The following is a 1,153,433-nucleotide window of genomic DNA, read 5'->3' on the forward strand; positions in this document are numbered from 1 at the left end:
TTCTAGCATCTCTGAAGTTCAACTTTCATTTTCCGTAAAGTGGCAATAGTAGATGATGACATCTTTTTAGAAATTCTTTCTTTTAAAAAAAAGTTAACCTCAAACATTTTAGGAAATTTTACTCACTGTGGTACCCAATATCCTGAAAGCCACTTTCAGGAGAAAACACCTTTCACAGTGTTTCAGTTCACAACAATCCCTTTGCGTCCCTTTGTCTCACTTCTCACTTGCACTGTGTAAAATGTGGCCATGGATTCTGTCCCAGTTGAATGGATGGGATTTGGCACCTGTCTCAGGTTAGGTTCCCAGGAAGTAGACTCTGAGACGGAGATTAGCACGTGGGAAGGGAGGAAGAAATGGCTGGACAAAGGATGACCCTTATCCATGATGCCGTCCCAGCAGAGGACTTGGCGTGGAGACTGGCATGGCCTCAGAGTTTTTCTGAGCTGGAGATAAGAGGGCCAGGGTTTAATATCCCCTCACTGATCAGGCATTGGTTGTGGACTGCCCTGAAAGGCAGCACAACTCTGGGCAAGGTAGTGTCCTTCAGGATCTCCAAAAAAAAGTTGAAGCTAAGGCTATCCTTTGCAACCCTCTCAACAACCAGGAAGAAAACTGAGAGGGCATCTGTGTGGTGCATCACAATTACATAAGAATTGTTGGAGGGGGGAGCGGGAAGAATCCCAGGTAAATCTGAAGTCGTTCTCTAGGAATTAAGTATTAAAGACCAGTTCTGTCAATCTAGGTAACTGTATCAAATATTCCTCCCTAATATTTATTATGGGCTTCCCTGGTGGCTCAGAAGGTAAAAAATCCACCTGCAATGTGGGAGACCTGGGTTTGATCCCTGGGTTGGGAAGATCCCCTGGAGGAGGGCATGGCAACCCACTTCAGTATTCTGGCTTGGAGAAACCCCATGGATAGAGGAGCCTGGTGGGCTACAGTCCATAGCGTCACAAAGAGTCAGACATAACTGAGTGACTATATGAAAGTGAAAGTTGCTCAGTCATGTCCAGCTCTTTGTGATCCCATGGACTATACAGTCCATGGAATTCTCCAGGACAGAATACTGGAGTGAGTAGCCTTTCCCTTCTTCAGGGGATCTTCCCAACCCAGGGATCAAACCCAGGTCTCCTGCATTGCAGGTGGATTCTTTTCCAGCTAAGGCACCAGGGAAGCCCAAGAATACTGGAGTGGGCAGCCTATCCCTTCTCCAGCGGATCTTCCCAACCCAGGAATTGAACGAGGGTCTCCTATACTGCAGGTGGATTCTTTACCAGCTGAGCTACCAGGGAAGCTCAAAAAGGGTGTGCTGCCTCCCTATCCAGGAATCAAAGCCCAGTCTCCCGGGTGACAGGTGGGGATACTCACCACTATACTAATGAGGATGGTAAGCACACACATTATTTATTATATTCAGTCAGTATGAATTTGGAAAGTTCTGGCCAGAAGTATAAATATAGCCATGTGAAGTACATTGAAAAGTTGAATGAGCTCAAATACAAAGGGTCTATATTTTTAAACAAGGAACTAAAAACATTGACCAATACATGCTACATACTCAAACACATACTTGTAGAATGAGTATGTAAATAATTAAAAGGATTAAATCTAAATCAAACTTGTGCCCTGTTTAGGAATATTTCAGGTGAGCCAAATTAAATAATAATTTACATTATTAGTTGTTGTTCATTCATTAAGTCGTGTCCGACTCTTTATGACCCTAGGGACTGTAGCATGCCAGGCTTCCCTGTCCTTCACTGTCTCCCGGAGTTTGCTCAGATTCATGTCCATTGAGTCAATGATGCTACCTAACCATCTTATCCTCTGACGCCCCACGGCCCCTTCTTTTGCCTTTGATCTTTCCCAGCATTACAGCATTTTCCAATGAGTTGGCTATTACATTATAGCCAATATATATAAAATTTGGGTATGATATAATAACTAGGTTTATTTTTATTAACTACAAATGGCCAAAACATCTGAGTAACTACTAATGTGTGATAATGTACATTAAATCAAATGACTTTTTCTTTGCCCTTCAAAATGGTTAAAGCAGAGATTCCAAGGCCTAACTAAATAGGCTTCCAAAGTAGCTTCTAATTTTCTATTTTCAAGGAATTCTTCCTTTTGACATTTATGGTTTATACGTCTTTACACTGATAGACTCCTTCATAAGGTCTATCAGCTGTTATTTGTCACGCTTTTATCCAGAGACTTCATGGATAATTCTTTGCAGATTTTTTTATACCCTTAATGAGCCCACAAGCAGGTTCTGTAAAAAAATTAAAATGTACACATCAGATTTGGTGTCTCTATAAAAGGCAACATTGCAGGGTGAGGAATCAAGCATTCAGGTATTAAATAAGTAGAAATAGCTGTACATAAAGTTGTTAACTGCAAGAAGTTTTGCATTTCTAAAGGCCTTAAGAAAAGAACGTCTTATTTATTACAATAAACTGTCAGTTGATTCTTTCAAAAGCAGCATATACAAATTACCCATTCTAAATACTGTGAAAATCTTTGCTGAATAATCTTATAAATCATGTATACTTGTGTTTGCAGAGGAAATGTTTTTTTAAAAAAGCTCCTGGTGTTTGGTGTTCAACAAAAGATTTATTTCAAAGAATACAAATCAAAATGTTTATTTCTACTGCTGTTATATAAAAACACACATCATGCTGTTTCAGGGAAAACATGATTTTTCCATATTTCTAATAACAATATTTTTATTTAAAGGTGTGACAGATTTTGCAGTCTGTCATTTTTATAGAAAATGTACATAGTACTTTTTATAAAAAAGTACTATTAACAATATGATTTCTAGATTTCATGTTTAATATGTTTTTAAATGGCAGAGAAAAAACTAATTATTCTAATGTAGTGAAAAAAATTAACAGTATTTCAGAGAAGTATGACTTCTAGAATGGCAATGTAAGAAGCTCTTTTGGCATCCAGCAAATGAAAAAAAAAAAATCATTCAAGAAAATTTACTAAATCTTGGTAAGGATAAGAACAGTGAGAGTCTATGGCATGTAAATCATGAGCCACTTCCTCCCCAAAGCAGCTTAGCTTTATACAAACCCGTGGCAAATATGGTCAAGAAATGGGGTCTCCTCTTCCCCAGCTTTCACTCAAGGATTAGGAAACATAACCATCTTTTCCCATATCCTTCCAGCAATGGGTTCTTGAGTCTAAACTCTGAGCATGTACAGCTTAAAGGAGGCTTGCCAGTGGTAAAGAACCTGTCTGCCAATGCAGGAGAAGCAGGTTCAACCCCTAGATCAGAAAGATCCTCTGGTGACCACTCCAGTATTCTTGCTTGGAGAATTCCAGGGACAGAAGAGCCCAGTGGGCTGCAGTCCATAGGGTTAGAGAGTGGGACAACATGGAGCAAGCATGCAGAGCTTAAAGGACAAGGGCTCCTTGCATATCCCAGTCCCTACACAGAAGGCAGAAGTTCTAACCCCAGTCACGACACACCTAGAATATCCGATACCCTTTTCCCACATCTTTTCAGACAAGTTGAAAAGATGGTAAGACAGCAGTCCTACCCAGCTCCCTGCTTACAAAGCTAGAGTGATACTCCCCGAGAAGTGGGCCATTGTGGCTACCCCAGCTCTGGAACAAGGGGAAAGGCCAGCCCTATCACCAGAGAACTCTGGAGCTCTCCCCAGGAAACAGACTTTATGTAAAACAGAATGTGGGAAAATTTGAGCCTAAGGGGTGCTTTTAAAAACAATGTCAGTTTTGGCGGTAAGAATTTAAGTTGAGAGAGGCTGATAGCTCCATCAGATCAACAAGCTCACAGAGGCCACCTAGTTTACGAGAGAAAATCAGGGACAGAGGCATCTAAGAAGAGTCATCTCAGGATCAGAACAAACCTCAAAGGCTAGTCTCATAGTCTGCCCATCCAAAGTGGTCTGAATTTAATAGATCAGACCATGGAACAGCTTATCCCCAGCTTACTGTCAAAAACAAGAGAGCAGTCAGCAGGTAATTAGTAAAAACTAAGAGCTTTATCTAATACCAATAGATTTCAAGAGTTTAACAGAGATAAGAGAAAGACTCAATGGCAGCCCTGCTAAAATCACTTCATCTCAGAGTGACTGAGTGAATGTTCAAGACTAAAGTTTCCTGAATGCATCCTTGTGAATTCGATGAGGACGCTCCTCTGACTGGATGGAACTGCATACTGTACAAGCTCAGAGAAACGGGCAGTTAACTGCCAGTTTGTTTAACCTTGTGACAGTTCATCCTAATAAAGGTACTTAGTAATCTGCAACAGATACTGGAGGTTCCCATCAACTTCCGGATCTGTTCACCTAATAGCCAGCTCTTCTCCACTTGAGCTCCCATGATCTTTTATCTCACTCTCCTCAATTCAGTAAGACTATTCTGCTTTGCACGAGTTTACTGTTCTTAAGCTACAGTACAAAACTTCTTCCAGGAAGAAATTTAAAATGATCAAAAGATTTCCTTTTAACTGTTTCCCTTATCTCAGGGACCACAGTCCCATTCTGTTTATTGTACACTGGGGAAACACAGTTGCTTTATACATTTTTCTAATTGTTTAGGATAGCAAGGACTGTCTCCTGAGAAACCTATATGCCAAAGAATCAACAGTTAGGACTGGACATAGAACAACTCACTGGTCCAAAACCAGGAAAGGAATATGACAAGGCTATACTGTCACCCTGTTTATTTAACATATATGCAGAGTACATCATGTGAGATGCCCGGCTGGATGAAACACAAGCCAGAATCAAGATTGCCAGGAGAAATAACAACCTCAGGTATGCAGATAATGCCACTCTAGTAGCAGAAATTGAAAAGGAACTAAAAGGCCTCTTGATAAGAATGAAAGAGAAGAACAAAAATGCTGGTTTGAAACTCAACATTAAAAAAAAAAAAAAACTAAGATTATGGCATCCAGTACCATCACTTCATGGCAAATAGAAGGGGGAAAAGTGAAACAGTACAGATTTTATTTTCTTATGCTCCAAAATCACTGTGGACAGTGACTGTAGCCATGAAATTAAGATGCTTGCTCCTTGGAAGGAAAGCTATGACAAACCTAGACAGTGTATTAGTAAAGCAGAGATATCACTTTGCCAACAAAGATCTGTCTAGTCAAAGCTATGGTTTTTCAATAGTCATGTACTGATGTGAGAGTTGGACCATAAAGAAGGTTGAGTGCCAAAGAACTGATACTTTCAAACTATGGTATTGGAGAAGACTCTTGACCCCTGGACTGTGAGATCAAACCAGTCAATCCTACAGAAAAGCAACTGCAAATATTCATTGGAAGGACTGATGCTGAAGCTGAAACTCCAATACTTTGGCCACCTGATGTGAAGAGCCAACTCACTGGAAAAGACCCTGATGCTGGGGAAGATTGAAGGCAAAAGGAGAAGTGGGTAACAGAGGATGAGATGGTTAGACAGCATCATGATTCAATGGACATGAATTTCAGCAAACTCCGGGAGATAGTGGATGACAGGGAAGCCTGGCGTGCTACAGTCCATGAGGATGCAAAGAGTCGGGACATGACTTAGCAACTGAACAACAGCAGGGACTAGTAAGATCCCACTTACTCCATGTTTGAATGTCTATTTTCAGAAATAAGCTTCTCAAAGAGCGACGTGGGTATGATATATTCTAAGAACAGGGTATTGCCCTTCAAGGTGCATTATATACTGCTTGAAACTAATGCCATTAAATAGGTCTGTGTTTCCCAAACAGGTAGAATAGATTTGTCTTGAAACTAAAAAGCAGAATTAGAATGGACCTTTCAATTCCATTGCTAGTGATTCTCTTGGGAAATCTGTTCTCCCTGTCCCTGAAATGTGAGACTCTGCTGGAACAGATATCGGGCTCTCACGGATGTGTTGCACTTTTACTAGAACAACACAGAGTCCCACTGAACTTCTGTTTCTCTGATTCAGGTTAGACTTTTGTTCACATGATCTAGAACTTTTCTTCCATTGCAGATCAAGAATTAAATAGACTTGCTATGGAGTTCACTTCTAGTAAAACCAAATCAACCAGTCAACACCACTGTATGAATCAGACTATTCTAACTGCTGTGTTGACTCTGCTATACTTTATGATAACTGCACAACCTGATGTATGGCGTGGTAGTGTAGGATGGAAAATAAGAATTTTCAGTTATCTGTGCTGGGAAATTTTAACATTTGGGAAAAAACACAGAGAGATCTAGTTCTGTAAAAAACAGTTACAGACAGACAAGTAATTTAACTGTCAACAGAAAATTTTTAAATTTTTTAAAAGAGACTATAAAACATATGCTTTTGCAGGCACAGAGTTGATGTTACTTCATAGACAAGATACAAATCTTTTTAAAAATCAAGAGTAAAAGAAACACTGGGAGGAGACATTTGCAAAACAGAATTAGTTATCAGAATATCTTAATAATCCAATGACTCAGGAATTAGAGAAGAAGAGAATAAATTAGGAAGAAGAGAATAAATCCAAAAGGAAAACAGATTTTATAAAACAGTGCTATCCTGGAAGCTAAGTAAAAAGCACAAATAACATATCTAACCTAAATCCTTTAACAGTTAAATATACAATATTTTAAATTCATTGCTTTAATGTTTTCATTTGCTTTCTTAGGCATTAGGTAAAAACTTTAGAAATATATGAGGTTCTGAAGTATATGGAGAAATTATACAGTAGAAATTGTATTTATACTTTTAAAGTAAAATGTATCCCAAAGTTTTAAATAAAAGTATTTTGAAATTTTTGAATAGATACAGTCACTTCCAAGTGAAAAAGTTCTCAAAAATGCAACACATTCTGACAGAAAATAAAATGGTACTAAATAAAATGGGATGATAATATCTGTTACCCTACTGGTGAGTGAAACAGAGTATTCAGATGTTCTTTTTACAGACGTCAACAATCCTTCAGCCTTGGCATAATGTCCCTAGACATATATTTTCATCTTTCATTGTCTTGTGTAGTATTTCATATCTTGGCTTTCCTCTGATTGCTAACAAACTACTTTGAGTTGACAGTACACGTTCTGATCTTCCAAATAAAGATTATCTCTTTCTAGCTCAGATAAACTCTATACAGTAATTCAGTATATAAAGGCAATACCACTCTAAAGTTTAAGGAAATTTAATAGCTTTTTAATTCCTGTAAATAAATCCATAAACGCATTTTTGTAAGCACAGTTAATGTTTACAATATGCACTGTAAGATCGTAATTCCCCTCCATCATTTTTGGCAGAAATAGTTCAATGCATTTTTGATATTTTATTTATCTTTGTGTGGGCAGCAGAATGGTATCAGTCCCCAGCCTCATCAGCAGAACAATGTAACTAGAATAAAAGTAGGGCCAGCATCAGAGAGCAAGCATGCACAGAAGCTAAAATGTGCCCTCTAAACCTACAGCATTTGGCCACAGGTTCCTGTCAAGTAGGTTTTCTTGTTTTGCTTTGAGGTGTTTTTAATCCTAAACTTTGAGAATCCTCGTCTTGGGGTTTTACACTTTACCCCAGTATCTCTAAACAAAATCATATGGTTTCATACTGTAGGCAAGAAATAATTCAATGCCAGATCAAATTGTTCTGTATGGCTGTTAATTCCAGATTCATGATGTTCCTCAGTTAGATCACATAAATCTCCAAGTGACTTCTGAACACGAAAGCCTAGATTTAAGAGGTACCGCCTGTCCAGATAGTCTGTGCTGTACTGCTGGGGCCCCAAGACATTCTGGAGTTTGAAGGCAATTATTTTGTTAACCAAGAACCCAACCATAAGCTGTGCTTTTGTATTTCAAAAGTCTCAGAGGCAGATAGCTTAATATATTTGTTTTGTATTTATTACTTGTGATGTATTTAGTAAAATTATACATTAATATCCATATTCACCTTCACATAAAAAATAGAAAATCAATAATTTGACATCTGTAACCTGGATATCAAATAATATATACATGATATATAAAGTTTTTGAGAGATTTTAACTTCTTGAAATTTCTAAAATGTGGTTATTCAAATAAAAAAGAATGTGCTTTCAAGACTACTTTAGATAAGTATATTTTTTAGACTGAAAACTTGAACTTCTTGGGATGATAAGCATCCCATATTATTTTGAGTTGTGATAACTACAAAACAGCAGATTCAGTCAATCCATATGTATGAGCATTTTTAAAAGATGTTATCCTTTGAGAGAATAGACATTATCAAAATTGAGCAAATAAATGTTCATCAGAAGGCACGGAGTGTTACAGCAGGAAAGGAACTGAGAAACTGAAGCCCTTGGCGAGACAGACCACTTTCCCACCTCCACACCACTCTCCTTCCTAACATATATTTTCTTTCAAGCTCTGTCCACCTAAGACACATCACATTTTTCAAACATGCAAACCAAAAATATTTACTGAAAATTATCTGGTCTTGTCCAAGATACTTAAAATACAGAGCAAGTAAAATAAACGGAGCCACTCTCCCTAAGAGTTTCATAAGGAAAATGGCGATAATTTTTAAGTATTTGCAATTACAGACTGTGTTAGGTGATACAATGGAAAAGAATACACTGTGAGATCTCAGTTGAGATCAGAAAGATGAACTTCTCATCAGAAAGATGAGAAGTCAAACAGGTAAAGAGGTGAAACTAAGTTCTGTGAAGAGCCTGATGCACAGGCAAGCACAGTGCAGTGAAGGGACTAAAAAGGAGCAATCACAGCTGGAAAACACTGATTAATGGGAAGACCAGTATGAGATGATGAACAGCCATGGTCTTAGCAAAAAGCAGAAAGAAGCCAACAAAGAATTTAAAGTGTTGACGTTATATCATCAGATTTGCATTTTATCAAATATAGGGACCAGACTTCAGACAGGGAGGAGTGGCTCTCAAGTAGATGAGTTAGAGGACTTAGGCCATGTTCTGGGCAAAAGATTTTAGTTGGGTGCAGACCTAATGGCAGGAATGGAGGAGAGAGAAGAAATTAAAAAAATACTCTATTTGGAAGAAAATTCATCAGGTCTTAGTGATGACTAACTGGGAATGAGTTAGAGGGAGATGTCAAAGAAGGGCCCTATGACTTTTTATTCTGCAACCAGATGGATAATGGCTCCATCTACTGAAAATCAGAATCCAGAAATTTATGGGATAAATTACAAAATCCTGTTAAAAAAGGTTCAATTTGAGGTACATCTGTAGCATCCCAGTAGAAACAGCAAATATGCAGTTAAGCATACATGTCTATATAACAAAAGAGAAATTTACACAGAAAATAAAAATCAGGGACGCATCACTACAAAAATGGGAGATATGAAATGAAGCCACGAAGATAAATGAAATTACTTGAGTAAGAAACTGAGTAAGAAGAGAATGAAAATTCCCACACTGAATGGCAAGGAAAACAAATATGAACAGGCAGTGAGACTCAACGAAGAGTGGCCAGGCAAACAGAAAGAAATAGAAGCCTGTGGTAAAAAATAAGTGAACGTCTGATGTTTTAAAAAGGAATAGGAAGTGACTGTGTCAAATTTTGCTGAGAAGGAATAACTGAATTTGAAATTTATCCACAGAACTTAAAGTCACAGAAGTCTACAAAAACTTTTTTTTAGTTTTTCTAAAACTGATGGAATTAAATTTATTTATTTATTTATTTATTATTATTGTATTGGTTTTGCCATACATCAACATGAATCCGCCACGGGTGTACACATGTTCCCAATCCTGAACCCCCCTCCCACCTCCCTCCCCATACCATCCCTCTGGGTCATCCCAGTGTATTAAATTAAAAAAAAAAACAAATTGTACTAATTAAAGGATCTAGTATGGAAATGGAGAAATGGACATACAGCATATTCAGTGGCTTTACATTTTCAGAGAAGGTTAGAATGATAGGTGGTGAAACAAATTGACTGAACAAATATCTGTTTTGTTCTTAATTCATAACCTGTACAAGACTGAGAATGTATACATGTCAATTCACACAACTAAGGTTCCAAAAATGAAGACACAGAAAAATGAAGAGATAATTAACAGCATCAGGTACCTGACAGATGGGAGAGCTTATCAAAGTATCTCCTGATACAGAGTCCCAAATTTTCTCCTCCACATAGCTTTTCCTGTCTTTTATGATCTCAAGAAACATATTTGTCTTAAAAGTTATTTTTAGGGCATTTATTTTCTACACTAAGAGTTCTCTTTTTTTCAGGATCCCTTTAAACTCTTAAAAAAAAAAAAAAAATCACTGAGTGTCCCAAAGAGCATCTGTTTATAGGCATAGTATCTATCAATACTAACCATATAGATTAAAAGATTAAGAAATATTAAAGTATGTTATGTATTTATTTCTAAATAATAATAAACACATTACATGTTAAGATTAATATATTTTCAGTAAAAATGATTATACTTTCAAAAAGTCATTTAGTAAGAAGAGTGGCATTGATGTTTATTTTTGCAAAAGTCTGGTTTAATAGAACACAGCTATTTTTCTCATATCTGCTCCTGAATTCAATTTATCAATATGTGGTTTAGGTTGATGTATATGAAGAAAATCAGAGGCATTTCCAAATTATTGTGTATATGCTTCTTCGATGCAACAGCATATCTCAACAACAGCTATTTTCTTAAAGGTAAATTTCTATGTAGGATCTGAATGCATTTCAATAAATGTTTTATTCCCTGAACCTTAAAATCCATTGATCTACCTTGCATTTTGTATGGACTTTTTACCCATGCATGATTTCATAACATCATGCATTAGTTGAGAATTACTAGTAATTAAGTTACAAAATAATTGAAAAAGTCTATGTGTTAATAGTACCACCAATTTCATTACAAAAATCTTTGCATATTGGGAAGCTGTCAAGCTCAAGGTGATACACACAAGCCTTCCTAAATTCTAATTTTTACCTGAAAGCTTGAATTTTATTATTGACAATAAATACTGACAGCAGTTTTCCTTGAAGTGACACACTCACTTTGTTCATTCTGAGAAAACATCTCCCAAATGCCCAAATCTGAATAATCAAAGTATGTCAGACATTCTTTAAAGTTAAATGATTCTTCCATTTTAAAGAGTAGCTATTTTAGTTCTGAAAGAACTGTGTAAGTGGTTTTTCCTACTGTACTTTGGTATGCAAAGGGAGCAGTTTATATGTACCTCTTATTTTGTTACACAGAATATTAAAAAGAATCAAGGCTTAATAACACATCATTTGTTCTGCTTCATCAAGGACATTAAGTAAAAACTGCATTGCTTTTTTTTCTTATAAGAGCATGACAGTGAAGAATGTAATGACCAGCAGGTCAGACTGGGGCCATTGCCAGGTTTCTGCCATGGACTCAGCATTTTCACCCACCACTGCTTTAGTCCCAACAACATTCACGTTAACACAATAAAAAAGGCAAATATCTTATTTCATTAGAAAAACAGTTCTGACCTTTTAAATTCCTCTAAAACTGTCCCAAGTTCCCAGGAATCTGTGGATCACAGAAAGAACTACTGGCACGCAACAGTCACTTTGCAATTAACCACAAAATGCCTTAAAAATTTATTCTAATGCATTTTAACCACATCTATATTTTTATTTACTTTTTTACATATATCTGTTCTTCATAAGACTAACCCATTTTTCTTTTCTTTAAAATATTTGGGGTTTTTTTTCTATTATCTTTTCTAGCATACTCTTCTCAAAATATTCAAGAAACCACTGACTAGACATACTTGAATTATTTTAGCAAATTTTTACATTCCAAAGTCAGTCTCCATGACAGCAAATTACTCAAAGCCTGATGTTCTGAATAGATACCATTTATATAAGAAATATTTGCCTCATTTAACTCCTTTCTGTCAATTTGCTTCTTTTTACATAGTCAGTTCATTTCCATTTATCTCTGTGAGAGCTCAATTGTCTTTGATGACTCAACATTAAAAAATTCAAAAAAGAGAAAATACGTGTCATTCATTTGGCAAATTATAAGAAGAAGTATGTGATGAAAATGAAGACTATTTCCTAGTGAGATGTTTTTCAAATGCCAAGTGTCAAATATAAATATGTTGCTGTTGTACTGGGAAAGCAGGGACCCCAGTTTTCTACCTTGGGGGAAAGTGGAAGTGGCTTTGTCCCCAAAGATGAAAGCAGTAAGGACATGATTCTTAGAGGGATCGAGAGTAGGCCATCAACAGATCTCTTCTCATGCCCACAATTTATATCTGTCACTTTCCTTCAAGTAATGGAAGCTCCATTACTAAATTACTAAGAACCAATTCATAATAAAGTCCATAAGGAGCAGTATAAACACAACGCTGCAGAGATGGAGTAGAAGGGAGGATAAGGGAGGGCAAGTGTGAAGGCAATATTTCTAACTAGGTTTTCAACAGTCTGTAGGATTTCAACTGATTGCAGAAATTGTGAAGGTATCTCAAATATAAAGGGCACAAAGGAAAAATAACATACGAGGTGTAAACAACACAGATCTGTGGCATAGCACAGGAAATTATGATCACTATCTTGCTTCTTTTAACCTATAACAAAATATAAACTGCAAAAACACTGAACCACTATGTTGTACAACCAAAACTAATATTGTAAATCATCTATACATCAATAAAATTAATTAAAATAGGTAAGGGTTAAGGTGTGCTTGAGAATTGGCAGCAATCTAGGTAAGGTAGAGCCAATCTAAAAAGCTTTCAGATGTTCAAGCTGCATTTAGAAAAGGAAGAGGAATTAGAAATCAAATTGTCAACATCCACTGGATCATAGAAAATGCGAGAGAATTCAAGAAAAATATCTACTTCTGTCTCACTAACTATGCTAAAGCCTTTGACTGCCTGGATCATAATAAACCACAGAAAATTCAGAGAGAGAATACCAGACCACCTTACTGCCTACTGAGAAACCTGTATGCAGGTCAAGAAGCAACAGTTAGAACTGGACATGAAACAACAGACTGCTTCAAAATTGGGAAAATAATACGTTAAGACTGTATATTGTCACCTTGCTTATTTAGCTTACATACATTATACATCATGCGAAATGCTGGCTGGATAAAGCACAAGCTGGAAGCATCAATCAATAACTTTGGATATGCAGATGACACCACCCTTATGGCAGAAAGTGAAAAGGAATTAAAAAGCCTCTTGATGAAGATCAAAAAGGAGAGTGAAAAAGTTGGGTTAAAACTCAACATTCAAAAAACTTAAGATCAAGGCATCTGGTCCCTTCACTTCATGGTAAATGGACGGGGAAACAGTGGAAACAGTGACAAATTATTTTCTTGGGCTCCAAAATCACTGCGGACAGTGACTGCAGCCATGAAATTAAAAGATGCTTGCTCCTTGGAAGGAAAGCTATGACAAACATAAACAGCATATTAAAAAGTAGAGACATTCTTTGCTGACAAAGGTCCATATAGTCAAGGCTATGGTTTTTCCAGTAGTCATGTACAGATGTGAGAGCTGGACCATAAAGAAGGCTTTGCACTGAAGAATTCATGCTTGTGAACTGTGGTGTTGGAGAAGACTCTTGAGAGTCCCTTGGACTTCAAGGAGATCCAACCAGTCCATTCTAAAGGACATTCTAAAGGAGATCAGTCCTGGGTGTTCACTGGAAGGAATGATGCTGAAGCTGAAACTCCAATACTTTACTTTGGCCACCTGACGTGAAGAACTGACTCACTGGAAAAGACCCTGATGCTGGCAAAGACTGAAGGCAGGAGGAGAAGGTGGCAACAGAGGATGAGATGCTTGGATGGCATCACTGATTCAATGGACATGAGTTTGAGCAAATGGGGAAACTTCGTATGCTGCGGTTCTTGGGGCGCAAAGAGTTGGACATGACTGAGTCACTAAACAACAACAACATCTACAGAGTAAATAAAACCTCCTTCACCTCAGAGATGTGTGTTTCAATTTAGGTTATCTTCACTCTATTTTTCCATGTATCTGTTTTACATCTATAGAAACAAGATTAGAATCCCCAACTCTCCTACTGTAAAGTTAACTGTCGGAATCAATTTATATATTCACAAGTATTTTAGAGCTATGAACTAACGGAATCTGTATATTTTAATTTATATGTGTTTACGTACATATACGGGAGAAGGCAATGGCACCCCACTCCAGTACTCTTGCCTGGAAAATCCCATGGACAGAGGAGCCTGGGAGGCTACAGTCCATGGGGTCGCTAATAGTCGGACACGACTGAGCGACTTCACTTTCATTTTTCAGTTTCATGCATTGGAGAAGGAAATGGAAACCTATTCCAGTGTTCTTGCCTGGAGAATCCCAGGGACAGAGGAGCCTGGTGGGCTGCCGTCTATGGGGTCGCACAGAGTCGGACACGACTGAAGCGACTTCGCAGCAGCAGCAGCAGCAGCAGCATGTATATATACATATATATGCACATATTTATACATGTATCAGTTCAGTTCAGTTGCTCAGTCGTGTCCGACTCTTTGTGACCCCATGAATTGCAGCACACCAGGCCTCCCTGTCCATCACCAACTCCCAGAGTTCACTCAAACTCATGTCCGTCGAGTCAGTGATGCCATCCAGCCATCTCATCCTCTGTTGTCCCCTTCTCCTCCTGCCCCCAATCCCTCCCAGCATCAGAGTCTTTTCCAATGAGTCAACTCTTCGCATGAGGTGGCCAAAGTACTGGAGTTTCAGCTTTAGTATCATTCCTTCCAAAGAACACCCAGGACTGATCTCCTTTAGGATGGACTGGTTGGATCTCCTTGCAGTCCAAGGGACTCTCAAGAGTCTTCTCCAACACCACAGCTTGAAAGCATCAATTTTTCGGCGCTCAGCTTTCTTCACAGTCCAACTCGCACATCCATACGTGACCACAGGAAAAACCATAGCCTTGACTAGACGGACCTTTGTTGGCAAAGTAATGTCTCTGCTTTTCAATATGCTATCTAGGTTGGTCGTAACTTTCCTTCCAAGGAGTGTCTTTTAATTTCATGGCTGTAATCACCATCTGCAGTGATTTTGGAGCCCCAAAAAATAAGTGTAACTTATTACTATATCTGGTTAGAGAGAAGACAAGAAAAATATAGATGCTGTAGAAACTTACTTCATTAAATAAATAAAAAGATGATAGAAACCTTATCCAAGGTGGTACCAGAAGTAAACTAAACACAGGAATGCATTATGATAAAATTCTTTTCATAAATACAGTAGTACTTCATTGAAATATGTAGCTTTAAAATTCAGCAAATTATACAGAAATGTAAAACAGAACCTTATATTTAATAATCAAGATTGATACAAGCTTGTGGAAAATAGGGCAAGTTATCTGTAATACTATACAATGAATCTTACATATCAGGTAGTAGATAATATAAAATTTTTGTAGTAATTTTACTTACTAATTGTACTCAATATTTCTATTGGAGTTACATGTTTTATTAAGTACTTATTAGTTCATTTTACATAAAGATTTAATTTTAGATTCATAACATAATACAAATAAGAAAAACCACTCACCAAATAGCTAGTAAAAGGCAACCAAAAAGTGTTTGTATAACTTCAATTAGTTCACTTTGATTTAACATTTCATTTTAACTCTTAATTTGACATAAATACATAAAAGTGACCAGAACTTTTAAATAAAAAAAATTAGAAACAAAAGTAGAGTATGTAGTCTATATCTCATGGAAAAAACTATTTAAGTTGAAAGGCTTAAGCTTTCACATATTACTGCACCAAGATGCATGTTTTGATTTTAGTTTACAGTATTTTATCAAATCTAAATTAAGCTACTTTGGTGATTTTCAGGCTTAAGGGTTTATAAAATGAATTTTGGATTTGCATGTAACAACATGATTAGAAGTGCTTTTGTAGCTAATTTTAAAATATTAACATAAAAACAATAACAAATTAAGTTGTACTTCTAAAGAGTAATTTCCAGGAAATAATTACCAACAATTTTTCTTCTTCTGGCACCAGTCATGTAACTCCTTAGAAGATAAAATCCTTTCTCACTCTTTAAGGGGTCACAATGACCCACCATTCATCAAGTTGTAGGTACAGATAACTTTGGTGAACTTTATGTACAATTCCAATATATCATTTCTCTTAAACATAGCAACTGGTGCAGAACAGAATGGGTCAGATGACCTGGGAAGATACTGGGCCACACCTAGTGGAAGTTCTTGGATTTTTTCATCCTTTAGTAGCCAAGTCGTGTTCAACTCTTCACAACCCCGTGGACTGCAGCACGCCAGTCTTTCCTGTCCCTCACCTCCCAGTGTTTGCCCAAGTTCATGTCCATTCAATCGCTGATGCCATCCAACCATCTCATCCCCTGTTGCTCTCTTCCCCTTTTGCCTTCAATCTTCCCAGCATCAAAGTGTTATCCAATGAGTCAGCTTAGCTTAGATACTTTCCTTAATATAGTAATCTTACTAGCTAGATGACTTGTATTCTGTCTTACCAAATGTGTGACTGAGCTTCTGATTAAAAAACTGATGATTAGGCTACTTGAAAGGACTGACCAAATATGTAGTTCTACCAGATCAATGAGCGTAACTGTGTAACTCTAGATATGGGAAGAAGTAACAAGAGAGAGCCATTTCCTGGACCATAACAGACCAGTAAAACATGGTGTCCAGATGCTTTGGGCTACTGTTAACAGTAACAGCACACTCAGTGGCCTATTAGTGAAGATGCCAAAACTGAAAAAGAGCATTCCTAGTGCACCGTTGGACATACTGGTCTTGTAAAGACTCCCAAACCTTGGTTAAAATTAGGACCAAAAGAGAAGGAATTGAAAAATAAAAATGGTGCCCAACATCCAGTCCCATAAGAATCAAGTCATTACCCACTGCAGCCACTGACCTACAATACACCCGACAAGGAATTCGTAGTGAGATATGGATGAACTGCTCTGTGCTCTAAGAAAACTGGCAAGAGTAGCCCACAGGAGGTATTTCCAGGAGAAACATTTTATGAACCTGGATTCTTGCATCTTCCCGTATTCATAAAAGTACTAAAATCATTAACTAAGGTACCTCAGAACAGAGGTAACCTTCTACCAAATGCATGCTTGAATGACACATATGCCATCATCTAAATCACATATATACTGGCCTTCCCCTTCAGCTCTTCAAAACCATTCTCAAAGTTCTGAGACTGTCTCCTGGGTTATAATCCTTGAGTTGGCTCAAATATAATTTTCCATTTCTTTCTTAGACTGATTCATTTTTTTCTGTTGACAATATTTATATGTAAATTATTACATACTATGTACATACCTGTGTGTATAAAGGCATGAACAACTACTGACACAAGAAATAGTGTCAATAAATTTCAGATGCATGAAATGAAAAAAAAAAAAATCCAGATTCAAAAAGGTATGTATATTATGATTTTATTTTTATGGCATTTTGAAAAGGGTAAAACTATAGGGATAGAAAACAAATCAGTGTTAGCCAAGGCCTACAGATTCAGGGAGTGGGTATTTACTACAAAGAGGCCCAGGGGGACATTTTGTGGTGATTTAAGTATCCTATAACTTGATTATGGAGGCTGCTATATGATTATGTACCTGTTAAAAGTCATAGACCTGTATACCAAAAAGCGTTAATATATGCATATTTGAGTATAACATACTAATGTATATTATATATCACATATGATATACATTATAATTATACTTGAAAATTATATTTTTATAAATCTGACTTAGAAAAAGCAAAAGAGTTCCAGAAAAACATCTACTTCTGCTTTATTGACTATGCCAAAGCCTTTGACTGTATGGATCACAATAACTGTGGAAAATTCTGAAAGAGATGGGAATACCAGACCACCTGACCTGCCTCTTGAGAAATCTGTATGCAGGTCAAGAAGCAACAGTTAGAACCGGAAATGGAACAACAGACCGCTTCAAAATTGGAAAGGAGTACATCAAGGCTGTATACTGTCACCCTGATTATTAAACTTATATGCAGAGTACATCATGCAAAATGCCAGGCTTGATGAAGAACAAGCTGGAATCAAGATTGCCGGGAGAAATATCAATAACCTCAGATATGCAGATGACAACACCCCTATGTCAGAAAGCAAAGAGGAACTAAAAAGCCTCTTGATGGAGGTGAAATAGGAGAGTAAAAAAGCTGGCTAAAAACTCAACATTTAAAAAACTAAGATCATGGCATCCAGTTCCATCACTTCATGGCAAATAGATGGGGAAACAATGGAAAGACAGACAGACTTTATTTTGGGGGGCTCCAAAATCACTGCAGATGGTGACTGCAGCCAGGAAATTTAAAGATGCTTGCTCCTTGGAAGAAAAGCTATGACCAACCTAGACAGCATATTAAAAAGCAGAGACATTACTTTGCCAACAAAGGTTCATCTAGTCAAAGCTATGGTTTTTCCAGTAGTCATGTATGGATGTGAGAGTTAGACCATAAAGAAAGCTGAGCGCTAAAGAATTGATGCTTTTGAACTGTGGTGTTGGAGAAGACTCTTGAGAGTCCCTTGGACTGAAAGGAGATCAAACCCATCAATCCTAAAGGAAATCAACCCTGAATATTCATCAGGACTGATGCTGAAAGTTCCAATACTTTGGCCACCTGGTGCGAAGAATCGACTCATTGGAAAAGACCCTGATGCTGGGAAAGATTGACGGCAGATGGAAAAGGAGATGACAGAGGATGAGAATGGTTGGAAAGTTTCACTGATGCAATGGACTTGAGTCTGAGCAAACTCTGGGAGTTGGTGATGGACAGCAAAGCCTGGCATGCTACAGTTCATGGGGTTGCAAAGAGTCGGACATGACTGAGCCACTGATCTGAAAATCTAGCCTCTGACTAGAAATTGTTCTATGATTCAATACATAAAATTATCACTAAATATCTTCAGAGAGAAGAAATTTAAAGGTGAGTAATTTCCATATTTTAATCAAAGTAAAGCCTTAACATCAATGGGACTACATATCTTATAAATGAAAAACATCTCTTATGGAAAGGCAATCAGAACATTCACCCACCTATCTGGGTCTTTTAAATAAAATAGATCCTTCCCATGAAAGAGTTAAAAGAATTTCTATAAGAGTTCATCCCATCAAGAAGAAGGAACAGAAAAGGTATAGAAAATGTGCCAATATTGTTTAAGAATTCCAAAGAAAATGATACTATTTAATAATTACCAGTAAGTTGTTTCACGCTGACCATTTCAAGCACTCTCAAAGAAATAAAAATATCCACAGATAGATGTATGACTGTCTGATAAATGATGTGACATTTCATCATTGCTTCTGCTGAAAGTCTCGAGATACTATTTTTCTAGTTTTATTTGTTAGCCCTGTTGAGTATGTGAATGTTGTTTGTGTTATTGAGAGACTATATTTTATAACTTAAGAAAAATGGAAGTAACCTCAGACTTTGGTATATCGTATGGTAGTTGCATTTCACTCTATTCCTGTATACTAAATTAATCATACTCTGAACTAGCCCTCCTAGGATTGGTTTATATAACATTGCTGATCTTCTCTTGCTCCTGCTCATCAATAATTTGCGTTTGTGGGCACAAAGCTGTTTCAAGATTTTGGCTCCCACAGCTCTACATTTAGCTTCCTTACACAAATTGCTAGGTAAACAAAACATTTTTATTCAAACATCAGGGATGAGCCAAATAAATACTACATTCACCCCAATTCTTCAGACATTCCATTCAATAAATTTCAAACAGTTTTCGCTTGGATCCTTTAACTAAATTTCATCAGAGTGTACTTAAGTGTTTTCAAACATATCAGTTCAACTTGTGACACATTTTACTTCTGCCACACTATTGGCATTGTTCAATAAAAACACATGCACTCGAAAATTAGGACATATTTTCCTCTGGGAAGCATATTCTATTTTCATTTTTAACCACTTATGAGACTGTGCTAGTGTCTGTAATTGAGAATTCTCACTTGTATGAAGCAGACATGAGAGCTAGAAACCATCGCAAGTTATGGGAAGCCAGCAACTGCAATCAAAGTCTGACGATGTAGTTTAGGTTTTTACTACAATAACAGAAGAACTTTAAGGATTTTCCAACAACAGTTTTAAATTTCTACATCACTAAAACCTATGCCAGATAGGCCCTTGAAAAAATAGGTAATAAAATTATTAGGAGTATGTACATTCAGGTTATGGTTATCCACTGAAGTGGAGAATGCACCTATCTTAAACCTGCCTCCAGTCAAAAGTAACTAGAGAAAATCCAGGTATCTAAAATTATCTAGAATTCTCCTCACTCCTCATATCACTGTGGTGCAACCTTCTACACTTGAATTCTCACCAGAAGTTAAAATTGCATTCTTTACTCAGGAAAATTATAATATAGGTCTTTCTAGTGGTGGAAGGAAGGAAGGAAGGAAAGAAGGGAAGGAGACAGGGGGCTGACCTAGAGCTCACACAATTCTAAGACAGCATCACATTTATTCACTACAACTTAAATTTAATATTCATATCCAGAAAATAGGACTCTTTAAAGAATTGAGGTGAAAATCAGGTTTTCACTTACTGCAGTTGGATAAATGTTTATTTAAAATTTAAAACATATATATACATATACAAAAAAAAATTAAGCAAGTATCCCTTAAATCTAAGAAACTTACTTAGAACCATTGAGACTGTTAGGCAAATAGCTTTTTCAGAGAAGGCTATGTGGATCACAGTGCATTCCTTTGCAAATTAAATAAAATGTGGTTATGTTTTGGAAAAACACCCTATCTTTCATTCCATGCCTTTTCCATTTCTGTAAGCTATCCCTATCCTTCCCGTTGTGGATCAGGGGAAAATAGTTTTATATTTCTCATATGGAGTCATGGCATTCGGTTAGATTTTAATTTGTGTTTAACCAAATGTGTGGCTAGAGATCTCTTCAAGAAAATTAAGATACCAAGGGAACTTTCTATGCAAAGATGGGCACAATAAAGGACAGAAATGGTATAGACCTAACAGAAGCAGAAGATATTAACAAGAGGTGGCAAGAATACACAGACGAACTATACAAAAAAAAAATCTTCATGACTCAGATAACCATGATGGTGTGATCACTCACCTAGAGCCAGACATCATGGAATGTAAAGTCAAGTGGGCCATAGGAAGCATCACTATGAACAAAGCTAATGGAGGTGATGGAATTCCAGTTGAGCAATTTCAAATCCTAAAAGATGATGCTGTGGAAGTGCTGCACTCAATATGCCAGCAAATCCAGAAAACCCAGCAGTGGCTACAGGACTGGAAAAGGTCAGTTTTCATTTCAATCCCAAAGAAAGGCAATGCCAAAGAATGTTCAAACTACTGCACAATTGCATTCATCTCACATGCTAGCACAGTAATGCTCAAAATTCTCCAAGTCAGACTTCAACAGTACGTGAACCATGAACTTCCAGATGTTCAAGCTGGTTTTAGAAAAGGCAGAGGAACCAGAAACCAAATTGCCAACATCTGTTGGATCACTGAAAAAGCAAGAGTGTTCCAGAAAGAACATCTATGTATGCGTTATTGACTACACCAAAGTCTTTAACTGTGTGGATCACAACAAACTGCAGAAAATTCTACAAGAGATAGGAATACCAGACCACCTGACCTGCCTCTTGAGAAATCTGTATGCAGGTCAAAAAGAAACAGTTAGAACTGAGAGGTGTAACAACAGACTTGTTCCAAATAGGAAAAGGAGTATGTCAAGGCTGTATATTGTCACCCTGCTTATTTAACTTATATGCAGAGTATATCATGTGAAATGCCAGACTGGATGAAGCACAAGCTAGAATCAAGATTGCCAGGAGAAATATCAATAACCTCAGATACCAGATGACAACACCCTTATGGCAGAAAGTGAAGAAGAACTAAAGAGCCTCTTGATGAAAGTGAAAGAGGAGAGTGAAAAAGTTGGCTTAAAATTCAACATTCAAAAAACTAAGATCACGGCATCTGGTCCCATCACTTCATGGCAAATAGATGGGGAAACAATGAAAACAGTGTCAGACTTTATTTTGGGGGGCTCCAAAATCACTGCAAATGGTGATTGCAGCCAGGAAATTAAAAGATGCTTGCTCCTTGGAAGTAAATCTATGACCAACCTAGACAGCATATTAAAAAGCAGAGACATTATTTTGCCAAGAATGGTCCGTCTAGTCAAAGCTATGGTTTTTCCAGTAGTCATGTATGGATGTGAGAGTGGGGCTAAAAAGAAAGCTGAGTGCCAAAGAATTGATGCTTTTGAACTGTAGTGTTGAAGAACACCCTTGAGAGTCCCATGGACTGCAAAGAGATCAAACCAGTCCATCCTAAAGGAAATCAGTCCCGAATATTGATTGGAAGGACTGATGCTGAAGGCGAAACTCCAGTACTTTAGCTACCTGGTGTGAATAACTGACTCACTGGAAAAGACTGATTCTGGGAAAGACTGAAGGCAGAGGAAAGGGGACAACAGAGGATGAGATGGTTGGATGGCATCACCGACTCGACGGACATAAGCTTGAGTAAGCTCTGGGAGTTGGTGATGGACAGGGAGGCCTGGCGTGCTGCAGTCCATGGGGTCATAAAGAGTTCGACACGAATGAGTGACTGAACTAAACTGAAATGCGTGGCTCACTGTCCCCTCCCTTCCAAAGCTCACCACAGTTGTTTCTGCTACATCAGCCTATGACAGATGGCCAGGAAACCATAAAAGTCCTTCTGTCCTTCTCCTGTTCTCTCCCTTCTACGTTGATCCTCACTGTTGCCAGAGCATCACTTAAGAAATAATAGGGGAAGTGTTATACATGCAAGTAATACAGAGAAAAAAGGAAGACATTGCCTACCAGGTATGCAGAGGGGGTGTCCTGGATAGGACTCTTGGTCACTGAAACAAAATACACAAGGTCATAAGCTAGTGCGACAGCCTTGCAGGATTTCCAAGCCAGATCCTTCTCATGTCTCATACCGGAGACTCCCCATCTCCCTCCTACCCATGCAGCCAAGTTTCTGTCCTGAAACCCAAGGGCTCTGGGAAACCTAATTTAATCCTGGTCATCTAAGGATCAAGGAAGTGTTTTCTGTCAAGAAATGAAGATAGGACATATTTTACTTAGCAGCTTATTATTAAGTCCGTATATAACTTAGAAGATTTAGATGTAGGCACATAGACGTGTGGGTCTCCATTTGTATTCAGTTCCCAATTCACAAATATTAAAGTTAGCTCTTAGTTCAAATATGCATATGTATGCATTCGTGGACACACACACAGTCACCACAGTATGGTCTAGATCAGAGTTTTCCACAGCACATTAATATATTTTAAATGGGGATACTGGCATGCCTACATATTAATCTCATAGGTCCCAGGGAAACCAGGCAGTGCCCAGTCTGGAAAAAACTCTGACCAGTTCCCTGAAGCAGCAAGTAGCCTCATTCCTTTCTGGCATCATCACCACAACAATGCCCTTTCGTAAATGTGCTGGAACGTAAACTTCATAAAGAAAAGAATTTGTGTCTGTTTTATACACAGATGCACCCCCAAGGTCTTAGAACAAGGACCACCACAGATTAGATGCTCGGGGATTATTCGTTAACATAATGAATCTTATGAAAAAGTTGGTAGGCACTGGTCTGTAGGAAGATACACAGGAGGCGAGAAGAGAAATAATACAAGAAAGCTCTTAAGTAAATCTAACCAGTCTGGCAGATTCTTCCAGCATGCCCCAAAGATGAAAGAAAATGATAACAACGTCAGGAAACAGCCACTTGCAGTTTTGGCCAAAGCACTGATGTTACTGCCTAAGCTTCAAAGAGAAATCCTCCCACGTGGCTGATTTCATAATGGGAATTAGGCTACTCCAAATAAGAAACGTGTCCTAAGGATTTGGTAGTGATGTCGTATATCTTTTCTGGCGGCAAACTTAACCATCGCTTAGCAGCCAAAAAGTTCCTTCCTTTAGAATCAAAAGGTACACAAAGATCCAGAAGCATATTTTTTAATAATAGTATTCTTTTTCTTCTTCTATAAGAAGAAAAGGAATACTATTATAACAATACTACAGGTCTTAACAAGTTCTGTCTGAAAACCAGCAGGTCCTATGCTGATAGAGCTCATTTGTGTCTACTCAATAGCAAGGTTTCTTTTCCCCCCTTAACAAATGGTTCAGAAGAGAGAAACTGAACTGCTACTGCAACATTTAAAACTCTCATGGTTGTTCAATTATATTAAACTACAACATTTACAAGCTTATTTTTGTTTTGCCTCTATGATGACAGCAAATATGTGACTAGAATAATTTAATACTTCAAGGATTCACATTTCCACCAGTCAGAAGATACTGGATATTGGTGAAAAACAGTGCTGCAGTTGGTAACTTAGATATTTATCATCACTGATGAAATTCAGTCCTCATCCTTTAAAAGCAACTTTCTATTTATTAATACATTCTGCTACATTCCAGTAACAGGAATGTTATAGGACTACTAAAGAATTTTATTATTACTAGTAGAAAATCCTCTGTATTTCTTATTCCAATTTATTTCCACTTTTACTTACACAAGGGTGTGGGGATGAGTCACAGCACTATTTCCCCTGCCTTTTCTTCTGACCTCTGGAACTGTCCGTAGGATGCTAACTGAACTATCAGCAAGATGCCAGCAGACAGGTGAACTGAGCACTTGTGTGTCCTTTCTTCCTTCCAGCAGTCAAGTGCAGTCCTTTCCGAAATTGCAGGAGTCTCTCAGGCATGTAATTTGTGGCTTCCAATGAGTTTGAACTTCATGCTTGAAGTGAAGCACAAGTAAGTGATTTAATTCATGCACCTGTATCTGGATTTTTTCCAGACATAATAAAATGGGTAACTACTTCAGGATTTACCTGATACACACAGCATCCAGGCATCAGAAAGGCACTGACTGGCATATTTGAGCAGGAAAGAAACAACCAGCTTTCAGTAGAGATGTGATAGGCATCTGGGTTTAGCCCTTGAGACAAAAACTGAGCATTTTTCAGCTCCCAAGGCCAAGCCCTTTGACTTCAATGATGTACAATTTTCTCATTACAAACACGATTGTACCCAAAGGAATTCCTGTCAGTTTTCTAATTATTTTCTCAGTTTGAAATAAGACCTTGTCTTTAATTTTAAAAAAAAAAAAAAAAGGTTTTTTTCGTGTGATTGTTTTCAGCATCAACATACAGCACCGAAAAGGAGAACACAGGGAAGCTACAGCAAGGCCTCAGAAGAGAAGAAAGGCGTTTTGAAAACAAATGCAAATTGTCTCCCCTTAGTAATTATAAAAATACAAGTGTGCTGCAGTCAAGTACTAGAGTCTCTGGCTAGAGAGACTTCGAAAGTAAAAGAAAATATTGCTTTGGCCCTCTGTCTTCGGTGCTAAGATTTCCATAGTTACTAGTGATGGGGTCACAGAAACCCTAATCAAGATGAATCCTTAGCATACTCACAGAACCTAGTTTCCAGAGTCTACAGTTTCCACATATCCTAGTCCACATGGAAATTCAACAAAGGCACAGCAGATAACTTCTCCATCTTCACAAAGATTACAAGTGTTTCACATTCAGTATTTTGTTATGATCAGCATTTTAATAATGACCCAGGGTTGTTTTGAAAACTATTTGCTATTCGTGCACTATGTTATACTGAAGATTAAATTTGGAATGTTTCCTCTCCTTTCAAACAAATACTCCCAATATTTGTTAGGTGTAGTAACCCTTGAAATGGACCCAAACTGAACATATATATGCCAACAAACAAAAGTGAGGCGGGCATGGTAACATGACAAAACTGTTTAATTTAATATAAGGATTCATGAGTAAGTGAATCCAAAGGACAGCGCACTAGAAATTCTGGCTGTGGAATAGTAAGTCCTACTAGCAGCTTTATGTTTCTTTCATCATGTCCATTCAGAAAACACAGGACTCCAAGACTTCAGCTCCCTCCTCAGGAGCAGAGGGAAAGGCATGGCTCTGTCATGTAATAGCATATGACCACAGGGAAATCAGTTGACTAATCTGTGAAATAAAAGTAAGGTCCATTTCATTTATGTTTTCATTCACCAAAATACACTTGATATTTACCACCATAGACAAATGTTGAGCAAACTGTAAGTTATAAGAAAGACGAATAGAAGATGTAGGAGAGCATTGAACAGGAAGATCTCAACTAACCAGGGATATGGTTAGAAAAGATCTCTTTAAGAAAGTATCATGTAAGTCGAGACCAGAAAGATGAGTGGAAAAATAAATGGATGGGAGAGAGCTGATAATATTTCAGGTACGGTTACAGGATGTCTGAAGATCCTGAGTTGGGAAAGTGTATGGTACTTGAGAGGAGCCAAAGAAGATGAGATGAGTTTAAGTGTGGACTTCCCTCCAACCACTGCTGAGGTTTTTGTTTTTTCTTTAAGAGAAATGACAATCCATTGAAATCTTTCCAGTGAAACAAATAATACTATCAGTTTGATTTTTTTTGAAAAATAGCTTTGGATCAGTGTGAAGAAAGATTGGAAGAGATCAAATATAGAAGCTGAAAATTAATTATGGGTTACTGCAATAATTTTAAGATTGACTTGAGCATAATGACAGGGTAAACACCAATTTTTTGTAGTAAAATCGAATGGAGGATGGTGGTGACTGACTGACTTATGGGAGACTAGGTAAGACCGTATGTTTAGGGAGTGGAAAGTAAAAGTATCCATGTTCAGCTTTAGAAATGTTTGTTTGAACCATGAAAATCTAGTCAAAAAATGGACTTAAGACATTTCAGCATGTAAGTGGAAATTTAATCCAAAGGAATAGACTCCAAGGGAGTACTAAGTGAGTACAGAGAAGGAAAAATACCAAAGGAGACTAAGAAGTTACTAAGAGATTTTTTAAATTTTTACCCAAGACTGGAGGCAAGAAAGCTAAGGAAAGGATGTGTTTTTAAAAGCCATGAATGGTCAATATGTTGAACTCTGTTAACAGATCAAGTTGGATAAATGGAAAATTGGTTACCAGCATGAAGTAATTATGATGACTATAACCAGAATACTTTCTATGAAGCAATACTGCCCAATACAATGTTTTGAGATTAAATGTTTTTGTATCTGCACCATCCAATAGCCACATGGGTCTACTGAGCACTTAAATGTGGGCAGTGAAGCTGAGGAACTATATAGTCAATTTTTTGAAATTTAATTAGTATAAATAGTGACAAGTGGCTACACACTGGACAGCACAAATGGACTGCAGGAGAAATGTCAGATTTTAGTAGACTGAAGAATGGAACTGGCCGGTAAATGCAATTTATTCAAGAAGTTTGCCTCCAAAGTAGAAGAGTGAAAAAGAGCAGAATGGAAGGGAGTATGACATTAGAAAAGGGTTGCTTTTAAGCTGAACTGCCTTTAGAATATTCAAAGGAGAAGCAGAGCATGCAGGGGAATAAGCTGAAAGTACAGCAGGGAGAAGAGGACTTGAGCTTAGAAAAACATCATAACCAAAGAAGAAAACCAAATATGTATGTATGAACAGTGGTCAACTTGCATATTTGGTGGTAAAAATAATTAGGGTAATTGGTCTTTGGAGTCTTCTATATACTCTTCACAGTAGCAGTTCTCTGGCTGACGGTGTAGAGGAAGAGTGATAGGGCTGGGGGACTCTGTTACTCACTTCTGGATGGTTTTTTACCTCTTCCTAACTAGTCCACATCTGAGTTTCACCAGCCTGGCTTACACAACTGTTGTGGACATATTAGATTCCAAGGTATGATGTGACAAGCAGAGGAAGAGCTGCCTGCCTAAAAATATCTCACGAAAGGAGCTGAAACTCACCCTGTATTTCCTACCAATTGAATCTATTCCGTTATATTTGGGGGGAAAGATGTATCTTTCAATGAGAATAAAACATCAAGTAAACTACACTCACTGACCTCACATTGAGATCAATTAATTAATCTGATTAAATCTTTAACAGATATTACTTACCAAAAATGCAAATCTGGAAAGAAGTATAAAAGTTTCTGGTCATAGAGGCTCCTGGAAACTACTATGTCCTAGGCTTCTGGGTGGCTGGAGTCAGTTCTGACCTTGAGAGACTGAGGCTGAGATGGTGCCAACAAAGGACAAAACACTGAAGCTAAAACTTGGCTTACAGTTATTATTTTGGTTTATAATTATCTTTAAAGACCATCTTCCAAATTGCATGGCACAATCTATATATCCAGTATCTAATCCCCATAAAGCACCCTCCAAGGTGAACAGCTAGTTTGGAACTATATTCACAGAGAATAGATGTGGCAGGCTGAGGAGGAAATGCATAGATCTTCTTGCAATGGCTTCTAACAGCTGCTATGGAAAAATATCAAAGTGATGCAGTAACTTTTACTAAGGTTAAATGCAAGGGTAAAGACCAATGGCCATAATAGGATGACCATAAAATGTGAGTCCAATAAACAAGTCAGAGTGGGAAAAGAGAGGGTAAAACAGTGACTTAGATGACAGGGTCCGAAAGTCATGTAAATAGGAGTAGGAATTAAAGTTGAAATGTAACAAACAGGGCAAAGGAGGGGTAAACCCAGAGCCCCAGTATGATACTACCTCATAACTCAGTTCTGTCCAGGTGTCATTTATCAGCACTCAGTCTCACTGAACCTTAATTCTTCTCCACTTCTTAAGGGAACCGCAGAAGCTACTGACACCAAAAGGAAAACCAGAAGCCAATACCCACACTGTTCAAGTGTAGTAACATGTGAAAAACCAGTGTTAGTCTTTCAGTCATGTCTGACTCTATGCAACCCCATGGACTGCAGCCCACCAGGCTCCTCTGTCCATGGAATTCTCCAGGCCAGAATACTGGAGTGTGTTGCCATTCCCTTCTCCAGGGCATCTTCCCGACCCAGAGATCGCACCCAGGTCTCCTGCATTGCAGGCAGATTCTTTACCATCTGAGCCATGTCCTATTTTCTTAAAATAATATTGGGTAGCACATGGCCATGTTCAACAGTTAAGGAAAAAAAGTGACCTTTGGCACTGGAATAATTTTAACAATCAAAAGCCTGAGTGTGAACACACAGCACCACAAACTAATCCCATAAACATAGTGCTCTTAAAACAGTTTACATTCTATTCATTTAACATATAATGAAATACAGTTAGGGTTCTTCTCTTTAAATTATTGCAGTTCAAAAATATAGTCTAAAATTATTCAACAGAAGTTACCATAATTTAACGTATGCTTCTTCTCCACTTACAACTGCTCTGACCCTAATTTAATCCTTCTCTTACTTTTTTAATAAGCTAATTCTTTTTATCTCAGAAATGTAATACAACTGCACCTAAAACTTTGTTTTAAAAATATAATTAGACATTAACTAGCCCATGTGCTAAATATTCTCCAAGTTGATAAGGAAGAATATAATAAACTTTTCTCGCTTATTCACTGAGTACCAAAATATTCATGTGCAAAACCAATAGCCATGATGAAGGCTTTCAAGCATACACTTGAGTTAATAAGTCATAAAATTCTTTATTGGTCTCTGTATTTTTAACTTCTTCCATATTTTCAACCTGATTAATGATGATGAGTAAGCTAATAAAACCATTAGCTTATAGAAATCTACTAATAATTTTCTAATATTCACCATCAATATATATGTATTACTAATTCAACAGTCTCAGCATAGTTCTGTAGGTCACAAACCCAGTGACCCATGACAGAAGGTTTTCTTCTCTATAAATATTTTGCAGAATATCCTATTTTGAGCTCAGACCAAAATGTAAGTGCTCATATCATCTTAATCTATGTCTTACTTAGACAAACTTTATTCATTGGGAAGAAATGCATTTATTAATTATTAACAATTATGTAACCACATCCACAAATAATATTTCTAGTCGGTTATAAACTGGTTATTACTATTTGTGAATTTCTTTATAACTACCACATCCACAATGTCCTTGTTCCATATTTCTCAGTTGACTATTTTGGCCAATTGTATCAAAGGAGTCCCATGAAAATGTTCACTTTATAGGGTCAGTAGTTTTTAATTTGCAAATCTTTCTTTCAGGGAAATTCAGCCTGTTCATAATGGTTTGCCTCTGGATTATAATGGTCTAAAAATGTATTACTTACTTGTAGGAGTTCCAAATTTAGCAAATAAAAATACTGCATGGGACTCAATTATATGAAAAAATGTGTTCATTGTTTACCTGAAATTTGAGTTTAAATGAGCATTCTATAACTTATCTGTCAACTCGAGGAAATGGCAACCCACTCCAGTATTCTTGCCTGGAAAATGTCATGGACAGAGGAGCCTGGTGGGCCAAGGCGTCACAAAGAGTCAGACACAGCTGAAGTGACTTAGTACTATGAGTCTGATCATTTTTATGAACAAGGGGTACAGACTTCTGTTTCCAAGTTCCTAGCAGTTTCATCCAAGGAACTGCTGAATTATAAATCCCTATATTTTCAAGTTCCTGAGATTGTCTCTGGAAGACTTATGTCAAAGAGATCTTACATACAAAAGCCTGACTAGGAAAACTCTTCCATTCTTCAAAATGGGACAAGTTACATTGCTCCCTGTAGCTTTTCTCTTGATCAGATCTCTGTTTCTCATAGATTTGGTTACTTTTTCTCAGATGCTAAATAAAAGTAAAATACATTTGGAAGAAAAATACATTTTCTCCTTGGAAGAAAAGCTATGACAAACCTAGACGCTGTAATTAAAAAGCAGAGATATCACTTTGCTGACAAAGGTTCAGTTCAGTCCAGTCACCCAGTCGTGTTTGACTCTTAGCAACCCCATGGACTGCAGCACACCAGGCTTCCCTGTCCATCACCAACTCCTGGAGCTTGCTCAAACTCATGTCCATGGAGTTGGTGATGCCATCTAACCATCTCATCCTCTGTCACCCGCTTCTCCTCCTGTCCTGAATCTTTCCCAGCATCAGGGTCTTTTCCAGTGAGTCAGTTCTTCGCACCAGGTGGCCAAAGTATTGTCGCTTCAGCTTCAGTCCTTGCATTGAATATTCAGGACTGATTTCCTTTAGGATTGACTGGTTGGATCTCCTTGCAGTCCAAGGGATTCTCAAGAGTCTTCTTTAACACCACAGTTCAAAAGCACCAAGTATTTGGTGCTCAGCCTTTTTTATGGCCCCAACTCTCAAATCCATACATGACTACTGGAAAAACACAAAGGTCCATCTAGTTAAAGCTAAGGTTTTTCCAGTAGTCATTCTATGGATTTGAGAGTTGGGACCACAAAAATGGCTGACCACCAAATAGCTGATGCTTTTGAACTGTGGTACTAGAGAAGAATCTTGAGAATCCCTTGGACTGCAAGGAGATCCAACCAGTCAAACCTAAAGGAAATCAGTCCTGAATATTCATTGCAAGGACTGATACTGAAGTGCCCATACTTTGGCCATCTGATGCGAAGAACTGACTCACTGGAAAAGACGCTGATACTGGGAAAGATTGAGGACAGAAGGAGAAGCGGGTGACAGAGGATGAGATGGGTGGATGGCATCACTGTCTTAGTGGACATGAGTCTGAGCAAACTTGGGGAGATAGTAAAGGACAGGGAAGCCTGGCATGCTGCAGTCTATGGGGTCACAGAGTCGGACATGAGTGAGCGACTGAACAACAACCACCCCAGGTGTTAGGGACTAAATGCTGATGATGCTTCTTGAAAATGCACATGTTAACATCTGTACTTCCATTGCAATGGTATTTGGAGCCTGGTTTTTTGAGAGATAATTAGGGTTAGATAAGGTCATGAAGGACCCTTAGGATGAGATTAGTGTCCTTAAGAGGGATGAGAAGACAGGGGATCTCTCTCTGCTCTCTACCATGTAAGGATACAAGGAATAGGTAGATGGCTGAACATAAACCAGAAAGAAGCCCTTTCAAGAACCCAGCCAAGCTGGTACTGTGATCTCACAATTCTAGTCTTTGGAACTGTGAGAAAACAATGCTGTTCAAGCCACTCAGCCTACAGTATTCTGTTACTGCAGCTCAAACTAAGACACCAGACGTAAAAGGAAATTCACTTCTTTACCCAAATACGTCATAAGGGTTCTTTATCAAATTCTCACTGAAATATCCTAAGGACATCATATTTAAACAATTCTACCACATGCTTACTTTTTACAGACCTCTCTTCAGCACACTCAAGCATTTATCATTCTCCTGGGGGAGGGAGGTAGGACAGAATAAACTATTAATGTCACTGACAAGTCAAGACAAAAATTAAAGAAATGAGAAATGTAAAATAAATTCCAATAACCTCATTTTCCAGAAGCATATTTGAAAATGTACCTTTTTAGAGTAAAAGAAGAAGCAGGGAATAAATGTGGCTAACAAAGTACTATTTTATTTAACTACAAACATATATCCATTGCTATGTAATATATGTGCCCATTTATATCAAATAGATCTAAAGCTGTGTATATGCATGTATGTCCAGCCAGCAAGGGGTTGGACACCAAAAGAGACTAGGCAAGGGAGGAAAATCAACTCCAGAGGCAGGTGTAGAGCTGGGCGTGTGACAGCCAGATACAAGAATATCAGAAAGGCAGATGCCAAACGCAAATTCCGCAAGTAGGAGACTGAAAGTTCATGGACAAATTGGACATCAACACCAGCCAGAACTACAAAATGTTAATGCAGGACCTAGTGTAGGCCTGTAAGTGACGGACACTATTACTACTACTACTAAGTCACTTCAGTCGTGTCCGACTCTGTGCGACCCCATAGATGGCAGCCCAACAGGCTCCCCTGTCCCTGGGATTCTCCAGGCAAGAACACTGGAGTGGGTTGCCATTTCCTTCTCCAATGCATGAAAGTGAAAAGTGAAAAGTGAAACTGAAGTCACTCAGTCGTGTCCGACTCAGCGACCCCATGGACTGCAGCCTACCAGGCTCCTCCATCCATGGGATTTTCCAGGCAAAAGTACTGGAGTGGGGTGCCATCGCCTTCTCCGGACGGACACTAACCCAGGTGAATGGTCCCCAGTCATCATGGAGAACACTGGAAGGCTTAATGTTCACATTTCCATCAGTTTTAAACACACACTCTTCAGCAGTCATTTATGCTTCTTTAGATTCCACTGAACTCTGCACAATGCTTGTGCATTAAATAAACATTGATTATCAATGTACTAATGTTAATATCTGACTTCTCACTATATGCCATTTTTACACATTATTTTCAATAATGTCTGTGATTTATAATGCAATAACAATTCACATAAAAACTTTAATGCATTATCTCTGTGCTTTGTCTCAAATGCAAAGGCTAGTTGAAAGTAAAAAATCATATGGATTAAACACATAGCCATAACATTACATTTTAAAGAATGTATCTGCTTATCTAGTTTGGCTCATCTGTATGTATTACACTGATGACTGTTGACAGAGAATGAAAGAAAAATGACAATCTTTTACAATATACCAAGGAACCTGATGCAAACATCTGACTTCTCTAGGCAAAATATAACAGGAACTGGCTATCTCAGCTCTTTCACAGGGATTGGGAAATGTGCATAAATGTTCAAAAATAAAACTGAAATCAACAGTGATCTGATGCTGTCTAGCCCGGAATATATTTCAGACCAACAATGTTATTACTGTTCTCAATTTGATGCAGGTTTTTAATTATTGGTTGAATTTCAAAACAGAAGAAATCTGAAATTAGAAGAACTTTGAGGTACTAAGAACTGATTATCTGACATCCACAAGAAACCTGGCTTAATGTGGCACCAGAATGTCATCAACCACACGTTAAATGGTGATGGCCCTCACAAGCCCCATATAGCACTTCCTGATATAAGAGGAAGCATCTGCTCACTTTAGGAGGAAGGGAAGTTTTGGAGCTTTTCCACAGACCTATCTACATCTATTTTGATATGTTTCTAAATATATTTATACTCCTCAATGGGGACAGTTTGGTTTCACAGTCATCTGAGACACAAAGAAAGCCTAAGATAATGGCCAAGGTTTCCTTCCAGATAAGATATACATCACTCTTATCAGTCACAGATTGAGTGAGTCTAGATTTTAGCCATGATGATCAAGTCACAGTATGACCTGCCATTTAACAACAGTGTAGTTTCATAAAATTTTGTCCAAAATCAAAGCTGAAGGTCAGGATACAGATGGATATAATATCGTAGTACAGGGAAAAAATATTGAAATGGCTCATACAAATAATGGTAGTGAACATCATTTAGGGATCATCAAGTGTCAGGTACTAAGTTCAGAACTTTGTAGAAGAGTTTATTTAAACCTAAATTGGTACTGATAGATCCACTATGTGTGGGGGAAAACATGGCTAAAAGATATTAACTAACTTACTTGTCACGTACCAGTAAGTGGTGAAGCTAGATGAAACCTAGATGAGAGTCTCCATAAGCCTGTATCCTTGAGCATTAAATGGTTGTATTATTATCACACTGGCTACTGATCATGTATGTGAATTTTATCCTGCTTCAAGTCATTTCTTCTTCCCACCTGTATACTATAGTCCTCCAGTGTGTCCATTTTCCTAAGCAATTTAAAAGATGTTTAAAGACTGAGTAATTTCACCCTATTCTGGATGAGATGAGAAAAGTAGCAAGGCCCATCTGTCATTCATACCATTTTTCTCTAAAACCACTTGTGATTCACGGTAATAATTCCCAGATGGAAGTCATTAAAGTTTAATTTGTATGCATATGTGACATCTTGCTTTTCAAAATCTTTTTGACTTTACTCTTTCCATTACTGAAACTAATTGATATATATATATATGAGAAATAACTAATTAAAATGAGTCTAAAACAGTTCTCTCAAATATAAAACATGCTATAAAATGCTAATAAAACCCTAAGAATATATGAAAAAAAAATCTGTCAATTAGAAAATTAACTTCAGATGGGAAAGTAAATATCATTTATCCTTTACAATGTCCAAATAAATGACTTGTTTGGCAGCTCAATGCCTTATTTCTTAATATTAATAAAATTTCGAGAAAAATAGTCTTTCTTTCATAAGGCCCACAGAATAAAACTTTGAAGATGATAATTATAAATTAAATTGGAAAGAAAACCTCTAAGTAGCTATTTGCTGGGGCCATATTGTGATTATGATTAACTAAACATAAATCACTAGTTGGCAAATTGTATCAGAATAGAAGAGCTTCCTTCTCATCTATGAGCGACTCCTGGCTAAGTGATAGGAAAGGGAGAGGATGCAATTTAGAGGCACGACCTGTTCATCAGGGGAGGCAGACACAGTGAGTAAATGAGCAGAACCAAGGTGGCCAGACAATTCTGGTTGTTAAACATCAGAAGAGACACAGGGAAGCCATGCCTCTTAACTGGAAAGACTCACTGTTAACATTTACCTGGAGACCCAAATGAATAAAGAAACTGCCTGGGTTGGATTTTGTACATCCCTTACAAGGAAAGATTAGAAAACAAAGCCCTTGAACAATATCAGCATTTTTAAACAGAATTAAGTCAAACTATTTTTTGTGTTTCTGAACTTTTTATACTTTTTTTAAGTCAGGGTTTTTCTGGGATGGATGACCATTTGTGTACATTCCTTCATTCATTTCTTTACTTGGTCATTTAATTCCTTTTTCTAACAAATGTCTCCGAAAGGTACATTATATGCCACATAATCTTTATTACCCTCTGAAGATAAACCTGCTCTCATGGAGCTCATCATCAAATGTAGAACTCAAATAATGATTTGAGTACAATTTTCATAAATTCAAGAACAGGGTGCTACACAACTATAAACTGGAAACTCTGGGCCAGCCTGAAAATCACCTTTCAGTAAATACAAGACACAGACATCAGGAAGTCATTTGTGCCCCATGGGGTACAGACGGACATAGGGGAGTTTCTTTCTGGGTCATGAAGAATGCAACTCAGGAGAATCTCCAAGGGATTCTAAGCACATGTCCTTAATCCCAAGGACTTGAGTGTGACCACAATTTCTTCTGGCTTCCTTGTTCTCTAGATAAGATTCCTAACTAGAAGAAAGTAATATTTTATTTTGAAAAGTGAACACCATTCATCCCACAGTTAGGAAAACTGGATAAAACTAACACTGCTGAGAGAAGGATAACATTCTTGTATTATTCTTGAGATTGTGGGTCCCTAGTCGTCGTCGTCGTCACTGTTGTTTGACAAAGGGCTACACATTTTCCTATTGCTTATCACCACTCTAATGTGGAGTTTGCTGGTAATAACACCACAGGGACAATGATACAGACTAGGGCACAAGAGAAAAGTAAAACTTTGGAGTAGAACTGGCCAAGAACCTAAGAGTCACTTAGGTTGTCCTTCTCACTGGAAGGCCAGGACACCAGAAGAAGGATGTGGCTGAAACAGAGGAATGTTGCAGTAAATGTCACAGAATTTTAAACACCGTCTTAGGAGAATCCTAACAGTACTGAGAATGATGGCAAAGTTTTTAATAAGATAAACAGTATTTTATAATGTTTTGCAAATCCACTATACTCACGTGTTTTTCAGGTCCAGACCAAATCTGGGCTTATGGCATAATACTTTCATTATCTTATCTCATCTCTCTGGCTGACAAACTCTGGATCTGAGGAAATGGACTTTCATAAACAAACTTTTTCTCTGTGGTTATACGTTGCCATCATTGAAGTAACAGTCATATGCAATAATTCCTCCCTCCAAATCCAAATTCCTCGTCACAAAAATATTTATTATTTACTTCCTATACATGAGGTTTTGTACAAGCAAAAAAAAATTTTACATTAAATAATGATAACAGCAATATTTCCTGAGTGTATATAATGTGCCAAGACCCATGTCAAGCAATAGTTCACCTATTTAATCCTCAGAACATTACAGAGCATGTACTTTTATTTTCTTAATTCTGGAAAAGCAGCTAGAGAGGTAAGGAGGGGTATCCTAATTGAAATGTTAATTTACATCAATAAATAAAACGTCAGTAAACCATGAAATATCATCTATTTATTTCCTGCATCCAAATTAATAATGTGGTAAAATGTGGGAAATGTTTATCTTATCATCAGTGAAATAAAGTAGCTTGCTCAAGGTTAAATATCAAGGGTGACTATGACTGCAGAAGTCACGAAGGGAAGGTGATGTAGGGCCATACAATACAAAGGACCACAGCTGGAGAGGTGGGCTGCCTTCCAAAACAGGTGCCCAGATGAGGCATTCATCTTTCAGATCTACCACAATTCTGCCCCAGCATCTGCCATAATAATTCAAAACTTTTATTTTATTGATGTTCCTGAGTTGATTGACAAGTCAATGCCGATTTATGTAACTAAAACTCACAAGAGACTTTCCAGAAGGTCAATTTATTAATTTGTCATGAGAAATCTTTCTGCCAAGACAGTCTAATTGAGTGAGCCTGACCAATTTATTGATAAATAAGTCATACAGGAAGAAAGGTTTTCAAGAAGTGGCTTTTAAGCAAGTTATGGGCTAAACTGTGTCACCTTTTTCCAATTCATGCACTGAAATCCTAACTTCCAGCACCTATGAACTTGGCTGCATTGGGCCTTTAAAGATGTAATCCAGATAATATGACACTTTCTGGTGGGTCCTAATCCAGTGTTACTGGGTCCTTATATGAAGAGGGATGGACACACTGAGCCACACCAGGAATATGAGGACACAGAGAAAAGAATACATGTAAACACACAGCAAGAAGCTACGATCTGCAGATCAAGAGGAGGAGTTCAGAAGACACCAAACCTGCTACCACCCTGGTCTTGGACTTCTAGCCTCAAGAACTGTAAGAAAATAAATCTCTGTTGTTTAAGTCACCCATCTGTGGTATTTTCTTTTAGCAGCCCTAGCAAACTAACACACAAAGGGGAAAAAAAAAAAACAGAAAAATGTAATTAGATATATATAAATCAAAATTTTAGTGAACTCAAGTTATAAGAGTTCGAGACATTTTTCTAGTGACAATATACCTGGCCCTCAAACCGAATGTGGGACCCATCTCATTGCAAAGGCAGAGAACTTACCTTGTCAGAAAGTGTCTGAATCGGCATTCAAGTAGAATTCTTAAAAAGAAAAAAATGTTGGTGCTTGCTGAAGTAAAGCACATACTCTGTAGCTACATTCATTCCACTTTGTTAAAAAAATTTTTAAGAAATTCTAGTTAAAGGGGTTTTGTATATTTTTGTGTATTTCTGATGATCCACTATTATCTTGATTTCCAGTATTTAATCTCAGAGCACTGAAGAATTGATGCTTTTGAACTGCAGTGCTGGAGTAGACTCTTGAGAGTCCCTTGGACTGCAAGGAGATCCAACCAGTCCATTCTAAAGGAGATCAGCCCTGGGTGTTCTTTGGAAGGAATGATACTAAAGCTGAAACTCCAGTACTTTGGCCACCTCATGCAAAGAGTTGATTCATTGGAGAAGACTCTGATGCTGGGAGGGATTGGGGGCAGGAAGAGAAGGGGACAACAGAGGATGAGATGGCTGGATGGCATCACTGACTCGACAGACTTGAGTTTGAGTGAACTCCAGGAGTTGGTGATGGACAGGGAGGCCTGGCGTGCTGCAATTCATGGGGTCGCAAAGAGTCAGACATGATTGAGCGACTGAACTGAACTGAACCACTCTAACATTTATGATTCATCTCTTACTTCTATATACAATCTCTAAGATAAGCATGGCTATAAATCAACATAAGATTAGTCTCATAAAATCAAAGTACTATCTAAAGTTTTCACAGAGGCAAACTCTATTCAGAAGTTTCAAAAGAAGATTTTCCTAGAAAATGGTCTTAAAGAATGGGTAAGAATTTAATAGAAAGGAGATTTAAGGACAAGTTATTTTAAACTGAAAGAAACTATAAAACAAAAAGTTTTGACTTTAATGATGTAACTGAGCACAACCTCCCTCAATGAAATTGTACAAGGAAAAAACAAGGGAACCAGGCTTGAAATGGAAGACATACCATAAGGGTCCCTGAACAGCAGAGTAAGAAAATTTGACATGTTTTGGAAAATAATAAACCAAATGGTGGTACAACCATTCCATGAAACACTATTCAGCATGAAAAATAAATTACTGATGTCTTCAACGGTACATTAACCGAGAACTTCCAGATGTACAAGCTAGATTTAGAAAAGGAAGAGGAACCAGGGATCAAATTGCCAATGTCCCTTGGATCATAGGAAATGCAAGGGAATTCCAGAAAAAAAAACATCTACTTCCACTTCACTGACTACGCTAAAGCCTTTGACTGTGTGGATCACAGCAAACTGTGGAAAATTCTCAAAGAGACAGGAATACCAGACCACCTTATCTGTCTCATGAGAAACCTGTATGAAGGTAAAGAAGCAACAGTTAGTGCCAGACATGGAACAGACTGGTTCAAAACTGGGAAGGGAGTAGGACAAGGCTGTATGTTGTCACTCGGCTTATTTAACTTATATTCAGAGTACATCATGAGAAACGACAGGCCAGATCAATTACAAGCTGGAATCAAGATTTCCAGAAGAAATATCAACAACCTCAGATATGCAGTTGATACCACTCTCATGGCAGAAAGTGAATAGGAATGGAAGAGCCTTTTGATAAAGGTGAAAAAGAAGAGTGAAAAGCCTGGCTTGAAACCCAACATTCAAAAAACTAAAATCATAGCATCCTATCCCATCACTTCATGGCAAATAGATGGGGGAAAAATGGGAACAATGACAGATTTTCTCTTCTTTGGTCTAAAAACACTGTTGACGGTAACTGCAGCTATGAAATTAAAAGACACTTGCTCCTTGGAAGGAAAGCTATGACAAACCTAGACATTGTATTCGAAAGCATAGACATCACTTTGCCAACAGAGGTCCGTAGAGTCAAAGCTATAGTTTTTACAGTAGTCATGTGTGGATGTGAAAGATGGACCATAAAGAAGGCTGAGCGCCAAAGAATTGATACTTTTGAATTGTGGTGCTGGAGAAGACTCTTGAGAGTCCCTTGGACTGCAAGCAGATCAAACCAGTCAATCCTAAAGAAAATCAGTCCTGAAAATTCACTGGAAGGGCTGATGCTGAAGCCAATACTTGGGCCACCTAATGCAAAGAGCTGACTCCTTGGGAAAGACCCTGATGCTGGGAAAAGATTGAGGACAGGAGGAGAACGGAGTGACAGAGGATGAGATGGTTGGATGGCATTGTTGACTCAATGGACATGAGTTTGAGCAAATTCTGGGAGATAGTGAAGGACTGGGAAGCCTGGCGTGCTGCACTCTATGGGGTCACAAAGAGTCGGACACTACTGAGTAACTGAACAACAATAACCACAACTTGGATGAATGTTAGACATGATGATGAGTGGAAGAAGCCAATCTACACCATTGCATACTGTAGGATTCCAGGACATTCTAAAGACAACACAACTTTAGACAGACTATCAGCAGTTCAGGTAGAAATTGGAGAAGCGTATGACTACAAAGGGATCACATACAGGATTTGGCGGGGGTGGGTGATGGGACTGTTCTGAATTCTCATTATGATGGTTTTTACATAAATTAATACATTTGTCAAGTTTTGTAGAACCATACATTAAAGAGGGGAAAAAAGCCTACAGGATGCTTTTTAAAATAAAATTACTAAAAATTGTGAATTAAGACATCAACTTCCATAAAGGAAAGAAAAATGGATGTGAATACAATATTTAAAAATAATTTACTGAATTAAGCTAATAGTTTCACCTAAAGGAAAAGGGAGAAAGAAAGAAACCAAGATTATTCAGTTTTAAACCTAAGCAGAAGGATAAGTATTTCTGGTAATGTTAAAAAAAAAAAAAATAGTGAACTGAGAGACATGGTTTCACTGAATATGAGGAAAACAATAATTCTGGACTTAACATACCTGCCTACCAGAAAATGCTCTGGAGATTATCACCAATCAGTTGAAAATAGGGATCTGGAATGTAAAAGAGAGTTTTCAAAGAAAAGTCAAGTTGGAAGACAAATTTTTAAAGTCCACCTGCTTAGAAGTGCTAATTGCAACGACAGTCATAGCAAAGTTCACATTCAGCAGGAAACACAAATCACCATGATGAAGAAATCTTGGGGGTGTCAATTCTATGAAGGAGAAGAAGTTCTAATGAATCCCTCTCTGAAAGCACCAGCCTCGCAAGTGCTCTTCTCATGTTATCTTAGTATATTCATTTGGCATTAGTTGAATTTTTTTTTTAACTAGTATGTGGTCACTCTAACCAACTGTACATGAATTTGAGCATTTACCACAATATGTGTACTGAGCACACCTACAATGGACAAGATAGTGCTAGAAGGTATCATGCTACTATTTATTCTTTGGAGACAGGTCTAGCTTTTTATTAAATTCTAAGTGTCTAAACAGAATAAATGAGCCAGGTCTTGGAGCTGCTAGCTCATTCTTGTCATGAACCAAGGTGATAAATACAGGCACTGAGCGTGGAGTGGAGACGCAGGGTCCAGCATCTCACTGAGTGGATTTCAGGCAGAGGGAACTGGTAGATTTCTTACTACAGTACTACATTTCTCTCAGAAAATGTGCCCTGAACTTCACTAACATTTCATTACTTTTGTTATAAATAATCTCTAAAAGCTCTCTCCTTTCACGATATGAATCTTGACCAGAAGCCTGCATCTTATTTCCTCATTTCTCCCCTGCTGCTGTGCACTGTAAGGATTCATGCTCATTGAGTCAACAGAGCAACCCTCTAGAGTTAGGCTGAATTACCTAGTCAGAACCATGGAATTTTCAAGAAATTTACTTTTCACACTGATGTCCTTTTGTGTAGGAATCCTTAGAAACAACTGAGGAAAGCCCTTATCCTGAAGTGTGATGAAATCTTCAGAAAATCTATGTTGGAGACAGCTTTAAGACACAATAAGTAACAGAAAACTATTTCAGAGATATACCATCATGCTTACAAAAGATGATAAATTTTATAAAACAGTATTGGTTAACTACAAGTGCTCCAAAGTAGAAGACAGCATATATGAAAATGTGTGTAGGATGACAGAAGTGCAATGGATAGATCCCCAGAGCAACCTCCCCTTTTTTTTAAAAGAACTACTGGATACTATGGGGTTCCCTGGTGGCTCAGAGGGTAAAGCATCTGCCTACAATGCAGGAGACCCGGGTTCAATCCCTGGGTCGGGAAGATGCCTTGGAGAAGGGAATGGCAACCCACTCCAGTATCGTTGCCTGGAAAATCCCATGGACTGAGAAGCCTGGTAGGCTACAGCCCATGGGGTCGCAAAGAGTCGGACACGACTGAGTGACTTCACTTTCACTGGACACTACAGACTAGTTTATCTGAATTATGCCTTCCTTCTAACTGAGGAGTTAAGAACTCAAAGCAAAACAGAACATAAGTTCCCAATTCCTTTGAATCAAGGGTTCAGGAAGGCAAATTAGATTCTCCAATCACATGCATGAAATTTGGAAGGCAACACTAAGGCAGAAGCTATCTTCCCATCACGTTTTGTCTGTTTCAGATCGAAAACACATGAGGGAAACAAAGATTTCTCGGCAGCAGTGAAGAAGCACCCTCTCCTGTCCCTGTACCACCTGACATACAGTCTCCAGCCCTGTGTGGTCACTGAGCACCTGAAACGTATCTCGTGCAAGTGGAGATGTTTAGTAAGTATAAAATAGTATGTTTGAAGTCTCTGTACCAAAAAAAAAAAAGTATTCCGTCAATTTTTATATGGATTATTATTCTTTGAAGTGGTTCTATTTTCTATTTTGGCTAAATAAATAAATATTTTCCTGTTTCATTTTACTTCTTAAAAATGAGGCTACTGGGAAATTGGAAATTACAAATGAACCTCTCATGTATGTCTGTGACACAGCACTGCTCCAGCTAGGAAGCAGTGCACGGAAAGAAAGTTATGGGGTGAATCAGTTATGGGGCTTCTCCACCCATCCACCCAGTCCCTGGTTGGCAGCTCTGGCTATTGGTTCTCTAGCTGTGGGGATGTTCAGAGACCATGGGAGTGGGTTCCTGATTCTGGCGTGGTTCCGGTAACACCCTCAGAAGTGGGGCTCTCCTCATGAGTCACTCCTGTACTATTCTAGGAGTCACTGCCACAGGTGCTGCTTAGAATCCTTCCTTCAGTCCCTTCTGCTATTTTGCAAACACCCAATTCTCTTTATTATATTCCTTCTCCCTTATTTAAAATTCTTAGCATGTTTTCTTTTCCTTGCACTGAACCTTGACTTATTAAAAAAACAGAATAGTTTAAATAGTAGGAATAATTTCAGGAATGAAACTCCAATTTTTTTTTTAAGTTTCTGAGGAAAAAAAATCAATTCTGATGACAAACCTTGTAAAGTTATGAGAATATCCCTAGTCTGTGATGTTGAGGGCAGTGTGTCCATTCTTCTTGTCTGAATAGAGCACTTATAACACCTGTGTTTGCATATTCCAAACCAAACATCAACCCTGAAAATCCTCCGAACAATTTTAAAAAGATGTTTTCGTACAACCATAACACATTTTAAAAAATAAATAAATCACAGGGTTTAAAAAAAAAAAAAAAGATTCCAATAAAGGACGAAGAAATGAGGTGAGCTCCATCTGGGACATGAACCATTCCTTGGCCAAATCTGATTTCCATGATAAGGGTCTACAAAATTGCTTGTCATTTTTCTCATTTTCAGCATATCTTGAGGGTATCAAAGTGGTGACCTCCCTTCCTGTGTTTCTGCTGTAAAAGGGATTTGTTAATCTGTCTGGTTATCACTGGTATCATTCTATTTTGTATAGACGTGGTTGCCTATTTCACATGCAGGCTGCTCCATGCAGTGCAAGTGGGCATTTGGTGATGATATCACAGCCTCAGAAAACTGCCGCCCTCACTGGTGTATCTCACCAGGTCTGCTTTTGCAGTTGGAGCAAATGCATATGTTATCCCCAGCCATGCAAAGCTTGAGAAGGAAATTAACAAAGCACCAGTCTCTATTTGCCACAGTGAGGAACTACAGGTGTTGTGTGAACCCAGAGGCAGTACAATAATCACTGGGACACACACACAGTACATCCTTTAAGATATGTTCATTTTTCACTTATCCTATTACACATTTGCAAGTATGCTGAGAGATTTTTTTTTAAATAGTATTTTGGAGAAAAAGACTGGGAATTGCTTATTAAGATTTCTAGGTTTTCTGGTGCTGCTTTTCAATCTCACATTTTAGACTGAATTAACCTAGTCTTTAGGTAGTTACATTTCTTGGCATGGCTTCAAGTACAGAAATCTTAGGATAACAGCTCACAGATTACATAAGCACAGGCAAGAGTAGGAAGCAGGGATCCAGTGGAAGGGAAAGGACTACAGGTTCTTCTGCGACTTTCAGGACTGGGCTCAGCCTACTTTTAGGCTGAGAAGCTCTCACGTTATCTGACAGATCTAGAAATAAACTGATTTTTGTATTTGCTATTTTACAGAAAGACAATTTCAGACCTCAAAGAAAGACATGGATTTGCTTATGATAAAGAAGAAAAGGGAAAGGAGGAAAGATATAGGAAAAGAGGGAGAAAAGATGAAATGCAAAAAATGATGGGAAGCTAAGGAGAAAGAAAAGAAAGACACAAGAGAGGAAATAAATTTAAAGAGCAGGGAAGGAAGACGGGGAAATACAGAATGGAGGCTGAAGAGACAGCATTGGCAGGAAATTTGGGAAGAATTAATTTTTGTTAAATAATTCAAGTGTTGTGTTGTCCTCCTCTGTGACTACCTATATGAACGAGGACTCTTGTCATTCCATAGATACAGAGTATGTACAAGGAAGAATGACACAATGGATTCCATTCTCCATCTGTCCCTCATACTGCAACCAGGACTAATAGAAGATCTTGGGTGGAGGAGAGGAAACAAACAAAAAAAAAAAAAAAAAAATCAAGAAGTAAGAGGCTGAAAACTAAAATATTGCCTGCCATATCTGTAAAGGGTGTTGCGGCCGTCAAGCCAGCACATTACAGCCACAGCAGGAGCCCTGTAGAAACTCAGGATGGAGACAAAGGAGCTTCCCACTGCCAAGCCCCTCCAGCAGTCAGCTGCTGCAGCCACGCTGACAGAGTACCTTGGAACCTCACGATGGGAAAACACGTGGTATTAGCCCCAGAGAGCTGAGGTACACGTGGAAGGAATGATTTCCGTGAGCCCAGACTCTTGCATTTTCCCTTACATATAAACAGAAAGGCGCTAAATTCCTTAATTTGTGATGATGTCTGGTTTTCTTTAAACAAGAGTACTTCTTTAAGGCTCCAAGCACCTGGTTTTGTTGCAGAAACTCCCACATATCCTGGCTCCCCTCCTTTCTCTTGGAAGCAGCCCCTCAGTGTTATCTGACATGCTCTCTCCCAGGCTAGAAGTTCTAAGAATGTCCAGCGAATAAAATGTTTAACTCTCAACTTTCAGGTTGTGCATGTTTTTTTTCAGTCAATAAAACTGTACTACAATGCCCATTACAATCTAAACTTGGCAGAGGAGGGAATTTACAGATTTAACAGTTGGTTCAATTTCATTCCATGTCCTAGAGCAAAGTTCTTAGAAAGCTGCAGCTCAGCTAAAACTGGGGAGGGAGAGTGACTAAAATAAGGCAAAACAATTTTTTTAAAAAAGCAATTTTGTGCACGAAGACCCCAAAGAACCTCAAATCTTCTTTTCCACACAGATGCTTATCACAGCAAACCCGTAGCCTAGAAGACATCTGTGAGTTAGGAGAGCCCCAAGGCGTAAATTAACAGAATTAGAGAGGGAGAGTATGTACCTTGCAGACTGATTGAACAGATGCAACAAGGAGAAATCTGCATCAGAGGGAACTTTTGAATGATTCACAGAAGATGAGGCTGCCTCATAGTTCTTTACCAAACTCAAGAAGGAAGGAAGGAAAAATGCAGTGTGCTTTTTGAATATGTATTATGTACCTTCACATGTAATTCTGACAACAGTCTTGTAATTTTGAGTACCATCACCCCAAATTTCTGTTGAACAAACAAATTTATTCAAGATAACTCAGTTGGTATATATTAGTCCTGGAATTTAAGTGGAGGTTTACTGTATTTTATGTTGCATGTATGATACTCCACGCTGACCTGGGTTTCGTTACTATTTGCTAAATGTTCATTCAGAAGTATTTACTGAGTTCCTCTTATGTGTCAATGTTGTGGTAGATACATGCCATACATTACTTTAAAACCACAGAGCCTATGATCTAACAAGGAAGACACAGAATTAATACTGCATGTCATGAGAAAGTATAAGAAGTGAAATCTAAATTAGTCTGAGAAAATCAGAGAGGCAGCAACATTTAAGATGAAATCTGAAAGGTAAGGAATCAGGGAAACTAAGGAATGGGGTGGCCAGGTAAAACAAGCCACCCAAATACTGCAAGGGACATACTTGGACTAAAATGTTATTTGCTGTTTATTTGAAATGCAAATTCAACTGGACATCCTATATATTTTTCCTAAATCTAGCAATATCACTGAAAAAAACAAGGAAATATCTTCCAAGAACAGGAAAGAACATATCTGAATATACTGAGTGCAACACACTGAATATACTGAGTGCAACACACTGCAATTCTGAGAAAGTACGAGGCCAGAGAAGCTGGAACAGAGATTGAGAAGGGAAGAGGAGGTTTAGACAGTGATTTTGTAGAATAATCTCAAGAACTGCTTTCTAAGCCACCTTAAGAGTTTGGATTTTATCCTGAGAGCACTGGGAATGGGAAGCTATTGTGTGGTTTTAATCAGGAGAACAAAATGGTCAAATTTTAATTTTTAAAATGTCACAATGGCTAAAATGTCAGTCATAAAAGATTTGTACAGAGCAAAAGCTTAATTGAGTTTGATATGGTAAGAGAATACGGTAGCTTGAATTAGGCTGCTAGCAACTACAGAATTAAATGGATATTAAAAATATTTTGGAAGTGGAATGGGCAGGACTTGATGAATGTGTATATGTACATATGTATGTATACGTAAGTCTACTTTATCACCCTCTCAGAGATGGCTTATCCTGTTTCCCAAAACTCTTTCCCTCCAGCCCCACTGGTAATCCCGCCTTCTTTGGGCATCTACAGCCCCCTGGACTCTCCATGCCACATGCTGCCTCTAATTCTGTGCCCAATACTTCTTGTATCCAGAAACATCTTGATTAGCAAACTTTACTCCAACCTCAGTCTTTTCTCAGAAGTGAATGATATTTAAACATTCCTTGAGGCAATCTCAAGTGGATTTTTCTCCTTAAATTCTGCACTTTTTTTTTTCAGCCATTCCTCCTCCTCTCTTACTAAACTACACTGGCCCTTGGAAATGAACTCCTTTCAGACTTAACATCACTTCTAGTGACTTTAAACTCCTTACTGGATAAAACTTCCCAGAGGGATTTTAAACTGGTAACTTCAACCACAAATAAAAACTCTACACCTTTACTTTTACCTCCTCACTTAAGTTATCAATGTCACAATTATACACATATCTTTTTATGTTTGTACCCAACTAGTATAGTTTTAGGTTAAGAGAGTTTTTTTTTGTTGTTGTTGTTGTTGTTGTTTTTAATCTTATTTCAGTGCAGTTGCTCTTAGCTTTGGATTTGCCTGTCAAATTAATTCTTGGCATTCTGGGGAAGGTTTTCTACACTGTATAGTACTGTTGAATTAGTGTCTTTGTAGTGGAATGAGGTCCAGGGCTTCCTATTCCACCATCTCTCTGAAGTCATTCCTACAAATCTACTTCCACACACACACCTTATTTCTTTTTGAAAAGTAGAGGATAAACATTTTGTATATTTTTCAATATAAAATACATGGCACTGTTGTATCAATTTAACCACACTACTACACAGCTATTATAATAGAGAAAATCCATAACACTGACAATGCCTTAAGCTGGAAGGAATGTGGAGCAAGAGGAACTCTCATTCATTGCTGGCGGGAATGCAGTACATACAGTCCAGCCCCTCTGGAAGACTGCTTCTTACACAACTAAACATACTCTTACCTCAGGATCCAGCAACTGCACTCCTTGATATTTATCCAAGGGAACTGAACGCTTATGTCACACAAACATATTTTACAGCAGCTCTACTCAGTTTTCATTCCAATCCCAAAGAAGGGCAATGCCAAAGAATGCTCAAACTACCACACAATTGCTCTCATTTCACACTTATACATTGCTGTGAAAGAAGTCAATCTGAAAAGGTACCTGCTATATATGAACCAACTATATGACATTCTGGAAAAAGCAAAATTGTTGGGACACTAAAAGATCAGTGGCTGTCAGGACTTGGGGGTGGAGGGACATAAGATGGAATGACAGAGCAGAGACAAAATTTTTAGGGCAGTAAAACTACTGTAATGGTGGATACATGGCATCATAGGTTTGTCCAAGTCCTTAGAAAATACACCAGAAGTGAATGGTAATATAAGCTTCAGACTTGGGTGACAACGATGCATCAACATTAACAAATACTCCACTCTGTGGGGGATACTGGTTAGGAGGGAAACCATGCAGGTGTGAAGGCAGCAATCTATGGGAAATCTCTCTGCCTTGCTCTCAGCTTTGCTGTGGATCAAAAACTGCTCTCAAAAACAGACTATTTTTAAGAGTCCATATGATTAAATATTAGGGAGTAATTAAAATGATTTACTCCCTAATTTGGAAAACTCAGCAGTGGCCACAGGACTGGAAAAGGTCAGTTTTCATTCCAATCCCAAAGAAAGGCAATGCCAAAGAATGCTCAAACTACCGCACAACTGCACTCATCTCGCACGCTAGTGGAGTAATGCTCAAAATTCTCCAAGCCAGGCTTCAGCAATATGTAAACCGTGAACTTCCTGATGTTCAAGCTGGTTTTAGAAAAGGCAGAGGAACCAGAGATCAAATTGCCAACATCCACTGGATCATGGAAAAAGCAAGAGAGTTCCAGAAAAACATCTATTTCTGCTTTATTGACTATGCCAAAGCCTTTGACTGTGTGGATCACAATAAACTGCGGAAAATTCTGAAAGAGATGGGAATACCAGACCACCTGATCTGCCTCTTGAGAAATCTGTATGCAGGTCAGGAAGCAACAGTTCAGACTGGACATGGGACAACAGACTGGTTCCAAATAGGAAAAGGAGTTCATCAAGGCTGTATATTGTCACCCTGCTTATTTAACTTAGATGCAGAGTACATCATGAGAAACGCTGGACTGGAAGAAACACAAGCTGGAATCAAGATTGCCGGGAGAAATATCAATAACCTCAGATATGCAGATGACACCACCCTTATGGCAGAAAGTGAAGAGGAACTCAAAAGCCTCTTGATGAAAGTGAAAGTGGAGAGTGAAAAAGTTGGCTTAAAGCTCAACCAACATTCAGAAAACGAAGATCATGGCATCCGGTCCCATCACTTCATGGGAAATACATGAGGAAACAGTGGAAACAGTGTCACACTTTATTAAAAAAAATAAAGTCTCCAAAATCACTGCAGATAGTGACTGCAGCCATGAAATTAAAAGACGCTTACTCCTTGGAAGGAAAGTTATGACCAACCTAGATAGCATATTCAAAAGCAGAGACATTACTTTGCCAACAAAGGTCCATCTAGTCAAGGCTATGGTTTTTCCTGTGGTCATGTATGGATGTGAGAGTTGGACTGTGAAGAAGGCTGAGCGCCGAAGAATTGATGCTTTTGAACTGTTGGTGTTGGAGAAGACTCCTGAGAGTCCCTTGGACTGCAAGGAGATCCAACCAGTCCATTCTGAAGGAGATCAGCCCTGGGATTTCTTTGGAAGGAATGATGCTAAAGCTGAAACTCCAGTACTTTGGCCACCTCATGCGAAGAGTTGACTCATTGGAAAAGACTCTGATGCTGGGAGGGTTTGGGGGCAGGAGGAGAAGGGGACGACAGAGGATGAGATGGCTGGATGGCATCACTGACTCAATGGACATGAGTCTGAGTGAACACTGGGAGTTGGTGATGGACAGGGAGGCCTGGCATGCTGCGATTCATGGGGTCGAAAAGAGTTGGACACGACTGAGCGACTGATCTGATCTGAAAATGATTTAATTATAGCCACTCTGTCCATCAGATCTAATCCCTTGAATCTATTTGTCACTTCCACTGTATAATCATAAGGGATTTGAAATGCAAAAAGGCAAAATGGTTTTCTGAGGAGGCCTTATAAATAGCTGTGAAAAGAAGAGACCTGAAAGGCAAAGGAGAAAAGGAAAGATATACCCATTTGAATGCGGAGTTCCAAAGAATAGCAAGGAGAGATAAGAAAGTCTTCCTCAGTGATCAACGTAAAGAAATAGAGGAAAACAATAGATTGGGAAAAACTAGAGATTTCTTCAAGAAAATCAGAGATACCAAGGGAACATTTCATGCAAAGATGGGCACAATAAAGGACAGAAATGCTATGGACCTAACAGAAGCAGAAGATATAAGAAGAGGTGGCAAGAATACACAGAAGAAGCTGTGGTACATATACACAATGGAGTATTACTCAGCCATTAAAAAGAATACATTTGAATCAGTTCTAATGAGGTGGATGAAACTGGAGCCTATTATACAGAGTGAAGTAAGCCAGAAGGAAAAACATAAATACAGTATTCTAACGCATATATATGGAATTTAGAAAGATGGTAACAATAACCCTGTGTACGAGACAGCAAAAGAGACACTGATGTATAGAACAGTCTTATGGACTCTGTGGGAGAGGGAGAGGGTGGGAAGATTTGGGAGAATGACATTGTAACATGTAAAATATCATGTAAGAAACGAGTTGCCAGTCCAGGTTCGATCCACGATACTGGATGCTTGGGGCTGGTGCACTGGGACGACCCAGAGGGATGGTATGGGGAGGGAGGAGGGAGGAGGGTTCAGGATGGGGAACACATGTATACCTGTGGTGGATTCATTTTGATATTTGTCAAAACTAATACAATTATGTAAAGTTTAAAAATAAAATAAAATTAAAAAAAATAAAAATAAAAAGATGCACATTGAGAAAAGAAAAAAAAAAAAAACAAAAAGATCTTCACAACCCAGATAATCATGATGGTGTGATCACTCACCTAGAGCCAGACATTTTGTAATGCAAAGCCAAGTGGGCCTTAAAAAGCGTCACTACAAAGTTAGTAGGTAATGGAATTCCAGCTGAGCTATTTCAAATCCTAACAGATGATGCTGTGAAAGTGCTACACTTTCAATATGCCAGCAACTGTGGAAAACTCAGCAGTGGCCACAGGACTGGAAAAGGTCAGTTTTCATTCCAATCCCAAAGAAAGGCAATGCCAAAGAATGCTCAAACTACCGCACAATTCCACTCATTTCACACACTAGCAGAGTAATGCTCAAAATTCTCCAAACCAGGCCTCAGCAATATGTGAACCGTGAACTTCCAGATGTTCAAGTTGGATTTTAAAAAGGCAGATGAACCAGAGATCAAATTGCCAACATCTGTTGGATCATCGAAAAAGTGAGAAGGTTCCAGAAAAACATCTACTTCTGCTTTATTGGCTATGCCAAAGCCTTTGACTTTGTGGATCAAAACCAATTGTGGAAAATTCTTCAAGAGATGGGAATACAAGACCACCTGACCTGACTCCTGAGAAATCTGTATGCAGGTCAAGAAGCAACAGTTAGAAATGGCCATAGAACAAGAGACTGGTTTCAAACTGGGAAAGGAGTATGTCAAGGCTATATATTGTCACCCTGCTTATTTAACTTATATGCAGAGTACAATGAGAAATGCTGGACTGGATGAAGCACAAGTTGGAATCAAGATTTCTGGGAGAAGTATCAATAACTTCAGATATGCAGATGACAACACCCTTATGGCAGAAAGCGAAGAAGAACTAATGAGCCTCTAGATGAAAGTGAAAGATGAGAACGAAAAATCTGGCTTAAGGGAGGGAGGTGGGAGGAGGGGAGTTCAGGATGGGGAACACATGTACACCCGTGGCAGATTCATGTTGATGTATGGCAAAACCAATACAATATTGTAAAGTAATTAGCCTCCAATTAAAATAAATAAATTTAAATTTAAAAAAAAAAAAAAAAAAAACTTAACAAAAAAAAAAAGCTAAGATTGTGGCATCACGCCCTACCACTTCATGGAAAATAAAGGAGGAAAAGTAGAAACAGAAACAGATCTTCTTTTCTTGGGCTCCAAAATCACTGCAGATGGTGACTGCAGTCATGAAATTAAATGATGCTTGTTCCTTGGAAGAAAAGTTATGACCAATCTAGACAGCATATTGAAAAGCAGAGACATTACTTTGCCAACAATGGTCCATCTAGTCAAAGCTATGATTTTTCCAGTAGTCATGTATGGATGTGAGAGTTGGACTATAAAAAGAGCTGAGCAATGAAGCATTGATGCTTTTGAACTGTGGTGTTGGAGAAGACTCTTGAGAGTCCCTTGGGCTGCAAGGAGATCCAACCAGTCCATCCTAAAGGAAATCAGTCCTGAATACTGATTGGAATGACTGATGCTAAAGCTGAAACTCCAATACTTTGGCCACCTGATGGGAAGAACTGACTCACTGGAAAAGACCCTGATGCTGGGAAAGATTACAGGCGGGAGGAGAAGGGGACAACAGAGGATGAGATGGTTGGATGGCACCACCAACTCAATGGACATGAGTTTGAGTAAACGCCAGGAGTTCATGATGGACAGGGAAACCCAGCGTGCTGAAGTCCACGGAATCGCAGAGTCAGACTTGACTGAGTGACTGAACTGAAATGAATTATTGCCCCACAGGGAAACACTGTTGGGTCTTAGAGCATAATGTCAGATGATGAATGAAAAACAACTGCAGAAGAATAGAGTATAACACCTTTTCTATAAAGCAAACTCAATAAAATACATGATGTTTTATTTAAGGATATATCCATTTGAGGAAAACCATAATGTAAAGCAAAATGATGAAGAACACAAAATTTACCTTAGGCATTCCCTCTCAGGAGGAGGAGCTTAGCTCTCTCAGGGGCTACAAAGAACATCAATTGTACAGATAAGGCTCATGGCAGTTTCTCAGTCCATTGTTTTGCTTCGTATGTAGATACTGATTTGTATAAATGAACATGTTACATCCATTAAACATGTAAAATTGCTCAATTTTTATTATGCAAGTATACTTTAGAAAGCCAAAGGCGGGGTGGGTGGTAAACAGATTAAACTGTAGACACTGGGACAGCCTTCCTAAATCAAATACATCTTCCATTTCTTTTCTCATGACAATCTCAAATTGTGTAATAAAGTATTACTAAGATTATAAATTTAATCTTAGTTGGGAACTTATTTCAAATTGATTAAGCAAACTCCTTTAACTATAGATTTCTTAATAGATCTTAGTGACACCTTTCAGAGTGTACCAATTGTAAAGTAGTTAGGTTCTTAGAAATTTTCTTTTTTTTTTTTTTAATGCAAGGCTTTTGTCTACTCTTTGTGTTAATCACAGTTGAGATTTTAGGGGAAATGCGGTATTTAATTTTTATTTTACTCTTGTCCTAAGAAAAGGAAGGCAAACTCTTATTCCACAACCCTCCTTGGATGATTTTTAAATATCACCCTTCTTCAGAATTAAATCTGTGGGAGGTAAATAATTTCTTTCTACTTTGACCCTCTTTTCAACTCTTTATAAGTTATGTGGTACTTGTCCAGACTCTTAGTGAGATAAGCCTCTTTGCACTTTATTATTAATGACAATGTAGCTTAAGCAACATCTTACCATCTTTGCAGCAATTTGTATGCTAGTGTATCCCTGCTCGAACTAAAGGTCCAACATGATCATATGCATGCTAGGATTCTTATTTCTAATGACTAATCAGACCACAGGCTTTGCAGGTGGCACAGTGGTAAAGAATCTGCCTACTAATGCAAGAGACGCAGGAGATGGGGATTCAAATACTGGGTCGGGAATCCTCTAGAGAAGGAAATGGCAACCCACTCCAGCATTCTTGCCAGGAAAATCCCATGGAGAGAGGAGCCTGGTAGGCTGTAATATATGGTGTCACAAAGAGTTCGACACAATTGAATGTTAAACACAATCAATCATCAGTTCAGTTCAGTCGCTCAGTCATATCCGACTTTTTGTGACCCCATGAATCGCAGCATGCCAGGCCTCCCTGTCCATCACCAATTCCTGGAGTCTACCCAAACTAATGTCCATTGAGTCGGCGATGCCATCCAACCATTTCATTCTCTGTTATCCCCTTCTCCTCCTGCCCTCAATCTTTCCCAGCATCAGGGTCTTTTCAAATGAGTCAGCTCTTCACATCAGGTGGCCAAAGTACTGGAGTTTCAGCTTCAACATCAGTCCTTCCAATGAACACTCAGGACTGATCTCCTTGCTGTTCAAGGGACTCTCAAGAGTCTTCTCCAACACCACAGTTCAAAAGCATCAATTCTTTGGTGATCAGCTTTCTTTATAGTCCAACTCTCACATCCATACATGACCACAGGAAAAACCATAGCCTTGACTAGATGGACCTTTGTTGGCAAAGTAATCTCTCTGCTTTTTTAATATGCTGTCTAGGTTGGTCATAACTTTCCTTCTAAGGAGTAAGGAAATCAATCATAGCCAAATTTAAAATTATCTGGAATATACGGTAGTACTTTTTTTCCAGTGCACATGAACCATTTACTTCCAATGAGACCCCACATCTGTTTTTTCCTGATCAGAGTAAAATCAAGAGTCCATTAGTTGTGTGAAACTATTGTTCTGTTGGGCAAAATCTACCTTGCAATTTCTAATAAAGTACAGATTGTGCTAATCTTAACTGGCTCCAAAACGTTAGCCAAATATCTGATTTTATAAATTACTAATTGGGTCACTTTACATACTGGGAAAGTTATAGACACAAACTGACCAAACACAGTGTTCCATGCTGGTTGGGTTCCATTTTGCCATGAACAACTAAGGGAAAATTCTGGTATCCAAGAGATATCAAATTTATAACTATGAAATATATGAGTACAAGCACCACTTGCAAACATTTAGGTGTCTAAACTCTCTCTGGAGGAAACAGAGATTTCCTACAGCAACTTCACTGAAGAGTGCCTCAAGAATAACTATAAGGAAGTAAGGAAAACAGACTGAAGAGAGGGTCAAGTCAAGCTCTTTGTGACCCAGCAAGAGATACACTGAAGTGGCAGGCACCCAAATTTTCATAGGGCTTATTTTCCAAACTGTGGAATGCGTATACCATCACAAGGCCTCCAACACACTTTCCACTTCTCGCTGACCCAGGATTAACAGCACACCACTGATAAACTGCACTGATAAATGGTTTTACAGAATATCTCACTGCACCAGATCATTCCAGACTGTTATTATGAAAGAGAGTAGGAAAATCAGCACAGTTCTGAGCAATGCCCTAACTGCATAATGTTATCGTAGAACAAAAACTCTAAATCCTCCCTTCTGATGGGAACGGAATAAACTCTGTCAGAGTCTTGACTGCAGACCATATATTCAAGGCCTTGTTATCCAATCAAGCAGATATCACGTCTGTCACCACAGCTACAAATGGGGCTCCTAACCTGGTTGAGTTTGCACCCATCTACAGTCATCACGCAGTATCCAGGGGTCAGACTGGTGAATTAAATGGACATATAATGAACACCGTCATCCCTGTATAATTTAGGTCCTTAACAAGAATAGCATTGCCTTTCTGCCCAGGATGCAAGACTGATTTACCAGTGTACTAGGTCAGACTTAATCAGTTCAGTTTAGTCACTTACTCATGTCCGACTGTTTGTGATCCCATGAATCGCAGCATGCCAGGCCTCCCTGTCCATCACCAATTCCTGGAGTTCACTCAAACTCACATCCACCAAGTCGGTGATGCCCACAGCCATCTCATCCTCTGTCGTCCCCTTCTCCTCCTGCCCCCAATCCCTCCCAGCATCAGAGTCTTTTCCAATGAGTCAACTCATGAAACTATAATAGCTCTTATTCCACAGGACAAAGAAAATCATGTGATCCATGTGTAACTTGTGATGCTCCACCAAGTATATATCTGTTCTAATCATTCATCTGGACCAAAGAAATGCCCAATTCATGGGTGTATGGACTGAACGGACACCCTGTGAACCAGACTTTATCAGGTTTTTATTTACTGTCTGGTCCCCATAATTTCCCTCATAAACAAGGAGGCTATGTTAATGCTGTGATTTCCGCAGATAACATCTCAGACCCTGTGTCCAGAAGTCTTTATACTGTTTAGCAATTCCCCTTTCCCAACATAAAGTTACCCCAGTTGGTGCTGTAATTCCTCTGTGGATGTACTGGGAGAATCACTGCAGCATGCATTCACTGTGGGGTCACCAGGTCTCTCCTCAGCAATGGTTCTGGGTCTGACAACTGGTTTAGGTCCAGAAACTAAGCAATGGCTGCTGACTTCCTAGTGGAGCAGTGGCTTTAAGATTCCTGACGATTTATTTTGCATCCTACATTTAGCTTTGATTGTGTAGTTTCAGCAACTCTCACATCTCCACCCATCTCTCTTCCTCCTAGGAACACCATGATCTGAAACGTATCTGCAGATTAAGCTTCCTGGGCTGTGACTTTGACAGTCATTTGACATTTGTGTCTGTCTCAGTATAACAGTGAAGTATCACTGCTGAGACTTTATGATTTTGAGACTGCATCATCCACAGTTCTGTAATAACATCTCCTCTCATCAACTCTAGTCTAAAAAAGAAAGTCACCACTGAGCTGCTTTAACAATCTTGGTACCACTCTCACCAGTGTGTATCTTAAAACTTTGGTTTTAAGGCCCAAAGGACATACTTTAGTAGGTTTTTCAGGGCCTTCTTTTACATGGAACTTAACTGACTGATTTACTAGTCTGCCTATTTCTCAGAGATATCAATGTCATAGTCTACCATCTACCATGGTAAGCTTCACGTTTCTACTTCATTACTTACACGCCACTGTTTTTTTTTTTTTTTTTTTTTTCATGCTTCAAAGAGCCTCCTGTGTGTGCTAAGTCGCTTCAGTCACGTCCGACTCTTTCTGACCCCATGGACTATAGCCTGACAGGCTTCTCTGTCCACGGGATTCTCCAGGCAAGAATACTGCCCTCACCCAGGGGTCTTCCCAACCCAGGAAACAAAACCACATCTCTTACATCTCCTGCATTGGCAGGAGGGTTCTTTACCACTAGCACCAAGAGCCTCCATACCTGTCATTGTTGTTCATTCACTAAGTCATGCCCAACTCTTTGTGACCGCATAAAATGCAGTTCGCCAGGTTTCCATGTCCTTCACTATCTCCTGGAGTTTGCTCAAATTCGTGTCCATTGAGTCAGCAATGCCATCCAACCATCTTATCCTCTGTCACTCGGTTCTCCTCTTGCCCTCAATCTTTCCCAACATCAGGGTCTTTTCCAACAAGTTGGCTCTTCACATCAGATGGCCAAAGTACCAGTCCTTCCAATGAATATTCCTTTAGGATTGACTGGTTTGATCTCCTTGTTGTCCAAGGGACTCTCAAGAGTCTTCTCCAGCACCACATTTCAAAAGCATCAGTTATTTGGTGCATAGCCTTCTTTATGGCCCAACTATCACATCCATAATTGACTACTGGAAAAACCATAGCTTTGACTATAGGAACTCTTATCAGCAAAGTGATGTCTCTGCTTTTTGATATACTGTCTAGGTTTGCCAACATGTTATCTATCACTTTGTCTAAAGGCCCTTCCCAAAGTATTACATGTCATGTTCTAGTTTATTAAAAGAAAAAAAAAAAAAAAACCCTCTTTCTTAAAAAAAAAAAAAAATGGAGTATGACAGAAAACATATGGATACCAAGGAGGAAAGCCAGAGGGGGTGGGATGAACTGGGAAACTGGGGTCGACATATATGCACTGTTATGTATAAAGTAGACAGCTAGCGAGAACCTACTGCAGAGCACAGGGAACTCTAGTCAATACTCCATAATGGCCTCTATAGGAAGAGAATCTTAAGGAGACAGGATATATGTATATGTGTAACTGATTCACTTTGCTATACAGCAGACACTGACACAGCAGTGTAAAACAATTCCACTTCTGGTCATATACCCAAATAAAACCATAATTCAAAAAGACACATACACCCCAATGTTCACTGAAGCACTAATTACAATGGCCAGGACATGGAAGCAACCTAGATGTCCATCAGCAGAAAAGAATCATCTTATTTTCAATAAACTCTTTCTTACCCAACTGTATATTGAATTCCACTTGACTGGAAATCCCCCATTCCATTATCGTACACAGCCTCCCATTCCTGCTGATACACACTGGCGAGCTCCTACAACTCCTTCCAGCCAACAGTATTTCCTCAGCCAGGTTAAGCTGTGACTTGACTCTAATTATCATTCTAATAACCAGGAGGAGAGTTAGGGGTGGGATCCTGGTGCGAGCACATGATGGTTTAAGGCAGAGGCTTCTACACTGCTTTCAAGCAATATGGTGGTAATTTTCCATATGAAGAAGGTGCCACTTCTGCAGGCCCAGTGTTTTGTTTCAAGTGCACTGACCTAGATATCCCAACCAAAGCTTAGTTTCCTACTCCATCCAAATTAAGGCGATGACCGTGGTATAACAGCCTTGGTGGGGCTGGGAATTAATTCTTTTCTAGAGATCAGTTAGCTTTAAAATCAAGCCCTGAGCCTTATCCTCAGTTGTTTTCTGCTGTTTGACTGAAAAAGGTCAGATTTTTCTTCATATACAGCCAAAAGGCCCTCACTTTCACACTCTGCCTTAAATTGGTGATTACCCATTCTTTTCCTTGACTTTGTCCAATGCTTTGATTTTATCCAGCAGAAACCATCTGGTTCCTTAGTCCTTAGAATTGTTTCTTCCCTCAGACTTCTCAAATAAGAGTAAGTACAGTCCATCCAGTTAGTTAACACCAAAGAAAATTTTACCAACTGCACACTAAAGCAAGCCAGACAAAGACCATAGTTCAGACCTTTATTACCATTTAACCAGTGATGGATCCATTTTCCCAAGTCTTACTTTATCCCTGCTTCTTAGGATAACTTCTAATACCAACTATCTTATATCAAAGTTGTTGGTTTCTTTTTTCTGAAAAGATTCTATTATGGAATCTGTCTATAAGAAGTTAATCAGGAAGTGCATTTAGGAGCCACATATATATGAAAGCAATGACAGCAGGATTGGTCAGGGGAGAATGTGAACTACATTCACATTCTCTTGTTGCACAAGATGTAAAAACTACACTGTTCCAAGATGCATCCCCAGGATGCCATGGGGAAATGTGGCTCTGGGGTGGCCCTTGTAAGATTATGGCAAGTTTTTTTGTACCTGCTGCATCAACCAGTCACTGGATATGGACTGTCCTGGGGAAAAGGACATGAACTTGGGTAAAGGCAGTGTTCTTTGGCTAGGGGAGATTCCTAATGGCAGAAGGAATCTTCCAGCCTTTAGACTCCACTAGGGTAATGAATCACAAGCTGGAATCAAGACTGCTGGGAGAAATATCAACAACCTTAGATATGCAGATGATACCACTCTTAATGGTAGAAAGTGAAGAGGAATTAAAGAGCCTCTTGATGAGGGTGAAAGAGAGTGAAAAGCTGGCTTGAAACTCAGCATTCAAAAAACTAAGACCACGGCATCTGATCCCATCATTTCATGGCAAATAGAAGGGGGGAAAGTAGAAGCAGTGACAGGTTTTCTTTTCCTGGGCTCTAAAATCACTGTGGACAGTGACTGCAACCATGAAATCAAAAGCCATTTTCTCCTTGGAAGGAAAGTTATGACAAACCTAGACAGCGGATTAAAAAGCAGAGATGAAACGACAAGATGGCAGAGGAGTATGTGGACGTAGAGTACTTCTCCCTCCACAGATGCATCAGGAATACATATTCAGATGCAGAGGATCTCACAGAGCACCAGCTGAGAGATTGCAGGAGTCCATGACCACTGGAAAGGAATATACAGGTTCATGCAAACCTCGCTAGGATGGAGGAAAGAAGAGGAAAAGGAGAGTGAGTGGGACTGGACCTGCAGCTCCGAGGGCAGAGGACTGAAGCAGGGGTGAGATCCCCACATCAGACCAATAGTCTGGGACAGAGGGGAGGCATTTCAGGTTGTTGGAGCATGAAGCAGTTGATCTATGATGGTCTGAATGGAATGCCAATCACACAGACAGTTTGTACCACAGCCCTACATACCCCGGACAGGAACATGGGTCTTGGAGAGGAATACCAAGGTGAGGGCTGCTGTTGATTGCAGGGAGACAGCCTGAAGGGGAGTGAAGGAGGAGATAACTGCAGGGAATGCCCTGGGAGGAAAAGCAGGCAGCCATGGATACAGGGTGATACCGCAGTCACACACAAGAAATAGAGCCATCACTGCAGCCTCTCTCTTCCCCACATGCCAGCACCAGCAGCTGATCAATAAAGACTTCAGAGAGGGTGGCCCTGGCATGCCTGATGTGCAGAGCAATAGAGAAGGACTTCAGCCAGGGGGACCCTTTGAGCACCTGCTGCACCATACAACAAAGAAGGACCAGCCAAGGAAGCCCTATGAATGCCAGCTGCAGAGGCTAGAAAAAGATTCTAATAATAGCACCTTATCTTCCACACCCACTGCCACCATCTTCCCTGCATACCTAGCACTGCTGGTTCCTTGCGATCCAAGCAGTCTCACCACTTCCTAGGGCAGAGCTGCCAGAGGCTAGGAAAAAACCCAAATAGCACCAAATCTCCTATGCCTGTGGGTTCCCACTCCCCTGTGCACTTGGTGCTGCCAGGGTCCCCGTGGATGAAACAGCTGTGCCAACACCACACCCGGTCCTCACTGCAGCAGACCCAACTCCTCCAGGGCAGCCTCAGGAGCAAACTCCTGTGAACAATCCACATGCACAATTGTGGATAAAACCAAAATTGAACTCCAGGGGCAGAGCGGCTAAGGAAAAGGATCAAAACCTTTCTACCAGATGTACAGCTTCAGATGAAATCCACACAGTCAACTAGTTATACTCTGTGTTCACGGAATATATAAAAGGACAATGAGTGTTGACATGAAAAAAAGAGTACTAGCTCTGGCAACCAAGGACACACACCTGGAGTACTCCTAGAGCATACACAGGAGGAGCGTCAGATCAGAGTCTGAGCTGTCTTCACAGCAGGTCCAGAAATCAAACATGTAACCAGAAATCATCCAACAAACAAAAGCCCAGGGCAAGATGGCTTCACAGGGAAATTATACCAAAAGTTTAGAGAAGAGTTAACACCCATCCTGCTCAAACTCTTCCAGAAAATTGCAAAGGAAGGAAAACCCCTAAACTCATTCTATGAGGCCACCATGACCCTGATGCCAAAACCAGACAAAGATGCCACACAAAAAGGAAAATTACAGGACAATTTTACTGATGAAAATAAATGAAAAATTCCTCAACAAAATTCTAGCAAACAGAATCCAACAATGTATTAGAAGGATCATACATCATGATCAACTGGGCTTTATTCCAGCAATGCAAGGATTCTTCAATATACACAAATTAATGTGATACACAATATTAACAAACTGAAAGATAAAAGCCATATGACCTCTCAACAGATTCAGAGAAAGGTTTTGACAAAATTCAACACCTATTTATTATAAAAATCTCTTCAGAAAGTAGGCTCAGAAAGAATATAGCTCAACATAATAAAGGCCATATATGACAAGTTCACAGCAATCATTATTCTCAACAGTTAAAAACTCCAAGCATTTCCTCTAGATCAGGAACAAGACAAGGGCACCCACTCTCACCACTATTACTCAATGTAGTTTTGTAAGTCCTAGCTAGAGCAATCAGAGAACATTAAAAAAAAAAAAAAAAGGAATACAGATTGGAAAGGAAGAAGTAAAACTCTCACTGTTTGCAGATGACATGATTCTCTACACAAAAAACCCCAAGGATACCAATTACTAGAAAATTACTAGAGCCAATCAATGAATATAGCAAAGTCCTAGGATATAAAATTTGTACACAGAAATCCCTCGCATTCTAATATACTAACAATGAAAAACCAGAAAGAGAAATTAAGGAAACAATTCCACTGACCACTGTAACAAAAAGAATAAAATACCTAGGAATAAACCTACCTAAAGAGACATAAGACTTGTATGCAGAAAACTATAAGACACTAATGAAGGAAATGAAAGCCAAAATAAACAGATGAAGGGATATGCCATGTTCCTAAACTGGAGAAATAAATATTGCGAAATGACTATACTACCCAGAGCAATCTACAGATGCAATGCAATCCCCATCAAAATACAATGGTATTTTTCACAGAACTAGAACAAATAATTTCACAATTTGTATGGAACCACAAATGACTCCAAATAGCCAAAGTAACCTTGAGAAAGAATGGAGTTGGAGAAATCACCTTTTTGATTTCAGACTATACCACAAAGCTACAGTCACCAAGACAGTATGGTACTGGAACAAAAACAGAAATATAGACCAATGCAACAAGACAGAAAGCCCAGAGATAAAGCCACACCCCTATGGTAACCTTATCTTTTACAAAGAAGGCAAGAATATACAATGGAGAAAAAACAGTCTCTTCAATAAATGGTGCTGAGAAAAATGGACAGTTACATGTAAAAGAATGAAATTAGAATGATTCCTAACACCATACATAAAGATAAACTAAAAATAGGTTATAGACCTAAATGCAAGACCAAAAACTATAAAACTCTTAGCAGAAAACATAGGCAGAACACTCTTTTAGATAAATCACAGAAAGATCTTCTAGAACCCACATCCTAGAGTAATGGAAATAAAAGCAAAAATAAACAAATAGGATCTAATTCAACTGAAAAGCTTTTGTATAGTGAAGGAAACAATAAACAAAGTGAAAAAACTCTTAGAATGGGAGAAAATAACAGCAAACAAAGCAAGTGACAAATGATTAATCTTCAAAATATATAAGCAGTTCATTCAGCTCATCTTTGCATGAAATGTTCCCCTGGTATCTCCAATTTTCTTGAAGAGATATCCAGTCTTTTCCATTCTGTTGTTTGCCTTTTTTTTTTTTTTTTTCATTATTCACTTAAGAGGATAATTGGCCAAGGAGCAGTTGCTGCACGAGTGCAGAAGGGCCTAGAGGAGCTACTCCACATTCAAGGTCAGAAGGGGTGGCGGTGAGGAGATACCCCTCATCCAAGGTAAGGAGCAGAGGCTGCGCTTTGCTAGAGCAGCCGTGAAGAGATACCCCACGTACAAGGTAAGAGAAACACAACTAAGACAGTGGGTATTGCAAAGGGCATCAGAGGGCAAACACACTGAGACCATAATCACAGAAAACTAGTCAATCTAATCACACTGGGACTGCAGCCTTGTCTAACTCAGTGAAACTAAGCCATGCCCTGTGGGGCCACCCAAGACGGAAGGGTCATGGTGGAGAGCTCCGACAGAATGTGGTCCACTGGAGAAGGGAATGGCAAACCACTTCAGTATTCTCTCGTTGAGAACCCCATGAACAGTATGAAAAGGCAAAATGATAGCATGCTGAAAGAGGAACTCCCCAGGTCAGTAGGTGCCCAATATGCTACTGGAGATCAGTGGAGAAATAACTCCCGAAAGAATGAAGGGATGGAGCCAAAGCAAAAACAACACCCAGTTGATAGAAGCAAGGTCCGACACTGTAAAGAGCAATATTGCATAGGACCCTGGAATGTTAGGTCCATGAATCAAGGCAAATTGGAAGTGGTCAAACAAGAGATGGCAAGAGTGAATGTTGATATTCTAGGAATCAGCGAACTAAAGTAGACTGGAATGGGTGAATTTAACTCAGATGACCATTATATCTACTACAATGGGCAGGAACCCCTTAGAAGAAATGGAGTAGCCATCATGGTCAACAAAAGAGTCTGAAATGCAGTACTTGGATGCAATCTCAAAGACGACAGAATAATCTCTGTTCATTTCAAAGGCAAACCATTCAATATCACAGTAATCCAAGTCTATGCCCCAATCAGTAATGCTGAAGAAGCTTAAGTTGAACAGTTCTATGAAGACCTACAAGACCTTTTAGAACTAACACCCAAAAAAGATGTCCTTTTCATTACAGGGGACTGGAATGCAAAAGTAGGAAATCAAGAAACACCTGGAGTAACAGGCAAATTTGGCCTTGGAGTACGGAATGAAGCAGGGCAAAGGATAATAGCGTTTTGCCAAGAGAATGCACTGGTCATAGCAAACACCCTCTTCCAACAACACAAGAGAAGGCTCTATACATGGACATCACCAGATGGTCAACACCGAAATCAGATTGATTATATTCTTTGCAGCCAAAGATGGAGAAGCTCTATACAGTCAGCAAAAACAAGAGCAGGAGCTGACTGTGGCTCAGATCATGAACTCCTTATTGACGAATTCAGACTTAAATTGAAGAAAGTAGGGAAAACCACTAGACCATTCAAGTATGAGCTAAATCAAATCCCTTATGATTATACAGTGGAAGTGAGAAATAGATTTAAGGGCCTAGATCTGATAGATAGAGTGCCTGATGAACTATGGACTGAGGTTCGTGACACTGTACAGGAGACAGGGATCAAGACCATCCCCATGGACAAGAAATGCAAGAAAGCAAAATGGCTGTCTGGGGAGGCCTTACAAATAGCTGTGAAAAGAAGAGAAGCGAAAAGCAAAGGAGCAAAGGAAAGATATAAGCATCTGAATGCAGAGTTTCAAAGAATAGCAAGAAGAGATAAGAAACCCTTCCTCAGCGATCAATGCAAAGAAATAGAGGGAAACAACAGAATGGGAAAGATGAGAGATCTCTTCAAGAAAATTAGAGATACCAAGGGAACATTTCATGCAAAGATGGGCTCAATAAAGGACAGAAATGATATGGACCTAACAGAAGCAGAAGATATTAAGAAGAGGTGGCAAGAATACACAGAAGAACTATGTAAAAAAGATCCTCATAACCAAATAATTATGATGGTATGATCACTCACCTAGAGCCAGACATCCTGGAATGTGAAGTCAAGTGGGCCTTAGAAAGCATCACTATGAACAAAGCTAGTGGAGGTGATAGAATTCCAGTTGAGCTATTTCAAATCCTGAAAGATGATACTGTGAAAGTGCTACACACAATACGCCAGCGAATTTGGAAAACTCAGCAGTGGCCACAGGCCTGCAAAAGGTCAGTTTTCATTCCAATCCCAAAGAAAGGCAATGCCAAAGAATGCTCAAACTACTGCACAATTGCACTCATCTCACACACTAGTAAAGTAATGCTCAAAATTCTCCAAGCCAGGCTTCAGCAATACATGAACCGTGAACTTCCAGATGTTCATGCTGTTTATAGAAAAGGCAGAGGAACTAGAGATCAAATTGCCAACATCCGCTGGATCATCGAAAGCAAGAGAGTTCCAGAAAAACATCTATTTCTGTTTTATTGACTATGCCAAAGCCTTTGACTGTATGGATCACAATAAACTGTGGACAATTCTGAAAGTGATGGGAATACCAAACCACCTGACCTGCATCTTGAGAAACCTATATGCAGGTCAGGAAGCAACAGTTAGAACTGGACATGGAACAACAGACTGGTTCCAAATAGGAAAAGGAGTATATCAAGGCTGTATATTGTCACCCTGCTGATTTAACTTCTATGCAAAGTACATCATGAGAAACGCTGGGCTGGAAGAAGCACAAGCTGGAATTAAGACTGTTGGGAGAAATACCAATAAGCTCAGGTATGTAGATGACACCACCCCTATGGCAGAAAGTGAAGAGGAACTAAAGAGCCTCTTGATGAAAATGAAAGAGGAGAGTGAAAAAGTTGGCTTAAAGAGCAACATTCAGAAAACTAAGATCATGGCATCTGGGCTCCAAAATCACTGCAGATGGTGACTGCAGCCATGAAATTAAAAGATGTTTACTCCTTGGAAGGAAAGTTATGACCAACCTAGATAGCATATTCAAAAGCAGAGACATTACTTTGCCAACAAAGGTCTGTCTAGTCAAGGCTATGGTTTTTCCAGTGGTCATATATGGATGTTGAGATTTGGACTGTGAAGAAATCTGAGCGCCAAAGAATTGATGCTTTTGAACTGTGTTGTTGGCGAAGACTCCTGAGAGTCCCTTGGACTGCAAGGAGATCCAACCAGTCCATTCTGAAGGAGATCAGTCCTGGGTGTTCTTTGGAAGGAATGATGATGCTGAAGCTGAAACTCCAGTACTTTGGCCATCTCATGCGAAGAGTTGACTCATTGGAAAAGACTCTGATGCTGGGAGGGATTGGGGGCAGGAGGAAAAGGGGACGACAGAGGATGAGACGGCTGGATAGCATCACCGACTCGATGAACGTGAGTTTGAGTGAACTCCGGGAGTTGGTGATGGACAGGGAGGCCTGGTGTGCTGCGATTCATGGGGTCGCAAAGAGTCGGACACGACTGAGCGACTGAACTGAACTTATCTGATTCACTTAAGAAGGTTTTCTTATCTTTCCTTCCCATTCACGGGAACTCTACAGTCAGCTGGGTATATATTTCCCTATCTCTTTTACCTTTTGCTCCTCTTCCTTTTTCAGCTATTGCAAGGCCTCCTCAGAGGCCCATATCTCAAGAAGGCAACCACTTTGCCTTCTTGAATTTCTTTTTCTTGGGGATGGTTGTGGTCACCACCTCCTGTACTACGTTACAAACCTCCATCCATAATTTTTCAGGCATTCTGTCTACCAGATCTAATCTTTTGAATCTATTCATCTCACCTAATTTATATTCATATGGGATTTGATTTAGGTCATACCTGACTGATCTAGTGGGACAGATTAGAGACCTCTTCAAGAAACTTGGAGATACCAAGGGAACACTTCATGCAAAGATGGGCACAATAAAGGACAGCACCTGTTAAGGACCTAACAGAAACAGAAGAGATTAAGAGGTGGGAAGAATACATAGAAGAACTGTACAAAAAAAGACTTAATGATATGGATAACCATGATAGAGAGCAACTCAGCTAGAGCCAGACATCCTGCAGTGTGAAATCAAGGGGGCCGTAGGGAGCATCACTACAAACAAAGCTAGTGGATGTGATGCAATTCCAGATGAGCTATTTCAAATCCTGAAAGATGATGCTGTTAAAATGTTTCACAGTCTTTGGGACTCTGTGGGAGAGGGAGACGGTGGGATGATTTGGGAGAATGGCACTGAAACATGTATAATATCATATATGAAACGAGTCACCAGTCCAGGTTTGATGCACGATACTGGATGCTTGGGGCTGGTGCACTGGGACGACCCAGAGGGAAGGTACAGGGAGGGAGGAGGGAGGAGGGTTCAGGATGGGGAACACGTGTATACCTGTGGTGGATTCATGTTGATATATGGCAAAACCAATACAATATTGTAAAGTTAAATAATAAAATAAAATTTTAAAAAAATGTTTCACTCTAATATACCTTAGTAAAATCAGCAGTGGCCACAGGACTGGAAAAGGTCAGTTTTCATTCCAGTCCCAAAGAAGGGCAATGCCAAAAAATGCTCAAACTACTACACAATTGCACTAATTTCTCATGCTAGCAAGGTAATGCTCAAAATTCTTCAAGCTAGGCTTCAACAGTCATCAACCAAGAACTTTTCAAATGTACAAGCTGAATTCAGAAAGGACTGAGGAGAGCAAATTGCCAACGTTAATTGGATCACAGAAAATGCAATGGAATTCAGAAAAAAATCTACTTCTGTTTCTTGTTTTTTCAGATTTTATTTTATTTATTTATTTTAATCTATTTATTTTAATTAGAGGCTAATTACTTTACAATATTGTATTGGTTTTGCCATACATCAACATGAATCCACCTCGGGTGTGCACATGTTCCCAATCCTGAACCCTCCTTCCACCTTCCTCCCCATACCATCCCTTTGGGTCATCCCAGTGCACCAGCCCCAAGCATCCTGTATCCTTTTCATTGACTATACTAAAGCCTTTGACTGTGCAGATCACAACACACTGTGGAAAATTCTTACAAAGAGACAGGAATACTAGATCACCTTACCATGAAATTAAAAGATGCTTGCTCCTTGGAAGAAAAGCTATGACACACCTAGACAGTGTATTAAAAACCAGAGACATCTCTTTGCCAACAAAGGTCTGTAGAGTCAAAGCTATGTTTTTTCCAGTAGTCACACACAGATGTGAGAGTTGGACCATAAAGAAGACTGAGCACCAAATAATTGATGCTTTTGAACTGTGGTGCTGTACAAGACTCTTTAGAGTCCCCTGGACTGCAAGGAGATCAAACTGGTCAATCTTCAAGGAAATCAACTCTCATATTCACTGAAAGGACTGATGCGGAAGCTGAAGCTCCAATACTTTGGCCAGCTGATGCAAAGGGCCAATTCACCAGAAAAGACCCTGATGCTGGGAAAGATTGAGGGCAGGAGGAGAAAGGGACAGCAGAGGATGAGATGGTTAGATAGCATCACTGACTTAACGGACACGAATCTGAACAAATTCTGCAAGACAGTGAAGGTCAAAGCATCCTGCACACTGCAGTCCATAGGGGTAGCAGAGTCACAGATGACTTAGCGACTGAACAGCAATGACAGGAACAAGGGCAATAAACGTCTCACATCTACCTGACATGCCAGTATGAAATGAGAGAAACATTTTTTCAAACAAAATATACTAATAGAAACTGGATATTAGGACTCATTCCCTAGGATCGACCTTAATCAGTTTATGTTGACAAATGATTGCTTTCTTGTGGTAGCCACTGGATGGCACACAAAAGCAAAGGGGACATGATAGGTACATGATTAACATGCTTCTGCACTCTGTAAAACCAAGTGCTTATGCCAGGGAGTTCAGCCACTAATGCTGGTCATTTTTTTCCATAGACTGAAGACATCAGTTTTATTATTTGATAGATTGTTTTTTTGACACAGCTGATTCCCAACATGATCATCCTATCTTTATGCTAGAAGGTTATTAATATGATGGGAAATGGTCAATAAATCATTTTCTGATATAGTGATTACTAGTACAACCACAGCATTTTCAAGACCAGTGTATCTAGAACAGAGGAAAAACAAGGGGAAAGTAGTGAGAAGTGAATCAGGAGTAACAGAGATATGTGAATCATGAAAACCAAAGTCTGAACTTGCCTGAATCAGCAAATGCCCTTTGGGAAAAGTAGCTTCTTTGTTTACCATATCTCATATAATTCAGTTCAACCTTGCTGGGTCTTGCTTCTTCCAAAAGGGCATTTAAATTTTGTTTTAACCAAAGAGTTCAGTTATTTTCAGGAGGATGTTAGGTCTGAATAACCTATGTAGCTGTTCTTGAAAATGCAAGTCACAATGGTCTATTGTTCAAAATCGTAACTTCTTGTCCCACTGTTAAAGCTAATTCTGAGTGATGCATGTAGGCAACATATCATGTGCTAAGGAGTCATGCACTTCTTTTGGAAACTGACCTTTAAACTGAGTGAATTTAACTGGGGAGTTAAACATTTTTAACAATGACCATGTTAGCTTTTGCTCCTGGATAAACACTGTTCCTTTTGAAAATATTCATGTAGCTATGAAAACAGATACATAAGAACAGCCTTTCCTCCTCTGGATGAAATCAAGTTATAGAATTACAATGAGCAACTACAGTAGAAGTTGATTTGCTTTTCTTTTCTTTACAAAACCACCTGCATTACGGGCTTGGTAAATTGGGCTGAAATAAATTATACTGAGCCAGGTTGGAAAATTGGAGGCATCCAATTACATTTCTCTATTTCCACCACCTCTTCTTTGCTCTTGTATGCCATCTGATGGCTTTCAGAACTAAGGAAAAGCAGTATATCCTTAGGTGACCTCACACAGTCTTCAGGGGATCATATAAGAGTGATCTGGTAGAAAAAGGTTCTTTTCAGTCTCTAGAAACTCTGAGCATGAGGCCTGATCTTTCAAGGAAACAAAAAAAAGATAGTTTCTTCATTTTTTTTTTTTTTTTAGGAACACGATATTTGCTCTGGAGTGCAGTCTTAATTCAGGTAAAAGAAGCTTAACAAATGATGCGTGTCTCAAGATCTGTCAATGACAATAGCTACCCATGCCTCAAATGGTGTGCATTTTTGAACTGCCAAGTTGGCTTGTAACGTTACTTTGGAAGACAAAAGTAGTTTTTTGCCATAAGAAGCAAACTCATGATTTTTTTTTTAAAGTGAAGCTTTACTTTAGAATCTTTATGATCATTTTGGGATAGAGAAAAAAGGTGAAATAAAGGCTTGTTGATAAGCCTCTTTTGAAAGAAGGCTAATGGAAAAATAATATACAGAACAGAACAGCTAGGAAACGCGGTATCATCCACATCTCTGTGAGGATTTGACAGAATAAAGGACCTTCCATCTGGCTTTGTAATGCAAGTATCTTGGAAGCTTTTGATATGAAAAAATAAAACAAAAATTTGCCAGCAGGATGAGATGGGACAGAATAAAAGGTAGAGCATAAACCTACAATCGTGAAATAGCAGCATGTGGAATACATAAAAAATATAATAGCCAGATCAGGGACAAATGGAAATGAAGACAATGCTATTGCATTTGGTGTCCAGAGGTGCTGTACAAATAGAAACGTGCTTTCTAATTGCTGATAGGAGTATTGCAATGGCTGTTTACCAGAACTATGTCTTTTTTACAAGAAAAACCGGATTTCCTAGTTCAGTGTTTTCTTGTTCATCTCACCACAAAGGACACTGATGTAACTTTCTAAATAAATGAGCCTGTCCCTTTTAGTCTGATGGTCACTGAATGATCAGCCTCATAGTCTAACCATATAAGCACAATGAAACAAATAGGAGATACAAGAATAAGAGTCACTGGGGCAACAAACTGTTGGTAATTACTCAGTTAAGGCAGCAAACATTGAGAGCTTTTGTTCAATACTTCTGTTTCCATCTCACAACTACCAAATGGCACTCAAAGTTTTAAAAATGAACACTTTTGTAATGGACAGAGAGTAATAAGGGAAGGGATTATTTAGTAATGGCCTGTTGATCTAAACAAGACCCCAAAACACTTGGAAACTGAAGAACAAAGTGTTTTTGGCATTACATTAGCTTGTAACATTATTTAAGTTTCATGTCTACAACAGTACATTTCTATTTCTTAAATTTCTACTGCTACCAACTGTATGATGACAGGTGGAAACTTAATTTTGAGTGGTGAGCACTCTGTAGGGTATTCAGAAGTAGAAATATAATGTTGTACACAGAAAACTTATATAATATTATAACCAGCGTTACCTCAATGAAAAATAAATTTAAGCTTTAAAAAACACCCTAGGAAACAAGGAAAGGCTAGGGAATCTTAATTTCTGAGAGTGCAAACTAGACTGCTGTAACAACACTGTTAGAGTAGAGATGAAACTGCAATTCTCCAGGATGTGCTAATCAAGAATTGAAAGGAGGAGTCCACAGGGGCATTCAGAGTCTGAGCTGGAGGGTAATTCTGAATACAAGGTCAGTACGAGCACTGTTTCTGGTGACCTTCCTCAGTATTAGGGTCTCAGCATTAAGCTTTTAGTGAAATCTCCATCTAGTCTTACTGCACCTTGGCTTCTTTCCCTCCTCCTGGGTCTGTCCTCACAACCTTTCTGTGGCCTCAAGTATTTGGCTAATAAAGCTACAAATTTAGTTATTATTTTATTTTTCTTATCATGGAAATCCATGCAATTTAGGGTCAGTTACGGTATTAACTTCAGTTAGTGGGGTTTTTCTGCCAGAGGGATAACTATTCTTGAGTCTTAAATTGTAAACATATTCCAAAGATGCTACTGCTTCAAAAATACTTTCAAAAGCATCACCAAAACCAAATTATTTTGATCATAATCATGCTTTATCCTTGCTTTGTGGTAAACTGTCTTTCAGTCTTATTTTGCTTATTATTAATAATTTTAGTTGAATCAGCCCTTTCAGGGCACTTTCATTTCACATAGCATCTCATAAGCAGCTTTAGCCTAACTGGTTCTGTGATCAGGTCACTGGAGAGCGGGACCTCTCTCTCCGGATCTCCTTTGTGAAGATTATTGTTGTTGTTATTGTTCAGTCAGTCATATCCAAGTCTTCGTAACCCTATGGACTGCAGCACACCAGGCTTCCCTGTCCTTCACAAACTCCCAGAACTTGCTCAAACTCACATCCATCAAGTCGGTGATGCCATGCAACCATCTCATCCTCTGTTGTCCCCTTCTCCTCCTGCTCTCAATCTTTCCAAGCATCAGGATCCTTTCTAAAGAGTCGGCCCTTTGCATCAGGTGGCCAAATAAGAGCTTCAGCTTCAGCATCAGTCCTTTCAATGAATAGTCAGGACTGATTTCCTTTAGAACTGACTGACTCAATCTCCTTGCAGTCCAAGGGACTCTCAAGAGTCTTCTCCAACACCACAGTTCAAAAGCATCAATTCTTCAGTACTCAGCCTTCTTTATGATCCAACTCTCACATTCATACATGAGGACTGGAAAAACCATAGATTTGACTATGTGGACCTTTGTTGACAAAGTAATGTTTCTGGTTTTTAATATGCTGCCTGTCTAGGTGTGTCATAGCTTTTCTTTCAAGAAGCAAACATCTTTTAATTTCATGGCCGCAGTCACCATCTGCAGTGATTTTGGAGTCCAAGAAAATATAGTAAGCTAAAATGGTCTCTAGTTTGTCACAGACTATCTTATAACATTTCAAGGTGTTAGGAAATACGTTTATAAATATCTTCTTTCCTCAGATGAGCACAGAGCGTGAAAGAAGCACATTCTGACCCAGACCAAGGAGACCTCTTAAAGAGGAAAGCACACAGGTTATATCTACAGTGATAGTGAATGCTTTAAACTGCACTTGACCCTTGAAATCACAATTACCCAGGATGGATGACGAGACTAAGAAAGTGGAGTCACATGGTTTCTCCATCTAGGGATTCGAGAGCCAAGACAAGGGTGGCAATGCCTAGAGCAGAAGGCAACAAAGCACAGCACACACAGCACGCAGCTGCATCATTACTGCAAGGCAGATGATTCTGAAATGATAAAATTGAAAAATAGCCACTTCACCCTTCTGTCTCCTGTTCCGATTAATGAAATGTAGTCACTTTGAGATACACATCAGTTGGGGTAGCTATCGTTGAGGGAAAAAAATGTTCTGTCTTGATATTGTTATTTAAGGATCCTGACTTTATAATTTTTTCCTGTGAGTCTTTGAGATGGCTCAATTTCTACTTGTATATATATTACAAAGCTTCTCCTCTGCAAGCTGAAGCAAATCATTGAGCCAGAAACACTTTATTGCCAATGGAATCTATTATGCTTCAGAGATTCTTGATTTTATCTGATACTACCTACTGTTTAGCCACATATTGAGTTATCAACTTATTTTTCAAGAAATTTTAAAATACAGTATCAATAATGTATTTGTGTAAAATAAGCAGGGATCCACACAGATGACCCATGTACTTGCTAGGAGATAGTCTCCATTTCTCAATTCAAACTAACTGACACAAAGAGAACAGCACCCATCAATATATCCTTTTTCTATCAAAGTTAAACTTAGAAACAATTATCTTCACCTAACTGATGCCTGGCATTTCAAGCACATTAAATTCATACCACATTTCTTATTCTTTAACAGTTATTTTTTAACAAATTTAAATAGGAAAAGGAGTACATCAAGGCTGTATACTGTCACTCTGCTTATTTAACTTATATGCAAAGTACATCATGAGAAACGCTGAGCTGGAAGAAGCACAAGCTGGAATTAAGACTGCCGGGAGAACTATCAATAACTTCAGATATGCAGATGACACCACCCTTATGGCAGAAAGTGAAGAGGAACTAAAGAGCCTCTTGATGAAGGTGAAAGAGGAGAGTGAAAAAGTTGGCTTAAAGCTCAACATTCAGAAAACTAAGATCATCACTTAGTGATGGTCCCATCACTTCATGGGAAATTGATGGGGAAACAGTAGAAACAGTGTCAGACTTTATTTTTGGGGGCTCCAAAATCACTGCAGATGGTGATTGCAGCTATGAAATTAAAATATGCTTACTCCTTGGAAGGAAAGTTATGACCAACCTAGATAGCATATTGAAAAGCAGAGATATTACTTTGCCAACAAAGGTCCATCTAGTCAAGACTATGGTTTTTCCAGTGGTCATGTACGGATGTGAGAGTTGGACTGTGATGAAAGCTGAGCGCTGAAGAATTGATGCTTTTGAACTGTGGTGTTGGAGAAGATTCTTGAGAGTCCCTTGGACTGCAAGGAGATCCAACCAGTCCATCCTTAAGGAGATCAGTCCTGGGTGTTCATTGGAAGGACTGATGTTGAAGCTGAAACTCCAATACTTTGGCCACCTGATGCAAAGAACTGACTCATTTGAAAAGACCCTGATACTGGGAAAGATTTAGGGCAGGAGGAGAAGGGGATGACAGAGGATGAGATGATTGGATGGCATCACCGATGCAATGGACATGATTTGGGTAGACTCCAGGAATTGGTGATGGACAGGAGGCCTGGCGTGCTGCGGTTCATGGGGTCGCAAAGAGTCAGACGTGACTGAGTGACTGAACTGAACTGAAATAATAAGAAAATAACCACACATATTATTATGGGTTGAATTGTGTCCCTGAAATGGTATGTTGAATTCTTAAACTCTAGAATATGACCTTATTTAGAAATACAGTCACTGCAGATGTAATTTGCTAGGATGAGGTCATACTGGAAGACTGAGACCCTAATCCGGTATGACTAGTGTTCTTATTAGAGATGAGAAAACATAAACAGATACCGAGATGTAGGGACTCAGACACGTTAGGGAAAAGACCACGCAAAAACAACAAGAGTGGAGTGATCCATCCCTAAACCAAGGAAGGCCAAGGACTGCCAGGAATCACCAAAGGTAGGAAGAGACAAGGAAGTACTTTCTCTGCGGGTTTCAGAGACAGTGCAATGTTGATTCACCTCAATTTTGAACATTTAGCCTCCAGAACCATGAGACAATAAATCTGTGTTATTTTAAGCCATCAGTTTGTGGTACTTGACTGTGGCAGACCTAGCAAAACAACACGCACATTTACTCATTAACTGCCATTTCCCGTGACCATCCTTCTTTAATGTAGATTTACATTTCAATGTGGTATCATTTTCCTTCTGCCAGAAGGATTTCCTTTAACATTTATCACAGTGTGGGTCTCCTGATGATGAATCATTTCAGCTTTTGGATATTTGAAAAACATCTTTATTTTGCTTTCATTCTGTAAGGTATTTAGCTAAAGAAAGAATTCTATGATGATAAGGTTTTGTTTTTAACTTTAGTATCCTATGATATTACTCAGCTTTGTTCTCACTTGCATCGCTCCTGATAAAAACAGAGCCACATTCGCAGTTCTGTCCTTCTGCACCTAATGTGTTATTTTCCACTGTTTGCTTCTAAGACTTCTCTTGATCACAGGTTTTGAGCAATCTGATTATTGCATGGACTGGTGTCATCTTCCTTGTGGTTCTTGTGCTTTGGACTTCAAGGAGCCTCATGTATCATGGGTGTATACTTTCCAACAAATTCAGAAACATTTTGGTCATTACTTCTTTAAATGTATTTTCTGTACACCTCTCCACTTCTCTGGTGGACTCAAATTATAAGTGTATTATGCTGCTCTGGTCATTTATCTAATTATTCGTTTCACTTGGGATAGCTTCCATAGCTGTGTCTTCATCCAGCTGAATATTCATCTCACTATTACTGGAGTCACTTTTAACTGATTTTTTCCCTTCTCTTTATGGTTTGCATTTTCCTGTCTGTGAGTGTACCTGGTCATTTTTTTTTTATTCAATACCAAAAAATATTTTTAACTTTAACTTGTTGGATGGTAGCTATTTTGTACCTTTGTAAATATTCTTGAATTTTATTCCTTGCAATTAGTTACTTGGAATTTTTTCAAAAATTCAGGAATTTGTTTTTTAGATCCCAAAAAAGGGGGAACATTAATGATGCAGAAATGAAAGTAAAAGGAGGGGCAGTTCTAGGAGCTAAATTCTAAAGTATGGAGCCAATGTGAAGGAGAATGAGGCTTTCACAATTTTTTTTAACTTAGTGTATATAAAACCTTTAAATTAGAACAGAACTTTAAGTTGAAAATGCAAAAACACATGTTCAGGTAAGCAACCACTGTTCTGGTTGAATAGAAAGATTCATTGAAAATAAAGAGAGATGATACTAAAAATATTAGATGGTTTATGGAAATAAATTATAACTAGATATAGGCATTTGGATTTCACAAAAATAGTATTAAGGAGACACTGTAGATTACTGTCACTCTAAGAGCACTGCTCTTAAATATTCTCCTAGGTTATATTCTCCCAATTAAAAATTATGCAGACAGATTTATGAAAATACCTGAGGCAAAGCTTTCACATACACAACCAATTTAAGACTAAATTTTGCTTCCTTTTCTGCACTGATCTAAATTTATATGATTTAAAATGCAGAAAAATCAAAATTACTAGCTAATAGTTTTGGCTTTATGAAATATGTGTCATTAAATTAGGATAATCAGTCTACTAGTACATTTAGACCTGCAACCATCAATATGTGATTAACAAAGTTTCACCCTCAACTAGCTCTTGGCTGCAACATGATGCAGAAGCAGAAACATTGCATAAGTGACTAATAAAACTCAGATACACTTCTGGTCCTCTAGTAGTCTTATACAAAGAAATCTGGGCACATAGACAAGAACTATAGATGTATTTACCCAAAGATGATAAAATGAAAGTCATTTTAGATATTTAACAAGTCAATGATCCACCCATATTAGTGTTTTCTTTACATAAGGCCTATTTTACATTGTCTATAGAATGTTTAACATAGTAAATCTCTAAGGTTTGGAAGAGGCAGATTAATTGCTAAATATTACAGCCCATTTTTAATTTGTTTCAAAACATATTAAACTATATATTTACATGTCAAATTATAATGTTGCTGAAGAAACAAAATGCTACAGAATTGGACTAGCATCACTCTCTCAAGGATTTCCATAATTATTTGCGAGAAGGAAATGGCTTTCTGATCTGTAATACAAGAACCCCTTCGGACCATGCAAGGGACCCATGAATCCATGTGAGTACCAAGCGTTGTCCTCAACCTGATCTGTTTGTACCTTACACAATTTTTTCAATTATTTATGGTAACATAAAATTAATAACATATTAGACATTTTAAATAATGAGTAGGTTTTAATAAATTGACTATCTGAAAAAAAGTATTTTGAAGACTTGAATTATAAATGCAAAATAGGGTTTGACAGAAGTGGCATATATTTTTTCAGCACCTAAAACATGCCATGCTACGTGCCATGCACTTTGCACATACTTCAGATTCTGAATAGCTCTATTGCTGAATATGATACCGAGGAATCGAGAAGCTGAGTGATGCGCCCAAGATCACACAGTGAGGAGACTGTAGCACAAGGGCTCTGAGCTAATGCTCTTGGACCACTACTGGCCTCCGCTTCACAGGCATTGCTGTCATCTGTATATTAGTCAACCTATCTCCGAGGAAAGGCTAGTTTTCATTCTTTCCAATGCTTTCCACCTTTGCTATACGTATGTGTTAGTACTACTGTTCTCCTGCACAATGAATTTTCAGAATTTGCTTTCAGTCTTAAAGTACAATTACCATCAAGTGGAGAATTAACAAAACTTTTTAAAAAATTGTACAAGGAGTTGCATCCACTCTAAACCAACCATTCTGAATCACACAATCTCAAATAAGGGTGCCTCTAGTAAGACTCCTAGGATTGTCTTCTTCCATAGCGGCGCGACCATGTTAATGAACTTACTCTTTTCCACGATCATTTAGGACCAGTTCCAATTGTCTCTCAAATCCATGTCCCATGTTCCATTCCTACTGGCTCTCCTCTAACACAGACCCTCTGTGTACTTCACATAGGAATTCTATTTGTCTCATATAACAATTCTACTTGTCTCACATAACAAACTCATAACATCAATTTGACCTGGCAGCCTCAAATATCCCTAAATGAATCCAACATAGTAAACCTCTATAGTCATGTAAAACATCAAACACAAGGGTATTTAATATTTCGTATGATAATCTTCTGTCCCATGGGTTAGTATGAATCATATTTTATTCTGGATATGGAGGATGTTTTGCAGAAAGTTTTACCAGCTTTCAATTCAGTTCAGTTCAGTCACTCAGTCATGTCCGACTCTTTGCAATCCCATGAATCGCAGCATGCCAGGCCTCCCTGTCCATCACCAACTCCCGGAGTTCACTCAGACTCACGTCCATCGAGTTGGTGATGCCATCCAGCCATCTCATCCTCTGTCGTCCCCTTCTCCTCCTGCCCCCAATCCCTCCCAGCATCAGAGTCTTTTCCAATGAGTCAACTCTTCACATGAGGTGGCCAAAGTACTGGAGTTTCAGCTTTAGCATCATTCCTTCCAAAGAAATCCCTTAACAGCTTTACAAATATCTAATCGAGTTCTCAGAAACAGCATGTCTCCTGGTGGGTGAATGAATGGTCTGTGCTAGTTAAAGGCCTGTATTTATTCATGCATCAAATACACATCTATTTCTTGAATGATTAACGTATTCCAAGACAGCTCTGGGTACTACAGTAAGGGTACTTAAGTCGTTATTCTCTTGGACAATGAAACGCACAGTTTTAATATAGAATAACAACTTACAGATGGGAAAAAATACTCAGAAAACAGAGTATTTAAAGCATAAAGATGAGACAGGTTATCGTATAAGTAAATCTTAGCTAGTAACAGAGAAGTAGGGGAAAAACATTCCAGTCAAATATGCAAAAGCAAAGAGACTGAAGAGCAAATTACAAGGCTCTTGGTATAGCTGGGATGGGGCTGGGACAGTTTCACTGAGGCAGTCAGTAAAGTTGGAAAAAGTGGCAAATATCAGATACAGAAACCCTTGCACGCCGTGGTTAAAACTGGATGGCAGTTTTGCTGGCAAGACAGGACCATTGAATAATTTTAAGTTAATGATTGGTATCATCAGATTTATTTTGTTTAGCTTCCTAAGAATATTACTGGGGAATTTTATTTGGAAATGTGGACTTGAGAAAGAAAAACTGAAGGCAGAGAGGGATGTAAGAAAGCGACCACAGTAAATATGTGAGTAATAATAAACAGTTACGAAGAGGTAGAGGCAGAAAGGATGGTGTTCACAAAACTGGGCTCTCAAATGTAGAGAGGAGCAGTTACTAATGTAGGAAATATAAATTGGGGGGCAGGGTGTAGATTTCACAGTATCAGATCAGTAAAGGAAACATGTGGTTTTGTGGTAGACATGCTAATTTGAAGTGCCAGTGATAACCTATAAGAAAAGGCATGACAACTGAATATGCAGGTCTATAATCCAAACAGGGAATATTCATCAATTCAACTGTACACTGGCCCACGTTTAATGTAATGCCACTAGGCTGGCTGTGGGAACTGCTATAATAAGGATGTCGTTTCTGGCCACATCTCCATTTCAAGGAGGCGGCTTACTGCTGCCGCCAGAAGGGTCAGCATTCCACTGACTTCTCAAATGTTTCCACTTCTTTAGCACTGCCAAATTTATCTCTTCTTAAATCATCAAACAAAGCAATCTCTAAGGCTTCTTCCGCCATTGCAGCATTATTCTTTCAGTTTTGGCAACACTCAGAGCTTTATTTTTCTGATAAGGCCAACTAAAGGGCAAGTATTTTAATAATGTTAACATGCCTGTTTTTCAAATGAAGAAGTATGTTCACAGTTGAAGATTTGTTTAGACAGGATAAAAAAAAAAATCAGAATGAAGGCAGTGGAATTTCAAAGTCTGAAATGTGTGATAGCCTCAATAAAAGATTGAGCTGGAATCTCTTTGGTGATGATTCAGAAATCTGATAACCATCTGATGGAGCCAGAGGATGAGTTAATGCATCGCTAATGCATTTGGCCCTGGTGAAACCTATCCTACCTCTTTAATACAACTCTTCCATCCCCCAGTACCCATTAGAAAACCTTTAGCAAAGGCGGAACATTTTTCTCTGAAGAGCTTTGATGGTATAATAAATTTGATGAGTACTTTGTCAATAATCTTAGCATATGAAGACCACTTACCATCTCACATATCTTTAACTTACTCTGAATTTCTAAGCTATCTAGTCATAATAGTGACCTTTGCATACATGAGATGCAGACTGCGTTAAGCCCAGCTTGCTATGCCATTTTCAAATCTTTCCTTGATCTGGTCCCACTGAGAGACAGATTTACTATGAAGCTTAATAGTCAAGACTCCTCAACTTGCATGGGTCTCTTCCAAGGCCCTGGGAAGGCTCCATCAGCACTCTGTTCACAGCATCATATGTGAAATTAATAAAATTAAACTTAAAAAAAAATCAGAACTGTCGCCTGATGCTTCCCATTGTCAGACTTGTCCTCATGTCAAATGATACTGGAATGACTGCAGAGATGTGGAGGATGCAGCTGAAGAAGCAGACAGAACATTTAGTCTGTGCTTGGTGGGGCACATTTTTGATGTTCACAGTCACTAACATGCATGCTTATTTCCATCCATCTTGGATAGGAATGATTTTCAGGAGTACTTCTGCCACCCGCTGTACCAACTCACTCAGTGTCCTGACAAGAACTACAAGACTAGGTGATCTGTAGATGTTCCAAAATATGAGTGTAGTGCAGGATAAACAAGGTCTGAAACACACAGAACAACACTGTATGAAGGATTTTCCATCCTGAATCCTTGAAACTCTAAGCAGGTGATTTATTTCTCCTGGGCCCCTAGTCTAACGCATCAATAATGAAAAACTAAGTATCATGTTAGATGAAAGACAGAACGATCTTTCTACTCCTCCTACACAAAATGATACTTCAAGATGATTATCATAGGAAGAAGGGATTATAAAGGATGCAGCCAAATCATGTAGAGGACGAAAGAGTCTTGCAGAGGTGTCTGGTACTAAGTAATGAAAAATATCATCTTTCTGGACATTCATTCATTTTTCAGATTTGTGATTTGTTGTGACTACTTTTATTCACCCAAGTAAATATTTCCTTCCATAATTGAGATAACGTCCAATCCTTGTGTCAAACCAGACTCCTACAGCTGGGTATCTTTTTTCACCAATAATTTCATAGATAGAAGGCAGTGATGAGGCAGAGACAAAGTGGGAAAGAGCCAGGGCCTCAAATGCAGCTCCCGTAGGACTTTCGTTCTCACATTTGAGCCCAAGTTAATCCAAGATATCTCTATGCAAAGTGTGCAGTCACCCCACAGTGGGAGCCACATGGATTCTGATACATCTCCATTTTATACAAAGATATACAGCACATGTGATGTCTTCCAATAAATTAGTAGGTTCCAGGTTTATTTATTAAAGTTCCATAAGGTCAATCCCCTGTGTATGTGGTGAAACCCCCCTGAATCCCGCCCTGAGGACACTTTTGAACAGGGGACTACCACTCTATGACTAAATTTGGCTGGTTTCTCCATCCCTTTTCAAAATGCTTTCGTATCATCCAAGATGGGATTGGTTTTTCTCACCCAAGATGTCTCTGCTCTGGGTCATTTTCACCACTCCCTAGTAACAAACTGAAAAATGCTCTATAATGGTCTATATTGAGGCAGCTGCTTCAGATAGTTTACTAATCCAAGATGTCTTCACCTCATTTCATTTCTGCCAAACGTTTGGTCCCTGTACAGTCAAATATTGTTCATGGTGACCAAGGGGGGCTGCCTGTACCACCAGCTTCTCTAATTCTGTTCATCATTATTTCTCTGCTCATGAACTAACATTCCAATTTATCTAGTGACTTTGTGAACAGGGGCCATGAGAGGTTCTAGAAGAGGAATGCAGTTTCTCCAACACACGAACAATCCTGAAGGCTTCCAGTGTCTTTCCACTTGGCAGGGTTTCTGAGAACGTATTTCTCAGGGGAATGCCCTATATTGTTCCAATCCACATAATCCCCAGGAATTTCACAGACTGAGCCAGGCCTTGAGTTTTAGCTGGACATGTCAGCCAGCCTCATTTTGTCCTCCAGGGCTGCTTCCTCTGAGGACTCAGTGACAGTCATGTCATCAGTGCAGTATACTAATCATTATCACATTCAAGCCCTCCCTCATTACATTGTGGCCATGTGTCTGAGAATTCAAACTCCTCTGTATCAAAACAACGAATGCATACTGACTTCCGTTTCTCAAGACTGCAAACTGTACCTGACTGGCTCGCAAATTTGCTACTGAGAAGAAAGTGGTACATCATACCAGTCCCCACTGGCCTTCTGCACTTCCTGTGTGACTCCACTGTGTCAAACACAGTTGGAGCAACCAAAAAGGGACCCTGGCCACAGTATGATATTAACTGTCAACACTGTCTTCCATAAGTACTGTCCAGACAGAACTATTAATAAGAGAGACAGAAGAGTCAAAAATGCCCACTCCAACCATTTCTTAATGAGAGTAGTAATTTCATTTCCCTCTTTGAACTCTCTATAGCTTAATGTTTATTACTAAGAAAGACATGGTTCCAAAGGTTCCCATTTATCACAGCCAGTTAAAAAAATTGCACGGGTGGTAGATTTAGCAGATATCTAAAGGGTAATATGCCCTATTTTCATATAATACCCATCCCAAGCATTTCATTAAGAAAAAAGGAGGGGACTATCCTTTGTAGTCCCACTTTCCAAATCCTAATTCCACTCCTACCCTGGTCAACTTAGAAGTACCTCTACCCCTCCTGGGTTTACCTCCATGCCATTCTGAGCACACTCCCTACACACAGGATTTATTTCACACTGAGTGCCTATAGCTAACATTCCTAAGAACATCCTGCTTACCTAGGCCATTAATCACTTCTGCTGCTGCTGCTGCTGCTGCATCGCTTCAGTCGTGTCCGACTCTGTGTGACCCCAGAGACGGCAGCCCACCAGGCTCCTCTCTCCCTGGGATTCTCCAGGCAAGAACACTGGAGTGGGTTGCCATTTCCTTCTCCAGTGCATGAAAGTGAAAAGTGAAAGTGAAGTCGCTCAGTCGTGTCCGACTCTTAGTGACCCCATGGACTGCAGCCTACCAGGCTCCTCCGTCCATGGGATTTTCCAGACAAGAGTACTGGAGTGGGGTGCCACTGCCTACTTCGACTAATCACTGAGTACAGTCTAAACCACCCGGCAGAGATGAAGCAAGCAGATCTTGGTCTTTTGGTTATCTTTTTTGGATGTTATGGCTTAGCCTTTTGCTGAGGAGATCAATTTTCTCAAAACAGACAGTTAAGAGGGAATTTAGCATGGCCCTTTAAGAGGTAAGCACGAGGCTGACACTCTCTCTCAGCCTTGTCAACTGCAGCTTGTTCATTGCAGACCATCCAGATGCCTTTGCTCAGCAAAGTTCTCAGCAACCTGGGGATCAGCCATCAACCCAAATAATCACTTCCATTCAGCAATAATCAACTGTACACCTCTTCAATAGCTATTTCTAAGAGATTATACCAATAATATTTCTCCGTGCTTTCTGATGTTTTAAGAATCCTAATACTTGAACACACAGAATCTCTTAGGATTCCATAGTTACCTGAACTGGGTCTCCAGCTGCGAGTATGAACTTCTGAGTAACCAATAGTTACAGCTGAGTTACTTTGCTAATGAAAGTAACATCTCTCCCCATTATCAAAGAGACATGAGTGGCTTTCCAGAACTGGAATAACCTTACCTTACTGACTTTATCTTTCCTCACTTCCATCTACTCTTCCTTTAAAAGTCTAGCTTTTATCAAGGATGACAATAACCAGTGAATAGAATTTTTAATTAATCTGCCCCCCTTTCAACCACTCTATCCATTTAGCCATTTCCCTTATATGTAGGGGGATTTTTCTACAACTTCCATTGATTAAGACTTATTCCAGTAATACGCAATGGGTTTTTTACCATTTCAAAGACTGACAGGGCACTAACTTGGCATCAAGTCTTCATTGTATTTCCCCATCTTATTTTTTTCCAAAATAATAAAAACAACAATAAACACCTTAGCTATTGAGATTTTTAGGTATGAAATACAACCCTGCACATAAACCATGAAAAATCATAGTGTTAAATTAGACTCACACGGATCAGTGATCTTAGCCAGTTGCAAACACTACTAGCATTTAAAGAATTCAAGTAATCATGAGGCTCAGGGAAACAAGGGAAAGATCCAGTGCCTCCAATGAAGGCCCCCAGATGAGTCTGGGACTATGAAATTAATGTATAAAATCTCTAAATAATATGTATAGCCACACCCTTTACACAGAAGGAGGCATTCCTGTCATTAAAACATCTTCATTTTATTCTTCGTCGCTGTGCTAAGTCGCTTCAGTTGTGTTTGACTCTTTGCAACCCTATGGACCACAGCCCACCAGGCTTCTCTGTTCATAGGATTCTCCAGGCAAGATACTGGAGTGGACTGCCATGCCCTTCTCCAGAGGATGTTCCTGACCCAGGGATCGAACACGCGTCACTTACGTCTCCTGCACTGACAGGAGGCTTCCTTCCCAGGGTGCCACCTGGGAAGCCCACTTAAATAGCTACACATAGTTAACATTACATTCTCCCCAGAGCCATCCCACAAAAGTCTACCTTCCACAAGTGATCCTAGAGAACTAAAATATTTCAAAGATAGTAAATTTTACGATAGCAAATACCACTGGTTCACTTGCTAAGAGATCTGTTATTAAGAAGTTTACACTGAAATTTGAGGAAGTCACCTTCATCTCCTAGGAGCAACCCCTTTTCCTAGAAAGGGAGGAGGATGGATCCACAGACCTGCTGCAGTACCCAAATTTGTATTTGTAATCTTAGATTCTTTTTCCCAACAAAGAGGGTCCCAAAATGATATCTTTCATGTCTTCCCAAATGAATCTATCCTTGACTCTGCTATATGCTAGCAGTGAGAGAATTAACTTCTCAATCCTCTCTTCTCTAATATATCTTTTCTGCTGTACTTTATCCCATCTCCTCCATGCCCCATTTATCCTACGTACATTTCACCCTGGCCTCCGATACACCTGTTTAAATTCTGCCTCAACTCACCCACCTCCTCTCCTAGGGCAAATCTTTTATAGCTTTCACATTTTAGTTTCCTTCCCATTATGCACACAAAACATTCTCTACTTTTGTTGCCCCTTGAAAATGTATCCTTTGAAATTTCACTGCTTGTGCAAACTACTTTGAATTAATACCAACAATAAAACATCAATTGAATGTCCCACTATTTGTCATAAACTTCTCTAGATAACTTACAGAATGATAATATTAATAATAATAATCACCATCATTGTACATTTTATAACCACTCACCCAACATCATACAATTAGCAGGTAATGGAGTCTAAACTCAGTCTCACTTTGTGCCTGGCTACCTTCAAAGTGCAGGATCCTCTCACCATAACATGATGCATCAACCCTATTCTGCTTCACACTTTCCTCTAAATTCTTAATTTTCATATTTCTTAACTTTACTATTAAATAATAAGCAAGTTCCCAGGAAGTACCAGAGAAGGCAATGGCACCCCACTCCACTACTCTTGCCTGGAAAATCCCTTGGACGGAGGAGCCTGGAAGGCTGCAGTCCATGGGATCGCTAAGAGTCGGACACAACTGAGTGACTTCACTTTCACTTTTCACTTTCATGCACTGGAGAAGGAAATGGCAACCCACTCCAGTGTTCTTGCCTAGAGAATCCCAGGGACGGGGGAGCCTGGCGGGCTTCTGTCTATGGGGTCGCACAGAGTTGGACACGACTGAAGTGACTTAGCAGCAGCAGGAAGTACCATGCATGGTAATATTAACATCCCTCTCCTCCACCTTGAATATTATTCTACCCAATTGATATACTTGTTAGGGTGAAGAACAGACTACTTCAGTAAACACCTTAAAGGCAAGGATTTAAAGAATATAGAAGCTGGGACTTCCTTGGTGGTCCAGTGACTAAGACGCCACGCCCCCAATGCAGGGGACCTCGGTTCAATCCCTGGTCAGGAAACTAGACCCCACATGCTGCAACTAGGAGTTCGCATGCCGCAACTACAGACACCACATGTCGCGACTAAAAGCTCCCATGTGGCCATGACTGGGAAATGCAGCCCCTAGCCCTCTGAGTGACAATATGCCAGGCCAAAACTAGATTAACGTATGTACAGTAAGACAGACTCAACTCAGCAGTCAATTCTCAACTCTCAGTGGCATCAACAACAAAGTTTTATTTCTTACCCATTTTCTATGTCCTTCAGGGCTCAGCTGATAGCTCTGCTCAGACCTCCTCTTTGTCCTTAATCTGAGATCCTCCCTGGATCTATGCCAGATGCTGTGATATGAGGGAAAAATCTTAAGAGTCTTTCACTGGCATTTATAAGATCTGGCTCAGCACTGGCATTTATATGGCCTGGCCCAACAGTGATACATGTCACCTCCATTAAAAATTCACTGGAAAAAAAACATATAGATAGACAGATATAGATATATAGGCCAGACCTAGTCAAGGGGTCTAATCCAACTACAGGGGCCACAAAGATCAAGCCTACTTTGAACCCAGAAGATTGAGAGCAGTCACTATTCAGTGAGCAGCAATAATTGTTACTACAGTCCAGAAACAGGGAACATTGGATTTGGTTTATAATTGACAATATTCAACACTGACTGTCCCTGCATCTGCAAGATGGCAAACAATACCTTGACTTAAAAAAAAATGAACCATGTCAAAGTTGCAAGTTAAGTTTTATTTGGGGCAAAAATGAGGGCTGCAGCCCAAAAAACAGCACCTCAGAAAGCCCTGGGTGACTGCTCCAAAGAGGCAGAGGGCAAGGTCAGTATACATGTGATTTTTGTGAAGGGAAATACATGCCATCAAGCGCATATTTTTCCAGAAGGTTTCTACTAGTATCACGAAGCTTTACTAGTCATGAGAAACAGCTGTCACCATGAAGGATTTTAGTGCTTTTCTAGATACGGGGAGATACAAGATTTGGGCTCACAAAATTGGCTCTTGAAAATAGCTAACTATCTGAAGACCTGTCCTGCCAGTCTTCCCACCAAGCACAGGGTGCCTTATTTCTGTTCTCCACCCTGACTCCTTTCAGAGGGTGTTCAAGGTCAGCAGCCACAGCAGCTCATGACTTAATCCTTTCAGAGGTGGATGGCAAGCACCCATGGCAAGTGCCCATTTGTAGTTCACATATATATATACACACATGTATTTAAGTTACACTCAAACAATAGGCTTTCTCATTTTAGGATTCACACAGTTTGAGGAAAGAAGCTTTTCATATGGGATAGTTGATAATTATTGGTCTCTTACCCAACACCCTCTCAATCCTAAGATTTTTGTTGGGAAATAAGCCCCAACCCATACTGAACCATATGGACAAACTGAGTTCTTAGATCCACTGGTGGACATTTATTGGTCTAAACTGATCAACATTATCTGATCCACTTAATCATAGTGATTTGAATCAAAATTTTAAGCATATAACATAAATCATCTAGTCAGCATTGAATCCAGAATTTTAGTTTTAAAGTTGAGAGAGAAACAATACTCTGAGTGTAGCCAATAAAGATATTGGCAAATATTAGCACCCACCATTTTGAGAGGGGCCACCCACACATGGAAATTATCAGTTTTGACTTTGTTCAACTGCTAGGTTAAATCAACCTTGAAGCTTTGTCATTTAATATAGTTTATGCTGGATATTACATCACTGACAAAATAAAACCTAAAATGAATGATCTGACTATAAGGCTTCATACTTGCATTAGTATGATCATAAGAAAATAAGGGCTTATAAATCAAAATAGAGGAATATTACTTACAAAGTGGCACCAGAATTTCTCTTAGTCATTGCATTAAAAAATAATGATAAAATTAACTAATCCCCACATTCTTTATTTCACATTTTTACTTACTGAAATACAGCTTATGTACAATAGTATATTAGTTTCAGGTATAAAACATAGATAGAATCTAGATATTTTTATACATTGCACAAAGTACAAATTATTATAAAATATTGTATATATTCCCTGTGCTGCATATTACGTCCCTGTGACTTATTTATAGACTGGTAGTTCATACCTCTCAGCCCCCTACTCTTAACCTGTGTCTTTGTGTTGGCTCTTGCAAAGCTTTCTCACAGGAGAACTAAAAGACTTTGTCAACTACAAAGGAAGGCATTTAAAATTCTTGAGATAATCTGAGATAGAGATAACAAAAAGAAATAGAACCTTAAAAAAAAAAAAAAAAAACAGATGCTGGCAAAATAGAAGAAAGCTGTGAGCTATGCAATTGACCCCTTATGTAAACAGTCTCCCCCAAAATATACACAGTCAAGTCACCTAACTGGATGACTACTTGGTGTCAGAGGTTTATTTTTATAAATGAGTTCTACTCCAGGGCTGAGATGGTACAGAAACTAAGCTCTACATGGAGAAGCCAAAGCACAGGAAGCAGAGAGGGCAGAATAAAATCATACCTCAACCCAAAGAATCAGCAAGCAATTGGGTGAGAGCTCTGGACTGAAGAAGGTATAATGAAATCTGGAAGGAGAGATGATTAAAACTAAATTAAAACTACACTTCAAGAAAACCTCCAGATTACCTTGAAAGGTACATGCATAGAATAATATTACTTTCTCCACATTTTTCATTCCCCAAATCAACATATAGGGGAAAAAACATTTCTTTTCTCCCACTGAAGAGTATTCAAACTGGCAGCAATGGTTTATAAAGTCAAACACATCCACTGCATGTACATTCCAATACGAAGCAGTGTCCAAAACGGTGCTATATATGAGTCAGGACGGGAGTCAGGATTTTTAAATCCTATGGCAGATTTGCCATTAATAAGCAGAGGGACACTTGCTAGGACATGTAAGAGGACAATGTAAGATTGTCTTTGATTCTATGAATCTATGAAAAGCCGTAATAACTTGGATATGTGACTCCTTTAATATTTATCTCAAGTCTATACTCTGTGCCAGTTACTCTGCTAACCTATGACACTGTACTATAAACCTATTTATATGTGTGTATTCTAATTTTAAAATTACTTTTCCTGTTTACCTGCTATTTTTCTTTTATAAAGATTGTGCAGGGGGATGACCAATTAAAAGTATGCCCATTTCCCTGAGAAAAAAAAATGAGGCAGATAAGAGCAAGGGATCTGTCCAATGTTGGATAACCAATGGGTGAACTACAACTAGAACTCAAGACTTTTTATTCTAATTTAGGATAATGATGCAAGGTTATGCTCAAAATCCTTCAATCTAGGCTTCACCAGAATGTGGACTGAGAAGTTCCAGATGTACAAGCTAACACTTGATGCAAAGTTATGCTCAAAATCCTTCAATATAGGCTTTAGCAGAATGTAAGCTTAGAACTTCTGGATGTACAAGCTAGGTTTAGAAAAGGCAGAGGAACCAGAGGTCAAATTGCCAACATTCTTTGGATCATAGAGAAAGCATGGGAATTTCAGGGGGAAAAAAAATCTACTTCTGCTTCACTGACTATGCTAAAGCCTTTGACAGTGTGGATCACAATAAACTGGAAAACTCTCAAAGAGATGGGAATACCAGATCACCTTACCTGTCTCCTGAGAAACCTGTATGCAGGTCAAGAAGCAAAAGTTAGTACCAGACATGGAACAATAGACTGCTTCAAAGTTGGTAAGGGAGTACAACAAGGCTGTATATTGTCACACTGCTTATTTAACTTATATTCAGAGTACATCATGAGAAATGACAGGCTGGATAAATCATAAGCTGGAATCAAGACTGCCAGGAGAAATATCAACCTCAGATATGCAAATGATATCACTTTAATGCCAGAAAGTAAAGAAGAACTGAAGAGCCTCTTGATGATCATGAAAGAGGAGAGGGAAAAGACCGGCTTGAAATCCAACATTCAAAAAACTAAGATCATGGCATCCAGACCCATCACTTCATGGCAAATAGAAGGGGGGAAAGTGAAAGCACTGATACATTATTTTCTTGGTTCCCAGACTTCATTTTCTTTCACTATGGACAGTGACTGCCGCCATGAAATTAAAAGATGTGTGCTCCTTGGAAGGAAAGCTATGACAAACCTAAGTTCAGTTCAGTTCAGTCGCTCAGTCGTGTCCGACTCTTTGTGACCCCATGAATTGCAGCATGCCAGGCCTCCCTGTCCATCACCAATTCCCAGAGTTCACTCAGACTCACATCCATTGAGTCAATGATGCCATCCAGCCATCTCATCCTCTGTCATCACCTTCTCTTCCTGCCCCCAATCCCTCCCAGCATCAGAGTCTTTTCCAATGAGTCAACTCTTTGCATGAGGTGGACAAAGTACTGGAGTTTCAGCTTCAGTATCATTCCTTCCAAAGAAATCCCAGGGCTGATCTCCTTTAGAATGGACTGGTTGGATCTCCTTGCAGTCCAAGGGACTCTCAAGAGTCTTCTCCAACACCACACTTCAAAAGCATCAATTCTTCAGCGCTCAGCCTTCTTCACAGTCCAACTCTCACATCCATACATGACCACAGGAAAAACCATAGCCTTGACTAGACGAACCTTTGTTGGCAAAGTAACGTCTCTGCTTTTGAATATGCTATCTAGGTTGGTCATAACTTTCCTTCCAAGGAGTGTGTCTTTTAATTTCATGGCTGCAGTCACCATCTGCAGTAATTCTGGAGCCCAGAAAAATAAAGTCTGACACTGTTTCCACTGTTTCCCCATCTATTTCTCATGAAGTGATGGGACCAGATGCCATGATCTTCGTTTTCTGAATGTTGAGCTTTAAGCCAACTTTTTCACTCTCCTCTTTCACTTTCATCAGAGGCTTTTGAGTTCCTCTTTACTTTCTGCCATAAGGGTGGTGTCATCTGCATATCTGAGGTTATTGATATTTCTCCCGGCAATCTTGATTCCAGCTTGTGCTTCTTCCAATCCTGCATTTCTCATGATGTACTCTGCATATAAGTTAAATAAGCAGGGTGACAACATACAGCCTTGACGTACTCCTTTTCCTATTTGGAACCAGTCTGTTGTTCCATGTCCAGTCTGAACTGTTGCTTCCTGACCTGCATACAGATTTCTCAAGAGGCAGATCAGGTGTTCTGGTATTCCCATCTCTTGAAAAATTTTCCACAGTTTCTTGTGATCCACACAGTCAAAGGCTTTGGCATAGTCAATAAAGCAGAAATAGATGCTTTTCTGGAATGCTCTTGCTTTTTCCATGATCCAGCAGATGTTGGCAATTTGATCTCTGGTTCCTCTGCCTTTTCTAAAACCAGCTTGAACATCTGGAAGTTCACGGTTCACGTATTGCTGAAGCCTGGCTTGGAGAATTTTGAGCATTACTTTACTAGCGTGTGAGATGAGTGCAACTGTGCAGTAGTTTGAGCATTCTTTGGGATTGCCTTTCTTTGGGATTGGAATGAAAACTGACCTTTTCCAGGCCTATGGCCACTGCTGAGTTTTCCAAATTTGCTGGCATATTGAGTGCAGCACCTTCACAGCATCATCTTTCAGGATTTGAAATAGCTCAACTGGAATTCCATCACCTCCACTAGCTTTGTTCATAGTGATGTTTTCTAAGGCCCACTTGACTTCACATTCCAGGATGTCTGGCTCTAGGTGAGTGATCACACCATTGTGATTATCTGGGTGTGAAGATCTTTTTTGTACAGTTTTCTGTGTATTCTTGCCGCCTCTTCTTAATATCTTTTGCTTCTGTTAGGTCCATATCATTTCTGTCCTTTATCGAGCCCATCTTTGCATGAAATGTTCCCTTGGTATCTCTAATTTTCTTGAAGAGATCTCTAGTCTTTCCCATTCTGTCGTTTTCCTCTATTTCTTTGCATTGATCGTTGAGGAAGGCTTTCTTATCTCTCCTTGCTATTCTTTGGAACTCTGCATTCAGATGCTTATATCTTTCCTTTTCTTCTTTGCTTTTTGTTTCTCTTCTTTTCACAGCTATTTGTAAGGCCTCCCCAGACAGCCATTTTGCTTTTTTGCATTTCTTTCCATGGGGATGGTCTTGATCCCTGTCTCCTGTACAATGTCACGAACCTCAGTCCATAGTTCATCAGGCACTCTATCAGATCTAGGCCCTTAAATCTATTTCTCACTTCCACTGTATAATCATAAGGGATGTGATTTAGGTCATACCTGAATGGTCTAGTGGTTTTCCCTACTTTCTTCAATTTAAGTCTGAATTTGGTAATCAGGAGTTCATGATCTGAGCCACAGTCAGCTCCTGGTCTTGTCTTTGCTGACTGTATAGAGCTTCTCCATCTTTGGCTGCAAAGAATATAATCAATCTGATTTCGGTGTTGACCATCTGGTGATGTCCATGTGTAGAGTCTTCTCTGTGTTGTTGGAAGAGGGTGTTTGCTATGACCAGTGCATTTCCTTGGCAAAACTCTATTAGTCTTTGCCCTGCTTCATTCCATATTCCAAGGCCAAATTTGCCTGTTACTCCAGGAGAAGGCAATGGCAACCCACTCCAGTGTTCTTGCCTGGAGAATCCCAGGGACAGAGGAGCCTGGTGGGCTGCCGTCTATGGGGTTGCACAGAGTCGGACACGACTGAAGGGACTTAGCAGTAGCAGCCAGGTGTTTCTTGACTTCCTACTTTTGCATTCCAGTCCCCTATAATGAAAAGGACATCTTTTTTGGGTATTAGTTCTAAAAGGTCTTGCAGGTCTTCATAGAATCGTTCAACTTCAGCTTCTCCAGCGTTACTGGTTGGGGCATAGACTTGGATTACCGTGATATTGAATGGTTTGCTTTGGAAATGAACAGAGATCATTCTGTTGTTTTTGCAACTGCATCCAAGTACTGCATTTCAGACTCTTTTGTTGACCATGATGGCTACTCCATTTCTTCTGAGGGATTCCTGCCCGCAGTAGTAGATATAATGGTCATCTGAGTTAAATTCACCCATTCCAGTCCATTTTAGTTCACTGATTCCTAGAATGTTGACATTCACTCTTGCCATCTCTTGTTTGACCACTTCCAATTTGCCTTGATTCATGGACCTGACATTCCAGGATCCTATGCAATATTGCTCTTTACAGCATCGGACCTTGCTTCTATCACCAGTCACATCCACAGGTGGGTATTCTTTTTGCTTTGGCTCCATCCCTTCATTCTTTTGGGAGTTATTTCTCCACTGATCTCCAGTAGCATATTGGGCACCTACTGACCTGGGGAGTTCCTCTTTCAGTATCCTATCATTTTGCCTTTTCATACTGTACAGACTGTTCATTCTGACAGACTGTGGTCCACTGGAGAAGGGAATGGCAAACCACTTCAGTATTCTTGCCTTGAGAACCCCATGAACAGTATGACAAACCTAAACCGTGTATTAAAAAGCAAAGATATCACTTTGCCAACAAAGGTCCATATAGTCAAAGCCACGGTTTTTCCAGTAGTCATGTACCAGTGTGAAGCTGGACCACAAGGACAGCTGAGCGCAAAAGAACTGATGCTTTCAAATTGTGGTGCTGGATAAGACTTTTGAGAGTCTCTTGAATCGTTAGGAGATCAAACCAGTCAATCCTCAAAGAAATCAACCCTGATTATTCATTGAAAGGATTGATGCTGAAGCTAAAGCTCCAATACTTTTGTCCAACTGAAGTGAAGAGCCGACTCATTTCCCCCAATGCTGGGAAAGAAAAGAAGGGGGAGGGGGCGGCAGAGGATGAGATGTTTAGATAGCATCACCAACTCAATGGACATGAACTTGAGATATTAATTTGAGCCAACTCTGGGAAATAGTGGTAAAGAGAGGAGCCTAGTGTGTTGCAGTCCTCGGGGTCACAAAGAGTCAGACACAACTTTGCGAATGAACAACAAGGATGTTGGGACCAAAAAAAAAAAAGTAGTATAGCAAAATGCTTCTTGCTGCTAAGTTGCTTCAGTCATGTCCGACGCAGAAATAATAATGAGTGATGGGGTGGCAGAGAAAGCCCTTGATGCTGTGAACCAAATGAAGTTATCCTAGAGAAGCAAAAGATACTTAAGAAGAAAATAATTCTGTTTAAACAGACAAGTTTGCAACATATAAATGCCAGCATTTTTATAAAGGAATAATACCTCAGATCTGACTGAAGTAAACCACAGCCATAAATTACAGTACCTGAATTTCAGTGAGGTTTTAAAAATATATCACCAACCAAACATTAATCCCCAAGGTTAACAAGCACTGTCTGTGATATAGAATAGCTAGTTCAGAGACAACTGACTCAGAGAAAGGAAGGGTTTCAACCCTGAGCACAGTGACAAGCGAGGTACCATGAGAATCAATATGGAAACCACGGTGGCTCATTTTTTATTTCTAAGGCTGAAGAGGAAGCAAGGAGTAAGAGTGCTGAAGCTTGCAAATGCTGGGAAAGAAAATCCTGAAGACAGGATAAGTTAGGAGAATATAACTGAATTCATATAACGTTGTCAGAATCAGAGTCCAGGGAAATAATTTACTGACTAATGTAACTCAGCATGAGTAAATAAATATGAAATAATAAGTGACAAATACAGCAAAACGAGCAAAACACAGCAATAATGAGCAGAATTTGTATCCTCCTGAGGTTTTCGACTACCCAAAAATGGAGCATTATACTAAATAATTCGGGCAATGGATCACTGCCCAAGAGGAGCAGCTTTGATACACCGATCTTGAATCTTTGGGATGCAGCATAAACAGGTCATGGTTCTGTAACTCTGTTGCATATTCCACAAGTGCCTTATTGTATTTTTGCCAGATGTTACACTTTTCACATGTAAATTATTTTTTATTTTCTAAAAACCACAGGTATTTACAACCTAAGGCAATTAGAAATTATGAAGTCCACTAGCTTTGTTTTATAAGTGGAAAAGATTGAGACTCTACATCAATTTTCTTTAAATTTAGAATATGGTTTGTATAGTCACTTTCATCCTACCAGCCTCTGAAACTTTCAAGAGTACATGAATCTCACTTACATGTCTGTAAAGGACAGTAACTCGTCCTGTAAAGCAGTAACAAGGGGTATCTTCTACAATACGGATGTAGTGTATCCCTGTAAGTACCGGGATACTTAAATTCATCCCAAATTCTATAATGTAAATGCTATATCTGCACTCTTAACTATAATGAACATTATTTTTGCACTTGCATTTGGTGACTGAAATTAACATTCCAACAGGATTAGAAATGACAGATTTAATGGCTTCCCCCAAGATTTCACTAGTTGCTGTAATTCCAAAATTCCTTACAATTTATTATGGCACTCTACAGCTATGGTAGAACTAATCCCGTCTTGGTCCCAAAGCTGCTACTGCTAAATAAAAAGAAAATCTCATTTTCTGCCTGTCATTAAGGAAGAAGACAGCAATCCGTGGAAGTGATTTGAGAAGGAGAAGACCCCAAAGGCACCGAGAGAAGAGAAACTGTACTGTAGCCCCTGTGGCAGCAGCATCTCCTAAGAGACACTGGGGTGAAAGGGTAATGGGAAGTGCAAGCTCCTGGAAGAGCTTCAGAGAAGACTCAGCTGGAAGACAAGATGAGGCATTTCTGAAAACATAGTAAAGAATAGTCTTCGCTGCTAATGAAGCCTTCCCTCCACTTCTTTCCTTCCAATTCTACTGAAATTCCATCAAATTGTCTTATATCTAACCAGAAACAAAACAAATGGGACCCAATTAAAATTAAAAGCTTTTGCACAGCAAAGGAAATGATAAACACCAAAAAGGCAACTCACAGAATGGGAGAAATAGCTGAAAACGATGCACTGACAAGGGATTAACTGCCAAAATTTACAAACTGTTCATGCAGCTCAATATGAAAAAATCAAAAAATGGACAGAATCTCCAAATAGACATTTCTCCAAAGAGGACATACTGATGGCCAAGAGGTATGTGAAAAGATGCTCAACACTGCTAATCATTTTTTTTTCTAAGTCGCTTCAGTCGTGTCCGACTCTGTGCGACCCCATAGATGGCAGCCCACCAGGCTTCCCTGTCCCTGGGATTCTCCAGGCAAGAATACTGGAGTGGGTTGCCATTTCCTTCTGCTAATCATTAGACAAATGCAAATCAAAACTAAAATGAGATACTACCACACTAGTCAGAATGGTCATCATCAAGAAGTCTACGAACAATAAATATGCTGCAGAGGGTGCAGAGAAAAGGGATCCTTCTACACTGTTTGTGAGAATGTAAACTAGTACAGCCACTATGAAGAACAGTATGGAGGTTCCTTAGGAAAAAAAAACTAAAAACAGAGCTACCTCTTGATCCAGCAATCCCACTCTTGGGCATATATCTGGGAAAAACCATGACTGGAAAGGATTCAGGAATCCCAAAATTCATTGCAGCACTGTTTGCAATGGCCAATGCATAGAAGAAACGTAAATGTCCGTCAACAGAAGAACGAGTAAAGGAGATGTGGTACATATATGTACAATGGGACATTACTCAGCTGTTAAGAAGAATGAAATGATGCCATGCGCAGCAACTAGACAGACCTGGAGACTATCACACTGAGAAATCCAGACAAAGACAAATATCATATGATATCACTTATATGTGGAACCTAAAAAATAATATGAATGAACTTATTTACAAAACAGACACACAGATTTAGAAAACAAATTTATGGTTACCAAAGGGGAAAGGTCAGGGGAAGGGATAGATTGAAGTTTGGGACAGACCTATACACACTACTGAATTTAAGATAGATAACCAACGACCTACTATATAGCACAGGGAACTCTGCTCAATATTCTGTAAATACCAAAATGGGAAAAGAATTTGAAAAGGAATAGATACATATATATGTATAACTAAACCATTTTGCTGTATACTTTATAGTAATACAAAATTGTTAATCTCCAATATAAAATAAAAATTAAATTTTAAAAAACAAAATAAATAAAGGACTATTAGTGAACTAAACTGGACAAAGCTCACGCCTACCGAGAGGACAGCCGCTGCTTAGCTCATATGGCAACCGGGACTCCTCATGGCCAAAACTTAGCATTTTTAAAAAGAAAAGCTGAAAATAAGAATTGTTATGTAAAAAATTAATTTTAAAGATGCAAACAATGAGTTCAGTTTTATTTTTAAAATACTATGTTGACCAAACAAAATATATCTACAAGCCAATTGTTGCAAACAGACCATGAATAGGGAAGTTGTATTTTGGTACAAATTCTAGCTTCTAATATAAAAATACATTTATTCCAGGCCAGAATATGTTAATAAAATCTGTTTCTTTTTTAATAAATCTTATGATGAGCAGCCTTATACCCTGTAGGGTTTTGTAGGATACACAGTTTCCCAGAACTATTATAAAATGAAACCAAGATGAATTTTTGTGTGATTCATCATCGATTCATCATCAGAATTTGTTCAAAGAGTGGCCTGACACCTATAATCATCCCATCACCTGACACCTAATTTGAATTATTTCCACAAAAAATTTTGGAAAATTAAATTTAGATTTTTAAGTAAAGTTAGCAGTTTACTAAAAGCAACCATATCTTAAGGACATCCAATCTCAAAACAAAATATTGGCCATTACAAATTGTCAAATAGAATGAAATCATAATGTGAGAAACCTATGATGCAGTTATTTTATTTTTGATATTAGATCTCATAAGCTAATGGGCAAGGAGAGGACAAGATTTAAGTTAATGATATTACCAGTCAAAAAGCATGAACCTCAAGTGAAAAAAATTTCTGTGGCTAGAATATAAAGCACATATAGATTGGATTTTATTTTGGATTTTAGCTGGAATGACATTTCTGGATCTGAAACTTGTTTTATTAATCAATGAATGAATTAGAATCAACTCTGTGAGAACTACTTTTTAGTCTGTTTAAAAAAAATTTTTTAAAACAGGGACTGAATTGTTTTTACCCTTTTTATCTACTTCTTACATGCCCAGTAAGTGAAAGAGAAGTATGTAGGTATAGAATTGCTATTCTTTTTTGTTCTTGGAACTATTCTTTAAAAAGAACATAAAAGTCAAGTTTAAAGAGTGAGAGAAATAAAGAATGACAATAAGTTGTATCTATTACCCCTGAAATTTGTATCATTATATTATGTATTGAGCTTCCCTGGTGGCTCAGTGGTAAAGAATATGCCTTCAATGCAGGAGACCCAGGTTCGATCCCTGAGTCAAGAAGATCCCTGGAGAAGGAACTGGCAACCTACTCCAGTAATGTTGCCTGGGAAATCACATAGAGGACTCTGGCGGGCTGCAGTCCATGGGGTTGCAGAGTCGGACACGACTGAGTGACTTGATACTACAGGCTTAGAGACCAAATAAAGTTAATTTGGAAAAAGGAAAATCAGTTTTAGAGATAAATAGTACAATGAAAATATAATTTTACTTGTAATATAATCAATTTTAAGCTACTGATAATTCTTACTATAATTTCTCATACTAACAGGTAGGAAATAAGGAAGAGACTGCTAGATTGCCTCCAACATTTATTTTCTCCTTTTCATAAAAAATAAAAAGTCCTAGTTTAATCTGAGCGTATCATTGCTTAGAATAAAGACTTATTTCTCAAACTAACCTTGAATCCAGGTGTGGCCATATGGCAAATTTCTGGTCTTTGGAATGTGAGCTTAAGTGATTTGTGAAACTTTTGAGCCTCAACATTGAAATTAAGTACACTCTCCTCTTTACCTTTTCACCATCTCACTAGCTAGAGTGCAGACAAGGAGATGGGCCACCCTGGACTATGTAATAAAAGGCAATTCCCTAGTGATGCTGAAAAAAATGATGTACAATGATCTGGGTCCCTGGCACAATGCCCTCCCCACATCACCCACCCCAGCCTAGTTATGGCCAGACCACACATGAAAGTAGTCAGAGTAAATTTAGGTCTGTGTTACAGTACTTGAATACCCGAACAAATGTAACATTTGTTATAAGAAGATTCAGAAAGTGAAAGTTGCTCAGTCGTGTCCAACTTTTTGTGACCCCATGGACTATACAGAATTCTGCAGGCCAGAATACTGGAGTGGGTAGCCTTTCCCTTCTCCAGGGGGTCTTCCCAACCCAGGGATTGAACACAGGTCTCCGGCATTGCAGACGGATTCTTTACCAGCTGAGCCACCAGGGAAGCCCTGAGAAGATTCAGAATTACGAGCAATTAAATCATTTAGAAGACAGTTGCACCAACACAGAAACAGCAAATAAGGAAAACCAGTGTCCATACTACGTCTGAGGAAATTATCTGTCTCCTTGGAGGCAGGCCATGTGGCCCTGAGTTTGTAGAAACTATGGGAAGAAAGCCACAAAATTGGTGTGTGTTGGTTGTTTCTTGTCACTTTCAGCAAAGATGAATAAGAGCTACTAAAGGCAATGCTAGCAAGTTTCTATGCTGAAATTGAAAGGAATTTGGCTCCTTTTTTGGATAGATTTTCATCACCCAATGTCTGAAATTTAAGGTGACTAAGAATCTGCTAAACTGGGGCTTTGTGGAATTGATCAAATCAATTGAAATAATTTTAAGATGTGAATCTCAAAAGGTAATTTTGGTGAGATAGAATTTTATAGTCCAAAAGCTTTCTCCCTAAAGACCAGACAATGTGAGCCACTTGAGCAGCTAAAAAGCAGATTAAAATTACAGCCTTATCCCCTTGGCTTATTTTCAAGTGGCAGATTCTCTCCAAGGATACACTTTTAAACTCACTATAGATGTGACTTCTGCAGATTAATGGACAATGAGGAACCCTCCAGATGGCAATATCTGGTATCACAGAGAACAAAGGACAAAAAGATTCTTCCAGAGAGCAAACCAGGAGATGACCTAACCAAGGAATTTACTCATCTACCAGTCTAGAACTCTTTTCTCTTCCTGTCCAGTAAGTTGCACATGATATTTTATACTGACCATTGACTTCGAAAATTCCCATTAAGGTCTTATTCAAATAGTAGTTTGCAATATGGCCATTCCATCATTATTGTCCACTACATGTGCTGGGGGACAGGTAACTTATTTAAATCAGAGGTGATACATAGGGAGGAGGATATCTCAAATACCTAAGACTCTGAGTTGAAGATAGTCCCGGTACAGAAATTTAGATTGTCTTTCTTGGGAAGGAGTGCCTGTATTCTATACAGGGCAAGGAGAGAAAGTGTTGGTATTTGTGTGACCAGAATGATGCACATGGTAAAGACTATTTGTTTCCTAGTACCCACTCTTCCCTTATATAAGAGTAAATAGATACTGAGATTAATAGATTTTTAGCTGGCCTGCAGTTGCCAGAATATAGACTATATTCTTCAAATTTCTCAATATTCCCAAAATCCATATAACATAAAGCCTTGGCCAATGATATATGAGAAAAAAGTAATATGAACTCCTCAAAAAGTTAAACATTAAATTACCAAATGGCCCAGCAATTCCACTCCAATGTATGTATCTCAGAGAACTGTAAACATATCCAAAGACTTGTATATGTTTGCTCATAACAACATTATTTGTAACAGCCAAAGGTGAAATAAATCCAAATGTCCATCAACTGTTCAATGGATAAATGAAGACATCCATATGATGGAATATCATTCTTTAAAAGTATAAGATACAAATTTAAAAGTATAAGATACATACATATGATACAGCATGCTGCTGCTAAGTCGCTTCAGTCGTGTCCGACTCCGTGCAACCCCATAGACGGCAGCCCACCAGGCTCCCCCGTCCCTGGGATTCTCCAGGCAAGAACACTGGAGTGGGTTGCCATTTCCTTCTCCATGATACAGCATAGATTCACATTAAAAACATTGTTCTAAGAAGGAAATTACAAAAGGCCACACATTGTGTGACTCCATTTATAGGAAATGTCCAGAACAGACAAATCCACAGAAAAGAAAGCAAGTAGATGGTTGCCAGAAAATGGAGAAGTGGGAATTGGGAGGTAGGGGTTTCTTTTTGGAGTAACAGATAATTTTTAGAATTAGATATTGGTGATTATTGTACAAGTCTTAAAAAAAAAACACTGAGTTATACACTCTAAATTTTTTAGGTGTGAATTTTGCATTTTGCAAATTTTATCTCAAAAAAAAAAAAAAAAAAAAAAGTAATACAAGCAACTTGCAGGTCTTATAAAGGAGACATACACTCCCTCTCTCTCTCTTTCCTTCAGCTCCCTGGCTGGAAGGCAGATGTGCTGGTAGGAACTGTCTTGGATACACAGAGGAAGACAACTCACGAGGCGGAGAGAGACAGACGCTTTATGTCTGATACTGCAGCATTAACTAAGCAACCTTGGACAGCATTGTCCCAGTCAGTCAGGTGGAAGGTAATTAAAATTCAACTTAGTTTAAACCTTTGTTATTTAGGGTCTCGGCTACAGCAGCCAAACCTTTATTGTAAATCAGGTATTAAAAGGAAAATTATATAACTCAGAATTGCTGGTAAATTATTGTTATTGCCTTTTAACTTCTGTCCTGTCATCCATTTAGACTGAGATTCTAAGCATAGAGCATGTTGAGAGATACAGGGTGGTGTGTCTGGGTGCATAAATGTTGTCCCTAGATAATCCTAAAATTAATTCTTCCTCTGACAGATGCTCCCCTTTTGCCTACTTAATCCCCTCAGCCAAATGTTCACAGGTAAACAGAAAAAAATAAAATCAGCTTTATGCCTAACATATCACAAGGGCTTAATAAACTGTAGATTTTTAGACACAACACTCACAGTTGGGGTATTGTTGGAGATTTTGACTTTTTTTCTTTTTATATGCAAGTTTTTCTCCAGGAAAACCATCATTTTTATTTGCCTTCTCCTTTTTAAAATGCACTCTTAGGTCTAAAATTGATTGCTGACTATACAAAGAAAAAATTTCTTTTTGAGTAATGTTCATTGCTGCTGCTGCTAAGTCGCTTCAGTTGTGTCCAACTCTGTGCGACCCCATAGACGGCAGTCTACCAGGCTTCCCCGTCCCCAGGATTCTCCAGGCAAGAACACTGGAGTGGGTTGCCATTTCCTTCTCCAATGCATGAAAGTGAAAAGTGAAAGCGAAGTCGCTCAGTCGTGTCCGACTCTTAGCGACCCTACCAGGCCCCTCTGCCCATGGGATTCTCCAGGCAAGAGTACTGGAGTGGGTTGCCAATTACTACCAATTAAAAAACAAATGAGAGCAGTCAGCAGCTATGATTGGCTCTGCCTAACTATAACTAAATGAACAAGCAGAAAAAATGAGAAATACTTGTGATAAGCTATTTTTTAAAAGCAACTCAGACTATTCATTTTTATACATTCTCTGGGGATAACAGTGCTCTTGAAAAGTTGCTGTTCACGTCCATGAGATGCAGAAACCAAATTCTAATCTCCAAAAACCTGTGTCATTCAGCCTGATGCATGGTGCCAAGTCACAGTTGGCAGCTGGGAAGAAAGACTGCTAAATTACTGTACTGTCTGACACCTTTAAATGAACCTTAAATGAACAATTCATCTCTTGAGCTCAATATGCTATAGGCATATTACCTAAAGAAATACTCTTTTATCGAGAATTTCCCTAATCCATAAGATCCCAGATAATTTAAAAAAACCTCAAATACACATTAAAATAATGTATAAGCTCAACATTATATGAGGCACCATTATTCATACTGAATATCATCTACTTTAGTTTACTGCAATTTTGTTAAATCAATTTATATATCTGAAACTTCTGACTTCTATTATTTTGCATAAATATCATAAATTGCAATAGCTGTCATATTGAGTAAAAGAGACTAGTGGAGTATAACCAGAAAACAAACTCAGGTGGCTTCCCCATTTCCTCATACCACAAAATGAAAACTGGGGCAATAAAAGCTCTTCCCGTCACTATGGTCACAAAACACAGAATCGGTTCAGTAACTGGAACGTTCGATTTCATCTAATAGCTAGTAAGTTGTAATTTCACTTAAGCATGTAGCTCATTCCTGAAGCAGAAAAGCGGGGCACATTCAGTCAATTTCTCCTTCCCACTCTTTTCTCAGTTTTTATTCATGACGGTTCCGATGCTTCGGGAGGAAGGAGTGAGAAGGAACAGTGAAGCAGGAACAATGGTGGACATCTCTCACTTGGCTTTTCTGGATCTCACAGTGATCTACGCTGATGCCGTCTAGCCCTGGGGCCTTCAAAGTGGTTGCTCGCCTCAGGGGAGGTCACTCATCTAAAGGTTTCTTGATCCATGCATCTCTACTCCAAGTGGCCACACACACATGCTTTCTCAGATCCTGGATACCTGATGGTCCTCCTAACATTTTTCTCCTTCATTCTGTTGCTTCTCAAGGCTGCTCTCTTACACAGGATATAAGAAGGCTCTGTTCCACGTGTTTAACGTATATGGCCCTGGTGCCAGGTACATAACAAAGAGCAAAAGCATCCTTGACTTGCTCTGACGAGCTCTATGTTAACAGAAAACTCTTCCCCCTGCCATCAGAATCACCACCCAATCACATTTCCTCACCTTTTAGATTGCTGAAGCATGAGTCAAACATCAATTTATTGTGTCCTCCGAGCTCAGGGGACGGGCATCAGACTTCCTGAGTGTCCCCATTAAGTCCCATGCCCTGAGCTTGAGCTGAAAGGATCTGATACGGCACACTGCCCTGCTAAGTCACTTCAGTCTGACTCTTTGCAACCCCATGGACCGTAGCCCACCCGGCTCCTCGGTCCATGGGATTCTCCCAGCAAGAATACTGGAGTGGGTTCCCATTTCCTTCTTCAGGGATCCTCCCGACCCAGGGACTGAACCCGCATCTCTTCTGTCTCCTGCCTTGGCAGGCGGGTTCTTTACCACTAGCACCACCTGGGAAGTCCCAGTACACTGTCAGAGCTCTCTAAAGCCTTCTTCAAACTCCTATTCCTTCCTCCAAATCAATTTAAAAAATCCATGAGTCAGTGATCAGCTGTGATAGCAAAGCCAGTTAGGAAACCTCCTTTCAAAGTTCTGCAGGGGATCCTGCCCCTGACTTTACAATGCAGTACTGTGTCCAGAGACCTCAGCAGAAACAGCAGCTGAAAAAGCTCCGGTTCAACATTCTTTCACATAAACAGTTGTCCCTCTCTTTTTCACTGCTGTTATTTTTTACCCCGTCAATCCAAATTGTTTTATTGGTTTGACTTTGGATCCTGAAAACAGGGACCTATATGGACAGTCAAAAAGCAGGACAGTATTGAGAAGTGAACATGCATCACTGGGTGAGCCTTCACCCCACTGCTGTTCTTTATGGAAAATATACCGTATTAGTCTTCTTGGCCGGAGAAGGCAATGGCACCCCACTCCAGTACACTTGCCTGGAAAATCCCATGGATGGAGGAGCCTGGTGGGCTGCAGTCCATGGGGTCGCTAGGAGTTGGACACGACTGAGCAACTTCACTTTCTCTTTTCACTTTCATGCATTGGAGAAGGAAATGGCAACCCACTCCAGTGTTCTTGCCTGGAGAATCCCAGGGACAGGGGAGCCTGGTGTGCTGCCATCTCTGGGGTCACACAGAGTCAGACACGACTGAAGTGACTTAGCATAGCATACTCTTCTTGGCTGGCATGACAAAGTACCACCCACTCAGGTGGCTTAAGTAACAGATATGTGTCTTCTCCCAATCCTGGAGTCTAGTGGTCTGAGATCAACATGTTGGTAGGGCTGGCTTCTCCTAATGCCTCTCTCCTTGGCTTGCAGCAGGCTGTCTTCTCCCTGTGTCTTCAGGGGTCATTCCTCTGTCCCTGTCTGTGTCCAAATTTCCTCTTCCTATGGTCATGTTGGAGAAGGCAATGGCACCCCACTCCAGTACTCCTGCCTGGAAAATCCCACGGACGGAGGAGCCTGGTAAGCTGCAGTCCATGGGGTCGCTAAGAGTCGGACACGACTGAGAAACTTCACTTTCACTTTTCACTTTCATGCATTGGAGAAGGAAATGGCAACCCACTCCAGTGTTCTTGCCTGGAGAATTCCAGGGATGGGGCAGCCTGGTGGGCTGCCATCAATGGGGTCGCACAGAGTCGGACATGACTGAAGTGACTTAGCAGCAGCAGCAGCATGGTCAGGTTGGATGAAAGTCCACCATAATGACCTCATTTCATTGAGGTCATGATTGATTAATCACCTCCTTAAAGTCCTTATTTCTAAATACAGCTCTACTTTAAGGTACTAAGGGTTCAGACTGCAACATATGGGTTTTTAGGGGATACAACTCAGCCCATAATAAACAGCTAAATAGCAGTCATTTTAGTGAGATTTATTAGACCACTGAGATAACTTTTTAAACTTATCACCAATAATAATCTTGAACCAAATGAACTACTACTCTGTATTTTTTTCCCCTTTGCATAAACTGTTGTATTACATCCTTTGTTTTCTTTACAAACTAAAGAGTTCACTTTTCTAAGTTTTACTTTCTGTACCAACTCAGAATCACCCATCTTGATTTTCTCATAATCTTATTAACTTATTAAGCATACAGCTTCTAAGCATATAAGCGCATCTCCCACCTCCTCCTCAAAAAAAAAAAAAAAAAAAAACAAAGAGAAACAGTTAAAATGTTGGCTTAAACGTGTCCTGTGCTTGGCTCAGTCATGTCCCACTCTTGTGACCCCATGGTCTGACCCATGTAGCCAGGCTCCTCTGCCCATGGGAGTCTCCAGGCAAGAATACTGGAGTGGGCTGCCATGCCCTCCTCCAGGGGATCTTCCCCACCCAGGGATCAAATTTACATCTCCTACACCTCCACATATTTGGCTTTGATTAATAACAATAAGCCTTGGTTTCTTCCACAATGAAATGAGTATAAACAATGGTTCATCTTATAAATTTGTTGTGAGATTTAAAAGAAGGTGCTATATATTGAAAATATTTAGCATCACAGCCAACAGGTAAAAGAGACTGTTCTATAAACACTACTTATGTTTATTATTAATATCACATATAATTTTGACCATAAACATTGATAATATCTGTACTTTAAATTGCTGTATAGTATAAAATGTTTCAAATTAATCTAAAATACAAGCCATGCAAAAACTACACAATAAAAAATACTTGAGACTTGACACCTTAGTTGATTACTTCCTATCATAGGCATATTTACTGCCCTCTGGTGGCCACTGCCCTAACACGCTGCTGCTGCTGCTGCTGCTGCTGCTAAGTCGCTTCAGTCGTGTCCAACTCTGTGCAACCCCATAGATGGCAGCCCACCAGGCTCCCCCGTCCCTAACATAGCCATTACTAAAGGAAGTGTGCACAAAAAATTCTAAATCATGGTCTTTTAGAAATTATCAATCTCTATTAATAATTAAGGAAATCATTAGATATAAGTGATTATACCCTTCCATTTGATTCTAAGAAACTAAATATCTCTGCCTTATAAAAAACCAGTCTTTACAATTTTGTATGCTTAAAGAGATTCATTTGGAGAACTTGAGTTAGGAGACTTTCACAAGACTATAGTTTTGCTATCATTTAAAACACTTCACCAACTGAATTCTGAAAAAGCACTGAATTTGATCAGTGATTTCATAAGGATTATTTTCTTAAATATCTGTCCAAAGTTACATGGTTGCTCTTAAGGATTCATATGACAACCTTGCTTTATATAATCTCTTCTCAAGTGTGTATCTAGCTTAGATACAGCCCCATAGTCATTTTTAATGTTTCCATAATATTTTCATATGAGTTTAAATACCCTAAATTTGAAGAGGTTAAAAATGTTAACACATGCCTGTTGTCTAGTCAGTGGAAATCCAGTCTTGATAATTTTAGCAAGAAAAATTAGAGTAATATGCAGAACATTGGATTTAAGAATGAATGCTTTTTAAACCAATTACCGAAAGCATCGATGACTGAAGCTGAATAAATGTGATACATCCCAGGGAAATTTAGTTAGTCCAAAGAAATCTCTATCTCAACCTCTTTTTACTGTAACGACCAATTTAAAAGATAAATGTAAACCTGATAAGTTTACGTTTTTACACATAAAACCTAAAATAATGTTTAAATAATCACAAAATTAATTCAAATTAAGAAAATTAATTTCACAGTAGTCACTAAATTGCCAATTGTAACTTAAATATGATACTGTTTGGGGACAGGCGCTTTGAAAGGTCTACTCCACTGTGAGCCAGATAAGGACTCAACTCTCCCACATCATCTACCCTATTAAAACTCCCAAGAAATTTTGCTTCCTGTTGAAAATCTCTATTCCCCTTAAAACTTTGTTGCTGCCGCTGCTGCTAAGTCACTTCAGTCGTGTCCGACTCTGTGCGACCCCATAGATGGCAGCCCACCAGGCTCCCCTGTCCCTGGGATTCTCCAGGCAAGAACACTGGAGTGGGTTCTATAATTTAACCATATTCAGAGTTTCCTTTCCTCTTCTCTGAACTATTTTCTGACCTCTAGTTTTCTGCATCAGTAAGAATGTGATCAGAACTGAATTCACTGAAAGGCTACCCCTGCATGTACCCGTCTGTATGTCTATGCTGCAACGCCATGTCTGGCTTCTTATATCAAATTACAAAATTGACAAGGCAAGTTCATTTATTATGCCTATGACCACATGCTGACATATATTCTGCTTGCAGCAGTTTTAAAACACATCAACAATTTTTTGGCAACTTATTCCATTAACAGGTAATATCTATAACCCCTCCCTTTGAATCTCGGTTGGCTTTACTGACCCATTATAATAGCATCAATAGAACACAGCAAAAGTGACACCATGTGCCTTCCAAAGCTGGGTCACAAAAGATGCTGTTGCTTCGTCTTGCTCACTGGAGCACTTACGCTTGCAGCCGTGAGTTACCATATAAGAAGGTCCAAGCTGACGCCAACGTGCTGTCAGAAAGCCCAATCCACCAGAGAAACCACGGGGAAGTGCTCTGACTGAAAGATCTAGTTGCTACATTTACTCACATTAACTTCTGTGCATTAAATTTTACTTTGGCACCACAGAGCTTTGCCCTGTGTTCTTATGTTCTTCCCCTATTGATCAATGCATTTCCTGAGATTTTATCAAGAAAAATACTTGAAAACAAAAGGCAGTATTTCTAAACTTGGCTGATCATTCATAGAAAAGTTCAGAGATGTAAACAAAACATAACTCGGTATAAAAATTGGCCAGGGGCCTTCAATACCCTCCAGATGGAAACTTGAAGAATCCAATCATAAATCTTTGTTGTTGTTGTTAAAAAAAAGCTGATAGCTGATACTCTACTGTGTAGTCTGTTTAATGATAAATTTATCTAGAAAGGATTAGAGACTGAAGGGACATTTCTGGTTTGATATTTTCTGACATGTATTAATACAGTCATTTGCGCTTCTGTGTGTTTAGCAACTCACTGAGGAAAGCTTATGGAAATTATTACACCTGAACAGCTGTTGACTGGATTTTTAAAAAGAGAAAAAAGAGGAAGCCACATCTTCCCATGCCACTTAAGTAGTTAAGAAAACACTATACGGACTTCATTTTTAATAATTAATGAGCACTGAACGCTGGAATAAGCAAGTTGTTGCTACCCTCAAATTATGAGAAAAAATATGTGAAACTTGGCCCAGGCTTTTTAAACTTCCAAAATTATGCTTATATGCACTCTTTCTTTAGGAGGTCAAAATTCCAAAAAGGATAAAGTTATTCTGCTTGAAGATAAGTAGATGTTAGTCAGTTATAACTAAAAACACATTTCCTCTGTTTGTCTAATCAACTCTTATTTTTTTCATTATCCAACATCCTACCAAATCTTTAAGGTACATTGATTGATTGTTGCATTCATAATTTTTCTGTGTCTGGGAACAATATATAGGAATCTGCAACAAATCTGGATCCTAAAAACGTTGCTTCTTTGGGACTGGTGCAAACAGTTTTCCAGTGATCCCAAGCACAGAACTGAGATGCAGGGCTTGCCAGTCAGTTATGTGGGGGTGGAGGTAGTCAACACCTTAAGTCATACATCAGTTCAGAGCAGGCAAGCGTGTAGGCTGGGAATTCCAGGCTCCTGTATGTGCGTGCATGTGTGTGTGGGTGAATTCAGTGCAGTCCCATGAATTCTTCTTTCAATGTGTTATCTGCTCAGTATGAACATGAAAAACAAAAATTTCTAATACTTTGTTTTCCTTTATGAGCAGAAATTAAGTATACAAACCAGAAAAATATGCAGGCATGTCAACTGTTATTTACTTATAAGGTATCGCCTATGTGCTATTCTGATACTGGGCTAAGTACTTTATTTCCTCTCTGATCTGTATTAATCTCTGTCCTTTTACTGACTTTAGGTTTTGTTCGTTCTTTTTCTGCTAGTAAGTACTCTGGAAAAAGCGCAATCAATGCTGAAAAACACAGATTTTGCAGATGAGGAAAATGAAGCTCACTGAGATTAAGGGACGTGTCCTTGATTTTGTAACAGTGATTTATATAACCGAAAGGAGGATTTGAACCTGGTTCCTTATTTCAGTGTCAGATTAGACTACAAAATAATTTTAATATTCAATAATCAACATAGTAAAATTCTTTCATTCCCAATCAACAAAAACGTTGCGGAAAATTTCTGAATAAAGAATTTTTTATCATTTCTTCAATCAATCAAAAAATCAAAATTTTTTTATCAATACTGCATTTCAGTATGAAACAGTTTACTTATATAAGTCTTCCTAGATCCATGAACTCCAACTTAATTCTTTATAAAAATGCAGCATTCTTGTAGTTTCTCTGTCAGAAGTGAAAATGACAGGTGAAAATGTTTAACCAGGTTAAACAGCCTGGTTTGTTTTAGATGTCAAGGCTCTCATACTTAAAAACAAATGTATTATTTATACATATTATTTGCCCATCTGTTGTCTTGTGACTAATTCAAAGCTAAAATTATAAAAATTGTTTTTTAATCAGTTATAAGTTAGATCAATAAATCTCATACAATAAGTATTGACTATAAATATACAGAGAAATGCATTTTTATGAAGTCAGTGACAAAAGCTAAGGCCTGAAAACAGAAACTGTAATGTTATTATCCATTATGACAAATTAATATATAGGTGTAAGTTTTCAATTTCTAAAGAAGAATATCAACATATTATAAAGGTATCAATCTATCACTTTTTAAAAAATCTGTAATACAGATTTAATTTTAATTGAATTAAAATTTTTCTGACATTATAGGGTATTGAAAAGTGAGTAAAAGATTTTTAGTCTGCTTTTTTATTTCATTTTATAATTATGTTTGAAAATAGTAATATCAGGTTTTAGAGAAAATGTTAAGTACATTAGGAATGTTGTTTGTGAGGTCTATAACATGCTTTTAGTAAAATTCTTTTTCTATTTAAAATAGTTAGAATGGATTCTGTTATCTGCAACTAAGAACTCCAACCTATAGGAAAGGAGGATGAAAGGGATTGTTTTAAAAGAGATTTCAAAGCCCAGAAGCCACATTGCACAACTGCCCTAAAATAAATACACAGAAGAATAACAAGAGCCTTGGGATTATTATGTCACATCTCTAAGACTCAAATAATATTACAACTTCACTTCGTATTTATTTTTAAATGATAGGAAATATTTCAGTGTCTACACCTTTCAATTTCCTTTTATCTGCAGGGCCTCCATTCAACCACATACTGATAATAATACTAAATATACTGAGTTTCATTTATGTATCATATGTTAAAACATACAGAAATGGAAATAAAGCCTACATTTTTGCCTTCAATGAATTTACTGTGCCATTTGATCAGGAAGACACATTAAAAAGGAAAGTTGCACAGCTCGAAGGTCAATAACACAAAAGGTGATAGGACAGTTCTAAGCAAATTAAAACACTGAAAGTTTTACAAGTATGTATTATTAACTTTCCTATTGTTTAACATTCAGTATGCCATTAGGTACAAAGTTGTATGAATGCTTGTTTTGAGTTATAAGTAATAATAACAAAAAGAAGAGCTGACATTAGCTGTTTCTTTTGTGCTAGATACTTCTTGATACTGCATTTGCTTGAAATTATGAACTGAGATTATTTTGAAACTTGAGCTAGCTTTAAACCTTAAAAAATCAAAAATCAAAGTCATGAAATAAATACAAATCAAACTTATGGGATTACAATTTATCAGGGGTAAATAAAGTTATATTCTTGTGCTTTTTAACTTTTTTTAATTGTTTACAAATATAATGCATTTTAAACACATTTCCCCTTTCTTGTGTTCTTGTTTCCTGTTCTCTATGTACAGTCAAAGGCTTCTTCCCTTCCACAGACATGTCATTCTAGATATGTATCACTGCACATGCGACCCTACAAAACCATGCACACGGCATGCTCCCCTGTGTCTCTGGGCTGTCTCCGTCATTAGTGAAAGTATATGCATTACCACACAGTGCAGACGCTATAAACCACCTTATGTAGGAACGATCTACACTGCCGTCTGCATCCTAAACATCATTTTTACCAGGTGAAAGCACTTCTTTAGGTAATTGATTTTACCTAATTGTTCATTTGTTCTCCACTATGGTGTATTAAATAAAGCAGCTCATAAAGTGTAAATAAAATGCGTAAGTGCATTAACAGTCTTCTCAAATGCTTTTTAAAGGTAAAACTTTTTGTAATCAGTATTAACTAATTTCTGTAAGAGCCTGATGCAGTATGAATTCATTTGATGTTAATATAGGTGCCATTTTCTTCTGGAGGGCAGTGATAATAAGAAACTGAGAAGGTATATGTCTGAAGAGATAAACAGATTATAGTTTTAATAAAAACTATGAATCTCTTTAGTAGCCCACTAAAGTGGAAAGATTGAAGGCAGGAGAAGAACGGGACAACACAGGATGAGATGGCTGGATGGCATCACCAACTCGATGGACCTGAGTTTGAGTGAACTCCGGGAGTTGGTGATGGACAGGGAGGCCTGGCATGCTGCAGTCCATGGGGTCACAAAGAGTCGGACATGACTGAGCAACTGAACTGAAAGTGGAGATACTAAATGCTACCAGATACCAGAGGCTAAAATTTAGAAATAACTTAAGAAATAACTAAGAAATAGAGAATAGCCAGTCTTTGAACACCTCCGCTCATTCTCTCACACCTAAAGCTTACATAGGTCCTCAGTTCAGTTCAGTCTCTCAGTCGTGTCTGACTCTGCGACCCCATGAACCACAGCATGCCAGGCCTCCCTGTCCATCACCAACTCCCGGAGTTCACCCAAACCCATGTCCATTGAGTCGGTGATGCCATCCAACCATCTCATCCTCTGTCGTCCCCTTCTCCTCCTGCCTTCAATCTTTCCCAGCATCAGGATCTTTTCAAATGAGTCAGTTCTTCATATCAGTTGGCCTAAGTACTGGAGTTTCAGCTTCAACATCAGTTCCTCCAATGAACACCCAGGACTGATCTCCTTTAGGATGGACTGGTTGGATCTCCTTGCAGTCCAAGGGACTCTCAAGAGTCTTCTCCAACACCACAGTTTAAAAGCATCAATTTTTCGGCGCTCAGCTTTCTAGATAGTCCAACTCTCACATCCATACAGGACCACTGGAAAAACCATAGCCTTGACTAGATGAACAAAGTAATGTCTCTGCTTGCTGTCTAGGTTGGTCATAACTTTCCTTCCAAGGAGTAAGCGTTTTTTAATTTCATGGCTGCAATCACCATCTGCAGTGATTTTGGAGCCCAGAAAAATAAAGTCAGCCACTGTTTCCACTGTTTTCCCATCTATTTGCCATGAAGTGATGGGACTGGATGCCATGATCTTAGTTTTCTAAATGTTGAGCTTTAAGCCAACTTTTTCACTTTCCTCTTTCACTTTCATCAAGAGGCTCTTTAGTTCTTCTTTACTTTCTGCCATAAGGGTGGTGTCATCTGCATATCTGAAATTATTGATATTTCTCCTGGCAATCTTGATTCCAGCTTATGCTTCCTCCAGCCCAGCGTTTCTCAAGATGTAAGTAAATCCTATCACACCGAAATGTGTGTTCAGCAACTCAGATGCCTCCTCCTTTAGCATTCCACCACCTCCCACCAGTCCTTCTCCACCAGGGGGTCTAGTGCCTTTGAAATCCTACTTCTGCTTGTCCCCAATACCACCCCAAAGTCTTTCATCACAAAAGCAGCAGATTAAGGTATTAATTCAAAGGATTAAAAAGAATGAGGTATGGATTTCACCCTCAAATAGACTGTGCATTTTTTAATGTTAAAAAGATAAATCCATTAAGATTGTTCCAAACCCAAAATTACAGTCTTCAGACAAGGAGAAAAAGTCCAAAAAATTATAAAAACCTTTCATTTGAATTTCAGAACACAGCAATTACAGTCTTACTTCAACTGACCATTACCTTTGCTTTACAGATTTAACCAGAATCTGATTCCCATGTGCATGCCCATTCTCAAAAATTTCAACTGCCTTGAAGCTTCTGCATTACCTGTACACAACAGGAACACCAACGCCTTTCATCAGCCAGTTACACCTAGAGTTATTCCACCCCCAAGCTGCTACTTCAGACCCGTATTACTCACACAGTGCCCTTTATCCTCCTTAGCAATATCATTCTTTTGCTGAAAACTAATGGGCTTTCTCTTTACCTAATTTCCAGCATCATCATCAGTGACTTCAATATCCAAATTTATTACCGATCCATAAGCCTGACCTTATAGTCCTGTGATTTCATCTCCTCTAACCTTCAACTGTACTCCATTCAGCCGCCTACTCATATGGTCACCCTCTCATTACATTTTTCTCCTTATCATAAAATTTGTGCCTCTGTTAATTTATAGTCACTGACCTCAACAAAGGAACACTTTACAGCAACTCTTGTTTCCAACTTGCCATCTCTTCAAAGTTCCAATCCTCATCACATTTCCCATCAGCCTCAATTTTTTTTAAATAACTATTTTTCTCAAATAAAACCTTATATAAACACTAGCAAAGAAAACAGATGATGTACATTTACAGATTTAATGGTATACATTTATTTTTATAAGTTTATATTTACCATTTCATCAACCTCAAATTTTATCCGACTTATTTTGACGCAAGATATGCAACCTATCAGAAGATAACTTCTACAGTTCTTGCAATAAACATGCAAACCCATCTGCATCTATCCCTTCCTGCCTCTCTGCTTGAGAGAGAAGAGCTTACCCTCTTTGCATCCAAAACCTTCATCTTCTGCTTATAATCCCATTTTCTCCAACTCCACATAAACGTATCCAGTTCTAGAAACTTCACTTTTCAACCATGCATCCCCTCTTCTCCCTGCTGGCTTCTTCTCATTAGCATTTAAATCTCCTAAATTCTTCCTCCAACCCAAAACAAAGTATATCCTCCCCATCTCTCTCCTCCTTTCATGATCAAAGCCTTGAAAGAACTTTTTTTTTTTTTTACATGCAGTGATTGAAATTCCTCACAGCTCATGATTCCCCCATTTGCTTCTCCTTCCAGGTTTCTCAGGGATATAAAGAAACAAGCAGGCATCAACTCAAGGGAGCCAACTGTGTGCACCTTTCCCCAGCTTCACAAGGATGTAACACTGGTAGCTCAAAAATAGCAGCAGGGATGTTTACCCCATGCAAACTGGCAAATGCTACAATGCTATGAATCAGTTTGTTTATTTGCCAGCACACTGCTGTTTGTCTTCTATGCCGGCTGCAGCTCAGTCTCTTCAGTCATGTCCAACTCCTTGCGACCCTACGGACTGTAGCTTGCCAGGCTCCTCAGTCCATGGGATTCTGCAGGCAAGAATACTGGAGTGGGTTGCCATGCCCTCCTCTGTATCTTCTCCTACAATTCTCCAAATGGCATGTTTTTAGCACTTCTTAGATGCTACTATAGAAACACTAACATCCCATTCTTTTCATTCTCAGCAATTCAAATATTACCAATGTACTGAGAATTCTCACATTATGCCACCACCCCAAAACTCACTCCATAAATCTACCCAAATCCTCTATGTTTCTCTTCATTTAAATTGATTCATGCTCATGTCAACCTTACATAAAGTTTCTTTGAAAAGCTGAGTGCCCTCTGCAATTTTTCAATAAGTGACTCACTTGGTTGCTCAAGCAAGAAAACTGGGTATTATCCTTGACTCTTCAACCTTCCTTCTTTACCAGTGTATTCTGTCTCCTAAACATTTCTCAAAATCACAAACTTCTTTTCTTTTGTTGTTCTATAGCCACGAGCCATAATTTAAGTTACGTGAACACCCTTCTAACTCATTTCTTTGCATCCAGAATTGTTCCAGCTCAATCCATTAGCTTCACTACAACAATAATAGTGTTTTTTAAAAAACAAATATAAAGGCCATGTTATTCTCCTACTTAAAACCCTAAATGCTTCTAACAGTCTAAAATCTTTCCATAGTTCACTAAATATTTTCTAACCTGGCTCCTGTTGCCCTCCAGGTTCACCCCTCTCTTTTCTAGTTTTCTGTATGCTACAGCCCTTTCAAATGACTTCAGTTTCCAATTTTTGGCATGCTTTCCCCTTCTGCACCACTTTCTACCTCCCAAAGTTCTCTACTTCTTCTTGTGCTATTCGTTGTTGCCTCTAACTTTTAATTCAGTAATGATTTCTCCTTCTACACCTTTGCTTTTGAATTCTGTAGTCGTCTCTCCGTGTCCTTCGAGGACCGGTTCCAGGATACCCCTCGGATACCACAATCTCCTGATGTTCAAAACTCTTGCATTAAATGGGATAGTATTTCCACATTTTATAACTGTTTTCAAAGAATTACATTACCATATAGTATGCCTCTCTCTCTTGTAAACAAAGATACTGCTTATCAGCCTATCAGCACCACTGTTTTGTCTTTAATGTAACAAAAATTTAATACATTTAGAGACATGACTATTAAACTAGGTGCCGTAAAAACTGTATAAAGCTTCATTCAGTGTATAGTTCAGACTACTGTGAAGCAATCTTATCCACTGAACTAGGCTACCATTAAGCAATCACACTGCTTCTTAACTATCAATGTACACATCTTTATACATGTAAGTAAACATGAATCTCTCTTTCACGTTATCTTTTCACCTTTGATGCCAAGTCTTAGTAATATGTATAACATCCACATTGTTTTCTATCACATGAGATAATACTGATGAAGGTACTTAGACACAAATGATTCGCTTTCATCTTTAAACAGATGAAATAAAGTTAGGCTATTAGATAAATATAGTTCATACTATAAATGTATTTTCTCTTTATGATTTTCTTAATAACATTTTCTTTTCCCTAGCTTTATGTAAAGATACAGAATTGAATGTTGTTACTGTTGTTTAGTCATGGCTGACTCTTTACAACCCCATGGACTCAAGTCTGCCAGGTTCCTCTGTCCATGGAATTTCCCAGGTAAGAATACTGAAGTGGATTGCCACTTCCTTCTCCAGGGGATCTTTCTGACCCAGTGATTGAACCTGTGTCTCCTGCTCTGGCAGGCAAATTCTTTACTACGGAGCCACCAGTGAAGGCCAAATTATTGATTATATAATGCATGTGTGCTAAGTCGCTTTAGTCACGTCTGACTCTGTGTGACCCCATGGACTGTAGCCCAGCAGGCTCCTCTGCCCATGGGTTTCTCCAGGCAAGAATACTGGCAAGGGTTGTCATGCCTTCCCTCCAGGGGATCTTACCAACCCAGGGATCAAACCCACGTCTCTCATGTCTCCTGCATTGGCAGGCCGGTTCTTTACCACTGGCACCACCCGGGAAGCCCATATAACACATGAAAGTGAAAGTCACTGTCGTGTCCGACTCTATATAGTCCATGGAATTCTCCAGGCCAGAATACTAGAGTGGGTAGCCATTCCCTTCTCCAGGGGATCTTCCCAAACCAGAGATTGAACCCAGGTCTTCCACATTGCAGGCAGATTCTTTACCAGCTGAGCCACAAAGGAAGCTCATATAACACATATTACATACAAAATATGTGTTAATCAAATGTTTATCAGTAAGGTTTCTGATCAACAGTAGATTACTGACAGTTACATTTTTGTGAACTAGTCAAAAGCTATATACTGATTTTCCACTGTGCATGGGGAGCAGTGGTTAGTGCCACTAACCCCAACACTGTTCAAGGGTCAACTGTAATGTGAAAACTAAGAATATCATAAGAACAAAATTCTCTTTTGCAAAGTGCAATAATCTGAGCCAATAGTCCCTAGTATAAGGTAAAGACTTCAAATATATCTTATTTTATCTTATTTATGCATAATATAAAAATATCAAAGCACAAAGAAAGGTACATCACAGGTCTCTATCAAAGTTTGCTTACCCTGAATACATGCTAAATATATACAGTTACAGATTTGTAGAAATCTGTGAGCATCATCTAAAAAATAAGTGAATGATTCCCCCCTTCACTCAAAAAACAAAACAAAACAAAAAAAAAACTTTGCAAGTACCTGCATGTGTGAGGCTGTGTGCATCCCACACCGACCTGAGCAGACATGTGGTAAAATGAGACAACTGTTTGAGAAAGTTCTGCCCCCAGATGCTGTGTCCTGTGGTTTGCTGGGCAAATGTTAGTAACCTTCCACTTACTTATTTAGACTTCAAGTGCCACAATTAAAAGTGCTTTAACTTTCAAAATGGATAGTCACAAGAAACCATCGATTAACCACTGCTGCCTTTATTGGTCTCAGTTAAAACACTAAGCTACCTAGGAAGGCATGCAAGACTAAGGACAATGAGAAGCTTCAGAATGAAAAGTTTGGGAAAGAAATAGAGTGGAGTGAGAGCTGGGCAACGGGGCCAAACGAGGCCACAGAGACTGGAAGGGCAAGGAGCGCTTCCAAAAGAGAAGCAGAGGGAGCTCGTCTATGTCACAGTTTGGTCAAGGGCTGTTCCAGCCAGGGATCATTATACTTGCTTTTCTCCTTTAACAGAGTCTAAAAAACATAAAGGATCTGGTCTGGCCCAGGCCTCTTTCAGGCAGCATTTTTTTTTTTCTAACAGAACACAATGTAGCCACCCCCATGAAGTGAAGTAAGTCGCTCAGTCATGCCCTACTCTTTGCGACCCCATGGACTGCAGCCTCCCAGGCTCCTCCTTCCATGGGGTTTTCCAGGCAAGAGTACTGGAGTGGGTTGCCATTTCTTTCTCAAAGCCACCCCCATAGAGAGTCTGAAAAGTCTCCAAAGGGGACAGTATACTCAGGGCTGCTCCATCTCTGCTTCTCCAGATTGGCCAGAGAAGTAAAGAAACGTCCTCTGAAAAATCTTTCACAGTGGATAGTACTGAGGGTTTTTACCCAACTTTATTAACTATAATTAACACATGCTGTGCTTACTTCCCATTTCAGACTTCTTCTTTTTTAAAAGAAACAGTCAGGACAAGACATACAGTGAACATTTAAACCTAACATCTCTTTCCTTTAAAAAAAAATTAACCAAATATATTATATTTTAAAAAACAGATACATTTTAATCTGCTTACTATGGCTCAATGAAGAATCATTGCCCTATAATTCAAATATTTAAATCGTACATTTTTTTCCCTAAGCAGTCCCAGAACAACTTAGTATGAGTGGATTCAACTGATTTTCAAATATCAGAATCCAAATGTTCACACACAGCTTTCTGGACCTTTTTTGGTAATGTTTTTAATATTTATTGTTGTTGCTTAGTTGCTAAATCGTATCCAACTCTTTTGTGATCCCATGGACTGCAGCCTGCCAGCTCCTATGTCCATGAGATTTTCCAGGCAAGAATACTGGAATGGGTCGCCATTTCCTTCTCCAGGGGAAACTCGTAAATTTAATAGCTTCATAAAGCCATATTTTATGTAACTAAAAATTTGTATTCGAATGCTATAGTTAACTTTCAGTTCAGTTGCTCAGTCGTCCAACTCTTGGCAACCCCATGGATTGCAACACACCAAGCCTCTCTGTCCATCACCAACTCCCGGAGCTTACTCAAACTCATGTCCATTGAGTCGATGATGCCATCCAACCATCTCATCCTCTGTCGTCCCCTTCTCCTCCTGCCTTCAATCTTTCCCAGCATCAGGGTCTTTTCAAATGAGTCAGCTCTTCGAATCAAGTGGCCAAAATATTAGAGCTTCAGCTTCATCATCAGTCCTTCCAATGAATATTCAGGACTGATTTCCTTTAGGATGGACTGGTTGAATCTCCTTGCAGTCCAAGGGACTCTCAACAGTCTTCTCCAACACCACAGTTCAAAAGCATGAATTCTTCGGTGCTCAGCTTTCTTCATAGTCCAACTCTCACATCCACATATGACTACTGGAAAAACCATAACTTTGACTAGATGGATCTTTGTTGGCAAAGTAACTTTAATGAGTATGAAATTCTCAATGCGCTTTTATTTATTCTCCTAGAACTTCCATAGTTACTCTGGAATGCCATGAAACTATGGTTTTAAAATTCAGTCTCAAAAACTTTCAAAACACCCTGAAATATTTATGTATATTTATATGTACAGACTATATAAGCACATATAATATGTATATGTGTGTGAGCTCAATAGCTCAGTCCTGTCTGATTCTTTGTGACCCCATGGACTCTAGCCTGCCATGCTCTTCTGTCCATGGAATTTTCCAGGCAAGAATACTGGAGCAGGTCACCATTTCCTCCTCCAGAGGATTTCCCCAACCCAGAGATCAAACCCGCATCTCCAGAATCTCCTGCACTGGCAGGTGGATTCTTTACCACTGAGCCAGCTGAGTAGCCTAATATGTATGTATATATGTATAATATACGCACATATACCTATAATATGTCTATACAAAATATATTATGTGTATATATATTTCAAGCTGTTTTGAAAGTCTTTTTTTGAGATTGAGAATTTTAAAAACATATATACACATACATATATATATTTATATACACACATACTGTGGAAACAGTTGTTTGATATTGAAATAAAGGACAGTCATTGAACTATTTACACACTTGATGTATGCTCCTTTTCAAATTACCTAAGACATGGTATTTCAAACACTGAGTCTAAAGGTAATCTGAGTGAAGAGATCAAGTCATTGTGCTTAAGAAAAGCGAACAGACTGTACATCACTGTAAAATATTCAGATTCATTCAAATGACTTTCACATTCCCTTATCAATGATAAATGTCTCTAAAGGAATGTTGTCTATATATTTTTTTCTGATGACAGAATTTTCCAAGTTAGAACAAAAGTTTGAATCTAGTTATAAGAGTCTATCATTTTTAGGACAATAATGTTAGTGTTGATATCCCTTTGGCAAGTCTTGAGTATATTTCTTTTTGCTTTTTGTAATGAATGGTACAAACTTTAGGATAAATCATCTAAATAACAGCATCTATTTTTCACTTATTGACTAAGGTTTGTTGAAATAGTCACAAGGCTGAAAATTCTGTAAGAGTTATCAAATCAATATATTATAAGATTCAAGAAATGGTAAAATAATAATGTAAATCAAAAGCCAGGAAAAAAACATTATGAATTTTTTTAAGTATAATGTTAACATTATAAACTCATTAGACAACCTATAAATGGAAATACTAAATTTTGGTATTGTTTGTAGAATGCTTCTTATAGAAGTGAGATCTCTTTACAATCTTTAACTCTAGTAAAGGAGAATAGCTTGAGGTCTTTTTTTTTTTTTTTTTTTACTGAATCTTGAAGTTTCTACTTGGTGATTTCTCAAGTTATAAAACATTAATGAGCATTACAAGCACTATTTCACAAACTACAAATTAAAGTTCTAAAGCATTTAAAAAGGCTACATTTAAAGGCTTAAGAGCCTACACTTCTGATTACACAGAAGTTATCCCATGAGAGATTTCTAAGTAAGGGTTGGCCAAAAAGGTCACTCAGGTTTGTCCACAAGATCTTATGGACAACCTTGAATGAATTTTTTCAGTCAACCCAATAAAATAATAATGAAAACAAGGTAAAAAGTAACTGCATGATTCTAGCGTGGCCTGATGATAGCTGCTACTATGTCCTGACAGCCATGGAAAACAGTCTCCACATCTCCAAGGAAAACCAGACTTTAAGGTCTCCCAGCATTGAATTCAATGGCACCCCACTCCAGTACTCTTGCCTGGAAAATCCCATGGATGGAGGGGCCTGGTGGGCTGCAGTCCATGGGGTCACAAAGAGTCAGACACAACTGAGTGACTTCACTTTTCACTTTCATGCATTGGAGAAGGAAACGGCAACCCACTCCAGTGTTCTTGCCTGGAGAATCCCAGGGACAGGGGAGCCTGGTGGGCTGCCATCTATGGAGTCACACAGAGTCAGACACAACTGAAGCGACTTAGTAGCAGCAGCAGTATTGAATTAGATCCACTTTTTCTAAATAATTTTATAAATAATTTCTAAATAAGTTTCTAAAATAATCTTTCAGAATCAGTGAGCTATTAAAACTGGGCACATATCCCCCCAGAAATTGGTAAGATTGTTTTTGGTAAAATTATATCAAATAATAAAAACAAAACTTTATTTTGCATTCCGTGTCCCTTCATGGAATTTGCAATCCAACAGGAAACATACAAAGAATATCTGAAAAACCAAGCTATAGCAGGATATAACAGAGTTATGAAACCGGGTTGTTTTCTCTCCTCACATGTTCCTCGTTTCTGACCATGCAAATGGTAAACTGAGGACTTCTTAAAGTGAGGTCTACAGCAAGGTAGAAAAACAAAGGTGGCTTTGAAATACTTTCATTTCTAGCTGTTTTCTCCAAAATCCTAAGACTTTGGGGAACTCAAATGAATTTTGATTTCCACCAAAGGCAACAGACTCAAGGAAAGGGTTTCCACAGTATAAAATAACTGTCCTAGCCTTTTGTTGATAGGGGAAGGGATGGTGAAGTAGGGGCTAAAACAAAAGGAAATAAAAAGGAAAATCAAAATGACATACAAATCAAAGCAAGAATGTCCAGAGTAAATGGTGAACAGGTTCACATCAAGAAAAGAACCATGAGAGACGGCTGTTCTTGATCAAGGACAAAGCTGTCCCACAGGACTACAGAGAGCAGAGCACACAAACTAACAACACAAACATCACACAATCAAGTTTGGCTCAGGGAACAACAACCATTATCGTCTGATATCATCTACAGAAGATTTCAATTTATTATCAGCTAACACACTGCCCAACAGCCAAGCAGGAAGGAGATGCCTGAGTCACAAATTGTATACATAGCACCTGAATCTCTTCCTGATACCATCTCTACGCACAAAGCTTTAGAATTCTTCACCTGAAGCCAATACAACTTTGTAACTCGACTGCACTTCAATTAAAAAATCTTTTTAAACCTTAAGGATTATTTCGAGCCCAAGAAGAAACAGGTGATACACTGAAGATCTGGTAGGCAGATAGGGTTGGCAAAACTGATATAAGCCACCTTGAATCTGTGTTTAGACTCTTCCCCAAGAATACAGTCACTATGTATCTTAAGAGGGAATTTACACTTCCGGAGGAGTTTAGCCGAGTACTAGGATGTAGAAAGTCACATTTAAAAATCACTGCTCAAAAAAAAAAAAACACACTACAAATCACTACAAATATTTTCCTAGGGTTTAAATATTACGTCAGGAATTTTAAGGAAAATATTAAGCGATTTAATGGTAATTCAAAGCATAATTTTTACACATTAAAACAGAATAGACTTATTATGGAACAGAACATGAAACTAAAGTACTAAGTATTATAGCCTTTACCTTCGGATTTAAAAATATTCCCTTCGACTCTGCCCTAGAGTTTTAGCTCCCTCTCCTCTGGGAATAAAATTCTTCAGTAGGAAATGTAATAAACGCTGTTACACGATAACATGTGAAATTCACTGTGAATCTTTGGGGTACTCTTTATCTTTGGGGGTATAAAAACTTTAAAAACGAGATTCCATTGACAAAGTATGTTACAAACTACATACTGAAAGAAGCAAATATTTATATAAACATAGGTGATTTAAACAGATATGAAGAAGCATTTCATACTTTGATGTGGAAAGTTACTCCCTTCATCCTCATTTAGGTAAAAAGGATTTGGGTTGTTTTTTTTCCGACTCACCAGCTCTACGCAGCCGCATCCTTCACCCCTTGCGGCCTCTCAGGGTTTCTTGGTTTTTTCAGAGAAGAGGAGCTGGAGATGATTCCCATCGCTTCCTCGTGGACGCAATGGGTGCGATGATGGTAGACGATGGTGCCCTTGCTAGGAGCAGGCCCCAGGCCAGGTTCAGGCTCCGCCAGGGCCAGCACCGACGCTGGGGTGGCAGCCTCGCAGCACCCAGCCGGGGCCAGCGTCCGGGGCTCGTCCCCACGGGCGGCGCCATCCTGCTCTAGCTGGTCCACCTGCACCAGCTCGGGCCGCGCCTCGCCGAGCCTGCGCACCAACCCCTCCTCCGGGCTCAGCTCCACATCCAGCACTGGTTCCAGGCCTCGATCGTCTGTTCCATAGACCCTAGCAGCTCCATCTGCTAAGGTAGTCATGCCTGTAGTCTCAGAACAACCGGCTTCTTGGCCCCTTTTTTGTGAGGTGACTGCGTCAGGAGGACGTTGCTAGGCAGCCCGGCCAGCAGCCGTCAGAAGCTCCCGCGCTCCCCACTACGCTGCTTCTGCCGGGACTAGATCTGGAGCAGCTTATATAGTGGGTACTCTTCCGCCGTCGCGTGCTTACTGGCAACTTACAGCAATGCTTCAGTTGTTCCTTCCACCGTCGCCAGTGCCAAGCATCGAACACTGGTACCCCGAGGTCTGTGCGTTGTCCAGATCTCGGCCTGGACGTTGGCCAGCTCTGCTCAGACGCGGTAATACCGCTCCTTCAAGTCCTCCACAGGTGGCTCCGTCAACTGCTGGCGATCATCCCAGGCATGGCGAATGACAAAAGGGAGACCAAAGCAGCGGCTGAGGTCAAAGAGGTGGCCAGTTTCTGCCTCTGTTTGAGTGTCTTGGTGAAGCCAGAGCTGGTACTCCTGCTCTGAATGCACGGGCACCAACAGTCTTATCGAACGTGGGCAAGGGGACAGCCTTGCCCTCCTCAGCTGCCTGTCGCCAGTGGAAGAACAGGCTCCATCCTTGCATGCTGGGTTGGTGGATGGCATCCACTTCCAGGGCCACGTCTTCTTGGTGCCCAACTTGGCCCTCACGGTGCGGTGGCCTTGCCCGTGTCACTGGATAGCAGTGAGTCTACATCCTTCTTGTCAGACTAGAGCAGCGGTAGACTTCCGGGTGCACATCCGCAGACTTCTGGAAGGCCAGGACTTCTTGGACTTCTTGGACTTTTTCTTGTCTGGCTTGATAATCTGCTTCTTGCTGATGGTCCCGGAAGCCCTGTGCCTCTCTCATCCCCCAGTTCTAGAATCTCCTACACATTTGTGCCCACAGCCATGGCGCCGGGAGATGAATGCCTGGATTTCCAAGCTGCAGCCAGGTGGCTCCTCTATAGCCGCGAAACCATGGACCGTTTTTTTTTGGGGGGGGGGGGGGGGGGCGGGGGGAGGAGGAGAAAGGGATGCAACAACTTTATTGAAATAAAATCTAATGAGAACTTAAAAGGAAGCGCTTAGACACCTCCTTTCACGCTCAGGACCAAGTGGCTAAGAATGGATTCTTTCAGGATCTTGTGGTCACAGAGGGCATGCCTATCTTCCAGCTTTTTCCGGGTTCTTGTATGGTGTCTGTATCAGCCAATGTCGGCTCGCAGGCAGTAACCAAACCAGTCGTTTGAATTGGAAAATTTGAATATGAATAATTATCCATTCATCAGAGGGAATTTACTAATAAAAAGGATAGAGAGAATCTAAAAAACACAGAAAAAGCAGGTGTAAGTGGCAGCCACTCCTGCTAGGACTAAAACAGAGTTTTCAAGGAAGAGCATCCTGGGAGAAAGTCCCCCAGACTGAAGCTCGGAACCAGCTGGAGAAGGTGCAGCTGCCTCCCACTGCAGGGAGAGAATTTCCCTGAGGTGTTGAGTACCAGGCCTGGCCAGCCAGAAACTAGCTGCTCTAAGGGAATTCCAGCAGCACCATTAGGAAGCCTCCAGCTGAAGACAATGAAGAGCAGGTCGCTGAAACTTGCTGGGAAGCCCCCTCTAAGACCCCTCACTAGAAAGCTGCATCCAGAGTGCTGATAAAACTTTCTAAGAAGCCACCCACAGGGGGCACACTTTTGAGTGACCCCTCAAGAGAAGGGCACTTCAGCTGCATATCCCTGGAGCAAAAGGGGAAAACCACTGGGTTCAGGTAGAAGAGTGTCCTTTCTCCTGTGGGACCATTGTAGAGCCTTCTACCATAATGCTAAACACTATCCCAAGTGTTAAGTGATGACAAGGTCCAGCTCTGATAGTACAAAACAGGACAAAGGATGGTTTAGGGGCTGAGGCTCTACTTTGAAAACAGACTCATTGTCCTTCCAGACAACTCCAACTATAATCCTTTAGCCATTAAGGAAGACCAGCATCCACTTCAAAATTCTGCATATCCATCTCTCACCTATACATAAACATTTTGGGGTCTGTGTCGGGGGTTGGATTAATATCAAGAAACATTTGCTTCTGGCCGTTTCATTTCTTAGATGAAGCTGCAAATCAATAAGTAACAGTAGGTAATATAAGAGCATTAAGAAAAACATTAAAAAGGTAAAAGAATGACTGCAAGCTCTTTTTCTAAGATACTAGGACACTGTTTGATGGGGAAATCAGTCCTGAATATTCATTGGAAGGACTGATGCTGAAGATGAAACTCCAATCCTTTGGCCACCTGATGCAAAGAACTAACTCACTAGAAAAGACCCTGATGCTGGGAAATATTGAAGGCGGAAGGAGAAGGGGACAACAGCAGATGAGATGGTTGGATAGCATCACTGATTCGATGGACATGAGTTTGAGTAAGCTCCCGGAGTTAGTGATGGACAGGGAAGCCTGGTGTACTGCAGTCCCATGCGGTTGCAAAGGGTCAGACACGACTGAGAGACTGAACTGAACTGATTATCCTGTGCATGCATGCTAAGTTCCTTCAGTTGTCCAACTCTTTGTGACCCTATGGACTGTAGCCCACCATGCTCCTCTGTCCTTGGGATTCTCCAGACAAGAATAATGGAGTGGGTTGCCATGCCCTTCTCCAGGGGATCTCCCCAACCCAGGGATCAAACCCATGTCTCTTAGTCACCTGCATTGGCAGGCGGGTTCTTTACCACTAGCACCACCAGGGAAGCCCCTTATTAACCTGTATAGGTCATTGTATTGGTTTGGTACAATTAGATATCTATCTAAATACATATGTAGATGGATAGATAGATATAGATATATAAAATTATTGGATTGTTTCCTTTATCTACATTTAATTTTTTATTGATAGAGTTAGACTATATCTGGCACAAAGCTTTTGTTTTCTGCCTAATATATTTTTATTCCTCTGTTCCTCCTTTACATTAAGTATTTTTGCACTAAGTAAATTTTTAAATGTAACATAATTTATTTAATATATTTTCACTTTTTTTAAGAAACAATTTTCTTAGTTACTCTGGGGATTTTTGTATATATTTTATTAGAATATACTCTAGATTTATATTGGAATGATTCCATTGAGATATAAAAACATTAATTCTGAAGAGCTTGGGTTTTTGTGGTATTATTCTTATTTGCACTGCATCTATATATCATGCCAATCCAACAATAAATTGTTCTAATTATTACTTAATTGTATTTTTTTTAAGGAGCTGAGAAAAGAAATGAGAGCAGGTATAGATTTATAACACTTATCGTATACATATTTATATCTTCTCATGTACCTTTTCTGGTTCTCTACACTTGTCCCTGTAGCTTTGAATGACCACCTGGTATCATTTCCTTAGCCCAATACAGCTTTGTTCCCACCCACCTCCTTTGTTATGTTGGCAAATAACATTTCTATATGTTCTTGACCAAACAGTACAATTATATACAATTATACTGCTTTATACAAGTTATTTTGTAGTCCTTTAAGAGAAGAGAAAATAATCACTTTACCACTTTCATATTTCTCCAAAATTCAGGGATGAAATCATTTTTTGTATAAATCTTGAACTTTGAGTGACTTAGGAGTTGGGAATTCATAACTAGAATTAAGCAGGACTAACTTGAGAGATGAAGATTCAAAAGAAAATGTGCAACTGTCTCCTTTGATTGCCCTCAAAGCATTAAGGAAATTACAATTTGAATGTGTTAAGGAGTTCTGCTCAATTACTATTTTCTAGTCTTTTTTTAAAAGTCCTATATGTGGAAAGTATATTCCAGAAGAGCTATTTAAAATTATAAAAGATGATACTGTTAAAGTGCCGCACTCAATATGTCAGCAAATTTGGAAAACTCAGCAGTGGACATAGGACTGGAAAAGGTCCGTTTTCATTCCCATCTCAAAGAAGGGCAATGCCAAAGAATGTTCAAACTACCAAGCAATTGCACTCATTTCACATGCTAACGAGGCTTCCCAGGTGGCCCAAGTAGTGAAGAACCCTACTGCAATGCAAGAGACATAAGAAACTCAGGTTCGATCCCTGACTTGGGAGAATCCCCTGGAAAAGGACATGGCAATCCAATTCAGTATTCTTGCCTGGAAAATCTTATAGACAGAGGTGCCTAGCAGGCTACAGCCCATTGTGTCGCAAAGAGTCAAACACGACTGAAGCAGCTTCACACACACACACATACACACACAGGCTAGCAAGGTTATACTCAAAATCCTTCAAGCTAGACTTCAGCAGTACGTGAACTAAGAACTTCCAGATGTACAAGCTGGATCTAGAAAAGGCAGAGGAACCAGAGATCAAATTGCCAGCAATCACTGGATCATGGAGAAAGCAAGGCAATTCCAGAAAAATATCTACTTCTGCTTCATTGACTATGCTAAAGCCTTTGACTGTGTGGATCACAACAAACTGGAAAATTCTTAAAGAGACAGGAATACCAGACCACCTTCCTGTTTCCTGAGAAAACTATATGCAGGTCAAGAGGTACCAGTTAGAATGAGACATGGAACAACAGACTGGTTCCAAATTGGGAAAGGAGTACGTCAAAGCTGTATATCGTCATCTTGCTTATTTAACTTCTATGCAGAGAACATCATATGAACTCCCAGGCTGGATGAATCACAGCTAGAATCAAGATTGCAAAGAGAAATATCATCAACCTCAGATATGCAGATTATACCAATGTAATGGCAGAAAGCAGAGAGCAACTAAAGAGCCTCTTGATGAAGGTAAAAGAGGAAGTGAAAAAGCTGGCTTAAAAACTCAGCTTTCAAATAACTAAGATCATGGTATCCAGTTCTATCACTTCATGGCAAATAGAAGGGGAAACAATGGAAACAGTGACAGATTTTCTTTTCTTGGGCTCCAAAATCACTGCAGATGGTAGACATGAATGTGAGCAAACTCCAGTACATAGTGGAGGACAAAGAAGCCTGGCTTGCTGCAGTTGGGTCACAACAAGTCAGACATGACTTAGCAACTGAACAACAATATGTGGGAGGTCCAATGACTGAGACATAATTAAAAGCCTAAATTGATGACTTAACGATGTTGAAAAAGAAGCATTAGGCCTTGATGCTACAGTGCAGCATAAAAAGATTTTAGACCCATTTATCTGGGTAATTTAACAGCAGATTTCTCCGACAATGAAGGGAGTGAAATAAATGACCTGTTGCTGTATTATCCAGCCACGCATTTATGATTTCAGTAGTTACAAACATTATTACTCCATCTTCTCAATTTTATTCTTTTTTTTTTTTTTTACTGATCTGTAAAATTCAGGTATTATGCATGAATAACACTTTCATGGATGGTAAAAGAGGTCTTATCTGAAATAAGCACCCCTTCTCATTTTACAACCATGATATCAAAAGAGACTTACACTCTGACCTTACATTTGAAAGACTGTTGTATGTAATGTGATAAAAAGTCACGGAAGGATTTAGCAGACTTGTAGGTTCAAGCACCTGAGTTCAGGGGTAAAGATGCAAAAGTAAAAATAGTAAGAAAAATAAAACCTGCTAAAGTAGAATGACTCTTTCCCTCTGGCAAAATCACTGCCTCCCAGAAATAAAATGTAACATCCCAATTCTTTCAAGGGAGACCCTCTGATTTTTCTCTCACCATCGCCCTGGGGCCATATCCAAAGCCATCTTCCTCTTAACTAGATAGCAAGGTTACAGTGAACCTAGAGGAGAAGCTGATACATAAATGGGAATGCGTCTACGTTAGAAAACACTGGTGAGGAAGACCACAAAAGAAAACCTAAAAAGACAAAGAAGTAAATGTGGTATAATCTAGAAAGACAAGAAAGAACAACCTAAATTTAGTATATCAGAAAAAATAAAATGAGTTTCCTTCTCTTTTGACGCTTTCTAACCTAAAGCTGGAAGAAATCTGAGGGCTTATCTAATCTGGCTTCCTGGTTTTTCAGATAAACAAATTGTAGCCTAGAAAGGTCCAGCTCCAGATACACTCTTTGAGATTCTTATGAACATATAGTTTTAGAAAAAGTAATAACTGTTAAAAAAAAAAAAAAACTTTAAAGGGAGAACACAAATGTTTAAAAGTATACTTAAAATGAAGCTAAATTTAAATATGTATTACTTTGTAGATCTATCCCAATATACTAAAAGAGAAAAGTGAAGTGCCACCTTTACAATTTTTATGGTGATTTATAGTTTAGAAAAGATATTACTCTAGGTCTTCCCTGATAGCTCAATTGGTAAAGAACCTGCCTGCAATGCAGGAGACCCAGGTTTGATCCATGGGTCAGGAAGATCTCCTGAAGAAGGGAATGCTACCCATTCCAGTACACTTGCCTGGAAAATTCCATGAACACAGGAGCCTGGAGGCCTATAATCCATGGGATTACGGAGTGTTAGACTGAGTGATTAACACTTTCACTTTCACTTACTTTGGGAAAGGACTAATTGATAAATGTAAAAATATCGCATTTTATATTTGATATGGCTTGCATTGTTATTACAAGAAAATATCCACTAAAAAAGCTGGATTCATTTTTAATAAGTTTTTTAAACAGGTAAATGATAAATATTTATGGCTGACAGCTAATATTGAAGAGGCCAGTGAAGAACTGGAAGATTTAACAATTTAAACATCTTAAAGGAATACCTACTAACATGGATAAATCTATGAAGATTATTCAACTTAAATAAAGGAAAGTGAAGTGAAGTGAAGTCGCTCAGTCATGTCCAACTCTGTGACCCCATGGACTGTAGCCTACCAGGCTCCTCTATCCATGGGATTTTCCAGGCAAGAATACTGGAGTGGGTTGCCATTTTCTTCTCCAGGAAATCTTCCTGACCAGGGATTGGACCCAGGTCTCCTGCATTGTAGGCAGACGCTTAACCATCTGAGCCACCAGGGAAGTCCAAAGCTGCCTTCAATTTTATAAAGCATTTGTGAAAAATTAACAAACATAAATCTCGAAAAACACCAGAAGGGGGAGCTCACACATGCTGTGACAACCGCAGAGCCCAATGAGGAAAAGAAAGGTTCCTTTCCTTTCCATTCTTGACGAGGATTCAACCAATGAAAAGCCATGCACTCTATTCATGGTAGCTCCCCCAACCCCGCAACTTCCTTTTCTTCTCTATAAAAGCAATTTGATCTCTGATTCCTCTGCCTTTTCGAAAACCGTCTTGAACATCTGGAATTTCACGGTTCACGAAACCTGTTGCTGCTGCTGCTGCTAAGTCGCTTCAGTCGTGTCTGACTCTGTGGGACCCCATAGACGGCAGCCCACCAGGCTCCCCCATCCCTGGGATTCTCCAGGCAAGAACACTGATGATCATCAAAAAGCAAGAGAGTTCCAGAAAAATATCTATTTCTGCTTTATTGACTACACCAAAGCTTTTGATTGTGTGGATCACAATAAACTGTGGAAAATTCTTCAGGAGTTGGAAATACCAGACCACCTGACCTGCCTCTTGAGAAATCTGTATGCAGGTCATGAAGCAACAGTTAGAACTGGACATGGGACAACAGACTGGTTCCAAATTGGGAAAGGAGTACGTCAAGGCTGTATATTGTCACCCTGCTTATTTAACTTATATGCAGAGTACATCACGAGAAAAGCTGGGCTGAATGAAGCACAAGATTGCCAGAAGAAATATCATTAACTTCAGATATGCAGATAACACCACCCTTTTGGCAAAAAGCGAAGAAAAACTAAACAGACTCTTGATGAAAGTGAAAGAGGAGAGTGAGAAAGTTGGCTTAAAACTCAACATTCAGAAAACTAAAATCATAGCATCTGGCCCCATCACTTCATGGCAAATAGATAGAGAAACAATGGAAACAGAGACTTTATTTTCCTGGGTTCCAAAATCACTGCCAACGGTGACTGCAGCCAGGAAATTTAAAGATACTTGCCTTGGAAGAAAAGTTATGATCAACCTAGACTGCATATTAAAAAGCAGAGCTATAACTTTGCCAACAAAGGTCTGTCTAGTTAAAGCCATGGTTTTCCCAGTAGTCATGTATGAATGTGAGAGTTGGACTATAGAAAAAGCTGAGCACTGAAAAACTGATGCCTTTGAACTGTGGTGTTGGAGAAGACTCTTGAGAGTCCCTTGGACTATAAGGAGATACATCCAGTCCATCCTAAAGGAAATCAGTCCTGAATATTCATTGGAAGGACTGATACTGAAGCTGAAATTCCAATACTATGGTCACCTAATGCGAAGAGCTGACTCATTTGGAAAAAAACCCTGATGCTGGCAAGATTGAAGGCAGGAGGAGAGGGGGATGACAGAGGATGAGATGGTAGATGCCATCACCGACTCAATGGATGTGAGTTTGAGTAGGCTCCAGGAGTTGGTGACGGACAGGGAAGCCTGGCGTGCTGCAGTCCATGGGGTTGCAAAGAGTCGGACACGACTGAGGGACTTTATTGAACTGGACTGGACTATAGTCCACCAGGCTCCTCTGTCCTCTGGAAATAGGATTTCCCAGGTAATAACGGGAGAAGGCAATGGCACCCCACTCCAGTACTGTTGCCCGGAAAAGCCCATGGATGGAGGAGCCTGGTAGGCTGCAGTCCATGGGGTCGCTAAGAGTTAGACACGACTGAGTGACTTCCCTTTCACTTTTCACTTTCATGCATTGGAGAAGGAAATGGCAACTCACTCCAGTGTTCTTGCCTGGAGAATTCCAGGGACGGGGGAGCCTGGTGGGCTGCCGCCTATGAGGTCGCACAGAGTCGGACACGACTGAAGCGACTTGGCAGCAGGTAATACCACTGGAGTGAGTTGCCATTTACTTCTCGAGCAGAATTCCTGACCCAGGGTTCAAACCTGGGTCTTCTACATTGCAGGTGGATTATTTACTGCTGAACCAATAATTCAAACATATTGCAAAATGGTGGTAAATAGAATATTATAAATTGTGTTGGCTTTTTAAAAAGTGCTTTCCAAGGATAGCAATCAGCTGTAACAAGAAGAAAATTTAAATTCATCTTTAGAGTTTGACTGCCACCTACAGGGTTATTTTTAGCCTTGTTTTCTTTTATTTCCTATGATCAATGTGACTAAAACTTTAAAAATTTGATAAAATTTTTAGGAAAAAATAAACTTGTGAATAAAGTTGTTTATTCCACTGACAAACTGCTTCAAAGAAAATTTAAATGATCCCCCTTAAAGCTCTCTATATAACTTATTGTACATGAATTTCATTTCTTGTTGAGATTTAGACTAATCATTCTCTTTTTCATGATAAAATACTTAAAAGTGTATTTTCAGGCCATGATATAAAACCACACATAAAGTGACCCTAATTTAGTACAATATATTCTTCTAAACAGTGGAAATCTTAATCTTAAGGACATTGCTAAACGTTTTAACCAAAGTGGATTGAGAGGCAGTGGATGAAACAGATATAGCCCGCCAGGCTCCTCTGTCCATGGAAATTCTCCAGGCAAGAATACTAAAGTGAGTTGCCATGCCCTCCTCTGAGGGTTCGTCCCAAGCCAGGAATCAAACCCAGACCTCCCACGTTGCAGGCAGATTCTTTACCATCTGAGCCACCACGGAAGCCCCATAACTGTGCAAGATAAACAGCAAATAATTTGAAGGGGAATGAGAAGAAACTATTTCCTTGGAAATGTAGCAATGTTACTATGACCTGAAGCCTAATATAAACTTCTAACAAATCAAGTCTACTAAGGGTACTATAATATATTTGTCAAGGTGCAAACTGAGGTTCTGTGCAAACCACCAAAACATCAAACATCCTTCCATCCTGCCTAACATGAGTCACTGCCATGTCTTTACCAGCTACAACTCTATACTCTGGCTTACTGGAGTCATCCTTTCTTCCAGATAAGGTTTATTAAGACACCCGGTTCCCTGACACATCCAGTTCAGAGCTAGGCTTCCCTTTGTTAGACTGTCACCCAAATCACCTAACACAAACCCAAATTCTATTATATATTTTTCTAACATCCTCTATTGGAATGACCCCCACTATTCTTCATGGTGTGTGTTTCCCTTTCTGCCACTGCATAATAAAGCCAAAGCTGATTCCCGATCATGGAGGCATTTTTTCAATAAATCACATAACCTGATTTTTAAAAATTAATTTTTTTAAAAATTTCAGATTTCCCTCTCTTTTTCTCCAGTATTTTTACTCATGCACATTTTTAATGATTACACTATAACTGTTCATTGGATTGGGCTTCCCAGGAGGTGCTAGGGGTAAGGAACCCAATGCAGGAGACATGAGACACACAGGTTTGATCCCTGGGTTGGGAAGATCCCCTGGAGGAGGGCATGGCAACCTAGATTAATTTTTCACTTGGTAAATGTTGCAAAAATAACCAAAATGATTCACCTGTCTGAATACAGGCTCCTGTGCAATGTGATTTTTTAGGTCCTCACACCAAGGGTTAGGGTTTATTAAATGTCTGCTGGCCTTGTGACTTGCTTCAATCACTAGAATATTTCGAAATGCTGCTGCCAGTCATGAGCTTAGCCCCCAGGGACATGCACTTTTGTCTTCTTGCTCTTGAGCCCTCCACTGTTATGTGACCAGTGTTGGCCCAGTGATTAATCAAAACCGGGAGGAAGAAAAACAAGCTAGGTAGCCAGCACCCAGTCAGACTGGCAGCTGACTGCAGACATGTGAATGAGCCCAACAGAGATCAGAAGCACCCAGACTCAGTGACCTCAACCCCAAATTCCAACTCTCAGACCTATGAAATAAAGGGTTGTTTTTAACCCGCTAAATTTTTTGGTGACATATTATCTAAGAGAGGTGATTTTATATAGTTGGCAGCAGTTGGTTTCTATTTGCTAAATTTATCATTTCACTTTTATGATATTCACAATTTATCTGCTTAGTAGCGTATTGTTCATTAGTTCAAATAGAGGCAACAACAAATACTGAAGAAATAGTGCAATTCACGTTGCATGTTTATTAGCCTGTGTGGTATTAAATAGTCAAAGTGGAAAGTTAAAATTAGGATTAACTATGGAACTGTGGTGTTGGAGAAGACTCTTGAGAGTCCCTTGGACTGCAAGGAGATCCAACCAGTCCATTCTGAAGGAGATCAGCCCTGGGATTTCTTTGGAAGGAATGATGCTAAAGCTGAAACTCCAGTACTTTGGCCACCTCATGCAAAGAGCTGACTCATTGGAAAAGACTCTGATGCTGGGAGGGATTGGGGGCAAGAGGAGAAGGGGACGACAGAGGATGAGATGGCTGGATGGCATCAATGACTCGATGGACATGAGTCTGAGTGAACTCCGGGAGTTGGTGATGGACAGGGAGGCCTGGCGTGCTGTGATTCACGGGGTCGCAAAGAGTTGGACACGACTGAGAGACTGATCTGATCTGATGGAAATTATTTGGTTTGTAGAGAAAATAGATATTTCACATAAGTAGCCACTTGCAGTGGTAAAGAATCCACCTGCAAATGCAGGAGAAATGGGTTTGATCTCTTGTCCAGGAAGATCCCCTGGAGGATAGCATGGCAACCCACTCCAGTATTCTTGCCTGGAGAATCCCATGGACAGAGGAGCCTGGTGTGCTACACTCCATGGGACCACAAAGAGACATGATATAGCAAGTGAATAACAAGAGCAAGCCACTTGCAGTGTTTACTCATTTGATTGCTTAGAATAATCTATTACAGATGTTTCCTTTAGATGAATGTATTGTTCACCTATATTGTTTTTTTGTTATTTGACTTTGACTTGCAAATGAAAATGGATGGGTTATAAATAGTAATGAGCAAAATGGTGCATTAGTAACATAGTGGCACTACTTTTAACCTCAAAGTCATAGTTAACCTGGAATTATCAAGCTTCATTTAAAAAAATGTCTGTACCTATGAAACATAACATTATGACACTGAGAACAACTCCTACTGGTTTTTGCAACCCGCTGTGAAACCCAGAAACAGTGCAAAGCATGATCCAGAAACAGTGCAAAGCATGATGCAGAAACAGTAATTATTCCCTGCTCTAATGCTGAGTGGGTGGCAATGATGCAAAATGGGATATTACAAAGCCTAGTGAATCTAACAGAGAAGGCAATGACACCCCACTCCAGTACTCTTGCCTGGAAAATACCATGGACAGAGGAGCATGGTAGGCTGCAGTCCATGGGGTCGCTGAGGGTCGGACACGACTAAGCGACTTCACTTTCACTTTTCACTTTCATGCATTGGAGAAGGAAATGGCAACCCACTCCAGTGTTCTTGCCTGGAGAATCCCAGGGACCGGGGAGCCTGGTGGGCTGCCGTCTATGGGGTCGCACAGAGTCGGCCACGACTGAAGTGACTTAACAGCAGCAGCAGTAGCAGTGAATCTAAACGCTTAAATTTATCTAAAAAATATAATTACTGAGTTCAAAGCCAATGATTCATTGAAATCTGTTCTTTCTGTATCAGATGAACAAAAATGATGTAGTTGTTTTAGGAACACAAGTTTTTCTATTTGAGGGAATCAAATATTCCACTCTACCTTGACTTCCTCTCTCTTCCTCAAACATAAAACATCTCATCTGCTATCCTCATTCTCAAATGATGGCCTTACTACCTATTGAGGCTCGAAGACACCTTCCACTTCCAGGAGGTCTCACTATGACATCTTATCTCCACCGAGCCTGTGCCCAGTGCTTTGCCTTTTTCTGTTACTATGAATGAATTCCTAGTCAAAGCCAACTCCTCTAATTTCCCCTATATTTCTGTGTTCCTTCTGCAAACTTCCTCAATCTCTTCCTCAATATCCAGAGCTAATTCTAAGTCTTTTATAAAGATAGACAATCAGCTCCCACCTTATTTGTAGCAATTACCGTCTCTCTGCTAGATCGTACCTGTTATCTTGCTTTATTCTCTCCCATTTTTGCATTAAATAGTATTTCCCTTGACTCCACGGACTGCTCCTGCTATACCCCTGTCATTTTTTCTTGTTTTATAGAAAAAAAATCTCTTCAAAATTATGACCTGGAATTAATTTTTCTCCATTCATATTTACAGAATTCACTCCAATAAAACTTCTGTTGATCCCATCCCACTGAAACAACATTGAGCAAGATCTCCAGTGACCATTATGTAACCAAAGCAGCTGTATTAATCTCAGTCTTCATTTTATTTAGCTACAGCAAGATCTAACCCAGCTGAATACACCCAGCTGAAAAACGAAACAAAACACTTTTTCCCACTTGGTTTACATGGCATTGCTCCTACTTCTTTCCATATCTCAGTAGTCACCTTCTCTGTCTCCTTTGCTGTTTCCACATCAACTCATCAACCTCTGAATAGTTAAATGTCCCAGGTCTTAGTTCTAGGATAATTTTTCAATGTAAATCACTTTTTATGTGATCTTACTTATTTTCGTGGCTTTAAATTCTAGCAGTATGCTAACATCTCCCATATTTTTTTCCAATCCATATTTCTCACCTTTGAATGATAATCGAATATTTGATTAATCTATTATACAACACACATGCACATTCTACTTAGTTTTTAAAAGTATGAAATATTTTGTGACTTAAAATATCATCAGTGAGCTCTGATCTGTGACATGATGGAGTAAGCGGTCAACAAATCCTTTCCCCAAGAAAGCAAATATAAAGTTGACTGAAAGTGTCCAAAACAAACATTTCAGCATTCAAGAAACAAACTTTCCCCCAGCAGAAGCACTTATTCTTAAAGACTATGGAGGTTCCCACAAGAATGACCGGCCTGTGGAGTTCTTACCTATGGTTCCCAAACCCCTCACCCCACAAACTCTGTCAGGGCCGAGGATTTAACCAGAACAGGGCAGGTTATGGAAACTAACAGCTTCGCTACCTTTGCAGAGAGACCTTACTTAACTTAGAATGTTACCTGTTAAAGTGGCAGTCTCAGAAACAAGAGGACAGGAAGGCCCAATGGCTGGGCTAGCCCAAGGCAGCATCAAGTTTGGGACAAGCCTGTTAACAGAGATTTCCTTGAGGTGAGACAGCCATGTGGGGTTTTCTCTGAAAACAGCTGGTAGAGCAGAGAGAATTTTAGTCATTCTTCAATTCTTTTTTCATCCCTATCTCCCGTCTGAAGCAAAAGTTTTGATGTCTGACCAGTTAAATCATAGAAAGTGAAAGTGTTAATCGTTCAGTCATGTTTGACTCTTCGAAGCTCCATGGACTGCTCATCTGTCCGTGGAATTTTCTAGGCAAGAATACTGGAGAGGGTTGCCATTCCTTTCTCCAGAGGATCAAACCCAGGTCTTCTGTATTGCAGGCAGATGCTTTACCATCTGAGTCACCAGGGAAGCCCTCAGTTAAATCATAAATGCTAACTAAATGCTAACTCAGAAGATACGAGCGATACATCTTAATACAGGGGAAATAATGTAAAGATGGATGTGTTGTGTCAATGTCTGAGAACGTTGAGTGGACACCCTGAAAGTTCTGTAATCAGTATATCCATATGGAAAGTGAGAAACCGTATATATCCAATCATGTAAAAAGTAATTCCAGATGAACTGTAGCTCTCAGTGAAAGTGAGAGTCACTCAATCGTGTTCGACTCTTTGTGACCCCATAGACGGTAGCCTGCCAGGCTTCTCTGTCTATGGAATTATGCAAGCAAGAATACTGGAGTGGGTAGCCCTTCCCTTCTCCAAGAGATCTTCCCAACCCAGGGATCGAACCCAGGTCTCCTGCATTGCAAGCGCATTCTTTACCATCGGAGCCACCAGGGAAGCCCGTAGCTCTCAGTAAGAATAGCAAAAAATTAAGTTTCCAGAAGATAATAAAGCAGCGTATCTTTATATCTATAGGGGAAGATTTTTTTAAACCATATACAAAAAAAACACATCAACCTTAAAGGAAAACATTAAGAACACAAACCAGTTTAAAATTCAAATGTCTGTTCATCAAAATATATCATGCAAAGTACCATATGTAACACTTCTAAGTCAAGAAAAACCTCATATCCAGAATGTTATAACTCATGAATCAATAAGAAAATGTACAGCCAACACACTGGAAAAATGGGGCAAGAATTACGAAGAAAAGACTAACAATTGAATATGTGTTCAAACTTCACTAGTCATCAGTGAAATTTCAATTAAAACTTCAATGAGATATTACTACTTATGCGGCAGAGGGGCTAAAACTTGAGAGAATGGCACCACCAATTGCTACTAACATGGGGCAAAAGGAACTCAGTACTATTCATAGGAGAGTACATGGTGCAACTATTTGGGAACAATTTTTATTCACTACTGATTTGAAGAAACATGTAACAAAAGACCCCACAGTCTACTCTTAGGTATCTCAGCAACAGAAGTATACACATCTGCATTTACATCTTTATCTCTGTATCTGTCTATCCATTTATTGATCATATATTACAGACAGATAGTATATACATTGTTGTTAAGTCGCTCCGTCATGTACAACTCTTTGCATACACATTAATGTATATAAATAATGATTCTAGTTAATTATATTTCCAAAATCGGGAAAAAACTAAACTACTATATTAAAGCTAAGATTGGCCACATTTGGGTTTCATATTTGGGAGGGACAATCAGAGCTGCTTCTGGAGTGCTGTCTGCACATTTGATTTTGACCTGGGCAGTGGTTATACGAATGATCATTTTACAAGAATTTATTGAGCTGTACATTTATGTTTCATGTATATACTGATATTCTTCACATTTTGTTTAAAATTTTACAACTCTGTTTTTTTAAAATACATATGGATCTTCCTATTCCAGAATAAAGAGGAACTTTTGTAACCTGAACAAGCAGATTTCAGGCTCACAAAATATAGACATTCCTTCAGTGCCTGATGTGGAATATAGGATCCCATGCCACCTCACAAAACAGAACCCTATCAACTGAATTTCATTTATCCAAAACTAAGAATAAGTGGGACTCATTAACAAAACAGAGAAAAAGAATCCCATGCTGATTGAAGGTTGTCTAAGCCCTTCCTTACCCCTCTATCTTCTCCATAGAAATTTGTTGAATTCTATGAAGCCTGTTAAATAAAAAAAAAAAAAATGAAGGATATAAAAAGAGTTCAAACTCACTGTGGCATTGTTTTGGGGAATTTTTATTTGGAAAATTATTTTTTACTTGTATTGTTTGATAGAAATCCTGCTCGTAAAAAAAAAAAAAATTAGATCTTAGACAAAGTGAAACTTCCTTGAGAAAATGTAAATTAATATTTTATTTTTATTTGAGAAAAATACAAATTAACATTAGCGGCTAAATTATTTTCATGTCAGAACATGATGCTGATAAGCAGCATACAAGACATGAGAGAGTGTATTTTTTTTTCAAACTTTAAACTTTGTATTTTGTATTGGGGTATAGTCAATCAACAATGTTGTGGTAGTTTCAGGCGAGAAGAGAATAGACTCAGCCATATGTATACATGAATCCATTCTCCCTCAAACCCGCCTTCCATCCAGGCAGCCACATAACATTGATCAGAGTCCCATGCACTACACAGTCGGTCCTTTTTGGTTATCCATTTTAAATATAGCAGTGGGTACATGACCTTCCCAAACTCCCTAACTATCCCTTCCCCCCAGCAACCATAAATTCATTTCCTAAGTCTTTGAGTCTCTGTTTTGTAAGCAAGTTCATTTGTATCATTACTTTTTCTATTTCACATATAAGGGATGTCATGCAGTATTTCTCCTTTTCTGTCTGACTTAATTCACTCACCGGACAGATTGTATTTAGCAGATGAAGCCAAGTCCTCCAAAGTACCATGCCTCTCAAGCTACTTGTAAGGTGAATTGAGAGCTACCAGGCTTCCAGAAAAGCAATTGGATGCATTGGGACCTATACTCATCTCTGAAATAAGACCAAAGATGGAATTCTGTTCTGAGCAAAATAAATCAGTCTCTTTATTTTTCATACCCTGTGAGTAATGGTAAAATGTACAGTGAAACAAATGATGAAAACCTTCCTAGGTTATTAAACTGCTTATACTGCCCTTGAAACATGGCACCCAAGGTCAGGTATTGCTGTTGACTGAAAGTTAAAGTCTGGGCTTTGAATTCAGAACCTAATAGAGCATTAAGAATTAACCAGGTACGTGGAGAGCCTGCCCGTCTGTGAGTGTGTGCCAAGGCTCTTATTGGAAGAAATTAAGACCCTGTCTGTAGGAAGCAGTCAAACCAAAATGAATCCAAATGGGCTGCCTGGACTCGCCCAGCATTGCAAAGAAGCAGAATTCATTGTACTTTCCTTGCAGGCCCCACCTAAAGCAGTAAATCAAAGAAGAGATTCCATGACCTTTCTTTTTTGTCCATAAAATGCAGTTTGCTCGAGTATAAGAACTGCATAAAACATGAAGAGAAATCTATTTCAATTAAAGAAAACCCTGAGGCAGAGGAAAGGGATCCTTGTTCTGGCTGGTAGTCCCTGCTCTGAGTTATTATCATGTCAGCCACTCAGCATGCGAACCCCGTCTCTAATTTAGAAGTAGAATTCTCTACCAGCTGCCTCTCTGGAAAGAAAGGATGTGTGGTTGGGAATAGAAACCCCTCTTGAGACTCCTTCCAAATAATCAGGCAAAGGAATCCCCTCAGTATCTCAACCCATCACCGTCTTGTACCTTCCTGTCTGAAAGCAAAATATAGTTTCACTTTTGCTGTAGGGATGCTAAGAAGAGGAAACTGCAAAATGTCAAGTACTTCTCTGGATACTGCGAACTGTATTAGATGTTTTTCCCCTGAATTACTCCCAGATAATTGCCTTAAATCTCTGCTACTGAAATACAAGCCTAGCCTGTGTGTGTTGTGTGTGTGTGTGTGTGTGTGTGTGTGTGTGTTAGTCGCTCAGTCGTGTCCGATTCTTTGCGACCCCATGGACTGTAGCCTGCCAGGCTGCTCTGTCCATGGAATTCTCCAGGCAAGAATACTGGACTGGGTAGCCATTACTTTCTTCAGGGGATCTTCCCAAACCAGGGATCGAATCCAGGTCTCCTACATTGCAGGCAGATTCTTTACCGACTGAGCCACCAGGGAAGCCGAGCCTCTATGTATGACCCCCTAAACATTGACTGTCATGCTTATAATAAGGGGAGCTTTATTTAATATACTGAAATATACACCTCTCAAATTTTATGCCATTGCTATTCAAGATTTTAAATCTATATTTTTAAATTCCAGAAATTAGATGTATCATTACCAATTGACATAGTTGATACTTTTTAAACGTACCCACATGTATTTCATTTTCTGAGCTGACTTTCTTCTTGCTTCTCAGATTTTCCTAAGGGATCATTTTCCTTCTTTCTATATCACATTCATTAAAAATTTCTATACAGTCCATGGAATTTCCTAGGCCAGAATACTGGAGTGGGTAGTCTTTCCCTTCACCAGGGGATCTTTCCAAACCAGGGATCAAACCCAGGTCTCCCGCGTTGCAGGCGGATTCTTTACCAGCTCAGCCCCAAGGGAAGCCTAAAATGTCTTTAGTCTGCTAGAAATAAACTCTCTCGGTTTTTATGTTGTCTGAAACTATAATATGTTTATTTCACCCTCATCCTTGAAACATTTTCCCAAGTCTATAATTCTAGGTTGATAGTTATTTTCTCTCACTCTTTTAAATCTATTATTCCAGGGTCTTCTGGCTCCCTTCATTGCAAACGAGAAGAAAGACATCAACTTAACTACTACTCATTTATGTGTAATCCATTTTTCATTCTGACAGATTTTAAGGTCTTTTATTTTTCTTGGATTCTTTTTCTTCAGTATCTGTTATACATAAATTTAATATATCAATTTATTATTATTTTATATGCACTTTGCTTGTCCTATATCAAGATTATTTATCTTTAATCCATCCTGGATATTTATTCTTTTTGTTTTTGCTTTGTATTTTTATATATTACATATTTTTTATTGTGTTTATCCTCTTATTTACTCATAGAATTCAGATTATACCCATATTATACTGTCCCACTGTGTCTTCCAGTTCTCTTTACACCAATAGACAACAAGAAATAAGCAACATACTCAAATTAGAAAAAAACTCACAGAGAAAGTGTTGGTGCATAAAATACCTAAAATATGACATGAATGATTATATCTACAAAACAGAAAGAGACTCATACATAGAGAACATACTTGTGGTTGACAATGTGGGCACGGGAAAGGGAAGGATTGGGAGTCTGGGATTAGCAGATGCAGACCACTGTATATAGGATGGATAAACAACAAGGTCCTACTGTGTAGCACAGGAAACCATACCCAATACCCCATGAAAACCCAGAACGGAAAGGAATATGAATAAAGGATATATACATATATTTTACATATATATATAATACATATAGCTGAGCCACTTTGCTGTACAGCAGAAATCAACACAACATTGTAAATCAACTATGTTTCAATAAAATGAATAAACAAATAAGAGTCAAAGAGATGAAGGGGAGCCATGACATATGCAGCACCCAAATCCAGCAGTAGTGACTCTGTTAACATCCCAGGTTCTAAGAAACGAGGAGGTGGAGTGGTTGCCGGAACTCAGAAAGACAGACCTCTGACTGGCAGGCCACCTTGCGATAAGCAATGATGCTCTGTGCAAAGACAAGCCTGGACTAAGGCAATTTGCAGGGGGATCAAGGACTGACCATCCCCACTCCATCCATCTTCCTCCCTCCAATCCTCTGCCGGGGCTGCTCACTGACTGGCTCCAACCAAAAGCAGAGGGTGTGGCATGTAGTCCAGACAAGTCAGCCTGCTGGACAGTCATAATGTTGGACTCTCCTGACAAAAATTCACAGGCGGTCAGAGTTGTTGCTTATTAACGCAAACTACAAGAACGCTGCAGCTCTGTCGATTTCATCCGGGGTCTGCGGCTCAGCTGTTTTAGCAGCTCTGCCTTCTCTGTGGAGGTGACCTTCAAAGCATGATCAGGTGGACTCTCTCTTTCAGAATCACCTGAGATCTTTATAAAAATGCACATTTAGGACCCTAAAATCATATAAGAATCAATTATGCTTAGGAATGGGTCCAGAAATCGTATTTAATCTCTCTATAATCACAAAAAAATCACTGAGTTATAAAATAAGACTTTTGTGCAAGCCCTTTCATTATCTTTCTTACTAGGTCCCTTAGAAAAGAGTTGAGATATTGCCAGGCAGAAATAATCATGACTTTTTATATGAAGTAGGAAGTATACAGATTTCTGAGACTTTTTTGTTTAAAATTATTAAATGTAAGAAAAATTTGGGCTTCTCTAATGGCTCAGACAGTAAAGAATCTGCCTGCAATGCAGGAGGCCTGGGTTCAATCCCTGAGTTGGGAAGATCCCCTGGAGAATGCAACCCACTCCAGTATTCTTGCTTGAAGAATTCCATGGACAGAGGAGCCTGGCAGGCTACAAAAGAGTCGGATACGACTGAGCAAATGACACTTTCACTTCACTTCAAGAGAAGTTCCCATACAATCCTTTTATTTTTTTCTATAAATCATATGGATACCTTTCAACTGTAAAATGAAAAAAATACAAAATTATCACTTATGTTAAATGTTACCTACAAGTACTTTTTGAAAACATGAAGATTGATATAATGTAGACCTGTGGAGATTTCATGAAGAAAGTAGGATTTAAAGAAAGAATATCAGGGACTTACCTGGCAGTCCAGTGGTTAGGACTCCACACTGCCAATGCAGGGGGCACAGTTTCAATCCCTGGTCAGGGGACTAAGATCCCACATGCCTTGCAGCATGGCCAAAAGTTAAAAAACAACAAAAATAATATATATAAATATATATTAGGTATATAAAAATATGTATACTAATATGCATATATATATATACATACATATATAGGCTTCCCCAGTGGCTCAGCTGGTAAAGAATCAGCCTGCAATGCTGGAGACCTGGGTTTGATCCCTGGGTTGGGAAGATCCCCTGGAGAAGGGAGTGGCTACCCATTCCAGTATTCTGGCCTGGAGAATTCCATATACTGTATAGACCATGGGGTAGCAAAGAGTTGGACACGACTGAGTGACTTTCACTTTCACTTGTCATAGATAGATTGGGAAGAAATATTTGTAATATATATAAGCAAAAATTTTAAGGAAAGGGATCAGACCTGTGTAGTAGAAGCAAGGATACTAATGCAGCATATGAAGAACCATGAAGGTCTCCTGTGAAGGAATAAAGAGTCCCTGTTAGTTTAAACAGAAGATAAGTCATATCAATCAGGGCTAGATTTGGAGGGCCTTCTGTGAGAGCCAGATCACTTTGGAATTTCAGTGCATGGCAAATCCTGTGGATTTGCTGAACCATGCCCAATACTGGTGCCCTATTCCTTATTTACTGCCACTCTAGGCTATGCAAAAACACCTGCTTCCCAGCATCACAGTCACATGCAGTCAGGAGAAACAGTTCTCCACAGCAAGAAATCACTGGCAGGGTTCAAGTACATATTTTGCTTTCCCATGAAAAGGACAAGTGGAATTGGCACAGTCCCATTCCCTCTTCTTGCCCTGAATGTGGACATAAGTGTGTATCTATCATAACCCAGCCTGCGACCCTAAGATTTAAAACATTAGCAGGAGAATAGAGCTAACATGCTAATTGGGGTAGGTGGACACTAGTGATCAGCTGAAGTGGTACCCTCAGCTGACCTCTGAGCTCGCTGTTTCTTGAGAAAAATATACCCTTATGTTTAAGTCACCTTTGGATGACTTTTCTGCTATTTGTAGCCAGCTGCATTCCTAACTTTGACTTTCTGGAAGTCGAGAGTATGACTTAATTTTGCAACACTGTGCTGTACTTAGTCACACGGTCATGTCTGACTCTGCAACCCCATGGACTGTAGGCCGCCAGGCTCTTCTGTCCATGGGATTCTCCAAGAAATAATACTGGAGTGGGTTTCCATGCCCTCCTCCAGGGGATCCTCCCAACCCAGGGATCGAACCCAGGTCTCCTGCATTCCAGGTGGATTCTTTACCAGCTGAGGCACCAGGGAAGCCCAAGAATACTGGAGTGGGTAACCTATCCCTTCTCCAGGGCATCTTCCTGACCCAAGAGTCTAACGGGGTCTCCTATATTGCAGGAGGATTCTTTACCAGCTGAGCTAGCTATCCTAGTGGCAAAGAAATGTCACTTTCTCTTTGTTTTTCCAAATGGAATGTAACCTGCTTTAGTTTTCCAGTTGCCTGACTAGTGGAAAACCCTATATCAATCATGCTTGCAGAATTGCAACTTCCACATTTCGGTGTGTTAAATGGTCATAGGAACTTCCCTGGTGGTCCAGTGGTGAAGACTTCACCTTCCGATGCAGGACCTGTGGTTTCGATCCCTGGGCCAGAAGCTAAGATCCCACATGCCCCATGGCCAAAAAAAAACAAACATAAAATGGAAGCAATATTGTAACAAATTCAATAAAAGACTTTAAAAATGGTCCTCATAAAAAAATTCTAAAAGAAAAAACGGTCATAAACATTCAGTTCAGTTCAGCTCAGTCAATCAGTCGTATCTGACTTTTTACGACCCCATGGACTGAAGCACGCCAGGCTTTCCTGTCCATCACCAACTCCTGGAGCTTGCACAAACCCACGTCCATTGAGTCAGTGATGCCATTCAACCATCTCATCCTCTATTGTTCCCTTCTCCTCCTGCACTCAATCTTTCCCAGCATTAGGGTTTTTTCCAGTGAGTCAGTTCTTCCCATGAGATGGCCAAAGGATTGGAGCTTCAGCTTCAGCATCCAATGACCATTCAGGGCTGATTTCCCTTAGGATTGATTGGTTGGATCTCCTTGCAGTTCAAGGGACTCTCAAGAGACTTCCCCAATACCACAGTTCAAAAGCATCAATTCTTTGGCACTCAGCTTTTTTTATTTTCCAACTCTCACATCTATACATGACTACTGGAAAAACCATAGCTTTGACTAGATGAACCTTTGTTGGTAAAGTAATGTCTCTGCTTTTTAATATGCTGTCTATGTTTGTCATAGATTTTCTTCCAAGGAGCAAGTGTCTTTTAATTTCATGGCTGCAGTCACCATCTGGGGTGATTTTGGAGCTCAAGAAAATAAAGTCTGTCACTGTTCCCATTGTTTCCCCATCTATTTGCCATGAAGTGATGGGACCAGATGCCATAATCTTCGTTTTTTGAATGTTGAGTTTTAAGCCAGCTTTCCGCTCTCCTCTTTCCCTTTCATTAAGAGGCTGTTTAGTTCCTCTTCACTTTCTGTCATAAGGGTAGCGTCATCTGCATATCTGAGGTTATTGATACTTCCCCCGGCAATCTTGATTCCAGCTTATGCTTCATCCAACCCAGCATTTTGCATGATGTACTCTGCGTATAAGTTAAGTAATCAGAGTGACAATATACATCCTTGACGTACACTTTTCCCAATTTGGAACGAGTCCGTTGTTCCAGGTACCAGTTCTAACTGTTGCTTCTTGACCTGCATACAGATTTCTTAGGAGGTAGATCAGGTGATCTGGTATTCTGAACTCATTAAGAATTTTCCACAAGTTTGTTGTGATCCACACAGAGGCTTTAGTGTAGTCAATGAAGCAGAAGTTGATGTTTTCCTAGAATCCCTTGCTTTTTCTATGTTGGTTTTACAGATGTTAGCCATTTGATCTCTGGTTCCTCTGCCTTTTCTAAATGCAACTTGAACATATGGGAGTTCTCAGTTCACGTAACGTTGAAGCCTAGCCATACAGTCTTTCTTCAGTAGTCATCCATAATATGCCTCTTATCTATGCTTCATTAGCAACCCTGGCCTTGAAGACTTCTGTCATAGATCCCAAGGCTACAGGTTTCTTCATCAGTCCTCTAACATCTTTCAACACCAGAAGCATTTTCATGATAGACTCTGCAGGAAATCAGGTGTATGCGTGCATTCTAAGTCACTTCAGTCATGTCTGATTCTTTGCAATCCTACTGTTCTCAGATATTCACAAGACCCATAGATATGTTTCCAGATATCTCCAGCTCCAACTATCTCAGATCTCCAACAAAATAATCCTCACCTCCAATCCATTCCCTCTGGAATGAATGACTATCCATAAAATCCCCTCAATATGCAGAAGCTTGAAAAACTGGAATATTGCTAGTATTTAATTTGCCTAGAATCTTCTCCTTATGGCTCCACAACATAAAAATCTCCTAAAGCAGAGGAAAAAGTAAACTTTGGTTACATTCTTGCCATAAGAAAATTGGTAACAGGGAGAAAAATCACCCAGAGCAAAGAGGAAAAAACATACTTTACTACCTTATGAAGTCATCAAGTTTCATGCAGGTGGTATAACATGATAACTCAGATATGCAGATGAAATCATCCTTTTGGCAGAAAGCTAAGAGGAACTGAAGAGCCTCTTGATGAAAGTGAAAAGAGGGGAGTGAAAAAGCTGGCTTAAAACTTAACATTCAAAAAACGAAGATTATGGCATCCAGTCCCATCACTTCATGGCAAATAGATAGGGAAACAATGGAAACGGAGACAGACTTCATTTTCTTGAGCTCCAAAATCACTGCAGATGGTGACTGCAGCCATGAAATTAAAAGATGCTTGCCTCGGAAGAAAAGCTATGAGAAACCTAGACAGCATATTAGAAAGCAGAGACATTATTTTGCCAACAAAGGTCCATCTAGTCAAAGCTATGGTTTTTCCAGTGGTCATATATGGATGTGAGAGTTGGACCATAAAGAAAGCTGAGCGCCAAAGAACTGATGCTTTGGAACTGTGGTGTTGGAGAAGAGTCTTGAGAGTCCCTTGGACTGCAAGGAGATTAAACCAGTCCATCCTAAAGGAAATCAGTCCTGAATATTCACTGGAAGGACTGATGCTGAAGCTGAAGCTCCAATCCTTTGGCCACATGATGTGAAGAATTGACTCACTGGAAAAGACCCTGATGCTGGGAAAGATTGAAGGTGGGAGAAGAAGGGGATGACAGAGGATGAGATGGTTGGATGGCATCACTGACTCAATGGACATGAGTTTGAGCAAGCACTAGGAGTTGGTGATGGACAGGGAGGCCTGGCATGCTGCAGTCCATGGGGTTGCAAAGAGTCAGACATGACTCAGCAACTGAACTGAACTGAACACAGTCAGTGTTCAGTGGTGGTGAGCCATCCCAGCTTTTTAAGCAAGTAAAAGCATTTTATGGATGATTAAACTTTTGGAGATGACAATATGCTCACCATCTTGAATTTAATGATTATTTCATGGGTGTATATGTAGGTAAAAATATATCACATTGTATACCTTAAAAGTGTGCAACATATTATACATTAACTATCTCAAAAATACTGTTTAAGGTGTTTTGTGTTTATTTCATAAGTACACTCTTAACATTACTTCCCAGAGCCACTGTATCATAATAATTCCTAAATATATTTCTTTTATTTATTTACTTATTTATTTCCATGCTACACTGCACAGCACTCTTTCTGCCCCCTTATGTCTGTGTCAGAAGCTTTCTCTATCTCTTTTATACTTATTTCAAATTCTGAAAGATGATGCTGTTAAAGTGCTGCACTCAATATGCCAGCAAATTTGGAAAACACAGCAGTGGCCACAGGACTGGAAAAGGTCAGTTTTCATTCCAATCCCAAAGAAAGGCAATGCCAAAGAATGCTCACACTACCGCACAATTTTCCTCATCTCACACGCTAGTAAAGTAATGCTCAAAATTCTCCAAGCCAGGCTTCAGCAATATGTGAACCATGAACTTCTGATGTTCAAGCTGGTTTTAGAAAAGGCAGAGGAACCACAGATCAAATTGCCAACATCCACTGGATCATGGAAAAAGCAAGAGAGTTCCAGAAAAACATCTATTTCTGCTTTATTGACTATGCCAAAGCCTTTGACTGTGTGGATCACAATAAACTGTGGGAAATTCTTCAAGAGATGGGAATACCAGACCACCTGACCTGCCTCTTGAGAAATCTGTATGCAGGTCAGGAAGCAACAGTTAGAACTGGACATGGAAAACAGACTGGTTCCAAATAGGAAAAGGAGTATGTCAAGGCTGTATATTGTCACCCTGCTTATTTAACTTCTACGCAGAGTACATCATGAGAAACGCTGGGCTGGAAGAAACGCAAGCTGGAATCAAGATTGCCGGGAAAATATCAATAACCTCAGATGTGCAGATGACACCACCCTTATGGCAGAAAGTGAAGAGGAACTCAAAAGCCTCTTGATGAAAGTGAAAGAGGAGAGTGAAAAAGTTGGCTTAAAGCTCAACATTCAGAAAACAAAGATCATGGCATCCAGTCCCATCATTTCATGTGAAATAGATGGGGAAACAGTGGAAACAGTGTCAGACTTTATTTTTCTGGACTCCAAAATCACTGCAGATGGTGACTGCAGCCATGAAATTAAAAGACGCTTACTCCTTGGAAGGAAAGTTATGACCAACCTAGATAGCATATTCAAAAGCAGAGACATTACTTTGCCAACAAATGTTCGTCTAGTCAAGGCTATGGTTTTTCCAGTGGTCCTGTATGGATGTGAGAGTTGGACTGTGAAGAAGGCTGAGCACCGAAGAATTGATGCTTTTGAACTGTGGTGTTGGAGAAGACTCCTGAGAGTCCCTTGGACTGCAAGGAGATCCAACCAGTCCATTCTGAAGGAGATCAGCCCTGGGATTTCTTTGGAAGGACTGATGCTAAAGCTGAAACTCCAGTACTCTGGCCACCTCATGCGAAGTGTTGACTTATTGGAAAAGACTCTGATGCTGGGAGGGATTGGGGGCGGAAGGAGAAGGGGACGACAGAGGATGAGATGGCTGGATGGCACCACTGACTACTCGATGGACGTGAGTCTGGGTGAACTCCGGGAGTTGGTGATGGACAGGGAAGCCTGGCGTGCTGCAATTCATGGGGTTTCAAAGAGCTGGACATGACTGAGCAACTGAAATGAACTGAACTGAAAACTTTATTACACAAAAGCTCTGAGCAATCAAGCCCCCTCACTGGCCCGGATCGAATTCTTCTCCTCTGGAGGCCATGAATCCTGGTCATTTGTGGTTCAGCAGCAACCTTTCCTCTTGGGGGCTCTTCCGGGATTCTTCAGGACAAGGTAAGGATGTTTGGAGCTCTAGTTCTTTGTTCTCCTAGTGAACACGTCTTCGGCTGTTTTTTACTGACTCTACGGTGTGCTTGTGTGAATGAATGACATGCCCTGCACGAAGCAAGTGAGGAGCCCTGCTCTGTGGTCCCACGGTGACCTCATGTGGCTTATGGCAGAAACCCTGTCAAGGGTTTATGCCAAGCGTTTTCCTACAGTGCAGGAGACATGGGTTCAATCCCTGGGTCGGGAAGATCCCCTGGAGAAGGAAATGGCAACCCACTCCAGTATTCTTGCCTGGAAAATCCCATGGACAGAGGAACCTGGTAGGCTACAATCCGTGGGGTCACAAAGAGTCTGACACGACTGAGCGACTTCACTTTCTTTCTTTACACAGCATCTGGAATCTCAATTCCCTGACCAGGGATCGAACCCATTCCCCTTGCAATGGAAGCACAGAATCCTTATGACTAGGCCGCCCAGAAATTCCAGTTCCTAAATATATTTCAAGTTACAGCTCACATATGTATTTTTAATGGTTTTGATATGAAGATTTTTCCGTTTACTTTTCGCATTTTTTCTTGATTCATAGGCTATAATTGACCCCATTCTTGCTTTATTTTACCATGACCTCTTTTTTGCCCCTTCATTCCAAGTTAATTTGATTTCTCCATGTATCTATAAAAGGGAAAAAGGGAGTTTTATAAAACTTACTGAAGTTACAATTTGTTGTACTTAGGAATTACATACAAATGGAGTGCTTCTATTCTGATCAGTATATTAGACTCTGGAGATGTAAAGATAAGTAAGACAGGCCCTGCCCTGGTAGACAATACCTAGTCACATTGCAACATCAATAAGTGGTGGGAATTTTTGCATTCAGGTAAAAAGTTAGTGCATGCAAAGCCCTGCTGTTTACAGGTGGGGTAGGTAATAATATACACATAATAAAACCTTCCAATAAATCCCATTGGAAGGATTTAATAATTATTTAGCAAAAATCATTAAATAAATAAAACTTTTAGGTTAAAAGATGACATAAGTAGTAAAATACCCAGAGTCAAAAATTCAGATTTTTCTCTTCCACCCAAAGTAGACACTGTTAAGATTAAAAATGTCAACATGTATAATACTTTCTATTAAAATTACTCAAATATATATATATATTTAAAACACAATCTATATTTGAATTAAAGCAATAACAACACACACTGTTCTGCACTTTTAGATTTTCTAATAAATCTTGAAACTACTCTCATTTTAGAGTTATTGTTTAAATACCACATAGTATTTTGTTACATGCGAAAGAAATACGAAGGAAATGAATCATTATTTGAAAGTTCGAACTGTCTTTAGTGTCAACCTCTTCAATCTCCAGCAGATGGCGCCATAACAACACGCCAAGAAACGTGGACGGCCTAACAGGATGCCAAGCTTGTTTAAGGTCAGGAGTAAAAGGCTGTTTGCTTACTAAATGAAAAATCAATTGAGAAATGCCATTCTGTCACAATATAAGGATGATTTTGGCCAAAATGTCACGAAATATTATGTGTGTCAATGGTTGAAGTCTTCATTTTAAAACTTTGCCAAATAGTTACGGTAGGAAATGGGTCAGATGAAGTGTCTAATCACCTACAGTGCAAGCAGTAGTATTTTTTACTGGCTCGTCACTAGTGACATGTCACTTCCATTTCCAATATCCAAACTGGTCCTTACAATGACCCTATGAGTTTAAAAGGTCAAAATTTGTCTTCATCAGACAGGTAGGAAAGCTGAGTTTCTCGTGTTCTGCAAAAGTTCAGTCTAGACTCTGGTTTCCAAGCTGGTCTTTTGACTCCAAAACACTGAGCTAGTCCCAATCCACCAATTCATTTGCCGGATCTATTCTTGTTTTTGTTGTTGCTTTTACTAACTTGTTTGTGCGTGATGACTATAGATTATAATATTTTAAAGATGAAATAGTGCATTTGGAAGCAATGAGTACCAACAATATGCTCACCCAGTTGAGAGAATAAGAAGGAGAAGAAAGAAGGATAAAGGCAAATTAGAAGGGGATACAGGGAAGAGGCAGTGAAGATGTAGGAGGCAAGAAATACTGAAGGACTGAGGAATGAGAAAAGGAGATGCAAATACCACTAAACAGACTCTCACTTGGTGTCAGACTCAGTCCTAAACACTGATTACACACTCTGCTGCTCACGTGTGAACCTGTTATCCACAGCCCATGGAAATATTTCAACTGCTTTGATTCTTGAATGTATTTATTTGGTGTGTGTGTGTGTGTAAAATGTTTGGCAAATAAATATTTTACTATTTCATGTTAAAGTCACCTGAAGAGAAGCACATGGGACTGGGTTCTTCACCACGCTTTGCCACACATTTTCTGGTGAAGTTGAGCATTTAATCCTCTTAAGTAGGATTTAATCCTGTTAAATCCTACTTCTCCTCTATACAACTGAGCATTTGAAAGTAGAGAGTTGTTGTGAGTCTTTAATGAAACTGTCACACAGCAGGTGTGCAAATGTTCATTTTGTTTGGCTGATACACAATGCCTGTATATTTTGGCCTTAGAGTGCTAAGCCTGCGTGATCTGATCCATGTTTATTTCTCCAGCCTTATCTTGTTCCAGGTTTGTCTTCAGTCGCAGCAAGGACAATGGCCTTCCTTCCAGGGTTTTGTTTATTTGTGTGTGTGTGTGTGTGTGTGTGTGTTTTACTTCACTTTGCTCTTTTCCTCTCTAAGCCCCCTTTTATCTTTTTTTGTCTGTCTTGTGTGTACATTAGACTGTAAATAGCAAAGCAGAGATCATGCTTGGTTCACCTCCATTGTGAGGAACGCAGCTCAGAGCACAGAGCAGATTGTGGCAGAAATTCAATTAAATTATGTGAAGCCCATTACTTCAGACAAATTAGGGTGGCAGCATCTCTAATTGCTAATGAGGAGATCGATTTTTCTTCCAGCCCAGGACCAACCAGACCTGGGTCCCACATCTCTGTGGTAGACTGAGTCTTAATGTGTTTATACCACAATACCTTGGAAATATCAGGACACCAAGAAAGTGATCACTCCATCTCTGTTGATACAGTGTCAGTAGGGGTGCTGGTGTTGCCCACAGAGCCTCCAGGACTCTGCCTAGGGCAGGCCTCTTCTCTCTCCAGGACTCCCATGTTCCCAAGGCTCACTTGGTCATGTGAGGAACAGCTGGCACAGACAGTAGCTAACTTTTGTGTAGGGAAATAAGGTAACCGCTTCAAAGAGAAATGTTTTCCGATTCCTTTTGTTACCTTCTTTAAAGCTGAAATCCGATGTACAAGGTGTTATCTGTTACTCTCACCTTAAGGCAGGCTAAACAGTGACATCCAATCACACTCATTTCAAGGCACTCAATGGGCAGGCTTTTCTTTAGACACAGGAAACAAGACAGAATAATTAGCAGACGACAAGCTTAGAACAGGAACTTCCTTAGCTATACAGATTTCCCCTTCCCAACATGATTCACATTCCTGGAAATGATCTTCACAGAGCTTGATGGACCTCATTTAAGAACAATAGGCAACAGTCATAATCAGATAATTCCACATTCTCCACAACAAAAGAAAAAGCATCACAGAGTAAGTGCTAGAGTGTTTATTTCTGCAAGAGGCGACCAGACTGAGCATCTTGTAACTTATTTCAAACCTGAATACCAATCTTTGGTTGAATTTGAGAAAAATCCCCAAGCTTGCTTTTAATAAATGAGAATGTCATTTTGTGATTAGATTCTTATTTTATTCAATATGAAGCTTATGTCATGGTCTTTGACCTGGGAAAGAAAAAGAATCAGCAATAGTGATGAATCCTCTATCTCGATTGTCATTTTCTTTTTCATCCCAAAACTCTCCCTAAAGTTTCCACCTGGTTTCCAACAGTAGATAAGACATAGACCTAAAACTTATTTGCTTTACTTTTCTGTAAGTTAAATCAGAAAAATAATGAGTACCTACCAAGGTAGAAGACAGGTTTTTATTGCCCTGAAAGACAAGGAGATCCTAATTATGACTAGTATTCCAACACTGTAGATTACTTTATCTTCATAGAATGTTATTTTATTTTGGGGTGCCTATAAATTTCAAAGATACATAATGGATAAAGTGCAAACTTATCAGCACACTTTCATAAAACTTTTCTGAGAAGGCAGTGGTGCCCCCGATATAAAAACTAACACAAATGGCACTCTTTCTTAAGTTAACCTCTTTAAAAAACTAAATTATGTGGAAAAGTGTTAGATTTCTAACCGAGGACTGGAAGATTTACTGTAGGTTCCATATCTCCAATAATTCCATTAGTTTCGTATTTTGGTAAATTAATTGATTCATTCTCAAGTGACCCAGATGATTTCTCTAGCCACAAATTTTAATAAATGTATTTCGTGGAAGTGATGCTATCGTTAAGAGGTGTTTCTGAATATGGAGGCTGCTGACTAAGGAAGTGTCTCGGTGGAAAGAGTAGGGGTTCTGGAACCAGAAGATTTGGGTTTGAATTACAGCTCAACCGATTTATTCTCTGAATAAACTGAAAACCTGCTAAACTTAATGAGTCTGAATTTCCTCCTCTAGAAAATGAGCATCATTGTTTATTCCCCCAGGTGGCTGCTTTGATTTTTAAATGAGATAATGTACATAAGCACTGAACATAATAGTCTTTCAGAAAGGTGTCCCCTCCTGCACATACACCTGTGCTTAACTTGTCTAGATTTCATAATGATTTCCTATTTTATAAATAAAACTAATATTTATTAATTTATTAAGGAAAATTCTTTATCATATTTAAGATATTAGGGAACTTTATTTCATATTTAGTCTGGTATTTATCGAGTGCCCACTATATGCCAGCTACCTATCCTATATGCTCAAGACATAGCAGTGAACAGAAAACGTCTTCCCTAAAGGAGTCAGACAGCAAATATGTAAACAGAGAAGACAGGGTAGCAAAGGAACCTACGAGATAGCATAGGGCAGCCAAGTAGCCTTCTTGAATAAGTGATATTTGAGTTAAACCGTAATGGTGAGAAAAAGCCAGCCTTGCTCAAATCTGGGAGGAGGAAAGAACAAGAACAGGGAGCAGCAAAGGTCCTGACATTGTAATTCTCTTGGACTGAAGGTAGAAAAGAAAGCTAGCAAGACACATGTGCGATGAATCAATGAGACACTAGGGAGAAGAGTTGGAAACGTAGGTAAGGACAAGGTCATGCAGTGTTAGTCCCTGAAAGCGGCTTAGATGTTTTGCTGAGATGAAATATCCTTGGGGTTTTAAGCTACAGAGTGACTTATTATTATCGCATGCATTTTTCAGATTCACAACAATGATGTAAACAATAAATGATGGTGACATAGCTTAGTTATATTGTTTAATAATTCCCAAATGGATGCTTGTTTACAACCAAGAACACTGTACTTTCCGAATATTTGAGAAGAATAAACACTTGATCCTTGGTTGCAACATCATTTAAGAATTGCTTATAAGAGAATGATTTTCTGACCACCATGAAAACACTGAAGTTATTTCTTAATGGCATTAACAACCATGTAATCATATATACTTCCTCCTGCCTCAAAGACTCTAAAAAATGTGTGCTTTCCCTTCCAGAGGGCTTGGCGCAGCCCACCTTGAAACCAGGAGTAGCCAAGTGGCAAGTACTCATCATAGATTCTGAGCAAACGTGGTATTTGTCACTTTCAGGCAAAGGCTGTCAGGAAGCTGGTGAGTTTCCTCCATTCTGCTTTTCCCTTTTCTTCCACCAGAAAACAAGGGTCTACTAGAGCTGAGGCACTGGGGGAGCCATAAACAGAACAAATCAGCTCTCTGAATTACTGGGTGGAAGAAAGCAGCCCACTGAACTGAAACACCCTATCTTTCCCTCTCTCCTATCTAGATAGTTTTCTTTCGTGAAACTCTATTCATTTCCTGCAAAATAAGCAACACTCTGAACAAGACCATCTACTCTGTCTAATCTCAGATTGCTTGTATGTTCTGCACTTCTCCCCAAAGAACCTCCTGCCTCTCTTTGCCTGCCCTGGAGAATTTGGGGTGTTAGGGATCTAAGAGTTTACTGATCGTTTTCCCTGAGGGATTTGTTTCCTACTCAGTTCTTATATTCATTAAATGACATTCATGTAGCTTAGGGATGTATTGTTTTCTGCTAGTGATAAAGACATATCATATTTGTCATGGAGAAAAGCGTTAAATCTGACTGTAAGCTGTAGAGAATTGTGGAGCTGATAAAAATCCCATCACTTTTTCTGGTATTTATCTCCTAAAATTGTTAAGGCAGGAGGTCAGGTAGAGAGAGTCACAGAGTTATCAAAACCAAGGTGGCTATTCTCTTACGTCTTGGAAGAGCTATTCATATCAGGAAAGCCAGTCTTGAGTCAGATATTTAACAAAGACACCAGACAAGCAGCTGAGAATTTAAGAATAAAATGACATCGTTTCCTGAAGAATCCAAGCATTTGACCACAAACTGAAGTGATTAAAGGAAATTGTCCAGATCTCATAAAGATGCTGGCAGCATAGACTGGGATACAGCTGCTGTTGAAAAAAGATGCTCCATGTTTCCCACATATCCTCACTGTATGAAGTCGCTCAGTTGTGTCCAACTCTTTGTGACCCCATGGACTGTAGCCTACCAGGTTCCTCCATCCATGGGATTTTCCAGGCAAGAATACTGGAGTGGGTTGCCATTTCCTTCTCCAGGAGATCTTCCCGACCCAGGGATTGAACCCAGGTCTCCCGTATTGTAGGCAGACGCTTTACCATCTGAGCCACCATATCCTCACTAGAAGCTGTCTATCCAAACTTACGGGCCTAGACTGAATCTTCTGATGAAGATCTCTACTCATGAGCTCACATGTTCAAGGGAAAAGAGACCAAGAGAAAGAACAAGGAAGACATCCGAGGGACACTGCGGGGATGGGAGTACTTCACCAGCAACTAGTAATTCTAAATGGTAAGGTCTGAGAGGGTAAGAATCCCTGACGTCAAGTTTAGTGCTCCACTCAAATCATGTCTGGCATGTAACAGATGCTGAATGCACGAGTGCTGTGTGAGTAAATGCATGAATGGATAAACAGAATGAATGAGTGATGACTGAATGAATCTTAGCTTTCTGGTTATCATATCAACTTGGTATATGGAGATGGAACTATTCACATCAACTGATGATCCTCACTCAAGGATTTGGATATGTGCCCTGTCCTCCTACACGAACCTCCTCCCTGTAAGAATCTTTCCAAGAATCACCTTGAGATGTTAGGGAGTGAGCATGAAGCAATGACAAGCTCATGATCACTAAAGTGAAAGAGAACAACCAAGGTGTGGAGTAGGGTGTCAAGTCATCTGGAGCAAAGGTTCTAGATAAGCAATAAGGACCAGATTCAAAGCAAGAAAAGCAATCCAATATTAGCCTCAAAGTTGTGAAAGAAATAAGAATGACATTTTGGAGTAAAAAAGGTCAAATGCAAGATTTGGTGTTAAAAGCCTATTTCTCATTCAGTACCTACCCTACTCCCTTTTGTAGACTACTGATACATCAAGATTGTATTCTTTTTTTCCCCATGGGAAATATTAAATATTTCAACACAACTGTATAGTAAATAAATTGGCTTGTGACTTCCCATTTAGAATAGCTGTCTTTCCAAAAAAAGTATGTGCCTACAACCACTTAATTTCTGGAATACAGTCAATAACTGGAAAATTGAAAAATGGTCTGGAAATGTTTGCCTTTGCTTAACAAATGCAAAAAACACAATTTGTTTTGGAGAATGAAGATTTTTATAAAGAAAGAAAACAAGTTAATAACTTAAATATTATAAAAATACTTAATCCTTTTGTTAACAGTGAATCTAAAGAATGATTAACAGTATCTACAGGCAAGTTGTCTGCTGTATGTTAAGTACAGAAATGTCCTTAAAGTATATATTTTTTAACTCACTTTATTTAACATCTGACTTTCAAATGTCTACCCCACACCAAATCTTGCTATGGCAATGTCAGATCAGCTCTCTAGGTTACCTCTAGATGGCAACGTCTCTTTAAAATTATAACTGAAGACACTGTCGGTTATATTTACAGTAGACCATGTCAAGTAAGTCCTACTGAATTCAAGTGCCAGGTACACATGACCTTGGGGTTTCCCCGGTGGCTCAGATGGTAAAGAATCTGCCTGAATGTGGGACACACAGGTTTGATCCCTGGGTCAGGAAAATCCCCTGGAGAAGAGAATGGCAACCCACTCCAGTATTCTAGCCTGGAGAATCCCATGGACAGAGGAGCCTGGCAGTCCATGGAATCACAAAGAGTCGGACATGACTGAGCGAGGAACACTTTCACACTTCATATATAGCCTCTGTCTATATAACTTCTTACTTAGCATACTAAAAAACAAACAAAAAATGTAGAGTCACCCTAACCAGTAAGTTCAAAATGGAAGGCTCACTCGGGGCCCACATTGACAAGCTGTGGATAGTTTACATGAAAGGGATTCTCCAAGTCATTGATTTGACCACATTTGGACTCACCTAGCTCTAAGTTCTTTTTATTGTGTGTGTTCTCTTCAATAAAATCTGTATGTCCATTCTGAAGGTCATTTTTCAGTTTGGCTCTCCAAGGCAGATTTTAGGTTTTCTGATAAGTCTAAAGACTATTTATTTATTTATTTATTTTGCTAGCTTGCTCGATCATGTCCAGCTCTTTGCAACTCCATGGACTGTGGCCCACCAGGCTCCTTTGTCCATGGAATTTTACAGGCAAGAATACTGGAGTGGGTTGCCAGTTCCTATTCCAGGGGGTTTTCCTGACCCAGGGACCAAGCTGACATCTCCTGCATTGGCAGGTGGATTCTTTACCATTACACCACCTGGGAAGCCCAAAAAAATTGTATGATTGAGCTTGGTGGTCACAGACCACCAAGACAAATGTGTATTTGAATCCTTTTTGACCTTAAGGTAGTTACTTAACCTTTCTGCGTTTGGTTTCCTTATTCGTAAGATGGGGACGATAACATCTAACTTGAAACAGTTGTGGTGAAAATAATGAGTTAATACATGTAAAGCAGTGTGCACATGGAGTCTGATAAGAGAGAAACTAAATGGCAGCTGTCATGATGTTTCTTTCTCATTTTCATTGTGAGCCCCGCAAAGTTGCCACCCTGGATCTAATCTACTTGAATAACTTCTTCCATCATTTTACCTGTCATTTTGCAATCTCCATTCACTCTTCAGGAGCCAAGGTACCAGTTTTTCTGTTTAATTTCCCAAATTTCATAATAAAACTGAGTTGTCCATTTCCCTGGCTCGCACCAAACTTGGTGTTACAACCTTGCCATGTGATTTTATTACTTATCTCTTTGCACACATCAGCATCTTTTAGATAACTGTGAACTTTGTGTGGCCACCTCTGTTCTATTCACCTGTGCCTTCCCTGTGCATAATACAGAGCACACCATGTAGTGGGTTCTCAGTAAAATTTGCATCCGTGAATGAATGAATGACCCTTCACAGATTCACCTTGACCGCATTTCAAATCTAATTCCCACAGTCTTTTCTGAGTGGATTGCAAAATTGGTCTGCTCTACACTTTTCCCAGGATGGTGGGAGGAATTGCTTATCTAGTCCCTTTGATTTGGGGCCAGAAGGAATTATTTTTGGGAAGATTGCCCTGCTGCAAACAGCAAACCTTTCAGTCTTTTTTTCCTCTTGATTTCCCTTTTCAAACTCCCTTTGTCGTTATCAGGCTATAAAGGATTTAAGCCATGTTTCTGTGCCCATTAAAAGCCCCTGCCAAAGTTAAGAAAGAAATCGGCAAAATTGGAATAGTCTTGTTCAATATCTGGCATTATAGAAAATTGAGCTTTTTATGGTATAAAAACTTATAATTAAAAAAACAGAAAAAGAATTGCTGTGGTTGAGAAAAGTCCTATTGCTCTGTTAAAACATATTTTCTACTCTACCAAAAATAATCAGACCAATAATGTATTTTAAAAGTTATGGCAGATTCAAGGCATTTTGGAAACTAAAGAACAGATTAGCTGAGTATTTCATTTGGGGTTTTTCTTTCGCCCACTTTTTAACTGGAAGTTGTGTGTTTGCCTGATAAAGTTCAATCATCTGGCTAAGTAAAGAAATGTAATCTATCTTCCTGTGTTCAAATAAGACTTTTAGTCACACCTTTTTAACTGACTGAGATGGTAATTACTTCCTGTACCTCATACCTGTTCTAAATGAAATCCAAATCCATTACTTTAAGTGGAAAGGGTCATACTATAGCCCAGCTTTGCCAAAACTTAACAGTGCCTAGCTTCACGGGAATTTCCTACGTCGAAAAGCCTTGAAAAAATAATTTATTCAAAGAATTTTCAAAAATTGGAATTAACTACCAACTGGAAAAAAAGTTTAATAATAATGTAGTCAGAGACTTCCCTGGCAGTCCAGTGTTTAAGACTCCAAGCTCCCAAAGCCGGAGGCATGGTTTCGATCCCTGGTTCCTTGGTTGGGGAATTAAGATCCCACATGCTGCAAGGCTTGGCCAAAAAAGAAAAAGAATAACATAGTAAGCCATAATAAAATCTCCCGAGTTCATAAAGGGTTACAGGTCTACAGGTGTGGGCAGCCAGCTTGATTTCCAAGGGCGAGGTACCTGACTGCAGATCTTCATAACCGAGGCAAAGCCTGGGAGCACACCCTCGTGTAAGGCCTGGGGAGAAACAGCAATTGTCTCAGGCGGCCTCATAAGGATGCCCATGGGGCAGTGATTTAACCTTTTAAAGACTAGCTTCTAAATGTTTTAAAAATTGAGTCCAAGTGCTTTAGGGATACCACTCCATGAACCCACATACCTGCAGCACTTTCCAAGTTACCCTCACGCAAGTCATGCATGGGAAAAAATCCTGTGAAGGAACAGCTGACCTTCAAGTACAATGTTAACTTCTAAGGATAACCTTTAAGGATTTCAGGAATTAATGCACTCTCAGATGGCTGTTTGGGTCATATTTGATAATTTAAGCAGATTATCGTCATTCTCATTTATCTCCCCCCCTCCTTCCTTCTTTCTCAATTCTCAGTAGTTTTTTCTTCTGTATATCTTATGATTTGGAGATTGTTAGTATGTAGTTCGGAGAAGGCAATGGCACCCCACTCCAGTACTCTTGCCTGGAAAATCCCATGGACGGAGGGGCCTGGTGGGCTGCAGTTCATGGGGTCGCTAGGAGTCGGACACGACTGAGTGACTTCACTTTCACTTTTCACTTTCATGCATTGGAGAAGGAAATGGCAACGCACTCCGGTGTTCTTGCCTGGAGAATCCCAGGGATGGGGGAGCCTGGTGGGCTGCCATCTATGGGGTCGCACAGAGTCGGACATGACTGAAGCGACTTAGCAGCAGCAGCAGTATGTAGTTATGTGGGAAAGGAAACTTATGCCACAGTAATTGGCTCTAATAGATATTATTCTAAATTGTGCTTCTCCCCAACACATGTAAATTGAGAATTCGAAACAATTTAAAGAGACACTGAAGGCAGTTAATAAGTGTTGGTCTAAGCCAACTCCCTGGAGTACTTCATTCCTTTCTTTTTGCCCCAACCATCACCATAAGTTATGAGACATTCGCAAATTTGGGGGGGGGGGTCATATACAAGTATCTCTTGTGTAATAAAAGTGGGTTATATCAAACATGGGACAGCAAACCAAAGGGCTTCCCAGGTGGCTCAGTAGGTAAAGAATCCACCTGCCAATGCAGGAGACATAAGAGACGCAACTCCAATCCCTGGGTCAGGAAGATCCCTTGGAGATTGGCGTGGCAACCCACTCCAGTATTCTTGCCTGGAGAATCCCATGGACAGAGGAACCTGGAAGGCTACAGTCCATGGAGTGACAAAGAGTCGGACATGCCTGAGCACAGCGCAACACGGCACAATAAAACCAAAAAGGTAGCTTAATCAAAATGTACCTTTGAGTAAGTACAAGGTGGTATGTGTTTTGTAGCTGGCCATTAAGAAAATTATTCAAGACTTACATATTTGTGGTAGATCAAAAATAGAAACTGTGTGACAAGTCAGAGAAAAAAAAACAGGGAGTCAACATGGTAGTCAACCTGAAGATTCTGGATTTCATAGCACCTACCCAAGGCACAGTGACCGTAATAAATATCAAAGTGAAGCATCCTGATTCCAAGGCATGTTTTAAATGTCTAGTAACTGGGTCAAAGTAAACATTTAATAAAGTATATACTTTAAAAAGAAGTAAATAGCTCTGGTCAGAGTCTGCGTATTCCTTTCTGAGGTCCCTCGGAGATATGAAAGTTCTTGGATTGCTTTCAAGCTCATGCCTTCACGGTCACATGCCATGGAAGTTATAATTAGCCAAGAAATAAGAACATGCCAATCTAGTCTGTGCAATATTAGTGCTCCAGAATATAAAGACTGCTAACCATATGAACATATTGCTACAAATGACCTCGAATAATAAAGATCATATCCTTCTAACATATATACAAGTTATTTCAATGAAAAATCATTCAGAGGTTAATGGATAATCTGACATCAAGAAATGGCAACACATCAAACATAATTGATTAGTACACTTGATTTATGCTGCTATGTGATTTATCACTAACAACTATTGAGTATCCCTAATATATAGTGAATTGAAACCTCATGCTACTGAATAATTATTTGATGCTAACAAAGAACAGATTATATTCAGATCTTGTGCAACTTATAGTGCATCTGATTTTTATTAGTGCTTGGCTGGTTGCTTCCTTAATTCTTCCAATATTTTTTAAACTAAAATTGTTCTCAATTGAGTTTAGTGGGCAAGATGAGCTCTCATTTTATTATCCAAGTTTCCAGCACATAATAATAAAAAGCTGTGATGTAATTGTATAAATATCTCAATTGCCTAGCAATGAAAAAAGAACACACAAATAAGATAAATAATTATCAACTGAGGCATACTTTAGAGAATTATCAGTGTTTTTCTTTTATCAATTATAAATCTATTGCTTTTTTCATCAAAGTTAATAGCACTATTTCCACCTATTTGGATACAAATAGACTTTTTTTTATCACATTCAAAATTTTTTAATATTATGGATTGGTTTATTGATGGACATATTAAGCAGATATTTTAAGAAAAGCAGTATTGTAACAATTTAAAAATTTCCAACATATCTAAAGTTTCAGAAATTCTATTACTATTTAGCAATAACAGACCATCTTATCATGTTTATACAAGAAATACATGAAACATACACATGGCTCAAAAACTTAAATATTTCTGGAAAATGTTGGATTAAAAACAATATTTCTCCTAATAACTATATTTCATCCTAATAACTATAATTCTTGGTTTCAATTTCAGAGACAAAAGTCATTTGTTGTTCTCAATTCTTCTGGTGGTTATATCTTCACATATGAAGCATGTATTTATATTGACTTTTTTAAATTTATTGACTATAGATATTGTTTATTGAATTTCTGATAGGAGAGAGAAGAATTCAGCTCACTTAAGCTTTATTTTTCCTGCTCTTTCCATCTAATGGTGATTTAATTGCTTGTAGATGTTTACCTGGTTAAAGTACTTACTCTTGATTTGTTAGAGATAGTGTCAATTCTTGCTTTGTGAAATGAAGAATTTCTCACGCCTCCTTTCCTTCCATTCTCCTGTCCTATCCACATACAGTCAACTATGTATGTAACTTTTATTAACAGCCGGGTTGATAATAGACCGAAAAGTTAAAGTGTTAGTCACTTACTCGTGTCCAATCCTTTGTGACTCCATGGACTGTAGCCCTCCAGGCTCCTCTGTCCATGGGATTCTCTAAGCAAGAATATTGGAGTGGGTAGACATTCCCTTCTCCAGGGGATCTTCCCAACCGAGGGATCGAACCTGGGTCTCCACATTGCAGACAGACTATTTACTGTCTGAGCCATAGTTATGAATAATTCTGTGATGTCTATTTAACATCTGGAATGAGTCAATCATTGAAGTTTAACAACAACAAAAAATATTTTAAATTTCTACTTAATTATATTCTCAAGTTTTTCTAAAATTTCATACTTTAGACCACTCTTTTTTCCCTGAGAGAGTTGAGTCTCAGGTAATTCCATTAACTCTTCTCATTCTGACTTTCTGGGCCTACAACCTAACTGACCATCTAGGAAGTCCTTTTATTATTACTTTGGGTTGAATCTACTATTTCCTGAATCCCAAAGATCTTAAAAATCATTCTCAAAAAGAAATGGTATGTAGAAAGGAAATTTTAGGAGATGATGCATATATTAAAGTGACTTTATTTTACTCTTGTATTTGATTAGTAGTTTGGCTGGGTATTGATTTTTTTCTAAAATTTTTCTCTTCAGAATTTTAGAAAAATTTAGAAAAAATTCTGTCCCTCTATACCCTGGAACTTTAACCTCAATATATTTTCCAAGACTTCATTTTTTATTTTAAAAAATTGTATTTTTATTATCCAAGAGACTTCAATATTTCCTGTTCAGTCTCTAAATTGTGTCTGACTCTTGACAAGCCCAGGGACTGTAGCCCACCAGGCTCCTCTCTCCATAGAATTCTCCAAGCAAGAATACTGGAGTGGGTTCCCATTTCCTTCTCCAGGGGATCTTGCTGACCCAGAGATGGTATCTGCATCTTCTGCATTGGCAGGTAGATTCTTTACCCCTGAGCTACCTGGAAGCCCCAGTACTTCCTGATGCTCCCTCAAAAATGTAGCTAGAGTACATATAAGTGTCAAATCTCAGCAAACGTCGCAATTGTGTATTTTATTTTATGTAGATTATACTTCAGTAAAGTTGACTTTATAAGCTGGAAATGATCCATTTATCTCATTTCCACTGTTAGCCACCATTACTTTCTCATTCTTCTGCAATATTTTTCATAATGATTTCTTTGCTTCTACTCTTGTCAATACTGAAGATATCCTCCCCAGCTAATATTAAACAACTTTAAGCATGTGATCCACATCATGTAAGACTTTCCACTGGATGAACTGTATCTAGACACCTGGGAATATCAGAAGGTCTATCTGGCGTCTGACCTTCTATCTGATGCCATGTCATGAACTATCTCTGGTATTCACCAAGTTTTTATAATAGAGGCTTTTTGTTTGTTTGTTTGTTGTGTTTTTTATAGCTTATGTTTACCTCATGGCTTTCTGTTACTTCAGCCTGGAACTCTTTCCCTGTGGATGCTTGCAATCTGACTCCTTCTCATTACTTAGGCCTCAGATATATCTCACCTCTTCAAAAAGGTCTTACCTGATCACCTCATGTAAAGATCTTTGTAGTGCTTTGCTGTTGCTGTTGTTTAGTTGATAAGTCCTGTCCAACTCTTTTGTGACTCAGTGGGCTCTAGCCTGCTAGGCTCTCTGCCCATGGGATTCTCCAGGCAAGAATACTGGAGTGGGTTGCCATTTCCTTCTCCAGGGGATCTTTCCAACCCAAGAATCAAGGATTCTTTACCACTGAGCCACCTGGGAAGCCCCCTTTATAGTGCTTGACCATATGTAAAATAATCTTGTTTTGTTTTCTGTCTCCCCCCAGCAGAAATAAGCCTCCTGATGGGTTTGACTGACAGGTTTGTCTATTTACAGGTAACTAATATTTTGTAACATGCTCATATATCTGCATTTCAACAGTCTGCACCCCAATATTATCTATATTTACCAACAGATTATACAATCTTGATTCTTAAAAAAAAAACAAACCCAACCTAGACAGACCATGCATAGATTGGAGCCAAAAAGGTCTTTAGAGGAATTCTGGGTCTCTACTTGTTTTGTGATCTTTGTTAAGCTGGCTTCTGGGCTTCAGCTGTGTAATTAGTAAACTGAAGACAATATTTGCAGTAGAAGCAATTATTGAATAAATTATATGACTATTTTCAGACAGGAACAAAGTAGGTGCTCAATACATTTAAGCTATCTTCACATATTCAGTCCAAAATATTGATAGAACATCTGCTATCTGACTTTTCAGTTTCAGGACTGCATGAGCATCCCTAGGGCTGGAAACTTACAACCCTCCAAGAAAAGATCCATTTTGAATTGAATCGATGCTCACGTTAGGATGTTATCGTTTGTGTTAATGAGAAACTTGCCCTCTATCATTTTCACAAATTCTTCCATGTGACAGGCTTGCAATAGTGCTTTGTCTCTTCTAAGTTTTCTTTGCTCCAACTTAAATAGTTCCATTTGTAATAAGCATTCCCCATATGACACAGCTATTATTTTCTGGGTGAATCCCTATTTGTCATTGTCCACATAGTGTTTATTGCCTAGAACTTCACAAAACTCCCCATGTGTTTTCATGCTAGGGCATACTGGAAGAAGACTGTCATCTCCTGAATTTATCTTCCTGGTCATCACATTAACTTCTATTATTTCAAAACGCATCCCATGAAGTTCTATGTTGAGGCTCCCAAATCTTTCCACATATGTTTCTGTTAAGTAAAGTCATCTTACTGTTGCACTTATATAGATGAGTTTTTGTACCTTAATTCAGTATTTACAATTATCTCTAATATATTTCAGGCAAAAAAATTTTACCTATATTCCATCCTATCTCGTTTTCCATTTCATATGGACAGAGAATATTATAGCAGAGAACATTCTCAACTTTTCCCACAGAATTTGAATACTATTGAATGCTAACCAGTACATAATGCATGTTTGTGTTCATCCAACAGTCATTAAAAATGAAGTTTTGAAAATATTGACATCTGGGCTTTATGTGTGTGTACTTATACCATCTGCTGGATATTTCTGCCTTGTTAAATAAAAGAATTACATAGAATTCTAGGAAGGCAAATTGGGCACACATAGCCATAAATCTAGAATGAATTGTGAACAGCAAATTTGTCAGTTAATTCCAAATCTGTATTTATTAACCAGCAAGCGATAAATGTAAACATTTGGAATGTACAACCACTGAAACAAACTTAAATCTAATTCTTAGATATATCCTTATTTTCATTAAAATGGATATTTAAGGGGTATGGGTTGTTGTATCTTATGTCCATGTTACAAATTCAGAGTATTCATTTATCAGGATATTTTATATTCCAAAAAGGTTATTTTCATTAGTGTCTTTTAAAAAGAGAATTTTCTCTAAGTGCTTGATAAGCATCCTTTGAGGACCAGAATATTGTTAGAAACTTGTTATTGTAACAGAATATTGTTACAAAATCAGATTTTGTATTGATAGTAAGTATCCTTAGGGTTTGAGGGCTTCCCAGGTGGTGCTAGTGGTAAAGAATTCACCTTCTAATGCAGGAGACATAAGAGACATGGGTTTGATTCCTGGGTTGGGAAGATTCCCTGGAATAGAAAACGGCAACCTGCTCCAGTATTCTTGCCTTAAAAGTTCCTTGGACAGAGGAACCTGTTGGGCTACATCCCTGGGGCCACAGAGAGTTTGACACAACTGAGCATACTTCTGTGCATTGGCTTGACTTGATCTTTAGGGCTTGAACTCAACTTCATAATATTTTTTGTGGTTTTCCTTATTCTCTCCCCCAGAGCAATCATACATGAGGCTTTTTTTTTTTTTCTAATTTTATTTTATTTTTAAACTTTACATAATTGTATTAGTTTTGCCAAATATCAAAATGAATCCGCCACAGGTATACATGTGTTCCCCATCCTGAACCCTCCTCCCTCCCCATACCATCCCTCTGGGCCGTCCCAGTGCACCAGCCCCAAGCATCCAGCATCGTGCATCAAACCTGGACTGGCAACTCGTTTCCTACATTATATTTTACATGTTTCATTGCCATTCTCCCAAATCTTCCCACCCTCTCCCTCTCCCACAGAGTCCATAAGACTGTTCTATACATCAGTGTCTCTTTTGCTGTCTCATACACCGGGTTATTGTTACCATCTTTCTAAATCCCATATATATGCGTTAGTATACTGTATTTATGTTTTTCCTTCTGGCTTACTTCACTCTGTATAATAGGCTCCAGTTTCATCCACCTCATTAGAACTGATTCAAATGTATTCTTTTTAATGGCTGAGTAATACTCCATTGTGTATATGTACCACAGCTTTCTTATCCATTCATCTGCTGATGGGCATCTAGGTTGCTTCCATGTCTTGGCTATTATAAACAGTGCTGCGATGAACATTGGGGTACACGTGTCTCTTTCCCTTCTGGTTTCCTCAGTGTGTATGCCCAGCAGTGGGGTTGCTGGATCATAAGGCAGTTCTATTTCCAGTTTTTTAAGGAATCTCCACACTGTTCTCCATAGTGGCTGTATTAGTTTGCATTCCCACCATACATGAGGCTTTAAATATATATATATACCCTTAAAGTTTATTGAGAAAGCCATGAATAATAAATATATTAAATTATGGATGATAACCTGTTGGTTTTGATCTCCTTTTATGTGTTCCCCTAGTTTCTGATGTAACAGTTTGAGTTTCTTTTAGTTAACCTCATCCACGCTGGATTATCGAAAAAGCAAGAGAGTGCCAGAAAAACATCTATTTCTGTTTTATTGACTATGCCAAAGTCTTTGACTGTGTGGATCAAAATAAACTGGAAAATTCTGAAAGAGGTGGGCATACCAGACCACCTGACCTGCCTCTTGAGAAACCTATATGCAGGTCAGGAAGCAACAGTTAGAACTGGACATGGAACAACAGACTGGTTCCAAATAGGAAAAGGAGTACACCAAGGCTGTATATTGTCACCCTGCTTATTTAACTTCTATGCAGAGTACATCATGAGAAATGCTGGGCTGGAAGAAGCACAAGCTGGAATCAAGATTGCCAGGAGAAATATCAAGAACCTCAGATGTGCAAATGACACCACCCTTATGGCAGAAAGTGGAGAGGAACTCAAAAGCCTCTTGATGAAAGTGAAAGAGGAGAGTGAAAAAGTTGGCTTAACGCTCAACATTCAGAAAACGAAGATCATGGCATCCGGTCCCATCACTTCATGGGAAATAGATGGGGAAACAGTGGAAACAATGTCAGACTTTATTTTGGGGGCTCCGAAATTACTGCAGATGGTGATTGCAGCCATGAAATTAAAATACACTTACTCCTTGGAAGGAAAGTTATGACCAACCTAGACAGCATATTCAAAAGCAGAGACATTTCTTTCCCAACAAAGGTCCGTCTAGTCAGGGCTATGGTTTTCCCAGTAGTCATGTATGGATGTGAAAGTTGGACTGTGAAGAAAGCTGAGTGCCGAAGAATTGAAGCTTTTGAACTGTGGTGTTGGAGAAGACTCTTGAGAGTCCCTAGGACTGAAAGGAGATCCAACCAGTCCATTCTAAAGGAGATCAGTCCTGGGTGTTCTTTGGAAGGAATGATACTAAAGCTGAAACTCCAGTACTTTGGCCACCTCATGTGAAGAGTTGAGTCATTGGAAAAGACTCTGATGCTGGGAGGGATTGGGGGCAAGAGGAGAAGGGGACAACAGAGGATGAGATGGCTGGATGGCATCACCGACTCAATGGACATGAGTCTGAGTGAACTCCGGGAGTTGGTGATGGACAGGGAGGCCTGGCGTGCTGCAATTCATGGGGTCGCAAAGAGTTGGACATGACTGAGCAACTGAACTGAACTGAACCTCATTTTTAATTCATACGATTTTGTTGGGATCCAAAGATTATCACCAAAGATTGGGAGTGGGGTTCATGCTTAAAATTTATCCTATCCTTTTAATCATCAGGTATAAGGAATGAGCCCTTGATTTAAATTAGAACAAGAAGCCTTATCTGTAAAACATTTGCTGAATTAGGAAAAGAGGACCCATGTATTTACTGAGTGTTAATCCCTCAGTCACGTCTGACTCTTTGCAACCCCATGGACTATACTGTCTATGGAATTCTCCAGGCAAGAATACGGGAGTGGGTATTTACTGAGATTACTAAGCAAGTATGATACAAGCCCAGAGATGTTAGAGACTATTTTTGGAATTACTTGGAAATAACGAACCTAAAAGTGAAAGACCACAGAGAGAAATAAATACAGCTACAAGATAGAGATATATTTTTTAAATATATTGCTTAATCATTTGGATTTTGCTGTATACCTGAAGATCTGTTTCTTGACTCTTTAGTTACATGATCCAAATGGTTTTAATGAATCCCAAAGAAAAAGGAAAAAAACAAACAAGTAAATTGATCGAAGACTATCTTGAGTTTATATGTTAGATTATAAAAGCTAGAACTTACCATACGCTTTTAAGCAGGAAAAAAAGAGACTGAAAATAACTTTCTTATAAAGGTATCAAGAAACTTAGATCACTGCAAATTTTGACCCAGGAGTCAATTCACTCAATTCACTCAAATCACACTAAAGTCAGCTTTAAGTATTTTTGCCAGTAAAGTCTATGGTTGGAAAAAGACATTATGATTGTTACTGGGTCATATGTCTATTTTCAGATACCTCTTCCCAAGGATTCTGATTCAGTGAGATGTAAGCTAAGCATCTACACTACATCTTCCAAAATGCACACTAAAATGATTCTGACAGGAGGTGGAAGGGCTCTATTTTAAAAAACACTTCATAAACTTTTCTGTTTCCAATGGAATGAATTTTCCTATCAGTTAACAGCAAAAAGCAAAATATCAGTAGCGTATAACAAGGAGCAGTTAATGTTCAAATGGCTGAAATCAGCTGGGTGTTCCTAAGCAGCTCCGTGTCTGAAGGTTGGGCTTCTTATATGGCTGGAGATGAGCCAGCAGATCTGCTTATCTGGATTGGCCCCCACTGACCTGCTCCGGGCACTTCTCAGCCTCCAGCAAACCAGCCCAGATGTCCCTAAAGTGATGGCGGACAGGTAGAAGAGCAAGGAGATGCACTCTGGGACTCTAGAGTCTTGGGCTCAGCACAGAACCGCTGCTACTTCCACCGGCCTCTAGTGAACAAAGCAAGTCACATAGTCAAACTCATAGTTTCAGGCAGAAAAAATCACTTCTAACGCTTTAGTCATATCCAACTCTTTGCGAACCCATGGACTATACAGTCCATGGAATTCTCCAGAGCTGTGGTGTTGGAGAAGACTCTTGAGAGTCCCTTGGACAGCAAGGAGATCCAACCAGTCCATCCTAAAGGAAAGCAGTCCTGAATATTCTTTGGAAGGACTGATGCAGAAGCTGAAACTCTAATCCTTTGGCCACCTGATGCAAAGAACTGACTCATTGGAAAAGACCCTGATGATGGGAAAGATTGAAGGCAGGAAAAGAAGGGGACAACAGAGGAGGAGATGGTTGGATGGCATCGACTCGATGGACATGAGTTTGAAAAAACTCCAGGAGCTGGTGATGGACAGGGAAGCCTGCCTTGCTGCAGTCCATGGGGTCACAAAGAATCGGACACAACTGAGTGACTGAACTGAATGGTTTAGTGGGAGGAACTACAAAGGAACCTGACAAAGGGCATGGAAACAGCGGGTTATTGCAGTCCACACTTGAGTAGTGAGAAGGTAAGTACTCAGGATGGAAGGTGAGTTGTGAGCTACAGATTTTATTTGGGGGAACAGAGATTTGTAGATATGCTGATTCAAGGGAATTTCTAGGATTTACATCCAATGGGAAAGGAGCTGAGTGCCAAAGAATTGATGCTTTTGAACTGTGATATTGGAGAAGACTCTTGAGAGTCCCTTGAACTGCAAGGAGATCAAACCAGTCCATCCTAAAGGAAATCAGTCCTAAATATTCATTGGAAGATTGATATTTAAGCTGAAGCTCCAATATTTTGGCCACCTTATGCAAAGAACTGTATCACTGGAAAAGACCCTGATGCTGGGAAATATTGAAGCCAGGAGAAGGGGACAACAGAGGATGAGATGGTTGGATGGCATCACCAACTTGATGGACATGAGTTTGAGCAAGTTCCAAGAGTTGCTGATGGATAGGGAAGCCTGGCGTGCTGCAGTCCATGGGGTCGCAAAGAGTCGGACGTGACTGAGCAACTGAACTGAACTGAGAAAGGAGAAGAACACCCTCTTCCTATCAAGATACTTATCTAAAGCCTATACTATCTTTTCTTCTGCCACAAGGAATGTATGTATAAAGAGTTGTGAAAGTTCATGTTTAGCATAAATACAACTTGAGATGTGCTAATGTAATGTACTACCAGGTATCACAAACATTTCAGTTTGTGAAGCTGTCCAAGGAATCGATGCAAATAAACAAAATGGTTTTGGATGAAGTTTTAAGAGTTCCAAACAATAGTTGTAAACATTAAAAAGTGTCATCCAGCTGAAAATCAAGACTGATAAAAAACTGAAAATCCCATGTTTTACAATGCACGATTTTCTGGGATGTGATGTTCTCAAGCTTAAAGTTCCCATAGCTTTGATAAAATTCATTTTTGATCATGAGAGAACATACATTTACACAGCAGGACTTGAACTGCTGACAACACCTTATTTTACAATTTTTTTCTTAAATTATTTTAATATTCAGGGTGGATATTAACTCTAGTTCATTCCTACCTGTTTATTAAACTAAATAATCTCAAGACTTTGACCAGTAACAACTGTATCCCTATAAGGCATATGTGTGTAGAGGTAATAAGACTGGCTTCCTTTAAACATTTTCTAAAACTGAAACATCTTCATTCAGCCTGGTTTTTGTTTTCATTTAATGTGGATTTGTGGGATTTCACATTGTAAAAAAATATCAATATATCTTTATGTTAATAGATTACTGGTACTCTGAAAATTGAAGTTTCTGTATATACAACATGTAAATATTTACCGGAAATCACATTTGACACATACATAAATCAATGCTGGAAGAGTTACTGCTTTCAAATTAAAAGCGGAGAGTGAACAGATAAATTATTAGCCTTGTGCCTCTTCTTGTCATGGGAGAGCATGAAGAATCTCACTCTAACAAATAGAGAGCTCTGTCTTATAAACTCACATGATCTCACATTTATAAAAATAGAAATTACTGTTGATAAATACTATTGATTTGTAATGCCAAAGAGATGTCCTGCTTAGAATGATTTTTGTCCAAAATCTTTACTAAATCCTAATATTCAACTAAGTTTCTAAGGACAAACTTGAGAAGGAAGAGAAGAGTTGGTGCGACTTGAGTGTCAAAAATCAAACTCCTCAGTTTTAAGAACCCCTTCGTTGTTAATTAGAATGAAGAGTTATTAGCTTATTTGTTACCTGGCTAGAGTTTCTACTAGCCTTTGAAAAATGGCAACGGCACTTTTAATGGCATTCAAATATGGCAGGAGTACAAAAGATTTACTGATTTGATGTTACAGACTCCATAACATCAAAACAAAGTGAACACTGGGAGAAGGTTCCTGCTAATTCTGAGCTATTTGATGATACGTTAACTACTGCTGCTAAGTCGCTTCAGTCGTGTCCAACTCTGTGCGACCCCATAGATGGCAGTCCACCAGGCTCCCCCATCCCTGGGATTCTCAAGGCAAGAACACTGGAGTGGGTTGCCATTTCCTTCTCCAATGCATGAAAGTGAAAAGTGAAAGTGAAGTCACTCAGTTGTGTCTAACCCTCAGTGACCCCATGGACTGCAGCCTTCCAGGCTCCTCCATCCATGGGATTTTCTTCTACCACACACTGCCCATCAAAAGATCACCTTACTTTATTTCTTGTCATTTTGAAATGTTAAAAGAAAAAATTTGTCTTCATCTTGAAAAGTTACTTTAAAAATGCAATAGGTCCAGGATTTCCCTTGTGGCCCAATGGCTAACACCCTTCCAATACATGGGGCACAAGTTCAATTTCTACTTGGAGAACTAAGATCCCACGTGCCTCATAATGCAGCCAGAAAGTGTGTGTGTGTGTGTGTGTGTGTGTGTGTGTGTATGTTGGCTGCTCTGTTGTGGCTGACTCTTTGTGACTCCATGGACTGTAGCCCAGCAGGCTCCTCTGTCTATGGAATTCTCTAGGCAAGAATACTGGAGTGGATAGCCATGTCCTTCTCCAGGGGATTTTCCTGAACTGGGGGTCGAACCCGGTTTTCCTACATTGCAGGCAGATTCTTTACCGTCTGAACCACCAGAGTAAAAGTAAAATATATATATATTTTTAATACAACAGCTCCATAAGAATCTGTCCCCAAAGCTTTTTATGGAATTACAGTTGATACTTAAATTAACATCCTTAAGTTCAGGATAGACTCTAGATTGGAAGGAAAAGACTTCCAAAGTGGGATGTAAGAATAACAAAGAAACACTTTTCCTACATCCAATGCCAATTAGAAACAAGTGGGGACTTCTCAACAGAAGGCACTTCTGCACTATTGTTCAGGCAGTTAAGAACTCATCTATTTATGTGCCAATTGTGTTGGGAATCCTTGAGGTAAAAATTTCCTGAGGAAAACTGAGAAGGTAACACTAGTCTACCAATTAGTGTATTACTAAGCAGCCAGTTGGTAAGCTCCATGAGCCCAGGGAATTTGGTTGCTTGCTTCTATGTAATAAGACCCCAAATCCTCTTGGCAAATAGTCTGTGCATTCAGTTGACTGAATGAACTACAAACTTTAGGTATTTTCTTAAGTTCCCTGTAAGACTGGTGACTCACTAACAAATGCAAAGTTCTCATGCAGATGTGTGTTACAATTACATACTTGTTGGTCTGAGCCAAGACCTAAAGCATCCATGGTAGGCTGTTTTGGAAAAAGAGTTTTCACTTAATCCAGACAACAGTGAACATCCATTCCTATTCCATCCACCACCAAGAAAAATATGCTCAAATTCTTTTTTACATCATTGTTGATTAGAAGTAAAACAAATCAAAGCCATCTTCCCTGTTTAATAACAGTGTTGCCAATATTCTCTACTGAGTCTGTACATGGATGTAAGTGATGAAGCTCAAGAAACATGAACATATTCTGTAATTCTTCATTAAAGCAAGGATGAGTATACATTGAGGGCTAAGACTGCCCAGAGAAAATTCTCATAATCATGTAGATTATGACAGAAGTCAATGCTTCTAGAAATCCCTTCACACTCCTAGACCATATCCCTCAAAAGCAAATAAGAACCTCAAGACAGCCATTCCCAGGTGAAGCAGCTTCACTGGTCACTTCAGAAGAAAAACCCCTTGAAGGTCACCTCAGCATTTTATTGATTGATCAGTCTGTGGTCCAGACCCCACATCTCTTAATCTGTACTTTTGGAAGGGCTCTATATAACAGTGAGCCACCGGCTGATAAAGACCCAGTGGGCTTCCCCAGGCTTCCTCTCCACACTCCTGTTCTTCACCCCTCCTTGCCCCATACAACCTAGGCTTTCCTACCTACTTTTTCTTCACTGGGCAAACAAAGCCTGGTAGAGGGAAAACAGTAAAACTCCTTTGAAAGAGTTTACTTACTTCTTCCTCTAAACCTTACTTTATTACTAAATGGCCCCAAGCAAAATACCTCCATTACCAAAGCAACAACAGCAAATCAGTGACTTTAATTAAGATCTTATAACTCAAACTGAACATTTTTAAGGCCACTTGTTTGAAATACAGTTGCCAAATAAAAAATTGTACATATTTAATGTAGACAACTCGATCAGTTTGGAGATAAGTATGCACCCATGAAACCATCACCACAACTGTGCCATAAACATATCCATCACCTTCAAAGGTTTTCTCCTGCCCTCTTAATTTATTAGCATTACTATGTTATTAAAGCAGAGACTAGCATGGTAGTTTCCAGGGACTAAGAGTAGAGGAATACGGGGAGGGATTAGTCAAAAGGTACAAAGTTTCAGTTATGTAAGATGAAGAAGTCCCAGAGATCTGCTGAACAACTTGGTACCTCTTGGTTAACAATACCGTATCATACACTTAAACGTCTGATAAAGGGGCAGATCTTATATTGTGTGCTTACCATGCAAAAAAACAAAAACAGACAACCCTGTGATTTTTATCCTTTCGTACAGCTCTGTCGTGATTTTTAAATGAACAAACTTAAATGAGTAATACTAGAACATTTTGTCTTAAATAATGCTAAGAAATGCTGGTCCATTATCATTCCTTTTTATTTGGTTGTTTCTTCAAGAGAATTGTGTACTTATTTAGACAGGGAATTTGACCCAAAGAGGAAATGCATCAGGACGCTGAGGGAGAAGGGAACCAGGCACTCGGATTAACTTAGCAAAATCTGAAAAATCTGTAGTGTGGGAAAACTAACAAGCAAAGAAAAACACATGCTCCAAATATTTCGCAAGTTTAAGAGCCAATTGTTGACTGTGAAAGACTCTGTGCTGGTAAAACTCCAAGCTTCTCTGCTTTCCATTTTTTCAGAACAACAACAAAAAGGGGTGGTTTTAAAAACTCTGACATCATGTTATTTTTTCTTTAATTGAGTATCATCATTATAGCCTACACATTGTTAATAATGTACAGTTTTTATGGCACATTTTACTATGGATCATAGCATGTTCACTTCCTTGAGCTTTTCCAGTATTATAAATGGAAATGTGTTTATATTTTTCATTGTCATGGGAATATGTCTAGTCTTACAGATCAAATTCTTCATTCCTCTTGTCTGAAGAGCTGACTGATTCCATTCGTTTTCCTTGAATGGAGACTCTTCTCTTTACATGAGAGTGAGAAAAAGAGCACAAGTCCACCTGGGGCACGAAACTGTCCCTCCATTTGTTGGCGGTTCTATTTGTCCACTCAGATCCACCCTCCCTTCTTCTCCCTCGGCCAATATGGACACCATCAAAAGATTGCTTACCCTCTGACTTCTTATGAATGGGGAACGTTAGCAAGAGAAGAAAAGGAGGGAGGAGAATGGGAACACGGCCTCCTCGGAGGAGCACTGTCTCCCTGGAGGATCACCTCCTCCCTGGAGGATCATCTTGGATACTGGCAGCATCCCTCAGCCATAAAGGTTATAGGTAATATCAGGTCACCCTCTTCACACAGTCCTCTCTCTGTTTCTATGCCATTATATTTATCGTCCTTGGACCCTCGCATCCTCTCTCCCAGCTTCTCTTGGTTTCCTTACACTCAATGGATACCTTTATTAAACTTTATTTAACAAACCTCTTCTGCAGGTTTATTAAACTTACCTCTATTATTACACTTATCCCTATTATTAAACTGAACTTTTTTTGTGGTTCTCCAACCACTATCCCTCTCCTTGCCTTAACGATCAGTGAGAGCACTTCACTTATTAAAACAGGAACCTCCCTTTTCTACCTACAGGTCCTCACTGCCCATCACTCCACCGAACCTGCTACCACTGAAGTCACTGGTTGGCATCTGCCAGCCAAATCCAGTACCAATAGATTGATATTATTTGTCCCGTTTAAAGTCCTGGAGAGTATTATTCATGTGTCTTTAAACTGTATTTTGGCTCAACTTTAGCTATATCACTTTCTTTTCTATCTCCTTAAAAGTTTCTATTTGATAATCCCAACTTAAATGATGTTTTCTTCAAGTTTCTGTATTCATAGTTCTAATTTTACATGATTTCTGCAATAACTATAGTTTCAGTGACCATTCACATGCTGAAGCTTCCTAAATCCATAATTCTGGATCTTTTTTGCTAATCCAAGGCCCATATAGTAGTCAACAGCTTCAATATTGGTTCTAAGTTGAGGTGCCTTTCCTATAGGATACATAGGACTCTAGACATATCCTAGACAGTGGCCACTGGAGGGGGACCTGCAAGAGAAGCAAGGAATTTTCTGACTACTTTCTTCTTTGTATTTATACCACCCATTACATGTAAGTTTCCAAAGTTCTCCTTCAGTTATAGGTTGTCCTTGGGCAGAGACCAATTCATCTTTTTAGCACAGATGATGTCATAACTACTGCTGGCATGATTCTTCTATACCATTACTCTTCGCTTTCTCTACTGGACCAAGCCTAGGAGCTTTGCTCTACAGACTAGTAAGAACCTCAGGGCCAATGGATATTTTTCTAGCTATAGTGGGGTATAATTGCCAAATAAAATTGTATAAATTTAAAGTGTACAGTGTGATGATTTGATATACACATATATTGTGAAATCAGCACTACATAACAGCTGGTTACACATCCATCACCTCACATCATTACCTTTTTGTGTTTGTGTGGTGAGAATATTTAAGATCTATTCTCTTAGCAAATTTAAACTATGCAATACTGTATTCTTAACTATAGTCACCATGCTGTACACATATGTACATATTCTATCCTCAGAACTTATTTATCTCATAACTGGAAATCTGTATGCTTTGAGCCCCCAGCCCGGGCAACCACTGTTCTGCTTTTTTTTCTGTGAGTTGAACTTTTTTAGATTGTACATGAAAGTAAGAGACCATAAGCATTTGTCTTTATGCATTCTGACTTTTTTCCACTTCGCATGATGCTCTTAAGTTCCATATATGGTGTCACAAACAGAAGAGTTGCCTCCTTTTTATCATATATATAATATATATATGTTTTATATATATATAACATTTCCTTTATCTTTTCATCTGTTGAAGTACAGATGTTTCCATTTCTTAGCTATTTATGAATCAAGCTGCAATGAACATTGGGGTGAGAGATATTCCTTCAAAATAGTGATTTTGTTACACACTCAGAAGTGACATTTTTCCAAAGAAGACATGCAAATGACCAACAGATACATAAAAGGGTGCTCAACATAACTAATCACCAGGGAAATGCAAATCAAAACCACAATGAGATATTACCTCACATCTGTTAAAAGGACTGTGATGAAAAATGCAAGAAATAGCAACTGTTGCTGAGGATGTGGCAAAAAGGGAACACTTGTGCAATGTTCCTGGGAATGCAAATTGGTGCCGCAACTATGGAAAACAGTATGGAGGTCCTTCAAAAAAGTAAAATAACAGCCATCAAATTGATTATTTGCCTTCCATGTTTGTTCTATTCATTCTAGAGATCATGCTAGGGTTACTGACTTGGAGGGATTTTAAATCTTTAAAAAATTTAACTAAGCCCTATGTAATTTCTTCTCTCTCTGTAATTTTGCCTGACAGCTTCAAAGAACCCCAAATCATGTGTGGTTATTGCCTGTCCATCTTAATCCCTGTTTATCAAAACAAAACAAGGGAGGTAGCTCTCCTGATACAGTTGAAGGAAGAAAATCTCTCAGACATCCAGACAAATCTGACTAGCTTTCCTGGATTCGTAAGAAGATTCAAAATTATCTGCGACGTCTGAAAACTTAACAAAGTAAAAGGGAACTTGGTGAAGCTGCTCAATTCCTAAAAGCTGTATTCTGTCACCAGGTCATTGTTTGATGCATGAAATAACAGAAAAGTATCAGGACAACTTTAAGTATGAATCCACACAATGGGAGACCCATTCTCTCATCTACCTGCGGGGCCGTACTGTAATCTCTGGCCCTCTGGACTTCCTCCTTGAACAGGTAGATTTTACTTAACATTATACATTTGCCACCCTCTGTCCTTTTAAATTACATATTTATAGCTAATGCCTTTCTCTGCCATCAACGTAGAAAATCTATATTCAGACAAGCACACACACACACACACACACACTTTATACATACGTAAAAACAAAAATATTTGTTCAGTTTTTCTGAACTGAAGGTGAAATTATTCTTCAATTACATGGGTAGAAATAGTCCCCTTAAGCTTTCCTCCACTAGAGGGAAATAATATATCAGAACCTCCTAGTGGGCATTTTCAGATAATATACATTTTATCTTGAAATCCTGATACATCATGCTTAACCATTACCTGATTTAAAAATCATGGCCACTTAAGTTACCTTTTTTGCTAAATGTACTTATTGACTATATTAGGGTAGAGAAACCACTGTACTATTTTCTAATTCTGTAACCCTAAAACAGTCCATTAACTGTCTCTCATAATCAATTCTCCTAATTGCAGAAAGGGGCTAAGCATTTTATTCTCTATTGTTGCTTAGCAACAGGAATTATTAAGGCACTGGAGTTTGAGTCAGATATATGGTTTCTAGTCTTAATTATATCATTAAGTAGCTAGATATCATTGATTAAGTTATTTCCTCACTCTGGACCCTACTTACCACTCAGTCAATTAATGAATCAATCAATGAAACACACAGGAGTTCCTCTCTATCCACATCTTTGGGGGTTGGTTCCAGGGCACCCTCCCTTGGATTCTAAAATCTGCAGATGACCAAATCCCATATATGAAATGGCATAGTATTTGCATATAATCTATGACATGCATCTCTATACTTTAAATCATCTCTGCTACTGCTGCTAAGTCGCTTCAGTTGTGTCCGACTCTGTGGGACCCCATAGACGGCAGCCCACCAGGCTCCCCTGTCCCTGGGATTCTCCAGGCAAGAACATTGGAGTGGGTTGCCATTTCTTTCTCCAAAATCATCTCTTGATTACTCATAATACCAAATAGAATGTAAATATTATATACATAGTTTCTGAAGCAGGGAAAATTCAGGTTTTGCTTTTTAGTACTTTATGGAATTTTTTTCCACATATTTTCAATCTGCAGCTGGTTGAATCTTGGGATGAGGAACCCACAAATACAGAGAGCCAACTGTACATCCATAAAAGCATCAATCTAGACTAGATTTATTTAACAATCTGTATCCTTTGGAGAAAAATTTAAGAAATCATTCTGACTCACAAAAAGGCATAAACAATAATATCAACAAATGGGTACTCAACATCCATGTTACAAATACAATTAAGGCTTTCTTAACTCCCAAAAGACATTCCCCAGCTTCCATCATGGGCTTCCCTGGTGGCTGAGAAGGTAAAGAATCTGCCTGCAATGTGGAAGACTTGGGTTCAATCCCTGGGTTGGGAAGATTCCCTGGAGGAGGGCATGGCAACCCACTCCAGTATTTTTGCCTGGAGAATCCCCATGGACAGAGGAGCCTGGCAAGCTTTGGTCCATAGGGTTGCAAAGAGTTGGACACGACTGAATGACTACAGCACAATCTCCTTCACAGAGTTATCCCAATGTTGGATTTGGTTTTTATCCTTATTAAGAATTTCTTTGTACTTTACTACATATGTATGTATCCTAAACCATGTATTGCACACTCTTTAGGGCTTACAAACTCTCTATGACTCATAGCAGACTGGTAAATTCCTTGACATCTTTCTGTTTCTCTCTCAACATAATATATGTGAGAATCATCCAAGAGTGTATATTAACTCTTGTTGACTCATTCTTCACTGACGTTTATATTACTTTTGGTAGACATACCACAGTTTATCCACTATTCTCTCATTGATAACATTTCATTTTCCCTGTTTTTGCTGTAATGCACAACACTGCCATGATGTTTATTGTACAAATCTTTTTAATATGTAGGATATAAGGTTGAGAAATGCAATTGCCGTGACAAACTATATACAACCTTGTATCTACAGATAATAGCAAACTACTCTCCAGCATTATTCTTCATCTGTGAAAAGAAATTCTGTCACTCCCTATCTTCACTAGTGTTTGTTATTCTTGGACTACGCAGATTTTTCCCAGTCTGAAGACAGAGAAATCGTATCTCTTTGTGACTCTAATTTGCATTTTCCCGAATTCTCGTGAGACTGAGCATTTTTTCATGTGTTCATTGGCCATTTGTGTTTCCTCTTCTGTGAACTGCCTTTTCATATCTTTTTTCTATTTTTCTACTTGGTTGTTTTCCTTTACTTTTTGATTTGTAGCTTCAAAAGTCTGTTTTGAATACTAATCTTGGTTAATTTTTTGCATTCCGAATATCTTCCAGACTGCCGTAGTCTTTTCATTTTTATTGTGTCTTTTGCTACCAGACATTTTTAGTTTTAACAGTCAAGTATATTAATCATTTCCTTTGGCATTTTTGTTCTCACTCCAAAATTTTATAAATATTCTTACTTTCTTTCATTCCAAATGATTTTAAAGCTTTCTTTTTGCTTTTCTCTCTCTCTCTCTCTGGCTTATCTATAATGCCAAACTTGTCATCTATAAAATTTCTAAATATGCCAGAGTCAGTCATGGTCTTCATTAATTTTAAGTTCTTCTTATATGCTTACTTTCTTTCATATTTATTGACAAAATTTATATACTTTTCTCCACATAGTTTCTCTGACCTTATGATTGATTTATTCCTAGGCACTTTTTATTTTTTTTTTCCTCAGTTAAATACAGACTTTATTTATTTATTTATTTTATTTTTAAACTTTACACTATTGTATTGGTTTTGCCAAATATCAAAATGAATCCGCCACAGTATCGTGCATCGAACCTGGTTTATTTTTTATTTTTATTATGAGTTGAATACTTTGAAATTTGTATTTTCTAATTTTCTTTCCGTAATGTAGTAAATTAAACTGTTTCTGTAGATTGTGTATCTAGCAAATTTGATACATATATAAACATGTGCGAAATGAAAGTGTGAGTCAGTCAGTCGTGTCTGACTCTTTGGGACTCTGTGGACTGTGGTCCACCAGGCTTCTCTGTCCATGGAATTCTCCAGGGAAGAACACTGGAGTCATTTCCTTCTCCAGGGAATCTTCCCAACCCAGGGACTGAACTCAGGTCTGCTGCATTGCAGGCAGATTCTTTACCATCTGACACACTAATTATATTCCATTTTAAAATACCTAATAGTATTTATTTGTGAATTCCTTTTATCTCTTTTTTTTTTAAGATCTTTCAGATCTGACTAGTTTATTAGTCTCTTCAAAGAATCAGGTTTGAGTTTGTTGGTCTTCTCTATTGTAACTTTTTTCAATTTTACTAATTTCACACTCTTTTTATTATTATCTCTATCATCTTCAGGTCTATTTTGTTTCTTCTATAATTTCTTGGCTTGAATTTTTATGTCACTTATGTCTAAGTTTTTTCTCATTCCTAATATCTACATTTATGGAAATATATTTTGTTTCTCCTATAATTTCTTGGCTTGAATTTTTATGTCACTTATGTCTTTAAGTTTTTCCTCATTCATAATATCTACACTTATGGAAATATATTTTTCTAAGTATTACTACATTGAATATGTAACAATTTATCATTATTTAATCATAAGTATGTTAGATAAATATATTTATAATGATATGTTATTGGCAAGTAGTTTGAGAATATGCCTTTCTATTTCCTAGATATAACTGTTATATAAACTTGTTGTGTTGTTCAAATCATCTTTATGAAATTTTATCTTCAGAGTCAATCAATTACTAAGAGATTTACATTAAAATATTCCCTCACAAAAATAACTTTTCAATTGTTTCTTATAGTTCTAGCAATTTTTGCTCACAAATATTTGTTATATGATAGCAGCATTCTAGTTAAGAATTGTTACATTTCTTAGTGAAATTGGACCTTTTTCATTATGCAATAACCCCTTTAAAACCTGTTTTTCTTTTTTTGAACTAAAACCAATTTATTTACACTAGTAGTCACTTCAGTTTTCATTTGAGTGTTTTCCTAGTTTATTATTCTTTTTATGTTAACTTTTTTCATCTTTACTTTTAGATATACCTTGAGGTGGAGTGTTTGTATTCAATGTAATAATCTCTCTCTCATAACTGACAAACTAAATTCATTTATATTTATGGAAATTATTGATATTTTTGTATTTATTTCTATCATTAGAACTAACTTAGTTGTTTTCTCTATTCTCCTTTATCTTTTCTTGACATTTTTATGATTGGGTTTTTTAATTTCATTTTCTTTATTATTGGGAAATCTTATGTTCCATCTTGTTCCTAGCCCACTGCTTTTTGAGCCTTACAAGCTTCACCTACTTCATTTATAGCTCCTACATACCCATCTTACTCTGTGTGTGTGAACTCAGCTAGCATTGACTTTGTCAATTATTATTTTATCCACCTTAGTTAGCTTGTCTTTTCTCGTTGGGAAGGATTTTCCATTTTACCAATTCATGACATTAACTAAAATGAAAATCTCTACCATGAACTCTGTTTCCTGTTAAAGTCTCCTTCTAACTGATCATTTTAATAATGAGGAAGGTAGATTCCACCCAAGGATAATGGAAATTTTTAATGATTATTAAGAGACAGAACATGCCTGATCTCATCTGATCTCAGAAGCTAAACAGGGTCAGGCCTGGTTAGTATTTGGATGGGATACCAACTGGGAATACCAGGTGCTGTAGGATTTTTTTGGAGAAGAAAATGGCAACCCACTCCAGTATTCCTGCCTGGAGAATCCCATGGACAGAAGAGCCTGGCAGGCTACAGTCCATGAGGTCGTAAGAGTCAGACATGACTTAGCGACCACCACCAATAAACAAAAGGGAGAAACTCACTTTTCTTTTTTTCTGACTGTCCATGCTTATGTCAATAATCAAATCTATGTGGAGGAGTAGTTCTCTAAAACACGTTCTACTAAATTTTCGCCAATAACGATCACAAGACCCTCTTGTAGACATGATTCTCTATTGTCAATAAAGGCATGTTCTGTATAACTTTAAAAGTCTCCCATCTCGCAGTTAAGGGGTGGGGTGGGGGGGGGCGGGAATGGAATCATTATATGTATATCTTTGGAAAAAGTCATCTTTAGGAACTGTCATTAGATGCCAGGGCAGAGATGGCATTTTCTTCAACCCATAGCCACTTACCATATGTCAGACTCCCTACTGTCTTTCTAAGAGTTTGAAATCTATAATAGGAGAGTTGAGGATGATGGCAGAGCCAGCTGACTCCCAAGGTCTCATGTTCCCTTTCTGTGGTATAGAGTAAGTTCTTGAAAGTGACTAAGTGATACAGCACTACATTCCTAGGTTCTCTTCTTTACATGTAGGTCAGATCATATATCTATTTCTTGCCAACTGAATATGAGTGAAAGTGATATATATCTTCTGGACTAATGTAGTTAAGTATCCAGTGTGTGAGACTCCTCACTCTTTTACCCTCGTGGAAACTTGATGCTGCCAGGAATATCTTGAAATTAAAAGACAGTAGGCTCACAAGAGGGAATTCTGAGCTACTGCCTGCTCTTTCTAGACTCTGATATGAACAAATAATGACATTTCTATATTAATCCATTGAGATTAGGGAGCTATTTATAATATCTTTTGCCTAACCTAGCTTATTCAGCAACACCCTCTTTCAATAAGCACCTTGAACCTTAAATTTCCCCAATACATTGTCTTTGCTGGTCTGCTTCATAGTAAATGTCTCCACACTGTAGGTATAATGGGCTTCCCCAGTGGCTCACTGGTAAAGAATCTGCCTGCAATGCAGGAGACTCAGGGGATTCAGGTTCGATCCCTAGGTCAGGAAGAGCCCCTGGCAGAGGAAATGGCAGCCCACTCCAGTATTCTTGCCTGGAGAATCCCCATGGATGGAAGAGCCTGGAAGGCTACATTCCATGAGGTCACAAAAAGTCAGACATCACTGAGCATGCATGCATGCATGTAGGTATAATAGTGAGATGTGCTTTCAAGGAAATGTGTTATTTATCTTTTTAAAATTTCACTTTTGATGAAATCTCGTTATACTAAAATTTTACTGTGAACATGCACTTATTTTGGAGAAAGCTATGTTTAGAGTTAGAAGTATTTTGTAATGTATCTGAATAGCGAGGAAAGTAAATGTGTTATTTGCATTAAATTTGCTGAGTTATCAATAGAGTAAATTAAGTTATTGTTCAAAATGGTGGTAAGGACAGCCAATTTCATTAGTTTAAGTGGTACTTAAAATTCTTCTAAGCCTCTACTCATTTTTTATCTTAAGGCATTAGATGAAAATGTGTTAGCTCTTCTCTAAATTTTTGGTAGAATTCAGCTGTGAAGCCGTCTGGACCTGGGCTTTTGTTTGCTGGAAGATTTCTGATTACAGTTTCAATTTCCATGCTTGTGATGGGTCTGTTAAGATTTTCTATTTCTTCCTGGTTCAGTTTTGGAAAGTTGTATTTTTCTAAGACTTTGTCCATTTCTTCCACGTTGTCCATTTTATTGGCATATAATTGCTGATAGTAGTCTCTTATGATCCTTTGTATTTCTGTGTTGTCTGTTGTGATCTCTCCATTTTCATTTCTAATTTTATTAATTTGATTTTTGTCCCTTTGTTTCTTGATGAGTCTGGCTAATGGTTTGTCAATTTTATTTATCCTTTCAAAGAACCAGCTTTTGGCTTTGTTGATTTTTGCTGTGATCTCTTTTGTTTCTTTTGCATTTATTTCTGCCCTAATTTTTAAGATTTCTTTCCTTCTACTAACTCTGGGGTTCTTCATTTCTTCCTTTTCTAGTTGCTTTAGGTGTAGAGTTAGGACATATCTGACTTTTTTCTTGTTTATTGAGGTATGCCTGTATTGCTATGAACTTTCCTCTTAGCACTGATTTTACAGTGTCCCACAGGTTTTGGGTTGTTGTGTTTTCATTTTCATTCGTTTCTATGCATATTTTTATTTTTTTTTATTTCTTCTGTGATTTGTTGGTTATTCAGCAGTGTCTTATTCAGCCTCCATATATTGGAATTTCTAATAGTTTTTCTCCTGTAATTGAGATCTAATCTTACTGCATTGTGATCAGAAAAGATGCTTGGAATTATTTCAATTTTTTTGAATTTACCAAGGCTAGATTTATGGCCCAGGATGTGATCTATCCTGGAGAAGGTTCCATGTGCACTGGAGAAAAATATGAAATTCATTGTTTTGGGGTGAAATGTCCTATAGATATCAATTAGGTCTAACTGGTCTATTGTATCATTTAAAGTTTGTGTTTCTTTGTTAATTTTCTGTTTAGTTGATCTATCCATAGGTGTGAGTGGGGTATTAAAGTCTCCCACTCTTATTGTGTTATTGCTAATTTCCCCTTTCATACTTATTAGCATTTGTCTTACATATTGCGGTGCTCCTATGTTGGGTGCATATATATTTATAATTGCTATATCTTCTTCTTGGATTGATCCTTTGATCATTATGTAGTGTCCTTCTTAAAAAAGAAAACTACAGGCCAATATCACTGATGAACATAGATGCAAAAATTCTTAACAAAATTCTAGCAATCAGAATCCAACAACACATTAAAAAGATCATACACCATGACCAAGTGGACTTTATCCCAGGGATCCAAGGATTCTTCAATATCCATGAATCAATCAATGTAATACACCACATCAACAAATTGAAAAATAAAAGCCATATGATTATCTCAATAGATGCAGAGAAAGCCTTTGACAAAATTTAACATCCATTTATGATAAAAACTCTCCAGAAAGCAGGAATAGAAGGAACATACCTCAACATAATAAAAGCTATATATAACAAACCCACAGCAAACATTATCCTCAATGGTGAAAAATTGAAAGCATTTCCCCTAAAGTCAGGAACAAGACAAGGGTGCCCACTTTCATCACTACTATTCAACATAGTTTTGGAAGTTTTGGCCACAGCAATCAGAGCAGAAAAAGAAATAAAAGGAATCCAAATTGGAAAAGAAGAAGTAAAACTCTCACTGTTTGCAGATGACATGATCCTCTACATAGAAAACCCTAAAGACTCCACCAGAAAATTACTAGAAATAATCAATGATTATAGTAAAGTTGCAGGATATAAAATCAACACAGAGAAATCCCTTGCATTCCTATACACTAATAATGAGAAAATAGAAATTAAGGAAACAATCCCATTCACCATTGCAATGAAAAGAATAAAATACTTAGGAATATATCTACCTAAAGAAACTAACTCGATGGACGTGAGTCTCAGTGAACTCCGGGAGTTGGTGATGGACAGGGAGGCCTGGCGTGCTGCGATTCATGGGGTCGCAAAGAGTCAGACACGACTGAGCGACTGATCTGATCTGATCTAAAAGAAACTAAAGACCTATATATAGAAAACTATAAAACACTGGTGAAAAAAATCAAAGAGGACACTAATAGATGGAGAAATATACCATGTTCATGGATCAGAAGAATCAATATAGTGAAAATGAGTGTACTACCCAAAGCAATCTATAGATTCAATGCAATCCCTATCAAGCTACCTTTTCATACTGTTAGGCAATCAAGATTGCTGGGAGAAATATCAATAACCTCAGATATGCAGATGACACCACCCTTATGGCAGAAAGTGAAGAGGAACTCAAAAGCCTCTTGATGAAAGTGAAAGTGGAGAGTGAAAAAGTTGGCTTAAAGCTCAACATTCAGAAAACGAAGATCATGGCATCCGGTCCCACCACTTCATGGCAAATAGATGGGGAAACAGTGGAAGCAGTGTCAGACTTTATTTTTCTGGGCTCCAAAATCACTGCAGATGGTGACCACAGCCATGAAATTAAAAGACGCTTACTCCTTGGAAAGAAAGTTATAACCAACCTAGACAGCATATTCAAAAGCAGAGACATTACTTTGCCAACAAAGGTTCGTCTAGTCAAGGCTATGGTTTTTCAGTGGTCATGTATGGATGTGAGAGTTGCACTGTGAAAAAGGCTGAGCGCCAAAGAATTGATGCTTTGGAACTGTGGTGTTGGAGAAGACTCTTGAGAGTTCCTTGGACTGCAAGGAGATCCAACCAGTCCATTCTGAAGGAGATCAGCCCTGGGATTTCTTTGGAAAGAATGATGCTAAAGCTGAAACTCCAGTACTTTGGCCACCTCATGGGAAGAGTTAACTCATTGGAAAAGACTCTGATGCTGGGAGGGATTGGGGGCAGGAGGAGAAGGGGATGACAGAGGATGAGATGGCTGGATGGCATCACTGACTCGACGGACGTGAATCTGAGTGAACTCCAGGAGTTGGTGATGGAGAGGGAGGCCTGGCGTGCTGCGATTCATGGGGTCGCAAAGAGTCGGACATGACTGAGGACTGATCTGATCAAGCTACCAACAGTATTCTTCACAGAGCTAGAACAAATAATTTCACGATTTGTATGGAAATACAAAAAACCTCGAATAGCCAAAGCATCTTGAGAAAGAAGAATGGAACTTGAGGAATCAATCTGCCTGACTTCAGGCTCTACTACAAATCCACAGTCATCAAGACAGTATCGTACTGGCACAAAGACAGAAATATAGATCAATGGAACAAAATAGAAAGCCCAGAGATAAACCCACGCACCTGTAGACACCTTGTCTTTGACAAAGGAGGCAAGAATATACAATGGAGAAAAGACAATCTCTTTAACAAGTGATGCTGGGAAAACTGGTCAACCACTTGTAAAAGAATGAAACTGGAACACTTTCTAACACCATACACAAAAATAAACTCAAAATGGATTAAATATCTAAACATAAGACCAGAAACTATAAAACTCTTAGAGGAGAAGATAGGAAAAACACTCTCCAACATAAATCACAGCAGGATCCTCTATGACCCACCTCCCAGAATATTGGAAATAAAAGCAAAAATAAACAAATGGGATCTAATTAAAATTAAAAGCTTCTGCACAACAAAAGAAACCATAAGTAAGGTGAAAAGACAGTCTTCAGAATGAGAGGAAATAATAGCAAGTGAAGCAACTGACAAACAACTAATCTCAAAAATATACAAGCAACTGCTGCTGCTGCTAAGTCGCTTCAGTCATGCCTGACACCAGGCTCCCCCATCCCTGGGATTCTCCAGGCAAGAACACTGGAGTGGGTTGCCATTTCCTTTTCCAATGCATGAAAGGGAAAATGAAAGTGAAGTCGCTCAGTCATGTCCAACTCTTAGCGACCCCATGGACTGCAGCCTACCAGGCTCCTCCATCCATGGGATTCTCCAGGCAAGAACACTGGAGTGGGTTGCCATTTCCTTCTCCAATGCAGGAAAGTGAAAAGCGAAAGCGAAGTCGCTTAGTCGTGTCCAACTCCTCCATCTACGGGATTTTCCAGGCAAGAGTACTGGAGTGGGGTGCCATGGCCTTCTCTGAGATAAAACTTAACTTCACCTTTAAATAAACACATGAAAATTTACTCAGTTGTCTAATTATACTAGAATTATTCTATAATTAGAATTTTACATAAAAGCAAAAAAAAAAAAACCATAAAGACTTTTTTGAAAAGAATAATGATTTATTCCATTAAGCTACTGATGAAAGCCTTCAGCAGCTAAGAATGAATAACTTTTCTGCAGTCCTAGACTAAGTAAGAGTGCAATTTACACCGCATATCACTCAAAATGAAACTGTTTACCTCTGTACCAAAGTCATGATTAGAAGCTGTATTTTCCTACCAAATTTGAGCTCTTTTTTTCAATACTGGGGCACAATATCCAAAGCGTTTAATTCCATGATACTTTGTAAGTGAACCTGTGAGAATGCTAAGTGTGCCAGTTGCTTTAGAAATCCTTATTTTAATAATAGTAAACAAAGATATGGTTCAGTTAGTCTGTTAATACGTCATATTGTTATCCCCATTTAAGTGGTCATTTGACTGTATTCCCAAGAGTATTACAATGGAAACATATACATTTTACAGATGGAGTGTATATATGTATACACACATCCTTAAAACATGTTGAGATCATAAGTTTTTGCTATGATCAAATTAATATGTTAGGGCATAGCCCCCATAAACTATAATAGTCACTACTATTTATCAGGAAGTGGTATGTGCCAAGAATTGTGATAAGTGTTTTCCATACCTAATCTCATCTGATGTTCACAGCATCCTGAAAGTTGAATTCCTATTTTGTATGAATAAACTGAGTCTCTAAAAGGATAAATAAATTGAATATTGCTTCCAAAGCTGGTGCAGCTTCCACAAGAACATACTGCCTGGTTTCCCAACTATTTGATAAAATTCTATTATAAATTGCACATTTTCTATTCTATTTGCACAGAATTTAAGTACTTTTTGTCAATGTACTGATTCTATCCCAAATCGATGGAAAGGAGAAATGTCATTATTGTTATCATTTCAGAGATTATATATTAAACTACTGCAAGAAAAAAAATACAAATCTGCTTCCTAGCAAGAAGAATCTTAAGCAAGGAATGCCATCTGGTGTGACAGCCTCTGACACTGGCTACTGCAATCCAATGTCAATTTCCTTCCCTTTCCCAGATCACAGTAGCAATGGTGGAGATCCCTTGGCTTTAGGGATAGAAGGGGTTACTATTCAAATCCCTAGGGATAAAACATGAGTACTGTATGCCAATTACAGTAACTTCTTTCCCCTTAAGAAGTGACTGGTCTTCTGAATGTGGCTTCTACAAAACCTTTGCTTTCGTAATTCAGACATAGTTTCTTGAGATGCTGCAGTCATACTATGGATGCAGAAGGTGGAACGAACAGCTTAAAACTGCTTGATAAGACTGTTTAATCTTTTTCAGATCCAGTGCTAAGATAAATAAATCAAAATGGAAGCACCATTTTATCCTACATGTATGGTAAAGAATCCTCCTGGCAATGTGGGCAATGCAGGAATCGTGGGTTCAAGCCCTGGGTTGGGAAGATCCCCTGGAAAGGGCAAGACAAGCCCACTCCAGTATTCTTACCTGGAGAATCCCAGAGACAGAGGAGCCTGGTCAACTACAGACCATGGAGTCGCAAAGAGTCGAAAACAAATGAGTGACTTAACACATACACAGATGTCACACACCCATGGAGCTAACTGTTCAGAAGATAAAATTTGAAAATAATATAAAAATAATCATTAAAGAATTTCAAATTGCACACTTGATGTTTCAAACAAACAAAATCAGTAAAATTAAATGAAAATTTCCTGTGCCCGTGTTAGAATACTAGGATTAAAAGCAAAATTTTGTATTCACTTTTCTAGCTTAGACTTATCTAAATATGTCCCTGAGGGGCCTCAATAAAGTAGAATTTAGTCTATTTTCACACATAATGGTCCTTTCTTCTTGAGTGAATGAGTGAAGTTGCTCAGTCATGTCCAATGCTTTGCAATCCCATGGCCATAGCCCGCCAGGCTCCTCTGTCTGTGGAATTTTCCAGGCAAGAATACTGGAGTGTGGAGAAGGAAATGGCAACCCACTCCAGTATGCTTGCCTGGAAAATCCCATGGACAGAGGAGCCTGGTAAGCTACAGTCCATGGGGTCGCAAAGGGTCGGACACAACTGAGTGATGGGTTCCATACCAGCAGAAAAAGTCTTACCATGGAAAAAATATATATATACAAAAACCTCAGCACTACCAAAGAATGTATCAGGGTCAATCAACATTAGTATGCAGCAGTGTACAGTAGTAACACATTTAAATCTAAAATGGTTGAGTAATAACCCATACTTTCCTTTTGACAAGTTGAATGGCCTGCGGTTTGTTATTTACATGTTAAGGGAAATTACCATTATGATGTGAAACTCTATCTTTGCTGTTGTATTTTATGTTTCCTTATTTTACTACTAAAGGTGATATCATTCATTATTTGATTTCTAAAGCCTGTGGGAGAATTTCTGGATTGCCTTTGGATGGGGAAAATGTATCCTGTATACCCACAAATAGAGTTTTGGTGAAAGAGCCAGGATGTGAGATGATTCCCTGACTTCCATTCAAGTTTTCTTCCTGCTTGTTCAATATGGCCCGTAAGCCCCATCGGTGCCATTCAGATTTGTTGGTGGCTCATAGACCTGAAGTAGTTTCTTTCCTCTGTTGGCAAGCCCCACAAAAACATCTGCTTGTAAAGACCTGAAATACAGCGATGCATTTTCCTGTATGAGTCAGGTTTACCCGCAACTTTCAATTATTGGTTCTAGTCTGAAGATACACGGTAGGATTTCCAGCAAAGATCACTAAGACTCTAGAACATTCTAGAATGATGCATTATGAGACCACGAATCCTTAGAATTTGGTGTGGTTTTCTGCTTTGAAATTCCTTTGCTGTATTCTGAAAAATGTTAGATGAGTTTGGTGGAGAATTTAGAAAAACTGATCTTCCAATCCCCACTGCCTAAAAGTGCTAATTATTTTCTATAGTTAGCATGTTATCCGTGTGCCAGTATTTTCTCTGCTTTTGATAATTTCCATAAAACTACTACATTAACGCCTTTGAAATATGATAACCACAGATTTTAATACAGCGGACTCCTGAAACTTGTGGTCTGAAGTCTGCCAAAAGGTGACACTGCCCCATCTGGCACATTGCTCATCTGTGGGATGACCTTGAGATTGGGTTTTTTTTACCCTCCTATCTTGTCCTGTCCTTTCCTGGTTTCCTTTAAAATTCTGTTTAATGCATGACTACAGAATACCATTGGAGAATGCAAGAACACTTTCTAATAGCAAAATGTAATATTTTTGTGTGCATGGATATTGAGACTTTCAATAGCAAATCACAAGAAAGTCCAATCATTAAAAAAAAAAATACCGGAGTGGGTTGCCCTTTTCTTCCCCAGGGGATCTTTCCGACCCAGAGATCGAACCCAGGTTTCTGGCATAGTGGGCAGTTTCTTTACCATCTGAGCCACCAGGGAAACATGCACCTCTCTGCTTGCTAACATTCAAGCCCATACATATGTTGTTTGTTCCCTCCCTCTCATAGCCCAACCTTGCCCCTGTGTACTTGGGGAAACCAGACTGTCTTAGGACTTAGGGAGGATGACTGGATAAAAAGAGGTAAAGGAAAGGAGGTTTCTTAAGACCTTGGGTGTAGAAATTAGGGTAATGGAAACATACTTTCAACATGCAGATAACTCCATAAATCCAATTTTTGTAAAAAATGTATTGTTAATCCTCTGGCTTGGTCCAAAAGAGACAAAGATCACTAAGATAATAGGCTTTGATCCAGCCTTTTGGCACAGAGGGCTTCTAACAGCCCCAGCAACATGTGGAGAGTGCTCTTCCTCATGGAGAAAAACTAAAGACACAATAGCACGCTTATAATTCTAGAGCTGTGAAATGCAAATTGCCCTCTCTCATTTCTCAGCACTCAAAGAGAAGGGTTTGATTTTCAGTCATCAAAAAATGTTTATTTTCAAATATAAAATGAGCTTCTCCCAGATGTATATACATGACTGCAATCTCTTCTGAGACACTGTCTTGATTATGAAGTACTTCATCTTTTCCATCACACTATGTACAGCATCAAAAGGTAGAACGGCAGCTGCTAACCATGCAAAAAGGTTTTTCATTTCCAAGGGAAAAGAATTCTTCTACGAATTTAATTTTCTCTAAAGAGAACACAATCTACCTACAAAATGGAGTAAGATAACTTAGTTAACATCTAACTGTACCTTGGTCGCTAATGGATACAGTGTTTCTTGGCCAGTGTTAAATTCAGAAAATGCTGCTGCCGGATTAAACCTCCCTAAAGGAGCACTAAGAAAATATATGTATCTAATCCATTTATATCAGGAGAAATGACCTGGGGCAGTAATGTTATTTTCTATTAAGGTAATCCGGAAAGTGGATGGAAACCAGTTAGACAGTAATCTAATTGAAGCACAACACAGAACTCAGAAAATGAACAAATTTATCCCTTTGCTGAAGAACAGTTAAATGGATTTTTAAGCTTGTATTTGATCTAAAAAAGTGGTTTGCAAAGCCAGGAATATACTAATTTTATGAACTTCAAATGTTGTGGAGAAATATTTTAAAAACAAATATGAAGGACATAGTTCCTCTTTAGTGATTATAAAAGTTGTTAGAAAACTATCATTCCAACTTCTATATTTACAGTAAAAATTTTTTTCACACTAAGAAATTTTTACTAAGAAGCACGTATCTGTCCAGCATCATGGTAACACCATAGATCCCAGGATAGAGTCTCCAAATAGGCTTTTATAACATATTTACATTTTGTTATTACATATTTACATTTAATCCTTGCTTATCAGAAAATAAATATCATCCTCATAAATCTGATATCTAAAAAACACCTTATATACCCATTTATAAAATGTTTGTGCGTGTGTGTGTTTAATGTTCAAAGCTACTTCTACATCTATCGTCTATGTAAGAACTGACGTAAGCTGAAGTGGCATTTCTCTGTGATTCTGTCCTAATTTTCTATTCAGCTCTCGGCCTGGAGAAGTACTGGCAGAGACAGCAGAATGAACTGGGAAGTAAAATTGACAGGAAAACTGGTCAAGTTTCTTATTGGAGAAGGATTACCACACTGCTCTATTCAGATCTGCCCCCTCAGATCAGATCAAATCACATCAGTCGCTCAGTCGTGTCCGACTCTTTGCGACCCCATGAATCGCAGCACGCCAGGCCTCCCTGTCCATCACCAACTCCCGGAGTTCACTCAGACTCATGTCCATCGAGTCAGTGATGCCATCCAGCCATCTCATCCTCTGTTGTCCCCTTCTCCTCTTGCCCCCAATCCCTCCCAGCATTAGAGTCTTTTCCAATGAGTCCACTCTTCGCATGAGGTGGCCAAAGTACTGGAGTTTCAGCTTTAGCATCATTCCTTCCAAAGAAATCCCAGGGCTGATCTCCTTTAGAATGGACTGGTTGGATCTCCTTGCAGTCCAAGGGACTCAATGTTGAAACCTTATTATGAGGCCAGTGGGATGTTCTTCATTCAAATACAAACTGTCTGCATTTGAAGACAACTTATTGTAAAATACCTTTCTGTAAAAAAAAAAAAAAAATGGTTTTTTTTCCCCAAAGAAAAATGTTAAATATCCACTTTTAAGCAACCAAAAACCAAAATAGGTTTGCATTAGTAACTACATTTTATCTGTCTTAGTAACTGAATGTCTTCTTCAGTATCAGATTGGAAGTCTGAGTATAAACTGTCTTCCAACCCAGGGAGTACAGATTCTGCTGCATTTCTTGCTTTCTTCAGCACTTGAGTGTGTGTGTGTGTGTGTGTGTGTGTGAGAGAGAGAGAGAGAGAGAGAGAGAGGGAGATGTCTGAGGTGACTTCACAGGATATAGCCCGCCAGGCTCCTCTGTCCATGGAGTTTTCCAGGCAACACAACTGGGGTGGGTTGTCATTTCCTATGCCAGGGATCTTCCCAACACAGGGATCAAAGCGGCATCTCTTCTGTCTCCTGCCCTGGTAGGCAGATTCTTTACCAACTGTGCCACCCATACCTGGTGGCAAAGTCACATCTTACTCTTGACAGATTTTGCCCATGATCTTGACCTCTTTAGCATATAAATGACACAAAGCTTTTTCTCAAATTTCCTATGGCTAAATTCATGGTTTCACTTTTCCTTGATTAATATATCTCTGAAAGTGAAACAACCTCCACTGAAGTCAGCTGTAAACATTCACTGGAGAAATATTCAGTATTTGCTTGACAGTTCACATGGATGCATAAATTTGCAGCACCAACCTTTTTTGTTTTTCCTAAAATATCATTATGATGGATTCTAAAGAGCATTTGGCAATACCTAAAAAAACAAATAAATAAATAAATATTGGGCTTCCCTGATAGCTCAGTTGGTAAAGAATCTGCCTGCAATGCAGGAGACTCCGGTTCATTCCTGGGTTGGGAAGGTTCCCTGGAGAAGGGAAAGGCTACCCACTCCAGTATTCTGGCCTGGAAAATTCCATGGACTATCCATGGAGTCCCAAAGAGTTGGAGACGACACAGTGACTTTCACTTTCACTTTTTTTCCACCTTAAAATTATCAAATTATTCAACTGCATAAGCATACATGTGTTTTCATCATACATGGTTCAAATAATGTGAATATAACTCAGATTCCATCCCCTGGTCCTCACCTAATAGCTAGTTGCACATATATTTTGGGATTCCCAGGTGTCTCTAGGAGGAAAGAACTTGCTGCCACTATAGGAGACACAAGAGATGTGGGTTTGATCCCTGAGTTGGGAGGAGGGCATGGCAACCCACTCCAATATTTTTGCCTCAAGAATCCCATGGACAGAGGAGCCTGGTGGGCTATAGTCCATAGGGCTGCAAAAAGTCAGAAAAGACTAAGTGACTGAGCACACACACACATATTTTACCATAATTCATTATCTGTAGCAGTCAGACCACAACTGTTGCAATGATACTATGCCTGGATAGTAATTTCAGGTCTACATTATAAAAACTCCTGCACTGATAGTTAACAAAATAATTTATGGAAAGACTTGCATAGACTGCCAAACACTTAACAACTATGTTATGTCACCCATCTATCACTTAAACTGATTTGTTGATTTATTTATCATTTGACAGTTTATTCTAGTTTCTCAACAAGATGGGAAATCTTTAGAAGGCAAGTTTATATTTATATCTGTACTTATGTCCAGTATCTCCCACCATACCTGGTGACACAGATTAGGAAATATAAACTGTGCTAAAAAAATGGTCATTAAGGATGCATAGAGCTCAAGATTTATGAAGATTGGGAAAATATAGCAATGGATAAAATGACTCTTTATCCTGAGGAGCTCTTTATATGGTTTAGAGTTCTCACATTTAAATGAAAACCTCCTGTCCTCGACTCCAGAAAACAGTCTAGTAGTCAAATCTGGTAAGTATCACAAGAAACAATCACAGGTGAAGTAATAAAGGCTTCAATAGTGGCACAAATTTTAGTGAGGGTAGAAAAAGCAATCTAATTTTTTCCCAATGAGAAACATTATTTTTTCTTCTCAATTCTCAATACTGATCTTAGTGGTCAATTACCATCTATATATTGGATTTAATAATAATAATAATAAGAAGAATACAAATGAAAACAGCAATAAAAAGTTTGAAGAGCTGAGAGGTTTCCCTCTATTGTGTGTTGTTCATCAGCAAATATACAAAGTAAAATCTGACAAGGCCAGCAAAACCTTTTGAAGCTTATTTGTAATATCAATTTCCACCCACTAACAGATAATCGCAAAGGTGTGATCACTCATACTCACCTAGAGCCAGACATCCTGGAATGTGAAGTTGGCCGGGCCTTAGGAAGCATCACTATGAACAAAGCTAGTGGGGGCGATGGAATTCCAGTTGAGCTATTTCAAATCCTAAAAGATGATGCTGTGAAAATGCTGCATTCAAAATGTCAGCAAATTTGGAAAACTCAACAGTGGCCACAGGACTGGAAAAGAACAATTTTTATTCCATTCCCAAAGAAAGGCAATGCCAAAGAATGTTCAAACTACCACACAATGGTATTCATCTCACATGCTAGTAAACTAATGCTCAAAATTCTCCAAGCCAGGCTTCAGCAATACGTGAACCTGAACTTCCAGATGTTCAAGCTGGTTTTAGATACGGCAGAGGAACCAGAGATCAAATTGCCAACATCTGCTGGATCATCAAAAAAGCAAGAGAATTCCAGAAAAACATCTATTTCTACTTTATTGACTATGCCAAAGCCTTTGACTGTGTGGGTCACAATAAACTGTGGAAAATTCTGAAAGAGATGGGAATACCAGACTACCTGACCTGCCTCTTGAGAAACTTGTAGGCAGGTCAGGAAGCTACAGTTAGAACTGGACATGGAACAACAGACTGGTTCCAAATAGGAAAAGGAGTACGTTAAGGCTGTATATTGTCACTCTGCTTATTTAACTTATATGCAGAATACATCATGAGAAACGCTGGGCTGGAAGAAACACAAGCTGGAATCAAGATTGCCAGGAGAAATATCAATAACCTCAGATATACAGATGACACCATCCTTATGGCAGAAAGTGAAGAACTAAAGAGCCTCTTGATGAAAGTGAAAGTGGAGAGTGAAAAAGTTGGCTTAAAGCTCAACATTCAGAAACCTAAGATCATGGCATCCAGTCCCACCACTTCATGGGAAATAGATGGGGAAACAGGGGAAACAGTGGCTGACTTTATTTTTCTGCACTCCAAAATCACTGCAGATGGTGATTGCAGTCATGAAATTAAAAGACGCTTACTCCTTGGAAGGAAAGTTATGACCAACCTAGATAGCATATTAAAAAGCAGAGACATTACTTTGTCAACAAAGGTCCATCTAGTCAAGGCTATGGATTTTTCAGTGGTCATGTATGGATGTGAAAGTTGGACTACAAAGAAAGCTGAGTGCTTAAAAATTGATGCTTTTGAACTGTGGTGTTGGAGAAGACTCTTGATAGTCCATTGGACTGCAAGGAGATCCAAGCAGTCCATCCTAAAAGAGATCAGTCCTGGGTGTTCATTGGAAGGACTGATGTTGAAGCTGAAACTTCAATACTTGGCCACCTGATGCGAAGAGCTGACTCATTTGAAAAGACCCTGATGCTGGGGAAGACTGAGGGCAGGAGGAGAAGGGGACAACAGAGGATGAGATGGCTGGATGGCATCACCGACACAATGGGCATGGGTTTGGGTGGACTCCAGGAGTTGGTGATGGACAGGGAGGCCTGGCGTGTTGCCCTTCATGGGGTCGCAAAGAGTCGGAAACGACTGAGCGACTGAACTGAACTCTACTGAACATTAACAAGCAACCTTGCTCTCAGAATTTATTGTGGTTAGTAATTAACTAGTAACTGTGCACAGATACCACAATTTTTATTTTTACTCCATCCTTTAAATTTATTTTCTGTGTGCATGTATAATTTTAAAAGGCAGAGATTACATAATTAAAGAAATCTCACCACTTGTTAAGTAGCAAAACATTTCCCAACCAATTGGTCATTAGCTAGCTGGTCATTAGTTGGTCACTGTATCAAGTGTCCTGAACACCCTTATGGAACTCAGCACCTACACTGGGACCCTGTCTCTGTAACCCAACAAATCAGAGTGATGCTTAGCAAAGTAAGGAGCCACTGAGACTCCACTCCAAGGATTATGGCCAAATTTCATTCCATTTAGTTATTGCCTCAGGTAAGGCTGTTGTTAAATATTCTGAGTATCTTCCCTTCTGCTACTGCTGCTGCTAAGTTGCTTCAGTCGTGTCCGACTCTGTGAGACTCCATAGACGGCAGCCCACCAGGCTCCCCCGTCCCTGGGATTCTCCAGGCAAGAACACTGGAGTGGGTTGCCATTTCCTTCTCCAATGCATGAAAGTAAAAAGTGAAAGGGAAGTCGCTCAGTCGTGTTCGACCCTCAGCAACCCCATGGAGTGCAGCCTACCAGGCTCCTCCATCCATGGGATTTTCCAGGCAAGAGTACTGGAGTGGGGTGCCATTGCCTTCTCCCATCTTCCCTTATGCGTGGCTAAAGATAGCTAAATAGGTTAAGTAGATAAACAGAGAATAGAGACACAGACAGACACGGTCCCTGGTAAAATCCTAAAAGAACTATCCAGTGAAAAATATTTGGGTGACTTCCTTCGCAGTCCAGTGGTTAAGAAACTGCCTTGCAATGCAAGGGGCGTGGGTTCAATCACTGGTCACAGCACTAAGATCCCACACACCCGCAGAACAGCTGAGACCAAGCCCTGCAACTACTGAGCCCAAGTACTGTAACTACTGAGCCCAAGCACCACAACTGGGAGTCTGTGTGACACAAGGAAGGATCCCCCATGACACGATGATGACACCACGTGCTGCAGCCAAGACCTGATGCAGCCAAATAAATAAATAAACATTTTTTTAAATATGTGGGAACATTTTATTTTAAAGCCATCAGACCAGGACTGCTCTGCTGTTGTCCTGTCTCCTACTGCTTTACCAAGTTTTTAGCTACAGCAAATACACTGCTATATATATATTAACCAAACTAATGAAACACCTTAACATTCCAACCATTCTGAAACCACCCAGTCCTATGCATTCTACATCCTCTGAGTTCTAACACATTTGCTCTCTCACATTACTACCTATATCTTAATCGATGACCTGGCATAAACTTTAAAACAGTTACAAATTGATAGAGGCCTTTCACAAATTGAAATTCATATGTTGGTTGCACCATTTTCCCTCACATTGTCTGGAAATAACCACTGGGGCAAACCAGAGATAAAATGTGAAAGTTAATTCTCGCTTAAGGGAGGGTAAAGCTACCCTTACTTGTATGCTGTTTCACAAAACTGACACTTCATGTTTTAATCTCCAGTAAATAGATGTTTTAATACAGATGTACAGATTTTGCTAAAATGAATATGGAAATAAATTTTCACTGTGAAAGAATAAATTAAGACCTATAGTAAATTAATGCCTCAAAGAAGCTTCACATATTTTAAGGTAGAAAAAAGTCTATTAAGAGCATTCAGAATCTTCTGAGAGATTATTTGTGGAAAGAAACCAGTTTTTATGCAGAAAAGATTTTCTTATAATAAAGGTAATTAAGCCAATTGAGCAGATATAAAAGAACATCAGGAAAAAAACTGTCCGTAGGTTCAATTTCAGACTAAAATGCAGTCCAGCCTGGTATCAGAAGATGAATCACAATGAACATTAAGGGGTTCTCAGGTTTTGAGATTTTAAGATACATTAGATAGTTACGCTGTCATAACTATCATAGTAACATAAGCTATCATTAGAATAGACTGATATTTCATTTATTCTATTACATTGTATTGGATAGAATACTCTATAAAATGGGGAAGAAAAAGCAAAGCTTAATCACTCATTCATTTAAAAGCATTTATTCAGTACCTATTCTGCAAAGCTTTATTCAATGCTAAGATAAATCAAAGTCCCCTTTCTCTGGGAGTTTATATTCTTTTGGATGAGATAACTCATAAACAAAAACATATAAATAACTAAATGCTATGACGAAAGAAAGAAAACAAGGTCAGGAGAGTGTGATGAAGGTGTACTTGCTATTTTCACAGGCAGTTAAGGAGGATCCCTTAGTTAAACTGACATTTGAACTGAAAATTAAAAGCAGAGAAAACCATGTGGAGCAGAGTATCCCAGGAGAGTGATCAGCACATCCAAGTTCCTGAGGCAGGAGTGCCCTTGACACTTTTGCGGAAGGGCGGGAAGGCGTGGGTGCCTAGAGTTCAGGGAGCAAGCGAGGCAGTGCAAGAGAAGGTGTGAGAGTGTGAAGGGAGGTCACAGGGCTGGGGTGAGGGGCCAGGCTACAGCAGACTATCACTAAGAATTTTTATTTTATTCTGAATCAGGTTGGAAGATACCAAAGAATTTCAAGATCACTTATTATGAGTAGGACCTTATAGGAGAAGCAGGAAAATGACATGATCTGACAGGTTTTTACAAGATCAGCCAGGCTGTTGTATGGAGAATAGACTGTGGGACTGAGGTGTAGCAAAAGACGAGCTAGTTAGAAAGAGAGCTCCCGGTCAGCTCTGCCAGGGCAGGAGAGGTCAAAGTGGTGGGAGTTGTTGGAGTCTAGATATATACTTAAAGGAACTGACAGAAGTGTCAAAACAAACTAGAAAGACTACACAATACTTCCAGAAAATGCATCTCTCAGACTGATAGTCAAATAAAGCTATCTGCAATGCAGAAATTAAATGTACGACTGTATACAATTATGGTGACAATATTATCCATAAATAACCATCAGATGTAGAGATGTCTAACAGGTTAATACCATCCTGAACTGGGTAAATGTATTAATCGTTCAGTCGTGTCTGACTCTTTACGACCCCACAGACTAGCTCACCAGACTCCTCTGTCCATTGGATTTCCTAGGCAAGAATACTGGAGTGGGTTGCCATTTCCTGCTCCAGAATTGAATAAGGAGGCTCCAAAAATAGGGAGATTCCACTCCCCACCCATCATTCAAATTTTCATGGGCAGAGACGGTGTGTATCCTGCCACCAGCTTTGTTTCAGAGGGCTTCCCAGTATCATTAAGTGAGAGATTATACTGCTTGGAGTTAAGCCTTTTTATGCTTTATGTCTCAACAGGGGGGAAATTAGAAGAAATTAATACACAGTGGAAAAACTTCCAAGAAATGACAGATCGGTCTCATTTTCATGTAATCCTTATTTCAAAATATCCTGCATGCTATAAACTTCAGTGAAATATATGTCAGTCCCTCCACTGATGCTTGAATACACCCACAGCAGATCGTACTTACAAAACTAGGGTCAACAAATGGAGAATGGTTTCATTGTCTGCGACAGCATTCCCTGATTGGAAGCAGTCCCTTGGGAATTCATTGCTGAAGACAAGTCCCACCCCTTCAAACTGCGGCCACCCTCAGTCAGGATCATCCGACAAGACATCGCCTGGGAATCCATCTGTTCTAGCCAGCTTCAGAGAGACCAACACAGGTGATTAACCAGGTAAAATTCTTACTCTTCCTTTTATATTTAATATCATATATAACAATATATGTGCATCATTATGTAAGCCGTTCGCATGTTGAAGTGTTTCTGAAAACACAATCATAATACGTTGCTCATGAAATGAAGTTTTATAAGAAGAGAAAAATGCCTAAGGTTATATATACTTAAACAAAAAAACATAAGATGCTCGCTTGGTGTCACTTTCTGGCATTGATGGAAATTATATTCATCTAAAAATGTAAAATATTTTCTCGTGAAGTATGAATTTTTAACAGTAAGTGATAATTGCAGTGGTATGTCATGTAATTGTTTGGAAAAATGATTTCCTCTACAAAGTTCAAAGTGAAAACGTTTGTTTTGTTTAAAGCAGATGATACTATTCAGGATTTACACTTTCATCTGTTACTTTATTGAATAACTTCAATACAGATTGAACATTGTGCTTTGAAATAATGTTCATCTATGTTTAAAGTTATTTTGACTAGAAAAATAAATTTTACAGTGTTCTTTTTATCATAAACTTTTTCATAAAATTGATCAAGGTCTGTTAGATAAAACACTTGCCTCTTCTGACAATTGACTGATGTACCAAATAGATCAAAGCAATTCTAGAGAAACATAGTGCAAAGGTGTTATTGTCTAAAGACATAGCTTTTTTTTTTAATTCAGAGCTGCTTAATCAACAATGTTACTAATGAAATGATTGGTTGCCTTGAGGTTGAGAGTTAATAGAATGGACAGACAGCCTGTTTTTCCCTTACAGCAACCTATAATGCTAATGGATAAGCTAATTTTCTCTTCCCTAAAGTAATTGCACAGTCTCCTTAATTTAAAATCACTTGCATTTACTCACTTGGTTTTTTTCTAACAGGGCAAAGGTCCTGAACATTTAGACTGGGAAGATTTAAATAGTCAATATAATGTAGAGTGTAGGACCTTTCAGCATAAGTAATTAAAACTTACTATGCATTTTTTTTAAACTTATGTTGAGTACATTGTCCATTTTAATTTGCAGGAAGATAATATTACTACAAATTAATCTTATAAATTCCTGATATGATTCTGTTACCTCTCTGTTGATTCAATAATCTCTCTTCTGTTTAAAGAAGAAAACTTCTGATTCTCATCAATAAAACTTTGTCTAGATCAGTGAACTGTATATATTAATTTCTGTTTTAATATTGCCAGGACTGTTATAAACCAATGAATGATGTTAGAAACATTACATTGAAATAGAGATGGGTGACAGTTAAAGTCAGCATCCTAATGAGAAAAATCAAGTTCATATTTCCAATAGCATCTTTAATGCGCAAGAAAAAATCACTGCAAGTATTAGCCTGCATGTTTTTCATATTTCTTATTACAGAGTTTTCAGAATAAGAAATCTGTTTTTAATTTTGTTAAAATTGCTCATTCTTTGAATGCTTTAATTTACTCATTATCTTTAATTATCTTAAAATTTAGCATGTTCACTTTATATTAACAGCTGTATTATCTAATGTACTGCCACCTAAAAACCTTAAGAAATCTTAATTTCTGATACCTTAAAATAAGTCCTCAACCTAGCAAACCTCTTAAAATTCAGTTACATTATTAGTACATGTGGAAGTGGTCTGATGGCAGATAAAACATTATATTAGCTACAGATGCTTTTATCTAAACAAATTTTAAAAATAAGAGGGAAAATACAGTTCTTCCCTAGAACCTTCACAATTGGAAATTTTATAGCTTAATTTTGGAAATACAGGAATTTGAATAGTTTAGTTTGTTCAATAGCCTGGAAATGCCCTTATTTTGCCCTAACTTTAAAAAGAAATCTATGAAGAATTTTAGACATATGTAAAAACAGAGCAGGGTAATGAATTTCTAGGTCCCTAGGACAAAGCATTAACAATCAACACATATGGCCATTCTTGTTTCATATATAGTCCTTCTATTTGTCTTAGTTCCCTTGTTATGTAGAAGTAATTTTTAGACAACATGTAATTTCACGTTTATATCAGAAAGCTTGTTTTAAAAATAAGCTATCTTCTTTAAAACATTACTGTACCATGATCACACAAATAAAGGCCCTTGATCTGTTGATGCTTGTAGCTATTTATGTGCACAATATGGAAATAAAATTAATGAGAACAAACTTAATTTCAGATGCTGTTTATCACAATGTCAATATTTTATGTTAAAATAAGTTTAAATAAAAAAAGAAACATTTAAATAACCTGTAATTAGGAAAGGCATAAAAATTAAAAATCTCTATTAGGAATAAAAGTAATCATGTCCAAGAATACTATGGTATATATTTATACTGCTGCTTTGCCTTCATGTTAACTATGTCTATTCCACTTTCTTATTTGAGTGAAGATGATTGCTTGAGGGTTATGCTAGTATTTGACAGAAAATGCAAAATTTCTTTGATGTTGAGTTTTATTTTAAAACTCCCTTGGACACTCCAGTTGTAGTTAATTTTCTGGAGTTGAGATAATAGGAAGAACAATGTATGTATCTGAGAGGGAATGTTGACTACTGAGCCTCATTGGAATATTTTAATTACTTTAGGTCTTCATTTCCCCAAGGAATTCTTTTATTCATTTCTTCTTACTAGGTTTCAATCACGGAATTTTTTACAACCCATGACCTAAGAGACTTTATAAATTAGATGAAAGATTATCAGAGACACAGGTATTTCTCCTAACAGCACACTTAATTCAATACAAATCCATTAAAAAATAATTGAGAATTATATAAAGTGGGATCCCAAATAGTCTGAACAGCTAGCACAACTTCTAGAAGAAAAGCATACTTTCTATTGATTTTTCAGACTTAAAGTTCTGGTACTGCCATCTGTGTCAGCTTCTCCAAATAATAACATCAGGTAGTGCTTCTGATTTGGGCAAGGCTCGGTGGAGAATGGGCTTCCCTGGTAGCTCAGCTGGTACAGAATCTGCCTGCAATGCAGGAAACCCTGGTTCAATTCCCAGGTCAGGAAGATCCACTGGAGAAGGGATAGACTACCCACTCCAGTGTTCCTGGACTTGCCTGGTGGCTCAGCTGGTAAAGAATCCACTTGCAATGTGGGAGATCTGGGTTCGATACCTGAGTTGGGAAGATCCCCTGGATAAGGGAATGGCTACTTACTCCAGTATTCTGTCCCGGAGAATTCCATGGACTGTATAGTCCATGGGGTCACAAAAAGTTGAACATGACTGAGTGACTTTCAGTGGAGAATAGAGAACCAATTGAGGATGTTAAACTTGAATCAGATTGTCCAATATGCTCATAGGTCATGCAAACTGATACATACATAGTTAGAGATTCACTTTCCTTTCTCAACTGTACATTTTACTTATTAGATAAGATTTTTCTAATGTTTTTTCTTTCTTCAGAATTATCTTGGGTATTTAAGAAACTTTGCATCTCCCAATTTAAAATTACTTTGTCAATTTCTACCAAAAGAGAGAGATTTTAATTTGTATTAAATTTATGTATTAAACATGGCTAGAATTGATATTTAAGTTTTGAGTCTTCTAATCTCTGTATTTGGTATCTGTGTCCACTTATTTAGATATTTGTTAGTCTTTTAATAATGTTTCATAATTCTCTGAGAGAATGATTCCACAGGTTTTGTAGTTTATTCCTAGATGTTTATGTTCTTGGTTAATCTTTTATTTCTGCCTTCTTCATCAGTATTTGGTAATAAAATCATTATAAAAGTAAGACTTTTAATTCTTCTGTCATAAGACTATTTTGACTAATTAAAAAAGCAGAAAAAAAAATCCACCTTCCCCTAGTTCTATTTTAACAATAAACAAAAATTTTCCCACTCATAGATTTTGATTTTGTACAAGTTTTCTTCTTCTATTCAAGTCACTTTGAGTTATTTATTATTGTTCTATAACACTACTCATTTTATTGAATGTGCAAAATCAGCAACATGAAGTTAACATAATGATCTTTATAATTCTTTAATTGCTCCCACTATTGTGAGTATATCTACTTTATAATTTCTAATGGCATATATATATATTTTTACTTTTGTCTAAATCACACATGAGAAGGGTATTTTTATTATTGCTCTTGCCATAGAAGCAGACTTTTTCAATCAGTATACTTGTTTTCTTTCTAATTCACAATTTTCAGGTTTCATCTGTTTCATTTAATTTTCTTCTGCTACTTCTGTTTGCCCTATTTTTTTGTATTCAAGTTAAATGTTCAATTTATTTTCAGTTCTTGTTCAGTTATAGAAGCAATGAAGGCTATAATTTTTTAGAGTATAACTACAGACGTAGATAACTTTTACATTTATGTTTTATACAGAATCTCATATTTTCTTATTTGAAAAATGAAATAATAGTTTTGCAATGATAACATTCCAAATGGCAAAATATTTCCTAATTGTTTTTCAAACTTTTAGCTCATTCATGGAATGAGGCAATGTTAACATAACAGCATACACTAGGGAACTGACTTCGGGCTGATTTGTTATATACTAAGGCCATTGTGTAAATTGACTTATCTAATACTGATTAATTAAAGCAAAGTAATAAAAGTAATACAATGGTAATAAATTTAGCATTGAGTCATTTAAAGAAAAATCCAGTGCATGCAAATGCAAATATGTTCATATCAGCTTGTAAACTGAAACAAAATAAAGATAACTAGGGAAATTTTATCATACTTTTAGGCTTATAAAAGAATGTGAAAATAGCAGATTATTTCTAAAAGGGATCTTAGGAAGCATTTGGCAGTCACTCTTATATTTTATTCAGTCAAGAAACTCTTCAAAGAAAATATTTGTTGGGTATGTAAATAATGAAACTGACCAAAGCAGATCCACTCTGGGCTCAGCAGTCCCATTTCCCCGCAGCCTGCTCAGTGTAGAGCAAGCCCTGAAAGGGCTTGAATCAGCAGCAGGCACTAAACACTGTGTGTTTGTGCTAAGTTGCTTCAATCCTGACTCTTTGCAACCCTATGGACTGTAGCCCACCAGCCTCCTCTGTCCATGAGATTCTCCAGGCCAGAATACTGGAGTGGGTCACCATGGCGTCCTCCAAGGGATCTTCCTGACCCAGGGATTGAACTGGAGTCTCCTGCACTGGCAGGAGGATTCTTTACCACTGAGCCACCAGGGAAGCCCAACAGTTAAGATTTTTAAGTAAAATTCGAATTATTAAAATGTCAAAAAAATTCAGAAAGGTATTACAAAGAAAATAAAATCAGACTACAATTTCACCATGGTTTCCCTGGTGATTTAGTGGTTAAGAATCCACCTGCCAAGGTGGTAGACACGGGTTCAATCCCTGGTCCAGGAAGATCCCACATGCCTCGGAGAAACTAAGCCCATGCTCCACAACTATTGAATCTGAGCCCTAGAGCTCATGGTCCACAACAATAATAGAAGCCATTGCAATGAGAAGTCCATGGGCCACAACTAGAGAGTAGCCCTTACTCTCTACAACGAGAGAAAAGCCTCTGCAGCAACAAAGACCAGCACAGTCAAAATTAACAGGAGATTTAAAAAATGTTTTTAAATTAATAAATTTATTTATTTAAAAACATTTTTAAAATCACCTGTTAATACAAATACTCTAGAAAATAAGCTTCTCAATTGGATGAGAAAATCGACACCTAGAGGGATTTTTTTTTAAGACAAAAAAGAAAACTACTAGTGCCAGAGAAAAACTAGTAATTAGACTCTTGATAACACTTTTCTTTTTTTTTAATATAAATTTTCTTAGCTCACAATAATTTATTCAAGTCTACATTCCTCACAAAAGGGGCTAAATTTAGTTGTCTGGTGGCTCTCTTATTCTATATATGATGTAATTCCAAATCTTGGATAGAGTAATTCAAATTAAAAATAGATGAGAATATGTCTACAAGTTTTTTTTTAACTTAGTCATTCTATGCAGTTATGAAACATATTTTCAGTGGTGATCTGCAAGAGAGCATGATGTTGACTTTGAATAAGCATATCTTCACTAAATATATATCTGTATACATACACACATTTCATATATCATAATATCATTTGCTATAGTCTTGTCAATGCCTCTTATGTTTGTGTACACTGTAATTCTATTAATGATTTTATCCTCCATCACACACACACACTCATGTGCACACACACATACACACTACGACCTTTATCCTAGTGTAGATACATTAAATAAAATTTGCTTATTTTAACTAAAAAGAGCAAAATATCTAAATTTATCAATAGGCTGAGAAGGATAGCCTGATAAATGCGGATGGTGTTCAAATTTTTTTACTAGTTTTAACATGGTATTAAAACTCATTCAAGTGGCTAAAATTAGCAGTCTCAACAAAGATTGGATGATTAATTGGCATGAGACATGGGAGAAGCAAAGCAGATGGCCCAGTCACTTTTTATGTCATTTCTCTAGTTTGAAAATGGTCCAATGTCAGCTATAATAAAAGCTTGAGATATAAGCTGGAAATGCATCCATCTTTCAGCTGAATTTTTTTTCCAAATTAAATGTGGATAATCTGATTCAGAATGTTAAAATAATATCAATAAATGTGATAAGAACTTTTGGCTCCAGTAGTGTAAAAGTAATACTATTGATATCCGGCCAATGAAAGTTCAAGTGGGCATAGTCAGATGAAAAAATCTAAATTTTTCTTGCTCTTGTTGGACTTTTTATGAAGAACAAGATGGCACCACTGTTTTAATCTCTCCTTCAAATAACTGAACACTGAAGAATAAGCGAGTGTGTATATATCATTTACAGTTTGGAGTGCTGGTCTACACCCCACTACCCCTGCACTGGGTGCACAGGCATTTAGCAGGATAGAACAATTACCATTCTAAAATAATTGCCTTTTTCAGGATTTGCCTATGACAAGTGTTTGATAAGAAAGCTTTCCTGAGGTCTAACTTCTTAGCAAAACTGTGGTTTATGTGAAGTGTTACATGTGATTATTGTCAGTTCTGTGAAGCCAAGGTTTTGGAAGGAAAACCTTGAGGATCCTTGGAAAATTTACAAAGAAAGTAAAAACTTCATTGGAAAATATGTATCCATATGTAACCCAGTGAGCTTCCCTGTTCTCTCTCTGCCTCCTTCCTCAGATCATAGGCTCTCATTCAAAATGCAAGTACCCCTGAACACCCAGATTCTGCTCTTCGGTGAACTTCCTAAGCAGTCCAAGCACTAGCTTTTCCATAAAGATATCAAGTACATTTAGAGAAAGTGCTCTAGAAATCTGATTATCAGAATGTGTGAAGAGGGTTAGGAAATTTCCACAGATCCTCTGTGGCAGAACCTGAAATAAGACACACTTGAGGCTGAAGGCTGTTGCTTCCAGGTTTTGTGAGCCATAAAGAGCTGGAGGGCTTTGCCAAGAAGGCCACCCTTCGATCCTCCAACTGTCTCCAATCTCACCATCCAGCTACTTCCAGAAGATAAAGCAATCATGAAATCAGAAGCCACGTTTGAGAGATTCCTTATGTTTTTTGTGCTGAGGCAGCCACAGGTAAATGACTATAAGATGAAGATGTGACACTATTGGAATCCATTTATTCATCCTTTTCACTTTCTCCATGATTAAACAGAATTAAATCATTTTCATCTCAAAAGAACATACCCAAAGTAAACCATTTGGTATAGGTACACTAAAAACTATCTAATTCAGGGACTTGTTAAGCTCATCACATATAGTTCTAAAATAGTGGTCTCCAACATTTTTGGCACCAGGAACCGGTTTTGTGGAAGACAAGTTTTCCACAGACCAGGGGGATAGAAGGATGGTTTCAGGATGATTCAAGAACATTACATTTACATTAATTAGATCCTGGAGGTCAGGGATCCCTGTTTTAGAAGACATATGCATATATAATGGTTGCTTTATAAAAAGAGGATTTCTTACTATCTCATTTTTCTAGATCATTTTTGAGTGATATATTTAGAAACAAAAACTCCGACACCATAAGGTGCAATGATCACAGATTTCCCACAAAATTTATTGAAACCATTTTACTAAGGTTGATTTAACATTTGTGGGTCTACAGGGGAAAAAATGTGCCTTTCTATTTAAAGATCTTTTTAAAGATATTAGTGTAATAAACCAGAGGCAACTTTTGGCTCTGTATTAATGATACATATTTTCACAATTAGTAATCTTTCTCTACTTGAGAGTATGTTTATGTTTAAATATGTATCTCTAGTAGTTACCAGCATATCTTTCACCCGGGTTTTTTTCCTTTAACTCAGAGTCATAGCTCTTCAACAAATTTGGTGCATGCTTACTTCTTTTTCCTAAATTGCTTCTTTGATGATTGTAAAATGTCTTTGAAGACTTCAAGATTAAAAATAAGTTTTAATATTTACTCAGAACTCATCTTATTTTGATGAATTTCTCTTTGGCAAAATTCCAAAAACACAGATGACTTTTGAATACTGAAAGATATGTTGTTTCTGCTTACCTAATTGTTTTTTTTTTATTATTCCAAGATGTTGTACTCATAATGTTGGTTTGATAGTGTACGTTCATGAAAATAAACACACTTATCATAGAACAGTCAGGAGAATTGTCACCTGACATCTAGAACACTACCCTCATTCAAAAGGAGCATGCTTGTGATTTTTTATTAGCCAAAAAATTTGAAAGTAACTAAATGTGCCTTTGATTTGGGAGGGTAGGAAGCATCTCCATCCTTTCTTTCTCATTGATCTTAATGCTTGTGACTGTGTAAAACAGTCATGATTACACTTCATAAATGACCTTTAGCCATTCCGGTCAGATTCTCTAGATGTCTGAAGAGAAAAATGGTGTCTGTGATTCAGACTATCCCTTTTTTTTTTTCTCAGCGAATAAAGACAACTGTACAATAATCTATAGAAACTCACAGTAAAATAGAAATCAAAGAGTGAGAGTCAATTAGTTGCCAAATCTTAGAGGAGCTTCCACAGTCTATAAGATTGGTTGAGAGGGAAGGTGAAATAAATTGGCTTAAACATGCATTGTATGAAGCTTTAAAATAAAAACAACCCAAAATGAGGTTATCACTCAACTTGCTTGAAAACTTTCGGCAACAATCCGTACATTGCAAGTATTTATCTTGAAGGTGGTCAGCTGATTGTTTTGAGGGCTTCCCTGGTAGCTCAGCTGGTAAGAATCCGCATGCAATGCAGGAGACCCTGGTTCGATCTCTGGGTCGAGAAGATCTGCTGGAGAAGGGATAGACTACCCACTCCAGTATTCTTGGGCTTCCTGGTGGGAATCTGCCTGCAATGCGGGAGACCTGGGTTAGATCCCCTGGAGAAGGGAAAGGCTCCCCACTCCAGTATTCTGGCCTGGAGAATTCCATGGCCTGTACAGTCCATGGGGTAGCATGACACGCTTTTAATTTGCTTGAAAACTTTCTACAACAATCCCTACATTGCAAGTATATGTCTTAAAAGTGGTCAGCAGATTGTTTTGAAAAGACAACAACATGAGAAGTAAAGAAATTGGCTTTAAGAGAAAAGGAATGATATCTGCACAATTAAAACAAGGGCTGCAGATACCAAAGAGAAAAGTGAAGAACTGATGTAAAAATGATAAATTTGTGAAATATCTCAGAATGCAGGCAAATAATGGAAGTAATTTGGGAGAATCTGGCATAAATGTTAGGATAGATAGTGAAAGAATAAGTAAATAGCTTGTTGCTAAAAAATAAAAATAACTTCTATAGAATCAACAACTGTAGAAAACTGCTCTAAACTAAACACAGACCCAAGTAGGTCACATGGGTGGCCTTCCCTGGTGGTTCAGATGGTAAAGAATCTGCCTGGAATGCAGGAGACCCAGGCTTGATCCCTGGGCCAGAAAGATTACCCTGGAGAAGGAAATGACAAGCCACTCCAGTATTTCTTGCCTGGAAAATTCCATGGACAGAGGAGCCTGGCGGGCTACAGTCCAAGGGGTCACAAAGAGTCAGACACAAGTGAGCAATTAACACACACACACATACAACTAGGCCACGCAGAAAGCTCTTACACTGTCCCAGGCAAGGTCAATAAGGGGCCTATAAGTAGAAGATCAGGAAGTTTTTTGTTTAAACAAGGAGGCCTTATATTTAGGCTTTATGTTTATTTTAGCATTTTCATTTTCATATGGTGAGAAGATCTTTACATGAACATTTTCTCTCAATTGCTTGGCCTGCGCTTTGCCACAATATGATGGTTTCACCCTGGTGTACAGTAGGGTACCTGTTATAAGCTCAACCACAAGGATGAAGGTCTGCCCACACCAAAGCCTTCCCTCAGGGTGTGCACAACTGATTTCCTAATCAATTTTTACTATATCACTTCTGGATGTGACTAGTATCAATGTCTTCTTTCACAGAATGTTGTCCAGTCAGGCCAGTCCCAGTGAAAGTGAAAGTTGCTCAGTCCTATCCAACTCTTTGCTGCCCCATGGACCATACTGTTCATAGAATTCTCCAGGCCAGAATACTGGAGTGGGTAGGCTTTCTCTTCTCCAGGGGATCTTCTCAACCCAGGGATTGAACCCAGGTCTCCTGCATTGTAGGCAGATTCTTTATCAGCTGAGCCAGCAGGGAAGCCCAGTCCTAGCAACCTACTTTAAATTACCAATTCTGTATCTGTCAGGAGGCACTCTGTTAGATTGTAACAATAAATGACCTGGTAAGGAAAGAGATTTAAAACAATTCGGGTTTGTTTCTCAGTCAAAACTTGTGGCTGCTGCTGTCTCATGCTGGGCGGCGTCCAGCACCCAGGCTGCCAGGACAGCTACTCTGTAGAACTGGCAGGTTGGTGAACAGTGAATTGACCCTTAGGGCTTCCGTCAGAGTGACACGCATCACCTCCACTCAACATCTCACTGATCAGACCAGCTCAGGTGAAACACTTAGTTTTAGGGGAGCAAAGAATTCCACATGGACCCAGAAGAAGACCTGGCAATATCTGATGAATAGAACTCATGGCTGCCACATGTTCCCAGTTGAATTGAGGCAGTTAAATTCTCTGATATTCCTAAAGTAGGTGTGATGATAAAAAAAAAAAAAAAAGTAACCCCGAGGGATGGAGGCAATGGAAATAGAGATGCCAGACTCCCTCTCCAAAACACCTCCTCTTGGCCTGTTGCTAACAAGACTGATGATAGTGCTTATTAAAAATTCCTTGCAGCTGGGACACTAATTGGGTGAGGTGCAGTGGGAAATACTGCAGTACAGAGTCAGAAGAAATGTGAACAGCCGTGCTACCTTAGATCGTAATATCTTATTCCTACACTGAAGCTAAATCCCTTAAAAAGAAATAAAAAGGAAATAGCACTCAAACTTGGAATATTTGGAGGAAAAAAAGGGAGGAGGACATAAGGGTGGGACCCTGTTTAAAGAGCATGACTCAATAAGATTTCTGGGATTAATTACAAGGCAACAGATTCAAATAGAATAGTTGGAAAGCTAACATGACCAAACTTGTTTAACAGAGATTAATCATTGCTTAGTCACTAAAAAGTAGTAAGGCTCACAGATATGTACCAAAATGAACTTGTTGGCTCAGGGAGTAAGGTCTTCTGCTGAGCTCTGCTCTTAGTGCCCTACTTAGGGTTAGAACTACTCCAGTACTCTTGCCTGGAAAATCCTATGGACGGAGGAGCCTGGTAGGCTGCAATCCATGGGGTCGCGAAGAGTCGGACACAGCTTAGCGACTTCACTTTCACTTTTCACTTTCACGCATTGGAGAAGGAAATGGCAACCCACTCCAGTGTTCTTGCCTGGAGAATCCCAGGGACGGGGGAGCCTGGTGGGCTGCCGTCTATGGGGTCGCACAGAGTCGGACACGACTGAAGCGACTTAGCAGCAGCAGCAGCAGAGTTAGGACTCAGGATACTGAGGGAAACCCTCTCAGTGGGAAGAACCTTGGCAGCAAGATTGACTACCCAAGGTTCACTCCAAAGTTTCAAGAAATGTCTGCTCAGTTATCAAAATACATTCCAGATGAATTAGAGAGTGAGATTTTTTTTTTTTAAGAGTTCATAAAAACTGAAAGAAATATATTGGTCCATGTTTAGTAAATTTGGGTTGGACGAGAAAAAAAAAAGCAATGCATTATCTTGTACACTAAAAAATCAATTGATTTGGCTACAAAAAGCAGAGATATCAAAAGATAAATGAAATTAAAGACAAATGGGGTGCATGGAATTTAAGCATTTTGTTATATATAACAAAGAGTCCATGTCTTTGGTGCATGAAAAAAGTTCAACAATAATTCACAAATATCCTAATAGAAAAAATAGGGGTCATGGGCAGAACAGTTGAATTTAAAACTTCTAAAGTCATTTCAAAAAGTCAATAAATATAAGATCTTTTGCCCCAATGTAGCTACTGTTTTTCATTCGACTTGCTTGATCCTCTTTCCCTGGTTTCTGACTGCTGGGTTGCCCAGGGACATCATCCTTCTTGGCATGTTTCTTTATAAGCAGGTGCTCCCTAGGTGACCTCACCCAATTCTAAGCCTCTAAAGCCCATATACCAATGAAGAAATATCTGATCTCTAGGGGCTTCCCAGGTGGCGCAGTGGTAAAGAATCCACCTGCCAATGCAGGAGATGCAGAAGACGCAGGTTCGATTGCTGGGTCGGGAAGATCCCCTGGAGTAGGAAATGGTAAATCACTCCAGTATTCTTGCCTGGAAAATCCTGTGGACAGAGGAGCCTGGCGGGCTCCAGTCCTTGGCGTCACGAAAGAGTCAGACACGACTGAGCGACTGAGCAGGAGCACTCTACCCACCAACTCCAGGTATTTATTTCCAACTGCTGATTTTAAATTCCCACAATATGGAAAAGGTTCACTCACTACACTTCACAAGGTCAAAGGGAATCTTGGCTTTCTCTCCCTGCTTCATAAATCTAATCTTCCCTCAGTTGTCTTCACGTTAGTGTATTTCACCACCATCCATCTCACTTGTCCAAGTCAAAATTTATTTATCACCAATAATCCACTCTCTCCTTTTATCTGTGAGGAAAAAAAAAAAAAAAAAGAACATTTCATATAGAACTGGGTAGGAAAGAGACAAAGAATAAGCCATAAGATAAGAAACACGGAAGTAGCTGATCAACATGAAAAAAGATTCTCAAGGTCACTAAAATAAGATAAATGCAAATTTAAAATGCTTCTCAGTGAACCAATAGCTGAGCTTCTGAACAGCAGAAAATCAACTCAACAGAAGTCACAAACACCTGAATGTGATTGCACCTGTCATCTACCCAACAGGGGAAGATCTGCTAAAATTTTCCCAGCAGAAATGGAAAGTCATTGCCCTTGACTATTGCAACAGCAAATGTTGTTCCTTTAGACCTTCCCAAATAGTCTTACAAAGATTTGATTTTGCTTTTTTGTTTTTCCATTAGCTTTTTCTGTAATTACATGAACTCCAAAAACCTCCATTTGTTGTAAATTTAAAGAAGCTTGTCTGGGCTAAGAATGGTTAAGTTTCGTAAACTAACAACAGCCTTTTGTTTAGACAGATGAAGGATAGTGTAATCAAGAATATGGATCATGTGGTTAAAATACAAAGAAAAACTTGGCAAGGACTGGCTTTGGTATTTGACTTCTCACTGTGCACTAGCAACTCATAATTGTTATCAGATTCTGTTTTATGTTGAGTGGATATGGTCCAGAACTGTGAAAAATATCTTCTCGTATAGGAATGTGAGGGCAATCTGACTCCATCTGTCACCTGGTCAACTGCCCTGGGGTGATCTAGCTTGTTAGCCAGGTGATCCTCTCCTTTCTCTGTTATCTTGAAACTGTATGCTTGGTCACGGAATAAAGGAATTTCCCTAAATGTGGAACAAAAGGGTAGCCATGACCTCTCCCAGCCCCCATACTTCTCCTAGTCTAATAAATATCACTTAACCATGAATTCCAAGTCTGTATCTTTAGTCTTTGTGAAAACAGCTGCTGAGATAGTAAAGTAGCCATAATTTCTGAATCATCTTATATTGAGCCAAAAGTTCAAGGTAAATGGTACCAAGATTTTTATTTGAACTTTCGTTTAATACTCTGTCATTTTTATGGAATACACTTTAATTTTATTGCATTATTATCCAGTAAAATTGGGGGTTTTAAATACACAATACACTTAGGCTGTATTTTTTCTGTAGTGGAGTGAATTTATATTTAATGGTCTTGTGTTGGATGAACAGGGTGATTGTAATTTTCTGCTGCCTCCAAAATTTTTATCTTTGCCTCTCTTTCTCTGGCTCTTAGCTGCTGTGGAGTAAATATATTCACTTAGTTGTCATACACCAAATTCAAAATAATGATTTCCTCCTCATTCTGCCAAACCTGTCTTTCCTGGACTCTCTCTTAGGTAATACAAACTATAGCTTAAGGAAAACATCATGCTTGATACCATTTTCCCTTTTTCAATCAATTTGTCACCAAGGCTGATTCATTTTATTATCTGCAATCTTTTTCTGTTTTTCAATTTTCCATCTGTTGGATCTGCCATTATTTCACACCCTCAAAACGCATCAGTTCGGTTAGGACAATGGACTCTTTGCAAAACGTGCTTGTAGTTGGAAGAACTAGAATTTGAACCAAAGACTTTTTAAAACCTAGGCCTCAATACCTGCTGAAAAGTGAAGTAGGACATACAAAATAAAAGCCAAGGATTTGTGATTTTAGTCTATACCCAGTGGAAGTGATGTTACCCAAAGTGTTTTTAAGAGATTAATTTTGAGTTATTATTTAGGGTGTATTAGTATAAAAGCATACTGCCTTCAGTGAAAGAGAGAAAATTATTATAGTAATTGGAGCATGACATGACAAAGGCCTAGCAATAGTAATTCTGGAGGGGAGATTAAAGGGAAAAGATAAAGTACTGACAGAAACTTGAAAGACTGGTTAGCACACTGTTTCAGTTTTCTAAATATCAACATATAATAAAAGACTTCATTTTTACTTCCCAGATAAATACTGGTTAGAGACCCAGCATTCAAGTTGACAACACCACCCAATTTCAAATGTAAATTAATGTCATATCACCCACTGAAAACTGTATTTGCGATGTTTAAAGTTTTAGTTTTATGTTTGAAAAGCACACCAGTACTTTTTATTCTATAAAGCTCTTCAAAGAAAAAGGGAATCATACATGTCCCTTCCACATTTATCATTTTGCTCAGCAGAGTTTTGTTTGGAAAATGTCTGTGATATCCAAAAACAAAGTTCCAGCAGATGGAGGAGGTGAAAATAGACACATGTTCCAGCTGTTTTTAATCTTTTTTTTTTTTTTTTTTGCTGCAGTTAAAATGAAAGTACACCCTTTAAAAGGCAGAATCGTCACTCTCTTCGAATATGAGTTTGTCTAAGTGGTCACTCACAAAATTGTGTGTCTTCTAATAGAAGTTGCACCTGTGTGTAAACATGCTTGTGGAGTATGTGTGCACACATCTCTGGATGTGCATGCATGGCTGTGTTTAAAGAATTTCCCCAAGTAGATCTTGTTCTATAGGTGAAGTGGTTGCCTATGTGTACTCCCAAGTCACTGCTAGATATTCATTATGTAAATCCAAAGTTTTAAAAAAAATCCTTATTCTATATTATTACTTTGAGGTACTGAAGTAGGTTGATCTTAGTTTTGGCAGATTTCTGGTACTTTTAGAGTGATCAGTACCAGATAAGAGCACTTCTTATACCATGCCACCTTAACAAATCTCATGTAATCACTATCCATAGGCACCTCAAGCTCATTATATCCCAGTTTGATGGAATTGTTCTGTATCTCGACTGCATCAGTGTCAACATCTTGCTGTGATGTTGGACTATAGCTTTGCAAGCTGTTACCCTAGAAAGAAACTGTGTGAATGGTATATGGGATTTTTTTTTGTATTATTTCTTAGAACTTCATGTCAATCTACAGTGATCTCAAAAAGAGCAAGTTAACTGCTAAAAAAGACCTCAATTCAATTATCATGCTTTCTCCAAAGAAAACAAACTTTAATTTATAACATCTTCTGACAACACCAGCATACACCTGACGGGAACTAACCTGTCACCTTTTGCTCTTCCCTACTGCACCTGTCCCCTCCAGTTCAGTTCAGTTCAATTCAGTCACTCAGTCGTGTCCGACTCTTTTGAGACCCCATGGACTACAGCATGTCAGGCTTCCCTGTCCATCACCAACTCCTGGAGCTTGCTCAAACTCATGTCCATCGAGTGGGTGATGCCATCCAACCATCTCATCCTCTGTCTCCCCCTTCTCCTGCCTTCAATCTTTCTCAGCATCAGGGTCTTTTCTAATGAGTCAGCTCTTGGCATCAAGTGGCCAAAGTATTGGAGTTTCAGCTTCTGCATCAGTCCTTCCAATGAATATTCAAGACTGACTTCCTTTCGGATGGACTGGTTTGATCCCTCCAATTCAATGAGTCATCAAGTCCTGCTGATTTACTTTCTGTTTCTACAAAACATCTATTTCTTCCTCTTTTCCAGTGCTGATGCCATGTTTCAGAGCCTTGTTATCTCTTTCCTTGATGAACAAAACAGCCTTCAAATTGGTCTTCCTGCTTCAAGCTTTATCATCCCAAAACAGTTGCTCTAAACGCAGCTGTATATTATACTCTTAGGAAATTTTATGAAAATACTGCCAGATCTCCACTCAGCAACATTTAAATAAGAATATACAGAAGGAGGGCCCAGGCATGGGTATATTTTGAAAGCTTCTCAGATAATTCTAACGTGCAGCCATGGTTGAAAATTGTTACCTTGAGCATCTCTCTTTAATTAAGATTCTAGAATAGGTTCACTGAGATGAAATTCTGGGCGTTTCATTCTTTTGCTTTAGTGTTCTGTCTGTTATAGCTAGAGTATGTTTCTCTCCAAATGCACATGTTGAAGTTCTAACTCATATTCTCTCAGAAAGTGACTTTACTTGGAGAATCTTTAAAGAGGTGATCAGGTGAGGTCATTGGAGTGAGCCCAAATACTAACGACCGGTGTCCTTCGTAGAAGGAGATTTTGGACACAGATATACATACATGGTGAACGTAGTGTGAGCATGAAGGCAAAGACTGGGGTGATGTGTCTACAGGCTAAAGAGCATCAAAAATGGTCAGCAAACCACCAGAAACTAAGCGAGGGCATAGCACAGATTCTTGCTCACAGCCTTACTTCCTTTTCCCCTAAAGAATCAACATATGGCTAAATATGTAATTACTTTATCGGTGTGGCCAATACTGTGAAATGAAAATATTAAATATCACATTTATGATGTTGTCTTGAAGAGTGGTTGCAGAATTTTTTTTTCCTCAACACTTACTTCATTGTGAGAGAAAATCTCTCTGGGGTGTGCATTGCCACATCCTGACTTTTGGAAAATCTGTTGACCTAGAGCTCTGTGTGATTACTCCCACGGGTTATAGAAATAGTCTCTTGTATGATAGATGAAGTTATTCTCCAGAGAGAGTGGATAGGGTGTTATTTTCCGAAACTTTCTCTCCCAGGGACCCTGTGAGACTAGAATTTTTTTTCCATCTGCTCTACCTCCTTCATACACAGACATACACACAAGTTTTTATTTTATTTTTTAATGCATTAAAAATGTTTTCTAGGTGACTTTGATGTGGATACTTTAAGTTGCATGAAATACAATAAAACTCTTTTTAGGTAGGAAGATAAAACTGAAAAAAAAAAAAAGAGAGAGAGAAGATGAGGAAGAATAAAGTGAGAGTGTTAATCACTCAGTCATGTCCAACTCTTTGCAACCCCATGGACTGTAACCTGCCAGGCTCCTCTGTCCTTGGAATTCTCCAGGCAAGGATACTGGAGTGGGTTGCCATTCCCTTCTCCAAGGGATCTTCCTAACCCAGGCAGACTCTTTACCATCTGAGCCACATGGGAGAGGAGGGGAGCTCAGAAATGGGGGTGGTTGGGGTGGGAGGGTATTCCTGCATTTAGTACAAAGCCCTACAACCCTGGTGAAATTTCTGAAAGTATTTGGTAACCTGAGGACCCTGGCATCTCTGTCAAGAAGCAGCAGTTGACCTTCTCTGCACTCACAATGTTAAACAAGCCCAGTATCTTTTAGGCCTTTGGGGGATCTGGAGGCAACATATTCTTCATTTACAAGTTTTATTAAGCTTTTTTACGCTGTTGTTCACAATTTGTCCCATCTTGAATTGGCGCTCCCCTCCAACAAAGGACTCTGGAATTTCTGAGAGGCAGTCCAGCAGGCTCTCCCCTTAGTTCCCATTCCCTGCCCCCAGAGAACCATTCACTGCAGAAGCTGGAGCAAAGGCCTCTCATAGCTCCTGAAACCTCTGCACCACCCGTGATGACTGTAAGTTGCTTGTGGATTTCTGGTTTGAGAAACTGCCCTCCTGAGCCTCATACTATATACCACTAGAGTGGCTACTGGAGACTGCCTATTGGTCCCCTAGAAATACATATCCACTCTCGCAGTCCCCGAGCCTCTGCAGCTCCATTACTTTCTGTGGGGCAGCCTTCTATGAACTCAGCCTAGCCATTGAGACCTCCTTGCTAAGCAGAAGTGTTAGCTGCAGCCTGGACCTAAGTTGGGGTCCTCTGGAGTACCCCACCTGTAGGAAAAAGGGTGGCCTCCTCTGACCTCAGACCCTTGCCAGTTGAGAGTTAACTTCTCTCTGTGCCCTTGGCATTTGACTCCTTGGAGTCAAATGAGTGAAAGGAGTAGGAGTTTGTACACTTTATGGACAAAACTGCATGTTATAGAGCTTTCCGGAGAGCTGCTACTTTGAATTCCCTAATCCAGACATCCTTGACAAAGGATGGGCTTCAAGGATCAGCAAAATTAGCTGGATTTCATGTAGTCAACAGCTTTACTCTGCCCAACAACTGCCTGCATCCGTGTTTGCTTATAGACTCTCAGGCCATTGCAGTGTTCTAGCCACCTAGTTCCACCAGTGTTAACCACAGCAATTATTTATCCAAGTTTTCCCTCCTTGGGGAAAATAACTATGGGAGTCTCCTGCCTCACAGATACCCAAAATATAAATCAAGGTGACATATTAAAGCCACAATACAGGCCTCACTTTATCCACATTGAGATGCCAGATGTTAAGGGTGACCATTTCAGTTCTAAAAATACACAATGCTGAGCTCTTGAACAAGGTATTCAATGGAACTTTCCCCACCCCTGTCTGTCTCAGGCTACAAGCCTCATAGAGTTCTCTTACTCAAGCATACTCAAGAAAGATAAATTTTAATTAAATGAAATAGGACATCTTTTATCAACAGTCAAACATTAAGGATGACTGGTAATAAAGAGTCTGATTCCATTTTTGATGTTTGACAGTCAAAAACGTGCACGCCCACCTTTCATTCCCACTCCACCTTCGCACTAGCTGATAAAATCCCAGGGGCTCCCTTTGGTACTGGCAGGAAGTTCAGACCATGTAAGCCCAGTCCACAGGTGTGAATCCTCACCTGAGCCCCACTCCCTGATCACAGTAAAATCCAAATCAGTATCTTTCCTCTCTCTCCAGTCATTTTTAGATCAGCTTGGGAGTTTGCCCTGTGTCCCTCAGAAGCAACTTTCAATATGTGAGCGATAGACCTTTTCAGACCTTCTCAGACTTCACGTGGGGTCATCAGTCTTGACATTCAAAGCAAATTTAGGATGGAATGACCATAACATACTTTCTCCTAAACCCCAATTAATACCTCAACAGTGGGCTCATCAAGACTAGGCTCTGGGATTATTGGAGCCACTCTGATAGAATTTTGTAATATCCATTGTAATTTGAGTTTACAGAAAATTGGAGAATTTGAAATTCTCTATTGCAGAGGGCATTGTCAACTGAGAATTCAGTTGTCTTTTCCTTTTCTGTCTCAGATTAACTATTTGTGTATGTACTTTTCATCTGTCAATTCCAAAAAAAAATTGAAGGAGAACCCACACCCATGTAGAACCACAATTCTTATTTTCTTTGCAGCCTGTTTAACTATGTTGCTGCAGAAACAACTATGTTACTATATTAGGCTTCATCATGAAATAAACTAACATGTTTAAAACTGGAGGTATTCTGAGCTGGGTGTCCCAAACATTCCTAAACAGTTCTGAGACTGGAATTTGAATGACTCAGAGGTTCAGGACTGAACTTTCTTTTCTCTCAATCTGGCACATCACTTACTTCTGTTCTAAGGATTTTGTTTTTCTAATACTCGTTAAATGCATAGATTTGTTTCTCAGTGCAGAATTTGTTTTCATTAAAAATCTAGATAAAAAACATAAACTACATGGATGCATATTTATAGATTGTCTATATTACAGTTACATATGCTGCATTTATTTAATCCTGTACCAAGTTGCCAGATACATTTTTAGTGCATTGGGGAAATATGTGGTTTCTTAGCATCTGATCTGATAGATTTTCCTTTCCAGACTTACTGGAATCTCTTGGGTGCCGCTATAAAGGGTTTGGAGAAAGGATATTCATTCCTTTTGAATTTGTTCAGAAGAATTAAAAACTATTTTTCGAGTTTGAGCATCAAGAATTTCTACCTCATTTCAAAACTGCAAAAAGTCATGAATTATCTTTGAAGTTAACAAGTCACATAAATGTTTTTCTATCTGAAAACATGAATTCCAGAGAGATATTTTTATATTCTTCTAAATGAATACTGTATTAATTGGCTGCATATGGAAAGATATCAAAAAGTGTTCCACTAATTTGCCACTGAGAGAAAGTATGAATGTACATGATAAAAAGGAATCCAAGCCATGGAGAGAAAGAGAACAATTATAGAAAATAGCCACACAAAGGCAAAACACTAGCAGATTATTTTCTTGTTCTGATGCAAAAGACATATTAAATCTCATTATTTGGATGCACTTATTTTTCCATCATTGAAACTTTTCTTGAGCACCATCCTGTGTCAGGCATTGTGCTAAGTCCCATGGAAAGTGTATAAGATGGAACCTCCACCCTCCAGTTGTTCAAATCAAGGAAGAAAGAAAAGATTATGAAGACACAAGTGTTATAAATTTATATTAGTGCTTTAGCATACAGACTACAACATCTAATTCTGATTAGTCAGTGTTTCAAGGTTATGGGCTGAGTGCAAAGAAGGTGAGGCATGACAATGGGTTAAGGAGTACATCAAACTACATGATCATCTCAACTGATGAAATACCCCTTTATGATACAAAAACATTCAACAAACTAAGAATAGAAAGGAACTTACTCCAAATGAAAAAGGCCATTTATGAAAAACCCACAAACATACTCAATGGTTAAAAACTGAAAGCTCTTCCCCTAAGATCGGAAATAAGACAAGAGTATTCACTTCACTACTTCTATTCATTACAGTACTGGAAATTAGAGCCAGGGCAATTAGGCAAGAAAAAAAAAGTGTCCAAATCAAAAGAAAGAAGTAAAATTATCTCTGTTTACAAATGACAAAATCTTCTAGCTCTAAAATCCTAAAGAATCCATTTTCTTAAAAACTGTCAGTGCAAATCAATAAATTCAGCAGTTTCAAGATATGAAATCAACAGGCAAAAATCTGTTGTATTTCTACACACTAGCAATGAACATCCAAAAAGAAAATGAATTGAAAAAAAAATCCATTTACTATAGCAAACAATGGAGTAAAATACTTAGGAATAAAGGAAGCACACAACTCGTATGCACAAAACATGAAACACTTGTTTCAAAATTAAAGACCTAAACAAAATTTAAAATCTCTTGTGCATGGATTGGAAGGCCTAATTGACTGAAGGGATGAATTATGACCCTTAATGGGAAAATAATTCAGAATTTTTTATACTAATATGGCAAAGATAAAGCATGACATAGTGTGGATTTCAAATAAAAAGTTACTATGATTTCTTTTCCCATTTTATCTAGGAATGACTAATAGAAATACAATAAATTTTATAGAAAAAAAGGAGCATGTTTATACATAAATGAAGGTCTAAAGGCAAAGACTGCTGCTGCTGCTGCTAAGTCACTTCAGTCGTATCCGACTCTGTGCGACCCCACAGACGGCAGCCCACCAGGCTCCCCCGTCCCTGGGATTCTCCAGGCAAGAACACTGGAGTGGGTTGCCATTTCCTTCTCCAATGCATGAGAGTGAAAAGTGAAAGTGAAGTTGCTCAGTGGTGTCGGACTCCTAGCGACCCCATGGCCTGCAGCCCACCAGGCCCCTCCGTCCATGGGATTTTCCAGGCAAGAGTACTGGAGTGGGGTGCCATTGCCTTCTCCAAGGCAAAGACTAGTACTAAAGAGTTGAAATATGATACAAAAGCTATTTTTTGCTGATTTTTACAAGTTTTTGATTATTATAGGTTTTTGATTATTATAGGTTAGGTGTAAAGACATGTACAAAAATTATCTCCTCCGTTCTCCTTCCACAGCTAAACTTCATGGAGTCTACATACCACTTCCTTTGAAAATAAGATTAGTAACAATTTGTAAGTCATCTAGAAAACTGGTGACATTTACTCAGAATGTAAGAAATTACTCAGAATTTCAGAAATAAGCAGCATTCATAATTGGACTGTTGTTAATCATGATTTGGACAACAAAATGCAAGGGGGCACTAGATCAGCCCTTTATGCTTTCTGATATTTTTAACTGTACTAAAAATAAAGGAGCTTTTCAAGTTAAAAAAAAAAAAAGTCTATACCCATATTCCTCATGTCCTTAGCTTACATTTATTCCTCAATCTGCTTTGTCAGTCTGCCCAGATTCTAAGAGTGAAGTGACTGCTGTTAAGGCCAAGAGGCCAATATGTGACTAAACCATCTCCTGTGAACTCTGTTGGGTTGGCATGTTTTGACAGCCCATCCTTCTTGAAATCTTCTCTTTCTCTGCTCTCTGATACTACACTTTACTGTTTTCCTTTATTCTTCTAGGATGACTCCTCCTCAGTCTCCTTTGCTGGCTTATTCTCCTCTGTTGTTGCTGTTGTTCAGTTGCTAAGTTGTGTCCAACTCTTTTGGAACCCCACGGACTATTCCCTGCCAGGTTCCTGCGTCCATGGGATTTCCCAGGCACGAACACTGGAGTGGACTGGCATTTCCTTCTCCAGGGGATCTTCTCGACCTAAGAATCAAACCTGCATCTCCTGCATTGGCAAATGGGTTCTTTACCACTGAGCCATCAGGGAAACCTTATTCTCCTCTGCTGCTGCAGCTGCTGCTAAGTCGCTTCAGTCATGTCCAACTCTGTGCGACCCCAAGACAGCAGCCCACCAGGCCCCGCCGTCCCTGGGATTCTCCAGGCAAGAACACTGGAGTGGGTTGCCATTTCCTCCTCCAATGCATGAAAGTGAAAAGTGAAAGTGAAGTCGCTCAGTCATGTCCGAGTCTTAGCGACCCCATGGACTACAGCCTACCAGGCTCCTCCATCCATGGGATTTTCCAGACAAGAGTACTGGAGTGGGGTGCCATTGCCTTCTCCTATTCTCCTCTACCCAGCCACTAATTGGTGAATTTCTCAAGAACTGGTCATAGCCTTTCTTCTCTTCTCATTCTATTTTCTTCAAGAAGAGCTCACCACATCTATAACTTCAATTTCTAACTACAGTATCTTCCAGTGATCCCCTCCCCCTCAACCCTTTACTTTAAATCTCTAGGTTAGACCTTGTCTTCAGATCACAAGCACACATAACCAAATGTTTGTCAACCTCTCAATGTGAATGTCCCAAATATTTCTCAAACTAATCATGTCCACATAATTGCCTTCTTAATCAAATACCATCCTCTTTCATTGTTCCTATCTCAATGAAATTATCATATCATACAAATGTACAAGTCAGAAACTTAGTCAATTCTTAACATTTACCTTTTATTAAACCCCTATATTCATTTCTTCACCAAAGAATGACTTCTAAATCCTTGTTAGATTTCTGTTTTTCTTTCTACCTGTACAGTCAAAATCCTAATCCAAAATGCCAGTATCTCTCTCTTGGATTGTTATAAAAACTTTGTAACTCTTTCAACTAAAATGTTGCCTTCTATAATATGAAAAATCACCGGGTGGAAAGTTTTAGTCCTTAAATCTGTGAGAGAAGAATAGTAAACTCTTGTTTCCAAAGTGACTGTAGAAATGTTATAGAATGCAGGTCCATGTGCCCACACACAGTAAGGCCAAAGGATATTAAAACATTAAGAGTTTGGAACATAGAACGGTTTACTGTAAGGCCATGCTTTAAGAACCCCATAATGCCCCAAAAGCTTTCAACAAATCCCCTTAATAGGAAAGGTGAGGGCGGGTGTGTTAGTTGTTACAAATTTGTTAGTGGCAGATCCTTTGTTCCTGAGGTCTGGTCCATGGCCCAAGGTGTTCCTCATAAACCTTCACCAAAATAAATGTTATTCTCAGTTCAGACAAGAAAAGGCAAGATCCCAAAGCTCAACTTTCACCCTCTAAGGTCCAAGCTTGGCTAATAGGAGGGTGATCCTTGCACAGGCCAATAATTGCCTGAAGCGCTTGTCATGCACCCAGTTCGGGTCCTCCCGCCAGGGCCCAGGCCTAGCTGAGGAGGCAGATCTTAGCTGACAGGCACCCTCATGGCTAAGTCCCCAGTCCCTGCCCAGATGGGAACCCAGAACCCAACTGACTCTCAGTCTTATTTAAATCGGAGAGAATCATTTGTTTAGGATTGATAGGAGTATGTGCTGTAGCAAATACCAATCATGTGAATTCCTAGCTCAAACAATTGCCCTTCTTTGAAAAGAGACCCAACCACAGTGGTGGACCTGAAGTAGATGCTCCATGTCTGTGCAAATTATCCCTGACCTCTGGCCACTTCCTCAGGATAGACAACCGATCTAAGCTGGACCAGTTTCTGAAACTTGAACAGAGAGACTGAAGCTGGTTGAAGCTGTTACCTGAGTGGCAGATTCCCCATTTACTCCAGTTGCTGAGGCCTCCTTGAACTGCCAGGCATGGAGACCACAGGTCCTGGAGGTGAGGATGGGAGAGGTTCGCTGCTCCTTTAAGGCCTGGGCCTGGCCAGTTAGGAGGCCATGCCAGGTTTCTGGGGCTCTTCAGGACAGCCCTCAGCCTGTCCCCAGGCATGGCCCCATGACTGCTTCGCACCCCACGTTCTGCCACGATGGCCACTGGGGGGTGACCACAGGAAGAGTGGGACCTTATAACTGCTGTCCTCAAGGTCTCCCAATAACCGTGGCCACGCTAAGGATTGGGTGCTATAGGCTGCGTGCCCACTCCACCCCTATTACAGAGATGATAATTATTCAAATACACAACAGAAACATTAACCCACATGACACATTATCATTAATAAACACCACCCCCTGTTTGGTTAAGAATAAGAGGTTTGCAAATAAGCGGACAAAAAGGTGAATGACAAGCACTATTTCCATTCTGCTACATTTTCTGCTTTATATCTGACCTTTCAAAAACCAGAGTCTCCAATTTTACTTTTCTCTCATTCAGTCTTTCCCAGATTCTTCTGGGGTCATCTGAAAGCCTGGGAAGGCTCTGGTGTGCTTCTCTGACAAGGGTAAGGAAGTCTTGCGTATGAAGATGTTCATCTATTTTCTCTTGGAGTAGAAGTGACTCCAGTAAAGTCTTCTTCTGTTTCAGGAAGGCAGATTGGGCCAGTTCTGCCCTTTTTCTGATACAGTCGGGACACCGAGAAGAAATGTGTTGCTTAGCTGTTCCCACCTGTTTGGGTGTTGTCCTCATGTTTTTAAAATAGATTCTATTCAAAAGCTCGTCAGGGACAGTACACTTTAAGGCATCTACCTCTGGAGCTTCTGCCTCGGGTCCAAGCTGCAGCTTTTTATGTCTGCTGCTCTTTTTCCCCTTGGAGTTTGCTCTACGGTGGATCAGGTTTACCTTAACGGTGCAGAAAGACTGCAGGGCATTCAGTTCTTCAGGGGATGCCTGAGTGATTTCTGTTTGATGGTTAGTGTCCGGTCGGTACTGTTCAGAGTTCGTTTCCTTGCCCTTGAGGTTGTGGATCCATTTTCTGCTCAATTTCTTTACATTAGCTTTGAAGTCCGAAAGCTCAGATTGGTTGTCTCCATATTCCGAGCGAGAAGGCAGCAATCCACTCTCAGACTTGCTCCCAGAGGCATAAGCCCAGGGCTGCAGTCCTCCAGAGGAACTGAATGAACCGGAACTCTTTACCTCATCAGTCAAGGACTCCAAGGTCTCCTTAGAAAGGTCTGCCATAGTCCCGGTGTCCACTGGGGCCAATTCTCCCTGTTTCTCTGAATCCTCCAGCTTCTAGGCAGATGGCCATCACACTGCATCAGGCTCTGAGCCTCATCTGCTTTGCCGTGGTCAAGACTGCCTCAGGAACTGGTCAGTCCCGAGCCCCTCGGGGATGAGTTTTAGGTGCCGGCAGTTCCTCAAGGGAAGCCCTTCCGGGCGACTCGGTCCCGCTGCCTTGGCAACCAGAGGCGGTCATGCGCAGAGGGTCGCTGGGGCGCCGCGCTCCTTCCCTTGCGCCGCGCTCCTTCCCTTCCCCCACGCTCCTCGGAGCCGACTCCGCCGGCACAGTTCGTGTAGTTTTTCGGAGCCTCCCTCTCTTCTGGCTCTCCAGAGTCTCCGCCTCCTCGGTGCTATTTTAGTGCAAAATCCAATAACGATGGAGAAAAGGTTGCAAACTCTTCTTCCCCAGGGGTCAAAAAAGTAAACACGCCTCTTTCCCAACAGGAATAGATGGCCTCTGACTAATCCGATAATGCACACGCGGGCTAAATGCATCCAAAGAAAAAAAAAAAAGAAAAGCCCCAAACAAACAAAAACATACCTCCTCCTGCTGGCCAGAAAAACACAAGCAAAAACGTATCTGCCTATCAGATAGCTAAGAGCTCATCTAATCGCAGAGCACATCTTTGAAAATCTAAATACTGAAACCACCCTGTGAGATTCCTGCGTGGCAGGGCACCGACTCTACCGCTTGCTCCGGCCTCGTCTTGCACAGCTTTTTGTGCTCCGGCATTTTTGGACGACTTTGCAGTTTTCCCAGATCTCAGTTTCTCAGGCCTTTGTTCCGGCAGTGCTCCTCTGAATGGCACTTCAACTGCTGCTCTTCCCTCTTCGTTAAATACTGCTCCTCTTTCAAGTCCACCCCCCCCCCCCCCACCACACCTTTTTTTTTTTTTTTTTCTGGAAGAGCTTCATATCCACCACTGACCCCAACAGTTTACTGCACAGCCTTTCTTTCCGGGTTTGCAACTCTGTATTTTATACACATTTGATAATACCTCCCACACCGCCGCCTCCAGATTAAAAACCCCATGAAAGCAGAAATCCTGTGTCTTGTGCTGCAGTCTCCACGGGTACCTGATACATAGAAAGTGCTCAATAAATCGTTACTGAGTAAATGTGTTGAATGACTATGCAAACAGAAATAAATGTTACCTCACACAGGTACGCACCTCAATCTTGATGCATAAGTACTACAAGGTCGAGGAACTACAGTCTTTTTCAAATGAGATAATTCCAAATGAGATAATTTCCCTCTCCCAGTTCTCTCCGGGGCGGGGTGGAGGGAGGGCGGAGGAGTAGGGGGATGGGGGCGGTTATTCAAGTCTGGCCAGATATATTTAAGGTTATTACAAAAGTGCTCACTTTGGCAGTGAGGCAAAACTCTGCAATGTTCGACAAGCATCTCTCAAATATGAGCCAGTTCATATTGAAGATGAAGAGATCTCAGCTTCATTCATTCCACCCAAATCATATTTTATCATATAATATTAATCTTTAAAAAGAGGTAATATATAATTTGTGGTTAAAGCCAAGTAATCTCCAGTTCAAGGACTCAAGATTTTCATTTTTAATTTTTGTTTCAAAAGTCTCCATCATTCCCTGAAATATTTACACATTCATGTGAAAAGTGGGAAAGTGTTAGTCGCTCAGTCTGTCTGACTCTTTGCCCCCCCATGAACTGTAGCCCACTAGGCTCCTCTGTCCATGGGTTTCTCCAGGCAACAATACTGGAGTGGGTTGCCATGCAGTCCTCCAGGGGATCTTCCCCACCCAGGGATTGAACCCAGGACTCTCTCTTTCTTTGCATATGAGCATGGTCAGTGATACACATGTGAAAACAAAATCTCAGAACAGTCCATGAGCAGTACTGGCAAGAAATATATATAATCTGACTTCTTAACAGAATTGTGAACAAGTGTGTTGCCTTTAATCTTTTTCCTTAGATATCTCAAGTGAGAGCAAAAAATAAAAAGTAAAAAAAATTTTTTTTTAAGAACAGGAATATATAAAGAAAAGGGAAGGAGAGACAGTTGCAACTTCCCATCTTATCTAAAATCTTTTTACTATCCCAATGGATACAAGTCACTCCTACTCACTCTACTGAAAGCAGATTTTATCAAGCTTTTCAGGGGGGAAAAAAAAACAAAGAATGTCCTTAAAATTTTTTGTTGTTGTTTTTATCAGGAAAAGAAACATCGAGGAATTAACAGGAAACATTTGTAGCTGTCCCAGAAAATTCATAGAAACATTTCAGTGTTTCAGTAACCGTTATATAATTGCTTCTTTATTTATCAACTATCTGTGAAGTTCAGAATCGTTTTTGCAAAAACTGAAATTAACTAAAACTAAAAACAACAAAAAAATTGGCTATCAGTATTCAAATATGCCAAGAACATGCTACATTTTAACTTTGTTTTAATGTCATCTTCTTTACACGTTCTCACTCACTTTGATAGCTATGAAAAACTATTAGCCTGATAATTAAAGATGTCCTGATAGTCTCAGTCTCATTTTGGCAAATCTTCAGTCAATGTTAATACCACTTCTAACAGAGCTGTTTCTTCTTTCACACTCCTTCCTTCTTTCACTCTCTTCCTTCACTCTCTTCCTTCCCAAGACAGTGCTTGCAGAGGGAAAATCCTTATTATCTTTGGGACATCTGGTGTAGGGGCCCTAACTTTGTGCCAGTCTCTTTCTTGGTCTCCACCACAAACTGCAGGTGATACTTGGATGTGCGCTGTTTCCCACCAAGGCACAGTTATTCTGGTCCCTTCCAGTACCCTGACAAAATCCTAGGCTACTGGACCTTGCCAAACCCTCTCTGGGCTCTCTTGCCTGCATCTTGACACCCACAGGTAACTTCATTTCTTTCAAAAGCTTCTGACAAGTGGTGGAGAAAAGGGAGAATGTTTTCCGGGAGACACAGCATAGCCTAAAGCTTTGCAACCTCCTCATCACTCAGACAACTTCCGGTGGCAAGTCCTCCTCCAGAAATCTCAGGCATGGTACCATCTCTTAGGGGCTAATCGTAACACTGGGTCCTTTAGAAACAGCAGTGTGACTGAAAGTTGCCTGAGGTGGAGGTGGAAAGTCCTAAGAGAGAAAGAGACCAATCAGGCGCTCCGGGCCGACTTATGTGGCAGCACTATTTTTATTGGCCCGCTGTCACCGTCTCTTCCCTCGAAGTCCTTAAGGAGAACAAAAGCTCTCCTTCCAGCTTTTCCTGAACAATCAAATATGCTTTGCAGCTACGGGACTTAACCCCAGAGACAGGAGGTCAAAACATATTAGTCTTCCTGTCAGATTCTTTCTCTCTCTCATTTCTCTTTCCTCGGAGGCAGAAGGGCAAGCTTTCAGCCTCTTCCTGTCAGGCAAGCACTTCTCCTCCAAGGAATCACAGTGGCCTCCTCTCCAGGATGGCATTCTGTACCCTTTCCAGGAGCCACTGGGGTGGACCCAGGGTACCAAGAGGGAATCTAGTTTATGAATAAGAGAAATTAAGTGGACAGATTCTTTACAAACAGTCTACCCTCTACATAAACTTCATAACACTGTGCCTGGTTCTGTGATCAAGCAAAATGAAAAATTACTTCCTCTCCTAAGGGGTTAGGTTGAAGGTATCAGAAATCTCATTGTGAGAAACCATTTTTGAGGAGACAGGAATCTTACATCATTCGTGATAAAAAATGATTTCAATTTACAGTGCAGTGGCTGTTCTTCATATTTGAAAAATGTTTTACCAGACAAATATCTCAATCTTTACATTATTTTTTCTATGTCTTCAGTGTTACTATTTTTCTGAAATTGATGAATTGCTTGATGAAGAACTCTCTTTTACTTTAATAGCTATTCTATTTTGCAAAGATAACATATGTTGATTGTCAGTAGTTTAAAAGATAAAGATAAACTACTAATATCCCCAGTGGCTCAGTGGTAAAGAATTTGCCTGCCAATGAAGGAGACACAGGAGATGCGGGTTCGAGCCCTGGGTTGGGAAGATCCCCAGGGGGAGGAAATGGCAACCCACTCCAGTACTGCTGCCTGAGAAATCCCATGGACAAAGGAGCCTGGCAGACTACAGTCCTTAGGGTTGCAGAGTTGGACACAACTTTGTGACTAAACAATGAATTTAAGTAAATGTTGCCTGAATTCTGATTTCCCTAAAATAGTCACTAAAAACACTTGCATAATACCTTAATATTTTTCCTTGAAGAATTTTTTTAAATAAAATCTAAATTATATTGGATTATGGTTTTATGAATTCTTCCTTAGCAATAATATGAACACTTTTCCATTCAATTTATATAAATTCTTTTTCAACATAATTTTAAAGGTGATATTGCATTATTTGATTTATTTAACTAATACAATTATTTAAACACAAGGCATTTCCAGGTTTTTGCCACTAAAAACTTCTGGAATAAGTATTTCTCTAGCTAAATCTTTATACACATTCATAACTATATATTTAGGATAAATTCTAGAAATTGTAATTGAGAGGTCAAAATGTATGTATAATGTTAAGGCTTTTGAGATATCTAACTCCCTCCCTTCTGCAGTATTTAAAAATCCAAAATATAATATTATTTTGTCTGTAATACCTGAGTTTATATCTCTAGTAGGTAAGACCTTTTTAAAAACATAACCACATTATTCTGATTGTCACATCTAAAACACAACATTATAATAATTCCTTAATATCACCTAATAATTATTCTGTATTTACATTTTTCTGGTTGTTTCAAAAATCTGTTTTGGGAATTGCAGTTTGGAATCAAAATCCAAACAAGGTCCATTCACTGCATTTGGCTAATCTGGTTCTCATGTCTCATACTCCACATCACTTACCATGTAAAACAGTTTAAAAAACTGAAAAGAAAAAATAGAGCAGGCAGAACTTTTTTCTATTTACTGTAATGTTTCCTATATCGTTATTTTAACGTTTTTGATGTATCCTTCCAAGTTTATTTTTTAAAATCAATATATACTTGAATCCCCATTCTTATGAAAAAAATATATTCAGCATATTCTACACATTGGTTCACATCTTTTTTGGGTTTTTTTTTTTTCCTCTTAAAAATATATTCTGGATATTACTTTACATCAAACTATAGATACCTTCGTCATTTCTCTCTATGGCTGCATGGTATTCCATTGTGGGAATATTTTTCCCATAGTTATTCCACATGTTGATGAACTTTCTGTGATCATAAAAAATTCAATTTTTCTGTGCATTTTTGGAGATGTAACTCAAGCAAGACTTCTAGCAGTCAGATTATTGGATCCAAGAATCAATGTACATATAGTTTTTTCTAGTATTTCCAAATTTCCCACTATATGGAGTGTGCATTTTGCATTCTTGCCAGAAAACGTGTGAGAGTGGCTATTCTCAAGAGCCTAGCCAACAGGAGTTGCACTTAAATTTAAATTTGTGATTCTAAGGGAAGAGAAATGGTATTGCAGTGTAATTTTACATTGAATTCCTCTAATTTTAAGTGAGATTAAACACCTTCCATGTATACAAGAGACATCTACATTTCTTCTTATGTGTACTGTTTATTCATTTATTTGACCCATTTTCCATAACATTTTTGTTTTATTCTTCTCAATTCTTGAAACCCACTTAAAAATCAAAATATTATTATTCATTTTTCTGTGACATAAGCTGTAAATGATTTCCCCAGTTTGTCTTTTTACTTACTTATGCTGTTTTCCATGCAAAACATTTTTATTTCACAGAACAAATTTATCAATCATTTTCCTTATTGTTCTTGGATTCTTAGCCACATTTAGAAAAATCTCCTATGCCCATGTTATAAAGACATTTACTCATATTTCCTTGTAGTACTTGTGATTCTTTTTATTCCCTTGCTTTAAAACTCTGATCTTTTTATGGTTACTTCTCTAGTACAGTATGAAGAATGAGTTTAATTTTATTTTCTTCCATATGGCTAGCCAGTGAGCCCAACAATATTTTATATCCTTTAGGTGCTATCTTTTGTCATAAATTCCCATATGCACTTAGTCTTTTTTTTTTTCCTTGACTTTCAAGTCTAGTACATTAGTCTGTTTTTCTATTTACATATCAATATCATAGAGTTTTAAAGGGCTTTATAATGTTTTAGGGCTTCCCAGGTGGCTCAGTGGTAACGAATCCACCTGCCAATGCAGGAACCACAGGAGACATGGGTTCGATCCCTGGGTCAGGGAGATTCCCTGGAGAAGAAAATGACCGTCCACTCCAGTATTCTTTCCTGGAGAATCCCATAGACAGAGGATCCTGATGGGCTGTAGTCCATAAGGTCACAAAAGAGTTGGACATGACTGAGCATACATGCATAATGTTTTAATCTCTCATTGGGCCAGACTCCTGTCATCCATTTCAACAACTTCTTGGATGTTCTTGTTTATTATTCCAGATGAACTTTGTAACCAACTTGTCTTGATCTAGGATAAAAGTAAAAAACATATGGTATTTTATTGAAATGCACTGAACTTATAAACACTGAGGATTTTTTTAAATTGGTCTTCCTAACCAGAAATACAGGATTCCCAGGTGGCTCAGTGGATAAAGAATCCACTTGAAATGCAGGAGATGCGAGAGACATGGGTTTGATCCATGGTGGGAAAGATCCCCTGGAGTAGGAAGTGGCAACTCACTCTAGTATTCTTGCCTGGAGTATCTCATGAACAGAGGAGCCTAGTGGACTATAGTCCATAGGGTGGCAAAGAGTCGGACATGACTGAGCAACTGAGCACACATCGGACCCTAATGTCCTCATTTTAACTTATCTCTGTAAAGACCCTATCTCCAAATAAAGACACCCTGAATCACTGTCGGTTAGAACTTCAACATAAGAATTGGGGGGTGGGGAAGATAATTCAATCTATAAAATATGTGTTTTATATGAAAACCAGATTAAGGTCTGACTGTGATTTGCTAAGTGAGAAAAATAAAATAGAATTAAGTACAAGGACTTAAGACAAACTGCTTTATAGGTGAGCCTAAAGCTACATTACAGTGTGCTTAATCATTAAGTCGTGTCCAACTCTTTCATGACCCCATGGACTGTAGCCTGCCAGGCTCCCCTGTCCATGGAATTCTCCAGGCAAGCATACTGAAGTGGGTTGCCATTTTCTTCTTCAGGAGATCTTCTCTACCCAGGAACCAAACCCAAGTCTCCTGCATTGGCAGGCAGATTCTTTACCACTGGGCCTCCTGGGAAGCCCAAGAAAAATTCATACAGGGAGACAACAGAGGGGGAAAGACTTTTGGGTTCCCCAGTAGGTGGAACATTAACAGAACAGGATGAGATTTTAACAACTCCCCTCCCCTCCCGCTTTGTATTATTCTTTATGCAGGTCATCATGGCAGTGTTCTCTGTTAATTCCAAGATGCTGCTTCTTAATTGCAAGCTGCACAGCCCTAAGTCCTGTAATTCTTGTCATTGTAATGGGACAAGCCCTGTAACAGTCAGCAGGGTTAAAAAAAAAAAAAAAGAGATTACAGAAAGAAAAACCTCCTACCAAATTTATTGGGTGGAAGGGATTACAGAAGGGAGAAACTCCCACCCACTTTACTGGGAAAAGTGGGAAAAATATCAATTGCAGTGAGTATCACTTATTTCTCTGTGAATTAAGAAGCATATTTGTTTTAGATGGCAACCCATGGGCGTCTTTATGAGTGCAAGTCATACTTTCTGACACTATCTCGAACTTGACTGGCTAGACTGTAGATTGCTTATATCTAGTATTTTAGGTTAGAAATTATTGTTCTTATTGAAAAACAAGTAATTTTAAATTTTAATATTATGTAGTTTTTTAAAGATATTTTGATTGGTGTATTTCAGTATTTTTAATGTTTGCAGGCATTAAACAATGACTTCCCACAGCTTCACTATCCTCCTCCTCCTCCTAAGTCGCTTCAGTCGTGTCAGAGAAGTATAGAACGTAAATTACTCAATTATTTTAGAAACAAATATCTTCAATATTTTAAGGGCAGCGTGATGATATTATTCACAAGGAACAGAGTTAAGTGTGAACTTGAATTGTATGGTATATTTCACCATTTTATTTTGAAAATTCTGTAATAACAACATAATATATAGGTTTTCTACCCTTATTTAGTTCCCCTTCATTGTAGTTTAAATTTGGAGCTGTTCTCAGCATCTTTATGCAATTTCATGCAGCTAGGTCCCTGAGCCTTCCGGCAACATGATTTAAGATTGACCTTGGCATTGAGCAAATTATTATAAATTTAAACCCAAATATAATGTATTTCTCTTCAAAGATATATGAAATGAATTCAGTGATGTTGCCATTGATTTGAATTTGAGTTAAATAGTTTTGTTTTCCTTGAGGGAGAGAGGTCTGTGTCTCTAAATGACTGGGTAAAAGATCAAAATTCACAGTGGTTTCCTGAAAAACTACTGCACAGAATTATTTTTCTTCTGCTCAATATCACTGTAATTTTCCTACTTACAAAGTCAGCTTTCACTGTACAATGAATATTCATATGATTGCATAGGGTTGAATGACACAGGAATTGCAAATAATTTCATCTGAGACCAATCGTTCTGTAGAAGTATTCTACTGAAGTCTTCACAGTCATCATAAAAATATCACTGGGCTCTGGAAAGACATCTAATGCAATAAATTGAACTCACAGTCTTAACTTGTTTTATCTCTTTATTTTAGATAGGCATTTTCCAAAAACAAACTCTATCACTGAAGAATGTAGGACTGTTTCTTTAGAGCCTTCCATGCTTAACTTGAAAGCTGTCAACCCAGGAGGCTGAAACAGAGCGAGATTATGAAACCTGAGTGAATAGCTCATTCTTTGCAGCCTTGCCCTTGCTGCTTGCTGCCCCATGGTACGGGCCTGGGAGGTATGCACTATGATAGCTAATGAAGCACTTCCTTTATGTCCCGCTGACCAGAACTCTTATTTGAAGCCCACATATTATGCCACTGCAATCGCACAATGTCAGCCTTTGTTCTGGCTAGTAGAAGCTGTTTCTTGTCTTTTCTGTGGCTAAATTTTATGCATCAAACTTGTGAGACCCTTTACTCTCTGTCATTAAGCTGCTCTGCTGTTTGTGAAGTCGGTTTTGTTTGTTTGGTTTTCCCCTCTTTTATTATAGCGTCTCCTCAAAGTCACAAATTTATAATTTGGAAATCACTTGGAGATAAAGGCTTAGGGGTGAAAACTCTTCTGCAAGGCCTTCCTCTATGTTAAATATAGTGATAACAACTAACACTATAAAAATGAGAACAAGAATTTAATTCATCTAGAATGAAGAGAAAGGCATCAAAGAGATCAAAATTATTTGGACTGCCTAATCCTAAATGTAGTTGGAAAGTATTGAAAGTGGTCCACTTGTTATATTTTAACATGCTATTCTCCTACTGTGTGATCTGATTAGTCATCTTCCTTCCTCAGCTGTTATTATATAGATATGTCCCAATGCAAGCTTTGGTAAAGTGACCTATAAAACAATAGTGATTGCCATGAAAGTGAAAGTTGGCCACTCAATTGTGTCCGACTCTTTTGTGACCCCATGGACTGTAGCCCACCAGGCTTCTTTGTCCATGGAATTCTCCAGGCAAGAATACTGAAGTTTGGGTATCCATTCTCTTCGCCAGGCGATCTTCCCCACCCAGGGATCGAACCTGGGTCTCCCACATTGCAGGCAGATTTTTTATCATCTGAGTCACCAGGGAAGCCCCAGTCATTTCCACAGGGTTCTATAAAATATGAACTTCAGTTAACCTAGATATACACAATAAACATTGAAAGGTTTGTCAGAGCACATGAATTTTTAAAAGAAAAAAGTTATGAAGGAGTTGCATCAATTCCTTCATCTTTGTCTCTTATAATATGACAGGGACAGCAGCCATCTTTTGGGGGTGGTATTAAGTATTAAATGAGATAATATGGAGAACTCGTTACTCAATACATGACACTGTGGTCACCACCATCATTACAGTTTTGGAGTAGATTTCATAATGAAGCTGAAGACGGAGATCTTCCTAATACTAGCTCTTCATGGTGAATTATCTAATTTTTAAGAAGTGTTTTACTTTTCTGATTATTTCCCATTTTTATCCTACCTACCCAATAAAATGATCCAAAGCACTCTCCTGATCTTAAAAGCAAATTTGAACAGCAAATAACTACAAGTTGCTTGCTGGAATTAAAAAAAAAAAAAAAACGATTAAAACATGTGAGCTCCTTGGGCTCTGCTAGTTCAACATTGCTACCACCTTCATATTTTTTCTGATTCTCTAATCTCCCAACTTTAGCGAGATGATCAAAATGTTCAGGTAAATAGAATACAAGTGCCAGAAAAATAAACTTCACAAAGCCAGCTCCTGTTCTAACCAGCAGAGGTTAAGTTCTGTCCTCTTCCCTGCTAAAATGCATGCACCGAACGTGTTAAATTCTTTGCATATAGATTCATATCCCTACACAGAATTTGTTTTCCTGGTTTCACTTCATATTTTTATATTAAAAAATGTTTTCTATCAAATATCCTGATTTTTGATTAATGAACATGCTGTAAGTAACCTAAAGCTATAATCGTAATTAGCTTTAGATTTGTATTTAATGTTGGAACATATCTAATAACAGAATAATTCATGTAGTATAATACTAATAATAGCATTAATGCATTTGTGTCAGACTTTTACTATTCCTAATAATTGCTGAATCACCTCTCTATATCACATATTAAGGTATTTTTTAAAGTATACTTTAAAAAGCTATTGGATTCTCATAATTTTTCAAAAACGATTATTTTTTTTAGATAATTCTCCATTCTTCACCTAATACTTGTATTGCTTAGAAGTATGTTAGAGATCAAAACCAACTCTGAAGTGGGAATCGTTTGGGATAGGAGTTTAAAACTACAAATACAGTTTCTGCCAACCTTTAAAATATTTATATGCAGATTTCTTTTTCTAAGTATTTCACTTTCTTTTTGTGGCTTAGCTCGTAAAGAATCCACCTGTAATGCAGGCGACCTGGGTTCAATTCCTGGGTTGGGTAGATCCTCTGGAGAAGGGAAAGGCTACCCACTCCAGTATTCTGGCCTGGAGAATTCCATGGACTATATAGTCGTTCATGGGGTTGCAAAGAGTCGGACACGACTGAGCGACTTTCACTTTCAGAAAAAAATATCTCAGTTAAGTATCGATTTTGTATTTGATGAGTGTATCTGAAGTGAAGTGTGAAGTGAAAGTCGCTCAGTTGTGTCCGACTCTTTGCTATCCCATGGACTATAGTGTATCAGGACAACATGATTAACTAACGCAGACAAATTCCATGTGAGATTATCATGCTATTTTGTCAATATTCTTGGCAATTTCTGTTTGAGTTCCAAATTGTCATCTTGATTGAATGTTCTCAGGGTAGGTAATATTTTTTCCAAGTCTTTGGCACTCCCACCCTCCACCCCTCAGCATAAAACTGTATCTCACCATCAGATCTGTCTTAGCCCAGTGACTCCGAAACATCATATTCTAAGAATCACAGGACAAAAGGAATTCAAACGGAATGGTCAGCAACATGCTTCCACTTATATAGTATTCCATTCCTCACTAAAGAAATGGCAATTTTTAAAAAATTTCTATGTAATTTGATTTCCTACTGTTTTTCATACTAAGTATTTGAAGATACTTATGTCATTGAAAGTCTAGAATTATTAGATATTAAAAGTAATCAGATAATAAAAGAGACTGGATACTTGGAATATAGTCAAGAGATTATGGTTATGAGGTTAAAAACTCATGAAACACAAAGCTGAAACCCACTAATGAGCACAGCAGTCTAAATTCTAAGAGCCATCTGTAGGTCCGTCCTCTCCCCCATCACCCCTCCAGTCAGTCCCACAACCCTGTAGTAACAACACCTTTACAAACTGGCTGCTTCCCTTTAGTGACTTCTTAAATGTCCTAGTCAAGGACACCACCATTTTTCACTGGACTTAATGCACCTGTCTTCAAGTTGCCTTCTCAGGCTCTAGACTCCTCACATTCTTCACTTCATCTCTTCCTCCCTTCCACTGCAACTCCTTTTTAAACAATTATCTTCCCTCAGCTCAAACTCTATCCCTCCTTTCCATGTTCCTAATAGCTTCTCCTCATTTTGTCTTGTCTGAAACCACTGGTTTCAAACTTCTTCCTCGGATATGAACTGGCTTTTCCAAATTGCAAAAGAAACCAAAAACAAAGTGAAGCATTTGGGGTAATGCTGTTATTAAAGGCTTTCTGTAAAAACACATTAGGGAAAAAGAGAAAGAAAATTGTTCAAGCATCTGAGAACTATCCCAAGAAATAGACTAATACTTTGTATTCAATAGCAGTTCCCCCCTGCTTCCGACCCAGGTCTCCTGATGACCACTCACCCTTCAGACCTCAGTTTATCTGTCATTTCTTCAGGCAAGCTTTGCCCTCCACTCCCTACTACTCATGATTTCAGTACCCAGAATGTGCATAGAACAATTACCACATTATCAATAATTCACAATTGGATAACAATTTTCTGTCCCTCATAACTAAAAGCTTGAAAGCCCTACCATGCCTGGGAAAACTCTGTCTTCTCCACCATTAAATTATATGCCTTACACGTTTCTGATCATCAATACATTTGGAAAAGAATACATGAATGAAATGATTAAGTGATTGATTTGATAGCCTGGCAACAGCTCTGACAAGTCAGCAGTATCGCTTACAGCTTTCTTCTCTGAAGTCGGCATATGTTTTCCCTACTGTTGCATTGCTCGTAAAGGCAATTCAGGTTCCTGAAATAGTGGACCAGCCAGGCCTCCTTCAGAAGAAGCACACCTGTCAGGTAAACAGCCTAGGTGTGCATTTGCGTCCTTATCCCTGATCCATCAGTTGGAACAGTTCAGTGACCTCTGCCACAAAACCCCCAGCAGACGGCAGGAAGTTGACACCTCGAGGGTCTTGTAGGCTATTGTGAACTCTTCGGGATTTTCTCTAAGAAAAATAGCCATGGAATATTCAAGCAGATATTTTAACAGGACATCTCTGGCTGCTGTGACAGTTTGGATAAAGACGGGAAAGCAAGATGGGGGTTGTGCAGAAAGATAAAAGTCTGAGCAAGACATGATAGTTTCTGGAACCAGAAGGACAGCAGTGGAGTTGATAAGAAATGATCTTATTTTAGAAACATTTTGAATTTTGAGCTTAAAAGATTTCTCGATGGCATTGGGCATATGAGATATGAGGAAAGAGAAGCATCAAGGATAAGAAACTGGAAAGACTGAGCTATCATTAGTGGAAACAGATTAAATGCAAGAAAAACAATTGGAAAGGAAGAACGGAAATGGGGTGTTTGGAAATGCTGAGATGTCTTTTAGCCACCTAAGTACAGATATCAAGTAGGTATCGCAGTATACACATCTGGAGACCAAGAAAAAAAACACGGAGATGGCAGTGTAGAAGGCTGAAAGTCATAAGCATGGAGATTGCATTTAAAGCCAAGAAGCTAAAGGAAGTCATATGAGAAGTGACTACAGATAAGAAGAGAAACAAGTAAGCCCTATGTCCAAAGATTGGGACTGTCAAGGGCCCAGAAAAGGACCCTGAGGAGTGGCAAGGGGCATACAAAAAAAAAAAAAAACAGGAAAATGTGGTGTACTGGAAGCTCAGTGAAGAAAGTATTTCAAAGAGAAGGAAGTGATCAACCATATCCAATGCCCTGAAGTAAGACAAGGGCTGAGAATTAACCATTAGATAATTTATTAATGGAGGAGACTGGGATGACCTTGACAAAAGTGGCTTTGAAGCGATAGGGATCAAAGACACAAGGCAATTAGTTTTGTAGAGGATTGGAAGGGAGAAAACAGAGACAATGAGTATAGATAACTATGGAAATTTATTACTATAAAGGGCAATAGAAAAAGGAGAAAGAGCTGGAGGAACCAGTGGAATCAAAAGGGCATTGTGGGTTTTTTTTTAATTTTTTAAATTATAAAAGTTGGAGGGGATTGTCTTTACTATGAAAGAGAATAGTACAACACAGAGATTCAAGAGATAGAGAAAGAAAGGCTTAGGTGATACCTCTAGCAGGTGGGAGAGGAGGGACTTTAGTACACGGATGAAGGACTAGTCTCAGACAGGCACAGACTCATCGAAGATAATAGGAATAAAGGTAGTAGATATATACATGAAATCCAATGGGTATTGAGTTTGCAATATAATGACTTATACAGGTCGCTTCCTTGATCATTAATAATCCATGGCACATTAGTGGCGAATGCCATCAAAATGTAAGTATGTTTATGTTCTGTGGGTGTTAATAACTATTACATTGATGAGACCAATATTATGTAAGCTGAAATAACAAGCTTTTTCATTTAATAGTACTCTTTATAATTCTGTGGATAGCCAATGACAGCCAGGTAAATTTCTTAAAAGCATATGGCTTTTCTATAAAAGTAAATCATTTTTCCCAGTGTATCAAATAAAAAAGAAAGGATATCTTGGAAGACGTTATAGGAAAGATGAAAGCAATCTGCCCGGATGATCAACTCAACTCACAGGCTTGTTCTTAATACAAATCAATTTTAAGAAACAGATATGACACTATATTCCCTTAAAACTATCTATGCCAACATATGTCAGGAAAATCCCTAAGTTCTCTGAGAGTTATGTGTATGCAAATTGAAGACCATAGTTTAAAAGAATGAGCGCTAATTGAAAATCTAAAAGCAAGATTCTTAATCTTGGCTCACTATAACTGATTTTTGACTGTGTAAATCATTTCACCCACTGAATCGTAATTCTGTCTCTGCAAAATAAGGGAGTTGGGCAAAAGCAATATCTTCCAAAGAGTTTTCCAGTGCATATTCCCATGAAGTGTTCATACTCTTACATGTTCGCATTAAGTGTGTGCATAGTCAGAGTACTTTGGTAAATACTATAAGCCGTGCTCTCTCTTTTTTTGAATCCAGAATGTATTTTGAAAACTTATACACTGATACCAAAGCCAGGCAAAGACACCACAAGAACATCACAAATATCCTTTACAAATATTAACATGAAAATCCTGAACAAAATCTGAGCAACCCAAAGCAGTACATTAAAAGGGTTATACACCATGACCAAGTGGAATCCACTCTTGGAATTTTAGAATGGGTCAACAAACAAAAATCAGTGTGATATATCACCTTAACAGAATGGAGGAAAAAAGACCCAAATCATCTCAACTGATGCAACAAAAAATTTGACAAAATTCCACACCTTTTCACAACAAAAACACTTAGTGAACCAGAAATAGAAGAAACCTACCATGACAAAGGCGATATATGAAAAACCCATGGCCAGGAACACACCCAGTGGTGAAAAACTAAAATCCTTTCCCCCAGAACAAGGAACACTGCCAACTTTTGCCACTTCCAGTTAACATTATGTTAGACTTTCTATGTGCTGTCTATTTGTGGGGAAAAAAAAATACACATTGGGAGAGTAAATTCAGTGAAATTTCCTTAAGAAGAAAACCCAGTTTCACTTCATTTAGCCCATTAATTTCTAAACTATTTGACCATAAAAACTTTTATTTTGTATTATAAAACACACTTCAAGAATCTTGGAACTATAGTCTATGATTCTTTCTGGCTTATGATTCTATGATTAAACATAAATCATGCAGCTAGATTCAAGTGGTAACTGCTGTCACCAATCTAATTAAATTACTTATCTGTTCCACAAGAGTTAAGCTTATTTTAAAAAAGTTGAAGTTGCTTTACAAATAACTAAAAAATGTACAAAATGACATTTTGCTTTAGGATTCTGGTTATATCATTTCTTTTCTATTTCTACAAAGTGCTTCTGCAGAACACCATATGCCTTCCTGTATATTTCATCATCATTAGATGGGAATGAGGACTATCCTCAGCTTTAATTTTAAAATTCAAATTTCCCTTAAACATCTCAAGCAGATCATGTAAAATCTGCCTGGATTAGTGTTTGTCTCTATTGTGTTGTCAAAATAGTTGCCTGGCTTCCAGACCAGACATCTTAGATGAAGATATATCACTCTAATATCAATCATAGCCCAGCATGTAGTAGGCACAATGAATGTAAATGTTCTTGCCCATCCCTATGTATCTCTAAAACAAGCCAGAGCTTCATCTTTGAAAACAATGGGAAGGATAAAAGGATAACTCATTGCTAGACTGACCCTTTAAGCTCCAGCATTTTCATATGATCCTTGAAAATCCAAATGTATTACATCCTTGAACTGCCTTTGTCTATGTTGGCAGTAATACTCTCAGAGTTCTTTTGGAGATTAGTTTAATATGATCTTCCATTTCTGAAACCATGCAGGCCTATTTCAATCAACCTGTTCTTTTCCAGATGTTTTTTTTCCACCACATCCTTTAACATGACTTAAAAATTAATTCCTCTGCTGTTTAATGTATCAACCTTTTTTAGACCAGTTGTGTCACTTACATGAGTTATGTGATGAGTATTAGCTACACAGCGATGTTTCTGTGTAATTTCACTGGGATGTCTTAGGGAAATGTGGATGCACAGAGAGTGGAAATGTAATTGTAGGGTTGAAACCATTAAATTTGCTTACCTCATCTAGTGCTCCATAGAGAGTTTTTGAAGCAATTTTCAACTCAGATAGAAGTGTTTTCTAATACAGTTTATAATTTTCTTCAGGATAATGAGTTGCTAAAGAAAAGGCTTTTTAAAAAGCTATTGAGTCTCTTGTAATCATTTTTACCTGTCCTTCAGTGTTTTGTCCTATTACTCACAGACCCGTCACCTCATGTAGATACAACTTTAGAAGACTTGACTTCAAGTAATCTCTACTTAACGTGCTTATTTTTCTCCTGTATTTTTACTGCTAATTTTTGCCAGCCCTAGAGTGAGAAAATGTCTTTTTAATGGGTGGATTACTCATTTCTTGATTTTTAACATAATTGGTCGATTATAACTATTAAGTTTAATGGAAGGGGGAAAGTCCAGAAATTGGATAAACTTCTTATATTTTATAAATTGAGTGGATAAAGTATAAAAAGAGACAAGACAGATTTCACTGAAATTCAGTCATTATAATTGTCTTCTCACGTGACGTATTTCAACATTTTTCTGGAGGCCCTAAAAAGTATTTTCTAAAAAGAGAAATTCTGTTGTCAAAAACAATATGAGAGGCTTCCTATGACTCAGCTAAGAATATAATCAGTAATAATATCAATCCATAGAAACTAGATTGTATTGATGACCGGCTATCTTGTTTATTTACTTGTGTGTGCTCAGGCGCGTCCGACTCTCTTTGACCCCATGGACTGCAGTCCACCAGGTTCCTCTCCATGGAAATTTCCAAGCAAGAATACTGGAGAAAGTTGCCATTTCCTACTCCAGGAGATCTTCTCAACAAGGACTGAACCTGTGTCTCCTGAGTCTCCTGTATTGGCAGGCAGATTTTTTACCACTGAGTCACCTGGGAAGCCTTGTTTATCTGTATGCTGTCATAGAAATACTTCATATTTCTATGCTATCAAGAGGTGGTGTGCTCTTAAGATATGAGGTAAACTGAAGCTGCTGCATTACTAATTCCATATGAGAGCTGGCCAGGGTTAAGAATAGTATCCTGAACCTCCGTTAAAGTTTTTATGGCAAAGTTCTTTTTCCAGAAGTGATCATATGTATGCATATTTTTACAGTTATATTATTGTTCAGAAGGGCAATACTTTACACTATTTGTTAAACACCTATTATATGCCAGTTATAGACAATAAAAGGAATTGTCTCATGCTTAAGTGAGAGTTATTTTTTTTTCCTTGAAGAAGATATAAACAAGGCACATTGACTTTGAAGAAGATGTTTTGGCAGTTGATGTAAGGCAGCTGAGTATCTCTAATGGAACTGGAGTAAAAGGATAAGGGAGTAAACTTACTCATTTAACAATTCCCTACCATTTCCAGATAAACAGATACTTTATTGGAGTATCAAAGAAAATGCTTCAAATGCCCCTTCTTTTATTTTTATAAATATTTATTGTGCATTCCTCATAGCTTTTTAATTTTATTTTAAAATCCTGTAATGTTATCCATTGTTTCCATTTCTACTTCTGTATTTCCAGACCCTCACATATCTACAAATACCATCTCCTATTCTCCCTCTGGAAACTAATTTGTTAATTCAGCTTAATACTGGATTCTTGGTTTAAAAGAATGAATGAGACATACACAGAAAGACAAATACTAGTTGAGTATATGAGTGTTAAAAATCCAATATGGGAGTACAGAATGCTTTGGAAACATAGTGTTAACTAATCTAGTATGGTGGGGAGAGGGTGAGATGAGGGTAAGGAGAGGATAATTAAACTTAACAATAAGAACTAATTTTAAAAAAAGAAACATGTTGAGTTCTTGCTCTGTGCCAGGCCCCATGCCTATGTATGCATATGTCTCCAATGCAAGAGACTTAAGAGATGCAGGTTCGATCCCTGGGTTGGGAAGATCCCCTAGAAGAGGGCATGGCAACACACTCTAGTATTCTTTCCTGGAGAATCCTATGGACAGAGGGGCCTGGAGGGCTGCAGTTCATGGGATGACAAAGAGTTGGACATGACTGAAAGAACTAAGCACTGAGCACATATATATGCCTATATATAATAGCCTAATATATTAATATATATAAGCACTTAATATTTTAGGACTTAGTATTAGCATTAATGTTAGCATTTCATATTTTAACTATTATTTTAGATCAATCCATGTTGAAGCAAGGGTTCTTGAGAAAATTTCAAAGAAGTGTTAACTCAAATAGATTCTTGAAGATGAAAAATTTTCACCCACAAGACAAGAGTGATTTCAAGGAAGGAACAACCAGTGAAAACTGAATGAGAGATAAAGGTGTTGTAGATAAAGCGTTTAGAGAGAGAGGCAGGTCTGAGAGAAGAAACTGGCAAGAGAGGAAGAGTCAGATATATGAAGGTGGGAACTGAGGCAAAGTACAAATAGAGGCTAAACATTTAACTTACAAGTCAAGCAATCAAACACCTACATAAAGTCTGCTGTATTTTCCAGCCTTGACAAATATGCCTTCTAAATGCATGAACTGTGTCTGTCTCTGCTGCCAGCAGAGGCAAAACCCATAAACCTTTACAACATTCATAGCAATAGGATGTACTCACCTTTCTTTTTCATACAAAGAACAAGAAATGGAGAGAAATATTTCCCTGGGGCCTGAACAGTATTAAGTCAAGAGAATGATATCTATGGTTCCACTTCTGCTTTGTCAGACAGATGTACCCATTTTCTTCTTCAATAAATTTAATAAATTTGACTTACTAGGGAATGATCGGAGCTTTCCACAGTGGCTCAGCAGTAAAGAATCTGCCTGCAATGCAGGAGACGCAGGAGATGTGGGTTTGATCCCCAGGTTGGGAAGATCCCCTGGAGGAGGGCATGGCAACCCATTCCAGTATTCTGGCCTGGAGAATCCCATGGACAGAGGAGCCTGGTGGGGTCCATGGGGTCGCAAAGAATCAGACACAACAAAAGGAACTGAGCACACACTCACCAGGAAAGACCAATAATTAATCAATAATAACTATCAAGAATTTCCCAAAGGCTATACAAATAGCTCTGTCTTAATCATAAGTTCTGAATTGAAAATATTATTAATTTTCCAAATAAACTGCTTTGATATAAGGTAATGCTGTATTTTCATTATATCATCAACTTTCTGTCAGTGTGAAATTGTCCTTATTATTTTACAAAACAGTCCACATGCAATGAAAGTAGTTGATGCAAAACATTTTAAGGAATTATTGGTCATAGATATTTAGCATATGATTATTATTAAGAGTACTTTTTATATGCAACTCAATTCAAGAAGAAAGAACTTCTCCAAAGATTTCTTCACCCTTGAACACGTAGAATGTCTATTTCAGGAAAAGTAGGATTGTTTTAACAATATACAGCATTCTAGAGACTCTTGCCAAGTTATGACAGAAAACCATGATTGATGAATACAATACAGACGATGGAAAGAAGCCTAAACCTGGGATATAATATTCCAGAGTAATTAGGGCCAATTACTAAGATTTTGACCCCATTGGAAGCATGGCCTATCTTCTAATGCTGGCTTTCATTATCAAGAGGCAGTACAGACTGTGTGGATCCTGTAATAAAAGACCCAAGAGAACAGAGGACTCTGGTATTTCCTTAGTTTGCAGGAAACTTCAATGCGAAAGAAGAATGACATGTTGGTGATTCATGGATGAACTAGTCATAATCTATTAATGAGACATCTGGAAGGTGATTTCAAGTTGCACCTTAAACATAATCTTGCAAAACTTTGCAGCTAAATATGGCTTTTTAAAAAGTTCCTCTGTCGATTCCACTATAAAGGATGTAATTCAATCCTGTCAAGGCTTTTTAAAGTGTTCCAAAGTATTTCATCATATTAAAATAGTTTTTCAAGATTGAGATTCATAAACATTTTACATTGCAACTGATTAAAAGAAAACAAATTCTCAAATTCTTGGTCTATTTTTAATGCTTGGGCATTAAATTGCAGAATAATATCAGACCAAGAAACTCCATGGGTATTTAGAATTTATGGTGGTCTGTGATTATTGCTGAAATAAAGATTAATGACCAATCTGAGAAAACCATTACATCTGACAAGCTGACCATCGGCCCTACAAATAGCATATCCTTGATAAGATTTTTGAAACTGTTTTTGACTTTATAATAGATAAGAGTTCCAAGATGCTGCAAAAATGTTTTCTTAATCTGCTCTCTTATTCTCGTCAACATACCTTTGAAGCCAATGCACATATCTAATGACTATGTATGAATTCTTGTGCTTGGCTGGTATCCCAATGTGCCTTTAAAGAAATCAATAAACTTAAAAATTGCAAAAATGGTTAATTTTTAATATGTCTTATAGAGTAGGTGGCATTTTATTCATCATGAAGTATGAAAACACTGGATTCTAAATTGCTTAATTGCTACCCTTAACAGTATAATAATGCTGAAGTTTTACTAACCTTGTAGATAAACAAAAGATAGAAGGCAAATACAAAGTTTTTTTCCAAATATAATATCATTTATGTTAGCATAGATGGTTTAGCCAGATGTAGAATTTTAATCCCCAGATTTCAGATTCAACGTGTTGTCATCATTAGTATCATCATCTGGCTAAATGCTCTCTATATATGGTAGCAAACTAGAACTGACAAAGTAAATTAAACACAGTTCAACATCACCACAGAATCAGTTTACAATAGACAGATTTTAGGAGCAGAGAATGAGAAGGGTAAGCCTTGTCCCTATGATGCTCCATGATCCAGTCCTGGAATGCAGAGAGCCACATTGTGCTCCACTTTTGGCCAGTAAAGACAGGGCCAATCCTAGCAGGCGAAGGTGAACTTAGAGGAAACCATAAGCTTTCCTCCAAGACACTCATGAAGGTGAAGTTTTCCCAGTTCTTTCCTTTTCTTTATAGACACTTCCCTATTACCTTTATTTTTTTTTTTTACTTGTTTATTTTTGGCTGTGCTGGGTCTTCGTTGCTGCATGGATTTTTTTCTCTCTTGCGGCAAACAGGGGCTGCTCTCTACTTGCAGTGCACTGGTTTGTCATTGCAGAGGCTTCTCTTGTTATGGAGCATGGGCTCTAGGGATTGTGGGCTTCAGTAGTTGCAGCTTCTGGGCTCTGGAGCACAGACTCAATATTGTGGCGCACAGGCTTACTTGCTCCATGACATGTGGAATCCTTCCCTATCAGGGATCAAACCCATGTCTCCTGCATTGGCAGGTGGACTCTTTACCACTGAGCCATCAGGGAAGCCCCCTATTACCTTTCAATCACATGTTCTGCTCTCACTTACATAGGATATCCTGAATGTTTTGGTCATTTAATAAATGAGTATTTAATGAAGTATTTATTCTGATAACTATTTCTTCAAACATTATGTTTCTAAATGTTACTGTTTAAATTCAGTTACCATTGTATTCATCCATAATTAATTCTTCTAAGTGCTACTAAGTATCTACTGTGAACCATGCATTGTGTCCTAGCACTGAGGATATTGAAAGGGAACAAAACAGAAATATTCAATTCTGGCCCCTGTAAACAGGGCTGCAATACTGCACAATTCTGGAGGGGGGAGTACTATTAAACTGGAAGTTTATATGAAGAGCGTCCCCTTAGGTTGGCAGTGTATGGACTGTGTGACCCTTATCCTGAGTGGCGGTGACTGCTCCGGAATACATCAAACTCCTCATTTAAGCAGCATAACTGAACAAAGAGATGTTGAAGTGTATTTCCCAAGTGAATTTCCCAAGAGAAAGAAAGCTTACTCCAAGAAGTGCCAAAATATTTTAAACTATTTTAACGGACAGCTTTTTAAAATGGATTATACACTGCCATGCCTTGTTGAGCAGAATATACTGATCAGACTTAACTTATTCTTAATGACTCCATTTCATCATCTTGAACATAGGCTATTAGGCTGTGCTAAAATTCTGTGATTATACTCAGGAGCATGAATCATGCGCAATAGTATGCAGTCACTGAGCAGCCCCAGCTGCTACACTTTGCAGTTCTTTTGTCTGCTTTTTGTAATCTTTCCCTTCATGCTGTCTCACTCAGATCCTCCCATCTCTGCACCTATGGCTGAGTTTCACTTCCTCATGCTAAATTACTTTGTTTAACCCATGATGCAAAGATTAGTTACATGGCAAAACTTGCTCTAAGCAATTATATCACATTCTCTCCCTTATACATAAAGGTTATATATGTTATATAAGAGCATGGGGAAAAACATGAAAAGGATAATCACTGACAAAACTTAACTCAGTTTGGTGGCTCTGAGAGCTTTGCTTGGCCTCTACTTTGCAAGTTGTTGGGTTTGTCATTTAAGTGACCAATATATTAGAGCTTCCCTGTGGCTCAGACTGTAAAGAATCCACCTGTAGTGCAGGAGTCTAGGTTTGATCCCTGGGTCAGGAAGATCCCCTGGAGAAGGAAATGACAACCCTCTCCAGTATTCTTGTCTGGGAAATTCCATTGACAGAGAAGCTGACCGATATATTAAGGTACTTTTTATTTGCCTACATGTGTATGCTTGTGAGTATGTGTTAGTGAACATGTTGTGGCAGGCAATGTGCTTGTGTATGTGACAGAAAGACAGACAGACAGAGAGAATGACAGAGAGGAGAGATAAATTGACTTATTTGTGTGAATATATACAATTTATGTACATATCTGTTATATATGGAATGCAAATGATAAAAAATAATGAATAGTAAAATTGTCATCTTTGTCTTTCCGTATTTGTTTGATGGGTGCATAGGCTATTTGGTCTAAATTATCTATTTCTGAATTTAAGGAAATTTACAACACACAAAAAACCGCACAATTCTGCAAAAAGGCACTACTTCAGGAAAGCCTTAAAAGTTATACTTTCTCTAAGTCTAACCCTTCAAAAATTTCTTTGCTAGTTTGCATTCACTTCTTTTAACTGACTATATTTAAAAGTAAATATTTACTAAGTGAAAATCACATACAGGGCACAGAATCATTAAAACAAGCAATAGCTTCTTCCTCTTCAATTTATCACATCATTGCCAAGCAGAGTTTGTCCACACGCAAAGCTAGTTTATGATTAGAAAATCAATGTAACTTATAACATGAAAAAGAAAAAAATCATATAATTAAAGTATAATAAATGACAAGTATATATTTGTTAAATAAACATTTGACAAATTTATTTTGACATTAATTGCAATATATAAGAAGAACATATTTGTTAAATAGACATTTGACAAGTATATAATTGACTTTTTCAGAGAAGGCAATGGCACCCCACTCTGGTACTCTTGCCTAGAAAATCCCATGGACGGAGGAGCCTGGTAGGCTGCAGTCCATGAAGTTGTGTCCATGAGTCGGACACGACTGAGTGACTTCACTTTCACTTTTCACTTTCATGCACTGGAGAAGGAAATGGCAACCCACTCCAGTGTTCTTGCCTGGAGAATCCCAGGGACGGGGAAGCCTGGTGGGAGGCCATCTATGGGGTCGCACAGAGTCGGACATGACTGAAGCAATTTAGCAGCAGCAGCAGCAGCATAACTGACTTTTTACAAATATGTATTAAATAAAACTGTATTTATTAATAGACAACATAATTATCTAAGTAGAAAACTTTAAGAAATCCACAGAAAAGCTATTAGATATAATAAGTTATATAATCATATAACAAATCACAGTTCAATATACAAATATCAATTATGTTATTATACATTCAGTTCAGTCGCTCAGTCGTGTCCAACTCTTTGCAACCCCAGCAGCTCACCAGGCTTCCCTGTCCATCAACAACTCCTGGAGCTTGCTCAAACTCATGTTCATTGAGCCACTGATGCCATCCAACCATCTCATCCTCTGTCACCCCTTCTCCTCCTGCCTTCAATCTTTCCCAGCCTCAGGGTCTTTTCCAGTGAGTCAGTTTTTCGCATCAGGTGGCCAAAATATTGGAGTTCAGTGGGGCTAGTGCACTGGGACGACCCAGAGGGATGGTATGGGGAGGGAGGAGGGAGGAGGGTTCAGGATGGGGAACACATGTATACCTGTGGTGGATTCATTTTGATATTTGGCAAAACTAATACAATTATGTAAAGTTTAAAAATAAAATAAAATTAAAAAAAAAAAAAAAAAAAAAAAACCAACATTCAGAAAACGAAAAAAAAAAAAAAAAAGAATAACATCAAAAGTAGAAAATATTTCTGAGTAAATTTAACCAAAAAATGCAAAACTTATTAACTGAAAACTATAAAACATCATTGAATGTTTAAAAGACCTAAATAAATCCAGAGATATCTCCTGTTTATTGATCTGGAAACCAGTAATGTTAAAAGGTGTCTTTTCCTCAAATTGAGCTACAGATTCAACTCAATCTCAATCAAGATTTCAGAAGACTTTCTTTTGAAGAAATTCATAAACTGTTTCTTAAAATTATATGAAAATTCAAAGCACCTAAAATAACCAAAATAAGTTTAAAAAATAAAAACTTCATATAAGTTTACAGTAGTCAAGATAATACCACATTCTCAAAAGATAGACTTATGACCACTAGAACAGAGGAAAGACTTCAGAAAGAAGTCCACACATACATAGGTAATTTAATAGGTACTTTAATATCAATTACAGTACAAAGTCAATTCAGTAGTTAAACGATTGTCTTTTCAACAAAGGTTAAAAAAAACTTGTATATCCATATGCAGTGTACATGGGGCTTCTCAGGTGGCACTAGTGGTAAAGAATCCACCTGTCAGTGCAAGAAGCATAAGAGACGTGGGTTCAACCCCTGGGTCAGGAAGATCCCCTGGAGGAGGGCGTGGCAACCTACTCAAATATTCTTGCCTGGAAAATCCCATGGACAAAGGAGCCTGGCGAGCTAAAGTCCATCGGGTTAAGAAGAGTCAAACACACCTGAAGTGACTTAGCACACACACACACAAGATATATATAGATATATAGATATATTTATATATATAGATATATAGATATATTTTTTAATTCAAATACAACTGACTACCGTAACTGTTCTCTAGCACAAGAAAAACTGACTACTGAATATGAACATCATTTGGCTTGAGACCAAAGATTAAGTGCACGAGGAAGGGTAAACAGTGTTCAATGGTGGTTGAAGAAAACTGGGAAAGAAAGAATAAAGATTTGCCAAGACATTCTTCAAAACCAACCCCAATGACTTCGCAGAAACAGTTTTCTGGAGTTTTCTGTCAAAGTCCAGTTCAAAATGACCGATGTTTTAGGTGCTTAGGAAGTCTTCAGCTGGAGAGGGAGGTGGGGCTGGGGGTACTTTGGGGCTAGCTGCACTCGGAAGGGCTTGTCTGGATTCCACATCTGAGGGTATTTCCCCATCACTTTGCTTGGTAAATCTTTCTTCTCTCCTGGTCATGGTGATCCTGCGCCTCATCACCTTGGAGGCCAGGTCTCTGTAGGGGAGGTTAATGCTGTAGCCCGTGGAGCCTTTCCCAGCCATGGCTTTGCACTCAGAGGGTTGAGATTCACCGACACCTGTGAATCTTTGATGTCAGATCAGCTTACGATATGACCCTAATATGACCTGTATATATATATATATAGATCTGTATATCTATATATATCTTGGTTCTCACTTCATACCATGTACAACAATTATCTCTACATAGATCACTTACTTAAATATAAAAGCTAGAAAAAATAAATATAAAAACTGAAAAAAAAATATAAAAGCTAAAGCTATAAACCATCTTAAACAAAACATGGAGGAAAATGTTTGTGATCTTAAGCTATGTAAATGTTTATTAAATAAGACAGAAAAATCTCAGACCACAAAACAATGAAAAAATGAACTTGATCATGATTAAAAACATTTGTCCCACCAAAAGACACTCTTAATAAAATGAAAGTCATAGACTGGGAGAAAATGTTAGTGAAATGTGTAGTGAGAAAGGACTTATATTCAGAATTTATTAGAGATCTTACAACTCACTAATTGGAAAACAAAACCCAAGTGAAAAATTAGCCAAAGATTTAAATGACACCACACCAAAGGCAATGCATAAATGTCAAATAAATACATGAAAAAATATTCAATATTATTAGGAAAATGAAAATAATATCACGATTAGATACCATCACACACCCACTAGAATGGCTAAAATTTAAAAATTTGACCATACCAAGTATATTCAAGATGTAAAGCAACTGGACCTCCCAGAAATTGCTGGATATCAAAAAAGTTCATCTAGGGAAACATGCTCAATATTTTTTAATAACTTATAGATAAAGGAATCAGAAAAATATATATGTATAAAAGAATATGCATATAAAATGGAATCATTTTGCTATATGCTTGAAACTAACACAACATTGTAGATCTATTTTTTAAAAACTTCAGCTACACTAAAGAACAGTTTAGCAGCTTTTTCTATAACTAGATATACATTTAACACATGACCCAAGAATTACATTCTTAGGTACTTACCGAAGAGAAAGAAAAACATGTCTCAACCCAAAGACTTGCCCTTGACTATTTGTATCAACTTTATCTGCTATAACCCCAAACAGGAAATAATCCACATGTCCATCAACTTGTGAATAAATACAAAATGGTACATCCATGCGGCTTCCCTGGTGGCTGAGTCAGTAAAGAGTCCACCCGCAATGTGGGAGACCTGGGTTTGGTCCCTGGGTCGGGAAGATCCCCTGGTACATCCATACAGTGGAATCCCACCCAGAAAAAAGGGTTGAATTACTGCCACACACAATGATCTGGATGAATATCAAAACCATTATCCTGAATGAAAAAAGTCAGATCCAAAAGAAAATATAATGTATGATTTCACTTGTATGAAATTCTAGAAAAAGAAAAAACTCTAGTGTTAGAAAGATCAATGGTTGCCAGCGCCAAGGGTTAAGAGAAAGGAATTGTTGTAAAGGATACAGGGAAATTTCTGGTGTGAGTGTGATGTTCCATAGCATAGTTTTGGTGGTGATTACAAGACTCTGTATATTTATCAAAACTCATCAAACTGTAAACTTGAAATTTATAACTTTTCTTTGCGTAAATTATAATTCAATGAAGACAATAATAATAATAAAGAATTACTCTGTTAAATTGTTTATTTGATAGCATAGAAATTTGAAGTATGTTCCATGTCCCTCAAAGAGAATTCTAAACAGTTAAGATCCTGCATTTATTGTATAAAAACAAATAACATAGATTTGCTAACTCCTGAGAGGGTAGTTTCAACCCTTTCTTGCCCTGGTTTTCTTCTGCAGTCAGAGTCTGTTCTGACATTCAGAACCGTGTTTATAGATGGCTATTTGAACAAATCTCCAGATAAGTGATGTCCTGAGGCTTCATTAACAAACTGGGGTTTCTTATCTTGTTTTAACAACCTCATTACCAAATTCAGGAATAATTAATTTTAAGCCTAGCAAACATTTTCATGATAACAAAAGTTAATTGAGTCAAACGTATACTTTTTGAACAATACTTAAGGAGAAAATGTGTGACATAACCAAAGCCAGAATTTGTCCAGACACGATTTTGTAGGGAGGGGAAAGTAACTTATTTGGTGTATCCAGTTCAAGAATTGGAATATTGAGTGGGATTTTCTGTCAAGTACCAGCCTTCAATCACCTCACTTTAATCATATCTGGAAAGGCTCATTAAACCTGGAATTTCATAAAGGCCACAAAAACCATTCACTAAGTATGGATATTTTACTGTGGGGTGGAGTATATGAATGGTTGATTTAAGTTTAGACCTATTTTTAATCATAGCAGCACTTTAAGGGAGTAGTGAAATGCTTATCTGGAGTGACAGAACTGACCATAGTGAATTTTGACTGGGTCTTCTCCAGCTCTTGCTGTTTCTGAACTGCCTATCTGTTCACTTATTTTTGAGGTCTGTGTTTCTCAATATCCCATATCTACTGTTATATTTCCATTATACTTTCCTTTTATTAGGACTGATATACTGTGGTCAGCATGCCCTCAGAATCTATGTGATTATCAAAAATTCAAAGTCCCCTGTGACTAAGTTTATAAAACTCTTATTCACACATTTCTGTGAACCCGGTTTCCTCTCAAGCTTTTCAAAAAAATATATACCTGTGACTAATGTTAATCTTCCCTCTCTTCATTGCTGCATTGGAAAAGATTTTCAAGTTTATCCCGGGTTTGGTCAAGAAAATTAAAGCAGTCATTTAAATCACTGCTACCCAAAATCTTTTTATTTTTCTTTCTCATCACCCCATCCTACCCCATTACTTAGAAACAGTTCACTCTACAGATTCTTTCAATGTTTAGTATAGAACACCTCCCCTCTTCCCACCTTCCCTCCTCTCCCTGCAACTCTCCAATGCCTCATCTCCAGGAGCAGAAGCAAAGAATAAAAGCTATTAACTTGCTGACCTGTAGAAGATTTTATATTTAACCTGAAAGACATTTCCTGGGCACCCACTCTGCTAAGGGCAGGAGGCATCCAGCCACAAGGGGTAAATTGGAGGGAGGTCAGTAAACATGTAGGAAGTAGCTCTCAGCTTACTGATCTCCTCTGAGCTTTCACTGAGATATAATTAGTAGATCTAGCAAAAAAAAAAGCATATTTAAATGTCACCAATACTTTACATAAATAATGATTATGATCGAATGTGACAGTAGGATGTGAAATTATTCAAAAGAATAATATTTTAAAAGATTTAAGAGTAAAGACTTATCTATGAAGAACAGAAGAATATAAAGGACTAAATAGAAAAGAAATGACAGGTGTTTAAATGGCCACGTGTTTTCAGAGTGAGAGGAAAATGTGAAAATAGGAAAACTTTATGAAATGAAATTATTGCTTGTGGGCAAGGGAAAAAAATGTCAATAATATTGTTATCCACTTAGCTGGGGGACAGGGGAGGGACTATTTTTTCAACCAGTACTTTATGTACGCAGAATGAGGGGATAATAAGCGAAGAGTTGAGGTTGAAACCTGCCTCCACCACTTATCACTTGAATGACTGTGGACAAGACACACCAAGCCTCTGATTCTCTATCTGTAAAATGGGGACATTCATCTCACCCTGGTTCAGTGTGCCAGAGAAGAACCGATAGAAGCAATGCCAACATGTCACACCCATGGAAACACCACGCATGGAAGCATGAGAGTCAGTTCCTCGTTTGAACAGCCAAGTGAAAGTCACTCAGTCGTGTCTGACTCTTTGTTACCCCATGGTCTATACAGTATATGGAGTTCTCCAGGCCAGAATACAGGAGTGGGTAGCCTTTCCTTTCTCCAGGGGATCTTCCCAACCCAGGGATTGAACCCAGGTCTCCTTCATTGCAGGCTGATTCTTTACCAGCTGAGCCGCAAGGGAAGCCCAAGTACACATTCAAAACATCTCTGAAGCAAGACGGCCACACAGCATGAGAGTAAGTGCAACCTGGGATTATGTCCTGTTGAATTTTTCATCCACACAGCTGCCCTTGACACCATCTGCCACCTGCAGAGTAGGGTGTCACCAGATCAGGAAACTCTAATTCTGGATGTTCTGCTATACTTTCATAATTAGTATCTACATCATCATTCCGGAAGGGCCTGTCCAACATAAATATATTACCATTTTCAAGAATGTTTACAGACTAGTTTCTCTGGGTTCTGGATCCACATTCAAGCTTGCAAGTCCCCTTCCTCAGCTGGAGGGAAAAGGTGGTATCCATGCTCAGGGGACCCTAGTAATGATCTCTGTTCCCACTTGCCAGCATTTGAGACTGTAGTTAATAACGCTGTATTGCATATTTGAAAGTTGTTGACTAAGTAAATCTTGAAAGTTCTTATCACACAAAAGTTTGTTTTAATTATGTGTGGTGACAGATGTTAACTAATTATGGTGATCATTTCACAATTTATACAAATATGAAATCATTCTGTTGTGCAACGGAAACTAATATAAGGTTATATGTCAATTATATCAAACCTTGATTAAAAAAAAAAAAAGCCTATTTCCCTGCAGAACTTTGAAGGGTTTTGTGAAATTAAATGATATAATCCTATAAAGTCTTAGGTACATAGTGAGTGCTCAATTATTTAATAATTATTTAAATTATTTCAAAAATAATTTTAATCATTTTTATTACACTTCATGGAATCTTTAAATGTGGTCACTGATGTCAAATGCCTAGTTCAGAGCATAGGACATACTAAGCTTTCAAGAGTTGGCTGTTACTGCTATTACTGTTAGTAGTAGTGTTAGTCGCTCAGTCATGTCTGGCTCTTTGCAACCCCATGTACTGTAGCCTGCCAGGCTCCTCTGTCCATGGGATTCTTCAGGCAAGAACACTGGGGTGGGTTGCCATTGCCTTCTCCAGGGCATCGTCCTGAGCCTGGGTCTCCTGCATTGCAGGCAGATTTTTTACCATCTGAGATACAGGGAAGCCCTGTACCCTTAGAAGCAATTAATTCTTGCTGTTGTCATTATTATCCATAGTTGCTGTCACTCTGCACTAGTCTGTGCCTCAGTTCAGTTCAGTAGTTCAGTCGTGTCCGACTCTGAGACCCCATGAATCACAGCACGCCAGGCTTCCCTGTCCATCACTAACTCCCAGAGTTCACTCAGACTCATTTCTATCAAGTTGGTGATGCCATCCAGCCATCTCATCCTCTGTCGTCCCCTTCTCCTCCTGCCCCCAATCCCTCCCAACATCAGGGTCTTTTCCAAGGAGACAACTCTTTGCATGAGGTGGCCAAAGTATTGGAGTTTCAGCTTTAGCATCAGTCCTTCCAAAAAACACCCAGGACTGATCTCCTTTAGGATGGACTGGTTGGATCTCCTTGCAGTCCGAGGGACTCTCAAGAGTCTTTTCCAACACCACAGTTCAAAAGCATCAGTTCTTCAGTGCTCAGCTTTCTTTATAGTCCAACTCTCACATCCACACATGACCACTAGAAAAACCATAGCCTTGACTAGATGGACCTTTGTTGGCAAGGTACTATCTCTGCTTTTGAATATGCTATCTAGGTTGGTCATAACTTTCCTTCCAAGGAGTAAGCGTCTTTCAATTTCATGGCTGAAGTCACCATCTGCAGTGATTTTGGAGCCCAGAAAAATAAAGCCTGACACTGTTCCCACTGTTTCCCCATCTATTTGCCATGAAGTGATGGGACCAGATGCCATGATCTTAGTTTTCTGAATGTTGAGCCTTAAGCCAACTTTTTCACTCTCCTCTTTCACTTTCATCAAGAGGCTTTTTTTTAGTTCCTCTTCACTTTCTGCCATAAAGGAGGTTTAATCTGCATACCTGAAGTTATTGATATTTCTCCTGGCAATCTTGATTCCAGCTTTTGCTTCTTCCAGTCCAGCATTTCTCATGATGTACTCTGCATAGAAGTTAAATAAGCAGGGTGACAATATACAGCCTGACATACTCCTTTTCCTATTTAGAACCAGTCTGTTTTTCCATGTCCAGTTCTGTTTCTTCCTGACCTGCATACAGGTTTCTCAAGAGGCTGATGTATAGAACAGTCTTATGGACTCTGTGGGAGAGAGAGAGGGTGGGAAGATTTGGGAGAATGGCATTGAAACATGTAAAATATCATGTATGAAACGAGATGCCAGTCCAGGTTCGATGCACGATACTGGATGCTTGGGGCTAGTGCACTGGGACGACCCAGAGGGATGGCATGGGGAGGGAGGAGGGAGGAGGGTTCAGGATGGGGAACACATGTATACCTATGGTGGATTCATTTTGATATTTGGCAAAACTAATACAATTATGTAAAGTTTAAAAATAAAAAAAAAAAAAAAAAGAGGCAGGTCCGGTGGTCTGGTTAGTCCCTTCTTTTTCAGAATTTCCCACAGTTTATTGTGATCTACACAGTCAAAGGCTTTGGCATAGTCAATAAAGCAGAAATAGATGTTTTTCTGGAACTCTCTTGCTTTTTCAATGATCCAGCAGATGTTGGCAATTTGATCTCTGGTTCCTCTGCCTTTTCTAAAACCAGCTTGAACATCAGGAAGTTCATGGTTCACATATTGCTGAAGCCTGGCTTTGAGAATTTTGAGCATTACTTTACTAGCGTGTGAGATGAGTGCAATTGTGCGGTAGTTTGAGCATTCTTTGGCATTGCCTTTCTTTGGGATTGGAATGAAAACTGACCTTTTCCAGTCCTGTGGCCACTGCTGTGTTTTCCAAATTGGCTGGCATATTGAGTGCAGCACTTTCACAGCATCATCTTTCAAGATTTGAAATAGCTCAACTCGAATTCTATCACTTCCACTAGCTTTGTTTGTAGTTATGCTTTCTAAGTCCCACTTGACTTCACATTCCAGGATGTCTGGCTTTAGGTGAGTGATCACACCATTGTGATTATCTTGGTCACAAAGATCATTTTTGTACAGTTCTTCTGTGTATTCTTGCCACCTCCTCCTAATATCTTCTGCTTCTGTTAGGTCCCTACAATTTCTGTCCTTTATCGAGCCCATCTTTGCATGAAATATTCTCTTGGTATCTCGAATTTTCTTGAAGAGATCTCTAGTCTTTCCCATTCTGTTGTTTTCCTCTATTTCTATGCATTGATCGCTGAGGAAGGCTTTCTTATCTCTCCTTGCTATTCTTTGGAACTCTGCATTCAGATGCTTATATCTTTCCTTTTCTCCTTTGCTTTTCACTTCTCTTCTTTTCACAGATATTTGTAAGGCCTACTCAGACAGCCATTTTGCTTTGTTGCATTTCTTTTCCACTGGTGATGGTCTTGATCCCTGTCTCCTGTACAATGTCATGAACCTCCATCCATAGTTCATCAGACACTCTATCAGATCTAGTCCCTTAAATCTATTTCTCACTTCCACTGTATAATCATAAGGGATTTTATTTGGGTCAATGGTCTAGTGGTTTTCCCCACTTTCTTCAATTTAAGTCTGAATTTGGCAATAAAGAGTTCATGTCTGAGCCACATTCAGGTCCCGGTCTTGTCTTTGCTGACTGTATAGAGCTTCTCCATCTTTGGCTGCAAAGAATATAATCAATCTGATTTCGGTGTTGACCATCTGGTTATGTCCATGTGTAGAGTCTTCTCTTGTGTTGTTGGAAGAGGAGGTTTGCTATGACCAGTGCATTCTCTTGGCAAAACTCTATTAGCCCTGCCTTGCTTCATTCGGTACTCCAAGGCCAAATTTGCCTGTTACTCCAGGAGTTTCTTGACTTCCTACTTTTGCATTCCAGTCCCCTATAATGAAAAGGACATCTTTTTTGGGTGTTAGTTCTATAAGGTCTTGTAGGTCTTCATAGAACCGTTCAATTTCAGCTTCTTCAGTGTTACTGGTTGGGGCATAGGCTTGGATTACTGTGATATTGAATGGTTTGCCTTGGAAACGAACAGAGATCATTCTGTTGTTTTTGAGATTGCATCCAAGTACTGCATTTCGGACTCTTTTGTTGACCACGATGGCTACTCCATTTCTTCTGAGGGATTCCTGCCCACAGTAGTAGATATAATGGTCATGTGAGTTAAATTCACCCATTCCAGTCCATTTTAGTTCGCTGATTCCTAGAATGTCAACATTCACTCTTGCCATCTCCTGTTTGACCACTTCCAATTTGCCTTGATTTAGGACCTGACATTCCAGGTTCCTATGCAATATTGCTCTTTATAGCATCGGACCTTGCTTCTATCACCAATCGCGTCCACAACTGGGTATTGTTTTTGCTTTGGCTCCATCCCTTCATTCTTTCTGGAGTTATTTCTCCACTGATCTCCAGTAGCATATTGGGCATCTACCAACCCGGGGAGTTCCCCTTTCAGTACCCTATCATTTTGCCTTTTCATACTGTTCATGGAGTTCTCAAGGCAAGAATACTGAAGTGGTTTGCCATTCCCTTCTCCAGTGGACCACATTCTGTCAGACCTCTCCACCATGACCCGCCCGTCTTGGTGGCCCCTAATGGCATAGTTTCATTGAGTTAGACAAGGCTGTGGTCTGTGTGATCACATTGGCTAGTTTTCTGTGACTATGGTTTCAGTGTGTCTGCCCTCTGATGCCCTCTTGCAACACCTACCGTCTTACTTGGGTTTCTCTTACCTTGGGCATGGAGTATCTCTTCATGGCTGCTCCAGCAAAGCGCAGACACTGCTCCTTACCTTGGACGAGGGGTATCTCCTCAGAGCCGCCCCTCCTGACCTTGAACGTGGAATAGCTCCTCTTGGCCCTCGTGCGCCCATGCAGCCACAGATCCTTGGACTTGGGGTTGCTCCTCTCAGCTGCCACCCCTGACCTCAGACGTGGGGTAGCTCCTCTTGGCCGCTCCTGTGCCAAGGCAGCCTGGCACTCTCGGTCACCACCCCTGACCTTGAGTGAGGGGTAGCTCCTCTCAGCTGTGCTTCTGCCTAAACAGGTCAAAATCTCATAGCTTGTGTGTACTTTTTTAACTGAAACCTGGCTTCCCTGGTGGCTCAGATGGTAAAGCATCTGTCTGCAATGTGGGAGACCTGGGTTCAATCCCTGGGTCAGGAAGATCCCCTGGAGAAGGAAATGGAAACCTACTCAAGTACTCTTTCCTGGAAAATCCCATGGACAGAGGAGTCTGGTAGGCTACTCTATCTACCATTGGGTTGCAAAGAGTCGGACTTTGCAGACATTATCCGTGGTGTGTTATGCTCCAAATGACAAAAGAACAATCAGTGAGATTCAGTGTTGCCATTCACACTGTTTGACAACAATATGTGTTAGAATGATTAAGCCCAGCTAACATTAAACAGACCAAATGGTCATGATTTTTTGTGGTGGGTATAAAAAACTGAACCAGAACACAACTACAAAAGGTGATTCTTGCTGTGTTAATGGAAAAACAGAACCTTTATCATCCTTGTTTTTGTTTTCTTGATCCAAAAACAAGCAAGATCTTTCTAGCCTGTGTTTGTGCTCATATATAGCAGACTAGTGTGTTTTTACTTACTGTTTAGATTTGTTACTAAATGTATGATGTGCTTAAAGGAGAAACATCAAGATTCAGAAACATACCACCTTATCAATTGCATAACTCTTTTATAAATCTTTTCTAAATCTTATAGAAGTATAATGGCTATTCCACAGAAGATATTAATAATTTTGGAATTTTAACATAAAATTCCCTTACATCTTATAACACATAATAATAATGTGATTTCCAAAAATATGGTAATTTTGGAACAGATTCCTGGAGGCACTGAGACTTTTTTAAAGTGCAGATGGTCTAATACTTCATAGTTACAAAGAAGCAAAGAGAACATGATAGAAAATTCTATAAATATATGGCTATGTCATCATGTCATATGGATATATAATATCTCTTCTCTAAAAGTCACTACTGGCTTACAGCTAGAGGTCCCTGAGCAAGGCCGGCCCATGATGTTGAAATCAAGAGGTACCTGGGACAGTGGATGGAGACTGTGACTATGGATAATGTAACTTGGGTTTGTCCTGCCCTGAAATTCACTAACCACCTGCCAAGGAGCAAGGCACTTAATCCATCTGAGCATTTGTAAAACAGAATATAGGTGTAATTTCCTTGCTGCTTCATATAGTTAAAGTTTCAATTAAGTTTTGAATATAGAGAAACTTGTTCTTAGGACTTTCATTCCTCCTTCATTGGACCACTCTTACAAATACGCACATCTCTTACCTATCACTCTAAATAATATTAAATCAAAGCTTTGAACTCTGTAATTCCCTGTGATTATAACCTGTAATCTTTAGAATTCCTCTCTCTGTCCAACTTCACCTCCCAGGATGGAAACTCTTAACTTCCTTTGCCTCTCTATTGAATCAGGTCAGCCTCTTCTCTGTGTTTTGTATGAAGTGGCTATCATTACAAGTTATATATGCTCACTTGCTTAATATCTGGTTTCCCCTTTAGCATATAAACTTCAAAAGGAGGAAGGGACTTTGTGTCATTCTTGATCTGTGACCAAAACCTTGGTCAGTGCCTAGCACATAATGAACGTTCAATAAATATATGTTGAGTAATTGATTGAATGATTATGAAGAGATAAGGCATCTCCTATAACTTATCAAAAGGTGAATGAGAGTCCAAAAGGGCTAGGTCAGTTATGGGAATGTGGGCCAGGCTTGCACGGGGCAGATGTGATGTTCAGTGTAAGGTCATTTAGATTTTCCTCCATTACAATTACCAAAGACACAGGAAGGGATGCAACAGCAAACCTATTATAATGAAAACTAAACTCTCTAAGGAAGACCAAGACAACAAAATAATGGGAGCACTGGTCTCAGAGTTTTCAAAGCCAAGAGAGGAAAGGCAATGGCATGAGGGTTGCCAATGCCTGGCTCTGGTTGAGACAGTGATGGATAAACATCCACATGAGCATATTCTTTGCCTGGTTAGTAGGGTTCAGTTCAGTTCAGTTGCTCAGTCATGTCCGACTCTTTGCGGCCCCATGGACAGCAGCACGCCAGGCTTCATTGTCCGTCACCAACTCCCAGAGCTTACTCAAACTCATGTCCATCAAGTCTATGATGCCATCCAACCATCTCATCCTCTGTCGTCCCCTTCTGCTCCTGCCTTCAATCTTTCTCAGTATCAGGGTCTTTTCCAATGAGTCAGTTCTTTGCATCAGTGGCCAAAGTATTAGAGTTTCAGCTTCAGCATCAGTCCTTCCAATGAATATTCAGGATTCATTGATTTCCTTTAGGATAGATTGGTTGGATTTCCTTGCAGTCCAAGGGGACTCTCAAGAGTCTTCTCCAACACCACAGTTCAAAAGCATCAATTCTTCGGCACTTAACTTTATTTATGGTCCAACTCTCACATCTATACACAACTACTGGAAAAACCATAGCTCTGACTAGACAGACCTTTATTGGCAAAGTAATGGCTCTGCTTTTTAATATCCTATCTAGGTTGGTCATAGCTTTTCTTCCAAGGAGCAAGCATCTTTCATTTCCTGGCTACAGTCACCATCTGCAGTGATTTTGGAGCCCAAGAAAATAAAGTCTGTCACTGTTTCCATTGTTTCCCAATCTATTTGCCATGAAGTGATGGGACCAAATGCCATGATCTTAGTTTTCTGAATGTTAAGTTTTAAGCCACCTTCTTCACTCTCCTTCACTTTCATCAAGAGGCTCTTTAGTTCTTCTTCACTTTCTGCCATAAGGGTGATGTCATCTGCATATCTGAGGTTATTGATATTTCTCCCGGCAATCTTGATTGCAGCTTGTGTTTCATTCAGCCTGGCATTTTGCATGGCGTAGTCTGCATATAAGTTAAATAAGCAGGGTGACAACATACAGCCTTGATGTACTCCTTTCCTGATTTGGAACCAGTCTGTTGTTCCATGTCCAGTTCTGACTGTTGCTTCTTGACCTGCATACAGATTTCTCAAGAGGCAGGTCAGGTGGTCTTCTGGTATTCACATCTTTTTAAGAATTTTCCACAGTTTGTAGTGATCCACACAGTCAAAGGCTTTGGCATAGTCAATAAAGCAGAAATAGATATCTTTCTGGAACTCTCTTGCTTTTTTGATGATCCAATGGATGTTGGCAACTTGATCTCTGGATAATAGGGTTCAGTTCAGTTCAGTTCAGTTGCTCAGTCATGTCCGACTCTTTGTGACCCCATGAATTGCAGCACGCCAGGCCTCCCTGTCCATCACCAACTCCCGGAGTTCACTCAGACCCACGTCCATTGAGTCAGTGATGCCATCCAGCCATCTCATCCTCTGTTGTCCTCTTCTCCTCCTGCCCTCAATCCCTCCCAGCATCAGAGTCTTTTCCAATGAGTCAACTCTTCTCATGAGGTGGCCAAAGTACTGGAGTTTCAGCTTTAGCATCATTCCTTCCAAAGAAATCCCAGGGCTCATCTCCTTCAGAATGGACTGGTTGGATCTCCTTGCAGTTCAAGGGACTCTCAAGAGTCTTCTCCAACACCACAGTTCCAAAGCATCAATTCTTCGGCACTCAGCCTTCTTCACAGTCCAGTTCTCACATCCGTACATGACCACAGGAAAAACCATAGCCTTGACTAGACAAAACTTTGTTGTCAAAGTAATGTCTCTGCTTTTGAATATGCTATCCAGGTTGGTCCTAACTTTCCTTCCAAGGAGTAAGCATCTTTTAATTTCATGGCTGCAGTCACCATCTGCAGTGATTTTGGAGTCCCAAAAAATAAAGTCTGACACTGTTTCCACTGTTTCCCCATCTATTTCCCATGAAGTGATGGGACGGACGCCATGATCTTCGTTTTCTGAATGTTGAGCTTTAAGCCAACTTTTTCACTCTCCACTTTCACTTTCATCAAGAGGCTTTTGAGTTCCTCTTCACTTTCTGCCATAAGGGTGGTGTCATCTGCATATCTGAGCTTATTGATATTTCTCCCGGCAATCTTGATTCCAGCTTGTGTTTCTTCCAGTCCAAGGTTTCTCATGATGTACTCTGCATAGAAGTTAAATAAGCAGGGTGACAATATACAGCCTTGACGTACTGCTTTTCCTATTTGGAACCAGTTTGTTGTTCCATGTCCAGTTCGAACTGTTGCTTCCTGACCTGCATACAGATTTCTCAAGAGGCAGATCAGGTGGTCTGGTATTCCCATCTCTTTCAGAATTTCCCACAGTTTATTGTGATCCACACAGTCAAAGGTTTTGGCATAGTCAATAAAGCAGAAATAGATGTTTTTCTGGAACTCTCTTGCTTTTTCTATGATCCAGCGGATGTTGGCAATTTGATCTCTGGTTCCTCTGCCTTTTCTAAAACCAGCTTGAACATCAGGAAGTTCACAGTTCACATATTGCTGAAGCCTGGCTTGGAGAATTTTGAGCATTACTTGATGGTGTCTTTTCTGGAGTTCAGGACTTCCCTGGTGGGTCAGAAGGTAAATAATTCACCTTCATGCAGGAGACCCAGGTTCAATCCCTGGGTTGGGAAGATGCCCTGGGGAAGGAAATGGCAACCCACTCCAGTTTTCTTGCCTAGAGAATTCCATGGACAGAGGAGCCTGGAAACCTGTGCATAGGGTTGCAAAGAGTCAGACATGACTGAGCAACTAAAACACACTTTTCTGGAGGTCAGTACCTTAAGTTCCATGTAGGACCTCCGGGGCAATTGGAGAATAAGAGGAGGAAAATGGTGCCTACCATACAGGCACTGAAAGTTTACAGAACATATATGCTACTTTATGGGGACTTCAAAACAATGAGCAAGATAATCCTCCAAATTATTATAATCTGCAAAACCTAAGTTAAAATGTGCTGACCTATCTAGTGATTTGCAATTGATAAAGTGTATGTGTAAGAGTTAAATACAATATCAACGAAAGATATAGTCCTTATCGTTAACGAAGTTAGAGCAGATACAAACATGTAAGGTCTTCACATCCTTATTGTGTATGTGCCAAAAGTGGTGAAAAGATACAGTCAGCTGGGCTGATTGAACAAAGTTTTTTGGAGAAATAGGAGAGATAGTCAGGAATTGCTAGCATAAATGGGAAAGAATCAATTGAATGAGACCCAAAAACTTGGAAGGAATTTGAAGGTAATAGTCAAAAGAATGATATGAAGAAAGGAGGTCCTAAGTAATAAGAACTATATGAACATAGCATATAAAATATTTGTGATGGAGGAGATTTTAGGTATCCTCTTTGGAAATACATGGTTTTTATTTTTGGTCCTTACCACACAATGTTTGTTTCTTAAGTGCTCAGAAATTCAACTTTTTCATCCATAAAAAGTTAGCTGATATTGTCTACTTTTCATGGCTACACGGAAGATTTTAAGAGTTACTGTAAATGAAAGCTACAGCATGATATATGGGAGTTGTAATTAATATTTAGTCCCTTGTGCTCTTTTTACAAATGAGGAAACTGAGATCCAAAGAAATTATTTACCTGAGACCACAGGTATTTGCTGACTAAGGATCATGATATCTCAGCTCTTGTACATATACTATTTCTACAAGATTTCATAAGTGTTTTGTCCTTCCACTATTGAAGTATTAGGGCTTCCCTGGTGGCTCAGTGGGAAAGAATCCACCTGCCAATGCAGGAGACACAGGTTTGATCCCAGGGTTGGAGAAGGGAATGGCTACACTCCAGTATTCCTGCCTGGGAAATCCCACAGACAAAGGAGTCTGGCAGGCTGCGGTCCACGGGATCCAAAATGAGTTGGGCACAACTTAGCTACTAAACAAGAATGGAAAACTTAGATACTACCAAAAATTAAGAGAACACAGAAATATCTCACCAAGATCTATTACTCAAAGATAATCACTATTATATTTTGCTGTTTTTTTTTTTTTTTTTTAACATTCCTCTCTATGGGATGGATTTTTGTGAGTTTTTGTTTTTACTTCATGGTGGTTTTATTGCTTCCAGCTTAATTAATTAGTATTCTAATTTAAGCATTATTAATGGCACACAGCATTTCAACTAATGCATACTCCAAGTTTATCAGCATTTATTCACATTTATTCAACAGGTCACTTCCAAATTTTCACATGGAATTATGCCTTTGGCTTCCCTAATGGCTCAGTGGGTAAGGAATCTGCCTGCGATACAGGTGACACAGGAGATGTGGGTTTGATCTGTGGATTGCGAAGATCCTGTGGAGAAGGAAATGGCAACCCACTCCAGTATTCTTGCCTGGAAAATCCCATGGACAGAGGAGCCTGGTGGGCTGCAGTGCATGGGTCCCAAAGAGTCGAAAACAACTGAGCGACTAAGTAACAAAAACAACTTGGAATCTAATTTTAAAATAATTGGCATTTAAAATATTTATCCTTTCTATTCATCTTATACCTTTCGATGTATGCAACTGAATGATTTCAGGCCAATATTGAGAGGGACTTGGTAAAGGGACAAACACAGTAGTTTAGAAATGGAAGGATAAGTGTCAACAGGGTGAGAAAGGGTAGTAAGCAGTATAACACACACACATAGAAAGGCAGGAGTCAAGAGCGTGTGCTTTGAAGTTCAACACTTTCCAATGTGAGAAGTTTGACAAGTTAGTTAAACACCTCGGCCTCAGTTACCTTATCTATACAAGGAGCATATTAATAGATCCTGGCTCCTAGGATTGTTGTCAGGTTTAAGTAGCAGACCAGTATAGCCCTGAAAATATGGTCTGACAATTAGTGAACACTCAGTGCATATCTGTTATGATTCCCAAAGCTTTAGTAACGAAAAACAGAGTCAGGAATTAAGAGTTCCAAGTGGAGACAGGATTGAATGATGGCTTCCTCCTTTTAGGAAAAGTTGAAGTGTATGTAAGAGAAAGAAAGAAACAGATGGACAGGGCTGCTGAGAGATAAGTCATCCTTAAAATATCCCTTAGATTGTGGTGGGAATCAAGTTTAGAAGAGCCTCTTCCCATTCATTTTCTTAGTCCCATTCCACCCCAATAGGCAGTTCAGTGCCTATTGCCTCCTGGGAAGAGATGTGTTAGCAGAAAGGACGGAAAGAAAGTCTCTTCAGGCTTTTGAAAGAAGCCCCAAATCTCTTTACTTTGTCTTGCCTCTTTTAGCTCTAATTAGGCCTTAATGCGGAAAAGGCAATGGCACCCCACTCCAGTACTTTTGCCTGGAAAATCTCATGGACGGAGGAGCCTGGTGGGCTGCAGTCCATGGGGTTGCTAAGAGTCAGATACGACTGAACGACTTCACTTTCACTTTTCACTTTCATGCATTGGAGAAGGAGGTGGCAACCCACTCCAGTGTTCTTGCTTGGAGAATCCCAGGGACGGGGGAGCCTGGTGGGCTCTATGGGGTTTATGGGGTTGCGCAGAGTCGGACACGACTGAAGTGACTTAGTAGTAGTAGTAGGTCTTAATGAATTCTGAGCACAGACAAACTATTTCTATTTCAAACTATTTATGAGAAAAACATCATAGGATATAGTTAGGCTTTTATGCTGAGACTGAAAGAACTTTCCCTGGGCTGGGAGGAGGGAGCCTTGTCACTAACTGACTAAGTGACTAGAACAGTCACCTACCTAATTGAAATTCTATAACTGGATCTATTTTTAAAAGGAGCAGAAATATATGGTGTTTTCCCCTTTGTAATATATGTTAAGTCTTTTTTTAAAATAGGGGTGCAAAAAGTTTTAATTCCTCTTACAGACAGCAGAGCTGACAATGGTGCATGTGCTCAATGTCTATTATAGCACCAACATTTACTTAGAAGGAATAATAAAATTTCACCCTCATCTTAATTTACTTTGCCCCAGGCATTTTAGCAAGACAGAAAGGATAAGTCATAAAATTCCATTATCCCATCATCATCATTATTACTACTACTATTACTTATATAGACATTCAGTTTCTAGTATTGAGTTTAACTTTAAATGAAGCTTCCAAACTTGACCATGCTCTATTATTTCAGGCTGCTGTAACAAAATATGATAGACTGGATGGTTTAACAATGGACATTTATTTCTTATAGTTCCCGAGGCTGAGAAATCCAAGATTAAGGTGCTGGACAGTTTGGTTTCTGATCAGGTCCCTCTTCCTTATTGGGTGTGCAAATGACCTCCTGTGTGTCCTGGGTCCTCACATGGCAGAGAGTGACCTCTGCTGTCTCTCTCTCTCTCTCTCTCTCTCTCTCTCTCCTTATAAGGTTTCTAGTCCCATCATTATCCCACAAAGGGTTCCACCTTCATGGCTTCATCTAAATCTAATTATATCCAAATATGACCACATTACAGAGTTAGGGCTCCCAAATATGTATTTGGAGTGTGTGTGTTGGGGGGTGGGGTGCACAGTGCAATCCATAGCAAATGCTAAAATACTGACATACATAAAACAAAAAAGCAAATTGACTCCAATATTCAATTCCATAATAGCTTGGATCTGAAACCAGATTTTGTTGGTATTTGAAAATCTTGATAGAACACACTCTTCCTTTCCTTATTAAAATATGAGTACTAACGTAAAATTGGAACAATATGTCATCTGATTTACTATATTTTGGGTCAAGTGGTGAAAGAACTATTCAGACAACCTGCCAGATTCTGTTAGGTTACACCCAGAGCTTCACGGTTTAAGACAAACCCAGGCTGAAGTTTTGACTCATAGGCATGTGGTCTGGCTCAAGAATATGCTACATGTCTCTGGAAATACACACACGGATGCACACACACACACACACGCACACATACACACATATACAGACATGGAGCCAAGAAACACAGAAATGTCTTCGGAGAATGAAAGCAAAAACCAGAACTGAGTATCTTGTCCTACCAATTTCCGCCATCCCTTAGAGAAGCAGCTAAGAATTTCCTTTGTGGTTTCCATTTCAAGGAATTTTTAAAACTCAGCAGTAACTAAGTTTCTTTTTGTATTATCTCATAATTCTATTTCTCTCAAGAAATGGGTGTATTAACCTTGTGACAGCAGTAAGTTTATAGATAAGCACAGACAACATAGAAAAAGCATTTAAACATGATATGAAAAAAGAAAAGTCACACACTGCTCAACTACACATAAGGTCGCAAAATAGCCCTTTTTGTTTCGTTTTCTTTTGACTTTTAACTTCAATCCCTTAGGTGCCATCATGTTTCACTCTGGTTTCCCATAAGCCCCAAAGTGTCATTATAGACCAGCTGCTCAATCCCACTCTGCCCACACATGCCCCTTGTTCTAAATTACCCTCCTTGGTTCTAACCCTCCTCCCTACAGTCCACACTAATCAAAATTCCTGTTCCTGTGGATAGGAGGAAAAAATCTAATTAAACTAATGCTCAAATGTGATTCCCTGATAACTTTCCATGCTACCCCCCAACCCCAGCTCTTAATTGTGTAGTGTTAGGAATAAAATTCTAAGTAGGACATGGAACTTGAACAGGAGAATCAGATATGATTCATCTTAGCAGGCAGGACAGTAACATATATTTACAACACAGGAAAAACTAGGCTTTTGGCAGTGACATCCCATTAATTTCTAGAATTTTGTTGTTGCATCTTTCTTGCACGACAGATGTTCCCTTTTTTCTTATCTATCTTCTTTCTTCCATCCTGAAATTTTTATTTCAGTTACAAGAAATTATCTCTCTAAATGGCAAAGATCAGTCTTTAATTTAAGGTATTTCTTTAGCAAATCTCCCTTACAATAGTCCCCAGACAAGAGGCATGTTTGAAAAGAGGTGTAAATACAGTATTGTGTGTTAGTTACTCGGTTGTGTCCTACTCATTGCAATTGCATGGACTGTAGCCCACCAGGCTCCTCTGTCCATGGGATTCTCCAGACAAGAATATTGGAGTGGGTTGCCATTCCCTTCTCCAGGGGATCTTCCCCACCCAGTTATAGAACCTGGGTCTCCTGTATTGCAGGCAAATTCTTTACTGTCTGAGTCAGCAGGGAAGCAAGTACAATATTAAAAGAAAATAAAGAAAAGAGTAGTTACATATAATTTTGGGGTCATCTGGAAAGGCATTTACAGAGAAGCAGATATTATTAGAATTAGGCCTTAGGATAACAAACATTTGGAGAGAAATGTTAAAATGACTTTCACTTAAAATGGAAAATAAAACAGTACCAAATGCTTGCAAAGTGTATGCATGTCTAAGTTTTTTATTTATTATATTATAAAGTAATTATTTCAATTTTATTTAAATTGTCACAATTATCTTTAAAATCGTTAACAACAGTGGGCCTTGCTGTGAATGTGTGTTAGTTGCTCAGTTGTGGACTGTAGCCCACCAAGCTCCTCTGTCCATTGGATTCTCCAGGCAAGAATACTGGAGTGGGTAGCATTTCGTCCTCCAGGGGATCTTTCTGACTCAGGGATCAAACCCAGGTATTCTGCATTGTAAAGAATCAAGTGGATTCTTTACTGCCTGAGCTGCCAGGGAAGCCATGGGTCTTGCTGTAGGTAACAAAAACATTTGTTGTGTTTAAAACTTTTTTCCTAATCACCTCTTGGCAAAAAAGAGGCTAACACAATTATTTGATCCATTTCTTTAAATATTTCTAATTCACTTATTCTATTTGTTTATATATCTGTACATGCTGTGGTTTCTATCCAATTTAGTTTTTAACAGTAATTATCATTATTATTATTTTCCCATCTAAAAAAGAAGCAAATAGTCATCCTGGCATGGGCTATATGGTGATTTAGTCACTAAGTTATGTCTGATTCTTGCAACCCCATGGACTGTAAGTAGCCTGCCAGGTTCTTCTGTCCATGGGATTTCTCAGGCAAGAATACTGGAGTGGGTTTCCAGCTCTTTCTCCAGGGGATCTTTCGATCCAGGGATCAAACCCGTGTTTCCTGCACTGCGGGGAAACCCATGGGCTATACAGACATACGGTAAAACAATTTTTCTTACATGTAAAGTTTTGAGATACACGCCAGTGATAGAAAACTCCTCTCTCATGAGCTTCAGTATCATCAGACTGGCTTCGCTGATGCAGAGCCCAAAGAAAACAGGCCTGGGGCCCATCACTCAGGGAATTCTGTTTCCAAGTTCAGTGTGTCTGTTGCTCAAGATGACTTAGCATGTGGAGTTGTTTTTGCCCTAAACTTTAAAGTCAAATGTCTGTGTTTTTGATAGTTCACACTTTCTTCTCAAAACCCCAAATATTATTTTAACTCATTAAAAATCTTGCAGCTCAGCAAGGCCCCAAATGAAATAGCTACTGTGTTTCTCTGATTCATTTGTCTACATAGGAACTTGGCAACTGTAATTGACACTCCATTTTGACCCACGAATACCTAATATAAGGAGAGGAAACTCTCCTATATTTTATTCCACAATAAGATTATTTTCATAGTGAAATTCAACTTTCCAACATAAAGATAGAGGAAACCCATTATGACACATGTTTTACAAACTCTTTTGAACTATTTTTCTAACATTTGAATTTTGGCAATGGTTTTGCTCCATTCTGCCCAACATACGTTCCTTCAACTTAAAATGAGATATATAATTTCATGAAAACATTAATTTTAAAGTTTAAAAATTTTTTTCTCTTCTTATACAAAACGGAAACTGGTCACTGCAATTTATGAAAGAAAACACTGTTGTATATTGTTTTACCCAAGAAAATAAATTAAGATCAGGCTGTAGAAGTGATACTATACAAATGGGAACTTGTCCTATTGGATAACCGAACAGATTATCAACATTTTGCAAGAGTTTGAGAAACAACCTTTCACTTCTAATTGTGTTCGTTAATACTAATGGCTTATATATCACTTCTATCAAGGCTGATAACCCATTGAAACTAATGGTTCTTTGATTATATACCTCCAGTTTATATATAATAGATGCTATTTCATTCCTGCTTGACAAAATAGTGGTGAAAGTTTTTCAGTTCTCTAGATTTTGATCATGTATTTTATCTATAAAAACATTACTAAAAAAGAAAAACCCACATTCTTTTCAAATGAACTATATGTTTAGCCATAAAACAACTCAATAAAAATTCAAATCATCCATAGTGATTCTCCAGTCATAATGAAATTAAATTAGAAATCAACAACAAAGATAACAAGAAAATAACATACTGTTAACCCTTTTGAACATAGCTGCAAAAATTCTTAACAATATTTTAGTAAATTATTCAATAGTGTATGAGAAAATATACATCATGACAAAGTTTTTGGGCTCCAAAATCACTGCAGATGGTTACTGCAGCCATGAAATTAAAGATGCTCGCTCCTTGGAAGAAAAGCCACAACAAACCTAGACAGTGTATTAAAAAGCAGAGACATTACTTTGCTGACAAAGGTCCATATAGTCAAAGCTATGGTTTTTCAGTAGTCATGTATGGATGTGAAAGCTGGACCATAAAGAAGGCTGAGCACCAAAGAATTGGTGTGTTTGAATTGTGGTGCTGGAGAAGACTCTTGAGAGTCCCTTGGACTGCAAGGAGATCCAACCAGTCAATCCTAAAGGAAATCAACCCTAAATATTCAGGGACTAATGCTGAAGCTGAAGCTCCAAAAATGTGGCCACCTAATTCGAAGAGCTGACTCATTGGGAAAGACCCTGATGTTGGAAAAGATTGAAGGCAGGAGGACAAGGGGACAAGAGAGGATGAGACGGTTGGATGGCATCACTGACTTGATGGACGTGAATTTGAGCAAGCTCCGGGAGATGGAGAGGAAAACCTGTCATGCTGCAGTCTATGAGGTCACAAAGAATCAGACATGACAGCGAGTGAAGAACAACAACAATGGTTTATGCCAGGAACGGAAGATTTGTTTAAAGTTTGAAAATCAATTGATGACATGCAGCATTATTAACAGACTTATAAAAACTTTATACAGACTAAAAAATAAAAATCTTATTCAGAAAAATCTTTTTTGGATTGAAGTATCATTTCCTGAGTAAAAAGAACTCTCAACAGACTAGAAGTAGCGAAGGGTTTCTCAACCTCAACATGGTCGACATTTTGGTCAGATAATTATTTGCTGTGGGAACCTGACATTTTGGATCAGATAATCATTTGTTGTGGCAAACTGTAATTGTGCATTACAGTATATTTTGGAGCCAGAAGCACCACTCTGTTCAGTTGCATGACCAAAAAATATCTCCAAACATCTGTAAACATCCTTATTAAATAAAATCCTACTCCTGGTTGAGAACCACTGAAATGGAAGGAAATTCCCTCATCTGATAAAGAACATCTACAAAAAAAAAAAAATCCTTGCAGCTAATATCATAATTAATGGTAAGAGTCCAAATGCTTTCTTCTTTAGACCCAAGACAAGACGAAACTGTTCACTTTCACCTATGTTATTCAACATTGTAGTGCAGATTCTAGCCTGTGGAGTAAAACAACAACAACAAATAAAAAAAGTAACAGGACTTCCCTGGTGGTGCAGTGGAAAAGAATCTGCCTGCCAATGCAGGCAATTCTGGGTTCGGGAAGATTCCACATTTTGTGGCGCAACTAAGCCCCTGAACCACAGCTACTGAAGCCTGTGTGCCTGGAGACCGTGCTCAGCAACAGGAGAACCACAGCAGTGAGAAGCCCATATACTGCAACCAAGAACAGTCCCTGCTCATTGCACCTAGAGAAAGCCTGTGCAAAGCAACAAAGACCCAAAACAGCCAAAATTAATTAATTAAAAAATTAAAATGTTCACGTTGAAAAAGAAGAAGCAAAACTATCTAATCACATGCAACATAATCTATGTTGGAAATCTTAGGGACCATCAAAAAGCTACTGAAATTAGTTTTGCAAGTTTGAAGGATACAAATTCACATACAAAAATAAAGTGTGTTCTATGTAACAGCAATAAACAATTGGAAATGGAATTTTTGGAATATACCATTTACAATATTCTCAAAACTATGAAATACTTAGAGATAAATCTGACAAAAATGTGCAAAACTACATTACAGTGAAAAGAAGGAAACACTTGTAAGAGAAACTAAAAACCTAAATAAAAGAAGAGACAGATTGTGTTCATGAAACAGAAGACAATGTTATTAAGACGTTACTTCTGCCCTAAATTGATCAAAATTCCAGCAAGCACTTACATGGAAATGGACAAGCTGCTTCTAAGATTCATATACATGTGTAATCGTCCTAGATTATCCAAACAACTTTGAAAAAGAAGAACAAAGTTAGAATATTTATACTACTTTATTTCAAATCCCACTATAAAGCTACAGTAATGAATATTATGTGGTATTGCATAAGAGATAGACAAATAAGTCAATGGAACAGAATAGAGTCAAGAAATAGAACATCACATATTTGGTCAATTGATTCTTTTGTTTTTGTTTTTTTTTGTTTGTTTGTTTAAATTTTATTTTATTTTTAAACTTTACATAATTGTATTAGTTTTGCCAAATATCAAAATGAATCTGCCACAGGTATACATGTGTTCCCCATCCTGAAGGGATAAAGACAATTCTGTGGAGGAAAGCTATTACAAATGGCACTGGAGCAACTGGGTATCCTCATTACAAAAAAAAAGTTTAATCCACCCTCTTACTATGGCATATAAAAAAATTAACTTTAAATGTATCAAAGAGCCTAAATGTAAAATCTAAATCCATAAAACTTCCAGCGTAACATATAGGAGAAAATCTTTGTGATCTTAGATCGGGCGATGAAACCTAATTTCTTTGCCTTGAGATGGGAAACACAATCCACAAAAGAAAAAATTTGTTAATATTTTTCTTTTCTCAAAAGTAAGAACTTCCACTTTATAAAAGGCACTGTTAAAAAATGAAACGACAAACTAAACTGGGAAGAAATATTTGCAAATCATCTGATAAAGACCTTGTATGCAGAATACACCAAGATATCTCCACTTTTACTTCCTATGTAGCACATCTAATTCTTCAGGAAAGATCTCTTGGCATCACACACTGAAAAAAGTTCACCTTTCTCATCGCCTCCATCAAAGCCCTTCATGTCTCTCACTGGATTTCCATAGTAACCTCCTACCTGGTCCTTTTTTGGCCCTTAGTTACTTTCAGCCTATTAATACAGCAGCCAGAGTAACCCCATTCCAATGTAAAGCAGATCTTGCCACTCAGCCTTGCCAGGGCACCACTTTTCAGAATCAAAGCCAAAGTCCTTACAAGATACCACCTAACTAACTCACTCTTCCTTACCTTCCTGAGTGCATCTTGTCCTTCTCTACCCTTTCCTCCTTCCATCCCAGCCTCATTGATTTCCTTGCTATTTGGGGAAACTACCAGGCACACTCTTTTTTAAGATCTTGTTTACACTGCCTAGACTCTATGACCCTCAGATATCTATATGGCCATCTCCCTCTCCTTTTAAAACTTTTACTAAAACGTTCCTGAGAGAGATTTCCCCTGATATCCCTTAGTTAATTCTCTAACATGATTGTCCCTCACTCCTCATATTCTTTATCATGCTCTGCATTTTCTGCTTCCCTTAGTAATTATTCACATACTAGATAATTTATGTATTTATGCTTGTTGTGCTTTACTAACCCTCTACCCTCCATTTTAATGTCCGTGAGGGCAAAGTCCTTTTTCTCCTTTTGGTTGGGGGGTGTTTAATGATATTTCCTACATGCACTGAACAGTACCATGAATATAGCAAATACAAAGTAAATATTGCTTGAGTGTGGGGACAGATATTAAGTATGTCACTCGATAAGTATTCTGAGGCTTTCCAGTGGTTCAGTTTTAAAGAGACAAATATGAGAAGTATACTTGTATTTTAACAGAAATTGAACAGATATCCCTTCAAGGCTACAAGCCTTGGTAACGAGTTCATGACTCCCATCCCTGCCGCTCCCCCTCCAGCGGTACACTGAGGACGATGCCCTGGATGCTGGAGTATAGGATAAGGAGTCAGGTGGAATGACTCTCAAAGGGCAGAGATTTAACTGGAGCAGAAGTTTTATGAGATGAAGAAATCTGGACACAGATAGTTTCACCTTTTCCAGGCGAACAGAGGGCGCAAGAGACAATGTCTAAGAACAATAAAAGCATTTGAAAGGACAACAAGAGAAGCTAGAGAGAGCATGAGCTTTCAGCCTAAAGAGAAGAGGAAACATTTTTTGAATAGACTGAAGACACAGGGAAATGAGAATTTCAGAGAAAGTTATATTAACCTCAACAAGGATGCTAAAGAGTACCAAATGGTCATGTTAGCCTAAGTTTTCATACAGAACAAATCTTTGTGGGACATAGAACTAACCTTCACCTCCACTAGCTGGGCACACCTAGACCTCTCTCAAGTATCTTTCATGGCTTGGGATCTTCATGCTTCTAAGAATATTCTGGCCCTTTTGAATAGGCAGGGAGATTCAATGTTTTCAGAGACCATATATATTGTGCCAGTGTAGTTTTTCTTTCTTCTATTTTTTTTTTTACTGTTTTCTAAGTTTATGTTTTAATTTCTATTGGGAATTTATCAGTATACTTTTTTTCATAGCTATTCCAGAGTTGTAATTGGAAGGGAAGCAATGTATATAATAATCCAAAAAGCAGATATAATGGGTTTTGGTGAATTTATATGGTTTTGCTACTTTTGTCAGCTTAACATCAAACTTGTGTTCCTTTAATAAATTCTTCTGGATGAATACTAAATGTTTGGCAAAATGTGGTATCAAAAGTGTGACAACATTGATCCAAAAACTAACCAATCAGAATTACATTGATCAAAAATCAGTGATAAAAAATAAAAAATCAACATTTATCAAGAGCTAACCAAATTTGGATCATTGACAACACTGATCCAAAACTAATATGCATATGCAGATTATTAAAACTACAAAATTGTATTTTTTTCCTACATGGGTATGTCTATCAAAATGAGCCTATTGGAAGAAAGTACATGTAAATATTGCTGAAAAAATAACTAGAAATCTATCAAATACTACATCTTTATTGCTCTGACACATATGTGGTTACTCCAATAAATTGCAAGCAAAGTTTTCACGTAGATTTTTGAAAGATCAGTTTTCAGAGACAGTTTCTTCATGGCTTCCTAGGTGGCGCTAGAGGTAAAGAATCTGCCTGCCAGTGCAGGAAATGCAAGAGGCAAGAGTTCAATCCCTTGGTCAAGAAGATCCCCTGGAGGAAGGCGTGACAGCCCATTCCAGTATCCTTGCTTGGAGAATCCCCATGAACAAAGGAGCTGGAGGGCTACAGTCCGTGGGGTTGCAAAGAGTTGAAAATGACTGAGTGACTAAGCACGGCATGTACTTGTGTGGACAATTCTAAAGTGCTTTAAAGAAGCGATAGGGAATAAGATTGGCCTATATCCTCTTAAATCAAGCTTGTTCAATAAAATAGTTACATGTTAAAAAAAAAAAGACACTCTATATTAATTTTAAGTTCATTACTATTAGGACTCTATTCTTTCACTAAAACAGAAAAATAAAAGCCTGCTTATACCCACAATATCACAAATGTTAAATGTGAGTGCTGAATTAATGATGATTGTACTCAATTCATAAAGGGCTAAACACTATTTTCAAAGGATAGGTTCCACTTCACACAATCAAAAGGTTGTTGGACTTTAGAGTCCTTGAATTCTATAAAAGTGCAGATTTAAATTTCCCAATGATAGTTGAGGATTAGCTATCCAGTCATAGCCAGTGTTTATTTTTTAGATCCTAGTACATGGGAAGAAGGACAGGGAAGCCTGGCATGATGCAGTTTATGGGGTTACAAAGAGTCAGATACAACTTTGTGACTGAACAACAATAACAGCATGGAAAAAAAGCTCATCTTCACAATAACTTATAATCCTCGTTCTGCAATTCCTTTTTCTTAAAAAAAAAAAAAAAGTACCTAATTGCTCCACCAATAAAGTTGTTCCAAATGTGTACATTTAACTGAGCTCAGTAGATACAAGTCTTCAGGAAAACAATCATAGAATAGAGATGCAAACATGAAAAAGGCAATTATTTAAATGGTAAAAATAATTCTAGATAACAATGACTGTCACACCAGCCATGAAGTCTAATGACTTGACGTGGACTATCATCTCTAATTTTGAAAAACCCTTAGATCCAGAGACTAAAACCAAGGTTTATGCAGGATAAGTAATTTGAATAGGGTCATCACGGTTGTTAGTTTTGGAGCCAGAGTTCTTTCCTGATACTTTGCTTTCAACTTTTTAACTGCCCCTCTACCATATTTTATTAGCTGAATAATATGCAAACATTTAAAGGAGTTTTGTATTGAGATTTACAAGTGGATAGGAGAAGAGGACAAATATCTTGAAACCCTTCTATGTGCCTGACACTATGTTAAATATTTAGGAAACGATCTCATTAGTTATCTTTATCCTCATATCTGGTAAAGCATTTATGAGAATATAAGTTCTGGGATTTGTTTGGAGTCGGGCAACTGAAGGATGAAAAATAAATAAGAGTGATTAAAGATTTGGGAAGAAATCCTTCTAAATAATAGAGTAAATCGTGAAGTCTTATTTGTTTAGGGAAGAGAACGTTAAGGAGAAAATTACTAATAAGAGTATCTGGATATCTAAAAAACCATTTATAAATCTATGTGAACAGGGTTTTGTTGTTTCCTCAGGCCAATATAAACAGAAACAAGGCTAAATTATACAAGAGGGGGATTATAGTACTCAGGAGGAGAATCTAGTCAAGAAGAATTTGCGGAGTGAGAATGTTTATTGAGTGCCCTCTGTTACCAGAGGCAGAGCTACAAGCAGATAGGTATAGAGATATACAAGTTATTTTAGGAAAGAACTTACATCAATTCTCATTCCATTCTGCTCCAGTGTTTTCTGAAGGGAAAGAGATAAATTTATAAATATATCTGTATATAAATTTAATCCTATTTTCCAATCTGGGAGTTATGTGGAATTGTCCCTATTTATAACGAGGAATCTGAAACTCAGAGAGTTTAAGAAGTCTTCCTAGTTTCACACAGCAATTAAGAGAGCGTCAAGAGAGACAGTTGAACTCAGGGTGTTACAGTTAGAAAATGTGGGTTCCAAAGTAGACTTGGCTACTGTCCATCATTTGATTGTGAGAAAATTACTCTCATAAATTTCTAATACTTCATCTGTAAGATAAAAATAAGAATACACACAATGATAGTTGGGAAGATTAAATAGTTTCAGTGGAAGTATTTTGAATATGAACATAAATGACCCTTTAAAGAATTTATGAAGTTGTGGACTTCCTTCTTGTGGCTGAAGGTTAACTTCAAGGAATCTAAATGCTCATTTTTTAAATCAGTAATATTTTGAGATAAACTCCTAAAAATTGCTTCTCCCTCCAGGTTATTTGAATGCTCTTCATCTGAAAATTATATATAAAATGTTATCCCTGCCACTTACCGTTTTAACCAAATTTAACATACAAACCAAATGTTAAGCATTGGGTTTGATATTTCTGATAGTCCATGCTTTGCACTATCTTTGAGAGATTTTAGCTACCGAATAAGAAAAGAAATAATGGCTATAACATAATACTCTGACTTGTCATCTACTCAGTAGTATCAGCAAGTACTCAAAACATGATCATTATGCTATCTAGGTGTCTGTCAGTCTTGATAAAAATTAGAGAATAAACGTGAATAATGAAAACTGCTTACAATTTCAGAGATGTATCACATACATCTAGGGCTAATAGGTTTAATATTTCTTATATCCCTTTTTAAGTTCCTCTTTTCTCATATATAAATTGGGATTGTTCCTCTCATTATTGGAAATCTCTGGGTAGTTGCAAGCCCCATGTAGACCCAATGATCAGGTTAATCTGATCACTAACCACTGAAAGAAATACCTATGTCATAAACCGCAAGAGAATCCATTGATTGTAAATAAAGTAGAAGGGAGGCATTACTGAACAGTTTCAACCAAGCAAGATAATTAAACTCAGAGATGCTGTTTCCTGTTTCTCTGGTATAAACAACCAGCCTGCTGCACCCGCCTCTACACAACCTGGATGTCTCAAGGCCACAGCACCCTTCTTTCCTTCCACGTTCCCCAAAGAGAATCCTGGGTCATAAAGGAAGAACTGGTGCAACTTCTTTCCTGAAACGACTTGCGCTTCCTCTGCCTTGATATCTGTGTCATCTTATTATAAGAGGAGCGAACATCTATTATTAATTGACGCACTAATTAAAGCCATACTTGCTGTTTCCATTAGCTTATTCCCTACATTCTCCAGAGTTGGCTGTCTGGTTTTAATCAAAACCAAATGGTAGTCCAAGTTCCCAGCCTAGAGCAGCTAGGAGGAAGTCATCCAGTGGAGGCACAAGAAAGCAGAAAAGATAAACAGACGATAGTTCACAACATTTGTGTCGGAGGAAGGATACAGATACTGTGAGCTGCTTGAGAGATGTGAGTCCCAGACTCTGTTCTGCGGGATGGAAGCAGTTGCAAGTGGTTAATGTCAGCAAGACTGTAATAGGATCAAGATGGAGTCTGTCTTCTGCTTTTCCAGCACTAGATGTGTGTGACTGGAGGATTCTGGCCAGAAGCAAGGCTGCCTGGGCCCTGACACAAACTACTTTATTTCCGGGAAGGATTCTTGGGATCAGAGATTTTGAAGAAAACGTTCTGTTTGCTGGATTCCTAGGATCTCACTTAACAGATCTCAGGTACGGTGTGTAATCTGGCTGCAGCAATTTAAATGAAGGAACGGTCAAAAGGTTTTCAAATTTAGAAGAATTACGGTATTAAAAAACTCTAACTGCATCTTGCTCCCTTAAAAGATCTTTTGAAAGGAGTCCTGCAAAGGTATTTTGATTACATTGTGTGTATACACTGAATACAGTGGAAAAGTTGTAGAGGAAGGAAAGAACTATGTTTTCTATCTTTTTTTTTTTCCATAAGCAGTGTGGGATAGAAAAAGGCTTTACGGCTTTATGACTCTCCAGCTAATCACCTCAAGGGTTTTGACAAACTCACTTCAGTTCTGTGTAAAATCAGAACTCCTAAATCGCCGGCCTCAGGGCTCCCCCCTCCCCTCCTCCCGGCTCAGTCTTTCTCACACGCACACCACTCAGAGGCAGGAAATGCTTCGCAGGCAATCTGGGCCTGGTTGTGGAGGCCCCTTTTGCAAAACATCAGTCTGAATTTACTAGACAGAAGTCACTAGGAACGCCTTGACAGACTCCGGCTTCGGCTAAGGCTCCCTCCAGCTGCGGAGGGTGTTTTTGTTAGAATCACACACTGCGCAGAACCGCTTAGAATAGAGCCATGATCTCAACCACGAAATGTGAACTTATATTTTGGAGAAAGTAACGGAGACGGACTCCTCTCCTAGGCTGAGTGTTGAAGCATGTCATGCCTCGGCGTTTCAGCTCCTCCTCGTCGAGGTAAGACGCTGTGGACTATCTATCTCTCCGCTTTGAGGCAATCTACAGAGAGGCAGAAAGATTGAGAGACATGTTAGCATCTTGCACGGAGTGGGTGATTTCTTGGGTGTTAGAGCTGAGCCACGAAATCAGAAGTGGAAAAGGTTTAATAAGAAGAAAACTGTGGGTCAAACTGTTTTAGCAGAATGTCAATTCGGAAATAGGCTCCAGGGAGACTTCACTCTTTTTCTCCGCAAAGTAAGATCTTATTTTCAAGTCCTTTTCATCCTTATTTATGACTAAAGCCAGAAGACCAGTTTCCCTATTTTATGACTTTTGTGAAACAAATACATTATTGTCACACATTAAGTGTGAAGTGTAAATGATTTTTTTTTCTTTCCCCGTCTTTTGCCAAGAGAAGAGTAGTTCCTACTAGAATGACTTTATTTCTTAATAATGCATCTTTCAAAGAAAAGTTTGTGTCTCATTTAAAATATGAAGATTGGAGTCTTCAGTATGTCCCCACCCAGTTTCAACTACAGGTCAAACTGCTAATGTACAGCTTGCTAATAAATGGTTTATTTATTTATTTTTCAAAAAAGTAAACACATGAAAGTTTACAACTTATTTCTATCCTAAATAGAATTTACTCTGATTTTTAAAAATTTAAATATCAGAATTAGATTTAAGATATATATTAACTTTCCTGAATTTTAACTATTCACTGCTCAAATTCTGTGTGAATATTTTTGAATAATTAAAGTAAATCTCAATGACAATGACATTCCTTATTACCATTTTAAGGTTGCTGGAGATCACTAAAATCATATGAAAAGCTGATCTGTGTCCATAATTCATGTAATCATAAAATTACATTTCCACAGGACTGTAGTGTTTTTAACTTATGTTTACACGTGCAGTGTATAAGGAAAGAAATATAGTAATGTCTGAAATAGCAGAGTTTTAATAGATAACATAGTGTTATATTTATACTTCTGAATACTTAGAATGAAAACCATTATTTTATAGAAATAATATGGAAAGATATGTGAAAGAAACAAATAGCCATGCATATTTCCAAATTTATTAGATGAACACAAAATATCCTAAATGAAATATGAAAGCTATTTGACAGTTGGATCATATGAAGTCAAAGTTTTCGTCATAAACTTTGACATGGTATAAGGTGACCATTTGCTGTATTAGCTAATCATGCTTAAATTTTATGCTAGAATAACTTGTGTTGACAAATTCTAACTATTCACTAACAACTTAAGTCATGTTAAGACTTAAAAGTGATAAAAAGAATCTGTTTAATATGTTAAAATATTGACTTTTCTAAATTATAATTTAATAAAATTCCTCAATAGAATTTTAAGGAAGGAAAAAAATATGAGAGGTCACCTCTTCTAACACTGTTTTAAAGGTGCCAATAAAGAAGCTGAAGTATGACATTCAAAAATGACCTGTCCAAGGTCAAACCGCTAGTTGAAAAGATGACATTGGAACCACCATACCCTGTGTCATAATTCAGATAACTTTATATCACATCATCTTGCTCCCAAATAATAATTATGCATAATAGGGTATGAACATATCCATATCCGGTAGAAGGCTACCTTTAAACAGAAAATTGAAATGCTTCTTAAAAAAATAAAAGGCTTACAGCTGCCACTAGTATTACAGCATGGGGGGAAAAGAAAATTCCTGGTTTTAAAAAAGAATCAAGTTTACTAAGTAATGAAATTTCCTCAAATGCAAAAGTTTTCTTCTACCTTCAACAAACACTTTAAAGGAGTAACTTGTTTGTGACCGTTTTGTTACATTTCATGTTTATGCCCAGGAAATCAATCCATATGCTAATAATTATATTAATTTTAAACTGATGTTTCTTAAAAACATAGAGTTAAAAAGGAGGTTGTCTGATTCATATTTTTGTATCTAAATGGTATCATTATAACCCAACCCAACCAGTGACGTTCAGGAAAGATTTTACTGCCCCCCATTGGAATCAGTTTAAGAATCTTACACACCCAGACATGTTTTTATTTAAATAACCTAAATCTCCATTGCTATAGCCTGTTTCCAGTTCTATGCATTTTTACCTGAGTGGAAATGTGAAAAGGCTAAATGGACATGTGAAAATATGTGTACATTTTGAGGCCAAATAAACCCACTTCTTTTCATCATGCCTTCAACAGCTTATTTTTAGTCCTTTAATTGGTTCATATATCTACTCTGAGCCTTCTACAAAGTCCTTTAGTTGTAGAATGCAGAATTTGTTATGGTATATAAATAAATGGCTGACCAGTGCAGTGTTAAATGGAGGAGTTGGCTGTTTCATCTGTACCATTCCTCATATATGACAGTATATGTTGCTGATCATGCTGAAACACTGCACTTTTCATGGCAAGGGCCTTTCTAATAAAACTAATATGTTTCATTTTTAGTACATCCCATGTTGTTAGAGAAAATGTGAGTCGTGACCCTTTTCCCCCCATTTTTATGAACCAGATTGGATTTCCTGATGTTATTACCACTTAAAAGATAAGCTATTCAACACTTCCAATGTCTCTACCCTCTACATGATTGGAATGAGGAATAAACACGTAAAGCAATAGCCCATATAACTGATTGCATGATTAACTAAAGGGCTTAGTGAAAGAGAGTAGTATATCATTTTATTTATTTTTTCTTGAGTACGTTATAATAAAAAAGAGAATTTTTCTGGCCCTATCCAAGTCTGCTCATACCATATGTGCGTGCCAAGTCCCTTCAGTCATGTGCGACTCTTTGCAGCCTTATGGACTGTAGCCCGCCAGGCTCCTCTGTCCATGGGATTCTCCAGACAAGAATCCTGAAGCTGGGGGCTGTGCCCTCCTCTGGTGGATCTTCCTGACCCAGGGATCGAGCGCGCATCTCTCATGTCTCCTGCACTGGGAGGTGGGTTCTTTATGGCTAGCGCCACCTGGGAAGCCCCTACCCATACCTACCCCTGTTTTTGTTTAGTCAGCAAGTCGGGTCTGAGTCTTGGGGACCATGGGGTAGACTTACTGAGTCTACCTGAAGCCTTTCAGGTTTCTCTGTCCATGGGATTCTCCAGGCAAGAATGCTGGAGTGTGTTGCCATTCTCTTCTCCAGGGGATCTTCCTGACTCAGGGATTGAACCTGCATCTCCTGCATTGGCAGCTGAGTTCTTTACCGCTGAGCCACCAGGAAGGCCCACAAATGCTTTAGGCATGTTTTAATCTTACTTATAGAGAAAGAGTCTTATAGGATTGTCTTTTCGGTTTTGTTTTGTTTTTACTGTGCTGATTCTTGGTTGTGCATGTACTATCTTTAGTTGCAGCATGCGAGCTCTTGGTTGAGGCTTGTAGGATCTAGTTCTGTGACCGGGTATTGAACCCAGGCCCCCATGCATTGGGAGTGCAGAGTCTTAGCCACTGGACCATCCTTTCATTCATTTTCTTTTTAGAGAATGAATGAATTGGCATCAGTATCATCTTACAATGAGAATTCTCTCTGTAGATATCATTACAGTACAGCAAAGTTCCAAATGAGTGATGATTTAGGTTTAGATCAGTTATTATTTGAATAAATGTTAAGAATTTTACATCAGAATTTAAAGAGAAAGAGGGAAAATTCCTCCAGATTTTAAGAAAATAGTATATTGAGCCTTCTTCTTCCAAGTGAATGATAAGGCCCTTGTTTGTACAATTTAAGTCAAACAGGTTTATAGAGAAGCCCAAATTCAGATTGTCTTTGGTGTGGATACAGAAATACAGCATGTATTTCTGCCATTCTCATTTGGCACTAAACTGCTGGTCTGCTCATAGAGTTTTGAGAAATAGATGGGCTTAGTTTTTGAGGAAGTTATTCAGAATAAAGATGAAGGTGGACCTTGAGACCTAGTTTAAAAGAGATTATTTATTTTGATTCAGTGTATTATAAAGTATAATAAGTGAACTTGAAAATATTGAATAGGAATTTTTGTGTTTAAAAAAAAAGGCAGTGTAAACAGCATGTATGTGAACTTGTTCATGAAAGAAGATAGAGGATTGAAAAAAGCAGTTGTAACTGCTTGTATGTATGAAAGTGAAGTGAAAGTCATTCAGTCATGCCTGACTCTTTGCAACCCCATGGACTATATAGTCCGTGGAATTCTCCAGGCCAGAATACCGGAGTGGGTAGCCTTTTTCTTCTCCAGGGGATCTTCCCAACCCAGGGATGGAACCCAGGTCTCCCACATCGCAGGTGGATTCTTTACCAGCTGAGCCACAAGGGAAGACCTCTATGTATGAAAAGGTTGTCTTAGACTGAAATAACAGAATGGCTTTAGCGATACAGTTCAGATAATCCAGAGGGAATCAGTCCATTAGTAGAAATGAGATAGAAAGAAAGTAGGAAGAGCAGAAAGCAAGATCAGAAATTCAGTAAGTGTTGCTTTTTATTCCCAGCAATTAGCAAAATATCTAGTGTGTCAGGTACTGTCAATACCTGTTTTTTAGTAAATGTTTGTGGAGTAAATAGGAGGGAAAGAAGAAAGGAAAGGAAAACCAATGTTGAAGAGTGGGTGTTGTGAGACTTTTTTTTTTTACGTTTTCCAGACATCCTGTAATGACTGAATAATAATTTTTAAAGAGGAAAGAAAATAAGAGGTTGGCAAGAGTCATCAGAGCCTGAGGCCAGAGGTTAACAACACTCTCATAAGATGACATTACAAGTTCATTAAGAACCAGAGGGAAGCGTGAGCATCCAAAAATAGTTCAAAGTTAAAAGTTACATGAGGCCAGTGAGAGCAGAGCACTGGTGAATTTTCCACAATTTAAATGGGGTGGTGTACTGGAAAGCTCATGGGAAGAGATGGAAATTGGGCTCAGTCTTGCATCTTTGCCATTTGAATCTGCTCTGTGGTTTCAAGCACGCCCCATATCTACTCTGAGCTTCTGCTTTTTATTGGTAAAATCTGGAAGATACTGTAAATATTTATATCACCGGGTCATTTTGAGCATCAGATGAGACTTTGAATGTGCCAGTTGGGTCACATACAGTATAACAAACAAATTTCTGTTTTTTTTTTTTTTTTTTAAAAAGCAGAGGTCAAATGAATCGAGAAAGAAAGAATCATGGCATTTCACTCTGTTGTCAAATCACTCATCTGTATTGAAATAACATGGGCATACAAAGGATAGTTCCAGCTCCTCCTCAGTTAAGGATTCTGCAGCTAAGATCTGTCAAAATAAAGGAATTACTACTGTCACCATCTTCATCATCGTCATCGTCTTCTAGTATCTAGTTTTATTGCACTATGCCATGGATTAAGTGCTTTACATGTATTATCAGCTCATCATTATTATTGTAGCCCAATATTACTATTTCTGTCAATGATTTTCACTATTCCTATTCTTGAAGAATAGGAATACAGAACCTAAGTAATGAATGCAAATCACCTGAAAAAGAAAAAGATTGTTTAACAGACATCTTGCCCTCACAAAAAAATAGAGATAATAAACACCAGCCACCAATAGGTGTTGGACATTGATGTATTCCTTAGTCCTGCCAAAACGTCTCTGTATAAAATAGGATAATAACAGTACCCACTACATAGAGTACTTATTGCTCATGAATATTGTTACTAAGGAGACAGTGAAAGGACAACACCAAATGCAGGGCCTGATCCACTGCTGCTGCTAAGTCACTTCAGTCGTGTCCGACTCTGTGCGACCCCATAGACGGCAGCCCACTAGGCTCCTCTGTCCCTGGCATTTTCCAGGCAAGAATACTGGAGTGGGTTGCCATTTCCTTCTCCAGTGCATGAAAGTGAAAAGTGAAAGTGAAGTCTCTCAGTCGTGCCTGACTCTTAGTGACCCCATGGACTGCAGCCTACCAGGCTCCTCTGTCCATGGGATTTTCCAGACAAGAGTATAGGAGTGGGGTGCCATTGCCTTCTCCAAGGGCCTGATCCACAGTAAACACTTAATACATGGAAGCTTTTTTACTATCACTATTACCATGATCATCAAAAGTTTCTAATGCACCAACTATTTCTTGGGTATTGGGGACAGTTGGTAGTAAAAACAATCTAAAATATACATAAGGAGATGAAAAAAATAAGCTGAGAATGATAGATATTAAATATAGAAGGATACCCCTGGTGGCTCAGCATCTGCAATGCAGGATACATGGGTTCAATCCCTCAGCTGGAAAGATCATCTGGAGATGATCTATATTCTTGCCTGGAAAATCCCATAGACAAAGGAGCCTGGCAGGCTACAGTCCATGGGGTCGCAAAGAGCTGGACACGACTAAACCACCACTACCGCAGAGGACAAAAGTTGATATCAGAGGCATCAATCCCTGATGGGAGACCAACCTAACAGAAGTAACTGAGTTCTCAAATGATTTCATGTTCCTGATTTCAGTGAAAGTTGTACTTATCAAATGGCTGAAATCTCAGGATCATGTTGTCACCGAGCTGTTTGAGCACCTGTGTTGCTGTAGCCCTATCTCTTATTTATATTTAGTGATTACTATGTCTACCGTTGGAGTGTTCTTAGAAATGATAGCAAAGCTAAAAATAGAAAGTGACCACTTAAAGCAAAGCCACATCTCACTATGCTGATGATAAAGCATTATAATTCATGTCTGTTGTGGAATAGAAGTATCTTTTTACAAAAAGGCAGAAATCACATTTCAGTCATATTGCTTTGCCATAAAAAAAGACAATGAAACATTTGATATAAAATTTAATTTTAAGTTGCTTCCTGTTGCATCAAAAATTTCAAGTGCAACAAGTTCAGAGCGAAAGCAATACTTTTCTTTGGTTTTAAGGGAGTTTGCAGAAAAGATATGAAGTCAAAATGTGAAATAATTAATCATTCGTTAATGAATTTATTTGCAGAAATACCTAAGCTACAGTGTAGTTCTAGATGCTCAAAGGGATCTGCATGAAATGGGACACTTATTGAGAAGACTATGTACATAAAAAAAGAAAATAAAACATGGAATCCCTAAGGAAATATAGATATCTAGAAATAACTGCATCCATAATACAATATTATCCCCCAAGACTGCGTTAATTCTGGGATCTCTTGGAAACCAATTATCTCCAGAAAACTTTTAGTGATATCAGGCAAATATCATGACATTTTAAAAGATTTAGTCACATTACACGTGGTTATTTAAGAAAATGTTCTGGGAATATGCAAACCTGGCTGACTTGAGCTATAAAGTGGTGATAAGTCAGACACTGCCAGTATCTGAGCTCCTCCCTGCAAGGGAATTGGAAACTACCAGGGATAGAAGAGCCTGGCGGGCTACAGTCCATGGGGTCACAGAGAATCGGACTGAGTGACTACACACACACACGCACACACACACACACACGCACACGCACACACACACACACACGGCTACATTATATAGGAGGAAGCTGGAGGTAAAAATAGGATAACTCAGAAATAATAATTTGCAATTTTTTAACAGCTTTCTTTTTTCCGATGAGCTGACTTCTAGTGGATTGACTGTGTTAATTTTCAAATATACTTGCTTCCTGGAACATATTTGACTCTGAGAGCTAAGAAGGAGAAAAGATTACCAAGCTCAGTAAAACTAATATATACATGAAAATAGGTAAACATTTTAAAAAGTATTTTAATTGGGTACCTATTTCTTCATTCTTTTTCTTAAGATCAAAAATGATGGAAGCTTAGATGTGTCTGCCGGAAAAAGTGATGTACTACTTACTCCATTGACTTAGTTTATTCTAGGTGGTTTACCCTATAATTTAAAAGGCTGTTGATAATTTCCAGACAGCCTAAAGACACAGAAGCTTTTTCAGATATAATATTTTAAGCTCTATTAAGTAATTTATCAATAAAGGATTTTAATAGGAGTTTGTTTTTTCCACAGACAGCTGATGAGGGATAATGAATAACTACCAACTTTTGACACAGTATGTAAAAGTAGATGAATAATGACTTTGTGAAGGAATAGACCCAGATTGCCACTAAAAAAAGGAAATCTGCATACGATCATATAGTGAGAAATTTTTGCATCATGTTATGCAAAAACATTAGGCTTAAGGAGAGGAGGAGGTTTCTCTCTCCTTAAGCCTAATTCTAACCCTGTCTAATTTGGATTAGAGAGCATGAATATTTTAAAGAATAAGTGCTAATTGTGTTTTATTAAAAGTTGGCTACCCTGACTAGACTCATAGAAATGCTTTTTTAAAATATGTGATTTTCTTTTTTTTTGGCTATTTGTTCATCATGCATTTACATACAGGGATTGAGATTAACCATGTCTGTCCCAGGCTTTCTCGCTGATCCTAAGCCTCCTGAATACGTGACACCAGTTTTGCATGTTAAAGCACTCCTCTCATGTTATCATTGAGTTGGGGGCAGTGGAAGGTGCCCAGATGTGCTACAGTTTAGTTTGCTAGATGATTTGTTCTTTGACAGCTCCATCAAGAAAATGAATTCCATTTCGACCTCCACCCATGCTCACTGTCAGGAAGATTTACTTTGCCATTCTGAGCACACATTTGAAGACCTGTGTCTGTTTGACTGTTGTTGATCCTGTTCTGATTGTCTAATTCAACTCAATAAGTGTTTGGGTGGCATGATATGCAAAGTTGACTCCCCGAGGGCAGGCCAAGATCCATTAAGATGTCAAATCATTATAGGATGCTCAGATTCCCCATCTCTCCATATCACCAACTTGACCCTTACATTAGTAACAGCATGGGCCATTGTATTAATAGAAATGTTCTTTTCTTGGTTCAGGAGCATTCTCTATTCTTGCAAGAGTTCATGTTAGGGAATTTAATCCGTGTGTGTGTGCATAGTTGCTCAGTCATGTCCAACACTTTGCCACCCCAATGGACTGTAGTCTGCCAGGCTTCTCTGACCATGGGGTTTCCCAGGCAAGAATACTGGAGTGGGTTGCCATTTCCTACCCTGGGGAATCTTCCCGACCAAGGGATCGAACCCGTGTCTCCTATGTGTTCTGCATTATAGGTGGATTCTTTACCTACTGAGCCATCAGGGAAGGAGCTTAACTTACTTTTAATTAAAAGGAGATTATTCCCCTTATAATATTCATTCCTTCTCCCAGTGACTGAATACATACTATGTGGTAACTATTTCCCACACACACATGCACACACACATATGCACATATGCGTTACAACAGTAGTAGGAGAAAAACATGACCTAGAAATTTAATACAGGATGGGTAATTAAGAAGAAAGACGTAAAGGAAAACCAGAAGTAATTCTAGCCAAGCTGTCTAGAAGAAAGTGGGAAAATACAGAGAAACCAGCAGTACTGTTATGCCTTTATTTTCTCTTCTGTTAATATGCAGCATCTGTGTGAAGGTGTCTAAAAACAACCCAGGAGTCAATCATGTGCGTGTGCGTGTGTGTATTTATTTATATATGTGCACGTATATCTATATATGTCATCTGTGCTCTGAAAGGACAAAACAACTTAATATATATTTAGGTTTATATTCCCAGTGTTTAGCAGACTGTCTACAGCCCAGGCGTGCATGCTCAGTCACTCAGTCGTGTCTGACTCTTTGCGACCCCATGGACTATAGCCCACCAGGCTCCTTTGTCCATGGTATTTCCCAGGCAAAAATACTGGAGTGGGTTGCCATTTCCTACTCCAGGAGATCATCTCAGTCCAGGGATCAAACCCGTGTCTCTTGCATCTCCTGCATTCGCAGGTGGGTTCTTTTATCACTGAGCTACCTGGGAAGCCTTCTGTAGCCTGTTCAGTCCTAAATAAATACTTGTTGAATAAATGACTATGATCAGGCAGTGTTGCTGTCAGTTCTAAGGTACTGCCCACTTGATTTCAGCCACAAGTACTTCATTTGCCCCGAGTTCTCCCAGGCTATCGTGTCAGCAGTAGTGATTCCCATCGGGTTCTTCTTCCCTGAGGACCACTGCCAGGTCAAAATACAAAATGTGTGTTCATTTCAGAAGCAGTTGCAAAAGAGAGCATGATAGCTTGATGTCAGAAATAAGTCAGGGATTCTCAAACTAGAATATCTTCCATTGTTTTTAGTACTATATTCAACTTTGATTCATTTTAAAATACAGACTGTATGCCACAAAATGCTTATGTTAAAGGGTGGTAAGTGTTACAAAATGAGCCCACATAATACATTTTAAATCACTCTGTGTCCAAACATCCTATGCCCTAACATCACAAAAAGCAAATGTGGACATTTCACAAATATTTTCCAGAATCATTACATAATTAGAGGTACATAGGGTTTCTTGTTATATTAATACAGTGGTGTTTGAACACATACATTTAAAAAAGTGAAAAATCCCCATGGAAATTCACTTCATAAAATCAACACCCTAGAATGACTTACACTTTTCCAGATCCCTCATCCAAACCCTGAGCAGCTGAGCTCATTCTGAATGAAACTGCATAATAACGATTATTTTAAAAAATGGTAATAGAAGTTTGCAAAGTAAGTCATCAGTAGTTAGAAATGTAATTTTGAATAAGACAGCCTGGTGAGAAGGCTCAAAGGGAAACTTAGGTTTTTTACAAAGACTTCTGAATCTTACAGGACAGATTCGAGTCAATTCAGATGACTTAGAAAATGAGTCCCGGGTGCTCATATGTGATGGACAATAATGTTCTCAGTCACTCAGTTGTGTCCGACTCTGTGACCCCATGGACTCTAGCCCGCCAGGCTCCTCTGTCCATGGAATTGGAATTTTTCAGGCAAGAATATTGGAGTGGGTTGCCATTTTCCTATTCCAGTGGATCTTCCCGACCCAGCAATAGAACCCGCATCCCTTGCATCTCCTGCATTGGCAGTCAGATTCTTTACCCCTAGCACCCTCCGGGCAGCCCAGACAATAATAATCATATTTTAATTAATACTGTTTTCGGCCTTTAGATCCTGCAGACAGATTTTTAACTATAAATCTTACAAATCAGAATTTAATTAAGAACTGTGAATAAGAAAGCTCGTTGAGATAATTAAAAAAAAAAATCTATCAGACCACAGGATTTGGAGTGAATGTCCACGCTATAGTGGTGATGGTCATAATGAAAATTAGAAAATTTTATGTCTTTGAGATGAAGACACTATAAATTCACAGGAATGATATTGGAAGTGTCCAAAGGACCTAGATAAGAAATTAGGACAGAAGGAGTTAATGGTGTATGAACCTGTCTAATTTACAGTCTCTCTTTACATCTAGATTGTCTCAGAACTGTTTAACTGTCTTCCTTTGATGTTATAAAAATACTTGCCAGAGTTGAGTGCAATAAGTTAACTAATATTATGGTAAGGACTTAAAGGCAAAACTTTTATATAATCTGTTCCCCAGGGGGTTAATAAAACTCTTTCACCTTCTTCATCAAAGAAATAAAACCAGAAGTCAGCCTCAACTTAAATGTAAATGTGGCTTAGAAATGACACAGTAATACCACTTGGCATTTCTTAAGTTAGCCTGCTCTTTCTACGCTGGATAAAAATAAAGAAAAGAAAGCATCTAAAACAGAACCGCCCTATTACAACCCAAATTTGCCCATGAAAGCAGAAATTTTCTGGCCTGCATCTATGCGTTTTTTCCACTTTCCGTAGCCTCCCACACGATAATGACTTATGCATGGAATTCAGGGACTTTATATTTTTCTTTTGAATGCAAAATGAATGCCAACATGGAAAATGTGAATGCTGGCCATTTTCAAAAAGATACACACTGACCTCTAAGGAAATCAAATAGCATCCAGAATGCTATTTGGTCAGTCTGGGGTACCAGAATTCTAATACATTCCTGGTCTTTACAGGATGAGAATATTTACCTTTCTGGCATGTGCTTAGTCAGAATAGCTTGAAATTTTTGGTGGACAGTCAGACTCCTTTTCAATAGACTGAAGTGACCCAAAACCAGCACCGCGGTTAATCTTGTTTATGACTGAAATCAATAAGCCAGTCCATGTTATGTGCTGACCGTTCTTGTGTGGCGTAGAAACTAGAAGTGTCTGCTCTTGAATGAGATTTTTTATTTTACAATTCAGTCATTAGGTTTCATTATGGGACACAATTTGGATTAGTCATTTTTATAAGGTTGCGTTTACATTGGTGTAATTTGTTGCCTTTAACTAAGGCTTTGAATAATTCAAGGCAGAGAGGATGGATGGATATCTGGAATGTGTTTATATCCTGACCTTATCTTATGCTTGGTTTTCATGTTTACTTAAAATTTTTATGGCCAAATTCTAACAGAAATATACAAACTAAACTCCTTGGAAGCCAAACAGAATGAGACTGAAATTCCTAAAGAACTGTTTCAATTGTCTTTCTGTGCTCACATCTTCTTTTTGATTCACCTGAATCCTTACCTGAAGAGTTTAGATTTTATACCTATTAAAGGTGTCTGGAAGGAAAGGAGGCTGTAGAATCTCATTCCATGGAGACAATGAAGTTTGTTGCCTCTCTGGGTCTTAGAACTGGTGCCTACTTTGAATCCAGGCTTACCCTGAGATATGTAGCCTTAAGCAAGTCATTTAACTTCTCTAAGCTTTAACAGTACTAGCTTGCAAACTGGTCATAGTAGCAAAGGGATGTATGTAAATATATTTAACCCGAAAGTGGGCTAAGGTGTGTCCTATTCTTTGTGACCCCATGGACTAGAGCCTACCAGGCTCCTCCGTCCATGGAATTTTCCAGGCAAGAATACTGGAGTGGGTTGCCATTTCCTTCTCCAGGGGATCTTCCCGACCCAGGGATCGAACCCAGATCTCCCTCATTGCAGGCACTTTACCATCTGAGCCACCTGGGAAGCCCATTTAACCAAAGGCATTGCAAATGGTGTGTGGTATGCCTTCTTATGCATGAATTATGTGTTAATATGAGCTAAACTGATTACCCCGGGAGTTTCTTAGTCACTGCCTGGGGTAAATGTGTCCTGGTGATTTGGGGTCTGTATTAGCTCTTTCACATGCTAATATATTACACTGTTGTCTCTGTAGCTCAGGTTTTGCATGAGTAGTTCCCTGGTGACCTTTGGTGCAATTCAAACCAAGCAGCCAATAGATTTCTGTAGCAATTTGTTTCCACAAAAGTTAACCAGGGAAGCGTGTAAGCTAGAGCAACTTGTTTCTTCCGGTGAATTATTAAGTATAGCAGTCCAGTTATTTTCCTAGTGGGATTTTTAATTATACACACACACACACACACACACGCTTGTGCTCCTGCTGTCGCTCAGTCGTGTCTAATTCTCTGTGACCCCATGCACTGTAGCCCGCCAGGCTCCCCTGTCCTTGGGATTCTCCAGGCAAGAATACTGGAGTGTGTTGCCATCTCTTCCTCCAGGGATCTTCCCAACCCAGGGATCAAACCCACATCTCTTCTGTCTCCTGCATTGACAGGCAGGTTCTTTACCACTAGCACTACTGGGTTATTCATTAATAGGTCAGTCAATCCAGCCACATTTAAAAGTATTGTCAATGATTTTTGACCAGAGATACTAAATGTAAAATTTTCTTCTATTAGCCTGCTTCTTGAAGAAATAACCCTATTAAGGTTGTTAATTGGAAGTTTTATTGAAACCTCTTATTTAATCTTTCATAGCATTGCTTAAGCACTCTCTTTTCCACGATAGATTTTGACTTTAGAATTATATCCTGAACTCTATGTATATATTTTATTTTTTTAATAGGTGGTGAAATGACAAAACTTCCTCTCTTCTTCAATCAGTGAATTTGAAGTAATCTTTCATCAAGTTTCATCTCCTTTAGTCTCATACGGAATGTATCTCTCTGTCTGTTGTTAAACTACGATGACATGTCTGTAGCTATCAGAAAGAGAAGCTGGGAAGAACATGTGACCCAATGGATGGGACAGCCTTTTAGTTCTGATGATTGTAACACAGCATGTCATCATGGACTAGTAGCTGACAGCTTGCAGGCAAGTATGGAAAAAGATGCAACTCTAAATGTGGACCGCAAAGAGAGGTGTGTTTCACTCCCAGACTGCTGTCATGGCTCAGACCTGAGAGAGATTCCTGAGGGGCCAATGGGTCACATTTCAAAGGAGGTGGATGAAGATGACAGCCATGAAGGTGAAGATCAGTTCCTTTCTCTGGAGGCCAGCACAGAAACACTTGTGCATGTTTCTGATGAGGACACCGATTCTGATCTGTACCTCACAGATGATAAACAGATTCTAACTACTCAAGGGCCTGAAACATCAGACCAACATAGCGTCAAAGGAGCAGGCTCCTTAGTAAAGACGCTGCCCATTGTGGAAAGTAACCAAGATTCTTATGACTCCTGGGGAATGGCTGGTGGAGTTGATTTAGGGCTGGTTGAGGAAAAGGGGGACAAGAAAGTTGTTGACATGGTGAGTAAAAGCCTGGAGCTTTGTAAGGAGATAAGCTTAAGTGAAATAAAAGATCGGTCCAAAATGAATGCTTGCAGTTCTTTGAATGTGAAAGATATTGTGCCAGAAAAGCAGTTGGTTAATTCTGCTGTAATTGCTCAACATCGAAGGAAACCCGACTTCCCTAAAGATGAACATGAAAGCAACACCTGCAGTGCAGTACAAGATAAGTTATTGGCTATTCCTCGTATGGACAGAGGACTGCCATTATTAAAAACAGATCCTGGAAGCTGCCTTCTGCAGCCTCCTTCCTGCCCTAGTGGAATGTCAGCTGAAAATGGCCTGGAGACGAGTGGTTTCTCAGAACATCAAAACAAAAGTCTTCCAAAGTTCAACTCAGGAGATGGCATGCAGTGTTTACACTTCAAGGAGACTCTGGCCACCCAGGAACCCACAGATAACCAAGTCAGACTTCGTAAAAGAAAGGTAAGACGCATGCACCAATTATCTGGCTTTTGGAATTTTGTAAATATCCTTGTTTCCATCATTTATTATTCTTGCTAGGGTTAAAAAGATATGTTGCTGTTTCTTTTGCCCCATAGTGTAGCTGTATGACTTAAAGAGAATCTTGGGAAAATCATCACAATATGTAAAAATTAAAACAGGATAACCTATTTCACTAGTGATATTTATAATGGTTCCTGAGCATTTTGTTTTGGAATTGTGTTGAAGACAGAACTGATTTCACTTTCTTTGGAATTAAATAGCTACCAGATAGCTCATAGATCTGAAGGGCAATCTCTAATTTTCTGAAAGAATATCATGATATCTTTAAATTAAAATTATATATTTCAGTTTGTTTCTCTTTCCCCTTTAGAAAATATATTTTATTATAATAAAAGTGGTATAAGTCACATATTTTAAATGAGCCCTTTGCATATACCAAGGCAAAAGTACCCCCTTCCCCCAAAATATGCTAATGCTATTTTAAATGATACCCTGGCACATTTGCTATCCATAGCTATATGAACTTTCTGTTAACTTTTGACCAAAAGGATCAATAACTGAAATAAAATTTTATGCTGAGGCACCTTTGACTAATCCTGTAGATACCATGATCCCTTGAGAAGTGTGCAAGTGAGAGACACAAGGATTGGAGACAAACTGCATGAATCATGGTTTGGTTAGAGAACTCTTGACTAAAGTTTGTCATACCTTCAGGATTTCCCCAGCATTCTTCCCACAATGTAGTACTCTAAAGTCCTGATGTAAATACGAGTACCATTTCTTCTGTAAATCTAACATGCCATTGACATTTAAAAAAACCCTGCAGATTGGACATTTCAGGGCAGCAACCTTGCCCTTCTTGATACAATATGAGTCCATAATTCCAACTCTCCTAAGACAAAACTAAACTTCTCAGTTCTGCACAACTGGAGCTATCAAGAATGAGAAGCAAAAACTCCAGCTCCCTTTTGGTGAAGAAATCTGGTTTCCATAAACCATAAACGTCGTTTTGCTAACAAACTAGATCAGTAACGTGTCGTAAGTTTAAGTGAAGTAAAAACTTTACAGCAAAGATCAATGTGCACAAACTGTTAATACATGCCCACAGAGCATTCTGTGCTTCTGGCGAACTCTTCCTTTCTTGCATAAATTGTATTAGAATGTTAATGCTGCATAAAGTTGTTATGATTGGAATGCTCAGGTTGCTTTTTCAGAAATGTCCATATAGTCAATCAAATCTGTTGGAGGGAATGCAATAATGACATAAGAAAGTATTAACTGACCTATGACATAGTTCCCCTAAAATATGACAGACCCTGCCCAACTGCCGACAGGAACATTAAACATTCCAGAAACATATGCTCACCACTTGGACACTTATATCAATTCTAAGAATGCAGGAAGGAATTCGCTCTTGGATGTGTCACTATAGCATGGTTGCATTACGAGAGCCATAATTGTATCTCATTTACAAGTTCTAACTTAAATGTGCTATTTTAAGCATTTCATCATTCTAAAGTATTATGACATTGTCTGGAGGAGTGTTTGTTTTGACTCTACAACTCATTTGGGGTGCTCTGTAATAAACAGATTAAATTAAAAATTTGAGGTTTGGAAATTACTCTGGAAAAGTATGGTTACAAGAGAAGATACCTCTAGAATCAGTGTGTAGGAAGTTTTGTTCGATTTGATTTTGAATGCATGTTATAATAGCTTCAAGTTGCCCACTAGCCATTTTAGAACTTTACCAAGAGAAATAATAAAACAAATGCATAAATATATATGTACAGATATGTCCATCATTGTATTGTATGTTACTGACAAAAAGGACATAACATAAATTTCCATCAATCAAGGATGTATAATCAAATTCAAAAGCAGAGACATTACTTTGCCAACAAAGGTTCATCTAGTCAAGGCTATGGTTTTTCCTGTGGTCATGTATGGATGTGAGAGTTGGACTGTGAAAAAGGCTGAGTGCTGAAGAATTAATGCTTTTGAACTGTGGTGTTGGAGAAGACTCTTGAGAGTCCCTTGGACTGCAAGGAGATCCAACCAGTCCATTCTGAAGGAGATCAGCCCTGGGATTTCTTTGGAAGGAATGATGCCAAGGCTGAAATTCCAGTACTTTGGCCACCTCATGCGAAGAGTTGACTCATTGGAAAAGATTCTGATGCTGGGAGGGATTGGGGGCAGAAGGAGAAGGGGACGACAAAGGATGAGATGGCTGGATGGCATCACTGATTCTATGAATGTGAGTCTGAGTGAACTCCGGGAGTTGGTGATGGACAGGGAGGCCTGGCGTGCTGTGATTCATGGGGTCGCAAAGAATTGGACATGACTGAACGACTGATCTGATCTGAATCATTGTTTAGTGTATAATGATTGTTTAATCTGTAGTTTGGAATGGTATGCAGCCATGAAAAAGATGGATTGAGATCATGTTCTCTAACTGAACGGTACTCATGATATAGAGTGTGTAGAAAAAGACAGTGGCAGGCCAATATTTGTAGCGTGTCTCAGTCTGATAAGATGAAATATGTGGATACAGACATAGATAGAAATATAGATGGGTTATGACCCTCTCTAAATGCCTACCTAAATAAGAATATGCAAAATTCTAGATAAATAGGCACAAAATTGTTGACAACATTTACTTTGAGATAACAGAAGTAAAAGGTTAGAGGCAGGGCATTTCCATTTTTGGCCTATATATTTTTTATAAAAGGTGTTGTGTCTGACTCTTTGAGACTCCATGGACTATACGGTCCATGGAATTCTCCAGACCAGAATACTGGAGTGGGTAGCTGTTCCCTTCTTCAGGGGATCTTCCCAATCCAGGGATCAAACCCAGGTCTCTTGCGTGGCAGGTGGATTCTTTATCAGCTGAGCCTCCAGGGGAACTCAAAGGTAGTACTATTCTGAGCAAAATGCATACAATGAGCAGATACAAAAACAAAATAATATTAGATCCTAATATTAGACTGTCTTCCTAGGTGGCTCAGTAGTAAACAATCCACCTGCCAATACAAGAGACTCAGGAGATGTGGGTTCAGCTAACTATTAGAAGCATTTTCTACATGGCATAAGATGACCCTTTATTTATACAGTTATTATGATTATTATTACTTTTATGACATGGAAGCAAATACAGACTTTTTTCAGAATATCAACAAAAGTTTCAATCAACTACACAATTATAGTGTAGCTAGTTTAAAACTTATCTCCAGATAAGCCTCCGGAGAGACACATGGACCAGATTTTCATGTCTAAGGTCTTAGGGGCCTGATTGTGAAAGCAGTTTGCTAAGTTGTCTGTATATTTTAAACTATTTCTCAAGCATGGTGACAGCTTTGAGATTAGAGCTTAGAAAGGTAAAGCAGAATAAGCTAATAAAACTTTGGTTAGAGAACTTTAATCAGCTCATTATCTGATGGGCATATGAGTGAACCAAATCTGTCATTGAGTTTATGAACATGAATTTTTTGCAGGAGGGAGATCAGGTTTTAAGACTTGGAAAGAAAACAAAAACAAAAACAGAGTTTCTAAGAGTCGTTCTCAGAATGCACTGAAATACTACTCTAGAGTTATCATTGTAATTTAGACATAAATTCCTTCAAACCTATAAATATTGGCAGGCATTTGTTGTTCAGCATGATGTATTTTTTCTTGTTTTCCAGTGATATTTCTGGCCATCAAAGATAGCCAGACATACTTATTAGAAGTCTCAGTTGGAGTGACTACATTTGTAATAAATATAGATAAATATTGACCTTTTAAGCTAATGATTCCCTTCAATATGGTGAAATATATCATTAAATCAAAGCCACTGAAATCAAAGGAAAACCAAATAGATCATGAGCAGACATCAGTGCATGAGCCAAGAAGGTCATGTGGCATGTGACCAGCGCTTATAGGCTGTGGGTGGGTCTTTGGGGTAAGGCAGCTGGTTAAGAGCAATTCTCAGAGACAAGTTCCAAAGAAATGTGGGGGAGGAAGACAGTCTAAGAAGTGGTCTCTTCAAACCAGATGGGATGTGAAGATGGAAAACATGTAGGGAAAGACTTGAGGTTAGACTTTTTTTTTTAAGAGCCAGTATATTTGTTCTTGATGGTGGTTTACTAATTAAAGAGAGTCCGAAATTAGTCTTCTCTAGAGACTATTTAAATAGTTCCCCAATTTTTGAATAGCCATAATAGTTGTATAAATATATAAAATATTTTTATTGGCTTGCATAAGACATAGTCCATGTTACCAAGCAGAGTAAACTACAAAAGATAATATAAAAATGATTTGAGCTTTGACATCCAATTTTTCCATTTGAACAAAAACCTCACATTCCAACAGGCAACAAAAGTATCCTTTATGTTATCGATCTGACTACTTTCACAGAAAATCAGTATAAACATGGCTTGACCAACATCTTTCTCTCACACATACATAATAATTACGGTAAGGTAAGGTAAGTCACTTCAGTCGTGTCCGACTCTGTGTGACCCCATAGACGGCAGCCCAACAGGCTCCCCCGTCCCTGGGACTCTCCAGGCAAGAACACTGGAGTGGGTTGCCATTTCCTTCTCCAGTGCATGAAAGTGAAAAGTGAAAGTGAAGTCGCTCAGTCGTGTCCAACTCTTAACAACCTCATGGACTGCAGCCTACCAGGCTCCTCCATCCATGAGATTTTCTAGGCAAGAGTACTGGAGTGGAGTGACATCACCTTCTCCGACATAATAATTGGGTATAGGTAATTCTGGAATGGTATGTTTTCTAAACCTTAGACCCTCTTATCCATCTGGTCTACCACCTTGAGCATTTATCTATATCCCGATTAGTAAGAAGAGGGAAGTGTACTGGGATGACCACACTCCTGGGTAAAGGCAGGACCCAGAAAGAGCACATTTCTTTGTTTCAAATATTTCATATTCTAGAACTTAGCTGTATGGCCACATCTAGCAATAAGCACTGAGAAATAGAGTTTGTATCCTGGGCAATCTGGTGTCTGCTAAAAATTCTGTTACCAAAGAAGAAGAAAAAATGTATATTGAAGGATACCTGATAACATGAATATGTTGAGGAATTGCCCAAATTGCCCAAAGCCAAAACAGTATACTGTACATAGTAGTGTAGTGTTAGTTGCTCAGTCATGTCTCACTCTTTGAGTCCCTGTGGACTGTAGCCCGCCAGGCTCCTCTGTCCATGGGATTCTCCTGGCAAGAATACTGGGGTGGATTGCCATGCCCTCCTCCAAGATATCTTCCTGACCCAGGGATTGAACCTGGGTTTCCTGCATTGCAGGCAGACTCTTTACCGTCTGAGCCACCAGGGAAGCAGTGGTAGCTCAGATGGTAAATCCTATACTATACTATACTATACTATACTATACTTTAAGTATAGTACATACTATACTATACTATACTTTAGTATAGTACATACTATACTTTATCTTTGGAGAAATATAATACATTCATTGTTGTTGTTAGTCACTAAGTCTTGTCTGACTCTTTTGCAAACCCATGGATCATAGCCTGCCAGGCTCCTCTGTTCATGGGATTGCCCAGGCAAGAATACTGGATTGGGTCGCCAGTTTCTTCTACAGGGGATCTTTCTGACTCAGTGATTGAACTTGTATCTCCTACTCTGCAGGAGTGTTCTTACTCACTAAGCCACCGGGGAAACCCAATACATTCTGAAATGACTGAAAAAAATTAGCAATGACTGAAAAAAATAAAATATTTTCTCCTTCAGTTCAGTTCAGTCGTTCAGTCATGTCCAACTCTTTCTGACCCCATGAACCACAGCACGCCAAGCCTTCCTGTCCATCACCAACTCCTGGAGTTCACCCAAACTCATGTGCATCAAGTCGGTGATGCCATCCAGCCATCTCATCCTCTGTCATCACCTTCTCCTCCTGCCCCCAATCCCTCCCAGCATCAAGGTCTTTTCCAATGAGTCAGTTCTTCGCATGAGGTGGCCAAAGTATTGGAGTTTCAACTTCAGCATCAGTCCTTCCAATGAACACCCAGGACTGATCTCCTTTAAGATGGACTGGTTGGATCTCCTTGCAGTCCAAGGGACTCTCAAGAGTCTTCTCCAACACCACAGTTCAAAAGCATCAATTCTTCGGCGCTCAGCTTTCTTCACAGTCCAACTCTCACATCCATACGTGACCACTGGAAAAACCATAGCCTTGCCTAGATGGACCTTTGTTGGCAAAGTAATGTCTCTGCTTTTGAATATGCTATCTAGGTTGGTCATAATTTTTCTTTTTTTTAAATTTTATTTTATTTTTAAACTTTAGAATATTGTATTGGTTTTGCCAAATATCGAAATGAATCAGCCACAGGTATACATGTGTTCCCCATCCTGAACCCTCCTCCTTCCTCCTTCCCCATACCATCCCTCTGGGTCGTCCCAGTGCACCAGCCCCAAGCATCCAGTACTGTGCATCAAACCTGGAATGGCGACTTGTTTCATATATGATATTATACGTATTTCAATGCCATTCTCCCAAATCATCCCACCCTCTCCCTCTCCCACAGAGTCCAAAATTCTGTTCTATACATCAGTGTCTCTTTTGCTGTCTTGTATACAGGGTTATTGTTACCATCTTTCTAAATTCCATATATATGCATTAGTATACTATATTGGCGGAGAAGGCAATGGCACCCCACTCCAGTACTCTTGCCTGGAAAATCCCACAGATGGAAGAGCCTAGTAGGCTGCAGTCCATGGGGTCGCTAAGAGTCGGACACGACTGAGCGACTTCACTTTCACTTTTCACTTTCATGCATTGGAGAAGGAAATGGCAACCCACTCCAGTGTACTTGCCTGGAGAATCTCAGGGACAGGGGAGCCTGGTGGCTACCGTCTATGGGATCACACAGAGTCGGACACCACTGAAGTGACTTAGCATAGCATAGCATAGCATACTGTATTGGTGTTTTTCTTTCTGTCTTACTTCACTTTGTATAATAGGCTCCAGTTTCATCCACCTCATTAGAACTGATTCAAATGTATTCTTTTTAATGGCTGAGTAATACTCCATTGTGTATATGTACCACTGCTTTCTTATCCATTCATCTGCTGATGGACATCTAGGTTGCTTCCATGTCCTGGCTATTATAAACAGTGCTGCGATGAACAGTGGGGTACACGTGTCTCTTTCCCTTCTGGTTTCCTCAGTGTGTATGCCTAGCAGTGGGATTGCTGTGTTGGATGGCAGTTCTATTTCCAGTTTTTTAAGGAATCTCCACACTGTTCTCCATAGTGGCTGTACTAGTTTGCATTCCCACCAACAGTGTAAGAGGGTTCCCTTTTCTCCACACCCTCTCCAGCATTTATTGCTTGTAGACTCTTGAATCGAAGCCATTCTGACTGGCGTGAAATGGTACCTCATTGTGGTTTTGATTTGCATTTCTCTGATAATGAGTGATGTTGAGCATCTTTTCATGTGTTTGTTAGCCATCTGTATGTCTTCTTTGGAGAAATGTCTATTTAGTTCTTTGGCCCATTTTTTGATTGGGTCATTTATTTTTCTGGAGTTGAGCTGTAGGAGTTGCTTGTATATTTTTGACATTAGTTGTTTGTCAGTTGCTTCATTTGCTATTATTTTCTCCCATTCTGAAGGCTGTCTTTTCACCTTGCTTATAGTTTCCTTTGTTGTGCAGAAGCTTTTAAGATTAATTAGGCCCCATTTGTTTATTTTTGCTTTTATTTCCAATATTCTTTTAGGTGGGTCATAGAGGATCCTGCTGTGATGTATGTCGGAGAGTGTTTTGCCTATGTTCTCCTCTAGGAGTTTTATAGTTTCTGGTCTTATGTTTAGATCTTTAATCCATTTTCAGTTTATTTTTGTGTATGGTGTTAGAAAGTGTTCTAGTTTCATTCTTTTACAAGTGGTTGACCTGTTTTCCCAGCACCACTTGTTAAAGAGATTGTTTTAAATCCATTGTATATTCTTGCCTCCTTTGTCAAAGATAAGGTGTCCATATGTGTGTGGATTTATCTCTGGGCTTTCTATTTTGTTCCATTGGTCTATATTTCTGTCTTTGTGCCAGTACCATACTGTCTTGATGACTGTGGCTTTGTAGTAGAGCCTGAAGTCAGGTAGGTTGATTCCTCCAGTTCCATTCTTCTTTCTCAAGATAGCTTTGGCTATTTGAGGTTTTTTGTATTTCCATACAAATTGTGAAATTATTTGTTCTAGCTCTGTGAAGAATACCATTGGTAGCTTGATAGGGATTGCATTGAATCTATAAATTGCTTTGGGTAGTATACTCATTTTCACTATATTGATTCTTCCAATCCATGAACATGGTATATTTCTCCATCTATTAGTGTCCTCTTTGATTTCTTTCACCAGTGTTTTATAGTTTTCTATATATAGGTCTTTATTTTCTTTAGGTATATTATATTCCTAAGTATTTTATTCTTTCTGTTGCAATGGTGAATGGAATTGTTTCCTTAATTTCTCTTTCTGTTTTCTCATTATTAGTGAATAGGAATGCAAGGGATTTCTGTGTGTTGATTTTATATCCTGCAACTTTACTATAATCATTGATTAGTTCTAGTAATTTTCTGGTGGAGTCTTTAGGGTTTTCTATGTAGAGGATCATGTCATCTGCAAACAGTGAGAGTTTTACTTCTTCTTTTCCAATTTGGATTCCTTTTATTTCTTTTTCTGCTCTGATTGCTGTGGCCAAAACTTCCAAAACTATGTTGAATAGTAATGGTGAAAGTGGGCACCCTTGTCTTGTTCCTGACTTTAGAGGAAATGCTTTCAATTTTTCACCATTGAGGATAATGTTTGCTGTGGGTTTGTCATATATAGCTTTTATTATGTTGAGGTATGTTCCTTCTATTCCTGCTTTCTGGAGAGTTTTTTTATCATAAATGGATGTTGAGTTTTGTCAAAGGCTTTCTCTGCATCTATTGAGATAATCATATGGTTTTTGTTTTTCAATTTGTTAATGTGGTGTATTACATTGATTGATTTGCGGATATTGAAGAATCCTTGCATCCCTGGGATAAAGCCCACTTAGTCATGGTGTATGATCTTTTTAATGTGTTGTTGGATTCTGATTGCTAGAATTTTGTTAAGGATTTTTGCATCTATGTTCATCAGTGATATTGGCCTGTAGTTTTCTTTTTTTGTGGCATCTTTGTCAGGTTTTGGTATTAGGGTGATGGTAGCCTCATAAAATGAGTTTGGAAGTTTACCTTCCTCTGCAATTTTCTGGAAGAATTTGAGTAGGATAGGTGTTAGTTCTTTACTAAATTTTTGGTAGAATTCAGCTGTGAAGCTGTCTGGACCTGGGCTTTTGTTTGCTGGAAGATTTTTGATTACAGTTTCAATTTCCGTGCTTGTGATGTGTCTGTTAAGCTTTTCTATTTCTTCCTGGTCCAGTTTTGCGAAGTTGTACTTTTCTAAGAATTTGTCCATTTCTTCCATGTTGTCCATTTTATTGGCATATAATTGCTGATAGTAGTCTCTTATGATCCTTTGTATTTGTGTGTTGTCTGTTGTGATCTCTCCATTTTCATTTCTAATTTTATTGATTTGACTTTTCTCCCTTTGTTTCTTGATGAGTCTGGCTAATGGTTTGTCAATTTTATTTATCCTTTCAAAGAACCAGCTTTTGGCTTTGTTGATTTTTGCTATGGTTTCTTTTGTTCCTTTTGCATTTATTTCTGCCCTAATTTTTAAGATTTCTTTCCTTCTACTAACCCTGGGGTTCTTCATTTCTTCCTTTTCTAGTTGCTTTAGGTGTAGAGTTAGGTTATTTATTTGACTTTTTTCTTGTTTCTTGAGGTATGCCTGTATTGCTATGAACTTTCCCCTTAGGACTGCTTTTAAAGTGTCCCACAGGTTTTGGGTCGTTGTGTTTTCATTTTCATTCATTTCTATGCAAATTTTGATTTCTTTTTTGATTTCTTCTGTGATTTGTTGGTTATTCAGCAGCGTGTTGTTCAGCCTCCATATGTTGGAATTTTTAATAGTTTTTCTCCTGTAATTGAGATCTAATCTTACTGTGTTGTGGTCAGAAAAGATGCTTGGAATGGTTTCAATTTTTTTGAATTTACCAAGGCTAGATTTATGGCCCAGGATGTGATCTATCCTGGAGAAGGTTCCATGTGCGCTTGAGAAAAAGGTGAAATTCATTGTTTTGGGATGAAATGTCCTATAGATATCAATTAGGTTTAACTGGTCTATTGTATCATTTAAAGTTTGTGTTTCCTTGTTAATTTTCTGTTTAGTTGATCTATCCATAGGTGTGAGTGGGGTATTAAAGTCTCCCACTATTATTGTGTTATTGTTAATTTCTCCTTTCATACTTGTTAGCATTTTTCTTACATATTGCGGCGCTCCCGTGTTGTGTGCATATATATTTATAATTGTTATATCTTCTTCTTGGATTGATCCTTTGATCATTATGTAGTGACCATCTTTGTCTCTTTTCACAGCCTTTATTTTAAAGTCTATTTTATCTGATATGAGTATTGCTACTCCTGCTTTATTTTGGTCCCTATTTGCATGGAAAATCTTTTTCCAGCCCTTCACTTTCAGTCTGTATGTGTCCCCTGTTTTGAGGTGGGTCTCTTGTAGACAGCATATGTGGGGGTCTTGTTTTTGTATCCATTTAGCCAGTCTTTGTCTTTTGGTTGGGGCATTCAACCCATTTACGTTTAAGGTAATTACTGATAAGTATGATCCCGTTGCCATTTACTTTATTGTTTGGGGTTCGAATTTATACACCATTTTTGTGTTTCCTGTCTAGAGAATATCCTTTAGTATTTGTTGGAGAGCTGGTTTGGTGGTGCTGAATTCTCTCAGCTTTTGCTTGTCTGTAAAGCTTTTGATTTCTCCTTCATATTTGAATGAGATCCTTGCTGGGTACAATAATCTGGGCTGTAGGTTATTTTCTTTCATCACTTTAAGTATGTCTTGCCTTTCCCTCCTGGCTTGAAGAGTTTCTATTGAAAGATCAGCTGTTATCCTTATGGGAATTCCCTTGTGTGTTATTTGTTGTTTTTCCCTTGCTGCTTTTAATATCTGTTCTTTGTGTTTGATCTTTGTTAATTTGATTAATATGTGTCTTGGAGTGTTTCGCCTTGGGTTTATCCTGTTTGGGACTATCTGGGTTTCTTGGACTTGAGTGATTATTTCCTTCCCCATTTTAGGGAAGTTTTCAACTATTATCTCCTCAAGTATTTTCTCATGGTCTTTCTTTTTGTCTTCTTCTTCTGGGACCCCTATGATTCGAATGTTGTAGCGTTCGAGTTGTCCTGGAGGTCTCTGAGATTGTCCTCATTTCTTTTAATTCGTTTTTCTTTTTTCCTCTCTGATTAATTTATTTCTACCATTTTATCTTCTAATTCACTAATCCTATCTTCTGCCTCTGTTATTCTACTGTTTGTTGCCTCCAGAGTGTTTTTGATTTCATTTATTGCATTATTCATTATATATTGACTCTTTTTTATTTCTTCTAGGTCCTTGTTAAACCTTTCTTGCATCTTCTCAATCCTTGTCTCCAGGCTATTTATCTGTGATTCCATTTTGATTTCAAGATTTTGGATCAATTTCACTATCATTATTCGGAATTCTTTATCAGTGAGATTCCCTATCTCTTCCTCTTTTGTTTGGTTTGGTGGGAATTTATCCTGTTCCTTTATCTGCTGGGTATTCTTCTGTCTCTTCATCTTGTTTAAATTGCTGATTTCGGGGTGTCCTTTCTGTATTCTGGCAGTTTGTGGAGTTCTCTTTATTGTGGCATTTCCTCGCTGTGTGTGGGTTTGTACAGGTGGCTTGTCAAGGTTTCTTGGTTAGGGAAGCTTGTGTCGGTGTTCTGGTGGGTGGAGCTGTATTTCTTCTCTCTGGAGTGCAATGAAGTGTCCAGTAATGAGTTATGATTTGTCTATGGTTTTGGGGTGACTTTGGGCAGCCTGTATCTTGGAGCTCAGGGCTGTGTTCCTGTGTTGCTGGAGAATTTGCTTGGTATGTCTTGCCCTGGAACTTGTTGGCCCTTGTTGGTGCTTGGTTTCAGTGTAGGTATGGAGGCGTTTGATGAGCTCCTGTCAATTAATGTTCCCTGGAGTCAGGAGTTCCCTGGAGTCAGGGTTTGGACTTAAGCCTCCTGCTTCCAGTTATCGGTCTTATTTTTACAGTAGTTTCAAAACTTCTCCGTATATATAGCATGACTGATAAAACATCTACATTAAAGATGAAAAGTTTCTCCACCATGAGGGTCACCCAGAGAGGTTCACAGCGTTACATGGAGAAGAGAAGAGGGAGGAGGGAGTTAGAGGTGACCCGAATGAGATGAGGTGGAATCAATAGAGAAGAGAGTGGGCTAGCCAGTAATCACTTCCTTATGTATACTCCACAACTGGACCGCTCAGAGATGTTCATGGAGTTATACATAGAAGAGAAGATGGAGGAAGGAGACAGAGGTGTCCAGGAGGATAAAAGGGGGGAATGAAAAGGAGGGAGACAGATCCAGCCAGTAATCAGTTCCCTAAGTGTTCTCCACCGTCTGGAACACACAGAAATTCACAGAGTTGGGTAGAGTAGAGAGGGGTTAGGGAGGAGACACAGGCGACCTGGTGGAGAAAAAGGAGAGTCCAAAGGGTGAAAGAGCAGTCAAGCCAGTAATCTCGCTCCCTGGTGAAAAATGGGTACTGAAGATTGGGTTCTTAAAGGTCCAAAATTGGTAACAAATACATAAAAGCAAAAATTAAAAATCTAGAGTAGAGTTTTGAATTTCAAAAATACAATGTTAAAAAAAGAAGAAGAAAAAGAAAGAGAGATTAAAAAAAACAAACAAAAACAAAGTCGCAAAAATTATAAAGAAAATATAGGTACAAAATTGATAACAAATACCAAAAGGCATAAATTAAAAATCTAGAGTAGAGTTTGGAATTTCAGATATACAATGTTATATAAAAGAAGAAGAGAAAGAGAGAAAAAAAAGTCACAAAAATTATTAAAAAAAAGGTACAAAATTGATAACAAATACCAAAAAGCTGAAATTAAAAATCTAGAGTAGAGATTGGAATTTCAGATATACAATGTTATATAAAAGAAGAAGAGAAAGAGAGAAAAAAAAGTCACAAAAATTATAAAAAAAAAAAAGGTACAAAATTGATAACAAATACCAAAAAGCTGAAATTAAAAATCTAGAGTAGAGATTGGAATTTCAAAAATACAATGTTAAAGAAAAGAAGAAAAAAAAAAACAAAACAAGGTCACAAAAATTATAAAATATATATATATATGAAGTTTGCTTTAAAAAAAATAGGGTCTTTTTTTTTTCAAAGTAATAGTAGGTTATAAAAGTGAAAATTAAAGGAATAATAGAGGACTTAATATTTTTTAAAAAAATTTTAAAAAAAAGAAAGAATGATTGTAAAAATAGTAAAAATATATCTAAGACTTTCTCTGGTTTTGTTGTGGGTATTGTGGGGTCAGTTCATTTTTGGCTAGTTCCTTGGTCCGACTTATATTTCTCAAGATCTATAGGCCCCTTCCTCTGTATTCAGTACTAACCACAGGGTTTTAATCTATTGCCTGTAGTTTCCAAGGCAGTTCCCTCTGTTATAGCTTCTTCTGTTTGCTGGTCTCTTCAGTGTCTTGTTTCTGCCCTGACACAAAGGGGACAGTGGTGGACACTTTTTTTTTTTTTTTTTTTTTAGGCTCACTTGTTCAGTCGAGCTGTGGGGAGGGAGGGACGCTGCAAACAAATAGCACTGGCGTGTGCTCGCAGTGCCTCAGCTGCACTGGGTCTGCCCCCACTCACGGAGCGTGTAGCCCCCCTGCCCACACTGCTCAGGCTCTAGGTTGCTCTGTCGGGAACCTTCTGTGGCTGGCCCTGGGCTGCTTGCGTCTCCCAGGTCCAAGCCGCTCAGGTTCAGGCACTCAGGTAGTCCTCAGAGGCGCAGACTCGGTTGGGCCTGCGTTTTGTGCCCTTCCCAGGTCCGAGCAGCTCAGACTGCTCAGTTTGGCGAGGTGTTTGGCGAGTGCGATTGCTGCGACTTATCGCCTCCCCGCCACTCGGTTATCTAGGTGTACAACCGGCACACCTTCTCCGGCTGATGTTGACTGTCCAGACCCCCAAGAAGTTTTAGTTAGCAAAGAAGCCTTCTTACAGTTTTATAGATAATGTCTCTCTGGGGCTGCGATTTTCCCCTTCCGGCTCTGGCTGCCTGTCACTGGAGGGGGATGGTCTGCAGCCGGCTATCTCTGTTCAGTCCTTTGTTCCGTGCAGGGGCCTGGCGGTGTCTTAGGTTAGGGCTGGCTTTTTGTGTGGTAGATATCCCACAGTCTGGTTTGCTAGCCCAAATTATTTCGCTCAGATAGCACTCAAGGTATTCAGGCCAGATCCTTACTCTAAGCGATGCAGCCCGCGCCATGCCTCCCTGCCCAGCCCCCGCTTGCTGGTGGCGTGTGCAGGCGTCTGCACTGCTTCTTAGCTGGGGGAGTTACCGTAGGGCTCGCAATCTGCAGGTTTTAATTGTTTATTTATTTTTCCTCCCTGTTATGTTGCCCTCTGTACTTCCAAGGCTCGGCACAGACTCGGCAGTGAGAAGGTTTCCTGGTGTTTGGAAACTTCTCTCTTTTTAAGACTCCCTTCCCGGGACGGAACTCCGTCCCTCCCTCTTTTGTCTCTTTTTTTGTCTTTTATATTTTTTCCTACCTCCTTTCGAAGACTTGGGTTGCTTTTCTGGGTGCCTCATGTCCTCTGCCGGCATTCAGAAGTTGTTTTGTGGAATTTACTCAGCGTTTAAATGTTCTTTTGATGAATTTGTGGGGGAGAAAGTGTTCTCCCCGTCCTAGTCCTCTGCCATCTTAGCTCCTCCTCTGGTCATAACTTTTCTTCCAAGGAGTAAGTGTCTTTTAATTTCATGGCTGCAGTCACCATCTGCAGTGATTTTGGAGCCCAAAAAATTAAAGTCTGACACTGTTTCCACTGTTTCCCCATCTATTTCCCATGAAGTGATGGGACCAGATTCCATGATCTTAGTTTTCTGAATGTTGAGCTTTAAGCCAACTTTTTTACTCTCCTCTTTCACTTTCATCAAGAGGCTTTTTAGTTCCTCTTCACATTCTGCCATAAAGGTGGTGTCATCTGCGTATCTGAGGTTATTGATATTTCTCCTGGCAGTCTTGATTCCAGCTTGTGCTTCTTCCAGCCCAGCATTTCTCATGATGTACTCTGCATAGAAGTTAAATAAGCAGGGTGACAATATACAGCCTTGATGTACTCCTTTTCCTATTTGGAACCAGTCTGTTGTTCCATGTCTAGTTCTAACTGTTGCTTTCTGACCTGCATATAGGTTTCTCAAGAGGCAGGCCAGGTGGTCTGGTATTCCCATCTCTTTGAGAATTTTCCACAGTTTGTTGTGATCCACACAGTCAAAGGCTTTGGCATAGTCAATAAAGCAGAAATAGATGTTTTTCTGGAACTCTCTTGCTTTTTCGATGATCCAGCAGATGTTGGCAATTTGGTCCCTGGTTCCTCTGCCTTTCCTAAAACCAGCTTGAACATCTGGAAGTTCATGGTTCACATATTGCTGAAGCCTGGCTTGGAGAATTTTGAGCATTACTTTACTAGCGTGTGAGATGAGTGCAATTGTGCGGTAGTTCGAGCATTCTTTGGCATTGCCTTTCTTTGGGATTGGAATGAAAACTGACCTTTTCCAGTCCTGTGGCCACTGCTGAGTCTTTCAAATTTGCTGGCATATTGAGTGCAGCACTTTCACAGCATCATCTTTCAGGATTTGAAATAGCTCACTTGAATTCCATCACCTCCACTAACTTTGTTCATAGTGATGCTTTCTAAGGCCCACTTGACTTCACATTCCAGGATGTCTGGCTCTAGGTGAGTGATCACACCATCGTGATTATCTTGGTCACGAAGCTCTTTTTTGTACAGTTCTTCTGTGTATTCTTGCCATCTCTTCTTAATATCTTCTGTTTATATTAGGTCCCTACCATTTCTGTCCTTTATTGAGCCCATCTTTGCATGAAATGTTCCCTTGGTATATATATTTGGTAAAAGCACACCTATATCTGAAATGACTTTCTTATTTCTTTCTATGACCTTCATGATCTTTTCTGTCTCCTGAATGCCTATGTGAGGGCTTAGTAGCATGAGAAGGCTAACATTGGCCAATGGGTGACATAGAGAACATAATAAATTATGCAGAATATAGGATGGACTGAGATAAGAGGCCAGCTGGAAGAATATAAAAAGGAAGAAAAAATTGTCTATGAAATGAAAACCTAAAGATGGCTAATCTGTGGCCCCAACATTGAATGAAATCAAGGACTAGTGGAAGAATTAGAGTTTGTTTTCATTTGACCATGAGGGAAGGACTGGGAAACAGGGTTAAGTCTACATAGCTCTGCTGATAGATTTTTAATGACAATATGATTTTACATGAAGATCACACTGGTTTTAAAGAGCAGACTGTATTGTTTTTAAACCTTTTTCCCTAGCTCTAACACTAGGGCTGGCAGAGAAAAGTTGTTACCAGGTAGAAAATCTATGTGTAGATGGATAACACAGGTCTTCTCAGCCATATTTTTAGCAGGATTTGTGTCCCAGGTAAAACTGGTAGCTTTGTAAGTAGCTCATTTTGTGTGTTATGCCAGCAAAAACCATCAAGTTATTACACGCCATTTAAACTGGGGTTTTGCCTCAAAAACACCTGGAAAGCCAAAAAAATATTTACAGATAGTTGGGGCTCAAATATTTTGCCTCACAGCAAACATAATTCCCCGAAATCAACCAGAATGCAAAAAACATTTAATTATGTGATAAACGATGACACTAGATGTATTGTCTGGTAAAATTAATAAGTAATTAACATTGATCATCTTCAGTATCCCAGGTCCCGTTCTGTGGACCATGGTGACAGGGAAAGTGAAAGTGAAGTCACTCAGTCGTGTCTGACTCTTTGCGACCCCATGGACTGTACCTACCGGGCTCCTCCGCCCATGGGATTTTCCAGGCAAGAGTACTGGAGTGGGTTGCCATTGCCTTCTCCAGGGACCATGGTATACCACCACAAGCTGAATGGCAGAGTTCATTACACTGTGAAGCATATAGTCCCTGAAATGCTACTGGTATCCCCAGATACAGCTTTTGTTCAACTAACACACAATGGCAGCACTGAGGGAGGGAACAGTAGTGAGAAAGGAAGAGAGGGTGGCATGGAACGAATAGGATCAGGGAGAAGAAGGCAAACAGGAAGAGAGAGAGGCAGAGAGGGATACAGAGAGAGGATGGGCTAAACTGGGTACCAAGGGAAGCACCAGTCAGTTGGAAAAGAAAGCAACTATAGTTCCTTGACATTTTTAGCAGGCAGAAATCAGAACTCTTTCAACATGATGGAGTTATGGTCACCACCAGTACAAGTTTAATAAAGAGACAAGAAACACGACTTTCACTCCAGTGATGACAGAGCAGGTGGAGACAAATAATACTTCCTGCCATTTCACAGGAGGAACTCTGCCAACTAGAGGCAGTGTTCATGCCCTGCGTCTCCAACAGGCTGAAAGCAAACACCTGATAAGCTCATATTTTAAAATCCTCAAGTGTCTTCACCTTGAAGGGACTTTCCCCAGTTTCCTCAGCCGGATCTGTTGCTTGATTGTCTTAACCCATAGAGGACTTACTCCGATTAGAATGTTTATTGCAAATACACCTGGTCCCACCATTACTAACGAAAACGTCGGCTCATTTGGGGGAAGTTTTATGTCTGTAGCGATTCAGTTTCGTGTCTGTAGCATCCATCTCAGTGCTTAGAATCCTGTTCATAAGTGCTTAAATGAATGAATAGCCATGTCAGGGTAAAGGATTTATTTTCAGAAGACCATATCAGATGTCAAGAACCCACGTCATAAGGATACAGAAGAAATGAGGCTTATATAGCCAAAAATCACTGACCAATTATCTCATACTTTATAATCTCCTCTATATTCTCCCTGCTATTAATAGTTCCTTGTTAAAAGAGGGATGAGGGGATGAGAGGGAAGAGATAATTATGTAAATTCTGGTCTCTGACGCATCCTTCAAATTTAAGATGGTTATTATCTTTTGCCACCAAACAGTTAATTGTCACTAAATAGTTATATAGCAATCGGAGTGGTGAATGTTATTTAGAAACTATTCAGTTGTCTTCAGAAAAGAATGGGCAAGGGTGATTGTAAAGAGGAAAATATTAGAATATCTGTTCACATTTGTTTGTTTGTTTGTTTTTTGGCCATTCCTCTCGGCATGTGGGAACTTAGTTTCCTGGACCAGGGATCAAACCCACACGCCCTGCAGTGGAAGCACAGATTCTTAACCACTGGACTGCCAAGGAAGTCCCCACTCACATTTATTTTCATTTATCCTTTAATTTTGTATATATTTTATAAGATATATGATATGTTGCTACAAAAGTGTAAGTAAATAGTATACACATGCTCACTGAAAATTACATAATTAAAAATGTTGGGAGGCCACTGGTTTAGAATATCTCTAGCTTTTCTAGTTTTTTGTCATTTTTTGTCATTTTGGGGACATTGGAAGTAGAAACGAGATGATGGGAATAATAGAGTAAGAAATTAAAGAACAAATGAATAAGGGAGATGAAGAGACTTTTGTTTAGAGAGTGTCAGACAATAGTAAATTTATTTTCAATTTCTGTGTGGAAACCACATAGAGTAGAGAGATTTGATGTCAGGTGCCATTATGGCAGAAAAATATACTCTGAATGAGAGTGATTAGATTTAAATGTTTCTTATTCCAGATATTTTTGAAAAAAGTAGTTATGATGTGTGATAGACCTCTGATCCAAGCAGTGACTTTGACCAAAACAGCAAATTTACATTATTAGTAACAAGATCATTATTAAGTTCACATTAACCCAACATCAGCTTTTATTGGAACAAGAAATAATATACTTTTATGTGTTATTTTAAATAATTAATGGGTATTTCAGAGCCAGTTGCACATTAGAGGCTATCTTAATAGTGAAACTGATTTAGTTTCTTCCTGGTGGGTTTCTGTTACTATAAACCAGAACCAATTATTAATCTTTTAATACCAACAAAACTACCAAAGGTTTTGGCTGCCTCCCTCAAAGAAACGCCAGTATCCACAAAAGTTGGGATAGCTAGCAAAACCTTCAAAACAGGGCCCTGCCTCTGTTATCTGGGCACTAAGCACAGTGGTGCCAAGGAATCTGTTCATTTTCTGGCTCATGTTCTCAGAAATAAAGTACTTATCCCTGCTGCCAACAAGATCTCTATTCTACAAATAATTTTATGTTGAGAAAATTATAGTGCTACTTTAGAGATAACCTCAAAATGTTCAAAGGAAATACAAGCAAATAGGAAAGTCCACTTTTATTCTTTTTTCAGTTCTATTTCTACATTGGCATAGGAATAAAACTAGAGATTAATGAACCTCTTCCGTTTTGGGTTCTATTTTTTGAGCCAGTAAAACTTCAAAAGGATATACTGCTTTTTATATACATTGAAAGTTAACCCAGAGTTTTTTTGTTGTTTTTGTTGAAATAGCATCATTATTTGGTCTAGAAAATGAAAAGCTTGGTCTGAGCTTGATTTTCTAACCAAGAAATTAAGCTATAATGAGGAGGAGCATTGTCTAAATTGAGGGGTGTTTTTAATCTGTGTGAGCTTTATGTATTCTTGAAAAATGCAGACAACAGTCCCTACATCACAGGTTGTTAGGTTATTAAATGAGATGGAAAATGTGGTTCAATGCTACATATCACAACCACTAGAAAAGTCCATTATTTAGCCAAAATTTGAGTTGAAGATTTGACAGATAAATAAGTGAAGAATTGCAGAATTAGATCTGGGAATTGGTCAAATTCTTGTGGAACCTAGAGTCACGGTATATATAGCCAATAAGGGTATAGTAGCTACTTTAGTTGGAAATCTCTAGAACACTTCATAGCTCATGGTAAATCTCCACAGCTCCTACACCATGGTTCTGTAAAAAGTAATTAAGCCAATGAACTCTAAAAGCAAACTGCTTCCCTCACACACAGCTTTGTAATCATTTAGGTTATTTACTGTCTCTGTACCTCAGTTTTCTCACCTATATAATGGGATGCTTCATTTTTTTCTCAAGAAGATAAAGTTCATATGTATGCAGTAATTAGAACAGGGCCTGACACCTAGCAAACTCGGTGTAACTTCATCTCTTAACAGTAGGCGTTGTTATTTTCTGTTTGTCTTATTAAAATGCCCTAGTCACAGATCCAAGAATAAGCTGAACTGTCTGGGAATAATTATGGAAAAAGACTGACGACATGTGAGAGAGGATTTAGAAAGTAAGTCAACCCACACATACATACATACATTGCTATCTAATTATTGTTATAGAGTACAGTCTTGAATATGCATTCCCCCATGCACTTTGCCATGTATGGTGTAGAATCTGAATAAGCATCATATATGCATCCTTACCTCAAGGAGCTTACACAGTGGTAGGGGCAATATAATTCAAATAACAAATAACAAAATATTCAGTTAAACAAACTTTTAACCTTAATACCTCTTTACTGTTAGAACCTAATGTAATACTAGGTTTTGAACCACATGTATAGTAATACCCTGGCTCAACCTAATGCACTGGTACACAGTATTAAGATCTATGGAACGGGATATTCCTGGTGATCTAATGGTTGGGGCTTCACCTTCCAATGCAGGGGATGTGGGTTCGATCCCTGATCAGGGAGCTAAGATCCCACATGCCTCTGGCCAGGATGGGGAACCCCTGCAGATGAGCGGGTCAGGGAAGGCTTCACCCAGGGTGTGCCTGAGCTGAGCTTGGAAGGCACTAGAGACTTTCCGTTTGTGAGAATAAGGGAGAGGGATCTCTTTGTGCTTCCTTTAAACTGTTCTTGGAAAATACCATTTTATTTTTAAATACACAGACTTAAGGAAGTAAGTGAAATAAGCAAATACTTCAAAAAGGCCATTTTGTAAACAGACACTTTTAAATATTAAGGTTTTTTCTTTTTTGAAGAATATTTCATAGTGATATGAAAATCGAAATAGGATGGATGGTACTTCATGTACCAGGCTTTAGCTTCAGCAAAACAGTTTTCTGTTCTTAAACTTAGATTTTTAGCTAAGTAGTTTCTGGGCTCACTTTATCTTAAATAAATACATAAACAAATAATCTCAGTTTCAACATACTAATGGGTTCTGAAAAAAACGCTAGCCATGTTAATTTGCTCCCCAGCTAGTATTTGATTAGTTAGCAGAAAAGCGAAATGAATCATGGAAATTTGCTTGATAACTAAAGCATCAACAGAATGGTTCAGTTATATAATAATGATGAAATGAGTTGAGACAGTGATTCCTACTTTTATATGTTCATAGATATGTTAAAATCATTTATGGCTCTGTGTGAGCGTGCTCAGTTGTGTCTGACTCTGTGCAACCTCATGGACTGCAGCCCACCAGCCTCCTCTGTCCATGGAATTTTCCAGGCAAGAATACTGGAGTGGGTTGCTGTTTCCTTCTCCAGGGATCTTCCCAACCCAGAGATCAAACCCGCATCTGTTGAGTCTCCTACATTGGTGGGCAGATTCTTTACCACTGCATACAAAGTTCATTTATGAATTTCTCAATAAATTAAACTTTTTCTTAAGAGAATTACAGAATGTTTAAATCCCAAATCTATAGCAAGAAATCTAAGAGTAAAATAAGTTCATTTAATAATATACTATATATGTATAATATGTAGTATATAATGACTACATTATATACACATGTACCTAATTTTCAATATATGCAGTAATCAAGCATAATTTGAGATGTGATATTTGCCTGCCTGCAGTAAGTACAGTCTTGACTGAGACATGGAATAGAGGATAGATAACATAAGAACTAAGTGGTTGCTCTTGCCAAGAAGTTAGTAAGTCAGCTGATGGTGCTGTTTCCTCAGTGCAAAAGAAACTAGAAGCAGGCTCTGCCTGTATGGTGAATATCATCTTTGAGACCTGTGGACCTTTTCCTCACACTCTCACTCCTCAAAGGCACAGGGAAGTAGCGTTTGAGTCAACACAGCTGACCAGAGCCTGCATTAAGGAATAGCTGAATTCTTCGTGCAGAATATCTGTCTCAGAATGCATTTGCCATTGTGTAGCTGAGACTTTGGATTTTCAATCCATCCCTAAAATCCCTTGAATTTTGTCTTCATTTTGCTGTAAGATGGTCACATGATGTTGAATGTCCTGTCACATGTTGATTTACTCTACAAGCAACATGTTGCTCAATTGCCTAGACTGTTGTAGGTAGCATCATATAAACAGATAGGATATGGAGAATTTGCTTTTCATAGGTTCATGGACTGTTCCAACAGGAAGAGACTTTAAACATCCATGCATTTCACTTTAACTGGAATAATGTGTGTATCTTGACAAGGCCAAAGAGCTGTAATTTAGCATGTTAACAGAGGTATGTCCCGTTACCAAGGCAAAGTTGCTGCCCCACGGGAAAGATGCTGACTTGCATATTATCCTGCAAAAGCTGTAATTTAAAAGTAATCAGAAAGAATTGGCCAACACTGAAATGTAACACAAACCTAATATTAAGGTTTTTTTGAACGATGAAAGGAAATGTTTTATCCTTCTATTTCAGACATTTGTCCACTCTGTGTGCAGGAAAAAAAAAAATGTCTTTGCGAACTGAACTACTATTTCAGGTATATGTTGACAAAAATATAAATTTTTAGAAGCTGAAAATGGAGTCAAAAATGAAGATTTTCTCAGCTTCTCTTGCTTTCTAGTTTAATAGTAAAAAGTCACTCTTTCCTGAGACATGAATTTTCATTTAATTCAGTTATTCTGTACACTTTCCCTATGATCAACCTAGACCTTTATCATAAATATTATCTCTGTCCACTTAGAAGTTACAAAGTGCTTTCTCTCAGATGTCCACAGTGTTTGGGTTGAGGCATGATAAATTTTAAACAAGCTGAAAAGTATTTCAAACAACTTCCATACTGTGAACAATCCTTAAGGAGGCCAGAAGAGAAAAGAAGCTAGCCAGTCATTTCAGTATCATCTTCATGAAAATTTTTCTTTTAAACATATCGGCAATCATGTAAAGCACTAAATTTTTATGCCTATAATTCTATCTAGATTAGAAACAAAGAGCATGCAACATTGTCCATCAGCCTGTTCTGGACAACTTACAATGAAAACAAATCTTATTTTACCCCATGCAGTACCTTATAATTATTGTAATCCTAAATTTCCAACCCTGACCACTATGAAAAATGTATGTTTTTGATATAGAATGAATGGGCAATAGTTGTATTGCTTGCATGAAGGCAGATGATGAAGAAATTTAAATTCTAACTTTAATATAAATCTTTTCATTTTTAAGAGAACTGCATTTACTCAGGAGATGTAAGATAAGTCACAGCGTTAATAAAGTGAGTGATGCATTTGAGTTGCTACTCAGTTTGTATATGTGCCATGCTGATCTGGAGTGCTGGTTATTGTGCAGATTGTTATCGCAAAAATTGGCACACACATAGTTATTTAAGATAGGGAAGAATGGGCTTCCCAGGTGGCACAGTGGTAAAAAAATTGCCTGCGAACTCAGGAGATACAGGTTCGATCCCTGGGTCAGGAAGATCCCCTGAAGGAGGAAATGGCAACCCACTCTCAGTATTCTTGCCTGGGAAATCCCACGGACAGGGGATCCTGGCAGGCTGCAGTCCATGGGGTTGCAAAGAGTCAGACACAACTGAGCATCCACACAGGGAAGAATAGGTGGGGATGGTATTTGAGAACAAGGAGTGTGCAGGCTTAGTGAGGGAAGAAACATTTTTAGGCTACTATTTATCAATCTACATTCAAGTTGTTTTAAATCTGGGTTTATGCTGAAAGACCAAAGCAGAATGTTGGGAATAACCAAAAAGATCACTCTGTGGTTTCCTATACAATACTGGGGCTTGTAGCAGAAAGAGTATGTCAGTCTCTCCTAGGGAGGAAATAGTAGATGTGTGTTAATTGGAAGGGAGTATCATGCAGCCACAAAGTCATGCTTAAAATACCATAGGGATGTAGTCAACACTCTTAAGGTGGATCAGAACCTTGTCTAGGGATGTTTAATGATGCTGTTCTATATTTCAAATCCATGGGAGTTATACGTGACACAGTATATTGAAGTCATTGTTACCGCTTCGTCAATAAAACAATACTGGAAGAATTATTAGCAAATTAGCAAATATTTCTGCCTGATGTTGTTGGTCAGGCCATTTTCAGGTGCCTGGGAATCTCTCTTCTGCAGGCCAGTTATTATGCAACCCTCTGTCGGGGCCAGTGGACACCCAGGTGAGAAGGAGTGAACTGGATTGCCTATGTTCTCAGTGACATATTATCTCCCAGTGGTACAGAATTCCTTTGCCACTCTGAGAACACCCTTCTGCATTCCTTTTCTCATGCAACATTTTGAAGCCAAAACAATTGAACAGATGTATACAGTTAAGGCGGAGAAGGCAGTGGCACCCCATTCCAGTACTCTTGCCTGGAAAATCCCATGGATGGAGGAGCCTGGTGGGCTGCAGTCCTTGGGGTCGCTAAGAGTTGGACACGACTGAGCGACTTCACTTTGACTTTTCATGCATTGGAGAAGGAAATGGCAACCCACTCCAGTGTTCTTGCTTGGAGAATCCCAGGGACGGGGGAGCCTGGTGTGCTGGTGTCTCTGGGGTCGCACAGAGTCGGACACGACTGAAGCGACTTAGCAGCAGCAGCAGCATACAGTTAGGGGGCTCCCCTGGTGACTCAGATAGTAAAGAATCTGCCTGCAATGCAGGAGACCCAGGTTCCTTCCCTGGGTGGGGAAGATCCCCTGAAGAAGGGAATGGCTACCCACTCCAGTATTCTTGCCTGGTGAATCCCATAGACAGAGGAGCCTAGTGGACCCCTCCTTCACAAGTCCATGGGATTGCAAAGAGTTGGACATGACTGACTGACTAACATTTTCACTTTCATACAATTAAGAGTGAGTCATAAGCAATATCTACCACCCAAACATACACTCCCATCCCTTCAATTTGGAATGAATTTATATTTACCAGCAAAGAGACAGCAGAAAGCATACTTCATACTTCTTCACCTTCCCTCTTGTTACAGGTATGAACTCTCAGTTTCAATCTAAGCCTAGTCCCCCCACTGGGCCCTGGACCTCCTCCTCTCTCATCAGTTCAAGGGCATCACTCCTAGAACAGCCTTCTCTCTTGGATCAGTGATGTTTCCTTTACTGGGTCATTTCTGTCAACTTCCAAATATGATGTCCAAAAATATCCCATTAAAATTTAAAAAGAAATCTCTCTTGACACCACATCCTCCTCTTTCTTTGTGTTCCTTTATAGCAGTTATTAAATCATTATTTAATAGTTGGCCTTACTCACTTTCTTCAATTCCTGTCCTCCCTTTTGTTCTCAACCTCAGTGAAAGCAAGCATCTGCTCCTATCCAAACTGCTATGAACAAGCTGGCCAATGAACTTGATGTTGCTCAGTGCCAAATTTCTCCTTGATCAACTCATGGCATTTGTAAAGTTTGATTTCCCTCTTCTTTTAGAATCTGCTTCTTAACACAACCTCTAGGATCCTAGTCTTGATTCTTTTCCTGCATTTGTTTGGCCCATTCCTTAGTTGGTCTGTTTTATGCTTCCTTAAACTAGAAAGTAAGTTCTTTTGAGAGAAGATGTTGTTTTGTATCCCTCACATCCAGAAGAGTGCTTGGTACATTGTAAGTGCTCAATAACTCTGTATTGACTAGGTGATTGAATGAAAACAGGAAAAGAGCTGTGTAAGTTAAACATATGACCTAAACAAGTGTTTTAATTGATGGCGAATAATAAACTGGATACATCCAAAGACCAAACTGTTGATCTGGTACAGGGAGTCAATGAACTCTCATAGTTAATAAAGCAAAAATAAGAGAAATATCAAATAATAGATGGAAATTAAGAGACTTAGATGCAGGTTATTCAAAAACATCTAATAGGAATTCCAGGCAGAAACAATGGGAGATAGCAATACTCATAAAATATTGAAAGGAGTATTTCCTAAGCTGTTAAAGGGCATGGCGCTTCAGATTTAAAGATCTTAGTAAACATTAGATTACGCTCAAAAGAAGCAAAGCTGCTCTTAGTTACATCCTGATAAGTTTTATATATCCAAGGATTAAGAAAATGCCTTTAACATATTCAGAGACTTGAAAACAAAGCAACAACAACAAAAAACAAGTTATCACTGTGACATCGATATTCATGGTTTAAATACAGGGTCACAGGAAAGTTAAGGAATACCATCAAATAAACCTAGAATTCTAAACCTGTTTAATCACTGAAGTGTGGGAAAGATGATTCTTATGGATGTTAAAGAACTTAAAAATATGTACCCTCATAGCTTGAGGTCCTTAACTTAATCACATCTGCAAAGACCATTTTTCCAAATAAGATCACACTCATAGATTCTAGGCTGTAGGACACACACATTCCTTCTGGGGGCCACAATTCAACTACTGCAGTACGAAGAAGTTAATTGATGATACCAACACTGAGAGATAAGTGTAATGCAGGCCTACACAGGGGCAGAGGACACTGGAACGAGGTTCAAGTTCAGTCTGAGGGGTTCTGGGAGGCCTTTAGAGCGAACTTTTAAGGGAAAACCTGAAGAATGGCAAGGGCAGGAAGGTGGACTGGGAAGAGCCTTCTGAGAGAAAGGAGAGAGAGAGAAGAATACAGAGAGCCTCAGCAACTAGAAGTTGAATGTGGCTATAAAATATGAAATGAACAGAAGCACAGAATGAGACTGGGGAGGCACACAGGGCCCAGAGTGTGACTGTCCTTGAAAACCTTGACTAGCACCTTGGAATTTCAAAGCTATGAATGGGAGCATGACAGAACCACATCGTATAGGTGTATTTGGATGCAGTATGGATCATGGACTGGCAGCAATTAGAACTGGAGTCAAAGAAACCAGTTAGGATGACGTAGCAGTAAATTGAGCAAGAGATGGTGGGAAGATTTAAGGGGCTTGGCATGAAAAATATTGAGGATGTAGAATTATTATTTCCATAATAACAGCTCATTACAGCTAAACTCACAAGTACTTTTCTACATGTTTCTAAAGTAAAGATGGATTCCAAATCTCTAAATTTCTGCCTGAACTTTCTAGAATTATGACCAGCCCAACAGATATATACAGACATGGAGCATGATGTGTCTAATAATGGTTTATAATAGACATTTTGAATTTCTGAAACACATCTTTGATACACGGATTAATTTCCTGTAGTTTTAAGAGCTTTACTCACATTGGTTCAAAGGAAATTTAAATTGCACATGAGGTTTTGAGGTTTTCAATGTGTTTTGGTATTACCTGAATTATTTCTTTTTGTACCATGGTCTGTCTCCCTGCTATTGATTTTTCTTAAAGATACAGTGATTTTGGTTAGCCTTTCCTAGTATGGCTAAGGAAAATTGGTTTGAATAGGTGACTGCTGTTCGATCTCTCTGTGATTCTTGTAGGAATATATCATTTATATATCTCCATTTCCCATATGTCCACCTTATCTAGATGCTCATGTTAGAATAAAAAGGTACTATAATAAATCCCTTGCTATCTCCCTGAATCCAGTATTTTCTCTTATTCTAGCACCTTCTACATAGTATAATCAGCTTAACCTTCCTAAGAAGACATCATTGGCAGGTGATTTCCCTTCATTAAACAGATCTAATCTCTTAGTTTTTATCAGATAAAGTTCATATTCCCCCAGCTTGCATGATAAAGTCCTTTGTATCTGGTCCTTCTTGAATTTTAAGGCTGTTCTCCCCACTCTAATGAGATTCCTATAGAAACATTACAGATCCATGCTCTTTGGCCATTGTGGATTCATAGCAGTTACTCTGTACACCTACTTGCCTCACTTCAGCCTCACTTTGGAACTTACCTGTTCCAAACTCATCCCACTTTCTTTAAGTTTGCAAAGCTATTTCTTCCTCTTCTCTCCCTGAAAATGTCTTCATTAAGGAAAGACATAAAATGAATGAAGGTTAATATTTTTTTCATCTTGCTTGATGATGAACCTAATAAATGCCCTCATTTGGTGGTACTCATATGCTCATTGAGGGCAAATGATATGGGTTTCCCCTGTGTAGCTTCAGTGACCAATATGGATACTGAAAAATAGAAGTCATCTAGTGGATGGATGGATGGATGAATGGATGGATGAATTGAATGGATAGGCTCGTGGACAAATTAATGAGTGAGTCTATACTCTAACCACAATTGACTACAGAACTGTCTCCAATTTCATTAAGGTTGATATAAGAGAAAAATACAGCTTCCTTTACTAGGGAAGAAGGGAAAAAGAAATACTAACTATGCTAGCTTCTCATGTCCTTTATTCTGAATGTTTTAATCTTTGATTTCACATACATGAAGAAGTGTACCCCACAATAAAATTACACTTGTTTGTAATTTTGTTAATTCACTCAATCATTATTCATTTAGCATTTCTTACCATCTAAACTTTAAGTATTATATTAGTTTCCAGATAATCACGGAGAAGGCAATGGCACCCCACTCTAGTACTCTTGCCTGGAAAATCCCATGGATGGAGGAGCCTGGTAGGCTGCAGTCCATGGGGTTGCTAAGAGTCGGACATGACTGAGCGACTTCACTTTGACTTTTCACTTTCATGCATTGGAGAAGGAAATGGCAACCCACTCCAGTGTTCTTGCCTGGAGAATCCCAGGTACGGGGGAGCCTGGTGGGCTGCCGTCTATGGGGTTGCACAGAGTCGGACACGACTGAAGTGACTTAGCAGCAATCAAAGATGAATAAGTTACTGTCATTTTTCCCAAGAAACTCAAAAACCTTGAAGGCAAAACATCCATAACTCTCTCATGGTACATGCTCCATTAGCATGGTGACTATTCATCTTGGTTGGTCCAGCCACTTTGGTTACGCCATTTTCCCCACATCCTGCCTTCTTAGCTCCCACTTTCACTCTGAAGTGTCCCATTTGGATGACAAATTACATAGTTGACTTATGAACTAGCCCTACTAAAAAGAACTGTGCCATTGATGTGTATGTAAAAATGAAAATGTCCTTTGTCTCCTCTCTCTAAATTTAAACTTCCTGGAGGCATTAGAAAATTCTGTTGAAATTATTAGACTATATTTGCATATGTTTTTAATTTTCCTAATATTTGGAAACCTCAATCCAACTTTTTGGACAGAGATTCAGCTTTGGATAATTGGTATAATGTTTTAAAACCATCATAAAAATAAAGCTCTTACAGCTGGATGTTCACAGAAAGTCATGGAGGAGTCAATATTCACAAAGCAGTAAATGATTTGCAAAGCAATTAGGCTGTTGAAGTAGTACTAAAATAATTTCTCATTTATTCTAAAGTTCAAAAAGTATAAATGCTTATTGCTTTTAAATGGATATCTTTTCATCATCACAGTTCACTCCTACAACTTTGTTGTTGTTGTTGTTCCAAGAGGCAACATACTCACTTCTCTGATTCCCTGGGAGATAGTAAATGTACTGAGAACTGATTCTTGTAGAAGTTTCTCCATCACCCATTCGTAATTCAGTGAAGACCTGATTATGAAATAATGACCCAAGCATGCAGGAACTACAGAAAATACTGGGTTGAAGGAAATGATGAGCGTATAAATGAGTCTGTAACATTTCACTCTTGCTAATTAGTCTTCCAAAATGACATCCTGGTCTCTTTCACATCACAAACTCAATTAATACCACATATGCATCACGTGTCAATCACTGACCTCAGTCCTTAGTATGTTCTTTTAAGGACCTGAGTAGCAGCCTCAGGGTTTGCATATCTTCCAGTTTACCTCAGGGCTGAAATTCACCCAGGAGTCTCCCCATCTCTGGAAGAGATTTTGTGGTTACAGTTATGTCTTTCTTTGCATCATGAAACTACTACTGTTTATAAGCTTTATTTTCTATGGTTGCTATTCATAATAGAGTCTTTTATTCAATTTCTTTCTTTAATTCACTAAGTATGTCCAAAAATCTCCATGGCTTCTGGGCACATGCTAAGAATAACAGGAAATTCATTATTTGAACCACTATTTTCTAACCAAAGACCTGATAGGAAAGATGGCCTTTTGCTGGGCCCTTCAGAGTCAGAAGATTTGAGTCTTTTTGAACGAAAATGGAAAATCAATTTTTTTTTTCAAAGTAAAGATTTTCAGAAAAAACTTTAATTATTAAGATATCTCTACTGTACTTCAAACCACTTTTTGAAGACTGTTGAGCAATTCAACCCTGATACAACATATTTTTTAAGTCAAAAAAAATTACAAATATTAAGTAATTTGCTTCTTTTTAAAACTGAGATTACAGTGTGGTCTTCTTTGTCTATGAAAAATGCCATTATATCACTCTCAAAATATGTTCTCATTCAATTGCCCTTTGATTTAGTGTAAAATCACAGGAAACTTAGTGACCAAGTGAAAGAAAACAGAGAAAAAAATGAGGGAGTGAATCTCAGATGTATTTTATTCTCAGGAAGCCAGCCAGATTCACATGTTTTCACATAAATACTACAGAACAGAAACACTGAAATCTGTTATTGCTTCTTACATTATGATCTAGGGGACACAGAGTTAGGTCATGGAAAAATGTTGACAACATCTCTGAAAACACCTTTGAGCAAATCTGTCCCCTCCTCAGGCTTGTGTCGGGGTGATGAATTAGAAACCTTCACATTCCTCCCAGCTCCTCACTTCTCTAATCCCCACATACTTGTTTGTTAGTAAATTGTATTCGTGCCTCAATGTAGTGATTTGTCAGTGTTTACTCTCAAGCATCAGAATTTCTCTCTCACACCCACACTAAGTAGTCACTGCAACTAAGTTCTAAGAGCGTTATAAAAATAAAAGAACTTAAAAATTCTCTTTCAGAAAAATGTCTTCTTGTTTCATGTGGGTTGAATGCTTTACTCAGAGATTCCGCCTGAGTCGCTATAGTTGTGTCTGACTCTTTGCAACCCCACGGATGATAGCCCGCCAGGCTCCTCTGTCCATGGGATTCTCCAGGCAAGAATACGGGAGCAGGTTGCCATTTCCTTCTCCACGGGGTCTTCCCGACCCAGGGACCAAACCCGCTTCACTAACGTCTCCTGCATTGGCAGGCAGCATACCACTAGCGCTACTGGAATACACTGTTTACAATATAGTGTAGTCTATTAAGGACACAACTGAAGCGACTTAGCAGCAGCAGCAGCCACTGTCTAAAAAAAAAAAAGTATTTACCTTCATTAAAAAATACTTGTCGCGGAAAAAAAACCACCAAAGCAATTACATCAGCAACATAAAGGATCACAGATCACCATATAAAGGTATAACTGCTAAGTCGCTTCAGTCGTGTCCGACTCTGTGCAACCCCATAGACGGCAGCCCACCAGGCTCCGGTGTCCCTGGGATTCTCCAGGCAAGAACACGTTTCCTTCTCCAATGCATGAAAGTGAAAAGTAAAAGTGAAATCACTCAGTCGTGTCCGACTCTTAGCGACCCAATGGACTGCAGCCTACCAGGCTCCTCCGTCCATGGGATTTGCCAGGCAAGAGTACTGGAGTGGGCTGCCATTGCCTTCTGCGATAAAGGTATAAAGGTAACGAAAAAGTGAACTCTCGCGAGAATTACCGCAAAAAACGTACATGATGTGAGCAAGTGCGGTGGGAAACCTGCCGCAATTCTCTCCCTCCGTGCCGCCGTCACCACAGACCTTCAATTTCTTAAAAAACAAAGAGTAGTAACCGCGAAGCACGGTAAGGCGAACAGTGAAATGATATACAGCGGTGTTTCTTTCTTCAATTATAACTTCTTTAAAGTAAAGATAGGTTTGTTTTTTTTTTCCTTACTCCCACAGTGACTTCCTATTCAGGCCCTCAGTAAACATTTATCAATAGATTGATAGACCGTTTGTAGTGCTGAGTGAAAGATTTTAAGAAAAAGAAATGATAAAGTTAATAAGTTTGAATTTGTGAAGACTACAAATTTAGCATTCTGCTGTAATGGCTTAGACGGTAATGAATCTGCCTGCAGTGCAGGAGACCCAGGTTTGATTCCTGGGTCAGGAAAATCCCCTGGAGAAAGGAATGGCAACCCAATCCAATATTCTTGCCTGGAGAATTCCATGGACAGAGAAAGCTGGCAGCATACAGTCCATGAGATCGCAGACTCAGACACGACTGAGCGACTAACACATTCTTTCACCCTCTGTTGTTACGCCCATTCTGCTGTAATCAGTGTGTTACAAACAATTTAAATTTTAATAGTCATTGTGTTTCTTCTGAACAGAGAATCTCTGCTACTACAAGAAATGTTTGAATCACTCTTTAGCAAGTGGCATGGTTTTGCTTAAGACCCATGCATTCCCTGCCAATTGGAGCCCTTTCCAGGATGTCTCCCCTGGGATGCCTAACCCAGCAAACCATTAGCGGGGTGCAACTGTGACCTAGGAGACAGATGCTGAAGATTTCTTGAGACAGGCCAAGTCTAACAGTGGGAGAAGAATCCCTGAGGATTAATGGCCATTTGTTCAAGATAGTTAAGGAATTCCTACACAAGAAAATGAGTTAATTACATGCTGTTTGGAGGAAGTTATAGCAAACTAAACATTGAACGAAGATATAAATATTTGTGCAAAATTGCCATCTTCTCATCTCCTCTCTCATTCTCCTCCCCCGAGACTGTGAACAACCACTCCCTTCACTCAGTGTATGTCTGTCTGTCTGCATACAAGTAAATCTGTAGGGAGAAAAGCCTTAGCTTCTTCTGGAAGGAGCCTTGGATTCCTAAGGTGAAGGACACTGCTCTCAGCCTCTCAACCATTCCCTGGGAAAGTTAAAAATAAGTCCTGCTGAAAAAAAAAAAAAAATAAGTTGGCACTTGTTATTTGAGAAAATTGCTTTATTCCAGGAACTGCCTCATGTAGCAGAAATTTATTTACCATCTGTGTGGACTTTAAAAATTTTCCATCTTAACTGATACACAACTGAAATAGAAACAGACTTTCCGTGCGTAGGTTTTCCACAGGCCTCAATTTTTTAAAGAGTGTTAGCTAAGAAGCTTTTGGGATTTTTGTGGTCCCAAAGTGGGAGAGCTTCATGACTGCCCCCCAGCCCTGAAATGTCCTTCTGGGGTAAGGGCCCAAGCTGATGTCACTCAGTGGAGTGGGTGGGAGCGGAAGAGCTGAGGGAATCCGCCAGGAGCATTCCAGGGACTTTACTGAAAGGCATTCTTTATACTAAATGGCCATTAGAATAGTCACCTAGCACATTATGCTCAAATAATAAATAAAATAAAAGTCCCTTGGGCAGTAAATTACTTTTTTTCTGAATCACTTTTAAGTGATATAGTCAGATAAAACAAATGTGCTTTCCTCTTTTCCAGCTTTATCAAAGGATTATTTTATTCAAATGTCATATTAAATTCTTACACAAGAGGAAGTAACTTTGTTCACCAAGGGAAAAAAAAAAAAAAACGTGAGGTTGGAAGGGTGGCTGAACACAAGTGGATTTATTATTAGGAAGAGCTTTATATAAGCGACATAAAAATTAACAGAAATCCAATTGCCACTTTTTATACAAAAATAAACTGCCCCATGTGGATGTTCTCCTACAATGTTGAGCTATTATGCCGCTATTCTGGTGGATGGAAACTAGAATTGCTTTTATATATATATATATATGCTGCTAAGTCACTTCAGTTGTGTCCGACTCTGTGAGACCCCATAGACGGCAGCCCACCAGGCTCCGCCACCCCTGGGATTCTCCAGGCAAGAACACTGGAGTGGGTTGCCATTTCCTCCTGCAATGCATGAAAGTGAAAAGTGAGTGAAGTTGCTCAGTCGTGTCAGACTCTTAGCGACCCCATGGACTGCAGCCTACCAGGCTCCTCCATCCATGGGATTTTCCAGGCAAGAGTACTGGAGTGGGGTGCCATTGCCTTCTCCATATATATATATATATATATATATATATATATATATATGTGTGTGTGTGTGTGTGTGTGTGTAATTTTCTTCACAATTTATCCTCTCCCTGCAGGAAAACTCAAGAGCTTTAGACTGTTTAGATAGTTGAAGTGGATTTAGTCTGTATAGATTTTAGCAAAGCAATATCACACTTCTCTAGACATGCAAACTTTAACAACTAAAGTTGTTTAGAAGGTCAAAATCATGTCAAATTAGGTTACATATTTCAGGAAATCTATCAATCATTTCTTATTGAAGTTATTTCATAATGAAACTATCAGGATTTGGAAAATTGTGTGACTTGTATATACTTTAACTTTGCAAATACCTGTAATTCCTTTTATGTGAGCATTAAGTATGCATTGGCATCAGAACCAGACTCTTTATGTGCATGATCTCATTTATTTACTTATTTTTTAATTTATCAGGATATAGTTGCTTTACAATGTTGTGTTTATGCTGTACAACGAAGTGAATCAGCTATATATATACCTGTATCCCCTCTGTCTGGAACCTCTCTCACATCCCCCCACCCCACCCATCTAGGCCATCATACAACATCAAGCAGAGCTTTCTGTGCCGGTTCCCACTATCCCTCTGTCTTACAATGGTAGTACATATATGTCAATCCCATCCTCCCAGTTCACCCCACCCCCCCCAACCCCATGTCCACATGTCTGTTCTTTGTGTCTGAGTTATGCCCTGCAAATAGGTTCATCTGTACCATTTTTCTAGATTCCACATATAAGCATTAATATATGTTTGTTTTTCTCTTTCTGATTTATTAATTGTCACAACAACTTACACATTAGGTACACAATGGTAGATGAGAAAACTGAGGTCTTGACAAATAAGGAAGATACTTCTGGATCACAGAGCAGTTAAGTGTCAGAGCTTTTATTCAGAGCTTAGTGAATTAGGGCTCCGAAGCCCATTATTCTGGCCATGGTATGGACTAGCCTGTATCTAATGGAATAGAAAGGATTTTTTAGAAAAGCAATATTAATCTCACTTTCTAAGGCTTTATTTAAGCTATAGATGAAGTCTAGAACTTCCAAAGCTATAAAAAAGAAAGGGACTTTTATTCTTTGACCTGTGCATTGGAACATGGGCCTATGGAAATCTAAATGGCAGTGCTGCTATTTAGACTGTAATCACTGTGCCATTCATTGTCAATCCTCGAAAGCAGTGCTGCTACGTAAAATTCATAAAAGCTAGAAAATGTAAGAGAATGCATTCTGGAAAGAATTCTATTTGATTCTGGAACTTCACCATATATGAGATTGTGACAATGAGGAAGTTATTTAATCTGTTAGTTGTATCTCTGTGGTTGGAGTAACAGTGAGATGCAAGTATGGAAAATTATCACAAAATCTGTCACAAAGGAGACAAAGAAATGAATTCTTGCACAAGAATTTGTGTTATTTTTATACTGTTTAGAGTAAGTTGATGGCAATGATCTGAGTCATGGGAACTGATGGTGGTAGGGATTGGTGGTACTAGGAAAATGTGAGGAGATGGATTGGGCTTCCTTGGTAGCTCAGAGGAAAAAAAAAATCCACCTGCAGTGCAGGAGACACAGATTCGACCCCTGGGTCAGAAAGATTCTCTGAAGAAGGAAATGGCAACCCACTCCAGTATTCTTGCTTGGAGGACTCCATGGACAGAGGAGCCTGGCGGTCTCTAGTCCATGGAGTTGCAAAAGAGTCAGACATGACTTAGCAACTGAACCACCACCAGTAGTACACTTATTAACTGAATTCCACATATTCTCTAAAAACAACAGTTGCTTCTATGAAAACAAAAACTCAGATCACATTCTTATTCTACATTCTTTTAGTATTAATGTGTTAAAGTTATTTTTCATCTTTTAATAGTTTTACTATAAAAAAGAATATGGGAGTCTAATTTCTTAAATTGCTCCTGTGTCTTGTGCAGGTTAGCCTCTCTATGTCAAAATTTCTTCAAGATAAATATGTGATAATAATTTTTACTTTATTGCATTATTAAAATGATTGAAAGAGACTTCCCTTTAAACCATGTGGTACAAAGGAGCTTCCTTTTTCACTTCATCTAAATGCTTCCCTAGTAGCTCAGATGGTAAAGAATCTGCCTGCAATGTGGGAGACCTCGGTTCGATCCCTGGGTTGGGAAGATCTCCTGGAGAAGGGAACCCCTACCCACTCCAGTATTCTTGCCTGCAGAATTCCATGGACAGAGGAGCCTGGCAGGCTACAGTCCATGGGGCCGCAAAGAGTCGGACACTACTTGGGCGACTTTCAGGTCACATTAAACCTTGGAAGGTGGTACGTTGGTAAAGAATCCACCTGCCAATGCAGGAGACACCAGAGACATGCGTTCGATCTTTTGAAGATCCCCTGGAGCAGGGAACAGCTACCCACTCCTGTATTCCTGCCTGAAAAATTCCATGGACAGAGGAGCCTAGTGGCTACAGTCCATCGTGTCTTAAAGAGCTGAACACAGCTGAGCATAACACCAAAGAAGGAAAAAACACAACAAAACCTTGGAAAGGACTCTCTCAGCTGCCGTTGGTTTCACAAGGGGTAAGGAAGGTCACCAGTGAGCATCTCTTCGTGTGCTAGGAACAAAAGGAAGACCTGGAACCTTGATAGGAGCCTGAGCAGTGGACAGACACAGCAGGGTTGCCTGAGGACACATGCTAAGAGCAGCATAACAACTGGGAAAGTGAATCTCAAGCCAGCTTCAGTCTGGGAAGGAGAGGCCATGCTGAGCTAAGTCCCTCAAGTTTGGTAGCATCTCCTAGCTACGGGCAGAAGCAAAACCTCTGTGGCCAAAAAAAAAAAAAAGTGGCCCCAACCCCATTTATGGCCACAGACATCTTACCTATTAAAATCAATAAAGAGATTCAATCACAGATTATAAAACACAGAAGGCAGCTACTATAAGGAAACCTCAGAAGAGGGATGATCAAAGTTAAAAAGCTCAAAGTTTATTCTACCTTTCAAGAAAGTAAAGGTTAAGTTTTTTGTTTTTTTTAACTTTAGATTTTTTTTTGGTTTGTTTTATTTTATTATTATTATTATTTTTTTTACTTTACAATATTGTATTGGTTTTGCCATACATCAACATTTAGATTTTATAAGTGTGCCATGTTAAAAATAAATGGTAAATTTTTAAGAATAATTGCTAAAGGAATGGAATTGGGTAAACAAATTCCAGAAAACAGGACTGGACGCAAACAAATAAAGAAGCCAATCAGTACCCAAATAAAAGTAAAACACATTAAAAATGTAATAAATAAAATAAAAAAGTATTAATATGGTATGACAAAATCTGACTGTATCACTAATCACAATAAATGTCAGTGAATTTCAATAGTCAATTAAAAGTTTATTATATGGAAAAAAATTTCAACCTAATGCTGTAAAATATAAGGACTTGGAAAAGAAAAAGAAAAAAGAAAAGATAAATGCAAAAAAAATAAAGATATTTCAGACAAAGAAATTATTAAAATCACCACACAAAATTATGTCACCAACACTGATAAAAGTTTCAATTCACCATAAAAATATGGTTAAACAGCATACAGCAAATAGAAAAGACTAAAATATATAAAGAAAGCGTTAACAATAACTAGGTAGAAATTTTGAGAAATCTACAGTTTTGGTATGAGACTGTCAGATGTCTTGATTATTAAGAGTGCAAGTAAAAAATTAATAAAGGACCAGCTGATTTAAGCAGCACAGTAATCAAGCTTGATCTGATGCACATACAAAACTCTGAACATAATAATTAGAAAATACCTATTATTCTCAGTCACACATGGAGCATTTTGAAAACTGACATTGTAGACCATGAAATATGTCTCAATGAAGTTAGAAAAAAAATGCTATCGGAGACCACATACTCAGGAGCCATGGGTGTTAAATTAGACAATTAGGTTGTAATTTAATAATTGAAATTCCCATACATTTGGAAACTAAAACATATTCACCTTTATCATTCAAGAAATACTCATAATTTAAATTTCAAAAATAACAATTCAGTGGTAATAAAATCAATAATGCACATCTAAACCTGTGGAATTCAATAAAAGAGGTGCTTGTAGGGCAATGTAAAGTCTTAAGCACTTGTGTTATAAAAGAAGAAAAGCTGAAGAATAATGAGGCAAGTGTATTAAGCAGTAAAAAAGTAGAATAATATAAACCCAATTAAAGGAAATAAGATAAAAACAAAAATCAAGGGAAAAAGCAAGCATAAAATCGAAAGAATCAGTGATAACAAAAACATTGATTATTTGGAAAACCTAAAAATAAATGTAACAACTTCTATCAAATGAAGAAAGAAAAAGAAAGTAGAATATAATGACTAATAAAGATGAGTTAGAGAATACAATGCAAAACTTTAGGTCAATAAACTTGAAAAATTAGATAAAATAGACAAATTACTAGAAAAATATAACAACTAAACCAAGAAAAAAATATAATTTTATAAAAATAAAATGTCTTTAAAATTCTCCTACAAAGGAAACAGCAGACCCAGATGGTTTTACAAACAAATTCTACTCAGCTCTGAAAAAACAAATCATTTCAACCCCTTGTAAACTCTTCCAAAGAATGGGAAAGGATGAATCTCACTCATGAACACAGACGCAAAACCAGAACAGAATATTAGCAAACAGAATTCAGAAGTATAAAGCAAGATTAACATCTGAACCAAGTTTGAGTCATACCATAATTAAAGGGTTGTTTAACACTAGAAAATCTGTATGTGTTATTTTAAGCATTTCTTTATTGGTTAAAGGAGAAAAAAATGTATTATCATCTTAAGAGATGCAGAGAAAGTCTTTAGCAAAATCCAAGCCCATTTATGGCTTGTTTGCTTTTTCAATTAAAAACATAGAAACACACTAGAACTATCTTAAACCGACAAAGTATTATCTATTTTGTTTTTTTTAAGCCTCCAGCAAATGGTATTTCTAATGGGGACACACTTCCATGGTCTCTCTGGAGAGGCTTATCATGGGGGAAGAGCAGCAGCAATAAGTCTAAGAATCAAATACTTTGAAGATGATATCATTGCCTGTCAGAAATCCCCACAAAAATTACTGAAAATAATAAAAGAGCTTAGTACACCCACAAAAATTTAGAAAATGTATGTTTTAAAATTTGCCATTTATGAAAGCAATAAGAAGTATAAGTCACAGAGAAGTAAATCTTTAAGTGTTGTACCTTTTTATGTTATACTTTATACAGGAAATTATAAAACTTGAGTGAAAGATTTTAAAGATGATCTAAATAAGTAGAGGGATACATCATACTCACAAGTAGAAAGACTCAATATTGTAACAAATCAGTGTTTCCATAATTGGTCTATCATTTCTATTAAAATCAAATTCAATTAAAATCAAAGTCTCAACAGAGTTTTTCAAGAACCTTGACAAACTGATTCTAAAATGTATACGAAAAGTAACAGACAGAGTACAGCAAAGAGATTATGGAAGAAGGAGCCTAAGGTGAGCGGCTGACCCACCAAATGTCAAAATATTAAGTATTGAATTAGCATAATGTAATATTTATGAAGGACAGACAAATTAACTAATGGAACAGAAGGACCCATGTAGATAGAGACTTTAATATAGAGTGTATGCATGTGTGCTCAGTCGTGTCCAACTCTTTGGCAGCCAGGCTCCTCTTTCCGTGGAATTTTCCAGGCAAGAATACTGAGTGGGTTGTGATTCCCCACTCCAGGGGATCTTCCCTAGCCAGGGATCAAACCCACGTCTCCTGCAATGGCAGGTGGATTCTTCACCACTGAGCCACCTTGGAAGCCCTAGATAGAGGGGGATGAAGGAAAGGGGGATGATATCTGGAAAATTGATTATATAGAAAAGGGTAAAATTAAATCCATCACCTCTCTCTCTCTCTCTCTCATACACACACACACACACATAATTGAGATGGATTAATGATTTAAAGGGCTTCCCTGGTGGCTCAGATGGTAAAGAACTCGCCTGCAATATGGGAGACTGGGGTTCGATCCCTGGGTTGGGAAGATTCCCTGAAGGGAGGGCATGGCAACCCACTCCAGTATTCTTGCCTTGGAGAATCCCTGTGGACAGGGGAGCCTGGCAGGCTACAGTCCATAAGGGTCACAGAGTCGGACACGACTGAGGGACTAAGCACAGCACAGTGATTTAAATATGAAAAGAAAACTTGAAATATTTAAAAAGCATAAACAGATAAATTTATGACCTTGAGTTTCTATAGTAAGGAGTTAATAAATAATACAGAGTGAACACTGAGTGAATACAGAGTGTACATAAGAAAAGATGGCTATATTTAATATGTTAAAATTCAGAAACCCTATTTACCAAAACACAATATAAAGGAAGCATTTTAAGGTGCTTTCAAATCAGATAAATGATAATTAAAATCACAGTGATATACCGTTTTACCCCCTTAAGATTATCATTAATTACAGAGTCTAACATATGAAGTGTCAAGAGTTGATTGGCTTAATGAAAACGCCTATACATTCTGGGTATCAAAATAATTGATAGAGAGCAATTTGGCATTATTTCTTCATGTTGCATGCTAAGTCACTTCAGTTATATCTGACTCTTTGCAATCCTGTGAACTGTAGCCCGCCAGGCTGCCCTGTCCATGGGATTCTCCAGGCAAGAATACTGGAGTGGATTGCTGTGTTCTCCTCTAGGAGATCTTCCTGACTCAGGGATCAAACCTACATCTCTTATGTCTCTTTCATTGGCAGGTGGGTGAGTTCTTTACCACTAGTGCCACGTGGGAAGCCCATAACTTAATGTTAAATATTAATATACTCTAGAAATAGCCAGTATTACTCCTAGATACATCCTTAGAAACAATCTTGAATTTGTCCTCCAAGAAATTTATACAAGAATGTGTGTTAAATTATTGTTCATAATGACAAAAAACTAGAAAAATTCAAATATTCACTGATAAGAAAAATATATTGTAGTCTGTTAATATAGTGGCATATTATACAGATGTAAAGTAAATTAGGGGCTTTTCTGATAGCTCAATGATAAAGAATCTGCCTGCAATGCAGGAGACCTGTATTGGGTCCCTGGGTCGGAAAGATCCCCTGGAGAAGGGAATGGCAACCTCCTCCAGTATTCTTGTCTGGAGAATCCCATGGACAGAGGAACCAGGTGGGCTATAATCCATGGGGTCACAAAGAGTCAGATAATATTGACTAACACTTTCACTTTTTTCAAAGTGAATTAAACACCTCGACCCAACAGTGGGTATTTGTAAAATAATGTAGAGAGTGAAGAAAGCAAGTTTCAGGAAACTACATAAAAATTCAGTGCATTTATAGAGCTGAAAATAAAGCTAAGTAACATCTTATTTAGGCATATATATATATATATGCAATTTCGGAGACGGCAATGGCACCCCACTCCAGTACTCTTGCCTGGAAAATCCCATGGATGGAGGAGCCTGGTAGGCTGCAGTCCATGGGGTCGCTAGGAGTCGGACATGACTGAGCGACTTTACTTTCACTTTTCACTTTCATGCATTGGAGAAGGAAATGGCAACCCACTCCAGTGTTCTTGCCTGGAGAATCCCAGGGACGGGGGAGCCTAGTGGGCTGCCGTCTCTGGGGTCGCATAGAGTCGGACACGACTGAAGCGACTTAGCAGCAGCAGCAGCATATGCAATTTAAAAATTATATTTTTAAGAAAGCAAAGGAATGAAACACAAAAGCAAAAAGCGTAAAGTAAAGGGAGGTGAGGATAAGAAAGAAAAGGAACATGTAAGTGGATTTAAATCATTGGTCATGTTCCAGTGCTGCAGTGAGATGGTGGATTCAGAGGGAATCAGTGTAATCACTGTAATCATGCTTTCAAATTTGCATATATGGAATACATTTCATATATAAATTGATGTATTAAAGAGAAATGCTTAAATGTGGTAACAAATGTGAATATGCTTTCCTGTAAAAATTTAAAAAGTTTTATTTCCACATTTTAAAATTCTTGTGTTTGAAATCTATTTTACCTAGTTCAGTGATTAACTGCCCAAAGGCAAAGATTATGACTTTAATTCTAACGTTGTTGAAGATGAAAGAGTGTCTGCTGTTGCCTTTGGTTTGTCTGTGTTGCTGTTTTGCTTGGGTGAGTCCAGATGAGTTTGGACCCAGTGTGCTTGGTTACAACACATCTAGATCTCCAGACTAATAGGATAATGGTCTCTCTTCCTGAGGTGCTCTGGGCTTTGGGAAGCTTTATTCTCTGTGTCCTGCAACACCAACACTATAAATTGCCCCAGGACCTCTGCCCACATCAATGAAGCTTCAGTTTTTATTCACTTTCAGCCTTAAGCTTGAGTCTTTCTTGACTCGGGGTGGGGATGGGATTGGGGGGACACTTTTCACTGTATTTAAATTTTGTCTTTTTTCTCCTTTATTGTAGTTTATCTCTTAGATTTATTTCATCCCTTGGACTGCAGAGAAGGAAGTATTTTAGCTGTCATTTTCTCCTTCGAGCTCTTCTGAGCTCTTTCATGTCCCCACAAATAGAACTGCCACTCTAGTCCCAGATGGCCCTCTTTCCCTAACAGACATCTCTCTAGGGAAGGGTGATAATCCCAGTCTTTAAAGACATAGGTCCTGGGAATCCAGCAAAATGTCAGGTTTCTGTTTCCTCCTCAGAGACTAATAAGCCAAAAATAATAGCCCTAAACAACTATTAGAACAATGTTTCTTCCCCATGGCCGGAAATGACCAGTCTCAGTTTGGAGACAATTAGGCACAAAATCAAGATTAAAAAAAATTATCTAATCTACATGAAATCTTTACCAGATTCACTAGCTCCAATCGACCTATTGCAAAAGTAAATACAGTTAAGGTTTTTTCGTAAACAAATATCTGTAAGTAACCAATAGAAAAAGCAAGATAGTGAATAGCCAGGTATTCTGAAAATGTATAAAATTAGTCTTTTATTCCTTGAGTAGATACGAAGAAACTAATCTATGTGGTATCAAGTCTTATTTTTAAATATTTCCTTTCCATGATTCCTCCATCTTATCTCCAAAAAGTCAGATTCACCCCTAAGCAGTTATTCTTCTTTGCACCTAATAGAATCTGAAACTTGTGGTCCTAGTCAAGGCTCAAATTCCAGTGATCATTTTCCCACGGAATTGCAAACCTAATATGTATTCAGTCACACCAAGTTATCATTCTAGATAATAGTCTTTTGTGAAGTTCCCTGAATGCTGGCAACCAGATAAAAAGCATCTCCCAAACTCCTCTGCTTGCTTTTCTAAGAATGTAGAAGAGGCTATCTTGCATAGTTGAGATATTTCAATTCAGAACTGCCAGATGTATGGTGTCTGTAATGACAAAGAAAAAAGCTAGTAAGTTTTGATTTATTTACATGAATGATACCTGTGTATCATAATGATCAACAATCAAACCATAGAGCTACGAGAGCTCCAGAAGCAGTTGCAGCAACTAATAAAACATGTTCAGTGATCGTTCTAAAGGCTCTGGGTAGAGCATGACTTCAGCACCTTGTAAAGTTCTTTGATTACGTCCCTGTCCGTTTCTTCCCCTTTCAGGGGGTATTATATTGAGATGTAAAAACAGACGTGTGCAATAAGAACAAGGATGGCAAAGGTATTTCATTCCTCTTCTTCAGGATGGATTACCAACCGAATTATAGAAGAAAAGTTCCCAGGTGGACTCAGGATTTCTGTTATTCTTGGCACATATGGTTTATGTTACTGTAGGCTACAGGATGAAATGACAGCTGAAGAGTTAGAAGATTTTGAATAAAAATTATCTTGAATATATTTGAATAGAATTCGTGTGGACTAAGTTGAAAATGTTTGCTGAATGATAAGATCTGTGTAGCCCTTGACTTTGCAGCCATAGATCTGTGCCTTCCTAGGAAGGGACAGGGGTGGAAGGACATTAAGAGGCTCATCAGACCCCATCCATCCCTGTTAGGTGACTCTCCCCCTTGCAGTGCAAGTATAGAGCAGGGTGATAAAAGCAGATGCTAGAACCAAGCTTTCTCTCCGGTATTGCTAATGTAGAAAGCGCTAAATATTAGCTGAGATAAATGCCCCACTATAGTTGTTGCTGCCAGACGTGCAGAAACATCATGTATTAATAGCATAGCTTAGGCAGCGTTCTTACACACCTTGCATGCTGCCTTGTCCACAAGTCAGAAAGATACCGTGTGTTGATGAGTGCTTGTGTCAGAGAGAAAGATGAGGCTCGGCCCCACTCTACCCCTAACTATCTCTGTGATCTGGAGTAAGTCAATGAACCTGTTTCTAAGCCTGAAGAAAAAGGGGGACTGAATGTAACACTTTGCAAGGGGGTTAAGCAGGGACTTGGGAAAATGCCCCTTTTAAAATACCATGTGTAGTTTGAAATCATCCCAAGACACGTTGGTATAGGAATCTAATTCACTGGCATGGCGGTTTCTACACATTTAGAATTTATTCATTTACTTTTGGCTTCATTAGGTCTTCGTTGCTGTGCAGGCTTTTCTCTAGTTGCGGCGAGGGTGAGTGGGTGCTTCTCTCTAGTTGCGGTGTGCTGATTTCACCTTGCGGTGGCTTCTCTTGTTGCAGAGCACAGGCTCTAGGTGACTGGGCTTCTGCAGTAGTTGTGGCATAAGGGCTTAGTTGCCCCATGGCATGTGGAATGTTCCAGACCAGAGATCAAACCCGTGTCCCTTGCATTGGCAGGTGGGTTCTTAACCACTGGACCAATATTTTTATATCTGTGGGAATGTGAAGCATGAACATAGTTCCATACAAGAAAGGAATCTGTCTTCGGTGTTAGCCGTCACAGCAATAGCGTTTGCTGTGTCATTGGGATTCCTAGGTATGCCTGGCCTTTAACATTGCCTGGCCTTTAATATTAGACATCTACTCCTCACTAGTGGTGATCTTTGTTACCCTTTAAATAGCAGGGGTGTGGCAGCAGGAAACACAGGAGGTAAGTGTCTCCTTGTGCCCCTAAATTTGATCCACATCATCACCTTCCCAAGTGTGCCCTTGCTTTCTTGTGTCCCATCTCAGAACGCTGTACATGCTCCTGCAGGTGTACTGTCTTACTAGTAGATGGACACTCATGACCTTGAACTGTCAGTGTCTATTAACTTTGTCCCTACCCTACGAAATTAGATGCTTTGAGGTAAAGACCATTTTTTATTTGCCTTTGCAACTTCAGCCCATAACGAGGTCTATATAACTGTCATGATGACTAAATGAATAGATGCATAGAACATTTACAATAAGCATGGGGAAAATCATTATGGAAATTCTTTAATTGGACAACCAACATTTGCTGGGTGTTTATCCTGAACTGGAAAGGCACTTCACAAGGAGCTGGGAGAGAGAAGCATTTGCTAAGAAGAAAAGAAACAGCTCTTTAAATGCTAAATCAATTAGATGAACCTATTCACGTGTAAATGTACAAGACTATTTTAAAAACTTGCAAGGGATACAGACAATACATATCTCAGAGTCAGGTATCCTCACTGACTGCTGGGGTTCATTTGTTCATGTGCTCAGCAATCTTTATTAAGTGCTCAATAGTTTCCAAGCACTGCCCCAGATGCTAATCCTTCAGCAGTGAGCAGAATCATCTGGAGAAGTTTCAGAAGGAAGTCATTTCAGTTTCATGGAAGGAGGGGGGTGGTTTGGGAAACAGGCAGAGTGGAATCAGGATGGCATTTCAGGCACATGTTGGGTGAGCTGGAGGGGGTGTTCCCCAGGCAATCCTCTTACTCATAAACTTATAAAAAGAGTTGTGGGCAAAAATATTTTTATAGAGTATGTTATGTGACATTTGTATCTTTCTACTTTTATTATGCTTATTCACAGGAAGTAGTTTTTACATAACATTTCCCTTTTCTCAGAATCAAAGAGGCCACTCTTTAGACCAGATGGGAAAGGGAAATCATAGCAGCAAACTTTCAGAGATGTTTCTGTGTCGCAGAAATAGGCTGAGCAGTATTAGAATAGAACACACTGATGCCAGGGAGCCCAGGGCCTGTGGACCAGAGGGCTCGACACTGTGCACCCCCAGCTCCCACCCGCACCCCCCACCCCCGTCAGGAAAACAGTGCAGTTTCAATGAGCCAAGAGATAATACTTGTTTCTCTAAAAGCCTAGTAATTAGCCTCAAAGGAGTCTACCTGATGATTTTACAGCTATGGGGAAGGAGGAGGAGAGAAAACATTTACAACTCATTTATTGACACAATTACCTGAAATAAAAAATCAGGAAGAAGTCTAAGATCAGAATCCTTTAAGACCACTTTCTGAGATTGGAAAAGATCCAGATAAGATCAACACCCTCAACTTCCTGTCCCAGGATGAGAGTTAAAAAAAAAAAAAAGAAACAGAAACAGAATGAATGAGGAGAGAAAGAAAGAAATCTGAAAAACATAGAGCTTCATAGAACTTAGAAATCTTCCAGAGATAAAGCCCGGAAAAAAAGAACTTTCAAGAGTTTTTTTTCTTAGAACTTTTAGCACATTTTCTTCGAGAACTTTTAGAAGATGTGCTAAGTTTAGAAAACCAAACTATAGTTTTATTGGTTGCTTAAAAATTGCATTTTATTAGGAAAGAATTCTTATTCACTAGCTGGACACAAGAAATATATTAATCTGTAATAATGGAACTGTACTGAAGGCATTAACTTTTTAGGTTGTTAGTGAATTAGTTGGATTTTATTCAACAAAAGGATGGTCTATATTATTGTGTCATGAGACTTTATATTTATCCTGGCTTACAAAATTGGTTACAAAGTTAGCAATATGTAAATTTGGGCGGGATTTTTAACCAAAAGAGAGAGATAAACTTTTTTCCTAACTGAAAAAAACTCTAGGCTTGTTTTTAGTGTTCATTATAAATGACGGTGGTAGGAGAGTGGTAGAAATGCTTTGAGAGGGAAAATAATTGCAATTATAGATTGAACTCATATTTCAAAAGTTCATGTGAAGTACTTTCAACTTCTGACTTATAATGTGTCAGCAACATCTGTGATTTCAAAATTGTAATAGTGACTTAATATCAGATCACTGTTTTCATATGCTGTACAGTGTGAGCTGTGTGGTAACAGAGAACAAAGTATTATTTTGGAGTTTTCTCAAATGTCAACTTAGCATTTCAAATAACAAGGGAATTATTTATCGGGTTCACCCCCTGTTGGAACATTTTATTGACTATATCTTATCAAGGCTCCAAGAAAATAAAAACTTCAGTTAGTAGAAGTAGGAGTGGACTGAGAGTTAGAAGTTCTGTGTTTTACTTCTTACCCAAGTTGACCCTGGGAAAGTGACTTTATCTTTCTGGACTTCATGCCCATTATCAGAAATGCAAAGGAGTGAGACTAGATGTTGGTTAAGGTTTTCTCCAACTCTCAAATAATGAATCTTGCCAAAATGGCTCCATTGAAGTTGTGCATCTAATAATTATAAACTTATAACATTCAAATTTTGAATAACATTAATTTTTTAAACTCTGATAGTATATGATTGTAGAATATTCATATGGGAGCTTCCCAGGTGGCACTGGTAGTAAAGAATCTCCCTACCAAAGGAAGAGATGTAAGAGACACAGGTTTGATCCCTGGGTCAAGAAGATCCCTGTATATGAGACAGCTAAAGAGACACTGATGTATAGAACAGTCTTTTGGACTCTGGGGGAGAGGGAGAGGGTGAGATGATTTGGGAGAATGGCATTGAAATATGTATAATATATATGAAACGAGTCGCCAGTCCAGGTTCGATGCATGATACTGGATGCTTGGGGCTGGTGCACTGGGATGACCCAGAGGGATGGTATGGGGAGGGAGGAGGGAGGAGGGTTCAGAATGGGGAACACATGTATGCCTGTGGCGGATTCATTTCGATATATGGCAGAACCAATACAATATTGTAAAATTTAAAAATAAAATAAAATTTAAAAAAAAAAGAAGATCCGCTGGAGGAGGGAATGGCAACCCACTCCAGTATTGTTGCCTGGAGAATCGCATGGACAGAGAAGCCTGGTGGACTACAATCCATAGCGTCACAGAGAGTTGGACATGACTGAAAAGACTTAGCATGAACACATATTCATATGACTTAAACTTTGTGCTCTGTAGTTCCTGGAATTATTCTGTTTTCTTTTTGAAAGAAATGTGACTTTGCAGAAACCCTTTCCCAACATTTAGAGAATTTTTCTGGTATCTACTGATACCTTGAGATTTGCACCATCTCAAGGTTCTCATACTTACTACTTTACTATCTAACGTTGTGGTCTGTATTGGTTCTTCTTGAACATATACTATATTTTAATACAGTATTTTTGAGAAGATGGTAAGTGATGATACTTTTGAGAAATAACAAATAATCCCTCTTTTCAAGTATTCTCATACTCTGTAGTCCCACAATACAGAAGTAACCAATAAAGGTTTAATTACTACTTGGATGGGTAAGAGTGTGAGTGTGACTAAATCATATGATTAAACTAAACCACCAGATTTCCAAGGAGAATTTGTGTGAACTTTGTTTTCACTTTCATATTCTCACTTAGCATCATTTGTTTATACATTGGCTTTCTCTAGACAACTGCTCATATTTTATTCTTCTTAATATCCTTAGAATTTCCTATAACATCAAGTTATTTAATTAACTGATCTTGCCTTGCTGTCTTAAAAATGAATAACTATTATGTAAATTTTCTCTTTTTTCCTCAGTAATGATATATTTGTAAAATAATTTTCAACTTCTTTTTATATATTCTGTAAGACATATCTTTCTTGTCTCATCTCTCCTGATTTCATATTTAAGAAACTTCTAAGATGTCTAAGAAGTCTAATAAATGTCTTAGTCATTATTATAATAATTTATTAGTACAGGAGTATATTTTATAATATACAGTAATTTTTGTTTGATAGAAGAATATTTTAAATAATTCAACAAAATAGACATAGAAATTATGTCTATTTTGTCTTATACTTTTTAAAGTATTTTGTCTTAATTCTTTTATTTAGTAAACATTTTGTCAAATAGTTAACATGAGTAGGGCATAGTGGTAGATTCAGGAAAGGAGTTTACAATACTCTGAGAAAGAGAGATGCATTTTTATTTTTTCTCCCAGTTTTATTGAGATATAATTGATATACAACACTGTATAAGTTTAAGCTATACAGCATAGTGATTTGGTATACATACATGAAATGATTTTCACAAGCTTAATGATTGCCCATCATCTCATATAGTTATAAAATTAAAGAAATAGGAAAAGTTTTTTTTTTTCCTTATGATGAGAGCTCTTAGGATTTATGCTTTTAATGACTTTCATATATAACATACAGTAGTGTTAGCTATATGTATCAGGTTTAACCTTACATCCTTATAAGATATTTAAGTACTTATTTATCTTATAACTGGTAGTTTGTATGTTTGACCACATTCCTCTAATTCCCCTTCTTCCAACTTCCCACATCTGGTAACCGCAGATCTGATTTCTTTTTCCATAGGTTTATTTGTTTGTCTGCTTGTTTTTGCAGTATAACTGACCTACAACACATTAGTTCCTGTTACACAACATCGTGATTTGATATTTCTATACATTTCAAACTAATCACCACAATAAGTCTAGTTATGAAATGTCATTATACTAAGATATGACATAGTCATTGGCTATATTCTCCATACTGTACATTCTACTGATAACTTACTTTTTCTGTAGAGAATCTCATTTTAAAATTCTGAGTATAGAGTCATGCATAAGAATAGAAAGTGTATTAAGAACCAAAGACTTTAAATCCAATTTTTGAAATAATTACAGATAATCTAATTCACAATTAAAGTTGTATTCTAAAAATGGGATAGTGTTTTCAATTATGACAACTGCAAAATAAAATAAGCATGCTACCATTCAAGCCCACTGATAGCATAGCAGATTTAATTATATTGTTGTGAGTTGATTTTCTGAAGCTTGATACACAGCCAGACTAGTCTGTGCAGACACTCAGAAGAGTGCTCCAGTACGAACTCAATCAATATTAGTAGAATCTGGACTTCCCTGGTGGTGCAGTGGTTAAGAATCTGCCTGCCAATGCAGGGGACAGAGGTTCTATCCCTGGTCTGGGACAATTCCACATGCTAATCGAAGCAACTAGGCCCGTCCGCCACAACTACTGAGCCCAAGTTCCTCTACGAGCCTGTGCTTTGCAACAAGAGAAGCCAGTGCAACAAGAAGCCCATGCACCACAATGAAGACCCAGCACAACCAAAAAAAAAAAAAACACAAACAAAAAAAACCAACCATATTAGTAGAATCTGTATTTTGAGCTGATTGCAGCTTTCAAACCTGAGGGCCACAAAGACCGTCTTATTTGGGGGACCTACTAGCTGTCAAGTCCCATATAAAAGAAAGGGAAGCACATAATTCCTGCTTTCAAAGGCTACGTAGGAAGACAACTTTCACATGTGAAACGACAAGTACTACACTGGATGATGCTGGACTTGAAAGTAAAAATAATTGAGAAGAGAGAGGACAATGTGAGCAAAAACAATAGAGAATTGCAACCTGAAGGAACCAGCTAGAGATGAAAAAGGTTATAAACTGTATAGAAAGATGTCATGCAATGCTTCTGAAATTTCATTTTGCCTGAGCTGTTTACATTGCTCTGCATGTTTACTTGATAGCATTGAAAAATTCAGTAAATGTCTTGAGTGTTACAGGAAATGTTATGGCTACTATATTACACAGATCCCCGTGAATTCTTCATGGAAGAAGCTCATCAGAAAGTATCCACATAGAGTAAAAGTCACTTCTCCCCAGCCTCAGTTTCCTTGCCAGGGAACAGAGAAACTACCTACCTTTATAGGCCTCACTGTCTTGCTGAGATGGTCAGATGTAAGTAATACTATATAACCTTGAAAACAGCCAGGCGAAATGGTTGTCATATTTGAGAGGTCACAACCTACTGGCAGCAGTGAATCTTGAAATGAAATTTTGATTAAAAGTCAATTGGGAAAATGGCTGCAAAATATTTTATCTCATGCCCATATTCCAGAGATTCTGGCTTCACTGCGTCTAGAGGGGGCCCAGGAATGTACAATCTTTATAAGCACCCCCCCAACGTTGGTTATATCCCCCCAACATTGGTTATATCAATATAGATGGTAAGGAGACCATACTTTTGTAAATACTGTCTGAGTATGTGACAAAGGCTGTGACCTATTTTACCAGAAAAATAAGTACTATGCATAATACAAGTTAGCCTGAAAATACACAGGTTCAGAGACTCTTTCTGAAATTGTTAGGGATCTGTGAACCCCACATTAAGAACCTTTAATCTAGGACTTTACTTTTAGAAAACTGTATTGCATGAAATCTGCAGAAGAATTGATGTTTTTCCTTTTTTAGACACAAAGCTGTTTATCTCTTTATAATAGTTGCCATTTCGCTTCATAATTGTCATTTGCATCTTTGAAAATTTTGGAAATGAAGGAAAACAGATGTTCAACAGAAAGCCTCAAAATTTTTGTTAATTTGGTTAATTTATTCATTTGTTTATCATTAATTCCACAAATGCTATCTTTCAGACAATGTTCTAAAGAGTTAGGATACAAAATAGACACAAAAACTACAAAACAGACAAAAATCCCTACCCCCATGAGGCTTACATTACTGTGAGGAAGACAGAACATAAAAGGTATATAAGTAAAATATATAGGAAGGTATATGTGATAAGTGAAAATGAAGCAGGAAAAAAACAGGAGATGCAATTTTAGACAAGATGGCCAGTGCATCCCTGTTGAGAGGTGATATTGGAGTAAAGACCTAAAGTAGATGAGGGGATGAGCCAGCTTTTCAGGGTGGGGGTCAGGGAACTGCAGTGCCCATGGATACAGCCAGCAGGAAGTGCTTGAAATAGGAGCTGGGGAGGCAGGTGTGGTTGGAGCAGAGTGAAATCGATGAAACCTGTAGGAGAAAAGGTCCAAGAAATGATGGTGTTTGAGGACTTTGGGCCCTAACTCTGAATGTCTTGTGAGCCTTTGGAGGGTTTCCTAGGAGAAGAGTAACATGATCCGATACACACATTTTAACAGGCCAGACAAGTTGATTTCTTTGTGGGCAACACGTGTACAGTGTATACATCTGAACACATCTGATTCTGTTAGTACAACATTCTGTCTCCTCCCTTTTCTATGTGTGTGTGTGATTGTGCTCTGTCACTTAGCCAAGTCCAACTGTTTGTGACCCCATGGAGTCCACTAGGAGTCCACTAGGCTCCTCTGTCCATGGGATTTCCCAGGCAAGAATACTGGAGTGGATTGCCATTCCCTCCTCCAGGGGATCATCCCCACCCAGGGATTGAACCCGAGTCCCTTGCATCTCTTTCACTGACAGGCAGATTCTCTACCACTGCACCTGGGAAGCCCTATTCTTTACCAAAGGCAATTATTTTTGTGCTTGTTTATACTTTTTTGTAATATTTGCTTTTGGAAACAAAGGAGTCATTTCGCCTATTTTGTGATGAACTGTCCACAGGTTCTAGTATCAAATCCGTTCTCACGCCTTTGTCTAATTAGCTTGTTTGTTTTTGCTCATCTATTTGCTGTTTGTTCAGTTGTTCAGCAGTTATTTGTTGAGTCTCCCATGTGCTGAGTGTTAGTGGTGAATGAAACCAGTAGGATCCCAGCGTTGATAGAGGTCACAGCCACCCTTGACTGTGCTGCATAATCTTTCCCACCTCCACACCTCCACCACTCTGTCCCAATACTGCCCATTCTACAACTGTTATGAAGCTCTTTTCATACCCACTTCTCATTACATCAGGCAGTTCTGTTCCTAGCTTAACTCCTCCCTTCTCTGTAAAAATGCTAAAATGTTATCATTTCTCTTTTCTTTCTCAGCAACTTGTTGGAAATGATCTTTTAAGGAAATAATGTACTTTGTAAACACATTTTGCATATGAACTATTATTTTAAGAAGACAATAACTTATTATTTTTTTCCTTAATAGATGTTTCAACTAACAGAATCACATTTTTCCCCAACCACTTCTTTACTTTCTCGTATTACATGCTAGTGTGCTTTTACAAGATTTTTTTATGCTCATGAAGCTATGACCTTGTATAAGTTTCCCAGGAGACACAACTCTCAGCCTTTTGTTGGACAAACATTTGTTTTTTTGTAACTACATGAACAAGCCACACTGCACGTAGTCCAAAAACTAATTCTTCCTTTTTCATTACACAGTTTTAAAATGCCATTACAAGGAGTTCTAACATAGTGGCAATGAAAACATGTTAGTTTTACCATTTAATCATGAAGATTTTAAAACTTAGCACATTTAGTAAAAAAATTTAAATTATTATATTAGAAAGGTTTTGCAGTAGGTTCTCAATTTTTGATTGTCAGCTGAATGGACATGAATTACAAAGAAGGCAGCCATGTTTTGCAAATTCAGAATGTATTTATTTACATAAATAATTAGCAGAAATCAGTATCTTTTACATTCAAAAACAGATGTTAGCATACAGAGACGGAGTATTTGTAATTAAATTTAACTGTGAAATAATAACATTTCTACAATGATAATTGAGTACTGTTGACTTTCAAAACACAGGAAGTTGAATAAAAAGAAAATCTAGCCAGTCTAGTGGCATTTCTATAAATTCTTTTGAGGATAGTCATGAAATTTCCAGTGAAATATGCTCTCTTAAACCAGAGAAATGAATTGACTACTCAATTTAGACTCAGTAAACATATCTATCTGAAAAAACAAAAATTAAAATATCCTAGGCTGTGTATTCTGTTAATAAATATGTAGGGAATTTCTCTTTTCATAATTATAACAAACAAAAAGGAATAGCTATAAGTGACTTACTGATTTATCAGTCTTTTTTGATAAAACGAATCTGTTTTAATTACTGTGTATCTAATTATATCCCACTTCTCTTTATTTTTATAAATAATTATATATAAAGTATGGCATCCTTTGATTTCGATAAAAATACTGAAGACACTCATTGTAATGTGGCTAGTTAGATCACTTACTTGTTTCTCACTTTTTGTGTAAGTTCAGTTCAGTTCAGTTGAGTCGCTCAGTCATGTCCAACTCTTTGCCACCCCATGAATTGCAGCACACCAGGCCTCCCTGTCCATCACCAGCTCCCGGAGTTCACGAAGACTCACGTCTATCGAGTCAGTGATGCCATCCAGCCATCTCATCCTCTGTCGTCCCCTTCTCCTCCTGCCCCCAATCCCTCCCAGCATCAGAGTCTTTTCCAATGAGTCAACTCTTCGCATGAGGTGGTCAAAGTACTGGAGTTTCAGCTTTAGCATCATTCCTTCCAAAGAAATCCCAGGGCTCTTCTCCTTCAGAATGGACTGGTTGGATCTCCTTGCAGTCCAAGGGACTCTCAAGAGTCTTCTCCAACACCACAGTTCAAAAGCATCAATTCTTCGGCACTCAGCCTTCTTCACAGTCCAACTCTCACATCCATACATGACCACAGGAAAAACCATAGCCTTGACTAGACGGACCTTTATTGGCAAAGTAATGTCTCTGCTTTTGAATATGCTGTCTACGTTGGTCATAACTTTCCTTCCAAGGAGTAAGCGTCTTTTAATTTCATGGCTGCAGTCAGCATCTGCAGTGATTTTGGAGCCCAAAAATATAAAGTCTGACACTGTTTCCACTGTTTCCCCATCTATTTCCCATGAAGTGGTGGGACCGGATGCCATGATCTTCGTTTTCTGAATGTTGAGCTTTAAGCCAACTTTTTCACTCTCCACTTTCACTTTCATCAAGAGGCTTTTGAGTTCCTCTTCACTTTCTGCCATAAGGGTGGTGTCATCTGCATATCTGAGGTTATTGATATCTCTCCCAGCATTCTTGATTCCAGCTTGTGCTTCTTCCAGCCCAGCATTTCTCATGATGTACTCTGCATATAAGTTAAATAAGCAGGGTGACAGTATACAGCCTTGATGTACTCCTTTTCCTATTTGGAACCAGTCTGTTGTTCCATGTCCAGTTCTAACTGTTGCTTCCTGACCTGTCTATAGGTTTCTCAAGAGGCAGGTCAGGTGGTCTGGTATACCCATCTCTTTCAGAATTTTCCACAGTTTATTGTGATCCACACAGTCAAAGGCTTTGGCATAGTCAATAAATGATAGTGTGATCACTGACCTAGAGCCAGACATCCTGGAATGTGAAGCAAGTGGGCCTTAGAAAGCATCACTATGAACAAAGCTAGTGGAGGTGATGGAATTCCAGTTGAGCTATTTCAAATCCTGAAAGATGATGCTGTGAAAGTACTGCACTCAATATGCCAGCAAATTTGGAAAACACAGCAGTGGCCACAGGACTGGAAAAGGTCAGTTTTCATTCCAATCCCAAAGAAAGGCACTGCCAAAGAATGCTCAAACTACCGCACAATTGCACTCATCTCACACGCTAGTAAAGTAATGCTCAAAATTCTCCAAGCCAGGCTTCAGCAATACATGAACCGTGAACTTCCTGATGTTCAAGCTGGTTTTAGAAAAGGCAGAGGAACTGGAGATCAAATTGCCAACATCTGCTGGATCATGGAAACAGCAAGAGTGTTTGTGTAAAATAAGAATTAAATTGCCTGATAGGGTTGTTGTGAAGAGCAAGTGAGGAAAGTCTAAACTCTTGCTCAAAGGGACAAAGACAAAATTGTAAGCCACTTTTGTTGTTGTTTAGTTGCTAAGTTGTTTCTGGCCCTTTTTGCAACCCCACAGACTGTAGCCTGCCATGGTCCTCTGTCCATGGGATTTCCCAGCAAGAATACTAGAGTGGGTTGCCATTTCCTTCTCCAGGACATCTTCCCAACCCAGAGATTGAACCAACATCTCCTGTATCACAGGCAGATTCTTTACCACTGAGCCACCAGGGAAGCTCAAGCCGCTTTGTTACATCATTATTATTATTCATACTATGGCCATTCTCCTCTGGAAGCTGCAGCCAGCTCAGCTGTGAAGACAGCCAAGCAAATACAGCCATAATAGACCATCTTGACATTAGATGTCCCAGGGAGGAAACCCAGCAGTCCCAGAACCACTGAGCGTGTATGCCTGTGGGCTCACCCTAACCTTGAGACTCTAGATTTAGCCAGATGAGATCAGCATGGTTTGGATGGTTTGTATCAAATGTATAGCCAAGGCAGCCATTCTCAGATCTAGGTTATGTTGCTCTATGCAGGGTACCATTGTTTTCATTCTAAGATCACTTGTGATCAGTGTTCTCTCCTGAAATGGTTCAAGGAGAACAGAGCAATAATTTCAACTAACTACTTTATTTTTTACCAGTGATTATATGATGGTTATTGGTATCTAATGCTTCAGCTAATGGTTGAAAAGTAAAAATCCTTGTGAAATACAGAAATTGCATCACCAACTTAGCATGAGGATATCTGGATAATTTGATATTAGGTAGAAAATATTTCAGTATCTCCACCAGCCATCCATAGGATAACATGAGTTGAGTAACTCTTTGACTCTCACGTCATGCTGTCTAATTTCTAGAACAGATATTAACTACTAAGGTGAGTCAGATTATAGGTAGATGTAGATATAATTATGATCTGCTACAATTTTTTGAATCAACTGTTTAATATATTTGTAAACATATATATTTATGTAGAAAAATCAATTAAATATTGTTTGAATGCCTGTGTGTGTGCTAGATTGCCTTAGTTGTCTCGGACTCTTTGTGACCCTATGGACTGTAGCCTGCCAGGCCTTTTCTCATTAGATGACTCCTCAAATGTTGCTGCAGTCTTATTGTTTTTTTTTTTATGTAAGATTTCTAAACACTGTCTGTCAAACAAAATTTGATGCTAGATGCTGCTGAAAAAACAAGTCAGGCTTAAAGGCAATAAGTCTGTTTAAAAAACTGCCAGCTGTGACTTCCCTAGTGGTCCAGTGGCTAAGACTCCATGATCCCACCTCAGGGGGCTCAGGTTTAATCCTTGATCAGAGAACTAGATCCCAGATGCTACAACTAAGAAGTCACATTCTGCAACTAAAAGATACTGCATACCACAGCAAAGGGCTTCCCTGGTAGCTCAGTTGGTAAAGAATCCGCCTGCAATGCAGGAGACCCCGGTTTGATTCCTGGGTCAGGAAGATCTGCTAGAGAAGGGATAGGCTACCCACTCCAGTGTTGTTGGGCTTCCCTTGTGGCTCAGCTGGTAAAGAATCTGCCCGCAATGCAGGAGACCAGGGTTCGATCCCTGGGTCGGGAAGATCCGCTGGAGAAGGGAAAGGCTACCCACTCCAGTATTCTGGCCTGGAGAATTCCATGGACTACACAGTCCATGGGGGTCGCAAAGAGTGGGACACGACTGAGGGACTTGCACTTGATGATGCATGTCACAGCAGAGACCAAAGATCTCCTGAGCTGCAACTGAGGCCCAGCACAGCCAGATACAGAAAGAAATCAAAAAAGAAGAAATCCCCAGGAAATGAAACGTGACCTAAATCACGTAAAAAACGATTTTACACTTTTCCAAATAGGTTTACTCTCTGTTTTTCTTTATCTTACAGTTATCTTAAGGAAATCTGACATATGTATGTGTAGGCTTTTATTTTTGTTCTGATGATAGTAGTATTTGGAAAAATTTATTCATGGCCGTTAATTTTGTAAGATTATTCAGGAAAACTTTTCAGTCTTAAACTATAAAATTGTAAAATATTATTAAGTTATATTGGAGAAGGAAAAGGCAACCCATTCCAGTATTCTTGCCTGGAGAATCCCATGGACAGAGGAGCCTGGCAGGCCCTGGTCCATACGATTGCGGAGAGTCAGACACGACTAAAGCGACTAAGCATTAAGTTATATACTAGAAAAATGTTCAGAAAATAAAAACATCTAATTTCAGTTAAAAATATTAATAAATCTACTTATCAAAATCTAGTTCTAATTTTATTCTTACACTAAACTAACTTACATTACCTCTACTTTTAATATGTTTTATTGTAACATTTCTTCTTGATTTGTTAAAAACATGTTTTCCTAAATGTATAAGAAAATGATATCAAAAGACTCATGAATTATGGTTAGGTTCAGAGACTAAAACCTGAGAATCCCAGTGGCACACATAATTACTTTCACAATAATTCTGGAGAAGGAAATGGCAACCCACTCCAGTACTCTTGCCTGGAGAATTCCATGGATGGAGGAGCCTGATGGGCTGCAGTCCATGGGGTCACAAAGAGTCAGACACGACTGAACGACCAACACTTCACAATAATTCACATTTGGGGAAATTTGTAATCTGATATTACCAAGTTTTATCTGCCACCGAATGAAAACTTTTCCTCAGTTAGATAATATCCCATTCTGTTCTTGATCAAGATTTTCATTTTCCTACACATCTCATCACACCCTGCCACTGGCACAAAATGGGACAGCATGGAACTCCTGTCTCCCAAGTCTGATTCCTAAGTCCTGTCTTATGTTTGACAGTGATGCATACAACACCCAGTAAGTAATAAGTAAAGCTTGAAAATTGCACTTCTTGAGTTAATTAAAACAAATACCAGTATATTCTCCTCTTTGAAAGAGGCAGTTATCCTTCATTTGACACTAGAAATATTGTCTAATGAATTCCAAAATGACCTTTCCTTGTTTTTTTCTCTTGCAAAGGCAAAGGTTACCTCTGTTTCTATTTTATCAACTGCATTGGAGCTGAGCTATCTGCCAATCTCCACATCTCCAAAGACTATTATTTACTCAAGTCCAACTGTATACTTAGCTTTCTACATAAAAAGCGCCTTTGTCAAGCCCAGTGATCTCTGATTCTAGGTCATTTCACAATACTGGGGTGATTTTTCTTAATTGCTTCATAAGGTTAACCTCTGGAATGATTGTGGCTTGTAAGGTACAAGATGTTCATTAAATTGGTTTTTTTCAGTAATCCATGAAGTACCAGCAAACAGACCAGAGTTGCCTGAGTTCATCTTGGTCTCAAAACAAAATGGTTAAAGGGCTCTTAGAAGGAAAGCACAAATGCCCCCAAGTCCCTGTAGGTCCCAGAAAATGTTCAAAAACAATGGCGTTTCCTTTGTTGCCACATCTGCTAGTGTGCCTTTGTGGAAGTATATTAGAAGCTACAGCACCTGCACCCAAAATGTTCTAAACCAAGATGGTATGTTTCTGAAGTTAAAATGAAAAATTAAACACTGTGGAGAAAAGAGATGGATGGGATTCATTTTATGAATAATGTAGATTCTACTCCTAAAAGAAATTTTATAGATACAAAAGAAAAATTATTCTTTCAACCCTGGGAAATCCCATGAATGTTGCTTGAAAATATACTTCTATTCCAGGACTTCATGATTCATTACCAGGCTTTTTTCCGTGTGTCAGTGGATACCCACAGTGACGTACCATAGTCTGAGCATTTGTGAATGCGAGTGAGTCACCTGGTAAGAGCTCTGTCCAGCTATAATCACTGATGTTGACCAAGTTGACTGGGGATAGATTCCAAGATGAGTTTTATTTCAAAAATTGGGCTCTTCAGAGTAAAATATGTGTTAATACTTAGTTATCCATACTGCCAGTATCCTGGACCTTGAATCTTTCCCATATGTCACTATACTAAGGACACAGTTTAGGAAGATTTACACATACAGAATTCAGAAATACTTCAGAGCTTGATAGAATGAACTTCTGAAAATATATCTAAAGTAGTTTAAAATTCTTAAAGAGATGGGGATACCAGACCACCTTACCTGCCTCCTGAGAAACCTGTATGCAGGTCAAGAGCAACAGTTAGAACCGGACAGGGAACTGGTTCAAAATTGGAAAAGGAATACATCAAGGCCGTATATGTATATTGTCACCTACTTATTTAACTTCTATGCAGAGTACATGCAAAATTCCAGGCTGGATGAATCAAAAGCTGGAATTAAGATTGCCGGGAGAAATATCAATAACCTCAGATATGCAGATGACACCACCCTTATGGCAGAAAGTGAAGAAGAACTAAAGAGCCTCTTGATGAAGGTGAAAGAGCAGAGTGAAAAAGCTGGCTTACAACTCAACATTCAAAAAACTAAGATCATGGCACCCAATCTCATCATTTCATGGCAAATGTATGGAGAAACAATGGAAATAGTGCCAGATTTTCTTTTCTGGGGCTCCAAAATCACTGCAGATGGTGACTGCAGCCATGAAATGAAAAGATGTTTGCTCCTTGGAAGAAAAGCTATGACCAACCTAGACAGGGTATTAAAAAGCAGAGACATCATTTTGCCACCAATGGTTCATCTAGTCAAAGTTATGGTTTTTCCAGTAGTCATGCATGGATATGAGAGTTGGACCGTAAAGAAGGCTGAGCACTGAAGTATTGATGCTTTCAAACTGTAATGTTGGAAACTCTTGAGAGTCCCTTGGACAGCAAGGAAACTCTTGAGAGTCCCTTGGACAGCAAGAAGATCAAACCAGCCAATCCTAAGGAAATCAACCCTAAATATTCATGGGGAGGACAGATGCTAAAGCTCCGATACTTTGGCCACCTGATGCAAAGAAGTGACTCATTGGAAAAGACCCTGATGCTGGGAAAGACTGAGGGCATGAGGACAAGGAGGTGATAGAGAATGAAATGGTTGGATGGCATCACTGACTCAATGGACATGAATTTGAGCAAACTCTGGGAGGTTGTGAAGGACAGGGAAGCCTGACATGCTGCAGTCTGTGGAGTTGCAAAGTGTGGGACATGACTTAGCTACTGAACAAAAACAGAAACCTTTCTTTAAAAATGTGAAATTAACAGGATATTTTTATATTTGAAATTAGTTTGCAAAGTATTCTCAAAGGATCAGGAAAATCAATTTGGCTGTCTAATTGAAAAACAAAAACAAACCTACAGTTTGAAAACTGAAAATAAAAGGACAAACTGCAACCACAACTTCCACTCTAGAATGGTAACAAATACTAGAAAAAAAGTTTTATTGTGTGACTTGTACCTGAAATCTTAGCCTATCATCTGTGTAAACCTAAATAGACAAACTCTGGGAAGATTTTAATGTAAGATTTATCACATAAAAGAAATAGAGACATAGTATTTAATAAGCAAGTTTTTCTTTTCTAATGTAGTATTGAGAGGCAATAAAAAGCCAAGGCCCTGGAGTCAGATTATCTGGACAGAAATCTCCACCACTTTCTAGTTGGGAGAATCTGGTCAATAAAGATAAAATATTTGACAATGTATGGCAGACCAATTCTTCACAACCACATGTTCACTAAACCAAATCTAATGTATGCCAAGTAGATATTACTTGATGTCATAAAGAGTAGCATAAATTGTGTACTTGGTAAGAAAACATGAATGTACAAAAAGTGTTTAGTAAAAAACAGAATATATTTTAATCTCAGTGTTGAAGATAGGTCAACTTCCAGAGACATCTTTTTATTTCTTGGGAAAATGAATCATATTCTGATTCCAAAAATCAACATAGGGAAAATGAGTTGTTAATAATTTGAGACTCATAGAATACATATTACTCAATGCAGTGAAGGCTGGAGCCCTGAACACAGTAAAAGTTTGGGGAACTGTTTTAAAGTCACAAGAGACATAAGAACTAAGACCTACTTGTTGTTGTTTTTCTTTTTTTTCTGGTTTTTTGTTTTGTTTTAATTTACACAGAGCCAAAAATTTCTGCTTCAAGTGTATGATTTAAAACTTAGTCATGACTAAATGAACAAGCCCAGGCCATGGTTTCCAACAACAATTTTTTCCATTGGGAAAGGTTTATGGAAATCAAGAAACCAAAACAAAAATGAATGTTATTTTTTTTCATTCCTCACAATTTGAAAATAATGCAATAAGGAAACAAATAAGCTTACTTAAAATCCATGAGATTAAATTCTGTCGTAGTATTGCTGAAATACATTATAATATCATACATTTTATATTCCTAAGGATTGTTGTTTGAGTAGCACCATGACAGTAAGATAAGCATGATTAGAAATCTCATTGATACTGCTATTTTCTATCCTCATTTTTCATGTTTCTTTGTTCTCAATTGTGAAACTTATGTCTGTGTCAATTTTTATTCTTTTCAGAAGGAATTTTACCATTGTTTCACCAAATATCATAATTAGACATTGGGGAGTTTTTTGTTTGTTTAATTTTTAGAAAACAAATTGAAGGTTTTTTGTCTTAATGTGATATTCTGCTTTGTGATCAATATACTACTAAAATTTTCAGGTAGTTAACACGGATAAAAGCAATTTTACCAATGGGCTGATCACTATTTCAGTCAACAACCCTATGATTCAGTAATGGCTTACACTACCTCCTAAGTCTTTTCTTGGGATTCTCTAAATCTTCCTTAATGAAATGAATATATTCAGATTAATATGGGTACATTGAAATATGTTTAGATGAATATGGATACACTGAAATGTGTGTCTCTTTATATCTCTCAGTTGCATGTAGATATGCTGAAATAAGCCTAGACAGCATATTAAAAAGCAGGGACATCACTTTGCCAGCAAAGGTCCACCTAGTCAAGGCTATGGTCTTTCCAATAGTCGTGTGTGGATGTGAGAGTTGGACTATAAAGACGGCCGAGGGTCGAAGAATTGATGCTTTTGAGCTGTGGTGTTGGAGAAGACTCTTGAGAGTCCCTTGGACTACAAGGAGATCCAACCAGTCAATCCTGAAGGAAATCAGTCCTGAATATTCATTAGAAGGACTGATGCTGAAGCTGAAGCTCCAATACTTCAGCCACCAGATGCAAAGAGCTAACTCATTAGAAAAGACCCTGATGCTGGGAAAAATTGAAGGCAGAAGGAGAAAGGGATGACAGAGAATGAGATGGTTGGATGGCATCATCAACTCAGTGGATATGAGTTTGAGCAAGCTCTGGGAGTTGGTGATGGACAGGGAAGCCTGGTGTGCTGCAGTCCATGGCATTGCAAAGAGCCAGACACAACTGAGCGGCTGAACAACATGCTGAATTAGGTTTGGTCCCTTGAAAAACTCTTAGGTGCTGAGTGTGCAGATTCCTTGGGGTTTTAACCTAGAAAAAGAGAGATGTCTGGGTTATTTTTGCTTTGTTTTCCTTTCTTTTACAGCTGTTGCACCTCAGGGAAGGATGATATCACTCAAAAAAGAGGCCTCCCTACAGTAATGTCTAGTTACGTCTGTAGTCACCAGCGTGTCATAGGTGCTAATTCTGTCCCTACCCATTACTGTGGCTTTTGTGGAATTAGCCAGATGTTCTGTTTTGGGGGGGTTGTTCTAGGTAATAGCTTTAATAATTGGTGGTTCCTTACTCTGTGCCTGTGTTTATATCTTTGGGTTTAGGATGGAAAGTCAGATGCTACAAGCCCTGCAGCTGTTGTTCCATCCCCTGGTTTACAAGCTCAGTGGAGAGCTAGGCTGTGTGTTTGAGCTTTTGTCTCTGAAGTACAGGCTTATGTTTGTTAGTGCCTAGAGCTTCCTCCTTCTTTCTTCAGATTCCTCCTTTACTCTCCTGCCTCTCTCTCCTCCAAAATAATTCTGCTTTCTGTTCCTGGTTAAACATGTAATAAGCAGAGCAAACTGTGGCCAGCTGCCTACTGACTTTTGGACAAAAGCGGAAAGACACTAAGAGCATGTACTGAGATCAAACCATGACGCTGTTAACTAATTCTGTCTCTCCATCTCACTTTCTTTCTTCCTCCCTCTTTCTTCCTTCAGTCTTTCTCACTTTTCTTCCTCCCGTTTGCTTTATTCTTTCTCCTTTCCTCCTTCCCTCTTTCCCATCTTCCTTCCTTCCTTTCTCTCTCCCATCTTCCCTCACTTTCTTCCTTGCTTCTTTCCTGCCTTTCTGCCTTTCTTATATGTTTTAAATATGGAGTTTGGAGAATACATGACCTTATACATGAACATCCTGGCCTTTTCCCTTTTTTGTGTAATCAGTGGCCTGAGTGACTTCCTTAATGCAGGGGGTGTTTTACATTTGAAAATTTTACAATTCCCTACACAATTAATACCCTTAAATGGCATTTCCTTCCACTGTTGCTCCATGTCACATTCAAGACAACTAAGATGTTTTGTATTGCATTTTCATTTGTCAAATCCTAGTGCTTTTATAAGTCAGTTGAGTCCCTCATCACTCAATCATTTTAGAGACAGGCTTTGACTTCCACTTAGATTAAATACCATTGCTTCTGCCTTTTCCCCTCTACTTTGCTGATGCTGATCCAATTAAAAATCCCATAAAAGCCAATCCAAAATAAAGATACTGAAAATGATCAATTACATGAATGTTATCTTGGAAAATATAAAGCAGATAATTTTTATCTAATTGTATTTCCATATATTTTTCATATCTTGCTTTTTGCCTCTGACAATTTCAAGAACTGCTACAAATACAAGTAAAAATAAATGCAGTGATATCCACTTTTACAGAGAAGGCAATGGCACCCCACTTCAGTACTCTTGCCTGAAAAATCCCATGGACGGAGGAGCCTGGAAGGCTGCAGTCCATGGGATCGCTAAGAGTCGGGCACAACAGAGCAACTTCACTTTCACTTTTCACTTTCATGCATCGGAGAAAGAAATGGCAACCCACTCCAGTGTTCTTGCCTGGAGAATCCCAGGGACGGGGGAGCCTGGTGGGCTGCCGTCTCTGGGGTCGCACAGAGTCGGACGCGACTGAAGCGACTTAGCAGCATCCACTTTTACGGAAGTCATCATTTAAAAAAGCAGTCAAAGTGATAATCTTAAAAAGTAGTGAAAAGCATGAAGTAAACCAGACCGAAATAGACAAATATCACATAATATCATATAAAAAAATGATACAAATGAACTTGTTTATGAAACCAAAATAGACTCACAGATATAGAACACAAACTTATGGTTACCAAAGAGAAAATGTTGAGGGGTAGGGATAAATTGGGAGTTTCGGATTAAAATATACACACTGCTGTGCTGTGGTGTACTTAGTCATTCAGTTGTGTCTGACTCTGCAACACCATGGACTCTAGCCCGCCAGGCTCCTCTCCAGGCAGGATTACTGGAGTGGGTTGCCATGCACTCCTCCAGGGGATCTTCTCCACCCAGGAATGGAACTGGGGTCTCCTGCATTGCAGGTGGATTCTTTACCACCTGAACTACCAGGGAAGCCCAGAATATACACACTACTGCTGCTGCTGCTGCTGCTAAGTTGCTTCAGTCGTGTCTGACTCTGTGCGACCCCAGAGACGGCAGCCCACCAGGCTCCCCCGTCCCTGGGATTCTCCAGGCAAGAACACTGGAGTGGGTTGCCATTTCCTTTTCCAATGCATGAAAGTGAAAAGTGAAAATGAAGTCGCTCAGTCATGTCTGACTCTTAGCGACCCCATGGACTGCAGCCTTCCAGGCTCCTCCATCCATGGGATTTGCCAGGCAAGAGTACTAGAGTGGGTTGCCATTGCCTTCTCCAAATATACACACTACTATATATTAAATAGATAACCAACTAGGACCCGTTATATAGCACAGGGAACTATACCCAATATCTTGTAATAACCTACAATGGAAAGGAATGTTATAAAAGAATATATATATATGTATATACACATGTAAAAAATAAATAGAAATTCAGTCATTACTGCTTAAAATTAAGTAGAGAAAAACAGCTATACATTTAAAAGGCAATAAGACCTAAAGGAACAAAAGTCTCAGCAAAGAATAAATATGCATATTCCTGGAATCAGATATCATGGAGCATACATTTGAGGAGAAATAAGAGAAAAGGCTAGACCGTGTGTAAGTGTTTGACTATCGGTTTTTTAATGACATATTAATGAAAAAAGGGACTAGATCATATACAGTCTCCAGTTAAAAAATAAGAAAATGGAGCTGTGCAAACTAATAAGAAATATAATTCGAGACATAAAGCAAAGCTTTAATTATTACTGAAATGGAATGACTGTTTTTTTTTCAAATTGCACTGAAAACTTCCGTGAACCATAACTGTCACTAAATATTATAGATAATCACCCTGAATCTCCTCTAACAATGAATGATAGTTGCTTGTATTATTGTGATTTTACAAAAACAATACAGTAGAATAATATTTTATACTAAAAACTGGATCATAACAAATATATGAGATGAGAAATATTGTAGCTTATAATAATAAATACTCAATATTATTTTGGTCTTCACAATAATCCATTAAAGTGTTTAACAGTAATTTTCTTCATTCATTAAAATGCATCTAAACTTGCTGAATCAATCACTGAAATCTTCTGTCACTCATCTGAAGGCTGAGAATTCTAAACCTATCCTCTGAACTTATGATTCTGAAATATTTTTGCTTTGTTTTACAAATATTTTTGCTTGCATTGTGTATTTACTCTAGAGCTTAAAAAAATATATTGCTGTATTGACATCACGGATATGACTGCTAATGATGTTTTACGGGGCTTCCCTGGTTCCTCAAGCAGTAAAGAATCTGCTGGCAATGCAGGTTCGATCCCTGAGTCAGGAAGATCCCCAAAGAAGGGAGTGGCAACCATTCCAGTATCCTTGCCTGGAAAATTCCATTGACTGAGGAGCCTGGCAGGCTACAGTCCATGCAGTTGCAAAGAGTCAGACATGATTGAGCTTAATGACTAAAACTAAACTATCAATATTTTGTGGATTCTAGATACTGCTAGCTAAACTTACCCCTTAAATAAGAATATCAAATCCTGGGTAAAAGGGATAGCCAAACATTTGCCTAGTTTAAGAAACAGAGGCACTCGTTAGCAAAGACGTGTTCTAGAAATGCGATACAACAGTTGCCTTTTGGAACTGCATAAAGCTCCTCATCACACGAAGGCTGAGAGAAGTATTACAGCCTCTTTGAGATGCTTGCTTGTATTTAACATAGTGTTTCCCTAATTAAATAGCCCCCCAGAATTATTTTTTTTCACTAAAGACCTTTTTAGTATTTATGAAATAAACATCCAATGGAACACTTTAATAAAGTATTAAATAGTCAAGAACTTCAGGTTCAAGTTAAATGATTAAAGGAAAAGACAGAGATTCATAAAAAAAAAAAAACACAAAAAACTTCAGCTGTCCTTGAAACTTACATTGGCCATGAGGGATGATTTCATATTAGGTCAACATAATTTAACAGATCATGGAAGATCAAGGTATCTAAAAGACAAGTTAAGACACTGACATTGTAACTCTTCATATGTATTATATATCTAGTTTGTTCTTTTTAATACTAAAAGGACTGTGGGTAATGAATTAACAGGAAAGCAAAGCTGTGTTCCTAAAATTTCCTTCATATTCCCTTTGGTTTTAATTTTGAAAGAAATATATACAGAGTACCATGTTTTTTCTGGCTTTCTAATCAGACACATTTGTCCACATGGGGGTTTTGAACATATTGACAATGAATGAAATTCTTCATAATGGTAGTTTGGTTAGAAAGATCCCAGGATATATTCCAAATTTGAACTGTTTGAGTGTTAATATCACCTATCATAATTAGGAGTCACTTTATGAGGAAGCTGAATAAAGCAGTGTTCTTAGAAAATATTTCTAAGCATACATACACATAGTGGGAAGTAAAAGCAGTTCAACACAAAATTCTAGGTAGGAAAGTGAAAAGGAAATTACTGCTGAAAAGAAGTAGTTATTGCTCTTTCTGCCTTTTTAAACTAACTTCCTTCTATTAGCTGGCAGTGTTTCTTTGGTTTACTTTTTCATAAACATTACTCTCTTACGAGGTATAATTGTAGAGGAATTATGATGACCTACTTTGAAATATTTCTGTATTACACAGAAATAGAACTAGATGCTTCATCTCAGAAACAAAAAATGATCATGGTTGCTTTAATGTCCTTTAATATTTTTATTGAAATTTTAAATATGCAAAAGCAGTATCACTGTATCTGGGCATTACATTGAGATACATAGCTAATCAACAAGAACTAAGATAGGTATTTGAGATTTGTATGGACAAACTACTTCACATATCTATTTATATTTCTTAACATATTTTCAAATAATCAAAGCAGTTTGTATCAGTAACATTTCCAGAGGTTATTAAATAATTTTAATGGATGTCAAATTTAATTGTTTTTCTCAAGGTGGATTTTATGAAACCCTACTTCTGTGAAATATACTACAAGTTTCTATGATCAGAAAAGATTGAGGAACCTGTATATGCTCTAGCTCCTTCTTGAAAATTCATAACAGATCAAAGTATCCCCTGACCTTTTTATCCAGGATGTTCCTGCAGTAAAGAAACTAGTAGTTCTCAAATTTATGTGACCAAAAACTTTTTCCACCTAAAAACCTAGTATCATTTCACAAATGCAGTTTTCAGTGGAATGCACTTTGTGCTGTGCTGTGCTGTGCTTGGTTGCTTGGTCATTTCCCACTCTGCGACCCCATGGACTGCAGTCCACCAGGCTCCCCTGTCCATGAGATTCTTCAGGCAAGAATACTGGAGTAGGTTGCCATGCCCTCCTCCAGGGGATCTTCCCAACCCTGGGACTGAACCCACATCTCCCACATTGCAGGTGGATTCTTTACCTTTGGAGAAGGAAATGGCAACCCACTCCAATACTCTTGCCTGGAAAATCCCATGGACGGAGGAGCCTGGTAGGCTACCGTCCATGGGGTCGCAAAGAGTTGGACACGACTGAGCAATTTCACTTCTTTACTTCTTTACCGTCTGAGCCACCAGGGATACACTTTGAGGAACACGAGACTATTTTTATGGACATTTCATCTTCCCATTAGGAAGCATATCCTTACAGTAAATTCAAAAGGCTGATGGGTCAGAAAAAGATGTCTACCAGGTTTAAGATGTTTATCATACTCTTCTTCATCAAAGATGAGTTGTCAAGAGAAGGATGTTCTTTCTTAAACTAAGCAGGTTTACAGAAGACAGAGACACCAAGGGATGTTCAGCAGCTGGATAGTAGTACTCAGAAGACAATGTAAATCTTCTTTCTATGAATCACAAACAACTAGCAGTAGTATTTTGATGTTAGATCTGCTACAAATCCCCAAATTACTGGAGAACAAATAGCTAGTTTGGGTTTTATCCCTCAAAGGATTTTTTTGGCTCAAAAAGAGCACACAAGATATATGTTTCCATTACAATTGGAAAGAATACCAAGATTGGTTCAAATAGTAATTACATTTGGAATTTGCTAATTTACACTTGGATGCATTAATTTGGAATATCTTTAGTGGAGGTGATTTTATCAGTAACAGAAAATGCAATGCCTAAACCCGTTACTGTACTGTACTGTGTGTGCTTAGTCTTGTCCAACTCTTGAGACCCCATAGACTGTAGCCTGCCAGGCTCCTCTGTCCATGGGATTTTCCAGGCAAGAATCCTGGAGTGGGTGCCCATTTTCTTCTCCAGGGGATCTTCCCAACCCAGGAAACGAACCTGGGTCTCCTGAATTGCAGGCAGACTCTTTACTGACTTAGCTACAGGGGAAACCTGTTACCTATGGTCAAGTGCAGCCTGAAAATATTAAACGGAATATTCCAGAAGTAAACAATCCTTAAGTTTTGAGTAGTGCATCACGTGAAGTAGCATGATGAAATCTCGCTAGATCCAGTTCCGTCTGTCCAGGTTGTGGACCACCCCTGTGTCTGCCTGATGGTTAGTCGCTTTGTAGCCACTTGAGTCATGAGGGGGCTATCATGGTGTTGCAGCACTTGTATTCAGGTGATTCTTATTTTACTTAATAATGATGCCAAAGCACAATTGTGACACTAGCAATTTCCATATGCCAAAGAGAAGCTGTGAAGTGCTTCTTTAAGGAAAAGAAAGGTCTCGACCTATAAGAAAAAACATCATATCCTGAGGATGCTAAGATCTATGGTAAGAAAGAATCTTCTATCCCTTAGAAAGCATTGAAGGAAAAAGAATTCCATGTGGTTTTACTGTTGCATTTCTAACTGCAAAAATTATGGCCACACCACGTGATTAAGTGCTTTAGTTAAAAGGGTGGTTGTTGGTCCCTATCAACCCTTATTTTTCCGTGGTGGTGGTGGTGATTACTCATGGTGGTGGTGTGTGCATGCTCAGTCACTCAGTTGTGTCCTACGCTTGTGACCCCATGGACTGTAGCTCACCCGGCTCCTCTGTCCATGGGATTTCCCAGGCAAGAAAGTGGGTTGCCATTACTGTCTCCAGGGGATCTTCCTGGCCTAGGGATAGAACTGGAATCTGCTGCATTGCAGGCAGACACTTCACCACTGAGCCACCAGGGAAGCCCACAGTTAAGATGGGAAAAGCATTAAATTTTTATAAAAGATATTTTGAGAAAGAAAGAGACATATTCACATAACTTTTAATGCAGTATATTGTTATAGTTGTTCTATTTGCTATTTTTTGTTAATATCTTACTGTGCCTAATTTATAAAATAAACTTCATCACAGTTATGTATGTATAGGAAAAAACATAGTATCTCAAGGATTCGGTACTGTTGTGGTTTCAGGCATCACTGGGGGTCTTGGAACACATTCACTTGTTTACATATTGCCTGCAGTTCCATTTCTTGAAATCTAGTTTTATTAAATACTGCTTCTTTGGCATGTGTTTAGAACAACTCTCAAAACATTTTCATGTAAGGATTCAAAATGGTCATATTAAAATACAGCTTTAATATAAAGTTTATCACAGTTTTACAGTATTCAAAAATGATGAACCTTCCTGAAAAACCAAAAGGACCATTACACCCAAGACATAAGAAAACAAATAAACAAGTTTGGCATTTCCATAACTTTGTGTTCACGTATCCTTTTTTTTTTGTTTCTTTGCATAGCTGAGCTTGTAAGATCTTAGTTCCCTAACCAAGGATTGAACCCCTGCCCCCCAGCAGGGAAAGTGTGGAGTCCTAACCACCGGACATGCAGGGAATTCTTTTTTTTTAAGCGAGTTCTATTTTATTATTTACAAATACCTAGCGATCATAAGCAGAGAAGGCAATGTCACCCCACTCCAATACTCTTGCCTGGAAAATCCCATGGATGGAGGAGCCTGGTAGGCTGCAGTCCATGGGGTTGCTAAGAGTCTGACACAACTGAGCAACTTCACTTCCACTTTTCACTTTCATGCATTGCAGGAGGAAATGGCAACCCACTCCAGTGTTCTTGCCTGGAGAATCCCAGGGATGGAGGAGCCTAGTGGGCTGCCATCTATGGGGTCGCACAGTCGGACATGACTGAAGTGACTTAGCAGCAGCAGTGATCATAAGTGTACATGTCACAAATTAAAAATGGGAAAAGTAGAGACAAATGCTTGAGGGGAGTTGTTTTTTCATTTTTGTTTTTAGTATCTTAGGGATTTTTTAAAAAAATTTTAAGGAAATAAAATATATACTTTCTGCCAGGGCCATATTAGCAGTAAAGCATTTTTAACTGTGGTAATTGTGGTTTTGGTTCAGAAATAATTTGTATATTTTTCACCCCTGATGATGGAAGACAAATCAGTGTTGTATCTTCATGGGTTGCTCACCTATGGAGATCAGCAGTTACTGTGACTAAGTTGGCCCATTCTGTTTAGAAACATGTTTTAAATATTTAGCAATTAACATGTGGTTGTCCTTGATTACGTTCATAGATTTCACCAAGCAGGCACTGATAAGAGTAAAGCTGAGTAGTTATGAAAGAGATCATATGATGTGCGAAGTCTGACATGTTTACTGTTTAGCCCTTTATAGAAAGATTTGCTGTTCCCTGGTGTTAAAGGGTCTTGTGTGTATTGATAAGTGCAATGAATCACAGTCAGTAGACGAAGAGTAATCCCAGAAGGGAAGTGGCTCTTTGGGACAGAAAAATCTCAGTATGAAAATGATATTTGAGCATAGAGAGACCTGAAAAAGTGAGCAGGCCAGCCTGTAAAAATCCGAGGAAGAGTTTTTTTGGCAACAGCACTCCACTTGGCATGCTTGAGAAACAGCTGGAAATCAAGAGGGGAGGTGAGTGATGTGAGAGATACATGGGTCTTAGGAGATGTGGCCTTAGGGGTGGGCCAGATCACAGCCTCTTTTTAGACACAGTAAATTTGGATGTTAAGTGATAAGGCTTTGAATTTTTTTGAGCTAAGGAAGTAACGTGAACTGATTTGTTTTAAAACAATAGTTCTGGCTATTTTGTTGAAAACTGACTCCAGGGAGACAACTAAGAAAGAAACAGGGCAATTCCAAATTAAAACATTAGCATTTAGTCTACTATCAGGCTACAGAGATACTATTGTTAAACACCTGTCATCAGTAAAGGCGATATATTAAATCAGTGGTTGCAGCTCTGATGGCACATTAAAATCTCAGCAGCTTTAATTGGGTTTGCAGAAAAAGTTGGTTCAGATTTTTCTGTAACATAGCATGGAAAAACCTGAACGAGCTTTCTGGCCAACCCTTAAGAATATCAGTGCTAGAGTCCACAAGGAGATTGTGATTTAATTTGTTCCAAGTAGAGTTTGAGAATCAGTGTTTTGTTTGTTTTAAGCTCTCCAGATCTCCTTAATGTGCAACCAGGATTGAGAACCATCACTTTTAGAGAAAAATACAAAGACAAAAAAAACCCAAAACCAAGTTTTATAGGATAGCTAAGAGCAGTTCAGTATGCAGCATAAATTATCTAGGAGTTCACTTTTTCTGGAGATTGTATAAGAATTTCAAAATTATTCAGTGTCCTGGACAGTTTTAAAATCAGACTGGGAACCCATTTGTCTGAAGCAGACGTTATTCAGCTTAGGAGCTGTGTCAGTATCAGATGGCCTTTAGCGGTCCCAGACAGCCTCCTGATTCTGTTACTTGAATCAATTTGTACTGCATTTATGACCTGATAGTGCTTACTGGCGGGGAATGGCATAGTTTGGGAGTTTTAAACACCATCATCTGTACCCAGATCATCCCCTAAAAGATAGCAAGGAGGCCCCTGCAGGTCTGCATACCCAGTGGTCCCTAGGAGCTAGTTACCCGAGTAATACAATGATATTATTTGCTATACGTAAGCATGTGGACCTTCTGAGCCTCAGGCATAGCCATTACATGAGGTCATGGGTGCTGATGTGATTTGTTGAAAGAAATAAACACAGAGTTAATCACCAGAAAGGAAACCTTATTACTTAATGTGAAAATGATTCACTTGGCATAGATCATGTGTAAGATAGAACTCTGTGTTTTGACTGTAAGAAAATAAAAGACATATTTCAACTTTCAAAAGATGCTCAAAGGACTAACATATCCACTAACATGTCATAGAAATATAAGAAATCAGCGTGGACCTAAAAGAAAGCCAGCAGCAAGTCTAATGACCATCAAGTAGAGGGCCTTCAAATGCATTCTCTTTGCTTTCATCTTCTGACCATTTTTTCGCCACCTTGATTAATGTTTTCATTGAAGGGAAAACTCAGTCTCTTTGCTAACGTCTTTGTTTCTTAACTCATCAACTTTAGAAACAGTAGGAATGGCAGAGAAAAAGGGAGGAGGGCAAAAAGAGGTGGGAGCTATATAAATTTTGAGGACAAGGTCAAAGTTCTGTGCACCATCAGCACTTTTGGGAAATCTCTGAGAGATGATGGAAAACCATTTTAATGTCCTACATGACATTAAGATGCCTCAAGATAACATTATCACAACTCAAGATGAACAACTCAAAAACTATGTGACTAGAAACTCAAATATATTCTCTCAAAGTTTGCCTTTTAATAATATATTTTTAGAAATGTAGATTTTATAGAGTATTTTATATAAGAAACCATCAATCTCTTTTTTAACTCAGGACTGAGTCATGTCAACTCCTCCCCTGCCCCTGTCCCTCCAAAAGTACAAAGATACAGGGAAAGTTCCTTTTTTAAACCTCAAATCTGTGAGAGTCCAGTGACCAAATACATTCTCACATTTCTGGTATTATGTGAATTTTTTAATATTCTCTGCATTTTGGCAAAGAGTAAGATAAATAGGACATTGTAGCATCAAACATCTTCACAAGGCACAAGATCTTAAAGGACACAGCAATGAAGTAGACCTCTGGGAAAATACAATTTCCTCCTTAGCTTACCTGTTATCTGTACTTTTCAGTTGCCGTGTGTTAAAAGTGTTAGTCGCTCAATCACGTCCAACTCTTTGCAACCCTATAGACTGTCTCTTTTGTCCATGGGATTCTCCAGGTAAGAATACCGGAGTGGGTAGCTAATCCCTTCTCTAGGGGATCTTCTCAACCCAGGTATTGAACTTGGGTCTCCTGCATTGCAGGCAGATTCTTTCCCATCGGAGCCACCGGGGAAGCCCCATGTGTTAAAAAGCTGCTTAAAAAGTAAAAAAGGTTTTTGGTTGCTCCTAAAGGAGCTTCTGAATTTGTACAGCCCCAGTTGTCCTGGGATTTCTTTGGAGGGAATGATGCCGAAGCTGAAACTTCAGTACTTTGGCCACCTCATGCGAAGAGTTGACTCGTTGGAAAAGACTCTGGTGCTGGGAGGGATTGGGGGCAGGAGGAGAAGGGGATGATAGAGGATGAGATGGCTGGATGGTATCACTGACTCGATGGACGTGAGTCTGGGTGAACTCCGGGAGTCGGTGATGGACAGGGAGGCCTGGCGTGCTGTGATTCATGGGGTTGCAAAGAGTTGGACATGACTGAGCGACTGAACTGAACTGAATTGTCCAGATAATTATATTCTTTGCAGCCAAAGATGGAGAAGCTCTATAATACAGTCAGCAAAAAGAAGAGTGGGAGCTGACTGTGGCTCAGATCCTGAACTCCGTATTGCCAAATTCAGACTTAAATTGAAGAAAGTAGGGAAAACCACTAGACCATTCAGGTATGACCTAAATCAATCCCTAACGATTATACAGTGGAAGTGAGAAATAGGTTTAAGGGACTAGATTTGATAGACAGAGTGCCTGATGAACTATGGTCGGAGGTTTGGGACATTGTACAGGAGACAGGGAGCAAGACCATCCCCAAGAAAAAGAAATGCTAAAAAGCAAAATGGCTATCTGAGGAGGCCTTACAAATAGCTGTGAAAAGAAGAGAAGCATAAAGCAAATGAGGAAAGGAAAGATATACCCATTTGAATGCTGAGTTCCAAATAATAGCAAGGAGAGATAGGAAAGCCTTCCTCAGTGATCAGTGCAAAGAAATAGAGGAAAACAACAGAATGGGAAAGACTAGAAATCTCTTCAAGAAAATTAGAGATACCAAGGGATCATTTCATGCAAAGTTGGGCTCAATAAAGGACAGAAATGGCATCGACCTAACAGAAGCAGAAGATATTAAGAAGAGGTGGCAAGAATACACAGAAGAACTGTACTTCATGACCTGTACTTCATGACCCAGATAATCACGGTGGTGTGATCACTCACCTAGAGCCGAACATCTTGGAATGTGAAGTCAAGTGGGCCTTAGGAAGCACTACTATGAACAAAGCTAGTGGAGGTGATGGAATTCCAGTTGAGCTATTTCAAATCCTAAAAGATGATGCTGTGAAAGTGCTGCACTCAGTAGGCCAGTAAATTTGGAAAACTCAGCAGGGGCCACAAGACTGGAAAAGGTCAGTTTTCATTCTAATCCCTAAGAAAGACCAAGCCAAAGAATGCTCAAACTACCACACAATTGCATGCATCTCACACGCCAGTAAAGTAATGCTCAAAATTCTCCAAGCCAGGCTTCAACAGTAGGCAAACCGTGAACTTTCAGATGTTCAAGCTGGTTTTAGAAAAGGCAGAGGAACCAGAGATCAAATTGCCAACATCCAATGGATCATGGAAAAAGCAAGAGAGTTCCAGAAAAACATCTATTTCTGCTTTATTGACTATGCCAAAGCCTTTGACTGTATGGATCACAATAAACTGTGGAAAATTCTGAAAAAGATGGGAATACCAGACCACCTGACCTGCATCTTGAGAAACCTGTAGACAGGTCAGGAAGCAACAGTTAGAATTGGACATGGAACAGCAGACTGGTTCCAAATAGGAAAAGGAGTACATCAAGGCTGTATATTGTCACCCTGCTTATTTAACTCATATGCAGAGTACATCATGAGAAACGCTGGGCTGGATAAAGCACAAGCTGGAATCAAGATTGCCAGGAGAAATATCAATAACCTCAGATATGCAGATGACACCACCCTTATGGCAGAAAGTGAAGAAGAACTAAAGAGCCTCTGATGAAAGTGAAAGACAAGAGTGTAAAAGTTAGCTTAAAGCTCAACATTCAGAAAACAAAGATCATGGCATCCGGTCCCATCACTTCATGGCAAATAGATGCAGAAACAGTGGAAACAGTGTCAGACTTTATTTTTGGGGGCTCCAAAATCACTGCAGATGGTGACTGCAGCCATGAAATTAAAAGACACTTACTCCTTGGAAGAAAAGCCTAGACCAACCTAGAAAGGGTATTAAAAAGCAGAGACATCACTTTGCCAACAAAGGTCTGTCTAGTCAAAGCTATGGTTTTTCCAGTGGTCATGTATGGATGTGAGAGTTGGACTATAAAGAAAGCTGAGCACAGAAGAATTGATGCTTTTGAACTGTGGTGTTGGAAAAGACTCTTGAGAGTCCCTTGGACTGCAAGGAGATCCACCCAGTCCATCCTAAAGGAGATCAGTCCTGAGTGTTCATTGGAAGGACTGATGTTGAACCTGAAACTCCAATACTTTGGCCACCTGATGTTAAGACCTGACCCATTTGAGAAGACACTGATGCTGGGAAACATTGAAGGCAAGAGGAGAAGGGGACACCAGAAGATGAGATGGTTGGAGGGCATCACAGACTCAATGGACATGAGTCTGAGTAAACTCCGGGAGTTGGTAACGGACAGGGAGGCCTGGCGTGCTGCAGTCCGTGGGGTCGCAAATAATTGGACATGACTGAGCAACTGAACTGAACTGAACTGAATTGTCCAGACAATGATAAATATATATATTTAAATCTCAAAATCTGTTTTTATGGAAGAGTCTGGAAAAGTGAAGATAATGAATATTGAAAAAGAGTCAGTCCTTTTGGTGTACCAACACAGTCACTTCAAGGATTAGTCTTGATAGGTAATTAATATTGGATTGATGTGTATAAAATTTGATGTGTTACTTTCAAGAAAGCCACAAAACCTGGTGAACTAATACAATAAGGCAAAATCAGAAATAGAATGTGTCTCTTTTTCTAATGTGTCTCTCCAGAGCTCAGCATGTTTCCTACATACATTTGGACAACATGAAAAAGAAAGTTAGGATGGGAAGTAAGATACCTGGATTCTGGTTCCCGCTTCCCATTAATCAATTTGGGGGAGGTAGTTTTTATCTCAGTAGTCCTAAATCTTCTCATTTACAATTGAGAAAGTTGTACTAAGCTCTGAAATTCCTTATCTCTATCTTATTCTTGGTAAACTTCACATTTGGATCCTTTCCGTGTTATCAGAAACCTTGTGTATTAGTTTCCTAAGGCTGTGGAACAAAGTATTACAAACTGGGAGGCTTAAAACCACAGAAGTTAATTTTCTTATAGTTCTAGAAACTAGAAGTCCAAAGTTAACGTGTCAGAAGGGCCATGTTACCTTTGAAGGCTCTAGGGAAGAATCCACCCCTCTATTTCCTCTTTCTAGCTTCTGTGGTCATCAGGAATTCTCAGCATTCCTTGTCTTAAAGGGGTATCATTCCACTCTATCCCTTTGTCTTCTCATAGCCTTCTCCTGTGTGGGTCTATATCTGTGTCCAAATGTCCCTCTTCTGTTTTGTTAAAAGACCAATGGCTTAGAAATCATTAGTCTATCTCAACTCTATTGTTATGGGAATTCTATATGGAATATCATCCTCATTTGTAAAACGACAGAATTAAATTAGAGTTTATCATAAACCCATGCTTATATATGAACATCCTCTTTTCTTTCTCCCTCCAATCAACACATTATAATTGGGGGAAACTTTGTCATTTTTTTCGTATTTGTTCCCAAAAAAGAAGGGTTTTGTGTGTGTGTGTGTGTGTGTGTGTGTGTGTGTGAGTCAACAGAGCATCTTGCAAAATTTATAGGACCAAAGTACCCTGACATCATACATAATTGAAAACAACAACCTGCATATAATTATATAATCTCACATTAGTCTGTCAGCTTTAGAGATAAAACAAAAATCAGTTACTTGCTATTTTGAAGGAAGAAAGCTTAAGAATCATACAACTTATATTTGTATTTATCGTTTAGATATTTGACAGTTAATCAGAAAAATAGACTTGGTGTTAATGCTTCCCAGTTGAGACAGGCCTTTGTGATTGATTTGTATTTAAGAGTAGCTTTCAATCCATGCCTTTTCCTAACCTGCAGCTACCATAATAGAAATTTCCTTTGTGAAAATATGACACTCCCCACCCCTGGAATGGCTATTTCAAAGATTTCTTTCACCACACTCCTCAAGCCTTATGGGGGACACTTGCCCCAGAACACCCTGACACACCTTCAGCAGTGAAACCTGCCTCTTTGTTCAAAGAGAAAATAGAGTGATGGGTGAGACAATTCCTTCACATCCCTGTCCTCTCCCCTCATCTGAATTCTTCCTTTCATGAAACGCATTCCTTTTCCCTCCCCCAACCAACATCTTCCCCCGTGTTCCACATCCCATCCCTTCTTCCTAAATCAATTTTCCTAAATTTCTGTGCTATCAACAACTTTTGTTCTCTAGTTTTTGTCTTCAACCTGCAAATTAGATTTAGTCTCCCCAGTGTTTGAAAAGGGAAAAGGGAAAAAAAATGAAGAGGCAGGATGGGACAAGAAAAGGAAAGGAACCCGAAGCAATTGAACATAAAGAGATAGCAGCTACCTTTGAGCATGTTTTTTCTTCTTAGCCCAGCTTTTTGTAAGGCTAGTCTAATATCATTGTCTTCATGTTTTCACCTCCTGTTTACACTGCAACTGTCTTGCAGCTTTACGACTCTACTGGAGCTACCTTACAAATGTCCCTAACCATCTCCAGGTCACCAAAATTTCAAAGCATTTGAATCTTCTTGCATTTTCACTCAGGCAGTTCATACTCTGCATTCATTGTCAAAATATCTTCCTTTGGGTAAGAGATTTTCCAGCCCTGAATGGTGTAAAGCAAAGATCAACTGTAAAACTAACTTAGAGTATTGCCTTTTTTTGGCCTTCCCTGGTGGCTTAGACGGTAAAGAATCTACCTGCAATGCAGGAAACCCAGGTTTGATCCCTGGGTTGGGAAGATCCCATGGAGAAGTGAATGGCAACCCCTCCAGTATTCTTGCCTGTAGAATTCCATGGACAGAGGAGCATAGCGGGCTACAGTCCATCGAGTTCTAAAAACTGGACATGACTGAGCTTAATGACTAAACTATTGCCTTTCTTAGTGAAAAGAGTTGAACACTTCTACAATAATGTTTAATAGAATGTAAATAAACCTGTTATGTGTATGCTGCTGCTGCTGCTAAGTCTCTTCAGTCGTGTCTGACTCTGTGTGACCCCATAGATGGCAGCCCACCAGGCCCCACCGTCCCTGGGATTCTCCAGGGAAGAACATGGGAGTGGGTTGCCATTTCCTCCTCCAATGCATGAAAGTGAAAAGTGAAAGTGAAGTCGCTCAGTCGTGTTTGACTCTTAGTGACCCCATGGACTGCAGCCTATCAGGCTCCTCCGTCCATTGGGTTTTCCAGGCAAGAGTACTGGAGTGGGGTGCCATTGCCTTATGTGTATAGGAGTTATCAAACCGTAGGATTAAAATGAAAATTCTAATCTTATTAGCATGAGTGCATATAGGATGTATTATATCATTTAATGACTGGGGATATATTGTCTTAAAATTACTCACAGTAATTTTTATTGGGTGTATGTTTTGCTCTCAAACTAGTTCATGATTCCCATGTATACTATTTTTAAGCTATCATTCATTCACATTTGCTTATATTGAATAGCAAAAAAAATGCAATAAATATGTTATTAAGCTTACTATACTTAGGTTTCATTTAAAATAGAATGCATTGGTGAGTTGATTACAATTTGTGAAAGTGGACTTATTTTAGTCAAAGGTAGTAGCCTATTGATATTGTTAACTTTGCTCCATCATTTAAAAATGTCAATGTAAGAATGCTTTCCAGTAAATAAATGTTTGTTACTTTTAACAAGAAAATTTGATAGTGAGGCAGAAAACCACTGACTGAAATAGACAAACATAAGACCTGTGATAAAATGTTACATGTGAATTTCTAAGATCTGGTAAAAAAATATTCCTTTCTTTGGACTTATTTTCTGTACTATTATGGGAAGCCATTGACTTTTATGTGCCCAGAATATTTTTATTTCTGTATCTGCTCTTCTTGGCTGAAGGAGACTGTCAATCCCATGACCCCCTTGCCCAATTCTGCACCCTTTCCTGCCCACAACTCTTTATTTCAAAACCTAGGCATCTGCAAGCGTATCACCCATTCTGGCCACTCATAACTTACTTCCCTCGCCACAGTTACCCAGTTTTGTTTTGCTTTGTTTTGTTTTCTGAGAGTACTTTATCCAAGAAAGATTGTCTTGAAAGTATCTTGTACTCAGTCTTAAGCTCCAGGTACCCAGGTTTGGTATCACATTGAGAAAATCTACCTGGAAATGAAGTCATCATAGAGACAAGAGACACAGAGTTGTAATAACTTTGGTATTCCTTTAAAAATAATATAAAAGAGACACTGATGTATAGAACAGTCTTATGGACTCTGTGGGAGAGGGAGAGGGTGGGAAGATTTGGGAGAATGGCATTGAAACATGTAAAATATCATGTGGGAAGCGGGTTGCCAGTCCAGGTTCGATGCACAATACTGGATGCTTGGGGCTGGTGCACTGGGACGACCCAGGGGGATGGTGTGGGGAGGGAGGAGGGAGGAGGGTTTCAGGATGGGGAGCGCATGTGTACCTGTGGCGGATTCATTTTGATATTTGGCAAAACTAATACAATTATGTAAAGTTTAAAAATAAAATAAAATTAGAAAAAAAATAAAAAAGGAAAAAAGGAAAAAAAAATAATATAAATGAACTTACTTACAAAAACAGAAACAGATTCACAGACTTTGAAAAAAAAATTTGGTTACCAAAGGGGAAAAGTGGGAGGAGGGTTAAATTAGGAGTTTCAGATTAACATATATACACTACTGTATATAAAATAGATAATCCACAAAGACGTACTGTATAGCGTAGGGAACTATATTCAACGTTCTGTAATAACCTACATGGGAAGGGAATCGGAGGGAGAACAAATGTGTATATGTGACTGAATGGCTTTGCTGCACACCCAGAACTAACACAACATTGTAAATCAACTATAATATAAAATAAAAACCAAGTTTCTAAAATGTACAAAGACTAAAAAGAAGCACAAACTTTGGTAGATTCCTAAGTACGTCTGTGCCTGCATCCCTGAATCCATGTCCTAGATTCTTGGTGATATCCCCCAAACATTTCCTTTTTACTTCAACTAGTTTGAATAGTGTTTCTATGAGGGACTCAAACTTATGCTATAGCTTAATCAACCCTCACTTGACTAACATGGAAGAAACATTGTCGATCTTAGAGTTTATCCTCATGTTGTTGAGGACTTTATAACTTATCCTCGTTTGTTGTCTGTTCATTCTCTTATTTTTTAAATGTATCACTGTCTTTCATGCAACCAGATGTGATGGCAATTAACTGCACAAGCCATATTTTAATATTTTTAAACATAAAAATATATTCTGAATTTTACTATCTCAGTAACTATTTATCCATAATATAATCCATTGTTGGTAATTTAATGGCCATAAAACGCATTTTGCAAAAAATCTAATGGTTTATAAAATTCTATTTACTATTTAGTTTTAAGGTGGAAAATGTATAAGCAATGTAATGTTGAGTCTTCTCAGCCTTCTCTTATATAGAGTTTTTAAAAATCAGTTACCATGTTGGGTGCATATATATTTATAATTGTTATATCTTCTTCTTGGATTGATCCTTTGATCATTATGTAGTGACTGTCTTTGTCTCTTTTCACAGCCTTTGTTTTAAAGTCTATTTTATCTGATATGAGTATTGCTACTCCTGCTTTATTTTGGTCCCTATTTGCATGGAAAATCTTTTTCCAGCCCTTCAATTTCAGTCTGTATGTGTCCACTGTTTTGAGTTGGGTCTCTTGTAGACAACATATGTAGGGGTCTTGTTTTTGTATCCATTCAGCCAGTCTTTGTCTTTTGGTTGGGGCATTCAACCCATTTACGTTTAAGGTAATTACTGATAAGTATGATCCCGTTGCCATTTACTTTATTGTTTTGGGTTCGAATTTATACACCATTTTTGTGTTTCCTCTCTAGAGAATATCCTTTAGTATTTGTTGGAGAGCTGGTTTGGTGGTACAAGCAACTCCTACAGCTCAATTCCAGAAAAATAAATGACCCAATCAAAAAATGGGCCAAAGAACTAAATAGACATTTCTCCAAAGACATACAGATGGCTAACAAACACATGAAAAGATGCTCAACATTACTCATTATCAGAGAAATGCAAATCAAAACCACTATGAGGTACCATTTCACACCAGTCAGAATGGCTGCGATCCAAAAGTCTACAAGCAATAAATGCTGGAGAGGGTGTGGAGAAAAGGGAACCCTCTTACACTGTTGGTGTGAATGCAAACTAGTACAGCCACTATGGAGAGCAGTGTGGAGATTCCTTAAAAAACTGGAAATAGAACTGCCTTATGATCCAGCAATCCCACTGCTGGGCATACACACTGAGGAAACCAGAAGGGAAAGAGACACGTGTACCCCAATGTTCATCACAGCAATGTTTATAATAGCTAGGACATGGAAGCAACCTAGATGTCCATCAGCAGATGAATGGATAAGAAAGCTGTGGTACATATACACAATGGAGTATTACTCAGCCATTAAAAAGAATACATTTGAATCAGTTCTAATGAGGTGGATGAAACTGGAACCTATTATACAGAGTGAAGTAAGCCAGAAAGAAAAACACCAATACAGTATACTAACACATATATATGGAATTTAGAAAGATGGTAACAATAACCCTGTGAATGAGACAGCAAAAGAGACAGTGATGTATAGAACAGTCTTATGGACTCTGTGGGAGAGGGAGAGGGTGGGGAGATTTGGGAGAATGGCACTGAAACATGTATAATATCATGTATGAAACGAGTCGCCAGTCCAGGTTCGATGCATGATACTGGATGCTTGGGGCTGGTGCACTGGGATGACCCAGAGGGATGGTATGGAGAGGGAGGAGGGAGGAGGGTTCAGGATGGGGAACACATGTATACCTGTGGCAGATTCATTTCAATATTTGGCAAAACCAATACAATATTGTAAAGTTTAAAAATAAAATAAAAAAAAATCAGTTACCAAATTTCATAAGCCAAAATATTTCAGATAATTTTCCCAATTTTTTATTTAATGGATAAAGTATGTTTCCAAGTTGAACCTTTTTAACCTTCCAAAGTTCAGTAGAGAAAAAGAGACAGTGAGCAGCACCTTTAAAAATAACTAAAAATCATCTTTCAAAATGCTGACGTAAGGTAACTTAACGTAACTGAAGATGTCTCGGTGGTCCGTTGTCCTCAAGTGTGTCTCCTGGTGCGGTTAGTGGTTGATCACAAGCGCCCAGGACTCAGATATGTAACTGGTACCTAGCATCCATCACAGATCAGAGGTCTCCAGTCATGTCCCCTGGTAAAGGGTAATTAAACAGAATTGGAACAATAGGTCACATTTTTACTTCTAATGCATTTACTTTTAGATTTCCTTTTAGAATTGGTTTGATTTTTTTCTCCCACCAACTTTAGTTTCTCAAATACACCCCTGCAGCACAATCACATCTACATTTTTAGATAAACCTATTGAATCAGAATCTCAGTTGTAGGAGAAAAGGGAATTTGCATTTCCAATAAACCCTCCAGGTGACTTTTATGGATTCTCTAACTTGAGAACTATTGGCCAAAACTAGAACCTTGGCTTCACCTTGGAATTCCTTAGAGAGGTTTATAAAATGCTGGAGGTAGGTTCCACCCCTAGAGATCCTGATATAACTATTCAGGAGCATGGCCTGGGTATCATCAAGCTTTAAAAAAAGGTTTAATCCAGAACAACTTAGATGCTTATGAAAGAATCACTTAGTTTTTAAATATGAAATGTATAATTAAAAATAAAAGCCATCAAAAACACATGAGGATTTAACCTTTGGATTTTGTGTTCCTACCACAACAAGAGACATCAAAAAAAAAAAAAGGAAATGCAAGAGTGCTTCCAGTAAATAAACATATACTTACTGAGCATTACTTTATGCTCTGCACCTCATGGCAAAAAGATATTTAAAACTTTCTCTTTTTTGCTTTAATTGCTGGAAAACTCAAAGCTAAACTTGCTGCATAATGACAGCAACTGTACACATCTCAATGTTTGGTATTTTACTTCTCTTTACACTGTATCAGTGCTTCTCAGCAGTACACAGAAAATTACTTCTGAAAGTTTTTTAAAAGTACAGATACCTGGACCTCATCCAAAATGTATTAAATCAGAACTTATGGCAGGGGTAGCCAGGTACTTACACTGCACAAAACTTAATGGTTGATCCTTATGTGCACCGTTGTTTAAAATCACTGCTCTCCATCATTGATTTTCAAACCTCTATGTTTATACGAATCAGCCTGGGGACTTGGTAAACTACAAATGTTCAGGTCTCACGCATTATGATTCACTTGGTCTCAAAGGAGACCAATGATCTGGCATCTCTAAAAAGCATCACAGTGTTTCTGATGCAGGCTTTCAGTGAACCACATCTTAAAAATCATTATGGGATATGGATTTTATTTTATGATTTTATTTGTCATGATATGTTCACTTATTGTAGTATAAACTGCTAAAATTCTTCTGGTGATTAAATGCAGTCTTTTAAATCTTAAAAAAAGAAACAAACTTAAATATCATTGAATCCAGTGGTTTTCTAGATTTCTGTGCAACTTTATGATTAATTGAAGCTCTACAAAGAGTAGAAGGATGTGCAAGAGAAAAGTCTCTGCCTTCCCCACCCCCCATGTTGCCCTGCAGCCCTACTAAGGTCTACTTTGATCTCTTCATATGTTGGGTTGCTGTTGTTGTTTAGTTGCTAAGTTGTGTCTGACTCTTTTGTGACCCCATGGACTGTAGACTACCAGACTCCTCTGTCCATGGGATTTCTCAGGCAAGAATACTGGAATGGGTTGCCATTCCCTTCTCCAGTGGATCTTCCTGACCCAGGGATTGAACCCATGTCTCCTGCTTGGCAGGCAGATTCTTTACCACTAAGTACCTAGGAAGCCCCCAAATTGGGTTTACTATGTAGTATATTCTTGGAAGAAACAGTTCTAAATCTCCAAGGTATTTGAAAACCACACATTAGTCCAATGTTTGTGTTTGACAGATGAGATAACAAAGTCCTTAGAGAAGTTTTCTTTGCTGGCCACAAGCATGAAACTAGAAAATGCAAGAGTCTAGAAAAGCAGAAAACAAGAAAGTAAAATTAAAATTTACAAAATAATAATAAGGTATGTCCCTTGTTCTCAAAGAACCTCAAGTGTAACTGTGAGACAAGAATGTTGGAAATGGAATAAGAAATAAAATGCACTAGTGTCCATTTTCTTCTGTAGAATGTGCTTTGGGGTGACTAGGAGAGGCTATATGAAAAAAGCAGAACTTGAGCTAGGCTCTCACATTGAGTAAGAATTAGAAAGAAAAGGAAAGCATGGAAGCACACAGCCTGTGTCCTTTTGTGAAGGAGGAGCTTAGCGTGGCATGTGAACAGGCTAAGGAAGAGACTAGACTAAATGGGCCTTACAGCTCTGGGTTGAGGAAAAGGAGAAAGTAAGTTTGAATCAGTGGTTTAGAATTGTTATATGAAGGACCTTTTGAAAAACAATATGAATAATTCTTTCCTAACTTGCTTCTTAACTTTTCAAACCTCCCAATTCCTCTTTGTCTCTACTCAGAAATTGTGTTCTAAAAGACTATCAAATAAATGCAAGCAAATGATCAGGCAGAACACTCATAGACTTTCTAGAATGGCATATGTTGGGGAATACACAGACAGAATGCTCCTCACACTCAAGTGCAATACATTGGAACAGACAACAGATCCTGAGAAAGTCAGAGCTGGAACCAAATAGCCACGTGCCATTGCAGAACCTTGGCCCCTAGCTCTGTTCTGCCATTCCAGCCTTCCTTGGTTGGGGAGAACCAACCCTTTTGCTGGAATCCTAATAGCGCTGGGGTCCACAGTAGCCCAGTGGCTTCCAGACTTTATCCACCATCTAAACACTCTACTATCTTGCTACTTAAAAGGCTTCCTGAAGACCAACATTATCAGTATCAGCTTGGACTTTATTAGAAATTCAAAATCTCAGGCTGCAACCCAGACCTACTAAATTAGAATCGCTATCTTAACAAGATCTCCAGGGTATATGTAAGTCCATTAAAGTTTGAGAAACAGCAATTAATTAAAATTGATTTACTTCAGCATTAGCTATAGCTCTTGTCTTGGGCAACTTAATTCTTACCTCTCAGAGACTCAACAGATGGAGTCCTACCATTTCCCAGGGAGAACCTTTTCTTCTGAACTTGAGTCACCCCGGAGTAACTGGGTCAGCATTCCTCAAACTAGTGTTCTGTGAAAAACGAACAAATGGGTAAAAGCATGCCATGCTCAAATGTGTTTGAGAAATGCTTGGTTAAATAAACCTAAATAATTTTATTTACTTCAGGAATTCTCAAAGCTTTCAATATGCTAATGGACATTATAATGCTTCAGTAAACAATCGTGGGAAATATACATCACAGAAAAGAGAATTTTGCTAATTTATTTGACTATTCAGACATTTTTCTCAAGTCAGAACTATTAACATCTCAAGTGAAAAATCCCTGCTAGGATCCTCAGATACCGGTTTGGGGAACATTAAGCTAGACCACGTGTGTGCTGGAAACAGCTGATGAAAGTGGCGCACAGCAGCTCTTGCCAGTGACCAAGACTCCAGTGGACTCAATGCATGTATTTCTGACTTCAATCCCTCTCTTCTCTTTTGCATTGTTATCTTTATACATTGTCACATGACCACCCAAAGACCTAGAAATGGCTGAGATTAAAAGACTAATAAGGAGAACTAAATTCCTTTCTTCCTGAGCTCTAAATTTTAACTATAACCCTTCCCTTGTGTCCAAATCCATCTGTACAGGGGCTTTTGTCTCTCAGAGACCAAACTGGGAACTCTGCTACCAGATTTCTGGTCAGATGGTCAAGCAGTCAGAGTGTCCAGTGACCACCATGTGCTCAACATTTTATTAGCTATGGTGAGGGGTGCAAAGGAGTAAGAAGATATTATCTCTGCATCTGAGAGCTTCAGCCTAATAAAGGATTAAGAATATGTTTCTAGAAAAGGCAGAAATTATAAAAGACTCAAGGGAAAACCATGGGATTTAAAGAAACAAGATTTATTCTTGACCCTAAGGAGTTTACAATTTTTTAAGAAAATAGACAAAAATGACTATAAGAGAACAAGGGGCCCACAAGTGCAGGGCAAAGGGGTTGATTAATTGTTGGGAAAAGGGAATAGGAAAGGAGTCATAGAGAGGACAACTAATAAATTATGCCCTGGAGAATGAGTAGGATTTTCCACATGGAGTAGGAAACGAGGTGAATTCTGAGCTGAAGAGTAGCATCGATTTCAAGCTGACACGAGAGAGACACAGATCAAGAAAGATTTGTCTGATCTTCATGCATGTTAAAAAAATCCCACTCTGTACAAGTAGAGAGAACTGGTGTGAAATTAAGTTGCACTCCCTAGACTGGCGATACAAATGCAAAGGAGGAAGAAATGAGTAAAGAGCAGAGTGGTTCTTGGGAGCTGAGCCAGCTGTCCTTGTGTGGGAAGCCGGAGGAGAGAACAGAGCAGTCCAGTGTTAGGACAGTGCAAGAGGGCGGAATCAAAGCAAAAAGCAGGAAGTCCCAAAATACAGATTAAAGTTTGGGTCACATCTGCATCAGACAAAGGCACTTAGAGGTGGTCAGTTGTGTGCTGACACTGGGCAACATTGAGAAAAGCCCACATAACAAGAAACGTTTCAGTAGGGTCTCATTGTGAGTTATCTTGAGATAAGCTCTAATGCCGGTAGGGAGAATTGGAGGAAATCCTAGAGTAAGAGATAAATGTAGGCAATGTTTAAACAGAAGGGAAAATATATGTAAAATAAAGCAACGGCACTATAAAATTCGTAATCCCTCTGGGAAATGAAGTACATAGGAAAAGTCATGGAACACATCTGGGAGGGGGAAGGGCTGGTTTCTAGATCAGCCTTGTCCTGACTAAGCCTCTTCTTGGTCTCAGTTGTCACTTTGGCTTAAAAATAAAGATAATCTGAATGGTCTCAAGTTTTCCTTTCAGCTTTAAATTCTATGATCCTCAGAACAAAGATGGCACAGAGTGAGAAAATGAAGCAAAAAGACTGAGAGCATGGTTTACTTGAATGTAGACACTGAGTAGAATTCTATCTGAGATATAAAAGATGGTTTTTATTACAATATAGAAGTAAATATTCAGATAACTGAAAATATTAGTATGTACTTAACACTGCCTTTATTATTACTAATAAAACCTCTTCCCTTCTCTATCACTGTGTGTAATTTAGAAAATGCTATTGAGGCTAAGAAAACAAGAGAAAAGACATTTGTTGAGTGCCTACTGCTTATCAGTTTGTATACATAATGCCTGAAATTTCTGTATGTGGAAAAAAATGACTGTTACTTAACAATTACTTGGAGTAGTAAGCATAAGCATCTGTTCAATTTGTATACAATCAGATTGGTCCATTCAAAAAAGGGAGGAAATAATTTGTAGATGTTTTGGTTGGGGGGTGGACAGTATGGGGGTAGGTTGTTTTTGCTTTACATGTTAAACTACAGTTACTGTGACCTTGGCAATATGGCATGGTCACATTTGCTGCAACATACTATAATAGTGACATTGATCCAATACATAAAAAATCCCAGCAAAATCCAATTTCTCATTAACCAGGAGGGCTTTTTAATATCCCATGTCACCTTCTGCTGAAAAAGAACCCTCTGCCTCCCAGGATTGGATAAATCCGAGATTGATTGAGATTGTGACCCACCTTCTCTCTATATATCAATCTAAAGATGTCAGGCAGACTGTTAGTGCTGCTTGTACCGTTCCCACTGCTGTTTGTTTGTTTTCGGAGTGTTCCTCTTTGGATGAATAAAAATACTCTGTCCTGTGAGCTCTAAGATTAAGATGTGCCACTCTCTTGACCCCCCCCACTACGGCTCCATCAATATTGATTTGAAACAAACCCCTAGGGTCGTCTGTGTTCCTGGCAACGTTTCAATACTAACATGTGGTTAATTTTTTAGAGGATTTTTCTTTCCCTTCCTGTGCTCAAGAGGAGCCGTGGAGTGTGTGGGAAACAGCAGCTTGATGGGCCCATCTGTGGCGCTTGCATATTTTCCTTAGAGATAGTGACCCTTTCTTCCTAACCCTTCTCCTTCCACTGCACGTTGTGTCCTAGGAACTCAGAAAGACACACATCTCCCGAATGCTTGGAGGCCTTGTAAGAACATTCCTAGTGACCTGGTATATGAGAAAGTTCATAGGATTCTTACTACTCTCTTCCTCACAAAATTTATCAATGTTAATGCATATTATCACGTTCACAGCTGTTTATATTCAATATGTGTTGGTGCATTGTGTTACTAAATGCAGAGGCTCTTATAAATACTTGCTCAAAGGATGTCAGTTCTACTAAATAACTAATTTCTGACCAAGAGCAGAAGAAACATCTTTAGGTAAATAATGGAGCTCTGACTTTATTTTTTTTTAACCACTGCTCTTATCTTTTCCAGGTAGGGCAATGAGTTGTGTTGTTTTAATTTGCAAATTTTGTGAGAACTGTCAGCCAGAAGAATATTGCTGTTTCTATTTTCAGTAACATAAGAAACCACCCACCTTAAACTCCTATTATATTGAATAAACACATTTCTTAAGATTATTTAACTTACTTCCTATTTTTATAGACATACTAAAACTCACATTTTGGTTATATTTTGCTCAGCAAATAACAATTTTAAAGATTATAATTCTTATTTTCTCCTTGGTTGGACTTTCTAAGTTTGTAATGAATCGATGTTTTCAATCCAGAAGACCTTTACAATAGGAACACCCAATTCTTTAACTTGCTCACAGTATAAAAATATGTACTTCAAATTATTTTATCAGTAATGGTGTCAGGTTCTATGAAAGGATCTATGTTTTCTCATGTATTTGACCATTTAGTTATCTGCAAACATCTGTGGTTAAATAAAATTTGAATAGAATTTTATCAAATTGAATGACATGCACCAAAGCAGAAATCCTGTGGAAATGCCATTTCTGATTAAATAGCCACAGAATGTTTAAGAAATGCCTGAAAATTTGACAAATGTAAAAGAAAAAAAAAGTTATTCTTAAAACTTTATACTAGGGCTCAACTGTTACCAGACCAACAGAGTGGTGAAACTTTACCAATCTAGCAGGAGATCCTCCGCAACAGCTTATAAAACAGGTCTGCTCCTGCAAATCACTTCAATGGTAAATTTAGGTTCACCTTGAAAAAAATAAGGGAAATATGGGCTTCCCAGGTTGCGCTAGCGGTAAAGAATCCGCCTGCAGTGTAGGAGACCTGGGTTTGATCCCTGGCTGGGGAAGATCCCCTGGAGAAGGAAATGGCAACCCACTCCAGTACTCTTTCCTGGAGAATCCCATGGACAGAGGAGCCTGGAGGGCTACAATCCATCGGGTCACAGAGAGTCAGACGTGACTGAAGTGACTTAGCACGCATAAACACCCAAATACCCCAGACAGAGGTGACACCATGAGGCAGTGGGGATTTCAGAGAGAGAAGAAAGGGAGCATTTGCTTTTTGTAGTTCTAGTATATTTTTACAAAAATACAGTTATTTATTTCATAGAAGTAGCATAATGAAGACCTGGAAAAGGAAATATGGTGAGTAAAGAGAAAAAATAGAAAGATACGTGCATGGCAAGCTTGAGGGACAGGGTGAACCTGTGGAGTTCAAGTCAACTGCTCTCTGTGTATTTGGTTTTATCTTTGCTGTGCTTCACACAAGCCTCTAGTCAGAGCTAATCTCAGATCGTGCCTCAACTCAATCAGTGTAAATCTATTTTTCAAACATGTTTCGTGTCCTGTATTTCCAGAACCCCTTGTACTTCCATGCCATCCATCCCTCTGAGTCTTATTCAATTTTCAAGGCTCAGTTTAATTGCCTTCTTTATGAAGCTGACCCCATATCTCCCAAATAGAATCTCTTATTTTTTTATTTTTTGTTTTTTGCTTTCATGGCACTCTGCTCTAGCTCTAAACTCATACTCATCCCATTTTGTTTTGGCTGCTTGTTTGCATGACAGTCAACTAGATGTAATATGAACTTCTTAAATGAAGAGAAGATTTGTTTTATCTCCTGTATACAATACAGTGTTATTGACCTAAGAGTTGCTCAGTAAATATGGGGGAAAAATGTATACAACCACTTACCTGAAACCCAGACCTGAAAAAAAAAAAGAGAGAGGTGGGCCAAGTTTGCATTATGTGTAACTTAAGCATTCAAAAAGAAGAGATTCACATGGGCTAATATACCGAATTGTCAACTAATGTGTACATTAATCGTGTGTAGTTTTTCAGAGTATATATTTTAACCTTCTCTCTGGAGAAGACTCTTGGGAGTCCTTTGGACTGCAAGGAGATCAAACCAGTCAATCCTAAAGGAAATCAACCATGAATATTCTGAATATGCTGAAGCTGAAGCTCTAATACTTTGGCTACCTGATGTGAAGAGCTGACTCATGGGAAAAGACCCTGATCCTGGGAAAAATTGAAGGCAAAAGGAGAAGAGGACAGCAGAAGATGAGATGGTTAGATAGCATCATCTACTCAATGGACATGAATTTGAGCAATCTCTGGGAGACAGTGGAGGACAGAGGAACCTGGTGTGCTACAGTCCACGGGGTCAAAAAGAGTTGAACACAACTTAGAGACTGAACACAGCTAGTTATCATCCCTTACAGTCAGAACCTAGCAAGCCAATCGTTTCTTGATTTACTAATCTTAGACAACTTTTTCATTGGTAAAAAAGCTATAAGCAACTAAAGTCCTTTCCAGCTTTAAATTGCTACTCCATGGTCTGTTTGTTTCATAACTTCACCATGAAAATAACAGATTTTTATCACTAAGTACTATCCCATCTCCCTTGGGCTTCTGAGAAGAATGATACTGTACTGTCTTAAACCCACCTTCTGAAAACAGAGAAAGTTACTTTTATTTGTTGTTTCAACCTCCATTAAATACGTGTACTATATGTACATGGGGCTTCCCAGGAGACGCTAGTCTTAAAAAGAGTGCAGGAAGGTAAAAGACATGGGTTCGATCCCTGGGTCAGGAAGATCCCCCGGAGGAAAGCATGGCAGCCCACTCCAATATTCTTGCCTGGAGAATCCCATGGACAGAGGAGCCTGGCAGGGTATAGTCCATAGGTTCACAAAGAACTGGACACGACTGAAGTGACTTAGCACGCACACACACGTATTTATTTATACTTCAAACCCAAATATTTTAAGCAAACTCGACCCCATTTTCAAGTGCTATTTAATATTATTCTTAAAGTAACTTGCAAGCTTTATCAGTCACATTTTATTAATACTCTGTACTTATTTGTGTTTATACAATTAGTAGCTACATAATCACCATTCATTGTAGTAAGCAGTTAACTCCACAGGAGACTTGTATTATTGAATATGACCATTTGAATTAAAAACCATCGAAACTTATGGGTCCTTTTCATGGGCCCATGGTTTATACAGAGAAAAGCTAGACATGTAGACAGAGACCCTCTTCAGTGTGCTGGAGAGATTCCCCAGGCAGAAATTTGGGTTAAGAGTTATGGCCATATTGGGAAAGAAGAGGCATGTTTGGTTTCCTTATGCACAAGAGAAAAGCAAACAAACAGGTCTTAATGATCTCAGGGAATTGGAGGATGAGTAACCGCAATATTTTGGAAGTAAAAGGCTATTTTTCAAATGTCCCTTTCACTCCAAGAAATATTATACCACAAAGACGTTTTTGAGTTTTCACTGAGTCTTGTAAGGACACAAACAATGAACCACTCCACTGCCAGCACATGTTCTCATCAGTGCATCGGAAGAGTTCTCTTCAATTAAAAAGGAAAGTTCCCATAGTAGCTGTTTATGTTTTCTCTCTTTAGAAACTTTGACTCTTAGAGCTTGACCGTATTATGTGGATGTTCACTAAAGATTGGAATTTTGTAGATAACTGATAATTAATCGAAAGATACTTTTGAATCCTACTATTGGCAGTTTCTTTGCTAGGTCCTTCAGTGGTTACAGGAAGCTTGAGTTCCCATCTCTTCTCATATGGGTTTTAAAACTTAATTCAGGCATCTATATGTGTAGGAAATACTTGATACTATAAAGGAGCTACTGTGTTGCGCTGCGCTTAGTTGGTCAGTCGTGTCTGACTCTTTGCAACCCTGTGGACTGACTAGCTATTTCTTTTCTAATTACTAATCATCAAAAAGAGATCAGTGAAAGAAATACATGTGCTAAAAGTAAATGATCTACAACCTGGATTTTTTTCAACGTTCCTGAAGAACAATTGATAAATATATTTGTATATACTTGAGTATACAACATGATGATTTGATAGTCATATATGTTGTGGAATGATCACCGAAATCAAGATAATTGACACAGCTGTCACTTCACATAGTTAACTCGTGTGTGTGTGTGTGTGTGTGTGTGTGTGTGTGACGAGAAGACTTAAGATGTCCTCTCAGCAACTTTCAAGTATTAAGTACCATGGTATTAACTATAGTCACCACACTATACGTTGGTCTCAGAACTTCTTCTTCTAAGTGAAAATTTATGTATTTTCACCTATATTTCCCCATTTTCCCCTTCCCCACAGCCCCTGGCAACCACCATTCTCCTTTCTGTTTCTATGAAATAAGTTATATTGAAAAGATTGTCTTTCCCCCATTGTGTGTTCTTGATCACTTTGTCACATGTTAGTTGCCCATATATGCATTGTTTTATTTCTGGGTTCTATTGCATTTCAGTGGAAACTTCTGGTTTTTATGTCAGTCCCATATTGTTCTGATTACTATAGATTTGGTATATACTTTGAAATTAGGAAATATGCCTCCAGTTTTGTTCTTTCTCAAGATTGCTTTAGCTATTCAGTCTTCTGAGTTTCCGTATGAGTTTAGGATTGTTTGTTCTATTTTGTAAGAAACACCATTTGAATTTTGACAGGAATTGCACTGAATACATAGATCACTTTAGGTCACATGAATATTTTTATAATATTCTTCCAATTCAAGAGCATGTGATATCTTTGCAATTATTTTTATCTTCTTCAGTTACTTTCATCTGTGTCTTGTAGTTTTTAGTAAACAGGTTTTTCTTTTTTTTTTGGTTAAATTTATTTCGAAGTATTTCATTGTTTTTGGTGCTATTGTAAATGAGATAGCTAATTTCTCTCATATAGTTAATTGTTAATGCATAGATGCAACTGGTTTCATATGTTGATTTTGTATCCTGCAACTTTACTGAATTCATTTTCTAGTCCTAACAGATTTTTTAGTGGAGTCTTTAGGGTTTTCTATAAATAAAATTATATCACTTGGAAATAGAGATAATTTTACTTCTTCTTTTCTGATTTTAATGTAGTTTATTTCTTTTCATGGCCTAATTTTTATTGCTAGGACTTCCAGTACTACGTTAAATAGAAGTAGTGAGAGTGGGCATCCTTGTCTTATTTCTGATCTTAGAGGAAAAGCATTTAATTTTTGACAACTAAGTACGATGTCAGCTGTGGGCTTGTCATATATGTCTTTATTAAACATGATTGGTTGAGAGTTTTTATCATGAATAAGTTGAATTTTGTCAAATTCTTGTTCTGCATCTATTGAAATGATAATATGATTTTTGTACTTCATTCTATTAATGTAGTGTATCATAGTTATTTTTTTGCAAATGTTAAACCTTGCATCACAGGGATAAATCCCACTTGATCATGTATAGGATCCTTTTAATGTGATCTTGGGAGAAGGCAATGGCACCCCACTCCAGTACTCTTGACTGGAAAATCCCATGGATGGAGGAGCCTGGTAGGCTGCAGTCCATGGGGTCCCTAAGAGTCGGACACGACTGAGCAACTTCACTTTCACTTTTGACTTTCATGCATTGGAGAAGGAAATGGTAACCCACTCCAGTGTTCTTGCCTGGAGAATCCCAGGGATGGCGGAGCCTGGTGGGCTTCCGTCTATGGGGTCTCACAGAGTCGGACACGACTGAAGTGACTTAGCAGCAGCAGCAGCAGCAGCAATGTGATCTTGAATTCAGTTCACTAATATTTTGCTGAGGATTTTTGCATCTAGGTTCATCAGAGACATTGACTTGTAATTTTCTTTCCTTGGAGTGTACTTTTTCAGCATTAATATTAGCATGATGCTGACCTTATGTCTTTCAAGTATTTCTTCCTCTTCACTTTTTGGAAGTATTTGAGGATTGGTATTAATTCATTTTCAAATATTTGGTAGAATTCAGCTGTGAAACTGTCTTGTCCTGGGCTTTTATTTGCTGGGAGAGTTTTGATTACTGATCCAATCTCCTTGCTCCTTCATCTGTTCATATTTTCTGACTTCACGATTTTGTCTTTGTATGTTGTATGTTTCTAGAAATTTAGCATTTATTCTAAGCTATCTAATTTGTTGATATATATTTGTTCATAGTAGTCTCTTATAATTCTTAGAATTTATAATTGTATTAATTTTAGTCATCCCTCTTTTTTTTAGTCTAACTAAAAATGCTGAGAAAGATTAAGGGCAGGAGGAGAAGGGACGACAGAGGATGAAATGGTTGGGTGGCATCACCGACTCAATGGACATGAGTTTGGGGGGACTCCGGCAGTTGGTGATGGACAGGGAGGCCTGGCGTGCTGCGATTCATGGGGTCGCAAAGAGTCGGACGCGACTGAGCGACTGAACTGAACTGAAGTGAAATATGTTTTTTAAAAAATAAAGATAAAGTAAAATTGACAAAATAATGACAACTTTTAAGCTGAGAGGCACACAGTGTTTATTATATTATCTTTGTCTCTCTCTTTTTTTTTTTTGTTTGGTGGGGCTTCCCTGGTAGCTCAGTTGGTAAAGAATCTGCCTGTAATGCAGGAGACCCCAGTTCAGTTCCTGGGTTGGGAAGATCCCCTGGAGAAGTGATAGGCTACCCACTCTAGTTTTCTTGGGCTTCCCTTGTAGCTCAGTTGATAAAGAATCTGCAATGCTGGAGACCTGGGTTTGATAGAAGAGAACAGCTACCCACTGCAGTATTCTGGCCTGGGGTTGCAAAGAATTGCTACTGAGTGACTTTCACTTTCTTTTTTGGTATATGTTTAAAGAAATTCATCAAAAAATGTTTTTTATCTATTTCTTTTGGGATTTTTCCTTATCTTTATTTTTACTTTTTAGTAATCAGCTCTCCACATTCCATTAAAAATCACATGGGATTTTGGGTTAGACTACTTTGGATTTATAAATGAATTGGAGGGCAGCATTTCATTCATTCAGTCAGTCAACTTTTATTGTGTGACAATAATATGTCTACCACTGCTCTAGATTCCTGGGTTGTATCAGTGAGCCAAGCAGGCAACAATTGCTACATTCTAGTGGTGAAAGACGATATACATAATATGTATATGTAATATATACACAAGATGTGAAGCATGTTAGAATTTTCCTATTCAGAACCACGTATCTCCTCATTTGTTCAGTGTTCTTTTAGGTTGTTTTTGGTGACATTTTTGGTTTTCTCTGTAAAAGTTCTTGATTTTTCTCATTCAGTTACTTCTAGATATTGTATGATTCTTTGTTGTTATTGTGATTTTTTCTATTCCATTTTTTAAATGTTTAAAGACAGTGCACACGAATGCGTCTGTTTTACTTTGTTGAACCAAATCCTTTTGTTGTTGTTGTTCTAATAAGTTATCAGATGATTCTCTGAGACTTTAAAGGCACTAATTTTCTTCCTTTGTAATATAATCCTCACTGATTTGTTGTTGCTGCTATTGTTTTTGTTGTATCAGCCAGAACTTCAAGTACAGTGTTGAATAGGATTTGTGATAATGAGCATTTTTACTTTTTCTTAATATTGTAGGAGTGTTTCTAATGTTTCACCATTATCCTCAATATTTACTCTAATTATCTGATACTCAGTTTTAATCAAGTTAAGAATGTTGCCTTTCAAAAACTTGCTACTTGAGACACTTTTTGTTTTGTTGTTGTTCTTTTTATCAAATCACTAACAATTGGTCTTAAATAGGTTTTCAATGTTCTGAATGCCTTTATGACATTTTTGGTGTATAGTTGCCATTAATCTATTACCATAGGGAATTAATGGGTTTCTTGTGGAATTACTCTGGGTCAGAATCTAATTTTTATTCTCATTTTTGTCTGAAGCCATAGAAATGGCTCTCTCTGTCAAGTATTTCAGTGTTCCTCAACCCTCACTATTCTTTGAATACATCTGCGGAACTTTCAGAATGCACTAGCATGGCTCCGTGCTACACCAACTGAATCAGAATTTGGTCAGTGGAGCCTTAGCATGTCAACGTTTCCAAAGCTCTACAAGAATCCTTATAATCAGCCACTGCTGACTATTGCTCTACTGTGTGTGTGTTCATGTGTGTGCTAAGCAGTTTCAGTCATGTCTGACTCTATGCAACTCCATGGACTGTAGCCTTCCAGGTTCAGAGGTTCTCCTGTGTGGCTCCTGGCAGCAGTAGCACTAGCTGGGAACTTATTAAAAATGCAGTGTTCTATCTCCGTCAGACACCTACAAGTCAGCAGTTCTCTGTGTTTAGGAAGTTCTTCAGATCATGTTGATGTGCACTAATATTTAAGAACTCCTGATAGAGTTCATTGTAGACAGGACAGAAAGAAGGGAAAGGGGAAGAAAAGGGAGAGGAGGGGAGGAAAGGGAGAAAAAAGAAGAAAGGCGGGTGGTTTATCTTCTAAATTTCTAGATGAATAGCAGTAAGATGGTGCCAGTCAATGCGTGACTAAGTCTACTTTTTAATCTACATGTATTCAACTCAAATCTCTCACTTCACGTGAATTTGCATGGGCAATATAGCTTTTGGGTCACCTTTATAATTGAAGAAAATGCCTTAAAGGACTAAAGGTGTTAGTGGTTACTAACTGGGTAATAGGAAGCAAAGCTGAGTTGAATCAGGAGACTCAGAGTTTCCAATTCTGCCATTTACTATGTCTGTAGCCTTGGGAAAGTCTTAACTTGCCAAGGTTATCATCACATGGGAAAAAAAATGAGAGGACTGGGCTAGATAAATAGTTCCCATACTTCTTCAATGTGAGGGCTCTTCATTAATGTCAGAAAAACCACAAACACACATAACATGTTGATAGTTATAAAATATACAATGGCAAAAAATTTACTCTGAATTTACTCTCTCATGGAAGATTTACTACAAAACAGTAACAATTTAAGTAAATGTGTAATCCTAAAAATACCATGAGAGTATCCTTATGCATTTTTCACATTTAATTTTGCTACTAAAGAGAAAACAAAGTGCCAATTCTTAGATTTACTTGGGATTATTATCTGAATAATATGCAGATACTTAACTACTCTGAATAAGATACTGAGAAACAATTTCCATTCTTTGAAGTTGTATCACTAAACTTGAAAGGCAGTTAACGTTCATTTCTTCAAGGAAACAACCTTATGAAAAAGTTCTCCATTGGAGTGACATTGAATTTGAAACCAAGGGGTTTCCTTTGATATACTCAGGCAAGGGAGAGGTGTTTTAAGCCAAAGGAGCATTATTACTGAGTCAAAAATAGAGTTGCCAACAGATCCTCTTCCGAGGATGAATAAATTAACAAACTGTGGTACACATTCAATAGTGGAATCCTATTCAGTGCTGAAAAGGAATGAGCTATCTTAAATGCATATTACTAAGTGAAAGAAACCAATGTGAAAAGGCTACATGCTGTATAATTCCAACAAAATAACATTCTAGAAAAGGCAAAACTAATGAGACAGTAAAAGGATCAGTGATTGCAGAGGTGAGGGGAGGGAGGGAGGGATGAGCAGACAGAGCACAGAGGATTTTTTAGGACAGGGAAAACACTCTGTCAGGTGCCATATTGATGGATGCATGTCATTGTGTGTTTGTTCAAACCCACAGAGTGTACAATTGAGTGTACAATTCAAGCGTGAATCCTAAAGTAAACTATGGACTTTGAGTATGATGTGTCAATATAAGTTCATCAGTTGTAACAAATGTTCAATCTGGTGGGGAATGTTAACAGTGAGGGAGGCTTTGTGTGTGCATGCCTGTGTGTGTGTGTATGTCTGCATTGGAGGGGCAGGGAGGGTAAAGGGTATATGGGACATATCTGTACCTTCCTTCTAATTTTGCTGTGCATCTAAAACTGCTCTTAAAAAGTAAATGAATAAAGTCTTAAAACTCCCCCCCCAAAAAATAGAGTTGTCAGATAAAATACAGAATTCCCAATTACACTTGAATTTCAAATAAAGAACAAAACATGTTTAGAATAAGTATATCCCATACAGTACCATCTCACTGAATATTTGGGACTTTACTAAAAATATATATTTTGTGTTTATCTGAAATTCAAATGTAATTTTTGTTGGCTAAATCTGGTAATCTTAGTTGCAAATGAGAAGGAACATGGCATATTTGAGAACCCAAAAGTTCTGTACTTCTAGTACAGTATTTCCTAAAGTATAGTATGATTTATGTGTGGTTACATCAGATAGTGTAAAGATTTTTTATTTTAATAATTTTGTCATTTTATAGAAAAAAATATAAGAAAAGATTTTCACTTTTATTTTATGCAGCATTATATATTAAAAGTTCATTGTTTCCATTGAGATATATATGATTGACATATAACATATTAGTATTAGGTGTAGATAGTAATGATGTGAATTTTGTATATATTGCAAAATGATCACTACACTGAAGCCTAGTTAACTTTTAGCATTACACATAGTCACAGTTTTTTTGAAATGAGAACTTTTGCGATCTACTCTATTAGTAACTTTCAAATATACAATGCAGTATTACTAATGTATAGTGCTATATAGTACACTCCCTGACTTTTATTTTATAACTGAAAGTTTGTACTTTTTGACTCCCTTCACCCACTTTTCCCACCACATCCCCAACCAGCCTGCCTCTAGTAAGCTCCAATCTGTTCTCTGTATCTACGAGTTCAGTTTTTGTTTTTGTTTGTCTGTTTGTTTTAGATTCCACATTTGCATGAGAGCATATAGTAGTTTTCTTTCTCTGTCTGATTTATTTCACTTAGTGTAATACGGTCAGGGTCCGTTCATGTTGTCACAAATGGCATGATTTCATTCTTATTTGTGGCTGAATAATATTCCATTGTTCATTTTCTTGATTTTCTTTACTCATTCACCCATCATTGGACTCTTCACTTGCCTCCATATCTTAACTATTTAAATAACACTGCCATGAATATAATGATACATTTATCTTTTCCAGTTAGTATTTTTGTTTTCTTCAGATAAATACTTAAAAGTGGAATGGCTGGATCAATTTCATTATTTTTTTGAGGCACCTCTGTACATTTTTCTGTAGTGGCTGTACCAGTTGACATTCCCATCGACAGTGAGCAAAGGTTTCCTTTTCTCTACATCCTCACCAGCACTTATTATTTCTTATCTTTTTCATAATAGCCATTCTGACAACTACCTGTGAAGAGATATCTGATGCTTTTTTGATTTGCATTTCTTTGATAACTCGTGATGTTGAGCAACTTTTCATGTACCTGTTATCTCTACATCTTATTTGAAAAAAATGTCTATTCAGATCCTAAAAGTGCATTTAAAAAATTTTTTTATTGAAGTACAATTGCTATACAGTATTGTATTAGCTTCTGCTGTACAGCAAAATGAAGCAGTTATACATATACATAAATCCCCTCTTTTTTAGATTTCCTTCCCATTTAGGTTAGAAATGCATTTTTAACTGTGAAATGTTAAGTCTACTTAAAGAAAAATATCAAGAAATATGGAGTTGTCCTCAGAATGATTGAATTTGAGGAACACTGGGCAGGATCAGGAAGTGCTAAGAGGTAAAATTAGAAAAGTAGACAGAAGTGAGGTCAATAAAGGACTTTTCTTCTAAATTAAGTCATGTATTTTTCTGGAAAAGAAGTAAATTTTTATTTATGCCTTTCTTTGTTATCTACACCTAAGGAAAGACCATCATAATACTCTTGGAAATAATTTATGGAATTTTAATATTAAGTAGATGTTTTCCAGCCAGAATAAGTCCTGTATCCTTTAATATCTGAGCTAGCAAAGAGCTTCTGAGAATTGTAAACAAAACAACAACAACAACAAGAAAAAACTACAGGGATTTGCAGGTTATTGTGTAGGCATGATGACACAGAACACAGAATAATCCATAAAGGGTGATTTTGTGTCTAAATAAATACATGCATTGATTGACCTTGAATGTCAATCTAAAGCTTTAGCACTTAAAGTGAAAACTGATTACAGAATGCTTACAAAATTATTTAGCTAGAAATTATATCCCAACCAAAAATGAGCCTTTAAAGCCAGTGGAGGAAGTCATCCTCAGATTCCCCTGAGATAGAGAGGAGTTGCTGCCCACACACCTCTCTCCTGGTTCACACTTGCCACTGGTGAGTGCTCCTTAGGACCTGCTGCATAAATGTCCTTTGAAACCATTTAGGAGACTGTGTAGGAAATTTACAAAGTCTGGGCTAAGAAGTGTTCCATTTGAAGCCTCACTGAAGTTTAAAAATTGAGCAAATATGTGACCAATTTTTTTCACATCCCTTTTAAATGGGAGGGGAGATTAATAGAGAGTGAACTACCACACAATTGCACTCATCTCACATGCTAGTAAAGTAATGCTCAAATTATCCAAGCCAGGCTTCAGCAATACATGAACCATGAACTTCCAGATGTTCAAGCTGGTTTTAGAAAAGTTAGGAACCAGAGATCAAATTGCCAACATCTGCTGGATCATCAAAAAAGCAAGAGAGTTCCAGAAAAACATCTATTTCTGCTTTATTGACTATGCCAAAGCCTTTGACTATGTGGATCACAATAAACTGTGGAAAATTCTGAAGGAGATGGAAATACCAGACCACCTGACCTGCCTCTTGAGAAACCTGTATGCAGGTCAGGAAGCAACAGTTAGAACTGGACATGGAACAACAGACTGGTTCCGAATAGGAAAAGGAGTAGGTCAAGGCTGTATACTGTCACCCTGCTTATTTAACTTATATGCAGAGTACATCATGCAAAATGCTGAGCTGGATAAAGTACAAGCTGGAATCAAGACTGCCAGGAGAAATATCAATAACCTCAGATATGCAGATGATACCACCCTTAGGGCAGAAAGTGAAAAAGAACTAAAGAGCCTCTTGATGAAAGAGGAGAGTGAAAAAGTTGGCTTAAAGCTCAACATTCAGAAGACTAAGATCATGGCATCTGGTCCCATCACTTCAGAGCAAATGGAGAAACAGTGGAAACAGTGGCTGACTTTAATTTTGGGAGCTCCAAAATCACTACAGATGGTGACTGCAGCCATGAAATTAAAAGACGCTTACTCCTTGGAAGAAAAGTTATGACCAACCTGGACAGCATATTAAAAAGCAGAGACATTACCTTGTCAACAAAAGTCCATCTAATCAAGGCTATGGTTTTTCCAGTATTCATGTATGGATGTGAGAGTTGGACTATAAAGAAAGCTGAGCACTGAAGAATTGATGCTTTTGAACTGTGATGTTGGAGAAGACTCTTGCAAGTCCCTTGGACTGCAAGGAGATCCAACCAGTCCATCCTAAAGGAGATCAATCCTGGGTATTCATTGGAAGGACTGATGTTGAAGCTGAAACTCCAGTACTTTGGCTACTTGATGTGAAGAGCTGACTCATTTGAAAAGACCCTGATGCTGGGAAAGATTGAAGGCAGGAGGAGAAGGGGACAACAGAGGATGAGATGGTTGGATGGCATCACCAACTCAATGGACATGGGTTTGGGTAGACTCCAGCAGTTGGTGATGGACAGGGAGGCTTGGTGTGCTGTGGTTCATGGGGTCGCAAAGAGTCGGACACAACTGAGCGACTGAACTGAACTAAACACAGACACTTAATATAATGCTACAATGTACATATCAGTTAAAAGATTCCTTGTAGCAACTTTAAATGAGGGTAATATTTATCTCTTTCTGTCATCTAATATTAAAATGATATTGGCATGTTATTATTCCTTAAAGATAACATACAAAGATTTTGTGTTTAAACAGAATATGTCTGGCAAGTGGGAGATAGTAGTTGTGTTTTTTTTATTGCATCTGTTTACCTTTATTACTAGTCTGCATAAATTTTATCTCAAAATGCACCTGAATAAAAATTAAGGCTGACTTATTTAACTTGCCTAGAAATTCTGGCATAAAATAATTACGTTATTTTTAGCTTCTGCCAGTCAACTCAGATGAAAATCTTCACTGCTTCTGAAGAAACAAAGATTTAATCACTTTCTGATTCTTCAAGCAGGATATTATGTTAAGAAAGGAAAGTCTAGAATGAGGAATTTATTGTCAAATGAAATTTATAACACTAATATGAGATTTCATACTAGTCCAGCTGGCTTTAGATCAAATAATTCAGAGTGAAGTTGAGCCAAGCTTTTCGCTGAAAGGTCTCTTTCTTTTACGGGTGAGCAAGGAGTATTAGCAGCCCAGAATAGCCAGTAAGATGTGTATGGAATCAAAGACAGTGTAGAGGCCAGAACCTTGGCTTGTGAATCAGGAAGTCTTAATTCTATTCCTGGCCTAGCCTTTAATTTATTATGCCTGTCTATGGGATGCCACAACTCATTGACAAGCAGAACATTCAGGCAGTGCTGAATTTGCTGAGCCAAATATCTTCTATTTGGAAGCATCCGGGTATTTCACTGAATTTTTTGGTTCCCTTCCAAATGCTTGGCATAAGGAAAACGGAGCCTGTGCAGCTCTAAGGGAGGCGCCCTTTGCTCTGGACCTCATGTTTTCCCAGTCTGTGAAATGTCCAATAACTTACACATCATCCCCACTCCCTGTGTGTGTGCTGTGTTCTATGCTGTTCAATAAAAAGCCTTTGGAGAAAGAGAGAGGGTCAGAATTATCTTCCTCAGAGGGAAGGAAAGAGGGGTCGTAGAAGCTCCCATTCAATGGATTCCAGTTTATGACCCTGGAGAGAATGATCTCCTAAAATCTCTGTTTATCTCCCCCGATATCATTGTGATCGAAGTGACTTCACTGCCCAGGGTCTAAGAAGCTCAAGGGAGTAAAGAAGGAGCTGTTTCCAATTGCCCAATTAACACCGCGTGGCTTGGCCATCTTAGGTTTTGACAACAAATCAAATTGAAAGGAGGATTTTCTTGTAATTTGCCTAAGTATACACTGACTTGTGTTTGAAAAAGAAACAACTGGAAATTTGTTCCACAGCAGCTACGTACATTATCTATACCTTGACAACAGCTGGTTATAGTCTTAAGACAACAGGATGTTTCTGTTCTTAGCAGGACACAGGCACATACTGGGAGAAAGAGACATATATCACATGGTTGACTCAAGGTCAGTGCACAGCCAAAAAAATCCTTCTCATTAAAAAAGCAGATTGAGACTATCCCATTAAGAATAGCCTGTTCATGTTCTCAACAGGCACTTAATTCTTAGGCTGTGTTAAAGAGGGTATACGGAACATGGAGAAATACTTGCCTTCTCTGTCTTCATGGTCAGAAAACATGTAAAGTAATATATGTAATCCTTGGTACCAGCCATTAGTTGGGTCACTGATAGAACTATCTCATATCCAGAGAAGAGTAAACAGAACTAATAAGGATTTGAAAACATTATAATTATGTTTTCATATATATATAAACAATATAACAGAAATAATTAAAGGAACTGAGAATGATTTACCATGAAAAAGAAAATGAGTGCAACATAGTTTTTCAAATATTTGAAAGGCTGTTTCATGGAACAGGCTTTACTTAGGCTGTCTAGTTCTGGAGGGAGAAACTGGGAAGGTAGAGAAAGGCAGAATCTGTCTCCATAACATTTCTAAATGGCAGAGGATGAGATGGTTGGATGGCATCACCAACTCAATGAGCATGACCTTGGGCAAACTCAGGGAGATAGTTAGGGACAGGGAGGTCTGGCATGCTGCAGTCCACAGGGTTGCAAAGAGTCAGACACGACTTAGTGACTGAACAACAGCAACAGCATTTCTAAAACTTATGCTGTAAAAATACGAAAGCAGTAGCTTCCTAGGAAACGCAGTGCATGCAGTAGATGGTCAATAAACATATCTTGAATGATTGTTAAATAAAAGCATAAAGAATTGGGCCAGATGCTTCAAAGATATCTTGTAATAAGTTGTGGTCATTGGCGTTCTTCCAAAACATAGTTTCTATATGTTAGAAAGAATATAAACCAGGGTGTGGGAGTTGGAAGAGAGTGTGCATGATGTGGAAATGATTACTAAACTAATCATGGAAAGAAGGCCAAGTGGAAAGAGACTAGGGCAAGGCACAGGGAGAGCCAGCTCTGGGCCTGTCAGTTTACCAACAGAAATGTGACCTGGACCTAAAACTCGCTGGAATCACTTTCCTCATCTGCAAAGTTAGGACATTGGTACCAATACCACTGTCCTGGACCTGTAGGTTTCAAAAGTCTCAGGTGTTGAATGAAGTATCCAAATGGCGTAATGAATAACCTAAAGAAATGAATTTTGACTTACTTAAGTAAAAATACAAATAGATATGCTCGTGATAATACATTTAGGGAATTTTGCAAACATAGATAAGGGATGATACCAAGAAGGTAGATAAAGGAGCCACTACCAGAAAAAAAAGAGACCCTTCCAGAAGGTCATTAAATTTAAACCTACAATATATACTGAACTCTACCTGGGCAATGGAAGCAAATATCAGGGAGAGTAAATGCATCAACTAAATAAAATGCATTATTCCAATATATGATTATGTTGACTACACCTTCATTACAGCTGTTGGTTTAATTGTCAATATTTCCATTCAAGTCAGATTCTAAGAATGATTCTCTATCCTACTGGTCCCCGCTCCTCGTGTGTGTGTTGGAGCTGCTGTGCATTACCTCGCCACAGACCATAAGAGCCAACTGTGTGCATCTCTCCCAAAACTGCACTCAGTAATGTCTAGCTGGGAGCTTGAAATTGGCCGTGGATGTATTTACACAGAAAAGTCGGCACACACTACAAATTAGGGCTTTCTATTTAGTTGGAGATCCAGTTGCTAAAGATTTCCTGACGTATCACTGCCCACTCACTCCCTACTTCCAAGAAATAGGATCCCTAAACAGTTACTTCTTTTTCACTTTGATCTCAAAATATAGGACTTGATTATATAAATAGGACTTGATTATAAAAATTTCTATTATTTCCTCTTGATCACGGTAACATGGGACCTCAGCAGAAGAAAGGACTATGGCTAGAACTGGAAGAATCATCTTAGGATAAACTAAACTGTTGCACCTGTATTCGTTGTGTGGCATTGCTGGACATACAATGTGATGAGGTTCCAAGAATGTTTGGTTGTCAAACGTGGCAAGAACTCTGAAAGGTTGAAAATCACACTGGATCACTCATTTGCTGATATCCTGCCCGTGGCCCCACTACACGAAGAATAAAATTGACCTCCTTACAGTGACCTTCATAGCGGAATACAGTTTGGCTCCTGTTTATGGTCAGCCTCATTTTGCCCTAGCGCCCACTCACTCTCCCACTCGCTTTCCCTCCCCTGGCTTCCCTAACCTTTTCTCACTTCCTCTTATTCACCACACTTGTTCTCACCCCAGCGTTCTCATACCGCTCTTCACCCTGCATGGGACACTGATTTCCGGCTTCTACTACCCTCTCTTCTCCTCCTCCTCCCTTCCCTCCCCGGCTCGCACCCCCCCTTCCTTCCTTATTTCTCTCTTTCTCTCTCTCCGTTTCTATCTTTGTCTCTTTCTCTCCTCTACCTCATTTTTTTTTTTCATCCCTATCATGGTTTACTCTTACTTCGGCAGAAAGCTCTTCTCTGACCACACTCCACCAGATGGGACACTTCCTCTGCAGTTACTGTATACCTCATTACCCTATCTATTTTCTTCTTACCCTTGTTCCTATCAGAAAATATGTATATGCATTTTTTTCCTTTCCTTATGTCTTCTCATGTTGACTATAATACTGAAGACAGCAGAGATTTTCTATCTCTTATTCACTGATGAACGTTTTGTTCCCTTTCACAGAGCAGTTGTGACTGCAGGGAAGATGGGAGGGGAGAAAATTTCACATCTTGGCTTTGATTTAAGGGGATTAAGTTACTGAAATGCATAGAACTAAGGCCGCCTTCCTCATTAAGAAGTTCCTCTTCCCCTGGCCTGTAGTGACAGCATGAAATGAAAGCTCTGCTGTAGAGTTCAACCTTGCCAGAATCTGCAAACACACAGCTTTGTTTTCAGACATGAGCTATTTGCTGGAGTTTAGCCATGGACATATGAAAAGTTAGAACTTTGCAAAATATTCATACTTGAGCTTTAACAACAAGGACAGAAGATGTATCCAAAGCGTCTGATTTGTAGCCAACTCTATTTTGTGATGTTTAATGTGTAATCTTTGATGCTAGTCTGTGTACCTTACGTTTCAGGCTGAACGTTGTAATAGGTGATAAACAAGGAAGCCTCCATGAATGAAAGGGAAATGCAATAAGTTTATTTCTCTAAAGAAATATCTTAGACCAAGGCTGCTTGATTTTATTCTTTTGGCAGGTCATTTAAAATAATTCAATGTTCAGCCCATAGCCTTGAAAAAGTTTTTAAAGCACAATCTCAGCATCCAGTTAATACAAATTGTTTCTAAGTCTACTGTTGATAGGTAGGATAGCTTCAGGGTATACTGTTTTATCCAACGTTAACTGAGTAGCTGGAAAAATATCAAGACATATTTTCTAACACTCCGGGAAATGTTATTTCACTGGCTCCTATTGATTTCATTAATATTTTTATTCCTGTAAAGTGTTGCATATACAGTGTAAAACTTGACTCTGTGTCTGCCTGGTGGTAAAACCTCATCTTTATGCTTGAGGATGTTATGACTGGTGAATGAAAGACAATCACACAAAAGCTTACGTGAACATAGAGATATGCAAAGAACGTTACCTTGCCAAACACAAGTTTGGTTTAAATGAGAAGGAAATTATATAAGCAAAGAATCTTCTATTCAGGCAGTTTCTTCCATTTTCTGTATTATTTAGAAGAGAATTAATTTTTTTTAATATTTCTGGGACTCTATTTTAAAGTATAAGCAGGGTTTTACTATAAATAACATTTTAAAAATATATAACAAAGTTCTGTAGCATTGAGGAATATGATATAGCGTAACTTTCAGGTCTGTTTGCAAATATCCTGGCCCTTCTTAAGCACAATGAAACTTTATGATCACAAAAGTTCTGTAATTCTCTGTCAGAGCCTTATTAAATGTTTTAGACAACACAGATGATGGCAGGAAATGGAAGAAATAATTACACTATAGTACTCTGAGGGAATTAACATAACTCAGAAAAATTCTTAATGTATTCTCAAAATTAATGACTTTATGGAAGTAGGACTCAGTCTTTCAGTTTGACATTAAACTTTCAACCAAGCACAGGTTCAGCTTACCCAAATAATTTCTTAATGGTAGCTGAACTAATGATTTTTTGACCAACTTCATCTAATAAACCAATTATTTGACTTGTGAAAAATAGTTTTTGTTAATATTAACAGTCTACTTTACCTGTTTGAAGTACAGAGACCCCTATGGCATTAGATGACTCCATGCAATTACCCTAGTCCTTGTTCTTTGGGGTCTGCCCTAATGGTGATTAGGGAATTAAGGGTGATTAAAAGAAAAAGTCCAAAAACAAAATCAAAGATCTGATTCAAGCAGTCACCTCATTCATGCCACTACTCATCCATCCCCTTAGCAAAACCTCCCAACCACTCCCTTGTACCCACTCTTCCGGCTTTCATCACAGTAGAGTTTCCCTTTGAGGTCACTGCTGATGGCCCTTCAAAGCTGATTTCACCCAGGTAAATATCTTAGACAGATGAGAAAATGGCAACATGTGTCACAAATGACGATTTACCTCAAAAGGGCTGGTCCTGAGTCCATGACACCTCTCAGTAGATCTTGCTTCTAAGGAAACTTACAGTGCTTTCATGTTTTGTTTTGTTTTTATTTCATTTACCCTTGTTCTTGGAGAAGGCAATGGCATCCCACTCCAGTACTCTTGCCTGGAAAATCCCATGGATGGAGGAGCCTGGTAGGCTGCAGTCCATGGGGTTGCTAAGAGTTGGACACGACTAAGCGACTTCACTTTCACTTTTCACTTTCATGCATTGAAGAAGGAAATGGCAACCCACTCCAGTGTTCTTGCCTGGAGAATCCCAGGGACAGGGAACCTGGTGGGCTGCCGTCTATGGGGTCACACAGAATCGGACACGACTGAAGTGACTTAGTAGCAGCAGCAGCAACCCTTGTTCTGCCCAACCCTGATACTTTGCACTTTACAGAACATTTTAAAGTTTCCTAATACTAATGACTTGAACACACAAGAGTAGTAAACAGTCATGTGCAAATAACTCTGTATGGTCAGTGAGAAACTTAACTATTTTTATAAGAAAAAGTATTTCCATAAATAATATGTTTATGTTATAGAGAATTCAAAGTAAGTAACCACAATTCATGTGATTGTAGAGGATTTTTTTCCCAAAAGTGTGTGAAAGAAGGTTGAAAATGATATTGGCTTATTAAGCACTATAATATTGTAAAGTAATTAGCCTCCAATTAAATAAATTTATATTAAAAAGAAAAATAAAATTAAAAAAAGAAAATGAATATTGGCAATAACATAGCTTGAAAAAGCAGTAAGTAAGTGGCCTCATGCAAAAAACAAAACAAACAAAAATTTCTGCCTTGTTTGATTCTTTTCCTGTTTTTTTTACTATACTCAGAAATAGTCATCCAAAAATATTATCTTATATACATCCTTAAATGTCTAACCTGAAAACAATTATTAGTATGTTATAAATGATTTGTGTGTATAACTGATTTGACAAAAGAAAATATACAACTTTTCCCAAGAATAATTAATCTGAAAATAATAAATGTATCAGTATCATTGATGTTAAGCCTCTTTTTCATTGTGCCTTGCTCTAGAAAATATGTATTTAATATTCCTGTAAAAATGCCTTCTTGGCAGGAGGGCGGTATCTTCCCAGTGAAGAGTCCGCTGATGGTACAGAATAGAACGTTCCTGCCCCTTAAATACAAGATTGCGTATTACTGTACCCTTTGTGTCCCATTGAAGAACAGGGAACTTTTTATTCTTTCCAAGAAATGGCCTTTCAGATTCAGTAACGGCATGTTCTGTTCCTCAGGAAATAAGAGAAGATCGGGATAGGGCACGACTAGACTCGATGGTGCTGCTGATCATGAAACTGGACCAGCTCGATCAGGACATTGAGAATGCCCTCAGCTCCAGCTCCTCTCCGTCCAGCACACCAACCAGCCTGCGGCGGCAAGTCCCTGTGAGCTTCCCACCTCCCGCTTCCCACGTGTGAATGTGTCCCTGCACCTACAGAGGCCCTCTTGAGAATGAAACATCTTGGATGGCCCAATCTACCCCCTTGCGACCCTTAGTGTTCCATAAAGATCACTCAAATCATTCTAGGCTTCACACAGAGTCCATAAGAGATGTGTGTGATTCAAAAGAAAATGGTTATTATTAGACAGGAAAGAGGGTCACTTTGGGAAGTTACTTTGTTTCCTAGTGATCAAATTCTCTTCATTGCTGTTGTTTCCCTCATTGTCAGTCTTCTCTGATATGCTGTAAACACCATTAGCGATGCTCTGTTTATCTTGTTTAGTATTTTATTTCCAGTATCCCACAAGTTTACACTGGATATAGAAGATGGTTAATAAATATCTGTGGATGAATGGATGAATGATTGGATGGATGGATGAGTGGGTGGATGAGTGGGTAAGTAGATGGGTGGATGGGTAGGCACATGGATGGATGGAGGAATGAATGCTGATTGAACTAACTCAGCAGATTACAAGAAAGAATTTACCTGAAATCAACTTGAGAACACTCTAAAATTCACTCAGTGAAACATAATGAATAGGACAGAGGTGAAAACTATATTGTACTGTGCATTAATTTCATATAAGATAGACTCTCTTTTGAGAATCTAACACCCAAGATAAAATTTAGAAGACATAGATGCCAAAATGTCTATACACTTCACATATTTAATATTATGTTCATATTAAATAGCTTAGTTTTTGTATATCTAGCAAACGTGATGGTAGAATTTACTTATAATTAAGCCATGGACCCCTTTTGAGAACCTACCAAAATAGAACTATTCTGTATCAAATTATTTTGTATAGTTCTACTCTTGATTATTAAGTTATTCAAGACTTATTCTGACTGTGGTACAGAATATTTCACAGAAAATAAGCAAGTTAAGTTAGTAGCTAACCTTAGGATATATGAATGCATTATATAGTGTGCATTACGTATGCTAACACATTCCTTCCTTATAACATTGTTCAGAGTAAAAAGAATAGAAAAGTTAAATTGTATGTACAAGAGCCACGTCATTCAACCACTATCCCATACTTCTTTTCATAGCTGACTATTATGGGAATCTGATACCTTGAGTAAAAAACAATTTTAATTTAAAAATGAAAAATATGTGACATTAAATACTTCAGTCTAGACCTAGAAAGCCAGTAGAAATGACATTTTTCTTCTTGTTTGTAACCTTCTGGATAATTTTTCCTTATCCTTCAGGATTCATCTCAGATGTTTTCTTTACAGTGAAGTCTTCCCTAAATCTCCGTATGTCTTCCCAGACAGAATCACTTACTCCTCTCCTGGTACCATAGTGTCTCACACATACTTCAGTAGGACAGGCATCCAAGTGAAGGAAACACAACCAAAGTGGCCTCCTGAAGACCATCAAGAAGGGTGTTTTACCCTTGTTTACAGGTGAAAGGTGTAGAGAAGCTTCATGCTCATTTTCACCATTTCACTTTGTGCTCATTTTCATTTTCAATAAATGTAAAGCCCTGTTTTCAATAGAGAGGCTTCTCAGTACTTTTTTGCCATTAATGTACATGTGGGATACATTTTCTCTTTTAAAGTTTTCTATTATGAATTGCTAATCTCTCCCTATCTCTTTAATGGTTCTTCTTTTCCTTCTATACTAACCTTTCCTCAGTACTAGGTATTTAGGGGAAAAAAAGCACAGCACAGATTTCTGCTAAATAAAACTCCACATCATTGTCTCCAGCTCAGAGAGCAAAACAGCCCTTACCTGCTACATGTGGTTCTTCACTGAAAGGTAAAGACAATACAAAACAAGAGCTAAGGTGGGCGATGATTAGGATTTGCCTACATCTGTTTCTTCTCCCTCCATTTCAAGTGTAAACTGGATTTTACATCACATGCACTGTCTCATGGACCATCACCATCCTCGCTGAGCAGTGGTTGATTCTGTAAATAAAAATGTGTTTCTGAGTTTTTAGTTGAGCAGATAATTGAAAAAAGCCCAATAATACAATAGAAACATAAACTTTAGAGTCTGCAGGCTTGGGTTCACATGCCAGCTCTGCAACTGAATGTCTGAGAAGATAAGAAAAGTATTTAATTTCTCAACTTCAAGTTCACGTAAAAGCAGGAGAGATTGTTTCCTACTTAATGGCTTGTTGGGAGGAGTTAATGAAAGAAAATATGTAAATGCACCAAAAGATCTGATACAGACTACATATTTGGTATTTGTTAATTTATTTTGCTTCTCCCATGTCTTCACTCACACCAGAGACTGGGCAAAAGATGAATAAGACATAGCCTGAATCCCTCAAAATTTCTTTTTGGTCTCTGTGTTTTTCTAAGTCATCCCTTTTTCTTTATTTCTGTTCCTTGGTGTTTAAAGCTAATTTTAACATTCTCTCATCATCAAAAATTTTTCCACATGCGATTTCCATTCCATTTGATAATTGTGCCATGGAATAAGTGGGTTGTAACAGATGATTATGATCTTGACTGTCCATCAAGGAGCTCTGTCCCAGATTCAGAGGAGAAGCCTCCTCTGACACACCCTCATACTCCACTGTGAATCTACAGTTTAGGACGGAGGGGAAGACATACAATGAAACAGTGACCTCAGTTTGAAATTATTTATAAGAAAAGATTAGAGTGAGTTCTACGTATAATGTGCTGTGTGCTTAGTCACTCAGTCGTGTCCGACTCTTTGCAACCCTGTGGACTGTAGCCTGCCAGGCTCCTCTCTCCATGGGGATTCTCCAGGCAAGAATCCTGGAGTGGGTTGCCATACCCTCCTCTAGGAGATCTTCCCAACCCAGGGATCAAACCCAGGTCTTCCACACTGCAGGCAGATTCTCTATAATAAAGGGAGTGGTAAAAAATAATATGAGCTGGGGTCTTAAAGAATGGCTTTAAAAATAAAATAAGGGTATTTTTATTGGAGTATAGTTTCTGCTGTACAACAAAGTGAATCAGCTATATGTACACTTGTATATCTCCCTCTTGGACCTCCCTCCCAAACCCCATCCCAGCCCTCCTCATTTAGGTGACCACAAAGCACCAAGCTGAGGTCCTATGCTACACGGCAGCTTCCCCCGGCTCTCTCACTTATGAATGGTAGTGTATATATGTCAACCCCAGTCTCCCAGTTCATCCCACCCACCTCCCCACCATGTCCGCACATCTGCTCCGTGTCTGTGTCTTTCTTCCTGCCCTGCAAATAGGTTCATAAGGGTAGAGCTAACAGTTATGAAGGCTGCCTTGATAGAGCTGGATAAGTGAGGGTCGGACAGATCTGAGTTTTAATGTCAGTCCGCCACAGACTGTGAATTTAGTCAAGTTACTTGCTTTAAGCTTTGGCTTCATCATCCATCAGGTGATAATAATATCTTCCAAAGAGTTTGTGAACATGGAACAGTACAGTATTGTCTATAAATGGTAAAAGCACAATGAGTGATAGATTTTTAAAATATTTATTATTTTACCTGAGAATTATTATATTGTTAGAAAGGTGCAAGGTTACCCTCTTGTTTACCTAATTAATTCATAAACAGGAAGGAAAAGTAATGCAAATGGTTTTTGATAAACATAAATGTCAAATAGAAATGGCTTAAAAACTACCTGCTACTTAAGATTATGCATTTGATGTTTATAAATTACTTATGATTATCCATTTAATGTTGATTCAATATGAAATTTTAATACATGGAAAATGTCTTTTCCATGCAAAAAAAAAGAATATGTAGCCCTTAATCTGAAATCACTCAGGAATGAGAAATTTGGTTAGGGTTATATACACACACACATACTTAAAGACTGTTGTATTCTGTTTCACATTTATTATTCTTTTGTATGTATTTTATACACCTTCTTTGTTTTCCACTTTTTAAATTTCTATTTGGAGCTTTATTGAGATATAGTTGACGTATAACAACATTTAAGGTGTATGATGTAATGATTTGTTACAGTTTTTAATTGCAAAATAATAACCAAATAAGGTTAGTTAACACATCCATCAACTAGTGTAATTACAATTGTGTGCCTGTGTGTATGTATGTGGTGAGAACACTTAATATCTAATCTCTTAGCAACTTTCAAGTATATAATAGAGTGATGTTAATACTGTCACGAAAGTTAAGATTAGATCCCCAGAACTTAAACATTTTATAACTGGAAACTTGTACCCTCTGACCAGCATGTCCGCATTTTCCCCATCTCCCCGCCCCTGGCAACCACCCCTCTACCTTGTTTTTGTTTTGCCCTATTTTAGATTTCACATATAAGTGAGATTTATACAGTATTTGTGTCTCTTATTTCATTTCACGTAATGCGTTTTAGGTCCTTCCATGTTGTCAGAGGAGAAGGCAGTGGCACCCCACTCCAGTACTCCTGCCTGGAAAATCCCATGGACGGAGGAGCCTGGTAGGCTACAGTCCATGGGGTCACTAAGAGTCGGACATGACTGAGCGACTTCACTTTCAATTTTCACTTTCATGCATTGGAGAAGGAAATGGCAACCCACTCCAGTGTTCTTGCCTGGAGAATCCCAGGGATGGGGGAGCCTGGTGGGCTCCCGTCTATGGGGTCGCACAGAGTCGGACACGACTGAAGCGACTTAGCAGCAGCAGCAGCAATGTTGTCAGAAGAGGCAGAATTTCCTTCTTTTCTGTAGATAAACAATATTCCATTGTGTGTGTGTATGTGTGTGTATTTGTATATGTATATCTCACATGTTCTGTATCCATTTATCCATCAATAGACACTTTGGTTGTTTCCATGTCTTGGCTTTTGTGAATAATATAACAACAGAAGGATGCAGATGTGTCTTCAAGACAGTGATTTCATTTCCTTTGGATGTATACCCAAACATGGAATTGCTGGATTATATGTAGTTCTATTTTTAACTTTTTGAGGAACCTCCATACTGTTTTCCATAGTAACTATATTCATTATATTCCCACCAACAGTGTACTAGAATTCCCTTTTTTTCCACGTTCTCATCAACACTCATTATCTCTTGTCTTTTTTATGATACCCATTCTGACAGGTGTGAGGTGATATCTCACCGTGGTTTTAATTTGCGTTTCCCTGATAATTAGTGACGTTGAGCATCATTTCGTGTACCTGTTGCCTATTTGTATGTCTTTGGAAAAATGTCTACTCAGGCACTCTGCTCATTTTTCAGTCAGATTTGTTTTTTGCTAGTAAGTTGTATAAGTTCCTTATATATTTTGTATGTTAACCCCTTACCCAGTATTAGGTTTGAGATATTTCCTCCTAGTCCTATAGGCTATATCTTCCCTCTGTTGTTTCCTTTGCTGTGCAGAAGCCGTATAGTTAGATACAGTCCCATCTGTTTACTTTTGCTTCTATTGCTTGTGCTTTTGATGTCATACCCAAGAAAATTGTTGCCAAGACCAATGTCAAGAAGCATTTTCTCTATGCTTTCTTATAGGAGTTTTACAGTTTCAGATCTTACATTTACATCTTTAATTCACTTGAAGTTAAATTTTGTGAGGGGTATAAGACAGGGGTCCGATTTAATTTATTTGCATGTGGATATCTGATTTTCCGAACATCACTTATTGAAAAGACTGCTTTTCCCCCTTGAGTATTCTTAACCCCACTGTCGAATGTTAGTTGACTGTACATGCTTGCTTTTATTTCTAGGCTCTCTGTGCCCTTCCATTGATCTCTGTGTCTGTTTCTATGCCAGTACCATACTGTTTTGATTACTATAGTACTAAAATTTGAAATAGGAGAATGTGATGCCTCCAACTTTGTTATTATTTTTGAAGATTGCTTTGGCTATCCACAGTGTTTTGTGGTTCCATCCAAATTTTAGGCTTTATTTTTTCCTTTTCTATGAAAAATGTCATTGGCATTCTGACAGGGATTGCACTGAATCTATACATCACTTTGGGTAGCATGATATTTTTCACAGTTTTATTTTTTCCAATTCAGGAGCATGAGATGGCTTTCCAGTTATTTGTGTCTTCTTCAGTTTCTTTCATCAATGTCTTATAGTTTCTAATGTAGAGATGCTGTGCCTCCTTGAAAGTGCAAGTTGCTCAGTTGTGTCTGACTCTTTGCGAACCCATGGACTATACAGTCCATGGAATTCTTTAGGCCAGGATACTGGAATGGGTAGCCTTCCCTTCTCCAGGGGATCTTCCCAACCCAGGGATTGAACCCAGGTCTCCCACATTGCAGGCAGATTCTTTACCAGCTGAGCCACAAGGGAAGCTCTTGGTTAAATATTAATGTTTGTCAGTCTAATTATTCTTTCATAAAACAATATTTATGAGCATATTCTAAGTGCCAGGTACTACTATAAGCCTGGTGAATGTATCAGTGAACAAGACAGGTGAAACCCCTACTCTGGTGATACATAGATTCCCAATAAAGGGAGACATAAAAGGATTAGATACAGAAATGAATGAAAGGTGGGTAGATGATACATACATAGGTAAAGATGGTCAATGGATAAAATTGATAAAAGGTAAATAAACAAGGTGATAAGATTGTAAAACAGAGAATGATATGCTATGGAGGTTGAAGGGGAGAAACTATTTGAGCTTGGAATGTCAAAGGATGCTTCTCTGAAGAAGTGATATTCAAAATGAGAGCTGAGTGACAAGGGCCGGCAAAGGGAAATACTTGGGCAAGGGATTAGAAAGGGCATAGTTGCTATAGGAACCACCTTGGTGTGCTAGAAGGACTGACAAACAGCAAGTATAACGGAAGCAAACGGAAACAAGAGAATGGTGGAACATGAGACCAGAGAGTCGGGGTACAGGGCAGATGATATGTAAGCATGTGGGCCATGGTACAGCTGAGATGTAGCAAGAGTAGACACAAAGGTATTTAAATCATAATTTTCTCGGGATAAAATTATAAAGTGATGTATGCCTTCACTTCCCGCCCACCCACCATCCTTTGCATTCTCCTCATCCTTGCCTTTCCTTGCGTTCTCAGGCCACTGTATAACACGCAGATAGCATTTAGTAAATTAAAGGCGCAACCTTTGGAGCGATTACTGAGTAACTGCGTTCATTGAACCAGCATGTCTTATCCACATATTGTGCACTAGTTGCTCAGAAAACATAATGATATTAATAATAACATTATTTACAGTAATGCCTAGCATTTAATGAAATTGAATATGTGCTTGTTGCATAAAATTTGCATTATCTGGCTTAATCTTCATAAGCCTCTATGAGTGCCTGCAATTATTATACTCATTTTCAAATGAGGGAATTGAATTACATATGACAAAGTGTAATTCTGCCCTTAAATAGCTTTCATTTAAAATTAAAAATGTTCATTAGATAGACATACCCTTGAGCTAAATGATTCCAGGCCATGATGGTAGGTGTCACCATGGAGATTTAATGGGAACATAGAAGAGAGTGAGGTGAGAAGAAATGAAAACTATCTTTTCATTTGACACCCATAACTCCATTGCATGAGAAATGTGAAGTGAGTTACTCAGGGTCACACAATGAACCAGGGTTGTCTGTGGGCTTATATTAATATCTACCGACTTATTGCAGTGTCCTAGCTAGCTACCTGGAGAAGGCAATGGCACCCCACTCCAGTACTCTTGCCTGGAAAATCCCATGGACGGAGGAGCCTGGTAGGCTGTAGACCATGGGGTTGTGAAGAGTCGGACACGACAAAGCGACTTCACTTTCACTTTTCCCTTTCATTCATTGGAGAAGGAAATGGCAACCCACTCCAGTGTTCTTGCCTGGAGAATCCCAGGGACGGGGGAGCCTGGTGGGCCGCCGTCTATGGGGTCGCACAGAGTCAGACACGACTGAAGCGATTTAGCAGCAGCAGCAGCTAGCTACCACTACTGCCCTTTCCAATGCACAGTTGGCTGTTAAGTTACTAAAGGAGTGTATTACCTCTTTTCAGTATTTGCATTCTAAAGTGAGACCCTCTAAAGAGTACAATCATTAATACAAAATAGTGCATGGTTATGTGTGACAGGCCAGTGTTGGTTGTCATAACTATGTGGTGTGTCTGTGTGTGTTGGGAGGAGGAGGAGGTGAAAATGTGTGGGAGGCAGGGAGAAAGGCATGTAGAGAGTGTGGATATATCTTCCATATCAATTAATTTTTTAATAGGATCTGGAATCAGGACCTGAGAGTGGAACAGATACCACTTCGATAAATCAGACACAAGTAAATTTGTCTTCTAACACTGAGTCCACTGACCCACAGTCCTCCACCCCAGTGGCCAATTCTGGAACCAAACCCAAGTCTATGGTAAGTTATATAGGATAACAGTTTCAGCATGAAGTGTTGATGATCATCATGTAAGAGTTGATATCTCATCTATTCAATTTAGAAGAAATACTCTTGGATTCTTAGTTGTAGTGACTTGAAATGTTTAACTATAACCCAACAAATGTTATTTTTTTTTGTTTTATAGATGATTATACAGGTACTTTCCTAAAATGGGTCATTGTTCTAAAATTATGCAAAATATGGTATTAAATTTTGTTGCTGGATACTCAGAACTTTAAAGAAATAAGAATGAAAACCTTCACATGATTTTCCCTGTATTATTATTTTGACTACAAGGCTTGCTGCTGCTGCAGCTATGTCACTTCAGTTGTGTCCGACTCTGTGCGACCCCAAAGATGGAAGCCCACCAGGCTCCCCCGTCCCGGGGATTCTCCAGGCAAGAATACTGGAGTGGGTTACTATTTCCTTCTCCAATGCATGAAAGTGAAAAGTGAAAGTGAAGTCGCTCAGTCGTATCCGACTCTTAGCTACCCCATGAACTGCAGCCTACCAGGCTCCTCCGTCCATGGGATTTTCCAGGCAAGAGTACTGGAGTGGGGTGCCATTGCCTTCTCCGGACTACAAGGCTTACCAATGGGAAAATTAATGGATGGATGGATGGATGGATGGATAGATAGTACATAAACAGATAGATGGATAGATTAAAGGGTAGAGATAGGTATATAATTTCACACATATGGTAAGTTTTGTGTGGGTATGTCAAGTGCTTGGTAAAATCCTTGGCACAGAAAAAAAAACTGAAAAAGTGTAAGCTACTGTCATTATTATGATGTTTAGTGGACTTTGCAATGCTACAAAAACAAATGAAAAGAAGAATTACCACATATAGAAGTATAGTACGGTGAATTGTGAATAAAAGACATTTTCCTTTAAGTAAAAAAGTTGAACTGCAACAGGAAAGCAGTATTTGACTCTAAAGGTAACATTTATGGAGGAAGTAATTACTACTTCAAATATCTAAAGTCCCAGTGCTCCAAAATAACCTTTCCTAGTTTAGTGAAAATCATAGTGTCGTATTATTTTTTTTTAAATGTCCATGTTAGCTTAACACAGAGAAATGAGTTTGGATTGCTCTTTTTGCCTGCCTTTAAAATAAAAGGCAAATCTGAAATAAAACTCAAAAGAGAATACTTGAATTTAAAACATAGTAGATATGTTCCGTTGCAAGAATGTCTAGATTACTTTTGATGGAATAAATATTGAACACCTATGATGTGCCATGTGTTATGCTAGATGAAACAGACTTAGAGAGCAATGAAAATATATTCTCTGTCTTTAACTATCGCACAGTCTAGCAAAAGAGGAAGGTATGTAAGCAGTGAAATGCAATGACATGCTACATGTTAGTGCTTGTATTTATTGGAAATGGGAAGAACCAATGACATACTACCCAGTGCTATTTTATGGTTCATTGAAAAAATAGGGTCCAGTATGCATGCCACTGGGCAGACTGCAGTGACATGGGTCTCTCCTTTCCACAATGAACAGAGAAAGTTGAAATGCAGAATTCAAATAGAAGCCAAACAATCTGATTTTACCACATTCTTATTAAGGAAAAAGATCAACACCTCTTGAGAGTTTTAGCTTGAGGATTTGGGAAACGTTGGAGCATTGGCTTTCTGAACACTGGAAACAGGTGTGGGGCTGATATATGAGAAAGAAATAGAAAAGGAGGTGAATTCCTTTTTTATGGTATTTATGCTTACATCAGTTTTTAAAGCACCTTTTAATGACCTTTAGAGTGTTCTTTTTACTATAACATTTATTCTGTGTTCATCTTTTACTTTAGAATAATCACTGTTGGTATCTGCTATTTCTCCCTTGAAATGTAAATTTTTTAGTGTGTGGTCACCTTATAATTTGTAAAAATTGCTGCCACTCTGTATACAGTTCCTTAGTCTTTCTTCAGTACTCCCGTGTTTATAGATGTGGCCATTATGTTTCTATTGAGATGTGTACGTGTTTTTATGGTAACCATCTTCAGTAAGCTTTCAGAATAAGAAACATAAAGCCATCGGTTTTCCTAGGACTTTAGTCAAATTCTCCAGCTGGCCATGAGAGGTACCCAGAGTGGGAGAGAAACATTCTACTGTTGAAGGCAACTGACTTTTAGGAAATTCCTTAAAGAAAAAGAACAATTAAAAAAGTACCTTGAAAAACAAGCTTTTGTGTTAGCAGAAGGGCCACTTTAATGTGCACATGTGTTTATTTTTTGCTGGTTTTGGTGTTACTATTATTTTGAGTATTCCTTTTTAGTAAAGTTAGATAAGAAGTCTTTCGCAATGGATCAGTTTTATGTTTTCAGTTATCCCTAGGTTAAAATATTAGAATGAAGAATTTTACCTATTTTATGAGGTATTAAATACGTACTTCCCCTCAATTTGGAGCTTAGGGAATAATGACAGACTGGCTACTTTGTGAAAAATGGAAAGAACTGTAGAATCCTACAGAGTAGTTGTTTTCACTGTGAACTAAAATTTCAACTTTAATATTAAGTAGAAACATTAAATTCAAAGAACACCTACTTCAAATATCCACGTAAAATTAACTAAATTTCTGTTCTGTGTACTTCTCTCATATTTTTACAGAATGCTTACTTTCATTTCAGAATGATTTAATGTTACATTTGATTTGCTGCTATGAATCTATTTATAATGGTGACTAACTACCACAAATATTTGGCTTTCCTTTTGTGTGTAAGGTCTCTGGATTTCTAAGTGCCAATGTTTCAATAAGATTTCTACTTTTATATTTATTATTAGAAGGGGACCAATGAGTAATCTTCAGATTTTTCATAAATACCATGTATATATCAAGCTGAAAACTGAGCATTCAAGTAGATTTCTGAGATGTATTTGACACACAAAAAGTAAAAAGCTAGAAGGTAAGATATCTACTACCAAAAAACACATTATTAAAAACAAGGTCTGGTGCTTTATTTCAAAAATCTCATCCATCTCTCTTTTTTGTTTTTACCAGGTGTAAATGTTTATTTCAGTCCCTACTTTACACACAATGCACAACAAGTAACTAAAAAGTACGTGACTCACAAATAGGTATAAAATGCGATTTACAGTAAAAAGAGGGAACACCCAACTGAAACAGGCACTGAGGTGGTCCCAGATGCAACAATTATCAGAGAAAAGAATCTCACCCATTTCTTACTTAACTTCTTTGTTTTGATCCTCTGAGGCCGTCTTGTAATGCCTCTCACAGTAGACACTTAGGCAGACAACCCGTGTGTAGTCATACCATCTTCATATAGTGCTTTCATCCACTGCAGAGCAGTGTTCTGACATCCTGTGACCAGGATAATCGGTTGCTTGAGTTGTTCCTGCATGAAATAGTATAGGGTTTTTATATGAAAGATTTTAAAGCTGGGCACCAAAACCCCAGAGATATTGTTGTGGTGGTTGTTTTACTTAAAGCTACTAATCAGTATAGGTGGTCATTAAATCACTGTTAATCATGATTAACCTATCTTTCAATTCATTAATTCTTTAGTCAGCTTTGTCTAACCTGCTGTTTAATCCACACTGAGCTCTTTTTTTTCAGTACTAAAATTTCTGTTCGATTCTTCTTTTTTTTAACATTGAGACAGTGTACCAAACAATTCACCATGCACTTCCTGGGCATGTGTATACCTTCTTTAGAGAAATGTCTATGCAAGCCTTTTGCCTTTTTAAAGACTAGGTTTTTTCTCTGTTACTGAATTGTAAAAGTTTTTTATATACTCTGAATATATGAAGAAAGAGGCCAAGCCTGAGATAAGAAAAAGCACAGATTTTATTTGTAAAATAAGTACTGCTGGAACAAGGAGGGTGTTCTGCGCTATACAGTAATATTAGCTTCATAGAAAAACAACCCCCGTCGTTGCCATGTGATAGAATTCCAACAACCACAGAACTGAGAACCTCAATCATCTGGGGCATTTGGGAACCCCAGCTAGACAGCTTTGAGTGTATCTTCAACTATCAAAAGGAATGTTGGAGGATATTGGCTTTCATATTAGAGTGTATTGAACACTGGAATCACAAAATAACCTTCCTTTGAAGACATCAAAAACAGCAGGAATTATTAACCTTCATTACTATAATTGCCGCAGGGTGAAAATAGACAGATATATCTTTTTCCAGCTTAGTGTGGCAACAATAGCTCTACTTCCACAGACCAAATACATCCCTAATCTTTTCATCATTACTACCAAAGTAGCCCGCAATGCAGGAGACCTGCCCGCAATGCGGGAGACCTGGGTTCCACCCCTGGGTTGGGAAGATCCCCTGGAGAAGGGAAAGGCTACCCACTCATTCTGGTCTGGAGAATTCCATGGGCTTTATATAGTCCATGGGGTCACAAAGAGTCGGACACAACTGAGTGACTTTCACCAAAGTAGCAATGAGATAGATAAGGGTGGAGACACAGCTCATGGAGGAGGTGGAAGCTGAGGGTAGATAGAATGCCACCCAGCCAGGAACTGCCAACTCCTCCCAAGAATGGTTCAGAGTAAGTCCTACCTAAATGCTACTGGAGGGTGACCGAAATAAAGCTTCAAGAGCATGTCCTGACTGCAAGTTCATGGTCATTTCTAGGTGACTTTGAAAAAGAAGGAATTCCAGTGCCACAGTCAACCTGATATTTTAGCTGCTTTCACCAACAGTTTCAAAGTCTGTGTGATCATTGTAACCTATCCTTGAAGAAAAACAAAAAACTCTCAATATGTCTCTAAAACACAACTGTGAGGCACTTATATAAATCTATTTTTCTCCTCTCTGGCATAATAGAAGCAAACAGTAATCTGGGAGTCTTACATTCACTTGTCAATAGCACTGTCCTCCCGAAAAAGCATAAGTGTTTTGAAGTGGAGGTAAAAAGAAGGGTGATGACTTTGTATATGAATTTTGACTTGATGTTATTTTTAATGAATGCTATTAACATTTAAGTCATTTAAAAACAAGATCTTATTTTTTCCTTTTTTCATCCAATATGATACGGTCTAATCTGCTATTGTGGTCATTTGTCCTAATTATATAGCATATTAAGGAAATTAAAACTTATTCAAGAAAGAAAAGAAAAACCATCAGAGATTCCCCATAAAGCTTCCAATGTAAACCGCACTTATACAAATTGTAATCACACCTCTCATACATATAATTATTAAGCTAAAGGCATTATGCACGTGACATATTATTAATATATGGTAGGCAGTAAAACTTAAGAACAGCCTGTAGATTCAGGAGTTCAAATCACATCCTTTTCAAGGATCATTTAAGACGCGATTCATATGCAAAATTTTAGGTCTCTATTTTGTTTTCCCAAGATATTATTCTGTATTTTTGCTTAAGTGATTATCAGATTTTTTAACAAAGCTAGTAGTTTTGTCTAATGCTGTCCATTATTTAAAACAAAGGGATGAAACATTAACTTTTTTTTGCAAACAGGAACTGCAAATACTCCTTTTTACTGATTTCTTAGAGGGAAAATACATAAAATTACTAGAATTTAAATATTGTTTCATAATGTCATTTATGGTAAGTAAGGAAAATAGCATAGTAAAAGAAAAAATAACCACACAGAATTTGTAAAGAGAGTTTAGTCCGATTCTTCTAAAACATCAAAACATTTGAATTAGTAAACTTTACCACTTTGTGAAGAAAAATGTAATGGTCTTAGAAAAATGCCTTTGATTGTAATGCTTTTGAATGTGACAATTTAATTTTGACCTAGCTAAGCAATAACATTAAAGTATGTGGATTTTTTAAGTATTTTTCTTTGTTCACTAAGATCCTCATTGTTTATGAGAGAAAAAAATAAGGCAAATTTTATAGCGTTTTTAAGGAAAAATGAGCCACAAGAGAGCTGAGGAAAACATTTTTCTAAAAAGGAAATCATTCTGTGATTATTACAATGAGATATTTCTTAACACAGAGGATTCCATTCACATTTCTGGATTTTGAAATTATAAATAAATATTAATTCATTAAGCTTGGCTCTGAAAAATAGAAACATTTTTCATAACCATTTACTTTTCTACTTAAAATTATTCACAGTTCTCTCATTTCTTGTGCTTGAAGTTACTGACATCTGTTTCCATTCCAAATGCACATTAATTCCTGATAGTATTGTTTGGGATGGGCTATTTGATCTCCACAATAACCTCCTCACGTAAGATTTTTCACTTTGAATCTAGGAGTTTCATTGTGCCAAGAATAAGTGTAACTTGCATCCAGATACACTAATCCTTCATACTAAAGTCTGAGCACACAGTAGTTATGTTTTTTTTTTTAATTGGAAAATGTGTTTTTCTGTCTTGTTCATATTTCATTTATAATAACCTGGTTAATTAGACATCTGGAGCAGAATTCCTACAACTAGAAGAAAGATGGGGAAAATGAAACATATAAATGAGGACAAGAAATGGTAAAAAAAAAAAAAAAATTCTGCAACCTAGGATTTGGTCATATGAATAGTACTTTTGTATGTTATCATCATTACAATAAGAAAAATTTAGTTTTTCCATGTGCTGATGTTACTTCTCGAATCCAGCTCATATTTTCATCCAAGAGAAATAACAACTTCCAGTTATTTCTGGGCAATGTAAAATGGCAAGCCAACAGCATGCCACATCACAGCAACCAAGAATATAATTCATAGCACTGAGCAGTAATAATAACCCGTAAGCCTTTTTCACAGCGCTTTCTTCATTTCAAACTGAGTTGTCCCCAAGTTCTAATTACATATTCAGTGTTTCCATTCTTTTTGTAATTCCATACTTTGATTTTTGATTGATAATTAATGCTGCCCCTGATGTTTGATGGCCTCCTCAATGCTCACTTCAACAGAGTCAGTTGAAATGGTTAACTGGATTTTCCATGTGACTATTCAGTAGCTTTTACACTAAATTTACACAGAGGGTTTTCTTGACTATAGTTTTGAGCTATCTACCACAAACCAGATTTCTAAATGAAAAAGTAAAAACAGCCACAGAGCATTTTGCGTATTCTGAATATCACCCATCTAAACAGTTGGAATCATGTAACAAAAATATGAAAATAAAGGAGTTGTTCATTCTTCATGGGGTCCTAAGACACAATCACTTGAAAGCTACCAGTGTTCTTGATACTCTGGTTAGTTAATGAGCATTTTGTATGTTACTTTCTTATTTTTGAATGCAATGAATAGTTCATATTGCTGCCACTCTTACTTTTTAGTGACTCTCTATTCTTTCCACTGTGACGACTTGGTGTAAGGGAGGCAACTTCTGGATTATTAAACACCTTCGAAAGAAAATCAGTGGACACTCATGAAAACGGGGCTTCCCAAGTGGCACTAATGGTAAAGAACCCGCCTGCCAGTGCAGGAGATGTAAGAGACAGGGTTCGATCCCTAAGTTGGGAAGACCCCCTGGAGGAGGGCATGGCAACCCACTCCAGTATTCTTGCCTGGAGAATCCCATGGACAGAGGAGCCTAGTGGGCAACAGTCCATGGGGTCACACAGAGTCGGACAGGATTGAAGTGATTCAGCGGCAGCAGCAGCTCATGAAAACAACTCCAGTTACCTCCTTTTTACCGTAGATTGCTTTGTCCATTTTATTTTGCTGTGGTCTGTTGACTCGTTTTGAAGGCACTACCTTTATATAAACACTATGATACCAAATGGGCATTACCAAACTAGTCATACTGTGAAATGCAGAGAATCATACAAACAAGGAAATAATAATAATAAATCAGTGCTATTCAGACGGTGCTCTGGGCACCCCGAAACTGCCTTCCTCCATCTGTCTCAGCCAGACTTACTTTCATCCCTCTTATATATAAGCCTTCCAAAATGTTGGAGAATTTTTTTTTGGGTCCAGATAGCCTCTGATATCTGTCTACTTTATATCCAAGAGCATCCTGGTAAAGCTGAACTTTAACCCAGAACTTCTCTGCTGCTCGGGCAACACTTTCAGTCACAAAGTTTCATCATCACTGAGTCCTGAGCTCTGGGTGCCAATCAAAAACAAAAAGGCGGGAGAGAGCAGGCCCTGGATCAGAGCAACTCACCTTAGCCTGGGTCTGGAATTCTGCTGGTTCAGATCATTAAATTCTCTATTTCAGACACTGAACTGTAGGTAGATAGTTTTACTTTTTAAAAAACTGTCTATTGGGGAGTTAAGTCAGAATTTTAAATAACTGTTATGAGATAAAAACATTTAGAACTCAGAACTAGTAGAATTTCTATGTAAATGTGTTTCCTAAGCAAATTTAAATTTTACGTTTTGAATTTTGTGAATATATCAAAATTGTGCAATCATTTCCCTACTGATAGCACATTTGTAGTTTTTTTCTGTATTAAATACAATATTATATAACACTATAAAGAATAGTTCTACATGTATTTTTGTCTGCATTCTAATATTCTCTTATGTAGTTACATAGACTAAAAAAGGGCTCACATATTTATTAAAGAGTAATTTTCTATTTCTCCTAATATTGAACTTTTAAAATATTTATTAGATATTTGAACATCTTAATCAGAATGTAAAAAATTTACTAGCCATGTGTAATATATCTAAATGATGTATTCATGTCTTATGAAATTATTCTACATTTTGTTAAACAAAAGCCTTTCTAATTTATAATGTAGCTGAACTTGAATTCTATTAATGTTGTAAACATTAACGTTACAAATCTTAATTCTTTTTTTCCCCCAAAAAACCCCATAAGAACTCACTATGGACTTGTGCTATGTGGTGGGATAGAATAGGCTGGGTTAGGCTCCTGGGGACCTCATGTTGTACTTGACACATCGCCCTCTCCATGTCTGAAGGGTCCCATTGAGGTTCCTCTAACCAGCCTTGAAATGAGAACAGGGTCCCTACTAACCTTTCCTTGTAGGGAAAAATGTGGAAGAGGACTCACAGAACCCAAATCCCTCTCCAAAATCACTTTTCCCCAAATGTTCTGATTCTTCATCCTATTAGATCCTTTGGGGATTAGGGGAGATTGAGAGTTCTCTAATGCATTCTCCTCCAAATCTTTTTATAAGATCTACATTTTTTTTTCCCTGTATCACAACTCACTTTGATATTGAATCTTTCACCTTAGGGTTTAAGTCAGAACTTCAGTTTTAACATCCTATCACACAGATCTGTGTCTGATGAGCTGTGATGATGGCTGCCAGGGCAGCACGTTTCTTCTCTACTGCTGTCTGAAAGGTAAGAACACCGAGCAAGATAAAACCACAGATTCAAGGTTATGGTGGTACCTTTCTGTTGTTCTCTGAAACTGTATTCAGATAAGACTAAAGACCGGTAGGCACACACCCAAATGGGGTGAATACCACTTTTCAGTTCCTTGATTGGCCCAGCTAAAGGCAGAACTCATAGCCCCTAAAGGAGGGTAAAATATTTAAAAAATAGGTTTTCCTTAAAAACATCAAGTCAGAAAACATACTGATCAGATGGCACATTAAAATACTCCAACATGGTTTGTCTGTTGACAGACAGTTGAGCTGTTGTTGTTGTTTGTTGTTCAGTCACTAAATTGTATCCAACTCTTTACAACCCCATGGACTGCAGCACACCGGGCCTCCTTGTCCTTCACTATCTCCCGGAGTTTGCTCAAACAGATGTCCGTTGAGTCAGTGATACCAGTTGAGCTGTAGATTAACAAATTTGAACACAATTTTAAAAATGAATGATGCCAAAGGTTTAAAATAAATAACTGTATTCTTGCAGAGAGGTAAAATGTAAGTGTTTAGCTGTTTGCCTAGACTTTTACTTTTTTCTACTTTGGGGGTCTACATAGCATAATTTTTTTTGTCTGTTGGAGGGCTTGATTTCTTCTTCAGCTCCAACAAGTACTGAAGAAACATCCTTCTGCATGAGTCCATTTCTTGGGAATTGTTATGGCGACGAGGTCTAATGCAGTGACAAGGGATGAACCCTGCCTGGCAGAGCTACTGGACATATAGTTTGTGGCTGAACTCTAGAAGCGCAAGTAGCTTCTTGGCATAAAGAAGGATGGGTTTCAGCAATAAGTACACTTACTGGGTCTCAAATGGTCAGATCAAGCATGGATGGAGGGAATTAGGTCAGTCTAACTTAGTGGAGGGACTTACCTGGTAGCTCAGCTGGTAAAGAATCTGCCTGCAGTGCAGGAGACCTGGGTTCAATCCATGCATTGGAAAGATCCCCTTGCGGAGGGCATGGCAACTCACTCCAGTATTCTTGCCTGGAGAATCCTGTGGACAGAGCAGCCTGGCAGGCTACAGTCCATGGGGTCACAAAGAGTCGGACACAACTGAGTGACTAAGCATAGCACAGCACAACTTAATGGAGTAAATGGATATATTCTGACTTACAAACTGCCTGGGTGGCAGGAATTGACCCCAAGGATACCTGCTTATATTCAGACTCATGCTGAAGGACTATTTTTCTTAAGTGTTTGAAGCAATAGGATACTAAATGTAATTTTTTTCTTACCAAATACCTGAAAACTTTAATTAATAATATTACTATCAAGCCAGAAATTAATTTTATGGCAAAAACTATATGATTCCATTTAAAAGCAAAAGACATAAAATTTAAATCATTTCTATTTTTTATTAGTTACCATCGTATATTTGTTATTTTCCACAATTATCCTAGTGTATTTCTGAGTTACACAGAATAAACAACATTACTCATTAACTGGTTTGAAGAATACTGTCATTGCGGATGATCCATAATTCTATTTGCTGTACAATTTGGAAGAGACATTAAAAGGACATGGAGTATATGCTCCCCTGTGTATCTTTTCAGTTCAGTTCAGTTCAAGCTGTTAGTTAAGTTAAGCACATAGGAAAATTCTGTTACTCTTTCAGGCTGATGTAGGACTTTTTCTTTTTTAAAGATTTGTAAATAAAATTATATATAGATATATAAAGAGATATATAATTCTCTATGGAAGAATATTTTCATGTTTTTTAAATTATGTTTCTATATAATGCATTTTGTAGTACACAAGAACTTTCCTCCACTCCAAACAGATATTTTAGAGAAAATTCTAATGCAGTTAATATCTTTCTGGGACATAAATTTGAGTACCATATATATTATTTTAGAATATTATTTTTACTCCAAGAGAAAATGAATACACTACTGACTTAAAATTCGATCTAGATATAATTATTGGATCTTTGAAAGGACTTTCTTCTTTAATGAGAAAATAGTACAGGTAGGCTCTTAGGCGGAGAAGGCAATGGCACCCCACTCCAGTACTCTTGCCTGGAAAATTCCATGGACGGAGGAGCCTGGTAGGCTTCAGGCCATGGGGTCGCTAGAGTCGGACATGACTGAGCGACTTCACTTTCACTTTTCACTTTCGTGCATTGGAGAAGGAAATGGCAACCCACTCCAGTGTTCTTGCCTGGAGAATCCCAGGGACAGGGGAGCCCGGTGGGCTGCCATCTATGGGGTCGCACAGAGTCGGACACGACTGAAGCGACTTAGAAGCAGCAGCAGCAGGCTCTTATGAGTACTCAAGTTACTATTCTTGGGATTAGGAGATATTATACCTTGAAACAAATAAATTATACAAAAAGTTAACACATTGAAATAGTCATTCTTAAACCCTTGAACAGCATGATGATTGCTATATCTTGCCTTTTGTTTTCCTGTTTGCTTTCTTGTTTTTTTTCCTTTCAGAATGCTGCCATCTTCTGGTCAAATTTTGTATCACTTCATACACAAAATAGGAGACCCACACTATGAGGCAATTTAGTTATATAAATTCACCTTTTATCATTAGGAGTCACTTATTTAGGATTTGTACTTCCAACGCTCTAAAACCAGAGAACTTTAAGTGACTTTTCAGGAACTTTAAGAATTCACCGAGGATATTTGAGGACTTGCAGTGCTATCCAGAAGTGTATGTTGCACAATAAATGCCGAAAGTACAGATAAGACCAAGTATCTTGAGGGAATATTTGTTGTATTTCTGTAAGGATCTATGGCTTAACTGAGCAATTTTGATATATATTTTGTATTTCCTTTCTACAAATTTTTAGTGGTTCCCTTGATAATTATTTTATAGTGTTTTATAAACACCATTAATAAATGTCCTCTTCACAACAGAGAATTCTTGTGACAGACATGCCTTCTTGTCATAGAATTGTTCGTATTTTTAACTTCTTTTAGAATGATTCATTAAGTGATATGTAATATAAAGGGCTAGATTTGATACACGTATGATTACTTCCTACTTCTACTAGTTTTTATTCCTTCTCATTGCTTCCTTGAACAAAAAGTGGAGTTCTTACATGTACCAATATCTCTATCATACGCACTGAAAATGAAAAGCATGCAATTTAGTGGGTTCTTTTGAGCCAAGCCCTAAAAATCTTCACTGTACCACACTAGATAACCAACTTATCCACCAAAAACATCTTCATCTACCAAGACCAAAAGCTGAAAAGTCACAGTGCAAGAGTTTAGAACAACTGAAAGACTCATTAGCTACTTTTTTTTTTGTCACGGATGGTTTCTACCAGATTTTCACTTTTTTCTCCCATGTTATTTATAATCTTCTGACACATATAATCCACCCTGAATAGCCATGAAATCAGCCACAGCAATCAATATTTAACAGGTGGAGAATCTTGACACAGTGAGACCCACTGACTTGAGTCACATGACAAGAAGTAGGATTAAATATTGGCTGAAAAGACCAGTCTTGTCTTACTTCTCGTCACATGGAAGACTTCAGCAGGTAAAAGCAGGCAGTTACTTTGTCAGAGCTTTGGAATGATATCATGAGATAGAATTCTCAAGGAAGATGAAGTGTCCTGACAACTCTAGATTTCCACCCTCCCCGTGCTAGTTATATGAATCCATGAAACAAAGCATGCCTCCTGTCTCCCACACACTTACCTGCCTTATTTCTTAACATTTCTAACTCTGTTATCCCCAAATCACACTTTCTATTCTAATGATTTTGTTTTTCTCATGTTCAAAAATTGCCTGATGAGTAGGGTGGTCATGGTCAGGGAGAAGGGGAAGGAAAGGGTTCTGGGCTTCAGACGAGGGTGTGACTGGGAGGGTCCCCAAGCTCTCTCAGTGCCAGGTCCCAGGGAAGGCTGCCTGTAAGGAAGACCTAGAGGCAGTAGGAATACTGGTTATTGTTTAGTCACCCAGTCATGTCCGACTCTTGCAACCCTATTTTGCAACCCTTGCCTGGGATTTCTCAGGCAACAATACTCGGTCATGCATGTTAAGTCACTTCAGTCCTGTCTAATTCTGTGCAACCCTATGGACTGCAGCCCGCCATGCACCTCTGTCCATAGGACTCCCCAAGCAAGAATACTGGAGTGGGTTGCCATTTTCTCTCTCCAGGGAATCTTCCCAACCTAGGGATCAAACACACATCTCTTGCCCATGTCTCTGGCATTGCAGGCAGGTCTTTACCCCTGAGCCATGGGGAAAGTCACATCCTTACTAATGCTCCCAGCTGGGACAGCACCTCATTGTCCTCTGCCTTATTAAAAGGAAACAGGGAAGTGATCGCATGCATTATTGAATGGAGTTTACAGGGTGGTGTAAAAATCCTCTTCATATTCTCTGTAAGAGAAGATAGGAGCCACTGCACAGACAGCATAAGAATGAATGGGATTAGTTAGTTCCTCACAGCGAAACCATCTCTTCACCCAGAAGACACACGAAGACTACATGGGAACATCTTTCTTCTTTTTGATAATTTTTCTTAGAGCAGTAGCTAGAATACAATTTAAATCTTTCCAGTGTTTGTGCTCTCAAAAGTAATTAGGAGAAATTAGAAGAGAATCCACAAGCCACTCTAATAAGAATCGTAGATATCAATAATTCCTGATATTTTTAAGTTAACAATATGTATATAATACACAGTATTGTTGCAGGAAGGGGGAACCTTTCCAGGGCCGAAACTGGGCTCTTGTCTAACACTCGGAAATGAATTGTCTGAGGAGACACATGTGCTAACAAAGCAAGAGATTTTATTGGGAAAGTGCGCCTGGGTGGAGAGCAGTAGGGTCAGGGAACCCAGGAGAACAGTTCTGCCACATGGCTTGCAGTCTCGGGTTTTATGGTGATGGGATTAGTTTCCGGATTGTCTTCAGCCAATCATTCTGACTCAGAGTCCTTCCTGGGGGTGCACACCTTGTTCAGCCAAGATGGATGCCAGAGAGAAGGATTCTGGGAGGTGGTTGGACATGTGGTGTCTCCTTTTGACCTTTCCCAAACTCTTCTGGTTGGTGGAGGCTTATTAGTTCTGTGTTCCTTACCAGGACCTCCTGTTTTAAAACAACGCATGCAAATGGTTACTATGGCGCCTGGCCAGGGTGGGCGGTTTCAGTCAGTGTGCTTCCTCTAACAGTATTATAATGATAATATGTAATAACATATGAAAATGAAAGTGTCAGTTATTCAGTCATGTCTGACTCTTTGTGACCCCATGGACTATATAGCCAGCTGGGCTCCTCTGTCCATGGAATTCTCCAGGCCAGATTAGTGGAGTGGGTAGCCATGCCTTCCTCCAGGGGATCTTCCCGACCCAGAGATCAAACCTAGGTCTCCTGCATTGCAGGCAGATTCTTTACTGTCTGATCCACTGGAGGAGTGGTATATAATAATATATAAGATATTATATATGTCCTATATAGTATATAAGATATATAATATATAAGATATTATATATATATATATATAGTCTCACAAGTTTAATACATGACTCATAGTTACATGTATTTTATGCTTTTTGAATTAGAGTGGTAGCCAAGCTTTGAAATACATGAACAATTTAAAAAATTTTCATCACATGCAAAAAAATAATCACTGTTGAAATTTCCCATTTAGATAGTAAATTTAAAGAATTTAGGTTTGAGTCAGCTTGCCCTTTGGCCTCTTGGGACAGAGGTTAAGTTGAAGCTTGGATGTGAAGTGCTCACTGTGGGGGATCTAAATCCGTAACAATACATGGCCATTAACGTAGTATTTCTATTCCGTTGAGACCTAGTTCAAGAGGCAAAATTTTAAATATTAAAAAGTAGAGATAGTTCTTTCATTTATGACATTTCCACACAAACCTTTTAAGCAGATAATGACTTGTTATAGTTTGCTATATAACTTGTCCTTTTATGAGTTTTTAAAAATTCTTTTAGAAAATCATTAGATTTAGGTTAAATTTTGATAAAGCACTCCGAACCAAGAAATTATGGTAAATATTTTCATGAAGCAGAGCAATATAGCTTTATACAATATTCTGTAATGATAATTTATACTCATAATAATTATAGTAAATTATAAAAATACTTTATATATAATGTATGCATTTTATTTTTTATTATTTATAATAAGCTAGTTTTAAAATATATTAATTTTAATTAAATCATTCAACTAGTCCTTTTTAAAGGCTACTCATGAAGATTCAGTGATTATGGAAATAAGTCCCTTGGCAGAGTACTCAGTGCGCAGTGTGCTCTCTAGCCGTGATTGCTGTTATACTTCAGTCTATATAATAGATGCACTCTTTAAAAGGAGTACATAAAGTTACTTTGGTGAATCAATTAGTATTTAAATTGCATGTATGTTTGCATTTTGCTTTAATTCTATGGCAGATTGTTCTTTGAACTGAAGCAAATTCTGGTATTTTCCATGCTAGGGTGAATTAGGGAGACACATGTGTGTAATTTAGAAAAGGACCAAGACAATTGAGTTAACTAAGCAGATCAACAGCCGATAAAGGACATGCTTGTCCTACACGCCCTAGCATTAGATGAGGAGCGATTATTAGAGTCAAGTTCCCAGGAAGATCGGGATATTCCACCACAGGGAAAAGTGAAAGAGGAAGGAGCCCTTTCATCAGCAGGGGAAACCCAACAGCGCACTTTTGTCTTCAGAATGACACTAATGAATGTGGTCATTATCTGGGAAGCTGAGGATGACGGAAAAAGATGAATAATTCAGTCACCCCTGTCTGCATACATCTTAATAGCTGTCCTTTGAGTTTCAGTCACAGCCATCTTTGCTGGTTTCTCCAGCTGCTTCTTTGTTGCTGTTTTCTGAGCCAGGGCTTGGTAGATGCTGGGTCATGGTGTGGGTGGCATCCCCACCATCCTTCCTCATTGGGAATACTCTGAAGTACATATATTATAAATTAGAAATACATATATCTCCATAAAATGTGTTATCTGGCTTCTTAATGACCTAATACATAGGCTTCTTTCTGTACGAGCGAAAATCTGTGCTAAACAGAATATTAAGAGGAATTCTGTGTCTTTTGAAATGAAGCATCCGTGTACCCTTGTCAGTTTTTCCATGTCTATCAATGGCATATTCCTTTGTACTCAAGGAGATGAGAAAACACCTCTGTGCTACGTGCTGTGCTTAGTCGCCCAGTCGTGTCCAACTCTGTGATCCTTTGCACTGTGGCCTTGCCAAACTCCTCTGTCCATGAGATTTTTCAGGCAAGAGGACTGGAGTGGGTTTCCATTTCCTCCTCCAGGAGGAAATACTTTTACCTTTGGTCAGAATATGATGGAGAGTACACAAAACATATTTTGTCTCATAATTGTAATAATTCAGATGCCATCAAGTAATCATCTTTTTTATCATGAGGAACACAAACACTTAGAAAGGCTTTCTGCACTTGGTGCCTCTGAAGAAATGATGTTCTGGTCACATTACCAGAGAAGAATTTGTTTGAATATTTTCTTGAAAGGCTAGTGAACTGGTTACCAACCTTAGAATAATACGGCTGTTTGTGTACAAAATGGTTGTAAACAGGCTACCCATGGAAACAATGACATATTGGCTGCAGTTCTCTCTATAAATGTTTAATCTTTATTAGTAATTACCAAGGAAAACAAGATTTTGAACCTTTGTTTTGGAATTTTCTGGGACTTTTAAAATAATCCCTGATAAAGGTCAATTCCCTTCAGCCCCATTTTCTTCAGACATTTAGTATACTATTTCCCATTATCAAAAACACACATGCACACATTTTAGAAAGAAGCAATAAGTGAAGTGTAAATAGAAAAGGAGCTATAGCTGTTTCCCAATAAACACAATCTCAAACCGCAGGTCAGATGAATCATCTCTCAATCTATTTTAATGCATCTGTTACCTGCGTCCATCACTCCTGTTTAGTGTTTACAAGAGGATTTGGCCCTTCAGAATGAAGTGTTATAGAACCAAAACTTTTAGTTGATCTTTTTTACAGTGTATTTGCTCGGTAGTGAAGATGCTTTTATATGCCAAATTTACCTTTTGGCTATTTACAGTTTATTTCCTTACTCATCAATAATTTATTGAGTGCCTACTATGTGCCAAGCACGTGCTAGATACTCAAGATAAAACAGACTTCCTCAGGGAGCTCACAGCTAAACAGGGAGACACACTAATAAACAATCAATTCTAACTTACAGGCAGGACACCTACACTAGTTTTGAGGGAATCAGGGATGATTATATGATGTGTGTGTTCTAAAGTATTTCTTAAGTATTTAAAGACAGATGGAGCTACCTTAGTGGAGGTGTCAGAAACCAAGAATTTTCCAGGCAAAATGGTCACATCTGGGGACTGGCAGGTGATTTGGTCTGGCCTAAGTGCAGGCTCTGAGCTCAGTTCAGTTCAGTTGCTCAGTTGTGTCTGACTCTGTGATGCCAGGCTTTCCTGTCCATCACCAACTCCCGGAGCTTGCTCAAACTCATGTCCACTGAGTCAGCTGATGCCATCCATCTCATCCTCTGTTGTCCCCTTCTCTGCCTTCAATCTTTCCCAGCATCAGCGTCTTTTCCAATGAGTCAGTTCACATCAGGTGGCCAGAGTATTAGAGTTTCAGCTTCAGCATCAGTCCTTCCAATTAATATTCAGGTCTTATTTCCTTTAGAATTGAACTGATTGGATCTCCTTGCAGTCCAAGGGACTCTCAAGAGTCTTATCCAGCACTGCAATTCAAAAGCATCAATTCTTCGGTGCTCAGCTTTCTTTATTGTCCAACTCTCACATCCATACATGACTACTGGCAAAACCATAGCTTTGACTAGATGGACCTTTGTCAGCAAAGTAACATCTCTACTTTTTAATATGCTGCCTAGGTTGGTCATAGCTTTTCTTCAAGATATGTTAAAACAATTATAATTCATGCAGTCATGTATTGAATGTAGGGAGTAAAGAGGAGGGAGGAAGCAAGGCCACTTAATGACTGAATACAAAAGAACATCATTTTGAGAAGGAGGACACAGTTAACACTTTTAAATGTCTGAGAAAAACCAAGGAAATAAAGAGTAAAAATTGACTATTTGATTGAACAACAAAAGAAGAAGCAGGTCTTTGTTGACTTAGGTGAAAAAAATCATCTTTTTTCCCCCAGAGTCAATGATACCAAATTTACTAGACTATGAAAGGAGATATATCTACAGATTGAATGGAAAGAATGAACCTATTAGAAGCTCAAGCAGATTCAACAAATCTATGCACAGCAGGGTGAGATGGGGAGAAGCTGGAGACATGGTGTTTAGGGACCACAGGCTGCCAATATGAAGGTGAGCCCAGCCGTCATACACAGTGCTCCTTTAATGTTATTGGAGAGGGGTTGAGCGGAAGGAGCATTGCTAACATCAGTACCGCCTCTCTGCTCAGAAAAAAAAAAAACACCTGTTTATTCTAGAAACTGTGAACCTTTCACACCCAACCCTCACCTGTCCTGCAAGGTCTGTTTAGCCTGAAAGCTCAGAGTATATGTGTTTGTACCAGACTACCTAGATTCACCTCCCCGGAAGCAACTCAGTACATGCCTAAGAATGCCTAATGTGGAAGGTGCCCCCACTGATAAAGCATTAATGTTTTGTAAGATTCTTTTTTACATGTTGGGAAGAATTACCTTGTATTTTCAGTTGGGTAAGGTCCCTTTATATCAACCTCAGGTCCTTCGTGATTTTCCTGGAGCAAATAACTTGACCTTATTATTAGTTCTGTTGCATGAAATGTAAAGGCAACGCTTCAATCAGCCAGAGATGCCCTGACCTTGAAGGAGAAGGGGCCAGGGCTCCGTGGAAAAAGAGTCAGGGAGACTGGAAAGGGAAGGAAGAAAAAGGCCTCGTGAACTTGGGTCTGGTGTCATGGAAAATGTATTTCCCGAGGAGACAGATGATGTGCCACTTAAGGACCTTTATCACTGTGGGCCATTTATCTGTCGGCTCTGAAGTAGGGATCAAAACTTTATCTGTTTGAAAATTCGCTATCACTAATTCCAACAAAACAGCTCTGATTTTCTTTTCCACACTGAGTTAGACATTATTGGGGAAAAAAGTTTCAGCCATTTGGAACACAGTGGTCACTTGAGGTCAGGGTCAAAGCTTCAGCCCTTGATTGAACTGATGAGGTTACACACAGAAAACTGTCCTAGTACCACATTCAGACCCCACAAAACAATTGATAATCAGAGCTAGAAGACAGAGTATGCTTATTTTTGTAAAATCTCGCAGTTGAAAATTTCCCCAAGGCTCCTTTCCTAATAATATCATATCACCCTCATTTGCCAATTTAACTCAAAGACCTCTCAAAACTTAATTCTATCCTGCGTGCTTTGCACTGGTGCTGGCGCGTAGGAGAAGCATTAAATTCACCCTCAATTAGTTCAGTTTGATGAAAGAAAATACACAGAAGAGAAGAATAAACCACAAAATGTTTCCCTTCTACAAACAGTATTAACTAAAGATTATGGACAATTGATTTTAGGATTTCGAAGGGTACAGGAGAGAGTCAGTGTGTTGGCCTGTGTAAAAACAACCTCTTCTACTCAAAAGCAAGCACTCTTTAGTTTTGTTTTGTACTATAATAAAGAAACAGTTCATGAGAAGTTCTTTAACAGGTGGAGGCTGCTTTTCCCTTTCCTTCCATCATGTCCCCTAATAAGGACTGAGTGATGAGAGCTCACATGTGAGCAGCTCCCAATAACAAGATGCTGCGTGCATTATAGGATCACCGCCAGCAACTCTATATCATGTGTCCCAGCAGGTAAAGGTCTGGACTGGATGGACTGAGTAAGGAGCATTCCACATCCTGAGTCATACGCACTGCAGGTTGCTGTACTTCATGTAAAAGCTGATCAGATCTAACCTTACTGGAGACAGGACTGCAGGTGGTTACAGATGTGAAGAGGACAGAGGCACAGCAGGCAGGAAGCTGAAGTTGAAAGTGAAGCCTGTGACAGTTGCTCAGGAGTGTCCAACTCTTTGTGACCCCATGGACTGATTCTCCAAGCAAGAATACTAGAGTGCCATTCCGTCCTCCAGGGGATCTTCCCAAGCCAGGGATCAAACCCAGGTCTCCTGCATTGCAGGCAGATTGTTTACCGTCTGAGCCACCAGGAAAGCCCTCTAAAGTTGAAACCCAACACTTAAAAGAGAGTGAGGGCTGGGCTTCCTTGGTGGTCCATTGGTGAGAATTTTGCCTGCTAATGCAGGTGACATAGGTTCAATTCCTGATCCAAGAGGATCCCACAAATCGAGGAGCAGCTAAGCCCATGCACCACAACTATTGAGCCTGTGCTCTTAGAGCCAGGGAGCCGCAACTACTGAAGCCCGCATGTGCTCCGCAGCAAGAGAAGCCACTGAAATGAGAAGCCCGTGCACCACAACCAGAGTAGACCCAGCTCTCCACCACCAGAGAAAAGCCCACACAGCCACAAAAACCCAACACAACCAAAAATAATTAAATATATAATTAAAAAAAAAAGTGAGGGCTTTTAAACAGACAGTGAGAGAACAAGACAGAAACACACTCAAAGGGAAAACACATGAAATTGTATCCCGCCCCATCCTGGTTTGCAGCATTATAAAAGTACTATAACAGAGCCCCAGCGGGGACAGAGAAAGAAAAGGGAAAGAGACAAAGGTCGCCTTTGGGAGACTGAGCAGCAGGAATGGGGGCCAGAGGGAAAGTATTCCCCATGCATGGGGGAGGGGAAGGAAGGAAGTGATGCAGGGCAGAGAAGAATGCCAGAGCCCCAGTGATTACACAGAGACCTGTGCAGACCAAGTGAACAGATCGAGACTGAAGGGAAGGCTCCTGGAACAAAGAGCAGTCAGATGGATGACCTCCTATCAGAGGTGAATCAGAGACACTGGTCTGGAAGAAATGAGGCCTATGCATCTGATGTCCCCCAAGCCCAAGAATGGGTATAGAGCATGGACTGCAGCCTGAGAGAATGCTTGAATGAGCACACATAGAGATAAAACCTAGTCATGAACTGAAATTCACATCCTCTGAAGTTGAGCATATTTCTGATTTTTTTTTGTATTCCTTTCTCTACCTGTCTGGGCTCTGGGCTTAGGAGGAAGAACATAGAAATATAAGTCACAGCATCTAGATTTTTCCAATAGTCATGTATGGATGTAAGAGTTGGACCGTAAAGAAAGCAGAGCATTGAAGAATTGATGCTTTCAAAGCATGGTGTTGGAAAAGACTCCTGAGAGTCCCTTGAACGGCAAGGAGATCCAACCAGTCAATCCTAAAGCAAATCAATCCTTAATATTCATTGGAAGGACTGATACTGAAGCTGAAGCTCCAATACTTTGGTAAACTGATATGAAGAGTCGACTCATTGGAAAAGATCCTGATGCTGGGAAGGACTGAAGTAAGAGGAGAAGGGAGAGATGGTTGGATGGCATCATCGACTCAATGGACATGAGTTTGAGCAAACTCTGGGAGATAATAAAGGACAGGGAAGCCTGGCGTGCTGCTGTCCATGGGTTACAAAGAGTTGAACATGACTGAGTGACTGAACAACAACTTCAGTTAATTATTTGGAGGGCGTCATCTCTCTGGGCCTCAGTTTGTTCATCCTCAGAGTGAGCATGTTAGCACTCACACACATCCCAACAGCCCACAAAGAACCTTGCTGAAGCTATAGGCTCCGTGAGGCCAGGGCCACATCTATCTTGGTCTCTATCACGTAGACCATACTTGGAACAGTGCCAGTAGCATAGTAGATGTTCAGTGAATATATGTTAAATGAATTAAATTCATCATCACCGGAATCCATGAAGCAGCGAAAAGCAGAGCTCTCCTGGCTGTGGCAACAGGGCATCTCCCACTCCAGCTGCCCTCTGCACCCTGGAGTCCTGGGGTGGGGGTGGGGGAATCACCAGGACTTCAGGGAACCTCGTGTGAACACCGTTGGGCTGGATGTAGAACTTCTCTGCTACAAATTGTAACTCTATGGTCCTCACGCAGCACACACTGAAGTATAGAAATTAATCTGGCCTGTCCCACATTCACCTGACCAGGGGATCACTCTTCCCACTTCACCCTCTACTTCAAAGACTTGGTCTTTAAACCTTCTTGCTGGTACCGTTTCCCCCCGCCTCCCATCCCAGAAGATGAAAGCATTTTTCCAGACAGGCCTGCTGTGAGTGACTTCATGGAAATGAATATCTTGTGTCCCTAATGTGCCTCTCACACGAGGAACTCCTTGTATTTATTTATTTTTAAGAATAGGGCTGGGAGGTTGACGTTTCCATTAGCAGTTGAGTGATATTTTTTTAAATAAAAACCCTCCTCCTCAGTGAGACATGCCTCACATTCCCGTCTCCCCACTTCAGGCAGTTATGCCCTACTAAATATGCAGTGGAAATGACACATGTCTGGAAACCCAGCACCAACACCGTCTCGAGGCTGCTTGCTCTGAGGTATACAATGAAGGTGTTGTAGGAGGTTAATTGAGGAAGGCAGACGCCCAGATTCTCAAAATCGACATCTGTGGCACCTTCTGCATTTGAATCCCATGTACTCCAAGGTGCCTTGTATTTGAGGGCTGATCACATCTATAGCAGGATGAAGGCACAGAATCATTCGCCTTCCAGAGGATCCTGGAAATACCGTGGTGTCTTCAGGTGAACTGAGACCAGTAAGTCCTCTTACAAGGGAGGAGGATGCTGCTGCTGCTAAGTCACTTCAGTCGTGTCTGACTCTGTGTGACCCCATAGATGGCAGCCCACCAGGCTCCCCCGTCCCTGGGATTCTCCAGGCAAGAACACTGGAGTGGGTTGCCATTTCCTTCTCCAGTGCGTGAAAGTGAAAAGTGAAAGTGAAGTCGCTCAGTCGTTTCCGACTCTAGCGACCCCATGGACTGCAGCCCACCAGCCTCCTCCGTCCATGGGATTTTCCAGGCAGGAGTACTGGAGTGGGGTGCCATTGCCTTCTCCGACAAGGGAGGATAACACACCACAAAAGGGGATGGATCAGCTCCTTCTACATAACCTGAACACAAGCCACGTGGTCACTTGACTAATTAGATTTCATAGCCCAGTGTGCGACTCATTGCAAAGGACAGGGGTAATCAGTTTAACTCAAAGTAATTTTTCTCTGTTTATGTCAACAAATGTATTCCTACAGGGTACTCTGTTGACGTACATGAAAGCTAGTAATAGGATAGAGATTGTGAAATGGAAATTAAAAGTGGAATTAGATGGCTAAGGATTATACTAATGGAATGCAGATTGGATTAAATGTAAATTACTTATCAGAACAGGAGGACATTTGTCCCAGCTGGAGAAAGTGTTGAAAGTCTCTGGGCACTGATTTATCATCCAATCTCAAACATACCAAACTTAATCCTTGGCAGAATATGAGGTTACTTAAATATGAAGGGAAAACTTTTCAGTTACCTTTTAACAAACTCAAAAGAGATTTGTAGGCAACAATTAGTTCTTATTGTTCTGATGGTTTACAGGTAATTGAATTAGAAAAATGAGACAATTTTTCTTAAAATACACATGTTTTTATTTAATTAGGGGAAAGATGTTTAGTTTTGATTGATCTTTGGAAGGTTGGAAAGAAGTCTTAATAAATTTAAAAATCACCTAACTCTATTCCAAGAAGGAAATCTTCTTGAGTTGAGATTGTTTTGTTCCAGTACTTAACTCTATTCCAAGAAGGAAATCTCCTTGAGTTTTGTTCCAGGACTTAAGGTCACCAACACAAGGAGGACTCGGAGTGGCTTTACCAGAGACCTGGTAACTTGAAAACAATGCTTGTGAGGAGAGAAGCAAGCTGCAGGGAGCACATCTGAAAATAAAGGTGATAGGCTGACATTCTGTGCGAAGTTCAGAGTGTCATCTGAGAATCTCAGTCAGAAACCACCTTATTAGTACTCTCTGGCTCCCCTTGAGCTCTTGGCTTTTCTCTAAAGCTGGAGGCTAGACCTGTATTATCCGAGATCTGAAAGGAGAGATCTTGGAGGGAAAATCAGAGGATATAAAAGCAAATATGTGAGCAAAACGCACACCTGCACACACACACACACACGTGCAAGTTTCTCCCTGCTAACACTCATGTGTCATAATTAACAAAGAAACAACTGTAGGCATTTCTTCCAAATTTCCGAGAACTTCTTAGAGAACAGAAAGAGTTAAGAGAGTATGTACCTTTGTACCTGGTTTCCTTTAGCCAAGTCAAGCAAATGCCACACAAGCATACAGCTCTGTTCTTGATTGTTCAAGTTGCCGTTTTGGTGCCAAATATAAAGAGATCCAAACGAAATCCAATTTTGCAATCACTAAACACCAGAAATATTTGAGCTTGCTTGGCAAGGTTAGAGTTTATTGATCCTGAGATGCTATTGGAAAATAAAGTTGTAAGATTCTTTTGCATGGTATCAGGTCGGTTGGTCTGTTTCGATTTTTGCACAGGAAAATGATCGCTTACATTCCACATCAGAGTAAAGCAATTTACAGTAATTTTTTCTTTGCCTCTCCCATACCTTTTGTGAAATAGAAAGAGCAATAACTTGGAATATGAGCTAGTTCAACTTCTGGTTCTGTCACCAGTTTCACAACCTTGAACTAATGTCTTATCTGAGCTTCAGTGCTGTTAATCCATGAAATTAGGATAATTGTACGCAGTTCTCATGGTCACCATGACGTATAACAGAAAGAGTAAATGTAGGTGCTTGGCATTCATTTATTCAGTAACATCTGTTAAATGTGCATACTGTGAGGCTACAATGCAGAACCATATAGAAAGCCAGGACTCTGCCCTTAAGAAACACATATTCAAGCGGGAGACAGATAACAAACCACAAAGAAATCCAAAGTCAGATACTTAAAGGTTAGTTCCACAGGCTCTCATTCATAGATCTTAACAGGATTAGGAATTCGCAATGATTTATGAGAGTGTATGAGCCCTGTTTCTACCCCCAACTAAAGTGTAATCTCCTGGAGACCAACTATTATATGCCATTACCATGCACAGAGAAGGCAAATATGCATCATTCTGGAATAAATGAATGACTGCATTGTGATAAGGAAAGTAATGGAAAAGACAGAGATAAGAGGAAGTAAATCTTTTAGTAGGATAATCTAGAAAGCCTCTCTAGGATGTTGTAATACTTGAATGATGAGAAGAAGCCATTCATGGGGATGAAAAGAGCCAGAAGAGGAGAATTCTAGATAGGAAATACGGGCAAAGGCCCTGCAACAGGAAAGTATGTGAAATGGGCCCGCAGAGAGGTTACACAGGGACCCAGACTAGGGTAAATTTGAGCATTATTCTAAACACAATGTAAGTTCCGTTCTCTCATCCACACCTTCCCTTGTTTATAGTTTTGTTTTAGTAACAAGATTAGCATACATATAAAAATCAGGCAATAATACTAGAGGGCAAATTCCCTTGCTGGCTCAGATGGTAAAGAATCTGCCTGCTAATGCAGGAGACCTGGATTCGATCCCTGGGTTGGAAAGATCCCCTGGAGAAGGGCATGGCAACCCACTCCAGTATTCTTGCCTGGAGAATCCCATGGACAGAGGAGCCTGCTGGGCTACAGTCCATAGGGTCACACAGAGTTGGACACGACTGAAGCGACTTAGCACAGCCCAGCACAGCATGGGAAACAGATGTCCCTGTTCAGAAATGGAAGCGTTGAGAGCTGAGGCATCTTAGAAAGGTGACGTTACATCAGAGTTTACCTCTCACTGCAAGCTCAGCCTTGAAATGATTACACTATGTGGTGCTTGGCTCCCACTTTAGAGAGTGCCCAGAAATCTGCCTGCACCGAGTGTTCTAATTTCACACTCTAGTACTTCCATTCTGGAGAAGGATGTCAAGGAAATTTTTTCAAGCCAGACTATTTACAGTGTCCCAGACATGGATTCTTTCTCCCGTTTTACTGGTTAACTTCCAGCAGGTGATTGAAGCTTCGTTGCTCAGCTTCTGCATCCTTTAGTGCCATTGAGTTCACCTTTCCTGCAAATTTTATCTTCAGCTTCTAGACTGACTCCACAGACTAGATGAAGCTAGTTTATGCTAATTCATCTTAGCTTCAGCTTAAGCCACCACTCAATACTTTCACTCTTGTGGGACAGGAAACTGGCAAGTTCTGCTGATTTTCTCAGATACTTAGTGGTTGGCATCTATTGATTGTGATTCAGTGACTCTAGCTCTGAGTTCAGATTTATTTCTTTGGCTTTAGGATATTCTCTGTTCATCCCTCTTCTTGCCTCAACCATTGGAGGTCTATCTTAGCTTGCCCGAACATTGAAACCATGACCTGGCCCAGTGCTCAGCATCCAGGGCTGTAACTTTCTTGTAGAGGGTCATTGTTTAATGGAATTGATGAGGAGAACTTGGCAGCAATACCAATGTCAGCTTCTTGAGTTCTGCCTTGAACAAGAAGCTTGAGGTTTCTCCTTCCTCGGGGAAACTTTATTTTGGTAGGGGAAGTTTGCCAAAAAATGTTCCTAGATAATTTGTCTGGAATTTTCTTTGAAATATGCAAAATAATAATATGTAATGGAGGCTTTTTAAAGGTAGGCTACTTCTTTAAAATGATATCTGAAATGGATACCAAATGACATTAAAAATATTGTGAAATGCCAGAGAAGGAGAAATATCATATAATATCTCTTATATGTGGAATTTAAAAAAGAATGATACAAATAAACTTACAAAACAGACAGAGATCCACAGACTTGGAGAATGGACTTATGGTTGCCTGGAGGAGGGATGGGGGAAGGGATAGTTGGGGAGTTGGGGATGGACATGTACATACTGCTATATTTAAAATGGTTAACAAGGACCTACTGTATAGCAAATAGAACTCTGCTCAGTGTTGTGTAGTGGCCTGGATGGGACGGGAGTTTGGGGGAGAAGGAATACATGTGTCTGTGTGGCTGAGTCCCTTCGCTCTTTGCCTGAAACTGTCAATCAGCTATATCCCAATACAAAATTAAAAGTTAAAAAAAAACGATTATAGGTATGTACATATATGTAAGTATAACTGAGTCACTTTGCTGTACACCTGAAACTCACACAACATTATAAATCAACTATACTTTAGTAAAAATAAAAATAAAAAATAATTTTAAAAATAAAAATGTAGTCAACTGTAAAATAAAAAAGAGAAGGAATATAATATTGTATGTGCAGCATAAGCCCCCATGTAAAACAATTAGCATACAAAGAAGGAAACAAACTGTTGAATATGTTTATATCTGGACAGTGAAATTATGGAATTTTTAAATTACTATTTTCTTCAGTTTTCTGCATTTAATGATTTTTAAAGACATGGATTGCTAGTATAATCACAAAAATTACAGTGTTTGTAAAAGAAAAGAAAACACGTTTTGCCACCTGAGCACACAAGATAAGTGTCATTCTACTAATACTGTGTGGGTCTCAACCTGGGGCATATTAGAAGTAACTGAGGGAAAATAAATAAAAATAAACAAAGAGGGCTGGAAAAATCTTTTGGAGGTGATGTCTGTGTGTGTGACCTTGATGGTGGTGATGGTTTCAGGGTTGTGTTCAGTTCAGTTCAGTTCAGTCTCTCAGTCATGTCCGACTCTTTGCGACCCCATGAACCACACAGCACGCCAGGCCTCTCTGTCTGTCGCCAACTCCCGGAGTTCACCCAAACTCATCTCCATTGAATCTGTGATGCCATCCAACCATCTCACCCTCCCTCATCCCCTTCTCCTCCTGCCTTCAATCTTTCCCAGCATCAGGGTCTTTTCAAATGAGTCAGCTCTCCGCATCAGGTGGCCAAATATTGGAGTTTCAGCTTCAAATCAGTCCTTCCAATCAACACCCAGGACTGATCTCCTTTAGGACGGACTGGTTGGACCTCCTTGCAGTCCAAGGGACTCTCAAGAGACTTCTCCAACACCACAGTTCAAAAGCATCAATTCTTCAGTGCTCAACTTTCTTTATAGTCCAACTCTCACATCCATACATGACCACTGGAAAAAACATAGCCTTGACTAGACGGACCTTTGTTAGCAAAGTAATATCTCTGCTTTTTAATATGCTATCTAGGTTGGTCATAACTTTGCTTCCAAGGAGTAAGAATCTTTTAATTTCATGGCTGCAATCACCATCTGCAGTGATTTTGGAGCCCAAAAAAAAAAAAAAGTCAGCCACTGTTTCCCCTGTTTCCCCATCTGTTTGCCATGAAGTGATGTGACCAGATGCCATGATCTTAGTTTTCTGAATGTTGAGCTTTAAGCCAACTTTTTCACTGTCCTCTTTCACTTTCATCAAAGGCTCTTTAATTCTTCTTCACTTTCTGCCATAAGGGTGGTGTCATCTGCATATCTGAGGTTATTGATATTTCTCCCAGTAATCTTGATTCCAGCTTGTGCTTCTTCCAGCCCACTGTTTCTCAGGGTTGTATACTTATTGCCAAAGTCATCAGTTGTATACCTTTACTATGTACCGCTCTGTGTATGTCAATCATATTTCAGTAAAGTGAGATTAAAATAAAAATTAACTGAAAAATGTCTAACACTTCCAATTCCTAAGCTGAATGGTGTACAAATTAAATCAGGAACAGAAATACAGGCATCAGTATTTTTTAAGTTTCCAGGTGATTTCAAAGTGCAGCCAAGGTTTAAAACTACTGTTAGACTAATTAGATAGTTTAGATCAGTGGTTTGCAACCTTGACTGTAATTAGAATCTCCAGGGGAGCTTTTATAATTCCAGCACATGTAGGGTCCCTAACCCCAGGTTCTGATTTAATTGGTTTGTAGTGGGGCCCTGGCACTTCTATGTTTTCGTTTTCCTGGGTGATTCTGATGTATAGAAAGAGTTTCACACTCTTACCACCCAGGGTAAACTAACATTCACTGAGAGTTCATGCTGGGCAAGGCCCTGTGCTGAGTGTTTTATGTGCATTTAATTCTCAAAATAATCCATCGAGGTGGGCTTTATTATCCTCATTTTACAGAAGAGAAAACTAGAACTCAGAGATACGCAGTAAGTTGCTCATGGCAGCCCATCCCATTTACTTCTGTGCTTTCTAAGTACCCTAATGAGGAACCTGGCTTACCCACTTTTAAATGGTGATGCTGTAGCTCTTCATGTTTTCCAACTAGCAACTGTCCCATTCCTATCGAATCCATCAAGTGTAAATGCATCTGCAGTTTGCTAGGCATTTCTGATAATTCTTTCTACGATGACCTAAATAACATTAATGTCATGTACATTTTGATACCTTATCGTAATGCTTTAAAACTTAAACTTACTTGTTGAAAGTTATAACAATGTCTTATTGCTTAAACTTTATGTCACTGTCTGTCATCTCTTCTGAAATCCTGGTATGCTTGATATTTTTTATTTTGTATCATTTTTGATAATAAATAGTTAAGAATATTTTGAGAATTCCTCAAAGAATTTTGCAAAATTCCTTATACAATCGATAACTCTTTGATGTCACAAAGCCAGTTTTTAGATTACCTTTGTGCACAGATTTCAACATCATTGGATTTGCTGAGATTTCCTCTCTGATGTTGTATTTAGAATGAGTTGTGTTTTGCTGAACTGGCTGAAAGTAAACTTCTCCTATTCCAATAGAAGCAGGTCCCCTGACCTCAAGCGGAGCTGCAGGTGCACATGGCCAGCAAAACTGGGCCCTTTTCGTTTACAATCTGAGTCCCAGGTCTTTGAAGTAAAACTCATTTACCCAGATTTGTATAGCATTACCTGAGCGTAACATTACCCAATAAAGTCAAATTGACGGGTTAAGGATACAAGTAAGCCATTTCAATTGCCAGGAATTCTGGATCAGCTTATTGGGGGGCAGGTTTTGTGAGACAGAAGAGAATCAGAGGACAAACACTGTTTAAAGAGTTGATTTGTAACTGCTTTACTTTTGCATAATCAAATAGACATCACCTTTCACATAATTTTGCAAACAAATATCTTCCACAAGCTTGCAGTGTAACATAGTCTTCTTTTGAGCACCTTTGTCAGGGACCATATGCAAAAAGGGAAAAGAAAAGAAGATTTAAAAGAAATGGCCATCTTGGGTGCTTGGGTTCAGATCAGAGGTTCTGCTCACCACCTCATTTTTATTTCTGTTTACTGTTAGCATGTTTATCTGCCTCCTTCCTTAGCAAGAATTTTATGTTGTACTTCCAAGGATATTGTAACCCTGTGTTTTGTAATTATTTGGGAAAGAGTAACTAATGGATAAGATGGAAAAATATTTTAATGTTTATTTCTTTAAAAAAAAATCTTACTACATTTCTTTCACTTATCATAGGGCAGAAGAAAATATAGGAGGTAAATTAATAATGGTCTATGCTGCTAGTCAAACACATAAGAAGGAATACTTACCAAAGAAATCAAGCACTTTGGTAATAAATACAAATCAAAGGCCATTCCCCTTTCTTCGACTTTCAGATTGGAAAAGAGACTTGTACTGATAACATCAATTTCAGTTAATCAGTAAGTCAGAGTCTTCTGACTTACAGCTTTTAGTTCCAGAAAAACTTAAGGTGGATAGGAGCATGTTCGCTGTAAAGCAAAATACTATAGCATGGTTACCTTTAAAGATTTAGCTGGGAATTTTTTTTAAAGTTCTTATCTCTTTTAAGATAATATCTAGTTTATGAGAATATATGGACAGGTATTTTTATAAAATGTGTACCCTAAAATTTCACAATTAAAAGTGGAATTTTAATTATCAAGTATCCCAGTTCTAATTTCTTCTGTACATTTTTACATCTTCAGGGGATGGCAAAATTTTTAATATCTTATTAATTCTAGATATTCATACAACATTAAAAATAACAATAAAATTTTTTTATCCATCTCAATCTTTGTATGTATGCAACAAATCCATTGCAAAATACCTCTACTATTGTAATTCTCAGGACAAAACAATTTGAAGAGGAAAAGGATTGGAATTTGAATCATGAAAAGAGAAGCAACCTGTCTTCTTGTAACTTTATTCAGAATTTCACAATCCTTGCTAAACATTAAGGGAAGAGCCAAATGCAATAAAACAGTAGAAACCCAGTAAGCATGTGCCAGAGTTCAGAGAACAGTTGCCCTAGGCTTAACTTCATGACCTTTAATCTATTTGGGGCATCAGTGATTTTTCTATGTGGCATCTCACAATGTGACCATGTTCAATTCCTGCACAATTCTTCCAGTTCTTCTGCAAGCCAGGCATAACACGAACATCCAAACGTGACTTTGAGTGCTCAGTTCTTAGGGTGACTTTGCCCCCTGAGAAATATAACAGTTTTCATTGCTGTGGTGTATTTTAACCATGTGGAACATCAGAGAGTGAATTCAGATGTCATGTTTAACTCAGGGAAGGATTTTTCTGAGGCTTCTCTGACTTATGCTTTGCCCTAGAAGGGTTTTGCCATAGGAGACCTCTAGAACTCTAAAAGGAGCATCTGAAGAGTGAAGTGTGATCTCAGAATAAGAGCAACACTGATCAGAAAATTAGGAGACCCAAATTTCTGTTATTGACATATCACTTGTGAGCCACATGACCTTCAGAAATGAAGTTTGAAAATCATTTATTAAAGTCCTATACTATATATTAGGACTTCTGAATATAAATGGAGCCCAGCTGCTAGCTTTAGTAACATCATTATTTAATGAAGAATGTAAATTAATACAAATTACTTTTACATAATTCAAGAAGTGATATACAAGCATTTGGAAACATTCTATAGAGACAGAGAGAAATGAATAATCATTTCTGTTTGGGCAGAATAATCTTGGAGAGATTTCAGTCAGGACTTGAAAAAGTAATTGCCAAATAATCTAGTATGGTGAAAATATACAGTGCAGGAGAAGGAAGAACAATTTTTATAAAATATAAATTGAAACAAATTGTGAAAAACTTTGACTAATTTGCTAGGCATATGGGCAGCTCTAACTCTTTGACCTAAATTTCCTCATCTTTAAATAAAGGAATTGGACTGAGTGATTTCTGAGTTCATGACCAGGTCTGAAAGTCTAAATAAGATGGCATTATAAAGTTCAAGAGGAAATGCCTTGTGTGATATATGGTCAGATTATATAAATTACTGTAAAGATAATGCCAAGTCAGTAACTAGTACTCTGAACTCCAGAAAAATAAACTCCCTTGCATCATCATAACAGTACTTAATTGAAAAAAAAATTTTTTAATGAATTAATACTACTTTGTGTAATATAGACCAAAATTTTTTTTCTCATGGCTTCAAGTTGTATTACTTAAAATGTTATTCTAGAATGATAAAGCTACAAACTGCATTGGATACCCAAAATTCATATCTTGAAGCCCTAACTCTCAATATATTTAGATATTGAAGTAATTAATGTTGAATGAAGTCATAAGGGTGGGGCCCTGATTCAATAAGATTAGTGTCTCTACTGGAGGAGGCTCAAGAGAGCTTGCTGTCCTCCCTCATGTACTCAGAGGAAAGCCTTTGTGACGTTTGAAGTTAAGGTAGTCATCTGTAAGCCATGAAGAGAGTCCACCATCAGAAATCAAATCTACTGGTCCTTGATCTTTAACTACTAGCTTTCGGAACAGTGAGAAGTAAATTTCTGTTCTTAATACCCAGGCTATGGTATTTTGTTACACTGAGCGACTTCCCTTTCACTTTTCACTTTCCTGCATTGGAGAAGGAAATGGCAACCCACTCCAGTGTTCTTGCCTGGAGAATCCCAGGGACGGGGGAGCCTGGTGGGCTGCCGTCTATGGGGTCGCACAGAGTCGGACATGACTGAAGCGACTTAGCAGTAGCAGCAGCAGCACATCCAAACTTTTTCAGTGAACTAAATATTATGTGTGTCCTCATTTGCTCAGTCGTGTCCAACTCTTTGTAACTCCATGGACTGTAGCCCACCAGGCTCCTCTGTCCATGGGATTTCCCAGGCAAGAACACTGGAGTGGGCTCCCATTTCCTTCTCCAGGGAGTCTTCCCAACTCAGGGATCAAACCTATATCTCTTCATCTCCTGCAGTGGCAGGCAGATTCTTTACCACTGGGCCACCTGGGAAGCCTAAGCTAACTATTAGTGGCATTCAAAACATGCAGTGGGGCTAATAAACTTGATGCATAAATGAATTTCACACCAAACATGTTCAATTTTCAGTTTTCTTTTTTCTACTTCATGGGAGTTCTGTTTATATTCATACCTGTGTTAAAAGCTCAGGTAATTATTTTTGGCATTCACTCAACATGAATCTTTTCACAACTGCTTGATGCCAGGTATTGCATTGGGCTCTGGAAATAGGCAAAGGTGAAGATGATAGACCCATTCCCAGCTCTTGCTAAGCTCACAGTCAAGTCCGTATGACAAAGAAATTGGACTTGATGGACAACAGAATATGTTAGAGGCTATGACAGAAGTGCAGGTTGCTGTGGGAGCCGGTGGCAAAGCATCTAACTAGTTACAAGAACCAGGAAAGTCTACCTAGAAAAAGTTTTATTTAAGCAAAACCTGGAAGGAGGTTGTATATATAAGGTAGCAGTAACTAAATCAAATGAGAAGGGTGAATCCGTAGGAATTAGCTAAACGAAGAAGCAGAATATGAGTTTTTAGACAGAATAAATATCATATTGAAGGTCTGAAAAGGAAGATCATTGCCAATTACAGAAACAAAGAGAAGTTCACTGTGGCTGAGGGTAGAATCCCAAGAGGTTGAAGCATGAAGAAGCAGGGGTCCACGGACAAATCCAGTAGCCTGTTTCACTCTTGACCTTCACTAAGTAAATCCAGAACTTTGCCTTACCTTACTAGCTTACTGTAGACCATTAGCGCCGGAAGGGCTCTAGAAAAACAAGCTTTTGTTTTTTTGAGTAAACAAGCAGTAAAAGGTTGTGAAACATTTTACTGGTTTTATATATGAGTTCAAACATATTTTTTTCCATCTGACTCAGAAGAAATGCTACATATGTAGTTGAGGAAAAAACTTCTTTAGATGGTCTGAAACCCCTGACCAAAATGCCTCTGTCCTCTTCCTCTCCCTGGGAGTTCCTCTTCCAAGGACTGGGCAGGGCAAGCCTCCCCTTGGCATAAGGCTTATAGCCAGTCTAGGCTGTAGCCTAGAAGAGAAAAGACACCTTGGCCAAGCCACCGTTCAGGGCAAAGTGGTCTATGTTAACAAACTTAGAAGGCAGAGTCATATCACCTGTGCTGTGTGCTCAGTTGCTTCAGTTGTTGTCTGACTCTTTGCGACCCCGTAGACCGTAGCTGGCCAGGCTCCTCTGTCCATGGGACTCTCCAGGCAAGAATACTGGAGTGGATTGCCATGCCCTTCTCCAGGAGATCTTCCTCACCCAGGGATTGAATCTGCATCTCCTACATCTCATGCATCACAGGCGAATTCTCTACCTCTGAGCCATTGGGGAAGCCAATAATATCATCTACGACATGAAAATTATATAGTATCTTTGAAAAGGAAAGAAGGTTTAATTTTCTAATAAAATGAATTTACTGTGGGGCTTTGTTGTTGTTTCGCTAAGATATATTTTTTCTTAAGTAGATGTCTATGCGTTTCAGCTTTTGTTTATCCTCTCTACAGAAGAGTTGATTACTTGGGAGAATTAGAATTACCAAGAATACTTGGTATTACCGATAGGTGTGGGGTCAGTGTTGTAAATGTTCTGATCATAAATTTATTTTTCCATAATCATAGTTATCACAATTGGCTAATGATTCTTTTTCCCCAAAAGACAATGTACCATATATGTGAAAGTGAAAATAAAAGCCACTTAGTCATGTCTGACTCTTTGCGAATTCTCCAGCCCAGAATACTGGAGTTGGTAGCCTTTCCCTTCTCCAGGGGATCTTCCCAACCTAGGGATCGAACCCAGGTCTCCTGCACTGCGGGCAGATTCTTTACCTGCTGAGCTACCAGGGAAGCCCAAGAATACTGGAGTGGGCAGCCTTTCACTTCTCCAGGGGATCTTCCTGCTCCAGGAATAGAACCGGGGTCTCCTGCATTGCAGGTGGATTCTTTACCACCTGAGCTATCAGGGAAGCCCTACCATATACATATTAATGACAAAATATTGACTAAACTAACATTATTATTTTATTTATTTAAAGTAAATTCGCATAGAAAGCTTCCTGCACAAAAGGATCCCCCTATACTCACTTTTGCATCTGATGGCTTTCTAGGAATGCATATGTGAATGTGAGCCTATGTGCCAGCACATGTGTGTTAGGTGAGTGCACACACATGCACACACACACACACACTTCACATTGAAAAGTGTTTTTAAACAGTTTTCATAACCCAACTACCCCAAGAAGCTAAAACATAAAAATAAATCATTGTTTAACATAACATATACTTTATTTTAAATGAAAATTCATAAATATTTTCTCAAGCAGTGATAGCCTCTTAAAAGACTGTTGATATTTCAAATGTATGTCTTTTTTAAAATAAGCGTTTTCATCTTACTATCCTATTGATATAATAAAAGTAAAAAGTCTAGGTGCAAAATATTTTCTCAAGCTTGTTAATAGCCTCTTAAAAGACTGTTGATATTTCAAATGTATGTCTTTTTTAAAATAAGCGTTTTCATCTTACTATCCTATTGATATAATAAAAGTAAAAAGTCTAGGTGCAAAATATGTCCCCAAGAAGAGTTATTACTTATCTCTATATTTCTCTAAATGAATCATGTTTTGAACTGGAGAACAAAGGAGGGCTTTTCCAACTATTTAGATTTGATTAAAAAAAATTACTCAGCTTTAACTATAGCTCTGGACAATTTGTTTAGGCATCAAATTCATCTCTACTATTATATATTTATTACTTCACTTTGAAAAGTGAAAAGGCCCATACGCTAATCCATGCATGAATGAGGATTCTACTTTTTAAATGACAATAATTTGTCTAATATTACAAAGCATTGGTTAATGTTTAGCCAATGGTAAATATTTATTTGACCCTGTTCTGATCTTGTTATCCCACATCACACCAAACAACATCTCTTAATGGAAATGTTAAAAATCAAAAGCCAGCATATCTGTTCACAAAATCCTTGAGACCCTACAGATCCTTTCATGTCAAGCACAGAAGTCTACAGATGAGGAAACTGCAGTCAGGGAGCGGGGAGATTTCCCACACTGGGGTTTCTGTGTGTAACTTGAGCAGGAACTTAGTAACACAGCAGGATTGGAAGGCAGACAGTCTGGCTCCAGGATCTGCCTTCAGCTGCAGGGTTCCACTGCCTCTTTTCTAGTTCCATTAATGTTTTACATTTTTTTCATCATAAAGCTGTCTGTGCATAACTTCCTTTTATCTCTTTATAAGCATATGGAGCCTTTCAGCACATAATGGGAAACACACTCTATGTGTAAAATGCGAGAAAATTAATTACTAATAAAGATTTATTGATCTCTTAACAGTGTGCAAAGCACCTTTAGATGTTTGTGGGAGCATGAGAACTGACAGTAAAATAATGATACTTAAGTTTTTATTTTAATCTTTATACTTTCCTGTGTTTTCTACGAGCAGTGTCTGGCATATGTGGATTAAACATTTGATGAATGAATGGATATATGTTATTATGCTATGACTATAAGTTTAATCTAAAATAAGAAACATCAAATCAAATCACTAATATAAACTACTAAAACAATTATATTTTGGTATTTCTTTTAAGAAATGTGTCTGAACATAGACAAGACAAGTATTGTTTTTCTAAGCCTGGGGTCAGCAAAGTTTTTCTATAAAGAGCCAGATAGCAAATATGACTTTATAAAATATGACTTTATAAATCTATAGACTTTATAGATCTGACTCTATAGATCTGATCTATAAAGTCAGATCTATAAAATATGAATCTATAAAGAGTCAGATCTATGAATCTATAAAGAGTCAGATAGCAAATATGCAAGCCATTCAGTCTCTGTCACAACTACTGAATTCTGCCATTATATTGCAAAAGCAGCATGGACAATACATATAGCAATGTACATGAATGTGTTCCAGTAACGCCTTACTTCTGGATACTAAGGGGCTTCCCTGGTGCCTCAGATGGTAAAGAATCTGCTTGTAATGCAGGAGACTCAGATTAGAGACCCGGGTATGATCCCTGGGTTGGGAAGATCCCCTGAAGAAGGGAATGGCTACCCACTCCAGTATTCTCCCCTGGAGAATTCCATGGACAGAGGAGCCTGGCCAGCTACAGTCCATGGGGTCATAAAGAGTTGGACACAATTTAGCAACTAACACACTCTACTAAAATTTCAATTTCTTGTAATTTTCATGCACCATAATATATTCCCTTTGATTGTTTTTTAGACATCAAAAACTGTAGCTTACAGGCTGTACAAAAACTGGGGAGGATGGATTTGGCTCAAGGGCAGAGCATCCACCTCCTTCCTTAGTGAGCATGTTGGAAAAGAGAACATTACCATAATAGTGTTGGGCTTCCCAGGTGGCACCAGTGGTTTAGAACCCGCCTGCCAATGCAGGAGACATAAGAGACTTGGGTTTGATCTCTGGATCAGGAAGATGCCCAGGAGTAGGAAATGGCAACCCACTCCAGTATTCTTGCCTGGAGAATCCCATGGACAGAGGAGCCTGGCAGGCTACAGTCCATAGGGTCGCAGAGTAGGACATTACTGAAGCAGCTTAGCACACATGCACACCAGAATAGTGTAGCTGTCATCAGTGGTGAATTACCTTGATTTGAGACTGAATCCCAACTCTCCTAGTCTGTAACATTTCATTTCTTAGATTCTTTGTGCTTTAGTTTCTTCCTCTGTGAAATGACGATGGTAATAGTACCTTCCTCATTAGTTTATTGTGGTGATAAATGAGTTAAAACATACAAAGGAACTAAAATGATCCTTGGCATATAATAAATACTGTCATCGTATTTACTAAGTAAATAACCTCATTGTTTAAAAGCATTTTGGACTCTTTCAGAAAGATTGTTGAAGCCAATTTACAAAGCGTGGAAGAAAACATCATTACGTTATCATTACCTTCTTCAGGAAGACTGTCCCTGAATTTGTCCATTTCAAAAATATAAATCTAAATCAACATCTGTATCAGAAATTTACTTTAAGAATTCTACTTCATGAAATCTGTCACTAGATTTGACTGTTTAAAAATATAATTGTCTAAAAAAAAAAAAAAAGCTTCACAGGAAAGGCCTTCCCTGGCAGTCCATTGGATAAGACTGTGCTTCCACTGCAGAGGGGCGCGAGTTTCCGTGCCTGATCAGGAAAGTTCCACGTGCTGCGTAATGCGGGCAAAAAAAAGACTCACAAAAGATGTAATTATCATGTAAAGGACAAATATTTTAAAGGAAGAAGATGCTAATAGACTAAGAACAACATAGTGGTTACCAGTGGGGAATGGGGGAGGGGAGGCATTAAACTATCAGGCGTCACACAGGCTGTATTGTGCAAAATGGGGCATACAGCCAATGTTCTATAATAACTAATCTTTAAAATTGTAAAAATTATAAAAATTTTATTTAAAAACATTTTTTTTAAAAAAAGAATGAGTAGTAAGCTTGAAAAAAAATTACCCAAAGGGCCTTCTAGGCAAGGTTTGCGTAGTGAAAGCGTTAAAATCTGCACACTTCCCAGTTCACTATTGGACATTCTCATTTAGGTAGAAACCTTATTGTGTTTTTCCTTATAGTTATATTTTACACTTTCACATAAGGAGCTTAAAATCTCAGAGAGGAGATATAATATACACACATAAAAATGCAACTAATTGTAATAAATGATAAGGGACATACAGGTAATACAGCAGTGGGTGTTATGAAGGAAGGCTAAATGAATTCCAGCTAAGGCAGTTACATCTATCATTATGGTAACCTTTGTAGTTGGGCCTTGAAAGAAGGGAAGACTATTTTTAAGAAAAGTTATGAATGTGGTATGCAGTACTTTTCTGTTAAGACACCTTTTCCTGGTAACACATCCAGCCTCTAGCCACAGAGGGGAGCATGTCATCCAGCCTGGATTGCATAATAATTCCAGAAATTTTCAGACCTGTAGGCAAGACTGCATACTTTAGTTTCTGGTCACAAACTGAAAAATGTAATTCACAACATGCATGCAGCCGCATCAACTGCCGCGTGGGGAAGCTCTTCCCAGAGATTAAAGTAAACAAAGAAAAGATAAGCAAAACGGAAAGATGGATTCCTGATACAGTTAGTTCAGATCATCCTGAGGCCACATCTGCTTTCCAACTCAAGATATCTAAAATGCAGCTTTATCTCTTTTTGTTCCTCATAGCTCTTGCCCCCAGATACCTGGTCCTTTCCGGGAATCAGCTTCCCATTGCCTAATCTAATCATTCACATGTAATACCCTACCTTTGTCACCTCACCTACCCAGCCAACTTCAAATCCAGGTGATTTTCCCTTTGTTTCCTTTTGTGATGTTTACTTTTAATTTGTATCAACAAAAAGCATGCTCAATTTTTAATAGCCAAAATAGTATGACTACATAGTGTGAAAGCATTATTCGCTCAGTTGTGTCTGACTCTTTGCAATCCCATGGACTGTAGCCCATGAGGCTCCTCTGTCCATGGAATTCTCCAGGCAAGAATACTGGAGTGGGTTGCCATGCCCTTCTCCAGGGGATCTTCTGGAACTAGGGATGGAAACCAGGTCTTCCATGGTTGTAGGCATATTTTTTACTGTCTGAGCCACCACAGAAGCCCAGTATGACTACATGTACAATAAAAATTAGCAACATCCACCCCATTTCTCCCCTCTGGATTTCTGCTCCCCAAAGCAATCATTTTAAACAAGTCTTGCTGTTTCTGTTGATGCGAGTGTACTCAATCACTCAGTTGTGTCTGACTCTTTGCAACCCCATGAACTGGGGCTCGCCCATGCCAGGCTCCTCTGGGTATGGGACTTTCCAGGCCAGAATACAGGAGTGGGTTGCCATTTCCTCCTTCAGGGGATCTTCCTGGCCCAGAGATAGATCTTCCTGGCCCCTGCGTCTTCTGTATTGGCAAGAGGATTTTTTATGTACGGAGCCATTAGGAAATCTGTTTTTATTGATATGTGCTTCTATATTTGTAAATAGCATGCTTAACTAATATGTTAAACTGTGATTTTTTGATTTTCCTTTTTAGTTATAAATAACTAAAGCTAAAGCTCTAAAAGATAAAGATTTATCTCTCCTATACCACACAGACACACAGCTCATAATATTTGATTATATTTGATTATATTCCTTTATTGGAAACAATATTCCCCCCTTAGATACCTCCTTTGAGGGAAGTAGGACTTATGCTCTAAATTCTTCTACCATATTCGTCTCCAGACTCTGCCAGAGTGGTAAAACTTTTTTCAATGTGTTGACATTCTTCATCTGGTAATCTCCCTGGTTTTTTTTGGTCTTGTTTTATTTTTTTATTGAAGAAATTTCTCATGTTGCAGTTTTTACTTAGTCAATAAGTCGTGTCCAACTCTTTGTGACCTCATGGACTGCAGCATGCCAGGCTCCCCTGTTCTTCACTGTCTCATGGAGTTTGTTCAAATTCATGTCCATTGAATCTGTGATGCTATCCAGCCATCTCATCCTCTGTCACCCCCTTCTCTTTTTGCCTTCAAATATTTCCCAGCATCAGGTGCTCCAATGAGTCAACTCTTCACATCAGGTGGCCAAAGTATTGGAGCTTCAGCTTCAGAATCTGTCCTTCCAATGAATATTCAGGGTTGATCTCCTTTAGGATTGACTGGTTTGATCTCCTTGCTGTCCAAGGGACTCTCAAGAATCTTCTCCAGCACCACAGTTTGAAAGCATCAGTCCTTCACTGCTCAGCCTTCTTTATGGTCCAGCTCTTACATCTGTACGTGACTACTGGAAAAACATAGCTTTGACTACATGGACCTTTGTTGATAAAGTGATGTCTCTGCCTTTTAACATGCTGTCTAGATTCATCATAGCTTTCCTTCCAATGAGCAAGCATCTTTTAATTTTATGACTGCAGTCACCATGCACAGGATTTTGGAGCCCAAGAAAATAAAATATGTCACTGTTCCTCTTTTTCCCCTTCTATTTGTCATAAGGTGGTGGGACTGGGTGCCATGATCTTAGTTTTTTGAATGTTGAGGTTTTTTTTTTTTTGCTTTTCTAATTTTATTTTATTTTTAAACTTTACAATATTGTATTAGTTTTGCCAAATATCAAAATGAATCCGCCACAAGTATACATGTGTTCCCCATCTTGAACCCTCCTCCCTCCTCCCTCCCCATACCCTCCCTCTGGGTCGTCCCAGTGCACCAGCCCCGAGCATCCAGTATCATGCATCGAACCTGGACTGGCGACTCGTTTCATACATGATATTATACATGTTTCAATGCCATTCTCCCAAATCTCCCCACCCTCTCCCTCTCCCACAGAGTCCATAAGACTGATCTATACATCAGTGTCTCTTTTGCTGTCTCATACACAGGGTTATTGTTACCATCTTTCTAAATTCCATATATATGTGTTAGTATACTGTATTGGTGTTTTTCTTTCTGGCTTACTTCACTCTGTATAATAGGTTCCAGTTTCATCCACCTCATTAGAACTGATTCAAATGTATTCTTTTTAATGGCTGAGTAATACTCCATTGTGTACATGCACCACAGCTTTCTTATCCATTCATCTGCTGATGGGCACCTAGGTTGCTTCCATGTCCTGGCTATTATAAACAGTGCTGCGATGAACATTGGGGTACACGTGTCTCTTTCCCTTCTGGTTTCCTCAGTGTGTATGCCCAGCAGTGGAATTGCTGGATCATAAGGCAGTTCTATTTCCAGTTTTTTAAGGAATCTCCACACTGCTCTCCATAGTGGCTGTACTAGTTTGCATTCACACTAACAGTGTAAGAGGGTTCCCTTTTCTCCACACCCTCTCCAGCATTTATTGCTTGTAGACTTTTGGATCGCAGCCATTCTGACTGGCGTGAAATGGTACCTCATAGCGGTTTTGATTTGCATTTCTCTGATAATGAGTGATGTTGAGCATCTTGATGTGTTTGTTAGCCATCTGTATGTCTTCTTTGGAGAAATGTCTGTTTAGTTCTTTGGCCCATTTTTTGATTGGGTCATTTATTTTTCTGGAGTTGAGCTGTAGGAAACCAGCTTTTCCACTCTCCTCTTTCAGCCTTCTGCTTCACTATGGATTATCTGTTATCTATGCCTCTTCCCAGCTATCAGCCTGTTCCCTTCATCCAGGGGATTCTCTTTGGAATGGATCCCTTGTTTCCTGGAATTCATTCACATACCCCTTTTTTTGGTTTACTTCCTTGTTTTGGTGGAGCCAGTTATCTAACAACTTCCTAAGAATTCGTGCATGAAATGTCATTTTTGAAATTGATTTCCATGTCCCTGTTGTTCAGTTGCTAAGTCGTGTCTGACTCTCTGAGACCCCATGGACTGCAGCACACCAGACTTCCCTGTCCTTCACTGCATGGAGTTTGCTCAAATGCATGTCCATTGAGTCGGTGATGCCATCCACCCATCTCATCCTTGTTCATCCCCTTCTCCTCCTGCCTTCAATCTTTCCCAGCATCAGGGTCTTTTCCAATGAGTCAGCTCCTCACATCAGGTGGCCAAAGTATTGAAGCTTCAGCTTCAGCATCAGTCCTTCCAGTGAATATTCAGGATTGATTTCCTTTAGGATTGACTAGTTTGATTTCCTTGCTGTCCAAGGAAGTCTCAAGAGTCTTCTCCAGAACCACAATTTGAAAGCATCAGTCCTTCGGGGCTCAGCCTTCTTTATGGCCCAACTCTAATGTCTATACCTGACTATTGTCCCAACACTTGACTGAGAGCTTAGACAGATATAGAATTCTAGGTTAGAAATTATTTTCCCGTAAAATATCTAAGTATTGATTGCTTTCTAGCTTGCAGTTTTGCTATTGAAAAGTACAATGACACCCATTCCCAATCCTCCACGTGAACCGTTTCCATCTTACCTATCAAAAATTTATATTCTTAGTTTATCTCTAATGGAGTGAGAATTTACATTGATATGTCTTAGTGTTAGTCTGTTCTTTTTTTCTCTCTTTTTTTCTAGGTACCTGGTTGTCCCTTTAAATCTGAAAACTCATTCCTTCATTTCTGGTGATATCCTTGCAGTTTTAAAATTATTTCTTCCTCTTGGTTTTCTGTGTTCTCTTTCTATATCCCCTGTGATTTAGATATTAGACCCTTGTGGCTTATCTTCTACTTTTTAAAAACCTTTGTTTTCCATTTTCTATGCCTTTTTCATTTTTATCTTCTTTCTGAGAAATTTTTGTGCTAATTTATATTCTAAAACTTATATTGAATTTTTAAATTTTTCTTAAAATTTAACATTAAATTATTTTTTCCTTTTTTTAGATTTATTTATTTTAATTGTATTGTATTACTTTACAATATTGTATTGGTTTTGCCATACATCAACATGAATCCGCCACGGATGTATACATGTTCCCCATCCTGAACCCCCCTCCCACCTCCCTCCCCGTACCATCCCTCTGGGTCATCCCAGTGCAGCAGCCCCAAGCATCCTGTATCATGCATTGAACCTGGACTGGCAATTCATTTCATATATGATATTATATATGTTTCAATGCCATTCTCCCAAATCATCCCACCCTCTTCCCTCTCCCACAGAGTCCAAAAGACTGTTCTATACATCTGTGTCTCTTTTGCTGTCTCGCATACAGGGTTATCGTTACCATCTTTCTAAATTCCATATATATGTGTTAGTATACTGTATTGATGTTTTTCTTTCTGGCTTACTTCACTCTGTACAATAGGGTCCAGTTTCATCCACCTCATTAGAACTGATTCAAATGTATTCTTTTAATGGCTGAGTAATACTCCATTCGGAGATGGCAATGGCAACCCACTCCAGTACTCTTGCCTGGGAAATCCCATGGATGGAGGTGCTTGGTAGGCTACAGTCCATGGGGTCGTGAAGAGTCGGACACGACTGAGCAACTTCACTTTCATTTTTCACTTTTGTGCATTGGAGAAGGAAATGGCAACCCACTACAGTATTCTTGCCTGGAGAATCCCAGGGATGGGAGTCTGGTAGGCTGCCGTCTATGGGGTCACACAGAGTCGGACACGACTGACGTGACTTAGCAGCAAATACTCCATTGTGTAACATCAAATTAAATTTTAAATTGTAATTATGGTTCTATTTGCAGTTTTCTTTTCCTCCTTGCATCATCTATGTTTTCTCCAAATTTCATTTTTTGTATGTATTCTTTTTTATTCTGCCTTTCATGTTAATAGCCTTCCTTATATATCTGATGAGTATTAGCTATATGTTTATATATAAAAATAAGTCACTAAAATTGATTGGATGCTCTGTGTTAAATTGGAGATGGCCACTCTGGGATTTGACTACTGGTGACTAGTGATCCGGTTGAAACTCAGCTCTCTTTAGGAAGTTTCTCAACTGCTAACATCTATTGGTCTTTTCCCTTTGGCTGACAAGTTTCTCCAGAAAAAAATTCTCTAGTAATTCCTAGATGAAGTCTGATTGTCAAAATCCAAGGAACTGTGAAGGAGAAGGGAATACCAGCTTTCCACTTACTCTTTCTACTGCTGCATCTCATACTATCCTCAGCTCTGCCCAGATGCCTTGGGTCCAGAACCTGTCTAATTTGTCTCCACAGAGAACCACTTCCTGTCCCCTGCTGACATAGCAGACAGGCAGTTAACTGGCTGTGCAGTGTGGGCCTGTGGATCTGGGAATCTAACTATCACATGTAAAGTCATCCCTCCTCTTTTCATCCTTAAATTCCCAACCCTAGTAACTGATGCCTCCATTCCTTAAGCAAGTTCAGATTTCTTTGTTGTTATTGTTTAGTCACTAAGTCATGTCTAATTCTTTGTGACCCCTTGAAATGCAGCTCACCAGGCTTCCCTGTCCTTCACTATCTCCTGGAGTTTGCTCAAACTCATGTCCATTGAGTCAGTGATTCCATCCAACCATTTCATCCTCTCTCGCCCCCTTCTCCTCTTGCCCACAATCTTTCCCAGCGTCAGGGTCTTTTCCAGTGAGTCAGCTCTTCACATCAGGTGGCCAAAGTACTGGAGTTTCAGATTTCTTTAAGCTTAAGGAATCTGATCCCTTTTTACTGACTTCCCCCAAGAAGGTTGAGAAAACAGCTCTCTGTACCCTCTAAGCAGTTACCAACAGTCCATCTACTTCCCAGGGTTAAAAATGTTACTGGCATGACTTGTGTTACCTCTTTTTCTTACGTTCTCTCTCTCTTTACTATTACAGTGTGTTTGGGGTGAATGTGTTTATTCAGTCATATTTAACCAAAGTATCCATTTGGAACCCACATTTTTAGAATCAAAAACTACACCCTCCGTTACTGCTATCAATACTCCAACGATGGTCTTCATACAGTCTTCACCTTCTTTCTTATGACAACAGTCTCCTAAGCAATATCCTTTCCAGTCTGTCATCCTTGAATCCAACACGCACAATCATCCATCCAAAATGCAAATCTCTCGTGTCACTTCTGCTAAGCTTTGGTATCTCCCTGTGCTCTAGAGAACAATATCCAACTTCCGTAGTGTAGCATGCGGCCCTGAATGATCCTATCTCAAATGCTTGTTTTTGTACCCCTTGCCACATAGTGGACCTTATGCTCCAGCAAAACAAAACAGCTTGTGCCCAACCACCAGGTGCATACACGCCACCCTCACGGAGGCCATGCTGTCTCCCACCTCCTCCCCTTCAGACACACCTTTTTTTCTCTCCCTCCCCATTTACACAACAACAACAACGACGCAGTGAAATCTCCAGAGAAGACTTTTAAAAATACTCCCTTCTCCCTAGAGAATTAGGAGCCCCTGCTCTATGTTCTTGGACTTACCTGATAGCTCAGTTGGTGAAGAATCTGCCTGCAACTCAGGACACCTGGGTTTTATCCCTGGGTTGGGAAGATCCCCTGGCAAAGAAAATGGCAACACACTCCAGTATTCTTGCCTGGAAAATTCCATGGACAGAGGTGCCTGACAGTCTACAGTCCATGGGGTTGCAAGAGTTATACAAAGTACCTTTTCCATACATACTTCGTATACTAAAACGAGCTCCTCATGCTTCTGGGGGAGGAAGTGTGGCTTCTTCGTCTTTCCTCATTTGCTGGTGATCCAGCCCTCCTGGAAGTAGCCATGGAAATACCAGCCACTTTTCTTTTCTCTCTTCCCTCCCCTCTCTGCTGTCTCTAACCATTAAACCAGTTTAACTGAGGGTTAAATCTGCACACCAAGGGTGGTCCAGAATGCGTGTATATTACAGAAAGATTAAATTCCCAGGTCCGCACCTTCTTGTGCCTCCGCTCCCACACTGCAGGTTTTGGCCTCAGAAAGCGAGCCCATCTTCAAGCTCCCATGAGGACACGCTCGGGACTATCTGTATCTGATTTTCCTCAGAAATGTAGATAAAGCTTTCTTCGTCACCACTATCACCAAAATGTAATGTTCTTTTTTCACAAATAGACTCATTTAGTAGTTTTTTCTCACTTTGTTTTCTAAAACATTCATTCAGGCTAAGTTGCTTCAGTCGTGTCTGACTATTTGCAACCTTATGGACCATAGCCCTCCAGGTTCCTCGGTCCATGAGATTCTCCAGACAAGAATACTGGAGTGGGTCACCATTTCCTTCTCCAGGGGATCTTCTCGACCCAGGGACCAAACCCGTGTCTCTTACATCTCCTGCATTGACAGGCAGGTTCTTTACCACTAGTGCCACCTGGGAAAATTACCAAAAGCTGTGTATTCTGGTTTTAGATACTTCTGGACCCAGACTTTATGTTTTTGGGCTCCAAAATCATTGCAGATGGTGATTGCAGCCATGAAATTAAAAGACTCTTACTCCTTGGAAGGAAAGTTATGACCAACCTAGATAGCATATTAAAAAGCAGAGATTTTACTTTGCCAACAATGGTCTGTCTAGTCAAGGCTCTGGTTTTTCAAGTGGTCATGTATGGATGTCAGAGTTGGACTATAAAGAAAGCTGAGTGCCAAAGAATTGATGCTTTTGAACTGTGGTGTTGGAGAAGACTCTTGAGAGTCTCTTGGACTGCAAGGAGATCCAACCAGTCCGTCCTAAAGGAGATCAGTCCTAGGTGTTCATTGGAAGGACTGATGCTAAAGCTGAAACTCCAGTACTTTGGCCACCTCATGCGAAGACTTGACTCATTGGAAAAGACCCTGATGCTGGGAGGGATTGGGGGCAGGAGGAGAAGGGGACGACAGGATGAGATGGCTGGATGGCATCACTGGCTCGATGGACATGAGTTTGGGTAAACTCTGGGAGTTGGTGATGGACAGGGTGGCCTGGTGTGCTGCGATTCATGGGGTCTCAAAGAGTCGGACACGACTGAGCGACTGAACTGAACTGAATTGAACCCAAGAAGAGATAAAACGTCAGGAAATATCTACTGTGCCTGGAAAGGGAAGCAAGAGAACCAGTGCTAGGGGCTGTGTGATAAAAAGAGTGTGTGCTGGGGGGTTACTGTGGCAAGGCCATCCAGTTTCTCTGTCACCTTCCTCCTAGAAACACACCTGCCTGGACAAGGGGAAGGTCAGTGAGTCCATACATTAGAGGAACTATGCACCTTGTCGTTAGGGTCTTGTACTTGTGGCTTATGTTACAAAGCACAAGAACAACAGTTAGATTTTAGGTACATGATGATCTAAAGAGATTTAATGAGCAGATTTCACAGTCTGGGCTACCATGTCAGGTCGGGTTGTTTGTTTATTTTGGTCTACAAAAAGATGATTTCAGAATTCCAAAGAACAGACTGGAAAGTGAACATACAGACTACAACTTACTTGCAAATTCAAATTACTCTACGTCTCATTCCTGCTGCTAACTGAAAAATCTTAAATTATGATTGTGAACAATTTTACTTCCCTCAAACCCAGCAGAATTGAAATATGGTTCAAAAATTTAGCTGAAGTGAAAGAGCCTCTTTTAATACTGTTTTGAATCTCGACATTAAAAAGGACATGTACTTAACTTTTACCCAAGCTTTAGAGACGAGTGAAATATATTCTACAAGGATACCATTGTGTAATCCCAAAGTGCCACTCAGAACATATTTTCAGAATATTTTTTCTCATGTCAGACTCTTGTGAAATCATTTCATAATGTAGTAGAAGGTACCTACCCTGTGTAACATGATGTGGCAGATGCACAGAGCAGAGCTTCGCAATAACAAACAAGAATGTTGCTTCCCTGTTGGTTTAGTGGTTAACACTCTGTGCTTCCAATGCAGGGGCTAAGGGTTCAATCCCTGGTTGGTGAATGAAGATCCCACATGATGTACAGCTCGATTAAAGAAAAAGTGAATGGCTTTATAGTATTTATAAACATCTTAAACAACATCATCAAAAGTTTATGAAGTCATTCTTTTCTAGGTTAAAATGAAAGCTTTATCTTTTTACCCAAATTCATTGCTGAGTTTGACACTGTGAATGAGAAATTACTTCAGTAAACCCTGCATCAACCACATAAGTCGATTATCTCTTGCCAGAGGTTTCACCTTTGAGTCATCTGCTGACTCCTTCCCTTCCTCACTCTCATTCCCAAGAGATAGCCTTTAACCCCTGCTTCAAACAGTTTCATTTCCTTCATTTTCTCTGCAGTCATCACTTTCTATTTTCATTCTAGGGAAACTGAGATCAACTATCTTTTTAATTCTTGATTTGTTTGTAATTATACCAACTTCTGTAGGGAGCTCTAAATTCCTGTCCCACTTCACTGTCTGGAATTATAGATTCATTTAATTTTCAGTCTACTGGAGTCACTTTTTCATCATTTCTCATTTTCCATCTATTACCCAATTTGGAGAAATAATTAAATAGTTAGAAGTTGACTAAACTTAAATCACTGCAGATGGTGATTGCAGCCATGAAATTAAAAGATGCTTACTCCTTGGAAGGAAAGTTATGACCAACCTAGATAGCATATTCAAAAGCAGAGACATTACTTTGCCAACAAAGGTCCATCTAGTCAAGGCTATGGTTTTTCCAGTAGTCATGTATGGATGTCAGAGTTGGACTGTGAAGAAAGCTGAGCACTGAAGAATTGATGCTTTTGAACTGTGGTGTTGGATAAGACTCTTGAGAGTTCCTTGGACTGCAAGGAGATCCAACCAGTCCATCCTAAAGGAGATCAGTCCTGTGTATTCATTGGAAGGACTGATGCTAAAGCTGAAACTCCAGTACTTTGACCACCTCATGCGAAGAGTTGATTCATTGGAAAAGACCCTGATGTTGGGAGGGATTGGGGGCAGGAGGAGAAGGGAACGACAGAGGGTGAGATGGCTGGATGGCATCACCAACTCAATGGACATGAGTTTGGGTGAACTCCGGGAGTTGGTGATGGACAGGGAGGCCTGGTGTGCTGTGGTTCATGGGGTCGCAAAGAGCGACCAAGACACGACTGAGCGACTGAACTGAACTGACTGAAACTTACTTGGGTACATGTGTACACAGTTAGACTTTCTTCCTTTCACACCACACACAAATTATATCTAATTACAAAGTGAAATCCACTTTTATGGTTATTACTTCCTTCTCTGTTTCTAGCCACAAGAAAAAAAAAATCAACCCAAATGTTTTTTATCTATACTTGTTGTCCTAATAGAGCAATCTGGCTTGAATTATCATGATCATGGTCTTTATAGTGATGGCTATAGAGGAACAGTGGCTAACCTCATGCATTGTTTCATCCATAATCAGTTTAACCTCTGTTTTGCAAGAACTCTTTTACTGATAAAGCTGCAAATGTTGTCACTAACATCAGTAAACCCACTTGTCACTCTGCTCTGTCCTCCTCTCACTTACTAGAACTTCTCAGATTGAAAGGACTATAAAGAAGAACCTATAGCTAATTCATCTTCATACTTTCCTAAGTTTAAAATAGAGTTTTGATATAATAAGGACTCAGTAAGTGTTAAACGAAAAAATAAATGAGCAAGTGAGTGTGTGGTTTAGAGGATACATATATTCAGAAAATATCAAAGCAAAACAAATCCCAAGATTCTGAGAAACCCTCACCACATTTCCAAAGAAAATGGTACTAACCAAACATCTTGATGGCTTGGACCATTTTGTGCTGGCATTCCAGAAACATAAATACATAAGTATTTCAAATTTGGGTCCCTGAATAGCTCAGAATGATATGCAGTGTTGACTTAGATTCACCTGCTGTAGATTTAGTTTCAGATCAATGTCTAGAGAGGGTGCCTCTCTGAGAAAAATCAAGATGGTGCATCTAAAAAGACATTGAAACTATGTGAAAGTCTCATTTTCCTAGAGTCCAGGCTTTGGAATCAGATATGACTTAAATTCATGTCCTTTCATTTACTAAGAGTTTGACGTTAAGATGTCAATTAATATCTCTGACCTTCTTTTTCTTACCCAGAAAATAAGACTCTTTGTCATCATCAACAACATCATTTGTTTCATAGACATGTTAAAAAATAAAAAAGAGTATATATCTAATTACTTAGTGTAGTGCCTTGCACCAATAGCATCCCACTCCAATACTCTTGCCTGGAAAATCCCGTGGACGGAGGAGCCTGGTAGGCTGCAGTCCATGGAGTCGCTAAGAGTCGGACACGACTGAGTGACTTCACTTTCACTTTTCACTTTCATGCATTGGAGAAGGAAATGGCAACCCACTCCTTGCGACACTCTATGGGGTCGCACAGAGTCGGACACAACTGAAGTGACTTAGCAATGGCAGCAGCAGCAGCAGTGCCTTGCCCAGAATAGGCAACATTCCCCATCTTGTAACTTTTGTTTGAGCACATTTTAGCTCTAAATGTACAGAGACATGTAGTTTACTTTTTTTCCATTCAGTGATCATAATTGATTTGGGACACCACATTGCACAATCCCAGGAGTTGTGCAAGACAGCAGCCTTGTACGTGATGTTCCTGTCTCAGGCAGTGAGCCATCAGTTTCTGGCCAGAATAATGACTTGTTGTAACTACACATAAGGCTGCAAAGGACATGAACTAACTGGAGAAAGCCCAAAAGCTGGACGATCCAATCTCTCAATTTGATCGAATCACTAAGGATCATAAATCTATCCCTCTTGACATCTTTAAAGCAAATCAAATTATAGAAAGGACAGGTTAACCTGTTTCACAGAAGTATCAATAGTAAATAGTGTATATCTCTGCTTTTTGATGGGTAAAGGGTGGAGGCAGTGGAGATTAAGAGAAAAATTAAGTACACCTTCAGGTAAAAAATTATTGTGGCATTCACCATAGTCATATTAAAAACAGTTTGAGGTCCAGCAACTCCAGTGTGATTAGTCTTGTCTTGTCTTTGATATACACTGTGTTAGTGTTCTCCAGAAAAAAAGAATCAATAAGAGATTAAATAGATAGGTAGATAGGTACATAGCTATAAAATGAGAGAGATAAATGCAGACACTGAGACAGACACAGGCAAAGACAGAGACAGAGAGATTTATTCTAAAGATTGACTCATGTGATTCTGAAGTCTGACAAGTCCAAAATCTATACAGTTGTCCAGGAGGATGGAAATTCAAGAAAAATTTGATATTATAATCTTAAGTACAAATTCCACAGAGCAGCAGGTTGGAAAGTTAGGTGAGGTTTCTGTGTTACAGAGTTGAGGCAGAATTTCTTCTTTGGTAAAGTTTAGTCTTTGCTCTAAAGACCTTCAACTGATTGAATGAACCCCACCCCTGCCCCCCACATTATGAAGAGTAATCTGCTTTGGTCAGTCAACTGATTTAATGTTAATCACATCTGAAAAATGCCTTTACAAAATACCAAGATTTGTGTTTGAACAATTGGCATCATAGACCAGCCAATAAAAGTAACTATCACATATTTCTTGCTTGACCAAACTATTTACTTTTCTTGCTATTATTTATCTTATTTTTTATTGAAGAGTTGTAGATTAAATGTTGTAGTAGTTTCAGGTGTACCGTGAAGTGACTCAGTTTCGCGTACATTTTGTTGTTGTTTAGTCATTCAGTCATGTCTGGCTCTTTTACAGCCCCATGGGTTGGTATTTTTCCAGGCAAGAGTACTGGAGTGGGTTGCCCTTTCCTTCTCCAGAGGATCTTCCTGACCCAGGTATGGAACCGGGATCTCCTACATTGCAGGCAGATTCTTTACCACCGAGCCACTAGGGAAGCCCACATACATACATACATATATATCTGTTTTTTCAGATTCTTTTCCCTTATAGGTTGTTACAAAAATATTGAAGATACTAACAATTCCCTTATTGACTTGCTATTTTAATCATACATAATTTTCTGGAGTTCCCTCCAAATTTCCTATGTGTTTTCAAACATTTTTCCCTGAAATATAAAGTTATAGTTTCTTAGCAGAATCATCAACTAGTTTGTAAATAGGAAAGCTCTTATTACCTGTTGTGGATTACTTACATTTTTTACACATAGGAAGAGGTAGGATTCTGCTTTAATTTTGTCATAGCTCATCAATCATATTTAGATTCTTCAAGATCAGAAATGCTTTTTTTTGGAATTCATTTAGTTTGGAAGTGAAAGCAAATAAACTCTTTAATTCACACTGGCTGAGTGTATCACTGCCTGGCTTATAGAATGTTGAACAGTACTATTTTACTTACTGAAAGATTTTTCAGCTGATTTCATGTTCATGTGTGATTAGAGAATTTGATGGAAGACTTTTGGCCCCTCACACTTTGGGTACAGATGCAGTCAGTCTGCTCTCAGCTGGCTTTGATGGGGCCTATCCTTCCCTGGGGCACCAACCTAAGAGCTGCACAGTGTCTGAAAAGAATCTTGCATCTCAGCAGCTGCATACCAGGAGAATGAGCCTGCCAGTTCCACTTACTGGAGTCACACCCTGGCTGCCCTGTTTTAAGGCCTTCTGCCAGGATTCCTTATGACATTCCAACTGCTGGGACACCCTCAGCAGCCCAGTGGCATTTCTCTAATCAGGAACTATTGGGGAATTCTCAAAGTGTGGTCTAGTAGCATCAGCACCACCTGGAACTCTCAGAAGTAAAAGCTTTCAGTCCTCAGAAAACTGTGCTTGGAGCCAGTGACCTGTATTCCAGGAAGCCCTTTGGGGTATCCCCATGCGCCCTGGAGTTTAAGAACCTGCAGAACTTCCAACATCTGCTCTAAGCTAAAGGCACAGCACACGCCCACACCCAGAGTGTGAGTGACTCTCATGGGCTCCATTACAGGTCCACCCACCAGCTTCATTCTGCGAACTGGTCTCAGTTTTGTGGAAGACAGTAGACAAAGGACAATCCCCGTGATTCTCTTCCATACAGTGGCATACATCAAGCTGTAGAATTTCTTGAGGGCTTTCTTTTGCTTCCCTTTCTTTTCTGTTTTTTGTTTGTCACTGGTTCCTTTTTTTTTTTTAATGTTGTGATTCCAGGCTAGAGAAATTGGTTCAACAGGAAAAAGAGTAATTTTGCTGAAATGTGAATCTCCATCCATTCCTTTTACTCCAATCCTACCAAACACCTATTTCCCTCAACATGAGGCTCAAAGGAGCAATACTGATTCTGGACATCCCTGAGCTTGAGGGATGGCTGGTTTTGGTGCCACATGTGAGGAACTTCAGATAGGCTTAGGTGCTGGTAAAACTACCCTGAAGAATAAAAACAATTCTCTACAGTTAGATGCAGGGATAGAGCACAGTTAAATTTTCCAGGAAGTTTATCACTGCCAGATTTCAAGCTCTTTAGAGGTGAGGACATACATTTTATTTCTTTGTGACTCTTTGGTGAATTAATTATGGAATGTATTGTTATTGTTGTTTTAGTCACTAAGTCATGTCGTTATTCTCAAATGAGGCAGGTAATGAGTAATTTAATTTGAAAATACTCCTGATTGAATCAGAAGTATCCTTTTCTTGTTTACTCAATCATGTCTGACTCTTTGCAATCCCATGGACTGTAGCCCACCAGGCTTTTCTGTCCATGAAATTTCCCAGGTAAGAATACTAGAGTGGGTTGCCATTTCCTTCTCCAGGGTATCTTCCTAACTCAGGGATCGAACCCTCATCTCCTACATTGGCAGGCAGATTCTTTACCACTGAGTCACCCAGGAAGTATGACTTAGGCCAAATTGTCACTGAATTTGGGAGAACTCTGAAATGTGAAGTTTATAAAAATAATAAAACAACAGTCAGCACAGTATGTTAACATGTTAAGGAACCAGCTGGTCAAACACCCTCATCTCACAAGAGAGGAAATAGCCAAAATCTACAGACATTGGGCCTGTGAAAGAAAACAATCAAAAAAAGGAGCAACAAAAAGTAAGCAGGACCATTGTTGTTCAGCCACTCAGTCATGTCCAGCTCTTTGCAACTCTATGGACTGCAGCACCTCAGGCTTCCCTGTCCTTCATTATCTTCCAGAGTTTGCTCAAACTCATGTGTACTGAGTCGATGATGCCATCCAACCATCTCATCCTCTGACTCCCCCTTCTCCTCTTGCCTTGAATCTTTCCTAGCATCAGGGTCTTTTGCAGTGACTCAACTCTTTGCATCAGGTGGCCAAAGTATTGGAGCTTCAGCATCAGTTGTTCTGATGAATATTCAGGGTTGATTTCCTTGAGGATTGACTGATGTGATGATCTCCTTGCTGTCCAAGGGACTCTCAAGAATCTTCTCCAACACCACAGTTTGAAAACATCAGTTCTTTGGTGCTCAGCTTTCTTTATGGTCCAACTCTCACATCCATATATGAGTACTGGAAAAAACATAGCTTTGACTCTACAGACCTTTGTCAGCAAGGTGATTTCTCTGCTGTTTAATATGCTGTTTAGGTTTGTCATAGCTTTTCTTCTGTAGGCATAAGAAAAGTCAGCATAAAAAAATGAAGATGATTTCTAGCTAAAAAGAGTTCCTGGAATGCTTTTCACCAGTTTTGTGAATGGCTTTCTCCTACCTTTCTTCTGAGGTCTATGCTCTGAGGACACCTCACCAGAAAGGCTTCCCTGAACCCCTGGTTTCCCTTACCCTGTCATGCTTGACTTCTGGGCTCTGCTTTTGTTTCATAACCCTTGTTTCTACCTGATTTTATATTGTATTTTATTAATTATTTTTCATCTATGTCCCTCTAGAATATAAGTCCAGTGAGAACAACAGATATTTTATATGCTTTAGTCACAGCTGTATTCCTGGTGCTCTAAGCACATAGTAGACATTCAATCAATATTTGCTAAATGAGTAGAAAAGCAAAGAAGGAAGAAATAAATATGAACCCTTGAGCCACAAATGTAACACATCATAAACTATTTCATTGTTATGAACTTTCTATACCAATAATTCTTAATTTGGAAAGAATCCCAATTCTTGTGTATATTTACTGAAAGCTGGAGGATTGTTTTCTGAAGTAAATATACACATGCAAAAATAAATTTGTTGCACAATTTTAGGGGTTCAAAAACGAGGAGCCCCATGTTAAAAAACCTGCTTTATGTGCTTTCAGATTTACTTTTGTAGAAATGGACTTTTAAACTTAAATCAGACATAATCTCCGACCCTTAAGAAAATTTTCTGGCAGTGAAAACCTTCTTCTCTTTTTATTTAAGAACAGTGAAGTAATGACAGCACATCTCTACCCTGTATCAAGTCAGAAGAGTGATTTTAAAACACACACAAGTGTCAACTGGAGATGTAAAATACTGTACTGTGTGTGGTCTGTTTTCTGATATGATCATTCCTAGAGAGGTACCCTACAAAGAGAAATTAACTGTAAACTGAGACTAGAGAATTGAGAAGATAATACTTTAATTCTTGAGCACTTATTATGTGCCTGCTAACTGTTTCACATGCAGCATCTCATTTTTATAAATATCCCAGAAAGATTGTCACCAGAGGCCTGAATAGTCATATACTATACCTTGTCTTTTCTGACTTACAGGTCAGTTATTGTATCATTTGAGCTATGTTCATCCCCTTTGAATAGCCATTTTCACTTTGAATATTGTTCTTATATGCATCATTTTGTCTTTTAACCTCACAGCAACTCTATAATAAAGGCAGTTTAGTCTGTAAAATTCCTGTCTGACAAGCAAAAGAATGATTCAGTTAATTAATTCATTATCAGTCATTCTCTGAATAATTGCTTACCTCCTGCTTTTATGGATATTTCCCTGTCTTGTTACCAAACACATGCATGGTTATATACGAAGTACTTCTGGGAATAAAAAAAAAGAAAATCCTAATCCGTAAATGTGTTTGGCTTAACTGCTTGATGAATTTATAGACATTTTGTATTGGAAAATAAAAAGCAAACAAAAGTATACAAAAGTGGAATTCTGGATGTCCATAACTATTGCTGATTCTATAGAATATTTTGATTTCTGCAAACCAACAACAAAGACTACTTATTATTACTCTCCTGTCTCAAGAATTGAGTAAGCTGATCAGCTGCCGGTCAGACTGTAATAGAACCTCACCTGTGACGTGGACACAGAGCCACAGCAAGATATAGAAGGGGGTGAGCAGAAGAATGGGACTTACCTCTTCCACAAGAGACTCTTGCTTGATTCAGTAATTTAGTGAATATTATATTAAGTTTTTATTGTCATGAATCTATCTCTATTAAAGATCAGTAGTGTTATGCTTCCTAGTCTTATTTTACCAAATTTATGGGAAAGGTACATTGTAGGTTTAATTATGTATACGTACATACCATAATATATACATAATATTGGAAATTCAGTTTTTTGAGTTTGTCTTATTCTCCTAAATTCTCTCATGTAGTAAAGTTGAACAACATGGCAAGACACAAGAATCTACCTCTTAGTTTTCTGTTTATAATCAGAGATGCTAATATGGTTGTCAAATCAAATCAAGGCAAAAACTGATGACAAAATACAAATTTCCTCAGTTCAGTTCAGTTCAGTTCAGTCACTCAGTTGTGTCCAACTCTTTGTGACCCCATGAATTGCAGCATGCCAGGCCTCCCTGTCCATCACCATCTCCCAGAGTTCACTCAGACTCACGTCCATCGAGTCAGTGATACCATCCAGCCATCTCATCCTCTGTCATCCCCTTCTCCTCCTGCCCCAAATCCCTCCCAGCATCAGAGTCTTTTCCAATGAGTCAACTCTTCCCATGAGGTGGCCAAAGTGCTGGAGTTTCAGCTTTAGCATCATTCCTTCCAAAGAAATCCCAGGGCTGATCTCCTTCAGAATGGACTGATTGGATCTCCTTGCAGTCCAAGGGACTCTCAAGAGTCTTCTCCAACACCACAGTTCAAAAGCATCAATTCTTCGGCGCTCAGGCTTCTTCACAGTCCAACTCTCACATCCATGTGTGACCACTGGAAAAACCATAGCCCTGACTAGACGGACCTTTGTTGGCAAAGTAATGTCTCTGCTTTTGAATATGCTATCTAGGTTGGTCATAACTTTCCTTCCAAGGAGTAAGCGTCTTTTAATTTCATGGCTGCAGTCACCATCTGCAGTGATTTTGGAGCCCCCAAAAATAAAGTCTGACACTGTTTCCACTGTAGTTACTCTTATTTCATAGATAAAAAAGATGAGGTTAAAGCCAAGAGCATGTGGCTAGTAAGTGACAGAGCGCATATTCAAGCTCAGCCTTCTGATAAATCCAACTCTAACTACACAGCAGCTCCCCACAGTAGAACACATGGTTTAGCTCTGTGTAGTAATCTGATTGCTTAATCTTGACTGCTTTTTCTTTGTAAGATCTCAGTAGCTGTATACTTAACTTCAAAGCAGAAGTTAATCTCTTACATTGAGAAAAATAGGACTCTCCTTCTGAAGGTTAAAAAATTTCTCCTAGAATTGTTATATTTCCTAGTCTGAAATATTAAAATAACTTAGCAAATATAACACATATTGATATGTTGTAATTTATGCATTGTAATTCAACCTCCAGTCTCAATAATAAATCATATTATCTTGTAATCAAGCAACTTCACCTTAGGACTGTATAATTGTTAGAAAAGTAAATTTTATTAGAGGTTTTGTTTTCCTAGATTTTAGCAGATAATGGCTATGTTTTATAGGTTGAGATGAATGATCTCTAGCTCCTATTATAAAACTTGGAAGAAAAAAGACCTCAATATTTTAGAAAGAAAGATGAGCCCTTGGAAATATGCATCCTTTCCAGTTTTTGGAAAGATTCTGATATCATATCTTTTCCTTCCCCAGCTATAATTCAAGTACAATAAGCAGTAAAATGTACCTTCATAAACAAAAAGTAATTTTTCTCATAATTTGTAAAACAGTTATTTGTGAAAACCTATTCTCTTGTCAGAAAATCAGATTGTTTTGAAATTAATAAAGTCTCAATTATACACATTTCAGTATAGGTCCAGTGAACAATGATTGATTAATTTTGCTTCTTCATTTCGTCATGACCATGGTAGTCTTTATGTAGTGTGGATAAGTGAACTGTTGCTGTGGTTTTATGGAACAATAGATCTAGATTTGGCTTGAGTGTTTAGTTTGTTATTAGTGTTATCTCGAAGGCGGAATATGTGATATATATTATACTACTCGAAGGCCTATTCTTATGAAAAATAAGGATTTTCATCAACTTGACCATGGAATGACTTTAACATGAGGGAGATTTAGGATGTTAGTTTCAGATATGTTCTGAGAAATTCAGTCAGGGTTCTGATAACTCTCCCTTAATTGTCTTCTACCATACCTCAAAGTCTCATGACTTGATAGTATAAATGAAGTTATCTGGAAAAGAATTTCTTATGTGCTTATATGGTTTTCTCTAAAAATATTAAAGTTCCATAGAGAAAAATGTTGGGCTCATGTGTCCTCTCTAAATATGATATATTTTTAAAAGTTTTTTATTTGAACACCAATGAACTTTAGACAGATTCTATTTCTATTTGCCTGATTTCTTCCAGTCACACTAGTTGCTATGTCTCACATTCCTTTGCTCTTCCTTCCCAACTGTTGAAAGCCCCAAGACACTATCTCCAGTCATCTTTTCATCTCCATCTACCCCTTTTCTTTGGGAGATCTCAGCCTGCCCCCTGGTTTTAAAGATGCTTTGTAGGCTGATGACTCTAAAATGTAAATCTGATATATAGTTCTCTCCTATAAGCCTTTTCTCTCTTCCTTCAGTTCAGCACAGTGATAACCAGCTCAAGTCTCAAGCCAGGTTTTTTGTGGACTAGTTCAGACTATGACACTTATTACAACCTTAGCAGTTGTAATAGTAGCCTCTACTTGGCATTTATCACTGAGAGAACTAAATTACCTGAAAGGACTTAGAACAGTGTGTGGAGCATAGCCAGCAATGATAATGCATAGCTGTAATTATGACCTATCTCCACTTGGATATCTAACAAGCATCACATGCTTAACATGCCAAAGTAGGACAATTGGTTTCTTCTCCACACACCCAGGTTCCCTGTCAATATCCAACCCAAATACCTAGAAGCAATCTATGATTCTTCTGTATCCTTCAAATGACCCATCCAATCTGTGTCTCAGGAAGTTCCTGCCCATTTCCCCAACAAAAATATTCTGATATCTTCCCCTTTTCTTATCCTTGGCCAGAGACAACTGATCTTTGTCTCCCAAGTCCTAACTCAAGTTTCCAATATTTCCCAGAATCCCAGCTGGTCCCCCACGTTCCCTCCTCCCTGCAGTGGATCCAGGCCACAAGGTGTTCTTTCTAAACATGAATCAGATCAAACTACTCTTCCTGCTTAAACCCTCCCAGCCGCTTTCCCCTACAGCCAGCATAACATTCCTACAAGAGCTCACAGGTCTGGCCTGTGCCCTGCTCCCTGACCTTTTCTTCCTCTGTTCTCTCCCATCTTTCACTCTGCTGCACCAACTCTAGCCTAGTCTCTGAAGAGCAAACCAGGCTCCTTTCTGTCCCAAGCACTTACCAGCAGCTCCTGCTGCTTCCCTGTGTCTCCTCATTGCTCAGCTTACAATTCTAATTCCACCTCCTGAGAGCAGAATTCCCTGACTTCAGCCACCTTCCATCGCCTCTCGCAGCCCAGGTCACTCCGAACTCATGGCCTCATCTCATTTTACCCTCTTCCTTGTGTTTACCTGAATACGACATTAACTTTTTTGTTTTGATGTTTTTAGTCAGTCTCCCTTCCTGCAGTGTTAGCTTCCTGAGAGGAAGGGCTTTTCTGGTTTTGTTCATCACAGTTTCCAGTACTAGAGCAGTGCCTGGAACACAGGGAAGAAGCTCAAAAAATGCTTTGTGTCTGACTAACTCTGGATTTGGTGAGATCTTATGGTGAGAGTCCTACTCTGATGCGGACCTTAAGAAAAGGAACATGCTTATAGATATCTGACAAATGGATGTTAGGTAATGAAGGAGGAGGAGGCATTCTGAACCTTTTAGGAAACTCATGTTGAATTTGGGTTGCTTGGCATTTTGTTTTATATATTCTAAATAAAGTCCTTTTTTTTAAGTCCTATTTTCGATGAGAAGAGATGAAGGACACTCTAGTAGTAAACTGGAGAGCCATTTTTAAATTCTCCCTTGAGCAGTTTGAGTCTTAAAAAATTTTTATTCTGCATCTTAAAAACTCATTCAATATTGGTAGGGAAATGATATTTTGCAAGAATTTTACATGCATTTTAGTAATAAGATAACCAAAAAAAAGTTTTTAATTAGATGAGAAGTAATAAGCCCTGTATGAAAATAGTATCATCTTTTCTAAAAAAAGTTATAGTTATTTTACTTAAATTTTACTTAAATAACTGTTTTTCCTTAAATTTTACCTAACTTTCTAGACTCACAGTGCTATAGAAATTCCAGAGAGGCGATTTAATCCATTTCCCTGTCTTCAGGGAGGATAAATAGAGATTGCATATTTGTAAACTTCTGGACAGGATATTCCAGAATCACAGAATCACCCTTATACATCCATTTTAGTAGAGACTCAGTATGATTCAGAAAACATTACACTTAAGTGTATTGTGGTACATAAACTGTCTTAATTTTCTGGGTTAATTGATGGGTTAATCAAGTTACCTTTAACTTAGACAAAAGGCAAATCCAAGAAGATCACCTACAGTGTATATTATATATATATATATGTATGAACGTGAAAGTGTTAGTCACTCAGTCGTGTCCAACTCTGCAATCCCATAGACTGTAGTCCATCAGACTTCTCTGCCCGTGGAATTCTCCAGGCAAGAATACTAGAGTGGGTTGATATTTCCCTTCTCCATGGAATCTTCCCAATCCAGGAACTGAACCCAGGTCTTCTGCATTGCAGACAGATTCTTTACCACTGGGCCACTGGTAAAGCCATATATATATATATACACACATATATATATATACACATACATATATATACATATATATATATATATACATACATATATATGTACACACATACATACACATATACTGTATTTACTATTTCAGGAAATTTCCAGGGTATGGTATGTATGCTTTGCTCACTCTCTGACCCTCAGGTACTTCTTGAAAGTAGAGGATGGGGTGTGCAGCTTAGATGATTAGGAGCTAAAGGCATTGCAAGAGCCAAAGTCTTCAAAGAAAGATTGCATTGTGTTCATTATGCTTTATTTGCTAAGGCAAGAAAATATGCTGATCCACTTTCCAAAGATTTTCAGCAATGGTTGAAATAACCTTTTCCCTTTTTAAATTTAAAGCTACATTAAGAAAAAAAGCAATTTATGTTCCATTTCCAAAATAGTCTGGCCAATCAAAATTTTATTATGTGTGATTTAAAGGTCATTAAAAATGCTGAAGCTAATTCTTAACTTTAGAAAATTTTTGTTGTATTTTACGGAAGCTGCACTCAACTGAACATGGTTTGAGACTTCATACTCAGGAGTTATACACATTGTCCTGTGCTCACATTCTCAGTGCCTTATGTCAAGGAACAGACTAGCAGAAAGTAATAAGGCAAGGGCAGGATAATATTAAAGCTCCTTAAAAACAAAGAGCAAGGACTGACTTCATGCCAATATCAATATTTCACTTTTTGGTATGTAAAAATATTTATGCTACGAAAATCCTAGAAATTTCAAAAAATAGATTGTATTTTTAAACAAAAAGTGGTATATTCTTTGGTTTAGCTTTTGGAGATTTATTTTTTGGTTTAGCATTTGGAGATGTTTCTATCTGCATCATTTCTGAGTTAGAACATAAACATTTAAAATTTGAAGACATTCTAGAGTGACTGTAGTTGAATGACAAAACCAGGCATAATAATTTCTCCCCTCTTCTTAATCGTCCACCACAATAGCTATTTTAACAAAGCAATACCTTATCCTCAGAATTCCTCAAACTGGATGGTCTTTATTCTCAACTTTCTTTGGAGTACTGGCTTTCACAGAGTCAGACTTATTAAAATACATTAGGCTTAGAATTTGTTCTTTGTGTACCTAGGCCATGGTTTCATAACCTAGATCTGTGAGCAAAAAAGAACCCTACTAACTGGAATTGCCACCTAAGAGAAGACAACATTTTCTCCTGTCCGCCATTATTTTGTACATAGAGAGCAAAGAAAGTGTACTTTCAACAAGCTCACCAAAACTCACAAGACCTCAGTTTGATTGCTGAAAGAGGAACTTATTTTTGTATCACAGTAAAAATTATGCTTCAGAATTAGAGTCAACAACAGAAGTAATTGTCACTTGGGGTATCTTCTGTTGTTTGTAAATAATTTATGGGAAGACTAAAGCTTGGGGATTCCCAGGTGGCTCAGTGGTAAAGAATTTGCCTGCCAATGGAGGAGACATGGGTTCTGTCCCCAGATCAGGAAGAGCCCTGGAGGAGGAAATGGCTACCCACTCCAGTATTCTTGTCTGGAGAATTCCATGGACAGAGGAGCCTGGTGGGCTACAGATGATCAGTCGCAAACAGTTGGACACAACTGTGTGACTAAACAAAACAGGACTAAAGCATGCATTGCATGTACTTGCCAGGACCTAGATGTGGGGTACCTTATGGAGTTTTCAGTAAGCTCCCCTCACCTCTCACCTGCCTGTCACATGAGACGAGGCAACACATTGACAAAAGGAAAACTATAATCAAATAACCAAAGTGGCCTGTCTGGTACAGGCAGACCTTGGAGATATTGTGAGCTCGATTCCAGACCACTGCAGTAAAGCAAATATTGCAATAAAATGAGTCTCACCGGTTTTTTGGTTTTCCTATGTATATAAAAATTACACTATGCTATAGTCTATTAAATGTGAAATAGCATTCCATCTAAAAAATTAATATATGTACCTTAATTTAAATAGTTTGTTACTTAAAAAATGAAAAATAATTAGAAAGGTAACATCAAAGATCACTGACCACAGATGACCCTAACAAATATAATAATAAGGAAAAAGTTAGAAATACCTTGAGAGTGACCAAAATGTGACACAGAGACACAAAGTGATCGATGCTGTTGGGAAAATGGTGCTGATAGACTTGCTCAATGTAGAGTCACCGCAGACCTTCCATTTGTTAAAAAAACACAGTATCTGCCAAGTACTAAAGACAAGCATAATAAAATGAGGTCTGCCTGTACTTGCAAAATAATAAAAGTCAAAAATGAAAGTAAAAGTTCAGGCTTATTTACAAACCATCAATCCATATAGCTTCCCAGCATGTTCCTTGTGTACCCAGGCCATCGTTACACAGCCTAGATCCGTGAGCAAAAAGAACCCTACCAACTGAGATTGCCAGCTAATAGAAGACTTTTCTCCTATCCATCATTAGGAGATGGCTAATGGAGTTGGTTTTTTTTTTGTTTTTTTGTTTTTTGTTTTGGATGTTAGTTCTAAAAGGTCTTGTAGGTCTTCATAGAACCATTCAACTTCAGCTTCTTCAGCATTACTGGTTGGGGCATAGACTTGGATTACTGTGATATTGAATGGTTTGCCTTGGAAATGAACAGAGATCATTCTGTCATTTTTGAGATTGCATCCAAGTACTGCATTTTGGACTCTTTTGTTGACCATGATGGCCACTCCATTTCTTCTGAGGGATTCCTGCTCGCAGTAGTAGATATAATGGTCATCTGAGTTAAATTCAGCCATTCCAGTCCATTTCAGTTCGCTGATTCCTAGAATGTCGACATTCACTCTTGCCATCTCTTGTTTGACCACTTCCAATTTGCCTTGATTCATGGACCTGACATTCCAGGTTCCTATGAATATGGCTCTTTACAGCATCGGACCTTGCTTCTATCACCAGTCACATCCACAGCCGGGTATTCTTTTTGCTTTGGCTCCATCCCTGCATTCTTTCTGGAGTTATTTCTCCACTGATCTCCAGTAGCGTATTGGGCACCTACTGACCTGGGGAGTTTCTCTTTCAGTATCCTATCATTTTGCCTTTTCATACTGTTCATGGGGTTCTCAAGGCAAGAATACTGAAGTGGTTTGCCATTCCCTTCTCCAGTGGACCACATTCTGTCAGATCTCTCCACCATGACCCGCCCATCTTGGGTTGCCCCATGGGCATGGCTTAGTTTCATTGAGTTAGACAAGGCTGTGGTCCTAGTGTGATTAGACTGACTAGTTTTCTGTGAGTATGGTTTCAGTGTGTTTGCCCTCTGATGCCCTCTTGCAACACCTACCATCTTACTTGGGTTTCTCTTACCTTGGATGTTGGGTATCTCTTCATGGCTGCTCCAGCAAAGCGCAGCCATTGCTCCTTACCTTGGATGAGGGTTATCTCCTCACTGCCGCCCTTCCTGACCTTCAACGTGGGATAGCTCCTCTAGGCCCTCCTGCGCCTCTGCAGCCACGGCTCCTTGGACATGGAGTTGGCTGCGACGGGCGTGCTAAAGCGCAGGCAGTGCTGCACTCAGTATGCCAGCAAATCTGGAAAACTCAGCAGTGGCCACAGGACTGGAAGAGGTCAGTTTTCATTCCAATCCCAAAGAAAGGCAATGCCAAAGAATGCTCAAACTACCGCACAATTGCACTCATCTCACACGCTAGTAAAGTAATGCTCAAAATTCTCGAAGCCAGGCTTCAGCAATATGTGAACTGTGAACTTCCTGATGTTCAAGCTGGTTTTAGAAAAGGCAGAGGAACCAGAGATCAAATTGCCAACATCTGCTGGATCATGGAAAAAGCAAGAGAGTTCCAGAAAAGCATCTATTTCTGCTTTATTGAGTATGCCAAAGCCTTTGACTGTGTGGATCACAATAAACTGTGGAAAAAAGAGATGGGAATACCAGACCACCTGATCTGCCTCTTGAGAAATCTGTATGCAGGTCAGGAAGCAACAGTTAGAACTGGACATGGAACAACAGACTGGTTCCAAAAAGGAAAAGGAGTTCGTCAAGGCTGTATATTGTCACCCTGTTTATTTAACTTATATGCAGAGTACATCATGAGAAACGCTGGACTGGAAGAAGCACAAGCTGGAATCAAGATTGCCGGGAGAAATATCAATAACCTCAGATATGCAGATGACACCACCCTTATGGCAGAAAGTGAAGAGGAACTAAAAAGCCTCTTGATAAAAGGAAAGAGGAGAGTGAAAAAGTTGGCTTAAAGCTCAACATTCAGAAAACGAAGATCATGGCATCCGGTCCCATCACTTCATGGGAAATAGATGGAGAAACAGTGGAAACAGTGTCAGACTTTATTTTTCTGGGCTCCAAAATCACTGTAGATGGTGACTGCAGCCATGAAATTAGAAGGCATTTACTCCTTGGAAGGAAAGTTATGACCAACCTAGATAGCATATTCAAAAGCAGAGACATTACTTTGCCAACAAAGGTTCATCTAGTCAAGGCTGTGGTTTTTCCTGTGGTCATGTATGGATGTGAGAGTTGGACTGTGAAGGAGGCTGAGTGCCAAAGAATTGATGCTTTTGAACTGTGGTGTTGGAGAAGACTCTTGAGAGTCCCTTGGACTGCAAGGAGATCCAATCAGTCCATTCTGAAGGAGATCAGCCCTGGGATTTCTTTGGAAGGAATCATGCTAAAACTGAAACTCCAGTACTTTGGCCACCTCATGTGAAGAGTTGACTCATTGGAAAAGACTCTGATGCTTGGAGGGATTTGGGGCAGGAGGAGAAGGGGACGACAGAGGATGAGATGGCTGGATGGCATCACTGACTCAATGGACGTGAGTCTGAGTGAACTCTGGGATTTGGTGATGGACAGGGTGGCCTGGCGTGCTGCGATTCATGGGGTCGCAAAGAGTCGGACACGACTGAGCGACTGATCTGATCTGATCTGAATGGAGTTGGTTTTGGACAGAGAAGTCTGGTGTGCTGCAGTCCATGGGGTGGCAAAGAGTCGGACACAACTGAGCTACTGAACTGAACTGAATGGCTATGAAATCTTAGCCTAGGTTTAAAAAGAACAAATTCTCATAACATGAGAATTGGTTACTAGGGAGCTGGTGTAACAGAAATTAGGAAGCCACCCAAACTCCTGTAACTTGAGGAATCTGGCTTAGAAGAGTCTTGGATGGGTGAGTGAGCTTTTCTACTGGCTCTTAAATCTTTGAGTCTTATTTTAAACTTTTGGGGGTATATTCTTTGCTCTATCTTTTTTTTTCTTTTTCATATCTATTCTTTTTGTTCATTTTAACCTAATTTCAAGTGCACAAGCATTTTTCACAGAGAGGAAACCATACCTGTAAGGCTAAGCTATTTTTAGGATTAGGACACTCTATAAGGACAGTATTTTAGAATAACTGTTCATAGCCAATTATTGCACAGAGAGTCTGGCGAAGAGTTAAGCAGAGAAAAATAAAATTTAAGACAAGAAGTGGGGAAAGACAGATGTATATGATCAGAGCCTCTGGCTAGATGGTCACCTCACAACCTCTTTCCAGGTGTTGTTGCACACGCAGGATGTAGGGTCCTGGGAACGTGATGAGAAGCATTACTGCCACACAATAGGAAGGTCCCTACTGGCCAAGAAGACTTGGAGAAAGGTAGCTGGTTACTGCTTTGAATGTGTTGACACCTACTGTTCTAGTACAGTGAGACAGCTGGCATACAGGGGCTGGCATCAAGAGAACAGGCAAGAAGAGTTTTTGATTGAAGGAGGGAGAGGGGGTGGCATGTGGTAGAGCTGAAGAATCGTCACAATAGGAGATGGAGGGCAAGCTGTAATTTCACTTGCATCTGACGTGAAGAACTGATGCTTTTGAACTGTGGTGTTGGAGAAGACTCTTAAGAGTCCCTTGAACTGCAAGGAGATCCAACCAGTCAATCCTAAAGGAAATCAGTCCTGAATATTCATTGAAAGGACTGATGCTGAAGCTGGAACTCCAATACTTTGGCCACCTGATGCGAAGAACTGACTCATTGGAAAAGACCCTGATGCTGGGAATGGTTGAAGGAAGGAGGAGAAGGGGATGCCAGAGGATGAGATGGTTGGATGGGATCACCAACTTGATGGACATAGGTTTGAGCAAGCTCCAGGAGTTGGTGACGGACAGAGAAGCCTGGCATGCTGCAGTCCATGGGGTTGCAAAGAGTCAGACATGACTGAACGACTGAACTGACTGACTGATGTTGATGGCACAGATTCTAGTTTCTGGCTGGATTCAATTCTATCTACCCTCTTGAAAAACAATCCAGTGATGTCACAGCAGCCCCGGATTGCATTCTGAGTGGCTGCTGCAGCCTTCCTGTACTGTTCTATGTTCAGATCTCGTGTCTCAAGAACACCAGCACCTCCTCAAATAAAGAAAACCCCCTTGTCATTTCCTGCGTCATGAATCTCTTCAGTTCTTCAGTTACTTTTCTCCCTCTTGTCTCTCTTTGTCCTTTCTCTCGGGCCTCCAGTCTCTCAGCTCTTCATCATTCACATCTTTGGAAGTTCACTACTTGAAGGTTTGTATGTATGGGACTTACTGTACCTATAACTGGTGGAGGTTGCAGAGAGTCAGACATGACTTAGAAACTGAGCAACAACAACTAATGTTTGCTTGGAGCTCACAGAATATGCAATATTCTACTCAAAAAAGGAGGTGCAGAGAAAGAGGCACAAATACCCTCCACCTGTATTTTAGTAAGGTAGACTTTGTGTCCAGTCAAAAGTTCATAGGTATGATAGTTAAATATCTAATAATCGGTTTTTTAAAAATGTGTGCCCACAATCTGCTAAGTGTTTCACCTTAGACAGATTTTTGCTGGATTTTTTCAGTATCAGACAAGTCTGTCAGCCAAAGGCAAAAATCAGTGTTGATTTTAATAATTGGATAAGAAAGCAATGCATTCTCTTCTACTTCAAACAAAGCCTGAACACATGGATTTCACATACCTGTGTGTATCAGTCAACAAGCATTACCTACTGTGTGCAAGATACTACACTGGCTTAGGGAGGATGAAAAGAACGAAAATGTATTCAAATCTCCTGTCCTGGGGGATCATAGAGTTCCCTTGGAGAAATAAGACATGACATTATAAATTTAATAAAAATATGTAAAAAAGATTTTTAAATAAAAATCAAATAAAAATTATATTTTAAAATAAAAATATATCAGATAAATGCTACATTAGTAGTGATAACATTTTGTACTCTCATAGAACAATGGAGGGTCAAAAAATAACTAAAGCCAGGCAACCCCAAAACTCAGTAGAAAATTATTTATTTCAGAGAGTATTTATTTTCCACCAGGGCTCCTGAACCATAGTTTTGGTGGATAAATCCTAGATGTGAATAGAACAGACCATACCTGGATTGAGGTGAGTCAGTCTTGGGATGATTCTGTTTATCTCAAAGGCTGGAGGGGTGTGTTTGTCTAGGACATAACTCCAGCCTTCAGCAGCCTTTCTAGTCAACTCAGTGATCTGTACCAATATTATCATTTTTTTATGTACACCTTGGTGTGAAAGTATTGGGAAGGTCTATGAGATCAGAAGATACTTATGCCTCCAGAAAGCAATACTTGTGTGAGGAAAGTCTGGGAAGACGGGCACAAGAGAAGGTATTTGCCATTTTGTCTCCCCTTGTAGACTGTAATGAGCCACTGCAAAGCAGGAACCTGATCCTTCCTCTTTCCCCCAGGGCTGAGCTCACATAATATTTGTTTAAAACTTAATCGGATGAATCCATGTCTTAATCAGTGATTCAGTGAGCAAGTGTCTTTGTTTCTTCCCCTCCCTCTCACTCTTCAGCTCACTCAGTCCAGCTTCCCTACCAGGTGTCCACATCTGCCTCTGCTGGTTTTTCAGCCTTCCTTGACTTCCTTGTTGCTGGATCAAGTGACCATATTTTCATTCTCATCTTTCTTGACCTCAGCATCACCTCCATCTCCAGATTGCCCCTCTCATTTCAAAAATGTTGCTTCTTTAAGCCTCCGTGACATCACACACTGCAGGTTTTTCTTTCTTCTCTTCCAATCCTTGTCTGGAAGTCCTTCTCTTCCAGTTCGCTCTGCTGGCTCCTTCTCAACTTGGTCCTTAAATACCAGTGTCCAGGCCCACTCTCTTCCCATGTGGGACCCTCATACTCTGAAGCCACATCTCTGTAAGTTTTAGGTCCCACAGAACTCATATTTCATCCCAGACCTCTCTTCTGATCTTCACACTCCTGTAACCAGTGATTTAAAAGAGTCTGACTGACCTTGTCCAAAACTGAAGTTGACTCCTGCTACCACCCAGTCCAGCCATGCCCCTTGCAGTTTTCTCTACCTCTACCACTCCATCTTCTCAGCTCCCTGGGGTCTTCTTGGGCATCTGCCCTCCCATGGTCCCACAAACAATCCACTGCCAAGTGTCTGCTAATGATTCTCCCTCCAAAATATAAGTGATAATTGATCACTTTCCCCATCTTCATCACCAGCCCTCAACTATCACCTCTTACCTATCAGTACTCAGATCTGATCCTCTTCTTCCCAATACATTCTCCTCAATGCAGCCATCATGGTCTTTGAAAACTGCACATCAGATCACATGACTCATCTCCTTAAAAACCACAAAGAGATTGTCAGGGCTTAACATGAACTACAAGTCTATATAACCTAGTTGTCACCTAATTCTGTAGCATCGTCTCATGCCAGCCTTTCCATCAATTTACCAGACTCCAGCCGCAGATTCTGTTTTCAGAACTAGAATCAAACCAATGTGGTCTCCTAGCTCAGCAGTTCTCCACGTACAGCCGCTGGAGCAGCAACAGTGGTATCATTTAAAGAAAATATAAATTCTTGAGCCTCACCCTAGACCTACTGACTGAATGAGAAAACTCTAGGAAGAGGGTTCAGAAGATGATTCTGATGTACACTTGAGTCTGAGAACCATTAACTTTGCTAATCTGAGATGGGAATGCCTAAAATCCTAGTTCTATCTGTTTTACTACCCGGATGTATCTGATTTGTCAGGTTCTTTTGGTGGGCTTAGTGGAGGAAAGTTATTGGAGCTCCAACTTATTGAAGCCCACGATATTGCTTGTCCAACCTAGTAAGTTGACTGGGGAAAGCAGTTCTGAATGACAAGATATATACACACTTATGTGTACTTTTATGTGAGCCTTTGGGCATTCTGCTATACCACATTCCAAAAAATAAGTAGAGGTCAACTGATACTCGGGCTTCCCAGGTGGCGTTAGTGGTAAAGAACTGGCCTGCCAATCCAAGAGTCATAAGAAATGCAGGTTTGATCCCTGGGTCAGGAAGATCTCCTGGAGGAGGGCACAGCAATCCACTCCAGTATTCTTGCCTGGAGAATCCCACGGACAGAGGAGCCCGGTGGGCTACAGTCCTTGGGGTCACACAGAGTCGGACATGAGCGACTTAGCAGGCATTCACGCAACTGATACTCACATAATACTCTAAGTGTACTGCTGCTAAGTCGCTTCAGTTGTGTCCGACTCTGTGCGACCCCGTAGGTGGCTGCCCACCAGGCTCCTCTGTCCATGGGATTCTCCAGACAAGAGTACTGGAGTGGGACTTCCTTAAATAAAGATCTAGACCTTCTTACTGTCAAACATTACCTCTTGTTTTCTTGAATTGTTACTGAAATTTGCATATGGATGTCTTTTTCTCTCTCTTAAATCTCAAGTTTACTGACGCCTTGTAATACTAAGTTTTATTATATATTGAGTGAATGGTCGATAGAGCCATTTTCTTAGTTGAATTTGGAATAAATATAAACCACCTCATGTTTTTAAATATGATGCAAGAGGGAAGTCTTTCCCCAGAGATTATTCAGTGCTAACTTTCATCTGTTATAGTGCCGAAGTTGTTCTTCTATGAATTCTTAAACCTCTATAGAATTTTCCAGAAAGTTCTAGCAGCTGTTTGTCTTCACATGAAAGGCCAATTATGTACTGAGAATTGTTCACTCAGCCTGCTTCATTTATGTCTCTACCTTATGATTGGTCCTTAGAAACCACCCACTTGTCAACCTGTCATGTAGCAGGACAACATTTATGGCCTTCTGAGATTATCTTTGTGTATGCAAAAAATTATTGTCCCAGAACATGTCTAAATGTTTGAGGAGTGTTGTTGAAGGATTGTGCAATTTAGTAGGACTGTTGGAAGCAAGAAAAAAAATTTTTCTGTGTATCATATTATCCCTCCCTCACCATGCTTGAACTAATCCAACAGTGTCCTCAAGGGACTGGCTCAGGTCTAAAAGCCAAAACCTCATTAGCCTCACTTTTACTTCCTTTCCAAGCTCTCAGGGCTCTCAACAGGCTATACAGGCAAAGACTGATCAGCTTCTGAGATTTCTCTTTTCTTGTTTATTTTTTCAATTGTTTTGTAAAATAATGGCCATTAGTTACAAAGTTCTTTTTAAAAAAATTCTTTGTTATGATCCTCACTCCCAGTTGTGTCTGTTTGTGTAGTCATTTACACGCCCATGTAATTTCAGGAAAAGCAGAAATGTTTTTAGCACTTAGTGTTTAAACAAGTAAGTTACTTGCATTATCTTATGGTAATCATTTAATAGCATCACCAAAGTATAGTCAAAAGACTACTTGATACTCTAATAGTTGCCTTAAAATACACACATGTATGTATATTTTACACACAAACATAACACTTTTGATGTTTATCAAGGAAAACACAACTATAATTGTATTTTGGTTGCTTTAAGTTCCAAATTCTTTTGTTTAGTAAAGACTCTACAAGTGCTTGATGTGCAATAAGATTCTGATTTGTAAAAAAAAAAAAAAAAAACTTCCATTTTCTACCTCATTAGTAAAAGTACATGGTTTGAATTTGGTTTGGAAGCTAAGATCTTATTCAGATTAACACAGAAAAGAAAACAAAGAAGGATGTCGTATCCTTGATAATGTTGGCACTTACCTTAAAGTCATGTTTGAGGAATGGCCCTAGAGACATGTCTGTGTCATGTTTGTCAATAATATGAGCTGCTAAAAATCTTCTGTGCGCTTTCAATGGTATTTTAGAGAGTTTCCTTATGAACTCACTTGAAAGAGAACAGCAGCAAAAACAACACAAATTTTTAAAAACATGGCCAGATCTCTCTCTGATGTAAGACTCGAAGATTTCAGTCTGATTTATTAGACCCTGTAGGCAGTGTTTTCAAGTAACAGACTGTCCCTACTGTGCTCAGCAGCACATGCTGACAGGCTCTAATGAAGCCACAGAATTGGATGCATTGAGATACAGTACTATTTCACATGTTTCATAAGTCAGCTTGCTGGGTTGATATACACTTACATTGCACTAGAGAATCTTTCCGTATTTTTAAGTCTCTAAGATATAATCAGAAAAAATAATCAGAGAAAGTCTATTTTCAAAAGAAATAATACCACCAAGAAGTGGTGGTATTATATTTTATGTATTATTACCGAACAATATATTCTTGTTATATAACACAATAAGGCATTCACTTTACTGCATTACCTTATGTCTGTGTATATGTCAGTTTGGTGTGAACACCATATGCCTGTGTATGCTCACATCATTCCTTGTTGAAAAATCTAAGTTCCTTAACAGTAGAACTAAGTTTTTATTATGTTGTGCATAGTTCTTATTTTTGCTTAAAATGTCCAGAAGAACTCAATAAATATGCTAATAATTGATGATCATCAACCCGAGCAGAATCCTTAGCTGCAAAGAATGATGAGAGAAAAATTGTAAGAATAGAGGCCAATTGTTCTGCCTGTTTACATCAGGTCTGCCACAAAAGAACATCCTATTTAATTGTGTCAAGGGAAATTTGTGATTTTGAATATTAGGAGCAAATTAATGTCTTTGAACATGAAATAGCCTTTTTTAATGAGTTATTTAGAAATATGTTTATTAGTTTCCAAATATATGGCTTTTGGGGGGCCATACTGCATGGCATGTGGAATCTGGTCCCCCACCAGGGATAGAACCCATGTCCCCTGAAAAGGAAGTGCAGATTCTTAACTACTGGACTGCCAGGGAAGTCCCCATGAAACAATCTTTTAAAGGAGCATGAAAAAAAATCTAGTTCTCTAGGAAATAAGATGAATTTTAGTTCAGTTAGTTTCACAAATGTGTACAAAAGATAGTCATAAATTCCTTATTTGAATATACAGATAAATGGATTTGTTACTTATTGCTGCATATCAAGGTACCCTGAAATTTAACAACTTAAAATAACAATGAATGATCCCACACAGTTTCTGTGCGTCAGAAATTTAGGAGCAGCTTAGCTGGGTGGTTCTGGCTTAGCATCTGTCCTGCGCTTGCTGTCAGGATTTCTGAAGGCATAACTAGGACTGGAGGATGTTTCCAATATGGCTCACTCACATGGCTGTTGGCAGGAGACTTTGGTTCCTTGCCATGTGAACCACACAGCAGGACTTAAGTGTCCTCATGGTATGGGAACTAGCTGATCCTAGTGCGGGCCACACAAAAGAGAGAGCAAGGAGGAAGCTCCAACGCTTTGTGTAACATCACGTCAGAAGTTTCCCTTCACCATATTTTATTGGAGAAGGGAATGAGCCTTCACCTTTTAAAGGAAGGAGGGTCAAAGATTTCTGGACATATATTAAAACCATCACAGTAAACGCTATGGGTAATACCATCTCTATGCAGTAAAGAAAGATTACTTCCTAGAACTCATATGGTTTCAGTTTGGCTAAGTTTTTTGCTGACAGACATTTCCAAGAGAAACTCGTGACGTTTCAGCACAAATTAAGAATTATTTAAAGTTTGGAACTTTAAAGATATGCTAAAACTTTATAACTAAGAAAACCGTGATCTAAAGTGTTTAATTTTCTTGAGGCTATAGAACTAGCTCCAAGTTCTCCAAATACCCCATTTAATTCCTTTGGGGATTAATTATATGGTAGAATGTCAGCTCTATATGAAGTCCACGGTAATAATCTAAATTCAGTGTAACAGTCTGTGCCTATCAAAGTAAGCAAGTTTTACAAGGGGTAAAAAGAGAGAAAAATACTACAGTCCTTGCCTAAGTAGAACAAAAATCTTCCAAACATTTAACTGTAACAATTAAAACTATTGAATAGCAATAGGTATCTGTTAAAAGAGCTAGTAGATATTATCTTAAATGTTTTGATTAACAAATTAAGGCATTTAATAAAAGCAATTTTGATTTATTTTTATTCTTAATTTTGCATATCATAAAAGAAAATTTACTATAGTTCTTAAAAAAAATAGTTATTCAAAACCCTAATGTAAATAAGGTATTTGAATAGAAATATTTTCAGACCTACCTCAACAAATCTTTAATTTTCTAGTACTCAAGGTTCTCAGCATGGAGAATACATGGAAAAGTACTGTTTATTAATTGAATTTTGACCCAAATAGTAAGAAAAACGGATGTGGAAATTAAAAGTAGGCCTAGCAGAGAATGTGAGACATTTACTGAATTTCTACAAAAGACACTTAAAAATGGGTCACTCTTTCATCTGGGCCATGTGGATTTTGTGTGAATCATTATCAGGAGAGCCTGCAAATAACAGTCCTTTTAAAAGAATATTTGTTTCTTACCTAAAAAAATAAAGATAGAAATTTCGGAAAACCCTGAGAATTGAATGAAGTGTGCTCCTGACTCAGGGCTCATATAGTGGTAATTTCCTATAGAAAAGACAGTGGTTCATAGGAAAGAGGAAAAGTCCTCTTTACAAAGAGAATTTTCTGTTTGTTATCCAAATGCACTGAACTAATTAGATATCTCACTTTAGGATCACATCACTGTCTTCAATTCCTTTACTATTTCCCTATTTAGGTTAATAAACCTAAATATTCAAAAACTGTGTCATTCTTTCCTGGTATTAGATTCTGCATTTTAAGTAAGTGGGATGACATCAGTTTTATGGTTTTAGACTCTTACTGTATTATAATCCTTAAAAATGGGAAATATATTATTTTCATGTTGTAATTTTAAAACATGTTACCAAATATGTTCTTTTGTTAAGTACAGAAAATGGATCCTTGGATGAAGTTGGGCACCCATTACAAAAGTTTGGAGTTATCCCAATAGGATCCTAAGTTCTCAAAAAGAATTGATTGGATAAGTTTTTAACTCACTTCATGGAGAGTGAAAGTCACCATGAGGCCATATATTCCAAATGGAGATCAAAAAGAGTTTATGATAATACAGCGGCATTTGGTTGAAGTTTAGAATATATTTCTTTTTTTTTTTTTACTTAGTGCCAGTTTGATCATTTAAAACCCAAACTAGCTTTTGTCAGCTTAAACAATAAGTCACAGAGTTGAACAATGTTTGGAGAAGGATCCAAGGAGTGGATTGAGGGAAGCAGACAATAGTGGGGCGGTTTTGATAGCATGATTTCTGCAAGGATTCTTTGCCATGGAGAAGAAACGGGTTCTCAGTTATCATGCAGTTGCTGTCTGGGGTCAGGTGTCTCTTCTATGCTTCCTGTATGCTTTCATTTTTGTTGATGTGCTCATAATCACAAACATTTTTATAAACTAAATATCCACTAAACCAATTACTTTTGACCATGGTGAAAGGTATACCCATTCTAAGTATAAATTAGCCATTTGGCATCCCTGCTGATATGAAAAATCGCAGTCTGCGAAAGCGAGCTCCATCTGAAGTGCTCCTTGTCAGCACCTGGCTTTGGAAAGAGTTCACTCAGTTGTGGCTTCCCAGGGTTGCCAGTGGTAAAGAACCCACCTGTCAACTCAGGAGATGTAACAGACTCGAGTTCAATCCCTGGGTCAGGAAGATCCCCTGGAGGAGGCCACAGCAACTCACTCCAATATCCTTGCCTGGAGAATTCCATGGACAGAGGAGCCTGGCAGGCTACAGTCCGTGGGGTTGCAAAGAGTTGGAGATGACTGAGGAACTTACACACTTTATTAGGCCACAGGACTGGAAAACGTCAGTTTTCATTCCAATCCCAAAGAAAGGCAATGCCAAAGAATGCTCAATTGCACTCATCTCACATTCTAGTAAAGTAATGCTCAAAATTCTCCAAGCCAGGCTTCAGCAGTACATGAACCGTGAACTTCCAGATGTTCAAACTGGTTTTAGAAAAGGCAGAGGAACCAGAGATCAAATTACCAACCCACTGGATCATCAAAAAAGCAAAAGAGTTCCAGAAAAACATCTATTTCTGCTTTATTGACTATGCCAAAGCCTTTGACTGTGTGGATCATAAGAAACTGTGGAAAATTCTGAAAGAGATGGGTGTACCAGACCACCTGACCTGCCTCTTGAGAAATCTGTATGCAGGTCAGGAAGCAACAGTTAGAACTGGACATGGAACAACAGACTGGTTCCAAATAGGAAAAGGAGTACATCAAAGCTGTATATTGTCACCCTGCTTATTTAACTTATATGCAGAGTACATCATGAGAAACGCTGGGCTGGAAGAAGCACAAGCTGGAATCAAGATTGCCGGGAGAAATATCAATAACCTCAGATATGCAGATGACACCACCCTTATGGCAGAAAGTGAAGAAAAACTAAAGAGCCTCTTGATGAAAGTGAAAGAGCAAAGTGAAAAAGTTGGCTTAAAGCTCAACATTCAGAAAACTAAGATCATGGCATCCAGTCCATCACTTCATGGCAAATAGATGGGGGAAACAGTGGAAACAATGGCTGACTTCATTTTTCTGGGCTCCAAAATCACTGCAGATGGTGACTGCAGCCATGAATTTAAAAGGCGCTTGCTCCTTGGAAGGAAAGTTATGACCAACCTAGATAGCATATTCAAAAGCAGAGATATTACTTTGCTAACAAAGGTCCATCTACTCAAGGCTATGGTTTTTCCAGTGGTCATGTATGGATGTGAGAGTTGGACTATAAAGAAAGCTGAGTGCTGAAGAATTGATGCTTTTGAACTGTGGTGTTGGAGAAGACTCTTGAGAGTCCCTTGGACTACAAGGAGATCCAACCAGTCCATCCTAAAGGAGATCAGTCCTAGGTGTTCATTGGAAGGAATGATGTTGAAGCTGAAACTCCAATCTTTGGCCACCTGATGTGAAGAGCTGACTCATTGGAAAAGACCCTGATGCTGGGAAAGATTGAGGGCAGGAGGAGAAGGGGATGACAGAGGATGAGATGGTTGGATGGCATCACCGACTAAATGGACATGGGTTTGGGTAGACTTCGGGAATAGTGATAGACAGGGAGGCTTGGCATGCTGCAGTTATGGGGTTGCAAAGAGTTGGACACGACTGGACAACTGAACTGAACTGGATATGTGCCAGGTGCTTAGAAGAGTGCCTGGCACAGAGTAGGTGCTGGATAAGAGTCACCTCTTACTACGTGTTGCTTGTTCCCTGTGGCAGTTAGGCAGTTTGCCATTTTGTCCAACTTTTCCCAAAACACTACCCTTTCTGATGCCTACAATCATGTGACTCTTCTTGACCTGCTTCTCTCTCCGCCTTTCCTCTCTCAACCTCTTTCTGTCCTCCTCAGCTTCCACCTGCCCCTGTAAACACTCGTTCCTTAGTGATATTAGTCAAAATATGGTGCACATGGTCATTTCAACCCTCTCTTTTCTCTAAAACTCTGAACCATTGCCTTCTCCTGCCATCTCCTATCTCCTATTCAGCCTTTGATAAATATTTGTTGAAAACATATCTAGCAGAACATTTAGTTACTGATGAAGTCAAAATGTTATCTAATTTCTAAAGTTATGTGTCAGTTTCAGTTGGCCCTTGTATGTCTACAAAGTCTCACTTTTATGGCTAATGTGCAAAATACACTTAAGTTTTATATAGAAAATTAACGTTGAAGCACTTCTACCTGGATGCTGATGATTTCAAACTTGCTATGGCTAATTATCCTCCCAATCCTTCCATCTAAATTTAAAAACAAAAATGTGGCTAACTGTTCATATTCTTACTTAATCTTATAGTTTACAGGCTTTCATGCCTTCTCTGAGTGCATTGCTCTCCCCAAGTCTTATATTCCTAATCCTCAACAATTCTAACCTTGTCAACATTAGCAGAAGTTGAAAATGTGTCAGTGTCACAAACTTAATTTCTCAGAAGGCTCACAATTCACTGACTTATTTTGAAATGCAGTTTTCTGGGACTAAGATAGACATTAAAAGATACATGAGTGGTTCTTAAGGCTTTTTATTTTATTACCATCTGTACCCTACATAATGCCCCACAGAGAGAGAGGGGAGCAAGTGGAGAAATGAAATTTTTGTGCACATTCATAGAAGAAAGAAAGGAAGAGAGGTGTACCAATTAGGGCTCCAGTAGGAAATAGAAGAAGCACTTAAAATAGGATTATATGGGGGGAAGGATCAGTTACAAAGGGACTGTTTACAAACTCATAAGGAGGAGAAATACAAGGGTTAGTGCAGTAACCAGTAGGGCGTACCCCGAGCTGAGCCATGATCAGGCCCCAAAGAGAAGTTAGCAGGACCTAGAGGGGAAAAGTCTGCAGAGGTAGCTGCTTGAGAAGAGCAATGACCTTGGGTAAAAAGACAGTTCAAGGCAACTGTAGGATCCATAGGAATAAATACTCCTTTCCCTTTGGAGGGGTTTAGGAATCAATTTCCAATGTGGGAGAGGGTTTCTTCCACACCACCAAGCAGTTCTCCAGACACCACTGAGTCTCCTTCCATTTAACTCAGCTCTGACACTATCCACCTGGAGGTCACATCAGATCTCACGTGTTAAGGGTTCAGTCACACAGACTGCCCCCTCCCTCCACATCAGATGCCACTTGTAAGCCCACGTCATCACCTGTGCTTCAGACCAACAGGCTATAGACTGGAGCTCCCGCTGACTCCCTCTTTGGGTTGAACTAAGCTGATATAGTGGCTTGCAGAGCTCAGAGAAACATTTTACCTACTAGACTACTGGTTTGTTGTGAAAAGATATAACTCAGGGACAGCCAGATGGAAGAACTTCAAAGGGTAGGTATGGGAACATGCCCTCTCCAAGCACACCAGTCTCCTCAAATCTCCAGGTGTTCATCAACCCAGAAGCTGGCCATTTAGGTTTTCATGGAGGCTCCTTACATAGGCATGACTCCTGGCAATTCACTGACCACTGGCAACTGAACTGGGTCCCCATTTACACCCCTGTCCTTCCAGGAGGCTGGTTGGCTTCACTGGCAGCCAGCCCCCATCTCTAAGTGGAGTCAAAGAGTCACCTCATTAGCATAACAGAAGACACCTTTTATCACTCTCCTAACTTAGAAAATTCCAAGCATTTTAGGAGCCCTGTGCTAGGAAAGGGATGGAAGATCCAAAGATATATTTCTTATTATAAATAATATTACAGCCTTATATCTCCTACTGGGGCTTTCCATAGGCCAAACCTACCCTAAAACCAGGGACATGGGATGCTATTGATGGAATCCTTGTTCTCATATAAATTATTATCCAAACTGGGACGTTTTTGAGAGTTAAAGGAGCTGTTAAAATTAATTCTATTAATAACTACTGCAAAAAAAAGAAAAAGAAACCTGCTACCCAACAATTATATTACTGTTGAAGATTTTCCTACCAGTGAATAATGGGCGCCACTGTGGCAGGAAGGCCCCTACTGCTCCGTTCATTCTGTGGCAGAGTTGCTGCACCTTTGCTTCCCCACACATTTCTTGCACGCACACGTCACATACACCTAGCCCACATCTCCTCCTGGCCCACCAGACTGTGCATCCTGTAGGCTGCAGCAGGCACCAGAGCACAACTGGCTTGTCCACCGAGGACGCGTACGGCAGCCACACCTGGCGCTTCTGTCAGTCAGGACTGAACTGCCCTGAGCTGCTTGGGTCTGAGTGCACTTTGTTAAACCAGTGAGCAGCCTACATGCTGCTCTTGAAAGGGAGGTATTTGTTAGATCATATCTGGAAAGGGTCAGGAAAAGAGGATCACCACCAGTCATCTTTTTTGTAATTTAGTTTTTTAAATTTCTGGCTGCCCTGAGTCTCCATTGTAGTGCACAGCCTTTCTCTAATTGCCGCACACATCCTTCTCTTATTGTCAAACACGGGCTCTGGAGAGCGCAGGCTCAGCAGCTGGCAGTGTGCGGGCCTCTCTAGCTGTGGCATGTGAGATCTTAGTTCCCTGATTAGGGGTTGAACCTATGTTCCCTGCATTGGAAGGTGGATTTTCAACCACTGGACCACGAGGGAAGTCTCACCAGTCATCTTTCAACTATAACCATATATTAAAGTAAGAACTTTGTTCTCTGCTCATGAATCTCACACACTACTAGAGGAGCCTATAGAAGTCAGAAGGGTAAACCCATCGTGACTTATTTAATACAACTATTCACCTATCTATTTCATCAAAAAATGAACATTTCAAAACTAAACCCATGCTTACAGCAATTGCACTCATTAGTACTCAGTGAAATTGAAAACTTATGTTCATACAAAAACTTGCACACAGACATTTATAGGAGCTTTGTTCATAACTGCCAAAATCTGAAAGCAACGAAGAGGTCCTTCAGTAGGTGAATGGGTAAAAAACTAACACATTCACACAATGGAACATATGGAGTGCTTAGAAGAAATGAGCTATCAAGCTATGAAAAGACACAGAGGAACCTTTAAGTGCATATTGCTAAGTGAAAAAAAGCCAATCTGAAAAGGCTACATTGATTCCAACTACATGATATTCTGGAAAAGGCAAAACTATGGGAACAGTAAAAACCTCAGTGGTCACCAGGGGTTAGGAAGGAGAGAGGGCTGAATAGAGTACAGAGGATTTACAGGGGATTTTTAGAGCAATGAAACTGTTCCCTACGATACTTTAATGGTAGATACATGTCCTTATACAGGGGCTTTCTTGATGGCTCAGACGATAAAGAATCTGCCTGCAATGCGAGAGACCCAGAATTGATCCCTGGGTCGGGAAAATCCCCTGGAGAAGGGAATGGCTACCCATTCCAGTATTCTTGCCTAGAGAATTCCACCAACAGAGAAGCCTGGCCTTCACAAAGAGTCAGACACAACTTAGCAGCTAACACTCACTTTTTTCCTGTCCTTATTCATTTGTCCAAACTTGTAGAGTAGACCACACCTAGAGTGAACCTGAATATAAACTATGAACTTTGAATGCCAATAATGTGACTATGTAGGCCAATCAGTTGTAACAAGTGTACCATTCTGGTGGGAGTTATTGATAATAGTAAGGCTGTGCGTGTGTCCTGGAGAAGGAAATGGCAACCCACTCCAGTGTTCTTGCCTGGAGAATCCCGGGGACAGGGGAGCCTGGTGGGCTGCCATCTATGGGGTCGCACAGAGTCGGACACGACTGAAGCGACTTAGCAGCAGCATGCATGTGTCCAGGCAAGGGATTTAGGGGGAAAACTGTAGCTTCTTCTCAGTTTTGCTGTAAACCTAAAACTGCTCTAAAAATAAAGTCTATGTTTTCAGTGAAAGATGACTGTCAAAGCTGGAGAAAGACTTTGTAAACCAAAACAGATGATATCAGATTGCCAATCAGACACAGCTTTCTCAATGAACTTCTTTGTTCAGATGAAAGCAAACAGAAATCATTGACTGGTTAACAATATCACAGACAGGAGTGATTTCAAAAGCGTCTATAAATAGATATGGAAACGAACCCATTTTCCAGTGTACCTACTTTCCTTTAATGTTGTCTTTCATGTCTTAAAAAAAAAATGTGACTTTCCAACCCCTTCCTGTTGTCCATGGTGGGCACAAGGGACTCTTGTGTGTTCTCCTCTGAGACCGAGGGAGTTCCATCACTGAGGGACATTTTCTTGCAATTTTTAGGGACATAATTATGCACTTTGAAATTTACTATACAACATTTTGTGGGAATAAAAGGGAATGTTTTTAAAGGAAAGGAATAATTTACTCTGTCACTGATTCTTCCCATTTTTAAGAAGACAAATAGAGAAAAATTCCTATAGAAAAAGACAATATTCCAGACACTTCTGCGCCGGCATCTTTAATATTTGAAAACATACAAAATAAGCACTACCTATAAAGACAGACGGAGAAGGCAATGGCACCCCACTCCAGTACTTTTGCCTGGAAAATCCCATGGATGGAGGAGCCTGGTAGGCTGTAGTCCACGGGGTCGCTAGAGTCGGACATGACTGAGCGACTTCACTTTCACTTTTCACTTTCATGCATTGGAGAAGGAAACGGCAACCCACTCCAGTGTTCTTTCCTGGAGAACCCCAGGGACGGGGGAGCCTGGTGGGCTGCCGTATATGGGGTCGCACAGAGTCGGACACGATTGACGCTTCTTAGCAGCAGCATAAAGACAGAAAGGACAAAATAAATGGTAGCATTTTTCCCTACATGGAACCTACAAGTAGAATCTTTCAGCCTCTCATTACTGTCCTTTGTTGTAAGGGGGTGACTTTCAAAGGGCATTTTTTTTTTGGTCACACTGAATGGTTTGTGGGACCAAGCAGAAAGAACTCTGTTCCCCCCTGCAGTAGAAGTGTGGAGTCCTAACCACTGGACCGCCAGGGAATTCCTTCAAAAGGCCTTCTTAACGGTAGTAGACTATCATCCCAATTCCAAAACACAGAAAAAAGTAACTGTCATAGGCAATATATAAATACATTTCTATATAATATATATACATATTTCTATATTATATATGTGTATATATATTATTTTATATTAAATAATGTATATTCTTGGGCTTCAAAATCACTGCAGATAGTGACTGCAGTCATGAAATTAAAAGACTCTTTCTCCTTGGAAGGTAAGCTATGACAAACCTAGACAGGGTATTAAAAAGCAGAGACATCACTTTGCCAACAAAGGTTCATATAGGTCCTATGGTTTTTCCAGTAGTTAGGTACAAATGTGAGTGAAAGTGAAAGTGAAGTCGCTCAGTCGTGTCCAACTCTTTGTGACCCCGTGGGCTGTAGCCTGGATGGGCTGTAGCCTACCAGGCTCCTCTGTCCATGGGATTTACCAGGCAATAGTACTGGAGTAGATTGCCATTTCCTTCTCAAGGGCATGTTCCCAACCCAGAGATTGAAGCCGGTCTCCCGCATTGTAGACAGATGCTTTACCGTCTGAGCCACCAGGGAAGTCTGGTGAGAGTTGGACCATAAAAAAGACTGAGCACTGAAGAATTGATGCTTTCAAACTGTGGATGCTGGAGAAGACTCGTGAGAGTCCCTTGGATGGCAAGGAGATCAAATGGTCAGTCCTAAAGAAAATCAACCCTGAATATTCATTAGAAGGACTGATACTGAAGCTGAAGCTCCAGTGCTTTGGAGCATCAGGCTACCTGATGCGAAGAGCCGACTCATTGGAAAAGACCCTGATGCTGGGAGATTGAGAGCAAGAGGAGAAGGGAGTGATAGAGGATGAGATGGTTGGATGGCATCATCAACACAATAGACGTGAGTTTGAACAAACTCCGGGAGATAGTGAAGGACAGGGAAGCCTAACGTACTGCAGTCCATGGGGTCGCAAAGAGTCGAACATTACTTAGCGACTGAACAACAACAACAATATATATGACTTGACATATTAATAAAACTAACATATTAAAGAGGAAAAATCCTACTCCATTTTTACCTGAAATCATTAAGATGAATTTAGAAATCATCAAGATCAATTAGAATGTTTTGTCATTTTATAAAATGGGTTCAGATACAACATCCATTACTTGTGTTACTATTTATGTTAGCAGCTTCTGTGTAGTTGGTATAAATTCCTAAAAGGTATCCAGCTGAGGTCCTTCTGTAAGTGCAGAAAGCCATTCTAGCAAGAGACCAAATGAATCAGCGTATGTCTACAGCGTTTCCGCAAGGCACGTCAAAATGAGCATTTCCCCGAAACGTTTCATGTCCAGAAACATAAACAGACGCACACACAGTCTAGGTTCCCACACACAGCTTTAAAAGACTTCATTAAGAGAAAGCAAATTGTTTCCTCCCCTTTTACTAAAAAGCTTTCTCTTTAATGGCTTTTTAAAAATTCAATTGTAAAACACCTAAAACAAATGAACATAAATGAAAAATCTTTGCATGTGGAGCACTACTGGAAGGTAAGGAGAGCCACAGAAAAGGTTGTGTTACTATCATTTGAATATCACAGAGAAAAATAACAAAAGACGATGAATAATTTTTTTTCTCTCATTTGGAAGTTATTACTAGACTTCCCTTTGTTCCATTGAGAAATGAGAGAAGAAAATATGAAGTTACAGCGAACCCATATGGCCAGCAGGAAAATCCTACTTAATTGCTTTATTGCCAGAAATGTTAAATCACTTCCTGAGGATACAGTTCAAATGAAACATATGGCAGCTATTAAGAAAAAACCCCTAATGAATTCAAAAATATGCTTTTTATGGGAGCTTTCTCATAAGCAACAGTCATGCATATTACTTAAACTATATATACAAATATACACTTGGTTTTTTATCCCCACAAAAATTTGATGAACACCTACTTTGTACCAGACGATACAGACAGCTTGCATGAAGTAATTTTTTTTCCCAAGCCCAGAAATGCACTTTCCTGGTGGCTCAGTAGTAAAGAATCCGCCTGCCATGCTGGAGACCTGAGTTTGATCCCTGGGTGGGAAAATCCTCTGGAGAAGGAAATGGCAACCCACTCCAGTATTCTTACATCAAAGGCAAAAAGAAATCTCCTGACCAGCACTTTCTCCCCAGGGGTTCAACACCCAGGAAAACCATCCCATTTCCGCCTGGGTAGTCCTAATTATTTACTATCTTCCTACACCTTTTAATGTTGCACCAATAAAGGTGCTAATCATTGTCATTCAGCAACCTCTGAATGGAACTATTCTCTATCTTCTTCAACTGGATCATGAATTCCACACACACACACACACACACATACACACACAAAAGTTGCTACTAATTAAGAAACAACAAATAGCTTTAATTAATTGAAATCCAGGTGTCAGCATTTTTTTTAATTTATTGCCTTTCATCACTAGAAAATTTCACAAATCTAATCAATGTATTCATAAACCATTTTCTAAAGAGATGGTTCTCCCTCAAATTCAAATATAAATCAGCTGAAGGATATCCAGCTGTTATTACTATGTGATTATGCTTTAAAAGAAAAGGTATTAAATGTTGGATACATGTGTTCCCCATCCTGAACCCTCACATGTATACATGGGGAACACATGTATACTAATTAAATAATTTAGAAAAAAAATAAATAAATAAAATAAAAAAAAAAATAAATGTTGGATACATTAAACTTTGACTTTTCCTTTCTCCATGTGCTGATATAGCCATTGCTGTTATTTAATGGAGGTGAGTTTTGGTAACTTAAAGAATCATGCAGAGCATGGGGTGATATTCTAAAGTAACTGGCACTGTCTACATGACATATTGGTTCTGGCTGTTTGGAGGCTAAAATATTTTTGTTTGATAGGGCTAATATCTTTATGAAATATTTACTTACACATGCTTGGTTACACACTTTGTAATCAAATAGAATAAAATATGGAGAAGGCCTGTCACTGATCAACTTGGAATTGGAGTAAGACATTCAATTTGTCTAAAACACTTTAGCCATAAGAAGAGAGAGCTTATTTAGAAAATTTTTAAATGTTTCATACAGACATCCTGCACAAGTATTTTGTGGTCTAAGTCAATATCTGCCCATAGGACCTCTGCAAACCTTTCTTCTCCTTTGTTTCAAAATACTCTGATTAGCATTTTGAAATTAGTGGTCTCGAAGATCAGCATGCGAGTAGTTGTATCCTGGCTTTCATTCTATTAATGTGACCTCACAAAACTTACTGTGCTTTTTAAGACTTCATGGAGTTGGTGTAAGGATTGAGTGAGTTTATGCAGGTAAAATCTTAAAACTGTACCTTGTACATACTGGGAACCTAGTAAGTGTTAGCTCTTCATACTCTGAGGAACCTTCTCCATGAAAGTGAAAATGTTAGTCCCTCAATCGTGTCCGACTCGATGCGACCTCATGGAGTTTAGCCCACCAGGCCCCTCTGTCCATGGGATTCTTTACGCAAGAATACTGGAGTGGGTAGTTATTTCCTTCTCCAGAGGATCTTTCCAAACCAGGGTTCGAACGTGGGTCTCCTGCATTGCAGGCAGATTCTTTACCAGCTGAGCCAATTACCTATTTACCACCCTTTACAACCTTGTCAACAAAAGGGTTTCTATTTTGTTGTTTATTTGCTTGAAACAAAAGAGAAAATTTAATTTTAAAAGCCCTTATCTTTAGTCAGGGGACAAATCTGAGGCTAGGTTTAAAATATATAGTATGGATTTAATTCCATTCTTAGACGTTTCCCAAAATAGAGACATAAGAAGTAAACAAACATTGCCAAAGGTGTAGGATGACTTTCTTGTCAAGGGAAGACAGAATCAGAGAAATTCTTCTTGAAACAAAGAAGAAATCAGATGATCTTGCTGTAAATAAAAGGGTGCTGAGGACAGGGGTGGAAGCCCATGCAGTCCATCTGATGCCCTGCTGTCTGAACGTGGTCCTCCACTCTGCCATTTAATAACCCGATGTTCTCCTCAGGGCTGCATCTTTGCCAGGTTGCAGAGTCAGCATTCACAGCCAGAGAACAAGAAGTGAACAACTAAAGGTAGATCAAGATTAAGTCAAAATATGCTTTCACTGTAGATCAATCTTTGCCAAAACAAATCCTCCATTTTTTTATCCATAGATTTTTCCCTTATTTGAAAAACTGCATCAATCTCCAAATCCTGTAAATTCCAAAGGTGAGGTTCTCGACAATAATCAATATCTCACAAAGAAAATAAGAGTCTTGATCTTTGAGATTTCCAAAAATGGAGATTGATATTATTTTCTTAGGCTGACCTGCAAGAGAGGTGCACATGAACTTTCCTCTGTCCCTCTCTCGCTCTCTCTCATACACATGTGCACCAAAATTAATTTCCCATTTGAGCCTATTTTCCTTCCCTCAACTCTGAAGACTTTGTCCCCTAAAGAAGGGGAGAGAGACATGCTTGTAGACATCTTGTGTGGTCAGCAGTTATGGAGTAGAAAGCGTGAAATCCCAGTAGGCCAGATAGATTTATAAAAGGCTTTCCAATAAAAGTTAATACCCTCATGCTAACTGTATTTTATACATGAGTGACTGAGGTGAATGGCAATCAGAAGCTCACTTCCTTAGTTTGTTTTAAGGTACCTTAAAGTCTGTTGAAGACATCTCATCCTGAACTCTAGTTTCTAAATAATAGTGATAGATAATCGTTACTAGGAATTGAACTTCTAAACCTCTCATTTCAGTAATTTGCTCATTGGACCAGTGCCCAAAGTAGCAAATAGAGCGGCTGTCTTTTCCTAAGGACCTCATGTGCTTTACAGAAGCCACTACATCTGGTGCTTTCAGCAGCCCTGTGAAGTCGAGGTGTTTATCCCCCTTGTATAAAGGAGGAATCTGAGCCTTGAGAGGACTGGACAGAGATTTGAAAGGCCCAGATACTGACCAAACAATTAACATTCTTTGCCTCCCGAAATAGGACAAAGAAATTGAACTATAAAAAATTCGATCCAAATTCAAAGTGTTTTTAGTTTCATTTATTGCAATACCTTTTAAGGGTGAGATGAGTCTATCTTCAGAGAGGAAGACAATTACATGACTAATTTACAATGAGCTTAGCTGGATCTAGTGACTTTACAACAGTACCACAGCTTGCTCTCTTTTTTCTTTTCAGCTTCATTTAAGTATAGTTGTCAAATAAAATGTTAAGACATTTCAAGTGTGCGTTGTAGTGATTTGATATGTATATATCAAAGCAATCATCATTTGATTGGTGATTATAGAAATCAGATCATATACCTCATTTGATTGATGTATACATCGTGAAGGGCTTCCCTGATGGCTCAGAGGGTAAAGAATCCGTCTGCAATGCAGGAGACACGGAAGATGCAGCTTCAATCCCTGGGTTGAGAGATCCCCTGGAGGAAGAAATGGCACCCCACTCCAGTATTCTTGCCTGGGAAATCCCATGGACGGAGGAGCCTGGTGGGTTACAGTCCTTGGGCTCACAAAGAGTCGGACACAACTGAGTGACTAAGCACAGAACACATACATTGTGGAAGGATTCCCTCTTTCATTAATTAGTAAACCATCACCTCGCATATTTGTCTTTTTTTGGTGAGAACATTTGAATTCTACTCTCTTAAAAAATACTAATTATATAATACAGTTATCAACTCTAATCCCCATGCTTTACATTAAATCCTTAGACCTTATTCATCTTATAGCTGAACATTTATACCTTTCACTAATCCTTCCCTATTTCTCCCACTCCACCAGCCCCTGGCAACCACTTTTATACTCTCTCTGTTTCATGTTTTTTTTTTTTTTAAAGATTCCACATATTAAAAATACCATGTTGTATTTGTCTTTATTTCACTTTGCATAATGACGTCAAAACACATGTTATAGCAAATGGTATGATTTCCTTCTTATTCAGGCCTGAATAATATTACACACACACACAACCACACACACACATGCACACCACATCTTCTTTATCCATTCATCCATCAGTAGGCACTTAGGCTGTTAACGTACCTTGGCCATTGTGGATAATGTTGCTGTGCAGCTGGGAGTGCAGATACCTCTTTGATATCCTCTTTCCTTTTCTTTAGACATATATACCCAGACATGGGATTGTTGGATCATATATATGGAAAGTATAAAGTATTTTTAACTTTTTGAGACACCTCCGTTCTACTTTCCATAATAGTTGTACCGAATTACATGCCCACTGTCAGTGCACAAGGGTTCCCTTTACTCCACATCCTCACCTGTACTAATCATCTCTCGTCTTTTTGACGATGGGCGTTCTGTACGTGTGAGTTGATGTCTCACTGTGGCTTTGATTTGTGTGTCCCTGATGACTAGTGATGCTGAACACCTTTCATATGCTTGTTTGCCATTTATATGTCTTCTTTGGGGAAAAAAAATGTCTATTCAGTTCCTCTTCTCTGATATCTCTAGTGTCAGGCCCTATTTAATTTTTGCTTCATTTATGGGGCATCATTTTGTTCTTAATAATATTGTTTGCTATTTCCTTCTAATGATACCACAATTTCTGGCTTTTCTTCTTTTTCAGGCGATTCCAGGTCTCTCAGAGAAGGAAAAGGCTGGTAAGTTGACACTGGTTTTGTTTTCACTCCTATCCATTGTAGAATAAAATTCCATCTTCATGTAGACATTTCATTAAATATCTAAAATGCATACATCTCCTCAGTTTCTGGGCAAAAGTTATGGTTGAATTCCTGGAAAATAAGTTTTGTTCAAAATGCGATGAAAAAATATGGTTTTCTAACATAACATTATATCTTGTTAGAATACGGTGTGTAATTCTTGTGGCCTTAATTGTAAATGCGATCACAACTCTTTTCTTGAGAAAAACAATTAGATGTTGTTCGGTATACTGAGGAATGGTCTTTGGAGATCTGTTGCTCATACAGTCAGCCCTTTGGATCCATGGGTTCTGCATCCATGGACTCAATCAATCTGGGTCAAAAATATTTGAAAAAGCAAAGATTTCCAGAAAGATCCAAAAAACTGAAATTTGCCACAAAGGCAACTATTTACATAGCATTTACTTTGTGTTAGTTATTATAGCTAATCTAGAAGGAACTTAAAGGATGTAGGAGGATGTGTGTGGATTGTGTATAAGTACTGGGACATTTTATGTAAGAGACTTGAGCATTCGTGGACTTTGGTGCCCACAGGGAGTCCCAGAACCAGTCCCTTGAGGCTACTGAGGGACCAAGAGGTTCGATGCACGATACTGGATGCTTGGTGCTTGACGACCCAGAGGGATGGTATGAGGAGGGAGGAGGGAGGAGGGTTCAGGATGGGGAACACATGTATACCTGTGTCGGATTCATTTTGATATTTGGCAAAACTAATACAATTATGTAAAGTTTAAAAATAAAATTAAATTAAAAAAAATAAAAATCTTAGTAGCTCGTTTAGTAGTCCTAGAAAAAGTTGTGCTTGTTTAAAGATTATGTCATGCCATCAAAAATACAATTGTGTAGCGATATGGATAGTTCATTAGAAAAAAATGATAATATATTTTTGTGCTCTGTGCTATAATTATAACTGTTTAACAGTATTGTGGGAAGTGGATGAGGATTAATGAGAAATGCAGAAATATGAAAAAAATTAGACTCTGATTGGTGGAATGGTATGCTTTTTAACAATCTGTTGATCATCCTCAGTATGGTCTTAACGTTTTCTGTGTAAAATTTAAAAAAAAAATTTTAAAATCTGTTTTTAAAAAACAGATTAAAGGTGCTTTACCAAGCTTGAAGCACATCACTTAGCTCTTTGATGTGTGTAATTTTTAAAAGCCAAATTAAAAGTTTATAGAATCATCTAAAAGATGTCATGACTTCAAGTGACTTTACACTAATGCGATAGAGTTGTTCTGATAAGATTGTTTTATGGGGGATGTTGTGTCAAGTTCAGTGACTCGATTTTTGCTGCCAGATAGTTTTCACACACGAGTTTTCATAGTTTATGTCCTTCCGAGAGCTAAAGTGTTCTCCTCTGTTTAGGCTGTGTCTAGCCTCTTCTGTCTAATATGTTGAAAGGTAAGCCTTCCAAATAAAAGAAAAACGTGGAACTGGTATCTTGTGTCAGTTCAAGAGAAAAACTGCTTGGTTTATCATGCGTTGGTATCATGCGCTGGACTAATGCTATATACTAAACAGATTCAAATTACCGTTACCAAGCTCTTATATCTTCAATAATTGACATATTAGCTATCTCCTTAGAACAAAACATAAATGGTGAAGAGCGCATTTGCATCACAAAGAAAAAGGAACTTAGCCAAAGCTGTGCTTTATCTTGTGCTGTGACATTCTCTGTAATTTGCAGGATTGGCTACAATTTAAACAAAGGATGTAACAGAGCAAAGTTGTCATCTTATTCCAGAAAATCAGCACATTCTTCCATACCCCAAGGAGAAAATTAGGATAGGAATTCTTGGCTGGAGGGGCAGGGGGAGAAAGGCTGGAAATGCCATTGCTTGAGAGACTGAAGAGGTGAAGACTTTTTCTGCCTAAGTGACGTCAGTGTGCTAGGGAGAAGCACCTCAGTTATCAAGCTCCTCTTAAAGACATTTTTATTAAAACAAAGAGCTAATTAAACAGGGAACATACATATAATGCACACAACACTTTTTAAAAGCCATAGTCCCAGATGTTTTTCTCCTCAACAATAACAACAACAACAACAAAAAACATGAAATTAAGTGTCACTATTTAATTATCTCTTTGGGTCATTTTTACACTGCTGGGGCAGAAATTTTTAAAGTTGCTAAGTTTCATTTACAGATGATTTGTGAAAGGTCAGATGCACTGACCTTTCGTATGTGTGACCTAAGCGGGCCCCCGGATGCCCTATCTCAGACGTTTAACCCAGGATGGGCTGATTTGAGCAGAACATGGCTTCTGTGCATTAAAACATTAGAAGGATTGAAATTCACTCCAGAATGGATTCTAATTTAGATTTATTGAGAATGTACAGTACATTATAAGGAAATATAATTGGAAATACAAGAAGGAGGAAATACAGTTTTGTTTGAGAACATAAATACAAGAAAGAAATGTTTTTTTAATCAATGAATTTAAATGTTAAGATAGAGGCTTATGTTTGAATATTTTATTCAGTTGGCAACAGATTTGCCAATTCAAAAGAGAGTATGATTCATTTCAAAAGGTTTTAAAGGACTATGAAAGTCTAATCAGTTTCCTAAATTTCTAAAATTTATTATGCCATATTTAAAATATTTTGAGTGTTTTATGTACAGATACGAATATCTTTATTCCTTTTTATGAATCTTTGTTTTTAAGCTCTGCTAGACAGAGGAATGACAGGAAAGGCAGAGGACCTACTCAATCTTCTAGGGGTTAATTGAGCCTTTAAATAGGATTAAGCTTCATTCCCACCCCTAAGGCCTGTCATTTTTTTTTTGTTTGGCTAAATGAATGTAGCCTATTGTTTCTTATTAAGAAAGTCTATTTTAATCTGTGTGACCTCTCGTCCAAGCCAACTGGAACCAGCTCCACCAGGCTTTATGAAGCTCTAAACAAAATCATTTGGGGAGCATGCTATTAATAATTCTTAAGTTGCAGTTGTGTGGTTGCCCCAGTGTGGGGTCTAAGTAGCTGTCTTCCTTCTGATCTGTGTTGCTACATGAATTGAGCCCAGTGGAATCATTCTGCTGCTTCTCTGCCATCTTGGGATGACAAAGCCCTGCAAAGGAAGACTGCGGTTGTTAAACAGCATCCCATTGGTCCATTTACTCCACAAATATGTATTGAACAGCAACATGCACTAAGCGTCGTATTAGGTTTTATCAAGGAAGCTGTTACAAACAAGACATGGTCCTCGCCCAGAAGGAACTCAGACTCTAGAGGAGAATATTGCATTGGGCCAACATCCTCCTTTTCCTCTTCTCAAAGAAAAATTCTTAACCCAAGTTATTCAGAAAGCCTCCCAAGAAAAGAATCAAATAAAAATACTGTTTTCAAGAAATTCTATATTGGAATGTGCATTCTCCAGATCTTGAGAGTCCAATACATTTTGTTTTAAAAAATCAGAATTAATCGCACAAGTATTAGTATGTGTAATTGTATCCAACACAGAATAATTTCAGTTAGCTTCCTTTATGCCACCAGAATCTGTAAAGAGTGAGCCCAAAGCCACTGGTATATTTTCCAGCACATCTGCTTCCTGTCCGTGTAGCCTTGAGCAAGTTACTTAACCTCTTCATTTTCCCATTTCTAGAGAATAAATAAAGAAACTGCCATATTGTAATTGTAAGGCTACAATGCTTGGCACAAAGTAGGCTCTAAAAAATGGTAGCTGTGTCTTGTGATAATGAGTTGTGCTTATAACCACCACGTGTGAAAGCCGGAGAGACTCTAGCTATGTTACTCCTGCCCGTGTCTGCTCAGACTTCTTGAACACTTCCTCAGGGCACCAATTAACACAGCTGAGCAGCTGTCCATGTGGAAGAAAGAGATCACTTTCTTTGAGTCAGTTCATTCAGACAGAGATTATCACAGTGTAGGCAGACTTGTCCATATTTTAAAATCTCTTTAGAAATTCTTAGCTCTATTAATGTGAAATTCTCTCAAGTGAATAGATAATCTTTGATTTTTCACAAAAGATTGCTCCCTGAGAAATGTATGTCCTAGATGCTGGGGTAATTGGATCCTGTCTACTCAGTCCCACTCTCCGTCCCTCGCCTCCTGCATATGGTCCAGTCAATGCTGCCATCCTATCATCCCACGTCAATTCTCCCTGCCATTGTCTTAAAGCAGCCCTCCACTTTGCGCTGGGCTTTGGAAACAGCATCCAGAACTGGTTTCCCTGCCTTAACTTAACATTACATCAGTTCACTCTCTACACTGTCACCAAAATTATCTTTGAAAAGCATCACCTGATCATATTGATTCTTACTTCAGCTTTTTGTTAACCTCCTTACTGATTGCACGATAAGATCAAACTTTCCTGCTTGACGTCATTGGCCGTTTGTAATCTGGATGCTGTGTATTGCACTGGATATGCCCATGTCACCCTTCGAGTTCACCCTCCACCCTCCTTCTCCCCAGTTTTGCGATCTGGAGGTGGACCAGGGTGGGCAAAAGCTTGGGCTGCTCTCTTCTGTGTTCTTGTTGCACCAGTGAGGAGCCTCGACAGGAGAATAATGGTTGGAAGGACAATAGGGCTGTGAGGTTGGGTCGTTTATTCCCCCATCTGCCTCCAGAGGAATCACAGCTGGCATTTTCCACCCAAATTCCCAGGTTCTTTAAATCATTCTCTCCTCTGGCCTCGTGGTTCCCCTACACCTTTGTCAATAGTTCTGTTATTAAACTCTGCTCAATTTACCCGGGTTGCCATCTGTTTCCTGCTAGGGGTTTCACTGATAAACCCACCAATATTTTCTCTTCTTTCTGTTCCTTTGTGTGTGTTGGTTGGTTGGTTTGTCCAACTTCAGCCATAATATACAGCCACAGAACCCATTTTAACTTTGATCCTTCTACTTCTATGTAGATCATGCAACTGCCTTTTTAAAAATACAGATGATAGGTGGAGATAGAGGGAGAAAAAGAGAAATTACTTATTCAGGAAAAAGAGAAGAGCCATTGGACCATGTTTTTCTTTATCATAAATGAATAGAGTTTCATTTAATCACATGGGGGAGAAAAATATCCATCCTTACTATTTAGAACGTGTCCTCCATCGCCCAAAGGCATGAAAATTAGACAATTACCATTGGTTTTTAGTCAGCAAAATGTGACTCTCTAAGCATATTTGAAAAGTAGTCATAGGGAATAATATGAAATCTCTCATTCTAAAGTTAAATCATATAACACAAATTTTGTTAGGCTGCAGAGCAACCCATAAAAAATATACCAAAATCATGAGCCAAAAATAACACTTTTTAATTTTTTTGCATTTTTTGTCTTGAAAATTCTACTTATCCAACAATAACACCTCCTTCATGAATTATTTCCAAGGCAGGGTTAGTCCTGGACTTTTCTGTGCTCCTAGAAAACTCTGTGTTTTCAATTACTGTTTTGTCATCTTGCTTTTCTGTATGATCTCTTCTCTAGGCTATGAGTGTTTCTAGATTAGGAATATCATCTTTGTGTGCTCTGTAATTAAAACAGCTCTTAGCATATAGTAGGTGCTCTGTAAATACCTGTTAACCAATTAATTGTAATTACAAAAATGCTTTGGCTTCAATCTTTACAGTTAATATGGTTCCAAAACATTTTGACTCCTCACCTCAACTCCTTTCTTGATGCCTGCTACCCACACAACTGCCAAGTATCTCAACTAGGTAATTAATTAAGGATGTTATTTGGGGATCTATTCCATACAAATGTGCAAAGGGCGCCATTGAGAAAGATGATTCAGAATCGAACTTTAGTTACATTCATTGGTCATTTTTCTTTGGATGTTTGTTTGCCTGTCTCTAGGTTATTTTGTTGGTCAGAAAATGTTAAAAATCAAGATAATTAATGAGTATAGCCTGAAACACTTGTGAAAGATAGCTTTTGGAGGCATATAACAGATTCAGTCTCTCCAAACTTTGTGTTGTGGTAACACAGAACATAGAAATCAAGCACTTCTTTGTGACACGTGTAAGAGGGGAAAACGAGGTTTTCACAATTTCATTACAAGCTCCTTGTAAATATAGTAAATAACAAAGCCCAGACATGGTGCCTTTTGGTATTAATTTTCTTGGCTGCCTTTGACCACTGAGAAGGAAAATGATGATAACAAAAAGAGAAAAACTGAAACGCAAAGATATTCCTCCTTTTCCAGTCTTATTATCATTTCTTTAATTCAGAGACCTACCCATGCAATGTAAGATTCCACTCTGAGTCATGTTCCAATATCGATAGATCCAAAAAGATTTGACAGACAAAACTAGGCCTGCTCGATTTCAGCATTCTTCTTTGAAAGACTGTGCCCCATTCTGTGTCTCCATTTTAGTACAGATCAGGTCAGTTTTAGGGCTGTCTCACTCATTAGACTCTAAGCATCTTGCAAGATGGAATTTTGTTTCATTCAGCTCTGTGTTTCCAATGCTTGGCATTATTGTAGTTGCCCTATATTTGGTAAATGAATGGATAAATGAGATATTTTTAAAATCTTCAAATACAATACTCCCAAAGCCAAATGTAGAATCTTATCATTTTATTCTAGGTGAAACACTTTCTGTACTGCAAAGACCCCCAGCTGTTTCACAGGGTTAAACAGGATCTGAAAATTGTCTTTATCAGGCTAAACTGGCCTTTGGCCAACATTCCAAATTCTTTATTTCCTTTCACTCTCAGAAAATGAATTTCATTAGATTTTTACTAATGGCTTATAAATACTCACTTATTTTACTTTTCTTAGTATTATAGTCTCTGTTTGCCTGATTTTTTATGAGAAAAGAATTCAGGGTATGCCCACAAATAACCTCTCAGTTTTTCTGAAACCTAATGTAAACTAATCCATGAAAAAGTTGGCTGTGGTTGACTGGGCTGTTGAGAGAAAACACATTAGCTTTCAGGTATCAAGGAATTCGTGAAAAATATAAGTAAGTTATTCTTAAATGCGAAAGATCTTGAATTCATAGGATATTTTCCAGTACAGATAATTTTCTAAATCTGTTTCTTAATGTTCTATTGGTATTCCATTTATTGGAGAAGGAAATGGCAACCCACTCCAGTGTTCTTGCCTGGAGAATCCCAGGGACGGGGGAGCCTGGTGGGCTGCCGTCTCTGGGGTCGCACAGAGTTGGACACGACTGATGCGACTTAGCAGCAGCAGCAGCAGCAGGTAAAACAAAGCTACTTATCACCAGAACCAAGCACACATATTTCCTTTTCTTCTCAATTATATTACAAGCAATACAAAGGCATGAAAATTTTTCTTTTAACAAGTAGCAATTCAAATATTGCTTCCTGCACGTGGAGTAGGTATCAAAAAGGAATGGTATCTTTTTACAGTATTTAATGATTCCTATGATGTATTGCTGTTCAGGAATTCTCTTCCACATCAGGCTGTGAGCTCCATGAAGGCATAAACCCTTCATTTCATCTTTGTCAGCCCTCACCCAGTATATGATCTTGCACAGAACAGATGCTCAAGAAACAGTTTTAAATCAATCCATTTATGTGATTTACCGAACAACTCATACTGGCATTTAGTTCATCTCTGATCTATCAGTGACTATAGCTGTTCACAGTATTTAACAAGCTTGAAAATTCTTCCTTTAAAAAGTCTTGTGAACATTTTGCTTTCTGACTTTATCACTTGAAAGAATGGCTGTCAGCATTGAAGAGGTGGCTATGAACTACCTGGACAGGCTCATGAGGCAGTTCTGCATTTCCATATTTTAACTGACATTGAGCTTTGATTAGTAGGAAAGTTCATTTGTCATTTTTAATCTCCCCTGAAGAAAGACTGTGTGGATCACAATAAACTGTGGAAAATTCTGAAAGAGATGGGAATACCAGACCACCTGACTTGCCTCTTGAGAAATTTGTATGCAAGTCAGGAAGCAACAGTTAGAACTGGACATGGAACAACAGACTGGTTCCAAATAGGAAAAGGAGTACGTCAAGGCTGTATATTGTCACCCTGCTTATTTAACTTCTATGCACAGTACATCATGAGAAATGCTAGACTGGAAGAAACACAAGCTGGAATCAAGATTGCCGGGAGAAATATCAATAACCTCAGATATGCAAATGACACCACCCTTAGGGCAGAAAGTGAAGAGGAACTAAAAAGCCTCTTGATGAAAGTGAAAGTTGGCTTAATGCTCAACATTCAGAAAACTAAGATCATGGCATCTGGTCCCATCATTTCATGGGAAATAGATGGGGAAAGAGTGGAAACAGTGTCAGACTTTATTTTTTGGGGCTCCAAAATCACTGCAGATGGTGACTGCAGCCATGAAATTAAAAGACGCTTACTCCTAGGAGGGAAAGTTATGACCAACCTAGATAGCATATTCAAAAGCAGAGACATTACTTTGCCAACAAAGTTTCGTCTAGTCAAGGCTATGGTTTTTCCTGTGGTCATGTATGGATGTGAGAGTTGGACTATGAAGAAGGCTGAGCGCCGAAGAATTGATGCTTTTGAACTGTGGTGTTGAAGACTCTTTAGAGTCCCTTGGACTGGAAGGAGATCCAACCAGTCCATTCTGAAGGAGATCAGCCCTGGTATTTCTTTGGAAGGAATCATGCTAAAGCTGAAACTTTGGCCACCTCATGTGAAGAGTTGACTCATTGGGAAAGACTCTGATGCTGGGAGGGATTGAGGGCAGGAGGAGAAGGAGACGACAGAGGATGAGATGGCTGGATGGCATCACTGACTCGATGCATGTGAGTCTGGGTGAACTCTGGGAGTTGGTGATGGACAGGGAGGCATGGCGTGCTGCGATTCATGGGGTTGCAAAGAGTTGGACACGACTAAGCGACTGAACTGAACTGAACTGAAGAAAGACAGTTTATGAAAAGGCCTCCTTCTATCAGTTTTATTTACAAAGCAATACAGCTTGCATTTAGTTTGAAAATCATATCTGATCATCTGATTCCTTCAAATATTTACCTTTATAGAGTCCTCAGTTTGCAGTTCAGTTACTCTTATTAATAGTTTGAATATACACACAAATATGTGCCCACAAGATAACTGTGTGTATTATTCTAATTTCTTTCGAAAGGTGCCACTTACCCTGGAAAGGTACATATAAGAGGTATTACTTTGACATGAGTATGGAATGACTAAAAATTCTGCTGGTATGATCATATTTTTCTTCTCTTCTTGATCTTCCATTGGTTTTAAGGACTTTGGTTTGTGTTTCTATAGGCAAAGGATTGAGATCAGTATCTCTTCCAGATGGATCCATAAGTATTTCTGTTTTATAATTGAAGTATGATTTTGAGATATGGCTTATCTAAGTGGGACATCTAAGACAGTAATTTACAATCATAATAAAGTAACCAATACCCAAGAAAAGGCTGGTGCTCATATTGTTATGTGCTGGCTGTCCAGAGTACCAGTTTGGCCATTTCAGGAGAGTGGTTCATGACTAGAAGGAACTATTTTGCCCTGACTACTGTTATCATGTAGAAATGATCTTCTAGAATTCTATGAGTGATGTTTAAGCAAAATGGTCATCAAGAGCCCTCACTTGCCCACCAAACTGGGGTTTTGCTTTTTGTCTTAATTTTTCTAACCATTGTGCTTCCCCAGAAAACATATTCCAGCGACTCCCAACTGCTAATGTTATAAACTGCTTTTTTTCCCTCTCAGTTTTCTTGAGATTTAATTGACAGACAGCACTGTGTAAGTTTAAGGTATACAGCATAATGATTTGACATAGATATATCATGAAATGATTACCACAAGAAGTTCCGTGAATATCCATCCTCTCATAAAGATACAAAATAAATAGGAAAAACTTTTTTCTTGTGATGAGAACTCTTAAGATTTACACTCTTAACAACTTTCCTGTATAACATACAGCAGTGATGCTAGAGGTAACGAACTTGCCTGACAATGCAGGAGACATAAGAGATGTGGGCTTGAGCCCTGGGTCAGGAAGATCCCCTGGAGAAGGAAAGGGCCATCTACTCCAGTATTCTTGCCTGGAGAATCCCATGGACAGAGGAGCCTGGCAGGCTGTGGCCCATAGGGTCGCAGAGTCAGATATGACTGAAGCAGCTGAGCACCACAGAGTGTTAATTATATTTCTCATGTTGTACATCACATCCCTGCTGCTGCTGCTGCTGCTGCTGCTAAGTTGCTTCAGTCGTGTCCGACTCTGTGCGACCCCATAGACAGCAGCCCACCAGCCTCCCCCATCCCTGGGATTCTCCAAGCAAGAACACTGGAGTGGGTTGCCATTCCCTTCTCCAATGCATGAAAGTGAAAAGTGAAAGTGAAGTCGTGTCTGACTCTTAGCGACCCCATGGATTGCAGCCCACCAAGCTCCTCCGTTCATGGGATTTTCCAGGCAAGAGTACTGGAATGGGATGCCATTGCCTTCTCTGTCACATCCCTAGTATTGCTTATTTTATAATTGGAAGTTTGAACCTTTTGACCTCCATCCAATTCCCCCTCTCTAGCACTGGTAATACAAACCTGATCTCTTTTTCTATGAGTTTGTTTTTGCAGTATATTGACCTACAACATTATGTTAATCCTGGTGATAAACTCCTTAAAATAAATGTTAAATCTGTTGTTTCTATGGATTTGAGGAAATAGATAAATGGGAGAACAATGTGGTACACTTCATCACTTCTGTATCTACCCTTTTTAATCTCTGGTCTTCTATGTATTTATCCAGTGTTTTTCCTGCTGTGTTGTTATTTCCTTAAAGGCAGACATTTTCCCTGCACCTGTATAGCACCAGCCTCTTAGGAGGTTTTTGACTTAATGTCTGTCGAATGAATGGTTGAATGGCTCAATATCAAACATTTACTCTGTGCCTGCACTTTTCCAAGCACTTTATTGATATGACTTAATTTAATCCTCTAGCAATAATATAATGTAGACGTAATGTTTTCCACATTAGGGAGATGAGGAAGCTGAGACTCAGAGAGGTTTCCTAAGATAACCAAAGTCACACTACTGCGGAGGCAAGATTCAAAGCAAGCAACACAGGCTGGAGCGTGTGTTCTTAACCCCTATGCTGCAGGTAGAGGCTAAATGCCAAAGTTCCTAAGGCTGAGGAGCAAATTTTTCCTTAATCAGACAGACCTTACCCTTCCTTTCCCACCTTATCTCCCGTCCTCCCCTGACTTGCATCTTCCGCTGTAACCATGGTAGCAACCTTGCTTTTCTCCTGAATTTGCTTCTATATAAGTTGACCTTTGTTCCTCCTGTTTCCCTTCCAGAAATTTAACTGCCCCATCCCCCAAGGTCTCATTTGGGTCCGACCTTCACTGTAGTCTTCTGTGACAACTCCTGCTCATATTAATTTCATGCTTTTTGAAATGATACAGCATATATAGTCTTGTTATGGTCATTTTCATTCTTAATCATATGTGGATTGCCATTGTCCATTGCGTGTTCTGCCCGCAGCAGTTTTGTAAGAATCCTTCGCACAGTGCTGTGCACCTAAGAAGGGGTTACTGAATTGATAGACTTTATTTTTTTAAAGAAATTTTCAGTTCATAGGAAAACTGAGTGGAAAGTACAGTTCAAATTATATAACATTCTTTTAAAGTATACTTTCAGCAATATGTGAACCGTGAACTTCCTGATGTTCAAACTGGTTTTAGAAAAGGCAGAGGAACCAGAGATCAAATTACCAATATCCGCTGGATCATGGAAAAAGCAAGAGAGTTCCAGAAAAACATCTATTTCTGCTTTATTGACTATGCCAAAGCTTTTGACTGTGTGCATCACAATAAACTGTGGAAAATTCTGAAAGAGATGGGAATATCAGAGCACCTGATCTGCCTCTTGAGAAATTTGTATGCAGGTCAGGAAGCAACAGTTAGAACTGGACATGGAACAACAGACTGGTTCCAAATAGGAAAAGGAGTTCGTCAAGGCTGTATATTGTCACCCTGTTTATTTAACTTATATGCAGAGTACATCATGAGAAACGCTGGACTGGAAGAAACACAAGCTGGAATCAAGATTGCCGGGAGAAATATCAATAATCCCAGATATGCAGATGACACCACCCTTATGGCAGAAAGTGAAGAGGAACTCAAAAGCCTCTTGATGAAAGTGAAAGTGGAGAGTGAAAAAGTTGGCTTAAAGCTCAACATTCAGAAAACAAAGATCATGGCATCCGGTCCCATCACTTCATGGGAAATAGATGGGGAAAGAGTGGAAACAGTGTCAGTCTTTATTTTACTGGGCTCCAAAATCACTGCAGATGGTGACTGCAGCCATGAAATTAAAAGACGCTTACTCCTTGGAAGGAAAGTTATGACCAACCTAGATAGCATATTCAAAAGCAGAGACATTACTTTGCCAACAAAGGTCCGTCTTGTCAAGGCTATGGTTTTTCCTGTGGTCGTGTATGGATGTGAGAGTTGGACTGTGAAGAAGCCTGAGCGCCGAAGAATTGATGCTTTTGAACTGTGCTGTTGGAGAAGACTCTTGAGAGTCCCTTGGACTGCAAGGAGATCCAACCAGTCCATTCTGAAGGAGATCAGCCCTGGGATTTCTTTGGAAGGAATGATGCTAAAGCTGAAACTCCAATACTTTGGCCACCTCATGGGAAGAGTTGACTTATTGGAAAAGTCTCTGATGCTGGGAGGGATCAGGGGCAGGAGGAGAAGGGGACGACAGAGGATGAGATGGCTGGATGGCATCACTGACTCGATGGACGTGAGTCTGAGTGAACTCTGGGAGCTGGTGATGGACAGAGAGGCCTGGTGTGCTGCGATTCATGGGGTCGAAAAGAGTCGGACACGACTGACCGACTGATCTGAAAAGATCAGGAATTGCCAGGAGTTGGGGAAAGGGAGGCATGAACTGATGGAGCACAGAGGATTTTTAAGACAGGGAAGCTATTCTATGTGCTGCTTCAGTGGTACAACATGTAGGCTTTTCACATTGACTGCTTTCACTTACAACTATGCATGTAAGATTCCTCCATGTCTTTTCATAATATAATAGCTTGTTTCTTGTTAGTACTAAGTTAATATTGCATTGCTTGAATATACCACATTTAGAGGAGCTTATTTAACATACTTTTAGTGTAAAAATGTTTCAACTCATTGATCATAAAATATATTGCACACACCACATTTGTTAATTTGTATCTCTTCCTCTTCAGGCAAAAAAAAAAAAAAAGACTCTCTTCTCTAAACCATTGATTGTGATTACTTCATTTCTCTCCTTCAGAATTTCTTCATGTTCTCAAAGGAAAGATACTACTACTAAATGCATTATCCACAGCTGTTATTTATTGTGCACTTACCTCGCGGTCTCTGAGAAGAGACGCTTCCCCAATATCATCTTTAGTGCACCCTGAGCTCATAGAACTTAACTCTCTCCTGCTCCAAAGCTGATGCTCCCTCCACCTTGTCCTGCCTAACAGCACCACGTACATCTCCCATGTCTGAGTCTTCTAATAAAATTATGACCGAAATTAGTAAAAGTCTAATAGTTCATATAGTTTATGTGGTCTACTTATTTCTCTTCTTATGCCTTTGCTCCTGAAGTTTACTGTTCCCAAAACACTCTTCTATTGTTTTCTCTCCAAATCATACACTTCCTTCAAGGATTTGCCTGAGTGCTATTTTTTGTCCAGAACCTCAGCTGCTGTATTGTTGGATGAGCTCTTCCTTTGAATCAGACACATGTCACTGCTCATCTTATCTTCTTCCCTGGGAAGTGGCAGCCTATGTACACTGTGACTTCCCTCCCCCCATCCTATCCTATGGCCAGAGTCCATTGGACTGGGGGCAGGTGGCTGGGGTGAGAGACACATGTGACTCAAGGCCAGAGAATACATTGAGTGACCAGGGGATGATCTGTTTCTCTCTCTCTCTCTCTCACTTCTCCTCCTCCTTCTCTTCCTTCTCTCTCCTTCTTCATATTATGAGCCAGAGAAACTCCGTCAACCTGTAACAGGTGCTTTGGACTCCACTGTTAGATGGAGTCACAGAGGAAACATGATTCTGCAGAGAGGAGCAGGGTAAAGGGGCAACTGACCTAAAAAAGAAGAGTAGAGATGATGCAAACTAGAGAAAAAGATGGAAAAGGAAACTGCTTCTATCAGTTCCAACTCTCAGGAGGTCCCCACCCTTCATCTGCAGGGTATCTCTGTGTCCTCACATCTCAGGCTTTTAGCTGGACAGCAAGGAGATCAAACCAGTCAATCCTAAAGGAAATCAACCCTGAATATTCATTGGAAGGACTGATGCTGAAGCTGAAGCTCCAATGTTTTGGCCGCCTGATATGAAGCACTGACTCATTAGAAAATACCTTGATGCTGAGAAAGATTGAGGGCGGGAAAAGGGAAAACAGAAGATGAGATGGTTGGATGACATCACTGGCTCAATGGACATGAGTTTGAGTAAACTCCGGGAGACAGTGAAGGACAGGGAAGCCTGGCGTGCTGCAGTTCATGGGGTCGCAAAGAGTCGGACACAACTTAGCAACTGAACATCATCAAACGTGAATGAGTTCTTTGCATTCAGATGATTAGACATCCTTCTCCAAATCCCTATGGAATATAATTAGTATTAAAAATAGTCAATTATCTATTTTACCTGTCTTATAACACTATTTTCTGCTTCATATCTATGTATAATATAAACATATACATGTTCAAAATATGTAATATGCAGCAACCGTGAAGAACCATGGAATATTTTGATCTCCTGTTTATGATTTATTTTACTCTAAAACATCTAGCAAGAACTGCATATATAGTGAATGTTCAATAAAGTTACAGTTTTTCAGTTACACTGCCATTTTAGACTACAGAACTCTATCACTGCTTCATAATTACCTTTTAGCCCATAGAACATGTTTCTCCATTTTCAGTCACCTTCAACCATCATATCTTGTATTTATGAGATTCATGGGTTGATTGTATTTTCCCCCTTGACCAAATAAATCATCTCCTTTTAAAATCACTTAACGTCATCCTGACCATGCCATTCAGTTTTTAATTTGCATTGTAATTCATTTGAGTCAAGTGCTGTTGCCCTCAACAATTTTGTATTTTTATAGTCTATATTCACATTCCCTTATTCCACTGAATATGATTAATATATGTCAGATATTAAATAATAAGTGTTAACAGTATAAAACCAGAAGAGGGAAGCATAGAAACAAATAATCAAAGAGTGAGACAGTTGATACATTTTTTAAAATAAAATGTCTTTAAAAGGAAAAAAAATCTGAGTTCTATTAAACTTACCTATATTTTATGATTTAGTATTTTTTTAATCTTAAAAAGTCACCTGTTTGTGGGATATGAAGGCATTTCTATGATTTTTTTTCCCCCTCTGAGACCACCAATGATTGAATTCTAGCTGCAGTCATGAAAACAGTAGCTTTCATCTGTGTAAAACCCAGCTCAGCCAGGTGGGGGATATAAGAGTTTTCTAAATTTGTGATTTTTGCTAAGTCAAAACACCAGCTTATTTATAACAGCATGAAACTTTCATTGTTTTGTAATATTTTTGAGTACCAAATTTGGGGGCCTTAAAAAAAAAACAAGTTATCTTGCTCTAACGTGTGACCCTGGCTCTAAGATGGCACTCATCACTCTGCAGCTAATCAGGAGCCGCGCTCCCAGATGGTCCCTGACAGCAGAACATAAACAGAGCAGTGACCCCACCACCCTCACGTGCAGGCAGCTCCCTGGCCCTCTGTGATGTGGACGCAAGCACTGTGACAAAGAGAAGTTAGAAATGACTTTCGCAATAGAGCTATTCTGACACACAGACAAATCATTTCGGGTGTTTCAAAAGCACTCCCATCTGGAATGGAAGCCAGTTTTTAAAAACTAACTGCAGATCACAGATAGCAAGACTTTTTCCTAGCAGAAACAAAATATAAAATTTCAGCAAAAGAGGTTTAGTTAGATTACAGATAGAAGGAAGCCATGGTTGCATTTTCTTTCCTGGTAGAACTTAAATGAGCCAGGCCAACAGCGCAGATCCATAGGAAGAATTCCACATCTGGAAAATCTTTGCTCCATCTGTGGTAGGTTTCCAGCCTCTTGCTCTTTCTCTACCATTTCCCATGACTTCAGCTTATCTCCTTTCTGTTTTCTTTAGTGAAGTTATTTAACCCTTAGGGGTTTCAGATTTTTGTTTTGTTTTGTTTTTAAGAGGAAGGAGAGCAAAGGAATACTTTATAACTTTTTTGTGATTCTCTAGAATTGAGCCTGGTTTATATTTAAGTGTCTACGTAAGTGATACAGATGGTAAAAAAAAATATGTATATGCATATATATAAAGTACCTAGTCAATTATATGGAATTATATTTTAGAAATGCATTAGATAGACAGTGCTTTGATTTTTATTTTATTAGATTGAATATTGGTATTAATCTTCCAATTTGAGAGTCTTAACTTTGTTTGCCTCAAATCATAGATGTTAATATCATAGAGCACATAGAAATAAAGTTACATTATTCATATCATAGAACTCATTAATATCTTATTTAATGTAATTAACAAATAATATTTATGATTGAATCTTTGTCTCACTGAGCCCCCTCCTAAATGTTAAATGAGTCACGTGGCATTGATGTTTGGATTTTCTTTTCTTGTCTGTCCTTACACTTTCTTAGAAGTCTCATCCAAATAAAGATGTGTCTGCATAATGTCCAGGCCCAGTGAGCCAAACTGCCCACCTCATTTCCAGCCGCCCCTGAGACTCCATCACAGGAATGCGTATACCCTCCACATCCTGCTCTTTCTACTTCAGAGTCTGCACTACTCCTGTGACCTTTTCCTAAAATTTCCTTTCATGCTATCTCCAAATTGCTTCATACACCTCCTCTTTGAAAGCTTCCAAGATCTCCACTACTCTGAAAGCAGCCCTTTTTACCAGATCTCTCAATATTATATTTAAACTTCTCATACAATGTTTATCTTTTTATGTCTTTTGTTATGATTTTTAAGACTTATTTTTTCATGTTATATAATCAAACCAATGTCTAATTTATCTTTGAATGCCTTGCACATAAAGAAGATTTAATAATTTTCTGCTTGAAAGAAAAATGGCATTTTTAATTGAAAATAAAAGCATACTCTCTTAATGTAAGATGTTGAAGTACACTTCAACATTTTCTAGAATTGTTGTTGTTCAGTTGCTCAGTTGTATCCAACTCTTTGCAACCCCACAGACTACAGCACTCCAGACTTACCTGTACATCACCAACTGCTGGAGCTTGCTCAAACTCATGTCCATCAAGCTGGTGATGTCATCCAACCATCTCATCCTCTGTCATCCCCTTCTCCTTCTGCCTTCAATCTTTCCCAGCATCAGGATCTTTTCCAATGAGTCAGCTCTTTGCATCAGGTTGCCAGACTACTGGAGCTTCAGCTTTAGCATCAATCTGAATTCAGACTGATTTCATTCATCCTTCCAATGAATATGCAGGGTAAATTTCCTTTAGGATTGACTGGTTTGATCTCCTTCCAAGGGACTTTCAAGAGTCTTCTCCAATACCACAGTTGAAAAATATCAATTTTTCAGCACTCAGCCTTCTTTATGGTCCAACTCTCACATCCATACCTGACTACTGGAAAAACCATAGCTTTGATTAGATGGACCTTCGTCAGCAAAGTAATATTTCTGCTTCTCAGTATGCTGTCTAGGTTTGTTATAGCTTTTCTTCCAAGGAGCAAGCGTCTTTTAATTTCATGTCACCATCCGCAGTGATTTTGGAGCCCAAGAAAATAAAAGTCTGTCACTGTTTCCATTGTTAGCCTATTTGCCATGAAGTGATGGGACCGGATGCTATAATCTTCACTGTTTGAGTGCTGACTTTTACGCCTGCTTCTTTCCCTGTCCGCTTTCACCTTCATCAAAAGGCTCTTTAGTTCCTCTTTGCTTGCTGCCATAAGGGTGGTGTCATCTGCATATCTGAGGTTGTTGATATTTCTCCCGGCAATCTTGATTCCAGTTTGTGCTTCATCCAGCCTGGCATTTCGCATGATGTACTCTGCATATAAGTTAAATAAGCAGGGTGACAATATACAGCCTTGACGTAACTCCTTTCCCAATTTGGAACCAGTCTGTTGTTCCATGTCCAGTTCTAACTGTTGCTTCTTGTCCTGCATACAGATTTCTCAGGAGGCAGGTAAGGTGGTCTGGTGTTCCCATCTCTTTAAGAATTTTCCACAGTTTGTTGTAATTCACATAGTCAAAGGCTTTAGCATAGTCAGTGAAGCATAAATAGATGTTTTTTTCTGGAATTCTCTTGCCTTTACTATGATCCAGTGGCTGTTGGCAGTTTGATCTCTGGTTCCTCTGCCTTTTCTAAATCAAGCTTGTACATCTGGAATTTTCTAGAATATTTGTTTTAAAACCCAGGTTCCTATATTCCTTCATGCTTCCTTAATCAGAATATCTTAGACCCAAGAATCTTAAATGTTACATACTCTCCAGGGAATTCTTATCTGTACTAAAGTTTAAGGATCATTGCTTAATGTCAATGAAAGTTTCACATTTATTCTTCCACATGCACATAAATTTCATTACATAGTTCAAAGTTTGTACAGCATAACAAAAGCCTAAGGCTTAAGAAAAATTATCCTGACACTGAAAGACTGAAGTAATGTCATGTTTTATCATAAATATAACCAGAAATATTTCTGAATATTTATTTTTACCAAATAGTGTGCTGTGGTTATAAAACTATTTAAGGTACTAGCTTCAGAGAGCTTATGGTCAAGGTGAGAGAAATGATATATATGAAAAGTTGGTTGAAACAAGCAAAGTCATCAGAGGTGTCCTGTTGTGTCCTATAGTTTCACATATTATCCAGCATCAGTTCAGTTCAGTTCAGTTCAGTCGCTTAGTCGTGTCCGATTCTTTGCGACCCCATGATTCGCAGCACACCAGGCCTCCCGGTCCATCACCAACTCTCAGAGTTCACCCAGACTCACATCCATAGAGTCAGTGATGCCATCCAGCCATCTCATCCTCTGTCGTCCCCTTCTCCTCCTGCCCCTGATCCCTCCCAGCATCAGAGACTTTTCCAATGAGTCAACTCTTCGCATGAGGTGGCCAAAGTACTGGAGTTTCAGCTTTAGCATCATTCCTTCCAAAGAAATCCCAGGGCTGATCTCCCTCAGAATGGACTGGTTGGATCTCCTTGCAGTCCAAGGGACTCTCAAGAGTCTTCCCCAACACCACAGTTCAAAAGCATCAATTCTTCGGCGCTCAGCCTTCTTCACAGTCCAACTCTCACATCCATGCATGACCACAGGAAAAACTATAGCCTTGACTAGATGGACCTTTGTTGGCAAAGTAATGTCTCTGCTTTTGAATATGCTATCTAAGTTGGACATAACTTTCCATCCAAGGAGTAAGCGTCTTTTAATTTCATGGCTGCAGTCACCATCTGCAGTGATTTTGGAGCCCAGAAAAATGAAGTCTGACACTGTTTCCCCATCTATTTCCCATGAAGTGATGGGACCGGATGCCATGATCTTTGTTTTCTGAATGTTGAGCTTTAAGCCAACTTTTTCACTCTCCTCTTTCACTTTCATCAAGAGGCTTTTTAGTTCCTCTTCACTTTCTTCCATAAGGGTGGTGTCATCTGCATATCTGAGGTTATTGATATTTCTCCCAGCAATCTTGATTCCAGCTTGTGTTTCTTCCCGCCCAGCGTTTCTCATGATGTACTCTGCATATAAGTTAAATAAACAGGGTGACAATATACAGCCTTGACGTACTCCTTTTCCTATTTGGAACCAGTCTGTTGTTCCATGTCCAGTTCTAACCACTGCTTCCTGACCTGCATACAGATTTCTCGAGAGGCAGGTCAGGTGGTCTGGTATGCCCATCTCTTTCAGAATTTCCCACAGTTTATTGTGATCCACACAGTCAAAGTCTTTGGCATAGTCAATAAAGCAGAAATAGATTTTTTCTGGAACTCTCTTGCTTTTTCCATGATCCAGCGGATGTTGGCAATTTGATCTCTGGTTCCTCTGCCTTTTCTAAAACCAGCTTGAACATCAGGAAGTTCACGGTTCACAAATTGCTGAAGCCTGACTTGGAGAATTTTGAGCATTACTTTACTAGCGTGTGAGATGAGTGCAATTGTGTGGTAGTTTGAGCATTCTTTGGCATTGCCTTTCTTTGAGATTGGAATGAAAACTGACCTTTTCCAGTCCTGTGGCCACTGCTGAGTTTTCCAAATTTGTTGGCATATTGAGTGGGCCTTAGAAAGCATCACTACGAACAAAGCTAGTGGAGGTGGTGGAATTCCAATTGAGCTATTTCAAATCCTGAAAGATGATGCTGTGAAAGTGCTGCACTCAATATGCCAGCAAATTATCTAGCATACTCACTGCCTAATCAAATCAAAATAACAGCATTTTAAAGCAGTGGAAATAACTCCAAATGCAGACATGATAGACAGAGAAAAAAAAAAACAGAGACTCTGCAGTGAAGAGCTGGAGGTCCTGGTTGTTCCACTTCTCACATTCATTGTGCTCAGTCACTTCGGTCGTGTCTGACTCTGCAACCCCTGGATTGTAGCCTGCCAGGCTCCTCTGTCCGTAGGATTTTCCCAGTAAGAATACTGGAGTGGGTTGCCATGCCTTCCCCTAGGGGATCTTCCCAACATAGGGATAGAACCCATGTCTCCTCTGTCCTTTATTGCAGGCAGATTCTTTACCTGCTGAGCCATTGGGGAAGCCCCTCGCATTCAATAAGGAGATGTTTATCTGGACCAGGTTCTTGTTTTAGATATAAATTTCTCCACACCCTCCTTGTCCTCTCCTACAGCTAATCTTCATCTTTGAATGGCCCAGCAAGGATTATCAAGCACCACATAACAGAAATTCCACCCTCTGTGAGATGGAGGGTGTTTGGAGATGAAGGAGTAACCTGTGCAGTGGTGATTCTGGACAGTCAGATGGCAGAAAGACTCGATGAATTAGGGAAAAGGAATAAGTCTCAGGAGTCATGTTCAGAGAGGGAAATGAAGGAATGACATAAGTAGTTTATACATAATTTATGGAATCCTAGAAACAGCCCAAGTGACACTGAAAAATCACTGCCATATATTGCTGACAGCTGATGTAAACATTATAGTTCTTTAGTAAGTCCACAGTCTTTAGCTTCCCCTCAATGGAACCTGTTATCCCTATTCCATGTTAATCCAAGTCCAGCCAAATGTCAGCCCATCCCAGAAAGGGTAACCTCTTTCTCTCTCCTGCCCTCCACTATAAAGCTCAGCACCGGAGATCGGGGTCGGAGGGGAGGTCTGGGAATGAGGGGTGTCAGTACGTGCTTCTTTTCCTGCCTCTTCTGTTGAGGCAGCACAGAGTTTCCTTATTCCAGACCTTGAGGACACATCCCTTGAGAATGCCTCCAGCCTGCTGGGCAAGATACATAGCAATGACTAAGTGGTGAGATAGTCAAGAGACTCTAGACTTTTATCTGAGAGAGGACACCTGGGCTGGAACGATCCAGAGAAAATCTGGGGAAACAGAAAGCTGTGAAAACTGGAATGGAAGATCTGACACATTTCTAGGCAAGGACAGTGGTGTTGGCAAAGTTAGGCTTTGTGGGAACGCACAAGACACGGTGATGCAATGGTGTGGCCTGGCCAGCTGGAACACAGAGTTTGTGTTTGGAAGGAGAGAAGATAGGAAAAAATGGGATGAGTCCAGACTCTAGCAGGCCTCAGAGAGTGATTTTAGTTTTCACTAAGAATAGTAAATCTTTTCAAATTAATCAGTGGTATTACCCCAGCTGCAAAAATCTAGACATCCTCATTCTTAACTCTTTATTAAGTAGTTTGGAAAAAGGAGGCAGAACCTTTTTTTTTTTTTTTTTAAATGATGCACTCAGTTCAGTTCAGTTCAGTTCAGTCACTCAGTCGTGTCCGACTCTTTGTGACCCCATGAATCGCAGCACTCCAGGCCTCCCTGTCTATCACCAACTCCTGGAGTTCACTCAGACTCACATCCATCGAGTCAGTGATGCCATCCAGCCATCCTCCTTCTCCTCCCCTTCTCCATCTCCCCTTCTCCTCCTGCCCCCAATCCCTCCCAGCATCAGAGTCTTCTCCAATGAGTCAACTCTTTGCATGAGGTAGCCACAGTACTGGAGTTTCAGCTTCAGCATCATTCCTTCCAAAGAAATCCCAGGGCTGATCTCCTTCAGAATGGACTGGTTGGATTTCCTTGCAGTCCAAGGGACTCTCAAGAGTCTTCTCCAACACCACAGTTCAAAACCATCAATTCTTCAGCACTCAGCTTTCTTCACAGTCCAGCTCTCACATCCATACAACCCATTAGATTACAGCTATAGTCAACACTGATCAAGGACTTTTAATATGTATACATCACAAGGAATTCAGTGATGAGTTTAGAGAAAAGTCAGAAGATTTTGGTTTTTGTTTTGGTGATACACTTTTAAAACTTGAGTTCTACTTTATTATAATTCACCATGCTCATGATAATAAGTAACGAGTGATACCATTAAGATAAAAAGGAGGTAACATGAATTTAGGGAACTAAAGAAAATCAGTTCAGTTCAGTCTCTCAGTCATGTCCAACTCTTTGCGACCCCATGGACTGCAGCATGCCAGGCTTCCCTGTCCATCACCAACTCCAGGAGCCTACTCAAATTCATGTCCATCACATTGGCAATGCCATCCAACCGTCTCATCCTCTGTCGTCCCCTTCTCCTCCCACCTTCGATCTTTCCCAACATCAGGGTCTTTTCCAGTTAGTCGGTTCTTCTCATCAGGTGGCCAAAGTATTGGAGTTTCAGCTTTAGCATCAGTCCTTACAATGAATATTCAAGACTTATTTCCTTTAGGATTGACTGGTTGGATCTCCTTGCAGTCAAACAGACTCTCAAGAGTCTTCTCCAACACCGCAGCTCGAAAGCATCAATTCTTCAGTGCTCAGCTTTCTTTACAGTGTCTTTGCACAAGATTTTAGGGGCTTCCCTGGGGACTCATCGGTAAAGAATCTGCCTGCCAATGCAAGAGATGCAGGTTCGATTCCTGGGTTGAGAAGATCCCCTGGAGAAGGAAGTGGCACCCCACTCCAGTATTCTTGCCTGGGAAATCCCATGGACAGAGGAGCCTGGTGGGTTACAGTCCATGGGGTTGCAAAGAGTTGGACACGACTGAGTAACTAAACAACAACAACAAAGGTTTTGGAGCAAGTCATCCTCCTACAAAATGCTAACCATTTCTTAAAAAATAGCTAGATAAAAGGAGGCTTATTTTAAAACAATTATATTTTACACTTAAATGACAAAATTCCCTGGTCTTTTTCCTGCCACCATCCATCCTTTGCTTTTCTTTAAATATTTCAGGTTTGGATGTGCTTGTATCACCAGTGATCTATGGTCTTGGTGGCAGAAATGAACCTTTTATTGTGCACGAAATTCCAAAGGCAAAAAAAATACTTCTATGTCCTTTCATTTTTTTTTTCAATTTCCAACTTCAGATATTATTGCTGCCTATGTTACTTTATTTGTAAGTAACAAATAGCAAGAAATGTGCAAATAATGAAAGTTGTTTAATTTAGAGGCTAATTAAACACTTATGAAATAGTGTTTTACCTTTTTTCTCCATGTAGATTGTTGTTTTTGTCTAATGTTTAATTGCTAAGTTGTATCCCACTCTTTTGCCACTCCCTGACAGGTAGCCAACTAGGCTCTTCTGTCCTTGGGATTTCCCAGGCAAGAGTACTGAAGTGGGTTGCCATTTTCTTCTCCAGGGAATCTTCCTGACCCAGGAATCAAACCCAAGTCTCTTATGCCTCCTGCATTGGCACGCAGATTCTTTACCATTGAGCCACCAGGGAACCCCTCTCCATGTACATACAAGGAAGCTAAATTACCACCCCTTGAAATACCCAAGCAGTTATTTTCTCTAGGTATATTATACATACATTTAGAGTAGGGTTTCCCAAACTATTTATGGTGACCAATTTTTTTTAATCTCTTCTGGACGTATACCATTTTAAAATGAAAAAGAGAGCACTGAAAAAATAAAATTGAGGGAAAAACAGAAAAAAAAATAGAAGGCAAAGTGTGTTATCGTCAGATTCAACAGACATAGAATTACTCTGTCAAACTATTATACTCTGCTATGCTGTTCAGTTGCTAACTCGTATCTGACTCTTTTACGACCCACCAGGCTCCTCTGTCTATGGGATTTCTCAAGCAAGAATACTGGAGTGGGCTGCTATTTCCTTCTCCATGGGATCTTCCTGACCTAGGGATTGAACCCACATCTCCTGCTTGGCAGGCAGATTCTTTACCACTGAGACTCCTGGGAAGCCCACCTAACACTTTTTTTGTTGTTATTCAGTCACTCAGTCACGTCCGACTCTTTGCATCCCCATGGACTGCAACACGCCAGGCTTCCTTGCCGTTCACCAGCTCCCAGAGCTTACTCAAACTCATGTCCATTGAGTTGGTGATGCCATCCAACCATCTCATCCTCTGTCGTCCCCTTCTCCTGCCTTCAATCTTTCCCAGCATCCTGATCTTTTCTAATGAGTCAGCTCTTCGCATCAGGTGGTCATAGTATTGGAGCTTCAGCCTCAGCATCATTCCTTCCAGTGAATATTCAGAATTGATTTAGAGGTTTCTAAATGCTTCCTCTATTTCTGTGCTCATCTCCAGACAGCTGTCTGTCCATTCTACATTCCCACCAGCAATGTATAAGAATTCCAGTTGCCTCACATCCTCTCCAATATAGTTCTTGGTATGGTTTGTCTTTTTAATTTTAGTAAGTAGTGGTATTTCAATACAGAGAAGGTGATGGCACCCCACTCCAGTACTCTTGCCTGGAAAATCCCATGGACGGAGGAGCCCGGTAGGCTGCAGTCCATGGGGTCGCTCAGAATCGGACACGACTGAGCAACTTCACTTTCACTTTTCACCTTCATGCATTGGAGAAGGAGACGGCAACCCACTCCAGTATTCTTGCCTGGAGAATCCCAGGGACAGGGGAGCCTGGTGGGCTGCTGTCTATGGGGTCGCACAGAGTTGGACACGACTGAAGTGGTATTTCAATATGCTTTTAATTTTCATTTCCCTAATGAGGCCAATCATCTTTTACTGTACTTACTGGTCATTCATACATCTTCTTTTATGAAGATTCTTTGCCCCACTGTTAAAGCCTGGTTATTTGCCTTTGTGTTACTGAATCATAAGAGTCTTCATACATTCCAAATACAAGTTGTTGATGATGTATGCTTTACAAATATTTCTTCCCAGCCAGTAGTTTGTCTTTTCCTCTTCTTCACAGTCCTTTTAAAAGAACAGAGGTTTTTGTTCTGTTTTGTTCTCTCTCTCTTTCCTTTTTTTATGATTCATGTTTATCAAGGCCTAGGAAAGCTTTACTTAACTTAAAGTCACAAAATTTCTCCTGTGAGTCTTAAGAGTTTTACATTTAGGTTTCTGGTTCATGGTCCATTTAGACTTAATGCTTAAAGTGTGAGGTCAGTGTGGAGATTCATTTTTCCCAAATGGTTACCCAATTATCCCAGCAACATTTGAAAATAATTATCCTACCCCATTGGCTTACCTTGGCATCTTTATCAAAAATCAACTGAACGTGTAGTAAAGTATGGACCTATTTTGGGAATTTTTATTTTGTTCCATTGGCCTGTACATCTATCCTTATATCAGTATCATCCTTCCTTGAATTGATTACTGAAGATTTATAGTAAATCTTCAAATCAGGTAGTGTAAATCATCTAAAAATTGCTCTTCTTTTTAAAAGTCTTTTAGGTTCATTTGGTTGTTTGTATTTTCAAATACATTTTAGAATCAACTTGTCAAGTTTTTTCTAAAAAACCTTATGGAATTTTCATTGTTTCCATGTTGAATCTGTGCATCATTAAGGGGAGATTATTATGGGGAAAACCCTAACAATTTTGAGTTTTCAAATCCATGAACATGGTATATGTCTCTATTTATTTCGGTCATTAGTTTCTCTTAGCAGTTTCTTATAGCATTTAATGTATATGTTTTTGTCTACATATTTGTTAAATCTGTCTCTAAGTAGTTTGTATCTTTTAATCATAAGTGGCATTTATTTTAATTACAATCATTAATTGCTAGTATAGGGAAATACAACTGATTATTTTATGTTGACCTTGAATCTTGTGACCTCATTAAACTTAATTTTTATTTCTAGTTAACCCAAATAGATGTTAATCAATTTTATTGATTATTTTCAAAGAAATAGATTTGATCTTCTCTATCATTTGTCCATTTTCAATTTCCATGATTTCTGTCTTATCTTTATTATTTCCTTTCTTCTTCTTTCTTCTTCTTCTTTCTGACACTAATTTAGTCCCCCTACTGACACATAACTCTTTTGGGGATTTCATCCAGTGCCCCAGATTACCTGAGGACTCCTCATGCCAACTGGTGGGAACAGAAGTAATCCTAGGCTTCAGTGAAAGTGAAAGGGGCTTCTCTTGTGGCTCAGCTGGTAAAGAATTTGCCTGCAGTGTGGGAGACGTGGGTTTGATCCCTGGGTTGAGAAGATCGCTTGGAGAAAGGAAACACTCCCCACTCCAGTATTCTGGCCTGGAGAATTCTATGGGCTGTACAGGTGCAGAGAGTCAGACACGACTCAGCGACTTTTACTTTCACTTTGTGAGCTCCAGGAAGTTATCTGCCTCCTGACCTCCAATACCTCTTTCCCTGGCTTTGGAGAGTTCCTTCTTACACCTGTGCCAATTAGCATTCAGTCAAGCGTTTGGGGAGACCCCTCTGCAGACCCCCTAAGCTCACTATGCCACTCCTCTGTCCTGCTTCAGTCCCCACAAACTCTGATCCCTTTCCCCTCAAGACTGTCAGGTTGTGTGTGGCTTTCCTATTTCTACTCCGTGACCCAGAAACTTCTCCCAGGCAATAGTACACCTCATCTATTTGGGGCAATGGTATAGCTCATCTATTTGTTTTTTTGACCTTTTAGAGATTACAGTCCTGCATTACCTATTTTACATTTTCTGGAAAACACTGTTTTGTATTCGTGTGTGTGTGTGTGTATGTGTGTGTATGAGAGAGAGAGAGAGTGAGAAGAGAAAGAGCAGGATCCTTTCATGGACAAAAGCTAAGTCAACCTGTAAAAGAGTTTTTTCACAAAAACATCCCAGCCTTTTAGTATTGGCACTGTTTCAGGTCTTATCACAATATAAAACATTTATTGGAAGGGTGTAATCAATAGGTTACATTAACATAGACAAATATTTGGATTCCTATTTGGTCTGACTTTGAAATTATTCCTGAGTGTATATGCTTGAGTATACCATTCAGCTATCATCCAGAATTACTTTTGGTTTATTATTAGTGTAGCATGTTATTTGAAGTTATTGTTAATTGTTATAATCCAAAGGATAATCATACCTGGCATTCCTTACTGAGACTTGTGGCAGTGGACATACATAAAGGTAAAATAAACAATTTTAATATATTATTTGCTTTTCAGAAGGAAGCCTTATAATTCAGAATTGGTGAGAGGTTATTTCTTTTTGATCCAGATCTCAATAAGATTATCCATAAAATAGCTGGTATGAATTGAAATAAATATAATTTAAAAGCAATCCATAGTAGTCATAATAAACTTTAAACCTGAATAAGCAGAGAAATTACATGACCATAATTCTGTGTCATATGCTGCTGCTGCTGCTGCTGCTAAGTCGCTTCAGTCTGTCCGACTCTGTGCGATCCCACAGACGGCAGCCCACCAGGCTCCCCCGTCCCTGGGATTCTCCAGGCAAGAACACTGCAGTGGGTTGCATGAAAGTGAAAAGTGAAAGTGAAGTCGCTCAGTCCTGCCGACTCTTAGCGACCCCATGGACTGAAGCCCACCAGGCTCCTCCGTCCATGGGATTTTCCAGGCAAGAGTACTGGAGTGGGTTGCCATTGCCTTCTCCGGTCATAATGTTAAACTCCTTTAATTAATAAAATACTGGAATTTTACATTGTGAAGAATAAAGGATAGGAAACTAAAAGAATAAAAGGAAGAATTTAAAATTAAAAGAAAGTGAAGACTAAGAAAAAGGAGATCACTTCCTTCTAAAGTTTTTACTGTATCCATAATTTATTTTACCATTAGATAGCCTATTATTTTATAAGAAAGAAAGAAAGTTTATATTTATAGGAAAATATAAATTATATATGCATTATTTTCTTTAGCATTAGTATTGGTGAGGTATCCATGTATGTTTTTCTATAGAAATTTAAAATATTTTAACTTTCTGAAATCATAAAATTTGAAATTATTATATTAAAAAATTCTGGGAGCACCATTACTTTCTCTTTTCATTCTCTATCATTTTTTATTATCTCTTTGCCAAAAATGTCAGTATAGAAAATAAGTCAACTACAGAAAATGAGAAAGAAATAATTGAGACAGGAGTAAAACAAGATAAATGAACAATTCCAAAGAAATATATTCAAAGCCACTTGAAAATAGCTTGAGGAAAGGATTAAAAATGGTCCATTAATTTATTAATAGTTAAGATTCTGTTGAGGTATTTTTCAGAAAGGGAATGAGGCCATCTAGCCCAGTAGAATTATTTTCCTTTTTTGTTTCACTTGAATAGAAGAGGCCCCATCCTGTATGATTCTGATATTCACCATTTCCATCTTCCCCTCTGGGCCAGAATTAGCGATCTAGTCAATCCCATCTTTAGCAGTTGTGAGAATGCTGTCTCAAAGTCACAGAGCTATCAAGAAGCAGGACTGAAATAAAGCCTGCTTCTGTCTAAGTCTGTTTTGGCTGCTTTAACATAATACCATAGACTGAGTGGCTTACAAACAACAGAAATTTATTTCTCACAGTCTGGAGCTAGCAAGTCTGAGATCAAGGTGCTGGCTGATTCAGTGTCTGAGGGCTGAATTCCCAGTTCATAGACACTGTCTTCTTGCTGAACCCTCACATGGCAGAAATGGCAGAGGAGCTCTTTGAGGTCTCTTTTTTAAGGGCACTAATCCCATTCATAAGGGCTTCACTCTCATGACCCCATCATCTTCTAAAAGCTCTTTCTCCTTACCATCAGAATTTGGGGGTAACACAAACATTCCATAGCAGTTTTTACAGGCGTGACTTCTCTCAGCCCAGGTGAACTTTGTTTCAGAAAGCATGAGATATCCATAGTTGAAAAGGAAATAAAAAATTGTTGCATCAATCAAGAAGAAAAGGAAGTCTTTTTCTCTCTTGTTATATTCGTTTCCTATTCTATTACACCCTTTCCTCTTTTATATTTATTCAATACTATGCCCCAAACAAGTTTTTACTCTGAAATATAGTGTGATTTTGGTATATATCATTAGTTTCAGAGAAGGTCTCTGAACTTTGATCATTAACTCCCATCAGTAAAACTTTCTTAGCATGGAACCCCAATATATACATTTATTTGTAAATTAGGTAATAAATCACTATACTTATATGCTTTGCACATTTGACAAAAGTAGAAATATTTAAAGAACTATATACATAGATATAGATTCTAAGATTTTCTTCCCTTTCTGAGGAGAGTCCTGTCTGCCAGGTGAGAGATCACCAAGAATATTGTCATTATGGTCTACTGGTCCATCAAGCATACATAGATACCTAATAGTGTAAACGACCTTGACTTGAGCCCTTTGAGAACATTAGAGTTTATCACAAAAGAGATGCTCAACCAAATTCAGTGTAACCCTTAGCATTCCAAAGTGTTAATAGCTCAATTGTGTCCAACTCTTTGCCACCCCATGGACTGTATAGCCTGCCAGGCTCCTCTGTCCATGGAATTCTCCAGGCAAGAATCCTGAAGTGGATTGCCATTCCCTTCTCCAGGGGATCTTCCCAACCCAGGGATCGAACTTGGGTCTCCCGCACTGCAGGCAGATTCTTTACCCTCTGAGCCACTAGGGAAGCTCCTTAGTGTGCCAAACGTAGAGGCAAATTAAGAAATAAAATTGCCATTTGCACCAAATGTAGTAGTAAATATACAAACGTAGTAAATGTAGTAAAGATGATCATATTAAATAAACAAAATTCAAAACGAAGCAGTCATTGGCAGCATGTAATCTACACGCTAGATGTTATTCACTGGAGTAAACAGAAAGCATTTACACGTTCTTCAGAGTTACAGAAGCTTCAGACTATGAATTCTCCTTGACATGGGCTTTTGGATACCTCCCTAATGGAAGAGAACTCCTTTGTGAAGTTGCAGCCCTGGAGACAGACTTATTTTGCCAGGGCAGACATTGTCATTCACTAAACCTGCTGTCCTATTGCAGGCACTGTCTCACTCACAGGGCTTAACCAAATGCAGTTTTAATAATGTCCTTCCTATACCAAAGACCTAGGTCCATGCATGGCAGTGACTCTTAATAAACATTCCATTTCCCATCATTGACATTATTTTGAAAGAATCTACCAGAACTTTGAAAGTGTTAGTCATTCAGTTGTGTTCAGCTCTTTTTGACCCCATGGACTATAGCTCGCCAGGCTCTTCTCTCCATGGAATTCTCCAGGGGAGAATACTGGAGTGGGTAGTCATTCCCTTCTCCAGGGGATCTTCCCAACTCAGGAATCGAACCCATGTCTCGTGCATTGGCAGGAAGATTCTTTTCCTTCTGAGCCAACTTTGAGTAGTCCTAAAAGGCTTAAGTAAGTTGCATCAGCAAGTGAGAGTAACCATAAGACCAAAGCAGATTTATGTTACACTGGCTCGGACAAGAAGGTATCCCTGCTGTTAGATCAAAGCACACAGACCTAGAAACACTATGAAATTAAAAGATTAATTTGCAATAAGAAGATGACATTTATAAATTAGATAAAATCTGTAATACATTGCCAGAGTGGGATGATTTGCTTAGATGGAAAATACCAGAGACATACATAAGCCAGAATCTCTAGCTTGGTATACTGACCAGAATCCCTGCTCTCCAGGGATCTAGACGAGTTTGCAAAGCTTCCTCAGGTCAGAGGGCAGCTCCACCAATGGCTGAAACTGGTCCTTTATCATAAAAAGCACGAGCTGGAAAGCAATCAGGGCATGATGTTGCTATTTTCACTGCTCTTACAATTCCCAGCAGGATCTTGAAAAACATCAAATGACTTCTCGTATTCCCACTCCTCCCATCTGCTAAGCTGAAACCAACACTAATTATCACATACTGTATTCACCTCTCACAATTACAGGAGACTTGGATTATCTCAAATTTGTAGAAATATAACTTGAGGAGTTATTCTATAAACAATAAATTCTGAAAGGCACTTTTTTGTTGTGGAACACTTCTGATGGCCAGTAAGTGCAGATAGGAAACAGAAATAAAAATATAATTTTAAATTGGTTGTGTATTAGAATGTGTTTGCACCATACCCATGGTATGTGGCCAAGTTTCTCCATAAGGACTTGAAATGACCTTACAATGAAATTTGGATTTAATGAGTTTTTAGAAATGAGGGGCCAAGTTGCCAGCCCTACTTTGGGCTATGGTAAAATCAGAAATTAAAGCCCATCTTGCTTGAAAACATTTAGCTGTGTCTCCTCTCTAGTAATCTCTCAGTAAAAGTTACATTATGGGAATTCCCTGGCGGTCCAGTGGTTAGGAATCCTCACTTCACTGTAGAGAGCACAGGTTCCATTCCTGAGGAGGAAACTATGGTATCGTATGCCATGCAGCATGGCCAGAAAAGAAAAAAGCAACCTTTATGTTGGTAATTTTCCTTTTAAAAAAACATAAAAATCTTTCAGATAGTTTAGGTCATTCTACCTAATGGAACTTGTACTTAGCATAAGAAGTACTTTTTCTAAGAAGCAATGTATCAAAACTGGGAGTATTGTCCTGGAAAGAGAGTGCTGCAAAGCAGGAGAGTCATTTGAGAACACTTTGGAGAAATGAGCAGAGTGCTCCATCATTTGACAATATGTGTTGACTAGCTCTTGGTTCTCTTGACTGATTGACCCTGATGTTCCGTAGGTGGCATCACCTCAAACATCTAAAACTCTGGCTTCTTCCTCCATACAGTGGGTCCAGTGGTAGTTTTAGTTGAATAAGATTATGGAGTTTTGATCCATAACTTAGCATCAACTGAGCCTAGATAGTTTTAATGAATCCATATCATCACTATTATTTGTTTCTGACCATTAAAATTGATTGGGAGGCTAATGAGTTTTGGACGCAGACAGCACTGGGTGTGAATCCTGGATCTGCCAGTTACTATCTGACCTTTCTCAAAACATTTCTCTCTGTGCTTCAGCTTCCTCATCAATAAAGAGGACAAAGTAACACTGATAGTAGTCTGTGTAACAGCAGTGGTCTATATACGTGGGTCTATAGCCAGTGCTAAGAGAGCCTGTGATACATCATAGGTACTCAGTAAATACTATGTGCTCTCTTTTGCTCCCCTTCCTTTCTGTGTTTGGGTAGAGAAGAGCTTTGTGCCTTTGTAGTCGGTCTCTTTGCATGACTCAGACTATCAGTTGTTGATATCTGTGCTAGAAATGACTGTACGTCCCTGACTCTGTCATAGTTCTAGAAATTTAGGTGAAGTCCGTGCCTAACAGGAGTGAGGAGTGCAGGCTACCTTTTCCTTCTCGGTGGTTCTTGGCACATGCTTCAATCATAGAACTAATCACACTATTTTGAAATCATTTGTGAGTCAGTGTGATTTTTTCCCTCCTCCAAGACACAGCCAGGGTCCCATTTATCTTCCGCTTCCCCATGCCTAGCACAGGGTGTGGTTCCCTGCTTATGCTATGGTTGCTTCATGCTGCTCCTCTGCAAAAAGTGTCCACGTAGACCTGTTCTGTTCCATCTGACCAGTAAACGAGTAAACTGGGTTCAAAGTGCCCAGGTTTCTTTGAAGGACACACACACACAGAGACTTTTGGTACTTTGTTTTAAAAGGGAACCAGACATTAGGCAGTCCAATTTTTTGAGATTTTTATGGAGAATATTCCCTTAGGATTGTCCCCCACAGGCACAGAAGTCTACATGCCTCAGCAGTTGGTACTGACTCCTCATCTATGCTCAGCCCAGTGATAAAGCAAAGTGGTATCTACCAAGGAGCACATTCTCAGTTTGAAGGGACTCAAGGGCATGAGCACTCTGGAAACAGTAAATTTAGGACACATGAGTTACTGATAAGCAGTAGTACTAGTATTAGTTGTAACTCGTGAGCATAACTACACTAATTTAATTCTCACCCTTTGTATAATTCAGTTGTCAAAGGTGATGGGAAAGAGGATGCACACTACAGAAATTTGGAGATTCAGGATCAGCACGGGTTGAAAATGATTTCATGTACAAAAATAATTACAATAATAATTAGCATTTGCATCATGCTTTGCGATTTACTAAGTTCTTTTACAGCATCTTGTAATTTTGAAAAGTTATAAATTAGCTCTTAGATACTATCTGATGCCAGTATTAAGCCTCCATGCCAAAGGCTGAAAGTTTTAAGATTGGATTTAGGGAACAGTGAAAAAAAGACAGGATTATTAACGCACTGAAAGGCCGAAAATTAGCCAAACTCATTGGCAGAGAAATAGATTTACTTGGCATTTTAGAAACTCAAAAACATATCTTGTAAAAGAAGCAGTTGGCTCATATTTTGATTTCATGCTGCTTGGCACTATTTATTTTTTAAGTTCTTTTGGGCAGAGTTTTTGATGTGCAATTACAATGATGAAGTTTGCTTAGTGGGAGCCAAAAGATTCACAAAACCAGGGGACATCTGATCCTTATTTAAGGGTAAAACCTAGAATTATCTGATGAAACCACTGGCTGTAAGTAGAAGCATAGTTAGAGGGGAAATACGAGGAGCTGATTAATATTTCGCTTTAAAACGCAGGTGTCTGTTTCCTAGAGGGAATCTAGATTGATCTGAAGAATGTTCGCTACAGCCCTAGCTCCTTCCCACAACCACAACTAAAGGCTGGACTTTCTGTCTCATAAACAGCCTAATGAAGAAACACACATGAGTTAATAAAACACAAATGTGAGTGAGAATTAGCCATGAAGATGGAAGACAGCCCCACCTGCCCACCCCTCCTCTCCCTCCGTCCCTTTTCTGCCTCCTGCCCGGCCTTTCCTTCAAAACACGCAAGGGTACCCGGCCTGCCAGGGCAGGGGGACACGTTATTGCCTAGACCAACAGCCGAGCTCTGCCAAGTCAGGTTACTGGATCACACAGGAAGCCAAAATCATCTAGACAGCCACGAAGGCAGCCCGAGAGCTGCGCGCGGGTGTCGCTGGCTCACTTGTAAGCCTTTCCAGATGTGGCAGCCGCGCGGACCTGGCGCGAGGCCAGGCGGCCGCCTGCAGTCGGCGCTCCCCGGGCCGCCGCGCGAGCCCAGCCGCAATGCCAGGCCCTTGAGGGCGCGGGGCTCGCGCGCGGCTCGCTCGCCCCCGGGCCCGGCGCGCACGCACCCCGGCCGCCTCGCACGGCGACCGCCCGCAGCCGGGGAGGGACCGCCGCAGGAGCGCGCCCCGCGGGAGGGTTGCCGCGCCGGGGGTGCGCTGAAGTCCGCTGCGGCCGCGGCGGATGGGGGACTCCGAGGCCCACGTGATGGCGCGGCCCCTGAGAGCCCCTCTCCGGAGGTCCTTCAGTGATCACATCCGAGACTCCACGGCCAGAGCCCTGGATGTCATTTGGAAAAACACCCGAGACAGGCGGCTGGCAGGTGAGAGGCGAAGAGGGGCGGGCGAGGACGAGAGGTCTGAAAAGGAAAACAATTAAATATACAGGCACAGTTATTAACTCGGATCATGCATGAGCTCATCAACGGGGTGAAGTTCGTCACTGTCATGGCAAGGATTTCAGTCTCCCTTGTTCTGAGGTTTAGCTTTTCCGGAGTGATTTTTTTTTTTTTTTTGAAACTCCAGTGCCTCTCTGGTTTCTGGTCTGATTATTTCTAGATAAGGTTTCATGAGAGGTTTTGTGGGTTGTGTTTTTTTTTTTTTTTTAACCTTGAAAACAAAAGCAAGGACCTTTCAAATGTCAGGAAATCAGTGGTGATGAACACCACCAGGCAAAAGCACCGAGGTCAGATGGGCCGGGGAGGGTCGGCTGTGGAGCTGGTCTGGTGAGGTGGCCTGGCCTATGCAGAGAGGGGCCTGGGAAGCTGGGTGGCAGGGCAGTCATCTATGCAGCCCAGTGAAAGCCTGCTGGTATTTCCTCTGGCAGTCTGGGGCTGCTCTGAGTTCCAAGAGGGTGTCAGATATGCTGGAGGCAGGCGTTTGAAATATAATAAAACATAAATACAGTGTGCAGTTCAAACGTTCTAGGGTTCATGTGACAGAGACAGAATGGCAGACTGTTTGAAAGGGTATGTTAAGGAAAAGGGAACCTCTGCCTGATTGTGGTGTTAAGAATATTCATAAATTGATGTAAAAAATAGCTTCTCACAATAAAAAACAAAACCTCTCTGCATCCAGGGAAGACGCACCAATAGTGTTTAATGGCTGCTTCTTGTTTGCTCTCCAAGTCTGTATACTTCTGCTGTTTGCATGGATGGGTCAAAGATTATGTTTTCTTAACCTTCTTGGTTAATCCAATTGTTTTTCCATAGAGTAAATGAAGTTCTCAATGGTTAAAAATATTGGATGTGGCCTCCAAGTGTCAATCCAGGTTTCTGTGCTATGTGTTCTTGATAAAAGGCCCTTTGACTTTGACCTAATTGTCCTGACATGACTTGAAGAGGTGAAAGTTAAGGTTTGTGATTGTGATAAAGCAGATTAAGAAGATAACCTGGCAGTTACTTATCATTGTAGGCTGTAAATTTGTCTCAAATGCCCACGAAAATCTTTCTCTCTGTTAAACTAAATAATGCTGCTCAGGACTGGAAAAGAGTAAACAATGTCAAGTCTACCATAAGGTAGTGAAGAAAGAGTAAACCATTTTAAATTTAATAATTTTATTGCGGCTTTAGAGTAAAATATGATACCTTGAAGAAATCCAACTTTATAGTAAGATTTTTTTAAAGTAGATTTATGTAATGATAATTTCCAGTTGGCCAAAAGAAGTTTAAGACATAAGATATGGGAGTGTAAAATTCATGACTCTATTGATTGGCTCTTTAAAAAAACAGTTCCTTCACTGTTGCTTTTCTTGACAAATCCTTTGTCCCAAGTGGAAAGATTTCACAAATCATGCCTTATTAAAAATAACACAAAAATATTTTGTTGTAGCTTGGTGCTCTAATTTGAAACTAGAGGTTGATTCATACAGTCTTGCTTCCCGGACCTCCTCTTGTATTTTCATAAATGAAGAGCTTTTGACAGCTGTTGGTCTCTTAGAATGAGGATATTATCCCTAGAAAGTTATTGTCTCTGCTTTGTCATTTGTCTGTTATATATTAATGGTCTGTATGGAGTCCAAAATATAGCACCTCATGAAGACCTCGTGGAGAAAAATAGTTACTTTTTACATGTGATAAAAATTAAACATTTCCCCAGCTCTAACAGCAAGTGGGACTTTAGCTTTAGGTCTACTGAAGGAAGAAATTCTTTATATTGTAAGGGTTCTCTAAGACAAATATGAACCTCTTTGGTAATTTACACAGTGGAATAGCCAGATATGATACTTGAACAAGAACAGACTTTGGCTACCATAGCTGACTGTGATTGCTGGGGACTTGGACTCTTTCTGTGTCCTCTCTCCTGCTTGGCTCATAGCTCAGTCAAGTGGAGACCTATTTGGTGCACATCCAGACCTCAGGACACTTCTATGCTTTCCCTCAAATGTCTCCTCTGCACCCCCGTCCCACTGGCCAAAGGCTAAATATTAGCTGTTAATTATCCACAAAAAGCCACTTCTCTAAACATCAAATCCAGTCTTTATTCTACATCACGCTACTTTGCCCTCTCTTGCAGAATGGAGGGCAGTAGAAAATCCAAACCGCCCACTTCTCTTATGTTGTGAAGTTAATGAGGTGACAGGTGAAACGTGTTTGGAAGCCTCTGGAGGGAAATAACTTCTGTTAATAGTACCTGGAATGTTATTTCCATGATGGTCGTTACCTTGATGACTTTCACCAAGTTTCTCAAACACTAATCTGAGATTTCAGTTTCTTTCAGAGGTTTCCCCTGACTGGAGTGTTTGGCCATGGGACAGAGTTTAAAGTTTCCTTGTTAGGTATCTTCTCTCTCAGTCAATGTAGGTCTCTGTTTTTCTCTCTCACACACACATACGCGCATGCATGCACAGACGCACTACATAACTTAGAAGCTCCTAGTTCTTCTACTCCAAATGGTGTTATATACGCAAACCATCATTTACCTCTCCTCCCCTTAACTCTCTTATGTATAAAACAAATTCCATCTGTTATTTTTAAGGATCCACAGGCTTACATAAACGAAAGAATTGTTGCTGGCTGCTAGTGAAAGACCGACAGGTCGTGAGGAAGGACAGAACAGACTGTCTTAATTGCATCCTCCTTTATATGTAATTGCTGGTTCTGCACAACCACAGCCCACAGGGCTTCTCTTACTCCTGTCCCCTCTGCAACCATTATTCTCAGTCTCTTTTCTTTCCTAAAAGCATAGGACGGCATTGTGTTTTCGGGGAATTAGAACTTTGAGGTTAACAGTGAGTGACAGATGGGGCTGACAGCCCTTCTCTGGACAAATTTGCATCGGTCTTACGTGTGTGCTGTGTCCTTGCCACTCTTCCCCTTAGGCTCAGTGACATCTTGGCTCTGGGGAGCATTTCATTCCTGAAAAACCTGTTGCCCCTTAATCCTTTCATGTAGGACTTCACATTTTTGTGCCAGTGGATCTCTTTAGCATTCTGGTGAAACCTCTGAACTCACTTCTCAGAATAATATTTTTAATATATAAATAAAATGTATAGAATTATAGCAGAAACCAATTAGAATGAAATATAGGGATCAAGGTGTTCAAACCCAAAATTTATAATATGGCACTATAACATGAATGAATTCTATAACAGGATAATGTGTTCAAAACAGGTGCTACGTCACTTCAGTCGTGTCCAACTCTTTGAGACCCTATGGGCTGTAGCCCACCAGGTTTCTCTGTCCATGGGATTCAACATAGGGAATTAAATACAAATTTGATGTTTTTAAAAGATGTGGGTGTGCAGTTTGTTACTGCAGCCATAATTAATAGCATTAAACTGAACAGCCATCCTTAATTCGTCTCCTTGTCACCAACCATCAGAGAGAGGAAATCCTGGGCAACAACATCCGTATCTAGGTGGCAACATGCAGATCTTCAGCTTTCCTGTTTAGTGGCTGAATGGGGCCAACAGCGTCGCATGAACATCTGTGGACAGAACTGCAGTCGTGTGTGATCTGGAGTGGATGTGACATCTGCCATAACTATCGAGGAAGGATGAGTGTAAATGATATTTTGTGATAACTGTAATGTGGTTTGGAAGAGTCTCACTTCCACTGGTGATGAAGTCACAGGGACACTAGTACCACTGGGTGTGGAATGGTGTCAATTTGTCAACATTCATAATTCAAAAAAATGCTACATCTCAATTACATTTAGTGACAATAAAAATGTTATTTCCCCCTCCAAGTTCATGGACACCTTGAATTCTCTCCAAAGACCCTAAATTAAAAATACCTGCTTAATGCTTACCATGGGTTTCAGATACTTTCAGTCAAAAATTCTTATTGCCTGAGATGCTAGGCTATCGTACATGAGATGGCTGGAATCCTTTGATGTATATTTCACAAAGATCCGCTAACAAGTTTAAACTGATGCACCAACAGGACGCCCTCTAAGGAAATTTAAAAAAAAATTAAGATGAAGACACAGAGAGACTGAAAGTAAGGCAAAATCCAGAGGACATATGTGAAGTATCTTTCATCAATTTGGAAAGTGGACTGAAGAAATTAACCAAAAAGCAATAAAATGTTAGCTCTTATTTGACCTGTAATAAGATAAGAACAGGGCTTCCCTGGTAGCTCAGTTGGTAAAGAATCCACCTGCAATGCAAGAGACCCTAGTTCGATTCCTGGGTTGGAAAGATCCCCTGGAGGAGGGCATGGCAACCCACTCCAGTATTCTTTCCTGCAGAATCCCAAGGACAGAGGAGCCTGGTAGGCTCAGTCCATGGGGTCCCCAGTCCATGGGGTTGCAAAGAGCCGGACACAACTGAGCAACTAAGCACACACACACAAAATAAGAACAATTTCTACAGTGTAAGACATACTGATTTTTAAAAGTATTCAGTCTATTCTTTTAGGGAAAGATGACATAAGGGGAAAAAACCTAAATACTGCAAACTGTTATGAACACATGTCACTAGTTCCATGGCTAAACATTAAAGAGAGGAGGAACCGAATTGCCTATGAAGAAATTAATAAAATTTAGACCAGTCTCAGTGAGATCCCCGGAGAAGGCAATGGCAAGCCACTCCAGTACTCTTGCCTAGAAAATCCCATGGATGGAGGAGCCTGGTGGGCTGCAGTCCATGGGTTCACTACAAGTTGGACTTGACTGAGCGACTTCACTTTCACTTTTCACTTTCATACAATGGAGAAGGCAATGGCAACCCACTCCAGTGTTCTTGCCCGGAGAATCCCAGGGATGGCAGAGCCTGGTGGGCTGCCGTCTATGGGGTCGCACAGAGTCGGACACGACTGAAGCGACTTAGCAGCAGCAGCAGCAGTGAGATTCAATAGGCATAGAATAAATGCTTCAGATATCTATGTTAGGTTAGAGTCCCCCTCCCCACCCCCGGGGATACTTTGTTGGATGTTCAGCATCTTCTATCTTTTGGAAAGTAGATTTTTACATTTCAGCTGACCAAGTCTCCACTTCACCAGTAAAAAAGAATGCTTGACACATGGTGCAGTATATTGGCTCTGAATTTGGTAGGGCATCAAGAATTCTGGCCCATTTCCCATGACAGGCAACCACAAACACTGACTCCTGTGAACTGTTTTCTACTCATTGGTTCACTGTGAAAAGCAAGTAAGGGCAAATAGAATGTCTTTTAACCAGGAGTGATGTATGCCTCAAACTATGCAGGCTCCTCCAGTAAACAAAGACTTCTCTAGAAGAATGCAGCACTATGGAACATTTCAAAGGGCCTGAGAGACAACCATTAATAGTGCTTCATGAGACACGGTCACCTTCTGAAGGGTGGATATGAGCGTGTATTAAATTAGATATTACTATTTCAGTTTAAAAAAAAAAAAAAGCATTCTGATGTTGAGACCAACTTGAATGAGAGGAAATATACAGTTACTGAGCGAGCTGGCTGTGCTATCAGACTGCCTGGGTAACTTTGGGCAAGTCTGTTCCTCACCAATTTAAAAAGGGATGAAAATAGTATCTATGCCATAAATTGTTTTAAGGATCATGTGAGTTACTACGCAAAGTCCTCAGAAAAGTCATTGGCATAAGTAAACCCTCTGTCAGCTTTTGGTTGGTATAACTTCCCGTTTCCTTGTGCTCTACTTGCAAGGAAGCTTCACCCCTATAGGGTGACACCTCAACTTTTGCCTAAGTCTTTTGGGCAAAAGGAGTTCATCAGTCCTAAGGAAATGAAAAGAAAATGTAACATTTGAATGGAACATGGGATGTACTTCTGTACCTGTGGTGCAAAACAAAGAAGACTCTAACGAAAGTGACTTTTACAGAACCTGGGTTGAAATCCAAAAAGAATTGATTAGAGAATAACTGTTTTCACACACTAGTCTTTGCATATGAGTTTGTCAGGCTAGATATATTATACAATATCTGAGAGTCTTCCCAAACGAGTTGGAACCTGCTTTGAAAATTGCTAGATAGTTGGAGCCAAACATGGGAAAGAGCAGCAGCACCAGCAGGCGAGATCCAAGCACGTGGGCCAGCTCTGAAGTAGGAAAAAGTATGCTCAACATCAAGGCTGCCACTTGAAAGGGATAGTTCTCACGCCTCCCTTTCTGTAGTGAAACTTCTGTAACTTTCTTCACCTAAAATAGTATGTCTCTCCAGAAAAGAATGGCATAAAATAGTATGTATGAACAGTCAGCACAGTTTGCCAAAGGTCATTATAATTACAATCATGAGATGTGTTCAAAGTCAGGGGCTTAATAGAAGGGTTATATTTGTGACTTCCCTAGCGGCTTCCCTGATGGCTCAATCTGTAAAGAGTCTGCCTGCAGTTCAGGAAACCTTGATTTGATCCCTGGGTTGGAAAGATTTCCTGGAGAAGGGAATGGCTACCCACTCCAGTATTCTTGCCTGGAGAATTCCATGGGCAGAGGAGCCTGGTGGGCTGTAGTCCATGGAGTTGCAAAGAGTCGGACACAACTGAGTGACTGTTTCATATTAGTGATAGGTCTGCCTAAGCATCAGAATCTGTATCAGGAAACCAAAACTGGATTTAAAAGAACATTCCACTGGAGGAGCTCTATTCTAGAGGAATGATTAAGGAGTAGATTGAAGTCAAGCTTGCCTTTTATGTGTTTTTCAATTTCTTGTTCCTGTCACTTAATAATAATAGGCCATTCTTGAAGAAAGAAGATATGCTGTTCACAAGGCATGTGTTGGGGCTATTTACTTGTAATGATGATGTGTTCATATTGATCCTTCTGTGCTCGTCCCACATTGCTTGTGAACAGCCACTGATATTTTTGAATCATTTTCCTGGAATTATTGATGAAGACCTAACCATGGAAAAAAACAAAGTTACTCATCCCTTTAATAATCAAACTAGCAACTACAGGACTACTGTTATATTCCTCAGGCAATCGTCAAAGACAAAGCAGCTAGTATGAACTAATTTTTTTTGTAATATGAACTAAATATGACACCCAGCCTGAGGTGGTTATTATCATTGGATGGATTCTTTATGACAAATAATATAATAACAATAACTAAGTTGTTATTTGAGTGTTTACCAAGTGCTTTAATCTTAAAAATGATCCTCAGAGGTATGTAGTACTATTTTTATTCCCATTTAAGCTAGGGTATTTTTGGCAGTACCTTAAAAATCCATTAATGAATGTCCATAGACAAAAATCAGAAACATCCAAATATGCCATCATCATTAATTAATATCACAAATATGTATTGAGAATCTATCATATGCAAAATGTTGTGCTAAGCACCAGATAACTAACAAGACAGACACAGTCCTTAACCACCAGCCATGAACATCACATCTGAATTCTACCTTTGAATTTAAGAGGGACCTGGCATGGGCAACATGAACCCCATTTTCTTAAGGAAGAACTGTGCAATGTCTCTTGACATTGCTGCTAAGTCACTTCAGTCGTGTCCGATTCTGTGCGACCCCATAGATGGCAGCCCACCAGGCTCCCGCATCCCTGGGATGCTCCAGGCAAGAACACGGGAGTGGGTTGCCATTTCCTTCTCCAATGCATGAAAGTGAAAAGTGAAAGTGAAGTCGCTCAGTGATATCCGACCCTCAGCAACCCCATGGACTGCAGCCTTCCAGGCTCCTCCATCCATGGGATTTTCCAGGCAAGAGTACTGGAGTGGGGTGCCATTGCCTTCTCCACTCTTGACATTGAGAGAGGTCTAAAACTCATCACTGATTTGATCTTTAAACCAATGACTCTCAAGGGGATGAGAAAAGACACACTTGGAAGGGGCAGTATTGGAAAGAGCACATGTAGTTTTTAAAGATACACACGATCCGTTTATTGTTTCCATAGTGTAAACTGCATCCTCCAAAATGCTGAAGATAGAGAAATCATGCACAGGTGGGAGGGATGGAACATGAGCATAAAGGTTGAGAAACATCAGTTTAAACTGATCCGTGCATCCCAGCGAGCCCAACTCCTCTCATGAGCAGAGTAACCTATAAATGTAAATCAGTAAATCAGGCCATCAGTGGACAACCCGATGGAGCAAGGGGAGACCCTCTCTGCAGAGGATCGGACAAATTAGTGCATCTTCCCTGATGAACTAGCCGTTCTCTTCATGGAACAAAGACTCAATACCTCCAAAGTGCTATGAGATCATAGCTTTAACCATTTCTTTAAGATGAGATACTGACTTTTTTACAAAGTTGAAATGTACTAAAGTTGAAAATATGTCACTATCTAAAACAGGGTGCTTTTGACTGATTCAGAATTCAGAATGAACTAAACTTGGAGATTGTGTTTTAAATATTTTAGTTTATTGATGAGATTGATCTCAGATCTCAACATACATGGGCTATAGACTTAAAATTGATTTTTCAAAATCTTTTGTTATTTCACAGAATTTCTCATGGAACCAAACTGGAAGTAAGGACATTTTTTCTTCCCATAATAACTTTAAAAGAGATATTCCTATTTTGGATTTTTAAAAGAAAAGAAAGATAATGATGGATGAGTTATATTAAAATATGACATAATTATTACACCTCAAAAATACAGCATAATTATTATATTCTTAAATGTTTACCAGTCACCAAGGTTGTATCACACTCTGAACAGAAAAATACTTGAGGTAATAGAATTTGAGGGTCAAGTATGTAATCATGGGGGCTTCCCTATTGGCTCAAACAGTAAAGAATCCACCTGCAGTACCGGAGACCCAGGTTTGATCCCTGAATCGGGAAGATCCCCTGGAGAAGGGAATGGGTACCTGCTCCAGTATTCTTTCCTGGAGAATTCCATGGACAGAAGAGCCTGGTGGGCTACAGTTCATAGGATCACAAAGAGTCATATACAATTGAACAACTCACACACACACATACACACACATAATTATAGTGAAGCAATTCTGTATTCTCATATATATATAATGAGCTCAAAAAATTCTAGTTCATTTCAGATCAGTGACATTCTAGATTGCTTTCAGTAATTTTAAAATTAGAGAAACAATAATTTGAACATTAGTTATCTATCAAATGCAGAGTTTAAATCAGTGAGAAAATTACCAAAGAAGGTATGACTTTGAATTAATACTGCTTTTAACAGCCTCCACATTTTAATTAGAGCATATTTTGAGTACTGAAAGTAAGTTCACCTATCATGGCCTCATTTTCTCTTAGAAGTGACTTCTCTAATATATTCCAAAGAATCCAGCTAATTGTGGCATCTTAGTATTTCCAGGTAGAGAAGCCAAAGGATGAAAGAAAGCAAGAAAGTTTTTAAAGCTGAACATTTTGTTTTCAAATAAGGGGTCTTGGAGAAAATGTGAGATGTGGCTCGGATGCTGTACAACCAAGAAGGCAGACAGAGCATCCACTGAAGCAGAGAGTTTTTGCATTGCATGGGCATAACCTTGTACTAGCTACTAATTAGCTAATATTGGTTGTGCACTGACTGTAATGCTGCTGCTACTGCTGCTAAGTCACTTCAGTCATGTCTGACTCTGTGCGACCCCATAGACGGCAGCCCACCAGGCTCCCCCATCCCTGGGATTCTCCAGGCAAGAACACTGGAGTGAGTTACCATTTCCTTCTCCAATGCATGAAAGTCAAAAGTGAAAGTGAAGTCGCTCAGTCGTGTCCAACTCTTGGTGACCCCATGGACTGAAGCCTACTAGGCTCCTCCATCCATGGGATTTTCCAGGCAAGAGTACTGGAGTGGGGTACCATTGCCTTCTCCAGACTGTAATGCTAGCTGCTAGAAAATATACAGCGTAAAGTAAAAACTGTCCCTAGACTTCCATAGATTCTGGTTGGCAGGAAAAAAAAGTAACCTACAGAGAAAACTAGCCTCTAGGGCATGGTTTGACAGATCCCATAAGGCACTTGCTGAGCCAATCAGTATCTGTCCTTCCCCCTTGCTTCCCTCCTTTTCTCTTCCCTCATTTCTTCTTTCCCTCCCTCTTTCCCTTTCTTCTTCCTCCCCTTCCTCCCTCTTTCTCTCTCCTGTCTATCTACAGTAGGAACTGACTACTGACCCAAGTACCTTATAACAAAAGGATGTCCAGACTATTTCATTACTGGTTTTTCTGTACTTTGGTAGAGTCATGCTCATTTGTATCCCAATAAACATGATTTATAAGTGAAAATTGCTTTGAGATAACTAGCTTTTCAACTCATAAATGATCACTTTTCCATTATTGCACATGGAAATGAAAACATTTGAATCATTGCAGAGAAGAGCCTCTATGTCACTATGGGGATGTGACAGCAGTGATGTGTGTGTGTGTGTGTGCGCGCGCGTACGTGCATTCACACGCATGCATGTGTGCTCAGAGGATGATAAATACAGGGGTTTCACATTGAAAATTTTTTTTCACAATAGCATTGATATGTTCAGCCAGATAAGTTATACGGGTGTTCCTCAACACTGGAAAAAAACCCTCACACTAGTAACTGAATGGATTCATCTGTTTGCTTCCTCCAAAGAATAAAAATAAGAACGTAAAGTATCCCAGGACAATTTTGCCCCAGTATAGGCTGGAAGCAGTAAGGTTTGCCCTTTTTTGAGACAGTCATTGACCCACATCTTGCATTCAGTATAACACAAATGTATTCCCAGTCGAAAGTTCAGTAAGGGCTTGAGAGTAGCAACCAAGAGGTGGAGAGAACAGAGGCTGTTTTTATGATTTGCCAAGATATCCAGTCTCCTCTTTATTTGATTAGTAAAAATATCTTTGTGTTGAATTCAGTGTCAGTTTTGATCCTGTACTGCAAGTATCTCCAATCAGTAAATTATTTCAGTCAAGAACTGAAACACTATTAATGAAAAACTAATTAACAACCTCTCAACAACAGAAATCACCAGGACATAGCAAAAAACACAGCATATTTTGCCGGCTGAAATCTTGCTTGGTCATCTCTAAGTATCCTGACACCACAAATCACTTTTCTCTCTGTGTCTCTTTAAGAGATTTATTATTAGTATGAACACATCTAGGCAGTTGTGTACATACATACACGCACACTCAGCACACACACGTACATCCCTCAGGAAGCCAAGACTTCAGGGAACCTCTCTTCAAAAACAGACTAAGGCTCTCTGATTTACAGGATGATGCTGTAAAAGTCACAACGTAGCATCTGGTTGTTGACAGCCTGGAGTAGGGGCAGAGATTCAGCTCCTTTAATGATGTCTAGACTTTGTTTTATCTTGTAGAATTTTGGTGACATATTTAGTTTTTTGCAGACAACTTTCAAATCACTGACTCAGCATTCGGTGTGGTTCCGTTTATCATGAGCCATCATCTCTAATCTGGTTTTGAATAGCAGGATGTTGTAGGTCCAGATTGAAGTGTGACCTCTGAATGTTTTCCATTCATGCTTGATTACTATATCCTAGAGGTCTAGACAGTGTTATTGGTTTCTCACCAACATAAACATCTGGCAAAAAAAAAAAAGAGAGCTAAACTGGATGAGTAAGGACATTCCTCATATACCTTTACGATATGCTATATTTAAAATAAAACTTTTGAAAATGAAGCCCATCTCAGGTTGTAAAGGATGCCATCACACATATTGTTTTTCACCTCAGATGAGTCAGTCTTTGGACTATAATTTTTCACCGATGAAAACAAGTTTGAGCATGTACTTTCAGACTGCAATAGGAACATCTCTCCTTTGTGCTATTACAAGAAGCTAGAATTTCATTTAGTGAATTCCAGCCAAATGAAATGAGCACATGCACACTGACTCATGTGTGGCTCTGGGTGAACAAATGAGATGATAAGCCAGTGGGGCGGGAAGGGAGTGATAGGACCAAAGCCACAGCAACGTGGGGATGCGCGTGGTACCAGGCCTCCTCACGTCTTGGTTCACCTGGGCAGATTTCCTTACTCTAAGTGTTATTGATTGATAGGAACTCTGCAGAGGGCTTACTTAAGAGCCGGCACTCATTCCCAGGTGGCACAGTGGTCAAGAATCTGCTTGCCAACGCAGGAGACCCAAGAGACTTGGGTTCGATTCCTGGGTCAGGAAGATCCTCTGGAGAAGGAAGTGGCAACCCGAACCAGTATTCTTGCCTGGGGATCCCATGGACAGAGGAGCCTGGTGGGCTACAGTCCATGGGGTCACAAAGAGTCAGACACGACTGAACGACTGAGCACACACCAGAGTGGAATACTTGTCCCAGGGAAAAACTGAGGCCCTTTCTTTTATGCTAGGGCTACAGACCACATTCAACCAAATGCCAGCAAAACCTGTGTGCAGCTGGGAGCACCAGGATGAAAAATGTAGAGGTGTGACAAGACAACCCAAGGAGTCTGCCTTATTTGTGTTCTTTGCATGCAGGTGGCCTCTATAGCAATAGGATGAGAACAGCACTGGGAATGTTACACGTAGGATTACACTGTGCATTTGTGAAATGTACATTCAGTAATGAATCCCAATTTGTGTACAGCATCTTGTGCATAATATTAAGCTTCTTTCTTTCTTCTTTCCTTTTTTTTTTTTTTTGGCTAGGGTAAGAAAAGAAGAGAAAGATTTCTTTCAGTCTTTCAGTGATCCTTTGTATAAATTGATGACTTAGAACCCAGGCTGTGTTTCCAGCCAGACAGAGCTCTTTGGCACAGCATAATCTTTGCACAACTGAAGATAAACATGGAGGTTAAACCTCAGAAAAGTGATTTCAAAGTGCAGGCTGAAAATCTGTTGTAAATGCCCCTTTGCCCTATTTAAGCCAATAGCAGCAGTTTGTGACCAGCCACACTGCACAAACCCCAAGGATTAGCCAAGTGTTAATAAGCTGGGAAATGGGAAAAAATAAACATTTAATATTTTTTAAAGAAAGAAAGGAAAATAAAAAGACAGCATCTGGAAAGGGCTTTAACAGGGAGGTGAGGGTAAACCCCTGCTCACTGATCACACCAGAATGAATGGGTCACAACAGCGCACCCATGTTCTCAGCCACCGCCACACGCATTCCAGGTTCCCATTCTTGTGAGCTCAGTTCGCAGAAAATGTTTTTATTTCTGTGACCCTGAGCATGACTCCCACTTTGCCCATGAAGTATTTCCGGAGTGAACCTTCATGGCCTTTCATCCTCATTAACCCCCCTATCAACCCACACGGACCCTGACTCCAGCCGATTTTGTGACTGTCTGCTTTTTCTTTATCCAGTTTGCACTGAAAATGAGCTACAAGTGGAATTAGGTCAGAATTCATAATCTGTCCGGTGTGTGCTTACTCTCCTGTCCTTGTTCCGTATTCTTGTCCCTACCTGGACTTAAAGTATTTTAACTGATTAATGAAACACCATGACATGAGCTATCCACTCTTCTTACATGCACTTACATAAAAGTGCATGCTTATGAATCACAATAACTTACGTAACATCTCTGTTTTTAAACAGAGTCTAGGAAAATGGCATTTTGTAATTTTTATTACAATGGAAAAAAGCTGAGCCATTCTTTGGACCCAGTGAGCTCTAAGGGTCAAAAGCCAAGTGCTTTTAATAACTTTTTAAGAGTAGGTAATCCTTGCTCACTTTGAAGACTGAAGCATGTACTAATTGCTTTTGTAAAATGAAGGTGATGTTGCTTTAGCTAATGGTCCATGCAGTCTTACCCTGGAACATTTGATCACAGTGTCTCATGTGGCTTAAGTTGCTGTTTTCATAACATACTCGCTGTTTTTTTGATTCAATACAGTTCAGGTAACATTTGAAATCAGTACCTTTGCCTTCCAAAAATATTTTGTCCAAAAACATCTTTAGATATGTTATCAATTAACTAATGGCAAGATTATCATTATTAAGTGTTTGACATACACACAAAAAAACCCCATGTATCAACCACTAACTTAAGTAATAAAACATTAAAATTACTGTCTCAAAATTTTTAATTTAAAATTACTATGTGCCCCTCCTGAATCCCATTCCCTCCCATTTCCTCCCCAACTCCCCCTGACATTCTAGTCCTGAACTTGGGATTCAATCCTTCCCATAATGGTTTTGCACTCTTATTATGTATGTAAGTAACCCAGAACAGTGCTAATTATTGTTTTGTACGTTTAAAATTTTTAAGTGGGACCATACTGCAGATATCATTCTGTAAGTCATCTTGCTCAGAATTATATTTTTGAGTATATTTTTATAAATTAAGCTTTTTATTGATGTTTAGTTTTTGTTCAATATTATATGGGCTTCTCAGGTGGCACATGGTAAGGAATCCTTCTGCCACTGCAGGAGACTCAAGAGATGTGAGTTCGATTCCTGGGTGGGGAAGATCCCCTGGAGTAGGGAATGACACCCCACTCCAGTATTCTTGCCTGGAAAGTTCCATGGAGGAGCCTGGCGGGCCACAGTCCATGGAGCTGCAAAGGGTCAGACTTGACTGAGCAACTGAGCACACAATATAGTGAGTCACAATTTTTAAAGGTTGTACTTAGTTTATAGTTATTATAAAATTGTGACTGTATTCTCTGTGTTATACGATATATCCTTGAAGCTTATTTTATACTTAATAGTTTGTACATCTTGCTACCCTATCCCTTTATTTCGACTCCCCACTGGTAACTACTAGTCTTTCTTTAGTCTGTTTTGTTGTTGTTGTTGTTATTTTCACTAGTCTGTTGTGCATTTTTTTATTCCATATATAAGTGATATCATAGTGTTTGTCTTTCTCTGACTTATTTCACTTAGCATAATACCTTCCAGGATCATCCATGTTGTTTGCAAATGGCAACATTTCATTCTTTCTTATGGCTGAATAGCTTCTTTATCCATTTATCTGTTGATGGACACTGAGGTTGCTTCCTCATCTTGACAATTATAGATAATGCTGCTATAAACACTGGGATGCCTGTATCTTTTTGAATTACTGTTTTTGTTCTTTTTTGATACATACCCAGGACTGGAATTAAGTCATATGGTATTTCTGTTTTCAGCGTTTTGAGAAACCTCCATATTCTTTTCCACAGTGGCTGTACCAGTTTACATTCCCACCAACTCTGTATGTAAGAGCTTCCTTTTCTCTACATCCTCACCAACATTCGTTATTTATGTTCTTTTGATGATAGCTGTTCTGAAGGTGTGAAGTGATATCTCATTGTGATTTCGATTTGCATTTCCCTGATGATTAGCAGTGTTGAGCATCTTTTCATGTGCCTGTTGGCTCTCTACATTTCCTCTTTGGCACAATGTCTATTCAGGTATTCTACCTATTTTTTAATCATATTGCTTGGTTTTGGTTTTTGTTTTGATGTTGAATTGTATGAACTGTTTATTTATGTTGACTATTAATCCTTTATCACTCATATTATTTGCAAATATTTTCTCCCATTCAGTATGTTGTTTTTTGTTTTGTCGATGGTTTCCTTTGCTATGCAAAAGCTTTTGAGTTTAATTAGGTCCCATTTATTTTTGCTTTTAGAGGCAGTTCCAAAAAAATACTGCTGAGATTTATGTCAAAAAATATTCTGTATAGGTTTTCCTTGAGAATTATTTTATTCATGTTGAAACTTAAAAGATCATTTGTTCTTATTATTTATTTTATGAATATGCTGTATTTTACTTAGTCATCCTTCTGTTGAAAGGCATTTAGTTTGTTTTCAGTTATGCACTTTTTCAAGCATCTGCTATTAGGAATGAATACTATTGTTTATACCTCTCTGTACATATGTGTAGAAGTTTCTCTGTGACAGGGTAATTCTTGTAAGGATGGGATTTCTTAGTAAGTTATGCACATCTTATATGGCCAAACTGTTCAGACTGTGGTGGGTGTTCATGTATTGTTCACCCACCAATGATATAGAAGAATACCCAATATCTCAATAGAAGAGAATTTTTCAAGTGCTGTAAAACTCGTAGAATATTTACTTTAAAAAAAACACAAAAATATAAATAGTATAAGATATTAACAAAGTCAAATTTATATATATCAATATGTATGTATGAGTACATATAAATGTATGTGTTCTTATATATATAGTCATATACATATGTACATTTTTATATGTATATATCATATATAAGTATATCATGAAGGGTTTTTTAAATTATTAATAGAATTAAGCAAAAATTAGATAAATAGGGTTGGAATGAAGCTTATAAATAATAATATTTTTCATTTTAATTTTTTAATTAAAATGTAATTAAATATCTGCTTAAAGGTGACAATAAATGTCAAGTTCATTTATGCCTATTCTGGGTCTATATTTGGGTACAAATCTAGCTTAAGGGCTTCCCAGGTGGCTCAGTGGTAAAGAATCTGCCTACCAGTGCAGGAGACATGGGTTCAATGCCTGGGTCAGGAAGATCCCCTGGAGTAGGAAATGGCACCCCAGTCCAGTATTCTTGCCTGGAAAATTCCATGGAAGGTGGAGCCTCGTGGGCTACAGTCCATGGGGGTCACAAAGAGTTGGATGTAACTAAGCGACTGAGCTGTTGCACTTGTGCAACTTAGGTAGGTAATGAGGATAGAAAATGGAGGGAAAATCTATCCCAGAATTAGAGGAAGCAGAAACTGTGACTCAGAAATAATATTCTCACAATAACCTGTATTAAGAAATACCTGCTGCTGCTGCTGCTAAGTCACTTCAGTCGTGTCCGACTCTGTGCGACCTCATAGACAGCAGCCCACCAGGATTCCCCGTCCCTGGGATTCTCCAGGCAAGAACACTGGAGTGGGCTGCCATTTCCTTCTCCAATGCATGAAAGTGAAAAGTGAAAGTGAAGTCACTCAGTCCTGTCTGACTCTTAGCGACCCCATGGACTGCAGCCCACCAGGCTCCTCCATCTATGGGATTTTCCAGGCAAGAGTACTGGAGTGGGGTGCCATTGCCTTTTCTGAAGAAATAGCTCCTCTTCACCAAAGTTAAAAAAAGATTCCCCTGAAGGCTTCCTTGAGAACCAAGGGGTCCCTGGAATAAGTGTGAAAACCAGGCATAAGGGACAAACTTTTTTTTTTTTTGCCATTCCATGCAGCATGTAGAATCTTACTTCCCTGACGAGGGATCAAACCTGAGCCTCTTGTATTGGAAGCACAGAGTCCTAACCACTGGACTGCCAGGGAAGTCCCAGGGACAAATGTCACTGAAAAGCAAGTCTTTCCTCAAATGGTGGATAATTATCCTCAAATGGCAGAAGCATTAATTTTTCAAAAATAAGTGTAGATTTTATTTTTTTTATTCTTCTCTGTTAAATGAGTAAAATAGCAATACTTTATTTAAAGATGTCTTTTGTAAGCAAAGCATCATGCTTTAGAATAATATGCCTGTTAAAAATCAATGTCTTTACCTCAACTTTTTCTCAGAGATATATAACTAAAGATGGTTATTCAGTTTGAAAATTGAGACTGCTGAGTAAGGGCACGGTGGCCTCTGCATATGTGTTTTCCCATCCGCCTAGCAGTCTTTCTTCTTTCTGTATTGATTGGATATAAGTTGGAAGCAGTGCACTGTGTGGTATTGTGAAGACCTCAGATGTGATTGTGGAAGTGGGCTCCTCAGAGTTGCCTGGCAATATTGGTGAATTTACGGCTTCCTTAGTTAAATGATCTCTTTTCACTTTACTGTTGATCACAAGTCATTCTTTAAGAACATGAAGTCTGGATGGAAACAAGCCATGCCCTGTAAAACATATGCTGATTTTCTTATAATCACATAATTATTGATTTTCCTCCTAATTTTAATGCCTTTTATAATTTCTCATGGAATATGTTCCCCTCAAGCAATTCTGTTCAGTTCTTTCTGTTCTTCTCTTCAAAATATAAACCTTGTCTCTTCTTTTAAGTCTCCTATTTCAGTTAGAATGTCTCTAATATCCATCATTTTTATACTAAATTTACTTATTCAATGACAGTCACCATAAAAATGATTATTTTTAGCACTCATTATGTTAATTGACATTTAGAACGAACGCTGTTTCCCACACCAACTGTAGTGCCCATACCCCAAAAAAGGACTCAGCGAAAGAAATTGTAGCTAAAGTTTTTAAACTTTTTTTTCTTTAAACTCAGAAAGATGATAAGTTTCCTCAACTCCCTGACATTTACTTTTAGCTGGACCCCTGACATGCAGTGTGTTGCTCTGCTCAGAGCCTCTCTTGTAGTATTGTTTAATACTTATGTAACACTATGAAGTGGGCTTCCCTGGTGACTCAGATGGTAAAGAATCTGCCTGCCAGTGAAGACTTGGGCTCAGTCTCTGGGTCAGGAAGATCCCCTGGAGAAGGGAATGGCTACCCTCCCCAGTATTCTTGCCTAGAGAATCCATGGAGAGAAGAGCCTGGTAGCTACAGTCCACAGGGTTGCAAAGAGTCAGACACGACTGAGCAACTATGCACACACACATAAAGTAGATTCTGAAGTAGATTTATTAGCCCTGTTATATTTTTATTTTACAAATGAGGAAATATGTCCAGACAGGTAAATAACTGGCCAAAAATCACATAACATGTCCAAAATTGGCAAGTTCTTCACTTTTCCGTAAAACTTATCTTTTCATCTCAGTTCATCATTAATTTCTCTCTTCCTTCATACCTCGCACTCCTTCCATCCACCAGTCTTGTCAGCTCTCCCAGCAAAACGCCTGGACGTTCTGACTGCCATCTTCAGAACGGCCGCCCTGGGCCAAGCCACCGTCACTCCAACCTGCGTTCACACTATTGCCTCCTAACTGGCCTCCCTATGGACAGAGGAGCCTGGTGGGCTACGGTCCATGGAGTCACAGAGAGTCAGACACAACGGAGCAGCTCAGCCCACACTCACTCACTTCTGCCTCTGCCTCTCTCCAGTAGCATATTCCAAGCATGCAACCTGAGGGATATTTTTAAATGTAAATCACGTTTTGTAACTCCTCAACTCAAAACCCTTAGTAGCTTTTCCTCACACTTAGAATAAAATCTGTTCTGTGGCCAAGAAGTCTTCACCTGACCTGAAGCCTGCCTACCTCTCCTAAGTCACCTTCTTATATTCTTCCCCCAGCTCATTCCTTTCCATGCACTCTGGCCTCTGCTCTTCCTTGGCAATTGCTGTTCCCTCCTCTAGGAAAACTCTTCCTGATAGTCACATGGCTCTCTCCTTCACTTCATCCAGGTCTCCAATAAATGGTACGTCAACTGAGAGGCCATTCTGGCTCTTTCTATTAAAATCACATTCTCCCATCAACCAATTGCAATCCTTTCATCCCAGTATGTTGTGGGTTTGTTTATGTCTCTCCTTCTAAAATCTACATTCTTCTTGGAAGCCAAAACCAAATGTACATATACATATTGGCAAAAGCAGAAATGCATGTATGAACATTGTATATCAAAATATACAAGTACATTTAGTATAGAACCAACTAAAAGGAAAAAATAGGTATCAGGAAGCTGAGACTGAACATCTCACATTCTTTCTGTATCAACCAAACACTTAGGAGCTATTTGAATCAGTACCCTCTCCCTTGTACATCATGTATATTGTTTTTCATAAATTATTTTTGGATTATATCCTTACTTTTATGTGATAATTCCTAAAGCTCAAACTATTATATATATATACACGATACAATAGTTCCACCTGTACCAATCAGCATTAGTTAAGCCTTTCTCCTTTATCTATTTTATCTATGTACATGTCTGTCTATTTACACATTTATCTATTCATCTAGCTAGCTAGCCAGCTTTGTCTATCCTATCCTCACCTTTAAACTCTAATCCTGTATCTCAAACTGTCTACTGGACATGTTCATCAAATGTTGGTGGTCTTGCAACATCAGATTAAACTCAACAATTGCAAGGTTAACCTCATAAACTTCTATAGCTTGCTTCCCTCACCCTTTATCCCTCATACCACCTCGGTGACAAAATACTGTCAAATTCACTTTCTGTGTATCTCAGCGTCTGCCCCTTCCTTTCCCGTTCCACATCCACCACCGGGACACAGACTGCCATTATTTTTCAGTAGATAAAGTCTAACAGGTCTTCTAAGCCTGTCCTTGTAACTCCAGCATCTGCCACTTCAATCCATCTTGCATGCCACTGCCGTCTTAACTTTGTCACTGTTTTTGCCCAAAAACCTTGTGTTGTGCATTTATTAGGCATGTATAACCAAAACCCCTCAATGCATGTGTGAAGGTCTTCTGTTACCTAGATGAACTCTCTTTAGTCATCCCTAGCTCCCTATGTTCCACTAAAGCACCGTGCTCATTTCTCCTCCAACAGAGCAGGGTCCCCTAGTACAAGTCATCTCCACCTTTCAATTCTCTTGCTTTTATAACATTTAGAACAATATCAGCCTTTATTGATGTCCATGTTATTTGCACTCTTGTAACACAAAGAGCCTCTTGATGAAAGTGAAAGAGGAAACTAAAAAGTTGGCTTAAAGCTCAACATTCACAAAACTAAGATGATGGCATCCGGTCCCATCACTTCATGGCAAATAGATGAGGAAACAATGGAAACAGTGGCTGACTTTATTTTTCTGGGCTCCAAAATCACTGCAGATGTTGACTGCAGCCATGAAATTAAAACGCTTACTCCTTGGAAGGAAAGTTATGACCAACCTAGATAGCATATTAAAAAGCAGAGACATTACTTTGCCAACAAAGGTCCGTCTAGTCAAGGCTATGGTTTTTCCAGTGGTCATGTATGGACTTGAGAGTTGGACTATAAAGAAAGCTGAGCACCGAAGAATTGATGCTTTTGAAACTGTGGTCTTGGAGAAGACTCTTGAGAGTTCTGTGGACTGCAAGGAGATACAACCAGTCCATCCTAAAGGAGATCAGTCCTGAGTGTTCATTGGAAGGACTGATGTTGAAGCTGAAACTCCAATACTTTGGCCACCTGATGCAAAGAGTTGACTCATTGGAAAAGACCCTGATGCTGGGAAAGATTGAGGGCAGGAGGAGAAGGGGACAACAGAGGATGAGATGGTTGGATGGCATCACTGACTCAATGGACATGGGTTTGGGTAGACTCTGGCAGTTGGTGATGGACAGGGAGGCCCGGCGTGCTGCGGTTCATGGGGTCGCAAAGAGTCGAACACGACTGAGCGACTGAACCGAACTGAACTAAACTGAATACTTAATGATTCAGTGTTGTAATTAATTAATTATATGCTTCTTTTTATTTATTTCATCTCTTTGTTGCTATTTCATATGTTAGTATTCTCCACCCAATTAGATAGGAATCTACTTAAACAGAAAAAACATCTCTGGTGCTTGTATATAGCACTGGTATGCACCCGCATAGCATACCAGTACACTTTTTTTTCAGGCAGCATACACACACACACACACACACACACACACACACACACCAGTTCAAATAAGTCAACATTCCCATGGCTTACTCAGAAGAAACAAGTTTACATGCCAATTCAAGCAGGGCAGGTGGGAGGAAAAAACGGAGGAAATATGATGGGTTTGAAGAAGTTGTGAAATTTTTGAAGATTGTAGTATCTATGTTTATAAAATAATTATAATAAAAAGCACTGACTCCCTGTACCCCCACAGTCCGAGGCAGATATATAATCACTCTAATGACCTTCAGAGTCCCTCACTTGCTCATATCCCTCTGAGGTCCTAAGGAAATCCTAGCTCTGTATTCATATGTTTTTCATAAAATTTGTTATATTAACATATTTCTAACTTCTCTCAATTCAGGTCATTACAGTTCATTAGGATTGTCTGTGGGCATTTGGTATTCATAATTTCTCATATTGTTTAGGAATGGGGTGGCCAAGATCTTTATTTATAGCTGTAATTTTTATGACAGATACTGCTGGGGTGACTGATGGGCATTTTGTAATTATCATTTTTAATTTTTTTTAATTTTGTCATTGTTCCTGTAGTTGCAAAATGAAACTGTTCTAAAGGCTAGCTCTAGACAGTCTCCTGCCCATATGAGAAATCACAGAAATGCAGTATCAGAAGAGAGCGAGACCAATTTTCATTGAGAACCTATGGAATAGCCCAGCAGTTTACATGGGTCATCCATTTCTCTGAGTGCTGCTTTAGCCATTTAAGGCGCATAGCCTTCTCCTCATTGACAAGTCAGGAAACCCAAGCTCAGACTGTTAAGCAACTTGTCGAAAGTCACATTATTAGTAGGAGTTTAAATACAGATGTGAGCTCAATTCTCTTGAACCCCACGTCCATGATGTTTCTATTATCTTAAAGAAATGAAATAAAACTCAGGAAGCAGATATATAAATAAACGGGAGCATATGTGGGTAACCATTTTTAGAAACTAACAAAAATCAAAATCAGTCACTCTTTACATATTTTTCCATAGCATAGTTTCATAACCAAAAGTAAAAATGTTATTTCTTTCCTTCCTTCTGTGTATCCTCTTGACCTATTACTTCAAGAGATTCAGAGTAAATCTACAGTTTCCTCTGTAGTCAAGGATTTATAATTTGTCAGTCCCTAAAGAAAAATGTGAAGGAGGAGTAGTTGAAAGATCTGAGGAGTTTGGAGTGTGACACTTAGACTATTTATCTTCAGGTGCTGGAATGTTGTGTTTCTCTCACCCTTGCACTTGTGATTTGCTGGGTGATTCAACTTGAGATAATAACCACTCTAAAAACAGGCTAAGTGAATTGAAACTTGCTGTGTTCCAGTAGTTACTTAATTGTGGCTCCTTGGCATTTAACAGCCTTAGAGAAGTCTGTTTTTGGTACTTACATACATTTTGTTTAAGTTGGCTTTTGAATATGACCTTCTTGAATTGTCTTAGACACTTTGGTAGTTGGAAAACAGCTCTGTCGTTGCTTTGATAAAATGCATACAGAGCAGGCTACTCACCAAGCACATTATGAGAAAGAGAGAAATTGCTGTTAAATTCACATGCATTCAAGCAAGGACAGCTGGTTAGGATTAAGGGAACACTCTAGCTTCGGTGTACCACTTTCCCACAGCTTCTATTCCTTTAAAAAAAAAAATTTTTTTTTTCTACAGCTGACATAAACAAAAGTCGGCATCATATCCTGTAGGCAGTTGACATGTTTGATATAATCAGGATATTCCCCTAAAATACTTCCAATGCTGAATTCAGCCAGCAATTCCTTATTCATGAATCTGCATTTTAACCAGAGCATCCATTCACACGATGACTAAAATATAGAAAGTAGATTATCACATGAGATCATCTGTCCTTGCCAATAGCCGTAGTGCTATTCACTTGCTCAATGGGCATGTCAGACTTTTGGCTTTTTTTTTTTTAAGATAAATGTTTGCATTCTTTTGAACTGCCTATCAAGATTAGACAGAAAATCCTTGTCAGACAACTTGGTCTTGCAACACAAGATATGACCACTGTGGTCAACCATCTTGATTGCCATGCTTCAGAAAGAAGTTCAAGGGAGAAGTTGGTCCCCGATCCTATCTTCCAATACATACTAGACAGTGTAGAGAATGCATGTAATAGGTTCCGAGCCTCCAAAATGTGTTTTAAAAGTATCCTTCATTCTACACGTTAATCAGTATGTAACTGGTATTTATTCCAAGTCACCTGTGGCCATCTCCAAGGAGCCTGCCCTTGTTCCTTGACTAGTTAAATTATTTTAGAAATCTGTGGCAAGAAAAGCAATTATTCTTGGGATAAATTAATCTAAGCGAGACCTTGTTTGAGTTCTTAGGAATTTTGAGAGCTTGAGTTACATAGTAATAAATACATGTGATTACTACAAACCTCCTTTAGGAATTTTTTTTTCCATCTGTTCAGCCAAGCATGATTAGTTAAGAGTCTGATTTGTATTCCCCAGTCTGGGACTGTACCTGCTCTGTGAGACTTGAGCAGGTCATTAACCTATGCCATCCTCATGTTCTTCATCTTCAGAGATGGGGTTCAATTGCATTATTGCTAAATGTCCTTCAATCCAGATCTGCTGTGTGCTAAGTAGTTGTTCATCACGATGCTGTGTTGTGGTGAAAAGGTATAGAATACGAGCCCTACTCCCAAGACGGGCACAATAAACATTAAACAATAAAAAAAGGGCAATATTCTTTTATTTAACAAGTATGAATAACTTCCTACTTGAAGAGAGGTGAGGCCCAGCTCTATGGCCGTTAACAAAGAAGGTGTCCCTGAAGTCCTGAGGAAAGTGATCGTGACAGACAGTGGGGATGGAACTGGGTTGGTTAAGTCAGGCAAATGTAGGCAAGATGCAGGAATAAGAGGGAGCATGTGAACCCTGGCAGAGGGTGCAGAGGCAGTGAAAACATCTAGCAGGTAGAGGCCAGGGACGCTGCAAAGTACCCTGCAATGCACAGGACAGAGCATCCCCACAAAAAAATAAAAACAAGGGCCTGGAAACCGAGGGTAAACTCACTTGGTTTCAGTAGAGGCTGTGGTTTCAACCCCTGAATTTATTCATTTCCTCTTTCCTCTTTCATTCATTCATGTATTTAAAAACTATTGCTGAACAGTTATCAAGTTACTGTATACTGGGATACAAAAATAGACAGAACTCATCTCTGCCTTTAGTATAATTAATAATGTAATCTGTTGAGCTTTTATATGCCAGGTCAGGAAGGTTCCCCGTTGAAGGGAATGGCATATCCCCTTGCCATAGAAGGGAATCCTACTCCTGTAGGATTTTCAGACATTTATCACTGATTTTCACAAAAATACAATAGGATAGATATTACTTTCCCAATTTTATAATAGATTGTCACTCAACGAGATTCTAAACTCATCCCAGCAGGTTGTTAAATCTTCGAAGATCATATAGTAAGTGAGAGAGTCAGGATTTGAAACCAGATAATCTGTCTCTAGGATCTTTGCCTTAACCAGCACTATTCTGCCTTCTAGGTATTTGTTCAGTGAACTCTAAGTATTTTGTTAAAGCAAAGAGGCTTTTAGTCATGTCATAACCCCCGTATGTGAAATCACAAAGGGGTGAAAGAAAGTGAAAGTGTTAGTTGTCAGTCGTGTCTGACTCTTTGTGACCCCATGGATGGTAGGATTGTAGCCTCCCAACCCGCCCGACTCCTCTGTCCATGTGATTTCCCAGGCAACAATACTGAAGTGGGCGGCCATTCCCTTCTTACAGGGGACCTTCCTGACTCAGGGATTGAACACAGGTTTCCTGCACTGTAGGCAGATTCTTTAATGTCTGAGCCATCAGAGAAACCCAAGAATACTGGAGCAGGTTGTCATTCCCTCCTCAGGAGATCTTTCATCTATGAGTAACTCATGCTTTTAACCATAGTTTGGTCTTTATCCAGTCGCTTTTTCCAATGGTATTTGGCAGTTGGGAGTGTGGGTGGGTTAGGAGATAGGGAATGTAGTTTTATTCCATTTTATGTCAGTATCATCCCAAAGACAAGCCCATGTAGCATAGCTTCATTAATTATATGACTGTGAAAAGTATATAAGGCATCAGTTATGCATTACTTCAATATAGTAATCAAAAGTGGAAAGAAATTTAAGATACAGTTTATTGTTTTCTTTTCCATCTGTTCTCTAATGTCTTCTCTTGTTCTTCAACTGCCTAGAAGATGTGGAGAGAATACATAAAACACAGACATCCTGACGCTCATCCCAGCAGGCTGCCATAGGCAACCTGCCCTTGAATGGGGAGGAAGCGTGTCCTGACTTCTGTCTGCATGTCTTTTAAGGCCCAGGACTGGTCATTTCTCATTTGTGCATTCACAATTTCCCTTCTTGCCATTCTTTCCAAGTACTTGTTATTTCTTTTCTTTATTCTTTTCCTAGGGGGTGGAGAGAGGAAGTGGGATTCCAGGTAGGTGGCCACAGCATTCCGAGAAGATAAAAACACATAGAAAGCTGGTGTATTTGTGTAATACCAAAGTTGGTTTCCTAAATATTTGGTAGACTACTTATATCCCTGAGTTGTAATGTTTTCAAGGATTTTTGCAAGAAGGATTTTGTAAATTAAAGGGAAGACCACATTCACCCAAACTCTAGATGGTTACTCTAGTTAACATCTGGGCTGTGCCCTGACATCAGGGTTGTGGTGATAAAGTCCAGATGTTATAACTCAGCCATGTTTTCGTTACTTGTAAGCATTTGCTGCCTTTTTGGGGTTTGTTTGTTTGGTTTTTTTTTTGGTTGTTATTTTCAGACTCTTCTTAATCCACGATGGTGTCAGAGAAGACGGGAAAATGCAATTAGTGTATGGCCCGGGCCCCGAGCAACAGTTCCTCGCCTTTTTAAGCACACTTTCAGGCCATCCTAGGATGTGCAGCCTGTGGAAGATGGGCCCCGGGGCCTGCTCAGAGAAGCCTATTTTCATTCCATTGTTATTTTGACTTAAAACAACGTAAGCGGTTTGTTAAGTCTTTTCAGGTTCAATATCATGTAGTAAGGAAACAGGAAAAGGAATAAAATCAATAATGAATATTTGAAAATTTCTGTAGTTGTTTTCTTTTAATCTGATTTTAGCTGTGTGTGTTGTTGTTTAGTTGCTCAGTAGTGTCCGACTCTTTGCGACCCCGTGGACTGTAGCCAGCCAGGCTCTTCTGTCCATGGGATTTCACAGGCAAGAACACTGGAGCAGGTTGCCATTCCCTTCTCCGGGGAATCTTCCCAACCCAGGGTTCGAACCCATGTCTCCTACATTGGCGGGGGGATTACTCACCACTGAGCCACCTGGGAAGCCTAGTTGTATGTGTACATACACGCATGCATCTATAAGTATGTAAACACAACATGTATGCACAACACACAGTGCTTACTGCTCTGGAGGAGAACTGGCACCAGAGCAGTTACACTGGAGCAGACTCACGTTACCGTGAACGTCCCAGGACAGTTTGGAAAAAGCATTGCTGCTGTTACTCTCTGACATGCATGCCCAGAAATTCAGAAAATCCTCAGTAAGAATGTCTTCTTTCAAAACTCATTTTAGCTCTGTATCCACTAATGTATTTATGATATTCGCACGGCTTTTCATTTTTTAACTGATTTCACGTCTTACGGTAACGAGTGCCATACATATTTTGAATACTTCTTACATAGTGTTTAGTGTCTCAACTTTGGTTTAACCTGACACTGTTCCCACAGTTTTCTGGGTGTTACCCCAAGTTCTGCTCTGCTATTGCCAGGTTTGGGAGCAGGATCATATGATAGCTTCCCATTTACCTCAGTCCTTCAGATGACTTTATGTGAACATTTTATAACTTCACAGTATGTACATGGAGATGTACATGGTAGTTTAACAGTGAACCGATGTGATCTGTTCATGATGAGATTACCTTTCTGGTTTCAGTTCTTGATCATACTTAACATGTTCTGTGAACACAGCTTGCACCTCAGTAGAAGTGTGCCCTTACAGTCAAGACATTCTTCTTACTCGCAGTCTTGTGCCTTTTCTATTTGGTCAGACACCTTAACAGAACAATTATAATGGGGCTATCCTGAACCTTTAGGTATTTGAAAGCCAGTAAGAAAGTTAAGCTCTTATTTCCAGGATATATGTCCTTAATTATGTCAGCTTTTTCTTACTGGAAAATGTCTCAGAATCTTTAAACAGCCTTTGCTAGATGCTGGCTAGCCTCCTGGCAGCCCTGTGTAGTGGATAAGATACTCTCATCTGCTCTGAGCAGGGTAGGATATGGTACTATTCTTTCCTCTCTTAGTCTCGGCTGTATGAAAGCATTAATGTAATCTTTAATTGCAATGTATTTATTCTTTGTCTTTTTATCACTTATATCTTGTTGATGATTCATATTAAGTTTTGATCACCTATAAGCAAGAGGTCTTTTTAGCAGAAACTGGAATTCTCAGGCCTTTTCTCTTGTGAAGCATGGTTTTGTTTAGATTTTACTGAATCTAAATAGAAGGTTGGCCCATGTTCCAGTTAAATCTAATTTTGCTCACCCTACATATACCTCCCCTTACCCATCATTCTAGTCTATTGAGATAATTTCGAGTCTTTATCTCTTCATATCCTAGCTCTTTATTTTAGCTTTGTGACACCCATAGACTTTGTAAGCATGCCACTTGGAACTTGTAATCAAAGATTTTTAAAATTTAATTTAACCAAAATGCTACTTAGGACAAGATCAGTGACAAAATAAAGACTTCTCTCCATATGTATCCAGTTATCAATACTCTTAAAACTCAGAGTTTTTTCAGCCAAACTCAGAGTTGTTCAGCCAAAGTATTACTACTATATCTGGTTTTCCCAGCACCCATCCAGTGTGAAAAAACATCACTAAAACTTGTAAAATGTTTTGCTAATACCAGGGGCAGGCCAAGTCCCCGATCAAGTAGCCTAATAACTTTAGAGAGTGAATTGTGTAAGAATTGCTTTGTCACCTAATTCTTTCATGTTTCAATATTCTTATTTATTGATTTTTGTCTGTGCTGGGTCTGTGTTGCTGCGCGGGCTTTTCTCTAGCTTCAGTACGCGGGCTTCTCTTAGCAGTGGTTTCTCCTGTTGTGAAGCACAGGCTCTAGATGCTTGGGCTCAGCAGTTGCAGCTTACGAGCTCTGGAACATGGACTCAGTAGTTGTGGTGCGTGGGCTCAGTTGCTTCTCGGCATGTGGGATCTTCCCAGACCAGGGATCACCGAACCCTTGTCCCCTGAGTTGGCAGGCAAATTCTTATCCACTGTGCCACCATCAAAGTCCCATGTCTCAATATTTTTAACCCAACTGCGTTATCTCTAATAATTATTATTTTTCCTTTATTTGTGTAGTGTTTACACCTTAAAAAAAAAAGTCAACATAAATTCCCATGGAATCCCTTCAAAGAGATTAAGGAAACATATGTGATTATCTCCATTTTAAAGATGAAGAAGCTTAATCTCTGAGAGTTTAAGAATCCAGATCTTATTATTTTAAGCATAGATTTCTTTCCATGACACCACAACTGGCAATATTTGATTGCATTCTATTTATATGTTAGGTCCTCAATGACTATGTTTGACTGGGTGGCTAAATTTTTTTCTAAAAGTATTTGCACCCAAGGATTCTGCCTCAAGCACTTTGCCATTTAAAATAAATAGAAAATTTTAGAAAGAACAAAAATTAAAGACCATATTCTACCAAGAAGTACAGCAACAAGGCGTAAACCTATACATAAATAAAATAAGTAATTTTTAAAAACAGTATATGTGATATGGTTTTTCCAGTAATCATGTACAGATGTGAGAGTTGGAACATGATGAAGGTCAAGCACCAAAGAATCAATGCTTTCGAACTGTGGTTTTGGAGAAGACACTTGAGAGTCCCTTGGACTGCAAGGAGATCCAACCAGTCCATCCTAAAGGAAATCAGTCCTGAATAATCATCGGAAGGACTGTTGCTGAAGCTGAAACTCCAATACTTTGGCCACCTGATGCAAAGAGCTGACTCATTGGAAAAGATCCTGATGCTGGGAAAGATTGAAGGCAAAAGGAGAAGAGGGCGGCAGAGGATGAGATGGTCAGAGAACATCACTGACTCAATGTGCATGAATTTGAGCAAACTCCAGGAGATTGTGAGCAACAGGAAAGCCTGACATGCTGCAGTCCATGGAGTCGCAAAGAATCAGATATGACTTAGTGACTGAACAACAAATACGTGATTTTTGCAGTGTTTATAATTGTGTTTTCCAAATCCTGGCCTGCAGATTGGTGCCAGTCCAAGAGGAAATTTCCAGTGACCTGCAACAAAATGAGAAATGAACAATTATTATGGATTGAACTGTGGCCCTTCCAAACTTAAATGCATGTATGCCATCCTAAAGGAGACCAGTCCTGGGTATTCATCAGAAGGACTGATGCTAAAGCTGAAACTCCAATACTTTGGCCACCTCATGCAAAGAGTTGACTCATTGGAAAAGACCCTGATGCTGGGAGGGATTGGGGGCAGGAGGAGAAGGGGACAACAGAGGATGAGATGGCTGGATGGCATCACCAACTTGATACACATGAGTTTGGATGAACTGTGCGAGTTGGTAATGGACAGGGAGGCCTGGCATGCTGTGGTTCATGGGGTTGCAAAGAGTCGGACATGACTGAGTGACTGAACTCAACTGAACTGTGCTAAGTCACTTCAGCCGTGTCCAACTCTTTGTGACCTTGTGGACTACATGTAGCCCACCAGACTCCTCTGTCCATGGAATTCTCTAGGCAAGAATAGCGGAGTGTGTTGCCATGCCTTCTTCCAGGGGATCTTCCTGACCCAGAGATCAAACCTGCGTCCTTATGTCTCTTGCATTGGCAAATGGGTTCTTTACCACTGGTACCACCTGGGAAGCCCCCAGATTTATATGTTGAAGTCCAAACACCCAGGACCTCAGAATTCAGTGACTGTATTTGGAGATAGGGTTTATAAAAAAGTAACTGAGATTAAATGAGATCTAAAGGGCAGGGTCATAATCAAATAAGACTAGTGTTTTTAAGAACAAGAAGCACCAGAAACATGCACACAGAGAGAAAAAAGACCACTTGAGGACACAGCTGGAAGGTGACTGTCTACATTCCAGAAAGAGTCCTCACCAGACCCCAGCCCTGCTGGCACCTTGAACTGTAATAAATATAAATCTATTAGATTTCCAGCATCCAGAACTGTAAGAAAATAAATTTCTGTTGTTTAAGGCACTCAGTCTCTGGTATTCCTTTATGGCAGCCTGAGCAGACTAATCCAGAAACATGCTGAATGTTTTTAAGTATCAAATGCGTTAATACTTTATTAAATTAATACTAAGGTTAATGTTAATTTCCAAGTATTCTATTTAAAATCGTATCCTTTATTCCATCTTTATTCGTTATTCCTTCTAACTTTTTTGTTGCATTAAAATATCCTGACTTTTATGAAATTGTAATCATCTAGAAGTTGGTTTTGGGTGATGATTTGGATAATGCACTTACTTAAGATAATAAAAATTAGCAATCAAATCCTCTGCCCAAATAGTTTAGAAATCTTATTAGTTTATGACATTCCTAAGTGTAGAAGTCATTGAAGAAGAACATGAGAGAAGAAATGATGTTCTGTTGGCAAGCTGACTTCATCCAGAACTCTGAACTGCAAAGAACTCTCTGAGATCTTTGCAGAAGCTTAATGAAGCAGATGGGAACAATATTGTTCTGGCAGGGAGCAGTGATTATTTGGGTCGAAAATGATCAAGTCATATTAAAGCAATAAAAAGGTAAAATGAATGGAGCAGAGCCATTAGGTAGAACTTTATAGGGAAGCATTTATTCAACAAAAACTCACTGATGCCCTCCCATGTACCAGGCATTGTGCCAGACTGTGGAGATACAGCACTGAAGATGACTCGCTCCATGTGTGAGAAGGTCTCACTTCTACTCAAGTAGACTGAAGGAAATGGTAGAAGTTCCAGAAGTGGGCACAGTGTCCCAAAGAAATTCCAGGGAGAGGCCCCAGCCCAGCCTGGAGGGTCCTAGCAGGCAGAGACATTTCAGAGAGAGTGGGTAACATGCAGAAAGGCAAGAAGCAGCCGGGTGTGTCACTGAAGGGATGACATCACTGAAGGCTTATCATTTGGAGACATTTGTCTAATATGGAAAAAGAGTGATAAATGGGGATTGTTTGGGATGGGAGAGAATTGGTTCCAGATATGTTTTGGTTTTCTGTTAATTGCTGTTTTTGTTATTTTGGTCTGGGTTGTTTGGTTTTTAATAAGGATGAAAGAGACTTAAGCTGAAGGGAAAGTTGCCAGTTGAAGAGGATGAAGAGGGGGAAGGGGAGAGGGAAGGAAGGGAGGGAGAGAGGGAGGGACGGAGAAAGACATAGAAGTCAAAACTCTGAGAAAGGGATAAGAAAATAGTTAAAGCCTGAGACTAGTGGAAATGGAGTGGAGATAGTTGTGGTAAGAGATCACTTGACAAGGAGTGTCTGGAGAGCTGACACAGATCATAACAGATAGTCTCAACTTTCTTAATGCAGTTCTGGCAATGCAATCTGATAAAAATGGTTCAGAGCCTGAGATGAGTCAGGAAGGTTTGGAGGAATCACTAAGGAATGGAGAGAGAGAGAGAGGTCCAGAAATGAGTCAAGAGCCCCATGAAGGTTAGGGAGCCTGGAGTGGTGATAGCTCCTGTCTGCAAAGCTGCGGGATCCTCTCCAGCAGTAACTCACTATCACAGTAAGGAGAAAGGAGTGGATTGCAGCTCTAATTCTGTGTGGAGATTTGTCTGGCTGAAGGCAGGAAGAAGCTGGGATGCCAGGGAATTGAGGGTGCATGTCAGAAAGAAATGAATGAGTGGTTCACCCAGAACTGGGCTGTGGAAGGAGAGGGATTGGAGGTTGGAATCAGAATGAGGTATTGGAGCTGAAAACTTCTGAAGCAAGCCCTCTAGGGGATAAAACAACCCATATTGTGTCCAGTGATGGTCTTGGAATTGCCAGGTTGAAGCACAGATGGAAATTGTAAGGTTGCAGTCTCTACAGGAACTTGGCCTCCTGGTAAGTCTGCTGGAGTTGAAATGAAAGAGAAGTGTATGAACCAAGAGCTAGAGTCTTCCATGAAGAAGGAGGAGCAGCAGGAGATGGGATTGATGTAGAGTTGATGGCCTCAACTTCAAAGAAATGGGAGCATTTGGAGTGTTAGGATCAGGAAACAGTAGTTCAGAGAGAACAGCTCTTCCTGCAAGTTATTTAATGGATGTGAAAGCAGGAGAAAGCTGCAAGAGAAGAGGTGTGCTTCCAGAGATCCAGGTCTCTAGTCAGAGCAGGAGGTACAGAAGCAGCAGCAAACGTTAGGGACGTAAGAAAGTACGTTAACGGTTAAGTGAGGATACCAGTGGTACAGGGACAGGGACTGGGAGGATAAGACAGGAGTGAGGAAATGCTGTGCCAGGCAATGCGATGTAGGAGGTGCTTCAGTTAGTTACTGAGCCCCCGCTCTGTGCAAATACAGAGCTGATGACCAGGACTAACAGGTCCCTGCCTTCCTGAAACTTCCATATCAAAAGGCTTGCCTTTTACTTCATAACTAAAGGTGACAGAGAGCAGAGGCATGGTTTCAAGTGACTGAAGACTGCAGCTAATCACTTACATGTTATTTACTAGGTTTGCCATAAGCAATATCTCACTAAAATGAATTGCAGACCAGAAAGAACACTTAACTTTGAGCAATTTCAGGTAGGGCAATGGGGCTGGTTACTAATAAAATATTGCATATTTCGGTTAGAAAATTATTCCTGCACCATTGTTAGCTTTCTGCATTTGGATTTAGCCTGGGAGCTAAACCTGGACTATTTTTTGCACCTGTTTGAGTGTACTTGTAATGTGTCTTCATAGTCAGATATTTGCACTGCATCGGGACAAGCAGACACCGTTGTTGTCAAAAGCAGTGTGGCTACTTGGAGCATAGATCTTGGAGGCAGATTTAGGGGACTTGAACTCCCTTTCTGCCACGTACAGTGTGGGTGACTATGGACTGGTTACTTCACCTCTCTGTGCCTTAATGTTCTCAACCGTGAAATGGGCATGATAGTAACACATCTACCACATGAGGTTGTTGTGAGGATGAAAGGAGCCACTTTAATCAAAGCACTTAGAACGCTGCCTGGCATATTCTCGGTAAGTGTTAACAGGTACTATAATTGCATATAGTGTGTCTCTCTTTTAAAAGGTGCTATATCTTCTATAGTGGATCCTTCAGGGTCAAGTATTGGCTGTACTAGCTTTGCAATTATATTCCAGACCTAGTAGCAACTGTGCCAAATTGCACAAGCAGATAGTAATGTCTGGCAGTGCCTGAAGTTTGGACTGCTAATGGAGCAACTGGAACTGACTTTCAGTTGGCATCCAACCAAGTCGTGAATCCTCACCATCACTTCAGCCACATTTTTTGTCTCTTATCTATTTTCAGTGGTTATACATTAAATACTTACTTTTAAAAAGCGACTTGCTGGCTTCTTTCTGGGCAGGAGGTGAAACTCCTTGCAACGTGGTTAAGGACACAGGCTATCCGGATGGTATGCTCGTTAACAGAGGAGGCTGTTTCTGCCTGTGTTGAATAGAGACACTCAGTCTGGGTTTGTTCATTATAGTTTTGCAATCAAGGTCACTTCTGGGTGGGGCACGGTACTGACAACAAGACAGGAATGAACAGTATTTATGATCTAAATCATGGGAGGCATTGCTTTATGCACTGCTTTATTCATCCAGTAAATATTAGAAACATGTCTTGGGCACTGTGCTAAACCCTGGGACGCCATGCTAGCCCTTCTCCCTGGACTATCTCCAGATATTTGAATTGGTAAAGGAATGAGTGAGGCAGTGCTATGCAGGTGAATGTTGGATGATGGAATGTGGTCATGTAAAAACAGTCATGGTTTTGTAGGTACCTTTATTATGAATACTAAATTGATATCAACCCTGGACTCTTTATTCAATAAGATTTCTGAATGGTCTTCATTCTAAAGCGTTTGAAACATCAAAGTCTTCTATTTTAGACGAGATACACACACATACATAAATACATGCAATCCAGAACGCCACCATGTGACTGGGTCTCCCCAGTAAAAGGAGGAACACTGCGTATGTTGAATTATCAATAACTTCACTGAACACTAAGGATACCACTATTGCCATCTTAATTCCTAATTCTTTTTTGATTAAATCAATCTTACCTGAGATACCTGAGACTCCTACAGAAAAAAAAAAAAATCTAAGATATTTTAAAGGCAAGCTTTCAGACTTTTGGAAAGAAAGTTATTTTTTTCTTTAAATGAAACATATCTTTACCTCAGTTCTTCTTTTAATTTGCCATCATTGCAAATGGCCTCTAAAAATCTCAATTCTGGGCAAAAGCTGTTACTGGACTTTTAACCTTCAGTATTTGGTATTTGGGCTTCCTCAGGTGGTTCAGATGGTAGAGAATCTGCCTGCAATGCAGCAGACCCGGGCTTGATTCCTGGGTTGGGAAGATGCTCTGGAGAAGGGAATGGCAACCCACTCCAGTATTCCTGCCTGAGCCTTGTGGGTTACAGTCCATGGGGTTGCAAAGAGCCTTGGAGGTAAAGCAGGCTACTCTGCTTTCTCTAGTAATTGTGCTTTCTCAGGACCACTGTCTCGGTCTAAGTTCTGGCCCCTTCTGTAGCCTGTTAAAGTGGTTTTTTAAACCATTTTTAGTGTTTTACATCCACCTGAATAACTTCTGAAGGTGGGGGCTGGGCAGTATCTTTACTTAGATTTCGCTTGTTTAAAAAGTCCCTGAGACAATGACTTGGGGGCATTAGCTTACTTAGGACACGAGCACCAGGAGCATGATGAAATAATGAGGTGAGATCAATAAGTGATGAGTCAATAAAGAGTTAATGAGCAGATTACTGCTGTGGTGTGCTTAAGTTACCATTGCTACAAGACCACCCCAAACACTGTGGTGCAAAACAACCATTTAGGAAGCTTCCCGAGCCTGTGGGGCAGGATTTAGGATGAACACAGGGGCCTCTGCATCACAAGATCTGGGGCCTCAGAGGGGAAAGTTTCAAAAACTGGGGTGACGCCATAGCCGGGGGCTCGAGCCACCCAGAGGTTTCTTCATCTGGGTCTGGCCGTCAGCTGGCACCTCAGCTGGGGCTCAAGAGAACACCTACACGTGGCCTCTAGGTATGTGACCTGGGCTTCCTCCCAGCACGGGAACCTCAGGGCCGCCAGACTTCTTATCAGGTGGAACTGGACTCCAGAGCAAAGGCCAGGCAGCATCACGGCTTCTGACCTGACCTTAAGGTCACACAGCCACATTCTGTGGGTCACAAGCATGTGGTAGTCCTGCCCCAGTTCAAGGCAGTGCAAGGACTACAGCTTGGCTCTCAAAGTATGTCAGAAACTTTCTGAATTTTTTCGAAAAACAAACCATTGCATCACAGTATAGGCAACCATCTTCCTTCAGGACTGGAAGCATCAGATGGAGGGGGAAAAATGTAGGAGGGAAAAATGCATTAACGTTAATTACAATATAATGTAACATACGGGTGATAAGAGACAGGTATGCACCAGGTATCATAGGGTCACAGAGGAGGGGCACTTAGCTTAGTCATAAGGTTCAGAGAAGGTGGGTTAGAGTCAGTCAGATGAAGAAAGGAAGGACGGGGGCAGATTTGAAGTAAAGGGAATATAAGCAGTTGTTAGTATGTACAGTCTGGTGAAGTGGACCAAGGAAAGTGGCAGATCAAAGTGGAAACGGAAGGTCACGAAAAGTCTTGAATGTCACATGAGCAGACAGGGACCTTATTTTTAGGCAGAGTGAAGAGTCGTTAAGGGTCCCTGTAAGCATCCAGGGTAGAGAGCCTGAATGAAGGAAGTTTAGCTGAGCTCCACAGTAGGGGATGGACTTGATAACTATTAGAAGGTAAAATAATACTTGGGGTGTTAACATTGGGCTTCCCTAATGACTCAGCAGTTAAAAGAATTGCCTGCAGTGCATGAGATGCAGGAGACGCAGGTTCAATCCTTGGGTCGGGGAGATCCCCTGGAGGAGGGCATGGCAACCCATTCCAGTATTCTTGCCTGGAGAATCCCATGGACAGAGGAGTCTGGCAGGAAACAGTCCACTGGGTTGCACAGGGTCGGACACGACTGGAGCAACTTAGCACACATGTGGAGTGAAGGAAAGAGCAAAGTATATATAGATTTACTACCCAGTTCCTACTCTGGGTGCTTGAAGGAATGGTGGTTCCAGTAAGATGAGGAATTTTGGAGGAGAATCAGGTTAAGGAGGAAGAGGTGAGCATGAGGGGCCTGTGGCCATCCCACTGCACATGGCCAGTGGTCAGGTGCATGTCTGAGTCTAAACTGGAAAGAGACGATAGATAGGCCTGGAGATACCGACTTGGGAGTGATCAGCAGATAGGAAAAGAATGGGGGAGGGAATGTAAGAATCCATGGAAAGATAAGAGCAACTCTTTTTGGTTCCAAGAATGCAGATGTTGCTAATTACTTGAAGTCGTTCAAACCATATCACCTCTATTTTCTTGATGATGAAGACTAATTATCTGTTGAGAGAAGATGGAGTCCAGATACTGAGAACAATTTGTTCAAACGATGAACAAAGAGAAACAACAAATGTGGACCATGCACAGGAAAAATAAAAGGTTGCTCTTTTTGACCATGCACCTCTTAGCAACTCTTCCTCATGCTGGTATGCCTTTCACGTGTCCTCTGAAATCCTCACCCTGAGGCCCATCACTAACTAGGCAGCAACACTGCTAAAAACACATTAGGATCATACTGTCCATAATCTCCAGCATTCTTAAGTTGATTTCAGTTTCTTTGGATTCACACATACATTGAATCATCACTAAACAAGAAAACCACTAACTATCTTCAAATTTAAGCCTTCACAAATGGAAACACCTATCGTGAAATGGAAAGAGATTTTTCTTTCGTTTTCCCTTGTTATTCCTAGTCATTATTCCAAAACATCTCAATAATCTGTATTTGTGTCAGTAAGACTTTCCAACAGATGATAGATACCAGGCTTCTCCTGTAAACCTTCATTGCTTTACTTGAGTCTGAACCACAAGGAATTCATAGTATTGTTGATGCCCTAGGAAAGATGGCTTTCCAAGAGGAGTTGGCAGGAGAAGAGAATGTGTTTGAAGAGCAAGAAGACGAGATGAACAAGACTTTCTTTTTTATGAGCACATGCTCACCTTCCTCAGCAGACACAAACAGTATAATTACTGTCCCGTCAGGGTGCTCAAGTTTTTTGTGTTTTTTTTTTAACCTGTAAAAGGACTCCTAGTTTAAAAAGTTGAAAACCACCAGGTTAGATAATCCTAATCCATCGGTAATCCCCATAGCCCTTTCGATTGCCTTCCCCAAGAAAGCTGCCATCCGTGCTCCTAAGGGTGAGACAAATGGGCAGATCTGAACTTTACCCCGTTGCTGAAGCATGGTAAATGACCAAAAGGCAAGCTGCCAAAGGAGGAATGAAAGGGACACACGGTCTGGATAGTCCATACCAGCTAATTAGTTCCTGAAAGATAGTGAGTGGTGCGCGAGTAATGCCTCTTATTTCCTTGCAGCCCAGCAGGGTCCCCTAGGAAGGAACTGGGGGAGGGGGGCACCAAGAGAGACATTCTCCATCAGCGTCCTTTGTTCCTGTTGAAAAGCCTGAGAGCTGCTCCTCACAGCACTCCTCTGCCCTTCAGAGAACGAGAGGGCAGAGCATGAAGAAGCAAAGGGAAAAAGCTTTTCTTTTGTTTTCTCTGTTACATCCGTAGAGCCTCTTACCTCAACATTAATTCTCTAATTCTCTTCCTTTTATGATCTACAGTCGAAACTCAGCTAGAATGTAAAAACGTATCAAAGGGCAGAATGAGTTTGAAGACCAGGAACTGAAGAAAAAGAAACCAAAGGAAAAAATGTACCCCAAACAGGTACATTTCCTTAGTCTGGGAAAACTTGTATGCGAGTGCAATAGGACCATCTGCTTGTTCATACTGAAGGTGTTTACTACAGAAATTTGCATAATAATACATTTCGAAGTGGCCTTAACTCTTAATTAAAAGCCCGTCTCACCTCTTGGGATAATGTCTGAGCATCTGCTTTTATTTCAGGTGAAGAGAAGTTCAAAGTGTGCATACAGGGACAATGGTGGTTTCGTCCCTAAGTTGTATATATGACTCTTGTGACCCCATGGACTCTTGCAACTCCCTGGACTGTAGCCTGCCAGGCTCTGACTCTTGTGACCCCATGGACTGGCAGGCTTCTCTGTCCATGGGATTCTCCAGGCAAGAATACTGGAGTGGGTTGCCATGCCTTCCTCCAGGGGGTCTTCCCAACCCAGGAATCAAACCTGTGTTGCAGACAGATTCTTTACTGACTGAGCTGTGAGGGAAGCCCCATGCAGGGACAATAGGAATCCACAGTTTGTCATCCCGAAGCCCTTTATGAAAGCACAATATTTCACAACTAGACTTTGAGTCTATGTAAGAATAACTTAGATGTAGAAAAGCCCCAAAGCTTTTCTCCTTTCTTTCCCAGCTGTCTCCTTCTTTTCCCTCATAGATTTATTTCTTCATCTCTGCTTTAGCTGTCCTTTCCATCTTTCTCAGCCTCCTGAATACAGTTAGTAGAGAGAGCCTCTTGTTGGTTCTGTCTAGTCGTTCAGTTGTGACCTTCTCTTTGCAACCCCCTGGATTGCAGCATGTCAGGCTTCCCTGTCCTTCACCATCTCCTGGAGTTTGTTCAAACTCATATCTGTTGAGTTGATGATGCCATCCAACCATCTCATCCTCTGTCATCACCTTCTTCTGCCCTCGATCTTACCCAGCATCGGGGTCTTCTCCAGTGAATCAGCTCTTCATATCAGGTGGCCAAAGTATTCAAGCTTCAGCTTCAGCATCAGTCCTTCCAATGAATATTTAGGGTTGATTTCTTTAGGATTGACTGGTTTGATCTCCTTGCTGTCCAAGGGACTCTCAAGAGTCTATTCCAACACCACAATTTGAAAGCACCAATTCTTCGGCACTCAGCCTTCTTTATGGTCCAACACTATCCAGAACAACTCATAATTGAATAGTTTGCATGCCAAGCCACCCTTACCTGCTGCCAGTGTGACAGTGTGAAGCAAACAGGCTGATCTGTGCTATTAATGTGCATCTCCAGAAAAAATTCAGATTTTCCCCATCCTGGGGCTTTCCCTACCAATATTATGAAATTAAATTAATATTATGAAATTAAAGAGAATCCATATATTTCCACCTGAATAGAAATTGTTCATGAATAACTTAATGATGTTGCTTAAAAAAAAAAACACACTGCCGAGTGATCATTATATCCTTTTCCTGTACCTGTATTTAAAACATCTTAAGGACGACTAGATGAACTATCACATGACTCACTCAAATGTCATTTTCATGTTCCTTTGAACAACCAGCCCCTCTGTGTGAGTTTGAAACTGGCTAAGCCCTCTACTTCTTCTACAGCTTCTGTGGCTTAGGGGTCGATATTACAGGAAAAGAGCAAGTCCAGTCTGGTAAACTGCACAGAGATACACCTGAGGTTCCAGAAACAGCTATTCCAAGTGAGATTTCCATAGTAGGCTGAAGTTTGTTCCTCTGGAAGTTTCCATAAAGGGCTAAGGAAAAAGTCTCCCTGAATTGTTCTCTTGTGTCTACTCTTCATTTGAAGATTAAGATTATTTATGTTCAGAAAGCGCTGTAGCCACTTAGATAGCTCTCGCAGGCGGAGGGCTGGTGGGATGCACTCGTGTTTATCACTGGCACCAGAACAAGCATCACAGAAATGCAAGCTCCTTGGCTTACCTCCCAAACTCTGCTTTCTCTCCAACTGACTTCAAGCCACTTTGTAAACTGTTTTGTTGTTTGAGGAGAACATTTCTCTCTGGGTTACGGTTCTGCAGGAGCCAATATTTTAACACTCTTCTTCTGGAAAGCTTCCCATTTCTAATACTTTCCCCTCATTGGAGTCTTCTTTGAAGCAGAGAACATGGCATAGGCCAGAGATTACATATCAGGATTGTTTCCCTCTTGAGGTCTGGGCCCATGTGTGAGTGTGTGTGTGTGTGTTGGGTAGTTGTTTCATTGGGTCCTTAGAATATGGTGTAATATTGACCGGGATCCTGGATCCAATCCTGGAACATTTCACACTGAGGAAGGCTCTCCATGGTGACAGATCCAACTAATATCCCCAAATGATATCAAGTCATTTGGCGATTATGTGCCTGTGATCCACTAGAGGTGATGGAATGGTAGACCCCAGTCTGATCTTGTCCTACCTGTCTTTCCCCCCGTATAACCCAACCTTGATACCTGTTTCAGTTACCTTGGACTTCTCACTGCTCCACACACAACTTAAAAGTGGTTCCTATTTTTGTGTCTTTGCCTCCATAGTATCCCAATCCTGGAATATTCACCCCAGTCTTTAGTGATTTAACATGAAGCCCTTAATCTCCCCAGACATCTGCAGATCGTAGCTACTCTTATAGTTTTTCTTCACCATGAGCACTGGATGTGATGTGTTGCACACTGTTGTTTGTAGATTAGAGATAAGAAACTTACAGCCGTAGGTCAGTACTCTCAAAGTCCTCCTACCCAGTGTCCTTTGTGTATAAGGAAAAGAGAGAAAAATCAAGTGATTGTATATTCAGAACCTGACTTCTGACCGCACCATTTTGCCTGGTTTTGTTCTGGCTTTCCAACCAGACTGTGTGCTCTGAAGACAGGGACCTGTCTTCTTTTGTTATACATTCCCGCACCTCGCAGCAGAGTACAAGGCACTCAATTGTTTGTTGTTCAGTCACTCAGTCGTGTCCAACTCCTTGTGACCCCATGGACTGCAGCACACCAGGCTTCCCTGTCCTTCACTATCTCCCACAGTTTGCTCAAACTCATGTCCATCGAGTTGATGATGCCGTCCAACCATCTCATCCTCTGTTGCCTTGTTCTCCTCCTGCCCTCAGTCTTTCCCAGCATCACAGTCTTTTCCAGCGAGTTGGCTCTTTGCATCAGGTGGCCAAAGTATTGGAGCTTCAGCTTCAGCATCAGTCCTTCCAGTCCTTCAGGGTTGATATGCTTTAGGAGATCACACAGTAGGCTCAGAAAATGCTTGGTTCTGGAGAGGAGTGGTTTTTATGAACTTCCAGGACATTGGGCTGATTCCAGTTGCTAAGTGTATAACCCAGAGCCATGATTGGGCAGCAGCAGCCCTGCTGCAGGGCTTCCAGCCTCGGAGCTGAAGTCCAGCCTGTCCTCAGATCTCCAGGTCCTGGAGGAGGACAGCTTCACCTGAAGACAGGAAGCTTTTTCCTAATGTGTTAAAAGGTGCTAATACCTCACTAAACCACATACCTGTGGGGCGGGGTATCCTGAGAGGGTACATATTCTGATTTCCTCGATGGTTTTGTGTGAGTTAGAGATTCAGGTCTAATACCCAGAGAGGAAGGATGGTCAAAGTTAGTTTAATGAGCTGATAGGTTTTAGTTTTATATTATCAGAGTCTGTAGAGAATAGAGGGTTTTGTTTTTAGATTTCCTTTATAATTAAGCTGCTTCTGTATACCAATATAAATACATATTGGTTAACACATGCATATTTATACACATGCACACACACATACACACAAAGAACTTGGTTTGGGCTAAAAGTAAAAATATATGCAAGCCTGGATGTTTAAGAGCATAGAGTTACCTGACACTTATAAACTTAATCCAAAGGATGTCAGAATGAATGACCTGTTCATTCATTCATTCATTCTTTTAGCACGTGTATAGGTCCATACCATTTAAAATCGATCAGTTATAACCCAGGAAGAGATGTGTGGCTTTGATTGCTCTACTCTGAAACTACTGCAGATGATCTTCTATGTGGTCAGAAAGGTCAACAAAATGCGAGGAATCTGAGCAACAGAAAGCTCCGTCCTCTCCGTGTACAGTCACTGTGCCTGTTCCTAACCACTGCACTGCAGGGTCCTCAGAGCAAGCAAAACACCTGAAAGCATGGAAGGACTTCCGGATGAGAATAATTTGTGTATAATCATGGACGATCTGGGCCGGAAGGGACTTGGAAGCCACATAAGCCTCCAGTCTCTCCATTTTACAGAGGAAAAAAAAAAAACTCCATAACTGAAAAGACTTGGTGCTTTGTATTTTATTTCTTATTTTAGAAAGGTCAAATTATGTTCAGGACCCACCGTGTCTCCTTTATCCCCTTGATGCCTAGGAGCCAGGAACATCTAGCTGTAGCTTTGTTCTACTACCTAACAGTTCACCTGGGTGAGTAGTAAGTCCTTGTAGATAGAGATCAGATTGTAACATCAACCTCAAGTTTTTATTTCAATAGAAAGGTGATAATCGTTGCTCTGTACAACATTTATGCCAAATATTTTTAATTGATTCTTTTGAATCCATCTCCAAAGCACATGCAATAAGAGTTACCTGGCTCAGAGTATAAAAGGAATACTGTCAGAGTTTATTAATTTTTAAAAGTAATTAAGAACCTATGGTTTAATACACTCAAACAAATTACTGTTTTTCTTTTTTTCCCCACTGAAGGCATCATTATATAGGTAATTTCCTATGGATGTGGGCAGAGTAACTGTATGACAAGGTTGACAGCCTAATTAGGGGGTTAGGAATTCTAAGTTTTAATTCTGTTTTTAACATCAATTTATAAAGAGGATCAGACAGAATTTTATAATCACATTTCCCATTAGTTAAGGTAAAATAATGCCATTAACTGATGTGGCAATCAACTTGAACTAAGACTGTTAAAAAGAATTGAACTAATAAATAAAATCTTTGAAGTTTGCAGAAAATCAAGAATCTGTAACATAACAATGTATTAGAAAACTGAGTGAGACTTAAAGAGATCATAGTCAAAGAGAGGCTTCTACACCTTGATTTTGCACCATTTTCCTTGCTGAAACACCATAGTAGAGCCTACCTTCTGCATTCTTTTAATCTTTAAGTAAATTCATGATTTCTTCTAGTTTATATGGTTTAAAGCATGCTACATTAACAGAATATATTTTTGATTTACTAGAAATATATTATTCAGAATTTCCAAAATGGGTTCCATTTTAACATCAGAAAATGGGTAATACCTTAATTGTAGGTTTTTAAATTTCACTTTGCCTTTTACTGCTTCTTCCTGCTTCTTACTGTTAGCATTTTGTATAAGTACAAACCTTCTAGTCTTCAAACAATCCTCCTAAAAACTGCCAGCTATTTATAGTCCTTTCTCCTCTATTTTGCTTTAATGGATGCTTTTAAAGCTGTTAGAAATTAAAGGCTGCCACGACTGAATGTGTATATGGCAATTTGTCCAAATTGACTTATTACTGGGGCCTAGTGGGTGATGATGAGCCATCTGGCCCCATTTCTTAGGAAATATCCCCCAAGACAATGATTGCTGGGAAAAGATTCAATTATCTTTCAGCTAAAAAAAGAAAAAAAAAAAAAACTCTAGATTTGGTGGGTTCAACCTATGGATTCATTATTGTGAATCCATAGTTTATGAGGCTTTGTCCTTTAATACTGCATTTCTTTCTACTGCACAAGAAAATTAACACAAATTAGCCCCAAGGTTGATATTTTATACACAAGCTCAGAATACCACCCCTTGAAGAAATTTATCAAGAAATTTAACCATGAAGTGGTTGGAGTTAGTTGAATATACAGATTTCCTTTTGGCTTTAAGCTTTGAGGAGAATGAAAATGCTTTCTCTCCGTATTTTCCATATAGCTCCCAGAGGAAAGAGGGACCAGGTTTAGACCCAACATCAAGCTATCAATACCTCATTTTATAAGTGCAAATAAGGCCATTGTCGTCCTTGGCCCATCGAATGTCATTCCATAGTCAAAGAGACCTTAGATACTTCATCTGTAAAATTAGAGTCAAAGATAAAGTGTATTTCTTCCTTTCACTGCCTTGCTCCCAGTTTTTCATTTCTAAATGGATATGCTTATAGAAATGCAAGCAGCCTCAATGTTCTTTATTATTAAATGCTGGTTAAGACCCTATCACAGTAAAAACGAGCAGGAGAAAACAGCTATCACAAGTAAATTGCCTGTTAATCAAATGTATTACACACTCCTGTACAGCTTCTTTATACCCTAGACACAACTTGAGTTCCCTTTGGGGAAAAATATGGCTGATATGATGCAGAAAATGTAAAAGTACACAAATTGCTCCATTTTTTAATGTTTTATTTTATTTTTGTAAATCTGCTAAACTTTACCTTATCTTTTTAAAGTAATGTATGCGTGCGTGTGTGCCTGCTCAGTCGTGTCCGACGCTTTGCCACCCCATGGACCCTTTGTATCCCACCAGGGTTCTCTGTCCATGGAATTTTCCAGGCAAGAATGCTAGAGGGTGTTGTCATTTTCTACTCTAGGGGATCTTCCCAACCTCAGGATTGAACCCGCATCTCTTTCATCTCCTGTATTGGCAGGTGGATTCTTTACCATTGGTGCCACCTGGAGAGCCCTTTTAAATTAATGTACTGTGGTAATTGGTGCTTCAAGTGCAACGTGCATAGTAATGAAGATTATCCTACCTACCCAGTTCCGGTGACTCCTGTACACAGTACAGAGCGCTCCCAGGTCAGCAGCAGGGGTGCAGAGGAGCAGCATTTCCCACCTGCTTCTCTGTTAGGAGGGATGGCCTGTCCCAGGTAGCCTGGTCTCACTGTCTCATGGGCTCCTGACCTCCACCTGGAATTCAGCCTCTCCCTTATTGATTCAGACCAACATTCCTTGATGCTGGGAAAGATAGATGGCCAAAGGAGAAGGGGATGACATGGTTAGCATAACCAACTCAATGGACATGAATTTGAGCAAACTCCAGGAGATAGGGGTGGAGAGAGGAGCCTGGCATGCTGTAGTTCATGGGGTCACAGAGTCGGGCATGACTTAGTGACTGAAAAACTTTTATTTATTTTTTATTTTTTAAAAAACTTTTAGAGGCTTCAAAATGTGTGAACAGCAAAGAACATGGGCTTTGACTGTAGCCTGACAGGCTCCTCTGTCCATGGGAGTTTTCAGGCAAGAGTACTAAAGCAAGTTGCCATTCTCTTCTCAAGGAGATCTTCCCAGGGATCGAACCTGGATCTCCTGTATTGCAGGTGGGTTTCTTTACCAACTGAGCTACCAGGGAATCTGAATAAATATGAGTTAGGTTCAAATTTTGTGTCAGTGGTTTAATAGCTGAATGAGCTGGGTAAGATGCTGAACTTTTCTGAATCTTTCTACTGTAGTTCATCTCAAAAGTAGGTATAATAATGTCCAATTTATAGAAAGGTGATGATGTTTAAAAGAGAAAACTCAAGTCCTCCTAAAGGTCTCAAAATATTTTCTGGTTTGTCTTCTTTTAAACAACATTATTTATAAATCAGTAATTTGGGCTTTTTCTTCTTTATATACAACTCATTTCTTTGCCAAAACGACTCCCCAAAATTCAACTTCCCAGCATTTGTGTGCTTTTTATGGTTGAGTGAGGCTTCAAAATTTAATCCATGTAACTCTCAAATGTTCATTCTACAAATATAACTTACATGTACCACTGTTTTATTTTATGTTCAACCTAAGACAGATGTTTAAATAAAGAACCAAGCAAAGGTATTTCTACCCCTTAGCAAATGTTTCCCTATGTAGCCTCCTTTGATCTGAAATGGTAGTGCTTAGAAAGTTTTCTTCATTGTAATATTGTCCTCAGATCTCCATGTATACAAATCTTTTCTTCATAGGCTGTGTGTTTTCTTAAATGAACTATCCAAAATACATGTACTAATTAAGGCTGATTTCAGGATGCTAATTAGAATTAGACTTGGATGCTTATGTAAACAGGAAATAGGCTTGAAATAGACCTGTCCTGAATTACCCAGCCACTTACTAAATGTTTTATTGGAACCTGTGTTTGTCTTCAACTCATGGATGAGGGACCAGTATCTAGCTTGGAGTGAATTGTGTGCTGTTATCAAATTTTTTTGAATGCAAATAAACTGTGTAAAAAATAATTACAGTGTGATTCAGGGCTTAACACTGCCTTGAATATACTCCATTGTTTTAAAAATAAGAAAGATAAAAAAAGAAAAACAAAAAATTTAATTGTTATAGCTTGTGAGTGGTTGAGACTCCGTGGCATTTAGTTGTTATGATCTTAGCCTCAGAGAGAGACGATAAACCAGTAGAATTCATTCCTGCAACCAGATCCTCAATCCCAGACTCTCTTGCTCTAAGGACTTATGGCACATGAAGGTTGTATTTATTTAATTATCAAACAGCTGGATGAAATGAACAACTCAGAAATATCCAAGTATCAAAACATTGTGTTGATGAAATATCCAGATGACAGGCCAAATTATTTGATGTTTGTTAATGGGTTTAAATATTTTGTTGAGACTGAAGCAGTGTGCTGGAAGATGAGGTGTGCACTGAATGTGGGATTACAGGGCCTTCACTTAAAATTCCTTTGGAGTACATTCTTATCCTATGCAAATTTCCTTCCATGAAATATACTCCTGACCTGAATAGAACTAAAAATAAGAGTCAGTCTTTAAAATACATTATCTTTTGAGAAGAAAAATTTTAACTATTAGGAAGAAAGAGAACATACTAAAAAATGTATTGAAACTTCTTTCAGATGAAAATAGGAACATCTGTCTGAAATAAGGATCACAGTGGCCAAGGGCGATACACAAACATAAACCAGAGTTGTAAAATATCTATTTAGCAGTAGTCAAAATGTGAATACATACTATCCTTTTAATACTTTTTTTTTGCTACACATGCCATTATTTCTTCCCCAAATATTATTGCTCCTTCAGAGAAAACAAGCAAACAGAACCAATCATGGAAGAGCTTTATTTCTTTCATGTTAAAACAATTTTTTCTCCTATTACAAAAGAAGACAATGTAATGAAATAAATGGCTATTTTTAAGAACTCTAATACAATGTGATATTTTATGAATGTACAGAAATAGCTTATACTTGAATTTAAAATTCCAGAAGTGACAAGGTAAACATGCTGCTTCTCTTGCAGTTGCCAAGGCAGCCTTACTATCACTTGATGTGAAGATGGATTGCGGGGAGCAGCCTTTCAGTCATGGTTTTCTTCACACCCCAAAGTCTGTGATTTTAGTTGAATAGTCAGGTTGGAATGGCAAAGAAATAAGAATGGCTACCTAGTTCCTGTGTGTGCAGTTGACTGGAGGAAGAGAATCTTAATCTGTCCCCACACATTATCCTCCAACCCAGCTTCAGCATTCCTTGGCCCAGAACCGTTGGTCTCCCCAACCCTTTAAGTTTGGCTCTCTGGTCTCCTAATATTGCTTTACCTCTGACCCCATACTGTGTCTGCTGCTGAGACCAGTGGCCAAGTGAAACAGGGTCACCTCTCTATTTAGAACAGCTGCCACCACACTGATTAGGGAACTAAGAACTCAAGAAGGGCCATTGTGACAGACGTGGATAAGTCAGAGTAAACAGTGGACTAAACTGGATGTGCCAGATATGTCGGGATTCTTAGGTTATTTGTGTCTTGTGGAGATGCCAGCAGCTGAACACAGCAACATGTTTTTTAAAAAGCCACAAGGATTCCCTTTGTGAAGAAAATACAGTCAAGTATATCTACATATAAGAAGTGATGGTTTGGTATTTCCCGGTGGTCCAGTGGTTGGGACTCTGCGCTTGCAGTGGGGGAAGGGGTGCTGGTTTAATCCTTGGTCAGGGAAGTTTTGCATAGCATGAGGTGTGGCCAAAGAAAAACAGAAAGAATGGTTCCAAGTTCCCACTTTTGCAGCGAACACTAAAGGGGAAGATCAAAAAATGCCATTTGCAAACAATTAGGGGGTAAGACATTTTAAAGTAATGAGCACAGGACGCTCAATCGAGTACTCTGTGTGATCCTGGAGAAGTCGTATCTCAGGCTCCTCATCTGTTAAATTTCAAGAAGTTTGGACAAGATAACTGTTGCTGTATCTCCCTATTCTAACAGTCTTTGACTTGGCGGTGCCCAAGATTATAAAGTGAATGAAATTTCCAACTCTTTGATCCTCTGTGTTTTCTAAATTTTATGCAAAGAACATATATTCCTTTTGTAAATTAGGAATTAAGGACTTAATTGTGTCTTTTTTGATTTAAAATATTTAGAGGCACAGCAACGCTAGAGATCACCTCCTTTAGTCATGGAAAAGTAAAAAGGTTAAGTAATTTGCCCAAATGTGTACAGTCGTTAATGCTGAGTCATGGATTCTAACCAAATTCCTTTGACCCTAAGGCTGGCGCTCTTCAGTGATACATTAAACAGAAAATGGCAATCATCTCCATCAGTTAACAAGAATAAAACCCCTCCCTTGATTCTCTCTCATCTTCCTATCAGGATTTAAAAGAAATTGAGGCTTAGCAATAAAACCAAGAATTTGAAGAACTTGGAGGTCAGGCATTTATTTGTACAGTACACAAGTCCTGTGATAGACAAGCCCACTTTCTCCTATGCTGAGTATCCTGGCCCACATGTGTCTCTCCTGTTAGCCAAGCGGCATGTGACACAGTGACCCACCAGCCCCTTCTCCAACCGTAAGCAAAGTGGCAAATGCTTACAACCCTTTGCATGGTGTTTCTTTTCTGTGTAATCCTGAAAACAATGTCCATCTGGATAGAACCCTCCTGTACACATACTCCATACACTGTGCACAGACAGCCTGTCTCCCCTCAACTCCCCAGGAGTCAAAACCTAAAAGAGGAGCGACGTTGTGAGCTATCGTGGATGCGTTGCAACCTAACCTTGCTTTACAATTTACCGTTTTAACAGTTTTGTGAGACAAACAATGACTCATAAGCTTAAGAAATAAACAATAAACTAGAAAAAGTAAGATGCTGCGTGAGTCTGATGAGGACTTCCAAGGCATTCTGGACTTTCAGCTGTAACCCTTTCCAGCGCACCTTCTGTTCACACCAGCAGAAGCTAAATATAGTAGTTTTTAAGGTATCCTATAATCGCTATTTACTGGCTGAGAGTGCAAGAAATGGTTTATTGGCGAGTATCAATAAAACATCAAAGCCCCCTCTTAGAAGGCAGTGCCGTTTCCCGCCTGTTTGATGCACGTGAAATCAGTGACCCTAATAAGGCCGGGAAGGCTCATTAGGAAAAAGCAACAGTTTTCAGTGTCCTTTATGAGCGAGCAGCCACCGCAGAGGAGATCAAAGACTCCCTCAGTGGTGTCTGTACGTCTGTTTTCTTTTCATCTAACGTGTTATTTGCTTAGTTGTTTGACAGCATCAAAGCTTTTGACCATTAGCTTCTTTGGTCTGCACGGGACCAAATCATTTTACTAATCCATCTGGTTTAAGATAGAAATGCTCCCGATAACCGCAGGTCACCAGTTTGAAGGAAATGAACACTTTCAGAATTTACCATTAGTTTCTAGGGGCCAGGTTCTCTTCATCAGTCTGGAGGTAGATAGCTTCTTTGTTCCTGTATCTTATCAAGTCATCCATTATTTTTAAGGAAAAACACAATTTAGAATCCAGGAAAAAGAAGCATATTCTCCCTCTACCTGCCGTCTTTCAAGAGCTTTAATGAGATATAATTCACATACTATACAATTCACCTTTTTAAAGTGTATAATTCAAATTGTTTTTAGTATATTCACAGAGTTATGCAATCTTAGAACAGTTCATCACCTGGTAAAGAAACCCTCGACTGAATCATGTTGTTTACCTTAAATTTACACAATGTTATAAGTCAGTAAAGCTGGGAAACAAAAGTGAGGGAGAAAAAGGAAAGAAACCTATGAGCAGTGACTCTACCTTTTCCCCCCAAACCTCTCTCCCTCCATCCCCCCATGACCAGGCAACTATTCCTCTACTTTCAGCTTCTATGAATTTGCCTATTCCAAATATTTCATCTAGTAGAATTATGCAAAATATGATCCTTTACAACTGGCTTTGTTCACTTAAAGTCTTGTAGCATGTGTCAGTACTTAATTACCAAACAATATCCCATTGTATGTATATACCACATTTTATTTATCCATTTATCAGTAGACAGACATTTGGGTTGTTTCTGCTTTGGGCTATCATAAATAATACTACTGTGAACATTCTTGTACAAGCTGTGGTGTGTACATGTATTTTCATTTCTCTTGTGTATATACCTAGGAGTGGAATGCTGGATCATATTGTAACTCTATGTTTAACCTTTTGAGTATGTGCCAGGCTGTTTTCCACAGCTGCAGCAGCATTTACAGTCTCGTCAGGTGAGAGTTCCAAGCCCTCCGCATCCTCACCAACACATATTACTGTCTGTCTTTTTGATTAGAGCCATCCTAGCAGGTATGACATGGTATCTTTTTGTGTTTTGATGTACATTTCCCATTCTGTATTCCTGGATCATACTGCTTATCCTGTTTTTATACTTATTGACCATATTGGTATGCCCTCCCTGAAGAAATGTCCATCCAGATCCTCTGCCTATTTTTTAACCAAGTTGTCTTTTTATTACTGAGGACATGCAGAGAGGCAGGTTCAATGCCTGGATCGGGAAGATTCCCTGGAGGAGGGCATGGCAACCCACTCCAGGATTCTTGCCTGAAGAATCCAATGGACAGAGGAGCCTGGTGAGCTAGAGTTCATGGGGTTTCTAAGAGTCGGACACAACTGAAGTGACTTAGCATGCACACATGCTTCATGTATTCTAGACATGAATCCTTGAATATGTAATTTGCCAGTGTTTTCTCTTTTTAATTTTATTTAGATGTTCTACAGTAATTGTGTGCTTCCTGTTTATATGAACAGGAAATTCCTTCAAAAGGAATCATGAGTCACAATAGAGGAAATAAAATATGTTTCAGAATTCTCTTTTGACAAATATACAGATTGAAAGAGAAAAAGCTCTGATCATAATATTAGAACAAGAACTTAGTAAGTCATTACCATAGCCCATTCAGTTTTGTTGCAACAAGTTATTCATGTCTGTATATAGATTTTGAGTTTACAAATTACCGTGATATACATACTCTCTTGTAATTTTCCTAACAGCTCTTCAAAATATTACATTTATCCCATTTACTAATGGAAAAAATGAAGGGACGGGAACAGAGTAGAGATATTTTGTAAAGTACCTTCTCACACTTAAGATTAAGTCCACTACATAAATGCCCCAATATGCAGGTCAAAGTATTTTGTATTTCTATTCAGTGAAATATAAGAGCCATCACACTGGTTGTGTGAAATGATTTTCTTTAATACTTTACCTCTTTGTATGTGATGTCTTAATATAAGATGGGAAGTAAAACAATAGCCAGTATCACAATAAATTAGCCATGGAATGACTACAGATACCAGATATCTCAAAAACTTAATTTATCTTTTGACATGTCTTAAAATGCATACATCTGTCCCTCTGAGAGTGTGTGTTGAATTAAAGGACTCATTATGACCACAGAGCGTGTGTATTGGGTTTTTATCTAATAGTAATGCATAAACTTGAGAAAATAATACACATACTCTATTCTGCCATTAACTTAAAGTGTAAAACCAGACAAAGCATTTCTGGTAAAGTGCAGTATATATGTGTGTTCACTATCACGTAAGCAGCACTAATTTCTCTATAAAAAAGTGCAAGTGTTAGTCACTCAGTTTTGTCTAACTCTTTGCGACCCTATGGACTGTAGCCCACCAGGCTCCTCTGTCAATGGGATTTCCCAGGCAAGAATACTGGGAGTGGGTAGCCATTCCCTTCTCCAGGGGATCTTCCTGGCCCGGGGATTGAACACGGGTCTCCTGCGTTGCAGGCAGATTCTTTACTATCTGAGCCACCTGTATCTTTACCAAAATATGAAAGTATATGCGAAATAATTGTATTCTTATTTCCTAGGTAAAAACTCAAAACGTAAATCAAAAGTAGCATTCATCAGGAGTGTTATATTCAAGTCAATTAATCAAATTTTGGGAAAAACTAATTTTCCAACTGCAGAAAAAAAGGCAATCTCTGCTGTTTTGTTTGCCCCAAAATGGACCCATGCACATGGGCATCTCCCTTTCTGTGTGTTGCGTATGCAGTTTAGTGTTCTTGTTCTCTCTCTTCTAACCAGTGGTGAGTTCAGAAATACCTGTTCCGCGGGAAGGAAGTGAATGATGTGTTTGCCCTCTTTGGTTGTAGGTGCCAGCCAGGCTGTTCACATTCCTTCCTGAACTCTGTTGGACCGATCTCTTTACTTCCCCTGTTTGGGAAATCTTCAGATGTAGATGTGATGATTACATTGGTTGGAGTGCCTGGAGAATGAAGCCTTTGAAAGCATCCTGGGGCTGCCTCAACAGTCCAGGGGAAACATGCTCTCAGTCAAGAGCCACTTTGAAAAAGAAGTATGGTTTTCTTCTCAGCAGAACTCCCACCTTTACACAAGAATATCAGCTTTCTATTTAAAATCACACAGGGGTATAGAAGAAACAAGCATTTCCGCCTGTGAAACAGACTTTAATTAGTTGAGATTAAGTGGCTGAGCTCTCCAAGAATTCTTCAGATTGGCGTTTTGTTTCCTGATACAGATAGGAAAATTCATTGAAACCCTCACAAAGAAATAAATGACTGAGCCCCTAATCCAGGAGCCCATCTTCCGTTATTACCTAGAAAATTCCTAGAGAAGCTTCTGTTTTTTGGTTTTGTCTTTGATGGTTAACTTACCCAATGCATTATATTATTTGCGGGGTGAGAAAGTTGGCCTTTGGCTCTCGGGTGAGCAGCTGCAGTCGACATAGCTGGAAGAGAGAGAATCTGTAAGCACTCAACCCTGTGGATTACCACCCTATCTCACCCTTACTGTGCACGTGGCCCTGTGCTAATATGGGGCAAGGAAATGTCGTTTAAGAGGAAGTAGCTCCTTAAGGAAGGAAGTGGGCAGTGCAGGAAAAACAAACCAGAACCTTCTCAGAATAGAATTCACCTTTGACCACCACTTGAAGCTCCCCACCCCATGTCCGAGTCCTGCCGGACAGGGATACACATGTCAAAACCTGTCCAAGCCTGCCCTGCCCATAAACAATCACCAGTGTTCTAAAATCAACTTCACTGGCGTTTGGAGCTCTCAGATACTACGTGGGCTCTCACATCCTTAATAAACAGATGAGTCGACACCATTTGTTCACACTTTGCAAAGAATTTTACAATCCTCCAACAGCAGCCAAGAAGCAAAAAACATTACTGAGATTCAGTGGCCCCTTAGTTCATGAAGAAGCTCTTCTGACCAGCAGGGTGGCCATCTGCTCATCGGCAATGAGATCCTCTAGAAAATAGGCTCTGGCTTCATGTACATGTCTCAGAAAACAAGTAGCTAGTCATTGTTTTTATAGAAGATTCACTGTTTTCGTAAAAGCTTTTTGGTTGTTTTACGGAGAAAATATGTTTAATTTATTTTATTCTGAAGCCCGGAAAGTCCAAGATCAAGGTGCCAGCAGATTCAGTCTCTACAAGGAGCTCACTTTTCTTTTCAAGCTCTCATCAGAATCAGCCTGAACAGTCCATTTATGACAATGGCCGTTTTCCTTAGGCTTTTTCTAGCATGCACCTGAAAACTTTTCCAGCTTCTCCAGTAGCCCAGCTCTGGTCACCTCATTCCCCAGTTCACAAACCTTCAGAAGTTCCTCCATTGCTTTTGAAATAGAGTTCAAACACTTCACTTGGCTCTGAACGTCTCCATAACCTTGACCACTGCTTCTCCAGGTTTCCTCTCATTTCGTATACTCTGCATTCCTTCGCCCTGGCATGAACATATATCATGAACAGGCATCATTTTTTCCCTCTAATTTTTCCAGTGTTGGAGCCAGGGAATGGGTGAATTGCCCACTAACTGTTAAAGACTTCTACTTACAAATGTTCATTTAGCCAAAGCAAGCTATGAAGATACATATATCTTCAAGGAGGTAGAGAAAGACAAACGTGACATACACCCAATAAAAGGAGAATTGAAGTACTGGTGAGCATTCCTAGGGACCACCGCATTCTGAAACCATCATATATTAAACAGGAACAGTTTATGTGAAATATTAAGTAACTTATAATCAAAAGATCCCAAATGTTTGTAATCAAAAAGAAAAAGTTTTGTTGTCAGATATTTTATATGCCCTCAGAGCCTATAGTTATTCCAAAAATTTAATAATCTGGTCTTGGCAATTCAGGGTAAAATAAATGCAAAAAGAAACAGCTTCTTAAAACATACTCTCTGTACATTTTCCTTTCTTATTAGAGTTAGTTTCAGACATTCTTCACATTTTTAGGAAATCATTTGATTTGTTTCTATTTTACTATGTAATTTAAAACCCTCTACCTTTTACTGAAATGTATTAACCACTGAAAAATTAAAAGCAATATAAAAGTAAAAACAGTTGAAGCCAGTTTTAAAGACTTAAAGACTAAAATAAAATTTTCAAATTATAATGCTCTACTTTCATATATATATGTATGTATTCCTAGCAGTCCAATAAAATGGAGTGCTTATTATTTATTGGAATTTGACATTCCAGTGGTGTTAGCCAACCAAGTAATTCTTTTTTCAAGTTTCCTGCTCAAAAATGTGTACAGAGAAATGTTTCTATAACAATTAATATTGATGGTTTGGTTTGCAACATCAAGTTAAAGTTAGTTTTATGTATTCTCTTTTTGCCTTATTTAACGACTATCCTTGGTGGTCAGCTTTTCCTTTTAGACTTTTTAATCCTTGTTGCATTGAAGAAAAGTATCAAAGGAATGATCAAAAATAGACACAACACAAAAAGTAAGCTTCAGAGACATAAATAGATTATAATGTTAGTTTAAATGAGCATTTATTGTTCTTTAAACAAAGCACAACTGTCTTAGGTGCAGAGATACCCCAGAAGATATTAGACACCAACTGAGAGACTTGTGGGGTGAGGGGAAGGTGCAGTTCTTGTCTGATGGGCTAAGGAAACAGTTTTTATTGAGTGCCTACTGTGTGTACTCCGGGAGTTGGTGATGGACAGGGAGGCCTGGCGTGCTGCGATTCATGGGGTCGCAAAGGGTCGGACACGACTGAGCGACTGAAGTGAACTGAACTGAGCTATGTGTACTACTCTGTACTAAGTGATTTAAATATAGTCTCTCACATTAGCCTTTAACAAACCTATAATGTTACTCTCCCTTTTCTGCAAATGAAGGCATCAAGGCACAAATATTTAAGAAGACTGCAAAAGGTCACACAACCGGTAACTGATGGAATTAAGATTTCAACCAGGTTTGTTCAATTCCAAATCCTAAACTCCTCTCATTATGGTGGAGAAGGGAGGCATAGTTCTAGAAAGCAGAAAGGTGTGGAAGAACAGTGTCTCGGAAAAACAATCGGCAGGAGCAGGAGGAAAGCTGTGCTAGGAGACAGAGTTCTGGAATCACCAGGGAGTGCCTGGGGTTTAGAAACTCTTTTGAAATTTTAGCAAGTAGAATTTGGGGCAATTCTGGTGAAGGAGCAATCAGAAGGTAAAGTCCAAGGGGAAATTTTTAATAGTTTCTTATTTTACTATGTTTCTAGACATGTTTCTAGCCTGTATAAAACATTATCAATATACTCAATAAAATGCTGATATGGAATGTAAATTTCCTTTCTCAAAACACTTTTAGTACAATGGCTTAAAGTCCAGCATAGGATAATCTACACTATCTACCTTTTTAAATTTTCTTACCATAATCTGAAGAGTTTGAAGATATAGGACTTCCTCTATCCCCCTCTCATCTACAATAGCAAGGGTGAGTGATTAAATCAAAAATATGTTTTTGAGGATGGCTCTGTTTCCTGATGTAATATGTCTGTGATATCTTCCAGTGCACAGTACTGTGAATGCCAGAGATTGCCAAAATATTAATTGATGAAAGTAATCAAAAGGCCTTCTTAGACTTCAGAATTTCAGCCTTCTTTGTTGTCTCTTAAAAGAAGAACTAAGACTAACTTCTCCTTGGCAGTGCTTTCCTTGGCATTAAGAAATGGAAGCCTTTGGAAGCAGTTTCGCCATTGTGTGGGATGGGTCCCTGGGGAAGGATTCGGGTTGCCAGCCAGCTTTGGAGGCCTCTCTCCAGCCTAGATGTCTCTATCTGGGTGTGCTGCCAGCAGCAATCATCGAGGGCAGTGGTGTCTAACGTCTCCCCGGGAGCGAACGAGGTGGCGACACGACAGTGTTTGTTTAGTTTGTAGGGAAAACTCGTGAAAGGTGACAACCTTAGTTCAGGGCTGAGAAAACCCAATGAGTTTAAAGTGGCTAAGGATTGAAGACTTGAAAGATAGTCCCTTCACCTCCTTGTGCACAGGAGTCACCTCCAGGCCTCCCTTGGCCCGAGTCTGCACCATTAGCTTTGAGACCCAGTCACCTCACACCTTCTTCCTGGGGCTGCCTCTCATCGCTCAGCCCACAGCCCTTCTTGCCGACATTCCAGGCTGTGACTGTGTGGCTGTCACCGTGCTTCCCCTGCAGGACACACAGTCACACCTCCTGAGTCTGTTAATCTCCACGTGAACGGGTAGCAGTCCTTATTTGAAACTGTATATTTTTTTTTTTGAGGGGGGACACTTTAATGCAATAGTAAATCAAAAGCTGTATTTAGTCCCTAAAGCAGTGATGTATGGAACCCTCTGATGTAGAAAAAATAAATATGCAATGTGTGTCTACGCCTCTCTCCTCCACAGGAACGCAGTATTTATAAAACAAATGTTATAAAAATTGATGAACTGTGAGTGAGCCGAAGGATATTTGCTCCTTTTCTTAAGGGTAAGAAGACAATAATATCTGATTACAAAATCCAAAGAACATAGCATCCTACTTGATGTGCTCACTTACTGATACTTGTATTTAATAATCTGGAAGCATCTGGTCTCTGAGGAAAATATATTTTGTGCTTTAAAGCAATTCCTGCTTGGATCAAAATTATAGAATATAGTTCTATAGTTACATTCTATAGTAGAATGTAACTCTATTATAGAATGTAATTATAGTGGAATATAAAAGAACTTACCTTAGCATTTCCATATGAACCCCACTTGTCCCACCAGCCATTCTGCTCAGGCCTCCATCTTTATTTTGGTCACCCTTATATTTCTTGGCTGAGAAGTTCAAATTTTGTATCTCCTTTGTGCTCAGAAACCTACCTTGTTCAAAAGAGCCCTCACTGACATCCCTACTACTGAACCATTACCAGCCATTCATTTTTCTTTATTGTAGCAAAATATGCGAAACACAAACTTCACCATTTTAAAGATTTAAAAATATGCAATTCAGAAGTACTTAGTGTATTCACATTGCTTTGCATGCCACCATTATATAGCTCCAGAAAATTTTGATCACCCCAAAGGGAACCCCTCATGCCCATTAAGCAGTCGCTCCCCATCTCCGATGCTCCCCAACACCTAGAAACCACTGATCTGCTTTCTGGGTTTGCCTATTCTGGATATCTCATGTAAATACATTTATGCAATATGTGACCTTTTGTGTCTGGCTTGCTTCACTTAGCATAATATTTTAATTTTTACCCATGTTGTAGCATGTATCAGTATTTCATCTTTTTATGGGTAAATAGTATTCCATGTATGATTCTACTACATTTTATTTATCTATCCATCCAGTGACCGCTGTTTGAAATGTTTACACTTTTTAACGATTGTGAAAATACATTTATTGTAAAATATATTTAACTAGCTATTGTTCAGCTGTTATGAACATTCTTGTACAAGTTTATCTTTGAACATCCATTTCCAATTCTTTTGTTATCTATACCTAGTAGAATTTTTGAGGGATAGTTATTTATTTTGAACTTATTCAAAGGATTAACCATTTTACATCTACCAGCAATGCATGAGGGTTCCAATTTCTCGACATTCTCACCAACATTTGTTATTTTCCATTTTTTAAATTATAGCTATGTTAGTGGGTGTGAAATGGTATGTTATTGTGGTTTTGATTTACTTCTTCCTGATGGCTAGTGACCTGGAGTTTCTTTTCATGTACTTGTTGCTATTATCTTCTTAGGAGACATGTCTATAGGCTTGCAAATATTTTCTTTCATCTGTGGGTTGTCTAATAAATGATAGAGGTGATTTTAATGCCCATTTCTTAAAATTCTATAGCCTGGACTTTTAATTACTATGCCATAAAACTCAATCAGGAATGTGAAGATAGGGTCAGCAGCTCCCATATGAAACTGGAAGGAGAGGCAAAGGTCCGTTATATTTATTGAGTGCAGAACATCTTCAGAGAATACAAAGAAAATGCATTCTGCCCACACTTGAAGTCTCATGGGGAGACATACCAGACCCACATCATTCAACTAGAGAATAACTGCAGGCTTAGCCAGACTTAACCGTCTTTTGGCCCCAAAAGATGTTTGGCAGTGTTTGGAAATACTGTTAGCTGCCGCAGCTGGAGCCACCACTAGCATCTAACGGGTAGAGACCAGGGATGCTGGTCCACCCACTGCAATGCACCGGGACAGCCCTTCCATGGCAGAAGTTATATGTCTCAATATGTCAGTAATTCTGAGGTTGAGAAACTCTAGGCTAAACCTTCGCTAAGGAACTTTTTCAGAAAAAGAAGAGAAAACTTTGTGGGAAGCCTGGGGCAAGGAAGGGACCCGAACCGTCCAGCTGGGGACAGGGCTGGGGAAATTGAGCAGAAGGGTATTACCAGTCGGTGAGGAGTGTGGCCAGTGGTGGGAACTGAAAATGAGCTGGAGCCCACTGGAGCAAAGAGTGTGTCATGAAAAGGAAAAGCAGTAGCCAGAGAAATGGTTTGGAACTCAGAAGCACTGGGGTCTAACTTGGCAACTGGGTGGCTTTGAGCAAATCACTTGACCTTTCTGAAATTCAGAGTAAGCCTCTGTCAACAGAGATCATTTTAATCAAATGAAATCCCATGTGTACAATCAGTTTATAAGAGGAAATATGAAATATTGCTGTTAACTTTATGATTGTGGATGTTACCAGATTGGGTTGATTTAGAGTGTTAGGACCTTGAAAGCCTGACAAGGAGATAAGGTTGGGTCTGACAGGACCATCTGGAGCAGAAACCCATTAGAGCAGAGTGATGCTATGTGTGGTTTATTTTGTCACAAAGCAAGGAGGCAGTGTGGTAAGGATGACCATCTCAGACACCTTTCCAGGGAAACAGCATGAGTGGAGGAGGGGCCAGCATGGAGGCAGCTGGGGGAAGACCCCACCCCATCATTTCCCCCAGGTAGCTGCTGCCCCTGCACTTCCATGACCTGGTAAACTGACTCCTGCAGCTCTTCTGAGGGTGTGTTGGGGAGTGAGGTGTGGCCCTTTGCAGAGGTGGACAGAAATGCAGGCAGGTTACTCCATGAGCTTGTGCACTGGTTTTGTGTAATGAGGTAGAATTGAACAAGTAAAAGCTATATGCGGTTTCTAAGAGTGGCTGTTTAATATTTCATAATCAACATACAATAGAATTCTAAGGAAAACTAGATGCTGGATTTTCCTCAATCTGTCCTACCTTGCAGGACACTTGCTGCTGTGTGCTTAGTTGTGTCCGACTCTGTGCTGCTGCTAAGTCGCTTCAGTCGTGTCCGACTCTGTGCAACCCCGTAGACGGCAGCCCACCAGGCTCTTCTGTCCCTGGGATTCTCCAGGCAAGAACACTGGAATGGGTTGCCATGTCCTGCTCCAGGGGATCTTCCTGACCCGGGGTTCAAAGCCGCACCTCTTGCATCTCCTGCATCGGCAGGCAGATTCTTTACCACTATGCCACCTGGAAAGTCTAAGCATTACCATGGTAGTATTTTTGAAGCATATATAGGTAATGGAATACATTATCTTTGAGGTTTTATTTTCCCATATTCAATCTTTAATTTCAGATTTTGCCAGCCTGGCACCAAGGTAGAAAATTTAACATGTTAATTATTTTTAATTAAAATAATTTATTTTTAAGACATTTGGAAAATGGCTTACTGGCTTTATCATGTCTATAGAGAATGTTGAATGTAGGCTTCACTGGGATGTAAGCTTCGAAAGGCCAGGGGTTTGGGGTTGGTTTGTTCACTGCTGTGACCCTAATTCACTGCTATAACCCTAATGCTTAGAACCAGTGCCAGCTCATGGTAACACTCAATAAATTGTCAAATGAATGAATGAATGAACGTACGAATGAACAAGAAGTATGTGCTGTCTGTGCATTCTCCCCAGGTGGCTGTGTGATTGATCAAACACCATGTACACCTGTGGGGCCGGGTATGACAGTACCTGACCCCCGTCCTGAACTAAGACTGTTATCAAAGCCGTCCACCAAGACCCATCTCTTGTCACTCATTCGTGGCCATGAGCACTCACATCAAGCGTTTTCCGCTCTCCTTTTTACCTTCTCTGGAACCCAGCAGAGATGAATCAGTACTGTTGGAAGTGGATGCAGATAAGAGCACAAAGGGATCAAATTTTCCCCCTCGGAAGTGGCAGCTGGTTTGTCTCCTTACACCTTTCCCCAAAAGTGGCCTTTCCATGTTCCGAGGAAGAAAACATAGTCTGGGCGGGTGTGCGCCTGGCAGGACTGTTGTACTCCAGTCTCTTCAGTGGCTACAGAAATAAGGGCTCTTCAGTAAGACTTGACAAGATGCCAGTTCCGCCAGCGATAAGAGGAGCCTGAAACACAGCAGTCACCGCAGGCCACTGGCCCTACTTCCCCAGGTAGGGCTGTGAGACCGCCAAACCAAGCAAGGAGGAGGGCTATCTTGACAGCCTGTCAGCAGAGTTCCAAAAATGTAAAATGTGGCTTTCCTAAAGACCTACTGAAACAACAGAAGAACGCTAACTCAGTCATTTACGGATCCTCTTCATGGTTTGAAGGACTCGCATTTGCCTATTTTCCATTCTCTTTAGCCATTCTGAGTATATCTATGTTTCTTTTTTTTTTTGGTATTTTATGTGTTTATTTACTTGGCCTCACCAGGTCTTAGTTGTGGCATGCAGGACCTTTAGTTGCGGCACTCGAACTCTTAGCTGAGCCATGCGGGATCTAGCTCCCTGACCAGGGATCAAACCCAGGCCTCTTGCGTTTAGAGCTCGGGGTCTTAGCCCTGGACCACCAGTGAAGTTCCCATTCTGAGTATTTCTTAGTCATTTATATTAATAATGTTTGTTCATTTTCTACATCAACATGCAAGTTGTTCTTTATGATACCTGAGCTCTTCATTTGGTGTAGGGGGAAATTCCAGGATAGATCTTCTTATAAAGGAAAATAGAAAAAATAAAAAGGTACTTACTCTGATATGAATTGAAGTACCATTCTCATGAAACCTTAGTCTGAGGTGTTTTTGCATTGTGGGAGCCTTAACTGCAGACTTGGCCAAGACTCCTAAAAGATGAAGTTTCATCACTGAAGAGGAGCCAAGGAGGGGAAAGGAATCTGCTGGGGGTTTCTTTTCACTGGAAATAGAATCCCTCTGTTTCAGATGGGATTCATGGGCGAAGCCAGCTCTATTAGTTTTCTTTCTTAATGTCTTATCTTTTAAAATGCATATCCTTGGTGTAAAAACCAATAATTTTCCAGCATCTTCCCAAATTATATGTTTTCTGAAATCATGAAGATTTTTGATAAACTCAGTGAGGCACATTTTTTGTCAAAATTTACATAGAAATAGAGAAGAATATGCATTTCAAGAATATAGCGTCATAGATTGGAAGGGTGTGCTTGAGGGTTTGTGAGGGGCTTCACAGGTGGTGCTAGTGGTGAAGAACCCGCCTGCCAATGCAGGAGACGGAAGAGACTCGGATTGGGAAGATCCCCTGAAGGATGGCATGGAAACCCACTCCAGTATTCTTGCCTGGGGAATCCCACGCACAGAAGAGTCTGGTGGGCTATATCCATAGGGTCACAAAGAGTCGGACACGACTGAAGTGACTTAGCACACATGAGGTTGTGTGATACATAACTGTGAGCCCATGCACAGTGGGTATGAGTGCACATTCATGAGGTTTGTGTGATCATTTTGCTTTCCTGAGCTACCTGTAGCCAGTAATCACTCTTGAGGGAAAGACCCGTTTTCTCAGTATTTTAAAGTTAATTATTGGGGCATTTTAATGTTGATATTATCCTGCATTATTTTTATTAAAAGTCTTTCACCATCATCTCTGAGACTATAAAGAAGGGCAATAAGTTAATAAAAAGTAATATGAATAAATAAATGTTACTTTTAATTGTGAAATTACAAATAAATTATAGTTAAGCTCCCACCACATTAAACATCTCTTCTCAAAACTTAAAGAATCAAAAGTAAATCACAAGCCATTTTAAAATTCTCTATTATAGCAAACAGAATATAGCTATGCAAATAAAAACCAGTCCAGTACCCTGGAGTAAAGCAAATTTTGATCAGGTCAAACTAAAATGAGTGAAGTCCAGAAGTAGACACAAACATTTGGTCAAATGGAAAACATTTCTGGACTTCTGCCTTTCAGACCTGCCTGCCTCCCAAGCTGTTATATGGTGATATCAAAAATACTTCACGTATCACAGAGATAACATGAGGATGAAAGGCATGTTTGAAGTTCTTGAAACTATTCTGAGAAAGCTACTTGAGAAAACACAAGCACTGACAATGATACCAGGCAGCCTGTCATTAAAACCAGGTAATTGAAACTTCCTGGCAGTCCATTGGTTAAGATTTCACCTTCCAATGCAGAGGTTCGGTGTTCAATCCTTGGTCAGGGAGCTTTAAAAAAAAAAAAAAGAAAAAAAGCATAAAACAGAAGAAATATTGTAAAAAATTCAATAAAGTCTTTAAAAATGGTCCACATCAAAAAATATTTTAAAAATTCAAAAAGAAAAAGCTAGGCCATCATTTTTCATCCATTTCACCTTTCTCCTAAGTTTATGACATAAAAGTATCACATCAAAATGAACATTTTCTAAATCAGTCTTCGTTGGTAAAATGAGTGCCAAAAGCAATACCAAGACCAAATCCTCAGATGAAGCAAGATAGAAAGAAAATACAGCCTTAGGAAATGAACAAACCCGAATTCATTCATTCTTTCGTGTATGTCAAGCATTGTCCTAGGTGCTAGAGACATGTCAATAAACAGAGCCATCACAACCCCTGCCCTTGCGGAACTTACAGTTCAAGAGAAGAAACAGCAGTTACTGAGCGTTCCAGAGAAAAGCTGAGTACTGTTTAACTGTGTCTTAACAGACCTGACTTATCCTAGGAGAGGATTAGGGATACGGACAAGATCGAGGCAACTCTGCAAGCTTGGCTGGTCATCTTATACGACCCAAATAAAAAGAATGCCATTTATCTAGCTGTTAAACAGAGATGGAAGCCTTTGAAATATTAAGTTAAATTCTCCCTAGAGTGTTTATGTATTTATACCACTGTTAGTTTAAGCTGAAGGCACCGATTATTTCTTGTCCATCAGGCAAGGTGCCAAGCATTTGTAGGAACAACTTTTCTATGTTGAGTAAAGTCCTGGTTATGATTTATTTAATCTCACGCTTGATCAGCTGCAGTTTGCCAACATACAATGTGTGAGTTGTATTCAATTTTCATTCTAGAGCACTAATATTTACAACACATAGGATTGTTTTACCTGCCAGGACCTCATGGAGATTTTTTTAAAGTCCCCCACTCCTTGCTTTGGGGTTTCTTTTGTTTTTTTTTTTTTCCTTGCTTTTCTTTTCAGTGCTAGCTGACTTTTCATTTCTATTTTATAGCTATTAAACTATAACAGTTTCAGTGATAAGGAAATAGGAAAAAGAAATTGACATTCCCCTTACCAAGCATGATATGGTATTATATTGGTGTTTATCTAGTAGACAGAGGAAGCATGACTAGTATTTGTTGGTAACTAATGCAGTGGATGCCAGTGGTTTTTAGAAATAGATCGATGCTCATCTTTAAAAGGTCCCTGCAGGAGATACCAGTCATTCTTCTCTTGGCTTTTACTCTCCCTCCCCATCATTTGTTCAGGAGTTTTCAGTCTGGAAGAATGAGAAAACTAAAACACTATTCATTTTGGATTTCTGTTTCACTCCTACAGATGAAATGACCTAGATTACTATATTATTTAAGATTTATATGAAGAACTTCAGAGAAAGAGATTTAAAAGCAGCAAGAATGACAAATGCCTTATGTAGCTTCCGTTTTGAAGATAATGAAGGCATAAAACAGTTTTTCCAAAAAATGTCAAAATATACGTGTTTAACTATCAAATCACTAAAGGATGGAAAATTCAAAGTGGTTCTATTGAGCCACTAGTTACCGAATAACAAATAAGTAGGACCATCTGCCTTATGATATCAAAGCAGAAATTTCCTTCTTTCCAAATGTCTGAGAAGGAGCTTTTCCAAAACTGATTTAACATGATAAATGAATTTGCAGAAATGATTTTGAAATATGGATCTCTATTGGAGATCAAATCCATTGTTGCTGTTCACTTTATGTTCCAATTTTACAACTTATTAATAGGCTCAGTGTATTTTATTTCTTCTTCTGAAGTTTTTTGCTCCCAGTAAATATTATAACCATTGTCAATATATTTCAGTCCTGTAAACTTTGAAATTCTCCTTTAATGAATACTTTTTATTACTAAAACACTATTTAAATGTAGTCAGAATTGAAAAAAAATGCTTAATACAAAAGAACAGCAGAGAATGTACAGGCTTTAGGAAAATTCAGTAGAAAAATCAAAGCCATCAGTGACTCTTAACATTCTCTTTATTTTCTTATTCTTTAGCGTTCTTTACATTCTTTAGCATCAACTAAAACAAAATAACATGAAAATCAATCAATACAGACAATATAAATTACATAAACTTAAGTTGGTTTCCTTCTGTCTTCCTCCATCTTTTCACAGGAATACAGAACTATGCCCTACAGACATTCAAAGCTATGGAAGCTAAAATCACTCACTTCCCCTCCCCAAATAAGGACTACTACACAATTAATTTTTGTTTATTTATAGAAGGTTTTTATGATATCGTTCCTCCATCATCAGCTTCTCCAGGTTTTAAGGAAATATTTGTAAAACTATCTTGCTTCATTTCATTGTGTGTGAGTGTGTCTGTCTGTTGGTCTGTCTTTATCTCCATCTGTCTGGTCCTATATTCAAAACTCCATTGCCTTTTTAATTTTATAACTCAGTCGCTAAATCTCTATTGTGAAGCCATGATTCATGAATGATCTGAAGCTCTGGGCGTTGCAGAAGGGAAACGGAAGTTTGATAAACTATCAGATAAGAGGAATTTAAAGTTGGAAAGTGACTGTTAACACCTCTGGTCAATTTTTAATCTCCACCCCCTGTACCAAAAACAGGAAAACTAATATACTAACCTTGAAAACTAAAATTGTAAATCTGCAACTTTTGGGTAAGATTTAATACCCTTTTACTGGAGGAAAAATAAAAGTGATAACTGCTAACAATTGTGTTTATCTCCACAATTTTCTTTTAAAGGCTGACCAAAGTAGAGACAGAGATCCTGATAACAAAAGTCTTTAGCTGTTTTTAAATTCAGTTCTTTGCCTGGAAACTCCAAGGTAATCAGAGGATAAGTTTTATGAAATTCATCATAGTGCCACTACTTTGAGATTAAATTTCTTGCATTCTGTATGCAAATGTAATAGAAACTTATGAAAATCTAACTTTGTTTTAAACATTTTGGCACTTTAGAAAAACAACAGAAAAAAAAGAAAAAGAAAAACAACAGAAAAACAGCTCTGTGGCCTTGCTTCCTAAGAAGTCCTTCTTTTGTCAATCATGATTTATAATTCACAGGGGTAAAAATTAGGTGAACTTTGAGTCAAGATATGATGGTATATTGAAACAAATACCAGATATTTTGCACTTTGAACCAAACAGCATAACTGAACTTCTGAGAAATCATAACTTGCAGTGGTTTAGAACTTTAAATTGAGTACACACCTAAGTGAAATATCTTGAGTGCATACTATGTATATACGTATACATTGTATACGTATATACATAGTATACTATGTATATATGTATACATATTTATATATCTCTAAAGCAGAATTCCTTAGGCTCTGCACTATTGGCATTTTGGGCCAGGTAATTCTTACCATGGGGGATTGTCCTGTGCATTGTAGAATGTTTAGCAGCATCCCTTGTCTCTACAGTCTAGACGTCAGAGTACCTTCCTCAGTTACGACAGCCAAAAACATCTCTGCTGCTGCTGCTGCTAAGTCGCTTTAGTCGTGACCGACTCTGTGCGACCCCATAGATGGCAGCCCACCAGGCTCCGCCGTCCCTGGGATTCTCCAGGCAAGAACACTGGAGTGAGTTTCCATTTCCTTCTCCAGCGCATGAAAGTGAAAAGTGAAAGTGAAGTCGCTCAGTCGTGTCCAACTCTTAGCGACCCCATGGACTGCAGCCCACCAGGCTCCTCCACCCATGGGATTTTCCAGACAAGAGTACTGGAGTGGGGTGCCACTGCACTTCCAAATGTTCTCTTGCGGGTAAAATTGCCCCAGTTGAGAACCACTACTTTAAATCATCTACATGTAATGCTATGTATAATAATACTAATATATTACGTAAAGCAAACATGGAAAATGTCTTTTTAAGGTTGAGGTTTACATTTTAGTAGTGCTAAACAATTTTTTTTGCTTTCTCTATAAATGTTATCATTAATAATTTTTAGAAAAAGAAATGTGACAGACTGTACTTCAACTTGGTTTTTAAATCTTGATGTATTGCATCCTGATTCAAACTGCCAGTTTATTTAAGTACTTGAATTTAAAGGCCACCAGGCAAAGGATAGGTAACTCCAGTTGGACAACATGAAACTGTGAAACTTTTGAACTATATCATGATACAAAATTGTCCATTCAGTCTAAAGAAAGGATTTTGCTGAAATTTCACTAATAAATATCTTTGTGTTGATCCCTTAAAAACTAGTAGGAAATTGCATTTTTATATTTTTAACACATATGCTTGAAATTATTACAACTCTTCATTTAGAAAAAAAAATAGTTAGAAAGCTGTATTAAATTTCTTTTAACTTTGTTTATGGGAGTTTTAATAGGAGACACAACACATAATTTTCAGTAAAAAATTCACATAACAATGCACTCATTTCCAAAATATTTTCAGAGTGCTTTATAGATAATCCACGTTGTTTGTTTATTTTAAAAAGCAGTTACTTCCCCCCTCATTGTTTAAATGTCACCTTTATCTTGGGGAAACAAATCATATAGGATTTTTTTAAATGTATGTTCAGGTCATGTAATAGTAATAGCAACTTACCATCATAGAAATTTTAACAAATTTTAAACATATGCTTTTCTAAAAAAAGAAAAGTAACATCTTCAGGTTCAACTTCTTTCCTGTAAAATAACCAGTGAACCTCTGTATAATAATAAGTGAATTTTGTGGTCACTCCCTACCTCATTTCAAATACTGTAAAGAATTCACTATGCTTTATTAGTTTCTTAAATTAAAATCATTAGAATGTCAACATCATCCTATAGCATTTTGTACACTTTTAGTTTTTACTTCCTTCTTAAAATAGCTCATCTATTAATTTTGCAATGTTGTCCCTGTAAACTTAGCCTAGAATACTTTCTGTGGTTAAATTAACAGCTTTTTTGAAAAATATTATTTTTATTGAAAGAGTCATTTATTATAAGAATATCACCTCATTGGTTTTTCTTTCCTTTAGTGACTCATAATACAAGTGAGAAGGTAATCGTTCATATTCCATCATTGAAATAAAATTTAGCAAATACTATATAAGCTGAGACCTATGAGAAACATCTGTGCTTTCATTTAACCATACCATGCCCTTTCCATTACATAATTTGTTATAAAAGTTGTTTCTTCAAATTTTAATAATATTTACTATGAATTTTTTGTAAGTGTTTACTGTCAAAGGAATGTAATCTAACTTGACATTGTATTATTTTTCAAGGATTATATTAAGCATTTTTACCAAGGCAGGAAGAACAAGTGTTTCCTTAATATGTCTTTAGTGTATTGTCAATCTATCAAGTGAGAATTTTCAATTGTGGCTTCCAAACATTTAAAATTAAACATTAGATTGAGTATCACATAATTAATCATCATGGAAGCAATCAAAGGAGTATATTTTGGATACATAGGGTGGATGCATCATAGTAATTATTATAACTTTATTTCATCTCAAGGTGTACTTGTACCCCAGGTCAAGCTTCATTCTGAAAAATCATGAATATCATGAATATCAATATGTGAATATTAGTATAGTCTTTTTGAAAATTTCATGGCAGAGGCAGGTGGCGGAAGACATTTTGCCAAATCTGATTTGTCAACATATCAAGAGTTTACATTAGGAGTAGAATAAATATCAGCTTTAGCTTGTTCTTCTTTATGGGTATTGACTGATTAGCATTATTTTCAGTCAGGTTTCTTTTCAAATGCATAATATGTCTTTTAAATCTCTTAAGGTTACCTCTGTTTGTCCATAGGTGAGTATTTGTGTGTGTGGGGTTGCTGTGCTGGGTCTCTGTTGTGGCATGTAGGCCTCTAGTTGTAGCAACTCAGCCTTAGTTGCACACTCATTGGGGTGGGAGATCCCACTTTCAGGGCCCTGCCTTACAATATGTACTGGGTATCCTTGGAGGTGCAAATGATGTGTATTAGACTACATCGCAGGCTGAAATGAACCCTGTTTTCCTATAGAAAAGTAAAACTCGCAGTGCTGTCTCGATTTTCCTAGGGTGACCTCCCAGTAATGCCATCTGTGCTATAAGAGTTTCACTTTAGCATGTGATCACAAAGTGCTCCATTACAAGACTGGCCCAGTTCAAGCACTGTGATCGAGAAAGTGCTAAGGAACAAGCCAATTAGTGTCACAGTCACAGTGTCCCAAATACAAGACAGGTGCTTGGACCGCTAACCGACTGAGAAGCATTCTCTCCACTGAGTCATAGGTAAAAGCAATGGAGGAATTTGACCACAAGCATTCTCATAAATTTTAAAACAGTTCTCTGGCTGAGTTAATAAATGAATAGAATGGTTCAGAATTTCCAACCAACGTGTGACAAGTAATTGGCAAAATCGGCAAAATATCTAGTGACCATTTAAAAAGATGTTATGCTTTAAGATCATTAAAGTGCAGCATTTTATTTGCCGATGATTTATTTCATTTGTAAAGTATCCTACTCATAATGAAATGAAATAGCCATGACTTTAGCTTAATAAAATATTTTATTGCTTCTAAAACCTGTGAGTATATAGGTGTGTGCATATATTACCCTGAAATTGTCTAGATCTACAGTAATTTATTTATTTATTTTTATGTAAAATTTTTTTTAATCTAGAATTTGAGTTTTGCCCATATGAATAATCAAGAGAGTACTAAAGCGATCTTTAAAGTCTGAGGGTAATAGTGTATTTAAGCTTAGTCTGTGCCAGGGGTTCTCATTACCTTGACCTTCAAATATCTGAAAGTAAGTGAACTTTGTGACAAAATTTACTGCTGTCAGAGTTCAGCAGAGCCCACAGGCCCTCTGTTTTCCAACCCCTCAGCCCACACAGACCCTGTATGTTAGCACACCCAGGAGAGTTTATTAGTTCATGGGTCCATTTGTCCTTGGAGTTTGCTAGACTGAATGAAGACTTTAGAAATATTTCTGGTTTACAGCAATATGTTTCTTAACAGGAACTTTTCCTCCTGAGTGTTTTTGCCACTACAAGCCTCAAGACTCTGTTCAAAGTCACTCCCATGATAGGTGTGCTGCAATGACTCTGTTGACCCAAAGCACATCAAAGACCCAAGAAGTTACTAACACTTATGAGTATGTGCGAGACGTGTAATGGTGTCTGCCCCCAGGGTTACAGCAGAGGGAGGGAAATGAGTCAGCACCAACTTTTAACAACTCACCTAGTGAAGAGGTTGGATTTGAAATTAATGCAAAAGTACAGAGCTCTTTTCTTATCATGTTATTTCCCATCCATTCTGTTTTGTTTCCCAAAAGGTTTATTTCGTGTAAAGGACAGAAGTTCTATCACAAAGCTATTTTAAAAGGAATTTCCTCTAGTGTCCATAACCCTGAGGAACACTGGCCTTTAAAAGAGGGTGCCTGTGTTTACAATTCAGTACAGAAGGAGAGGAAATATATTCTTAGAGTAAAGCCAGCCAAAGAAACAGGTGGGATACCACCAGTTCACTCTATCAGGCCATGCAAACAGCTGATTCGTTGTTTAGAGGGGATTATACACAGCTTCGGGTTTGTTCCCTTTCTGCCTTTTCATAGAAAATTCATTCTTCATGTCACTTTTGGTAATTGTCCAAGTTAGAAATACTCATCCCAGCATAATTCCAAAACCAATAGAAGGAAACTAGCCACTTCTTATCACCTCTTACTTATCTTCCTTGTTTCTAATTTCCGAGTGAAACTCCCAACTCATTATCTTGGCTGAATAGAGCCCAGGTATTGTTTTAAAAAAAAAAAAAATCACCCAATAAAAATTTTAAAAGAGGTGCTATGCTATGCTATGCTAAGTCACTTCAGTTGTGTCGGACTCTGTGCGGCCCCGTAGACAGCAGCCCACCAGGCTCCCCCGTCCCTGGGATTCTCCAGGCAAGAACACTGGAGTGGGTTGCCATTTCCTTCTCCAATGCATGAAAGTGAAAAGTGAAAGTGAAGTCACTCAGTTGTGTCCGACTCCCAGCAACCCCATGGACTGCAGCCTAACAGGCTCCTCCATCCATGGGATTTTCCAAGCAAGAGTACTGGAGTGGGGTGCCATTGCCCTCTCCGTTAAAAGAGGTGAGCATGGTCATTATTCACACTTCATTCTGAGTACCCTCTAGTACCTCACAACCTGAAACAGAAAACACAGTAACTTTTCCTAGGACAGTGTGTATATGAGCATCACCTAAACACTAGGAGGCCAAATGATGTTAGCTTAGGGAAGGACAGGATAAAGTGAGTGAAGCGAGGGTTCAGGAGGGACCTAGGAGTGGATCCTACTTTCCCGCTGTTCATTTTGTAGGAGAGACTGATTCTAAAAGCTCAAGGTGTCCCTGACAAAGAGAGGACATGTAATATGTTAAAAGGGGGAAGTTTCAATTTTGGTAAATAGGAAGCTGTGGTGTAGGAAGTGAAATAGATGTCGCATGAATGAATGAGTAAGTGAATTAATTAATAAAGAGGAAAAGGATGGAAAAGTGCAGGAAACAGGCAAATTAGGAAAATGTAGGGACAGAAAAAAAGACAGTAATTTAAGAAAGCCTGAAGGAGAAAGAACCAGGTCATTTGGCCCAAATGTCCAGGAATAAAACTGTATATATAGTATTCAAGATATAGTTTAAGGAAACAATGAAAGATGTATATTCAGTATTGCTAAGGTGTAGATGAGAATGTCCAGAATATATATCAGGCATTTTAGTGACTCCTAAAATCTCAGAGGCATGAATTGTTTTTTCTTCTTAATTAGTAAACTGCAATAGCATTTAAATAACTATAATAGTGACTATGAATTATATTTTAATGTCTTAGAAATGAGAAGTTTTTCTTCTTGGATACATTCTCAGCTATATTTTGTGATTCTGATAGTTGTTCAATATTGCCTCCTTAAATTTACTTTCTTAATAAAGTGAATTTTTGATTGATTATTATCAAAGGGCGCAAAATATTTATGAAGATTTTTTCTTACATATGCTTTTAGTTTGTTGTTATTTAGGTTTTATACTCAGATAGTGTTTACAATGTAAACTGTAATGAAAGTGTTCCATTCTTTATTGTTCTACATGTAAAAAGTCTTTCACATAGCAGCTTGTCACAACATATTTTACTATTTTATTTTTTCATCTCAAAGTGACGTCAAAAGAGAACAGTTGTTTTGAACACTCTGAAACGCAACTCTGAATGATACCTTCAACCTTGAATGGAGTCCCAAACAAATCAGAAATTTTGTTTGTTTGTTTTTGTCCTTTTCTCCCTCAATTCCCAGTTTCCTTTATTATCTGTAGAGGAGGAGGGGGGGAATTCCAAAAATTAAAAGCCTACTTGTTTCATAATAACTGTCCATATGAAATTCAATGTAGTCAATCATCTGAATCGACCCCAACTCTCTTTTGTGCTGTGTAATTAGAGTTGAGGCTATAGATGTAAAACTAAAGATAAATCTTGGTTCCATAGTATGTATAGTATCAAAATTGAAACTCATCTTGTAGACATTGTTCATGGTCAAAGTTCCATTGAGGAGAGAAAAGACCAGTAGTTAAGTCTACTTCCATTAAGAATAAATATAGGTGACAAATCCAGACCACCTGGGTGTGGATTTCTACTCTGCCCCTCTTTAGCTGGGTGGCTTCAAGCAAATTATCTCATCTCTCAGCACCTCAATTTCCTTACCTGTACAGTAAAGATAATAGTAGTACTTATAGGATCATTATGAGGATTAAATGAATTAATACATCTAAATCTCTTAGAACATTGTGGGAATATTATAAACACACAGTAAATGTAGACTGTTAAGAGTCATTGTTACTTTTCTTAAATTATTTCATTACTATCATTTTAAAGAACAATGATGATGCTTGTAGTATTTAGTGAAATTGGGCATCCTATCATGCATCCTATCATGCAGAGTAGAAAGAACACGAGTTAGAGACAGAAGACCTAGTTTCAAGCTCAGGGTCTTAAACTCACCTGGTCTGTGATTTTACTCATTTCGCCTATCTCTATGTCATCATTCATAAGCCATGGAAATGACATCCTCTCCTCACTGTCCTGTATGGAAGACTTACATAAAATATAATTTTAACATAAAATAAGAACTATTTTAATATAACAAGAATACTTTAAAGTAGGAACTATTTAATAAAAGTGTATTTAAAAAAAAAAAAACAATGAGAACACAAAGGGAGCAGCAAGCGAGGACTAGCAGAGTAGAAAGAAAAGCTTCCCAGGGGAAGTTATGTTTCAGTGGTATTCTAAGGAATGAAGAGAAGTTTACTAGTCAGTGAGTTCAATGGCCTAAAAAGAAGTGATGTCTGGACATCGGTGGTCAGGGATGAGTTTACAGTGAAACTTCATAATAAAATGTAAATTGCTATTAGTTGTAGATATTGATTGAACTTCATGATCTCAATGTCATGCCAAGGAGGTGCAGCTTTATCTGAGTTGTTAAACATCTAAAACCAGGTCCACCATCTCTGTGCCGCCTTTGTAAACAGTCCCAGTTCAAAGCAAACACCATCACCATGAAATCAAGAATCACTAGCATTAATTTGAGGAGTGAACATTTTTTGCTTTTTCCCCTTGCCAACACTTTCTAAAATTTATTAATGTAACATAATTATTATATTATTTTATATAATGGATATTACATGTTATATAATTAGTATTATTTTTATGGGCTTCCCAGCTGGTGCTAGTGGTAAAGAACCCACCTGCCAATGCAGGAGACATAAGAGACACAGGTTCGATCCCTGGGTTGGGCACACCCCCTGGAGGAGGGCATGGCAACCCACTCCAGTAGTCTCACCTAGAGAATCTGTTGGACAGAGGCCTCTGGCGGGCTACAGTCCAGGGGGCTGCAAAGAGTCAGACATGACTGAGCAACTAAACCACTAGCTTCCTGGAGATTCCTTCATTCTTTTTTTTTTAAAAAAGCTTTTTTCTTCAGTCTCCCTCCTTCTTTTTAAAATAAATCAAGGGCTTAAATAGCTACCAATTAGAGAGTCTAATCATAATCAGCATACAATAGCTTCTATTAACAAACTATGTTGACATAATTGGAGTTTTTTTCCTGGTTTCAGAGGAAATGTAAGATCAGAAAGCAACTTTACAAGGAGTATCTACTGAAAATGAGAATCATAGAACCACAGAATCACAGGCTAGAAGAAAGCACAAGCACAGTACCTGTCCCACCGTGGGCAGTGAGATACAATTGATAAAGGAAGACTCCTGTCTCCCAGATAGTGGCCTGTGGATCGGTGCTGATAGACAGTTTAATTTACGTTAGTGCCTGTTGAAATGAGAAAAATACAGACAATGTAGTAAAGCTTGATGTTTTGTTCTGTTTTATTTGGTAGGAGAGGGTGGTTATTTTAACATAGAAAAACACAAACTAAAAAGATAACAGACATTCTTGCTTCCTGCATCCAGAATTGAAAAGTGTGGGCATTTTATCACATTTGTGTTGTCATTTTTTATATAAAGAAGTAAAATAGTGTAGATCAGATTGTTGTCATTTTTAAACTAGATGTCCCATCTAGCCCCAGTGGAATCCCATGGACAGAGGAGTCTTGGCAGGCAACAGCCCATAGGGTTGCACAGAGCTGGACCCAGCTGAAGCAACTTAGCATGCATGCACACTATCCTAGTCTCTCTTCCCATCCACTCCAATATATGCACATTTCTAATTTCTTTTTACACCCACATCTGTGTGTATGTGTATGTATATGTGCCTGTGTGTGTGTGAATGTAGAATGTACAGTATTGGTTGTTGTATGTTTCAAGTTGGAGTTCCCTGGTGGCTCAGAGGTTAAAGCGTCTGCCTGGAATTCGGGAGATCCGGCTTTGATCCCTGGGTTGGGAAGATCCCCTGGAGAAGGAAATGGCAGCCCACTCCAGTACTCTTGCCTGGAGAATCCCACGGAGGGAGGAGCCTAGTAGGCTACAGTCCATGGGGTTGCAAAGAGTCGGACATGACTGAGCGACTTCACTTTCACTTTCACTTTCACTTTCAAGTTACATAGATGGTACATCTTTCATGGTGCTGAATTTATTTAGTACTACTCCAGAACTATCCTTTATTCTTACAGTATTTCCTTCCTATTCTTCTTAGCTTTATACTTTGTTCTGTTAAATGGTTATAGTAAAAAATATCAATTAAAATATCCTTAAGTGGCAAAATAAAAAGCTACAGCCTAAATTTCTGTGATGATCCCCTTGCTTATTTTTAGATGTTCCTTGAAATCTAGGAAAAGAGGAGTACTTCTGTAGTAAAATCACAGTGTTTCTGCCCCATGACCAGCAAATGTCCACTTGGACACCTCCAGGGAAGAGCATGTTATTCGGTATTGGGGCATCTTTAAGGAGACTCCTGAGTTGGTCTGGAATCTGTTTCCATGTGGCTTCTGCTGTGGCCATATTCTATACTTTGATATCACACAAGCAAAAACATATTTAATTCTCCTTCCCAGAAGTCCTTCAGTCACACAGAGAAACTACTAGATTTTCTCTGAATCGTCTTTTCTACAAATTAGCTATCCTCCTTTCAATCAACTATTCTTCATGGGACATGGTTTCAGTAGTTATCGTATGTTGACTTGGTTTCAACAAGCTGCATTCACAATCCCTTTAGCCTGATGGCTCACCATTGACAGGAGCTCTTTATATGTGAAGGGTCAGAAATGCCATTGCAGCTGTCACTATTTGTAAGAACATTCTGATGAGATGATTCATCTGCTTTTGATCTTGCAACAGAATGACTGCCATCGCCGAATGCTGCAAACTCTATCAGTCAACTTCAACAGGTATCCTGGGGAGTCTAGGCAACTTGAAAAGTGCACAGCAAACTGGCAGTATAAAGTGGCATTAGCTCCCAAAGGTTTCAAGGCTCCTGCCATTCCTTCCCACGTGGTAGGACACTGTGGCATCAGCTGTGGCCAAATAAATGAGAAATAGCTAGAAAACTACTCTCAATGTTTTTCTCAGTGTATACATAGCATTTTTTTTTTTTAAGAGAGGTTTTCTTGGGTCTATTTTCTCATCTATAACAAAACCAGATAATTGAAGATCACAATGCTCCTTCAAATTGACTATAAAAGGGCTAAAATTCATTGTTGTTTTCTTTTAATTCCCAAAAGAAATCCTTGTGCTTTTGCCAGACCGTCAGGCTTTGACTGTGACAGACAGCCCTCCAGATCAGGTATTTGTCTCAGAATCAGAGAAGCATTTGCACACATTTTTGGAATGTATTCAATTCAGGGTACACTGCACACCAGGCCTGCTTTTACTCTGGGACTGTCTAACGTCATCAGGGAAAGCATTCTTTTTGTTTTGTTTTAACTTTAATAATATATTTTATTTAGCATAACATATGTAAAATGTTGTCATTTCAACATAAAAGTTACTGAGATAATTTTCCTCCTTTAGGAAAAGCATTCTTTACAAAAATGCAAAGTGTTATTTTCACATAATATTCCAAGGTGATCGGTAGTGACATGTGTAAAGGGTGAGAGATGATTCATGGCCGCCCACTCAGCTCCCAGGGAAGTTTCCGAAGCTGAGGTTGAATCATTCCACAAGGCGATTGGCACAACAGCCTTGGAAAGCCGTTCTGATTGCAAAAGCAGGCCTCTCACTTTCCTGAGGATGGTGATGGATGTCTCCCCTAGAGGACCTTGGTTTACTGGAAAAATATGACATTTGATAAATATTTTGAACCCAGATATATTTTCTTACTAGGAGAATAAGCGTACATTTCTCTGTGAGGAGCAAATGCAGATTTGGAGGTACACTTATTCAGGGACTACATACTTGCCACTCTCTTTTATCAACCTTTTAATGAATTACTATATTTAGTACCCAGTCAAGCCTGCACCCAAAAAAGTGCAGATAAGCATAGTTCTATGAAACTCTGTATCAAGCATGCTTGTGAACTTGGGAAAGGACCACAGATATTCCCTATAAATAACCCCAAAAGATACTCATTTCCTTCGAACACTTATTTAAAATTAATTTCTGGTTGAAATCCAATGACTCCTGGCAGATTTCCATCTCCCAGGGAGCACCATGGTAATTACAACTTGTTGGCATTCTTTTCAGAAATTTCAGAAGGAATACCAAACCAAGAATTAAGCACTGAAAGAGGTTGAATCATCCTTTCACCCTTGAATGTACTCATTTCCTTTGGTTCTGGCCAAAGTTTTTTGGAAGATATTCTTGTGAACTTCCGTTACTGTTGTAAGCAGTGGAAAAACAGAAGGCAACCTCCAGGATTGGGTTGCTGCAGCAGAAACAAAGATAAATGCCTCTGACCCACTGCATTAGTAGGAAGCAATGGGAGAGATTAGGGGATTTCAGCCATAACTGCCGTGATGCAGATGTAGCACTAAACTATCAGCAAGTATGGTGAATTCTGTTCTCTTTTAACTTTGAAAATAACATTTTTAAAGAGTCCCCCACACCTTGTTTTTGTTTTATCATCCACAGCATTGGATGGGCCTCCTCCCTCCTAATTTAAAAAAAGATAGCTGAAGAAATGTTTGAGGGAGTTCTCTGGTGGTCTGATGGGTAGGATTTGGTGCTTTCGTTGCCATGGCCCGGATTCAATCCCTGGACAATGAACTGAGATCCCACAAGCACATCCCCCCAGAAAGAAATGTTTGTGATATTCCTATTTGATATGACACTGTCCCTGATAGTCTTGAAGTCTTGTCCCTCCTCCTAAGGGAGGAAAGATATGTTGAAAAGTCAAAGTAACACTACATGGGACTAACATGGGAGTGGTCCCATGGAAGCTCGAGTTCCTTAGTTAAATGATGGAAGTCAATCAGTGTAAATGCACTCTGAGCCCAGGAGGTCTCTCCACTAGGAAGACTTGAAGAGAGCTCACACTGGGTTGGATCAGAGCTACCGAGAGGAGGAGGTTGCTGGTGAGCGAGGGGATAAGGCACGAAAGAGCAGAGTCCATAAGCAGAGGAAGTTTCCCAAGAAGCTGATTGTATTAGTTTGCTCTGGCCTGTTCTCTCCATGTCTCTTCCTCTTCTTCTAAGGACACCAGTCATACTGGATTAGGGCCCACGCCTAATGGCCTCGTTTTAACTCAGTCACCTCTTTAAAGACCTTATCTCCAACATTTTCAGGTGCTAGGGATCAAGGCTTCACCTGTAACACTAACAAAACTTAAACACTTAAGAGACCCTGACGTAGGTGGGGCCCCTGTGAGTGCCAGGAGGTGTCCTGTTCAGGTTGGGGAGGGGAAGCCAAGTTGGAGTCAGGAAACAATTCTGTGTTAAGTATTTCTGGTGAATTGCCAAGAGAGAGGTCAAAAGGGTGGAGTGGGGATGGGGGTGGCGCTGAATCTTCAAATCTCCAGTAATTCCTTGTGATGCCTTTTTAATTCTAAATTAACGTTCACTGTCATATATAATTTTGTATTATTAATGTCGTCTTTTTGTTAAAGATGGCTATATCATCTACAGTTGCAAAGCAGTAGGTTCCACAAATGGATCCACTCTTTGAAATATAAAATACACATCAGATTTAAGACTTATTGTGAGAAAAAGAATGTAAACAATCTCATTAATAATCTCTATATTGATCACTTGTTGAAATGATGTTTTGGATATACTGGGTAAAATAAACTATATGTAGTATTAAGATTAATTTCACGTGTTTCCTTTTTCAAAGTGGCTACTAGAAATTTTTAAATAACAAAAGTGGCTATATCATATTTCTGTTGCTCCAAACTCTCGTAAGACACCTATCTCAGGCCAGATGCGTCTCTCCTGACCTGCTAAAGCCTGGAGCTTATGCAGAAGCAAACTCTAGGAGTCCCTTCTTTTGTCTCCATGCTACTTGTGTTCCTAATTTGGATCTGAATGCCTTTTTATTTAATTATAGTTAAATAGTGGTTAGGGGCTGTGTGTCATCACTAGAGTTCTTTGAGTTATTAAATAGGCTTTTCCCCTTTGCTGGAATTCTAAATATTGGCACTAAGAGAAGATTATTTAGAGTTTAAAACAAATGACTTATAAACAAACAAACAAAAGAAATCTGTATACAACCTTCACAGGAAAAGGCTATTTTAGATTCTATTGTTGAAAGACCCTTACATAAAAGCTTTCCACAGGGAGGGCTGAAATGCTTACAGTTATTTTACCCTGGAAAATTTTAATGCTACTGAAGTGACTTACTTTAATTCTAATATAGGGTCTTTAAATGGTTGTTTGAGAAAAGTCTTGGTCCAGAGGAGCAATTAGTTTTTTTAATGTTTCATAAAAATATGTGTCTCATAGAAATATATTGAAAAGTAATAACATGTACTCACCATCTAGCTTAAGAAGCTGTCTCCAATGCCTTGGAAAGTTCCTCCCACCTCCCAGTAGTAACTACTAGTCTAAATTTCATGTTTATCATTACTTTCCCTTTAGTAAAAATTTTACTGCCAATGGAGCTGCTTTAAAAGCTGGTTTAGTCATTTAAATCTGCCTCTATTGTATGGACCTCCTTAAAATAATTATCCTGGATTCTATATAGCAACTTAAACTCCCAAAGCAACTATTTTGTTTTTACGAATACTTTTCCATTAAGGAGAAGGAGGAGGAGGAAAGGGAGCAAGAGAAAAATATTAACTTTTAGTATGATTTTACTTCTTCTATAAGAAAGTGTCACCACATAGAGAAATACAGTTATTCAGGCTGGAGCTCAAGGGGTGCGGGCCAAGAAAACACCAGTGGGCAGCCACTGGAAATCTCATCCAGAAGTCTGGCACATAATAAATATTCCATAAATGCGAGAGGCTCTCCCGAAGAGGTAGCAGTGTTGAACCCCTCAAATATTCCCAGGTAATTATGATTAAAATCCTCACTCCCTACTCTCATGATAGTAAGAATCCAGAATCTCCCTAGCCTCTGTTTATTTCTCAAATTCTATCTACATTTTTGTGTAATATAAAATTTAATATCGATGTATTTGTTGGTTAACTGAGGCCTTCTCTGTTTCTCCTCTGTATCATGTATCCAGCCCTTCTTGGAATGTCCATCTTGGAATGCAGTATTCAGAGACTCATAGAGTGTGTTTTTCTTCAACAGTTCACTTCAATATTAATGGCCACTTACCCTTTGCCAGAGACCATATTAAACTCTGAAAGATGAATTTGACATGATCCCTGCCTGAAAGCAATTTGTGTTTATTTTAGTGAGAAAAACAGAGAGGTTAAAGAGACTCTCTCTCATTCAACAAATATTTATTGAGCACCTATTATGTGCCAAATGCCCTTAGGCTCTGGGTACACATCAATGACTGTAACAGAATTTCTGCTGTCATGGAGCTTACATTCTACTGGTGAGAGACAAATCACAGAGAATAAGTAAATTATATATTATGTATATATTATTATGTTGGTAGGTATTAATAATAGGTACTGTGGGGTGGTATAAAACAGAAAAGAAAGAATATAGAGCTGGTGGGAATAAGGAGAATGTGAGTGTCATTTGAAACAACATAGTCAGAGAAGGGCCCTCTGAGAAGGTGACATTTAAGTCAAAACTTGAAGGGAGGAGTAGCAGCCTTATGGTTCTTGGGAGAAAGGGCTTTCTAAGCGGAGAAAATAGTAAGTGCAAAGTCCTTTAAGTGAGAACAAGCTTCAGGTCCCTTTTTCCCCCAAAGGTCTTTCTTTTATATATCAGATCAGATCAGATCTGTCGCTCAGTCGTGTCTGACTCTTTGCGACCCCATGAATCGCAGCACGCCAGTCTCCCTGTCCATCACCAACTCCCAGAGTTCACTCAGACTCACGTCCATCGAGTCAGTGATGCCATCCAGCCATCTCTTCCTCTGTCATCCCCTTCTCCTCCTGCCTCCAATCCCTCCCAGCATCAGGGTCTTTTCCAATTAATCAATTCTTTGCATGAGGTGGCCAAAGTATTGGAGTTTCAGCTTTAGCATCATTCCTTCCAAAGAAATCCCAGGGCTGATCTCCTTCAGAATGGACTGGCTGGATCTCCTTGCAGTCCAAGGGACTCTCGAGTCTTCTCCAACGCCACAGTTCAAAACCATCAATTCTTCGGCGCTCAGCCTTCTTCACCATCCAACTCTCACATCCATACGTGACCACAGGAAAAACCATAGCCTTGACTAGACGGACCTTTGTTGGCAAAGTAATGTCTCTGCTTTTGAATATGCTATCTAGGTTGGTCATAACTTTCCGTCCAAGGAGTAAGCGGCTTTTAATTTCATGGCTGCAGTCACCATCTGTAGTGATTTTGGAGCCCAGAAAATTAAAGTCTGACACTGTTTCCACTGTTTCCTCATCTATTTCCCATGAAGTGGTGGGACCGGATGCCATGATCTTCGTTTTCTGAATGTTGAGCTTTAAGCCAACCTTTTCACTCTCCACTTTCACTTTCATCAAGAGGCTTTTGAGTTCGTCTTCACTTTCTGCCACAAGGGTGGTGTCATCTGCATATCTGAGGTTATTGATATTTCTCCCGGCAATCTTGATTCCAGCTTGTGTTTCTTCCAGTCCAGCGTTTCTCATGATGTACTCTGCATATAAGTTAAATAAACAGGGTGACAATATACAGCCTTGACGAACTCCTTTTCCTATTTGCAACCAGTCTGTTGTTCCATGTCCAGTTCTAACTGTTGCTTCCTGACCTGCATACAGATTTCTCAAGAGGCAGATCAGGCGGTCTGGTGATGTTAGTTGACTTTAATTCTAAGAGTCACTCTGACCACTAAACTAATAGATTCAAAGGGGACAAAAGTAGAAGGAAGGAAACTAGGAAGCTACTGGTGCTACCCAGGCAAGAGATGATGCTGGCCTAGAACAAGCTGATAGCAGTGCAAGTGCTGGGAGGGGGTTTATTGTTGTTGTTGTTGTTGTTTAGTCACTAGTCATGTCCAGTGCTTTTGCGACCCCATGAAAAAGCATAGGCCCATCTGTCCGTGAGATTTCCCAGGCAAGAATCCTGGGGAGGGTTGCCATTTCTTTCTCCAGGGATCTTCTTGACCCAGGGATCAAACCTGTGTCTCCTGAATTGGCAGGTGGATTCTTTGCCACCCAGCCACCTGGGAAGCCTGAGAAGGGATTTAGGTGTGGCTAAAGGTTGAGCCAACAAGGTTTACTGAAGCAATATGTGGCTTCAGAAGACTGCAGATCTGGAGTCCTGAAGACAATCTAGCATTTATTTCGTATCTGGTCACTGTGCTGTGTGACTCAGAAAAGGTACTTCTCCTTGGGGAGGCTAACAATCCAGTGGACAAGCTTAGATACACAAACAACTAAGTACAGCTTCCTAAGTAACAGAGTAAGTGCTGTAACACAAGTACAAATGAAGAACAGTGGAAGCGCAGAGCAAAGAACAATGAGTTTGGGCTGCAGACACTTGGTCAGCTCCAGAAAAAAGATACCCATCAGTGGATACCTTGAAACGTGACCTTAAGAGGTAGAGGAATGTTTGCAAACACAATCTGCATTTGATAAGAACCCGGATTACTAACCATCTATATGAAAATCCACTGCAAACTCAACGTTTACATCTGGGGCTGCCACTGATATCCAGCAATCCACAGTAAATCCAGCATCACAAAGCCAAGGACATGTTCATGAAAAGAGAATCAAACCAAATAGGCACACTAAGCCCGAATGCAAAGTAATTGCCTTTTAACTTTTTATTAAAGGATAATATATACACAGAAATATGTAATTGTAGAGGTTGGTAACTTAACACATCTATTTACCCAGAAGCCACATTGAGAATCAAAACATCGCCAGCTTTGCAGGAGACACCTCACGTACCCCTTCAGGTCATACCACCACACATCCCCAAGGTTCCTGGTTTCTAACAGCAGAGCTTTGTTTCCTTCCTCATAATATAGTCACAGGCTTCCCTGGTGACTCAGATGATAAAGAATCTGCCTCTAATGCGGGAGACCCGGTTCCATCCCTGGGTCAGGAAGATCCCCTGGAGAACGGAATGGCAACCCCACTCCAATATTCTTGCCTAGAGAATTCCATGGACAGAGGAGCCTGGCGGGCTACAACCCATGGGGTTGCAAAGAGTCAGACACAACTAAGTGACTAACACACACACAGAACATACTCACACAGTCTGCACTGTTTTGTGTCTCGTTTGCCTCACTCAGAACTATGCTCCTGAGATACATCCACTATTGCTGGGCATAGCTGTTCTCACTGCTCTGTGGCATTCTGTTCTGTCGATGTACAGTTGACCCTTGAACAACTTGGGTCTGAACTGTGCAGTAGTTTTGTCAGCAGTAAATATTACACTACTTCACTGTCCTAGGTTGGTTGAATCCTCCGATGATGAACCCGGGATATGCAGAGCTGACTCTAAGTTACATGTGAATTTTTGACTGTATGAAGGGTACCACTAACATGTTGTTCAAAGGCGAGCTGAACTATACTTTGTTATCTGTTCTACTCTTGATGTGCATTTGGATGGTTTCCAGTTTGGAGCTGTTACAGATACTGCTGCTATAAATGTTCTAGTGCTTGTGTTTTGGTGAACAAGTGTGCACATTTCCATTTGGTGTATATTTGGTAGAATTGCTGTATCACAGCTGATTAATACTACCAATTGTTTTCCAAACTGTACCAACTTATCTTCCTACAGTTTTTGAGACTCTCATTTGTGGCACATCTAACATTTGATATTTCCCATCTGTCTCATTTTGACCATTCTCATGACAGACAGAGGATTGTCTTTTTCTTACTGATTTTTAGGAGTTCTTCATATATTTTGGATATAAAAACCATTATTAGATGTATATATATATAGTGAAAATTTTCCCTCATTCTTTTTTTTTTCTTTCATTCTCTTAATACTGTCTCCTAATAAACAGATCTTAATTTTAACATAATATATCTATCATTTTTCTTTCATCATTAATGGATTTTCTGTGTGTTTTTTTTCTTTTTTGCATTATCTATGAAGCCTGCCTACTTCCAGGTCAGAAAGAAGTTCTGTTTTTTTGTCTTAAAGCCCTATTGTTTACTTTTCACACTTAGACCTGCAATTCATGGAAATTATTCTTTTTAATTGCTGTAAGATCAGGATTGAGATAAAAAATTTTTTCTGTATGGATATCCAAATGACTTAGAACTATTTTACTGAAACATAGTTATTTTAATTTACTTGAGATGTTTTATATCCACTGAAATAAGTAAGAATCAAATATATGTTATCATCTTAAATGTTTTCTATCATCTGAAATCTTAGTTTTAAGTGTGTGGGAAGTGTGGGTGTGTGTGTGTTTGACAAACTCAAATTTCCAGCAAATACTAGGGAGGAAATTACAGAAGGAATAAGTTAATTTCACTGCTGTAAATCTATCCTACAGATATTAAATTGGAGTAGTTCCACTGTGATTCTGCATTTTCCATTCTGTCCAGAAACAGCACGTGGTTTTTACGTGATTCTCAGTCCAAGAACCAGAATTTCTCCTGGTCACAGTAACGATGGGAACAGCATCTGGAGTATAAAATAGCAAAATGGACGGGAACATTGGCACGTTTGCCCTAGACCACCACAATTTCATTTGCAGCCCCTGCTATCACTCTGGATTATTTCCTTCAAATTCCATTTGAAAGAGTGATTGCTTTGTAATTTATATTCCAATAAGCCTCTAAACCTCAAGTGCGTTACCACAACTCTCAGGCAGGAATTTGAGGGAAGGGTGGTTGGAGGCACTTATTAATTTCTATAAGCAGTATACTCATTATGCTGAGAGCAGCTATATTTAAATACTTTAAGTGTGCATTTTAGTTCTTTATGGCTTCCCAGGTGGCTCAGTGGTAAAGAATCCACCTGCACTACAAGAGACACGGGTTCAATCCCTGGGTCAGGAAGATCCCCTGGAGAAGGAAATGGCAACCCACTCCAGTACTCTTGCCTGGAAAATCCCATGAACAGAGGAGCCTGTGGGCTACAGTCCATGGGGTCACAAAGAGTTGGACACGACTTAGTGACTAAACAACAACAATGATAAAGACTGCGAAGACTGTTATTCCTCAGAGTAAACGGATGACACATAGAAGGTTTAATGGCATATCATCCCAGAGCTAGCTCCTCTTATTAAAAAACTTTCAGAGAATATCAGGAAAGGTGGGAAATATATTTCGAATTTTCATGCAACCCAAGTATCCCACAAAAGTTGTGTCTAAAACAAAATTTAAACTCAAAACCCTCAGAGTCAGTAGACTTAATCGCTAATATATCATTGTCACATAAAAATGCTTTGTTCCACTCTGATACTCAACTAGAAGAAATAAAATTTTTTAAATTGTGGGAGAGTTAAGGATTTGAACATTTAATAGGTATCATGGTTAGAGACATCATGAGAAACACTGGGCTGGAAGAAGCACAAGCTGGAATCAAGATTGCCGGGAGAAATATCAATAACCTCAGATATGCAGATGACACCACCCTTCTGGCAGAAAGTGAAGAGGAACTTTAAAAAGCCTCTTGATGAAAGTGAATGATGAGAGTGAAAAAGTTGGCTTAAAGCTCAACATTCAGAAAACGAAGATCGTGGCATCCGGTCCCATCACTTCATGGCAAATAGATGGGGAAACAGTGGAAACAGTGTCAGACTTTATTTTTGGGGGCTCCAGAATCACTGCAGATGGTGATTGCAGCCATGAAATTAAAAGACACTTACTCCTTGGAAGGAGGGTTATGACCAGCCTAGATAGCATATTAAAAAGCAGACATTACTTTACCAACAGAGATCCGTCTAGTCAAGGCTATGGTTTTTCCAGTGGTCATGTATGGATGTGAGAGCTGGACTGTGAAGAAAGCTGAGCGCTGAAGAATTGATGCTTTTCAACTATGGTTTTGGAGAAGACTCTTGAGAGTCCCTTGGACTGCAAGGAGGTCCAACCAGTCCATTCTAAAGGAGATCAGTCCTGGGTGTTCATTGGAAGGACTAATGTTGAAGCTGAAACTCCAATACTTTGGCCAATTGATGCGAAGAACTGACTCATTTGAAAAGACCCTGATGCTGGGAAAGATTGAGGGCAGGAGGAGAAGGGGACGACAGAGGATGAGATGGCTGGATGGCATCACCGACTCGATGGACATGAGTTTGAGTGAACTCTGGGAGTTGTTGATGGACAGGGAGGCCTGGTGTGCTGCAATTTATGGGGTTGCAAAGAGTCAGACACGACTGAGCAACTGAACTGAACTGATGGTTAGAGACTATCATTAAATTCTTAGTGTGCTTATTGTTAAGTCTTTTAAAACTTAAATTTAGCCTTTAGAGATACACTCTGAAATATTTATGGATGATATGATATGATGTCAGGGGTTTGCTTCACAGTTAGCCACTCAGGTTGGGTGGGATGGAGTGAGTGGGATTTGGACCAAAGAAGTAGACAATGAATTGATTGATTGTTTAAAGCTGAGTGCTTGGTACATAGAAATTGATTATATTGTTTTTCTCTATTTTTGTTTATTTTTGAAGTTTCAAAATATTTTATTTCTGATACGTACTAATATGCTGAGGCAGTAATCTTTCCCATTTTTTTATTTTGCTTAAAGTACTATTTAATGCTTTTCCTGATTCTATTAATGTCTATAATGTACATACTTGTGTTCTGAAAATTGGGGTCGAAGGTTGCTGTTTCACTTTGGAAAGTTGTTCTACCTAATTGAAAAACAAAAATAACACAAAAATACATGTATGCATGTTATGTGTAAATATTTGTTCATTTCTTTAGGTATGTATATATGTGCACGTGGCTTCGCAGGTGGCTCGGTGGTAAAGAATCCGTCTGCATTCCTGGAGACTCTTGTTCGATCCCTGGGTTGGGACGATCCCCTGGAACGGAAGGTGGCAACCCACCCCAGTATTCTTGCTGGGATAATCCCATGGACAGAGGAGCCTGGCAGGCTATCGTCCGTGGGTTCACAAAGAGTCAGACACAACTGAGTGACTGAGCACACATGCACATATATGTACATATACAACAAAGATGCACTAATACAGTAGAAATGTTGATTATGTTGATGGTTCAAGTAAGAATTCATTTTTGCAGGAAATAGAGTTTTTATTGAAGTATAGTGATTTACAGTGTTGTATTTTTTCAGGTGAATGGCATAGTGATTCAGTGTTTTTGCAGACTGTATTCCACTATAGATTACTACACAATAGTATAATAATAATTAGATTATTATACAATAATGGGTAAAACTCTATATACTAACTCACCATCAGTCTAAATGGGCAAAACTTTATTCTGTTCTTAAAGATCATGGAGAAATATTTGTATAAAATGCCTCCTTCAATTGTTTTAAGGTTGACTATTGTATTAGTATGACTTCTTATTTCTGTGACTCAAAACAAAATCAGTTTATTATTTGTATTAAAAAATTACCACAAGCTTTCAAAAACACAGATCTATCACCTTACAGTTCTGGAAGGCACAAGTCCAAAAGGGTCTCACTGGGCTCCATTCCAGGTGTTGGCAGGGCTGCCTTCCTTCTAGAGGCTCAAGGGAAGAAACCTTGACTTTTCTATCTTCTAGAGATTGTCCCACTTTCCTTAGCTCATGGTTCCTTCCTTCATCTTCAAAGTCAGCAACAGCCAGCAAATTCTTCTTGTACTTCTTACTTCCAACTTCCTATCTCCCTTGTCCACTTGTAAGGATCCTTGTGATTACACTGGACCCACCTGGATAATTCAGAGTAATGTTCCCATTTGAAGGTCAACATATTAGTAAACTTAACTTCTATCTGTAGTTTAATTCTCCCTTGCCAAGTAACATGACATCTTCATAGATTCCTAGGATTAGGACATGGAATTGGAGGTGGGAGAGGAAGGAAGCATTAGTTATTCTTCCTCCCTTGCTGTCTTTTCTATAACAAAGAAAGTGCTTATGTGTAGACAATTGTTATCCTTCTCTTGGCAATTTAAAACTTATTCCATTTTTTTCCCCTAGAGGAAATGGAGAAAAAATGAAAAACAATTAAACTCTTGCTTCAGAAGCAATAAAACCAAACCAGGTCCTAACCTGATTGTAATATATTTGACTTTTTACGAAATATAGTAAGGAATTCTGTATCCAGAAAAACAAAGCAGAAAAGTAGAAATACAATTTAAGGACATAAGGTGCTGAGAAGTTTGAGTTTTACAGATTCATGTCTAAAAAGTGGGGAAGTTTATCCTCTACTCATAATGAAGAAGCAATACAAACTGTAGGACTCTGTGTCTGTAACATTGTTGAAGACAAAATTATAAAACCGGAGAACAGATAAGTGCTTGCAGTGGGTAGGAAAGAGGAAGGAAGGTGTGGCTTTAAGGGAGCAGCAGGAGAGAATTGCCTTGTGGTGACAGAACAGTAGTGTATCTTGATGGTGGTGATGGCTTTAGGCATCTTTATCTGCAGGTAAGGAAGGGTCAGAGAAGACTTTTCTTTTTAATGAGGGCATGCAGAAGAAATTTGACTAAAGTCTGTAGTCTAATTAATTGTATTATGCCAGTCCCTTTCCTGGTTTTGATTATGCACGTTGGGAAAGCTGAGTGATGTTTGTAACTATTTTTGCAACTTCTTGTGAGTCTATAATTATTTTGGACATATGTTGATTTTTTAATGTGTGTTTATAAAACGAGAGAAGTGAGAGTGTGGGCAGATGGTTAAAAGTTGAAGATAAGCACTTAAACATCTGTCGGCCATGTTTAAATTAGGAAAAGTGGACTTTATTTATGGTTTAACATTTGATGGAGACATAGACCAAATAAATCGATACAATATGGGTTCTCAAAATGCATTTTAATTCTTAAATCGTTCCAGATCTCTAGTCTCATATGTACTTCAAATTCAATACACTAAATAGTTCTATCCTCAATCCAGTAGCTAAAAAAAAGAGAAGAAAGTGTAATGTTGTTTGGTTTCTTTAGAAGCACCAAAAGTTAAGTCATCAGGCTGGTCTGAAAAGAGACCACGTGAAACGCTTCAATTCCCATCCTACATGAGCTCTGAGGGAGTGGAGTGTATTCAGAAAGAGGTTCCCCTACTGGTGTGCAAGAAGCCAAACCTCTGATGAGGACCTTTTTTTTGGTAATGTTAAAATTATATTTTTAATTGAAGTACAGTTGACTTATAATATTACATTTGTTTCAGGTGTATGACATAGTGATTCAATATTTTTAAACATTATAAAATGCTCACCACTATAAGTCTAGTTACCATCTGTCACTGTACAAAGTTATTCCAATATTATTGACTATTTCCTAAGCTGTATTACATCCCTGTGGCTTATTTATTTTATAACTGAAAGTTTGGACTCAATCTATGGGGACCTTTAAAAAGAGGATTCAAATCTTTATTCACTTTGAGATAGTCAAGACAATTTCAGAAAGCACCTTTCAAAAATATGTCAGTTTTTCAAATATGTGAGTTTACTCAGAGTTCAAAACATTTCAAAACAATCATCCTAACTGTGCTGGGAAGAAATGCAGTCTCAATGACCTCTCAACAGAGGGAAAAAAGGAAATATTTTATACAGACTGATAATTTTGGGATGACCTGATGATGAGGGTCTGAAATAAAGAAGTAGCAATATCAATTTGACAATGCTGGAGAAGTAGCAGAATTTAACAAGAGACAGGGAACTCAGAAAGAGAGTTATCTAGGGGTTGCTAAATCTGGGATTTATTTGAATCTTGCAGTCTCTGAAAGATTCTGGGAGCTGATTCCTGTGTTCCTTTTCATAGAGGATTAGGAAACTCCTATTAGATCAGTTAAGCAACCAAAACATAGAATTTCCATTTTCTAATTTTTGCACAAATATATATATATATATATATATATATATATGTATATATAAAATCAGAAGTTTGTTCAAAATAGTATCTATTCCTAACCAACTGAAGTAAGGCAGGTTCAAATCCGTTTTGTCACTTGCTGACTATGTGAGTTGGGGAAGTCTATAAAATAAACTGAGTCTAAATTGTATCATCTGTCAAAGAGAATTATAATAATGGTTGACATTTATTGAGGAATTGCTATTTTGCAAGCCCAGATATAAATTCCTTATACAAATGGCCTCATTTAATCCTAGTATAACAATAATACTAAAATACTACTTATCTCACAGGAAATTATTCTATGTGAGGAATAAATGCACTCCTAAGTGTTAAAACCCCAGCCCTTTGTGTGTGGAACATACTTGATACTAAGTAACTATTGATTTCCTTCCTTTAGTTTCTCTAATTCACATATTTTCTAAAGCAGGGATTTAGGTTTGAAAAGCTGCTAGCCACACCCTGTTGAGCTCTCTGTTAATGAAGCTGCAAGTGTATTACTGAAATATTTGCATGAGCATCTTACAAGTCTAGGAACTTAACTCTTAAAATAAATAATTACATCTTTAACTCCTCAGACTCTATAAATTAGATATAAAAATAGCACCCCCAAATGATGTCTATAAAAAATACATTTTTTCTCAAAAGCATGGAGCCATATAGACGAAGCATAATTATTGTTCTTGTTGGGTTGATGTTAATTAGGATCAGCTTTTTTATGGGGTGATTGCGTATAGATGTACTGGTTTTATACTAACTCCTGAGCCTGTAAGCTAATCCTGAGCTCTGTTCTATGATGGACATAAACCTGCTCCCAAGGGCAGCCTTTCCTGTAGCTGTAGCACTAGGATTCATTCAGAATTTGCTTTGGACCCAAATTTCTTCCTTTCTCTCCTCCACAAAAGGTCCTCCTCTGGAGCATCAGCTTCTCTAGAAACACTGACTTCCCTCAAGGAATTTGAGCCTTAAAGTCATCATTAGCAGTGCCTTTTGGAAGGATTTAGTTAGATGTTTCATGTTAGACGTTACAAAAAACGTCTATTTCTCCTGTATGTGAACAATGTTTGAAGAGGAAATGGAGCACCTAGGAACGCTCGGTGAATGCGGAGTCCCCACAGACGTATATCTATTAGAAACTTTAAAAAATATGAATTGAGGATAAGAATAAGCCTAGATCAGTTCAGCCTAAATGACATAAATAATACCATTCTGGAAAATTTCACTTTGTTCTTGTTGTTCGGTGGCTAACTTGTGTCCGACTCTTTGCAACCCCACTGACTGTACCATGCCAAGCTTCCCTGCCCTTCACTATGTCCTGTAGTTTGCTCAAACTCATGTTCATTGAGTCAGAGATCCCATCCAACTATCTCATCCTCTGTTGTCCCCTTCTCTTCCTGCCTTCAATCTTTCCCAGCATCAGGGTCTTTTCCAATGAGTCAGCTCTTTGCATCAGGTGGCCAAAGTATTGGAGTTTCAGCTTCAGCATCAGTCCTTCCAGTGAATATTCAGGGCTGATTTCCTTTAAGATGGACTGGTTGAATCTCCTTGCAGTCCAAGGGACTCTCAAGAGTCTTCTCCAGCACCACAGTTCAAAATCATCAATTCTTAGGCGCTCAGCCTTCTTTATGGTCCAGCCCTCATATGGATCTCTGTTTTTTAATACACTCCCTACGTTTGTCACAGCTTTTCTTCCAAGAAGCAATCGTCTTTCAATTTCATGGTTGTGCTTACTGTCTGCAGTGATTTTGGAGCCTAAGAAAATAAAGTCTGTCACTGTTTCTATTTTTTCCCTACCTATTTGCCATGATGTGATGGGACCAGACGCCATGATCTTTGTTTTTTGAATATTGAGTTTTAAGTTAGCTTTTTTAACTCTCCTCTTGCACCTTCATCAAAAGGCTTTTTAGATCCTCTTCACTTTCTGTTATTAGAGTGGTAAATTTCACTTAGTCCTTTATAGAAACACTTGACACCGTGTTGGGAGAGATGATAATTTCATAGCAACTTCTTATTTCTTCCTTTCTTGCCTTCATCCTCAGTTGTAACTAGTGAGAATAGGGTATTCGCTTTTTCGTCCTGTACCATGCAGGATTTCTAAATCTTTGATAAGAGTAGTAATTTTCTTCCTCTGTTTCAGCAGTTTCTGAGATGGCTACCCATCAGTCCAGTTCAGTTGCTCAGTCGTGTCCAACTCTTTGCAACCCCATTGACTGCAACACGCCAGGCCTCCCTGTCCACCACCAACTCCCAGAGTTTACTCAAACTCATGTCCACTGAGTCGATGATGCCATCCAACTGTCTCAACCTCTGTCATCCCCTTCTCCTCCTACCTTCAATCTTTCCAGCATCAGGGTCTTTTCAAATGAGTCAGCTTTCTGCATCAGGTGGTCAAAGTATTGGGGTTTCAGCTTCAACACAGTCCTTCCAATGCACACTCAGGACTGATCTCCTTTAGGATGGACTGGTTGGACGTCCTTTCAGTCCAAGGGACTCTCAAGAGTCTTCTCCAACACCATAGTTAAAAAGCATCAGTTCTTCGGTGCTCAGCTTTCTTTATAGTCCAACTCTCACAACCATACATGAATACTGGAAATACCATAGCTTTCACTAAGATGGACCTTTGTTGGCAAAGCAATAACTCTGCTTTTTAATATGCTGTCTAGGTTGGTCGTAACTTTTCTTCCAAGGAGCAAACGTCTTTTAATTTCATGGCCGCAATCACCATCTGCAGTGATCTTGGAGCCCCCAAAAATAAAGTCTGTCACTGTTTCCACTTTTTCCTCCTTCTACTTGCCATGAAGTGATGGGACAGGATGCCTTGATCTCACTTTTTTGAATGTTGAGTTTTAAGTCAGGTTTTTCACTCTCGTCTTTCACTTTCATCAATAGACTCTTTAGTTATTCACTTTCTGCCAGAAGGGTGGTGTCATCTGCATATCTGAGATTATTGATATTTCTCCCGGCAATCTTGATTCCAGCTTGTGCTTCCTCCAGCCAGCATTTCTCATGATGTACTCTGCATAGAAGTTTAAATAAGCAGGGTGACAATATACAGCCTTGACATACTCCTTTTCCTATTTGGAACCAGTCTGTTGTTCCATGCCTAGTTCTAACTGTTGCTTCTTGACCTGCATACAGATTTCTCAGGAGGCAGGTAAGGTGGTCTGGTATTCCACCTCTTGAAGAATTTTCTTGAAGACTGTTGTGATCCACACAGTCAAAGGCTTTGGCATACTCAATAAAGCAGAAGTAGATGTTTTTCTAGAACTCTCTTGTTTTTTTGATGATTCAGCAGATGTTGGCAATTTGATCTCTGATTCCTCTGCCTTTTCTAAATCCTGCTTGAACATCTGGAAGTTCATCATTCATATAGTGTTGAAGCCTGGCTTGGAGAATTTTGAGAATTACTTTGCTAATATGTGAGATGAGTGCAATTGTGCAGTAATTTGATCATTCTTTGGCATTGCCTTTCTTTTTGATTGGAATGAAAACTGACCTTTTCCAGTCCTGTGGCCACTGCTGAGTTTTCCAAATTTGCTGGCATATTGAGTGCAGCACTTTCACAGCATCATCTCTTAGGATTTGAAATAGCTCAACTGGAATTCCATCACCTCCACTAGCTTTGTTCATAGTGATGCTTCCTAAGGCCCACTTGATTTCATATTCCAGGATGTCTGACTCTAGATCAGTGATCACACCATCATGATTATCTAGGTCGTGAAGATCTTTTTTGTATAGTTCTTCTGTGTATTCTTGCCATCTCTTCTTAATATCTTCTGCTTCTGTTAGGTACATACCATTTCTGTCCTTTATTGAGCCCATCTTTTCATGAAATGTTCCCATAGTATCTCTAATTTTCTTAAAGAGATCTCTAGTCTTTCCCATTCTGTTGTTTTCCTCTATTTATTTGCATTGATCACTGAGGAAGGCTTTCTTATCTCTCCTTGCTATTCTTTGGAACTCTGCATTCAAATGGATATATCTTTCCTTTTCTCCTTTGCCTTTCACATCTCTTCTTTTCACAGCTATCTGTAAGGCCTCCTCAGACAACCATTTTGCCTTTTTGCGTTTCTTTTTCTTGAGGATGGTCTTGATCTGTCTCCTTGGTCTGATCTCCTTGGTCATTGTACTGTCTCCTGTACAGTGTCACAAACCTCCACCCGTAGTTCTTCAAGTACTTTGTCTATCAAATCTAATCCCTTGAATCTATTTGTCACTTCCACTATATAATCGTAAGGGATTTGATTTAGGTCATAGCTGAATAGTCTAGTCGTTTTCCCTAATTTCTTCAATTTAAGTCTGAATTTGGCAATAAGGAGTTAATGATCTGAGCCACAGTCAGCTCCTGGTCTTGTTTTTGCTGACTGTATAGAGCTTCTCCATCTTTGGCTGCAAAGAATATAATCAATCTGATTTCAGTATTGACCATTTGGTGATGTCCATGTGTAGAGTCTTCTCTTGCGTTGTTGGAAGAGGGTGTTTGCTATGACCAGTGTGTTCTCTTGGCAAAACTCTGTTAGCCTTTGCCCTGCTTTATTCTGTACTCTAAGGCCAAATTTGCCTATTACTCCAGGTGTTTCTTGACTTCCTAGTTTTGCATTCCAGTCCCCTATAATGAAAAGGACATCTTTTTGGGGTGTTAGTTCTAGAAGATCTTGTAGGTCTTCATAGAAGTGTTCAACTTCAGCTTCTTCAGCATTACTGGTCAGGGCATAGACTTGGATTACTGTGGTATTGAATGGTTTGCCTTGGAATAAAGAGAGATCATTCTGTCATTTTTGAGATTGCATTCAAGTACTGCATTTCTGACTCTTTTGTTGACTATGATGGCTACTCCATTTCTTCTAAGGGATTCTTGCCCACAGTAGTAGTCATCTGATGGCATGTTCTAATAACCAGTAAATAACAGTAAAATTAGTACTCAGTAAGCGTTAAGTGAGTTGTATTTTGTAAGTCACAGAATTTCAGAGATGCAGGAGCCCTCAGGCACAAAGTGGTCTCTGTGGGTCCCACTCCTCTTGAGTTGTTTGTGAAAGATTGCATCAGTAGCTAATACCAGTAGACTTCATTATTTTTTCAGCTTCTTCAGTATTACTGGTCAGGGCATAGACTTGGATTACTGTGATATTGAATGGATTGCCTTGGAAATGGACAGATGATCATTCTGTTGTGATGAACAGAGGTCATTCAGACGTTCTAAATGATTGTTTCCTCTAGCATTAGATGTCTGCAAAATAGGTAGTCTGCAATAAGGTATAGAAACATACTTTCAAAGTGGTCTTCTGGGATCAATAGCACATGCCCATTACATCTTACTAACTCTCAAGTCATAATACTTCTCTCAATTTCTAACAGTGAAAGACTGTTCAATAACTTTTCTTCCCAGCGATGATGACTGTGTTTTAATTGAGACATTCTACTGTGCTTGACGGAGAAGGCAATGGCACCCCACTCCAGTACTCTTGCCTGGAAAATCCCATGGACGGAGGAGCCTGGAAGGCTGCAGTCCATGGGGTCGCTAGGAGTAGGACACGACTGAGCGACTTCACTTTCATTTTCACTTTCATGCATTGGAGAAGGAAATGGCAACCCACTCCAGTGTTCTTACCTGGAGAATCCCAGGGACTGGGGAGCCTGGTGGGCTGCCGTCTATGGGGTCACACAGAGTCGGACACGACTGACATGACTTAGCAGAGACTGCTTGAATCATCATCTGAGAACTATTGGCTCTTCAAATATTAAGGAACATGTAGAAATGCATCTATCGTATCTTTTAATCTATGAAGAATTTTTAATATATCAATAGTCCTGTCTAGCATGGCATGGCCTAATAACAGTTGCAAAAATTAAAATTTTGTGCTAAATAAGCTTGAAATCAGCTTTATTGCATAAATCACAGAATTTTAGTGCTTAAGTGATCTAAATCATGAAATGTTCTTCCATGTTCTTAATGTCTTGGGGAATTTGATGAAAGGCAATAATAACAATAGGCTTTTAACAAAATACTGATTTAGACCACCTCTTTCATTTTTCAGAGAGGGCAACTGAAGTTCCATAGGTTAAGATTTGACCAAAGCCATAAGCAATTTCTAGAACCCAAGTGTGAACTGAAGCCTAGGTGCCCTGACACCTGACCAGTTGTGGTTTTTATTAGTAAAAAGAACTGTTTATTATTGCATCTCTACTAAAAGCCAGGCAATATTCCAAGATATTTTACACATATTAGACCTTAAATTTAAAAGCAATAAGCCCCTACAAGATGGTGATTATTTCCCCATTTTATAAAAACACTCAAGTCTGGAGGATTAAGTAATTTGCCCAAGTTCTCTTAAGTAATTCAACAACAGAGCCAAGATTTAAATCCCTGTATATCCAAACTTCAAAGCAAAAAAAAAAAAAGTTACATTCCACTGCTTTTCTTTCTAGTTCTTAGATATTAAAATATAAACATTCTGAAAACAGTCTCATCAGATGTAGTTGATCTATGAGAAACAAACACATCAAAATTTAAAAATGAACAGTATTATTAGGTTCTAACCTTGAAGTATCTAGAAGTAAAGCCCCCAAATTTCCAAGTTCTACACGTCACATTTCCTCCTGACCCATAACATGATGAAGATAAAGATAAATGGCTGTGCACTATTTCTGGACTAGTAATACACTTCACAGAAAATTCTAAATCTCATTTCCTATACCTGTGACCTTTGCTACAATGCTAAGAGGAGTATGAGTTCCCCTAACGTTATGACAATAAATTAGACGCTTCCATCCATCAGTCATAACTGCAGGGTCACCATCAGGAAAAACAGCCCTCTAATCTCCAAGTCCATTTCCTGACTGCCGTGGGGGTTTGGGGGCATCCTTAGGAAAGTAGATAGAATAACAAGAAGGTCACTTCTGTAGTTGGCTCTCTGACTGAAATAATGCCCATCAACAATTAGTTCGTTGTAGACTTCACTTTGAATTTGTAAAAGCAAATTTAAAACATCCAGTTGTTTACCTCTCCTTATTCCAAGAGGAAGATCAAAAGGAGGCTTATCATGATGGGAGAGGGTTTATTTCCATCTCAGGACAAAAGACAAAAGATTCTGTGTCCTTTCCTTTCCTTTGAGGTTCCTGTGTTCCTTTCCACTCCCTTTCCTGATTAGCAATAATATCCTGACCATCAGTCTATGTATTTTAAGCGTAAAATCAATTTCAGGGACTTGTCTCATTTATTTTCATGATAGGTACAGTAAAAATGGCACCAATTGCTGTTGGTGGTAAAAGATTTTTTTTTAAACCCTCTTAGATTTTCCTTTCTGGCACCTGAGGATACAAAAAACTGGAGTGGATCTGGGACAAATCTAGATACAGATTAGAGCTCTGAGAAGAAGAGTTTCATCTGGGAAATAATACGGGCTTGGCCACCCATTAGAATTTTGGAAAGCCATCTAATATTCATATTAGTACATTTCTTTATAGAGAAGCAGCTCTAAAAACTGTGCTGCTTTACTTATTTAAGAAAAGCCTTAATGACACAGTTTCTATTTTAGATGTGACCTCTAAGAAATAAAAAATGGAGATTTGAGTCCAGTGTGGCAGCATTACTAGAAATGTTTTCACTGTGGCATAGAGAGGCTTTATTTGCAAGAATTAGTCTGATCCTCATTTTCAGATGCTCTATATCCCTTGGGGCAGAAAAAATGAAGAGAAAATAGGAATTTGTTGGGTTTTTTATTTTGAAAACAAAGTAAGACTCTACATGGACTAAGTAAATGGTACTCAGTAGTATTGTGAGTCATAAAAGACCAGATTGATTGATTGAGTGATCTAAAAATAAGAAGTTTAGTTTTTGCTTTTGTTTTAAATCATGGCTTCATAAAATGCCCAGTTGGAGATTTGACAACGAAAATAATCCATGCAGGTGATGCCTTTGCAAGACTGTACGGACTCAAGAAATACTGTTTTGTGGGGCTCCTTCTGGAGTTAAGTCACTGATCCAATGGCAGTTACCATAGAAGATGGTTTTCATAGCTGCTGTGGCGAATTCTCACATAGCCAGACTCACGGGAAAAGCTGTGCATTCCTTGGGGGCTGGACTCTGATTTTAGGCATCAATCAGGCCACAAATAACAGCGTCAAGACCCAGAAGATAAAACGTTTCCCCACTGAGAAGCCATTCAGTTTTAATCCGTAATCCTCGGGGAAATGAGTGTAAGAACCCAGGTAAATCCAAAGGGAGCTATGGTCCAGGTCGCACACATAATACATGTAATTCTGTGTCATCAGAGTCGCTTACTAAAGAGTCCCCAAATCCCTAACATGAAGATTAAATTCTACTGCAACCTTTCAGAAAAAGTCTGAACCAATTAGTCTTAAGAACCTAGGAAATGTTAAGACAAAGGGCGATTTGGCAGAGTCTGCTTCTGTAAGCTTTTGTATCTTTTACTTCCTTAACTCCCTTTTTAACCATTTTCCGAATTATCTTCTTGCTGAGTGTTTACCCTAGAATGTACACAGATTTCTTCCACTAGAAAAGGTCTTTTGTTCATTTCCTCTAGTTGTATAGTTCAGCTCTATACAAGTCTTCTTGAAGTCTTCTGATTTGTTTGTTCAGAATTCAGTCCATTTTCATGGTTTTGTTTCCTTTGAAAGGAGATGAACTGGACACAATTTCTCTAACTTTCTTCATTCTCATCATATGGAAGTGGGTTCAGGGCTCAGGAAACCTGCCTCCTTTCTTGCCAGTTCTGACAAACAGGAATTCTCTCAAGAGCTACAGGGCAGCTAATTAGCAGCACCCACTGGGCTCACCTGCCAGCCCCCACCTTCTTCCTCTCTTGTAGGCAGACCTGGTGTGAGATAGGAAACCTCTGGTGGATTTTCAATGGCCAAACTCACAATCAAAGGCGTGTTTGAGAAAAAATTAGTCAGCAGCCTCAAGTTGGCTTGTTTGATCAGTTTAAATAAGATGACTTAACAGCAGAGAGATCAGGTACTAGGAGACTAGTTAATGGTCAGTGGTCCTAATGAGAAGTAATGATGCCCTGAGTGAGGGTGGTGGCAAGGGCAATGGGAGATGCCCTGCAGAGGTCAGATGTGTTGGGCTTAATAGCTCATCAGCTGTGTGGGAAGAGAATGACATGCAGCGGTGGGTGGTCAAAAAAAGATGCTGGGACCTGAGCTCATGTGACTTCTGTGATATCATGCCATTAAGGAAAGCCTGAGAGAAAAGATGGTCTGTTTAGTTAGTGCTCAGTTGCTGAAGCGACTTAGCAGCAGCAGTACCACTAGGGGAGCGTAATAGGAGTGAACCAAACACTTTTTTTCTGGGTTAGCTTTCTGGACTTCTCTAATCATCTGATTGATTCAGATGAGCCAATATAACGATATGTGCTTAAGGAAATGGACCAAAGGAGGCCACTCATCCTACTTCCTGTCAAGCCACAAGACTGAGTGGATAGAGAGTCACTGCCACTCAGGTGTGGTCAGCTCATTTAGCCAGGGTAGGGGAATCCACAGAGGTGTGGATGCTAATGGTTTCATTGGAGCTTCCCGATGCTTTGGCTATACTCTTCAGGAAAATGTAGCTGAAGTAGCAACTGTTTAAGTTTTAGGAAGCCAGGTCAAATCTTCCTTTCCAAAAGAGCCATGGCAAACAGAAATCCTGGCCCTGGGTCCGCTGTCACAACTAACAGTTCTGTGCCAGCAGAACTTCACTCATTCAGGGAGACACCACTAGCTGGGCGTTGAAACTAAGTGCTCAGAACTAGAAAATTTTGTGACAAGGTCAGAATCTCTCTGGAAATATAGAAATACTGCTGCTCAGTCTATATGCCATTTATCTAGCAGTCACCTTTTCAGTGTATCATGCTCAAACCACTTTAAGCTCTTTGCCTTCTGAATAAAGCCAATTACCCTTCTTTCATCTGCCCTTTTTTTTTTTTTTAACAACATTGAAAATCCATTTAGACCACGGTGTGAAATAAAGTTGCCAGATTTAGCAAATAAAAATAACCAGCACTCAGTGAAATTTGGATTTCTGATAAACAGTGAGGGTTTTGTTTTTTAAGTATATCCCAAATATCACATGGGATATGATGTGATATATTTTTGTGTACTAAGATATTACTTGATATATATCTGAAATTCCAGTGCCACTGAGCATCCTGCATTTTATCTGGCAATGCGACTGCAAAGAAAACAACTTGAGAACCACTTCCAGAGCCAGATCAGTCTCCATTCTGCTGCTTACCTGTTCTAATGGTGGTCTCCTTTACTCGTCTCCAGGGCTATCTCATGTCCACAAGCTTGTGCTCACAAAATACTGCAAAACCCACCAGGAAGTGGGAAGTCCAGGCTCACAGTCTCTTCTGATTTGGATTTAATTTCACAGTCATCATAGCTCCTTTTTCACTAATATAGTTTTGCAGGTTATTCTACTGAATTATCCAAGCTGACAAACAACTTTAGTCCTGTTTCAACACAGTCAAGTTTCTGTGTAGAACATTTGCAAAAACTTTGGTGGAGAAGTCTCCAGAATAAACACACATTATTAAAAAAGTTCTTTCCTGGTGTATAAGTATAATCATCTCCTCTGGGTGTGTACTGCTTGCTCCAGAGGAGTGATGTTTCTAGCTCAAGATCCAGTTAATATTTTTATAAAGATAAGATTGGGTTAAAGTCAGTGCCACAGAAAGTCTTCAAAGGGAATATCAGGAGATAAGATGTCGCAGAAAGATGCTAGGAAACCAAGGGAAGAAGTCAGGCTGCATTGGCCAAAGACCAGGCTACTCTCATTGGTTGGATGATTACTATCTCACCACGTTGGACCATGGGTACCATCTCGATTTTGCTGGCTCCTTCTTCCCTGACTGCCTGCTGAATGCATTTAGCTACTTTGTTCTAGAAGCAGTAGACAGCTCTCTTCTGCTTCCCACTGTTTCACTCACCATAATGCATCACCACCCATGACCTCCCCACCCCACTCCACACACACAAAGGGAAGAACTACCCAGTTGGTGCTACCACAGGTACTTTGTTCATCTGCCTGAATGAACCCCTTACGTGAGATTGGAGGGGTCACTCCTCCTCCGCCTAAATGTCTGCCAGCCCTAGACTAAGGAGCCTGCCATCCAGTTTGAAAAGCATTTCTTAGTCCTGGGTACTTTCTGAGAGGTCTTGCAGGCAGTGCTGAACACAAAGTGATTAATTATGTTCCTTTCTCCTAAAGTTGATCAGCAGTTCACCAATCAAACAATCCAATACTAATAGAATGAGGTAAAATGTTCTATAAATGTAGGAATTAACATTTGTGTTATGTCACAGCTCTAACATACTAAGGAAGTGTGGTCGTATTATAAAAGGATGGACTTTAATTGAGTACTAACAAGGTAACAGACATGCAAAAGTGAAAGTGAAAGTTGCTCAGTCGTGCTATGGACCGTATAGTCCCTGGAATTCTCTAGGCCAGAATACTGGAGTGGGTAGCCTTTCCCTTCTCCAGGGCATCTTCCTAACCCAGGGATTGAACCCAGGTATCCTGCATTGTAGGCAGATTCTTTACCAGCTGAGCCACAAGGAAGCCCAAGAATACTGGAATAGGTAGCCTATCCCTTCTCCAGGGGATCTTCCCAACCCGGAAATCAAACCAGGGTCTCCTGCATTGCAGGCAGATTCTTTACCAACTAAGCAATGAGGTTGGAGCTAAAAAAATAGGCTACCTGACTATCCTTCAGCTGTTAGTGTATGCATGTCAGGAGCATGCCTGTACTACTAACAATATCTGGTTATGACTTAGGGAGGAGGCTCAGTCTTACTTAGGCTATTTAGTGTCAACCTCACAGTGCAGACAATGACCCGAGAGAGATCTGCCAGTTCGATAAGCATTTAAGCATCTCCAAACCCAGTTATATAAAACGATAGCCTACCACCATTTAGTTGCCAAGATAATAATTGCTTTTACTTTGATACTCTTCAATCTCCAGAATTGTTTCAGTTTCTCTACCAGGGTCCTACTGCTGCTGCTGCTAAATCGTTTCAGTCATGTCCGACTCTGTGCGACCCCATGGACTGCAGCCTACCAGGCTCCTCCATCCATGGGATTTTCCTACGCTTGTTTATCTTTTCCTGAACTCCTTCTTATGATGTTTCTATTAAGTGGTAAAGCTGTTCCAATAATAGTAATGACAGTGTTTCTTTTATCAGAAGTTTCCATTATCTAGGCACGCACTCGTCAGTCTTGGTTCCTAAACTTTCAGTTTTACATTCTTTATTGAAGGAAAAAGCTTTTGTAAATGCCTGCAGAATTTTATCTTTCCTTTTATTTCCTATTGACTGAAGTGTACCCCTCCCAAAAATGCTGTTATAAATTTAGTATACTTTGAAACAAATTTGTATTTTATTCATCACAAAAACATCTACCTGTATTTTAATCAGATCAGATCAGTCGCTCAGTCGTGTCTGACCTTTGCGACCCCATGAATCGCAGCACGCCAGGCCTCCCTGTCCATCACCAACTCCCAGAGTTCACTCAGACTCACGTCCATTGAGTCAGTGATGCCATGCAGCCATCTCATCCTCTGTCGTCCCCTTCTCCTCTTGCCCCCAATCCCTCCCAGCAGAGTTCATATCAGAATGAAATAGTTTGTCCCTTCAGTCTACAAATACTGATTTATAGACCTTCTACTTGAAGTTCTGGCTTCCCAGCTGACTCAGTGATAAAGAGTCTGCCTGCCTGTGCAAGAGACGAAAGAGATCCAGATTTGATCCTAGGTCAGGAAGATCCCCTGGAGAAGGAAATGGCAACCCACTCCAGTATTCTTGCCTGGGAAATCCCATGGAGAGAGAAGCCTGATGGGAAATACAACCCACTCTAGTATTCTTGCCTGGGAAATCCCACGGACAGGGAAGCCTGGCAGGCCTACTGTCCATGGGGTCCTAAAGAGTCAGACTTGACTTAGCAATTAACAACAACATGAGGTGCAGTGTTCCTAACATGGGCCCACATTCCACTCTACCATTTGATACATTCTATATGTTCTGTATCTCAGAAGGGATGCTGACCAGGAACTGTTCTCTCTGGGGATACAGTTCCTTAAGTGACAGAGGCACATAAAACCTATCAGTCTCACTTCAGAAGAATCAGGGAGGGGGAGTATGGGCTAATTTAGGATCAGGACTTTTATTTGAAAAAGCCCTCACAGCTTATCCTAAAAGATCCCTACCACTCTTTACTCCATTGAAAGCTGCTCTTGGAATTTTTAGCTTTGTTGTTACAGCTATTTATGCTAGTATTGTGAACAAATGTATTCACCATCGAGGTTTCAGTTCTGTTTCCTGTACACAGAGATGGTACCTTTAAGGTGAAGAGAGATGAGTAGATTAGGTTGCACGCATACGTTGTAAGTAGCTTCAGTCTTGTCCGAATCTTTGCTTAGATATAGAATAATGTCTTATAGGCCTATCTCCCCCAGTGCCAACACCCCAGATCCATCCTAATATCACCCCCTCCTCCACATAATGTTTCCCCAAAACAGTGAGGGGCACTGACTGTCCTTACCTCTCCTGTCCCCCTCCCTGATAAAAGTCCTCTCTCTTAAGCAAGAGTTAGCATGCAGTAAGCTTTCTATGGAGAAGGCAATGGTACCCCACTCCAGTACTCTTGCCTGGAAAATTTCATGGACGGAGGAGCCTGGTAGGCTGCAGTCCATGGGGTTGCAAAGAGTCGGACACGACTGAGCGACTTCCCTTTCACTTTTCACTTTCATGCATTGGAGAAGGAAATGGCAACCCCCTCCAGTGTTCTTGCCTGGAGAATCCCAGGGACAGAGGAGCCTAGTGGGCTGCCGTCCATGGGGTCGCACAGAGTCGGACACGACTAAAGTGACTTAGCAGCAGCAGCAGCAGCAAGCTTTCTGTGGTTTCAAAGCCAAATCATCCTGGAGGTTTAACCAATGCCAATAAAAGAGAGAGAAGAAAAGCAGTAGAAAGTAGGGAGACATGTCCAGGGCGAGAACCCTCTGAGTGAGGAGAAAGGGAGATGGGACCGCCTAACCGCCAAGTCCAGGAGGGCAGCACCCCCGAAAGCCACAGGCAGATGCTGAGAAATGTGTCAAAGTTTTAAATCAAGCTGGGACAGGTACTGGAATACTCTGACTTAAACAGCTCTTGGTCCACTCATCAGCTATTCTTTATGACTCAAAGGTTTATGACTTGAAGCTGGCGCTACTGATGCTTGTGTTCCTCTCCCCTTCTTTTTTTTTTTGCTAGGTTTCCACTCTTTCCCTGGTCCCCTCCCTTCCTCCTCTTTGTTGTCTGCCCTTCAGCTGGAAGAATGGCCCAAGGACCATGCATCAGCTGACCCACCAAGGGCTCTGGACATTGCCCGGGCTGCCACCTGGGGAGCTAGAGGACTTGTGCGGATGTGTTCCACAGGGCGGGTGCCAGCTCACCCAGGGCAATTTATTAGGCGACAGGGATGCGGGTGTGGGGAGGGGAAAGCCCCTGTCTGGGTTTATAATTGAGATGATACGCCTATAGTTTGCATAATAAACAAACAAAAGAGGGGATGTTGAATGACATGGTGCCTCAAGCGAGGGAGAGGGTTCTCAGGCTTCATGTCAGGGCACAGAGCAAGGAGAGTCAACCAAGTCCCTCCTCCACCCCTAGAAAGACCTCAAAGCAAGAATGTGCAGCTTTGTCCCAATCCCTGGATAAAGGACACTGCTCTGGAGTCATTGTGAGTGAACAGTCCTGGACCTCTGGGGTGGCTGACACCACCGCCTCACAAGGAAAATAGTGTGAGATCCCCAACTTTGCTTCCCTTGTTTGAATTTCACCTGAAACTGTGAATCCCAAACTCTGGGGAGTGGATGCATGAGAATTTTCTTCCTCGATCTCTTGCAGTTTCTTGGGCCCTCGCCACAGTACTGGTATTTGAGTTAGAGGCCTAAGAGGGAAATCAGTCCCACGTGGGTAGATAACAAAACACTCTCCACCTTGGAATCATGAAGTGGAATTTCAATCTGAAGCCAAAAATCCTATCTCTGCCTGCTTCGCTAATTACATAAATTTCCTTGCTAGATTCTGCAGCTGTTTCTAAGAATACAACTCAGGTTCCCAGAAGTGGCACTGCTCATGGAGGGGTAGATGGCACTCACGCCTGGTCGGGAGCTCAGACTCTTAAGTGCTCATCTTATTTCTGTTGACGATGCTAGGTGACCCTAGATCCATTTCATGCTTTGAGACAATGAGACAGACAGACAGGTGTGTGTGTGTGTGTGTGTGTGTGTGTGTGTGTGTGTGTGTATTTGTTCTGAATGTGGTGGTGGTTTAGTCGCTAAGTCATCTCCGACTCTGTGCAACCCCATGGACTGTAGCCTGCCAGGCTCCTCTGCCCATGAGATTCCCCAGGCAAGAATAATACTGGAGTGGGTTGCCATTTCCTTCTCCCTTCCCCACCCAGGAAATCAAACCTGGGTCTCCTGCTTTGCAGGTGGATTCCTTACCAACGGAGCTACCAGGGTAGGGACTAGCAGTAAAGATTAAGTGCAGAATCCTTACAGAGAGCACTGGAAGAGAAGCAGGGCTATAGCTGAAAATAAGTATATATGCAGCTGCTTTGAGAATGTTCCAGATTCTACTATGGGAAGTATCATCTCGCTTTATAGGTACCCCCCTAATATACTGTTGGACTTGAGGAAGAAAAAGCTGATGTGATAGGATGCATCTCCCCCTCTCTTATCTGTGCCAGAACCTCACCGCCTGGTCTGACAACGTCCCATCATAACTTTCATGGAGAATAGAGAAGTTAGGGGAAAGGTTTAGCTGAATAAAAATGAGTTCTCCCCAAATATGCAGATTATTTCAGCATGGGTATGTGTGTGCACACAAGTGCACTCAGAACAGTTGTTTCTAAATTGAAATGTAACCTGGTTACCCAGAGAAGAGCAAGTGCTTTGTAAAATTTTACTTCTTTTGTTTCTTGAATTCCTTTTAATAGAAAGATGGACAAGTGTGAGTAAATGTGATTCCCACAAATAAGTACTGTATTTTAGCAAAAATTAGACTCATAATAAACCCGTCTTGATGATATAGGGTGATTGGGCAGAGAACCTAGAGACCTACTGTGGTTAAAAATATTAAGGACTTTTTATTTGACACACAGATGAACCAATAAAAATGTGACCTCTTGACATCTATAAAAAAAAGATATCTTGGGTTTCTTTCAGTGAAATATTTGAAGGCTTTAAAATTTTAAACAAAGCCCAGCTGGTTTATATGCACAAGTTCCAAATCCTGAAATATTCCCATGGTTTCTAGTTTCAAAGAATTCTGCTGCTGTAAACTAGTGGATAAACTAAACTGGTAAGATATTTTTCTTTTTTAAAAAATGTTGGTTTATTTTTGGTATCAAGTAGTACGTAGAATAAGTAAACATTGAGAGGAAAAATGTGAATTACTCTGGTGGGAAAAGAAAAAGAGTATCATTGTGATTCAAATGTAGTAAAAACTATAAAAGCTAAGTTCCCAGTCAGAGTGTGAAAGCATACCAGATTCTCTCCCAGGTTTTACATTTAGATTTAATTCAAATATAGTCACAGTGCCACATATTTAGATTCTAGAGCTGAGAACAACATTTTTGAAGTTCCCGCTTTCGGTCACAGTCCCTGTATTATATTTATTATTTTTGTGAAGGGACAGACAGTCTGACCTTTCTTCCCTCAGCCTGCCTAGATTAAGCTCCGTTAGCCCATGATTTGGAAGCCAATAAATAGCTCCAATGTGATTACCAATGCTTTGTTATTTTTCAAATGCTAAATGACCTCTAATCATGGTCATTTTAAAGTTTTTTTTTTTTTTTTTAATTTCATCGTAGCTCTTCTTATTCCTGTTGTTCCCTCTGGATCTAACTACTAGCAGGCTTTCCTGCAAAACACATGTTCTTCTTCTCAATAGTGAATTTTCATTTTCCACACTCCTCCAGGCTCAAGCACTTTCCACTCTTGCACTTTCTCTAACCCCACCTCAAGTTACTAAGTTTTCATTTTGTCTTTTACTCTCAAAAAGTCTTCAGTCTGCCAGTTCTTAATGTGTCAGTGTTGCAAACCTGCTGAACGGTGTCTACTGTAGTTGCAGTGGGCACCTGCACTCACTGTGGAAGTCACAGTGTGGAGAAGCACTCTGCCTCTTCTGACTTAGGGAGTGGAGTTTGCATGAGGAGTCCCAAAGAGCTCCTGGTAAATCAGTCTGAAGGTTCTCCGTGGGCTCCATTCACACAATTGTTTACGCTTCCTGTCTGGGAATCAAATTTCTGTCACTGCAGTGAATCCTGGCATTTTCATTTAAACTTTGTACCTGGAGGGAAAAAAAAAGGTTATTCCCTCAGAAAGGCAACAGGAGGGAGCTATTCTTTCTCTCCTTTATGTATTACATTAACTTCAGGCAGGTGTTCACTTCCAAAGGGGCAGAGGCATCAAGTTGCTCCTGAGCAGATCTTGTAATAGTTATCACAAGCTGGCTGCATCCTAGCCAGGCATGCTCTCTCAGCAAGCCTTTCGCCCAAAGTCCCTGACCTTTGAGTTGCAGACATTCTCTCTTTAGCCATTTCAGACACAGGGACATTTGGACTTTTCATAACCTCTCATTCTAGAGTTTATACATGTGGGAATCCACCCTTTCCTCCTCCAAACCGACAACTATGATTAAACCCTGGAAGGAAGGGATGGGAAGTGTGTGAGTACACAGCCCACCAATGACTCAGGAGTCAGAATTTCCGAGAGAAAATATCTGATGAGTTTTTCTAGGCTTTGGTGGGAAGGAAGAGAAGAGTTTTCCTCCAGGCGTCTCACAAGGCAGAACAAAGTAAGGCAAAGTTAGGGCTAAAATATAAAAAGTGTCTGGTGCGTCCAGCACACTTTAACCTCATAACCTTGTAATCATTTGGCACAGCAGGAAGAAAGTCAGGACAAAACCAAACTATGCACTCAATATTCTTTGTGTGACTGTAATTTAGATCCTTTGGGATGGCCTTTGGGGCATCATATTGATGGTAGGAGCTTGCTGTAAGGCACAGCTTGAGGCAAGGGTTGGAGTGGTTGGTCACCAGTGAGCTTAACAATGTCTTAATTGAAACTAAGAATAGTACTGGAGTTTAGAGATTATTCATCTTGAATACCTAGTTGCATCTTTGCTGAGTGGATTCTCCTTGCTGAATAAGCAAAGCAACAGGAGAATAAATTACTACATTTTCCCAAATTTAAAAAGTAAAAACATATTGAAAATACATTTAGAGAGCTCATTTCTTTTTTAAAAAAAAATCTTAAAAATTAGGATTCAGAATGAAAAATTAAACAGGATTAGTCTCCATTTCATCTATTCAAAAATGTTTCATTTTTATCAAACAGAAACTAGTTAGGAGTTTTCAAATTCCTTTATATAGGCTTTTGGCATATAGTTAATATAGACAGATAAAGTTACTATTCACCTATGGCCCTGGGTTCTTTTATTCCTCATACAAACTATTTAAATGATATCTTTATTGAGTTTTCATCAATAAGTATTATTTAACAGGAAATCTCAAATAAGGGGTAACTCTAAAATGAGCAAGATTTTCAGCAAAGTTATGATGAGAACCTTCAAATTACAAGTTAGTATAGTAAACAATATAAAGTACAGGGGAATGTATTAAACAAATATTAGAATGCTTAACTTTAAAAGCATTTATCTCAATATTTTAGGGTCCTTCTGAGGTATTGAAAATAATCTGATTTTGTTGAACGTGTTTTTTTCTATAGCATATAAGTAGATTAAAAGTTTAAAACTGAAATAATTATAAAGTAAGACATCCATTATGATTATAGTATTTATAAGCTAGTTATATAACTATCTTAGGATTAGGATATAGATATGTAACAGAATTCTATCCAAACCTTGAAAGAAATTGGGTATATCTGTATACATTAACATGAAGATATGTACATTATTTTTACTATATATATTTTTTTAAGCAAGTTGTAGAACAATTTACATAGAAATTTGTGAAAAAAAATGCGTTCATATACATGTATGCAGAATATATAAAATATACTGGCAATTGCTTAGAAAATGATTTGAATAATCATATTAGCTACCTCAATAGATGGGGGAGCTCCACTTCCAAGTTCATTCGATTCTGTGTTGATTTTCTAAATGTTAGCCTGTATGATGTGAATTTTTTCAATTTGTGAAAAACAAAGATTGATATAATAGGGTACCCTTATCTACATATTAAAATATTAAGAGTACTTGTTTCTATATTTTTTTCTTCCTTGATCATTTGTATTGTCTATTTTTTCCATACTTTCTATATGTAACTGTGTATTGAGGGCAGGAGGAGAAGGGTGTGACAGAGGATGAGATGGATGGATGGCAGCATCGACTCAATGGAGGTGAGTTTGAGAAAACTCCAGGAGATAGTGAAGGACAGGGAAGCCTGGCAGGCTGCAGTCCATGGGGTTGCAAAAAGTCAGACACAACTGAGCAACTGAACAACAAAATAAAGAATTATTTTTAAAAATATTAAAGCAGAGAACAATCCCAACAGAGGGACAACATACAGCGAGCGGCAACAGAGTGGAAAGGAAGACGCCTGAGTGTGTGGTGCCCAAAATAGTTACCAAGCCTTATTATTAAGTCATAAGCTTAAACAAAATTCCTCTCACCTCAGGGCAAAAAAGGCAGACCTTTTCAGATAATTGATGAAAAGGCCCCAGGTGGTTGCATACAGACATTTCTTAAGCATAATAAAAAGACAACATTAATTTAACATTAAGGCTTACAGCCAGTCAGATTTCTAAAAACTAATATTTGACTGGAAATAGTTCAACTCATTTCTCGTCATTGCCTCCATGTCCCATGCAGGGTAAAAACCATCGCTTCTTTTACTGAGAACAATCTATAACTTGACTAAACAAAGATGCTTTAAAGCTTACTTGAGATAGCATTGAAACCCATCAAATGTATTGAGTCATTTCTTTTGGATATATATGTATAAACTCAGAATTGTTGTGTTCTTCTTATAAACTAGTAAATGAACCCAAAAGAAGGATTTGCACCTGTCAGGAAAAGCACACAGACTTGTCCACTGTGATCAACACTGACTGCTGTTTCAGCACAATTTTTGCAGACCACGATGTAAACTTCAGAAAATCTGGCACAACTGCCTTTTTATAGGCACTGAACTTCCCCAAAGTGTGCTCCAAATTCTAGCACCATCTCTCACTCAGAGAAACTCAGACACTATATTCAGTAACCTGGAGGAAAAGTTCATACTCTTAATAAGAAAGTATGAAAAGTGAACCATCTAAAGCATCACATAGGCATAGACACGAGACAGCCACATTTTCCCGGGTAGAGTAAACCTCCAGAGAGCGATTCCTTCAGGAACAGCTCTGAATAGCACTAGCATTAATTCATGTCACTTACACACACACACACACATACACACACACATATACACACACACATGCACACGCACACACATACATACACACACTCTGTCTCTCACTCACACCCTGTAGGCAGCCCTACCATTTTATTTTCTTTCTCTTTTACAAATAATTTTAACAGACAATAATTGCCAGTAGTATAAAATTTAAGTGTCGTCCCCCAATTCCTGTCATTCACTCACCCAGATTATCTTCAGATGGTTACATTTTAAAATTTTCAATACATTTGAAAAATACTTTGGGGTAAAGAGTAGTCTGGGGTTCAACTTTATTTGCTTCCAGATGGCCACATAAGATGGCCACATGATTATCCCTCTTTTTCTCCCATGTTCCACAGCGCTACATTTGATACCATCTAAACTCCTGTATTTAAATCAATTTCTAGACTCACTCGTCAGTTCTATTGATGTGAAAGCACAGATAATGGTTAAGTTCTAGAGCCTGAACCCTTGGGTTCAAATCTCAGTTCTGCTGCTTACTGGCTGTGTGACCTCAGGCAAGTTGCTTAAACTCTGCCTAAATTCCTCACTTATAAAATGAGGAAGTGAATAATTATAAGATTATTGAGGGATTAAACTATTTAAGCGATGAGAACACTCAGAAAGTACTTCACATAGCATGCAATTCGTATTAGTGATCATTACTCTTAAAACATACTGTTGTTGTTTTGTTGGTACTTAATTAAATTTAAACTCAACATTCAGGAAACTAAGATCATGGCATCTGGTCCCATCTGCTGCTACTGCTAAGTCGCTTCAGTCGTGTCCGACTCTGTGCGACTCCATAGACGGCAGCCCACCAGGCTCCTCTGTCTATGGGATTCTCCAGGCAAGAACACTGGAGTGGGTTGCCATTTCCTCCTCCAGTGCATGAAAGTGAAAAGTCAAAGTGAAGTTGCTCAGTTGTGTCCGACTCTTAGCGACCCCATGGACTGAAGCCTACCAGGCTCCTCCGTCCATGGGATTTTCCAGGCGAGTACTGGAGTGGGGTGCCATTGCCTTCTCCATCACTTCATGGCAAATAGATGGGGAAAGAGTGGAAACAGTGACAGACTTTATTTTCTTGGGCTCCAAAATCACTGCAGATGGTGACTGTAGCCATGAAATTAAAAGATGCTTGCTCCTTGGGAGAAAAGTTATGACCAACCTAGTTCAATTCAGTTCAGTCGCTCAGTTGTGTCCAACTCTTTGCGACCCCATTAACCGCAACACACCAGGCCTCCCTGTCCATCACTAACTCCCGGAGTGTACCCAAACCTATGTCCATCGAGTCGGTGATGCCATCCAGCCATCTCATCCTCTGTTGTCCCCTTCTCCTCCTACCTTCAATCTTTCCCAGCATCAGGGTCTTTTCAAATGAGTCAGCTCTTCACATCAGGTGGCCAAAGTATTGGAGTTTCAGCTTCCACATCAGTCCTTCCAGTGAACACCCAGGACTGATCTCCTTTAGGATGGACTGGTTGGATCTCCTTGCAGTCCAAGGGACTCTCAAGAGTCTTCTCCAACACCACAGTTCAAAACCATCAATTCTTCGGCGCTCAGCTTTCTTTATAGTCCCACTCTCACATCCATACATGACCACTGGATAAACCATAGACTGGACTAGATGGACCTTTGTTGACAAGGTAATGTCTCTGCTTTTGAATATGCTGTCTACGTTGGTCATAACTTTCCTTCCAAGGAGTAAGCGTCTTTTAATTTCGTGGCTGCAATCACCATCTGCAGTGATTTTGGAGCCCAGAAAAATAAAGTCAGCCACTGTTTCCAATGTTTCCCCATCTATTTGCCATGAAGTGATAGGACCGGATGCCATGATCTTAGTTTTCCAAATGTTGAGCTTTAAGCCAACTGTTTCACTAGACAGCATATTAAGAAGCAGAGACTTGACTTTACCAACAAAGGTCCATCTACTCAAGGCTATAGTTTTTCCAGTAGTCATGTATGGATGTGAGAGTTGCACTGTAAAGAAAGCTGAGCACTGAAGAATTGATGCTTTTGAACTATGGTGTTGGAGAAGACTCTTGATATCCAACCAGTCCATCCTAAAGGAAATCAGTCCTGAATATTCATTAGAAGGACTGATGCTGAAACCAATACTTTGGCCACCTGATGAGAAGAACTGACTCATTTGAAAAGCCCCTGATGCTGGGAAAGATTGAAGGCAGAGGAGAAGGGGATGACAGAGGATGAGATGGTTGGATGGCATTACTGACTTAATGGACATGAATTTGAGTAAACTCTGGAAGTTGTTGATGGACAGGGAGGCCTGACGTGCTGTGGTCCAAGGGGTCGCAAAGAGTTGGACACGACTGAGTGAACTGAACTGAACTGAATTAAATTGATGGATTAATTAGAGGAGAACTGACGTGTAAATATTGTGTCTTCCCAAGTAAACATCATGTCCTTGTTTTTATGGACTCAAGTCTTTTTTTGTGTTGGACATACACCCACATATCTTTATGCATGTTTTATAAGGATTCATATTCCCCTCACTACAGTTCTTCTTCCTGGGATATTTTATCATCATACGGTTCCATCCCCTGTAATTCTAGTTATTACCTCCCAACTGGCTTGCTCTGTCTCTAAACATCTCTTGTCCAGGAATCTTAATGGAAGGCCTTGACTACAACTGGTCCCTAATGGTACAACTTTTTGTATTTCTTTAAAACAATTGAGATTCAGAATCTTTTACCAAGGCTCAAGCATTTTTTCAGGCTGGTGTTTTCTCTGGTGAAAATGTTCACAATTGTCATCTTTTTCTGAATGTAAAGTCTTGAGTTTATAGAAAGCATTTTGAGAAATCAGGCTCTTCAGTAAGATTTTATGCTTGAACCCTTTATCTGAGTTTTTGCTTCATGGGCATTAAGTATTGCTGAAAAGCACAGGTCCTTTAAAGTTCAGGGGGAAAGTGTTTATAAAGATCTGAGACTGAGCTAAGACAAAGCTATAGCCAGAGGCCTGGTTTCCTGAGAAGGAAGGAGCTGCCCGCTAATCTGTCATGCTTCTGTCTCACGGGATATTAAAGCCATCGCAGGCTCCTTTCCTTTACAGCCAGTCCGGTGTCTGACAATCTTGTGTCTGTCCCCACGAACCACATGACCAGGGCTCCTCCAGGGCTCCTTGTCAAGTACCACAGAATGAGTCATTAGGGTATGCGCAACAAAGAAAACAGGAGAGACAATGAAACCCTTATTATTAGTGACCATCCTTCCAATCACTGTCTAATGTAATTAGAAGAAAGAAATATACCTTTAAAGGACTCACTGGGCCTGCTGGGCAAACCATTCCAATTCTTATTCTCCATCACTTCTCTTTGGTTATGATCCTTTGATTAGGATGAGATGAATTTTAAAACAAAACACTCATTGGGACTTCTCTGGTTGTCCAGTGGTTAAGACTCTGCGCTTCCAATGCAGGGGGCACAGGTTCAATTCCTGGCTAGAGAACTGAGATTCCACATACTGTGTGGCATGGCCAAAAATAAATAAAAATATAATATTTTAAGAAAGGGGAAAAAAAGAAAACACTCATTAAATGTTTTCTAACCAAAATAATGGTTGTTGAAAACAGATGGTGCGTGTAATAAAAGAAAATCCTCTCCTGACCCAACCAGAGTCCTGTCTTTCCTGTATGTTTCTCTTAAGCTTCTAAAAGGGTCGGAGGAATATATATTCACACACACACACACATACATGTATACACCACAGGCTGCAAAAGACATTTTGGTGGTGTTGGTTTTGCAGGCAGTATTACACCCTTCAGAGACAAATGGCTGATTTAATCCTGACCCAGAGCTGACAGATCTTGGGAAATGCCTATTACATCCTCTGGAAGAGTTATGTAAACAAGTATTGTGGTTACCAACAGCATGGAGTCTCAGTTTCAGACGCTGTGAGTAATTCACTTAGGCAAGCTTTCCCAAACCAAGTGCAAACAAGAGGCCTGATGACCCCGGTGACTGTTAATGGAGCCTTTGGTCTCATAGGCACCTGTTTATCCCAGCCCCAGCCAGTCGGGATGCTAGTTTGTTTATATCGCGTTCCTTCCTATGTACAGATGTTGTTCCAGCTGGTGGGAAGGCTGGCCAAGTTTACGGGATCTCTTTGCCTTTCTGAAGATGCAGGACACAGTCATCCACCATAAAGGAGCACTTGGGAAATGTTAATGTTGTCTGTGTTTGTCTGGGGAGATTTGACGGTGTAGGTGGATCTGCATAGAGCCGGGAAGAACTGTAGAATGAGGTGAGGAGTAGACAAAGAAAGGACAAATACGGAGATTTTTATGAACTAATGGTGAACAGGGCTTTGCCTCAGTAGGGCTTTGCCTACCCTTTGTAGGAGGCAAGAGAAGTTGAGTCGATAGTTTGTCCCTAGGAAATAAAGAGACTATTTCAGAGTGAGTTCTGGGAGTAGGAAATGAGGCGATTATTAATGTCCAGACTATAATGGGGCAGCTTAGTCTCACTGTTTTGGAATTTCAGGGAAATTAAAGAATAGGGTTCACATATGAACAAGAAGTTAGGAAGAGAGCTTGATTCTTGGATGGGATTCGGACAAGGAAGTGCAAACAGAGAGGTTTTGAAAGTTTACATCAGTTAAGCTTTGTCAGGAGACTAGGAATAAGATTGTGCCTTCTGTACCTTGTTTCTGCTGAGAGATTTCCAATCAGCTTCCTTAAAAAAATACATATTATTCACCTTATTACTGATCAAACTGGGTGCTTCCTGTTCTGGAAGAGTGAGAAGTAAGCATCAAGGGTAAAAGCTAACAGTCAGGTCTTTAGGAAAAGCCCTCGTAAGCCCTCTATGAGGAAATGCCAGCATATGTGTGCCCCGTGTGTGTTACATACACCTGCACACACACACACTCTCAGGAGTTAGTTGAAGTTTCTCCCTTTAGTTCCTTAGTGGCTGTTGGTGGCCTAGAAACCAAAACCGGGTTCTACATCTCTGACAGCCTCCTTTTCTCAGTCACAGGGTGTCCCCTCAAACATTGTTTAAACCTTAGCTTCGGTCACAGCAGACCTGCTTCTTCACGCACCATGCATGTAATTTTTGGGTAAAGGCTCCTACCTCTTCCTAATTGTGGAATATCCAGATGAAGCTTTGTCAGTGGGAGCCGCAAGATCTGAAAATGAGCATGAAAGAACTTTCTTTTCTGAGTTCAGGATTTGAGGTTGGCGATAGAATGAAAGCTACTGGGATAGAACAATTTAGGTCACAAAGCTGTATGAAGAAGCGCTGCATTCATTTTGAAAAGGGGGGAAGTAAATCTGTGCATACTAATTTAGCTTCCCTAAACTTGCCATTCTTCAGTTCTGCCCTTGAGATTTATGTAGGTCAGGGTTTTGGGTTAGATCTCTTACTCCCCAGGGAGACTGAGATTATTATTTAAAATCTCAGTTCTGAGGAAGAACCCCAGAGATAACGACTGTTGTGTTCAGTTTCTATTATAACCTCATGAGCAAAATCGTTCTTTTGACTGAAGTGTGGCTCTTAGACACAGATATGCAAACCTACCCTACCAGACAAATAAAGAAAAAAATATATAAATTGTGAACTGATAGATTCATATCTAACACTGTTTGTTTTGCTAATAAAAGCCTTAATATGAGGTTGAGTATCCCAGAAAGATTTAAAATTTATACCACATTCATCAGTGTTCCTTCATTCTTTCTAAATTCAATGCAGATTTCAAAGTGTCTTTCAGGAGTAGGGCTATATCAGAACCAGGTTAAGTCAGAACTAACCAGCAATGTCTTGTCACTTCCAGATAAAGTTTTGGGGTTTGCTTTTCCCTCTGGATCTCTGTGCTAAGAAATGTTAGAAGCCTTTCTGTAACCCTTGGATAAAATCTTGGATTTTATCTTCCCAACTTTAAACATTCTAATAGCATAAGCGATAGCAATATGATACAACTTTTTTAAAAACATAGAACTGAAATAAACATGAAAGTCTCATGTCTTAGATGTTATACAATAAGAATAAACTTTAATAGCAGAAGGTAGATGTTCCTTTGCGGCCTCCCGGATTGCTCAATGTTAAAAGAATCTGCCTGCCAATGCAGGGGACACAGGAGATGTTCATTCAATCTCTGGATCAGGAAGATCCACTGGAGGAGGAAATGGCAACTTAACTGTAATATCCTTGCCTGGAAAATGCCATGAAGAGAGGAGCCTGGCAGGCTGTAGTCCATGGTATTGTAGAGTTGGACACAAGTGAACAACAGAACACGCACACACAGTTGTTCCTTTACAGAGTCAAATTATTATTACTACTATTATTATCATCATTATTAATATTATTTAGCTTTCATAATGCAAATGAAGGTAAAAGGAGAAAATAAGATAGCTGTAGGGGATTGCTTTGAGTGAAAAATTTAGATATTAAAAAGTTAAGTGTTTTTAGTTTCATTAAGTCATTAGTTCTGGAACTTTTCAATAATACTACAACACACAATAATAGTACAATAATTAAAAGAGAAAGAATCCTTTTAAGACAAATAAAATAGCAGTGTAATATAATTGCAGCTATAAATATAGTATATTGAGACGTTTAAACAGATAAAATATGCACATGTACCCCCAAAACAGATTTTTGAGTTACAGTTTCAGTTCCTATTTTTTAATAAGTTCATATATAAGTAAATATTGAGCCCTTTATAAACATAATCTATTTTAATCCTCACAACTACCCAAGAAGGTATTACTGTTGCCTTGTATGCTGCTGTTGCTTGGTCACTTTAATCTTGTCTGACTCCTTGCACCCCATGGACTGTAGCCCATCAGGCTGCCTGTCTGTGGAATTTTCCAGGCAAGAATACTAGAGTGGGTTGCCATTTTCTCCTCCAGGGGATCTTCCCAACCTGGGGATTGAATCCAAGTCTCCTGCGTCTCCTGCCTTACAGGTGGATTCTCTACCACTAAGCCCCTGGGGAAGCCCATTGCCATGTATGTATAAGGAAAATAAAATTTGAAAATAAAGTTACTTCTCCACAGTCATGCAGCAAATAAATGGAAGTTTCAGGATTCTTATCAGTATAATAAACAAATTTTCTCCAGGATTATGTCACTTAAAATCTTAGTGATGTAATATTTAATACCAACAAGAAAATGTATGTGAATATAAATTATAAAGTATAATAATACAACAAGCCATTAACCCCAAACCCAACTAAATATCTGAAATTACCTTTCCTGTTAAAGCTACCTATGCACTCTACCCTAGCTAGTCTCCCTGACTCCAGAGACTAACACAATCCTGAATGTTGAATTTATTATTCCCTCTACATTTTATGAAATGTTTTTACCATGTAAGGCTTCATTTTTAATGTTGATATTTTACCCAAAGTTGTTATAAAGAGTTGTCCATGTCATTCCATGTAGCTATGGCTCACTTACTTTCACTGCTCATGTAGTATTCCTCTGTGTAAACATGCCATTTTAAAAGATCTGTTCTCCATTAGATGGACATTTAGATTATTTCCAGTTTTTCCTAATATAATATTAGTGCACGCTTCCTTCAGTTTTCTAGATGCACAGTTGCAAGAGTTTCTCTAGGCAACAAGCCACAGAGCAGAATTACTGGGTCATAGCATAGACAGTGTTCAGCTTTAAAATGAATGTGAAATTGCTTTCCTAGGAGGTTGAACTAGCAATATAAATGGGCTCTCATCTTTCCAACATTTCCTGACATTGTCAGACTTTTTCACTGTAAATATTGTATATGTAAAATATGGTCTTGATTTTCATTTTTCATTACTAACCAGTTTAAGTATCTTGCCATGTGTTTATTCACTACTTGTTTTCCATGCCTTTCTTATCCTCTAATTTTATTAATTTTTGCTCTTTTATTAATTTCTTTATTTTGCCTTCTTTAATTCCCTCGTTGTTTTTCAAAACTGGGTGCTTTATTAATAGTTAGCCTTTCTTCTTTGCTAATATAAATAATTAAGTTTATATATTTTATCAAATACTTCTTTCCACTGTGTTTCACCATTTAAAATATAGACTACTTTCACTGTCATTCAGTATTTAACATTCTCCATTATAATTTCTTCTTCAGTCCTGAGATATTTAGTAGTTTCTTAAATTATGAGTGAAAATGAAAGTCAGTCATGTCTGACTCTTTGCGACCCCATGGACTATCAGTCCATGGAATTCTCCAGGCCAGAATACTGGAGTGGTGGCGGGTATTGTTGTTGTTGATTTCTAACTTATTTGCATTTTGGTCAGAGAATGTGGTGGTTCTGAGTATCTGTTTCTGTAGAACTAACTACTAGGGGCAGAGTGTGATAGCAATCACGTATGCATTTTCCTCTGGAGGTTGGCTGGACTCACCTAGGCATTCCTCAGAGTCTCTTGGACAGTTGCAGTCAGAAAGTGACTGGAATTGGGATCTCCATTCACATGACTGGTGCCTGGGCAGGGGAAACTCAAAACAGCTGGATTTCTTCTGGCATCTCTCTCCTGGCCTTTCTATTTGGAGGTTCCACATCAGGAACTCAGGGCAGCCAAATGTCTTACATGGAAGACACCAGAGCGAGAAACTGTCCAAGAAAAACTTGCTGAAGCTACATGACTTTCTCTAACCCACCTAAGGGCAGAAGCCCTTAGGCCACATTCTAGTCACTGAAAGTCACAAGGAACGCCTGGGTTCCAGGAGAGGGGACACTGATTCTATCACTTGATGAGAGGATTGCAAAAGGTTTTGTGACGTGTTTTAAAACTACCACAGTGGTTGACATGATACCACTTCTTTAAAATGTGTTGAGATTTGCATTATGGCTTAGTATATGGTCAGTGGTTTTGTTTTGTCTGGTTTGCTTGGTCTTAATATTGCAATGTTGAGAATGTATATATTCTTTTTTTTAATTGATGGGTACAGATATCTATACATGGTCATTAAAACTTGCCTATTTTACTTTTCTTTCTGCCTACTCAACCTATCCAGAATTGAGAGAAGTATGTTGAAATCTTTCAACAATATGATATTTGTCCATTTCTCCCTCAAATTCTACCAATATTTGCTTTGTAAATTTTGAGGTTATTTTATTAGAGGTACATAGCTTCAGAATTACTTTATTTTCCTCATTAAATGAGCTTTTTAGTGCCGTATAGTAACTTTTCATCATTTATAGTCCTTTTTGAATCGAAGCCTTTTATTTGTATTTATGTAGCTACCCTAATTTTTTTTAATTTGTATTTGGTTTGTAAATTATTTTCTATTCTTTTACTTTCAGCCTTTCCATATTCCAATCTTTTTAATGTAGGTCAAATAATATATATGCTGCTGCTGCTGCTGCTAGGTCACTTCAGTCGTGTCCGACTCTGTGCGACCCCAGAGAAGGCAGCCCACCAGGCTCCCCCGTCCCTGGGATTCTCCAGGCAAGAACACTGGAATGGGTTGCCATTTCCTTCTCCAAATAATATATATAGCTGTATTTTTATTTTTAAGAGACCAATATAATCTATAAATTTCAACTTTTACGTGACAACTTGAGACCATTTATACTTATTACTACTGATAAATACTAATATGGTTTTTCCTGTGGTCATGTATGGATGTGAGAGTTGGACTGTGAAGAAGGCTGAGCGCCGAACAATTGATGCTTTGGAACTGTGGTGTTGGAGAAGACTCTTGAGAGTCCCTTGGACTGCAAGGAGATCCAACCAGTCCATTCTGAAGGAGATCAGCCCTGGGATTTCTTTGGAAGGAATGATGCTAAAGCTGAAACTCCAGTACTTTGGCCACCTCATGCGAAGAGTTGACTTATTGGAAAAGACTCTGATGCTGGGAGGGATTGGGGGCAAGAGGAGAAGGGGACGACAGAGGATGAGATGGCTGGATGGCATCACTGACTCGATGGACGTGAGTCTGAGTGAACTCCGGGAGTTGGTGATGGATAGGGAGGCCTGGCGTGCTGTGATTCATGGGGTCGCAAAGAATCGGACACGACTGAGCGACTGATCTGATCTGATCTGATCTGATCTGATTGAAAATGAAATTTAATTATAGAAATATAAATTTCATTTATATTTAAGAGTACTACGCAAAAGAGCATTGTTACATGCCGAACATAATAGATAATGGCTCAGATGTAGCAGGTTTTAGTGCATAAAAGCAAGACAGCCAGCGCACATATTGTCATCTTTTTATTAGTTTGGTAGTTGTTTTAAAACTGTTTGTATCACTGTGAGGAAAGGCATGGGTCCAAAATAGTCTATCAGTAATACTTTGCCATGGTGATTTTATATTCTTTTATAACAATCACAATAGGTTTCTTAGAAAGAAGAATAAATTCTGAAGAGAGACTAAGTATATGAAAAGTGGAAAATAACTCTTAGTCAAAAGTGTGAAAGAAATCACACAAATAAAGGCATTCCGTTTCAAAACCCAGGTGGGAAGATTAAAATCGAAATATGATCGGCAAATTAGAACAATGACACAGGAAAAAAGGAAGAGATCATTTTGAAGAAGATCATTTTGGCAAAGAGCCTTGAAATTCTACAAAACCACACTGCATGGTCTGAATTTCACGAGCATGTGTAGGGACCACATCACATACCTCATGAGGCCTCAGTGATGGTCAAGAAGGTTGTTCAGCTTTCCCTGGGGATTTTCAAGAAATGTGGCTCTGTACATGAGAAACTGCCTGTCACGGGAAAAGAGTTCGGCCAAGCAGGTGCAATCCTGGGATTTGCAGCAGCACACTCAGGGGACACCATGTTCTGTTTTGAATTGGTGTGAGGCATGGTGGCCAAAAGAGTGGATCCTTCTTCCTTTCCACTCTTTTTTTAAATTAGTAGATTTTTTGAAAGTTGGATATGTCAGAGCTCTAAACAAGGAAAGGAATGTGAGTGTAAATTCAGCTTTACACTGTAAGTCAGGACAAACTAGAATCTATAGACGGCTGAAAGGAACTGAGAGAACCGCTGGTCCCATCCCCTCAATTTACATTCTAGAAAAGGTGAGACCCAAAAACCTGTTCCGAGCTCACAAGTATCACTGCAGAGAGACCCAGGATCAAGTTTTGCTTCTTCTGCTCTTAACAGTGTTAAATCAAGCAAGCTGCTAAGTATAATCTCTCTGAGTTAAATATCTTATTTGTGATAGTAATGTTCACCTCCAAATTATATTATGTCTTCAGCCTAAAGCTAAATGATCCAGTATCCTTGTCATATAAGTTATACCTATTTTTATTTATCTATAGTAAAATATAGAGGCTTCCCAGGTGGCTTAGTGGTAAAGAAAACATCTGCCAATGCAGGAGATGCAAGTTTGATCCCTTGATTGGGAACATCCCCTAGAGAAGGAAATGGCAACCCACTCCAGTATTCTTGCCTGCAGAATCCCATCAACAGAGGAGCCTGGTGGGCTACAGTCCATAGCGTAACAAAGAGTTGGACACAACTGAGCACTGAGCACAGCACAATAAAGCATAATACGAACATATCATATATATCTAATATATATAATTTTTAAGATAAACTAAGGAACAAGCGATAATATTATGTAAGCAACTCAAGGTCACTGATAGAGTCTGTGACCAGGGCAGGAACGTGAGTTGCATCAGCATTCTTTCTTCTACACATGCATGGACTGAAGGACCCTCACACATTCATTTTTCTAATTCAGACCTGGAGAACTCAGTTGTGACATTCAGTGGGCTTTTCTAATTTTTTTGCCCTTTATTGTATGTTTGTTTTGTCAACCCATGAAAAAGATTACAATAATCAATACAGAAATAGCTGTGAGTCCAGCAGTAGAATATTTGTATAGGAGAGAGTCAACCTACTCTGGTCTCTCCTGATAAATCTTCAAAGGTCAGTCTTTCACAATTCATGACTCCTATAACCAGGGCTATTTTTAAAATGTCTAATGTGTTGTCATTTAGTTCCCCCCAAGCAGCTTAATTCAACTGAATTCATAAGAGATAATTGACTGAGTTAGCTATGCATGAAAAGCCAAGCTTAACGACTGACTGCAGCTTCATTCTCCTTCTGGCCATTAAAGTAAGTTAATGATCTGGAGCTGTGTAGGGGTTTCCAGAAATAATACTATAATGGCCAACATGCTGTAGTTAGCAGCTGAGAAAAAGAGCTGTTTATTAATTTTCAGGCAGTCACCCTAACCCATGCCATAGTATTTTTATTTTAAGACGCAGTCTACTATGAAGAAAAGCAACGCATTACAACTCAAGTGAACACAAAACATCTTGTTTGTAAAAACAAACTCGTGAATGATTTCATGCAGATTTTCATAACTATGGAAACTCAATGCCCCTAAGTCTCCAATTTATACACTAAACCTGCGAGCCTTTTGCAGTAAGTCTTTATGGAGGCCTTACTCTATATGTAGCATCTATATGTGATGCTAGAGTAAACAGAAAAATCAAATAAGATACCTAGAATATTTCTTTGAGTAAATAAGGAAACTTATAACTAAAGCAAAAGTCCCACCTGTTAAATGACCTTGCTTTGCAAATTGATTTTGTGTCTTAGCATTTCTGGCTTCAAACCACATTGGGAAAACTTCTTAAGTAAATTCCTAGTTAATCATTAAGAAAAACAAATAAGATCTTTGAATGTTGTTTGTTAATTTTTTAAAATATCATAATCAAGCTTAAAAGGCAGATAACAAACTACTAAAAATATTTTTATAGGGACAAATGACAAATGGTTAATATCTTTAAGAAAAGACAAAATGCTTCATCAAAAAAAAAAAAAAAAAGAACAAAACTGTGGGATTAAATAGGCAAGTTTTAAAATTATCACTGGTTAATAAATATGAAAACACTCAACCAGTATAACAAAAGGACTGGACACAAAAAGACAGATACTGTATGATTTCAGTTATATGAGCTACATGGAATAGTCAAATTCCCAGAGACAGCAAGTAGAACAGCGGTTCCCAGAGGCTGGGGAAGGAAGAATGGGGAATTAGCTGGGGAGGATGACAGACCTCCGGCAATGCATGGTAGTGACTGCTAGAAAAATGGTGTGAATGTACTCAGTGCCTTTGAACTGTACACTTCAAAGTGGTTAAAATAAATTTTATGGTACATATATTTTACTATAGTAAATTAATCCAGTTTAATATTCAAACAAGTGTAGACTTAATAATGAGATAATATATTTTTGCTTATTAAATTAGTAATGGAAATTATTACGATGCTTAACATTGTAGAGAAATGGGTACATTCAATCACTGGTGAAAATGTAAAATAAGTACAGACTTTCTGGATGACGATTTAGAAATATATATCAAATGTCCTAATGTCTTCCTACCTCTTAATTCGAAGTAAGTGAATTTTCCTGAAGGAAATAATCATTCTTGGTCTTTAAAAATTTTTATTCAAGAATGTCCATGAAAGGAAAAACGGTGAAAAATTTGAAATTCAATATTGATTGACGATTTGTTGTCTATCCATAAGAAGAAATACGAAGCAACTTTCAAAAGCTATATTCTTCAGTTATATGAAGTGAAAGAAAATATTACAAACAATATACACTATGATTCCAATGTTGTACAGTAAAGGATCTGTCCTTAGAAAAACAGACTGGGAAGAGAGACATAAAAATGTCAATCATCTCCAGTTGTCTCTGGTAGTGCAATTATGAGAAGGTTTTTATTTTCTTCTTTATACTTTTTCATATTTTCCAAATTTCTAAACAATGAATATTTTATAGTCACAAAAGTTAAATAAGAAAGCAAAAGATTAAATATTATTAATTTGTATAAAAATAACATTGTCCATCCTCAGTTTTCAATAAGTTATTTGCTACAAGCTCAAAAAAAAAAAAAAAAATCCTGTTCAATTGAGAATAATGTCAGAATAGACAAAGAATCAAAAGCATGCCATTAAAATTGTCTAATTCAGTGGGAAATTAGACCATTTTCTTCTGTGGATTCAAAAAGGATCCCAGTTTTTACTTTTCTCTGGCCTGATGTTTGTGTTGTCAAAGGCCACTTGAAAGGATCAGAGCCATCCTTGGTAAAGCACAGATGGAAGGTGGGGGTGGCAGAGGCACTGATGAGGTGTCCTGGGGTCACTTCTCTGCCATTTGGGGCTGTGAGGCCTTGGGCTGATTAACTATCTCAGCTATTAAATGAAATAGCCTTTCAAAGGAGATTCTACTGTGAATATTATAATTCTCTCAGGAAAGCATGCTTTACCAAATCAAGATTGAGAATTCAGTGTGTCCAGCACACCAGTGAACTGTGGCAGACTCTATTTGCTTCTACTGTCTACCGAAGAGCTTTCTCTTCCAAGCCTTCTCTTTATATTCTGTTTTTTGTTTGTTTGTTTTTGTCATTTACTGAAGTTTTTAAAAATTGAGATATGAAAGTGAAAGTCGCTGAGTTGTGTCCAACTCTTTGCAACCCCGTGGACTATACAGTCCATGGAATTCTCCAGGCCAAAATACTGGAGTGGGTAGCCTTTCCCTTCTCCAGGGGATCTTCCCAACACAGGGATCAAACCCAGGTCTCCTACATTGCAGGCAGATTCTTTACCAGCTGAGCCACAAGGGAAGCCCCAAATTGAGATATAATTGACATATAACATTATATCAGTTTTGGGAGTATAACATAATGATTCAATATAAGTATATATTGCAAAATGATCACTGTGATAAATCTAGAATAAGTCTAATTAACATCAGTCACCACAAATATTATAAGAAGAGATGGCAAGAATACACAGAACTATACAAAAAAGGTCTTCATGACCCAGATAACCACAATAGTGTGATCACTCACCTAGAGCCAGACATACTGGAATGCGAAGTCAAGTGGGCCTTAGGAAGCATCACAATGAACTAAGCTAGTGGATGTGATGAAATTCCAGTTGAGCTATTTCAAATCCTAAGAGATGATGCTGTGAAAGTGCTGCACTCAATAGGCCAGCAAATTTGGAAAACTCAGCAGTGGCCGCAGGACTGGAAAAGGTCAGTGTTCATTCCAATTCCAGGGAAAGGCAATGCCAAAGAATGCTCAAACTACTGCACAACTGCACTCATCTCACATATTAGCAAAGTAATTCTCAAAATTCTCCAAGCCAGGCTTCAATAATACATGAACCGTGAACTTCCAGATGTTCAAGCTGGATTCAGAAAAGGCAGAGGAACCAGATATTAAATTGCCAACATCTGTTGGATGATTAAAAAAGCAAGAGAGTTCCAGGAAAACATCTACTTCTGCTTTATTGACTATGCCAAAGCCTTTGACTGTATGGATCACAACAAACTGGAAAATTCTTCAAGAGGTGGGAATACCAGACCACCTGACCTGCCTCCTGAGAAATCTGTATTCAGGTCAAGAAGCAACAGTTAGAACTGGACATGGAACAACAGACTGGTTCCAAATTGGGAAAGAAATTTGCCAAGTCTGAATATTGTCACCCTGCTTATTTAACTTAGATGCAGAGTACATCATGCGAAATGCCAGGCTGGATGAAGCACAAGCTGGAATCAACATTGCCAGGAGAAATATCAATAACCTCAGATACACAGATGACACCACACTTATGGCAAAAAGCAAAAAAGAACTAAAGAGCCTCTTGATGAAAGTGAAAGAGGAGAGTGAAAAAGTTGGCTTAAAACTCGACATTCAGAAAACTTAAGATCATGGCATCCGGTACCATCACTTCATGGCAAGTAGATGGGGAAACAATGGAAACAGTAACAGACTTTATTTTTTTGGGCTCCACAATCACTGCAGATGGTGACTGCAGCCATGAAATTAAAAGATGCTTGCTCCTTGGAAGAAAACCTATGACCAACCTAGACAAAATATTAAAAAGCAGAGACATTACTTTACCAACAAAGGTCCGTCTAGTCAAAGCTATGGTCTTACCAGTAGTCATGTATGGATGTGAGATGGGACTATAAAGAAAGCTGAGCACCAAAGAATTGGTGCTTTTGAACTGTGGTGTTGGAGAAGACTCTTGAGAGTCCGCTGGACTATAGGGAGTCCAACCAGTCCATCCTAAAGGAGATCAGTCCTGGGTGTTCATTGGAAGGACTGAAGCCGAAGCTGAAACTCCAATACTTTGGCCAGCTGATGCGAAGAACTGACTCATTTGAAAAGACCCTGGTTCTGGGAAGGATTGAAAGTGGGAGGAGAAGGGGATGACAGAGGATGAGATGGTTGGATGGCATCACTGACTCCATGGACATGAGTTTAAGTCAGCTTATGGAGTTGGTGATGGACAGGGAAGCCTGGCGTGCTACAGTCCATGAGGTCTTAAAGAGTCAGACACGACTGAGCGACTGAACTGAAGTGAACTGAACCACAAATTGTTGCAAATTGTTTTTTCTTATGGTGAGAGCTTTTAAGATCTACTCTTAACAACTTTCAAATATGCATGCGTGCTAAGTCACTTCAGTCATGTCCGACTCTGTAGATCCTATGGACTGTAGCCACCAGACTCCTCTGTCCGTGGGATTCTCCAGGCTCTATTCTAATGATTAATATTATATATCATTGATATTGCCGGAGGGCATCCTTCTTTCATTTTTTTTCCACTAAAAAAGAGAATAGAACTCAGGTATCTACAGACACTCAGGTGATGCTGGTGAGGAAAGCAAGTCACAGTGGTATGGCAAGAAGTGAGGAACCCAGAAGCCCTCCAGGCGAGAATACTGGTTGCCATTTCCTCTCCCAGGGCATCTTTCTGACCCAGGGATTGGACCCAAGTTTCTTGCCTCTCCTGCATTAGCAGGCGTGTTCTTTACCACTGGTGCCACCTGGGAAGCCCTTCAAATATGCAGTAAGATGTTATTAACTATAATCACCATTCTGTACATAACATCCCAGAACCTATTTATTCCTGTTGAATTTTATCTCATCAGCACAGTGTCTTTTCTAGGATTTTATAAATATTTGTTGAATAATAAAAGTTCTGTGCTAGGCTGGATCATATTTGAGGCTTAAGTGATTATGCAGAAAATAGATTTTTACCACCTTTATGCAGGAACAAGGGACTTCCTCCTCTGAACTAAAACTGACTGACAGATTGTTAACCTTCCCCATATTTTAAACTTCATGTGTTCAAAAGATGTAGTCAAAAAATGGTCTAAGAGAGCTATCGTGTGCATGCATGCATGCATGCTAAGTCACTTCAGTCATGTCCGACTCTATGACACTATGGACTGTAGCCTGCCAGACTCCGCTATTGTAGGTAGAATTACAAGCAGGCTAATTCATTTCCCCTCCTAAACCTTGCTTTTTCTCTTCTTTCACCATCCTATACCCGCTGGCATCTGGGTTTCAAATATTTTGGAAAAGGTTGAATACCAGGGTAGACGGTGGGAAAAGAATCCAGATTTGGGCCATGGAAGCTTCACCATGAATGAATGTTTTAAGGACAACCATTAAACTTCAAATTTAATTATTTCTCTGAATTGTATACTGTTTACAAACTATTTCACTACTTTCTACTATTTATCACATTTCCTTTGAACAGTAAAAATAAAAAACTTATTTCCCACACACATTTCACAATGGTCCATTGAACACAAATTATATTACAACATTCTCCAAGTGCAGAAATCTTTTAGTTCCTGTGGGAGAGAAATAAATTTTTAAAGAGAGTGCTTGGCTTGTATCACTAGAGCAGAGGTTTACGCTAGCTGCCCCAGAGCTAAATGAAGCCCAAAGTTGAAACAGGGATGGGTTTCAATGTTTGTTTTTTTTTAAATTAGTTGCCAGCATCTAAAAATTGGCACATGTGGTATAAAAATTTAGAAATCTAGGGGCTCTTGAAAACAAAATCTTTAAACCCAGGACAATGGGTTGCTGTGTTAACACAAGCCAAGAACCAAGTGAGCCTGAGTGGCGCTGCCCTCTTGGAGGGGCCCTGGGTTCCTCAACTTCTAGCCATCCCTCTATGACTTGCTTTCCTCATCGGCATTATCTGCATGACTGCCTGTAGGTACCTGAGTTCTATTCTTTTCTTTAATGGGGAAAAAAAAAAAAAGCAAGAAGGATGCCCTGGGGCAATATCAATGATACATAATATTAATCATCAGAAAAGAGCCTGAAGAATCCCATGGAAAGAGGAACCTGCTGCTTCTAAGTCGCTTCGCTTCAGTCGTGTCCGACTCTGTGTGACCCCATAGACAGCAGCCCACCAGGCTTCCCCGTCCCTGGGATTCTCCAGGCAAGAACACTGGAGTGGGTTGCCATTTCCTTCTCCAATGCATGAAAGTGAAAAGTGAAAGTGAAGTTGCTCAGTCATGTCCGACTCCTAGCAACCCCATGGACTGCAGCCCACCAGGCCCCTCCGTCCGTGGGATTTTCTAGGCAAGAGTACTGGAGTGGGGTGCCATCACCTTCTCCCAGAGGAACCTGGTGGGTCGCAAAACGGACACAACTGAAGCGAGTTACCACACACGGGAATCAAAGGGTAGCCCAATTAAGTCACCCAGCCTTCTGTTTGGCAGTTTAGAAGTTCGCCGTGTGATTTGTTTGCCTTGGTAATACAGCCCTTGAATGTGAAAACATCCATGTAGATGACAGGGCCTGGCTATCCTTGTGAATAACTTCACTGAAATTGATGCTCCAACTGAGAGGAGTGTGGCAGGAAGTGAAGAGCAGCATCACAGGTCCTTATGTCCAATATTTTCTTTGTTGTTGGTTTTAACCTACCATTGAGAACAGCAGCAGCTACAGTAGCAACAAAACCTGGGGTAATTTGTGATGTTTTTTAAAATATTTATTTATTTGGCTGCATCTTTCTTAGTTGTGACACGTAGGATCTATCTCCTGACCAGGAGCCTCTGCGTTGGGAGCACAGAGTGTTAGCCATTGGACCACCAGTGAAGTCCCTGTGAGGGCTTTTTATTCTCATTTATCAAAGGAGTATCAGAGGACCGTATATACTGTGGGCAGGGAAATGGGCTCCCTTATTCCGTGCCTCTTGGAGTCCAGTGTTTCAATATTCAAATCTCATGCCATGCATTGGCTGACAAACCCTGGCTAATGGCGTCTTCCAGTGATAGACAAATGAAACCGTGGGTGATGAGTTGATGGTTAGATGGAGAGGCAGGATGCTGCTCTTTCCTGGGGACCTTCTTTCATCCGGAAAGGACCACTGTGTGTTTAACTCTTAATGACATCCCCACTTCTTCCTTGCCCCAGTTTGTACAGGTTCCTCAGATTCACAAAGATTGAAATCAAAATCTTGTTGTTTTCATCTTCTGCTGCTGCTAAGTCGCTTTAGTCGTGTCCGACTCTGTGCGACCCCATAGACGGCAGCCCACCAGTCTCCCTCGTCCCTGGGGTTCTCCAGGCAAGAACACTGGAGTGGGTTGCCATTTCCTTCTCCAATGCAGGAAAGTGAAAAGTGAAAGTGAAGTTGCTCAATCATGTCTGACTCTTAGTGACCCCATGGACTGCAGCCCACCAGGCTCCTCCGTCCATGGGATTTTCCAGGCAAGAGTACTGGAGTGGGGTGCCATTGCCTTCTCCTCATCTTCTCCTAGATGGTTATTTAAATACTAATTGCCTGGCTTAGTTTGATGTGCCCATTTACTAATATATAATAATAATGTCTAGCCTTATCAAGTACTTACTATGTGCTAAGCTGTAATGTGCATGAGCTTATCAATCTTCATGAAAAACCTCATGAGATATGCACTATTTCAAACCTCTTTTTTCAAAGATGAAGCTAAAGTTTAGGGGGCTAAATAATATATTCATCACACAGTTGGTAAGTGACCTATTTCCAAAGTCCTGTTTCAACCACATTCTACAAGTGTAGCAGTTTTCTGAATGTAGCATATCCATTTCTAAAGGGAGTAAGAAGAAGAAGTGAAGTCTCTCAGTCATGTCCGAGTCTTTGCGACCCCATGGACTGTAGCCTACCAGGCTCCTCCATCCATGGGATTTTCCAGGCAAGAGTACTGGAGTGGGTTGCCATTGCCTTCTCCACGAAATGGGAGTAAGAATTTAAAAAATAAAATTTGGGATTTGGCCCAGGTCACAGGCTATGTTAGGAAACCAAAGAATGGAAGAAGACAATGAGATTCAGGGGAGGCTATATGAAAACCAATGCATCACCAAGGAAATGTGTCTGGAGTTACTATTATTTTTAGATGGTGAGCAATCCATGTCACACAAACCTCCAAAGAGATGGAATGAAAAAAGAGAAAACAACATAAATAGTCAAGGAGAAAGAGGCTTCCCTGGAGGCTCAGTGGTAAAGAATCTGTCTGCCAATGCAGGAAACAGGGGTTCGATCCCTGATCTGGGAGGATCCCACATGCCGCAGAGCAACCAGGCCCATGCACCACAACTACTGAAGCCCACGTGCTCTAAAGCCCGTGCTCTGTAACAAGAGAGGCCACCGCAACGAGAAGCCTGCACACCACAGCTGAGAGTAGCCCTTGCTCGTTGCAACTAGAGGACAGCCTGCACAGCAACAAAGACGCAGCACAGCCACAAATGAATAATTAAATGGGCCACATCAAAAGATATTTTTAAAAAATCAAGGAAAAAGGAATGAGACTTGAGACAAAAATATTAACATTAGTAGGTTTTATTCTGGAAAGATGAATAGCTTAGTGGCAGATGGTACATCAGACTTGCACAGATGCCTGGAAACCTAATTCAAGAAAAATAGAACTTCAACCAACTAATAAGCATTAAGAACTTATTCTGAGAATTGATATGTTTTGGAGGAGAGGCTTAGAGTATCTATATTTTTAAGGTTTGGATTGTTTCTAAACAAGAGAATTTACTGTATAAGGGAAGTTTAGGGAAATATTCCTCTTTTTCAAGTTTTGAAGAAGTACGCACTGAGCAAAGATTTCAAAATGCAAATCTGATCATGGGATGCCTTCTTTCTTTATAGTGGTTTACATTGTTTTTTGCTGTTAAGGATTTTTAAAAATTGTCAACACAGTAGTGTAGGGAATTGAAAGTTCTTGCCTTTATTTTTCCAGTTTCCCCTGAATCGAATTCCCCCTTGCTGGCGGCTGTTTTGAGCGTTCTTCCAGCTCCTGGACTTCAGAGGGACATTCCCTTTTCTTTCTTCTTGGGCCAGGTCGGGTCCCCACTTTTCAGGCCCTTCCAGGACCTCTTTCTCATAAGCCCTTTGCTTTGTTAGCAGACTAAACTCTGAGCAGGCAAAGGGCCTGCCCTTGCTTATCTTGGGGTCCCCAGCAGCTCTAAGTAGGTAAAAGCCCTGGAAATAACCGTTAAATAGAGGAGCCCCATGCACTCCCAGGATGCCACTCCTCAGAGCCCAATTCCAGTTTGGGTAAATTAGGAAATCAGTGGTGAAATGAGTGTTTTTATTTTGTTTTTGAAGCAATGGGGTGAAAAAGTTGTGTATGTCAACTAAGACCCAGCTATGAAATCAACACATTTTAAACTAATCAAGAGATTAGTTTAAATTCTCCCATTTGTATTTAACCCTATTTGAAAACAGACTCTGCTTCAAGCTTCCCTGTCCCCTCCCCTACTTTATATATCTCTATCTAAGACATTATATATATTTCACTGACTTATTTTTTTTATTGTGCATCTTCCCCACTAGGAAGTATACTCCAGAAGGGAAGGGATGTGTATCTTTTTTGCTCACTGCTGAATCTCCAGAGCCTAGAACAGTGTTTGGCTCATGGTAAATAAATGCTCTGGATGTATTTAATGAATAGGTTTAGACTGGTGTTTTCTTTACCCAGAGGAAATAGGCAGAAAGCACTGACTAGCCTCAAAGGAAATTTTCATGCAATCTCTATCAGAGTTTTTTTTCTTTTTAATTTTACAGAGATTATAGTCAATTGTAATCTTTTTAAATGAAGCTTCCTTTTATATCAGGGGTCTTCAAATTGCAGTGCACCAGAATCACCCAAGGGCTTGTAAAAAAAAAAAAATGCAGATTCTCAACATCAGAGATTCTAATTCTGCAGTCTGGAGTCTGCTCTACCAGTTCCAGGAGCTGCACTGGGTTGTGGCCCAAGGGCTTTGGTTAGGAAACCTTTAGCTCTGGCTGCACACAGCAGACTGGACACGTGGAGTTACAGCTGTCCCTCTCTACTACAGCGTCAGTTACATTCCTCTGTACCCCTGCGCACCTTAGCAATGAATGATGAATGTCCAAGGGACAGGTTGTCTTCTTCCCATTTTACATGTAATGAAACATTGATTCACCCCTCCCTCCCCACCTCGCCTTGGTTCCCAGGAATTTATGCGGTTCCAGTCATGATGAAAGGCAGGATAACAAGTGAAAAAAAAAAAGAAAAAAGTGTGCAAACCTACCAAGAAAAAGATGAGGGAAAGTGTTCCCAGAGTGGAGCCCAGACCTCCCCAGCAAGTAAATGCCCCCAGGGTCCAGCCTTTGCCTTTGCCCCCAAGACCACTAATGAGAGACTTGTAGGCGCTTCCTTCAGCGGATTTGCCGGCCAGGGGAAAGACATTCCAGCCCGGGGCGGAGGAGGAACGGGGCGGGGCTTGACGGGGGGCAGCGCCAGGGGAGGCCTCGGGCGGTGGCGGGCTAGCTGGGCGGCGCGGGATGAGGGGAGGGGCGGGGCCTGGTAGTGAGGGGGCGGGGCCGGGAGAGTAGGGCGGGGCCTGAGGCCGGCGGGAGACGCTGCTGGAAACCCCGGCGGCGGGGAGGAGGAGACGCGCAGGGTCTAGTTCCTCCCCTCTGGGGTGGGCGCTGCAGGAGGGCGCGGCCTGCCGGCTAGGCGGGAGGCAGAGCGCTCCTGCGGCTAGTACGAGGGCGCAGGGCTCCGGTCCCGGCCATGGCCGAACTTCCCTGCGGCAGGAGCCAGCAGCGCTCCCGGGCTTCTGGCTCAGCTCTCTGAGCGCTCCCCCTTTTCGATCTCGGGCAAACCCCGCGTTCTTTCTGGGGTGGCGAGCAAGGATGCTCTGAGGATCGCTCGGAGGGGCGCGCGCGTCTCGGGTGCCGTCGTGGGTCCCGGCGCCGGAGCCGAGCTGCGTGGGGCTGCCTCGATTTCCCCACCGCGCGCCCGCCGTCCCCTGCCGCACTTGATGTGCAGAGAGAAGCCGGACACCATGATCCTAACACGTAAGCTAGACTTGTGCCTTGCCGTCCGGCCGGCCTCGAGAGCCAGCTGCGGAGGGAACCCGCCGCGGAGGAAATGTCACCCTGCCTTGTCAAGTCGGTGCCTGACGTTCTGTGCTTTGGCAGCGCTTTCCGAGGAGGCTCGGAACCGAGTCGCCCGTGTTTCTTGGAGTGCAGGAGGTGGAGTGTGGGGAAAACCAGGGTCGTCGTCCGGGAGGGAGGTCTTAATCTCGGGTAATGCCGCGGGCTGACGCGCCCCGTGGGCTCTGGGAAGGGCTGCGGGCTGGTGAGGGTGGGGGGTGGGCGACCGTAAATGATGAAGTGAAACCCACAATAACTTCCCGCGCAGGCTGGGGGTGCAGGCCGGGCTGGGGGGCACAGGGCCGGGCCGGGGTCGCAAGACGCGTAGTCCCTCTGCCCAGCCTCACTGGCGGTCTTTCTATTCTTATTCTAAATCCGAGGCGGTGGCCTCTGGCTCCGAGGGGGCGCGGAGCGACCTTCTTTCTACTCTCTTCCCTTTGAGGACCTTTGCAGGGCTCGGCGCTTGCTGTCCTTCACGCTACAAGTCCAAAATCAGCGTTGACTCCTTTGAGAATCTTATTATTTAGGGGTATTTAGACTGCGGTGACCCTTGGAAAAAAATGTTCAACTGCTTAAAAGTGAGCCTACCAAAAAACTTTTAATTTCCAACCGTTTTTGTTCAAATATTTTAAACACTGGAAAATAACTCAGGCTTAGCCAGGAAAGTCTTGCTTTGGTGGCTGCCTGCCCCTGGAGAGTACTGCAGCTGTTTTAGCCAGCCCCAAGGCTTGCATGTGGGGCGCTTGCTGGAAGACTGTGCCTTCACGTGCTGGGGCGTTGGACTGGGTTTCCTAAAATGCCCCACGGGGATGCCCACGCCCTTGGCTCCGGAGGAGGCGCCCGCGCGCCGCGAATCCCGGGGCCGCCAAAAGGAAGGAAGCACAACGGGCGATCTGGCTTTTTCCGTATATCGAGGTGACGGCCTTTTGGACCTCTGCCCCTCCGTGTCCTTGTCCCCACCGCCAGCCTCGCGGACCGAGCCTTTGATCCTTAGGCAGGAGTTACACCTCTGGCCGCGGCAAGTCGACGCCGCCACGTGTAACTTAACAGTCTCCGCGTGCCTTTCCAGCGCGCGGACCCTGGGTGAGGCCGGCAGGGTGGGAATAGTGGTCTGCAGCCTTCTAGCTGAGTGAATCTGAGAAGTGACACCTCGCCGTACCTCCTTCAGCTGCACCAGGGGCGTCATAACTGTGTTTACCGCGCTGGGAGGTGCTGAGGATCAAACGACAAGGGCTGAGCACAGTCTCTGTGATGTTCAGTACCCAGTGTGTGCTAATTAGAGAAGGAGGGAACCCCTGCATGTAGAGTGGAGAAGAAAATATTGCCCAAGCTTGCTTTGCCCCAGTCATTTTACACTCAACTTGGCTAGCAAATGGGTACATTCTTAGGATTCAGAAGCTGCCTTAGTGATGGCCGGTGAGGCGGAGGAATGCAGTCCAGGCACAGCCTCCGTTACCGGAAGATTCGTGAGGGCGGGGTATATGACGCATTTGGATGGGGAAAAAAAAAATCATAGCTCTGAAGAAGGCAGAATACCGAGTCTCAGATTACTTTTTTGTTTTTTTCAAAACTCTATTTGCTGAAGATTTGAAGGAAAATAATAGCCCAGCAGAACTCTGGATGTAAATCTATCAGCAGCTCCAAGAGGTTGACTAATTCAGCATCCATCTGGCCTGCAGGCTGGTCCTCCGCAGAGATAATTTGCGGAGCATAAGTGAGAAATTAATGGAGGGACCTAGTGCCATCTTGGCTTGCAGACTGCAGCAGATGGTCGGAGGGGTGCCCTGTAAGTCAACAGTCCCCCTAATAGAACTGAGTCCTGGGAAATGAGTGTCAAATAGTTAGCAGATGTGCATTCAGACGTTATTTCGAGACGTTTTCTGAGAAAATGTTGGCGATTGTGTGTATTAACTTTTATTGTGGCATGCCAGATTTACAGCGTGGCCCAAACCTGAGTGCATATTTTTTTCATTAGCACTACTGTTCAGCGTTTAAAATGAAGCACAGCGGACTGACTTTCTCTCCCAGCTGGTTTTAAAACTTTGCTTTTGACAAAAACAGATTTTATTTTAATTCATGCCGAGTGACACCTTACACCAAACTGGCTGGAAGCCCAAGACAGAGAATTGACTTGGTTTCCCTCCTCCACAGAATCAGACTAAGTAGCTTCCAACTTCATCTTTCCCTCCAGTGAATGAGAAGTGTCATATCAATGACTTACTTGTGTCTTAACTTACTAATTGTGGACCTTAGGAGAAACACCACCTCTAACTCCTTAAAGACCAAAAAGCTTAAACAGTTACTATGGCTAATTGAAGGCAGTGTTCCAAGTTTTAATACACTGGACTAATCAAAGGATTTTCCTATAGTTCTGGAGCAAAGGTGAGAGATCGGATGCCCCTTTCAAGCCTTTTTATTTTTGTTTATTATTGTTCTGTCTTGTAGTTCAAAAACCGAAGATGGAGCGAAGTTTCTGGGTGTTTTTACATTAAAGGGGAATGCTTGGTTGCTTCTGGAAAATATAGCAGATTAATAGAAAAGCATGTTATGATTAAACAGTTTATCACTGTGAAGTGAAAAATCTGGATAGTAGTTAAACTCTTTCTTGTAAAACTAGTGTGGGGCTTTAAGAGGGTATGGGAGGCCCCGGTGAGATGCCTTCTAATCAGAGGCTTGGTGGGATTCCAAGAGGTGGTTTCAAATACAAAAATAAGTACTTGGGTTTCCCTTGGTGTCCCCATGGAGATTTTAAGCCATGATGCAACGTTCAAATGAAAGTGGTATTTTTATGGCTTCAGTGGGTAAATATGCAATTTGAAAATATTCAGGGGAGGGTGGTTTGGTTCAGATGAATGGGGCATCCAGAGTACAGTGGGTGAAGTGAATTGTACTCTTTTGAAGAGAGCCTTGTGCTGGACAGGATGGTCCAGTATTGTAAACACGCTTTTCTCATGCTTAGCTCCCCTTCCTAGCAACAGGAAGACGGAAATGAGGCCATGCAAAAAAAAAAAAAGACTCTGAAGGTTCTAGACAATACTTGACCCACCCTAGCATTCACTGTGCACAACCAGAGGACTTGCAAAAGTAAAAATAACTTCAGATGTTTCCCCTTCCTCCCTGGACATTGCCAAAGTGCTAAAGACCAAATTCTCTGTGCTTTAGAACATTACAGCGCAAGCAAGCTCGTGGTACAGCTGGCAGAAAGTCTCATCATTGCCAAGCCTATTCTTGAAATTATAAAGCTGGCTTGGGAAGACGAGTGGTTTTCATTTGTAAAGTTGACTTAGTCTAATGCTTACAATGATATGAGTTGGAATCCAGTGGAGGAGAGAGAATTTAATTTCTAAATGGAGTCATTTCTCTGAATGTTCATTTTAGCAAGATTTACCTCTAATATACTTTGGCATTGTGGGGCTGCAGTACAAGGAGTAATCTTCATAGCATGCAGGACATCAAAAATTGTCCTCGCTGTGGTGGGGGTGGGGGGGTGGTGGAAACTGATGCTCAGCCATAAGGTATAAAGGTCCAGCATTGTGTCCTAAAAAGCACAGTGCCAAGTGCCTCTTTTCCATGGCTGTGAAGTTAGGAGGAGAATGCTTTTCTGGAGTGGATTTTCACAGTTGTCTGTGTATCTGATTGTGTGGCCATTGTGTAGAGAGGAATTCCAGAACTTGAGGGTAATTCTTACTCTTTTTAAGGAGGACAGTGCTGTAGGGTTAAAATACGTTTTTATAGGAATAGATGGCTGGAGGGAGTATGATCAGTGGTGTTTTCTTTCCACCTCAAGTTAGTCAGAAATCTAATTAATGTGAAAGGGGTAAGATTCCCAGCTGAGAAAGCCTCTTCCTGCCTGTTTGCGTTTTTCCTTGTGGGATCCTGTGTTATTGTTAAGGATTATCATCATCAATGATAAGTAAGTATAGTTCCGCTGGAACTTCTTTAATTGGGTCTCAACAGTTTTTTTTCACTAGCTATTTCCTCCTTGCCATCGTAATTAACAGTGGGTAGGAATAAAGTATTGTGGTTTTAGCCTATACATATGTATATGTACATGTATATGTATATATAAAAATTTCATAGTTTCTAATAAGCAACAGTCAGCTTTCTCTAGTGTGGATACTTCTTTTTAATTTTTATAAAAAATACATAGACTTTTTTTTAATATATAGACTTTTAACAGAATAGTAGTGACATTATGTATGCGTGCTCAGTCACCGCAGTCATGTCCAACTCTTGGCGACCCTATGAACTGTAGCCCACCAGGCTCCTCTGTCCTCTGGGATTCTCCAGGCAAGAATACTGGAGTGGGTTACCATGCCCTCGTCGAGGGGATCTTCTTGACCCAAGGATTGAACCCATGTCTCCTGCGTTGCAGGCGGACTCTTAACCCACTGAGCCACATTATAGAAGTTAAAATGTATTCTTAAGTTTGCTTTCATTGTCACATGTAATCTTCATGCAACCTCACAAAGTAGATCTAGTTATTTCCATTCCTAAGATGAGGAATCTGAGCCCTGGGAGAGAGTTAAATACCTTTCCTGAGATCACTGTATATGACCAAGCTAGGATTTCAACCAGGTGTCTGTGACTGTAGATCCCGATTGTGGACATACATTTGGCAGGAGTTGATTCGGTTGAGGAAACAATATTTGGTGGCCAAACAGAGCCTTGCAGTTACTCCACAGTTTCTTTGTGCTGGTAGGTAGAGACCTGTAACGTTAGGGTCCCAGGTTGACAAATGAGTGGTTTCTCTGTCCCCTCTCAGGGGCCTCGTGAATGGAGAACTCAAGCCTCTGTCTTTAATATGTGAAGAAGGAGTTTTGGATACCATTTTCTAGTTTCTGTTGACTATACTGAACAGTGCTTACTTCTGTGAAAGCACTCCAAAATAATGTTTCCAAGGGAAAGTTTTCTCCCAGAGGTCATTGGAAACATTTTGAATGGCATTTTGAAAAGGCCTACCTATTAGGAAATAATGTTCTTCGGCACCAAAAGGTAAAAACAGTATTCCTTTGCTGAAGTCAAGCCAACACACACGGTGGGAATCAAGTCTCTCAGTCCTTCATTCTTGTTTTTTATGCTGCTACTGGAGTGAGTTTCACAGTGGAAAGTATGCTCCTTTTCCATCCACACGTTCTACCTCGACCGGGTGGCCTCCTCATGTCTTCCCCTTTCTGCCCCCAGGAGGAAAATCAAAAGCTAGCTGAAGGCTGAGGTCAGTGCGTAGAGTCCTCAGATGCCTTTGACGCCTCCCATCCACATTTTGTTCTCTCCCCTGCCCCACCTCTGAGTGTCCTGTGGAGAGGGCTAGAGGCTGCTTCCTGCAGCTCGACAGAAAGGCGCCTTCCTCCTCCTTGCAAGAGTCTCCAGAGGATGTCTGAGGGACAAAAGTTTTCCACACCCTGAGTTCATAGCATTTCCCAGGTTGCAGCACTTAGGAGGCCGGAGAGGAAGGGACCTGAGAGGTGAAATGGCCTGTGGCCCATGCACTCCCGCCCTGCCTTGCCTTTTGTCTCACTCAGATAACCGAGGAGATAGAGGATGCCGAAATTCTGCAGTCATTTTCACCATCAAGGACATCTCTTTACAACTCTGTTTTTCAAACTGTGTGACACCAAAAAGGGATCTTGTATGATGCTTATGCATTTGTAAAAGTCTTTCCAGGGGAAATTCCAGATCTATGCAAAGGCAGCCTGGAAAAACATTGCCTCTTCCCTACTGAGGGGCAGCTGAGTTGCCTGGAAGTTCAAGGACTAGTCCAAGGTCATATGTGAGTTGAATGGAACTGGAGACCTCTTCCTGTCCTCGTGTGTAAATAAAACAGGGAAGCAACAAAATGAGGATTTTAATGTGTTTGTAGGAAAAGCGTATATTATAAAACCATTAATGTCCTAAACTAAACAAAAATACTTGGGTCAAATTTTGACCAGTGGATTGTGTGTGTTTGTGGGGGCGGGGGCTGAATGTCATAAGCAGTTTTGATGAAAATAATTCTTTTGCTCACCTAGGAGACAATAATACTTCTATTTCTTACACCTTCTACTCAAGAGTCAGAAAGTCTAATTGAACCCAGGCATGTCTTGGAGGTTCTGCAGGTTTGGTTCCAGGCCACAGAATAAAGCAAGTCATACAGATTTTTTGCTTTCCTTGCACGTATAAAAGTTACATTTACCTTATACTGTCATCTATTAAGTGATTTTTTAAAAGGCTGTTGAAAAGTGGCCCAATAATAGACTTGCTTGACAGAGTTGCCACAAACCTTCCATTTGTAACAACTGCAGTATCCGTGAGGTACAGTAAAGGCAAGGTCTGTCTGTAGTGTTTCCTGTTTGAGGTTAGACATAGGAGTGGCTAAAGTCTGCTTGTATTAGCCAGTATCTGGCATGTTGTTAATTTCATTGGTCTTTGATAAGGCAACTTGATGTTTCGTTCAATTCTAGATTTCCTTTTTTTCTCTGTCAGGATGGACTGCAATATGAGTGAATATTTCTGTACCATCCCTCACTATTCCCTTTATTTCTAACTTGAAGTTTTGTAGCACTACAGTTTGCACAGTATTTTATCTTTCCTGAGCTGTGACGCTGTAGAACTTAGGGCAAAAGCCACGGACTGGGGAGAGGTGCTTAGTGTTATAGAATAGGCTTTGCAGACATATGTGAAAGACTTGCTGACATGTCAGTCTTGAATGGTGGAGATAGGGAAGTAGGTGCTATTTTAGGTTTGTAACCAGGTATTTTTGCCTTGAAAAAGTAAGTTTAAAAGGAAGCAAAGTATATAATTTTAAACCATCTTCTTCATTTAGCAAAAAAAAAAAAAAAATGAGACTCAGAAAAACAAGGACCCTTAAAGTTGGTTTAAGATGGCTTCCTCTCTTGAAATCATTTTCCTAATCTATCCAGTTATCATCTAAGAAACTACTTCAAATCTTTTTTCTTAGCAACAGGTGGTTTGAAAGGCATAAATATTTGGTGCAGAATACTGGAAGAGAGAGAGAGTGTGTGTGTGTAGATGGAGGTGGGTTTTGTTCCACCTCAGATTGCAGTGAAGTAGAAAGATGTGATGATGCAATATCCATTTCCTTAACAGTTTATTTTCATTTAAGTTTGATTTTTGTGTGTGTGCTGGGTAGTAAGTGCCAGTTTCTGATTCACTGGGAGATGATTTCTGTTCCTGGAAACAGTTGGATCAGCTCAAGCCTGGAGTGATAGCACCCAGTCCTGCCTGAGCTTAAATGGATCCAGAGCTGTTTGCCTTTGCACGGAAAGGGCATATATTTTTTGATGTGAGCTATGTGCTTTTTTCCTGGTTTGTGTGTTAAAAATAGTGTTTTGCAAACACTTGAACTCAGTGATCCCCAAAGGAAACTTGAATTGATTTAATTTCTACAATGCTGGAGTGTGGACTCCTGTGCAGACTATCAGGTGTGGGCTTGCCTTATGTGTCCCTTCTTTAAAGCAGAGCCATTTATTAAGTTGTCATCACATCATTAGGGAAAATGGGTCCTGCCCCCCTCCCTTTATATTATTTCTAGGAATGTTCTTTACTAGAAAGCAATGTATCTGCCTCTGAATCTCAAGTAGGAGGAAAAAAAAAAAACTTAAAAGAGAACTCCCTCAAAACTCCCAGTTCTTACTTGTATTGAAAACAGTCTAGTGATTTCAAAGTGAGGGTAATCTTTGTGGGCAAGACTGCCACGTGCAGAAAGTTCTCTAACCAGGAGTGAGGGCTGGTCGGGTGAGGGGGGGTGGGGGTGCCCTCTGGGACCGTAAGCAAATTATTGTTGGCTAAACTTTGGACCAGCTTCCTCATTTGTAAAGAGGAAAAAATGGACAAGTTCCAAGAGTCTTCCCAGCCCCCAGTTCACTGATTGAGTTGATGTCAAGATGGTGCTGTTAACTGAAACACAAATGTACAAGATCAATAAGCAAAGTAAAACTTTGGGTTTTTTTTTTTTAAACTCAAGAGTTTTCTATGCATTGGAGTGTTTTCTTCCTGTAAAGACTAATTTTAGTTTGAGGGCTGGAGACATGGATATGCAAAAATGCCTTTGAGTTCTTGTAATATGATCATAGGCTTCAGGGAACAAATCTAGAAACTCATCTATTAAGAAGCAAATTAGAGGGAATTGCCTGGTGATCCAGTAGTTAGGATGCCATTCTTTCAGTGCAGGGGTGCATATGTTCGATCCCTGGTCAGGAAGTAGGAGCCTGCAAGTCACAAGGCATGGCTCCCCCCCCCCCCGCCCCCCCAAAAAAGGAAACAAATTAGATATTTTAGCAATAAGCCAGTCAATTTTGTACATTTGATCAGTTTTTTGAGACATACAGAATGTCTCCATGTAATTGATGATAAATCTGGAAAATTAACAGATGGAACCTAGTCTGAGGGTATGGGCATAAAGGAATTCTTAGAATCAGAAACTTAAGGAATCTGCACAGCCTGTGGCAATCTCAGATTTTACAGATGAGGAAACCAGTCCAGAAGGATTGTGTTCTTAAGGCTACTTAGCTAAGCAATGGATTCTTTCCTGGACCTGTTTCCCTGACCTGTTACAGGTCATACTTTGCCCCCTTTCTGTGGCGGATTATTAGTAGGAACTTGGGACACTCAGATGCAAAGCTCTTCTGTATCTGAGGAAATCATGTTGGTTGCTCATTGGGTAACCAGGCTAAGGAGATGCTTGTATCTGCTCTTAGGCATAACCTACTTTTCACTGCATACCTCCCCTTCCTCTGTTGTGTGTTACAGTAAATCGAGTCTGCTTACCGTACCTTCACACACACCTGTGCTTTGCCAGCTCTCCACTTAGCTTATTCTCTTTTATTCCCAGTCTCCTGTCCTGCAATCCAGCCTTCTATAAAAGATCATAATCCCTACTTATAAATAAAAGCTGAGCATTGAAATGAATGCCCAGTAGCCCCCTCCCTCCCTCCCCCGCCTTCCTCTGAATTCATAGCCTCCTCTGTACTATACAGAGATTAGTTTACTTTTCTTCCTTCCTTCCTTCGTTTTTCTTTCTTTCTTTTCCTCTTTCCTTCTCTTTAAGAAAAAGCTGTGTGAGAACAGTGTATTTCAAACAGGTTGGTTTTTTTTTTTTTTTTGGAGGTAACAAATAACTTTTTTTTTTTTTTTTTTCCATTAAAAAAATGTAAGACTGCATTACTTATTGTAAGTGTTATTTGGGGAAACTTGTTTCAGTTTTATATATGCTTATATACACACATGTTTGTGTACATGAATGCGTGCATAGGTACACATATGCATGTGTGTGGGGGGCCAATGTAAAATATATTTCTCACGGTGGCTCCTGATCTGAAAAAATTAAGACCACTTTACTAGAAGAAAATCACATTGCAGTTTATTTATTTATATGGTATTTATTGAGTAACTAGTATGTATCCCACACTGTTGGTGGTGCTTGGGATATATCAAAGAGTAAAACAGGCAAAGAAACTGGCCTTCGGCGAGTTTACAGAGGGCAGAGACAACATAAACATAATAAATGTTTTGGGAGAAGAAAAGATGAAGCAGAAGAGGGAGCATGGGGTGGGTGAGAAGAAGCCTGTGAGGGTGGGTCAGTTAGCCCGGGGGCCTTGGGGTAACAGGCTGGAGGAAGGCTCGAGGGCACGGCGGCCGCCGTCAGAAGTCTGGCTCTCATCCATGAAACGAGGACTCTTGGGGGCTGCCTGGACAGAGTCCCTTGGGACTAAAATACATGGATCTCAGAAGAGCCCTTCAGAAGCCAGCTCATTCATAAGAGAATCAGCTGAGTATCCTCAATGGTGAATTACCTTTCCCTTTGGCTTCCTGCTTCAGGGCAGCGACCTGTGTCTTTGATTGTCCCTGAACACAGCAGGCAGCACAGACCCTGGATGTGCAATAAATAAATATTGAGCTGAACAGGGAAGTGAAGGGTGATTCGCTGCACGTAAATGTGTGGCTGTGCTAGAATATATCTAAAGGTGGATTTGGGTCAGCTACTGGAAGGCCAGATGGCCCAGGAACTGAATTATATTGACTGGTCTTGCAGAAGCTTCCTCTCTGGTCTCTTTGAGAAGAGGCACAGCAGATGTTTAGAATTTTTTTTTTTAGGCACCTGAGGGTAGGAATGTTGCTAGTGGCTAGTCATAATCTTTGCTGTGATTAGATAACAGAAGAGTTTAATAACTATTAGCATATACATTGGCCTATCTGACTTAGCCCAACTAGAAATTCACTTTACATAGGTAATTCCCAGTAGCCAGTCTTTTGGCAGCATGTGTGTGCGTGTGCTAAACATTTATTTTTGTTAATTGCAAAGAGATAGGGGTTTAAGTCGTAGTTCTCAGTCAAATGTCAATGGATTCTTAGCCTTCAAACAAATGTAAATGTGCTTCCAATGTGGAAATAGTAGTCTCTCGGGATAAATGAATGAATTAAGAAGCTTCTAGTAGGTATACTCACTGTCCAGGGAAGGAGAGGGAGAGGGGTTGATGGGGTACAGAGGGAGAATTTATCTGCAGCAAGAGAGATAGGAGATGAAGAGCCTGTGCATCCTGGGACCCGAAAGGAGTTCAGGAAGACTAGAGTGGAGCTTGCATTTGGAGGCCTTCCGTGAGCAGAATGGCTGGGCAGAGGGTGAGTTAAGATGGCTGTGGGGTCTGCTGAGGAGTCATGTCTGAAAGGCAGTGGCAGTCATCTAGGAATTCTGAGCAGAGGAGTGACATGACATGACATGACATAAATCATGTATTTCCTACAGACCAATCCAGGGCTCACCTGCCCTTTGGACTAGGAGAGAGTTCATGAGGGTAAGGACGAGCAAGGGTTATCAGAGTTCTGTGGGAAGGATGCTAGGATACCTTGGGAAGAAAGAGTCTGGGATAAAGGAATATGAAGAAATGCTACCTGGTTCAGTGGTCCCCGATCCTGACTACCTTTACATTTACTTAGGAGCTTCTTTCAGAGAAGACAATGGCACCCCACTCCAGTACCCTAGCCTGGAAAATCCCATGGATGGAGGAGCTTGGCGGGCTACAGTCCATGGGGTCACTAAGAGTCTGACACTGAGCAACTTCACTTTCACTTTTCACTTTCATGCACTGGAGAAGGAAATGGCATCCCACTCCAGTGTTCTTGCCTGGAGAATCCCAGGGACGGGGGAACCTGGTGGGCTGCTGTCTATGGGGTCGCACAGAGTCCGACACGACTGAAGCGACTTAGCAGCAGGAGCTTCTTTAAAAAGATGTTGTCGGATCCTCTCTAGGTGGAGAAAATGAGAACACTTGGGAGTCGTGGGTAGGGGGTAGGGGCGGGTTAGAAGACTCCCCCAGGTCATGCCGCCAGGACCCGGGCTCAGAGCCTCCGAGGTCAAGTGTCTGAGGCTGTGGTTTGCTCCTCTGCCCCTGAGAAACCCACCTGCCAGGGAAGGTGGGCCTGTTGGTGCCCAGCTGTATGGCAGTCCTGTAAAGTGGGTGCCCTGAATGGAGGCAGGAGAACTGATCCTTTGAAGTAATTCTTCCTTCCATTTGAAGGAATGTTTGTGACCGGGGTTAGGAATCATGGTTTAGATCAGAAAGCAGCGCCTGCCTTCACACAGCCACGTGCTTCTCCGCGGCTGGTAAAGCACCCGCGTTTCTATGGATCTGTGCCCGCAAGTCTGCCCGCGTAGGGGAATCCACGGAATCCGGAACGTGCTTGAATTTTCTTACATTCCTCCCGATTCCTTAGAATTGTATTTAAGAGATGCATTCCGTGGAGTATTTGCCTTGAGGCCTGATTTTGGAAGCACAGGGCAAATCACAAAGAAGCCAGGAAGCTCGATGAGAGTTTCCACCTTGAAGTCAGAGCAGAGGGGAGGTGGAAGTACTCACATCCTGCTCAGACCCGATCGTTGCTCAACCACTGAGATGGCGAGTTCCGCGGAACGATGACGGAGTTGGGGAATTTCTAACTTACTGTTGAGGGGTGAGGGGAAGCTAGGGTCACCCCATCATGCCAGGAAGTGTGCAGATACGGCCTCATGGTTCCCAGTAAGACACCAAAGGTTCTCCCGAACCTCGTTCATCTAACACAAGTCATTACTGAAGCTGGTTCCAATAAAAATTTCCTATTTCCTCCTTCACACGTTTGTCTGTTGTTGGCTTAGAGAAAACCCAGATCTAAATGTATCATTGTATTTCCACTGCATTTTCAGTTTCTGATGGCACTTGTGCCTGGTGGGGAATTAAAAAAAATTGTCCCGAGAGCCTGTTCAATTCAGTTCAGTCGCTCAGTCGTGTCCAACTCTTTGCCACCCCATGAATCGCAGCACGCCAGGCCTCCCTGTCCATCACCAACTCCCAGAGTTCACTCAGACTCATGTCCATCGAGTCAGTGATGCCATCCAGCCATCTCATCCTTTGTCGTCCCCTCCTCCTCCTGCCCCCAATCCCTCCCAGCATCAGAGTCTTTCCCAAGGAGTCAGCTCTTCGCCTGACAGTAGTAATGCTGCATTCACATGGTTTGGCTTAATATTGTTAACGTTGTTCATTGATTTTTTTTTTTTTTTCCAGGGAAATTGGGGTTGCTTATTTCTGCAAGTCTTTGCTCTCTGTCACACTATGGCAATTGAATGGCAAGAAGTGGTTGTTTCTCCACTTGTTCCCTCATCTTCATATCTTAGGGATATTCCCAACTCACGTGTTAGGATCAATATGAGGAGTCAGAGAATTCATACACCTTTGAAGTGCTTAAACTAGGCCTTGTACATAGTGAGTGCTCAATAAAAGTTAACCATTGATGGAATTGTTGGGAGGCATCTGGGAAGACTGCCTATAGGAGGTGACACTTGGCTGAAGCCTTGAAGGATGAGTAAAATTTGATAATGAGAAAATGGGAGAGTATTTTCCACCAGGGATGTGTTGGGGGGTGAAGAAGGATCATGTTTACTCTGGCTGGGGTATGGAGCAGGAACAGGGAGCTGAACAGTTCCATGCCACGTGGAGAACCTTAAAAACCCCGGGGAGATGTCTAGACTTGTTTTCTAAGCAGTGGAGCAGGAGCTCCAGGGAAGTTTGTGCAGGAGACACAAGATCAAAAATGTAATGGAGGAAGTTTGATGAGGCAAGGTTGGTGGCAGGAGTCTCAGGAAAGAGAACAGGAGACCTGGAGTTTCAGTTAGGGTAAGAGTGGAAGTCGTGGCCTGGATCAGAAGGGAACTAGAAAGGGTAAATCCCTACCTGACCTGGTAGGAGACATGGGTTCTTTTCATATTAAATAAAATGGATCTTAGACTGTTACCATTTTCTCTTGGTAACTACAAAGGGGTGAGAGTGAAGTCAGTAACTATCCCATTTATTAAAAAGTCAATGACAGCTTTTTACAGTTTTTCTAATTCTGATTTCTATAGAAGCAACAGGTTCTCATTTATTATGCATCCTAAACTTTCATGAGTGGACACTGTTAAATGTAAACTAAATAGAGGCGTGTCTGTTTCCCATGGTTTGATATCTAAAAGAAAGACATTCTCATCTATATTAGGGAAAGGAAAAGGCAGGTAAAATTACTGATCTCTGTAGTTCTTGAAAGTGCTGCTTTTTAGCCATTGTAAGCCTTCCATTAAATTATCTGCACAAGATGCAAATCTTGGCTTAGTCACATCGTTTCTTTCTAACCAACTGCCCCCAAGAAGAGTGGGTATGTGAACAGATTTTTAGATCAATTTTTGGTCATTTGGGGACATTTCTTTTTCTTAGTGGTGGGAAATGAATAAGAGTAACGACATCAGTAGGCATTTATGTATTCCTGAAGTGGCTTTACAGATGCTGACTGCAGCCATGAAATTAAAAGATGCTTATTCCTTGGAAGGAAAGTTATGACCAACCTAGATAGCATATTCAAAAGCAGAGACATTACTTTACCAACAAAGGTTCGTCTAGTCAAGGCTATGGTTTTTCCTGTGGTCATGTATGGATATGAGAGTTAGACTGTGAAGAAGGCTGAGCGCCGAAAAATTGATGCTTTTGAACTGTGGTGTTGGAGAAGACTCTTGAGAGTCCCTTGGACTGCAAGGAGATCCAACCAGTCCATTCTGAAGGAGATCAGCCCTGGGATTTCTTTGGAAGGAATGATGCTAAAGCTGAAACTCCAGTACTTTGGCCACCTCATGCGAAGAGTTGACTCACTGGAGAAGACTCTGATGCTGGGAGGGATTGGGGGCAAAAGGAGAAGGGGATGACAGAGGATGAGATGGCTGGATGGCATCACTGACTCGATGGACGTGAGTCTAGGTGAACTCCGGGAGTTGGTGATGGACAGGGAGGCCTGGCGTGCTGCGATAAATGGGGTCGCAAAGTGTCAGACACGACTGAGCTACTGATCTGATCTGATCTGGTCTGAAGTGGCTTTAAATGAATAGGCTCAGACAGTAAAATATCTGTCTGCAATGCAGGAGACCTGTGTTCAGTCCCTGGGTTAGGAAGATTCCTTGGAGGAGGGATGGCAACCCACCCCAGTATTCTTGCCTGCAGAATCCCCATGGACAGAGGAGCCTGGTAGGCTACAGTCCATAGGGTCACAAAGAGTCGGACACGACTAAGCGACCAAGCACAGCACATATGTGAAAACACTTTGTGATTTGTTAGGTATTATATAAATAAATTTAAACATTCTTTAGAAAAAATAATGCCATACATCTTTCATGCCTCTTGTCATGAAGCCATTTTAATAAGAAATCAGGAACATGTTCTAAATAAGTGGTGATGCTGGCTGGAGAATTGTGTCCAGTTAAGGCTTGTGTGTGTGTTCTGATCTGATAGCATGTCTGAATATAGTCCAGAAAAAGTAGATGTTGAGAATTTGTGGCTATTCACCACTTATTAAGTAAAATAGGTAGAAAGCAAATACTTTTTAACAATCTATTGTTTGACATCTAACAATCTGTTGAATGGAAATAACCTCTAGAGAGTAGAAGAAGCAAGATACTTAAAATATTTTTAAAAAACAAACGTTTAGCTTCTTTTCTCTCCATGTCTATCTTTGTGCCATGGCCATGGGGGTAGAGGGAAAGTAGTTTCCACATCTCTTAAAATAAAATGTTGAACTTTTATATGTTTTTCCAGCAATACAGTTTTCTGGGAAATGTTTATTTTATGATTTTATTTAAAGATTCTTTAATTCCTTACTGAATGAGGTATGGATATAAATACAAGAATAACTGTTAAGTGTAGATAATTCTCACTGGACAATTTGATACATTGTTTGATTCAGTATGGAGATTGAGATTCTTCAATGTCAATAGAGTGACACGTTCCAGCCACTCTGTCCTTCAAAACCCCAAGTTCAGTCCTGAATCTTGTGTTTATGATGCTACTTTCATCGCCACTCTGAAAAGATTCATCAGAATAATAAACCTTGCCCTGTCTTTTATTGCTTCTCTGCTGCCATAAGTGGTTTTGTTTGGGTATTAACTAACTTATCAAAAGATAGTAGCAGGCTTTTTTCTTTGGCATGTTCATTCAGTAAGGCCATCCTTACTTGTTTTAATGAATTTGAGTGTTCTCAATTCTCTTTTCTCTAAAGACTCAAAGAACTCATGAAATAATAAGTTAAAACCTATTCTCTAAAACAATAAAGTTACTGCACAAAAGTGAGATATATATTACAGTGAGACATATATATATTTCTCTCTGATGGCTTATCCGCCTCCTATCTGGCTCAGAGGATTAAAGTGTGATGAACATTTGAATGTGGAGTAAATTAAGCAATACTGAGACATTTACAAATGAGTGAATAGCCTTACACGCTAAGTACTCTGCGGATCTGAGGAAGGTGGGAAGAAGGGTTGAAAGAATATTTTTTGTGCAAACTGAGAAACTAATGACTGTGCCCCGAACTCCTCTGTGAGTCAGTTTTAATGGGGTCGTAACCGCACAATTGCACTCATCTCACACGCTAGTAAAGTAATGCTCAAAATTCTCCAGGCCAGGCTTCAGCACTATGTGAACTGTGAACTTCCTCATGTTCAAGCTGGTTTTAGAAAAGGCAGAGGAACCAGACATCAAATTGCCAACATCCGCTGGATCATAGAAAAAGCAAGAGAGTTCCAGAAAAACATCTATTTCTGCTTTATTGACTATGCCAAAGCCTTTGACTGTGTGGAACACAAGAAACTGTGGACAATTCTGAAAGAGATGGGAATACCAGACCACCTGATCTGCCCCTTGAGAAATTTGTATGCAGGTCAGGAAGCAGCAGTTAGAACTGGACATGGAACAACAGACTGGTTCCAAGTAGGAAAAGGAGTTCGTCAAGGCTGTATATTGTCACCCTGTTTATTTAACTTATATGCAGAGTACATCATGAGAAACGCTGGACTGGAAGAAACACAAACTTGAATCAAGATTGCCGGGAGAAATATCAATAACCTCAGATATGCAGATGGCACCACCCTTATGGCAGAAAGTGAAGAGGAACTCAAAAGCCTCTTGATGAAAGTGAAAGAGGAGAGTGAAAAAGTTGGCTTAAAGCTCAACATTCAGAAAACGAAGATCATGGCATCCGGTCCCATCACTTCATGGGAAATAGATGGGGAAACAGTGGAAACAGTGACAGACTTTATTTTTGGGGGCTCCAAAATCACTGCAGATGGTGACTGCAGCCATGACGCTTACTCCTTGGAAGGAAAGTTATGACGAACCTAGATAGCATGTTCAAAAGCAGAGACATTACTTTGCCAACAAAGGTTCGTCTAGTCAAGGCTATGGTTTTTCCTGTGGTCATGTATGGATATGAGAGTTGGACTGTGAAGAAGGCTGAGCTCCGGAAAATTGATGCTTTTGAACTGTGGTGTTGGAGAAGACTCTTGAGAATCCCTTGGACTGCAAGGAGATCCAACCAGTCCATTCTGAAGGAGATCAGCCCTGGGGTTTCTTTGGAGGGAATGATGCTAAACCTGAAACTCCATTGGAAAAGACTCTGATGCTGGGAGGGATTAGGGGCAGGAGGAGAAGGGGACGACAGAGGATGAGATGGCTGGATGGCATCACTGACTGGATGGACGTGAGTCTGAGTGAACTCCGGGAGTTGGTGATGGACAGGGAGGCCTGGCGTGCTGTGATTCATGGGGTCACAAAGAGTCGGACACGACTGAGTGACTGATCTGATCTGATCTGAAGCAGGGCTTGAATGAATTTGAACACCACGTCAGTTGCTCTTGGCTGTACTGTTTATCCGTACTGTCTATAAGATATTAACCGCGGGGTGCCAGAAGCTGTTTCGGGTGTTTCAGCCTGCCATGACTGTGGGGTTCATTGGCTTAGTGCCCTCCAGCGCCTCTGTGCCGCCTGATAGACCCAAAGAGGCACCTTCACAGCACACAGGCCGCTGCACGCATCCCATCGGGTCAAGCCAGTTCTCTTCCAAGGTGTCAGATGTACTTGGTGGCCTTCTATTGATGTGAAAAGTAAACCCAGTTAAGCCACCCAGACCTAAAATCAATTGTTTAATCCTCTTTCAACTGTTCTCATGATGCCCTGTTTTTGTAATTCTTTGTAACCAGAGCACAGAAGCAGCGCAGAGGGACTTACTGCTGAGACTCCATTTTTGTTTCTTAAAGGAAAGATGGATAATTATATGTATCTTTTAAAGTCCAAAAAGATGCAAAAAATTTAAACCATTTGAATAAGTGGGTTTTGTTTTTTGCTTATCCCTTCTCCAAAAGGGAATTATGTAGCTAAACCAGAGTTTATTAAGGAAGAAGAAGCAGAGTTACACATGGCTAACATGCTTGTTTGTCCTCTCTTCTCTTCTAGAAATCGAAGCCAAAGAAGCTTGTGATTGGCTCCGAGCCGCAGGATTCCCCCAGTATGCCCAGCTTTATGAAGGTAAGCTGGAAGCGCCTTTCTTTTTTTTTTTTTAATTTTCATTTATTTACTTTTGACTACGCTAGGTCTTCGTTGCTGCTCACAGGCTTTCTCTAGTTGCAACCAGCGGGGGCCACTTCCTAGCTGCGGAGCGCAGGCGTCTCACTGTGGTGGCTTCTCTTGTTGCAGAGCATGAGCTCTAGAGCACAGGCTCAACGGCTGTGGCGCACGGGCTCGGCTGCTCAGCCACATGTGGGATCTTCCTGGGCCAGGAGTCAAACCCGTGTCCCCTGCGTCGGCAGGTGGATTCCAAACTCCTGGACCACCAGAGAAGTCCCATGCCATTCCTTTATAATGGCCATAAGCGTATCCTTGGTATATGATTATTATTGATCTGCAAGTTATTTTCAGATATTTTATTATTTACTTGAATATTTCATGAAGGAAAAAATATAGCAAGCACCTAAAACCACCACCACCGAAAAAAGCCAGGACCTTGATAGCAGCAGACCTACCAGTCTCCTGTCACTCTGCCGCCCCCTGGCCAAAGTAACCATCATGGAATCACACACACACACACACACACACACACACACCTGCTGCTGCTACTGCTGTCACTTCAGTCGTGTCCCACTCTGTGCGACCCCATAGACGGCAGCCCACCAGGCTCCTCCATCCATGGGATTCTCCATGCAAGAATACTGGAGTGGGGTTCCACTGCCTTCTCCGACACACATACCTAGGAAAAGCATTACTGGGTAGTTGGAAAGATGTACATGCAACTTTGTAATGGAAGTTTTTGAAAAGTTCCTGTACTGATCCCACCCCTCCATATAATATAAAAAGATCCTGTCTCTGCACATGCTCTCAACCCTTGACATTGCCAGACTTTAATTTTTGCCATTCAAATGGATATAAAATGATATCTTACAAATTTTGACTGCCATTTTTCTAGCTATTGATGATAAGACACATTTATTCATGTCATCTGGCCATATGTGTTTGCTCTTCTGTGAAATATCTGTTGCCTATTTTTCCCTTGAGTTGATTGTGCTTTTCTTGATAATTTATAACAGTTCTTTATTCTAAACACTGAGGCTTTGTTGGTCATGTGTCATAGATATATTTCCCTACTTTGTCATTAGACTTTTCCTTAGATTGTCATTTGATCACTATTATTTCTCCTGAGTCATTCAGTTTTTAATTAAGAAAAAAGTGGACCCTTTTAAAGAAAAAAAAATCAAGATCTAGGCTGACTTTTAGTGGCTTCCCTGGTAGCTCAGACAGTAAAGAATCCGCTTGCAATGCAGGAGATCCGGGTCCGATCCCTGGGTCAGGAAGATCCCCTGGAGAAGAGCATGGCAGCCCACTCCAGTATTCTGGCCTGGAGAATCCCATGGACAGAGGAGCCTGGCAGGCTACAGTCCATGGGATCGCAAAGAGTCAGATACGACTGAGTGACTAGCACTTTCACTTTCAGGCTGGCTTTTTGCTGGTTCTTCATGTCTTCCTCAGCACCCTGAGCATCACTTGAATGCTGAAACAGGGTGCTGAGCACCTTGAGTCTCACTCATGTCTTTGGCTGCTTGGGGTGGGCAGAGTGTGCTCTGTATAACGCAGGGAGGAAGAGGTTTTTAATTCAAACTGGAGGCTTATTGTTCTTATTGCCAAGTGTCTCTCATTCATCTGTCCAGCCATCTATCCATCCAACCATCCATTCAGCTAATCAACAAGCCAGTATTAATTCTGCACCATCAGGGGTGTCCACCACTTGGGTAGATGCTGCAGATTTTGTAGAAATAAAACAGTTCATACCTCAAAGAACACCATTAAGAGGTTGCCAGATATCTCAAAAACAAGCATAATTTTAGTTGATTTACACTGAAAGAATACATCTTTTTCACCACTAAAGAGGAAGGAGATGCTGTGAGACAGGCATTGTGTGACAGAACTGCTGAAAGAGCCAGGTTAAACGATGTCATTCCAGTCTTTTCACCAGGGATGTTCAACTCTTCTCACAATAAATAGTGATTTTAAGATGTTTCTTTTGCTCTCCCATCCTTCTAGGATGATTACAAGCAGGCTGCTTCCTGTAGCAGAGGCAGTGGGCTCCCTCTTGTATCTACTGGTCACCAGCATTCTTCTTTAATAAATGAACAGAATGCGATGATGCTGGGAAAGACTGAAGATAGGAGGAGAAGAGGGCAACAGGGTGAGATGGTTGGATGGCATCACTGACTCAAGGGACATGAGTCTGAGCAAACTCCAGGAGATAGTGAAGGACAGGGAAGTCTGATGTGCTACAGTCCATGGGGTGACAGAGTCAGATGCAACTTAGCAACTGAAGAACAACAGATGCTAAATGGATGCAGTTTGTCAGCTTGGAGGTGCTCCCGTGATAAACAGGCTGCATTTTTAGGACATATTTATTTGGCTCCACTGGCTTTTAGTTGCAGCTTATGGGATGTAGTTTCCCCACCAGGAACTGAACTGGGCCGCCTGCATTGGGAACATGGAGTCCCAGGCCGTGGACCACCAGGGGAGTCCCCTTGCAGCAGGTTGCACTGAAGAGGGAAATGGAGGGAGTAGGGATGCTCCCCAGAAGCAAACTGGGGTGAAACCACAGAGATCACTTTTATATCCTTAGCTCACTCAGCTAATCTAACTCATTACTTCATTAATAATGCCTGTTCTTCCTCTTTGTAGCCCAGACTGAATGTATGATAGTTCCCCATGAAGATGGGTTTAAAATTATTTTATAATTAGACTATGTAGAATATCTTACTGTTCCTCCATTTCACAGAATATCTCCAATTCCTTTTCCTTCTTCCTTCCTTTTTTTCTCTCTTTTAAGGTGTTTGGTTAGCCCGCGTGTGTATTATGTGGAGTTGCTTACTGTTCCCGTAGGAGAATTTTGGACCTGGTACCATTTACAGCACCTCTGTCTCTCAGTAGGGCTTTGGCGGGGGTGGGGGTGGGGCGGCCAAGCATTCTATTGGATTTTCAGTTCACAGCTCTACTGGAGATGTGGAAAGATAATTGCATTTGCAGTGGCAGGAACATGCTTGTCCTTTTGTTCTCCTGTTTAGAAATTAAATTTCCTTCAATTATGTCAATTTTTAGTGTTGATTTGCTGCCAAGCAGCCCTTTCTTGTGATGTGTATCTTTGCTGAGATCCCCTTCCGGTCTCTGCTTACATCTTTCCAAATCCTAAGAGACAGACTATATTTTCGCAAGTTACAGTTTGGGGGTCCCTTGATGTTTATAAGTCTTTTGAAGCCTGAGTCTACTTTTGAGGTTGTACTAGACATTGTTCTAAGCATTTGTAATTTCTCTCCTTTGTCCTGCCCCTGGGTGCGGGGCAGGTACACACACCCCATACCACCACACTCATTCCTAATTCCTAGCTTTATTTTGGTCATTGACAATATATACATCCTGCACTTAAACCCAAGCTGGAAGTTTAGATCCTAACCTGAAGAACTCTGAGAACTACTGAACAACAACAACAAAAAGTAATTATTTCACAAGTCCCTACTTTTCCTAGAATTTCTCTTCTAAACAGAATTTTAAAGTTAATTTGGGTCAGGAAAATAATCTAAAATATAGCTCTGGGCACACTGAGTTCGGAATTGCTAAAATAACAAAGTTGCTGTCTCAGATGCACTCAACGGGCGTGCTAACTTTATGATTTACATGTATTAAGTATACAAGCGTATTCTCTAATATAAGCTTTGTCCTTTAATACTTAGAGTGCATGGTGTCTGTTCAAAGTGAAATACAGTTGCCAGAAGCTTCAAACAGCTTTATAATCGGTTTTGCTTCTATTTACTAATCATTTACATTTACTAGAAGTCTCTCTTATTGCTACTATAGGGGTGCCACTAATCATTTCCCTAATCATTTGGTCTATGAGGTAATGAAGAAAGGTAAACCCTCCAATACTGAATTTTATAAATTTCTTCATGACTCTTTAAGCTCTACCTATTTCATTGGTCTGTCTGTCTTACCATTCAGAGAACAGGATCACTAACTTTAGCCTTCAGAAAAAAGAATGGACCCCAACACTCATTATGTTAGTTTTCAACATTGGAACAAAAAAAAGGTATTTATAAGTATAATCTCTGGGAAATTGATGACTGAAAATAAGGAGCTTGATACCATCCTCTAAAACCAATGATCATAAGTTAGAAGCCATAAAAACATAACGAACCATTATGTGCTCCCACGTCAACCCCAGAACTAGAATACTGTTAGTTACTTGTGTCTCCAAAACTACCAACAGCCATGTCAGTTTCCCCTGCAGCATTACCCATTCGGGAGGCCAAAGGGATCTTTAGGCTCTGTGTATTCTGGTGTCCTGCAGTGCTCTATTCCTGACCCACAGAGTTGCATAGAAGGAGTCTTCCTCACGATTTTTTACAAGCTTTTAATAGGAAGGCCCGTTATTTACTTTAACAGCTTGGAACACCACAGAGGGATAACTTGCTCTTATCTAGTGGCAGTTCCAGAGCTCTGTCGTTTTCCACGGAAGCACTGCTGGTCTTCTTCCTCCCTACTCTTCCTGTGTGTTTATCAACGAGGGACAGAAAAGGGAATTCTTCCATTGAGTTGACTCTTCCCCCTTTCTGCTTTTCGATTTTGATATAACTTAACGTATTCGTAGAGTAGTGAACTCTTCTACCGATAAAAGGATTTGGGATTCTGTCCTTCCACACCAGCTTTTAGAGCTGGCCTTTGTTTCAGGGGGATTTATATAAACCCCTGGAAAGCCATATGGAAGTGCTTGTATTTGTTTAAAAATAGCACATCCTGAATTCTCTTCAGCTTTTGATGTCATGCAAATGGTTGGATTCCATTGACAACCATCATTGTTCTCTAGATCTTTCCTTGGCCTGGTTTTCTGTGACCTCTTCCCTGATCAAATGTGAGCAAAGACACACATGGTGGGGGGAGGGAGGAAGCAGCCACATTAGAAGGGAGCATCCTTCTGGTATTCATTCTGGTTTAAATTATTATTTATATAGCAGGTCTGTTGACTGCTGATTTGTTTAAAGGTGAAACAGTGTTTTGAACCACTTATCTCTGACAACAGATACTTGAGTCTGCAGACCACTTGATATCCAAGCTCCTTTAGGACACAGAAGATATTGTCTTAAACTGCTTTACATTCCCATAGCACTTGGTAGGGAAGGAGGTAACCTGCACACAGTAAGTATTCAAGAAATTATCTTGTTTTTGACGGTTTTGTGTTTTTTTTTTCTCTCTCTGCTAAACTGGGCTAGATTGGCAAGACTCTGAATGCTCAGTAAGTATATTTGTTTTTATTTTTCTTACAGATCTTCTGTTCCCCATTGATATTTCCTCAGTCAAGAGAGAGCATGATTTTTTGGACAGAGATGCTATTGAGGCTTTATGCAGGTAAATTGAAATGTTTCGTGTGTTTTCTTTCTCTTTCTTCCTTTTTAAGAGCATAGTATTTATCACTGGGATGACTTTGCTCTTGTTCTAATTAGGTCAGGTGTCTTTTTCTTTTTGGCTGCACAGTATGCACAGTCTCAGTTCCCCAGCCAGAGAGCGAGCCCGTGCCCCTTGCAGCGGAAGCACGAAGTCTTAACCACACGACGGCCAGGGAAGTCCCTGTTTATGTCCGGTTTTTGAATAGTATTTGTATATAGAGATTTACTTCTTCATGAATCATAGGCCTTTTAATTAAAATTAGTAACTTCCTATTATTTAATATTGCCATTAAGGTAGCACTGTCCTAGGGCATACTCAGTACCATTCCATATTTGATACCATGTGCTTCCTGAAACAGGTAATGTTCAGGCAGTTTGAAAACCTGGAACAGGGTTTTTTTTTTTTTTTAAGGCAGTGTAGTTGACTGCTCAGCCCCACCCAGGTACCCTCAAAGAGTCAAAGCTGCTGTTGAATGGAAGTAACACGTTTAGAGGAATCAGTGGACGTGGGAGACGGGGAGACTACGCCAAACTAGAGGCAGGAGGACCGTGGCTTAAATTCCAGGAAAGCATCTCTGAACCTCTCGAGCTTCCCCACGTACACATTCATAACAATAGGATTAAGTACGACTGTAAAATAACTCAGCACAGCCTTTAACAGAAAGTAGACAGGCAGCAAATGAGCACTGATGGGAAATGTGAGAAAAACTGTCAGAAAGCCTTGTTCGTGGTGCTGGTGGATTTTCACACTGAGCAGCTCGCGGGCTTTAACGAAGTGGAAGTGATAAAATACGCCGCAGACGGTGACAGGACACTGATAATCCTCTCCAGCTCTTCAGGACATATTATTCGTTTTTAAGCTAATCATCCTTGTAATTTTTCTCAAAACCTATAAGCCATCAAAGGTGAATTCTGGGGAGAAAAAGATCATACACAGACTAGCTCACTTGTTTATTTGATTGTAAAATTAGTTTTCTTTTAATTTCGGTATTACCTTTAACTTGGAAAAGCATCATTGAGGTGGAATGGCACCCAGGATGTATTTCCCTTTTACAGGCAAAGAAAGCAGTTGTAGCTCTGTGAAAATACTGTTTTCTGCCTTTCTTATGTCATCCATTAGTTTTTGAAGCACCGAACTTAAGCAGGAGTTTTAGGGAAAGACAAATAGGGTATTTACAATGGAATATGGAATAGACTAGTTCTCCTGGCTTCAGAAAGAAAAAAAAAAGCCACATTAACCACAGAAACACTGTCACTTTTCACATCCAATTGAACGACTGCTTAGAAAAGCCCAGGGTATGTAGACACTTTCTGAGAGGAATCTGATGCCAAGGCCCCCACCCCCACCCCGCAGAGTGTATAATATCATAGCTATGTCATCTGTAATGAAAAAATGTCCCCGACGCAGTTTAGGAGGGAAGGAGACCGCATCTGGAATATAAATGACTCCAGACATTTCTGAAATGTTTGAATGCTTAGCTGTGGGACAGAATAAATTTCTTCTCAATTCATCACTGGTGATAACGCATAGAAATGAGGTCACTCCTAAGATGTGTCCTAGGAGACATACTCATTGCCTCAGATCATCCATCTCACACATTTCAAGCTATTTAGTGAGTGTGCCCTGTAAACAGCAGCAATGGCTTAGGAATTTCTGGGTCATAAAAATATCATGGCAGCATCACAGCCCAAGGGGTCATGATTAGATTCTTGTTTTTGTTTTTTTAATATCAGTTTGAAATGTAGTTACCCTGTCTGGGTCTAAGGACATCCTCCATACTTTGTGGCCTACACTGGCTGTCAGCACCATCAGAGAGTCTGCCTCTCTTTGAAGGGAGTAGATCTGTACTCTTAGATCTTTGATGAAAAGAAAAGCCCAAAAACAACTAGACCTTGCTCTCTCTTTGGATTCCACAGGTGTATTCTGATTGGTCTTTGGTTTCTCTTGCTGTTATTGTTGTTCAGTCAGCCACTCGTGTCCAGCTCTTTGTGACCCCATGGACTGCAGTCCATCGGATCAATTTCTCTTATGTGCAGAATAATATCTCATAGGTTAAGTATAAGAAGAAAATGCAATGATGGATGTCAAGTGCTTTAAAAATTACCAGGCCTAAAACCGACACCCAGATTTGAGTATGTGGAGAAAGGCTTGGGGTAGGATTCAGAATTCACAGGAATAGTCATCAAGTTGATTGTAATGAAAACCCAAGGTCTCTTGTCCACACTTTCACATAAACAGACTTTTTATGGCAAATGATTTTCCTTGGAGAGGGCTAAACGAATGTTCTGAAGAAGAAGGAAGTGGCAAGCATCTTCCTTGGAAATGCCCTCCAGATCCTGGGATGTCATCAGAGTAGTTGGGGACACTTGCTTTTACTGATGATGATATTCATCTCATTTGCTAGACTGGCCTCTTCTATGTACTCTCTCAGCCCACAAAATTCAAAGGGCCAGCAGATCCTGAATCTATAGTGTTGTTTAAAACTTTGCCTTGTGATCTGTTAAGTTTTCTTCTAGACAGACTCTTTCATAGACTTCCATCTTTTTGCCTTGTTGAAACAGTTTGAGCAGTTGATTTTAAATACATACGGTAATGTAGTTAACAGAAACTCAGCTAAAAGTTTTACTTTAATAAAATATTATTAAATATTTAATAGTTTTTACTTTAAAACTTCTTTAGGTTTGTTTTAAATGAAATAATTCTTACATGGTTTCTCTTTCCTGCCACCACCCCCCCCACACACATACACACAGATCAAATGCTCCCATTTACATACTAGTACACACTCCCATGTTCTACTTAAAGGTTATTATAAACATTCATGTACTTAAAACTTGTGCAGATCTTAAAGCTCCTTTTGGTCAATAATCTAGTAGGCGCTGACCTCTTAACATAATCTACTAAGAGCAGAAAACTTGTAGGCAGTGTGTTCTTGAGAATGATAATGATACTGTCTTAATATAAAGTTTTGTAATGACCGAAAGTTGTGTAATTATGCAACTACTAGATTGTTTGGGTTTGCATTGCTCACCAGCATTCTTAACATGCACACTTGTAAGGAGTAAACATACTTGTTTCCTTGGAGAGATTGGCTTTTGTCCCAGTCGCGCTAGCTTTGCTGTTACGATCCAACCCCGATGATAAGGCCAAGATTCTGAGAGCATCACATTCAGTATTAGTACTAAAGGAGTGACTCACTTGTCTTGAAGCATATGCAGATGATAATGCAAACTGTGACCTCTTAGAATACCTTTTCTGAAATCTTCTCTCTATAACTTCATATATCCCACATTGCTGTTTTCCTGTGAGGTTACAACTGACTCCTATGAATACACCAAAGAATTACTTAAATAAAGTGATAATCATATAATGACAAATCGTATAATGACAGTAGCATCTTCAATCTGAACTTTATTATAAAACCGCCCTTGAAGAGCCTACGCTCTGTGAAGCACCCAGCCACTTAGTACATTTCAGCTATGTTACTATTTTGGTCCTATTAAAATAAAAGCAATTGCAGTAATTCCAAGAAAATATCTTTAAGGCCTGGAAGAATTTTTATTTGTCAGGTCTATGTGGGAAATTGTTCCTTTTTTATTTTTTTTTATATTTTTAAATAGTATATTTCTTAGGAAACTCAAAATTATGCTTTTAGTGCCAAATAATAACAGCATCTTGGAAATACATTTCTTTGAACCTTTCATTTCACCTTCAGCATCTCAAAGCAGAATAAAACTGGTAAGCTATTCATGGATGTTCTTGACACCTGGCTAGTATTTATTCTTTGGGAGGGGGGGTATATTCTTAGAGAGAGATGGGGGAACAATGTTCTTGGGTTTTGTTTTTTAAGTTTTATTCTCTTTTTTAAAAAATTGCTTATTTATTTTAATTGGAGGATAATTACTTTAAAGTATTGTGATGGTTTCTGCCATATATCAGGTCATAGGTATACGTTCCTTTTTCCTTTCTCACTTCTCTTCTGCTTTCCCTGTTTCCACTTGGAGTACGTGAGGCCCAGGACCACGCCTGCCATGGTTTTATCAGGGTGCTTGCAGCTCCGCCAGCAAAGCTCTTGAACCTCTGATGGCTCACTCCGTGCTCCCTCCCACTCTGAGCAGAGTGCAAGTTGCCCAGCAGATAAGACTGACACATTCCTGAGGAGCTGAGCCAGCAGGGACCCTGGAGGCCAGAAAGGACCCCCGGGCTTCCGGACAGACAGTGTGAGATACCAGTGTTCTGCCACTCACTGGAGGAGTCATACTTAGGGTAGAAGCTGCTTCCGTATATTATCATGATTAACATTTATTTTAGAAAGGAACACGGAAGAGACTGCTTCTCAGGGCCAGAGTCACCGTGTTTTAGTCCTGTAGCCTTGGACCAGGTTTGTGTCCACTCCAAGCCTCATTTCCTCATCTATACATTGAAAATAAATAGTAGTATCTCTCTCAAGATGAAATAATACACGTGAGGCTCCAGGCACAATGCCTGGCCCAGAGTGCATCCCCAGCTGCTACTTCATGTCAGTACCCTCTCTAAATTGGTAACATCCCACTTTGGAGGTGCCTAGGGGACACGTGAATTCCATAAAAACTTCAGGAATAACTCCTGGGCTTCAGTTTTGAAGCGCCATTAGCTTGGTGCTACCTAGAGAAAAAGATAACGCTAACCTTTACAAAAATGACCTTCTTTTCTGTTTGACTCAAATCTGCAGCTTGTGAAGTAAGTCCCTCCCCCACCCCCACAGGGATCCATGCCTAGTAAACTTGATTATAAACACCACTCGACCATTAAAGCCCTAATGAAGTCAAGTGGGTATTTGATTTCAGGTTTGATTAATGAAACCCAGACCTAAGACTGTAACCATCCTGGATTCTTTACATCTTAAAACATTTGAGAACTAAAACACTGTGGATACAAGTCATTGAAGTAATGGATGCCCCTTTGAAAGGGACTTTATGTCTACTCGTTTTAATGTCTGTGGACTTTTTTTTTTTTTAAGTTATTTGCCTTCTTTCCATTCCCATTATCAGAGAGAATTTTCCTGAGCATAGGTGCTCTGTTTAGGATTATCTTTGTTTATCCTATAAGCAGGCTACCACATAATCTATGAAATCAAAGGCAGTCTTATCACCAGGCAAAAATACTTTCTACCCTCCTTTATTCAAGTTATTAGACAAGCTGCAAGAACAGGATCAGAACGATAGAGCCTTGAAGAGGGCTCAGAATCAGTTTGAACTTGTGTGCATTAAACGTGCTTGTCCTGTGAAATAGGAAGAACTGCAGTCTTAACTGATGGTGGACGGCAGCTATGTTAAGGATCCATTTGAAGACAACTAAGTGATGGTCATCTGGAAGATGTTAGAAAGATCTGGGGCCTGAAAAGCTGTCATTCACAATTTTACATGCCATTTATTCCTGCATCTGTAAAGGGTTTCTTTCTTTGAGCTATTTCATTATTTCCCAGTGAGGTGGAGTTTTGCTTTAAGTACTTCATTTTCAATGAAGCTAAATTACTTTCCTAATTTTAAGTTATTACTCTTTGGCAGGAATTTTTTTAAAAAAGCATTCAGAGTAAAAAATTTGACTCCTGTTCCAAAGAAGAATCTGATTCAAGCTCTCATTTTTTGAATTTTTAAAGATGTTGACCTTTGAAGTATACAGTTTTTAAAATTAATCATTTGCACTGTTGCTACGACTATACCAATGCATTTCCTGTCCTATACAGGAAGCTGAAAAAAAGAATTAGGTAGTAAAGAGAGTTCAAATCTCCTTTCTATATAGAGCTCACTAAATTTTTTAAGACTACCTATCATTTGTTTATCATTTGCAGAGATAACTAAAAATAGCTTTATTTTTGTATTTGAATTTTGATCTGAGATAGAATACATTACAACAGCAAACACTTTATTCACCAGCATCTCAGCTTGGTTACATGTTCATGTTCCTATTTCTGTGAAAGGAGACATCACTGGCTTTTACTCCTTGGCACTGGGTGGAAACACTTAATGGCTCAACTTAGGGGCTGTTGGAAGAATACATGTCTTCAAATGAGGGTTGTTTGTTCTGTCAAGAATAAGAGGCACTTTACAGAACCACTGCAGTGTGCCATTTCACTGTAAAATAATAATATTAAATGTAAATGAAAAAAACTTGTGAAATATATAAGTATTTTTAAACCACTTTTTAAAGAAGTTTCGAATACTCTTCTCAATTGTAGATATTAATGGATTTAAAGAAACTCAAACATGTCAACTGTTTGGAAAAATATTTAGCCACCCATCCATGGTTTCCTGTCTTTGCTAATGTTATTTCTTTGCTCTGTAGGCGTCTAAATACTTTAAACAAATGTGCGGTGATGAAGCTGGAAATCAGTCCTCATCGGAAAAGAGTGAGTATATAAAATGTATATAAAATGTATCATAGGGTAGGAGCAAAGGAGAAGATGAAAAACTGGATTATGTGTTCTCTGATAGATTTTGTTTCACAAATTCTTACTTCCTTGTTCTAAAAATACCTACATTTTAAATGTTATAATCCACACAGGTTTACCAAAAACTGTGTAGCCTTATGTAGTTGGAACCAATAGCTACAGCTAGCCAATAACCTGTATCTCACCTGCTATTTTTGATCTGAACAGATTTTCTGTGATTTTGCCTCATTAACTCAATGCCTACAACGTATTAAAGGGATGAGGCTTAAGGAATTCCGGTGCATTTTGCATTGCCTCCCTGCAGAAACAGCAATTGAAGTTCTTGGGAACTCTGTCTTCCCATGTGTAAGAGTATCTGTGTTTTGAAGCTGTAGAGATGGCAGGGAAGGCTGGCTGGTGGGATATGGAAGACTAGAGCTTTGAAGGGAGAAAAGGAATTAGAGGAGAAAGAGGGAGGGCTGGAAATCCCACACATTCTAGTGAAATGCCGGCACGTAACTGATTCGGATGGTATTTTCTCCTGTGTTTGAAATGTGAGGACATCTTATGAGATCTTAGGAGAAGAGGAGGTGGGTGTAGTGGTGGGAGTGAATACCACAAATTAGAGTAAACAGAAGTGAGTTTGGTCAAAGAACAGATTTTTCATTGTCAGAGTACCGATTTTAATTATCTAACCTACGCCAAGTTGCCTTCTTGGGGGAGTCAAACCTTTTAAACAAATCCCACCGCACACTGTGAGGAGCTGTGGAGAGGAGCCTGCAGGTCAGCGTTCAGTGCTCTCCACCCACTGTCCCAGGGGGCCCTGCTCACGGGAGACACTCCCATGCATCACACTGAACTTGATGTCCCATCAATAGTCTGTCACGGTGTAACCCTGGGTCCTGTCCATAAGTCGGGCATCACCAGCAGAGATGTTCTGTCGGCTGTGCGCATGTTACATGCCGGCAGAACTGGGTATTTGTGTAACCTTATTGAATGGCCTGGAGCATGCCTGAGTTTGAAACATCATAGGACTCTTGTGGCATTAACTCTGGTTCCCATGTCGATGGGGGAGGAATGAAAAGGAACAGGGAAGAGGCTGAGAGATGAGAGTGTTCGAGAACCACCATTTTAGTTGCAAAACGGAATATAAACACATACTGTCAACAGACAGCAAAACTGGAGGCAGACCAGAGGGAGTCCTACCCATTGCTGATTCCAGTTCAAAATATTTTACATGCCTGGAATTTTCACAGATCTCAGAGGTTTCCTCTGTGAGTGATTTAAGAGCAGCCTATAGATCCCAGAGTTTCCATAAAATAACTCTTCTTTAGCTTGAAACACTTGCTCAGGCTTTTTCCTGTGAAATGCTTACATTCATCTTGGCTATTTTAAAAAATAATAATAAAGCTGTAAGGGGGGGTATTGACACGAATGGCATTATGGTCAGTCTCCTGGCCCCTGGGCCTCGGGGCATGCCCTGCCCCGTGCTGCCTGCCAGTTTCAGGGGACGAATGGTTCCCTTCTGTCTTTGCAGAGCGAAGATTCCGACGAGGACGAGCCTTGTGCAATAAGTGGCAAATGGACTTTCCAGAGGGACAGCAAGAGGTGGTCCCGGCTTGAAGAGTTCGACGTCTTTTCTCCAAAACAGGACCCCATCCCTGGGTCCCCAGACGCTGTCCACCTGAAGAGCGCCCCGAGCCATGAAAACATGCAGACGGACCTCAGCGATCGCCAGGAGGTGGCTTCTGTCCACAGCACCGGCAGCCTCACCACCCACGCGCCCCAGCGCGGGGAGGCGGCCCCAGCCCGGACTAACTCCGTCCTCAGCGTCTGCTCCTCAGGCACCTTTGTAGGCAATGATGATTCCTTCTGCAGCCTGCCCTCTCCCAAGGAACTGTCCAGCTTCAGCTTCAGCATGAAGGGCCACGAGAAGACTGCCAAGTCCAAGACGCACAGCCTGCTGAAGCGCATGGAGAGCTTAAAGCTCAAGGGCTCCCACCACAGCAAGCACAAGGCGCCTTCCAAGCTGGGTCTGATCATCAGTGGGCCCATCCTGCAGGAGGGGGTGGACGAGGAGAAGCTGAAGCAGCTGAACTGCGTGGAGATCTCCGCCCTCAACGGCAACCACATCAACGTCCCCATGGTACGGAAGAGGAGCATATCCAGCTCCACGCAGACCAGCAGCAGCAGCAGCCAGTCTGAGACCAGCAGCAACGTGAGCACGCCCAGTCCCGTCACCAGGACCCGGAGCCTCAGCGCCTGCAACAAGCGGGGAGGCATGTACTTGGAGGGCTTCGATCCCTTCAATCAGTCCACCTTCAACAACGTCATGGAGCAGAACTGTAAAAACCGGGAGAGCTACCCAGAGGACACAGTGTTCTACATCCCGGAAGATCACAAGCCCGGCACCTTCCCGAAAGCCCTTTCCAATGGCAGTTTCTCTCCCTCAGGGAATAACAGCTCTGTGAACTGGAGGACCGGGAGCTTCCACGGCCCCGGCCACATCAGCCTGAGGAGAGAAAACAGCAGCCCCAAGGAACTTAAGAGACGTAACTCCTCGAGCTCTGTGAGCAGCCGCCTGAGTATCTACGACAACGTGCCAGGCTCCATCCTCTATTCCAGCTCAGGTGACCTGGCCGATCTGGAGAACGAGGACATCTTCCCTGAGCTGGACGACATCCTCTACCATGTGAAGGGGATGCAGAGGATAGTCAACCAGTGGTCAGAGAAGTTTTCCGATGAGGGAGACTCCGACTCGGCCTTGGACTCGGTCTCACCATGCCCGTCCTCTCCCAAGCAGATACACCTGGATGTGGACAATGACCGAGCCACCCCCAGTGACCTGGACAGCACAGGCAACTCACTGAATGAGCCTGAGGAGCCCTCTGACATCCCGGAAAGGAGGGATTCTGGGGTCGGGGCCTCCCTGACCAGGTCCAACAGGTGAGTTTTTCTTACCTGGTGGGGGTGAGGGGCGGGTGATCAGAAAGGGGCTGCTTCTGCTTGCTGTGTAGGGAACATGGGATTGAACCATTTATAGCCATGAAATTCCTAAGGAAAGTGCTAGATGGGAAAATCCTATCATCCTAAACAATTAATGAACATTGTTCACTGGGTACCGGAATTTCAGTTTGGGAAGAAGTCAGTTCTGTGAATGGATAGCGGGGTTGATTGATTGTATAACACATTGTTGTCGTCGTTGCTTAGTCACTTCAGTCGTGTCCAATTCTTTGTGACCCCATGGACTGTAGCCCGCAAGGCTCCTCCTTCTGTGGGATTTCCCAGGCAAGAATACTGGAGTGGGTTGCCATTTCCTCCTCCAGGGGATCTTCCCGACCACAGGGACTGAATCCATGTCTCCTGCTTGGCAGGCGGATTCTTTACCACTGAGCCACCAGGGAACTCCAACACCGTGGATGTATTTAATGCTTCATGTACTTGACTGAGTGAAAGTCACTCGGTTGTGTCTGACTCTTTGCGACCCCATGGACTATACAGCCCATGGAATTCTCCAGGCCAGAATACCGGAGTGGGTAGCCTTTCCCTTCTCCAGGGTATCTTCCCAACGCAGGGATCGAACCCAGGTCTCCCACCTTGCAGGCAGATTCTTTACCAGCTGAGCCACAAGGGAACTTAACTGTATACTAAAAGTGGTTAAAGGAGTAAATTTTAAATAAAAACAAACTGGAATGGAAATTGAATCTTCTCAGTTCCTAAGATTAGAGGCCAGTGAGTGACCCACTGCTGACTGTGCCTCAACCCATTAAAAAGCTTTCGTACTAACATTCCTCCCCCTTCTCTCGCAGGCACAGGCTGAGATGGCACAGCTTCCAGAGCTCTCATCGGCCGAGCCTAAACTCCGTGTCACTGCAGATTAACTGCCAGTCAGTGGCCCAGATGAACCTGCTGCAGAAGTACTCCCTCTTGAAGTTAACCGCCCTGCTGGAGAAATACACGCCTTCTAATAAGCATGGCTTTAGCTGGTAAGGATTTAAACTGCCCAGTGAACCATATTTGAAAACATTTTCAGCCAGCGCTGTCCCAGCACTGAGGGTGTAACAGGTGGATCCTGTATCTTTAGTTCATCGTCCTGACGCTGTAAGTGTCTGCATTCTTGAGTCCACGCACAATACGGCTTAAGCTGGCATAGCTTTAGAGAATTTCCATCAGGGTTGGTTGAGTTTTCAGCGCTAGGCATGATAAACTGCCAGTCGATAGGGTGAGACTTCTTTACTCTTCCACCACATTGTCCGGGCTCTTCCTTCCCAGTGGTAGGAATAGCCCACCACAGGCAAATACGTGTGCAGAATCAGATCATATTTTGGAAGGAAGGGAAGAAAATTTTAGATCATAGGATGTTATGAGAGCAACTTTGAAATGCTTAATGTACAGCACTTGGCTTTGTAACCCTCTTCATGCACATTTTTTAGAAATCATTTTTGATTGATATAGGTATCTGCAATATCACAAAAATCTACCTGGGCTAAAGAGTTTAGGTTATGTTTTTTCCAACAAAGATTCTTGAGCAGTGAATAATAAAGGAATATACCACTCTAATATATTATAAACAAAAATAATGTACAAAAATAAAATGTATTGAACTGTCTGCACTTTTGAAAGCACGGCCCTTGGTGTGTATACTGTGAGACATAGACTGCTGGGCTGAATAGGTCATGGACAGGAGCCATTATGTGCATATTTTTTTCTACTGAGTGCAAAGCAGATAAATGTCTCTACATTGACATCCCAGCGCATTTTGCAGTATCAGCTGGGTATCCTTCAGTCTTTTCACTAATCTTAAGTGTTCATTATCCACTTGCACAATTTTAGTTCTTGATAAAATGGAGACTCGGTCCATTTCATGAGTAGCACTTGGTAGCAAAACCAGAATCAGCGCAGCAACGTAACTTCTCTCCCCAGCTCCTCCCCTCCTTGGGACTCATAGTGAGGTTAACTTCGGCATCAAAGCATCTCCTGTTCAAAGGCTGTTATTATGTGAGCCCTGCTAAATACAGAAGTTGTTTGTTCTGAATGACAGAAATAAGTATTGACTGGTTTATCCCCCACATGCTTCAGATTCTCGGTGGAGATCGTAATGTGTTCCTTGTACATTCCGCCGCTGGGCTTTTCTCCCCTGACAAAGCGAGTATTATGCATACTTACAGCCACGATCCATATACTTCACTGTATGGAAATACGGATTTGGCCCTGCGCTTCAGTTTTACCTTTCCCTGAGCTATAAACAGTAACACACGGTGGCTGTGGGTTTAGCACTCTAAAGTCAAGGCAGTCTGCCTTCCGCAATGTTCCTCTATGCTTTGAGCCAGAGTTTCCCTGCTGGCTATTTAAAACTGCATATTTCACATTCTCAGTTCTGAGTGGCCCACCACCCCCCCTCACCACCAAACCCTCAAGAATCTGAAAGTCCAGAATATTTCTTGAGTTCTGGTCAGTTTTTTCCAGTGAGTCAAAACCAAACGTTAAAGCCTCATACTGTGGGATCCACGGAATAAGGAGAAATTCTACACAAAGTTCTTTTCCTGTTCAGCTTTGCCCTTTCTTGTCCCATTCAGAGAGGTCATTTGTAGAGCTGGAATTTCTGCTTGACAGCATTAAGTACATGACAGCGGTTTCCTGCTGTTGCACACGCTGCTCAGGCTGGACCCGGTGTCAGGACTCCAGGGAGCCTGGGGTGGGCTCACAAAACCCTCATTGTTCTCCTCTGTCTTCCTTTAGAAAGCTAAAGATGTTGTGTTCTCTCGGGTCATCAGCAGGAGAATTTATTTGAACTTCAGGTCATTAGCTTGCCTTTCCCCGCAACATTGAGCTCTGGAGTTGGTTCTCATTATGTGGGACCAACATTATGCATTTGCTGGGTTTTTTTCCATCCTGATCTTTTTTTTACCCTAAATACTTTTGGATCTCATCAAGAGCTTAGAAATGATTCTCATGCATTTTCAGGACAAATGGGAACGTGTTTCTCAGCTCTATCCTGCAGTGCCTACTTAGGGTCTTGACTGTAGCTTTCTCCTCTCGTTCCTTCCTGTGCCGCCGTTTTGGAAGGAAGCCCATCTTCTCCCTTAAGAAGACAGACCCCATTCTCAGAGCTAACAGTGGAGGGAGAATCCCCAGCTGAGGAGATGTTATTGGGCCTCATGGCCCCAAAGGTTAGAAAATCTAGAACAGCACTGTCCAGTGGGCTTTTCTGTAGTGGTAGGAATGGTCCATATTTGCACAGACCAGTAATAGCTACCAGGCACAAATGGCTATCTAGCGCTCAAAGTGTGGCTGATACGACTGAGGGACTGAATTTGTAATTTTGTTTAAATTGAAATCGCCAACTTATTAGCACAGATCTAGAACCCACATGGTTTACCTGCAGAGATGGACAAAATGTGCAGAAGGTGAGTAAATGTATCCCTTCTGACCGCAATATTTTTTCGATAGGGCTGTGCCCAAGTTCATGAAAAGGATCAAGGTTCCAGACTACAAGGACCGGAATGTATTCGGAGTCCCTCTGACAGTCAACGTGCAGCGCACAGGACAGCCCCTCCCCCAGAGCATCCAGCAGGCCATGCGCTACCTCCGCAACCATTGTTTGGATCAGGTGAGAGCTGACGTCTGCAGGTCCCACGTAATCATGGGAGCTCAGGTGCATGCATCATCTTCTAGTTCTGCAGTGAAAATGTTGCTTTCCTCTTGACACTTTACACTTTGTTTTGTTTTTCCAACAAAGGTTGGACTCTTCAGAAAATCGGGTGTCAAATCCCGGATTCAGGCTCTGCGCCAGATGAATGAAAGCACCATAGACTGTGTCAACTATGAGGGACAGTCTGCTTATGACGTGGCAGACATGTTGAAGCAGTATTTTCGAGATCTGCCTGAGCCACTGATGACAAACAAACTCTCAGAAACCTTTCTGCAGATATACCAATGTGAGTATTCTTTGACCTTGACATGGTTGGCGGTGGGGAAAGTGGGGTCAGCCAAAACCTGTAGCTCCTTTGATGCCATTCTTTTGGACCCACATCGTGACCTCTTAGAGACAGGTCATCAGTTTTTGTTTTGTTTCTTTTTTGCTTTCTTGTTTGCAAAACAGATTTGTGTACATCTGTTGAGCAGTGCAGGAAAAACTCCTTTGTCATCATTCTCCAGTTACTAAGCAATTGTACATTTTTACATTCAAATCCAGGAACTCATTTTTTTTTTCATTCAAGAACAGTGTTAATCTAACATACTTAAAAGAGCAGATTCCAAGATCTCTCTCTCTCTCTGTCTTGTCTATAGGTATTTCCGTTGCTTCACTTCTCTCTAGCAAAGCCTGTTGTGTTTAAAATTTCACAGGTGTCCATGTGTTTTATCTTGCTGTAAAATGAATAAATAATCTTTCTGTTATGCATCTCAGCTTCTGCCAGAAATAGTTGGGAAAACAATCCCCATGCCCATCTCACTTTTAAGTAAAGCTTAAAGCAAACAGTTGTCTAAATTAATGATCAAGATCAGGATTATAGCTTTTACAGCCTTGTGTTTTTCTTGGCTCGGTGTGGTATTACAGCAATGTAATTTAAAAGCAGCTTCTCTCAGAGCTAGAATTGTCTTTAGAATTGGCGCATGGGACTTGATTTTATGAGACATGGAGCTGGTCTGGATTATTTCATTATTTGTTTCATCCTTTCAGATTTTATGAAAACACAGGTCACATTTCCCCCACCAAGGTATTTGTTATGTATTGTAACCATGGAGCTGTTTAATCGGTTTGTCCTATGGAGCTACGTTTGAGTGACTTGAATTTTCCACCACATGCCTTTCAAAAGAAAAATTTTGCCTAGTATAGGAGACCTGAAAGTTGTGTTTAGCATTTTCTACCTGTTTTATTAGTTTCTACATATATATACATTATATTACATTGTTAAATTATTTATATTTTTATGGGTTTATTTCTCAAGCATGTATTTTTACTACCAGCCTCTCAGTAGGCTTTCCAAAGCTTAAATTACTACATAAAAAACATCTGTTGTTTAAATTGAAGATTTTCGCAGCTTCCTTTCCTCATTTAAAGAAGGAGCAAATCGGTTAAAATTACGAAAGTCCTCGGAGATGCTGAACACTTTGTAGTCAAAGTGAAGAAATCTCAGTTTTTGTACTTTTGTATGTGTCTGTAATAAATTTCTTGAAACTGAACAAAAGTATAAGCCTATAATGTTCAGTAATTGAGAATGGTAAACTAGGAGTTTTGGAAAAAAGTACTTAGAAAAGAAAGAAACCAAATTTCTGTAAACTAAAAGAAAACAGCAGACATCATCTGGAGTTGAACTCTGGGTGGATTTAGGAGTATATTGGCATGGTGGGTGTTTAAAATTCTCAGTTCCTCCACAGGCAGGAAATGCTTGAGGGTAGTGACGTTGGTGGCAATCCCTAATCTCTTCCATATTAACCTCAAGTACACTTTCTGAAAGTGCTTGTTCAGTGCTGGGCTGAGGTCTTTGGTGCCGATATTTGCTTTCGGGACGTTTCCTTGCAAAAGTACATGGAAAATCACTGGGTTGACGGGGGAAGTGCTGGTGTCGTGCAGATGTGCCCAAGGACCAGCGTCTCCAGGCGATCAAGGCGGCCATCATGCTCCTGCCCGACGAGAACCGGGAGGTCCTACAGACGCTCCTTTACTTCCTGAGCGATGTCACCGCAGCCGTCAAGGAGAACCAGATGACCCCCACCAACCTGGCCGTGTGCTTGGCGCCTTCTCTCTTCCACCTCAACACTCTGAAGAGAGAGAACTCCTCCCCCAGGTACGGGGCCAGTGAGCTGCGGGCGCGGTGACGATGCACACGCCCCGTTGTTCGGGCAGCGGCAGCCTCCCTGTCCTAACAGGGCTGTCCGCCTGTTTTTTTGTTGTTTTAATACCTGAATCCAGCAAAACGGAGTTTGACCTCCTTTCGCAGCTCACGTTCCTCCCCTGTGCTTCTCCCATCCTTCCTACTCAGCCCTGGGGGTGTGGCCTCCTAGACAATGTAGTTTTAACCCGCTTTTGAGAAACATTTGCATTCCTGCTTTGCCGCGGCAAGGGTTTCCCCTGACCCTTTGTCAGTGCCCTCGGTAACATGGTCATCGTACTTTGTACCCACAAAGAATCATGAGGGTTTACTGACCTCAAAAACAGTCCTGGCTTCTGCATAAATAAAACCAGTCTGGCTTGGCTTCTTCAGTAGAACCGAGCTGCTGGCCTGTGCCAGAGGTTGAAAGGAGCTGGATGTGAAATAAGGAAGGATGGTGTTCAGCCTCGAAGTTAAGAACCCTGCTGAGCCAATGTTGCAGAGTTTCTCCTTAGATGTAGAGAAGGTGAAGTGACTGTGGAAGTCGAGGAATCTGGAAAATAACTAAGGCTGATGTTTGCTCAGCACCGTATTCTGTCCCCAGCAAGGAGCTACACCCTGGGTTTCATTATCAACTTTAATCCTCCTAACAATTGAAGGAGGTGAAGCTGCTGTTAGTATCTATTTTATACATGAGGTGGGACTGCGAGGCAGGTCCATTAAGGAACTAACTTGCTTCTGTCTGATGGATGGGGAAAACACAAAAAATGGCAGAGGAACTTCTTACTTACACGAATATTTTATATGAAGTAGGAAAAGCGTCATTAACTCCTTTCTACCAAATTCATCCTGCTGATCCTTTTCCTCAGCTCTAAAGGAACTTGACAGATAGTTCTCAGCTGTTGGGGTGGGGTCTAGTTGTGTTAGGTGAAGTTAGCTTTGCTTCCAAAAGACATACAATGCTTAATTAACTAGTTCTAACCATTGACTAGAGCATTCCTGCTTTAATGGGATAGAGAACTAAAGGGGAGCAGTAGAAAGAGATCAGATAAGATTAAGACAAAACCTCTAGGAAACAATAGACTTCTCTCACCAACAGGAGGGGCTCCTGTTTAATTTTAAACTGGAAAGAATGGTCCTGTTTACCCCAATGATGAGTGCTTCCCACCCACCCACCAGTCAAAGCTGCCTTTCCTTCTTCCTACCCCACATTTATAGACCTTAAAAGCTTCTCTGTTTCAGTAGCAACCTATTTAACATGGTGGTTTTATTTTTATGGGCTGCGTGGTATGGGGGAATCTTAGTTACCTCGACCAGGAGTCGAACCCATGCCCCCTGCTTTGGGAGCTTAGATATGTAATCACTGGACCACAAGGGAAGTCCCTAACATGATGGTTTTAAATAGCCTGGATTTCATCACAGACTGTCTCTTTCATGTTTTTTGTGTGTTGTTGATACAACTGAGAAATTTTAGTGACCAAAGTAAAACTCTCTTCAACTACTTAATGTCAAATAAGCTCCAGTGAAATAGCCTTTTTCTCTCCTTTAGGTTTCCTAGAATAACACATTGATTAAAAATATATAAACATTTGAATCTTGCCTCTCCCTCATTTCTCTCTCTAGGGTAATGCAAAGAAAACAGAGTTTGGGCAAACCAGATCAAAAAGATCTGAATGAGAATCTCGCTGCCACTCAAGGGCTAGCCCATATGATTGCTGAGTGCAAGAAGCTTTTCCAGGTAGGGAGATGGAAAGTTTTGTTATTTGTTGATGCTGCTGCTGCTAAGTCGCTTCAGACGTGTCCGACTCTGTGCGACCCCATAGACGGCAGCCCACCAGGCTCCCCCGTCCCTGGGATTCTCCAGGCAAGAACACTGGAGTGGGTTGCCATTGCCTTCTCCAATGCATGAAAGTGAAAAGTGAAAGTGAAGTCGCTCAGTCATGTCCGACTCTTAGCAACCCAATGGACTGCAGCCTAACAGGCTCCTCTGTCCATGGGATTTTCCAAGCAAGAGTACTAGAGTGGGGTGCCATTGCCTCCTCTGAGAACTACCTTATAATCCAGCAATTCCACTCCTAGGTGTATATCCAAAGAAAAAACAAAACAAAACACTAAACCTAAGTGTCCATGAGATGGAAGGATAAAGAACTAAAGAATATGTGGGGTGTGTCTGTGTGTGTGTCTATAAAATGAAATACTACTCCGCCATTTAAAAAAAAGAATGAAATTTCAAGTTTTGCCATTTGCAACACCGTGGATGGACCTGGAGGGCGTTATGCTTAGTGTAATAAGCCGCACAGGGAAAAACAAGTACTGCATGCACCTGTACGTCCTTATATGTAGAACCTAAAAAATAAAACAATGAACACAGTGAAACAGAAACAGACTCATGGGTATAGAGAACAAAATAGTGGTTTGAGGGGTTAAACCACAAGATACATTGTACAGCACAGGGAATATAGCCAATATTTTATCATAAGTTTAAATGGAGTATATAAAACAATTAGCTATACTTCAGTTTCAAAAACAAAATTCTGTGTCCTCGTCAGTGTACGCCTTGTTTGGTTACTTTGTCTTCTACTCTAACTTCTTCCTAAAGAGGAGGGCCTCGCACAAGAATAAGCTTAGGTACCTTTATGAAGGTGCTCTGCTTGTGTCCTCGTGATACCTCATGGAGTCAGCAGGGACACCCTTCACCTGGTGGAAGCCTGGGGATTAGACTGCTTTCTCAGCCTGGAGGATCCTGCACCTCCACCGACGGGCAGCAGACATCCTTTTTGTCTCTCGTGTCCCTCCCAGGTTCCTGAGGAAATGAGCCGATGTCGAAATTCCTACACCGAACAGGAGCTAAAGCCCCTTACCCTCGAAGCGTTAGGACGCCTTTGTAATGATGACTCAGCCGACTACCAACACTTCCTCCAAGACTGTGTGGACAGCCTGTTTAAAGAGGTCAAGGAGAAGTTCAAAGGCTGGGTCAGTTACTCCACATCTGAGCAGGCCGAGCTCTCTTATAAGAAGGTAAGTCATATCCTCATTTTCGGCCATTCGAGTCTGGTGGTTGGGACTTGGATTCATTAGAGACCAGACCTTTTTGCCAACACAGGGGCGGCCTGTCACCCATCGCTTTCCCTCTAGAGCTGGGCAGATAGGTGATTCATATCCCCGCGGTAAGAGTGGAAACCAGTTCAATGAGGGGTGGTGCTCATTGAACTCATGTCAGAGGAAACTCCCTAGTGAAATCCTTTGACTCCACAGAATCATGCAAGAGTTTCCTGGAATGTTTTACTAATGGTCTTGGGCCTCCGGGCATTTTATGAGGAGCTGGCTGTTTCCATCCTTTGATTAGAACCTCCTCAGGCTCTCCTCTGTTCTCAGTCACTCTTCTCACCTTCTAATAAGCAGGGAGTGCTGGGGGCAGGGATGGTTGGTTTAACTTGAAAACCCCTTGAGGGCAGAGGTATCCTGTGTGGCTTTCCATGCACGTGGAGGTATTTGTTGACTTGTCTCCACCACCTTGAGAAGAAAGAAACCTTGAGCACAGTCCAGATGGCCATGCAGGCTTGGACGTGCAAACGGATCTTACTTTCATTGCACTGACCCTAATATGGGTCCCAGGAAAACAGATAAAATCAGAGGTGACGCCAGCAGTCCTATCTGCTTTCTGTTCTGATCTTGAATATGCTTGAGGTCAGCAGCCTGTTAAAGTCAGAAATAAGCATTAGGTCCATGTACCCGGCTAGCAGTTTGTCTTAAGAGTCTAGATGCGTAGGGACTGTCTTGGCACTGAAAAGTCTATCTTCTTCTTAGGTGAGTGAAGGACCACCTCTGAGGCTTTGGCGGGCAACCATCGAAGTCCCTGCAACACCCGAGGAAATCTTAAAGCGCCTCCTGAAAGAGCAGCACCTCTGGGATGTAGACTTGTTGGATTCAAAAGTGATTGAAATCCTGGACAGCCAGACTGAAATTTACCAGTATGTCCAAAACAGTATGGCACCCCATCCTGCTCGGGACTATGTCGTTTTGAGGTGAGAGCTTCCGGATTGATTATTATGGCAAGAATGAGCTTATATGTCACTGAACGTTACATTAAAATTACTTAAAATAGAACATACGCTTCCATAAAAGCATTGAACCCTTCCAGATAAGAAAGATAACATCTGCATTTATTCCAGCAGTGTGTCCATCCCTGAAAATGGTTTGAAGTCTCAGAACTGAGCTCAGAGAGAGAGGCACAGTCCATCAAATGTGCTCAGTGGTAGCTATTTTTTCCCCTTTAGGATAGATTTTCTCAGAAATAGCTAGTGAATGCATCAGCCAGGAAATAACATTTGAGTCCCAAGTGAGCTGTGGTTGAAGCTGATTTATATGTAGTTCCTACATTCTCTGAAGACATTATTGAGGGAAGAATTTCAACAATCTTTGAGGAAATGTCACATCATTAGTCCAGAACTTCTCCAACAGAGTAACATTCATTTGGACGTCCACGTTCTAGTACATTTGTGAAACATAAAAAGGGTTTTCAAATTTGCTTCAGTTTGGTTCTCTTTCAAAGAACTGACTGTGTGAGCCTGTATACACACTGCAGAAGGGGCTCTGTACAGAGTGAGCCATTCGTGAGTTCTTGCACAAGGATGCTTTCTGCCCAGGCTGGGTCACCAGGGGGCCCCTATCCTGCCTTTCAGCTCCCTCCTGTAAGAGTGAGGCCCCGTTTTAAACTTGGCTTTCAGGAACCTCCTCCCATTTACTTCCCGTCTCGTTTTGTCTCTGCAGAACATGGAGGACTAATTTACCCAAGGGAGCCTGTGCCCTTTTACTCACCTCGGTGGATCATGACCGGGCCCCTGTGGTGGGAGTGAGGGTCAATGTGCTCCTGGCCAGGTATCTGATCGAACCCTGTGGGTCAGGGAAATCCAAACTCACCTACATGTGCAGAGCAGACTTAAGGTACGTTCTGATGCTGATTTTTTTTTGTTTTTTTTTGACATCGTGAGTGAGGGGCATAAAGTAGATTCAGACTTTTTGTCTGATGCAAAAAAGAAAATGGCTTAAATGAATACATCCTTGCATCTTGGATGCTCCATGAAGAGCAGTGTTTATAAAGTAACTCCTTCACATTTCTGGGTCTTCTGGATACCACTTACTAATTTCCACCCTTTAGAGAATTTGGTATTAAAGCAATGCAGATATGGTGGTTCTACCATGAGCTTAAAGCCACAGGAAATGAGAGTTTGAATCAGCAAGCCGATGTGTGTTATTTTATATTCAAAGATATTTGAATAATATGACATGCCCTTTTAGTAATTAATTAGGCCTATGCTCTGTGTCTTAGATCACTGTGAGTTCTTATCAAAAAAAACAAGAAAAAAAAAAAAATCAACCTCTGAAAACTTTCCAAAGTGGCTCTCCTACTAAATCAGTTCTTGTTTGAAGTCTTTACACTGCCATACTTTTGTTTTTGTTCTATATGCCAGAGGTTTCCTGAACAGTTATACCCAGTCTGTGTGGGTTAGTTGTTCGGTCACGTCTGACTCTTTGTGACCCCATGGACTTAACCCTCCCTCTGTCCGTGAGATTCTCCAGGCAAAAATACTGGAGTGGGTTGCCATTTCCTCCTGCTGGGGATCTTCCCAACCCCGGGATCGAACCCAGGTCTCCTGTATTGCAGTCAGATTCTTTACTGTCTGAACCACCAGGGAAGCCCAGTCTCATCCGATATTTGCACTCAGTAGGCTGTTCCTTGAGAAACTTCTGGTTCCATAAGTGTGATCAAGGTGCCAGGAGATTACTTTGGAATAGTAAGAAAGATCTTTACTTGCACATTTGCACATCAAGAAATAGAAGTGTATTCAGAAATCCCTTCAGCTGATTCAGGGTTTTCCAACTTGAATAATTTGTTTGCGTTTCCTTTCTGTCTGCCATAGGGGCCACATGCCAGAGTGGTACACGAAATCTTTTGGACATTTGTGTGCAGCTGAAGTGGTAAAGATCCGAGACTCCTTCAGTCATCAGAACACTGAAACCAAAGACACCAAATCTAGGTGATTCCTGAAGCGTGTCCACTGTCTGGGCGTTTGTTTCTAGAACACTTGCCAGTTCTTGGAAGATTGGGTTCAGTGTCTGATCCTGAAACGAAACTACAAATTGGAGAGTGGGAACTGACTATAGCGATTTGATACCTTTTTAAAGCTGCTTCTTGTTTGTGTAAGGTCTGTATTATGGACCTTGACTGGAATATATGACTGTGCAAAAAAAAAAAAAATGTATTCTTATTTGAATTGCTTCTGAGAAGCAAAACTCTATAACTGCATTCGGGAAGATAATGAAGAGACTTCATTTTCTTGCAATGTCAGCGTCTGTGTTACATGTACCTATGTCATTTTCTTTGCAGTGTGTGGAGGGATGGGTGTATCCACTGGAATAGTTGGTCCTCTTTGACATGTTTTCTCACTGAGAAGAGCAAAGAAAGGTTTGCACAGAGGAGCGTGTGTATGTGTGTTTGTTGCTGGTTGAATGGCAGAGATGTGTAAGTTGGGCCGCAGTGTCTGGCACACTGAGACACCTCCAAGAAGGATTTTGATGCACCAGGTCCAGTTTAACCGGGAATATCTGACCACCCATGGAATCGTCCAGAAAGGGAACCCGTTTATTTTGGGGTGTTGGACAACCCACCCATGTCTTTTTTTTTCTTTTCTTTTCTGAGGTAGTAGACATATTCCTTTTCCACCAACCTCTTCTTTACCTTAAAAGTGGTTGTAATTACTCAGATAGCCCCTTTCGAACGCAGTTTGTCTCTAAATCTGATTGCGAGGAGCAAAGTTGTTGTTATCCAGTAGAGGTGAATTCAGGGATGGAAATTCTTCCTTGCTAGCGCCAAAGCAGTTTTGTTTTGGTTTGGTTTGGTTTTTAAGTTGAGATGTGAAAACTGACCACTCTATCTACTTCTGAATCAAGTATCAATACTTTCTATGTATCTGCAAAGTCTTTGCATGTCTGTGTTAGGAGAAACTCTTAAAGGCACTATGTGTGGGAACACAGGAAACTTATGTCCCAGGGAACTCCGTGCAAATGTAACCCAACCAAAAAGTTGCTTGTTGTTGTTATGGTTATTAGCAGCATTTTTTTAAAGCTGCATATGTTTATTAATTGGATTTGTCCTTATCAGCAAAGAGGGTTTGTTTTGTTTTTCCTATATTTCTTTTTCTTCTCTTTTCTGAAGCCCTTGGGATAGATTTTAGTAGTAATGGAAAGTTCTAATCACAGTAAAAACAAATAAAAATACACTTGTGCAGGGTTTTGGAAGGGTGGTCTTTATACAGGTTTTACTGTAATAGTAAAGGTTGGCTCAAAAGACAGTATTAGTGAAATTTATTTTATATGGATCAAAAGTGAATAATGTATGAATGAGAGTTGTAAGAAGGATTTTAATTTTGTTATAATTTAGTTACCATTGTCAGTGTTATTTCAAAGGTTCTTTGAAGAATTAAGGGGCGGGGGACAGATGAGAGTTTAATTTGAGTATTTTGGATATTAGTGTTCCTCATGAAGATATACTTGTATATGCAATTTTAATGGCCTTCAGATTTGTAAGATTGTATGTTGTATATACCATTCTATTAAGAAATATGTACACCTACCTGTCCACTGTGCTTCCCAACATAGATAAAGCATGATAAAAATTATTATTTAAAATATACTTGTATTTATACCTCAGATATTCTTTTGGATTTTGTACCTCAAGTCTTTTTGGTTTGTTTTTTGTTTTTTGCTAATGTAAATACACTTTACATGAATACAGTCTAAGTGAAAAAAAAGTAAATAAAAGAAGAGGTTTATAACTTGCTCTATATCTGTACAGAATATAATCAATAAGTGCACTATTAAATGTTTAAAGTAAGGGAAATGTCTGGCCTGCTTTCCATTGTATTGCATCTCTCTACCACCCTTCAAACCACAGATGGCAAGGCTTACCATCCTAGCATCAATTGAAATGAAAATACAGATTTGCTGCAGGAAAAAATCAGACTGCAAATCATTCCAAGGCCAAACTGCAACTGAGCCACTCACTCACAAACAGGAAACCCTGGTGAAGGTTCAGGAAGCACAGAGATGCTCTCCAAACAAAGGTCACGAGGAAACGATGCTGAGAAAGTTACAAGAATAAGCAACAGCAACCGAAAGATGCCCCTAAGCAAAGCCAAGGTCATGGATTCATTCCATAAAAGGTCTCTTTCCCACTGTTTGCTTTCCTGTTCAAAGGATTCCTTACATATTTGACCGGAGGAGAATGTGAAGGATATGAACATTTTCAAGAAGTCTGCTTTAAGCCACCTACCGTGACATTGCCCCAACTTACTAATTGTGACTAATTGCCTAGACTGTAAGCTCTCTGAGAGCAGGGCTCTTCTACATGTCTTTATAATCCCCGGCAGCAGCTTTCAGTGTTTTGTACTTGTAGGCACCTAATAAATTTATTATTTGCCAAGTGGAATTGATTGAATTTGTGTCTGTTGTTTGAAAATGGATCGAATCTATGATGCTCTCTGTCACTGTGGCTCTTCCGTGCCCATTTGGAGATGGCAGGGACTGGAACTTGTTACATCTAGTGAAATCTCAAAGTTCAAACTGAAGAAGACATAGATGCTCTGCAGAGATGCTCTGGATTCTAAATTAGAGAGTTCTTTGTGCTCGAAATTCAGCCAGTCTCATTTCTCCAATACAATGTGATACAGATCTTAAAATTTGCTCTTCACAAGTACTATGGGCCTAGTAAAGGGGAAAAACCAACCTTAATAGAATTTGTTTTGTTAATTTTTTTAAAAAGACACACAGCCCAAAGCCTTTTTTATTTGGCCCTGCCTCCAGTCCTGGTTTCCTCAGAGCCATATAAAATGAAAAATCAAAATGTCTCAGGCCTGAAATAGTAAAAGTTCAGTTGTTTGAATGCCTCTGGAGTCATGACTTACACATAGGCTAAGTGTGGTTACCACGGTGGGAGACATGCTCTCACGGGCACCAAGGTAGATTCAGATTGCTCCTGTCACCACCATTGTCCTTGGCACCTCATTTAGTCAGTTATTCCAACACCTGTTTATTTCACCCATATGGAGCTCAGACCTGAAGATACCGCAGTCCTGAAAATCTGCTCTCATGGACACTAATATGGAAATAATAACACCCCATAGCATCCTGCCCACCAGTTTACAGATAGAGTAACTTGGGAGATTCTAACAAAATTAAATAGATTCTTAATTTTACGAATTAAAATTCTTGAAATTTGCCTGCAGGGCTAAGGGAAACAGCTGAGATTTTGGAAAAGTAAAAAAGTGGGGAAAGCCAGGAAAGATAATCCAAACTGCTGCTTTTCCAACACCACTGGTGAGAGGGGTATGTGTGAGTGTGTATGCATGCAAAAGAAGATAAAGGCAAAAGAGCTGTGTGAGATTTTCTTTTACTTTTTTTAATTATGAAAGACTAACACATTTGCCAGGAGACTTGGAAAATACAGAACAAGGTTATAAATACTTCCACTATATATTATTTTGTGTATAATATATATAATATACAAAAATATATACAATTATTTTAAGTAGTAAATTAAGACTTTTAGAGTTTCAATATCAAACTCCCCAAAATTAATAGAATGAATATACAGAGAAGTAGAAGGATATAGTAGACCTGAAAAGCACGGTGAACCAATTCAACATAAGATTTATACAATTTTCACACGAGTAGGTACAAATTCTGTTCAAGTTCTCATAGACAAACCCATAGACCAACATTCATGGTTTCTTTTTGCCACTTCTGTCAACTTTTCACATACTCAATCCTCACATGCACCCCTTGAAGCGTAGGTATTATCCTAAGCCACAGGTTAAAGTGTTCAGAGCCTGAAAGAAGTTTAAATTCCAGCTCACTTGATCCCTACCCCAGCCCATCTCCCATCTGCTGATCTTTCTTTAATCCAGTGACAAATTTCTCATAGCAAGATCCAGTTCACTCAGGTCATCTCAGCATTGGAATCAGAAGGAACACAGAGAAAAGGGAAGTCCATAGCAAAATCACATTAAGTCAAAGTTCCCAAGAAATTATTCTGTCACCCAATTACTGAGAGGCTTAAGGAAAAATTAAGTAGGCTAAAGTTAAATATAAGGCAAAAGTTTTGCTTCAGATTAATGGTTTAGAGAATTTGTAGTTCTGTTTGCAAACTGAATATGTGATTTGTGGTGTACCAAGACTCCAGTGATGCCTCCTGTGAGACAGAAGACCCGCTCCTCCCCATCTGTACCTGCAGAAAAATCTTGACATGTCATCTGATTGCAACCCACCTGACCTGGGTGGGTCTTGCTGTGCTTCATGGATACAAGGGAAATAGCTATTTACAGGCCCCTTAGACTGCGGCCCAGGCTTAGAAACCCCGTCCTGTGATCTTCTGCAGTTCATCACGGTGCCCTTTCCACCAGCCAAGAATACCGTGAAGTGCCACTGACATATTCGTGAAGGTGCTTTGAAAAACAAGAGCACATTGAAAGGTAAAGGATCCTTCGTGAAACCAAAGTGGGATTTAGCCCACATGTTTTCCCTCACCTGCCTGTTGAAGCATACATATATGATTCTAAAGCAGAAAGCCTAAACAATGAGATCATGGCATGCATGTCATCTTGGTATTCCATCAGGATGAAATTTGCCTAAGGAATTTAAATTCCAGTTGCCTAAGGAATGCAAATTACAAAAACCCTCAAAGAGCCTGTGGCAGGGAAAACTCAGGTAGGTCTGTGCAGTTGCAGTGAAATTGGACCCATTCTCCAGGGAATGATCAGATCTTTGCAGGCTGGGGGTTTGCTAAATCATGTCGGCGGCTGTAGCCAAAGTAATTACCCTCACTGTGTATACACAGTTCCCATTAGAGCAGCCGGTTTGCCTGTCTGGACCCAAGGCTGTGTTGACACCTATAGTATAAACACCTCTTTGGAGAGATTTTTCATCTCATTAGACTTAAAAAAAAAAGTGAGGGCTAGAAATGTTATTCCTCATAGGGGATTTTCATTTCTTTCTTTCTTTCTCTTTTTCTGTCAAGATACAGAGCACCATGGAGAGCAAAAACCTTACTCTTTTTATTATGACTTGACATCAACCATTATTGGCTGATGCTGTTCCCACAAAAACAGTGACTTGTTCCCATAAAAATTGTCTGATTCCTGAGGAAATTGTTTCAAAAAGCTTCGTAGGTTATAGGTACTTGACAAATACAAGTGAGTTTGGCTTAAGTCTGAGAGGACTTGCTGCTGAGCTACCCTTTAATAAGCATATCAATGTGCAAGGTACTGAAATACATGCTTTCCTGATTAATATTACATTTAAATCTCACAGCAGTCCTTTGAAGGAGACCTTACTAGCCTCATTTTATAAATGAAAAAGCTTAAAGACAGTGGGACACTTAAAGAAATAAAGCAGCTATATAATATATGCAAAGGGACTCAAGAAATTCTAGAACAGCACAATACAACACAGCATTCTGCCACTGGTACACGTGACTGTTGCTGAAATGTGGCTACTGTGACTGAGGATCTGATCTGAATGTTTCATTTTACTTAATTTTTATTGAATTTAAATAGTTCCAGGTAGCTAGTGGCTACTGAACTGGACAGTGTAGTTTTTATTCCAAAGATCTGAGAATAATTCCAAGCAATCCAATTCTTCTCTCTCTACCACCTACAATAATCCTCTTAAGAACAAGAGAAGGAAGGAGAAAAAAAAAAAAAGGAAGGCAGGGAAAAGAAATCTAATCAATTGTAGAAACCCACATTTCAGGTCAGATAGTATCCACTAACCATTCTACCAGTCACGAGGCTAAAACTGTGTGTTCCTTGTCCTGTGGCCAGCTCCGGCATTTCTCAAGCTTGAGTTGGATAACCTCTTTTCTTTGCTGGTAGAGTATTTTTACATAACCAAACCAGAGATAAGCTGGAGCTGGCCTGAAAGAATGCCTTGTCATTCAGAACATTCTCCCAGGCTTGTTGCAGGCCCAGGCATCCTGGCAGATGCTGCTGTCCAGGAACCACAGTGGTCCCTTCGCGGTCAACATCTGTCCCTTCAATTCCCTTGTCGCTGGTGTCTAGGCCTTCCTGCATGCTGGTGAGAGTAGCCACTTGGCAGCAGCTGTCAGAGCCCAGGGTGTGCTTCAGTAATAGTTCTTTTATTTTTTTTTTAATTTCACTGTACAGCAAAGTGAATCAGTCATACATAATCCCCCCTCTTTTGGATTTCCTTCTCATTGAGGTCACCACAGATCACTGAGTAGAATTCCCTGCGCTATACAGTAAGTTTTCTATTTTAATTAGTTATCTATTTAATACATAGTATCCATAGTATATATATGTCAGTCCCAATCTCTCAATTCATCCCCACCCCACCCCCACCCTTTGCCTCTTGGTATCCATTCATTTATTCTTTACATCTGTGTCTCTATTTCTGCTTTGCAAATCGGTTCATCTGTACCATTTTTTCTGGATTGTGATAGGAGTTCTTGATCCAGGTTTGATATGTGTGAGGCGTCAGAACTTCAAGGCCCGTGGTAACAACTCTAAGATAAAGATACATCTTCAACAGTGGGTCCTAGCTTTTTGCTTCCAAGGACTCACTACATTGCTTACTGCCTTCCACTCTTTTTCAGAGTTGTCAAAGATTTAAGGTATTAAACAGTACAGTTTACACAGGGAAGCCTGGTGTGCTGCAGTCCGTGGGGTCACAGAGTCAGACATGACTTAGCAACCGAACAACAATGTTTTATTTGAATTTTCAACAAGATACATACTATTTAAAACTGCTAATGAGGTTTAGATGGCATCACCGACTACATGGACATGAGTTTGAGTGAACTCTGGGAGTTGGTGATGGACAGGGAGGCCTGGCATGCTGCGATTCATGGGGTCGCAGAGTCGGACACGACTGAGTGACTGAACTGAACTGAACTGAATGAGGTCTAGAAGGGTCTTAGACCTGTGTGTGAAATATCTTTTATTGGCATATGGTTTGAGAGTTTTCTTAATGAAAAATAGCTTACGAAGGCTGTTAAGCTGAACACTGTCCAAGGCCACTGACTCCTCCCAGTCACTGGTCTGTAGTTGAGTGATGGTTCCTAGCCCTGCTCAGATAATTCATCAAGGAAACGGGGGATTTAATGTCAAGTTCCAGAGAAACCAGTTTTCTTGACTTCCTGGGGTGATAGGATGTATTTTTTTCAATAGCAAAGATAAGTCAAGCTCTATTTTGTTGCAGTATTTTTAAATGTAAAAATATGAATAGACCATTAATATCATTCCAGGAAAGCAGGAAATGAAGAGGTCATACAGACTGTAAAGATTATTAAAGCAAGAAGAGATGTGAAGTCCCTGGGGCCATGCAAAATGTTGCAATATCTCAAAAGAGCTAGAGAATATTTCACCCCATGGCCCAGAATACTGAAAATGGGATATGTTTTCCTGCCACCATCCGGAAAGGAAAGAAGATAAATTTCCAGAAACGGAGCAACCTGACTGGTAAGGCAGGATAAGGACGTAGATGTTTGTTCTTAACCAGCCTAATGCCATAAACACTCTTGGTCAGATTAATCCTCACCACGTTGCCACCCATGGGCAGCTCCGGCTGGCTGATCCTGAGAGGTCCAGCAGGATCCTCCGGGAACTCCCCCTTGTCAGTGACTCCAGGACATAGGTCAGCCTGGCATCGGTGGGACCAGTGGCCGTTTAAATTTCAGGATCGCGTTTTTTGCTGGCTTCTTTTTTTTTTTCCCATTTCATAACAAAGCAGACCTAACAGTTAAGAAAGCAGTTTCTAAGACTGATAACTTCATTTCTTGGCATTGACTTACTTTCCAGTTTTCTCTGATCCTAAACCCATTCTATGCCAAGAAAAGTACAAATCAAGATAAAAATCAGGAAATATAGGGGCCGTGCCTCTCAACAAAACCCTCAAGTAAGCAGCAAAAGAAAGAAATAGGATAAAGAGGAAACAAGCAAGAGAATCTAATCATTAAAATATACTCACTAAAGTTCTTAACTCTCCATCACCCCTTCTGCACCTACCTCTGTGTTTGGAGACACAAAGAGCCAGATGCTTTTTCTTATGTTGCCTAATGAAATGCCATTTTTTACTTCAATTTTCACACTAAACTCCTTGACCTCCTCCTCTTCACATCCTCTTGATATTTGAATTCCCCTCACTCTGGCCCCTGTTCCTTCACACTAATACTTCCTCTCTCCTGTGACTTTTCTCTCCTCATGCCTTCCAACCAGCTTTTTTTCCAGGCCCTCCCCTGGGCTCCCAGATGGCCTGAAAGACTCCCTCTGTCTCTTCCTTCATCTCTTTCCATCTCTCACATCTCCATATGCTTCCTCTTCCTGCCCCACATCCTTCCAAACGAACAAACAAGAAAAAAAAAAAAAAACACATAAAAACAAAAAATCGTTCAAGTAGTTTCTTAGGCTTCAATTTGCAAAGCAGGAAGATCACTTTGTATTTCTCTTGCTTCTGTTAATTGACAGGTATTCAGCCTATCTCTGCTAGATGGATTGAAGAATTCTTTATCCCGCTGCCCTCACTGGGCAAGGACAGCAATATGAGGGAATGCTACGGGATGTGGTAAGGCACCGGGGAGAGAATTAATGGTCCTTCACTCTGCTGGACAGGTACAGGCACAGCAGGGGATTTGGAGAAAGCAGATCAGGGCAATGTTTTCTTAAGTTCGGGGGCATACATGCATAGGTTTGAGGACAAAGGGAATTTGCCCATGGAGATGGAGGGATGCGGACAGCCTCGGAGTCCCTCTGTTACAGGGACAGAATGGGCTCACAAGATGAAGGGTGACTTTAAGAAAAGAAGGAAGGTGCCTTCCTCTGGGACAGCAAGGAAGGACAGACTGAGAAAGGATCCTGGTCAACCAGAGCGTGGGGCTGTGGGGTCAGAGCATGTTGAACTGGATGAGACTTTCAAGATAACTAAATCCCACCATCTGATCTTCCAGAAGTGGAAGCAGTAACCCTGTAAGAGTCTGTGACTGCCTTTAGGTTTCAAACTGCAGCAACAAATGGACCAGAAGTCACATTAGGGTGACAGCGGTCACCCGGAGGGCCTTGAGTTCTCCTCTCCAATAAAACAGCACATGAATGCTTTGATGATAGCCATTTCCCTCTGAGTTTACCTCCATCAGGTGCTCCAGTGTGACTGTCATTCACACTTCTGGCTCTTCTAGGGCTGGGACCCATGTCACTGTTGGCCAGAAGTGTCATGCCTACTTTACTCCCTAAAGCTGTGGGTGGCCACTGGGTTACATGAATTATTGTGCGCTTAAGTGCGTAAGTCTGCACAATTCTAGCGTTTCCATCTATTATCTTGCTTAATCTTCACTGCACACCTATAAGGTTGGGAGGCATTGTTATGTCATTTTACAGATGAGAAAATCAAAGCATGGCTAGGTTAAACTGTCTGGGTCCCCATCAGATAAATCACATAAAGCATTTAGAACACAGCCCAGCATGTGGTGAGCACTGAGTCAGTTAGCTATTGTTATTTTTAATATTATACTAGAGGTCGTTTGGGGCTTCACACGTGGCTCAGTGGTAAAGAATCTTCCTGCCAATGCAGAAGATGCAAGAGACTTGGGTTCGATCCCTGGGGTCAGGAAGATACCCTGGAGAAGGCAATAGCAACCCACTCCAGTATTCTTGCCTGGAAAAATCCCACAGACAGAGGCGCATGGTGGGCTACGGTCCATGAGGGTCACAAAGAGTCCGACACAACTTATCAACTAAAGAACAACAAAAACAACAGACCTCATTTTGTGCAACAGGTGGGAGCACAGACTCTGGACAGAGTTTCACAGTTAAACCATCACTGACACTGAGCATATAATCTCAGAGAAATTGTTACTTAACCTCAGTTTTTATATCTGCAAAATAGACATAACAATAGCAGAGAAATTATTATACAAAAACTGTTAATAGAACCTTGCCCAATGCACAGTAGTTACTAGGTATCATTACTTCTAAATATCGGGTTCTTATTCTTTCCTGGTTTAAATTTGTGCCTAAAATACACTATCCATATTCATCAAATTAATATTAAGATGAATACTGTCCAAGCTTGGATAACCAGACTCCATAAGCGAAGTGGTGAAGACCTGACAATTTCTTTTCTTCATGAAGTCTCTAGAATTCAGCAGCATTAGCCCTCCATTTTAACTTGGTTATTCATTCAACAAACATTTGTTGAATACCTACTCAGTTCAGTTCAGTTCAGTCACTCAGGCATGTCCGACTCTTTGCGACCCCATGAATCACAGCACACCAGGCCTCCCTATCCATCACCAACTCCCGGAGTTTACTCAAACTCATGTCCATCGAGTCGGTGATGCCATCCAGCCATGTCATCCTCTGTCGTCCCCTTCTCCTCCTGCCCCCAATCCCTCCCAGCATCAGGGTCTTTTCCAATGAGTCAACTCTTCGCATGAGGTGGCCAAAGTATTGGAGTTTCAGCTTTAGCATCAGTCCTTCCAATGAACACCCAGGACGGATCTCCTTCAGAATGGACTGGTTAGATCTCCTTGCAGTCCAAGGGATTCTTAAGAGTCTTCTCCAACATCACAGTTCAAAAGCATCAATTCTTTGGCGTTCAGCTTTCTTCACAGTCCAGCTCTCACAGCCATAGCTACTAGGTACCAACAAAGGAAAGCCACAGAAACATATGTCATCCCTCTTGACTTGGAGGTGATTGTAGTCTTTTCAAGAAGACAGACAGAGAAATCATTACAATAAAATGTGTTGGAGTGGTGACCCCACCCCGACGCCCTGAGGAGGAGATGACATTTGAGTTGGGTGTTGACGGATGAAGGTGAGGGAGAGGGCAGAAATGCATTCCAGGCAGGGCGATGATGGGCAGCTTGGAGGAGCCTGGCTTGGGGAGGAAGTTGGGAGGGCCTTGCACGTGGGAAACATCTTCCCTGGTGGCTCAGTTGATAAAGAATCTGCCTGCAATGCAGGAGAGCTAGGTTTGATCCCTGGGTTGGGAAGATCCCCTGGAGGAGGAAATGGCAACCCACTCCAGTACTCCCTTGCCTGGAGAATTCCATGAGCAGAGGAGCTGGGCAGGTTACAGTCCATGGGATTGCAAAGTCAGACACAACTGTGTGACTAACTTTCACTTCACGTGGGGGGAGGTGTTCTGTAGGGAAGGTGTGGCAGGAGAAAGACCTGGGAGAAGCAGGAGCTGTGAGGTGGACAAGGGCCTTGCATACCTTTCTCGAAAATCTGAATGTCACCCTACAGGCAGTGGGAAGCTTGCAAATCTTTAAAGGAGGGAAGCAATAGAATCAGATCTGACTTTTTAAAACAAGAGGCTGCAGGTGGTGTGGAGAGTGGATCCAATAAGAAGGCTGGAGGCCAAGAAGGCAGTACTGAGTCCTTCACAGGAGTCCCCCCACCCCGAGATCATGAGCGCCAGGACCTAGAGGGCGCCGTGGGGAGGAGGAGAGGAGGCACTGGAAACACTGTTGGTTAGGAGGTAGACAACAGGGCTTGGTGACAGTCTGGCTGGAATGAGAGACGGGCAATGAGGATTAAACCCCACCCCGCAGCCTGGGTGGAGGGGTGGCGGCTGCCGTCTGAGATAAGCAGTTCAGGAGCAGAAACAGATCTGGGACAATGCTGGAAGGTACAGTGAGTTTAGCTGTGAGAGCACTGAGGCTTCCGAAGGCATCTCAGGGAGCTGTCCGTGGGTGGTGGACATGATCTAGGTCAGGAGTTCCCAAGAGAAGCCTGGTGTGATGCATGGATGGAAGGGTAGATGGTAGCTGAAACCATGGACTGTCCTGGCCCGGGGAAGACTAGAGAAGCCACCTATGCTGTGCAAGCCACAGGGCCTGGAGGTCACGTTATGAAAGATCCCAGGACCCTGGGATGCGGGGAGAGAAGGGCGCCTGGATAATTACTAGGAATCTAAGGGCTTTTCTCCCTAACTTGATGTTTTAGGTTCACGAATGCCCTAGGTTAATTAAAGAGGATGAATTTTGTTTCTGCATCCCTTCCATACAGGGCTGGAGGCCTCATGGAGAAGTGGAATGGAAAAAGAGTGACTGGCATCAACTAAAAAACCCAATTAAATGGAATAAATGTGCACATCAAAATTTTTAAAAGTCAGAAATTGCCCTAGAGTCCCTGATACTCAGACCCAGTCCCTGTTTCACAAAGTTAGTGTTTCCCAGAGAAAAGAACTGGTTGCTACTTCATTATCTTTAAAAAAAATAAAATAAAAGGCAAGAAAAGTCTAATTCAAACCATGCCTTAGCACAATAAGCCTGTACACACTAATTAAAACACTTGGTTGATTTTATAAGAAACTACATACTCCCCTGTGTAGTGTCTTTTGCTATCCCGTGATAAGCAGCAGTTTCAACCGGCAGTTATGTGCCATTAAATTGATAATAATTAATAATAGTCATATGTCATTTAGAGCTTCCCAGGTGGCGCTAGTGGTAAAGAATCCACCTGCCAACGCAGGAGGTGTAAGAGACGTGAGTTCGATCCCTGGGTTGGAAAGATCCCCTGGAAGAGGTCATGGTAACCCACTCCAGTATTCTTGCCTGGAGAATCCCATGGTCGGGGAGCCTGGAGGGCTATGGTCCACAGGGTCGCAAAGAGTCAGACACACAGAGCACATATATCACTTAGATTATTAAATTATTTAAATTATAATGGGAAAAATAGTTAGGTTTACTTAATCAACACACTTTAATTGATAGACATCAGTTTTCAAAATATGAAGTTTCTGAGAATTAAAAATAAAACGGTACCCTGCCTGGCAAAGTGCCTAGGAACCCACAGCAAATGCTTGGCCCTTAGTTAGTGGGTTGGGAGCCACCCGCAAGGCCACAGGCATCTCTGGAGGTGACCAAAGTGTCCGGCCTGCTCACATTTCCAAACACTCTGAGACAGAGATGAATGGAAAATTTTAAATCCTCCCCAGCGAACTCTAAGCCATCCTTCCAGAGACTAAGAAGCCCACCAAGGTGGGTGAAGTCTCCCCCTGGGTTCTCTTTTCCCAGATTCTCTGTCACTGTCTGGGTTTTGTTTTGGTTTTGGTCTGGCTCTGCTACCAGACGGCAACCTCTTAGGGGCAAACATTACCTTACTCCTGCCTCTGTTCCCAACACGTAACATGGTGCCTGGCGTATTTCCAGAACTCCAAAAATGTGTGTGGAGCAGAACACAGACCGTTTGTTTTACAACAATGTGTGCACACGTGCGTGCCAAGTTGCTTCAGTCATGTCCAACTCTTTGCAACCCCATGGACTGTAGCCCACTAGGCTCCTCTATCCATGGGATTTCCCAGCAAGAATACTGGAGTGGGTTACCATGCCCTCCTCCAGGGGATCATCCCAACCCAAGGGATGGAACCTGCGGCTCCTGCATTTCAGGGGGATTCTTTACGCTGAGCCACCAGGGGAGCCTGCCTGTACGATGATACTTGCCTTTGAAGACAGAGGATGAAGAGTGGTATTTTCCACCAGGAAAGCTCTCATGGCTAATTGCGATGGTGTTCAGAATGGCTTCAACATTCCTCAAAATACCCAGAAGTAAGAGAGAACTTGACAATGTCCCTAGAAGATCTGTATTCCTTAGACTCTAGAATAATCCAAGACTGTGGACGAAGACTTCTCTATGATGAATACAGGAGCAACAGTGAGTTTATACAGATAAACAGGGTTATCTGGACAAGGTCAGAAACCAAATGCATAGTTTTATAGTTGCCATTCACTCAAGCTGGCGATTTCATTTAACATCCACTGCCGGCAATGGATATCTTTGTGGATTCTTGTGTTTAAAGGATTCTTGTGTTTAAAAACAAATTGTTTTTGGGTTACCAAAGTATTTAATAAGAAACATTTTGCACTCTGGTAAAAAAAAAAAGAAAGGGGGGCTCTGGTCTCAGGAAAATGGTGGAGAGGAGCCTACCAGTCTGGATACAGGAATCTCTTCCTCCAGGCCATGCCCGCAGCCGAGAACTGGATGGTGGTTATCGTCTTCTCGTTATCAGTTTGGACTCTGTGAGAATATGGATCTAAATAAGCTTTTATCCTCAGAGTTAGGACTAGTGGAGCCTGGAGGAAATTTTAATTAGGGTAAAAATTTCTTTCTGGAAAATGGCAAGAGTAAGGTTCAACTCCAAATGCGTCCTCTGTGTGTTTCTCCCCGATTGTAATGAAGACCTCAGCTGTCTCCAGCATTACCAGAGCTGTGTGTAGTTGCATTCCTTGTCTGCACTGAGAATTACGTTGGCCATTTTCCAGGGGCGGGGGGCTCTGTTATATGTACTTCCTGGTAGGTGTACTGTAACTTAGCCAACTTCTCTAGTCATTTACCCCCTCGCTTGTACAAGCGGCTCTCTTTAAAAAAAAAAGCAATAGAGTCTTCAGGTATTTATTTCACTCAGCACAAACAGCTCACAAACAGAAGTCTAGGCTTACAAAAGCATTTGGGGAAATGCTACCTTTAAAATCTTTGAACTGCCAGACGTGTGTCCCTAATGGATAAGAAGCATATTGTATGTAATTTAACTGCCACCCTCTCTTTTCTATTCTACATTTCTCTTTCCAGATAAAGGGGCTCTCCTCACATCCCCTTATCTTTGCCTAAAGCCTCCCCTCTGGAAGAGGCATGAAGAGAATGAATGTGGTTGCAACAACAGGGAGAAAAAAAATGTTTTTAATGCATGAAGCTGAAGGGCTGAGGTTTTCAGTTCAGACTCCCGTTGCTACTTCCACATCCCGGTCCCCTTGAAGTGCATCAGTATAAACCGCTGGGACCATGGGAGGAGGCTGCATCCTAGTTCAAAAACGAGGTGTCAGACTGGGATTTCCCAACCTGATCCATAAGGGGAGACCAGGATTCCACCAAGCCGGGAAGAGACCTCTGGACTTGACAAATCCTTCAAATTAATCCTCTCCACGAAAGGGCTTATCATCTACTCATCTGACTTTTCTTTTTCTTTTTAGCATTATCTTTAACACCTGCTTTTCATAGGTATAAGAAGCTGCTTGGAAACCTTCAGAGGCTCATGATGCATAGGGGTCGGGGAGGCAGAAGAGAGGAGCAGATTTCAAGGTAGAGAGACCCAGTTCTATGACTCATTGGCTGATACTTCTCCATAAGATCAGATGCTAAAGTAGATGGTTAGTGCTTCCGGTGGCTAGGATGAACTCTGTCCGCCAGCCAGGATTTTCAGGCCCACACTGCAGTGCCTAAGAATCACGTCCGTTTATGTGCAGGCCGAGCTGCTGGCCTGAGGTATGTGTGTTTGTGGGGTGGGGGATGGGGAAGGTCACACTGTTATCCATCCTGTAATCCTGTAACCTACATCCTGTTACTTAATCTTCCATCTACGACTATCCCTTTGATACCACTAAGTCCTGTAGTTGGGAGAAACAGGACATGATTAGTGGGCAAATTCAGTGGGATCAGATTTTTAGGACGCTGCTTCTTAAACTGAGTATCTGTCTCCGTGTCAAGAGACAAGAAGAATAAAACTGTCACCCAGACGAAGGGTCAGGGTAGGTATGAAGGGACTTCAGGTATACTAGACTCTGGAGGGGCTTTGGGAGAGGAACGCAAGTTTTCTGTCTGTACATACAATGTAAGCATTGCTGGAATTTTTTCAGGGGGTGGTGGACTTTGAAAATCTTCCAGAATAAGATCACCTTGAGCCCTCTCTGTAAAATAAAGCTGGGACTTGTTCATGGGCTAGGGCGGACCCCAAACCGTTTCCTGAAAAAAATTCCTGGCTTGGCCTGCTAGTGGTTTCCCCTTCCACAGTGCTCAGCTATTTCTAAAGTCCATGGTTTGTTGCTGTCGTTCAGTCGCTAACTCATGTCCGACGCTTTGTGACTCCATGGACTGCCGCACGCCAGGCTTCCCTGTTCCTCACTACCTCCTGGAGTTTGCTCCGACTCATATCCATTGAATCAATGATGTCCATGGACTGTCCCTCAATTAATGACACAGAATAGGGTCTCTCTAATCCCATGAACAGATGCCTTTAAGTCTTATCCAAAGGATAGTGAGAAAGAGTTCCCTGTGAAGGGTTATTGCAAAATTATTCAGTCCATCACTCTTTTGGGTACTTTGAGTTCTTTCTTGGGATACAGCCAGACATCAGAAAAGTAAATACTTAAGACACTTAATCCTTAGGTTCCCCCACAGAGCTGTGTTTTCATTGGGGAAGCCCCGAGAGGAGAACAGGACAGAGTTAGGCATTTGGTTTGGATCTGCTTGGGTTGTGGAGCTGAGGCCCCTCCGTCTGCTGGGTCCACTTAAAGAGACCCCGCATTAGAAAAGGCTTCCATAGTGGCTTAGACAGTAAAGAATCCACCTGCAATGCAGGAGACCCCGGTTTGATCCCTGGGTGGGTGGGAAGATCCCCTGGAGAAGGAAATAGCAACCCACTCCAGTATTCTTCTGAGAAGGCAATGGCACCCCACTCCAGTACTCTTGCCTGGAAAATTCCATGGATGGAGGAGCCTGGTGGGCTGCAGTCCATGGGGTCGATAAGAGTCGGGCACGACTGAGTGACTTCACTTTCACTTTTCACTTTCATGCATTGGAGAAGGAAATGGCAACCCACTCCAGTGTTCTTGCCTGGAGAATCCCAGGGACGGGGGAGCCTGGTGGGCTGCCGTCTACAGGATCGGCACAGAGTCGGACACGACTGAAGCGACTTAGCAGCAGCAGCAGCCAGTATTCTTGCCTGGAGAATTCTTTGGACAGAGGAGACTGGTGGGCTACAGTCCATGGGGTCACAAAGAGTCAGACACAACTGAGCAACTAACACCCGGAACTCCTAAGGGCTGCAGAAAGACTTTCCTCCATCGAGTCTGCTCCCAGAACTGACTTTCTGTTCCCTGTCCTTGTCTTTTGAGATGGGAATCTTCAGAGTTCAACCTGAAACTCCGCAGAACCAGTCCACAGCCCCTCCTGCCTGCCTGATGGTACTGCCTCACTCCTCAGACCTCTGCACCTTCTCTCTGTCTCCCTCCTCCCGCTGTATCAGGGGCTCAGGTTGTAAACTGCCTCCACCCTTGCTGGATCGAAGAAAGTCCTAACAAGCAAACTGCTTAATCCGTTTCGGAGACCGATGATCCAAGTTATAAAGTGGCCAGGCCCTGTGTGTCAAGGCTCCTCTCCTCCCAGAAGCCTTTCACACTCCACTTCTCAGGATACTGACAAGGGACGTGCGTGTGTGCTAAGTTGCTTCAGTCGTGTCCGACTCTGTGCAACCCTGTGAACTGTCTCCCGCCAGGCTTCTCTCTCCATGGGATTCTCCAGGCAAGAATACTAGAGTGGGTTGCTGTGTCTTCCTCCAGAGGATCTTCCTGACCCAGGGCGCTCACCCATGTCTCTTCTGTCTGCCTGCAGTATCAGGCAGGTTCTTTATCACTATCGCCCTCTTGGAAGCCGCTGACCAAGGCGGGGGCGGGGTAGGGCGGTGTTCCTATTTAAACTAGTAACTCTGAACAGCTTACCACTCTCAGCACAGACTCCTGCAAATGTAGAAGTATAGATAAATGTTTGCTGAATGAAAAGCAGATCGTGAAGGGAAGACACTGAAGCTTTGACTCACAGTTTGAAAATTCTCTCCACACGAATAGTAGAGTGGGTAGCCTTTCCCTTTTTCAGGGGATCTTTCCAACCCAGGGATAGAACTGGGGTCTCCTGCATTGCAGGCAGATTCTTTACCAACTGAATTATCAGGGAAGCCCCCCAGATCAATATTTGTGTGCATTTGCAGTCACTTTATGGGTGTCTGACCCTGGAGAAGGAAATGGCAACCCACTCCAGTATTCTTGCCTGGAGAATCACATGGACAGAGGAGCCTGGTGGGCTGCAGTCCATGGCATCACAAGAGTCTGACATGACTGAATGACTAAACCACCACCATGGGTGTGTGAAGAGCAGGAAAACGTACGAATCACCTGACACCCACGTTCTCAGCAGTGAGGGCAGACAAGAGCTCCTGCCTTCGTATTTCAGCTCACACACTGTGCACAAGCATTCTTTCTGGGGTCTATTTTGTGTCATGTTTATTTCACTGTGTGAGTGATTCTGCTGTTTAAAACGGCTCCCAAGTGCTGCGCTCTGCAGTGCTGTCTGGTGTTCCCACGCACAGGAAGATGTGCTTTAAAAGAGGAAAATTCACGTGTTACGTAAGTTTTGTCCAAGCATGAGTTACACTGCAGTTGGTCTTGGGTTCAGTCTTAGTGAGCGAGCAATATACATTAAAATAATGTTTCTGTAAACAGAAATACAAAACATAAGGTTATGTATTGATCTGTTAACAAAAATGTGGCCAGAGGCTTGCAGGAACTTCACCCTGTATTTCCCTAGGGGCAGTGGCTCAGTATTGCTGATTTAGTATTCCTGGTGACTTTACAGAACATAAGGGCCACAAATAACAAGAACCCATTCCATTCAACTCTGCGTTTGTAATGTGAAAGCAGCCACAGACAATATGCAAGCAATGAACACGCTGCGTTCCTATAAAATTTCACGTATGGGCAGGGAAACTTGAATTTCATATAATTTTCATAGGCCACAAAATGTTCTTCTTTTGATTATTTCCCCCACAACCATTAAAAAAAAAAAGTGTCCACAAAATGTTCTTCTTTTGATTATTTCCCCCACAACCATTAAAAAAAAAAAAAGTGTAAAAACCAGTTTTAACTGGCTAAATGTACAAAAACTGGTGACAGGCTGGAGTAGCCCATGGTCCATAGGCTGCTAACTCTTGTGTTATTTCTTTTCCACAAATCCCCCTGCTTTGGAGCCAGCTCATGGTAGGTTAGAGAGACCCACATCTCCTTCCCCCGGCAAGTCTCTACCATCCCAGGACCATTACTCCGATGGAGTCCAAAGACTCCTGGAGTCCAGGGAGACAGTTCTGAAGCTGGACTTGAGATGGCTGGGTTTGAAAGCTGGTCCTATTACTTCCCAGCTGTTTTACTGGAGGCAACTTTCCTGGGCCTCATATATGCGGCAGTGAGGATCATGGTCATGTCTCCTAGGCCTGCAGTGCAGGTTGAACTGCACCCAGGGGGGTCTGGAGAGGAGATTCCTTTACCACCTCCACCACGCCCACCCAGACCAGTTAGACAGCTTGACCTCCACCCTTGAGGTTCCTTGGACATTCATCACCCAAGCGTCACAAAGGAAGCAAGAGGATGTGGACAAATCTCATTCCTTTCTACCCTGCTCACCATTTTCAGGGGTCTCGGAGACCGTGCCACACAACCAATAAAGGAGCAGGAAGGTATTAATATTTCCCTAAAATCTGCAGACCCCATTTCTACCATTTCCCAGCTCATCATTTTAGGTGATCCCCAGATTGTCGAAGCCATGCTTAGGCTCAAGTGATGGTGAGAAACCTCTCAAATGTCAGTGCTTACAGAAGAGGGAAGAAAATAGAAAACTGTTTATTTTCCTGATTTAAAAGATAACATCGCTTTGCTCTTTCCTTTTGTGTAAGGTCAGATGGGAAGAATTCTTTGAAAGTGGCTCCAGAAGACTTTCTCAGATATACATGTATTCAGCAATTTATGTTTTTCACTCAAAATGGATCATTCAGTAATAATAATATCATGGTGATTACTATTATAATAAACAATGTTTCATTTCCTTATCTGTAAAAATGAAGTAATGATTCAGATCCTAGCCTGACATTTAAAGTATTTGGCAAGCTGCACAGGAAGGTTGTTACGGTTGGGTTACATCTAAGTAAATGTTGATTTTAAAATGCCATTTTAGTTGACTTTACGAGCAATGGGTGACAAATTAAGTCAGCACTTTTATCTCAAGGAACTCACGGCGCTTTACAGATAAGGTCTCATTGATGCTTGCAGAGTGGAAAAGCATCATTCATGGAACCACAGCCCCAGACCTTAGAGCATCCGGAAGGGCCCTTAGGGAGCCTCACCAAGTTGTGAGTCTAAGAACTAGGAAGCCAAGACTCAAGATTGGTGACCTTTAGCGTCCTGGATCCAGGAAGGAGAAGGAGGTGCCTGCGTCTGGAGGGTCCAAGGTTCCCAGGACTTGGACACCTGGAGCTGCGCAGAGGCGGGGGAGGGGGCGGGGGGAGGGGGCGGGGGAGGGCGGGGAGGGGCGGGGGGGGGGCGGGGAGGGGTGGGGGGGGCGGGGGAGGGGGCGCGGGAGGCCGAGGGGCCGCCCCTCCCCTCCGCCCGGGCTGCGGGGGCGGGGCCAGCCAGGGGCACGCATCTGTCCCGAGCGGCTGGGGGCGCGGCGAGCGCGCAGTCACGTAGCCTCCAGCCAGCCATCCCCCGCCGAGCCAGCCCCTGACCGAGAGGACTCCGAAGGTCAGCGTTTTCAGATATGGGTGTGATGCAGGAAGGAAAACTCCTCCTTTTCCTTCCCTTCGCCGCATCTTCCCAGAAATGGACAGAAAATGGGGATCTGGCACGTTCGTGTACTTGTTATACTTTTCAGAAGCAAAGAAATGTCGTAGAATGAGCCAGTGGCTGCAAGAGCACGAGTTTCTCCGGTTTGGCAGATAACGAAACGAGTTTGGCCCGAAAGGGACCAGCCCAGTCCCCCTGCCCCACTCCCTGACCTCCTTTCCCACCCCCACCCCCACTCCCACAGCCCCGTGGTCCTTACCCCTCCCCCCGCCGCGCTCTCTGCCCTCGTCTCATTCCGGCCCGTTGCACTGTTTTTATCTGGTGGTTTAGGGCTGTAAACAATGCTTTAAAAACGGCAGAGTTGGGTAGAGCTAACCCCACCTTTGCCACCAAATGAAGGTGTGGGTCTTTTCGCGAGTTGCTTTAAGTCTTGGGCAGCAGCGAGTGCAGCGGCACCGATCACAGGTGCGCCGCAGGATGCCGGATTTGTTAGTTACACGCATGGAAGGCCGCTGTGCTCTCGGGCCGAGCCTTGATACGGCTCTAGCCCTGCTTAGAGCCCAGGTTTGGTTTCTGCACCCACTGCTGCCAAAGCTGACCAAGAACACCTGCATATTCTTAACCCACCTCACCGCCCTCCGCCCCCAAGCCTGGCCTGCCCTCCTGCGTCGGCCAAAGGACATGATTGATTCTCCTTGGGCTTGGTGTTTCTTTTAAGGCCACAGGTTTCATTACTGGCCGAGATGGTTTTCAAAATGCTGGTGGGCGGGACTGGAGCCTCCAGGAGAAGGACTCATCAGAAGCATGATATGTAAACCAATGGAGGCTAGAACACCACTTTCCATCCTGCCTGACTGCCGTCGGCCAGTGGCCTGGCAGGTGTGAGGCCCTGAGACTTCGCAGGGGACAGTTTGAAAGTCTCTGGCCTATAGGTTAAAGGCTCTTGAGTGTGCGCTCCGCCAGACCTTTCACAGTCTGCCTTCAACCGGTCCCGGTCTCCACCCCCACCCCCACGGTCCTGACACATCACATCGGAGTGTGATGCCCCTCTCCTGTTCCTGTGTTCTCTGCTCCAAAGTTGCTTCCTCCCTCATTCCTTGGAGACCTCTTAGTGCTTTTGCATGCTTCAGATGTAGCAGCTGTCACCCTGTGATTGGAAGTCACAAGTCCTGAAAACAGGAATTGTGCCTTATTTTTGCAGCGTTTAACTCGTGTTTGGAGAACACTCGAGTCCTCCATTTTGGGGATAGAGTTCAAACTGCTGAAGCTGACACCCTAGAGAAGTGAGTGAAGTGAAGTGAAGTTGCTCAGACGTGTCGGACTCTTAGTAACCCCATGGACTACAGCCCACCAGGCCCTCCGTCCATGGGATTTTCCAGGCAAGAGTACTGGAGTGGGGTGCCATTGCCTTCTCCGTTAACAGTGGCAAGGCATATTATACTTACTTGGAGCTGGTATACTTGGTGACAGCCTTAGTGCCCTCGGACACGGCGTGCTTGGCCAGCCCCCCAGGTAGCAGCAAGTGCATGGCGGTCTGGATCTCTCTGGATGTGATAGTCGAGCGCTTGTTGTAATGCGCCAGGCGTGATGCCTCGCCAGCGATGCGCTCGAAAATGTCGTTGACGAGGAGTTCATGATTCCCACGGCCTTGGACGAGATGCCGGTGTCAGGATGGACTTGCTTCAGCATCTTGTACACGTACACAGAGTAGCTCTCTTTGCGGCTGCGCTTGCACTTCTTGCCGTCCTTCTCCTGGGCCTTGGTCACAGCTTTTTTAGAGCCCTTTTTAGGGGCAGGAGCAGGCTTAGCCAGTTCAGGCATGTCTATAATGACAACACCCAACAACACAGAAGGGGAGATGCAAAAGGCAAGACCAGGTAAAAGATGTGGCCTGTAGAGTGATCAGTAGGGAGAGCAAGAGAGCAGAGGACGGAAGAGAAGGTGTGTCTGTGGGGATGGGAGTTTCAACTGCAGGACCCATTGGAGGTCACACTCAGAAGGCGATGGGCATCAGCTTGTGGGGAAGGAAGGAGCAGTGTGGACCTTAATGAGGAAACTTCTACGCGTTGAGAGGCAGAAAGCATAGACACCTGAGGTGGGAGCAAGGAAGAGGCCAGGTGGCCAACGGGAAGAGAAGAAAAGAGAAGGTGAGGTTGAAGTCGCTCAGTCCTATTGGACTCTTTGGGACCCCGGTGGACTGTAGCCTACCAGGCTTCGTCCATGGGATTTTCCAGGCAAGAGTACTGGAGTGGGTTGCCGTTTCCTTCTCCAGGGGATCTTCCCAACCCAGGGATTGAAGCTGGGTCTCCCGCACTGCAGGCAGAGGCTTTACCCTCTGAGCCACCAGGGAAGCCCAAAAGAGAAGGTGGGAGGGGACAGAGGAACAGAGGAGTGACAGGTGTTACATGAGCCACTGAAGGACTGTTGGTGTTCGGGTCAGACCCAGCATTTTGACGGTCCTAACCAAGAACGCAAAGGGTGACCCTTCCGGTGCCCATTTCCAGGCCTTGGTAGATTTCCTTTTTTTTTCCCCTTTAATTTTTTTTTTTTTGCCCTCGCCTCATGCAGTGGTATGTAGGATCTTAGTGCAGGGATCTTAGTTCCCCAACCAGGGATCAAACCCGTGCCCCCTGCAAAACGAGAGTGGTGTCTTAACCACTGGACCACCAGGGAAGTCCCCTTAATTAGATTTGTTACCTTTGACAGCATTAAGCGCTCCCTCTTTTTTGAAACTCTGACTTTTGGAGTTCCTCTTTCTCCTCCTCTTTCCTATTTCAGTGGCCCCTCTTTCGTGGGTGGCTGAGCAGAGCATTCTGCCTCTGCTCACCCTTGAGGGTTTCCCCTTGACTCACTGTCCTTTACACGCACGTCCTCCCAGTGTGACCTCCTCCAGATGCCACCCAACACGTGAACAAGACGGGGTCCATCGGCCGAGGGAGGGAGGGGCGGCAGAGTGTACCACGGCCGAGGATCATCTGGCCGCTGCTTTCCTCTCCATCTCCTGCTGGTCCCCCACATGTAACCTTCTCTGGGGTCACCCCAAATATCTCCCATTGTTAGAAATTTTAGATGTAGTATGTTAAACTAACTATTGCTGAGAAGCAAATCCACCAAAACTTTTCCGTGGCTCATGGAACCAGTGATCACTTACATGACTTTCCGTTCCGCCTTAGGTTCCCTCACGAGGCTGCCGACAAGACATTGGCCAGGGTTGCAGCCACCACTGGGCTGGGGGATCCGCTGCTAAGATGGCTCGTTCACCTGACTGGTGAGTTGCACTTGCTCTTGGTCAGAGGCCTGGGTGCCTCTTCACTTGGGCCTCTTCACAGGGCTGCTCGAATGGCCCGAACATTGACCCCCTCTAGAGCAGACAGTCCAGCAGAGCACGAAGGACACTGCAGTGCTTTTTATAACCTAGTCTCAGAGTTCACACACTTGTCTTCTCTATTGGGCACTCAGAACGGCCCTGATCCAGGAGGTCGGGATCACTGGGTGCCATCTTGGAGGTGCACTATACCATGGGGTTATCCACTCTCTAAGTCTGAGTGACTCGGACTTGTCCCTCAAATTTCAGCCCACTGATGCACAGTTAGTCCCATGGAGAAGCTGCCCCGACTCCTGAGCCTCCTCCCCGGCTTCCGTTAGCTCTGTGGCACCTCTCCCTTTCCTCATCTACCACGCCACACTGAAGCTGGTGGTTTCTTTGTTTCTGTCTTCCCTAGTCTTTAAATTCCTTGAGGGATAAGAGAGCATCTCATGGGGCAACGTGGTATCACAGTGTCTAGAACAGTGGTGCATGGCGGAGTCTCGGTACATTTTAGATAAGGAATAAATGAGTGAGTAAGTTACAGTCCCTTTTCTAATCAGAAACATTTATGTAACACTTAATTTATGCCACACCCCACTTCAGGTCTCTGTTGATTGGTTTTCATATTGCATTTCCCACCCCAGTCTCACCCTTGACACAGTCCCACTCTCTTCTGACCCAGCAATTCCATTCTAGGAATTTATTCTAGGGAAATAATTCATGCGAGTCCAAAAAGTAGCTGAACACTGTCCATTGCAGTTTGTTTATAATGTTTGAGTTTTGTAGAAAATGTGAATTTGAAAAAAACCAGTAATTTGGTTAAATAAGGTATGGAACAATAAAATAGGCTTTTCCAGAACCGCTAAGATAATACCAAAAATGTTCAACTAATATGAAAAGATGTTCAGCAGATATTTTTAAATGAAGTAAAATTATAAAATGTTTTTAATTTTAATTTTCAATTGTGGTAAAATCTATCATCTTAAAAAGGGCACGGTTCGGTAGGAGTAAGTGCATTCACATTGTTCTGCAGCCAATCTCCAGAACATTTTTTTTTTTTAATCTTGCAAAACTAAAACTCCCTACTGTTCAGCAGCATTGCTCCCTCCCCACTTTTCTTTCTGCCCTCAGTCCCTGGCAACAAGCATTCTACTTTCTGTCTTTATGAATTTTGATACCTCGTATAAATGGAATCATTCAGTATTTGTATTTTTGTGACTGCTCATTTCACTAAGCTTTATGTCCTCGAGGTTCACCCACATTATAGCATGTGTCAGAATTTCATTCCTACTCAGGGCTAAATAATATTCCATTATATCTATGTATCATGCTTTGTTCATCCATTTGTCTGTTGGTGGTACTTGTGTTGACCTTGTGATTTGGCTGTTATGACTAATGAACGTAGGTGTGCGAAGATCTCTTCGAGACTCTGGGTTATAATTCTGTTTTTAGTTTTTTGAGGAACTGCCATACTTTTTCCATAGAGGCTGTGCCATTTTATATTCGCATCACTAATGCACAAGTGTTCTAATGTCTCATCTTTGGAAACACCTGTTATTTCTGGTTTTTTTAGATAACGGTAGCCACCCTAGTGGGTGTGAGATGGTATGTCATTGTAGTTTTTAAAAATTTATTTTTTTTTAATTGAAAAGTAATTGCTTTACAGTATTGGTTTGATTTCTTGTTCCAGAGAGATTAGCTTGCCTTTTTGGAGGCCTGGGATCTTCTGCTCTGGTTTAGAAGTTGCTCTGTAGGAGTGGCTTCATATTTTAAGGAGTTTTTAATGTATTTGTGGGGAGGCAGTCCATCTCCCCATCTTACTCTCTGCCGTCTTCCGCTCCCCTCATTGTGGTTTTGATTCACATTGCCCTAACGATTAGTGGTGTTGAGCATCTTTTCAAATGTTTACTGACCATTTGTTTGTCTTCTTTGGAGAAATGTCTATTCAAGTCTTTGCCCATTTTTATTTTGTTTTTATTATTGTTGAGTTGTAGGAGTTCTTTATATATTCTGGATATTAGCCCCTTATCAGGTGCAAATATTTTATCCCATTCTGTGGCTGCCTTTTCATGCTACTGATTATGTATAAAACATTTTTTAAAGAGAAATATATAAACATATGTTTATATAAACATACATGAACTTAGGGAAAAAATGGAAAAAAAACACTAAAAAGTTAGTAGTATGGATTTAATTTTAGCATTAATAAGTTTAATTTTCTTCTTTATGTTATGTTTATTGTTGAAAATTTCTGGGATAAATATATTACTTTCATGGAAAATTTTAAATAAATAACATTTTCACATGAATAAAGCATAGGTCATAGGTTTATCTTCTGAAGATCTAACCAAGAAAGTCTGAAATCAAGATAGTATTTAGGTTGTTGGGATCCTCCCAACTGGGTACTGAGGCAAGTTATAATGCCAAGTTGCTTACTTTTCTAAATTTCATTTCCTTCTCTCTTTTTTAAATGCAAGGCTTTTTTATTTATTTTTTTTTTAGGACTGGCATTATTTATTTCAAAGAATTTACATTCCATGCATCAATTTAGTGTCCTTCAGATCAGATCAGATCAGATCAGTCACTCAGTCGTGTCCGACTCTTTGCGACCCCATGAATCGCAGCACGCCAGGCCTCCCTGTCCATCGCCAACTCGCGGAGTTCACCCAAACTCACATCCATTGAGTCAGTGATGCCATCCAGCCATCTCATCCTTTGTCGTCCCCTTCTCCTCTTGCCCCCAATCCCTCTCCTCTTGCCCCCAATCCCTCCCAGCATCAGAGTCTTTTCCAGTGAGTCAACTCTTCGCATGAGGTGGTCAAAGTACTGGAGTTTCAGCTTTAGCATCATTCCTTCCAAAGAAATCCCAGGGCTGATCTCCTTCAGAATGGACTGGTTGGATCTCCTTGCAGTCCAAGGGACTCTCAAGAATCTTCTCCAACACCACAGTTCAAAGGCATCAATTCTTCGGCGCTCAGCCTTCTTCACAGTCCAACTCTCACATCCATACATGACCACAGGAAAAACCACAGCCTTGACTAGACAAACCTTTGTTGGCAAAGTAATGTCTCTGCTTTTGAACATGCTATCTAGGTTGGTCATAACTTTCCTTCCAAGGAGTAAGCGTCTTTTAATTTCATGGCTGCAGTCACCATCTGCAGTGATTTTGGAGCCCCCAAAAATAAAGTCTGACACTGTTTCCACTGTTTCCCCATCTATTTCCCATGAAGTGATGGGACTGGATGCCATGATCTTCGTTTTCTAAATGTTGAGCTTTAAGCCAACTTTTTCACTCTCCACTTTCACTTTCATCAAGAGGCTTTTGAGTTCCTCTTCACTTTCTGCCCTAAGGGTGGTATCATCTGCATATCTGAGGTTATTGATATTTCTCCCAGCAATCTTGATTCCAGCTTGTGTTTCTTCCAGTCCAGCATTTCTCATGATGTACTCTGCATATAAGTTAAATAAGCAGGGTGACAATATACAGCCTTGACGAACCCCTTTTCCTATTTGGAACCAGTCTGTTGTTCCATGTCCAGTTCTAACTGTTGCTTCCTGACCTGCATACAGATTTCTCAAGAGGCAGATCAGGTGGTCTGGTATTCCCATCTCTTTCAGAATTTTCCACAGTTTATTGTGATCCACACAAAGGCTTTGGCATAGTCAATAAAGCAGAAATAGATGTTTTTCTGGAACTCTCTTGCTTTTTCCATGATCCAGTGAATGTTGGCAATTTGATCTCTGGTTCCCCTGCCTTTTCTAAAACCAGCTTGAACATCAGGAAGTTCACGGTTCACATATTGCTGAAGCCTGGCTTGGAGAATTTTGGGAAACTTTAAAAGAAATTTTATTTATTTAATTGGCTGTTCTGGGTCTTAGCTGTGGATATGGGTGTGGGTCCCTGACCAGGGATAGAACCCAGAGCCCCTGCACTGAGAGTGCAGAGTCTCAGACACCGGACCACCAGGGAAGCCCTATCCTTAGGAAACTTTGCAGTACCCACTCTGCTCGCAAAGGCACTTGTTCCTGTTTCTGTGAGTGGTCGTCCCACAATATGGTATCTGCTTTCCTGTCTAGATTGGGGTGTCCTCAGTCTAGACACCCATGAGCACAGTACTAACAGACTTGTTGAATGACACTGCCAGATTCAAAAGGCACATTTCTGCTCCTCAGCCTCCCAGGAGCGTTTGACTCGGGGAGTCAGCTGACCGTTCTTCCTCTTGAAACCGTCTCCTGGTTTTGCTTGTGGAACACCACGCTCTTATTTTCTCTCCTAGGTCTCTGGCCAGTCCTTTCAGTCTTTGCAAGTTCCTCTTTACTGTCTAGCTAAGCTCTTAACGTCGGAGTGCTTTAGTGCTTGGTCCCTTTTCTTCTTTCTCTCTGCATCCATAACTTTGATTCCAAAGCTTTGATTCCAGACCGTACACCAATCATTTCCAACTGGCCCATCCGTCTTTTTGGAGCTCAGTGTATCCAGCTGCCTTGTGTGTCCTTGATTCACTCTCTACTCTTGTTGACCCTCCCCTCTGCCCTTGGTACTTTGACCTTTGTGGGCCACGTGGACAAAATCTCTCGCTTCCTGTGGGCTTGGCCAGGAGAAGTTTCCAGCAGAAAGTTGAAAGGCAGGAAGAGAGTGAGGTCAATAAATTTAGTACCCAGCCGCCTGTTTGTGGTTCACCTTAGACTGGATCTCCCTCCTAAGGGCCGCGGCTCCTACCACAAGAGCCTCTCCATCTAGCCAGCTCTCTGTCTACCAGTTACTGCCCCATTCACTTGCTCCTTCAGGCCTAGCTGCGGTTACTAGTTTCAGGGTAACCACATCAGCTCTCTTTGCTTGTCCGAAACTCTGCTCCCTTAGAGTAGGAAATGGCAGTAGGAAATGGCAATATTCTCCAGTATTTTTGCCTGGAGAATTCCATGGACCGAGAAGCCTGGTGGGCTACAGTCTGTGGAATCGCAAAGAGTCGGACACGACTGAGTGACTGAGCACGGCAAACTCTGCTCACACTTTTGTGTTAGATTGGCCAAAAAGTTCCTTTGGTTTTTCAATAAAAATGAAAGACACGTTTTTCATTTTCACCAAGAATTTTATTGAACAACATAGTCACCTTTTGGTTCTACTATCTTTTGCCATATTTCAGGCAACTTCATAATCCCATCTTCCCAAGACTTTCTATCTTTTTGAGCAAAGGCCTATTCCAGGTCCCTTTACAGTCTTCTGGGGAATTGAAATCTTTTCCAATAAGATAATTTTATAAAGAGCAAAATAAATGGACATTTGAAAGTGCAGTGTCTGGTGACTGTGGCAGATGAATCGGGACTTCCCAGCCAGGCTGTAACAGTTTTTGCCTGGTCATCAAAGATACATGTGGTCTTGCAGTAGCCTGATGGAAGATTATGAATTTTTATGTTTCTTGAAATAATGAAGCATAATATGCCGAAAATGTTGCTTTTTTTTCATTTCCAATATTGAAATGGCTACACGGAAATTCATCAGTTTTGATAAGTTTTTTTTTTTAATGCATACTTATATGACAGCTATCACAATACAATCTAACAAAATTGTTTTAAATGAAGTTAAAGACAACTAAGTGCTACTAGAGACATCCTATGGAAAAAAACACAAATGATCCTTTTGGCTTAATCCTTTTATTAAACTCTGCTCACATAACCCTGGTTTCCAGCCAGGATCCTGACACGTCTGTATGTATTTGACAGCTCCCTTGGGAATTCTCATAGTCGGCACACACATGGCAAACCCAGAACATACCTTTTGACTTTTCCTGTAATCCTCTCCTTCTCCCTTTTTTCGGTCTCTGGGAACGAACATTAGCACACCAAGCCAGGTGCACAAAGCAGATGCCTGGGAGTCCTGCGTGGTTTCTCCCTCTCCTTCACACTCCCCCTCCTTCATCTTATCCATCACTAAGTCTGAAAATTGAGCTTCACACAGCTGGCTCCTTAACTCTTTAGATCTCAGCTTAAATGTTATTTGCTAAAAACAAACAAACAAACAAATTTTCCTCTCCCGAACAGTAAGGGCCCACATCCCTTTATTCCCCATGTACCAGTCTGTTTGCTTCTTAGGAAGCCATGTTACTTAGGGCTGCTGCTGCTGTTGCTAAGTCGCTTCAGTCGTGTCCGACTCTGAGCGACCCCATAGAGTGCAGCCCAAGAGGCTCCTCCGTCCTGGGGATTCTCCAGGTGAGAATACTGGAGTGGGTTGCCATTTCCTTCTCCACCAGATGGCGCTAGTGGTAAAGAATTCACTTGCCAATACAGGAGACAAAAGAGACATGAGTTCGATCCCTGGGTTGGGAAGATCCCCTAGAGGCGGGCATGGCAACCCACTCCAGTATTTTGCCTGGGAAATCCCATGGACAGAGGAGCCTGGAAGTTTACAGTCCATAGGGTCTCAAAGAGCTGGACACAACTGAAGTGACTTAGCATGCACACACTCAATACGCACTGTAGAAATGAATTACATGATGTCTAGGGTTTCAAAAGAGTCCAGTTCTATTGGCAATAAATCCAGCGTTTTATTCTTGCCTGTAAATTTGTTTCAAATAAATGCCACATGTAAAAGCAACTTTAAAAAAGATGTAATCTACATGCCTGAAGTGCCAGATTCATGATTTAATTATTTGGCCCAGTCAGTGAGCTGAAAGTTCAGAAAACAAAACAAACAAAACCATAAATGAAAGAAAACATTTCTAAAACAAATTGCCTTCCTTGTGTCAAAAGTCCTCCTATGCCTGCAGTCAGACAGGAAACAGAAATAGACCTGTGTGTTATCAGAACTGAACTAAAGTATTTGTCTGTTTCTCCCCATGGAACATCCCCTGAAAGAACTTTGTGTTTGATGTAGGGATTCCAAGCAGGACTTGCCATGGTGCTTGGGTCTCCTGTGTATTGGTTTCATCTGCTTGAACCTTGAGTTGAAGCAGGCCAAGGAAATCAATACCTTGGATGCTGCGTCTGAGTAGGGGCTCAGGAAAATATATAAAGATGGGGAAAGTATAAAGTGGAGCTTCCCAGGTGGCATGGTGATAAAGAATCTGCCTGCCAGTGCAGGAGATGTAAGAGATACAGTTTCAATCCCTGGGTCAGGAAGGTCCCCTGGAGTAGGAAATGGCAACTCCAGTATTGCCTGTAAAATCCCATGGACGGAGGAGCCTGGCAAGCTATAGTTCATGGGGCTGCAAAGAGTTGTACACGACTGAGCGTGCACGCACGAAGTATAAAGTGAGAGGGTAGCTGTTCTATTTCCCAAACAATTATTGAATGCCACAGATGAGGCACTTCTCTAGGGTATTCAGAGTAAATAGATGAAGTTCCTTCCGTTCAGGAGATCATCATCTGCCTTGAAAAACATAGGACTTTCCTGGTGGCTCAGATGCTAAAGAGTCTACCTGCAATACAGGAGACCCATGTTCGATCCTTGGGTCGGGAAGATCCCCTGGAAAAGAGCCTGGCAACCCATTGCAGTATTCTTTCCTGGAGAATTCCATGGACAGAGGAGCTTGGCGAACTATAGTTCATGGGGTCACACAGAGTCAGACACGACTTAAGCACCTAACACGTATACATATGTGTATATGTATGTGAGAAACATAAAGCACTACGCTGCTATAGGAACACCAGTTTTCTATGGCATGGCTGAAGACATCCATTTGTCATCCCCCAAGTGTGAATGTCACATGTTTGTCAAGCTTCTCCTGCACACTCACGTTCTATATTCTGGGAATTTAGCTGAGGAGAGTTTCTGCTTCCTCAACAGCAATGGCCAGAGTGCTCTCTGGCTTTAGTAAATAATGTATTAATACATTCACGGAGCGTGCATATGGAAGTTGATTGCATATGTTGTTCTCTGACTGTGCAGAGACAAAGAAAAATAACTGAACTCTGAACCTCAACTTTTTAAAATTTAACATTATCAGTGCTTACTACCTTCCATCCAGGCCTTAGGTGGAAGGTTACAAAATAGGAGAAAGTGTTAGTTGTTCAATTGTGTCCAACTCTTTGCAACCCCATGGACTGTAGCCTGCCAGGCTCCCCTGTCCACAGGGATTCTCCAGACAAGAATACTAAAGTAGGTTGCCATGCCCTCCTCCAGGCGATCTTTCTGACCCAGGGATTGAACCCAGGTCTCCTGCATTGTAGGCAGATTCTTTACCGTCTGAGCCACCAGGGAAGCCCTACAAAACAGGATAAATTTTCATCTAAAAAGAAATGAGCAGGTATTACATAATGGAAAATCTACATAGGTTAGGATTTCAGCTCCTTTTATTTCTCTTCTCTATGAGCTTAATTATGGTGAAAAACTTAAAATATTTGAAGAGTTAAGATTTGGGCAGAAAACACAACTTTCATTTTATTCACTTAATGTAAAAATGTTACTGACATGCAGTTGATTGTTGTGTTAGTCTCAGGTGTACAGCAAAATAATTCATTTATATGTATGTTGTGTTAGTCACTCAGTCACGTCTGACTCTTTGCAGCTCCATGGACTGTAGCCCGCTAGGCTCCTCCGTCCATGGAATTCAGGCAAGAACACTGAAGTGGGTTGCCATTTCCTTCTCCAGGGGATCTTCCTTACCTAGGGATCAAACCCAGGTCTCCCACACTGCAGGCAGACTCTTTACCATCTGAGCCACCAGGGGTTCCTGGTGTTTTCCATGTATGTATGTGTGTATATATTCTTTTTTAGGTTCTTTTCCATTATAGGTTATTATAAGATACTGAATGAAGTTTCCTGCACTTTACTTTATAATATGTAGTAGTGCACGTGTGCTCAGTCACGCAGTTGTGTCTGAATCTTTGCAACACCATGCACTGCAGCCCGCCAGGCTCTGCTGTCCATGGGATTTTCCAGGCAAGGAAAATGGGTTGCCATTTCCCACTCCAGGGTATCTTTCTGACTTAAGGATCAAACCCACGTCTCCTGTGTTGGCAGATTCTTTACCACTGTGCCACCTGGGAAGCCCATTATGTCGTAGTGTGCATCTGTTAATCCCAAACTCCTAATTTATCCCTCCTCTGTCACTTTTCCCTTTGGTTACCATAAGTTTTTTTTTTTTTTTTCCCAAAATCTTTGAGTTGGCTTCTGTTTTATAAATAAACTCATTTGTATCTTTTTTTTTTTTTTTTTAGATTCTAAATGTAAATAATATGATATTTGTCTCTATCTCTCTGGCTTCACTTCAGGGGATAATCTCTAGGTCCATTCATGTTGCTGCCAATGGCATTATTTTATTCCTTTGTATGGCTGACTATCATTCAGGTGTATGTATGCACCACTTCTTTATCCCTTCGTCTGTCCATGGACATTTAGGTTACTTCCATGTCTTGGCTGTTGTGAATAGTACTGCTTTGAACATTGGGGTGCATGTAACTTTTCTAGTTAATTTTCATCTTTTCCAGATATATGCCTAGTAGCAGAATTGCTGGATCATAGGGTAACTATATTTTTAGTTTCTAATATTGATTTTAAGCAAGAACGTGTTTTTTCTTCCTTTCCTATTTGTGTGTTTATTTGGCTGTGTCGGGTCCTAGTTGCGGCACACAAGGGCTTAATTGTCCAACAGCATGTGGTTTCGCATCTACCCGACCAGGGACCGAATCCTCGTCGCCACTTTGGAAGGCAGACTCCCAACCACTGAACCACCAGAGAAATCCCAAGAGTGTGTTTTTGATCAGATCCTTGAGTGCAGGCTCTCCCAGGCTTACCACTGACCACTGGTTCAGCCAGGGGTGATGGAGCCAGTGCTTTCTTGGGATTCTCAAGGACTACAAGGAGACGCTCAAAGTGAGGGATTGAGCAGCCTCAATGGGACAGGAAGCAGGCTCCACTTCAAGAAGCTAAGAGGCAAATCAGATGTTTGCAGAACCCAAAGAGCTGGAGGTATGGTTTGAAGGTGGATATAAAGCTAAGAATCTGGGATGAAGTGGGATAAAGTGGCCAACTAGGATGTACCCCCATCTCCCTAGGTTCCCTTTTCAGGGTGTGAATTTGCTATAAAGTGTAGGGTTTTCAGAAGAATGGATGAAGGAAAAGCAGCTCTTCCGGAACTTTGCTTTTCTCTGTGATTTCCGGCTGGCTTCCCTGACCTTTGGCCACCACCCACGCTGTCATGGCTTCCGCCTACCCCCTTCCTAATCCAGTCAATCGGCAGGCAAAGCTGATGACTCATGTTATTACTTAGAGTTCTATCTGGTGGAATAGAACTAGGTTCTGCAGCTGTGAAAACCTACTGGCTCCCTTGTGATACCGACTTACCTTAACCTTATTAAAACATGCTGTTTCCCTGCCGTGTTCCCCAGGGCCCCTGTGAAAGCTCTTAGTGATTCATGGGATTTGGAAATGTGAAAAATGTCCCTGCAATAGACATGTGGGACTAACTTGTTAACGTTTCTACAGCAGTTTGTTTTGGGGAGATAAAATGTAGCCAAGACACATGTCAGAGGTGAGAAAGGAAACGGGAGAGAAGTGATGAAGTTGTGATGATTCAAGCAAAAGGATGTTGAAAGTGAGAAATGTTAGACGAAGCCTTTCATGTATCTGATTCTTACCATGCTGGTGATGAGGTCCTGGAGGGCTGCTGAAGTCACTTCAGTTTAGTTGCTCAGTCGTGTCCAACTCTTTGTGAACCATGGACTGCAGCACACCAGGCCTCCCTGTCCATCACCAACTTCCGGAGCTTGCTCATGCTCATGTCCATCGAGTTGGTGATGCCATCCAACCATCTCATCCTCTGTCATCCCCTTTTCCTTCTGCCTTCAATCTTTCTCAGCATCAGGGTCTTTTCCAGTGAGTCAGCTCTTCACATCAGGTGGCCAAAGTATTGGAGCTTCAGCTTTAGCATCAGTCCTTCCAATGAATATTCAGGACTGATTTCCTTTAGGATTGACTGGTTTGATCTCCTTGAAGTCCAAGGAATTCTCAAGAGTCTTCTCCAGCACCATAATTCAAAAGCAGCAGTTCTCCACTGCTCAGCTTTCTTTATGATCCAAGTCTCACATCCATACATGACTACTAGAAAAACCATAGCTTTGACTATAAGGACCTTGGTTGGCAAAGTAATGTCTCTGCTTTTTAATATGCTGTCTAGGTTGGTCATAGCTTTTCTTCCAAGGAGTAAGAGTCTTTTAATTTCATGGCTGCAGTCACCATCTGCAGTGATTTTGAAGCCCCAAGAAATAAAGTCTGTCACTGTTCCCATTGTTTCCCCATCTACTTGCCATTAAGTGATGCGACCGGATGCCTTGATCTTCATTTTTTGAATGTTGAGTTTTAAGTCAGTTTTTTCACACTCATCTTTCACTTTAATCAAGAGGCTCTTTAGTTCCTCTTTACTTTCTGCCATAAGGGTGGTGTCATCTGCATATCTGAGGTTATTGATATTTCTCCCAGCAATCTTGATTCCAGCTTGTGCTTCATCCAGTATGGCATTTTGCATGATGTACTCTGCATATAAGTTAAATAAGCAGGGTGACAATATACAGCCTTGATGTACTCCTTTCCCAATTTGGAACCAGTCTGTTGTCCCATGTCCGGTTTTAACTGTTGCTTCTTGACCCACATACAGGTTTCTCAGGAGGCAAGTAAGGTGTTCGGGTATTCTCATCTCTTTAAGAATTTTCCACAGTTTTTTTGTGATCCACACAGTCAAAGGCTTTAGCATAGTCAATGAAGTAGATGTTTTTCTGGAATTCTCTTTCTTTTTCTATGAGCCAACAGATGTTGGCAATTTGATCTCTGGTTCCTCTGCCTTTTTGAAATCCACCTTGAACATCTGAAAGTTCTCAGTTCACATACTGTTGAAGCCTGGATTGGAGAATTTTGAGCATTGTTTTGCTAGCGTGTAAGATGAGTGCAATTGTGCAGTAGTTTGAGCATTCTTTGGCATTGCCTTTCCTTGGCATTGGAATGAAACTGACCTTTTCTAGTCCTGTGGCCACTGCTGAGTTTTCCAGATTTACTGGCCTATTGAGTGCAGCACTTTCACAGCATCATCTTTCAGGATTTGAAATAGCTCAACTGGAATTCCATCACCTCCACTAGCTTTGTTCATAGTGATGCTTCCTAAGGCCCACTTGACTTCACATTCCAGGATGTCTGGCTCTGGGTGAATGATCACACCATTGTGGTTATCTGGGTCATGAAGATCTTTTTTGTATAGTTCTTCTGTGTATTCTTGCCACCTTTTCTTAATATCTTCTGCTTCTGTTAGGTCCCTATCATTTCTGTCCTTTATTGTGCCCATCTTTGCATAAAATGCTTCCCTTGTGTCTCAGCTGGTAAAGAATCTGCCTGCAATGCAGGAGACCTGGGTTTGATCCCTGGGTTGGGAAGATCCCCTGGAGAAGGGAAAGGCTACCGACTCCAGTATTCTGGCCTGGAGAATTCCGTGGATTATATAGTCCATGGTGTTGCAAAGAGTCAGACACGACTGAGTGACTTTCACTTTCACTTTCTGTTAGGTCCATACCATTTCTGTCCTTTATTGTGCCCATCTTTGCATGAAATGTTCCCTTGGTATCTCTAATTTTCCTGAAGAGATCTCTAGTCTTTCTCATTCTATTGTTTTCCTCTATTTCTTTGCATTGATTACTTAGGAAGGCTTTCTTATCTCTCCTTGTTATTGTTCTGAACTCTGCATTCAGATGGATATATCTTTGTTTTTCTCCTTTGCCTTTCACTTCTTTTCTTTTCTCAGCTATTTGTAAAGGCCTCCTCAGACGACCATTACCTTTTTGCATTTCTTCTTCTTGGGGATGATTTTGATTACCGCCTCCTATACAGTGTTGCAAACCTCCATCCATAGTTCCTCAGGCATTCTGTGTACCAAATCTAATCCCCTGAATCTATTTGTCACTTCCACTGTATAATCTTAAGGGATGTGATTTAGGTCATACCTGAATGGTTTAGTGGTTTTCCATACTTTGTTCAATTTGAGTCCGAATAAGTCTGAATTACAAACTCATTTTGCAATAAGGAGTTCATGATCTGAGCCACAGTCAGCTCCCGGTCTTGTTTTTGCTGACTGTCAAGTTGGTGTATAAATAGACTTTAAACATTTTAGAGCCAGCCCAGAAGGGGACTGTATGATAAGTGACACCACTGGGGAAGGGGTGGTTACGGCAGAAGTCCTCTTTTGGGGAACAGAGATAAGACAAAGACCGCCCTCCTATTTATCACCACCCCTCCCCCACCAGCTGCCTCTGGGAACGGCAGGCAGAACCCTGGGTGGCTGAGTAGGGCACATTTTTTGACATCCTTTCCATAAAAGCATCAGCAATCTGCAAAGATTGGGGCTACAGGGAAAGGTCCCTGCTCTACAGAATTTTATGATTTCGTAAGGAGAGAGAGCTCAGCTGGTAAAGAATCTGCCTGCAAGGCAGGAGACCCCAGTTCGATTCCTGGGTCAGAAGATTCTTTGGAGAAGGGATAGGCTACCCACTCCAGTATTTTTGGGTTTTCCTGGTGGCTCAGATGGTAAAGAATCCACCTGCAATGTGGGAGACCTGCGTCTCATTCCTGGGTTGGGTAGATCCTCTGGAGGAGGGCATGGCAACCCACTCCAGTATTCTTGCCTGGAGAATCCTATGGACAGAGGAGTCTGGTGGGCTACGGTTCAGGGCGGGTCACAAAGAGTCAGATACGACTGAGCGACTTTCACAAGTAGAGGGAGTTGTTCATGATTTAATGGGTGGAGGGGGTTGCGTGGATGCCCTCGAACGAGCGTTTCTAGCTCAGGGAGGTTTTGCATGTTTCAAGTTCCATAGATACCATCTGTGTCCCGTGCCGCATCCCGCGGAGAGACCCTAGGCCTCGCCAGCGTATGCTTCTGAAAGACAGGAAGTGGCTACAGAGAAATGACCAGGGAAAGAGAAAGTACACCTTTGTTGGGGTTACAGTAACTCATGGGAAAAGTGTGAGACTTGTGAAACACGACAGTGGCTCGTGGAGGAAGGAGCAGTCAGTCAGAGGAGGTGGATCGTAGGGGAAGGAGGTTCAAAAAGCTGAGCCACAGGCAAGAAGGGATGCCTCCCAGGGCTGAGCAGAAGGGTTCGGTGAAAGAAAACCCCAGAAACTTCCTGAGAGACGCAGCCCGCCTTCAGAGGACACGTTCCTTCAGCATGAACCACAGTGTCGTCCTGTTGGGATAAAGCACAGGGGAGAGCCAGCCAAGAAGTAATTCTGGAGAAAAATTCTCAAGGGTGTGACGTGATTTCCTCCATGCAGTGGAACCTCCAAGCCATTCTTGCCAGTTACGTGTGATTTCTTTTTTTATTTTTGTTTATTCCTGTCTTAGTTTAGGTGCGTACTGGTTTGGATGGAAAATATTAGTGAACTCTTGTAATAACTTGGGAGCAGAAGTGACAGGTTGTGGATGTCACTGTGAGTTGGGTCTGGCAGCCAGGGTATTGGAAGCATCATAGTCTAAATAATGCCGGTCCCCTCCTTGTCCCCTCCTCCCACCAGCTTCCAGGCAGGCCAGGTGGCGCCTGGTCCTTCAGCAGCCGCATCAGCCGTTGGTGGAGCGGCAGAGAGAGTGGCTTCTTGTCTAAGTCCCAGCCGCCCTTCTTAGGTCACTTCTCCCCAGTGCCTTGCTTTCCCCCTGGAGGACTGAGAGCTGCCCAGTCCTTACCACCCCCGAGCTGGCAAATACCTTTCAAATACCAAGCACCGTGCCCTCTCCCCTCCTCTTCCCAGTTTTCCAGGAGGTATTCCAGTGCTGCCCCAGACAGTCTTCTGGGAATGTCCCCTATTCCCATTTCTACCCAGGAATTACCATGAATCAGGTGCAAAAACGTGACACCTCTCCTTTGAGCATCTCTTACCACCTCACCTGTCTCTCTCCCTTACATCAGTTTCTCTCTCTTTCTTTTTTTTTTTCTCATGAGTCTTGGAGACTATCTTGTATGGTATTTGCAAGTTTATTGTCTTGTCTTCTCCCTTTAAAGTATAAGGATGATGAGATCAAGGACTTTGCTAATCTTCTTGATGACTGTGTTTTTAGTGCTGAGAACAGTGTTTGGCATGTAATAAGTATGGAATCATTTTTGTTGTTGTTTTTGAAGAAAGAGGATGTTGTTGTTGAGTCGTTCAGTCGTGTCCGACTCTTTTTGACCCCATGGACTGCAGCACACCAGGCTCCCCTGTTCTTTACCATCTCCCAGAGTTTGCTCAAGCTCGTGTCCATTGAGTTAGTGATGCCATCCAACCATCTCGTCCTCTGTCATCCCCTTCTCCTCCTGCCCTCAATCTTTCCCAGCCTCAGGGTCTTTTCCAGTGAGTCAGCTCTTCGCATCAGGTGGCCAAAGTATTGAAGCTTCAGCTTCAACATCAGTCCTTTCAATGAATATTCAGGATTGATTTCCTTTAGGATTGACTGGTTTGACCTCTTTGCAGTCCAAGAGACTCTCAAGAATCTTCTCCAACACCACAGTTCAAAAGCATCAATTCTTCGGCACTCAGCTTTCTTTATGGTCCAGCTCTCACATCCATACATGATTACTGGAGAAACCATAGCTTTGACTAGACAGACCTTTCTTGGGAAAGTAATGTCTCTGCTTTTTAATATGCTGTCTAGGTTGGTCATAGCTTTTCTTCCAAGAAGCAAGTGTCTTTTAATTTCATGGCTGCAGTCACCATCTGCAGTGATTTTGGAGCCCCCCAAAATAAAGTCTCTCACTCTTTCCATTGTTCCCCATCTATTTGCCATTAAGTGATGGGACCGGATGCCATGATCTTCGTTTTTTGAATGTTGAGTTTCACGTCAGCTTTTTTCACTCTCCTCTTTCACTTTCATCAAGAGGCTCTATAGTTCCTCTTCACTTTCTGACATAAGGATGGTGTCATCTGCATTTCTGAGGTTGTTGATACTTCTCCTGGCAATATTGAATCCAGCTTGTGCTTCATCCAGTTCGGCATTTCGCATGATGTACTCTGCATATAAATAAGCAAGGTGACAATATACAGAGAGGATATAGTCAGCCCTAAACCAGAGAACTTGGGGAAATAGGGCATTTCGCTGAATGCAGCCAGAGGGGGACTTAGAGCAGCCAGAGGTCACTGGTCGCGGGAGGAGGGGGATGGAGAGCCAAGGAAAGAGGAGTGTCAGGGTGAGGGGAGGGAGCTAGAGCAGAGGTTATCACAGTGTGGTCCACAGAGGCCGGAGGGCATCGATCTCTGAGACACTTTCAGGGAGTCTGTAAGGTCAAAACTATTTTCAAAACAGTGTTTCGATGTTGACTCTTTCACTGTGGTGACATTTCCACTGATGTTGCTGAAGCGGGAGAAGGTCCAGCATGAATCAGGGCAGAGGCACCAAACTAGGACCATATGCAGCAAAACAGGTTCCAGCTTCACTGAAGAATGTCCTCAATCTATCAGTGAAAGCTGTTCAGTTTATGAAATCTCAACCTGGAGTACGTGTCTGTTTCATGTCTGCGTGATCAAATGGGAAATACACATAACATTTCTGAAAAGTGAAATATGTTGGTTTTCTCGGGGAAATTTTTTTTAATTTATTTTATTAATAATTTAAAATTTATTTTAATTTTTAAAAGTTAAAATTAAAAAATTTACTTGGCAGTTGAATTCTGAGCTAAATAAATTGGCTCTTCTTTGTTAAGGAGCATCATTTTTACTTTAGACAATGAAAGACAAACAATAGTTGTTTAGACTGGGGCATTTCTCAGGGATTCTGCTGAAAATGAATAAAGTGAGCTTGTCAAGTGAAACGATGAATGACATTGTCAGTTGCCAGGGATAAAATTTTAATTTTGAAGAGAAAATTAGAATTATGGAAAACTTGAGTCCATCACAGGCAGCTCAACAGCTTCCTTACAGAGACTTTTCTGATGAGATTGTGAAATGAAAGTCGCTCAGTCGTGTCCGACTATTTGCGACCCTTTGTGACCTATTCAGTCCATGGAATTCTCCAGGCCAGAATACTGGAGTGGGTAGCCTATCCCTTCTCCAGCAGCTCTTTCCAACCCAGGAATCGAACCGGAGCCTCCTGCATTGCAGGCTTATTCTTTACCAACTGAGCTGTCACGGAAGCCTTCTGATGAGATTGGTGGTGATATATTAATAATGGGATTTTTGATGTTGTGTAATAAAATAGATCAGCATTTGGAGTGATCTGTATAGCTCAGTGAGTCAGTATTTTCCAAATGTTAACAAAAATCACACGTGAGAACACATGAGAAAACCAACTGTTCAAAGAGCAAAACAGATCAATGACTTTCATAGAAGAGAGCTTTAGAAGTTCATCGACAAGGTTGCAGATTCCACACTGAAAATTAACTGGAAAGAAATGAGCACTTTAGTGTTTTTAGTTGTATCAAAGAATATATACAATTATCTTTCTTTAAAAAGCATATTAAACTCCTCTTGCACTTGGGGACTGATTTTTCTTCATAAACTTCAACTAGGATATTACAGCAGGCTAAATGTAGAAGCAGAGAAGCTATGAGAACCCAGCTGTTTTCTATTAAGCAAGACATTAAAGAGATTTGTAAATGACATCACCCTTCTCACTAAACGTTTTTTTTGTTTGGGAAAAGCATCATAATTTATGTTAGCGTGTAATGCATGATTATCTTTTTGATAAATAAATATTTTTTAAATGTCTCAGTATTAATGTCTAACATGGTAAATACTGATAACCCGTGTTTTTTTTTTTTTTTTTAAAAAAAAAGGTCCTCAGAATCCTCTTTTGTGAGTGTAAGTGGTTAAAAAAAAAAAAAAAAAGTGTTAAGGGGATTCTGAGACCAAAATGTTTGGAGAACCCCTGGCCTAGATTAGGCTTAAAAGGACTCAACAGTGGCTGCAAAGAAAATGAAGCATTTTCTTCTCACTTTTCTCTTTATACCTGCTATGTACCTCCTATCTGTTAGTCGCTCAGTTGTGTCCGACTCTTTGTGACCCCACTGACTGTGGCCCACCAGGTGCCTTTGTCCATGGAATTCTCCAGGCAAGAATACTGGAGTGGGTTGCCATTCCCTTCTCCAGGAGATCTTTCCAACCCAGGGGTCGAACCCAGGGATTGAACCCAGGTCTCCCACACTGTGGGCAGATTCTTTACCATCTAAGTCACCAAGGAAGTCCCTTTTCTTTTTAGTTGAGGCCAACTCCACACCAATGGTGTGGATTAGAAAACAGCACTCAAGGAAGGAGGCTCGTGTTTCCGGATGCTCCTTTGTGTTGTGTGATGGCTGTTCTCACTTCTTTTCAGACCTGTCCTGTGAGGTCATAGTTATTCAGTCCCATTTTGATAGAAGAAAGAGGCTCAGAGGAGTTAAGTGTCTTTCCCAATATCACACAGCCCTAAAGTGGGTGGCAGAATCACAGGTCTGCCCAGCATTTCCCACCAAACCACAGTACATCTGATAATTATCAGAAGTGTTTAGGTCCAAAATAACTGTCAGGAAATGGCAACCCACTCAGCATTCTTGCTGGACAAATCCCACGGGCAGAGGAGCCTGAGGGGCTATAGTCCATGGAGTCACAAAGAGTAGGACACGAACGTGCAGCTGAGTGCACACGCACACACTGTCACTTGAAATATAAGTGTGATTGAGGTGAAATATGGTTCTGATGTATTTGAATGATCCCAGTGACTGCCTGGTCATGCCATCACCCTGGGCTGGCAAAGGCAGTAGTATCACAGAATTCCAAATTTGCTGTGAAAGTATGAACTAGCTGGATCTTTAAACTTCTTGGAATGATTCTTCTTCATAAGGAAAAAGGGTTTGTGTGTGTGTGTGGTTTTTCTTTCCCTTCTGTTTCTGCTCCGGCATTCTTTTGTGAGCATGTAACTGATTATTAAACAGGGTCAAACAACTCCAGTTGGGTTTCCTGTGTGAACGCACAGCATGGATTTCAGCCTTTCGGGTCCTACGTTGCCTGCAGCAGCTGTGCCCGCGGTTGAAGATTCAGATCACTTCCTTCAGTTTCCCATATTGTTGGAAGAGTGGACGTGTGTGCATACTGCCCATGGAGACGGAAGGAAGGGTGTCTCTGCATGGCTTTCCTTGGATTTTGTGAAACATTTTCATTCAGACATGCGGCGTGCCACGTGTTTTCCTGGAAAGAGCGCTGGCTTAGCACAAATACAGGTCCAGTGCTTGTCTGCTATGGATTATGTGTGTAGTTCGGGGGAAATTTTTTAGTTCCCAGGCCCAATTCTGCTTCCTTATAAGGTTCCTTCCCTGTCTGAAATTTTGCAACTCTGAGTCCTTGTAGAAACCTCATTTTCCAGCTCACCACACTCTGTTGTTCTGAAACATTCATTTTTCTTCTTTCTGATTTTACTTTCCACCTACTGTTCATCCTCTTTCCTTTCCCTTTATTAGCCCAACATTAAGCACAAGAGTATTTCAGTTCTTCCAGAATGGCTGTCTTTCACTGGCTCTGTCATTCAGCTCCCATTGTCTCTAGAATGATATTATGGACGGTCTCCTTCTTTGAGAAAGAAAACCCCGCAGTGTGTTCACTTAGGGTTCAGCTAGTGGTGGATCTGGAGCTTGGATTGTGTCGGGATCCTCCCGCCCCGCTGCAGTAGAGCCCAGAGGTGCTGGGCCGGCAGCCACTTCTCCAGCTTTGCTCTATTTTTGTTCAGTGTAATTAGATGTAAGCACGAAGGATGATCATGGCAAATCGAACTCATTCCGCTTTCGCGGCCCAGTATGAACATTTGAACTAGAACCAGGATACGATAGGTCTCTGTACTCCTCGACCTGGGCTGTCCGTCCCTTCCTGGCTTCCCCAGATGCGTCGGGAGTGGGTGGAGCGCCATCTAGTGATGGGCTGGGCTGACGCTTTGCTGCCCGATTCCTGCTACGCCTGCCCGAGAAAACCCGTGGGCTGTGAAACAGGCAAACAGGACCTTAAAATACTGGGGACATTTTGCAGCAGGTCACTTAGTATACAGGAGGTTCCAGTGTGTTATTAACCATGCAAATGTGTGTAAGTACGGAATCCCTGGGGCTGTGAGAAGTGAAGATTTATGGGCATCTTCACTTTCCTGGTGGCTCAGACCGTAAAGGATCTGCCTGCCATGCAGGAGACCCGGGTTCAATCCCTGGTCGGGAAGATCCCCTGGAGAAGGGCATGGCAACCCGCTCCAATATTCTTGCCTGGAGAATCCTATGGACAGAGGAGCCTGGCGGGGCTGTGGTCCATGGGGTAGCAAAAGAATCAGACACGGCTGAGTGACTAATGCATTCACTTGAGATGAGTCTTGTTCAGTTTTAAACTTTTCAGTGAGGTTTTGTGTTTTTAGTTTGAAGTCCGAGTTTTGGGGTTTAGGAATTTACACCCCTGTGAAAAACATGGGTAACTGGCTTGATTTTTCTCAGCCTCAGTGTCCCTGTTTCTCACCTGTAAGTAAAAGATCATTTCTAAAATCCTTCCAGCCCTTTAAGAAATGTCCTCTAACCACAGGCACTGCAATTTTTGTGATTTGCTCTGGTGATTGTACACGCTTCGCATCCATTGTTCTTTCCATCTTCCAAGAAGAAGTGTAGAAAGAATACTAATGGTTATCATTGATTGGGTTCCGCTGCATCTCTGATACTGTTTGAAATTCACACACATTTGCCTTTTTAATATTTAAAAAGTTCTCACTGACAGATTCTGTAACATGAACATTATTATGCTCGTTCCACAGTCAAGGAATCTAAGGCGCCCACTGCCTGTTCTCTGTGCTAACAAACGGGTAAAGAAGAGAAAGAGAAACAAGTGAGCAAATAGGCTGTTGTCATTATAATTCATCATAACACCACTCACAGGGTTCCCGCAACACCAAGTGTATTCAGGCCTCATCGGAAGAGGAGATATTTATCTTTCACATACTTGTAAAGCTTCTGTCACAAAGTGATTGCTGGAGAAAAAGTAAAAAAAAAAAAAAGTTTTCCAAGGATTCAGGGGGAAGGTCGCCTTTTTAAGTGCTAACATGGTACTCAGACCTCTTCCCTGGGAGCTGAGCAGTAGGAGAGACAGAGGGCCAGGCCCCAGGGCTAGCTGCTGTGTCCTGGCTGCTGGCGCGGTGATGGCACGTGGCAGAGGTCCGTCAGCACCATCGCAGAGACAGCTCTGGGTGCCCCAGGCATGGCCCCGTAGCAGCCTCCTGTGTGTTTCTGTTGATTGGTTTGCTTGGGTCTTCTTTTTTGAAAGCTGAGCAGCCTTCCCCAAAGTGTGCTTTCTAGGGTGTTAATACATTTTATGAGGCAGACAAAGCTTTCAGATCAAACAGCATGAGAACTGCTGGGCTGAATAAAGTTAATGGGTTTCTTGGCTCTGGTGTAAGACTGCTTGAAATGTTTTGCAGTCAGCGTGTGTTGTTCAGTCACTAAGTCGCATCTGACTCTTTGCAACCTCGTGGGCTGCAGCACGCCCAGGCTTCCCTGTCCCTTACCAACTCCTGGAGTTTGCTAAAGTTCATGTCCATTGCATCAGTGATGCCATCCAACCATCTCATCCTCTGTCACCCTCTTCTCCTTCTGCCTTCTGTCTTTCCCAGCATCAAGGTCTTTTCCAGTGAGTCGGCTATTCATGTCAGGTGGCCAAAGTATTGGAGCTTCAGCATTGGTCCTTCCAGTGAGTATTCAGGGTTGATTTCCTTTACAGTCAACTGGTTTGATCTTGCCTTCCTAGGGACTGTCAAGAATCTTCTCCAACACCACAGTTCCAAAGCATCAATTCTTCAGCACTCAGCCTTCTTTATGGTCTAGCTCTCACATCCGTACATGACTACTGGAAGAACCATAGCTTTGACTCTATGGACCTTTGTCAGCAAAGCGATGTCTTTGGTATTTAACACACTGTCATAGCTTTTCTTCCAAAGAGCAGTAGTCTTCTAATTTCATGGCTGCAGTCACTATCCACAGTGATTTTAGTGCCCAAGAAGAGGAAATCCGTCACTGCTTCCACTTTTTCCCCTTGTATTTGTGATGAAGTGATGGGAAGTCAGTGTGTAGTTTTAATTAACTGGATGTTTGTTGAGGTGCGTGGGCTTCTCAGTGTGGGGCTTCTCTGGTAGGGCGCAGGGTCTGGGGTGGCCTGGCTTCAGGAGTTGCAGCTTGTGGCCTCCGTTGTGGCTTTCGGGCTTAGTTGCTCTGAGGCACGTGGGATCTTCCCGGACCTGGGATCAAACCCATGTCCTCTGCGTTGGCAGGCGGATTCTTATCCACTGCACCACCTGGGAAGTCCTACATTAACTGTATTTTAATATATAAATCAAGTAACCCTCAACAGTTGGGGACAAGCGGGAAAGTGCAACTGTTCTCCCTGTGCTAGGAACCCTGGTAGCTAAACACTGGTTAGTTCATGTGCGTGGAGGTTTCCAAAAACGTCCTTGTGGCATCACTTTGCTTTGTGGATAGCACATCCACTCTGATGAAAGGTGGAAATGTTCCCTCGCAGTCACCTGGCAACCTGGTAGACACTCCTGCAGAGCGGTGAGCCCAGTAGCTGCTGTCCCCCGGAGGTGAGGTTGCAGGCTTCATGCTCCTCGCAGCATCCTGGTGCTGGGATGCTTAGGTTGCTCTCCTGGTCCGTGTTGGCATTGCCGTGCGTGTACATGCTCAGTTGTGTCTGACTCTTTGTGACCCCGTGGACTGTCGCCTGCCAGGTTCCTCTGTCCGTGGGATTCTTCAAGCAAGAGTAGTGGAGTGGGTTGTCACTTTCTGTTCTAGGGGATCTTCCCCACCCAGGTATCAAACTCACGTCTCCTATGTCTCCTGCATTGGCAGGGGATTCCTTACCACTGTGCCACCTGGGAAGTTCTATTGACATTGGTATTTGTTATCAATGATTTTGATTAATGATCAGTCCCACACTGACCTCATGTCCAGATGGACTGTCCTATATTATACAATAGAAATTAGTCATCAATTAGTTTATTTTAGGGCATAAACTGTATGCTTAAGAGGTCTCTTAAGAATGGCTACTAAACATTTTGGGGTAAATCCTAGATCCTGATTCATGGAATCTTACCATTTTAGTAATAACATCTTTCCCGTATGCTGGGCACTTGACACATTTTAATTTGACTAACCCTTCTACCAGCAACCCTATAAAGGTAGGTGCATGTAACGTCTATGATTTATAGAAGAGGAATTGGATCAGAGATTGGTTAGGTAATTAACTTCCCCCTTAGACCACAACTTCCGGTATCTCTCAGCACCTCCTGCTGTTTTGCCTCACCTGCCTTTTATAACTTCCAGGACTTCTCCTCCTCAGAACCTCAGCTGATCCTGACATAGCCTTCTTGAGCACTGACTGATCCGGGATGCCTCCCCTTCTCCCCCCACCCCCAACTCTCACCTCCCACTTCCACCCTCAGCTGACTGCCCTAAGTATGACACATCTTGAACCACTTCTGTATAAAACTCTGTATGAAGTTTCAGGATTAAGACATAGAGTGAAAGAAACAAAAAGCAAACTTTTATGTACATTCTTGACTCCAGTTACGGGAAAACTGCATAGAAAAAGAGGCTGGAAGGAAAGATGGTGGTGAGATTGTGTTAGAGTTGCAGGGTAATGGATTTTTTATTTTTTTCTGAAATGTAGTTATATGAGGGAGAGATCTATATGTGGTTATAAAATGGGAGAGATTTATTTTTTATGAATCTATAAATTTCTTTCCAAAAACTGAAAAACATCTATCAACTCAGATGGTTCCACTACACTATCATGAATTATGAAGTAATCTTTACAATAGTTATTTTTATCAATTGATTAATAATTGCTACTTGCCTTACACATCCAATTTTGAAATCTCCATAAAATGTCATCAAAGAAGCTCTTAGTGTACTCTTTTTGGAACTGAGTAAACAAACCAAGGAAGAAAGCAAGCCAGTGTTGTTTTTTTTTCAAGACCACAATTGCCAGCTCCACGTGACTTCAAAGTGCCCTCTGCGGATAAACATGTGTCAGCGATGCCTGAATGTCTGTGGGCTCTTTTCACACAAATCCTCTTGGTCAGTCATCATCATTCAGTCATCATTCATTTGGTAGAAACAGTTATTATATAAGACCCCCAGTTTCATGGTGCCCATAAATTTTGCTGTTACTTCCCGGGTGGCTCACTGGTAAAGAATCTGCCTGCCAATGCAGGAAACATGGGTTCGATCGCAAAAATGGCCTGGAAAAGAAAAGAAAATAGCAACCCACTGCAGTATTCTTGCTTGGGAAATGCCAGGGACAGGGGACCCTGGTGGACTACAGTTCATAGGGTCACAAAGAGTTGGGTACAACTGAGTGACTAAACAACAGAAAAAGATCATATGAAAAGTGGCAGAAACATCACAAGATGCTGTCACAGGGGCCTCAGACAGTGCTCCTGGGCTCAGATTCTCAGTTAACTCATCAGGCTGTGTGCTGGCCTGTCTCCAGGATGGCCCCCATGGAGCCCTGCCTCCTGCATCCATGCTCTCGTGTAGCTGCTTCCGTATCATTCAGGGTTGTTCCACGTGACCAGAGGACCTGGAAAAAATGATGTTTTGTCAGCTCTGAGACTAGGTCATAGAAGACTTCGTGGCTTCCCTCTTGCTTGCTTGCTGCTGGATCACTGACTCTGGGCAGAGCTAGCTGTCATGTCATGAGGACATCTAAGCACGCACAGATCCACATGGTGAGAAACTGAGGCCTCCAGCCACCAGCCATGTCAGAGAGGGATCTCAGAAGCACGTCCTCCGGCCTCATCACATCTCCAGGTGATAGCCCCAGGTGATACCTTGATGGAAGCCTCCTGAGAGACCTGGGGTCAGACCCGCCAGCAAAACCTCCAAATTCCTGAGCTGCAGAAACTGAGCGGATAAAGGGGCATTGCCCCGGGAGTGGGGTGAGAGCGACCATACTGATCAATAACTGGTGTATTCTGTGATTGGTGTGTTGCCTGTAGACTATCTAATAGGCCACCAGACAAACTTGCTGATTCAAGAAAGAGTGTGCTCATTAGTTACGGGCTCATAGTTGCTGTGATCACTCATGGGCCGAATGGAAGCCTCCTAAATCTTTCTCTTGCTCTTTTTAACAGAGTTGCTACATTCACTAACTAGTCTTAAACATTAAGGTGCATTCTTTAATAAGAGACATCTTTCAGAGACAGTATGCATTGTTCTCATCAAAAAAATGTTAGTGACTTGTCTTCTCTTGTCTCCTGGAAGTGGAAGCTGGATAATGGATAATTAATTATGAGGGAGAAAAGCCCAGATTAGGAAGTGGGTGTTACTTCCAGGACCTAGAGTAGAATCAATGGGCATTAACGAGTATCTACTGAAAATATTCAGAAAATTACTTCAGACTCTCTCCAGTCATAGTAATAAGAGGGACGTTAAGATTGACTATATAAACTTAGATGATTTCCTCTTATTTCACTTCTTATTTGCTATTTTTTCATTAAAAAAGCATTTCTGAGTTTTTTGTTTGTTTGTAAAGCTAAGTTTATTAGTTCTGTCGCCATGAGGGAGACACCATCACCTAGATTGTCTTTGTTGTGTCTCAGAAAAGGAGACTAAGGCAGGGTATTTGTGTAGTTTCGGGGCCTCGGCTGGGTGAATTTCGGGTGCATCTTGCACTGTGGGGTCGGGTTCAGGCCGAGTTCCGCCTTCCCAGCTTTCTCTGGACTGGTGGGCGTGGTGAGGTGGGGGCCTGGGGCCCCTCTCCATGCACCAGCTGTGAGTCTTGGTGAGTCAGTGGTCTGGTTGGGCCAGGGTTTTCTTCTAGGAGCACGTGTTTCCTGAAGCGAATAGCTTGGTTATTTTGTTTGGTCCTAGCATCGTTTAACAAAGGTACAGGGAAGTATGTTGGCTTCACTGCTTGGGTGTTACAGATGTGGAATCATGAAGCAGGAGGGTTAGTTCCTTGGAGAAGGGGGTGAGGACGGAAGAGGATGAGGTGAGAGGAGGTTCCCAGAAGAGTTACTCAGGTGAGAGATAGAAGTGTGATGTGAATTCTGCAGAGATGCGAGCTGGGAAAGAATTTAGATGGTCTCTCAAACTTGAATGTTGCTACGGATCAGCAGGAAATGGCACCCACACCAGTGTTCTTCCCTGGAAAATCCCATGGACGGAGGAGCCTGGCAGGCTACAGTCCATGGGGTTGCAAGAGTCGGACACAACTTAGTGACTAAACTACCACACCACCGATCAGCAGGGGATATCGCCGCAATGCAGATGCTTTATCCTGCAGTTCTTGGTTCCCAGGTGACACTGACGCTGGTCTGGGGACTACACTTTTGAGTCGTGAGGTCCTTGACCCCATAGCTGCTGCTGCTAAGTTGCTTCAGTCGTGTCTGACTCTGTGCGACCCCACAGACGGCAGCCCACCAGGCCCCGCCATCCCTGGGATTCTCCAGGCAAGAATACTGGAGTGGGTTGCCATTTCCTCCTCCAATGCATGAAAGTGAAAGGTGAAAGAGAAGTCGCTCAGTCATTTCCGACTCTTAGCGACCCCATGGACTGCAGCCTACCAGGCTCCTCTGTCCATGGGATTTTCCAGGCAAGAGTACTGGAGTGGGGTGCCATTGCCTTCTCCATAGAGGGGCATGCAAAACCTCCCTGGCATAAAGTGGTCGGGTGTATTCGGGGAGCATCCCCTAGGTGTTTGTGTGGACGGTGGTGAGCGAGGCGGTGAGAGAGAGAGGCCCTGGCTTAGGAGGGCTTGTGGCCAGGAGAGGCTCTGGGACTCCAGCGGCCAGCTGCCCAACCGTGACTGCACATCCAAGGTGAATTAGAAGCACGAGTCTGAATTGGTGGGTTCAGAGTGGATGGTGTTCACTGGGATGCTTTTCACTGTGGCTGGGCTGCCAACCACTTCTGTAAGTGAACGGGGGCCGGGGGAGGTTTAGGCGACTCTGATGGTGTGGTGAGCCGCAGTGGATGGGGCCACACAGGAGGAGGCCTGAGTTCCCTGGGAGCTTTGGGAATTTCCTTCATCTGTTGAGTTAACATGGGTTAGAAAACTGGGCCCAAGGGAACGCGAGTGCCCAGCTGGAGAAGGGACAGCCAGGTTCAGGAAATTTCCTATTCTGGGCTTGGGATGTTCTCCAGGGATGGATGCCGTGCAGGACACCTCGCGTCCCTGGGCTCCTGGCCGTGGAATGGGACCACCAAGGCCAGCCGGGGACATGGAGGGACCAGAGTGGGCACAGAGCGAGGCGGGGACAGTGAAAATCAATGGGTATGCAGCCCGGCTTTCCTAAGCCTGGCCCTGACCTGGGTCTGACACCACTGGACTGTTCCTAGTTGGATATGTTCCTGGGGAAAATGCCTTTGTATAAATCAGAAATTCAGAAGTTGATCTGTTGATGTTGCAAATGCTTGCTTCCTCTATTTCTTTCAGTTTCATTTGTATCCTTCTAACTAATACTGCGGAGAAGGCAATGGCACCCCACTCCAGTACTCTTTGCCTGGAAAATCCCATGGACGGAGGAGCCTGGTAGGCTGCAGTCCGTGGGTTCGCTAAGTCAGACAAGACTGAGCGACTTCACTTTCACTTTTCACTTTCATGCATTGGAGAAGGAAATGGCAACCCACTCCAGTGTTCTTGCCTGGAGAATCCCAGGGACGGGGGAGCCTGGTGGGCTGTCGTCTATGGGGTTGCACAGAGTCGAACACGACTGAAGCGACTTAGCAGCAGCCCAATACTGAACTCTTAATGCTTTTCCTGTTCCAAGCAGAACGGGACAAGTGTCTCAGCTTCGTTACTCACAGCTATTCTTGTCCTGTTTGTCCTTTTAAACGATGTCTGGGCGACCTGTTCAGAGAGGATGTTCGGTTTGACCCTGTGCCGGGGGCCCTCCTTAACAGCCCTTGCTTTTCCTGATGCTCTGAAACTCAAACACAGGTTGTGTCTTACTCAGCTTGCTTGGAACTGGTAGCACGAACCTCAGTTTACCGGTGAGGAAATTGTACAGATGAGAAAGCTGAGGCTCAGGATGGGTCAAGCTGATTGGTTAAGGCCATGGACAGAAAATACAACCACAAAACTGAATGCAGGTCCTCTTAGAGCCCTGCATCCTGGGGAGTGGAGAGGAGGTAACGTACACAGAGAAAATGTAGAATGTAGAGATGGTGAGGGCTGTGGGCCAGCACAAAGCTTGGAGGGGAACGTGTGTGTCTGTGGGGTGTCTGTGGGGGGTGTGTTGTAAGAGTGTGTGTGTGTGATATGTGTAAGGAGTGTGTGGTGTGTGTGTGTGTGTGCTGTGTGTATGTGGTATGTATCTAGTGTGTGTGTGAGTGTGTGTGTGGTGTGTGTGTGTGTGTGGTGTGTGTGTATGTGGCATGTGTGTGTGGTGTGTAAGTGTGTGGTGTGTGTGTGTGCAGGGTATGTGTGTGGTATGTGTGTGTGCGGGGTATGTGTGTGTGGTATGTATCTGTGGTGTGTGTGTGTGTGTGTGTGTGTGTGGTGTGGTGTGAGGGCATCTGTGGTATGTATGTGTGTGCTGTGTTTGTGTGGTGTGTGTGTATGTGTGGTATGTAGGTGTGTGGTGTGTGTGTGTGTTGTGTGGTGTGGTGTGAGTGTGTGTGGTGTGTGTGTGTGGTGTGTGAGCGTGTGAGTGCATGTGTGGTATGTATGTGTGGTGTGGTATGAGTGTGTGTGGTGTGTGTGTGTGGTGTGGTGTGAGTGTGTGTGGTGTGTGTGTGTGTGGTGTGGTGTGAGTGTGTGGTGTGGTGTGAGTGTGTGTGGTATGTATGTGTGATGTGTCTGTGTGGTATGTGAGTGTGTGAGTGCATGTGTGGTATGTATGTGTGGTATGTGTGTGTGTGGTGTGGTGTGAGTGCATCTGTGGTATGTATATGTGTGCTGTGTTTGTGTGGTGTGTGTGTGGTGTGTGAGTGTGTGTGGTATGTAGGTATGTGGTGTGTGTGTGTGGTGTGGTGTGAGTGTGTGTGGTACGTGTGTGTGGTGTGTGTGTGTGGTGTGTGAGTGTGTGTGAGTGCATGTGTGGTATGTATGTGTGGTGTGTGTGTGTGGTGTGTGAGTGTGTGTGAGTGCATGTGTGGTATGTATGTGTGGTGTGTGTGTGTGTGTGTGTGGTGTGATGTGAGTGCATCTGTGGTATGTATGTGGTGTGTTTGTGTGGTGTGGTGTGAGTGCATGTGTGGTATGTATGTGTGTGTGTGGTGTGTGAGTGTGGTGTGAGTGCGTGTGTGGTGTGTATGTGTGTGTTGTGTTTGTGTGGTGCGTGTGTGGTGTGTGTATGTGTACAATTGAGTGATCAGGGGGACGACTTTGAGGATGTGATGTCTGAGCCAAGGCTGGGAGAAAGTGAGGGGGACATTGCTTATCCTTCAGGGAAAAGCATTCCCAGTAGAGGGAACAGCAAGTGTGGAGCCCCTGCGTCCTGAAACGTGGTAACTACTGGTAACTCAGTAGTAATTCAAACAGATCTGTGCAAACAAGAGGCTGTCCAAGCCAAGGAATAGCCAGGAGGCAGTAAGGCCAGAGCTGGGGGCACCGGGAGCTGAGTGAGAGGTGAGACTGGAGGGCGCTGGGGTCGTGCAGTGGGTGCTGGAAGGCTGCTGACAGTTCTCTTCTCATGACTCTGGCTTGAGCAGCTCTTTCTCTTTGTACAGGACATGTGTGCATCGCAGGATGGGTGTGGAAATCAGGGAGTTGGTGTGGGGGTGAAAGCCTAGCAGGGTGCTGGGGGGTGTCTCGTGTGGAAGCCCCAGAGGCCTCTCACGGAGTCACTTCACACCCATGCATCCCAGTTTCCTTCTGCTGTTCTCTTTGCCAGGTTGCATGTGCAGTATTCTTAAGTTCTTCAGACCCTCCACATTTCCACACTCCATAGCCTGAAGTATTCCAGTGTCGCCTTAGCAGCTAAAGATCACCATTTCAGCCCTTTATCACATTTAACATTCCCCAAAAGACCTCCCTTGATTTTTCTCCCACAGATTATATTCTCTTGCGCCTTCTGTCGAGTGTGATTCTTTGTTATCACTAAACACATCTGAGTATGAGGCAGTATGCTGTAGAAGATGCAGCAGCTGGCCTGGACCGCCTCTTGTTTGCACAGATCTGTTTGAATTACTACTGAGTTACCAGTTTGTTAGTTATGGAGCCTGGTAGGCTGCAGTCCATGGGGTTGCTAAGAGTCGGACACAACTGAGCGACTTCACTTTAACTTTTCACTTTCATGCGTTGGAGACGGAAATGGCAACCCACTCCAGTGTTCTTGCCTGGAGAATCCCAGGGACGGGGGAGCCTGTTGGGCTGCCGTCTATGGGGTCGCACTGAGTCGGACACGACTGAAGCGACTTAGCAGCAGCAGCAGCAGCAGCAGGTGTTTGAAAGTTAGTGTTGACTCAGCATCAGCTAGTTCTGGAAAGACCTTTAGGTGGTGCTGGCGTGTGCTGACGGCGTGGTTCACAGCCGGCTTTTATGTCCAGAAGAGGGCGCCCTAGTTCCACCGTCACTGCAGGGTCCTCTAGTCTCAGCTCCCCCGCTGGGCTCTGTTAGCCTCCCTGGCAGCCAGGTTGGATGTAGGAGCTATTTCCTCCTTTTCTTCTCCCTGATTCTCTGATCAGATTCTAGCTCGTTGTCTCTGAACTCTGCACTGTCTTATTTTCATTTCCATCTGCTCCATCGTCAGAATCTGAACACGTGTTTGCTCAGTCCTGTCCGACTCTTGGGACCCCTTGGACTATAGCCCACCAGGCTTCTCTGTCCATGGGATTCTCCAGGCAAGAAAACTGGAGTGGGTTGCCATTTCCTCCTCCAGGGGATTGAACCTGTGTCTCCTGCATCTCCTGCATTGGCAGGCAGATGCTTTACCACTGGTGCCACCTGGGAAGTTCAGTCCCTCCCACCACACCTTTGGTCTTCCAGAGGAATCTGCCCAAGCAGCTAGTCAAAACCCCTTCCATGCTTCCTGACATTATAGGTTGAAGTCTGAATTTCCAGGGAGGCATTCGAGGCCCATGAGAATAGTCTGTGACGTGTGCAACAGTATTACATCTAAAAAATTGTACAGAACTTAAATACCTTATTCAAAATACCTTCTTTCTGAAAAATTGCTAACCATGCTCTGAGCCTTCAGTGATTCATAATCTTTTTGCAATAGTAACATCAAAGATAACTGATCACAGATATCATAGAAGACACAGGAATAACGAAGAAGTTTGAAATATTGCAAGAAGTACCAAAATGTGACACAGACACAAAGTGAGCAGATGCAGCTGACAGAATGGCTTGGACAGCCTTGCTCCACACAGGGTTGCCACTGACTTTCCATTTGTGAAAAAAGGCAGCATCTGTGACATGCAGGCACCTGAGGTCTGCCGGTACCAACGTATCTCGGTAATGACAGCAAGGCAGGTTCTCCATGGACAACCCCTTCTGAGGGCGGAGGCCTCACTAGATGGAACGGGTGTGGTTCTTCCAACTGCTGTGCTGAGCCTGCCCCTGGACCAAGGAGCTCTGCCTGTAGGAGGTGCGCAGGTCACTTCAGCCCACATACTGAGGGCCCCCCAAGTTATAAAATAGAGGGGTGTGGGATTGGATGAAGACAGTCTAACGATCAACGTCCATGCAGTCATCTTGCGTCATGGAACTTTGGGGGTTCAACTGCATTTCTTTTGATGAGAAAACTTCGGATGCCTCTGATGTGGGCACATGCAAGCAGGTGACTGCCTTGTCTGGGCAGGGACGGTGGTCTCTTGTTACAGCCCAGGAACAGGACCCGTGGAAATGGCTCCACCAAGTCACTGGGAAGTGGCAGCTCCACCCACTTTATGCCAAGCCCAAAGCGTGGGCCCAGGAATCTTTGCCAAGTTTCCCAGACGTGGGGCCAGCACTCAGGCTCGTGGTACATGTGGGGCTACCCCTAGGCAGGTTCCTTGCCTCCATGGGGCAGTGTTGGGGGCCCAAACTGGCTTCTTGCTAGTGGGACTGCTCCGGCCTGCATATCATGTGGCATCTCCGTCAACCAACTACTGAGCCCTGGCTGCTCAAAGGCATGGATCAGGTTAAGTTCATGGTCAAAGAGAGTTCTGAACACTGAGGCCTGGCTGCCCGGATTTTTCAGGAGTGACTTGTGAGAAGGAAGGGATTTACTTTTGTATCAGTATCTCCAACTCTCATGCTCTTCACTGTTTGCGGGGATGCTAAGTTGCTTCAGTCGTGTCCGACTCCATGGACTGTAGCCCACCAGGCTCCTCTGTCCTTGGGGTTCTTCAGGCATGAATACTGGAGTGGGTTTCCATGCCCTCTTCCAGGGGATCTTCCTGACCCAGGGATCGAACTCACTGTCTTCTGCATTAGCAGGCGGGTTCTTTACCGCTAGGACCACCTGGGAAGCCCCCTTCATTGTATGCACTTAGCCAAATATGGTGGCCTCTTTCAAGAGAAAGAAAAAAGCTAGTAATTGATGGTTTAAATATTGGTGACTGTCATTTTAACCTTTGATCAGTGAACTCCAAGGACCAAGCCCACATCATCAGTTGTCATTAGGCCTCAAAGAAAAATCTCACAAATAAGTGAACACTTAACTCTTCCCACTTGGGGAGTCTTAGAGGACTTAGAACCATGGGACCTATGAGAAGTTTTCTTGGGAGGAGACTCAAAATTCAGGGAGTCAGTGAAGTTGAGACATGGCCTCCCCGGCCAGCTGAGCCCACAGTGAGCAGAATTCCAGTGGCCAGAGCCGGACTCTACCTTCCTCAAGTTGAGAAGCCAGCCTGGGAGTCGCCAGTGGGTGGGGGAGTTCCTTTATGTCCCTTTACAGCTGCTTTTTAAAATGGCAAATGAGAATCGGTTTCTGGAGCTCACAGTTAGCACAGAGGGGAAAGACCCTAGGCAGAAAAGTGAGTGGAGTTGGGAAGGTGTTGGTCAACTCGCTTTTTTTTTTTTTTTTTTACTGGAGAGACAGGAGGAGACCAAATTGTAGCTGGTTCAGGAAGGTTGCAGGAAGATTCTTGGCTGAAAGTGAATGCAGCAAATACTGCTGTCAGTTATCCTAAATGCACAGGGCTGCAGGATGGTGAGGAAGAAATCAACGTGGAGTAGCAGGTTGGGGTGATTTCCCTGGAGATGGGACTTGGGCTGGGGGCTGCAGTGTGACAGAGTCCTGGATGGATGCAGAGGCCTGGAACTCCCTGAAGGAGTGCGGGGTGGTGTGGCGGGAAGCACAGGCGTGGTTCTTGGCTTGGGTGAGTCCCTCCTTCTCAGGCTCAGTGGCAGCCGGGGGCTCTCGCAGCTCCAGCATCTGACGGCCCCCCACCCTGCGGCTCAGTGGCAGCCGGGGGCTCTCACAGCTCCAGCATCTGACGGCCTCCCACCCTGCGGCTGTTCACAGGTGCAGCGTCATCCTGGGAACTGTCTTCTGTGTCCTCCCCTGGGGACTGGGCCAGGGGTGATGAGCGCAGTAAAAAGGTACTGCAACTAGCTATTTCCTTCTGATTCTGACCATCAAGAAAATGCTAGAAACTGCTAACAAACCCGTGATGCATACGGCTTTTAAAGCTTAATTTACGCTTAGATATTTCAAAAATTCCAAGATGAGCACAAAGATGAAAGAAGTGATGGTTTCTAGAGACAAGAACTAGTGATGATTTTTAAGTTGAGAGATTTCCACCAAAGAGTATTCTCAGCTTCATTGATTCTTGCCAAAAGGTGGGTGTGGAGTGTATTTCATTTGTTGTACTTTTCATTTTTGTCTCCCAAGCAGCCGGGCTGGGGCTCGAAACTGATGGCTAGATAATTGGCTTTCTTTTTAACCCTTGACCGATGACCTCCAGGGACCAAGCCCACATCATCAGTTACCACCAGCGCACGGATGCTCGGAGATTTGCCATAGCTTCCTCCATCACAGGGAAGGGATGGGAGGTGCTCAGCGCTGCCCAAGCCAGGGTGCCATCTGCTGCTAGAATGTGGCCCCGCAGAGCTGCGTTGGAGCCACAGCAGGGCTGGCCTCAGGCCCCTCTTACTTCATTCACCCCGTGCCCACCACCTACCCCCACCCCAGCTCTGCCAATGAGCTGACTGGCTGCAGATGGAGCAGGTCAGGAAAAAGAATAAACGTGCTTGCATTCCTAGAATGTAAAACATGACGCTCTTTCAATATTAATACTGTTTTTTCACACATGCCCACTTTCAGATATGCCGGGAGCCGGTGAGGCATTCCACTCGTGACAGAGGTCATGAGGAAGGAGGCTTGGCATATGCAAAGGTGGGATCGAGCCTCAGGAGTCCCCCTGGATATTCTCGAGCATCTACCCCCAAAAAACCAGAGTCTGCCTACTTTATTGCTTTGTGCTCTCACCTCTGACTTTACTGGGGGCTGTCCCCCACCACCATCTTGCTCTTTCTGTCAAAGAGTTAACTTACAGCTCCAATTAATAAAGTTCGTGGGCAATTAGGAGTGTTTAAATCCAAACCCCTCAGATAGCTCTCTAACTCGCCTGACAAGTTTACCCGGACTCCTACAGCTATGCATATGATTGTTTACAGTCTCCCAGCCTCGAGAGGCATGGGAAGCTTAAGACATTCAAATAGCTTAGAGCCTCTCAAAGAGTTAGAAACTGTCAGAATAAACTAGTAAAAGATTTCATTGATGAGCCAATGCTTGCTGCCAAGTTTCTACATCCCCTGTATTGTATCCTTGAATGTGTATTAATTAATATAGTTGGTATGTAGAAAAGATAAGTAGTGGCCTTGGTGTTAGCAACTTTAGACCCTTAAGGTAATAAATTCTTTCCTTTGTTGTAAACCCATTGCACCTCTGCCCTATAGGAATACAATTTTATCTAACACCTTCGGAAGATGGCGCCAAACCTTAAAATAATTACTCTTAGAGAAAATAAGTCTTACGGTTGACAAACTTTTACCAAGAGTCATAAAATGTTAATAGGCCTTCTGGCCAGAAGATGATGTAAATCACCTAAACCATTTGTATACGATAAATTTGCAGGAAAGAAACCCTGGTTTTTGATAAGGATCAATGACTGCTGACTTTGCATCCACTATTATCCTTTATGTGTAACTTAGGGTATAAAAGCCCCTGTTGAAAATAAAGCTACAGGCCTTGCTCACCAACGCTTGGTCTCCCCATGTCATTTTTTTCTTTAACTTCCAGCTGAGTCTCCATCTGGAGTGCAAAATTCTCTGCGACCATTTATTTGCCTGGGCTTCTAAGACCCACTCGAGAAGGTGTCTAAGGTGGGGCACCTTGCGCTATTCGAGAGGGCGCCTGCGGCCTCCGTGGTCAGAGCTAACCTGGTGTCACAGGTTATATTGATTTTCCGCGTAAACCAAGCTACTCAGCCTCTTTTCTCCACTGAATTTTCCTACTGAGCTATCCTCATTCTATTACTCCTTGTATCTTTGATAAATATGTAAATATTTATCAAAATAGTACTAATTTTTACTAAATAGTACTAAAATTTACTAAAAAATAGTCGCTGACGCCGTCTCCCCTTCGAATACCCTGGATCAGCTGGGGCTGGACCTCGGCACAGATAGTCTAATAGTTTTATTCCATCTTAAAGATGTCTTTTGTTTTAGTCAATAACAGCCTTTTATTAGCCCATTAATGATACTCTGTTACTCAATTCCTAGCTTGGTTTCTTCTAGACAAAGATAACAGAATCCAAATACAAATTTGCCCACTTCTGTATGTCCAAGGAGAGGTGGCTGTCTGAACAGAAAGAGGGTGACACCTGTTGTGTCACACTCAGAGTGGAAATGAAAGGTGATTTTGTTCATCTTAGTAACATTTTTTTAAAGCGCATTTAGACATAACTGAAACTATCATACATTTCATAAGCATATGAATCACATTATTTTTAATAATACTTATTGCAAAAGATCCTAAACATTTGTTGGTTAATGCAAATAAAATATGTTCAGGTTTGTATAACAGTCACGATATTTTACATCAGCTTGTGCTTTTAAAGGTTTCCCAGGTGGCTCAGTAGTAAAGAATCTGTCTGCCAGTGCAGGAGCTATAGGAGACACAGGTTCGATCCCTGGGTTGGGAAGATCCTTTGGAGAAAGAAACGGCAACCCACCCCAGTATTCTTGCCTGGGAAATCCCATGGACGGAGGAGCCTGGTAGGCTACAGGCCATAGGGTCGCAAAGAGTCAGATATGGCTGAGCATGCACACACGTGCTTTTAAAATTGTTGCTAGTTTCTTCTAGGAAAAGCTGAAGTAACTGACTGTATAATGTACAAGAATAGGATTTTTGCACTTTTGATACAAATACACATCAACATCAGAGGAGGCACAATAATAAAAGACAATTCTCTTCATAGTTCCCCAAACAAAAAAATCTATTCAATGAAATACGTTTCTACTGTAATTGCTAATTTAATATTTCACATATACATAAAAAGGTCACTAGTGATAGCAAATGCTAGACATCTAGGAATATATATATATATATGTATGCACACACACATATATATTTACATAATACATGTTTAAGAGAACATCTGAAGAAAATGGGACAGCTTTTACATACAAATCTAAAGCATCTCAGAAATTTCACTGGGGAACACATTAGTGTGCCGTAAGTATTGCTAGCTTCTGTGTAAATGAGCAGAAAAGCAAACCTTTACTAATGGTGTCCATCTACATGCATTAATAGAAACTCTCAAGGAAAGTGGTATGATTAGCTCATTAGAGAAATGCTCGTTATTTAGCCAAATCCTGTGGTGGGTGTAAAAATAGGTGGTAATTTCTTCATGCAGTTCAATATTCAGTGACACTGGCTGCTGTGACCCTGTGTCTTTTCTGTGCAGGGGTAATATCTAGAGAAAAATAAATGTTTTGTGTGAAGGGAATGCAGTTACATGTATGTTAATTAATAATAAATTGGGTTGGAGTGAATTATATTTTTCCCAGCTCTAGTTGAAGAAAAGACAAAATACGTTCTGATTTGCCCCATGAGAGATCCAGTTCGAATCAGCTCTCACGAACAGTCCATCGGATTGGCCACGCAGATTGCATTACAGCTCTGCTCCCACCCAAATTGGAGAGGGAAATGGCAGCCCACTGCAGTATTCTTGCCTGGAGAATTCCATGGACGGAGGAGCCTGGCAAGCCACATGGGGCCACAAAGAGTCGGACACGACTGAGTCACTGACATCCACCCACCCAGATAGAATGGTGACAAGTGCATAATCAACTGGGAAAGACCCGCATCTAGAGGGGGACAGAAAGAATGTGGGTTATAACTGAAATGATTCACATTCCTACTGTGGGACCCATGGTGAATAAAAAATAGGGCAGTTCACAGTGAGTGTTTTCTCTTTGATTGGCTCTCAGGCTTCTGTGTTGACATTCCCCATGCCATGCCAAATGCTTTCTATTTGCAGTATCATTTTAATCCTTGGTTGATGAGAGTCCTTTCAAAATATCCCCACTCCAATTTTGTAGACAACTGTAGCTGCAAATATGGAGTCTATAATATCAAATCAATAATCATGCATTTGAGTTAAGACTGTGATGAGAGGAGTTGAGCATCCTGGTTTGGGGTCTGCTGATGCTTCTGTAATTTCACTCCCGTGGTGTGTCCATCTGCTGGATGGATGTGTGATAACACGTATCTCAGATGCCCTTTGAATCAACAGGATGAAGCCAGTTCCATGCATTTTTCTTTGGAGAAGGATTACCATTGGCATTTAAAATCCAAGTTTTTATCCAGGGGAAGTGATAATTACTTGTCATTATGTAAACCCTAATGAAAGTATTGTTTAAAACAGCAGATTGCAGAACAGAAAAAAAATTTTTTTGCAATAGTAGGAGATGAGACTGAAAAATACTTAAGAGAATTTATGCAGGGGGGCATGTACAGGTCATCCTGAGAAGTTTTAATTTTACTCTGTTGAATGAGTTGCTTCTTTTAAATTATAGTACAGTTGATTTACAATGTTGTGCCAATCTCTGCTGTACAGCAGAGTGACTCAGTCTCAGTTATACCCATAGATACATACTTTTTAAATATTTGTTTTCATGATGGTTTGTCCCAGGATATTGAGGATAGCTCTCTATGCTTTACAGTGGGACCTTGCTGTTTATCCATTATATATGTGATGGTTCGTATCTACCAACCTCTGACTCCCAGTGCTTCTTTCCCCCTCCCCTCTCGCAACCACAAGTCTGTTCTCTGCGTCTGTGAGTTCTGTTTCGGATGAGCTATTTCATGAAACGTGTTCCACAGAATGCTTGTGCTGGAGTATGTTAACATGTCGAGGGCAAGCTCAGGTAAATCCCAGCTTACTTTAGGGGAAGCCTTAAATACGCTCATATGCATTGTGATTCTCTAAGAGGGGTTTTTGTAGATTGCTTTTCTCAAACAAAACAATATAATGCGGTAGTAGGTGCACAATGAATATGAAAACTGCTCCAGTCTGGCACTTTCAGTTTAGTTAGTTCTAATATTCTGTGTATACTTGTGTGCATGCATGCTAAGTCACCTCAGTCATGTCCAACTCTTTGTGACCCTATGGACTGTAGCCCACCAGGCCCCTTCTGTCCATGGGATTCTCAAGGCAAGAACACTGGAATGGGTTGCCATGCCTACCTCTAGGGAATCTTCCCAACCCACGGCTCGAACCCATATCTCTTACATCTCCTGCATTGGCAGGTCGGTTCTTGACCACTAGCGCCACCTGGGAAGCCCCTGATATTCATTTCTTTGTATCCTATGTGTCTGGCACATAGTGGGGTTCAGTAAACAGAAGAAATGAAATATCTGCATAGCCCTCTCTTTTCTCACCTATAAAATGAGAAAACAGTAACAACAATTTTTAGAGGATCAAAGAGTTGGATAAAAGTGGTCATAGAGCATTTTGTGACTATTTTTTTAAAAACTTAAATGGAATGAGATTTACAAATGAACAAAGTTAATGTAAAAGATAGAGGGAAATATGAAAGGGATTCCTGTCCAATTACTGTCTCACTATGGAATCTTGGTTTAGCCTTACCAAAGCTTACTTGTAAAGGGGATAATCACACTTCGCTCGAAAGGCTCTCATAGTCTGCCTGGTGCCGTGACTGGTGCTGAACGGTGCTGCAGGTAAGTGCAGAGACTGGGAGGCAGACGGCCTGGGTTTGAATCTCAGCCCTGCCCCTTACTAGCTGTGTGATTCTTACTATGCATGTGGCATTGGACAATTTAACTGAACTCTTTCTGACTCAGTTTTCCTAATCTGCAGAATGGGAACAATAAGTATACTTAGTGATGGTCAGGATTACAGATAAAATAATGCATGTTAGAGATTCAAGAAGCTAGCTTCTCTTTATTATTTCCTACTTCCTTCACAACAGGAGAGAAGTGCTCAGGCTTGCCCTCATTTATTCTTCCCAGACTGTAGCTGCCTGGCCAAGGGTTATACCCCACTTACCCCTCTGTCCCCTGAACTGATGCTCACAGCCCCCTTTTTTTTTTTTTAATTTAAGGTAGTTTATTAAATGTTGAAGTATAGATTAGGTGTACTCTTTATTTTCTCATTATGCTTATTTGTGTTTGTTTTCTAAGTAGCTAGTCATCCCCTTTCCCCCAAAGAAAAGCCCTTTGTATCTTTTTATTCTGAAAAGTGTTGAAGATTAGACACTGAAAAAATTATTTTTATTTTTAAATTTATTTTAATTGGAGGCTAATTACTCTACAATATTGTGCTGGTTTTTGCCATACACTGACATGAATCCACCATGGGTATACATGTGTTCCCCATCCTGAACCCCCCTCCCACCTCCCTCCCCATCCCATCCCTCAGGGTCATCCCAGTGCACCAGCCCTGAGCATCCTGTCTCATGCATTGAACCTGGACTGGTGTTCTGTTTCACATATGGTAATATACATGTTTCGATGCTATTCTCTCAAATCATCCCATCCTCGCCTTCTCCCACAGAATCCAAAAGTCTGTTCTTTACATCTGTGTCTCTTTTGCTGTCTTGCATGTAGGGTCATCGTTACCATTTTTCTAAATTCCATATATATGCATTAATATACTGTATTGGTGTTTTTCTTTCTGACTTACTTCACTCTGTATAATAGGCTCCAGTTTCATCCACTTCATTAGAACTGATTCAAATGTATTCCTTTTAATAGCTGAGTAATATTCCATTGTACATATGCACCACAGCTTTCTTATCCATTCATCTGCCAATGGACATCTAGGTTGCTTCCATGTCCTAGCTATTGTAAACAGTGCTGCAATGAACATTGGGGTACATGTGTCTCTTTCAATTCTGGTTTCCTTGGTGTGTGTGCTCAGCAGTGGGATTGCTGGGTCATATGGCAGTTCTATTTCCAGTTTTTTAAGGAATCTCCACACTGTTCTCCATAGTGACTGTACTAGTTTTCATTCCCACTAACAGTGTAAGAGGGTTCCCTTTTTTCCACACCCTCTTCAGCATTTTTTGTTTGTAGTCTTTTTGATAGCAGCCATTCTGACTGGCGTGAGATGGTACCTCATTGTAGTTTTGATTTGCATTTCTCTGATAATGAGTGCTGTTGAGCATCTTTTCATGTGTTTGTTAGCCATCTGTATGTCTTCTTTGGAGAAATGTCTGTTAGTTCTTTGTCCCATTTTTTGATTGAGTTGCTTATTTTTATGTATTTGATCTGCAGGAGTTGCTTGTATATTTTTGAGATTAATTCTTTGTCAGTTGCTTCATTTGCTATTATCTTCTCCCATTCTGACTCCATGGTGGCTCAGATGGTAAAGCATCTGTCTAGAATGTGGGAGACCTGGGTTCGATCCCTGGGTTGGAAATATCTCCTGGAGAAGGAAATAGCAATCCACTCCAGTACTATAGCCTAGAAAATCCCATGGACAGAGGAGCCTGGTAGGCTACAGTCCATGGGGTCGCAAAGAGTTGGACACGAATGAGCGACTTCACTTTCACTTTCACTTCTCCCATTCTGAAGGCTGTCTTTTCACCTTGCTTATAGTTTCCTTCATTGTGCAAAAGCTTGTAAGTTTAATTAGGTCCCATTTGTTTATTTTTGCTTTTATTTCCAGTGTTCTGGGAGGTGGGTCATAGAGGATCCTGCTGTGGTTTATGTTGGAGAGTGTTTTGCCTGTGTTTTCTTCTAGGAGTTTAATAGTTTCTGGTCTTATGTTTAGATCTTTAATCCATTTTGAGTTTATTTTTGTGTATGGTGTTAGAAAGTGTTCTAGTTTCATTCTTTTACAAGTGGTTGACCAGTTTTCCCAGCACCACTTGTTAAAGAGATTGTCTTCTCTTCATTGTATATTCTTGCCTCCTTTGTCAAAGATAAGGTGTCCATATGTGCGTGGATTTATCTCTGGGCTTTCTATTTTGTTCCATTGATCTATATTTCTGTCTTTGTGCCAGTACCATAGTGTCTTGATGATTGTTGCTTTGTAGCATAGCCTGAAATCAGGCAGCTTGATTCCTCCAGTTCCATTCTTCTTTCTCAAGATTACTTTGGCTATTCAAGGTTTTTTGTATTTCCATACAAATTGTGAAATTCTTTGTTCTAGTTCTCTGAAAAATACTGTTGGTAGCTTGATAGGGATTGCATTGAATCTATAGATTGCTCTGGGTGGTATACTCATTTTCGCTATATTGATTCTTCTGATCTATGAATATGGTATATTTCCCCATCTATTTGTGTCATCTCTGATTTCTTTCATCAGTGTTTTATAGTTTTCTATAAACTATCAGATCAGATCAGTCGCTCAGTCGTGTCCGACTCTTTGCGACCCCATGAATCGCAGCACGCCAGGCCTCCCTGTCCATCACCAACTCCGGAGTTCACTCAGACTCACGTCCATCGAGTCAGTGATGCCATCCAGCCATCTCATCCTCTGTCATCCCCTTCTCCTCCTGCCTCCAATCCCTCCCAGCATCAGGGTCTTTTCCAATTAATCAACTCTTCGCATGAGGTGGCCAAAGTACTGGAGTTTCAGCTTTAGCATCATTCCTTCCAAAGAAATCCCAGGGCTGATCTCCTTCAGAATGGACTGGTTGGATCTCCTTGCAGTCCAAGGGACTCTCAACAGTCTTCTCCAACACCACAGTTCAAAAGCATCAATTCTTCAGTGCTCAGCCTTCTTCACAGTCCAACTCTCACATCCATACATGACCACAGGAGAAACCATAGCCTTGACTAGACGGACCTTTGTTGGCAAAGTAATGTCTCTGCTTTTGAATATGCTATCTAGGTTGGTCATAACTTTCCTTCCAAGGAGTAAGCGTCTTTTAATTTCATGGCTGCAGTCAGCATCTGTAGTGATTTTGGAGCCCAGAAAAATAAAGTCTGACACTGTTTCCCCATCTATTTCCCATGAAGTGGTGGGACCGGATGCCATGATCTTCGTTTTCTGAATGTTGAGCTTTAAGCCAACTTTTTCACGCTCCACTTTCACTTTCATCAAGAGGCTTTTTAGTTCCTCTTCACTTTCTGCCATAAGGGTGGTGTCATCTGCATATCTGAGGTTATTGATATTTCTCCCGGCAATCTTGATTCCAGTTTGTGTTTCTTCCAGTCCAGCGTTTCTCATGATGTACTCTGCATATAAGTTAAATAAGCAGGGTGACAATATATAGCCTTGATGAACTCCTTTTCCTATTTGGAACCAGTCTGTTGTTCCATGTCCACTTCTAACTGTTGCTTCCTGACCTGCATACAGATTTCTCAAGAGGCAGATCAGGTGGTCTGGTATTACCATCTCTTGAAGAATTTTTCCACAGTTTATTGTGATCCACACAGTCAAAGGCTTTGGCATAGTCAATAAAGCAGAAATAGATGTTTTCTGGAACTCGCTTGCTTTTTCTATGATCCAGTGGATGTTGGCAATTTGATCTCTGGTTCCTCTGCCTTTTCTAAAACCAGCTTGAACATCAGGAAGTTCACGGTTCACGTATTGCTGAAGCCTGGCTTGGAGAATTTTAAGCATTACTTTACTAGCGTGTGAGATGAGTGCAATTGTGCGGTAGAAAGGCATTGCCTTTCTTTGGGATTGGAATGAAAACTGACCTTTTCCAGTCCTGTGGCCATTGCTGAATTTTCCAAATTTGCTGGCATATTGAGTGCAGCACTTTCACAGCATCATCTTTCAGGATTTGGAATAGCTCAACTGGAATTCCATCACTTTGGAAACATATTAAATACATATAGAAACATATACAAGTTCTATAAACTTTTCTATAGGTCTTTATTTCTTTACGTAGATTTATTCCTAAGTATTTTATTCTTTTCATTGCAATGGTGAATGGAATTGTTTCCTTAATTTCTCTGTTTTCTCATTGTTAATGTATAGGAATGCAAGGGATTTCTGTGTGTTAATTTTATATCCTGCAACTTTACTATATTCATTGATTAGCTCTAGTAATTTTCTTTTGGAGTCTTTAGGGTTTTCTATGTAGAGGATCATGTCATCTGCAAACAGTGAGAGTTTTACTTCTTTTGCAATCTGGATTCCTTTTATTTCTTTTTCTTCTCCTATTGCTGTGGCTAAAACTTCCAAAACTATGTTGAATAGTAGTGGTGAGAGTGGGCATCCTTATCTTGTTCCTGATTTTAGGAGAAATGCTTTCAATTTTTCACCACTGAGGATAATGTTTGCTTTGGGTTTGTCATATATGGCTTTTATTATGTTGAGGTATGTTCCTTCTATGCCTGCTTTCTGGAGGTTTTTTTTTTTTTAAATCATAAATGGATGTTGAATTTTGTCAAATGCTTTCTCTGCATTGTTGAGATAATCATATGGTTTTTATCTTTCAATTTGTTAATGTGGTGTATCACATTGATTGATTTGCAAATATTGAAGAATCCTTGCATCCCTGGGATAAAGCCCACTTGATCATGATGTATGACCTTTTTAATATGTTGTTGAATTCTGTTTGCTAGAATTTTGTTAAGGATTTTTGCATCTATGTTCATCAGTGATATTGGCCTGTTCAGTTCAGTTCAGTTCAGTCGCTCAGTCGTGTCCGACTCTTTGCGACCCCATGAATTGCAGCACACCAGGCCTCCCTGTCCATCACCAACTCCCGGAGTTCACCCAAACTCATGTCCATCGAGTTGGTGATGCCATCCAGCCATCTCATCCTCTTTCATCCCCTTCTCCTGCACCCAATCCCTCCCAGCATCAGAGCCTTTTCCAATGAGTCAACTCTTTGCATGAGATGGCCAAAGTATTGGAGTTTCAGCTTTAGCATCAGTCCTTCCAAAGAACACCCAGGACTAATCTCTTTAGAATGGACTGGTTGGATCTCCTCACAGTCCAAGGGACTCTCAAGAGTCTTCTCTAACACCACAGTTCAAAAGCATTAATTCTTCGGTGCTCAGCTTTCTTCACAGTCCAACTCTCACATCCATGCATGACTACTGGAAAAGCCATAGCCTTGACTAGACGGACCTTTGTTGGCAAAGTAATGTCTCTGCTTTTGAATATGCTATCTAGGTTGGTTATAACTTTCCTTCCAAGGAGTAAGTATCTTTTAATTTCACGGCTGCAATCACCATCTGCAGTGATTTTGCAGCGCCCCCCCCCCAAAAAAAAAAAAAGTCTGACACTGTTTCCACTGTTTCCCCATCTGTTTCCCATGAAGTGATGGGACCAGATGCCCTGATTTTCATTTTCTGAATGTTGAGCTTTAAGCCAACTTTTTCACTCTCCTCTTTCACTTTCATCAAGAGGCTTTTTAGATCCTCTTCACTTTCTGCCACAAGGGTGGTGTCATCTGCATATCTGAGGTTATTGATATTTCTCCTGGAAATCTTGATTCCACCTTGTGCTTCTTCCAACCCAACGTTTCTCATGATGTACTCTGCATATAAGTTAAATAAGCAGGGTGACAGTATATAGCCTTGACGAACTCCTTTTCCTATTTGGAACCAGTCTGTTGTTCCATGTCCAGTTCTAACTGTTGCTTCCTGACCTGCATATAGGTTTCTCAAGAGTCAGGTCAGGTGGTCTGGTATTCCCATCTCTTTCAGACAAAGATGGAGAAGCTCTATCCAGTCAGCAAAAACAAGACTGGGAGCTGACTGTGGCTCAGATCATGAACTCCTTACTGCCAAATTCAGACTTAAATTGAAGAAAGTAGGGAAAACCACTAGACCATTCAGGTATGACCTAAATCAAATCCCTTATGATTATACAGTGAAAGTGAGAAATAGGTTTAAGGGACTAGATCTGATAGATAGAGTGCCTGATGAACTATGGACGGAGGTTCGTGACATTGTACAGGAGACAGGGATCGAGATCATCCCCATGGAAAAGAAATGCAAAAAAGCAAAATGGCTGTCTGGGGAGGCCTTACAAATAGCTGTTTAAAGAAGAGAAGTGAAAAGCAAAGGAGAAAAGGAAAGATATAAGCATCTGAATGCAGTTCCAAAGAATAGCAAGGAGAGATAAGAAAGCCTTCCTCAGCGATCAATGCAAAGAAATAGAGGAAAACGACAGAATGGGAAAGACTAGAGATATTGGTCTGTAGTTTTCTTTTTTTGTGGCATCTTTGTCTGATTTTGGTATTAGGGTGATGGTGGCCTCATAGAATAAGTTTGGAAGTTTACCTTCCTCTGCAATTTTCTGGAAGAGTTTGAGTAGGATAGGTGTTAGCTCTTCTCTAAATTTTTGGTAGAATTCAGCTCACAGCTCATTTTTAAGGAGTACCCTCTCATCACTTATATGTGGAATCTAGAAAAAGGATACAGATGCAGTGGCACCCCACTCCAGTACTCTTGCCTGGAAAATCCCATGGATGGAGGAGCCTGGTGGGCTGCAGTCCATGGGGTCGCTGGGGGTCGGACACGACTGAACGACTTTGCTTTCACTTTTCATTTTCACGCATTGGAGAAGGAGATGGCAGCCCACTCCAGTGTTCTTGCGTGGAGAATCCCAGGGATGGGGGAGCCTGGTGGGCTGCCGTCTATGGGGTCACACAGAGTCGGACATGACTGAAGTGACTTAGCAGCAGCAGCATTTATTTGCAAAGCAGAAATAGAGACACAGGATGGTACTGGGGGGATGGATTGAAAGATTGGTATTGACATATATTTGACCATATGTAAAATAGATAATTAATGAGAACCTACTGTATAGCACAGGGAACTCTCCTCAATGCTCTGTGATGACCTAGATGGTAAGGAAATCCAAAAGAGGGGATATATGTATATGTATAGCTGATGCACTTTGCTGTGCAGCAGAAAGTAACATAATATTATAAAGCAACTATCAGTTCAGTTCAGTTCAGTCACTCAGTTGTGTCCGACTCTTTGCAACCCCATGAATTGCAGCACGCCAGGCCTCCCTGTCCATCACCAACTCCTGGAGTTCACTCGATTCAGGTCCATCGAGTCAGTGATGCCATCCAGCCATTTCATCCTCTGTCGTCCCCTTTTCCTCCTGCTCCCAATCCCTCCCAGCATCAGAGTCTTTTCCAATGAGTCAATTCTTTGCATGAAGTGGCCAAAGTACTGGAGTTTCAGCTTTAACACCATTTCTTCCAAAGAAATCCCAGGGTTGATCTCCTTCAGAATAGACTGGTTGGATCTCCTTGCAGTCCAAGGGACTCTCAAGAGTCTTCTCCAACACCACAGTTCAAAAGCATCAATTCTTCGGTGCTCAGCTTTCTTCACAGTCCAACTCTCACATCCATTCATGACCACTGGAAAAACCATAGCCTTGACTAGACGGACCTTTGTTGGCAAAGTAATGTCTCTGCTTTTCAATATGCATTGTATAGTGTAATACACATTAATCTTAAAAAAGTAAGTGAAGAAAAAGAAAAAGAGCCACATAGTCTATGATACCTTTTAAATGAAAGGTCCAGAATCGGCAAATCTATAGAAACAGAAAGCATATTAGTGGTTACCTTAAGTTGGGGGGACTGGGTGGGTCATAGCAGGGTTTCCTCCATCTGCAGATGATGAAAATGTTCTAAATTTTATTACAATGATAGTTTCACAACTCTATGAATATACTAAAAACCTCTGCATTATATACTTTAAGTGGGTGAATGGTGTGGTATATGAAGTATATCTCAATAAAACTGCTACCAAAAAAGAGTACCCTCCCCCACCAAGATCAACAACTATTAGAGGGTAGATCTTCTGTCCTCCTCCAAAACTATTTATTAAAAAAAAATCTGACAGGGCTTATTCTTTTGTGGCCATGAATATACGAGCACATTAACATTCCTGGCTGATTTATATTGGGATTATTTTTTCTCTGGTTTACTGCCAGTTTTTGCCCGTCCAACTGATGGTCAGTTAAAACCCAGAGGAAGTCCGGACATCTAGAATTTGGAAGGACACAGAAAAGCAAACAAAAACGGGAATCACACACCATCCTGTGTATAGGAATGTGTGGTGAAAGGGAGGACTGAACCAAATTGATACTCCAGGACATGTTAGATGGCTTGTTAGTGACATGCTGGTGTCATTTGGTCATGTTGCTGCTGCTGCTGCTAAGTCGCTTCAGTCGTGTCCGACTCTGTGGGACCCCATAGACGGCGGCCCACCAGGCTCCCCCGTCCCTGGGATTCTCTAGGCAAGAACATTGGAGTGGGTTGCCATTTCCTTCTCCAATGCATGAAAGGGAAAAGTGAAAGTGAAGTTGCTCAGTCGTGTCCGACTCTTTGCGACCCCATGGTCTGCAGCCTACCAGGCTCCTCTGTCCATGGGATTTTCCAGGCAAGAGTACTGGAGTGGGGTGCCATTGCCTTCTCCATTGGTCATGTTAGTGACAGTTTTAAAAGTAAAAATTTAAATGGGCCAGCTGCTTATTTCTTACTCTAATGTTATTTTGCATCCTTTGTCTGTGATAATGCACTTTCCCCCAGATCATTTCGTTATATGGAATTCCTTAAGTAGGCCAGCAAGGAATTGATAAGCCCACGGAGGTTTCTATGGACCTTCCGACATGCTTCCTTCCATGTCAGATAGTGGCATCTGCAATGATGCCAGCAAGTAAAGGAGAAGCAGGAAAGACACTCCAGTGTTAATAATGGAATCTAAGTTTTCAAAGTACATACTTTGAATTGAAAAGTAAAATCTATAATAGAGGAAGTTAAGGCCAACTAAACACTCACAAATGCTGTGTGTGTGTTTAAACTCACTTAGATTTGTATTTCCTTTTGGGTATAGTCCTAAGATGAACAAAATTTTAAATCATCAAGATATTTACATGTATGTATCATGTATATATGAAGTATAAGGATATATTATATCCATATGTGTGAAAGTGAAATTGTTAGTCGCTCAGTTGTATCCGACTCTTTGTGACCCCATGGACTATAGCCAGGCAGGCTTCTCTGTCCATGGGATGCTCCAGGCAAGAATACTGAGGTGGGTTGCTGTGCCCTTCTCCAGGGGATCTTCCCAACCCAGGGATCAAACCCACATCTCTTATGTATCCTGCATTGGCAGTGGGGTTCATCCCTAGCACCACCTGGGAAGCCCCAAGAATACTAGTTCAGCTCAGTTCCGTTGCTCAGTCATGTCTGACTCTTTGTGACCCTATGAACCGCAGCACGCCAGGCCTCCCTGTCCATCACAGACTCCCGGAGTCCACCCAAACCCACGTCCATTGAGTCAGTGATGCCATCCAACCATCTTATCCTCTGTCGTCCCCTTCTCCTCCTGTCCTCAATCTTTCCCAGCATCAGAGTCTTTTCAAATGAGTCAGCTTTTTGCATCAGGTGGCCAAAGTATTGGAGTTTCAGCTTCAACATCAGTCCTTCCAATGAACACCCAGGACTGATCTCCTTTAGGATGGACTGGTTGGATGTCCTTGCAGTCCAAGGGACTCTCAAGAGTCTTCTCCAATACCACAGTTCAAAAGCATCAATTCTTGTGCACTCAGCTTTCTTTATAGTCCAACTCTTTATAGTTGGACTATAAAGAATAGTAGAGTGGGTTGCTATTCCCTTCTCCAGGGAATCTTCCCAACCCCAGGTATCAAACCCAGGTCTCCTGCATTGTAGGTGGATTCTTTACTGTCTGAGCCACCAGCAAAGCCCACATATATATAAAGTAAAGAATCTGCCTGCAATATAGGAGCCGCAGGAGATATGGGTTAGATCCCTGGGTCGAGAAGATCCCCTGGAGGAGGACATGGCAACCCACTCCATTGTTCTTGCTGGAGAATCCCATGGACAGAGGAGCCCAGCTGACTATAGTCCACTGAATGACAAAGAAGACTGAAGTGACTTAGCACACACGTATGCGAGTGTGTGTGTGTGTGTGTGTGTGTGTGTGTGTGTGTGTATATATATATATATACACACATACATATATATATACCTCTCCAAAGACAGAAGTAAGATTTAAGAGTGTTTTTCACATGAATATACCAAAGAGAGATTATCAACTGGAAAGTCAGTTGTTTGCATACAAAATAATCTGGGTGAATAGAATCCTTGTGCTCAGCAGTTGAAGACTGAAAGATTGGTAGTATTAGTGTTTTTTTATTTATAGCCTTGTCAAATCAAAATTATGTGAAAATATTCTTCTCTCAAAAACCATTCTAGAGAGTTAGCTTATATAAAGTGGTGTGTGTGTGTGTGTGTGTGTGTGTGTGTGTGTGTGTGTAGGAGGTTGCACATAAAGGTTTGCTCAAAGCTTTTCTGGCGCCGTCTAATGAACTGAGTTCCACGTAAGTGGTGGAACTTACATGGTGGCTTCCCTCCCAGAAAGCCATGACTTTATAAACAGATTTCAAGCAACAAGACTGGTAATGAAGATGTATGTGACAACAGATTTCAAGGAGAGGAAAAATCCATTCATAATAGAAGGGTCATCAAGCCTTAATTAGAAGAATGTCTCTGACTCTGAGAACATTTCTTTCCAACAAAAACCCCACTTACACTCATGGCTTAATATCCTCATTTAAGAAATGGAAGACATTAAATTAAATTTTAATTTATATTCCACTTTTATGTCTGTTTTTATCATCTCTCTAATGCAGACTGTGTGCAGAACAATACAAATCATAGATCTCATTTCCACCCAACAGCCTCATCAACCGAAAAGGTGATGACACAATCTTATTTTGAAGCCAAGAGAGTAATAAACTTCAATACTTTCAGATGCACATTAAAAATAATCCTTTAAACTTCTTTGAAAGTATCATCAGTATTTTTAGTTAGTGCACAATCACTGAAGAGAAAAAGTTATACTATTTTAGTAATTTCAGTGGAAAGCAAACAAGAATTGGGTATCTTCCAGGTTTACAGTAGTCCATACAGTAAAAAGGCTTTTGTCAAGTGTTGATTCTCTCCTCATTAAGGAACTGTCTGAGACTGTATTCCTGGGTCAACTCATGCCTGCTTTTCCTAATCACAGCTATGTCTCAGTGTCCACGACATGGATATAAACAGATCCATGGTTAAAAGTAAACATGTGGTGATCAGGCAATGCCCACCTATCCATTTGTCTATAAAGTGGCAGAAATTGAACCTTTAGTTAGTAAGATTTGATTGTCTAAATTCTTACTACAACCATTAAAATGTAGTCCCTTTCAAGAGGATAAATGCCCAGATATTATTGTTTAAAATCCAATAGTTAGCCCTCCACCAAGTCCAAATATCTTGCACTTTAATGATCTACTTGTATCGAGAACCAAAATAAAATGCTGCTTCAACCAGATTTTTATTTTCTAAATATCCCTTCAGTGCATAAGAAAAGCATCATTCCCAGATGAAAATTCATTAGTCAGTCTTGGACTTTCCGTGACTGGATACTCCTGCTTCTAATAAGGTTGGAAAAATACCTCCTGGATAACTTGCAACGTCTTCTAGTGCCCACGTATCTACTCTGCATGCTGACAGTGCCTTAAAAGCCTTCCGGGCAACATGAAAAACCTTGTTATTTACTTACCTTGAAGCAAGTTCGCTTATCATTTAGAAAAGTTCTCAGAACCCTGCTTGTCTCTCTCCACTGTCTCTCACCTTTCTAAAGACTTTAAGCAGAAGCAAGGCCTTGGCCATGAATTAATTGATCACATTTGTGCAGTGGTAAATTATAACTAGAGATAGGAATTACCCCTTACTGCATACAAATGATGTTTTTACAAGGTATACTTAAAAGCAGAATCTTTTGAAATCACAATATAATACTGAAAAACATGTACACATGTATTGTTAGGGCAGTTTGCCCATATCGGAGTTCATGTTCTATTGCTTATTCAGATCTCTTCTATTAACCTTTAACCACAAAGACTTTGTCAGATGTTTTAGATAGCCAAGCACTGTGCTTGACTGAAAAGATGCTGAATTCATAGTCTGTAGAGAATCTAAATAGATTAAACACAGACCAAATAACAACGTTGGATGCCAGTTCCAGGAACCACATCAGAAACCCAGTGAGAAGAACGTGGTTCCTCTTTTGGAGGGCGTGTCTGAGATGATCCCATCAGTCACAGCTCTCCCTCTTCTCTGCAATGACACACCAGTTGCCGTGGTCGTTCCCAGAGCTCAGAATATGGAGCTCCGACACACTCTCCTTCAGCAGGCCGCAGAGCTCACCTTCTCGAAACACGTGGTAATAACGCATAAAGGCTCTGGAATCCAAAATGTCGGGCTGTTGTTCTTCGACAGAAATGGCGTCCCCTGGGTTAGAGTCTGTGGAATCTGCTGCAGAAATCCTCCTCCATAATTTACTACCAGAAGCGGTGCCCTCTTCTAAGTTACCTTCATCCACACAGCTCTCCTTAGCATTGACGCCACCCAGAAAATGCCCATCTCCGTTTCTCCTTATGACTCCGGGATGGTCTCCGTTTAGCTGTTTGCATGTGGTGGGCGCCCTCAGCCACTCCCGAGGTCCTTGAGACGGCTCCACAAACACTTCCTCATCTAAATTTTGCTCTCCTGCTGACAAAGTCTCTGGATGACCTAAGTCGAAACTTGAGTGTCTTGAAGGCTGGATGGATATCGCGCTATTGGCCCAACTTTCTGTGCTTTTCAGGGGTCTCACTTTTTCAATTTGCTTCCTCAGAGTGGATTCATCCAAAGATCTAGAGGAAAACCAGGAGCGAAACGATTTCCCCAGTGTGTTATAGAATCCGTTTTCTTCCTCGCCTTCCTTGGAAATATTTGCACAGCAGGTGCCAGCCAGAACAGAGTCGCAGTCCACACTGTGGGACCGCTTCGAGTTGCAGCGCCTCTCAAAACACACGGAACAGTGACAGGCGGAGCAGGCCGGGTGGTAGGGATAGCCTCTTTCTGGGTGCCCACACTCCTGCTTTCTCCCCGGCTGGCCAGATTCCGAGAGGCGTTGGGAGCACAAGGCTTTGTTCCAGGGAACAAGCACGTCTTGCTTCTCAAAGTGCCGGTTCTTCTGTTCCATGGCCCAAACATAAATCATCAGCTGGCCCCCAGGAACTAGGACCCTGGCCATTTCTTTTATGGCTCTGATTCTTCTTTGTTTTGTAGAAAAATGATGTATGACTGAAAAAGAAGAAACTGGATCTCAGTGTGTATACACATTTATAGACTAGTATTTTCTATATAAATACTAGTCTACACATTTATAGACTAGTGTTTTCCATATAACAGGGATGCAATTTTGATGAATACTGGAGTGGGTTACCATTTCCTCCTCCAGGGGATCTTCCCAACCTAGGGATTGAACCTACATATCTTGCATCTCCTGCATTGGCAGGTGGATTCTTTTCCCACTGTGTCACCTGAGAAGCCCTTGACATGTTGTAAGTTCTCCTTATTTCCTGCAGCTTGGGCAGATGGTAGAAATAGCACAGACCTGGTTTCAGGACAAGCATAATTTTTAACTTTGTTTCCTATATTGGCAGACCCTGGAGATACTGTGGGTTTGCTTCCAGACCACTGGAATGAATAAAGTCACACGAATTCTTGGTTTCCCAGTGCATGTAAAAGTGATACTTACACTATATTGTAATCAGTTAAGTGTGCACTAGCATTATGCACTAAAAAACAATGTATGTACCTTAATTTTAAAATATTGCTAAAAACTGCTAACCATCACCTGAGCCTTCCTTAAGTCATAATCTTTTTGCAGCAGTACACCCAAGATCACAGGTCACCACACAAAGATAATGATAATGAGAAAGTTGAAAACGTTACTAAAATGTGACACAGGGACCCAAAGTGAGCAAACGCTGTTGGCAGAACAGCGCCAATAGACAACAGGCTCAGTGCAAGGTTGCCCCAACCTTCCATTTGTAAAAACACAGTGTCCGCAAAGTGCAACAAAATGAGATGCCTCTGCTTATTAGACAGCTGCTGCTGCTGCTGCTAAGTCGCTGCAGTTATGTCCGACTCTGTGCGACCCCACCCACCAGGCTTCACCGTCCCTGGGATTCTCCAGGCAAGAACACTGGAGTGGGTTGCCATCTCCTTCTCCAATGCATGAAAGTGAAAAGTGAAAGTGAAGTCGCTCAGTCATGTCTGACTCTTAGTGACCCCATGGACTGCAGCCTACCAGGCTCCACTGTCCATGAGGTTTTCCAGGCAAGAGTATTGGAGTGGGGTGCCATTGGCAACTAATCTTGGACAATTATGTAACTTCTCTGGAGTCTGTCTCTTCATGTATAAGAAGACACCTAGAATAAACAATCTGTAAGGCCTCTTCCAGTTCTAAAATCCTGTGAATTTCATTAGCCAGAAGAACGACCAGTGTGAATTAATACAATTTGAAAGGGAGAGCTAACCCTAAGTTAGGTAAATGTTCCCTAGTAGAATTCTATGAAATAACTTGTTTTAATGAATGATTTGTACTTCTGAAGCATCACAAGATTGACACCACTGGTTGATTAATACAGTTGGTTAATAAGCAAGTGTAAGTAGAGAAAATGTTAAAAAAAAATTTCTGTTTAGAAAATGCAAAGGTAAGCCATCCAATCTCCAAACCAAATGATTCCTTATAATTTTTAATAATATAATATGAAATTGTATTTACTTAAGAAAAAGCAACTTACTGGTCACTGTTTTACTTGCAGTTCTTTGCAAGTTAAAATGAGAGTCAAGTGGGATTGCCTGTATCTAGTCTTAGGGGGGTTATTAGATGCATTTTTATCAAACAGGATTTAGAAAGTACTAGTCTGTTATCTATGGGGTCACACAGAGTCAGACACGACTGAAGTGACTTAGTAGCAGCCACAGTCTGTGAGCTCCTAGAGTTTAATCACACTGTGTTAAGAAAAAACATCACATTATTTTTCCTCACACAAGCTTATCACTTATTTCAGGTAGGAAATTGGCTCTAAAGAGAATCTGGACATTGCTGCTCAGATGTGAGTAGAGCGGCTGAAACAGCACCTATAACCTTAGCATAATGCAGAGGTACAAATAAATCTCTTTAGTTTACACGGCACAGAGAGCTAGTAAATGTCTAAAGTGAGATTATTATATAGACAAAGCTGTCAAAGCAAGATTATCCAGGAGGCACATTTTGTGTTGTTCCCAATCAGGTTTGCTTTCCCATCAGCAGAGCACAAACCCTGGTTTCTCTTACTATACCATGCAGGAACCTAGAGGCCCAAGGTTCAAATGCATTTAAATTAGTTATTTACAGCTGTGCTGGGTCTTCGTTGCTGCATGGGTTTTTCTCTAGCTGTGGCCACTCTCTGGTCGCAGTGCGCAAGCCGCTTGTTGCAGTGGTCTTGTCGCAGAGCACAGGCTCCAGGCCTTGCGGCTTCAGCAGTTGCGACACACGGGCTCAGTAGTCGCAGCGCCGGGCTCTAGAGCACAGACTCAGTAGTTGGGGTGCATGGGCTTAGGGGATCCTCCCAGATCAGGGATCAAACCTGTGTCTCCTGCACTGACAGGCGATTCTTTACACTGAGCCACCAGGGAGACCCTCAGATGCATTTAGAGAACAAGACACCAGTGTATTTTGTCCTGGATCTAGCAGTGACCAGCTTTGTGATTGTTGACTGATCACTTTACTTCACTAGGTGTCAGGCTAGTGACAGTGAAGAATGAGCCCTTTGCAAAGGTCAGTTTGAAAGCTTACACTCTTTTTTTTTTTTTAATTTATTGATGTCTTTTTAAATTTTTGTTATTTTTTGGCCACACCATGCAGCAAGCAGGGCCTATGGGATCTTAGTTCCCCACCCAGGGCTCCAACCCAGGCCTCCTGCATTGGGAGTGCAGAATCTTAACCACTGGGCCACCAAGAAAGTCCCCCCCCCCCAGAGCTTACACTTCTTGAGTAGTGTCTTGGTCAATGAGCCAAAAGGGGGCAGAGAAGTCAGGATTGAGTCAGATTTAGGAGAGCATTAACATTCAGATCTGTGACTACTCCTGGTCGTTAATATCTCCCATAGCTTGCACCTAATTCACCCTGAAACTTCCATGGGTGTGTTTTCTAAATGTAGTTGATCCTTATCACCTGTGGATTCTGTATCCACAAATTTGCTCACTTGCTAAAATTTTTTTATAACTTCAGAAGTCTGTATGCTCCGCATTTTTGTGGTCATTCCTTGACGTGCATAGAACAACCCAAAAGTTGAGCTTCCCAAGGCACGTGTTCCCAGCTGGGGTCTGAGGAGGAGCTGATCCGTTCCTGTCTCAGCTCTCGTAGTGTCAACAAGTGTCCTTTTCACGGTCTATTTAGTGCCGTGTGTTTTGCATTTTTGTGTTTTTGTTCATGATTTCTCTGTTGATTAATTGATAAAAATATTGTGACCAGAGGCTCACAAGAACCTAATCCTGTGTTTCCCCTGGGAGCAATGGTTCGGTATTTATTAATTCAGTGTTCACAGGACATTATAGAACATAACTTCTGTGAATAATTAGAATTGACTGTGTTTTTGTGTTTTGACTGTGAGAGGGGAAAAAACACCATTAAAATAGGATGATTTTAATACAGCAGTGTCTTTTTAGCAGACTTTATAGGCCTTCAACACTTTAGGATTCTTGGCTTCAGAAGTTTTGCTTTTAAGGAAGAATATCTTTACACTTTTCATTCCTTAATATTGCTTATGTGATAATCCATTTTAATACCATAATTTCACCCAGGAAATATCTGTATCTTTTATATATTTAACATATAATACTAAGTAACTTTTAAGCCAGATGTTTTAGAAAAAGAAAAACTTACAGTGCATATAAAATGTATTATACATGCCTATACACACATATTCTATTAAGAAACATTGTAAATAAGTGGGACTTAAAGATGTATTTATATGAATTAGCAATGTCAGGAAACTGTGTTGAATTTTAAAGAATAGAGAAGTCCCTTGTTGTTTAAAAATCATAATTTAAAGGCAAAAGTAGCACTTGGTGTATGTTTCCTGTAGGATAGGGTGTTGATTGAACACATGGGTAGGTCGAATTCAGTGACTGGATTCCAGAATCATATGAGGTTACACATAGTCATCTTAAAAGTCCTGTTATATCTTGGTATTTTATGATGTATTGTTATTTAATTTTTCAGGTGTGTCTCATTTGACTATAAGTATTCGGAATCCATGGGTTTAGTAGGGTATGGTCATGCCACCTGAAGAACTAGAAACTGCAGAGAGGTCAGAGAAGTGCTTGCTCTTCTTTTGTTTACTTCAGTTGTAGAATTTCTATGGCCAGCAACCTACAACAGGCTGTGCTGCTGAACCTATAAAGTCTATAAAGTTCTATAAAGTCTGGTAAAAAGACATTACTGTATTAAAATCATCCTATTTTAATGATGCTTTTTTCTCCTCTCACAGTCAAAACACAAGAATACAATCAATTCTAATTATTCACAGAAGTTATGTTCTATAATGTCCTGTGAACACTGAATTAACAAATACTGAGCCATTGCTCCCAGGGGAAACACAGTAGAAGCAGAATTCTACAACCTCAGCACTATTGGCATTTTTATTTTATTTATTTTTATTTTTTTAATTTTTATTTTTTTATTGGCATTTTTAAACAAGCTGGATAATTCTTTATTGCAAGGCAGTGGGGACCAAGTAGACAACAGTTGAACATAACAACGCTCAGTTGTGACAACCAAAAATGCCTCCAAACGTTGACAAATATCCCCTGAGAGTGGGGTACAATATAATCTCAAGTTGAGACCCACTGGCATGAAAAGTTGGTTTACCCCATTTCAATATATGGACAAATTTTTATAAAAATTTTATCATCCTATTCTAAAAGTAAGTAGAAAGACTGTTTCTTTTTGTTATCTGTCAGTAAAACAAAAGGAATGTATAATTGGGTTTGATGCTTACCCTCTCATATTATTATTAAGAGACATGGAAAATATATATTTATATATTTAAAAATAGTAAAAATATATTTCTTCATGTTAAGCAAGAAATGCCAACATACAGCATTCTAAATAGGGAAGTAAATCTATATGGACATAGGAGAGACAGTTTAGTGAAATTTCTCCTAGTTCTAAATGTAAAAACTAACTGGAAAATGACCACAGTTCATAAAAACACATGCTGGGTTTCCACTGAAGGAAGCGTTTTTCACTGGAAGATGGCAGCCAGCTGTTCTCATCTCATCTTCGGGCAGGAGACTTCAGCTGGACGAAAAGAAGGACTCAACAATGCACAACATGGAGCATTTTCTGAAAGAGCAAAGTTGGTCAGTAGTCCCACACCCCAGTGGTGGTTCAGCAGCACAGCCTGTTTGTAGGTTGCTGGCCGTAGAAATTCTACAACTAAAGTAAACAAAAGAAGAGCAAGCACTTCTCTGACCTCGCTGCAGTTTCTAGTTCTTCAGGTGGCATGACCAGACCAAAAACTTTCTTCCTACTGAAGATTCAGAGGACAGTGTAGTGTTTCTTGGTTCAACAAGAATCCCTTCTCTTAATTCTTACAACCAAATGGAGTTAACAGTTTCAAAAGCAGAGAAGTAGGGCTGTCAAAGAGCAGGTTTCCATGACAACCATCTCTTGCCAGTCCTAACTGGTTCCAAGGTCATGACATCCAGGTCTGCATCCCCTCACTTTGCAGATATACAGTTCCTAATTAGTGTGAATAAATTGATTTCTTGTTTATTTCAGGAGAGAGAAAATAGTCATATTCTGTATGTTTATTAATATCTAGCAGTTTTGTATAGATTCACCTTGCTTTGATAAAGCTTGTTATATTCAAATATGTTAATTATTTTAAAAGTGTGTTGGAGGAAATAATTTGCCTTGCACAAGATTTCTCACTTTGAAAAAGAACTTGCCATGATATTCCCTTACATAGCATGATTCTCTAGTATATTTAAATATGACTAACATACTAGGTTTCAGGAATACATGTATTGGGTAAAATGAGCCTTGTGCTCAGTCACTCAGTTGTGTCCGACTCTTTGCGACCCCATGGACTGTCAGGCTCCTCTGTCCATGGGATTTTCCAGGCAAGAATTCTGAAGTGGGTTGCCATTTCCTCCTCTAGGAAAATGAGCCTTATCTGTACATATCTCAGGCATGGATTTTTGCTGTTTCTTTTCATTTTTGGCATGTGTATTTTATGGGCACACTTGTTGGGAGAATATGACAGGTGTATTCCCTAGATTTTTGAATGATCTCTGACAGTGAGAGAACGGGGAGGTGGGCAATGTAAAACCAGTGCAGTCTGGGACCAGGTGGGGCTGTCTTCCCCAGAGACTTCTGTACCATGAGTGGCAGGTTGGTGACATCCTTCCAGTGACAGTCAGTGCATTACTCTTAGAATATTCTGCTAGTAAAGGCCACACTTGTGGGCTGAAAAAAGTAGCATGACTTCTAGAGATCTACTTCACGTTGTAAGAAGCTGGCTTCATTTCAGTAGAGCAAAGTACTGTTTTCAATGAGTACAAGCCTAATAGTTTGTCATTCATAAGTGGAAGAAACTGGAATGAGTCGTCCAAAAGAGGAAAGCAACAGTTTGAGGGTTAAACTAGATAAAAGAATCTCATGTACCACTGTAAGGACACTTGAAATTAAATAATTCAGTTGAAATGCTTTTTTAAAAATTAGATAAAATGAATTACATGGATCTTTCTACAAAGAATGGCTGTTGAGTTGTGAGAGTGTCCTCAACCAGGTAGCGTTATTCTCACAGTGAAGAGCGACCCTGTGATGGGGTTGCCTTACCGCCTATGGAGATGATGGCATCGAAGCCCTGATCCCTGAAGGGGAGGTTAAGGTTGTCACACACCATGACTTCACAGCCTCTGCTCCGGGCAATCTCGACCAGTGGTGCACAGTAGTCACAGCCCAGGGTATGTACCTGGCTGTTCACTTTCAGATACTTTCCAGTCCCACAACCTGTAAGAGAAAAATCTGTGTTACATGCTATCCTTAGTGGAAAATGCAATACTGTTGGTTACTTTGTCTTGCTGCTGCTGCTGCTAAGTCGCTTCAGTCGTGTCCGACTCTGTGCGACCCTCTGGACTGCAGCCCACCAGATTCCTCCGTCCATGGGATTTTCCACGCAAGGGTGCTGGAGTGGGGTGCCATTGCCTTCTCCATACTTTGTCTTAGGGAATAGCCATAACTTTGATACAGGCCAACCTTGGAGATATTGCGGATTCCATTCCTGACCATGGCATTAAAGCAAGTGTTGCAATAAAGTGAGTCACGTGACATTTTTTTGGCCTCTTGGTGCATTTAGAAATGGTGTTTACACTGTAGTCTTTTCAGCGTGCAGCAGCATTAAGTCTACAAAAACCATGTACATACCTCATTTTTAAAATAGTGTATTGCTGAAAAATGTTCACCATCATCTGAGCCTTCAGCAAGTCATAAATGTTTCTTCTGGTGGAGGCTTTGAAATACAGGGAGAATCACCACAATGTGACAGAGAGACACAAAGTGAGCAAATGCTCTTGGAAAAATGGCACCAGTAGACTTGCTCAGGCCAGGTTGCCACAAACCTTCAGTTGGTGCCAAACACAATACAGTATCTGGGAAGTGCAATAAAATGAGGTCCACCTCACTCGCCAAGATGGAACCCAGCACGGACTGAAGGTGCACACAAGCGAAAAGCCTCAGAGAGCAGGACATGTTAGTACATAGAGAAAAGGAAATGGAAGTGGGAAAAGGAAACATTATGTATTGACTATTTAATAAGGTCATGTCCATAGGGGTTTCTTAACATGACAGCAAGAAACATCAGCTGGCCCCCAGCAGATAGTAATAGTTCCTAGTATTATTATTTAAATATAATTAAATATTAATATATAATATTAATAATAGTAGTGCTATTATTATTCATCCTATTATTAATAATAATAGTTCCCTAGTATTCTAGTGATAGGGTCCAGTCTCTTTATAAGTTACTTGCACATACATTTTTCTCTAGATTTATGTGTTCTGGGCATTTAGTCTTGTGTTATCAAAACTTCTTACCACTTGCCACTATGTAACAACTTTTCAACTTCTATAACAAATTATAAAATAAGTTATACAATGGAATGGGCCTTTCAGAAATTTAAAATTTGAATGAAAAAAGGGTTTCAGTATCTTTTTATCCAATCTGTTGTCAGTGCTAGCTCTTGTAAGTTTATTTTTAAAAGAACTTCTTTGTTCACTTATGGCTGTGCTGGCTCTTGGTCACTGAGCGCGGGCTTTCTCCAGTTGCGGAGAGTGGGGGCCAGTCTTCATTGCCCTGCGCTGGCCTCTCGCTTGCTGGCTTCTCTCGTGGCAGCTCCCGGGCTCTAGAGCACCAGCTCAGCGCTGATGGCTTGCCCTGCGGTATGTGGGGTCCTCCTGGACCAAGGATCAAACCTGCGTCCCCTGCGCTGGCAGGCAGATTCTCCACCACTGGGCCACCAGGGAAGTCCTCTAACAAAGAACCATTTTTTTCTTAAATAGACCAGTTTTGACATTCGCTTTCCGGTGGCAGAGACCCAGATAATTCAGGGTTCACACAGCACATAGATTTAGATCAGTCAGATTTCCCTGATACTATCCTGAAGAAGCTAGTGACATAAAGAAATGGTCATCTTGAAACAAAACCTTCCGTGGTCTAGTGCCTAGTACTCTGTTCTAGTGCAGACATATCATCTATTTCTTTTTTCAGAAATATTTAAAGATCTCATAAGCTCATTAGAGCTTATATCCCTGCCTACTGGCATTGGCTGTAGATTTTTTTGCCTAAAAGATAGCTACCACTATTCAAAGATGATTCTGTTGCTGCTTTTGAAATACATCACAACACTCTTTGATGATAACTCCTAAATAGGAGCTATTCAAAATTGTATGAGACACTAAAAACATAATTAAGATTCGCCAATGCCAGCTGAGACAGTGGAGAGCTTGTGAATAAAAAATAAGATTTCCAACTTTATTGTTTCAGTGTAAATGATTGAGGTCTTAGAAATATTTTAGATCTCATAGCCATACTCCCTAAGAATGCTTTTGAGAAAAAGGATCCAATATGTGAGAGCAATCATGGGGAAAATATAACCCATAAAGTATTTTAAAATTGAAATCCAAAGCATTTCAAAGATAATGCTCGTATTTTAAGAAAAATAATCTTGTAAATTTTTCTGCTGTTTTGAACTGGCTCAGGGGATACATTTAGAAAAATAAAAGGGGAAATTACTTCCAAGATACTAATAAAAACAGCTTCATGGAATGTGAGAGCTAGAGGGATGTGTTCAGAGAGCATCTGGTAGCAATGAGGAAACTGAGGTCTTCTTAAATCTTATCATCTTCTGAAGTGTTTCCAGTGCCCCTGATGCCCTTGATCTATCCCATATTCATTTCTTGGTGTGTGTGTGGGGGATGCTGTGCTCTTCTGCTTGCAGGGATCTTAGTTCCCTGACCAGAATTGAACCCTGAGCACTGAGTCCTAATCACTGGACTACCAGGGAATTCCCTCATGTTCATTTCTAACAGCATTCTTCTTTTTTGTTGTTGTTATGAATACCTTTTCTCTTTTAAATTGAATTGCTTTACAATGCTGTGTTAGTTTCTGCTGTACAACGAAGTGACTCAGCTATAAGTATACACATATCCCCTCCTTCCTGGACCTCCCTCCAACCCCAAGCCTCTCGGTCATCACAGGGCACTGAGCTGAGCTCCCTGGGATATCCAGCAGCTTCCCACTAGCTCTCTATTTTACACATCATAGTGTATGTGGGTCTGTGCTGCCCTCCCAATTTGTCCAACATGGCATTCATTTTTAAGGATAGTAATGGGACTCCTGAATACAGCGCAATTATCTGTTTCCTAAGTGCAGACATGGAGGTGCTAGAGAGGGAAGATTTTATCCTAATGAGAAAATGAAGAATACTGCCAAGCCTAGTCACCCCATTATCTTAAACAAACAAGAAGTAAATCAGAACACTTTTGATTTGGCAGCTCCTGTACACAGCAGTCATGCTCCTTTACAAAATCTCATTAAATGATAACCTCCTGCAGAGCAACAATAGCAGGTGTCTGCGTGCTTCCATCCCCCTCTATTCCGTATTCTGCACCACAGTAGAGCCAAGGAAGAAAACAGATAATTGCCTCAGTTCAGCAAGATGTTTTGGCCCATGGTGAGTAAGTACTTGCTAGAAATAATTAATCTGAATGTTCCCGCTGAAGTTTGCAGAAAGAGCTACATTTTTTAAATTGAAGTGTTTTTTTTTTTTTTTCTTTTTGGCTAAGACCTTCTCTGAAAGAGAATTCTCTTTTCCTTTGGAAAAAGGAAGAATACAGCCTATTTATTTCTCCTAAACCTTTTGAAGTCAGAGATGCGGGAATATGTTTTGTTCTGTAGGCATGGTGCCTGCCCCTTAGTAGGAGCTCTAAATTTTTATTGACTCAGAGAAGAAATGGTAATTAGAGAATGACTTAGCAAAATAAGTCTGACCACAGAATATGGGAAAAATAATTGAGAGTTAAAAGGCAAAGAGGAACTTTGATTATTGAAAATTAGTTTTAGTTTATGTACACATAAGTGTACAAAAATAAAAATTTCAATCCTGTTAGGATAGTTGTCTCTGATGTCAGGTAAAAAGGTCACCTTGCTCAGAAAGGAATATAGCTCTAGTCTTTATTTTGCTTCTAAACTAATAAAAGTAAAGATTTTAACCCAAAGAACACCCACCATGTACCATGTTCTTTTTAAATATTATAGTCTATTCATAATTTATCAATTTAAGACTTTGTTGAGTTGAGAGAAATACGAGTTTTATATATAAGGATAAAGTGTTGGAGAAGACTCTTGAGAGTCCCTTGGACTGCAAGAAGATCCAACCAGTCCATTCTGAAGGAGATCAGCCCTGGGATTTCTTTGGAAGGAATGATGCTAAAGCTGGAACTCCAGTACTTTGGCCACCTCATTCGAAGAGTTGACTCATTGGAAAAGACTCTGATGCTGGGAGGGATTGGGGGCAGGAGAAGGGGACGACAGAGGATGAGATGGCTGGATGGCATCACTGACTCGATGGACGTGAGTCTGAGTGAACTCCGGGAGTTGGTGATGGACAGGGAGGCCTGGCATGCTGTGATTCATGGGGTCGCAAAGAGTCGGACACGACTGAGTGACAACTGAACTGAACTGAAGGTTATACTAAAAGGGATTGGTTAGCCAAATATGGTTCTGTTTTATTTATTTTTTATTGGAAAACAGATGATTTGCAATGTTGTGTTAGTTTCAGGTGTACAGGAAAGTGAATCAGTTATACATATACATATATCCCCTCTTCTTTTTAGATTCTTTCCCATATCAATTATTACAGATTATTGAGTAGAGCTCCCTGTGCTCTACTCAGCAGGTTCTTATTAGTTCTCTATTTTGTATATAGTAGTGTGCATATGTCAGTCCCAGTCTCCCAGTTTATCCCTGGCATGTACCCTCTTCTAATGGCCTTAAGTTAGTAGCCCATTTCAGGAAAAGGTTGCCTTCATTGTACAAGCCACAGTATTTCCTGAGGGTACTTTCATTTCTGCTGTCTTTGAATCTTCAGCACTCTTTATATTTAGACACAGTTGCTCTCCCTTCATTCCTGATCCCTCCCTGAAGACATAGTTCCCATCAGGAATCGTCATCACACACCTCAGCAGATCAGCTTCTCTGGGGAACAGGATGATGTGCTTAATAAAATTTAGCCAATAAACAGTTGCATCACTAAAATAGCATAGCAGGTAGAGAATCCCAGTGTGGGCAACTGGAGCCCAGTTACCTTGCATGCTTGTTACCTATGCAAAGTTTTATTAATCATCAATACTGGAGTGGGTAGCCTATCCCTTCTCCAGCGGATCTTCCCGATCCAGGAATCGAACCGGGGTCTCCTGCATTGCCAGTGGATTCTTTACCAACTGAGCTGTGAGGGAAGCCCAAATCATTAATTACAAATTGCTAATCTAAATACCAGTCAAACTAGCCAACATAGACTTGATTTTTTTAACTAAGTGGAAAACCTAGAAAGAAAAAGTATTTCCTTTGGAGGATAGTTCTGTTGTTCTATGGGCTTCCCTGGTGGCTCAGTGGTAAAGAATCCACCTGCAACGTGAGAGACACAAGCTCAATCCCTGGGTTGGGAAGATCCCCTGGAGTAGGACATGGCAACCCATTCCAGTATTCTTGATTGGAGAATCCCGTGGACAGAGGAGCCTGGAGGGCAACAATCCATTGTGTCACAAAGAGCCGGACACAACTGAGTGACTAACAGTATTGTTCTCCTTCCTTTTCTCTACTAATGCCTTTGGATTCTTTCCTTTTTATTGATTTTTCTTAATTTCAATTTTATTTTTAAACTTATCTTTCATTGTGTAATTAAAATAATCCTACTATTGAGTAGTAAAAAAACTATAAATAACATAAAAGTCAAAAGATACAGATGAGTAAAATAACATTTGGATTTCTAAGCGCAGTGGTAAAGAATCTGCCAGCCAGTGCAGGAGACACAAGAGACACAGTTTCGATCCCTGGGCTGGGAAGACACCCTGGAGGAGGAAATGGCAACCTGCTCCAGTATTCTTGCCTGGAAAATTCCATGGACACAGGAGTCTGATGGGCTACTGTCCATGGGGTCACAAAGAATCAGACAGGACTGAGCTACTGAGCACACAAAATAACATTTACTAAATTGATTTGCACAGGGATCCTTAAAGATTATTATTTGTGCTGTAATTCGTAGTAGCAAAATGTAGCAAACGACATACATGTCTGTTCGTGTGGTGTTATTAGCATAGAAAGCTACGCAACTTTCATACTCAATAGCTATATAAGAACAAACGCTATGCTGTGCTGTGCTCAGTCGCGTCCAACTCTTTGCAACCCTTTGGACTGTACTCTGCTAGGCTCCTCTGTCCGTGGGATTCTCCAGGCAAGAATACTGGAGTGGATTGCCATTCCCTTTTCCTGGGGACCTTCCTGACTCAGGGATCAAACCCACATCTCCTATGTCTCCTACATTCCAGGGGGATTCTTTTGATCTCAATATACAAAAAGAGACAAAAGCTAGCTGTATAGCAGTCTGTATAACATACTAATTTGTATAATTGAAAAAGGTGAGTCTACCCAGGCACACACTTACATGCACAAATATGCTTATATTTATGTGAAGTATCTCAAGATTAAACGAGAACCTAAGAGCATAGTGCCTCTGATGTGGATTACTTGGTGCTGGGAGCTGCGATGGGAAGATAATTCTTACTATACATTTTTATGTACCTTTGTTACTAAGCCATTTAAGTGGATTACCTATCAAAAAAATTTAAGCGATTTGTATTCCCCTAATATTCAAACTGTTTACTCATATGGTTTCATCATTGGGAGTTATTGATCTTTTTCATATTGACTCTGAAGAAGGTTCTGTTGGTTAAGAAAATTACTTTTTTTCCTATCAGATATGTTACACTTAGTTTTACCTAGTTTGATTTTGGTTTTTTACTTCCCTTATATTTATGTCTAGATTTTTGCCTTGTAGAACCTTTTACATTTTATGCAGTCAAAAATACCAAATACAGCCAATCTTCCTTACTCACAGACTCAGTATTTGCATGCTCATCTATTTGCTAACGTTCATTTGGAATGCCAGAGCCTGTACTGACAGTGCATGAGTGTCTTTAAATAGAAACACACGTGAAAAAAGATTAGGTGTTGATCAGTTGACAAAAATATTGTGACCACAGGCTCATAGGAACCTAATCCTGTATTTCCCCTTGGGGCACCAATTCAGTGTTCACTAATTCTGGGTTCACAGGAGCTTTATAGAATCTGACTTCTGTAGATAACGACAATCAATTGTATTTTCTTTCATGGTTTCTGACTTGTTTTGTGTCATGCATGGAGAGGCCTTTTGCTTTTGAGAATATTTTAAAAAATAACATAGTCATCCTCTAGCCCTTTAATCACTTTATTTTCTTATATTTAAATCTTTGCTCCATTTGGAATTTTTGATGTAAGATATAATCAGGCTTCCCTGGTAGCTCAGACAGTAAAGAATCTGCCAGCAATGTAGGAGATCCAGGTTCAATCCCTGCATTGGGAAGATCCCCCAATTATTATCCCCCAATTATTGGAAAATCCCCCATGGGATTTGTCCAATTCCATGGACAAAAGGGCCTGGTGGGCTGTGGTCCATGGGATCGCAAAAAGTCAGACACGACTGAACAACTAACACGCACTTTTTTTCATGAGAAAGTAGCATATACATTCTGTTGTTTCCAAACCTTTTCATCCCAATTGATTTAAGATCCTGGTACTTTGCTTATATTATGAGTGGTAAGAGTTCCAAACCCACAGCATCTTCTGAAACCAGTTTTGTTTTTTTTAAGTTAACAAAATAGAGATATTTTTAAAGATTCTCCACTTCTACATGACATGTACCCCTTCTTCAAATTCTGCCCTGCTCACACCATCTTTAACAAGCTGAAAGCCCTGGGCACATCTATTTCTCTTACCAGCATTTTGATTGAATGTCAAATTAAACAGAACTTGTGACTCCAGACTTAGGATTCATACAGGTCCTGTGTGCGTGCAGTTGCTAGAGAGCAGATTTAGGTGGGAATGCTTCCAGTGGAATCATACCTTGTCTTAAAACTTAATCTGAGCTCTCCTGGGCTGTGGCTACCACTTCTAGATTCCAAAACATACTGAGCCGAAAACTTCCCAGCAAATCAGGGATTATGAAGATACGATCCAATTTATGTTCTAATAATAAAGCACCTACAGAATAGTTAAGGGAAAGAATTCCTGAGATTCATAAGAGGTGATAGGGCTTCTTGAGTGTATGTTAGTCACTCAGTTGTGTCCAACTCTTTGTGACCCTGTGGACTGTAGCCCTCCAGGCTCCTCTGTCCATGGGATTTCCCAGGCAAGGATACTGGAATGGATAGCCAGTCCCTTCTCCAGGGGATCTGCCTGACCCAGGGGTCGAACCCAGGTCTCCTGCTTTGCAGGCAGATTCTTAACTGTCTGAGCTACCAGTCTGAGCTGCCAGGTAGAACCTCTTCTATATACACAATTCTGGCTCTTCTGTAGAAGGCATGGGAGCCCCTCAAGGTGAGCCACCAAAACACTGTACTCACAAATGTGAAGGAATCTACATTTAAAGTGGTCAGATTCGCAAGCGGCCATTTCAGTCCAGGCAGATTCAGCCAAGGTCAGGTTGATTTTGTGAAAGGATATGCACAAAGGCTCTGAGAAGACCACCTCTGTCTAAATGTTAATTCGGGGAACTTTTCTACTTTCTCGTGAGACCTCATGAATTTCTGCTATAAAGTGAATATTCTAGGTGCTAACGTGCCAAGGACACGGTTTCAGACTTCCGGTTAGAACAGAGATGAAAAATGAATCTGAAAAGGAAAGGCACAATGGAGTATATATACATCAGACTGCGTGGCCCCGCCAGGTTACCTATGTCAGCGATGAGACTGCCTGGCTTCTGCTCCTGGAGGAACTGGCGGACGCGGGGCCAGGCTTTGCTCTGCAGGTCGCTGAAGTAGGGCGCGGTGCTCTCATACACGTCATGCACGTGCTGCTTCTCCAGCTGGGCGGCTGCATGGTCCATCCTGGGGAGAGCGGGGCCATGCCAGGGGATGCGGTTCAGAGCGGGCACCGGAAACGGCTGACGGAGATGCAGGTTTCCTAAAATGGGAACTTAACGACTGCCAGGGTTACGCTGTTTTTATCCTTTCTTTTTCTTTCTTTTTTTTTTTAAATATTTACTTTTTAATTGAAGGGTAACTGCTTGACGGAATTGTGTTGGTTTCTGCCAAACATCAACATGAATCAATCAGAGGTATACATATGTCCCCTCCCTCTCTTACAAACTGCAAAGAACACAGCCTTCACCGGAACCTCACCAGCGTTGTTGAAAGACTAGCAGATGCATCGCTCTTAGCTGTACAACTTCAGAAAACAGTCATTTGGGAATGAGCTAACTGTAATGTGTTTCTGTGCAAAATGAGTCCTTAATTTTGGAAACATGTACAAAGGTCTTAGCAGTGGTTCACTTTGGATAAAGCTCTTCTCTTGGATGCTAAAGAGACAAAAATTTTATAGCATGCATTTTGCAACTCCAGGCCAATCACAAAGCCCGATTGATTCTACCTTTTGAATGTCTTTGGATTCCAACCATTTTCTTTACATCCTACTGATTCTTAGAAAAGACCTCATTTCTTATTTCAGTTACTTCAACCACCTGTAAATGGTTTTTTTTTTTTTTTTTTTGTCCCTTCAGTCTCTTTCCTTCAGTTGTGCCACAACTGTTTTTCTAAAAACATAAAACTGTGCTGCTCCCTATCTTGCTACTGCTGCTGGTAAGTTGCGTCAGTCGTGTCCGACTCTGTGTGACCCCATAGACTGCAGCCCACCAGGCTCCCCCGTCCCTGGGATTCTCCAGGCAAGAACACTGGAGTGGGTTGCCATTTCCCTCTCCAATGCGTGAAAGTGAAGTCACTCAGTCGTGTCCAACTCTTTGTGATCCCATGGACTGTAGCCTACCAGGCTCCTCACATGGGATTTTCCAGGCAAGAGTACTGGAGTGGGTTGCCATTGCTCCCTATCTTAGACTTCTTCAAAGGCATTTTATCGCTTGTCTGCTCAAGGCCGGGTGTCTCAGGAGGGTATCCATGGCTCTTTCTGATCTGGCCTTCACTTACCTCTTGCAGCGATTTCTCACCTTCCTTCCCCAGCGTCGGGGCACCTGTCATACTTAGTGACCCGAGGTTTCTCAGACTTGATGCACCCTCTCTCATCCAGGGGCTGCTACAGATTCTGTGCCTTTCCTGGCTAACTTCTATTCATTCTTGGCCCAACCGTCACCTCTTCCAGAAGGACTTCTCTGACCTCCCATGCAGGATAAGGGCAATCAGAGAGCAGTGGGGAGGACTTTCCTGATGGCACAGTGGATAAGAACCCACCTGCCAGAGCAGGGGACACAGGCTTGGTCCCTGGTCCGGGAAGATCCCACATGCAGTGGAGAAACTAAGCCCGTGTGCCACAACTCCTGAAGCCTGTGTGCCCTGGAGCCCAGACTCTGCAACAGCGAGAAGCCCTTGCACCACAGCTAGAAAGCAGCCCCCATTCACCAAAACTAGAGAACACCCACAGGCAGCAGTGAAGAGCCAGTGCAGCCAAAAATTTAGCAGAAAAAAATTTTAAATAAAAAGGAGTGGGGAAAGTAGAAGAGCAGGTCTTCGAGGCTTCTGTTTGTTTAGGGTTTGGTCTTTTAATTATTCTCCTGTGGCATGTGAGTGAGTATATCCCAGGGCAGCGGCCAGGGCTCAGGCTGTGGCTTTGTACCAATCAGTATTAAAGTGTTTTTAATCACTGAGTAACCCACTCGGCCCTACCGCTGCTCACCAGCTGGCTGAGTCCCACCCCTTGTCCTCTTGCGTCCCATGCGTCCTCTGTGGTTACTGAGGGCTGTAAGTCTATTAGGTGTTTTTTCTCTAGCCCTGACTGGAAGAGCCTAGGTAACAAGGGCTTATCTTATTTAATGCCAAGTCCCCAGTAGTTGGCACACAGCAGACCTTCAATAAATGAACAAAGAAAGAACCAGAGTGGACTCTGAGTACAGAGGGTAAGAGAATATCCTGAGGAGTGTGGGAAGAGGGGACCCTGGACACCCACAAGCTTGCAGATGGGAATGTGGTAAGAGAAGGTGCTGTCCTTGGCCAGCCTCTGTATTCCCTCCACCCCCACCCCCTGGTCTCTGTCACTCTGGGGAATAGAAGGCACTTGGCTCAGATAGCATCTGAGGAGTTACCCCACTGTAAAGTGCCCACCTTTCACCTTGTATTTAAGAAATATCTTGATGAGAGATACTTAAAGACCATGTAAATATTGTTTCCATAATCTCAGCCACCAATTTTTTTTATTTTAATTTTTCTGGCCACTGTACATGACATGTAGGATCTTAGTTCCCCAACCAGGGATCAAACCCATTCCCCCTGCAGCAGGAGCTTGGAGTCTTCACCACTGGACCACCAGGGAAGTCCCCGCTCACCACCTTCAGCGTCCAATCCATTGACGACTCTTTCTAACCGAAGTATAGTTGATGTACAATAGTAGATTAGTTTCAGGTTCATAACATAGTGATTCAGTATTTTATTGACTATACTTTTAAAGTTGTTATGAAATGATGACTGTATTTCCCTGTGCTATGGTGTAACCTTGTTGCTTATCTGTTTCATGCCTAGTTTGTATCTCTTAATTCCATAACCCTACCTTGCCCTCCCCTTGCCCTCCTGTTAACCACTGTGTTGTCTAGTCGCTTCAGTCGTGTCTGACTCTTCTGTGACTCCAAGCACTGCAGCTGCCAGGCCCCCCTGTCCATCGGATTCTCCAGGCAAGAATACTGGAGTGGGTTAACCACTAGTTTGGTCTTTCTATCTGTGAGTCTGTTTTTTTGTGTGTGTTTTGTTATGTACATTTGTTTAATTTTTTAGATCCCACATGAAATCTTATGGTATTTATCTTTCTTTGTCTGACTTATTTCACTGAGCATAATACTCTCATTGAGTATTATAAGCATAATATCCCCGTTGTTGCAAATGGCAGACTTTCACTCTATTTTATGAATGATGATAAGATGATATTCTCAAATGATGAGAATGATGATATTCTCATTCCATCATTCCTTTCACTGCAAGGAAGAGCTTTTCAGGATTTACTCTTAAATTAGCAGTAGGTTATCCTTAATTGGGCTTCCCTGATAGCTCAGTTGGTAAAGAATCTGCCTGCAGTGCAGGAGACCTTGGTTCAATTCCCGGGTTGGGAAGATTCCCACTCCAGTATTCTTGGGCTTTCTTGGTGACTCAGCTGGTAAAGAATCTGCTTGCATTGCGGGAGACCTGGGTTCGATCCCTGGTTTGGGAAGATTCCCTGGAGAAGGGAACGGCTACCCACTCCAGTATTCTGGCCTGGAGAATTCCATGGACTGCATAGTCCATGGGGTCGCAAAGAGTCAGACACGACTTTGTGACTTTTACTTTTCACTTTGTCCTTAACTATTATGGGCCTGCCCACAGTCCCTGCAAAAAATCTGGCAACTCTAACAGAGTACAAATCTCATTTGTGATGTCTGACAAAACTTCCACCCAAACTGAAGCAGCTTATATTACACCCTCAACTAGAATACAAAGTAAACATATGGCTGCCTATAACTGCCTACACATGAGGAAAAACCCAAACACTGAATGCTTTTCTCTGTAATCAAAATCTCAGTAGACTTAGGTCTGTTTAAAAGTGTCCCCCCTTAAGGAATCACTTAGGCAGTACAGTCTTGAGAACTGTAGAACAAATACATTTTGCTTTATTGCACTTGCCAGTGTTAAGGGCTTCCCGGGTGGCTCAGTGGTAGAGAATCAGCCTGCAAACGTAGGAGCCCCAGGTTCGATCCCTGGGTTAGGAAGATTCCCCTGGAGAAGGAAGTGGCAACCCACTCCAGTATTCTTGCCTGGAGAATTCCATGGACAGAGGAGCCTGGTGGGCTACAGTCCAGGAAGTCATAAAGAGTCAGACACAACTTAGAGACTGAGCGCACACACCGATTAAGTGACAGTCAACACGAGCTTGATTCCCTTCAAGCTGGCTCCATCTGCAAGCTCAGAATCTGTAGTATTTGAAGAGCACCACATGGAGACCTTCCTGTTATTCTTCCCCAATGTTTCCCAGCTTCTACCATAAACAAGTAACTTCAAAGAGCTGTTTGAAAGCTTGTGAACAATATAAATCCGTTTTGTTGTATTTTTCACTTAAGATTATATTCTGCAGAATATGTAGCTAACTGTGAAATTGATTTGCAGAGCTGGGGCCATCCAATTTGACATTCTTGACACTCTATGGATTTATATTTCGTCCTCTGTGTGCGTGTGTGCATGCTACGTTGCTTCAGTCATGTCTGACTCTTTGTGACCCTATGGCCTGAAGCCCACCAGGCTCTTCTACCCATAGGATTCTCCAGGCAAGAATACCAGAGGGGTTGCCATGCCCTTCTCCAGGGATCTTCCTGACCCAGGGATGGAACCTGCATCTCTTAAGTCTCCTGCATTGGCAGGCGGGTTCTTTACCATTAATGCAAACTGGGAAGCCCTTCCTACACTATACGTATATGCAGATTCCTTGTGAATTTGGTCCTATGACTAAGCTAGTAAGACTGGTTCTATAGCACTAGCTGAAGCTAGGGATGTGGGGTTTGCTTTAGCCAGGCTCCTAGTCTGCATGCTGACAAACTTGAAAGGAAGAATAAGTCACAGAAAGTGATGCCCTGAACATCTGAGAACTAGTTTGGATTTCAAGTGCAGTGGAAAGTGGTTCCCTGGAGAGCAGAGGAGGGGAGAGAAAGTGCTAGGAAGCTAGTAGGAGGGGTGGGCAGCTTGGTGTGTTCCCCGTGGAGAGAGGACCAAACAGAGAAGCATCAGTGCTTCTTGCTTCTAGCTACAGCGTGGTCAGTAATAGGCCACAGATATTTGGTTTTCCTGTTCTGGGCGTGTAACTAGGGTAACACTTCTCCACCCAGCTTGATTCAGGCAAAGCCACGGGATGTGCTTTGACCATTACACGTGATCAGAAAAGATCTGGGCAGAGGAAAACTTCTGGGCAGAAGTTTTACCAACCAGAGTGTGTGTCTGCGATCCTGGAAGCTCCGGCCCAGGTCTCCAAGTGACTGGTCTTGATGGGTGGACAGTGTGCATGTTTTTAGCCAAAAATAGGGCAATACACAGCTTATCATATGAGATGTGGATTATCTACCTAGATATGGAAAAGTAAACTCTATCAGCCATGTTCTATTAGAAGATCACTTGTTACTATGTAAGTTTGTCCTGTTTTTTCCTTCATAAACATTAACATTTTTCTCATTACTGTAGATAGAACTAAATTGGGAGAAAACTGAATATAATTCTGTCTCCCACTTTTTAAAATTAATACTGTGACCCAAGGAAGGAAAGGAGAGAGGCAGGGAGAAAGTATGCTAATGTCTGGGGGCCTGAGAGCATGAAGGCATCAAGGTGTTGCTGAAAGCACTTTCTGTCAACATGTGTGTGTGTGTGTGTGTGTGTACTTAACAATAACATGTAGTTTGAAAAGTAAGAGGATCTGTCACAGGTAGTAGTGGAAACACATTTGGAGATATAAGGTTCTAGGGAATATGTAATCTATCCCCAAGCCTGAGCCTATGCATTTATGACCATTATTTACAGGCCTAGACACTTTAGAAATTAAATACTTCTAAAAACCTGTGCCATCTGCTCTTCCTTTGAGGAACTGTACCTCCCTTTGGACTCCAAGTGATGTTGGAGCCTGTCGTCATGTAGGACGGGGTGGACACATGACCTCATCTAAGAAAATCATTCTCTCTCCCCTGGAAAACTGACAAGAGATAGTTGAAGCCAGATTACTAGAGGAAATATCCTCCAGTTTCTCCTAAGTCTTACCTTTTCTGAGGTTTTTTTCCTATTCTATCAGCTGCTTGGTATACCCGCAACAGATCCCTTCTTGCTTGGGGAAGAGTTTGTTTTGCGGGCAGAGGACTTTAGTTATTTCGGACTTGAATGCATCTTCATGATCATAGCATGGACCTTAGGGGGTGCCACGTGGAAGAGAGGTGCTGTGGCCTCCAGAGTCCCGGCAGGACTTGGCTCCCACAGATGGAAGGACTCTGGTTGGAGCCCTGGAAACGGAACACTGGGGTGCAGTGTCCTGTTGGAACCAGTGCCAGCCCAAGAGATGAGCAGATTGTTGCACTGCTGCCATCTTTGCTACTGCTACATCTTTTTTTTTTAATGGCCACAGCCTGGTATCTGAGCTGTTATTACAGCTTCCTAGTCAGTCTCTCTGTCCCCCTGTCACCTCTAATACAGCCATAATGCAGGGAGGTTGCAGCTCTCTTTTCAGTTAACATTCACTGGCTGGAGACATATCCTATAGTAAAAGGCGACTGCAGAGACCACACTGCATGATGCTCTTCTTGGCTTGATGGAAGTAGCTTGTAATCTCCGTCCAAGAACTCAAGAAAAGCAGTTTAGAATCTATTTTCATACTGGTACTGGATAATTTTCCTCTAATATCCATTTGATCATCTCCTCTCCCTGTTGAAAACCCTTCAAGAGACCTCTCTCGGACAAAGCTTACACTCTTCCATCCAACATTCAGAAGCTTCCAGGACCTGGTCTCAGTCTGGCTTTCTAGCCATATCCTCTTACTGCAACAACTCAAATTCTCAGCTCCACCCAAAGAACTCTACTCATGTTTCCCTGAGTGGGCCTTGTTTATAGCTCCTCATTCAGGTCTTTGCTAAAGTCAGCAGGCTATTTCTCATCTGTAGTGCTTCCCTTCTGAAATCTTAACCTGCTCTTCGAAGTCTAACTCAGCTTCCCCCTTCTCTGTAAAGACTTTATGGATAGCTATCAATAAAAAATAATCATTTCCCCTAGTATTTCTATATATTGCATATTTATTATTGCTGTCACTTTTAGAGCATTTTTCCTGATTCTGTCTTGAACTCTCAACTCTGTGTATGTTCCCAGCTTGGTTAGAAGCTCTTGGAGGGCAGAACTGAAATTGGACCTCTCTTTTATACTTATGTGTAGAACCAATGAGCTCCCTATGCAAGACAACAATGCTTTACTCCAGATAAACTGGTCCTCCAATATTTGGTCATAAATCACTAATCCCCTGATAAGAGCCAAGAGGCTCTCAGAGGCTCCCAAGGCTAAAACTAAGCTTTCCCAGTCATGTTTTGTGTTTCCTAATTTCCTTCCCTTGCAGAGGCAGAGATATACCCTAGACACAAAATTGTCCCAGTTTTATAACTGAAAACAAATATAAATACTGTAAATTGTTCTCTTATTATAAATGCCACAGAAGACACATATTTTAAAAAGAGCATAGGGCGGCTTTAAATTTCAAAGATATATTCAAACTGTGATTCTAAACTTTAAATACAAAATGGTCAAGTCGGGTCAGAGACTTTATTTACATTATAAAAAGACTTCATCATGATATAATTGAGTTTAATCATTTACAAAAATATTAAATCATGGTACTTATACCTACATATTATTTTCAAATACAAATTATACTGCAATCTTTTGTATGATAAAAAACTATCATTTCACAATATGCTGACGTCCTAGAAACACATTTTGTTTTCTAATAGAACATTGAATACATTCTTGTTATTTTAAAACTACTTTCAAATTCTTTTTTCCACCTAGTGCAAAAATAAACTCCAGCTTACTTTATATCACAATGTCATAACTTTTAAATGATAGGAATTGGGCCTAATTAGGTTTACTGCATATGCTCATATTATGTGAATTGCTGTAATAACTGAAAGCTACTAACCTGAGTCATCTTGTGATTACAGAAAATTACTTCTTGTCTTTTTGATTCATGGCAGTTTCCACCCTCAGAGAGTGACAGTTGTTGCTCGTAATTTCCTCAGTGTATACTGTAAACGCGTGTAGCGGGAGGAGAATCTAACAGCGAGGCCCTTTCATGCGCTGAGCCACTCGGCGTACGTCTTCGCAGGGAATGCAGGCTCTGTTAGGAAAAAACAAGTACTGAAGTTCATTTTACATAATACAACCATTGAACCGGCTACAGCCCATGCTGACCTCTTGACATGCCTGAATTACCCAGAGAAGAAGGGATTAGAACAAACTGTTAATATATGGAATGTGCCAGAACTATAAGAGCAGTTTCTGAATCAATCCCTCAGCTTTCTGTAAAACACCCAGTACTTTCTCCCCAAATTAAATAGGATGATTTCATCTTGTTCCTCAAAGTTTACAAGTATGGAGAGTCAATTTCGAATCCAGTGGTTTAATTACTGTAACTTTTTAAGACATATGACTAAATGTTATTAAGTCATCCCAGTACAATTTAACTGTTCAATAATTGTCGTTAGCAGCTATTTCCATGTCACTTTGACAAGTACCCCTATTCTTCACTGTTCACATTTATTTTTTTTCTTTTTACATAATAGAACAGGTTTGTCATGAAATTCATCAAAAGACTCTGAGTTACATTAAAAAGAGGACATATGCAGAAAACCCCTCTGTAATGGGGAGGTCTTGGGGTGTAAAATGAGGTCTGGAGAGATGCCCGGTGCAGTAGGAAAAGCCTGTCGTGTAACATTTGGGGGCCTGATTCATCTGTAAATGAGGCAAATGGACTTTCATCTTGATCACAGTTCTCAGTCACTTTCCTCGGTCTTCACGTCCTTTGCGTATGCACCTCAGTACCGCAAACTGTGCCCGTTTATTACACACAGTGATTCTCAGAATGGTGGGGTGGGATGTACGTGGCTTCCCTGAACTTGCTGGGGCTCTCCATCCACCCCAGTCTTGATCCCTGTTTAAGAAGCACTGATCTGCATGTGCTTTGCACAGCTTCTTGCTGGTCTTCAGAGTGTGCATATAACCCATCGTCTCTCAGTCACATGCAGGCATACAATCCGTACCACTGACAGCCACGAAGTTTGGCATTTTAGGAAGAACACTTAGAAAGAGTCTTGAAAGAGTTACAGTCAAAAGATTTCATCTTTCCTTTGGCAGTTTCGAGCCTGCCTTTATCATGAAGGAGAGGATGTTCTGTGTGTATGTGTTGTGTCTGTCACATGTTCTTTCTTTAATTAATTTATTTTTAATTAGAGGATAACTGCTTTAAATACTGTGTTAGTTTCTGCTGTACATCAACATGAATCAGCCATATATATACATACATATGTCCCGTCCTTCTCGAACGTCCCTCCCACCTCCCACCCCATCCCACCCCTCTAGGTTGTCACAGGGGAGCAGGTTTGAGCTCCCTGCATCATAGAGTGGATTCCCACTGGCTATCTGTTTTACATATGGTATTGTATATGCCTCTATGCTATTCTATCAATTCGTCCCACCCTTTTCTTCCCCCACTGTACCCGCAAGTCTGTTCTCTATGTCTGTATCTCCACTGCTGCTCTGCAAATAGGTTCATCATATGAATCCTTTCTAGATTCCACATATATGCATTAATATATGATATTTGTTTCTCTCTTTCTAACTTACTTCACTTTGTATAACAGGCTCTAGGTTCGTCCACCTCATTAGAACTGACTCAAACACATTCCTTTGTATGGCCGAGTAACATTCCGTAGTAAACCTGTGCCACAGTTTGTGTATTCCATTCATCTGTCAGTGGGCATCTAGGTTGCTTCCATGTCCTAGCTACTGTAAATAGTGCTGTAATGAACATTGGTATACATGTGTCTCTTTCAATGACGATTTTCTCAGCGTATATGCCTAGTAGTGAGATTGTTGGGTCATATGGCAGTTTTATTCCTAGTTTTTTAAGGAATAGGAGATGACGTTTTCTGAAACGCCATGCTAGTGGCAAAGCTTAAAGCGCGTCAACCTCAGGTTCACCCTTCCGGCCCTGACCTGGGGGCTGCTCTGCCCCCAGCCAGCCTGACTCTCTAAGCCCCTTGCCTTCAGGCATTGGTGTCCAAATGCATTCACCCTCTCAGATAGGCTCTGAGGACAGGGTGTTTTGAGACTTAGTCAGAAAGTGTAGTGAACGAAAAGAATTTCAGATAGTGTAGCAGGCATGTGTGAGCTGCTGGGGTGAAAAAGAACGCATGGTGGGGAACTTCTCTATTCACCCAAATCATAGTCCTCAAACACCTGTAAAGATAATTGACTTTCCATAAGTTTACTGAATTATGATCCAAACTTGCCTCTCTTAAAAATGAATCATTTTATCTTTTCCAAGAAGTTTCTGGGCAAAGACAAAATAGGGTAGGTAGTATGTTTCTTTTAATAAGTTGAATTGGATCAGTCCTTTCATTTTATCAGCCACACATCTTTGGGGTATCTAGTATTAAAAATGCATTTCTTCTTCTTTTCTCCTTGAATAAATCGGAAACCATCTTCAAGAACAAAGGTGACTCAAACCTTATGAAATTTTGAGGTTAACCAAGTGTGTGTATTTTCCTGGGAAGAGACTCAGCACCTCAACCTATGTCTCAGGGGAAAAATTAGTTTTTTGGAAAAAAAGTAGTTTCTGTATTAAAGAGATACATTCATTCATTCAACAAATACTAACTGAACTTCTGTTATATAATAAGGTGCTAGGGATAAAGATTTTTTAAGTTTCCCAATTTAGGAATCCAAAGTTTAATATAGGAAGCATACAAAGAAATAGAAAATTAAAATATGGTACTACTTTCATTTTCGGTATGGATACATCCTGAGAGCTTTTGAGCTTCTGAATCTCTAAACTAATTATGCCTTGGCTGTTATACCTATCAATCGACAGATCAATCAGTTGATTGATAAATTAATAGATAAAACACACCTATTACAGATTACGACATCATAGATCTTTGGGCCATCATCAAATATTTAAAACCACAGATGCCCAGAGCCCACACCAGGTGTGAGGAATGTTATGATCCAGGTGTGCACAGGTTCTATAGGAACTGTAGGTGAGGCAACTCATCCAGCCTATTCACGGGGAGGGGCAGTGAAGCCTCCCTTGAGAGGCTGACAGCTCAGAAGAGGGTAGGGGTGAGTCAGGAAACATGGGAGTAGGCGATTCTAGCTATCAGACATCATATATGGAAAAGAAATGAGACTCTTCGATGAACTTCAAGTAACTTAATGATAATAGCAAGACATGCACACACACACAATGTGTATTAATTATTTACTGTTATTGAGGCCCTGTTATAAGCATTTTAACATATATCAACTCATTGAATCTATACAGTAACTAAATGAAACAGGAACCACCATGTCCCCATTTTACAGATAAGGAAGCAGAGGCACAGAGAACACAAGTGACTTTCCAAGGTCACATAGCTAGTAAGTGGCAGAGCCAGGATTTCAGACCAGAAAGTTGGATTCCTGACTTCACACTCTTAACTATACAGTCAGTGGGGAGGCAGGAAGGGAGAACGGATGATACTATAAGAACCTGGAAGAGTCAGACCACGTAGGACCTAGTTTAACTTTCTAAGGAGTTTAGATCTTTATCCTGAATATAATGGTGAACAACAATTATGTCAGTGAGAGAAAAGACAAATTTGGATTTGGTTTCCAGAAATCCACAGCAGGAGTGTAGACTAGTATTTCCTGGACAGGTTCACAGAGACAGAACCTAGTAAAATCCTTTAGACAGATAATGATATTAAGGATGCTTAGGAGGGGGTGAGATACAGGAGATGATAAGGAGAGAGCATCACATTAGTAGGACTTGCTAACTGATGAACCGTCTAGTCAAAGCTATGGTTTTTCCAGTAGTCATGTATGGATGTGAGAGTTGGACCATAAAGAAGGCTGAGCATCAAAGAATTGATGCTTCCAAACTGTGGTGTTGGAGAAGACTCTTGAGAGTCCCTTGGACAGCAAGGAGATCAAACCAGTCAATCCGGAAGGAAACCAACCCTGAATATTCATTGGAAGGACTAATGTTAAAGCTGAAACTCTAATACTTTGGCCACCTTATGTGAAGAGCTGACTCATTGGAAAAGATGCTGGGAAAGATTGAAGGCAGGAGAGGAGGGGAGAACAGAGGATGAGATGGTTGGATGGCATCATCGACTCAATGGATATGAGTTTGAGAAAACTCCAATAGATAGTGAAGGACAGGGAAGCCTGGTGTGCTACAGTCCATGGGGTTGCAAAGAGTCGGACATGACTGAGTGACTGAACAACAACAAAAATTGATGAGTTAAGGGAAAGAACACACTGAAGAGGAAGCAGTGCTACTGATAAGGCTGACCCTGTAAGAGGTACCACCAGCATCCTAAAATAGAGGGAAAGAGAGTAAGAATGAAAGACAAAAGGAAACTTTGGTAATGACCATATATAAACTCTGAAAGACTCTTCCCTTGGAATACCTGTGAATACGTCCAGAGAAATTTACTTAAGATACTTGCATCTATAGGAAAAAGGCTGTAAGAAGGACTAAGTGTTGGTAATGGAAATGCCATAGTGATCGGTAACACATTATATTTCGCATTATTGCCTTGGCTGTTTGTATATATCCGTTATGTCTGTAATTGATGGCAGCATTTTCTAGATATGGACAGTGGAGCTCATGATCGCTGATGTCTTGTTGGGTATTGCGGTTTACACAGCATTCAGTCAATGTTTATGATAAAAATACATGAAGAAAGGCAGAGAAGAATAAAAAAGAGGGTACTTTAGATGGTGCTGTAGTTCACCATCAGAGGGAATACATCTGCGTGAGGGTTTAGGTTTGGACATAACTGTTTCTGTTTATCTGAAGGACAACCAAGTAAGATGGACATGAAGCTCAGAGCAAGCTGTTCTAGAGATCATTTAAAAATCATTGTTCTAAAATTTGGCAGTGATGTTTCTTACCATTTACTCCCAAAGAGAGAAGGCATATAGTGTTCAGCCACGACCAAATACAGTTTAGTCCTATTCAGAGAGCTTAAAAAACAGATTTCTCCTGAGCACCAGCCTAGTCCAGTGGACGGACCCAAGAGGCAAACTCGAGGAGCCAGTTAATGACCATCTCTATTTACATGGACAGTCACTGCACAATTAACAAGGTAAAGTTGTTGGGCCGGTCCAGTGAAGAGGTAATAAGGTGTTTATTAGAAACTCTTTTTCACCCAGAAACAGTTAATATTTATAATTTAAAACCCAGCCCACTACAAAAAAGGAAGTGAATTAAATCAAGAGATTGTGCAGAACAAGAAAGAAATGAGGTTAGGACATCACCAGTAGTAATCAACGTGTTAGTGGGCTCCTCTGGTGGCTCATAGGTAAAGAACCCACCTGCCAATGCATTCGACGTGGGTTTGCTCCCTGGGTGGGGAAGATCCCCTGGAGAAGGAAATGGCAACCCACTCCAGTATTCTTGCCTGGAGAATCCCATGGACAGAGGAGCCTGGCGGGCTACAGTCCCATGTGGAGGCAAGAGTCGGAATGACTTAGCAACTAAAGAGAGAAAGAGATGCTACACAGAACCTCTTAACAATACACCAGAGGTTATAGCAGAAATGGTGGGGACAAAGGTAACTGGCATTTCTGGTTGAAATCCTATGAGCAGAACAAATGGAGGGCTTTAAAACAATAACATATGTAACCCTGAGAGAATAGGACCCTCTCTGCAATCCCAACAGGGACTGAAAGGTTACCTTGGAGGAAATACATGTGAAAAGAACGTGGATAAAATGAGGGAAAGATCAAATAGTCCCAAAGAATATTTGGTTTTCTTGAAAAAAAAAAAAAAAAAAACAACGACTTTTCTTCAAAAACTTGCACGTCTGCATTGACTTTGTGTTGGGAGCAGAATGGTATCTCCAGAATCTAAAAATAAAGGAAACGAAGGTGGTCATATCTGGGTGAGGAATGTGTGTCCCTGTGAGGGTTGGGGGTGGCTACAGGAGGAGAATACAAGGAAGTAGGAAATGGCATCCGGTCCCACCACTTCATGGGAAATAGATGGGGAAACAGTGGAAACAGTGTCAGACTTTATTTTTCTGGGCTCCAAAATCACTACAGATGCTGACTGCAGCCATGAAATTAAAAGACGCTTACTCCTTGGAAGGAAAGTTATGACCAACCTAGATAGCATATTCAAAAGCAGAGACATTACTTTGCCAACAAAGGTTCGTCTAGTCAAGGCTATGGTTTTCCCTGTAGTCATGTATGGATGTGAGAGTTGGACTGTGAAGAAGGCTGAGCGCCGAAGAATTGATGCTTTTGAGCTGTGGTGTTGGAGAAGACTCTTGAGAGTCCCTTGGACTGCAAGGAGATCCAACCAGTCCATTCTGAAGGAGATCAGCCCTGGGATTTCTTGGAAGGACTGATGCTAAAGCTGAAACTCCAGTACTTTGGCCACCTCATGTGAAGAGTTGACTCATTGGAAAAGACTCTGATGCTGGGAGGGATTGGGGGCAAGAGGAGAAGGGGATGAGATGGCTGGATGGCATCACTGACTCGATGGATGTGAGTCTGAGTGAACGGGAGTTGGTGATGGACAGGGAGGCCTGGCATGCTGCGATTCATGGGGTCGCAAAGAGTCAGACACGACTGAGCGACTGATCTGATCTGATCTGATCAAAGGCCACTCCCCCATGGGCACCGAGTAGGCAGTATTTATTATAACTGGATCACAACTCATTTTGATGGTGTAGATTGGAGAATGCCAGAAAAGAACAAGAAAATCAAAGATGAGATTTAAGAAAAAATGAAAATATAACACCTGACTTGCCCCAGGCATTTGCTACTGGTGTCAGTTTGACAAAAGCAGTCCTCAGTCTGTGTTAAAATTGAGGGGTGGTGGTGGTCTCCTGAACAGCAGCTTAGAAGAAGATAGGTGTGATGTCACAAAAGGCAAGACCGGAAAAAACACAACACATTTCCCATCCCCTTTCCTCCTAGGAAGGGAGGTCCCAGCAGGTTCGGTGACAAGGAATTCACCGTCATTTTGGTGTGAAATGATTGTTCAAGGAGCTTTTACAGGAAGCCCGTGTAGTCAGCCATAACACTATAAATCATCTGATGATTATTCTAAGAATGAAATTAAGGGGAGCAATGTGAGGATGAATTATACATTCTTATATTTCATGAAAACATGTTTATAATACAATTGACCCCAAAGAGGGGCACTCATGGGGTTATTACTGAAAAAAAAAATCCGTGTCTTTGAGGTACAGGAAGAGAGTGTGTGTGCATACAACAGTAAAACCTGGACTGTCAGGCGTCTTCTGTAGACTCCACCTCCGTCTCATCCCCCCCACCCCCTGCTGCCTCAGCCTGAGCTTAAGCCTTCCGTGTTAATCCAGGAGTTTCCGCAGACCTGGGAAACCTCACCAGTTGCTTTACCTGAAGGCGAGCACACACCTATATGTTTTTTAGAACCTATTCTTTACTGACACCATCACTGCAGTGGATGATTTACCCTCCATAAAAGCTGCTGCTGCTGCTAAGTCGCTTCAGTCGTGTCCGACTCTGTGTGACTCCAGAGACGGCAGCCCATCAGGCTCCCCCGTCCCTGGGATTCTCCAGGCAAGAACACTGGAGTGGGTTACCATTTCCTTCTCCAATGCATGAAAGTGAAAAGTGAAAGTCAAGTCACTCAGTCGTGTCCGACCCCCAGCGACCCCATGGACTGCAGCCTACCAGGCTCCTCCGTCCATGGGATTTTCCAGGCAAGAGTACTGGAATGGGGTACCATTGCCTTCTCCACCATGAAAGCTGGGAGGTCATAATTTTGAACTGAAAAAATCCTTTAAAATTAAATAAAATTTAGCTTTATGAAAAATTTACCTTTTGAAAATGCCTCAATTTACTAGAGATTGATGAAAACACCGTTGCACACTAACACGGTAGAAAGAACTGGGTCAGCTTAATAGCGTAGCTCTGAGATTCATTCTCTACAGCATCACCACACTGATGAACGGTTCCCCCTCTTCAGACTTAAAGCGGAAGTCCAAATACCTTAGCATTTCATAGAGCCCACCAGCATCTGACCCCAGCCCACCCTCCAGCATCGCTCCACACCCCACCTCCATGCCTTGTGCCGCACCAGTTACTCAATGTAGCCGGCCCCCCTGCCCCCACAGAAAAACCTGTCAGCTTAGTGACTCAGCAGATTTCCACTCAGGCACAAGCTCCTTACCTAGGCTCACTGCTTGACGTTTGTGACTTGCCATTCTCTCAGCACGTTAGACATTTGAGGTCTTCGTGCTTTTTGCTCACCTGTTCCCTCTGCCTGGTATCACCTGTCTCCTCCAGCCCACCTGCCAGACCCTTCTCTTCGAAGGTTCAGCTTGGGTTGTTTTCTCTACGAAGCCTTTCCTGTCCCCGGCTAGATTCACTGCCTTCTGCCCTCTGTGTGTCTACCCTGTATTATACAGAAGCTTGCAGCACTAGCGTTTTGGTGGCCATTGTCTCCTTTCTCTGGGCTGCCTCACACCCAGCTGTGTTTGTGATTAGGGGCGACCGCTAGCGTGTGGTTCTGGTGAACGGGGGCCTTGCCCTTCTGCACAGATGCTGAAGCGGGCAGAGTTTCCTGCCCCCGCTTCCTGGTGGGATGGTGTGTTAGTGTGTTAGGGCCGCCATAACAGAGTACCAGAGCCTCTGTCATACTGAGTGAAGTAAGGCAGGGAAACAAATGTTGTATATTAATGCATGTGCGTGGAATCCAGAAAAACAGTGCAGATGAATCTGTTTCTAGGGCAGGAACAGAGACACAGCCATCCAGATCAGACCTGTGGACACAGCAGGGGAAGGAGAGGTGGGATGAATCAGGAGATTAGGACTGACGTATATACACGACCGTGGTGAAACAGATGGCTAGTGGGAAGCTGCTGGATAACACAGGGAGCTCAGCTCAGTGCTCGGTGATGACCTAGAGGGCTGCGATGGGGCAGGTTGGAGGGAGGTCCAAGAAGGAGGGGACATATGTACATATATATATATATGTGCATAGCGGATTCACTTTCTTGTACAGCAGGAACTAACAGGACATTGAAAAGCAATTATACTCCAATTAAAAAAATAAACAAAGTACCACAGACATGTGGTAAACAACAGGAATCTATTTTCTCACAGTTCTGTAGGCTAGAAGTTCAAAGTCAAAGCATCAGCAGGGTTGGCTCATTCTGAGGGCTGTAAAAGAAGACTCTGTCCAGGCCTTTCCTCTTGACTTGGAGATGGTCGTCTTCTCCCTGTGTCTTTATGTCATCTTCCTCTACACTTCGACGGGTTAATTTTCTCTTCTTACAGGGACACCAGCCCTACTGGATTACTGCGTGTGTGCTCAGTCGCTTCAGGTGTGTCCAAGTCTTGGCGACCCTATGGACTGTGCCCGCCAGGCTCCTCTGTCCGTGGAATTCTCCAGGCAAGAATACTGGAGTGGGTTGCAGTGGCCTTCTCGAGGGGATCTTCCCAATCCAGAGATGGAACCTGCATCTCTTAAGTCTCCTGCATTGGCAGGCGGGTTCTTTACCACTTGTGTCATCTGGGAAGCCCCCTGGGTTAGAGCTCACCCTAATAAATTCATTTTAACTTAACTACGTCTTTAAAGACTGCATCCAAAACACAGTCACATTCTGAAGTCCTGAGGGTTAGGACTTCAACATGTGAATCTGGGAAAACGCAGATCAGTTCCTAACAGATAGCATAGAGGGTGGAATGTTGCTCCCTATCGGCCCCCAAAAGAAATCAGTTCAGTCGCTCCGTCATGTCTGACTCTTGGTGATCTCATGGACTGCAGCATGCCAGGCTTCCCTGTCTTTCACCAGCTCCCAGAGCTTATTCAAACTCATGTCCATTGAGTCGGTGATGCCATCCAGCCATCTCACCATCTGTCTTCTCTTCTCCTCCCACCTTCAATCTTTCCCCACATCAGGGTCTTTTCCAGTGAGTCAGTTCTTCTCATCAGGTGGCCAAAGTATTGGAGTTTCAGCTTCAGCATCATTCCTTCCAATGAATATTCAGGACTGATTTCCTTTAGGATGGACTGGTTGGATCTCCTTGCAGTCCAAGGGACTCTCAAGAGGCTTTTCCAACACCACAGTTCAAAAGCATCAGTTCTTTGGCACTCAGCTTTCTTTATAGTCCAACCCTCACATCCATACATGACTACTGGAAAAATCATAGCTTCGACTAGAGGGACCTGTGTCAGCAAAGTAGTGTCTCTGCATACTGTCTAGGTTGGTCATAGCTTTTCTTCCAAGGAGCAAGTATCTTGTTCCTTGGAAGTCACCATCTGCAGTGATTTTGGAGCCCACGAAAATAAGTCTGTCACTGTTTCCATTGTTTTCCCATCTATTTACCATGAAGTGATGGGACTGGATGCCATGATCTTAGTTTTTTGAATGTTGAGTTTTAAGCCAACTTTTTCACTCTCATCTTTCACTTTCATCAAGAGACTCTTTTGTTCTTCTTCACTTTCTGCCATAAGGGTGGTGTCATCTGCAGGTATTTCTCCCAACAATCTTGATTCCAGTTTGTGCTTCATCCAGTCGGGCATTTTACATGATGTACTCTGCATATAAGTTAAATAAACAGGGTGACAATATGTCCATATGCTAACCTCTTGAATTTGTAAATGTGACCTCTTTTAGAAAAAGCTTTTGGCAGATGTGATTAAGTCGCAAAGATCTTGACATGAGATTCTCCTGGATCCAGGTGGGCCTTAAATCTAATAACAAGCATTCTTATGGGAGATGGAAAAGGAGAAGGCCACTAAAGACAGAGACAGAGGCTGGAGCTATGCTTCTAAGCAGAGGAGCCCCTGGAGCCACCAGCAGCTGGAGGAGGCACCTCCTTGGAGCCTCCAGTGGGAGCTTGGCCCGTCTTTCTCACAGCCTTGGTTTGTGCCCATATTCCAACCTAGACTCTTGATTCTGTGCAGTCCCTAGTGTATTCCAGAAATTTTTCTTTCTTACTGAAGATATCTAGGCTTAACTTCTGTTGCTTGCAATCAAAAACTTTGACGAATTTTTAAAGTATCAGTAGTTGTTACAGTCCAGTCTATTCAGAGAAATATGACCATTCTGAAAAGCATCGTTAATGTTTTCAAAAGGAATCTGGCAGCTAATGGCTTACAGTAGCAAAAGGCTAAACCTATCAACCCCCACGTGGTCATAGGAATTAGGTGTTGAGAGAGGCAAGGCTGTGGTGACCCAACAGTGCCGTTCCCAAGAACAGTACAGCAGGCCATGAGGAATTCTGGAAGGACCGTAAGATGTTTGCAGAGCTTCCGAAGGAGTGAAACAAATGGAGATCGCATTATTCTTAACCCAAGCCTGATTCTCTTATGTCTTGAAGCTGTAGCTGAAAATTAAACTCCAAGTTAGAGTTTGTGGGTTACCAAATTAGGTGAATTTGCAGAGTCACTGAGTATTTTATGAGAAAGTTAGGACATTTCTTGGGAGGAGAGATTGGGACCCTGAGAACAGGACTGAGAATTAATGGGTGCAGCACCTCCTTACTTCCTTGTGGACCCTACAGTTCCCCACCCCCACAGTGGGTTTCTTGCAAGAGGGACTCAGTTCACCCCCTCCACACCTACAAAATACCTCCACCTCTCACTGTCCCCAGCTCTGTACCGGTCACTTTCCTGCATGGTCCAGGGAGACAAAGGCAAGCCCCGAAGGCTTGCACCCCGGGAGAATTACAGACAGCTGAAGCTAGAAAGCAGAGAACGCTGGGGTAAATGTCCACACACATGGATTCAGAGGGGGACTGGCAAAAGGAGAAATATAATTTTAGATTGCCCCAGGTTTATCTATGACAGGTGCCCTTACCAGATGTTCTGCCAACCTGACCAAAGCAAGGGGCTCCTAGGAGCCTGCCCATCAGGTACATCAGAGTCTGGACTCAGTAGTGGCCCAGACAGAATGGAGGTGCCACACATTGCTTGGCCAGAGGTCAGCTAAGGTCTGGTGATATGGCTGCTGCATGCACGGAGTGGTTGCTGGATTGCTGACAGAGAAACAGTTCAGGGAAGAATGCTATGGATAGGCTTCTCAGAAGGGCTCACTACATGAGGATATCTTGTTTGATTTTTTATTATTTATTTTGGCTGCATCAGGTCTTAGTTGGGGCATGCAGGATCTTTGCTGTGGTAGGCGGGCTTCTCTCCAGTTGTGGCTCTCTGACTTAGTTGCCACATGGCATGTGGGCTCTTAGTTCCCTGACCAGAGATCGAACCCACGTCCCCTGGGTTGCAGGGCAGATTTTTAACCACTGGACCACAAGGGAAGTCCCGCCGTGGCCGAATATTTTTGACTGAAGAATATAAGATGGCCAGGCTACCCCCTCCTTCATGACTCCAGAGCCTTGACTCCTTGGGAGCACGAACCTCTTGGGCTGCCATGTTGGCAAGGATGGAGGCTATATATATGTGTGTTTGTGTGCGCGCACTCAATAATATGGTGCTTCTTCCAGGCTGACCCTGTTACCCCCACAACCAAGTGCTCAATCAGCAGAGGTCCTAAACCCTCAGCCCAGGAGGGGGTACAGAGCACCAAGGGAACCACACATTTGCCTGGTGGTAGGTTGATTGTCTGGGGCCACTTTTCATCATGGAGGGGGCAGCAAATGGAGGCGCATTAGAAGGGGGCTGGGGCTTCCCTGGTGGCTCAGATGGTAAAGAATATGCCTGCAATGCAGGAGAGCCTGGTTCGATCCCTGGATCAGGAAGATCTCCTGGAGAAGGGAATGGCCTCCCACTCCAGTATTCTTGCCTGAAGAATTCTGTGGACAGAGGAGCCTGGCAGTCTACAGTCCATTACACGACTGAGGGAGTAACACTTTCACATTTTTTTTCTTTGCCTTCCACAATTCCGTTAGCAGCACCATCTCCTAGCACTACCTCCAGGGGGCTCTTCTTTGCCCTCAGGCTTCCAGCTGGGTTTGGTCAGTGAAGGGCAGAAGCAGGATTTGGGAGGAGACAGAGGTGGAGTTATTTATTACATCATGTCAACTGCCTCCCACAAGGGCCTGGGTTTTTTTTTTGTTTTTTTTTTTTTTAACTTTACAATATTGTATTGGTTTTGCCATATATCAACAAGGGCCTGGGTTTTAACAATGGCTTTGTTTCTCTCCTGAAGGCCACAACTTCCATGGGCTGCTCTCTCCTGAGATTAAAGTTCTCATTAAGTAACTAGTCTTTTTAAAATTTTTTCTTTTTAAAATTTTTATTGGAATATAGTTGATTTACAATGTTGTGTTAGTTTCAGATGTACAGCGAAGTGAATCAGTTATGCATACACATATATCCACTCTTTTTCAGATTCTTTTCCCATATGTCATTATAGAGTATTGAGTAGAGTTCCCTGTGCTGTACAGTAGGTTCTTATGAGATATCTATTTTATATATAGTAGTGTGTATATCAGAGAAGGCAATGGCACCCCACTCCAGTACTCTTGCCTGGAAAATCCCATGGGCGGAGGAGCCTGGTAGGCTGAAGTCCATGGGGTCGCTAAGAGTTGGACTCGACTGAGCGACTTCACTTTCACTTTTCACTTTCATGCATTGGAGAAGGAAATGGCAACCCACTCCAGTGTTCTTGCCTGGACAATCCCAAGGATGGGGGAGCCTGGTGGGCTGCCGTCTATGGGGACATGGGGTCGCACAGAGTCCGACACGACTGAAGTGACTTAGCAGCAGCAGCAGTGTGTATATGTCAATCCTAATGTCCCAATTTATCCTTTCCTGCCTTTCCCCCTGGGTAACCATAAGTTTATTTCTACCTCTGTTACTATTTCCGTTTTGTAAATAAATTCATTTATACCATTTTTTTTTTTTTTTAGATTCCACATCTAAGAGATATCATATGATATTTGTCTTTCCCTGTCTGGCTTACTTCCCTCAATATGACAATCTCTAGGTCCAGCCCTGTTGCTGCAATGGCATTATTTTGTTCTACTAGTGTTTATCCCTTTCCCTTTCAAGCCCAGGATGATAAATGTGCCCAGCTGCTACCCCAGAACGCTTCACCATCCCTGGTCAGTTTCTCTAGGGACCCTGCTGCTAGGGGATGAGACAGACATTTCCCTCTCTTCCTCAGGATGCTGTGGTGTGTGTGTGTGTGTGTGAGAGAGAGAGAGAGAGAGTGAGAGCGAGCAGGGAAGTGGGTATCAAAAACAATATCTCTAAATCAGTCGTCTCCCCAGTGTCCAGGTACTTCAGCATGGATGTTGCCCTAAGGGTCATAAAACCAAATTTCATATTGTGCTAAATCGCTTCAATCATGTCCAGCTGTTTGCAGCCCTTTGGACTGTAACCTTCCAGGCTCCTCTGTCCATGGGATTCTCCAGGCATGAATACTGGAGTGGATTACCATGTCCTTCTCCAGGGGATCTTCCCGACCCAGGGATCAAACCTGTGTCTCTTGCATCTCCTGCGTTGGCAGGTGGGTTCTTTACTGCTAGCACCACCTGGGAAGCACAAATTTCATAGTATTCAGCCTTAAAAAGGAATGGAAATTCTGACATGTGCTGCACCATGAATGAAGCTTGAAAACATTATGTCAAGTGATATAAGCCAGACACAGAAGGACAAATACTGGGTGATCCACTTCTGTGAGCTTTCTAGAGTAGTCAGATTCACAGAGACAGAGACTGGAGTGGGGGTCGAGATGGGGCCTGGGGGATTTGGGAGAGCGAGAGGGGGAGTTACAGTTTCATGGAGAGGGAGTTTCAGCTTAGGAAGAGGAAAATCTTCTCGAAGTTGGTTGCACAAGAATGTGAAGGCACTTAGGCCACTGTCTCTACACTTAAAAATGGTTAAAATGGGAAATGTTAATGGACTTCTGCCCGTCCTCCTGCATGACCTGCTTGGGTATTGTAGCAAGTAGCTTCAGCCCATGAGGCTAACTGCCCCCTCAGGTCTTTGGGACCATGCCTGTTGTGAAGTTGTGGGCCTTGCACCCCCTTCTCCACAAGCTGTGTTGTGGGTGTGAGGGCTCTGCAGACAATACTTCTTCCTTGCCAAGTGGCTTTGCACCCAGGACACACTGCACCAAAGCGAGTCCTGGAGGTGAGAGGAAGGAGGGGGACCAGCCTCTTTCAGGTTGCTTCCTGTTCCTGTGAGTGTCACCTGGCAACAGCCCTGTGCCCTGGCAGACCATTTGTTTCTGGGAGCAGTCAGTCCCCAGCTCTTTTGCGCTCTCCAAACCTCAGCCCTTTGCCTACCCCTGAGAGACCCCTCCATGCCAGGCAGCGCCCAGGCCAGGAGATCTGCTCCCAGACCCTCAGGGGCCCCTGTCTGGGCTCTTGAGGAAACAGCACTAGCTGGCCAGTGCCAGCTTCCCAGACTCTGGGTCCTACCTCCATAGACCCTCTCTAGTCTCCTGCGTCTGGTTGCTGCTCTAGGGGCCCCTCCTCTAACCCTCCAGGTTTTGAAAAGCCCGCTCTCTTTTCTTGATTCCGCCAATGCAGGGTGGCAATTCAGTTGCTTTTACCGTCCTGCCCCTATGACTTTTGATCCTCTAATATCTGTTTAACCATCTCCTTGCATTAAATTCTCTCTGTTAACGTAACTGGTGAGGTTTCTGTTTTCCTGACAGCATATTGACCAATATTACTGTATTCCTGCACTTCTGTGCAAGAAATGAAAACAAGAGAGTGTGTTCCATTTCAACAACCTGCTACAGTTGCGTATTGCCTATCTGCTTTAACTAGTTTGTAAGCACCATGAAATCAGCTGTTTTTGGTTCACTGAGCTATACACCCTGTGAATGCAGGCACAGAGCAGGCACCCATATCATCTTCGTTGAATAAATGAACAGGAAATATTTAATTTGAATATAAAAAACCAGAATAATTCTAGTCATGAAAATGTGCTTGTAATATATAAATATACATGCAGATATCTCCAGGGGGAAAATAAGTAGCTGGAATTTGCAAACCTCTTTCTGAAATTGTAGCAGTATCCATTTTATGTCCCCCCCCCCCATTCTCTTGTTTAATGATTTCACTCAGTGGGGGTTTCTCCATATTTTTCTTGTGCTTTTGGGGCATGTTATCCATAAGTAGTCAGTCGAGGTGATATTGTGATTTATACTAAGAAATATGTATTCGCCACTGTTTCTTGCCCAGAGCTTCTAAACCCTTATAATTTCCTGTATGAAAGCCTTAGAGCCATCTTTTGTTATGTGTTTTTTTCTCAGTTCCTGAAACAGTTCCAGAGCATAAAGGTGAAATGGGAGTCTTTTGTTATTAATAAATAACAAGCCCCTTTCAACCACACCAGAGTTTCCGTTAATGAGGTGACCTTTGGAAAGTCCCTAAGGATGATGCTGGTTGCCTGGGGGACCATGTGATTAGAGAGTTGGACCTAGCGGCCTACGCCTCAGCCCTCCAGAGAGTTCAGACACCAAGGGCCAAGGATTTAATCAATCACTCCTCCGTAAGGACTCCAAAGGATAGGATTTGGAGAGCTTCCGTGTTGGTGGACAGAAACCCGTCCACGTGTCCGGAGGGTGTCACGCTCTAAGCTCCAAGGGCAGAAGCTTGGGGCCTTGAAAGGTCCAGATCCCGCCCTGTGCATGCCGTCCATCTGGCTCTTCCTGAGTTACGCCTTTTGAGAGACAAGCTGGTCACCCAGTAAGTAAAATGTTGTCCTGAGTTCTGTGAGCCACTCCAACAAATTAATCTGAGTAAGGGGTCATGGGAACCACCAATTGATAACCAGTGGTCAGAGCACAGATGACAACCTGACTTGCCAGTGGCATCTGAAGTGTGTGTGGTGGGAAGGAGTGTGGCCGTCTTGTGGGACTGAGCCCTATCTTGTGTGTCCGAGTCTGGCTCAGGTGGGTGGTGTCAGGATTGAGTTAAATTGTAGGATGCCCATCTGGTGTAGCAGAGGTGCCTGATGTGTGGGAAGGCTCCACGTCTGGGGACCCACAGTGAAGCGGTGTGAGAGCAGAGGAGACGCACGAGGGTGCTCTTCCTTTACATTCATTCAGTCGATAAAATACAGTTTGAAAACCGAAACACCAGTAGTTATACTTCACAAATAAAAGACTTCCAAAGGAGAACTCAGGGAATTTTGACGTGATGAAAAAATAACTATTGGTGACCACATAGGCTCACGTCGTCACTGCTGTGACAAGTCGCTTGGCACGTCGCTTAGCCCCTCTGGGTATCTGTGACTTCATCTTTGATATAAAAATGTATAGATCATTTGTAAAGTGCCTTCCTTCATTTTAGACTCTTGATTCTTCAGATAGAAGAGTGCTTTACCATCCCAAGAGCACAAGAGAACTTTCAAGCCTTGAGACTCTATCCCAGACTTGAATTTCTTCTCATCACTGTCCTCAGGCGTATCCTTTCCATAGATGGAGCCTGGCAAAGTGTGAAGTGACTGACAGTCGAATAAAAAGCTTTGGTGCCAATTCCTATTTCCAGGTCCAGAGGCAATTCTAATTTTCTGTAGCTCATACGTTTTAAACTTGTCTGGATATCTTTAAGACCCTAATCTGCAGAGCAGTGTTAATATTGAAAGCTGCATGAAACATCTGACACTCTGAATACATTGCAAAAGCTCAACAGAGACCAGGTCAGAGCAGCCAGCTCTTCTTTTTCCCTGACATTTAAATGGATCAGACAGCCCAGAACGCACCAGCCTGACTCTGAGCAAGGACACAGGCTCACGGGAGGGAACCCTGCATCCATGGAGCCATGAGAATGAACCAGAATAATGATCCACAGAAGGAACTGGAAAATGGTCCACAGAATGAACTGGGATAGTGACCCATGAATGGAACTGGAAAATCATCCATGCAGTGGACTGGAATAATGGCCCATGGAAGGAACTGGAATAATGCTACAATACAGAGTAGTGTGCACCTGCCATAACCATTCTCTCTTTACGGTTCTGTGTAACGGAGAACAGTGCAACATAAAAGTTGGTCTAATGCTACTTTAGAAACAGAACAGAGGAAAAACAGGCTTATGTAAAAGACATCACAGAGTCAAAAGTTCAAGGACAGGGAAAGAACAGACTGGTCTGTTTAAGGACAGCTGCTGCTGCTGCTGCTAAGTCGCTTCAGTCGTGTCCAACTCTGCGCGACCCCATAGACGGCAGCCCACTAGGCTCCCCCGTCCCTGGGATTCTCCAGGCAAGAACACTGGAGTGGGCTGCCATTTCCTTCTCCAATGCATGAAAGTGAAAAGTGAAAGTGAAGTCACTCAGTCGTGTCTTGACTCTTTAGCGACCCCATGGACTGCAGCCCACCAGGCTCCTCCGTCCATGGGATTTTCCAGGCAAGAGTACTGGAGTGGGGTGCCATTGCCTTCTCCGTTAACGACAGCACATGTCTACAAAAGTGAACAGAGTAAATTTGCCTGTTGTTGTTGTTTTATATCTAAGATGAAGTCACGGAGACCCAGAGAAGATTGTTTCTACATTTTTGTTCACAGAGGTGAAATACAATGTGTATGTGTACAAAATGTATATGAGTAAGAAAACATAGTTTTCATTCCTGGAAGAAAACCGAGTAGTGTTGTAGTGATCATCAGGGGGGCTCACTATCAGTGAGGGAGCCTGGGATCTCAAATAATTCTCTCTCTCTCCACCCCCCCCAACCAAACATATACACACACACACGTACATATACATATTGTGTATATACACACATGTGTATACATATGTGTATGTGTTTATATATATAAGTAACACAAAACAGGACAGTGGACTCAAAAGCCATGTGAACACAGAAGCAGGCAGCTCTGTCCCATCCCAGGGTGGAAGCCTGGGTGTAACCGTGACGGGAGGGACTCCGGCTCTCGCCGGTGTCTGAGGAAGAGATGCCTCTTCGACGGCTTCTGAAGGACGGCAGGTCGGTTGCATTTCTCTGTGACGCTGCTCAGGCCAGGCCAGAGTAGTTAATACAGGGCATGTCGTCTGTTCATCACGGCTTGGCTCTTCTCGTAATTAGCTGACATTGTTGGATTGGAAAATACCTGTGGAGAGGTGGGGGTGTCTTGCTGGTGCCTCCTGTGAGCAACTCAGAGCTGAACCCTCTGGGCTGCCTCGGCTCCTCACCCTGAGGGTTGATCCCTCCCAGAGGGGGCGACGGAACATCCCGGCAATAGGGACTCCAGGTCTCACATCAGAACATCACCCGGGTTCCTGGTGACTGATTCCCTGACAGGATTCCTCTCACTCTGACTGCATGCCATAAACACCCAGATCTCAGAGAACATGAAGAGATTCTAGTAATTAAGAGCGCTGCAGTAGCTCTTTATGACAAATACATAAGAAATTGCTAAAGGATCAGTGTTTGTTCAAGAAGGAAAATTCTTCTTTTCTGGCAATTCCAAAGGAGAAGCCCGTGGCTTTCTAGATGAAAGGAATAGAAATCAGGAATCTCTGCCCACTTTGTTCCCCTTCTGACCTCATCTTTATAAAACAGGCCACATCCCAGGAAAGGCACATAATTCTGCAGACCTGTATAGTCCCTTAGCATGAGTGTCTTTATGATCTGGGTAGCATTTCCTTTAAAACGAAAATTCATCTATGGTGGTATCTCTTTTTAGAAAATGTATCACAAGGTCATTCAGCCTGACAATGGTAGTGACAATGGTAAAACTTGCAACAGTGCTTTAATAGAAATTCATCATTTGCTAATAGCGTACTCCCAGTTATTGCGTTCATATGGACATTCACTACTTTCTATTTTAGAAAGACAGTGTTCTAAAAATGTGTTCAGCATTGGTCTGGCTTTCTAAGTTGATTAGTGATTGTAATTCTACTGTGGGAGGGACAGCTTTCATTCTTAACAAGAAACATGGAAAATTCAGGAGAATGTGCCTTCCCTAGAAATTATGAGTGTTAAAGAGCGGCTTTAATTAGGAAGGTTTAGCTCAGTAGGGGCAAAATGTTCAAAATAATCTAAAGGGAGAGAGCTTGAATTGGTCACATGCCAACAGAGGAAGTCATTTTCATGTCAACTCCACAGGAAGAGCCACTGGGGTAAGCAAATGTTTACCATTGTCCCTCTGACTTCCTGAGGTCTGCGGAGGGTCTGTCTGTGTGTGGAAGTGCTAAGATGGAGCAGGAGTTAACAACATGGTTTTGAAGCCCTGAATTCCTAAGTTTTCGCTCTGCTGCTGTCTGTGCCATCATGGAATATGTTTTCCTAAAGTCTCGGATGGCATTTTGCACCACCCTTGTTGGCTTTTGCCTAACACATTAGTATTTAATTTAACTGACAAGAGTTTGGGGCCCTGGGCATACCTTTAGATGATTATTTCAGAGAGAAAACAAATACAGGAAGTGACTTACCTTGTGCCCTAGAGTTAAACAGAATTTGCACACGAAATCCATAGAACATTTCTGCTTATCAACCCAATTCTTCTGTGGACTGTGAAAAAATTAATTTTCGTGCTACCTAGCATCTTGTCACTTATACTTCCCATAACTCAGAAGAATTAGCCAGTGGTGTTATGCTACCTGATCCTAAAATACCTTTGAATTATAATCACATAATGTAAAACTTGAAAGGGACACTGAAAAAGGTGAACAAGTAATATCGTAACCTCTATTTTTTGCTCCTCTGAGCTGGGGAAGTGAGGTGGTCAGCTTCCCCTCCCCTGCCATGCACCTCCCCTTGGGCCAACTCCAGGGCACACAGGCTCTGCCCACCTCCAACGGGACCTGTTTCTAGAAGCCTAGCCTCTCTGATCTCCTGCGTCTGTCTTGCTCCTCCTCTGGGAGGGTGGTGGTATGAGCATGTGCCAGCCAGCTCCTGTACTGGTCTGCGAAGTCCTGTGCTAAATAGACAGGTACTGAACTCCAAACAGAAGCAGAAGATATTAAGAAAAGGTGGTAAGAATACACAGAAGAAGTATACAAAAAAGATCTTAATGACCCAGATAAACACAATGCTGTCATCACTCACCTAGAGCCAGACATCCTGGAGTCTGAAGTTAAGTGGGCCTTAGGAAGCATCACTACAAACAATGCTAGTGGAGGTGATGGAATTCCAGCTGAGCTATTTCAAGTCCTAAAACATGATGCTGTGAAGGCGCTGCACTCAATATGCCAGAAAACTTGGAAAACTAAGCAGTGGCCCCAGGACTGGAAAAGGTCTGTTTTCATTCCAATCCCAAAGAAAGGCAATGCCAAAGAATGTTCAAACTACTGCACAATTACACTCATCTCACACACTAGCCAAGTAATGCTCAAAATTCTCTGAGTGAGGCTTCAACAGTATGTGAAATGAGAACTTCCAGATGTTCAAGCTGGATTTAGAAAGGCAGAGGGACCAGAGATCAAATTGCCAGGGGTCATCAAAAAAGAGAGAGAGTTCCAGAAAAACATCTACTTCTGCTTTATTTTCTACGTCAAAGCCTTTGACTGTGTGGATCACAACAAACTGTGGAAAATTCTCAAAGAGATGAGAATACCAGACCACCTTACGTGCCTTCTGAGAAATCTGTATGCAGGTCAAGAAGCAACAGTTAGAACTGGACATGGAACAACAGATTGGTTCCAAATTGGGAAAGGTGTACTTCAAGGCTGTATATTGTCACCCTGCTTTTTTAACTTATATGCATCATGTAAAATGCCCGACTGGATGAAGCACAAGCTGGAATCAAGATTGCCAGGAGGAATATCAATAACCTCAGATATGCAGATGACACCACTCTTACGGCCAAAAGTAAAGAGGAACTAGAGTCTCTTGATCAAAGTGAAAAAGAAGAGTGAAAAAAACTGGCTTAAAATTCAACATTCAAAAAACTAAGACCATGGCATCTGGTCCCATCACTTCATGGCAAATAGATGGGGAAACAATGGAAACAGTGACAGTATTTTCTTGGGCTCCAAAATCACTGCAGATGGTGACTGAGCCATGAAAATAAACGACTCTTGCACCTTGAAAGAATAGCTATGACCAACTGAGACAGCGTATTAAAAAGCAGAGACATTACTTTGCCAACAAAGGTCTATCTAGTCAAAGGTATGGTTTTTCCAGTAGTCATGTATGGATGTGAGCATTGGATTATAAAGAAAGCTGAGCGCCGAAGAACTGATACTTTTGAACTGTGGTGATGGAAAAGACTCTTGAGAGTCCCTTGGACTGCAAGGAGATCCAACCAGTCCATCCTAAAGGAATTCAGTCCTGAATATTCATTGGAAGGACTGATGCAGAAGCTCCAATACTTTGGCTACCTGATGCAAAGAACTGACTCCCTGGAAAAGACCCTGATGCTGGGAAAGATTGAAGGCAGGAGGAGAAGGGGATGACAGAGGATGAGATGGTTGGATAGCATCACCGACTTGATGGACATGAGTTTGAGTAAGCTCTGGGAGTTGGTGATGGACAAGGGAAGCCTGGCGTGCTGCAGTCCATGAGGTCTCAAAGAGTCGGACACAACTGAGAAACTGAACTGAACTGAACTCAAAATTTAGACCAATTTTAATTAAAAAAAAAACAAAACCTGGGTCATATAGTTGAACATTAGAAGTATCTGAGGTTGATCCTTTTTGTTACCAAGATATTGTTTATTTAATCACTTCTGGGGAAATATTTCTAATATGCCACGTACTTTTTATGTTTTTTTTTCTTTTTGGCCATTCCCCACAGCTTCCCCACAATTTAGTTCCCTGACCAGGGATTGAGCCCATGCCCTCAGCAGTGAAAGCATGGAGTCCTAGCCACTGGACCACCAGGGAATTCCATTATATCTTTCTAAAGAGACTACATAATGCATTTGTAAAGAATCCGCCTGCAGTGCAGGAGACCTTGGTTTGATTCCTGGGTTGGGAAGATCCTCTGGAGAAGAGATAGGCTACCCGCTCCAGAATTCTTGGGCTTCCCTTGTGGCTTAACTGGTAAAGAATCCGCCTGCAATGCGGGAGATCTGGGTTCGATCCCTGGGTTGGGAAGATTCCCCTGGGGAAGAGAAAGGCTACCCACTCCAGTATTCTGGCCTGGAGAATTCCATGGACTATACAGTCCATGGGGTCGCAGAGAGCCGGAGATGACTGATCGACTTTCCCTTTCAGGTTCATAGTAGAGCAGCAGTGCCCTCCAGCATCCAGCAATGCTAACAGAACCTCTGCATTTATGCTGAGTGGCATCTTGACTGTTTCTCTGCCCTGCACTGCTGTGGGCACTTTTCACTCTCTCTCTCCTCCTTTCTAATTTGCTGCTCTTCATTGGCTTGGCGTTTAAGAGAGATCAAACAACTAAACCTGTTGGAAGCCTACCTAAAACAGGAAGAAAAAAACATTTGGGTCATTAGAGGCATGTGTTTTAGATGAACCAGTTTGATGACATCTGTACTGTGTTGGTTCTGTGTTACGATCTGGGGGCTAAGAAAGGCTTACTGCCTCCTGCTCAGTCCTTGGGCGCTGGTCCTCTGATTGTCAAACTTCGTTTTTTTTTACCCAGAGCTCGCTGACCTCAGCTCCTGGCTGTGTGTTCATGTCAGTGCTAGTTCTGTCTCATTTCTACTGAGCTCCTTCTTAATAGCTCAGACCTTGCAATGCCCTCTGTTGTGTGCAGCAGCCCTCACCTCTGAAAACCAGCCAGTGCGTGACGGGGTTTGAATGTTTACATCACACGCTGAAGCATTCAATTCAAAGCGAGGGCCACAGCTATAAAAGCTGCACAGAAGGAGGAAATATGCCAGTTGAAAAAAAAAAGAAAAAAACGTCTAATTTGCAGGCAGCTTGCATTGTATTTTATAACAATATGTTTGACATTTTCAGCTTTCCTATGGCAGTAAATTGTACTTCTCCTAGCAGCAAGAGTTATTAAGTCTGTGCCCAGAATAAACCAGACTGTTTTGGAAAGTTTAGTTTTTTCAGTTTTCATATTCCATTTTATGACAATGTTGGTTTCTTCAGCAGTAAGCCTATAAGGAAGCTCTGTTTATTATTTCTAATTGAAAACTATAAATACCATTTGTACCCTTCACAGTTTCATCATAATTTACTTTAAAAAAATAAACAAATACAATTTGATTCTAAATTAAAAATTAAGTAAGACAGAAGATTTAACATAAAGCACTGATGGCAAGATATCTTGGTGATGGTGGTAAGCACTTAATGGAATCCAGGGTGCCATCTTCATGGACGGAATGTCCATGTCTCCTGCAGGATTCACATGTTAAAGCTCTGACTCTCCATGTGGCTGTATTTGGAGGGGGCCTATGCTATACTATGCTATGCTAAGTCGCTTCAGTCGTGTCCGACTCTGTGCGACCCCATAGACGGCAGCCCACCAGGCTCCATCGTCCCTGGGATTCTCCAGGCAAGAATACTGGAGTGGGTTGCCATTTCCTTCTCCAGTGCATGAAAAGAGAAAAGTGAAAGTGAAGTCGCTCAGTCGTGTCCGACTCTTAGCGACCCCATGGACTGCAGCCTACCAGGCTCCTCCGTCCATGGGATTTTCCAGGCAAGAGTAGTAGAGTGGGGTGCCATTGCCTTCTTGGAGGGGGCCTATCAGGGGGTAATTAAGATGAAATTAAGTCATAAGAGTATGGTCCTGATCCAGCAGGGTAGAGACACCAGAGAGGTCTCTCTCCACGTGCACACAGAAGGAAGGTCAGATAATGACACAGGGAGAAGGAGGCTGTCTGCAAGCCAGCAAGAAGGGAGCTCTCACCAGAAATCAGACCAGCTGGAACCTTGTGGGAAAACATATTTCTATTGTTTAAGCCACCCTGTCTGTGGTACTTGGTCATGCCAGCCCATGCTAAGACACTATTTTGTGACATGCACACTTATTTTACCAGGAAAGGCGATGATGTGTCTGTCATGAACGGGAACTCACTCACTCGTACTCAGTGGTGTCCAGCTCTGCGACCCCATGGACTGTAGCCTGCCAGGCTCCTCTGTCCATGGGATTCTCCAGGCACGAATACTGGAATGGGTGGTCATTTCCTCCTCCAGGGCATCTTCCCGGCCCAGGGATCAAACCCGCGTCTCCTGCAGCTCCTGCTTTGCAGTGGATTCTTTACCACTGAGCCACCTGGGAAGCCCCCCAAGGTGTACAATTCCAATAACATGGACATGTGAAATATTGAAAAATAAAGATGAAATACAATGTTTTTGATAAATAGTTTTTAAATAATAGCCCAAAAAGGACAATAATGACTTGAGTTTTTAAAAGTAGGCTTTTCCTTAGAAGGGCCAAGCAGTAGTGTACTTTCCTCATCAGGTCTTTGTTTGATGGCCTCCTAAACTGTTAGAAAATGAGACATTGAACAGCTCATGCACGAAAAAACTAGGGTCAGATGGGGGCAAATGGATATGAAACCAAAGCTTTCACTTTGATTGTTTACATCAGGATCTTAATTCCCTGGGCAGTCAGGGATATTGACAGAACAGTGCCTTTTCAGGCTAACTCTGCCCCGACTTCACTAAGAAAATGCAGACAGACCTCTTCCATTTCCATCTTTTTGCTCCACAGTCTCATGCATCCCTTTTGTTTCAGAATCCTCAGACTCCTCACCAAGGCTGGCCTCTCTTCTCCATGGATCCCATCTTTACGGGGACATCAGCTTCATTCATTGCTCTTTCTGTTCCGGCCTTTGGCTTTTGCCCATGGCCTCCTCTCCTCAGCCAGCAGACACACGGAGCCCCCTCTGCTTAAACAGAAACACAAAGCCACACACAAGGCAAGCCCTGCCAGGCCCTGCCTCTGCTCTCAAGCTTTACCCTCGTCTTCCTCCTTCCTTTTCAAGAGGGGTCCATGAATCCCACCTGTCTGCTTGTCCTCCAGTCTCCTCTCAACCCATCGCAGCCTGGCTGCCGTGTGACACACTCCATCACCAAGGTCTCTTGGGTCATCCTGCCACCTGTTTCCATCACTCGGTTTCAGAGAAACACCATCCTGGAGAGAAACTATGGTTGAGTTCCATAGGATGGTCATTTTGCTGGGACTTCGGGAACTCACTGTTAGTATGTGGACTAGAATATATTCTTTCTGAAGCCACTGGTCATCTTTCCAACATGAAGCCTCAGTTCAGTGCTGCTCAAGTGAAGGGTTCAGGATGCTAAGGAAGACTTGAAAGGAAATGGGTGCAGGATGTAAGGATGTTGAGGGAAGACCATGATGCTGGCATGGTCAGGCGAGGGAAATGTCAGCTGTGGAGTGAAGTTTATTTAAGCTCTGGGTCACAGTGAGAATGCACGCCGTTATAAATACTTGAGAGCCAATGGGTAAATAAAAGAAAACTATATAATTATGTTTCTGAATGACTAAAACCTTCCTGTACTAATTCTGCATGTGCAGGGGTCTACCCTGCCACACTGTGGTCTAGTTTAAATAAACAAATCCAAGGTCTAACTAAAGTAGTCACAGCTTTAACTAAAGTAATTGATACACAAAGTATTCAATAACCTGAATAAATGCTTTAATGATTACTATTACCTGTAAGAAAATTTTCTGTGTCGAAATACATAGTTTTCCTTCATTTTAAAAATTATTCCATTATCCTTCAATTTCCTTTTTTTTAAAGGACAAATCATAATACACAAAACCCTGGGTATCATTCAGAGCAGCAAACTATGTGGTTAAAACTTTGTAACTTGACAGTTGAGTCCACAGGGTGTACCTTGCCTACAATGCAGTTTTCTGTTTTTAACAGCACTTACAGTGGGATTCCTAGTAACTTCTGCTTTCTGAACATTTGCTGTCATCCTGAAGTGGTATGTTATACATAAAACCATCAACATATCCAAAATATAATCATCTTAATGAGAATAAACATCTCCTGTATGCGCATACTTCCACTGCATCTCAAAAGGCCTAAAGTTTAACAAGTAAAATAGACAGATTACCTAACATAAATGACTTTAAAAATATCTGGCTGAACATTCCACTTGGAGGTTTAAACATCTCCTGCATACATAGGAATGTGCACGTGTGTCTGTGTAGCTTTTTTAAGGGAATGGCAGATTGTCTGGCCCAATTTTTCATGGTCATGTGGGAATATAACATTCTTGGCTCGCAAAACAAGAAAAGGTAGGTCTGCATTTCTGCCAACTAGATGCAAAGCCTCAAGAGCTTCCTGCAAAGGAAAGCCAGCCTGGAGAATCCAGGCAGTGTCTGCAGGAGGAAAAATTAATGGTAGAAGGTTGGAGGGCCTTGATGATGAATGGCCTTAACAGCTTCAAAAGCAGCCTTTTCTCTGGTTTCAGGCCTGTCTGTCAGTGGATTCTCTGGGCTCTGGTCCTAGTCTTTAACCCATATTCAACTGGATGGCAAGAAGTAGTTTGCTCAGAAGTCTCACTGAGTACATCCTCCTCATCTCCTAAGAGCTTGGGTGAAATGTCAGTGCCTAGGGTGAGTGCCACTTGTGAAATGTTTCAGCTGGGCCTGGAATGACAGCAATGCTCTCATTTATTAATTTCCCTCAATTGAGCCATGTTCCCTGACATGCCATTTCCTGGCCTACTGAAGGTAACATTGTCTACATTTCTCTAGCACATGAAGTACCTATTAATACATTTCTTTTAATATTTAGGTAATTTAAAAATTAACAGCATGCATTGGTGTGGAACTTTGGCTACAACTGATGAGCAAATCGTGATGCATTATTATTAGTAAGTGTCCATAGTAGGTAGTAGACTTCACAGTTTGTATTGTTGTGTACTGTGGGTTTTGCCACATGCAAATGTCATGTATCCACAGTTACCCACACACCATGCAGAATAGTTTCACTGCCATAAACCCTCTGTGTCCACTTAATTCACCTCTTTTTCCCCACCAAAAACCCCTGATCTTTTTACTGTCTTTGTAGTTGTTCCCAGATGTCAAAAAATTGGGATTATATATAGAATTTAGCCTTTTCAGCCTGGTTTATTGACTTAGCAATTATGCACTTAAAGTTCCTTCTCCATGTCTTTCTGTAGCTCCATAGATATCTTCATCATGGAATAATATTCCAGGACTTCCCTGGTGGCCCAGTGGTTAAGACTCCACACCACCAATGGAAGGAGTGTGGGTTTGATTCCTGGTCAGGGAAGTTGTGCGTGATGCAGCCAAAAAAAAAAAAAAAAAAAAAAACACGACAGCAGCAACTATGACTAGTATAGCACTGTATGAACAGCTTATCCATCCACCTATTGGAGGACTTCTGGATTATTTGTGAATTTGGGATGTTTGCGTTATAAAACGTGTGTGCAGGTTTTTGTGTGGATTTGCCTGATAATTTTTTGGTACTCAGCAATACAAGTGCGGTCTAATGCAAGCCGACTTGTGGATGCTGTTCATTTTTGGTGCCCATGAGATATTCACTTTGAGTCTCTTTTCTCAATGCTCCTTAACACCTGTTGGGCTCTCAGCTATCATCTCTGGCTGGAAGGTAACTTCTGTAGATGTATTTTCTGAAGCTCAGTTACTACTGATCACCAAAAATTTATTAAGTTTCTTCAAGTCTGCTATTACAGATGAATGAGATTTCTTGGTTGAGTCCACAGAAGGCTGGTATCTGCCAATGAGACTTCAAGAGAGGGAGCAATTCCCACCCAGCAAATGTGGCAATTTCTTGTTTGTTCCAGACATGTCAGTATTACTGTCCAGATCTATAAACCCCCAATGGAAACCAAGTTAAAAAATTTCAAATGAAGGGTCATATTTTAATGCTTCTATTTCCATAAAGGTCTTCCCTGGTGGCTCAGACGGTAAAGAATCTCCCTGCCAGTGCAGGAGACGCGGGTTTGATCCCTGGGTCAGGAAGATCCCCTGGAGGAGGAAATGGCAACCTACTCCAGGATTCTTATATGGAGAACCCCCAAGACAAAGGAGCCTGGCGGGCTACAGTCCATGGGGTCTCAAAAGAGTCAAGACATGACTGAGCGAGTAAATAACAACAATTTCCGTAAAAGGACTAATAAGTTGAGATCAGATGCATCGGGTTTTTTTTTTTGTTTTTTGTTTTTAACTTTCTTATTTTGTATTGGGGTATAGGTGATGAATCAGGGCTTCCCTGGGAGCTCAGCTGGTAAAGAATCTGCCTGCAATGCAGGAGATCCTGGTTCCATTCCTGGGTTGGGAAGATCCCCTGGAGTAGGGATAGGTTACCCACTCGGCTAGTATTCTTGGCTGAAGAATCCCCATGGGTAGAGGAGCCTGGTGGGCTACAGTCCATGGGGTCTCAAAGAGTTGGACACGACTGAGCGACTAAGCACAGCACATGGCTGATTAATAATGTTGTGATGGTTTCAGGTGAGCAGCAAAGGAATGCAGGCTTACATTTACATGTGTCCCTTGACCCCCAAACACCCCTCCCATCCAGGCTGCCACATAACATTGAGCAGAATTCCATGTGCTATACAGTGGGACCTTGTTGGTTATACATTTTAAATAAAGCAATGTGTACATGTCCATCTCAAGCCCCCTAACTTGACATTATTACCTACTTCCACAGCCAAAGGAAGCATATTTTTCTCTTTATGTAGAAGGACCACATTCTGCTACCTGTCTCGTTTCATCTCACCTTCCAAGCCAACAGGTGGCTGTTGGTTTGTTGCCTGTTTCCAGGAAGTTCATGTCCCCTGTGTTATGTTTTTGGTCACGTGGACTAGTTCTGTTTGATATCATGCTGTTGATCCCCTGGTTCTTTGTGCTGCTGGAGGCTGTTCCCTGACTCCATTCTAGATGCCACGCCTTTTCTCTTAAAAACATCTGTGGTCAGCGTATTATGACAGTTGTAACAGAAGAGCTAGCTTCCTTGTGTGAGGATGGAATTCGAGACCCTGGGTGCTTTTATCAGCAGGCAGCTTGTTTAGATGATCCCAGATTCCTTTCTCTGATGAATTCTGCAGAGACAGTGCTGGACTTCCGCCCAACAAAGTGTGATGCTGGAGAAGTATAATGAAAAACATCCTGACGGGAAATAATGTTCTTTTCCCCTTCCATTTTTAACTTCATTTAAAAATCGATATGGTGGATATATACCCCAAAGAACTGGAAGCAAGGGCTTGTGGAGAGATTTGCACACACATGTCCATAGCAGCATTATTCACAGCTGCCAAAGGTGGAAGCGACTCAAGTATCCACTTAGACATGAATGAATTAACATAATGTGTATATACATACAGAAGAATACTTGTGTTGTTTAGTCGCTCAGCCGTGTCCAACTCTATTGCCACCCCATGGACCTCCAGACTCCTGTCTGTGGGATTCTCCAGGCAAGAATACTGGAGTGGGTTGCCATCTCCTCCTCCAGGGGATCTTCCAACCCAGGAATCGAACACGCATCTCCTGCATTGGTAGGCAGATTCTGTACCACCGAGCCACAGGGAAACCCATAGAAACATACTATTCAGCCTTAAATAGAAGTATAACTCTGATATATGCCACAGCATCAATGTATATTTTGCTAAGTGAAATAAGGCAGTCACACAAGGACAAATACTGTGTGATCCCACTAATATAAGGTACCTAGAGTAGTCGATGGCACCCCACTCCAGTACTCTTGCCTGGAAAATCCCATGGATGGAGGAGCCTGGTGGGCTGCAGTCCATGGGGTCACTAAGGGTCGGACACGACTGAGCGACTTCACTTTCACTTTTACCTTTCCTGCATTGGAGAAGGAAATGGCAACCCACTCCAGTGTTCTTGCCTGGAGAATCCCAGGGACAGGGGAGCCTGGTGGGCTGCCGTCTATGGGGTTGCACAGAGTCGGATACGACTGAAGCGACTTAGCAGCAGCAGCAGCAGCAGAGTAGTCAAACTCATAGAAACAGGAAGTAGAAACAGTGGTTGCCAGGAGCTGGGAGGAGAGGTAAATGGGGAGTTGCTGTTTAATAGGTGTAGTTTCAGCTTTGTAAGATGATAAACATTCTGGAGATGAACGATGATGATTGCACAGCAATATGAACATACTTAATGCCACTGAATTACAAACTTAAAAATGGTTAAAATGGTAAGTTTCATGAAAGTCACTATTACAATTAATGCAATAATGCTACACAACACTTAATCTTGGGTGAGATCTTAAGTGCAGGCTTGCTGGGGCAGTCCCCACCCACGCTTCTTTTCCCCAGGGCACTCATTAATACAGGCAGACCTTGAAAATACTGTGGGTTCGGTTCCAGACCACCGCAATAAAGCAAATATGGCAATAAAGTGAAGAACGTGAAATTTTGGTTCCTGTTACAATAAAAGTTATGTTTGTAATATACTGTAGTCTATAAGTGTGCGACAGCATTATGTATCAAAAATGTATGTACCTTAATTAAAAAATACTTTATTGCTAAAAATGCCAACTGTCATCTCAGCGTTCAGTGAGTCTTAATCTTTTTGCAGTAGTTAACATCAAAGATCACTGATCACAGATCAACATAGCAAATATAATAACAATGAAAAAGTGTGAAATAGTGTGAGAATTACCAAAAAGTGACACAAGGTGAACACATGGTGTTGGAGAAATAAATGGCACTGATAGACTTGCTCGATGCAGGGCTACTTCCAACCTTCAATTTGTAGGCAAGACAAAATCCACAAAGTGGAATAAAATGAAGCACAATATAATACCATCTGCCCGCAGTGCCCCCGCTCTTTGCTCTCAGAAGTGCCCCAGGTTGAACAGTAAGTCACATGATCACCCTGGTTCTATTTTGTGATCGCATAAATCATTGTATTGCCATCTTCATTTTAAAACATCTTAACATTTAGAACATGCCTGCATTTTCTAGAATCACTCTAATTATAAACACGGTGTCCCAGAGAATGCTACAGTCTCCAGTATTTTTATTTTTTAATTTAAAACAACACTTATTTATTTGCTCATAACTCTGTTGGTTAGATGTTTGGCACAACATGGCTGAGTTTTCCTCTCCGACTATGGTTAACACTGAGACCAAGATAATCAGCCAGGGTGAGCTGTCAGCTAGAGGTTCTGGGGTAAAATCTGCTTCCAAGCCAATTCTTGGAATTGAATTCAATTTCGTGTGGTCATAGGACTGAAATCGTTGATCAGAATGAGGTTCCCCTTTCCTTGATGGCCCTCTTCACATTTAAAAAAAATTACTGATTACTTGCCGAACAATGACTGAAGTACCAAAAGCAGCCCTCCATTCTCACGAACTCTTTACTTCTTTAAACACTAAAAGCCTCTTTTTTTTTTAAATTGAGGTAATCCTGGTTTGTAACATTATATACATTGCACGTGTGCAGCATTATATTTTGAATTCTGTCTACACTGCAGTGTGCTCACCGCTAAGTTTAGTTTCCCATCACCCACTCCATAACCACTTCTCTGCTCTCTGTACCTGTATGTTTGTTTGTGGTTTTTAAATTTTGGTTTGTTCGTTTATTTTGTTTTGTTCTATATTCCACGTAAGAGTGAAAATACATGGTATTTGTCTTTCTCCATCTGACTTATTCCACTTACCATAATATGTTCAAGGTCAGTGTTGTAGTAAATGGAAGATTGCATCTTTTTATGGCTAAGCGATATTCCGTTGTGTACATAAACTACATCTTCTTTGTCCATCCATCCATAGACAGAGTGGGCCTTTGTTTCCATGTATTAGCCGTTGTAAGTAGTACAATGAACGTGATGGTGTATATATCTTTTATAATTAGTGTTTTTGTTTCTTTAAATAAATATCCAGGAGCGGAATTACTGGATCATATGGTAGTTCTATCCTTAATTTTTTGAAGGATCTTCATATTGTTTTCTGTAAGTGATTGCACTGGTTTACATTCCCACCAACAGTATATGTGGGCTTCGTTTTCTCCACAGCCTTTCCAACACTTGCTATTTCTTGTGTTTTTGGTAATAGCCATTCTAATGGCCCGGAGAAGGCAATGGCACCCCACTCCAGTACTCTTGCCTGGAAAATCCCATGGACGGAGGAGCCTGGTAGGCTGCAGTCCATGGGGACGCTAGAGTCGGACATGACTGAGCAACTTCACTTTCACTTTTCATTTTCATGCATTGGAGAAGGAAATGGCAGTGTTCTTGCCTGGAGAATCCCAGGGATGGGGGAGCCTGGTGGGCTGCCGTCTATGGGGTCTCACAGAGTCGGACAGGACTGAAGCGACTTAGCAGCAGCATTCTAATCGCCATGAGGTGATACCTCATTGTGGCTTTGATTTGCATTTCCCTGATAATTTGTGATATTAAATATATTGTCATGTGCCTCTTGGCCATCTGCATGTCTTCTCTGGGAGAATGTCTATTCAGCTCCTCTGCCTGTGTTTTAATTGGGTTGTCTGGCTTTTTATTGTTGAGTTGTAGAAGTTTTTGGTATTTTGTTTAGATATTAACCCCTTACTTGATACATGATATGCAAATATCTTCTCCCACTTGTTAGGCTGTCTTTTCATTTTATTACTGGTTCCTTCTGCTGGGAAGAGGCTTCTTAGTTTGATGTCGTCCCATTTGTTTCATGGCTGATTTTGTTCCCCTTGCCTGAGGAGACATGTCCAGAAAGACATTACTAAGACCAACTGCAAAGAGAATACTGCCTATGTTTTCTTCTAGTAGGTGTATGGTTTCAGGTCTTACATCAAGTCTTTAATCCAATTTGAGTTTCTATTTGTGTATGGTTTAAGACTAGTATGATTTCATTCTTTTGCATGTGGCTGTCCGGTTTTTCCAAGAACATTTATTGAAGAGACTATCCTTTCTCCTTGTATGTTCTTTGCTCTTTTGCCATAAATTAATTGTCCATATGTGTGTAGGTTTCTTTCTGGGCTCTCAATTCTGTTCCATTGATCTGTGTGTCTATTTTTCTGCCAATACCATGCTGTTTTTACTACTATGTTTCTATAGTATAATTTAAAGTCAGGCAGTATAATTTTATAGTATAATTTAAAATCAAACCCAGCTTTACTCTTTTCTTCTCAGGATTGCTTATTTGGGATCTTTTGTGGCTCTAAATACATTTAAGGGGTTTTGGTTCTATTTCTATGAAAAATGTTGAAATTTTGATAGGTATTGAACTTAACCTGTAGATTGTTTTAGGTAATATGTAAATTTTAACAAATTTAATTCTTCCAATCCATGAGCATCTAATATCTTTCAGGGTTTTTGTCTTCTTTTGATTTCTTTCAGTAAATGTCGTATAGTTTTCAGGGTACAAGTCTTTCACTTCCTTGATTAAATTTATTCCTAGATGATATTATTCTTTTTGTTGTGACTATAAATGGGATTGTTTTCTCAATTTCTCTTTCTGCTAGTGTGTTGTTAGTGTGCCCTTTGGCAGCACATAATACTAATATTAGTTTGTTACTAGTGTATAGAAATGCAAAGTCCAATTTTATGTATTGACTTTGCACCCTGAGGCTTTACTTCTAATAGTTTATTATTTCTAATAGTTTGTGGTGGGGTCATTAGGATTTTCTATATATAAAATCATGTCATCTTCAAATAGTGACAGTTCTTCCTTTTCAATTTGGATGCTTTTTATTTATTTTTCTTGCCTAATTCTCTTCAATACCATGTTGAATAAGTGTGGTGAGAGTGTGCATCCTTGTTCCTGATCTCAGAGGGACAGCCTTCCATTTTCAATGTTTAGTATGATGTTAGTTGTGGGTGTGTCATATAAATTTTGCCTTAAAAAATGTATCACAACCCCATGGTCTCTCTTCCCACATCCCTGATTCAATTTGGCACGTCAGTGATCTAACCAGTGATTTAAGACTTGGATGTTCTTCTGCTCTATAATACACTTGGCAAATCAAAAGACCATTTTGATTTTCAATCTTAAAAAAAAAACAACAGAGTTGTGTCCTACAACTTAATCTTTAAGCTCCATATAGCTAGACAAGAACTCATCATGCTTATAGCCCAGAGGGAGGAAAAAACCAGGTTTTTCTCTTGAATATTTACTCAAATAGGAATGAGGGAGAAAAAGAGGAGGGTGGGGGAAAGCTGGAATTAGGTCATTTGTGTGTTACTGTAACCTACAAAGGTGAATACCACTTACTGTTCCTCACAGTGAATCCGATTAAGGTTAGATTCAACCAGCTCCTCCCTGAGAATATACTCTAAATGGGCTTAGATGGGGGCTCACTGTGGAAGAGAATGCATTTGTCCTGAAGCTGCGTTTACAGAGAAAGAGTACTGTTTTTATTTTGATGTGTTTATTTATGGTGACGTGGGGCCAAGTGGCTAAACTCTTGCTGTCACCACTGGATGTATAATATGATAGTGTGGTTTATCCCAGGCAGCGTTTATAATTCTGCATTTAAATTCTTTCATTACCTACCAGAGCAGATCTCTGAATGAACTCTCACCTTTTGAGACATGAAAATCAATTAGAAATTATATATGTATTAGACTAACAAATTCACTAAGTAACTCCATCTCCCTCAGCTACTCTTGTCTAATTTTAAGGTTCAAATATCAGAAGCAAATATAAAATGATTTCATTCAATAATCAAGACTTAATTCCTAGATGTGATAATATAATTTCTGAGTACAAATAAATGATAATGTGTTACTTAGGAATTATAAAGACCGAATCATATTTGATCTTCAAATCAGGGTTTCCCTGATAGCTCAGTTGATGAAGAATCTGCCTGCAATGCAGGAGGCCCCAGTTCAATTCCTGGGTTAGGAAGATCTGTTGGAAAAGGGATAGGCTACTCACTCCAGTATTCTTGGGCTTTCCTTGTGGCTCAGCTGGTAAAGAATCTTCCAGCAATGTGGGAGACCTGGGTTTGATCCCTGGGTTGGGAAGATTCCCTGAAGAAGGGAAAGGCTACCCACTCCAGTATTCTTGCCTGGAGAATTCCATGGACTGTATATAAGTTCATGGGGTCACAAAGAGTTGGACATGATTGAGTGACTTTCACTTTCAATCATATTTACTTTAATAACTCAAAAAAAAAATCTGACAAGACTTAGAGTATGAAATAAGTAATTAGAGTGAATTCAAGCATACTCTTATTTTAATCTCCAATTAACAGGACTTTTCTCTATTTAATCCTCTAAGGAAAAAAAAAATTAAAGTTCCAGAGCAAAGAAAGATTCAATAGAAACACAGCCACACAGATAATTCATTTAATGAAAGAACCAGTCTTCCAGAAGCTATTATATCCCTGATCAAACCCTAGTTCCTCCTTTGTATTGCTATTCATTAAGTAGATAGGCTTTCTGGAACTTGAGTGGGGAGGAGCTTTTAAAAATCATTTTCTTGATATTTTACCTCAATTACAAAACAGAAACAAAAGAAGATTATTTCATATTCAAACAGAACCACCACAGGAAGGGGTAGGTCCTTAGGAATTTTAGTGATTTATTTGCTTGATGTTTTTTCTAGCAATTTCATCTGTAATGACTGTAACATCCATCTGCTTGAAATGCAAATTGGTTAGCAACTGGATCCTTTTTTGATTCTTACAATATATCATCTCTCTGCTTTGAATGAAATATTCTAGCTAAGTCCCTGATGAAATCTGTTTCCAGTAAGCTTTGGAAATGGAGTGTCACACAGCATCCATTCTGGTCTCCTCCAGGTGTGCCTTCCTCTGTCTCTAGGCTGGAGAACCATCAGCTACATTTCCCAGAGTCCCTTGCAGCCAGGGTTCTGGGCACAGCTTAGGTTATGCCAAGTGAGAGGACCTGGATGAGAAGCGAGGTAGAGGGTGTCTAAGGAAGATGTTCTGTTTCTGTCCTTGGTAACCAGGTTCTGTTACTAGCTTCCTGCATGGAGTGGTGCTTTGTAGCAGCTTCTCTGATCACTGAACACAGCTCAGAGAGTGAGCTCTGATGTCAGCAGCTCAGGCAGCAGCTCCAATTTCCAGCCTCCGGACTTGGGCGATGATGGCAGCAACCCTAGGACACCAGTTCCGTGGAGCTCTCTGGGGCTCACCCCTCCAGTCCAGCCTGCAGCCTCTCCTCTCTAAGCAGCAGCAGCCTTTCCTTCCAGCCTTCCTGTGAGCACCTACTTCCCATATGAAACCCCTTTCTGCTTAAAATAGCTGGGATAGTTTCTCTTATCTGCACCATGACATTAAAACAAGAGAAAGGAAAGAGGACAGCCTTCAGTGCCCAGGACAGCAGGTAAAGCCTGGAGAGAACCACGAAAGGGAAAATGACCTCCACAGTGACTCCTTAAGGACCAGGGAGAAGTCACAGGCCCTGCCACCAAGAACTCCCCAAATCTGGGCACCACTCTTAGGGCCCAAGGATGAGGCCACAGCATAAAGGCTTAGAAATAGTCGTGAGACATTTTGGAGAAAAAGGAAAAAAGAAAAACATGAAAGGAAAAATAACAAGAGGGGAGAGAGGAAGGAAAAAGAAGGGAAGAGAGAAGAGAAGAGGAAATAAAAAACCAAATAAAACCAGGCACTGGTGACAGTTCTCTGCCAGCTTCCTCACGTGACCTGGCCTGGGTGGCACTGCCCAGTCTGACCTGTTAGTGTCACAGAGCTGGGCTCACGGGGTCTCAGATGCAGATGCAGGGGCGCTTTCCACAGGAGAAATCAAGTGAATCCATCAGCTCTTGAATAGGTAGATTCAAACTGGATAAATACATATATTTTGTTTATTTCCAGCTATCCTATACACGTGTGCGTGCTAAGTCACTTCAGTCGTGTCCAGCTCTTTGTGACGCCATGGACTGAAGCCCGCTGGGCTCCTCTGTCCATATATTCTCCAGGCAAGAATATTGGAGTGGGTTACCGTGTCCTCTTCCAGGGGATCTTCCAGATCCAGGGATAGAAACCATATCTCAAATCTCCTGCCCTGGCAGGCAGCTTCTTTACCACTAGCGCCACCTGGCAAGTCCATCTATACATAGTGTTCTTTCTCTTGATAGATAAAAAGAAGTCTAGTAGCTGGTAATTAGAGTCCATGGAATTGCAAGGAGTTGGACATGACTGAGCCCGCATGCATGCAGCTGAAAATATACAAAATATGTATTCTAAACAAAAATCTATTAGATTTTTAAAAAGGAAATGAATCCAGATGGCTTTAAAGTCAGACAGTTAATAATGCAAAGAGTTGACAAAACTAGTCAATTATGGTAAATATTGGCTTAGGCTCTGGGCAGCTTAAAAAAAAAAGATTGTCAATATGTTTTTTATAATTCAGTAGAGTGATCTGTAAGAAAAACAAATCCTAAGCTGTTTACACAAAACAATTAAGATTCTATGGAGATGTAATTCTTAATGTAAAAGAAAAGCAAGCGTGTCTCCCAGCCCAGCTTGCTGTTCAAGCCCCGCTCCCACACCACTGCCCCCCCTCGGCAAAGATATCTGTTCTCTCTGCTGCTCGCTCTCTCCTCATCAGGAAACCTGCACACAGGAAGCGCACAGAGTCTCTGCAGGTGTTGTTCACTGGGCTTTAATCCTTCCCAACCCCAATATCACTTCCTAAAGCACACGTTCCTGACCTCCCTCCCTCTACGGGTCAAATTCCCTGTCTCCTCCCTTGACCTGTTTCCTGCATAGCACTCAGCACAGGTATAACGATAGGTTTACCTGTGTAGTACCAGCAGCCATGCTTCCAGGAGGGGTTACATCTGCTTTTCTTGCATCCTGAAGGCTTTAGCATGGTGTCTCAGGTGACTTAGGGATGCTCAACAAATAAAACCCTGCATGAGTCATATTGCTGCTTCAGCCCCAACTACTCCATTTCTAAGTATGTACCTGCCCAGGGGAAAACTATGGACTCTTATCGTTTTATGAGAACCACACTTTAATGGCATTAACAGAAGCTAGTTTATAAAAGATTTAAATTTGATTTTAGAATTTCATCTCCTTCCTCTCCCTGCTATCTCATGATTACCTCTCAGAACCACCACACATAACTTCGTTCAGCTAGATAAGCCGGTGGTCTGTCCATGGGGGAGGAGATACAGGCTTGACAGTATAAGCCTCTAATTCTCCCCCAAACACTGATTACTAAGAGTCTATTGTACCCTGTAGTGTATTGTACAAAAGTATAATAAGTTAACCAGGACAGGAGAATGAGTCACCCAAATATTGAGTTCTACCATCAATTACACAGCAACCCCTCTGCAGCCCTAGGAGATGAGATTTAACCCATTTCTCTTTCTTGTAAGACAGCTCACAATGTGCATTTTACACCAGTTATTCCATTTGCTCCCGACTACCACCTTAGTTGGGCTTCCCAGGTAGCGCTAGTGCTAAAGAACCCACCTGCCATTGCAGGAGACATAAGAGATGCAGGTTTGATCCCTGGGTCGGGAAGATCCCCAGGAGAGGGCATGGCAACCCACTCCAGTATTCTTGCCTGGAGAATCCCACAGACAGAGGAGCTTGATGGGCTACAGTCCATAGGGTTGCAAAGAGGCAGACACCATTGAAGCAACTTAGCATGCATGCACGCACCACCTTAGTTACGAAATATTATTCCCATTTCACAGATGAGGAAATGTGGCAATTCAGTCCAGGTGATGGAGCTCAAACTCCAAGTGTTTCTCTGTTTGGAAAGTGAGTACCCAAAGTGAATGGTGCAACTCCTCTAGGACACTTCTTAGCTAGAGGTTCAGGCTGTCTGATGACATCAAGAAAGGAGAATCACACAGGCGAAGGGACGTTCGGTGGGTCGATTAGCACACCCACACTTCCAGCCTGACCACCAACCAAGCTGCACCAGAATCAGCCTCCATATTTAGTTCCTTCTGTCTGTCTTTAAGTAAATCACCACACAGTCTTCATCCCTTCCTGCCACTCTCCTCAGAACGCGTCCTAATTTATCTACGCTTAAAAGCATAAGACTGCACAGGCAAGTGCTGACAGCTTAATCGCAACGATACTTCATAGAAGGGCTAAATCACAGTGAGAGCTGATTCAGCTCCCATTTAAAATACGAATCGGAACATCAACATGCAGTAAACACAGGATTTAGTTGCATTTCTTCCTCAGCACGGAGGTCCTGTTTATTGCCAAGCTTGTCTGGCCCTCTGCCTTCCTCGAGGTAGTGCTGATAATTGTCCATCATAATGTGTCTCAGATTCTGGACACACGTTCTCTAAAGGCGCATGTGAATTCTTTACAAGTGGAATGCATATAAATATCCCCGTATCCACCTATCAGAAATACTGAAAGTATTAATACCTTCTTTACAGTCCTGTTAATCCCCTTAGGATTTGGCTTTAGAAGATATAGGTACACAGAGGGTTAAGATGTATTGGGAAAGCACCCCTCCCCCCACCACTGCCCCTCTGCTTTAAGGCAGAGTTAACCATGAGAACATAGCATTTTTCATTTCCCATCCCTCCAGTAAGTAAAATCTTATTAAAACCTTGATGCTTTTGCTATACGAAGACAGACACACAAAAGGACAAAGTATTTCCAAAGAACATCATTTCATTAATTGAATCTTCCTAGAAAAAGGATTTCTTTTGAACTAAGAGAAGGGTCTATAGAGAACCCGCCTCTCAAACCTGACCGAATGCATTAAGAAAGCAGTTCTCTGGAGCAGTTTCCTTGGTGAGGAGATCCTTTCCAACCTGTCAAGGTCCACTTTAAAAGAAGTTATGGGCAATCAGGGGCCACCAGGGAGTCGCTTTCATTCTCTTCAAATGATCTTTCCCTCTGAGCTACTCTAGAGCAGCCCTCACCATCCCTTGAGACTCCTTCATACTGCGTTTCCAGCCGGGCATCAGGACAGAAAAACCTACAATTGTTCCTTCCTAAACTTCAAGACAGATTAACCAGTCATCAGTCAGAAATGTCAAGGATTCGCTGTGCTAATGAGTCACATGAATAATAGTACTTCAGCTCCTTAAACAAGGAGTTAAAAGCCAACTGTTAACCTGTATTATTGCCAGTAACCTTAAACTCAAATGACATAGCTGTGTTCTAGCTTTTCGCCCCCAGGAAATACTCCGTGTACATTTAAATGCATGCAGACATACCAATATAAAGATTCATCTGTGCTGTAGTTCACAACCGTACCCTGTTTCTATGCATCGCACGCTTAGAATGTTTATCACGAAGAACTCAAATAATATGTAAGGACATTTAGAGCAAATACTACACAAATTCTGCCAATCCCGTTTTGATATTCTTTCTTAAACTGTATTTTTGACATCAGCTTGGACTATTTCAATAAGTTTTTCCAGATCAACTAAAAAATATTCCCTGACAAACTTTCTGGCCTCAAGTTATGTTCGTTTATTGCCTCCAGCTAGTTAAAAATCAATTCCCAAGTGATAGCTTCCAAAGGGAAAAATACACATGTACTCCAGGAAAACACAAATTACTTTTCACCTTTAGATACGAAACAGGTCTCCTGCAGCTCCGGGTTCTGATTTATCCGCTGTCACATCCGAAGCCCATCCCCGCAGTCCCTTCCTGCACGTCAGGCTTCGCTGTTCGGATCACGTCTAAGTTTTCAAGGTAAGCAGGTCACCCTCGGCGACTGGAATGACAGCGGAAGAGCAGGCACTCACCCCAGGCGGTCAGACCCGGGACGCGGGCGCCCTAGAGCGCGGGAGGCGACCTGTCGCGCCCCCTCCTCCGGATCCAGGCGGGGAGGGCAGGAGCGGGGCCGGCCCAACTAGGGTGGAAGGGAGGCTCCCCGCCTCCCACCTCTGCGGACCACGGTCAACGCCACGGTCGCTGGTCCTGGCCGCGAGGTATGGGGGCGGGCAGCACTACGAAACCGAGTAGTTCCAATGCATTCTCGCACCCCCCGCCCTTCCCCGGAGCCGAGGCGGAAAAGCTGCCTTTGCATCAAAGCCAGGGGCTGCGCCGGGTGTAACTTCCACCCGGTGACCTACTTTAGAGTGTGAGAATGAACGCGATGGGGGGAAAACAAAATAGACGGAGGGCGCGCGGGAGCCGGGCTCCGGGGACGCGCGTGGCCGAGTGGCATCGCGCGCCCGCGCGCGCCCGGGGCTTCCAAAGAGAAGTTGCGGCGCGGCCCCCGGAGGCCTGGGGCAGAGCCCCGGGGCCGTCGCCCCGCCAACGCCTCCCCCAGCCGCGGCCCGGGTGCGGGCTTCCCGGGGCTCGCGGGCCTCCGGACGATCAACGCGGCTCCCCGCCCCCACCTCTGTCCCCGCCTCCCCGACCCGCCCTCACCTCTCCGGGCGGCGCGGGAGCTCCGGCGGCCTGGGGACCCGGGTCAGCGGCGCCTCCGGGCCGGGAGGGCGGCGGCGGGCGCAGAGCGGAGCCCGGGGAGTGCCGCCTCTCGGCCCGGTCCCCTGGGAACGCCCCGCCCGAACGCGCCCGGGAAGTGAGGCTCTGCCGCGCCGCCTGGCCGGGAGATCGGGGTGACCTTCCTGCCTCTTCTCGTCGGTGTCTCCCGCCGCGGCCCGTCCTCCGTGGGGAGGCCAGGCCGAGGCGAGCACACCTGGAGCGCAGCAACGCCGTACCTGGGTGACAGCAGCGTGACGTTTCAGCGCGTCTTTTCTCATTTGATCCTGGCAACCACCTTCTGCCACCGAAAGGTCCCCATTGGGTATCTGGCAAAACCGGAGATCAGAGGGATTCAGTCCCAGGTGCCGCTGCTCGCTCTCTCCAGATCTTTTCACTCACATGGCCTTCGGACTAGACCCATCCAAGTAGCGTCAGTCAGAAGAAGGGATGGAACTTAGGTTGAAAGTTTCTGCGGCAAGTTGGACACAGATTCCTCCCTCCCCAGTCCCCCGCTTCTGTAACAGTAGGGCTAGCTACTTTCTATCAGGTCCTTCGCCTGGTCCAACAACTTAATCTTCAGAGGCCTATGACTTAAAAATGCGGCTACCCGATATTGGAAAAATAACATGTTGAGTAACTGTTCTGCCCCTCCTTGTGTTTGAGTATGACACTCCTGACCCCATGGGACAGAGATGAGTTGAGTTGTATTTCCAGGCACGGTTTTCTGTGGGGACCCAACTACACCTCTCATATAACACCTCGATGATGTTATTTAAGGCAGTACCAAGAGGAGCTCAGCAGATACAGTTTGTGATTCTGGAATAGTTTTCTAGTGACTTACTATATTGGGAAACTTTGCTTGGGCATCTCTGTCTTAATGCCCAAGGGTAATCAAATTGACATTTCCTTTTTATATAAACTCCGTTTGGCATTTAAAAGGGGAAGAATCATGAGTCTGATGGTACATGTTCTTCTTGCCCAGAATGCCAGCCCCCAGAAGTGCCACTGCTCATTTTTGTTTCCATTCAGTAGAGTTAGAGCTGCATTGTGTCCTTGGACGAGGGCTCCATACTGGATACTGGGGTATTCCTTGCTGCTGCTACTGCTGCTAAGTTGCTTCAGTCGTGTCTGACTCTGTGCGACCCCATAGACCTCCACTGTCCCTGGGATTCTCCAGGCAAGAACACTGGAGTGGGTTGCCATTTCCTTCTCCAATGCATGAAAGTGAAAAGTGAAAGTGAAGCCGCTAAGTTGTGTCTGACTCTTAGCGACCCCGTGGACTGCAGCCTACCAGGCTCCTCCGCCCATGTTCCTTGCTGCTGCTGCTAAGTCGCTTCAGTCGTGTCTAAAAGGGCAGCGGGAGACAAAACTGCATATATATATGGGTTTTATGGGCCTCTCCCTTTTCCTGAACTATGTAAAAAATAACACTACCAAAAATCTCAATCTTTCTCAAGCACCTGTCCTGGTTCTCTGCTTTTCTCTATCTTCTTTCCCTGGACAGCCTCATCCATTTTGATGACTGCAAGCAGAATCTCTGTGAAGGTGTCTCAAGAGCTGGTCTTTGCATAAACCTCCCAACCCATATTGCCAGCAGCTTGCTTGACATCCCCTGCAGAGTGACCGCAGTACATTTGAATCTGAGGTCCTGTGCCCTCCATGACCTCATCCAGCTTCTCTTTGCATTTCTCTATCAATCCCATCCTCCCACTCCCCTGGTTTCACAAACTCTTTGCTTCTCCTGGCCCTCCGTATCCCACTGGCAGCCACCATCTACCATCAATCTTTGCAATACTTGTATTTACCTACTTCCCTCCCTTCTAACTGTTTCTACTTTACTTGTTTATGTCCTATTCCTTCTCACCTATGTGATTATATTGTTTAATTCCATGTCCTGACTTTCAAAACCATCTCTTCTTTGAAAACTTTTAGCTTTTATCTGGAACTAATCACCCTGTCCTGAGACTTTAGTGGTCTTTATCTATGTACCTCCTATAACACTTATCACCAACTTTTGAAAGTATTTGTTCATTTTTTTTTCAACAAATATTCATTGAACATCTATTATGTGCCAGGCACTATGCTAGGAAAACAGTGGTGAGCAAAACAGATAAAATTCCTACCCTCGTAATACAAAGGTGAGATGACAAACATTAATCAAATAATCACAGATACCAAAAATGAAATATGTCATCCAAACTGAAACCGGTCCCAGGGAGGATAGGTACAGACTGTCATGAAAGTTCACATGTCTAATCTCTCTCCTTGCGGGAATTTGGCCGACTCAGCCTCAATATGTAGCCCAGAGCTGTATGTGGGGAGGTGTTCAGAGTTTTTGTTGAATGAACATATGCATCTATTTTTTACATGTAAGTGACTTGATATGTTTCTATATTGCAAAGTATTGAATAAAATAACGACAAACACTCATCACAACCCACTGTCGCTTAAGCTATTGGCTATTGTTCCATTACGGCAAATCCATGGATCGTCTGTCTCTAAATGCATCCTGTTTTCTTTGTCAGCATGGTGACAGGTGAATTTTTTGTAATCCCAGTAGCATTATCAAGAACATTCTTTATGGCAGAAGTTCTTCTATGTACGAACAGTTTACTGTTCTCACCAGCATCAGCCCCTTCACCTTCCGTATAGTTCAAAACATTTGCTGAGGAAGTAAAATAGCCTTGTGTTTTCTGCCCTGCTGGAAACTGTGTCATCCTCCACCCTCTGGGTCATTTCCCTGCTTCCTCTCCATCTCTGTAATTGTGTGAGCATTGTTTCTGCATCCCCTTTCTTTTCATTTCTGCTGTGTTGCTTTTTAACATCTTTTGCTTGTGATCCTGTCATTTTTGGGAATCAGTCTTTCACTGGAACAGTAAGTGACACATATCTCCTAGTTTATTTTATCATTTTTTTTGTAGTGCTACTACGGAGAAGGCGATGGCAACCCACTCCAGTACTTTTGCCTAGAAAATCCTATGGACGGAGGAGCCTGGTAGGCTGCAGTTCATGGGGTCACTAGAGTCGGACACAACTGAGCGACTTCACTTTCACACATTGGAGAAGGAAATGGCAACCCACTCCAGCGTTTTTGCCTGGAGAATCCCAGGGACAGGGGAGTCTGATGGGCTGCCGTCTGTGGGGTCACACAGAGTCAGACACGACTGAAGCGACTTAGCAGCAGCAGCAGCAATGCTACTGTGTAATTCTTTTTCAAAGAAGCACTTTTAAAAAAAGACACAGAATCTCAAGTCTGATTTTTTTAATCTATTGTTTGTTTTCAGCCTCAAATAGATATGGAGTGGGAAAGTGACCTTATTTTCATGGTAGGAAAATAAAGAGTAAAAAAGAAGTTCAAACAACAGAAAATGTGTCATATAAAAACTAGAACATTTAGCATGTAGAAAAATACAGAGACATGATTTTGAAGATAAATTTAATGACCTGGAAATACAATAAAATGTTAAGTTAAAAAGCATTTTGAATAGATTTTAGGTTAGGTAAATCATATGTTCACATATGTGTACAGGAAAAATACTGTGTAAGTATACCAAAATGATAATAGTGATTTTCTCTGAGTGATACAATTTTCACTGTTACATTCTTCTATATATTTTTTTAAAGAGAAGGGGATGATATGCAGTTTCATAGCAAAGCATATTTCTATTTGTAGCCACAGTCTGTCCTCATGGATTTTATGGATTGTGCCTCCCTGCTGTTATTAACACTAATCAAGTATGTGAGAAGTAGTATTAACATATGAAAGGCCCTCTTGTTTCTTTCCTTTAATATTATTTTAAATACTCGGGTGCCGCAGTTTAAGTCCAGTTGTTTTAAATATAGAAGTCACAATTACCACACTGTTTCCATACCGGAAAGCTGCTCATGGCTATGTTAAAGACGCAGCCATATGTGCCCCATCTTGTACTGTGCTTAGATTACTTGTTGTATTTATGTTCTGCTTGGAGAAGGCAATGGCACCCCACTCCAGTACTCTTGCCTGGAGAATCCCATGGACGGAGGAGCTTGGTAGGCTGCAGTCCATGGGGTCACTAAGAGTCGGACACGACTGAGCAACTTCACTTTCACTTTTCACTTCCATGCATTAGAGAAGGAAATGGCAACCCACTCCAGTGTTCTTGCCTGGAGAATCCCAGGGACTGGGGTAACCCCAGTGGGCTGCCGTCCATGGGGTCACACAGAGTCAGACATGACTGAAGCGACTTAGCAGTTGTTAGGTACAGTCAAATGTCAACCCCCTGGGTAAACATCTTGATTACATCTACCTATTGTTAATGGTGATCTTGAGTTTATCTGAATGTCGACTCTAGGAAAAATGGAGATGTAGATTCATTGTGTGTGTGTGCTTGCACGCGTGTGCACGCGTGCTTATGTGCGCACTTACGTGTGTATATGCAGTTGCCAAAGATTAGATATTCTGGGGAAGGTGGAAGGTGAATTTTAAAGTGGTTTTTATTTTTCCTTGATGATAATTTTGGAACTCTCTTGTGGGGTTAAAACTTTTTTTTTAAATTTAGACTAAATTAGTAATTAAGATTAGGTCCTAATACATGGCTTCCCTGGTGGCTCAGTGATAAAGAATTCGCCTGCAGTGCAGGAGATGCAGGAGTCCCAGGTTCAATCCCTGGGTCAGGAAGAACCCCTGGAGGAGGGCATGGCAACCCACTCCAGTATTCTTGCCCGGGAAATCCCATGGACAGAGGAGCCTGGCAGACCATGGTCTGTGGGGTCACAGAGGGTCAGACTAAAGTGACTGAGCACCCACCCACCCACATTACTAGAAGTCAACTTGATGTAAAATAGTTGCAGAAAACTGTACAATAACAAAAGTTGTTGGAAAATCACTTGTAATTGTCACATCACGGTGTTTTATCTTCTGAGAACAAGCAAGACAATACTGCTCTCCCACAGTCCTACCACCAGAATTACAATGACCAGAGTTCTTTGACCCCGATCTCAACCAAGATCTCTGGGTTTTAGATGATTCACCTGAAAATTTAGGGAACCAAGTTATACCTCCATGGGGTCGTAAAGAGTCGGGCAGGAGTGAGGGACTCACACTTTCACACTTGGTACCTTGTTTATCTTACCCGTTTATGATCTTAAGGCTGAATAAGAGCTTCCTATTTTCCAATCTGAATTTAAAAGGATCGGATGAGGAGCTCATAGGTGGTACTAGCTTCTATTTAATTCACAGGAAGAATTTAGGAAGAACCTGCAGGATGAAAGAGGAAGGAGATTTATTTCAAGGGGCTCCAGAGGGCAGACTTGGGCCAGCAAAGGCAAGTTACAGGCCAGCACATTTAGACTCAACAAGAGCAAGATATTTCTGGAGTTTGAGCTGCCTGGAACCCAGCTCCTTTTAACAGGTACAGTTCTTTGTATCTGGATAGACAGACAAAGAGGCCCTCTGATTTATCGCCGACCTTTTCAGAAGGAATCCACACATAAGATGGGAGATCATGCTTCCCAGGCACCAACAGTCCCTTCCCAAGAACCATGGGATTATTTGATGTGTTGTTGACAAAGGGTGTTGAGAAACGGTAGAACACAAAGTCTCTTCAGGCGTTTGGACAAAGAATGAGGCTGATATTTTTACAACACAGCCTTTGCCATGCTGGTTTCTCCTTCCTTCTCCAGTTGGTTTCATCTTTTGTATTATGGAAAAGCAACTGATTGTTTTTGGAAATAGCAGTCAAGCAAAGATATACACTAACATGAGGAAGAGCTGCAAAGATCAGTTTCACCCATTATTCAAGGCAGTTGGCTGAGACCAGAGCAGGGTATTGGTTCAGTGGTTTAGTTGCTAAGTTGTGTCCAGGTCTTGCAAAACTATGGACAGTAGCCCATCAGGCCTCTTTGTCCCTAGGATTTTCCAGGCCAGAATACTGGCGTGGGTTGCCATTTCCTTCCCCAAGGCATCTTCCCAACCCTGGGATTGAACCTGAGTCTCCTGCACTGTAGATGGTCTCCTGCAATGCAGGCAGATTCTTTACTGCTGAGCCACCATGAGAAAGGGCTGCAAAAATCGGTTTCACCTTGTTATTCAAAACAGTTGGCTGAGCAAGGAGTATAACCTAAAGACTATGAGGAATCTGTGTGCAGATCATCAGAGAAAACAGCATCTGTGGCTTGAGTAAGACTGGGCTCATACCTGCTCACTTGGAATTTGTTCTTCCTTTTCCTCTTTAACATGCGAAACAAAAAGGAAATAAGATAATGAGTAGGGAGGTAACTAAAAGCATTAAAAAAATTCAACTGAGCAATCAGAAAAGCCACAGGAGGCCAGAAAAAGGGTATGTTGGGTTTTGCAAATTATTTTTTCCTTTTTTAAAGATTTTTTTTTTAACTTTTGTGGAAAACTTTTAATGTCTTTATTGCATTTGTTACACTATTGTTTCTGTTTTGTGTTTTGATTTTTTGGCCACGAGGCATGTGGGAACTTGACTCCCTGACTAGGAATCAAACCTGCACTCCTGCATTGGAAGGCACAGTCTTAGCCACTGGACCACCAGGGAAGTCCTGTTTTGTTTTCTTATTTAAAAGGAAAATGAACAATCATCACCTAACAAGAATAACAAAACAGAAAAAAATGCCTTCCTACGGGGAGGATTGCAAGTGAACTGGCCCAGAGGTTGAAGTCATTGCCAGTTAGACAGGTGGGAAAGCCCTTGGCCCAAACATTCTCTGTTATTGCAGGAGCAAACTCGTCCATCATTTTGGATAGTGGCTCTTCCGTTCCCAAAGGCCAAAGTTCTTTTGCACTCACTGTTCTGGCCACATACAGGCATGGTAATGTAATATACATAGCCATCCCTCGTGAGCTCAGTTCTATCTGATAGGAAATCAAATCAGTCTAATGTGAAGAGAACAATTTAAGAGAAGTGCCAAGCACAATTTTCCTGTATCCAAACTGAGTCCATGTTAAAATAATTTTCTTTATCCATGGGCTAACTTGACTGAAGAAATGTTCATGCAAGAGAGAAAGGCGTCTTACGTGGGAATAAAAATGAACTCTTTTCCAAAAATTCTATTTACATCTAAATTCATAAACTACAGCATATTGAACATTCAGTATATTTTAGTTCCAGCTTTAAAGAAAGTCTGAAATGGCTTGGAGTTCTAGAGTTCTGTGTGTCTGATTGTCACGTTCAACCGTTCAGTGAAATTTTATCTTAGAAATCATTTGAAATTAGTCCAAATGATTTGGGATCCAGGTACATGTTAGAGAAAGAAGGGGAAAAACAAGGATTTGAAAAAATATCTTTGCTCTTTACTATTGACTGAGAGAGAAAAAAATCTTAGAGCAGGGACTGTTTGCTTCTCAGCAGGTTAAACTTTAATGTTACTGGCCGATTATTCTAACATGAGAGTAAAGCGAAGAATTTCCTCTGGGAATTTTTCTTGATTTCATGAGAAAATAACATAAAAGAATCACATCATGTTAATAAAGCAGTTGTGTGTACATATAAAGAGATGGAAGGAATTTTTGAGGTATTAGAGTATGTATGAAATAAATGTTTACTCTAAAAACATCTGAAAATTCACAATTATATGAAAAAGATGCATAACTGTACCACTTCAGGACACTATCCTTAACACTGTAGTGCATTTCCTCCCTGTCTGCCTGTGAGTCCATTTAATATTTTTAAAATCAAAATTGGGTATTGTATTCATTTTTATTTTAAATTGTATCTTTGTGCAACATATCACGTTGTTAAGTAATCTCCCAAAACCCTGCTGTTAACATCATTGTAAAAATTCATTTAAAAAATATTTGGCACATGCCCGGTATTGGAGAAGGAAATGGCAACCCACTCCAGTGTTCTTGCCTGGAGAATCCCAGGGACAGAGGGCCCTGGTGGGCTGCCGTCTGTGGGGTCGCACAGAGTCGGACACGACTGAAGCGACTTAGCAGCAGCAGCAGCAGCAGCAGCAGGTATTGGACAAAGTACAGCAATGCATTAACTATGTAACCTTCAGGAGAGCCCAAGGCAACAGTATCATTACTATTATCTTTGTTTTTTAACAAATGGGGAAACTGAGCTCAAGAGAAGTTAAATAACTTGCTCAAAGCTAATAAATGATGGGCTGGGACTTAAAATGATTTCGTTCTAACCTCAACGCTAGTATTCTTAATTATTATGATCGACCACCTCTACATGATGAATGTAAATGATCCCAATAAAAATGTCAAAAGTTTTATTTACTTCTTTATTTTTACTTGTCAGAAAATCAATTAACTTCCTTGAGAAGCCTTCCTGAATAAATCACTGTGACAGCTGTATGAATTGCATCTCCCCTCAGAGAGCAAATATCGCTCTCTACACAAGGTTTTCAGTTTTCCTTTTTGAAGCTCTGAATTTTAAAAGGCAGTACTGTGCATTTGTCTCTGTGTTTGGAGAACACTATAAGCCTACGTTAGAGCTGTATGAAAATCTGGAGAACATTATATCTGCGTCTCTTTTTGTAGTAATGTTGTATGAGTCATAACATAAAGCCGTAATTACTGTGGCTCTGTCTCTTGGCACTTACTGTAGGTTATTCTGTGTTACTTCTCTCATTATGTGCAAGTCCTGATGCCTTTCTTGTTTGTAAGCTCCTTCAGTATTTTGTCACTTCTTGCATGTTCAGAGTCTAGCACATCACCTTGCAAAACAGTTTCTCAACACTTGTTTGTAATATACATGATGGTGATTATGGTCTGAGAATTAATACTTAAATACTAAATGTGTGCATACTTAGTCACTCAGTCATTTCCAACTTTTTGTGACCACATGGACTGTAACCTGCCAGGCTCTTCTGTCCATGGAATTTTCCAGGCAAAAATACTGGAGTGGGTTTCCATCTTCTACTCCATGGGCCCTTCCGGACCCAGAGATGGAACACGAGTCCCTGAGTCTTCTGTGTTGGCAGGTAGATGCGTTGCCACTGTTCCACCTTGTTGTCATTGTTGTTCAGTCACTCGGTCATGGCCGACTCTTTTCGACCCCATGGACTGCAGCTCGCCAAGCTCCCCTGTCCTTCCCTGTCTCCCAGCGTTTGCTCAAACTCATGTCCATTGAGTCAGTGATGCCATGCAGCTATCTCATCCTCTGTCGCCCTCTCCTCCTCCTGCCCTCTTTCCCAGCATCAGGAAATGAGTTCCAATGAGTTGGGTCTTGGCATCAGGTGGCCAAAGTATTGGAGCATCAGTCCTTCTGATTAATATTCCAGGTTGATTTCCTTTAGGATTGGCTGGTTTGATATCCTTGCAGTCCAAGGAACTGTCAAGAGTCTTCTCCAGCACCACAATTTAAAAGCATCAATTCTTTAGTGCTCAGCCTTCTTTATGGTGCAATTCTCACATCCATACGTGACAACTGGAGAAACCATAGCTTTGACTAGATGAACCTTTGTTGGCAAAGTAATGTCTCTGATTTTTAATATGCTGTCTAGGTTTGTCATAGCTTTTCTTTCAAGGAGCAAGTGTCTTAATTTCATGGCTACAGTTACTGTCCTAGTGATTTTGGAGCCTAAGAAGATAAAATATGCCATTTTTTTTCATTTTTTCCCTATTTGCCATGAAGTGATGGGACCAGATGCCATGATCTTTGTTTTTTGAATGATGAGTTTTAAGCCAGCTTTTTCACTCTTCTCTTTCACCTTCATCAAGAGGCTCATTAGTTCCTCTTCACTTTCTGCCATAGGTGTGGTATCATCTGCATATCTGAGGTTATTGATATTTCTCCTGGCAATCTTAATTCCAGCTTGGAATTCATACAGCCCAGCATTTTGCATGATGTACTCTGCATAGAAATTAAATAAGCAGGGTGGCAATATACAGCCTTGTCATACTCCTTTCCCAGTTTTGCCAGATGATTGTTCCATGTTAGGTTCTAACTGTTGCTTCTTGACATGGATATAGGTTTTTCAGGAGGCAGGTGAGGTGGTCTGGTGTTTCCACCTCTTTAAAAATTTTCCACAGTTTGTTATGATCCACACAGTTAAAGGCTCTAGTGTAGTCAATGAAGCAAAAGTAGATGTTATTCTGAAATTTGCTTGCTTTTTCTATGATCCAGTGTATGTTTGTAATTTGATGTTTGGTTCCTCTGCTTTTCTAAATCCACCTTGTATATCTGGAAGTTCACATACCGGGGAAGCCTAGCTTGAAGGATTTTGAGCATAACCTTGCTAGCATGTGAAATGAGTGCAATTGTACAGTAGTTTGAACATTCTTTGGTGTTGCCTTTCTTTGGGCACCTGAGACGCCCTAAATACTTAAATGCTTCAATGTATTACCTTCATAGATGATTTTATTTCTGTGGCACAGACAATGCTAAGTGGTGACAAACTGGTGTACTTACATTCTTAGCACACGGAGAAATGACCTAGTCATGTCTCCTTTCCAGTTTAGTGGCACCATGTCTGCGTGACTTAGTTCTGGCAACAAGAATGTGGGCAGAAGTCATGTATGCCCTCCAGGCATGGTCCCCACTGCCTGCAGCCTCCTCTGTGGCTTGATCTCTCTTTCTGTCTCTGTTTCTGCCTCTGTGTCTCCCTCTGTCGCTCTTTGTCTGTGTGTCTTTCTCTCTCTCTCAGATCCACGCACACACAGCTTCAGGGAAGACATAACTAGTGGATGCATAGGGATGTGGATCTCCTTATGGAAGACTGCCGACTGAATACCAAATCTGGCTGTGATGGGATGTGAGTTGTTGAGAGTCAGGGGTTGTTGCCAGCACTTCGTATCCAACTGCGTTTGTCACGTACTGTTTCTCGTGCACTTTGGGCACCAGGCCCTTCTGTCCTCTACAGTCATGGTTCTCTTCCATTTAGTCCCACTATTTCTTCCACCTGAAATTCCCTCCTCCCATATCTGTGCCTTTTAAAACCCTACCTATGACTCAGCTCTAATGTCCTTTGTGTGAAGCTGTATTTCCTATCACAGGTGATCTAATTTTGCTCTGCTCTAAACTGTTACTGAACTTCATTTGCTTATTGTGTTTTCATCATCGAGTGTGGTGCCATGGTGTCCCTGGTATTGGCCCAGTGTTGGCGTTTGTAAGCATTCAGTCATGCTTGTCAACCAGTGACTGAGTGAAGGAGCCGTGGCAGATGAGTGCCTGACATTCTTTACAGATTGGATAAGCTCTTTGCTTGTAGGGTCACATATAATTTATTTCTGTATTTCCCAGCAGCAAACACAGAGTGTGGCACTTGGGAGGCAATTAAAATATACTTGTGGCGGCATGCTCACAAAACATGCTGAACTTTTTTTTCTTTTTAAAGTGTTAAATTGGAGTATAGTTGATTTCCATGGCGTATGGCAGGCTCGCTTTGCTGTACACCCGAAACTAGCAAGTATGCTGAATTTAAAAGGGTCCCAAGCTTACCAAGTTCTGCCCAGGGTAGCCTGATTTACCTGTATTTCATGAGAAAACAAAACTCAGACCTTTTAAGGTGCCAAAAAAAAGAAAGAAAAGGCTGTGGAATGGCTAAAGTGCAATCAGTGATGGTGGAGAGAAGTGCATTTTTTTTCCTTAGAATAGGTGTTCATCAGGGTTTCATAATTCTTTGAATATTTAATAACACTCCCAGATGGGAAATTCATCATTAAACTTGACCTAAATTCCTTTTGTTGCAATTTCAAGTCTTCCATGATTCTTAGTTACCCTACAATCAGCACACTTTGAAGAAGGAAGAGGTTCCGTTCTCATAAGCTATTTCTGTCTGGTTGATGTATTTACAGAAGAGATGGTAATGATTCAACTGCTCTGGATCAATACTGCTGTATTGTTTCAGGAAAGACAGAGTTTTGAGAGTCCTCTACCGTGTATTACGTTTCGCTTGTGGTTTCTGTAATTTGTCACAAATTCATGCTTACATGGAGGTGGAAAATTAGACCCTCATAATCTGGGGAGAAAGTAATGGGGTAGCAACCTGTGAGGCTGCCTCTATTGCTGAAGGCTCAGGAATTAGTACTATCCCAGTGATACAATCAGGGAGTGTGTCACACGTGAATAAGTAAAGTGGTGAAAATTCCATGGAATTAATTATTAAGAATATGGCCATTATCCAAAATATAAACACAATCTGATTTCAGAAAATATAGCTAAGCACTGAAAATGCCTACCATAATCGTTATTGTACTAAACAACCCCAAGTTATACCCTGAAGTATAATAAAATATATTTATTGCCAAATATCAAAAGGGCAGCAAAATACACTTTTGCATTTTAATTGTAAGATCCAACTATGTTTTGGTGAAAAATTAAACAATAAGTAAGATGTACAGATTTTTTTATATTGGCTCTTTTCATGGCCTCTTTCCCACCCCAGATGCACTGTCCTTCCCAGAGATCACTTTTATTAAGGGTGTGTGTAATGTCTCTAGAAAAGTGAAAGTTGTGTCTGACTCTTTGCAACCCCATGTAGTATAGCCCACCAGGCCCCTCTGTCCATGGAATTCTCCAGGCAAGAACACTGGAGTGGGTTGCTAATTCCTTCTCTAGGGGAATCTTCGAAACCCAGGAATTGAACCTGAATCTCCTAAATTTCAGGCAGATTTTTACTATCTGAGCCAATGTCTCTAGACTTCTATGCAATTGCCGATAAGTTTTTGCCTGTACAAATATGATGGAGAGCAGTTTTTACATAGATGTTATCTTACTGCATATATTATTCCACAACTTGCTTTATTATTCAACCATTATATTTTGAAAACACATGTCCATACAGATAGATTTGCCTCATTCGTTTTTAACTGCTGTTGCAACATCCATCATGTGGATTTACTACATTTTATTTAACCATGTCTCCAAGGACAGAGATTTAAATTTACTCAATATTTATTATTATGAATTGCTATAAAGAAAATCACTGCCTATGTCCTTATAGGCACAAATATGAGTATTCTTACAGATTGGAAAGTGTCAGGTAAATACAATATCTGTATCAAAGGATATTTATCAGTTCAGTTCAGTTCAGTCACTCAGTCATGTCTGACTTTTTATGACCCCATGGATTATAGCATGCTAGGCTTCCCAGACCATCACCAGTTCCTGGAGCTTCCTCAAACTCATGTCCGTTGAGTAGGCAATGCCATCCAACTATCTCATCCTCTGTCATTCCCTTCTGCCTTCAATCTTTCCTGGCATCAGGGTCTTTTCCGATGAATCAGTTCTTTGCATCAGGTGGTCAAAGTATTGGAGTTTATTTATTTATATTTATATATAAATATTTATTTTATATAAATATTTTATATATTATATAATTATAAATTTATTTTATGTAAATATTTGTATTATTTTATCTTATTATATATAAATATATATTTATATTAATTCAGTTCAGTCGCTCAGTCATGTCTGACTCTTTGTGACCCTGTGGACTGCAGCTTGCTAGGCTTCCCTGTCCATCACCAACTCCTGGAGCTTACTCAAACTCATGTCCATCGAGTCATTGATGCCATCCAGCCATCTCATCCTCAGTCATCCCCTTCTTCTCCTGCCTTCAATCTTTCCCATCATCAGGGTCTTTTCCAATGAGTCAGTTCTTCACTTAAGGTGGCCAAAGTATTGGAGCTTCAGCTTCAGCATCAGTCCTTCCAATGAACACCCAGGACTGATCTCCTTTAGGATGGACTGGTTTGATCTCCTTGCAGTCCAAGGGACTCTCAAGAGTCTTCTCCAATATCACAGTTCAAAAGCATTATATTTATATTATATAAGGATATTTATACTGCATTTAAAAATTCCATGGCTGTTCCTCAGTAACCTTCCACAAGAACTACGCTTCTTTATTGTCCCATTAACAGAATGAGCATATCAATTCTGGATGTGAAAAGTCATTTTGTTGAGAATACCTCAGTTTAAAAAAAATCCAGATCTTGATATAAGTGTGATTCCCCCTTGTGGCTTCTGGCGTGGAAGAAAAGTAGGAGAGTGTGGTGGAGGCTGGGACTTGTGCAGTAGGCAGCAGAGATGGTGATGATGCTGGGGTTGTGATTAAGACGGCAGAGGTGGAAGAAGTTTAGGAGGGAGCAGGGGCAGAACCCGTGACTGAGGAGGAGACTAGAGGGGAAGGGAAGGGAGCGTTCTAATGACACTCAGGTTTCTGGTCTGGTGACTGGGTGGAGAGCAAAGCCATTGGCTGAGATGGGAACATGGGAGCCAGAGCAGGTTTGGGATCTAGTGATGAATTTGGCTTTGGACATGTCTGCAGGGTCTCAAAAGTGTCTAGGTCATGCTCCTCATTTTCTAGCTGAAACAGGGGCAATCTTGAGGAACCTTGTGACCCACTGCACACAGTAAGGCACTGGTAGCCCCAGAGAGACTTTCTTCCCTGCTTCCTCAAGGTCTAATGTACGACAAATATTTTCTACCAGTTAGGGCAAGTCTTTTTAATTTTGTTTGTGTTTCTGTTTTTCATGTAACAGCTTTAAAATTTTAGGTAGTCAAACCTATCAATTTATCATACAGGGGCCTCTGGGGTTTGTATTTTGCTTATGAAATCTTTCCTCTTCTCACGATTATAAAAATACTGGCCTGTGTTTTCTTTTTTTAAATATTTATTTATTTATTTGACTGCCCCAGGTCATAGTCACGGCATGTGGGACCTAGTTCCCTGACCAGGGATTAAGCCAGGGCCCTGGCACTGGGAGCACAGAGTCTTAGCCACTGGACCGCCAGGGAACTTTCTAGCCTATATTTTCTTATAACACCTTTGTAATTTGTTATTGTTATGGTGCAAGATAAGGATCATGGGTAATAATAGAAGACCTCACTCAAAGATTGTTCCACTCTCTTCCAGATTTCAGTTTCACTAGGACTTTTAGATGAGAGTCTGGTTCCCTCAGTAGGAGATACTTACAAGGCTTGTATTTGAACTGAGTTGTTTAGAGAGAAAAGAAGGACGTGGGGTATTCATCTGGCAGACTTGGATCTTGGCAGTACCAGCAAGTTCTAGATTCAATGTCTATGGTGGCTGCTTGTCATTAGGCAGATGGGTTCCTATGTTGGCTGCTTCCTGAGATAGCAGAGGGTTGTTCTGAGGCAGCTGTGGTAGCAGCTCCCGATTCTGCAGCTGCCTCTGGTGCGTGCATCAGGTGCCTTAACTGTTTAATTCTGGGGGTTGGTTTTGATAATCATTCCTGGAAATTCAGCCAGGAATCTTTTTCTTCATTTATTTACTAAAACAATGTGAACTCCACATACCCCTTAATAAATTCCTTGTATCTTAAGCTAGTTTGAGTGGATTTTATTACCTACAACTAAGGACCTTAACGAAAACAGAATCCAACATTGTTTTTCATCTAAATCTGTCCGTAATTATATTTTGAGTCAGTTTCGTCATTTTTTTCCATTTTCTCCTTATTTACTTCTATACCCAGTACAATTATAATTACTGTAGTTTTCTGTTATGCTTTAATATAAGTGGGGATATCCCTTTTCATTGATTAGTTTGTTGAAATTTCCTTGATTATTAATGTACATTTTCTTTTTCAAAGGAACTTTAGAATTAATTGGTTGAGTTGCATAAAAATAGGCTTCCCAGGTGCCTCAGGGGTAAAGAATCCACCTTAATGCAGGAGCTGCTGATGCATGGTCTTGAAGATCCCCTGGAGGAGGGCATAGCAACCTACTCCAGTATTCTTGCCTGGAGAATGCTATGGACAGAGGAGCTTGGTGGGCTATAGTCCATGGGACTGCAAAGAGCTGGACACGACTGAAGCAGCCTGGGATACATGAGCACATAAAAATATATCATTAGTGTATGGTTTCCTCTGAATTTAACTTGCATATTAATTTGAGAATATACTTTAAAACAGCAGTTTTCAAATTTTTGGTTTCTAGATCCCTTCATACTCTTAAAAAATTATAGGACTTCAGGGAGCTTTTGTCATATGGAATATATCTATCAATATTTTCCATATTAGAAATGGAGACTGGTAGTTTAGAAATATTTACTAATTCATTAAAAATAACCATAACAATGCACATTGTATTTAAATCTCTATACCATCCGTGAGTGCATGCTAAGTTGCTTCAGTTGTGTCCAGTTCTTTGCGACCCTATGGACTGTAGCCCACCAGGCTCCTCTGTCCATGGGATTCTCCAGGCAAGAGTACTGGAGTGGGTTGCCATTCCCTCCTCCAGGGGATTTTCCCAACTCAGGGATAGAACCCACGTCTCCTAGAGCTCCTGCATTGCAGGTGGATTCTTTTACCGCTGAGCCACTGGGGAAATCCATATATACCATATTCATTATGAAAAATAACTTTGTTTTCTAAAACAAAAGAATAGTGAAAGGGGAGCCCTTACAGTTTTGCAAATCTCTGTAATGTTTGTCTTAATAAAAGAGACCTAGATCCTAATCTGCTTCTGTATTCTGTCAGTCGTGATACACTCTTTTGATCGAAGTATACGAAAACAAATTTAGTCTGACACATGTATGTCGTTAGAAAAGGAAAGGGTATTTTAATAACTTGCTCAGATAAGTGTGGATGTTTTTGTTTGATACTACATCACAACCTGATAATTAGTGACTTCATAGAGGTTAGTAAAACTGTAGAATCTGAAATCCTATCAATGAAATTTTTGTACTCTAGTTTATTAAAATCTCTTGATCGTCTTGAAGCTTAAATAGATCTTTTACCCATTCATTTTGTAATATGATGCATTGGCTATTTGGCAAATACTTGTTTAAGGAGTTATGCTGATTTTGCAAATGTTAGCGCATTTCATTATACAAAATTATAAAGTTCTTTTCATTAATATAACTACTGAGCTCATCAAAAATGTTGTCAACTGTTGGAAAGCTGACAAGCTTACTATGGTGAATACAAGTTTTCAGAATTATAATTTTCAGTTAAAAGCTTAAACATTTTCAGTTGTTTTCTTTGAACCTACATGCCCACTTCACTTTAAAAATATGTTTGTCATAGTTTTCCTGTCATTTGTTCTCTCAAGTAAAAATGGTGTTCCATGAAAAAAGTAGATTGAGTTTTATTTTTTTTAAATTGCCAAACTTCAAGTTAATAGTTTTTGGCTTTTAGAGTTGAGGTTAAGGAATGTGGACCCGAACTACATTTCCTTCATTACTGATACCTACATTTCTTAGTTCACACTTTGGAGATTGTTTTGATGGAACTGAATAATCAATTTATTTTACAAATATATATTTACTGACCTCTGCTGTGGGCCAGACATTATTGTTCCTGGCCCCAAGTATAACACAGCCAAATTGTGAATCTTATATGTTAATGAGGTGAGACAGATTATAGTTGACCCTTGAAGTCAGAGTTGGAGGTGCTAACCCTCCAAATATTGGAAAATCCTTGTCAGACTTTACTGTCTGTCCTCCATATCCATGGTTCTGTATCAGGGAATTCAACCAGGGATGGTATCATAGTGTAGTATGGATTTAGTGAAAAAAAAATCTGAGTCTCAGCAGACCCTCATAGTTCAAACCCATGTTGTTTAAAGGATAACTGTATAAACATTTAAACAGATAAATAGAATCCCCAGTAGTGTAAAAGTTATCAGGAGGGGAAACTTCCCCAGTGGTCGAGTGGTTAAGAATCTGACCACCAGTGCAGAGGACACAGGTTCGATCCCTAGTCTGGGACGATCCCACGTGGCTCAGAGTAACTAAGCCCATGCACGACTACTGAGCACGCACTCCCGACCCTGCACTCCAGAACAAGAGGAGCCACCCCAAGGAGAAGCCCACGCACTGCAACGAAGAGTAGCCCCCATTCACTGCAACTAGAGAAAGCCTGCCCTTAACCAGCAACGAAGACCCAGCACAGCTGAAAATTAAAAATAAATAAAATAATTAAGCAATAAAAGCTATCAGGTGAAATAAAGCAGGATACAGACATAGAAAACGACACGGGTGTGATCAGGGGGCAGGGGTGAAGTGGGAGAGGAGCTGTGGAGGGTGCGCAGCAGAGCTGATGGAGCAGGGTGGTCAGGGGAGGGCAGCTTGGCCTTTTGACCAGAGTGCTGTGTGAAGTAGGGCAACAGACAGTGTGAGTATCTGAGGGAAAACCTTTCTGGACAGAGTGAGAAGCAAGCAGTCTGGGAATAGGAATATTTCAGCGTGGTGGGGGGTGGGGCGTAAGAAGCCAGAGGAGCCCCAGCAGAAAGAGCAAGGAAGAGAGCGGAAGGAGGGTCTGCAGCCAGCTGCCATCCCATAAGGACTTGGAATCTTATTCCCAGTGATGGCGCACCTTCTGTAAGGGTGCTGACCAAGGAGGGATGGGATCATGAGCCTTTTGCTTAACCACGTTGAAATGGACCAGTATAATAGGTCCTAGAGTCTGATGATCAGTATCTACTCCAGCCTCTTTCTAGAGCACCTCTTGGTCCTGGAGACACCAGAAAGATAAAACCCACATTCCAGGGTTCCTGTTTAGCGGGAGCTCTGGAGGTAATGTAGGTTCCACTGAACAAATACAGGCACATGAGATTTAGTAGGGTTGAGGCCGTGAGATGGCTGGTTCCTCTGTTTTCTGCTGGCTGGTCTCATTGCCAGGAGAAGCAGCTTCTGATCATGCTGGCTTCCTGTTTGTGGCGAGGCTGTACGGTTTGGGGTGTGTCGCCTTACCAGTCGAGTGATTATAGCAGTGGCGGTAGCTCTCTTGGTGGCCTGGTTCTACCGTATGGATCATCAAAGTTTTGATTGCGACTCAAGCTGGTGTTTGTTTCTGTAGCCTTTTTACTGCTTCTCTTGAAACAGCTTCTAGTCAATTCCTTTCTGCGTTATTAGCAAGATGAAATTCTAGTCTATTCCTCAGGAGAGGAAGCCATGGTGGAATCTGGAAGGCTAATTAGGGGGCTTCTGCAGAACCAGGGTGGAGGATGCTCGGTATTCTGTGGTTTGGACCATGTTCACACACAGGGCTGTGTGAACGCAGTATTAGGAAGCAGTCTTGTCTCTTGTTTTGATGCCTGGTGGTCGCAGCATGGCCTTGTTTAAGGTGGATTTTCTGTGAAATTGTTTATGTTTAAGGGGAGTCCAGCAGTGCATGCAGGCCAGATACCGGCAACACCAAGTTCTGACTGTTAGCATCAGGCTAGCTCCAGGCTCTTGGCTGCCATTCTCCTTCTCAGAAGAAACCAGAAGAGTGTGGTGTTATCAAAGCCAGGATATCAAGATGACTCAAAAAGGGAAAAATGATCAGTTGTTTAAAACCCTGCCACAAAGTCTGGTGATATGGAACTGAGACGGTCCTATTGGACTTTATAATATGGAGTTTTTGGAGACTGTAACAAAAATGTGGAAAGTTAATTGGATTAAAACTTTCTAGAAAAAATTTGAGTTCTAGTTTTAGCTATTTAAAAAAAAAAAAAAAGCAAAACTGAGGAATTTTCTGGAGGTCCAGTGGTTAGAGGGCTTCCCAGATGGCGCTAGTGGTAAAGAACCTGCCTGCCAATGCAGGAGACACCATAGACTTGGATACGATCCCTGGGTTGGGAAGATCCCCTGGAGGAGGGAATGGCAGCCCACTCCAGTATTCTTGCCTGGAGATTCCCATGGATTGAGGAGTCTGGTAGGCTGTGGTCCATAGGGTTGCAAAGAGTCAGACACAACTGAAGCGACTTGGCTTGCATGCACTCCGGTGGTTAGTATTCAGATTCAATCTTTGGTTAGGGAACTAAGATCAGATCCCACAAACCATGGTGTGGTGGGGAGAACCTACCAATTTGACCTTGGGAAAGTCAGTTCGCTTTTCTGAATCTAAGCTTGCTATTTGTAGGAGATGAGGTTGACCTTGATGCTTCCTAAACTTTGCGGGGAGACAGCATGGGATAGACTTTTATTTTCTTGGGTTACAAAATCACTGCAGATGGTGACTGCAGCCATGAAATTAAAAGACACTTGCTCTTTGGAAGAAAAACTATGACCAACCTAGACAGCATATTAAAAAGCAGAGACATTACTTTACCAACAAAGGTCCGTCTAGTCAAAGCTATGGTTTTTCCAGTAGTCATGTATGGATTTGAGAGTTGGACTATAAAGAAAGCTGAGCACTGAAGAATTGATGCTTTTGAACTGCATTGTTGGAGAAGACTCTTGAGAATCCCTTGGTCTGCAAGGAGATCCAACCAGTCAATCCTGAAGGAAATCAGTCCTGAATATTCACTGGAAGGACTGATGTTGAAGCTGAAGCTCCAATACTTTGGCCACCTGATGGGAAGAGCTGACTCATTGGAAAAGACCCTGATGCTGGGAAAGATTGAAGGCAGGAGGAGAAGGGGATGACAGAGAATGAGATGGTTGGATGGCATCAGCAACTCGATGGACATGAGTCTGAGCAAGCTCTGGGTGTTGGTGATGGACAGGGAAGCCTGTAGTGCTGCAGTCCACGGGGTCACAAAGAGTCAGACACGACTGAGTGACTGAACTGAATGAACTGAAGTCATGTCTGACTCTTAGTGACCACATGGAGTGTAACCTGCCCGGCTCATCTGTGCATGGGATTTCCCAGGCAAGAATGCTGGAATAGGTTGCTGTTTCCTCTCCAGAAGATCTTCTGGACCCGGGGATTGACACTGAGTCTCCTGCATTGGCAGGCGGGTTCTTTGTCACTGATTCACCAGGGAAGCCAGACATGGTACTAAATCCTGGTTCCACTTCCTAGCTATTGTATTTTAAGGCTGCCATTCAAACTCTTGGAGTCTCAATTGCCCCAACTCTGTGTATTTGACAAGCTGCTGCTTCCCACACCTCTGGCCCTGGCAAACTCTGTTCTCAGTCCATGCCCTTTTTGAAGTAAGACTTAATGTTGCTCCACTGTTGAGTTTATTAAAATATGGGGGATTTTTTGGAAGGAAGAGTGGAAATGGTTTATAGTGCAAATATTTAGCTAGAAAAAAATTTTTAATTCTTTAAAACACTTTTTTCCCTCCTGACGTCCCTCCTTCCTGGCCTGCTCTTGGCTTCCTTCCCTTCATCCTTGGACGCTGTCTCGTGCAGCCTCTTCTTTCTCTTTTTCTATTTATCTTCTCTATTTTTCTCTGCTTTTCTTAAGCAGAGACATTTGATACCAAAATCTCCAAGTTATACAATACTTCTGCTCTCTCGAGATCAGCACACATTGGGCTTTTAGGTGATCAGAGCTTACATGAAGTAACCCTTAACAGATTTGAAAAATCAAAAGCATTTAGCTTGTATCAAGTAACAACTTAGTAAGACTGTTTCTACCTTTATGGGTGTTTGGAGGATTAAATGAGATCTAAAATGTGATGTGTCTAGCTTAGTGTTTGACCCATAATATGTGATCAGTAAAAACAAGTTCTTAGGCTTCCCTACTTCCAGATCTCAATTATTGTGATCTACGATTTTATCTCTTTTATGTTTTAAGAATAATCATGGAAAACACCTCATGTGCAATTGGAGAGCATTCCCAGATACAGAGTCCTGCTCATCCCAGTGTTCCTTGCCCTTTCAGCACAGTTGCTAAGGACTCACCAGTGGGTTGTTCTGATCCCTTATAATGGTTGCCTTGGGAGTCAGACATAAGGGAATATGCCAGTGGATCAAAGTATGATATAAACAATGTAAAAGACTTTTGGGGTATATTTTCATTTCCATCTCCCAGTTCTTATCTGTCAATTCCTACCCGGTAGCTAAAAGATTGGAAAGCTTAAACTTAATGTTCTAGCTTAAATGCAATGTTCCCAAAACCTTCCAACCTGACAGCAGTAAAATATTTAAGTCTGTTAGTCGTATGGTTCCAGAAATTTCACAGAGATGCTTTTGTCAGATGATTCCCAGCAAGGACATATTAAGATGCATTTATCTCATCTGTCTGTGAAGACCTTGAGCTGAAAACAGACCATTGGAGGGATTTTGCCATAGGATCAGGTCCTTCTTTCAAGTCCTCATCACCTGGCTCTTAGTTTATGACATCTGAAGCGCTAACTTGCCAACAGAGATGAAAGGTAACTATTGATCCAAGATATTGACAGTACGTGGTTGGACTCCTACGTATAACCCAGACACTGGAATGGATTTTTAAATTAACCTCGCTACCCAGTCTTCTCTTCAGCCCCCAGATCTGGAAAAACACTCCATTAACCATCAAATGCTGCGATAATATTTAAAAGCTGCATCTCTCTGTTACCCAGTAACCTCAGATATCATTCCTTTCCTTGCACCTCAGATCTGTCTCCCACCTTGGAGATGCAGGCATCTTCCATATGCATTTTTCTCCCCCCAGGATGCAGTGTAATGCCTTATACATGGTAGAAGGAAATCAACAATTATTGAAGCCTGAAGAAAAAACTGAGTACTTATAAGATCCACAATTCAGAGTCCTGAAGTGGTTTATGATTTCTGAATAAGATCCTTGCATTTAGGTCTTATCATCTCAGGAAGCAAGCTGAAGCTCTTTATGTAAGAATGCTCGGACCGCACCCCCCCTGCCCCTAAAAAAAACATCCTCTGTTTTCTCACAGGGAAACAGTGTGTCCTCAGAGACTGCTTCACTAAATTAAAAACATGGTCCTACCTTCAGAGCCATGGAGCCCAGTTCCTAAATATCACCTTTCCAAATGTAAAATGCTCCTGTCTGAGTCCAGGGTCCACAGGTTTGGGACCAAGGGACATGGTCTACTGACTTTTTCTCAGTAAGGAAATTGTCACCAGACTTTTGGGACCATCGTTCAAACTCCACATTTATGAAGAGGCCCACCAGGAAGCATCTGTGTGCAGGCCATAGAATCAGGATAGTAAAGGGATGTAAAATTTATGGGATTCTACATTGCAAACCACTTTCATTAAAGGGCTGGATTAAGGGAGGGATAATTTTAGCTACTGGCTTCCCTCATAGCTCAGTTGGTGAAGAATTTGCCTGCAATGCAGGAGACACCAGTCTGATTCTTGGGCCGGGAATATCTGCTGGAGAAGGGATAGGCTACCCACTCCAGTATTCCTGGGCTTCCTTTGTGGCTCAGCTGGTAAAGAATCTGCCTGCAATGTGGGAGACCTGGGTTTGATCCCTGGGTTGGGAAGATCCCCTGGAGAAGGAAAAGGCTACCCACTCCAGTATTCTGGCTTGGAGAATCCCAGGGACGGGGAAGCCTGGTGGGCTGCCGTCTATGGGGTCGCACAGAGTCGGACACGACTGATGTGACTTAGCAATAGCAATACAGTCCATGGCGTCGCAGAGTCGGACATGACTGAGTGACTTTCACTAATTTTAGCTTTACATAAACCAATAGTTAAGATGGCTAGGAAATCCTCCAATTGAGCTGAGCTTTTTCTTTGTTTTCTTTCTCCTTTCATCTTCTCCTTCCTCCCTCTCTTCTTTCCTTGTCTGTAGAAAGGAGTAAACAAAACCATATTGCTGTTTTGTGTTGGGAGCAGTATACATTCAGCTGGGTCATAACCTTTTTGTTATTTTGATGCAGTTATTTCATTAGCAAATGACAGATTATTCCTGGTTGATTCCTCTGATCAAGATTTGTATTAAATCAATAGACGAGATTAAATCAAGGTAAACTGAATAGATTTGTAATTCTTTAAATGCAGTCATTCATTTCTAAATCAAATTCCAGTGACAAGCCTAGGCTTGAGTCATCTTCCTTCTCTGATAGGGAAATTTTGTACTAGGCAGGACCCACCTCTGGACAAAGAGGACATAGTAATGCTTTCAGGCTTTGGCTTCAGGAGAACAGACTCAGTGAATGCAGAATAGCTCTCTACAGAGTGCATAAGCAGTGAGAATTAAAGAGATGGTGGAGGACATTTGGAAGAGTCTTTCCTTCCTTTTCCCACACACTCTATACATGGATAGGCACATATACCTTGGTAGAGTCCCCAGCTGGTAAATGAAAAAAACTGCACACAAATGTCCAGCCCCTCCAGGCTAGAAGGAACAGCTCAAAACGGGTGACCTTAAAGGAAATCAGTCCTTAATGTTCATTGGAAGGACTGATGCTGAAGCTGAAGCTGTAGTACTTTGGCCACCTGATGCGAAGAACTGAGTCATTGGAAAAGACCCTGATGCTGGGAAAGATTGAAGGCAGGAGGAGAAGGGGACGACAGAGGATGAGATGGTTGGATGGCATCACCAACTTGATGGACATGAGTTTGAGCAAGCTCTGGGAGTTGGTGATGGACAGGGAAGCCTGTAGTGCCGTCCATGGGTTGCAAAGAGTCAGACACGACTGAGCGACTGAACTGAACTGTGCTTGAGAGGCATGAGGTGGGTCGGGACAGAGAGGCCCACCTCCCAGCCCTAAGATGGAAGGTGTAACTCCACTGTATTAACACAGTCATTTAAAAATTCTAAAAATATTAAAAATTTTAGAATAACATCTAGTTGAGATCCTTTGTAGGAGGAAATTCTGGTTTGCAGGCAAGTCATGTAGTGAAACAAGGTGGTAAGTGACTCTGGAGCATGGCAATAGTAGGTTGGGGAGCAGCAGCGGGTGGAGGATGCTGTTTGCACTCTGAGAGGAGGGCCATTCAAACCTGATGGGAGCCCTGCAGCTCAGGAGCTTACCAAAGAGAACTGAATGGTTTCATCTGGAAATCATACTACACGCCTTGTGACTACATTTTTTAAGAAGTAAATTCTAACTTCCAGCAATTATCTTTATTTAGTCAAAGTATTGGCTAATTATTTGTGGTTTTGTTTCCAGAGTCCTGCCAACAATCTAATGTTGATTTTTGCCATCTGTCACTTAGCTGTGTGTCTCTCAGATTTGTTTCAACTACATGATTGCTTACTATGTACATATCCAAATCACAAAAATGTTAAACAGTGCAGATCAAAGATGAGACCTGCATGGTGCTTTGCAACTACTTCTGTAGTTTATAAGCCTTAGAATTTTGGAGATAAATGGATTTTTCAGAATATCTCATGAAGCAGTCATATTGATGAGAAACAGAGACCTGGAAAGTGGGTTGAATGGTTCAAGGACACACAACTGGCTTTTCATTTTTTCAAGAATTGTGTGAGTGTGGTTGTTGTTTAATCCATTATTATATGAACTCACTTTTAGTGGAAGAGTCCAGATTCTCCCCTGACTCCAAGACCACTACTCTTTTCCACTAATTCTTTTGACAAAGACTCATGAATCATCACTGCTGAATACAAATATTTATTATGTAACTCTCATCTATCTGCAGGGATCTCATGGGGTCGTCTATTAAATACTCTGCTAATATTAATGTAAATTTGACTGAGCCTTCTCCTGCCCTAATAAGTAAATGGTTTTGTGGATTTAACTTGGCATTGCTTGTATGAAAATTAATAAAGAAAAACTTTACCACAGCGGAGAAGGAGGGCAGAAGAGGGAGCTCTCACACATGTAGATATGCACAGGGCCAGTATGTATTCCAGCAGGAAGTGGTGCACCTCGCCTTTCTGAAAGGAAGTGAACACTACGTTACTACCACCCGCAGGAGCAAGAAAGATTTTGCTCCCAGTCTAGCACCAGCTCAGCCACTGAACTTCACACTTCCACTTTCATCCAACAAACTTTTTGTTTAGACATCCCTTCCCAATTTCCCCTTCTCCTCTATAAAATAGTTTCCTTCCTTTTGCTTTACTGATTTGTATATGGTTCTTCATAGTAGCACATTGCAGTTCCTTGCTGCTCTCAAGTAAACCTGTTTTTCAGGTAAAATAACTGGCTCTTTTATTGTTTTTAGATTAACTCTTGCGTTTTAGTGAACATGTTTATTCACTCCATCCCCCTTCCTCTTCCATGCTCTTCTATTCACCCAACTTAGGAAATCTTACTCATCGTGGTGACTCCCACATACATATCATCAATTCCTGTCTTTTCTTAAACTTTCAAACTTTTCTCTTCCCATGTGTAGCAAAGCTCAAACTCAACATATTGAAAACCAAACTCATTGTCTCTTTGTCAGTTCTGTTTCTTGTCCTGAACTTAGTAGTAGACATTTCTTGTCTGCTATTTCCTACTCTGTTCCTCCTCAAGTTATCTTTATTCTGTCTCCAACTTCTTTCAGTTTAGATGCTCGTTTTATCTTGTTTTGATAGCCACGATAGCATCTTAACCGGTTTCCGAGATTCCACACTTCTGATACTCTCTCTGGAGTATTCTTTCTACAACATCTGTCCAGTTTTTTACCAAACTGGGCAGCTGTGAAATATTATTTTGCAATATCCTAAAATATTTTCCATGGAAAAAATTGCTTATTGTGGTAGGCAGAATTTTAAAATGGATCTTCAAGATTCCTGGTTCCTCAAGCAAATAGTCATTACTGCTGTAAAGAGATTTTATAGATGTAATTAAAGGCCCAAATCGATTGACTTTAAAATGGAAATTTTATGCTGGTGGGTCTAAGCTAACCTATGAGCCCTCTGGTCGGAGACAGGAAAACAGAGAAATGTGCCCTGGCTTGCTTCAGTTCAGTTCAGTCCCTCAGTCGTGTAGGACTCTTTGCGACCCCATGGACTGCAGCACACCAGGCTTCCCCGGCTGACTTAGAAGACAGCAAGCTCCCCTCTCCCGCATGCTGTTGACTGTGAGTGAGGCAGCAGGGTCCGCAGCCAGCAAGGAAATGGCATCAGGTCTGCAACAGCAAAGAGGCAAAGCACCGAATTCTGCCAACAATATTAAAGTTTGGTGGTGGATTCCCCTCTCTTCCCCCACCCAGGCCCCACAAAGCCTCCAGATGAGAATTTAACTTGGGCAACACATTGATATTAACCTTGTTAAACTTCAGCAGGGAACCTAGCTGTGCCATGTCAGACTTCTGACGCACAGACTGTGAGCTAATAAATAGACTTTCATTTTTTAAAACTGAGATATTTTGTTACACAGCGATAGAAAAATAATACACATACTTAATTGTATTTGGGAAATACTGTGCTAAACCAAGTTAAGCTTCTTTATTTTAAGAATTCTCAAGTGTGGGGAGTACAAATGAGCAGTATGAGATTAACGTATACAAACTACCAGACATAAAATAGATAAGCAACAAAGATTTAGTGTGTAGCACAGGGAATTATACCCAATATCTTGTAATAACTTATGATGGAATATACTCTGCAATAAAGATGAGAATTACTATTCGATACACCTAAAATTTATGCACTACTGTTAGTCAACTATACTTCAATTAAAAAGTTAAAGAAAAAAGTACAGGGTACAAATATTCTTGCACATCCTCCTTCGAATGCCAAAAAAAAGAATTATCAAGTGTATAGTATGTTCATTAGAGTTTTTGTGACTCTCTAGGAAAGAGATATGTTGTGATATATTTCCCAAACCATGTTGACTGCAGGCATTGGTGAGAGACATTGTTATACAAACAGCAGTTTGGGGAGCTTCTCACATAATCATTCTATTTCCTATAAAATCTGTGATAGCTTGCTCTTATTTGCCCCCAGATGTTCAAATATCCTAATTTGGTTTTGGGGGACTTGCATGCTGTGATCCTAACCTCTATTTCCAGTATCATTCCCATCATTTTCCCACATCCAGCTTGGCTCACTCTTGCATACCAAGTCATGATAGTTCAGGGCTTTGACTTTTCCTGTGTCTCATTTTTTTGAGACACGCACATCCCTTTTGTGACAGGTCCCTGCCCACCTTCCTCACAGGCAGGTATGCTTGCTGGGCATTGCAAACTGCCATTGTAACCTTGTGCATAGCGCTCTTAGGCCCCACGTCATATTACATGACAGTAACAGTTCACCTCCTCTTACCTGATTGTGATCTACTTGAGAAAAGGGACTGTATTTCATTCATCTCACTCTTCTTCACGATAGAAGTGGACCTTAGGCTTCATCTTCTCAAGTCTCTTGATAGCTTATTCTTTCCTTATAAAAACTGGGGTAATGTTAGCTTGTCTCTAATCTTCAACCTTTTTTTCATGAATTAAATGTTCGATTTTTTTTGCATGTGACCAATTATGAGAAATAGAGTAGAGAACTGGAAAGAGGAATATTGATGCAATCCTAGGGAATAAGAATGAGCAAAGGTTCAGTATGTGAAGAAGAGTTCCTGAAACTGAAAACCTAGCTACTCCCTGACCTTCCAGAAATACCTTGAAAATTGAATATCATTCTCTTTTTCAGACCCCAACCCTGTTTTCTCTCGTCTCTCCCTTCCCAGGGGCCACACATAACTTTCACTTCATTCTAAACTGAAACCAATCTCACTGCCTATCCACACTTGTCACCCAATTATGAGTGTTCCACTTGTTCCCAGTAAGAATCAGTACCTTCTGTATCTATGCTTAGAAAATTCCAACATGCAGTGTTAAAGCAACGGCAAGCAAGCAGTAAAGGTACAATGTTAAAACAGTTTTCTTCCGCTCTGTTTTTCTACCTTGGGGAGTTATTTTAAACACTTATCTAATGTAGACACTGATGGTACCTAACAAATATCCCTCCCCTGTCTGTCTTCCATCCCTTCCCCCTTCTTTTGGATGAACAAATACCCATCCATGTGTCACAGTTCCCTTGCTGTTGAGCTCAGAGTCTGCCCATTAGAATCTGGAGAAAAGTAAAGCAAGTCACATTAAGTCCTGGTACATAAAAGACCCCATACATTCTTTTTACCCTCTCTTCCCCTGTCACAGTGCCCTTAGAGCCCTCCATGCACCAGATGATGTCATTCCAAAATGGAAGACAGACAACTGGTCTACCTCACTTTGTGTAAAGCTGTTATTACATTAAACCTCTGAAGTTTCAGTGTTTAGTCATTCACGTGGCAGAGTGGAGCCTTCCCTTAGTTTAGTCTGTTAAACATTTAAAACTTGAAAATAGTCCATAAAAATGTACTGGCTATAAATATGTAAATGAAAATAAAAGGTGAATTTGAGAGAAGTCAGCCAGGAATCTCCACAGTTGTTTTTTTTCCAAGTGAAGCTTTGTTGTTAAGATTTAAATGCTAAACAAATGCTATAAGTGCTTAAGTTATAATTAAAGTAATCGGAAGGAAATAAATTTCCCAGGCACAGATATAATTTTATCCAAGAACTAGGCTGTACCCCTTCCAGTTTTCTTTCGGAATTCTTAATTATAGAGATTACTAGCTCAAGGAACAGGAGGTTAAACATCTGCTTCCTAAAATGAAGCCAAAGGCATGAGACAAATAGTGTGAATCATATACTAAAAGGGAAGAATGAGAGGCTAAAGTTAAACATCGCCACCAGCAGCTGATACCGTTTCTAATGAAATAGTCTTACATCAAGAGCTTGATGGAAGGAATAGGGTTAGATATTGAGGAAACCTAGAAGAGAGGCCTTCTCAAGCCTTCTTAGCCACTCACGGTTATAATTACCCCCTGCACATGCAGATGGGAGTACACTTTGTCCTCAGATCCTCCTGTCCCTGTGGGTTAAGGCACTTCAATTGTGTCCGACTCTTTGCAACTCCATTGACTGTAGCCCACCAGGCTCTTCTGTCCATGGCATTCTCTAGGCACGAATACTTGAGTGGGTTCCCATGCCCTCTTTCAAGGCATCTTCCCTACTGAGGGATTGAACCTGAGTCTCTTGTGTCTCTTGCATTGGCTCAGACAGTAAAGAATCTGCCTTCAATGTGGGAGACCTGGGTTTGATCCCTGGGTTGGGAAGACCCCCTGGAGAAGGGAATGGCAACCCAGTCCAGTATTCCTGCCTGGAGAAGTCCTTGAGCAGAGGAGCCTAGCAGGCTACAGTTCACAGGGTTGCAAAGAGTTGGACATGACTGAGTGACTAAGCACAATTATTTTTACTGCTAGCGCCGCCTGGGAAGCCCTTGCACCTACCTGAAATGTCTGTTTATCCCTTTGGTAATAAAATTGATGAAAGTTAAAGTTCTTTTGATTTAATTTTCTGTTTAGTTTTTATATTAGATTTTTGTTGAAGAGTTTATTTTATTTAAATATTACATTTGTTTTACTATGAGTAAAATAAGCTATAAGGATATATTATACAGCATAGGAAATATAGCCAATATTTTACAATAATTTGATTTTTTTATTTTTTCAAGATTTTTTTTTTATGTGGACCACTTTTAAAGTCTTTGTTAAATTTGTTATAATATTGCTTCTGTTTAATGTTTTGGTTTTTTGGCTGTGAGGCATGTGAGATCTTAGCTCCCCAACCAGGCATCAAACCCACACCCCTGTATTGGAAGGAGAAGTCTTAACCGCTGGACCACCAGGGAAGTCCTACAATAACTTTAAATGGAATATAGTCTACAGAAATATAGAATCACTGTGCTGTACACTATTATACTAATATAATAGTATAAGTATATACCAATTAAATATAAATAAAGTTAATGATAGAGTTAAATATAAATAAATGTATACCAATTAAATATAAATCAATATGTTATTTACCAATTAAATGTAAATAAATATACTAATTATAAGTTTATTATAATATAAATAAATATAAATAAATTTAATGATGGAGTTTCCCTGGTGGCTCAATTGTACAGAATCTTCCTGCCATTGCAGGGGACACAGGTTTGATCCCTGTGTTGGGAAGATGCCCTGGAGAAGGAAATGGCAGCCCACTCCAGTATTCTTGCCTGAGAAATCCCATGGACAGGGGAGCCTGGAGGGCTACAGTCTACAGGATCGCAAAGAGTTGGACACAAGTTAGTGACAAAACAACAGCAACAGATTTAGTGATAAATAAATACCAGATGGTTTTAAATGCCACAATATTTACAGGGTTGTACAACATGTCTCACTCCAGTACCCTTGCCTGGAAAATCCCATGGATGGAGGAGCCTGGGGGGCTGCAGTCCATGGGGTCGATAGAGTCGGACACGACTGAGCGACTTCACTTTGACTTTTCACTTTCATGCATTGGAGAAGGAAATGGCAACCCACTCCAGTGTTCTTGCCTGGAGAATCCCAGGGACGGGGAAGCCTGGTGGGGTCGCACAGAGTCGGACACGACTGAAGCGACTTAGCAGCAGCATAAATGTCTGTTCTGTGTCTTTTGGATGACAGTCAGTCATGTGCAGCCACAAGAAGGGACACACGAGAGGCTCAGGGAGTCAGACCTGCGTGGTTCTCATGGGTCCTCGATATAGGAAGCTCAGCAGGTGGAACAGGGCCAGGTAGGGAAGCCTAAGGATTGTCAGGAGACAGCAAGAGCAAAGGGAAAACCAAGACCAGAGCCTGTCTGGGCGCGCCCAAGAAAGGCAGGACAGGGGAAACAGTTTGCAATTGGCTGCTGCTGCTTAGTCACTTCAGTCATGTCTGACTCTGTGTGACCCCGTGGACTGTAGCCTGCCAGGCTTCTCTGTCCATGGGATTCTCCAGGCAAGAATACTGGAGTGGGTTGCCAGGCCCTTCTCCAGGGGATCTTCCTAACCCAGGTATCAAACTCTGGTCTCCTACGTTGCAGGCACATTCTTTACTGCAGAGCCACCAGGGCACCTCTTGTAATTGGCTAGTTGGAATAATTTGTTCAGGCTCTAAACTACACGGGTGGTCCCAGATGCCAGGTACCTGGCCTTGGGGTGACTGAGGCAGGAATGTTACCTCGTGGGGTGCACAGGCCACAGAATGGAAGTGTGACTCTGGATCAGTTAGTTTGCATGTCAGAGACTCCCTGGGCTGAGCCCTGTCCTGTCTCAGAGGAGTGGCCAGATCAGGGAAAGGGCAGTCTCTCCCCAGCCAGAAAGGTTTTGTAAGATCTCAAAACAGTGTACAGAATATTTAGACACATGTACCCCAGTGTTCATTGCGGCACTATTTATGATAGCTAGGAAGCAACCTAGATATCCATTGACAGATGAATGGATAAGGAAGTTGTTTTACATATACATCATGGAATATTCCTCACTATAGAAAGAAACTAGTGGATGAACCTAGAGCCTATTATACACAGAGAAGTAAGTCAGAAAGAGAAAGACAAATGACGTATATTAATGCATATGTATGGAATCTAGCAATATAGTACTGATGATCCTACATGCGGGGCAGCAAAGGAGACGTGGACATAAAGAACAGATTTTGGACACAGTGATGGAGGGAGAAGGTGGAATGATCTGAGAGAATAGCATTGAAACATATACATTACCATATGTAAAATAGATGGCCAATGGGAGTTTGCTGTATGAAGCAGAGAACCCAAAGCCGGAGCTCTGTGACAGTCTAGAGTATGGGAAAGGGAGGGAGTGGGGGAGGGGTTCAAGAAGGAAGGGACATATGTATACCTAATGCTGACTCATGTTGATGTATGGCAAAAACTATCACACTATTGTAAAGTAATTATCCTCTAATTTAAAATATATATAAGCAATACAAAGTCAAACAATCAGATCAGATCAGATCAGTCGCTCAGTCGTGTCCGACTCTTTGCGACTCCATGAATTGCAGCATGCCAGGCCTCCCTGTCCATCACCAACTCCCAGAGTTCACTCAGACTCATGTCCATCGAGTCAGTGATGCCATCCAGCCATCTCATCCTCTGTCATCCCCTTCTCTTGCCCCCAATCCCTCCCAGCATCAGAGTCTTTTCCAATGAGTCAACTCTTCACATGAGGTGGCCAAAGTACTGGAGTTTCAGCTTTAGCATCATTCCTTCCAAAGAAATCCCAGGGCTGATCTCCTTCAGAATGGACTGGTTGGATCTCCTTGCAGTCCAAGGGACTCTCAAGAGTCTTCTCCAACACCACAGTTCGAAAGCATCAATTCTTCAGCGCTCAGCCTTCTTCACAGTCCAACTCTCACATCCATACATGACCACAGGAAAAACCATAGCCTTGACTAAACGGACCTTTGTTGGCAAAGTAATGTCTCTGCTTTTGAATATGCTATCTAGGTTGGTCATAACTTTTCTTCCAAGGAGTAAGCGTCTTTTAATTTCATGGCTGCAGTCACCATCTGCAGTGATTTTGGAGCCCAGAAAAATAAAGTCTGACACTGTTTCCACTGTTTCCCCATCTATTTCCCATGAAGTGATGGGACTGGATGCCATGATCGTTTTCTGAATGCTGAGCTTTACAGAAGCACAAAAATGAAACATTAACAAACAGCCATCCCCTTCCTCACCCCCATCTGCAATTCCATCTCACTGGCAGTGGAGTTAGCACTCTGTGTGTGTTCTTCCAGGCCTTTCTCTGTGCAAACATATGCAAACAAACATGTTGATGCCAATGTAGGAATTTTTATAAATATGAATTCACACTCTATACATCTCTCTGCTGCTTATGCTGTCACTGACTATATTTCATGAACAGCCCTCCAAATTAATACTTGTAATATACTTCATTACTGTTAGTAGATGCTTAGTATTTTATAGAATATATTCGGGCTTATTCAGCCACTGTTTTTATAAACATGTTGGTTATTTTCAGGTGGGCTTTTTTTTTTAATAACTGCATGTATGCTTTAATACGAGACCTCCCTGGTGGCTCATACAGTAAAGAATCCGCCTACAATGCAGGAGATCTGGGTTTGATCCCTGGGTTGAGAAGATCTTCTGCAGAAGAGAGTAGTAACCCACTCCAATATTCTTGCCTGGAGAATCTCATGGACAGAGGAGCCTGGCGGGCTACAGTCCATGGGGTCACAAAGGGTCGGACATGACTGAGTGACTAAAACTCTGCTACATGTATGCTTTAATGCATATCCTGGTGCATAAATCGCCATGTCCCAATGCTTTTATTTCCCAGTGAGGTTGTTGGGTCAATGAATGCATTGTAAACATGAGGAAAGATAATCGATAGCATCAGATTTGTTTTTCCAGATTGTTGTAGTAGTTGAAACCAGTGTCAGCAGCATGGGAAGTTTTAACCACATTTTGAGCAGCCCTGGATGTTATAAATGTTTTAATTTTTATAAATCTGATAGGTGATAATGGTTTCATTATTTTTCTAATTTATTTTTCTCTTGGCTATTAATAACACTGAACGTCTCAGAGCTTCCTTATTGAATTTTATAAGAACGCTGAGAACCATATTTTTCTCCTGGTCTCTTGTGAAGATGTGTTCCCAGTGAGGAAGCTGGTTGAGTTACTGCGTACCACACAGCAGTGCTGACCTTGCTTTTTCCTCTGCAGGTCTGCGTTATATGTCTTCAGTCTCCCAGAGTGAGATGAAATAAAACTTAGCCATTTCCAAATTCATTTGATTCAGGCTGTGTATAGGATTTTTTTTTTAATGCTGTTTGTTATCTCATCTTGGAAAATAGGACAAGAGAATGGCTGTCAGCTACTTGCTTCTGAGTGTATTGTAATTTATTTCCTTTGAGGAAGTAACACTGAATACCTTTAGCTATTGAATATACTCGGTTTAAAACGTACCATCATTTTGTGCTGATGTTGAGGCATGATGACACCACGTTCTGTAGTTTCGGTATAAGCCTTGTCTTGCTAAGCAAGGTGAATCTAGGAGCAAAAAATAATTAAGCCCTGGTTTCTTTGGAGTGAGTCTAAGGTAAATAAACCTGTGAGGGTTCAGTGATTACTTCTGATGTAGCGGCCTTGGGAGGAGGGAGATTGACAAGGTGGCAGTGGCCTTATATTAATAGCCAAGACTCATCAAGGTGAGAGGGTGATGGTGAAGTGATGATATTAGTCAGAGTTCTCCAGAGAAACAGAATCAAAAGGCTCTTTCTCTCTCACTCTCTCAGTGTCTCTCTCTGTTGATAGATAAGGAATTGGTTTACTCAGTTGAGAAGCTGATAAGTCTCAAATTTGTACAGCAAGCCAGCAGACTAGAAATTCAGGTAAGAGTGGATTTACAGTTTGGGGCCCAAAGGCTGGAAACCCAGGCAGAATTTCTGCATTGCAGTCTGGAGGCAGAATTCCTTCTCCAGGAAACCTCAGTCTTAGCTTTTAAGGACATCAACAGATTGGAGGAGGCTCCTTGTATAGAGGGTAATCTGCTTTACTTGGAGTCAACTGATTGTAAATGTTAATCACATCAAATAAAAAATACTTTTACAGTAATGGACACATTATTCTTGCCAAGTTGGCACTCAAAATTAACCATCACTGTTGAGTATGTTTGGTTCAAAGGAGTTCAAATGACGCAAGTAGTATTCATTTCTCTATGAAGCAAGTAATTTAAAGTGAAGCCTGGCTGTAGTCAAACTGTGGTCAGGAGAGATCTCTAATGTCCCATTCGTTTCCAGCATTTCTATCCCCATGAACAACAAATGCAGAGACCATGAACATACTCTCATTTAGGGAAAAGTAGGAAAGTAAGTGGACAGAGGAGCCTGGCGGGCTGCAGTCCATAGGGTCTCTAAGAGTCGAGCACAACTTAGCAACAGACTTTCATGAGAATGCATGATTCTCTTATTCCACAACTTTCCTTCTTTTCCTCCTTTGTCAGCATAGCCCAATAAATTGACCTATTTTTCTTGTTTAAAATAGCTGGTGTGAAGAGTGCTCCATTGAAATGGAACAAACCATTTATTTTCTTGGCACAATTTTTCTGCCTAATGGGGAAAAACATTCTGTACCATATGGTGAACTTTAAAATTTGCACCTAAATCATTGGTCTTACCATCCATATCGATGAAATACACGGGAGAATTTTTAAATTATCCACTTCTACTTCACTTGTGTAATTAAAATAATTGACTGAGGTGAAATTCGCATAACATAAATCATTTAAAAGTGAACAATTCATTAGCATTTAATACTTTCACAGTATTGTGCAAACACCACCTCTCTTTAGTTCCAAAGCATTTCCATCTTTCCAAAGTGAAATCTTTATCCATTAAGCCATTTTACCCCATTCCTCCCAGCTTTTGGCACCCACTAATCTGTGTTCTGTGGTTATGGATTTATTCATTCTGGGTATTTCTTATAAGTGGAATGATACAGTATGTGATCTTTTATATCTGGCTTCTTTAACTTAGCATAAAGCTTTGGAAGAATAGTGTACATTGGTCCTTCATCCCTTTCCATAGCTGAGTAACACCCACTTCCTGTATATACCTCAGCTTCCCAGGTGGTGCGGTTGGTAAAGAATCCTCCAGCCAATGCAGGAGATGAAAGAGACACAGGTTCAGTCCCTGGGCTGGGAAGATCCCCTGGAGGAGGAAAGGGCAACCCACTCCAGTATTCTTGCCTAGAAAGTTCCGTGGACAGAGGAGCCTTGTGGGCTATAGTCCATGGGGTCACAAAAACTTGGAGACAACTGAGCACTGGGCTGGAAGAAGCACACACTGGAATCAAGATCGCCGGGAGAAATATCAATAACCTCAGACATGCAGATGACACCACTCTTATGGCAGAAAGTGAAGAGGAACTCAAAAGCCTCTTGATGAAAGTGAAAGAGGAGAGTGAAAAAGTTGGCCTAAAGCTCAACATTCAGAAAACTAAGATCATGGCATCTGGTCCCATCACTTCATGGGAAATTGATGGGGAAACAGTGTCAGACTTTAGTTTTTAGGGCTCCAGAATCTGATTGCAGCCATGAAATTAAAAGACGCTTACTCCTTGGAAGGAAAGTTATGACCAACTTAGATAGCATATTAAAAAGCAGAGATGTTACTTTGCCAACAAAGGTCTGTCTAGTCAAGGCTATGGATTTTCCAGTGGTCATGTATGGATGTGAGAGTTGGACTGTGAAGAAGGCTGAGCGCCGAAGAATTGATGCTTTTGAACTGTGGTGTTGGAGAAGACTCTTGAGAGTCCCTTGGACTGCAAGGAGATCCAACCAGTCCATCCTAAAGGAGATCAGTCCTGGGTGTTCATTGAAAGGACTGATGCTGAAGCTGAAACACCAATACTTTGGCCACCTCATGTGAAGAGCTGACTCATTGGAAAAGACTCTGATGCTGGGAGGGATTGGGGGCAGGAGGAGAAGGGGACGACAGAGGATGAGATGGCTGGATGGCATCACTGACTTGATGGATATGAGTCTGAGTGAACTCCTGGAGTTGGTGATGGACAGGGAGGCCTGGCGTGCTACGATTCATGGGGTCGCAAAGAGTTGGACACGACTGAGCGACTGAACTGAACTGAACTGAACTGAGCACTAACAAGGACTAGGAATGTATATACCACAATTTGTTTTTTACCCTGTTGATGGGCCTTTGGGTTGTTTCTACCTTTTGGCAGGAGGGGAAGGGGACAACAGAGGATGAGATGGTTGGATGGCATCAGCGACTCGATGGACATGAGTTTGAGCAAGCTCTGGGAGTTGGTGATGGACAGGGAGGCCTGGCGTGCTGCATGACTGAGCAACTGAACTGAATTGAACTAGTGACTAGTGATGTTTCATATCTCTTCAAACATTTGTGTAATTTCGTCCTAAATTTTAGGTATATGGCAAGGTTTCTATTTGGTATAGCATACATAGCAGAGGTCACAGATAAGCTGAATACTGACCCCCTTGAGTCCTTGGGGCTACCAGCGGAGACTTCAGATGGCCAGAGTCCCTGGGGTCATTTATCTCAGGTGTGAGCAGACCCTTCCACTTTCTCTATCCCTCTCTGTGTGTGCCAGTATATGAATAATTTGGGGAGTACTGGTAGTGGGGGTGTAGGAAACCAGAGTCGTCTTGAGCTATCTCAGTTAATGGGACAACAGATGGACTCTCAGCTGCTGTATAGCATTGTAATTTAATTTTTTTTCACAAATTATAACAGAACTTTCTGTAATGTCTCGCTAAGAATAGCCATTCTTAGATTGTGTTCTTAAAATAGGGCTGTATATTAATGTAATATACAGACTTTTCTAAAAAGTTAGAAAAGTCCAGTGATACAGTACAGTAATCATGTTAAGTCATTGAACTTTGGACAATTTTAATTTTCAAAATGGCATACAACATATGGATACTTAAATACTAAAATGCAAAGCACTATATATTTGTTTTATATGATGACTTATGGGAGATCAGTGTTTGAGATTAAATCCCAATTCTAGGCAGTGTGAGGATCATCCATCTAAAGTTAACATTGTGCTCAGTTGCCCAGTCGTGTCTGACTCTTTGCAACTTCACCAACTGGAGCACACCAGGCCTCCCTCTATTCAGTTCAGTCGCTCACTTGGTCGTGTCTGACTCTTTGCTACCCCATGGACTGCAGCACGCCAGGCCTCCCTGTCCATCACCAACTCCCAGAGCTTGCTCAAACTCATGTCCATTGAGTCAGTGATGCCATCCAACCATCTTATCCTCTGTCGTCCCCTTCTTTTCCTGCCTTCAATCTTTCCCAGCATCAGGGTCTTTTCAAATGAGTCAGTTCTTCGCATCAGGTGGCCAAAGTATTGGAGCTTCAGCTTCAGCATCAGTCCTTCCAATGAATATTCAGGACTGATTTCCTTTAGGATGGGCTGGTTTGATCTCCATGCTGTCCAAGGGACTCTCAAGAGTCTTCTCCACCACCACAGTTCAAAAGCATTGATTCTTTGGCGCTCAGTTTTCTTTATGGTCCAACTGTCAACATCTGTACATGACTACTGGAAAAGCTGTATCTTCGACTAGATGGACCTTTGTTGGCAAAGTAGTCTCTGCTTTTTAATATGCCATCTAGGTTTATCATAGCTTTTCTTCCCAGGAGCAAGTATCTTAATTTCATGGCTGCAATCACCATCTGCAGTTATTTTAGAGCCCAAGAAAATGAAGTCTGTCACTGTTTCTGTTGTTTCCCCATCTATTTGCCTTGAAGTGATGGGACTGGATGTCATGATCTTCATTTTTCGAATTTGGAGTCTCAAGCCAACTTTTTTTTTTTTTGTATTTCAGTAGATATTTCAGTATTTAGCTTAACAGATATTTTGTGTACCTGGTGCTTAATCAATAGTACTGTCTTCGAGTAGCATTGAGAATTATAATTCAGTGAGCTCACAACATAACACATTTATTTAGAGTTACATAGAAGAACATTTAGTTGCATTTCAAACTCCTTCTGAAGCTTCCTCTGACAGAGACTAGATGTTATCATGTCTGGCTTCTGGGCAGTAAGTGAAGGATGTGGAACTGGGTGATCTTGGTGATGGAGAAACCATTGAGTCTGGCCCTTCAAGTCAGTCTCCAACCTAATCCACTCCTGGAGGACAGATAGGAAGGGTCGATGTTAGGTTTCATGGATTGATGGAAACATTATCTGAAACAAAATTCGGACATCTGAACATCAGGGGTCATGTTGATCAAGTTAACCCACCATTTCACATTCTTTTGGGTCCTAATCCAAAGCTCTTTTCCCCATCTAGGACATTTCTGTGCTCAGAGAAAATAGAAAACTTCCCCTCCTCAAATGGAGCCATATCAGGTTAATTATATTAGATTAAAATGAACATTGTCTCCTTAAAAAAAAGTACACGACATGAGAGTTGCAAGTTAAGTTTTTTTTGGGGCAAAATAAGGATAGTAGCCCAGGAGATAGCACCTCAGATAGCTCTGAGAGACTGCTCCAAAGAGGCAGGGGGGGAAAGGTCAGAATATATGATTTTTGGTGAAGGTAGAGTACATGCAACCAAACGTGAATTTCTCCAGAAGGTTTCTACTAGTCTCGTGAAGCCTTTGCTAGTTACAAGGAACAGTCATCACCATGAAGGACTTTAGTGCTTTTCTAGATATGAGGAGATAAGATAAAAGAATTGGGCTCATAAAATCAGCTGCTGAGAATATCTAACTATTTGAAGACCTGTCCTGCCAGTTTTTCTCAAGCACAGAGTGCTTCATTTCCGCTCTCCACCCTGAGCTCCTTCAGGGGTTGTCAAAGATCAGCAGCCTCCGATCTGATCTAATAGCAGCACACGATCTAATCCTTCTAGAGGTGGATGGCAAGCACCCATGGCACGTGCAATTTGTAGTTGACAACATCATAGACAATCTGCAGTCAGTGCAATATAGAAGATAAAGATTAAAGAAAACAGTGGGAAGTGTCTCAGCGAGGCAGTTAGCAGCCTGATTGGTAACCTCGTGCGAACGGCACTACAGATGCAGAAATCCAACCCTACCGGCAGCCTCTTCTCTTAGCCCTGGCTTGGAGCCCTTCAAAATTCAGAACTGTGGGAAATGGACATTCTAGTTCTAGAACCACCCTAGTATCAGTATGAGCCCAGGAAACATATAGCATTTAGGAAAAGAGTCAGTGCCAGTCACAGCCAGGAAGGGAAATCTATTGGGCAAAATATATTTAAGATAAAAAATTTCTAACTGTCTACAGGGTGACTTGCACTAAGGAATGTTTAGAGGTAGAAACTATAGGTGATCTGCTCTTTCTTAAGACAAATTGCAAAAGACAGGAATCTCCCACAGGAGCTGAACATGTCTGCATGCCTTCCCAAACACAACTTCCTTGCATTTCTTAATTATGCTGTTTTACTGAAGAAATTAAGTTATACTGTTTAGTCATTAGCTAAGTAATAGTATGCATGAATATGACGTAAAACTTGGCTTCTGGAGAATATCTGCAAATAAATAATAAATCTTCTTGTGAAACAAATGCTAGAATAGTATTACCTGCTTTAATGGCCTTTTGTCCTAGAACAAATCTCATAAGAATCCATGAACAGAAGAAAAATATGGCAATGTAAAAAGAAATAAAACAACAAAAGCATCAAAAACAAAACCCTTATTTATAGCATCATTTTGTACTATCACAAGAACATTCACTTAAAAATCAAATATCTTACCCGATGGCAGAAACAATCTTGTAAGTCATAAGGAACATCTTGTTATGAACATTTTCTACTTGCAGTAGAATGGAAGAAATTGAAGGTACAGTGAAATCAAAAGGTCAAAGTGTCCATGTGATGTCTGCGAAATTCATGTATTTGCATTAGCTCAAATATATGAAACATCAGTAGCTGCTGACCTCGAGTTTAGAAATAGCCAGTGAAGGATGTTTAGGAAATGAGGATACCAGGAAAATTATTTAAAATATGGATAATAAAGATATTTGCATTGTGATGAAGAAGAGAAAAACATAACCAAGGCTTTCTGTGAATGAGGTGCTGTGTGTAATTCATAATTTTAATTTTAAAAATGAAATGGCTTATTAATAACAACTTATTCTTTCCTTCATCAAGTAATTTTGAGGACCTGCAATGGGTCAGGCAGTTTCAGGAACTGGGCGTATACTAGTGAACAGTAGTGAAATAGCCCCTGCTCTCAGGGAGCCTATGTTCTACTGGGGGTGGGGATTAGATTACAGAGACAATGCATGATAATGTGTCAGTTTATGTAGTATTTTGGAATGGCAAGTGCTGTGGAAGAAGAGAAAAAAGAGCATTCTGGAAGGGGATGGTAATGGAGGAGGTGGGCAGGGTAGTTCAGGTTACATTTATGTGCTGGGGTCATGGGGACACATCATAGAGGTGACACCAGAGCCAAGACTTGGTGTCAAGAGTTGGCCACATGCAAACCTGGGAGAGAAAATGTTCCCAGCAAAGGCAGCAGCAAGTGCAAAGAGCAGAAAGAGAAAAGACCTGGGGGCAGGCGAGTGCAGTACACACCCTGGAGTGCCTTGGAACCATGGGAAAAATTCTGGCTTAAAAAAAAAAAAAGTATTTATTTGGATCTTCTGTCTTCGTTGCAGCACGTGCAGCGTGTGAACTCTTAGTTGTGGCGCAAGGAATCTAGTTTCCAGACTGGGAATCGAACTCGGGCCCCCTATATTGGGAGCACAGAGTCTTAGCCAGTGGACCACCAGGGAGGTCCCAAAACTCTAGCCTTTTGTCTAAGAGAAATTGGGAGGCATTGGGGGAGTTGAAACAGAAGAGCAACTTGATCTGGCTTCTATTTGAGGGCGATCACCCTGGTGGCTGTGCAGCTTGGGCAAGGGCAAAATTCAGGCGACCAGATTGAAATACTGCAGGGGAGAGAGGAGGCAGCAAAGACCAGGGAAGAGGCAGTGGGGCGTGAGAAGCGCTCTGATTCTGGAAGCATCAGTAAGGCACGTTTCCTCAGACCGCAGGTGTCATAGACTCACCTCCTGTTTCTGGCGCTAATAAACTGAGACCAAGCAGGGCAAACCTTCTCTGCAGAACTGCTTAAAGAAACAGTTAGTGTAACTAACTGTTCAAAGGTTAGTGTAACCAGGAAAAACTTCCTTGATTTTAGTAAACATTTATCCTTCTGAGAAATGAACACTGTTCTGTTAATGCGGCCTTCCTAATGAAGACCAGTTTTATTTCTTAAGTTATTTAAAATATTTTTTGTTTTCATTTTCATGCTTCTGAATTAGTTATTGTGTATCTAGTAAGGTGAACTAGACACCTGGTCATTACCTAAAAAATTGTTTGGGATAATCTAGGTTCCAGAGTTTATTTTCGTCAGTTTGAGTGTTTTATGTTGATCTTTGCTGTTGTTGCCTAGTCGCTCAGTCGTATCTGACTCTTTGCGACCCTGTGGACTGTAGCCCACCAGGCTCCTCTGTCCATGGGATTTCCCAGGCAAGAATACTGGAGTGGGTTGCCATTTCCTTCTTCAGGAGATCTTCCTGACCCAGGGATCAAACACATCTCCTGCCTTGGCAAGCAGATTCTTTACTGCCGAGCCACCAGGGAAGCTGCATATTAGTCATATAAATAATTTATTTTTAAATGTCTACTTGATTTCATACTATTTAGAAGCTACCGTAGTTATAAGGGGGGAAATCTCTTTTTATTATTCATGTTAACAGCAAAATGACTATGAAAGGAATATTTTACTTCAAAATATTAACTCACCAGTTACACCAGGATCATAAGATCAGTAAGGTTATAATGAAAAATGATGGTTGCCATTTCTATGCCTTTTCTCATTTTCCTTTATATTTGCTCACGTGAAGTCCACAAGGGGATTTTGGGTTCAGATTTATGTGAGAACTAAGAGTTTTCTTTAAAGAGAAAAGTAAGGATGCTTTTGAATCTTAGTTGTTGGGAAAAAGCCTGTTTTTACCTTAAGAGCAAGACTTCTTTCTTGCAATTCATATTTTATTCAAAAGGCTCAGGCTCCTGGAGGTTTAATAAAACACCAGTTCTCATAGACATAACTTCTATATACAAGCTTTTGCTGTACTAGCTTCCTCCCATTCTTTGAGATCATTAGGATCAGAGATGGTCCACAGATACTGGGAGAAATCACGGAGTGTGATGTGAATAATAAACACAGTCTGGCAACACAAACTCGTCTGTGCTGACCAGAAGCGAGACGAGGATGCCCTTATTAAGATCGAGGCCCAGTGGTCAGGAAGTTGAGTACTGGAGTCAAATAGAGCTGCATTCAAATCTCAGCTCAGCCATTTACTAGCTCCTTATCGTGGTTGCATTTCTTAGCTTCCAGTTTTTAATCTGGTAGCAGCCTACCTGTGGTGCAAAGTGGGGAAACGACATAAATATCAGGACCTTACCCTGATGTTTAAGGAAAGAAGGGCAAACAATGCTCTTAAACCATGATCTGGGCACTTAGTGCTACTGAGGTTCCCACCTTGGGCTTTCTCAGCAGACAGAGCTGGGGTACAGCTGTACACATATTCAAACAGATACATGTTTGTGGGCACATCTCTATGTGTGTGCATACATATCTTGCACATAATTTCAGTGTTTGCACTTACATGGACACCTGGGTTCATTTTAGCAGGATATCTGCTGTGATCTTTAGGCCTTTTTGGCATGTTGTTTTTGTTTAGTTGCTAAGTCATGCCCGACTCTATGCAGCCTCATGGACTGCATGGCCCATCTTGTAGACCTTTTTGCAGGATATTGGAGCCAATCTCCAGATAGCAGAGAGTTCAGTTAGCAAGGGATGAAGAGGTATGTGTACATAATAAGCATCAGATAACCAATTTTGATTATTTATTATAAGCATGGGTGGTATTGATTCCCTCTTTGTCCTTTGTGGGCATACCTGCATGCATCCTAAGTCGCTTCAGTCATGTCCAACTCTTTGTGACCCCATGAACTGTAGCCGCCAGGCTCCTCTCTTAATGGGATTCTCCAGGCAAGAATACTGGAGTGGGTTGCCATGCCCTCCTCCAGGGGATCTTCCCAACCCAGGGATCGAACCTGCATCTCTTACGTCTCCAGCATTGGCAGGTGGGTTCTTTACCACTAGTGCCACCTGGAAGCTCCTCTGTCCTTGGCTCTGAGGCAAATAATTGGAAGGATGTGATTAATGATAAGAAGAGTTACAAGTCAAAGTTATAGAATGGAATTTCTGACGTCCTTCTGTGTCCCTGCAGCTGAAGTCATTATTTATGTGAAAAAGAGGGATTATAGATGTATATCCAGTATGCTTAAACCTCAGATCCTCTTTTCTTTTTGTTTTTTGGCCATAGCACCCAGCTTGGGGATCTCAGTTCCCCAACCATTGGTAGATCCCAGGCCCTTTGCAGTGGAAGAACAGAATCCTAACCACTGGACCACCAGGGAAGTGTCTCTGCTTTTATTTTAAAACAAGTTGTGATTTCTGGGCAGTGAATTGGCATCCTCCTTGCTGAATATAAACCTGTTAATGGGCAAATTTTCCTGGGGATTATCACTATATGGAGTATTGTCAGACCTTTGCTAAGTTTCTCTAAATAGGAAATTGGCCACTGCAAGCCTAAATATTATTTTACTATATTATTTATTAAACTAATACTTCTGTGCTTAGTCGCTCAGTCGTGTCTGACTCTTTGTGACCCCATGGACTGTAGCCCACCAGGTTCCTCTGTCAAGGGGATTCTCCAGAAAAGAATACTGGGTGGGTTGCCATGCCCTATTACCTAAAAAGGACATTAAAGTAAAGTGAAAATGACTTACATGCTGTCAGAAGTAATGTCTCAAACTCATGCTGTTGATGAACCTGCTATTCATCAGTAAGTCACCAGCTCACAGATATCAATTTTTTAAATAATATACTCATAAATCAGTTTGATGGATTTTTTCCTTATAATGAGCAGAATATTGTGCTTATCAGAGACAGTTAAGTTAACCATTAACCTGCTGCTAAGTCTCTCCAGTCATGTCTGACTCTGTGCGACCCCATAGACGGCAGCCCATCAGGCTCCCCCGCTCCTGGGATTCTCCAGGCAAGAATATTGGAGTAGGTTGCCATTTCCTTCTCCAATGCATGAAAGTGAAAAGTGAAAGGGAAGTCACTCATCATGTCCGACTTAACTTAGGGACCCTATGGACTGCAGCCTACCAGGCTCCTCCGTCCATGGGATTTTCCAGGCAAGAGTACTGGAGTGGGGTGCCATCGCCTTCTCCAACCATTAACTTAGGGGTCATGAAAAATTTGGTCTGGTATTCCCATCTCTTTAAGAATTTTCCACAGTTTATTGTGATCCACACAGTCAAAGGCTTTGGCATAGTCAATAAAGCAGAAGTAGATGTTTTTCTGGAACTCTCTTGCTTTTTCAATGATCCAACAGATGTTGGCAATTTGATCTCTGCTTCCTCAGTTCACTTCAGTTCAGTTGCTCAGTCGTGTCCAGCTCTTTGCAATCCCATGAACTGCAGCACGGCAGGTCTCCCTGTCCATCACCAACTCCCGGAGTCCACCCAAACCCATGTCCGTTGAGTCAGTGATGCCATCCAACCATCTCATCCTCTGTTGTCCTCTTCCCCTCCTGCCCTCAATCTTTCCCAGCATCAGTGTTCTTTTCCAATGAGTCAAGTCTTCACATGAGGTGGCCAAAGTATTGGAGTTTCAGCTTCAACATTTGTCCTTCCAATGAACACCCAGGACTGATCTCCTTTAGGATGGACTGGTTGGACCTCCTTGCAGTCCAAGAGACCCTCAAGAGTCTTCTCCAACACCACAGTTCAAAAGCATCAATTTTTCAGTGCTCAGCTTTCTTTATAGTCCAAATCTCACATCCATACATGACCACTGGAAAAACCATAGCCTCGACTAGACGGGCCTTTGTTGACAAAGTATGTCTTTGCTTCTTAATATGCTGTCTAGGTTGGTCATAACTTTCCTTCCAAGGAGTAAGCATCTTTTAATTTCATGGCTGCAATCACCATCTGCAGTGATTTTGGACCCCCCCCCCAAAAAAAAAGTCTGACACTGTTTCCACTGTTTCCCCATCTATTTCCCATGAAGTGATGGGACCAGATGCCATGATCTTCATTTTCTGAATGTTGAGCTTTAAGCCAACTTTTTCACTCTCTTTCACTTTCATCAAGAGGCTCTTTAATTCTTCTTCACTTTCTGCCATAAGGGTGGTATCATCTGCATATCTAAAGTTATTGATATTTCTCCCAGCAATCTTGATTCCAGCTTGTGCTTCTTCCAGCCCAGCGTTTCTCATGATGTACTCTGCATAGAAGTTAAATAAGCAGGGTGACAATATACAGCCTTGAAGTACTCTTTTTCCTATTTGGAACCAGTCTGTTGTTCCATGTCTAATTCTAACTGTTGCTTCCTGACCTGCATATAGGTTTCTCAGGAGGCAGGTCAGGTGATCTGTTATTCCCATCTCTTTCAGAATTTTCCACAGTTTATTTTGATCCACACAGTCAAAGGTTTTGGCATAGTCAATAAAGCAGAAATAGATGTTTCTCTGGAACTCTTGCTTTTTCAGTGATCCAGAGGATGTTGGCAATTTGATCTCTGGTTTCTCTGACTTTTCTTAAACCAGCTTGAACATCTGGAAGTTCACAGTTCACGTATTGCTGAAGCCTGGCTTGGAGAATTTTAAGCATTACTTCACTAGCGTGTGAGATGAGTGCAATTGTGCGGTAGTTTGAGCATTCTTTGGCATTGCCTTTCTTTGGGATTGGAATGAAAACTGACCTTTTCCAGTCCTGTGGCCACGGCTGAGTTTTCCAAATTTTCTGCCATACTGAGTGCAGCACTTTCATAGCCTCATCTTTCAGGATTTGGAATAGCTCAACTGGAATTCCATCACCTCCACTAGCTTTGTTCATAGTGATGCTTCCTAAGGCCCACTTGACTTCACAATCCAGGATGTCTGGCTCTAGGTGAGTGATCTTACCATCGTGGTTTTCTGGGTTATGAAGATCTTTTTTATATAGTTCTTTTGTGTATGCTGCGACCTCTTCTTAATATCTTCTGCTTCTGTTAGGTCCATACCATTTCTGTACTTTATTGTGCCCATCTTTGCATGAAATGTTTCCTTAGTATCTTTAATTTTCTTGACGAGATCGCTAGTCTTTCCCATTCTATTGTTGTCTGAAGCAACAGTTAGAACTGGACATGGAACAATGGACTGTTGTTTGGACTGTTGGACAACAACAGTTCCAAATAGGGAAATGAGTACGTCAAGGCTGTGTATTGTCACCCTGCTTATTTAACTTCTATGCAGAGTACATCATGAGAAACGCTGGGCTGGATGAAGCACAAGTGGGAATCACGATTGCTGGGAGAAACATCAATAACCTCAGATATGCAGATGACACCACCCTTATGGCAGAAAGTGAAGAAGAACTAAAGAGCCTCTTGATGAAAGTGAAAGAGAAGAGTGAAAAAGTGGACTTAAAACTCAACATTCAGAAAACTAAGATCATGGCATTTGGTCCCATTACTTCATGGCAAATAGATAGGGGAACAGTGGAAACATTGACAGACTTTATTTTGGGGGGCTCCAAAATCACTGCAGATGGTGATTGCAGCCATGAAATTAAAAGATGCTTGCTCGTTGGAAGAAAAATTATGACCAACCTAGATAGCATATTAAAAAGCAAAGACTACTTTGCCAATAAAGGTTCATCTAGTCAAAGCTATGGTTTTTCCAGTAGTCATGTGTGGATTTGGGAGTTGGACTATAAAAAAAGCTGAGTACCGAAGAACTGACGCTTTTGACCTGTGGTGTTGGAGAAGACTCTTGAGAGTCCCTTGGACTACACGGAGATCAGACCAGTCAATCCTAAAGGAAATCAGTCCTGAAAATTCATTGGAGGGACTGATGTTGAAGCTGAAACTCCAATACTGTGGCCACTTGATTCAAAGAGCCGACTCATTAGAAAAGACCCTTATGCTGGGAAAGATCGAAGGCGGGAGGAGAAGGGGACGACAGAGGATGAGATGGTTGGATGGCATCACTGACGAAATGGATATGAGTTTGAGTAAACTTCGGGAGTTGGTGATGGAAAGGGAGGCCTGGCATGCTATAGTCCAAGGGATCACAGAGTTGGACATGACTGAGCGACTGAACTAAACTAACTGACAGCTGTCATGTGGGCCTTTATTACTTTGTTAGACACAAAACTTGCTGATTTTTCTCTAATGCTACTGTGAGGTAATACAAAAACATATGTATTTAGGTCTCTGCCCCATTTCCTGGCACAGAGGTCCTAAAACTCTTGCAATTTCCTAGTGATTAGAGCACTGGGAGCACCTTCTGTTCTAGTATTTGGTCTTTGAGCCCCTGTCCTGACAGAGTTCCTCTATCCCTTGGAATTTCCTGGGTGATAACAGCGTCCTTTGTTCTAATGAGGTGACTCTTGGTGGGTTCCCGAATAGGGGCTGGTCACCAGAAAGACCAACAAGCCAGGATTAGAATCTTAGGATCTGCAGCACCATCCCTTTCTCCCACGAGGGAAGAGGGGCTGCAAGTGGAGTTAATGATTGATCATCCCTATGGAGAAAACCTTCCACAGAATCCCAGGGGATTGGGGTTTGAAGAGCTTCTCGGTTGGGGGCCATGTGGCGGTGCTGGAAGAAGGGTACACCTGGATGGGACATGGACTCTCCCCCACTTCTCACACACCTTCCTACACACCTCTTCCACCTGGGTGTTCATCTGTGTCCTTTATCATATCCTTTTAAAAAATATTTGTTTATTGCTTCCTTGTGGCACAAGGGCTAGTTGCTCCAAGGCATGTGGGAATCTTAGTCCCCCAACTGGGGATTGAACCCACATCCCCTGCACTGGAAGGAAAGTTCTTAACCATTGGACAACCAGGGCAGTCCCTATCACAGCCTTTTATAATAAACTGGTAAACAGTAAATAAATTGTTTCCCTGAGTCTGCAAGCTGCTCTAGCAAATTAGTGAAACCCGAGGAGGGGTCATGGGAACCTCTGATTTATAGCTGATTGGTCAGAAGCGCAGATAACAGCCTGGCTTTGCACTTGGTGTCTGAAGTGGGATGTGGGTAATCTTGTGGGACTGAGCCCTTAACCTGTGGAATCTGATGCTATCTCCAGGTAGACAGTGTCAGGTTTGAGTTATTGTGGGACACAGCTGGGCTTCCCTGGTGGCTCAGTGGTGAAAAATCCGTCTGCAATGATGAAGACCCAGGTTCGATCCCTGGGTCAGGAAGATCCCCTGGAGGAGGACGTGGCAACCCACTACAGTCTTCTTACCTGGAGAATCCCATGGACAGAGCCTGGGGAGCCACGGTTCATAGGGACATAAAGAGTTGAACGTGACTAAAGTGACTGAAAACGGCACGGCACAGCACGGGACTCAGCTCGTGTTGCAGAGGATGACTTGATGGGCAGGAAACTCCCACGTATCTGGTGTCAGTAGTGTGAGTATGTTGGTTGTATGAGAGTAAAGGAGAAACACACATGAATAGTGTAGGTTTTTCTGTACAACTACTGTGTTCTATTTGTTAATGTTAATAAAAAGTACCACAGGTTTTATAGCCAGGGTATTATTATAATTTTTGTGGGCAAGAAAGTTGTGTTTCTATATCTTAATAAAATGATTTTTATCATTGAGTATTGGTATTAGAGTCTCATGTATGTGTTCAGAAGTTGTCATGTGGCCCAAGAGACTTCATAGGGTCTTTCTAGTGTCTAATTTATTAGAGACGAATTTTGGCATTACCTGTATTTGGCATAAAATTAAGTAATTTTAGAGTGTAAATGTTAACCTCGAGGCACTCTACTATCATTTTTTAATTTTACAGATAATTTTACAGATTCAGGAACCTGAGCTCAGAAAGGTGATGTAACTAGTACAGAATAACAGCAGAAGAGCTCAGTCCAGAATACAGGTGTTGGACTGTGGTCCCCAAAATGTGCCTCCTTAAAATGTAAGAAATGAGTGAACAAGCTACACAATCAGATCTGTGCAGCAGGCACTCTGAGAGAGGTCTGTCCATGACATCATCAGCTGGAGCAAAACTTCAGCATTCATAACCCTGAGAGGCTGCAGCTCGTAATATTAAGGAGAATAAGAAAAGTATATTGACTTGCTTTTAACAACTCTGGTTTTACTTTCTCTAAAATTATTTGCATTTGTAGCCATTGCAAACCTAACCAGAGAATTAGAAATACATTTTTATTGTCAGAGATCTTGTTTTTCAAAAACCATGATTTTGTAACCATGTTATTAAGCTATAGTCCATTAGCTCTACAAACTCAGTTAAAATTATGTTTTGATCCTTTCTCGGTTTTTTTGTTTTCTTGGTCTTTTTTTGGATGTTAGGTTGTGATTAATTTGTTCTTGTTTGTGGTTTTATGTCAGTGCTGCCTAGGATATGGCAAGTTTGCTAATGATGTTTGCTAATGATGGCAAGTTTGCTAATATGTTTATACATTATTTAGTTTTTCTTTTTTTCAGCAGTGACTCTCCACGTGGATGTTGCCCTGCTCATTGTACCATGGAACTCAGAAGTATGCTGTTTTTCGTACATCAAGTACGGACATTTAGCATGTGAAACTAGCTTGAGTTTAGTTCCCTTTAGACATTTTATGTTTGACTATGCAAAAGCACAGTGAAAATAACCAGGGTTCAGAAGGTCTTTTTATAGAGCAGAAATAATGAGCCTGATTCCCTGACTCAGAGGCTACAGATGGATCCCCCTGTCAGATGAGCAAGAGAGGAAGAAAGAGAACCACTTTCCCCGGCTTGCTGGTTGGGAACAGGTGGTAACCTCCTTGCTTCTTCTGTCCCCACAGCCTACTGCACCCCTGAGAAGAGAGCTTCCCCTCAAGCCCCTCAGCTCCGACTTCCCAGCCTGACAACTGTTCAGGGGAGCTCTTGCGATGCTGCACAGGGGGCGACCAGATTCTCAGGGCCCAAACCAGCTGCCAGGCAAGCCTCTCTCTGTTGGCTCTTCTCCGAGCTCCTGGACACTGGCAGGATCCTTATGACCATCATCTCAGACAGAAGAACAAGTGAGTTTTTGTTTTTATTGCCTATTATTGTTCATGTCGCTTAGGGCTGAGATTGAGTTTTTAAATCACAGTAGATGCCTTTGAAGAAGCTTAGGACCAAAAGACAGACTTTCCCCCAAGGCCTATAACCAGCTAGTGGCAGAGTTTGTATTCATTCCTGTCTCTACCACACCACCCTTTATTTCTGTCTCTCTATAGTGTCTACATACTAGTTGCTCAACAAATTGTTAACTGGTTTAATCTGATGCAGTTAAGTGAATCATCATATGAGTTAATCTTGTCACAGCATTTGGCTCTGCTGCAAAGCTCCTGCCCAGGGAGTAACTCCACTCAGACACGAGCCCCCTCATCCCTCTTCTGAAGGCCGGCTGGAGCTGTGAGGAAGCCCAGGCTGCCATCCCTACATCCTTGAGACCAAGGGGCGGTGCAGCAGAGGAGAACCATCCCCCCTGACCGTCTGTCCAACCTCTCTGGGTTCTGTTCACCTTCCCTGGGAGATACTCATCCTCCCAAGGGTGTGGAATTGAATACAAGTCAATCTCCACTCATGTGATCAGCAGACATTTTCTGGTGCCTTCTCTGGGCCTGATACAGTGCTGGGCTGGGAGTATAGAGATTCAGGACATGGCTCTAATTCCTTCCAGGATCTCAAGGATGGAAGGATGTGGCTGGCCAGGGTGGAGCTTTCATAGGCCTGATGAGCAGAATGCAGTCTTGCTCAATTGAGGAGTAGGTAGAGCCTGGAGAGCCAGCCTGATATTTACCAGGCAAGTTCACCAACTTCCCACCAAGTTCATGGCTGCTGCTTTCCTTTTCCCACCCAAGACTCGTGTTGGGGCACCTCTGTGGGGACTGGGTGAGGCACTGGGAGGTGAGGCCACTTGGCTCACAGATTTTTCCTGCTGTACTGATTTTTCCTGCTGTCCAGAAATGCACCGTTCCTAGGAAACCTTTCCTAAGCCACAGTGGCATAAAGGGAAGAAGAAATTACCTTCAGTCAGTCAGTCAGTTCAGTCGCTCAGTCGTGTCTGGCTCTTTGCGACCCCATGAATCGCAGCACGCCAGGCCTCCCTGTCCATCACCAACTCCTGGAGTTCACTCAAACTCACATCCATCGATTCGGTGATGCCATCCAACCATCTCATCCTCTGTCGTCCCCTTCTCCTCCTGCCCCCAATCCCTCCTAGCATCAGAGTCTTTTCCAATGAGTCAGCTCTTCACATGAGGCGGCCAAAGTACTGGAGTTTCAGCTTTAGCATCATTCCTTCCAAAGAACACCCAGGACTGATCTCCTTCAGAATGGACTGGTTGGATCTCCTTGCAGTCCAAGGGACTCTCAAGAGTCTTCTCCAACACCACAGTTCAAAAGCAGCAATTCTCTGGCACTCAGCTTTCTTCACAGCCCAACTCTCACATCCATACATAACCACAGGAAAAACCATAGCCTTGACTAGACGAACCTTTGTTGGCAGATTACCTTAGGACACATCTTATTAACAGATGCTCAAAATACATCAAGGTAAAGCAGAGATGTCCACAGCCACAGTTCACAGCTCTGGTGGCTTCATGCTGAGTCGTTGAGATGCTGAGTGTGGTTCCTGGGGAAGGAGCTTGGAGAGGCCACTCCAGGTGCTGGGGGTGTGTGCTGCCTCTGTAAAGGCCGCTACAAAACACTTGCTGAACACTGTTCTTTGCTTTTCACCTATTTTCATAAAGAAAATATCCTCTTCAGATTTCTTTTGGTTGGAGAAGAGAGGTACTAATTAGGGTAGGTCTTTTGGAAAAGTAGTGTGGAACTGGTGTAAAGCGAATCTTCGAAAAACAGGCATACTTGTATCTAGACTTGTTGCCCAGGCTCGTTAAACGTTTGAAGGAAAACAAAAGTAAAGGCAGTTTCAGTCCTAATGGTCATTCTTTTTTGTCTTTGATCTCAGGACCAGCTGTTTATTGCCTGGTTCAGTTCATTTGGAGTCAGTAGGGTGGGCGAGAATAATTTGCAGTTTAGCAGGAATAAGAAGAGCAGGGTAAGAGTTGGCTTTCCTAGCTGCCAGGAGGCCTGCTTCCATTTTTTTCAATTCTTTTCCATTATGGCTTATCATAGGATATTGAATATAGTTGCCTGTGCTGTGCAATAGGACCTAGTCCTTTATCCTTTCTAATAGTTTGCATCTGCCACGCCCAGACTCCCAGGCCAGCCCTCCCCGTTACCCCCTCCCCCTTGGCAACCACACATCTGTTCTCCATATCTGTTTCTGTTTCATAGATTCCTTTGTGTCCTATTTTAGATTCCACATAAAAGTGATATTTCTCTTTCTGACTTACTTCACTTTAGTATGATAATCTCTAGGTCTACCTATGTAGCTGCAAATGGCATTATTTCATTCTTTTTATGGTTGCATAGCAGGAGATCTTGCCTGGAAAATCCCAGGGATGGGGGAGCCTGGTGGGCTGCCGTCTATGGAGTCGCACAGAGTCAGACACAGCTGAAGCGACTTAGCAGCAGCAGCAGGTCTGGGTTTGACCCCTGGGTGTGGAAGGTCCCCTGGAGGAGGGAATGGGAACCCACTCCAGTATTCTTGCCTGGAGAATCCCCATGGACAGAGGAGCCTGGTGGGCTACAGTCCACGGGGTCGTAAAGAGTGGGACATGACTGAGTGACTAAGCACAGCCCAGCCCAGTATTACAGATAGAGATACACTCACACCGTCTTCTTTATCCATTCCTCTGTACATGGACTTTTAGTTTGCTTCCATGTCCTGGCTATTGTGACTAGAACTGCTGTGAACATTGGCGTGCATGAGTCTTTCTGGATTATAGTTTTGTCTGGGTATATGCCCAGGAGCGGGATTGCTGGATCATATGGCAAGTCTGTTTTTAGTTTTCTGAGGAGCCTCCATACTGTTTTCCGTAGTGGCTGCACCAATTTACCTCTCACCAGCAGTGTAGGAGGGTTCCCTCTTCTCCACACCCTCTCCAGCATGTGTTGTCTGTAGACTTTTTAATGATGGCCATTCTGACCAGCGTGAGCTGGTACCTCATTGTAGTTTGGATTTGCATTTCTCTAATAATGAGCAGTATTGAGCATCTTTTCCTGTGCCTGTTGCAGGAGGTCTGCTGCTTGCCCTCCATGTTCTAGCTCAGAGCAGCCAGACTCTGTGCCCTGAAGGCCGTGGCATTGCGGGAGGAGCCCGTGGTAGAAGACCTAGTGCCCCACCCAGGTCCCCCTCTTGGCAACAAATGGGCCCAAAACACAGATCAGATGGAGAATGTCCAGGTGGAGGAGAGCACAGCTCAGCCTGCCTACTTGAGGCTTCAGTGCTGGTGGCAGCAGTCCCAACTTTGTCCCAGCTGCTGTGCTGTCACAGCTATTCTTGGAGACCCCAAGGTCCCCCCTCGTTCATTCCCTGGGCAGGTTCCTAGACTGGGGCGTCTCAGCAATGGTGCCCCACCGCCAAGGACTAGCAGCGCATCTAGACTTATGACAGGCAGCGAAGGCGGAGCTGGTGGGAACCACTCACTGCACTGTAACCCAGGACATGCTGGTGCGCCTGTGGGGCGCCTCCGTTACTATGGAGATGAGATGCTGGCACCATCAGATCTTGGAGCTGGAAAGAGGCCTGAGCCTTGTTAGGGGAATGGGCACAAAGGCAGGTCGCAGCAGTGTCATCCACACTGCATCAAGTTACAGAGCCCTGAGGAAGTCCAAGGCTGAGGGGAGCGAGCCCTCCTCTCAGGGAAACAGTAGGGAGGTCCTATTCAAAACGAGTCTGGGAGAAGGAGCCTGGGCCACCATTGTCACATGGAAGTGGGTGCAGTGATCACAGGAGCTCCCCGCCTGACCCTGGGGTCCCCTCAGAAGCCAGGGACTCAGGAGGAAGGGGCAGCCGGGTGGTCTCAGTGGGCGCTCCAAGCACTCTGTCGAGAGCTGGCATCCATGGCCCTGAGCTTTCCAGCCTGCAGAGTTTCTCACCCACCCCCACCCGGGACCCAGTCTGTGTCCCTTGAAGACACCCCTCGCTGACAATGAGTGAGGCCTGGAAGCAATGTCTGCCACTCGATTGTACCCTTATTCTGAATATCCTTTGTGCATTTACAAGCCCTCAAACCTGAGCGGGAGCTCTGAGTTCTGGCCGAGCACACGCGGGAAACCTGTATAGAACAGAACTATTCAAGTTCAGGAAGATCTGGGGGGGAGATCCACACCTACTTTCAGGCAAGCGGTACCAGTGACCCTATAACCCAGTCTGAGGTGGGAGACTCCAGGGTCTCAGCTTCTGAGCTGAATTGGAAAAGAATGAAAAGTTATTCAGGAAAAGGTGGGTGGGGACAGATGTGTAGGAGAAGGATTCCAGGCAGAAGGGTCCCTGTGGGCAGGGTGTGGAGTTCAGGGAACCTGTGGTAGGGCTGCTCAGACTTTATTTTCAAAGTTGTTAAATATCCTGAGACACTCGGAAAGTTTCTAGAGAGACTTGTCTATCATTAAGGCATTCAGTCATTCAGCAGACGTGTATTGAGAGCCCACAGGGTAAAGGCAAAAGGAATTAAGAGATTAATAAGGCTTGAGAGAAAGAGGTAAGGCAGATTAAGAGATACAAACTTTCTGCTGCAAAATGAATGAGACTTGGTTGGTTATGAAGTGTACAGGTGGGGAACGTAGAAAAAAAGAAAAAAAAGAGAGGTATAGTGTAAATGTGTCCAGCTTTGTTGCGTATCAATTATACCCCCATGAAGCGAAACAATTTTTCCCCAATGTTGCAAACTTAAAAAAAAAAAAGTAGATAAGACTTATTCTCTGTCCTCAAGGAACTCACAGTTTAGTAAATATTATTTATAAAGGAACATGTGCAGTGATAGACGTTAGAACACAGTGTTACAGGAACACGAAGAATGGAGTGATTACTTGTGATTAAGCAGGTCAGGAAGGCCTCACGGGGAAGAGATTTTGAAATTACCAGATAGAATGGGGAAGGGCCATTTGCATTTCCAAGATGTTTAAACATGTCCAGACTTATTTTAGTTTGCCCTATTTGCAAGAATGTTTCAACTGTTGAGATGCTTATAAATTAGATGTTAATTAATGAAGTGAAAATGACGCAGGGAAGAGATCCAGATTGCTTTTAGAAATGGTGTGGTAGAAATGAGCTCCTTTCTAACTTCAAGTTATGTAAACGAAATGAACTGCATTTATAATTGTAAGAATTGGAAATGTTATTTAATATGTAAATATATTCTAACAGATAGGGGATATTTATAATGCCAAAAAATATTCTATTTAAGATAATGTATATTTAACTTCATGCATTTCTAGTTTTTTTAAAATAATTTCCTCCTCAATATTAATGTTTTTCTTCTCTTGTACATAAGTGTCGTGTATTTGCTATAGCACAGTTTCTCAAACTTGATGGCCCCTACTCTGCTTTCATTTTTTACCCTTGCTTTAAAAGATTTTTTTATTGGATCATAAGATACATACTTGTACAAATCTTAAGGGTATCATTCAGTTAATTTTTACATGTGTATCTGTTTATGTTAACTACCATTCAGATTAAAACATTTCCAGAGCCTTCCAAGGCTCCCTCATGCCATCTCCCAATTAATACCAAATTCTGCTAAAGTGACTACTGCTGTGAGTGTATCACAGTGGATTAGTTTTGTCTGTTTCTGAACTTTACATAAATGAACGTACTTTTTTTTTAAGTCTGGCTACTTTCCTCAACATTGTCTCTAAGACTGAACCCATGTCCCACTCAGTTTTTTCTTTTTCATTGATATGTTATTTATGAATATACCAAACTTAGGTATCTGTTTCCATTGGTGGCATATTTCCACTTTGGGGCTATTATGAACACGTCTTGGAGATGTCTTCGGTGGACACATGCATTGATTTCTCCAGGGTAAATAGTAGTGGAATTGCTGGGTTACAGGGTAGACATATGTGGGACTTTAGTAAAAACTGCTACTGAGTTTGGAGAAGGCAATGGCACCCCACTCCAGTACTCTTGCCTGGAAAATCCCATGGATGGAGGAGCCTGGTAGGCTGCAGTCCATGGGGTCGCTAAGAGTCGGACGTGACTGAGCGTCTTCACTTTCACTTTTCACTTTCATGCATTGGAGAAGGAAATGGCAACCCACTCCAGTGTTCTTGCCTGGAGAATCCCAGGGACGGGGGAGCCTGGTGGGCTGCCGTCTATAGGGTTGCACAGAGTCAGACACGACTAAAGCAACTTAGCAGCAGCAGTTGGGTATCCTCTTGTGAAAGGCCTACTTTAATATTTTGTGCATTTTTTAAATTGGGTTGTCCTTTTTTACTGAACTGGAGGGCCCTTTGACCGATATGTGTATTGTACGTCTTCTCTTGGTCTTCAGAGTGCCTCTCACTCTTTCAGTGGTGTCTTTTTCTTGGAAAGAAGTTCTTAATTTCAATAACATTCAACTGGAGCAGTCTTTTCTTCTGTGGCTAGTGCATTCTGTGTCCTTTTAAATGAATATTTGCCTCTTCCAGAGAAAAATTCTAATGAAACACATCAAAGGTTGTAACATTTCTCATAGAACCCTCAAACCTCTACGCATGCACTTGTAGATTGCCACCTGAGAGCTACGCTCTACTGTGCTGTTGCAGAACATTCTAGTCATAGATAGATCCCCCGAAACAACACCACAATACAACCATGGTAGGATTCCATTTTAAGCCAAGGAGGCAACAGGTTTAACTTTAAAGAAGCAGCTACTTAGAATTATTACATAGTAAATAAATATAATATAGGTAAATATATATTAAATAAGTATTTTTGCCCCATTATATTTCAGAGATTCAATAATATAGGAAAGTTCTAAAAAAAAAAGAGTGTGAGATGAGAAAATCAATTCACTTGAAAACGCTGGAGCAAAACGTTGGTCCTTCCCCGTCTGTGCCTAATTAGGAACACTCGTCTCTCCCCTTGACCTACTTTTATCACTACTCCAACACACACACACACACACACACACACACACGGCACTAGTCCCAAGGAAAAAACACAACCGAGATATTTATGACTTCTGAAACCTGCTCCAACTTGACAGTCCGCAAACATAACAGATGGTCTGTAATAACCGAACTGTTGTTGAATGTGTCTTCAGTGGTTAATTACACACTCATTTCTTAAAATTTAAAATACATGGAGAGCAATTATTCTTACCAAAGGAACATACTCATATTTTCATATTCTGTAAGTCATATTATCATAGTTTTAGATAGACATAGATAGATGATAGAGAACAAGATAGATAATAGATTTCAAACAGTTAGATGTATTTAAAACACAATTACCATTTGTGATATCAAACATAACTTTTAATCTTCAAGTCTCTGAAAAACTTATAAACATCAGGGTCTTGGGTAAGTAGCCTGCCTTTCTTCATGATACCTTAAAATTCAGAGTTGTCTTGCTATTCAGACTTTTTGTATAAATAGGATTTCATAATCTACAAAACATTTCTCTTTCTAGCAAGTTTCCAATAGAAAGCAAGAGACATACCAAGAATGCATATGCCTTACAAGGGTCAGAGCAAATTACTGAAATATTTGAAACTATTTTAAAACTGGACAGAGAGACCTCTTAATATTCAGATGAAGATAATTCACGATACTAAAACTGTCTTCTTTTTAGTATGGTCTTTTCCCAATTCATCATGATTATTTTAAGGGAAAAAAAGCCCTCAGTGCAGGAATATTGCGTCTTTATTTTTCATTTGTTCATTTTTTAATCCCTCACTTATAAAAACTTTTGTTCATATGTAAATAATAAATGCAACCACAGTTACATATGCTTGACAGAAGTGGGTATGGAGAGCAGTGGGCCTTAAAAGAAGGAAGAGAGGAGTTTAGGAAAGTTGGGCTTCCCTGGTGGCTCAGACGGTAAAGAATCTGCCTGCAATGCAGCGCTGGAGACCTGATCAATCCCTGAGTCGGGAAGATCCCCTGGAGAAGGGAATGGCTACCCACTCCAGTATTCTTGCCTGGGAAATTCCATGGATGGAGGAGACTGGTGAGCTAAAGTCTATGGGATTGCAAAGAGTCAGACATGACTGAGAAGCTAACACTTACAAAGCCATAGAATGACTCTTGAAAATCACTGGGTTTTTCACTTGCCCATGTCTGCTCTGCCTGGATTTTCTTTTTCCGTTCTCTTCACTGCTGTTCTGTTCTCCAAAAAATGTCTTCATGGGTGTCTTATCACTGGTACAACCAGTAAGGTGGAATCTAGAAGATCCCTTTAATACCAACACTGCAGAATTCACATCTATTCCTGGGCTCAGTGTCAACAGATCACCCACCAATAACAAAATACATGAGAGACTGCTTAGGGTAGATACTTGAAAAGCGACAGGTCAGAAGGATACCTTGTATTAGTAGGAAAGCTCTGGAAGTCTGACTTGGGTAACAGACAGAAAATTTGGTGGTCTTTGGTTTAGCTTTGAATTTCTAATGAAGGTTGGGTTTTTAGTCATCCATTCCATATTGTACTGTTCCTTCTTGTGCTTAAGTACATTTCATTCTGTTCTCCTTGGAGCAGGACTAAACTTCAGATTGCAAGGAGCCTAATAATGCCAGATTTTGAACATTTAGATTCTGCAGGGGTTTTAGTTCAATAATTAGTATAGAACTGAACCAGCTCAGTTGTTCTTCCTAAGATTCAATTCACAAGGATACTTTAGTTTCAGGGAGGAAGCGGTGAGGGGCAACTTAGAATTCCACTATGTTTCTTTTCTTCTAGACTTTTCCTGAAACTTTACAACCTATTGTTGAACAGCATCCTCCGATTCTGATAATTAATTTGCCTGTTTACAAAAGAAAAATGAAATACAGAGATAACAGTCTGAGCTGAAGAAATCATGTATTATTCATCCAACCAAAAAACTCTTTGCTATTGCTAAGATAATGGGCTAGACTTTTCAATCCTGCCAAGTTTTTTTTTTTCTTTTTAATTCTTTCCCAAAGGGCTATGCTTATTTCTTTTTCACACTATTATCAGATGCATTTTCTACTTCAAGACTTGTTTCTCAGCAAGTTTAAATTAGGAAGACACTTTTCTTAAGCAGGAAAGCATTTAGGATTTTTTAAAGTTTGAGTCTTTTGATCAGAGGAAAGGAGAGAGAGAGGAAGGGAATAGAAGAAGCAGAAAGTGTGTGTTATCTTGACAGATGTAGGGACCTAATACAGGGGAGGAAAAAGACATTTTCAAGAAAATTGCAACAGTTATGATAGGTCTTTTATTAGTGGCTACTTAAAAAGTGCTGGTCTTCTTTGGGTGTGGTGTTGACTAGATCTGGTGCAGTAAGCTTGAGAAATGTAGTACCTAAGGTTTCTGATCACTTCGCTGGGGTGAAGGTGTGTAGGTTAACCCGGAAACTTTATGGTCTTGTTACGATGACTTTGTTCAAAATGTCTTTCTTTACCAGCTATATTTTTGTTGCACTAGCCTCCAGTCCATGGGGTCACTAAGAGTCGGACACGACTGAACAACTTCACTTTCACTTTTCACTTTCATGCATTGGAGAAGGAAATGGCAACCCACTCCAGTGTTCTTGCCTGGAGAATCCCAGGGACTGGGGAGCCTGGTGGGCTGCCATCTGTGGGGTCACACAGAATCGGACACGACTGAAGTGACTTAGCAGCAGCAGCAGCAGCTTCCAGTGTTGTTTCTTAAGGGCTTCAAGTCAAAATCGCGATACCGTTGGCATTGTCACTGGCAAAAGCTTGATGCTTCAACAGATAATCACAGTCAAAATTCAGACACCCCATGTGAGTAGAAAAGGTAAGGCTCATCTTTAACTGAGACTTAGTCTCATTTTGATGGGCAACTCCTGACGTTTGCTCTGGTTCACGAGGTCTCTGAGGACACTATAGAAGACATGAGGAAACACTGCTTTACTTGTGTATGGGTGAAGTCAACAGCCACCTCCGTATTCAATTAAAAGTTCCCCAAGTTCCCTTAGTTTAATATTATTTGCATTGTTTTAAACTTTTGCTTTGTCAGAGCTGGCGTTCTTGCCTTGAGGTTAGTATTTCCCTTGCAGCCTCTTGAGTTTGCTCATGGTTCTGTTTCTTCTGTTAGCTCTGTTTCCACGATTGGTAGCGCTTCTAAATTTGGGGCTGCTCCTTCATGACACTATTTTTCTGAAAGGTTGGGCGATTTTTAGTTGCTTTTCCATATTAATATCTATCTTCAAGGTGAAGGGAGGTGAGACATGTGAATGGAGAAGACTTGTCCTTGAATGGGTGGTTGTTGGTGATAATCTGTACATGTGGGATTCATTGTACTCTCTACCTCTAACATTGAATATTTGTTTTCAATATTAATATTTGCTGTCTGTCTTAGGGTGGGTGGAATTTGCCATTCTTGGTAAGAGAAAACATTGCACTTGCTCGAGGCTGACTTTGGTGATACGAGTGTGAGTAAGTGTGATAAAAGTGGTAAGAATATGTGAATAAAGTCTAATCACTAGCACAGAGCAGGGCTTTCCCTCTGAAATCAGCATACCATCTTAACTTCTTTTTTGCCACTTCTTTCCAGCAAGTCGTTTCCCTGCCTAACCTTTCTCCCGTGGCCACTGTGTGTTCCCTGAAAATGTTTACGAGCGTCATTATGGAGAGATCCCAGAATAATAGCTTTAAAGCCAATATTATTGTTGGTTCAAACTGCCATTTTGTGTGATCACATGGGTTGTGCAGTAGAATCCTCAAGGTTACACCACGGATACTGGTCTTACGTTAGGCGAATGTCCTACGATGTCTCTTGGAAATACACTGTCCATTACCTGGGACACATAGGATGCAGAAATCACCCAGATTAGCTGCATCTTAATCTGGGAGTAAAGAAGGAGGGGAACTTGGGGCCCAGCCATTTTTATGAGCGGCTCAGAACTGAGAACTGTTTCGACTTTTCAGTTACAATTAATATAAACCAAAATTCTGCTGTTAATAATTTTCAGTTATTTGAAAATTTGAGCCCTATGTCTGGATTTAGAACAGTGATAAATTGTATTTCTCTGCATCAGACTTTCTGGGGGCACGCCTTGCTAAAGTGTCATCCTTTAATAGTGTCACACACAGCTGATAATAGTGTGACACACATATTAATAGCTAAATATCCGTGGGACACATCCACAACCTGGAGCTCTGTGTGATGGTGTTGGGCCAGGGATCTCCTTTAGTAAAAGAGCACTCCAAATCGTCTTTTGGAAATTGAATTTTCGGAACTCTTGATCTAGTGATTTCTTCCCTGTTTCTGTCAGACATCAATTTGATTGACACTTCAAATAGGGAAGCATACACTCGTATTTAATATATGGCTCCAAAGGGACCTCTACAAGGGGCCAAATGACATAGAACCTTCAAGGCCAAGGTGAAATGTTTGGGTTTTATTCCAACTGGGAAAGAGATGAGTTTTTAAATAGGTCTATAGGTAAGAAATGTGATGTAATGTGATGTGATTCTGTTAAGGCTCTGTGCCTAGCATTGTTTTTGTAACTTGGTATTCTTTTTGCTAAAGAAGGCCCCAGGTTGGATGTCTTAGACCTGCAAAACCCTGGGTCTGCCTGGTGATATGGAGCATAAAGGGCCTGCCAGGGGTGCTGGCACACAGGTTCTCAGGAAGTGCAGGTGTTCCCACTCTGTTTCTCTTCATCTTGAAAGGTTTATCTCACCCTAGATATGAATACTTCTTAATCTCCTGCTCAGTGACTGTCATCAAGGGACATTCTTAAATATTTGTTGAATGACTGATGGAAAGCAAGACAGGAGGGAAAGAGAACTGACTCATTGGTATTTTTCTTTATATACCACTAAGGGTACCAAGTAGCTGGCTTTTCACATATTTTAACTCTAGAAAATGCAGACCAATCTCATACTGATGCATAGCAGAGCCTCCTCAATGTGTATGACTCTGGTTTTCAATGGACAGAGTAAAAAGTGGTAGATAAGGATTTTACTGGGAAATACTACTGATTTGCCAAAATGCTAGAAAGTCATGACGGTATGTTAATAGAGGCAGTCTGTTTCCTTGATTATGAGGCTGATAAGCTACTGACCTCTTTTTAGGAAACCTTCACATTTTGTCAAAGAAATTACCTGGAAGAAATAGGAGTTCTCTTGTTTATGTATATAGCATATATATCTTCCACTCCCCCCAAAAAACATCTTAGACATTTTGCAAACAGTAATCAATATTATTTGATCCCAATTATTACTCTAAATAAAAACTTTTAAAATTGCCCTGTCTTCACAATGTGAATTGTGATTCCAGAAATACTCTGACAACCACCTCAGCAGAAATACAATTTTTTTTTTTTTTTAAAAAAAGCTTCCTCTTATTCTGATTACTGGGATGGGATTCCCACTTTTTCCTACCTTTCCTATCCTTGTTCATCTCTTTATGGACTCCTATTATTTTCTCCCCCTTAAATTCAAAATCACCTCGAACAATTACTGCAGCCATAAAATTAAAAGACTCTTGCTCCTGGGAAGAAAAGCTGTGACAAACCTAGACAGTGTATTAAAAAGCAGAGATATCACTTTGCCAACAAAGGTACATCTACTCAAAGCTATAGTTTTTCCAGTAGTCATGTACGGATGTGAGAGTTGGACCGTAAAGAAGGCTAAGCATCAAAGAATTGACGCTTTTGAACTATGGTGCTGGAGAAAACTCTTGAGAGTCCCTTGGACAAAAAGGAGATCAAACCATTCAATTCTAAAGGAAATCAACCCTGAATATTCACTGGAAGAACTGATGCTAAAGCTCCAATACTTTGGCCACCTGATGCAAAGAACTGGCTCATTGGAAAAGACCCTGATGCTGGGAAGGATTGAAGGCAAAAGGAGAAGGGGACGACAAAGAATGAGATGCTTGGATGGCATCACCAGCTCAAAAGACATGAATCTGAGCAAATTCCAGGCGACAGTGAAGGACAGGGGAGCCTGGCGTGCTGCAGTCCGTGGGGCTGCAGTGAGTCGGACGTGACTTAGCAACTGAACAACAACAAAAATTCAGACATTTTCTAGGCTTATGTCCAAAGTTTCTTTCCTACTTTCTATGTTCTCCCTGGAAAATTGCTGTATGTATGTCTGTAGCTTCATCAGCCTCCAGCGTCTCCAGGTCTCCATCTCGAGCTCCAAGCCCTTTCTTGCTATAATGAGACTCAGTCTGGTGCTCCTGGGATTTTAAGACTCAACTTGCAAGAGCTCATAAATAGTCAAGAATCAGTTGGTTTAAGATCCTTAAGAAAGAGTGCTGTGTTCTAGCCATGGGGCTCCAGATGAAGCTGACGGTACAGAAATGGAAGCCAAACAGACGCACACAAACATACTGTCTCATGGTGAAATGATGCAAAGATGGATAATACTTCCTAATTAGTTTCTGCAATTGAAAATGGTAAAATTAACGTCAATTAATTATTTCTATTTTCACTAATTCATTTGTCTGTCCCCCATTATTCTGAATTAGAGTGATTCTTCTTTCCAATCTTTCCCTTCAAAATAAACTTCTGATAATTATTTTTGAAACGTATTATACCTGAAAGCCCTGTGGAAAGTAACTAAGAACATTGTGTTCCAGCATTAAAATGACATACAAACTCCAGATTAAAATATAATGTCTCATTCCAAAGCTTGAATAGAATGAAACTCAAAAGGAATTGTATCTGATAAAATTCAGGTCATTGAAAAAAAGTTCAAAAAAGAACAATCTCTATAACAAGTAGCACTTTTATTCGATGATTGGTTCCGTTAGATTTCATCCACTTTAAATGTTGAGGTTAGCAGCCTCAGATATTAACAATCCTGGTAACACGTGGAAATAACAAATTTCAGGTAGATTGCAATTAGTTATGAAGGACTTTAACCTCCATATCCCTATAAGGTTTGTCCTCATCACCTCCTCCCATTTCTAACCTTCTCTTATTCCTTCCATGATCACTACCCCAATATCCATGAGGCAAGGACAAATAAACAGAGCTTAAATATAAGCCTCAAAAGATCCATATTTTAACAAACATTGAGGAAAGAACTTCTTTGTGGTTCATAAATTTAAAATGAGTTGAGGTTGAGTTTCTAAAACTGTTTCAAGTGGATACAAAAAACACCATCTCCAAATCCAGTTGGTTTTGACACCGGTTCTCAAGATAATCGATGCTCATGATTCTCTGAGCTGTGTTCCCCCATCATAGAACTTTTGTCTTTCCAGGAACAGTAAAGCCACTGAAGGACCTGCTCAACCCTTCTAATCAAAAATGTGCATGAGTGATCTATCAAAGTACCTCTTGGCACATGTGACTCACAAATCCTTGAGAAGTTGTTAAGTGAGCCTTGAATCTGCGGACCTGATGACTACATTCTGATAGGAATGGAGGTATCTCTTCAGGGAACTGTCATTTTATATAGTTCAGATAAACTGTGACTGCATAGGTGGTATCATGTGAGAAAGATTATTTGGGAGTGTAGATACTTCAAAAGAAAAAAATCTGTAGTGGTATCATGAAACTAAAGCAAGATAGGAATCAAATCTAGCTTGGAATCACCCGTTGAAGAACAATTTTGAATGAAGAAGAAAAGGTAGTGCAGCAGAAATGATTCATTTGCCCTCAGCATCTGCAGATGGCTCCCCAGAGCTCCCCTCCCCACTCCTCTCTGCTATGTAATTAAGCATAAAGAGGGGCCCCATGTTAAAAAAAAATCCTGCAATATTCTTTATAACTGAGGCCACTAGCTAAAGTCGGAATAACACTTGAGAATGGCTGCAAGTCACACAAGAAAACCTTCCAATTCAGCCCCACTGGGAAAAGACTATTCTTTTCCCTTCAGAACATCAGTTTCTGAGTGGAGGGTAAAATATTTATATGAAAGGAGGCACAGATGTGCAGGCTCCTCTCATAGAGCCTTCTGGGAAAAAAAACAGCTTGCTAACCAAATTAAAGACCTCTGTCTGGAAGAGATTGCCAGTCTCAGTGTTCAAAGAATAAAGTCTGCAAGTGAAATATGCATTCAAGACTAGGAAAAAGAAATTAAGTTAGATTAAATAGAAAATAGACTTGAAGATAAAGTAATCTTATATATTACATTTTTAGAAGATAAAAACATGAAAAATAGTGGATGGAAAGTAAGTTTTCTGCTATCAGAGTAGATAAAATATCTAAAAAAAGATTTTTAAAAGTTCACTAATGACTTATTAGCCTTTTTTATTCTAGGGTCTTGTGATGAAACCACTTAAAATTATCTCTTTGGCTTTTTCAGCTAAATGCTTCTTTTTTAGGGATTTGTTTTTATTGAAGTACACTTTGGGCTACAGAGGATGAGATGGTTGGATGGCATCACCGCCTCAATGGACATGAGTTTGAGTAAACTCTGGGAGATAGTGAAGGACAGGGAAGCCTGGCATGCTGCAGGCTATGAGGCTGCAAGGAGTTGAACAGGACTGAGCGACTGAAATGAACTGATAGTTTTGTTTTGTTTTTTCTTTTGGCTGTATTGGGTCTCTTTTGCTGTGCTCTGACTTTCTCTAATGGTGGTGAGCCGGGAGCTAGTCTTCATTGCAATATGCAGGCTTCTCACTGTGGTGGCTTCTCTTGTTGCAGAGCACAGGCTCTAGGGCTCACAGGCTCAGTAGTTGGCAGCTCACAGGCTCGAGAGCACTGGCTTAGTAGTTGTGGTAAACAAGCTTTAGTTGCTCTGCAGCATGTAGGATCTTCCTGGACTAGGGATCAAACCCAGGTCCCCTGTGTTGGCAAGTGGATTCTTAAATACCGGACCACCAGGAAAGTCCTTTATTGAAATATAGTTGACTTACAATATTATGTTAGTTTCACATGTGTGTGTGTGTGTGTATTCAGTCATGTCCAACTCTTTGAGACTCGATAGACTATAGCCCACCAGGCTTCTCTGACCATGGAATTTTCCAGGCAAGAATACTGGAGTGGATTGCCATTCCCTTCTCCAGGGGAAATTCCCAACCCAGAGATCGAACCTTGGTCTCCTGCATTGCAGCCAGACCAGATTCTTTACTGTTTGAGCTACAGAGAAGTTTCAAATGTACAACATAGTAACTCAATATTTTTTATAGACGCCATCAGGAAAATTATTAGAGCTAATAAATGAATTCAATAGAGTTGCAAGATACAAGATTAATATAAATAAATCTGTTGTGTGTCTATATGCTGCTGCTGCTGCTGCTAAGTCGCTTCAGTCATGTCCGACTCTATGCGACCCCATAGACGGCAGCCCACCAGGCTTCCCCATCCCTGGGATTCTCCAGGCAAGAACACTGGAGTGCCTTGCCATTTCCTTCTACAATGTGTGAAAGTGAAAAGCAAAAGGGAAGTCGCTCAGTCATGTCCGACTCCCAGCGACCCCATGGACTGCAGCCCACCAGGCTCCCCCGTCCATGGGATTTTCCAGGCAAGAGCACTGGAGTGGCTTGCCATTGCCTTCTCTGGTATGTCTATATACTAATAGTGAATTATCAGAAAGAGAAATCAAGAAAACAGTTCCACTTACAATTGAATCAAAAAAGAATAAAATATCTAGGAATAAATGTAACCAAGGAAGTGAAAGACCTGTACTCTGAGAAGTATAACACACTGCTGAGGTGTATTGAAGACTATACAATAAATGGAAAGATAGGGACTGGAAGAATTACTATAGTTAAAATGTGCATGCTACCTAAAACAATCTATAGAGTTAATGCAATCCCTATCAAAATGCTGGTGACATTTTTTTCACAGAGCTAGAACAAATAATTCTATAATTTGTATGGAACCATGGAAGATCTTGAATAGCCATACCAATCTTGAGTAAAAACAGCAAAGCTGGAGGTATCATGCTTCTTGGCTTTATATTATACTACAAAGCTACAGTACTCAAAACAGTATGATATTGGCACAGAACAGACACATAGATCAATTGGAAACAGAGAGCCCAGAAGTAAATCCACTTATTTATTGGATCCTTTGATCCATATGACCAATCTAAGACAAAGAAGGCAAGAATATACAAATGGAGAATAAACAGTCTCTTCAGTAAGTAGTGTTGGGAAAGCTGGACATAAAATAATGAATAGTTGAATAAATAATGAATAGAAACTTTTTTGGAGAAGGCAATGGCACCCCACTCCAGTACTGTTGCCCGGAAAATCCCATGGATGGAGGAGCCTGGTAGGCTGCAGTCCATGGGGTCGCTAAGAGTCAGACACGACTGAGCGACTTCACTTTCACTTTTCACTTTCATGAGAAAGAAATGGCAACCCACTCCAGTGTTCTTGCCTGGAGAATCCCATGGATGGAGAAGCCTGGTAGGCTGCAGTCCATGGGGTTGCACAGAGTTGGACATGACTGAAGCGACTTAGTAGTAGTACTAGAAACTTTTTTAGAACTAAATGATTCTTGAAGGAAATTTCTCCCCAAATTTAAAGATCTGAAGTAATTTATAAAGTAGTTATTAACAATCATTGAAATGCCATTAAATTTTTTTAAAGTCTTTTATCACAGAGATATCAAGGCTGGTTCCTAGAGATCACCTCTCAGATGAAAAAGGAAGATTAAGCAGAGAGGCGAGAATGAGCTGCCTGTTCTGTATTTGCCTGCCCCATGCTCCAGGATGGTGATGGATTGTCACCACTGACTCTGTGTCTCTGCAGTGCTCCTATTTTGACTGTAGCGACAGGACAGTCTCTTGATTTTCTTCTCTTTTCCTTACAAGCGACATTTCACTCTTCGATGCAGATTCTTCCACTTTGGCCCAATATGAAAGCTCTTCTCTTTTATTTACCTCTCTTATGGAACTGACTGGAAAATACAAGCCTGCTCTTGGGTCAATTTAAAAAAAATGTTTCCATAAATGTTTATATGTTCTGCAGTTTTCTCCTAAGCATCTATAATGTTTTAAACTATGTCTATATAAAGCCCCCAAATATTCTTAATGAGTAAAAAATCAATGGGGGGGTTATGATTTTGATCTGAATGTGCTTTCAAACATTATCATCCCAATGGATGATTCGTCCAAGATGGCTGAAATGATTGCTCTTTAGTATTTCTGAGGGTAGCCCACAACTATGTACTTTTTAAAAAATTCAAACATATTCATTTATTATGTTAATAATAAAAACATAATAAATAATACCAACATAATAATAGTGATCTGCTGCTCCAGGCCCCAGTTGCCACATGGGGGAACTTTAGTTTAGCATGTGAACTCCTAGTTGTGCTTTGAGGGATCTAGTTCCTTGACCGGGGATGGAATCCGGGCCCCTTGGATTGGAAGTGCCAAGTCTTAGCCACTGGACCATCAGGAAAGTTGCTACTATCTTTAATTTTTGTTTCTTTGCCTTTTAAAATTTATTTTTAATTGAAATATACTTGATTTACAATGTTGTGTTAATTTCAGGTATCAGCAAAGTAACTCAGTTATATATATATTTTTTTCAAATTCTTTTCAATTGTAGTTTATTACAAGATATTGACTATAGTTTTGTTTTACATTCCTGGCTGTGTTGGGTCTGTGTTGCTGTGCAGGCTTTCTCTAGTTGCAGCGAGCGGGGCCTACTCTCTAGTTGCAGTGTGAGGGCTTCTCATTTCAGTGGCTTCCTTTGACTCTTGTTTAGGAACACGAGCTGTAGGGCACGTGGGCTTTAATAGTTGTGGCACAGGCCTCAGTTGCTCCATGGCTTATCAGATCTTCCCAGATCAGGGATTGAACCTGTGTCTCCTGCATCTCCTGCACTGGCAGGCAGATTCTTTACCACTGAGCCAACAGGCTTTTGTTGGTTATCTGTTTTGTGTATAATATCAACTACTTACCTTCTAGATGAATGGTGCAGAGAAGTGATTGGCAGGTGTGATAGACATCACCATGGCAACTCTTCATAAAGGAAATTGATGGCTGAGTAAGTTGAGGGTTTATATTAAGAGATTAATAATCCCCAGGCTGTTTGTTCAGGTTCTGTAACTTCCTAAGGATTTCAGAGGAAGGATAATGAATCAAATATTTTATTAGTTCAGAAAGCCTCACCCACAAAATATATATTTATCACTTCAATTTGTTTTTTGGCTGCCACATAGTTTAGCCCGCTGAAACATTTTATTTTTCTGTCAGTGGCATTTGCGTCAAGAGCTCTGACCAAATATGACCTCGGTCAGTGCTAGATTCCAGCCAACACACACCAGACACCGAAAGGGTCACACCCTGTCTTCAATTTCCCCTCCAAGACCAGCTACATAATTCTAGGGACTCAGTGCAAAGTGAAAATGTAGAATCATTTGTTGAAAAATTAGGGAGAATTTCCAAACAATGACAGCAGGGCATTAAGGCACGCCAAGTCCCTTTGGCACAGCTGTACTTTGTTCGTCCTCAAGGGCAACCAGGCCCCCTGTCTCCTTGCCCTCTCCTTCTTTCATCCAGGCTGACATTTTCTTCTCTCCTGCTCGTTTTCAAGAAGGTGAAAATAGCTAGAAGCTTCCCCAGGCAGCCGAGTCTTACTGAATCCTCATTATTCCAGGTGAAAGAAAAGAAAAAGGCTCACTCCTCTTGCAGATTTGGGTGATGAAAGCGAATGCCACTTCTGAATGCTGACTGTACAAAATTATTAGCCTGAAAAAGTCAGAAAACGTTGCCCTGAAAGGATACCTGCCTTGACAGAGATGAGACTGAACAGCCTTTTGGTCTTTTTCCACTTTTTAAAAAAATTTCTAGAACTCTGTGCAAATGTGTCTAAGTATAGTCGATACTTAATATACCAAATCAGAGCTCTGATTGTTTTAATAATGGGAGAAACATATCTATGGTTTCGAGCAAGCCATTGTCTTTCCTTCAAGTATATTAACAATAATAAGAAAAAAAGAAAAGTTCTTTTAAGAAAACATTTGAGAACCAGTCTCATCCTAATTCCGTAGTATGGATACAAGAAAGGCATTTGTGGTTGAAGGATTTATGTCTCTGATGGAGGATAACTTAGTATTTCCCTAAATGTGCCTTGCAATTGCTAGTGTTCCATGATTGTGAGAAGGACTCCATACTCAAATAGGCTGGGAAATTCTGCTTTAGAGATCTGCATAAAAGTCTCCTGGATGTCCTGCAGCTTAGAAAGGGAAAAAAGAAAACAAAAAGAGAATCTATAACCCATCTGCTCTTTGTTTAATCCAGTTTTGCCCAAACACATTTAATCACAGAATGCTTTCATTGTGTAGTAACTATTAAAGTCATGGTGTTGATTAGGCACACTGTGGGAAATGCTGATTTAATGAATCCATGGAGATCATTGGAAAGGATTTTGTATTGTTGGTCACCTGCTAGATTTCAACCAGTGTTTTATGCCACTGCCATGCCTTCACTCAAATAGAACCAGCCCTCAGAGGTGGTTATTGTAATCCTGATTTTATATACAAGGTGAACAAGTTAAGTGATTGACTCAGACATACAACTTTAGGTGGCATAGGGTTTCTGAACTGGTGTCTGACTCTCCAGCACAAGGCCCCTTCCTCCACAGCACTCAGAATTTACTAACAGTGGTGAAACAGGGCCGCATAAAGTATTTATAACATCTTATGAATGCATGCTCTCAGTTCTGAAGGTTGAGTTTTTCTTAAGATACATGGAATTCTCTTGACAGATTTTTTTTCCACAAATGAAACAATAAATCTGCCTTCTCTTGTGGTTTGCCATCTGTTATGAAGCCCAAGAGAAAAATCTTTCTCTTTACAGCGAAGCTTGGCTGAACATTTATACCAAGTAACTAAGGTGCAGAATGCAGAATACCTCAGTGGAGAATCACAGCTAATAGGCTGGTCTGCATACTGTTAGACTGAAACTGATACTGAGAATGTTGTACTTCTCAGTAAGTAGGTTCATTAGCCTCTAGCAGAAATTTCGGAGAAGGCAATGGCACCCCACTCCAGTACTCTTGCCTGGAAAATCCCATGGACGGAGGAGCCTGGTAGGCTGCAGTCCATGGGGTCGCTAAGAGTCGGACGTGACTGAGCGACTTCACTTTCACTTTTCACTTCCATGCATTGGAGAAGGAAATGGCAACCCACTCCAGTGTTCTTGCCTGGAGAATCCCAGAGACGGGGGAGCCTGGTGGGCTGCCGTCTATGGGATCGCACAGAGTCGGACATGACTGAAGCGACTTAGCATAGCATAGCATAGCATAGCATAGCATAGCAGAAATTTGGAAACTTTTATTAACCAGCTACCAGAGGCATGCATGGGGACTAAGCTGGATCAAAATCAAAGGAAATAATCAGGTTTGCATTAACTTCTGCTCAGATCCTGATTTACCCTTAAAAAATTTTGGCTGTGCTTGGTCTTAGTTGCAGCACACAGGATCTTCGCTGTGTCATGCAGGGTCTTTTGTTGTGCTGCATGGACTGTCTAATTGTAGCTCATGGATTCAGTTGCTCCACGGCATGTGGGGATCTTAGTTCCCCGACCAGGGATTGAACCCATGACCCCTGCATTGCAAGGCAGATTCCTAACCACTGGACCACCAGGGAAGTCCCCTGGTTTACTCTTTGTACTTAAAGCTAAAAATGATATTTACTGTTGAGCATCTTCTCTCACTTGATCTGAAATAATTCAGTGTTTTAGACTTACTAGTTTCTCCAGATTTTCAGGAAAACTTAATTGGTGAATCATTGCACATATTAATATTAAAGGAAGTATTCCATAAATAAAGCCAGTCTAGGATAGAGGCTGCATCAAGTAGGCACCTGTACAAACAGCCATAGCAATAAAGAAGAATACATGGTAAGAAGGGTTAGAATAGGCTGCTCAGACCAAAGGTCACAGAGAGAGGAGACCCACCCATTTAGAGAAAGCGCAATTCATGTCAGCACTTGAGGGATAAGCGGGGATTAATTAAAGACACCAAGTGGATTGGCTGTAAGCAGTCTGTTTGAAACACTGACATATAACTAGGAAGCCGTAGACCTAAGATTACAAGAGAAACTGCTTCTCCTGGCAGCTGGAGGCCCTGAGAGCAGTGTCTCTTCTCCAGTGTGGGTTTTAGGGTAAAATAGCATCACTGGGGGCTTCCCTGTCGGTCCAGTGGTTGAGACTTTGCCTTCCAGAGCAGAGGGTGCAGATTAGATCCCTGGTTGGGAGCTAAGATCCCACATGCCTCGGAGCCAAGAAACCGAAACATAAAACAGAAGCAATATTGTAGCAAATTCAATAAAGACTTTTGAAAAAACACAGCAGTCACCCATGCAGGTCTGTTCTCAAAAGGGCCACACCATCATGAAGGGGCTGCACCAGAGACAGCAGCCAGGGATTGAGATGGGGAGACAAGGGCCAGAAAAGCTTATTCTGGAACATACAGGAGAAGAACCTTTCAAAACTCTCTGAAAGAATTGAAAGGATTCTTGAGGGTGGCTAGTCGATTAGAGCCTATACAGGAAGTATCAATATAAGTCTATGTTACAGAGGCAGGCTGGAAAAGGAAGCAGGAACTAACCATCTACTTTGGGTTGCATCGGTTTTACTGGCTGTGGTTTGTGTCTCTTCAGCCCCCACTTAGCCTGTAACAAAGTCCTCTCCTCCTGACCAGGGTTGTGAACAATCACAGAATGTCATGCATGCCCACAGGGCTCTGCAATTAATAGAGATGTGAGCATGTAACCAAGATGGAGCCTCTTAGGATATATCCTGGAGCTTGTTAAGAGCTGGATTCAAATAGTACCAAAACATTTATAATAAAGTTTGGGAGATTAAATGCTGACTGTTTAATGGAATTGCAATTCATGTGTTAGGTGCAATGATGTGTGTGTGCTCAGTTGCTAAATCATGTCTGATTCTTTGCAACACTGTGGCTGTGGCCCACCAGGCTCCTCTGCCCATGGGATTTCCCAGACAAGAGTACTGGACTGGGTTGCCATTTCCTCTTCCAGGGGATCTCCCTGACCCAGGGATCATCTTTGGTATTGGCAGGTGGATTCTTTACTCCTGAGCCACCTGGGAAGTCTATAAATTACATTTAGTGTATTGTCCATACAGACATATATAAAATAATATATTTAAAACTTTAGTCCATCTGGACTATATTTTAGAACATGAGAAGCACATAACTTTTTGTCTCCAAATAATTATACCAACACCGTTTATTGAATGATTCACAATTTTCCCACCAGTTTGATATGCCACTGTAATCAAATCATCAGTAGTTAGGTTCATATAATCCATTATGTTCTTTTGGTCTATATGTCTTAGCACATGTGTGATAGCATGTTAATTATTACTATTACACTTTATGACATGATACAAAATCTGAAAGTTCAGATTTTGTAAAAGTTCCCTCTTTAAAAGTTATTTTCATTTTTCAGTATTTTAAATGCCTTCATAATGTTGTATTTTGGGGTGTAAAATTTAGAATAATCTTGTGAAGTTTTTAAAAGTGCTATTGAAATTTAGATTGTAGTCTCATTATATTTATATATTGTTTGGAAGAGTTTTTAGAACCTTGAATATTTAATAAGCTTTCTGAAAATTGCATGGTTTATATATAGGCCTAGATAAGAGAATTCAAAATGCATAGTACTTCTGACTTTCTTTTTGAAAAAGCTATCATGACTTTAAAATTCCAAGTTCTTTGTTTACTGTTTCTACTAGATATCTTTGTATAAGCTTCTCCTTTATTCCCATTAGCATGGGTAATGCTGATTTGTTCTGCCAATATAAATTTATTTGAATGGCATTTATCTCTATTTCTAATGTATGTTTGAGTTGCTGGTGAACTTTTATCAAAGCTGAGTTTTCTGTTTTTCATTTGCATTGCTGCTGTATTCCAAGAGGAGGCAAAGAGCATATATATATGAGAATTAGGCTCCCCCTGCTGGTAGATTTAACACCCTACAGCATCTTACTCTTCAGTTACTCAGTCTGACTCTTTGAGACCTGGTGGACCATGGACTGCAGCATGCCAAGCCTCCCTGTCCATCACCAACTCCTGGAGCTTACTCAGACTCACATCCATTGAGTCAGTGATGCCATCCAACCATCTCATTTTCTGTCGTCCCCATCTCCTCCTGCCTTCAGTCTTTTAAGCATCAGGGTCTTTTCCAGCGAGTCAGTTCTTGGCATCAGGTGGCCAAAGTATTGAAGCTTCAGCTTCAGCATCAATCCTTCCAGTGAATATTCAGGACTGATTTCCTTTAGGATGGACTGGTTGGATCTCCTTGCAGTCCAAGAGACTCTCAAGAGTCTTCTCCAACACTATAGTTCAAAAGCATCAATTCTTTGGCACTCAGCTTTCGTTATAGTCCAACTCTCACATTCATACATGACCACTGGAAAAAGCATAGCTTTGACTAAATGGACCTTTGTTGGCAAAAATAATGTCTCTGCTTTTTAATATGCTGTCTAGGTTAGTCATAGCTTTTCTTCCAAGGAGCAAGTGTCTTTTAATTTCATGGTTGCAGTCACCATCTGCAGTGATTTTGGAGCCCCCCAAACTAAAATATCTCACTGTTTCCATTGTTTCCCCATTTATTTGCCATGAAGTGATGGGACCAGAAACCATGATCTTCATTTTTTGAATGTTAAATTTTAAGCCAGCTTTTTCACTCTCTTTCACTTTTATCAAGAGACTGTTTAGTTCCTCTTCACTTTTGGTCATAAGGGTGGTGTCATCTGAATATCTGAGGTTATTGATATTTCTCCTGGCAATCTTGATTCCAGCTTGTGCTTCATCCAGCCCAGCATTTCACATGATGTACCCTGCATGTAAATTAAATAAGCAGGGTGGCAATATACAGCCTTGACATACTCCTTTCCCAATTTGGAACCAGTCTGTTGTTCCATGTCCAGTTCTAACTGTTGCTTCTCAACCTGCTGACACTTCTCTGCTACATGGTCTGCATGGATGTTGATGTGAAAATTAGGAAGGCACTATAATTCAAAGATAGTGGTATGCTGATATATATTTAGCAGTTAACACTCTGAAAAGCACTGATTTGTAATGTTTGCTAATTTGGGAGTATAAATACTCCATCATGGCTCACTCAAAGTCACAGATCTGAAGTCAGTGAACGTGCAGCCAGAAACATTTAAAATTGACTCATGATTGGTTCTGACAAGCCAGCTCCAGTACACTGCTGGTCAAGGCTGGTAAAGGCTTGAACTAGATTTTATATTCGGCGTAGGGTATGTGGGGCTTCCCTGGGTGGCTCAGCAGTAGAGAACCCGCCTGCCAGTGCAGGAAACGCAAGAGACGTGGGTTCAATCCCTGGGTCAGAAAGATCCCCTGGAGAAGGAAATGGCAACCCACTGCAGTCTTCTTGCCTGGGAAATCCCATAGACAGAGGAGCCTTGGCGGGCTACAGTCCATGAGGTCTCAAAAGAGTCGGACACAACTTAGCAACTAAACAACATCAGCAACATGGAATATGTGGGAGGCAAGAGTGCATAGCAGGAAAAAAATCCAGTGTTTTAAAGTTAGATCCAAATTTAAATCTCACTCCACTGATTTCTAGCTTTGAGCAGAATGTTCTTTGAAATTGTGTTCTAGCCTCTAAAGTGAGTTAATACCTCACCTGCAAAACTATTATTGAAATTAAATAGAGTATGTATGTAAATCACCCCAACAAAACATTTCTCATAATTTTTTCTAATAATAATAAGTATTTCTAATAATGGCAAGTTAAACATCCACATCTAGTCTGGAGTAAAGATAGACACCAAGATGCTCACTGAACGCTGAAACAGAAACTGCTAACCTGACAGGTGCTCCTGACCTCTGATCTCAGGGAGTTTCTAGTCTAGGATGAGCCTTCTGCTCAGCTGACTCTGAGGAAGTCCTTCTGATTAATAAGACAGGAGAATACTGGAGGATTATGGAGCAGTAACTGCAGATAAATAATCTTGTATTTGGTTTTAGTTTTCTGGGTAAGAGGCAAGAGAAGGCAGTTAACCATGGAATAACCGTGAGCACTTTGTCTTGGATTTCAGGTTGGGGCCCAGTGGCAGAAAGAACGAAACACACCTGACTCCTTGCTGTGTCTCCTGCTGCTAGGCTGGATTTATTAATGGTGTTTTGAAAGTTCTTCCTTTGTGCAGGCCTCTTGGTTCCGAATTCCCACCTGATAAAGACCCCAGCCTTCACTCAATTCCTGTCTCTGTTTAAGTATTAAAAGACATGCTCTAAGGATCTGGGCTTCCCACGTGGCCCCGTGGTAAAGAATCAGCCTGCCAATGCAGGAGACATGGGAAAGCAGCTTTGATCCCTGGATCGGGAAGATCCCCTGGGGGAGGAAAAGGCAACCCACTCCAGTATTCTTGCCTGGAGAATCCCACGGACAGAGGAGCCTGGTGGGCTATAATAGTCCATAGGGTCGCAAAGAGTCAGACACGACTGAGAGTGACTGAGCACACACGTATCTAGGCAGCTGAAGGCAAGCAGGTCACTGGGTTACTTGGATGAACAGCACAACAGTCATTCCACAGTCCCGCCTCTCAGGAGTTTCGGTAGGAGGGCTCCCGGGAACACCCCCGGCGAACTGAGAAAGACTCCCTCAACAAAACGTGCCTGGTCTTCTGTAAGTTTAATTTCTCCACAACATTAACATTAAACTCAGAAGATGTCAAAATGTCTTTTTTTTCTCCCTCTGATAACTGTTAGGCAGGAATGGACCTCCCAGACTCATTTCCCCAGCAGGATTTCTAGCTGGAGAAGCCTATAGAATGCCAAGACTTTTTGTTGGGGGCAGGGTTGGGGGGTGGAGGGCGGCTGCAGCCAAGTGCCCAGTCCTAACCACGGGACCTCCAGGAAACTCCCAACCAAGACTTTTTTTTAAGGTTTTGTCTTTGTAATAAAAAATAAGCTGTGACAAGTTGTTTTCTGAGTCCCTAAGCTAAGAGACGGACACTACTAAGCGTCTTCACTTTCACTTTTCCCTTTCCTGCATTGGAGAAGGAAATGGCAACCCACTCCAGTGTTCTTGCCTGGAGAATCCCAGGGACAGGGGAGCCTGGTGGGCTGCCGTCTATGGGGTCCCACAGAGTCGAACACGACTGAAGTGACTTAGCAGCAGCAGCAGCAGCAAACAAAGGGAAGAGGGGAGAGATAAAGGGTCAGTGAAAGTAAAGGCAGAACAAGACTCGGATTACCCGTGCCTTTCTAGCCAGGGCAGAAGGACCACAGTCTGCCCCGATCAAGGCAAGAAGGAGGGCGGTCAGACTTCAGGAAAGACATGCAGGAGTCAAAGATGCACAGTTGACAAGTGATCAGCGCCCTGTAGCACCCGAGGGGGCACTTCTGATGTCCAAGGTGGCAGCTGCTTTCAGAGTGGAATCTCCAAGAAGATTTTCATCTCCTGGTTGTTCAGCTGTTTGACATTTATTACTATGGGATCCTCTAAGATATTCTTAAATAGCCCCTGGCCCCCTGTACGTTCTCAGAGAAAAGGCACTTTTAAACTATTTCAGTAAAAAGCATGAAAATATACCTAATATTTGTACTTAGTTAGCTCCCAGTAAGCATGTCCTCAAGATGATTGCAACAAATTCAAAGAGTTCATTTTAAACTGGGTATACTTTTCTTATATTTATTTTGCAGTCAAACACAAGATCATTTTGGAAGGGCCCGAAGAATACAACGTGATAAAGAGATTCTGAAAATTCCAGTCGTTTTTTGACATCCCAGTTGCCACTCCAGGATGCGCTGTCCTCCTTACGGATCCTGAATGAAGCAGGAGGTGGAGGACTGGACATGGAGAACAGGTGCCACCTTAGAGCTTCTTTTGGAATATCTGCCCCAGAAAGGTAGATCCCAGGAGTGTGTCCATTGAGTTCTGTTTCAGGTGTCAGCTCCGCAAAGCCCTAAATCCTGCCAAATACTGTTTCTTTACTTCGAAGCTATCAGAGGAGAGGGAAACAGATTTTGTGGCCAATTTTAGCCCTTTGTAATTGACTTCCAACTCAGGAGATGGTAGATTTTTATTTTTGAAAGAAGATTCTTTTTCTCATTAAAAAACAGTGTTTTTTTTTTTTAATAAAACTTTTAGAGAGGAGGTTTGAGAACATTTAGGGGAAGCCTCCTTAGGGAAGAAACTTAGTTTGTGTATGAATTTAGTTTGTATGCTCTTCTTACTGTTTGTTTTCATTGGAAACTTAACTTGGTAGGTTTTTGCAAAACATTTAGCCAAGTTTTGCTTTGGGGCTTTGGGCTGCTATTTTTGTGGCTTGTTTTATTTGAAAACTTTATTTGTTTAGAAACTGAGGCCACAGGACTTTCAACAAAATCAAGTTTCTAAAGAGGCTCCCCATTTTTTCCTCCCTACTTCAGGTCCAAAAATATGGTGGAAGATTTCTATAAATAATTTTTTTTAACTTCTGGACTTGAGCTTGCCCATTTTTAATTGGAAACTGAGGCCAGGGAATTTCAATATGTCTTTTAAAATCTGAATCTTTCTCTGCTATCTTTATTCTTTATATCAGAAGATTTTTGTTTTCTTAGCGTATGTCTGTACTTTGTTTTATATTGGTAACGGTAGCATGGGAGCTTGAAATACCATCCCACATTGGAAAACTTTAAAGGCACTTAAAAACTGTACAACCAAACTTTGGGGTGCATATTTTTGCTATCTTCATTTTGTTTGAAAGTAGAAGTTTTGATTGCATGTTGTGTATTTATACCATATGGTATTTCAGTGTGAGTGGCAGTTAAATTCATTTCTTCTTTATTTTACTTAACATATATTTACTGAAATCCTTCTTGGTGCTAGGTACTCCCCTGGGTATAGCAGTGAGCAAAAAAACCAAGCCCTTGGCCCTATGATTGGATTCAGTGGGTTCTTGGTCAGATATTCCATTTAGGAATGGGGGCTTTTGATTTGGGGTTTCCCAAATGACGCTGGTGGTAAAGAACTCGCCTGCCAGTGCCGGAGACATAAGAGACTCGGGTTCAATCCCTGGGTCAGGAAGATCCCCTGGAGGAGAGCATGGCAACCCACTCCAGTATTCTTGCCTGGAGAATCCCTTGGGCAGAGGAGCCTAGCAGACTAGGTGTCCATTGGGTTGCCAAGAGTCAGACATGACTGAAGTGACTTATTATGCACACACAGTATTTATGGCTGGACAGGAGACTGAGGGTTAAAGGATGTCAGAGACAGGTTTCAGGTTGAGCTGGAGTTGGTGGTCAGTGCTGGTTGTAGAATTGGGAAGGGTGGGCTGGAAATGGGAGAGTACGGGGAGAAGGATGAAATCCAGATTTGGGTATTTGGATTGAGGACTAATAGGGTCAGGGTTTCCTAATGTCACCCAGCATATGGGATGGTAGAATGCATGCCTGTTTTTACAGATATGTCTCCTTAGTGCTGACTGGATGATCTGCAAAAGATCCCACTCTAAACGTGTAGAATTGCCCTTTACCTACCCCAGCATATACACACACATACTAGGGAGAGAGTTACATTCATTAATTCTGTCTTCATTTCTTTTGACAAATATTTACTGAGCTCCTGCCTTGTGCCAGGTACTTATCCAGGCCTTGGGGTATGTCAGTGAACAAAACAGATGAAATCCTTGACCTCAATCTAATAATGCTTAGATTGAAGTGAGTGTACATCTAAATAAGTACTCTTTGAAATGCATAGCTGAGTTAGAAATTAAGACAAAATAAAGTCATGCTTTGCTGGGATGTCAGGCAGAGTCAAGTAGGGAGTTGAGTTTAATGCTTGAGTGGGGAGTTGAGTTTAATGCTTGAGGAAGTTAGACTCTGGGGCTACACATGAAAGAGTTATAACCAAGACCCTCCCCACCCGTTGAAAAGTCATGACATCTCAGTTGGACCAAGGAAAATGTCACACTCTGGCACAGAGGGACCACAGGGAAGCTCTGCCTCAGTGTGGAGAATCTGCAGGGAAAAAATTCAGTTCTTACTCTCAAAAGGCACAGACCAGAACCTCACCTGAATTTGTGATCTGAAATGCAATAGCCAGGACATTGGGAAGACTTAAGAAAGTCAAGTCTGGGGGGTAAAAAGTAGAGCCATCAGGAAGAGCATATGTAACACTGCTTAAAACGACATTCCTCCAGCCCACACCACAGAAGGGTCTCAGGGAGAACCAAGCTCTGATAAAGATGAGCTCGTTGTAAAACGTGTCAACTTATATAAGAGGACAGTGAATGGCAATTTATATAAGAGTGAGTGAAGGGCAACAGAAACAATATAATGTGAGTTTACAGTTCTGAGAACTAAGTTGAATGGAATGACTGTCAGAAAGAGGATATAAAGAAAGGCTGTTTAAAATAATTTAAAATGTGAATCAAAACTTTTAAGAAAGAATAAGACCCTGAGTTGACAGAGCCAGCAGATTTGAAAAAAACCATCAAATAGAGATTCCAGAAATAAAGAACACAGACATTTAAGGTTAAAAAAAAAAATCCTGTGAGAAGTTAGGTTAGACATAATCAATGAAAAAATTATGAGGGGAAATTATCTATAATACAGCAAGAGAAACAAATACACGGAAGTATTTGAGATTAAGAGACATGACGGTTGAGAATGGAAGTTATAGGTATACATAAAATGACTTTTAGGAAGAAAGAATATAGAGAGAAAAATATTTGTTGCAGATGATAAAAGGAATAATTCATCAGGAAGCTATATTTCTAAACTTGTGTGAACCTAACAGTAAAGAAAATTTTGTCATAATTACATAAAGAAATTGTTTTAAAAAACAGAGTGATTTCTAGTTTTAACACACCTCCCTTTGTTTGTGCTATTGTGTGTCTGAGGCAGGATTAGTAAGCATATGGAATATATAAAAAACACAAAGTAGACTTGATTTAGTGAACCTGGATAGAGCTAAACACTAGCCAGACATTCTTTTTTAAGTACGTACACTTGAAACATCAGCAAAAACTGACCAGATGCTTGTCCAAAAGGCAAATCTAAAAAAAAACTCAAAGAGTGAATAACCAACCATGTTGTCTAAATGCAAATTTATAAAATTTAAAAGGAATAAAATAATCTCTCCCCAAAATATTTAGACATTTTAAAATCATGTATTTAAGTAATTCACAGATCAAAGAAAATTTTAAATCAAAAATGAGAAAATATTTAGGCGGACAAAACCATCACACATGAAAACTGGTATGATACAGCTAAAGCCATACTGAGACGAAAATCTAACTGCATGTTTTAGGCAGGATTTTGGCCAAAGGTAGAAAAATACTAGCTTTCTTTCTACAGATTCAAATACTTAAGAAGTTCTTTTTAAAAGAGTCTCTGTTATTAAATACTTTAAACATATGTGAACGTGTGTGTGCTTAGTTGCTCAGTCGTGTCTGACTCCGCAAGGCTCCTCCGTCCACGGGGATTCTCCAGGCAAGGATACTGGAGTGGTTTGCCATGCCCTCCTCCAGGGAATCTTCCCGATCTAGGAATCAAACCGGGGTCTCCTGCATTGCAGGTGGATTCTTGCAGTGAGCTCAACCAGCTGAGCTACCAGGGAAGCCAGGCTATCTAATGAACCTTCAAACACCTATCACCCAGCTTCAGTAGTTACCCGCTCACAACCAGTCCTGTTTCATCTGTATCTCTGGGCTGCCCCCCTCCCAGACACGACTGGATTATTCTGAAGCAAATTAATGGCATCATACCATTTCATCCACAAACATTTCATTATGCATATCTAAAGATGAGGGACAGGGAGGTCCGACATGCTGCAGTCCATGGGGTCGCAAAGAGTCGGACACGATTGGTGACTGAGCAACAACATCAAAGATAAATGTTAGTTGCTCAGCTGTGTCCGACTCTTTGCCACCCCCATGGACTGTAGCCTGCCAGGCTCCTCTGTCCATGGGAATCTCCAGGCAAGAATACTGAAGTGGGTTGCCAATCCCTTCTCCAGGGGATCTTCCCAACCCAGGGAGCAAACCCAGATCTCCTGTATTGCAGGGAGACTCTACTGTCTGAGCCACCAGGGAAACCCCTTATTTAAAGATAAATTTTTTCTCTTCAAAAAGAAAACAAACCACAATATCTTAATCACAGTGATGTTTCAAGACAACAATCCCTTAATATAATCACGTGTTCAGGCGACTTCCCTGTAACCGATCAGATTGTGACCCTCTGGCTGGCTCCCCCTCTCCCACACTCAACATCTTTAGGACTGTGTTCAGGAAAGAAGGAGAGAAAAGAACTTTCTTATTCTCTTTGTAATGTCTGTAGGTAGCACATTCTTGTGACTCTGGAACTTGCTCTCCAATATTGAAGCCACTAGCCATACACAGTTATTTAAATTTCAACTAACTAAAATTAAATCAGCTTTAAACTTCAGTTTCTCACGTCAACTAGCCACATTTCAAGTGTTCAATAGACGAAATAGACAAGAATATTAATGAAAGAAAAATTATTGGATAATCTCACTTTTGAGCAAAATCCAACATGGTGTTTTTAAAAGCCCACTCGAACCAGTGAGAAGTTTTCTCAGGAAAACAGAATAACATGTCTTTAGAAAATATAAAATTCATCACATTAATGAATATAGAGACAACTGAGTCAGGAAAATTATTTTGCTAAACTTAAACTCCTATTCATGATACTGCCTTTAGCAAACCAAGGATAGAGGGGTCTGTCTGCCTTAACTTGTTGAAGTGTATCCGTGAAATCCCTACAACAAACACCCACCTGGATGGAAGTGTAGATTAGTGCAGCTTTAGAGAACAATTTGGCAGTGTGCTGAAGTAGGCTAAAGGTGCACACACTTAGCATTTCAGAAATTCCACTCTAAATGTAGCCTCTAGAGCAGTGGTTCTCAAACAAAGAGATTTTGCCTCACAAGTGACATTTGGCAAAGTCTGGAGATATTTCTGGTCATCATGATTCAAGGGGAGGAGTGTGGATGGGTGATGGGGTAGTTGATACTGGCATCTAGTGGGTAGAGTCGAAGGATGTTGCTAAACATCTTACTACGGACAGGCAGCCCCACAGCAAAGAGTTATCCAGCCCCAGATGTCACCAGAAGCTCTGCCCCAGAACCATGATCAGTAGTATTCATAGCAGCACTATATGTAATCTTTTCTTAAAAAGTAGAAGCACAGTTCTTGAAATGGAGCCGCAGTACATGGGCTCATTTGCATGGATTACAAAGATGTATTTCAACACGAGAAATCTCAAAGCAGTGCTGAGTGAAGAAAAACACACATCGCCAAAGGATGTGCACAAATGCAATTTATGTAACTTTGTAAACCTAATTCTTCCTCACGGTTTACTGCCACTGGCCATTGTTGGCGCCTGCCCTCCTCCTCCTCCTCAAGTCTTCCTCTTAGCTTTACTAACCCAGTGACAAGACGTCACGTTTTATAGGATTCATTTTTTTTTTTGGGGGGGGGGACTCTATTTATATTGTTTTTGTAATTTGCATGTATGATAAAAGTAAAAAAGAATACATGGAAAGATAAGCTCCAACTTCAGGAGAGTAGTTATTTTGGGGAGGAAGGGAAAGGAAAGGCCTGGGTGGTGCTCTGACAATATCTGGAATGTTTTATTTCTCTTAAGAAGGTAAAGAGATTGATGCCACTGCAGTAAAATATTTTCTGTTTTAAAATAGCTCACAGTTAATGACTAAGAACAAAAAGAAAAGGGATGAAAGGCCAGCCCTGGTCTTCGAATGAGAATAAATATGCATCACAGCTCTGATGTTTTCTGGATTAAACCCTGGGGAAATAACTGCATTTTCCCTGGCATTCTTCCTCACCTGTGAAACAGGCTGACGATTCTTAGTCTCCATCAGAGTTTTTAAACTTCAGTCATCCCGCGATGCCTCAGCGTGTCTGCTGATACTCTCTTACTGCCTGTGATATTTGAGAGACTCGCTGCGCCACCTGAAACCATCTCCCGTCCTGTGACCCTCATCCCCCACTTTGGAAAACATTGCTCTCTTATAATAAGGCGTTTTGTGGACGAACTGAGGCTCCGCATGTAAAAACCGTCAGCTGTGTAAGCACATATTATGCCTTCAGCAAATGCAGTAAATGTATGTTGAATCTTAAGCTACATAGTTTATGTCGTAACTTACTTTTTGTAATTTAAGAATATTTAATTCAGGCCTTCTAAATGCACATTTTAAAAAACCTGTGATTTTATGTAGCTTGGGGAATATAGTCAATATTTTATAATAACTCTGTAGGGAGAATAAGCTATTAAAATATAGAATTGTTTTGTTGTATACTAATATAATATTAGTCAACTATACTTTAATAAAAGGATAAAGTGAAATATGGTAAAAAATAAATCTGTGATTTTAGTAATCTAGAAAACAATGCTTTTAGGTTTTTTCCCTTGAATTTTCCCTAGATACAGTAAATATTTCTTCTCCAGCCTTATCTATAGTATTAAATTTTTATACTGATAAACTTGTTGTTCAATGATAAGAAAATGAGTACAACTTGAGAGGTTCAAAACTGTAGGTTTTATTGAATAATGAATGAGTCTTAGGCACACCAGAAGCAAGAGATGTCAAAGCCCCCTGCTCCTCTCCCCAGCCCTTCTCTTGCTTGTGACCCCTACTTCAGATGTTAATTCTTTGGGGACAGAGACTACTCTATGCTCCACTCCAGTGGATAATAAGTAAGCAGTGTCACAGGTGGTGAATCCAGCTATAAGTCAAACATTCATCTTTTCAGAAGCACAGATTGCAAAAAAATCTGTGAGGGGTTATATGGAGGCCGTTTCAGCCTCACCCACATGAATAAACTCACTGGAGCCTCACACCAGCAGGGCCGCCTGGATCCCGGTTTACGGACCACTGCACAGAGCTACTGAGTGAGGAAGTCCTTTTGCTCGTGGACGTCCTTGGATAGGCTCCAAACTGAAGCCTCACTGGGCTAACATTTCCACAGTGATCCCCATTTTCAGTGAAGCATTCATGCTGAATAATTGAAAATCTCAACCCAGCCCGCATTTTCAAGAATGACAAAAAGTATAATCTAAAAGCATGTATTTCTCTGTCAGGGGAACCCGTCCTTAAAGGTTTGGAAGGGGAGGGAGCTGAGAGTTGGAGAACCTCTAAAGGTTAAGTTGTCCAGGTTGTTCCTGGACGGAATCAGTGGAATACGTAAATGCAGAGTTAGCACCACACACCGGGACAGCTCAATCAAAAAGTATTTTGAGAGTTTGTTCTGTACAGCGTATCAGATTAGGAGCTTTGGAGCATATATAGAAAACCCAGTGATGGCCCTCAGTCTCCAGAGTTTAAACTGTATTGGAGAGAAACCCATGTGGAGATAAAAATACCAGTGCACACGAAGAGATAATCAGAAATTCATTTCAACACTTTAAGAGATGGACTATGACACCCACATACAAGATTCTGAATAAATGGGAATGATAGTGACACAGTTGTTATTCTTACCATACTCTATTTGAGTGCTTCCTTTCTCTTAGGCATCACGTGAACTGATTTTCAAATGTAACTCAGTTGGTCCCATGTCCTTTGGCTTTCTGTGGGCCTGTTTTTTTAATGTTGAGATAAAACGCCTGGAGCTTCTATCCTTCATAATGTGCAAAGTCTGACACAATATTGGGGGGAGGTGGGCTTTTTTTAAATTGAAGTATAGTTGATTTACAATGTTGTGTTAGTTTCAGACATATAAAAAAATGCTTCAGTTTTATATGTATATGTATTATGCATGCTCTGTGCACACATGCTCAGTCACTAACTTGTGTCCGACTCTTTGCAGCCTCATGGACTGTAGCCTGCCAGGCTCCTCTGTCCATGGGATTTTCCTGGCAAGAGTACTGGAGTGGATTGCCATGCCCTCCTCCAAGCGATCTTTCCAATCTAAGGATCGAACCCACGTCTTCTGTATCTCCTTCATTGTAGGCAGATTCTTTACTGCTGAGCCATCAGGGAACCACATTATGCATATGTGTGTGTGTGTATATGTGTGTGTATATACACACACATATACACACACTATATATATATACTGCTGCTACTGCTAGGTCACCTCAGTCGTGTCCGACTCTGTGCGACCCCATAGACGGCAGCCCACCAGGCTCCCCCATCCCTGGGACTCTCCAGGCAAGAACACTGGAGTGGGTTGCCATTTCCTTCTCCAATGCGTGAAAGTGAAGTCACTCAGTCGTGTCCGACTCTCCTCGACCCCATGGACTGCAGCCTACCAGGCTCCTCCGTCCATGGGACCTTCCAGGCAAGAGCACTGGAGTGGGGTGCCACCGCCTTCTCCATATATATATACATACATGTTATATATATATAGCAATAAGGATTTTCTGCATAGCACAGGAAACTATATTCAACATCTTGTAATAACCTTTAGCAGAAAGAATCTGAAAAAGATATATATATATATATGTATGTATAATATATAAGGTATGTATAATATATATATACATTTATATGTATTTTCATATGCATATGAGTTACATTTGAAAATATACATACGTAAATATATGCTCTCTCTCTCTCTCTATGTATATATATATAGAGAGAGAGAGCATATATATACATACATGACTTCCCAGATGATACAGTGGTAAAGAATCTGCCTGCCATGTGGTAGACACAAGAGACACAGATTAGATCCCTGTGTCACGAAGATCCCCTGAAGTAGGCAGTGGCAACCCACTCCAGTATTGTTGCCTGGAAAATTCCATGAGCAGAGGAGCCTGGCAGGCTACAGTCCATGGGGTTGCAAAGAGCTTGACACGACTGAGTGACTGAGCACACATACATACATATAAATATATTGTATATATATATATATATTCAATACATGTATATGTCTTCTTTTTCATATTCTTTCCATTATATATATGAGGATATTGTATATTTTATATTTATATAAAGATATTGAATATAGTTCCCCGTGCTATACAGTAAATCCCTGTTGCTTATCCATGTCATATATAGTAATGTGTATCTGTTAATCCCAAACTCCTAGTTTATCCCCCTCCACTTTCCCCTTTGATAAGTGTAAGTCTGTTTTCTGTGTCTGTGATCTCTTTCCGTTTTGTAAATTGGTTCATTTGTACCATTTTTTTGATTCCACAAATAGGTGATCCATATGATACTTGTCTTTCTGGGTCTGACTTCCTTCACTTAGGTCCATCCATGTTGCTGCAAACAGCATTATTCCATTTCTAATGGCTGAATAATATTCCACCATATATAGGTACCACATCTTCTTTATTCATTCATCTGTCAGTGGACACTTAAGTTGCTTCTATGTCTTGGCTATTGTGAATAGAGCTCCTGTGAACATTGGGATGCATATATCTTTTCGAATTAAGAGTTTTCATCTTTTCTGCATAAATGCCCAGGACTGAAATTGCTGGATCATGTGGTAGTAGCTCTGTTTTCAGTTGTTTAAGGAATTTCCGTACTGTTCTCCATGATGACTGCATGAATTTACATTCCCACCAGCAATGCGGCAGGGCTCCTTTTTCTTGGGAGGCTTCCTCAGTGTGTCTTGAGGAAGACAGAGTGGGTGGTGATTGTTACATTCTCCTGCTTCCTCTCCCTAGATTCCCCCTCCTGAATTGAGTCTCAAGCACACCCCTCTGAGCCATCCCTTGTATGCTGATCCTCTTCCCTCTTAAGCCCACTCAGAAAGTCTTCCCTTCTTCTTCATTAATTAAAACCTCACTCCCACACATACATTATAGCAACAAACTTTTCTGAAAGTTAGAGGGAAAAAATAAAGGGAAAAATTAAGTACAGAATAGAAAATAGCCTAAGATTGAATATTTTACAATGAATACTTTCTCTTCCCTCCAAAGTCCCCTTCTACCTACCCCACCTTCTCTCCATATTTCAGCCTCATCAACCTTATGCCCTCTTTCCTGGGCTGGCTAGAGATACCTGATTTCAAATACTGTATTCAGCAGAGAACGTTAGCTCTCTTTGAATTCAGTTCTTTGCATGATCTAGACTTCTGTGGCAGGAGAATAAGAAATGTAGGTTTGCCTTTCAAACCCAAAGACACAATATTTTCTAAATAAAAGAGCAATTCTCTCTTTAAGAAATATTATTCTGCCTTGACCAGTGACTCAGATGAAAGAAGTATTTAAAAATAACCAGTCTTGCTCTGCCTCACTTTACGTTTATATGCCTGGAACAACTGATTATTTACTCCCATTTTACAGATGAAGAAATTAAAGTTTAAGGAGATTAATGTGTTTAATTTACCCAGTTTGTGAGGGACAGAATTGGTATTCAGACCCATATCTACTGAAGCCTTATCTTCTTGACTACCTCCTCCTTATAGATCTCTGGTACAGAAAGCAAAGGCAACAGGCATTCAAGAAAAATAAGATACTGGCAGAAAGAAGAAGAGGGGGAGATTTCAGTTGGAAGAGGAGGCACATAAGTGAGAATTAGTCTAGATGTGACACTGTAAAGATTTAAACTAAGGGGTGGCAGAAGGTAAAAAGAGTCTTGACCATTTGATGGGGGGAGAAAAGAAGCAGCCATTAAAAATGGCTTCACGTTTTCTAGCCTGGATAACAAGCGTCATTCATTCATTCAGCTAAGAGGCATCGATGAGTCAGGCACTGGGTGTGTCAGCATCGTGCCCAGTGTTGGGAACAGTAGCAGGAATAGGAAAGTCCGGGGTGAGAAGATGCGGCCTCTTCAGCGAGACAGGGAGAGGCTGCAGTGAGAGACACACCCTGTTTAATGTCCAGCAGGCAGCAGGAAATACCAAACTCATTTGTGTCCAAGTTTGAGGCCCTCAGAGAGCACCAGGTGGCAGCACAGACTCAGAAGCCAAAGGGAGGCAGGCCTAGCTAAACTCTCTGAAGTCCTGTGTTTTGCGTCTGAAGCAGATTAAAACAAAATGCCCTTATTCATAGGAGAGCACTTTTAAAATATTAGCAAATAATATTAATGTCGTTAAATGCTTGTTTAAATGTTTATTCAATGACCTTTCCATCTGGCAAGCTAAGAGTTGTTTTAGTAGAAGGATACGTGTACTAATACTGCTAGGTTTTATATATAGTATAATTTATCTGGATATCAAGGGGAAATATGCATATGATTAGGGCACAATTCTTCCAGCCAGACACATATTCCCAATATTATTAAATTGTCCATTACCATGTTCACGGTTTATAAGCTAACAGTTACCCATATTGGCAGGCATGAAAAGACTGTGAGAACCTTGAGGTTATGACACTGCTAAATGAGGTGGCTGTTTTGTTACATAATTAGCACATTATATTCTGTTTCTCTACTTAGCATATTCCTACCCACCTCACCCTGCCTTCCCTGAAATGAAGCCCACTTAATAGCTCCTTTGGTCTCAGGTTGTTTTATCTTTCCTTACAATTAGTTGTCTGTCTTTTCACGTTATATATTACACGTCTCCTTACAACACAGCAGTGCACTGTTATTAAGGAAGGAACCAGTGTGAGAGCTCAACAAGGAGTCAACACGATGAAGACCCTCTGGAACAGAATCCGTACTCTGATTCCTCCAGGCTAAGAGGTTTAGAGGTGGTCTAGAAAGACGCAGTTGGTAATTAACACCGATCTCATACTGTGGGTGTGATGGTTCGTGAGCCCATAATCTGTATCTTGCTGTATAGAGTTATTCGTAGTTCTTTAGTCAGTGATAAAGAGTTCATTCCAACTGTGAACTGAGTTCTTTTCAACAAATCTGTTTGTGGTCCTCATACAATTCTAAATTGTTGAAACTTCTCAGAGATTGATCCATGGTTCATCCAGCAAATTTTTAAAAAATTAGAATAAATTGTACGTTGTGAACAATCTATACAGTCAGTAAAAACAAGACCAGCAGCTGACTGTGGCTCAGATCATGAACTCCTTATTGCCAAATTCAGACTTAAATTGAAGAAAGTGGAGAAAACCACTAAACCATTCAGGTATGACCTAAATCAAATCCCTTATGACTATACAGTGGAAGTGAGAAATAAATTTAAGGGACTAGATATGATAGACAGAGTGCCTGATGAACTATGGATGGAGGTTCATGACATTGTACAGGAGACAGGAATCAAGACCATCCCCAAGAAAAAGAAATGCAAAAAAGCAAAATGGCTGTCTGAGGAGGCCTTACAAATAGCTGTGAAAAGAAGGGAAGCAAAAAGCAAAGGAGAGGAGGAAAGATATACCCATTTGAATGCAGAGTTCCAAACAATAGCAAGGAGAGATAAGAAAGCCTTCCTCAGTGATCAATGAAAATAAATAGAGGAAAACAATAGAATGGAAAATACTAGAGATCTCTTCAAGAAAATTAGAGATACCAAGGGAACATTTCATGCAAAGATGGGCTCAACAAAGGACAGAAATGATAGGGACCTAACAGAATCAGAAGATACTAAGAAGAGGTGGCAGGAATACACAGAAGAACTGTACAAAAAAGATCTTCACGACCCAGGTAATCACAATGGTGTGATCACTCATCTAGAGCCAGACATCCTGAAATGTGAAGTCAAGTGGGCCTTAGGAAGCATCACTATGAACAAAGCTCGTGGAGGTGATGGAATTCCAGTTGAGCTATTTCAAATCCTGAAAGATGATGCTGTGAAAGTGCTGCACTCAATATGCCAGCAAATTTGGAAAACTCAGCAGTGGCCACAGGACTGGAAAAGGTCAGTTTTCATTCCAATCCCAAAGAAAGGCAATGCCAAAGAATGCTCAAACTACTGCACAATTGCACTCATCTCACATGCTAGTAAAGTGATGCTTAAAATTCTCCAACCCAGGCTTTCAAGCTGGTTTTAGAAAAGGCAGAGGAACCAGAGATCAAATTGCCAACATCCTCTGAATCATGGAAAAAGCAAGAGAGTTCCAGAGAAACATCTATTTCTGCTTTATTGACTATGCCAAAGCCTTTGACTGTGTGGATCACAATAAACTCTGGAAAATTCTGAAAGAGATGGCACTACCAGACCACCTGACCTGCCTCTTGAGAAACCTGTATGCAGGTAAGGAAGCAACAGTTAGAACTGGACATGGAACAACAGACTGGTTCCAAATAGGAAAAGGAGTACGTCAAGGCTGTATATTGTCACCCTGCTTATTTAACTTCTATGCAGAGTACATCATGACAAACACTGGGCTGGAAGAAGCACAAGCTGGAATCAAGATTGTCAGGAGAAATATCAATAACCTCAGATAATGTAGATGACACCACCCTTATGGCAGAAAGTGAAGAAGAACTAAAGAGCCTCTTGATGAAGTGAAAGGGGAGAGTGAAAAAGTTGGCTTAAAGCTCAACGTTCAGAAAACTAAGATCATGGCATCCGGTCCCATCACTTCATGGCAAATAAATGGGGAAACAGTGAAAACAGTGGCTGACTTTATTTTTCTGGGCTCCACAATCACTGCAGATGGTGATTGCAACCATGAAATTAAAAGACGCTTACTCCTTGGAAGGAAAGTTATGAACAACCTAGACAGCATATTAAAAAGCAGAGACATTACTTTGCCAACAAAGGTCCGTCTAGTCAAGGCTATGGTTTTTCCAGTGGTCATGTATGGATGTGAGAGTTGAACTATAAAGAAAGCTGAGCACTGAAAAATTGATGCTTTTGAACTGTGGTATTGGAGAAGACTCTTGAGAGTCTCTTGGACTGCAAGGAGATCCAACCAGTCCATCCTAAAGGAGATCTGTCCTGGGTGTTCATTGGAAGGACTGATGCTGAGGGTGAAATTCCAATACTTTGGCCACCTCATGTGAAGAGTTGACTCATTGGAAAAGACCGTGATGCTGGGAAAGATTGAGGGCAGGAGGAGAAGGGGACGACAGAGGATGAGATGGTTGGATGGCATCACTGACTCAATGGACATGGGTTTGGGTCGACTCTGGGAGTTGGTAATGGACAGGGAGACCTGGCGTGCTGCGGTTCATGGGTATGCAGTGCATGCGGTGCATGCAACTCATGCAAAGAGTTGGACATGACTGAGCGACTGAACTGAACTGAACTGAGCAATCTGCCCAGCAAAACAACTGTCTATTTCTGGGATTTGGTGGGATGCAAGAACGTAGAAAAAGGGCTATCTATAACAGGTGGGAAAACCTGTTATAGTAAAGGCAAAGAAAAGAGGAAGTAAAAGAAAAATAATCTAGAGAAAGACACCATGCCCACATGGAGAGAAGCTTCACAAAGCAACTGTCAATATCACAAGAGACAAGGAAAGTCTGGTGACTGTTTCAGATGAAGGGGACATGACAGTCTAATGTGATACTTGAACCTGGATTGGATCTTGCACTAAGAAATATGGAAATTATTGGGATGATTGTCAGAATTAAAATATGGACTCTTTATATTATATCAATGCTGCAGTTCCTGAATTTGATCATTGTACTGTGGTTATGTAGAAGAATATACTTATATAAATATGTGTATATCTATATATAGGTAGATACATGGGCTTCCGCAGTGGCTCAGTGGTGAAGAATCCACCTGCTATGCAGGAGACACAGGTTCAATCCCTGGGTCGGGAAGCTCCCCTGGAGGAGGGCATGGCAACCCACTCCAGTATTCTTGCCTGGAGAATTCCATGGACAGAGGAGTCTGGTGGGCTGCAGTCTATAGGATCACAAAGAGTTGGACATGACTGAAGCAACTGAGCATGCACGCATGCATATAGATAGGTAGATAGCTCTGTATAAAGATATGTGAAATAGATGACCAGTCCAAGTTTGATGCATGAAGCAGGGCACTCAAAGCCAGTACACTGGAACAACCCAGAGGGATGGGATGGGGAGGGAGGTGGGTGGGGGGTTCGGGATGGGGGACACATGTACACCTGTGGCTGATTCGTGTCAGTGTATGGCAAAAACCATCACAGTATTGTAAAGTAATTAGCCTCCAATTAAATAAATTTTATATATCTTATATATTTTGCCTCTCTAGATAGAGGCAGAAAGGTTTAAGGGGAAAGGGGTGTGTTGTCTGCAACTTATCACAAGATAGTTCAGATAAAAGAAAAAACAGGGGAAAAACTGAATCTCATAAAATGTTAACAAGTGTTGAATCTAGGTGAAGTTTAAAGGTTTATGGGGTACTGTTAAAGGTGTACTGTTCTTACAACTTTTCCATACATTTTGCAATGATTTTAAACTGAATATTAATAATGATAATAATAGTAATAATAATTCAGAGAAACTGAACCTAAAGCTTCACACTAGTTGCATTTTTCTGCTTCAAATCAGACTAGACACCTTTGTCTAATCACCTATAATAGCTGTAGGAATAAATATGCCAGGATCTGAAGTTTATGTTAAATATCAAAAAAATTTTAATTTCTTTACATATTTATGTATTTTCTAATATATTATTTAAAGATTTGTTTTTCACATGAAACGTGTCAGTATAGCACAGACCTTTTTTTTCCGAATCATTGATAGTGAGACCAACCTTACACCCCATAATGGCAGGACACTTTAGGGTGCATTTCCTACAAACAGCAGCATCTTACAGAGCCATAAGACCACCTCCAAATCAGGAAATTGATGTCGATACAAAATTATCATTGGGCTCCAGAACCCCTGCCTTGCTAATTGTCCCAGACTCAATCCTAAAGGAAATCAGTGCTGCATATTCACTGATGCTGAAGCTGAAGCTCCAGTACTTTGGCCACCTAATGAGAAGAACTGACTCATTAGAAAAGACCCTCATGCTGGGAAAGATTGAAGGTGGGAGAAGAAGGGGACGACAGAGGATGAGATGGTTGGATGGCATCACCAACTCAATGCACATGAGTTGGAGTAAACTCTGGGAGTTGGTGATAAACAGGGAAGCCTGGTGTGCTGCAGTCCATGGGGTCGCAAAGACTCAGACACGACTGAGTGACTGAACTGAATGCCCTTTATGGCCAGTGGATCCTGTTCAGAATCACATAGTGGTCTCTTCATTCTCCTTTACTCTGAACTATTCCTCACACTTCCTTGAAGTTCATGACCTTGGCACTTCTGAAGATAAGCATGTACCTTGTACAGTGTCCCTCAGTGGAGAGTAATCTGTCACTTCCTCGTGATTAGATTCAGGTTTTGCATCTTTGTTGAGAACATCCCAGTGTGATGGTGAGGTCTCCTCCCTGCATTTGATTGGTGGGGCATCATTTCACTTTCTCCTGTTACTGGTGGTGTTCACCTTGATCACTTGACTGAAGTGTCTTCTGCCACACTCTCCAATGCAAGGCGACTCTCTTTCTCCTTGTAACTAATAAGTCTTTCGTGCAAAGGTACTTTGAGAAGAAATACCCCAATATTCATGAAACTTATTTAGTTATCAGTGTGACTCATAGTTTCCTAGTTTTTTCAATAGATTATCATCTACCAGTGTTATTGTTGTTTAGTCACTAAGTCATGTGACCCCACAGACTGTGTAACCCACCAGGATCCTCTGTCCATGGCATTTCCCAGGCAGGAATACTGGATGGGTTGCCATTCCTTCTCCAGGGGATCTTCCCAATCCAGGGATTGAACCCCCATCTCCTGCATTGGCAGGCAGATTCTTTACCCTTGAGCCACCAGGGAAACCCATAATCTACCAGTAGGATTATTTATTTTGAAGGATAGATTGTCCCAGGCATGGCCAGTAGGAGCCCCTGTGTCCTTTTGACGTGCCCCCACCATTCTTTGAGCACCTTCTTAGTTTTGGACACAAAAAAGATCTTTCTGTTTCATCAGGTACATTCCTTGCCTCAGCCCTGAATTGGCCAGTCCTCCAAGAAACTTGACTTCTTTTTGTGGAGAACGGTGTTGAAAAATGAGGTCTGAGTACTAGATACTCACAGGTATTGGAGCATCAGTTCACCAAGATGCTGTCAGCAGACAGCCAGACTATATGTGTGTGTGTGTTCGTAGGTATATTTAAATCTATTTGTATCTCTTATCTACCTTGATATATATTGAAAAACCAAATGTTCACACTGATACTTTCAGTTCCAGTCCAACAGCCCTGGACTTGTTTAGTTTTCTCTCTTCTGTGATGGGGAGAAATCTGTTTCCCACTACCCTTAACGTGGTTACTTCTTTAATTGATTCCCCAGTATGTAAACAATCTCTTGATTGCTGTCATAACCCTCTCCTCCATGTGGACGCTTCTCCCACCACACCTGGGCTCCAGCACCCCCGGGTCCCTGCTGGAAGACCCCCTCCTGATGTTCTTAGGGCTCTGACTTCCCAGGCTCCTACTCCTACCCCCCACACACACCCTTCTTACCCAGTCTGGCTCTCACACTCTACACCAGGCCACCTCCTCTCCCAAGGCTGTCCTTCCCACCTCACTCCCTTTCTAACGCCCCATTGAGGTCATGCTCACGCAGGAATGTCCTCCTCTCCCTGCCCACAGATGGGTGCTCTTTGTTCCTCCAGCTTTCTTGTTCATTCATTACCATTCTTTATAATATCAATTAAAAACAAGGGAGGAGAATGAAATGGGCTTGGAGTAAACTCTTCAACTGAAAACACAACCATGTGTTTATACACATAAAATGAACCAGGCTTGAGATGCAGTATCTAGTATCTTTAAATTATCTAAACGCCAATCGTAGGACATTGACCTGAGTAGCGGAGACTTGGTAGGAAGCCTGGGATACAGAAGTCAGAATAGCAGAATGTATTCTTCCTTCCTCCACAAGATTATGGAATGATCTCTGGGCTTCCCAGCTGAACTAGAATTCAGAGAATGAGCCTCAAAGCCTGCCCCATTTTAATGAAGTCATCGGCTGATTCTGTTTTTATTATTAAACAAGCAATCAGATCTTCTACTGAATGGCCTGGTATTTACTTACACCTTCAAGCTTCCAAGATCGCCTGGGACCACGGTATCGGACACCACATTTGTCTCTGCTTTGGCTCTATACTGTAGTCCATGTGGCTGCTGACATTTACATGGTTCTTTTTTGACCTCCGCTCTTGGCTCATGATCTGTATCTAAACTTCCAGCTATTCAAAGCAGCATGGTTGGTCTTCCTTGGTGGCTCAGACAGTAAAGAATCTGCCTGTGGTGCAGCAGATGCGGGTTCCATCCCTGGGTTGGGAAGATCCCCTAGAGAAGGGAATAGCAACCCACTGAAATATTCTTGCCTGGGGAATCCCATGGACAGAGGAGCCTGGCAGGCTACAGTCCATGGGGTTGCACAGTCAGACACGACTGAGCAACTTTCACTTCACGTCACCCAGGAAAGGAGGTTGGTCTTTGGAGCCAGTATGATTCAGTGTGAAATCTGTTTTTTAAAAGGTGAATCTTACTTTCCTCCTCCAGACAACGGCATCAAGAATTAAAGTTATTCTGGTAGATTTCTATGAAGATTTGGGACAGCATAAATGTCACGGGGGAAAGAATTTAACAATTATGTACGTGCTTTTATACTTCTGACTTTCCTAATGCGTGGCCTCGTTCCCAGGGCATTCCAGGTAGTCATCTGCCCGAGGGAGGGAAGGGGATTGAGATGTTCTATAAAAGGAACACAAAACAAGCTAACGACAGACAACACAATGACACCTGATGTTCAGCTTCTGTCAGTTACACCGTGGTTTAGTCTAAACAGAGTAAAACACTTAGAGCTTTAAAAAATATTTGACATGTCACTCAAATGAAGCAAAACAAAGGCTTTTCTGGCAAGGATTCTACCATAAGAAAGGATTAACTCAATTCGTTTATCTTTTTCTTCGGCTTAGAGTTTTATGAAGGGGCAGACAGAGCAGAGGAGGAGCGGGAAAGTTGCCCTTTTCCAGCCCTGAGATGATGATGCAAAGGCCATGAGATGCTGAGGAAAAGGGAGAGAGAGGGGAGCGAGATGGCCTGATAAACATGTCCTGAGTCTTCCTTCGGAAAGTTGTTATCTAAACTCAGCGCGTGGACTCTTGTTCATTTGGGTCACCTATTAGGCAAGGAACAGTCCATCCAAATAAAGCTGGAGGTACGGTGCGGTCAGGTAGAGAAAACGGCTTCCCACGGCACTCTCCTTCCCGTGTTGAGGGCCCGTGGAGCTGCCATGGGGCTGGTAGAATGGGCCAGTGTGACTCACACAGAGGCTAAGGGTAGACCACATGGAGGATAAAAGGAAGACTGGGGAATCAGCAGGCAGTGGAAGAAGCAGAGACGCCGAGCCCGCCTGTGAGAGCTGACCGGTGCCGCCTGGAAGCATTGCCCAGAACACGGAACCATGAGCTCCTTGGCCCTGGGCAGCAGGTTTCGAAGCAGTTGATCAAGCGACATCATGCCAGAGGCTGGAAGATGTTGCCAGATCACACTCCAGATTCAACACAAGATCAGAGTACTCCTTTCTCCCCAAACTCAAGAAATCGTGTGGCACCCCTTTCCACCTCCTATACCAACAGCACCATCTTAGGAGAAGACCCAGAGAGAAGGATGGTCAGAGACAGGGCTTTGCATCCAAATGAGAATTCTTTTGGTTTTTTTGGCCGTATGGCAGGTGGGAACTTAGTTCCCCAACCAGGGATCAGACCCATGACTCCTGCAGTGGAAATACGGAGTATTAACCACTGGACTGTCAGTGAAATCCCTGAGAATTGTTTTCTAATCCCAGAAGGACTTTTCAGTGTTCAGGTTAGACTGTTTAAATTACATCAGAGATTTGGGTGGGGCAGGAGAAGGTCTATGCAAGATCTCATCTTGGATCACAGACAAGGCAGTTACAGTGCATACCTTTCTCATTCACATGATGCTTCTATACTCGTCTCACGCTGATGACTTATTTTTACCAAAACAAGCTGCCAAGAAACTGAAAACGGGGCCCGGACACAGCCAAGTTGTATTCCGAAAGTGGTGGTTAACGTCCCATCTGTCATGAGCTCCCTCTGCCAGCAGTGAAGAGTGCGCTGCCCAAGGCCAAGGATGGGAGACAATGGGTTCCAGTTCCTTCTTTGTGGACGCTGCCCAGCCACAAGCCTCTTCCATTTTTTAAGGACCTGAGGCTAATAGTGTTGAATTTCATGGGAAGAAGAGAAAGTACTAGGGAAATTTTGCAGAAGGCAACCTGAGAAGACTGTGCAAGTCAGGCCCCTTGAGGGGCCCACATATGCCGTCTCGTTTCTAAAACGTCCGGGACGTGACCACAAGGATGAGCCTATAAACCAGATCTGAGCAGAGACTTACTTTTTCAAAAGAGTCCTGTGCTCAAGCTAAGGATTCTTAGGACTGGGACCAAAGGAAGACAAAAACAAAACACAGAGCAAAACACGAGAGGAAAGTGTCCGGGCCTCAGTGTTTGCTTTGTGCCCCCTGGAACCGTATCATAAAATATCAATGATGCAACTTGTCATTATCTTCAAAACAATGACTCGAGTTTAATTCTAAATGAAACTGATGAGAAGTGTGATGTTTTCTTTACCAGCAAGGCCAAATTGCTCACTACTGTGAGCTGTGTTTTCCCCAAGGTTTGCAGGTGCTGAAGTCTGTATAAAAAGCCCCAATTCTGAAGGGGAACATTGGAATTTTCCTACTGGCAGCTCCCTTCTTGGTTAATTAGACAGTATTAGGAAGGAAAAAGGTTGGCCGTGTTATCTAGAAGGAAGTATTATTAGAGATGGCATTGTATCCTGAAAACATTTCATACCCTGTGTTCTGGTCTCTAACGCACCATCTGGAGCAGCTACTTAGGGAAAATTACAGCAAATTGATAGGAATATTTAAAATTGCCTCAGTTAATTTATTGACAAAGATAAAAGTCTCTTGATGAGAAATAGCATTTCAAGTGTCCTTTGCAATCATAAATTGACAGACAACAGACATATATGATGAGGAGTCCTAAGACTTGTGTCTCTGGTTAGAACCACCATCACTCTGTACTAGAAGAAGTCAAGGAACTTCTCAGAGACCCATCTCCCTGTTTTGTAAAAGATAGCACATTTTCATGAAACATCCAGCCAGAAAGTCATTTGAGATAAAGAATTAAAAGCTAGCTATCAACTCATCCATTTCATACTGCTTTATCTTCTGTCTTAAAAGAGGTTGCGGTAGTCAGATTAATTAGTCATTGTGGGGACCTCCCTGGTGGTCCAGAGGTTAAGGATCTGCTTTTCAGTGCAGGGAACACAGGTTCTATCCCTGGTCAGGGGACTAAGATCCCATATGCCACAGGGCAGCTAAGCCCACGCACTGCAGAGAAGATCACACGTGTTGCAACTGAGAACTGATGCAGACACATAAATATTTTTAAAAATTTAATCATTGTTCATAAAGTCCTGGATAAATAAGCTTTCATTACAATAGCATTGTTTTAAAAAGCTTCCTATGCTGTCTACCAATTAGGTTAGAATGAGAGGAAATGTTGAAATGGCTCTTAAGAAATGGCTCTCAAAAATCAATTGATAATGATGAACACACCTGCTGTTTACTTACTTCTTGCCAGATACTACAAAAGTCCTGGCAGAAAATGAAGAAGAGCTGCTGGTCTCGAAAAGATCGTTTCAGCTCCATCTGCACTCACTGGGCAGTCAACACCAGCAGAATCGTTTTAGACCAAGGACAGCAATAGGGTAACTTCTTTGTCAACGCTCTCCGTCTTTCCTTTAGAAATGTCTTTGGATTTTTTTCTAACAGGTGATGGAGGTGAAGGGATAAACATTTCTTGTGGCATGATGCCCGTCTGGTTTTGCTAACAGAATTACTCATCATTTCCTGGTTGAGAAAAGGCATTCAGCGTGCTGAAGCCTAGAACTTGCTTTTTTTAAAAAAAAATAGGCATGCTTCTAACCTCAGACTCATAATTTGAATACATACAGTTTTGCAGCTGGATCTCATTATCTTTTGAAAGTCAGTTGTCTTATGAATAAATAAATAGGTTTTGGAATGTTCAGTTGTTAACAAAACAATAATATAAGAACAAAGCATTTTTAAACCACTTTATTAAGTTGTGATTGACATACAAAAATCTATACATATTTCAAGGCTTCCCTGATGGCTCAGACAGTAAAGAATCCACCTGCCAGGAGTTGGGGGTTTGATCCCTGGGTTGGTAAGAGCTCCTGGAGGAGGAAATGGCAACCCACTCTAGTATTCCTGCCTAGAGAATTCCATGAACAGAGAAGCCTGGCAGGCTGCAGTCAATGGGGTTGCAGAGTCAGACATGACTGAGCGACCAATACTTTCATAGATATTTAATGTATACAACCTGATGAGTTTGAAGATAAATATACATCAATGAAACCAATCCCAAAGAAAGGCAGTGCCAAAGAATGCTCAAACTACCACAACACTGCACTCATCTCACATGCTAGCAAAGTAATGCTCAAAATTCTCCAGGCCAGGCCTCAGTAATACATGAACCGTGAACTTCCTGATGTTCAAGCTGGTTTTAGGAAAGGCAGAGGAACCAGAGATCAAATTGGCAACATCTGCTGGATCATGGAAAAAGCAAGAGAGTTCCAGGGAAACATCTATTTCTGCTTTATTGACTATGCCGAAGCCTTGACTGTGTGGATCACAATAAACTGTGGAAAATTCTGTAAGAGATGGGAATACCAGACCATCTGACCTGCCTCTTGAGAAATCTATATGTAGGTCAGGAAGCAACAGTTAGAACTGGACATGGAACAACAGACTGGTTCCAAATAGGAAAAGGAGTACTTCAAGGCTGTATATTGTCACCCTGCTTATTTAACTTATATGCAGAGTACATCATGAGAAATGCTGGGCTGGAGGAAGCACAAGCTGAAATCAAGATTGCCGGGAGAAATATCAATAACCTCAGATATGCAGATGACACCACCCTTATGGCAGAATGTGAAGAAGAACTAAAGAACCTCTTGATGAAAGTGAAAGAGGAGAGTGAAAAAGTTGGCTTAAAGCTCAACATTCAGAAAACGAAGATCATGGCATCCGGTCCCATCACTTCATGGGAAATAGATGGGGAAACAGTGTCAGATTTTATTTTTCAGGGCTTCACAATCACTGCAGATGGTGACGGCAGCCATGAAATTAAAAGACGCTTACTCCTTGGAAGGAAAGTTATGACCAACTTAGACGGCATATTAAAAAACAGAGACATTACTTTGCCAACAAAGGTCCATCTAGTCAAAGCTATGGTTTTTCCAGTATTCATGTATGGATGTTAGAGTTGGACTATAAGGAAAGCTGAGCACTGAAAAATTGATGCTTTTGAACTGTAGCATTGGAGAAGACTCTTGAGAGTCCCTTGGACTGCAAGGAGATCCAACCAGTCCATCCTAAAGGAGATCAGTCCTGGGTGTTCATTGGGAGGACTGATTTTGAAGCTGAAACTCCAGTACTTTGGCCACCTGATGCGAAGAACTGATTCATTTGAAAAGCCCCCGATGCTGGGAAAGATTGAGGGCAGGAGGAGAAGGGGACGACAGAGGATGAGATGGCTGGATGGCATCACCAACTCAATGGACATGAGTTTGGGCAAACTCTGGGAGTTGGTGATGGACAGGGAGGCCTGGCGTGCTGCAGTCCATGGGGTCACAAAGAGTCGAACACGACTGAGCGACTGAACTGAAACTGAACTGATGAAGCCATCACTACAATCTATGTCATAAACTTATCCATCACCTCCAAAAGTTTCTTCTCACCCTCTGTACTTATAATTTTTTTCTGTATAGGAACATTTAACATAATATCTACTCTCTTCATAAATTTTCAGTACAGTATTTTTTAACTATTGGCTCTATGCTGCACCGTAGCTCTCTAAGATGTATTCATCTCGTTTAAGTAAAACTTTGTACCTTTTGACTAATACCTCCCTATTTCCATCTCCCCCCAGCCCCTGGGAACCACCATTCTACCCTCTGCTCCTCTGAGTTTGAATATTTTAGATTCCTCATGTAAGAAAGACCCAAAACACCTTTTGAAGTTAACAATAATGTGATAGTAAACAGGAAAAAAATCTAGATAAAACACAAGAAACAAAGATCATTGTAAATCCAATATATTTTGGTACAGCCAAATTCTATGATTTAAATGGCCAATTGGTGGTGCACATTTTGTCCAAAGCCAAACTTTCTGAAGATAAATGTGTTTCACCCACATTTAAAGGAAAATATTCATGAAACTATTATCTGGACCCATGGTGGTACGTGGTTTAGTTGCTAAGTCCTGTCTGATTCTTACATCCCCATGGACTGTAGCCCGCCAGGCTCCTCTGTCCATGGGATTCTCCAGGCAAGAAGACTGGAGTGCATTGCCATTTCCTCCTCCAGGGGATCATCCCGACCCAGGATCGAACCTGCATCTCCTCATTGCAAGCGATTCTTTTGCTGACTGAGCCACCAGGTTTGTCTATAAGAAGACTGTACACTTTGCCTTTTCTGGATCCTATTTAAGAACTGATCCCATGTAAGAGAGGAAACATGCATATCTGGTTGACTCCTAGTGCGGGATGGGAGTCAATGAGTAGCTCCAAGCTGGATTCCATAGGCCGATGACCCAGGGCCTGATTCCATGAACACACCTGCTGGACTCCTTTATCTCAGTCACAGGCACTGTCCCCAGTCCTCCCCACTGCCACCTCCGGGCACTCGTTCATGGACTCCTGGGTGACAAGTGTGATCCCATAGCCCAAAGCACTCTGTGGTTACCCAGCAAGGGCCTTTTTTAGGGCATGGGATTCTATTTCATGCAGAATGTATCATACTTTGATATCTCCAAAGATTAAATGCGCTTTGATCACATTCTGACTTCAGAGTCCTAAGCCATCCAAGAGCTTCCATTGATCTGGTCTTGATGTTCCTTTTCAGGATGTCGACAGCCCCTTTCAGGTTATCCCACACTTCTGCACAGCTGGAATACTAGGAGTTTTCTTTGTTTGTTTCTTTATTTTGCTTAATACCCTGGCATTTTTTGGTTTTATTTGCAAAATTTTCTTTCTCCTCAGGTTTGACTATCTATATCCCACCCACCCTTCTTCCAAGCTGCATTTTTAAAATATTCTTTTATTTGTTTATCTCACTGCTTGGGTCTTGCAGCACTTGGGATCCTCTGTCTTCGTTGTGTCCCTGACCGGGGATGGAACCCAGCCCACCTGCACTGGGATTTCGGAGTCTTAGCCACTGGACCACCAAGTGAAAGTGAAGTCGCTCAGTCGTGTCCGACTCTTTGCGACCCCATGAACTGTAGCCTATCAGGCTCCTCTGTCCATGGGATTTTCCAGGCAAGAGTGCTGGAGTGGATTGCCATTTCCTTCTCCAGGGGATCTTCCCGACCCAGGAATCGAACCTGGGTCTCCCGCATTGCAGGCAGACACTTTACTGTCTGAGCCACCAGGGACAACCAAAGAGGTCCCCCAAAGCTGCATTTAAATGACATTTCCTCTGTGAAGCCTTCCCTGAATTTCCAGCAGCCCTTGACTGGATGTAATCTCTCCTTCACCTCTGTCTTGTGACACCAGTTAGCTGGTGTCTCACATAGGGAGACTGTCATATTCTACCTTCTGTTTGTTATTTCTCTGCAATTCTCATCTTGCCTAACAATAATAATAATAATGATAGCAGTTGCTGTTGTTCTGATAGCTCAGTGTTTTATAGGCACTGTGGAAGACAGAGCTTTATTCCTCAGAATTTATTCAATTTATTTATTTAATTTATTTTATTTATTCAATTCTTCAGTGCTCAGCCTTCTTCACAGTCCAACTCTCACATCCATACATGACCACAGGAAGAACCATAGCCTTGACTAGATGGACCTTTGTTGGCGACTCTATAGAGCAAGCATTATGATCTGTATTTTACAAATGAGCAAACTGAGGCTTAGACGACTTAAAGCAGTGTGGTCCAAGATCACAAGACTGGCAAGCAGTGACACTGGGATTCAGCAAGACATCAGTCCAATTCCAGTCCATTCTTTTAGGCACTGCCTTATTCCTGTATCCAGAAGATCCTTAAGGAGAAGGAGGAAACTCACATTCACTGAACATCTAAAGTGTCTCTGGCATGGGAGCAGAAACTTGCATGGATGTCATGTCATTTATCTGTGAGGTACATGGTATAATCCACATTTTTCAGGTGAGAAAACCAGGTTCACTGTAAATATTTTTTTGACAGGGAATGAATGGATAATCCACCTGTAATGCATAAAACTGGTGAGATTGAGAGCCAAAATATATAGTTCAGTTCAGTTCAGTTGCTCAGCCAGGTCCAACTCTTTGCGACCCCATGAACTGCAGCATGCCAGGCCTCCCTGTCCATCACCAACTCCTGGAGTTCACCCAAGCCCATGTCCACTGTGTCGGTGATGCCATCCAACCATCTCATCCTCTGTCATCCCCTTGTCCTCCTGCCCTCAATCTTTCCCAGCATCACGGTCTTTTCAAATGAGTCAGCTCTCCATATCAGGTGGCCAAAGTATTGGAATTTCAGCTTTAACATCAATCCTTCCAATGAATACCCAGGACTGATTTCCTTTAGGATGGACTGGTTGCATCTCCTTGCAGTTCAAGGGACTCTCAAGAGTCTTCTCCAACACCACAGTTCAAAAGCATCAATTCTTCAGCGCTCAGCCTTCTTCACAGTCCAACTCTCACATCCATACATGACCACAGGAAGAACCATAGCCTTGACTAGACGGAACTTTGTTGGCAAAGTGATGTCTCTGCTTTTGAATATGCAATCTAGGTTGGACATAACTTTCCTTCCAAGGAGTAAGAGTCTTTTAATTTCATGGCTGCAGTCACCATCTGCAGTGATTGTGGAGCCCCCCAAAAATAAAATCTGACACTGTTTCCACTGTTTCCCCATCTATTTCCCATGAAGCGATGGGACTGGATGCCATGATCTTTGTTTTCTGAATATTGAGCTTTAAGCCATCTTTTTCACTCTCCACTTTCACCTTCATCAAGAGGCTCTTTAGTTCTTCTTCACTTTCTGCCATAAGGGTGGTGTCATCTGCATATCTGAGGTTATTGATATTTCTCCCGGCAATCTTGATTCCAGCTTGTGTTTCTTCCAGTCCAGCGTTTCTCATGATGTACTCTGCATAGAAGTTAAATAAGCAGGGTGACAATATACAGCCTTGACATACTCCTTTTCCTATTTGGAACCAGTCTGTTGTTCCATGTCCAGTTCTAACTGTTGCTTCCTGAGCGGCATACAGGTTTCTCAAGAGGCAGGTCAGGTGGTCTGGTATTCCCATCTCTTTCAGAATTTTCCAAAGTTTTCAAAGGCTTTGGCATAGTCAATAAAGCAGAAATAGATGTTTCTCTGGAACTCTCTTGCTTTTTCAGTGATCCAGCGGATGTTGGCAATTTGATCTCTGGTTCCTCTGCCTTTTCTAAAACCAGCTTGAACATCCGGAAGTTCATGGTTCACGTATTGCTGAAGCCTGGCTTGGAGAATTTTGAGCATTACTTTACTAGTGTATGAGATGAGTGCAATTGTGCGGTAGTTTGAGCATTCTTTGGCATTGCCTTTCTTTGGGATTGGAATGAAAACTGACCTTTTCCAGTCCTGTGGCCACTGCTGAGTTTTCCAAATTTGCTGGCATATTGAGTGCAGCACTTTCACAGCATCATCTTTCAGGATTTGAAATAGCTCAACTGGCATTCCATCACCTCCACTAGCTTTGTAGTAACCCTTTAAGTCAACAAGGAAAATAATAACTACCCTGCAGGAAAATGGGTAAAAACATGAAAAGGCATTTAGCAAAGAAGAAGATAGAATGACCAAAAACATACAAAGCGATGCTCAGCCTTATTTAAATTTTCACTTTTAGTGTAATCACTAGGGAAACTGCCCCTAAGATGAATACAGGTGTGGTTGCCCCAGTATAGTTTGAAGAATGAATAAACTGTGGTATATTGTAGTATAATGGAATATTTTACTGAGTTAAAAAGAAGAATCTGTTAAGTATAAAAGTAGATGAATTTTAATATCAGAATATTAAGTAAAAAATCAAGTTACTAAAGTATGCTACTTACTTTAAATTTAAAACACTCAAAAATACCAAATGTTTCTGAATAATATACATTAAAATAAAATCTATGGCAAACCTTGTGGCTCAGCAGGTAAAGAATTCACCTGCAATGCGGAGACCTGGGTTTGATCCCTGGGTCGGGAAAATCCCCTGGAGAAGAGAAAGGTATCCACTCCAGTATTCTGGCCTGGGGAATTCCATGGACTGTGTAGTGTATGAGGTCACAAAAAGTCAGACATGACTGAGTGACTTTTACTTCAGTCTCTCATAGCTCAGTTGGTAAAGAGTCCGCCTGCAATGCAGGAGACCCCAATTTGATTCCTGGGTTGGAAGATCCACTGGAGAAGGGATAGGCTATCCACTCCAATATTCTTGGCCTTGCCTGATGGCTCATCTAGTAAAGAATCTGCCTGCAATGTGGGAGACCTGGGTTCAATCCCTGGGTTGGGAAGAACCCCTGGAGAAGGGAAAGGCTACCCACCTCAGTATTCTGGCCTGGAGAATTCCACGGACTACAGTCCATGGGGTAGAAAACAGTTGGACACGACTGAGTGACTTTCACTTTCACGCAGAATATATGTAGTAAAAAGTATTAAAAGCTGTTAAAAGTTAACTTGTTAGGTCACAAAAGCATCATAAACCTCTGTGAAATGGTTCTACCAGTTTTCATTCCCACTTCCAATACGTGACACTTCTTATTACTCCATTGGGTTGCTAGGCATTTTGATTTTTGTCAATTTTAAAGAGTATGAAATGGCATCTCCTTATGTAAATTTGTATTTCCCTTCCTTCTAGTAAAGCTGAACATCATTTAATGGGATACCCTGGGGAAGGAGATGAAGAAATGAGATCAGGGCTTGTATTAGGTTTTTCTTTTTTTTTAATCTATGAGTAACAATTACTGCAAACTTCATAGCTTAAACTGATGCCAGGTTACTATCTTACAGTCTCTGTAGGTTAGAAATCAGGCAAAGTTTTCCTAGGTTCTCTGAGCAGGGTCTCACGAGGCTGAAATCAAAGTGTTAACCACAATGTGTTCTCTTTAGGAACCTCAGTTAGAAACAAATCTGCTTCCAAGCTCCCTCTGGTTATTGGCAGAGTTCATTTCTTTGCAACTGTAGAATACAGGCGGCTTGTTTTTTCAAAGCCAGTGATGAAGAGAGAGGTTCTCAGTCTTTACAAGTCTTTTATTCCCTGCTTCCCTTTTAAGGTGCCCCCCTAATTAAATGGTGGCTTCCCTGGTGATTCAGATGGTAAAGAATCTGCCTGCAGTGTGGGAGAACTTGGTTCGATCCCTGGGTCAGGAAGATCCCCTGGAGAAGGAAATGGCAACCCTCTCCATTATTCTTGCCTGGGGAATTCCATGAAAAGGGGAGCCTGGTGGAGTACAGTCCATGGGGCCACAGAGTTGGACATGACTGAGCGACTAACTTTTATTTTTACTTCCTTATTAAATGAGGTCCAAACAGAATAATCTCCCTTTGGGTAAACTTGAGGTCAACTAGTTAGGGATTTTAATCATATCTACAAAATCCTTTAGCCTTTGCCGTGTAGCATAATCTGATTAAAAGAGGGACATTGCATCATCTTTGCCACATTCTGTCAATTAGAAAGAAGTCACAGGTTCTGCAGAGGGGACTTTACACAGGTGTGGGTCGTTGGGTATAACCCAACGGCCTGTCTACCATGTAACTAGAGTCTTGACTTTGCCTCAATTGTGTTCATTCTCAAAAAAACAGAATCTAAATTTTAACATTTGTTCAGTCTTGGTATTGCATACACAGATTTCCATTATGTTGTTTCTGAGCTTTTCTTTATCATTGAAATAGTTCAAAATGTAAGCAACAGAAAATTTTTAATTAACAAGTAAGCTCACCAACAAAGCACAGTCCAAATAGACCAACAGAAATAGAGGAGAAAGATGCAGAAGGAGTCTGGCTCAAAGACTATAATTTCGTCTTAACACCTGATTCTGAGAGTCCAAAGCAGTGTCTGATGACCTTTTTTGGCCTGTTTTATAAACCACTGGGCCCATGGAGCCAATGTCTGACCTTCTTACCCAATTAACATTGTGTATTTGTGTCGTGTTTTTATTTGATGGAACAGAAGATGAGCTCCTTTGGGTAACCAACTTCTGATGTTAATAACTGGACAGTGGTTTTTCATTCCCTAAGTTGTGTTTGACTCTTTGCAACTCCAAGGACTACAGTACACCAGGCTCCTCTGTCCTACACCATTTCCCAGAGTTTGCTCTGATTCGTGTCCATTGAGTCAGTGATGCCATCCAACCATCTCATCCTCTGCCAACCTCTTCTCCTTTTGCCTTCAGTCTTTCCCAGCATCAAGGACTTTCCAGTGAGCCAGCTCTTTGCATCAGGTGGCCACATTATTGGAGCTTCAGCTTCAGCATCAGTCCTTCCAATGAATATTCAGGACTGATTTCCTTTAGGATTGACTGGTTTGATCTCCTTGCAGTCCAAGGGACTCTCAAGCGTCTTCTCCAGCACCATAGTTTGAAAGCCTCAGTTCTTCTGTGTTCAGCCTTCTTTATGGTCCAACACTCACATCTGTACACAAATACTGGAAAAACCATAGTTTTGACTATATGGACCTATAAAAAAAGTGATGCCTCTGCTTTTTAATACTCTGTCTAGGTTTGTCATAGCTTTTCTTGCAAGGAGCCAATGACTTTTAATTTCATGACTGCAGTCCCCTTCTGCAGTGATTTTGGAGCCCAAGAAAATAAAATCTATCACAGCATCTGATTTTCCTCTTTTATTGGCCATAAAATGATGGGACAGGATGCCATGATCTTAGTTTTTTTAATGTTGAATTTCGAGCCAAGTTTTTCACTCTCCTCTTTCACCCTCATCAGGAGGCTCTTTAGTTCCTAATGGCATCATCTGCATATATGAGGTTGTCGATACTTCTCCAAGTGATCTTGATTCCAGCTTGTGATTCATCCAGTCTGGCATTTTTCATGATGTACTCTGCATACAAGTTAAATAAACAGAGTGACAACATACGGCCTTGACGTACTCCTTTCCCAAGTTTGAACCATACAGTTCTTCCATGGCATTCAAAGATCATGGCATCCAGTCCCATCACTACATAGCAAATAGATGGGAAAGCAATGGAAACAGTGACAGACTTTATTTTCTTGGGCTCCAGAATCACTGCGGACAGTGATTACAGCCATGAAATTAACAGATGCTTGCTCCTTGAAAGAAAAGCTGTTACAAACCTAGACAGCATGTTAAAAAACAGAGACATTACTTTGCCGACAGAGGTTCATATAGTCAAAGCTATGGTTTTTCCAGTAGTCATGTATGGGTGTGAGAGTTGGACCACAGAAAAGGCTGAGCACCGAAGAATTGATGCTTTTGTACTGCAGTGTTGGAGAAGACTCTTGAGAATCCCTTGGATGGGAAATCAAACCAGTCAATCCTAAAGGAAATCAGTCCTAAATATTCATTGGAAGGATTGATGCTGAAGCAGAAGCTCCAGTACTTTGGCCACCTGATGCAAAGAGCTGACTCATTGGAAAAGACCCTGATACTGGGAAAGATTGAAGGCAGGAGGAGAAGGGGACAACAGAGGACAAGATGGTTGGATGGCATCATGAACTCAATGGGCATGAATTGAGCAAACTCCAGGAGATTGTGAGCAACAGGGGAGCCTGGTGTGCTGCAGTCCATGGGGTTGCAAAGAGTTGGACATGACTGAGTGACTGAAAAACAGCAACAATAGTTCTTCCATGTCCAGTTCTAACTGTTGCTTCTTGACCCACATACAGGTTTCTCAGGAGATAGGTAAGGTGGACTGTTTCACCCACCTCTTTAAGACTTTACCACAGTTTACTGTGATTCACACAAAGACTTTAGCATAGTCAATGAAGCAGAAGTAGATATTTTTCTGGAATTCCCTTACTTTCTCCATGATCAGACAAATGTTGGCAATTTGATCTCTGGTTCCTCTGCGTCTTCAAAACCCAGCTTGTACATCTGGAAGTTCTCAGTTCATGTAGTGCTGAAGCCTAGCGTGAAGGATTTTGAGCATAACTTTGCTAGCATGTGAAATGAGTGCAATTGTATGGTAGTTTGAACATTCCTTTTCATTGCCCTTCTTTGGCAATGGAATGAAAACCTGACCTTTTCAAGTCCTGTGACTGCTGCTGAGTTTTCCAATTTGCTGATATATTGAGTGCAGCAGGTTAACAGCACCATCTTTTAGGATTACTCAACTGGAATTCTATCATATTCTCAAGCTTTGTTTGTAGTAATACTTCCTAAGGCCGACTTGACTTCACACTCCAGGTGTCTGGCTCTAGGTGAGTGATCATACCATCCTGGTTATCTGGGTCATTAAGGCCTTTTTTGCATAGTTCTTCTGTGTATTCTTGCAACCTCTTCTTAATATCTTCTGCTTCTGTTAGGTCTTTACAGTTTCTGTCTTTTATCATGTCCATCCTTGCATGAAATGTTCCCTTGGTATTTCCAGTTTTCTGGAAGAGATCCCTAGTCTTTCCCATTCTATTGTTTTCCTATTTTTCTATTTCTTTTCCTCTTTTTATATAATGATTTATACATTGATAATTAAAGAAGCAGCAGTGCAATTGCTTAATAGTAGCCTAATGCAATGGATAAGATTGCTTCACAGTATTCTAAGCTACACACCAATGAATGGGTCTTTATGCAGTATTTATGGCACGTAGTATTATAGTCACATTTATAGTATTAAATTTTTGTTACATTACCAAAAAAAAACCTGTGATAATAGGCTGATAGGCAGTTTCTCCACTTACAAAAGAGAGAGGCATACTGTATGGTAATGTAATTATTTGAAAACAAATTTATTTGCATTGCTCATTTAAGAAGGCCTTCTTATGTCTCCTTGCTGTTCTCTGGAACTCTGCATTCAGTTGGGTATTAAGTTGTCACCTCTTCTTAATCTCTTCTGCTTCTGTTAGGTCCTTACCATTTCTGTCCTTTATGACATGATAAAGGAAAAGTTTGTTCCCTTGATAGCTCCAGTTTTCTTGAAGAGCTCTCTTTCTCATTCTATTGTTTCCCTCTATTTCTTTGCATTGTTCAATTAAGAAGGCTTTCTCATCTCTTCTTGCTTTTCTCTGGAACTGTGCATTCAAATGGGCATATCTTTCCCTTTCTCCCTTGCCTTTAACTTCTCTTATTTTCTCAGCTATTTGTAAAGCCTCCTCAGACAACCAGTTTGCCTTCTTTTTCTTTGGGATGGTTTTGGTCACTGCCTCCTGTACAGTGTTAGGAACCTCTGTCCTTAGTTCTTCAGATACTGTGTCTACCAGATGTAACCCTTTGAATCTATTCATGACCTCCACCATATAATCATACGGGATTTGACTTAGGTCATACCTGAATGACCTAGTGGTTTTCCCTAGTTTCTTCAATTTAAGCCTGAGTTTTGTGATAACGAGCTCATGATCTAAACCACAGTCAGCTCCAGGTCTTGTTTTTGCTGACTGTATAGAGCTTCTCCTTCTTTGGCTGCAAAAAATATAATCAGTCTGATTTCAGTATTAACCATCTGGTGATGTCCATGTGTAGAGTCGTCTCTTGGGTCGTTGGCAGAGAATGTGTTCTATGACCAACATGTTCTCTTGACAAAACTCTTTTAGCCTTTGCCCTGGTTCATTCTATACTCCAAGGCCAAACTTGGTTATTATTCTGGGTATCTCTTGACTTCCTACTTCTGTATTCCAATCCTCTCTGATGAGAAGGACATCTTTTTTGATGTTAGTTCTAGAAGGTCTTGTAGGTCTTCACAGAAGTGGTCAGCTTCAGCTTCTTTGCCATCAGTGGTGGTTAGTGCATAGACTTGGAGTCCTGTGATGTTGAAAGGTTTGGCTTGGAAACGAACTGAGATCATTCTGTCATTTTTGAGGTTGCACCCAAGTACTGCATTTCAGACTCTTTTGTTGACTCTGAGGGCTACTCCATTTCTTCTAAGGGATTCTTTCCCATAGTAGTAGATATAATGGTCATCTGAATGAAATTCACCCATTCCCGCCCATTTTAGACCACTGATTTCCTAAGATGTCGATGTTCAGCTTTGCTGTCTCTTGCTTGAACAAGTCCAATTTACCTTGACCCATGAACCTAACATTCCAGGTTCCTATGTAATATTGTTCTTTACAGCATTGGACTTTATTTTCACCACCAGGCACATCCACAACTGAGTGTCCTTTCTGCTTTGGCCCAGCCTCTTCATTCTTTCTGGAGTTATTAGTAATTGCCCTCCACACATGGGGATTCCCAGGTGGCACAGTGGGAAAGAGTCCACCTGCCAATGCAGGAGATGCATGAGATACGAGTTCCATCCCTGGGTTGGAAAGATCCCCTGGAGAAGGAAATGGAAACCTGCTCCAGTATTCTTGCCTGGAAACTTCTATGGACAGAGGAACCTGGCAGGCTACAGTCCATAGGGTCTCCAAGAGTCAGGCAGGGCTGAGCAACTATACTCATGCACACTTCCCCAGTAGCATATTGGACTCCCTTCCGACCTGCAGGGGCTCATCTTCCCGTGTTTTATCTTTTTGCCTTGTCATACTGTTCATGGGGTTCTCCAAGCAAGAATACTGGATTGGTTGCCATTTCCTCCTCTAGCGGACCATGTCTTGTCAGCAGTCTTCACGGTGATCTGTCCGACCTGGGTGGCCCTGCACAGCGTGGCTCGTAGCTTCACTGAGTTGCTCCAGCTCCTTCACTGTGATCTTGAAGGGGAGTAACAAGACAGCATCTGGCTTATTCTCAGAGCTGTGATCTAAGAGCTGCTGTAAATCTGAGATAACCAGGACTCAGGATCATCAAACACATTTTTGGGTCACATTCTTGCAAAATGAGAATTAACCCCATCTCTGGTAACTTGTTGACAAGGTGACAGGAATAGATGGTATCAGGCAAAAATATCTGGCGGCTTAAGTCCATGACCAAGCTCTAAAAGTACATTTACTTTACTAGGAGTTAGCAAAGCAAACACGTTTCAACAAGATCTGAACAGACTGGAGGTTTGAATTATCCAAACATATTTTGGTGCCAGGAGAAAACACGTGGAGTGGTTTACGCAACTCAAAGAATAGAGGGTCTGAGTGAATTTTTGAGCAGGAGAGGAGAAACTGGCCCTTTTCTAGAAAACTAAGGAATGGTGAAGATATTAATTCCTGATTTAACATTTGCAAGCTATCTCTTCCTTGACCACTCCCCCCCAGTTATTCTAAAACGGTTTGCCATTTTATTTCCATTTACTTTAAATTGTTTCAATTTGTTTGTTTTACCTCTTTCATAAAAAAAAAATCCAGGGTAAATAGACACAGAGAACATTAGAGGGATCTTCTGGAAAATAACTTATCAGCCTTCTCTCAGCTCTATCCTTAGGAAGATGGAGGGGATAAAAGTACCCCATCTCTAGGCATAAATGGAGCACAGAAAAAAATCACATTGTGTGTGCCCCTCTGTTGATTTCTGTATGAGTTAGGTTTTATTTGAACAAGGACTGTCTTGATTGGGAAAAAAGGTTGTAACAGGGCACTGGTGGCAGAGAAAGAACTCCAGAAGGGAAGCTGTGGTCCCACCTGCCTAAGCTGAGTGTCAGGTAAAGGTTTGCTCACTGACCGTAATTCTGTATATTTCTGTGTGTTTCAGGTGCTTCACGCTGTGAGGCACTTGTATTTCGTCTCCTCCTGCTGGCAGCTTTGCTCAGTCATTCCTCTGACACCCCTCTAGCACATATCTATTACTCTGTTAACAAGCTACCTCAAAACTTAGCAGTGTGGAACTTTTTTTTTTCTGTTTTATTTTACTTTTTTGCTGTTGTTTATTTTTTAAATCAATTTATTTATTTTAATTGGAGACTAATTGCTTAATAATATTGTGGTGGTCTTTGCTATACATTGACATGCATCAGCCACGGGTGTACATGTGTCCCCCCGTCCTGAACCCCCCTCCCATCTCCCTCCCCATCCCATCCCTCTGGGTTGTCCCAGAGCACCAGCTCTGAGTGCCCAGCTTCATGCATCAAACTTGCACTGGTCATCTATTTCACGAATAGTAATATACATGTTTCAATGCTATTCTCTCAAATCATCCCACCCTTGCCTTCTCCCACAGAGTCCAAAAGTCTGTTCTTTATATCTGTGTCTCTTTTGTTGTCTTGAATATAAGGTCATCATTACCATCTTTCTAAATTCCATCAGATCAGATCAGATCAGTCGCTCAGTTGTGTCCAACTCTTTGCGACCCCATGAATCACAGCACGCCAGGCCTCCCTGTCCATCACCAACTCCCGGAGTTCACTCAGACTCACGTCCATCGAGTCGGTGATGCCATCCAGCCATCTCATCCTCTGTCGTCCCCTTCTCCTCTTGCCCCCAATCCCTCCCAGCATCAGTCTTTTCCAGTGAGTCAACTCTTCGCATGAGGTGGCCAAAGTACTGGAGTTTCAGCTTTAGCATCATTCCTTCCAAAGAAATCCCAGGGCTGATCTCCTTCAGAATGGACTGGTTGGATCTCCTTGCAGTCCAAGGGACTCATATATATGTGTTAATATACTGTATTGGTGTTTCTCTTTCTGACTTACTTTACTCTGTATAATTTGCTCCAGTTTCATCCACCTCATTAGAACTGACTCAAATGTGTTCTTTTTTAATGGCTGAGTAATATTCCATTGTTTACATGTACCACAGCTTTCTTATCCATTTGTCTGCTGATGGACATCTAGGTTGCTTCCATGTCCTGGCTATTATAAACAGTGGTGCAATGAACATTGGGGTACACGTGTCTCTTTCAGTTCTGGTTTCCTCAGTGTGTATGCCCAGCACTGGAATTGCTGGGTTGTATGTTAGTTCTATTTTCAGTTTTTTAAGGAATCTCCACACTGTTCTCCATAGTGGCTGTACTAGTTTGCATTCCCACCAACAGTATAAGAGGGTTCCCTTTTTCTCTACACCCTCTCCAGCATTTATTGCTTGTAGACTTTTGGATAGCAGCCATTCTGACTGGCGTGAGATGGTACCTCATTGTGGTTTTGATGTGCATTTCTCTGATAATGAGAACCACAAACCTTTATTATCACCTGTAGAGTCTAACACTGAGGAATCCAGCAGCAGCTTGGTTGGGTAGTTCTGGCTCTCTCAGGAGGTGTTGGTCAGGGCTGCAGTCATCTGAAGTCTTGCAGGGGCTGAATGACCTACAAGATGGCTGCCTCCTATGGCTGCTGGCTGGAGGCCTCAATTCCTTGAGAGGTGAGCCACTGTATAGGCTGCTTGAGCGTCATCATGACATGGCAGCTGGCTTCCTCCAGAGGGAGAGATCTGAGAGACAGAGCAAGGGAAAACCACCGAGTTGTTTATAAACCCCATAGGAGGCGAGATCACCGCAGGCCTCCTTGCAGGCAGGCCACACCAGGCATAATGCACAATCGATGCTTACAATACGCTCCCATATTTCTCTCTCCCTGTTTCCCCCTTTTCCCTAGTATATTTAAGTTTTTTTTATTGTATTTTGGAATTAAGTCTGAAAATATATGTGTTAGTACTGGAATCAGTAGGTTCCTCCTCCAAATGTTTGCTTTGAAAGAAAGGTTTCTGGGACCTCCCAGGCGGTCCAGTGGGTTAGACTCAATACTTCCACTGCAGGGGGTGCAAGTTTGATCCCTGGCCGGGGAACTAAGATCCCACAGGCCCACGTGGCTTGGCCAAAAAAAAAAAAAAGAGGCTTCTTTTGGAGGGTAAGGGAAATATTCTGGAATTAGATAATGGTGATGGTTGTATAAGGTTGTGAATATACTAAAAGCCATTGAACTGTATATTTTAAAATGCTCAAAGTATGTTAGATGTATTTTAGCTCAATAAACAAAAATTTTAAAGAGGGGGCCTGAATAGCACTGATATCAAACTTGCTGATGCAGAAAGATTTATAGTTGCTTTTAGCTCTCTGTATTTTGTTTGTTCTCTCAGCTCAAAACTTTAAAGTGTGATTAATCCAGAGACTATGAGGTCTTAGGAAAATTGATTTACGGTGCTAACACTTGTGGTTGGTTGGGGTCTATTGGAAATAACATCAAGTACCAGCTCTAAAGAGTCGGACATGACTTAGCGACTAAACAACAGCTGATGTGGTGTAGTGGCACCTTATTGTGGTTTTGATGTGCATTTTCAGAGCACCATTGACATACATCCCCGTGATCCAGCTCACATGATCCTTCCATTGGAAATGCAAATAGCATATTTTATCCTGACCTCACAAATGTTATCAATAGAGGATGTGTGTATTCTGTGAGCAATTCCCTCAAGATCACTTTTGTTAGAGTTTTTTGCATGATTTCTGATTTCACTTGGCAATTGTTTTCCATTATGTTACACTGTGTTGTCAGTTACTTGGAGAGGTTCCAGTTTTTTTTCTTGTACTTAATACCATTTGTGGCTATGAGAACTGAGTCTGCCAAGGCTCTTGGTTTTATTGTTGTCACGCACACACCATCCTTATCAGTAATCAGGAAGACAATCAGCGTCACCTAGCGCTGACTGCCATGTGCCAGGCATCACGTATACTGCGTCAGTTACTATTAACCACCTGTCCTGAATAACTGTTAGTTATTGCTAGTGCCAAGCCTCAGACTGCTTACATAACTTTCCCAGAGGTCACACCCACAGTTAAAAATATGTCACTAAAAATAAGATTGCTTAGATACAGATCTGTCTGCTTTGGACCACCTCAATAAAGTGTTATCAGTTTCAAGTTAAATGTATGACATTGAACTCAGCTGACTGAATATGTACAAAGATTGTGTCTTAGCTTGAACTCCCCCTTCCCGTTTACCACACTCTCCACCGTTCTGTGATTCAGAGGAAGATGTATGGGAAGTGGGCATGAGTAAGCATATGACTTTGAGACAGGTCCTGATCTTCTCTTTATCCCTCCCTGTTTCTTCTTTTCCTCTCTCTTAGCAAGTCCGGAGCAGGGTTGCTGGGATGAGATTGAAGCATGACACTGCTCATACCTGTTGACCAAGTCATAGAGTGAGCACAGCATCTGCTCAGTCCTCCTGCATGAGACTCGGTGAGTATTTCTGCTTTCCTGGAAGCCTCTTCTGAGTACTGTTTTTGGGGTTTCCTGTGGTGACTGTTAAAATAGGAAAGCATTGTCTCTCAAGATCAGAAGGCTCAATCTTGTGATTAAGTGCTTTGGTTATTCCTGTTCTGCAGTGGTATCTTGTATTAACTGGAATCATAAAATGTCTCATGTATAAGCAGAAACCGAGCAGCAGTAATGAAACTTTCATCATCTTTGAATGATCATGCCTTGGAGAGAGTCAGGAACATGTTTACAAAGGGCTCAGTGATGCCTGGCTCTCCTGACATAAGGGACCCTGGATCGATGCAGATGTCAAATCAAGAGATGGGCAAAGAGTACTTCAAAATGTCCCCTAACTGCAGTGAGGTTTGCTCTTATATTTGCATAGAGAGGACTACAAAGAGAGTGTTAGAGGATTTCTGGCACTCTGGTTCATCTGGGAAGTGAATTGGAGCTGGACATATTAACTAAAAGAGACTCTGGGTTATTTTCATCTAAGAAAGCGCTCATGTTCATTCACACAAGCATAGTTATCTTTGGAAGTGAAGACAGAAGAAGTAGAATGTGTTTGGATGTTGAGTAACCAAAGGGAAATTGTAGCAGAAATATTTATATACTTACCCTATAGCTACCACTCTATTTTTGTTCAGATAGACACCCTCTTTGGCAAGAACATGTACCTAATGAGAAATAATCCTAGTCCAAGGTCCTATCTGAGTCATTCATGGTGGTCCCATTCTCTTAACTGGTATTTGATTTAGGCAAAGACATTGGATATAATTCTGCCTAATGAGGCAAGAGGGGGAAGCCTGATTGGAGAACTTTTTGTCCTGAGAAAAACCTAAAGAAGAAAGAGTGCTCCTTCCTTTGAATATTGTTATTTATGGACATGTTACTTGAAAATGAGGTGATCTTTTAGCCTGAAGATAAAACCAAAACACATGGAAGACAGAATCATATGAAGTGAACCCAGAGATATTGATCATACCATGAATAAAATCTTGTTTATTGAGATAACAACGTGCTTTAACATTTAAACCAGTTGGTTTGAAGTCTTCTACTATTTACTGCCCAAGTCATTCTAATTTGGAGTTCATAAACCTAATGCATCATCAAAATCAGGAGAGACTAATCACACTACTAATGTGCCAACAGATTATGTTATGTGGCATCCCCTTCCTTTTGATTCCTCTCTCGAGAAGTAGCTAATTCTAATTTTTTATGACAGTATAAAAAGCCAAGGATAATAAAAACAGTCTTGAGGATGAACCAAGTTACAGAACTTACACAACCTCATATCAAGACTTATTTTAAACACTGTGGTCTTGATACATGGAAAGGCAGATAAACCAGTGGAACAGAACAGAGTCCATAAAGAGATAGACAGTTGTTCAACTTATGACCAGTTACTCTACACTGCAGAGACATTACTTTGTCAACAAAGGTCCATCTAGTCAAAGCTATGGTTTTTCCAGTAGTCATGTATGGATGTGAGAGTTGGACTATAAAGAAAGCTGTGGTGGTTTGGTGGTTTAGTCACTAAGTCGTGTCCGACTCTTGTGACCCTATGGACTATAGCCTGCCAGGCTCCTCTGTCCATGGGATTCTCCAGGCAAGAATACTGGAGTGGGTTGCCATTTCCTTCTCCAGGGGATCTTCCTGACCCAGGAATCAAACCTAGGTCTCCTGCACTGCAGGCAGATTCTTTACCAACTGAGCTATGAGGGAAGCCCATAAGGAAAGCTGAGCACCAAAGAATTGATGCTTTTGAACTGTGGTATTGGAGAAGACTCTTGAGAGTCCCTTGGACAGCAAGGAGATCCAACCAGTCCATCCTAAAGGGGATCAGTCCTGAATATTCATTGGAAGGACTGATGCTGAAGCTGAAACTCCAATACTTTGGCCACCTGATGCAAAGAACTGATGCACTGGAAAAGACCCTGATGCTGGGAAAGATTGAGGGTGGGAGGAGAAGGGGACGACAGGAGATGAGATAGTTGGATGGCATTACCGACTCGATGGACATGAGTTTGAGCAAGCTCCGGGAGATGGTGAAGGACAGGGAAGCCTGGAGTGCTGCCGTCCATGGGGTCGCAAAGAGTCAGACACAACTAAGCGACTGAACAACTCTACACTGCAGTAGGGTAAGATGGTATTTTGAACAAATGGTATATGGGTATCCATTTAGAAAACTTAGATGGAATTTGGAAACCTATGTAGAAAAAAAAAATTTTAATGTGCATCTCATATCACCTACAAAAATCGTCTCCTGGGACACTATATAAACCTAAACATGAAAGACCAATAAAGCTTTTAGAATGTAACCTAGGAGAGTGTCTTCATGACCTTGGTGTAGGCAAATATTTTTTAATGAATCACTGAAACCATAAAGGGAAAGGTTGATTAATAGGTCTGTATTAAAATTAAGATCTAAAAGCACCATCAAGAGAAGGAAAAGTTAAGCTGCAAGTGGTCACATGTATATCTGACAAAGATCTTTAGGAGATAGAAAACCTCAGATACAAGATATACAAAAAGTATATAAGGAATTCCTGCAAAGCAATGAGAAAAACACAGTCCACCTAATAAGAAAATGCACAAAAGGTATAAAAATAGACACCTCCCAAAGGGATATTCAGAAGGCTAATTAATACTGACAAGATGCTCAACATTATTAGTCATTAGAGAAATGCAAAAAAGACAACAGTGCAATATCAGATGAATCAGAATGACTAAAACCAAAAAAAAGTACTTGCAATGAAATAGTACGCGTGCATATGAGGAGCAACTGAAACTCTCATGTACTGCCGATAAGAGTGTAAATTAGAAAACTGTTTGGTCTTTTCTACTAAAACTGAACATAATTGTACCTTCTGACCAGAGATTTTCTAACAAATGTTTAACATTTTCCAAGTGGATATCCAACATAAATGTTGATTGATATTTTTATGTTCATACGTAAAACAAAGTGAAACCAAAAACACATGTTTTGAAGCTTCACTCACTTGTCATTAACAGGAACAATTGTTTGCTGAATTGAATAATGGTTTTCAAATATTCAAAAATATTCTATTTTTATGCTATTAACAATCCAGTGACTACTGGTATGATACACATTTACACTTAATCTGCATTATTAATATTTTCCTTCATCTTTGTAAGTCTTGATGATCAGCAAGACACTAAGTCCTGATTTTTAGTAATTGCCAGTTTCTATGGTGTTTTGGAGATTGCCACCAAAACCAGTGTGATGCTACCTACCTGATGCTCTTGAATGAGGAGTTGAGAAGAGATACATAGTAACACAACATTATATTACATTCTATCATACAGACACAATAAATGCAAATAATATCGAGAGCACAGATAATAGCAAAATGTAGTGATGTACAGAAATATGTATGTGTGTTCTCTAAAAGACATGCACAATTTTTATTGAAGCAGTATTCTTAATAGTCAAATGTTAGAAATAACCCAAAAGTTCATCCAAGATAGAACAAAAAAATAAATTGTTGCATTTTCATACCAGAGTGAGTCAGAAATAAAAATGAACCACTCACTGCTTCAGCAGCCTCAACAAATAGGAAACTGAGTCATGTACTGCTGCTGCTGCTACTAAGTCGCTTCGGTCATGTCCGACTCTGTGGGACCCCATAGACGGCTGCCCACCAGGCTCCCCCGTCCCTGGGATTCTCCAGGCAAGAACACTGGAGTGGGTTGCCATTTCCTTCTCCAATGCATGAAAGTGAAAAGTGAAAGTGAAGTCGCTCAGTCATGTCCGACCCTCAGCGACCCCATGGACTGCAGCCCTCCAGTCTCCTCTGCCCATGGGATCTTCCAGGCAAGAGTACTGGAGTGGGGTGCCATTGCCTTCTCCGTGCATATATTCTGACTAAAATCAGACTAATTAATCTGTAGTGATGAAAAAAATTTTTAAGTTATTTTCAGGGGTGGAGTAGGGTTGGGAGTGACTTGGAGGTGGCTTTAGAGGGGCACCTAGACTGCTGACCAACTTTGATTTCTTTTTCTATTTCTGGCCCCACAAATAGGTTCACTGAGTAAAATGTCATTGAGCAGAGCCCTTCATGCTGATACGATATACCTACGAGAAAGGATACATTTTGTGAAAATCACTTAGAGGAGTGATTTTTCTCACCGCGCGTATGCCCTCCAGCAGAGAATGTTATGTGATACCCAACTTTGAAAGCAAATGAACTGATTTTAAAACAAATTATTGAAAAAGGTAGAGAAGAGGAGCTGCTTAAAGTTGAGTCTCTGGATGAAAGGAAAGCATACCCTGGCCTTCAGAACATCTTTCCCAGGGAGTGAAAAGTGCTTTGTTGTAAAGATCTATGCGGTTCTAAGAAAAACCTGTGGGGCTTCCCAGGTGGCACTAGTGATAAAAAACCCTCTTGACAAGGCAGGAGATGCGGGTTCGATCCCTGGGTTGGGAAGACCCCCTGAAGGAGGGCATGGCAACCCACTCCAGTATCCTTGCCTGGAGAATCCCCATGGACGGAGGAGCCTGGCGGGCTATAGTCCGTGGGTTTGCAAAGAGTCGGACATGACTGAAGCGACTTAGCATGTACACACAAGGAAAACCTGTATGATAAATAATGTTATATAAAATTAAAGTTCAGGGAAAGCGATAGAAACCAGCTAAGAATGGTCAGGGATGCCATTTCTATTGATTTCCTCGGGGATTCCAGACAGTGTGGAGTCTACGTGGGATCTTCATGTCATAAACCAGGGAGATGGCTTCAATAAATCTGCTAGAACATCATTGGCTCCTTGTGTAGAGTATTCTGATTTGGGGTTTGAGATCTTTCAAGAATGGTGACTTTACCTTCCCAGACTTTGTCTTACTTTAGGTTTTGTATCATAAAAGCTTCCCAGATGGCTCAATAGTAAAGAATCTGCCTGCCAGTGTAGGTGACACAGGCAGATCTTTCCCTGGGTCGGAAAGATCCCCTGGAAGAGAAAAATGGCAACCCACTCCAGCATTCTTGCCTGGAAAATCCCTTGAACAGAGGAGCCTGGAGGGATACAGTCCATAGGGTCACAAAGAGTCAGACATGAGTGAATGACTGAGCACGCATGCACCCACACATCGTAAAAGCTTTCTGCCCTCTCTAAGGTTTTGCCTAAATATATAAATTTTTCTTCCTTGTGTTTTGGCTCTGTTTACTTATAACACTGAGAGCAAAGTCATACTCTACATAATCATTAAAATGATACAGGAAATTTCTGAAATGTGAAAGGAATCAGCCAACTACATTTTAAATAGCAGAAAACTGTTCAGGAAATTCTAGAAGGTCACAGTAATGGTTTTAAGGCATTTAAGTCAAGTAATGGTTTTAAGTAAAAATAGAACAACAAGTTTGGGAGACTGCCTTGTTTTGTCTGTGTTCATGAAAAGGGGCGGGTCATATGATCAGTATCCACCTTTTTAATCTACCCTTTTCTCGACATTTTAACTGCTAAGAATCCTTTCTTAAGATCTCAATCTCCCTCGGTTCTCATGTTTTCTTAAGATTCTGTATACCAAAATAACTACACATATAAACATTGATGCAGATAATCAATAACAATCTGAACTGAAAAGTTACGTAAGATGTTTGTCAGAAAATAGGATCGGAGCTAGCAAGAAGTAAGAGTGCCTGTAAAGCAAAGATTGACTGTGTTCTGAAATGGTTGCATAGTTATAAATTACAACCTTGAGACCAGAAGGTTGTAGCTGGCAGCTGCTAGCAGATACTATTTTGAAAACGCTGGTGGTGTCCGCGAGTTTGATACAGTTCAGACAATTCAGGTTCTCTGTAATGCCGAAACAGGTCTGAAACCAAATCCATAAGAGCCACCCAGCTCCATTTTGGTGGCCTGAGCCACTTATTCCATTTTGATCCTTTAACTGATTTTAAATGTGTCATCATAATTGATTCATTTGTATTTGTTTAAAAAGGTATATGGTTGCCAAGGAGAATATCTACCCAACATGAGAAAACCAGTATAGTCAAAATTATGTAATAAATTCACACCCAAGAAAAAAGATGAACGTTTTAGTTATGATAACTTTAGTTAACTAAGTGAAAAGACTTAGGCAAAATTAAAGCTTGTATGCAAATTCCTATTACTATCTCCAGTGTCTCTAGAGATCAAGGACCTCAGATTAGGAACCACAACTCTGCTACTGTTCACTCACTCATGTCTGACTCTTTTCGACCCCATGGACTGCAGCACGCCAGGCTTCCTTTCCTTCATCATCTCCTGGAGCTTGCTCAAACTCGTGTCGATTGAGTCAGTGATGCCATCCAACCATCTCATCTTCTTGTTGTCCCTTCTCCTGCCTTCAACCTTTCTCAGCATCAGAGTCTTTTCTAATAAGCCGGCTCTACTGCTTTATTATTATTGCATCAAAAACTTTGGGTTGCCATTTATGTACAATGAATGCTGAGTAATTTTGAATATACTCATTAATATCTAGTCTTTAAAAAAAAAGCCTTTCACAGACATTTTTCAGTCTTTTGAGTTAAAACTCAGAGAATTTTATTAAAGCATTTATGGGCATTTTCCCATGACTCAGTGCTTCATATTCCATTTCTGAGTTGGCTGCACTTGCGAGGATTCACCTCACCACCTGACTTTGCTTGGTTAACAATGCACGGGCAGCAAAAAAAAAAAAAGGGAAAAGCATCTTACCCTTGTCTAGAAAGTAGCTGTATGAGATAGAGGTCAGAATGGTTGTCTACAGTTAGGTATGGATGATAGGCTGCTGCCGTGTGTGTGCTCAGTCATGTTCAACTCTTCGTGACCCAGCAGACTGTAGCCCACCAGGTTTCTCTGTCCCTGGGATTTCCCAGGTAAGAACATTGGAGTGGATTGCCATTTTCTCCTCCAGAAGATCTTCCTGACCCAGGGATCAAGCTCATGTCTCCTGCATTGGCAGGCATATTCTTTACCTCTGAGCCACCCTGGGAAGCCCATGGGATTATATACTAAATGATAATTGCCCACCCTGGCCATGTTTCTCCTTAAAGATAGCGATAGCACTTACTATCATTGAGAGGCCACAAAGCACTTTTCTAGATCTTTGTCACAACCCTTAGATGGACATCAAGGCATGTATTATTATTCTCAGTATGTGTATGAAAATGTAGGCTAAACATTTGTCCAGAGTTTCTGACCCCTAACTCTGAGCTCTGTCCACTATGACAGCATGCTGCCCCGCAGATACGTGATTGGTGTTGTTATGGGTTGAACTGTATCCTCCCTAAAGATATGGTGAAGTTCTAACCTCTGTGACAAGAGAAAAACCGTGTGAAAACAGGCAGGGATTGTAGGATGCAGCTGTAAGCCAAGGAACCCCAAGGACTGAAGGCTACTATCAGAAGCTAGGAGGAGGCAAGGCAGGATTCTCCCCAGAGTCTTGGATGAAGAACAGCCCTGTTGACATCTTAATTTCAGACTTCTAGCCTCCAGAACTGGAAGAAAGTAAAATCCTGAGTCACCCAGTTGTGGAACACTTACAGAAACTTAAGAAGACAAATACAAGTGTGAACGCTAAAATTTTAGTTAAAGGCAAGAAGCATGGAGACTAATTATTTCCCTGTAATGAGATTCTAACTCACAAATGAGCTGGGACATTTCTACAAGCATTGACATAAGGGGGAAAAAAAGATATTTTATGCAAACTACTTCTCAATTGTGGTTGTATCTTTTTGTACCTCACTATCAAAAAAACCTCCTCATGGGAGATAAAACCTCAGTGTGACCCCAGCGCCTCTGAAATCACACCCTTTCCTGCAGAGGTGATCTAATACTTTGTACATAATATTCCTAGCTTTTGTTGGAGACTTGAGAGGTGGGCCAGTGTCAATCTAAAAATGGCAGTGTTGTTGGCATTCATGCCTACTGGGCAACAAACTCCAGACAGCAACTTAAAAAAAAGATGAGGAAGAAAAATCACCTTGTTCTGCTAATGCTATAAAAATAAAACACAGGGGACTTCCCTGGTGGTCCAGTGGCTAAGACTCCATACTTCCAATGCAGGGGGCCTGGATTTGATCCCTGGTCAGGGTACTAGATTCCACATGTGGCAACTAAGAGTTTGCATGTCGCAACTTAAAATCTGGTGCAGCCAAATAAATAAAATTAAAAAATAAAACATAAAAATATTTCCAGCTGAGATCTGGTGAATTTCTGAATCTTGCTCCACAGAAAACTAGCCCACAAACTACTCCTTAGAAGGGGAGAGATGGTTAGTCGTCCTGGGCTTCCCTGGTAGCTCAGTTGGAAAGAATCCGCCTGCAATGCAAGAGACCCTGATTTGATCCCTAGGTTGGGAAGATCTGCTGGAGAAGGGATAGGCTACCCACTCCAGTATTCTTGGGCTTCTCTGATGGCTCAGCTGGTAAAGAATCTGCCTGCAATACAGGAGACCTGGGTTTGATCCCTTGGTTGGGAAGATCCCCTGGAGAAGGGAATGGCTATCCACTCCAGTATTCTGGCCTGGAGAATTCCATGGACTATACATACAGTCCATGGGGTCGCAGAGTCAGACATAACTGAGGGACTTTCACTTTCAAGTTTCAAAAACACAGTCTTCTCTTTCTCAGGAAGATTCCCTATTCATACTTGCAAATTAAATCCTCTGAGAGATGTTAAAGTGAAAATCATAGACACAAATGTTTTAACTTATATTGCATCTCCCCAAATTACTTGATCATAAAACTCTTTTTTCACACAGCAATCATTAATATCTGACAATGTATACTTTGAGAAAGTGGGCAGTAATATTCTTAAATCTCACCAAGTATGTTCGAGTTTACGTCATGCAGGAGAAAATGGATGTATTTATTGTTCTTTATTTCAGGTTGGCTTACCAGAAGAGGCGCACACAAAGAGCTTCATTGAATTACTGAAGATAAGGTAAGAATTCAGAATTGTGGGGCCTATGCAATTTAGGGGAACCCATTAAGGAAAAGGGTACAAGATGGCCATGGAAACAACACGAAGTTTCCTCCTCCAGCCTTGGAATAATCCCAGACAAGCGAGACTTTCTGACTTTATGCTTCATTCACTTCACGGAAAACCCAACTCTGTTTAAAGTATTGTTGGCTACGTGAAGTAAAACAGAAACTCAAATGAACAGTAGCATAATCAAGATAGGAATGTATCTCTCTCTCATGCAGTGGTGCAGGGATAGACACTCCAGGGGTGGCGGTGTGGCTGCATCGTGCAAGGTCCCTCTGTCTTATTACTCCCTGGTTGTCATTCCTGGGATGTTGTCTTTGGCACCAGGTCCCTGGTCAAGCAGCAGGATTGAGGAAGGGCTGGAAGAATGGGCTTGCCCTGGACTCAGGAACGTACTCTGCAAAGAGCATTTAGAGCTGCTCCTTCCATCCCATCGTCCAGAATTTAGTTTCATGGCCTCTCATAGCTGCGGGGGAACCTGAAAAAGGAAGGCTCTATTCTAGGTGGTCAGATATGTCAGCTCAATGTCAAGGGTTTTATTTCTGTAGAAACAGAGGAAGATCAGTATTGGAGCAGCTAGCATTTCGGTCTCTTTCTCCCTGACTCATTAACTTTTCCCTCCAGCTTTCGTGAGGTCTAATTGACCTCTCATTAAACTTTTAAGTCTACCAACTCAGAGCTTCATTAGCTAGCATTAATATCTTGTGAATGGAGGGACCGATGTCTCTAAAACCATCAGACCAGTCTTTGAGGTGTGTTTAGAAAAATAAAAGACTTTTTAGAAGAAAGTGAAATGAAAAGCTTCATGGGCTGCAGGGCTTCCCGCATTCTCTGTAAGCAAAAGACACTTTCCATGTCCCATGAGGCCCCAAGAAGACATGACCGAGCAAGAGGTGAGGGCGGACCCGGACCCGGTGCAGCTGCCAAGGCCGCCCCGCCCCGCTCCCCGCCCCCCCTCCCTTGGAATCCGCGAGAACCTGGGGTGGCGGTGGGGCTGGCGGGCAGAGAGGCAGCTGAGCTGACGCCACTTGGCATCAAGAACCTTAACAGCTTTTTATATTTTTTCCGGGTGGAGGAAAGCAGGGGACGTAAATACTTTACTGGAAGAAGGTTGTTTTTTTTTTTTAAAAAAAGAGAGAATCTGTACTTGGACTGTTGGGAAGAGAGAAAGGGAGTGGAGGATGGGCTGGGAAATATGAGTAGGTCGGTTTCTGACTCTGAGCTGTAGATTCGTATTAACAGCCCGATCTTTCTGCTCGCGAGCCTGTCAACACTTCAGCCGGCGCGGAAGGTTCCTGGGAACCGTCTTGGGTGTTTGTTTGGCAGGCGTGCCCAGGGCCGACTGGGTGCCCCTCCAGGCTGTTTGGCTTGGAACTGCTCTTTTAGGACTGCAGGGCTGGAACAAAGGGGCCCTGTTGGTTCCTTCCAGATTCTGGAAGAACTCTGCTTTTAATGATAGTGTGGAGTTCATGGCATGTAAACTTCCCATACTCACAGGTTGGTTTTATTTTTTTCCTAATTTTATTTTTTTTTTCAAGCTAAGCTTAAGAGGCATATGCTTGAATCGATTCGGCACTCACAGAAAGGGTCTGTCTACTCCACAGAGTTTAGACGAGGTTCCAGCCGGGCTGTGGCACAAGCCTGCCCTGGTAAAACAGAGAGACACAGGGTACAGATTGTAGAGAATCATCATTACCCTCAATGATGAACAGCATTTCAGCAATCTTTATTCGTTTGTGGAGCCTGTTCCGCAATCTTGATGGGTGTGCTTTAACAGCAAAATCAGATTAAATCTAAAGAAAATAACTGTTAAAGAGGTGGAGGAAAAAAGGTTGGCAAAGCCTGAAGTTCTGGCAGGGGATTGGCAAATGTTAGGATAAAAGATTAATAGGTTCTAATTCTTTATTCAAACAAGGCTCTGTTTTTAAAAGAACATCTGATTGCAAAAATACAAACCTTGGTCATATGATACTTTGAGTAAATGAATATATGTAGTGTTCTACAGCATTAATTAGGTTATACGGTGCCCTTTTAAGGTAAGTAGCAATTAATGATTGAGTATGATACGAACTGATGTACAATAGACAGCCAAGTCTATTTTGGTGCATTTAAGTCCATTCTGTTGATCACCTATATTGTCTGTGTGCATCATGTGAGATGCTGGAGTTAGGGTGGGAGATATACAGAAATGGGAAGCTGCGAATTCTTTCCCACAGCAGGTGAATTATACAGTAGGAGGAGATAACTGAGGTCTACACATAAATATAATTTTACCATATCTTGTAATCGATGCTAAGGATGGCTACAGCTGTAATGGTAGGCTTCCTTTTCGGAGACTGACTTATTGTCTGCTAGCCATTATATAATTTCAGTTCAGTTCAGTTCACTCAGTTATGTCTGGCTCTTTGCGATCCTGTGGACTGCAGCATGCCAGGCTTCCCTGTCCATCACCAACTCCCAGAGCTTGCTCAAACTCATGTCCATTGAGTCGGTGATGCCATCCAGCCATCTCATCCTCTGTCATCCCCTTCTCCTCTTGCCTTCAATCTTTCCCAGCATCAGGGTCTTTTCAAATGAGTCAGTTCTTCACATCAGGTGGCCAAAGGATTGGAGTTTCAGCTTCAGCATCAGTCCTTCCAATGAATATTCAGGACTGATCTCCTTTAGGATGGACTGGTTGGATCTCCTTGCAGTCCAAGGGACTCTTAAGAGTATTCCTCAACACTACAGTTCAAAAGCATCAATTTTTCAGTGCTCAGCTTTCTTTATAGTCCAACTGTCACATCCACACATGACTACTGGAAAAACCACATGATGTCAATCACTATGACATGGCAACTCCCTACATAAAATACTATGAGGAAATCTAGTAATGAAAAAAGATATAACTTGCTCAAGGTCAAAGCTAAAAGCCTGGGGAGCCAGGTTTCAGACTCAAACTGCTAGATCCTTGCTCTCTGCACTATAAGACACACATCGGGCACACCAATGAAGACGTGACTGTTTCTGGTTGGAGTGATCAAAGACTGTCATAGAGAAGTGTCATCCGAGCTGGGTCTTAAAGGATGTACAGTTATCTCTCAGCGCCTGCGAGAAATAGGTTCCAGGATGGATGCTCAAGTCCCTTACATAAAATGGTATAGTGTTTGCATTGGAGAAGGCAATGGCACCCCATTCCAGTACTCTTGCCTGGAAAATCCCATGGATGGAGGAGCCTGGTGGGCTGCAGTCCATGGGGTCGCTAAGAGTCAGACACGACTGAGCGACTTCACTTTCACTTCTCACTTTCATGCATTGGAGAAGGAAATGGCAACCCACTCCAGTGTTCTTGCCTGGAGAATCCCAGGGACGGGGGAGCCTGGTGGGCTGCCATCTATGGGGTCGCACAGAGTCGGACACGACTGAAGCGACTTAGCAGCAGCAGCAGCAGTGTTTGCATATAACCCATGCACATCCTCCCATATACTTTCAGTCATCTCTACATTACTTATTGTTGTTCAGTCCCTAAGTCATGTCTGACTTGTTGTGACCCCATGAACTATAGCACTCCAGGCTTCTCTGTTAATAGTTACCTGCACTAGGTAAATTTAAGTTTTGCCTTTCCAAACTTTCTGGAATTACAAAAATAATATCTTCCATTCACAGCTGGTCAGATTCACAGGTGCAGAACTCTCGGGTATGGAGGGCCCACTGTGCAAGTTTATGACAGAGTGGTGGAAGGGAATAAAATAAAGATGTGGAGACAGAAAAGTACAGAGGCTGTTTAAGGAACTTAAGTCTAATTTAGTGACAGTTTAGTGAGTAGAGGGAAATAAAATGGACAGGTTGAAGCTTGGTTGGGGGTGTCAAGCAGAAGTCCAATGGTGACCATTCATGTGTTGAATTGGGTCCAGGGCAAAAATCCCAACTCTATGACCTGCTTTCCTTGGAGAGTCGAGTTCAACAGGAATCCAACAAGGGAGTTCAACACTCACTTTCCGCCTTTGTGTCTGTGCTTCCCTGTCAGGGGACCCTCAGTTCCCTCTTCTGCTCCCCACCTCTGTACGGGAGGAGGGCAGGCACCGCCATTCTTCTGCCCACCCCCACCCCCAGTCCTCCACTAGCCCCCGTCCAGAGTAGAACCAGTGGTTCCTGGTTGGTGAGAACATGAGCCTCCCACTGGCCACTTTTTAACGATGCTCAGAATGTCGGTGTGTTAAAGGACAACCTCATCTGAGTCATTTCCTGTGTCCACATGGTCAGCTCCGTGCTTCCAGCCCAGGACCCTGATGGTGCTGCTGTCTTGCCTTAAGACCTTCTTCTGTCCATCTTGATGCATCTTGGCGGCTAAGTGGACTCCTGCTCATCTTAGACTCAGGGGCCAAACAAAAAGAAGCCTTTCTTAGCCTTCTTTGTGCTATGCTGGCTCAGTTGTGTCCAACTCTTTGTGACCCCATGGACTGTAACCCACCAGGCTCCTCTGTCCACGGGGATTCTCCAGGCAAGAATACTGGAGGGGGTTGCCAGGCCCTCCTCCAGGGGATCTTCCCAACCCAGGGATTGAACCCAGGTCTGCCACATTGAGGGTGGGTTCTTTACCACCTGAGCCACCAGGGAAGCCCAAGAATACTGGAGTGGGTAGCCTATCCCTTCTCCAGGGGAACTTCCTGACCCAGGAATCAAGCCAGGGTCTCCTGCATTGCAGGTGGATTCTTTACCAGCTGAGCTGCCCAGGACTTAAACCTTATTTGCCAAATCTGCCTTGAGTTGGAATGATTGAGTCCTTGCCCAGCTGTTAATAAATCGGCATCTTGTTTTCCTGTTGGTTTATTCTCATCACCAGTCCCAAGAAAGGCAGGTACTTGTGAGGGGTAGTGGCGGGGGGTGGGGGTAGGAATTCATGGGGGTGGGGGGTGCAAAACTTTCTGGCTTCTTTTTTTTTTCAGTTCCATACCCGAAAAAAGGAAAAAATTTCAAAATTCAGTTTCATGCTGCAAATACTTATTGGGCCTATAGCACATGTAAGAAACTTCTTGATGTTGGGAACCGGTGGGGCAAGGACAGGAGATAAAATAGCTTCCCTCACAGAACTGTAGTAGAAACTTGCGTTGATTTAGTTTACCATAGAAGTTTAATAGAAGAATTCACTTCTTCCAATTTACTGCAAACTCTACAAAATATCAAATGACAAATTGACTCATAAGAGCTCTTAGAAGTGAGAACTGGGTGTCTTCCAGGGGGTTACATAAGACAATACTGTTTATAAAAATGAGCTTCTTTTGTAGTTTTTCGTGATTCTGGAAGCTTCAGTTACCTTTCTCACCTCTGATAACTTTCAGAAGTCGTGCAAAAATGCTACCCAACAAGGCTTTTTTAAGCAAAAGCAGGACACTCCCCTAGTCTAGGATCCAGCTCTTTTCAAATTTCATCATAGATAACAGAAAACAAATGTTCAGAATAATTGTAAACAAACAAGTAAGAGATTTCCAGAAGCTTAAACTTTTAAAATTAGGTCTCAGAAAGTATGATTCCAATCGTGAGATTTATCCCTATCTTAGAATATCATCCTTAAAACTGTGTGACTGGAAAATTCTTTGCAATGTTCTTTTTCACTGTTCAATAGCATCTTTGCCTCCTCCTGGGCATATTGTGCTACCAGACAGAATATAAACTTCATTCTTTATTACAGAAAGTATCTATAAATGTCTACAGGAATATTCATAATAGGTTTTGCTCGTTTTAATGCTTTTCTTGTGATAATTATGAGACATTGATTCTTTGCCAAGTAGCTCCAGTGTTCTGTGACTCTAGCCCAATTAATAGTTTCAAAAAGAAACTAAACCCTGGAGTTATGAGGGAGAATCAAACATGCAAAACAATGAAAAATTGAGATGGAAAAGAGCGAAAGCAGATTTCCCTGCCACCTTTTGGAGAGTCGGCCCCAAAATACACCTTCCCCATTCCTTCCCCATCCTTGGCTCCTTTCAGAAGCCAGATTCCCTATCAGATAAAATAAAAGCAAGCTAAACACTTAAGCACAACTCCTGTGACTTCTACACACATGAATGGAGAGACACAATAGATACCTATTGAAAGGGTCTTAATGCCTGCCGGTGGGAGAGCATCAAGACATGTGAGTTTTCTAGGGTGTGCCCTTCCCTGGCAGGGGTCATCGGAGACATGTTATTAGGCACTGTAGGAGAAGTGTGGCCTTTTGTACCCATCATTTTTCCCATCCCTGAAGCAAACATAGAAGGAACATTCTTCAGTTTTCCTGGGTAGGAAAGACCCAAGAAAGACACTGTAGCGTTTGCTTCTCACAGGGAAGAAAGGGGACAGTGAAATGAAAAGAGGCCCATCTACTGTTGCCATCAGAAAACACCTGTGTTACAAAGGGTGTTCCTACACCATCAGGGTGAAAATTCTGGTTAATTCCAACTGTGCCTTTAGGGAGAAGCTGGAAGGTAAGAGTTAGGTTACCGTGCTCCCTGCTCCCTTCCAAGCTTCCACTGCCCCCACTTCGTGTCTGTTCACGGGCACATAAGGGAACTGGCACCTCGACCTTTGCCCAGTGAGCCACAAGAAAAGATGTGTTCAGTGTTATTTCCTAGAGCCATGGTATCTTCTCAAGAAGCTTACACATCAGTGGTCACACCGTCTTTAAAGACTGAACGGCCGTGTCTCTTGGTCCAGCTACACCCTACACCAGCTGAGACGTCATCGTCCCCTCACTGTGAAGGAGCGGCTTGCTTGCTCAGCAATGAGTCAGCCATGCCTCTAGCTCTCTGTCAGCTGTATATTCAGGGCTTACACAAATGGCTTCTTTTATTCAACCCTAGTTCTTCAGTAGTTAGGCTTCTGTACTCTCTTAGTCCATTCGAGCTGCTCTAACAGAATCCCACAGGCTGGGTAGCTTACAAACAGCAGAAGGTCATTTCTCACATTTCTGGAGCAGAGATCAAGGCACCAGCCATGGCTGTGTCCCACCAGCTTCCTGATTCACAGCCAGCACGTTCTCTCTGTACCCACAGATGGTGGAAGGAGCGAGGGAGCTCAGAGGGGTCGTTTATAAGAGCACTAATCTGATTCATGAAGGCCCCACCCTCATGACCTAAGCACCTCCCAAGGGCTCCATTGTGTAATGTTGCTATTGGGTTGGGGGTGGTGGTTAGGATTTCAGCATAGGAATTTGAGGGGGATGCAGACATTCAGACCACACCATATACTGTCTTCACAGAGACTTTATTTCTTGTCTTGTATGGTAGTAGTCTTCCTAGTGGCTGAATTGTTCCATTGTTGACTTCATTTTCTCCCTACTTGTAGCAGCCCTTGTCCTAGCCATGCCAGTTGCCCACCCATGTGGGCTTTTTAAGAATACCTGACCCACTCTCAGTTTGCCAATTACCGTGGGCTTTTATTTGTGTAGTGCCTGGTTTTCTCCTGAGGACTAACTCTTAGCTTTAAGGGTTCTTTTCCAGCTCACGTTGCCGGGTGCCATTTGTTCCTAAAACAGCTGAACCTTGACCTTACTTGTTTGCTCAAAAATCTGGCTTTCTGTTGACACTGTGGCTTTGATTGGATACTTAGTCTATTCTTTTTCCACTTATGTTCATGTTACCACCAGAAAAACATCTATTTCTGCTTTATTGACTATGCCAAAGCCTTTGACTGTGTGGATCACAATAAACTGTGGAAAATTCTGAAAGAGATGGGACTACCAGACCACCTGACCTGCCTCTTGAGAAACCTGTATGCCGCTCAGGAAGCAACAGTTAGAACTGGACATGGAACAACAGACTGGTTCCAAATAGGAAAAGGAGTACTTCAAGGCTGTATATTGTCACCCTGCTTATTTAACTTCTATGCAGAGTACATCACGAGAAGCACTGGGCTGGAGAAAGCACAAGCTGGAATCAAGATTGCTGGGAGAAATATCAATAACCTCAGATATGCAGATGACACCACCCTTATGGCAGAAAGTGAAGAGGAACTAAAGAGCCTCTTGATGAAGGTGAAAGTGGAGAGTGAAAAAGTTGGCTTAAAGCTCAACACTCAGAAAACGAAGATCATGGCATTCAGTCCCATCACTTCATGGGAAATAGATGGGGAAACAGTGGAAACAGTGTCAGACTTTATTTTTGGGGGCTCCAAAATCACTGCAGATGGTGACTGCAGCCGTGAAATTAAAAGACGCTCACTCCTTGGAAGGAAAGTTATGACCAACCTAGATAGCATATTCAAAAGCAGAGACATTACTTTGCCAACAAAGGTCCGTCTAGTCAAGGCTATGGTTTTTCCTGTGGTCATGTATGGATGTGAGAGTTGGACTGTGAAGAAGGCTGAGTGCCAAAGAATTGATGCTTTTGAACTGTGGTGTTGGAGAAGACTCTTGAGAGTCCCTTGGACTGCAAGGAGATCCAACCAGTCCATTCTGAAGGAGATCAGCCCTGGGATTTCTTTGGAAGGAATGATGCTAAAGCTGAAACTCCAGTACTTTGGCCACCTCTTGCGAAGAGTTGACTCATTGGAAAAGTCTCTGATGCTGGGAGGGATTGGGGGCAGGAGGAGAAGGGGACGACAGAGGATGAGATGGCTGGATGGCATCACTGACTCAATGGACATGACTCTGGGTGAACTCTGGGAGTTGGTGTTGGACAGGGAAGCCTGGTGTGCTGCGATTCATGGGGTCACAAAGAGTCGGATATGATTGAGCGACTGAACTGAACTGAACTGAAACTCTGGTTTGAGAAAACTAAATCTGACAGCTGAAAAGAGCACTTAAAAATTCATTAATTGGGTTCTCATTTACAACTGTGTTGTTTTTCTGCCTTTTCTAAAATTAATATTGCTTCTTGTGAATTCATGAATTTATTTGAATACTTTTGCTTTTGTTTGATTTTCATACATCTTACATTTTCAAGCAGTTAATATTTTTCCATAATGATACCGATAAAGCTATCATCCCTAAACAAGTAAATTATTAACTTAAAACTGAGGTTTAGGTAGAATTCTGTTTCCTTCATTTGCTAATAGCCTATCATAAGAACATAGGAATTTGAACTGAGTCATGCCGGGGTCAATCCATTCTCGTGTTCAGCTATGAATAGCTACTTCAAGCAACATGCAATGGTAATTTGTAACTGTGCTACCTAACAAGCTTTAAAAGTAACTATGTCCCAGAAGGATAATAGTAGTTTATAGCCCTTTTAGTCATAAATTTGTCCATGTCTTTTATGATTCTGTTTGTATCTCCTAAGAGAACCACTTCTGCTGTGGACATCAGTGAGCTCTTTTTGGCTGTGTCAAATAGACATAGGTACAGAAAGTGATGGAGGGAGAATAAATTTTATTATTTGTGCTAATAAAATGTAATTAAAGTATGGTTTGATCCAGAAAAGTAACTGTAAGATATTTTATATGTTTGGTGCCTTTAGTGTGAGGTAGGCGAAAGAATAAAGACCTCAAAGACACATCAAAAGACATGTCCTTTCCTATCTTCATGACCTCTCTGAACCTGTTTATTTAATCTGTTAAGAAAAAGTTAATGTTTATCTTTAAGGTCTGTTGTTAGAGTTAAAATAATAATAAGTGAACTCAGTACTTAGTAAGAAGTTAATATATGAAAGTAATAATTAGTAGTAATACTAATTTGATGTATCTCAATTCAAAGAACATATTCTTTGAATTAAAAAAATGAAGAAGGGATACTAAAGAATTAGAATTATATTTGATCTTGGCAACATATAGGCAGAACTGTCAAAAGGAACATGGTCTAAACCTGCACTAATACAGCAGACACTAGCCTCATGTAGTTATTTATACTTAAAAATGTTAATTAAATCTGTGGTTGTACTAGCCGCAGTTTAAATGCTCAGAAGTCAAATGTTGCCAGTGGCTACCATACTGAATAGAACAAATAGACAATATTTCCATCATTGCAGAAAGCTCTGTTGGGCAGTGCTGGTCTGGACCCAGAGATTTTCTGTAGGCTTCACTGCTCCTATCAAAAGGCAACAGTCTGGAATTAGGCAGCCTCTCACATTGCAGGGAACTGGCCAATGCCAATTTCTAGTTCCCCTTCCCCACCATGTTAATGGCTTCTCCGTCTCTGCTACCTTGTCCTATGGCACAAAGAGCCAAGGCACATCTGTCTGTTCCTACAGCATCTAGCAGAGCCTGTCTTCTTTCAAGGTGTCTATTCACTAAATTCAGCTCAGATATTAACCTTTGAGAGCATATAACCCTTCACAGGAATAATTCAAAGTAATGATTGAAATACCTCTCAGTATAGAATTTTCAGGAGGAGAATTAAAGATGCAGAATATACCCTGTTCTCTTTAAAAAACCATGGTATTTGGGTGGCTCCATGGTTCCCTCTGTCCATAGCTGGTTCTATTCTGACTCCATTAATTGGATAGATTAAGACATGAAATATCTCTTGGAGGAATCAAATTTTGAGAGACAAACATGGCAGTTATATTTATTGTTTGGGAAGTTTTTAAAAAGTGTATTCTGTTCATATTATGGGCCATGTGATTCTAATAAGGCCCAACTGTTAGTGAGTTTGAAATGGCTAAACAGTTAAACTCTGAAGTTCTGCTCCCAGGTGGAGCTCTTAATGATTTGAAAGTGTCAGGATGTTAATTGGCTTACAACAATAGAGGGGTCATCATATCTGCTCAGATCTGATCCAGAAATTACTTCTTCCTGCTTGAAATCGCTGTTTTCAATGTTTTCATTGCCCTAATAAGGCAGAATACAGAAGGTGTTTCCGGAGGGAGAGGATGCGAGGTCACATGATAAAGGGAGAAGACGTTTCCATTATGTGGCAAGTATTTCACAGGGATCCTTGGAGAATTGCAGCCCTTTAAATATAGCTGGGGGAGACCATACCTAAAACTAGTACTTTGAACAGTCATAATACAAGAAACTATTTTCTGCTTTAATGCATAAGAGTAACAAACTCGGAACAAAACTCCCTGGGTCTAGACTCAACAGAAGATATATAAACAGATCAGTAGAACCTGGAGGCTCAGTGTGAGAGAGAATGCTGACCAAACCAGAACAGAAACAATGCTCCCAGTCACACTGAAAGAAGTCCACAACTCAACACTTGTCAGGAAGAAAGGATATGAAGCGGTATTAGAATTCTCACCATGTATTAAAATTTGCTCAGTTAAGTTATTAAGCTCTAATTAAATGTATATAGTTCATGATGTGTAGTGTGAACTCATCTTTTTCAATTAATTTCTTGATTTTAAAAAAATCTTGGTTAAAATTCATTTCCTGTTCATAAATAGATGAATAGATATCTTATTCATCATTTCTATTCATAGATAGCATTGACCTGAATCGAACAGACTGCTAGATATTTCTTCAGTAAACATGGGTTTCAGTTCAGTTGCTCAGTCATGTCCAAGTTTTTGCAGCCCCATGGACTGCAGCTCGCCAGGCTTCCCTGTCCATCACCAACTCCTGGAGCTTGCTCAAATTCATATCCATCGAGTTGGTGATGGGTTTAGGAAGCTATAAACAAAGTGAATAGACAACCCTTAGAATGGGAGAAAATAATAGCAAATTAAACAATTGAAAAATGATTTATTTCCAAAATATACAAGCAGTCCATACAACTCAATACCATAAAAACAAACAACTCAATCAAAAAGTGGGCAGAAGACCTAAACAGACATTTCTCCATAGAAGACATACAGATGGCTAGTAAACACATGAAAAGATGCTCAACATCGCTTGTTCTTAGAGACATGCACATCAAAACTGCAATGAGATATCACCTCACACCCATAAGAATTGTTTTTGTTGTTGTTCCATTGATCAGTTATGTCCTACTCTTTGCGACCCCATGGTCAGAATGCTTGTATGCATGCTAAGTTGCTTCAGTCGTGTCTAACTCTTTGCAACCCTGTGGACTGTAGCCTGCCAGGCTCCTCTGTCCATAGGATTTCCCAGGCAAGAATACTGGTGTGGGTTGCCATTTAAGAATGGCCATAAAAATCTACAAATGATCAGTTCTGGAGAGGGTGAGGAGGAAAGGGTAGCCTCTTGCACTGTTGGTGGAAATGTAAATTGATACAGCTACTATTTAGGACACCATGGAGATTCCTTAAAAAACTAGGAATACAACTACCATATGACCCAACAGTCTCACTCCTGGGCATATGCCCTGAGGAAACCATAATTGAAAAAGGCCAGGTACCCAATGTTCATTGCAGCACTGTTTACAATAGCCAGATCATGGAAGCAACCTAGATGTCCATCAACAGATGAATGGATAAAGAAGCTGTGGTACATATACGCAATGGAATATTACTCAGCCATAAAAGGGAATGCATTTGAGTCAGTTCTAATGAGTTGAATGAACCTAGAGTCTATTATACAGAGTGAAGTAAGTCAGAAAGAGAAAAACAATGTCATATATTAACACATACATATGGAATCTAGAAAGATGCTACTGATGAACCTATTTGCAGGGCAGCAGTGGAGATGCAGACATAGAAAACAGATTTGTGGACATGGAGGAGGGGAGGAGAGGGTGGGAGGAATGGAGAAAGTAACATGGGAGCATATACACTACCATATGTAAAATGAATAGTGGGAATTTGCTATATAACTCAGGGAACTCAAACCAGTGCTCTGTGACAACCTGGAGGGGTGGGATGTGGTGGAAGTGGGAATGAGGTTCAGAGGGAGGGGACATAAGTATACCTATGGCTGATTCTTGTTGATGTAGGGCAGAAACTAGCACAATTTTGTAAAGCAGTTATCCTTCAATTAACAATAAATAAAAAATATATAATTGGAAAATAAATGATGGGTTTATTTGGGATCAGTAGAGAATTATAACTCAGGGTCTGTAATCACCTGTTGAGCCACAGGCAAGTCCTCACTCAACAAGGAAAGAATATTTATATAAAGGAGGAAAGGAAATTGGGGGAAACGCCAGTAAACAGAGAGTCCATGGCTCGTCATTGGCTGAGTCCTTGCCAGGAAAGAACCCTGGTCTCTGCTGCCATCACAGGGCCTGAGAGCTCCCCATTCTGGTCTCCAGATTCCATTTAATTGAGATTTTTGTTTACTAATATTTTACAATAGCTATTTTGCTTGGCTCGACTGTCAGCTGATACTTGGGTTTGAGATTGTGTGCTCTACTTGCAATGTGAGAAAAAGGGTGCCCCACCTAAACGTATCTTAACAGGACTTGTTAATGCTCAGCCAGCCAACACAAGTCGTGTGTTAGAGGAAAGACGGGGTTGTGATGCAACACTCCCAGAGGCTCTGGTCAACCAAACAGGATCTCTGATCTATCTCTGCTTCTGATTTCCCCTTTGTCTTTGGCAGACTCACTCCACTTTCAGCTGCCTAACTCTCCCCACTCTTAAACTGTGTGTGTGCACGCTCAGTCATGTCCAGCTCTTTGCGACCCACCAGGCTTCTCTGTCCATGGCATTTTTCCAGTCAAGAATACTGGAGTGCGTTGCCATTTCCTACTCCAGGAGAACTTCCTGACCCAGGGATCAAAGCCCCGTCTCCTAAGTCTCCCACATTGGCAAGCTAACTCTTTACTACTGCACCTCCTGGGAAACCCCGCACTTGAAATAAGAGAACTCCAGTTGCTGAGCCACTTAACAGGACTGTTTGCCTTCCCCGCTGGAGTTCTGTCCTACCAAAGTCCAGATGAGTATCAATAGTTTGTTTCCAAAATGTCTTCAATTATTGTGTACTTTTCTACGAAAGATTGAAAAAGTACCATGAACTATCCCAAACCTTTCTCTATTCCCCTTCCCCACCCAGGCTAAGCACACTTGAAGAAATACAGTATGAGCTTGCACTGTGTTGGCAAGGATGTTTTTAAATGTGTGTATGTGTGTGTTTACCCATGTGGTTTAAAAATAACCTAAGTGAACTAAGTAAAGTAAGTTTATGCCATGCTTACCAGGAATATTAGGAAGCAGAGGCCCTTCAATATCTGAATTAGCTCTGGCACTGTTTCAGGAAAAAACTGGCTCACATCTCTTGCATAAGTCTTATGTAAGAGATTAGATGTGGTGCCTGAACTATCCCACTTCCCTACAGCATGGAAAAAAGAAAAGCATGCTGTGTCGTTGTTCCTTGCTAGCTCTCTCAATGTCAAGGGATTCTTTACTTATAGAAGTAAAGCATCTCGGTTCCTAAGGAAAAAAAAAGCTTAGTTTTTCTAGTGTCTGTCACACAAACCTATGTAGAAGTAAACGGAAGAGGGAAGAGGGGGAAAGCTGAGGTACAGGCAGTAAGTAGTTCAGAACTTGGGTAGGTATTTAAATTGGTTCTTGTATAAACAGTAACAAGAATTACAGTTTTATGGTTAAAAGCCACATTCCATACATAGCTTATTCCATATCACTGAAGAAATAATTAGATTTTCCCACAACTCATAAAATAGCTCCTCAGAATTTAGAGTTCACAGTTCATTACCATAATCATTATATGCTGGAAAGAATTTAGTGCAAGTCTGATCTCCAGATATTTTGACCAAAATAGGAATGAAGGACAGACATGGCTTGGATAGCCTCCCCTGTACCGTAAGTGTCGTCACACCCAAGGCCATGTGCCCAATGCACAGGGACACTAAACGGACCAAAACATCAGCACTTGGGGCAGAAGAAGGTTTATTGCAGAGTCCAGCAAGGAGAATGGGGAGCTTGTGCTCTAAAGACCCAGGCAGACTCCTGGATGATTTTCAGGGAAGAGTTTTTAAAGGCAGCATTTGGGCTGAAGCGGGTATGACTTTCTCCTGATTGGTTGCTGGTGAGGTAACAGGGCAGTGTTTCAGGAATTCTCCTGCTCAGCCTGAAGTTGCCATCCTCCACCTGGGTGGGGGCCTTGGTTCCTGTAGAACAACTCGAAGATATGCATCAGATGGTTGTATACATCCCTCGAGAAGGAACTAGGACTCTGTCTTCATGCTGCACTGTGGTTACCTGACTGCTTTTCCTTTGTTTCTGCACCCGCCACCTTCCCTAATTAGTAACGGCTCAGATCTGCCCTCTGGAACTCAGGGAAAGTCTAGAAGGCCAAAGGGTTTTTCCTACACACCAGAAACGGGGGGCACAAGAAAGCTTTTGTTCCCTGGAAGGGCCCCACAGCGTGATGCTCTGTTTCATAAGTCTCCGCTTGGTTCTCATTTCTGCCATATAGACTTTTCTCTTTGAAGCTGTGTGGTGGACAGAAAAGAGCTTAAAATGTCAAGTCAGGCCAACTAGCTCAGGTACAAATATACCAGCATCATCACTTACTTGTTGCGGGACCAAGAAAATTTGCTTAATCACTTTGAGCTTACTTTCTCCATGCGAAAGGAGAATTATTATTATCTACCCTGTAGGGTTGTTATCAGAATTTAGATTAAACCAACCAACTTGTGTTGAGTGCTTTTTTGTGATACTGTGTTTAATAATAAGAAATACGTAGTTAGTCTTCTGACTCTATCCCTGGCACAGTTCCTAAAACCATTGGAATTTCCTGAGTCATAAGAGTGAGAAAGGTGTTTTTTGTTATTCATTTTTTGTTCACCACCCAGAGTTTATGTTAGTGAAGTGACTTTTGGAAAGCCCCTAGGGATGCTATTCACTAGAGGAACCAACTGGCTACTGAAAAGGTAGGAACTTTCAGCCCCACTCCCTGACCTCCAGGGAGGGGAGAGGTGCTGGGGGATGAATCTTTCGTGTGTGTGTGTGTGTGTGTGTGTGTGTGCTAGTCGCTCAGTCATGTCTGACTCTTTGTAGCCTCATGGACTGTAACCTGCCAGGCTCCTCTGTCCATGGAATTTTCCAGGCAAGAATACTGGAGTGGGTAGCCATTCTCTTCTCCAGGAGATCTTCCTGACCCAGGGATCAAACCTGGGTCTTCTGCATTGTAGGCAGATTCCTTACCGTCTGAGCCAACTGTGAAGCCCCATCATAGATGGCCAAAGATTTCATTGGCCATCTTACTTCAGGAAGACTCCGTGAAACCCCCAAAGGATGGGGTTCAGACAGCTCCCAGGCTGGTGAGCAAGTGGAAGTGTTAGGAGGTTGACACACCCATAGAGGATGTGGGAGCCTCAGCCCCTTCCATGTACCTGGCCATCTGCGGCTATTCCGTCTGGCTGTTCCTGAGTTATATCTTTTTATAATAAACTAGTAATTTAGTAAGTAAACTGTTTTCCTGAGTTCTGTGAGCCACTCTGGCACATTGGTCAAACCCAAGGAAGGGATCATGGGGACATTTGATTTATGGATGGTTGGTCAGAAGCACAGATGTTTTATTTGGAGGCAAACTACTCTCAGAGACTGTCTTCACCAGTAATTTATTTAACACAGGTTCACTACAGGAATTATCATTTATAATAATATTTTGCAAGCCAATATTTCATAAACCAATAAAGAAATAACATATTTCAAGCCAGTAATAGGTTAGTTACACTATTGTTCCAGGCAGAGGAGAAGTCAAAGGAATAAAGTCCAAATTCAGTTGAAGAGCACCTTTCTATGAGTTGGTTTTCAGCAGTCAGTCCTTCCAACTAAAAATACAGAAATGGAGTGTGTTGTAGTAGACACACAGGAGTGGTTTTCTTAGACAGCTTACTATGTAACCGTCATGTTCTCCGCACTTTATCCAAAAAAAATATTCATTTCATCCTCAGAGCAATCCTATGAAGTAGGTGTTATTATTATCCTTTCTTTCCTGATGAGGAAACCAAGGCCCAAATAACTCATAAATGGAGTAATAAGGTGTGAATGAGGTCCTGTGACTCTGGAGCCTGTCAACGTGTAAAATAACAAATATATTATTGTTGTTTAGTCACAAAGTAGTGTCTGACTCTTTGCAAACCCATGGACTGTAGCCCTCCAGGCTCCTCTGTCCATGGGATTTTCCAGGCAAGAACACTGGAGTGGGTTCCCATTTCCATCTCCAGGGAACAAATATATTAGCACTTAGCGAACCACCGGGCCCATATTAAGTTGTCATGAATGGTTGTTACACTTCTCTCTCCTCTTTCCAGAAAAGAAAATTTGGAATGAGATAACACATGTTCCATCTTCTTGGAGGGTCCCCTTGAGCCAGGAGGTAGCTTTAGATGGCATCAACTTGTTTCAAGATGCACTTCTGAGCAATCCCAGGAGGGCCGGGGTACTGAGAGTTACCACAGAGCTCAGCAGTCCCTGGACTGGGCTTTAATCAGAAGCACAGAGATAATGTGGTTTGTTTTGTTTAATTTTTTGACCACGCCACATGACATATGGAATCTTAGTTCCCTGACCAGGGATTGAACCCAAGCCCCCTGCTGTAGAAGCACAGAATCCTAACCACTGGACCACCAGGGAAGTCCCTCATACATGGCATTTTAAGAAGCTTCACATTGAAGGAACTGGAAGATTTAGTGGTCTACTGGAATAATTAGGCTGGAATAATTAAAACACACAAGCTGGAATCAAGATTGCTGGGAGAAATATCAATAACCTCAGATATGCAGATGACACCACCCTTGTAGCAGAAAGCAAAGAAGAACGAAAGAGCCTCTTAATGAAAGTGAAAGAGGAGAGTGAAAAAGTCTGCTTAAAAACTCAACATTCAGAAAACTAAGATCATAGCATCTGGTCCCATCACTTCATGGCTAATAGATGGGGAAACAGTGGCAGACTTTATTTTGGGGGGCTCCTAAATCACTGCAGATGATGACTGCAACCATGAAATTAAAAGATGCTTACTCCTTGGAAGGAAATTATGACCAACCTAGACAACATATTAAAAAGCAAAGACATTACTTTGCCAACAAAGGTCCGTCTAATCAAGGCTATGGTTTTTCCAGTAGTCACGTGTGGATGTGAGAGTTGGACTATAAGGAAAGCTGAGTGCCGAAGAATTGATGCTTTTGAACTGTGGTGTTGGAGAACTCTTGAGAGTCTCTTGGACTGCAAGGAGATCCAACCAGTCCATCCTAAAAGAAATCAGTCCTGAATATTCTTTGGAAGGACTGATGCTGAAGCTGAAGCTCCAATACTTTGGCCACCTGATGCAAAGAACTGGCTCATTTGAAAAGACCCTGATGCTGAGAAAGATTGAAGGCAGGAGGAGAAGGGGACGACAGAGGATGAGATGGTTGGATGGCATCACCAACTCAGTGGACATGAGTTTGAGTAAGCTTCGGGAGTTGGTGATGGACAGGGAAGCCTGGTATGCTGCAGTCCATGGGGTCGCAAAGAGTCAGACACAACTCAGCGATGGAACTGAACTGAACTGAACTAAAAGAAGCCTGAAATATCTGCGTAAAGAAAACTTGTGCTTTTTAATGGTTATCAGGGAAAAGAAAGTCTGCATATGTCTTTGGCTTATATGAATTAAGACATTAAGTCATGGTTGCTTTAAGATGAGGTGTGGTCAGAGTCATAAAACTTCTTCAGAAACATTGTGTAATGATATAGATAATGCATGCAAACTGACCACAGTGACATTCGTAGAGCAATATCAGGTAATTTTTCATTGTTTTACTATTACAGTTGGTCTTATAGTATGTAAACTTTTGAAAACCTCTGGTTGGAATGGGAAATGTTTCTTGCCCCATGTATTCCTAGACGAGAGGGTAAACTGCACTGATTTCAGTGTCTCAAGCAAAATCAAATCCAAAAGCTGCTCAGAGCACCTGAAGTGTGATGGAGGTTCACCAAGTCAACTGGTCCGGCTTCGTGTGCTTCTCAAGGCATTGGCTTTCCTGCAGCCTCTTCCTGTGAGAACCGCAATTTCAGGGCTCCCTCGTTTCACACATCAGCTAATTTGATGGAACTGGCTCATTCCCTGCTTATAATTAGTTATCATGCCCTGTACCTTCAATATAGAAATTTACCCACATTTAGTCAACCATGTACAATTCACAACTATTTAAACTTACAGCTTTGTTTGAAGATTAGCAAGATAATAAATGTTATTCAGCCCACTGAGAAGTAGTTCTACTACCTGTAAGTTCTTTAGATTTGAATGCCTTGAAAATGACATCTATTTGTGGGTCCACTGCTCAGTTGGGTCTCGGCTTAAGGCATATTTTTACCTTTATTTTAGTATTTTAAAAAATTTTCATGAAGCATAGTTGATTTACAATGCTGTTAATTTCTGCTGTCCAGCAAAGTAACTCTGTTATACACATATATTATTTTTCATATTCTGTTCCATTATACTGGAGAAGGGAGAGGCTGCCCACTCCAGTATTCTGGCCTGGAGAATTCCGTGGACTGTGTGGTCCATGGGGCCGCAAAGCGTCAGACTTGACTGAGCGACCTTCACTTTCACATAGTGTATCGCAGGCTACTGAATAGTTCCCTGTGGCACACAGTAGGACCTTGCTGTTTGCACTTGTTTTTGTATTAACTCTTTTCCCAGCTTCCCTGGGTCATGCAAAACAGCTTTCTGTACGAATAGACTGGACGCTGAAAGTGCTTGTCAGCACATGTGCGGTGTCCCATCAGCTTCTCCTTGGTGTCCATAGGTCATAAGCCAGTAGCAGCTTAACGTGTAGCTGGAGAGATGCTTCCAGTGTCAACCTGTATATTAAGTACTAGTAAAGCTTACTTTGAGAAGGCAATGGCACCCCACTCCAGTACTCTTGCCTGGAAAATCCCATGGACGGAGGAGCCTGGTAGGCTACAGTCCATGGGGTCGCTAAGAGTCGGACACGACTGAGCGACTTCACTTTCCCTTTTCACTTTCATGCATTGGAGAAGGAAATGGCAACCCACTCCAGTGTTCTTGCCTGGAGAATCCCAGGGACGGGGGAGCTTGGTGGGCTGCGGTCTCTGGGGTCGCACAGAGTCAGACACGACTGAAGCGACTTAGCAGCAGCAGCAGCAAAGCTTACTTGTGTTTAGATGAAAAGTAAATAGAACTTCTCCAGTGAATCTTCTTGCACATATCCAGAAGAGTGTGCACCCCAGTTTGAACACCATTACTCCCTTGAGGTAGTTATAGAGTTACTAGATGCTAAAATGAGAGCTCATCCAAACCCATCCTTTTAACAATTGATGTATATAAAGCAAGATTCCTTGAAAGTTTTTTGCAGAGTTGTTTATGCTGCTTACCCCCAACAGACTTTCCCTGGAACTTACAGTTTAATGCAATTCTGTTTTTCCACTGTTCTCCTGTATCGTTTGGGAGTTTTGCTGCACATGATTGTAGACCTGGCTTATTCCATCTTAGACTTTGTGGCAGGCCTATGATAGATGGCCCAGTTCTAGCATATGATAGCAATTCATTTCAGTTTGCTAAATACTGTCACTGAAGTGAACCTCTGGTCCCCAGGGAGCAGTAGGCCATGTGGCCACATAAACAGCACAGTTGTAGGTCAGATCTGTTTTTATCCACAAAGACATGTCATATTTAGATGTGGTGTGATTCAGAGATTTAAATATTAAAATAATTTTAAATATATTTTGCAACAAGAATAGAAACATTAGAAATCACTGGCCATTTTTGAAGGCTAAGTACTGGAACAACTTTTGCTGAGCCTTCAGAATCTGTTGCAGGTGTCGAAGAATCAGAAGCGTGAGCACACAGTATGGGAAGACGTTGTTCAGACTGACTTTTAGTTTCCTATTGAGGTATAATTGGCATATAACATTACATTAATTTCAAGTGTACAACATAAGGATTCAATATTTGTATATATTGTGAAACTATCACCACAATAAATCTAGTTAATATCCATCAAAAAAAATAAATCACTGTGCTATGTTTGTGCAGAAAATTGTATTTACTGTAAGAGCTTTCTACTGAATGGCTTTAGAAACTGGACATCGTCTTTGGAGATGAGCTATGAGTGGATTTGTTGATTTGAGGATGGCACTAAAGTTTGCTAGAATTGATGAGCTTTCTCCACGTTGTTTTTATATTTATTTATTTCTCTGCACCGGGTCTTAGTTGAAAGACATGGGATCTCGTTCCCTGGCCAGGGTTTGAACCCAGGCCGTCTGCTTTGGAAACGTGGAGTCTAGCCTCTGGACCACCAGGGAAATCCTGAGCTTTCTCTTTGCCCTGTACCACCATGGAGACAGTTCTCAAGTGAAGAGAACACCAGAATGAGTATTGATGAATACAAGACATAATTTAATATTCACTGTTTCCTCAGACTTTTCTTGAGATAGGTGTCTATTAATAAGAGTAGAGAATAAGAAAGAATTCAGTCATCCTAGTATGTGAACAATACCGGCTCTCAGACGGTAAGTCTCAAGTGCAGCTGGAGATTTAATTTCTAGGTCCAGAATATCATTCAGCCTGATTCTGTGGTTGGTGCCAGGAGTATTCATCAATGGGGGACTTAAGGACAAATCCCCCATGCCAGGTTTGCTCGAACACTTCTGTGCACCTGCCAAGCAGCTCATCTTGCAGCTCTCAGAGATTAAGGTCTTTAGTTAAATTCAGCGGCCAGCAGAAAATCCCCTCCAATAATATATTTTGTGGTTGAGGGGGTAACCAAAGCAATAAATATTCCACAGTCTTTTAACAACTGATAGGACGGATTCTTTCCTGATTTCTATACTCTAGTCAAATATAGAGTGGCATTGATATTGAAAAGGATTTTGTACGTTTGTAACTTTTCAAACATACAAAGAAGATGAAGGAATAATACAGAGAATGTCTGTACACCCATATCATAGATTCAATAACATATCATTATTTTACTGTCTTTGTCTTTTTACTTGTGTATTTACACACACACACACACACACACACATTTTTCCCCCAGCATGCGCTAATGATCTTTGTATAACTGATTATTTCTTTGGTGGCTGTTTTTTAAAATTTATTTATTTTTTAATTTAAGGATTTTTTTTTAAATTTTATTTTATTTTTAAACTTTACAATATTGTATTAGTTTTGCCAAATATCGAAATGAATCCGCCACAGGTATACCCGCGTTCCCCATCCTGAACCTTCCTCTCTCCTCCCTCCCCTACCCTCTTTTGCTGTTTTTCGTCAAGCATCAACATGACTCAGCCATAGGTACGCATATAGTGGCTGTTAAATGGTGATTTTTAGTCTATCATTTCTTGAACATGTGAGTGGACATTCTTCCTAAAAAAATATTCCTTTTACTCAGCAACTGGTGATGATGATAATTCTTCTCAAAAAGATCATGATGAGGGACTTCCCTGATGGTAACCAGTGGTTAAGACTTGCTTTCCAATAAAGGGTGTGTGAGTTCAATCCCTGGTCAGAGAGCTAAGATTCCACCTGCCTTAGGGCCAGAAAAACAAAAAACAGAGACAGTATTGTAACAAATTCAATAATGACTTTTAAAATGGTCCACATCAAAAAAAAAAAAAAAAAAAGGACTATGACAACCTATTTAAGATCATTTAAAAATCAAAATGGAGTAACTGTGGTTCAGTCATCCAGAATGGAGCCAGATGGCCATTGTTCAGACATGTTCCTGTATCACTGAGAACTTGAATTTTGTGAACTGTGTCAAACTCAAGGACCCCACCAGGCATTTTCGAAAGAGTATCTGCTGGCAGCTACACACTTAGGATCTCAAGGTCTCCCTTTATAACTGTGCAACCATTTTGGATCCCAACCAATCCTTGCTTAACAAGCACTCTCACTTCTTGCCAGCTCCAGTCCTAATTCTGTACAAATAATTTATGTAACTTGTGGATTTTGCCTACATAAGCCCACCCTCCCTCGCCCCCTGCCCAATTTTGTAGCATAGCAGAACACAGTTCAAGGGTTTCTTGAATCCATGTCACCCAGGCTATACTCCTTGGCTTGGCTCACATAATATTCTCATATTTCTTTTATAATTTATTTTTTAATTGAAGGATAACTGCTTTACAGAATTTTGTTGTTTTCTGTCAAACATCAACCTCCTTAGGACACTCTGTTTATTGATTGTTGGTACCGATGGCAGAGTAAATGCTTAATTTTTTTCTCTAAAAAAATTCAAATTAAACTTTTGGAATAATAGTAACTGCCACTTCTTTTTCTCTTTCCTGTTTTCTCCCTTCCTTCCTCTTGTTTTCTTTCAGCCTTTGTTAAATATCATTGTGGACTCATAGATTCTTATTCATTCTTCAGATTAAAATTACAGTCATTTATTTTTTTTTTTGAGCTTCACATAGTGCAAACTTTGGCCAGTTGGAGGCTCTTCAAACTGTGCCCTTTGAAAGTTTTTTACTTTTTATTTTGAAATAGTTTCAAGCTTACAGAAAAGTTGCAAGATTAATGCAAAAAACCTTCCTCATTTCATAAACCAGTTATTAACATTGTACATATGATTTATCATTCTCTTTCTGTTGTTTTTATTTTTCCCCAGAGCCATTTGAGTAAATCCTAGTCATGCCACCACATTAACTATGCCCATTTGAGTGTACATTTCCGCAAAAATATGAGGCACTCTCTTATGTAACCGAAGGACAGCCAGCAAATCCAGAAATAACAGTGATACAACATTACCATGATCCCCAAACTGCTTTAGTCACCTTCTGAGAAAGAAATTTAGTGCCCAGCTGTGTTGGAAAGAAGGCAGTTTAGAGTGCTAAAACATGCAACCCAGAGATGAAATATGTTGACTCTGTAGTGTGTGTGACTCTGGTAACTGTCTCTAGAACTGGAATGTTATTTCTCTGAATATCCTTGGAGTAAGGTCTTGTAGGAAAAGACGATTGAGAGAAATTAGCCATAAATTCAATTTTTGTTTTTCTCTAACAAAATACATTCTTTTTTCATATAAGGACCTCAGTTCAGTTCAGTTCAGTTCAGTCACTCAGTTGTGTCCGACTCTTTGTGACCCCATGAACCACAGCACACCAGGCCTCCCTGTCCATCACCAACTCCCGGAGTTCACTCAAACTCACGTCCATCGAGTCGGTGATGCCATCCAGCCATCTCATCCTCTGTCGTCCCCTTCTCCTGCCCCCAATCCCTCCGAGCATCAGAGTCTTTTCCAACTACAAAAAGTTAGTCTTAAGAGCAAGAATTGAAGAGAAGACCCCTTAACATTTGTAGGTCCTTGCTGACTTTCAAACTACTTTTCCTGTAAAATTTCATCTCTAGAGCTGCAAACTTAGTTAGAACTTCCATTAAAGTTTTCAAATGTTGTAAATGGGCTCCTGGTCTTGGCTGGTATAGATCAGAACTGACTTCCTAAACACCAAAAATTTGGGTGTCTTGAGTTCTCTGGGGTCTACAAATATAGGAATATTGTGAATACTTTTCTCAGTTGTTCAGTTGTGTCCAACTCTTGTTGACCCTTTGGACCGTAGCCCGCCAGGCTCCTCTGTCCATGGGATTTCCCAGGCAAGAATACTGGAGGAGTTGCCATTTCCTACTCTAAGGGATTTTTCTGACCCAGGAATCAAACCCATGTTTCCTGCATTGGCAGGTGGATTCTTTACTGCTGAGCCACCTGGGAAACCCACATATGACTTAGCAATATAATTTACTGTCACTCCAGAAATGAATAAGCCAGTTTAAGTATCTATTTTAAAAGTTTTATTAGTTTCCCCCTATAAATTCTATTCTTTGTAAGAAATACAGGCGCATTCTGAAAACATGCTTTATAACCCCTCACAAATGATCTCAAGTCATTGCTGAAATGAAGTGGAAGCTCACATTTCATGAGATGGACTTGTTTTGATAGTAGACTCTTGGATTATATGCTCCTTACAGCCTTTTGTATTAGCCTGAGGAGAGGATGAGGAGAAGGCAACAGCAACCCACTCCAGTGTTCTTGCCTGGAGAATCCCAGGGACGGCGGAGCCTGGTGGGCTGCCGTCTATGGGGTCGCACAGAGTTGGACATGACTGAAGTGACTTAGCAGCAGCAGCAACGAGGAGAGGATGATAAACAAGTGTATGACCCATGTAACCACAGAGAAGAAACAGTCTTTCCCATATGCAGAATATGTCCCAACCCTGATGCCTTGCGTGTAATACTAGCTTGTACTTCCCCACTTCTGGACTAACCAATGATTATTTTTACTTATTTATGACAGTTTTTCACCAAAAGGAATTTGAGGCAGCTTGCAAAATTGATTAATAGGATTGGAAAACAGACTTCAGAGCCAAACTTGGATTTTATCTGGAAGAAAGTTTCACCACAGTAAGTGTAACAGTTGATCAATGCCAGAAGTTTAAAAATTGCCTAGAAAGATTCATTAATACTTATTGTGTACTTTCTGAGCTCTGGAAATACAAATGCACTTCAATAGCTACAGGATATAACATGTTACATCAACTTAGATTACTTGCAGTTAAGGAAATACTGACAGCTTCCAAAATAAAGGAACATCCATGTAACAAAATGAGCTTCTCAGGTGGCACAGTGGTGAAGAATCCACCTGCCAATGCAGGAGATGCAGGAGACCCGGGTTCAATCCGTGGGTCGAGAAGATCCCTTGGAGAAAGAAATGGCAGCCCACTCCAGTATTCTTGCTTCGAAAATGCCATGGACAGAGCCTGGTGGGCTCCAGTCCATGGGGTCACTGGAGTCGGACATGACTGAGTGACTGAGCACACATACATGTGCAAAATATACAAAGCTTGTCTTTTAACAAGAGCCACTCTTTGTCCAAATAGTAATTCAGTCTAGCTACAAACAAAATTTTCCTGTGAAAGAAGATGTGAGATTTGCCGATTTATTTTTTGCCAACCTGAAGAATTACCAAAGATTCCCCCCAAGTAAAACCTAGAACTTTAGGATAATACTGCAGTTCCTAATTTTAAAATTTTATTATGGGGATATTGAGCTGTTTTGGATTTTTTTTTAAAAAAACATATTGTAAAAACATATCCCAAATCAGAATATCCTAGTCCAGCCTCCACTGTGTCTTGCCTGGACCTCTGCAGTAGTCTTCCAGTTGGTTTGGTCTCTTTCATGCTTACCAAACCAAGATCTGTTCTCTAAAAGACAGCCAACCTCTGCAGGTGAAAATCACATCATGAACTCCTCTCTTCAATCCCTTCACAGGCCTCCTGTTTTACTCAGTGGTGTGATTTTGTGACCCCCTACCCCCATTTTTGCCTGCTATTCTCCTTTATTATTTATTTATTTGGCTGCACCAGGTCTTGGTTGCAGCACATGGGATCTTCCCCCTCCATTGGGACTTATGAGATCTTTAGCTGCAATATGTGGGACCTACTTCCCCAGCCAACAACTGAGCCCAGATTGCAGCATTGGGAGCACTGAGTCTTAGCCATTGAACCACCAGGGAAGTCCTGAGATGTATTTACTTTTGACTGGAATTCCAACTGAATTCCAGTGATAATACAGGTAAGTCTCACAGATCAAATCTTCTGATTGAAAGTCATTTATATGAGTGCCTGTGCTCAGCTGCTCAGTCGTGTCCAACTTTTTGTGGCCCCATGGACTGTAGCCTGCCAGGCTCCTCTGCCCATGGAATTTCCCAGGTAAGACTACTGGAGTGGGTTGCCAGTCCCTTCTCCCAAGGGATCCCAGGGGATCTTCCCAACCCAGGGATCAACCCCAAGTCTCCCTGAATCTCAGATGGATTCTTTTACAATCAGTGCCACCTGGTAAGCCCTATATGCATCCATCATAACCTTTTTTCCCATTATTATCCCCTGAGGAATCTCTTTAGATATATTTTTGTTCCTAATAACCCTCCTGTGACACTTTAATACCATAGATATATTACAGATGTTTTTCTGCACTGTGTATATCTATGTCTGTATATATCTGTGCTTTATATATAAGAAGAGGAAGATATTTTTAGCCACTCCATGGAAACCATTTTTTGCCCCCATTGAGAATATATGACCTATATCTACATGATGAAAATTCAGAGAAATAATTTATTACTTAGTAAGTTGGTCTAGTGAATAAAATCTTCCTAAATATAAGGTTCATTGGAGAAAAATAAAGGTCCTCTATGATTTTTTTTTAAGTAAAAGACCATGGAATAGCTGCTGACTCTCATTGCCACCTTGCTGGGCTGTGTCTTCCATGTTCCAGTTGCATTCCTTCTTCCATTTAGTTGACATGGAAGAATACAAGAACTATGAAAAATACAGAAAATACACTGCACACGGAACCCATGCCTTTAGTTACCCGGCTGTCTTATTGGCTATATTGGTTTTGATTGTATGTCTGCTCTGTGTGCCCTTTACATTTAGTGCTTCACGATCTTTTCTTCTGCTTTATTCATTAAAGGACTCAGAAATTGAGTCCATGCAAAAATTAAAGCAACAAAAGGCAATGATAAAATAACGCAAAAGGGAAGTATAAGAAGTGTGATCCTTCAAGAACTATGTATTAGGTCTTTGTCAATGGTTCCTGACACAGATCTTCTAAAACCCTTGGAATATTCTGAGGGGTAGAAGTGATAGGAGTGTCTTCTGTTATTTAGCACAAACCCCTTTCAACCATACTTGAGTTTATGCCATTGAAGTGACTCTTGGTGGATCCCTTGGTAGCTTCAGGACGGGGGCTGGTTGCCAGAGGAACAGGTTGTGTGATTGGAGAGTTGGAACTCTCAGCCCCAGAGAGAAGAGAGGGGCTGGACATCCAGACATTGAGTTCACTGATCTAATCCTACAGAATGGAATCTGCCTAAAAACCCCTAAACCACAGGGTTCAGAGAACTTCCCGTGGGCGATGCGTCTTGGTTCAGTGAGGGCAGCAAACTGAGAGAGGGCAAGGCCCCACACCCCCTCCCTCATCCTCACACTTTGCCCTTTGAATCTCTTCTATCGGTCTGTTCCTGAGTTGTAGCCTTTAAAAGAAACTGACAAATGTAATAAAGAGCTTCCCTGAGTTCTGTCAATGGTTCTAGGAGACGACTGAACGTGAAACGCTTGGAGACAAGGCCAAGGCAGTATGTAACGAAGGGCCAGATGACTAGTCTATGAGCAAATGATTTTCCAAGTGTCCTGTGCTCAGCCATAATAATAATAAAAAAAAGAAGAACGCCATTTACAGCAACATGGGTAGACCTAGAGACGGACATACTGAGTGAAGTTAAGTCAGACAGAGGAAAGACAAGCATCATAAGATACCACTTTTATATGGAATCTTTAAAAAAATGGTACAAATGAATTTATTTACAAAACAAGAGTCACAGATGTGGATGATTAGCTTATGGTTACGAGGGAATAAGGGGTGGAGGGTGGCAATAATTTGAGAGACTAGGATTGACAGATACACAATACTATGTATATGAATAAGGGTTTCCCAGATGGCATTAGTGGTAAAGAAGCAGCCTGCCAATGCAAGAGACATAAGAGACATGGGTTAGATCCCTGGGTCGGGAAGATCCCTGGAGAAGAGAATGGCAATCTACTCCATTTTTTTTGCCTGGAAAATCCCATGGACAGAGGAGCCTGGTGGGCTACAGTCCATAGGGTCTCAAAGAGCTGGACACGACTGAAGTGACTGAACAAGCAAGCAATATATATTAATAGAATAGATAACTAATAAGAACCTGCTGTATAGCACATGAGATTCTACTCAGTACTCTGTGGTGGCTTATATGGGAAAATAATAATAATAAAAGACTGATATATTTATAACTGACTCACTTTGCTGTACACCTGAGGCTAACAGAACATTGTAAACTGTACTCCAATAAAATTTTTTAAAAATAATTTCCTACAGAAACTCCACAGAGGTGACTCCAAGGCCATTGTAGGGCCAGAGGAGTGACAGATTTAGGGCTTGGGAAGGTCAGCAAGTAAGGTTCTAGGTCCACCACCATCACCCTTTAATCACAACCAGGACATTTCACTTGTGTACATTTCTCTTTTTTTCCTTATTTATTAAAAAAATATTTTATATTGGAATATAGCTGATTTACAACTTTTGTACATTTCTTACGCTGGCATTTTGCATGCATTGTTTGAAGAAGAATGTAATGATTTCATCTGTTCTGAGTTCTTTTGACATTTGGATTGAATCTGGAAGAATAGTTCCCAAAGATATGATTTTTAGTATTGGCACAGTGAATATAAAGCCATTTAATCAGAAAATACTTAATAGTCAGAATCAGCTGGCATTGAGACAATCAAAAGTGGAACACCAGCATTCCAAGGATCCTCACTTAGCTAGTCTCTAAGGCAGTGGTTCTCTGATGTTAGTATTCTTCAGAATCACCTGGAGGGCTTGTTGAGACAAGACTTCTGATTCAGTAGGTTTAGGCAGAGGGACTTAACAACAGCATAAATAAAAGTGGTTTAAAATTATTACCAAAAAAAAAAAGCCCAAAGAATCAGAGTTTGTTTTTTGAAGCACTGAAGTTTCATCTGAGTGCTGGGAATTCCCCTTACTCTCCTTCATTTTAGTCATGGTATTAAAATTAAAATACAGGTGTCTGATAAGCATCAGTAACTAAAAGTCTGTTTTGAGTTTGTAGATCTTACATCATTGCCAATTCCAGTGAGTCAAAAGACATTAAGAGTAGTTTAGTTCAGTTCAATCGATCAGTCGTGTCCGACTCTTTGTGACCCCCATGAACCGCAGCACGCCAGGCCTCCCTGTCCATCACCAACTCCCAGAGTCCACCCAAACCCATGTCCATCGAGTTGGTGATGCCATCCAACCATCTCATCCTCTGCCATCTCCTTCTCCTCCTGCTCTCAATCTTTCCCAGCATCAGGGTCTTTTCAAATGAGTCAGCTCTTCGCATCAGGTGGCCAAAGTATTGGAGTTTCAGCTTTAACATCAGTCCTTCCAATGAACACCCAGGACTGATCTCCTTTAGGATGGACTGGTTGGATCTCCTTGCAGTCCAAGGGACTCTCAAGGGTCTTCTCCAACACCACAATTCAAAAGCATCAATTCTTCTGAGCTCAGCTTTCTTTATAGTCCAACTCTCACATCCCTATATGACTACTGGAAAAACCATAGCCTTGACTAGACGGACCTTTGTTGGCAAAGTAATGACTCTGCTTTTTAATATGCTAACTTTCCTTCCAAGGAGTAAGCGTCTTTTAATTTCATGGCTGCAATTAAGAGTAATAAGGCTGCAATAGATTCCGCATGCAATGCAGGAAACTCGAGTTCAATCCTTGGGTCGGGAAAGTCCCCTGGAGAAGAGCATGGCTAGCCACTCCAGTATTCTTGCCTGGAGAATCCCATGGACAGAGGACCCTGGTGGGCTACGTCCATGTGTCACAAAGAGTCAGACACGACTGAGCAATTTTCATTTTCACTTCACTAGAGCTGCAAATGTCTGTTTCATACATTCTTCTCTGAAAGAATAATCCAATGCAAGACAAGTCAGACAGAAAAAGACAAATGTTACATGGTTTCACTTAGATGTGGAATCTAAAAATAATACAAATTAATCTATAATCAAGAGACTCACAGATGCAGAAAATAAATTTATGGTTACCAGCGGGGAAAGGGATAAATGAGGAATATGGGAGTAACAGCTGCACACTACTACACATAAACAACACGGACTTACCATATAGTCCAGGAACTATATTCAATACCTTGTAATAACCTATAATGAAAAATAATCTGAAATGTATCTCATCCTTGTGCTGAGTTGCTTCAGTGGTTGGAAAGAAAAGCCCATGTGGTCTTTCGATTGCACAATACCATATTGCTAAGGAGGGGTACTGTGTTATAGTACAGAGCTCTAGAACTCCTCTGGTATGACCGTAACTTTATACCTATTGAACAACAACTTTCCATTTCCCACTCCCTCCCCAAGAAGCCACCTATGTACGAAGGCAGGGCCTCTGGCAGCTTGGATTCCCCAGTGACTCTGTGCAGCAGATCCAACCCCATCCCTTCATCACCATCTTCCAAGTCAGTATAGACTGTTGTGTGAGGGAAGAGAAAACCGTTACGTTAACTGAAAGGTTAGGGGAATTTTTTTTGTTTTAGCAGTTAATATCTTTGAAACCAGTAAACACTTCCCCTCCATCTACACTTTGTTCTCAGTTATTTTCTGAGAGTAACTGGATCCGGACAGACACAGAGCAATGTGGAGAGGCGGATGGGGCTGGTGAGCCACAGAGAAGAGCATGGGAAGTTTGCCAGTGAGATGGTGGTGCTGAGATCACCACCCCGAGGGTAGGGACACAGAGTCCCGTTCTCTGGTTTGAACAGCCCGTGAGGGTTTTGAGTCATGCAAGTAGGCACAGTTACGAAGTATGTTCTTATATCTTTCTGCTTCATGAGATGAAGACTGAGGACCCAGTGTTGCCAGGAATGCCTTGTGACATTGTTATCAGTGCAACTTTATCTTCACTGTTGGCAATGGGAAATCTGCCCTCATTCTGTGTGTGTTTTCTGCCAATCCTTGGTTTTGGGTGATTCAAGCCTTTTAATTCTTTAGTGCTGAAGCAGACACCTCTTGAAGTATGTGGCCCACTCCAAAGATGCGCTCCTTCTCCAGGTCCCTTCTTTTCAGACTCCAGAAGAGTCCATCAGCCAGGGAAGAATCAAGATTGTTCACTAAGAAGGAGGGGAAAGACAATACCAACCTCTGAGGGTCAGACCGCAGTCAATAATTTTGGACATCTTTTCAGCCAGTGAAATGTTGCTTATACTGTCTTTTCCATCCAATATTTAAATAATCACAATGGTAATACATTACATACGAGTGATGTAGGACAGGTTCAGTTCAGTTCAGTCACTCAGTCGTGTCCGACTCTTTGCAACCCCATGGACTGCAGCACGCCAGGTCTCTCTGTCCATCACCAACTCCCGGAATTTACTCAAACTCATGTCCATTGAGTCGGTGATGCCATCCAACCATCTCATCCTCTGTCATCCCCTTCTTCTCCTGCCCTCAATCTTTCCCAGCATCAGGGTTTTTTCCAGTGAGTCAGTTCTTTGCATCACGTGGCCAAAGTATTGGAGTTTCAGCTTCAACATCAGTCCTTCCAATGAACACCCAGGACTGATCTCCTTTAGGATGGACTGGTTGGATCGCCTTGCAGTCCAAGGGACTCTCAAGAGTCTTCTCCAACACCACAGTTCAAAAGCATCAGTTCTTCAGCACTCAGCTTTCTTTGTAGTCCAGCTCTCACATCTATATATGACTACTGGAAAAACCATAGCCTTGACTAGATGGACCTTTGTTGGCAAAGTGACATCTCTGCTTTTTAATATGCTATCTAGGTTGGTCATAACATTTCTCTTAAGGAGTAAGCGTCTTTATCATGGCTGCAGTCACCATCTGCAGTGATTTTGGAGCCCTCCCAAAATAAAGTCTGCTGCTGTTTCCTCTGTTTCTGCATCTATTTGCCATGAAGTGATGGGACTGGATGCCATTATCTTTGTTTTCTGAATGTTGAGCTTTAACATGTGGGACAGGTTACAGATAGCTTTATTATAAATTCTCTCATTGGTCAAAAATCACTCACTGTATATTCAGGGACAATACAAGGAAAAGCAAATTAAAGTGTACTGACAGAGGAATAAAAAGGGGTCAAAGAAAAGGCTTAGATTCTTACAGCAAAGCAAACCAATACTGATAGATGTATTTTGCATTTATGTATTTATATTACCTTTAGGTAGCCCCTAAAAATATAATTCCGATTGTAATTTTAAAAAAATATATATTTTTTTATTTATTGGTTTGGCTGCACCGAGTGTTCATCGTGGCACGTGGGATCCCTAGGTGCACCATTCGGGATCTGGTTCTCTGATCAGGGATTAAACCGGGGCTCCCTGCATTGGGAGCACGGAGTCTTAGCCGCTGGACCACCAGTGAAGTCCCTCCCATTGCATTTTTAAGTTAAACTATATTTTTATTCTCAAAAGTTTGTTATTTATCCTCTCTGCTTCAACTCTTCCCTCTCCAACCCAGCCTCTATACTGCAGTCAGAGTGTTCTGTTATTAATAAGACCAGGCCAGTCCCCTGCTTAAAACCTCTCAGTGGCTTTCCTTTTACCAGAAGTAAAATCCAAATCTTTTTTTTACCTGAATGATCCAGATGCTGGCTCCTCTCCAACTTCTTGTCCTTCCCTACTTTATTCCCATGAATTTCCTCAGCCACGCCAGGTCTTCCTTCTTATTCCTGACCTCGTACCCTTTGCCTTGGCCGATCCCTCAGTGCTGAAACTCTTCCCTGCCAGCTTGAAATAACCAGACCCATCTCATGTTAACATCACCTCTCAGTGTTAGTCTTTCTCAGAGTCCCTGTAGGTAAGTTAGGTGCCCACTGCCAGGTTTTCAGTTACAGTGACGTGGCTTACACACCTTGCACAGCACTGTGCCACACTGGAAGCACGACCTGGTCAGTAGAGCAGACTGTCCCACTAGGCCGGGACGTGTGGGCAGCGATAGTATCTGCGTCACTCAGTGTCGTGGCCGCAGCGTGGAGCATAGTGCAGGAATGCAGAAGAACAGACGCTGTACAGTCATGGCAAACTACACCTAACATAACCTTTACCATCTTAACCACTTTTCAGTGTCGACTGCAGTGACATTAAGTACATGCACATTATTGTAGTATCATCACCACCATCCATCCACAGAACTCTTTTCATCCTGCAAAATGGGCTCAATTAATATTTATACAAAGAAGAGATGAGAGGTCCTTGGTCTCATTTGTAAAGTGAAGACTGCTTTGCTATGGAAAGTAATCACTCTCCCAGTTGAACCACTAGAGAAGTTCAGAGTGGAAAATATTTGGTTTTCACAAAGAAGGTAAGTGATGGAGGCAAAAGAGCTCTAAAGACACTTGTAAGACACAGGCTTGCGGAAATGAGGTATTACTGATATATCTGAAGGAAAAGCCTGGAAAAAAGTGAATAAGAAAGGAAGTGAATAACATAGAAATAGATGTGCATTTAAACTCTTTTAGCCTCTAGACAGTAAGATCCTTTACAGATGAATGCTCGTTTAGATGTTGAATTTCCTTCTAACACGGGCTCTCAGAGGAGCCTGTGGCCATTTGATTACATAAACAAGTAATTGAAAGACAAGAAACCACCCAAGAGATGACTGGTATCTGGGAGAAATCATTTAGGCTTGATTCCTTTGAGATATCTCCAAAGCTGCAAGACTTGAAACTCGCTAATTGACTTGGAACTCTACTGTCAGACAAAAATCTTGTTGTTGTTCACAATATTTTGCTAGGAGTTTTGAGGCTTGGGGAGGAGGAAGACATATATATATACACTGAAACAGAAACTTTCAACGCAATAAAAAAAAAGAGTCAAAGCAAATTAGAGGGTGTAGAGCAGATATGTACAGATAATTATATACTTATGGGGTGCGCATAAACACTAATTAAAATAAGAGCTGAAGTGGTGAGGAAGACTGAAGTAATCAGGTCTAACCACAGGCAGGTCGAGTGGAACAGTGTCTCCCAAAACACAGTGATTTAATGTCTATATAAACACTTTTCTGAACTAACACAATTAGCATGAATGTAACTCAAATCTACATAATTTACAAGTGAATCCTTCAGACCTAACATTAAGCTCCGTAAATACCATTATAAATCATTATGTCTAAAATACTTCCTAACAAAGAATTCTTTCAAGAGACCTTTAGGAAGGTCACCAGGTATTCAGCTAGGTCAGGTTTTTAAGCTTTGACAAAGTTTTTAAGCTTTGACAATTCCTTAAATCAAAACCTAACCATAGGACTTCCCTGGTGGTCCAGTGGTTAAGACTCCATCTGTCAATGCAGGGGACAGGGGTTCGATCCCTGATCTGGGAGGATTCCACATGCCTCGGGGCAACTAAACCCGAGTGCCTTAGAGCCCATGCTCTAGGCAACAGGGGAAGCTACCACGAAGAGAAGCCTGTGCACTGCAACCAGAGAAAGTCCACACACACCCACAAAGACCCAGTGCAGCCAAAAATAAATACAGTTAAGTAATTAGAAAAACATAATCATAAATAGAAATTAAAGACAAGACTACCATCAATCCAAAAGAAGCAGTAAAAATAAATAAACCGACTATGCATCTCTAAGAAGTATGCTCTCAAGGTGAACATCTCTTACTATGAGATACCTTCTTCATAAGGCAGCACTGTCCGGAAGTGCTGAGCTGGGCAGAACTTCTCTGTTCTCATCAGTTATCACGGCATCTTTTGGCTATTGCTCTGCGTATTGATGTTGCATAAACCTGCTTATGTAAGGAAAGGAGAGATAAACTCATAACCAGTGCATCACTGGCTAGTAGTCAGTTCCCTTCAGAGCATGCATCTGTTGGATTGTGCTTTATATACAACACAACATCCTGTTTCAATAAGTTTGCACAATAAGGTGGAGAGTGGCATCAAAATACACAACATGGTTGTCGTTCAGTTGTTCATTCGTGGCCTCATGGACTGCAGCACTCCAGGCTTCCCTATCCTTCACTATCTCCTGGCGTTTGCTCAAACTCATGTCCATTGAGTTGGTAATGCCATCCAACCATCTCGTCTTGTCGTCCCCTTCTCTTCCTGCCTTCAATCTTCATCAGGGTCTTTTCCAATGAGTCAGCTCTTCACATCAGGTGGCCAAAGTATTGGAACTTGAGTTTCAGCATCAATCCTTCCAATGAATGTTCAGGGTTTATTTCCCTTACGATTGACTGGTTTGATCTCCTTGCTGTCCAAGGGACTCTCAAGAGTTTTCTCCAGCACCACATTTTAAAAGCATCAATTCTTTGGCGCTCAGTCTTCTTTATGGTCCAGCTGTCACATTCATACATGACTACTGGAACCATAGCTTTGAATCTATGCATTTATTTCATCTTTAACTGGACGTTACTTCCTATTGCAGGGATCCTTTGTGTTCTACCTAGACATTAATGGTGTATGCTTGTTTTCTTTACCTCTAAAACAAAGTTGTTTATGTTTGTATGAAAGCTGTGACTTATCTCTTTATTGTCCAGAGTAGCCGCCTTCTCTAGCTTCTTCCCCCCAAAATGCCCAGATACATCCTGGTTGCTATTAAGAACTCTGGGTTTGAATCTAGGCTCTACCTCTTATTAACTGTGCAACTTTGAAAGTTACTCAGTGCTGTTTTGTCATCAGTAAAATGTGGATAATGGTACCTGTCTCAAAAACTGTTAAGGGAAAGGAGATAATGCACATGCCTGTGTCACGTAGTAGCTAATAAGTGGCATCTACTTTGACAATGGAATACCCAGTTGCATTTGATGATGTATAAGCTAGGTTGTGTGGTTCACTTAAGGGAGTACTTGAAGGTACTTTGTCACTAACATGAGCAAAGGCAGTCACCCAACCACAATGCTGCCTTCAGGAGGTTAAAGACCTCCCCTCTGCTACTTGCTGGGATTATGTTACTGGGTAACATCACACTGTCTTCTTTATTTATTGAGATATAATTGATTTCAGTTCAGTTCAGTTCAGTCGCTCAGTCGTGTCTGACTCTTTGCGACCCCATGAATCGCAGCACACCAGGCCTCCCTGTCCATCACCATCTCCTACAATATTATATTAGTTCTGGGTGTACAACTTAGTAATTTGATATTTTTATAGATTATACTCCATTTAAAGTTATTATAAAATATTTGATATGTTCCCTGTGTTGTACATTACATCCTTGTAACTTATTTCTTTTATACCCAATAGTTTGCACATCTTAATCTCCTATATTACCTTTTTTCTCCTCTAATCCCTCTCTCCTCTGAAACAACTAGTTTGTTCTGTGTATCTGTAAGCCTGTTTCTATTTTGTTTTATTCTTAGATTCCACATATAAGTGTCTTTTCTCTGTCTGACTTACTTTACAAAGGTCTGGGTCCATCCATGCTCTTGCAAATGGTAAAATTTCATTCTTTTTATGGCTGAGTAATATTCCATTGTGTATATAGATACCACTTCTTCCATATCCTTTCATTTGCTGATGAACACTTAGCTTGTTTCCATATGTTGGCTATCGTAAATACTTCTTCTTTGAACATTGGTGGGTTCATGTATCTTTTCTAATAGTATTTTCATTTTCTTCAGATAAACGCTCAGGAATGGAATTGCTGGATCACATGTAGTTATGTTTTTAGGGTTTTTTTTTTTTTTTTTTTTGCTGTACTGGGTCTTAATTGCTGCATGCAGATCTTTAGCTGTGGCACATGAACTCTTACTTGTGGCATATGGGATCTAGTTCCCCCATCAGGGATCAAAACCAGATCCCCTGCATTGGGAGCATGGAGTCTTAGCCACTGGACACACCAGGGAAGTCCTGTAATTTTCTTATGTAGCCACCGCTTCACGACCTCTCTCCCACTCACTGTTGAAAAACAATATTCTTTTCTTATATATTTTATGGCACACTTACTTATATTTATATTATTAATGTCTATATTTTCAACAACCGTGTAACCGTAAACTGGTGCATGCTGTATATCTTACCAAGGTAATTACCTGAAAAATAAGAATAAAGGGATGACCTCCACCCGCTCCCCTCTGCCACCTTGGGTTTGATGCCATTAACACCACTGCTCCTTTGTTAGGCACACAGCTATTGTGACCAGGAGAGACGGTGTGCTTCTGTGAACACAGGATGTGCAGGCGGCATCCTGGACTCCTTCACCTTCAGTGTTAATAGAGGAGGTGGTCCCAGACACCATGGGAAGGCAGCTGCTGCAGACCTGGGGGCTGTCTCCTTCTCCCTGGAGCTCCATGGCTACTGGGCTCGGCTTCAGACACAGGTAAGTTGCTTGTGTTCCTCAGCTGGGATGGCCTGGGTACAAGTGTAAGGCTCCACTGATGGTCTTGGGGGCTAAACAAGGATTTTCTGGTGAGTAGAGTGATCTCTCAGAACTGACGGGGACACAGCTGAAGGGGAAAAGGGTGGCCAGTGCCAAGTTTCAGGTGGGGCTGTTGTTTGTTCTGTAGATGGGTATCTTTACACACTTCAGCAGAAGCTGCCTGGTTAGCTCCAAGGTCTTTATAGGGCCCCGCCGCTTCCCTGGGTGTCTCACCACACCTGGCATGCTCCTCACAGCTGGTCCGGCCAGCAGCACAGCACCAGGTCTTGCAAGGCTGGCACTGGTGGATAGGAGGCTCCCAGTCCGCATTTGCATATGGTGTGTCTGTTGATCACTTCTCTTGCTGGTCTGGTTAGAGCTGCCCTTGAAGATCAGTGTATACTTGAATTAGCACACCCTCCCTTGTGCAGCGTAGCTTTCTGTGCAGGTGGTAATCATGCTTACCGCATGCAGCTTTCCCCTGGGTAATACGGTAACCTGGATGCATAGTTCATGGCCATCTGTTTTCAATATAGCTCTGCATGGCTCCGCATATCACAGGCTGCCGGGTGTTCGGCAGGCCTGGCGGTCAGATGGCTGAGCGCAGGGCCTCCCTTTTGCTCCAGAGCACCCTGGCAGGGGCAATTTGGAAGGGATGGGGGCGCTGATTATCCACCCTTCGGCCCTTTCAGCCAGCTGGGTAAGAGCCAGGGGTCTGGATCCGAACCACGCGCATCCAAGGGCACAGAGAGAGACGTGGTGGCGCGTTCAGGAAGGGCCTCCCCGCGCCACCCCCCCGCCTCCCCCCCTCCGCCCCCGGCCTCATAGAGAGGCCCTTTCACCCTCTCATTCCTGAACCTGGGCCGAGATGCTCAATTGCTTGCCTTCCTCAAGCCCCCACCTAAAACACCCCGGGGGGCCACCTTTAACCCTCTGGACAATTGTGACCTAGCGCCGTCACACCGCCTTTTGTCCTCGCCCCCCTGTAACCACCCCTCACCTCGCCCTCGGGGTAGGGACACTATCCACTGCCCACCCTCCACCCCAAACCCTGCGATGGCACCGACGTCCTGGGAGGAAGCATGGTGCGCCTGCATCGACTCCGCCTCCATAGGGCACGGCCCACTCCTCTGTGGGCGGGCCCCAGTGGAGGCCTTAATTATAAAAGGTTTCACACATGGACCAAAACGACTTGGTTTTCCACTGGAAAAATATCAAAAAAGCAAGGGTGTATTTGTGTGGAAATTACAGCCTCTCAGAGCTCGAAGGGAACTTAGAAATTATATATCAAACTCCCTCATCATACTGGGAATTGGAGAAATTTTTGCGCATGGGTGCGCAGTGTCCGAGTGGCTTGTGAAGTCAGTCGTGTCCGACTCTTTTGCGACCCCATGGACTGTAGCCCGCCAGGCTCCTCCGTCCATGGAATTCTCCAGGCAAGACTACTGCAGTGGGTTGCCATTTCCTTCTCCAGAGGATCTTCCCAACTCAAGGATCGAACCCGGGTCTCCCGCATTGCGGGCAGACGCTTTACCATCTGAGCCACCAGGTAAGCTTACTCTTCGAGTGGCTTACCCTCTGGGTAAAATGATTTTTGCATTACTGCCTGCAGCAGTGTCTTAACTCACACTGTCTCGGCAGTTGGAAACTTCTCTTACGTGTTTAAGTGGCTCTGTTTTTCCCCCCAGAGAAACACAAAGCAGCTTTGATTTGTCATATAAACAATTCCAAGACATTGTTAAAGCAAGTTGCTTATCTAAACAGATATAAATGAAAAGCTTCATAAATTCAGCTCTTGCTGACTGCATTTGAGTTATCTAGTTATATTTGGGCCCAGATAACTTGGCTACATCAAATTTAAGAGAAACAAAAATGGAGCTGTTTAGTTATTCAGAATACCTCTTCTGGTCAGAAAGATTTGATCTCAATCTAAAGAAGCCTGCCTAAGGGACAGACCTTAATTATTTTAGACCTCTGTTGATGTAATAGGGGACATTGATGCAGTATAGTAATATCTGGATTAATAAATCTTCTAAGGCCAAAGGCACTTGTATCAACATTATCTTGGTCATAAATGTGCCTGTGGGAATCTTTGGTTCTCTTCACACTGGATCAGAAGTATTGTCACCTGAGATGTGAGTCAGAGATTTCACAGACAGAAACCAGAGTCAGAATCAGGTTAAATTCAGTTCAGTTCAGTTCAGTTCAGTTGCTCAGTGTGTCTGACTCTTTGCAACCCCATGAATTGCAGCACGCCAGGCCTCCCTGTCCATCACCAACTCCTGGAGTCCCCCCAAACCCATGTCCATTGTGTCGGTGATGCCATATAACCATGTCATCCTCTGTCATCCCCTTCTCCTTCTGCCCTCAATTTTTCCCAGCATCAGGGTCTTTTCAAATGAGTCAGCTCTCCACATCAGGTGGCCGAAGTATTGGAGTTTCAGCTTCAACATAAATCCTTCCAATGAACACCCAGGACTGATCTCCTTTAGGATGAACTGGTTGGATCTCCTCACAGTCCAAGGGACTCTCAAGAGTCTTCTCCAACACCACAGTTCAAAAGCATCAGTTCTTTGGCACTCAGCTTTCTTTATAGTCCAACTCTCACATTCATATATGACTATTGGAAAAACCATAGCCTTGATTAGATGGACCTTTGTTGGCAAAGTGACATCTCTGCTTTTTAATATGCTGTCTAGGTTGGTCATAACTTTCCTTCCAAGGAGTAAGCGTCTTTTAATTTCATGGCTGCAATTACCATCTGCAGTGATTTTGGAGCCCCCAAAAATAAAGTTTGCCACTGTTTCCCCATCTATTTCTCATAAAGTGATGGGACCGGATGCCATGATCCTAGTTTTCTGAATGTTGAGCTTTAAGCCAACTTTTTTCACTCTCCTCTCTCACCTTCATCAAGAGGCTCTTTAGTTCTTCTTCACTTTCTGCCTACCACCCTTATGGCAGAAAGTGAAGAACTATTGATATTTCTCCCGGCAATCTTGATTCCAGCTTATGTTTCTTCCAGTCCAGCATTTCTCATGATGTACTCTGCATAAAAGTTAAATAAGCAGGGTGACAATATACAGCCTTGACGTCCTCCTTTTCCTATTTGGAACCAGTCTGTTGTTCCATGTCCAGTTCTAACTGTTGCTTCCTGACCTGCATATAGGTTTCTCAAGAGGCAGGTCAGGTGGTCTGGTATTCCCATGTCTTTCAGAATTTTCCACAGTTTATTGTGATCCACACAGTCAAAGGCTTTGGCATAGTCAAGAAAGCAGAAATAGATGTTTTTCTGGAACTCTCTTGCTTTTTCCATGATCCAGCAGATGTTGGCAATTTGATCTCTGGTTCCTCTGCCTTTTCTAAAACCAGCTTGAACATCTGGAAGTTCGCAGTTCACTTATTACTGAAGCCAGGCTTGGAGAATTTTGAGCATTACTTTGCTAGCGTGTGAGATGAGTGCAATTGTGCAGTAGTTTGAGCATTCTTTGGCATTACCTTTCTTTGGGATTGGAATGAAAACTGACCTTTTTCAGTCATGTGGCCACTGCTGAGTTTTCCAAATTTGCTGACATACTGAGTGCAGCACTTTCACAGCATCATCTTTTAGGATTTGAAATAGCTCAACTGGAATTCCATAACCTCCACTAGCTTTGTTTGTAGTGATGCTTCCTATGGCCCACCTGACTTCACATTCCAGGATGTCTGGCTCTAGGTGAGTGTGAGTGATCATACCTTCATGATTATCTGGGTCATGAAGATCTTTTTTGTATAGTTCTTCTGTGTATTCTTGCCACCTCTTCTTAATATCTTCTGCTTCTGTTAGGTCCATACCATTTCTATCCTTTATTGAGCCCATCTTTGCATGAAATGTTTCCTTGGTATCTCTAATTTTCTTGAAGAGATCTCTAGTATTTCCCATTCTATTGTTTTCCTCTATTTCTTTGCATTGATCCCTGAGGAAGGCTTTCTTATCTTTCCTTGCTATTCTTTGAAACTCTGCATTCAAATGGGTATATCTTTCCTTTTCTCCTTTGCTTTTTGCTTCTCTTCTTTTCACAGCTATTTGTAAGGCCTCCTCAGACAACCATTTTGCTTTTTTGCATTTCTTTTTCTTGGGGATGGTCTTGCTTCCTGTCTCCTGTACAATGTCATGAACCTCCATCCATAGTTCATCAGGCACTCTATCTATCATATCTAGTTCCTTAAATCTATTTTTCACTTCCACTGTATAGTCATTAAGGATTTGATTTAGGTCATACCTGAATGGTCTAGTTGTTTTCCTCACTTTCTTCAATTTCAGTCTGAATTTGGCAATAAGGAGTTCATGATCTGAGCCACAGTCCACTCCCAGTCTTATTTTTGCTGACTGTATAGAGCTTCTCCATCTTTGGCTGCAAAGGATATAATCAATCTGATTTCGGTGTTGACCATCTGGTGATGTCCATGTATAGAGCCTTCTCTTGTGTTGTTGGAAGAGGGTGTTTGCTATGACCAGCGCATTCTCTTGGCAGAACTCTGTTAGCATTTGCCCTGCTTCATTCTGTACTCCAAGGCCAAATTTGCCTGTTACTCCAGGTGTTTCTTGACTTCCTTCTTTTGCATTCCAGTCCCCTATAATGAAAAGGACATCTTTTTGGGGTATTAGTTCTAGAAGGTCTTGTAGGTCTTTATAGAACCGTTCAGCTTCTTCAGTGTTACTGGTCGGGGCAATAGACTTGGATTACCATGATATTGAATGGTGTGCCTTGGAAACAAACAGATTATTCTGTCGTTTTTGAGATTGCATCCAAGTACTGCATTTTGGACTCTTTTGTTGATTATGATGGCTACCCCATTTCTTCTAAGGGATTCCTGCCCACAGTAGTAGATATAATGGTCATCTGAGTTAAATTCACCCTTTCCAGTCCATTTTAGTTTGCTGATTCCTAGAATGTTGATGTTCACTCTTGCCATCTCCTGCCGATTTGCCTTGATTCATGGACCTAACATTCCAGGTTCCTATGCAATATTGCTCTTTACAGCAGCGAACCTTGCTTCTATCACTAGTTGCATCCACAACTGGGTACTGTTTTTGCTTTGGCTCCATCCCTTCATTCTTTCTGGAGTTATTTCTCCACTGATCTCCAGTAGCATATTGGGCACCTACTGACCTGGGGAGTTCATCTTTCAGTGTCCTATCTTTTTGCCTTTTCATACTGTTCATGGGGTTCTCAAGGGAAGAATACTGAAGTGGTTTGCCATTCCCTTCTCCAGTGGACCACATTCTGTCAGACCTCTCCACCATGACCTGTCCATCTTGGGTGGCCCCACACAGCATGGCTTAGTTTCATTGAGTTAGACAAGGCTGTGGTCCATGTGATCAGATTGGCTCACTGTCTGTGATTGTGGTTTCAGTCTGTCTGCCTTCTGATGGCAGCTGCGACAATGCACGAACATGGCCTAGAGGAGCTACCCCACGTCTGAGGTCAGGGGCGGTGGCCAAGAGGAGCTGCCCCACAGCCAAGGTGAGGAGCAGCAGCTGCACTTTGCTGGAGCAGCCGTGAAAAGATACCCCACATCCAGGATAAGAGAAACCCAAGTAAGATGGTAGGCACTGAGAGAGGGCATCAGAAGGCAGACAGGTTAAATCAGTGGCCAGAATCCTGGGAGTTCCTAGGAGCTAGTTAGCTAGCAGTGGGAAGGATCATCACACTGACACTGTATACCGAAACATACTCTGTTTCATGTTTTGCTTAGAGCTATGATCAAGACATTTCTGATTACAAGGCATTTTATTCAGAGTTATCATGTGTTTTTGATTAGGTTTCGTAATGGAGTCAATGGGATTAATTAAGGAGAGACATAAGAATATGGGAGCTATCCTACTGGGTGAGATTCCTGGACCATTCAGCCCAGGATCCTGTTACTAACAGAAAACTCAAAGGCTGGATCTTGGGAAAGCATTTTTTTTCTTTTCTTTTTTTTTTTTTACTAAATTAAATTTCTGTAGAGTCTCACTTGGGCTTCCCTGGTGGCCCAATGTAAAGAACCATTGACAACTCCTGCTTGCCAATGCAGGAGTCTCAGGTTCGATCTCTGAGGTGGGAAGATCCCCTGGCAGAGGAAATGGCAACCTACTTCAGTATTCTTTCTCTGGGAATTCCATGGACAGAGGAACCTGGCGGGCTACAGTTGGTGGTGTTGCAAAAGAGTCAGACATGAATTAGGAACTAAAGAGCAAGAGTCTGACCTCCTTTAGTAGTATTTTAATGTACCCATTCTTTAGCTTGTTTACAACCTTTTAATATATTTTGTTAATTTTTGTGATAACTAGTGTTTCATGCTAGTTGAAAGAGTTCTTTATCTTGTTTATTTCACTTAAGTTTGAAAGAGCATCCATTCTCATTTAAGTTTTTAAAGACTGTTTCCTCATCTAGATATGTTACAATGGTAAAGAAATAAAAAAGAGATTCTTCTCTGTATTGCATTTACCTAAACTAACCTGACCTGCAGCATGTGCTAGACATTGAATAAAGATCACCTATAATGCATATTAACCTGTGTTGCATGCCTTCCTTCTCCTCTTTTTTCTCTTAACTTTCTTAACAACTAACCTGGTTGCTCATTCTACCATTGTGTCCTCATCTTGACTCTCTGATCTGTATGTGTTCACCTCCTGGCTAGGAACTCTTCCATCATCTGAGGGCATCATCTCTCCTTTCGTGACACTGACCTTGTGGACCGCTTGGGACACAGATCACTGCCCTAACCCAGTCACAGATGTCTTCCTACTACCTCACATGCTTCCATCTCCTTCACCAGCTCCAATGCCCTCCCCATATAGCTAACATACTCCAGTCTTTCAGATGAAATTCTGCAAATATTCACCTTATCCAAGCCACTCATTATTTTATGAATTACAACCTCAAATCCTTATGATTTATCTAATAACTCAGATTCTTAAAAAGTCACATACAAGCTGAAAATGAGTCAAGCAAAAGTGCACCGCACGGCTTTATCCTCTAAACCAGGTGACAGCCCAGTCACGCTGTATAACCTCAGAAATGTACAAAGGAAGCAAAACCACATGGGAAAGAGATGGGAGCAGAGGCTCCTCTGCATTTGATGGGCCTGGGGACTTTACCAGATTGAAGGTCCATTCATGAACTTTCAAGGAGTAAATTCACTGGGTATTTTTTTTTTAAGTATTGCTGATGCTACAATTCTACTTCTACTTCTCTAGCTCAAATATTATTTTGTCAGATCCTGTCATAAGAAACCATGTTAGAGGTTCCATTCTGTATCGTTAAATCCAGCCGTGTTCGTATAGTGGCTCGTACTCTGCATTGTGTATCCTTAAATCCATAGACTTCCAGCTGTGGCACAAACAGCCAAAGCCATCACAAGCAGAAGCTGAGCCCCAGAGCACACATGTATGTTCACTCTGTGCACCCTCTGTGTGGAGCACTAGAGCCCCTTCCTTATCCTTTCATACAACAGTTTTTTTAAATTGAGGATCTATTTATGTGTTCTAGACATTGAAAATCCAATGGAGAATAAAGCAAGTTTATTACATAAAGTTTCCCTTATAGAACTCATACTCTTGGGGGAGACACAATAAATAAGAGAAAGAAAACATAACGGTTATATTAGTGATAAAAGCTAAAGATAAAAAACTGGCAAAAGAGATAGGGAGACTAGGCAAGACATCACAGGTGCCATTTCATCCAAAGTCTAAAGGTTTGCTGGAGGCTGGGACAGACCAAGTTCCGGGTCATGGGTGGGTCTTTGGATTTTCTTCTGAGTTAAAACGAGAAATAACTGCTGTGTTTCGAGGAGCACACGGTTCGTGTTATAAGGTGCTGATAACAATGAAAGGGTGTCATGACAACAGCAGAGGCCAGCGGCAGGAAACTAGGTGCGAGATGCTGCTGGTGGCTGGCACCAGGGCGGTGTCAGGGGAGGAGCGAGATGGGGTCAGAGTCTGGATATATTCTGAAAGTAGAACCCAGAGGATTTTCTGGCCCACCATTCATGAAGTATGAGTGAAAGAGAGGAGTTGAGGATGACTCCCAAGAATTTTTGGACCCATATACGCATCCCAGCAGATCTTCTCAAATTTTCAAAGATTTTCTGATACACCCAGGAGTTTAAGAAGCATTTCCAAATAACAGTAGTAGTAATAATGCTAGATTCTATCCAAATGAGTAGTGCTTTATAGTTTTCAAGTTATTAAAGCTTTATTTGCTATATTAGACTGTTAGGTATTTGTTTTCTTGATTTATGTATACATATGTTTTGTTGGTTATAATTTTCTTTTTATCTGTTCTCACCTGCGAAATTTTTTCTTACCTAAAGAGTACCAAAACCCATGATGTTATTTTAGTTGAGATGCTGATGGCTTGACCCAGGGTGATGGTGGGGGTGGCAGGGAGTTGGGAAGCAGAGGGAGCAGAGAGAAGGAGTCAGAGTCTGAATATATTCTGAAAGCAGAACTAGAAGGATTTTCTGGCAGGCCTGATTGGATGTATGACAGCCGAGAAATGAAGAATATAAATTGTCCTAGTGTGTTAATGGTAATGTCTTCTTATCTGTGATTAGGGTGAAGAGTATTAGGTGATAGCATTAATTTGTGTGTGACTCATTCAGCAGTTATTGTCTAATGCCCTGAGTGCTTGAGACACATCAGTGAACAAGACAGGCAGAAATCCCAGTTTTCAAGGAGCTTACAATTTTGGAGGACAGACATACACACACTCTCTCTCTCTCTATGTTTGTGTGTGTGTGTGTGTGTATATATATAATTTCAGGTGACAGTAAGTGCTAAGGTGAGGGGTGAGAGGAGAAGGAAGGAGCATAGACAATACCAGGGGATTTGTGTGTGGTTAATTCTCAGAACTTGTTAAATAATGTGTGGGATTTATTCCTATGTCTGTTTCTATTTAACAGCTTGATACTGGGAACTGCATTCCTTTTATCAATTTGACTACCAGTAAAATAGAATATGGGTTATGTCCTTAGCATTTCTATGTTCTTCAGCGTATTAGAAAAGAATTAAGGATGATGCTCTTGAGCCCTTTGATGGTGTTCCCCATGGGGATGGTGGTTTAGTCACTGAGTCATGTCTGACTCTGCGACCACAGACTGTAGCCCACCAGGCCCTTCTGTCCATGGGATTTCCTAGGCAAGAATACTGGAGTGGGTTGCCATTTCCCTCTCAGGGGATCTTCCTGACCCAGCGATCGAAGCCGGGTCTCCTGTACTGCAGGCAGATTCTTTACATACTGAGCTCCCAAGGATAACATTATTTTAATACTGGGCAATACTTGGTGAGACAGTAGTCACTGCAGGCCACTGGGTTTAGACATCTACTTACCATCACCTCTATTTAACCTACTCAGTTTGTGTTCATTAGGGCTCTTCACTTAGAACACCATTACTGCAATCATATACTGTATTTTTAGCATCTTATATAAACTTCCCCACAAATGCCCAAGTTATGTAACCAGCTCCCCTCCCCCAGGCTTTCCTTCAGCCTCTCAGAGACTGTTAGAAGGGGCGAGGAGGTGTGTGTGGTGGGGGATCTCTGTCCGGCCGAAAACGCTCACGTCCCAGGGCTGGTTCTCCCTCCTCAGGACACGGCTGGGTGTGCACCCATCAAGTGTGTTTCTCATCCCTCCTTTTCGCTTTTCAGCCTTCACCTTCTACTGTTACATTTTCATCAGGTGCCACGTTGCTGCACTCCTGTGCCTGGGAGACCATCTGCCTCCTCTCACTGTGTTCAGACCAACCCCCAGGACTCTGCTCCAGAGGCAGGAGGCACCTGAAAGAGAGTTCCAGTTCTGGCATTTCACAGGTGGCAGACGAGGCTCAGCAAAGCCAGGGGCCTTCCTGCCTGGCACAGAGGCACAGGCGCAGTCCACGTCTGTGGAGTCTCTAATGTGACTTTCATAAGCGAGCAGCTCCTCGGGACTCAGTGTCCTCATGGCTGTAAAATGAGGGGCGTGCCAGGTGGGCTCTAAACTTCCTTCCATCTGGCCCTTACGTATCAATATGCTATTGGCTACACACTGACTATATTTCATTTTAGAATTGACTGTTCTCAGTGCATTGACCAGAATGTTACTAACTGAAATGAATCAGGAAGAGGACATAATTTTGCTTGGCTCTTTAAAGCTTAAATTCTGTCTGTCTTCTTTTTTAATGGTAAGAATGTGAAGAAACAAATGGTAAATTCACCCACAGTTAAAAAAAAAGAAAGAAGGAGGTTCAGATACACATCTTCAGCTGACTCGTGCACAGGAAAAGCACTGTGTTACGTGATGCTTAAATAGTTTACCTAACTATATCAGGAAAAGGCTCCTTCTGGCACAGTGGGGGCGGGGGAGGGCTGGGATACGCAGGGAATGATGGTGATAAGCATTTTCCAAATTAGGAAACAGATATGCTTTTCTTCGTACTCTTACATAACTGATCTATTTTAGAAGACAACACAAAAAACTGAAATGAAATACAAATCTCATCATTTTACTACTTTGTTAGCTAAGGCACAAGCAAGTAACGCTGGAAGGGAAAGAAAGGAGAGTTTTACCCCATCCTATTCCTCTTGGTCTGGAGGTTACCGCCCCCTCCACCCACCACACACACACACACAGGATTCCCTCTCTTCTGTGGCAGGCTGCTGGGTGAGTCAGAGACCAAAGTCCAATTTTTTTTTTTTAATGAATGAAGAAAGATACTAATTTTTCTCTCCTTTGAATTGAAAACGCACCCACATCAAAGTACATACCCTCTCATGGTGGCACAGAATGATAGACAAGTAACCTGTCTTAGAGCTGGTGATAGTTTTGCCCCAGACTTCCTGACTCAGAGGGAAATTGTGCAGCACACAAAGGCCGCAGAGGCAGTACAACCTCTTACATAAATAAGTTACATAAATGAGAACCAGTTATGTAAATGTATAAACCAGCAAACACGAATTATAACCATTCACAAATGCCAAGGAGAACACAGCAAGACTCCTCCTACAGTCCCATCCTCCGCCCCCATATTATCAAAATTGTACTATTTTATTTCACACCAGAATCAGATGTGGCTATTTGTCACATTTATTGGGGAAAGAAATTCCAAAGGACAAATGATGTTTCATACTATTTTCTGAATATTATATTTTACTTTGGGGGGAAATCCCCTAGTTAAACCTGAATTATATTTGATAAGAAATATAAGCATATTTATCAACTTACACTTTTTTGTGTAATCATGAACACCATGTGTTAAGTAGTTACTATTGTATATTCTGCATGTGGCTGTGGCTGTTAAGGATAGGAATACATCACAAAAGTAAATGCCCATGGGCATATGGATATTTGTTTTATTACTTACAGTTTCAAGTTTCAGATGAGTTTGTGGGTATCTGACTAATGTCATTCTTCAGTGTATTGAAGGATGGCAGTAACTCAGGGGCCTGGAATCAGATTCAGGGTTGTGCTTGTAAATCAATAGTAATAAGCCCCACCTCAATTGATTGGAAGTTGCTCCTAGGGTTTCAGCTCCAATTTGCTTAGGTTCAGTGTGGATGATGAGTGAACTCTGCACCCTATAGGAACAGGCGCATCAGCTTTTTCCTTGTTCCCTTGTGGGCAGGGAGATTTGCTAGTTGTGTAGTAGAAACACGTGTAACTCAAAGCAGTTTTGAGCCTAACTGCCTGTTCTGTATAAAGAGGGATGCTGATGGAACGTTAGCCAGGTTCAGACATAGCATGCTCAGGTTAATGTTCTCTTCAGCTGTTTTGAAAATCTCATGTGAAATATTTTTATTTAAGATCTAATAATAGCAGAAAGAGTAAAGTGATTTTAAACCTTTGTATATTTTTAGCTGTGTGATTTTGGGCAAATAGCTTTCCCTCTCTGGGCTATTGTTTATAACCTTTGAAAACAGGACAGCTTTAACAATCTATGCCGTGTGCTGTGTGTAGTCTGACTCTTTTTGACCCAATGAACTGTAGCCCGCCAGGCTCCTCCGTCCATGGGGATTCTCCAGGCAAGAATACTGGAGTGGGTTGCCATACCCTCCTACAGGGGATCTTGCCCACCCAGGGATCCAACCTAGGTCTCCCACATTGTAAGTGGATTCTTTACTGCCTGGGCCACCGGGGAAGCCCCTAACAATTTAGTACCCTACAATCAAATCTATAAATACTTTCAACAGAGAGCTTTAAACTGGTTGCCACCAAGTTTCAAGGAAATATAACCCATTATACAAAAACCAGATCATTTTCCTTCTCCTGTGGGCAAAACTGCAGACCTTGCTTGGGTTGCGGTGATATGGTAACTGCCCCGTGAAAAACATTCATCCTGGCGTTTTCTCTTTAAAAAATGCCAAATGTAGGCCTTAGCCAGTTGTGCGGTAGTAAATGAAATGTGGAGAGGAACATGTGGGCTTCCTCCCTCGATATGGGGGACTGAGTTTTAAACTAGAAAAGCAGAATTTGGCACCAAGCAAAATTGTCTTACACTCTTCAGGGAGTCGTGTCAGGTAGGTAGTGTGTGTGTAGAGTGTTAGTTGCTCAGTGTCTGACTCTTTGCGACCCCATGGGCTATAGCCGATCAGGCTCCTCTGTCCATGGAATTCTCCAGAGCTCCCCTGGAGAAGGGCATGGCAACCCAGGTCTCCCGCATTGCAGGCAGATTTCTTTACCATCTGAGCCACATTTCGTTCCTAAAGTTGACCTACTCTAGACTTAGGGAGTCACAGAGTCGTCCCACTGACTGTGCGCGTCCCTGAGACCTCGGCCTCTACGTGTCCATCTGTAAGTTGGGCATAAACGAGTAAAAATGCAGATGAGCACCGGACCTGTGGTAAACTACACTGGGAAGATCCCAGGGGACCGGAACGGGGTGGGGGCGGGTCCCAACTTAGGTGGGCGTTTATGTCAGGAGAGGGATGGTGATTTGGACCTCAGTCCAGCGAGACCAGCTGCCCGGCGGAGAAGTGCCAACGAAGCAGGGGTTAGGGGAGAATCTATGACTGGGGGGTGGGGGTGAGGGCTCCGGCGGAGCAATCAGGTGGGGGATGGAGCTTCGGGCCCCTCCGTGCTTTGTTCGGTTACAAGCCAGGCCCTTCTTTCTGGAGAAGCCAATTAGATCCCCGCCGGGGGATCATCTGACCTCGCGTCTCCCGCCAGGAGGGGCTTCGGCAGGGGCGGGGCCGGCGGTCGCCTCCTCCAGGACCCGGCCGCGGGCCGTGCGGGGGAGTCCCGGGCGCCGCCGCGCAGCCCGGCCCCGCCCCGCGCCCGCCGCGCCCCGCCCCCGGGGCTTCCCGGGCGCGCGCCGCCCCGCCGTGTCCGCGCGCCACGCCCCCCTGCTCGCGGGCCGCGTGCGGAGCCGCGCGCCCCGGAGGCTCCGGGACCGTGGCGGCGGGCGGCGGCAGAGCAGCCGTCCGCGGGCCATGTCTTCCCCGGCCGTAGCGAGGAGCTCCCCGGGAGGGAGCCAGGAGGTGGACTCGCGGCCGCAGAGGCAGGGCCGGTTCTGGGAAGTGGGCGGCGGCGGCGGCGGCGACCGGCTGGAGCGCGCGGCCGCGGAGTCGGAGCGCTGGGAGCTGCTGCTCCGCCGGGGCGAGCTGCTGGCGCTGGGCGGCCACCTGAAGGGCGCGCTGGAGGCGTACGCGGCGGCGCTGCGCCGCGGGGCCCCGGTCAGGCCCGAGTGCCTCGGCACCCTGGTGGACTGCCTGGTGTTCAACTACCGGCTCCGCCACGGCTTGGGCTGGAGCGCGAGCCCGGCGGGGGGCGCCCACCGCGGCGTTAGCGCCGGCGGGCTCCTTAGCTGCCTGGGCTGCCGGGGCTTCCTCAGCGAGCCGGTGACAGTGCCCTGTGGCCACAGCTACTGCCGCCGCTGCCTGCGGAGAGAGCTCCGCGCGCGCTGCCGCCTCTGCCGGGACCGGCTGCCGCCCGCCGCGGCCCCCGATGCCCCGGGGACCTCCCCGCGGCCGCCCCCGGCCACCGCCATCGCCGCCTCCGGCTTCAGGACCAGCGTCGTTCTCAACCACCTGGCCGAAAAGTGGTTCCCGGGCCAGCGGGAGCGAGCCCGGGCGGCCGGCCGGCTCGGGGAGCTGCTGCACCAGGGGCGCTACCGGGAGGCCCTGGCCGCCGCCTGCGAGGAGCTGCGAGCAGGTGAGCGCGCGGGCCCCGCGACCGCACCCTTCCTTCCCCGAAGCGCGGGGCGGCCCCAAGCTCGTCTGCGCCCCAGGCCGGCTGCCGCCCAGGGCTTGCGTCTTGGGGTCCCGGGATGTGTGTGTTTTGGGGGGTGTGTGTGTGGGAAGGGGCGGCGCCCCGAGGTGCTTCGGTCACAATGGGGATCGCCCTGGAGCCGACTGTGACGCGGCGCGGGGTTTCCTCCGCCTCGGCCTGGCGCTGTGGCGGGCGCGCCCCGAGTGGAGCGGCGCGGAGCGGGTGGCCGGGCGAGGCCGCGCGAGCGCGGGATGGGGAGGGAGTTGGGCGAGCCTGAGCGTCGGCTCGCTTCCTGCCGCGCTCTTTCCGGTAATTGGCCGCCCGGGCCGGGTCCGCCGCGGGGAGACTCCTTGCCGGGGCGGGGAAGAGGATCCCCAGCCGAGGCTGGGCGTGCAACGTATATATCTTGGTCTCCCGCAAAAGTCACCGGGGCAATTGGAAGCCGCGGGAGGCAGAATTGCATAAGCCGGGGTGGGTGGGGGTGGTGGAGGGCGTTGTGTAACGGGTGACGTCGGGTGGGCGTGGCGGGAGCTGGGCGCCCGCACCCCGCACCCGGAGGCCCGGTTGGAGCTGCCCAGGGTTGTCCCAGTCTTAAATGAGAACACCCGGAGACTTGCTGCCTCTTGATGGTTCCCACCTGTCTGTTTCAAAGCGTGCCTATTTCAGAAACGCGTGTGCTTCCTTTCGAATGCACGTAGCTCACGGTGAAGATAATAGAGGTAGTCTCTGGTGGAGTTCGTGGGCACGCTTGTGTTTGCCTTTCCACACTCTTGATCAAGCTGTGGCGGCGAAGGGCCTCTGAAGATCTTTGGTCCGTTCTTTCGCCGCCAAGAAGCAGTTTCAGCCTGCTAACCTAGGCTAGCCACTTTCCTTAAAGGTGGTTTGGGGCTGTGGAAAGAGACCTTGGCGGAGTTAGTTAGCTGTGTAAAATGAAGCGTTGTTCTTTAAATCGGTGGTTTTCTACCATGGGTATTCCCTCCACCCCCACCCTTGGGACGTTATCAGAGGCAATGTCTAGAGACATTTTTGGTGGCCACCCCTTGTGCTAGTGGAGTGGTGCTGGTACAAATAGTGGGCAGAGGCCACGGAGGCTCTTCAGTATCCAGTGATGCGCGGGACAGTTTCCCACACAGTGATCAAGGCCCGAAGTGTCAGTTTTGTCCCTGTTAACCCTTGTGTGAAATAAGCATATTTCGAGATGGAATGGAATAATACTTGGAGAATTAATCACCAGTAAAGTAGGTATCCAGAAGATAAACTGATGTGAGGTTTGAGGTGCATTTATAAACTGTAACTGAAAGCATCTTCTTGGAGGCTTTTTTTTTTTTTTTTTAACCCTAAGCGCTCAGTCATTTTGAAGTAGTCACTATGTTAAGTCATTTAATACCTTTAGAATTCAAACCACAAACTTGGCATGCTTTCATATGCTTTCAGTATCTTTATATGGGGAGTAACAGTTATAGAAGTAGCATGATAGACCCAGAACAAAACAGAACTATTTGGAATACAAAATTCCTCAACAGCTCAGTCTCTCTGGATGAATCGAGTTTGGATGGTCAACGAAGGACAGACCATCTAGGATACGTTCCTGAAAATGAGGTAGCAGAAGCGGGGGCAGTGACATGACTGGTCCACAGTCACACAGCCAGCTGATGTGTGGAGGCAGCACTGTGTCCTGCAGTTCTCCTAAATGTTGGATCAGGGTTCATCCTACCGTTATGGCTCATCCAATGAAAATGTGTAGCATCAATTCCCAAGGAAGTTTTTTGCCACTAGTGTGAAATAAAGGAGAAACTTACTGACAGCCCTATTCATTATTAACTCCCACTGATTTAAATGGTTTGACCTCTTAAATTAGGCATTTTGAAAAAATTCAGGTCCTAATCCACAGAAGAACAGGGAGTATTTACTAATTAAGATCTAGCTTAGCGTTCTATGACCAATAATCTTTTTAATTAAAGAAGATTTTGGGCCTGGGATTGAGGATATTTTTAACAGGCAAAGACTGAAATACCTACTCTTTCTCCTTTTTTTTTTTTTTTTTTCAATTTACGTAGACTACATGTGGGAATTTTGTCCATTCAGCTGCTTCATTCTACTTTTGCAGGACTAGAACCCAAGACTCCTTTGACTTTGTCCATTTTCTCCTCATTTTTAGGTCTTTGAAAAATCTTTAATTCCATACTCCAAAATGTGTCTGATTGGTACTAATGAGGATAACTTTTTTCATCTTTTGAATCTTTAGTACAAAGTAGGAAGAAAAAAATCTTAGAGCTAACAAATTATAGTTGATGGAGTGCAGATATTATGTGTTTAACAGTTTATGAGAGTAAATAAAAAGGTTTAGTAGAGTTATAAATCTACTTGTGCAGTTAAGGTTTAACTTTTTGGAAGCTAGTTAGCTAGAAAGGCATTTGAAATGTGTTTGTATAATCGGACAGCTGTACCCCAGATACCTTCATTATTGCTAACAGTGGAAAAAGACTATAATTTCTTCGTATAATTCTTACAATGAAACAAGTAAATACTATTAACTAGAAAAAATAATCAGTCTACAGTTAGCCCACACACATCCAAATTTAAGCCCTTTCAACAAGAAAGGAAAGCTAGAAAACCTTTGCCAAAATCAGAACGTTCCCATTGAGATTACATAAGTTTCTGTTGAATTGAAGTATATTTAGATAACATTTAATCCATTGATCTTTTGGTATTACCTTTCACATGTTTCATAACTTTGTCTTTTTAGTATTCAAGAATATTATGTAAAGATCTTTTCTGCTTTGGTTCTTTATACTTAAAATGATCCCACTCAGCTATGCTCTTTGTTTTATTTTTAATGAATTTTTACACTGACTTGCCACTCTCCCCACAAAAAAGACCAACAGAACAGTATAATTTTTAATTTGAAATGGTTAGAAAGTAAATAAAAGTCACAGGGAAGAGAACATTTTATTTAAAATACTTGGAGAAAAAAAGTTTTATTTTTAATATTAAAAAATGTTTGGCTATGCTAGATCTTATTTGCAGCGTTCAGAATCTTCTGTGTTTGTTGAGGCATGTGGGTTCATTTTTGTTTTGTTTTGTTTTTAGTTGTGGCATTTGGAATCTGTAGATGCAGCATGTAGGGATCTAGTTCCCTGACATGGGATCGAACCTGGGCCCCCTGCATTGGGAGTGCAGAGTCTTAGCCATTAGACCACCAGGAAGTCTCTGTTTTGATGATTAATTATGTATTCCTTGTCAGGTATTTCAAAATGTTTTATATCATTTCATTGTCACAAAGAATCCTATGGAGTACTATTATCCTCAGAGGGCAGTTGAGGCACCTGGGGTGCCTAGTACAGCCCAGTAGTTAGAGCTGTGCATATTGGTGTCTAACGCCTGGGTTTGAATCCCAGTGCAGTCTCCACCTGCTCTCGGGCCTTGGGCCTGTGTCTTACCTCCCTGTTTTGCTTTCCTTATCTGAAAAGTGAGCAGAGTGTCTACCTCATAGATAGATAACAATCATAACAACAGCCTAGGGCTGTTGTGAGAATTAAGAGAGTCAAATCATGTGAAGTGCTGTGAATGGTGCCTGGCAGATAAATACCCAGCAAATATTAATTAAAATATTCTTAAAATGTAAAATTTGTGCCCCAGCTAGAAGATGATTTAGCCAAAATTGAAATCTAAATCTTACAATATCAAGTCCTGTTCTTTTCTCTCTACCACGTTAATATTACCAGTGCATGTGTGCAGGCTAAGTTGCTTCAATCGTGTCCAACTCTTTATGACCCCATGGCGGGTAACCTGCCAAGTTCCTCTGTCATGGAATTCTCCAGGCAAGAATACTGGAGTGGGTTGCCGTTCCCATCTCCAGGGGATCTTCCCAACTCTTAGATCCAACTTGGATCTCCTGTTTTGCAGGCGGATTCTTTACCATCTGAGCCACCAGGGTATATTAACAGAGTGAGGGTTAAATCCTGATTCTGGCCTACATATGTTAATTAGTAGTAACATTTTAGCCTACATCAATGTAGTAACATTTTAGCATACATCAATAAAATATAGATGCTGCAAGGCTTTTCTAATAAAAAGATTAGTCCAATTATGTGTATGTTAGACGCTAAGTCATGTCCAACTCTTTGAGACCCCATCGACTGTAGCCCAGCAGGCTCCTCTGTCCGTGGGATTTTCCAGTCAAGAATACTGAAGTGGGTTGCCATTTTCTTCTCCAGGGGATTTTTCTGACCTAGGGATCGAACTCCGGTCTCCTGCATTGCAGGCAGATTCTTTACCATCTGAGCCACCAGGGAAAAAAGATTAGTCAAATTATAGGTAAATACTGAATACATTTAAAGAAAATGTAAAAGGTATTTTTAACATTTTATTAGTGAGGTTAACATGAAGAGATTTGAATTTAATTTATCACCTCAAAGAGTCGGACAAGACCGTGCGACACTTAAGCTTCACTTCAATCTTATGTATCCCTTGGAGTGGGGCAGGGCAACCCACTCCAGTATTCTTGCCTGGAGAATCCCATGGACAGAGAAGCCTAGCAGACTGCATTCCATAGGGTCGCAAAGAGTTGTACACAACTGAAGTGACTTACCGTGCAAAATTATGTATGCCCTAACGTACTCTGCCAAATGCTTGAAACAGCAAACATTGACATTTATATGGTGGTTTATACTTTGCAACACATTTTCACTTCCGTTAACTGAGTCTTAACCAAAGATTACGCGAGATAGGAGAACATGTATTAGTACCCCGAATTCATAGAGTGTAGAAAAAGAGCTCCAAGAAAGTGACTTTTTAAAGGCAAGCAAATAACCAAGTTACAACTGAAAGCAGAAACTGGGCATGTGGATATTGCTTCTAAGACTGATTTTAAAATGAGCATATAAAACATAAATCTTAAGTGTTCTTTTTATTAACAAGTGTTTATTGAGTGCTTGCTCTATACTAGGCTTTGTATTAGGTGTTGGAAATATAGAGGTAAATAAAATCAAGTGCCTGTCCTGAAGAGAGTTTGTATTTTTTTGTTTCTCTTAAAGTTGCAGCAAATTAGTATTTATTGAAAATAGTCAGAAAAGGGGCTAATTGCTTAACTGATTTCTAACAGACTGAATGTGTATCCTGTATATATCTCTGATTCATCTTTCCTTTAATTTAGAAGTTCCCTTTTAGGATTTTTGCAGTGCCTCACGGTCACTATTATAACAGCATTTTCTCATTGTTATAGAAAATGAAAAAGGGGGTTATATAAATAACTCTTAAGTGATCTGTTTAAAATAATTTCTATGTTTTTACCTTTTATTCATCAAGCACATGATGAAAGATTTACCGAAGCTCAGTTATCATAGATGTCTCATTTGTATATTAAACTTTGGTTTACTCAGAATTGTTTTTATATTTAGTGAAATATTTCTGGAGGCGTAGATGTACTTAATTATAATGTTAAATGTATTTGTATAGTATTCTGCCTCTAATGGCTTCCCTGATAGCTCAGTTGGTAAAGAATCTGCCTACAATGCAGGAGACCCAGGTTCGATTCCTGGGTTGGGAAGATCTGTTGGAGAAGGAATAAGCTACCTACTCCAATATTCTTGGGCTTCCCTTGTGGTCCAGCTGGTAAAGAATCGGCCCGCAATGTGGGAGACCTGGGTTCGATCCCTGGGTTGGGAAGATCCCCTGGAAAAGGGAAAGGCTACCCATTCCAGTATTCTGGCCTAGAGAATTTCATGGACGGTATAGTCCATGGGGTCACAAAAATTCAGACACTACTGAGCGACTTTAACTACTGCCTCTTGCATTATAAAGATATTTTTTGAAATTGTTATTATATTTTACTATAGAAGGTGAATGATTTAAGAGAACTCTAAAATGCTAAGCAGAAGTTTCTGTTCAGGTTTTTTTTTTTTTCCCTTGTAGTATTAATAGAATAGGATCATTCGTTTTTCTTCCCCTCCTTTTGTCCAACCTGCATTACTAAACCCTAAAGATATTTCCTCTGTCCATGGAATTCTCCAAGTAAGAATACTGGAGTGGGTAGCCATTTCCTTCTTCAGGGGATGTCCCTGACACAGGTATCAAACCCAGGTCTCAGGCATTGTGTGCCGATTCTTTATCCTCTGAGCCATCAGGGAAGCCCAAAGATATTTCTTACTTGGCTAAGGATTATTTGAGTAAAAGATGTAGAAAATACTCTTCTAATACCTTGTATTAAGAACTGATTTCATTTATTTATCAACTTGTTTTGAAATATTTTGTATTTTAACAGTAATTGTTATTTATTGAGCGCTTATATGCCAGGCCTTGTGTTAACTGTTAACATTCATCCCTTTAAAAAAAAAAATATTTATTTGTCTGTGCTGGGTCTTAGTGGCCACACATAGGATCTTTGATCTTTAGTTGTGGCAGACTGGATCTAGTTCCCTGACCAGGAATCAAACCCATGCCTCCTTCATGGGGAGAGCAGAGTCTTAGCCTCTGAACTACCAGGGACGTCCCCTCAACAGTCTTAAGATGTAGGTACCTCGAGCATTTTATAGGTGAGGAGACAGAGGTTCAAAGAGTTAAATAAATGGTCAAAAGTGAATCAGAACCCAGTGATTATGATCTTAATTAGTATGCCAAACTACTATTCCTGGACTTTATTAATCGCTAATAACTTGTCAGCAGCTCTTAGTTTAACTGTGATAACCAAGTTCTATGGAAAAAATTTGGTATTTCAGTTAACCATTGGAATTCTTAAACTAGCTGAACATATAAATATAAAAAGAAAAGACACTCAAGAGGAATGATAAAAAGGAAATGAACAGGGAATTTTTATACTTACACGTAAGTAATTCAAATAGCCAATAAATAGTTTTAAGGTCAAACTCAGAAAAGGCACACTAAAATAATGATGCTGTTTTTCATTTGTATTTTTAAATTAATTTATTTTAAATGAAACAAAGATGAATATTTTTTAATGATAAAAAGTTCACAAAGAAGATAGACATTGTAAACCATTAGACACAAAGAAACAAATACATCAGAAGAAATATAAGGGAAAAGAAAAAATATATAATCATAATGAGACATACTAACTTTTCTCTAAGAATATTTTATGAAGTGCAGAAAAAATAAGAATCAGAGCATCTTGAATGATATCGTTAATAACTTGACTGTAATAGATTTATGTTTAATTAATGTATATAATCTTATATCCTACACAGATATATTTAACATTTTATGTCTCATATGTTGTTATTAGATGTCCATAGGAGATTTAGAAAAACTGACAAAAAGATAAACATTACTAAATTTCAAAAAGTAGAATTCTTGGTGTGTGATTCAGTTATACATATACCCATATTATTTTTTAATTTTCCATTACAAGATACTGACTGTAGTTCCCTGTGCTATGCAGTAAACCTTTGTTGCTTGTTGCATATATATTTTTTAAAATTAGAAATCTAGCATTCTATTCATAATAAGTTGAACAAATGGAATCAAAATGTCAAAAATTTTTAATTAGGCAAAAATTCATTTTCTAAAATATGTTATACATATTATTTATATATATATATAATAAAGCTTTTCTACCGTGCTTGAGAAAGAACATCAAAAAAAGAGAGATGGAGAAATTGGAAATTATAAAGTAAATGAAATGGGACACTGAATATGAAATAGAAAAAGTGAAACAAACTAAATAAAAGTAAAAGCTCCTCATGTAGTCCAGTTGTTTTTAAACATGGCTGCTCGTTAGAAGGAGAAGGCACCCAACTCCAGTACTCTTGCCTGGAAAATCCCATGGACAGAGGAGCCTGGTAGGCTGCAGTCCATGGGGTTGCTAAGAGTCAGACACAACTAAGCGACTTCCCTTTCACTTTTCACTTTCATGCATTAGAGAAGGAAATGGCAGCCCACTCCAGTGTTCTTGCCTGGAGAATCCCAGGGACGGGGGAGCCTGGTGGGCTGCCCTCTCTAGAGTCGCACAGAGTCGGACACAACTGAAGCAACTTAGCAGCAGCAGCAGCAGCTCGTTAGAAACATATCTGGAGCTCTGGCAAAAAAGAAAAAGCAATATCTGGGCATTTTTCCCCCCAAAAAATCCCATGATAATTATGATATGCATCTGGATTTTAAAAAGTGATTACAGGTTGTCCTATTAAGTGGTAGTTTTGGTGATACAGAATTCTATTTTTCTGGTGACCAATCATGATACGGTGGTATTAAGTGGGTAATAGTTACATAATCACAGTAGTAAAAGATGTTTATCAGTTCTCACAATCAATAGCCAGACAAAAAATAAAAGATAATTACAATTGCAATCCATAATGGAAACATGATTAACCTAACTATGAAATAAATACATACAATTTTGGGGGGGTGGTCAAGCAGAGTGATGTGCTAAGTGGAAGTGCACATGTTTTCCATGTGTTTTCATCTGCTCATCCAGTCTGTCTCTTTTGGTTGGTCCTTTTAATTCATTTACATTTATGGTGATTATCAATATGTATGATCCTATTACTGTTTTCTTACTTTGGGGTGGGGTGTTATTTTCTGTAGGTAGGTCTTTTCCTTCTCTTGTTTCCTGCCTAGAGAAGTTCCTGTAGCATTTGTTGTGAAGCTGGTTTGGTGGTGCTAAATTCTCTTTTGCTTGTCTGGAAAGCTTTTCATTTCTCCATCAGATCTGAAGGAGAGTCTTACTGGGTAGAGTATTCTTGGTTGTTGGTTCTTATATTTCACTCTAAGTATATCATGCCATTCCCTTCTGGATTATAGAGTTTCTGTTGAGAAATCAGCTGATAGCCTGATGGGCGTTCCCTTGTATGTTGTTTGTCGTTTTTCCCTTGTATGTTATTTGTCGTTTTTCCCTTGTCGCTTTCAGTGTTTTATCTTTGTCTTTAATTTTTGTCAGTTTGATTTGCTATATGTCTTGGTGTGTTCCTCCTTGGGTTTATCCTTCCTGGGACTCTCTGTGCTTCCTGGACTTGGTTGACTATTTGCTTTTCCATGTTAGGAAAGTTTTCAGCTATTATCTCTTAAAATATTTTCTCAGGTCTTTTCTTTTCTCCTTTTGGGACCCCTGGAATGCAAACGGTGGTCTGATTAATGTTGTCCCAGAGATCCCTTAGTCTGTCTTCATTTCTTTTCATTCTTTTTTCTGTTTTCTGTTCTGTGGCAGTGATTTCCACCATTCTGTCCTCCGGCTCATTTATCCGTTCTTCTGCCTCAGTTATTCTGCTATGAATTCCTTCTAGTGTACTACTCATCTGTTTGTTTGTTCTTTAGTTCTTCTAGGTCTTTGGTACACATTTTTTGCATCTTCTCAATCTTTGTTGCCATTCTTTTTCCAAGATCCCGAATCATCTTCACTGTCATTCTGAATTCTTCTTCTGGAAGGTTGCCTGTCTCTACTATGTTTTAGTTGTTTTCCTGGGGTTTTATCTTGTCCCTTCATCTAGGACGTAACTTTCTGCTTTTTCATGCTGGTTGTGTGTTAGTCTCTCAGTCGTGTCCGACTCTTTGTATCCCATAGATAGTAGCCTGCCAGGCCCCAGGCTCCTCTCTCCATGGAATTCACCAGGCAAGAATACTGGAGTGGTTACCATCCCCTTCTCCAGGGGATCTTCCCGACCCAGGGATCAAACCCGGGTCTCCCTGCATTGCAGGCAGATTCTTTACCATCTGAGCCACCAGGCAAGTCCTTAACTTTCTGAAATGCAGTTTGTTTTACTCGCTGTGGGATTGTGGTTCTACTTGCTTCTTCTGCCTGCCCTCTGATGGAGGAGGCTAAGAGGCTTGTGTAAGCTTCCTGGTGGTGGGGAAAACTGGGTCTTGCTCTGGTGGGGATGCCCTTGCTTATTGAAGCTTTAATTCAATTGTCTGCTGATGAGTGGGTTTTCCGCTCCCTCCCTGGTAGTTGTTTGGCCTGAGGCGACCCAGCCCTCAGCTCTATGGTAGGGTTGCTGGCCACTTTCAAGAGGGTTTACACCAAGGGGGACCTTCCCAGCCTGCTGCTCCCAGTGTCCCGTCCCTGTGCTTGGTCCCTGCCGACCCACACCTCCACAGGAGACCCTCACACCAGCAGGTGGTTTTGGTTCAGTCTCCCGTGGAGTTACTACTCTTTTCCTCTGGGTCTTGGTGTGCACGTGGTTTTGTTGTGCCCTCCAAGACTGGAGTCTCTGTTTCCCCCAGTCCTGTGGAAGTCTTGTAATCAAATCCCGCTGGCCTTCAAGGTCAGATTCCCTGGGGATTCCCAGTCCCTTTGTCTGGTCCCCAGGCTGAGAAGCCTGACGTGGGGTTCCGAACCTTCACAGCAGCAGGAGCACTTCTTTGGTATTACAGTTCTTACGGTTCTCCAGTCTGTGGGCCACTCACCCGGCAGGTATGGGATTTGATTTTATCGTGATTGTGCCCCTCCCACTGTCTTGCTGTGGCTGCTTCTTTGTCTTTGAATGTGGGGTGTCTTTTTTGGTAGGTTCCAGCGTCCTCCTGTCGATGGTTGTTCAACAGCTAGTTGTGATTTTGGTGTTCTCACAGGAGGAGATGAGCGCACATCCTTCTTCATTCCTGTTTTCCTAGAAAACAAAAATACACAGCTTCTGGGAGTGTAACATTTTTATAAAAGGAGAGTGAGCAGAATATATTGAAGACTTTGTATAATATATCTGCATAGCTTTCTACACACTCAACTTTCTAGAAAATGAGGAAATAAACTGATATGTAAAAGCTTATAGGTAAGTGTTCATTGCAGTACTTTTTATAGTAGCAAAAATTAGAAGTAATAGGGAATTTTACATAGATGGTATATATAATGGAATACTTTGCAACCATTAAGTATCTTGTGGATATAATCACATTGATAAAAAGAGCAGATTATACACAGTATATATGGTACATTTTATAAAACTATACATTAAAAATGTAATCTACCCACACAGATAAAAAAGTACAGGTTATATGCCAACACTGGTTATTTCTTAGTTCATGAGAGCATGAATTGAGGAGCTTAAGACAACAGATTTTAATGAATTGCTTTGTGGTAGGAAAAGGATCTTGGTTCTTAGTTTTCTGTATTTTTCAAAGTTTATAGGTAAATATTTTATAGCACTTGTTATTCAAAACAAGTTTCTTGAAGATAAATGATGTATACACACCTCTTACTACCCATCACCTCCTGGAAAACCGATTTCTTTGAGAAGTCTCCACTTTGGAGAACTCTCTTCCCACAGCCCATGAGGTACCTTGGACCACTTAAAGCTAGTTTCATCAGATGTGTAACAGAATTTTATTTCAGTTGTTTTATTGACCTAAGTACTCACGATACCACCATGTTGAAGAGAAGAGGGAATGAGGGCAAAGATTGACGAGCCCAAGGGGACAGATTTTAATGAATTTCCCTTGCTTCAGCAGACATTTATCAAAGCCGGAATAGAGGATACAGAGACAGTAAATAATGGAGGTAGCTCAAAAACAGGTTTTTTTTTTAATAATTAAATATATGCTACGCACATACAGTGATGGAACGCAATCATAATAGCAAACACTTAAATAGAGCTTATAATTTACCAAGCGCTGTTGTAAGTACTGTGCACATGTTACTTCTGTCTTGAGTAGCCCTGTGAGCCCTGCTATTAGTAGAGGTGAACAGCAGGAACTCTGGATCCAGGTGGCTGGAGGGAGCATCTAGAATCCTTCACTTAGAAGCTGTTTGGTCTTGGGCAAGATACTTAAACTCTCTGTACTCAGTTTCTTTATAAAAATGCAAACAATGTTAGACCCATATAGGATTGTTCTGAAGGCTGTAGATCATTTAGAACAGTTTATAGTTTTTATTGTTACCAAATAACTGTATTAACTGAAAAAAATTATCATCTCACATATTTAAAATTCTTACCCTTTGCTCCTTTGTGTATATTTTTGCATTTAAAAAGTCTATTTAAAATTAGTTCAGTTCTTCCCTTGGGGGTAGGGTTTTTTTTTGTTTTTTTTTTTTTTATTTTTATTTTATCACCCATAAAAAGGAACGAATTTGAGTCAGTTGTAGTGAGGTGGATGAACCTAGAGCCTGTTATACAGAGTGAAGTAAGTCAGAAAAACAAATACTGTATATTAACACATATACATGGAATCTAGAAAAAATAGTACCGATGAACCTGTTTACGGGGCAGAAATAGAGACACAGGCATCGAGAACGGACCTGTGGACCCTGGGGTGGGGGAAGGAGAGGGTGGGACGAATTGAGAGAGTAGCATTGACAAATGCATACTACCGTATGTAAAAGAGAGAACTAGCAGGAAGCAGCTGTATAGCCAGGAAATTCAATTCATGTGCTTTGTGATGACCTAGAGGGGTGGGTGGAGAAGGAAATGGCAACCCACTCCAGTGTTCTTGCCTGGAGAATCCCAGGGACGGCGGAGCCTGGTGGGCTGCGGTCTCTGGGGTCACACAGAGTCGGACACGACTGAAGTGACTTAGCAGCAGCAGCAGAGGGGTGGGATGGTGGGAGGAGGGAGGTCCAAGAGGGAGGGAGTATACGCATACCTTTAGCTGATTTACTTCATTGTACAGCAGAAACCAACACAACATTCTAAAGCAATTATCCTCTGAATATTATTGGAGTTAGGTTAACAGTGTGTTAGTTTCAGGTATATAGCAAAGTGATTCAATTATATATATACATGTATTATTCTTAAATTCTTTTCCATTTAGCTTATTACAGAATATTGAGCAGAGTTCTCTGTGCTATACAGTAGGTCCTTATTGGTTATCTGTTTCAAACGTGGTAGTGGTGGTGATTTGGTTCTCAGTCGTGTCCAGCTGTATGCAACCCTATGGACTGTAGCCCACCAGGCTCCTCTGTCCAGGGGATCTTCCCGACCCAGAGATTGAACCTGAGTCTTCTGCATTGGCAAGTGGATTCTTAACCACTGAACCACCGGGGAAGCCCCATTCGGTGGGTTGTCTTTTTGTTTTATGGTTTCCTTTACTGTGCAAAAGTTTTTGAGTTTGACTAGGTCTCATTTATTTTTCGTTTTATTTCCATTACTCTGGGAGGCGGATCTACAAAGGTATTGCTCAGATTTATGTCAGAGTATTTTCTCCCCATGTTTTCTTGAGAGAATTTTCTAATACCAGGTCTTACATTTAAGTCTTTTCTTTTAAAATTGGAGTATAATTCCTTTACAGTGTTAGATTAGTTTCTGCTGTACAATAAAATGAATCTCCCAACTCATCTCTCTCTCTCTCCTTTCTCCTCTATGTCCATGTGTCCATGATCTATGACTCCATCTCTATTCCTGCCCTGGATATAGGTTCATCTGTACCATTTTTCTAGATTCCACATGTATGTGTTAATACATGATACTTGTTTTTCTCTTTCTGACTTAACTCTGTATGACAGACTCTACGTCCATCAACACCTCTACCAGTGACCCAGTTCCATTCCTTTTCATGGCTGAGTAATATTCTGTTGTATATATGTACCATATCTTCTTTATCCATTCATCTGTCTTGGGCATTTGCTTTGCTTCCATGTCTTGGCTATTGTAAGTACTGTTGCACTGAACGTTGGGTCATCTGTCTTGGGCATTTGCTTTGCTTCCATGTCCTGGCTATGGTAAATACTGTTGCACTGAATGTTGGGGTACATGTGTCGTTTTGACTTACAGTTTTCCCAGGGTATATGCCCAGAAATGGGATTGCTGGGTCATATGGTAATTCTAGTTTTAGTTTTTTAAAGAACCTCCATACAATTAATTCTCTACCGTGGCTATATCAGTTTACACTCTCACCAGCAGAGCAAGAAGGTTCCTTATTCTCCACACCCTCTCTAACATTTATTGTTTGTAGATTTTTTTTTTTTTTTACTTTACAATATTGTATTGGTTTTGCCATACATTGACATGATGTACACCACGGGTGTACACGTGTTCCCCATCCTGAACCCCCCTCCCGCCTTCCTCCCCATCCCATCCCTCTGGGTCATCCCAGTGCACCAGCCCCAAGCACCCTGTATCATGCATCGAACCTGGACTGGCGATTCGTTTCACATATGATAATTTACATGTTTCAACACTATTCTGCCAAATCATCCCACCCTTGCCCTCTCCCACAGAGTCCAAAAGACTGTTCTATACATCTGTGTTTCTTTTGCTGTCTCGCATACAGGGTTATCGTTACCGTCTTCTAAATTCCATATGTATGCGTTAGTATACTGTATTGGTGTTTTTCTTTATGGCTTACTTCACTCTGTATAATAGGCTTCAGTTTCATCCACCTTATTAGAACTGATTCAAATGTATTTTTTTTAATGTCTGAGTAATACTCCATTGTGTATATGTACCAGAGCTTTCTTATCCATTCATCTGCTGATGGACATCTAGGATACTTCCATGTCCTGGCTATTATAAACAGTGCTGTGTTGAACACTGGGGTACACATGTCTCTTTCGATTCTGGTTTCCTTGGTGTGTATGCCCAGCAGTGGGATTGCTGGGTCGTATGGCAGTTCTATTTCCAGTTTTTTAACGAATCTCTGCACTGTTCTCCATAGTGGCTGTACTAGTTTGCATTCCCACCAACAGTGTAAGAGGGTTCCCTTTTCTCCACACCCTCTCCAGCATTTATTGCTTGTAGACTTTTGGATAGCAGCCATTCTGACTGGCGTGAGATGGTACCTCATTGTAGTTTTGATTTGCATTTCTCTGATAATGAGTGATGTTGAGCAACTTTTCATGTGTTTGTTAGCCATCTGTATGTCTTCTTTGGAGAAATGTCTGTTTAGTTCTTTGGCCCACTTTTTGATTGGGTCGTTTATTTTCCTGGAATTGAGCTGCAGAAGTTGCTTGTATATTTTTGAGATTAATTCTTTGTCCGTTGCTTTGTTTGCTGTTATTTTCCCTCATTCTGAAGGCTGTCTTTTCACCTTGCTTATAGTTTCCTTTGTTGTGCAGAAGCTTTTAATTAGGTCCCATTTATTTATTTTTGCTTTTATTTCCAGTATTCTGGGAGGTGGGTCATAGAGGATCCTGCTGTGGTTTATGTTGGAGAATGTTTTGCCTGTGTTTTCTTCTAGGAGTTTTATAGTTTCTGGTCTTACGTTGAGATCTTTAATCCATTTTGAGTTTATTTTTGTGTATGGTGTTAGAAAGTGTTCTAGTTCATTCTTTTACAAGTAATTGACCAGTTTTCCCAGCACCACTTGTTAAAGAGATTGTCTTTTCTCCATTGTATATTCTTGGCTCCTTTGTCAAAGATAAGGTGTCCATAGGTGCGTGGATTTATCTCTGGGCTTTCTACTTTGTTCCATTGATCTACATTTCTGTCTTTGTGCCAGTACCATACTGTCTTGATGACTGTGGCTTTGTAGTAGAGACTGAAGTCAGGCAGGTTGATTCCTCCAGTTTCATTCTTCTTTCTCAAGATTGCTTTGGCTATTCGAGGTTTTTTGTATTTCCATACAAATTGTGAAATTATTTGTTCTAGCTCTGTGAAAAATACCATTGGTAGCTTGATAGGGATTGCATTGAATCTATAGATTGCTTTGGGTAGTATACTCATTTTCACTATATTGATTTTTCCGATCCATGAACATGGTATATTTCTCCATCTATTTGTGTCCTCTTTGATTTCTTTCACCAGTGTTTTATGGTTTTCTATATATAGGTCTTTTGTTTCTTTAGGTAGATATATTCCTAAATATTTTATTTTTTCTTTTTAATGGTGAATGGAATTACTAGAGCTAATCAGTGTTTGTAGGTTTTTTGATGATGGCCATTCTCACTGGTATGAACTGATACTTTATTGTAGTTTTGATTTGCATTTATCTAATATTTGGTGATGTTGAGTGTCTTTTCATGTGCCTTTTGCCCATCTGTATGTCTTTTTGGAAAGATGTCTGTTTAAGTCTTCCAGCCATTTTTGATTGGGCTGAGGTTTTGATATTGAGCTGCATGTTGTTGTTCTTGTTTTTCAGTCACTCAGTCAACTTTTTGTGACTCCATGGACTGTAGCACACCCTGGCTTCCCTGTCCTTCACTACCTCCCAGTGTTTGCTCAAACTCATGTACATTGGGTCAGTGAGGCCATCCAACCATCTCATCCTCTGTCACCCCCTTCTCCTCCTGCCTTCAATCTTTCCCAGCATTAGGGTCTTTTCCAGTGAGTTGGCTCTTTGCATCAGGTGGCCAAAGGATTGGAGCTTCAGCATCAGTCCTTCCAATGAATATTGAGAGTTGATTTCCTTTAGGATTGACTGGTTTGATCTTACAGTCCAAGGGACTCTCAAGAGTCTTCTCCAACACCACAGTTTGAAAGCATCAGTTCTTTGGCACTCAGACTTTTTTATGGTCCAGCTCTTGTATTGGTACACAACTACTGGAAAAACCATAGCTTTGACTCTGCAGCAAAATGACATCTCTGCTTTTGATGTCTCTCCATTTTCCTTTCTCAGGATTGCTTTGGCTATTTGAGGTCTTTCATATTTTCATACAAATCGTAAATTTTTTTGTTCTAAATCTGTAAAGAATTCCATTGGGAATTTGATAGGGATTGCATTGAATCTGTAGATTGCTTTGGGGATGGATTGCATTGAATCTATAGATTGCTTTGTATAATCATTTTCACAATATTGATTCTTCTAGTCCAGGAACATGGCATATTTCTCCATCTGTTCGTGTCATCTTTTGTCATCAGTGTTTTATAGTTTTATGAGTACAGGCCTTTTGTCTCTCTAGGTAGGTTTATTCCTGGGTATTTTATTCTTTTTGTTTTGATGGTAAGTGTGATTGTTTAATTTCTCTTTCAGATCTTTTGTTATTAGTGTATAGGAATGCAGGAGATTTCTGTGCATTAATGTTGTATCCTGCAGCTTTACCCAATTCATTGATTAGCTCTAGTATTTCTTTAGTGGCATCTTTAGGGTTTTCTATGTATAGTATGGTGGGATTTGCGGACAGTGACAGTTTTACTTCTTCTTTTCCAGTTTGTACTCCCTTTCTTGCTTTTTCTCTGATTGCCACGGCTAGGACTTCTAAAACTATGCTGAATAAAAATGGTGAAAGCGGACATTCTTGTCTCGTTCCTGATCATAGAGGAAATGCTTTTAGTTTTCACCATTGAGAATGATGTTTGCTGTGGTTTGTCGTACGTGGCCTTCATCATGTTGATGTCTGTTGCCTCTGTGCCCACTTTCTGGAAAGTTTTTATCATAAATGGATGTTGAATTTTGTCAGAAGTTTTTCCTGCGTCTATTGAGATGATCATATTTTTTTTTATTCTTTAATTTGTTAATACGGAGTATCATATTGATGTGTATATTTTGAAGAATCTTTGCATTCATGGGATAAATCCCACTTGATCTTGGTGTTTGATTAATGTATTGGTGGATTCTGTTTGCTAGTGTTTTGTTGAGGATTTTTGCATTTATGTTCATCAGTGATACTGGTCTGTAATTTTCTTTTTTGTGATATCTTTGTCTGGTTTTGTTATCAGGGTGATTGTGGCCTCATGGAACAAATTCCCTCTGCAGTTTTTTGGATGAGTTTGAGCAGGATGGGTGTTATTTCCCTAAATAAATGATAGAATTGGTCTGTGAAACTGTCTGGTCCTGGACTTTGTTTGTTGGAAGATTTTTAATTACAGTTTCAATTTCGTTACCTGTGATTATTCTGTTTATAGTTTCAAATTCTTCCTCATTCAGTTTTGGAAAGTTGTATCTTTTTAAGAATTTGTCCATTTCTCCCAGGTTGTCCCATTTTATTGGCATATAGATGCTTGTAGTAGTTGTCTGTTATGATCATTGTATTTCTGTAGTGTCAGGTATTATTTCTCATTTTTCATTTAATTTTATTATTTGAGTACTCTCCCTTTTTTTCTTTGAATCTGGCTAAAGCTAAAGGTTTATCAATTTTATCTTCTCAAATAACCAACATTTAGTTTTATCGATTGCTATTATTTTCCTCTTTTCTATTTCTGCTCTGATCTTTATGATTTCTTTCCTGCTGACTTGGGGTTTTCTTTGTCCTTCCTTCTCTGGTTGCATTAGATGTAAGTTTAGACTATTTGAGATTTTTCTTGTTTCTTAAAGTGAGATTGTTAGAATTGTTTGAACTGTTTTTGCTGCGTCCCATAAGTTGTGGATCATCGTGGGTTTTTTTTTTTTTTTTTGGTTGTGCTGGGACTTCATTGCTGCGCAGGCTTTTTCTCTAGTTGCAGGGAGTGGGGCCTGCTCTTTAGTTGCAGCGCACAGGCTTCTAACTGTGATTACTTCTCTGGTTATGGAGCACAGGCTCTAGACGCACAGGCTTCAGTAGTTGTGCACTGGCTTAGTTGCTGCAGGGCATGTGGGATCCCAGACCAGGGATCAGACTCATGTCTCCTGTATTGGCAGGTGCATTCTTTACCACTGAGCCACCAGAAAAACCCCCTTGTGTTTTCTTTGTCATTTGTTTCTGTGTATTTTTTTTTCTTTGATTTCTTTAGTGATCTCTCAGTTATTGGCAGCACGCTATTTAGCCTCTGTGTTTGTGGGGGTTTTTTTTTACAGTTCTTCTGCAGTGTCAGATGTAATTTCTCATTTTTTTCCCTGTAATTGATTTCTAATCTCATAACTTTGTGGTTGGAAAAGATGCTTGATACTATTTCAGTTTTCTTAAATTTTCTTTGTCCTGATTTGTGACCCAAGATGTGATCTATCCTGGAGTGTTCTGGGTGCACTTGAGAAGAATGTATATTCTACTGCTTTCGGGTAGAATGTCCTGTGCTGTGCTTAGTCGCTCAGTCGTGTCTGACTCTTTGCGATCCCATGGACTTTAGCCCGCCAGGCTTCTCTGTCCATGTGGATTCTCCAGGCAAGAATACTGGGGTGGGTTGCCATGCCCTCCTCCAGGGCATCTTTCCAACCCAGGGTCGAACCCAGATCTCCCACATTGCAGGCAGATTCTTTACTGTCTGAGCCACCAGGGAAGCCCCAGAATGTCCTATAAATAGCAATTAAGTCTATCTGGTCTGTTGTGTCATTTAAAGTTTGTGTTTTTGTATTTATTTTCTGTCTGGATGATCTGTCCATTGGTGTAAGTGGGGTGTTAAAGTCCCACATTATTGTGCTACTGTCGACTACCCCTTTTATGGCTGTTAGCACTTACCTTATGTATTGAGGTGCTCCTATGTTGGATGCATAAATATTTATAATTGTTGTATCTTCTTCTTGAATTGATCCCTTGATCATTCTGTAGTGTCCTTTCTTATCTCTTGTAACAGTCTTTATTTTAAAGTCTGTTTGATATGAGTGTTGCTTTTAATTCCCATTTGCATGGAATATCTTTTTCCATACCCGCACTTTCAGTCTGTATGTGTCCCTAGGTCTAACATGGATCTCTTGTATACAACATATATATGGGTCTTGTGTTTGTATCTGTTCAGCTAGCCCTTGTCTTTTGGTTGGAGCATTTAATCCATTTACATTCAAGGTAATTATCAATATGTAAGTTTGTGGGTTTTTTCCTTCTCTTGTGTTTCCCATCTACAGAAGTTCCTTTAACATTTGTTGTACAGCTGGTTTGGTGGTGCTGAATTCTCTTAGCTTTTGCTTGTCTATGAAGCTTTACATTCAGGCCTTTAATCCATTCTGAGCTTATTTTTATGTGTGGTGTTCTGGTTTCATTTTTAACATGTAGCTGTCCAGTTTTCCCAGCAGTGTTTATTAAAGAGACACTCTTTTCTCCACTGTATAGTCTTGCCTCCTTTGTTGTAGATTAATTGACCATAGGTGGAAAAAAACTCAGATTTTATAGCTGAGGAAACTGAGGTACAGAGGTAATTTGCCCCAATTCACAGTGAGTGAGTAGAGGAGCAGAAGTTGAAGCCAAGCTGTCTGGCTTCCAGGCTCTGAATCCTTCTGGAATGCCACGTGGCAGTAGATGCAAAGGAAAGCACCTTGGAGAAGAGCTTGGTGAGCTGAGTCTTACTGGATCAGAAAAAGTTGTCCAGACAGAGGGGAGTTGCGTAGGGATGGTCTCACAAGGAGGAAGCTTTGTGAAAAGGAAGGAGGCATGAAGTAGGAAAAGGCGTGCATGGGGCTGACTGAGTAGCTAGGTCCTGTTGGGACTCACTGGGACATTTCATATTGATGGGAAATAAGGCTGGAGAGATGGGTAGGACCCAGGCACGCAGGAACGTGGATGTTGTGCTAAATAACGACATCTGTGGGTGGTGAGGGTATAGGTAAAACTGGAGGCACAGTGTGCAGTTAGCAGGCTGTTACAGTAGTCTTAGCTTAATTTTGGCTTTCAAAATGTTGTTATTAGCAATTGGATTGGAAAAGACCAGGGATGGATTAGGGAAATACTAGAGGAGGTAAAGCTGACTGTGGTAAAGGTTTGATTTGGACAGTGTTACTAACAGAATACAGCACACATATCCTTTTGGGGGTGCTGGAGGTGTGGAAAGTGACTGAGCCTGAGGAAAAGCACAGCTGGCTGTTGGAAATCTGATGCAGCTGGAGGTAGGGTGAAAAAAAGAGGTAGGAATTAAATCCTGCCCAGTACACTCGGCCCTGACACATCTTTATATTTCTGCACTTTTTCAACACACCGAGTCTGTGGTGCACCAGGCACTGCATGCCTGCAGCCGTGGCCTGAGGGGCGGGCCCTCCCTGGTGGCTCGTGCAGTGAGGTGGTCAGTTCATCCCAGGGTCCTGGGGCCCGGAACGGAGCAGATCATGAATATATGTCGCCTGTAATGACACAGGCTGGCTGATGGCATTTTTTTCGCAGTTGCCTTTCCCACAAGCGGACACAGAGGGCAGATGTTCTGTATCCTCATACTATTCAGAGACCCTCAGTCATGCATTGGTTGGTTGGTTTTTTTTTTTGAATTAGGAAGGACTTGAAGGAAACAAGTGGAGTGGCCCTAATCTCTTTAATACTCTTGTGGGAGTTTGAACGCAACTGATGAGGCTCCCCGCTCCCCAACAGTCAGTCAGAATCACCATTCCATTGGCATGTGAAATGCTCAGTAAGAACAAAACCTGCAAGGATTCGGGAAACAAGAGTTTTAAGATCTGACCCTCCTGTCCTCTCCTTCACGGGTCCACCACACTTCTCATCCCAGTAGACACAGCTTTCCAGGGAGCCTGGGTAGCTTGAGCTCCTTGTTTGCATCCCTCGGAGGGGAGAAGCGTGGTGGACTGACCCGGCGCTGTAAAGACAGAGGTCTCCCCAGCCCCTTCCCGCAGCGCTGCCTTGGGGAAGCTGCGTAAAGGGCAGCGCCAAGCGGTAAGGACCTTGATCAGAGGGTACGGTACTCATGAGGTCCCCGTGGGCACTGCCTCCAGGGTTGTGTGGGGGGACCTGCTGTAAAAGGAAACACGTGAGAAGAAAAACAGTCCAGTAAGGGATCCCAGTGTGGAGGGGGCTGCTTGTTGTGACTGAAGCCCCTCTCTCTGGAGGTGCCGGAGCACAGGGGGGTCCCAGGGGTGCTGTTTGCAGGACCCCAGCTGTGCCCGACATGGTCCCCATCCTCTCCAGTTCAGGGAGCTGGATGCTGCTGTGGTGACCACTCCTTGGACCGGCTGGGCACCCGCTGCTCCCTGTTTCCCGGAATCCGGTTGTGCTTGTCCAGTCAGGACCACATGATGCCATTTCACAAGAAAATAGGATTTCCTAATGTGACTGTAAGCTCCTCAGAGACAAGGAGAAGGTAACATCTTTGAAACCCCTCTAGCATCTATCTAGCTTGGTGCTCAGACTCCTCATTCTTGATTGATTAATCACATGGAGCTTTCAGTTTCTATGAGTTTTTGTTTGGATAATGATTTACAATTATATTGCTTTAAGAAACAAAAGATGAAATGTTCCAGACATGTCTTTTTCTGCTTAGGAAGTAAGAAATATTTTCATGAAATACTAATTTTATTCTTAAAATTTTTTCATTGGTATAAATTTGAGGTAACAGTTTGAGTGCTCAAGTACCAGCAACTGGAAAAGGCCTAATTGCTAAATCGAGAGTTATCTGTAAAGAAGCAAGCAATCATTTAAAAACTAGAGTAAAGGAAGCTATTAAGGAGTTTTATTATAGTTTTTATTTTGTTTGCCCAGGACGGTGGGTGGTAAGGTCTTTATGCCCTTCTCACAACAAATACTTTATTTTATAAGCATACATTTTGGAAGCCTTTAAAGATGAATAATAGCTTTAAAAAGAAGAGTGAAGTTAATGTCATCTGTAGATACTGAAAATTGATTTCTGGCTTAGACTTCAGTTTCAGAATCTAGGTACCTGTAGTAATTTTTTTTTAACCTTTTTTTATTGGAATATAATTGTTCTACAGTGTGTGTTTCTTCTGTACACTGAAGTGAAGCAGCTATAAGTATACAAAATCCTTTCCTTCTTGGGCCTGCCTCCAGCCCTCAGGTCATTACAGAGCACCGAGCTGAGTTCCTGTGCTGCTCGGCAGGTTCCCACGAGCAGTGTCATGCATGGCAGTATATATATATGTCCATCCTGACCTCTCAATCTGTCCCACCCTCCCTTTCTACCCTCTGGTGTCCATATGTCCATTCTCTGCGTCCGAGTCTGTACGAAAATAGGATCATCTGCACCGTTTTCCTAGATTCCACATGACCTGTAGTAATTGATTATAGTATCATAAATGAACCAACTAAGTGTCTCAAATTTTTAGTGCCTTTGGATACTAGTTTGGTTTCTCAAGTAGAGACAGCATAGTGAAATTATCACTTAAAGCTTTTTACCCTCAAATATTTGAAATTAAATCATTCTGGGGCCATCCAATCCTGTTCTTATTAATGGAAGGAATTTAAAAAATTTTCCCTCTTAAGAAACCTGACTCTTGTCAACCCATTTCCTCCAGAAACAGGGCCACCGTGTCCTCTCCTAAGATCGTGCCTCGGTCAGTCTTTGTAACTGTGGGAATTCCATGTGCAGTAGTTACACATGTAGTCATTTATAAAGATTTCAAAATCAGGTATGAAAAAAGATTTACCACAAAAAGACAAATCTTCTGAACATCTAAGATACATCTTCTAAATCTTTACCTATGTTAGGAGAACATTCAGTTTCTTAGGGGTGATCATATTATCAAAAATTTTTCAGTTTTTAAAAAAAATCAGTTTCCTCCACTAAAATAATCTAACCATAAGGATTTGCTATGCTGCTGCTACTGCTGCTAAGTCGCTTCAGTCGTGTCTGACTCTGTGCGACCCCATAGACGGCAGCCCACCAGGCCCCGCCATCCCTGGGATTCTCCAGGCAAGAACACTGGAGTGGGTTGCCATTTCCTTCTCCAATGCATGAAAGTGAAAGTGAAGTCGCTTAGTCGTGTCTGACTCCTTGCGACCCCATGGACTGCAGCCTACCAGGCTGCTCCGCCCATGGGATTTTCCAGGCAAGAGTACTGGAGTGGGGTGCCACTGCCTTCTCCGAGGATTTGCTCTAACTTAGGGAAATGTCAGTATGCCAGTGGGTTGCACCTGTACTGTGCTTGGCTCACTGCCTTTGCGTCAGTGGTTACTGACTAGAATCGCGGAGTCAGTTCTTACCCTAGTATGATGTTTCCGTGGATTATACAGTAATCTTTTAAAAATAATCAAACCTTCATAACATTGATTTCAGAGCCCAGCGACTTGACTCTGAAAATCTACAGAGCTGAATCGTATGCTGGTCTCCAAGAGTTTAAAGCAGCTATAGAAGATTTAAATGCAGTTCTCTTTCAACTGCCAAATTGGCCTGAGGTAAAATTACTGTTTTACATTTGCATACATTTAAGAATTTCAACTGTAGGGAATATGCATTTCAATTATGATTGTAAGTTACAACGAAATGGATTGGGCGATTTCTTTTAAATATATAGAATAGTTCTAGAAGTCTAAGGTCAATATTTTGAGTGGATGAATATCATCTGACAGTTTTTTAAACTATAAGAAATGTTTGTTTCCTAACTAGAGAACAACTTGAATTCGACACACAGGAAAAAAAAAACAAACAAACTCTAATATACAGCATTTCCTCAAAGACATACATCTGGCCCTATTGTGGAGATGGACCCAAATAGGTTGTCAGTAGAGGAGGTTTATTAATGGAGAGAGAAAAGGTTCTGTGGCTGAACAGTTGACTGAGGCATTGTGATGGGAACTGGGTGATGAGGCAGTCGTTTAATATGGTAGATGGGGGCCTTGCCCATGCTCTTTTGAAAAAAGATCTGCAGCATGTATATATTATATAATCGGTTTACAAATTCTCCTTTTTACCAATACTGTCAAGGCAAATCAGTCCATCTCCCATATATGTTATTTAAGTTAAAAGTCATCTTTTAATGTGACTTTTTTTTCTGCATTCAAAGCTATGCCTTTGAGGACTATATAGTAAGGATGCTGTAAAATTTATAAATTAATAAAATGATTCAGAATCTCATGATGACATGACCAGTTGGTACAAGTCAAATCAGTGTTAAGAATACGAGGGAAAATGATTTGTACAGACAGCTTTGGTGGCAGCGGTGGTTTAGTCGCTAAGTCATGTCTGACTCTTTCGAGACCCCACCAGGCTCCTCTGTCCGTGGGATTCTCCAGGCAAGAATACTGGAGTGGGTTGCCATGCCCTCCTCCAGGGGATCTTCCCAACCCGAGGATCGAACCCAGGTCTCCTGCATTGCAGGAGAACTCTTTTGCCAACTGAGCCACCAGGGAAGCTCTTAAAACCATTAAACAGGAAAGAACCCTCTGGACTTATCATTGACAGGATATAATTAGAAATGTGGCTTTGGAGTCATTTTCTGGACCTCATAATCATAGGTGCCTCTCCCTAGTAGGGTGTAAATGTGCCTTTAAAATGCTTTGGGCTCCTGAGAGCCATTCAGAGTTTCAAAATGAACATTTCCAAGCAGAACTTTTTTTTAAACCTTATGTGATATTGATGTTTCAAAAAACAATTCCAACCATAAAAGTTGGGTATGTGTGCTTTTATTAAAGGTCTACTTCAGGAAAGGAAAAGTCCTCCACGATGCTGGTTTTTTAGGTGATGCCTTACAACTGTTTCTTCAGTGCTTAGCGCTTGATGAAGATTTCGCACCTGCAAAGCTAGAAGTAGAAAAGGTAATCCGTTTACCAACTGTAACACTTCCAGCCAGTTTCCCGACAACACAGGTCTTTTTACAAATGCCAGTTAGACTCTTGGGGTAAGAACATAAGGGGTGTCCATAAGTCAGATTTAGTAGCAGTTTGACAAGGGGTTTTCAGGTTCAATATACTTATTAGCATATTGAGTTCTTACCAAAATCAGAACATTTCAGAGAGAGTTAAATGGATTACTTTTGCCTAGTTAAATTTAGATGTTCTCTAATAGTCTGTTCCATGGGAGCCAGACCAGTCATTCTTAATTAAATACTGTTGTCATGATGTTCCTGCTCAGGAATTTTTATTGGCTTCCTTTGCCTTTCATTTCAGGTCTCAACTTTGCTTGCTTTCCGTGGTTGCCAGTAGTACTGCCCACTCAGTTTATTTCGCCTTAGTTTTCTCAGTACTCCATACATCACTTTGCAGAGTTTGTTCAGTGGTAGATGTTAATTAAAAGGAAAAGGGGTTCTCTGATCAAATGACTCTGGGAAACACTGGGTTAAACCAGTCAAACAGATTTCTTCAGCCCTTCTCGAGAGTTTTTGCTTTGCTAGCATGACAACAGCATTCAGCTTTTGCCAGATTTACTCACAGAACATCTGGGAAGACTAGAGTCTCTGAAAAATGTTTTAGGAAAATCTATCCTAATACAATTTCAGTGCCCAGTCATGTTGTTCCCTTCAGTGTCCCCCAAAGAGGCCACATCGTTTATTGCGTTTGTAGTGTTTCTCAGAACATGGCTTTTTGTTAGTCATCTTGAGTGCATGGTAAACACAAAGATTTCCTGGGTCCCACCACAGACCTTTGGAATTAGAATCTCTGGAATTAGAGTATAATTTAACAAGCACTTCAGGAGATTCTTATGTCCCTTAAAGTAAGAGAACTTTGGAATTTTTCTTGCATTCCAAATGCTTTATGAATAAGCCAACATCCTCCATAAGGCTTGTTTGCATGCATGTTCCAGCCCACTGATTTAACAAAACACGGCTTACTGTTGTGTGTTTTCTTGCTGTGTTCTCTTTGCTAGAGTGATCTCCCTGGTGAGACTGCAGACTTTATAAGGGCTTATAATTTTGCATTTTCCGTGCTGCTGGGTATCCTTACTTTTCTGTAATTATTTGTTGGTTAATAAGGTCAGGTGAATGCAAAATACCTACTGCCTTGAAATATTTTTTCTTTTTTTTTGGAGTAAATTGTGGTATAATTTACATGTAATAAAAGGCATTTTATAGTTCAGTGAGTTTTGAGAAATTATACATTCATGTAACAACACCCCAGTCAAGATACAGACTATTGCAGATCACCCTGGAAAGCTCCCTCATCTCCTCTGCAGCAGATGCCCTCTCTCTGTGCTTCCAGAGGGAGCTACTGCTCAGACCTCTAGTGCCACAGACTAGTTCTGCCTGTTCTGAACCTTCACATACACTTTTTTTCACTCAACATGTTTTTGAGACACATCCAGTCATTTTTTTCTTTTTTCACCAAGTATCCTGTGGTATGAACATGTCACAGTTTGTGATATTCACAGTTAGCGGTGATTTTCATTTGGATTGTTTCTAATTGATGCCACAAACATTCTTTTACATGTCATTTTGTGAACATATGTTTTTATCTCTCTTCAGTAAATACCTAGGAGTCAAGTAACAGTCTTCTAGGGTGGGGGTATGTTTAATACTTTTTTTTTTTAATCAGGGGAAATGTAAAAACATACCCAAATTCTTTAGTGATTGTTCATTAAACGGTTTATTGCTTGAGCACCTACAGATGCACACACTTTCATTAATACCATGTGTATTTCCTTTTTATTTACATTGTAAAGATTTATGGAAAATTCTGATTTTTGTGCCTTGAGAGATAGAACAGCTGAAAAACCAAACTTCCAAATTGGGACTTTAAGAAATGTGTATCTGCTGTACATATACACGCAGCTTATTTGACAAGCAAACAAATTTGAATCCCTCTCATTTCCTTGTAGCCAGTCTGTTCCTCTGTCGTAATCCCCTTGGTGTTTCTGAGAGAAGCACCCAGAGTTTAGATACTGCAGCTGCCTCCGTTTGGGCCGGCTGCCATGGGGTGCCCCCGTTAACTCCAGGGGTGGTGACTGACCGTACAGGTCACTGGTTCAGGGAGAAGCTAAATTCACTGTAAACACATGGAATTTTAGTTCTGTGGTTAAAGGTCCAAGTTCACACAAACAGTCTAAGTTCAGCCTTAGAATATACATCGGGATGAACCATTAACTAGATTGACTGATGGGACTTGCTGATGGTCAGAGGTAAATATCTTCCACTTCTCTTAAGATCTCGTCTTTCTACAAACCTTATATATACATGTAAACCTTTACCTTGGGCACCTTCTCAGGCCACCAGTCTAATCACCCCTGAGCCCTCCTTTTGAACCATTCCTTTGATGCGGTTTGACCCCCTTGGAGGCATACCTTGGTTTTGGCAGGACTTTTAAAATCAACGTGGAAGTCCTTGTTTTTTTTTACTTAACCTGTTCCTTCCCTGCCCGTTAAAAATATTAGCTCTAAGTTTTCTTTTTTTTAAGTTGATGTATAGCTGACTTACAATATTATTAGTTTCAAGTGTACAACAAAGTGATTGGATATTTTTATAGTTTATACTCCATATGAAATTTTCCAGAAATTCTTAAATATTGAGTGAGTGAGGTGAGTGAAAGTCACTCAGTCGTGTCCGACTTCTTGTGACCCCATGGACTATACAGTCCATGGAATTCTCTAGGCCAGAATATTGGAGTGGGTAGCCTTTCCCTTCTCCAGGGGATCTTCCCAACCCAGGGATTCCCACATTGCAGGCAGATTCTTTACCAGCTGAGCCACAAGAAAAGCCCTCTTAAATATTAAGTAACTAAATTATCCTTAATAAACTATTTTATATTTTTCATTATTCTTTATGATACCTTCCTTACAGATTTTATGTGATTTATTATCACCTGAAAACTTAAAAGAAGGCCTGAAGGACTCTTCCTGGAGTTCATTACCATGTATTAAAAACAAACCTTTCAGTTTTCCTTCAGTGATGGAAGAGTCTCACTCTGCCAGTGAGCTGAGCCCAGAGCAGGTAAGGGGTGAGAGAAGACGGTCATAGGCTTAGTGTTTCCATTTTCTTCACAAGATCTTCACTTTCCTAGTTTCAAATATTAATACTAAAATCTATGTAGGTACTTTCAACTTAGTAAGGGTTGCCTTAATAGGATTCCATTTGTGACCTTTTATTTTACACTAAAAACTTTTATGTGAAATATCTGCTCATTAATCACGTTACATCACCTGAATGTCAGAAATGTTTGTCTCTTGGAAAAAACCAGAACATTGTATTTATCTTACTTTCCTTGTAGTAGAAACAACTATATTAGCATAACTACTTAAACCTCATCATGACAGAAGTCAGCTTGATGTCTAGGGCTCTCTTAGGTACTGGCAAAAATCCTTTTCTTGCCAGGGTTTTAGAATTAAAAGTTGGTTTTGTTTTAAATGAACAATAAAATAAAGCTTTCAAGACATCACAGTTTCACTTCAGTTTAGTTCTTGGCGAGAGCAATAAGGACAGTAAAAACATACAGTCAGTTACCCTTATTTGTTGCATTTTTTTTTGTAGAATGAAGAAATAGCAGAGGTCACCTCAGAGCCTGTCAAAGGAAGCCTAAACCGTGCTCGGTCAGCACAGGCTATCAATTCCACAGACATGCCTGCCAGAGAGGACTGTTTAAAAAGAGTGTCCTCGGAACCCTCACTCTGCATTCAAGGCAAAGGTGTTCTGCTGAAAAGAAAGTTGTCTCTTTTAGACCAGGATGTGATTGTAAATGAAGATGGAAGAAATAAGCTGAAAAGACAGGGAGGTAAAAATTTCACTACACTCACAGAAAACGCATTGATTTTTTCAGAATGGCTTCCAAATTTTTTCCTAAAAAAGATAACCCCATCTCTTTGTTTTAATAGAAATTCCCACTGAAGTCTGTACATTTTCATTAACTTACGGTGATGTCCCAGAAGAATTAATAGATGTCTCAGATTTTGAGTGTTCTCTCTGCATGAGGTAAGTATGTCAAATTTTATGAGTAGATAAAGGTAATCTACTCTGTAAGAACTGGACTTCCTTGGACTGCAAGGAGATCAAACTAGTCTAACCTAAAGGAAATCAGTCCTGAATATTCCTTGGAAGGACTGATGCTGAAGCCCAAACTCCAATACTTTGGCCACCTGCCGTGAAGAACTGACTCCTTGGAAAAGACCCTGATGCTGGGAAAGACTGAAGGCAGGAGGAGAAGGGGACGACAGAGGATGAGATGCTTGGATGGCATCACCAACTCGATGGACATGAGTTTGAGTAAACTCTGGGAGTTGGTGATGGACAGGGAAGCCTGGTGTGCTGCAGTCCATGGGGTTGCAAAGAGTTGGACGCGACTGAACTGAACTCTAAGCATAAGCAGTGTGAAGTAACAGAGTAGTGAATTAAAAATCAAAAGATAAGAATTTTAGTCCTCGGTTTTCCTTTCACATCTTGGGCAAATAATATAATCTCTGAACCTTATTTAGCTTTTCCTTACTTAGAAGGGGCTTCCCTGGTGGGCCCATTCCCTTTCTTTACCATGACTGAGGAACTAACTTTGACTTTTCACTTAGAAAGTGGTGTCAGGATTTGTGTGTATGTGCACGTGCTCAAGTGCTCAGTCTTTCAGTCGTGTCTGACTCTCTGCAACCCTGTGGACTGTAGCCCACCAGGTTCCTCTGGCCATGGAATTCTCCAGGTGAGAATACTGCAGTGGGTTTCCATTTCCTTCTACAGGGCATCTTCCTGCATCTCTTATATCTCCTGCACTGGCTGGCAGATTCTTTACCACCATGCTATATTTAAGTCTTACAACAATCAAATGACTAAAATATAGAAAGTATCTGAGGAATTGTACTATAAAAGCTATACATGTTATTACTGAGACTCCATGGTTTTAGATTTGGGTAAGAATACAATGATGTATTGTGTGTATGTGATTCTATCTTGTTTATGTATCTTAACTCCAAAATCCTTTTTAAGTAACACTGGATAAGGATTTCCATTATATGAATGCTTGTAATTCTAAGACTGATATGATAATTTGAAAAGAACATTTTCCATTTATATAAATCGTGGTGGAGGCAAGGGAACAGTGTGTCAAGCACCTGGAACTGGCCACACCAGGTATTTCTGAACCACGTCCCTTGATTCTGACCCTTGGCTGCTTCATCTTGAGGTGAGGGGATCAGACCCCGACGATTTCTGAAGTACTTATACATCTAACAGTACTTCTGGGAACTCCCAAAGTATTGTGTTTCAGGAAATAACTAGAATGTAAGGAAAATTAGTTTTTCCATATTGTTTGAGTATCACATCTGGTTTTGAGCATCAGTTTTCTTTGGGATTCAATGGTAATATTCATTGGATTATTTTGAATGAATTTCATATAGTAAGGCGCTTTATAAGCAAACCAGTTTTAAAGTGATGAGTGTACAAAAACAAATGAAGAAGTAATAATACAGTTTACATTGTTAATCTTGCACTAGTCTGGTGCAAGTATTTTAGAAGTACTGCCCATCTCAGTTTGGACCAGCCCCGTTTCGAGGCTGCAGTAGTCCCTGTGAATGGTGGTGATATCAGTCCGTACAGCTCCAAGCAGGGTACCCCCGATGATGGTGAACTTTAAACAGTTCAGGAGGCTGTACCTGGCGTTTACCACTGGTCCTTCCCTCCTCTCGTGCCTGTCAAACTCTCCTTCCTCTTCTAAACAGAAGCTGGTGTTACAGTTACACTATTGGTTCAGTTTTTCCAGTGCACAGCTTATGGTGAAAACTAACATGTATTCTGGTTGATTTCAGGTTGTTTTTTGAGCCAGTGACAACCCCTTGTGGACATTCATTCTGTAAGAACTGTCTTGAGCGTTGTTTAGATCACACACCATATTGTCCTCTTTGCAAAGAAAGCTTAAAAGAGGTAAGCATTTGTGTATTTGTTTATTGCTCTTACGTGTAGCAACATGGTTTGACTTCTATTTAGCCATAGAAATAATGATTATTAGGTTCAGAATAAATTACATTATACATACTGATTGACCAAAAGGGATCATGCATGTCTCATTACCCATCTGCTAGTATTGGAGGAAAGTGAGTTTGGAGAGGGTGGGAGAAAGCAGAGTCTGAAGACCGAATCCCTATACTTAATTTTTTAAACACATGAGGTGTGATCAAGTATCTGGTCAGGAATATGTTGACTTTAATGACAGTATTGGGGAATCTCAACTGCCCTGCCACCCACCCCCATTTTTAGGTTGGATTTCAGGCCTCAGTCAATCCCCTTAACGTCTGGACCAACATCCAGTAGCACTTGCTACATTGATGGAAATGCCCTGTATCTATGCTGTCCAACATGGTAGCTATTGGCCACATGTGTGGGAGGGACTGTACTTTTAATTAATTTACATTTAAGTAGGCACGTGTGAGTAGTGGCTCCCACATTGGACAGCACAGTTCTAGAAAGTGGTAGCCTGGCAAGAAGAGGGAGGCTTCCCACACCCCTCCTTGTCTGGCAGGTGGTCTGCACAGATCACCCTGCATTAGGAAAACAGCTGGATCTCAGGTGGGTCTCTTCTGTAACCAGTGGGAGGGCAGCACCCTCTTCAGTCCTGCTTGATGTCCTCCAAGGTGAGGCCAGAGCCTTAGAATTCTTGTTGCAGTGGTAGCATTGATCCAGGAGAGTGATTCTGTCTCTAGATTTTAAGAAAAAAAGTGTCTTGAAAATACAATGTAAAAATTTGATGAAAACCATTTTGCTATTAAAAATAGTTATTTCCTATGTAGAAAGCATAGCTCTGTACAGATGTCATATAGCATATATGTATTGTTACATTTCATACAACATAGCAACCCTACATGTAGTGGAACACAAAACATAGAATGTTTACAAAGTCAGGAAACCTAAAATAAATCTTTAAAGAGTTTTTTACATTTTCAACTTTTAGACTCTGTTTTCAGATAAAATACTTTGAAACATGCTATCTTTCCTGGTTTTACAAAGTTTTTCGATATGCTTATATATTTACTATGCTTTAAATTTAGAGTTATCGCACCTTAAATGTCTGAAGTTCTAAGGAAAACAAAGTAAGGATGTTATTTAAAAACTTAACTAACATACTGTTTAAAAATAACTTTATCCTTTGTTCTGACTTGACACCATGTATAATTGGTAAAGTCTAAATATACCTTTACACGGATAAAATGGATATGCTCTACTTTTCTGCTCTTCCTACTTACTTTGCTCATTTTTTCATCTGAATGCATCTCAAAGATGTGATTTTCATAGCAGCATAGTAGTCCAATGATACAACATTTTTCTGTTTTGGAGCATTTCAGTTCTTTTTTTTTTTTTTTAAGTATACTATGGTCAGTGTCTTTGACTCTTTCCTTAGGATAAATTCCTGGGAGAATTACTGGATCAAAGGCCATATATTTTAAGACTCTTAAAACCAATTGCCAGATTGCCTAGGTCTCAAGTAATGTACAAATTTAGATTCTTACCAGTAATGGAAGAGAGGCCATATTTCCCAAATTTAATACATGAGTCTTAAGTTTTAAAATGTCTTTATTACTTTGAAATTGCTTTTATATCTCTAATTTGATTAATTTTATAATAAACTCTTAAGTTACCTATATATATGTATATATTATCTGCTCAAGAGTACATCTCTCCAGTCAATAGCCCAGTTGTTCTCAAGGTATGTTCCCCCAACCAGCAGCATCTATATCCCCTGGGAACTTGTTAGAAATATGAATTCGCAGACCCTTCCCCAGAGCCACTAAATCAGAACCTGGTGAGGGCTCAGCAGTCTGCACTTTTAACAAGCCACAGTTCTTGCCGAAGTTGAAAAACCACAAGTATAAGCCATTTGCCCACCATTCATATTTTCTACTCTGTACTTCATTAGATACTGACAAAGCCCTTATTTTTGCTGGATCTAGGGGAAAGCTGGTTTCTCTTTGTCTTGTGGTTGTCTCACAAGAGTTTCCTCATTACTCATTTCCTCATTAAGCAAATTGGTATTGGACGTATATACACACACACACACACACATGTTTTGTTCAGAATTCTGTGTACACACTCTGAACTGGTCCTTGGCCCTATGCAGTTCTTAGTTTAGTTACAGAGATATAATATATCCCTGTCCAGCTAATATAGTGCAGGGTATGGTAGCTGCCTTCTATATATTAAAGGTTATTCCTAGGAGACAGAAAAATAAGGAACACTTTATACAAAAGGTAAAATTGCAGCCAGACCTTGAAGGATAGTCAGATGGCTTTTGGCAGTTGGAAGACAAAGTAACACAAAAATGTATCAGGGTGGCAGCGTTCAGAGTATTATGGAGTGGCACAAACGTACCACCTTACCCAGAGGGTGACTCACATAGGAAAAGCAGCCTCTTGATAAGATATGGGCATCAGTAGTCATAGTGGGATGACAGCAGAAGAAAAATCTGAAAGAAAAGTTATCTGGAACAAAAAAAGGGAGCAACTTTGCTTTTCTTAAGGCAAATGCATTATTTTCTTTATTCCTTATTTTTGTTTCTCGATTGAAATGCTAGTTTCAGATACACATGCACTGTCAGAAGGAACTTACCTTTGGTGTGGGAGACGGCAGGAGCAGGGCTGACTGCTGTTAATGATGTGTGATCATAGCAAGGCAAGGGTCGTCTTATATACAGAACTTGTTTCGGGTTGCAGACTTACCTTGAATGCTCTTGAGCTAAGCTTCAGGCAGGTTTTCCAGTTTAGCGTCATCTGTTGTATTGTTCCCCCTCACTAATGAATTCAGAACCGACTGTGTAAATATGTAATAAAGGCTTTACTATATGAGTTAAACTGTTTTACCTGTTTTGTACTGTAGGGGGGAAAAGTGCTGGAATGTAAAATAATATTGTCTTTCAGTATCTAGCAGATAGGAGGTACTGTGTCACACAGCTGTTGGAAGATTTAATAGTGAAGTATCTGCCTGATGAGCTGTCTGAGAGAAAAAAAATATATGATGAAGAAACTGCTGAACTCTCACAGTAAGTTTCTTCTCATACAAATTAACATAATCAAATCAAACTACTACCCTTTGAAATAATGAGGAGAAGCCTCCTCACAGCCAGCTGGGTTCTGTCTGTAGTTCAACCCAGTCTAGTCAAAGGCATATCGTAAACAAATATTGGTTAATTTCCCCTGCCTTCAACACTCAGAGGTTTTCAGGTTTATTTGGTAACTTCCAGATGTTCTGTTGGGAGTGACGTCCTGACAGCTCTCCACACTGAACCAGTCTTTTAGCTGGGCGGGGGGCGGCTGAGGGCCGGGTGTTCCTCCAGGGACATCAGGCTGATGGAGGTGGTTGCTGGGAACTGCCGCCCTCAACTATCAGCCCCCGCCCATAGGAGAAAGTAGAGGGTAAGTGGCCTGGATTGGCAGGGGGAGTAGCCAATCAGAGGTTTGCAAGGGGGTGGGACCTTGAGACCTGAGACAAATTGGAAGGGGTGACTTTAGGGGCTAAAATCTCAATGAAGATACTGACTGTTCGCATAATTGACTTAGTATCAGGAAGGTGAAAAACCTGGTGGTAACTTTGGGATTCAGTGGTACAGGGTACTACTGAGAGCACATAAAAAGCTCATCAGGGCTGGGTAATTTTGTTGCTCTGTGTGTTGCTTTCTCACACTTTTCTTCTTTTCTCTTCCCTCCATGACTTGACCTCTTTCACCATTTTCTTCAGTCTCCAAGTTTCTTTACTGGGTTTCTAATTTCTTAACTCTTTCCTGTTCCCACTTTAACTGGACACTGAAGACCAAAATTGTAATTTTTACATGCTGTTTTTTGTTTTTTTTTTTTTTTAATATAAATTAAAACATTTTCTAAGAGAAAAATAACTGCTTTACAGACTTTTTGTTTTTAGTATGTGTCCACCAAATGTTGTCATCGGGTCAGTGGCCTTCAATAGAAGAAAGGTTTCTATCTTTTCTTTATAGAAGTTGATAGTGGTTTGTCTTCTGATGGAACTGATATTTTATTGTGACTTTGTGATAGAAAATATTCTAATGTGTGGATTAGAAACCTTTTGGACCAACGCTGCAAAAAGCTGGATACAAGAAAGCTTCAGATTTATTTTTGAAATACTTCAACACAATGACAGGACCAGACCTCCCCCCCGCCCCCAACACACACACAGACTGGAATTCATGAATGACAGGAGTAGTGATGCAAGGGAAGCTGCGTGTGATGCAGAGAAGCCTCGGGAATCTTGCTATGTACTAACTGGGCTATTTTCTTAAGGGTAGCTCATTCTCTGGTACTTACAAGTTTTGCTAATTAAAAGATATACTGGGTTGTGCACCCCCCCCTTGTTTTTATGTTCATAAGAGTGCTTAGTGATGGTAAAAGACACAGTTTTAAAAGTAGAGGAATTAGGACTTGTATGTTAAACATGTATTACATATAGACTTCACATTGTGGTCTTTTTGAAGAAAGAGTAGAAAATATTAGTTGGGGGTGGGCAGGGAGAGCCAGAATCTGTAACTCAAAGGTAATCACCACTAGCATTTTGGCATATATCCTTCCTGATTTTAATATGTATATCCTTCCTGATTTTAATATATATAAATACATTATAAACAAAGATGGGATTATTTTACTCCCATTATTCAATACTTTCCTTTCTCATTAATCTAAAGTCTAAATATAGTATCTCATTTTATGATTACATCATAATTTATTTTACTGGTTGTCTCTTTTTGCTTCTAAGTTTTGGCAACTGTACACTTGAACATTTTTACAATACTTGCAGAAAAAAGTACACCTGTTGGTTCAAAGGATATGAATATTTAAAAAAATTTTTGATGTATATAGCCAAATTCTTCTTCGGTATGGTTGTACTATTTCAAACTGCCCCCATCAACTGCCAGTTTTTCCCCATACCCTTGCCAAAGGGTTTCTTTAGATTAATGAGAAACTGAGTGCTGCCTTTATCCTTCATATTTCCTGCCAATCTGGGAATTAAAATATTTTAATTATCTGGAAAAAATTGTATGCCATTGAATTACCTGCTTTTGTTAGGAAATATTTTAGTGACTAAAATTTTTTTAAAGGTGTTTTTTGTCCTTTGCAGGAACTCACTTATTATTGTCTAAGAGTAAGAGTGTTTTATGGATAGAAGATAATAACTCTGTCATGTTACAAATATTTTAAACATTTTAATATAAAATAATTACAATCAATTGCTTTTTCATTCATAAAAGTGCATAGCTCTATATGACAACTTTGCAATCCTCTTACAAGTAAATTTGAATTTACAGACAGTTTTAGGATTAATATTGTATCAACATAAGCTTAAATGAAGGGGATGCTGATTCTTATTCCTGCCAAGAATGAAAATTACCTGATTTTAGAGTAAATTTTTGTTTTCTATTACTTATTGAAAGTTTTACTCATTTTTGTTGTATCTTCTGATGTATACTAATGCAGTTTTTTTCTTCTTCAGCTTGACCAAGAATGTTCCAATATTTGTTTGCACTATGGCCTATCCCACTGTGCCTTGCCCTCTTCATGTATTTGAGCCAAGATACAGATTGATGATTCGAAGAAGTATACAGACTGGAACTAAACAGTTTGGGATGTGCGTCAGTGATACACAGAATAGGTATGCTTTTTGTCTAAATGTTTTTATTGATTCTTGAGTTTTCTGTGAATATTGCTGAGAACGTGCATGCCTGTGGCTTGAACTTTTGGTACTAACTAGAGTTTTTCTTCTAGTTTTGCAGACTATGGTTGTATGTTACAAATTAGAAATGTACATTTCTTGCCTGATGGAAGGTCTGTGGTTGATACCGTTGGAGGAAAGCGGTTTAGGGTTTTAAAAAGAGGAATGAAAGATGGATATTGCACCGCAGACATTGAATACCTGGAAGATATTAAGGTATTAAAACCTACCCTTTTTCAGCATTGGTGTACTCTGTCCTAGGCATTGTATAGGCGTGAAGGCTACAGTTTTCTAGGCACATTAACCAGTTCTTCCTGTCAGAGACCCTCATCAATACTTAGGCAAATTAGCTCCATTAATGACCTGCTTCTCATTTTTTTTTTTTTTTTTGAAATTTTTATTTTATAATGGAGAATAGCTGATGAACAATGTTGTGACAGTTTCAGGTGGACCTTTATATCATCTTGCTCTTAATTATTGAGTTCCAAGAGAACTTGGGAGGCCACAACCCAGACTTTGTTCATTTCTACTGCCTTGACAACCACCACCGTGCCTAGAATCTAGTCATGTGTAGCTGCATGGTAGTTATTTAACAAAAGCAGGTGTTGAACTTCCAACCTAAGTTATGAAACCTGCTAATTCCTTCCCTTTTAAATTAATTAGTAGTCAAAGCTGATACAGTCAGCAGTAGATTGAACTTTGGTATAAAAGTAAACGTGAAATCCTTGAATGGGTCTATATATATGCCTAAGATAACCTCAGTGATAACATACACACAAACTCTAGAGCATCACAGATACAGCACTGTCAGTATAATTATAGGTGGTATCTTACCTGGGGAGGGTTAGTGTGATAATTTTCTTGAATAGGGTTAATGCTACCATTTTGATATTTCTAGTACCTGCTTTAGCATCTGCAGTTAGTTTAGCTACCAGAAAAATGATTTGAGATACTATAAATATCAAATGAAAGGCAATTTTCTTTGGAAGGGCATTAGAAAATTAGAAAAATAAGAAAATCTTGTATTATCACTTGTTCATTGATCTGCTTGATCATCCCAAGCAGCATTTACTGAGTGTTAGCATTGGGCATTTCTACAAACAGTAGCTCACTGAATTTTCAAAAGTCAGATAGCAGGTAAGGAAAGTAGGATTCAGGAGTTTTAATTAGTAATAATTTGCCAAGATGATAATTTAAAGCCAGCTCTCTGGCTTCGAGTGCTATGTTTTATCTTGCACTCTTGACAAGCTTCTCTGCTGATGAACTTCATTAAATCTGCCACTGCCTATCCTATTTTATTATAAAGATGCTATGGAAAACTTTGTGCAGTGAGCTAGAAGTATTGAGTTGGAATTTTGAGTTGATTGACATAGTCTGTGCCTTAGCATATTTGATTAATGGACTTATTTCCTAAAGGTGATATTCTTTGTAAAACTAATAAACTTTAGTTTTGTGTAAATTTACATCTCCATATATTGGATTTGCTGACAAAATTCCTTGACTATATATGACATATAAATATGACAGTATGATAGAATATTGAAAGTATTAGGGATTTGATGTTTAGAACTGAATTCTCTATGTTGTAGTTTTAGGAATGTCTAAATTTTTCTTCATCTTAGTGCCTCATTTGTGTAATGATTTCTTGTTCATTCTGGGAAAGCTTCTCAAATTTGTTTTTTATATCAAGGTTATTTTTTTCCCTTGGTGTTGTAATTCTGTTTTCTGTCTTTCAATAACATTTTAGATTCTGTTATTGCAAGGAAATTCCATAACTTTAAAACTTCTGCCAGCTTTTTAGCTCCTTTTTCTAACCAAGACTCATGATTTTTATCATTCCTTGTTTACGAAAGTTCATGGTTTGGTCCCTTGAATTTTAAAAGGCTGGAAACTAGATACTTTTTTCTTTTGTAATAGTTTTAACAAGTATCATGTTTATTTTTTTAATCAAGATTTTTAAAATTGAAGTATAGTTGATTTACAGTGTTGCGTTAATTTCTGCTGAACAGTGAAGTGATTCATTTATACATAAAATATTAAAAAAATGTAAATATTTCCATTTTCATTTATTACAGAATACTGAGCATAGTGCTCTGTGCTATATAGTAGGACCTTGTTTATCCATTCTATATATATAAAAAGCTTACATCTGCTGACCCCTGCTAGCCTCTCCCTTCATCCTTCCACCAGTCCCCTCTCCCTTGGCAACGACCCGTGTATTCTCTGTATCTGTGGTTCCGTTCCATAGGTTCACTTGTGTCGTATTTTGAATTCCACATGTAGGTGATATCATAGGGTGTTTGTCTTTCTCTTTCTGCCTTACTTCACTTCATTGTAGTTGCAGCCATGTTGCTACAAATGGCATTTTAAAGTTTTTTATGCCTGAGTAGTAGTGTATGTATCACATCTTTTTTTTTAACTTTTCATTTTATATTGGAGTATAGCCAATTAACAATATTGTGATAGTTTCCAGTGGACAGCAATGGGAATCAGCCCTAGCTATATATACCCATTTCCCCTCAAACTCCCTTCCCATTCAGGCTGCCACATAATATTGAGTAGATTTCCCTGTGCTATACACAGTAAGACCTTGTTGGTTACACATTATCAGTGTGTACCACATCTTTATCCATTCATTGTTTCCGTGTCTTGGCTACTGTGAACAGTGCTGCTGTGAACATAGGGGTGTGTGTATCTTTTTGAATTACAGTTTTATCAGGATGTATGCTCAGAAGTAGGATTGCTGGATCATACGGTAATTCTATTTTTAGTACAGTTTGCCATAGTAGCTGTTCCAACTTAGGTTCCCTTTTCTCTACACCCTCTCTGGCATTTGTTCTTTGTAGACTTTTAATGATGGCCATTCTGGCCAGTGTGAGGTGGTACCTCATTGTAGTTTTGATCTGCATTTCTCTAATAATTAGCAGTGATGAGCGTCTTTTTGTTTTTATTTCTGTTGCCTTGGGAGACTGACTTAAGAAAACCTAGGGGAATGTTTTGCCTGTGACCTCCTCTAGGAAATTTTATGGTGTCATGTCTTAGGTTTAAATCTTTAAGGCATTTTGAGTTTATTTTTCTGTATGTGGCTGTCCAACTTTTCCAGTACCCTTTGGCTCCTTTATCAAAAATTGATTGTAGGTTTCTGGGTTTATTTCTGGGCTCTCCATTTCTATTCCATTGATCCATATGTCTGCTTTTGTACCAATACCCTCTCAGTGGCATTAAGCACATCCACATTGTTGTGAAAAAGCAGATGCTTTTTCATCTTCAGTTTTATTTTTCAAGTCATTAAATAAAAAAGTTACGTTCTTTTGTCTCTTGTGTACTATAGTCTTACCTTTTATATATCAGGATGTTTTTTAGAGTCTCATTGTCTTTATACTGAGTCATTCTTGACATATGAAAGGCTGACTAAGGCAGTATTTGTTCAGATGCATTAATGTATGTGAAATATAGCCCTCTCTGGCACAGAGCGAGTGGGATATGAGTGTGTGTTAAAGAAATCAATATCAGATGGATGAGTTAATGCTCAATCTTCCCACCTGTGTTTTATGTGCCTAGTCTTTTGGATCTTAGGCTGGAAGGCTGAAGCATTTAATTTTGTATTTGCAGTTTGATGAACCAGTAGTCCAAAGAGCGTACAGAGGGGATTGAGGTAGGACTTTACAGCAGAATTTCATCACTGCATAATGTATTCTCTATCTTTTGATATTCTGGCTTTATTATGCTAAGTTATTGCGTGTTTTGGTTTTTTGACCCCACTCCCTGGTAAAAGTTGTAATTACGCTTTTCCTCTGTGCTCCTCCTACTTTTGCCACAGCAGATCTGCACCTGAGACCTCCCCCAATCTTACCTTTCATTGTAGCAACTGTATTCTTCTGCTTTTTTGTTCCACTGCTTTCAAAGGCCCTTGATCCATAGAGATGAATTCCCAGTCCCTGTAGACCTTTATCTGAGAACTCACTCTCCATCTTGCCCCTCCCAGCTGGACTGCTAACTCAGCAAGGCCAGGTTAGCTGTGCTGGGAGGTCAGGCCTTGCTGTCTGAGTCTGGCCTATTGGTACTATGTGAGGCAGAAAGGTATGGGGTTTACTGTGTTCATAAGAATAATACTCCTGAGCATATGCCCAGAGGAAAAGCATGGTCTGAAAGGATACATACACCCCAGTGTTCACTGCATCACTGTTTACAATAGCCAAGACATGGAAGCAACTTAAATGCCCATCAACAGAGGAGTGGTACATATCTGCAAGGGAATATTACATAGCCATTAACAAGTAGGAAATAATGCCATTTGCAGCAACATGGATGGACCTAGAGATTTTCTTGCTGAGTGAAGTCAGTCACACACACACTCTAATCCAGCACTGGGACAGGTATTCCTTTTTAAATATTTTTTCCTCCACTTCTATAACGTTGGTAGTGTGGATGGGAAGACTAAACACAGACATCTTACTGTTGTATTTCTAGGTTGAGAATGAAGATGAAATAGAGAACCTCCGGCAACTTCATGATTTGGTCTACTCTCAAGCCTGCAGCTGGTTTCAGAATTTAAGAGACAGATTTCGAAGCCAGATTCTTCAGCACTTTGGATCAATGCCTGGGCGGGAGGAAAACCTGCAGGTACGATGGCTTTGATACTGTTTCCAAGTTTCACTCTGTGTGTAAACCCAAATTGTTAGATTTTTAAGTTTCTTCATCTTTAGAGTTTCATTCAACATTTCCTTTGTCTGGTCCTTAGACTCATGACCATATATTTCTAGCACAGTGGTACCCACTGCATCTTATATAGGAAGAGAAAGGAAACAGGTGTGAGCTGAGCTGTCTGTCAGGAGTTAGTGCCAGAGAAGGAGAAAGCCCTTCTAGTGAGGATTTTTCAGAAGGAGGGATAAGGAGTCAAATGTGGGACATAGGAGGTCGGATCAAGATCGCACAGACACATCAAACTTACATGTACCTACGGAACGATTCTCACAGAACACCTACTGAACGCTGATGTAAAGATCTCAGACTTGCAAGAAGCAAGAAAATCTCCATATAACCGGGCAGGAAAGAGAGAAGGGAATTGGGATGGGACCTGCGCCCCTGGGAGGGAGCCATGACGGAGAAACGGTTCCTGGGAGGTCCCTCACTGGCAGGGAGGCCAGCGGGGAAGAGGGGGTGCTTCCGAGGTCAGACCCTGCCGGGAGGAGGGGGGTTGGCTGCCGGGGGAGAGCCTGAAGGGGCTGGGGTGTGGCGCTCCCTGCTGGGGGAGCACGGAAGGAAGCCTGGGCCGCCAGAGAGGCAGGACGCCGTTGTTGGGGGCGCAGGACCACCATAGGAGCTTCTCTCAGGCAGCAGGGGGCTGACTACACGAGCTCCGGGGGTGTTAGCCGTGACCGCCGTCCCGGACTCCGGAGGTGGCCTCACTCGCTGCCGAGGGTTCCCTGAGTGGGCGCCAACCCCCGCCCTTCCAGAAGCATCCACGAGCCGCGTGCCTGCACGCCCCCAGTGAGGGGCGATGACCAGGCAGCCTGAGGAAAGAGGCAGCGGGTGTCCAAACCAAACAGCACTCTGGCCAAAATCTATTAAACCCACACAAGCTGTGCAGGGGTGCTCCCACTTGTAAATAGCCGTCCGAGACTACAGTGCCTACTTGTTTCTCCTAAACCCAGAGTAAGAGAAATGTAAGTAAAATGAAGACGCAGAGGAGGCACTCCCAGTAAACAGACCCAAGAGAATTCCCTAAGAGAACAATGATATAGGCCTCTTCAGTCTAGTAGACAGCAGGTTCAAAAAGGAGGCAGTGAAAATAATTGAAGGAATTAAAAAGGGCTATCAACATAAATGCAGATTGTTCTAGAAAGGAACTAGAAACTATAAAGAGGAGCTGAGAAAAATTAGAAAACTCATTTGCTGAGATGAAAGCTAAGCTGAAGGCAATGAATAGCAGAATGAATCATGAGAGAATAAGAAAAGAATAAGTGTTCTGGAAGACAGAACAATGGAAATTACCCAATCAAAACAGCAGACAGGAAGCCAAATGAAAAAAAAAGCAATATAAGATCCCTATGGGATAAAATAAAGTGGGCCAGTCTATGCATAATGGGGATTTCAGACGGGAATGAAAGAGAAAAGGGGATCAAAAATGTATTTGAAGAAGTTATGACTGAAAACTTTCCAAATCTAAAGAAGGAAACACATCTCCAGGTACAGGAAGCACAGAGGATCCCAAACCTACACCGAGACATGTTACTATTAAAATGGCGAAAGTGTAAGGATTCTAAAGGTAACAAGAGAAAACCAGAGTTAATTACAAGGGACCCCGCCCCATTTGGCTGTCAACTGATTTCTCTACAGAAACACTGCAGGCCAGAAAGGAGTGGCAAGATATATTCGAAGCCCTGAAAGGAAGAACCTGCAACCCAGGATACTCAACCCAGCAAGATTATCATTTAGAATAGAAGGAAAGACAATTTCTTAGAAAAGCAAAAAGTAAAAGAATACAGCAATTCCTAAACCGATCCTAAAAAAATAATGAAAAGTCTTTTCTAAATAGACATCCAAAAAAGTTCATTCTCTTCAAGTGCACATATTAGGACACAGAACTAACCTCATTCAACAAATAAGAGTCTAGAAATCAGAAATCAACTGCAGGAAAAGAAGTGAGAATGATTAAATAGAGACTGAACAGTATGCTACTAAAAAACCAATCGGTCAATGAGGAAATCAAGACTACTACCTCACTCAGGTCAGAATAGCCATCATTTAAAAAGGCCACAAATAACAAATGTTGGAGAGAGAGTGGAGAAAAGGGAATGTTGGTGGGAATATAAGTTGCTACAGCCATGATGGAAAACGGTAGGGAGATTTTATTTAGAAAGAGAATCTAACACTGTGAACTGCTCAATCCAGATTAGCTTGGTGGTGGTATGTTGCTGCTGGGTCTACATAACTACTTGTTTTGTTAACATTATAAGATGTGGGTTCTTTTTAGGCAATCCCTAATGGACCGGCCTGGTGTTGGTGGCTTCTTGCTGTCCTTCCTGTTGACCCCCGCTATCAGCTGTCGGTTTTGTCAATGAAGTCATTGAAAGAACGGTTGACAAAGATACAGCATATACTGACTTATTTTTCCAGAGACCAATCTAAGTAACCAACTGCTTGGATCCTCCTCTGAAATTACCCTAATCTGGCTGGGGTGACGGCCAGGTTGTCCGCTGCCTTTGCACATCCAGTGCTGGTTTGAGAAACGTAAGGAAACTGTTCGTTTTCTTTTTTCTTTTTCTTCAACCTCCTGAGTCATGTGGTTCTGCAAACGAATACCTTCAACTAGGATTTAGACCACTAAGAACTTGCACAGAAAAACACACACTGAATGTGTGTTAAACCTCTACATTGTGATGAAGTTGCACTATGTACCATACTCTAAATGAAATGAGAACTGTGTGTGTATGTGGGGTGGGTGCGTGCGTGTGTGTGTCTCTGCACGTGTGGGTAGTATGAGTGCATTTTCTCTGGCTTTAAAATTTTAAAAGAAAAAAAAAAAGCCATAGAGAGCAGTACTTGCCGAGGGTCATTTATTGCCCAAGTTTACAACAGTAGCGATACAAGTTTTTGCAAATTGAAATTGCCTCAGATTTCTCTGTCCTAATGCTTACTTTGCACAAGTATTTAAGCTATGGTATTGAGTATCCCTCTTTGTCGGAAATACTGCTCTTACTGAACCGTCTTGACCATTGACTATGACACGGTTTCTTATTTATGTAAATACTTGCATCCCAATAGCCGACGGGCGTCGGATGCAGAACCTAGAGCCAGTTTTCAGGAACAACTGCAAACCTGACTTGGTACTGTGCATCTATTCATAAAACACTTAAAACTGTGAAAATATGGTTTACACTTAACTGTACATAAAGGTAAATGGAGAACTCAGTTCAGTACCAGTTCATTTGTACATTTTGGGGGGGCTTTTCACATTAACTGCCCATCTGTGTAATTTATAGTTTGACATGATGTGTTTGTTTAAAAAAATTACATAGTATAAACCCATTAAGGATCTGAGGGAAAAGAAGCTTAATGTAGAACTAAGCTTTTAAAGTATGTCTTGTTTTTTTTAATCCTGGTCTTGGTGCAAATGTTAGTTATGCCTTATTCATATCACAGTTAGGTCACTATGCTGTGACATGGTCTGTATTCATGCTGCCCTAGATACTTTTGTAATTATTTGTTGCAGACTTGTGACTGTCCCTCTTAACTTTCTTTTATGTAAGTAATTTGTAAAAAGTTTCTTAAAAATTTTGCTTTTGCTTATTTAATTTTGAATAAAAGCTAAATTCATAATACTTTTTTCTTAATTATTAGGTCAGTGTCAAAAAAAGAACATGAGTTTTCTGTACTGTTTTGTGTTATGAGATGTAAATAATACAGCTTTCAAAATATTTTTGAAATATGTTTTTTTGGTCTTCTTTTGACCAAACAGTGAAGTGTCTTAAGGAAGCTCTATGCCCATCCTCTAAAACACATTTTGCAACCTCTTAAAAGATTTGTCCCTAGTTGCTATATGATGCAGGGAGCTCAACCTGGTGCTGTGTGACAATCTAGAGGGGTGGGTCGGGGTGGGAGGGAGGTTCAAGAGGGATGGGACATATTGTATACCTTTGGTTGATTCATATGGATGTATGGCAGAAATGAACACAACATTGTAAAGTGATTATCCTTCAATTAAAAATAATAATTTTCAAAAATATCTATGTCCCTTAAGGATAAAGATAAGACTCTTACTGATTCCTCTTGACTAAACAGTTTTAACTACTTAGGTCCCCAGTTTCTCAGCTAGAATTTTTCAAATATAAATAAGTCATCTTAATATCAAATGTTTTTATTTTTCAAAAAGGCAGAAATGACTGCCTAGATAGAGGGCCACCCTTTGTCCCCACAATTATGCTACTCAAGAATCTTGAATAGTTGAACAGAAAATGTTCAAAGAATGAGCAGTTTCCCAAAAGTACCATATGAATAGTTTTCTGAAGTATTAGATTGCACTTTCTTGTAATAAACTATCTAATGTCTGTTAAGTAGTGTCTGGGTGGTGTCAATGAAGAGTTTACCTGTATAGTTCTCAAATTATGTATCACATGGCAGTAGGCGTTACCTGGTGTTAGATCCACATCTGTGATACATTTCTGCAGTGTGTCTACACACACACAGCAGTAAATGGTCTCTGTGTATATACACCTGCTTTCTAATGGGAATTCATGGGTTTTATTTATCATTCGACCCTGGTTTTGTGGTACGTGATCTCTGATAATTACTATGTCTATAGAAAATCTTTGGAAATCTTTTTCCTCCTATAATTCCCATTCAGTTTATCAGAAAGAAAAAAAAAAAGAATCGGACACATTTTCTCTTGTCACTTTAAGTGACTAAGTTCTGTCAGGAATTCCATATTTCAAGCCAAGGTAGCTGGTTGTTGCTCTTCCCTTCTTAAACACCTGTCTCTACATGTGCAGTTCTTCCTGTTCCTCAAGGTCAACTTGAATACCTTCACTCAGCTAGAACCCTGAATCCATAGCACTTTCCTTACACTTTACTTATAGCGTTTAGGGGGGATACCTGAATTAAATACATAAAGCCTCTCGAGTACTGAGACTAATGTCTAGCAGTTTAGACAGACGTAATCTCCAAGACATAGGTTGACCACTGAACAGAGTTGAAATACATGCCAATTAAAAAGGGAAGTTGGATAAAGATATTTAGATTGAGAAAATACCTTTGTCTTGTTTTCCTCCCCAAGTTCAAAACAGTGACAGTAAAGAAAATGAAATCTAATGGTGATGCAAAACCAAAGTCAGTGTTTTCTGGGGGAATTTCTGAGATTTGGAAACAGGATCTGATATAGAAGACCAGAGGAGAACATAGCTTTATAGAAATGAAGAACTACAGGGGAGCCCCAGACTGGTAGAGAATCTCGGGCAGATTCCTTGGGGAGGTGGCTGGATAGTCTGGCCTGTCCCCACTTGGCCTAGGCAGCAGGCAGCAACAGCAGCTGTTCTCAGGCCAAAGCACTGAATGTGGGCGTTGGGCCAGAGAAGACCACAAAACCATAAATAGCCACAGATCCCCAATGGGGTGGCGAGCCCTCAGGCACAGACAGCAAGCTACCAACCTCCCTCATGTAGGCTGTGTCCCAGCCTTCTTCACGGTCAGCAGAAGCAGGCTGCCTGGGACTGAACCAGCAAAGGCACAGTAAGGAACAAAGGCGAGTAGACAGTCAATTCCTACGAATTTGTGGAAAGACACTCTACAAAACGACAAATCCAGTGCCCTTTGATTGGAGGACATGCAATTCCAAAAACTACCTGGGGATCTAAAATATGTTCCTCAGACAGTCCTTGGCAACCAGTGAGTGTCATAAAAATAAGCAGATGAGTTAAGCAGAATGAATTCAGACAGGATGAAGGGATGAGGCAGAGGGTGGGTCGGGGTCCTTTCTAGGACACAGGGCAGAGGTGGGCAGAGGCAGTGAAAGTGCTCAGCTGTGTTCAACTCTTCGTGACCCCATGGGCTGTAGCCTGCCAGGCTCCCCTCTCCATGGGATTCTCCAGGCAAGAATACTCCAGAGAGGTGCTATTTCCTCCTACAGGGGATCTTCCTGACCCAGGGATGGGACCTGTGTCTTTTGTGTCTTCTGCAATGGCAGGTGGATTCTTTACCACTGGCATCACCTGGGAGCCTAGTTTTTTGAACCAGTGAATGAATCATAAAAATACACTAAGCAGGTGAGTTAAACAGAAGAATGAATTCAGACACAGGATGAAGGAATGAGGCAGAAGGTGGGTTGGGGTCCTTTCCAGAACACAGTGCAGAGGTCAGTAGAGCAAGGTAGGAGGGAGAGATCAAGATGTGGCAGAGAGATTCTAAGTTTTCATGTCCATCTGTACAACTTTAAGACCAGCAGAGAAGAAACAAGACAAGTAATTGACTCAAGGGTAATAAAATAACCTATGGGCTTTCTTGGGGAATGGAGGTCATTCATTTAAATAGGACAATAAGGCAAACTTAGGTGACTAAGAACAGACAAAATAGCAATAACTCAAATTGGCTCATCGATCCACAGGGAGATGACGGGCTCAATAAGATGAATTTTCTTCCTAAGCCAACATGTAAATGCCAACGTTAAAAAAAAAAAAGACATTTATGACCAGCTTAATAAATGAGTTCTCTTAGAGACCTGACTCCAAATACTTCTTGGCTGTTCACCAAAATTTAAATGTATCCTTGAGGAAATTTTTTTTGTCACAGTAGGATATTGAAAAGCATATAGGCTTCATTTCAAAATGTGGTAGACACTCAACATTTAATCCTCAGAAAAGTCCTGTGAAGTAGTGTCCTTATAAGGATGAAGAAACAGAAACACTAAGTAGCTAAGTAACTTGCCAAAGGATCACACAGCTAATATATGGTAGAACTGACTGAACCCAGGCAGTCTGGCTCGACCTTAACCCCACATCAGGTTCTGAGACAACAAACAAGGTCGGAAAGTGACTGACATGACTCTGACTTACAAGCTTTCCACTCGGGGGAGGGGTGCGTTTTACAGAAATGGCATTAGAACTTGCGTCTAAGCACCTCACCAAGATAGTGAGACAGCCAGATCAGGCTCAGCCCTACATTTAGGGGAACAGTGTAAATTGCTAACAACCTTTTTAGAAAGTAGTATTGCAGGGTATGTATATCAAGGATGTTTAAAATGCTCTTAATCTTCAATCCTAAAGGAAATTAACCCTGAGTATGCATTGGAAGGACTGATGCTGAAGCTCCAATACTTTGGCCACCTGATATGAAGAGCCGACTCATTGGGAAAGACCCTGATGCTGGGAAAGATGGAGGACAGGAGGATAAAGGGGTGACAGATGATGAGATGGTTGAAATAGCATCACCAACTCAATGGACATGTGTTTGAGCAAATTCCGGGAGACAGTGAAGGAATCCTGGCATATTGCAGTCCATGGGGTCTCAAAGAGTCAGACACAGCTTAGCTACAGAAAAACAATCTTCAACCCAATGTCAGACTGTGGGGTCTTCTTATCCCACCTTGTTCCAAGTAGCAGACACCCGAATTAAAAACTCAGAACAATGGGAAAATCTCATATACTTATGTACCCCATGCTTATCATCTCTATTCTTTGAAATGCCTTTGTTGCTAAGTATTCAATGATTCCATGGATGGAGGAGCTGCTAGGCTATAGTCATGGGGTCGTAAAGAGTCAGACACGAGTGAGTGACTTCACTTTCTTTCTTTCTGTAGTTCCTTTTGGAGAAGGAAATGGCAACCCACTCCAGTGTTCTTGCCTGGAGAATCCCATGGACGGAGGGGCCTGGTGGGCTACGGTCTGTGGGGTTGCAAAGAGTCAGACACGACTAAGCAACTAACACACACACATACATTCAATGATTCCCAAATCTTAATCCATCTGATTTAACTGTAAGCCAGAGTCACTGAAATTAGCCAAGATAAGTCTATGGACCCTTCCAAAGAGTGAAGGAAAGGAGGAAGGAAGGAGTGTGCATGTGAGATTCCTGAATTCAATTTTCTCATCACTAACAAACTGAATATGAAGACAGAGAAGTAACAGTGTGGCAACCTACAGAAACAAATCGCTGAACAGCCTAACATGCTAGAACACATCTAAGCAAGGACAACAAAGAAAAGCAAAATGACAAGGTAGAAGGTGTTAATAACTCCTTGTGCAAGCCAGTGAGTGAAAGAAAAACATACTGCTAGTTCCGGGAATGTTTCCACATCAGTGGAGTTAGAAGAGACTCGGGAATTACCTCTTGTATTCAAATGTTCAAGCCCAAGACAGGGTGGTTAAGTGGCAAGTGAAAATAGACATGGCGACAACCAGGTCTCTCAGTGTGCAGCCTTCGATTGGGTTCCTCTGAAATACCAGAGCCTGTTCTAGGCACAGGCATGTATGTTGCTGCTGAAAGCCTAATGCAAATGCAATTTCTGTTCTTTTGTTAAGTGAGCTAGATTCTTACCTGGGCACTCCAATTTTTTAATAACTTCCCTGTTCTCTCCGTAGTGAATTCTATTCAGTTTCAGAATTAGTATTAAACTGTAAAGTTATCAAACTGTGCCATCAATGCACATATATTTACGCACACATGCATCTTTCCATATGTACATTTTTCTTTTCCCTTTTTTTTTTAATTACTTGCGTGTTAGCCCATTGATATTCTTTCATAGATCTTTGATGCTCTGTTGTACTTTCCCTTTCTTTCCTCTTGGTGTTTCAGTTGAGATCATTTGCTTTGACCTGTCTTAAAGTTTGGGCATTGGTTTGTGTTGAGGGGTTCACTAAGCTACTCCGTAATACTTGGAGTATTGGCATCCCTGTGTGTGGCTAAGCGGCTAGCAGGGGCCTTGAACAGATGCTAGCCCTCCCATGAGTGTATGCTCTGCACAGCAGTTTGGAGTCACAAGTTCCTGACGTGACTGCTGATAAACATTCTCTCCTGCCTGCTAGCTTTCTCCACTTGTGCCCAAGAGCCCCTGGAGCTTACTTAAACCTTGCTGTTTATGGTTTGAATGAACTGATCTAGCCTTAGCCCAGGGCTTGCAAAGCACTGCGCCTGTGGACCCTAATAATGGCACGTGCCCCCGGTCCTCTGCTGTTGGCAGTCTGCCTGCTCCCGCTTCAGCCTCTCTGAGTGGCCCCCGGAGGCTGCCGTGGACCTCCGCCAGGACCTGTGAGTAATAACCTTCTCTGGTTCACTTTGCCTTTCCGTCTCTATCAAATTATGGCTCATCCTTCAACTCAGTACCCGAGGCTCTACTTAACAATTGTTAATTTAACAAAAATCACAACAGTTTGCTGGAGGCTTTTTGTTCATGTTGGTGTTCTATGCTTTCCCAGCTGCCTGGGTTCCTAGCAGTGGATGAGTTTTCAGTGCTTACCTGCCGGGTGAATAAGGGGGTTTCTCTCTTATCCTGGGCCCCCTCGGTGGAGATGCCCCACTCCATCATGAACTCTGAAGATGGCTCTGTTGGTTTAGTATGTAGACGATAGATTTCTGTTGTTTAAAGCCACTCAGTTCGTGATGCTTTGTACCACAATCTCAGGACATTAATACAGCATTCAATTCAGACTGACAACAAGAATTCTGATGCAAAAGCCTTGTGGAAGTGGGTCTGAAACTGGCTGAAAACTTCCTGTTTTAGACATAGTTGATTCTAGTAACTAGAATTGGGAAATTTGTAGGTAAAATTGCCAGAAACGAAGAAAGGAAGGGACTTAAAGATGAATCAACAGATAAGACTCAAAATAATTCTGCCTTGAAGACTCCAGAAGCATCTAATGGAAGATCCATTCAGAAGAGCCAGTGAACACGAGACACACGGACAAGAAAATCCTCCTCCCACTGTGGAGAAAAGGGAACCCTCTTACACTGCTGGCGGGAGTGTAAACTGCCACAGCCACTGTGGACAACAGTTGGGAGGGTCCTTAAAATAAACTTAAAAGTAGAATTACCATATGAGCCAGTAATCCCACTCATGGGCAGATACTGAGAAAACCATTAGTTCAAAATGACACACGTACCCCAGTGTTCACTGCGGCACTGTTTACAGTAGCCCAGACAGAGAAGCGACCTGAATGTCCATCAACAGAGGAATGGATAAAGAAGATGTGATACCTGTACACAATGGAATATTACTTGGCCATTAAAAAGAATGGAATAATTGCATTTGCAGCAACATGGATGGATCGAGAGACTGTCTTACTGAGTGAAGTCAGTCAGACGAAGAGAAATGTCATACAACATCCCTTAACTGCAGAATCTAAAAAGAAGTGATTTCTGAAAAACAGAAGAGAGACTCATGGACTTGGAGAACGAACATTGCTGGGGGGAAAGGATAGTTACAGAGTTTGGGATAAACACGTAAACACTGCTATATTTAAGATGGATAACCAGCAAGGTCCTAACTGTATAGCACAGGGAACTCAATGTTACATGGCAGCCGGGATCAGAGGGGGAGTTGGGCAAGAATGGATACATGTCTATGTATGGCTGAGTCCCTTTGCTGTCCACCTGAAACTATCGCAACATTGATAATTGGCTATACTCCAGTGTGAATTTAAATTTTTTTCCTTAATAAAAAAGGAATGAAATTGGGTCATTTGTAGAGATGTGGATGGACCTAGAGTCTGTCATACAGGGTGAAATAGTCAGAAACATAAATATTATATATTAATGCATATATGGGGAATCTACAAAAATGATACAGACGAACCTTTTTCCAGGACAGGAAGAGAGACATATACAGGTGCAGAGAACAGACATGTGGCCACTGGGGGAAGGGGAGGGTGAGTCATTGGGAGATCAGGATTGACATACATACACTAAGGTGTAAAACAGCTGGAGGGAAGCTGCTGTATGGCACACGGAGCTCAGCCCGGTGCTCTGTGATGAGCTTGGAGGAGATGTGTATACATACAACTGATCCACTGTGTCATACAGCAGAACCTAGTACAACACTGCAAAGCAATTATACTCCAATTAAAAGCAATAATAATTTTAAAAGAACAATATGGAAGTTCCTTAAAAAAAAACTAAGAACTGTCACATGATCCAGATATCCTATTCCTGTGCATATATCCATAGAAAATCGTAATTCAAAACGATACAGGCAAAGCCACAGTAATCAAAACAGTAGGGTTCTGGCACACAAACCGAAATATAGATCAACAGGACAGGACAGAAAGTCCAGAGGTAAACCCAGACACCTGTAGTCACCTAATCTATGATAAAGGAGGCAAGACTACACAGTGGAGAAAAGACGGTCTCTTCAGTAAGCGGTGCTGGGAAAACTGGACAGCTACATGTAAAAGAATGAAATTAGAACATTCCCTAACACCATACACAATAGAGAACAGTATGGAGGTTCCTCAAAAAACTAAAAATAGAGCCACCATATGATCCAGTAATCCCACGCCTGTGCATATATCTGGAGAAAATCATAATTTGAAAAGATACAGGCACCCCAGTGTTCACCGCAACACTATCTACAATAGTCAAGACATGGAAGCCACCTAAAAAGTCCATCCGCAGAGAAATGGATAAAGAAGATGTGGTGTGTGTGTAAGTGGAATACTACTCAGTCATAAAAAAGAACAGAATTATGTCATTTGCAACAACACAGATGGATCCAGAGATCGGCATCTGGAGTGAAGTCAGAGGAAGACAGATGTGCTATCACGTATACGTGAAATCTTAGGAAAAATGGTACCAATGAGCTTCTTTACAAAACAGAAATAGAGTGACAGGTGTAGAAGACAAATTTATGGTTACCCAAGGGGAGAGGGGAGGATAAATTAGAAGCTTGGAATTAACATATACACACTACTATATATAAAACAGATAACTAATAAGAAGCCAGTGTATAGCACAGAGACCTCTACTCAGTACTCTATAATGGCCTACGTGGGAAAAGAATCTAAAAAAAGAGTGGTGATAAGTATGTGTGTAACTGAGTCACTTTGCTATACACTTGAAACTAACACAACATTTAACCATACTCCAGGATAAAATAAAAATTAAAAAGTGTACACAGCAAAAATGTAAAGCTTTAATGAACTATCACACAGTGAAGATATCTGATTTAAGCAATAGAATAAAGCTAGTACCAAGAAATGCCTCTTGCTCTCCTTCCAAATTATTACTACCTCACCTCCTCCCCAAATGAAACTACCTTGATTTCTAAAACCATTGATCAATTCTGTTTGTGAATTTATATAAATGGAGTCACATGATACATATTCTTTGTGCTTGCCTTATTTCAATCAAGATGATTATTATAGCTTGTTCATTTTCCTTGTCATACTATTTTATGAGCTTACCACAATTTTTAAATTTTTCTACTATTGATAGACATGGTTTATTTTCAGGTGTTTTTTTTTTTTTTTTTTTTTTGCTATTATGAGTCATGCATTTGTGTATGTATCTTAATGAAGACAAATACACTGGGGAAGTTAAAAAAGGCTGTGAGGCTAGGCGTGCTGGAATCACTCTCGACTACTAGGAAAACCCAAGGATTGGTTGGCTTTGGGGTTTGTGCCATTTTGTTGTATTAAATTAATGGAATATTGCTTTGCAATGTAACCCAGGATTAGGAAGGAAGCAAATGTTTTTCAGTTATCCTGTAGACACGGGCAAGTCTGAGAGATGTCTGACTTTTTACCAACATGGGGTCAACCTACGATTTGGAGTGAGGTGAATATGTGTAAACTCTGCATGTTTTGATTGTTAATCTAATGCCTACAATCTTAACTATGAGTTTAGAATTTAGATACAGGTATCTTCAGATTGAAACGCAATGCCAGCTTTTCTTAATGAAGAAGAAAACAATTTCTTAGCGAGGTAAAATTTTCTGATCTATTCATGAAGATGTGTCAAGAAACACCTATACTCCGCTTCTGCATGGGATAATCCTGTGATTTGTTAAATATCCTGAATTTCTAAAAATTTCTGTCTAGATTGTTAACTCAAATCTTTTTCCCTGTAGAGGCACATAAGCGTCCCCTGGTGGCCAGGAAAATAACTGCAATCTGAGATGTCATGCTTTTAGGAAAGTCTCATTCTAGACCATTTCCCTGCACAGTTCTGTGGGGGGAAATGGAGGAAATAGGGGGACTTGCTTGTAAATATCAAAGCTCACACCTCCTTTCCTACCTCACACTTATTACCAGAAAGACTTGCAAATTCAGCAAAGAGTACTGCCCAAACCTTAAAAGCAAGGGTTAGGCTGACTGCTTACCACACAGACTTAGATAATTGTTTTTGGTGGCTTGGTTTTAATGTAATTACAAATATATAGCACATTTTTATATGACAATTAAGTAATACATATAATAAGCAACAAGCAAATTTTCCTCATCATTTCTTCCTTGCATTTGAATTTTCCAGCTCCGTAAGGGCTCTGTTTCACTGTTTGGACATGTTTTTAGATAGGAGAGGCTTGCTGGAGGTTTTTTCAAGCTAAATTAGAAGAAAATTGGAAAAAAACAACAACAATGTAGCAGGAAGCTCCATCTGTCACATTTCCTCAGTTGTAGAAATAAGTCTCAATTAAGAAATCTAAAAATTCCACCCATGAGCTTTCAAAGATTCAAAATTTGTAACAATTGACACTAACGTATGAATAAATGCCAAATCTCAAACTTCATGCTATTAAAATGATACCACATAAAGACTATCTGTAGTGAATTTTCACCCTTACCACAATCTTTTATTAGTTTATCTCCCCTTTGGTTGACTTTTCTTCCTGTTGGTGTTGAAATATGAAAAGGGACAAGGAGTCCACTGTCAAACCAAACTTTTTAACAGTAAGTCACTCAGTCGTGTCCAACTCTTTGTGACCCCATGGACTGTAGCCCACCAGGCTCCTCTGTCCATGGAATTCTCCAGGCTGTGGGTTGCCAATCCCTTCTCCAGGGGACCTTCCTGACACAGGGATCAAACCCAGGTCTCTTGCATGGCAGACAGATTCTTTACTGTCTGAGCCATAAGGACTCTGGTCCTAAAGATATATGCATCTCTGTAAGCTAGTCAAACCACACAGATACCCTCTGGTACTGTGTTAGACTATTGACTAGATCCTGGTTTTAGGCTGAGGAAGATAACCAGAGAATGCTTTCTCAGCGATCCATACCTATCACGGTTCTTTGTGGCTCTTAACGATTGGGCGTGTATGTCACTGGCATTCCTGTGATCCACTTACAGCTTAAATTCAAGCCGGTCTTTGCCCCCCCTCCCCCAATGTGAGAAGTCACTGAGACCCAGGAGAGCTTTGGCTGCAGAGCCACCTGTCAACATCCCTTCAGGGCTGCTGTGAAGCCACAGTCACTTCCGTTTTTATTCACACAATGAACATCTAATGAGTCCGGCCAGATGCTTGGCAACAAAAATGAGTAACACAGAGTCCCTGCCTTCAGGAAGTTCTCCTTATAATTCGGATGTTTAACAAAGTTCAAAGACAAAACTGATTAGAATAAAATACTGACACCTTCTGAGATAGAAACTTCTGTCCAGAATATATAAATAGCTCCTATAAATCAGTAAGAAAAAGCAAATAATCCAATATAAATATTCGAAGGGTATGAATGGCCAGTTCAGGGAAGAAGAAATACAAATCATTAGTACATAAAACTGTGGAACCTCAATAGTAGTCAGGAAAATGCAAATTAAGATAATAAAGAGGACTTCCCTGTGGTCCAGTGGTTAAGAATCTGCCTGCCAATGCAGGGGACATGGGTTTGTCTTCCTCTGGTCCAGGAAGATCCCACATGGCACAGGTCAGCTAAACCTGTGTGCCACGAATTCTGAGCCCTTGCACCAGAGTGTGCTCCACGACGAGAAGCCACCACAATGAGAAGCCGGTGCGCTGCAGCCAGAGAGCAGCCCCCACTCACTGTGACTAGAGAAAGCCCGTGCGTAATGAAGACCCAACAGAGCCAAAAATAAGTTTTTAAAAAAGATAATAAAGAGATGTCATCTTAAGCCTATTAGGTTAGAAAACAATAAATCATTAGCATCCATTATTAGGTGTGGGGAGGTGGCACCCCCAAGCTCAACTGGTGACAGCATAAATTGGTGTGCCATATGGGGCAACCTTTGAATTTTGACTTAAAAATATACTCATATTCTGTGATCTAGAAATCTTGTCTTGAGGTATATTTCTAAGAGAAATAGCCAAGCATCTGCAAGGAGAGAGCTTACAGAGTAATCTGTTTGTAATGCCAAGACACAGAAACACCTAAATGCTCACCAATGGAAGAACAGGTAGTTAAACATACTATTGTTAGTTCTAGACAACAGAATGTTACGAAGCATTTGAAAAGAATAAGCTCTGTTTCTGTGGACATGGAGAGCCCCCCCAGAACATTTCCCAGAATGGGATAACCCATGGCTTTATTGAGAGACCTACTAAGTACCCATCATAAGAAATAGGAAAGGCCCTGCCCAGATACCGTGGGAGGACCACAAGTCACCTCTCTTCGCTCTCTTCTGTCTCTGAAAATTCCTTTAGATGGATTTCTCCCCTTAGATTTGTTCTCAACTTCTAGTTTTCTTTTGTCTATTTTCTATCTCCTTTTTTCCCTTAATGTTCAACATACCTGGAATTTCCACATTAGCCTTCAAAACTTAATCACAAATTATTTCACTTACCATTTTTATAAATTTCAAAGTCTTTTTTCTGTTTTCTTCCCCTTCCTCTTCTTCTCCCCCTTCCCCTTCCCCGCAACATTCTCTTCTGATACTATTAACTATAGCTTTTGTTCCCTTCCTGCATCTCCTGTTTCCACTCAGCTTCTTTTCCCCATTTGTTGGTTTTGGTCTTCATTTTTCATGCCAGTGCTTTTCTGTGAATATGTGATGACTTTTGGCCATCCATTCATATTTTAGAGAGACTCAAACAAGTAGGGCTGGGTTTGTTAAGTGAAAAGTTAAAGTGACATCGCTTAGTCATGTCTGACTCTCTGAGACCCCATGTCCTGGGCTTGTTAAAGGCTGGTATAAAAAATAAACAGAACCTTCTATTAAATAGAGTATGGAGACCAAAAAGGGGAGCTCTCAGGTCCTGTGACAAGAGCAGACTCTGACAGGAAAAAGAAATATCTCTTCTTTCCTGGTAAGGACTCAACCTGAATATTCACTGGAAGGACTGATCCTGAAGCTGAAGCTTCAATACTTTGGCCACCTGATGCGAAGAGTCAACTCACCAGAAAAGACCCTGATGCTGGGAAAGATTGAAGGCAGGAGGAGAAGGGGATAACAGAGGATGAGACACTTGGATGGCATCACTGACATGAATCTGAGCAAACTCCGGGAGACAGTGAAGGACAGGGAAGCCCGGCATGCTGGAGTCCATGGGGTAGCAAGGAGTCGGACACAACTTAGTGACTGGACGACAAAAAAGGAAAAGCCGTGGACTCTGTTTACTGGCGCCCTCCCAGCGTTCTCCCCGCTGTAAAAGTGCTCTTCTGCCCTTGCCATGTGGCAGACTCACGTGCTGTTTGCCATGGTTGCAGCCCCTGAAGTGCAATTTCCTGCTGATCCTGAATAAACCTATCTTTGGAGAAATAGCCATGTATTTGTCTCAGGTCCACACTGCCTTCACAGAAGACACCAGACAAACCGCCTTCCCCCTGAGGGACTTGTGGGGCTGCATTTTTCTCCAAGGTCCTTCCTGTCTCCAGAGCGGAAGGCAGGTGCCAAGTGTGGGAATGACATTGAGGACTCATTGTTCAGGGTCTGGATTATTCTTCACTTTCCCCTTATTTATCTTCTGCTCAACATAGGGTCTGACGTGCATGGCACCTTGGGATCAAATCCTGAGTGTAACTCTTCTGACTCCCACAGGTATTAATTCCCCCATGCCCCCATTTCCAGCCCCCAGCCTCATGCCTCTCTTCACAGACCAGACCGCCTCCGCCTCAGCTCTGGGCCCCTGGGGCCATCTTCAGTTATCAGTTCTCCCATCATGCAAGCCTTTGGCCTGAACTTCTGTTCAGTCATCACCTCTTAGTATTTGTTGCAAAACTTTTCCACGTAAAAATGATTAACATATTTGGTCATTTTACTTTGAATTGGAAGTCTGAAATAAATCTCTGTAACCCTTAAAAATGGGGTTAGTTGTCCAATGAAGAATAAAGAATGGGGCTTCCCTGGTGGCTCAGATGGTAAAGAATCTGCCTGCAATGAAGAAGACACAGGTTCGATCCCTGGGTCGGGAAGATCCCCTGGAGAAGGTAATGGCAACCCAATCTAGTGTTCTTGCCTGGAGAATTCCTTGGACAGAGGATACTGGCGAGCCACAGTCCATGGGGTCACACGGAGTCAGACACAACTAAGTGACTTATCTTTTTTAACTTTGTCCAATGAGGATGCTTGGGGCTAGTGCACTGAGACGACCCAGAGGGATGGTATGGGGAGGGAGGAGGGAGGAGGGTTGAGGATGGGGAATACATGTATACCTGTGGCAGATTCATTTTGATATTTTGCAAAACTAATACAATTATGTAAAGTTTAAAAATAAAATTAAAAAAATAATAAAAAGCAGAGACATTAAAAAAAAAAAAAAGGAAAACCACTCACGGGGGCTATGTCTTTCTTCGCCACTAGATGGTGCTGCCGCATCTGAAGATAAAATGAGGCCGGTCACCTCTGCTTCAGTAGGAGTTGGATCGCCGTTCTTAAGGATTTCTCATTTGGAAAAAACATATGCTCTTACATAAGGCCATAGTGTTTTTTAAGTGTTTTTTTCTATGCCAGAAAAATATCATCCATATTAGAAGGGGAACGCTTATTTCCCATGGCCTTTAAAGCCTGAATGATACATGAGTATTTTTACTAATATTTGCCAAATGTGAAATCTTTGATCAGTTACTTACCTTTTCCAAGCCTCACTTCTCTAATCTATAAAATGATGAAAATAATAACTACATATTGTCTAGCAGCTAAATATTTCATTACATATCTCAGAGGGGTAGAGGGTGGGTGCAGAAAAAATATGCTAAGCATGGCAACACTATTAGAATAAATACTTGACTTTAAAAATGATCACTTCGAAAGTCAATTTTATGAACCAGGAAGAAATAGAAGACATGAACAGACCAATCACAAGTAATGAAACTAAAACTGTAATTTTGTAACTTCCAACAAAAGCCCAAGACCAAATGGTTTCACAGGCAAAGTCTACAAACATTTGGGAAGAGTTAACATCCATCCTTCTGAAACTCTTCCAAAAAACTGCAGAGAGAGGAACACTCCTGAACTCATTCTATAAGGCCACCATCACCCTGATGCCAAGCCAAAGATCACACACACACACACAAATTACAGGCCAACATCACTGATGAACACAGACACAGAACTCCTCAACAAAATACGAGCAAACCGAATCCAACAGTACATTAAAATGAACATACACATGATCAAGTGGGATTTATCCCAGGGATGCAAGGATTCTTCAGTATAAGCAAATCAATCAGTATGATACACCACATTAACAAATGGAAGAATAAAAACCATATGACTGTCTCAACAGATGCCAAAAAAGCCTTTGTCACAATTCGACACCCAACAATTCGACACCCATTTATTTTCATTTATTTTCAGCTGCGGGTCTTCGTTGCTGCAGGAGGGCTTTCTCTAGTTGTGGCGAACAGCTCTCTAGCTGCAGTGTGCGGGCTTCTCGCTGTGGTGGCTCCATGCAGAGCATGGGCTCTAGCAGCTCAGGCTTTTGTAGTTGCGGCACATGCGTTGAGTTGCTCCACAGCACATGGTATCTTTCTGAGCCAGGCGTCGAATTTGTGTCATCTGCATGGGCAGGTGGATTCTTAACCACTGGACCACCAGGGAAGTAAGTCCCAGGGCCCTCAAAACCCACTTATGATGGGAAAAAAAAAAATCTCCAGAAAGTGGGCATAGGGGGAACCTGCCTCCACGTAATAAAGAGCATATATGACCAACTTCCCTGGTGGCTCAGACGGTAGAGTCTGCCTGCAGTGCTGGAGACCCGGGTTCAATCCCCTGGAGAAGGAAATGGCAACCCACTCCAGTATTCTCGCCTGAGAATCCCCTCGATGGAAGAACCTGGCGGGCTACAGTCCATGGGGTCGCAAAGAATCAGACACGACTGAGCAACTTCACTTCACTTTCACGACAAACCCACAGTTAACATCATTCTCAATGGTGAAAAGCTGAGATCATTTCCCTCTAAGATCACGAACAAGACAAGGATGTCCACTCTCACTGAGGCAGAAGTTATAATGAGCCCCAGGCTGAGCAGCTGGAATCTGTCCTCTGTGAACAGATACACCAGGATAAAGATAATGGCAGCAGCAAGGAGGAGCTGAGTCCTTTCTGGAGAGAAGAAAAAGGGACCACACATTTCTCAGTCTTGAGGTCAAGGAGACCTCCCAAACTACACATACACAGAAAGGTTCCTCAGAGGTCAAGGAAAGCAGGGAGCACCAGACCATAATATGTTCTTTTTCCCAGAAACCCTTGCACTGGAATCCATCTTGGCTAAAAGGTGTGCAAGCAGGAGGAGAGGACCCTGAGGTGGATCAGACATGGACTCAGAGCTAGACAAGGCAAGATGACTGGCCAGAGGGAACCCAGAACCGACCCACGTAAGTGATCTGAACTACTCTAAGACTGCAACTTCCTCTCTGAGTCTGCCCACGTGTCTCCACATGTACGTTTCCTGACCCCCCAACCCCACCCTCTGCCCAATAAACGATTTACTTGTCTCACTACCTTCCATCTCTTTGTTGAAATTTCTTTCCTCAAAGCAGATGATCTAGGGTCTTGAAACTGGCCACCGGCCCTCCTGGTCTAGTGGCGAGGATTCGGTGCTCTCACTACCGCAGCCTGGCTTCAATCCCTGGTTGGGGAACTGAGATCCCACTTCAGGCTGTGGCAGGTGGAAGCCACCCAAGATCATTTTTGGTACCAAAAGGTGAGAATCCAAGGTAAACCGTGGGCTTCACCGGCTGCAGCTCAAGGCCCCTGACTTTTTCGCTCTTGCCATCTTTCACTCGCTGCTTCGCTTTATTTTCATGACCCGCGGGGTATGATCTCAGTCCACTCCCTGTTATGACTCCTGTCAAATGAGGGTGGCCAGGGATGTCCCCCAGGCCACGTGGATCTGAACAACACTTGGGTGACTGCTGATGCTGTCCTTTGGGAGCTGACAGAAATGTGATTTCTGATCATGAAGGAGCCCAAGGGGTCTGTGTGTATAATTCTCTCCATGTCTCTGGCCCATATGGCACCCTGTCTGTGGTTTTCTGTCCCACTGTATTCGCACAGCAAGTCTCTTTCTCACTTTATATCCCCATGCACTTTAAGGGATCCAGAGAAGGCAATGGCACCCCATTCCAGTACTTTTGCCTAGAAAATCCCATGGATGGAGGAGCCTGGTAGGCTGCAGTCCATGGGGTCACTAGAGTCGGACACGACTGAGTGACTTCACTTTCGCTTTTCACTTTCATGCATTGGAGAAGGAAATGGCAACCCACTCCAGTGTTCTTGCCTGGAGAATCCCAGGGACGGGGGAGCCTGGTGGGCTGCCATCTATGGGGTCGAACAGAGTTGGACACAACTGAAGCGACTTAGCAGCAGCAGCAGCGCTTTAAGGGAAGGATTTTCTGGACTTTATCCCTAAGCTGCATCCCCGCTGCTGCCAGACTCACTGTGTCAGATGAAATTAGGAAGCGCCTGATGATTTTATTTTAGCCACCAGATAGTAGGGTCATGGATTCTGGGTTCTTCTGCCATCTGGTCTTTCAGCTCACTCAGTGTCCAAATACACACCATGAGAATTTCTCTACATCCCAGCTCCTGGGTCTTGAACCCTGTGTCATCATCTATAACACCCAACTCCAGTTTCTCCAAGGGTTCTTCTCGGCATCTATTAGACTCCTTTTACTCCAGGCCTTGGCAGCCTGCACACTGCCATGCACAGCCTATCGGGCTGGCCACTGCCCAGAAGCCCTCATTATAAACTTGGTAGATGCTCAATCATAAAGAATACACCCCAGTGTAGGAAAACTTGTCATAGGACATAAACTCTATAGACAACAGATCTATCCTCAGTGGAATCCTGGCAACGGATTGACACTGATTCAAATGTCCTCTCTTGGCCACATGAGGGGTCACCCTGCCCAAAGTACCAAGGATGACCAGAGATGTCTAGGTAGGAATCAGTGGATTGACACTCCAAACCCCATCTGCAATAAGATCAGTGGAGTGACACTCCAAACTCCATCTGCAATAAGATCAAAGGAAATGTAGAGGATGCTCTGAGTCTCCTTCAGGTGCCTCCTTGTAACATTCCCAGGGCATGGATTCCATGCCTAGGAGAGCTCCTTTGTTCTCAGTTGCAGGTTACCCAGCATGGGAGGAAGCCCATCCAAGCTGGAAGAAACACCTCTGGATGTATGCATAAGAACTGGGAACTTTTTAAAATAGAAACACTTTCAAACTGTGGTGTTGGAGAAGACTCTTGAGAGTCTCCTGGAGAGCAAGGAGATTAAATCAGTCCATCCTAAAGGAAATCAAGCCTGAATATTCATTGGGAAGATTGATGCTGAAGCTGAAACTCCAATACTTTGGCCCCCTGATGTGAAGAACTGACTCATTGGAAAAGACCCTGATGCTGGGAAAGATTGAGGGCTGGAAGAGAAGGGGACAACAGAGGCTGAGATGGTTGGAGGGTATCATTGACTCAGTGAACATGAGTTTGAGCAAGCTCTGGGACATAGTGAAGGACAGGGAAACCTGGGGTGCTGCAATCCATGGGGTCACAAAGAGCTGGACACCACTGAGCAACTGGACAAAAACAAAGGAGGGAAAGCAAATTCTACTGCAACACTGCTTGGGTCTCTGTTCAACAATGAAGAAAAATGACAGGAGAATAGCTCTCTAAATTACAGCACCATTCTGCAATTGGGTCTTTATTGCCCAAAGATAGGATAGTGGACTGAGATTCCCTATGTTGAAGCCCTCATGGCCCTTTGCCAAGATTCTGCCCCAACTCTTGTAATCAAAAGCCCAAGGGACCAGAAAACTCTCTTGAGATGATCTCCTTCTAATTCCCCCGACTCCTGAGGGGGAACTGAGCTCCCCGTACTCCTGACAGCACCCCTCCTTCTTCAGAGCACTCACTCTCTGGGCTCACCCACCTCCCTGGATCCCTCTGACCCATCCACAACTCCACGTCCCTATGTCTCTCCCTGATTCTCTCTTCCTCCTCAGCATGGTCTTGATTATTAAATACCCCAAAGGCCACCTCTAGGAGTGTGGGCATGGGGGCTTGTGGACAAACTATAAGTTTGGGGGCTTCCGCCCAGTATTGGGCAGACTGGCTGTTACGCCAAGAAGAGGAGACGGGTCCCTCTGGGGTAACTCGCAGTGGAACTTCTTATCATCTAGGATCAGGGGAAATATGACCTCTTAGGGAAGTGGCAAATGGCGCAGGGACAAAGTACGTGTGCCCTATTCTTTAACTGATTTGCGTGCTCAATCTCTAGTTGTGTCCACAAAGAGCGACCCCATGGTCTGCAGCCCTCCAGGCTCCTCTGTCCGTGGGATTTTCCAGGCAAGAATACTGGAGTGGGTTGCCATGCTCTCCTCCAGGGGACCTTCCCAACCCAGAGATCAAACCCGGGTCTCTTGTGGCTCCTGCGTTGGCAAGCAGGTTCTTTACTGCTGATCCACTGGGGAAGCCCTAGTTCTGGCATAGTTACTCCATTTTGACATTCAAATGCATTTCCTTCCTCCAAAAAGAGAGACTGGGTTGCTTTTCGGAAGATGCTAGTTAGTTGACTGAAGGGTTTCAGGTCCTAACTCTGGCCTTTTATTTAACTTGGAAGGATGTCCAAGCAGTCCTATCTAAATGTTGTACTCCTGAGGAAAAGCGGAGAATATGGGCAGTAGCCCAGGGACATGATAACCAGCTTGGCAGGGGCCCTCCCAAACATTCTGTTATGAATGGAGATGCTGACCCAAGTCAGGAGCCCTGTTGGAATTATCATTCCTGGGAGGAAACAGAGTCAGGAAGCATAAGATCCACTGTGTATTAGAAGGGATGAGAAAGGGTATAAGAAAGCCCGTTAACTATACAAGCGTTGAAGGAGTGACGCAAGAAGAAAAAGAAAACCCAGCCCTCTTTCAGGGATGGCTTGTGGAGGCTTTTAGAAAATATACTGATACCAATAATACTGACCCTTCCACTCCTGAGAGACAGTTCCTGCTGGCACAACTGAGAAAGCCAGCAAGAGCCCCCTGAACCATGCCCAGCCTGCAAACAAACAGGTCTTTGGAAGAGGGACTGCCCTTGGTCTGGAAGGGGAAGGGGCGGGGGGCTCCCTCTCGCAAGATGCTGCACAATTAAGGCAGCCGGGAGATGTCTGTCTCCATCAAGTAGCCCCCGGTGGTCCCTGACATGGAGGTAAGAAGACTGATTTTTTTAATTGAGGGAGCCACTTACTCTGTCCTGATCTCTCACACTGGGCCTCTTTCCTCCAAAAGCTGCACAGGGACTGGTGTTGATGGAAAGCCTCCCACCTGCTCTTTCACTGTCCTCTCCCTTGACAACCTGATCAGTGTTTCAATCCCGCCTTTTGGTTGTCCCTCAGTGTCCTAATCCACTGCTGGGGAGGGACCTTCTGGACTCCCTTGGGACCATTAAACAAGTAGGACGTATGGCAGCCCCACATTTTGACTCTGACTACATCAGACCAACCAGGAGAGCAAGGTCCTACTCCCAGGCCTATTCTACAAGGAGTGAACCTGCATTTTGGGACCAAGGAGTACCCAGGAGGGCCTTAAATACCCAACCTGAAAGAATTAGTCTTAGGCCAGAAGCCACTTGCCCTAGTAAGAGACAATATCCAAAAAAGTTGGAAACAAAGAAAGGGTTAGAAGCCCTTGTCGATAAATTCTTAACACATGGCCTCTTGGCGCCCTGCCAGTCTTCATGCAATACTCCTGTTTTTCCAGCTGTTAAGTCTACTGGGAATATTGAGTGGTACAAGAACTTAGAGCAGTAAATGATGCTGTGGTCCCTACACAACTTTGTGCACAATCCTTATAAAAATCACCTCAGACCCCCGAGGATGCTAAATGCTCTACTGTACTCGAACTCAAGGAGCCCTTCTTTTGGATCCTAGTCCATCTCTCTCAAAATATTTGTTTGCCTTCGAGTGGACTAACCACCATTCAGGCCAAATGCACCACCACCCCTGGACAGTATGGCCTCAGGGCTTTCAGGATAGCACACACTTGTTCCCCCAGGCCCCAGGAAAACAGCTATGGGAGATACAACTATAAGAATGGGCGATTCTGCTGTATGTACATGATATAATATGTACCTCACCTCAGATCAAAATACCACTTAAGTCCTTAATTTGGGGGGGCGGGCTACAGAGCCTCTCAAAGGCACACCAAATCTCAGTGCAGTGAGTTAAATATCTGGGATATATTACACACAGAAATAGACAGTTATGTCCATATAGAAAACAAACTATATTTAGGCTAAAGCACTGCAAAGATCGGCCTGCAATACAGGAGACGCGGGTTCAATTCCTGAGTTAGGAAATCCTCTGGAGAGGGATGTGACAAACCTCTCCAGTATCCTTGCCTAGGAAATTCCACGGACATAGGAGCCTGTTGGGCTCCACAGGGTCTCAAAGAGTCGGACATGACTTAGTGACGAAACAAAGACAAAGAAACATGTCTGTACTGTTTTGCACATGGTAGGAGTTTGTAGAATTTGGATTCCAAAATTTGGGCTAATGGCTAAGCCTCTATATGAAATCACTAAGGCTCAGATAAGGAATCATTACTTAGAATCAAGAGCCAGAAAAGCCTTTTAATGATATCAACCAGGCCCTCACCAGAGCCCCTGCTCACGGTCACCCCAATCTGAAAAAGCCATTCATCTTGTAAGCAGCTGAAAAGCAAGGCACAGCTCTGGGGTTCTCATGCAGAAACTGGATAAGTTCCTCAGCCTGTTGGATATTTTTCCAAAAACTAGATTTCATGGCCTAAGGTTGGCCTGGGGGCTTCCGGGCGGGAGCTGCCTCCACTTAATTAGTGGAAGCAGCTCACAAGCTTACTTTTGGACAGCCGCAGGAAGTCCAGACCCCTCATCAAGTACAGGGGATTCCAAGATTAAACACCACAACTGGCTAACTGAAGGCCGTCTTACTAACACCACACTGTGCCCCTTCACTCCCGAGAGCTAACCCACAAAATTTACCACAACCTCGTCCTGGCTACGCTTATGCCTAATGAGAGCCCAGAGCAGACACACTCCTGTCTCAGAACCCTTGAACCTGTTCTGTTAGATTAGTCTATAAATCTAATCTAACAGACTAGGCCATAGAAAACCCTGAAGATGAAGGATTTACTGATGCTAGTAGCTTTTTGAAGGACAGAGTCAGGAGGGCAGGGAATGCTACTGTGAGTGCTCATAGTATCAGAAAAGCAAAATCTTTAACACCCAACACTTCAGCCCAGAAGGATGACTTGATAGTTCTCACCTAAGCCTGAACCCTAGACGAAGGAAAAATTATAAATACATACACAGACTCAAATTTTGCCTTCCTTCCTTCTCATGCCCATGCAGCTGTCAGGAAAAAATATAACTTTTAAGAACAAGAAATTCCTCTATAAAATATGAGGCTGAGATTTTTACATTTCATAAAAGCAGCTCAAAAACCAAAACAGGTAACATTCATTCACTGCCACAGGTACTGAAAGGGAACTTCTCAAATGATCCAAGGAAACTGCAGGGCAGATTGAGAAGCAAAGACAGCCCTGATGCCCATAACAGAAATGGCACTGACCCCATCCCTTGCCCCTTCTAACCTTTTCTCTGATACTCACCTTCCAAAGAGACCTGCTCGTGAGATGAAGGAGGAACTAAGGAGTAAGATGTTCATCAGAAATCACTCATACTTCTTTCTCCCAGTGGAAAATTATTAAAGGGTCACATGATTCCATCCGGGGAGAAATGCAATGTCTACAATTGTTTTCTGTCCTTTTACAGGGGAAGGGCTCCCAGATAGAACCAAAACGACTACTCAAGCCTGCAGATTCTGCTCCACTCACAATCCAAGAGGCAACCTCAAGCCTCCCCATCCTGTTAGCTCAGTCCAGGGATAAGAGACTTCTCCAGGAGAGGACTGGCAAATAGATCTCCCTCACAAGCCCCAGGGCTTCAATACTTGTTAGTCTTTACAGACATTTTCACTGGATGGGTAGAGGGCCTCCCCACTAGGACAGAGGCAGCGGAAGTGGCTAAAGCACTTCTAGTAGAAATCATTCCCAGGTTCGGTTTGCCCCACCACCTTCAGAGCAACAATGGACCCTCATTTGCAGCAGAAGTTCCCCACCAGCTTTTACAGATACCACCTTCATTCATCCTGGAGACCTCAGTCCTCAGGAAAAATAAAACAGGTTAATCATACTCTAAAGAAAGCCCTGGGCAAACTCTGTCAGGAAACATCAGAATTGTGGTAAAGCCTGCTGTCAATAGCTCTTGTAAGGGTCAGCTGCTGCTAAGTCGCTTCAGTCGTGTCCAGCTCTGTGTGACCCCATAGATGGCAGCCCACCAGGCTTCCCTGTCCCTGGGATTCTCCAGGCAAGAACGCTGCAGTGGGTTGCCTTTTCCTTCTCCAATGCATGAAAGTGAAAAGGGAAAGTGAAGTCGCTCAGTCGTGTCCGACTCTTTGCGACCCATGGACTGCAGCCTACCAGGCTCCTCCATCCATGGATTTTCCAGACAAGAGTACTGGAATGGGGTGCCATTGCCTTCTCCGGTAAGGGTCAGAGCAGCCCCTAAAACAACCATTAAGTTAAGCCTCTTTGAAACAACCTATGGAAGGCCATTCTGAGACAGTCAATCCCTAGGCAGGTTGATAAGAAGTCCAGGGTCCCTGAGGAGGAAAAAGGGGTCCAGGGCTCTCGAGGAGGAGATAGAGGTCTGGAATTCTCAAGGAGGAGGAAAGGACAAACATCTTTTTTTCTCTACATTTCTTAGTCACATAAAACTTTTTTTTCTTTAAGCCAGGAACTGATGACCAAACAACAAACAGCTCAGTTTAAACTCTGTACTAAGGATTATATAACAAAAATGTATCGTGCTTGGGGACAGTTTATCCTTCCTGAAAACCTTCTGACTAATCCTGTTATCTTAAAACGTAAATTGTGGGAGTGGGTCTGGTAAAATTTTTACAACCTTGAGGCATTCTTTTGATTAATTGTAATAACTAATTAAAGAAGTATATAATTTCCTTGCTTAGACTTGTAAACCCTGGGAAATGGGTGCTCTATTAGACCTGGAAAGATGACTTCCCTGACCACCATCCACTTCCAAATGAAAGCGAACTGACCAAGTCCTGCTGAGCCCTGGACAGCAGCGACACTGCAGGGAGCCACTAGCTGGGTTCACCTGTCCAGGATTAAACCTGCCTCCACTGATATGTTACAGGAATCCAAAGACTCACGTTAAACTCTTCTGTGAATTCCCCACTTCCCCTGAGACCCCACGGGACATGGAGGACCCTGGACAACCTGAAAACTCCAGGTGGATTTTTTGAGTGAGCCTCTCCAAGACTTAAAGCTCTTGTTCAGGAAGGATAAATAGGGACTTCCCTGGTGGTCCAGTGGTTAAGAATTTGTCTTGCAATGCAGGGGATGCAAGTTCAATCCCTGCTTGGGGAACTAAGATCACACATGCTGCAGAGCAACCAAGACCACATGCCACAACTCAATAGCCCGTGAACAGAGACATTACTTTGCCAACAAAGGACCATGTAGTCAAAGCTATGGTTTTTCCAGTAGTCATGTATGGATGTGAGTGTTGGACAATAAAGAAAGCTGAGCACAGAAGAATTGATGCTTTTGAACTGTGGTGTTGGAGAAGAGTCTTGAGATTCCCTTGGACTTCAAGGAGATCAAACCAGTCAATCCTAAAGGAAATCAACCCTGAACATTCTTTGGAAGGATTGATGCTGAAGCTGAGGCTCCAATACTTTGGCCATCTGATTGGAAGAGCTGACTCACTGGAAAAGACCCTGATGCTGGGAAAGACTGAGATCAGGAGGAGAAGGGGGCAGCAGAGGATGAGATGGTTAGATAGCATCACCGACTCAATGGACATGAGTCTGAGCCAACTCCAGGAAATAGTGAATGACAGGGAAGCCTGGCTAGCCACAGCACATGGGAACTCAAAGGGTCAGACTTGCCTTAGCGACTGAACAACAGCAGCCTTGAGTTACTTGGTTGTATTTTAGAGAACAAAAAGATAGTAAGGTTCTTGCATATTTCCCTCCTCTGCTTTTCCTGTGTAACTATCTGCCTGGGCTCTCAGGAACTACTTGATTCATCTGTAGTTCCCCAGACTGAGATGGAAAAAAAGAGCCATTTATATAAAATGGAGGAGGAAAACCATGAGATCCCTGGTTTTGTCTTTATGTAAAAATTAACTTCTAAATGAGCTGTATTCAATTGGCTTAAAGGAAAAGGAGAGTTTATATACATTCTCAGAAATATAAAAGAGGCTTCCAGGATACATTTCAGGTTCATGTGATCTGGGAAATAGTCAACATTTAATTAATATCTGGTATTAGAGTTAGCTTAAACTGTGCATGTAATTAATGGAGACCTGACTTTAGAGTGATCAACATTACATACAATTATTTTATCATACGTAGGGTTACTGAGTGTAATAAGTGCATATTGTGTCTGTTGTGAAATTTGTCAACAGGGAAAATAAGCTGATATGATTAAATTTTTGAGTAAATGTAACTGGGATAAGAACTTTTTGGCAAACTCTGTAGCAATAATTATCTAAAATATTCTTTCCAAATGTTGTTAAACTGAAACTACATTAAGTTAAATGATAGGAATTCATTGAGCATCCAGGTCATTTCAAATAAGATGAAATATTGGGAATATTAATTGCTAAACAGGTCCAAATTTGCCTACTTTTGTTTCCTATGAGAGAAAAACTAAAAATGATTTGTGTCCCCTTGAGTTGTTTTTACCAATCTATACAATGCTAATGTAGAAGACAGTTCACGGTTGTTTAAGGAAAGTAGGGTGTGTGTTTTCGGGGAAGGTATGAGGAAAGGAAATGTACTTTGTTGAAAGGGAAGAGGGTGATCTTGTCCTGGAACTGGCTATTTCTGAATGGGGAAAAAACCAGGGACAAAGTATGGCTACAGAAATTAGCAGAAGGTTTGTGAAAGAGGAACATTGAGAAAGGAAGTTTGTTATGTGGTCAGGGTTCTATAAAGTTGGATTAAACTTAATTAGGTAGACACATTTTATTAAGAATAGGTTGACTGATGCAAGACTGGATTTGGTTCCCTCTCTCACAAGGGAACAGTTTTCCTGGAATACGCCTTTTGGTATCAGATCATATGGGTTTCTGTGCCCTTAAGTAATCTGTATTTACTTTTGAAAAAAAATTTTTCCCCTTAACTCAATGAGTAATAGTTTAGTTTCACTCTGTGATTCTATCTGGGTGTTTTAAAACTTTTTGACAGGCTTCTCTGGTGGCTCAGTGGTAAAGAATCCACCTGAAATGCAGGGGACTCTGGTTCGATGCCTGGTCTGGAAGGATCCCACGTGCCATGGAGCAACTAAACCCCAGTGTCACAACTACTGAGCCTGTGCTCTAGAGACTGGGAGCCGTGACTCCTGAGCCCACGCTCCCAAGGGCTCTGCAACAAGAAAAGCCACCAAAGTGAGAAGCCCACACACCACAATTAGAGCGTAGCCCCTGCTCATTGCAAGTGGAGAAAGCCTGCCCAGCAGCAAAGGCCCAGCACACCCAAAAATAAAAATAAATGAATAGTTATAAAAAAAAAAACTTGAGATTTCCGACACATTCCCCAAGTATCAAATTCTAACTCAAGTTCTTTTGACCTCAACCTACTTTAGGGTGCTGGAGCACCCTAAAGGGCCCCTGGAGCACCCCAAAAATATATCCTAAACTGGCTTCATTTGATATATTAAATTACACAGGAAACACTGTCCAAACTCACTGTTGCCTGCGTCAGATAGAATCATCAGGCCCTCTCCAATTTTATCATACCCGCCAAAAAGACAGAGGAAAAACTGTTGGGTTCTTCTGCTGTCCAGTCTCTCACCCTACTCTGTGTCCAAAAAATCCCATGAGAATACTCCCACCTCCAGGCCCTCATTTTCTGACCTCCATGGCGTTGTCCACTGAGCCCAACTCCAGTTCCCCTAGGAGGTTCCTTTCTGCACCTCTGGGACCCCCTTTACTCCAGGCTTTGGCAGCTCATACACTGTTACACCTACCTACTGGGCTGGCCACTTCCAAGGAGGCCACATCCTAGGTTTACCAGATGCTCAATATCGAGGAATACAGCCCAACACATGGAAAACTGTTATAGGACAGGAACTTTATAGACAACAGATCCCCCTCAAGGACAGTCCTGATGACACTTGCGCTGCTTCAAACGTCCCCTATCGGGTACCCCTCATGGGAGAGACTGGGTGGACAAGAGACATCTGGTTAGGAACTGATGGGAGAGTAGAGGACCCTCAAAATCCTATCAGATGAGCAGGGAATTCAGAGGACACTCCAAACCCCTCTGACAAGAACCTCCCAGTAAATGTCTCCAGGACTCTGGACTTCATTTCTGGGAGCGCTCTTGGTCGCAGGTTACTCAACATGGGAGGATCTTCCTCTAAGCCAGAAGAAACACCTCGGGGCTGTATCCTTAGTAGCAGTAGTGTTAGTTGCTCAGTCATATCTGATTCTTTGTGATCCCATAGACTATAGACCTATAGGCTCTCCTGGTGGCTCAGACAGTAAAGCATCTGCCTGCAGTGTGGGAGACCTGGATTCGATCCCTGGGTTGGGAAGATCCCCTGGAGAAGGAAATGGCAACTCACTCCAGTGCGCTTGCCTGGAAAATTCCATGGACGGAGGAGCCTGGTAGGCTACAGTTCATGGGATAGCAAAGAGTCGTACACGACTGAGCAACTTCACTCAGACTACAGACCACCAGGCTCCTCTGCCCATGGGATTCTCCAGGCAAGCATATTGGAGTGGGTTGCCATTCCCTTCTCCAGGGGATCTTCCTGACTAGAGACAGAACCAGGTATCCTGCATTGCAGAAAGATTCTTTAACATCTGGAAGATCCCAAATTGTGAATTACAAAAAATAGAAAGAGTGAAAAAGAAAAACTCAAATTGTACTGTAACACTGCCTTGCCTTTATGTAAGTTAGGGGGATGGAGAAAAATGGCCTGAATATGGGTCTCTAAATTACAATACCATCTTGCAACTGGATCTTTACTGTCCCAAAATGTATTTGTTCAAGCCTTCATGGTTCTGTACTAAAACCAAGTCCTATCCAGCTCCTGTAAGCAAAAGCTTGGCGAATCAGAAAGCACTCTCAACATTTTAAATGACTCTCTCATAACTTTCCCCAATTTCAGGGGTGAAACCAACTCTCCACTGCTTCTCCAGTGCTACAGAGTTTCCCAGATCCCTCTGACCAATTCAAAACTCACCTCCGTATGTCCCATATACCTTCATCACACCTGAATGGAGACTCGTGCCCCTGGAGTAACTCATAGTGGAACTTCCTATCACCCAGGATCAGAGAAAATATGTTCTTGAAGGGAAGTAGCAAATGGTGAAATGTCAGAGTACATGTTCTCTTCTCTTTAACTGATTTAGCCCAATGCAAACAGAGACTTCTACTGAAAACACTAGTAAGTTTGCTGCAGGGTTTCAGGCCCTAACTGTGGTCTTTGATTTAACTTAGAAGAATGTCCAAAGAGTCCCATCTATAGTACTTTCTTTGGCCTTGAAGAAAAACAGAATTTGGGCAGTAGCCCAGGGGAATAGTGACCAGCTTGCCAGGGACCAACCTGAACATTTTCTTATGGGGGAGACGTAGTCTCAAGTCAGGAGCCACACTGGAATTATAATTTCCAGGAGGGAACAGAAGTGATGAAACATGTGATCCACTGTGTTATTACAAGTGATGAAAAGCCCTATCAAAAAGCCAATTAATATGAAAGGGTCAGAGGCATAACCTAAGTAGAAAACTACCACACAACTGTGCTCATCTCACATGCTAGCAAGGGGATGCTCAAAATCCTTCAAGTCAGGTTCCAACAGTTTGTGAACTGAGAACTTCTAGATGTACCAGCTGGATTTAGAAAAGGCAGAGGAACCACAGATCAGTTGGCATCACCATCTGGATCATAGAAAATGCAAGAGAATTCCAGAAAAATATCTACTTCTGCTTCATTGACTATGTTAAAGCCTTTGAATGTGTGGATCACAACAAACTGTGGAAAACACTTCAAGAGATGGGAATACCAGACCTGCCTCCCATGAAGCTTGTATGCAGGTCAAGAAGCAACAGCTAGAACCTGACATGGAACCACAGACTGATTCAAAGATGGAAGGGGGTATGTCAAGGCTGTATATTGTCACTCTGCTCATTTACCTCATATGCAGAGTGTCTGTGTGCTAAGTTGTTTCAGTCATGTCTGATTCTGTGTGACCCTATGGAAGGTAACCTGCCAGGCCCCACTGTCCAAAGGATTCTCCAGGCAAGTATACTGGAGTGGGTTGCCATGCTCTTCTCCAGGGGATCTTCCCGATGCAGGGATGGAACTCGTGTCTCTTACCTCTCCTGCACCGGCAGGTGGGTTCTTCACTACTAGCCCACGAGAGAAGCCCCTGTATGCAGAGTACATGATGGGCAATGCCAGGCTGGATGAATCACAAGTTGGAATCAAGATTGCCAGGAAAAATATCAATGACTTGAGATATGCAGATGACACCATCCTAATGACAGAAAGCGAAGAGAAAATAAAGAGCTCCTTGATGAAGGTGAAAGAGGAGAGTGAAAAAGTTGGCTTAAAGCTCAACATTCAGAAAACTAAGATCTTGGCATCTGATCCCATCACTTCATGGCAAATAGATGGGGAAATAGTGGAAACAGTGGTTAACTTTATTTTGGGGGGCTTCAAAATCACTGCAGATGGTGATTGCAGCCATGACATTAAAAGACGCTTACTCCTTGGAAGGAAAGTTATGACCACGTATTAAAAAGCAGAGACATCGCTTTGTCCACAAAGGTCTGTCTAGTCAAGGCTATGGCTTTTCCAGTAGTCATGTATGGATGTGACAGTTGGACTGTGAGGAAAGCTGAGCGCCGAAGAATTGATGCTTTTTAACTGTGGTGTTGGAGAAGACTCTTGAGAGTCCCTTGGACTGCAAGGAGATCCAACCAGTCCATCCCAAAGGAGATAAGTCCTGAGTGTTCATTGGAAGGACTGATGTTGAAGCTAAAGCTGCAATACTTTGGCCAGCTTATGTGAAGAGCTGACTCATTTGAAAAGACCCTGATGCTGGGAAAGATTGAGGGCAGGAGGAGAAGGGGACAACAGAGGATTAGATGGTTGGATGGCTTCACCAACTCAATGAACATGGGTTTGGGTAGACTCCGGCAGTTGGTGATGGACAGGGAGGCCTGGCATGCTGCGGTTCATGGGGTTCCAAAGAGTCAGACATGACTGAGCAACTGAACTGAACTGATGTAGGTGAAGAACAAAATGAAAGAGCTGCCTTAAAACTCAACATTCAAGAAACTAAGATCATGGCATCTGATCCCATCTCTTAATGGCAAATAGATGAGGAAACAATGGAAACAGTGGAAGATTTTATTTTCTTGGTTCCAAAATCACTGTGGACAGTGACTGCAGTCATGAAATAAAAAGACGCTTGCTCCTTGGAAGGAAAGCTATGACAAACCTAAACAGCATATCCAAAAGCATAGACATCACTTTGCCGACAAAGGTCTGTATAGTCAAAGCTACGGTTTTTCCAGTACTCATGCGCAGATGTGAAAGCTGGGTCATAAAGAAAGCTGAATGCTGAAAAATTGATGCTTTGGAACTGTGGTGTTGGAGAAGACTCTTGAGAACCCCTTGGACAGCAAGAATATCAAACCAGTCAATCATAAAAAAAATGAACCTTGAATATTCACTGGAAGGACTGATGCTGAAGCTGAAGCTCCAATACTTTGGCCACCTGATGCAAAGAGCTGACTCATTGGAAAGGACCCTGATGCTGGGAAAGATTGAGGACAGGAGGAGAAGGGCATACAAAGGATGAAATGGTTGGGTGGCATAACTGACTCAATGAAAATGAGTTTGAGCAAACTCCAGGAGATAGTGAAAGACAGGGGGGCCTAGCATGCTGCAGTCCATGGGGTCCCGAAGAGGTAGACACACTCAGTGACTGAATAACAACAAATAAGAAAAAGAAAACAAAGCTCTCTTTCAGGAACGGCTTGTGGAGGCTTGTAGAAAATTTACTAACATTGACCCCTACCCTCCTGAGGTGGCACAACATGTGGTCAATCTGCCCCTGGTATTAGGTAGAAACTATAGAAGTTAAAATTAGGTCACAAACCCCAGTGACCCAACTCCTAGAGGTGGCCTTTAGCATTTTCAATAATTGAGATAGGGCTGAAGAGGAAGAGAGAGCCCAAAGTGAGAAAAGACAGGCCAGGGATCAAGCTACACTCATGGGGGGATTCTGGGGGCTCCCTCTGAGATGTCTATTTCTATCAAGGAGCTCTGGGTGGTCCCTAATGTGGCAGGTAGGAAGATCGGTTTTTTAATGGATATGGGAGCCACTTACTCTGTCCTGATCTCTCACAGTGGGCCCCTTTCCTCAGAAGCTGCACAGGGACTGGTGTCAATGGAGAGCCTCCCACCTGTTGCTTCGCTGGCCTCTCCCTTGACAACCTGAACAGATTTGATCTCACGTGACTTTGGTTGTCCCTCAGTGTCCTAACCCACTACTGAGGAGGGGCCTCCTGGGCTCCTTGGGACCATTGAACAATTAGGACAGCTGGACCAGCCCCGTATACTGACTCTGACTACACGAGACCAACCAGAAGAGCAAGGTCCTATTCCCAGCCATATTCTACAGGGAGTGAACCTGCATTTTGGGAACAAGGAGAACCCAGGAGGGCCATCAGTGCCCAGCCTGTAAGAATGAGGGTAAGTGGCTCCTGGCCTAAGCCTAACAAGAGACAATAATCCCATTAAATTGGTTTACAACCCCTCATAAATAAATTCTTTACTCATGGCCTCTTGGGGCTTTGACAGTCTCCATGCAATATTACTATTTTTCCCATCGTTAAGTCTCCTGGGGAATATCGAGCGGTAGAAAAACTTAGAGCAGGAAATGATGCTGTGGTCCTTATTCACCCCCTTGTGGCCAATCCTTATGAAATATCACCTCGAATCCCTGAGGATGCCTAGGCTTTACTGTGCTCAACCTCATCCAGTCTATCCCTCCTTATGTTTGCCTTAGAGTGGACTAACCACTGCTTAGGCCAAAGGTAAAAATACACCTGGACAGTATGGCTTTGAGGAGTTTCAGGCAAGTCCACACTTGATCTCCCAGGGCCTAGGAAAACAATTCTGTGAGATACACCTCAAATAACAGGCTATTCTACAGTATGTGCATGATATATTAATATGTACCTCACCATGGAGGGCTCAGATGAAAAGACCACGTAAGTCCTTAATTTTGGAGGCACTACAGAGCCTCTCAAAGGCACAACAAATGTCAAAACAATGAGGTAAATATCTGGACTATACTACCAACCTCAGAAATAGACATTTACCTCCATATAGAAAACAAGCTATGTTCAGGCCTAAGTGCTCCAAAGATCTGCCTGCAACACAGGAGACACAGGTTCAATCCCTGGTTTGGGAAGACCCCCTGGAGAAGGAAATGGCAACCCACTCCAGTATTCTTGCCTGGAGAATCCCATGAACAGAGTTGGACACAGCTTAGAGACTCAGTAACAATAACTCCGAAGACAAAGAAACATCTCTGTACCTTTATGTGCATGGTAGGATTTTGCAGAATTTGGATTCCAAAATTTGGGCTAATGGCTAAGCCTCTACATGAAGTCACTAAGGCTCAGATTCAAAATTATTACTTTAGAATGAGGGGAACAGAAAACGGCTTTTAATGATATCAAGCAGGCCCTCACCAAAGCCCCTGCTGTAGGTCACCCCAGCCAGAAAAGGCCCTTCATCTTGTATATAGCTGAAAAGCAAGGCACAGCTCTGGGGTTCTCATACAGAAACTGGGCAAGTTCCTCAGCTTATTAGGTATTTTTCCAAAAACTACATTTCATGGCCCAAGATTGGCTTGGCTGCCTCTGGGCAGTAGCTACTACTGCTTTATTAGTAAAAGAAACTCACAAGCTTACTTTTAGACACCCACAGGAAGTCTATACACCTTATCAAGGGCAAGGGATTCCAGAGATTAAAGGCCTCTAGTGGCTAACTGAAGGCTGCCTTACTAATAACATGCCATGCTCCTTGACTCCCGAGAGCTAACCCACAAAACTTAACCACATCCTCATCCCGGCTACGCTTATGCCTGGTGAGAGCCCAGAGCTGACACATTCTTGCCTCACATCCCCTGACCAGGTTTAATGCCAGTAGGTCTAATCTAACTGAGGAAATAGAAAATTCTGGGGAAGAATCGTTACTGACAGCAGTAGCTTCATGAAGGACACAGTCAGGAGGGCAGGGGATGCCACAGTGAACACTCCTAGTGTCAGAGACACAAAACCCTTCCCGCCCAACACTTCAGGCCAGAAGGACGCCCTGATAGCTCTACCCTGAGCCTTAACCCTAGAGGAAGGAGACACAGACTCAAAATATGCCGTCCTTGTTTTACATGCCCACACAGCTATCAGGGGAAAAAGAGAACTTTTAAAAGAAATTCTTCTATAAAATATGAGGCTGAGATTTTACATTTCACAGAAGCAGCTCAAACACCAAAACAGGCACCTAAAGGGAATTTCTCAAATTATCCACGGAACCCCCAGGGAAGACTGGGAAGCAAAGAAAGCAGCCTTGATGCCATAATAGGAATGATACTGATCCCATCCATTGCCCCTTCTACCATTATACTCAGATACTCAGCCTCTGAAAAGACCTGCGCACGAGACCAAGGAGCAACTAAGGAGAAAGATGGGCAAACCTAGACAGCATATTAAATAGCAGAGACATTACTTTGCCGACAAAGGTCCATCTAGTCAGCTATGGTTTTTCTAGTAGTCATGTATGGATGTGAGAGTCGGACCATAAAGAAGGTTGAGTGCCAAAGAATTGATGCTTTCAAACTGTGCTGCTGGAGACAACTCTTGCAAGTCCCTTGGTGAAGGACAGGAAAGACTGGTGTGCTGCAGTCCATGGTGTCGCAAAGAGTTGGATGTGACTGAGTGACTGAACAACGACAATATAAACTGGCATATATAAATGGTCTTTATATAAGGTGCTGCTGCTAAGTCGCTTCAGTCGTGTCCGACTCTGTGCGACCCCAGAGATGGCAGCCCACCAGGCTCCCCCGTCCCTGGGACTCTCCAGGCAAGAGTACTGGACTGGGTTGCCATTTCCTTCTCCAATGCATGAAAGTGAAAAGTGAAAGTGAACTTGCTCAGTCGTGTCCGACTCTTAGCGACCCCATGGACTGCAGCCCACCAGGCTTCTCCATCCATGGGATTTTCCAGGCAAGAGTACTGGAGTGGGTTGCCACTGCCTTCTCCAATATAATGTGTTAACAGCTCTTATTTAATTATACTGTGGGATAAACGAGGCATATGGGCTTCCCTGATAGCTCAATTGGTAAAGAACCCACCTGCAATGCAGGAGACCTTGGTTCAATTCCAAGATCTGCTGGAGAAGGGATAGGCTACCCACTCCAGTATTCTTGGGTTTCCCTTGTGGCTCAGCTGGTAAAGAACCCACCTACAATGCAGGAGAACTGGGTTCGATCTCTGGGTTGGGAAGATTCCCTGGAGAAGAAAAAGGCTACCCACTCCAGTATTCTGGCCTGGAGAATTTCATGGACTCTATAGTCCATAGGGTTGCAAAGCGTCGGACACGACTGAGCGACTTTCACTTTCAAGCAAGGCGTATAGATTGCCACTAAGGAAATAAGAACTAAATGTACTAAGGAAACCAATAGTTACCTCAGTCATACAAAATAAGTAAACTGGGGACTAACATTCAAGGGTTAATTTTTTTAAAGTGACTTTGCTTTAATTTATAAACTCAGAAAAATCTTTGCTAAGTGCTTTATACAAACCTTTGAAGACATGATAAATTAAAACTCTAAAGTTACAAGCTACCACACAATTGCACTCATCTCACATGCTAGCAAAGTAATGCTCAAAATTCTCCAAGCTAGGCTTCAATAGTACATGAACCAAGAACTTTCAGATGTTCAGGCTGGATTTAGAAAAGGCAGAGGAACCAGAGATCAAACTGCCAACATCCTTTAGATTACAGAAAAACCAAGAGAGTTCCAGAAGAACATCTATTTCTGCTTTGTTGACTATGCCAAAGCCTTTGACTGTGTGGATCATGACAAACTGTGGAAAATTTTTAAAGAGATGGGAATACCAGACCACCTTACCTGCCACTAAGGAAATAACAATGAGAAATCTGTATGCAGGTCAAGAAGCAACAGTTAGAACCAGACATGAACAACAGACTGGTTCCAAATTGGGAAAGGAGTACGTCAAGGCTGTATATTGTCACTCTGCTTATTTAACTTCTATGCAGAGTACATCATGAGAAATGCTGGGCTGGATGAAGCACAAGCTGGAATCAAGATTGCTAGGAGAAATATCAATAACCTCAGATATGCAGATGACACCACTCTTATGGCAGAAAGTGAAAAAGAACTAAAGAGCCTCTTGAAAGTGAAAGAGGAGAGTGAAAAAGCTGGCTTAAAACTCAACATTCAAAAAACAAAGATCATGGCATCCAATCCCATCATTTCATGGGAAATAAATGGGGAAACAACAGAAACCATGACAGACTATTTTCTTGGGATCTAAAATCACTGCAGATGGTGACCACAGGCATGAAATTAAAAGACACTTGCTCCTTGGAAGAAAAGTGATGACCAACCTAGACAGCATATTAAAAAGCAGAGACATCACTTTGCCGACCAAGGTCCACTAGTCAAAGCTATAGTTTTTCCAGTAGTGATGTATGGATGTGAGAGTTGGACTATAAAGAAAGCTGGGCACCGAAGAATTGATGCTTCCGAACTGTGGTGTTAGAGAAGACTCTTGAGAGTCCCTTGGACAGCAAGGAGATCCAAACAGTCCATCCTAAAGGAAATCAGTCCTGAATATTCATTAGAAGGATTGATGCTGAAGCTGAAGCTGCAATACTTTGGCTACCTGATGCAAAATTTGAAAAGACCTTGATGCTGAGAAAGATTGAAGGCGGGAAGAGAAGGGGACGACAGAGGATGAGATGGTTGGATGGCGTCACCATCTTGATGGACATGAGTTTGAACAAGCCCCGGGCGTTGGTGATGGACAGGGAAGTCTGGTGTGCTGCAGTCCATGGGGTTGCAAAAAGTTGATTATGACTGAGCAACTGAACAGAACTGAAAGTTATAAAACATCGAACTTAGTAAATTACATTTCAGTTTGATAAAAATCTTGCCATTGATTTCAGCAACTTTAGGTGACAAAACCATTCTTTGAAAAACTAAACAACTGTCTTTGTCTCACAAATGTCTAAGCCAGAATATGAATAGACGCCTCAAGGACCTATACTAGGCCCAAATAAGCAGGCCAGACCTGCAAACCAAGGGGGAAAAGTGGCAGTTTTAAATCTAAACTGTTAAGAATGTTCCCTCAGCCAAAGCTTACTGATACTAAACCTTAATCATCTGAGCAAGCAACCTTAAGGTATTCTAAATGTTAACTAGTAAAATTACATCAATATTGTAATACTTTGTTCCAATTCCAAAGAAAGGCAATGCCAAAGAATGTTCAAGCTACTGCACAATTGCACTCATCTTACATGCTAATAAAGTAATGCTCAAAATTCTCCAAGCCAGGCTTCAGCAATACGTGAACCGTGAGCTTCCAGGTGTTCATGCTGGTTTTAGAAAGGGCAAGATCAAATTGCCAACATCTGCTGGATCATCAAAAAAGCAAGAGAGTTCCAGAAAAACATCTATTTCTGCTTTATTGACTATGCCAAAGCCTTTGACTGTGTGGATCACAATAAACTGTGGAAAATTCTGAAAGAGATGGGAATACCAGACCACCTGACCTGCCTCTTGAGAAACCTGTATGCAGGTCAGGAAGCAACAGTTAGAACTGGACATGGAACAACAGACTGGTTCCAAATAGGAAAAGGAGTATGTCAAGGCTGTATATTGTCACCCTGCTTATTTAACTTCTTTGCAGAGTACATCATGACAAACACTGGGCTGGAAGAAGCACAAGCTGGAATAATAAAAAAAAAAAGATTGCTGGGAGAAATATCAATAACCTCAGATATGCAGATGACACCACCCTTATGGCAGAAAGTGAAGAACAACTAAAGAGCCTCTTGATGAAAGTGAAAGAAGACAGTGTGAAAAAGTTGGCTTAAAACTCAACATTCAGAAAACAAAGATCATGCATCTGGTCCCATCACTTCATGGGAAATAGATGGGGAAACAGTGGCTGACTTTATTTTTGGGGGCTCCAAAATCACTGCAGATGGTGATTGCAGCCATGAAATTAAAAGATGCATACTCCTTGGAAGGAAAGTTATGACCAACCTAGACAGCATATTAAAAAGCAGAGACATTACTTTGTCAAAAAAGGTCCATCTAGTCAAGGCTATGGTTTTTCCAGTGGTCATGTATGGATGTGAGAGTTGGACTATAAAGCAAGCTGAGTGCCAAAGAATTGATGCTTTTGAACTGTGGTGTTGGAGAAGACTCTTGAGAGTCCCTTGGACTACAAGGAGTTCCAACCAGTCCATCCTAAAGGAGATCAGTCCTGAGTGTTCATTGGAAGGACTGATGTTGAAGCTGAAACTCCAATACTTTGGCCACCTGATGCAAAGAGCTGACTCATTTGAAAAGACCCTGATGCTGGGAAAGATTGAGGGCAGGAAGAGAAGGGGATGACAGAGTAAGAGATGGTTAGATGGCATCACTGACTCGATGGACATGAGTTTGGGTAAACTCCGGGAGTTGGTGATGGACAGGGAGGCCTGGTGTGCTGCAGTCCCAGGGGGCGCAAAGAGTCAGACATGAGTGAGTGACTGAACTGAACTGAATACTTTGTTCATATCTAAAAGTAAAGCCATGAGATGTCTAGTTTGTTACGTCTGTGTGCACATTATACATATGAGATATCTCTACTTCAAAAAGATATTATTAAAGTTGAATTTATAAAGAGCTCTATCTAATTTTAATAAAAAGAGCTTATTTAAAAAAAAAACTGGCCAGATGACTTTCAGGTTCATTGAACTGGGAAATATTCAATATTAAGTTGATACATGATAGTAATGGTTAAAGCTTGTAGATCTAAATTAATATACAGGTCAATTAAGAGTCATCAAAATTAAGTATAATACATTATTGTACTTAGGTTTAATAAATAAGACCTTACTAATCTCTTTCAATAAAATAACTGAACACGATGAAACTTCAAGATAAACATAAATAAGATAAAAACTTTGGAATAAAACTTCAAAGCATATTTTAGAAATGTCTAATTAATATCTTTCCAGATGTTTGGCAACTTAAGATTCTAAAGCTGTGCCAACTGAAGATAAGTGATGAAAATTTATTTATTTTAAAGATATTAAGACTTCAATTACTTAAAAAAAAAAGTATTTGAAAATACCAATGAAAATGTTTGGTATCACTTAAGCTGTTCTCTACAAGAAAACAAATGTTTTTAAAAATTATCACTGATGTTTAAGCTCACCCATTTATAAAATGCCAATGTAAAGACAGTACATAGTTGCTTATTTCTCAGTTTTACCAAAATTAAAGTTTTAAAAGTTGAGGATTCTAATTTAAACATGTAATTAAATCTATTAGAAATAATACAGTAACTTTTCAAATTCAGTAGGAAATAAAATGCATGTTTTTAGTAAAGAAGATATGAGAAATTAAATTTTAGTAAAAAAAAAATGAGCTGGTTGATTTTATTTGGATGAAAAATGAAAAACAGGCTGGATACAAAAAGTGATGAGAGATTATAAAGAGGAACTCTGTGGGAAAAGTTTTATACATAGTCAGGATTAACTAAATTTAGATTGAAGTTAACTAAGCTAATACAAGACTGGAAACTTTATTTCTGTCTGTTTTAAGCGTCAATTTCGATAAAAGTTTGTGTGAGTTTCTGTGCCTTTAAATGATCTACATTTATTTTCTTTGTGATCTTGGTTTAATTAATAGATATTGTTTCAGGGACCTATGATTCTGTGTTTTAAAACCTTTTTGGTATTTCTGACAAACTTCCCAAATATCAAAATCTAACTATGCTTTTTAGCCTCCAGCTGACTCTGGGATGGATGCTTCAAAGAAACATCTCTGAGGAACCTCAGAGATGAACGTTAAGCTAAGTTTATTTGGTATTTTTAAATTAAAAACATTATCAAGTGATTGAAAACAAACTTTAGGTTGTAATAATAAATAAATATCATTAATATAAATAAATAAATATCATTAATATAAATAAATATAAATAATTTATTTATATAAATATATATCATTATATAAATGATAAATATAAATAAATATAAATATGTATAATTTATATATAATATATTTTATATATAATAAAATATATAATATGTATATCTTAATATTTACTATATAATAATAATATAGATAATATATCAAAATATAAATAAATATCATTAATACAGATATTCAAAAATATATATGGAATCCTTAACACCCGACATGTCCTGATATAATATTATCAGTCATAATTCTAGTGATTTCTTAATATTTACTATATAATATAGATAATATATCAAAATATAAATAAATATCATTAATACAGATATTCAAAAATATATATGGAATCCTTAACACCTGACATGTCCTGATATAATATTATCAGTCATAATTCTAGTGATTATACTAAGATGTTATACATCGCAAAAATAACCAAGTTTCCTAAGTGCATTGTACTTAAATCTTTAACCATGCAGAAGGGCCACAGCACCATCGGTAGGGAAGCTGCTTTTAGAGGGATTCCCATCTGGGGAATCTCCTCTGAACTACATAGTGACAGAGGGACCCATTTTTCTGGACACGCTGTTAAGGAAATTTGTAAACTTTGGCCGATTATGCAACATTTCCATTGTGTCTATCAGCCCGGGTCTTCTAGGTTAGTGAACAGGACAAATGGAACAATTAAAACTCAGTTGGCTAAAATTATGAATTTCTTATCCCTTACCTTTGCCTCAGGCCCTTCCATTGGTTCTCCACAACCTCAGATCCACTCCTTTGGCAAACATCACTTATCTCCCTTTGTGATTATAACAGGGAGACCAATGAGATTGGATGAAGGACTATATGATCCAACATTACTTAAGGGAGATATATTATTGCAAGGGTTTAATCAACTTATTGGCAAGTCATTCTAAACTTGTTTCTAAAGCTTACTGCAGTAATCTATCCTCTTGAGAAACCTATACACAAGTCAGGAAGCAACAGTTGGACATGGAACAACAGATTGGTTCCAAATAGGGAAAGGAGTACATCAAGGCTGTATATTGTCACCCTGCTTATTTAACTTCTATGCAGAGTACATCGTGAGAAACTCTGGGCTGGAAGAAGCACAAGCTGGAATCAAGATTGCTGGGAAAAATATCAATAACCTCAGATATGCAGATGACACCACCCTTATGGCAGAAAGTGAAGAGGAACTAAAAAGCCTCTTGATGAAAATCAAAGACGAGAGTGCAAAAGTTGGCTTAAAGCTCAACATTCAGAAAACTAAGATCATGGCATCTGGTCCAATCACTTCATGGGAAATAGATGGGGAAACAGTGGAAACAGTGTCAGACTTTATTTTGGGGGACTCCAAAATCACTGCAGATGGTGATTGCAGCCATGAAATTAAAAGACACTTACTCCTTGAAAGAAAAGTTATGACCAACCTAGATAGCATATTCAAAAGCAGAGACATTACTCTTCCAACAAAGGTCTAGTCAAGTCTATGGTTTTTCCAGTGGTCATGTATGGATGTGAGAGTTGGACTGTGAAGAAAGCTGACTGCCAAAGAATTGATGCTTTTGAACTGTGGTGTTGGTGAAGACTCTTGAGAGTCCCTTGGACTGCAAGGAGGTCCAACCAGTCCATCCTAAAGGAGATCAGTCCTGAGTATTCACTGGAAGGACTGATGCTAAAGCTGAAACTCCAGTACTTTGGCCACCTGACGTGAAGAGTGGATGCATTGGAAAAGACTCTGATGCTGGGAGGGATTGTGGGCAGGAGGAGAAGGGGATGACAGAGGATGAGATGGCTGAATGGCATCACCAACTCGATGGACGTGAATTTGAGTGAACTCCGGGAGTTGGTGATGGACAGGGAGGCCTGGCGTGCTGCAATTCATGGGGTCGCAAAGAGTTGGACATGACTGAGCGACTGAACTGAACTGATCCTCAAATGAAGATCAGATGTCCCATAACTTACAACCAGGAGACTATGTTTATTGGAAAAGAGATCACTTAAAGAACTCCCTTCAACCTAAATGGAAGGACTCTTATTAGGTCCTTTTGACTAGTTCATGCACAGCAAAACTGAAGGTAATTGACCCTTGAATTCACATTTCCCACCTAAAAAGGGCTCCTGTACCAGACTGGTCTATAGAGAGAATTGCTGACCTCAAAGTCACCTTAAAACAATGCTCTAATAATAAGGAAACACCATGGCCAGGATAAGAAGAAGATGATACTACAAGTAGACAGCTGACACAAGATGCTGGACCTCACTTGTATGATTGTCCATAAGTTTTCTTCTTAGTTTCTTGGACTCTTACATATGAATCAAATGTTTTGTCTATCATGGGCATGATCTTATGCGAGTTTTAGAAATAAAATTATTGGGTTTGTGGTCAATTACCTGCATCCAGTACTTCTGGTCTACCTTGATGGGTTTCTCCCCTCCAAGGCTCTGACTGGATGGCTCTTAGTTTATTTTAGAAGAAAGGAATTCTAGTTCTGTCTGGGCTACTACTGATATCACTAGATGGGACTCACTCACTTGACCAATCAAACATACTAATTCTGGCCATAAATATGAATTTTCCCTTAAGGTTACTCAAGCTCAGTAACAGCAACAAGCAATTCCACTTAAGAAAAAAAAAAAAAGTAAACTCTAGACTATTAGGAGAGACACTTGCTCACTTAAGGGATGGATTTATCTGGCTAACACCAGGCTATGGTCATCTAAGCCTAAAGGCCCCCTATGCTGGGAACAATTCAATCATACCAAAGATAATTAACCAAATAACACTAGAAAATTAGGCTGAGTGTCTTATGAAAACTGCCAAAGTACCATTTCTCTTTAAAGATAGTGATTGATATGGGACAGATTGGATTAGATGTCCAGAAATATACTGGCTAGTACCTAACTGGAATCAATGGCTTTGTGGATCCAGTCTATGACCCTGGCTTCCACCAGATTAGCCAGAAAGATGTACTTTAGGATCCCCTGGGGCTCAAGGCCACTTATGTACAAACTTAAATGTGACTCCTGCAAATTTACCATTAATAGGAGTCCCATGACCCAAGAGATCAGTGTTTCACTGGTATGATCACATAGCAGCCATTTTACACCTTCAGTAGGATTGGAAAATGTTATTTCTCACATTGAAGCCTTAACAACATTCACTCAAAAGGCATTAAATGATAGCAACCAGGCTATTAGTCTACTAAATTCTGAGGTCTCTATGAGGAGAAAAGCTGTCTTACACAATCATATGGCCCTTAATGTCCTTACAGCATCTCAAGGGAACACCTGTGCTATAATTCAAACTGAATGTTGTGCTTACATACCAGATAATCCTCTAATGGGTGATGTTTTAGGAAGATGATTTGGTTCTTAAAGCCCATGGCTTAAATCCCTGTTTGTAACTTTAATCACCTTATTAGCTGTATTACTTGTAATATTTTAAGATTGTTGTCTTCTGTATTATGTATAACCAGGCCTCTGGCCAAATTAATGATGGCTCGGAGAAGGCAATGGCACCCCACTCCAGTACTCTTGCCTGGAAAATCCCATGGACGGAAGAGCCTGGTAGGCTGAAGTCCATGGGTTCGCGAAGAGTCAGACACGACTGAGTGACTTCACTTTCACTTTTCACTTTCATGCATTGGAGAAGGAAACGGCAACCCACTCCAGTGTTCTTGCCTGGAGAATCCCAGGGACGGGGGAGCCTGTTGGGCTGCCGTCTCTGGGGTCGCACAGAGTTGGACACGACTGAAGTGACTTAGCAGCAGCAGCAGCAAACATCTTGAAGAAACAGATCACATTTGTGACATAGAATAATTATAATAATGTGATTCTAGGTATGGGAAGAGGCAATAAGGGAAATATCTCCTGGATCCTATTAAGTTAGAAGATAGAGGATCCAGAACATCTTTTATTACTTGTCAATGGGCATCACCCAGAAATTAACACCTGGAGTGACATATCAACGAGAACCTTCGCCTGATCTTAGATGAGCCTCCCGATACCAGGGGACCAAAAAAAAAAAAAAGGTCATGAAATGTCTCCCAAATATAGTCAGATTTATGACCATGGAGAGGGACTGTGAAATGAAAATATCTCCTGCCATATCAATAAACAAGAATTGTCACGGCAATCAGCAATTTTTGGCCTCCAAATGTGAATGATGGCTCCCAAAACTGCGATCCAGTGGATGCTGCCACCCCCTGTGCTGATTGCTGAGGAGCTGGGGGAACGCAAAAAGCAGCCATCTGCCACTCCTTAAGGTGAACGGGGAACAGGATTGGCCCCAGATAGCTGAGGTGCATATGAAAGGAATGAATTCAGTGAGCCCAGAAGCATGCATCTTCCCATGTATAGAAGGCTAAATTCCTTAATTTGATACCTGATCTTTGACGTTCAGACTCCCTGCTCCCTTAGTTGCACACTTGTATATAGCCTGACTTCCCCCTCCTGCCTCCTTGGAGCAGTTTTCTCAGAGCTACTGAGATGCTGTCTCCCAGGCTTGGAGTCCTAAACATTCCCACCAAAAAAAAAATAACTCTCTACTTTCACATTGTGACTATATATTTTTAGTTGACACCTGCCTCCACTAATATGTTATAGGAATCCAAAGACCCACATTCCAACCCTTCCTATGAATCCCACCCCCACCACACTTTCCCCAAGACTCCACAGGACACAGGGGACCCTAAACAACCTGAAAAATCTAGGTGGATGAGTGAGCCTCTCCAAGACCCAAAGCTCTTATTCAGGAAGGATAAACAGGGACTTCCCTGGTGGTGCAGAGGTTAAGAATCCACCTTGCAATGCAGGGGATGCACATTCAATCACTGGTTGGGGAACTAAGATCCCACATGCCGCAGAACAACTAAGCCCATGTGCTGAAACTGGAGAAACATGGGCTGCATCTGAAAGATCCTGAATGACGCAATGAAGATGCCACGTGCCACAACAGAGACCTGATGCAGCCAAATATACAATTTAAATAAATAAATAGATTTTAAAAAGGAAGAACAAAGAGACTTACCCAAGGCTAAATACCCAAAGCCATTAACTTCCTTTTCTTCCTTCCACCACTCCAGTCTACTTGCAAGATAACTGAAAGGCTCTGGTTCAGTTCAGTTGCTCAGTCATGTCCTACTCTTTGTGACCCCATGGACAGCAGCACGCCAGGCTTCCCTGTCCATCACCAACTCCCAGTTTACTCAGACTCATGTCCATTGAGTCAGTGATGCCATCCAACCATCTCATCCTCTGTCGTCCCCTTCTCCTCCTGCCTTCAATCTTTCCCAGCATCAGGGTCTCGTCCAATGAGTCAGTTCTTTGCATCAGGTAGCCAAAGTATTGGAGCTTCAGCTTCAGCATCAGTCCTTCCAGTGTATATTCAGGACTGATTTCTGATTAGGGAAGATCAAAAACACTGGTCGGCATCAGATTTATGGTACCTAATGTTGGGCACTTGTCCCGTTATGGGGACAGGATCCAGGCACCTCTGAGACCACTGACCACAGTTTCCCTGTGGGTGACAGGTGACCACTTGAACATCTTGTTTCAGCATCACTGCGTTTCCTAAGTTGGCCTTCTAGGTCCCTGGGGGCATCAGAACCCTCATTCAGGATCCCTTCTCCTCCCCTTGTCCTCCTCCCTCTCCTGAAATCGCTCTACTTCTCCTCTCTGTCCCCTCTTACCAAGAGAGTGGATGCTGGGCAGCTACAGCATTACTCCGGTCACCATCTGAGACCTGCTCCCTCTGGATGGCAAGGTTCCCCTTGAAGGGTGACAGACAGAGGCGGGAGAGGTTCGCCTCACTCTGTGTAGACAGACCTTGATCCACGGGCTCTCCTTGATGAGACATTTGTAAGAGTGACTGATGTTCAAACCTCGAATCACGTAGAGGCTGGAAGTCCTTTGATCCCAGTATTCTCAACTCTGTTTTCCTGCTGTCTCTCTCTTTTTCAGTCTTTTCTGTCTCTCCTCCCTTTACCTCTCCCCTGATCCTTATACCTGCACTCCAGTGCCATTCATTCTGAAAACTTCTTTTTTGTGTCTAAGTTTTTGTCATTGGGATCCTTCTTTTACGTAGCTTTGTTTGTCCAACTGCTCCTCCAAGTCTCTGCCAACACTGTGGGCCTGGTGGTGCACTTACACCTTGAAATACACAGCAGCCACTTGCCTGATACTGCAGCCTTGCGTTACTTGGTGGGATTTTAGAGAACACAAAGCAAAGACAGGAGCTCGCCTTCTCCCTCACCTGCCTTTGCAGTTTAACGAACAGACCTGATCGAGGGTCTGCATCTCTTTGCACTGCGACTCTTCTGCCCAGGCTCTCAGGACCGTCTGTCGTCCCCCAGACTGAAGAGGGGGAAGGGCCATTCTCTATTCAAGAGGAAAACCATGAGATCTCTGGCTCTATCTTTAGGTAAAAATTAACTTGTTAATGAGCTCTATTTAACTGACTGAAAGGAAACAGTGCTTATATGCATTCTCAGAAATACATAGGAGGTTCACCAGAATACATTTCAAGTTCATGAGATTTGGGAAATGCTAAATATTGAAATAACCTGATATTAAAGTTAGCTTAAATTTCAAGGATTAATACAGGCCTGTTTTTAGAGTGATCAACTTTAAGTATTATACTTTCATTGTGCCTAGTGTTATTGAAAGTCAGTAAGTGTATGTTGTTTATGCCATGAAATTTTCTAACAGGGGAAGTTAGCTGATATGATTAAATTTTTAAGTAAATGTAACTGTGATAAGAACTTTTTGATAAACTCTATAGCAATAATTATGTTTTGGAAACATTCACCTAAAATACTCTCTCCAATTAAAGTAAGTTGAAACTAAATGAGGTTAAATGATAGGAAATAGTTGAATATCCAAGCCATTTCAAATAAGATAAAATATTGGGAACATTAATTGCTGAGCAGGTCAAGTTTTACCTATTTTGTCTTCTTGCAAGAGAGAAACTACACCGTTTGGTGCCACCTTGAGATGCGCTTTCCCAATCTATAAAATGCTAATATAGAAGACAGTTCGTGGCTGCTTAAGAAAAGAAGGATGTGTGTTTTCAGAAAAGAAGATGTGAGCAATGGAAATACATTTTGTTGAAAGGAAAAAGAGTGACTTGCTGGTTACTTCTTAGTGGAAAGAATAAGAGACAAAGTATGGCTATAGAAAGGTGTAGGAGGTTCACAGAAGACGAACATTGAGAAAAGAATTTTGTCGGTGGTCAGGATTTTCTAAGGTTGGATTGAGCTGAATTAGGTAAATGGATTTTCTCAAGAGTAGGCTGATGCAGTCCAGTAGGCTGACTGGGTTTGGTTTCTCTCTCTCCTAAGAGAACAAAGTTTTCCTGGAATACTCCTTTTGCTATCACATTGTGAGTTCCAGTGCGTACCTATAAGTGTCTGTGTTTACTTTTGAAATTTATTTTTCGCCTTAGCTCAAGGAATAATTGTTTTCACAGGGACCCATTATTCTATCAGACTGGGTATTTTAAAACTTTTTGAGATTTTTGACAGACTTTCCAATATCAAATTTTAACTACAGTTTTTTTGACCTCTAGCTAATTTTGGGGTGATTCAAAGGGTCCCTAGAGCATCGCCCAAAGAGATCCTAAACTAATTGGGATCATTTGGTATGTCAAATTATGTGGGAGACACTGGCCAAACTTGCTGTTGCCTGTGTCAGACAGAATCATCAGGCCCTCTCCAATTTAACCATACCCACCAAACAGGGGAAAGGGTTTTGGGTTCTTTTGCTGTCTAGTCTCTCACCTCACTCTAGGTCCAAAAAAATCCCATGAGAATACTCCCACCTCCAGGCCCTCATCTTCTGGCCCCCATGGCATTGTCCACTGAGCCCAACTCCAGTTCCTCTAGGAGTACCTTCTGGCACCTCTAGGACCGCCTTCACTCCAGGCCTCAGCAGCTCATACACGTGACTGCCTACTGGGCTGGCCACTTCCAAGTCCACATTCTAGGCTTTATAGATGTTCAATCTCAAGGAATATATCCCAACATAGGGGAAACTTGTACAGACATTTGCCTCACAGACAACAGATTCCCCTCAAGGCGAGTCCCGACAATACACTGGCGCTGGTTCAAATGTCCCCGCCTGGGGACCCGCCATGCAAAGGACTGGGTTGAGCAGAGATGTCTGGTTAGGAATCTATGGGAGAGTAGAGAACCCTCAAAATTCCATTAGGGAAGAAGAGAATTCGGAGCACATTCTGACCCCCTTCTGTAAAAGTCCTCAGTGAATGTCTCTCGGGATGCTGGGCTTCATTTCTAGGAGCGGTATTGGTTGCAGGTTACTCAGCATGGGAGGATCCTCCTTTAAGCCAGAATAAACACCACTGGAATGTATCCTTAAAGACTGGATGTTTTACAAACAGATAAGGTGAACAGTGAAACACAAATTCTACTGTAACACTACCTGGCCTTTATATAAGTTACGGGGATGGAGAAGAATGGCCTGAAAATGAGTCTCTAAATACAATACCATCTTGCAATTGGATCTTTACTATCGCAAGATTGGAATGTTCAAGCCTTCAAGGTTCTTTACCAAAACCCTGCTCTACCCGGCTCCTGTAATCAAAAGCCTCAGGAATCAGAAAGTATTCCTAACATTTTAGATGATCTCCTTTTAACTTCCCCAATTTTCATGGGTGAAACTAAGCTCTCCCCTGCTTCCCCAAAGCCGAATTTCCCAGATGACTCTGACCAATCCTAAACTCACCTCCCTATGTCCCATACACCCTTTATCACCCCTGAATGGAGACTAGTGCCCCCAGCGTAACTCAGAGTGGAACTTCCTAGCACCCAGGATCAAAGAAATATGCCCTCTTTTAGGGAAGTGGCAAATGGAGAAGACACAGAGTACACTCACCCTTCTCTTTAACTGCCCAGTGCAAAAAGAGACTGGGACAGTTTATTGAAGGCACTAGTAAGTTTCTTTCTGGGTTCCAGGCCCTAACTCTGGCCTTTGATTTAGCTTGGAAGGATGTCCAAATAGTCCTATTTATAATGCTTGCTCTGGCCCTGAGGAAAAGCAGAGCATTTGGGCAGTAGCCCAGAGGAACAGTGACCAGCTTGACCAACCTGAACATTCTGTTTATGGGTGGAGACGCAGTTCCAAGTCAGGAGCCCCGTTGGTATTACAAATCCGAAAGGGTACAGAAGCCATGAAACACGTGACCCACTGTGTATTAGGAGGTATGAGAAGATCTATCAAAAAGCCAATTAACTATGAAAGGGTTAAAGGAGTGACTCAAGAAGAAAAAGAAAACACAGCCTTCTTTCAGGAACATCTTGTGGACGCTTATAGAAAATTTACTAACACTGAACCCTCCACTCCCAAGGGTCAGTCCCTGCTGTGCCAACATTTGATCAGCCAGTTTGCCCCTGATATGAGTTGGAAACTCCAAAAGTTACAATCAGGCCCACAAACCCCAGTGATCCAACTCTTAGAGGTGGCCTTTGGGGTATTTAATGTTTGAGCTCAAGTTGAGGAGGAAGAGAGAACCTGAGAACAGGCAGGCCAGGGCTCAAGCTAAACTGATGGGCATAGCTATCAGCTATGCCTTGCAACCTCAGGACAACCTAAGGAGGCCAAAAAGTTTAACCACATGCCTAGAGGTAAAACCAGCAAGGGGGAATGCTTCAAATGTAAATCAATCAGCCACAGAGCCCAAAAGTGTCACAAAGAACACGCGTGTCCATGCCCAGTCTGCAAACAAACAGGTGACTGGTGGCGGGACTGTCCCCAGTTCTAAAGGAGAAGAACTGTTCCCAAGATGGCCATGCTGGATGACTAAGGTGACCCAGGGATTCTGGCAGCTCCCTCTCACGAAGTGTCTAACTCCATCAAAGAGCCTGTGTGGTCCTTGATGTGACAGGTAAGAAAATCATTTTTTTAATTGATAAAGGGGCCACTAAATCTGTCCCGATCTCTCACACTGGGCCTGTTTCCTGCAAAACCTGTACTGTGACTGGTGTCGACAGAAAGCCTCACATCGGTTTCTTCACTGGGCTTCTCACTTGCCAATCTGACAGTGTTTCAGCTTATGTGGCTTTTATTGTCCCTAGCTGTCACCCACCACTGGGTAGAGACCTCCTAGGCTCCCCCAGGGCCATATTACAGTTAGGAGGTCCCGGGTAACCCTTTTTTTTTTTTTTTTTGACTCTAAGACAAATCAGCTGGAAGACCAAGGGCCTGTTCCCAGCCATAATCTCCATGCAATAAACCCTGCAGTTTGGGACAATGGAACCCCTGGGAAGACTATAAATGCCTAACATATAAAAATTAGCCTTAAGCCAGAAGTCACTTACCCTAACAAGAGACAGTACCCCATAAAGTTGGAAGCAAAAACAGGTTTGCAACCCCTCATACATAAATTCTTAAAACGTGGCCTCTTAGTGCCCTGTCAGTCTCCTGGAATACCGCTATTCCGCCACTTGCTGAGCCAAATGGGGATTGTACATGTCCTTAGAGCAGTCAATAATGCTGTGGTCTCTATGCATTCCCCTTTGTGGCCAATTCTTGTAATACTCGATGGGAGATGCTAAATGGTTTACTGTGTTCGACCTCGAGGGTGCCTTCTTTTCTATCTCAGTATCTGTTTGCTTTTGAATGGACTAAGCCCCACTTGAGCCAAATGCAATAATACACCTGGACAGAACTGCCTCAGGGATTTCAGGACAGCCCACACTTGTTCACCCAGGCGCAAGGAAAGGAACTAAGAGAAATACATATAAAAGAAGGCATTATTCTACAGTATGGAGAGGACATATTAGTATGTACTCTACAATGGAGAGGGCTTCCCTGGTGGCTCAGAGGTTAAAGCATCTGCCTATAATGTGGGAGACTTGGGTTCGATTCTTGGGTCGGGAAGATCCCCTGGAGAAGGAAATGGCAACCCACTCCAGTATTCTTGCTTGGAGAATCCCATGGACGGAGGAGCCTAGTAGGAGGCAAAGAGTCCACGGAGTCTCAAAGAGTTGGACATGACTGAGCGACTTCACTTCACTACAATTGAGGTCTCAGATCAAAACACCATTTAAGTCCTTAATTTCGGTGGGGCCCAGGGTTATATGATCTCCCAGAAAACAGCACAGGTATCAGAGAAACAGGGTCAATATCTGAGACATAATTCCTGAGAGTATACGTTAATCGCTAAATAAAAAACATGCTATATTAAGTTAAAGCACCTCAAAGACAAAAAAAAAAAAAACCTTTGTATTTTCTTAGGCATGAGAGGATTTTGCAGAATTTGGATTCCAGGGTTCTGACTAATGTTTAAGCCTCTATCTGAAGCCACCAAAAGCCCAGGTACAAAACCAGTACTTTGGATTGGAGAATAAGAAAAGACTTTTAATAATATCCACCAAGCCCTCTCCAGAGTTCCTACTCTGGGTGACCCCAATTAAAAAAAAAAATTACCTTCTACGTAACTGAAAAATAGGAGATAGCTCTCAGGGTTCCTATTCAAAAGCTAGAAGAAGTTCCTCAGCCTATTAGCTGTTTTTCCAAACAACTAGATTCCCAGGCCTGACGTTGGCCTGGCTGCCTCCAGGAAGTAGCTGCTACTGCTTCCTTAGGAGAAGAAGCTAACAAGCTTACCTTTGAACAGCCGCTGATGTCCGGACCCCTCATCAAGTACAGGGATTCTGGGTTTAAAGGAGGCCACCATGGGCTAGTCAAGGTCCGTCTAGTCAAGGCTATGGATTTTCCAGTAGTTATGTATGGATATGAGAGTTGGACTAAAGAAAGCTGAGGGCCAAAGAATTGATGCTTTTGAACTGTGGTGCTGGACAAGACTCTTGAGAGACCTTGGACTGCAAGGAGATCCAACCAGTCCATCCTAAAGGAATTCAGTCCTGAATGTTCATTGGAAGGACTGATGTTGAAGCTGAAACTCCAATACTGTGGCCACCTGATGCAAAGAGCTGACTCATTTGAAAAGACCCTGATGCTGGGAAAGATTGAAGGTGAGAGGAGAAGGGGACGACAGAGGATGAGATGGTTGGATGGCATCACCGACTCAATGCACATGAGTTTAGGTGAACTCCGGGAGCTGGTGATGGACAGGGAGGCCTGGCGTGCTGCAGTCCATGGGGTCGCAAAGAGTTGGACACAACTGAGCGACTGAACTGAACTGAACCTTGGGCTGACTGAAGCCTGTCTTCCTAAGAACAAGGCTTTACTCCTCAATTCCTGAGAGCTTATCCTCCAAGCCTGCCACACCCTCATCCCAGCTACACTTATGCCTGACCAGAGCCCAGAGCCAACATTCCTGCCTCAGATCCCTTGACCAGGTGTATGCCTGTAGGTCTCATCTAACAGATCAAGTAACAGAAAACACTGAGGAGGAGTGGTGAGTGGTTTACTGACAGCAGTAGCTTTATGAAGGACAGAGTCGGGAGGGCAGGGGATGCTATCGTGAGCATTCATAGCGTCAAAGCAGCAAAATCTTTCCCGCCCTACATTTCAGCCTAGGATGAACTGAGCTCTACCCTGGTCCTTAACCCTAGAGGAAGGAAAAATAATAAATATATACCCAGACTCAAAGTATGTCTTCCTTAATGTTACATGCCCATGCAGCTATACAGCCTTGATGACCATAACAGAACTGGCATTGATCCCATCTCTTACCCCTTCTAACCTTATACCCAGACACTCAACTTCCAAAGAGACCTGTGCACAGGACCAAGGGGAAACTAAGGAGACAGATGGCTGGTAATGCATCGATCAGAAATTACTCATACCTTTTTCTCCCAATGGAATATTATGAAAGTGCTACATGATTCTCTCCATCTGGGGACAGATGCAATGTCTACAATTGTTTTCTGATTTTTTTTTTTTTTTTAACAGAGAAAGGGATCCCAGATACAACCAGAAGTGTTACTGAGCCTGCAAGCTCTGCACCATCCGCAATCCAGGAGACAACATCAAGCCTCCCCACCCTGTGAGCCCAGTAAGCAACAGGGGACTTAGCCAGGAGAGGACTAGCAAATAGATTTCGCTTACATACCCTCTTTCCAGGGCTTCAATACTTACTAGTCTTTACAGACACTTTCGCTGGATGAGTAGAGGCCTCTCCACTAGGACAGAGAAGGAAGCTAAAGCGGCTAAAGTACTTCTAATAGAAATCACTCCTATGTTTACAAGGAGATCAAACCAGTCAATCCTAAAGGAAATCAGCCCTGAATATTCATTGGAAGGGGTGATGCGGAAGCTCCAATACTTTGGCCACCTGATTGGAAGAGCCAACTCATTGGAAAAGACCCTGATGCTGGAAAAGATTGAAGGCAGGAGGAGAAGGGAACGACAGAGGATGAGATGGCTGGATGGCATCACCAACTCAATGGATATGAGTTTGAGTAGGCTCTGGGAGTTGGTGATGGACAGGGAAGCCTGGCGTGCTACAGTCCATGGGGTTGCAAAGAGTCTGACATGATTTAGCGACTAAACAACAATAACCAGCCTTAAGTTACTTGGTGGGATTTTAGAGAACAAAAAGATAATAAGGTTCTTGCATATTTCCCTCCTCTGCTTTTCCTGTGTGACTATTCTGCCTGGGCTCTCTTGATTCATCTGTAGTTCCCCAGACTAAGGTGGGGAAAAAAGAGCCATTTTAAATTTGAGGAAAACTATGTTTATACAAAAATCAACTTCTAAATGAGCTGTATTTAATTGGTTTAAAGGAAAATGAGCACTTGTATACATTCTCAAAAATATAAAAGAGGCTCACCAGGATACATTTTGGGTTCACGTGACCTGGGAAATATTCAATATTTAATTAATATCTGGTATTAGTGCTAGCTTAAGCTTGTGGGTTTAATTAATACACATCTAACTTTAGAGTGATCAACTTTAAGCATTATACTTTTATTTTACCTAGGGTTAGTGACAGTCAGTAAGTGCATATTGTTTCTGTTATGAAATTTATCAACAGGAAAAATAGGCTCATATGATTAACTTTTTAACTATATATAACTGGGATAAGAACATTTTACTAAACTCTATAGCAATAATTGGGGTTTCCTGGTGGCTCAGTGGTAAGGAATCTGCCTGCAATGCAGGAGACCCGGGTTCGATCCATGGGTTGGTAAGATCCCCTGGAGGAGGGCATGGCAACCCACTCTAGTATTCTTGCCTGGAGAATCCCATGGACAGAGGAGCTTGGTGGGCTATAGTCCATAGGGTCACAAAGAGTTGGACATGACTGAAGTGACTTAGAAGCAGCAGCATGGCAATAATTATCTAAAACACTTTGTTACAGCAAGAGACACACAGATGTGTAGAACAGTCTTTTGGACTCTGTGGGAGAGGGTGAGGGTGGGATGATTTGGGAGAATGGCATTGAAACATGTATATTATCATATGTATCATATCAAATGAATCACCACTCCAGGTTCGATGCATGATACAGGGTGCTTGGGACTGGTGCACTGGGATGACCCAGAGGGATGGGATGGTGAGGGAGGTGGGGAGGGGCTTCAGGATGGGGAACACATGTATACCCATGGTGGATTCATGTCAATGTATGGCAAAACCACTACAATATTGTAAAGTAATTAGCCTCCAATTAAAATAAATAAATTTATATTAAAAAAAATAAAACACTCTCAAATTTTGGTAAATTTAAACTAAATTAAGCTAAATGATACAAATTCATTGAACATCCAGGCCATTTCAAATAAAGCAAAATATTGGGAATACTAATAGCTAAACAGGTCCAAATTTACCTACTTTTGTTTTCCTGTAAGAGGAAAACTATAGATGTTTTGTGCCACTTTGAGATGTTCTTTACCAATCTATGAAATGCTAATGTAGAAGACAGTTCATGGTGGCTTAAGGAAAGTGGGATGTGTGTTTCCAGAAAAGAAGGTATGAGGAATGGAAATGTATTTTGTTGAAAGGGAAAAGGGTGATTTTGTCCTGGAACTGACTTTGTGAATGGGGAAAGACTAGAGGCAAACTATGGCTACAAAAAGTAGCAGGTTTGTGAAAGACGAACACTGCAGAAAGAATTTCGTATGTGATAAACACATTTTATTAAGAGAAGGTTGATACAAGATTGAATTTGGTTTCTCTCCCACAAGGGAACAAAGTTTTCCTAGAATACGCCTTTTGATATCTGATCATATGAGTTCCTATGCCCTTAAGTGATCTGTATTTACTTTTGAAAATTTTTTTCATCTTAGCTCAACTTTACCCTATGATTCTATCTGACTGGGTGTTTTAAAACATTTTGAGGGGCTTCCCTGGTGGGTCAGTGGTAAAGAATCTGCCTGCAGTGCAGGGGGCACTGGTTTGATCTCTGTTCTGGGGGGATCCCACCTGCCATGGAGCAACTAAGCCCCTGTGCCAACTATTGAGCCAGTGCCCTCGAGCCTGGGAGTCCAAACTACTGAGCCCACACTCCCAAGAGCCTAGGCCTGCAGAAGAGAAGCCACCACAACGAGAAGCCTTTGCACCAAAACTGCAGAGTAGCCACCGCTCACCACAAGTAGAGAAAGCCCACACACCAACAAAGATCCAGCACAGCCAAAAGTAAAGTTGCTAAAAAAATTTTTTTGCGATTTTTGAGAGCCTCCCCAAATATCAAATTCTAGCCAAACTTCTTCTAACCTTAGGCCTCTTTGGGGTACTTCAAAGAGCCCCTGTAGAACCCTAAAGAAAGATCCTAGACTGAGTTCATTTGTTATGTTAAATTACATGGGAAACATTGTCCAAACTTGCTGTTGCCTGTATCAGATAGAAACATCAGGCTCTCCCTGATTTTATTACAGCTTCCCAAGAGATAGGGGAAAGGGTCTGGGTTCTTCTAATGTCTCGTCTCACCTTATGTTATGTCCAAAATAATCCCATGAGAATACTCCCACCTCTAGGCCCTCATTTTCTGACCCTCATGGCATTTTCCACTGCACCCAACTTCAATTTCCCACCAGAGAAGCCCTTCAATTCCCCAAGAGTTCCTTTCTGCACCTCTAGGATATCCTTCACTCCTCCACTTGGCAGTCCCTACAGTTACAACTACCTACTGGGCTGCCCACTTCCAAGCAGGCCACATCCTAGGTTTTATAGATGCTCAATATAACAGAATACACCCCAACACAGGGAAACGGTTATAGGAGATGAGCTTAATAGACAACAGATCCCGACAGTCCTGGCAAACAGTGGCACTGGTTAAAATGTCCCCTATTGGGGATCCCTCATGAGAGGGACTGGGTGGACCAGAGACGTCTGGTTAGGAATCCATGGGAGAGTAGAGGATGCTCAAAATCCTCTTAGATGAGAAGGGAATTAAGAAGACATTGCACCTCCCTCTGATAAAAACCTCCGTGTAAATGTCTCCAGGACTCTGGACTTCATTTCTAGGACAGCTCTTGGCTGAAGTTTACTCAACATCAGAGGATCTTCTTCTAAGTCATAAGAAACACCTCTGGAATGTATCCTTAGTAGTATTGTAGTGTTAGAGGCTCAGTCGTGTCTGACTTTTTGTCACCCCAAGGACTGTAGCCCCACAATCTCCTCTGTTCATGAAATTTTCCAGGCAAGCATACCGAAGTAAGTAGCTATTCCCTTCTACATGGGTCTTCCTGACCCAGTTATAGAATCCAGGTCTCCTGCATTGCAGGTGGATTCTTTACTATCTGAGCCACCAAGAACATCCCAAATTGTAAATTTTAAAAACCTAGAGGATTGAAAAGACAAAAACTTAACCTGTACTGTAACACAGCCTTGCCTTTATGTAAGTTAGGGGGATGGAGAAAAATGGCCTGCATATGGGTATCTAAATTACAATACCATCTTGCAACTGGATCTTTACTGTCACAAGATGGGAAAATAGACTGAGGTTCCCTAAGTTGCAGTCTTCATGGTTCTTTCTTTATCAACACGCTGCTTTATCTATCTGCTCCTGTAATCAAAAGCCTGGGGACTCAGAAAGCACTCCCGACATTTTAGGTGAGCCCCTTTTAACCTTCCCCAATTTTCAAGGGTGAAACCCAGTCTCCCCTGCTTCCTCGGAGCCACTGAACATCCAAGATCCCTCTGACCAATCCCAGCTTCACCTCCTTATGTCCCATATACCCTTCATCACCCCATGAGAAAGACTGGTGCCCCCAGGGGTAACCCACAGTGGAACCGTCTATCACCCAGGATCAGAGAATGCCCTCTCTCAGAAAATCAGTGAAGAGACAGTCAGAGTACATGTGCTGTTTTCTTTAACTGATTTAGCCCAAGGCAGACAGAGACTGGGCCAATTTTCTGAAGACACTATTAACGTTATTGCAGGGTTTTTGGCTTTAACTCTGGCCTTTGATTTACCTTGGAAAGATGTCCAAATAGTTCTATCTATAATACTTCCTCTGGCCCTGAGGAAAAACAGAGAATTTGGGCGGCAGCCCAGGGGAACAGTGACCAGCTCGCCAGGGACTGACCGGAACATTTTGTTATGCGTTGAGTCCTAGTTCTAAGTCAGGAGCCCCATTGGAATTCTAAATTCTAGAAGAGAATAGAAGCCATGAAACACATGACCCACTATGTATTACAAGGGATGAGAAAATCTATCAAAATGCCAGTTAATTATGCAAGGGTTAAAGGAGTGTCCCAAGAAGAAAAAGAAAACCCAGTCCTCTTTAAGGGACTACTTGTGGAGTCTTTGGGGAAATTTACTAACATGGGACCCTCCAATCTGGAGGGCAAATCCCTGCGGTGACAATATTTGATCAGTCAGTCTGCCCCTGATATTAGGCAGAAACTACAAAAGGTACAGTTGGTGACCCAACTCCTAGAGGTGGCCTTTGGGGTAGAAAATAATTGAGATCAAGATGAAGAGGAAGAGAGAGCCCAACAAGAGAAAAGACAGGCCAGGGCTCAAGCTAAACTGATGCGGGGATTCTGGGGGCTCTCTCTGAGAGGTCTATCTCCAGCGAGGAGCTCTGGGTGGTCCCTGACATGGCAGGTAAGATCGACTTTTTAATGGATATGGGGGCCACTTACTCTGTCCTGAGCTCTCACACTGGGCCTCTTTCTTCCAAAAGTTGCACAGTGACTGTGTCGATGGAAAATCTCCCACCTGTTACTTCACTGTCCTCTCTCTTGACAACCTGAACAGTGTTTGATCTCACGTGTCTTTCTGGTTGTCCCTGAGTGTCCTACCCCACTACTGGGAAGGGACCTTGGAACCATTAAACAATTAGGACAGCCGGAGCAGCCCCATATACTGACTCTGACCTACATGAGCCAGCCAGAGAGCAAGGTCCTATTCCCAGCCATATTCTACAGGGAGTGAACCTGCATTTTGGGAACAAGGAGAACCCAGGAGGGCCATCAGTGCCCAACCTGTAAGAATTAGGCTTAGGCCAGAAGCCACTTACCCTAACAAGAGACAATACCCCACAAAATCTGAAGCAAAGAAGGGGTTAAAAGCACTCAAAGATAAATTCTTAAATCATGGCCTCTTGTTGCCCTGCCAGTTTCCAAGCAACACTCCTATTTTTCCAATTATGAAGTCTTCTGGGGAATTTCAAGTGATACAAAACCTTAGAGCAGGAAATGATGCCATGGTGCCTATTCACCCCCTTGTGGTCAATCTTTATAAAGTATCAGCCCAAATTCCTGAGGATGCTAAACGCTTTACCATGCTCAGCTATAAGAATCCCTTCTTTTGCCTCCTGGTATATCCTTCATCACAATATTCGTTTGCCTTTAAGCTGACTAACCACCACTCAGCTTCCCTGGTGGTTCAGTGGCAAAGAGTCTGCCTGCCAATGCAGGAGCTGTGAGTTTGATTCCTGGCTCGGGAAAATCCCCTGGAGAAGAAAATGGCAACCCACTCTAGCGTTCGTGCCTGGGAAATCCTATGAACAGAGAGGAGCCTGATGGGCTGCAGTCTGTAGGCTGTCAAGAGTTAGACACGACTTTGCCACTAAACAACATATCACTCCTCACAGTATTTGTTTGCCTTTAAATGGACTAACCACCACTCAAGCCAAATGCAACAATACACCTGGACAGTATGGCGTCGGGGTTTTCTGGTCAGCCCATACTTGTTCTCAGGCCCTAGACAATAACTGTGGAAGATACACCTAAAAGAACAGGCTATTCAACAGGTATGTACATGATATATTAGTATGAACCTCACCATGGAGGTCTCGGATCAAAACACCATTGAGTCCTTAATCTCCTTGGGGCTACGGAGCCTTTCAAAGGCACAACAAATCTCAAATCGATGAGTTAATTATCTGGGATTTACCACAAACCCCCAAAACAGAGAGTTTTCTCCATACAGAAAACAAGCTATATTTAGGCATAAGCACTACAAAGATCTACCTGCGATGCAGGAGACACAGGTTCAATCCCTGGGTCAGGAAGATCCCTTGGAGAAGGAAATGGCAACCCACTCCAGTATTCTTGCCTGGGATATCCCATAGACAGAGGAGCCTGGTGGGCTACAGTCCATGGGGTCGCAGAAGAGTCAGACACAGCTGAGCGACTAAACAAAAACAAAGACAAAGAAACATCTCTTTACCTCTCTGGTCATGGCAGGATTTCATAGAATCTGGATTCCAAGATTGGGGCTAATGGCTAAACCTCTATATGAATGCTCAGACACAGAACCATTTAGAATGGAGAACAAGAAAAGGCTTTTAATGGTATCAACCAGGCCCTCACCAGAACCCCTGCTCTCAGTCATCCCAACCTGAAAACGCCATTCATCCTGTATGTGGCTGAAAAGCAAGGCACAGCTCTGGGGTGTTCTCATATCTGGGCAAGTTCCTCACTCTATCGGGTATTTTTCCAAACAACTGGATTTCATGACCCAAGGTTGGCCTGGCTGCCTCCTGGCAGTAGCTGCCACTGCTTCACTACAGGAAGAAACTAGCATCCTTTGGACAGCCACTGGATGTCCAGACCTTTCATTAAGTATAAGGGATTCTGGGAATTAAAGGCCACCACTGGCTAACTGAAGGTGCCTTACTAATACCAGGCCGTGCTCCTTGACTCCTGAGAGCTCACCCACAAAACCTGCTGCATCCTCAACCCAGCTACGCTTATGCCTGATGAGAGCTCCAAACTAATACATTCCTGCCTCAGAACCCTTGACCAGCCCAGTGCCTGTAGGTCTAATCTAACAGTTCAAGCCACAGAAAACCCAGAGGATGAATGGTTTACTGACAGCAGTAGCTTTATGAAGCATGAAGTCAGGAGGGCAGGGGATGTTATTGTGAGTCCACATAGTGTCAAAGCAGCAAAACCTCTCCCTCCCAACACTTCAGTCCAGAAGGTTGAACTGATAGCTCTAACCTGAGCCTTAACCCTAGAGGAAGGATAAATTATAAATATATATACAGACTCAAATTATGCCTTCCTTGCTGCACATGCTAGTGGAGCTATTAGGAAAAAAGAGAACTTTGAAGTACCAGAAATTCTTATACAAGGTATGAGGCTGAGGTTTTAGATTTCATAGCAGCAGCTCAAAACCAAAATACACAGCAGTTGTTCACTGTCACAGGCATCAAAAGGGCAGTTCTCAGATTACCCCAGGAAGCAACTGGACACACGGGGAAGCAAAGACAGCAGCCCTGGTGCCCATAACAGAAAGGGCACTGACCCCAACCCTTGCCCCTTCTACCAATATACTCTGATACTCAACTTCCAAAGAGACCTGGGCATGAGACCAAGGGGGAACTAAGGGTACAGATGAGTGCAGTTGTGCGGTAGTTTGAACATTCTTTGGCATTGCCCTTCTTTGGGACAGGAATGAAAACTGACCTTTTTGAGTCCTGTGGTCAATGCTGAGTTTTCCAAATTTGCTGGCACCCCACTCCAGTACTCTCACTTGGAAAATCCCATGGACAGAGGAGCCTGGTAGGCTGCAGTCCATGAGGTCACTAAGAGTTGGACACGACTGAGCGACTTCACTTTCACTTTTCACTTTCATGCATTGGAGGAGGAAATGGCAACCCACTCCAGTATTCTTGCCTGGAGAATCCCAGGGACAGAGGAGCCTGGTAGGAGGCCGTCTATGGGGTCGCACAGAGTCGGACACGACTGAAGTGACTTAGCAGCAGCAGCAGCTAGCATATTGACTGCAACACTTTAACAGCATCATCTTTTAGAATCTCAAACAGCTCAGCTGAATTCTATCACCTCCACTAGCTTTGTTTGTAGTGATGCTTCCTAAGGCCTACTTGACTTTACACTCCAGGATGTCTGGCTCTAGGTGAGTGATCACACCATCATGGTTTCCAAGTCATTAAGACCCTTTCTGTATAATTCTTCTGTGTATTCTTTCCACCTCTTTCTAATACTTTCTGCTTCTGTTACCTCCGTACCATTTCTGTCCTTTATTGTGCCCATCTTTGTATGAAATGTTCCCTTGGTAGCTCCAATTTTCTTGAAGAGATCTCTAGTCTTTCCCATTCTAATGTCTTCCTCTATTTCTTTGTATTGTCACTCTTAGGAAGGCTTTCTTATCTCTCCTTGCTATTCTGTGGAACTCTGCATTCAGATGGATATATCTTCCCCTTTCTCAATTTCCTCCCCTTTCTCATTTGCCTTTCATTTCTCTTTTTTTTCTCACCTATTTGTAAGGCCTCCTCAGACAACCATTTTGCCTTGTTGCATTTCTTTTTTGTAGGGATGGTTTTGGTCACTACCTCTTATACAATGTTACGAACTTCTGTCCATAGTTCTTCAGGCTCTGTGTCTATTAGGTCTAATGTCTTGAATCTATTCGTCACTCGCACTGTATAATCATAAGGGATTTGATTTAGGTCATCCCTGAACTATGCCAAAGCCTTTGACTGTGTGGGTCACAATAAACTATGGAAAATTCTGAAAGAGATGGGCATACCAGACCACCTGACCTGCCTCTTGAGAAACCTGTATACAGGTCAGGAAGCAACAGTTAGAACTGGACATGGAACAACAGACTGGTTCCAAATAGGAAAAGGAGTACGTCAAGGCTGTATATTGTCACCCTGCTTATTTAACTTATACGCAGAGTACATCATGAGAAACACTGGGGTGGATGAAGCACAAGAGGGAACCAAGATTGCCGGGAGAAATATCAATAACCTCAGATATGCAGATGACACCACCCTTATGGCAGAAAGTGAAGGGGAACTAAAAAGCCTCTTGATGAAAGTGAAAGAGGAGAGTGAAAAAGTTAGCTTGAAGCTCAACATTCAGAAAACTAAGATCATGCCATCTGGTCCCATCACTTGATGGCAAGTAGATCTGGAAACAGTGCCAGACTTTATTTTTTGGGGCTCCAAAATCACTGCAGATGGTGACTGCAGCCATGAAATTAAAAGCCACTTACTCCTTGGAAGGAAAGTTATGACCAACCTAGACAGCATATTAAAAAGCAGAGACATTACTTTGTCAACAAAGGTCCGTCTAGTCAAGGCTATGGTTTTTCCAGTAGTCATGTATGGATGTGAGAGTTGGACTGTGAAGAAAGCTGAGCGCCGAAGAATTGATGCTTTTGAACTGTGGTGTTGGACAAGACTCTTGCGAGTCCCTTGGACTGCAAGGAGATCCAACCAGTCCATCCTAAAGGAGATGAGTCCTGGGTGTTCATTGGAAGGACTGATGTTGAAGCTGAGACTCCAATCTTTTGGCCACCTGATACGAAGAGCTGACTCATTTGAAAAGACCCCGATGTTGGGAAAGACTGAAGACAAGAGGAGAAGTGGACTACAGAGGATGAGATGGTTGGATGGCATCACCAACTCAATGGACATGAGTTTGGGTAGACTCCGGGAGTTGGTGGTGAACAGGGAGGCCTGGCGTGCTGCGGTTCATGGGGTCACAAAGAGTCGGACACGACTGAGTGACTGAACTGAACTGAACAGCACAGTGGTTTCCCCTACTTTCTTCAAGTCTGAATTTTGCAATAAGGAGCTCATGATCTGAGGCCAAAGAAGGGAAATACCAAACAATATTCAAACTGCCACAAAACTGCACTCATTTCATATGATAGTAAAGTAATGCTCAAAATCCTTCAAGCTAGGCTTCAACAGTATGTGAACAGAGAACTTCCAGATGTATAAGTAGATTCAGAAAAGACAGAGGAGCCAGAGATCAAATAGCCAATATCTGTGGATCATAGAAAAAGCAAGAGAATTCCAGAAAAACATCTACTTCTGCTTCACTGACTATAGCCTTCGACTGTGTGGATCACAACAAACTATAGAAAATTCTTAAAGGGATGAGAATACCAGACCACCTTACCTATCTCCTGAGAAAACTTTGTGCGGGTCAAGAAGCAATAGATAGAACTGGACATGGAACAACAAACTGGTTCAAAATTGGGAAAGGAGTACATCAAGGCTGTATACTGTCACCCTGCTTATTTAACTTATATGAAGAGTACAACATGTGAAATGCTGAGCTGGATGAAGAATAAGCTAGAAATCAAGATTGCTCGGAGAAACATCAATAACCTCAAATATGCAGATGACATCACCCTAATGGCAGAAAGCTAAGAAGAACTAAAGAGCCTCTTGATGAGGGTGAAAGAGGAGAGTGAAAACGCTGGCTTAAAATTCAGCATTCAAAAAATAAAGATCATGGCATCTAGTCCCGTCACTTCATGACAATTAGAGGGGGAAACAATGGAAACAGTGAGAGACTTTATTTTGGGGGGCTCCAAAATCACTGCAGATGGTGACTGCAGCCATGAAATTGAAAGACACTTGCTCCTTGGAAGGAAAGTTATGACCAACCTATATAGTATATTAAAAAGCAAAGACATGACTTTGCCAGCAAAGGTCCGTCTAGTCAAAGCTATGGTTTTTCCAGTAGTCACGTATGGATGTGAGAGTTGGACCATAAAGAAAGCTCAGCACGGAAAAATTGATGCTTTTGAACTGTAGTGCTGGAGAAGACTCTTGAGAGTCCTTTGGACAGCAAGGAGATCAAAACTAGTCAGTCTTAAAGGAAATCAGTCCTGAATATTCATTGGAAGGACTGATGCTGAAGCTACAATACTTTGGCCACCTGATGCAAAGAGCCAATTTACTAGAAAAGACCCTGATGCTGGGAAAGATTGAAGGCAGGAGAAGAGGGCAACAGAGGATGAGATGGTTGGATGGCCTCACCAATTCAATGGACGTGAACTTGGGCAAATTCCAAGAGATAGTGAGAGACAGGGAAGCCTGGCTTGCTGCAGTCCATGGGGTCACAAAGAGTTGGGACATGATTCTCCCTTCTCCCAAGACTCCACAGAACACAGAGGACCCTGGACAGCCTGAAAAATCCAGGTGAATGAGTGAGGCTCTCCAAGACCTGAAGCTCTTGTTCAGCAAGGATAAAAAGGGACTTCCCTGGTGGTTCAGTGGTTAAGAATTTGCCTTGCAAGACTGGGGACACACATTCAATCCCTGCGTGGGGAACTAAGATCCCACATGCAGCTCAGAGCCCATGAGCTGCAGTGAAAGATTCCACATGACAGAAGGAAGATGCCACATGCTACAACAAAGACCCTATGCGACCAAATATGCAAGTTAAATAATTATTTTTTTTAAAAAAAGAAAGGACAAAGAGACTTATTAGACCCAAGGCTAAGTACCCATAGGCACTATCTTCCTGTCTTCCTGTACTCCAGTCCACTTACAAAACAACTGGTTCTGGTAGATTTAGATAATTATTGTCCTCCACGCTCTCACTTCCGCTTTTGAAGTTTATTAAGAGTGTTGCTATAGCCCTGTACCTAAACCCCAGACAGAACTCCTCTGCCCAGGAGGGGTAGCTTAATGTGACTCACCAGAAGCCTCAGGACCCCACACTTACGATGTGAACTCACTACAACACTTGTTTTAATGTTCCTGCTTCCTAGTCATCATTCATGATTGGAGCTCTGATTGGTGCAACTACAAGGGTATTCATTACTTTAACTTTTTTATACTTCATCCCTTGCCCCAGAATGGACAGAAAACTCCCTGGTTCCCATTGCTCAAACTCTTGCTTCCTTCCCTCAGTTGACAGAATGCTGGATGTGCTTACCCAGAGATGAGCCCATCATTGATGACAGCAACCCCACTGTCCACCTAGTAAAGAGTTTTAACCAAGTTCCTAGGAAACATGGAGTTCCAAAGACTGAAAGCTGGAGCCAGCCAGCCAGGGTTTTGCTCCCTTTCTGCTGCAGCAGGGTCCCAATAAGGCCTTGCCTGAATTTCCTGTCTAGCCTCTAGTCAATTTTAACTGATCAAGGAAGGCCAAGAACCCTGGTCAGAATCAGATTTATGGCGCCCAATGTGGGCACTTGTCCTCTTCTTGGGAGAGGATCTGGAACTCTCCGAGACCACCGATCACAGCTTCACTGTGGGTGACAAGTGGCCCCCAATCTCTGGATTCAGTGTCACCACATTTTCTAAATCTGCCTTTCGGGTCCTTGGCAGCCTCAGGACTCTCATTCACACAATGCCCACCCCTCCCACTTGTGCACTTCCCTCTCCTGAAATCGCTCTTCTCTTCTGTCTTCTCTTTCCAAGACAGTGGACCCAGGCAGGTACAGCATCATCCCTCTCACCTTGAGGGACCTGCTCTCTGGCTGGCTCTCTGCTCTCTGTTGCCCTTGATGGGTGACAGACAGAGGCGGGAGAGGCTCGCCTCACCTCGCACTGACCTTGGTCCAGCAGGCTCTCCTTGACCAGAGATGTATAAGAGTGATTGATGTTCAAACCTCGTATCATGTAGTGGCTGGAAGTCCTTTGGTACCGGTATTCTCAACTCTGTTTCCCTGCTGCCTCTTTCTTTTTCAGTCTTTTCCATCTCTCTTCCCTTTACCTCTCCCCCGATCCTTATACCTGCACTGCAGTACCATTCATTCTGAAAACTTCTTCGGGTCTAAGTTTGTGTCACTGGTATCCTTCCTTTACGTAGCTTTGCCTGTCCAACTGCTCATGCAAGTCTCTGCCAACTCCATGGGCCTGGTGGCGCACCTACTTCTTGAAAGAGAGAGCAGCCCACATCGCCCGATACTCCAGCCTTGGGTTACTTGGTGGGATTTTAGGGAACAAGTAAAGATAAGAGCTTGCCATTCTCCCTCCTCTGCTTTTGCAGTTTAACTAACAGTCCTGACGAAGGTATACATTTCTCCTCTGCACTGTGACTATTCTGCCCGGGCTCTCAGGACCTGCCTGACTCTCTGTCTTCCCCCAGACTGAAGGGGGAGAAGGGCCATTTTATATTCAAGACGAAAACTATGAGATCTCTGGTTTGGTCTTTTGGTAAAAATTAACCTGTAAAAGAGCTCTATTTAACTGGCTTAAAGGAAACTGAGCACTTATATACATTCTCGGAAATATAAAGGAGGCTCTCCAAAATACCTTTTCCATGTGACTTGGGCAATGTTCAGTATTTAAGTAATGTCTGATATTAGAGTTAGCTTAAGCTTCCAGGTTTAATTAATACAGACCTGTTTTTAGAGTGATCAACATTAAGTATAACACTTTAATCCTATCTATGGTTACTGAAAGTCAGTAAGCGCATATTGTTTGTTATAAAATTTGTGAACAGGAAAAATAAGCTGATATAATTCAGTCTTTAAGAAAATGTTAAGAGCTTAGAACTTCTTGGTAAATTCTATGGCAATAACTATGTTT

At 40.6% G+C, this 1,153,433-nt stretch overlaps 5 protein-coding genes and 1 non-coding gene across 17 annotated transcripts; 3 read left to right on the forward strand and 3 right to left on the reverse strand.

Annotated features, from left to right (window-relative positions):
- Positions 1-195,691: 195,691 nt before the first annotated feature.
- C27H8orf48 (chromosome 27 C8orf48 homolog) lies at positions 195,692-230,420 on the reverse strand. 2 transcript variants are annotated; one of them, XR_003509130.1, is made up of 3 exons: positions 228,715-230,420; positions 216,163-216,321; positions 195,692-195,855 (listed from the first exon to the last, which is right to left on the reverse strand). XR_003509130.1 is itself a non-coding variant. In XM_027530247.1 (1 exon), the coding sequence occupies exon 1, from the start codon at positions 229,500-229,502 to the stop codon at positions 228,690-228,692; it is 813 nt and encodes a 270-aa protein (XP_027386048.1). In that variant the 5' UTR covers positions 229,503-230,419; the 3' UTR covers positions 223,596-228,689. The 2 variants fall into 2 exon arrangements, 1 of the variants encoding a protein (XP_027386048.1); XM_027530247.1 differs by lacking the exons at positions 195,692-195,855; positions 216,163-216,321 and having other exon boundaries at positions 223,596-230,419.
- Positions 203,254-724,942, forward strand: DLC1 (DLC1 Rho GTPase activating protein). Of its 7 annotated transcripts, none has more exons than XM_027530242.1 (18): positions 203,254-203,337; positions 299,530-300,677; positions 411,438-411,587; positions 419,749-419,889; positions 509,587-509,620; positions 695,722-695,793; positions 701,112-701,193; positions 707,557-707,620; positions 709,179-710,587; positions 711,451-711,627; positions 714,092-714,251; positions 714,381-714,579; positions 716,217-716,430; positions 718,078-718,192; positions 719,254-719,472; positions 720,262-720,479; positions 721,225-721,398; positions 722,376-724,942. In XM_027530242.1, the coding sequence occupies exons 2-18, from the start codon at positions 299,655-299,657 to the stop codon at positions 722,494-722,496; spliced, it is 4,572 nt and encodes a 1,523-aa protein (XP_027386043.1). In that variant the 5' UTR covers positions 203,254-203,337; positions 299,530-299,654; the 3' UTR covers positions 722,497-724,942. The 7 variants fall into 7 exon arrangements, with proteins under 7 accessions (XP_027386043.1, XP_027386042.1, XP_027386041.1 ...); XM_027530241.1 differs by lacking the exon at positions 203,254-203,337 and adding an exon at positions 284,731-285,125; XM_027530240.1 differs by lacking the exon at positions 203,254-203,337 and adding an exon at positions 285,444-285,845.
- An 11,511-nt stretch (positions 724,943-736,453) lies between these two features.
- Positions 736,454-746,405, reverse strand: LOC113884939 (histone H2B type 1-L-like). The gene is made up of 4 exons (XM_027530045.1): positions 746,342-746,405; positions 744,551-744,729; positions 744,352-744,512; positions 736,454-736,547 (listed from the first exon to the last, which is right to left on the reverse strand). Exons 1-4 carry the CDS (start codon positions 746,403-746,405, stop codon positions 736,454-736,456), a joined length of 498 nt encoding a protein of 165 aa, XP_027385846.1.
- Positions 746,406-795,903: 49,498 nt separating this feature from the next.
- TRMT9B (tRNA methyltransferase 9B (putative)) lies at positions 795,904-864,426 on the reverse strand. Of its 5 annotated transcripts, none has more exons than XM_027529934.1 (6): positions 864,279-864,426; positions 863,173-863,323; positions 821,865-822,062; positions 813,927-814,081; positions 805,220-805,393; positions 795,904-798,621 (listed from the first exon to the last, which is right to left on the reverse strand). In XM_027529934.1, the coding sequence occupies exons 4-6, from the start codon at positions 814,078-814,080 to the stop codon at positions 797,588-797,590; spliced, it is 1,362 nt and encodes a 453-aa protein (XP_027385735.1). In that variant the 5' UTR covers position 814,081; positions 821,865-822,062; positions 863,173-863,323; positions 864,279-864,426; the 3' UTR covers positions 795,904-797,587. The 5 variants fall into 5 exon arrangements, with proteins under 5 accessions (XP_027385735.1, XP_027385732.1, XP_027385736.1 ...); XM_027529931.1 differs by lacking the exon at positions 864,279-864,426 and adding an exon at positions 863,986-864,272; XM_027529935.1 differs by lacking the exon at positions 864,279-864,426 and adding an exon at positions 863,986-864,272 and having other exon boundaries at positions 813,927-814,157.
- Positions 864,427-1,041,885: 177,459 nt separating this feature from the next.
- Positions 1,041,886-1,088,035, forward strand: LONRF1 (LON peptidase N-terminal domain and ring finger 1). The gene is made up of 12 exons (XM_027529859.1): positions 1,041,886-1,042,688; positions 1,066,349-1,066,467; positions 1,067,704-1,067,826; positions 1,070,781-1,070,930; positions 1,071,468-1,071,708; positions 1,071,809-1,071,905; positions 1,073,720-1,073,834; positions 1,076,819-1,076,940; positions 1,079,397-1,079,555; positions 1,079,669-1,079,831; positions 1,084,086-1,084,238; positions 1,086,592-1,088,035. The coding sequence occupies exons 1-12, from the start codon at positions 1,041,968-1,041,970 to the stop codon at positions 1,086,748-1,086,750; spliced, it is 2,322 nt and encodes a 773-aa protein (XP_027385660.1). The 5' UTR covers positions 1,041,886-1,041,967; the 3' UTR covers positions 1,086,751-1,088,035.
- On the forward strand, positions 1,048,222-1,048,293 carry TRNAC-ACA. Its single transcript has one exon. It is a non-coding gene; the product is annotated as a tRNA-Cys (tRNA).
- Positions 1,088,036-1,153,433: the final 65,398 nt, after the last annotated feature.

Source organism: Bos indicus x Bos taurus, chromosome 27, assembly GCF_003369695.1.
Source record: "Bos indicus x Bos taurus breed Angus x Brahman F1 hybrid chromosome 27, Bos_hybrid_MaternalHap_v2.0, whole genome shotgun sequence".
NCBI classification, from domain to species: Eukaryota; Metazoa; Chordata; class Mammalia; order Artiodactyla; family Bovidae; genus Bos; species Bos indicus x Bos taurus.

What these genes read in the sequence shown, in the direction of transcription:
- C27H8orf48 (XM_027530247.1), bottom strand. Translation starts at nt 229,502, where the DNA reads ATGGCAGACCTTTCTAAGGAGACCTTGGAGTCCTTGACTGATGAGGTA.
- DLC1 (XM_027530242.1), top strand. Translation starts at nt 299,655, where the DNA reads ATGTCTGTAGCTATCAGAAAGAGAAGCTGGGAAGAACATGTGACCCAA. An exon ending in GAACCAAACCCAAGTCTATG is followed by an intron (nt 419,890 to 509,586) that starts GTAAGTTATATA and finishes CTTCTTTTTCAG; the next exon opens with GCGATTCCAGGTCTCTCAGA. An exon ending in AATAAGCATGGCTTTAGCTG is followed by an intron (nt 711,628 to 714,091) that starts GTAAGGATTTAA and finishes TTTTTTCGATAG; the next exon opens with GGCTGTGCCCAAGTTCATGA.
- LOC113884939 (XM_027530045.1), bottom strand. Translation starts at nt 746,405, where the DNA reads ATGGCACCCAGTGATCCCGACCTCCTGGATCAGGGCCGTTCTGAGTGC. An exon ending in GTGCCCAATAGAGAAGACAA is followed by an intron (nt 744,730 to 746,341) that starts GTGTGTGAACTC and finishes TTGTCATTATAG; the next exon opens with ACATGCCTGAACTGGCTAAG. An exon ending in CCGGCATCTCGTCCAAGGCC is followed by an intron (nt 744,513 to 744,550) that starts GTGGGAATCATG and finishes GACATTTTCGAG; the next exon opens with CGCATCGCTGGCGAGGCATC.
- TRMT9B (XM_027529934.1), bottom strand. Translation starts at nt 814,080, where the DNA reads ATGGACCATGCAGCCGCCCAGCTGGAGAAGCAGCACGTGCATGACGTG. An exon ending in CAGTCTCATCGCTGACATAG is followed by an intron (nt 805,394 to 813,926) that starts GTAACCTGGCGG and finishes TTTCTCTTACAG; the next exon opens with GTTGTGGGACTGGAAAGTAT. An exon ending in TGCCATCATCTCCATAGGCG is followed by an intron (nt 798,622 to 805,219) that starts GTAAGGCAACCC and finishes CTTCTTTTTCAG; the next exon opens with TCATACATCATTTTTCTACA.
- LONRF1 (XM_027529859.1), top strand. Translation starts at nt 1,041,968, where the DNA reads ATGTCTTCCCCGGCCGTAGCGAGGAGCTCCCCGGGAGGGAGCCAGGAG. An exon ending in TAAGCTGAAAAGACAGGGAG is followed by an intron (nt 1,071,709 to 1,071,808) that starts GTAAAAATTTCA and finishes TTGTTTTAATAG; the next exon opens with AAATTCCCACTGAAGTCTGT. An exon ending in GTCAGTGATACACAGAATAG is followed by an intron (nt 1,079,556 to 1,079,668) that starts GTATGCTTTTTG and finishes TTTTTCTTCTAG; the next exon opens with TTTTGCAGACTATGGTTGTA.